Below are 1,067,722 nucleotides of genomic sequence, written 5' to 3'. Positions count from 1 at the left end.
CAACAATGTGAGCTTTAGCAAACATATCTATAGCTATGTAGCTGCATTATGTATAGCTAAATTAGCTTTAACAATGTGAGCTTTAGCAAACATCTATAGCTATGTAGCTGCATTATGTATAGCTAAATTAGCTTTAATAATGTGAGCTTTAGCAAACATATCTATAGCTATGTAGCTGCATTATGTATAGCTAAATTAGCTTTAACAATGTGAGCTTTAGCAAATGTAGCTAAAGCTTACATTGCCACGTAGATCATGTCAGAACATAACTTACATTCCTACTTTGTAAGCTTAGCTTTAGCTATATAGCAGCATTATCTGTAGCTAAATTGGCTTCAACAATGTGAGCTTTAGCAAACATATCTATAGCTATGTAGCTGCATTATGTATAGCTAAATTAGCTTTAACAATGTGAGCTTTAGCAAACATCTATAGCTATGTAGCTGCATTATGTATAGCTAAATTAGCTTTAACAATGTGAGCTTTAGCAAACATCTATAGCTATGTAGCTACATTATCTATAGTTGAATTAGCTTTAACAATGTGAGCTTTAGCAAACATCTGTAGCTATGTAGCTACATTATCTATAGCTAAATTAGCTTTAACAATGTGAGCTTTAGCAAACGTATCTACAGCTAACTTACCTAAGCACAAAACATAGATACGTAGCTGCTTTATGAGCTTTGCTTTAGCTCTGTTAGCGGCATAGCTCTGTTATCTATGTAGCTGACACAGCTAGCGGACTACATTTGCTGCATTAGTGTTATCAGGGACTGTCTTTTTTCCTGTAAGCAGACTGTTTACTTGGCTTAGTTAAACGTTTAGTAATCATGATTTACAGGGCAGGTATTTAACTTTCGGTATCCTAACCATTACCATTAACCCTTACCCTATCCCTAAACAGAGGTTTAATTAGATTTCAATGCTAAGTTTTAGCGTGTACTTCTGTTCTGAGATATACAGCGTCTCCAACTATTGTATGATATATTCAAATGTACAATGTTCCTTTATATTCAATTGTATACTGGTCTCTATTACTTTCTGCTGACCTGTTTTTTCTCTTCTCAACATCCACCTTATTCTCATGAAAATTACAATAAATTCAGGAAAACCAATAAACCCCATTAAGTAATTACAGCCCATTTTAGTGAACTCATTGGAATAGTTATGTAATCTCTGCATGATACCAAAATACATTTTTAATTAGTTTGATTCTTAAAACAATGTTAAATGCAATAAGCAAATCCTTGCATCCTTTATTTAGGGATTTTTATGCAATGCAGATGGATGAGTCGCTGGAAACATACATTTAATAATGATACGATAAATAATCAAGTTTTATTTTTAAAGCAATATTGAAATAATCAAGTTGCCTGCAAAACAGGCTCCATAAAGCAAAATACAAAGGCCTTTATAAACTCTGACTACAAATCCAATGCAAAGGATCATTCATCATGCTGCTCCTCATCTTTTTCTGCATTCAGAGGCTCGGCCTGCAACCACAGACCTCCCTCTGCACGTAGGACGAGCTGGGGGAGGCGGCGGACTCCTCCTGAGTTCTCCTCGAGTTCAGGATTCACACCCAAGGTCAGACGAAACCTGAGCAAGGTCAACGCCACAACAACTCGCAGCTCTGCCAGGGCGAATTTCTGACCGATGCAGTTTCTGTCAACACCGACATAGATTCATGACTAAAATGGTGTGTTTATACTTCTGTCAGATTGTGTCTTAATAAGGATGCAGTACCTGGGGCCGGAGGAGAAAGGAATGAAGGCATGAGAAGACCGGCCTTTTGTGTTTGTTGGATCAAAACGCAGTGGATCAAACTCCTGAAAGGAAGTGAATCTGGTCAATCAAAGTTGTATCAAGATGAAGAAAATACATTTTTGTGAGTTTGTTTCTTACATGTGGGTTTGTCCAAACATCTGGGTTGTGGTGTGTTCCATAAATGCTAACCAGACAAATGGCACCTTATAGGAAAAATTTTGACAATAATTAAAGGCAAATAGGACAAAAACAAGACACAAATACATCAATCCATTCTTCCTTTTATCGAGGGTGACAGGATGCATGGAAAACCAACCAAGGCATCTCTCCAAAACAACATTTTATGGAATATAAGGGACTTATTACCACTCCAGTGAGTTCTGGATCTTCCCTGGGACCTCTTCTAGTTTGGGTTGCCTGGAAGACCTCCACAGGGGAGGCAATGAGGAGGTATCCTAATCAGATGCCACCAATAATGGCTTCTTCTGGTACACTCTAACCTCTCACTCTGTTCTACTTAATCTCAGATGCCATGCTACTCAGTCAACCTTGCAGTCCATTCTACCTAATCTATCCATTCTACCCAATCTCAAAATCCAACTCTACTTAATCTTACAGTCCATTTTACTTTATTTTACAGTCTGCTCTACTTTATCTTCCAGCCCATGCCACTCACTTTGAGGGCCCATTCAATTAAGTTTTACAGTCCATTTTATGTTATCTTAGAGTCTATTCTACTTAATCTCACAGTCCATTCTACACATTTTCATGTTCTGTCCTACTCAGTCACACAGTTCACTCGACACACAACACAATTTAAAAACATTAATAAGTACAAAGTAGTCATTCTCACCCTTTGGCACAGTGTGATCTTCTGGCAGTACCATATCCTGTGTGTACTTCCTGGTCACGGCCTGCACAGGAGAGTGCAACCTCAGAGACTCCCTGATGCACATGGTAGTGAAGGGGAGGTTGGACAGATCCTCCCTGTAGAATTAAGCATGTCATTTGCGTGCTAGATATGACTTTTTTCCTGACTTGATATCACAGATTGCCACTGCATATACAGGCGTTTGACTGTTGGTATCTTTCTATAATCACTTTCAAATTACTTCAAAATGTGTAGTTATTACAGTTGTGTGTGTGTGTTTCTGACCACTCTATTTTCAGTTCCTCTCGCCCCTGCATCAGATCCATCACCTCCTGTCTGCATTTCTCCTGATAGTGGTCGTATCGTGCTAAATTATACAGCGTCCAACAAATTGCACTGGCTGTGGTGTCGTGACCTGAAGAGAAAGGGATTTAATTTTATTTTTAATTTAAAGCAAATACATTTTGCAAAGTGAGAGACACAAAACCTTAAAACACATGGAGTTTTCTGTGTGCAACTGTTTTAGCTGATCATTCTATTACTATTATGCCTCCAATACCCAGAACCTATGTGCTTTTTTCCATGACTAAATTGACTAAATAGTTTCATTGTCATTTATTTATGTCCACCAGTATTTCTTACTAAGGTTGTTAAAGAGAAAGTACTTTTTAATGTAATTGTTTCTTTTATTCCAAGTTGCCAGACATTCTTAATCATGAATTCTCACATTGAAGTTTACGATTCAACACGTGCACAAAAGTAACTGCAGACACTGAATGCATTGAAAATCCTTTTATTCTGTTAATATCATCATCATGCAACAAAGTGTTGTGCCTTTGATTCTGTTTCTCTTCAGAACTTGTGAGGTTGGCTCGGACATAAAGTCTTGTTGGGATTCATCATTTGATGCTCAGGCAGCTTCAGACACTTGACTTGATCGGTGAACTCCTGCAGCTCCTTGGGCTCCACCTCCCTCCTCTTGCTAAACAGATACAGGTCTTGCGAACTGAAGCTGGGATTCTCTTCGTTGTAGCTGAACACCAGACAGTCCGGGCATGATGTGTGCAAGATGCTCCCGTTGATGTTAGATATCGGGTCCATGTCAACCTTGAAGTTAGGGCCTTCCAGTGTGAGGTTGTAAGTGGAATAGAGACACTCGGAGGTGACGAGGCTGGCCCAGATGACTGTAGAGTTGTAGAAATCGATGGCTATGCTTTCAGCGAAACCAGAAGCAGATGAAGAGTTAACGCTGCCTGCAACCATAGTCCATCTGCCCTCATAGTTGTGAGGATTGAATCCCTCCAGAGTCCGGATCAAGCCTTTACACTCTGGAGGAGCTGAATGACTCACGGACACCAGGCACAGAAGAGTGGTGACAAATGCAGCAAACATGTCTGCTGTCTGTTGTTGGGATGAATATCAGCCACACGGAGGTATCTGAAGGAATGTCAGCCCAAGACACAGAGATACACTTGTACAGTTGTTTCAGAAAGTCTGGTTTTGAGATATTAAGCTCTTATCTGTTGGATTTTGTGATTGTGGGATGGGGCTGGACTTTGGACTGTCTCTGTTTGTCATCAAATAAAGTGGGGAAATAACAGCAAACATTAAGGGTACAGTGATGGGTCAAAAGAAAGGGCTAGGATGGTTTCTGCTGAAGCATGATTCATTTTAAACATTCAAGCAAGGGATAAATATGAGCCTCGGCGACCTCTGACCTTTGCCCTACAACACATATTATCTAAATAGTTCATCCTTGACTCAGAGTGGACATCTGTGTAACGTTTGAAGAAAGTCCTCCAAGATGTTCTTGTGATATTGTGCCCACATTGAAGGAAAGACCACGAGGTCCCAAGACCTTGACCTCAGACTTTCAAGAAGTAATGAGTTCGTCCTTGAATCCTAGTGGATGTTTGTGCAAAGTTTGAAGAAAATCACTCTAAGTGTTCTTTAGATATTGGATGAAGCAGAAAGGGATGAACATGAAGCCCAATGACATTGACCTTTGACATCACTTTAAATGACTATAACCACTAGATGGCAGCTCAGGTAAAACTATACTGACATCAAATACTGCAGCTACCATAAATGTTGCCAAGCAAAACACATAGAACCACAAAACGCAAGTAAACATCATTACTACAGAAGGCCTGTAGGGGTTACTCTGTCTTTACTGATATTTTTTTGGGCCATTGCGGGACGATTGCCCTTGTCGGCTAAAAGACATTGCCGATCAGTTTGCCTATTTTCCAATGCTAGGTTTTTTCTGACTCGCAAGAAACACTAAAATGGGCATTTAGCATTTTATAACAAGTTAAACTAGTCAGAAAAGTAGTTCAAACTGTCTCACCTGCAAACATGAAAGTGTTTGCCTCTGCTTCTAGCTCCTCATCTGTTAGGCCCTGTCCATCCACATCCTAAAACACAAGCATTCACATGGATTTTACCACATTATTTACCTAAATCAGGTACCAGTACATGTTTTTTTTGTCATCGTGTGTTTTTTTTCAATTTCCTACTTTTGTCAGCAGTATAATGTCAACAAAGTCTTTCCTTTTCTGTGATGAACCATCAGTTTCCTGCTGCTGGTTGATCAGGGCACGGCGCTTCTGAACCACTTCCCTTGTAAAACTGCAAACACAATGATACTCCTTCACATGACTAACACTGCTACATTAGAACACTATATTGTATATAAAGTATTACACATGGAAGTTGGAAACAAGTCCATTAAAGTTTGTTAAAAGCCAATAATGTGTGTAAAAAATACCTGTGCACAATGTCCAAGGCTTTTTTGAATTGTTTCCCTTGCTGTGTTTTCCAGTAAATCCAGTCCCAGTGGTGTAAAACCCGGAACCGACGCTCCATGATAAGGTCGCTTAGCTCTATAATGGCTGACACATACTCACTGCTGCACCTGGAGACAGATAACTTGCATTTAAGGACACAAAGGAAGAATTTATTAGTCAAAAAAATGCACAAAAGTGTTTTCTTACTGCTGACAGTTGCTGTCGTAGCTAAAGGCACACTTCAGTAAACTGTCCAGAGTCATCAGGGTGATGTGGTCAAACATTTCAATGTTAGAATTGCCTTCTGCCACAAGGCGGCGCCACTTATCCTGAGAGACAGAAAACATGTCAATAATTCACCCTGGCATGACCTCTTAGTTGTGGATGACAACTTTTACCCTAAAAAGGCATATTAGTGGTGACTACACCAGAAGTGACCATATTTGAGCAAGATAGTAGCAAGAAATAACTTCCAGAAATCCTCTGAAAAATGAGAACAATATGTACTTTTACGGTAGAAATAAACATGTTAACAGCCTGGTCCGAGAAACAGTTATGGTCAGTAGAGTCAATAACTTTATTGGCACACACTTTTCACGGATAATATTTTTATTTACTTCTCTGTTTTCGTTTGAGGAAGGTTACAAGATAGGCATTATTAGAAGCATTGCTATATAATATGAGCTGGAGGGGTATGCTACTATTAGGACATCTTTAGGCCTGTTTCAGTTACATCTTATTGGCTGTTCACTTGGTTGACCAGAAGATAGTTTGAGTTTCTGTATTTTAAGTTAACTTTTCTATTAACTTGAACACATTTTTTAGCTCATGTACTCCCTAGAGCACCTTCAGAAAAATGACCACTCAACAAGACATTTATGTTGATTTTCTGTAAAAAGCACTTCAACTGTAGCTAGCTGGCTTTGCGCACCTTTTCACATGCGCAGGATGAGAGTCCCCCCCTAGTGGCCATTATTTTTCTGCCTCACATTTAAGGTTTTAAATGACATCCTTGGGTCAAAAAGACATATATGATTTCAGATATAAATACGGTAATGGTGTTCAAATATGGAGCATCTATGCAGTATACAGCATGTCTTACGTGCATAGTGTTTGCTGAGCTGTTAAACGTTGAAACGTAGCTCTTCAGGATATCAAAATGAAAAGCTGGAGTCAGCAGCCGTCTTCTGCGGTACCACTCCTCCCCATTACTTAACAAAATACTCTGTCCTGGGACACGAGAGAGGGGTGAGTTATAGTTTATTTATCAGTTTAATTGAATATGATGTGCAACTACAAGGAGCTGTCATACTTTGACTCACCAAGCCATGGACGCAGATGGCCATAAATGAGCTCATCTTTCACTGTAATGTTTGCTGAATGAAAGAATTACAAGAAAATGGTAATGAACGGTAGCTTTTTCAAATCATTTTGCAAAGATGCATGGAGTAGTCTACCCTACCAGGTGCCATGAGTAGAGGTTTGACAAAGTCAGGGTGGAAGAGTCTGACCAGGTGATAGAAAGGGCCGAGGAAAAAGCTGCAGGAGTGTTTGTATGTCTTCACCAACTCATCCACCTGCTGGAGGCCTTCTTCTGTACTCTTCAGCTACAGCACAAATCAACATTAGTCAAGTTAAGTCTGTCTTTTATGTTAAGGAACACTAGATATGTTTGCCCCATTGAATTATAGCACAGTATTTGATAGTATATTCAGTGCAAAGAGGATATTTCACAACACCACAGCACATCCTGTATCACACTGAGAAAGACACAGTTAGATTTACTGGTGCATCAAAGAGGTGAATACCTGAGAACTGATTAGTAAGGCAGTCAATGAGCTTAGTTTACCAGCTTGGCTGGTTTTACCAGCTAAGGTGAGAGTCCTACCTGTCCCAGATGCCCTAAAAGCCAGGAGTGTGTCGGTGGCTTGCTGAAGCTTGAAAGCTTGCACGTAAACCAGACATGTTGCACCAAAAGCTTCGCTGTTAAAACTGCAACCACAGCTAGTCCAGCACCCACCAAAAGCAGGACAAGGTAGAGACCTGCCGAGAAGACCTGTGTGAGGACAGACATCATGGGATGGAAAGAGAGCAAATTCTACTACAAAAAATCCAGGTTACATGACACACGTCCTCAGTGTCAACCACCGTAAGAAGTGTTGAAAGATGAAGTAACCTGAATGTTGCAGCCTTTATTGCGATTACTTTAACAGGAACAGTGGCCTTAATAAGTGACAACACTTCCTTTGTTTGATTATATAACCCATCATTTCCTAAATCCTCAACCGCCATATGTTGTGACAATTTTGGTTTAAGTTAGGTTTGAATAACTTTTATTTCTTTTTACCAAAGCTTTTTTATTTTGATGACTGATTTCAAGTGAAGATTTAGTGCAGAGTTAGCATCAACAAATAATGTTAATTATTTACTCTATTTTGATTGGAGTATAGCTTACAAACCCCTTGGATGTTATAACTGGTCTTTTAATTTACATGAATTAGTATGTTTTGGTATAAAAAAAACGTTAAATACCTTAACATTTTTTTGTGATTTAGGCACCCTTCACAAAAAAACGAAAAAACATTATCATAAGTTACAGTAAACGTTACAATGCTTTATCTAGAGATAATCCGTAGAGTCAGCATTGTATTTTCATTGTCCTTTTTAAATCAACATATGTTACCTAAGTTGCATCTTTGTCACCGAAGTATAAATCCATATTTCTTTTTACATCTCGATAAATTAATCAACAGCGTTCTGTCAGACTCTTTACAATTAAAAGTTGGATTTTACGAGGAGCCCCTGAAGGCCGCGCTGATTAGCACAGGATGCACCTGTGCTTGTTACTAACGGCTGCGCTAAAGACTGCAGTGTCGCGAAAAAAACGTTGTGGAAGTAACCTGTCGGGGGTCACCTGAAATGGAAAACATGTGGCAGTGTCGGTTTTGACATCTTTACCTGTCAGTTTCAGGTATGTTTTGTCGAATTATTTTTTTCCTGGATAATGTTGGAAGTCAAATATTACGACAGTTTTAGCTAGCGATGTCGTCAGCTAGCTTAATTCTAATTAGCCTTTTATTGCTTTTTTATGTTTACGGGCTTCGTCAATGCAGCATTTAGCCTATCAAAGTTTTATGTAAAAACCTTTATTCAGGTTTCATAATTACTTAATTTACTTAAATATTCTCTTTTTAACTTACATGTCTGTTTTTTGACTGGTAAAAGTAGTACTAACCAAAGCTGGAAACACTAAATAGGGTCCACTGCCTCCAGTAGAAAGAGGTTAGCAATTTTAAATGTATTTATATATTGTGCTATTCATGCACTAAGTCAGCTATTTTTTTCTTTTAACACTTCAATTATCTGAAATGTCATGGGTAAACTTTAAGCAGCATGAGGCAGTAAGCTACACAAGGATTTATTCTTAATGTTTAATATTTTTAAGTCTTATTTACATTGATATTTTATGCAGAACTTGTGCAATAAGGGTTATGTGCTCTACAGGTTGTAGTTAATGCTAATAGATAGATCGCAAGGACTTGTTGAGGCCAAACATGAACAAAACTTTAGAGTGGTCTGAATTTATTGGAAATGTTCCTATAAGAGGATCTGGCTGCAGACCTCTATGGAAATTTTCCTTTTTAAAACCTGCAAAAATTCCCTAAAATTTAAAGGAAACCTACAGTTTCTGTGAAAATTTTAAAGATATTTTTGTAGTGTCCCATAAAAAAACCCCCCAAAATTTCTTCAGACATTCCCGAAATGTTTCAGTAAATATCTATCACAAAGCCTAAACAGTCCACGGAAATGTTTCCACAAAATTCCTGAAAACTAAAGGAATTAGTTGAAGAAAACAGAAGATATAGTGTCATCATGGTACGTGCAGGGTCTTGGGAGGCTAATGTGCTGAGGTCCAAGATAGGTTTTACTTAGGAGACAATATAATGATAATAATAGTAAAAACAATAATAATCAAAGCAACATTATTTATTATTTATATAGCATTTTTTTGAGGGGGGGACAGTTGTGCCCACATGAAATAACACAACCAACATATGTTCAGTTACAAATTATATTCAAGAAGTTTTTATTGTATACGACTAATCAGAAATGTCCTGATAACTATCAGTCATTCTCTACATCAGTGATGCTCAACGTGTGCTTCTGGAGCCACATATGGCTCTTTTGTGATGATTTGTGGCTTTTTTATGTCTTGATTAAAAATATTATTCCCCCCGAAAACCTTAAAACAGAGAAACTTTGACCTCAGAATATACTCATTGCCATCACAGTAATCAGTTTCTTTCCCACACTTATACAGAAGGCTCTAATTGTCAAACTTGATTATCAACATTTCTGTATATTCCATTGTCGTTATTTGCAATTTTTGGGCCATTTTTCCTTTTTTGCCGCTTTTAATCCATTTTTGCCACTTTTATCCAGTTTGTAGCCTTTTATTCTGCTTTTTGCTATTTTTCCCCTTTTATCATTTTTTGCCTATTTAAGCTGCCTTTTGCCATTTTAAATGCAACTTTTTCCCCATGTTTGCCCAGCTTTTTGCCCATTTTAGTCACTTTTCACTCATTTTTTGCTACCTTTTTGCCATTTTTTGGATCATTTTTGCCACCTGTAACTCAGTTTTTTGTCACATCTTATCCATTTCTGACACTTTTTCTACCCATTTTTGTCACTTTTTTCCCATTTTTGGCCAATTTATGCCAATTTCCCCCCAGTCAATGATTTTAGTCCTTTTTTTGCCGCTTTTCAACCTTTTTTTGCCAGCTTTAGCTTGTTTCTATTGCCACTTTAACTCATTTTTTCCACCACTTTCTTTTATCTATGAAAGCTACATTTTGCCATTAAATACCCCTTATTTCCTGTTTTTTGGCTCATTTTTGCCACTTTTTCCCCACTTTATCCAATTTTTTCCCCTTTTCACCATTTTTTTTGCCAAATTCCCTCATTTAAGCTACATTTTGCCATTGAATAACACTTTTTTCTTACTTTTTTGCTTATTTTTGCCACTTCTTTTTGCCACTTTTTGCCCATTTAAGCTGCCTTTTGCCATTAAACACCCCTTGTTTCCTTTTTTTTTACCCATATTTGCAAATTTTTGCCCCTTTTCTTCCATTTTTGCTGGTTTTTGACAATTTTTGTCACCTTTAACTTATTTTTATTGCTACATCAAGCTGTTTTTGCCACTTTTCACCACTTAGAGTGTGGCTCTTGTAAAGTTTTTTTTTTTTTTTTTTTACAATTTGGCTCTTTGGTTGAGCAGGGTTAAGTAACACTGCTCTACATGCCTGTCTCAGGATATCAGCTTGAAATGGATGATACTGCAGAGGAGCACAACAGGAGTACAGACCAACAGATGTCCCTACCTGCCTGCAGCTCCCCTCTTTCATCTCCTATACAAACATGGCTGCCAATCGACCCATGGAAGAAAAACCCGAGGATGCAGCAGGACCAGGATTCTCCGGACCACCATGCCAGGATGCAGTGGAGTCCCCCGTCTCCTTTCTATGAGGAGCTCTTCTGCACGAGCCGGACGTCCAGTGCTTTGGTCCCTCTTGCAGGTGCCCTCATGTCCAGCAACGTCAGACCGCAAAGTGATGTGGTCAAACAGGGTTACCTTGGGAAACAGGAGCACAGGCACAGAAGATATTTTGTGCTGAGAGGAGGAAGTCACACTGGGCCGAGTCGACTTGAGTGGTACAAGAGTCAGGAGAAGTTCACAGCAGCGGAGAAGGCTACAGGAAAAAGTGCACTGTTTGGATCAACTAAACAATGGTTGGTAAAAGAAACTCCTAAACATTGGTTCTTTCTAAAGTCTTTATCATGGTCATATTTTTTAATGCACTTATTTGTTTTCAGAACCATTTCACAGAAACACTTGAATACATGAGGTTACCTGACGTCACCCTAGGCAAAGTTTGAGAATAGTGATCAAAACTTGCAGTTGTGAACACACAGAGAATCTGACTGCAACTTTACTGATTTTGCTGTTTATTTGAGTCATTATGATCAGATAAAGCCTTCAGCACTTATGGATTCCTTTTGGTTTTTTTTTTGTCATGTCCACATTGTGTACCTGTGGTGAGGCCCGCCTCAGGGCTAAGGAATGTTCTGAGCTTGAGCCTGGCACAGGGTACTCACGCTAGTCTACTGGACTGAACTTTTGAGGGTCAAACATGCTAAGACACAGCACAGATTGCCACATGTAAATGCACGCTTTCTACAGCATTAAGACAAAAAATGGGAAAACATTTATCTTGGTCCTTTTTCTTAAACCAGAACTAGATGCAGAAGCCAAACTAAAGTTGACATTCCTGAGTTAGTATTTGCCCTTCTGATTAATCTCTTGGTATTCTGCCCACCACCAGATTTCAGGATTTTTCAGGGATTGGATGAAAAATGAAATTAAAGGAATTCCTTTTTGCAGTTTGATTTACCTGAGGTGCTGTCTTGGTGTGAGCCGCATCAGCAGTCCCAAAAAAGACCACGCGGTGACGCTGTACGCCAAGGATCAGACTGTGGTTCTGGTGGTTGAGGACCAGTGGGAACAGGAAGAGTGGTATCAGGCTATAAAGAAACTAATGGAGGAGGAGCGGAAGGATGAAGAGCAAGGAGAACGGTTGGATGAAGAGGATGATGGGTACTGCACCCTGCCTCCTGCTGCTTTCTTCAAAGAGGTAAGACCTAACCATTGTATTTTCTTATTTCAAGTGTTGTAGCTGTAGACAGCTTACCAAGTTTAGATTGACATAAACTTGAACAAGACTTGTGGAGTGATTTATATAAATAGAGGTATCAAAAAATGTACTTAGCTTAAAAAATTGCCAATCAGACGGCTTTTTGTTCACGTTTCAATGATCAGCACAAAGTTTTTGTGCATATTCTCCTAAATTTTGACTGAAAAATCCCACTGATTCTTGTAATGTATATTTTCTAAACACAGTGTTAATACACCCTTTTTAATTTTGAAACTTTCTGATTTATTGGCTTGCATGAACTTTATGCTAATGTAGTTCAAATTCTAAAGACATTAGGCAATGCCAAAGCATGACAGCATAGGAAAGACAATTACCAGTAGGAGTGCTTATAAACTGTTTCTATTGCAGACTTTTCAGGAACTTCTTTCTCACAAAAAAATTTGACATTTTGTTGGGAATTTGGTCCTCCACCTTAAAAATAAGGTGTCTTCTAAAGTCCCAACTTCTTAAAACATCATCCTTGGGGACAGATATTTTCTTAAATTAATAAAATTTCCACTGGTGAGTGTTTCGGTGCTGCTCCTTTTACTTCTGTCAAAGGCTTGGCCTGTTACTGTGAAGCCTCGCGGTCTTGGATGTTCAAAGTCCCTGGCAGGGGAGAGCCGACTCTGCCTCACAGTTACGTCCCTCATCTTGATCAAAGTTGGTGCATGCTGTGATTTACCGTCTGTTACGATACCGTTGTTGAGCGTTCGGCGCTTTGGCCACCTGGATGGCTCGTTCTTTTTGGAACTTGGCAGGTCGGCGCCAAATGGTCCCGGAGAGATCTGGATGGAAGCAAGAGAACAAGGTATGTAAGAATTAAGGATGTGCTTATTTGATTCCTCCTGCCTTACCAAATGACTGTGACCTCTCTTTGAAACCCAGCAGTAGCGCAGCACATTCATGAGGTGATTCGTGAGACAGTGAAGGATCTACGGGCTCTTCCTGACTTCAGCCGGTCACCGATCTCCAACCACAACCAGCTCCAAAGCCTCCTGTCCTTGAAACGCTGCCGACCCAAACACAGAGACAAACTGCTGAACGTGAGACCACTTGGCACTCGCCTATCCCTGCCTCTGAGAACCCCTGAAATCCATACAAGTCCAACAGGGAGCACCCTAGAGCTCCAAAAACTCAACAAAACTGAGCCAGAATCTTCTCTGAGCTGTGCCACACCACTCAGATCACATCAGAGCTCTGTGCCTGAGACCAGTAGCTACATGGAAATGAAGACGGACCATCATCCCGCAGAAACTGAACAAATGCCTGTGGTCAACGAGGACCACAGTGTGACAGAGAGGTGCAAGCCAAGTCAGGAGGAGGAGGGGCTGGGGTACATGTTGATGTCACCACAGGTGGGCTCCAGTTCATTCACGCTGCCTCAGGATGACTACATGACCATGGCGAGCCCACAAAAACACGATGTGCATGTCTACAATTCTCTACAGACATCATTCAGCAGGTGAGCTTCTATTGAATACCGGAAATCTACTAAAAGCTGAAAGAGAGGCTTTTAGTTAACATTTTATTCATAATTGAGTTGTTTAATATCAAAACAACAACTGGTTTCCATTTCCATTTCTACATTGAGATTCCCTTTGAGGGTTGCATGTCTGAACTAGGACAAAGGATTTACAATCTCAGAGGTTTTAGTGGTTGAATGAATGTCAAATAAAATAAATACCCTTGGAAAAAAATAGCTTAACTCAATATTTTCTCTCAAGTCTTGCAGCCTCCCCTTTATATACTGAGGGGCTTTTTAGTGAAAATGCTGCATCTTCTTAATAATATTGTTATGAAATTTTAGAAGTTACTGATTTTTTTTTTATCAATGATGTTTTTTTAAATTTCTTACATTAAGATATGTATCCATGGTTTTGTACTGGTGCATTAAGACACATTTAAACTTTATTTTCTTATATTTCACATGCCATGACAATCAAGCATCCATCAGTCCCATGCATACATGCAAAAAATATGTATATACCTACTGTGTATGCAGCTTTACCCTGTTATTTTTAAGACTGTGTGTTTATTTAAATAGTCGTGACGTGATGAAATAATCAGTTTTGGCATATTATAGTCGTGTTAAAAAATATCCAGAAGAGTTCATACTTTTTGCCCAGTCTGAGTATTGAAAACCTTTGAAATTACCTTAAGGTAATGTTCTACCCTTTTAACAAAAACTTTAAATTTAAACTTCTATTCCTTTTTTAGCTCTATTTCTGACAGCGGCTCTCCCATACGCCTGTCAAATCATCACCCCAGCGAGCACAGTCCACCAAAATGGCCATTCATCTCAATCCAAAGCATAGAAACCAAAGCCGGCCAATCACAGGGGAGCATCTGCATTTCCACCCGACCACAGGATGAGGCCGGACAGGAGGAGAAATCAGCTGAGCCTGAACAACCCCCATCAAGAACCAGGGTCACCTCATCACCTGTTAGGAGTGAAAATAGGTGTAACTTGATTATTTCTTTTCCTAAAAATGATCCAGGCTGTACCAGTCCAGTCCAGGTGAACCCCAATGAAGGAGTAGGTCAACCTGGTCAGCTCCAAGCTGCATCAGATAAATCTGTCCGAAGATCTCGACTATCTTTGTGTCTGCTTTCATGCTTTAAAGCTGAGGACAAACCCTGAGTGTTTATAAGAAGTCTCTATTATTGTACATCTGTAATCAAATCAGGAACTTGATTATAGTTGTGCAGCAGAAAAGCACATCATTTGACTGAAAACGTAGACCTGATGACAGAATAATGGAGTTAGATATTTCAGAATAAATAAATGTTTGGCACAGAATATTTGAGAAAGTAAAAATCAAGTAATTATGAAAGACATTTAGGTTTTTATGGTTTACATTCACTGTTTATTTTCCCCTTGGTTTGATTTAAATTCACCCTAGATTTTGTTGTAAAGGACACAGCATTTGATCCACTATTGTATACAAAAGATAAATAAAGAATAAAGTCACATGATTGCTGATGTCTTGAGCCTTTATTTGACTTTCATGACAAGTTTTTAGGTTAGAGGAGCAGTGACAGGGGTACAGCCAATGCAGAAATATAAAATGCATGCTTGTCGTTCAGGTAAATTTAAAATGTAAAACCAAGTCAGAGAAACAAGAAAAACAAATTAACTTGTCTTCAACATCTGTATTTTCATGGCTGCAGATGGCATCATTGAACAACAGACATGCTAGTAAGACCAGATCTAATTTCAAAACAGATGCTCAGGTTTGAGCAAAACCCATCAGCAAATATTAAAAAAACTCACTACATTATGTGACAAGGATAACTATAAATGTAAAATGTTTTAAGTTCTTTTGTTGTGAATATAATTGGCGTATCAGTGGCGCAGGAGCGCCCTCTGGTGTGTTTGAGAGAAGTGAAAAGCTTACAGCACCTGGTATTCCCAGGCGGTCTCCCATCCAAGTACTAACCAGGCCCGACCCTGCTTAGCTTCCGAGATCGGACGTGTTCAGGGTGGTATGGCCGTAAGCGAAGGAATGGTAATTAATGAGACCTTTTATAGATGCCCTTCAGCTCGTTTGGGAAGTTAGATTACTAAAGAAATATTAGTATTTACAAATACTGGCGATCTTTGATACAGTTCTGGACAAGAAGCTCTAAATACAGTGATACGGTTTCTCTTCTTGAAGGAACAGAGCTTTCTTTCACCGAGTACATGGATAAAGCTGCATCATCCATCATGTAATATCCAATTTAGTCAGACGGATATGCAATTACTATTTTCAATTACTGTAAAACTATATGTGTAGTTTTAAAATGAACTACATAGTGTAGAAACAGAGGTGCTACTTAAGTGTGAACCATCTTTATAGAGCCTTTTAGAATTCTGGATCTTCGTTTACGGCCATACCACCCTGAACACGCCCGATCTCGTCTGATCTCGGAAGCTAAGCAGGGTCGGGCCTGGTTAGTACTTGGATGGGAGACCGCCTGGGAATACCAGGTGCTGTAAGCTTTTTCCTTCTCTCAAACACACACCAGAGGGCGCTGTTGTCACACACTGTTAACACAGGATTTAGCATTTTACAGCTCTGATGTTACCTTTTCTTTTCTCTGTGGTTTTATACTTGTTGAAGGAATTCTGTTTCAAAAAAATCTATCTCAATAAGCAGGAAAAGCTGACAAAATAATGGGATCTCGAGGAAAATGTCTAACTACTTATATGATTAGCAATACAACTCAAACTTAATCTGATTTTATCTAATTTTTCTAAATAGTGATCAACTATTGTATAAATGTCAGTCCTCTAAAACCCTACCTTGGTATAATTTCTTTGAAATGAAGACTTAGTGGTGTTTTTGAGGACCTGGATCTCAGTAGGGGCTCAATGGGCTCTTCTTAGGATTTTCTGGACTATTGTAGTTCTATTTGATATACTTTTAAGATTCTATTTACCTGCTTAAGATTCATCTTAATTTTGAAATAACTTTTGAGGTATACTTCACATTTGATGCAGAGAATTGCTTTGATTGGAGGATTATCATAGAGTTATGTTGTAATTTAAGAACCTGTGATGCAGCAGGTTTGTGTGAGCAGACAGCAGATACCTCTGTTTTCCATGAAGATATTTGGATTCATTACATTTTAGAAAATCATGCTTTTACAAATATTTTTTCATCTGAATTCCACATAGTTATTGGCATGTGTTGCTTTTAGACAAACTTAAATCAGAGTTAAAATCATAACAATTACACACGAAAAGTATTTTTATCATTACCAGGTGACTGAAAATATGTTTGATATTTAGGATGGGTTTGGCTGCATCACAGCCTGTAAAGTCCCTCTATGGCTCCCTCTGCTGGTACTTAAGGGTAACAAAACCTCCACACCTGCTTTTGCACATAATGCTGGAGATTATCACAGCATAAAGAACAGAACAAAGGGTTAGCAGAGCTATCAAAACACTGACAGCCCTCTTTGACAGTATGTCCAGTGTCACAGCAGCTAAAAAGCTTACAGCACCTGGTATTCCCAGGCGGTCTCCCATCCAAGTACTAACCAGGCCCGACCCTGCTTAGCTTCCAAGATCGGACGAGATCGGGCGTGTTCAGGGTGGTATGGCCGTAAGCGATTAAAGAGGAACCAAATAGGCTTTTTAAAGATAGTTGATCAATAACTTAGTGTGACTTTTTCCATTTATGTCAGTTTAAAATGGCACAAATGGATTCATAGTAATTAAAACTAATCTTTCTAACAGTTTTGTTACCATTACTACTACAGTTTCATATTATAAATCAGATGAAGAATTGTTCATCCACTACTGTAAAAAGCTCCCTTCTTTCTCATAGAAAAACCCTATCACTGTATTCAAAGGTTTTTGTCTGGGATTTATTAAAATACATGAATTTTACATGTAATTTATCAAAGGAGAATAAAGTCATCAGATATATTAAAAAGATGACTGTCCAGTGTCACAGTAGTGCCCTCTGCAGTGAAAAAAAAAGCTTACAGCACCTGGTATTCCCAGGCGGTTTCCCATCCAAGTACTAACCAGGCCCAACCCTGCTTAGCTTCCGAGATCGGACATGTTCAGGGTGGTATGGCCGTAAGCAAAGTAGGGGAAATCAAATAGACTTTTTATAGATGCCCTTCAGCTTATTTATGAATTAAGATTACTGAAGAAAATATAAGTATTTACAAAGAGTCAAATTCCTTGTATGCGCACACATACTTGGCCAATAAAGCTGATTCTGATCTTTGATACAATTCTGGACCAGAAGTTCTAAATACAGTGATAAGGTTTCTCTGCTTCAATGGAGAGAGCTTTCTTTCCCCGAGTACATGGATAAAGCTGCATCATCCATCATGTAATATCCAATTTAGTCAGACGGATATGCAGCGCTGTGTCAGGGTCTACATTTTCAATTACTGTAAAACTTTGTGTAGTTTAAGAATTAACTACATAGTATAGACACAGAGGTGGGACTTCACGAAAAACCATCTTTATAGAGCCTTTTCAAATTACAGGTCTTTGCTTACGGCCATACCACCCTGAACCATCCAATCTCGTCTGATCTCGGACGCTAAGCAGGGTCGGGCCTGGTTAGTACTTGGATGGGAGACCGCCTGGGAATACCAGGTGCTGTAAGCTTTTTCCCTTCTCTCAAACACAGCAGAGGGTGCTGCTGTCACACAGGAAACTCTGTCAAATCATGCTATATCTTTTACAGCTCTGATAACCTTTTTCCTATTTGCTGCATGTCACAGGTTATTAAATGACAACAGTAGAACTCCATGATAATCCTCCAGCCAAAGTAATTCAACATGGCACTTGTCTTTCATTGAGTCAGTCATCACTCAGTCTGTAAATAATGCAATCTAGGTTCTAGTCTTGTAGAAAAACATCTTAAAATCTTGTGTTTCTTTTTAAAACACATTAAAGAGCTTTAACATGATGGAGAAGGTCACCAATGCCCAGGAAAAAATGCACCAAGGGCCTTTGGGCAAAAGTATGCTATAAATATGAGGTAAACCTCAAAAGTGTTTTCTCTCAAAGTTGAATATGATTGTCAGGAATATAAATAAAGGACTGAGAATGACCATAAAATTTAACATATATATTTTTGTATCTCATTTGATACATTAGGTGTTTTTGGTAACTGATAATCCACTTCGGGGCATTTTTATCATTTATCAGATTGTATTCAGAAGGTTTTTTTTAAATTAATTATTGATCATATTGATTAGAGATAGGTATCATAAAAGTATGTATCAAATATGATACAACAGGCTTTAAGGGGTTAATTTTTGAAATAACTTTTGAGGTATACCTCACATTTGATGCAGAGAATTGTTTTGATTGGAGGATTATCATGGAGTTATGTTGTTGTAATTTAATAACCTGTGATGCAGCAAGTTTGTATGAGCAGACAGCAGATACCTCTGTTTTCCATGAAGATATTTGCATTCATTACATTTTAGAAAATCATACTTTTACAAATAATTTTTTTATCTGACTTTTAAGCATTTATCGGCATGTGTTGCTTTCAGACAAACTTAAATCAGAGTTACAAACATAACAATTACACACAAAATTTATTTATTTTTTTATTATTACCAGGTAACTGAAAATATGTTTGATATTTAGGATGAGTTTGGCTGCATCACAGCCTGTAGAGTCCCTCTATGGCTCCCTCTGCTGGTACTTAAGGGTAACAAAACCTCCACACCTGCTTTTGCACATAATGCTGGAGATTATCACAGCATAAAGAACAGAACAAAGGGTTATCAAAACACTGACAGCCTTCTTTGACAGTATGTCCAGTGTCACAGCAGCTTAAAAAGCTTACAGCACCTGGTATTCCCAGGCGGTCTCCCATCCAAGTACTAACCAGGCCCGACCCTGCTTAGCTTCCGAGATCGGACGAGATCGGGCGTGTTCAGGGTGGTATGGCCGTAAGCGATTAAGCAGGAACCAAATAGGCGTTTTAAAGATAGTTGATCAATAACTTAGTGTGACTTTTTTCCATTTATGTCAGTTTAAAATGGCACAAATGGATTCATAGTAATTAAAACTAATCTTTCTAACAGTTTTGTTACCATTACTACTACAGTTTCATATTATAAATCAGATGAAGAATTGTTCATCCACTACTGTAAAAAGCTCCCTTCTTTCTCATAGAAAAACCCTATCACTGTATTCAAAGGTTTTTGTCTGGGATTTATTAAAATACATGAATGTTTCTTTATGCTGAAATTCTTAAATCAGTTTAACAGCAGCTATAAAAAGCCTTTTTGATTCCCTCTTTGTCGCTTACGGCCATACCACCCTGAACACGCCCGAACTCGTCCGATCTCGGAAGCTAAGCAGGGTCGGGCCTGGTTAGTACTTGGATGGGAGACCGCCTGGGAATACCAGGTGCTGTAAGCTTTTTGGCTGCTGTGACACTGGACATACTGTCAAAGAAGAATTTCAGTATTTTGATAGCCCTCCAACCCCTTTCTTCTGTTCTTTATGCTGTGTTACTGTTTGAAAGTTGAGAGAAACTCCTCGTTTCTTTTCACTTCTCTCAAACACACACCAGAGGGCGCTGCTGTTACACACTGTCAAAACAGCATGTAGCTTTCTGGTAGCTCTGATGTTACCTTGCTCTGTTTTCTATGCTATAACATTTCTTGGAATAAATCTGTGTAGAAACAATAATCCCCAAAAACACTACAAATGGACAGAAATTAAGAGGATCTCCTGGAACATCTTTAAATGTATAACTTCTTATAAGTGTAACAATACAAGATCCCTATACCAAAACATGTCCTGGGGCTAGATGTTACTTAAAGAAATAAACAATAAATGTGCACACCAGGTATAATATCAGTTCTTCTGCCACAAATCCTTATACTCAAAATCAGGTTTAGGCCATTTTATTACACAGTAATCCATTATTTTATTAATTTGGTATTCTATTCAGATCCACCTTGCTATAATTTCTTTGATATGAAGACTTGGTGTGGTTTTTGAGGAGACTGATCTCAAAACAGAGTCCACTGGTCATTAGCAGTCCTTTATTTCATTAGCAGTCCTTTATTTACATTCCTGACAATCATATTCAACTTTGAGAGAAAACACTTTTGAGGTTTACCTCATATTTATAGCATACTTTTACCTAAAGGCCCCTTAGTGCATTTTTCACTGGGCAATGGCGACCTTCTCCATCATGTTAAAAAACTCATTAAATGTGTTTTAAAAAGAAACACAAGATTTTAAGATGTTTTTTCTTACAAGACTAGAACCTAGATTGCATTATTTACAGACTGAGTGATGACTGACTCAAAGAAAGACAAGTGCCATGTGGAATTACTTTGGCTGGAGGATTATCATGGAGTTCTACTGTTGTCATTTAATAACCTGTGACATGCAGCAAATAGGAAAAAGGTTATCAGAGCTGTAAAAGATATAGCATGATTTGAAAGACTTTCCTGTGTGACAGCAGTGCCCACTGGTGTGTTTGAGAGAAGGGAAAAAGCTTACAGCACCTGGTATTCCCAGGCGGTCTCCCATCCAAGTACTAACCAGGCCCGACCCTGCTTAGCACTGCAAGTTTCCCCATCTCCAAAATGTTCGTGCACAAGGATCAAAGTTGACGTAACGGTGCGCCCATTCTCCTGCCAAGTTTATTTTTATAAATCACAACCTTTGCGTGGAAAGTGGCATGCACCACTTTCAAGCCCCATTTTGTGCGTAAGCAAGCTTTATAAATGAGGCCCTAGGTAATGATAAAAAAAACTTTTTCGTGTGTAATTGTTATGATGGTAACTCCGATTTAAGTTTGTCTACAAGCAACACATGCCAATAACTATGTGGAATTCAGATGAAAAATATTTGTAAAAGCATGAATTTCCAAAATGTAATGAATCCAAATATCTTCATGGAAAACAGAGGTAACTGCTGTCTGTTCACACAAACTTGCTGCATCACAGGTTATTAAATTACAACATAACTCTATGATAATCCTCCAATCAAAGCAATTTTTCACATCAAATGTGAGGTATACCTCAAAAGTTGATTCAAAAATTAAGATGAATCTGAGGCAGGTAAATAGAATCTTAAATGTATATCAAATAGAACCATAATAGTCCAAAAAATCCTAAGAAGAGCCCATTGAGCCCCTACTGAGATCCAGGTCCTCAAAAACACCACTAAGTCTTCATTTCAAAGAAATTATACCAGCGAGTACAGACATTTTGTTGGTGCGAGTGAGGAGGCGACCAGGCTGTGTGTGCCAATGCTAGAAAGAGCCAGAACCTCCCTCTGATCTAAACATCCGGAGGTCATCCGGAGGCCGCAAGAAGTAGGGTGGAGGAAGCCCGCTGCAACTTTGTGCGGGAACCAACTGGGGAGAGACGTGGGGTACTGAACGAAGCCAAACAGTTTCTCTACAGTACCTATGATAACATCAAAGGGGAGGAATTGATGGAGAAGCTGCGTAGAGTGCAGACAGCACACGGTGGGAAGCAGTATGGGGAGGCCTGGAAGGTCATCAATGAGATGACTGGGCGGAAGAGGACCAAGGAGGGACAGGTTGAGGGATGCAACCCAAAGGAAAGAGTGGCGACCTGGTTCAATCACTTCCGAAGCCTGCGGAACAGAAGCAGCAGATGGAGATGAGGAGGACATACCGCCTCTCCTCGAGAACCTCAACATTGAAGATGTCCCCTTCACGGCCAGTGAGCTTGCCAGGGCAAAATCTGCACTGAAAGAGGGCAAAAGTGCAGGGCCAGATGGCATACCCCCAGAGGTCATAAAAAACTGTGATCTAGACGACATCATCCTACAGTTTTGCAACCTCACTCTACTGCACAACGAGTAGCCTGAAATGTGGTCTTTATCCAACATCATCCCAGTACCTAAAGCTGGAGACCTCTCCAAACCAGACAACTATCGAGGCATCAGCCTGACATGTATCACGGCAAAGATCTACAACCGAATGATCCTGAACCGGATGCGGGATGCCATCGATCCTCATCTGAGGGAGAACCAAAATGGTTTCTGAAACTAGAGAACTACCATGGCTCAGATTTCAATAGAGACAATGCATGCAGGCACTAGGGCCAGGGTGGTGACCCCAGACGGCAACAGCGAGGAGTTTGACATCCTGGCTGGGGTAATGCAAGGGGACACCCTGGCCCCCTCCCTCTTCATCATTGTCCTGGACTATGCGCTCAGGAAGGCCATCAGTGGACAAGAGCAGGATCTTGGCCTCACCCTAACACCAAGGAGGTTGAGCTGATACTCCACAGTAGTCCTAAAAGACCTGGAATACCCGGACGACATCTGCTTGCACTCTGACCATGTGGAACAAGCACAGGAGCTCCTGACCAGAGTGGAGTCAGAGTGTACCAAGGTCGGCCTTGGGCTAAATGCCAAGAAAACCGAGGTTATCACATATAACATCCCATCGGAGCATCCACCTCTGACAACTACAACAGAAAGTGCTCCTCTGAAGGAAGTAAAGGACTTCAAATACCTGGGCTCATGGGTCAACTCGACTGAGCAAGATCTTAAAGTGAGGAAGGCGCTTGCATGGAGGGCCCTGAACGGCATGGCCAGCGTATGGAACTCCAGTCTCTCCAAACAGATCAAGCTCAGCTTCTTCTATGCAACAGTGGAATCTGTTCTCCTGTATGGCAGCGAGTGCTGGACCCTGAAACCCACCCTGCAGAAGTCTCTAGACGGGTGATACACCAGGATGTTGCATGCAGTACTTAACATCAGCAAGAGTGAACATGTTACCAACGAGAATCTGTACAAAGTAACACCAAGGGTGAGCGAGAAAATAGCTGCCAGGAGGATGAGACTAGCAGGACACTGCCAAAGACATCAGGAACTGCCAGCTAGCAAATTGGTGCTATGGGAACCAACGCATGGCCACCGGTCACGAGGTCGTCCCACAATAACATATGTGGATGTACTCAAGAAAGACATAGGAGTGCAAAGTACCGAGGAGCTGGCTAGATATATGGAGAACCAGGATGACTGGAAGCGAAGATGGAGGGCTCATCTGAGGACGACCTAGTAATATACCAAGGAAGGGTTTTAGAGGACTGACATTTATACAATAGTTGATCACTATTTGGAAAAATCAGATAAAACCAGTTTGAGTTGTATTGCTAATCATATAAGTAGTTAGACATTTTCCTCGAGATCCCATTACTTTGTCAGCTTTTCCTGCTTCTTGGGATAGATTTTTTGAAACAGATTTCCTTCAACAAGTATAAAACCACAGAGAAAAGAAAAGGTAACATCAGAGCTGTAAAATGCTAAATCCTGTGTTAACAGTGTATGACAACAGCGCACTCTGGTGTGTGTTTGAGAGAAGTGAAAAGCTTACAGCACCTGGTATTCCCAGGCGGTCTCCCATCCAAGTACTAACCAGGCCCGACCCTGCTTAGCTTCCGAGATTGGACGAGATCGGGCGTGTTCAGGGTGGTATGGCCGTAAGCAAAGGAATGGTAATTAATGAGACCTTTTATAGATGCCCTTCAGCTCGTTTGGGAAGTTAGATTACTAAAGAAATATTAGTATTCACAAATGCTGGCAATCTTTGATACAATCCTGGACAAGAAGCTCTAAATACAGTGATACGGTTTCTCTTCTTGAAGGAACAGAGCTTTCTTTCACCGAGTACATGGATAAAGCTGCATCATCCATCATGTAATATCCAATTTAGTCAGACAGATATGCAGCACTATGTCAGAGTCTACATTTTTGATTACTGTAAAACTATATGTGTAGTTTCAAAATAAACTACGTGGTATAGAAACAGAAGTGGTACGTCAGGGTGAACCATCTTTATATAGCCTTTTAGAATTCTACATCTTCGCTTACGGCCATACCACCCTGAACACGCCCGATCTCGTCTGATCTCGGAAGCTAAGCAGGGTCGGGCCTGGTTAGTACTTGGATGGGAGACCGCCTGGGAATACCAGGTGCTGTAAGCTTTTTCCCTTCTCTCAAACACACCAGAGGGCGCTGCTGTCACACAGGAAGGTCTTTCAAATCATGCTATATCTTTTACAGCTCTGATAACCTTTTTAACCTGATAACCTTAGCCAATGCCCAGGGAAAAATGCACTAAGGGGCCTTTAGGTAAAAGTATGCTATAAATATGAGGTAAACCTCAAAAGTGTTTTCTCTCAAAGTTGAATATGATTGTCAGGAATGTAAATAAAGGACTGCTAATGAAATAAAGGACTGCTAATGACCAGTGGACTCTGTTTTGAGATCAGTCTCCTCAAAAACCACACCAAGTCTTCATATCAAAGAAATTATAGCAAGGTGGATCTGAATAGAATACCAAATTAATAAAATAATGGATTACTGTGTAATAAAATGGCCTAAACCTGATTTTGAGTATAAGGATTTGTGGCAGAAGAACTGATATTATACCTGGTGTGCACATTTATTGTTTATTTCTTTAAGTAACATCTAGCCCCAGGACATGTTTTGGTATAGGGATCTTGTATTGTTACACTTATAAGAAGTTATACATTTAAAGATGTTCCAGGAGATCCTCTTAATTTCTGTCCATTTGTAGTGTTTTTGGGGATTATTGTTTCTACACAGATTTATTCCAAGAAATGTTATAGCATAGAAAACAGAGCAAGGTAACATCAGAGCTACCAGAAAGCTACATGCTGTTTTGACAGTGTGTAACAGCAGCGCCCTCTGGTGTGTGTTTGAGAGAAGTGAAAAGAAACGAGGAGTTTCTCTCAACTTTCAAACAGTAACACAGCATAAAGAACAGAAGAAAGGGGTTGGAGGGCTATCAAAATACTGAAATTCTTCTTTGACAGTATGTCCAGTGTCACAGCAGCCAAAAAGCTTACAGCACCTGGTATTCCCAGGCGGTCTCCCATCCAAGTACTAACCAGGCCCGACCCTGCTTAGCTTCCGAGATCGGACGAGATCGGGCGTGTTCAGGGTGGTATGGCCGTAAGCGACAAAGAGGGAATCAAAAAGGCTTTTTATAGCTGCTGTTAAACTGATTTAAGAATTTCAGCATAAAGAAACATTCATGTATTTTAATAAATCCCAGACAAAAACCTTTGAATACAGTGATAGGGTTTTTCTATGAGAAAGAAGGGAGCTTTTTACAGTAGTGGATGAACAATTCTTCATCTGATTTATAATATGAAACTGTAGTAGTAATGGTAACAAAACTGTTAGAAAGATTAGTTTTAATTACTATGAATCCATTTGTGCCATTTTAAACTGACATAAATGGAAAAAAGTCACACTAAGTTATTGATCAACTATCTTTAAAACGCCTATTTGGTTCCTGCTTAATCGCTTACGGCCATACCACCTGAACACGCCCGATCTCGTCCGATCTCGGAAGCTAAGCAGGGTCGGGCCTGGTTAGTACTTGGATGGGAGACCGCCTGGGAATACCAGGTGCTGTAAGCTTTTTAAGCTGCTGTGACACTGGACATACTGTCAAAGAAGGCTGTCAGTGTTTTGATAACCCTTTGTTCTGTTCTTTATGCTGTGATAATCTCCAGCATTATGTGCAAAAGCAGGTGTGGAGGTTTTGTTACCCTTAAGTACCAGCAGAGGGAGCCATAGAGGGACTCTACAGGCTGTGATGCAGCCAAACTCATCCTAAATATCAAACATATTTTCAGTTACCTGGTAATAATAAAAAAATAAATAAATTTTGTGTGTAATTGTTATGTTTGTAACTCTGATTTAAGTTTGTCTGAAAGCAACACATGCCGATAAATGCTTAAAAGTCAGATAAAAAAATTATTTGTAAAAGTATGATTTTCTAAAATGTAATGAATGCAAATATCTTCATGGAAAACAGAGGTATCTGCTGTCTGCTCATACAAACTTGCTGCATCACAGGTTATTAAATTACAACAACATAACTCCATGATAATCCTCCAATCAAAACAATTCTCTGCATCAAATGTGAGGTATACCTCAAAAGTTATTTCAAAAATTAACCCCTTAAAGCCTGTTGTATCATATTTGATACATACTTTTATGATACCTATCTCTAATCAATATGATCAATAATTAATTTAAAAAAAACCTTCTGAATACAATCTGATAAATGATAAAAATGCCCCGAAGTGGATTATCAGTTACCAAAAACACCTAATGTATCAAATGAGATACAAAAATATATATGTTAAATTTTATGGTCATTCTCAGTCCTTTATTTATATTCCTGACAATCATATTCAACTTTGAGAGAAAACACTTTTGAGGTTTACCTCATATTTATAGCATACTTTTGCCCAAAGGCCCCTTGGTGCATTTTTTCCTGGGCATTGGTGACCTTCTCCATCATGTTAAAAAGCTCTTTAATGTGTTTTAAAAAGAAACACAAGATTTTAAGATGTTTTTCTACAAGACTAGAACCTAGATTGCATTATTTACAGACTGAGTGATGACTGACTCAATGAAAGACAAGTGCCATGTTGAATTACTTTGGCTGGAGGATTATCATGGAGTTCTACTGTTGTCATTTAATAACCTGTGACATGCAGCAAATAGGAAAAAGGTTATCAGAGCTGTAAAAGATATAGCATGATTTGACAGAGTTTCCTGTGTGACAGCAGCACCCTCTGCTGTGTTTGAGAGAAGGGAAAAAGCTTACAGCACCTGGTATTCCCAGGCGGTCTCCCATCCAAGTACTAACCAGGCCCGACCCTGCTTAGCGTCCGAGATCAGACGAGATTGGATGGTTCAGGGTGGTATGGCCGTAAGCAAAGACCTGTAATTTGAAAAGGCTCTATAAAGATGGTTTTTCGTGAAGTCCCACCTCTGTGTCTATACTATGTAGTTAATTCTTAAACTACACAAAGTTTTACAGTAATTGAAAATGTAGACCCTGACACAGCGCTGCATATCCGTCTGACTAAATTGGATATTACATGATGGATGATGCAGCTTTATCCATGTACTCGGGGAAAGAAAGCTCTCTCCATTGAAGCAGAGAAACCTTATCACTGTATTTAGAACTTCTGGTCCAGAATTGTATCAAAGATCAGAATCAGCTTTATTGGCCAAGTATGTGTGCGCATACAAGGAATTTGACTCTTTGTAAATACTTATATTTTCTTCAGTAATCTTAATTCATAAATAAGCTGAAGGGAATCTATAAAAAGTCTATTTGATTTCCCCTACTTTGCTTACGGCCATACCACCCTGAACACGCCCGATCTCGTCCAATCCCGAAAGCTAAGCAGGGTCGGGCCTGGTTAGTACTTGGATGGGAGACCGCCTGGGAATACCAGGTGCTGTAAGCTTTTTTTTTCACTGCAGAGGGCACTACTGTGACACTGGACAGTCATCTTTTTAATATATCTGATGACTTTATTCTCCTTTGATAAATTTTTGAGCCTCATTTAAGCAAAAATCAGAAATAAATATTTCCTAAATAGCAATAAAAATGAAATAACATGGAATAAATCTCCAGCAGTCTCTATACATGTACGGAGCTTTTTCTATGTGGAGCGGAGGGTGTTTTGGAAAGAGTTCTAGTGACGACTTTTACTTTCAGATTCATGCAACGAAATGAACTAGTCTTTTAAAAATCTTCTTTATAAGATTTATTTGGTATTTTCTGCCTTTATGAGGATAAAATTAGAGGGGGGAGAGAAAGAGTAGGGAATGTGTAAAAGGAGCCACTGGCTGAATTAAAAAGCTGACGTAGAAACAAAGACATGACTACTAGTCTACTGCAAATCGTAATTTTTTTTTTTTCAAAACTGGTGCTAAATTATGTAATTTTTGTTCCAGGAACAAGAAAAAGGGAACTTAGTTCTTCTTTCCTGTCATGGTTATGTAAACCTTAAATCAAACTACTTTTGTTTGTCTTTTAAGCCTTCATTAGGAAGTTAAGCCTTTGTTTAAAGATATCTTAGTTTTTTACTGAGCGATTGACTTGGAGTTTCCTCCTTTTTCTATGACTGGTATCATTACTCAATGTATGACTCAAAGCAACACCTTTCTGATGCAGGAAGCACTCCTTGTGTACTTTTGTTGTTTATTTTCAGTTCTTAAAAATAATCAACTAGTTTTGGCTAATTTGTTAAACTAGCATGGAATCTGGTTCCCAAAGTATGATTTCCTGAAAACTGACACTTAAAAATAAATCCAAGATCTCAATAAACATCTGAGAATACATTTATTTTTCTCAGCTTTAAACTTTAAAACATGTTTCACTGCAGTAGTCATTTAATATCATAAAAGCTGAACTGAAAGCATTTCATCTGAGTAAAATGTTCTTTGATATATAAGAAATTAAAAGTGATAAAATACATTATTCAAAGCTATTCAAGTATTACAAAAACACAGATTTAAACAATTCAAAGTACCATGCAGTGCAATAAAATTTGTAAATCATTGTAAAGGAGACACACGTTGCTTCTTCAGCACCTCGGCCCGTCAGTTCTTCCATGTGTAGCTGTAGTTGTTCATGTTGATGTGAGTCAAAGCCGTCTTGCCCAGGCTGGACGACTGCTGGAGTTGTTGGATGGAGGTGGCTTGGAGACCACAGCCGCACAGGTCCACAGACACACTGGCACTCTACACAAAGAGAGATTTGTACAGCACGAATCAAAAACAATTAAAAAATAAAGCTGTCTGTGCATAGATGCTTTGTCAATTTCTATATATTTAATTATATGTTTTTAATGGTTAAAAAAAATCAAGCCTACACATGTCAAACTACTTGAAAAGACAGATCATGTAACTTTCCTGGATTATTTTCTGTTAGTTCCTACTTTGTTGTATTAATGTTTGGACACAACTGCATCCTGTCATTGAAGGCTAACAGATGCTTGTTGTACCTGTTGCTTGTTGCTGTGTATGTTCATGACAGCGGTCGGTGCGTGCGTGTAAAGAGTGGCAGAGAAGTTTCCTTTCTGTGCGGGTCGAAGGAGAGTTGTGACAGCGTGGAGAGACGAGGGGAAGATAGGTCCTGCAGGAGGTAGGGAGCGAAATATAAATGAATAATCGTATTAAAGTAACACATTTTTGTTCAGTAAATCATTAGGAAAAGAGAAAAAATAAATGAATGTACCTGTGATCTCCAGGCTGCTGATGTTCTGATACGTTGAACCAACCTGGCTCTTCACATTCACACTGCGGGCCTGAAAAACAAACACTTAGGCTGATGCACTAGACAAGAGGCTTAGTGGGTGTTTACAGCCTGTGTGTGTCCATACCTTCAGTGTGTGCATCGTAGCTCCTCTGAAGGCAATGGGGGCCAGCAGTGTGGGAGGTAACCCAGCCTGTGAGCCTGCTGTAGCCACCAGACTCTTACAGTTGATCAGGAAGTTGATGAGTGTGAAGGTGTCTGAGCCCTCCACAGACACCACAGACTCCGGTTTGTGGTCCATGGAGACCGCATGGCCTTCTTTACGACTACACCACAGGTCAAGGAGCGTGGGCTTTATGAATACTCAATAGTCTTGTTTACATAGTTCACATATACTTCATGCAATCATGGACTTAATCTCTTAAGCATAGCTCTGCATTTGAATCTGATGGGATAAAAAGTAGTGTTTTACTTTAAAAATTTTGTATTATGAAAGCAAAATGTAGGAAAAGATAGAATAAACACAGTTGCTTTTCTTAGCTAGTGTCCTAGTATCAAAAAGAATAACAGTGATCACCTTCAGTAACTGTTCCTTAAATTGTCTTTATCACTCGACATTAGACACAGACATCTAGCTGACAGCTGGATTCAGAAAAGTGGAAGGATACAGTTGTATGGTGATGCTGTCCGGCTTCTTGATCTTGTCCTGGACTCCCATCTCCTTCAGCCATGAGAAACTACCATCATCATCATCGTCATCGTATCTGCAGCCTTCTTTTTCTTCAGCTGGTTTACATTCCTCAACCTCTTTTAGCTCGGAGCTCCTACAAAATAAAGGCACAGTTTGAGTTTATATTATCATTACTTTCAGTTCAGTTTGACCCATTTAGACTGCAATTTTTATTTTCATTTTCCTTCAGCTTATAAATTTAGTAAGTTTTCAAATTATTCTGCGCTTACAGATAAACACATAGTGCTAAATTTCACAATTTATACTTGCAAATTCTTTTTTTTTTTCTGATGTAAAGCCTTGTATGATGGCTTTCTATACAGAAAAATTGAGCCCTAATCCACACGATCCGTGCATACTCAAAATGTTTATTTAAGTGGACTTTGGAGAGGCATTGACTGAAAGGAAAACACACTTACTCCTGCAGTTTCTCCTGCTCCTCTTCATCTTCCTGGTGCACATTTTGCTCCCTACTTTTCCTCCTCTCGTCCACTAGAGGGAGACTGAACTCTATACCTAAACAAGGAACCAGTTTTAAGGATGTGCAATTGACAATTTGGACAAGTTTCAGAAATTAAAACAATCAAAATATCCAGCTTTTGCTGCATATAGAGACTCACCTTCGGCCTTCATGGCCTCTCTGAGGCCTCTGGTTGTAGGAGAGATTAAGGCTGTGATGCTGCCAGAGCCACCAAGGCCAGCTGCCCTGAACAACACTGTAAACTGCCAGAGATGACACAAAAGAAATCTACTTGTCAGTAAACAAAGTCTTAAAAATGTGAATATACTGTAGCTGGAGATATATTTAATAGTTTAAAAAAAGGGGAAAAGGTACCTGATAGGAGCAGAGATAGAAGTAAGGACACAGTCTGGCTTTTAGTAGACTGTAGAGAGATGACAGACTGACTGACCTGAAGGAGACGAACAGGAAACACTGTTATAGAATGACTCAAAAATAGTAATTGCATTGCCACCAGTATTGTTGTTTTTGACAGAAGAATTAAAGGCAAAGGTGCAGGACCCAGTAGAGATGATGGGGAAGTAGCATAGTATAATCTGACGCTGCCTTTAAAGCAAAGCCCTGGACCTCACCATTCACTCATGAGGCTCTTCTGCAGTGCTGTATCTTGGGCCCATGGTGTGCTCTTTCCTGTAAAGCTCCTCTCTGCGTTAATCCGGGGGAACATGGAGAGCCAAGGCAGCGAGGGGTGCTGCCAGTACACCAGACTCTGCTGGAAGGCACAACGTAGCTCCGAGCACGATCTAGGATCCTTTAGAGGGACAGCAGTGATTTACAGAATTTAAATCACATGACTCAGGCTCTTATCACAAATATGTTTTTGATCGCTCCTACTCTACCTGAATACTGTGAGGCAGGGTGCTAAACTGAGCCTTGCAGTGCTGGCTGAGCCCCAGAGCTTCCTCCTGGGCTTTCGGGTGCTCTGCCCATGAGAGGGAGAGTGGGGAGGTGAAGAGGACGCGGGTCTTAAGGCTCCAGTCTGTTGGGTACTGGGTGCAGAGTGGAGGTGCAATGGAGGCAGGAGCAATGGACTGGGGGCTCTGGGAAGAGAGAAAGAGAGGGGAGGATGTTATTTGCAGTAAATGAGGGGGAGACTGGGCGCACAAAAGTACCAAAAATAATCGAAAACCTTCTTACCCTTAGTATTGGACTTTTAATGTCCTCCTCATCCTCTTCAAAGAGAGAATCATCCTCGGAGAAAGTGAGACTCTTCTATGAATGAACAGAAAATTAAAAACAAAAATATTTAATTCATTTGTTCTTTCCTTAGCAAATGTCACTTTTTAACGCATAAACAAACGCAGGGTTATGGGACCAATGTCTTTACATTGTGTAATTGTGTGCTTTTATACAATATTGCTCAAAATTTAAATAGACAATACAGTGTAAAAAGTATCTCAGGACAGCTAGATGAAAAACATGAATCTATTGACAGCTGTTTTTGTGTCGTTTGTGATTTAGAGGTACTAGCTTAATCAAACAAAACCTAACAAACTCACAAACACCTGACAGAGGCGGAATGATACATGACAATTGTGTTATACTGGATATCGGCACTCGTGGAACGCCTCTTGTCCAATCAGATTACTCGGTCAGTAATAACAGAATTCAAACCTTGGTGGAGGTATCTTTCTCATATTGTTCGACTTCTGAAAGCCTCGCACTGAAAGGTAGCGCTCCTCGACACTCTCTCTTTGTTGTCACCTCCTCTCCCTCCTTTTCCGTCTGTTTATTTCCCTGATAACTCTCCGCTGATTCTGCATTTCCCTCATCGTTGTAAATTAACAATTTCTTCTTCGGGCTGAAAGTATTCTCGATATTCGCGAAGGGATTTCTGCGTTTAACTCCACCGCCGGAGCGAGACTGAGTGACGAGCAGCGGTCCCGGGGAGAAAGGCCGAACGCAAGCCGGGGATGAGTCGCTTTGTCCGGGGCTGCTGGTGGAGCCCTGGCCGCTCGGGCTGGAGAAGATTCCGGCTTCGCTTCGGGCTCTTTTCCTTCGCATTCGCATGATTTCAGATGGTCGCTTGAAGTTGGGTGAATATCCTGCCTGTTGAGCCATCTTGAAGAGAATATTTTGGATAAATAACCGATGTTTAACGAAAGTATTAATCGCTCTTTCCCCGCTAGTGTTTTGCTAGTGCGCCTTCCGCACTTTACAAATTTGGCGCGTGGCGTGTTGACGTAAGACGTCTCTCTGGTGTTGCATTTTGATACCTGGGAAAGTACAGCTTTTAGATTTGAAACCCGGAAAGGACATTCTTTAATGCTCTCAGTTATGCAGTTTTTACATATAAAGAGGCTAAATCATAACTTGCTAAAATTCCTGACGTAAATTAACATCTTTGCTGAATTTTGAAAGTTATTATTTATGTTTGGTTTTAATAAATCAAGCTCAGTATGTCTGCAAGCACATTTACACTTATTTATGGCTTTTCCAACTGGTCGCAAACATGTCACTTTACAGAGTTTAAAACATACGAAACACTTTCCTTCTCTACATTTACCTAATAACTGATCAATTATATCCTTTTAAAAATATTAATAACAAAATATTTGCTATTAAAATCTTAAGAAGTAAATACAAGAAAAACACTGACAAAAAGCAATTCCTTACCTATAAAAACACAAGTCAGTAGGTCCAGATGTATGTGTGTTCATTTGTCGAAAGTGTGTAGTTTACCTAAATCAAATTGAACACCGTAACCCTATATATTTTTTTATCTATTAAAATAATTAACTTTCTGTTGTTAGCAAAGTCAAAATTGTCTTTGGTGTAAAGCACAAAATTACTGCAGGGTATTTGATTAGGTTCTGTTGTAATAATGATAACATTTTCATTCATTATTTACACTTTAGAAACACCAAACCATGTCAAATGCACAATAATACAAAAACCTGTTTATATTATTTAATAGCTGCATAAGTAACTATCCAATGGTTGTCTTTTTCCCTATTTGAGCTGTTTTTTGATGTCCCTCTCCCTCTCTGTCATCGCCTCCTCTGCCCCATGTCACAGTGATTAATAGGACTTTATGTAAATTTCCCCCTTTGAATTTCTCCCTAGTTTATCATTATTGTGGGTCATCAATCACGCCTTAAGCTTTGCAGAACCATAGCTGCTGGTAGGAAATCAATTCTGATATGTTCTTGGACTAAAGAGGAAAAACTTACGTTGTAGGCAATATTATGTGATCAAAAACACCCAAAATATGGGTGCCATCCTGTCACTGAGACCTCTCAATGGAATGGTGCTACTATTTCCACCATATAAAACTAGAAATCTTCAAGACCAGTTTATGTGATCATAACATGCACACGTGTCCCAGACTTTTTGCATTAAAGGGTGCCCTTTGTCATGGAGGCTAATTTGTGTGCTGTTATGAAATTAAACCACTAGATGTCACTCTTCACCCTGTCTCAACTCAAACGCCAGTACCTTTTTTGATGTTGGGAAAACTGGCTTTCCCAAACTTTGCCTTGATGTTTGCAGTTTTACTTGCTGACTAAGCAGCTTTAAAGGGTGAAGTCATCCTTAGTCAAGTTAGGATTAATGAGAACTGCTATTGGAGGAGTTTTCTAAGGTTTTGAAGTGTTTTCCAGGATGTCAAGTCAATTATTTGATAAGCTACCATCCGTTTTAGCTCTTTACTTCCCCACCTTTGCCTGTAGGAGAGACGCTTTAATACTGTGTGCTCACTGTCTGGCTGCAATCACTTTACCTTTATTTAGCAACGCTTGTGTCTGTGTGCAGTCTGGCAGAGAAGGCGAGCTAGGGCTTGTCAGTTTGCCTGTAGAAATTCCTTCAGGTTCAGGAATAGAAATGGATGAAATGTGTGTGTTTTCCAGTGTGTATCTGGCAGTTTTACAGGTAGCAGCATGGAGGGAGGGGTTTTTATGTAAGATGAGAAATAAGTGAGAAAATAAATCAGACCACCAGTAACCACAGGAAAGGAGTTGTATTTTCACAAGAATATTTATAGAAATGAAAACCAAATGTGCACCAGTAAACTCCTGCGTGTGTGAGTGAGGGAGAGAGAGAGGAAAAGGTGAATGAAAATGTAATCAAGCACAGGTACGGCCATTTTTATACACAGTACACACACTGAATGTCTCTCTCACACACAAACACACACTTATACACACATGAAATGCTACCAAACTGTTTTTTTTTTAGGAATAAATTAACAAAATGCCATGCTGTAAAAATAGAAAACAAATCCAACACAAAGAAACTTTGAATCAGAATAATAGAGGACAGCCTTTCAATTCGTTTATCTTCATGAAGACGCAAATACAACCACAAAAATGTTCAAACGGGATCAGTTTTTCCTCAAAGTCTCCCAGGAAAATGAGTGGTACAGCCATGGAAGGTGGAACACAAACAGGCCGGCACAATATTTGGCATGAGCAAGTCTATTCACAACACCAACAATGTGAACAAGGAAGTTATTTTACAAAGATTGGAGATCAGTCCAGTGCTGCTGCATGCACTTTGTCAGTGTAAAACCAAAATATTACCCTGCTTCTGTTTGATTATCTGTCCACAGTCTGTTCCTTCATTTCATAAAAGCTCTTCTCAATAGTCCAAAGGCTGATACGCCTGTCCATCATTGTTGGTAGATCATTTTAAACTGGGTGCACTCACATAAGGCTCCTGATCAAGTGATGACATGCAGTACCTTTTCCAAAACAGTAACCATAGATGACAAGCAAGAGGACTCCTTTAGTTGCAGTTTAACCTTGGAGGTCGATTGGTGACAGGCAATATTGTTGCCAACTTGGAGCCATATTAGCTGCTCTGGCTGCCTACTCTGTGCTGTTCCCTCTGCAACCTGCTTTTGCAACCCTTCTCCACCCCAGCACCTCCATTATGCTACATCTGATTTAATCAGTGTCATTCTGTTGTGGTTGAAGCCTGCTCTGCTCTGGTTTTTTGCTGCTTCTCTCCCTGCCTCAGTCTTTCTTTGTAGGCACAGGAAAGGAAGGAACGTAATGCTTTCCATGAAGGTTCATGGAGGGGCAGGGGGATCCATTGCCATTAATACAGATGCAGTTGTTTCAATTTAAATCTCTCCTTCATACACTCAGGAAAATGCTAAATATGCTCACAAAAGCACCAAATTTGGATTCATCTGCTGATAAAAGTAGTCCCTGCTGTATATTTGTGGCCATTTGTTGTTGGATTGTTTTTTTGGTTTCATTATTGGTGATATCTGTCATCACTTGACCAGTTAGACGCTCTAAATGAGTACTCCTTCCTGTCTTCTGGCATTTTCAGTAAGGTCTCCACACAGCTTCAGCCACCGCCATGTTTGTCGGCGAGCTACTGTGGCTGGACTCCACCTCAACTCCTACTCCTTCATTCTGATTGGGCAGAGAGGGATTCAGGAGGGAGGAGCCTGTGGAGGCGTTTGTGCACGGCGGCAGGATCCTTGGCGGAGAACGCGAGTCCCCGCTGCCCCCTCCGCCCGCCATCATGGAGAACTGGTATGACCCGGCAGCGGTGGAGTAGTACAAGTGGTACGGCGAGGAGGTGGACTGGAAGGGGCCGTTCTGCGCCTGGTGGGGGGTGTTCGCTGGGTAGGGAGGAGGGAGATATGTGTACCTTCCTGCTGGAGTGGTAGCCATTGCTGTTGCCATAGTGATGCCAAGGGCGCCATTAGAGACGGGGTTGTGTGAAGGTGTGTAAGTGAAGGCAGCGGCTGTTGGAGGATAGTGGACACGCGGGTCAGTGAAGCGGGAGTCAGGCAAGGAAGGGAGGGAGGTGAAAGGTCGCTCTAAGGTCATTCTGGGGTCACCAAAGGCAGTGAGGTCGGGACCTGTGAGGGACAAACGTCAGAGGTTAAAACCTTATTGATTAAATCTCTTGTAGTTCAGGGTGTTCAGGGTTTTACCTGTGAGTCGTGAAGAGAGGTCACTGAGTGAAGAACGACCAGGCGATAAAGGATTGGCTGTGTGGACAGTGGGCGTGGTTATCTGGCCAAGGTATGGGTATGACTGGTCATATGACCAGGATGGAGACGACTGCATCTGTCTGGAATCTGGGAAGAAGAGAGAAAGTATTAGTGAATGACTTTTAACTTTTAACCTTCATGCATCCCTTTAATGTTACACCCCTTTGGACCAAAATGGCTCATTTCATACATAAGGCTATAAAAATGTTATATATTACATTTTTTTCAAATGTTTTTTTGTCCATTTTTGTGAATAAATCTTCAACTCATAAACATCAAATATTCATAACTTTTAAAAATGTAACCCTTGAATTGCCAGGTTCTCTCATGGCACCACCTGGTATTTAGATGCAAAAAAAGGCCCAAAAAAGAGTTAATTTCAATATTCTACATGCAAAGTAGACCCCTCCCTCTGGTTATCAGAGCTTGGCATATGTCAGTTATTTTTGGCAACATTGATTTTCTTGCATTGTTATTTTTTTCACAATCCTAAAAACCAACACTTGTGCCCCTATGAACCAAAATGGCTCATTTCATACATCAGGCTATAAAAACATGATACAATTTTTTTGGTAATTTTTTCAAAACCGCCCTTCCTCAACTCAGTAATATTAGGTATTCATTAAAAAATAGTGAGGGGCTGTGGATACATGCAGAGGAACTACTTTACAAACAGGGTCCCTTCCACTCCAAACAGCAAATGGGAAAATGGCACCATCTGGTGGAAAACAGTAAAAATGACAACTTTCACAAATATACTAGAGAAAATTCCCCTGCATTAGTTGAATGCATGCTTGTAATGTTCGAATGGCTCCAGGATTTAAAAAAAAAAGAATGTTAAACTTGAAGTAGATGGTACCAAAATGGACACCAGGGACACAAATGTCAGGATTTCTGTACACAGTGCATTATAGGCATGAGGTATGACTTATTTCCCAATGTTGGAATTTTCTTGCTCCCAACTAGTCCATTAGAACTCACTGCCTCCTAGAGTCTGTTTTTTGTCTTAAACTCTACCCTAGGCCCAGGCCGATAAAGTTCTGAAGACATCACTTTGACATTATTAGGGCTTTTTTCTCAGACATTGAATGAAGTTAGAGTGCTGTTTTCCCTCACTTATGGAGATAAATTACAACAGTTTGTTGCATATATGTGATTAAAAGAAGTTAAACAAAACTATAAACGTCAGTGTTAGTTGCTTGCACTTGCAGAGCCTCTTTATGGATTTCTTTTAAACCTTTAACTGCATTACTCTTACTCAGTTTTCACAGGCTCTGTGAGTCAAACACATGACAAATGATGACACCATAGCAGGAGTCATTCAGTATGAAGTGAATTTTGAATTCTGATTTATTACACATGAATAAATGCTTGGTTTTGTTTTAGTCTATGTGTGCTGGAAATGTATTGAGTTGCACTAAAGGCTGATGTAAAGGAACTTGGTCTAAAGACAAAAGGGAGTAAGGAACAGAAGAAAGAGAGACGGAGGAGAGGAAGTAATTAACTTAGTGTGTGGGTGGATGGATAAAAGGCTGTGTGAGTTCTTTCATTCAGTCCAGTCTTTTTCCCCACAGTCTAATAAACGCCACTGATCACCCACAGACTTGCAGACAAGCGTGTGTGTTTGTGTGTGCGTGTGCAGACAGTCGAGGAAGCAAATTGTACACAGCAGCCCAGACGTCAATGAAGGCTTTTCAAGTCTCGCCAAGAGCTCTCCCAAGCATCGACTTTAGTGTGTGTGGTGAATCTGGGTGGTGGTGAAGGCCAGGCCCTGTGCCAAGCCCCCTCCTCTCGTGGCTTTTCTCCCCTGGCAGAGAGCACTAATGTGGGGCAGGAGTCACAGACGACTGGCTGTCTGGTAACAGAACTAGAACACATAGAAAAGCATCTCCTTGGCCTTAAAAACAGAGAACAAACCATTTTTTCTGCAGTCAGTGACGCATTTCAGCTGATTGGATGTTTTCTTTGAAACTTCTACACTTAAAGAAAGACCATTTTATCCATTGCAGTAATTTTTTGTTATGAAATAGTTGTACTCTCATAATAGTGTATTTATAATGATTTATTGTCTAGAAAGTGAAGGATGTAGTTTTTCTTTATGACTGAATACATACATGAATACAAAAAATGTCTTAGGGCATAAAAAGGCATATGAATATGGAATATTTGAGAAATGTGTTGTCTACAACAGTGGTTCTCAACGTTGGGATCCCCACTGGGGATCGCGAAACACTGAGAGGGGGTCTCCAGCCTTAAAAATACTTTTCAAATTACACTGTTGCCACTTTACACCACTTGTGCCAAATTTTAACCCTTTTCCATCACTTTTTCTTACCAATTTTAGCACATTTTTGCCACTCAGAACCCATTTTCGTCCATTTTAAACCCTGTCCACCACTTTTTTCTGCCTGTTTTTGCCCCTTCTAAACCATATCTTGCCACTTTCTGCTTATTGTTGGCTCTGTTGACCCATTATTGCCTCTTTTAACTGCTCTTTACCACTTTTTATGTCCTTTGTAACCACATCTCACTATTTGATATAACCTTTTTGGCTGTTTAACCCATTTCAGCCATTTTCTGCCGCAGTAAACCCTTTTATGCCAGTTTATAGCAATTTTTCATCCTTGAAACCAAATTTCCCACATTTCAGCCACTTTTTAATCCTCTTTTACCACTTTATATGCCCGTTTTTGCCACTTTAACCCATTTTTGGTGATTTTTTGCCACTTTTTAATTTTTTTGTACAATTCTAACCCATTTCTGCTACTTTTAAAATCAAATTTCACCACCTTATCCACATTTTCTGCTATTATTAACTCATTTTAATTCTGTTTTGAAGACAAGAGGCTTACATTTTTAAGAGGACAGCTTACTACATAAATGAATAATAAGATATGTGTTTCTTTGATAAGAGTGGTTATTATTCCGGTTACATATAAAATATGGAAACCATAGAGTAACTTTACAATGGACCATGGTTTTGTTAGCCCCCATTTTGACTGGGCCCCAGAAAGCTCTCCCCTTTATACCCCCTTATGGGCGGCCTTGTCTGCACATGACTATTCTTGAACGTGCCTGGCGATGTTCAACCACCTTCAGGTACACCGGGGGTCCCCGGTCTCTAGCACCTTTATTTTGGGGGTCCTGGGCTGAAATGGTTGAGAACCCCTGGTCTACAAGGTAGCTTTATGACTACTACGGAAGCCCTCGGTGGACAAACTGTTCATGCATATGTTTTTATTTTACTAGGAGAATAAGGCAGTAGCTACAGGTGGGTTTTTTGTTGTACTGACAGCTGGTAGCAATGGTTGCAGCCAGTGCAGTGATTAGCTCAGATGAAGTACAGCGGTAGTTAATTCAGGAGTGGACCACGTTCCTGAAGGAGATGTTTTTGCTCTTCCTCCGGCCTGCTTCAGCTTGAGTTTGGGATCGTTACCTGTGGGGTTTGCCTGTTTATATAATGGCTACTGCTGTGGTAGCTATTAGCATGGAATGCTAATGTATAGCAGCAGCTTTATCAGAACTGGACCACATTTCATTATTAAAACAAGAGCGATGGTGGCATAAAACTGGCTCCATGTCTTCCCTCTCTGCACTCAATTCCTGTACGTTGAAGATACCCCCTTAAGTTACTGTTTTTGTAAAATATGTTGAAAAACAGACTGTCATCAGCATACAGCCGCTAACAAGCTGTTTATGAAAATATTTGATAATAGTTACAGTAAATAAGGTTATGGTGGATTCAGGTTTCCAGGGGTTTTAACATTACATCAGCTAGAAAGCTCATGGATGCTAATACTAGCAGCCCATGACAGTGGCCTTAACTAAAGTCTCACTTAATGTAACTCTGTTAGCAGCAGCAAAGCCGACATAAGCTCAGACTTTCATCTTGCTACAACGCTCTGTGTCTTTTACTTCTGTTATAAATGGGTTGATGGCAGAGACTTTTACTGCACGGCCACACACCAATCAACCACGGTGCACAAAGACACTAAAGCACACACATAATTGCTCCCTGTTCTTCATGATCGTACAGTATTTATTACTCACAGTTTGGAAAATTGAGAAGTGAAAGAAGGGAAGATGATGGTTAAAAGAGAAATGAAAGAGGAGCAGGGGGGGCTGATGACGAAGGACAGGAAAGGAATGAAAGGGGAAGAGGAAGAAGAGAAGAGAGCGAGGCCTAGAACGGCCTCATAACGGTTTCCTGATACTATTTTTGAGTTTAGAGGGATCAGAAAAACACGGGGTGTTACCTCTGTTTGTTTTTTGTTTGCTTTACACCTACACAGATTTTTTTCTGGCAAAATCTGCCTGTATGTTCCTCTTTAAAACAAGGAGATGCACTCTCACAGTTAAAGCCAAATTTGACTGCAAAGTGATTAAAACTTTGCAATGTTTCTATGAAATACTTGTTATTTCATAGGATTGTTTTTAACTCAAATGTTGTCATATATTTGCAAGTTTAACAAAGCAGCCATACTAGAATTTTGATGCTTTTTTAGTGACTGTATGCAGTTCTATTTAAAATAAATGTAAATCTTAGCAAAGCTTAGCAGCTTGAGTCAACTGTGCTTACTTGCTTACACATGATATAAGTTAATGCTAAATATAATGTTAGATTTATATGTCTTTTATATCTTATTCAAGCTCTGATTTTTTTTTTTAATTCTGACAGTCTTACATTTGCCTCATCATTTTTCTCACAGTCGCACTTCCCGCCAGCTGACTCTCGTTTCCTCCTCAAGGCTCAACTTGCTTCCTCACTTACAGACACGCACACGTATGTGAATGTAAAAATAAGAAGAAACAATGTTTTTTTACTGCACTTTAACAGCGCCTGAATACACAAATAAAGCGCCACTACTGCTGAAAGCAGAAGAGGAACAGATACCGCCTTCTGGTGCCACATTGTATATCCACAGCAACCGCAACACACACTCTGATAGGTACACACGCGGACCACAATGGATCTCACAAAAACCACAAAGAGGAACAGTGAGGTTTGATGCAACTGGATGGACAAATACACACATTTACACATCAGGTCTACTGTTTCTTTATACAAACGGACAAATCTGCCTTTCAAGAGGGTTTTACCACGGTCCTGCCTTTTATTTACACCAAGTCACACTGGAAGAGTGGGCAACTTCTCTTAGCCATTAAAAGCAGGACCCAAAATTGTGGTTTTATCCCGTGTAGTGTGCCATAATGAACAAGAATCTTTCAGTGCCTTCAGTGATGTTGACCAATAAGGACACAGAGCGCTTTGCACAAGCCGAAGTCATGAGTGTAAACAAACCAAATGGCAAAACGAGAAAAGAATCATGTTTATGCTGCTACATGTAAATATGAGGCAAGTTCATTATGCTTTTGTGTCATAGAGAGTATACCATGACAGACTGGAAAAGAGAAATGGTGAGAAATAGCAGATGCACATCAGCAACCCAGTGATAAACTGCTAGTATATCATCATTGAAATGTCTGGATTGACAAATGAAGGAAGGTTAGCGTTAGCTCATACAGGACAGGGAAGTCATGCGCCTAGCCGGGCTCAGCTGATAGCCAGCTGACCCCAATTATTGCCTCCCACAGCCAATCACAGCCTTGTTCCCAACTAGCTGGCTGTTTAAATCTTTCTCATTAACCCTTGCTTGCATCGATGCTGATGCACGGTGCTGCTCCTGCTAGCAAAGCTCCTCCATCCCAGCCTCCTCCTTTATAGCACAAGCTTGTTGCACCCTTAGCTTCACGCCACTATGTTTTAATTGCTTCTGAACTAATTTTTATGTATCCAATACACATTATCATAAATGTAGCTGTCCATATGGGGGTTTCTAGCTATGCATGCTGCTTGACTAACCCAGGGAGTATCTTCTGAGCAGAGCCTTCTCCGCCAAGTAAGACTATAAATCCACTTTGCAATAAATGTATGACCAGACTGATTTTGATTTTGCTCTGTTTTAAGCAGTTTCTGTTGTTTTTTTATGTATCTTTAAAAATAATCATCAGATGATTAATAAACTTAAAGACGGTCTGAGGAACACAGACGGTGATGAATCATTGTCTGAATGACAGGAATTAATGGGATTATGTACAAATACATGATCCAAAAGCATCTCACTTTAATCAGAGTTGTTTCTAGAGAAAAATGATGTAATGTATGAGTATACTGTTTCAACAACTCTTCATCATTGCCTTTAGAGGCAAATCAGCCTGTCCACCATTAAACCACATGGCCCAGAATGTTCAGATGAACTGACCTGATTTAGTGTTCATGGTAATCCCCAAGCAATGATTATGATCTAATTTTTTTATCATGTTAGGTCATTCACTGACTCATTGGTTGCAGAAAAACTTCAAAAACTCTTGATAACATCTTTCAGGACATTTGTTTTGTAGACGTGTAGAAAACCTAAGGATCGCCAGTTTAATCAACAAAGCCTTAGTTCCCATGTAAAGACATGTCTGACTAATCTGTAGGCTTCCTGTTTTTTTTTTTTGTTTTTTTTTACATTTTATGTAACACTATTTAGGTCTGACTTATTGCCTAATGGGCCGTACTGAGCCTTAACAGAAACTGCAGCTGTGGAGTTTCTCAACACTGAAGCTCAGGCGGTAGCTGGGTTGTTTAAATGGGTCAGCCACTAATTGTAGGGTTGGTGGATGTCTGGCTTTTCTGACCACATGAGCACTGATGAGTGGTGCTTGTATTGTTGTGTATGATGTGAATCATCATTTAAAGACGGTGTGTGTCAAACCAGGAAAATGGACGTAAACATGAAGCTAGAAACTGGCATTTAGTTCTAATGTCCAAAACCTTCTTACCACTGAGGGAAACATCTAAAATCATGTTTTTATCAATCAGAACGTTGCCTTGATCGCAGTAATTCTGATTTTTGTCATCTGTACCTGCCTGGTTTTTATTATCTTAGCGTTATTAATCTAAAACTTGCCATTGTACAAATACCTAAGTAGTAGTTCCAATGACCCACTTACAGGAGCTGTTTAAGTCATTTTCATGCCCATATTGTACTGTGGTGTCATTGCTCCTTTCATAAATCAGTATAATTCAAATTTAGGAAGAATTTTATAGGGTTGAACCATATAGGGGTGCACAGATACATTAATAAACATCAGTATCCACTGATATCACCCCTGTAAGTGATGTAGCATGAACTGAGCCCAGTGGCGTACGATGGCGTTAGGGCCAATTATTTATTCTTATTTATTTATTTTATTTTAGGTTTTTAAGTTTGAAAAGTCAAAACTTTACGAGGAAAAGAGTACAAATTTTAAATTATAAAAAGTTTTCAATGTATGAGGAAAAAAAAATAAAATGTTTATTTTTAAAAAAGTCATTAATATTTGAAAAAAACAATGGTTTATAGTCAGTTTAAAAACCCTCAGTCTCTGATTTTTTTTATTAAAAAATTTAAAAGAAAAAAAAATCTGAATTTTGAATGTTGAAATAATTTGAATTTATGAGAACAAAAATTGAATGTTTATATTTTGAAATATTTTAAATAAAAAAAATGAAAATTTTCAATTTGACTTTGTAGGGTTTTTAAAAAGTCATAAATTTAAGAAGATTTTTTTTAAAGTTTAAGTTGAATGAGAGGAAATATTTTTAGTGTTGAAAAGGTTTTATATATAATTAAAACCCTGACATTTTTAGCATTTAAAAGGTCATAAATTTTGCGAAATAAAAAATATACCCTAAGCTTGTTATCTTAGAAAGTTAAAAGTTTAAGAGAAAAACCTTATAATTTTAAAGCTGAAAAAGCTTTAAATAAACAGAAAAAATGATGCTTAAACAAATGTTAAATTTACAAGAAAAAAACTCAACCTTAAAAAAGACCATAAATTTAAAAGAAAATATACATTTTAGATTTTATAAAGTTGTAAATTCATGAAAAAAAAATGCTCATTTTTTTCAGAATAAGTCACAAATTTAAGGCAGACATTTTTCAGATAATAGAATTAAAAACAACCTATGTTAAGGATTAAACCAGAGATGAAGCCGTTTGTCTTGCACATGTAATAGGTTTGAGAGCCTAATCAAATTATGCTTTCTGTTTTTACTGGGAGTGAGCAATGAGGAAATACTGCTTCATAAGCTCAAAAGTGTTTCTTGAAAATGAACAGATCTCTGGTTTTAGAGTGACACTAAGGCCTTTCTACTAGCAGATGTTTATATGTTGTGTTGATAAGTATAATGCTGACATCTAGCACAGTTAACAGCTAATTCAGAGGAAAAAATATCAGCTAGGAGGAGGGAGCTATTGAACAAACTCTGAAGTGTTTTATGTGAGTTTTATGCCAAAAGAAGTGATGAAAAATCCTGGCAGACAGCTGAATTGTTATCTTAACATCAGTGTTAGTATCAGCCCTGATTCTCAGGATCGGTGCTTCTCTAGAAGCTTCTCTTCTTGGTCTATCTTTTTTTTTAGGCTCTTACCAGCTGTTATCTGGGAGTGCGTCGGGCTGGAGAAGGTGGCGGAGTTGAGCGCCGCAGATTGGCGAGTATTTGCCGAAGGTTGGTGATGGTGGTGGTGAGGAGGCGTCACCCTCATGGTGCTCCGCCTCAGGTGCTCCAGCTCTGTAAGCCTCTCTGAGAACGCCAAAGTGCCCGGTTTGACCTCATCCATCTTCTGACGATGACCTGAGGGAGGGGAGGGAAAGACGGCGTGAAACGGTGATTTGTCAACATAAATTCATGCGTGTAATCTGATTACATAATCCAGGGATTACAGTAACAGTTAGAGCCCAACACAGGCTATAACAATGCCTTGACATTATTAACACTCTGTCTGCTATTGCATGGGGGAATCTGGTGATGGGCGCCACATAGGGGTCGGCCTGTCTCCCTGGGTGTGTATGTGTGCGGCGGTTTGTCACGCTGTCTGTGGCGTTGGCTGCACTTCAAAGCTCCGAGACTGAGCTCCAGTTACAGGCACTTCCTCCCAATGGGGGAAGTGTACATGTGTGTATTAATACTGCGTGTGTGTGTGGGCGAGTTAGAGACGAGTGATGGTTATTCACAGCTGAGCGGTGTTGGCAGGAGTCTTCCTCTCTTTCTGTCACCTCATGACTCTCCTGACTCCTCTGGCCACCGTCTCTTAGCTCAGTCCCATTTAAAATGCATGAGAATTATTCCTAATGTATGTTTTTCTCCTTTGCTTTACCATAAGCTTCAGAAATCCCCACGTTTCACCACAGTGAGTGGGAGAGGAACTCAGTGTTGCATCAGGTTCCTTGTTGACTCACTCATCTGAGACTTTGTCTGCAGGGATTAGAAGCACATCCTCACTGAGCATGAAGTTAGTCCATCCACTTTGAATCTACAAAATGACCCAGAAGCTTTTAACTGATCATCACATTTAAACTCTGCTCAGCAAACAACACAATTCTGGCAGAAAATAAGAGACTACATCACCACAGTGGTCAAACTTGATGATCAAAGTTTCATGAATCTCATAATGATGATAAAAATATGGATTATCACTGTGGTTGGAGCCTTAATCCTAACTCTAACATGTTTTGAAATAGTTGCACCATACTTTGACATAACTGAGTCTGCAGACAGATGATAATGCTGAATGACTTTGCAAAACTTCATCTTAGGTTCATTTCCAGCAGTTTGAACTCTCTTTCTTCAAATGGTAACTGAAGTGTGGTTAAGGGAAACGCTCTAACTCCTTTTGGGGAAAAATGACAGTAAATTATGCTGCAAAACCAAAACAATGGGCAACAATCTAACATACACTTTACAAGTTTGTAACACTATTTAAACTATGTGGAATTAGAGTAAAAATGCCTTTTAAATAACTGAAACTGAGAGCAGTTTAGAGCAAGCAGAGCAGCCGATGTCTCTAACCGTGTATGCCAGGACAGCCTGCTGAGAATGTTGATCATCTTTTATATTTGTTATTCTCCTTTGAAGCTAAGTGTGATCAAGCAAATTTTATTTTTGTAATCTCCAGTGTTAAAATACTACCAAGCATGGCAGGTATGCGGATGTGTATTTAAAAATTGGTTGAAATATTCCTTATATCTGTTGTCTGACATGTTTTAAAAATCGTCTAGCCAGCCGTAGCCAGCTCCAGAGGATTGCAGTTTTATCAAGACCCCGGTCATGCTTTATTTGCCTTAACCTCAATTTTAGCCTCGACTTACCCATGCTCATAAATCAGCGATACTCAATGCATGGCTCTGGCCCTTTTGTGATGATTTGTGGCTCTTTAATTTCTTAATTTGAAATATTATTCCCCTAGAAAACCTCAGAGAATATTATATTTTTTGGACCTTGGTCAGCATCAGTGTGGGTAAGTGATGCAGCTTAATGCAGCTTCAATGTATATTTATGAAGTTCTGTTTGAGGGTTGAGTGGAGAGTGATACAGGACCCAGTACTGAACCCTGCGGGATTCCGCTTTTTCAAAGCAGCTGAGAAGGTAAAATATCAACATTTCTGAGTCAGTGTCACTCACGTCGTGGCTCTCTGGGACCGTCCACTGTGATTTTGATTGCTCTCTGGTACGTGGCCACCTGAGGAGGGTTGGTGAACACTGTGATGGTCAGAGTGAAACTCTTTCCTGTGAAAGAAAGAGATGGAAAGAGAGAGAAAGGTATTAACAAGAAAGAAAGGAATAGGAACAGGAGAAAAAGGAAAGGAACCGGTTCATTGCATTAGAATTTACAAGTTTCTTTTTTCCCCTACAGTTTTTCTCTGCTTCTTTCCTTCCTCCCTCCTGACTGCTCTCTTGAAGTATCCTTTTGGTCTGCTTAACACATTAAGTCATGTAAGTCATAGAGGCCCAGACAGGAATAAACCAGAAGCCACACTTATACTCACGCACAATTACACACACATAAAAGCAGTAAGATGAAGAAAGAAAAACCACTAAATGATTCAGTAATCTTGCCAAGATTGATGAGGACTCACTCTGTGTGTAATTAGGTTACTTCTGCTGTGCTTTAATGACTCAGAAACCAAATTATTCTAAATGCAAGGCAAAAGACAGCGAATCCAACCTTTATTTTTATTTTTAAAAATTTCACTGTGCTCACTAGTATGTATACACAAACCTCAAGGCAAGACAGCAAAATGTACATACTTTATTTCTTCCAAAAACCGTTGAGAGCGACATTTAGGTTAGGACTATGCATGGCTAGTTGGGATGCTGTAACAGCTTAAATACTAACATCCTCCAGTAAAACGGGACGTCTCAAAGCTAGCAAGCATGCCACCTGTGTTTTTCAGGTCACATCACTTCTTGTCTTCTGGTTGGAGTCTAGAAAACTCCCTAAGAAAACTATATGACCATGTTACTTAAATGTTGCAGTTAATTTCATACCATAGGGGGTCAATTGCCTAGAGCCCTTTTGGCCCCTTTTGACCCCTTTTGGCCACTTTCCTGACAATTACTCTGCCTGTGGGCCACTTTTTACCCCTTTTGCTATATTTTTTGCCACTTTTAACTCATTTTTGATACTTTATGCCTCTCTAACCCAATTTTTTGCCATTCTATAAACCCTTTTTACCATGTTTCCTCCTTTTTTTTTCTTTGTGGCACTCTTTTATCCATTTTTGCAACTTTTCATCTATTTTGCCACTTTTTAACCCCTTTTCATTACTTTTTTTGCACTATTTTTTGCCATATGTAATACTTTTTTGATACATTAAGCCCTTTTTTTTCCCTATTTTACCCATTATTGCCACCTTCTAACCCCTTTGCACCACTTTATCTGGCCATTTTTAAACATTTCTGCCAGTCTTTAAAAAATATATATTTACCAATAATGTCTGACAAGTGAATTTTTGTAAAAACAGACCAAATGGTAAGTCATTCTAAAACTTTTTCAATATTAATTTATTTGGGATGGATCTAACTGCTACGGACATGAAATGCAAAAAGATACTTTTAAAACACATCATCTTTTCTTCCTCCATTTCTAAATTTCATGATCTTCTGGGGGCCGGATAGGAAGCTTTGGGGGGCCTGATGTGGCCCTCAGGCCGCCAGTTGATGATCAGTGGCCTAGAGGTTGATGAGTTAATGCGCCAATATTTCCCACACTCTTATTTCCTTTTTTAGTAGAAATATCACCAAGAAATCATTAAAACAATAAAAAAAAGGCTAATGCTGAGGGTGTTTTTGCCGCTCAGGGCCCTGAATACACTGGACTGCGTTAACCTGCTTCAGACTGAAAATGAGCACTGCCAGAGCAAAAGTGGAGTCACAGGCCTGAAGTGGTAAATTAACCTGGTATGATACAATATGATAAGATGCATTTTGATATGACACATGATGTTGGTATCATCCCTTCTCTCTAAAGTGGTGTTGAAGGCAACCAAACACAGGATTAGAATAACTAAATGAAAATAAACATGGTGTGGTAGGCAAAAACCATATTATAATAGGAAATACACCGCTATCATTATCAAATGAATGCAAACAACACTATACAGAGTTATAAATTCTTTAACTAGTAGGTCAATTATTTAATTATTTCTGTTGCTACAGCTACAGCATCCTAAAAACATCTGAGCACTGATTTAGAAGAGAGGATAAAGTGTAAAGATATCCCAATATACAATTTAAAGGGACACCTGCCAGCCAATCAGGGCCGAGCACTGTGGTATAATCCAAAAATATCAACTATAAAAAGTAGTATCAGTTGAACTGTGGTCAGAAGTGAGAACATATACATGTCCGCTGTAACAAATGTTTGTACAACACATTTATAGTTTCGCCGTGTCTGTGTATGTGTGTGGACCCTGCTGTGGGGTCATCGCCAGCCTCAGGTTTGGAAGTAGCGCTCACTCAACGCTAAGCTTGCTGCAAACACACACACACACACACGTGCAAGACCACCACTGCTGCTGTGTGCCAGGGTGGGAGTAAAGTTACCACATGCAGACAGTCTGATGCCGCACAGAGAGAGCAGGCGTACAGTATGTGGGTAATGCCAGGTGGTACTCTCACTTCTCCCACTCCAACTCCTGCTTTCTCTGCTTCCCTTTATAGAAGTTTGATTTTATAAAACATCTGCCATGAATGCGTAATGATCTGATACATTTGATTTATTCTGTAGATAACTGTCCACTTCAGTGGAGCCAAAATCTCAAGGCACACCATTTTCATAAACTTGTTAAAAAGCCTCCTCAATACTTGTTATAGTATCGTTCATTATTGTAGTTGTGGTAATAATGTATGGCTACACAAATTCCTTCAGCACAGCTAGAATTGCCTCACACCAGTGTGCCTCACCACGCCATTTGGGAACCACTGGTCTAGTCTAATATATACATCCTTACAAAGTTAGGTTTTCAACTTTTTGTAATTTTTTTTTACTTTTTTCATTATTTTGGAGCTTTCTTTTTGCCTTTTTAGATAGCAAGACAGCTGAAGAGAAACAGGAAATAAGGGGGGAAGAGTAGCATAAGAAATGCCCAAGGTTTAAGCCTGACTTGCATCTTCTTTCCTGCTTGTCATTCCCCGTTTTCTCTCCTGATTTCCTGCTCTAGTAACATCCTATCTAAGATAAAGGGAAAAAGCCTCAAACTAAATAGAAAGCTGCACATAAGCAGTGGCAACATTTCAGTAACTTAACTGAATTTGTGCCCTTTAAATTGGCTACACTGGCCTGACTTTAGGCTCGATTTACCCCCTTGACATTGGGGTCCCAAGTAAAGGCTCATTACAAACAGCTTTTTTGTCATGTGTCATCCACACCATTATTTAACTGCTCCCTACTCCTATGCAGCCTATTAGACCTATTAGAGCAAGCTGACCGGGATGTCACATACTTTTACAGCTCACAAACGTAATCATAAGCCAAGATTTCCCTGATACTCTTTTCAACATTTAAAAAATATTTTCTTGAAAGCTAAAGGCATGCCAGGACAGCCATGTGAGGATTTCAGTCATCCTCCATGTTTGTTTTCCTCTTAAGTCACACTTGATCACGCATTTCTGTGAGAATTGTGTGCAGAATCTTCACTGTAACATTGTCACTACAAATGGCAGGGTTTCCCTCCCTGGCCAAGTCATCTAGTGTGCATTTGGAGGATTATAAGATGGAAAATCATTTGTAACTGCCCTTTTTATGCAGATTCCACATTTTTAGTATCCTTTGAGATTTGGGAATCATCAAGCGTGTGCCTGTCCTACCCATTCCTCTTCTACCCAGATTTTTTTTTTTTTTTTTTTTTTTGCATAGATGCAGCTTTTTAGAGTCTCATTTGAAAACCAACAACTGCTTCTTCCATTTTTGCTGTTAGCAAAAGACAGCTAGTGTTGTATTTGATCTTTGAAAACTGAAGTTTTGTACGTTTTTGTCTTTCCTATTTAGACTCTGTCATTTATTATAGATGCACCAACCATCCACAAGAGATCATTTGAATAAAAAGCCTCCTTATATCTCTTCCATGTTTAGCTGCATCAGCAGTGTAAACACTGTATAGTCTGCTCTGTACACAGAGTATTATTGTACATAAACCAATAGATGGTGTGGTATAAGTTGTATTGAAGCATGTAGTGTGTCCTGGTGCAGCTTGTTTACACAGAGAGAGTTTACAGGAAGAGATTACGGCTGAGACATGAAGAGAGGGAGAGAACAGCTGAGCCCTTTGTGTCTGTTGTGTCTATCGGCTAACCGTTGGCTGCACACGCTCACAAACAGTGTTTCCAGGACTTTCTCAGAAATCACCGCCATGTCTCTGGAGATAACGTCTGATTTCACACATATGTGAGCTGATGTGTCCATGAGCATCATGTCAGGGCTTGCAGAGTCTTTGTTGTCTTATTTTCTTCATGCTCTATGTGTGTATTTGTGTGTGTGTGTTCCCAGAATAACAAGGCGGTGGTTGTGATGTTGTCAGATATTGTGAAAGAGAAAAATGACAGTCCTGTTTGAAAGAGGAACTGACAGAGGCTAAAATGCACAAGTGCTCATGCACTTCCTCACATATACAGGCAGTGTAAAGGTGGGAACCTTCAGCTAAAACCTTAATGAAAAACACATCACAGATCATCTGTTCAGATTAAACTCTAGTCTTGCAGGGTTCTTAAAAGACAAAGTTTCTAACCAACATGCTATTTAGTCAGCAAAAATTGTGCATACGATTTTTTTAGTCGGTCCAAAACCCCAGTATGCAAATATTCTAGTAAACACAAGCGTCAGACATGCATCAATGTAACTGACAAGTATCGCTTATCAGAAACCTCTTTTAAATGCACTTTAATGCAACTATAGTACAAGGCATAGGTTTGCAAAGTGTAAAAATAATATGGCGCCACAATATTGTCTCTATCTATTTTGTTCCACGTATTCTAGGCTGGCTCACAATGGCAGCAGGCTAGACAGCCCTCTCTCCATAAGCATTTCCCAACTCCTCTTGGGAGATTCCAAGGGGTTCCCAGGCAAAATGGGACATAAAATCCCACCAGTGAGATCTGGGTCTGCCCTGGGTCTCCTCCCAGTTGGATGTGCCAAGAAAACCTCCAAAGGAAGGCGACATGGAGGCATCCTAATCAGATGAAATTAAAATGTTCCATGTAAATAGTGCTCATATTTGCTTTGTGGAACATCCAATGTAAGCCAAAAGAGTATTTTAGGAGATGTCTATGGAAGCCCTAAGAGGACACACATCCATGTATTTTTGTCTTTTTCAGTTTTTATGTGACTGCATATAAATTTCACTTGTTTTCTCAGGATTTTTGACTTATTAAACTTAAAAATCACCCCGTTAAAACTGTAAGATTAAACACATCAGACGGCTGATTTTATGAATACATTTGAATACAAACATTATTCTTTAGGAGAATGAAAACTGTGTAAATCATCAACTGCAAACCTGAACAGATGGATTCACTCAGTCTACTGATATGCAAATTCTCCCAGCAACTGCTACGCTGTGTGCACACATGTCTGTTTTTTCAGTGTCTCTCTCTGCTGTAATAGTGCTTCTGCAAAACAAGGAACACTGACTAATGATGACTGAATATGAGATCTATAACACTGACTACCACCCACACACAGAAACACGCTAACCTCTAGTCAAACCACTAAACCGCTCATTGCTGTGGGCAGCTAAGCTAACCACTTCCCACATAGACGCTTAATGACATTTAGAGGTTTAAGGTGGTGAAACTCAGCTTGACTTGTGGCTTGATGTCACACAGTAGGCCAAATCCCCGAAAATAATCAAGGTTCAACTAAAAAACTAGGTTAATAAAGACAATGACTGAAACATTTTACATAGAAAACAGGCACACAAAAGTAAGAAAATGTAAAACCACTGACATTTGCATTAGCATTAGCTATACTTTGTGTTTTTTCTAATAACCACATTTTAGCATCCTTTGAAGCTAGCATAACACAATAATCATTAACCTCCTAAATGACAGAACGCAGAGTACAGTACTTGTAGCAAAAGGTCATTATCATACTAAAGTTAACTTTTTTTTAACCTACACAAGCTAATATGCTAAAGTTAGCATATTGTTTGTATGTGTTTTATTGGACAATTTTTAGCATGTCAAAGTTAAGATATTTTGACTAGCTGTGTTTAGGTTGAATGAATGTTAGCAGTCTAAAACTGACATATTTTATTGTACATATATAAGCATGGGACAGTTTAGGTAGCTGCATTGTATTTGCATTAGTATGCTACAGTTAGCATTTTTACATTATTGCATAGAGACACTAAGGTCCACATTCTGGAACCTGCGCCTCTGAAAGTGGCTGCAAAGTTTGGTGTCTCTTAACTGTTTTCAATTTTTGCTATATTTTTTCATATTTTTGTTGTGTTTTGTCGGCTGCTGATGGAGGTTTCTGCTGGGAGAAGAGTTTATTCAAGAGAGGAGCTTCTTTCATTGAGACAGAACAAATCTGGACAACAACATCCAATTCCAGTGGACATCTTGAGGTGTTTTCGTGGTTGCCGTGCTGGTGCAAAGGTGAAGGCTAGGAAATGGAGATATAAGCCCTTTCTTCCATCAGTCATCATGGGAAACGTCAACTCTTTGCCAAACAAAAGCGACGAGCTGGAGACATTGGTGAAGACTGACAAAACATACTGTGAATGCAGTCTCCTGTGTTTTACTGAAACCTGGTTGAATCAAAACAACTCAGACTCAACTGTGGATCTACCTGGCTTCACTCTCATAAGGTCAGACAGAGATGCTAAAGCTAGTGGCAAGAAGAAAGGAGGGGGTCTGGCTTTATTTGTTAACCAGAGATGGTGTAACTCCTCACACATAACTGTTAAGGAGAAGTTGTGTTGTCCAGATATTGAACTGTTGGCAGTTGCCCTTCGGCCATATTAGGTTCTAAGGGAGTTCAGTCATATCATAACAATACTTGTATACATTCCACCCAAGGCAACTGATTTGGTTCCGTGTGATGATTTGCATGATACTGTTGCTAGGATACAGACTCAACATCCTGAGGCACTTGTAATGATATCAGGAGATTTCAACCATGTCAGCCTCTCCTCTCACCTGACTGGATTTACACAGTTTGTTAACCGCCCTACCAGAGAAAACAAAACTCTAGACCTGCTGTATGCCAATGTCAAACAAGCTTACAGAGCCACTGCCTTACCACCACTGGGCAGGTCAGATCATAACTTGGTTTATCTGCAGACCTGTTACAAACCTTGTGTGCTGAGGCAGCCTGCAACTAAAGTCAAAATCAGAAGATGGACTCCTTAAGCTAGTGAAGCTCTAAGGGACTACTTTGAATCAACAGACTGGAATGTGCTGCTGGAAACAGATGAGGACAGTATGAACATTGACGAACTGGTTGATTGTTTTCTGAGTACATCAACTTCTGTAGAGACACAGTCATACCTGCAAAGACTGTTCGCTGTTTCCCCAATAACAAACCCTGGATAACAAGCGACATAAAGGCAATCCTCAACCAGAAAAAGAAAGCTTTTAGAGACGGTGACAAAGAACGGCTCAAAGAAGTGCAACATGAGTTGAAGAGGAGACTGAAGATGGCAAAGCTGGAATACAAAAAGAAGATAGAGAGGAAATTTCAACACAGCAACATCCGTGATGTGTGGAGAGGAATCAGTACCATCTCTGGACATAACAATAAAAAGAAAAGGGAGCCAATAGTGGGTGATGTGGAAAGAGCTGATGAACTCAACCTGTTCTTCAATAGATTTGACACTGTGGACACACCTTTTTCCACTGCTGCTCCTCCTCCTTCTTCTCCTCAACATATGGAAATTCCCACTATAGCTCCTCCTTCTCCTTCTCCATCTCCTACACATGTCTCCACAGCTGCAGCCACTTCTAGCACCTGTACCCTTCTCTGTCACAGAGACAGGGGTGAGGTTGGAGCTTGAGAGACTTTGCTCTAGGAAGGCAGCTGGCCCAGATGGTGTGTGTCCAAGGCTGCTTAAAGACTGTGCTGCACAACTGTGTCAACCTCTCCACAGGATCTTCAACCTGAGTCAACAGCTGGGGCGGGTGCCTGCTCTATGGAAAACATCGTGTATTGTACCAGTACCAAAAATCAAATGTCCGGCTGAACTGAATGACTACAGACCTATTGCCCTTACCTCACACATCATGAAAACTCTGGAGCAGCTGATTCTACGCCTACTGAGGTTTGAGGTCAAAGACAAACTCGATTCCCTGCAGTTTGCATACAAGAACACATTGGAGTGGATGATGCCATCCTCTTCATGCTTCACCATGCCCTGTCTCATCTGGAGGAAACTGGAGTTTATGTGAGAATCATGTTCTTTGATTTTTCAAACGAATTCAACTCCATCTAATCCACCATACTCAAAGACAAGCTCACGGAGATGGGAGTGGATCCTTCCTGTGTTTCTTGGATCACAGATTACCTGACAGGAAGGCCACAGTTTGTCAGGCTGGGGAACTGTGTTTCTGGGACATTCATGAGCAGTACAGGGGCTCCACAAGGAACAGTCCTGGCTCCATTCCTGTTCACACTGTATACATCAGACTTCAAATACAGCACTGAGTCCTGCCACATTCAGAAATACTCAGATGACACTGCTATCGTGGCATGTATCAGAAATGGATATGAAGCCGAATACAGGGATCTGATAAGTGCCTTCACTGACTGGAATCACAAAAACTGCCTGCTACTCAACACCTCAAAGACAAAGGAAATGATCATAGATTTCCGCAGATCCAAACCCCCTCTTCAGCCAGTGAACACTTGTTGCGTGGACATCGAGGTGGTGACATCATATAAATATTTAGGTGTACACCTGGATAATAAATTGGACTGGTCTAACAACGTAGACTTCATCTACAAAAAGGGGCAGAGCCGCCTCTTTTGCCTCAGAAGACTCCGATCAGTAGACATTTGCAGTAAGATGCTGCAGATGTTTTATCAGTCTGTGGTGGCAAGTGTTCTGTTTTTATGCTGCAGTCTGCTGGGGAGGCAGTGTAAAACACAAGGATGCAAGGTGTCTGAACAAACTGGTTAAAAAAGCTGGCTCTGTGGTCGGAATCAAATTGAACTCATTGGAGGATGAGGTGGAGAGACGCGCACTGAGCAAGGTGGAGGCCATTCTGAGAAACATGGATCATCCACTTCATATCTCCCTCAGTGAGTAAAGAAACAACGGTGGTGGACGGCTCCTATCCCTGCACTGCAGGACAGAAAGATTTAGAAAATCTTTCATACCATCAGCAATTAGACTGTATAATTCTAAAGTAAACAGATGAGACTCCCAGATGATTGAATTTCCCTTCGGGGATAAATAAAGTTATTGTATTGTATTGTATTGTATTGTATTGCAAGGTGTATAGATATTTAATGTACAGATGTAAAAATGATAAAATAATTGTATTTTATGTAATGGGTATAAGTATAGTAACATTAGCATATTTTACTGTGCACATGCTAGCATTCTTAAGTTAACATATCTTTACTGTGCTTTTTAGTATGCTAATGTTAACTTTTTTTATTGTACGCATACTACCATGCTAAAGTGTAAGTATATTTAATGTACAGTTGTTAGCATGCTAAAGTTAGCATATTTTTATTGTGCACATGTTAGCATGCTAACGTTAGCATATTTTTACTGTGCACACATTAGCATGCTATCAGCATATTTTTAGTGTGCACATTTTAGCATGCTAAAGTTTACATATTTTTACAGCCTGCATGTTAGCATGCTAACACCAGTATATTTTACTTTACATGTAGTTATGACTAGGGTATATATGTATTTCTTTTTCAAGACGAATTGGCATGCTATAGATGTGATCTTTTTACCAACACGTATAAGCACACCAAAATTAGCATTTAGATTATACTGGCTTTAGCATGTAAAACTTTTTTATGATATACATGTCAACATGCTAAAGTTAGCATTTAGCCTACCACTTTAGCATTATCTACCTCACTCAGGCCGTTTCATTTCATATAAATTCATGCATATTGTATTAGCTGTGTTAGCATTAGCCTCCATGCTAACATTAGACTTCTGGACCTGGCTCTGATTGGCCTCGGAGATGACTTTAAAAAGTTGGGTGCAGGTCTAGCATGGCTCTGCACAGCCATGTCTTAACGGAAAATTTCAGTGAATTTTCCCACAGTGTTAATAGTGCAGGAATAAAGATGACAAAGGTACCACTAAATAGTGTATTATTTCAACAAGTAGTGGTGAGTATTTATAGGTTCACAATAGTGGATCATTGCTTTGATGTATGATAAACCATGTTTTTGATGACCGTATTTGGTCTCTTCATGATACTGAACCCCACAAATCTTTTCCACCTTCCCCCATATGGCTGGCCTTGAGCATGAACATAGACTTGCTAACTTCTAAACAACATGAAAGTGAAACTATACTACCTGTCTGTCAGATAAACAGAATAACATAATAAGACAGTTAGATGAACATAAAATAGTTCTTAAAATACCAGGCAGACATCTTCATGCAGAATGAATAACCCACATTTTTTCTGTGTAGTAAAATTTGCATGCAGACAAATTTCTCCTCTTTATTTAAATCTCTTCTGCTCTCATTCTTAGTGATCTCAGATTAAAGGTGTTAAATATTGTCGGTTATTTCTATATTTCCCTTCAGCTGTGCAGCATTTGTCATTTTAATGTGTGTGCAGAGCTTGTGTACACAGCGCTGGTGTTTTAAATAGATAAGTTGGGACATTTGCCTGTGACTGATTTAGAGTAACTGTGGTCTAGTGTGTCCGTTAAAGATGCGAGGGAGGGGGAGGCACACTTTGAATGGTTGTGTTACGAGGAAGTTGTGTGAATACTGTTGTTATTCACATGTACTTCCCCTAATTTACCCATGCTGTGTTGTGTGCTTGTGGGATTACAGTTTCAAACCTGTGTGACTTTTTTGAGATGGCACTGGCTCTCACTATATCTTTCGTTGCCATTGTATTGATAATATGATGTAATATGTGTATACACGTGAGTTTAAGTACCTCTCCCACTGCGGCCGACAAAGCGTAGGTCGTTGAATCGGGCCACTTGGTTCTTGATGGCAGCCGTGGCGTTTCGAAGCTCAGCTGAGTAGTTCTCATCGTTTCCTGCCATTACCGTCACCAGGGTGCCATCAGGGATGTCGCCAAGGGCAACCACCTAGAAACATAATTTTAGAAAGTCGATAAGAAAGCGTCTCCTATTTAATTACCCTTTAATTTGGCTTACTTATATAGAGGGTTTACTACACATACGTTAGTTCAGATGAAGGTTTTTAGAATTATTTGTTGTTACAGGGAAACTTAAATTAGCTATTTTACACTATGGCATACAGAAAAGGAAGTTGCTGGGTCATGATGGCTTGTACCTTCTGAAAAGGTGGTCAGCAGAAAATAAGTTTAGGAAACAGCCAACATGGCTCACTGCTGTCTCTTTCTTTTAGGTAAAGCTCAACATAAAAATCAAGATGGATGCTTAGGCAGCAGATCTGTGAGCATAGATGTATTAATTGCAATTAATTCAGGTCCATAATTAGTGCTTTAAGTTTGAAAAAATAACTCCATCACTGCTCCTTAATGTCCATCCATGTTTGGTTAAGGTCATATCGTAATCTCCAGTCTGCCCAAAGTTCTGTATTTTCTTTCAAATAAAAGCAGGTGCAAAAGTTGTATTCAATACAAAACAGTGGAATTACAAAATGCAACAGAATGGGAGATTAACTTTAAAAAAATCTGAGATTAATTGCTTTAACATTTTGAATTATTTGGCAGCCCAGTAAGAAATGTATTATCTAGGGCTGTAAGATTTTGGAAAATGATCTAATTGTGTTTTTTCCCCCCTCCAACATTACAATTGAAGTTTAATATGCAATAATTTTAAGTTGTTTAAGTTCCTCATCAATAAATATTAATAGATTAAATCAGGGCTGGAAAGTTTGAAAAAAATATTTTAAAAACATATAAAAATGAAAACAGTAGGATTTTTGTAAACTATTCTAAAAAAAAGACAAACAATTGCATGATCTGTAAAGAGTAACATCTCTGCTGTAATAAGTTTTAAACTGGTACTTTGACACTCATTTCAGGTCAAAGATATATTGACATTTAATCCACATTTTGATTAATTTCCCAGCCCTTGTGTCATCACAAAGTTTAGTCTGTAGATCTTCTTAAAATCTCATTATTGCTCAAATTACTCCTTTTTTCGACAGTATTTTTTATGAATATGAATGATTATTGTGACTCATCTCTTCAGATCAGTAAGCCTGGAGTTGATTGGATTAATTTCAGATTAATTAAATCTCTGATTGAGTCCGACAGAGTAGAGCAAAGCACCGCTTTTAAAGCAACAGAGACCAGCTGTAAATATAACCTATGACTTACAGCTTATTAGGCCATCTGATTTTTGATAAAAGGAAGAACTGTTTGCTAAATTGAGGATGAATTTCTTTAAAAGAACAGGCATTGGTGGTTAACCACGATGGTTAGCCACTACTTCCACTGTATAACAGACTAGGAATAAGCTGTATATTAGAGCCATACTGTCTTAGCTGTTAAAAAGGACAGTTTTAGCTAAGTTATGATTCTCAATCTCTAGAACATGAAGCACATGATGCATTTAAAGAGAATTTAAAAAACACGCAGTAATGTGACACTAGAGAGCATTCCCCTCCTCCACGCCGACACACACAGCTCCAGATGAAGGCTGATTTCCATATTAACGCTAATCACAATAAACCATCGGTGTGCAAATGACCACAGAGATACCGCACTACACGCCACACGCTTTCTCTCCTAACCCCACGGAGAGAAACCACAGACGCTTGGGTTCAACCCTCCATGTCCTCTTAAAATCATCTAAAGCTTTGTTTTCCATTGGTTGCCGTTCACCATCTCTGGTGGCCTTGAAAACATCGACATGCTGATGTGCTGATAATCAGCCAATGACAGTATTGATCCGAGCCAGCTTGGGTCAAATTCTTCTGGTTTTATAAAGCATCTTTATCTTTTTTTCTTACAAAAACTTGTTAATTCTGCTCAGCTGGTTTCACTCTTTTTTGCCAGTAAACATCCGTGCATTCTCTGATGTCCATGATCTCCATTACAACAGTATGTATTTGTGTATATATGCATTATAAAACTCCTCCATTATTGGTAAAAAGCAGTGACATCCGCCCATGACTCTCATAATGATGCATTATGCTCCAAACCATCTCTCATATATATGTGTGGACGTTAATGCAGAAAATTCAATAAATCAATCAGTCGTGTGTTTTGCTGCTAAAAGCCGCTTCTCTGTAAATGCATTTTGTCTGAAAGTGCAGGAAACACACTCACAAATACACACCAGACACAAGAAGAGAAAAGACGTCAAACTGCACGTTAAAACAGCGAGGATGGATGGATCCCAGTATGAGGATTTTTCCCCCATTTATGTTGTATAGAACCACATTAATCAACATGATTTTATTATGATGGGTTTAAAGAGTTAATATGCAATATAAAAATCTTTCTAGCATAATCAACCATTAAAAATCCTGCAAAATAATATTTATTTTTTTGCCATATTTTAGAGCACAAAATAGCTTTTTTTCTCCCTAGCTTTGACATTCCTCATTGCATACAACTTTTGCATATTTTTAAGAATTGCACATTAAGCTTTAAACCATCTCTCTTATGCTTTTAATGCTAAAATGATTCCAATATGGCTTGACATGCAGTAAAAAATCCAATTAGCTGGTCCAGTTAAGATGTCAGTTAGTTGATGCATTAATTGTCACAATAAAAGAGCCTATGATGCACTTCAAAAATGTAAATAAATGCATGCTTTTAAATAAATTTGATATTCCTTTCTCTTTAAGAGTGAAGGCAAATTAAATGTTTAACTGAATTATTGACCAAACTGCATCCCAGGTTTCCAATTTCATCCTACAGCTCATGAATACTTGATGAGTTTGTATGCTTTACTCAACTAGAATCAGAGATATTGAAGCATAAATGCATGAAAAAGATAATTGGTATTATACGCTAAATGTGCTCCTTATTTTCAAAAATAAAAGCACTGCTTTCATAGTGTGATTTCATTTAATATATGTGCATATTAAATGGTAACTGATGCGGTGTTTTAAAGCCTATAAAAGTAAACATAATTGCCTCTTTTTGTGTGTTTAATCTGTTAGAATTGAACATTTTTATGTGTTGGTGAAAATTTTTATATCATTTGTGAAACTTTTATAGAACAGTGTAAAAGAGGGCTTCCTGGACACAAAAACAGAGTGTGTGTTTGGGGTGAGAAAATAACAGCAAGGCGCTCTCTTTGCTAGTTAAATTGCCTTTATTTTTGGCAAAATAGACCTTTAAAAACCCACTTTGGCATTCTTCAGCATCAAGCCTTCATCAGCAAGACATAATCTTGAGGTTTTCTTGTCTAATTCTCTGTTAATTTTTGTGTTTTCAGTAACGAGGAGCTGAAGATGAGCAGGAATTTAAAGCAACACACCTTAAAGGCGATTGGCAGCGTCTTGTTACATCTCCAGTGAGTGGGCAGCACCGAGCACAGGAAGTTGGGACTGTCGGTCTTAATCAGCTCACCTGGATGATCCGAGATCACCTGAAACAGACACGGCAGTCACCCTCACACACGGTAAGATCACATTAAAATAGCGTGTATTTCTGTGTTTAGGCCTCTGTACCTCCACCATGCCGCGGTCAGCCATGCGGAGCTTGCCCACCAGAGCGGCCCCGCCTCCGGCCTCCTGGGCGCCCAGCGGCAGGGCCTCGGCCATCTTCCCCCCTGAGGCGAGGGTGGTGGAGGGGGGAGTGTAACGCCGGCCAGGGGCTGGGTCTGCAAGGGGAAAGAGGAGGTCAATCAAAGTCAGTTTTGATTAAAATCTCTAACATCACAGATTTGAAAATGAAACACAACAGTGGGCTGTATTTTCACTGCACTAAAGAAAGAAAGGAAAGTCAAATTATTAGGTTAATTTTCTATTTCATTATTTCCTAAACCATCTTAGATTTAAAATGAAACACATAATTCTTTCAAAAACACATCATTGAGGACATGTTTTGACTGTAAATGTGTCATTTTCGTCCTGTTAAAGCAGAGATTCTGGTTAAAACATGGCTTTAAAGCACATTTGAAGATGCCTTTTTCTTCCCAAAGGAGCTGTTGCATTTTTATTGCATTATTTTATGACAGCAGAAGAACAAAATATGATTAAACTTTGAGAAAAGTAATGTTGCAGTCATGTCCAAATGTTAAGACAAAGCTCAAAAGCAGGAAACCAAAGAAAAGACTGAACTATGGCTGATCTGCTCCCAATCTTTGAGATAAATTAAAGACAATAAACAGGGTTCATTAATAGAAATCACAGTTTAGAGAGATGGAGGATGTATGAAATCACAGTGAAACACAGGCATAGATTTCATGATGACACACACGGTGCTCACACATACCAGAGCGTGCAGTCATCAAACTAAAGTGCCGCTCTCTGCTTTCAGGGAATAATTGTGAGAGAAGGGGGCATGCCGATAAACGGGCAGCTGTCTGTCTCTGCGTGTGCGTCTGTGAGCTTGTGTTTGTGTGTTAGAGCGGCTCACGGCTTGTCAGTCAGCCAGCCCGCAAGTGAAGCCACATGCTGGCGGTTTGGAGTTTAGTTTACACTTTGAAATGCTCACAGTGATACTCCACTTTATACTGCAACACAACGCTGGATTTATAACATCACAAACTAAAAGACATCAGGATACTCCTGGATACATTGACTCGTCTTGAATTATTGGTGTGTTCTCTTAATTCTAGAGGATATTCATGGCACAGATGGAGCTTTTATACCTTTAATTTATTTCAGTTTTACTCTATGAAGCATTTAAATTATGCTCAAAAAAGAAGGGAAATGAAGGAAACAGCTGTGCTTAAGCTCATCCTTACGGCCTTGTTGTCTGCTTTGCACAAAAGAAAGATGAACTATCACAAGTTTAACAGTGTTTAAACAACTGGGGGCACATGAAGTGCTGATTTAGGTCATAAATGGACAATATATTTATTATTTTTTAAATTTATTTTCAGCCAGTCTACTTGGAAATATCTGGAAGGAATTTTATTTGGGCTTCTTGACCAACATCTACCAAAAATGGCACAAAAATATGTACCAAGAGGCAAAAAAAGAGAAAAAATGGCCCTTTTTAAAAAAGATAATACTCATTTAGTGATATGAATCACATAGGGAAGTAGTATATTCAGAAATTGCAGCTGTTTTTGGAACTTATTTTGCAAACTCAAGCCATAAAATGTGACTTTTGCATCTCTACTCATCCCCACAGCATTAAAAACCATCATCATGTGCCAAAAACTAATCTTGAAGTATTCAAATATGGAGCAGTTTTATAGTTAACATCAATTAAAGTTGTTTAAAGGTGAGAGAAAGGCTTCTTCTAGGATGACTGCACTATTACAGCTTAACAGAGCCTGTCAGTGTCTCTCTGTGGTTAACCTTTGGAGGAAGTTGGATGAAAAAGAGATTTCATGATCGTATTTTTACATGGTTACATAACATGATCAGATCTATGAGGATAAAGCTAAAGATGTCTCTGAACAGAGCATCATTAAAATCCAGGAACAGGAAGGCACTTAAAAAAGATCAAAGATGACTTAAATGGCAACACTGATGCGCACATGACGCGCATATGTCGCCTGAAGAAGACATGAAAATGCCACCTCTTATTCAAAGCAGAATAATGGAAAGGGGGAAGTTTATGAATGACTTCGCGCTGTTTTACATCCTTAGTTTTTTTTTTTTTTTTTAAAGCTTATTTTAAAAAATTAAGTTTACCGTATTTGGCGTCCCACAGAAACACCATTTGTGCGCCACAGTGCGCCCACAGACACTCAACTTCCCCGATCTTCACTGTAAACCTCCCGGTTCAGTCTTCTAATAAAGCCTCTTCTCTCTTTATTTTTCTGTGTTTGTTCTCGTCTCCTTTTTGTCCTTAAAGTCTCGCTCACTGTCGCGGCGCAGCGTCCCGTCCTCACGCGCTGGAGTTCAACCTTCGTGCGTAAAAGTCCGGAACCAGACAGAGTCCAAAGCAGATTTCCAACGCTTTAAGCAGAAACTTTTATAGTTTTGTTGCCTTCTTCTTCCAGAAAAGGCCACTCTGACTCTTCCAGATGCTTTTGTAAAGTCTGTAAAGCTCCGTCTGTCACTTCCCAGATGGGGTTTGTCTTACAAACACACTAAAGTGGAACGAAACACGAACAAAACCGGAATCAACTCAGCCTATTTGACTTTAAATCTCGTTAAATTCTCGCGTTGATACCGAATAAAAAGGTTTAAACAGGAGGATACGTCTCCCTCTCTCTTCCCGTCTACATGAATGGCATCCCCCGCTGACAGCGCGAGCCTTTTACCGGCAGACCTCTGGATTTGCATTCCATCAGCCAATAGGAAGGCTCGCCGCTGGTTGTTAATAGAACGCGGGGGGCCAATGAGAGCTATGTCCGCGCGGGAGGAGGCGGGGCTTAGCAGAGAGCAGCGTCCTCAGGAAGCGACTGCGTTTGAATTCGGGGTTTGATCATGAACTATAGCGTGAAATAAAGCTGGAGAATTATTGAAAATCTGACGTATGTAACAGATAACTCAAAAGATAAAAGGCTGAGCCAAAAAATCTACATTTAATTATGTATATATAGAGAAAAAAGTGCTCTTAATTCTGATATTAATCTAAAAAGGCATAAAATGTCATAACTTATGTGCACAAATGTCATCAAACACTCTCACTTTCTCTACAATATACTACAAATGTCCTTATTTTAATCTACAAAACAATCCAGACTATAACTCAACAACATGATGTCTCCAAACTCTTGGATCTATCACACAAATATAAAAAAGTGTGGCTGATTACAGTAAGAATAATGCAGAGCATCACAGCATGCTGTCTGTGGACCAGAAACCAGATGTACCAGATCTAACCAACAGGGGGCAGTATGTGATCTGGGTCATGACGCTGTGCTCTGAGTGAACAGAAACACACACAGGGCGATTAAACTGGGCTTATTTAAAAATAGGGGGGCAAATTTGGTTTGTTTTCTAATTTATTATCAGTCAGCAGCAGATATCTGCCGCAATAAGATCTATCTACCAGTCTGATGACAAATTCTGATCTGATTTCACCCTCAAAGTCAAATTTATGCAGATATATTTGGTCTTTCTGTTTAATTCTTACAAAAATGTATGTTTATTTATGTGATTTATTATTATTGTTATTATTATTATTATTGTTATTATTATTATTATTATTATTACTATATTTATTTTTTCATTTTTTAATTGTCATATTATTTAAAAATTATAATTGTAATTCCTTCATTAATGCAGGGTTCCTTTTTAGTATTTTTATTTTATTTTTTAGATCTTTTTTTCCACAGGGTCAGTCATTTACTCATACATAAAAAGTATAATACACTCAGCCACAATGTGCTCCATTAAGTTTTGAAGAAATCAGACAAAATAAGACATTGTATCATATTAAAATAAGTATCTCTAGTCCATCCAAAAATAGAATGTGACTTTGTAACATAATTTAAATGGATAACTGTTTTAAAAAGTGCTTAAAATTGTAATTATACACCTCCCATGATAATATAGCAATGCGACTAAAAGTGTTGCTTTTTAGATAGAGAAATAAATGAGTCAGAGGGTCTGACTCATTGATTCAATGATGTTATAAAAAGCACAGGTTCTCTTTATAAGAATATCAGGGAGTAGCAGACTGCACTTCAGCTTTCAGTCATTTATCTAGAATTTCTTGAAGTTGATCTGATTTGTTTGGGCAAATGTTTTGTGTTGACTTTCCCTCAAATTCACATCCACTTAACAGCATCTGTAGGCTGATTTTATGAAACATTATTTTGGTTCTTTATAGCATTATAGATCTATCTTTAACCTCTGAAGACCATGCATGTACGTATGAAGAAATTACATTTTGGCTTTTCTACGACATAGGAATACTTTATGGTTTAAGATATTTTTGTGGGATTATTGTCCTGAATATCCTTTTAAATTAAAGTAATTTTCTTGAAATGCTGGATAAATTTACATAAGAATTTTTAGGATTTTTCATGGATTTTTTTGTATGTTTTGGAGAATTTTCATTGGAGGCTTTGGGGAAATTTGCCTTGAAAATCTTAATGGAAATTAAAATTTGTTTGGGGGAATTTTCCTTCAAATTTTGTGGATTTTTTGTATATTTATTTGTTTTAATTGCTTGAAAATTTTCAAGAATGCACATTAAATTTTGGAGAAACAATTTACTGAAATGATTAGGCTGTAGGATAAAGTTTCACTGAAACATTTTGAGAAAATTTCAGGTTATTTTGGTATATTTTCATGGGATACTTAAAAAATATGTTAAAGATTCTTCAAATCCATTCCAAACAAAAGCTTGGGTCTTGGGAGGTTAAAGAAGGAACTGAAAAGTATTCATAAAGTATTTGTGCTTGTATAAAAACACATTTTACCACAGGTGTAAGAGGGTGAAAAACCTTGGAAATGCACCTTTAAATTGTCAGAAATGTGCTTAAATTTGACCTTGGTAAAGATATAAGAGACCTGGCTGGATGTTATATTGATATTAAATTTAATGGGTTTTATTTTTAATAAGTGTATAAATAAGTGACAGAAAAAGAAAGCATGTACAATACACCTTACATTAAATTGAAGGTAACATTTTATCCCCAACCCTCACCAAACTCTACAATCCTTCTCCTTACAGCCTAGAGTCCTGGACTCCTGCTTCAGCGGGGTCTTTTTAGGAGTCAGTCGATGTGATTCAAGGTAAATCAACATGCTGTCGGATGAGTTTTAGAGAAACGCCAGTCTGCTCCTGCCTGCGTCCCTCTGTAGCCGAAGGGGGTATGATAAAAAATGTAAACGCCTCCACTCTCGTGTCGGCCTGAGATGGACGTGACGTGATTTGCCCTCGGAAATATCTATTTTTCACTTCCTCATGCAGGGCCTATTTGTCCTTTCTTTTACTTGTAATCTGAAGAGCATCTCAAAAAAGATTCCCTACCTGGATGTTAAGTTGCAAAAAGAACAAAACTAGCAAACACGCTTGTGTGTGTTTTGAGGTACCACCTGCACTGTGATCTCTTCTACCAACGTGCAGTTTCATCAAAGTTAGCGTCATTAAATCTGACACTGGGCATTTATTCCTCATAGCACCACACTTATCAATAATTCAGACAATGAAGGATGCGTTGAAACTGTAGATGGGTGAATTTGAGGCTTTTTGCCAGGCAACAGACACATCCTATAAGGAAGTTCAAACGCTTGTGGTGATCCAGATTCACAGACATCAGATATTTTAGTTACCAGTGACACTTTAAAGAAAATGATCCTTAAAGATGCCTCGTATTTGTTACAAATGGATGAAATTTTGTTAAAAATGTACAGTATATTATTTAAGATGTCATTATAAATCACTAGAATGGAAAAGGGCTGAAAATAATCTCTCTTACTTGTTCATTTAAGAGTTACAGAGAGACATTTTTCTCAGTTTTGCAAGGTTGAAATATAAAATTAAGATAAAGAAAGAGACAAAGCAAAAGTTAGGGAAGGAGAGTGGAAATGAGTTGTATTTCTCTAAGCAAGCGTTCACTACTGCCTGACTTGTAACATGAGCCGCTCTTGTCCTCTGATCCACAATCAATACTCACTCACAATCACCTATCAAAGCTATCGATACCAGCTGGATTGGAATGCATAACCGAAGCATAAAACATGCAACCCAAGAAGCTCTTTAAAATGTAGAATAGCTTTTATTTTGCTTCAAATTGTTACAATTATTATAAATTTTGCTGCCATTAATGATTTGAAGGCCTTAACATTTAATCTATGATAAAATGATGAAAAAACAATCTTGTGTGCAGGATAATGCTATCACTTATAGACATTAAAAGCTAAATATAATCTTAAAGTTTCTAAAATAATCAGATAAAATTTTCTGAAAAATTTCCTTCAGGTTCTACAAAATCCTGAACAAGGCAACTACAGTATAGTCGAGTTTTGTTACACTTGGTTACGTTTTGCATGATGGTTGAGATTTTCTGGACCCAAACTCTTATAGAAGTCTGTAAATAGCACCTACAACTCCAGAAAAAGGCCATAAAACCAATCCACAAACTCGGCTGCCCCTTCACAAAGCACAAGAAGTGTTTCAATAGTTATATTTAAGAGTTAAAAGGAGCAAAAAGGGACCAAGCTGACAACAAGAGTCTATAATTTGGCCTCAAAGTTTGGTTAAATTTGTAACAAGACACTAAATCCAAGCACACTATTTAATATGCTGGAAATTCAGGCAAATTAATTGGAAAAATTAAGGAAATTTTGGCGTCACATCTTCGCAGAAAGTGGCAAGCTTTATCTGATAATTATGGCCTGAAATTTCAGTGAAATAGAAACAAAAATGTGACTGACAAGACGATGGGGATGATGGTGGAGGCGGTAGGGGTGATGATGATGGCTATGAGGCATTTAGAAGGTCAAGTTTTACCAAAGAGTCCGCTTCCTGTCCGGCCTTTTCTCATCAGGTACATAGCCCAGGACAGGGGCCCAGAGCTGGAGAACGCCCCAGGGTTCATGCTTCAATTCCTGGGTGCAGGAGCGGCAACAGCTGGGGCCAAACGCCCAACACCCAGAGGGAAGAAGGAAGACGGTATCAAGGTAAAAAAGAAGAAGACGATAAGAGGAACTGGAAAAGGAAATGTGAAGATGAAAGAAAAGGAACAGCTGAGGTAAGTTTTTTTTTTTTTGCTTTTTATCAGCTGAAAGTCCAAAATTCAAGTTATGAAAAGAGTTCGAAAATCATTTAAAAAAAGACGAGCTCCAGCCTGTCCTCACCTTCAACAACTGCTTTTATACTCCTCATCTATCTCCCTATTCCCCTCTTCCCCCTCCCTTTATCTCACCCCTCATATTAGCAAAAACATGAAAAAAGTGAGAGAGAACGAAACGAGGGAGCGAGGAGGAAGGAGCCAGTCAAGCTTAATTCATTCCCTCCTTCTCTAAAGCGTAGCCACGGGGGACACGACTCCACTTTGCCCTCAGGCTCTTTAAAGCTGCTAATTTCATTTAGCTACTCAAATGATTTTTACCCTTTTTCCTCTCTTCCTCCCCCCCTCCTCCTCACCCTTTCCCTTTTTTCCCTTTTTAGACGCTCTGGTTGAAAATTTGGGTCACACACTTTTAAAACGAAGCTCTTTTTGCAAGCACTTAAACTGTTGGGTAATAATTTTTAATTTTTTTTGATAACAATATTTACAAAAATGTAGCTAACATAGAGGGCATTTGGCCTTATAGTTAATGCAAATTGACCATAAACTTGAAGGTAGCTAAATTGCAGTAATATAATAATTTTGCCTATGGACATGATTAGCCCATCACACTAGCTTCATCGATATGTTAAAAAGCAACAAAATCCTCAGGAAACCTTTTTTGGGACAGCAAAATAAACGAAGAAGATGATCATCTAAGTAAACAAAATGTTCTAGCTAGCTAACAAATAGCTAACCAGTTTTCCTCCATTTTTCCTAACCTTCGAACGTCCCTCCTTTTTTCCTTCTTTAATGTCCTTTTTGAAAATTTTAATCAAACCAGTAGCTTAGTGATATGCTACAATGAAAGGCCTGAATTGTTAATTTGGTTGATTAACCGTGCATTTTAGCTAGCATAACTGTTAGCCCACCACTGACTTCTGCGGTTTGCAAAACTTTGGTGGATGTAAAAGGTTTTTAGCCTGCTAGATAATACCAATTTTACTGTTAGCTTGGCTGTCAAAAGTGTAGCAATTTGGCTAAAGGGCATTAGCCACTGACTTGCTAGTTAGCAACATAAATTTGAAACCAATAAATGTCAAATGCTACAAAATAAATCATAAAGACAGCAATGTTTCTTACCAAACACATCTGGTTGCTAACTAATAGCTAACTTATTCCCCCCATTTTTTCTCGCCTTTCTCCTTTCTTTTCTGACTTATGCTTTCATGTCCTTGTTAAAAAGTTGAGTCCAGTTCTTTGCTTTGAGATATTGCCATTGAATAAGGTGGAATTGTTTTTTTTAATGATTTATCATATATTTTAGCTTGTGTAAGTGTTAGCCTACTGCCTTAGCGTTGCTTAAAGTGAATGTGCTGTATGCTTAGCGATAATAGCTACAGTTTGATATGTTTAAATTTTATAGTGTGATTTCTGTAATAAATAAAAAAAGAAGGATTAAACCTGTTAAGTAATGCTACTTTTACCGTTAGCTTGACTATTTAGAAGTATGTCATTTTAGCTAATGACCATTAGCCTCTGACTGGCTAGTTTGCTAAATTAGTTTAAATACAATAGCTTTCTAACATTTCCTGTGTTTGGACTACCAAATAAATAATAAAACAGTCATTTTGCTTTTCAACTATCTTAGCAAGCTAGCTAACTAATTCCCCTTACTCCTCCTTCCATCCTATTTCAATGTCCTTTTTGCAAACTAAAGCTTTGTGGCTTGTGCTGTTTAGACTCGGTGTGATACTGAGTTTTTTATTTTGTGGATTGATTTTGCACATTAGCTCAGCCTTCAAGTTAGTGACAATGTTAGCCTAAAGCTATCATCTGTTTTAACTAAAAAAATGTATAAATAGCAATAAAACATTGTTCTTCGAAAGCTGTTTAGCCTCTTTTAGCTATTTAAATTTGTCAGCTATTTATTCTATTTAGTACGTACTCACTAAGCTAACCATAAATAAGTGTGGTTGAACATTTGCAAAGATCTGATTGATTGAAAAATATCTGAATTAGGTTTTTTCATGAGGAGTAAGTGGAGAGTCCTGAGGATAGGCTGCTAAGCTGCTTTTCCTACTTTTTAAATACCAAAAGTATTTTCCAATTATGGTGATAAAAGAGGAACTATTGAAGTGACATTAGACCCCTTTAAGTTGCTCAGGTTAACCCTTAAGATGATGTTTATGTGCTACTTTATAGAAGTGTAGTTGTATTTGCCATTCAGAACCTTCCTCCTTTGGTTGGAGCTGAATAAAGTTTCACAACCAAACCCCAAGGTGACCACTACGGCTCACACACGCTGCCGGACAGTGAGCTTCCCACAGAGACTCTCCCAGAGGCCCTCTGGCTGGTGACATCACCACAAAGTCCCCACTCTTTGTGTGTGTGTATACTGTATGTCTGTGCAGAAAAATACAGGAAGTGTGTGTTTGTGACCGTGCGAGCTCGCCAACCTCAGACCAACAGCGTGTCTGGTGTGTCACTGGGTTATGGTGAGCCACAGTGGTCGTCTGAAGTGTTCATAGTAAGCCAAAACCAGGCCCGCGATAGCTCAGCCTGTCCTGTGATGTGTGTTTGGTTAGCCGGAGAGCAGCTCTGGAAACAAAACCGCTCTGGTGGGCAGAGAGATATTTGGTACAGAAAGAAGAGGGTCAGAGTCACATTAATCCATGCTAGTAAAAACTGAATGGAACCTGGCAGAGGATGAATTTCAACGTACTAAACCCCACTACTGCTTCTTCTCCTTCTGTCTCAGATTTAACTGAACTCTGGGGGTGTTCTGTGCCTTGGAAATGTTTTTGTATCCATCCCCTGACTTATACCTTTCAGTAACCTTTTCTCTGAGTTGCTTGGAGTGTTCTTCTGTCTTTATGGTGTAATGGTAGCCAGGAATACTTATTAACCAGTGACTTGACCTTCCAAACAAAGGTGTCGTTATGCTACATTCACTTGAGACCCATCTATTACCCTTAGACTAGCACCAATCGGCTTTACCTCTGTTGAATTAGGTCAGTCACTTTAAAGGGGTGAACATTTATGCAGTCACTTATTTTATCCTACATATTTTTATTTAATTGATTTGTAGAAATCTGTTTTCACTTTGACAATAACTAGGTATTTTTGTTTTTTTTTTGGTAAAAAAATATCCATATTATATTGACTATGATTGATTAATAAATAAATAAAAGGGTAAAACATCCAAGGGGGTGAACATTTTTAATATTCACTCTTCCTCCAAGAAGTCATGTGATATTTTGAACTGATTTTTTAGAATTTATATTTGTTAAAGTTAAGGTGAAAATTTCTGACTTGTAACTACATTGCTGTCATATGGCTCTACTTACTGAATAGATGTAAATACATTCAGTCATTAAAAGATTGTTGAAGAAACTTTAATTCAAAGCAACCCAATTTCACAGGATAATTTCATTGAAAACTAAACAGTAGGATCACAAAGTCCTCACGTATCTGCAGCAGCAGTTGAATATTTTTGCGGCAGACATTCAAAAAGTTTCTCTTAATGAATAATTGGTCGAACATTCACTAAAGTGCAAAAATGTGTCGTTTCTGCTTTTCAGATTAAAACTGTCTAATAAACTGAGATGAGGTGTTAAAGGTGTTGATAAAGAGGAGTAGGAGAAAACCACTGCTTCCTCCTAGACTCTCTCTATCCATCCATCGATCCTTCGCTCAGGGTGGCAGCATGTGTGCGAGCATCTGTGTGTGTGGGGTATTGATCCTCGCCATGCCACTGTCACTGGCCTCAGGGTGGCCTCAGCTCAGGGGACGATGGGGACAGACAGCCGCTGGCAGACCAAGGACCGACATTTATTTTTGACTTTTCCTCCTCAGCATGGAGAGAAAATTTGTATAGCTCCAAAATAAAATAAAAATATTTTAGTGCTTTTTACATTATGAGCTAGCTACAGAAGCCCTAAGTAGACAAACATTCATACATTTTATTTTTCTCTGTTTCCAATAATGAGGAGGTAATTTTGGTTTATAGGGTATTATCACAAGATAAAGAGGTTGATAAGAGATCAACTCATTATCACAGAAAAACTAACGGCTAGTCTAAACATTATGCTGTTCTTCCGTACAAAGCCCACCATGCCTAGCTTACATGACTTTAACCTCCTAAGACCCTGCATCCACATATGAGGACATTCTGGCTTTCTAACAACAGAGTAATAATTTCTACTATGAGAATTTTTAAGATTATTGTCGAGAACATCCAATAAAGTTTAAGTCACTCACTTGACAAAATAGGAGAAAATAAAATGAAATTTTCAGAAATTTTTATGGGTATTTTTAGAAATATAACTAGGAAATTTTTAAGTGTTTTCATGGAGGTTTTGGGATTTTTTTTTCTTATTTTCCTTGGAAGTTTTTCAAAGTAATATTTTTTTTAAGGGATTTTTTTTTTATGATCAGGGACTTTGTTTGGACATTCTCATGTAAATTTTTAAATTTGGGGAATGTATTTGTAATTTTTGGGGGAATTTTATTTGACTTTTTCAGAGGAGAATTTGCTATTAAAATTTTGGATATTCTCAAGGAGTTTGGTAAATTTATCTTTGAATTTTGGGAACTGGGGGGCAATACTAGAATTTTATGGAAGTTTTCAGGGAATTTGTAAGGGTGTTGGGGGAATTATCTGTCATTTTCATCGAATCTTGGGAAATATATTTGTACATTTTGGGGAATTTGTTTTGAGATATTAGGATAATTAAAAAATATTGGAATTGGTTGGAATTCTTGGGGGATTTTTTTAAAATTAACATTTAGACTTCATGATAAAATTAACCTAAATTAGTTGAAGAATGTATGAAGAAATTTTGTGGTACTTTTTATGTGGAACTTTAAAGATATGTTTAAGAACTTTACACAGAAATTGTAGTTCATTTTTTATATTTATTTTTAGAGCATTTTTACCTCTTAATAACCTTTTCTCTGATTCGCTTGGAGTGTTCTTTTGTCTTCATGGTGTAAAGGTAGCCAGGAATACTAGTTAACCAGTGACTGGACCCTGTAGACCCTCCTGTCTTTTGTTTTGCATAGAAATTGTAGGTCATTTTTTGTTAATTTAGAGCATTTGTGTTGATATTGGACATGATTTTTGGTCAGATTTAATTCCATTTTAGAGACAAGGCTGAGCTTGAAATGATCAAATCCTACTTATCCTCAATAAAGGAAGGAAAGCTGAGGTCTCAGGAGGTTAGAGTTGAAGTATTTCCTGACCAAACTTTATTAAATAAACTAGCAACAAGCTAGTACGAGTATCAGTCTGTAAGTTCAACAACAATAAAGTTACAGTCAGTATAAAAAAATCTACAGAGTCATTCAAGTTTTATTTAACAACATTTAAAATGTGTTACAGTTGGGCTACTTTTCCATATATGCCATTTGTTTTATATCTTTGAATGTTAAAAGTTTGAAAAGGAAAAAAAGAATCAGAAATATCCCTTTAAGACATGCTTTGTTTTTATAAAAACGCACTTCCTATGCTTGAACCAAATATTTTTAGATCCAGACAGTGCATGGATAAATATAAACATGCCTAACGAGGCATTTAGAGATAAAATAATATTTTTTTTCCTTTAGGGTGCAGATGGCGAAACAGTAAGGCCACACCTCATTTAAACGTGACATCCATGTTAGAGTCCAACCTGTGGCTTCTTTCCCACCGTCATTCCTCTCTTTCTCGCTCTTATTTGTTGTCTCTCTGACTCTATCTGCTGTTCTCATTTATTATAAAGACATAAAAAACCCAACATAATTCTTTAAAAGTCATCTCAGGCATGTTCCTTAAGTGAAGTTAACGTGTCTAAACACACACACACACAGCCGGAGTAAAGACAGCGGTCGAGTCTGTTCAGACACTTCAGTAGATTTGTATCGAAGCACTCTCATCAATTGATCAGCGACGGAGGAGTTAGCAATTGTCTCTAGTTAACAGAGCAGCTAAATCTATCTGTGCCTCACACACAGCACACGTGCACACACACCTCCTCTATAATTCATGGGGTGTATTGTGCGGATGCAGTTAACTGCCGCTTAAAAGTAATTAATTGATTTTCTGACATATCAGTTAGCAGCAGCAGCAAATGACACACACACTCACACAACACACACAACGCCGACTCGCACAAGGACAGAGGAAACAATGATATCCATGAACAGGCACATGAAAGAGCAAGCGGGCTGAAACAAATGCACATTTTTAACCCAGGTGCCGCCATTTTAGGGCAAAACTTTTACACTTAACAGGACGTCTGAAATCTAGGCATGCAACACAAAATATGTCATCTAGAAAGAAAAAAGCAGAATTTAAATGATTTATTATTCATTATTGTTAAGGGTGAATGTGTTTGAATATACCATCAGAATCCAGTTCATTAGTGTACCTAATATTGCTCTATTGTAGTGTAAAGTTGATTTTCAGAGTAAAATTATTTGTGACCATATTACTATCATAATCATAACAAAGTTTATTAATACAGCACTGATCAAACAGACATGAAAAGTGCTTTACAAAGCATAAAAGAGTGACTGAAATAAAGACAACAATGTGGGAACAAACCATGAAGACATATTAAACAGGAAAAACCAACATAAAGCAGAAACATCTCAGAACAACGACTGAATAACAGAGTTAATGTGTATAAATGGGATATGTGTTGACAGTTTTCTGCCACAATGATCATGGATTTTTGCATGTTTGTCTCAAACATGACCACAAATGAATCGTAAATTTGAAAGAAATGCATCAAAAACATGAAGACAGCATACCGTACATGGTGTGTTAAAAGAATGAAGCAGAAAACTTTCCTCACATTCACCTTTCTTACATTATTAAGACACGTATATCCACAAAAAAAACAACAAAAAGAACTATAATTCTGGGTTATCCTTACTCATGAATGTGGACACCTATGAGATAATCCAAGAAACATCAACAAAAATCAACATTATGATATCTAGAGTGCTCTGGATCAGTGTTTCCAAACCTGGGGTCTACATACCTCTAGGGGGATGCCAGAGATCTCAGGGGGGCTCAGGACCCTGTCTGCTCTGACACTACAATTTGACATACATATTTTTCTAAAAATCATGATTAGAAACATAGTGTTTGACAGCATATTAGTGCCAACCTAAAAGACATGTAAAATATTAACAGAATCTGTTAATTTTTGAGCAAAATAGTTGAAATTTTAGGGGAAAATAATTTAAATTCTTCATATTATAAAGTCATACATTTCAAATAAAACAAACTCAAAAATTCAGATTTACACAGTGAGAAATTAAAAGGAAAAATTTCAACATTTCCAAAATTTAAAATGTCTTTAGTTTTGACATTAGACAAACAAAAATTTCAAGTTTTAAAATTGAATATTTACAACAGTGTAAGGTCAAAAATTTACAAGAAACCAAACTGAAGACAGTGGTTTTTGTTTGAATACATTAACAACTTTTAAAGTACTTTTTTTCTTGTAATTTAACAACTTCTTAAACTTAAGAATTAAATTGAACAGTATTTTTCTTGAAAATTAACAGATCCTCTCTTTTTCTAGAGCGACTTTATACACCATTGTCATAATAGATCGTTTATACACTAATCTTTTGTTGAGAACAAATGTATGAGACCATGGAACAGTGCTTGTGTTTTTAAATTGTTATTATGATTCCTAACGCACTTTAAAATGTGAGCCAGCTCTAAATCTTTATTATTGTTGGTTTTAACACTGTTTATTACCTGTCTCTTGATTATCTTTTATTTATTATGATGTGTGCTACTGACCTCCTGGCCAGGTCACCCTTGTGAAAGAGATCTCCATCTCATTGGGTCTTTTTCTGGTTAAATAAAGGTTTAATAAATAAATACATTAAAAGTTAGCCTCATAGCATAATTGCCTAAGCCATTTCTGGCCATATCTGCCTAACTCTGTTGTCCTAACGCTGCTGATTCAGTCTGCTTCATTTTTCTGGAAACCTTAAAACGTGACTTAAGCAATTATGCTGTGAAGCTAACGATATATCTATGATGTTACTTTATGATGTTAATAGAAATTTAAATAACCTTTCACAAGTGGGTCCTGGGGGGCTTAGCTTTTCTTAGATATGAGTAGGGGGGGCCTAAGGACAAAAGGTTGGAACCACTGATCTAGATGACTTTAAGGCCCAGACTGTGACTGTGACAAGTCTTCATCCAATTATTTAAGTCAGGATGACTTTGTCAAGAAACACACATGATTTGCAGTTGATAAATTCTCTTTATTAGTTATTATGCCTATGTGGAAAGCATCTAGCAGGAACAGCACACGTTCCTGCTTGATAAAGCATAGAGGAGGAGCTGGGGTGGAGGAGGGTTGCAAAAAGCAGCTTGCAGAGGGATCAGCAAGGCATAGCCAGGCTGGAGTTTGACCCAGGACTATTACCTCTTCATCGCACTGCTAGGACGACTGGTGCCACCCGAAGGGATACTTCGATCAAAAATGACTTTAAATATGTAAAAAGAAAATTTAAGATCTAACCTATGTGTTTAAATTCACTGATGAATAATTCAAAAACAATTTTAGTAAATGTCCTTTTCTTGCCTTTAATTATTTCAATATTTTTTTGTTTTAGGTCATCAGCACAGACCAGTCTGCTCAGAGCTACAAGCAGTGGAAGTAAACCAGGTAAAACTCACTGATGGACATTCGATGTGTGAAAAAAGTTGAAAGAAAATAACTCATTTAACAAACTTGAATGGAAATTCTTAATTTGTAAAGACAGAAGTGTGTATTTTTCTTTTGTGTATGTGTGTGTTGAATTATTTAGCCGGCCTCTGTGATGAGAGAAGACAGGCTTATTCTTCCTTAACTCTAAATTGATTTTCTGACACAAGAAATGAAGGACAGAAAGAGAGAGAGAGAGGGAGAGCGGGAAAGAGAGGGAAAGAAAGAGCATTTAATAATACACATACAGAGTTATTTCAATGTTTATTCTACATCCTAGAGATGGAATAAAATGAAAGAAGATGGCAAAAGTGAGATGAGACTTTGAGGGCGAGAGACAGGATGAAAGAGAGAGACATCATGACGAGAGGAGGAGGATAAAATCGCCTCGGGCCGTGTTTAGTGCAGTTTGAATGGCTGAGCAGGTGCATTAGAGCAGAAACTTTTAACTCAAACACACTAAAAGGAGAAACACACTGCAGGCCGGACAGTGAATGTGGACGTCTCAAGTGATCAGAAAGGTTTACTGAGGGGAAGTCCAATTCTGTCTGCTCTAGAAGTCCTGACAGAAAACAGCTCAGAACTTTGAACACGTCTGATAAAATCCAATCCTTAAAAGCAAAACCTTATTTTAGCAGCTGGTTTGAAAAGACTCCTTAGGTGAAGACAACAAGTGACCAGCAAAAGTGGGCGGAGCAAATTTGCTGGCATCTGTTTACAGCTATCACTATACGCTGAGAGCTCAACTATAATGCTGTAGCTACAGGAGTGCCACTCTACCTGGTGAAATAAGATGGTTTCACATCATTCTGTCACTCAGACACAAGCATCCTGATGAGAAGAAAAACTCCTCTTTACTTCCTCTAATAATTCTCTCTTTATCAAGCATTGAACAGAAACTGTGGTTGCATCCTCTTCTCTTTGTGGCTAAGTGTTCTAATGATGCTTTTTAGCAAGTCATAGTCTATGGTATAACAGCGCTGCAGTTATGTAATTGTTAAGTACTGTCTGATATTGACTGATGGATGGAGAAGTAGCAGTGATTTGTGGACGGAGAGATGGGTCCAGGCCTCAAGGGCAGGAAGAGGAGGATGAGAGGAAGATTGAGGGAGAGATCCCTGAGGAAACGAGAGATTGGGACGAAGAGGACAACAGAGATCCTGAAGTGATGGTGAGAATCTTTTATCATCAGTCTGTTGAAGTTTTATTCTTCTGAAATCCCAGATTTTCTGTACGTTGTGCCATGAAACTTACTGACCATGACCAGTCATGTCAGACTAACTCTAATATCTCTTTTCATCTTGAGGGAGTGACTTAAATTTAGGCACTGTTCAGGAAGTGTTTTTGTGCATATTATTTCAAACTGGATTGTATGCTCAGCATGCTAACTCTTTAACAGAAATGATATTTTTGATGCTAAAATATGATTATTATTGTTATCCATGAATTTTCAAATTTACTGATTTACAAAAAAACTGAAAAAATAGTAAAGCACATTATTATTTCTTGATTAATATGTCAAATTGTAGTTACTTACTTGCATTCCTGAACAGAAAAATTAGTTTTAGTGGTTGAATATTATGCTTGATTAATTTCTGACTTCTCAGAGAAGCCCAGTGAGCCAGCTCAAATTTGGGTGTAAAAAGGTGAATTCAGTTTGAAATCCCTCATTCCTGTTCAAAATGGTAAAATGTCGAGAGCTGACTGAAAATGAAAGTGTCCGCATTAAAGCACTTCATGATGCTGGATGGTCTTTGAGACAAATATGACAGGTGGTCGAATAAATTTGTTAAGCACTGTATATCTACTTATATGATGCTGTTTTAGTTAAGTTTCATCTATTTAAACATAAAAGTTGAGTATTTTCTGTGAGTTTTCATACTTGTAAAGGCTCCCATGAGGTCTGATGGGGAACAATTTAAAACACAAAGCTCAAATATTTGCTCACTCAGATATTTTTTGTAAGGAAAAACAACTGCATATATCCAGGACTGCAGTAAGTTAGCATGGTAATGAGGGGAATGTCTTTGCCCACAGAGAGTGCAAAAGTTTACAAAAATTATAAGGGACTCACAGGAGTTTTATGTATTTCCATTTAATGATTTTCCATTCTGTAACTCCTCTACAAATCTTACTGAATCTTTATTGTATGCACAGCATGTACAGCAAATAAAACAGGTACACAATATACGTAGCCAAATGTAATGCAACACATCGCAATGCAAAGCAAAGCACTGTGTAATGTAACAACAAGGAACATCACAAAATACAACTTAACAACATTGCATTGCATATTGCAAGAGCAAATTACATAGCATAGTACAATGTAATGTGACCTATGTAATGTAACGTAGTGTAGCTTAACGTAGCCTAATGTAGCATACCTTAGCATAACATAGCATAGTGTAATGGAGGATAGCATAATGTAGCATAGCGTAATGAAGCATAGCGTAACGTCGCATGGTCTAATGTAGCATAGCATATCGTAGCATAGCGTAACAAAAAGAAACATCAAAAAATGCAACTTAACAACATTGCATGCATATTGTAACATTAAATTACAAAGTATAGTGTAGCATAACATAGGGTAACTTAGCATAACTAAGCATAGTGTAATGTATTATAGTGTATCCAAAAGGAACACTTCAAAACTTGCAACTTAACGTTGCATTAAATATTGTAACTTAAATACCATTGCATAGTATAAGATAATGTAATATATATATATACACAACACAGCACAATGTAGCATAACATAGCATAATGTATGATGGCGTAACAAACCGAAACAAAAACGAACATCTCAAAATGCAACTTACCGTTGCATTTCATATTTAAACATTAAATAACATAGCTTAGTATAACATAATGTAACAAACAATCATAACACAACATAACGTAGCTAAACGTAGCGTAACATTACATTATATATTGTTAAATCAAATAGCAAAGTACAGTGTAATGTAACGCAATATAGCATAACGTTGCGTAACGTAGCATAGCCTAACAAAAAGGAACATCTGAAAATGCAGTTTTACATTGCGTTGCATACTGTAACATTAAATAACATAGCATAGTACAATGTAATATAACCTAATGTTAAATAATGCAGAGTAACTTAGCATAACGTAGCCTAATGTTGCATAACGTAGCAAAATGTAGCATAACGTAGCAAGACTTAGCATAACATATCATAGTGTAACAAAAAAGGGGACATCTCAAAATGCAATATTGCACATTCTAACACTGAATAACATAGCATAGTGTAATGTTGTGTAACATAATGTGACATGATGTAATGTAACATAACGTTACAAAGCACAGCTTAGCATAGCATTGCAGGGCTGATTGTGGCCTGGGCAAGATACTTAACCCCAATTTGCTCCCATTGCTGTGTCAGTGGTGTGTAAATGCGTATTGCATCTACGTATTAGTAAATACTGATGGTCACCCAACATAGCTGCCTTCCCAATTAGTGTGTGAATTAATATAGTATGCAGAAATAGACCAAACTGTACCATGGAGTGCTGAAATATACAGCTCCATCTGGACAAAACCGTTCCTCCTACTTCTGTCTTGACTTTGTCCTGCACATATACATTTTTGTTTCCATAAGTCTGTTTCACAGCCAGCTTAAAACTCCCTCTGAGCAGATATATTTGATTGCTAATACTTTTATTTGAAACTGCATATTTCTAACTTGTAACAGAGTATATGTAACACTGTAGTATTACTTCTTTGTGTTTAGTTGAACATCTGTTCTTCTTCCACTTTTCTAAGGTACAAGTTTGCCGTTTCTTCTAGAGGTTGTAGAGAGACGTGAGAGAGTGCTGTTGATTATTAACAGTCACATACTGTAAGCACACAGCCTCAACCTAACAGTCATTATAGATGGACACAAAAATCAATGATTTTTTCCACGGCTGAGATCAGTTCTGACAGTTGGAGAAGAAGACTTCCAATCAAGTAATTAAGCATTCACACCCCTCAGGCTTTGGTTACTGTACGCCTTATGTAGCATCTGTCTGTGTGTGTTTGCATGCTAAGTAACCCTGAAGACTCTGCAAAACACAAACGGGTCATCAAAGTGGAAGGAACCATCAGAATCAGCCAATCAGGAGCGCTAAAACCCGACCACACCGGGACGCACAGAGCCCCAAACGAGCCAATGAATAAATCAGAAGGCCTAAGTTGCCGGGCGGACTTTACAATACAGAATAGAAGGGCGCTAATGGGTGTGGGCGACACACATACACTTTGCATTTGGTTGTTAACCACAATGTGGGGACAAATGGGGATGGAGGGAAGGAAAAGGGGGTGAGAAAAGGGTGAGGCGACTCTTTGCATGACTTCTTCGTTAACCACAGCACCAAAGGGACCCTGCCTCTCCTCGCACAGGACACCTGTCCCACCAGACTTTACAGACACGCAGCCGCCGTCTTGCCCATTAAGGCTGAGGCGAACCAGTGCGGTCTGGAGAAAAACGGGACAGGAACTGGGGAAAAGCTGCAGATGATCAAGGGCGCCATCGATCGGCAGATGGCTGTTCGCTGTTGGCGGTTTCTCAAAACTTCGTAGGAGGTTAGAGTCAGCGGGGAAGTGTAGCGAAACAAGGAGGGCGACTGAAAATAGAGATGGATGACGCCATTCTTTAAAACCCACCCCATACGTTTCTATAGCTTTCTACTCTGTGTATAGCACATTGTTTCTTCGAGAATTTCAAGAAAACAATCAAAGCTCCACCCTGACTTCCAACCAAAACACAACCACTGACTCTACTTTGGTTACTCAGGGAGGGTTTGGCATTGACCAAAGTTGCTGAAGAGCTCGTATTGGTTGCACACTGTGGTGAGGTTGAGCTCTACCATTAATCTGGTCTGTGGCCTCTCTGGTGGTTCCCTTTAGCACACACAAACACAGTCATCCAAACATTTGCTGAGCTAATTTCAAGATAAAGACAGACTAGTATGTGGTCTATGGCTGAACCAGCTGATCCCGCACAATCATGTTTCAGTAAGACATGAGGAAACATTTACATGGAGACTGGGATATCCCATAGTATGTCTGACTGACTGCAGAAAATGGTTCATTTGCTATTAGTCTGTGTGGCATACAGATCATAAAGATAAAAACATCCACTATCTCAAAATATTAGAATATTGTTCAAAAGTCCAATTTCTCATCAGTTATTTATCTCACTTAGTTTCAGTACACACAACCACAGTCATGGGGAAGACTGCTGACTTGTCACCCTCCACAAGGAGGGTAAGCCACAGAAGGTCACTGCTGACAGGGCAGGCTGTTCTTAGAGGCTGTGTCAAAGCAGATTCATGGAAAGTTGACTGGAAAGGAAAAGTGTGCTAAGAAAAAGAGCACAAGCATCAGGGATGAGGTCAACCGTCAGATGATTGACAAAAGACGAAAGTTCAAGAACAAAAGCCACCACACAGACTGGTCCAGGAAATTGGCTACAGTTGTGTTCCAAGAGGGGCACAGAATCCAAGGTGATTGAAGCCCAGTGTTTCCAGTTCCCACAGTCAGCGATGGTTTGGGTTCCATGTCATCTGCTGGTGTTTGTCCTCTGTGCTCTATCGAGTCCAGAGTCAATGCTGTCAGCCGTCTACCAGGGGATTTAAGAGCACTTATCTCTGAGGTTGTCAAGAGGAAGATGAGAGACACCAAACTCAACGACACAGCTGAAGGCTGCTATCAGAGCAACCTGGGCTTCACAACACCCCAGCAATGCCACGGACTGATTGGCTCTATGCCACATCACATAGATGCAGTAATTCATGAAGAAGGAGCTCCAACCAAGTACTGACAGCATAAATAAATATCCATACAAAACCGTGGTCTTCAGCAACCCCCTGGGAATGTATGACATCATCATGACATCATATGCAACAGCTGAAGGAAACACAGGTAGGACCCTTGACAGTGTAAAGTTTGGACAGCATGATCAATGAGCTAAATAGCACCCTTCTTTTCCAGTGTTTGACAGTTTGACTGATATTATGCATATTTTTGCATGTGAAGCTCCCCAGAGCAGGTTGATGTTACAGAACAGTGAAGCGATTAAACAGCCGATTGGAAGGAAGCGAGAGAGGAGAGAGAGCGGCGAGGGAGGAGACGGAGGAGGAGAGATGAAAAGGAAGAGAGGAAATGAAGGGATCTTTATTGGAGCGCCGTCTTCCTGCTGCAGCTGACGGAGTGGGACAGAGGGAGGAGAACGCTGCAAAAAATGATGCTAAGATTGCACACAAAGAAATCAACTACAAAATGTGACATTTAAGGCACTTTATTCTCTTTATTTTGACCATGATTTGCTTACAAATACATGACACATATTACAATTTATTTTTTAATTGACAACATTTCTGAACCATTATAACTTTTAACAGTGGATGTTGATTTTTTTTGGGTGATAAAATGCTTAATTCACAATGCATAATGAGGTCAAACTATAATTTATTTTCATGCACTATGAACTGCTGCCTCTCTAACATTTATGTATCAATCCACCTGTGAAAATAGTCCCCTCCCCAACAAAAAAGTTGCATTGAAATCATTCAGCTTTTATTAGTAAATGCTATTGAATCATAATGTGGGGATCCATTATAAAAAGCATGAGGTAAATGTTGATATCTTTTGCAGTGGAAGGTGCCGAGATCAAACAGCAGAGGCCGGTTGTGTGATGTGTGGCCAGATCGCCACATGGGAGCCTCTGTGTGTGCGTAGGTGTGTGTTCTGCATGCCTGTGTGTCTATACATGTACGTGTCTGTGAAGAGTGAGAGCAAAAAGAAGGACAGATTCGAGATGAATCCATAGAAGGCTTTCTGTGCTTATTCCCAGGCTTCAGAGAGGCAGAGATCACAGCTGGACAAATGACCCACAACACAGAGAAAGAGAGAGAGGAGGGATACCACAGGGTTGAATAAAAGAAATCATTACAAGAGCACTAGAAATAAATGAAAGACAGGATTTATGAGCCTGTGGGTGTGTATGGGCATTTGAGTGTTGCTCTGAAGTGCTGAATCATGATGATGATTTTAGCAGACTCACCAAGACTGAAGTTTAAAGCTGTGGAAGAGCAGGAAAGCAGGGGGGAACACACAGGAAAAATAGTGTCGGACATATGAAAATCTATTCTCCAACTTTTTCCTCTATCAACTAGCAGAAATAGATTATGATCCCTCAGGAAATACAACACAAAGAAAGGAAAAATGACACTGTGTGTATTTCTTACACTGCTAATGATAGACATTCATGGTCTCCAGAAGATGATTCCTGATTATTTGGATGACTGTTCAGACCTTTCCTCAAAACAAAAGTTTCCTTTTCTAATAATTTATAGAAAGTCAACATACAATCTCTTCATCTCCTAAAAAATGATTTTATACAGTCCTGCTCTCCAGAGGATTAACCATTTAAATTTCAGGAGCTTGAGTTTGAACTTTTCTTCTAGTCAGACATGTAATTAAAACTATGAGACACAAAGATGTAAAACTCAAAAGCAATGCTTTGATGACCTAAATCTACACAACCATGCTCAGTCACACTCCCAAGAGGATAAACCCTCTCAGTTTTGGAGGTCTAACCTCTCGTTAGACCTCTGATTTAAAGGATGAGACACTAAGACTGAAAATCTAATAAGATAACTTATTTCACTTAAATCCTCGCAATCAAAGATTTTAAATCTTATGGTTAGGTTTCTATGACTTGAATAAACATGATCATTTTCACCAGAGGGTAAACTTTCCCAGGTTTAGAAACCTTGTAAACTGTTCTTTATCGACACCCAAAACTTTAACTTTCAGACACAGTCATGCTCCAAAGAAGACTAGTTCTGTTATTACACACAAAGATAAAAAATCTTAGGGCCTGAATCTGCACAATCATGCACAGTAGAACTCCCCTGAGGTTAAACCCTCCCAGTTTGGAAACCCTGTGACCTTGCTTCCACTGGGACCTCCAACTAAAATGATCAGACTCAAAGACTGTAAATCTAATAAGACAAATTCTGCTACTTGAATCTGCACAAACAAACAGACTTAATTCCTTATGTTTATGTTTTATATGGCTGAAATCTGCAGTCATTTTCACCAGAGGATAAACTCTCCCAGGGTTTGAGACTATCTAAGCCATCCTCTAAAGACACCTTAAACTTAGATTATCAGACACAAAGAACCTAAAACTTTATGTTAAGGCTTCAGGGATCTAAATCTGGACTTTCATGCTCCTCAGAGGATGAACCCCAGGGTTTTAGAACTCATATGAACTTCCTGCTCGTAAATCCGTAGATCATTTTTCTCTAAAAGAAACCTCAGAGCCTTTAGTTAAGTTTTCCATGACTTGAACCTGCACAGTCATGCTCCCAAAAAGACAGACCTTCTTTGTTTTAGAAAACCCACACATTCCTTTTGCTAGACCTAAAATTAAAGGTATAACAGCTTGAGGTTTAATTCCTTATGGAAGACTTCTATAACTTGATTCTGCATGGTCATTTTCACCAGAGGATAAACTTTCTCTGTTTTGGAAACTCTGTAAGCTATCCTTTATGCACTCCTTACATTCAAATGATCAGGCATAAAGACTTTGAAACATTATGATAAGGCTTCTGTGTCCTGAATTTGCTCATTCATGCTCCCTAGATGATGAACCCTGTGGTCTTAGAAACTATGCGAACTTCCTACTTGTAGGGCCTTCAATTAATAGTTATCAGACACATTGATATTACGGCAAGGCTTCTCTGACCTGAATCAGCATGATTATGCACAGTCAAACTCCCCAGAGGATGAACCCTTTCATTGTTGGAAACCTATGAACTTGTCCATAGTAAGACCTTTAAGAGGATCAGACACAATTTCCTCCGTTGCAGTAGATTACTGCTTTAGTGCCTGTCTTTATTCAGGAATCACCAACTGAAAATCTCCTTGGAAAGGTCACAAGTGGACATAGAAACATGATCAGATATTGCTTGTAAGTGCATATGAGGTAAAATCTTCCTTATGTGTGCTGCTACAGTGGGAAAGCAAATAAATCATATTAGGAAAACTGATGATGCAATCTGCAGCTTGAAACAATTTACTTTTGGTTTCTGCATCAACAGCTTCTGACCTTTTTTTTTTAAGTTTAATTGATTAACTGTGCCTCTTCCTTCCTCTTAGCCAATGTGGTGTGACTAATGTGAGAATTACCTAAAACATTAAGACAGTGCAAATAAAAATGAGCATAACAGAGCATAAAATTGATTTCTTGTCAATGATTTCCCGCTGTTTTTTTTCTACCTTCACAAACAAGAAGCAGCTAATTGGAAAAGTTTGTACCAAATTATGCCTGAACACCAGCTGGACCATCTGATGACAGGCGTGTCAGCTCTGCTCTGCACTTTGAACACAGTGACCGGCTGAGTAACAGTCGTCCTCGCAGTAAACTGAGGGAAGGAGAAGGAGGGGTTTCTGGTAAAACAACTCTACTAATTTCTCATAAGTCCTTCCTTCCTCTCTTTCATCTGTCCCTTTTTCCATCTCTTTGTCACTGACTAACTAACATCAGCAGCATGCAGGCTTGAGAACACATTTTTACGTCTTTGAAAGCAAATGTGCATGTGGGAATCAGATGGCAGAGCAGAGGCATCACAATACACAGTTTATTCTTTTCAAATGGACTACTAAATGAATTCACGCTCTGAGGGAGAGAAAAATGACCTCTTGTAAGATGCACACTTAGTTTGCCACAAAAGTATGTTGATTTTATGATTGCAATCCAATGCAAAAACTATTTGACTACAACAGGAGTAGAAACATGACATGACTGGTTATTATTTAGTTTCAAATTCAGTAATTTTTACCTTGGTGTCTACAGATTTATTATTAGTTGGATTACACTATAAAATGAGACGTTCAGGCACAAAATCAATTATGTGACATTTCTGATCCACAATATAATTCTTAACAGCTCTTCAGAGTATCCTGGTTGGGACACCTGACATGGCTGTCCAGGCTTCTCAAACGGCAACAACCACTGTATATGTCAGTAAGTATGAGCACACAACTTTTACTGTAATTCAAATGAAGTATAGATATTTTATTTTGCATGGCACTCATATGACTGGCGTTTGAATTAATAGAAGCACATTCTTCCGTGATGTCCCTGAAGTAACCATTGAGAGAAAGAAACGGAGGTAACGGAAACTCAAACTATTTCATGGTTTGACGTTGGAGAAGACCAAGGTCAGAGTAGCAGCGCAACAAAGACTTGATGCAAAGACAGTTGGATCTGTTTGAAAGTTAAATTCTAAAAAAAATATCATGAAAAATGCTGGAAATTGTCGAATTTTTACGAGCCTGTTGATGACGCAGCTTTAGCTAGTAGCGCTATGCTAGCCTTAGCAGCCTGAACCGTTAAGTCATAAACCGCCAGGACTACTCTTCAGGAATGTCAGACCCTGACTCCAGGAGACAAGTATGTCTAAATGGGAGCAGTATTCCAAGAAGAGACCGGTGAATGAGCAGTGAGAGTTGACTTGTGACCGAAACTTGCTTTTTTTTAAGGAGAGCTTGGGAGCCCGAGCTCAGAGCGGATTAGCAGGTAGCTTCAGAGGATGCTAATGATTACCTCATTATTCTAAAACTTGACAGGGAGTGTTTTTCACTATTTTTTCTACATAGGTCATAACTCAGAAGTCCAAACTGAGGGCATTATGCAATAAAAAGAAGATGACCAGTTGGGCGAAGTTAAAGATGCAGCCTGTTTAACTACATGAAGGTAAGACATTTACATGTTTGACCATAGGGCTGTAGGCAGCTCATTTCTATGTTGTCAATACCGTTTGAAGGCTTTTTCTTATTATAATGAGCACATTACTATAGGGCAGAGGAAAAAATACATTTACATACTGTGCTCACCTTAAAGCACTGCTACTCTAGTTAAAATTTACTTGAGCAAAAGTAAGAGTACTGGTCTATAAATCTACTCAAAAGGATTAAAAGTATTAAACTTTAAGGTAAAGCTACCCCTGTATAATAAAGTCAAATACACTGCAAAATTAACAGTGTTAATTAAACTCATATAGAGCTGAATTTAATGCTTTAAAGGTGTTTATGTTGGTCAACACTTCACTTTTAAAGGTGTTAAATATTTTACAATATGACAGAGATGCATTCACTCATTAACAAAGCAGAGAGTCAGACTCATATTAAGACAACCAATACATCCTGATGAAGAACGTGATGTGATGCATTCTCTAGGAGTACCTAAAGTCACAGGCAGGTAGCTCAGTGGTTAACTTCAGTCGTGGTGTACATCAAAAACAACAGTCCACCAGAAACGTGACTGAAAGAACCCCAGCAGGGATCACTGTACAACAGGCAATAACGTCCAAACACATCTAAACACTCTACCCAAGGGCATGATGGGAAACTAAGCCCACACGTCCCCCAAGATTTGAAATCACAGTGGATAAGAATATTGTACTCAAGTTAAGCACACTTACTCTGGTTAAACTTACTCCGGTGGTATTCCTCTATTAACAATAGTCTTTGGATATGACCAGAATAAAAGTGAAAACCAGTCCTGTATTTCAGCAAAAGTGCTCTTTTCTTTCCTTTCATCTACAGCTATAAATAGTAACTTTAAAACTCTAATAGTCAGTTTAATAAATACAGTTTTATTTTTTCACTTTGCTGACTCCTTGTCTTTCCTCTTACTACTCTTTTACACCTCCTCTGTCGCACTTGCTCCTCCCTCCTTCCTCTTGCTAGACTGCAAAAATAACGATTTCCGTTTCTCACACTCTTGTTGTGCTAAAACTTCTTGTTTTTCAAAGCAGGGGCAAACACACACACTCCGAAACACACAAACACACTGAGCTGAAGTCCAGTCAGGCCTCTCTTGTGGTTATTTATTGCAAAACTCTGCTTGGTTTGTGGCTTTGGTTACTGAGTGTGTGTGTGTATGAGACAGACAGAGGGTTGGTGTGTGTGGTTTACCAGCTTGGCTAACCGATATACAGTGCAGCAAACTTAAAATGCATGATTGCACACTGATCATATCTCTGTATTTATTTGAATGTCTGCAGGGAAATTGTGCAAAGATAAATATTTGCATTGAGACTCTGTTGTATCAGGTTACTCGTTGATGTCTAAATAGTCCATAACATCTGTGTAACTTTGAATATTAGTGTCTGCATCATAAAAACTACACATGCAGTATTTTCTCCCTACAAGTTAACAGAAGTAGCTTTTACTTTTCTGTTAGTCTGCGTGCGTCTGTGTGTTGTTGTTGAATGCGTGGCTTCGACTCTCTAACGGTCGCTCTACCACACACATCCTCCTCGCTTCCTTCTTTCTTCACTATCTCCTCTGTCTGTTACGACTCACACACAGTCACACACACGGCAAACAGACATTTTGAAACCGTGTTAAATTAGATTGCACAAACGGTCATGTTATTTAAGGATGGAAGTTACTAAGATTTTGTTGATATCAATGCCATTATTGATTCTTCTTATCAATTACTCAGTTCCTCATCAATTACTGGCTATAATAAACAGTTTTGATAACTACAAATGTTAAACATCAGATGTTTTGAGTAGAGCATGTTAAAATATACAAAAAATGCTATTTTTTTGTTGGAAATGTCTCAGTCAAAACAAACTGCTCTCTTGATCTTCAAACTCTGAACTCGAGTTATAAAACAATACTGCTCATTTTCTTTAAAAGATGAAACCTTAAAAGAAATATAAAACTTGTCTCTGAATCCTAGATCTCTGGTGCATACAATAGATTGAAATCTTGTTCACAGTTCTTGTGTGAAAAGAAGCATGCCTTGGATGTCACACGGTTTGTGTCATTTTTTGAGAAATGAATCGACACTTTCAAGCATGTTTTGTGACTGTCCGCCATGTTTACTTCCGCAACTTTTCTGTTCTTGGTTGCTTTGCTGGCTGCCTCTATCAAGACTGTGTTCTTCAAGGCATTGATAAGGGAATTGTTAAGATTAAATGTGAATGATGTTGATGGATTGAACCAACTGGAACTGGTTCTTGATTTCCATCCCTGATGCTGATATTCCTAAAATGACAGTTTCAACATATTTTGTTCCCCCATGGTGCAAAAAAAAACCCCATATGACATCTAAGGAACCAAAGGAGCAATATTACAGACCCCTACTCTATATTGTTGTCTTTGTGTTTGCCTCTTTGCTCCCGTTCATGACACAGTAGGTAGCGTTGGTTGTCCTACAATTGAAAGGTTGCTAGTTCAATCCCCAGCCCCTGCAGTCACATGTTGATGTGTCCTTTCTTGGGCAAGACACCTAACCCCAATTCGCCCCCACCGCTCCATCAGTGAAATGTAAATGGGTATGGATGTGTTTGAATGGGATTAGCTAACACTGTTGGCCAATTCTCCATAGCAACCTCTGCCAACAGTGTGAATAGGGAGTGAATGGCTTGAAAGGGTGTCAGTGTGGTGTAAAAGCACTTTGAGTAGTCAGGTCACTAGAAAAGCACTATACAATCTCAAGTCCATTATCCATTTACAGTCCATATGTTTACAAGCAATTTGAAAAGTTGATTAATTGTGTAAGTACGACCAAAACTTGACTTTTGAAATGCATGGACTGTCACACTACCAGTTCAGACCAAAACATGGCGGCCTCCTGGTGACTATCAGTTCATATTTACTCAAAATGCAGATATCTACTGAGTTTTTTGTTCAATATACATGAGAGAAGGGGAGTTTGTCTTGTCATGTAGGGTTCCTTCTAACTTTGCATGTAAATGCTCTCAGTAATGCAGCAGTGGTGCGGTTTGTAGAGTCTGACTGAAGAAATAGGCCCCTCTATAATTCCCTCATCAGGAGGTTGAGATGAGTAAACTAAATGACATTTGTTTAGTATATGAAAAGAGTGTATAAGTGAAAATAGCATGTGTATATTATAAGACTGCATTGATATATACTTTTTGGCATTTTTAATACCTTTATTTTGTAGTACAGGACAGTGAATTGAGTAGGAAACTTGGGGGAAAGAGCAGAGAATAACATGCAAAGGGGGGGATGCACAATATCAAGAGCATGATATTAGTCATAAGATAACAGCTTAAAATATATTATCTGTGTCAGAGGCTGTCGGCAGAATCTTAGATAAGTTGGTGAAGCTTTTTTCATTTTTAAAAATCATTCTTATCATTTATTTTTATTTTGTGCACCACAGAGCTCACTGTCCTACAGCGCTATTTAAAAAAAAGTATATTAAGTTTTGTTACGCTATCTGTTGAAAATACATTCTACACACAATGTACTTTTAATCCCAAGAAAATCTCTGTTTTTCATTACTAAATGTCCACATTTGAAAACAAATTGATTTATCATTTATGGTAGAATCAAATGTTACTTCTCTGCATGTCTGATTATAAATAAAGACAAATTGTCACAATAAAAACAAACCAGTTAGACACCCAGTTTGGAAATACCAGCATATCAGATACTGCCATCACTAGTGAAAAGGGGGCTAAGGATCGGAGTTAAACCAGGGCCTCTTGCGTCATCACCACACCAGTCAATGTCCAAATTAGATGTTTTGCAATAATGACAAACATGATAGCAGAAATAACATGCAATGAAGTGTGAAGATAAAGTGAGAGGAGCAAGACAATAGACAAAAAGTAGAAAAGACTGATAATGAAAGATGAAGGCTGTCACGTGATAACAAAAATAGAATAGTGACAAAAATGTCAGTTTATCTGTGAGATGCAAGATTTTTTGTAAATTTGAATATTTTTATTGATTTTATCCTCAATTTCTGTCTTTCAGGGCTAATTTGGAACTAGAATTTTCAAAAAGGTAAATAATAATATAATTGATTAATCATAGATTTTATAGATGGATTTTTACACGTTTACAGGTAACTTAATTCATAGCAAGGCTTATAATGGAACCTTAAATGATGGGCTTTTCCATTTTTATTTGTCTTCACATTTTTTATTTTACTGTTTTGGATGAAGAGTACCAACTTTGATAACAAAAGTTTTGCAATTGTCTCTCTGTTTGTAAGTGTTAATAAATTATCGCTCAATAAGAAAATAATCCATGAATATAATTACTATTTTCAAACTTATAATCAGGATCATATTTATTAATACAGTTTGAGCTTAGGCAGAAGCAGAGCAGCGTCCAGTACGAGTCTGACTTCTGCTGGCCTGCAGGTGACCTCCTGACCTCCTCGTCCACCACAGAAAGCACAAGTGTTCTCTGACAGTCCTATAAGTTATGAATGTGAGAACCCTCATCTATTAAGTGTTGTGTGAGAAAACTAAAGTGCTCTGAGGTTATGTGAACGTCTCACTTTGACCTGGCACTCTCTCTCAGCATCACAACTTTTAAAATCAGCCAGAAGCAGACCTATGGAGTTTCCTCTGTTACGCTTTGCCACCTCCTGATAACACACACTCTCTCTTTTTGTCTCTGTGACACTCACACACACACAAACACAGCAGGTGGAGCCTCCAGATAACCAGAATCAGCTACAAACAGGCTACTAAGATGCAGACGAGAAGTGCGAAGGGGACGATGAGGCTTAAATCATAATGCCATCAGAGCTGACGAAAGGTGTAAATTAAAGAAAAACAAGCACAAAAAAGCAGAAAAACAAGCCTCAAAGTAGTTTGATATATGAACAGAGGGAGGGGAACAATGCAAATTTAACAGACGGATGAGGGGAACGCACCAAAACAAGCTGGAGTGGCTCTCAGTTTCACACAAACATGTTAGATATATGGACTGAGAAAGGTGGGAAGGAGGAGGAGAGAGAGAGGTTACAGGGCCCTTGAACATGTTTTTTTTCCTTTACCAACCATAAATTAAAGATGCAAATTAATGGCAGTTTATTCAGTGAGGAAGTTGTTGTATATCACGCCTCTGAAAATAAGCCACCTGGAGAGAATCTTTCACTTCAGCTTATCTTCTTTTACCCAGGTGACCAAAGTTATGCAGCCCTGCTGTGCTCAGCTGAGACAGTTCAACAAAACCATGTTCTTACTCTTTCCTGATGACCTAAAAAGATAATTCATGCTTTTATTTCTTTAAGACTCAACTACTGTAAAGCACTTTATTTAAGCATCAGGAGGCGAGAGTACAGTTAAGTGAAAATACGACTGCCTGGCTTGCAGCAAGTTAAGATCTTATGGTCTTAGAGCCTGTTTTTTAAGGTCCAGAATTGCCAGGCTACACCATATATGTGAATTGCTGACTCCCTATAAGCCTGACCTCTGCCTAAGATCCTCAAAAAACTCTACTGATCACAAAAAGTGATGGAGCTCATCACTTCTACAAAGTACAGACAAAAAATAACATTTCCTCTCTGAATTAGCCTTTAAGTGCACTAAATGCTCGCATTAAGTTGATGCAACACAACAGATAAACATCTGCTACTGACATTGATTCACGCCCACATTATTTGCAGGTTGATAATGTTTGTCCAAAGGGCCGATTTTGACCAATACCAATGCTGAACTGATGTGTCTGTGCATCCGTAAATGCTAACCATACCCAACTAAACTGAATCAGGCCGACTAGTGGAAATGCAGCTCTAAACTTTATAAGATTTACAGGAAAAAGAAAGAAAAACTCCAAAGCACTCTGCTTTTTAAAGACTGCTTGGATCCTAATCCAAAGAGAACCTACTCTTGAGTCCAGGAAGCGCTCCTTCCCACATTCTTTTTCATTTTTATCAGATTTCATTTGCTTTAATGCTTTGATTTAGAAGTTTCAATTAAGTTTTAATGTAATTTGAATGCTGTTGAAATAACTTCGAGAACAAGACCTTCATTTCCAAGGGGAAATGATCCATCCATTACAAGAATACATCTTTTTTCTTTATCAATTCTACGCCCTGTGTGTCCAAGCATATTTATCCTTCTTAACCCTCAAAACATTTCTTAACATGACAAATTTTTACAGCTGAAATCAGAGACTATTAAAAAGGTTCTTAGACAGTAAAATCAGAGCTTTCTTTCTGCTGCTCTGTTGCAGATACTGCTAATAATAACTTCCTCTTACAGATGATTTGGTACTTGATTTCGAGCTTGGTTTGTTGATCGTGCTACCTTTGCAGTGTGTGTAAGAGAAAAAATGCCTGTCAAAATTGAATCTTCTTTTTTTAAATCCCTTCATAGATGATTTATTTAGATTTGAGCCCCTGAACATGCAGTCATGTACAGGTGTCTCATATTGAAAGCTGATTTAAAAGCGGGTGTCAACAGTGAATGTTCTTGTGTTGTGCTCTTATCCTCTGCTTAACCAGCGGAGATAAACTGAAAGCAGCCAAAGCAGATAATCTCAACCCCTTCACTAACAGCGACACACACATTGAGCTGATAAAGTGTGTTTGTCTGGCACATTCGGTCCAGAACTGAAGACACATGTATGCACTCATCCATACATGTGTTCACATGTTTCTGGAGATAAAACAGCCATGTGGTGGCTGCAGATTTCCCAATACAGAAGTTATGATTGGAGAAAGGTTAAGTGATTACATAGCCTAACTGCTCACTGACAGCCAATAGAATCGCTGGAGAGATAACTCAATCAAAGACGAGCATCTCATTGATTGTGAACCACCTCTGGGTTTACCACATGAGATCTGATTGGCTCATACTGGTTAAAATCCTCTGCGGTGTGGTTTGATTGCTGACTTTACAGTGAAAAGAAACTGTTCTTTCAACAGAATTATTTTAGTCATTTCAAACAAGCCTGAGGTTAAGATCACAAACCCACAAAATCTGTCACACCAGCTGTGGTTATACTGGGCAGATCCCAGCGACGTGACAGCAACTTCTTGCATGCAAACATCCTATGTCAAACTGTGCACGATGCTCACGCAAACACATCTGCACAGACGCGCCATGACAACCACAGCACACAGGCGGGAAACACGTGATCAGATGTCTTTGAACATGTGGGGCGCGAGCAGTTAGGGCATGGCAGAGAAAGATAGGCCCACAATGACGTACTGAAACCTGAAACATTTATATTCTTGACACTTAACCTTTAAAGTTTTGCAGAAGAATCTAGAAACATTGCAGAGTATGAGTAATTTCTGTCAATGATGTAAAAAGCAACTACGCAGTCAGGAGTAGGTGCTATGTCTTTGTGTTGTTACCTAGATTCAACAGGAAACACACACACACTTAACAAACCGTCACAGTGTGTTCCTAAGAATTTTCACAGCAAAAGCAACCACTGCTTCACACATGCAACACCAGGGTTCTGTGAATTTTCTCTTGGCGCCAGCTATACGAACCACAGCAGGCTGAGAGACGTCAGAAGAGATTCTTTTTTTTAGATATATCAACCAGTTTTTGATGACCTAAGGTGTTGATGAATTTGCTGATAGTAACTGACTTTTACAATGCATAATGATGCATAAACACCAAATCAAAGCTGCTATGACTAATTATTATTTGCACAGAATTATATCAGCTTTCAAACATGATTCAGATGATAAAATGGCAACACATTCAGCATTTGTTAGCTATCTTCTACATACAATATTCCAGCATGTTCACTTGCTGATGGCTGTTTTTGTGTTTGGACTGCATTGTTGTATTGTTTGTTATTTAGGAAACTGTAATGCAGCTGCATGATGTACATCAGTGGAACTTTTTTCCCCTGAAGCACCTCCCCCACTTGCATCTAGAACCTCCCCGCCCACCAAGCCCCACTTGAAAAAAGTGATATATATCTGTCAAACATTAACAACTTTATAAATGGTTTCATTTATGAAACCCTAACAAAGTAGACCTACATGCTTTGCTAACTAAACAAATCTTTGTATTGACAACTTGATCAGTATTTTACCATGCTTTGATATGTGTATGCAAATGTAAGGGGCTAAGCTCTACAGCGCTGCTTAAATGTCTGGCGTATATACAGCATTTTCAGTCATTTTCAGTGGTTTCGTGTATACACAAGCAATGCCGTGTTTATTGAAACTTTTTTAAAATGAAAAAGAAATTGATCATTTTCATCACTATGTGGACAAGGCCTAATTCTAGCAATATCAAGGAGACAAAGCCTTTCATCCCCCCTGATATCTTTACTAACCCAAATATATTCATAAAGGTTGCACCCCAGTTTGGTAACCAGGACATGAACTGGAACACCCACCCACCCAAAATAGCTTTATTTGCAACTCCATAGAATCCAAAATAAACCAAAAACCTCACCTCTAATTTGGCCACAGTTAGACTGCAGCTTCCATCATGTGAAGTGCTCACTTCACATAATCATTCGTGTTTATAAGGACAAATTGACATCAATGCTACTTGTTTAATGTTCATGTTACAGTAATGATGAAAGTGTGGTGAACTGTGCAGCCCCACCTTAAACCTCTAACAAAGCACTACTTATCGGTGGGATCAGGCTGTGCTTTACAGGGGTCAGTGAAGGCAAACTGTCTAACTTATGACTAATCTTACTACACATACATCAGGTCGTCTAACATCGGCCAGTCAGTGTTGGGAAAAAGGAGCAGACGTGTAGAGTCATCGTCACAGCTGCTGGTTGATGCAGCAGGAAGGAATGCCTGCTACATTCCTCACTCTCCTCCCTGCTAGCTGGAAAGCTCCAGACTCACTGAGCAACTTGGGATATTCTCTCATGGTCAAAGCACACCTGAGTATCCAGATATACAAACACAAGTCAGGAGAAACCTGATCAGTGCTTACTTTGCATATGAGTGTTTCCTATGCTTGTATTAATGTCTCACAACAGGCAGTGATGTTCTGATTGTGGAAAAATAAACAATATTTTATATCTAAAATGCAAATCAGTTTATCAGTGCGTTCCAAAGTGGGCAGGCACTGTTGCTAAACCAAATCCAACTGGTTAACTAATGTAGAAAATTACTTAGGACAAACATGATTCAAGCACAATTTTACCACTAAACAAATGATGATATGCTTGGACATGGAAGGCCATCCTAACAAATTTGTCTGTTCTTTCAGGGTATCTCTTATTTTTTTTGCAGCTACTCAACATTGAAGAACTATTTTCCACTGATCTTTATCTAAGTGCAAGAGTAAGATTTAACTTAAAAGACACCCAGCTGATCCAAATACATCTGTTAAATCCCACAGAAGCGCCCCACAAAGCAGCTAAGCGGCACATTTTACATACAAAGGTGGCTGTAAACAAAGTATGTTTCTCTTACCTCGTCCAAAAAATGGCCGACGTGTTGACAGTGACTCAAAGATGCTGTTTGATGCCATCAAATTATTATTCCCCCTTTGTTTTTTTCCCTTCTTCACCCTTTTAAAATCTGTATGGATAACAGCAAACACAAGAAAAGGTCAACAAGAGACTTTTCAAACAAGCTGAACATCAACGTTCATAGCCAATCTCTTAACCACAAACCACATCTTTCTATGTGGGCGTGTGCAGGAGTGTGTGAATGCGTATTGCATATGCTTATCAGTGATTCTCACAAGTATTAAAACACAGTGTTCTCATCAAATTCATTCTGACAAACAAGACAGGAAAGTGATACATAAGGTGAATGTGACATGTATGGGAGGGTTTTGTCTCTTTAGAAAAGAGGTTATTTCCTTTGTATTTTCTTGAAAATGAAAGTGTAAAGAGTCGTCTCTTGGAATAACATATGCATATACATACATATTTATAAGTTGTGATTATTTTGATACCATTGATACCAATGTTTTAATGCAATTTTGACAGTGTGCAGGAGTTTGCTTACAACCTTTGGTAATTAAAAAGAGGAAATTACTTCATATTGGGTGCCCGGTACTTTGTTTTTTGTGGCAGTGGTCTCCAAAGAGGCCTGAATTCATTTATGTTAACTATTATTGTGTCAGTTATAAATTCTATTATTGTATATGTAGAGAACATTGCTATTCCTTTGTTAAACAGAGCTTTAATTGACTCAACCGTATTAACTTTTTGAACTCCTAGACAACTCTTAGATATATGAAGTATTCAGAGGTTTAAAGTAAAGCTTATTTGGCAGTGTTATGCTTTATCTCACAACATTTCTTTGACATGATTACACGTGTTTTTACTGTAGCCCCATAGCAGGGGTTAACCATGCTGAACAGCGCTGTGGTTTCCTGATTTGTAGACCGTGACGGTCAGCTCACACAGATGAAGCTATGTTGTAAACTGACTCATAGTAAAGCTGTCAGCTCATGTGTGGAGAGGAGACAGTTTTATAACTTCAACTGAATCTCTGAGGATTAGAACTGAGTTTTACTTTTGAGTTCCTGTTTGTATTTCCAGCTAACAGATGAAAGCTTCGTAGTTTTTCTGATAACCACAGAGCAGACTTTGCATTTCCTGCTAATTCTGCTGCATACTTGCAGATTTTCACAGGCAAACAATTGAAAGCTTTTATAATTTAATGCCTTGAATAAGAGGATTGGCATTGCTTAATATCACTGCTTTTATCAATTTAAAAGGTCTGTGTTACAACATATCATAACGCTTACGCTATTGGTTAAGTGAATCAGTTATATGCATTTCAGCAATTACGACAAAAACATATTGTTTGTGAAAGGAAAAAAAATAACAGTAATCAGTGTCGTTAGCAAGCTAGACTACATCTCACTCTCTAAAGTTGCCACTAAGGCTAGCCTTCTAGCTTATCTGGACCCTTATTTAACTGTACATTCAGTCATAAGTGCAGTGTTTTCGCAGGACACAGACATTAAATAGATGTACGTAAATAGTTAAGTCATGTTCATGTAGTTTAAGATTGTCAAACATTTTAGTACTTTCAATACTTTCTGCTTCTCAGTGTTTTAAATAGAAACCATCTCTGTTATTTTAACCACTGATGATAGTACCAAAGCCTTATCAGAACTATTTATGTTTCATGTTTATAGGAGAGGAATAAACCCAGCCAAAATTACAAATGAACGTCTGTACACTGCACATCATAGTAAAGAAAAATATGTTGGCAAAATTTGGTACCGAAAGTTTGCCAAAATTTTACTCTTTTGCAATTTAGACAAGAGATGTGATCGATCAGTGTGCTGAATAATTGAGGCTGGCACACTGTGCAGTAGTAGGCACCAGACTTAGTTGTTGGTTAAACTAATTATAGTATATTAGTATATTGAATCAGCTCATCTTATCAGTTCAATTCAGGGCCACAATTGTCATAACATTTTCTGTCTAATAGTTTATTTCCACTCATGTATGGTTACAGAAGTGAGTCAACTGAATGCTCATTCATCCCTATGGGGATCTCTGTCATATCTGATGTGTCTTCAAATCTCCTTCTCGCTGTAATAATTATGTCTGGAACGTGCCACAAGTATGTTGAAAAGTGCATACTTTTGAAGACGGTTAACAATAATGACTAAGGCTGGCCACACACTACAGGATTTTAAGCCCGATTTTAGGCAAGATTTGACCCCCCCAACGATTGTGGGCGCGTATACCGACTGGAACCTCGTCACAAATGATTATTTGTATAAATAGTCTGGATAGTGCCGCTGACAGAGTACCCACAACAACCAATGAGAGCGAGCACACTGGGTAGCGTCACCAGACGGATCATACATTCAGTACATTAACGGCTCACAACCATAAACACAACTGTACCTTAATTCCAGCCAGGATTTCGTCCTGAGTATTTCCCTTGTTTTATGATTTTTGCTGCACATGCCAGTGGAGAGGCAGCGAGACAGAATGGACAGACATCCATGTTTTGTTTTGTTTTTTTTTTTAAGTCATGTGATCACGCGAGGTCATAGGCAGGTCGGCAGGTGTGTGGTCTCCAGTGATCTGACAGTCTGGCTGAGTCGTCTAGTGTGTGCGTTCACAGGATTAAAGATGAAAAATCGTTGGAAATTGTCCTGAAGTCTGTGGTCTCCCATGTTTTTATAATCGTTTCAGATTAAAAAATCATCTAGTGTGTGGCCAGCCTAAGACTTTTTCTACAGTCTTGTTCTGCCATCTTTTGGGGACAAAAAAGTGAGAATTTTTTTTTCTGAGACAAGAAGCCTTCAAAATATTGACCTATTTACAAAAAATCCTTACGCCTCTTTGTACTGGCTCTATTTGAGCCATTATTCAAAGCAGTTCCTGTCTACGGTGCCACAGGGCCACATCTCTCTCTCTCAGTTATGAGCTATTCAGGCCGTGTCCTTCAGGATCTGCCCAATCAGACATGCACAGTGTGATACAATGACAGAACTAACTGTCATTGGTTGCTCAGGCCTGATGCATTCTGGGATACAAAATGGCTGTTAGCATTAGCTAACATACTCCAAACTAGTGATTGGCAAAACACGGACAAAATGATCCCTTTTATGGCTCCAGGTAGTTTCTATGAGGCTTCTGTCCATACACAAAGATATACACTTCCATACGTTGGACACTAGGAGACATCATCTGTATATTTTCAGATTATAGGCGTTAGTCACATGCTTAAGTGGAAACAAATGGTAAACTGTTATGCAGCTATCTGCCACTAGTAGTTTTTGTAGCTCAGGTTAATGACTCCTGCTGCAATAGAGCTCCACTACCTTTCTAGAAGCACAGAACATACATCCTGTTTCTCTTCAGCAATTATATTTTACCAGATTAAAATCAGTAATCTCTCTCTTAGACAATGTGCAGGTGTTTGTGGGCAATTTTTCTCAAATCAAGAATTCACCCTATATTGACATTTTTAGTTTCTGTGGTAATGCAACATTATAAATATTGTTTGGCTTTAACTAGAGTTGTATATTATTTTATATGACTAATATTTTAACAGCCCAAATGTACATCCAGGGCTTCAACTGGCTTTAACAAACACTGTTTCCCTAAATTTTCCAAAAAAAGAAAAAGAAAAGATCACAGAATTAACCATATACCCAGAAAACTAAAATTGCATAAAGTAGCTGCAGCATGAGAAATCTGTACATTTTTAAGCTTCATGCTAAACTTGGAGGGAACTCAGCAGAGATAATGCCACAAATTAAGTAGATAGTGATGTTTTTCCCGCTAAATGAAGCTCCAATTGCCATTGTTTTTTAAAAATAGGAATGAATGGATGTGTTTTTTGCACCAGTTAGCCAGGGCTTATTTGTTTACAGTGAACTCACCAGGGAATCAGATTACTAGACAAAGTTATGCACTTTATATGAACATTTTCTGTCATGGATATGTCAAAGCACCAATACAAACATCATTAAACAACATAAATAATGGAGTCGCTGAGACTTTATTTGCGGTCGTCTTACCCAGCCGAGTTGTCCCGTTCCTGGTCAGAGGTTGGAGAGGAAGCCTACTGTGGTTTTCTTCAGTGACTCAGATGCAAAATAACCCAGATAACTCCCTCATTTCTCTGCATGTATCTTATTTTTACTTGCATACAGCTTTCTGTTTAGCTTCCGCACGTTCTCTCTGCCGCCATGCACATCTTCCTTTATCTCTCAGCTCTCTTTATGTCTCTCTCTCTCTCTCTCTTGTTTTTGGTGTGTGGTTTAAATCCTCATCGCGATAACTTTTCTGTCGTCAGATTTGACTCCCTCCTCGACACTCAGTGTCACTGAAGAGAGATCTGTCGATATGAAAAGCCACCTGGTTTGGTTTCTATTAATCTGGCGTTGTGGCTTCTAAGTTTGCCTGTATGTGCGTATTCTTGTGTGTTAGTGTGTACTTAATCAAACTAACCACCTGCCCCCCTCAGCCAACAGTTTTCATCGAGGAAGTAGCTGTGGTTAGGGCAAGCGAAACGGAGGGAGAGAGCGTTGTGGTGTGCGTTTTTTTTTTTTTTTTTTTTGAGCGCCCATATGTGCATTTGTGGTTTGTTGTTGATGTGTGTTTTCGTGTGTGTGTGTCGTAGGGTGCAGAGAGTGAGTGAGTCACCTCTACTTCACCAAACCTTGCTGCAGGTCAGACAGTTAGACCACTGTGACCACGAGGATGTGTGTGAGAGTGTTAAAGGTTTGTAGAGAGGTTTGTCAGTCCAGGGATATTCTTAGTGACATTATTAGTAGAAGTGATAAGTAGCTCTGTTGCTTTTTAAAGGGCTGTTTCACATTTATAATAATACTTAAAGGGCAGGCATGCCGGGCTGAAGCACACCTCTTTCATCTGTGCCAGTGCCTGAGTGGGATAAGGGGCAGTCAACACTGGTCAAAAACACTGGACTTTGGGTACGGGACACAGTATGGATTGCCTAGTGTGAGTGCGCCCCAGTAGTTTACATGCAGTTTTTTACTTTTCAGATTGAGTTTCAATGTTAGGTTGTTTCAATCCCATAATTTAGTTGTCACATCATTTAAGTGAAAATCTTAAAATTTTATGGCCTGTTTTGATAACACAACAAAACAAGAAGTCATTGGCACACATTTTTGGTTAATTTAGGTTAAAAGTTTGCTTCCAGTCCACAGAACCACTGACAGTGTAATTGCAAAAACATGTTTGCAAAGTTTCAGTAGCAACACATTGCTAATGTAAGTGTTCTAGGGATGTACCAGGCCAGTTGTTCTCAACTGGTCGAGCCATGGGACCCACAAACACCTCCTTAACGTGAAATCTCATCCCAAATTTCCAAAACTTTTCAACTGTTAAAATTAATTTTGTTAAAAATATTGCAGTTTGGATCCTTGATAAAGCAAAACATGTACCTGAACAAAGATATCCGATTAAACTTTGGGAGGACGAGCATGTCTTTTCATTCGATATTAGCATGCTAATGCAGATTTAGGTTGTGGTTTTAAATATTTTTATAAAATAAAGACATCCTTGTGGGAAAATTAGCTTTCTTGATAATGTTTCTATTTAATATAACAGGATAAATAAGTCAAACTCTCCAGTATTCCTTGTCCAACAAAGCAGAATGAAATAAAAATAAATTAAAACATGTCAACCTAGAATTTCTGTACATCCTCACTATTTTGTCACAGTTTTTCAGCAATTTGCAACCTGCTAAATGCAGCTTCAGACCACCAGTTAAGAACCACTGTACTAGGCTAATAATTTCCCAAATTGTAACTGTTTTTAGCCAGCTAGCTAAATGTCAAGTAAATAAATTCTGTAAACCAATTAAAACTGTAACAGGAAAACAACTTTGCCCCATAATTTTCAAAGTTCATTTCTAGAATGTAGCTTGTGTTAGCAGTGGTAGCACTGCCCGTTAATGTGCTGAATAATGTCATTCAGTGCTTCTGTTATATGTAGATGTAGGGTTGGGTATTGTTTGGGTTCCGATGTTGGTGCTAATCTGACAATTTATATACGGTGCCTGTGCCAAAACGGTGCCCAAATCGATTCTTTTGTGGGGAAAAATATGTTGAGTCGACAGGAGAATAAAAGCTGTCTGGGTGTCATAAATGATTTGCAGAAATATCCTTATAAGGTGCAAGTCCAACATGGAATAAGAAAAGGAAACCAGTGTAGCTTAACACATAAATAACAAAAATTACATTTCGATTTCTTGCTTTTTGTTGGGTGGCAGGTTGTCATAATGAGGTGTCAAGATCCTCTGTGGTATCTCCTCCTTGTAAGTTGGAGAACGTGGAGGGATAGTCTAAAATGAGTTTATTGTTCCATATCTTTGATATCATGAAGGAGAATTTATTTAAGTCTACATGGTGTGTTCGGTTGTGTTTTTGTGCAATCAGATATCAGACACCTGCTGGTTAAATAACTGTAATTAGCCTTTATGAGTGGAGGGTTGATGAAGTGCAAACAAACACACGCCCACTGGGAACTTGAACCTCAAATCCACGCCTCCATTCACCCCAACACCTGCACCGACACACTTCTGCCCCTCCTTAACTCCACTTCTGACACCTCAAAACACACACAACGCCAGGACAGCTGACACTCCCTCTCTACCTTTTTAATTTCCTGACACAGCTGTACCCTAAAACTAAACCTGATCATGTGGAAGACCGCATTCATAGTCTTTATTTGTGAACCAGGTGTCCTTAAGCAAAACTTAACCAAGATCTTTCAGGACAGAGGGTAGCTGAGGACCGTGTTGGGAAACAGGCTATTTAATGTCCTACTGTATGTCCTGGGAGAGCTCAGAGGGGGGCCGCTCAGCCGCTGACTCCTGACCCAGCTCCCAGACACAACATGACCTCCAGCTGCAACTTCCTGGGTCACACAGCGGGGTCAGACACCAACGCAGGGGGCTGAATCAGCCGCCAACTATGAGGAAAAGAGAAAGAAAGCCAATCAAAACACTTAAACACATGTTATTTTGTCTGTTTGTATTTATGCTCCCTTTTGACTAAGGAACTCAAAGATATAAAAAACAAAAACATTTAGACTGATGGGTCTCTCATCTGTTGGTAAGATTTGCTGTCTCAAGGAGGTGAACAGGCAGGTGGATGCAACAATAACAAGAGGGACATTTTGCAGCAATAACACAAGGAGGTTTAGTCCAGGGGTGTCCACATTTTTGTCACTGAGGGCCACAAACAAGAAAATATAGAGCTGATCGGGCCACTTTGAGATACCTGACTTTTAGTGACCTTCCATTGGAGGACCCCTGCTGGGCAGCCTTGCACTGACATCCAGGCAGACTGTTTCTCTGGTGGCCAGAAAGGCCGGTGTGGCCTCTTCCCATCCATCTGTCTTTATCTCTTTATCATCATGGTGTATTAAATTAAGATTGAAATACTTTGGTTGCCAATATGTTTTACAGTTGTGTTGCCATTTTAGTCGAGTCATGAAGCAAAACATGTCAACAATATTGTCCTGTCAAAATGTTTGTTTATAGCATCAAAACGGCAGCACTATTGAGTTTTGAAACTCAGAGTTACAATACAGTCTGATTTACAAATATGCATATTTTCTTATATCCTCCTGAGACCTGAGCTTTTGTTTTGTAATGCATTTTTAGTTTCAACTACTTATTTGGGATACATGGCTCCTGTTAAATATAACACAAAAGAAAATTATTTCTTTACAGTCAGGAAGTCATTTTTACGAAGAATATATTTTAAAAATGCAAAAATGGTGGTGTCATTTTTCTGATGATGGACTACAAGAACTTATTAAGCCTAAGTATGAACTATTTTTTCTTTAAAATTACTAGAACATTCCAAAACATTAAAATTCCCCCACTTCCCAAGGCATTGCCAAAAAACAGTAAAAATTCCTTAAATTTTTATCAGATGTTTCAGTCAAACTTCCTGAAAAAATATTAAATTGAGTTACAAATTTACCCAACAATTTTAGGAAAATTACCACAAATTTTGAAAGCAAATTCTTGCTGAAATTTTCAAAACAACTTGCCTGGAATTTAGAAATAAATTCCCAAAAAATGTCCAAAGATATTCTGTTCCCCCAAATACCAATGAAATTCTCAGATATCTACAAATAATTACCCGAATTTCCCATGAAAATACCTAAAACTTCTCTCAAATCCCTCCAAAATGTACCAACATATCCCCTAAAATTTTCACGAAAATTCCTTCCAATTTATAAACAATTTCTCCCAACATTCCCAGCCAATTATTTAAACTTCTTTTTTTTTTAAGATTTATTTTTGGGCTTTTTCATGCCTTTATTTGACAGAGGAAGGACAGTGGATAGATTTGGAAACAGGGAAGAGAGTGGGGAGAGACATGCGGTAAAGGGCCACAAGCCGGATTCGAACCCAGGCCGCCTGCGTACATGGGTCGCGCCTTAAACCACTCGACCATCAGCGCTCCCAATTATTTAAACTTCTATGGAAATTCTAGACAATTATCTCAAAAAATTACAAACCCCAAAACTCAATACCTCAAATGTGCATGCAGGGTCTCAAGAGGATATATTTTAGAATTTGCTGAGGGCCAATGAAACATGGACTAAAAGGCCTTGTTTGTATTGCAGGCTTTTTGGACACCCCTGGTTTAGTCCATAAAAAAGTGTGTAAAACTCTGTACATGTTAGGAAGGTTTTAAACCTACATGCATTTATTACACAGATGAATTACCTGATCACAAGGTTTCAGCAATATTGTGGTGTTTGTGCCTTGCCTGTTTATGGAGATAAAAAGTCGAGCCTTTTGATCTCATGAAATCATCCTCTCTCCGTCCTTCTGTCCTCCTTTTCTCCTCTGCTTTAACAAAATCCCCTCCTCGTCCTCCTGTGCATCCCCCCCCCCCAGAGAGCTCCCACGACATCAAACCCCTTCACGTCTAAACATGTGTGTGTGGGCATGTCACTGTGTGTGTTCTAACCAGCTGCTAAAATACAAAAGTTGAATTGGCCTTTGAATGATCAACAAACAAAAACAAACAAACACATGTCTAATTTAAAGCTGCAGTCTGGATGCTGTCCAATGGGAGGCTTTTTTTGTATGTCCACTCAAAGAGAGACTAAAATACAGAGGTGGACAAAATTATGCCGAGTCGTAGGGAGGTATTCATTAAAAACACTCTCATCCACAAAATATGTTCTTAAAAAGCACCTTTGTCCACGTGCTACATGCTGTAAAGAGCACACCATGTCAGCAGCAGTGTGAAGGGAGTTTTCCAAAAGGGGCATTTTCACCGACCTAAATCTTGTGAAAATAAAAGATGTTTCCTGCCCTGACTACTGCTTACAGTTTTCTCTCTTCAGAAATGTTAAAATATTATTAGCTGAAAATGTTTTGACTTCTAAGACTTGTGCAAAACATAATCAGGATAGTGTTGCCCTTAAAATCTTCACGATCATCTCTAACACTTCACTTAAAGCTAAAGACAACCAGTAGAAACATTTTTGGATAAAGCTGACATTGACTCAAGTATTGCATCATTTCAGTCAGCTGGAAAATCAGGGAGATTCCTGAATGTCTCCTCAGAGTTATTCCCTCCCACTTAATCTGATCTTATCTGATGTCTTAAGGCTTTATTTATACCCGAAGATAGCAGACGTTTTATAATATTAACCTATTTACCTCCAGTCCAGTCGTCCCTTTTAGTAATTACACATCCTTTTTCCTACTGTTACATATGAACATCATTGTATGTTCATGCAGTCATAGATGTAATGTGATGAATGCTGATGGTACAGAGTGGACTGAGTAGCATGAAGTCGGGGGGGAGGTGAGGAGGGGTGGTGGGAAAGAAAGAAAGGAGAGTGAAGGTGGAGGAGGGCAAAGATGTTCGCCTGTCCGCTCCATGTGAGAAACTACTGGAAGCTCAGTTAGTCACTGCCTTCCCACACAGGAAAGCACAAAACAGCAGCTGTCCGCTGATCCTCTCGCTCACTGGGGTGAACTCTGACAGTTTGAACTTTATGATTTTAACACAACATACAAAAACAAAACAGTTTTCACACTTATTTCCACCATTTCTTCTTTTTTTATGCAAGCAGGTTAAAGAAAGATGCATTTATTTTCAAACACAACTAAACATGTGCACGTGTCCCATGTAGAAAGGATAAACATTATCTTCTATCTCCTAAAGCTAGTTAACGTTAATGTGTTAACACTCATGATTACTCTGGAAAAAATAAGAACCCAAATTAATCATATGACCAAGTTTGACCATAACTTCCTCCCGTAGCTTCAGCACAGCTTCCCTGGTGGGGTAGAGGTTAAAGTGATGAGTGAGGAGACAGAAGCAGGTCTGCTTATTGGCAAATTTCGATTCAGAAAGCTGCTGAATGTAAGTTTATAGAAAACCAAACTTGTGTGCTAGCAAAGGTGCTAACACCAACATGGGATCAAGCCAAGGTCGTCAAGATGAGTGCTGTGTGCTATTAAAATGTCAGTTGATAATGCACATCTTAAGGCTTTGATATTTATAGGTGTCCCGTACTTCACTTTAAATAAAGAAAAAAATGTAGGCTATATTTAAAGTGAAGTACAACCACTGTCCTGGCATGACAAGACATTTTTCCCTTGAAGCTCTGTTTCAATTTTCCTTTATTTTGCTCATATATACACAGATAATAAAGAGAGAACAAGGCATTTAGAGTGTCCTGCAAGAAGATACTTTTTTATTTTGTTTGTTTATCTTGTTTTACAAAACGGAGATAGATGCATTAATATCAACATCTTTGATTGAAATGTGCTTGTACTTGTGTTAACACAAATCCTTACACTTCTGTTTCTCCTCCTTCAAAATAAAAGTGCTAGATGTTGTGCTATTTATAGGAGAGACTGAAATTTACAGAACAGAAAAGTAAATATTTGATGAAGTTGTATGGACAGCGAGCATCTGATACTGTGAGATATCTGATGCTAATGTGCTGTAGGAGAAGTCTGCTTTATATTCACGCATTCAATCCATGCCATTTTGATCTGTGACCTCACGCATAGCTGTGTCTGCATCGCTCTGCAATAGTTGGCCTAAAAGCCAGCACTCTGTTTACCACTTAGTGTTATGGATGAGAAAATGCATGTCTAATATTTTCAAATGTCTGCAAGTAGATTCGACTCCCTGCTTGCAGTAGAGGGTGACACAGGAGAGGATTTTTATTCCCATCCATCCCACTCCACAGAAATAATTCCATCCCAATCCCAAATCACAGTGGAAAAACAAATCTGCCCCTACCATTTTTATACACTTCCTATACAGCCCATTTGAATAGTTAAATATATGGCCAAACATAGCATCTAATGTATTCAGTTTATTGAATTTACTGAAGACCACTCGTGCTAGCGCCATCACAGCCTACTCTCATGGAATTTTTTTTCTAAAATTTGTGACTTCTCCACAAGTTCTTCAAACCTGATAGATGGATAATTCTGTCTTAATTAGTGGGGATGATGAGCATCCACACTATTGATATTTGCGTCAGCCATTTTGTTTATTATTCTTCCTCTGCACCGGCTATCTCCTCCTTCATACTTTGTCGTATCAACACTGTTTAAACTTTTAAAAATTCAGTTTCTTCGTCATTCGACTGCTATGACTTTCCTCATTTCTAACTTTTATAATTTTTTAAAATATAGCTATTTTCATGCTACTTTCAGCTATTTCTATGCTATTTCAGCCATTGAATGCAATTTTCAGCTACTTACAGGCCAAAATCAGCAATTGTTATGCTACTTTCAGCTATTTTAAGGCTACAAATAATACACCTAATTTTAGGCTATTTACAGCTTTTAATTGGCTACTTTCAGCTATTTTTATCCTTTTTGAGCTATTAAATGACATTTTCAGCTACTTTTATGCCATTTTATGCTATTTTAGGCTATTTTTATGCTATATTCAGCTATTTTTGTGCTTGTGGCTGTTTTCAGCAGTTCTGCATCCTGACAATTCAGTTTTGCAATTCAGCTTTCTGCATCCCCACGCAGTTTCAGCTGAAATTTGATCTAGTTTTTGTTGTAAGTTGCATTTTGCATCATCTGACTGACCACCTTTGCCCTGCTCCATTTCAAAAAGGGTCGTTGCTTGCATTTTTGGAGGAAGTGTTGGCTGGGGCAGGGCTGTTTCTGATGTGGGAAGTGTAGTTTGTTTGACTTGTGATGCAGTGTTCACTTAAAGAAACTACAAGAAAAATGGCTGCCGTTTTCTGCTAAAAACCCCTAATCAAATGAGCACGTGCGTATTTATATATAAAAATTGTGTCTGTGGTTTGAATTATTTTAATGTAACACAACAAACACTTTTGCCGCATGACAAAACCTGTGGATAAAACAAATGTAACATGGTGTGTGAAACAGAAGTCGTTTAATTTTGATAATCTTGTTTTCATGATGTTGTCAGCCAAAACTGTGATCGAAATTGAAACTCAGTTAATCACCCAGCACAGCTGTGTCGTCACTTTTTATAGGAGGTTGCATGTTTGCGTTGTCCTCTGCATAGGATTCCGGGCTTTGAGGACCTACAGTGTATGCTACAGGTAGATTCGAAGTAGAGCAGTAAATCAGGCTTAAAACATTCAATATGATCCATTGGATTACATGTGATTGAAAGACAGCATGTTAGCTTACTCTTTGAAAAAATCTATAAAAGAGCTGCTGTCTTTCCTCCACTCTCTCTCTATCGCTCTTTCCTGCAGCCTGTGTGTTGAGGAGTGTGTGTTTAAATATGTTAAGTGGGGCTAAGTAGATCTGTCTAACATCACAGGGGGTCAGATCATTTACCAAGATTTGCACACACTGACACACAGATCCTGGCTAGGTTTTAATTCCTCTGCTCCACTGAGCTCTGGTGATGTCATTTAGCCATCCTGTTAAACACTGAGCATGTGTTTGTCAGTGATGATGCATCGTCTGAACAAAACTGACGACCAGCTAGACCCTTTTGTCCCACGGCTGCAGCAAACACGACAGCGGAGTTGTGTTTTTTAGTCAAAACAGAATGAGTTTAGGGATTAAAAGCAGAGATTCTTCATCATAAGAGGAGGAGACAGATGGAGGAGTGGTGTGAAAATGTGAGTGCGTCTCACAGAGAGATGTGAAGGAGATTCCATCGCCTCCATTTTAATGACTCAGCAGCAGGAGGGCGATTCTTCCAGTAAAACACCTCCTCCTCACTCACACAGACACACACTCCTCTCAACACAGACACACACAAGGGGTGCAGTTAGATGTTGGAAGATATTACATCAGACACACACACCTGGTGCTGTCATTCCACAGACATGTGTTGTGTCTCTCGTTTTGTTCAGTCTGTTGGCTGCTCAGACGCCAGCACAGCAGCTGCACACAAATACACTCAGAGTAGGTCAGGAAGCTTTCTGAACTCTGTTTTTGGTTGTAAATCACAACACAACTCTGGGTATTTTTTTTAAGCCATTCTTTCTTTATTTTGAGTGTTTACCCTCAGGGTACAGCATACTTCATTTATCTATATTTTGAAGCTCCTCTCACACACCTATTTGACAGTTTCAATTCAGCCCCACATTGTCCTGAACTTTCACAAAAGCTACCGCCACAAAGGCACATTGCTAACAGTTTTCAGGCAATGGATGAGGAAGATATGATCTCCATTCTTGGCTGTGTAGACATATCTCTAACATAGACTACACCAGGGCGGGTCTCTCACCCTTCTTTGCCAACTTCCTTTGCACTTTTTAATCACCATATACCATCGCCACATAAGATCGTTTAAGGATAAGAAATAATCTCCCTGTGCTGTTCATGGTTGAAGTAGTGTGACTGGTCTCTGAGACAGGCTCTGCAGATACAAAGAGAGGAAAGGAGGTCAGTTTGGCTCAGGTGATACAGCAGATTTCCAGTGCACTGGATCAAATCCAGGTCAAATCTTTCGCAAATCTGTGGATACCAGATAAATAAGTCCAATTCTCAAGCGGAACAACCAGAAATGAGTTGTAAACACAGGAAGACTGAGTAAATGAAAATGTATGAAAGTACATTCTGCTGTAGTTTTAGTCACACCAGTCATTTCTTAACAGTTTACAGCCTGTTTGGCCCTTACCTGTGACTGACCAGTGCTTAATTGTGTAGCTGATTCTGGGCTGATCTCAGACTCAAACAGTATATTCACACCACAAACATTAATGCACTTTAAATCTCATTTTCATTGAGGAAAAGTTGCAAAATAAGAGTTTATTTTTGCTGTCAGGACAAACTAGGATTTAGTAAAATACTTTCAAGATTTTAATTGCATAAGATGGCCCACCAAAGGATTTTAAAATAGATTTTAAAGCAATTAAATATTCAGTTTAACTTATTTGACTAACAAATAAACAGCTTTATGTATCATCACTGCTTTCTATGGCACCAGAATTTCTTCCTTTTCCTCCTTTCTTCGCCATCTTCCTCTCCACCCTCTGACTAAAATTCAGTTTAAAACAAAGTTGCAGTGAACTTTGTGGACTTAAACTTTAACTCCAAAGTGCTGCGGTGGAAAAAAAAAAAGACATCTCCAAAATGAGCAAATAAACAAACAAACAAAACCTTTAACACACACTCGAGCACACACACAGAAACACCCTCCTGAAATCCACATGGGACCAATTATCACATTTGCCGTGCTCCGTTTGCCAGCCCCCGATCTCCATATACTGACAGAGAGAGAGAAAGAGAGAGAGAGGGATACCGTAAATGCTCAGACAGTCATCACCTCATTAGCCTCAGACGACATAATGCCTCTGTGTGTGTGAGAGAGAATAATTATGTAAGGCATGAATCAACTGTATTGTGTCCATTTATTGTCATTTTACACTGGCGGACTGTAAAGCATTTTTATTATGCATTATCAATGAAAATATTAGTTTTACCTTCTTTTGCTGGCCACTGTAGTGTTTTAAATTCAGTTTTTCCTCATTAGAGGCTAATCAGAAATAGAAAATGCTTCTTTTAACATCTTGTCATCACCTTGTGAATAAGAAGTGAGTGATAACAGCTGTCCACTTAGTCAAAAAGCTGCTTTTCTTGTGAATCTTTCCTGCTCTTAGAGTTGTTGTTCGCTGTGATGGTGACGAGGGTTGTGTCTAAAATCCCTGTCATTCTTTATTCCCTATTCCCTCTTAAAGGGCGCTGTATGAAGTGGACTCAGCCGTGCAACCAATCAACAATTTCAGACACTAGCCAGGTGAGTACATCTAAAACTTGACACTAAAATTCAAAGCTGATTTTTGGCTACATATTTTCTCTTTTGCGTGCACCTTTGCTGAACCCTCAGCGTCTTCCTCCTGTGTGAGCACTCTACAAGTTGCCTGTTGGGTTAACAAAATGATGCATTTCCTCTTTACACCCTCTGTCATCCAAACAGCCCCCAAGAGAGCCAGAGGCATGATGGGTATACAGCTCCTAGAGGAGGGGGGCCACATGTGGTCCTGCTCCTGTAACGAGGACTAACGCTCCTGACGATCCTCCGCTCACTAGGCGTGTTTGACATTTATGACATGATTGCCAAATTTAAAGCCTTCCAGGCCTGACTGTTTACCTCTGTCTGTGTTAAAGGCTGACGATGAAACGACCAGGTTTATGATGAGGGCTGGAGCTCTCTCTTATTGAGTGTGTGTTTGACTTTTATGACATAATTAGTGAATTTAAAAGCAGCATTCAGATGGCACACTTACTGTATACTGTGTGTGTTATTGCCTTCATTAACAGAGCATTTCTATTGTGTGTGATGGCTTTAACAGCATTACGACTTGACATCTAAATGAGCTAACAGTATTACGAGCTGATTATCTGACATGGAATATTTAAGCTGTGTGATATGATGTCACTAATGGGTTAATGGTCTAATGGGACACACTGATACACAGAAGCTCAAACACTGAAGAGGGTTACAAATAAAGCTTAATAATAAACAAATCACGCCTTAAAAGAAATAAATCACTCATCAGCGGAATACAAGATTCTTAATAGGGTTTGGAAATTAATTGAAATGTAGATAAAATCACAATATGACCTACTACAATTTTCACATTGCACAGGGGGGCAATATTTCTTCGGCCTGAAATATGTTTTGAAATACCAGTTTAATACATCTTTTGAGGCAGAGGTGTTTTGCTCGACACATAATGCAAACATTCAAGTGCCAATATTTTCTAGAATAACTGACAAAAGTTCCAGCTTTCCTTGTTTTTTGTATATTTTTGTCTTCCTCAAAATAAGAAATCCATAATATCATCACTCCCTTCATTACAATTCATATCAAATTTGCAATATATGAAAAAATAACTGCAAGAAGACATTTTTGTTAGATTGACTTGAATTTTGGGGGGATTTTTGCTTAGAAATTTTTGAATTTCTGGGGGAATTAGCTTTGAAACCTTTAGGTAATTTCATGAAAATTTGAGAAATTTATTTGTAAATTCTTCTTTTTTTGAGGGGGGTTGCTTTGAATTTTTTTTTTTTTTTTTTGTATTTTTATGACAATTTCAGGATTTTTTTGGGGGGGGGGGTGATTTGTTTTTTTTGGGTGGTGGGGCAGGTTTTTAATTCTTAGTTATTTTCATAGAATTTTTGAACATTTATTTATATATTTTGGGAGATTTGATAAAAATTTCTGGGGGAAATAGCTCTGTGTGTTATAATATAAAATGGTTTATAAGATGAGGAACCTGAAGAATAATCACATTAAATTGCAGTTGCAATGTTGGGTGAAAAAAATCACAATTAGATTATTTTCCCAAATTGTTCAGCCCTAATTCTTAAAATGTCCGTATGTTTGGTGACAAGACTGCAGCTGTTTGTATTTTTATTTATCTTTAAGATCAATTAACAGGTGACCCTACGATCATCCTCAGATGTTTTTTCTCTCAAAATAAAACCAAATTATTAGAAATAAAAGGCCTGAATGGGTTCAAACATTTAGAATAACCTAAATAATCATTTATTAAGACATGAGGCGTAATGACACAGACCTGAGGTCAGCAAGATGTGAACTTATTGCAAGCATTGGCCATGATTTTCAAATATTCATATCCGTAGGCTTTAATTTGGTCAAAACAATCTGATGTGTTCATGCCGAATTGACAAAAGCCTCAGCTTGTGCCCAAAATTACCCAAATCATAAATTGGGTATTAAAGCCACACACACCCTCAGACTCAGTGGAACAAAAGCACACGCCGGTGGTACGCCTCACGCTTTGGTTAGCTGTGTGTTTGGCGTGGACACACCTCCTGCATCTGTCCACTCTCTCTCTCTCATCTCTCCATCAGAGTTGTACAGGACGCTTCAGCTCATTATCAAACTATACACACACATTCAAACACACACGTGCAGCAACCTGATCATCGGCGTGTTAATTGCAGGCTGTTTTCTGACATGAGATCGCCACGCTACCTTGAACACCATAATTATGTCACCAGCACACACACAGGCACACTTTATCATGGTGTGTAATTACAGGTAAGAGGAGCCAATAGGAGCAGCAGGTGGCAGCAATATCATATAGTCAAACGCCCCTTTATTAGACATTTAAACACACCTCAGGGACATAAACAGAGGCTAGAAGCTTTAAAAAAAGCTGCTTGATTTTTTTTATAAATAAATTGTATGAAAATTTTAAAAGAAATTAAACTCCTGCTTGGGTCTGGTATATGTGATGTAAATTTAATTTGTTCTTCACACATACAGAAAGCACAGTTTGTCAAAGATACTTCTGATAGACATGGATTTCTACCTCAGATTTCTTTACTTTTTCTAACAGTTCAGTTGAACATTTAGGATAACATTTACTTTGTAATACAGTTTTTAATGGGCTCCTCACAGGACACTCTATGTTTGATGTCAGAAATCAGTGAGGAGCATTGATTTACACTAGTGGAAATACCAAGACCAAGGTACATCCTCAAATACATCCAACCATGGGGATTAGAGAGGGAATTATGGAATAAGAAACTGTCATGATGATTCAGAAGCAACAAGAAGAATCTAAGTTTTATTGCTAATAAGTCTGAGAAAGCTACAGGAGAGCTGATTTCAATCAGACAGTCTAAAGCAGGGGTTCTCAACCTTTTTAGACCTCAACCCCCAAAATAGAAGTGCCAGACCCCCAGGGATCCCACTCTACCCAAAGGTGGTTGAACACAGCCATACATATACAAGAATAGTCATGTGCAGACAAGGCCGTCCATTAGGGGAGATAAAGGGGAGAGCTTTCTGAGGCCAAGCCAAACTCTTGGCCCATGGAGTCACAAAAATCAGAGTTTAGCTGTGATATCTTTTTACCTGAATAATAACCACTCTTATCAAAGCAACAAATTTTTTTTTTAAATTATTTGTGCCATAGTTTATAGCCTTTTTAAAAAAATGTAAATCCCCTTTTCTCTGAACAGAATTAAAATGGGTTAAAATTGCAAAAAATGCATAGAAAATGTGATGAAATAGGACTTTAAAGACCCTGTAAAGTGAAATCCAAAGTTTTTGTCTTAACACTCTAGATATGTTGGAATATGGTTGCTGTAAACATGTGAAAACACTGAGATCTACATGTGACTGAATTCTGAATTTAGGCCATTTCACCTCTTTCCTGGCTTGGTTTCATGTGGGCAGGGCCAATATGTGGGCTCACGATGTCATGAGCCCACAGTAGAGAATGACCCCGCCCCTCTAACACTACAATATTGTGGAAGGAAGCAGTCGACTGGAGCAGGGACTTCTGGGATTATTTTGTGCAAATGAATTCACTCTTGTACCATTCTATAATGTTCATGTTTCATTGCAAAGTTACAGTTATGCATGCTTTGTTTATTGGTTCATGTTTTTAGTGGAAAATATTTTTCTAAGTATGAAACCATGAGTGAGGGGGTTAATGCTGCAGACTGCGCTGCCTGTATGTGTCTTTATCTGTGGTTCTAAATAAAAGATAGCTGCTCATGCTTACTGCGTGAGGGCTTGTTAAACTCATTCAACTTATCTATGAGCCACTCCTCATCACAGTTTGCCACAATCTAAAATCACAGAGCAGTTCAACTCAGTACAGTCTGTTGGACTGTACTGAGCCACAGTCGTCTATGGATCATTTAAAGCATCATAGCAGAGATTTGAACAGACTTTGTCTCTTCTTCTAAGGTCAATAAAAGGTCAAGAGACAGGCTAATGGCATGAGTGCTTTCCTCCATTCAAATTGTAACATTTTTTAAAACCTGAGAGGATCATATTCCTCCTGAGTGGGCGTGGCTTCAGCTCCTTCAACAGACACGCCCACACCATCCTGGAGCAGATTTTACTGCCTCATTTTTCATGATTTGAAGCTTAATTTTTTAAACTTTATGTGACTGAAATTTGACCTGGGGGTTCATAGCACAGTGATCTATCATACGACAAACCTAAATACAGATTTATTTTTACCTTACAGGGTCTTTAAAGTAGCAGAAATGGGTTAAAGAGCAAAAAGTTAGATAAAAGTGGCAGAAATGGATTTAAACTGTAAAAACAGGCATGAAAATGTAGTAAAAGGGTTTATCAGTTGCAGTATTGGCTTTAGAGTGGCTTTAAAGGTGAAATAAAGGTGGTGAGATTGGATTAAAATGTGGAAAAAAAGGTATGACTGAGGCAGAAATGTATTTAAAAGGCAAAATTTGGTGGGAAAAGGTGATGAAAACAGATTAAAATGTTGCGAGATTGGTGTGAAGTGGCAAAAATGGGCGCAAATTGCGCAAAATTGATTGAAAGTGGCAAATACAATTGGTAGAATCGGGCGGGAAGAGTTGTTTAAAGGGGTGACAAATAAATACTTTCAACAGTAAGACCTAATTATATTTTGACATACTTTTCAGTTCTAAAAGGAGGTAACTGTATCCCTGGATGTTAAAACACAATGGGCCTCGTTCACTAATAAATGCGTAGAAATGTTCTTACTCTGCGCACAAGTTCAGTGTATACGCAAAATCACTGTTGGATTCATGACACGTGTGCACCGGCCAATTTTCTTCTCACCACCGTGCGTATGTTAATGAATCAGAATCATTCAAATTGACAAGCTCTTGCCCGCAATCTGCATAAACCACGCCCCTATTTCTCTATAGAAGGACATCCGTTTGATGCATCAAAACGAAATCGGCAAGAAGGTTTGAAGTTGCGAGGGATGGCCCCAAAAATTAGAGGAAGAAATTTCAAATTAAAATTGAAGTTATCGTGTCAGAGGTGGAGACAAGGAAAACGACACTTTTTCGAAGCGTTTCCACTGGAGTCTCGATGATAAACAAAAAAGATACCTGGGCCTCTATCACAGAGGCTGTCAATGTAGTGTCACCTGAGGAGAACAAGGACCACCTGATCTCACTCCACAGGATGAGCGATTGGCTGCAGTAATTAGAAAGTCATCCATCTCTGGCATATGTCAACGGAACGAGGGTGAAAGTGATGACATTCATCCGTCAGGTTACCTGTAATTATTAATTTGTTTATATTTGGAATTCTTAATCTCTTGCAAATAAGTGAAATCAATCAGAAAAAAACAACTTTATTTAACTGAAATTGCCAATGCTGATTGCAACAATCAATAAATCTGTAGGCCCATATTGACGGTGACGTGTCAAAGTTGTTTATTTCACTTAAATGCTCTTTTTTTTTTTTTGGTAAATGAAGTGTTAAATTGAAGCTTCAAGATTTTAAGTATATGAACAATGAAAAAGTTTCCATTTCATGGTTATTTAGTACATTTGATCAACTTATTAGCTAAAACCCAGTTTTAATGATTATCTTTAATCCCTTTATAAATTAATGTAGTTTCAATACATTGGACATCTTGGGTAAAAGATATGTGTTTAAAGTTTCTGAAAGCTAATCCTGCATTATTTGTGCGTACGCATGGTCTGAGGAGGTTCTAAATTTGTTCGCAGAGTAAGAACAAATTCAAGTAAGAACATATTGATGAATCACAGATTTGTGCGTCAAACGTTCGTACGCACAATTTAAGCACAAATTTGTGCGTATGCACTGTTTGTGAATGAGGCCCATTGATACTGTCAATCCATCACACCTGGAGTGGGCCAGTCTATGGGTTTTTTTAGGGCCCAGCCAAATCTGCTTGTTTTGTATTGATATAAATAGATGCAGTACTTTGGAGCCTGTGATCAGAGCTGCATCTGTAACACAGTTATTGCTAACAGCAGTCTGCTTTTCAGGAACAACAGACTGAAACACTACTGAAAAGCAGAATCAAGCACCCTAAAAATTTCAATTAACATAGTCTGCTGACTCCAGAATGCCTTTATTTGCTCTTAAAGGGCAGCATTGTCATTTATTTTTAGTATTTACGTATTAAAACTGCTTTAACTCTATCTTTATAGTAGGATTTTTACACTCTGAATCTCTTTGTAAGCTGTTAGACCACAGCAGTAGCAGTGTGATTATGTAAAGATTGAACACACACTGCTGCATCCACACACAGTCTCAGACATAGGTAGACCATAGTGGTTTAAGGGGTTTTGAGGCCACAGTGAGACTGCCAAGAGGTCTGTGGTGAGAGGCATGCCACAGTGTTGGACCAAACCAAACACACGTTCACTCAAACATTGTGGTATTTAAATAAGACCAGATATAAAAAAGTAAGAGTGTTTATACACCTTTGTAGTCATTATTAGTATTATTATTTATCACTTTTTTATTTTTTAGATGTTTGCTATTTCTTTTTCTCTTTGTCATTGTGTTTTAAAGTCCTGTGTGAAGCACTTTGAGTTGCCTTGTTGCTGAAATGTGCTGTAGAAATAACCCTGTCACGCCTCATTTCTTCATGCAAAGACCTGGTAGCAAAAATTATCAACATAAACATTTTCCTTAACCTTTAAATGTAGGGCTGTAGTCGAAGCAGTGGTTCATTTTTCAGTATTTAGTATGTAGTCCATGTGTTTCCCTCCATGCCTTGTTGATGATAGTCACCTACTGCATTAAAGATGAACTATAACAAAGGAGCAGCATGATCTACAGTTAATTTGTAGGATATTTTTGTATTTGCAGCTTTCCTAAATCACATTTCACAGAAAGAGATGAGTTATATCTCCTCTACTGTGCTCCCAGCAGGATTTTGAGAAGCTGGTAAGATCCTGAAGCTGTTTTACATTTCCTGAAGCGACTGACTGCAGAGTCCTGGCAGAGATTTGATGTGTTACTGGAATATCCAGTTGTTAACAAATTAAACATCTGCTTTCAATAAAACGTGAGCTGCTACCAGCTAATTGTCGGGCAACAAACAAGACACACACAAGCACTTTTAATTTAGCTGGTGACTACTAGCTGGCGCTGCTTTAAATTAAAGAAATTACACTATTAAACGTGCACGTTTGCTCAGAAACAATCACTTTTATAAGCACATTGCTCATCCAAACTGTTGTGCCTCATTTTCCCATCTCTATTTTTTAAATTGTTCATCTTCTAGTAAACTCTTACTCATATCTGACTTGACTAAACGCTCCAATCCAGATTCAGGAAAACGTGTAAGCCAACAGCACATGTGTGTGTGTTGACTCAGGCTGCCAGCTTCATAAAGTGGAACAACAGAGATTAGATTCTGTGATTCATCAAATCATCTGGCATATAAAGCTCGTCAGGAGTTATGGATCTAGTTTACAGTGACCCCTACAGGTCAGAGGTGGTGTAGCAATACAAAGTATCACCAAATAAAGAGCAATTTATAACTGATATACTAATATTAATATGTATAATTTTAGGACAAGAGTTGAAGTACAATATGCTGAGTCATAAAGAATTTTAAAGATCATAAAAGCTCTAAAACAAGTTCTTACTCATGAAAACAAAGATATGATGAATAGGTCCCCAAATTATAAGACAGACATGTTTGGGGATGTAACATTTCTTCTTTCAGTATTATGAGCTTATCCTAAGATAAAGTTTATATGCCGTTCAGAGATATAAACTGGAGTTGTTTTCAATATGCTGAACTAGGCTCGGTATTGTCACAAACTTAGCCCACGTGCATAAAAAGGGGGATGGGATAATGCCTCAGATGTGCTCATGTGTCTCAAGGAAGAATGGGTCATGATTAAAATCTTGGAATATTCCTTAATTTTTTAACATTGTTTAAGAAACTATCATGTCATCAAAAATGTTTCAATAAGGGGGTTCAAATTATCTTCAATAACCACCCATTAAATGTCATACAAGTGTAATTATTCCTTTTTTTCTTCATGTAATTTAAAGTTACTTTCTTGGGCCTGTTGCCTTTATTTTGACAGGACAGCTGAAGAAACACAGGAAATATGAGGGGAGAGAGAGCAGGGGAAGACATGCAACAACAGTGCCACAATGGAGATTCAATCCTGTGACGTGTGTCCAGGACTGTAGCCTCTATATACGAGTGTCTGCTCTACCAGTTGAGCTAAACCAGGCCCTGCTTTGTCAGGGAAGCAAACTGATGCGTTAAATCCTCTACAAGAGAGAGCCGATGGTCGCTGCAGTTATGTGGAAAATTTAAGTGCAGATGGGAAATTAATCAAAACATGTTGAAGAAAATATCAGCAATGGGGCTGCAACATTTATTGCAGTTTTATCACTACAGCAATTAAGTTTTTATTTTTTTCAAAGTCTGAATTTATCACAATAAAAAAATATTTTTTATTCAAACAAACATTACTTTCTCACTCAGCTCACTAATCTCTTTTACAGTTTTGATTAGGGATGGAGATTGTTAAAAAATGTATTAATAATGATTCCCTTATTGATACTCCTTATCATGAGTCCTTATCAATACTGCTGTCGAGCCTGTCACGTTCCAGTACCTGCAAGACTTGAATGCTGTATTGATGATCTACAAAGTTTTAACTCCTGGGTTTTGAAATTACAGAACTGGGTTGTTTTGATCTCCATCCCTCATTCTGATACAGTCAAAATGGCGAAAAATATCACACTTTTTGTCATGTGGCCTACGATAAGATCAACAGAAGGTCCAAAGTACAGGGTTCCCGCAGATCCTTGAAAAGTTTTAAAAAGTCTTAAAAAGTCTTTAAGGCTACAAAATGAATTTGCAAAATTCTCGAAAAAGCAGTCGCTGCCCAACTCCAGCAACACATGTCCAACCATGAGCTCCATGAACCTCTTCAATCAGGATTTCGCACTCACCACAGCACTGAGACCGCCCTTATCAAAATAACCAACGACCTCCTCACAGCTGCAGATTCTGGACACATCAGCCTCCTCATTCTCCTTGACCTAACCGCTGCCTTCGACACAATATCCCACACCATCCTCCTTGACTGCCTGTCTCACCATCTTGGCATCACTGGTACAGCTCTCTCCTGGTTTCACTCATATCTCTCACAAAGAAAACAGTTTGTTACCATCAGCACCTCTCACTCAACCCCCGCCCCTGTTAACCAGGGCGTGCCTCAAGGCTCTGTTCTTGGACCTCTCCTTTTCACCATCTACGTGCTTCCCCTTGGACAGATTATTCACAAACACGGTCTTAGCTTCCACTCTTATGCAGATGACACCCAACTCTATCTCAGCACCAAACCATCCACTCAGCTCCCTCCCCACTCCCTGGTAAACTGTCTCCACAACATCAAAGCCTGGATGACATCTAACCAACTCAAACTCAACAGCAATAAAACAGAGCTCATGGTTGTGGCCCCCAAAGTGCTGCTGCAGAAGGTTGAAGATCTCATGCTCAATTTGGACGGGACCTCCATCTGTCTGTCCTCCGAGGTCCGAAACCTGGGCCTCATCCTGGACTCCACCCTCTCCTTCCAGTCCCACATAAAGTCTGTCACCAAATCTGCCTTCTATCATCTCAAGAACATCTCCAGACTCCGACCATCACTCCCTGATTCTGTGGCTGAAACACTCATTCATGCTTTCATAACCTCCCGCCTGGACTACTGTAATGGAGTCCTGTCTGGAGTTCCCAGCAAAACCCTGGACAGGCTTCAGTACGTCCAAAACTCTGCAGCTAGAGTTCTCACCCGCACTAGACCCTGGCAACACATCACTCCGACCCTCATCCACCTCCGTTGGCTCCCTATCAAGTCCCATATCAACTACAAAGTCCTCCTCCTCACAAACAAATCTCTCCATGCTCTGGCTCCCAAGTACCTTTCTGATCTCCTCCATCCGTACACACCATCCCGCAACCTTCGATCTTCAGACACTGGCCTACTTTCCATGCCCAAAACTAAACTCTGTACCTATAGAGACAGAGCCTTCACTGCTGCAGCTCCCACCCTCTGGAACACTCTTCCTGCAGACATCTGTAGCGCTCCATCTCTGGACATTTTCAAAAAACGTCTCAAGCACCACCTGTTCACCACAGCCTACAGTCTTCACTAAACCACCCCTTACACTCATCCTACCCCTCACATAGTTTGCCCATGTCTATGTGTTCCTGTAAAGCGTCCTTGGGTTTCTTGAAAGGCGCTATATAAATTCAAGATATTATTATTATAAAATGTCTTACAACTTTGATTTTCAATAGTATTAGGTCTTACATTTTAGAAGCCTTTTTTAAAAGACACACCTTCATTCAGTCTTTGTTTTCCTGCAAAACTTATTTGATTTTCATCACTCTTTTTTGAATTGTTTATTATTATTACTGAGATGTGTCATGATAAATATCACTATATGTTCTCAATTGGTAGGTCGGGACCCACTGATGGAGCAGTTTTCAGTGGGTCATGACTAGGTCTCTGAAAAAGAAATGGTGGCAAAAGTCTTAAAGTCCTTATGGGATGTGCATCGATACCTTTTATTTTACCCTGTTTTACTGTGAAATTGGGTAAATCTGAATGTTCAAATGATATTTCAACTAATTTATCTCCACTTCTCGCGATAAATGGCTGCTTTTCCCACGATAATAAAGTTCTCTGGAAAATTGGCCAAAATTGACACATAATGGTGGGGAAAGAGAGTAGAAAATTAGTGAGTTTTATCCCTTTTGTTTTTATATCAGGTGCTTTTGTCCAGTCATGCTCCAAACTGCAACATATTCATCAACTAAATATGCAGAACTTTTTAGAAACTTGGGTCATGATCTGTCGTAAGACAGACTGGTGGGTCCTGAGACCGGTAGAGTTAAGAACCAATGCTGTACAGCACAATAATTAATAAAGGCATTAAATGTGTCTTAAGTCATCTAATTTAGGTGTTTCCTCACTATTTGACATTTCAAAAAACAATGAATTGAATTAGCGAATTCAGTGCTAGCCTAGTATAGCGAAGAATCATGCATGTTTTTCATTTCTGACCTTACGCTGCACAAAAAATTATGTTAATTTTCAGTTAGGGTCTTAAAACATCTTAAATTTGATCTTTAAAAGTGTGTAGAAAGCTGGAAAATAAGTCAAAGTAAGATTCAGATTACTAATCACCAATGTTCGGGCTTATACAAACTAGAGGTCTTGGAGTAAACTGATTCACACAAGAATCACTAATGCTAATTTCTAGGTTTCCAAATCAGTTCAAAATGTCCAAAAACTCTTATTTTTAAACTTTACTTCGTCCTGAATACATATTCAACAGTGAACCTTGAAGCTAACATTGTCCTCCATTCACCTTCTCCTACCTTTCCTTGATCCTGTTTGTGTAGGTTCTTATTCATCCAGGCCATGGTCATCCAAAGCTTGATCCAAGAACTGAACTGAAGAAGCCTTTGGAGGAGAGGCGAAGGACCTTAGTCAGGTTTGGTTGCACCCTTGAGACCAAGCTTTGTGATTTTTAACATTTTGATCTATACAGCAGAAAGGAAAGTTCTCATTATTCAAGTGGAGTTTTATTTGATACGGCACTTTAAATGCAGATCTTCACTCATATTTAACCATTAACAGACTTGATTCCCTTGAACAAGCATTAAAGTCTTTGTCAGTACTCGATTGTTGCCTAACTTGAACTCTCACATAAATTGCATTGACTTCTGCTCACATCAGCAGTTGAGGTTGCTTCTGTTTTTTGAATATTTGTCACATATCTATATTTGCACTCAGTAGGCGACATGGCAGATGTTCACACAGATCGCAGGTTCACACAGGAAGAAGAAAATAACTCAGAGGCTGTTTGTGTAGCAGAGAGGAGTTGCTCTGTGCCTATTGTGAACTCTGACAGTTATATGATGCAAGCTGAAAGGCAAACAACAAAACAACACAAGCGCATGTGTGGTTCAGCGATTGTGTTTGTGTGTGCAGCCACAGACAGCACGTCTCCCTGTCTGCTGCCCCTCAAATAAATTCAGCACTGTTGTTTTTCCACTAATACAGCTACTGGAACAATCAAATATATTGACCAACACACACACCCACACACACACACACACAGATAAGTCTTGTCATGCACTTGAGCCTTGTATTGGTTGAGTTCTCTACAACTGGATATGCAACATTATCTGGTCACATACTGGCTCCACCATGGACACACAAACACTTTTAAAGAATAGCTTGGTATGCAAACACACACTTGAATACACACACATAGAATCAAACAGACACACACCATCACACAAACTCTGCGTCTGCTGGTCTAGGCCGATTGATCCCGAGTACGGTGCCACAGAGTTTTGAATCCAATGCTGATAAGAAATACTGACACGCACATACTCAGAGGAGACACATAGACTCCATCTTTAGCTGGAGCTGCATTTTTTTAATCGTTTATATTTTTAAAGGGTGATGCTGCTGGAAGATATGATGACAAACTGCATTAAAAAAAGGGAAATTTAGTGGTTTCTTGGGCTTTTGCAATTCACAGAAAGCACTGATCAAGTTGAGGTTTCAGTTTAGCTGTTGTATTTAATTACTACAGCTGCATCTGTGTATTGTAAGCTACTTTAAGAAGTTAATTAGTTGTTTGGTGATGATATTATAGGTGCATTTGTACCCCTGTACAGGTAAAGTAGTTGTTTTTGTAATGTTTCTGCTGCTGTATGCTCTAAAGATGTAGCTTAGGCTGACTTATGGCTGTGCAACAGTAATGGCTACACCAACAGTATAGTACTTCCTGTTTTCTTTAAATGCATGATTATGACCTAGCTAGAAAAAAAGCATTTAATGAGTGGTGCCAAACCCTGTCAGTGCAGTGAAGCTGTTTACAGTACTCAACAAATGGGATGAATTTTCAGCCATACTCAGTCTCATGCAGCATGTGACATTGGCAGCTGTACACACTTGCAGTAATGTGTCTTGGCACTTGCTGGTATTTTTAGTCAACAATATAAGCAGCAGCCATCTTTTTAGATGAAGAAACAGAGACTGGAACTGTGGCCTAAACTCTGAATTTTGCAGTGCCTTATGCTGTCACCACACATTGCACGTTATTCAGCACTTCTAGTTGGAGTATGGTGCAACTTTAAGGGTCAGACACTCATTTTGTGAGTTTTATAACATTTTTTTGCCCTAGGTGAGTCTAACTCAGTGATACTGAGTGGCTCTTTTGTGACTATTTGTGGCTCTTTGATGTCTTAATTTTGAATATTATTCCTCCAGAAAATAGTAGTGGGAAACTTTTTTGCCCTTTTTCACAATTTTTTTTCCACTTTCTGCCATTAGAGCTACCATTATATACTAATTGTTTTCTATTTTTTGCCCATTATTGCCACTTCTATTTGCAACTTTTTTTCCAATTGTTGCCACTTTCATCCCATTTTTTCCCATTTTTTGCCATGTTTCACCCATTTAAGCTACCTTTTGCCATTAAATACCACTTCTTTCCCATTTTTTCCCCCATTTTTGCCACTCTTCACTGCTTTTTGCTCATTTTAGCCCATTTCCACTCATTTTTTGCAACATTTTTGCCACTTTTGGACCATTTTTGCCACCTGTAACTCATTTTTTTGTCACTACTCCCCCATTTTTGCTATTTTCTGAACCTTCTTTCACTTTTCTCCCCATTTTCACCTCTTCACACATTTTTGCTGCTTTTTGACGATTTTTGCCACCTTAATTTTTTTTAATGCTACTTAAGTCATTTTTGCCACTTTTTACCACTTAGATTGTGACTCTTGCAATGGTATTTTTCAATAATTTGGCTCTTTGGTTGAGCAGGATTGAGTAACATTGGTCTAACTTTAACTTTATTCTGTTGGTGACATAAAGAAAGCTCTCTTCATTTTAGAGTCTATGGAAACTCAGAAATTCTTCATTTGATGAGCTGATATACATTTCCCTCCAAAAGTTTTGGAACAGTGAATAATTGTTGATGCTTCCAGTTTTTTTAAAAATCCACAGAATACTGTATTACACTCCGTCCTGACAGTCTAACAAGTTAAAGCAGCTGCCTGTGGTGTTATCCAGTGAAGCACATTTTGTCTTCAAATGTGACAAAAAGTGATCTCCACGTAGAGGAGGGAGACTGATGGCATCACTCTGTCCTCCCCCAGAGACGACTGAAACCCTTTTAAAGTTCCCCTCTCTCTCTCTCTGTTTCATCGCTTTCTCCTGTTTTCACTGTTTGCTATCTCCCCTCCCCTCTCTCTCTTTCTGTCACCCTATCAGGCAGGCTCTGCAGTCGATAGGGCCATTAGTAAATAACAGATACATAATTTATTAAATATCCTTAGATACATATTTCAGCGTCAGATTACAAGGAAGGGGGTTGGGAGTGGGGAGGCTGACCAAGAGAGGGAGGGAGAGAGAGAGAGGATGGATGAGGGAAGGAAACAACTGGTTGACACTTAAAAAACATTTAAGATTTGACATATAAAACATAACTGTGAATGTATCACACAGCCTTTTCAAGCATACGTCCTGTATGCACTTTAACCCACCCACATATGCATGAATTCAACGGTATGAAGCTATCAAACATCATTTGCAGAAGTAGAAGTTTACACAGAACAGCTGCTTCTCACCACAACCACAAGATTAACCATAATACACACAAATGCACACAGTCTTTGCGCACTTCCTCCCAGGGCTTTGAGAAGTGGAGTGTGAATGAGGAAGAAAAGACACAGCCACATCTGATAAAAACAAAATCAAATTTCATTCTAACTCAAGCAAACTGATGCATTTTACTTCTGATATACAGTATGAATTCATCTTTAGAAGTCTCACAAAAGGCTGCAGCTGAACACAGTTCTTTTCAAATGAGAAATTTAAAGTAAAGCAAATATTTAAAGCAATTTAAATTAAGTCTAGTGCAGAATATGCCAACTAAAACTATATTCAGATGATACAAAACAAATTAGAAGTTAGTAAAAAGGAAAAAAAGGGCAAGAAAAAGTCCAGTCATATGAAAAAACTTTGTGTAAAACTTGTCCTGGTCCTCACAAAGATAGGATAGAATAATAAGATTATTAACATGGATCATTGCACACACCTTTGCATCTCTCTGACTTCCACTACACATCGCACATTTTCTCCCTCACATACTAATATGTGAATATTTATTCATATTTGACGCCACTTTGGATAAAAATCAATCAGGTAATCAAGTTGTCGCCGTGAAATCCTCGCTCTGCTGGCGTTTTGCATATTCACCTCCACTCACATCATTAAAAACACATCCATCGACGCCACCGCTGACGACTCGCCTTTAATTAGTTTGAGCAAACATATCGAGCTGCATCACGAACACACACATCCTAACACGTTGGACTGTGAAGACACTGAGATAACGCTGAATCTGTATAATTTTCATAAAACATTTAGGGGGGAAAACTGCTGCGCTTTGACAGGCACTGACAGTGAGCTGATGCGTGGCAGTCTGGGACATTTGGGGCCTTTTGAGAGAATGGAGAGTCCATGGTGAGGCTGAATGAGGTTAACATTACTGGGATGCAATTCATGCACTGTATGTGCTTTAAAACATAGAGCTTTGAAAAAATCATCCAACAGGCACCTCTACAAGTCACAAATTACACTTAAAGACACATTAACCCAAAATATTCAGACCATGCAATCCAAAGGAGACACTCCTCTGCCTTTATTTGAAGTTCTTCAGCCCCCAGGATGCCTCATTTTATTGTTCTTTTCCACATGCACATTGTTTGACCATTTTTCCAAGTATATAGTTCTCCATAGGCTGCAGAGCTTGTGCTGTATTGGGTGAAGCTAAGTTATAATATACTTAGAAATAATTGGCCATGCAGCGTTAACACTATTGGAAAGACGTTGCTATCTAGATTTGAAGAGAAATGGTTAAACGTTGCCTTGATTAAGTGAGGCCATATATTTAAATCAAGCATGATTATGGTACTGAATCTGATGCTGAAGCTAACCTAACAAGAAGTCTTGAGATCTTTAATTCTTCAGTTTAGAATCTTTCTTCTGTCAGCAGATTCAGAAACATACCAGAGAAGCAAAGACTATGTGAACTTTGTGATTTAGAAGTCCAGAATGAATCTTATTTTCTTTTATATTGTCCTTTCTATGATGAGTTCAGATCACCTCTGATGAATGAAATGTTTGTAAAAAAACCTGAAATATTTTGGAGCAATAGGACGACTGGATGGGGTGGTTGTTTACTTTCAATGTGGCCTCTTCGTTTTGTAAGTATTATTCCATCAAGTGTCTGCGTTTGGTTTCTGGTCTATTTGTATTCATATTGGTGTCTTGTAAGCCTATTTGGGCTGAGCATATTGGTTTTGAATGACACAGTAATAGAAAATCATCATTACCTCCGCCAAGGAGGTTATGTGATCGGGTGGGTTTGTTCGTTTGCTCGTTTGTTTGTTAGCAACAAAACTCAAAAATCATGGACGGATTTTCATGAAATTTTCAGGAAATGTCAGAAATGGCATAAGGAAGAACTGATTAGATTTTGTAACTGATCCGGGTCACCGTCTGGATCCAGGAATTTTTTTTAAGAATTCTGTGCTTTTGGGAGATAGGGCTAATGGCAGAGGTCTGCACAGTCACCACTTTACACCAGTAGATGGCAGACATGAGTAACTTATTCAAAGTTTGGGAGTTCATAGAGTTTCAAAGACACATGCCCGGTCGAGGAGACGAGTCAGAGCATAACAGAGAGAAAGACAGCGAATTGTAGCGAGAATACTCGCAGTGCTGGGAGGAATAGAGGAATATTCATCCTCTGCCATGACTTCCACACATAGCAAAGCCAATGCTCTGCCTCACCGTGTCTCCACCCCAAAGGGGAGGGAGTAAGCTGCGAATTAGATTTTGGGAGTGATCTGGATCACCGTCTGGATCCAGGAATGTTTTTAAAGGATTCTTCACTATTGGGAGATAGGGCTGATGATGGAGGTCTGAACTCTCTGAGTGCTTTTCTAGTTGCTAATGCTTTTGTGCAGATACACCAGCTGGATATCTAAGTGCATTGTCTAGCTGGGAGAAATGTGATTGGCTTGTGGCGTTGGAGGTAAAGCCTGCGTTACAGGGCAGATTTTAACTTGGATATGACACTCATCAATTAAATCAAACAGTACTGATACCTGTTTTGATACCATGGTGACAAAAAGGAAGTCTTAAGCCCAGTTAAGGCTTAAGATTCCTGAAAAAATGAGTAGCGACATGCAGCCTTTGAGAGGCTACTCTGAAACCTCCTGAAAGCCTGTGTGTTTACACTGCTGCAACTAGAGGAGACTTTACATGATTTACAGTGCAATAACTCTTACTATTACTTGATAAAAAGTGTTTTTTTTTGTTACTGCACAATCAGTCCGTCTTAAAACTACTTTACATGCAGTGATGTGCACATGCTAGTATTTTCTGTACCTCTTTCATCATAATATTGTGTAACAGTTGGCTGTATGATTCCTTTATGAGGGGGAATCCCTTTGATAAAAATGCTTCCATGCATGTTTCCTGTCATCACCATCATTACATGGCAGCAGTTTCACTCACTTTCTGCACATATAAACACAGAAATGCTTTGCAAGCGCAGTTGCACTCTGACTAAGATATCTATACTTCTTATGGACAAATTTTACCACTGTTGCCCAGATACTAAGGTAACTTTTGGTGCTGAAACAATTCTAAAGAAAGTATAAGTAATCACTTCACTTCCTGTCCAGTTACAGAGCACTTTACAAGCTGTAGTCTCTGTTTCAATTGAATTTTTTCCCTAGTTTAAGGTTTTTACAGGGCTAGCAGATCAAACAGTGCTAAAAATGACATTCTTACAGTATTATTTGAGGTGCAAATCCATAGTAACATCATGCCTATACATTGCTTTGTGACAAATGATCTCATTTTCAGAGGAACAGCCTTTTGTAGTGTAGAAATGTCTGAATATCAGCTTGTTATATTAAGATAACATCATAGAAAGTAATCACAAATGCAGCCATTCCCGGCTAACAGTCCAGCTAACAGTAAAACATCAAATCAGCTCACATTAGAAGAGAAAACATAAAAAGCAAATGGCCTCTTCTCTGATGGATTTTGAATACAGTGTAACATCACGGGGCACTTTGAGACTCTAATGTACATAATGTGTGAATTTCCTCTGTTTGAGTGTGTCCGTGCTTCTCTTGGGTGACGGAAATGTGTGTGTGTGAGCGTCAGCGTGTGTGTAAGTGCCTTTGAAGCAGCTCGCTCGGCCTCCAGCTGCTGATGGAAAACCTCTCATGTGTCGAAATGACCGCATCACCTCTCACTGCTGCCCACACGCACACACACAGACACACACCCTCACGCTCACACGCACACATTCCCCTGCGCCTTACCGCTCCCACAAAGCCACAATGCATCTTGGGAACCATTAAGGAAACCAGAGACCACCGCAGTGGGCAAAGGACACAAACAGAGGGAGAGAGGAGGAGGGCGAGCCAGATAGAGATGGATGATAGCGGAAGAGAGAGAGAGGAGGTGAAACAGAGGCAGACTGATCATTTCTGTGGATTCTTCATTATGATGATGATGATGTACGTACTGTAATGTATGGGAAACCACTGTGGTGTGATGGTTAGAGGACAGACATTACAGAGATTTCAGCTGCTTGTAAGGGCTGCAACATCCTTCACTCCTTTTTAAATCTTTTGAACCACAGTTTTAGGTGTGAAGATCTGTTTTTCAGTAAGTAAGAGTTCGATTTTAATCCACTCTCTACTAAAGAGACAGTCTTTGTGTAATGGTGACATGCTAGAGACTGGATTCTTTGCTCAAACCAAAGACTGACTCAACTTGGCCTATGGCCTGGGGCTGGATCAGGCCTGGATACTAACCATTAAAAGCGACCCGTGGAAAAGTTACTCATACCATATCTTTATTGTAACTGGCCCACTGTTTCGAGGTCTGCAGATTTCCTCCAGTATAAAAATGTAAACTTAACCATGATGATCTAAAATATCCTCATTAAGTCATAAAAATCAGAAAAAGTTGAAATAATTAGATCAAAAGTCAGGAATGTGGTAAAATACATTTGTTCTCATTTCATATTATTAATTTTGCACCTCACAGTTATGACGCAAAGTCATGGTTTTGACTTTTATTTCATACGTTAACCTTTTTAATTCACAATTTTGACTTTTTATCGTATATTTTAACATTTTAGATCCACCGTTTAAATCTTTTTAAGTAATATTTTGACATTTTAAACTCATGATTATGATTTTTTCTCTCATGTTTTGACCTTTTTAGCTCCTTACTTTGACTTTTATCCCATAATCTGAACTTTTAGATCCTCAATTTTAAATTCTAAGTAATATTTTGAACTTTAAATTTAAAAATGTAAATGTTTTTCCTCACGCTTTGACGTTTTAAACCAATGATTTTGAACTTATCTTATGTTTTGACTCTTAAGATTTATGATTTCAACTTTATATTTCATTTATTTGCCTTTTAAAAACATTATTTTGACTTTAAATGCCACGTTTTGAACCTTTTGAGCTAATTAGTTTGAATTTTTATCTCAGACTTTGAGCCTTTAAACCTATTATTTTGACCTTTTTCAATTTCAAAATCCTTTATCATCCATTTATTAGGTTTTTTCCACCATAATCCATTTCTGGTGAAAATGAGGTTGACAGTTTATGGTTAAATGTCGACCCTTCTTGGCCCTCAGGTTGGACCCAAATTCAGAATTCGGCCCCTGCTGTGATTGAGTTTGACATCCCTGCCTAAAGGCATCAAAGAGTCAAAAGACATGTCAGGTACATGTCAGATATGGCAGCATGAAAAGCATCTAATCGCATAATTTTACACTAGATTTTTAAAATGATGCTCTATTTTTATTTTAATATCTTCTGAACAACTTCTGATGATGCATCAACATGCTTAAATTGACCATCTGTTATAATGCAATTCAGTTTTAGGGTGTAAACAATAATGCAGACCGTAGTCTCTTAACAGACTGATGGTCTCTATTAATTGCAGTGCGTTCAGCGTGCACTGATGTCTGTGCGTCTGCTCCTCATCCTCACTGATCTGTTTAAACAAACAGCTGATTGGAGAGTCAAAGGTCACCTGCACCTTTTACTGCTCCCTTGTTTCCTTTTCAATCCATAGCAAGTTCATTTTTCCATGGTTAGGTCCATGTTATGATCTTTGATCTACCTGAAGTCACTTCTTTCTTTTAAAAGATTCTGTATTTGATCAAGAGGTTAATCTCCTAAATTCAAGACTGTCCACAAAACCTAATGAAACCAAAAGTTTCGAGTGTAAATTGGTGGAATTTCAAGTCTAAAAGAAAGGCGATTGATCACAATCAAGACATGACTATTTCCAACACTGGCCTACTATCACTATGGAGCAACAGATGCCCTCCTTAACTTTTAAATCTTAAGCTTTAAGTTTTCACTGGCATTGCAGGCTGCAACAATATGTGACCACGCCTGCAACATTTCTGCACAAGTCGATCACCACATGAATTTTAATACCTGAACTGATTTTACTGTAAAACTATCCGTAAGAACCGATGTACAAACACTGGTTAGAAGATCCTGGTTGTAGTGTGTGACAGTGATGCAGCAGGACAGCTCGCTGATCGTCTCCTGTGATGCTGCTGATATCGACACCAGCAGAACCCGAGAGGCTAGGCTTTAATGCTAACCACTGCACTCTGCTGGAGCATCAATCACACACATGCACATACTACAAGGCACGGGACAGGAATGTTTGCTTAACACTCAATGATCATGCAGTTCACCAATCCTCACTTTGCTCCCCTTTACCCCGAACATTTCCTCCTTTTTTGATTTGAGTAACAATGTGGTTTCATTTTTTACCCTTCCGTCTTAATATTTCACCCCTCTTTCCTTCTTGTAACACTTAATTTCCTCTCTTTCTCTCCTCCACTGCCTCATTCTTTCACCTCAACTCACCTCTCCTTCTTCTCCACTTTCCCCCTCATATTTCCTCCTCCGTTTCCTTCTGCCATCTTAATTCTGACCTCACTCTCCTTCTTTTTTGTTCTCATCACTCTTTTTGTCACCTCTCTTACATCATTTTGTCCTCCTTTGTTTCCCTTTCACCGTAGCTCTTTCTCTCTCTCTCTCTCCTCTCTGATGTGACCTGATCCCAGTAGATCAAGTGTCATTTCTCTGCTGTAATTAAAGTCCAGTTTGCTGCAATCCACTCTGGTGTCTGGTGACAAGACAAGAGGGAGATGTAACCTCCTCTCCTCAGTTTCCCCTTCTAAGTTTTTTTTTCCTCTCTTTTTTCCCTGTTTATTTCACCTCTACTTTAGTGTTTGTGCTTTAATCCTCCCTTTCCCTTCTCTCGTAGTAGCAATTTTGAGACAACTATGCAACTAATGCAAATGAAATGACATGCATAAACAGTGTTGTGTTTTGAAAAGATGAACAAAAGTCTATGCCTAGTTTTGATTTTGACCAGACAGATATGATGTTTAATATTAAAATAGAAACCACATTGGACTTCCTTAGCATGGCAGGAATGCTAAAGACAGGCTAAATGCAAAAGCATGAGCTCAGCCTGAAGTTAGCATCAAGACTCCAGGGAAATCCTTGACTATAAGCTATGCTGATCATTTCCTGGCTCTTGCTAGCAACTCGATGCTCAAACTTGTCTGCAAATTAGCCAATTATTTATATACATGTCATGATTAATAGCATTTATTTCTTAATTTCATGCAGTTGCTACCAAACCTTTTCTGTCTGCCCCCACTTTGGCAGATTAAAATATTTCTAAGTCCCCTCACTCCTTTCCGAACACATCAAAACATAGACCAGTTTACACAGACAAACACATACAGTTAGGATGAGGTGAAAGGAAGGATTTCTGCTCTCTTTCATACCCACTATTGTACGTCTGAAGCCAAGAGTGAGATATGACATGACATATTTTCTTGTTAGTTTGTTTGTTAGCAACATAACTCAAAAAGTCATGGATGGATTTTGATGAAATTTTCCGGAAATGTCAGAGATGGCATAAGGAAGAACTGAATAGATTTTGGGAGTGATCCAGATCACTGTCTGGAGTTTGAAGCGTTAGCGCGCTGGGATCAAGGAGATCCTGTGATCAATGCAGGTTGCACGCTGATTGCCTCTCAGTTAATTATTTTTTTTAGTATGACGTGATGAGCCTAAAAAATGTATTAATGCTTCAAAAGGCTTGTTATGTTCATTTTAGGATCATTTAGACTACCAAACAGGTGCAGTAAGAAACCTGTATGGATTAAACTGGCCCCCAGTGAGTTAATTTTATTTTTATTTATTTATTTTAATTATTATTATTATTGTTATTATTATTATTATTTTTTTTTTTTTTACCTGAACGACCAATCAATTGGTTGGTGCCTTGGTGCGATTTTGGTCGACCAAGTTTTTCTCTGGTTGACTACAGGCCTAGTCATCATGATGCCTGCTGTAGACTCATTATTAGACCTACATTTACCTAGAAGCCATCTCACAAAAGTTGCTGTGATCAACGGCATACATCATTTTTATCCTCTCCTGGTGATCCCTGAGAATGGTGTCCCACAAGGTTCCATTTTGGGCTCGTTTTTTTTAGTATTAATAATTAATGCAGTAGCACTTTCATTTTTATGCTGATGATGCAGTTATATGTGCTTTGTCGTCTTACTAGAAAGTGAAACTAATAAGTACAAATGGCACTTCATGTTGTCCAGAGAGTCAACTTCAACATTTTACCCGGATTCTTACCTTAAACCAGGGATTCTCAATGTTGGGGTCGGGACCCCATTTGGGGTCGCGAGAGACTGAGAGGGGGTCTCCAGATGCCTTAAAAAAACTAAGCACATTTTTGAATTACACTGTTGCCACTTTACACCAATTTTGCCAAATTTTAACCTGTTTTCTTTACTTTTTCCTACCAATTTTAACACATTTTTGCAACTTAAAACCCATTTTGTCCATGTTAAACCTTTTCCACCTCTTTTTTTCTGCCTGCTTTTGCCACTTCTAAACCAAATCTCGCCACTCTCTTGCCTATTGTTAGCTTTGTTGACACACTATTGCCACTATTAACCCCTTTTACCACTTTTTAGGCCACATTTTACAATATATGCCAATTTTTGCCAGTTTCTGACTATTTCTGCCTCAGCTAACCTTTTTTCCAGTTTATATCAGTTTTCATCCCATTTCACCAAATTTTTGCCTCTTTAACACCATTTCAGCCACTTTTAAATTACCACATTTTTGCCACTTTAACTCATTTTTGCCATATCTTGGTTATTTTTTTGTCACTTTTATCTAATTTTTGGCATTTCTAACCCATTTCTGCTACTTTTAAAATCAAATTTCACCACCTTCCCTACCATTTTTGTTCTCCACTGAACCCAGTGTCAAAAAAGCAGGGAAAATACTTAATGAAACAAGCTTTTGAGCCTCTTTACATTGCTTTTTTTTAAAAGTGGTGCAATAATAGACAAATTTACTTACATTGTATTTAAATATTTTCATTTTATGCAACTCTGATTAAGGTTTTATGTGGTGGTGATCTCGGTGGCATCCCTAAAGATGCACTGGATTGCAAATACACGTGCATTTCCAAAACTATATGTATTCCTGAGTTAAAATTAATGAACTCTCTTCTTCAGATGAGCAGACTTATAAAGCTCTCCTCAGTCTTTGTTGATTCTTATTGGCTGTCCCATGCTGCTGACTCTGCCTTTAAAATGACTAATCTGTAGAGTTTGGATTATAGATCTGGTCAGGCAAAGGCTTCCTCTGATAGCTCTAATTATAGTGGGTCGCCACGATGATATGATAGCCAGGAAGTATCGTCTCCCTCTTACTCTAGACTGAAATGATCACGTGGTCTGGTTTCACCTGAGGAAGACAGATTGATGAACAGGTTCTGATTACACTCAGCAGAACTTCAAGAAAACACACACTAATCCTTTAATAATACGTTAATGTTGTCATTATTATAATTGATTCATAATTGTCTTAAGATGCATTAAAGCCACTCTGAGTGTTAGCACAATCTTCATTATGTGATTATCCTGATGGATAATTTTTGTATAAGTGAGTCATTTTCCAGAAAACAATACTCTCCAGGGCAACAATACACTTAGAGTCCCAGTCTGCCAGAGGAGAGAGAGGAGACGCAGCTCTGCTTTAATACCAATGTAAAAAGATCAAAACTACACACACACAGTCATGCTGAGAGGGGGAGACTGTGTTTGTTTTAAAAGAATGGAGTAAAAGAAGATGAAGGACAAAGAGGGCGATAGAGACAGAGGGAGTCCTCCAGTCTCCAAACGTCTTTTATACAATTATAACTTACAGTAAGCCTTCATTAAAGAAACAGATGGGAAATCTTGTTACTGTACTTTACATTTTTAAACTACTTTAGGATCTTTCCTCAAATATAATTCTCTAGGTCTTTGTCAGAAAAATTTCCATCTGGTTCCCTGTCTGAACTTCTGAAAGGAAAAAAAGGACAGTAATACAGTAACCCCTCACTCCTCTCTAGATTTATGTTGTTAGGCTTTTAAAGGCATAATTAGCCTAAGATAATTATATATTTAAAAAGTTCTAACAAGTATAGCCTTTATATGTTGAAGTGTCTTTCTGGATGCTAAACCACCGTCCTGCAGCCCTCTGCTGTGGTTACATGCCATTTAATGTGATTATGTCTTGGTATGAACCAGATGTTGTCTGCCTTTTCTTGCTAACAAGCTAAATCTGGTTTGATTATCTGATAACTGATTGAATGGACTTTGTTCGCAAAGTCTGAACTGTTTGGCATCACAGCAGACAAGTCTTTAATTAAGTTGTTAGGTAGCTCTAAGATGTTATTTTTAAGGTATATTCTTAGAGGAGTGTAATCTAGTGATCGGCCTCAAAATGGCATGAAATCAAAATAAGAACACGAAGTCAGGCCAGGGACTTTCAATTCGAATCCAATTTAAAATAAAACAGAGAAGCAGCATTACAAAAAGCAGACAAATTGCAAGCTGTGCAATTACATTAAAAAGTTTAAAGACAGAATGGTTGTGGTGCAAAGAAAGAAAAAGTTCTACTGGAAATAAATTTATAAACAGGTTAATGTGAAATGTACAAATACAAGCTACAGAAAAGGTTGTAGTTCAATGAAATCAAATACAAATGAGAATATAAACAGAGGTATATTAAGTTGACTAGATACGTCACGGACAAGCCTACGAGTTACAACTGGTGTTTGGCATTAGCTAATGGCCGTGTTATACGGTGACTTTCAGCTGAATTTGTCTGTGGTTGTGGTGTTTATACATGTTATTTGGTTGAATAGTAACGCGTTCACGTTCTTCTTCTTCTTCCTCTGAATCGACGGACTACGCAGTTTTGGCACATTACTGCCCTCTACAGTCTGAAATCGTAACTGCTACTAAGGGCTGTCCCATCTCTAAGTCACGAGATGGCCCTTGCACTCGGTTTTGAGGGGCAATTAAGACTGAGGGTTGAGCTTGAGGGTAAAATTGAAGGTTAAGGAGAGAATTGGGATTCAGCTAAAGACTAACAAAAATAGATCTGTGATGACTAGAACTGACAAAAACTACGTTTCGTTTTCGTCAAGATGACTAGAACTAGACTAAGATGTAATTTAGTTTTTGTCAGACATTCAAAATCTGTGATATTTCTCCACTGTGGGTAAATCTATCAAAAACAATCCATCTGTAGCTATTCTGCCTCTCAGCTGTAGAAAGCAGGGACCCCAGGTTTGACAGGATGCAAAGAACACTCTACCATGTTCATATTTAGGCAAGAAAATAAATGCTTGGACTAAAAGTTAAGACTAAAATGTGAGGACTTAAATGTGACTAAAACTAAAATACACTTCATTTAAAGACTAAAAGTAAGACTCAAATTAAAATAGCTGCCAAAATTAACACTGATATACAGGCAAAGTTAAAGCAGTGCTGTTTAATGGTCATCAGAGTAAATCTGTGACTGTGGAGTGGTCCATATGGTACTGCCTCATATGAGAAAGATCTGTAAGGGGCATCTGAAAAGGGAGGCAGTTGTGTTAAGCAGCTGAAAGAGTGGGTGGTATAGTGATTTTGGAGCAGACTTTGATGGTGCTTTGAAGCCGATTTCTCTTCTGGGGGCTGACGTAGTGGAACCAGCAGGTTATGCAGAATGTTGTTATGCTTTTGATGACAGAGTAATAGAAGGTGAGCAGGATGTTTTTGCTTTCCTCAAAGGAATTGAGCTTCCTAAGGAGGTGCTGCTGCTGGTGGCATATCCTGAGAATCTCTTTGGTGTTGGAGGAGAATTCCAGCAGGCTGCCAAAGCTGGTGCCCAGGTACTCCTACTCCTCAACAAATGCTGCAGCCAGCTCTCCCTGCTGCTTTGACAAAGTCACCACCATTTCTTTTGTCTTACTCACATGCAGCTCATGGCATGAGCTGTTGCTCCACTCCACAAACTCCTGAAGTCCTAATCCGTGGGGCAGTGTGGAGCCTGATAGTAGGGACGGGAGATGCATAATTAACTTTTCTTTATTCCTACATTAAAACGTTATCATTAATCTGAAGTTAGAATTCTATTAAATGTAACTTAAGTATATTTAATATTAAATATAGCTATTTGATCTTATATTAGAGAATAAACAGTCATGAGGGTGCCTTGCATTGGCCTAGCATCGTGAGCTCAAGTGCAAGTGACTACAATTGTCAGTCCCTTCACACTGAAAGCACTAAAAACATCAGATCAGATGTAAAACAATACAGAAAAAGCTCACTCTAGATCTGCTTTTTTGTCTTTTATTGATTCTCCTGTGTGTTTTGGGAAACAGGTACACCTTTTTTTGACCTGTAATTTTACTGTTACTGGGGGTTGTTTAAGGGAAAGGGCTCCATGGGGAGCAGCAGAACGGACTGCTGTATGATAATATCAGTTTCATCTGGAGGGAAACATGAGCAGAAATCTTTAAGAGACAGAGAGGGTCCACATAGATCTCCAGGGCCGCTTCTCAACCATCTCTGTACGGCCGTGATACCCTACGCTCTGCTCGGAGCGCCGCACGGCTTGTTTATTCCACCAATCCCTGGTGAGTATTACAATCTAGGTGTGTAACAACATTGGTGTGTTTTTGTACTGATGCTTTACACAGGTTGCTGGTTTGACTCCAAAAAGCAACCATTGACTCATTCTTTACTCTCTTTACCACATTCATTACATCTTGGATGTTGGTTGACCTATCAAAGTAAGAAAAGCAGCAGGTTAGCCACCAAATCGAGCCTTTTTCTGCACCTTAGAGCTACATTTAAAGGTTTAAATATCATTTCTGTGTGGCACCGCTCCTTCAGTCTTTCTATGACCCCTTCACTTGATCTTTTGTTGTCTGGACAAACCAGTACTTCAGTGATTGTGAGAGTTTCTCCTCCTCCTCTCGGCTCTCCTGTTGCTGTTTTGGCATCTCGCTGCTGTTATTTGTTTGTGTTTGCCCGTAGTCGGTTCCGCTGGGCCGCCTTTGCTCCTACGTGTCACGACCAAACGTCTAAACCGAGAGCTAACGGGAGGCCTCGCGGGGTCTGCAAGTGCACGTGTGTGAGTTTTATTGTGTCTTTTAACAATGTGTGTGTGAAAATGGGAGAGAGAGAGTGTTTAGGTGCAGGGTTTGCCCGTATTTAATTTTGTGTGCATTTCTAAACGCCTGCCTTCGACCGTGCTGGTGTATGTGTGCTGGAGCACAGGTTCCCCAGGGCTTAGTGCAGTAAAAGGAGTGTATGGCAGGTAAATAAACACACACCAGGCCCTGTCTGCAAACTAGCCGGGTGAAACCAAACCAGTGTGGGCTAACAGGAGGGGGTTGTGTGATTTAGTCTGAAGCAGAGGGCTAGTTGTGATGTGAGCTCATGCCAACAGAAAGCACTCTGATAGGAGACTGTTGAGTGTAATTGAAGGCAATTAGAGTCATTCATTTAGTGATGTAGCACAAGTACACACATCACTTCACAGTGTTCCAAAAACAAAAGTTTAGCCTGCTGGCACACAGACATGTCAGTAGTTTCTTCTTCTGAAACTTCTGAAGCTTCTCTGTCAACGATGGACATGTAAAACAAGAAGAAAAGAAGAGATGAGGACTGTTTTGTGTGGTGGATGGATTATTCTTGTCAGCTGGGCCGTGTATATGCAATCAAGATGAAAGGATTTTCACTCACTTACAGGTGTCAACATTTTTAATGCCTGAACCACAATCCGGAAATGCAGAAGCTCTATAAAATACAGCGTTTACATTAGAAAGGTATGTAGGAGAGGAATGAATCCTGCTGAAATTAAAAGCAAACTCTTACACACTGTCTGTATTATAAAAATATGTTGGCGCTGTTATATTTCCTCATGATTTTTTATATCTGAGAAGAAAGAAGATTCCAATACCTGGTGCCCAGGGAGCAGAGAACTTTCATTTTGCTGTTTTGGTATCAAAACAGGTATTTTTAAAATATTTTTTTATTTTAAAAAGTTTATTTTTTTGTGTCATGGCAGCCCTAGCGTGCACTGAGTGAAAGGTGGAAGCACTCGCCAGTTGAAATAGAGTACAAGTCATGAAAATATCTACCTCTTATACCCTCAGCACCATGGACAGCGGCACTGACTCTTTACAGTTAAGTGTGTTAACTTTACAGCAAATTTAGAGCTTTTTAATTTATCTGGCTACTACTACCAGTGAGAAATTTAATGTAGAACATGCCTTTTACTTTTTTTTATTTGTATTTTATCATGGAGAAAATGCTTTGCACATCTATTTCTCAACACAGTTGTGTCTGAGGACAAGAAACCAAAGAAAACCCCTGCTTACTGTCCAATTTGGAAAAAAAGGTTATTTATTTGCAACTTTTCAATACCAGACAAACAATTTGGCTAGCTTCTGGAGGCTAAATACATGCTCATTAGGTACATTAGTGGCTCTAAATTGCAAAGAAGTTTAGCAATGGACATTTTAGTTGTATAGTATACCATACTTCTCCTCACCTCTAAACAAACCCTCAACAACACACTAAAGAAAATAGAAGGGTGCAGTATTTTTAAGACCATAAATTAGGCATTAAAGAATTTAATATTCATTTTTACAGAGATGAATGCAGGTTTCTTAATCCAGGGAGAGTGCAGAAATGAATATTTGGTGGTATGCAATGCTTTCTTCTAGTCTCTCTGTTGTTGTTTGGCATTATTCTGCTGCAGATGCAAACATTCAGAAAGCTTTTTTTATGTAAAGCTGTTGTTTTAAGATAAGTTTGGGTGGTTTCTCAGTTAAAGTTGTAGATGTAAGCGTATAAGCTGATGATGCACTAATCTCCATGCAGATGTAAAAACGCCTCATCATCCAGTCTTGGCACTCCTAAAATTCAAATAATCATTCTGCATGTTCACTGTAAAAAAGGCTGATGTTTAATCAAATAAAGACAGACTCAAATTTTGCTGTTGCTTTATTTAAATTGACATCACAGAGCTTTACACACAAACAATGGAGAGTGAGGGCAGCTCCAAACAATTATTATTGTAGCAGTGTGGGAGTGTGTGGCTCTAGCCCACAGTAACAGTGATTTCCTGTCAGCCTACAGCATCACAACAGGATGAATCCTTGTTACTGACAGCGAGAAGTCACTCTCATTTACAGTGAGAAGCTGTCGTTGTTTCATCTATTGGTGTGTTTGCTCACAGACAGCTTTGAGATGACTGCTGACCTGCACAGAAACACAGACAGAAAGCTCAGTTAGTGCTTTTCTTCTTTGAGTGCATATTGTACAATAATGCAGAGAGCAAAAACAAGAAGAATTAGGAAAAGAAAAGAAAAAGAGAACTAGATGGGGGCAATAAATGTCACAAAAAGGTCAGTGTGTTCCTGATAAAGATGTCTTGATCTAGTCTCAAAGTCAAGGTTAAGTCCAAAGGTTTGCACAGATAAGCCAGAATGAAGTCCAAACACACAGACAAAAAGAAATGAGAACAAGGACTGAAGAGACCATTAAGGGGAACTGATAAGAGTCTGAGGCAGAAAAGAATGTTTTCCAACTATTGGCATCTACACTACTATAAAAAATTAGAATCATAGGAAGTAAATTCTAAGGGAAATATGCATTTTTTTGCTTAAATCATGCAGGGCTAAATGTGTAACGAGCCAAAACAGAGTTCCTAGAAAAAAAAACAGTAAAGTATCACTAAGAATGATCAAAAACTTTAATGTGATTTTGTTCTGGATGTAGACGAAGCTGAACCTTTTGACCCTGTTTTAACTTTATGTAAGGCTGGATCCAATACAGAAAGGAACTGTTATCCTTCTCTTAACTGGCTTTCATGCCATAGAATGAAGTTTTATTCTTAACCTGTTAGCCTGTTAAGAAATCCAAATTAGAATGCTGCTGTGGGTAAAGGAACAAAGATGAACATTTTGTTTTTGTGCTAGCGTCAATTTTAAATGACCCAGTATATTAAAACACTGGAGATTTGATGCATTTTTCAGTTTTAAAAGACATCAATTTGTGACTAAATATCAGTCCTCAGAACAAAAATCCCTAAGTTTTCTTAATGATTTATTTTAAGAAATGCTTTTTAATTTTGTGGTTACATTGATACTAATGATGCAATTAATGACTTTCTTTGTTTAAAGGGTCACTGATAATTCTACCAGGGAAGCTAAGTGAACTTTGCTAGTTAGAAATACAGAGAATCGCCATTTTAATACTTTACAATTTGGTTTAAATCCTCCAGTTTCTTTTAGTTATTCATTGCAAGATATTTTTGCATGCTCAACATACAATGACAGTTTTAGCTTCTTTAAGCGTATCACTACCCTGTTTTTGTTTGTCTCCAGATTATGGTTCCATTAGCACAGAGGTTCCTAACCTTTAGTTCTTGAAGCCCTCCTGACTTGTATCAAAGAGGAGCTGAGCCCCTCAAGGACCCACAGAAAAAAGTTCTGCATTGCTGTCAAAAATTCTCATACGTTTTAATTGTAAATACTGATAGAATCCTTTCTGAAATACCTCTGTATTGGTGTTTTAGTATTGGTTCTATAACTATTTTGGTTAAAATTTAAAAGTCTAATTTTTAAAACCTGAGAACAGATAAAGCCAAGCCCCCAGCTGTAGCTCTTTGCCCTGGATTGGTTGGAAACAAATGCACTAGCAAGACTTATCTTAGCCACCATGTTAGTGGCTAGCTTGTGAGCCTTCTTTTACAGGTTGGTTGAGCCCAAAAAGGAGCAATAAAAATATAATCATACTAACTAGGGATGTTTCTAGGTGGCGATTTCCCATCTTGTTACTACAGATTTAATCTATTTCAGCAGACTAGTTGAAAGTAAAGTGAACAAATTCTTTACACCAACTGTAAACCCACACTATTAAGGCTGGTTTACAGAATGTAGCTAGCATTCGCAGTGCTAGCACCACCAGCCGAACGTTGACGGTTAACATCAACATTCCTTTTGCTTAAAATCGTCACTCAGTGCTTCAGTTATATGCGCATACAACCACTTGACATTTTTAAATTCTCTCTGGATAAAAATAGTGCTAAACTTCCTGTGAGGTTCTATCTATTCTATCAGCCCACCGTTGTTTACATTGGATTACAGAGCATTATAGCAGCATGGCAGTAGTTATCAAGAACAGCCACAGAGGCTACTAGGGGTGTGCTGCTTCGCTACAGCTTAGATGAAGCATTTGACTATGATTGTGGAACTGAAATTATTAAAGACATGATAAAGAATTATTCTAGCCAATTACTCAACTCAATCCAAATTAGAGATTTCCTCCTCTAATAAAAACACGAGTATTCCCTGTCGTCTGCAGCCTCGTTAACAATGCGCAGAAACACAGTGACACTCTGTTTAAGTCACTGCTGCACACTTTTCATTTACACTCAATCAGCCGTATTGATCTGCGCGCTCTGATTCACCGTATAGAATCGCATTCTGTGCATATTCACACTCAGGCCAAAAAACAACAAAGGAATGCAGAAAAGATCAGAGAAACTCGATCCGTTCGTCACCTCTGAGAGGGACTGACCTCTTTGTGTGTCTGTGTATGTGAGTGAGTCCCCCCCAGTGGCTGTTTGTGTCAAGGGAAGGGAAACTTAAATCAGCAATTAAGGTAAATAATTAACGAGCTTAACAATGTATAATTAATGAGACGGACGGTCTAATTGCCCTCCGCTTAAAACGGACAGATAACACCTGAAGATAGATGGAGATAGAGGGAGAGAGAGGAGAGACGGAGGTGAAGATGGGTTGAAGAGTGGATAAAAGGAAAAATCAAATAAGCTGCTGTGACTCAGGGAAAGGCTAGAAAGAGTTATGTTTATCCAAAATCCTGCTTTCTTCTTCTCTGCTCTCTTCAGTGTGTATCGAGTTGCCCAGACAGAGGCCTGTTAATTGCCCGGAGCTAACAGTATGAGTATGAACTAGCATCAGGCCTTTTAGCAGTATTGAGATGCTATTGGATTGAGATCAAGTTGACTGCATTAACACCTAGTACCATCAGCAAAACACAGGACTATCAGCACGAGCAGGTCGGAGACGGAGCTGCTCTCTTTGAGTGGAGTCTTGATAATCAGTTTACACTCTAACACACACTGTTACTCTCCATCACAGATTCAATCAGTGATCTTCTGTATAAAAGACCTGATACTGTTGAAATAGGGACTGGTCTGACAATAGCTGGGTTTCCATTACAGTTTTTCGCAAAATAAAAGCGATATTTCTTAAATTTCGATTAAGTACAATTGCGCTTTGAATGCGTTTCCATTGAAGGGAGTTTTGGGCATAGGCCTTGCAATTCTCGTAAAATCTTAGCTCGCATGAATCCGCTGCAGGGAAGCTTAACGCTCAAAACCTGTTGCGTGTTGGCCATGTTGTCTCGGAGTGACTGGTCATGTGACACCGTACGTCACGTCCCGTGACTTGTAAATTCGGAAAAAGTGTTTCCATTACACTTTTGAGATATGTTTCTATATCAAAAACGCCTGAAAAACCTCCTCATGAAAGCGTAAAAACTTTTTAGCGATATTTTAGGGTTTTTTCGAAATTCAGGTGTTTTAATTACCAGTTTTTTATTGTGCTATTTCAATTTTGCGCATTTCCGAGTGTAATGGAAACCCAGCTATAGTTAAGCCTATTTTGACTTATGTCTGTCTTTGCTGAAGCTATGGTTTTAAAATAATGCAGTCTCTGTTATTTTAATGATACACAGCATTGAAAGTAACAAACCTTCAAAAGCTCTTCAGTTGTATTTTAAACAAAAGCTCTGCAAAAATGAGTTGAAGCACTGTCTTTATTGCAAAAGCATGATATATCAGTGAATTCAAGTTTTTAAGACACTATGATGACTTTAAAAACTCCTAATTACACATCTTTATTGAACACCTACAAATAATGGAGATGATATGTCGCCCTGTAGGTACCCTGTGTTAAACTTTGAGTTTGCAGCGTCATTCAGTGCTGGTTTGGACAACACTGATTGGCCCGGTGAGCCTAGCTGTTGTTGTTAACTTCTTATAAGCTTGGTGTTATGTGCTAAAACTGGTTCCAGTTGGTTCAGTCCATCGACATCATTTACATTTCCTCTTAAAGATTCTCTTATCAATGCCTTACTGCCACGTGCCTCGAAAAACACGGTTTCGAACCGAAGCATAAAAGAACAGAAAAGCCGAGGAAGTAAACATGGCAGTCACAAAAACACACTACTTTCACGTTGGTATTTGGTGGTGATATTTCGCTTCTGGTACTGACATTCAGAAAGCTTCTTTCATGGAGTGATGCTGATTGTGGGAAAGTTTGGGCGTTTCTTAGTTTTTCTAAAGTTGTAGATATCAACATATATGCAGATGATGCACTAATCTTCATGGAGATGTAAAAATGCCTCATCACCCAGTCTTGGCACTGCTAAAATGTCAATGAAAATTCAATTTCAAGTTAAGATAGAATAGAATAGAATTAATATCAATAAGAAAATAAAGACCAGCATCATTTTAACTAACTTTGTTTAAGGCCACTTTCACGTTCTATCAGTTTGTATATCATGATGTTATGTCAAGGTGTTTGTTGAGGGAGACTTTGGGAGACAGGCTGGTCCTCATGTCCAGCTTTAAGGACTGGTTGACTGTATTGTCAGGAGGGCATGACCTCACAGGCTACAGTGTTTTTTTTTTGTTTGTTTGTTTGTTTGTTTTTTATATCATATTATGAAGCCGTCATTCTTAACAACACTAAGTCGGTGCAGGTCCTTACAGATAAAACACAGTATTGACTATAATTTCTATAATAGAGACCAGTGGCAGCTTCAACAGGTTTGTTTCAAGTTAGCTGTTAGCTGTGATGCTATCGCTTTGTAGTCTAACTAGCAGATTTGTCCTGTTGTCTGAGTATTTCACTCTAGTGTGGCATATCTTGTAAACAAGTTGACTCTTGTCTAAATCTGTACTGTCTTTATTGTTTTAGAAGCCAGTAGATGCCACTCATTGTCTAAACCAGGGGTTCTCAATGTTGGGGTTGGGACCCCAATGGGGGTCACAAGACACTGAGAGGGGGTCTCCAGATGCCTTAAAAAATGAAGAAAATTTAGTAAATTACACTATGGCCTCTTTACACCAATTTTGCCAAATTTTAACCCATTTTCATCACTTTCCCACCAATTTAGCCCGTTTTAACACATTTTTGCCACTTAAAAACCTTTTTTGTCAATTTTAAACCCTTTCCACCACCTTTTTTGCCTGTTTTTGCCACTTTTAAGGCAATTCTTGCCCCTCTCTACCTATTGTTGACTCTGTTGACCCATTATTGCTACTATTAACCCTTATACCACTTTTTACACCACATTTTACAATTTGATATGCCCATTTCTGACCCCCCTAACTCTTCTTTGCCATTTGATACCAATTTTTCTTCCCATTTCACCACATTTCCACTTATTTTTGCCTCTTTAACAGTATTTTAGTCACTTTTTAATCCCCTTTTTCACTTAATATGCCAGTTTTTGCCTCTTTAACCCATTTTTTGCTGTTTTTGGTTATTTTTGCGCCCCTTTTATATTATATTTTGCATTTCTAATCCATTTCTGCTGCATTTTAAAATCCAATTTCTCCACCTTTTCCACCATTTTTTGCAATTATTAACCCATTTTAGCTATTTAACATATTTAAACTCTAGGATTAAAAAGATATTCGTTTCTTTGATAAGAGTGCTTATTATTCAGGTTTGGCCCCCAGTTTGCCATCAAAAAGCATCAAATGCCTGCTGCCAACTAGTGGTTGGAGGTTTAAATTACATTAAAAAAAACTACAGCACCAACAAAGTAAATTATTGATTTATTAAATATCTATACAGCATTTTAAAATATCAATACAGTATTGTGCCACAAAATATAACAATATTTTGGTGTGTCCATATTTTCTACCAGATTAACAGGGAGTTAAAGGTTTTGGTAATCATTTTTCAAATTATCGTCCATATTGAAAACCAATCCAAAATGTAATATGGATAATAAATAAATAAATGTATCCACGACATGTGCCCAGTTCCAGTGCCTACATATTTCTGCAATTAAGACAGCGTGCTGAAGTTTTACATTTTGCACTTTTGGTGATTAAAAACAAGAAATTACCCAATGTTGGACACGGCGGTTTTGAAGCAGATATCCTGTGAAATTTTACTTCGATAGAAGTCAAAATATTAAAATATTGAGTCTTGGTGGCTTTGTGACATCATTGATATCTGATGTTAAAAATTGTAACTGGCAGTCTCATTTCAGTGTTTTTCTTGAACATGTGTATACTTTAGTTCCACAATCCTTCACTGTAGAATAGAGAGGTAAAGTTTGAGGGATTTGATTGAACACAATACCTAAAAATGTAGTAGCAGGAGAGCCATTTTAGGTGAATTATCCTGAGTAACGGTATGCAAATATGATTAAAAAAAGTGATCAAATAACCTAAAAATATCATATAAGGTAGCGGTGGTAAAGAATGCATTGCTTAAAATCCTCCTGTTTATTCATGTTAAATCAAGAATAGTCCATCTTGGTGTAACTCACCTCTGTGTGTCGTACAGCTGAAGTGTCAGTGTGTGAGGCTGCAGAGAGGAGTGAGCGTGTGCATCTCAGCGGCGTCTTGTTAACCAGGTAATCCAGGTAACCTCTGGACTCGAGTTTAAACCTGTGGACTTTGTGGAGCAGCGTCTAATCTTTACGACAGCAGAGACAGAACAGAGATAGCACGGATATGACGAGGTGTTGTAAGAGCTCAGAGATATCCAGGGGCTTTATCATCCACACATGACAACACCCTCAATGCACACAGAGTTTAAGGCCTCAAAATGCAGCTTTCATTGAGGATTCTAGGGCGACTATCACGGTCTTGCCTGGAAAATCATCCCATTGCACCTCAGGTTATGCTAAACCATATAGTAATGCATTTAAATGGTACATATGATTGTTCTGTGGACTCCAAGTCTCCAACGTGTCATGAAAACTATGAAAGAGTACTCAGTGAGTGTTGGGTTGGTTGTGTGTTTGTGAGGGCAGAAACAAACACAGAGATGAATAGAAGGTTTATGTTGATAATGAGGCAGATTTGACATTACCCTCGTAGGGACGTGGTGTTTATTTCTCTGCCTCTTCCTCCCACAATTCCCCCTGACCACAACTCAACCCGTGTCCTGACAAACCGAGAGAGAGAAAGAGAGAGAGAGAGAGAGGAAATATGGAGAGGTGAAGAAAGAGAGAGCAACCCACAGACCACATAATGGTTGTGGCATCAGTTATATGGCTAATACAGAGAGCGAGGGAGAGTCTGAGTACAGTGGGCTTTTGGCTTCTCTTTGGCCAACGTCTCTGTCATTTTCTCCAGAACACAACAAAACTGTGTTAAAGGTTTGACAGTTAAACTTTCTGGAAAAGTCTGGTAAAGTTTTATAAAAGTGCCACACAAGCAAGATAATTTAATGAAGCAAGCATCTGACTCACTGACCATCTCTGCCATGGTATGAATTGTTCTCGGAAAGAATATATGCTCACCAACACAAATTTGTTGAATTTTTTGAAAATATTTGTTAAATTTGTTCCCTCATGAAAATCAGGGAGTAGTGGGAGTTAGAGTAACAGTCCAGTGCATGTATGGAGCCTGGGTCTGTCAAAGTTAATGGCACTGTTTGGGCTGTGATGACCATGTGGTAGAGAAGGGAAGATAAAGGAGGTCTTTATGATGATGTAGATGCTGAGAGGTAGCATGAGGTGGAGAGGTGGGCGGGGTAGCTATGGGACGACCAAACTCAATGCCCTGCCATCCAAAGATGTCGTGGATTGGTAGCATCAGGGTTGTTACTGCTTGAAGCTTGCATGTTTGAAGGGATAAATGGATTTTTCTGATTCTTAGGGGGATTGTGGACAGGCCAGAGGCACATATTTCTGTTAGAAAACCCTGTATTTTGCAAAATATGTGACCTTTAAAATGAGATGTAACAACAGTAATAGTGGCTTTTCAATCTCTGGTTTTCCCAGCAGGGGTGTCAAACTCAATCACAGCAGGGGTCGAAATCTGAATTTAGGCTTAACCTGTGGGCCTAACAGGATCAAGATTTAACCAAAACTGTCAACCGTGTTTTCACAGGTAATTAATTATAGGGAAAATCAAACAGCAATGATGAAGGATTTTAAGATTTCTAAAAAAAATAAGTCAAAATGATTAAATATCACAGCATCAATGTTACTGTGTGTCCATGTCAAATAAATACTAAATAAAAAATAATCAAAATCTGAGATAAAAAGTCAACTTTATAAGTCCTTAATGTCAAAACACAAAATTAAAAGTAAAAAAAAAAAAAAGGTTTTAAAAGGAAAATATATGAGATAGAGAGTTAAAATCATGAGTTTAAAGGTCAAGATATGAGTTAAAATACAAAATCAAGAGTTTAAAAGGTCAAAATATAAAATGAAATTCGCAATAGTGACTCTAAAAGGTCAAAATATGAAATAAAAATCTAGATTAGGAGTTTAAAAAGTGAAAATATGGGATCAAAAGTCAAAGTTAGGAGTTTAAAATGTCACAATATGATTTAAAATGAAAATTTGTGAAACTTAAAGGTCTCAATATGAGAGAAAAGGTCAAAATTATGACTTTAAAAGGTCAAATATGAAATAAAAAGTCTAAATCCTATCCTAAATCCTAAAATAAAAACATGAAATGAAAACACAAGTTAATTTCTTTCCCTTATTCCTGACTATTTCTACTCTCTACTTTTTCAGATTTTTATGACTTAACAAGGGTTTTTTTAATCTTCAAGGTCAAATTTACATTTTTATACTGGAGGAAATCTGCAGACCTCATTCAGGTGAGCCATTTCTAATTAGAATATGAAATGATCTTGCGGGCCGGGTAAAACTGCACCGTGGGTCGCATTTGGCTCCCGGACCTTGAGTTTGACACCGGTGATCTACAAGCAAGTGTTTGTGTCTTCTACAGGAGCATACGCCGTCGTTTAACACTCAGGTAGCTTGTGGAACGTCTACCTTGGATGGTTATGACATTACAGCTAATAATCAAAGCAGGATATGATCAGGTTAGGCAGATATATAAAGCAAATATGTATTATTGATCACTTCGACTGTAGATCTGTAATCTGATGCTATGAACAGTAAAAAGTCAGTGCTGTGGATGTGATTTTGCTTTATGTTTTCTGTCTGCTACTTAAGAAAAAACCCAGACAGACGGAGAAATATGAGACTTTTTATTTTCCTCCCTGGTGTCTCGAGCACTTCTGCAGTTTACAGTTACAGTCGACTTCTAACAAGGCAATTAAACAGGAGTTGGCAGACACACAAAAACCTTTCCCTCACGCACACACTTTCCATTCTTTAAATGGGAGCTGGCAATCGTACGGACGCCCCTCTCTATCCCTCTCTTTCTCTTGCAGTCTTCTTCTATCTTGCCCTCCCTCAGTCTCTCTCAATTACTTCTCTTCTTCTTCTGTCTCTCCCGTTTTCATCCTCCCCCTGCCAATGCCAATGCCTAATGGCTTTGAGCAAGGCATCCCCCCCTCCTCCATCTGAGAGAGATTCAATTGGATTGGAAGCCGATCAATCACAGCGAGTATCGAGCTGTGATTGGATTTGGCTGCGGCTGACGGGGGCGAGGTGGGTGGGTAGAGGGGGGTCGTTTTGATTTTAGCTCTGCTCCAATGAAGGTAGATCTGATGTATTATTGCTATGGACGTACAGAAAGGACAGAGGCTGAGTGTGTGTGCGGTGCTAGGGTGGATGGTGTGTGTGATTGTGGTTGACGTGTGTCATGGTTTGAGGTTTTGAAGCGCTGCCAGCTCTGACTGATGTCCGCAGAAGTCCACTGTTGGTGATCTGTCATATAGAGATGTACTGTACTGGCTGGATCATGTTACATTCACATTTCAGACATTAAGCTAATGTGATCAAGGAGCAGTGTGACCACAGAATATGCTGCTTTTTCTACATTACTCACTTTTCTGAAAAAATCTTCTGTAGCTGAACTCAAAACTAACACAAGCCTTGTTTTTTCTATTTTTTCAGGAGGCTGAACAACTGGGACTCCATGTTTCCTGGGTCAAAACAAAGAACTAGGCATTCTGGGACACCTTGGATGCTGCTATCAAATCTGTGTCTGTGAATGGTGACAGCATGGAAGTGGGGAGCAGTTCACCTATCTTCGCAGTGTAATCTCAATCCTTAACTGCCAGACTGAGGCTTGCGCAAGAAGCAATGGGTTCACTGAGTAAGGCAGTGTGGGTGCTTTACATTAGTCTCGATTGACTTGAGCCTCATTCCTCCCTTCTTTCACAATAGCAACATCAATGTGTGCCCAGTCCCACATGTGTATGTACTCAGTCTGATACAACAGTTGGCATTATGCATATAGCTGGTTTGCAAACCTGCAAAGGAGGAGAAAGAAGAAGAAGCTACCATGGGAGCGACTTGGGTCATGACCTGAGCAAAGATTGTTAATGTTTTAACCCGGCAAAAAGGTCAAAAAGGGTTAAATGGGCTCGCACTAAATGGATATAGTGGTTTCTGAGGTGACAGGACACTTCTATTGCCTTTGCATCTCGTCTCCCTGACTCCAAATTGTGTTCATTCATAAGATGACTCATAATGGACAGTTTGTTGACAAAATTCTGATGCTTTCCAATTTACAATGAGGAAAATGTGAACAAACTGCTGCACTGGGAAAAGAAGTTTTTAAGATGACATCATAACTGATGTGGCTGTGTCCCATATCTGGGTGCGATTGCATTCACATTTCCTCCCCATGTGGGCCTGGACTAGGGCACGGTGCGTTTGCATTCACACTGAGCAAAACCAACCAGACTTTGAGCTCAAGTGTACTTAGATCCAGGACCGTGCTTGAAGTGTGAAGCCACCTGAGTCTTTTGGTCCTTGGATGCTGACTGATGGCAAAAGGCACCAGCTTGACTTTTAAAGACGGCTTTTCTTTTGGCAAATTTTTGGGTATCGTTGGCAAGATCATGGCACCTGGAGTGCTTCCCTGGGTCCCATCCAGCCCATTGCATACTGGGTACCCAAGACTGGGTGAGTTGGACCAGACCAAGAGAAAGCCGCATGCATCATTGCCCCCTGCATGACTGCCATCAGGGCAGTACAGGACCAAGGTTGACTGTGCTAAACTGGCATATGTCCCCATACCTGACCTGACCTGTAGTAAGAACATTGTACTAGGGGGGTAACAGAAAAAATTCTGGGTAAACCTGGAGTGAAAATTTCAGCTCTTTATGTGTTTGACATGCAGCTCACCTAGAAAACTTTCCTGGAGTTTTGTGCATCTGTGATAGCATCATGTAGCGGCCCTAATGTCAAGCAAACAGTGCATCAGTGTGAAGAGGAAATTATACAATCTCACACAAAACAACAAGAGTTTGCGTCTAGTTGAGTGTAAAACAATCAGATGAAACGTCTGTAGTGCTGCGAGTGTTGGAGAATTTCTTGTTTCTAGAGACTTATTTCTCTTCTACAGATCTTTCCTGTGAGACAGACGTGTATTCATTAGATTTGATACTTTTTCAGTTTAATTTGGAATTAGAATGATAGAAATAGCATTTTTTAATTCATGTAAAATTCAAAGTAGAGAAATATTCTGACTCTTTTAGTGGAAATGTCCCGCAGAGTCGGGTTACACAGTGGCATCTTGTCCACTTGTCCTCTTGTCCTCGTTTTTGATCTTTCTCTGTGTGTGTGTATGTGTGTAAGTCAGCAAACTGAGATTAATTCTTCTTATATAAACTGTCTGAAAAATGACATTCTCCTCTCACACACCCAGACGAGCCTCCTTGACAGTGTATGTGAGTGATGGCTGCATTAGGTCGGTGGAGAACCTCCTCTATGACAGTTATGATGCTAAAGGATCTCTCTCTCTCTCTCTCTCTGTCTCTCTCTCTCTCTCTCTCTCTCTCTCTCCCTCTCTCTCTCTCCCTCTCTTTCTCTCACAGACACCAACACACTTCTGTGTGAGAATCCAAAGACTCTACCTTCCCTGAAAAGGTGAAAACTATAATGAGATCTTTATTTTTCATCTAATTGATGTTTATTTGCACACAAACTCAAACGCAGTCATTTTTAGCGTCTCTGACACCAGTGGCGAGCTGTAGCCGCAGATATAACGCTGTAAGGAGCGGCTCGATACTAATTCACTCACGCTAACCTGCTTAGCACTGACCAGTCACTCTGCATGTGAGTGTTATTTGTGTGTGTAAGTGAGAGAGAGGAAGGAGAGTGTTTGAATGTTTTCCCTCTCAGTGTAAGTGAATGTGTGTGTGAGACTGTGTGTAACCCGTTTAAAGCTCCTGTACATATTTCTCTGCTGTAACTGGAGCTGTAGACCAGATCAATAGAAATGTTTCTTTCTTAATGAAGATGTGTGTGTGTCCAGTGTGGGTGTTTGGGGTGTGGAGGTGGGGCACTTAAGCTGACCGCTGCATCTGACCACTGTGGTCAGTCAGTGGACGATTCATACAACCCACAGAAATTCACCACGAACCGACACACTCTGACTCACACACACAAGCTTGTCTCTGTTGTCAGTCCAGGTCAAAGATACCCTTTAGGAGTATTTAGCTTTGATGCTAACCGTTACGTGATAATGCAGTTTTTTAGCACAAGATTATATCATCGTGGTAAGATCACCTTGTGTGTTAATATGTAAAATTTCACCAGGAGCCAGATTGAGTACCTCAACCCTGATAGTATTCTGCCTCAGTATGGCCTTTCCTCCTTCCTAGGTTCACACATACAGCAAGAGGTGCGCCAGTTGTTAGCCACATTAGCAGCAGTACCACAGAACTGTTTCCAAAATACTTATGCACTATTTGACTGTCTTTAAAGCAGTAGGACATCAGATAGCTGTGGATTCTGCGATTTACAAGAATAGTAATGGTCCAATGTACATGCTAAGTCTGATAAAACAAAGTGAGCAACTTCAGCGACAAACCAAAGTCCAAGCTCACATGATGCGCCGCCATCCAAAGTCAAAATAAGTAGTAACAACAGCCAATCACTGCTGGCCAACAGAGGATAAAAATAACAAGATCCTGTTCATCTTCTGTTTTATTTCAAAAACTGGTGTAATAGTTTAACGAGTGACCATGTTAACTGGTGGCTTGACATGAGAGGCTTGTTGTAACAACAGATTTTAAAAACACAATATGTAAAACTCTGCCACCAGCAGGCTCTCAGTTAAAACAATAAAATATGACCAGTGCTGCCCAGTTCTATCCATCTCTGAATGTGGGCTGGAAGCAGCGCTAGAGCACTGCTTCAGAAGTGAATGTAGAAGTGTGCTTTTGAGTGTGTTAGTGAAATTTCTGAATGAAAACAAAATGTTGGTTGTCTGTTCAACAAATACGCCTTATGGTGCAGGTGCTGCTTTTATTGAACAGAGTCTAAAATTCAAAACAAGGAAACAAGGAGTAGTATAGAGAAGGAGGTCATGGAGGTGGTGGCACTGAGCCGTGCTGGTCTCACCTCACTGGAAATGGCAAGTGTGGGCTGTTTCCATGGTAAGGAGTAGGGCTTGGCAATTGCTCGCAAATGAGATTAAATACAAATTGCAGACATTGCAATATTGCTTTAACTTGAAATATGTCAAAATACCAGTTTAATACATTAATTTTTTGTAGCTTCAGAGATTTTATGCACATTTTGCAAACATTCAACTGTAATTTTTTGTAAAATGGTTAACAAAATTGTCCATTACGTCTTTCGTGTACGTTTTTCTTAATTAAAACAAGCAACATAAAAACAATAATCCCCATTCAATAAAGCAGTTGATATCAAATTTGCAGTATGAGCAACAATAATTGCAATTAGGTATATTTGCAATCGTTCTGCCCTAGTTCATTTGATCTAATATTGATGAAGCTTAGCGTTAGTTCATGTAAGTCATACCCCTAGCTGCGATTGCCTGATAGCCAGCTGACACCAATTATCACCTCCCAGCTCCCACAGCCAATCACAGCTATTTCTCTCAACACAGCGGTCCATTTAAAGATGACGTACTGATCACTTATCCCTGCTTGCATCAGTGCTGTTGCACCACGCCGCTGCTGGCAAAGCTTCACCTCCTCCACCCCAGCCTCCTCCTTTATAGCTTAAAGCTTGTTGCTCTTATTCAGATATACTGCTACTATGAATTAGTTGCTTTTGAATAATTTCATTGTATTCAATGCACATTGTCATAAATGCATCTATCCATATGGAGAGTCAAAAATGCTCCTTGACTAAGTGTAGGCTATAATACAGAATGATGTTTTTGCTTTAAATTAAATCAAATCAAATAGTGCAAAAAAAATCTATATATTGTTTCTTGAAAGAGCCTCTTATTATTGTGTCCATGAATACATATTTTCTTAATTGGATTTAGAGAGAATAAAAAAATGTTGTATTTTTCCCATCTGTTGTAGCTATGACAACCATGACACTAACAGCTGAAAGACACCACTTGACACAGTCACTTTTTTGAACCGCAACACCTGCTTACCGACAGCATCTTCAACAATGAAGTTTTTAGATTGTCCAGGTTTTACTGGCAATTTTCTGATCCATAAACATGTAAATTTAAAGAGAATTTTCAAACATACAAGTCTCCAAACTAAATGTTTTAAAGCATTCCATTCCATGTAAAGTTAAAATTATATTATGATGATGTTGTGTATGTTTCAGATTGAGACATGCACAGATGGGCAGTGCCTTTACCGATTTATTTAAGCCTATCACATGAGCCAATTAAGATTTTCATGCTTTTTCATCACTTCTTTGTATTTTTCCTTGTCTATTTTTTGAATGAGCTGTGAGATTGGACATTAGCTGACACTGATACTCAGCCATGTGCCGATGCATTGCTGCCAAACAGCCCCAGAAAATCAACTATTTTCGTGGAAATATAGTGTGACAATAGCAGATAGTATGTAGGAAGATGCCAGTGATCAGGACTTTTCTATCAGTAATATTTGTGTTATTCTAAGTGCACAAGTATTGGAAGGTGTTTTGTAAGTACATTGAAAATGAACTATGAAATTGAATCTCTTTTTAGGATTCTTTGATATCTGAAATGGTTAACAGTCCCAACTTTTCAGACAATGTTGCTGTTACCTTAATGGTATTCAGTCATTCATTAAACCAGCTCTTTGGAGGTGAAACTGTTGGAAAATGATCTCTGTCCAAACAAGTTTGTGTGCAGGTGAAAGGCTGATGGGATCCAAACAACTTGATTCCCTTCCTCTACATCATCATCATATCTCTTATTGGCAGGCTGTGCAGCCTCATTAGCATATCTAATTCATACATCGCTCACATAAAGTGTTGAGTATGCATGAATCCTCCGGGTCAATATTTCATTTATCCTCCATTTGCACAATCAAATCTGCAGGTGTAATGGTGTGTGTGTATATGTAGGTGTGTGGGTGTGATAAGGGGACAGTTAATGATTAAAGTGTGATTAGATTTGGATCAGGAACACCGTGCATATGTTATTAGGCTGCAGTTCAAAGTGTAAAGGCCAAGTCAAACATGGTTCAGCAGCACTAAATAATCAGTACCATAAATCATCAACAGTTTGCAATAGTCAAATCCATTCAGTCATTTTTGATGCATTATTCACCTGCTTTTCTAGTTTTATTTTTCTAACATTTTAATGTCATTTTGTTGAGTAAATTCAGCTTTGAGTTTTATTGTAACTTTCCTCTGTTTTCACTGTGTCTGAGTACATTTACACTCAAGCTCACTTTTACTTGAGTAAGATATTCTGTGTACTAAGGCAAGGTTAGAGGTTTTCAGTCAAATCCAGCCAACTTTAGCTCGATATCTTTAGCAAAGCAAATAGGTTACCCCTCAGTACATCCCAAAACAGCGCTAAAAATGGTAGAAATACTCCAACATGTTGGGACTGGTCAGTGTCCTCCCTGGTTTTCCTCTCTCCTTCTATCCATACTTCCCCTCCTCGACATGCATCAGAGCTTGTAATGTGTACGTATGTGTATGTGACAGTCTCCATTGATCCCCTGTCATCCTGATCACATTACGACCCCCCTCCGATTAGATCTACATTTTTAATTTTTCTCCGCGGATGACAAAAAATCAGACGAGAGTGCAGGATGGAGGGGTGGAGGAAAGAGAGGAGAATTCTTGATATGGATGAATATAGAGACTGTGGGGTCAGCAGGGGTCAGCAGGGAGGAGGGGGAGGCAGATCAACTAAGGTAGTAAGGATAGAAGGCACGTCTTAGCATTAGCTTACTTATGGCCTTAGAGTACTGATGCTTTATTTTAAACCCATAAACTACAAGTCATTCATACTTCCCTTCCTTAGATAGATTATAGGCATAAATCAAATATTGTTCATCCGTTTTGATAACCTCAAGTGAGTAAGAGTGCTTTCTGTGAAGTATAATCATGATCATTGATAAGGAAGTAAATCCAGCTTGAACTCTATGTAGTCAACATTCACTCTGGGTTTATGTTGCGTTTCCTCATGTCAGCAGTTGTTGTCACATGTCTTAAATATTTTTCATGTTTTTCTTCAGCATAAAGAAATCCTGCATTGCAGTTTATCAGTTTACGTTGTAGCCATAGTGACAGTGTTAGTCTGCTCGGTTAAATGGTCCAACCTCAGTGGGACAGATGGCTGAGGAGGAGGCATCCACAGTCCATCATCTCTCTGGGGTAAACATACCTCACTTTAATGTTATTAATAATCAGATTTATTATCATTACAGTCTGAGGCCACTCCAACCCCCAGTCTCTAACATACACACACGCTGTATAGATATACACACACGCACATACATATAGAGGCAGCAGACGCAGTAAGTGATATAGATGACAACACTCGTCACTCCCTGCAGAGGAAAAGTCATGACCTTGGACCAAATGTCATTAAGGAGCTGAGCATAGCTCCATTTTCTGTCCTGTGTCATCTTAACCCCTTCTTCTTTGCTGCTTTTGTGAATCTCATGCTTTTGAGTGTTTGTTAAAGGGTCCTACAGACTGTGTGGAATAAGGGTGGTAACTTTGAATCACAGCTTTTATGTGATTTTTGACTAAATTATTTTGCACTAGTGTTGCGTAAAAAGCGTTTAGATTTTAAGTGCACTTTTAATGGCAAGTTTATGTTGCACGCTTCTCACAATACGTGTTCAGATTTTCATTTTTATCCATATATATCTCTGAATTACTGCAGAAAATCCTGTTTGAAGTTGTGAGATTGTCAAAGGTCATTACCAGACTCACTCTTGTTGTAGTTTATCATAAATGTTATCAGTGAACCAAAGGTCACTTTGATTAGCTTTTCTGCACGCCTGTGCTTTTATAGCCATGTAATGATAACAGCTGTGAAAAAGGATTTGCCCACTTCCTTATTTATTTATTTATTTATTTATTTATTTATTTATTTATTTATTTTTGTCACACGTGAATGCTTCAGATCATCAGTACTAGACAAAGATAACCAGAGTAAATACAAAATTCAGTTTTTAGATGACGATTTCATTTATTAGGAAAAAAGTCACCCAAACCTACCTGGCCCTATGCCGAAGAGTAATTGCCCCCTAAACCTAATACCTACCGCAAGCAAGCATTTGTGACAACTGGCACTGAGTCTTTCACCTCACTGTGAAGGAATTTTGGCCCATACTTCTTTGCAGAATGGTTTCAATTCAGTCCAACTGGAAGGTTTTCGAGCATTTTATGTATTTTAAAAGCCCAGCTAGGGACGGGCATTGCAAATTAGTTCAGGCTACAAATGCTGTAGTGTGTGGCAGTGGTTTACTTGCTTCATAGTTGTCCCCATACAAATAAACATTAAATAAATAAATAAATAAACTTCCCATTTAAGTCATGCTACAGCATCTCTATCAGATTTATGTCTGGACTTTGACTAGGCCACTCCAAAACCTTCATTTCTTAAGCTGTTCAGAGGTGGACTTGCTGGTGTATTTCTGATCATTGTTGTGCTGCATAACCCAAGTGTGCTTGAGCTTGATGGCTGGACTTTGGTAGAGAGCAGAATTCATGGTTCCATCAATTACAGCAAGCAATCCAGGTCCTGAAGCAGCAAAGCAGCCCCAGACCATCACACTGCCACCAGCATGTTTGACTGTTGGCATGATCTTTTTATGAAATGCTGGGTTAGTTTTGCTCCAGATGCAACCCTCCAGAAAGTTGAACTTCTGTCAGTCCACAGGATATTTTCCCCAAAGTCATGGAGATCATCAAAATGTTTTTTGGCAAATGTGAGACAAGCGTTTGTGTTCTTCTTGGCCTTGGGACTTTCCCATGATGCCATTTTTGCCTAATCTCTTTCTTATTGTTGACTCATGAACGCTGACCTTAACTGGGTCAACTGAGGCCTGCAGGTCTTTAGATGTTATTCTGGGTTCTTTTGTGACCTCCTGGATGAGTCTTCGATGCGCTCTTGGAATAATTTAGGTAGGCCGGCCACTCCTGGAAAGGTTCACCACTGTGTAAAGTTTTCCATTCCCTTAGTCCCAAACCCTTAGAAATGCCTTGGTAACCCTGTCCAGAATGATAGATGCCAATGACTTTGTCTTTCATTGGACTGCAGCATGATGTGTTACTTTTATGGAGGGGTTACTTTTTCACATAAGGCCAGGTAGATTTGGATGCCTTGTTTTTCTTAATAGATCATTTAAAGACCAGGAGAGAATAACATGATCATGTGCATATCTGTCAACCAATCTCTTCTGCTCAAATTCAGTGTCTTCAACTTTTGGCAAGAATTTTTGTTTGGGTGCCCAGGTGTCAAAAAAGGTAATGGTATCACTGGATTTTCATTCAGATCAGGATGTAAAATTCTGGTACTGTGACAGCCCTAGATGCATCAATTAAAAGTAAAACAAAAGACAAGTCTTGATGAGTAAATATGAGGTTAAAGCACTAAATTAAAGTAACCATCACCTACTTAAATCAACAACTTGTCAAAGAAACAAAATTGTAAGTTTCTCTCTTTTCTTCTCACACTACCCTTGCGCCTCCATCCCCTCCCCTGTCCTCTGTCCTCTTCCTCCCCACTGATCATCTACTGCTCCTCCCCTCCCTCCATCTTTCTCCTCTTCCTTATTTCTCCATCTGTCTCATCCTGGCAAGGCCATTAACTCATAAATCCAATACAGGCCACCTCAACACTATCTGTCTTCTGCCGATGGAGAGCGCGATGGGACGGAGGGAGCCGAGAGGAGGATCAATGGCTCCCCTGACTGTCAGTCCGCTCACTCGTTTTCACATCCATCTACCCATCGCCTCCTCCTCTCCCTCCTCCTCTCTTTTTTTCTTGTTTTATTCCAAACCCAGCGGAGTGTTGACCAAATGCTGACACAGCTTCTCCATGCACTCAGGAATATCATCAGGGCTGGAAAACATCACTGAGGCAACCAGTCATTAAGTTTGACCTGGATGGATTCTGAAGTGGAAATCATCACACACGTTTAAGAAATTAACTTAAATCACAAAATATTGCTACATTTCAGAATATAAATTTAGTCAGGCTACCAAAATAGCTTGAACAGGCTTTCTTTTATCATCGCCTCATGTGCAACGGCCTCCAGTTCAGCTATTCTTGGGTCTGCATGCTGCAACCGCCCTTTTTCAAATCCCGAATGGGGTTCAAGTTAGGCAACTGTGATTGTCATTGTAGAATCTTCCAGGACTTCTTCTGTAACCAAGCCTTGGTGGAATTTGAGGTTTGCTTGTGATCACTGTCCTGTTGGAATGTCCAAGCATCCGTTTCCTCGCAGACAGTTGGCATTTTCTCCTAGGATTTCCTGATGCTTCACTGAATCCATCTTGCCTTCCACACGCTGCAGGTTTCCAGTGCCAGAGGATGCAAAGCAGCCCCAGAACACAGAGCCACGCCGCGCTTAACTGCGGGCACAGTGCCAAAAAGTTCCAGTTTTATTTCATCGCTTGACACAGAATAATCCCAAGTTTGAGCCTATTGGAGCCCATTATTCTTGTCCTATTGGGTCAGTGGTGGTGTGCATTTTGGAGTTCTTGCGTGGACATTCTTTAGGCTCAGTACCCTCCTTACTGTACTCACTGAAACCTCATTCCCTTTTGCCACCAAGTTTTGCTTGGAGCCTTCTCAGATATCTGGTTGGTTGCAGACATTAATAGCTTCCTTTATCTGCTCCATCCAGGTAGTGGCTGAATGTAGTTTTCACACATTTCACTTAGTGTCTCTGTTTTCATACATAGAAATGTCATTAAAAAGCAAGTTTTTAGGCCAATCTAAGTAAAAATATGTGAGTGGAAACATGCCACAGTGGGGGTTGAAGTAACTCATATTGTCTTGGGTGATGATCCTGCATTGACTCACCCAGGGACTTCTTAAGTGGACTTCATTGTAATAATATATCCAGGTATTGGGCTTAATTGTGTGAGTGTAGTCTGTGTTTCGAACAGAGCAGAGGAGCGCTCATTTCACCTCAACTTGTGCAGACGCAAAGAAATATTGTTATACACTCAGAGAGGACGGCCAGCGGCCTGCGGCTTTGGCACACACATCAACACACACATACAGTGTGGTTAGAGTGTTTCAGCCCCAAGTGAACCACACTGGCCTCTGGTGAGCCACAGGATCCATGAGGTGTAGAGTGACAGATGCTCGCTCTCTCTCTATATACCCATACTGCCTCTCACTTTCCCTTGCAACCTACAAGTTTGAGGAGTTTCTCTCATTCTTACACTTTAAAACATATTAAACATTCATTCCGTCATTCTTTGCCTTTCCTTTTTAATTAGTCTTACATCTTTCTTATTAGCTGCTCTCTTTATTTCTTTAAAATGGCCAATCCAGTTCTCCATACATCCTTACAATCAGTATATTCTGAGATATGTGTTCTACTGTCCTTCTTCAGAAGATGCACGAAGCTTTGTATAACTTTCAATATAAAACTAGATCAAAATTGCAATTTCAGCTGAAGTTGCATGAGGATGCTGAGAGCTGAATTGGGGAAGAACTGCTGAAAATAGCCAAAAGCACAAAAATAGCTATAAATAGCATAAAATGGCATAAAAGTAGCTGAAAATGGCATTCAGTAGCTCAATAAAGGATAAAAATAGCTGAAAGTAGCCTTAAAAAGCTGAAAATAGCTTAAAAATAGCTGATTTTGGCCTAACAGTAGCTGAAAATTGCATTCAATGGCTGAAATAGATGAAATAGCATGAAAATAGCTATATTTTAAAAATTATAAAAGTTAGAAATGAGAAAAGTCATAGCAGTCGAACGACAAAGAAACTGAATTTTGTAAAGTTTAAACGGTGTCGATACGACAGAGTATGAGGGAGGAGATAGTCGGCGCAGAAGAAGAATAATAAACAAAATGGCCGACGCGAATATCAATAGTGTGGATGCTCAGCATCCCCACTAATTGATCTAATGGCTTTGGCATCTATTGGTTTTAGATTCAGGTGGCAGCTGTTTAATGATAAAACTACTACCTGGCAGTTAATTGTATTTTATAAAGTTGCTTGACAGTGAAAGTACAGATTTATATCAAGAAGGCATAGCTCCTAAGAAGCTCCAACTTGGTCTTTGAGACCTTACAATATTTAAGAAACAATAACCTTTGACCCCCTGATCTGACATGTCTAGCCTCAAATCCAAGTGTAGAGATTAAGCGAAATTTGACAAAAATCCCTCAATGCATTTTTTAAATGATTGTGATTGTAAGATTTGAGGTCACTGTGACCTCCACCTTTACTTTCCAAAATGTAATCTGTTCATTCTTAAGTCTGAGTGGAGGTAAAAGGTTTGAAGAGAATCCCTTACAGCATTCTAGAGATGTTTCATTCACAAGCAAGGAATGAGCATGAGGCCCAATGACCTCTGACCCCTAACCTCTAAAATCTACCAAAGAATAGAAAATACTTTGTCTGCTTTTTAGTATCAAATGCTGGAATGACTTTGACAAACATGTAATATGTGCTTAATAAATGACTGGTCAAATTGTCTTATCTAGGCACTGGAACTGATGTAAAAGAGAGACACAGAATAACTCTGGTACAATAAAACTTGAGTTTTGTTTATCCAGTTTATCAGTAACCTACTTCAAGAGTAATTTTATTGTCTGTTAAAGTTAATACCTGATGTGTGATATGCCAGGTTGTAAACACACATTCATTTTAGTTGGATGAAAGTTAAATTATAACTTAAACTGCTGAATCTACATTTCAGTCTACACGACGTCCTATGACCTTTAAGTTGCAACTTTACACAATTCATCAGCTCTCACTTTCAGATTCACGCCAAGTTAACAAGCTTAGTTTATCTTTATGAACTGTTTACGGCTTGTTTGATAGACTAGTTCATATTTACTAGCTGATAAAACCAACAATATTACAATGTTTATAGATTTTAATGCTTGCTTTGAGAAGCACACAATGTTATCACTACTATTAACAACTACAAAACAAAGATCCAGGCTTTGATAATCCAGATTGATGAGAGAAGTTTTATTATTACAGGATGTTCTGCTGTTAAGGTGGGTCAGAGATTTAAGAGACAGCAGATAACAAAAAAAAATGAGCATTTTGAAACATTGCATAACAAACACTAAAATAATTTATCCTCTTAGAAATGTAAAATTATGGAATCAGAGAACTTAAAGGCAAAAAAAAAACCTTTTTTGATCTTTTTCATCATACTAACATATGCTACTGAGGAAATAATGTTGGTGGAAATGAAACTGAACTGTATGGCGTAACACCAACAAATGTTGGTTTGCCAATATTAAAGGAGGAAAAGTTTTCTGGGGCCAGCTAACTGGGGGTCCGTGGAGGTCAGGAAATCCTGGTCCATGTTAATCTGTGAAATTTAACCAAACTATTAGGAAAGTAATGAAAGACTTCATTGCTAAGCCATGATGTACACAAACCAAGGTTATAATAGTTTTGGGTTTTTCATTAGTTTTTATTTTTTTTTCGTTTTCGCTTTCTGTGTTCGATTTCAGTTTAGTTTTTATGAGTTTTGAAGGCTGGTTTCTTAGTTTTGTTTAGTTTTTATTTAGCAAAAAATGCTTCATTTTAGTTTAGTTTTAATTAGTTTTGGTGTTTTAGTTTTTTTACGGATAGATGCTGGGGCTGAGTGAGCGTAATACATTTTTAAAAACATATTAAAACAAACTACTCTTCACTTATCATTTTGTTTTTTTGATGATGATGTTTGAATACACATCCAGACATAAAACTACCACTCTGTGAAGTCTTAACCAATCAGATCAGGCAATTTTACACTCCCCAGACTTGTGTGTAGGTGCCAGTCAGTATGGTTGTGTCAAAGACTAAAACTAAGCTTTTTTTGCCTCCATTTTTATTTTGTTCTAGTTAGTTTTGTAAGCACACTATACAGTTTTAGTTAGTTTTTGTTTTTTGGTAAAACTTAGTTTTTATTCAGTTCTAGTTGAGTAAAATGGTTTTTGAATTTTAGTTTTAGTTATTTATTTAGTTTTAGTTAACTATAACAACCTTTACACAAAGCATAAAGCAGAAAGAAATGAAATAACTCTAAATGGAAAATAATTAAATAATTTCCAAAAAGGGGCAACATTTGGCAAAAATGGTTGAAAAGTGGCAAAAAAATATGACAAATTAGTAGTTAAAAGTGGTTAAGAATTGGCAAACATATGTTAGAAAGGGGCAAAATGTGTTGCCATAGTAGTGAGAAGGGGTAAAAAATTAGCAAAAATAGGCTAAAAGTGGCAAACATGGGTGTACTGTGGGAACATATGTGGCAAAATTGGCAGTAACAGTGATGAAAATTGGTTTAAAAGTGGCACATATAAATAGTTTGAACATCAGAACCTATTAATAGCTTGACACACTTGTAGCACCAAAATTAGGTAACCATAAGCTAGTACGCCACCACCAGTGCTGCTGATCCGGCACACATTGATATCATTAGTAAATCATAACTGGGGAGGGCCCAGTGGTGACAACAGATGGCACCACATGCATCACTGCAGCACCAGATCAGGTAGAAATTTTCAAAATAATTCAGTTGCAGTAGATGATTTCAACCTGCAGAGGGCAGCTGCTCTGCAATCACATAATGTAGAATTTAAATGCTTTCTGTTAAAATGTCAAGATTTGGATCTTAACTGATAAACAATACTTCTAAATCCCCATGTTCATATGTTTTCATCTCAAAAGTGGTCTGAATGTTTTGCTACTCTTTAATCTGAATTGGCTTCAGATTCTTTTTTTCTGAAACATCAGAAACATTTGGCCTTTTTCCAAGCAGACTGTCAAGCTCATTTAAAATTGCTAACAAACTTTTGCAGTTAGCCTGTGTCTGTTATATCAATACACACCTACACTCTACTTTTTCTCTCCAGGCTTCTCCTCGCCATCCATCAATTCAAAAGCTTTTATCAAACAAAATGCAGCGCAGCCCTGACATCACATTACATTACACAACTACACAAACATAAACAGAGGAGATGTTTTAATCCACATTTTTTTATTGAGACGCACACTTTTACACAAAACTGTCACATCAAACACACCCATCCTCTCCTCCTCTTTGTCTGTCATTCACACACTCGCTCACACACACTCGCAGACGGTCAGGTCGTGCCCTTCTCGTGTTTCCTTTGACACATGGTAATAGATTCCGCTGTAGCTCTACGCCTCGGCTAAGTGGCCTCACCTTTCACTGAAAACAAATCACTCTCTATCTCTGACGCTCACTCACAAACTCACACTCTCTCCTTTTTTTTCCTCCATCCCTCTCTTCCTCTCGCTCCATTTTCTCTCTCACCCTCTCCTCTTCTTCCTCGTCCCTGACCTTCCTCCTCTCCCTCTCTTTCTCTCATCTCTTTCCCATGGGTGCTCTCCTCTTCCTCTCCGTCACTCAGACCACCATCCTTTTATTTCCATCCTTTCTCCCCTTTTTCTCACTTTTTAACCCCGATATCATTTGTTTCACTTATGTCAAGTATTTTCATGGTGGATTGAAATTCATATCATTGGTTTATTATAATAAAGGTACAGCTGCTTTATTTAAAAGCCTGATGTATGCAGGTTTTGATTTTGATTTGTAATAATATATTCATTAAAAGCTTAAGCAGAACTGCCTTAGATACATACAAGTATCCATTTTTTGAACTATTTTTCTAAATTTTTTAAGTGTAACTATAAAACTTTACCAACATTCCCTGTTTTTTAGCCTTTTTAATAACTATACAGATGACTCATTTCACAATGTGAGTGCATATTAAATGTAGGGAAATGTGCATCAATGAACTTCTCAGTTCCTGACCTATAATCTGGGCAACGCTGGAGGGAAATTGTCAAAATTATACTTGTATTCACTAAAAGAAGCATTAAATGCTTATTTAATTATCTATTCAAAGGTCTTTTGGTAAGAAAAAAAATGTAGCCCTATTGTTTTAGTGTTTTGTAAGTGGAACAGTTATAATAATTGCTGACTTATGGCTGCAAAGTATTACATTTCAGTCTTGAGGGTGCTCAGCTTTTCTCAACACAAGTAGGGGGATGTAAAGGAAAAACAGGCAGGTAACCAGTGAATCCATTCACAAATTGCATTCAAAATATTTAGTCATACATTTTGATATTTTAGCATTTTGAAGAAAAAAGCAAGAATCTTGAAGGACTCAGCCTCAGAATTACAAAGTTTGTTTACATGGGGTCTGATCCCATTAAAATGGAAGACCCTACATACCCCTACCTGGATGAACTGGCTGTTAAACATGACAAATTCACATTACATGACTCCTCTGATCATTTTGATTAAACATAGCAAGCCTTTATGGATATTAAAGTTAAGCTCAATGTCCCACCTAGCTGAACATGCCTGCTAAAATAATTCATATCTATGTCTAACCAATCATTTATTACTACCATTACATAATCTTACATCTAGATTACCTTTTAGTTCCAACCGCCTACATGTTAATGTTGGTCAGTGTTGACAGTTGAAGTATATGTTTTTTTAAAAAGTTGAAAATTCTTCAAATTGATATGATTTTCAGTGGTTTTTATGTTGTTTTGATTATGAAAAGTTTCAACAAATTGAATAAAACGTGAACTAATAGACTGAATGTTTACAATCTGATAATAGCCTAATAAAAATGTTTTAATAACCTCAGTGTATAACACTGATTCACTCATGTGCATCTACATGAAAAGTAGTTTTTCACTTTTGTTTTTCAGAACTTAAATTCCGTTTGCTTTTAAGCTAAAATTTAAAATAGAATAAAATAAAATAAACCCACCATAAAACACAGATTTAGTTTAGAATAATTATTGTTATTTTTTTAAATTATAGGTCCAGCCTTAAAAAAATGCCTGCTGGCTAAATGTTGTTAGGTGGAAGGGCAAATCTCTGTGGTACCTGTGGCAAAGAAACAAAAAATCAGTGCATATTTTGAGCAACAGTTCTTCCTGGAAATGATATTCTTCAGTATCAAACAAGGAAATCTAAAAATTCAGTAGAATCTCTAAAGTAACACATCACCTACAAATGTTCAAAATTAAGAAAATGAATTAAGCAGACAAAGATTTTACAAAAGCTAAAAAAAACTGTTAAGCTGTATTTTAAAAAGATGAGCTTTTATGAGACTTACAGTAAGGTGTAATTTAAGAGTTATATTCATGAATTATTATAAGCCATAGTTTAGTCAGTAAATTACACAATCAAGAGTGAGTCTTATGATTAGCTGATTAAAAGAAATACATTAGATTTGACTTTTTTGTTATCTGTCCCTCTTTTTCATACATTTACCACTGTCTGTCTCTTTCTTTCTTTTTTCCAAGTTTCGTTCTTAAATTACATTTTTAATTCCCAGGTATATTTAATGTTTTAATAACTTGTTGAATATTAAAGTATATAAAATTCTACATTATTCCAGCTTTTCTAATCCATATCTAATAAACTCTGCGAGTGAAAATACAGTATAACTGGTTCATGCTGTAAAGCTTTATTTCAGCTTTCATAAATGAGGACATTAAACTGTTAATACCTCGGCTTAACCTGCTTCAACACAGCCGTAATGTATTATGTTCTCCATTATGTCTGCGGCTGCACAGAGGCAATAACTAGAGAAAGACTGCCCTCTAAAGGTGAAATTATTATGGATGACCCTGTGGTGTAGGTTCCCTCTCCTGTTCACTGTTTTAATGTGGTTTTAACAGCATTAGTGAAGAAGCAGCATCTGCTTCTCTGCCTCTGTTTGTCTAAGAGTTGGGGTTTAGATATACATGGTTGACTAGATCTTCTCTGGGTTCAGTGTCTGCTTTTGGATGTTTGCATCAGAGGTGTGGTGGATGTCAGAGTTAATCCGCAACAAAAGGTTAAGGAAAATATAGACAGTCTGCAGATGTAGCTGGTATTGGTATCTCATAATGAAGTCATTTAAAATTAAGTGAAGGAAAAATGATTTTTCTATACATTGATGGGAGATTGAGGTGGTAATGAAGTCTGTCCTTTTTTCTCCAACACTTTTAGATGAGGTCTGCAAACAATGCCTCGTGATGCAACATCAGTGACCTTACAGGACCTGGAAAAGGTCTCTGCTGGTTGGAAGGGAAACAACCACAAACATGTGGACCACACTGGACTGACGAATGAAAGCTCCTTGTTTGCTCATGCCGACCTTTTCCTCTCTTTCTCCGTCAGGACGAAGCAGAGAGAAAGATGGAAGAAAGTCACCCATGAACCAAACTTGTCAGGAGCCTTAAGGAAGTCCTGTAGAAACGTAATCTGAATAACAACATTAGTCTTGAACTATAAACACAACAAAACAACACTCGCTGTTGATGTTAGCGGTTGTTAGTGTGATTCTCTTCGTAGCTGAGTGGATAACTGGGGCCAGCTCACAGCTGCCTGCTTCACCTGTGCCTGCTTACCTTGCTCACACTTGTGGAGATCAACATAAAACTTCTTAATTCTGATGTTGTACCTTTTTTTTAGATAAAAAGTGCAGAATAAAACCCTGAAATTTCAGTATCCTGTGCAACCCTGTTAAGGAAAGAAGGCTAACTAACCTTAGCTACATCCCCCTCTAGTGGTGTGTTGCTGTGTTACAGCTAAGACACAACATTGAACCAGTATCCAGGGAGTTATTAAGTGTCATTTTGCAGAATTATCCATAACATATTCCCTTATCTGGATTATTGGAAGCAAAAATATGTCCCTGAGTTTAACCAGATGTTAGATGTGTTTAAAATTCTCTGTTTTAACCCTTCAAAAATGTTTAAAGTTAAAGACGTTCAAAAGAAAAAGAGTGGGACAGAGAAGATGGATGACTTGTATTTTCCTCCTTACTTCCTGTCTTTGTCAACATTTTTTAAATCTCCCTATGTGCGATAATGCACAAAAAGCCCACTAAAGTGTATGCAAATATGCAGACAGACAGAGAGCAGTAATGAATGAGTGGATGCTCTTCAGCTAAATTCTCTTCACCCAGCAACTGACCCACACACACACTCACACACCTAATATCGCTCTCACTCTTTGCTGTGTTCAGTATTTCCTCCTCTGTACTTTCTAATTCATTCATCTTTCTTTCATCCCTCCATCACATGTGTCTGGGGGGGGGCTTTTGAGTATTTGTGGTGGTGATTGGCGAGGTGGCGTTTCACCGTCACTCTGTCAACTTCCTGTCTGAGGGATTAATCGTCACAATGCAGAAGAAAAAGAGACGCCAAAAACCTTCTGTAGGTCTTTTGTGATTCGGACACAACTGCTCAGCCTTTCTGTGCCCTTTGATGTGCATCCCACGCTTTTTTGTGCATCAACCCTTTCTTCCAAGTTCAGACTGACCCCCAGGCCTACATGAGTTTGCCATGTCGTTTCTAGTGTTTGAATGTTGTATTTGCTAGCTTTGTGTGTCTGTGAGTGTGTCTGTGTGCAGCCAGTGCGGCTCCAGGCCCTCCTGCGTCAGAGGGCCTTTCTTGTTTCTGTGGCCCCCGAGCAAACATATTAAGAACTACCTTATCACTGCTTATACAGCCGGGGCCACACACACAACACGTCCACGTTAAATACAAGCCTAAACACACACACAACACATTCACTAAAAGATAGCTTTGACTCCAAACACACAAAGATCGCCGCCAAACTCCCTAAATGTCACCGATCCATCATGGAGGAAGAGGCAGGGCCAGAGAACCTAGCTGGCCAGTCATTGGTTGACGCCACGCTGTCAGGCTGGAGCAACTTGGGTTTATAACCGACCGGGTTGGGCAAGTGCGTTAGAAAAAGGAACGTGTAGAACTACACTTTTGACAAGCCCTCTTCAAGAGGCGCATCAATGGAAGTCACTGGGAAGACAAACTTTTTATCACAGATGCTGATTTAGCTGTATATTTGAGAAGAAGTGAAGTTTGAGTAGACGAACACCAACATCTGGTTGAAGAAGGTAGAAGAACGCTAAGAAACTTCCCAACCTATCATAACTGAAGGACACTGAGAACTTTGGAATCAACAAAACTAAAGGAACAGCAACTTTAAAGATTCAGAAGAGGTTTCTGGAAGAAGACTGACTTTACTATTCTCCAGACTGATGTTTGCCTCATCTGAAACATCTACAACAAGAGGATGAGTGAATCATAAGACGATACAATTTTCGCAGAGAACCTGATTGCAGAAAAAGTCTCTTTGGAAGGAGAGTCAACTCACTGTTTTTGATAGACGATTTGCACTTTTCAGCTTGCTTTTCTGCAAAATCCTGCATAGTAATGTCCACCATGCTTTTTAACGTAGCACTCATGTCCATGATGAAGGTAGTCCTCATGATACTGATAATTCTGATGACGGGGATGGAGACGGCACCCACTGAAAGAGGTAAGGAAGCTTTTAACGTAACAGGAGAGCTGATAATACAAGTGATTATAGCTCAAATCTAGTTTGGCTGTTATTAAGGAATTGGTTAAGCTAAGTGGTTGTCTTCAAGGAGATACCGCCTTCCTTAAAAAACAACTTAACAGTTCCTGAATTAATACTGAATGTCTGCAATACAGTTGGGACTTGATTCCCAGTATACAAGACTAAGCAGATCAAACAATATGATCATGTCCTCTAAATACATCACAAGGGAATTTAAAAAATGCCTGGCTAGGGACAGATATTACTTGTTTTTACAAATGAATAGAAATGCTTTAAGGCCACTTAGCAAGCCTTTGTGTTGTTCTGAATGCTCTTGTAGGATCAACTTACAGTTTCAAGTATTTCTAACTGCCTGATGGCTTAGTCATTTAAAGACCCAGTATGTTTTGGCCACATGGACATGTGTGTATTCCCCCTTTTTTGGTGTGTTTTTATTGTTGTCATTTCCTGTCTTCATCTAATAGCCTATCATTGGGTGAAGCCACAGTTTCATTGTTGATTTGTAAGCCCCAGTGGCTGAAACATGTCAGCTTTTTGAAAGATTAAGCATTTTTTTAATGTTTTTGCCTCTAAAATGATTTAATTTATTGTGATGGGTACAATTTTTGTCATTGGAATGCCTGGTTCCCCCTTTTTGTATCGCATATTCCCCTTTTTCCATGAGTATCCAATGCATTTTTGCATTTTTCATCTTCTTAGACCACACAAAGCAACCAATCATCTCCCTTTTGTTTTGAGGAAATGCTCAGTTGGGATGACTCAGACATGCCATTGTGCCTGCCAATGATAAAGCCAAAATAGTGTACCCATTTTTTTTTATTGACCATCAAAATATTTGCCTTGATTAATCTGCAATTTGCACATGATTTGGTAAAGGAAGAACGTTCTACACACAGTCCTTAATGTTGCAAAGCATTTGAAGTGTTGAAGGATTTGGACCATTTTCCCAATATTACTGTTTTGGCTTGCAAAAAGATTGTTTTACCTTCGTTAAAACCATTTTGAATTCGTAGATGTCATCAGGATTAGTCAATAGGCATCAAATGCATCTACTTCATTAAGGCAGAAGTGCTTGAACAAAGTCCCTTCAAAGGTTGTGTTTTTTTTATTTTGTTAAAAATTCCCTCCTCATAATAGAAGTATTTATTGCTCAAGTTTCTTGGGATCAATATGCTTTACTTATGACCCCATAGACCCAGCAGATTTTCTCTGAATGGGTACAAAAGGCTAAATTTAGTCTAGAAACAGACAATGACATATGCCAACATCCATCTGTTGTGTGTATTTCCACCTTGGACAAGCCTAAATACAACTTAAATTACACAACTATAGGATTTGGTCCAATATCTTCTGAGTTATTGTATGTACTGTTATGTAATCAGATACATAAAGGCTTGCTTATATACATTATATAAGAGTGAATGTGATCAATATTAAACTCAGGTCATCCAGTGTGAGCTGCCAACATTCCTCTCATTCCTTACAGTCGTCTTCAGAGTATGTATGTTTGGAGGTGTCATTATGTCCCGACAACAAATACACTGAGCTGCATTGTTGTAAAAGCTCCCACGTCATTATGCACACACATAAACTAAACTCCTACAACTCTTATGTCACAGCTGAGGGTCCCATAGCAACTGTTCTGGCGAGCAACAGACCAGTGGAATCCTACTGAAAAGTGTGTGTTTGGGGTTGTTTGATGGTCATTTCTTGCTGAGACTGGGGAAACTGGAGAACCGAACTCAGTAAAGAGGTCACAAGTGCATGAAGAAGGGCTTGCATCTTTAAAACATCTAAAAAGTCCACCGTAAAATGTTAATATCAATCCATTATGTAAGTAACAGTTGTAGGAAATGTTCACAGTTATTAGAATGTTAACTCTGTTTTGTATGCCTCCAAAAAAATTGACTTTGAAAGAAATTGTCCCAAAAAGTCAGGGTTCTATCTCATATATGCAGATGATGTTTGGCCTTACCTTGGTTGATGAGAATAAAGTTTGCTCATGAGACAACTGAGAGATTTAATCCTGTATACTGTATTTTATCAGCCTATTAGCAAGTGACACAACAGTATCATATACATCACTGCAAATGAGAGTTGAGATTCTTGTTTATCAGATGGGATGGGAAGCTGTGATCGGATGGGACCAATGCATAGGCTTTAGATGTCCAAAGCAAAAGTGTTTGACTCTTTGGGTGTATAATTTGACATAGTGGCCATCTTCACCAACAAAAAAACTAAATATTAAGACTTCTATCAGTGCACTTTGAATACCCACTGCACCCTAGCTTTTTCCACCACAGCCCCATTTAAGGCCACTTAAAAATGTCATCATAATGGCAAAATTAGATTTCGCCCCTGTGTATGATCCCTTCACTTGTTATCCCCCCAGGTTTTGCAAAGCTGCCACATCCTCCTCCCAGCCTCACTCAAGCATCAACCTTACCAGACAAGCCTTCAGGACTTAATCCAAGCCAGTACCTGAAACACTGGTTCCTGAGTACCAAATCAGGGACACCAAAACTTGCTGATGGAACCACAGCAGGGACGATCACTGCAGCCATCAAGGCTGGACGACTGAAGACGAATCCTGGGACGGTTGGTCTAGATAAACGAGCCCAGATGCTAAAGATGATATCAGCGCTGGAGGAGCTGCACAAGACTTTTAACAGCACGCTGAGCTCACGGATCACCATCATTCCACGAGGTAATGATGACATGATGATGTTTAAAATCTTAAAGTTTGAGATTTTCATAAAGTGTCTATGAAAAAAGGTGAAAAGTAACAAAGATAGATGGATACTTTTCAAAAGCACAAGAGGGCATGCCCATTTTGGCTTGCGATGAACGCAGCTGGTTAATATCTCAGAGTGTAATTCAATTGGTCTTGCATTGGTATTGTGTTCTAAAATTGCATGTATTCATATGTTTTAAGTCTCATTTGATCAAAAGGCAATTTTCCTCATGGGTGTCTTGTTAAATGTAATCCATACACCAATATATGCCAGGCAGTTTGGAAAGAACTGTATATTTTCTAAATGACAGTTCAGAATTTACCACTATTTTTAAACATGAAAAAATGCTGACTCATTCTGCACTTTCAGGCCCCAACTATTTTTTATTTAACAAGTACTCATCCAAATGCAAGAAACTGTAGTGTCAGGCTTAGACTGTATTAAACATGGGCGTAATTTCAGTGACATCACTCACTTGTTTTTGAAGCATAGTTTTGAAGCCCAACACCGGTGGTCACCATACTGAAAATGGAGTCGCAAACTAACTTTTAGTCAGTCTAGCAACAGGCAAAAACATGTAATTGAGGTGAGCCTGAAACCTTTTGGCTAACAGCATTGCACTGGCCTGTTGCCACACCCTTGATATGCATAAATCTCAATCTTCATATCATGAAAATTGATCGTGTTTTAAAAGAATTTACTTTTTCACAGTGTGTGCCAGTAAAGAAAACTGCAATTCAGGCCAAAATTGTTGTTTGAACCAAGCTTTTAACATGTATATTATTGCTTAAGAATCAGGCATTTTAACATGGATGCCAATGGGACTTTTAGGACTTTTGGAGCCAGCCTCAAGTGGTCACTCAAGGAACTGCAGTTTTTTTTTTTTTTTTTATTGTATGCTTTCTTATATATTTCAGCATTTGTGGTTGCTACTTGGTTATGGAGCATCACTGCAGTTGTTTTGAATGCACTCACAATCAAATACCAAGATGTAATTGGACACTGAGGCCGCACTGTTGGTGGAGCTCTCATGATTGCATTTTTTTTTTTATTTGGATGACCTTTTGAATGGTTTGAATGTCATAAATGTAATCAAAGTCTTGTCTCAGATAGTTGAAAACACTAAATATCTATGTTAGATACTGCTATCTGATGTTAATATGTCATTGCCTACTTATTCATATTCTTCACCAAGGTAACTGAAGGCTGCATGTAAATCTAATTTCTCTTTGCTGATGTTTAACTTTTTCACTGAAGCATTTTTTTTTTCATTTTCAGCACATGGAAGAAATTCAGGGAAAAAAAATAAATCGGTGAGTTTTTACTTGCATATCTAAAAATGAACACTTTGCTTTGATGATATTGATCTTTTTGCGTGACTTACTCTGCCAAAAAAAAGCATGCAAGATTTTTTTTTAATAGAAGTGCACACATATTTTGAAAATCAAATGCAAATGAAGATGGGAAACTGTATTTTCTTCACAGCAGTTTGTGGTGCTCACAAGACTGTTATCTGTGCTTACCTGAAACTTTTTGTTCCTTTTATGTTGCTCCAAACCAACATAGAAAACGTAGCTTAGAGGAGCTTTAAGATTTTCACACACAGAGTGATTTTCTCTTTCTGTTTTTCTGTCTTTTGCTGTCAAAGTCCCCTGCTGCTGCAGGAGGAAAGCAAACCACTGCCACTCCTGCAGTTAACAGCGCTGCATCCAAAACAAGCGCAGACGTCATCATCCCTAGCCTGACTGGTCGAAACTTCAGGAAGTCCCTCCCACCGCAGACGAAGAGGACCAACAAAAGAGGTGAAAGTCATGGGCCTAAACTCCCACTTACCTTACTGTCTCCACATCTGATGCAAACAGTAATTATCTTATTATTAGGCCTTAGGTTTGACAACCCTCCTCAACTCCATGTTGGCGTTTTTAACAAAATATCCTTATTTTCTCTTTCTTACAGTGTGTTTCTGGAAGTACTGCTCCCAGAACTGATCGCCCTTCAAGTGCCAGTCTCCCTTTTCACTCCCCCACCTTTCCCTTCTCATCAGTCCATCCTTCTCCATCCATCTCATCAACCTTTCCATGCACTGTTCTGTGATACGGTAAGAAGTGCACAACTGTTAATGAAAAAAAATCTGTTTTATTCCAGCCCTGAAAAATGCTGAATCACAAGCTTTTGTTTTGAAATTGTGTGGAAAAATCCATTTGACAGGTAAATCTATTTTACCAGAAAATAAATGTAACTACAGATTGACTTTGCAAACAGGGATGGTAGCATTTTATTTGAATTATGCCATGCGGTTTCACATACTATGACATGATGCTAATTCTTTATCATTTGGGTATAAAGTTAAAAGAACAGTTAGGTCTTTGCGAGTCAAGCACGACACAGGGTTCAAAATTTCTTTATTTGCAAGAATGCAAGAAGTAAGAACAGGAAAAAGATTACACCATTAAAAACAGATGGAAATGGACTAATAATAATTACAATACACCTGAAGTATCAGAAAAGCTGAAAATACCTTGCACTTTGTTTCCATCCATCCATCCATCCATCCATTCATCCATCCATCCATCCATCCATCCATCCATCCATCCATCCCTCTCTCTTCCTCTTCTTGGCTCTTCTCTGACCCCTGAGTGCTAGGAGACTGTTGCCGTGGCATCCGGAAGCCCCAACACCGGCGCCAGCCTCGACTCGGACCTTTTCATCCACTCATTAATTAACAAGACTGACCAATCAAAGGCGACGATGTGTGCTTGTGGCCGGGCGCATGAGCAAACACCCTGTTAACCCTTTCTTAACCTTAGAAGACAAACACACGTCACTTTTGTTTGTGTGTGCCGACTTTAAAATAAAGTTCATTTCCAGCATTGCAAAAACCTACTGTGACAATAAAGATTGATATTTTATTTTTTTTACAGATACACTCTCTTTAATTGTTGATTATGAACATAGCATCACACTTCTTATAAATTATGCCACAAGGAGGAGACTGCTTAATTTCTGCAGGAAAAAGTGAGTCAAACGGAAGTTCTAAACTTAAATTCTGTATTTGAGTCATGAAGTACAAACAGGAAGTATAAACACTCCTCTTACTTCTTACAACACCTGAAGAAAAAAAGGATTTGATCAGCTGGGTTTCATAGAAGTTAAGGAAATGAGTGGGATGTCCTCCTATATAGAAAGAAAAAAATTTTGTTGGAAGGTCAGAGTGCAAAATAAAAGGTTTCTGTCTAATTGTTTTCATATGAAATTAATGGTTCAATCCATCAATGCTTTTATCAGGCTGTAAGATTTTTCTTTTGATTCACAGATATGTTTTTTTTTAATTGCTAAATTAAAAATTTGGTTCTTTTTACAATGCAACGATACAAAAACGATGTAGCTAAAAAGATACTGCTGTTGTGCAAGCACATGAATACATTCCCCCCCAAAAAATATTTTTCCATGTATTTCCATCAAAGTGCATGTAAAATTTTTGTTTGCAAATCTATTTTTTAAGAATATTTTGTTAATAAGTTAAACGTTTTTTTGTGAATTTTCAAAAGAAAAAAAAAATTTTTTAATGTGTTTTGTGTAAAATTATTTCCCTGGAATGTGTAGTTTTAGGTTTTGTTCATATGATTTGCACTTTAGTTTTTCTTTTTACACTTCGGGCCCACCAAATTAGTTTGAAAAAGACTGATTTTAATTTCTTACGGTGTGACTTTAGTGAAATAGTATAAGTGACTTTCACTTTTTGAAAATAATTTAAGAAATTATTATTCCTATATTTTCACACATTTTTAAACATTACATATTAAATTTTCATGTGAATTATCAAGATTTTAATATACATCAAAATCAGTTCCTCCTTTGAAAAAGCTAAATATTCAATTTTAGCTCTTACGGTCTGTCAGTGATGAAGGATTAGGCTTTTATAATGAACACTGAGTAATTAATTTGTCTCCTTAGCTGTCTATAAATTATGTCACTATTAGCACCAGAGCTTTACAGTAATACTATTTAAAGAGCGACTTTACCCAGTGTTATTAGTTCACAGCAGCTCAGTATGAACAGGAGGACATTCCACCTCCTGTTGTTTCTATGGTGATCACGCTGTGTGTGTTTGCTGTCTGTGTGTGCAAACTGTGGCTCATTTCATTCAGAGATCACTGTCACCGTGGTGACCGGTGTATGTGTCTGTTCATGCTCATGTGTGTATGCTCTTAATAAATCATAAAGTCATGTAAAAGTGTTTTGAAGTATCACATCACACATTTCTGAACAGTAAAAACAGTGGCGAAACAACAGATTACATCAGTAAAATCATTATTAGATATATCAGTATTATTAGCTGCAGAAGCTTTAACTGTATGGAGTCAGTACTCATCCCAACTATTGACTTCTGCAGAGTATATGTACAAAAACTTAAAACACTGTAAATAAGCTTTTGTGTCAGCAGAAATATTTGTAGAAACAAAACTCCAACAGTGTTTTTACACTTGTGCATTTTACATTCTTTAAGTCAGTCTTTAAGATGTTTCCAACCGTGGTTTAGAAGAACGCAGTTCTTCAAACCACCACTGAGTGGTGCACCAATATAAAAAGTTGTTGCTTCAGTCAGTGACTGTTTTGACCCAGTACAGTCTGTGCTGATTGAGAATGGTGCTAAAAATGTTCTCATAAATGAAAATTAGCACGTGCTGTTTTCTGTTGAATTTTCCAGGTGTTTTAATAACGTTAAATGCAGCGTACAATTTTGTACCAACTGTTCTCATTTAGACATGTCACTTTAATCATAATGTAAATGCTTAAAATGTCGACATGAATACATTTATTGAATTTTGATGCTCAATTTTTCTTTTCAAATACATTTTCATCAACTTTTTATTTCATCAACACTTTCTATCACTTCCACTCCAAAGTTTGTGAATGATAAGTGATGAATGAGGAAGAATGTCAGATTTTTCTTTTCTAATAATATCAAGTTAATCAAATTGCTTTTCAATATATCACTCCAATTTTCAGTCCTTATTTATATTTTAATTCCAACTTTTATTCACTTGTTTCATCACCTCCACTTTTACTAAAATATTGTTACTGTCTTGAATGCATGTTTGTATTGACTGTTTCCCAAATTACTCCTGATTTACTCTGTATTACATTAAGACCTAAGCTCAGTCCACATTTTAAGTGAAAACTATTATTTTCTTTGTAGAGGACTCGGTATCCCACAGTGCATCTTGAAAAAAAAAAAAAAGTGTTCAACCCATGGACACAAAAACAGCTCTAGTATCATCGTGTATTGCACCCTAAACATAATTAACTGTACAGAAGAAAACAAAGCATATAAAACACCCAAATATAAATAAAAAAAGGTTATCACAGAGGCTCACCCTGGTTAAATGTGGACTATTTTCAAGGCAGCAGAAAAGTCAGCCCAAAGTCTGGATAAACAAATTTGTCCTTTTACATTTGCATGCCCTTCCTTAACAATAGTAGGACATTTTCTGTTGTGCATGTATGAAAGGAGCTATACAGAAAAGAAAGTGAAACAGACATGTAAAGTGTGATAAAATCAGTTTATTAAAGATTCTCCCCAGAGGGGAAGTAAGGCCAGAACAAAATGTTGTCTTTCAAAGTGGTAGCTTAGCACAAAAACAGTACACACTCAACCCATCTAAATGAAACAGTCAATTCAAAGGGAAATGAAGCTGCATTCATAGGAACAGGGAAACATGAATTAAAAGCTTTCAAAACAAACTACTGTAATGAATGTGAACTTGTCGATCAAAAAAAGTTACCTTTAGATAGACCAACCAGCATCGAGGCCTGCCCACACTCATTTAGTAGCATTAAATATAATGGAAGAGAAAATCATGTTACATGGAAATAGTATATCATCAGCATAGCGAGTTAACATGAAGTAAAATAAAATGTACAAATAGAAAAGGCCATTAGTTAGTCAGGCCTTGTCATTAATCACTTGACTTTCTAATTATTTTCACTACTGATTTGTTATTATAATTCAAGACAAAAATATTCAATAAAAGAAAATGATTAGGATGTTTATATTTTACACACAGCACACACATTGAGGGCGCACTCACACGAGGTAATTCCCTAGCATGTTTGAGCCCTAACGTCCAGTTTGTTTGACTGGTTTAGAGCTCTGTGCTGTACCCAAGTATTGTATGTTCCTTGGCCCTGGTGCTGACAGAAGAGGTGTAGTGCAGCAGGATTACAGTGTGGATCATCAATACAACTGCTCTAAATGACAGTCATTCAAGACTGTATCCTACAAAATGATTTGTGTCTTTTATAATGTAATGACGAATCCGTGCTCAGGCACGATTGGGCGTGGAGCTATGATATTAAAGGCTAGCAGAGGACTGGGGAGGGGCAACTGGTGTGAGTATGCCCTGAAAGTGTATGGAGTTGAGTAGACTGTTGGTGTGAAATGGAAAACAATAGACATGGAACAATACCTCGTAGTACAACTTGAACACCTATCTGAACAATTAAAGTCAATGTGACAAAATACATCTTGATATTTTATTTGTAACAGCAGTTGGTGTTTTCTGCTTATGGCTTCTTTTTTTTGAAGGTAGTAGCAAAGAAGAGGGAAGTTAAGACTTGAAATAAAAGTTTATTCTGAAACTGAGTTCAATCTTATTTTGTCATAAAATAAGAAACATTTAGAAACTGAAAAATTATATAGAGAGGTGCATCCTTTGGGATATCGTCTGTGAAATTGTGAATGGATTTCATCAGTTACGGCTGAAGGATCATTTTAAAATTGCAGATAAAGCCATATTTTTTGCAATTTTTGATCAATTTGTCATGCAGTATTGGCATACATCGGCTCATGCAGGGAGCTAACGTTACGTTCGCTTAAACATTTGCTCATTCTGAAGCCTCTGGTCCATTTCCACCAATACTTCCCGCTTTAAAAAGTCTGAGACCTAAACAAAATCCTTACTCACTTACAAACAAGTCTATTTTGTCTAGTCTAGTTTTTTTTTTCAAAGTACTTGGGCTGGATTTGTCATGCCGGGTTAGTCAACAGGCTAATTCATTCTAGCTAATGGTTGTTGGCTAAAGTATAGCTGCCACTGACATCTGGTTCTGTTTGAACAGCAGTGTTTCTCTTACACATCAGTTAAATTTTGACTTATTTTAAACCCTCCGTGCTCCATGTTTTTGTCATTTCTGTACCAAATTTTGTTTTTTCTTTCTTGTAGAGGATAATTTTGAGGAAAAACCAGCTCAACCTGTTAAATATGTACACCCTTACTTAGAAGTAGAATGATAATTGATTTGACGGTTTAAGGATTCTATATTTTATAGAGATTTATTCTGGGGCTTTTCACCTTTATTTAATAGGACAGTGGATAGAGGATGAAATCAAGGAGACATGTCAGACTGGAGCCTAATAAGTACAGAATGACCTATCCACAAGGCCACCTGCACCCCAGTATTAGTATTACTTTATATCAAAATTGAACTGTTTACATGATGAAAAATGAGATTCAATTGCAGATTTTAGTGTACATGAATATTTAAAAGGACTGATTATATTTTAAGCAGCCACTAAGCCCTGTTTGGCCAAGACAAAATAGTTCCTAAACACAAACACTGAATAATAAGTTCATTGTTCTGTTTATTTAGTCTCTGCAGTGAACTTGCTGTCGTCTTATAAAAAAACAAGAAATCAAAGTCGAACCTCTAATAACTGGTAATCATTATTTGTGAAAAGATTATTATAAAGATATGACCATGCAGTCCAACCTATAAAAGCAGACACATGTACACATGCACAAACAAGGTTTAGCTGACAGAGATATTAAACTTAAAAAAGAGTGACAGATGTTTTATAGTCAGTTTGAATCGGCCTACTGTATATCCTGGAGTTTATGTTCTCTGTATTTACGGTAAATCCCTCCACAGTTTCTTTCTTATCTCATGTTTTTACCTCCCTTCCTTCTTTCTTTCGCCACTCTTCTCCCTATTTGATTCTTTTTGCAACATCCAGATAGGCAAACTGAATCTCCTTCTCAGCCGGACAGGTTCTGATGAACTCCTCCCTCTTGTAGGCGCTGTTTAAGTACCTCCACACCCCGATCATATCTGCTGGAATCTCAAAGCCACGGTATTTCTTGGCTACAATCTGCAAGTGAGCAGGATTGATTAACATTATAAATTTGGTGCAGATGTTGTACAGCTTTTTATTTCAGTCTAAAAATCAAGGCTGATCTAACCTTCATGATGTGTAGTTTAGGCAGCAGGTTGCAGTCGGCCAAAGTGAGCTCATTCCCATCCAGGAAGCTTCTGGTGGACTCAGGCACGTCTCCTGAGGCATTAGCATCAATCTCTTCTGACAGGGGTGTCCTCAGGAATTCATCAAGTCGCTTCAGAGACTTTAGCAAGGCTTTTTCTAAACCTGCAGTTCACAGGATACAGAATAACAATTGTGCAGAAGATTTTATTACTTTAAGGAAGGCTAATAGGGAAAACCGAAAGTCTTGATCTTGTTGAAGTCCTCTGGCTCCTCTGTCCTTTTTTATCTGTTTTTTTATTATCAGCGTTTGGCATTTTACTACAATGATATTGTTCCATCAGCACAGTTTCCCCATTCCATGCTAAGGCCAAAGTGAGGACCTGGTTTCTGGTCCGAGCAAACAAGAGCCCTTCTAGCTATCCTTTGAGTTACGATTTAACTATTGTATATTTATTACAAAGTTTATCACAAGCTTTAGACCAGAGGTGTCCAAACTTTTTCCACTGAAAGTTATAAGAATGGTGGGGCTGCTTTCATATACCTCACCTTTAGGATATTAAAGTCAGAAAATCCTGTCTAACTTAGATAAAGATGTGCTTAGGGATCGGATATACTTAATTGGCTAATTAAGAAGGCCCATCAGATTTTATTCAAGCCCTGGTTGAGCCTGGCTATCAGAATGATGCTATATGTATCAGAGAATTTGCAGTGTTTTCTCAGTTTAAGTCCCGAAAAACAGCACATCAATAAATTGTCTTGTCAAAATGTTTGTTTACAGAATTAGCATAGTAGCACTGCCTAGTATTGAAACTAAAATACACACTAATACAAATAAATTCATACCATCTTCACAAACTATATATTTTTTTACTCTATTTTCTAATCTTCTGACGAGCATAGTTTTGTTTACTGTCCCGGACGAGCCCCCAAGGTAACACAAAAGTATACTCATCTGTCAAAAAGAAAGCACAGACAAAGTATATGGTCAAGCATAAGCTTCATATTACTGTTATGATTCTACTAACTAGGCATTTCTCCATACACAGGCAGTGACCTTAGAGCATACAGAACCTTTTTTATGCTCATGTAGTTGTCCATGCTAACCCCTATTTTTACTGTCTCATAAAATGTCAAAATATGCTCATCAGACATTCAGGCATTCACAAGTGCTCTGTTTTAAACATCTCATCCAGTAAACAGGGTCACCTTTATAAACCATAATACTGATGTTTTAAGCTTTCTGAACTATCCGCGTACAAAATTTGCACTACACCTTTTGCCATCCAGCTGGGAATGTTAACTTTAATTGAACCATTATGTTGGAAAATTTCACAGTAGTTGAGATGACAAGAATTTGAACTCACTATGATGATTTGTTTTTAGTACAGAAAATATTATAGGACTGTGTTACAGCAGTGGAGGCCTTAGCTTAACCTCAGTTAAACAGTTTAAAACCTACTATCATGGCTTATGTAGAGCCAGCTTTAACACATGAATAACCCCTTTTTTGCTCTCTTACCCTCATTGATGTCTTTTCTTGGATTTTTGATGTAAGCTGAGAACTTGGCGAACAAATCGATGCCAGCTGTGTTAGCTTCTCGATGTTTAGGAGCCAGTTTGGGGTATCTGGTATAAAAGGTACAGAAATGAAGTTGTGTACATTTTACAACGCATATTTTTCTTCCTCTCTCATGTTAATGTGGTTTTGTGTGTGCATTTCTGTTGATGTTGTACCGTGGAGGGGTCAGGTTCTCCTCCAAGAACTCTTCAATCATGTTCACATCGACCTTGACCTCGCCGTTAAAGGTCACAAAAGGAGGATTGGTTCCTGGAGCAAGGTCCTGCAGGTCAGCTGGTTTACTGTCAACAAAAAACAAAACATTATGTTGACACTTAAAATGATAACAGGGCTGAAAGGAGATGAGATGTGAGCATTATGATGCACTGCAATGTAAAAGCACTGTTATTTCAACCTGACTGATCATCTTTACATTCACAGAGAATAAAAGCTTTCCTCTGAATGTTCTGCCCTCGAGACTGAAGGCATACAAGAGAGAAAAAAACAAGCATTTATGGCAGTACTCCAAAGATGGAAAAGAATATGTGAACGTTATTTGTTACCGTTTGAGGTCAACAGTGGTGACATTGAAGATGACTCCCTTAAGCCACAGGATCATAAAGAGTCTCTGGGAGAATGGACAGTTGCCAATGCTTTCACCATCACTTCCAGCCTTTAAAAAGACAAAATAAGACAAATATACAAAAGGTAAGGAACTTAAAAGCTTGAAAAATCTTGTCACTACATATCACAAGTTTTGTTTGAGCTAGGTTTTTTGTCTTTAAGTACCTTAGCCAATTAGCTACTAAGCATGTAAATTAATTATATTTCTTCTTTTGCTGTCTTGAGCAGTGTATTTAAGTTAAAAAGCCATCCCCATGTAATTTTTTTACTTTTGCAAGCAGCATTTTATTCAGAAATACAGTCAACGCAATCAATCTGCCCTGCTGGTAAAGCAAATGGTAAACAAAGCTAAGGTAAGCCAAGTGCATCATCCAGGTCAGTCCTAGCTTATACATCTCAATGCATCTGTACCACATTGAAATCCTTTAATCAGTCAGATCATCTGCACCTAAAACAATACTTAATGGTTGGATCAAATTTAGCACACCTTGATTACTTTAAGATAAGGTGAAATATCCTGTAAGTACATTCAAGCAAGCCAGCACTTGTGCTCACAAGCCAATCCACTTGCATGTTTTTTATTTACATCATACCGTGTTGAGTACGGCCAAAAAACAATCTTAGCCGTCACCTGGTAGAAGCCAAAGGCTGTTGGCTGGAAACTGACTACCTCTTAGTCCACATTAAGGCCACATAATGACAACAAAGCTATCTCCATGACACCAGAGCCAATCTTTGGCCATTACTGAAGGCTCAAATAGTCATGCAGTTTGGCCTTCAGTCCATTTTTTGTCCAAAAAGTTTAAAAGTAACCTTTTACATTTAAATAATGCAAACATTTAATTGCTGATGTCTCTAACAAATTTTTTTTAAATATTTAAAGCCCTGAAGAAAACTTTTATACAAAAAGAAGTGTAAAGTAAATTTCCACTTTGTGTCAATGCCTTACTTCGCTTTTTATTCCAGTAGCAGCAAGTTGTTTCAAGCTAAAACTGCTAAAAGTCAGATCTTAACTTTCTGGCATACAACAGCATGAGCATACAGTGATTTGGGGTTAAATGCTAAAGAGTAGTTGTTCTGTTCTTCAGGTGGTGGCAGAGGATAAAGTCCTGTCACCTGGATCCCACAGCAACAATTTGTGTCCTAAACTAGGTGATTTCTTGTTATCAATTATCAAAACTTGCAAGAAAAACCTGAACAATGTCCGGACTAAAACATTCCTAGTATATTTCATCAATTTAGACAGATAGCAGGTGTAAGCCTGCAATTTTGATGGTTTTATTCCTCTGCAATGTACCTTGTCTTGTGATATTTTTGCAGTTTTGTAAAGCTCTAGTAGTTTTCAATAGCATCAAGCATTGAAAATAATGAATGTACCATTTAAAAGCACAAAAAAATATAGAGTTATGGATAATTTAGCCAACCACAACTGTCAATTCAACAAACAACAGCAGCCTTTGTGTGTCAACAACCTTCCTGCATCTCTACAATAGTATAAAGATACTTAAGCTGTCATTTACAAGCAATTTATCGAAAGGCATAAACAGTAGCTGCCTCTTTGAAAGCACTGCTTACCTTTACAAACAGCTCAATGGTTGGGTAGCCCAATTTTTTAACTGCAACGTCATACAAGGACATATTGGACAATCCAGTTAGTCATTCCAGATTAGTTTGAAGCTCAATTGAAGCTCTCACTTCTCCAAAGAATAATTCCAAGAAACTCTCCAAGTGACAATAAACCAAACCAAGATTTTTCTTTTCAGGAAAGATTAAGTAAAATCCATGTTAAGTTAATCCATAGCAACTGTTCTTTTTGTTTTCCAACAAAGCTACAAAAACCAACAACCAGCATCGTCTCTTTCTGTTCATCCATTTGACAGTCCATCTGCCGACTCCTCAGACTGCTATTTTTTTCAGCTTTCTCTGGTATGTCACTGTCTTCACACACAATCACTCTTTGTCAGTACAAATATAAAACAGTCTCAAGGGAAAATGTCTCCCACTGTGGGAATATAAATTGATTCACATGAGAAGCGTAGTGTTACTTGGGCGTTGTTGTGATTAGAGATGTGTATCTCAAGGTAAATCACAATTCTATAGTCAGAAGAATTTCTCAAAGCTGGACCAGGTTGTTCATCTGATATTGTCAGATTGATGTTAGTTCAAATAGGAATTGCAATTAAATCTCAGTGTAAATACTTTTTGGTAAATTGTGATGTTCTTAGTCTGTCTGGTTCATCTTTAAAGAATTAAGGCCCATGCAAACCAGCACTTGCAACAATGCTACCCAGAGTCAGTTAAACTAATCCCTTTTTGAAGATATATTTTTGGGCTTTTTACACCTTTATTATAGAGAGTACAATGGATTGTGGGAAATAGGGATTGGAGACGTGGGAAAGGAGTCAAAGGGAAGACTTGATCCCGGGCGGTACATGGGGCGCTACCTAACCAGTGGGCCATCTGCGCCCCGACTAATTCTTAATATACATATTTTTTTGTCAGTCTGGGCCCACAATTCTGGTCAAAAACCTAGATTTTAACACAGCCGTCCTCCCCTAGTAGCCCCTGAACTTAATGACTACTAGCTTGCTCTGTGGTGCTCTTTAGTACAATGTAAACAACAGTAAACTGATAGCATCGATAGCACTTAATAGGATCAGAGCATTTTAGTGCTACTCTAGCTAGAAAGCAGAGGTAAAGTTATCCAGTGGCTTTGTCAGGTAATACTCGCATATAACCCAAGCAATAAGTGATGATATTCTGGATCTTAACCTGCAAAGAGGACTAAAGGTCAGCGGCATTAGCACTGCTATATTAGCCACATCCTATTAGCCAACTTTCCTCCAGTACAATGTGAAGTTGGTTTTAGGGGTGCACTGATTGCAATTTTCTGACCAATCACTGATCATTAAAAAGCCTGACCTACTGATTCCGATTTTGGCCGATACCGTTTTTTGTTTTATAACTGACAGCATACACCTTCAATGTTCTAATCTTATTTTATTGAAAAACATTGAAGAATACCTGTGAAACAATACAAACTTGTTTTAACTGCACATGAGGTAGTTCTCTCAAATATAATTGAAAAGTTTAGAGCATTGCTGTCAGAACTACTAAATTATATCAGTTCCTTTAGTCTTTTATTTTTCACATTTTAGTAGGTAGAGGCAGATAAGATCGGTGGATAAGATCAGTTTCATATGTAAGGATCAGCTGATCGCCGATCCCCCAAAATTAAGGAAAGCGGCACCAATCGATGGGTGCACCCCTAGTTGGTTTATAGAATATGTTTACTTGCCTTCAGATTTTTGGGATAAATGCAGTTATAATTTGCACTGGATGTAAAATTGTTCGCCTAGAAACATCTCTAGTTGAAAGACCGTCCACTGTAAATTATATTTGACTAAACATTTTTTTTGCTGTTAGCTGCCAATTAAAGAAGCTAGCCAACCGTTATCCCCCAACAATATCCATCAAAGAAATTCTTCCATCATCTACAGATGTCCTCAGTCAAACTACAGAAAGTTTCTTATCTCTGCTAGCTGCTACAATGCTAGCTGCTGCCCTTCGTTGGCTGGATTTGTCACCAACCTTCTTTAAGCTAGTGAGCAAACTTGCACAGTGCGGGTTTAACTTATATAAAACCTATAATCTGATAAGGGGTCAATGTTTGTGTTAAGCTGTGAGGCTCAGAAGATTGTGAGAGTTCTTTTATTTTTCAGAGGAGTGGGCGAAGTGGAATCTGTGCTCCACCACAAACTCACACAAAGAATCTAGTGTAAGAGTTTGTGATGGTGCACACATTCAAAGATCTTATTCACACCAACAACTGATGAGATTTTCTCCTTGCTCTTGTCTCTTTTAATTGCTAAATGTTCACTTTCTGACATTTTTACATGAAGCTGCCACTTTTTTTGTACTGTGCAACACTTCAAAATAAAATCTTGGCAAAAATAGAATTGATAAAGAGATTGTAAAAATAGAATCAAGTCTCTACCCTGAAAGGAAGATCTGGAACAAAAAAGGAGAAGCTCCAGAAAGAGCAATGAGATGTGTAATGCCATTAGGTTTAAATTAGCTTAAGTCATTATTGCACTCCTCCCTAATGCAAGAAAACTGTTCATTGAACTTTGTGACAACATATATTCCTTATTAAAGCTCCTGTAACAACATTTATGTAACGTGAACACCTCTTTCTGAACTACAAAAAAAAAAAAAAAAAACAGACCGTCAGCAACAAGATGGATTAATAAGAAAAAAGTTTTAAATGTCTGGAGCTGATGTTCTATGGAATAGGTGTCAGAAATAAGTATATGCAGCTTCTTTTTTCATTATACACAGCAAAATACACAATGAACAAGACATTTGAATGTGAAAACAGCAGGGCTTTGTTCACGAAGGATGCCAGAATCAAAGTACACTGAAAGTTCCTCAGAGGAGCTTTATCCAAAATCTACTGACTTAAGAACTTGCTTTCCTATTCCCATTTTCTGTTGTTTTCTGAGTTTATATCTCCACAGATGGCGGTCTTTTAATACGCTGAACTTGTGGTTGTTCCACTCTAATTTCCACTCCTTTTTCCATGTGTGCTTGCTCTAAGCCTCCACTCTAAATTAGGATGAGTTGTTTTTAATTGTCAACGGTTGAATTGTATAGATGGTTTAAATATGATTTCAGCCTTCTTTCCAAATACACCTTGCTACACCAGCTTTGGTTTAAATCTCCTCTTACTTGTTCGGGCCCGTGTCAAAACCAATGTATTCAAGCACTATCAGTGCTCAGCGTCCTGAGCACAAAATAACAGCTGTTTTTAGTCCCTGTGTTAACATTTCTCCAAGTTGAAAATAGTTCAACTTTTGGATCAGGGCTCGTCAATGTCATATCACCCTCACCACCAAAAATCAAGAAAGGTAGAACTTCTGACATCAGCAGAGAAGCTAATATGACGAGAGGCATCTGGCTGCAGATCTCTATGGTGGGGCCTTTAGGGCTTATCTGTTGCAGACCTCATCAATGGGGTGACCTCCACCGTGGGTGAGGAAGTGACATACTAACACTTTTTGGGGTTTACCTTAGTTTGTGATGTGTTAAATTTGAATTTTCAGGTTTTACTCATAAAATTCTGCTGTTGTAAAAAGTAACATCTTACCATAGCGGAAAATACCATATGCCATTCTGGTTCTCGCCAGGGTAATGAACGCCACTTCCTGCCCCATGGTCGAGGTCGCCCTATTGTAGAGGTCTGCAACCAGATCCTCTTGAATTTGACTCGTCTTTGAGGGAACATGTTCCAGGTCTATAGCTACTGATGCCACATTATATTTACATGTTTAGTAATCTTTTTCATTAAACCTTTCAGGTTTTTTCATATATTTTAAAGATGATTTTCAGGGCTTTTTACTTTCATTTTAAAAGGACACCTGCAAAGAGGCAAAAATATGGGGAGAGAGAATAAGGGAAGACATGCTCTGAACATGATCAAAACCCAAAAATAAATCTTGAAAACAAAAATTTCACTGATAAACTGGCTTCTGTCTTCCTAAAAATAGGCACAATTTAATGAAATCGTATTGTGAACCCAATCTCATGACACATAAAGTGACACACATTGTAAATATACCTGAATGACAGGGTCATTGTTATTCAAAGGTCGTGATTAACCCTCTGCTTCCTTGGTATATATCAGGATACACGATAGATATCGGAATGTGCTTTCTAAGTGATCATATCTACTGGCTTTAGATTGACAAACATCACAAAGAAGTGCTAAGAACTTGGTCCTCCTTGATCACTTCCTGTGGGAGTGCTGAAGTTAATATTCATGTAATATTTAGTTGGATGTGATATTTTTGTTTTTTCAAGCAAACACTGTTCCCAGGGCTGTCAGCAAAAAAACAGCAGGCTAATCAGCTTACGGAGTGAGAATGTAGAGAGATTAACCCTGCGTGCTTCTGGCTGCAGCATACTACTGTTGATCTGTAATTGGTGCCCAAATTTGACCACTTGGTGCAATGCATGGCAGCAATAGCAGAGAAATGACTATATTTTACCACAAATCGGAGGAGTAAGATTTGCTATGGTAGTCATGTTTTGACTAGATGTGATCCACACATGACATTGATGCACCGGTTGTTCTTATTTCCTCATGTGAGGTGAAAATAAGCCCTTCTAACTTGTATTTCTTAAGTGCTTTTGAGTCCAGCTACACTGAGAAATGTCTGAGCCTTCCTGTAATTTTTCCATCTACCTTAGCCGGAGCTGCCAGCAGAGGCCCTGACAAAGGAAGCCATTGTTTGAAAGCGAGCTCCCACCGAGAACAAGCTTTTTGTGTGGACGCGTGAAACAGGGCTCAGATATTAGTGCATTTTTTCATGCGTTAAACCTCTCTACTGGCCTTGAGGTGGCTGCCCTCTTTTATTCTCACTTCAGTTAGGAATGTGTTGCTGAAATATGGAACATAATTGACCTCTGTGTGAGCAGATTCAAACAACGCATGAATCACCTTAAACACACTATTAAAAAAATAGCTATAAATGACCATTTTTAGCTTCACAAAGGTCAAACGTTTTTCAGTGATAATGTGTCAGCCATTAAATGACTAGTGTCTGTGTCGTATTGTGTCCACAACCTTTAGATTGCATGCATCGGGCAGTAGGCACCATGCCTGATGGATTAAGAAATCACTGTCTTAATGGGATAAGGTAAGCAGATCAAGATGGGTTTCTCTCTCTCACTTGCTCGCCCTCTTTGAATCTTGCACACAAGATTATGTGCCAATAAAGACAGCATCCATGCCAAAGAAAACCAGATCACGCCAGCAGACAAACAGTAGTTATATTGTTGGATTTAGAAAGTTCTTTGTCCACATGAATTAGGGGTTTCCTTGAACTGGGCTTTGTTAGTGTAGATTTAATACCAATTGTAGGGATTGTGGAGATTTAACCAATTCTTTAATGTCTACTTTTTTTAGACTGTTGCTTTAAAATTCAGCTGAAAACATTTCAGAGATATTGTTTATATTCAGGGACTATAACCGTTTGAATCAGAAACTTAACCCCGATGAATAACAATCTAGCAGAATGCTAGTCCTGTATTATAGTTGTTGTTTGTTAGCCAACCAGCCACAGGGCTGCTTGTGATAACTCACTCCTAATTGGACCATGTGAAGAAGCAAAACATGGACTTGCGCCAGGTCACATATGGGCTTCTTAAATATGCAAGCACACTTTTGCATATGACGCACGTCTGCTGGCTTTCTTATCCAAACAAAAGTCCTTGTGGCCCAACACATTCTCAGCAGAGGTCTTAAAATACTCAAAGTTTGTCACACTTTTATCCCCTGCAAGCCATAGAAATACACATGGCAGCTTTTTTTTGTCCTTTCTCTAATTTGCTAGTTACAGTAAAATACCTTTCTCTTGGTTGGGGAAATACATGGTTAAGATTACGGAAAATAGTAAAGGGTGAAACAGATGATTTTCACTCTTGATTTCACAAGACTTGAACCCAGGTCTCTTGGATAAAGACTCTGTCCTATTTGGCCAGTCCATCACCATCTAGAGAAACATTTTTCATTCTTTATACTACATCATTAAGACTTGGACCTTTATCTTCTAGTATTGCCCTGGGTGAGTTTAGTTGAAGCCCCTTGTATCTTGCATTTAGGGTTAATTTTGTTGGCTAAAAAACTATAAATGTTCCATGTGACTAGCTAAAATAAGTCTTTGATGATAAAAATAAGTTTAGTTTATATTGTGGACACTGAAATAAAACTAAAAAGCATTCATAATATTTCTCCTTTGTGCATATAATCTCTTAAGACACTGTTGAGTTTTTGGCGACTGAAACTTTTGAGAAGTAAAAGCCAAAAACGTGACTGAAAAGACTCAGACTAAATTTAAAACAGCTGCCAAAATTAACACCGCATGCAATCCCTTGGGGTGTCTCGTGCAAATTTCAGTAACATGCAAGTTCGTGACAAGGCTCAGTATTTGACGAATTGGGAATCACGACAAGCTGTCTGGCCTGAAGAAAAGGTTGCACCAATAAAATACATTCAGTAGACTACTAACTAAACCCAGGAGGTCCAGTATGACTTTAGGTCCGTCATCACTACACTTTGATGTGTGTCACCACTTGAGCAGACATAATGAATATTTACAACAATTAATGGATGTTAGTTCCCCTTTAGCTTTTTTAATCTGCATTGCAGCTATGACATAAGAACGCTTACACCGCAGTTCCAATAGTTATAGAAGTGACGTGCATTTTATTCTCGATTCTCTGTTGTGAATAGTAGGATTGCAGCTTTTGCAGTACTGAGTAAACCAGAAATGTTGGTACATGATTGGCCAACACTATGAATCGCCTGATGACACCATATGGTTGCTAACTGCTGTCTGAACAAATCCCTAGGTTAAATACAGGACACTGAAAATAATAGTCCTCGATATCACTGTAATGACATCAGCTCTTAAAAGGAGTTCCATAAACTGCTGTTGCTGTTGCATGTTACCCTGACCTTTAGGAACCCTACAGTGTGTGGTTCTTATTGTGAATTACCTTGACATAAAGGGAGATCTCGTAGTCTTGGTCTGCGGGTGTCAGGCAGTTCCTACGTAAAGGAGGCAAAGGGCTTTCCACCTTCTTACGGGGAACCATTTTCCCATCATCACTTTTATCCTCCGTCATCTCCTCCCTCTGTGGGGTGTATGATTGACCATCCTCCAACAGTACCACTCGCTTTTTCTTCACCTGTTCATCCTTCTTTCTTATTTTGTTCAAGGCTTCGTCTTTGATCACTGACTTTAACTCCTTTATCCAGTCCATCTTCCTTGGCGGACTTTTTCTCTCTGGCGATTTTGCTCTTTCCTTTCTTTCCTTCTCAATTTGCCAGGCATCTTTTTTCACAGGTCTCAGTTCCTTCCTCCAGTCTTTTACCTTTGTCACTCTTTCTTCCTTGGATGCATCTTTTTTAATCCAGTCAGTATCTTTTCTCCTGGTCGATAGGGCTCTTGGTGTCTCCTGTTCCTCTTTCTTCGGTGGCTGCAGCTCAGGACACAAGACCCCGTTCTCCATTTTTTTCTTGAGTCCTTTGACTTTTCCATGTATATCAAGTTCTAACTCTTTGTTGACATCTTTCAGTGTCTTCTCCATCTCCAACATTCTTTTCTCATTTTTCAGTCTCTCATCAAGTGCCATCCTATCCTTCATCTCAACATTGGTGTCCGTAGAAGGAGCGGCTACAGCAGTAAGTCTTTGTCCTTGAATATCTCTACTTGGTCCAACTTCTGGCTCTTCAATCACATCGTCCAAAACAGTTACGGGCTCCTCCGCAAACTCCACCTCAACTGGTCTTCCTGCTGTGCTTCTTCCCTTCTTGTCTTCTACAAGGGCCTGCTCTCTTGAACCTTCTCTCAAATTGTCTCTCCAATCTGTCTTCAATTTTTGGAGAATCTCTGAGGTCTGCTGTGGCAGGTAACCTCCCTCTTCGGTTGTTGACTCCTCAGAGGAGACTTCATCCTCAGGCTTCTCGGGTTCAGTTTCACTGTCTTCTAGCTCATAGGCCTCCTCTACCCGTTCAAACTCATCTTCCTGTTTGTCCAAGGTTACCTTGTCTACATACTGCTGGACTTGTTTGAGAACATCGATGTCACCTGATGACCGTCTAACATAATCACTTGTCTTTTTCTCTTCATTCTGAATCTGTCTTTGCCAAACCAACATTGCTAGAGCATTAGCCCCATCCTGACGCATTTGCTCTTCCTCTTTCTCCTTCCTATTAGAGGGAGCGAGGTCAACCAACCTTGCCTTCTCAATCCCTACATCTGTCTTTACCTTTTCTGTGGATGTTGCCAACGCCAAGTCTGGTTTTTCTTCTGTCTGATTTTCTTCACTCATTGTGGCTAAAGCATCTTCGGAAGCAGATATCGCCCTTTCCACAACCCTCTTGATTCCCTGTTCTTCTTTTGCCTCTACACTGATCTCCATTTGCAAAGGGGTGTTACAAGTAATGGACTCAACTGCTTGTTTGCCAAATTTTGAGTATTCTTTCTCGTCTGTGTTTTTAATTTTGTCTTCATTCTCCCTGATAAAACTACTATCCTGACTGACCTCAAATGTGGTTATGCCAATTATTTCAAAGGGTTCATCACTGTCATCGATAATCACAACTTGGTTTATATTGTCTTGGATGTTGACTCTCTCAGTTCTTGTCACAGTAACAGGACTCCTGATATTTTCCCTGACTCTACCACCTGTTGGTGGACTAGCAGTTTGGGCTGTGACTCTACCACCTGTTGGTGGACTACCAAGTCCGGCTGTGACTCGACCACCTGCTGGTGGACTACCAACTTCAGCTGGGACTTTACCGCCTGTTGGTGGACTAGCATTTTGGGCTGTGACTTTACCACTTGTTGGTGGACTAGCAATTTGGGCTGCCACTCTACCAACCATTGGTGGACTAGCAATTTGGGCTGTGACTCTGTGACCTGTTGGTGGACTAGCAATTTGGGCTGTGACTCTGTGACTTGTTGGTGGACTAGCAATTTGGGCTGTGACTCTGTGACCTGTTGGTGGACTAGCAATTTGGGCTGTGACTCTGTGACCTGTTGGTGGACTCGCAATTTGGGCTGTGACTCTACCACCTGTTTGTGGACCAGCAATTTGGGATGTCACTCTACCAACCATTGGTGGACCAGCAACCTCAGCTGTGACTCTGTGACCTGTTGGTGGACTAGCAATTTGGGCTGTGACTCTGTGACCTGTAGGAGGACTAGCAACTTCAGCTGTGACTCTATGACCTGTTGGTGGACTAGCAATTTGGGCTGTGACTCTACTACCCATTGGTGGACTACCAACTTTAGCTGTGACTCTACTACCTGTTTGTGGACTAGCAACTTCAGCTATGACTCTATGACCTGTTGGTGGACTAGCAATTTGGGCTGTGACTCTACCACCTGTTAGTGGACTTCCAATTTTCGCCATGACTCTACCACCTGTTGGTGGACTGCCAATTGGGCCTGCAACTCTCCCACCTGTTGGTGGACTAGCAATTTTTGCTTGACCTGTCTCATACATAGTCACTGCTTTTGCCACACCTGATTCTATCACTAGAGTATCTCCGTCCTGAACATGCCCTGTTACATCAGCTCTGGACACTATCTGGTATTCCTTTAAGCCGTTATCCCTGTTATTGGTCCTCTCCCACCTTGACCTTGTTTCTGGACTTACTATCAATGCCTCTTGTGCAAATTCTTCATCTTCTGTACTTTCTCTATCATCTTCTGGACTGTTTAATATCTGCACTCGACCTTTCTTAACCGTGATCAATGGCGACAAGTGATATCGATTTCCCATCACTGTCGTTGCATCTTTGGACTTGCCTTGACCCTCTGTCTCTCTTGTCTGATCCTCCATCAATTCAAGCTCTTCTAAGGCTACTTCTAGTCCTTCATCCTTATTGGCCTGCTGGCTTCCAGCGCCTGTCGCTCCCTGGCTCCTTACTCCATTTGTTAACAGGACACCTGGGATAATCCTCCTGTCCTCGCTGCTCTCTTCCTCCTCATCTTCTTCTTCTTCCTCTTCATCTTCATCTTCTTCTTCCTCGTCTTCTTGTGCCTCTCCTGCTTCTTCCATCATCAAAACATCCTCCCCTACCTCCTCAGCTAGTTCAACATCATCATCTTCCTCTTCTGCCTCTTGTACATCCCTTCCTCTCCGGGTGTCCATGTGTGAATGAATAGTTAGTGGGCTGTGGAAAACAGCGCCTTTTGACATGGCTGGGTTTGGGCGAGAGCCTGATTGAGCCATTATGAAAATTTGGAAGTAATGTTTGAACACTTACGCTGGATTTATTTGAGTAGACGTTTCTAGAATCAGTCTGTGGTTCCACGAGAAGTCTTGCTTGTGTAATGGGCCCCGTAATCCAGAAATGGTCAAGAAAGATTTTTGCTGCACTAAGACTGAGATTGCAGAAGTTTCCAGTTTCTTGATTAAGTGGAATCCAAAAAATGTATCACAGAGTTTCTGATGACTCAGGAAGGAGTTGTTCTAAAGTTCACAAGAGGAGTCAAATCCTGGAATAACTCCCAAAGTGCGTTGAGTTTTCACGATGGCACCCAAAATAGCTCAAGTTCTGAACTTTGTTAAAAACGAGAACTGCTCCCAGGAAGTTCCAAATGTGCTGGCAAGTGAAAGAAAATCCAAATTCTAAGGTTTTAGCTCCCAAGATCACAAAGAAATGTTTATCATCCAGATGGAGTCAAGCCTGCTTTTCACTCTTTGCTTTGCTTGTGGCGCTGGAATTAGTACTGCACCTTAAGCAGAGTTAGACATCGATAAATACAATTTACCTCTCTCTCTCCCTCTCTCTCTCCCTCCAGAGGATTATATGGACGCTGATCTCCACATGACCTGGAGCTTAAACCCCCATGCCACCCAGGGACTAGCACCACTCGAGATGAAGTTCCTTAGCACATACAGACATCCACACAAGCACACACTGACATCACACACAAAAATGTCTACACCAGATAGGTGAATGCTTGTTTGATAATATTAGATAACAAGATATTGGCACTTTGTTAATGCTTACAGCCAGAACTGGACAATAGTCCCTTAACATATTTATTTAGAGCCATGAGTCATGATCATCAACACAAGCTCTGATTTATTTGTTGAGAACATTTTACATGTTCATTTTGTTTTTTTGTTTTTTTTTTAATTAAGCATGGAAACCTGCAGTCAAGATAGTTATCCACCAACTATTAACAGGTATTTGACACACATTACCTTCCATAAATATGTTCGGGAACAACTGAATACTAGTCAAAAAAATTTTAAGTTTTCACCTGCCACAGGAGGGCAGAATTTGGACTCCAAAATTTATGACAACAGGTAGAAGAAATTATTTAAAAGCTTTGAGATATTGTTGCTGTAACGTTTGGGTTGTAAATATATTGATTTTACTTTTTCCCACTTATAGTTTAAATTATTATTCATTGTCAGTTTATTAGTTTAGTTTCTGTTATTTTTAGTGTTACTTTTTTCTTCGCTATTATGGGATACTTGTCAGACCCAAAAGAAGGCCTTCAAAAGGAAACATCATAGTCTTCTTGAGTCAAATAAGCCATTTTACACACCCCAGGCTCAGTGCATGTCATTCAGTATGCTTGTGTCAAAGTATAAAATCATTAATAATTTGTCTCTAATTTTCTTTAATTTTATTGAGTTTTGTTAGCACTTACTTAGGTTTAAATACGATTTTTTTTAGAGCTTAGTTTGTATTTAGTTTCAATTAACTCAAATAATTGTCACTTTTAGTTGAGTATAATTACCTTGGAGAAAGTTGACCCTGTCCTTATACTTGCATATTTCCTAATTCATTTTCATTGTAAAAGTTGGTAAGTACCCATTCTTAACTTCTTCCACACTCATGATAAATCATAGCTGCACCTTGGAAAATGAGTTGTACCCTGTTAAATAATAATACTAAGTTCCACAATCTGTGGAACATGTATTATTTATTTATTTATTTTTAAACAATTTATCGTGCATATCGTCATTATCGTTAAACTGTATAAAATACCAACGATTAAAGCGCAGTTATTTCAACATGCATTCACGTGCCCTTTGGAGACTCGGACTTTCCACGTTTAAAAGTCGGTCTTTGAATCTGTTGTGTCAAAGAGCCCAAACGTTATTTTGCTGTCGAATTAACAAACGTTTTAAACTAAAAGCGAGCGTCAACTTTGTTCCGCCATGTTTCTGAAAATTATAACTTGAAGTGCCATAATTTTCTCTAAGTTTCTTAGTTATTTCGCCCAACTTTTGCGCGCAAACGTGTGAGTCCTACAGTTACAACTCATGTCTTCCATCACCCCCTGAATACGCTCGCTCTGCTTCACCGGAAACGCACAGCGGCTCGCACGTACGTCATCTCCTTTATCCTCTGCGCAATGCTAACAAACGACTCCTAAAGGTCCAACTATAGTTACTATTAGAGAATATCGCGTCGTTTCAGTTTAAGACAACACCAACTGTCAAACAAAGGCCTTCCCGGAATGATGACAGAGCGGAAATATTAACGGAAAAATCGAGAGTTTCGCTTGTTCGCTTCTTCTCAGAATTCAGGTTAGCATAGCTTGCTAGCCAGCTTAGTGCGGCTTCTGAGCTTATACACTCAAGAGCTTTCACTTGTGTCGGCTGTTTGGAGGAATACATCGCTGACAGAGCTGTAAAACACCAAATTATCATGAAATAACGTCTACGACTGTTTGGGTACGTATTATATTCACGTTAGGCTCGGTTTAATAGAGCTGCTGGTGTAACAGTTATAATGGGCGTTAGCTCAGTCTGTGGGTTTGTGATTTGCGTACATGTTTGTTTTTGTGTTCACAGAGGATTTTCTGAAACAGAGTCGTGATGCAGAAGGCTGAGAACGGCGGTGAGGAGGAGGCCATGGTTGATGTACAGTTTACTGATCTGCCCAACGCCCTGATAGCCTGCAAAGTACCCGAGGATTTATTCAATGAAGGCAGCCAGAAGGTAGGAGCAAAGATGCTTTGCATCACTGCTCATGTTTAAATACGACAATTAAAAACACACTCTGACATGCAGTTGTGTACTTTATTTTGTTTGAGCTGTTGAAAAAAGAGAGATCACTACAAAAATGTGCTTACCTTTTGTTCTGAACTTTATAGATTTGTATTTTGAGGAAAGAAAATATAATTTGTATGTTATCATTGACAGTATTTCTCCCAAAATCCATATAAATATCTTTATTTAGGTCTCATATTTCCATAGAATAACACATGGTTAAGACACCAGAAAGACTCAAGCCTGTTAACTCAAAATGCACATACCATTTTATGCTGTTGTTAAGAACTCCTTCAATATGCATATGATTAATCTAGTGCCTTGATTTGATTGGCTTTAATGTGTGATTTAATTTTCATTGGGTTTTAGGAATTTTTTTTCTCTTAAGCGGCTATCTTGTTTAAATGTTTTACCTTCTTCACAATCCACTTTTGCATGCAAATCAAGGACAAATTCTGCCTCTGCATGCAGAAGATTCAATTCTATGCTGTGCTTATCATAACCAGAATAATGTATATTATGTTTTCAACCAAGGAAGTGATCAAAAATCAAAATGAGGTGGAATAAGTCTTATTTTTGAGTACAGATTTAACACATTGGGGCTTGTTTTCAATTGTGCTGCTCAATTTATCTTATTGCGATCACAATTTCTGTGTCAGGCTGTGTAACTGCATAAAAGATAAAAGGCTGTGATTATTTTTGCATCAAGTAGTACTTGAAAAGTTTGCAAAATGCTTGGAGAAAGGCCTTTAAGTTTACAATAAAAGGATTTAAAAGAATTATAAAGTGAAGTCTTATAAAATCTTAAGGCAAATTCAGGGAAATGATCAGTCACCTGATCATTACACAGAGTTTATATCTCCTTTTGTCTGTGAGTGAAAGTATCAGACATGAATGTTTCTGACCACTAGATGGAGTTAAAAAGCAAAACAATACTGCCTTGGACTTGACTGGTTTGGTAACTAAAATACTCACTTCCCGCTGCCTTAGTCATCCTGAGTTATTTAATATCTAAACTTGAGTAGCTTTGGTTTAATTTTACACAAGCAGATGAGACACAGGAATGACATCAGCCACAGAGATGCATCATTGGAAAGTCTCCAGTAATATCCAGTCCACATTCGCTTCCAGTCTTGTGTAACTCTTGTTCTGAACAAGAGATTTGGGAACAAGCCACAGTGGAGTAACCTAGTTTTAGAAGACATGATTTAGGATGTTTCGGGGTTTTTATTATATTGTTGTATGTTGTTGATTTTTGTTATGAAAGGATTGTTCTGTGTTTGTGACGAAGGAAGACTGAGACAAATGGATATCAGAGGCCTTTATTAATAAGTTTTTAATCTTACCCCTTTGGCCCACTTTATCCATCTACTTTGTGGTTCTGCTCCATCTGAAGGAAGCAAAATTTAGTACAGCACATCCCAGAGCAGTTGGATTCACAAGTTCAGCAGATCACTCTGGAATAAAGTCAAACAAAGAGGCATTTCACAGGCAATAATTAACAGCTAGCAGTTGAGATTAACAGGATAAAGAAGATATCCGCTCCTCTTGTGGAAATATTTCAGACATAGACGCCAGGATGGGCTTCTCACCATGTTTACAATCTTTGATCTGAATATGATCACTATAAAAGATCACTGACAGTTAAAAACTGATCTTCTCTTGCTATCTACCCATGTTTGAGTAGTGTGAGTGGTGTCTGATATAGGCTCTGTAGCTAAAAAGACAGGGAAAGTCTGCATCGATTGTAGTCTGATGTCTCATTAAAACTTTTAGAATCTAAATCCTAACTTGGAAGACTTTATGATATCAGAAAATTTTGTATTACCATCTAAAGAATTTTATTGTATTGTGATTACACAGGTCATTTACAACCTAAGTAGTATTTAATTCACTCTTTCTGTGCCTTAGATCTCTTCTCCTTTAAAAAACCTGTGTTCCTGTGAGTCATAATGCTGTTACTTAATTCACTGAGTAAACCAAAAGACATTTACATCTGGTAATTAATTATAAGACTTGTTTTATGAAAAGACATGCTCATAAACTTTTCCGATGGGCGAGATCAAGAAGAGTTACGACAGAGTCATTGAGTGTGTTGTAAAGTGTCAGTGTTGGTTTGCACAGTGATTAAAGCCTTGTTTGTGTTTGTGTTAAGATCTTGAACAAGTCAGACAGTGGAAAAACAGACTCAGTGGAAAGCAGCCAGGCACTCAAAAGGGAGCTCATCACACTCTTTATATCATTAGGAGAATATTTGTTTTAGGAAAAAGTTTTATATGAATGGGGGAAGGACAACACCTTCTCCTTTGAGACGGGTTGAATTCCTCTGGACTGCCAAAGTCGGGCTGTTATGATGTGTTAGGGTGAGATCCTGGGGAGACGGACAAACCTGACAGCTCATTAACACATACGTCTAATAGCTGATATACACACGGCTGATTTAGCAGACACACGCACACTCAGCGGTAGGATGAGCCGCTGTTCTGTGACTGCTATAGGGGTTTGCTGACGTTGATGGAAAAGGAAAAACAACAGAGGAGAGAGGGGCAAAGGGCAGCTGGTGAAATAATGACTTGTGTTGACTTTTTGTTGTTCTTTCCTTCTTGGCTTTCCGATATGATATGGCTGCTTTTCCACTGGGTATCTGCAAGGGTTTGAGGGTCAGCTGATGTATCATATGGCAAGATATTCCACCGAGAGCGGGAGTATTTTATGAACTCATGAGACCTCTCAGCAATTTGATTCTATCAAGGTTGCAGAGAATAAGTAGTATGAGTAAATGATAGTGGCCCCCTCCTGTTAATCACAGGTCTTTAATACAGCTGCAATTTAGTTTCAACTTCTATGTATTTCAAATTAAACCAGCACCAGGTTGCACTGGATAATTTCATCAGCCAGTGATAGTGTACCATTACTTCACCTTATGTTTTAGTGAACATTTTCCACACTTGATGTCACCATTGTTGATTTACACTATCTGTAGCTTATGGGTGTACGCTTTAGTGTTCACCTAGTCATAATGCTTAGTCATGTTTCACTTGCATTCTTGTCACTGTTTGTGGATTAATGGCAGTCATTTGAATTTATTACAGCCATCAGTTAGTTCATATGCAGTCCAGGGCCACCAGGCTTCTAAACCGCTCTCCACATTTTTATGCAAATGACATTTTTCTCTTATTTTCCTAAATATTAATGCAAATGACAGAATATTTTCCAAATCATCAGCCATTAGAACATATGTCAGATGTTTTTGAACAACCTTCAAAATGATAACCATTATTTTTAAAAATAAAAACCTCAAAATGCACTATTCCACATTATTATGCAAAACAGAGTTTTTAAAGATTTTACAGGTTGTAAAGAACTGAAAATGGCGATTCAATGAATTTGCAGCATTAAGAGGTCATATTTACTGAAATCAAAGCTATTTCAATCAAAAACATCTTTGCAGGCAAAGTTCCACGTTAACATAGAAGATATTTGTGGCTGATTCAGAGCACAGACAGGTTCATGCAGATAAAGGCATGATGACGAATACATTAGATTAAGAGAGCAGCTGCTAAAATGTCATTAAAAAGCAGCAAACAAGTATTTGAAGCTGCTGGTGCCTCTGGAGTCCACCAACCTCAAGGTGCGGGATCCTCCAGAGGCTTGCAGTCGTGTATAAACCTACTATTCAGCCGCCTCTAACCAATGCTCACAAGCAGAAACGGTTGCAGTGGGCCCAGAAATACATGAAGACTCATTTTCAAACTGACTTATTTACTGATGAATACCATGCAGCCCTGGATGGTCCAGATGGAGGAGTAGTGGATGGTTGGTGGATGGCCACCATGTCCCAAGGAGGGGGCGGAGTCATGTTCTGAGCTGGATTCATGAGGAGAGAGCTGATAGGCCCCTTCAGGGTCCCTGAAGGTGTGAAAATGACCTCAGCAAAGTATATAGAGTTTCTGACTGACCACTTTCTTCCATGGTACAAAAAGAGCCGTGCCTTCTGTAGCAAAATTTTCTTCATGCACAACAATGCACCATCTCATACTGCAGAGAACACCTCTGTGACATTGGCTGCTATGGGCATAAAAGGAGAGAAACTCATGGTGTGGCCCCCATCCTCCCCTGACCTCAACCCTGCTGAGAACCTTTGGAGCATCCTCAAGCTAAAGATCAATGAGGGTGGGAGGCAGTTCACACCAAAATAGCAGCTCTGGGAGGATATTCTGACATCTTGAAAAAGAAATTCAAGCAGAAACTCTCAAAAACTCACAAGTTCAATAGATGCAAGAGTTGTGAAGGTGATATCAAAGCAGGGCTCCTATGTTAACATGTAACTTTGCCTGTTAAGATGTTTTTGATTAAAATAGCTTTTGATTTAAGAAAATATGGCCTCTTAATGCTGCAAATTCAATGAATGACCATTTTCAGTTCTTTACAACCTATAAAATCTTTTAAAACTCTGTTTTGCATAATAATGTGGAACAGTGCATTTTGAAGTTTTTATTTTAAAAAAAAGTAATGGTTATCATTATGAAGGTTGTTCAAAAACATTTGAATTATGCTCTAACGGCTGATGACTTGAAAAATATTCTGTCATTTGCATTAATATTTAGGAAAATAAGAGAAAAATGTCATTTGCATAAAAATGTGGAACTTGCCTAATAACGTGGAAAGCGGTGTAGAGTGACAAACAATTATCACAAAATCCAAAAGTCCCCCTAGTAGAGTGTAGGGCAATAGCTCAAGTTTCAGTTTTGGCTCTTTGTCATGAAAACAAATTACTGTGCCGTGTGACACTAATTTTGTCCTTGGGTTTTGTCATTTGCTAATTGTTTGTTTTTGTATTTTGGCCATTATTGTTTTATATTTTTGTTTTTCACTTTTTTTTTAATTTAATCTTTGTTCTTCAAAGTGTTAAGAAGTTAAAGTGCAGTAGATGCATGTGAGGAAGATGTTGTAAAAAATAGAAGTAATCATGATCCCAGTACCAATCAAAGTAACTGTGATTCTGATTTTCAGAATAGTTGAGTAGCCCAACATGATATATAAGCGGCAGTACGTTGTTGTTTTTATATCTACTGATAAAGGTTTAAACCAAGATGATTTCCATTACATTCAGCAAAATTCACAATTAGACAGCATTCCGCATGGTTTAGTCACAAAACAGTAGTATACCCTCTTGTTGTATTTAAATGCAGCTACAGCCTGATGTGGAAGAAAAGCGGTTAAAAAGTGGCGCCAATCCATGGCAGTTTGGTCTGTGTGGGTATGTATTACAGCAGTGAAGCTTAACGATGAATGGGGATGAATTCTTGAATCACATTAGACTTTTTGCAGTGTTTGACAGTGGCACCTGCACATCCTTCCAGTATTAACGTTGCCTGTCCCAGCACTTTATATTGGTACTCCAGTATACAGTAAAACTACAGTCAAATTTTAGCTGAAAAATAGGCATTAAAATACATGTATACATTCAATTTTATGGTTTATATTTGCTCCATTGTTTTCGATCTAGATGGTATTACTAGACAGTTAAATGCATTACTATTGTTTTTTATATATAATAACCCTCATATACCACGCCCGAGCTGTAACACAGCCTCCTGCCTCCACAGACTGACCGTAGCCTTAGCTAGTGACCTTCTCTGGCTCTACTGCCTGGACGTAAGCAATCACCATGTATGGAGGTAATCTCATTGAGATGCAGAATTATGATCTAAAAGAGTGTGATTAAAGAATGTCAACTGTGTTGGGTTAAACTGGCACACCAGCTGGGGCAGTACCAGTGCAGGCATGTGGATGCTTGCATTCAGAAGGGCTAGTTGTTCTACCATTTGCCACATTATTTTATTCAATTTTGAGGGTTTTCTGAGAGTTGTCTAACCTTCGGAGTAGTTGGTTATCTTGAATGGAAATTTCTGCTACATTGACAATAAAAATATCAGCGTTGGGACATCCCTAGATCAAACCCATTAAGGCTCTTGAAAGGCAGCACTGTAACAAAAACAACAAACAACAAAATGCTTTTCTCTGATTTGTCACATGGAACTAAAACATTATTTTTGCAACATTATTTTAACTGTTTTGGACGTCATGCTCCTCTATAAAACCTCTCTGTGGTGTAGCTAACATTGATAAATTAAAGCTAACTTGTTTAATTGTGGAGCATTGTGTGAACTTTGCACTATAACTCGAGGCAGAACTAAATATAGCTGGTGCAACAGGCCACAGGTGTTTTTTTTTTCTTTCCCTCTTAGAAAAATGAATTTCCAAGGAATTATTGGAGTCACATGTTTTTCTGAGATTATGAGACATGTGCTGAACAAAACGGAGCATTGAGCAAGGCCTCTTACAAAGAATAGAACAGAATGTATTTTTCCAATGTGTTGTGCAAGTTTTAGCCGAAGTGGAGCATAAGGCTGACTAAAAGGAGAATTAATAAACCAGCATGGAAGAAACAATTTAGGTCAGGGAAAACTCTGGTGTAAGTCTGGAAAGTCTGGTGGACTTTTCCAGTGGCAGCTGTGTGTGAGAGCATTGAGATTTAAGATAAAGACTTAAATTAAGATATTTATTTTTGATGCAAAACCAGGCAAGATTACAGACATGCAACTGGAGTTTCCAGCACAGAAGAGGTTAAGGAAGTCAGGCATGGACGGATAGAAGGAACTCATTTAACCAGAATCACAAACAAGTTTTAGAGCAAACGGAAAATCTGAGCACTTTGTTTTGCTGGATGTGTCTGACTCAGAATTTGTACGACTCCTCGGAAGAGGGAGAGATTTACTGTTGCTGTTCTGCAATTGTCTACAAGTGGAGCAGGCTGGCGGTCAAACTGGAAAAAGGGACAGATGTGTCATCACAGCCCTTGGCCTCTTTTCCTGCTCAGATGTGGAATTTAGGTAAAGCCATGAGGAAACAGCCTGTCAGCAGAGTCTTGCTTCCATAACTTGACGCCCCTCTGGCTGAAAGTGGATTTTGTGTCAGGACCTAGTTCACAGAAGTGTTCAGAAATGGAAACTTGAAAATAAGGATGTGTCACTGGAATCCACCTAAAAGCACAAGGAGTTTTAGCCTTTTTTCACTGGTAGAAGAAATGGAAATAGGCTGAGCTGGAGAGGTGTATGCTTGTCATTAGTTAGGCTGTATGATGAGCAGATTTCAGTTATCTTAAGATTTTGCAAAAAGGAAGTAAAGATGAAGTATTAATGTTTGATTAAGGGTTGGCAGATACAAGGTTGCTGACAGGAATGCTTTACACATAGTACATGGTGCACAGAGAGCTTTGTGGTGCATATTTGTAAGCTCATCAAGAGCTGAAGAAAATCACAAGTTAACTCTTGAATTGATCCCCCACTGTACTGGAAATATGTACACTTAAATGAGTAATTATAATAACAGAAAATGACAAATTCTCTGATTCTTACTTCTTACATCAGAGTATTTCCTTGCATCTTTTCATCTTCAGTAGTAACTTGAACATGATAATCATGTCGGTTATGGGTCAGATTTCTCCTTCTGACCAGAGTCAGCAAATGCAAGATTATTTGATGGTTTTAAAGATAATTGTGACAGATTTTCTTGCTGTGTGTTCAGAGTGATCTTTCTGTTCCGGAGATGTTTGGAGCCATTCCAACCATAAACTGTAAAAACAATTGGACAAAGCCTGTGTGACGTCAGCCGATTGATTACAATAGGTGGACTCAAACAGCTTTTGAAGCCTATCCGTTGCGGCCTCCATATTGAAATCTCTGTCTCAACCAAACTTTGGATCAACCCAACGGCAGACAAGAGCCTGCCCACTGAGCTCAACTTCCTGTCAGCTAAGCTAGCCTTCTGGTTGACAGATAGGTAGTGTCTGCCTGTCATGCTATCTGTCAGTCAAACAGGACATGCCAATCAGTCTGCAGTGAGGTTTTTCCAAAATGTAATCGAAACGGTTGTGGTACAAAAAAATTCACCCACCTAACAGTGTGTCCTTATGAAGATATTAGCTAATGAGACATGTTTCGGTTTTTGAACAAGGCTTTAAATCAGTTTATTTCTAGTGTAGAAAACAGCTGTGTTGTGTATGTGACTTCCGGTGTTCCTGCAGCTAGCCTCAAGTGGACCCTCGCCGTATTGCAATTTTTATGCACTTCTGCATTGGCTTCATTTTTCAGGACCAGAGGTTGCCACTCAGTTCCAACTAAAAATCTGAATATTAAACATTCTGTATGTACTATCAGAAATCCTGTTGTGTCTGGAAACATTAAGGACAGAAGAGCGGGAATGAGCAGGGTTGTTACAGAGAACGGAGCAATAAGCAATCAGAAAGCAAGCTGGCCGAAAGAGGAAGCACAACAAACACAGCCATGGCGGTGATAGTAAACACAAAGCATAACATCTGATGGATATTATAAATGGAGGTCCAACTTGTTGATTCATGACAACAACATAAGTGTTTATACTACAGCCCGACCGATTTATTGGCAGGTTGATTAATCGGGCCGATTATAGTGTTTCACAGATTAATCAATATCAACCAATATGTAGACGATTAATTTTTTTTTGCTACGTGGGTAGTTTGTCTCTCTCATTTTGCTCCTGTCACTCTGTGTCTCCATGCTGGACTCAGCCCAAGTGCCTGGCACCTCCCCCCAGATGCAGAGTGCAGCAGCAGCTCTCCCTCACATCAGTGTTGCCAACTTAGCAACTTTGTCGCTATATTTAGCAAGTTTTCAGACCCCTCTCGCGACTCTTTTTCAAAAAAGCGACTAGCAACAAATCTAGCGACTTTTTCTGGTGTTACTGGAGAGTTTTGGAGACTCTGACGTGAAAGCACGTATCATTGTTGGTCTTCTTACTGAGCAGCGCTGCTGCTGTTCGTCCCTCTCCGTCCCGAAGCACTCACAGGCAGCCTAATCCCTGCTGTAGTCATACTAGGCTTGTTTTGCTGCTTGCATGTGCTACGCGTGTCAGCTCCGGTTCCTGCCGGTGCAGCTTTCACACATGGCGCAAGTTTTCTGCCTGTCAGCCGCATCTCCCTGCTCTGAAAGCCCTGTCCTTCTTCATAAGTTTTACCTCAATAAACCCCGCTTATAAAAGCAACTTCATTCAATGTATAGTGGAAGTTTTGCTGGGAACTTTTCAAAATAAAAGCATTCTGTATAAGTGAACTGAGTTTCTCTATAGAAATGCTAAACCGGGCTTTTACTTTGAAAAGCACAAACCAGAAAAGCATTCATACGGTGTTTATCTTTCCTGTGACATATTCTACCAGTGTGGAGACAGAAAGTTTCACTAATACTAGATCTTTAGAGAACAACTTTATAAAGCATTTAAGCTTGTGGCCTTCCTTAGGGTTATCAAGAAACACCTTGTAAACATATTCTGTGTGCATCTTTGCCACAGCGATGTAAATATGGCTCTCCATTTATCATTCTCCTGTCTAATATGGTCCACAGCCACAATATAAGATTATTATACAGTGTTTTAATGCCGTTTGAGTTGCATCTTTGTGAAATAAACAAAGATAAATGCAACTGGTTATTCACATGTCCAAATTTGTGTTCATGTACAGTATACATCCTGTGTATATCAATGTTCTTATTTCATATATATGCTGATATATTGGTTATCGGCCGATATATCAGCATATATATATCGGCTCTAGTTTATACCACGAGTGTGATGTATGAAATTAAACACAATTGTACAGACAAGGAGATGTGCTGGACTTGCCAAAATGGATGTAGGAGGAAGCCATTAGCTAGCCATGTTTATCTTGTTTACCCTAAAGTTTGGACAATGCAAGATTTAGAATTTTAAGAGTCGTGATTCAGGCTGTAGTGAACATAATCTGTTGGTGTGCTGTTTTGATTGCTAATGTCATCTTTAAAATCCCGGGCTGAGCTATGGCCCATGCCTCACTAGCCTTTCCCAGTATTAACCTTCAGACAACAGTTCATATTATAACTGAATGTTGTGTTGAAGACAGAATGATGCAATAAAAATGTCGCATCTGGCTGGTAACACAGTGTTTTGTCCAGGGTCTGTGAAGTCATAGAGCTTTGCTCTGAGTGCATGCGTGTTTTGTATGCTCTGTGTCATGTGCACACCTGTCTGTCTGCGTGTGTGCTGGCCTATCTCTGCGGTGAGGGAATGGAAAAAATGGGAAGATGAAACAAAAACATAGCAGTGGAAAAAATGCAGGGCTGAGCGTGCACATACACACTCAGCGGCAGCAGCAGGGTGAGGTTGAAGTCTGGAGATGATTAGCACCTACACACACAGACTCACACGGTAATGTTTAACATCAACAAACAACACTTACATGAGAGCATCAGCTTCACCGTCGGGAGGCTCACCAACATTACACTGCTTTATTTTCCGCACACATTTTCCATCTAGCATGCAGGGCAGTGCTGTGAGTCATTTCACTGTGCATTAACACCTGCACTCAGCCAGCCACAGTCTTCATGTACATTACGTTTACATGTCGGTGTAATCGTTTATATGGGCACGTTCCAAACAGGCCATCAGCCAGATGTCACTGCATCGATGTGGCCTTTACACACCGGTCCTCTCACAGCCCCATGGTCCTGCAGAGGCCCTTTGTGTTTGCATGTTCTGCCTGTGTTTGCATGAGTTTCCAGTTTCCTTCCACAGGCCTGACCCATGTAGCAGCAGGTGAACTGGCTCTTTAGAATACAAAGGTTGCATGCAGATTTCAGTATACAGGGCCTAACCTGTGGGCTTTGGGGCCTAGTTGAAGCATTTAAACCTTTACAGTACTGATTATTTTTTCAAGAGGAGGACATCTTATTTAGCTGGAGGGGCAGCAGATGCCGACACAAATGCTTAAAGGTATCATGGTGTTCATGTGTTTCTTTTAATGACAGCTGTCAATCCAATGTCACGTCCATGAATGGTCAGGTCAGTTTCCTCTCACAACTGCCCGTTTATGCTGTCTACATACTGGACAGAAAACTTTCCTTTCCAGCGATGAATCACTCCTACATGGGGAGGGGGTGAGGGAGCAAGAGCTAGAAGTAATAGAGCTGATTATACAATAAAACAGCTTTAGCAGATCCACAGTACATTCTATTTCTACGCAATCTGAGATCGTCCCAAAGCGCGTCCCTACGTTTAGGCATGAAAGGCGCACAGATCAAGCTCAGTGGAATCTCTTTTGCCTGGGCCTTCCTAGGGCTGGGTGCTATGGACCAAAGTGTATATCTCGATATATTTTGGCTATGTCTCGATATTCGATATATATCTCCATATAAATAGATTCAGTTCTGAGTTAAATCCACATGAACTGAATAGGGGGAGGGAGGCAGGGAAGGACAAAGAGCAACGCAGAGTCGAGAGAAGTAGGCAAAATGGTGACTCACATTTAAGTATTTATGTGAAACTAATTATATCGATATAACGATATTGTCCTGTGTCATATCTCGTATAGAAATATATCAGTATAAATTAAAATCTAGAGATATCGCCCAGCCCTTGCCCTTCTCACCAGTGGGAACATGCCCAGACACTGCCAGCTGTTTCCAGGCGCTTAGGACATCGTCAGTAAGACCAGGTGCTCATGCTAACCCTACTTCCCACCTGTCTGGTAACCTCAGCCGTGCTTACTCACCACATCCACCCCTTTTTATACTCTGAAGGTTATTTTTTCATGCCTCTGGTAATTTTCAAAGACCTCCAGTGCACAACTGGGGTTGTGTCATTCCTCCTTCACACCCGATTGTGTCCTCGGTTGGCTTACTCACCACATATACGCCTTACTTCAGCCTGAATTTTTGGCTCAAACATACAAGTTATAGTCTCTTTAATATTACTTTTTTAAAGGTTAATTTTGGGCATTTTTGTGCCTTTATTCGATAGAGGAGGATAGTGGATAGAGTCGGAAACAGGGATGAGAGCAGGGGAAAGACATGCGGTAAAGGGCCTCAGGCCGGATTCAAACCCAATCCGTCTGCGTACATGGGGCGCGCCTTAACTACTCGGCCACCTGCGCCCCTTTAATATTACTTTTAAATCAAAGGGGGGAAATATCTGCATTTTATCTTCACATATTGGTGAAGATCCAACCATATAAATCACCAGGATGCTAATCTAAAAGTTTTCAAATATCTTAAAAGGTTGTGCACTTCTTAATAAATTAGGTCAATCATAACCTGACACACCAGATGGATGTGTTTTACACATCCATCTGAATACTTTCAATACTAAGTGTTTGGGAAAGGGCAGAGGATTTGAAAAAACTCAGAGTGTGATTGATGAACGTTCAGTCTGTCACATCTTTATGGGCCAATCAGAGCAACAAAACACGTGACGTAGCCGCAACCGAGGTGCTCATGCACAGCTATAGAGGAATAACGCGAACCATGGCAACTATTGACATGTCAATACACGACTTCTGGCGTTTTTGAAAATAAAAAAACAAACAAACAAAAAACAACAACACAATGCTGTTCTTTGTGCTTCTTTCAACGAAGAAATGTCAAGTTTTGATAAAACTGGCGCTTTAGCAGCATCCACGCTGATCTCTTCCACCATAATTGCGCCGGCCTCTTGTTGCTGCTTACTTACGTCACGACTCCACCATGCCTGAAAGCACTGCTCCTCGTCGCTGATTAGTCTTGTCACTTTCTAACCGGGCCCAAACAGTTCAAACGAAAGTTTTGCAAGATGGATTCGCCAGTGAAAAACACGGAAATAGGCGTATCCATCTGCTTTGCAAGGTTAGTTCAATCAGCATTTGGGAAAATAACTAATGGTACAGATCACAAGCCTAATGCTGAATATCTGAACAATAAAGGCTCAAGTGACCCCGAATCAAAGCAGCCAGTGTACTTGTTTACATTTTCTCTGATAGATGTTCATCCCTTATCAAAACTGATAATTCCTCTGTCAATATAATTGTATTTATCACTGTGTAATGTCTGTTTTTCTTATAATTAAACATATCTGATCTGGTTTATTTTCACTTCAGATTTCCTAATTTTTGGTCCTTTTCTTCAATGGAAATGTGTGTAGGTTTTTGGGGTGTTTTGGAGTAATAGCAGAGAAATATCAGACATCAGAGACGGAGTGTATGTTTACTCATTTGTGCTGCCATCCAGAAGTCCTAATCAGAGCTTTTCCAGTGAACGCTTTCCGTCGTCTAATACTTATTGCTTAATTTTCCGCTTATTATGAGCATAAAAGCTTTCTGCAGTCATGAGAACATTCTGGCTGTTCAGCAAGTTGAATAATGTGCTGCTTCCTGTTTCTGTTTAAAAATAAAAGCTGGATTTAGTGCAGCACATCAGCACTATCCACCTCTTCCTCTCAACCAAGGAGTGTTTAAGTACACACAAACAGGTGCAAATGTTCGAGGAATTGGCTGCACAGTCTGGTCTTGTTTTTCCAACTCCCCTCCACTTCATGCTCTCTGCTATTTATACCTCATAAAAGCATGTTATCAAACTGCATACTTTCCATGAGCACCACCTCTCTCCCACCACCTAGTTTTTATCCCTTCATCCCTCCATCTTGCATTCTTCCTACCCGTCATGTCTCTCTTTCTCTTTCCACTCTTTCACTTTTCTATTCCTGCCTCTCTCCTTTGTCTCCCTCTCAGCTTCATCCATATTTACTAAGACTGACATGTGTTTTCCACGTCTTGAAGTCAAATGACACCTCTTTGGTATGTGAGTGAAATCAAAGAGGCTCATTGTCACACTTTTTCCACTCAACAAAGGATTTTTGTCCTGAGTTTGAATGCAACAAAAAGCTGATTAATGCGTCAGTTTGGCCTGGGGTGAGGTCATTATTTTCCAGTATCTCTCTCTCTCATTGCCCTTCTTTCTGTCTGATTAGTCAGCATTGGCCAGTATCAGTCAATAGAGGAAGAAAAGGGGGAAAAAAGACAGTCTGACCCTCCCTCTTGCACAGCCGATTGGCTTGCAGTGCATGAACGAATGAATGAGGAGAGGGAGGGGAGTGTGGGTAATGCGTCATCGGCTGGCAGGGACTCATTTAAGCGGCTGTGGAGCAGCAGCAGCAGGAGAGAGTGAGAAAGGAGACGGAGTGAGCTTAGAAGAGGTTGAATGACATTTTTATTTGCACTGCACAACATTTCTGGAAATTTCCTTCAGTTTGGAGGCTGCTGCAGAGCTGGCACACTTGAAGAAAAAACTGGACTGAGTACTGGAGCAGAAGATAAGAAAGAAAAAGCTGTAGGCTGCAAAAGTGTTACACCAGACTAGATAACCTTGGAATCTGGGTTAGGAGGTAATGTGTTGACGGAGTTGACTTGAACGCAGCTTAGTGTACCTCTAGCATCGTGGAGTGCTGTCTAACAAAAGAAGACCCACGTGGAAGACACCTGCACCTGAAACAAAAGGCTGACCTGATTCCTGTTAAGGAGCATCTAAAAATCCTTCTCGACTGTCACCCTGGGGAAGGCAACGCTCCTCCGATCCCCCCGATTTCCCCCTTCCTCTTCATCATCATCTGCATCTTCATCCCCGCCTACACTGAAGGCGGTAACACCGTCTCGTTGCACGCTAACAGCAGGTATCAGGTGGAGAAGGCTTCAGCTCTCCGGATCTCCCATCATGCACATCAAGACCACTAAGTGTAACCACTTCTGCCTGGTCGCCTCGGTGACCAACCAGGAAGTGTTCAACCGACCAGAGGCGCAGGTAAGAGAGAGTTCAGACTCAGATGCATCCTCTGCAGAAACTCTTTCTCGAAAGCTTCTTGGAAATGGTCTCTGTCCTACGTTTTTCTTTAGACTGCTGAAAAAAGTGTGGCATTTTCTTTATTCAAGAAGGAAGTTAAATTTAACCTTGATGATGTCATAGTGATGTCATTGCTGGTAGCTCAGCCTTAGCTTGACGCAGGCAGTCTAGTTTAAAGCTACACTATAACATGGGGCTTGAAGGACTTGTGAATAAAAAAAAGATGTAATAGGTTGCATTGTGGGAAATGTAGGCTTTAGCTTTTTAAACTTGACCTAATTATCTTTAAGTGTAGTTTATCTAATGCTTATGCATTAAGTAAACTATTTGGTTCCATCTTATCCGACAAAAAATTGTGACCCAAATTCCTAAAATTTTTAATTATAAACAAGTGTTCTCAATGGAACATGGGGCGGTTTGGACTTGAGAAGGAAAAACAGTGTAATGGAACATAAAAATAGAGATATATCCTTCAAAATAAAAGCACGTTAAAGACTATTTGCCACTTTTCTTCCTGGTCACAAATCCAAAACCCGCTGATAAAGGGTTTGTGACCCACTTTTGATTTATTAGAATATTTTTTTGTATTTTTTATGAATATCAGAATCAGCAAATATGACAATTTCTGCAAGTATTTATGATCCATACATTATCTGCCTATATCAGCTGTAACTGTAGGCCTATATTGGCTGTGAATAATCATTGTAAATATAGGTCTATATCTGCCTATATCACCTTATATCTCCTGTAAATATGGGCCTATATCAACTGTAAATGTCAGCTTATATTGGCTGTAGATATCCATTTATATCGTCTGCAAATATCTGCCTGTATTGGCCATGAATATCAGTGTATATCGGCTGTAAATATCGGTTTATATAGCCCTGTACCTGCCATAAATGTCAGCCTATATGGTCTGCAAATATCAACCTATATCAATCCATATCTGCTGTAAATATTGCTTTATATCACCCTGTACCAGATGTAAATGTTAGCCTATATTGGCTGTGATTAACATCCTGTATCGGCTGTTAATATCCGTCTATATCTGCTGTCTATATCTGCTGTCAGTATCTGCCTGTGTCACCCTATATCAGCTACATGTATCAGTGTATATCAGCCTTTATCAGCTGTAAATGTCAGCCTGTATCGTCTGCAAATATTGGCATAAATTGGCTGGTAATAACACTCTGTATTGGCTTTAAGTATCGGTCTGTATCTGCTTTCAATATTGGCCTATATCAACCTAAATCGGCTTCAAATATCAGCCCATATTATCTGTAAATATCAGCCTATATGGGCTTTCAGTAACTGATTATATTGTCTATAGATATAGCTCTATATGGGCAGTAAATTATTGGCCTATATCAACCTAAATTGGCTGTAATATCAGGCCATATTGACCATATATATAAACAAATTTAGTCAGCTGATATTCTTCCTTACTTCATCCTCATTTCTTTAACTTCAGAATTATTAACGACTGAAATGTAGGTCTGAACTACATTGATATATAGGTTTTGACATTGTTATGGGCTAAAATGAATTTGTCAGTAAAGGCATGTAGGATATTGACAAAAATGTAATGCAGTGCACCCTAGGGTTAAGCATCATTTGCCTAAGTTTCCATTTAAACTATTTAATGAATTCTTTTGACATTTATTGCAGATAGTGCAAAAAGAATAAGTACTTGAGTGTGATCACTGTGTTGTTGAAGCTTAATACGAGCCTTATATAGGAATGGTAAAGGTTAAATTATTGAAGATTTCAGTGTCTGGCTGTAATTGCTCTATTTTTATAATGCATCTGTGCACTAAGATCTAGCTCTCTAGTTATTTTCTTCTCCAGCTGCATTGAGGTACATATGCCATAGTTAACATGCTATTCTGGTAAATCAGCACCACAATTAAATTTTCTAATATAGGCCATACATTAGGTATGTTTAAGCACATTGACGTTAGTGTATTGTCAGTCTTGCAGAAAGCTTTGTCTCAGATTCTGGTGGTTAAAGCACACTGGGATATCAGATCTATCACCTGTGTTGTCGGTTTTGTTCTGTGATTAAAAAAACCTCCTCAGGCAGGGGTAAATCTTCCTCCATTCATCGATTCCTCCCTGTGACTCAATGAAAGACCATGCCTCTTGTTTGCGCCTCTGCTGCAGTGCAGTCCAGTGGTTACAAAATATTCTGCCTGCTCACTGCAGAGAGCAGGGATGACTGGCAAAATGCTATTTTTACCTAAATATTCAAATTCTGGTGACTGCAACAGCTGATTTATTATAATTCATCAATCACTCCGAGTCTTCTCATTTTAGGTAGCTGCAGCTTGAGAGTCCTTATAAAGTTTTTCCCGTAGTCCTTTAGTATAGGAATGTGTGAAAACAAAGCTATTCCTAGTCTGTCCTTTATTGAAATGCAGCCATCAGCAATGCCTCAAAGCAAAGGGTTATGCTGACCATCCATCAGTGCTACTGATGATAGCTGATAGCACCTACTGCTGCAGATGTTTGTCATTTTAACCCATAAAAATAACAATTACTGAACGATTCACTGCACCGCACTGATGTTAATTATGTCTGCTAATGAGAGAGGTGAACCCAGAGATTGGGTACATATTGTAGGATTTTTTGTTTAAATAATGCCATCTAAAACAGCCAAATATTTTATTCATTCACATTTCTCCACACTCAAACTGCCAAATAATTTACAAACAATATTTATGAAGAAGACCTCAGCTAAATTGTTTTTGTCTCTATTATCCACATTCCTAAAAATTAAAGTGCCTAAGAACTGAAGTTTTAGAGCCGAGCCACACTTGGTTCTGTTTTTTTTTTTGTTTTTTTTTTCCACTTAAAAGCATGAGGTTTTTGGTCTAACTTCATCATTATGGTTTGAGATCCACCCTGTTGTAATACAGCCATAAAGAAGAAACATTTTAATTTGAAAGGATAAGCTATATAGGGACAAGCCATGGGTCTCAGTCTGTCAGCCAGTTGTTACAGCACTGTTTTAAGGACAATGAAACAAGTACATTCTACCAGCTCTCAAACAGGATATTGTCTGTTTCTTCCAACTAAGCCATTACTGGAAGTACCACCCTGAAATATCTGTTATTGAGAAAATGTCACAACATCCAGAGAGCTTACAGTTCACCTACTGATGCACAGAGTTAAAGGAGTGTGGGAGTGGGAGTTATCAGGCATGGGAGCTTGTTTGGAGGCAAAAAAGATTTCAATATGCTCACAAACTAGGTCACCTCAGTTAAAAATCATACATCAAACTCATATCTCCTAGTTGCAGACACTCTTTCAATCCATCTTTTTCCCCTCTGTGTGTTAAATGTTAAACAGAAATTGGTGCTCTAACTCACTGCTTATGGTCAGGTCATAATCTGCATAAGTATTGGTCAGAAACACCTTTTGACATGTGGAAAATATTTCAGTAAAACTTTGAAATGGATCCCATGTCATGGATTTTGGGTCTTCCAAGTCAGCATGGATGCAAATAATAGGTTATTAACCATTGTAATAATATATTTTTGCTGCAAGAAAAATATGTTGTTACAGGATGGAATAGAGTTGTGTTTGAACTGGTTCCCTTAGAATATTTTCAAGCATTTTGCATGCAGAGAAAGATCAGTTTGACAAAGTCAGGTAGCCCTCTTTGAAATATATTGGACCTGATCTCTGCCAGTACTTTAAAAGGAGTTTCTTGAGCCTGTTTCTTTCTGAACTTTTTGTTTAATTTTGATTTGTTTGTTTGTTATTGTGTTTACTTGTTGAGTTATGGCATCATTGCCTCAGTATGTGCTTTTTTGTCAACTGTGAAATTAGGAAAATTCAAAAAAATATTGGAAAAAAGTCACGAGACAGTGAAGGAAGTCGTGGGATGCTTTTCATAAAATAGAAAAATTTCATATGATCATAAAATCTATTATATAACAGAAATATTCTTAAAATTAGTTCAGATCAACATCAAAACATAGTTATTAAGTGATATTTATGCTTAAATGCATGTAAAAGTTATATGAATGACCTAAAATGCATGTTTTATCATGGGATGCTTTGTGCAAAATCCTTCATTATCCCCCTCAAGGGAGGATGGGGGTCCCTGATCTCTGATGCTGTTTTTTGGGGGGTCACGGGCTGAAAGTTTTGGAACCCCTGTACTACATAAGGGTTGACGGATGTTGGTTTTTACAGGGCCAGTATTGATACTGATATGGATTTGTTATGATAGGCAAAATGTACTTAAAACATTTAGCACTAGCTCTGCTAACATGAGGCAGCTCAGAAGAACAATGTAGCAGCAGGAAACCGCATGTGACGTCTTATACTCCTAAGCCTCAGTGTTTGTTGGCTGATAGTTATGAAAATAAAACCAGTGGGGAAGACGGATCTTGCAGTGGAGCTAAAGTGGATGCCGATAATCAGCTAAAAGCCAAATAAATGCACTATCAGTGAAATATACAGGAGGGATCTGGGGTTCTGTAATGATGATGAGTGTGTGTTTATGTTGGTTTCGCTTTTGTATCAGCTAATGTGAATATAGAGATAATGGAACATCAAATACCAGCAAACATCCATTATCAAGAATCCCCACCACCCAGTGCTCTGTCTTTTCTCCCCTTTTTCCATTTTAATCTTCAGTATTGACTAAACGTTGTTCTTTTTTGTGAGCTGGACACAAAGAGACAAGAAAAAAGCATCTTTTCATCTGTCTCTGATTTAACAAAGAAAAAGTTCCTTTTTGCTGTTTTTTGAAATTTACTGACGAGACTTGACAGGTTACAACAAAGCCCGCTTGCGTCACGGCGTCTGAAGTGAAGCGAAAGCCAGCGGTTTTCTGAGGCAGGAAGCTATTTCTGTGGAGCGGCCCAGCACCTTCCTGACCGTCTGCTGGGGTCGGCGACGGCTCTTCATTTAGTCCTGTTGTGTACACACCGACCTTAAAGGCCTCAAACTGAACAGAGAAGTCGGTGTCTGAAAGCAGTTTCTTAAAGGGCAACTGTATCATCAAACAACTGAGAGAGCGTGTTTGCCTGGAGGTGTGGGTGTAATTACATTGCATCCACAAATTCAGATCTGCTGCCATCTCAAGTGCGTCAGTATTAATGGGATTCTGTCAGCCTTGGCTGTTTGTGCGCTTGTCTTCTAGTCAAGGTCATCTGTCTACTTCATTTTTCTTTCTTAATTAGCCTCTATAACAATAATTGGGCGTCTAACATTGAGGCCGTAGCTCGCTCTCTCTGACGCACACAGGCTGCAGGCTCCCTTGAGACAGGAGGGAGGACAGATATAGTGTCGAGTAATAGAAGCTATTTTTATAAGTTTTATTCATAGCCTCTTCAAGTCTCATAATGGTATTTATGGCTGATCTGACCTGCAGTGTTTCGTATTTATAGATAAGACGAGAAAGAAGAACAAAAAAGGGAAAAATTGAGCGGAAATGGAGGCGGTGGTGCAGAAGACGCCCTCGTTTTTCTGATTCTGACTGTCTCTTTGTATTTCCTCCTCCCCTGCCGTCTTTCCAGGCCAGTTTCGAAGCCTTGTTCCGCTCATTCGACCCCGAGGTGCAGTTCCAGTACTTCAAGTCCTTCCGGCGGGTCAGGATCAGCTTCAGTGACGCTCTGGCTGCAGCCGAGGCCAGACTCCGGCTCCATAAGACAGACTTCAACGGCAAAGAGATGAGGCTGTACTTCGCCCAGGTAATGCGTCATACTCCACCTGCTGCTTTGATCTAAAAACACAAAGCTAGTTCATCTGGAAGCTTTAATCTCTCTTGGGTTTTTTTGGGGAAGGAGGAGGTACAGACTTGAATTATACAATTCAATATGATATACTGTCTCTGTAGAGAATTTGTCTTGGATACATCTAGAACTGATAAATAAAATACACGTGTGAATAGCCTGTTGACCAGTCACCATCATTAAACCTTCATAAAATCCTATCATGTTAGGGAAACTTGCTTAAGATTTTGTCAGTTTTGATCTATTCCTTTCTTCATCTTCAGTTAAATCCCTTTTCCTTCTCAGCTGACTCATTTGTCTTTCTCTCTGCAGTCCGTCCACATAGGCAGTCCTCGTCTGGAGCCCCCCAAGCCGGAGAAGCAGTTCCTAATCTCGCCCCCCGCCTCCCCTCCGGTCGGCTGGGAACAGTCTCAGGACGCTACGCCAGTCATTAACTATGACCTGCTGTGTGCCATCTCAAAGCTAGGCCCAGGTATACTTCACTTATCCCTTAAATTTTTGGATATTTTTTTATTTCTATTTCTTAAGCTTTGGATTTTAAAAAAAGTGTTCTGTAAAGTTCTGTAAAACTGACACTAAGAGTAAGAGCTTCTGCTCAAGGCTTTCTTTAAAAGGATATTTCTCTAGCTTTTATCTTAGTTTCTTTAATGATAGGAGGAGATCTTGTCTCCAAGGCAGCAAGTCCAGATCAGCCTCAATAGCAAAACAATGACAATCTTAGACTGTCTGTGTCTTCTGCCTCTGTTTAAATGTTGCCAACGAGGCTGCTTACTAGGATTGATTTGCCAGAGTGGTATTTTTACTGGCATTTCTTAGTGGCCATAGTTTGGTAACGGGAGATTATTAAATGGGTGTAAAGAATCTGTCAAGGTACTCGAGACTCTAGGATTTACTCTTACTTAGTGGTTTGGTAATAAGGAGCTGTAGCCAATTAGTTTAGACCCAACATCATTAAAACACATGCAAATCCAGGAGTAAAGATAAGGTTTAACCCCTAACATAGACTGAATCAGGACAATAAATAAAGCATGAGTAAACAACAGGAAATATTCATTTCAAATGCTCAGTTAAAGCTATAGAGAGAGATGATGCACCTGCATGAAGTCAGCCTATTAAGAAAACACAGAGCCATGCAGGAGAGTCAAACACAGAGGGTTTTTTTTCTTCCACAGTAAATAAGTAGAGGACATGCAGTAGAGTTGCCACAAAAACAGACTTTTGAACTTCAATACAACATTATAAAAGGTCAGAGTATGTCAGAAAAAAAAAGAAAAACCTACTTGGCAGCCTAAACATGTTAATTTAGTTAACCTGCACATTAGAAAGAGTAACTGAATACATACCGTTACACATGCTGTTCATAGTGATTAGAGGCAAAAGCAAAAAGACTTTCCTTGAAATATGAAAGCCAAATCAAATCATCTGAGCTATTAAGAATCTAGAAGAGTCTGCAATGATTCTGCTCTCTTTTTATCTTCTCATTTTCTTAATTAAGTCTGTGTTAGCGTAGCGTTGTGAAGTGCTGCTCTCTGTCTGCAACCAACACCAATGTTATCAGGTGCATTTTTATGAGATGCAAAAGGGACTTTATAAAAACGTCGTTTGCTGTTTAACAGTGGCTGAGGCTGAGGCTGAGGGTGAGGCAAAGACACACAGTGGGCTGAAGAGGTGTAATTTCAGATTCAATTCGGGTGTGGAGGTGCAGATGGATTTCCAAAGTTCTGGTCTCATGCCTCCTCTGTGAGAAATCATGACTCAGATTTGTAGTGTTTTTCACAGACGTTAGAGACACAAGCAAAGAAACATATTTCCTTGTGTTGTTCAGTGCGGATAACTTTTGGGTCATTAGAACTTCAGCTTTAGTGTAACGGCTGTGAAACAATCAGAATGGCATCATATTTGTCTGTATCACTGCTTTGTTTGTCTCTAGCGGTGCTCCCTTTCATTGCTGCTTTATCTCTCTTGACTCTCTTATGCTCGTTGCAGCTTTGGGTTGAACTTTAGTCCCTTTTCAGTGCTATTGAAAACAAAAATAACTGGTTTTGAGGCATATGGAGCATGTGGTACTGAAAAGTAATAATATATTTAACATGCAGTATAGTGAAGCGACAATCTCGAGACCTTTGTTTACAACATAAAGTTATTCATGGTGCAGTTTTAGTTGCTTTATTTTAGCACAAACGTTAATCAGAAAAATAGCAAGTGTTAGATGTAGTTATTCTTCTAATCCCAAAAATAATTGATGGTAATGATGCATTATTTACTGGCTTTTTATAATGTTAAGTGTGAATCAGTCAGGTTCAATCATAGACAGACATGTAAATGCATCTTCTTACATTATGTAACTTCCATTCCCCAGGAGACAAGTACGAGCTCCACACGGCCACGCCCACCACCCCCAGTGTGGTCGTCCACGTCTGCGAGGACGAGCGTGGCGACAGCTCTGCCCCTGACGACAGCGATCAAGAAGAGAAGCCGCACACCCCGCGGCCGAAGATCATCCAGACACGACGCCCGGAGTACAGAGCTGGAGTGGAGCACTGAGCGACGACCAGCAGGGGGTGTGCGCATCGTGACAGCTGTGACATTTCATCCTGAGGTGAGAGCTGAAGATGCTCTCAGAGCTTTGAAGAAGGTTTTGGGACTTTGGGAAAAGCACCTACGGGTGCTGCATTGTCCTGTAGACGAGCATTTCATAAGACGGAGAGAAAACATAGAGAGTGCTGCATTCATGTTCAGTGGGAAAATGGAACACACAGTTCAGTTTAGCTGTGACTAAAAATGAAACATGGAGACAGAAGCATAGGAAATATTGGTGTTGAAGTGTAGAAATAATGCAAACAATGTTTTAGGAGGAGACTTCACTGGATTTTGGTTTATTTTGGTATTTTGTTTTAAAGATATACATGAAATATAGCATGCTAAAGTTTGTTTTGTGCGGTAAATCAAGTCTGTACAGGACCTCCAGTGATGGATGCTCCCTCATGACATGAATGCAGCATCATTCTGATTGGTCACGTTTCTTTGTGAAGGCCGACAAAAGGGAATGACCTTTATTCAACCTTTCAGACTGTTTGATTTTTGCTGGGGTGCTACATGATCGTGAGATTCGACTTTATATGCCACGCTCATGTCAGCACTACAGCTCTTCATCACCGCTGTTTGATGTCAGCTGATCTGTGGCGGACAAGTCAGAGCCGCCTCGCTCGCATTTTTCAACCTGTAGTGTTCCTATAAAGACGTCTCACAGTGTTACCGGGGTTCTTTCGGTTTTATACTCTGCCTGTCCGTCTGTCTGTGTTGATTGTGGTGTAGAAAATAACTGTTTGACATTTAACGGAGCCAAATTACTCGAGGCTGTTTTTGTTTTTGAATGTAAAACGACCACAGCTCTCTAAAAATGAGGGCTGAATTTCCACTAATCCACTATGTCGTCAGTTAAAAAAAAAATGAAACAGGGCTATGAAGCACTCTGAAAGAAGCAAACGGAGCACTGTTTCTCAGCTCTGCGCTGTGCTGTCCTCTGGATTAAGAGTGTTGTAAGGTGATAAATGTCCCCTTTAGTCCATGCACTTATAGTATGTAAAGATGCTTCATATTATTTTCATCCCAGTGTGATAATCTGTAAAAACAGCCGTAGTACGCTTCATCTGCTTGGATTTGATGTGATTGCTTTCAATTTAAAGCTTTGATAGGATGAAATTTGTGGTAAAACACAAGTGGAGCTGTAAAAGAAGACATACAAATGTGGAAACTGTGAGTTTAGGGCCCCATTTATCTAAAAAAGTTAAAACTCAACTTCGGCCCTTCCCTGCATGTCATACCTATGTCTCTCGTCCTACTTTTCTTGTCTACCTTCAGCTGTTCTGTCTAATAAAGGCAAAAATAGCCCAAAATCTATCCTAGAAAATAAATACAAGAATATGAATATATGAGAATGAAGTCATGCCTCTAGCCTACAGTCAGCCTGTTTGTTTTGATTGTAATAATCTAAAACCCATCCTACATTCTTGCCCTGCTGGCTCCATTTAGAAAGGCGTTGTGTTGTTCTGGGCTCCCTCTGTGCCTCCGCTCCACCAGCATCTCAGAGAATACCTCCCCTAACTCCTAACATAATCCACTGGGCATGCTGAGATTGGTCGAGATAAGGAGCAGGACTTGGAAGAGAGCAACCTGTGATAACTAGGGTTGGTTCAGGCATCTTTGTGTTGCAAAGCCATGGCTATCATGGATCTCTGCTGTAATACATAGGATTAAAATCACCTCACCTATTTCTTCTGATGTTCCATCCATAATTACGGCACGCCCTAGCACAGAGCTTTTATGATCTTGACTCAGCTTTTCCTTTGACCTAAATCTTATTGTACCAGCCAGGCTGCCATCACTTACTGCCAGATTTGTTTTTAGCATTTTCAGCAGCGCTGACATACTTTTCAAATAAAACCTTCTTTATGTTATTTTTAAGGAGAACCAGACGTTATTCTGGAAGTATAACAAGATGTTTCTGATAATTTTTTGGGCCTTTATTATTGATAGATGAGGGAGAGCAGGGATGACATGGGAGGGAAAGGATCCACCTACAGACCACCTGCGTACGTCAGGTGCAACCTTACTGCTAGGCCGTCTATGCCCAGCTGTCTCAAAGTTTTCAACCAAAAATGTTCAAAACATTATGCAAACATTAGATTTAAAATACATCTTGTCACACAATATTGGTTCAAGATAGTGAAATTATAAATGTGATGTGGGATGGATATCCCCTGATCATAAATGATTGACCTCTATAATGTATTTTTCCCCATTCTGCCACCATGTAGACAACTCTTGGAGTATATGTTGTATGTGTGGCTGATTTTTTTCCTCTTCTATAAACGGTTCACGTCAGACATGCCAGCCTTCATTTCAAATTCTTTCAGTAGGAAAACAGAGGTGTACAAACACAACAAAATGCTCTGACTTCTTCTACTTTATATTTCTGAAGGTGTCCCCGTGTGAGTAAATATGTTGGTGTATGTCGTATTCGTCCTGACACTTGATCCCTTCCAAATTTACAAAACAAATGGTTTGTCCCTGTCACTGAAATCTTGAGCACTAGTGGAAGCAGCTTCATGATCCTGACAGTGTACTAATGTATAAAATATATAAAAATGCCACTTTAAAGGGTTTAAAATGAAAAAGCTTCTTATTTGTAGATGCGGCATCAGTCATGCTGTAAAGTGATAATGCTGCTTGTATTTAGATGATGAAAATGTGCATTATTTCTAGCTATATTAGTTGCTTTTGTTTCCTAGGATGTTTATTTAAGGGGAAGGGTGCATGTTAGTCGTGAAGCAGCACTGTGAAGCACATGACGCACTGCCAGGAAGCTCATCGGTCCATGTTAAAGGACTGGAGGTTACATAAGGCTGTCAGTTTAGCTACTTTTTTACTACTGCTGTTTTATTCAAGTATCTTTGGAAGACAAAAAGGTGATAAACATCGTTGAAGTACCATTAAATAAAGATTTGACCACCTTATTTCATGTGTCTTGTGATTTTTTCATCTTGATTTTACCTTTCTTGAAAAGGATTTGTTTGTTAAATTTTCTGCATTTGCAGATACGACAAGAAATACACTTCCACTCTATCGTGGCTATACGGCATAAATAATGAGAGAAATTTATTAGAGCTGGACCATGCGGAGAGAGGTGGCGCCCTCTGGTGTGTGTTTGAGTGGAAAAGCTTACAGCACCTGGTATTCCCAGGCGGTCTCCCATCCAAGTACTAACCAGGCCCGACCCTGCTTAGCTTCCGAGATCGGACGAGATCGGGCGTGTTCAGGGTGGTATGGCCGTAAGCGAAAGAACGGGAACCAAGAAGTTGTTTTATAGATGCTGTTGAACTAAGTTATGAATTTCAACATAATGAAATCCTGGACAAGAAGCTCTGAAGACAGTGATACGGTTTCTCTGCGTGAAAGAAGGGCCCTCCACTTACTGTAGTAGAGAAATAAAGCCTCATCATCTATCATTTATATGACATAAATCCCTAACCACAGAATGTAAAACTATCTTTAAAAGACCTTTACTAGCATCCCTGTCCTTCGATTATGGATCTCATATTTTACAGCTTTTTGAGGTCCATCCTTAAGATGATTTCCTTAACTTATTTCAAGAAATATTAAAGCATAAAGGACAGAAAAAAGCTCCATCAGATCCGGCAAAAAGCTGAAATCCTGTTTTATAACAGTGTCCAGTGTGACAGCAGCGCCCTCTGGTGTGTGTTTGAGAGAAGTGGAAAAGCTTACAGCACCTGGTATTCCCAGGCGGTCTCCCATCCAAGTACTAACCAGGCCCGACCCTGCTTAGCTTCCGAGATCGGACGTGTTCAGGGTGGTATGGCCGTAAGCGAAGAACAAGGAACCAAAAAGGCTTTTTATAGATTCTGTTCAGCTCGTTTGTGAATTTAGATACGGCCACACGTGAATGGAGACGATCTCGCTCTGTTCTCTATTCTGATGCAGTTTAAAAGCTGAGAGAATCTCCAGGATTATCTGCAAAAGCAGGTGTGGAGGTTTTGTTACCCTTAAGTACCAGCAGAGGGAGCCATAGAGGGACTTTGCAGGCGGCGATGCAGCCAAACTCATCCTAAATATCAAACATTTTATCAGTCACCTGGTAATGATAAAAATACTTTTTCGTGTGTAATTGTTATGATCTTAGCTCTGATTTAAGTTTGTCTACAAACAACACATGCAAATAAATGCATGAAAAACAGATGAAAAATATTTGTAAAAGCATGATTTTCTAAAATGTAATGAATGCAAATATCTTCATGGAAAACAGAGGTATCTGCTGTCTGCTCATACAAACTTGCTGCAACACAGGTTCTTACATTACAGCAACATAACTCCATGATAATCCTCCAATCAAAACAATTCTCTGCATCAAATGTGAGGTATACCTCAAAAGTTATTTCAAAAATTAACCCCTTAAAGCCTGTTGTATCATATTTGATACATACTTTTATGATACATTTATCTAATCAATATGATCAATAAATTAATAAAAAAAACAAATAAATAAAACTTCTGAATACAATCTGATAAATGACAAAAAAATGTGGATTATCAGTTACCAAGAACACCTAATACATCAAATGAGATACAAAAATATATATGTTAAATTTTATGGTCATTCTCAGTCCTTTATTTACATTCTTGAGAATCATATTAAACTTTGAGAGAAAACACTTTTGAGGTTTACCTCATATTTATAGCATACTTTTGCCCAAAGGCCCCTTGGTGCATTTTTCCCTGGGCATTGTCGACCTCCATCATGAAAAAAAAAAAAAAAAAAAAATTTTAAAACACATTTAAAGAGTGTGGAATTACTTTGGGTGGGTTCTACTGTTGTCATTTAATGACCTGTGACATGCAGCAAATAGGAAAAATACTTCACTTGTGAGAAAAAAGTCAGAAATCTGAGATTAAAGTCAGAATTCTGAGATTAAAGTAAGAATTCTGAGAAAAAAGTCAGAATTCTGAGATTAAAAATAGAATTCTGAGAAAAAAGTCAGAATTCTGAGAAAAAAGTCAGAATTCTGAGATTAAAGTCAGAATTCTGAGATTAAAGTAAGAATTCTGAGAAAAAAGTCAGAATTCTGAGATTAAAAATAGAATTCTGAGAAAAAAGTCAGAATTCTGAGATTAAAGTCAGAATTCTGAGATTAAAGTAAGAATTCTGAGAAAAAAGTCAGAATTCTGAGATTAAAGTCAGAATTCCGAGATTAAAGTCAGAATTCTAAGAAAAAAAAGTCAGAATTCTGACTTTATTCTTCAAATGAAAAAAAGTCTAATTTTTTTTCAGAATTCTGAGATTAAAGCCAGAATTCTGACTTTAATCTCAGAATTCTGACTTTTTTCTCACAAGTGAAAAAAAAAATTCGTCTCAGTTTTTTTTTCAGTGGCCCTAATACTCTTCCGTAGGAAAAAGGTTATCAGAGCTGTAAAAAGATATAGCATGATTTGACAGTGTGTCCAGTGTGACAGCAGCGCCCTCTGGTGTGTGTTTGAGAGAAAGGAAAAAGCTTACAGCACCTGGTATTCCCAGGCGGTCTCCCATCCAAGTACTAACCAGGCCCGACCCTGCTTAGCTTCCGAGATCGGACGAGATCGGGCGTGTTCAGGGTGGTATGGCCGTAAGCGAAGGACATGGAACCAAAAAGGCTTTATGAAGATAGTTGATCAATAACTTAGTGTGACTTTTTCCATTTATGTCAGTTTAAATTGGCACAAATGTACACAGATTTATAGTAATTGAAACTAAGAAGACAGCGTGGGTACCATTAATACTACAGTTTCATATTATAAATCACATGAAGAATTATTCATCCACCACTGTAAAAGAAGGCTCCTTTCTTTCACGCAGAGAAACCCTTTCACTGTATTCAAAGGTTCTTCTCCATTTTTATTAAAATACATCCATATTCCTTTATACTGAAATTCTTAAATTACTTTAACAGGATCTATAAAAGGTCTCATTGATTTCTTCTCCTTCGCTTACGGCCATACCACTCTGAACACGCCCGATCTCGTCCGATCTCGGAAGCTAAGCAGGGTCGGGCCTGGTTAGTACTTGGATGGGAGACCGCCTGGGAATACCAGGTGCTGTAAGCTTTTCCACTCCTCTCAAACACACCAGAGGGCGCTGCTGTCACACTGAACCTTCTGTCAAAGAAGATTGCTGCTGCAGTATTTGCAGAGGTGGACGAGGTGCTATTGTGCTCAAGTATGAGTAAAAAGTATCTAATTTAGAGTTTACTTTTAAGTACTGAGTAGCTAATGAGGAATTGTACAATAGCGAAAACATCCCAACTTTTATAAAATGATTAAAGTGTCTGTAAACAGCCCATCAGATAATTTAGTAGGTTGTTTGCAAATAATGTAATGTCAGCAAAAAAAACTCCAGACAGGGGACAGGAAGTGGTTTCTGCATAGAGAAGGGCAATCAAAATGCCAACTTTTTGTGCCGTTATGGCTGTGGCAACTGTTCAAATTGGAAAACGAAAAAATTGATTTTGAGCTTCTTTTAAGTCCTAAAAGTAGTGACGGACAAAATTTAAAAACTAAATTAAATAGCTCCCAGAGAAACAGCAGTAAGCCTCTGTTTGAAGTTAGCTGATCTGTTTCCACCAAGTGGTCTGGTTTACCGTGATAAAACCCTCGTCTTGCTTGTGTTTCCGCCGCTGATCTCTGTCCTGCCTAACTTGTCTGATGGGAAATCCGTCTGTTTTTAGTGATCTGGATCATTTGGTTCAGCTCAGTAATAAGAGCCAGTATTTTGGCTCCAAACAGGCTCTTCATTTGGTACGACTTTGGCTTATTTATTTATTTTATTTATCTTTATTTAGACTCAAAAATCATTGAGGGCGAGCCCTCATTTACAATGACATCGAGCATATAAATAATGAAAATGCATATCAAACATATTCAAAAGATATAAAGTACATTAGCAAGTTAAAAATACATCATATCAATCAGAGAAGGCACATCAAAGTCAAGTGAAACAGGTGCAATCAGAGCACAAGAAACTCAGCATAAATGATTTGAAATGCCCCACAGTAACCAGTTCTTTGATTTTTAAAATATTCTGCAGAGAGTTCCAAGCAGATGGTGCAAAGAAACTAAAGGCAGATCAGCCGGAGAGTTAGCCAGTGCAATACAAAACTGTGTCATCTGCATAGAGAGGAATTTTATGATTTGAAACCGCTGACACAATATCATTTATATAAAGAGTAAAAAGCACTGGACCAAGGACAGAACCTTGTGGAACACCATCTGTGAGAGTAATAAATTCTGATTTTGTATTTCCAAGTGCTACACACTGCTGTCTGCCCACGAGATCGCTCTTGAACCAACAGTATGAATTCTTATCAAAGTATCAAGCTTACTTAAAAGCATCGCATGATTAACAGTGTCAAAGGCTTTGGAAAGGTCAATAAATAAAGCTGCACAGTGTTTCCTGTTATCCAAAGGTGATATAAAGTAATTTAAAACAAGAGTGGCAGCTGTGACAGTGCTGTGTTTTTGTCTAAAACCAGACTGGTGTGAACTTAAAACAGAATATTCTAAAAGAAATGAGCTGCTCATTTACTAAAGATTCAGATCAAATAGAAATTCACTTTAGCCTTCCTTATTGTGGAGGCACATTTATTTCTAAGGCACCTACACTGAACCCAATGACTGGGCTCACCAGTACACCTGGCAAGGGTCCAGGCCTCATTTCTCTCTCTCAGCAGCGCTGAGAACCAGGGAGTGTTTCTGTTTCTCACTCTGTGTTTTTTGAAGGGTGCATGCTTATCAACAACTGAATTAAACTAAATACAAAAGTGGTTAAGAGCCAAGTTGACATCTGGGATTTTAGAAGTATCATGAATGTCACTCCTATAAAGGTTGAAACATGTTTAAAATTGTGACTAATTATAATGGGAGGACAATCCCTTTTTAACTTTGTATTTCTAATACAAGCGATAGTACGGTTATCACTGAAACCAAGCTCAAATACTACAGAGTCAGTTATTTTGTCAGCTCTATTTGTTAAAATTAAATCAATCAAGGTTGACTTTGAAGGATCTTTTAGGTTTGGCCTGGTGGGGACCTTGATTAGTTGTGAGAAACTAAAGTTTTCACCTACTTCTTTCAGGTTATCAGAAGCAGAAATCAGCCAATTCAAATTCAAATCACCTAAAATAATGACTTCAGAGTTAATTTATGGAGCTAAAAGACCAGCTAACATGTCTAAGCAGAGGAGGAAGCCGAAGGACCAGAAATCACGTGCAGATCATTTGATCCCACATGCGCCACCACAGAGGAGTGGTGACGTAGGAGTTGTGGGAGGGCAATTTTTATATCAATAAGTACACCTGGGTGGCAAGAGGTACTCCACCTGTTAATCTGCACGTGGCGGACCATGGGTGATCCAACAACGAGGACCGAGGGACATGCAGCAGACTCGTGAGATGACCGGGGACGTACACCACCAGAGGAGCGAGGCGGAGGACTCAACCGAGGACCCGCGGCTGGGACCGGTCGATGTCTGGCCGCGGGCGAGTGCGCCAAGCCCCCATTGCACTTGTCCTGCCCAACGAGTCCAGGTGAGGGTGACCTCCGTGGCGCGCCCGAAAACATAGAGGGCTCCGAATCCTCCTAGACACGCTTCTGTGGCTTGGCCTGGGTCGGGGCTACGGTTGAAAACTCGGCAATGAGATGATTCTTCTCCATGACCTCTGCTCTCATCGACGCAATGTTTTTCCTCAGCTTCGAGATGGTAAGTGAGCAAGACACACACTCAGCCTTGTTGTAGGCAATGGTAGCTCCGATGAAAAAGTAGGAGTATTAAAATTACTCGCAAGTCTAAATCCTTGGCAGTCCACAAGGCAGTAAAATCCAGTGTATATATGTGCAAAAGAGGCCATAGCCTGACATGTATGTGAATGACATATCCTTCCTTGGTTTATTTTCTTGATAATTTGCTTGATAATTTTCCATCAAAAAGCTGTCTATGACAAAATGAGGGTGAAAAGCTGTTAAAAGTTGCACAGCTAGACCAGTGTTCCCCAAATGTTTGGGTTGGAAACGACCAATATAAAGAATGTAGAAATCTCAGTGAAAATACTTAAATGTTTCTATTCATTTTTACTCAAAGAAACCCAAATTGTAAACTTTATGTAGTTAAAACTTGGCTATTTCTAATTGAGTCAAATTGAAACTTTGATAAGAAATGTCTACAAATAAGTTTGTAAGTTGCAAATTTTGATGTAGAAAAACATGATGTGATCCATAAACCATTTCAGACATTTTTTTCAAATATTTGTGAAGGTTTTACTCAAGGTTTTCTTTTAATAACAAACAACACAACACAAACAATACACAAATAAAAAAACAACAATGCAACAAAAAAAACTAAGCCAAACTGTGTCATAATGTGACAAAACAAACAAACCACACCAAACAGAACCCAATAAAACATAACAGCAGACAAACAGCAGTCAGGAAAAACGTCATATAATACTGTGTAAAAATTTGCAAGAAACGTCATGTTATAGCATGTTGATGCAAACTTGGTCATGATAGAAGTCATATACTGTGTAAAAATTTGCAGGAAACGTCATGTTATAGCATGTCATCACAAAAATGGTCATGAAAAATGTCATATTATACTATGTAAAAATTTGCAAAAAATGTCATGTTATAGCATGTTATCACAAAAATGGTCATGAAAAATGTCATATTATACTATGTAGAAATGTCCAAAAACATCATGTTATAGCATGCTGATGCAAACTTGGTCATGAAAAACGTCATATCATACTGTGTAAAAATTTGCAAGAAACGTCATGTTATAGCATGATGTTGCAAAATTGGTCATGAAAAATGTCATATTATAGCATGTAAAAATTTGCAAGAAACGTCATGTTATAGCATGTCCTTGCGAAAAATTGGTCATGAAAACATCACACTTTACAATGTCCAAATCTGAAAAAACCATCATGCTATAGCATGGTGTTGCAAAATTGGTCATGAATACATAATATTATACAAGGTCAAACCTTCCAAAATAGTAATGTTATAGCATGTTGTCATAAAATTGGTCATGTAAACATCATATTATACTAGGTCAATATTTGCAAAAAATGTCATGTTATAGCATGTCATCTCATACCTGGTCATGAAAAACATCATATTATACTATGCTGAATTTGCAGAAACATCATGTTACAGCATGTAGTCACGAAAATGGTCGTGAAAACCGTCATATTATACTATGTAGAAATTGCAAAAACATCATGTTATAGCAAATCGTTGCAAAATTGGTCATGAAAAATGTCATATCATACTGTGTAAAAATTTGCAAGAAACGTCATGTTATAGCAGTCGTCTCATGCCTGGCCATAAAAAATGTCATATTATAGCGTGTAAAAAACTACAAAAACCATGATGCCATGGCATGGTGTTGCAAAATTGGTCATGAAAAAAGTCATATTATACTGTGTAAAAATATTTGCAAGAAATGTCATGTTATAGCATGTTGTTGCGAACTTGGTCATGATAGAAGTCATATTATACTGTGTAAAAATTTGCAGGAAACGTCATGTTATAGCATGCTGATGCAAACTTGGTCATGAAAACCGTCATATTATTCTGTGTAAAAATTTGCAAAAAATGTCATGTTATAGCATGTCATCACAAAAATGGTCATGAAAAATGTCATATTATACTATGTAGAAATGTCCAAAAACATCATGTTATAGCATGCTGTTGCAAACTTGGTCATGAAAAACGTCATATCATACTGTGTAAAAATTTGCAAGAAACGTCATGTTATAGCATGTCCTTGCGAAAAATTGGTCATGAAAACAACACACTATACAATGTCCAAATCTGAAAAAAACATCATGCTATGAAAACATATATTATACAAGGTCAAACTTTCCAAAATAGTAATGTTATAGCATGTTGTCATAAAATTAGTCATGTAAACATTATATTATAGTAGGTCAATATTTGCAAAAAATGTCATGTTATAGCAGTCGTCTCATGCCTGGTCATGAAAAACATCATATTTTCCTGTGTAAAAATTTACAAGAAACGTCATGTTATAGCATGTCATCACAAAAATGGTCATGAAAAAAAAGTCATATTATACTATGTAGAAATATGCAAAAAATGTCATGTTATAGCATGTCATCACAAAAATGGTCATGAAAAATGTCATATTATACTGTGTAGAAATTTGCAAAAACATCATGTTATAGCATGGTGTTGCAAAATTGGTCATGAAAACATCATATTATACTGTGTAAAAATTTGCAAGACACGTCATGTTATAGCATGTCATCACAAAAATGGTCATGAAAAAAAGTCATATTATACTATGTAGAAATATGCAAAAAATGTCATGTTATAGCATGTCATCAAAAAATGGTCATGAAAAATGTCATATTATACTATGTAGAAATTTCCTAAAACATCATGTTATAGCATGGTGTTGCAAAATTGGTCATGATAGACGTCATATTATACTGTGTAAAAATTTGCAAGAAACGTCATGTTATAGCATGTCATCACAAAAATGGTCATGAAAAATGTCATATCATACTATGTAGAAATGTCCAAAAACATCATGTTATAGCATGGTGTTGCAAAATTGGTCATGATAGACGTCATATTATACTGTGTAAAAATTTGCAAGAAACGTCATGTTATAGCATGTTGTTGCAAAATTGGTCATGAAAAACGTCATATTATACTGTGTAGAAATTTGCAAAAACATCATGTTATAGCATGGTGTTGCAAAATTTGTTGTTGCGAAAAATTGGTCATGAAAACATCACACTATACAATGTCCAAATCTGATAAAACCATCATGCTATAACATGGTGTTGCAAAATTGGTCATGAAAACATCATATTATACAAGGTCAAACTTTCCAAAATAGTAATGTTATAGCATGTTGTCATAAAATTGGTCATGTAAACATCATATTATACTAGGTCAATATTTGCAAAAAATGGCATGCTATAGCATGTCGTCTCATACCTGGTCATGAAAAACATCATATTATACTATGTTGAATTTTCAAAAATATCATGTTATAGCATGTAGACCTTAAAATTGGTCATGAATAATGTCACAATATACTATATAGAAATTTGCAAGAAACGTCATGTTCCAGAATGTCATCACGAAAATGGTCATGAAAAACATCATATTTTCCTGTGTAAAAATTTACAAAAACCATAATGCCATGGCCTAGTGTTGCAAAATTGTTCATGAAAAACATCATATTATAATGTATAAAAAATTTGCAAGAAACATCATGTTATAGCATGTCATCACAAAAATGGTCATGAAAAATGTCATATTATACTATGTAGAAATGTGCAAAAACATCATGTTATAGCATGCTGTTGCAAAATTGGTCATGAAAAACGTCATACTGTGTAAAAATTTGCAAGAAACGTCATGTTATAGCATGTTGTTGCAAAATTGGTCATGAAAAACGTCATATTATACTGTGTAAATATTTGCAGGAAACGTCATGTTATAGCCTGTTATGACAAGAATGGTCATGATAAACGTCATATAATACTATGTAGAAATTGCAAAAACATCATGTTGTAGCAAATCGTTGCAAAATTGTTCATGAAAAACATCATATTATACTGTGTAGAAATTTGCAAGAACATCATGTTATAGCATGCTGTTGCATAATTGGTCATGAAAACCGTCATATACTGTGTGAAAATTTGCAAAAACCTCATGTTATAGCATGTCCTTGCGAAAAATTGGTCATGAAAACAACACACTATACAATGTCTAAATCTGAAAAAAGCCATCATGTTATGGCATGGTGTTGCAATATTGGTAATGAAAACACAATATTATACAAGGTCAAACTTTCCAAAATAGTGATGTTATAGCATGTTGTCATAAAATTGGTCATGTAAAGATCATATTATACTAGGTCAATATTTGCAAAAAATGTCATGTTATAGCATGTCATCACAAAAATGGTCATTAAAAACGTCATATCATACTATGTTGAATGTGCAAAAACGTCATGTTATAGCATGTAGTCATAAAAATGGTCATCAAAAACGTCGTATTATACCGTGTAGAAATATTTGCAAGAAACGTCATGTTATAGCATGGTGTTGCAAAATTGGTCATGAAAAACGTCATATTATACTGTGTAGAAATGTGCAAAAACATCATGTTATAGCATGTCATCACAAAAATGGTCATCAAAAACGTCGTATTATACTGTGTAGAAATATTTGCAAGAAATGTCATGTTATAGCATGTTGTTGCAAAATTGGTCATGAAAAACGTCATACTGTGTAAAAATATGCAAGAAACGTCATGTTATAGCATGTTGTTGCAAAATTGGTCATGAAAAATGTCATATTATACTGTGTAAAAATTTGCTAGAAACGTCATGTTATAGCATGTTGTTGCAAAATTGGTCATGTAAACATCACATATTTTACTAGGTCAATATTTGCAAAAAAACGTCATGTTATAGCATGTCGTCTCATACCTGGTCTTAAAAAACATCATATTATAATATGTTGAATTTGCAAAAACGTCATGTAATAGCATGTAGTTTAAAAAATTGGTCATGAAAAATGTCACATTATACTATATAGATATTTACAAGAAACGTCATGTTACAGCATGTCGTCACGAAAATGACCATGAAACACTTCATACCGTGTAGAAATTTCCAAAAACATCATGTTATAGCATGGTGTTGCAAAATTGGTCATGAAAAACATAATATCATACCATGTAAAAAATTTAAAAGACACATTATGTTACAGCATGTCATCACAAAAATGGTCATGAAAAATGTCATGTTATAATATGTAGAAATGTGCAAAAACATCATGTTAAAGCATGTTGTTGCAGCATTAGTCATGAAAAACATCATATTATACTGTGTAAACACTTGCAAGAAACGTCATGTTATAGCATGTAGTCTTAAAATTGGTCATGAAAACCGTCGTATTATACTGTGTAAAAATTTGCAAGAAATGTCATATTATAGCATGTCATCACAAAAATGGTCATGAAAAACATCATATTATATTACGTAGAAATTTCCAAAAACATCATGTTATAGCATGTTGTTGAAGCATTAGTCATGAAAAACATCATATTATACTGTGTAAACACTTGCAAGAAACGTCATGTTATAGCATGTAGTCTTAAAAATGGTCATGATAAACGTCATATTATACTACGTAGAAATTTGCAAGAAACGTCAAGTTATAGCATGTAGTCTTAAAAATGGTCATGATAAACATCATATTTTTCTAAGTAGAAACTTGCAAGAAACGTCAAGTTATAACATGTTGCAAAATTGGTCATGAAAAATGTCATACTGCGTAGAAATTTGCAAGAACATCATGTTGTTGCAAAATTGGTCATGAATACATAATATTATACAAGGTCAAATCTCCAAAATAGTACTGTTATAGCATATAGTCTTAAAAATGGTCATGTAAACATCATATTATACTAGGTCAATATTTGCAAAAAATGTCATATTATAGCATGTCGTCTCATATTTGGTCATGAAAAACATGATATTATACTATGTTGAAATGTGCAAAAACATCATGTTATAGCATGTAGTTGTAAAATTGGTCATGAAATATGTCACATTATACTATATAGAAATTTGCAAGAAACGTCATGTTATAGTATGTAGTCGTAAAATTGGTCATGAAAAACGTCATATTATACTATGTAGAAATTTGCAATAAACGTCATGTTATAGCATGTTGTTGCAAAATTGGTCATGAAAAATGTCATATTATACTGTGTAAAAATTTGCTAGAAACGTCATGTTATAGCATGTTGTTGCAAAATTGGTCATGTAAACATCACATATTTTACTAGGTCAATATTTGCAAAAAAACGTCATGTTATAGCATGTCGTCTCATACCTGGTCTTAAAAAACATCATATTATAATATGTTGAATTTGCAAAAACGTCATGTAATAGCATGTAGTTTAAAAAATTGGTCATGAAAAATGTCACATTATACTATATAGATATTTACAAGAAACGTCATGTTACAGCATGTCGTCACGAAAATGACCATGAAACACTTCATACCGTGTAGAAATTTCCAAAAACATCATGTTATAGCATGGTGTTGCAAAATTGGTCATGAAAAACATAATATCATACCATGTAAAAAATTTAAAAGACACATTATGTTACAGCATGTCATCACAAAAATGGTCATGAAAAATGTCATGTTATAATATGTAGAAATGTGCAAAAACATCATGTTAAAGCATGTTGTTGCAGCATTAGTCATGAAAAACATCATATTATACTGTGTAAACACTTGCAAGAAACGTCATGTTATAGCATGTAGTCTTAAAATTGGTCATGAAAACCGTCGTATTATACTGTGTAAAAATTTGCAAGAAATGTCATATTATAGCATGTCATCACAAAAATGGTCATGAAAAACATCATATTATATTACGTAGAAATTTCCAAAAACATCATGTTATAGCATGTTGTTGAAGCATTAGTCATGAAAAACATCATATTATACTGTGTAAACACTTGCAAGAAACGTCATGTTATAGCATGTAGTCTTAAAAATGGTCATGATAAACATCATATTTTTCTAAGTAGAAACTTGCAAGAAACGTCAAGTTATAACATGTTGCAAAATTGGTCATGAAAAATGTCATACTGCGTAGAAATTTGCAAGAACATCATGTTGTTGCAAAATTGGTCATGAATACATAATATTATACAAGGTCAAATCTCCAAAATAGTACTGTTATAGCATATAGTCTTAAAAATGGTCATGTAAACATCATATTATACTAGGTCAATATTTGCAAAAAATGTCATATTATAGCATGTCGTCTCATATTTGGTCATGAAAAACATGATATTATACTATGTTGAAATGTGCAAAAACATCATGTTATAGCATGTAGTTGTAAAATTGGTCATGAAATATGTCACATTATACTATATAGAAATTTGCAAGAAACGTCATGTTATAGTATGTAGTCGTAAAATTGGTCATGAAAAACGTCATATTATACTATGTAGAAATTTGCAATAAACGTCATGTTATAGCATGTTGTCATGAAAATGGTAATGAAAAATGTCATATTATACTGTGTAAAAATTTATAAAAACCATGATGCCATGGCATGGTCACCAAAAACGTCATATTATACTATGTAGAAATTTGCAAAAACTTCATGTTAAAGCATGTGGTTTGCAACATTGGTCATTAAAAAGGTCATTTTATACTGTTTTAAAATTTGCAAGAAACATCATGTTATAGCATGTAGTTGTAAAAATGGTCATGAAAAACGTCATACTATGTAGAAATGTTGCAAAAACATCATGTTATAGCATGTTGTTGCGAAAAGTTGTTCAGACAAATGGGGGCTGCTTGAGATTCAGGAGGTTGCAGGTTCAAGTCCTCCCATGGTTTGGGCATGTTTTTAAGAGCTGAGTATAAAGATGGAAGGGAAAGTCTTTAGGAAATGATAGCAGGTGTCTGTTTAAGTGGGCTTCGGGGTAGAGGTCTGTCTGGGAGTCTGAAGGTTGTGGATTTAAATCTTAACATGGCTTTGTGGCAATTTTCAAGCTTTGACTCCAAACACAGAAGAGGCAACCCCTGGAAGACCACTGGAAGTGTCTGTTTCTCTAGGCTAGTGAGATAAAGGACTGCTTGGGAATCGGAAGGTTGCAGGTTCAAGTCTTACCATGGCCTGGTCTGTTTTCAAGATTTGAGTCTAAATGGGGAATGTAAAAATGTTTGGAAGACTTCAGCAAGTCTCTTTCTCTGTGGCCTCAGGAAAGAGCAGGCTGCCTGGTAATCAGGACGATGCTGGATTGAGTTCCTCCACAGTTTGGTGAGAACTTGAGTTCAAAGTGAGACGGGTAAACCTCTGGAAGTATTAGGGTAGAAGTTGTGAATTTTAAAGTTCAACATCCCAAATGAAGAAGATAAAAGGGCAAGGAGAAAATCCCCTTGTGTGACAGGTACTGGTGACGCAGTGGGTTCAGCACACTCTCAAGCGGGCACGAGCACCTGTGGCGGGAGAGGCTGGGGTTTGGAACTCAGTGTGGCTGGTACCTGGATCAAGCAGTGCCCTGTGGGATGGATTTGCCCTTCTTTCTTTAGACTCAGCTCTTAAAACATGACCAAACCATCAGTACAATTCAGCTTTGGCAAACAGGAGCTCAGTGACGCCACGATCCTCTCTCAGGTCAGCTGTCCATATCTTGTTGTCCTGTCCTACTAAACTCAATGAGTGGGGGTGATAAACTCACTCACACATTAATCTGGCATCCTGGCTTCCCTTCGCTGTAGCATCATTGTACCCTAGCTGGTTAAGTACCTGGACACTCACCTCTTCCACCAGAGCTAGAGTTGTAGCCCAGTGAACTATCAAGGATGCTTCTCTGCAGACTTTGTCTAAGGTTTTACCGACTGAAACATGCCTGGGAACTAAAGGATCATATGTCAAAAGTGGCTGCCTCATCATTTGTAGGTATAGTTGCTAGACTTTCATCAATGGTCCCCTGATCAGGATTCAAACACCCGACCTGCTGCACCAGAGTTAGTGTTGTAATCCACTGAGCTATCCAGGATGCTTCTCCATAGACTTTGCCTGGGACAAAAGGGTCTAAAACATGCCTGTGGACTAAAATCAACTTAAACTACACCATGTCAAAATGTGCTCCCCTTGCCATTGCAGCTTGTACCTTAGTTGGTTTCACCAGGATTCAAACCTACAACCTTTTGGACCACAGTCATTGTTGTGACCCAGGAAGATACTTTGTTGACTTTGCCTGGGGCGATACTATATTATGTCAGAAAACATCATGTATAGCATGTCGTTGCAAAATTGGTCACGAAAAACATCATATTATACTAAGTCAAAATTAGGCTAAAGTCTAGGTACACCTGCTAAAGTACAAAGACAGCACAATATGACGTCCAAACCCACAGACTCCTGTATTGAAATCAGCGTTGTAACCCAGGGAACCATCCAGGATGCTTTCTTGTAGTCTTTGCCTGGGGCAAAGTGGGCTACAACATGCCAGGGGACTATGCCAGGGAACAATGGTCACCATTGGACCATCATTATTCAAACGTAGTTCCTTGGGTTAGTGTTGAGGGCATCCAGCATAGCCACAGCCTCTGAAACGTCCCTCAGGCCATGTAGGATGACCTGATCCTCCCGTTTAGCTAACAGTGCTATCACTCCAAACAGAATGGCATTCATCCCGTTTCCTCAGAGTAGCCCAGTTGCTTGCTTTCAGGGCTATGTAGCTTTGGCATCAGACCATGCCTCTCTGGAGAAGTATGGCCTTCTCATGCACCATCCTTCAGCTAAAAAGAGGCCAGTTACTCCATCTTGGTCAGCTGGAACTTAGTTAAAAGGAGAAAAAGCAAAGAGGACACGGCTTGCATAGAGAAATGACATTTTATTTCAGGGAGAGGAGTGCTGACAAACATTCATTTCTAAAAGTGAGGTGGTCTGTACAGAAAGAGTGGTTGCTTGTTAGACGTGAGGCAGTCAGCTCAAAACTTTGGTACATTCTGGTTAGACAAACGGAGGGCAGTGCGATCATTGAGGGAAATCATTCCTTAATTAAGATCATGATCTCATCTGGATCAAACTGAGGCCAGACATGAACCGACTTAGAATACATTCTCCAAAAGTGTAAACAGGAAATGTTGCAGGTTCAGGACTATTTTCCAAAGATTGAAAACAAATAGTTTGAAGCATGTTGTCTTAAATAAGTTTAGTCAATGGAGGCCCATATTTACTAAGACGTAATAGTGAAACAACACGCTCTGCCTGTGTCGTTACGTATCCCAGCATGTATCAGATAAGATAATGTAGTGAGTGGATTTTCAATATGAGATGGTGGCGTCTGCATTTCTTGGCGTTTGACGCTGGCAACTTCAAGATGACAAAACTGGTGTTAAAGCGCATCCTACAGCTGTTTTACACAGTATACCACTTTCCATAGGGCCACTATAATCAGCATGATAAAAAAAACTCCTCACAAGAAAACCACCTCATTGGTATGATTAAGCAAGTCAGAACTGATTCCAAACCCACCAAAGCTTTTATGTATTTTGTTTTAAATGGCAAATAAGAGCTTCCATTTATTTGCATTGTAAATTAAATAGAGGCATACAGGGTGATTGTGTTAGCTCTGCTAATTTTGAGGTGACCTAGGCCTAAATGTTGACAGTTTTCCTTCAAAGTGGCAGTTCAAGGCGTGCGTACATTCATAGTGCAAGGAGAGGGGGTGCATTTGAGTGAGGAGAGCTGTTACAGGTGAGCTGTTCTTTAAAACTTTCATGCTTTGCCGTTGGTCTGTTTTGAGCGCTGCATGTGGTTAAATTAAATCCTGAAAAAAAGACAAGAGTGCAAATCCAGAGAAACAATTCAACAGTGTCAAGAGAAAGATTTACAGACAGCATGTGTGATCAAAATCAGCCTTACATAAGTGTCCGACATCACAAGTGTGAAATAGGAACAAAAACGTGAAAACCCTCTCATCGTTCTGAGCTTCTAGTTATTAGGTTGAAGGTGAAATAAGCCAACAACAACAAAAAGAAGAGTATTAATACAGCCAGAATGTGTATTACTTAACTCAGATTAACCAGCTTCCATGAGTTGGTCATACATTTACATTAAAAATGGCAGATGTTAGACAGAGGCGGATCTAGAGAGGCATTGTGGTGGAGGTGCAGCTTCGCCTAAATCATATGACATCTGAATCTCAAAAGGATACATTATTTTCATTTAATTTATAAAAAATATGCTCCTTTAATCCAACATGAAAGAAAAAACAAAACATCCTTACATATTAACACTTCAGCCACTAAAAGAAGCTCAATTTGACGCACAGAAAATTAAAAATATCATTGTATCTTTAAATGTTTACCTCCAGAAGTAGCTTTTTTAATATCTTGCCACTTTCCTACCTGAGAGGTGTAAACCACTCCATGGCTGTCTTTGGGTAAGCAGACCCTGCAAACCCGCTGAAGCCTAAGATGACGTTGAAGTCCAACCCCTCCAATGAACTGAAGTTAAACAGCTGACTCATACACTTTATAAGCTGACACTGGCCACAGAGAACATCATAATAGTAATAAAAAAATACAAGGACACCACTAGAGATCCACTAATTTTAAAAATCTGGGCTGATACTGATGTTTAACATGAAAGTTTAGCCGATTACTGATACCAGTGTTAAAGGAACCCTGCATGATCAGACAAGTTCATGTTGTTGGATAGATATTTGTATCTCTTATATGTATATTGAACTAAAAACTCACTAGATATCTGCATTTTGAGTGATTTGAGCTTATAAACTGCATCTCAATTTTAAGATTTGAGGTCTCCTCTATTTTTTCATTGGACCACGAGCGGTTATCGGTCAAACTAGACAGGAAGATGATAAATACTGAGCCATAAATACATTGTTGTAGCAAATATTTACATCAATATCGGTAGAATATGTTTGAAATCCGCTTCTTGATGAACCAGATGAAGGCCACGAGCTAAAATGCATCTGTTTAAAAAGTTGTTCCCCAAACTTCTGCACACGTTACAGATAATGATAGATGCAGCATGAAAACACTTCTGGTTTGCGCTTTTCAAAGTTAAAGCCCACTTTTGCAGGTTTTTTTTTTCTTTTTTGGAAAAACTGCCTTCGTATGTACATAATGCTTTTATTTTGAAAAGCTAGCAGCACACTGAATCAAGTCACTTGTAGGGACTTTTACTGCGGTAAAACTTAGGAGGAATGGCAGAGTTTTTGCAGCAGGGAGACAAAGCCAACACACAGCAAACTCGTGCCTCGTATGAAGCAGCAATACAGCCTGAAACAGCGGTTACTGCTTAGCAATGGCAAGGAGCGCTATGGCTAAGAGAAGTCACGGTACCAGTGTGGGTATCTATCAAGTTTTTAAGTTCAATATACATATGGGAGACACAAACAAGATGAACTTGTCTGATTGTGTCGGGTCCCTTTTAAGTTCATTACTTCTTCAGGACTAAGACTTGTAGGAAGTAAACTTTTTCTCTCATGTTTGACCACACAGGTGATTTCCTCGGCACGGTGAAAAATATCTTTTGATTCAGGAGCAACATGCCAGTAGTAATTAGATTTGACACAACGGATAAACAACAGCTGATGATATCTGTTCCTGCCACACTGTTTGCAAATCACCACTGATGCATCTGTAGACGCCACTTTATAACAGAATTAAAGCTAAAACTATGAAAATAATCAGATAAATTTAGCTTACGCTTTAATTTCGTTGGTGTTACATCCCTCAAGTGTAACCTTTCTAGATCCACCACTGTTGTTTGGATATTTCTATCTTTATTTGAAGATTTTTTTCAATATAGCTATATTTTTGAGAGATTCTTGGGAAAAATTCTGAAAAGCAATGCTTCAAATCAACCCTAAGCAACATTAATGGATACAGTTGCACACTGTAACTTCATTTCCTTACTAACACAAGTTCAGTGGTGATTTTTTTTTCTTTTTTTTTGCAAACTGATTCAAAATTTCTTTCACACTATCAACATCATAAAGTTACATTCAAATCACAACATGTCACTGCCACATCATTAGAAAACCACTTTTTTTCTCATAGATGAAAATACTGTAACAACATTACCAAAGCTTGTGTTCGGGTCCTGCAAAATGGGCTGAAGTTCACTGGAAAAATCAAACAAACTCGACCAAAGCCGCTTCCCCCAAAAGGCTTTGAGAAACAAGTGCACCATCTAGTGCAGATACTAGGACAGGCCACAAGGAGATGCTGCACTGCAGTGAGGGCGTCGCTGAAGCTGGCAGTTCTGGACGGCCTGTGCTCCTCACAGGTCCGTCTGGTCAGCCTCTGCAGTGAAGGCAGTGTTAGCTTCTTCTTTGATGTGAACGTTAAACTTGAAATCCTGGTATCAAAGAGGAAAAAAGGGTCTCAGGTTGATCAAATCCTGGCAGTTATGATTCTGGTCCCAAAGGCAGTGCGGGTCTTCATTCCTCACATCACACAGGTGAAAGCGTGTTACTAAGTAGGAGTGAAATCGTGCAAGTGCAACAAAGAGTCACTGTTTACCTCTGTACACGGGGCGTTTCTATAGAACAGAGTGCAGCTTCGTGTTTCAAAGGTCTTTTCAGCCTCTGCTATGAAATAAAGCCCACCATAAATTAAAAACAAAAACACAAATTTAGCTTTAAATCCAGAACCTAAAGGTTCTTGAGGGTTGATCAGAGAGGAGTCCAGAGCTGGCCGGGTGGACAGATGAGGGTGTCACTCCAAGCCAAAGGTGCTGGTCTCCTCCACGGCTGTCAGCATCTTCTCGTACAGCATAGAGAAGGACGGGTACGGGGGCAGGTCGAGCCGGTTGAAACACGTGTGAGCTCTGGAGGGAGATGACAGAAAATAACATCACAGACTGATCACGTTAACTTCTAAAGGGTTATGTAAGTCGTAAAATAAGGAGTATGGAGTCACATCTCTAAATGTTTGGCTTTTTCTTTTTCAGGAGTGACCTTCTCTGGCTTACCCTCCTTGTGGAGGGTGTCAATAATTGTCAAGTCAGCAGTCTTCCCCCATGATTGTGGTTGTGTGTACTGAACCACAGTGGGGAAATGAAGGCTCAGGAACCATCTGCAGTAGTTAAGTTTAAGGGATATTTCAATATTTTTGAAGTTGGGGCGTAGAAGTGTAGAAGTGGAATTTGGCTCCAGTCATTTCAGTTTGCATTGCTCCTTTAAGAAGCAGGAAGCTAGGCTATACAGCGTAAAAGATGGGTATAGTTTCTCCACGGGATTTAGTGAGTTGTTGACTCAATAAACCAAACCATAGTGAGACATGCGTCTACCTGGGCAGTGAGGTGACCTTCCCCCACTTCTCCACACAGAACCTGCGAGGTCCGTTGCTGCCTCTCAGAGAAGCGAAGCCCTCATAAGGAATACTGGACGTCCCGGTCACAAACTGAAGAGGCAGAGAGAGATGGGAGGGAGAGAAAGGACAAGATGAAGAAAGGTAACCCCCTTACCATTATCACTTTCATTTTATATTTCCCCATCATGCATACATTATACATATGCCTACCTGCAGCAGCCTCAGCCTCTGCTCATTGTTGAACCTCTCTACTGCTGCCCAGAACCACCGGATGACAATGTGGTTGTCATGGTAACCTAAACACAACAGGTCATTTTCATGTTACAGCAGGAAAAACATTCAAGTAAACAAAGCCAGCTTAATCTTTTTAAAATCATAAATGATAAACTACTACAGTGGTCTAGATGCTGTAAGCAGGGTTTAGAGTTACAGGAAAAAGAAGCACATATTCTGTATGTCTTAATATGGCTGCTGAGTCATCCATACCTCCTCTGTACTCTGTGTTGTTCCTCCAGTCTGATAAATCGATCTCCGCTGTGCCGGCAATCACCAGCTCCAGCTCTCTGGCATCAAACACTGACACCAGCCTGGCATCCACCACTTCGTAAAAACCTCGGACCAGGCTCTCCGTCTGCTGCACCACCCCTCGCTCTATCCTCCACTTCACCATCCGTTCGATGTACTCCTTCTTGTTCTTCTCTGAGACGGGGATGTTGGCTCCGCCGGGCTTCAGCTCCCTTTCTGTTATCTAGGAGAAAACAATCGTTTTTGTCACTTATGTCTCAGAAATATAACAAACACAGACTCACTAAGAGCCTTACCTGTCCAAAGACTTCCTCATTGACGGTGAAGGTGAGGTCCAGCATGTCCTCTATGTCGTTGTCCTTCATCCACTGAAGCGACTGATGAAACTCTTCATCCAGATACTCCAGATCACTCAGGTCACAGGGACTACAGGGTGGAAAATGACACATTTTATGTGTTTATTTCAGATTTTAAAGTTAAAATAAAGTTTGTATAACTTTACATACATGCGCAGCAGGCCTTTGTAAAAAGGTCTGGTGAAGAAGGCATCCAGCAGGTACTGGTGGATCAGAGCCAAACCCAGAATACGACCACTAAAGCGAAACCTGGAACACAAACGAACACTGTAACTCTGAAAAAGTGATTAGGATATTTAGATTTATACCCAAGTTTCACTGCCATTGCTCACCATTCATGGTGATTGTCCACAAAGGCCGACATGGGGCTGATCTGCACGGTGTAGGTGTCATTGGCAGAGTACTCAAACAGACCATAATAAGGGTTGAACAGCTCCCTGGAAACCAGGAAGAAGAACTCTCTGGAAGGCCCGCTGTAGTCCAGCCTGAAACATTACCACATATATCACTACATACTCAGCACAGTCACTTCTTCTTCCTTCAACAAGCATCCATCGTTCCCTGACCTTACTGATCAAATCTTAGTCCCACAAGTGTTTATTTAGAAAAATGCCCTAATTCTCTGTAAAGCTCATAAAAAATGTGCATCTTTTTAATAAATCAGTTCAGGAAATTTCAGCAAGGAACTAAAGATTTGAGAGCAAGCAGACATTTTGAGCACAGAGAGGCAGTTTTGAACAGGGCACACTAGTTGAAGCTTTCATTCTTGTTTTTCTCCTCTTCTTTCCCATGTACTCACCCCTCCTCCCCGACAAAGCTCACATAGAGCTTGCTGCGCTGCAGGTCTTTACGGGAATAGCACATGATCTGGTTGAAGGCATCTTCCAGCAAGTGGTCACGGCGGATGATGAGCCTAAAACACAAATGAAAGACAGCCATTCACACACATGCTCCATACAAAGATAAAGATGCTTATTCTGATAAATTTAGACGTAGACTTACTTTAACTTCCCTGGACCTTGGCCGTAGCCTTTAGTTTCTAGTTTCCTGTAGAAGTTTCGTAGTTTGGCCTCAAAGTCTCTCTTGTAGGGTGCTGGGGCGCGGGCGTTAGCTCTCTGAGTGCCTAAAAGAACAGAGAAGAAGGGGGAAGAACAAAGACATGATACTCTTAACTGAACCTAATGAAGTACAGAGGAACAAGTACTCAATTTATTTCTATTTTCTATTTCTTGTCTCTATCTGGCTGATTTAGTTACATCTAACTTACTACTTAGTTAGAAGACAACAGGAAAGAACAGAAATTTCCATCATGGTGTTTTATATACATTGTGTGTGACTTGTGTTTATGTACCTGGCGAGTTCTGTGGGGAGGAGACAGGTGAGCCCCGGGGTGACTGACAGTAGCTGGGGTGAAGTAAGGCGTGAGGAGGCACGTAGGACATTACTTCATCTTCAAACAGGCTGCAGAGCAAAAACAGCGAGGGGAGGCCGGATAACAACAAACTGAATTAATTCAAAGGATGAAGTGGCTAAGTTAAGAAAGAAAAAAGAATTAAGGAGGGGATAAAGGAATTTAACATGTTATAATACAATATAAAAGGAAGAGAAACAGCTCTTACCTTAGCAGCATGACAAGGTCAGCATCGCCGGACAGCCTGGCCAATCCTGAACCTCCATCTGTGCGGATCAGTTGCACCTTCTCCCTGTTGAAATAGTAACACACTCAAAAAATGCTGTTGACTTTGGCTTGAAAGCTAAAATTAGTCAAGATAAGGTTGTTCCTCATATCCATGTATACTTTTTGAATTAGCTCTGGAGCCTCTTGCTCAGGTCATTCACTCTAATTCTAGTATTTATAGATATATGACAGATCTCTCCTTATGCAGATGATATCCGGTTATACATTACTAAACCTCAGTGTACTATCCTGGACACAATAGAGACCATCACTCATTACAGGTCATTTTCAGCTTACTAAGGATTTCCACTCACTTTATAAAGCTAACTCCATCACAGTCTCGTGCCCTGTCCTCTATGGGCCAAAGCACATTTAAAATGGGCTGAGGCAAAATGGAAAACTGTTCTGTGGTCAGACGACTGAAGATTTGAAAATCTGCCAGGAAACAACGGAAGCTGTTTTGTAGACTTAATAGGAGAGAGATCATCAAGCTTGTCTGAGTGCACACTTCAAAAGCCTGAAGCTCTGGTGTGTGGGGTTGCATTAGTGCCTGTGGTGTGGACAGCTTACTCCTCTGGAACGGCACTATCATGGCTGAAAAGTTTAAAGAGGTTTTACGCAAAAATATGGTCTAAACCAGACAAGAGTGAAAGCCTTGCATATGCCAGAGAGACAATGCTAAACCACATACTGCATCCATCACAGCAGCTTGATTTGCAATAGCAGAGTCTAGTGGCTGAACTAGCCAGCCTGACTCTGGACTGTCGAGCAGCTAAACTCCAGCAGCAGACAAGAATGGGACAACAGTCCTCTCCCAAAACTCCACTAACTTGTCTCCTCACTTCTCAGATGTTTACATTCTGTTCTTAAAAGAAGTGGGGATGCTACACAATGGTAAACATGGTCCTGTCCCTACTTTTTTAAGATGTGATGCTGCCATAAAATTCAAAATGAGCTGATATTTTTCAAGAAATAGTAAAATGTGTCAGTCTCAAACCAAATATGTTGTTAATGTTGGGTTTATGAGATTTGCAAATCATTGTTTTTATTAACATTTTACACAGCGCCCAACTTTTTTGGAATTAGGATTGTATTTGCCGTATTGACAGTTTTACTACTGTTTCCTAAACAGTCAAGTCGTCATTATTAAATGTTTTTGTGTTTACCTGAGTGAATGGTTCCGGTTGAAGTCCGGCTGCCTCTCCTGCAGAATCTCAAAGATGTTTGGTTGCCGTAGAAACGCCACAATCTTGTCGTTGTAAGCTGCAAAAACAGCAGACAAGTCAAACTCAATCCCTCCCGACACGTTGTGCTCATGTGTTTGTGTTTGGATATACTGACCCACTGGCACCACATCTTGACACTGCCCCCTGCTGGAGGAGGAGAAGGTGCTGGAGGGCCGCGGCAGGACGGGTGGGCCATGTCTGAGGTCTTCACCCACCTGCAGAGCGAGAAGAAGCGGATTATTCTGTCATAATCAATTTCAGAGGTGATTTTGAGTGCATCAGACTTCTTTGTGCCTTACCAGTCGTCGTGGGCTGACCTCCCCGGCGCTGTGGCTGCGTTGGCGGGTCAGGTGTTGGCGGTGAGCGAGGAGACTAGGGGGTCGGGAGCTCTGGAGAGGCAGCCGGGGGTCGATGAAGGTGGTGGCACGGCAGTTGTGGTCCACGAAGAAAGGCTGCACACAAGAAAAGAGTTAACTGATTTAACCCTTTGGGTGATACAGACTGAGCCAAACGCTGATTATGGGTGGAGTCTCCACCTTGCCGGTATGGTCATGCTTCATCTCCCAGCCTCTGGGCAGCTCCAGCTGTTTGTTGGCGAACATGTTGAGGAAGGCCACCAGGTCTCTGTTGTGCTGGTAGCGCTCAAAGTGATGAGCATCCCGACGAACCTTACTGATCATATGCTTCAGACACGTGTTGGTGGTGAACATACGGTAGGCACTCTGAGAGGGAGACGTCCCGGGACACAAGGAGAGGGAGGGAAGAGGAAGGAGTAAAGACAGAAAAAGGAAAGAAACATCCACCAGAGAAAAGAGAAGTTTTAGTTAAGCTGTCCCACTGGGAAAGAATTTCACAAAATAAGGGGGAAAAGCAGTTAAAAAAGGCCTTTATGCTTAATGCAATTCTCATCAAAGGCCATGCATTCTAGGATTTTTGCACTTTTAACAGCTTTTCTCCCTCTTTATATGGAATTCAACCATGAAAAATCACTGCTTTACTATGAATTAGTTAATACACCTTATGAGGTGCAGACCAAGAGAGCTTGGTCTAAGGAAAAATATACTTCAGTTGAAATAAAGAGGAGATGGAAGAAGAAGACAAGCATCCATACAGGGTTGGAATGCAGCACAGTGAAGAAGTCGGGGCTGGTGAGGAACTTGGCGCTGGGAGACTGGAGCAGCAGCGTGAGACGGGACCGGGAACTGGACTGAGCCACACTGCTGTCCCTGCGCAGCTCTGAAAACACACAAACAGTCAAGTCAGGGGGTGCACATAAAACTTAAAGGACAGGAAGGCAGCGCAGTTAGGGGCTACCTGGGATGGAGGGTTGCATGTCGGTTTCGTCAGTTGAAAGCTCATTGGCTGGCTGCTCCTCTGGTCTGCTGTCATTGGTGATCGTCCTTCGTATACTCTGATACCTAAAGAGAGTGGGCATATTGTTAACAATGGTATTCCTTTTCACCATATTAACTGTGTGAATAGATTTAGTTGAAGTTTACTCTTGTAGTTTGCATTTGTTCTGACCTGCGGTTCAGCTGCTCCATCTGCTGGATTGAGTTAGACCTCTGAAGGGTCTGCGGGGCAGGAGGAGCCGTGGGGCGCTGCCAAGTTGTAGTCCTGTTCACATGATCGACGTAGAAGATCCGACCGTGGCTGTCAATACGAGCCTCCCAGTCTACAACACAGACACAGAGATAGAAAGAAATGAGGACAGACAAAGACAGCATGGCACTGCTGAAGAGGGAAAGTCTGGTTACCTCTCATATTTCTGTTTGACTGACATTAATTGGAAGAATTGTTTTCACTTTGGCACTAAAGAAGGTTTTTGGGTAACTTTTCTATCCATAAGGCTAAACTATATTGACCATGGTTGATTTATAAGATCAATAAAAGGGGATGAATACTTCTTATAGGCACTATAATGCCAACTGTTTATCATTCATTTTGTCTAATGAGAGGAACCGATGTCATGGTTTAACTGGAGATGAATTAACTAGTGACACTCCGCATAAACCAAATCATGAGACTGAGAGTATTTAACCCATATTTTTATTTCATAATCAGAGAATTTTACTGTGAATGTTTGGTTCTCAGAGATATTAATGTTAAGAGGAAACTTTAAAGTCTCTTAAGACACTGCAAAATTCTTATTATAGTAGAATGTTTAATGATTAGATTTCCTCTGATAGGGCCGTGGCAGGGTTAAATTCAGAAAAAGCTGGTTCACAGATTATAAGTGGTATTTAAATCACGTTTGTAATCACACACGGACTTACTCGGCGGCAGCGGCTCGTCCACCCTCTGGTAACGACTGATGTCATGGCGGACTGATGGCAGGGAGCGAACAGACTGATGGCCATTCACCTGAGCGGTGGCACCTGCAGAAAAACACAAACAATAATGTTATCAGAGTGCAGCAGAATTAAGAAACATACTAATAGAAAGAAAGACAAAAGAGTGAGAGCAGGAAGAAATGAAGGACCAGGAAAAAAAAAAAAGGCAGAAGTCTGACTTTTTATACACGCTGAGAAAACCAGCATGACATTCACAGACCAGGACTTTACCAGCATGGTTTTACTCTGATAACTGTTCTGGCTGTAATCCAGCAGCTTTTTGGCTGCTGCTGGAACTTGTTCTGATCTGTCTTCTGCTCCACTCTTTTATTAATGCTCCCTGATCACTCAGTCCTTTTGGCATTGTGAAAGCTGGTGTGTATTTTGCTTCAGGATGTTTCTCTTCAGGAATAAATCCCATTTTTTAACATATTTTGACTGGGTAGAAACTGACTGCCCATAGGAAACAAAGTGAAATATATTTATAGGTGAGTGAAAGACACAGACATAAAAAAAGGCAGCTTATCTCCCTGGATTCTCTCAATAACAACCACTAGAGAGACTATGAGTAGAAGCTATTAGCCTCCAGCTGCTCAGTGGCACCTGGACAAGAAGTGAAGCTGTGCAGGAGATGTGTATATGCATTCACCTGTTTCCCTCTCTGCCCCAGTCGTCCCATTCTGACTCTCTCTAGCCCCGCCAGTCTCTTGGTTTTGGGCCGCACCTCCTGACGCCTGCAGGGACTGCCTCCTTCTCCACACCTCGCCTCCTTCCTCCTCTGCCTCCTGACCACCGCTGGCTCCTGAGATTTAAACGAGTTTAAAGGGTGAGCTGCCAAATTCATACATTAATTGACACATTCATTGACACTTTGTGACAACAAATAACTTTAATAAATCTATGGACCCAATTTAGATCTTATGTGTAAAATAACCCTGCAGCTACATGCTAACATGCTCACACTTACACAACATAGAAGCCACATATTTTATTTACGTTCATCCTGCTCAAAACTTGGCTTAATTATGAAACATTGGAAAATACAGACAAGTAAGCCATACAAAATACAACCCCAATTCCAAAAAAGTTGGGACACACTTTAAATGTAAATAAAAACAGAATTAAATGATTTGCAAACCTCATAAACCCGTATTTTATTCATAATTGCACATATTAGATGTTGAAACTGATAAATTAGCTCATTTTGAATTTGATGCTACCAACATGTGTCAAAAAAGTAGGGGCAGGGCAACAAAAGGCTGGAAAGGCAAGTGGTACTAATAAAAAACAGCTCGAGGAGCATTTTTCAACTAATTAGGTTAATTGATCACAGGTCAGTTACATGACTGGGAATAAAAGGAGAATTTTAAAAAGGCAGAGTCTCTCAGAAGTAAAGATGGGCAGAGTTTCACCAATCTGCAAAAAATGTGTCCAAAACTTGTGGAGCACATTCAGAAAATTGAGCCCTAAGCTAATTTTGGAACCTTTGTCTCACCTGGACTTTTTATCTTAAAAAGCTTGTAAAACATGAAGCCTGAGGTGAACAGTCAAGACCTAAACATTATTTTCTTCAAAATAACATGGGCTTTGAGAACTGGGTGTTAGGACTAAAAAGACAAAAGAAAAAAACTCAGTGGAAATAAAAACTTAGATTTTTTGTATTAAACATGGTCAACAATAATGAATCAGGCAGGGTTTGTTTTGTTGCACAAACGTTTTGTCTTTGGGACCAAAAAAAAAAAAAAAAAAAAAAAAAAAATTCTGTGTCAAAAAGTCTTCAAAATATTCACATATTTACCAAAAAGTCCTTGTGCTTTGGCCAGTATTTAAAGTGGTACCTGCCTGCAGTTACTCTGAGGGACACGTCACAGCCTCTCTTTGTCTTTTTCTCTCTATTATGAGTCATTCAGGCTCTCTTTTATAGTTTCAAAGTCTGTGCACAGACACTGTTCTGCAGAGCATGACGTGACGATGGAACAGCCTGCTATTGGTCGTCACAGCCCAGTCACAATGCATTGTGGAATACAAAACAGACATTATAATGGCCAGCTAGCTCGCTAGCTACAGGAACAATCAAAAAATTGATTATAAATGGATAAAAAGACATTCAGAATCAGAGTTATGTGTGTGGGTTTAATCTTTAAAGACCCTGGAAAGTCACCCAAGTTCAAGGCTTGCTACAAAATGTTCTGTAAGTGCTAATAAGGTATGGATAGCGTCATTAGAATGGCACAATAAAGGCCTTTCAGAGGAAAAACAAGTTTAGTGCCTTAAATTTATGGTTCAAAAGTTATTTAACTTTAAAAAACACCTTTCTTGTGGTATAATATTTGGGACAAGGGACAAGACTGAAGGCCAATATTGAATGCTTGTGACCTTCAACCCCTCAGACAGCACTGTGTTAAAAACAGGCATGATTCTGTACTGGGAATCACTGCATGGGCTCAGGAACACTTCCAGAAGTCATTGTCCTTCAGCACAGTGATATGTGCCATTCACAAATGCAAGCTAAAGCTGCATTTTGCAAAGAGGAAGCCATTTGTGGACACGATCAGGACTCTCTGGACTCTGCCATCTTCTCTGGGTCAAAGCTCACTTAAAATGGACTGAGGCAAAACGGAAAACTGTTCTGTGGTCAGATATATCATAATTTGAAAATTTGTCTGGAAACTACAGACTCTGTGTTCTGCGGACTAAAAATGAAAGGAACCATTCAGCTCGTTATCAGAGCACAGTTCAAAAGCCTGCATCCCTGATGGTATGAGGTTATACTAGTGCCTATGCCGTGAGCAGGTTTTAGATCAACATATGCATCCAGACATCTCTTTCGGGGAAGGCCTTGCATATTTCAGCAAGACAATGCTAAACCACGTACCATATTTATCACAACAGCATGGCTTCACAGAAGAAGAGTCCAGCAGCTGAGCTGGCCTGCCTGCAGTCCATTAGGAAACATTTAGTGCATTATAAAATAAAAAACCAGGCAAGGAAGATCCAGGACTGCCGAGCAGATAGTCTCCTACATGAGACAGGAATGGGACAACATTCCTCTCCCAAAACTCCAGCAACTGGTCCCCTCACTTCCCAGACGTTTACAGACTGTTGTTGAAAGAAGAGGGGATGGTTTACAACAGAAAACATTGCCCTGTCCCTACTTTTTCTGAAATATTGTTTATCTTCTTTTGTGATTAAAATATGAGTTTATGAGATTTGACAATCATTGCATTCTGTTTTATTTACATTTTACACACCGCTGGAACTTTTTGGAGCCCTTTTTTGTGTACATAGGGTGGCAAATTCTCAATAAAATATTTCTCAAAGTCTCAAACTAAAGCCTCTTTTAACCCACCAGCTTCAGAAGTCCCTCCTCCCTGGTCGGCCACGCTGCTGTTAGTGGGAGCTGCCGCTGCTACCGGTCCATTAGCCTCGCTGCTTGAAGACTCAGCTCCTTCTTCTTCTGCCTTTGGAGCCACTTCTTTTGCTGTGTCCACCTCCTAAAGATAGAGGAGATAAAGGGGCATGAATGAGAGAGAAAGAGAAAAGAAAACAAGGGGAGAAAATATATTGAGTGGAGCAGAGAAAGATGGAGAAAAGAAAATTCAAGAGGAGAAAAAAATGAGAACAGCCATTTAGCTCAGATCCACCTACACTGCAGCTGCTCACCTGAATGGGTGAAAGTGGACCGAGTGGAGGACTGTAGGGTACATCCAGGTTTGCCCCCAACCTGCTGCTCTGCTCCTGACAGGTACACTCCCCCACAGACTCCCCCGTCCCAGCTGCTGCTCCTGCTTCGGCTCCTGATGACGTTGTACCTGTCGATGTTTCTCCGCTGCCATTTGCAGCCGGTCCAGTCTCATTTTTAGTCTCAGCTGCTGCTGCTGCTGCTGCTGCTGCTGGTGTTTGGACTCCGTTTGCTCCCTCTGCGGCTCCATCAGGCTCAGCTCCAGACTGAGTGGCAGCAGAGGAACCAGCCTCTGCTGCTGGTCCTGCTCCTGTCGGCTCTTCTTTGGGCCCTTCGCTCCCCTGTTGTGATTCTGATGTTGCCGATCTTGTCGAGTCTGAGCTCTGCTGCGTTGTCGTCTCTCTGTGCTCTTCGTCCTCATCAGAGTCTATGTGCAGCATCGCGTTGAGCCGCGTGTCTGTCGGAAAGCTGGAGCGCAGTTTCGGCGACGGCCCCGCAAGAGGTCGGTCCCCTGGGCTCCTTGGAGACTCAATAGCATCAAGGTAGTCGTTTAGCGACACCTGCCTGTGGGTGTGGCCACCCAGAGCCAAAGGAAGCAGGTCCTCATCCCTCATGTGCCCGGCTTCCCTCCAAACGCTGTCGTCTCCATAATAACAAGCGCCATTGACCAACAGGGAGCCTTCATCAGACCCTGTGGGGGAGGCTCCACATGTGACACGTGAGGACGGGTGAGGGAGATCTTCATCATCAGATGGGCTGCCAGGGTCACCGTTCACAGCGCCACCAAGGATGCTCCCAACAGCATCAGGAGATGCTTCTGAGAGGAGGAGGGACAAAGATTCAGATGACTAGAGAAAAAATGTATGTAATTTATTTGAAGTAATTTAATGGCTATAATCTGGTAAAAACTAAACGCTGGTGAAAAAATGGAAGACACTAAAGCATGACCACATTTTAGAATGAATAAACAAAAAAAAACTATGTGGCATGCCACATCCTAGGGCTGAAGACAGGGCAAGGGTGGCAAAGGTCAAGCTTCACAGCATGCCTTTTGCCCTGGAATTTTAACCCCTGGTACGCCCAGAGACCACCAGCCGTTTCTGGGCCCTTGAGATATTCACAGTATGACCAGGAGCTTGTGGCAACCCTACTACCTGCCTGGGCGTTACCTAGGCCTTACTCTGCCCTAAAGGCATGGACTTGGTTTTTTTCACCAGATTTTTTCCCATGCCCCTGGTCATATGCAAGGACATCTAGAGCCCAGCAGATGGTGCCCTCAGGCTGGCATACTCACCACATCTACATCTAACCTCAGGCTCATTCTGTGGCTTAAACATGCCTGAAAGTTCTGCACATGTAGGGTACAGTTGGTTTACATTTGATCCTGCACACTGTTTCTGAATAAAACATCAAAGAAATGGCTCTAAATAAACTATTTAGGTGTATATTTTTAGAAAAATAAATTGCACCTTTTAGACTTCATATTCAAAACCACACACCTTCTTGTCCCGTGGAAGTGAGGTCCACTCTGAACAGAAGCTGCCCGCTCACATGGTCCGTAGGGAGGCGTCGACACAGGCTGTAGCTGACCGGCTGATCGCTGTGCACAAAAGCACACAGAAAAACAGAATCAGCTACCCCAAAACATGTGAGAAACACCATACCCCTACTTTACATCACAGTTCACATGAGTACACAATGTCCTCGCTGTTCATCAATACAGAATCGACGGCTGGACAATGAGCTGATTGGGCTGCATTGATCATTATTGACTGAGCCTTGTTGAGTCACTGTGGTTAAATGCTGAAGGTCAGAAGTCTCTGCAGATGTTTTCTGTCTTTGATTGCTCGTTACGCGTGAGGCAGGAGAATTTGTTCAAGTCGATAAATAAATAACAGGAAGTGTATGCGTGCACTCACTCAGCTGTTGGCCCCTCCAGGAGTCTCTGCACGGGTATGATCAGCTGACCCAGAAACCGCTTAATGATTGGTCGGCTCTTTGCAAACTTATCCTTCACCTCGATCTCCAACACGTCAGTCATCAGAGCCACGAAGGTGTACTTCTACAGGGGACAACGAGAAAACAGCAACAGGCTTTTATTTTTAACTATCTACTGTTCATCCTAAAGCCCAAACTGCATTGGGTTTTTCCGATAAATAATTCTGGGGGTAGGAATGGGTTAAAGGGGCAAAAACTTGCATATAGAGTGGTAAAATGGGGATAAAAGGGACAGAAATGGGTGGAAATCTCGGTGTAACAGGATGTAAAAGTGGGAGAAAGCGGTTTAAGTGGGCAAAAATGGGTTAACTGAGGCAGAAAAAAGGGCAGAAATGGGTTAAACTGGCAACAGTGGGCATAAAGAGTGAAATGTGGTTAAAATGGGAAAAATGGGTATAAAAAGTGGTTAATGGTGACAATAATGGGCCAACAGAGGAATCAATGGGCAGAAAGTGGAAAGAATTGGTTTAAAAGAAGCAAAACAGGTAAGTAAAAAAAAAAGTTGTGGGTGAAAAGAGGCAACAAATGGGCACAAATAAAATATACAATTTGAAATCATAAAAAAAAAAAAAATCTTAGTTTCTTTTAAATGCATCTGGCCTCTCAGTGTCTCACAACCCCTCAGACGCTGAGAACAAGTGATGTAGACAACCATAAGGGTATTATAAACTAGGTTTTGACTATCAAAGCATGCTCTGTTAAAGAGAGTTACAGTTTAACCTTGATCAGGGCATTTAATTTGACAACTGTCCTTTCCTCTGTAAACAAGCAGAGATTTTACCCTGAAATCTTAGTCAGGCTCAAACACTCTATCTCAGCTTTACAGAGAAATACAAGGATAATGTCATAAAGGCATTTACTATGAATCTATAGTTGTTTACTTCTGTAAGGTGTTTATATATTTTTAAGCCACTTCCGTGTTATCACCAACCTCGCCGTGCCACACAGGGTTGATGGTGTTGGCTATGATGGAGGAGCGTCTCTCCTGGCCGTGGTGGGTGAACTTGGGGAGGCCGCTCCTCTTCCCGGGCTTGATGGACATCTTCAAGTAGGGGTCAGGGTTGAAAAACATGCCCTTCTTGAGGCCTACAGCGCGTATGTCTACAACAAGATAAAGGACATAATCATCTGCATGTTTGTTCCCACTGTACTGAACACAAACTTCAAACTAGCAAACATAATCCACCTTCTCACCTGAAAGGGTGAAGCTGACTAGTTTCCGACAGTGCTCGGCCCCTGATTGGTCCTCAATTTGGCTTTCACTTCCAACCTGATGCACAAACAACCAATAAAAAAGCAGTATGAGTGGGTTACACTTAGAGAACTTAACCAGTAGAGGAAAAAACAACAGAGTTCAAGGAGCCATCATCAGAGAAGGATAATGCTGTGGTAGCTCTGATTCAGGCAGGCTGCTTTAAATGTTACTGACTCATTTGGAGCAAACGTCTCTTTGCTTCAGTTCGTCCTCTGTGACATCGACTACTCACCATTTCTTCCAGTGACTACATCCCTACCATCTCAAAAATGACTTTTCCAGCTCCTGAGACTGTTTTAATCCCAAAATATGTGAGATTCTTGTATGTAGGATAAAGAGGATGTAGACGAGGTTTACCGGTACTCCAGGGTTCTTGACGGTGATACAGGGCGTTGTTGCTCTCAGTGCTCCACTTACACCGTGATAGTATTTAAAGCAGATCTTTGTCTCTGCTGGAAATAGAAAACAAATGGATCATTTAAACCAAATGATATGGAATTTTTGGGAATTCTACCTATAACAAAGGTGAAAAATTGACAGTGAATGTGAGGTCTGTAAGGACAAAAAGTCTTTTCTATATGGATTCTGCAGCAGAATGACAGTACAGAGAAAGTACAGTACAGGATACTTGTATGTTTAATTTATTGTTATAAAACCCTGCTTGTAAATAAAATGACATTACATTTCTGCTATCAGAATTTTTGAGAGAAACGTCTGGAATGTCCTTTGAAGTTTGAGTAATTTGCTTTAAATTTTGGGAGAATTTGCCATGAAAAATTCAAAAAATTCTACAGCAAATTTTAGGGAATTTGCTTGGAAATTTTCAAGCTTTGTCAGAAATTTGGGGATATGTTTGTACGTATTGGTGAGTTTCATTGGAAGTTAAGGGGAAATTTAATTTGGATTTTTTTTTTTTTTTTTGGCATTTTCATGGGAATTTTGTGAAATTTGTTTGGATGTTCGGGGAAATCTGTAAAATTTCAGGCATCTTAATGGAAATTTGGGAAAATTATTTCTGGGAATTTGGGCTGACTCTTAAGGGGAAATTTGCTTTGAAATTTTTCAGGTATTTTCATGGCCATTTCGGGGAATATTTATACATTTCTAGGAACTTTATTTGTGATTCTTTGGGTGGGGGGGCTTTGAAATTTCGAAGATTTTTCATGGAAAGTTCAGGGAATTTGTATGGATGTTTGAGGGAATTTGTGCAATTTTGGGGCGTTTTCATGGGAATTTATTTGTAATTTTGGAAACTGATTTGGATTTTTGGTGGGAATTTGCTTTGAATTTCTGATGGGGTATTTTCATGGGGATCTGGAAAAATTTAATTGTTAATTTCAAGGAATTTGATTGGGATTCTTTTAGGGGACAGTTTCCTTTGAAATTATCAATGATTTTCATGGAAAGTTTCAGATATGCATATGGATATTTGGGGGAATTTGTTAGTAAAATCTGGGACATTTTCATATAAATTTGAGAAATTAATTTGTTATTTTGTTAATTTGATTAGACTTTTTGACATGAATTTGCTTTGAAACTTTTACAAGGTTCTTTTGGTGGAGAAATTTTCAGGTATTTTCATGGACCACTGGGAATTTCATTGGTAAATTTTGGGGAATTTTAATAAGAAATATGGAGTTAGTGACATTTGACATATTTGTCAATTTGCTTTTAAATTTTCAAGAACTTTCATAGAAATTTAGAGAATCTGTTTGGGAATCAAGTATATTCATGGAAATGTGGGGAATGTTATGTTAGAATATTTTGGGGAATATTATTGGAACTAGAGGACAGTGGCTATAATATGTTTTTGGTTTTTCATGGCCATGAGGGAAGTTTGTTCATTTTAGTAATTTTTGAGATTTTTTTTCAAATTTTGGAGGAGAATTTGCTTTGTAATGTAAGGCATTTTCATGGAAATTTGGGAGAGTTATTTGGAAATGGTTGGTAATATGATTGTGAATTGGGGGATGCGTGTGTCCTTGATGTTTGAGGGAACTGTGTCATTTTCATGGAATCTTTGGGAATTTCTTTGTAAAATTTGGGAACTTTGTTATAAAGAATCTGGGTGGAATTTGCTTAAATATTTCAGGAGTTTAAATTGAATTTTAGGGGATTTTTTTATTGGAATATTTGGGCTTTAGCATGAATGTTCACCAACACAATATGGGAATTCTTGAAAAAAAATCAGGGCACCTTTTATGGGCTACTTTAAAGATACATCTAAGAATTTTTCCCAAAATTTGTGTGGACTTTGGAAGAGAGAATTTTTAAGAAATTCAGGATTTTAGTAGAAAGTTTTGCTGCTGCTTGGCCTAAAGAAGTCCATGTGGTCCATCACCAAAATAACCAGAAAAGTGACTCCACCATACCTCTCCCCATGACTGACACCATTTCTTAGAACAACTGGCCGACCTACAGCCAAACACACACTCTAAAATCAATCCAGTGCCGTTTATCTGCAGAAACTGACCTTCAGGAAATGTGTGGACTTCATTTTTTTGGTCAAAAGTGAAACTGTTCAAAGACAAGGCTGAGCTTTTAGACCTATCAGGTCTTCCAAATAAGTGGTAGAAAATAAAAATGCATTCCAGACCAAAGCTCAGGTCTCAGGAGGTTAATATGAAATAACTTCAAAGAGAGAAATTAAACATTAACAACAAAGAAAATATCACTTTTTAAGATTCGACCCCTTTAAGAGTGTAAAATCAGTTATAAATAACTAATGAGCTACATTGTTTTCTACATTGTATTGTTTAAAATGTTGTTGCTGTATATCAGAATATCATGTGTGCTTATGTCTTTTTCAGTCCCAGACAACATCTAGATTATTTTCTTAAACTGAATAAAGCTGATCTAAGTCCATTCTCGTGTTTAAGACTGCTAAAATGTTCCTTCAGTACAATATAAATGTAACTTCTGCATCTTTGAGGTTGACTCACGCTCCATGAAGTAGGGTCCCGCCTCCAGCCGCCACACGATCTGTCCCCTCTGGGTGCCGTTCACGCCCCGATTCTTGGAGTCCCACACGTTGGCCACACACGTCTCATCTGAAACCGACATTTAAAATTCAGAAGCAGCTCCGTCATCGGTTTCTGTCTCAACAAAAATACACTGATGTTTTTGTAAATTAGGCAACAGTTGTAAGGCGTTAATAGTTAAGGACACGGGGGGCAGACGCTGCGAGAAATAATTAACAGAACTGGACGTTCAGCAAGGTCACATATTGACTTATCGACTCACTTAATGAGGCAGCAGCATGCAAGGACACTTCAGCAAGATTTCACTTATGTAAACACAAACACTCCTGCTGTACTCACAACTTGGAAGCATTTTTCTTAGAAAATAATGTTTTTGTGTTTTATAAAAAGTATTTCAGTCGGCCTTGTTATTTGAATATCCTACAAGTACCAGAGAAATGTGAAATAATATAATTGGCTCAAGTTTTCCGAGATTGAAGTTTCTTAATACTGTAAAAACAGCTATAAGCCTCACGTAAGATGGGGATGTTACTTATTCTTTCTAATGACCAGCAGAGGGAGAGTCCTATGAAGTAAAACCTTGTCTCCTGCTGTGAAACGGGGAAAAAAAGTAAGTATTTCATAGGATATTGGAGATATTATTGGCTGGCCCTCATTTACCCCACCTTGAAAAAAATCTGTGACATGTCTTTAAGATTTGGGACTCCAGTGAACCACAGTGAGAGCCATTATCCACAAATGGAGAAAACTATCCAGGAAACTTGTCTCACATTTGCCCACAAAAATAAAAAAAAAGGTAGTGTATGGTAAGGGGCAATGGTTCCCACCCTGGGGTCCAGGACAACCTAAGGTTTGCTCTGAGGATGTCGATATTAAGATTTGCACCTTTTGACATAAATTTTAACAAAACACTGATTAGAGAGTTTATACAAAAGTCTTTTGGTAAGAAAAACACAGGCAGGAAACAGCAAACCTGACACGCCAGATTGAGTATATTTCACAATCATCTGGGAAAGCTCCCAAACATCTTTCCCAACATGTAAAGCTTGTGGAGTTGTATTCATTCTTCATTTTATTCCGAAACGTGGTCAAGTTCTAGTAAAACAGACGCAGTGCTAAAGCTATATTGGAGGTAATCACCGCAGTGGAGGCAGCCATTACTGAAGGCTTTCAGTGCAACTAAACCCAGTCATAGTGCAACTTCATACGTATGGCTCTGAAAGTAGTGTCACTCAGTCAGTCAGACAGTCAGTCACTAACACCCCCCTAAGTGTATGACTGACCTCAGCAGTCAGCCAAAGACAAAAGGCTTCAAAAATTTAAATACAGTGTACAAGTGAGCCAGCATTGTTTGTAAGCCCATTTTTATGTTAAACTTGCCAAATTACGTGGAGAAACTGTACCTATCTGCTAACTTAGCCTTGCTTCTCAAGGAGCATCATATTTAAAGGAGCAGCACTCACTGATAGCACTGGAGGTACTACTATCACCAAGTAGAACCCAACTTCAAAAACACCAAAAATATCCCTTTAAGGAGACTATTTTGGGTCCTGATGCAAGACCAGGTGAGAACCAGTGCTTTAAATGCAGAGGGTGTTGTCACGATGATGACTTCCTACATCTTCTATTTTGACAAAGTCTAAATTTACCACAGTAAATACGAAAACAAACTGTGTTTTTAAATAAATGATGTTTTCTACCAGAATGCACAGGTTTTCCTCATTGGATGGAGTCATTCTTTTTCCATTTCTATGCTTGTCACTGCCACACAGCAGAATATGACTGTATTGTCATAGCAAAGGTAATTTAAATCCATCAATCTGTGCGTGTCAGCCAATAATTTAACATGCCGCAGCCTGACAAAACACCTGCTAACTAAAGAGTAGGTTTCATGTTCTGGGGTATTAATGTGTAGTTAGCATTCATGCAGCAGCTGCTGTTTGGGCATTTTATATGTGAGATAATGGGAGTATGGAGGCTACCAGCTCCTGAGGGGAACCCTGCCCTCAGGTCATAAACCACATCTCCGCCTCTGCCTGTTCGACCATCAAACATTCATGTGCACGTCCTGTGACAAATGGCCCGTGTCCTGAAGGATCAATGCTGCTGTCAGTCAGCCTCACATACAGCACACCTCTTAGCCCTGCATCTCACCAGGTCACCATCAATAAACCCTGAGCCTTTGTCGGTGACGGCAAATACATCCTCCTCTCATGCACATACCTGTCTGACCTGATAACCCTGCAATCATCCAAACCTTAAAAACCAGCATCTGAGAGCTGACACACGCAGACAGCAGGGAGAGGTGATGGAGCTCAGGAGGCTCCAGGGCAGCATGGCCGACAGCCAGGCTGGAAACAGGGCTCGCCCCATGGGAGAAACACCCCAGAAAATCCCCCGGCTAGTGGATCAATACGAGGGGAAAGCTGCAGAGAGTTTGGAGGAATGGAGAGATCGCCTTTCACTGCCTGTCTCCAGCTCTCTCCCCCATCTCTCTTGGATAAAGGATTGTGCACAGGCTCTCACTTGCAAAAGGAAAATCGGTCACCTGGGGATTTAGATGACCTTAGAGGTGCATGTTTCACTGCCTGATGAAAGCTGCCGTTTCACACCTGAGTCTGAAACTATTTTTGTTTCTACAAGATGTTCATTAAAGGCACCATCAAATCTGAAATATGAGTCACATAGGTTTGAAGATGCAGTCTGTCTGTAGGGAGTCCCCCTAAGGAAGAAAATGTCCTTCCTGTCTAGCGATTTCCACTGCGTCCAGCAGCATCTGCAGTCTACGTGCAGCTCTTTTTTTTAGTACCATCTGTTTTCACTATGTCGGGTTTGCTACCGTGCTAGCTACCAGTACAGTAGTTGATGACTCAGCAGGGAAGAACAGACCCACACCCACCAGGGACCTCTCAATCAAAACAATAACAAAAGAAGACAGGGTAATGGGGAGTTATGGGAGGGATTTCAGGCTACTGCACCCCTGAGGCAAAAAAAAAGACTCTATATTGGTTAAGACAAACGCGGGGAGCTTGGGTGACAGTTGATGGCAGAGAATAATTGTGGTCTATCACAAGTAACCAGAACAAAACATGACTGTAGATCCATTGTTTCCACAGCATTGGAAATATGTCGTGTCTGTCATGGTGGTCCAGACACATCTAATCACAAATATAAACATTAGGGATTTCTCTTACTTTGAAATCTGGTGGGAATGTTTGAGGTACTGGAAGACAAATTCATACCATGTTTACTGCACAGAACAGGGCTTTGGCACCACTTTTCAACCGCTTTTCCTCCTTGTCACGTCATAATCCTGCATTTCAAAGAATACCAAGACTAAACCGTTTGGTCAGGAAATCTTGTGGAGTGCTGGTTTGACTGAAATCGCTCCTTAGGGCTGAGCGACTTGCAGGCTACACAATATGGGACCTAAACAACTATAGCTAGTAGATGCACAAACTCCATTGTGAAAACATGATTCAGAAACAGCAACACAGCTGCAGAAAAACTGCAAGACAGGAGGTACTTTTTCTTCACTATGGGAGATTCCAAAAACAGACGGCTACCCTTACACAAGTATGACCTAAATTCTAGATTTTAAGGTATAAAAAAATGTAAGTCTTCCTTTAAATATTTTTTATGTTTCAGTGCAAAAATTCCACTTTTAAATGAGGAGTCCTTTGAATCAAATCAACACTCTAGTAGGTTTATTTACTTAACAGTATATTAGTGTTTTCTCAGCAGGATAATGAGGGAGAAAAGTGGATAAAAAGTGGCACAGCCAACCTGGTCTGGGTTGGTATTCCAGCATATTTTGAGCAGTGACGTGGCTATTAAAAATGCAGAATTTATTAGGGGAGTTTTCAAAAGCATCAAGTTCAGTGCAATAGTGGTAATAACAGCACTTCCGCCACCAGGGGGCTCTCAATCAAAGCAGTAACAGAAGATGACGAGTAGAGTTGCGCTGCTCAGTTACGTCTATCTCTGCAGTTCACCTCTTTTTTGAATTGAAGACTCACAATTAAAAACAACGCATCATTTGGTGTATTTTTTCACAGCTGATGGCTGCCACCATGAGAAGACATGGCCCGTCAACCCTCTGAGACCGCTGTTGCAGAATTGTGGTCTAACGAGGGAGAAAAGCAGTTAAAAAGTGGCACTGCCAACCGATTTTGGGTTCCAGTGTATTTTGAACAGTGAAGTGGCTACTAAAAATGCAGATGAGGGGACTTTTCAAAAGCATCAGGTTGAGCGCAGGTAATAACAGCATTTCCGCCACCAGGGGGCTCTCAATCAAAGCAATAACAAAAGATGACGAGTAGAGTTGCGCTGCTTGGTTCCGTCTTCCTCCGTAGTTCACCTCTTTTTGAGTGGAAGACTCATAATTAAAAACAGCACACTATTCAGTGTATTTAATTACAACTGATGGCTGCCACAATAAGAAGACATGGCATGTTAACCCACTGACCGCTGTTGCAGAATTGTGGTCTAATGAGGGAGAAAAGTGGTTAAAAAGTGGCACAGCCAACATGGTTTGTGTTGGTATTCAAATATATTTTGAAGTGGCTACTTACATTTTCTCAGACCTTTTTACTAGTATAATAGTTGCACCAGTATTTAGGATGCTGCCAACTTTTTATGTTTTTTTGAAATATAAAATATGTAGGAATACAGCAGGCTTTCTCAACCCTGATGATAAGAGGATTTCACCTTGTGATGTGTTCAAAAAACCTCATATGGAGAACATTGCATGCTCAAATTGGAATAAACTTGGGATGAATAAAGTCTGAAGAATTACAGTATTTGCTTAAATATGGAAGTCCACAGAAATGTATATAACTCCTACTTTCTGATACCTTTTCTAGTTATTTTCTGACAGTACAGAGAATGCATCAGTTATGAAACACTACAAAAAAGTGCCAAAATGATGAAAACAACTCAAGAAAATGCATTCTATTCTGATGTTGAGGGGTATCTTAAGGAAATGTATGCTGCATAAATGCTTTTGTTTTTAATATTTGCCTTAAAATTTCGATACTAGAGCACAGACTTGTGTATCTTTATAGAACCCTTCATGAGAGTCTGTCATTCAGAGTTACGTCACTAAAGGACAAGGACGTCCTTGCACCAATATGTGTGTTTATGGGAGAGGGAGAGTGTAATATGAGAAGTAACATACTGTACTTAAATGCTGTTGACGCTGACTCAGCATCACTTTTCATCAGCGTAACCTACTCCCTCTCTCAGCATCCATTAGGCGGTTAATGTAGCAGTGGTGAGGCTGATGTAATGCTCTACCCTTGAGGAGATGAGCTGCGAGTCACAACCCCTTCAGTAGCGCCATCATACCACTGTACTTTTATTACAAACACAGGAGGACAGAGAGACAGACAGGAAGCAGGGAGATAGACGAGGATGACGACCATGAGGAAGCAAGACCACAAATGAGGGCTATTTCAGGACGAGCTCCTGTCAATGAACGCTTACTGGACACTTTTAAGTGATGTTGTAAATATTGGTCTTTGCTAGTAGATTTGTGTCCAAGGTGCTGAGACTTTCATTTATTAAGCTCTTTAACCAGCTTTAATAAATGCTGGCGTTAGACTAGAGAAGTCCTTAATGATTTCAAAACACTAATGCCTCCATCCATGCTAGCTTAAACCAGAGTAATAAGGCGTATTAGATGACTATTATTAGATGTGGCAAGACTGCTGGGGCTAAAACAAACAATGGGTTCATTGACTGAAGGACTGCTTCGACAACTGCGGTCTAGAGGAGGGATTTAGCATCCAAACTTACATCAGCACATAATATAACCAAAAATTCTAAATATTTTTCCATGATTTATCTAATAGTATGGTTCTAATTAGTTGTGTTTATCCATCCTTCTATAGAAGAATGAAGGATTTTTTTTTTTTTTTTTTTACAAACAAGGGGGGATAAAAATCCCTGTCACAGTCGGCATTTTACTGTTCAGGGTCTAGATTTTATCCTTGAAATATCCTCTATTTTATACCCTCCTCACTTATTAGAATGTGGCTCAAAGCTGATAAGAACTGGGACTGTCATTGATAAAATCATTTACAACTGTTTGCATCTGATAAAATACTTTCTTTGTCATTTTTACTTCCATGTTACAAGCTAAATCGTGGAGGCTTGTGTTTGAGCATTAACTAAGCTAGTAGCAGCTAGGCTGTTTTTTATGCAGTAAAATTAGTGATCTAAAACAGTAAATTTATGTCCAAAGTACAGAGAGCTAATAATAAGTTCATGCCACTTTATATCAAATGCATCTTTCTAGCCTTGTGGCTAAAGCAGGGATTTATCGCACAAGATGTAAATTCCACCACCAGGGGGCTCTCAATCACAGTAATAACAAAAGATGACGAGTAGAGATGCACTGCTCAGTTCCTTCTATCTCTATATAATTGTAGCCTCTTTTTTGCCTTTTGCAGGCTGCAAATTCCTTACAGAAGCTTTTCTGGTAAACCTGGAACTTGGGTGACTTTCCAAGGACTTTAAAGATTAAATCCATACCAGTAAATCTGATATTGAAGGTCTCTTAATCTATTTTTTATTGTTTCTGCTGCTAGAGGCTAATGCTAAATGCCATTTTGTATCCCACAATTCTTTGTGATGGGCTGTGATAACCCATGGCAGGTTGTTCTGTCGTCGTATCACTAAGACCAGCGGTTTCCAACCTGGGATCCAGCGCCAAAGATTCCAGGAGCAAAATTAGATGAACATATAACTCATGATAAGCAACATAATGTATGTCAGTGCATTGGTGCCACCCAGAGAGATAAAAAATGGGAAGATACTTTAATTTTTAGCAAAAAAAGTGGAGATTTAGAGGAAATATATATATATTTTTTTCTGATTGTAAAGTCTATGTTTATTTTTGGAATTCCAGAGTTTAAAAAGTCATAAATTTATGAGAAAAAACTCAAAATATCAGGTATAAAAAGTCTTTAAAAAGTTTTAGCATCATAAATTTACAACACTGTAAAGTCAAACATTGACAAGGAATCCAACTGAAAACAGTGGATGGATTTTCAGCTTTATTATATCAAAAATTAAGTTTTGGTTTGTGTACATTTACAACTTTTAAAGTCTTTTTAAGCTGGAGAACTTATTTTTCTCTTGGAAATTAACAATCATTTTTTATTATTTTCTTTTCTAGAGCGGCCCTAATACACCATCATAATAATGATCTAATAAGATCTTTTTTCAAGAACAAGTATCTGTAGGCAGATTAGAATTTCGAATTGATGTGTACTTCTTCCAAGTGAGTCCTGATGGTGCTTTGCTTTTCTTAGATGCGAGGACGGGGGCCTTAGGAAAAAATGCTGGGAACCGTTGACTTAAATCACGCAGGACACAGCCTGGCCTGATAATGGAGAGAAAGAGAGACAGAGAGCCTGTGACGTGACCCTCTGTGTCACTGCATTGAACAATGGTACAAATAGAACCAATTAAAAAAAAACAAAAGGACCTTTTTTTTAAAATATGTAACTATTTAGAAGGTTTTTTTTTCCATCACAGGCTGATTACTTTTTGAATTTTTGGTCCCAAAGAGATGGGAGAATAAGTTGGTGTTAAGAAAGTCTTAGCAAGTCATTCATTCTTTTTGTCTTTTTTATTGTTCCATAACTTTAAAATTCAAGTGACATTACTGCAACACACATTTCCTTAAAGCCCAGGTTGTTGGGGAAAAAATTTGGGGAAATGAAATTTAGAATTTTGAAATCTTTCCCAGTTTTACACAGGGTACCTTTAACAGCAATGCAACACCCCTATTTCTACATTATTTCCCTATTTTTAGCTTGATGATATACTAAGGTTTTGCCTAGTGCATGCCATGTCATCATACAATCTAGTCAAAAATAATCCAGTCCAAATCTCATGGCTTTAATGGTTCACCATACAGCATTTCCAACAACTTTTGTTGTTTTAAAAGTGCGTTTAAATTAGTTTAGATAGGTTTAGATGGGAAAACAATGATATGAGCAGCCCTCGTCTTCCATGACATTTACCATGGAGATCTGGCAGTCTTCTGCCCTAAAGCGGACTGCTAACATTTCAGGCAGGGGAAGCAAGTTTGCTCACCGATGTGATAGAGGCCAATCCAGTCGGTGGCGTCCACTTCCTCCTTGATGTCCCAGGAGATGACCAGGTGGCTGTGCCCTAGAGTCAGCTGGTATGTGGACGCTGTAAGTGACGAGCGACTGTCTGATGTCACCAGGTCCGTGTCGCTGTTAGCCCGTTGGAGTCCCACGGCTGCTTCTGGTTGGTTCCCTGATGACATAGCCGAGGAAGAGGAGGTTGACGCCGAAGTCGAGGCTCCGACTGCGCTCTGCACAGACAGGCTGCGGAGGTTATCGGGCCCTATCGTGTATGGCCGTGAGTGAGGAGTTCGACGCCGCACCGCCAGGAGGTGCTCTCTGGCGCTGCCGTTGGCCGTCGGTGGCGATGAAGAGGATGAAGAAGGGGCGGTGGCAGCCGTCGCCATCGTTACAGAGGAGGTTGTGAAGGGCGGAGGCGAGAAGCGAGGCGGGGAAGAGGAGAGTTGGTGGTGGTGATGGTGGTGCTGGTGGTGGTGGGAGTGCGGCTGAGGGTGAGGGTGGTGGTGGTGATGATGGGGGTGGTGGGGGGAGGACGGGGCGGAGGATGGGGAGGATGGGGTGAGGGAGGGGGAGGTGGAGGGGGAGGATGACTGGGGGCGGGGGCGAGGGGGGAGGACAGCCGTTGCGAGGGAGGGGCGAATGGTGGAGGCCAAGTGGGTCGTCACAGAAAGAAAAAGAAGACTAAGGAAGGAAGTTATGGAGGAGGGAGGGAAGTGGGGGGGGCACTGATGTTGTTTGGCTCTAAAAGCACCAAAGAAGAAGACGATAGAGTAAAAAATGGAGGTTCAGATTGACGGAATGATGAAAAAAGCTCCCAAAACTACTGGATATTAGTTCCTTTGTTGCACATCTCTTTGGTCCTGCCGCCGTCTCTGGGCAAGGCACTTTAAATTTCCCAGAATGCACTAGTCATCACTCCAGGAGGCAGTTTGAAGCATTCTTGAACCACTTTTTCCCCTCTGAGATCATTCATATTTCCATTGTCCACTTGTTCGTCATTGATTCCTGTGCATTGTGCCTCCTTCTCAGGCGTTAGAGCGCGCCATAAAACATCCACGTCGCCATCATGACAAAGGAAAGTGATAGATTCGGGAGAGAGATGGGGAGTTAGGGATCCGGAAACCTTCCTGCTGGTCTTTTCCGGAGGAGGAGGGAGTGATGATGACGGGGCGATCCAATGATCCACAAGGAGGAGGGGGTGGAGGAGGGTTGAAGACCTGAAGGAGAAAGAGAGAGAGAGAGGAAGTCAGAGTGATGATTTGTTAAAGAGGAAGACGAGAGGGATGAGGACAAGAATGATGGTCAGTACTTTGGGGGCAGCAGGAAGAATTCTCTGTTACTATCCAACAATTTAAGAGAGCACAGAATGTGGGCACAACCAATAAGAGACATCCCTCTGACACTCCAAGATTGTGGATAGAGTAGTCAAAATTCCCAGAGATGAGGATTAAACCATATTTTTCTTGAATAAGGTTAATAACAGAGAAACTTGTCTCCTTTACAAGAGCATTTACCCTAGTTTCATACTCCAAGTCTACCCTGAATGGAAATCAGCTGTAAATATTGGTTTATATATGACATAAAATAAAGGCTTGTACTGGCTGTAAGTATTGGCCCTTATATGTAAATAAAGGCCTGTATCGGTCTATATAGGCTGTAAATATTGCCCTATATCACCTGTAAATATCAGCCTATATTAATGGCTTACATCTGCTGTGAAAAATTGCCTAGATTTCCATAAATGTGAACCTATATCCTCTGTTTATATCGACCTAAAACAACTGTTAATATCAGCTGTTGTAGGCTGTAAATATTGTCTATATTGGCTGTAAATATTGGCCTATATCAACTGTAAATATTGCCTGCAAATATCAATCTATATCAGCTATATATATCCGTCTAAATTTAATGAAAATATTGCCCCATATTGGCTAAAATATCATCCTATATTTCTGCCTAAATTCTGGCCAATGGAGGCTGTAAATAACAGTCCATATGGATATTGATGTTGATATATAAGATATTGGATTTTTGCCAATATCCGATATGCCCATATTTACAAAATAAGTTTTGCGGATACAGATACTGATACCAATATTTAAATGTAGTTCAAACATAATGTCCTTAAAATGTTTAATTTCAAATTTGAGGATGAAAAAATGTATAGATTTCAGTCCTTAAAACAGACTTTAAAGTGTAACGAATTATGATAGATAAGGAAAAAGACTTTAACACATTTAGGACTGTAGTTCCAGCCTAAAATTTTACCTTTTTATTTGTTTGTATGGTCTATATTTACAGCTGATAAAGGCAGTTTTTTGGCACTATACTGGTTGTAATTATTGGCTGAATACGAAAAAGAATAATTCACTTTTTAAGCTAGTATCTGCAGATACTGATATACCGATAATATTGTGCATCCCTAAATATCAGTCTTAACTGATTGTAAGTATTGGGGTATATCAGCTGCAAATACTGACCCACATCAGCTGTAACTGTTAGCCTGAATCGCCTGCAAATATTGTCTATATCTGCTGCAGATACTGGCCTTAATAAGCTATAAACATCTGTCTAAATTTAATGTAAATATTGCCCCATATATGGAAATATTGGCTAATATTTCAGCTCTTGATTCCAGCCTAAATTGGCTATAAATATGGGCCTTTGTTGTATTTCAGCTATAAATAGCGTCCTATATCGGCTTGAATATTGTCTTTAAAGGCTGTAGATAACAGTCAACATGGGCTGTAATTACTGGCCTGTATCAGCCAACTAATATCAGTATAAATTGGCCTGTATTGACTGTAGTTATTGGCTCATTTTGGCTGGAAATATTGCCCTTTGTTAGCTGTAAATAATAGCATTTATCAACTGTAAACAGAGGTCTAAATTGGCTGTTAATAGCGGCCTACATCAACTATAACTATCAGTCCAAACTGCCTGTAAATATTGCCTGTTTTGCCTGTAAATATGAGCCTACATTGATTGTACATGTTAGTCTAATTGTCTTTAAATATTGGCCTTTATCGGTTGTAAATATATCTTTGTTTTTGCTTCAGATATTGGCCTACATCAGCTATATATTTTGGCCTATGGGGCTATGATTACACCTTCATACTGGTTTTGGACCACGTTAAAATTGCTTACTCAATAAAATAAATTCAATATGAAACTACAAAAATAACAGCATAGTTAAAAGAGACTCCAGCAACATTCAAGCTGTGACACTATTTGCTTTGGAAGCTAAATAAATGATAAAATCAAAGAAAAATCTTCTGAACCTTTCTATTCACTATTGTTTGTTCTGTGTAGCTGTTTTATAAAACTGATGTGAAAGTCCAGGTTATGTGATAATACTGAATATCAGCACAGATCTACTCACATTAACAGGATGATCAAACAGAGAAACTAGAAGACATTCTTCATCTCCTCCTCATCTATAAGTTATAATTATTCTCCCACTTCCCGGGTTGACATGTTCACTCCTTCCTCCCCTTTCTACGAGTTCACGCTCTCACACATAACATGCACACTGGTTGCCATGGGGACAGATGATTACGCCAACCCCGGCTTCCTCATGAGTCACGTCAGACCTGAGCCTCCTTCCTCTGCTTCTCTCCATCGTCTTGCCGTCAGAAGACGGGATGAATGCGCACTCATACACAGCCTTACACTTCCCCCCACCCCTCCCCCCAGGTCTCTAAGCAAAGTGATGCTGACGGAGAGCAAGAGGCAGAGAGAGGTGAGGAGAAAACGGAGAGAAAGTAGGGTAGACGGAGCAAACTAAAATATTGAAGAAGGGGAGAGATGGAAAGAAGATTATGAAAGGTTTTAAATCATAAAACCAAATCAAAGGCAGGACTAAGATGTGCAATTCAATGCAGAGTTATTCATAATTTATATTCTTTGCTGAATGCACAGAAGAAAACAATTAGATTGTCTTTGGTAAATATAATGTTTTATGTGCATGGACATTTACTCAATTTACTCCATGTAAGAAAAACCAGGACCAGTCAAAGTAAGTGCGTATAGATATACAGAGGTGATTCAAAACAAAATGTGGACTGAATTTTGTTCCATTTTGTGTCATCTTTAATAACCGACATTCTCCATTCTCTCTATTCTGCAGAAAAAGGAGACTTATATTCAGCTCCAACTGCCATTAAAATGATATGTTTGTAAGACTTTAATATTAGGTTTTGACATAAAATAACTCAACTGATTATTCATCTTATTCATCATGACCTGATGCATTTCAGAGTAAAGTCTAAGAAATATTTCCAAACCAAATCTGCATCTCAAAGCATTGTACATCCCATTTATACAGCTAGCTTTGATTTAACTATTAAATGTTTATCAGAAGGAATTTAAATCACCTCTAGGTCAACATATTTCTACTTTGACTAGAACTTCAGTATCATCAGGGAATATATTTGGGGAAGCTTTAACAAACTATTTTTAGATTCATCTATGCTAATCTTAGTCATCAACTGTTGTATTATTGGTTAATAATCTAATCAATGAATCAACTCTCAGCTCTAAAGCTTAGCATTGACAAAGAACTGTTGTGACACCTACTGTTTCTCATGAGTTTATAGGCTATATCAGTGGTGTCAAACTCAAGGCCCGGGGGCAAAATCCAGCCTGTGGTACAATCATTCCCAGCCCACCAGATCATATGATATTTTTATTAGAACTGGCCCACCAGTATGAGGTCTGCAGATTTCCTCCAGTACAAAAATGTAAACTAAACCTGGATAATTTATAACATCCTTGCTGAGTCATAAAAAATAGAAAAAGTAAACAGTCAAAATAATTTAAAAAAAGTCAGGAATGTAGGAGAAATTTGTGTTTTCTTTCTATTTTCAATTTCCATCTCACAGTTATGACAAAATTATGGTTTTGACTTTTTATCTCATATTTTTATGTTTTAGATTCATAATTTGACATTAAATTCTAGTTTTATTGACTTTTATCTCATGTTTTGACCTTTTCAACTCCTAACTTTGACTTTTATCTCATTTTTTTACCTTTAAAACTCGTGATTTTTAACATTGTTTCATATTTTGTCATTTTAAACTCACAATTTTGATATTTATCTCACATTTTGATTGTTAAATATCATGATTTTAAATTTTATCTCAGTTTTGCTGCCCATTTCAATTCCTAACTTTGACTTTTAGCTCTTTTTTTACTTTAAAACTCATGATTTTGAATTTTATTTCATATTCTGACTTAAAAATCATAGTTTCAGAATTCCATCCCATACATTGCCTTTTAAAAACACTATTTTGACTTTAAATGTTATGTTTTTACCTTTAAAACTTGTAAGTTTGACTTTTTATTTCAGATTTTGAGTTTTTAACTTATCATGTTGACCTTTTAATCTCAAAATCATTTAGGTTGACAGTCAATGGTTAAATATTGACCCTTTTAGGCCCTCAGGTTAGACCCAAATTCAAAATCCAGCCCCTGCTGTGATTGAGTTTGACAAGCCTGGTGTTGAACCCTACATTAAAGAAAATATGATATTAAATTTATCTATTTATTTATTTATTTATTTATTTTCAATTCCTTACCCCTTAAATTAGTGACACATATGATTAGTGCTGACTGTTACCCAAAATGTTGTTTAGGTGAAGTCACACCTCTATAATAAAGTCAAATACACAGAAATATTGACACTGTTTATTATAGAGTCAAGGTTAATTCTTTAAAAGTATCTGTATCGATCCAACTAAGAGCAAAGCCATTGATACTGATAAAGAATATGCACTATGTATACGGGCACTCTAACTCGGTGGGTAACTTCACCCATGGTGCAAATGTGTCCAACATCAAAAATGACAACAATCCATGGGTAGCATGAGCAAAATAACCCCAGAACACATCCAAACACAAGAAACACTCTCCCCAAGGGCATGATGGGTTGAGATCACAGAGAGCAGAGCTTAGGTCAGTTAACTCTTTACCAGGGGTGGAAAGTTACTACTTTCATTTACTCAAACTACTGTTATTAATTATTTTTTGGGGGTACCTGAACTTTTTTGAGTATATTTAGAAAAAACAATTTTTTACGTCTACCTCAGTAAGTTTTAATCAGAGTAACTGTGCTTTTACTTGGGTAAAATACTTGTGTACTTTTTCCACCTCTATTGACTAAGCAGTCGCACACATTAGGAGAATGATTCACATCACATCCATAAACAGCTGATGATTTCTGGGGTTCTTTTGGTCATGTTTCTGGCAGATTGTTGTTTTTGATGTGAGACACATTTGCACCATGAGTGAAGTTACCCACTGAGTCAGAGTTCCCACCTGTGACCTGCTAATGCTACAAAGGCAAACGCTACTTTTGAACTTCCATGTATTGTTTTTGTCATATGGAAAGAAAATCCTGCTAACACTTCTGTCACAACACCTCTTTTTCCATGGATGAAATTCAGAAGAAGACTACGGAAAGTCTTAATCACAGGAACAGGAACACATGATGAAAATCACTACAGGAAAAAGTTGTTCACAGTAAGAAGACGTGACTGTTGACTTGTTCAGGGATAGGAGATTAATAGTATTACTCAGAGTTGATGCAGGAAGGTGGCTTATAAACAAGCTCATTTTCAGATTCACCACTAACAATAAGATGTCAAAAGTTACAGAGGAAAAGCTGGAATGCTTAATTCAGTTATTCTATGACTTAGCCGCAGAATATCGTCTGAATGTGCTCTGTTTCTACCCAAAATGATGTGAGAGATAAATTATAAACCAGGCTCACACAGACACACTCACTTACGCCCACACATCTGGACAGTTTTATAAATAGCTCAGGGCAGAGGCCAGCGCTGAGCATGATGCTGCTGGCACAGTTTAAAGCCACTTGTGTCCAAAAAGTCGCCACATGCACGCAAACTGTCTGCATGCCTCAGAGTGACAAATTAAAGCTCAGTCACACTCTCCTCCTCTGAAAACACTTCAGCACAATCCGAACTCAAACTCCGGTGCACAATCACACCGACACTGCCGCCTTGTTCTAAAAGTCGTCAGCCACACTCACATGTATGCACGTGAAACTCTCAGGGGGTTAGTGTCCTTCATCCAGCAGTGGGATTAAACAGAGAATGGGAGGATTTACTGTTGACAGAATGCTTTCTCTAATCCGCTGCATTACCACACTGCTTCAATCTGCAGCTGGAGCCCCGAACGCCCTGCTGCCGCTACGAGTCCATCCAGCTGTCCAACAAATTTTAACTCTGCCGAGCGCTGAGCAGGAATAAAATTAGAAGAAGTAGTTTCTGCTTAAATCTGCTCAAGCAGAGCAGACGTGGAGAATCACACTCAAGATTTCAGGGTTTTTTTTTTTTTTTTTTGAGGGGAATGTACTTCTTTTAGAAAGTGCTTTTCATTTAACATGAATTGTACAAGGTCAGACTTACTTCTGCCCATATATTCTTGCTTGCTTTTGTAGTGTATTATCTTTCACTGAACATCCAGATATTTAAACCTAAACCTAACCCTTTAGAGACAAACTAGACAAGAAAAGACTCACAGATGTCTGAAATTAAAGTCCAAATTATGGCTCTGTAAAAAAAATCCTGGATCCTACATTTCACATAATGCCTTATTTAATGCCATACTTCCTTGCGCTGTATTTACTCATAAATAAAAGAAAAGGAACAGGATTTTTCTGCAACAAAAATGCAGAGCTTTGGAACTTCAATCATCATTTTACAAATCTTAAGCCAAATTTACGAGCATAATTCACTATTATCTATGGAAGCCCTAATAGGACATGCACTCATACATTAATTTAAAACCATTTTCAATGGTAACAAGTAAATTTTAGCTACTGTGCTTACGCCTTCACTTGTTTCTCTTGTTATTTGGAGATAGCCACGCTGGCACCCCTGTTATGAGTGGATTTTGGTTGTTTTGTCAACATCAAAATTTTGTCTAGTAGGGACACAACATTATCCGCATGATACCAGTATAGGCAGAAATTAGCCTATAAAGTTAAATATCAGTATTGGCAGACTTGCAAATTCTGCTAGATATATCAGCCATACATATCAGTAGTATAAATCAAATATTCTTCTGCACCTTGTATCAGACATTCACATTTATACCATTTCCCTTTTACTTCTTAATCCATTACAAGTTCTGCTTTCTTTGGTTAAGTTCATGTCATAATCTACCCAAAGTTCCGTCTTTCAATTTAAAAGCAAGTCTGTATTCAGACAGGAAGTCAGTTACCCTTAGTTTAAGACTACAGATGTAATAGTATTGTGGTATGAGGGAGAAAAGCTGTTAAAAGTGTCCTTTCTGGTTCACCCTGCAAGCTACTCTCAAAGTTTTGCTGGCAGTTCAAACCAGGAGGGGCACTTTTAACAGCTTTCCACACTCATTATGTGAAATTTCTATATGAAACCAAAATATAAGTGTACAGTTTAGTAGGGATGTAATGTATCGTTAATTTTGTAGTATCGTGTTGATAGAAACGTCTCACAACCGTTGTGGACATTTGACAGTTAGGCCTTCAGGGCAAAAAGTATCAAAAAGGAACTACAGTTACCATCAGCCCTTGTGTACCCATCATCCTTTGTGCTCCACTCCACTTCATGGATAGATAAATTTATGACAATTCGTTCTGAATACAATAGAATTTGTTCAAAAGCAATGAATCCATAGTAGCATGAATCTGAATGAGGGTGCAATATCTTCATGCTATAAAGGAGGAGGCTGGGGTGGAGGAGGTTAAGCTTTGCCAGCAGGAGTGTGTTGCATTGGCATTAATGCTAGCAGGGATTGGTGAGAAATACTGTATGCCATATCTAAATACACCACTGTAGTGTGATTGGCTGTGGGAGCTAGGAGACAATGGTTAGGATCAGCTAGCTGTCAGCTGATCATAAGCTAGCATGAGCTAATGCTAGGCTTTGTTAAATAAAAAGGAGAATTACTGATGTAGTTTTAAGATTTGCTGTTGGGCTTTTATGCCTTGATTTAGACTCGACAGTGGATCAAGTCAAAAACTGGAGGGGATAAAGTTGGGGACAACGTGCATGAAAGGAGTCACAGGCAAGATTTGAACAGATTTGCTAGATCCAACCATCAGGACACAGGCGACACTCTGATAACTTTTATTATATGAAAAAAGCACCCATATATGAGTTTGACTGCATGTGATAACTGCTTTCAGTTCAATTAAACTGACCAAAAAATAACTGCTTCCAAAAAGCCTCAGTAATTATAAAGTTTATCATCAATGTTATATCCTGTGTAAACAAAAGCTTCTAAAATCAAACTTAACTCAAGTTTGTGCTTGTGTTACCTCAGGTAGCATCAGTAATAAAATCTGTGCTATAAGAGACCTTTTCTGTCAGTGCAGTGAGATTGTTCAAATCTCTACCCACTCTAATTCAATTTACACTCACTGTGGCATTCAAGGACGCACTTAAAGTCTGAGCTATTTATATCCAACCCCTAATGAACCCCCCTCCTCCCATTTTATCTCCTCCACACTCACCACCCTCCTCCAAACACAGCCCGCCCCATCCTCCTCTCCTCTTTTTGTCCCACACACTCAGTAGATGATCTTTGGCCTTTAGTCGGTCTTGGTCTCACAGCCAAACATTCCTCATTAGCTTAGGGAATAAAACTGCACTGCTGAGCGCTAAACTTCTTGATGTAACAGCCTGTGCCAGGCATCAAAGTCAGAGCTTCAAACAATAAAGTAGCACTGAGATTTAATTAACCAAATTTTTATTGGGGGTATAAACTTTCACTTTTGGGTCATTGAGTAACGGATGATGTAAATGTCCTTTATCTTGGTTCAATAGGATAGACTGCAATCAATTTAGAAAGACTGGTATCTATGAGTACATTACTTCTACAGATGGAGACTCAGAGGGAAGAAAAAGGGAGGAGAAAAACTTTGGGGAGACCGGTTAACAGGAGAGACCCAGTAACTTGGTAGTGTAGGTGTGTGAACTGTGAGCCCATGTCCACAGAGAGAGCTGCTACTGTCATGAATCGAACATTTGTGATCAAGGATAGCGACTCACAGGCCACTGCAGCCTGCATCACTCGCCACCCAGAGTTCCCTGCCTTACTGATCACCAGTGTTTCATCGATCTTCTTCAACTTTCTACAGATAAATTGGATGAACCGACCCCAACCAGAAGAGCTGAATAGAAATTTGTCAACCAACTAAGTTTATTCTTCTCACTGCTGATAATTAAACAAGCTACAGTCGGTATATGTTAACTTTATGAAAGCATTGTGTCAGCTGTTGAACTAAGCAGAAATAACTAGTTTTTGTTTAGTTTGCTGTTGTTGTCTTTGTCATAGCTGCAGACCTAAACAGCTGGTAGTCGCAAAAAAAAAAAAAAAAAAGCCGAACACAGAGGCTTTCTGAGTGAAAAATAAAATGCTTCAAAATGTTTTGATACACCGTACTATTGGGTCAATATTGCTTTTGGGCCCATTTTTACCTGAAATTCCTAAATTATATGAAAATACTGTAGCTGACTGCTAAACTGTATAGCCTTGCTTCCTGTTTAAAAGGGCAATGCCTACTGAAATCTGGAGTAGTATTGCCAGGTATCTTAAACGACTTAACTTCAAAAATAAAGAAGAATCCCTTTAAAAGTTGCTCTAAAAACCTTCTGAAAGCCTGTCAGTTCACACCGCTGCAACAAGAAGAGACCGTGTATTTGTTTTCACAGCTACGACTCGTTTTCCACTTCTGCTTTTCATGGCTGTCTTGTAGCTGTATGCAACCTGTAGCATACGCGTAATATGAATGAGATCAGTGATAGTAAGTTATTTGCTATGGGAGCAATTCATGTGCAAAACCATAAAAGAGAGGATACAGACGTTGGAGCTGCCTTTGAATGCTTAAAAGCATACGTTGGGGGCTTATGCCAATCTGTGATTGACTGGCGACTAGTCAAGGGTGTAACTCGCCTCTCGCCAAATGACAGGCTACTGCCCCCCTGCGACCCCCAACGGGATACCCCAATTCTTCAACAATGTTTCTCCGTTACTCCTGAAGTAGTTTCAGCATTTAGAGCACTCATTCCCAGAGTCTGGTTCGGTACCAAAGGTGGACTGTGGGATTTTTTTTGGCTGCCAAATGAGTTGTCTGAATTTCTTTGCTACAGTAATGAATGGGACATTCCACCATAATAAAACAAAACTAAGGCCCTACTAGCCACTGGATGCCAGTAGAGCTACAGTCAGAGTTAAGGGTGTTTGGCTAATAAAAATAAAACTCATTGTTCCAGCTACCCAAAGCCCAAGGGGCCAAGCATTCAAAGAAAGACGATGACGGAGGGAAAGTGGCCCTTTTCAGGCTCATAAAATAGAAGTGCCAGGTCAGGAGCAGATTGAGTCCAGAGCTAATGTTATCCAAGCCAACCAGCCAAGGATGGCACTGAAGGCAGATTTGATAAGCAATAAGGTACAGAAAACCACAGTTTTGGGTAGCGATGACTTATAACGCCTAAAAGGTGGTTGATAAACATATATACCAGACTTTCCATGATGACATGGCTTCTCTGAGGCATTGGTTTACTGTTTAAAAGCACGACGTTCCTCTCTTTCATTTACATTTTCCATTCCAATAAAAAAAGCTGCATCTTATTCTGTATTTCTATAAAGACCCTAACCCTGAGGGTTCAGTTTCTCAAATTAGTGTTTTAGCTGTTTTTTAATCTTAAATAAAGACTGGCATTTCAAAATTTGCATTTTCTATCTCATTTTGAACATTTCCTAGTCTAAACAGTAACAGAAAAAGCCTGGTACATTTTTTTATAGAGTAAGATCAAGAACATTTTTTAAATACTATGAGTACATGTGAATTATTGAGCTACTGTAGTATTATTTTCTACATGGAATCATTTGAGTTGCACCAAATTGGAGAGGTTTATCTCAGTTTCACATATAGAGTTTAATCTTCCAAATACAATTATGCAGCGCTAATATTGAAATCTAATTCAGCCGCAGTGACTGTATCAAGCCAGGAAGGAAGGAAGGATGTGTCTGGTTATCAGGGGTGTTAGAATCATGATAGGAACATGATATATCTGCATATTTTCCACTCTTTAGCCACAAAGCTGTGAAAATCTGCTAAGTGAGGAAAACGAACACAGTGTGAGAGTCCAAGACTGTCAGGTTGTATTTCCACTTCAGCATGCTGGAACTCAGCAGGTTGAATTACAGGCAGGAGAGGGAGGGGGATCTGGCGCCATGCTATCACTACACACAGGTAACACTGCAGCCTTTGACACAAACACTTCACACACAGACGGAGCAGACAGTGAGTGGATTGATGGTGGAGTGTAGACTGGATCACAGAGCTGATTCATCACTGCCCTACTGCCCCTCTAAGATACTCAGAGAGAGTGAGTGGTCATCTGAGAAGGGATTTGACTGAGGTGTGTCTGAACTAAGCTGTACTCTTAGAGGCAGGGCAACCATTAGCTTAGAGGTCCACTAGCTTTTCCTCAAATCCTACAACATTACACAAATCACATACAAATTAGAAGAAATTACCATAAATAAATCAATGTCTGGGGCCAGCCAAGACTAATGAAAGTCAAGAATTTGCTCATGGCTCTGATTGCTATGCGAGAGTGTGAAGTCACACACACAAAAAAAATAAACATCTTTCAGTCAGGAATACTCTCGTCATACATTTTACCATTTTATTGCAAAATGAATCTACAGTTTGACGTGGCAAAGAAGGCTCTGCTCAAAAGATTCTGCATGGGTTAGTCACCCCATATGGGTAGATACATTTATGATAAGGCGTACCGAATAGGATAAAATTAATCCATAGTAGCACTGATCGGAATTTGAGGGTACAATAGCTTTTACTATAAAGGAGGAGGCTGGGGTGGAGGAGGTTAAGCTTTGCCAGCTTAAGCTTTGTTCTTTTTTCTTATTAAATATGAGAATGACAAAACCCCTTCAATACAACATTTCATATTCAATTAGCAATATGAAAATCCTCAGAATGCAATGTATTTAAAAAATTGTTTAGCTCTAGTTTAAGAATAAACGAAAGTTAAGGAATAATCGCACATCAAATCACAATTGAAATATTGTGTAGAAAATTTACAATTTGATTAATTTCCAAAATCGTTCAGCCCTAGCCTGAACTAACTCAGAGCTCTATTTTTGGTGTTACAACATAGGTTTGTTACTGAAAGAAGACACTGTGCACCAATTTAATGCAGCTTTTTCTTTGACTTAAGGAATTTTTATTTTTTCTTCATTTACTTGTAAAGATCTTGATTATTAATACCTTTATATAACCATTTTAGGATTTTTTGTAAATATACAATTGTGTGTCATCTGCATACAATGCTAACATGGTTATGTTTGCCGTATACATTAATGTAAAAGCATAATCATCTATGCAGTTAGATGCATTCCACCCAGACACTTTCTCGTCCAACCAAAAGATTGTTTACAGATGACGTCATGTCAATGCAAAGAATGGAGGCAGGATGTTCTCAAATTTTGCAGAAAAAGTCCCTTTCACCAAAAGATTTCAACAAACATATATTGTGGGGTTCCGTTATTTTTCAACAACCTCTCTGTTCCAAGTCTGTCCATCTGGGCCCCCATACCTGAGGTGACTAAGTGACATGCAATCTGTCTTCAAGCATCAGATTCAATTCTGCCAGTTATTTATAAAATGGTGAGACTTTGTGACTAAATATACACACAACCTGGTGAAAAACAGACTAGGAGCTGGCATCAGTACATGTACACATGCACAACATATACAGCAGGCACTGGAAGTAATGCACATACGCCCAAAACCTGTGTTTTTAATTTGGTCCTTCTTTCATCCTACGCTCAAACAAAAGAATAGTGGGTAGAAAAGCTTTCACATTCACAAATGTTTCCTATAAAGCTAAAATGTTTGTGGGTAGGACAGGAAGACTCTCCACTGAAATCAAAAGGCTGCTCAGATTCTTCTAGGTGGGGCAGGGAGGGAAGGCTACATCACTGAATAATGCAAGTGTCAGAGCTTAAAAGCTGCACCAGGAAAGATTTAGATGTGCAGATAAAAGAAGAGCCCTGGCATGAGCCTAATTAAATCACAGGAGGAGCTACAGTGGAAAAGAATGACCCAGTCCCTGAAGAGATGCCAGAAATTTGTCCTATTTGCCCAAATAGAGCTGTGGCGTTGGAGCGGTACACTTCTCTGCCCGCAGGGGGAAAGACACAGGCAGACATGAGGGGGATAGAACCGGCCCATTTCCTGATTTTCTATTCACTTGCAGGATTTCTGGATGGGTGCCGTGTCATAGAATATTTGTTTTGCAGTTAAAAGTACAGTAGACGCTTGTAAAAAAAAACAGCCGTCTGAGATTGGACCACAATCACACACACAAACAGGAGTCCTGAAATAGCTGTAGCGTGATTGGAGAACAATGAAGAGGTCCCTTCAGAGGCGACAGCTTCCTGTCCCCAACGCACCCGTCACATTCCTCTGTGCCAATTTGTGTTTGGATTACAGTGCATTCCTGTACCGCTAACCCTGCACAGACCACAGAACCCAGTCGGCATGTGATTCCCTGTGTGACCCAGGAAAAACGACTAGTAAGCTACAGATGCTAATGAAGAAGCTAGAGCTAGTGTCCCGCTTAAACTTTAGCGGGACACTTTAAGAGTCCAGGCTTCTTGCTAACAAAAGTCCCACTACATAAACTACCAGTGAGCCACAAAATTAGAAGTTTATGCTTCTGTTTTTGTGTAGACAATACAAAAAATGTATAACATGATAATTAAGTGACCTCAGAAATGCTGGAGGGTTGACTCAAAGACAAACGAGGCGTTTCTGCTCTCTCATATTCTCCAATTGAAGCATGTAGCAGGTTGCTATCTGTAGAATAATGGACAAACATTAGGTTTGTGTTTATTTTCTCATCTAATCCTCTACAAGATGGTTAAATGTGTTTCCAGGAAGGTAGACTAATGCTGTAAGAGTTCAAAACAATATTGAACAAGGCCTTTTCACACAACTGAGTCTGCAAATTATGGCAAAAGGCAGCTTTTAAAACACAACAGCAGAAAAGATCAAGGGCTAAAGCTCCCTATGTTGCTAGCTTGTTAGCCATTTCAATTATAATTCTGGTTTCTCATGGAAAAACAAGATAATCGTGATTAAATTTTGACTGTCCTGCATGCCATATTTTGCCCATATTGTTTATGTTTTTCAAGATTTGAGTTTTTAATGGGGCACACCCTTCCTTCCTTTACAGCCCCTCCCACCAAAACAGCTCTCACTTTGATTTAAGTGAGGAGCAGAGGGATCTCCAGTGCTAGTTTGAAAAGAGAGAGTGAAAGATATGATAAAACCTAATTAGTTTTGAAGAGTTAGACATGGAACAATGCAAAATAACTGCAAATGTTGCTACACGGTTGTGGCGAGTGATGTGCGTGATAGGCCGGATAAAGAGTTAAATTTAGATCCCTATATAGTCCTGACTAGAATTACAACCTGGTCAAACTAATCAACATTTTTAAAAATAATTTCAGGCTCACTCACAAACCCAGTCGAACGCTAAACTGAGGCACAGCCAACTGCCAAGTGGTAGCCACTGTAGTTTTTCCCATGAAAAACCCAGGGAATGGGCCCTCCCCAGTGGTAATTTATTGATGATATCATTGCATGTGTGCTGGGTCAGTAGCATTGGTGCTAACGTCCTGGCTATAAGTTAAATCATTTTGGGGCTAAAAAGTACATCAAGCTATTTTGGTTTCTGATGTTCAAACTATTTTATTCTGCCACTTTTAACCCTCTTTTCATCAATGTTTCCAGCTGTTGTTGCAACTTTCACTCATTTTTTGCCACTTTTTTTTTTTACTGCTTTTCATCATTTTTACCCCCTTTTTTAACCCATTTTGCCACCTTTTCACTGCTTTTCACAGTGTTAACCAATAATTTTCAGCACTTAAAGCTGATTTTTCCCACTATTAACCCGTTTTGAGAACTTTCACAAATTTGGACCACTTTTTAACTGCTTTTCTCCATTTTAACCACTTATAGTCACCACTTCTAGCCAATTTTTGCCACATTCGATGCCTTTTTGCAACTTTCAACTGCTTTTCACCATTTTACCCCTCATTTTAACCAATCTTTGCCACTTTTTAACTGCTTTTCACTATTTTAACCACACATTTTAAGCTATTTTTGGAACTTTCCACTGCCATACTAGCCATCCGTATTGAAGCCAATTTTTGCCACATTCAACCGCTTTTAAAACTTTCACCCATTTTTGCCACTTTTTAACTGCTTTTCACCATTCCAACCATCCATTGTGGCCAATTTTTGCAACTATTAACACCTTGTTTGCAACCTTCACCTATTTTTCCCACTCTGTAACTGCTTTTCACCATTATCACCCCCAATTTTAACCCATTTTGCCACTGTTTAACTGCTTTTTTACCATTTTTATTGCTGATTTTGCCCATTTCAAGCCTTTGTTGCAACTTTGAACCACTTACTCCTACCAATTTTTGCCACTCTGAACCTATTTTTGCCCCTTTTTAAATGCTTTTCACCATTTTTACCACCCATCTTGCCACTTTTAACCAATTCTTTTCTAATATTCTGCAATTATTATTATTTTATTCCTTTGAAGAAATTCCGATTCCTTTCTTTTTGAGTGGGTATTATTCACTTAATGATAGCATGCTGTAGGAACAGTGCAGTTAAGCACTATTTTGATCTCATCCACCAGCTTTTGCACATGGCACAGCAGTATTTTAGGCGAGATTTTGATATGTGACTGTGAACCTGCTAGTTAAGGCTCACTTGGTCTATGTTTTGTTTGAGATTGAGGATGTTACGGTTAAAGCTTTAGATGAGCTTTAGATGTTTTTTTTGTAGCCTTCGGTCTAAATGTGAGTAATGTTATCTGAGCATCTTTATACAACTTACTGCTTATGAATACTGTCAAAAAAAGAGCACAAACACAAAAAGCAAACATACAAAGTGAGGCTAGGTGGGATGTCACTGCTGTCTTCCAAGGGGAAACATTGAAAGCAGTTCATACTTTACGGCTTACAACTATCACAACTACGCAGTATTTTTTTCTCACTAAAGGTAGCATTAAATCAGAGTATAGGATAATATTTGATGCAGTAAAGTTGGCAGGCTTACACTAAAGCAAAACCAGCTGTAATCCAATATGGTGTTGAATCAGACAGTTTTGTAAAAGGCTGTCTTATCAAAATGATTTAACTAATACAAACTTAGCCTGGAGCATTAATGTTAGTTAACTTGGTTAGCTCTGCAAGACTCAGTTGTCATTTCAGGAAGAAAATTCAATCACTTCAGCCTCTTTCTGAAATCGGGATCCACTGATGCTTTAAATTTACATGGACTTTCAGTTCAAATCTGTGTTATTTCTATAGTGAAAGCAAGTTTAAAGTCTTACAAATGATCCCTGGTGACGTCATGATGGATTAAACTTGGCTATCAGCTTGTTTACAGAATGCCTGTTGTATAAACTGTTTATATAGAGTTATCTTTGTTGCTTTACAGGAAGTTTCAGGGGATGTCAGCTTCTTTTGGAGTCTTAAATGTGAGTTTTTAAACCCCCTTGAGAGCAAGTGCCAGTGCCTGGCATTAGCGGTCAAAGTGGGGCATAGGTAACAAATCTACAAGAGCGCAAATTCTGCAGCTTTAACTCCACAATCAGTGCCTCACTATCAACTGGTGAAGTCACATTAGGGTGAATTTGTCAGTTTCACAACATTTTTGCAAGTTTTATCCAAATGAATACTGGAAATGATCTTTACTGATGTAGTTGGGAGGTTTAGTTCAAGCAAAAGTACCAAGGAGGATGCACTGAGGTCTCAGATATCGGGTCAATAATGCTAGTAGTCAAAAATAGGCTGAACACACTTGAGAATCGCCCTTGTATAGGAGTGTAATAACAACATGGAGCAGAGTGGTAGGGGAATATAGATCCTACGTCAGTTGGGCGAAGGTCTTGCCCTGCAGAAGTGTCCTTGAGCGAACTGGCTGGTTCTTTAACCATCAGGGAGGACAGTGGGGATATTCCCTCCTCCTGATGACTGATGCTGCATATGCCAGAGTATACAGTACAGCTCTAAGTTTAAATCCTTTTGCTTTAGAGAGAAAAAGTGAAGTACTGCAGCATGCTATAAAAATCCTATTCTCATCTGTGTGCAGATTATTTCAGGCAAACACACATTTCCTGATAAATATGACCTCAGTCCACACTGCAGTTTATTATGCACGGATTAGAATCAGGGTCAGACTATGTTGAAGCTATTAGGGAGGAAATAGGAGATGAGCAGGCCTGTTATGCTGGGATTGATCTGATTGTGCGAGCAGACTACAGCTCTGATCTGATTTACTCACTGATTTATTCACGAGCTGCACGTGTGCACCAGCAGCTTCAAATCACCCTTATTTGCCTTAAAGATCTTTTCCTTTTGACAGCAACACATGATGCAGCAGGACAAAGATTTTTTTGTCTGGCTTTGTTGTTGTTTCTGTGAGGCCTTTCTTAGTCACTGTTGCACATCAAAGCATGACTTCATCTGCTCATAATACCAGCCCAGTCGGTGGCAGCCCTTCACAGAGCACCAAACAGATTGATGAGTGCAAAAATAGGCTGTGTAACGGAATACGTTTGCAGAAAACGTCAATTAATGTCGTGATGCTGTCAAAGCGGGCTGTCAGATCCACATGAAAGCAGCATATAAATAAACACTTACACAGGAGACACCTTGCTTACCTTTGCTGCAGCTAATGAAATGTCGTGTTTAGCCCAGCCTGCATGCCAAATATATCCCCGAAGCAGCCGCTCAATCATGGACGACGGACAGCCACACGGCCCGAGCACCACCGACCCTTCATCTGCTTCCAAGCCGGATCCGGCGCACCAAAGCCCGGGCGCTGCGCCGCTGCCTCCCGGTAGTTCCAACCTGCGGTCAACACGAAAGCTCCCTTTGAAAATGTCAGCTTTTAACACTTATTGCATCTAAATCATGGTTGCCATCTCGCTCTCTGCGCAGCCTCGTTTACTTCTCCGTGGTATTGCCAGCCTGTGTAGAGAGAAAGACGCGTTCATATCTTATTTATTTGGCTGGTCCACTTCACATCCGCCGCCCTGTTTCCGCCGCTTCACGCACTTTATTCCCGCTGCCCGCGCGCGCTGCCATCGTGGAGGAGAATAAAAAACAACCGCAGTCCGATTTTTACCGCAGACTCTCGTCTTAAGTGCGTGTTATTAACTTTGTTTTCAAAGACGGGCCCTGTTGTTGGAGTCCATACTGCCCGAGCTCAGCATCAAAATAACTGACTGAACACCTCCCACTACCCCCCCTTTGTGGATCACAGGTATTCAACAGGAGGCTCGCGGGCATAAAAGAGGTCGCAAATAGGTTCCCAGGAGGTTAGGCGGAAAAGATGCTGGTAGATAAGGAAGCCCAAAGAGGACACGCACCAATTCTTGTGCTTTACGCTGCTTTAAGCTTTGATTCTAAATTTTTTTATTACAAACATGTAAAACAAAAGATGATCATACAAAAGGATAAAGGACAGAAAAGGTGATTTTGACTGACAAACCCAGAGAATGGGCCCTCCCCAGCTGTGATTTATGGATAGTATAGCATGTGTGTTGGATCAGTAGCATTGGTGCTAGCATCCTGGCTAACAGTTTCCTCATTTTGGACCTGAAAAGTGTAAAACTATCATTGTGTTCTGATGTTGAAATCATTTATTTGTGCCATTTTGAACCCATTTAAGCTACGTTTTCTGCCCATTTTTCCACTTTCATGATTTTTTTTTTTAAATTGGCTGTTTTTACGAATGTTTGCAACATTTTAATCCTTTTTCACCCATTTTCACGACTTTTTAACCCTTTCCACTTCTTTTTCTGACACATTCTAGCTAAAGTTGCCTCTGTTAACTCATTTTAGCGTATTTTTTACTCAATTTGCACCACTCTTTATTCAATTTTTGCCAAGTTTAACCACATTTGGCTGTTTGTAGAGCCCGGTTATGCCACGTTAGACCCATTATGCCACTTTTTAATCAGTTTGCACCACTTTTTCAGCATGTTTCTGCCATTTTTAACCAATTTTGATTGTTTTAAAAAAGAGATTTACAAAGAAAAATGGACATTGACATGCTGACCCGCAGCACAACTGCCCCAGAGCAACCTTTTGAGGTGGAGGATTATGCTGCGTTCCATTTACCTCGGAGGTCGGAAGTCGGAACTGGGAATGACGTCACATTCGTCTGCAAATACTAAAGGTTGGTGTTAGTGACGATCAAAAAATGGATGATAAAATGGATAAAAAGATGTTCAATATCAGAGTTACTGGTGTGGATTAAATCTTTGAAGACTCTGGAACATCACCCACGCTCCAGGCTTGCTAGAAAACCTTCTGTAAGAGCTACAAAGGCGTGGATAGCATCATTACAACGGCACAACAGAGAAAAGCTTCTGGGGGAAACAAGTGGCAACATGATAAACAAGTGAAAACCTTACATAAAACAACTCTGGTAGATGAATGAATAAAACATAGGTGTATGTTGACTTGGGCTTTTTTAAAAAAGTGTTGTTTTAATTTTATTTGTGGACAGTGATGCTGCTGAAGGAGGTCATCTTAGGATAAAAGGGGGGCTTAACTCATTCCACTTGAATTTTCAAAGTAAACGGTGCATACAGCAAGTAAGGAGCAGGGTTCTGCTTTTCATCCCAATGTGACATAACCAAACTGTTTATATGAAATAAAAATTATATTTGAATTATGACCTGGCAGTGTTTTCCCCAGGTATTTTTTTGCACACTGCTGCAGTAAAATCAAAATCCATCTAAAATAACTGATTATTCAAAACTAGACATTGACCTGTAGATGTAGTCCACAAAGACCTGGTCTACCCCTGCTGCTGGCCTAGATGGAGTGCAGTGACCCCAGTGGGAGCAGACGGTTGGGATGGGAGACAGGGCGGCGGGGTTTGGCAAGTAATCCCACCACCATAATCCCTGCAACAACAAAAGGAAAAGTCCATCCATGCATTTTTTTAAAAGAATCTCAAAATCTAAGCAACAAGATGCCTAATTTTACTACTGAAAGCGAAACAGGAAGTGTTTTGTTTACAAAAATATAATTGATTTGACAAAATGGAAACAGGATGTTGAATATTTACAAGAGTAGACAAGCTAGTAGAAAATAAACAAAAAGAAGATATGTAAACTATAATCCTAGATATGAGCCTGTAATGAAAAGCAGTGACTCTTAAACTTGAAAAATATAAATACAAGGAGAAAAAAGTTACTTACATAGCCTTACATACACAACACATGTGAACTGATGGCTTAAGTATGTGTAGCCAAAGCCTACAGCAACAGAAAAATACCTTAAATGTCCATAAAGAGATTAATAACTAAGTTTTATTTTATATGTACCCTCTATGATAACCCTGAGTATTTCTTAAAGAAGTGTAAAAAAATCCATAATTATTTTTTGCCTATTTAGTACCAATAAAAGGTAGATATATATGTATTTTTCATCGATTGTAGTGCAGGACTATTAAAGAACAAGTCATTTTAAGTCCTCTATATCTACAAAAAGCAGCATTTTCAGGGTCTGAATCACAAAGTCTACACACCCAACAAAAACAGTCAAAATGAGGCATTTGTGTTCACTTTTAAATAATGCAGTGTGTCTTGATTAACTGCCGGGCCATCTCCATGTTCCCACTGGACTGGTAGATAAGGGAGAGGTTGAAGGCGATCTCCCTGCTCAGGTCCACCTGATCGTCCGGGATGCCCTGCACAGAAGACGAATGGAGAAAAAATGAAAAGAAGGATAGACAAAATACATTTACAACATCATAATAAGAGATATAAGTTGCTTTATGAATGTTGAATGTCTACATACTTCCAGTTTCTGTGCAGGTATTGTCAGAGCCTTCTGATAATAGTGTATGGCCAGATGTGTGAGGCCTATCTGATGCAGCGCTCTGCCCAGGTTGTACATGCTCTCCTGACACTCTCCACGCAGCTCCACGTACCGCCACAGGAAGGAGAAACCCTGCAAACACACTTAAATGTTAAAAAGCAGCAAGACTGTGTGATTGGAAAGATGACAGAGTCTAATCAGAAAGTGTACCTGCAGCACCAGCGTGTGTCGTTTGGCCACGTACTTCTGACACGCCATGTGGAAGAAGGTGAGGCCAACGCACAGGCTGGAGAGCGGGTCGTTGGGGTGAGTCTTAAAGGCCTGGATGTACTGACCTAAAGACAGAAATCATGGAGAAAAATTTAAAACCATAATCTCCAACTAGTCTAGTGTCATGATGGATCAATGTCTTTCTTACAGCTGAGATTTTCCTCTTTTTCTAACTACTACTGAAAGGCAAAGCAATTTTCCTTGTACAAGGTTCAATAAGAAAGGCACACTATTCTACACAGGCACATAATGGACCTGCAGGATTAAGAAAGCCTGTGGAATTTACACATTTGGTCGATAATTGTAAAAAGGAGCTGATAAAAATGGGGCGGCACAGTGGCACAGGGGTTCGCGCTGCTGCCTCACAGCAAGACGGTTTCTGGTTGCTTCCCAGTCAGGGCCTTTTCATGTGGAGTCTGCATGTTCTCCTCGTGCATGTGTGGGTTTGCTTCAGGTGCTCCGGCTTCCTCCCACCACCAAAAACATGCTCATTAGGTTAACTGGTGACTCTACATCAGCTATAGGTGTGAATGTGAGCTTGCCTAGCTGTCTGTCTTTATATGTCAGCCCTGTGATTGACTGGCAACCAGTCCAGGGTGTACCCTTGGATAGGCTCCAGCCCCCCAGTGACCCACAATGGGATAAGCTGTGTAGAAAATGAATGGATTAAGTTTGGTACGAAGTTCAGTAGGTAGACAGTTCGGTAGGTAAGTACTTCATTAGTCCTGAGAGAAATTCAAGCAGCTCTCTCTTGGACAAGGTACAAGACAACTGTGCTGATTTTTGGCCCCGATTAAACATGTTCAATATTACATAAGTCTTGTTGAGTGGGAGGGACACCGAGGACAGCCAAGCAGGCATGAGCAGGTCTGTTAAATTGAACAGTGATGTCCGATCAGGAAGCAAGCTGACCCAAGGAGGAAGCACAACAAACACAGCCAGTGCAACATGAAGCATGAAGCAAGCTGGTGAACCACATGACGGGAGGGATGTTGGATGGAAATTGCAGCAACAGATGTAGCAGGTTGCTAACAGCTAGCTTGTTTACTCTCAAGTTGCGTTTGACCGTGCAAGAATTGCAGTTTACAGAGGAGACTGGTTGAAAAGCTAATAGTGTTGTTAGGCTGTGAAGCACCTTGGTAAAACCACATTTCCCTTAGATGACCGTCATTCATTGAAAGCTCTGCAGAAAACTCCAAACTTCAAAGTTATTACTCCTCTTGCAGAGTTCAGGACTTTGATTTCAAGACATTTTTTTCCAACATGTATTTCTAGCAGATCAGATTTGTTATTTGTGCTCATTTAATGTGGCTGCGTCATCCTCAGCATTAGAGACAGGAGAAGTCTCAAGGTCCTATTGAGAATCAATAAAGTTTGCAATGAAATTAATCATGAAATAACAAGACGAATGGACCTGACTGTGTTTAGTGGCAACTTTGTGTGTCATGTAGTAGGCGGAGCTTGGCGGGGTGATACAAGGTAGCAGAGGAAGGTCTTTTCTACAGGAAGGTTTATGATTCTTACTACAAGTTTAAAGGGATTTTTGTCAAAAGGAGCAGGCGTGTAAGACTTGTGTCTCCTTCTTCAGCATTATCCAAGTTAGTTTTTAATTACATAGGGCATTTACGCACTGCACAAACACTCAAAACTTAGGCAGAAACCAATAAACTGTATCTTTTCCTGCCAATGAAAGGTGTTCCAAACCAAAGTCACATGAAACCTCTGTCAGCTGGTCATTTTTTCGTGATATGTGACTGCCAACTGGAGGAACAGAAACAAACTATGTTGTCAAAGTAAAAAGAGACAACCCGGAGCATCATGGGAAGGACACAGCAGCTTAGGGAATTTCAAAACAGTTTGTACTTTACAAGCAGAACAAGCAGTGCAGTCAGCAGCAGATTTTGTGTTTTTGTACCCAGAGCATGTTTGAAGCTCCCTGACACCATGGCGTTGTGTCCACAGAGCACACACAGGGCGTGGTTGTCGGGGTGTTTTAGCAGCAGACGCAGACAGAAGCGGTGGTGGCGCTGGTGCTGGGAGGTTATCGTCAGCTGAGGGAGAGAAAAGAAATGTTTTTACTTTAACATAAAATGACACACACATAGAGTTTTAAAACAACCTTAGACTCACCTGGTTAAAAATATTCCACAGCTGAGGCAGATCCACATTTTCCATCAGCATCAATCTAATAAAAAGAACAGATAATAGTTCAAATAAAGTTAATTTTTCTTCCACTAATGGAGATGTATAAAGAGGTCTAGTAGTTGTAGGCTTTGTTGTAGGTATGGTCCAGTAAAAAAAAAAAACATTTCAACCACAAAAAGATATTTAAAAATGACAAGTTTGAACTTCAGATGGAACAAACCATGAAGGAACAAGACAAAACAAATATATGCAGAATGCAAGCACACACTTATTTTTACTTCATTTTCTCAAGATTTATCAAGATCATTTTCTTGGGGAAACAGTCCTGTCATTCCAAAAAAAGAAGACAAATAAGGTAAAATCTTGTGCAAATGGCTAAAATTTACTCCTGAGTGTTACCACTCAACCAAAATTTGCCAACTATGGCCTACTTTTTGTCAAAAATGGAGGTAAAAGGCGCCAACATCCCCAGCTTCATGAACACTCTGTCCTCTAGCTTTGAAGACGATGTCATCCTTTAAAGTTTATAAAACATTCCATCCCTACCTGATGTAGTTGTAGGCTTTGTAGTAGTTACGGTCCAGGATGGTTGCGGACAGTCCGAAGAACTCTAACTCCTTCCTCTTGGGCTTGTTGTCGTAGAAAGAGAAGAACTCCATGGCTGACTCCACCAGCAGCTCGGCCTCTTCGTAGCGTTTCACCTCACACAGCGTCAGCACGCAGCTCATCAGCAGCTGCCACCAGTCCTCTTTGGAGAGGACGTTGGTTTTACCTGAGGTCAGAGAACAAAACACACCACGACTTTAAGAGTTAACGCTGTTTACGAGTGTACTGTGGATTGTTAAGTAAGTAGGGCGTACATTTTCTGATTTCAAGCATACTCTGAAACAGTCTTGATGGTATGTCAGCTCAATGTCAGAATCAAGTTTAGGACCTATTAAAAGACCTGAACTGAGAAAAAAGTGGCAAATGCCCAAAAATGAAAGGCATGTGAGATTTCTCAGCACAACAGACAGAGCTGATTTATCTGCCTTAATTCACTGTATATGAAATGTCAAGAGATATAGGAAAAGCGGTTTTTGGGGGGTCATACATATTTGCCATTTTTTAACCCCTTTTGCCACTTTAAACTGAATTTTGTCACTTTTTAACCCCTTTTCTCCACTTTTTTTGCCTCTTTCAACCTATAGTTTGCACCTTTTAAATAAATTTAGAGGATTACAAAATGGCATCAGTAAATTGGAGCCTATCAGATGTTTATTGGTGTCAGCAAGTAAATTTTTAGATATGATGCAGAAAACAGTGATTTTGGTGTGAAAAATATTCTTAAAAAGTGGTTTTATTTAGCATCAGTGTATATCCTCAAAAATTCCCCAAACTTTTCATTAATCCAATACCTATTAGGTTAAAACAGGCGGTTTTTGCTAAACCTTTCTAAGTTTCCAACACACTCCCTTTAAAGGGCATTTCACAGCGTTTTTTCACATATGGTGACCGTTACAAAGTGCTGACAGGAAACACTATCTTAGCCAACCATTTGTCTCCTGCCAACTAGGAGCTCCGTATGCCAGCCAGGTCACCGGGTATGAAGATTCAAACATATGTGTGTGTTTTTACCTGTGTTGTCTAAATAAGCAGCTTCATGGTCGTCAAACTCTGGCACTACGTTGTTCACCTTCACCAGCCTCAGGTGACTCTCGCCTGACACGATGACAGAGCGCACGCACACCTTAGCTCGCTGCATCGCCACCTGAAACACAAACGTGTAAAACTTTATGTAGAGCACAATCACATATTACTGAATCATTTTAATTTCATTTTTACTTATTTACACCCCTACCTCCTTGTAAAGTATGTTACACATTCCAGCTAACTGTTCACATTTATTTGACCAAGTGTTCTTAGATTTTATTTTTTCCTTGTTTTATTTGATACTACATTTGTAATAGTAAAAAGCTAACTTACTGCATAATTACTTCATGCTAATGCTTAATAACTTGCTCCCAACTTCATATAATAAAAATAAAAAAATCCACGTCACAAATCATCCAAAACCCTTCGTAAAGACACAGAGCATCAGCTGTTACCTTCAGCAGCATGGAGATCATGCTGATCATAGCATCCAGGTAGCCCTCTGTTTGTCCCTGAGTCTTCAGCAGCGTAGAACGATGCAGCAGCAGCTTTAATTCCTACAAAAATATACAAAAATAGTTTGTATAAAAATATAATAAATAAACCTTTTACCTCCCAAAACAACTCATGTTTTATCTGCCTAAACTTTATCTGTAAATAAATCTATAGAAAAGTGTATAAAGTCAATATTTCAACTAAATATTTTAAAGAGGTGTCTTTAGGTTTCTCCATCTTCTTTAAAACAGTGGTTTTCAAACTTTCTTTTTTGCCAAAGGCACACCATATTCATATCTTTTTAAAACATACTCTCTAAATAGGCTTACAGTCTAGGCCGCCCATAAGAGGGGGTAAAGGGGAGAGCTTTCTTGGGTCCAGGCAATTTGGGGATCATGAAGGGTCAGCAAAACCATGATCCATTGTTAAATTAAGCTGCAATACCCAATATATTTAACCTGAATAATAAATAAAAAGCAACAACAAATCAGTTGTATTTATTTATGTATGCTCTGGTAAGATAAAGCCTTCTTAAAACTGTAATCCCCTTACAACAGAATTTCCTTTTTATTGGTTTGCCATAGTGTGTACAAACATGAGGATGCCAGAAAAATGGGTTTTAAATGATTTTGTTCAAAGTGGCAAAAGTGGCAAAAAGTGGTCAAAAATGGCAAAAAAACGGGCGAAAAGAGGCAAGAAAGTGGCAAAAATGGATAACTGATTTAAAAAAACTAAAAAAAGCACTCAGAGAGTGCAGACCACCACCATTAGCCCTATCTCCCAATAGTGAAGAATCCTTTAAAAAATTCCTGGATCCAGACTGTGATCCGGATCACTCCCAAAATCTAATCAGTTCTTCCTTATGCCATTTCTGACATTTCCTGAAAATTTCATCAAAATCCATCGATAAGTTTTTGTGTTATGTTGCTAAAAAACAAACAAACAAACTAACAAACACTGCCGATCACATAACCTCATTGGCGGAGGAAAAAAGAGTAGCATAATTTGGCAAAATGTTGCAAAAGTGTGCAAAACATGGCAAAAAAGTCGCAAAAATGGGTTAACAGTGAGAAAAACGGGTTGAAGGTGGCAAAGAGGTGGAAAAATTGGTTACAAGTAGCAAAAAAGGGTTAAAAGTGCTGAAAAATTCTGGCAAAAAAGTGGGTGAAAAAATGGCAAAAATTGGCAAAAAAAAAGGGAAGAAAGTGGCAAAAAGGGGTTACAGTGATTTAAAAAACTAAAAAACAAACAAAAAAAAGCGATGGCAAAATTTGGAAATAAAATTGCAAAACAATGGCTAAAGTGGACAAAAGGTGGCCAAAAAAGTCAAATAGTGGGAAAAATGGGTTGAAAGGTGCAAAAAGGAGGCAAAACTGGTAACAAGTGGCAAAAAAAGGTTAAAGGTGATGATAAAAAGTGGTAGAATAAAGGCAAAATGGGCAGTGAGGTGGCAAGAATGGGTTAAATGTGACAAAAAGTTCTAAATATGTAAAAAATTGGTTAAAAGTAGCAAAAAGAAGTGGCAAAAATGAGTTAAAGGTGTCAAAAGAAGTTGCAAAAATTGGGAGAAAAATGGTTACCTTGGTTAAAAGTAGCATGAATGAATAATTTCAACCCAAATTTAGCCTGCCACACGTTTCAGCTCTAAATGAGGTAACTGTTAGCCAGGATGCTAGCAACAATGCTACTGATCCAACACACATGCAATGATACCAATAAATCACAACTGAAGAGGACTCATTCTCTGGGATTTTTTTCAGGGGCCTAGTTAGATCTGTGGGCAGGCCTGGTTACAGTGCTTGTCATTAAGTTGTAGTTATAACGTATGCTTGTACAAATTCTCAAGGCACAACTAGACTTGCCTTAAGGTACACTAGTGTGCCTTGCCACACCATTCGAGAGCCACTGCTTTATAACATATATAATTTCACATTTTTTTAGTTGGAAAGTGTTTGAAAATTTGCTTACTTATTTTTATTTAAAAGAAAACCCTCAAGGCATGTAATTCTTGAAGATTTTTTAAACCAAAGACTACAGCTAAACCCACCCTGATAAATCCATAAATGCTCAGTAAAAGCCAAGCGCTTCAAAACTAACTGTCCTAGGCTTCTAAAGGACCAGAGCGTCTTGCCTTCTGTGCAGCTGATGAGTCCTGGGCCAGCGTGTCGCTGTCGTACATGGACTCCAGAGCCTTGAGGGCGCACTCTGGTCGTCCCAGCTGCTGCTGCAGGGTGGCCAGAGAGAGTCGGGCCTCAAGGTGCTGCGGGGCCATCTCCACAACTTTAGTGTAGCTCTCTGCTGCCGCCTCCATGTGGCCCAGCGCCTTCAGACACTCTGGGAGAGAGAAGAGATGCAGGCGTTCATTAAACAGTTGTTTTGACTTTCTCTTGCCAGAGCTAAATTCAGGAGTGTTTTTATTTACAGTCTTGCACCTTAAGTGTAAAATTTCACACAACAGAGGATTTTTTTCTGTCTGAGCAGGATTAATATTAGTTTAATGTTTGAATTATCTAAATTTATCAGTGAAAAATCATTCAAAGTGACAGAAAACTAAAACAAGTCTCATTCAACAGTCTGCAACCAGGTTATTTATTGTGTTCAGATTTCAAAACAAGCACAAGCAAATCTTTCATGTTCTTACTGAAGAAAGGCAGAACACTTTTCTCTACTATCTAGCCTTCTCCTGCTCTCACCTGCGTGTCGGAGCCAGACCACAGCCAGGTTGTACTTCTCAGATATGACGAGAGCAGAAAGCAGAGGCAGAGCCGCCATGTACTCGCCCTCCTCCAGGTAGGCTTCACCCACATCCAGGTACAGGTCCCCGATCTCCTCTGGGCTCTGCTCCATCAGAGATGACACCAGGCCCTGTGAGGGGGAGGGTAGCGGCAGAGTTAGACAATTTTTCTGCTGTAATTTCTTTACGTAATCAGTATATAAACTCTGATTACCTCCACAGGGGTTAGGACATGCAGGTGAATGAGACAGACCATCAGTTTGGCCCGTAAATCCACCGGCACACTGTCTGGTACCTCCACGTCCTTAATTTCACCTGGACACAAACACAGCCAGGTCATCAACCAGCTTTACTATGATCCCAAAATAAACGGGACGACTGCAGCTTGTGTGGTGGAGAGGAATGGGGGGAAGTGGGAAAATTCCCAGCTAGGGTGTGAAGACTGCTAGTATGCTCTATTTCATTAACATAACAAACCACTGAGGAGCTTTAAAATCATTTGACTCCAGTTTTTAATGTCCTTTAATTAAACAGACTTTTATTTTGGCACGCAGTGTTTCTCTCATGGTTTAACAGCTGGTATTTTGGCTGAAATTGTGCCTCAGTTGTTAAAATTTTGTCTTAAACAGCAATTCAACTTTTTCTCTTTGGAGTTCCACAAGGATCCATTCTTTGACCACTATGTCTGTATATTTCCATCACCCTTAATTGCAATTTTTTGTCCCCTTCAATTTTTTTTGCCACTTTTAATCCATTCTTACTGCTTTGAGCCCACTTTTGCCACTTCTTTTTGCCACCTTTTGCAAATTTTGGTGATTTTTACCCAGTTTTTCAAGGGTTTTTGCCTCTTTTATCTCTATATCTTGTTGCTATTTGCAATTTTTCCCACTTTTTTGCCTTTTGTTGCCCATTTAAGCAGCATTTTGCCATCAAATGCCACTTTTCCCCCCATTTTTTGTGGTCACTTTTCACTTTTTTGAAATGTTTTTGCCACTCTCTGACCATTTTTACCACCTGTGTCTCATTTTTTGTCAATTCTCACCGATTTTTGCCACTTTTACTCCACGTTTTTGGTCTCTTATATTTATTACCACTTTAACCCGTTTTTGCTGCTTTTTGACCATTTTGCCACATTTGAATTTTTTTATTGCCAATTCAACCCATTTTTTGCCACATTTTGGCCACCTGTAACTAATTTTTTTGTCACTTCTCACCCATTTTTTGCCACTTTCAGCCCTTTTTCGCCCCTTTTCACATATTGTTTCCACTTTATGTCCATTTTGCCACCTTTAGCTTATTTTTATTGCCACTCTAGCCCATTTTTGCCACTTTCTGCCCTTTTTTGCCTCTTTTCACTCATTTCTGCCCCTTTTTGACCATTTTGCCACCTTTAACTTATTTTTATTGCCACTTAAACCCATTTTTGCCACTTTCAACATTTAGATTGTGGCTCTTGCAAAGGTATTTTTCAACAATTTGGCTTTTTGGTTGAGCAGCGTAGAGTAACACATGTATGTAAAATGCCTATTTTTCATCAATTTGGCTTTTTGGTTGAGCAGCGTAGAGTAACACATGTATGTAAAATACCTAGAATATTGTCAGTTCCTCATTCCCTTTTTATGCTGATGATACTGTTATTTGCAACTGTGCACTTCCGCCTGCACAAGTTTTACAAAACTACAGCATGCTTTTTCTAGTCCAAGATCAGCATAGCCAGCTGTAGCTTGTACTAAATTCAGATAAAACTAAAGTGAAGTTCTTCACATCCTCGTGAACAGAAGAAAAGAAAGAAAACTGTCCGGAAATCATGTTACAAAGGACAGTCAAGACACTGATTTGGCATCTTCTTTTAAAAATGTAGGGTTTTTACTTGATTAAAAAAATAGTCTTTTAAGGAGCACATTCAGTATGTTGCTAAAAAAACCTGAGTTTTTACTACAGAAACAAGACCTATTTATGGTCAAAAAGAGGCTGGTTGAGTCTACCTTTTCACCTGTTCTTGTTTATGGTGTTTTGTACATGAATGCTTCTGCTCAGAGTCTTCTTATGTTGGACTGTTTGTGTAATAGAGCTCTGAGCTTTATCACAAACTATGGATTTCTTATTCATCATTGTTTTTTAGATTCTAAAGTCAGCTGGACTGTTTTCAGTACCGGTCGTCTTTGACATTGGTCATTTACGAAGCCAGTCAAGGCAAAGTCCCTGACTACCTTTTCTCTCTTTTGATCTTGAGAATGAATTACACAACCTGTGTTAATTTGAGTTTGTGCAGTTTGTTGTTCCCAAAGTGTTAGGAAAAAAGGATTTAGGTCTACTGCTGCATTTGCTTGGAATAATCTGAATTTAAACTGAAAAACCTGGTGATTCTGAATATTTTCAAATCTTTGGTGAAAACTCTTAAAACCAAAATTGGTGCCAGCCAATGTTTGGCTTTTGTTTGATTATTACTGGACTTATTGTTTACTGTGAACTGTACTGCTGCCATTCTTGAACAGGTCTCCCTGCAAAAAGAGATCTTTGATTTTAATTTTTATAATAAAAATAATAATAGGTTTTTATAATGTTGTATAATGTCTTCTAATTTGACATCATTTTTGGGTTTAGAATGTTCTGCTAGTTTTTTATGATGTTGGAGTTACATTGCTGGCTGAGTCTTTCATGGGTTCTTCTGTTGTTGGGGTTTTGTCTTTCTTGTGATGTTTTACTGTTTGTGTTTGATGCTTTGAAACTGTGATTCTGCTTCCTGTCAAAGAACTTTGTAAACCTCTGTTTTTAAAGGTGCTATACAAATAAAGTGTATTATAATTAATAGTATTATTATATTATTGGGACAAACCTGGTTAAATAAGAGAAATAAATAAACAACATAAGCTTTTCTGTGGAAAAAAACAAGCACTTTTAAGATATACTCTTTGAGGCTTTAGTCGCATCTTTGTGAATGAAATAAACTGTGCAAAGTAGTAGGATTTCTAAAAATGGACAGTAAAATCAAGGAGAATGGCACTCTCAACAGCAGCCAATCCATAAGTACAGGAAATTGATGCTGCCTTTGCTGCCTTGTGCTAAATATATCAATATAGTCATTTAAAAAACACAAAGAACCTGTTTCTAAAGAATAATCATGACTTTTAAGCTCTCTGTACAATGAAAAGATACTAAATTTGACGTGGTTGATTTGTGCCCACACATGACGAGACACACAAAGCTGCAGAGAGACAATAGAAGCTGAAGAAAATGGTTGACTTCCTGGGGTTAGACTCTCTAAAGCAATTATCTCATCAGTAAAACAATAAACCAGACGCAGATTTTAGTGTTAGAGCTTTCTCAGGCTATTGTCTCTGGGTTTAATAAAGAAAGTTGCTTATAAATCTTACGTCACACTAATAAATATGCCAGAGTTATGACTCTGTGCAGTATTTTAGGCCTTTACAGAAGTAAAAGAGGCCAATTTAAGCATGAGTAGCATTGTCAATTTCACGATACTATCAGAAATGTCATTTTTCCCAGTGTATTTGCAACAAAGTCATTCAAGACAGTTATCTGTGGTGATCTAGCTGGTTAAAAGTGGTCTGTGGACACCTTTACGTACAGAAAACATCAAATATGACTGAATTTTAGCATGCTTTCCAAAAAAATAACACAAATTATATTGTGAAAGGCATTTAAAAGCTCCAAAAGAAGGGTTGGGTTTTTTTTTTGCGAACTCACTGTCCTCTGCTGCTGCTTCTTCAGCAGGTTTTGACTCTGTGCCTTCCTCATCCTTCTTCTTGTGCTCCTCTGTCGATTTCTTTGCCACTTCCTCTTCCTGTGTTGCTTTAGAAGCTTCTGGTTTGGATTCTTCCCTGACTAAAACTACACCAGCAAACTTGACCAAGACCTGGGGAAAGACACAAACTTCGCAAAATCATTCATCAACTCAAAATCCAGCTTTCATTTTCTGTCTATGACTGGCATATGTACCTCTAAGGCTTTGTTATATTGACGGTTGGCGATGTAGAGCTCTGCCGCCATGTTGATGAAATCATCGCTGACCAGGTCGGGGTGTCGAGACAGAGCGTCCTCGATAACGCCCAGAGCTGCAGTCAGGTCGTTGCTCTCGTAGTAGCTCCTAAACAACATAGACAGAAAAGATAAACCTTTTATGAATCAACAAACCTGACTGTAATGTCATGCTTAGACGTGTGCAGTGCATCAGCTACTTGGCCATGTCTTTGGAGAGCTGCATGAAGTGTTCCCCGTCCTCCATGGGCAGCAGAGACAGGATCCTTCTGTAGCCGTCCATGCACTGTCTGTGCTCGCCCAGACGCATGTGGAGGCTGGAGCGCTCCCACAGGTAGCGTACATTGGTGGGGTCATACTTGATAGCTGGATTTGGAAAGGAGTACATTATTATTATCATTAACTGTCTGGTTAATGAGACAATCACACTAACAGTCTTAGGTGTGTCCTGACTGATATAGGATGGAAACTTATGCCAATACTCAGGGGAAATATTTACACAAACAAAGATGGCTGCCAATATTAGAGGAACTTCTTCCCCCACTGAGCAAAGTAACATTTAAATTCAGGCTAGTTCACTGCACAAAAGAGAACACCCCCACAAAAAACCCTGTGTGTGGAGCTTAATCAAAGGCTATATGAAAAACTTACCAAATTCTCTCATAACAAATCTATAACAAACTAATCATAAACAAATCTAATAGAATGTTGCAGAAATAGTAAATAGAATAGATATTTTTGGTATTTTTAGCCTTTAAAGGCCTGTTTGTTTATGTAACTCCTCTGTTCTTAATAGAACAAAATCACAAAAACTCAAATAAAATACACACACATTATCCAACAACAAGAGCAACAAATTTATCATTTCAGGAGCAAAGCACCCTTGCAAAAAAAATGTAAAAAGCGTGAATTTTTGCAGCATGCTTTGAAGGGCAAAAGTAGAGCCATCTGGTGGACACATATAAAAATTAAAACTTGAACGCTCGCAGTCCAAAATAAAATCTTAACATAAATGAGTGCATTAGTTTATGTTAAGATAAATATGGGATCAAAAATATCATTTTCAATGGGACATTTTGTGTCTTTAGGAACAAATGTGTCTGCTTTTTTGTAGCTTTGCCATTTCAGTCTACTTCAAACAACTGAAACAACAAAGTTTTTAAAAAATGAATATCCTCTGGAAAATTTGACACAGGTAAAATGGCTTTAAACAAAACAAAACAAAACAAAAAGAATGGAACAAAATGTCCAGAGGATCTTGTAAGGGTTAGAGAGAGGGCCCGTTAACTGGAGCTGCAGTGCCATCTAGTGGCAGGAGGCTGCATTACAGCTTGAACACAACATTTAACTGTTCTTTGATTGCATGCAACATGAGCAAGCTTCAGTGACAAAATCAGCTTGATAGCATTCGTTTCTTTTGGCTTCTTCTGTCTTTTTTTGTTGAACAAGGAAAGAAGAAGATGAAAACGTACCAGGAGTGTCAGACAGGGAGATTTTCTTCCACTTTCCTCATTAGTTGTGCATTTATAATATCTGTGTCTGTGCTTGAAGTGTTATTCTCTGATATGTGTCAAGTTAGAGGTTAAACTATATGGTGCACTAAAATTTTTACAAGGGGAAACTGAAATTTATGTGTTTACACGTTTAGATTTGTAAACAGTGTATAAAAACAGTACAACCACATTTTTTATTTGACTACCCATCTGTTAGTCATTTTTACATGCTTCATGATACACAGATAAAGTTGTAATGTGAAGGTAAGATTTCTTGTATGTGGATCTAAAATGTTGAACTAACCCTTCGAGTAGCAAACGATAGCCTGTCGGATGTTGTCCTGCTCTAAAGACATCTCAGCCAATCGGATCCACTCCTCACAATCTGAAGGGTTCAGGTGAGCGGCGATCAGACCAAACTGCAGCGCTTTCTCCACGTCTTCATTGTCCTCGTAGATCATCGCCAACGTTGAGAAAGGCTCAAAGGCCAGAGGAGCTAAAGGGAAAGAATTTCATTTTTACTACAAGTTCAAGCCTTGTTCCTGACTCTCAAAACACAAGTTGTGTCCTACCTTGTCTAATGATCTCCATACACATCAAGATGGCATCTTCTTTGTCTCCTCTGGCGTAGCGGATGTTGGCTTCTCCCATCAGGCCTCGAAGAGCTCGAGGCAGCTTGCTGCGATGACGACGCTCCTTAAAAACAAACATGCACAAAGAATTATAAAAGAACACATGAAAAGATCTAGAAACCTTTACCCTCTTCTCTCCTTTCTTACCTTCATCATCTTCTTGTTTTCTCGGTTCAGCTCCATCTCCAGTGCGAACACATCCCCGACCGTCACATCCTGATCCTCCTCTTCCTCCTCCTGTTTCCTTTTCCTGCGTCCCCTCCCTCCTTTCCCCCGTTGCCTCTGCTTCTTCTCTGCCATGTCCTCCAGCTCTGCCACTACAGTCTTTTCCCCTTCTTGCTCCCGTACTTTATAGTCCTCATCGTTTTCATCATCAACGTAGCTCAAGCTGTCCTCCTCTTCTTCTTCTTCTTCTTCTTCTTCACCCTCCTCCTCGTCTGAAGATGGCGGTTGTGGTGTTTCACCCAGCATGGAGGCAAAGGCCAGCTGGACCCCTGCACTGACTCCCTCTTCTGTAAGGAGAGAAATATAGGGCAATGGTGTGAGATTCTAAGTAGCAAGTTATGTTTCAAACAAGGACAACATATGTGTAGTAAATTAGGGGAGGGAAAACAGCCAAAAAGGTCAAAAGTGGTCAGTTTATGGTCTTCATCTCTTTGTTATATTGGAGCTATAACTGTAAACAGCACTGGGGGATTAGCATAATAACATGTCAAGGTTAAGGCTGATAAGACTGCATGCACAGCCTGGGAAACTATTTGTCTATTTGTCGTCATGCATTTGCTGGACCTGTCCAATCACACGTCTCATGTCAACCAGGCCTCATTTCAAAACAAAGTAGCGTCAGACAAATAGACGGCTTGCTGACCTCTGTTCCCCGGTATCTGTGCTGAAGTAGAGGGCTGAGCATCATCTTCTGCATCTTCAGCTGAATCCTACGTGGAGAAAGGAGAGATTAATTTCACGCAGCCCAAAGAAACGTTGCACATTTTGCAGCAGACTGAAGGGAATTGTAGGATGACGTTTCAGCTAGCCGACCTAGCTCTGCCAACAGCACAGCTTTAGCAGGAGCAGATGACTGCTAAACCATCTAGGTATCCATATCTGCTATAAACTGTACCGTACCTTAGGTTTCCGCTCATCTCTCCTCTTGTCAAACTCCTCAAACGTTATCCTCCCCTCCAGGTAGTCTATCAACTCAGCGCTGAAAGCAGACATCTTTCTTTTGTGTGCCGGAAGGAAACTGTTACTGAGACTTTATATCATTCTATAATAGTCGCAGGGCATTTAGAAAATCAGTAAAACATCCATTTGAATAGCTTCTGCAACTCAAACGAACGCCAGACACCAGCATGTTGAGCCCTAACGGAAACTGCATCATCTTCCGGGTTGGTGACGTCACAGCAACAACACATCGCGACATAAACGGTTAGGATGACATCTGGTGGTGAAAGAAAATAAACGTACGGCTCTTGTACGTGATGACGTTGTCTGTTGACAGCGTAAATATCCACGTAACGTCTAATGTCATCTTAAAATAGCCCAAATTTAAACCAAAATACATTAATTATCAGTGTGTTTGTTCGTAACCGTTTTCTTAACTTTACATAAACTTTAGTAGTAATGCTTTGAAGATGGTAAAATTATTGTAAGAGACCTACTTATGTTAGAAAATGCAGAGGTGGAAAGTAATAAAACTCAGGTTTCTGTAATTGAATAGTTTTTTGTGTACTTGTACTTTTTTGGGTACATTTGAAATCAGTCTGCTTATGTAAGTTTTATCCAGAGTAACTGTACTTTTACTGTACTTTGTACAATTGTCAGACTTTTTCCACCTCTGTTGACTAATTACACTATTGATATCTCAGTGTCAGGATTTTAACTGCCAAAGTTAAAATGGTGCGGTGGCTTTGGCCATGTTTCTGGTAGATTGTTGTGGGACACATTTGCACCATTGGTGAAGTTATCTACCGGGTTAGAGTTCCCACCTGTCACTGCAGGTGCTCTGAAAGGAAGCATTGCCTTGCTATGAGGTTGACTTACTGCTTTGTTGTGGACACAGGAGACCCACCCCACCACAGAGTTTTCAAGAGTTACCACAGCTCTGTCTTACTGGAAAATACATGACACCCTAAAACTGTACATTAACTATATACCTGTATAGTATGGACCAACAAAGATACTTCAGAGTGTTTAATTTAACTCTACATAAGTTTAACTCTGTCAATTTTGCTGGGTATTTTTCTTTATCATAGACGTGTGACTATGCCTTAACCTGTTTGTGCCGATAAGATTATATTTTAGCTAGCTTCTCAGTACTTAAAGTAAACTTTAAATTAAATATGTTTTACTTTAAGCTGTAGATGAGCACTTCAATTTAAGTCAATTTTAACCAGGTAACTTTACTTGTACTTGAGTACAATAACCGTGTACTTTTTCCACCTCTGTAGACATGACATATTCAATTTACTATATTGTAGTGTTCAAACATCTACCTTCTTCTGGGAATATATGCCATGTTTGGCTCTCTTTATATTTCTTTACTGAAATATAGAAAAATGAAGTGCAAGTTGGACAATAATGCTGAAAATTTGAATGCATGTTTGTTTTGTCAATAGAAAAGTGGAGCCTCACATCATGGCATCTTTGCTTTTCCATCTCCATCTATGACAACCGCTACTTATCTAACCAGTCATTATCAATCTTTACCTTTATCATTCTTCAGCTGAAGAGCAGCATCATAACACATTTCATCTCAAGACACTCAAAAAGAAGTAAGTGGAGGCGGTAGTTGTATTATTCATAATTTAACCCACCATGAGCACCATTATGTATTTTACCTTCAGTGCAAGACATATATAAAGAGGTAGTTAAATGCAGCCATCATTACACCTCAGAGAGTCTACAAAATAGAGAAAGGAAGAAGGCGATGTCTTTGAATGTCCTCCTTGGCCGATAATGACTCCAAAATATTCTTATTTGGATAGACTGAAGACAAAGCTGCAAGGACAATTCAACTTAAGATCAGAAACAATGACTTTGCATAAACCAAAAGACTTGGCAGACTGTTGGGATGTAATAAAAATGAATGGTGGTTTAATTGTAGGTAAAGATACATGTTCTATTATATACAACTCATTCCAACAAAGTTGGGATATTGTGTAATATATGAATAAAACCCAAATACAGTGATTTCCAACCGTAGTATTATTGGGTTTAAAAGGAGCAGCAAGGATTTAGAGATAGTACCCTCTACTGCAGTGGTTCTCAACCTTGGGGTCAGGACCCCCTTGAGGGTCAAGAGACACTAAGAGGAGGTCACCAGATGCCTCAAAATAACTAAGAACATATATTTTTAATTACCCTGTTGCCACTTTACACCAATTTTACCTAATATTAACCCTTTTTCATCACCTTTTCACACCATTTTTGCCAACTTTAGCACATTTTTGCCACTTAAAACCCTTTCTTTGGTCAATGTAAAACCCTCTCCACCACTTTATTCTGCTGTTTTTGCCACTTCTAATCCAATTCTTGCCACTTTCTCCAACTTGTGCCTCTGTCGACCCATTACTGCCACTAGCAACCACTTTTTACACCCCTTGTTTCCAATTTTAACCACAGTAAACCCATTTTTGTCAGTTAATATCAAATTTTTATCCCATTCCACCTAATTTCCACCAAGTTTTAGCGCTTTAAAGCCATTTCAGCCATTTTTTAATCACATTTGACCACTTCTTGTATCCGTTTTTGCCACTTTAACCCATTTATGTTCATTAAAAATACAATTTTGGCACCTTTTCCAACATTTTCTGCCATTATTAACCAATTTCAGTAATTTTAAACCCATTTGAAATTTGTTTTAGGACAAGTTTTTCCTTTTTAAAAAGGCTATTTAGTACACAAATGAATAAAGATATTTGTATCTTTAATAAGAGTGGTCCAATATAAAGTATGGTTTTCACAGCTTAACTTCACAGCGGACCATGATTTTGCTGACCTCCATGGACCCCCAGTTTGGCTGGGTCCCAGAAACCTCCCCCTTTATCCTCCGTTATGGGCAGCCTTGTCTGCACTCGACTATTCTTGATTTTGCATAGCTGTGTTCAACCACCTTCAGGTACAGTGGGGGTCCCCGGTCTCTGGCACCGTTATTTTCTGGGGGTCCCAAGCTAAAAAGGTTGAGAACCACTGCTCTACTGTCCATCTCCAATAAAAAGAATCTGGAGAAATCTCTGTACATAAGGGGCAATACATTTTTTATGGTATAAAATACATCATAGAATGATTTATTTCTACATGGCTTTGGCAATGCAAACAGACACTTTCCCCTTCCACTAAAGCTTGTTGAATAGAACTGATTTTAAGTATGTTGCTGCATCTACAAATATAAGCAGAGACACCAACATGCAAAGTGAAAGCCAGAAAGCAAAAACATCTGCAAGTGTTGCTGACCTTAAGTGGAAATGCCATCGAGTCCCGTGGGTTAAAAAATAAAAATGGAAATTCAAGATTGTTTCAATGCAAAACTTCAAAAGCCACCATCTGTGATGGTGTTGGGGTGTCTTAGTCCATGTTTGGGCCCAAAACTGCCTCCCTGAGGGCCACATCGGGCAGAAAGGATCGACACAGTTCTGTTCATGTTCTGGATGCATATTACCAGAGGCATGGGAAAATAATCTGTGGAAAAAATTACCAAACCCACACCTTTAAAGTGGAGTCAGGGGTGGATGTATTGAGTCAGTACAGCCTAGGAAAGTGGTTCCCAACCGGGCTCCCCTAGGAAAAATCATGATAAGTAACATAATGTATAGCAGTGTAGGGCCACCCTTGAAGAAAAAAAAATATGAGGATCCATTAATATTTGGCAAGTAAGGTGGATTTTTTTGAGGGGGTAGATATTTTTGAGATTATAATGTCTACATTTACAAGAAAACAAACTCAGAATTTCAGAGTTTTAAAAAGTTGAAAATTTACAGGGTAAAAAATCTCAAATTCTTTTAGATTTTAGTTTCTAAAATCATAAATATACATTTTAAAATTTAAAAAGTTACCAGAAACCAAACTGAAAACAGTGGTTGGATTTTACACTTTTGATCTAAAAAAATCAAAGTTTTTCTCAGCATACATTTACGACTTACAAGGTTAAAATATCCAATTTCTTTTTTCTGGTAAATTAGTGACCTTTTAAACTTGAGAATTTTGATTTTTTTCTAAGAAGAAAAAAGATACCCCCTCTTTTTCTACAGTGGCCCTAATGCATTGTCATAATAATGGACAGTTTATAAATAGATCTTTCTTCAAGAACACATTTTTAGGCCTCTTATGTTTGGTTTTATCATGAAAACAATTCAAATTGATGTGTTTTTTCCAAGTGGGTCTTGGGGGGGCTTAGCTTTTCTTAGTAGGGGGGCTTCTAGGAAAAAAGGTTGGGAAGGTTGGCCTAGGGTGCCGTCGGGGCAGACAGTAGGGTTGCATCTAGCCCCTGGTCATGCTATGGATGTCCAAAGGGCCCAAAACCCACCAGCGGTCTCTCAGGCATATCACCAGGGTTGAAAAGTCCTGGACAGAGGAAATGCCATCAAGCTTGACCTTGCCTGCCCTCTAGCCTTAACTCTAGCCTTGGGTTGTGGCATGGCCGCCCTGTGATTAATCCTCAACATGTCTTTAACCTACACACAGCTGTACACTTTACATTTGCTAAGTTATTGTTGTCAGCTCTGAGATGCTTACAATGTTGTTAAAAGAAAAGATGTTGAACAGTGGTTAACACGCTCCAGACCCATTTTTTTGGAATGTGTTGCAAGCATCAAAATTAGAGTAGGGTTTTATTTCCAAGATACGATTAAGTGCATCAGTTTGAATAATAAATATCTTGTCTTTGAGCTGAAAATACGTTGAAAAGGATTTGCAAACTAATGCATTTTTTGTTCCAATTTTGCACAATGTCCAAACTTTTTTGGAACTAGGAGTTTTGGCATGGTTGTGAAATGATAAGAATAGTTGAAATGTAGAGAATAAATGGGCACATTAGGGGTTAATGGCTGAATGACTGTCTTCCTGTCTTAACATCTGCTTCATCGCTTAAGTGTTACACATGACCTACATGTTCTTCCTCTTCTTCTGCTGCTGGTTTCCGCCGTCTTCATCTGCCTCCACATCTTCCTCATCCTCTACCTCAGGCTCCTCTCTGTGCTCACTGTACTTTTCTGTACCCTGCCTTTACTCTACTCCTGGTCAACAACAAAGAGAAAAACCAGGCGAGTCAAGTCAACATAACTGCGTGCTTTATTGATATACAGTAAAGCATTTTATAATACAGTAGTAAGGCATATATTTGGTGGAATCTGATATGTTGTGAAGTATTGACGCGTTATTGGAAAAATGATGAGTGAATGAAACAAATATTAGAAATGAAAACAGGAAAAAAAATCATTTAAATTCAGTGTCTGGATCAAAACGAAACCCTTTTGGCTCATGCTGAGAGAATATGACGCCAAAAACACGCACACGGAGTGGTTACACATTAAATAAAGATGGCGTTCATGTTGTCACACATGCTAATATTGTAACACCTCACACAGCACAAAACACAAAAAGCCTTTTAAACCAAAGACAAAATGTAACACTCTGCTAGAATAAACACATCCTCCACACAGAAAACAAATACCGAGTAAGTTCCAGGTATGACAGTAGTGCACACGGAGTCTTTATATCTGAGTGAAATGCTCGATTGTAGTCATAAAAACCTCTGTTAGAGATGAGAGAAGCAGTGAATGTATCCGAACATTCAGATCGGAGGCTCCTACAGTGCGGTAATAATTCATGATGCGGTGTGGGGTTGAGTACAGTAGAGAAATAGCCTCTGGACCATTCATACGAGGTAGAGCTTGCGTTACCGGGCCTCCTAGAACTCAAATATTTCTCTAAGTCATCAAAAATAATCTCATCTAGCAGCCTTGTAACACTGTAGTGCTCAGATTCAATTTAAATCACATTCTTTAGAGTTCCTCTTACAGTACTGCTAACGTGGAGAAAATAAAAGGTTAAACTAATACTCGGTGCAGCGTGCTGCCGTCTCAGCAGGCCCTAAACAAGACTAGAAAGCTCCTCAGTGTTCAAACGTATAAGAAACACTTTCTGAGGATGTAGCAGTGCAATAATCAGGACGTTTGATTTCCTTTAAGTCCAGGTTCTGAAGGATTTTTCTGTTAAGGCCCGATGCAGAACTGATGATAAAGCTTACAAAAGTTTAATACTGGAAACTGATGGCTGCTCAAGGTTGCAACTTTCATGTCCAAAGTTTGAAATGATAGAACAACATTGGCGTGTGGTTATCTGAGTAACAAATCTCTTAAAAGTGCCACCTTCACCCAGCCAATTTATGTAAACTATGGAAGCCTGAAGAGGACATAAATCCAAATATTTTATTTTACTGTGTGGCAATGCTGAATTATCACAACATCCTGACTAATATATGATGTCATCGAAAAGATAACTCAGGTTTTGACTGATGAATCCATTTCTTGAAATCTTTAGGATATCATGAATGCAGAGTTCTTTAACAATACTCCCCACAAAAGAAAAATAAAAATTAATTATTAATACTGAATCACTGTAATGTGGTGGTTGTATCATTTTGAATATTTAGATTCACACTGAGTTTTTGTGTAATGTTTGTTTTTTGTGTGCTATGTTAAAAATAGTGATAAACAATGAATGTGGTTGTTTAGATAGTATTGTCCCAACGTTAGAGGCTGGAAGAAACTAATCACATTTACTGAAATTACTATAATTGAGTCATTTTTTTAGGTTACTCGCATTCTTTGAGTACACTTTAAAAACAGCACTTATGTAAGTTTTAACCAAAGTAACTACACTTTTGCTTCAGATCAATCATCTTGTACTTTTTCCAACTACACAGTGGCACACAGAGAGTGTAAATCCACATCACAACCCAAAACAGAAAAAAATTGGAGTGCTAATATTTCAGGAATAGACATTTTAGAGTTGATTCTTACTCCATTCTGAGTGAAAATGTCTTAATTATTGTAGTTCATTGACAGGTGAGATCCACCAGTGCTAGTTCAACTCTGTAAAGCGTCAACTGATCTAAGCTCCACCCACTGCGATCTCAAATCCGGGGGGATGTGTGGGCAAATTTTCCCATCACGCCCTTGGGTAGAGTGTTAAGTTGTGTTTGGGTGTTTCCTGTTGAACAGTTTTGATGTGAGGCATGTTTGCACCATGAGTGAAGTTATCCACTGAGTTAGAATCCCTGCCTGTGACTTAAGGAGTTCCTAAAGGACATGTAGAGCGTGTTCTTCATTGGTATGACTTGCCTTGTTATGGGGTTGACTGTCTGCTTTGTCCACATTGCCACAGATTTTCAAGAGTTACTGCAGCTCTGTCATATTGTAAAATTTACACACTTTAAAGGTGCAGTTTAACTTTATGTAGTGTGGACCAATACAGACACTTTTAATGTATTAACTTAGAACATGGTCAATTTTGCTGTTTTACTTTATTATAGAAGTGTGACTTTACCTGAACAACCCCCTAGTATCTACTCAGCACTAGAGTAAACTTTAAGTCAAATAACTTCAGTAGATTATAGTCCAGTACTTTTACTTGTACTAAAATACATTTAACCAAAGGGACTGTACTTGAGTAAAGTAGTGCATACTTCTTCCACCTCTGCACAATGAAAACAGCGACTGCAGGAAAAATGGCTCCCAGTGAGTGCAAGAGCTAATGAGGATCCAAACAAACAAACAGTAAAGTTAGGCTACACACTGCAAGTTTGCAACCCTGATCTTTTGCTCACTAAAAGTACCATCATTGAATTTTAATAGTACTAGTAGACAAAAAGCTGCTCAATCACAGTTATTTGAGTAAATGTAATTTTTACTCTCCACCTCTGACCACTGATGACTGGGCAATAAATCAAGAAAGACAATAAAATTTAAATTTTTTCTGCTTCCCTCAGGTTTGCTTGGCTGAGTTCAGGCAAACTGTTTGGAAAGGCCTGGTCAGAACAAAAAATATTATGAGCATTCGTGCACCAATCCCACACTCTTCACTGCTTGCAAACATGATACATTATCAAGCAGGAAAGAAAATCAATTTTAATCATGTTTGGAGTGAAAAATGTTTGAAATTCTAACCAAGGATCAAAAAAAGTTTGTCTTAGCTTATCTAAGAACATGTTCTTATCTTGAGATTGTGATATAAATATAAGAACAGATATTGATTTAGTATATCAAGGGAAATAGAGAAATAAAATGCACACATACATGTCCTTTTAGGGCTTCCATAGTAAAAAAGGAAAGTCAGCTTGAGTCTTCCAATATATTTCAACACATTTCTTCACTTCCGTTATCTCTGAAGCAAATATTTTGTTGAAACCAGAAGGGTGTACTCTAAAAAACATGTATTTAAAATTCTCAGCAGGATATCTTTGAACTCAAAGGAGCTGTCTTTAATACTTAATGTATGAAAACCAGTTTACTCATTACTACTGAGCCGGTTATAACAGCTGCATTTCCCCTCTTGTGACTCCAGAGGGCGCTGCTTCAAAGCTGCTGATGCCACAGTGATGTCATCAGCTTGGCTTCATCTTTACAATTCAAAAATAGTAAAGAAAAAGTCTTTACTAGAAAAAAAAAAAGCATGGAAATTAAAAATATAAGTCTATTGAAGGGCATTGTGCAGCTGCAATATGGTAAAAGGAAGGATCAGTGTGTTGTTGAGGTAAAATTTAAGACTGAAAATGTCTGCTTCTTTGATTTTTACCATTTTCTGCAGCCTTTTTTTTAATTATCATTTTTGTGGTTAAGTGATGTTTTCAGCATTTTAAACAGATAAGTTTAAGTCTTTCTTTAATTAAATCACACTTTCTATTGATACTGAAGCTCCATGATTTTTCCAATCATGTGTAATTATTTCTCATTATGTGCATTCAGCCTGAAGTGACCTTATTGACTCTCAGTTCTGAATCGGGCCAATTAAGAGCCTCTGTTTATGCGCACACTACACTGTGCTGAAAAACAACCACTCAGGGATACAACAGTTGCCACAGAGATGCTAATAAAGGGAGGATGGATGAACAAAATGATGGACGGATGAATGGATAACTAAAGAATTCAAATAAAATCAGCCTAAGCTGACAAAATAAAGAAAAAGCTGTGATGTAATGTGGATTTTAGGCACCACACACGCTTACACTCACTCAAACAAACACTCAAACTCACAGACAACGTACTGTAAAGATCCAGGATGCCTGCATTACCTTGACAGTAGTGTACGCTGTTATAGAAAGACATTTTCCTCTTAGAAAGCACCCTTATGATTACAATCATTCTTTTTTTTGATACAAATGTCTGAAATGCTTTTGCTGTTTCCCCGTTTACAAAGAGATGGCAAATATTCAACCACACTGAACACACTTGTTTGTCTTTCATTGCCCCCTCCCCCCTCCCACCCCAACTCTTGTTTTATACAATTGCATAGAAGTTTAAAAACCAGCCTCTGTTAATAATAAAACAACTTCAGGACGTTTTTAAGAAACTACTCAAATCTACAAGTTATAATGTTTTTCTTTTGTTTTTTTAACGCGTCATTGCTGCAATCCTTCACAAAAATAGACGTTATATATATTCTCTTTGTAAACTGTGTTTCCGATCCAGTTGTTTTGACTAGAAAAGCATGCGACAGGTAGGAAGGGAGGGAGGAGGGGACAAAGGGAGGGAGGGGGAGATTGAAGGTCGGTGTTGGGAGGCGGGATCAGAAGGGCAGGGCCTCGTGCTGTTCGGCGCTCTGCTCGTCTGTCATCACGCTGACCAGTGACTCCATGGCGCGGCCCAGATCATCGGCCATGTGGAACAAACTGCCAATACTGGGACCTGGAGAGAGAGGGAGAGAGAGGAGGGAGACGCTAAGAAAAACTCTCACTGATAGTGACACATCCATGCTCCTTGTGTTAACATGTGCATGACGATAAATGACATGCGCTACAAATGCAACAAGCTACAGCCATGCTAGCAGCTCCGTAACTAGCATGGCAACAACACATTAAAGGTGCAGCCTGTAAAACAGGGACTATTAGCAATATTATTCTAAGCTGACAAAAATAAAAAAACAATCACATATTTAAGTCATTAAACACTTATTTAGATAGGCCTACTGATAACAATAAGTTTAATTTTACCAAATTTGTACCCTAATTGCTACTAGGCTAAATACTACGTACTGTACCTTCAAAGCTTACATGCCGATTAGCAACCGTAGCTTGTGTTAGCAGGTTGCAATAAAAGGCAAAGACAGAAAGTTGCTTATGCTAACAACTTAGCCTCTTCTAAGCTTGTTGGTTCAAGCTAAAAGGCAACTGTTAGCATGTTAACACAAGTTAATAGACACATGGGTTTAACATGGGCTAAAATTTATGCTAGGTACACAAAAATAGGCTAAATTTGCGACAGCAGTTCTGTTAAGCTGAGCTAAGCTAAAGGCTTTTAGTTTAATGCTAACACTAGCATAGTAACATTAAATGAATGCAAAAAAACTATTTTTTTTATTAACTTCCCCCATTATATTTCACATTCCATGTAGTTTAAGAGTAGACAGAAACAATACTGCCTTAAAAACACCATAATGGCTACAGCCCGAGTATTGAAGTAGCATGCCTTTCATTACGCATATGTGAATTCTTATTGAAAAAGCAACTAAAAGGGGTTGTTTTATCTCTTTTAACAAAGTTTTACCATAAAATCTGTTAAGATTTATGCATACTCCTTCAAAATTACAAACCTGTCCGGCTCATAAATGTAAAGCAAACTTCCAGAGTACTCCTGCTTAATTTTTTAATCAAATTTCACAGTGGAAGTAGCCAGGACAAAGATAAATCAAACTCTCGCTGTTCAAGTAAATGAAAACATGAAAAGTCTGGTTTTAAGGTCATAGATGTGAGCCGAATAACAACACAAAGAAAACGTCCAAATATGCCGATCGGTGACAAACGGCTGTTTAAATTCACCTCTTAACTTGGACAGGAGTTAAAGTTAATAAAGCATCATGCACAGATACACAGGCTTCACAGTGACGGCACAAACTCTATCGGTCAAACAAAGCGTCAGTGAGGCAGAGGACAGAAAAAGGAGAGGAAATTAAAGGCAGGGGAAGGGAGGAAGGACAGATATTAGTTGTTTTCTTTCTGCATCAGTGTGCCGTGTTGCCTGCTCTACCGTAACACTCGTCTCAGCCTCATTACTAAACCAATTCTGAAATTTCTCTCAAAGTGGCACAGGCATGGCTCTGACATGCAGGGGAGGATGAGATGAGAGAAGGTTGAGCCACTAACCTCTCATGGGTGTCCCCTTCTCCCTCCTGGCTCACGAGAAAAGGAGGAAAGAAAGAAGGGAAAGAGGAAAACAATCAGCTTTTGAACATTTAAAGAGAAAGAAAGAAGGAAATGTGCATCTTTTTCAGAGGGAAGAAGCTGTCAAAAAGTTCATTAAGAGTATCTAATCGGAGTAAAATAAAAAATGTCATCTTTATTCTTCCCCTGGGGGTTGAAACCATATTATTTCCACACAGTCAGAGAAAGTAGAAGTGTGTTCTGCTCATCTTCAGATATAAAATCCCTGAGCGTGCCTCCCGCTGGGATGCTGACAGCGCTGTCAGCCGAGGCATCAATCCCACTGGATGTTTGTAAAGTCCTCACCATCTGCTTTAGAAGAGCTTCAGCTGACTTCACGGACAGTCATCACCAGAGCAGCTGACAGACGGGAGTCACGCAGCCCTGACTCACTGTGCGCGGTGTCACGCTGCCCTCTGTTTCTATCTGCCGTCTCTGCTCCCATCACTGCTAAGTTTGTGGTCAGTCAGAGGCTTGTGTTGCCTTGTCTGACACATAGAGATGCAGCTAAAACATTGAGAGTGCAGCAACTTTGAGTTTTAACTAATGACTCCAAATATCAGGATACAGCCTTCATTTCATAATCTGTTTTCTCAGTTTATCTTGAATTTCCCCCATATTTTACTTCTTATTTAATAAAACGTCTTTATTATTTGGTCCAAATCTCACAGCCTCAATTACATATTTAGGCTCCTAAATTATTCACTTAGTTTTTCCTAATCTCACACTTCTTCTCTTAATTGTTTCAGGCTGTAAAAGAAACAGGCTCAAATATTTATTACTTGATAAAAAAAAAAAAGTCAAAATTATGAGCTGGCTTTATCTCATACTAATGACTTTTAACTCATAATTCACTTCTTTCATATTTTCAACATTTCAACTCATAATTTTAATGTTTTATCTCATAGTTTTTACTTTATCTCATAGTTATGACTTTCTAGCCCATAATTTCAACCCATTATCTCATAATTTCAACTTTTTATCTAAGAATTTAGCCTTTAAATCTCATTTGGATTTTTCAATCTCAAAATTTGACCATTTATCTCAATATTATGACTCAAAAACATATCATTTCAACTTCTATTCATAATTTTGACTTTTTAACTCATCATTAAGACTTTTTTCCATAATTTTTACTTTTTCTCCCATTTGGATTTTTTATCTCATAATTTTAACTTTTTATCTCATAATTTCAGTTTTATCTCATCTTAATGACTTTTTTGTCTCAAGAGGATTTTTTACCTAGTAATTTTAATTCTTATCTCATAATTTTTATTTTTTATCTCAGCTCATAATTTTAACTTTTTATCTCATAATATCAACTTTTTATCTCATAAACATTATCATATTCTTGGTTTGGGCAATTAGAACTTTGCTTTATTGGCGCCAGTTAATAAATTTAACCTTATTTGTCAGAAAAGAGTCTCTCTATCATGGGCTTAATGTTTCAAACATCTCTAGTATTTAATTCTAAAAGTCTAGAACTTATTTGTGTATAAAAAATGGAAAGGGTTAAACTTTTGGTATCAATAGGCCCAGACAATGTTGTGATCCTGGCGCTGCGCCTGGTCCGTCCTGATCTCACTCATCAGTGTGAGAACTCAGGCCATGGCCAACAATCGGACCTCAGTATGAGCACATAAATCTGGAGCTTTGGTCGTGTGTCATAAACATTTCAGGGGGATCTCCTTCCCAGTAAATCCCACCATAACAACTGCTTTGACATCATCACGGCGTGCTTGGAGGCAAGGCTGGCTCACTTGGGCCCTGCTCCAGAGCAAGACCATCCTAGGCAAAGCTCAGCTGGAGCAGCCAAACAGGTGATGAAAAAGTAAATCAACACGGCTTGGTTTGGCTTGGCGAGGCCAAAAGGCAAAGTGGAAAAGGCCTAACAGGTGTGCCACTCAGCAGCCAAGGTCAAACTCGACAGCATCTGTCCGGGCCCTTGCAAGATCCACCTGGACAGTACCCTAAGCTGTGCTTACTCGGCTTTACTCAGTCCCAAAGGTGTGGACTCTATTTTTTTTTCCAACTGTTTTTCCCATGTGCCTGGTAATATGCAAGGACATCCAGAGCATGACCAGGCTTGTGTCAATCCTCCTTCCTGCCCAGTGGCGCCCTCTGGTGGCATCTAAGTCTTACTTCAGCCTAGAGTTCTAGCCTGAACATGCCTTTAACATACCTCGAGAATAATGCCAGCAAATCTTTGATTCATCTTTTTTCTAAATAAAGACATTCAATCATGAAAAATGAGGAATTTCTTCTTAAAATGGATTTGTCACCATGAGAGTCAAACCAAGCTTCACCGACCCTTTTAAGCGCTACAAACAGCCCTGTAACAACCTGCTGACAGATGGTGAGCAGCATAGAGCACTAAATAAAAATGAGCTGCCTTTTCATGGCTCATACTTTCAAATTAAAATGAGTTCTCCTGATGAAACAACAGAGGGAGTGATTGAAGTAGGAAAAAGCACATTCTTTCAAATGTAAAAAACCAAACTAGCTGCAGTTCAGAGCTAAAACTCCAGCTTTTAAGACTTTAAAATTGCAGGAATAAGGAGCGTAAATGAAAAACTTCTCCTAAGGTAGGTCAATAGATTCTGTTTTAAACTGCACAAACTTTCTAGAACATTCTACCGTTTTTCATAACAGAAATAAGAGATATCATCCTGATCATATCACATATCCCTCACTTCACATGTTCATATTTTATTATATAATAAATCCAGTGAAAGAGACCCACACACCTGTTACTTTAGGCTACAGCTCCTCAATAATGCTCATAATCTGTATCTTTCTGCTAATTAGCTGAGTTACTATTTTAACGAGGTCAAAGACTCCAACTTTTTGTATTTCCTCTTTGTGCAACGCCTGAAGAAGAGCTTCACTTAAAAGGATTCACACAAAAACAGCTTTTCTTCCTTTCGGGGCAAAACACAACAGCAATTATTGGCTTCTATCTGATCAGTTCCACCTCCAGAGAATTAGACATGTGCGTCACATCGCAGTTTTCTGCTGCTTTTTAAGAAAGGAGTAGGTTTGAATCAGAGTTAATGTTTGTGCGTCGTACCCTGGCTGTGAGGGAAGGAATTGTTGAGCTGTTCCATGACTTCCTCCAGCCCTGATGCATCTTGGGAGGGGCTGGAGAGCTCGTCGTCACCTGAAATAGGAAGGAGAGGAAGTTTTTCCACTGTCGCAAACATGTTCTTACACGCTGTGAAGCTGTGCATCTCTATTTATATCCACTCTGCTTAACAAGGAGGGTGCAAATTAAAGGATATGAGAGAATCTGTGCGTGCGCTCTTACCCATTGTATCAGTAGTCTGGCTGGCGGCCACGCGGAGCTGAGGGAGGGAGGAGTCAGAGCGCTGAGAGGAGGTGGAGGGAGAGGACAGAGCTGTGCCGTTCACCTTGGAATCCGTCTGACACACAAAACACACGAGCAAATTTGATACACAACAAATTGGCAGCAGCGCCGCACGGCTTAATTAGAGGAGTCAGAAGGGGAGTGAAGACTCTGTGACCGAGGAGTTGGCGTGCTCTTTTGTGTCAGCTGCTCTGGCAGTCAGACTGCGGAAGGAGCTGTGAGTAAGAACTTCACGTTAACTTTGTTTTGGAGCCGAGTCGTCAGCGTGTGACGCTTTGCTGCTCTGCTGCCTTGCTCAAGGGCCATTTGACAGAAGAAGTTTTGTTGACATGTTTAAAAATGTCTGTTGAGGGATTTGGAGCAGCTTTGCATGGTTTCTAAACTCACAGATTGACCTGAATCTCCTAAAGAAACTTAAGGACCCATCCGCCTTCCTGTCTGGAAACAATCAGCAACTGATGTTCAGTAGTCTCACCTTTTCTATGCATAATGTAGTAACATAATTTATGCATATTAAATGCTAAAAAAAATGCAATAAAAGATCCCAGTGTTACAGTGTTTTCCTGATCTGTGTGTCAACTGGATCTTAACATTGACTAAAAGAGTATTAAAATAAAGATAACACAGCTTTTTCATGTTGGAATGACATGAAAATTCAGAATACAATGGCTGATTTTTGTACTCTTTAAAAATTCTAGCCCAGAACACTTTGAAGTGTCTGCTATTTTATTCCTCACATTTCCTCTGCAGATCAACCACGCTGCAACAGCACCACTGACAGACCAGAGAGAGATTCAGATCTGCTGTTCCTAAAGCATCTGATGTAAACTGGAGCACCCAGCTAGCTAGAGAGATGAGGGACTTATCACCTATACTGCAGCCAGCCACAAGGGGGCGATTGTGACTCACTCTAAGAACGCTATTGGCTAAGCCATCTCATGCTGCCGTATTTAAACTGCTCTAGCAGTCATAAACAAACTCAAGAGACTGGAGGGAACACTGCTTGAAAAACATTATTAGGTATTTCAAGACGCCATACCAAGAGAAATATAGGGATAAAAGGAGAAGATGTTGGAGACAGTGTTGCTCACCCGAGGCAAACCACATCCACATATTCTGGGATTGTCCCAAACTGAGTTTATATTGGAATAATATTCATACGGCATTAAATAAAGTATTCAAAACTACAAGACAACTACAACCCAGCTCACACTCCCTCTCAAATAGGTAACATCATCACTACAAACTCTCATAGTTCTTGTTTAAATAGTTAAAATGTTAATTTTCTGTGATTAGAAAAAGCAAGAAAGGCTTAGATATAAAAGGTTAACAGCCAAGTGACTTAAAACTCTTGCTCTCTTGATGCATAGACTCATATGAACTAGAAAAGGTATTGCTGTGGAAATTTTCAGGATACTGTACTTTTTGTGAAACTGCCTTTCCAAAAAACAACAAAAAAAACCTGCTCTAGCCTGGCTATGCGCTGCTGCTCCCTCTGCAAGCTGCTTTTTGCAGCCCTCCTCCACCCCAGCTCCTCCTTTATGCTACATCTGGCTTAACCAATGGCATTCCGTTGGCACTGATGGCTGCTCTGCTCTGGGTTTTTGCAGCTTCTCTCCCTGCCTCAGGCTTTCCTTGTAGGCACAGGAAGAGCAGGAATGTGTAGCAAGTCTTTTGTTGTCTGACCAAGCAAACTAAACTCTGATGCAGCAGTGGGAGCCAATCAGGGTTGAGAATCTTCCAAGGACCCACAGGCGTTTGACTCGGATCTTTATCTTTTTTCAGCAGACAACCTAAGGCCTCAGGTCTCTCTTTTATTGCAAAGATCATGTAACAAGAAGTGAAGTCACAGGGCTAATGAATACTTTCGTGATGTAAAAATAAAAAGTAGTTTTTAGTTTGATTTAAAGTTGCTGTGAATAACCACCTAAAAAGAAAAACAACCGTGTGTTGGCGTGGGTGCATACCTGCTCCAGCAGCTGTCTCAGCCTGTGCAGTTGTGACTCCAGCTGTTTGTTGTGATCCTCCAGTATCTGCATGCGGGCCTCCAACCGCCCTTTGTGCTGCCGCAGCAGCTTGGCCTCGGCGATGAGCTCGGCGTCGCGTGCGCTCTGCGGCGACACCGGGAGCATTTCCGGGGGCGACGGCAGCGGGGACAGGCCCTTCCTGTCGTGGGCCTTCTTCAGACGGTCGTACTCGGACTGCAGCTTCCTGCAGCGGGGGAAAAGCAGAGGGATGAATCTAATGCTGCGGGCTGTGATGTGAAATATCAAACAGCCACTGCTTACAGAGAGGGTGACCTTCTGTTTTATTAATTATGGAGGGGAAGCTGGGTCACCGCGGCAACAGAGCGTGAGATAAAAATAAAACATGACAGTAAACATCCATCAGTTACAGTCATTGCTCACGCAGGGGGCAGCCTCGTTTTTTTTTTTCTTTTCCCCAAGTTAAAAAACATTCCCCTTGATGAAATGAACAAAAGAAGAACATGACAGATGGACTTTGTTTGCTTAAGATGTCAAATGTTTGCAGATCACAGCTGCAGTCTCCACTGATTTATTTTTAAAGATCGGTTTTATTCTTCAACTGATGTAATATGAGGACAAGAGGAGGACACTGCTGCTTGGCAGTCCTAGCAAAAGGAATTTTTCACAGGGGTTGAAGATGTTTATAATTAAATCATAGACATTTTTGGGCCCTGGTTTAGCTCACTGGCTTTATAGCTTGTCACATAAACAGAGGCTATAGTCCCTGAAGTGGTGGCATCGGGTTTTGACTCTCTCCCACGTTAATTTACTGCATGTCATCCCAGACTGTCTCGTCTCAGCCTCTGACTCCATCCTCAATCCTGCCCTTTGAATGAAAAAGCTCAAAGGAAATAAAAAATACAGAAAAAGACAATTTCAGATTCCTTCAAGCCATGTCTGAAATAGACAGAAATGAAAACAGTTTGTCTGTGTGGAACATGTCTGTATAATTTATCTGAAGAACAATGTCCTGTGGTTTTTCTATCTGCAATATTTCTTTAAATAAAAAGGCAACATTTGACTGAAATTTATGAGACATTAAAAGGTTTTGTCTGTATCATTTCATAGCATACTGTATTATATATATAGTATTATACCACACCATAAAGCAGTGATACTCAACACGTGGCTTTTGAGCCAATGTGGCTCTTTTGTGATGATCTGTGGCTCTTTAATGTCTTAATTTGAAATATTATTCCCTCAGAAAACCTTAAAAAAGGGAAACTTTGACCTCAGAAAATATCCATTCATTAGTTTTTTCCCACACTTAAACAGCTGGCTTTAATTGTCAACCTTTATTTTGTCTGTATATTTCCATTGCCCTTATTTACAATTTTTTGCCACCTAATTTCCATTTTTTTTTTGCAACTTTTAATCAATTTTTACTGCTTTGAGTCCACGTTTGCCACTTTTTTTGCCCATTAAGCTGCCTGTTGTCATTTAATGCTATTTTCTTGCCCATTTTTAGATAATAATTCATCAACATAAAAAAAAATTAAAACCTAGACGTCATGTGATGCCATGCAAACTAAGACATTACAGACATCAATCAGAGTGCAGACATCAGACTATACTACACTAAGACATCATGGACATCATTAGGATGCAGACAGGGCACAGACATCAAGTACCAGAAAAACAATAGGAACCCAGGCAATGCAGGAACACAGCTACACAGGCTGAGACCAAGAGGACCAAAATTAAAGACCTGAGAAATTAAAGGAGAAACAAAAAGGAGTAAAAACAACATTTTATGCCTATATTGCCCCTTTTGACCCCATTTTGGCAGTTTTTTGCTGCTTTTTGCCCATTTCCCCCACCTTTATGCCAGTTTTAGTCACTCTGCACTCATTTTTTGCCACGTCTTTGCCATTTATTGACCATTTTTACCACCAGCAACTAATTTTTTTATCACCTCTAACCCATTTTTGACACTTTCTGCCTATTTCTTTGTAAATTTTCCCCCCATTTTTGTCATTTTTCACCCAGTTTTTGCCATCTTAAGCCTACTTTGCCCCTTTTGCCCCATTTCTGCTGCTTTATGCCCACTTTTCTCACCTTTATGCCTGTTTTGCCACTTATTTGCCATTTTTTGACCATTCTTTCCACCCTTACCTTTTTTTTTTTATGCCACTTTGAACCACTTCTGCCCCTTTTCACCACTTAGATTATGGCTCTTGCAAAGGTATTATCTAGGGATGCACGACATTGGATTTTTTTTTTTACCAATTTCCGATATTTATAGATTCATTTTAACAAATATTGATACTGATATTTAAACATGCTTTTTGGACAAGAAATTTCAGTCCTTTTGGACACTTTAAGGTTTGAGGATGACCAAGGAAACGAACTTTAGTCCTTAAAAACATTTTAAAGTTTGAGGAATGAGGATAAATAAAGAAAAATAGCTCAACTGACATAGGCCTGTTGTTTAGCCTTAAACTCCACTTATGTTTTCACATATATGGACAAAATTTACAGTAAATATATTCTGAAATACACAGGCAAAATATCGGATGCAAATATTGGCAGGAATTTTGATATCTGCAGATACTGATAGTTGCATTTTTAAGCTAATATCTGCCAGTACTGTTTTGTTGTTGTTTTGTTAAAGGTAAGAGTGAAGCACCTGTAAAGGCGTGAGCTCTGCTTGCTGTAATTGCGTGTGCAGGCCAGCAAACACGCATCTAGTCTGGTTTTTAAACACCTGGCAGTAATAACATACACCCCAGTAAAATTAGAGGAGAGTATGAAGGTATTAAAATGTGAATACCACCCAATCCTACTCCATAGTGATAAATAAGTAATAACCTTATGTTGGATGATGCACACTTAAAAAATGGATTCTTTAAGATAGGGCTTAATAATCAAATAACATTCCTGTAAAAGGGTGCTACTTGCTTGTGCGTGGTAATATTTTACCTTTAAAAAAGATCCACAGGGAAAGACTGGGAACAGATACTAATAGGGATTACACTTGCAAAGACAATCACAGTAATGGTAGGAAAGTCAGAAGCCCTGAAAAAGCATGATGATGAGAATTTGGTGTGTATTTGTGGAAATTACAACTATAGAAAAATAATAATGGTGCTACAGAATTAGGTTGTTTTTGCTAAATTTGGGACTAATATGAGTTGGCGCTCACTTCAAGACAAATGATAAATAACAAGTACTTTCATTAGAACTCAAAGGAAACTGTAAATATTTGATACAACCAACTGAAGATGTGCTTGGTAGAAAGACCGACCTGTTCTCCTGCTCCAGGTCGTTGAGGACCCTCTCCAGTTCTCCCTTCTCCTCCGTTTCCATCGAGATGAGGATCTGGGCAGGGCTGCGGGGCTGGCTGAGGGGAGAGCCTTGGTTCAGAGACTGGCAGTAGTGCTGGATCAACATGTGCTCGTCATCGCTGCAGACGCACGTCAAACGCACAAGCACCCACGCACGCCAAACATCCCCACCGATGACGGGCAGACACATGAGAAAAAAAATGAAGAAAAAATAATCAGCAAGTGAATGAAAACAGCAGCAGTGGAACAGGACTGCACCACAGAAGAAGAGTCTAAAACACAGAGAGAGGGCCAGAGCAGCACATTCGTCATGAACTCACTACGTCTGATTGGTTGAGCTCTGACCGATCACTTTTGTGGCTGCAGAGTTTGATTTGTAAGGTTTTTAGATGCTGCTGTGTTTGCTGCATACCAACAGAGCTGCTTGAAAACAACACAACCCCTTTAAGACGACTGCTTACACCAAAGTAAAACTCATTAGGAGCCAAGCGAGTGGATCTGTCTGCTCTGGTTTAAAATAGCCTCTAGATGCTTTCTGCTCCTCGTTTGTGCTTCATCTACCACGCTGCATTTCGAAAGTTATGTTGACGTGGAGCCTCTCTTTTACTTTGCAATTTTAATTACAGGCTTCTCTTGGCTGGTCAAGATCCATGTGAATCTGTTACACTTGACAAACCTCCAGCTAGGCGTGCAGCTTCACTAATTATAGGATGCACACTGATATAAACATTAGATACATAAAACATAAGGAAATTAATGCATACAAACAGAACAGCAATTCTACATATAAAAGACAGTTTTCTGTAGGGGGATTTCTATTTGATGCAACTTCCTGTTTCTTGGAAGCTTACAAAAATATAAAAATTAACTGATTATGACAAATCAGTTTTATCTTTTTTAAAACAAATTAAGAACAAAGCTGTCTTTATTTTTTCGATTAAAGACAAAGTACAGATAGTATAGAAGATTTTGATTTGATGCAGCTTCCTGTTTCCTGGCGGCTTGAAAAATATTACATTTCATTGTTGATTATGACAAATCCATTTCATTTTTTCTTAAAACCAATTTAAGTCAACCCTTTCTGTCTTTATTCTTTCTATTAAAGATGAAGCACTGATAATACAGGAGATTTTGATTTGATGCAACTTCCTGTTTCCTTGCAGCTTGTATAAGCATTACATTTCAATTAATTAAATTGATGCTATTTAGTTAGCATTGTTACTCTTCATTGTTTTCTTTTGTGGCTTTCCTGATTTCTGTGTCAAAACACAAAATTTATTGATATTACACTGAAAAAAATCCCTACTTTGAGACGATCTGTCTGGATGAAAATACATGCTAACACTTTCAAAATAAAACTGGATCAACCTTTCATTTAGGGATAGGATACGGGTTAGAGTAAGGGTTGGGATACCAAAAGTAAAAAGTCAAAAATGTAACCTGCAAAACCTGATAACACAACAAAGCTTGTCCTACATGAAAACTGTAATGAAGCCAGCATAGCTAATGCTAAAGCTAAAAAGCTACATAAGCTAGGTAGGTAACATAGCTAAAGACCGTACACCTTTTAAAGTTTTGCAAACCAGTATTTTATTCATGTAAAATAGCCACACAGCTAACATAGCTAAAGTCAAATCAAAGGAATGTTTGAAATGCTAAGGTAGCTATGTTAGCATTACTTATGTTTGCATTACTTATGCTTACACTTATGCTATATGACATTTCATTGCTGATTGAGACGAATTAATGTCATCCTTTTTTACTGTCTTTATTCTTTCTATCAAAGATAATGCCCTGATAGTACTGAAGAATCTAAAGGTTTTAGTACTTAGCATATTTTCGTATCTGTTTTTATGGAAAACAGCAAGATCTATGTTCCATTTGTTAATCTGTTGAGTCTAGAAGAGAATTCGATTCACTTTGTTTGATCAGGAAATAATTCATTACAAGGCTTTCATTAGGCAGGGAAACAAATACAATCAAGGGGCATTATGGGTAATGTAGGATCTTATGGGTTAAAGGTTTGAGCTTTAATAAAGTTGTAAAAAAAAAAAAAAAGAAAACAAAGTTTTACAGCAAAATCAACACTTTTTAATCCAGTCTTAGAGTTTTGTGGATGTGCTCTCTGGTAAATTGAATTCATGCAAATTTAGATAAATTTTAATTTGTGCTAACACTGTTGATAAAGGCAAGCTGCCCCTAAAGTGCTGAAATTTGAGAGAACTTCTCAGCTACACTGCTGCGTTTGCCTTTCATTGGAGTTTCCTGAAACTAAATTAAACATGAACTGAAGGCCTCTGCACACTGAGTCCATATTTTACATTTCAAATGAAATACGGCCTCATTTTGCATCGATAATGTGTGCACATGAACTCCAAAAATTTTGTTCTGCATTATTTTTTCTGGGAAAAGGTTAATTTTTCTGCCTCTTTATTTTTGCAGTCACCCAAGTCATTTGGTTGTTTGGTTATTCAGAGCTGTGGCTCTCCCTCACCAAAATTTCACTTTAAACACTGTGCTGTGACTATGCATTCTGTGGATTTTAACCACGAAAAATAATAGAATAGATCAGTGGTTCTAAACTGATGGTTCGGAACACAAAAGTGGGTCACAGGGCTGTTTTCAGTGGTCAAAGTGTCTAAAAGGTATGGAAGCCTAAAGCAGACACACATCCATTTATTTTCTTTCACTGTTTCTTATCTTGATTGTTTTACCAAGATTTGACTTATTCATCTTCTTATCTTGGTATAAAAGCTGGGTTTCTCATGATAATTTGTGGTAATTTCCCCAGATCTGTAGAAAATAGTCAAAATATATGAGCTATTGTGGCAAAGGAAAAGTGTGTACATGTCCTTCCAGGGATTTTAAAATCCAAGCTCCAAACTGCAACTTTTTCCATTTAATAAATTTGAGTTGTTGAACATTTTGGTAAATATGAATCACTGTTTCTTATGAATTATGAATTGGTGGTGGGTTATGGGGTTAGACTAGCAGGGAATCACAGGAATAGATTAAAGCCAAAATTTATATTCACAACAGCATAAAACTCTAGAGACTGAACTGAAAAGATTCGCTCTCTCTCTCTCCTTTTTCCAACAGAGTTTTTTGTACTTGGCACAGCGCCATGACACACAAGCCTGTGCAAATAACCTGAATATATAAAGGGCTCTGCCAGGGGTGGATGGACTCAGTGGTTTCTTTATCTTTTCTCAAGAAGCGAAAGCCCCACAAAATCATCTCCACTGCTTTTTGGCTTCACAGTCTGGGATTTTGTCTCATACTTTATTAATTTTTTGATACATATTAATAGGTGTCGCACCACAAAGAGATAAATATTTTGTTGTATTCTTGTTCAGTGATGAAAATAAAGTTCTTTTTTTGTCTCCTTTAAATTTTTGCAAGGAATTAAAAAATAAACGCACCAGTCTTGATGAGCTTGTTTTGTGTACCTGACTTTTAATTTGAATACGAAAAATGCATTTAAAAACAGACTAAGTGTGCACAAGTCTTTGCTGTCCAAACTTATTTTCCCATAAGCTTTTCTGTAATTTGTGTTTTAGGAGATCTTTCTTCTTCTTTCAGTACTTCTGACAGTGTTCAGTCCTGAGAAAAGCCAGCCATGAGGGAGTAAATGGCAGATTATGTACAAAACACAATGCACAACTAGCATATTAATCTGTGTTTTGTATGATGGGTATGAAGAAAAGTTGCTACTGTTGCTATTTTTAGTGTTAAGCATAACTGAGGGTTGTTTCACACTTTTTGAAATTACATCAAAGACTTTATATGACAATTTAACAATTAATCAGAGTAAAATTAACACTATTTTTGTATAGCGTTGGTGTTTTTTGGATTTCATTTGGGTCTCGACAGCCTTGACTCCAATTGTCCCATGTTTCTATTAGTTTTTGTATATTTTGGAAGTTGTCTAAAAAGGTTAATGTTGCTTGCACCTGCCATCCCTTCCCTTTATTTTTCATCTTGAAGCCAAACAGCCAGGAGGGGTCTGGCTGCAGACTGCAGATCTCAGTTACATTCCTGAAGTAACAACATAGCAAACATGACAAACCAAGCAACATTTCATAAATATAGGCAGAATAAAGGTCAGGGGTCTAATATGGGGCTAAACTATATAAAGACCTGTTTGAGAAGTAGTTCAAGGAGACGTGGCTTACTTTAGCTTTGTTAGCTTTAGCCAAAGCTAACGTAGCTAACGCAGCTACATAGTTAATGTTACTACATAAGCCTATACAGCTGCATAGGCTCCACCTTGAGCAATGGGAGTTTTAGCAAACATAGGTGATGTTAACATAGCTATGTTAGCTATGTAGCTAAGTTAGCTAGCTTTAGTAAAGGAGGTATAAGCTAAAGTAGTTTTGTTAGTGTTGAATTTAGCTGTGTTAGCTGTGTGGCTATTTAACGTGGGAAAAAAAAAACAGGTTTGCAAAACTTATAAAACATGTACAGTCTTCATCTATGTTACCTACCTAGCTTATGTAGCTTCATTAGCTTTAGCATTAGCTGGATTCATTACAGTGTTTTTCATGTAGGAGAGTTTTTTCCAGACAGCAGACTGTTTAATTTTTATTTAAAGTTGTGTTATCAGGTTTTGCAGGTCAGGTTTTTGACTTTTTAACCTCATACAAAAGTTTGATCTAATTTTATTTTGAAAGTCTTAGCATGTATTTTCGTCCTGACAGATGCTGCATCTCACATTAGTGGTTCTTTCAGTGTTATATCTAGCAGAACATGTTGTGTTTTGACTCATAAATCAGTAAAGCCACAAAAGAAAATAATAAAGAGTAACAATGCTAACTAAATAACATAGATTTGATAAAATAATCATACATCTTGGCAAAATTTAAGCCCTTTCACCAGCAGATATAAGGCTATTCAAGACACTTAATGGTTTTTAATTATAAAAATCTAATTCAAGTCTCAAAAGAACTGCAGGAATCTTTTAAATGCAAAGATTGCCACTGAGTTTAACATGATTTCATGACAATAATGACCAGCTGCTTTCTGTTCCTCTCTCTGCACCGTTCGAAACCTCCCATTTAAAGTCATCACAGTAATTTGCATTAGCTAAAAAAAAAAAAAAAATCAAATTTTAAATATCTGAGAAATCTCTTGCTGATACATCTGACGAGTTCAAACATAATGCTAACACATTTCACCTATTTCATAGTTAAACTCACATTTCAAGTTTAATCCCAGAGGACAACATAAAGACAACATGGAAATGTCCTGATATTATCGGGATAATATCAGATAAATGATGATGCAAACAGGAAGAAAATCTAGAAAACTAAGCACATGAAAAACACACTGACACATTTCACAACCAGCCAATGGAAACAAAGAAGACACAGCCAGTTCACACAAAGCGAGCCCATCAGTGAGTGAGTTTGGCAAAAAGGAAAAACAACAACAAAACAAATGAAAAAAAAAAAGCGGTTCTCACATGCTTTCATTGGGTGAGATACTGTCATTCAGATAAGAGCCATTACGATTCTCCATTTCTGCTAACCTGCGGAGGGGGAAGAAACAGAGCAGTCAGTCGCAAAAGCAAACGCTCGAGAAATTAGCAGACACTACGGGGAAAGCACCTCCAAACAAAGTCAGATATTGAACTTTCGTGACCTTTTGTTCAGACTGACATGAAACACTCACGGCTTCATGTGTCCTCTGCTGGGTTATCTAACATGTAAGTTTCTGAATGAATGGTAGGACTGGTGTCTGCAGGTTTGCTGGATGTGTGCAAACAAGAGCAGGAATTATTCAGGAAATTGTGAAGCATGTAACGGTGATTTTTTTTTCCTTGACACTGTTAGAACTCCTCTGTGTTCGGCACATGTTCCTATTAAACAGATGAAATGTTTGACACCCACACTGCAGCCCCCCCTGTATATCGCCTTGACTCTTTATTTTACAACTGGTGCTCTACAAGCTGAACCTTCAGTTTCTGGTCTCTCTGTTTTATACAACTTGGCTTGTGCTGCCTTGAAAGCTGTCTTATAAAAGTGGCGTTGGCAGACCTCTTACTCATAATACTGCTATTTAGTTCTCAGTTTTATGCGGCTCACTTGTGTAACTGCCTTTTTAACTGATTTACAGTGATTGAATTTCTGCTGCATTAGTCACAAATACTGCCATAACACCAGAATATATGTAAGGTGGAGATGTTTAAGGACAACATATGCTAAACAGAGCTAAGGTGCATTTATAAGGATACTAAAGGGCCAAAATCAGAAAAAAATCTTGAATGAAGGAACATTTGTTCCCAAATAAAGATAACTATATTGCTTTTTCATGCTTTAAAGCTTCTGTAAAGAGTTTTTACTGGTTATAAAACATAGCCAAAATTAATATTTTGTCTTCTGCAAAAGCAAATAAAGCAAATAACATCAAAACAACAAGATCGTTTTCCTTTATACTGTCATAACTGACCCCTGGCGCTACTTCTGCCATGGGGTAGGTGTCAGCTGACTACTAACCAGCTAGCTAGCTTAGCTCATATGGAAAATGTGCGCTTTAGCTGCAGCTGAAAATACTATAATGAAAACTGACATCACCAGACTTAGCTAACTGTCAGTTTGACATGAGCCTTGGGGGTTGTAGCTAATTAGCTTAGCATAAATTGGAAACCGAGGCTACCATGGCTATGCTAAAGGATGAAAACTGCTATAACAGACATCTTCAAAGCTCATTTGATAAGTAAATCTCATTTTAAAGTAATGTCAAAAGAACATTATACAATGTGTTCATACTCAAGCTGTAAGAATGCTAACAGTCTTAATAATAAGCTAGCAATGTCAATCCTTTTGTATCCTCAATACTAGCACTCAATACTAGTAAGAAAAACATCAACAAAAATAGCAAAAGGGCTAATTTGTATGAATTTCAAGACTTAAGCTAGTTAGCTTAGCTTAGCAGGAAGGAAATATCTGCCCTGGCTTTGTTCAAGGCTGAAAGTAATAAAAATCATTAAAGCCAGCTAACTTTCAGTCAGTTTGGCATATGCTTTGGGGCCTCGCTAGATAGCTTAGCTTAGCATAAAATGTAAACTGAGGCAAGCAGGTGTCTTGGCTCTGTTGGAATATGAAATACTATAAAAACATTTAAAGCTTACTTGATAAGTAAATCTCCCCCCAAAAATTATTTTATAATGTTAATTTTGATCTATGAGAATGCTAACAGTCTTAATGCTAAGCTAAAACCTCATGGTGCTAAGTATTTAATGAAACAAGACAGGAGTAATGGTGATCCTCTGGTATCCTAAATTAGCCAATAGCAGTGGTTGAATAGTTATAGTAGTAGTACACATACGGGACAAAAAGGCCAAATTTCTGCCCTTTCAAAATGAACATCAAAGCTTTAGCTAATTAGCATAACTTAGCTTGCCATAAATATCTCTTTCAGCTCTGCTCAAAGCTGAAAATGCCAAAATAAACATCCAAATTCTGCTTGTTTTCTGTCAGATTTGCAGGAGCCTTGGGGCCACAGCTAATTAGCTTAGCTTAGCATAAATTAGAGGAAACTGCTATTTTGGCTCTGCCAAAAGACAGTAAATATAGTATAATTTTTAACCCTTACAAGTGAAATGTACACATTGTTATTTTAATACATAGACTAATACATAAACATACTGACAAGTCTAGGTTTAGTGTAATTCTTCATTTTTTCCAGCTGTGTCCAGCTGTTTAACGCCAATATATTTACTGTAATGTGCATTTTATTATGTTAACGTATGTATGTGATCAATAAATACACATGAATGAGTGTTGCACTTTAAAAGTAAATATTGGTTAACCTTGAACAATTGAACGTTGTCATCAGCATAAAATCCAGCATTGTTTAGTGTGTGTACTCTAATTAAAGTAAGCCTACCCAGCTGTTTCCCTCTCACGTCTCTCCTTTGTTTTCTACAACTTTAGCTTACTTTCTGGCTTTGGCTCCATTTCTTGTATGACTAAAAAGCGGGATAATATTTTTCTGTAAAATGCTTGAACTGATCTTAAAATGGAGGAAAAAAAAATCTCTGGTATTATCTTTGAAGACAGCCGTGTTTGGCCATTAATGCGAGCCTTGTAAACAAACCTCCCGGCTGCGCTCGCTAACAGATCCATCATGATAAAATAGCTGTGAGTGAAGAGCCAGAGATTTAAATTGCCTCGTCTCTATCTCCACTAGATCAGTTTCCTGGCGGTTGAAGTGTTTGCCCAAAAAAGCAAAGAGATTTCGGGGCTTTATCAGCTCTCAAATGAAAAAAATAAAGCTTGGTGCTTGGCAGTGAGCGATTAGGCAGATGGACTGTGACAGACTGGCATCTGCCCAGGTCGCTGTGTTTGTGCTCGTAAGCTACAGAAACAAGAGATAACCTCGCAGCTCACTCAGGCTTAATTATGTTACTTCTTCGCCCTACCACCTCCCTTTAATCTGCTGGATGCTATCTGGGATCCGCCACATCTAGGCGCGACAGGCGCTAAGAGCACAGGAGCAGAGGGGGAGCGTGAGTCAGCGTCAGAGTATCCATGTTTGTGTTAGCCCGAGGCGACAGTGAGCGGTGTCAAACACTCTGTGGCAGGGATCAAAACTCCGGCCTGTGGCTCAGACCTCACACTGCCTCCACTGAGGGGTGCCAACAGTGCCCGTCTGACTGATCTGATGACCGATTGATCGACTGACTCGTTGTTTGATTGATTTGACTGCTTCTTGTCCCTCAGCGGTGGGTTTTTCTGGGAGCGGTTAGGATCACTGCAAACTCAAAAAGATCACTGAAATGTTTTGGTGAATAAGCTCTGATTGACTCAGTGTGGCACCACAACAACATCGAGGCTTTTTTTCTGTCCACAGAGTCCGGTATTGATGCTAGCGAACTCTCATGTATTAGCATTTTCACATCCTGGCCTCACTGCAGAGTGCTTATTCACCAAAAAGTCAATGCATCACTTCATCATGAGTACAGATTCAGATTATACTGTATGCAAAGGGATATCTTGACATTTTGCTTCAGCCTCATTACTACCTCTCTGAAAATCCTTTCAGCTTTTAAACTCCTGCAGTGATAATATGTTTAATGAATGATGTGACTTTTAAATAAAATGGCAAACGCCTGGTGTTTAAACGTTTGTCAAGGTATCCCGTACTCCATCTTTAACATGCACAAACTGCTTTCAAGGCACTGGCATATGCAGCCGGAAATATCTGGATAATGGATTTGTTTTTGGAATTAAAGGTACAGGAAGCTCAAACTGTGCACAAGTATGCATCATTAAAGTTTTTACTGCCCTTCTTCTCTAAAGTTTATGGGTTTAAAACACTTAGTGTAGCTTTTTATGGTATTTAACTGCTTCCAAATAGTTTCCACCAAGAGCCACTGTATACGAGCTCCTGCTCTACCTGCTGAGCTAAACTTGGCACCTTAATGCACTTTTTTTTGCAGAAACTTGAATTAACAGTATGACTGTTTTGGTTGATTAGTCGGTAAAGATGGACTGAATTTTCATCATACAGGGATTTTATTTTTCATTACTCAGACCTCATTGATTCAACTGTCAAAGGCTTTCAAAAAAAATATTTTCAAAACATAAAATATGTAACTTTAGAGTCGGCATCTATACATGGGGTGTGCAGACAGTTACCACTGGGAAATTAAGGTCCCATATGCAAGATTTTAAAGGCCACTGACATGCACACAGGCTTGAATGACTGGACCTCTTCTCAGGTTTGACTGACTGGGCCACTAACTTGTTAAATTTGTGGAGCCTGTTTTTGTAGGATTTGCTGACCTACAGTCATTCCTATTGCGTCTAAAGATTCATTATACCATAAATTACCACAACTACTCTATTTAAAACACCTGTTTGGATTTCCAGGGCTTTTAAACATTGACATAGCGATTATTACAATATATCTAAACAGACATCATATAGTACAGCAGGGGTGTCAAACTCATGAATTACAGGGGAGAAAAACTTAGCACTGATTATAAATGATTTTGAGATTTAAAAAAAGGTGAAAATGATCAATTTAAAGGCTCAAACTCTAAGATAAAAAGCCAAATTAGGAAGTTCAAAGTTCTGAAGTTCAGGTCTAAACACAAAATTAAATTTCAATAATATTTTAAAACATTAAAAAAAAGATAAAAATTTTAAAAGTCAAAATGTAATATAAAATTTTATGTTGTGAGTTTAAAAGTTCAAAATATTGATTATGAGTCAAAGGTAGGAGTTTAAACGGTCAAAATGTGAAATAAAGGTCAAAATCATGAGATAAAAAGGTCAAAATATGACAAAATGAAAAATCATGAGGTTTAAAGGTGAAAACAAAATTAAAATAATGGGATTAAAAGATCAAAATATAAGATTAAACTCAATATCACATGGTTTTAGGGTCAAAATATGAGATTTAAGTAAAAAGCATGATGTTTTAGGGTCAAAATATGAGCTATAAGTCAAAAGAATGAGGTTGTAGGGTCAAAATCATGAGATTAAAGTCAAAAGCATGAGATTCAAAGTTGAAAATATGACATGAAAACAACTTATTTTCATTTCCCACATTCCTGACTTTTATCCTATTATTTTACTTTACTTTTCAGATTTTTAAGACTTAACAAGGATATTTTAAATCACCAAGGTTAAGTTTACATTTTTATTGTGGAGGAAATCTGTGGACTTCATACCCGTGGGCCAGTTATAATAAAAATATGACATGAAGTTATAACAAGAGCACGGGCCAGAGTAACGCCTACCAAAGAAAGGATGAAGTCCAACTCTCTTTAGGTTTGTTGTTCTCAGCTCTGTGTTCACACAGACAGAATGGCATTTCTATCAACATGTTTCTGTGTCGCTCAGAGGCCTAAAGATTTTTCTTTTTACTTGTATGCATGTGAACCCCTCCCATGCCTGTCGCTACAGGTGGAAGAGTGGTGGCCACGCCCACTCAGGAATGCTGAGTGGCACAATAACAGAGTTTTGTTGTAAAAACAACAGAGTTAAATGACCAATGTTGAAGAATCAAGCTAATTCAAAGCTCCTGGTACCTTTTACTCATCTTTAGTGCACTATAGAAGTGCACAAATTGTCCTTTAGGATTATAAAATTATATACCGGCTGTATATGACGTGTGAAAGTTAAGGTCCCATATTCATTGTCAGCATTTACAAATTTACCCAGACTTCATTGCTAAAGTAGACTCACTGGGTTGCAAACAATCGTGTTGAGTTTGGAATTTCTTTCATCTTTTGTGTTTATGGTGAGATCGTGGCAAAGCTTCACTAATCAGAATTGTCAAGAGAGAAAATGAGCATTAATGATAATTTTTTTTGAGTGAACACGAGGATGTTGACCGACAGTTCCCCAGATCTGCGTCAGCAAAGAATTAGGGCAACCGATCCCCTGTGAGTTAGCGGCTGCGTGAGCACAGAGGGGCACAGGCATCCTGATGCTTGCTGCGCTTTAGCATGCTCTCCAAATTCATTATTCCAAATCACATCAATCAAAAATGGTTTTCTGGTGTCTGCAGAGCTCTCTGGAGGTGTTGTTATCTGCAGCGCTCCTGGGGGCCGGAGGTAACAGCAGGGAATGTTAAAAAAAAAAAAACAAGTGGATCTGTTCGCAACACTGTGAGTCTACACTGCTGCCAGATGCTGATAGCATGTTACCGGTTGGCGTAGTGCTCGATCCGAGTGTGCGTGTCGTCATGTGAGAGCTGAGGGGACGATCCAGGCCTGAAACATAGAGAGAGAAAGAGTTAAAAGTTTATGAATCCAACCAGGAAGGACTCATTAATCCCAGCGCACACGCACACATGCTGAAGCTGCGTGAATCCACAGGAGAGCGATGAGTGAAGCGACAGATGTATGGCGCTGTGAAATGCTGGGTAAATAAGGCTCCTGTACTCTCAGCTTGGCATACATCCGCCTGCACTTCAAACAGGGCGGCTGATCTGAGACGTCACACCTTGTCTGCCGGGGGAAAGATCAGTGTTTTGATATCATTAACCGAGAGTCTCTGAGGATTCTAACAACTTTTCCTGCAGTGTTTTAGTCCTTGAGAAATTAGAGGTTCAACTCTTTAAAAGCCGGAAAACTTCCCGTTGCAAGGGCACCTTCATGCTGAGAAGTTTTATCTATCATGAGCCAAAACAGATTAGTTTTAACCACAAAGTAAATGTGGTGGAAAATGTTGTAATTTTTCAGAAAGATTAAATTGGTATGTATGTTCCCGTCCTTGGTGGAAGCTGATCCAGAGTTGTTTAACGCGGCAGTGTGACGGGCTTTATGTCACTTCTGAACAACACGTCACTCATGTTCCTCTGGCAGATACAACTTCCCACAAGCAAAGAGACGCGGGGTGAAGTAAACCGTTGAGGTACGGCATGTAAACAGATGCCAATCCTGCTGCACAGACAGGTAACACTTCTCTTTGACACATTTATGATGTGACACATGTTTTTAAGGGCAAGAGTGGTGTCTCATAAACAGATTTTAAAGCTCCTGGGGAGATTTTTATGGTTAGGTGATACATTATTAATGCCTCTATTTACCTCCAAACAGTGCTAATTTCATCAGCTAAAACTGTGACTAAAAATGCTCTTTTTTTCTATGAGACAACTAGATGAAGACCAGCCAAAAATAGATCTTTGATGACTAAAACTGACAAAAAAGTGTGTTTAGTTTTTGTCAAGATGACTAAAACTAGACTAAAATGTAATTTAGTTTTCATCAGACATTCAAAATCCATGATAAATCTGTCAAAATACAACACATTTGTATCTCTTTTACCTCTCAGCTGTAGAAAGCAGGGACCCCAGGCAAGGTGTACTGAACACACTCCCATGATTTGGTACCAGATTTAGACAAGAGAATAAATGCTTGGACTAAAAGTAAAGACTGAAATGTGACAACTTTTTATGGACTGAAACTAGACTAAAGCATATCTGAGTTTTCCTCAACTAAAACTATAAAGGGTATAAATGACAACATTTGACACTGTCTCCAAATGTAGATGAGCCTACTGGTGTATTATTTCTTAACGCTTAACCCTTGTCCCTTAATTGGCCGGATCAGACAAGACATTTTTAGTCTTTTTCGATTGCACGATTGGTATTTTGCTGCAAGATTGTTGCCATTGACTTGAATGATATTAGCCATGTTTTCAGCTAAAAATAAATCTTTGGAGACAAAAACTGACAAAAAGTAAGTTAAGTTTTCATCAACATGACTAAAACTAGACTAAAGTGTAATCTAGCTTTCGTCAGACATTCAAAATTCATGATATTCCTCCACTGTGGATAAATCTGTCAAAATACAATGCATCTGTATCTATTCTGCCTCTCAGCTGTAGAAAGCAGGGACCCCAGGCAAGGTGCCAAGAGCAGACTACCATGATTTGGTACGAGATGTTAGGAAAGAGAATAAATGTTTGGATTTAAGTTGAGACTAAAAAGTATGGATTTTTTTACAGACTTAAACTAGACTACAATGTTGTTGACTTTTTGTCATCTAAAACAGGTTTACCTCTGCCAGAGGGCCAAATCGAACAGATACCCAAAGTAATTAATTCCAGCTGTTTAGTTTTAAGTAAGCTTTAGGCACTGCTGCCATTGCACATAATGAATGTTATCGACTGTTGGAGTTGCGTTTTATATCTTACCACCTGTCTATCATGGTGAAATCCATTATAATTATGTATTACATGTGTGTACTTAGGTATTTGTGTATTTTTATGTTGTGTATAGCCTGTTTGGACTTCTTTCAAACAAATTTACCCCTCTGAAATCATTAAAAACTTTCCAATCCAATCCTATCCAAAAATCTTGTCCTGTTTTGATATGAAATGCTATTTCAGGTAACTTGCCAGGGCTTTATCTGTCCTTTAGTTTCCAGAGGCCCTCTCCAACCAAGTGTCATAGCAGTAAACACAGCTCAAGAACTGTACTAATGTCAGGAATTTTCAGGAATTGTTTCAATGCATTATAGACTTTTGTAGCAGAGACATACAGTGTCGTCAGGAATGGTCAAGATCAAGGCATTGTCCCATTTCGTAGAGCGCCTGCACTCAAAAATGGGGGGAAAGGGTACATTTTAAAACCTGGCTGAATGAGTAGACTGTTATTTAATTCAGGTTATGCTCTTTTCTATAGTTAAATTCTGTTGCTTTTAATTGTTGTTATCTGATGCAAGGCAATGGATCCAAACTTTTCTCTGTAATTGGTGAAAGCCGTATGTTTTTGCAAGTACCAGCTGATGCCAGTACAATATCCTTCAAAGTTTGGACATTAGGTAAAATGTAAATATGAATATTTTCCAAACACTGACAACCCCTATGTGCTTGGATAAACCACAAACACAGAGATAACACACAAAGTGTTCAAACCGCTAAATTCCATCACTTTTTGGAGAATCATGCACCCACTTTCAATTTGATGAAAGACACATATTTCAGAGGAGTTGTGATGTTAAAAACTCTGCAGCATCATGTCTTCTTTAACAACAGCCTGTGAGTCAGTCTTTCAGAACTGAAGAGACCAATTTATGTCATTTTTTAAATCAGTGGGAGAAGTTCAAGGTCTCCATTGCTGCATTTCTGGTCTGTGCAAAATGTTTTCAATTCATCACTGAGACTCCTTTGCTTTGGGGACATGCTGTTTAAAGGTGACGAATCCCACTGAGTGCATATAGATCTCCAAAAACAACTAAAATTCTCAGCTTCAACATTTAAAAGATTCAAATTTGTGGGAACAAAGGTGTAATAAAATCTGTGTATAAATTTGTGTTGTGGAAAGCACTGTAAGCCAGCAGCAGAGCAACCCAACACTCACATGCTTGCTCACACGTCAAAATGAAAGTGGAAAAAGGGGGCTGGCTTTAGTTATCACCTATTCATGATGCTTTCGACATTTTATCAATGTTTGTTGATCAAAAGAAGCTAAAAACAGCTTTTTTTCAGCCGTTAGTCTGTGCAGAGATAATCAGTCATTAAGAGGCAGTACTGTAGCATCACTGCATTAAGTAGTAGGGATGCACGTTATCTCTGGGCAAATCAGCTTTAAAAAGTTAATCACTGGTACTGACAGATTTGAAAATCTTTTCTGGTATTTACAATTGATATATTTGGTGTAAAAACGGCCTATATTAGCTGTAGATATCAGTCTAAATAAGCTGTAAATATCTGCTTAAATCAGCTGTTAAAATCATCTATATCAGCCTGAAACTATCAGTCTGTATCACCTGCAAATGTCAAAATGGTCTGTATATAAATCAGCCTATAGGGGCTGCAAATATCTGTCTACATCGGCTGGAAATATTAGACTATAATTTTCATTACACTGCCTTGTCTGTAAAGATTTGCCTTCATCTGTTGTAAATATCGATCTATATACTGTGTGAATATTGGCTGATAGCCAAGGTAAATATTGTATATCCCATAAACATATCAGTCTATAGCAGCAGTAAAGAACAGTCTATAAACAGCTGCAAACATTGGTCTATATCAACTGTTAATATCGGTACGTACTGGCTGTAAATACCAATCTTTGTTACTATAACTATGGCCCTAGAACAACTGCAAATATCAGTCTACACTGGCTATAAATATCTGTCTATATCCGATATGAATATCTATCTTTATTGACTGTAAATATCAGCATGTACTGGTAGTAAATATTAGTCTATATCAGCTTTAAATACTAATCAACATCAGCTCTGAAAATAAGCTGTAAAAATTGGGCTATATTGGCTGTAAATATCTATCTTGGCTGTGAATATCAGCTTCATCACTGTAAACATTGGTCTATACTGGCTATAAAGATTGATCGAAATCGGCCGTAAATATTGGTCTGCATGGCTGTTAAACTTGGTTTATACCAGCTGTAAATATTTGTCTACAAAGCTGTGAATACCAATCTATGTCACTGTAAATATTGGCCAATAACATCTGCCATTATCAATCTATATTGGCTGTTAATATTGATCTACAATGGCTGTAAATATCGGTCTATATCTGTTAAAACTATCTATCTTTGTTAGCTGTAAATATCAGTACGTATTAGCTGTAAATATTTATCTACATTGACTGTAAATATTGGTAATTATTGCTGTAAATATAAGTCTATATCATCTGTAAATACTAATCAACTTCAGCTGTAAATATCAGTCAAAATTGGCTGTGAAAATTGGTCGATATTGGCTATAAATATTGATCTATATCGGCCGTAAATATTGGTCAACATGGCTATAAATTTGTGTTTATACCAGTTGTAAATATTAACGTTTATTGACTGTAAATATCAGTATATACTGGCAGTAAATATTGATCTAGCTTGCCTGTTAATATTGGTCTGTATTGCTGTGAATTTTAGTCTTTATCAGCAGGAAACACCAATCAACATCAGCAGTAAATTTCTGTCTTAATTGGCCGTGAAAATTGGGCTATATTGGCTATAAATATCTATCTTGGATGTAAATATCAGCTTCAGTGCTATAAATATTGGTTTATATTGGCAATAAATATTGATCTACAACGGCTATAAATATTGGTGTCCCTTGCTGTTAATTTGGTTTATACCAGCTGTAAATATCAGTCTAAACCAGCTGTGATTATCATTCTAAATATGACTGTACATATCAGTCTTTAATGGCTCTTTATATTTGCCAATATCAGCTGTAAATGTTGGCCATATGTTTGAATAAGTTGTGGAATTTTTGTCAGGATAAACAGAGCTAAGAGAGCTCAAGTCTTTTCCTCTGCTCTTTCTTAATCTTCAGGATGTGTTTCAAGGACTGAATATTTTGGGTAAATTAGCTCCATGTATATATAATGATATTGGCTATAATGAATTAGTAAATTCTGGCATACCAGATATTAGTAAAACTGATATCCTGCATCCCTTTTAAGAAGTAACAGAAAATGAAAACATGCAACTTAATCCACCACTTAACTAGTTTCACTGTAAGGTTTAGGGTCAACTTAAGGCAGAACTTGCACATACTGGTGAAACAGACCACCTAGTTTAAATCCATTTCTCTGGTGCTTTGTTGGTCTCTTGATCCGTATTTAAACCCACTGCTTTCACAAGCCTTGACACGCTACATAACATACTCCTCAGATAAGGTTAATCATGTTTTTACTGGTTGGTAGCGTTACAAATGAGAGCACTGACTCAGGCTGAATCACAGACCTGCAGAATGACGCGGGGTCAAGCAGCAGCGAGGAACTGTGAGATGTAAACGGTGCTACACAATGAGTGTGAAATGAGAGGAGGTGAGTGACTGGGAAAAGAAATTTTTTGTGTGTAAATTAGAAAGAAAACTGTTCATGTTTGTGTGTTTGTTTGAGAGGTAATGATCAGTGTTTGTGTTTGTGTGAGAGCCAGGTACTCACGCATGGTCTACGGGCCAGAAGTTGATCAGAGTGACAGGACTGCAAGACAAAAAAACGTGAGATGATGACACAAGAAGTGGGAGGACACTGCGCAGCAAAGCATGATGGGAGTTGTAGTATGGGAGGCAGACTGGACAGGCACAGACATATGAGAGCACAGATACATGCACGGGCGCACACACACACAAAACACATTGATATTTCCTTATTGATTATTACAGCATCAATAGCACATTTACATTTTCATTTATCACACAAACAGGACAGAAAACCGTTAAACCACACTCATATGATGTCTGCATGCACTAATAATCCAGTGTGTTCTTCCTTTCAACACACAAACACAACACAAACACTGTATGTCCTATTGCATAACACTAAATGTCACCCTGTATGTTTTAACTCTCACATTAGCTCCGACCTTCACACTTGTCATTCATTCATCACTTACAGATCATAAGAGCCAAAATGTGCTCAGCTTTTACAAGATTGTGTAATGTTCTTCTTTCTGTCTTTGAATCAGCGCTGCTGTGTTTCATTAATGCAGATCTCCACCTCGGCCTCACAGCTCAGAGCGCTCGCTCGGCCTTGAATGAATAATACTGAGACATTCATCATTCATCTGGAAGAGTCAGAGCCTCCTCTATTATCCGCTGTGTATCTTTAGTCAATATTATTATTAAAGGTTATGTGGATTTTCATTAATATTTATGGTTTCAGGCTGACTCCAACATCAGCAGAGCTTATATTATCAGCAGCTTATCATGGATACACAGCTAAATTTATACAGAATGTCCACAGATAAATAAAGAGGAAGAGCTTATCAGAGGGTGATTTAGGGAAAAAGCATCTCTTTAAAATCTCCACTTGTTTTCTGAGCCTGCTAAAATGACTGCATAAAAGGATAGACGACACAACTGCTCCAAAAGTGAAGCCAAACCTTCAAAGCTCCTCCTAGTTCCACTTCCTTAATTTTAACACACAAATCATGCTTAAACTACCATAGATTTTTCTTAAGGCGCACCCACACTAGGTACTCTCTCCCCTGCCCAAGCATGTTTGACCCCCTAAGTCCAGTTGATATTGCCAGTGTGAGTGCGCCGTACTTCGCTCAAGCATGTAACACTTCTGTGGCGCAGAGATAAAAAAGGTGGGCTTCAGGATGATACAACTGCTCATGCACAGGGGCGAAACATAGATGTAACATATATTCAAAACAACCGTTCTTGATAATCATTTGAAACAATAGCAGCATGTCAGACAGCTCAATCTGACCAAAATGAGCCACAAAATAAGTAGTCACTGCCATGTTGTCTGCATTTCTTCGTTGTAAAATACAGGCCATCAGGGAACTGGGGAAGAGGGACAATTGCATTGTAGTTCATTTTTGAATTTCTTGATTTTAAGTTTATGGTAGTTTTTCAAAGCAAAAAAATCAATGCCAAACATGTTGACAAACATGGCATCTATGGTATCAGATAAGCAGATTAGAGGGGGGATGGTTTGAAGAAACAAAACACTGAACCTGGAATAAACAGGTACATAGCCTGTAGTGCTTCTGTCTTTGAGTTTTGAGTCCTATCATCATCATTCTAAAGCCTAATTTACAGCCTAAAGTCTGTAACTGCCCTGAAAACATCACAAACAGATGTATAGACCTTTTTGGCTAATGTGCTTACAGACAACCAGCTTGCCAGAGGCATACCGTATTACGCATAGGCTGTGGATAAAACTCTATGCCTAACTGTTAGAAGCTTTAAATTTAAATTTCGACATGATGTTCTTGTACAAAAAACCAAACAATGGAGACAGTTCCACTGTGCAATACCGCCCTCTCTGCCATGTCACAGCTCAAAAAGGGAGCAACAGGCTTGCACTGACATAGATGTGTTCACCTCGCGCATTGCGCTAACATGATGGAATGAAGGAGAGAAACAGAAACAGTGCACATACTTTGGGCAACTGTTTTTTCTTTATGCGACAAAGAGGGAAACCAGGGATTTTTTCAGTTAACGATAACTTTAATGAAAAAAACTAATAACAGACTAGTTCAATTGCAAAATTTGCACACCAAGTTACAACTAAAAGTGATCACAACACTGCTGACAATAGCCTATTTGCTGACAACTTAACCAGCCTGAAAGTTTACATTTTTTATGAAGTTTAATGCATTGGTTTAGCAAAGGGTTTCATCAAAACTGTGGCAGAATTTGCTGCAAAGCACCCATCAAGAGGATTATTTTGGCTTCATCTTTGTACAGCAAATACATGTTGTTCATCTTCATATACAGTCTGGATTTCATGTAAACTTGAAATGATTTTTCAAAGTTGAATCTGTCTGCGATACTGAACCTAAACTTAGAGGCAATCCTAACTACAAACCCCCAATGGTATGGAAATGTCTTGTCTTTGCACACCCACACATGACATAACATATACAGTGTATTCTGGCTTAAGAGATGCAGATAGGGGATTTTGTTATCTTTGAGCAAAGCTACCTGTTTCTTCCGTTCTAGTCTTTGTGGTAAGCTAAGCTAAACAGCTGTTGAGTTTTAAACAGAGTGCAGATATATGAGTAGTTAGGATCTTGTCTTACTTTTTACAAATGTTACTCAAAATGCCAGTGTGATTCATGTCTCAGGTAAACATAAAACCTTTAGGTATTCAGAGCTGAATTCAGATGGTATTTTTTTCCGCATTGTTTGTTTTTGTGAAGAATTGGGTGGAAAAGAAGCTTTGGTGACGTTAAAATCTTACTCCTCCCTCTACCTTACAACACAAGAAGCCACAAAGACAAACTAAAGGTGTTGTGTGAAGGCAGCAAACAAATTAGGAGTGGCAACCAGGTTTAATCACATCACTGCACAAACACTATCACACCTAATCTGTTATCAAATTATCGCCACAGTGTGTCTTTACGCATGTGTGTGAGTGAAAGGTCTGTGAGTGAGGATTAGTGGCTGTTTGCTTCAGTGTCTGTCCTCTAATTCAGGTCACATTAATGGGAGTGTCTAGTAAAACTCGGTGTGTGCTGTTTGTGCTTATGACACTCACGTTTCCATGTTGTCCCCCTCCAGGATGGTCTGGACCGGCAGGTAGCCCATGCGTGGGTGTTTGGCGAAGTAGCGCTTGGTCCTGAACTTGTTCTTCAGCACCTTGGCGAAGTCCCTGACATCCTCCCCTGATGTTGTCTGCAGAGAGGGAGAGGGAGAGAAATGTGGCACAAAGGTGGCTTTGTTCACGCCGTGGGAGTGGGGCACAAACACACACTCATTGATTTGAAGCCCTTTCGGCCTTATTCACACGTCTAGTGAGTGAAGTTAATGCTCTCATTGTCGGGGCTGAGTGTGTCATTACAGTAACAAGGATGAGGAAACAGATTTATGACTCTCAGACAGGGCTTCAGCGTCTTTATTTCAGCCTCAGGCCTGAGCTAAAGAAACCAGAGTTAACCCTCCTTTCATGCTACATGTGAGGAAATATGTACACAGCTTTAGGTTGAATGCTTCACACAAGAATGGGCAGTCTGCAGCAGTTAGGAAAAAGTTGTTTCATGCCGTCTGAGGCTAAAGTTTCCACTGACGCCCAGCTGTGAAATTTTCCCATGGCTTTCTGTTATTATGTCACATATTATCTACAGCTCCAAAAATGTTCTAATGCAGCATGTCTGGGTGTGGTGCTCAGTAGAGCTGCAAACACATCACTGAAATACTACATACAACCATAACAATTTTCTTTTGTTAGGGTTTGATGCAATCCAATATGACACTACAAAAACGCCAATGATAAAATAATAGTGCAGTCGAATTTTAACAGCCTTGCTTGTCTTAAAAAATATGAGCCAATGTCTCCTTTAGTTGTATCAGGTGGGTTTAAAGGTCAAATATTTTACCCTTTTAAGACATGTTTATATTTGCCTCAAAGGTCCCCAAAACATGCCTGTGAGGTCTGTAGCTGAAAAAACACTCCAGTATTAGGGTTTTGCATGCCTAAAAGAATGAGCTGTTTCTGTGTCTGTGGCTGTAAATGTTAATGAGCTGTCTGACTCCGCCCGTCTCCGGAAATGGATGTGGCTCTCGTGATCCTCCTCTAAGCTTGCAGCTGAGGAGGTCCTCCCAACCAAGCCTGGGGGTGGGGCTAACTCCCCAAATGACATCATGAGGGGAAAATCTAAGAACGGTTTGTTTTAGCACACGTTCTGAAAGGCAGAGAAGGGGGCAGGGGGAGGGAGGGAATGGATTTTCTGGTCATTGAGGGTATTGTAGATAGGCCAGGGGCAAATATTTTTGTTAGAAAAGCCTGAAAAAGGGATTTTTGCATAATATGTCCTTAAATGTAAAGTACAGAATTAATGTATTTTTTCACAATAAATCTGGGCCATTTTAACACCTAATCATGCTTCATCTATTGACTTTTATAAGCCGTTGTTCAACATTATCCCTTTTTCTCTTTTGTCCACTTCATCTGTGTAAATCTTATTAAATCATATTGTATGTTTTTTGATTATTAAAGAAGAAAATCAGGTATTTATGTATGCCACTTTTAAGAATCTGTAACAGTCATTTCTTACTTTTATAAAACAATGTAATGTGAGTTTTAGAAGGGTTGTAGGCTGGTTATTAGCCAGCTCTGACTGGTAGTTTTTACCACCCTAGAGCTAAGATTGAACTAGTAATGATAGAAAAATCATCCCACTCCCCTCTCTGTGTAATATTAATACAGTGAAGGAGGCTTTCACTCAGTGCACAGATCAGAGCGTGCTATTAGTTTTCACTTCATAACTGGAAGAAGAAAATCATCTGACAGCCTGTCTGGCACCTTAAAATTCTCTACCATTTTCATTTCCATGTCATTTGCACGTTGCAGAGCAGGGAGAGATAGATATCTATTCATACCGGCGTGCAGTACTCAACCATGGGGTACTGCATCTTGTGTCCCTTGGCGACGCGACCGGAAAAGAAGCAGCTTTGGCAAATGTCATAGTTGAAATGTTTCAGGCTCCGATATCTGCGGAGAAAAAGAGAGAGAGAGAGAAAGAGAAGAGGGTGGAGGTCAAGAAAGCAGAGGAGGAAGACAAAATGAGAAAAAGAGCAAACGGGAAAACAGACTGAAAGAGAGAGTCGATAATAGGGGAAGAATTTACGACTCTGTTTTTCTCCAGGGTACGAGTAGTTAAAATTCTTCCAGCCCAGTTCCTAAATGAGAAATTTATTCTCCGGCCCTGAGACTCTTCATTAAAATTTATCACTGCTCCTGTCATGAAGGGGCCCACCAACAACAGAGCAGACACACCCCTCTGTTCAGGTCTCAACCTCTGTGTTTGAAAAAAGACCCCCTGTGCTTTAGCACTACTTCTGACACGTCGCTTCATGAGTGCTTTCACAGCAGGAGCTTGATTCTGTTGACAGGGAGCATTTCCACTCATCAAAGTGGCCATTTTTATTTGTTTAGTGAGTCCATGAAGGACATTTTTAATCAAGTAAGTAACGTACAAGCTCACAAAATCATCTCAAAGCGCTCAGAAATCAGATTTATTTCCTTTCCTTGCAGCAACAGATGTCACAAATCTCTGATCATAAAAGACCAAATGTAGGTTGAATACATGTTTAGGATATTAAATGAATTCCTGGTGATGAATCAATGTGCACATTATCAATAATGTGTCTTTTAAGCACATACTGGAGCTCCTTGTTTCATACAGCTGCTTATGAAACACCTCACTGGGTGGCATGATAAAGGGACCAGCTTTTGTGGAGCCACCCAGGGAGTCGGTGTGCTCCTGGCTCTGTTTCATTTGTTCTTGTGTGTGCGTGCAACACATGAAAAGAAATATGAAATCACGCTGCTTCTCTTCTTCAGCTGGTTAAATAAAAACGAACACTACAGGGAGAGGAATCAAATAAGAAGCTCTTCTGTCTTATCTCAATAATAAAAAAAGAAGCTATGACTGGAGAAAAGTGGCGATGGTGACATGTAAAGATGGAGGGAAAATGCTACAGACTGGTGTTATCTCACAGAGCTCTAAGTGTGCAGCTCCTTCATTTAGCCTGAAGTGAAATCAGATTAATTTGGAGTTTTATTGCCCTCAGTGCAATGAGAATAGCAATGCAGCAAAATGGCTCCAGTTCTGCACATTTCTCATGATGGTGCATTTAGGGTTTAATATAAAAAGCTACTCTTTGAGGCACATTTGAATTGAAAGCTGCCTCCACCCACCTGAATCCTATGATGGGACACTCCTTGCAGATATTGCACTTCGCCTGGTGTTTAGCAGTCTCGGCAGCAGCCACACGGTGCAGGACAGGTAGCCACACCATGGACTGAGGCTCCAGGCGCATCCAGTCCAGGAACATGGCGGCTTCCAGCTCTGGTTTGTTGTTTGCCTGCAATGAAGATTGATGCAGAAATATATATAAGTGAGTGCTTTTTATTACAATTTTCATGAGCCATGTTTACCACAAAAGTCCAGGTCAAAACTTTGTCTCCATATATTAAAAATTAAATTAAGGCCTGAGGACTGTTTCTACACATTCATTAATTCCCACTTGTCCATGTCTCGCTCTTCTTTCATTCTTTCTCTCTTCCTGCTCTGGTGATCAGCTGATTTTGGGCGTTAACTCTCTTCAGTACTCAGCTAATTAGATTCGACCACAACCTCGTTTGACCAATCATCATGCACCTGTCATATTTTGAATCTGTCATTCTCTCCTTTACAGTCAGCCTGTTGTTCCAGTATTGATTCTGCAACCCTCCCCCACCCCAGTTACCTCCATTTAGTTAATCAGCACCTAGTTAAGATCCTCACAGGTCTTCTGCACATATCATCCCTCATTAAAACCACCACCAGCGTCTAGACTCAATAGAAGGGTATCCTATTCCTGCTTTTTGCCTTACAACCCCTTCAAGTACTAACCTGACACGCCAGATGGATTGTTTCACATCCATCTGGGAAAGCTTCAATAGGAAATGTTTGAGAAAAGGCAGAGGCTTTGAAAAAAAACTCGGAGGGTGATTGGGTGAACGTTCTGTCATATCCCTACGGGCCAATCAGAGCAACAAAACACGTGATGTAGCCGCTATCGAGCTGCGCGTGTGCAGCTACTGAGGAATAACATGAAAAATGGCGACTATAGACATGTAAGTACTTGACTTTTTTCATTTTTGAAAAGAAAACAACTCACTGCTGTTCTTTGTTCTTCTTTTAACGAAGAAATGTTGTCAAGTTCTGATAAAACTGGCGCTTAAGTAGCATTCACGCTAATCTCTTCCTCCACAACTGCACCAGCTCTTGCTGCTGCTTGTTAACGTTACGACTCTGCTGTGCCTGAAAGTACTGCCCCTTGTCGCTGATTGGTCCTGTCACTTTCTAACCGGGCCCAAACGGTTCAGATAGGAGCTTCGCAAGATGGATTCGCCAGTGAAAAACAAGGAACAGGCGTATCCATCTGCTTTGCAAGGCTATTCAAGTACATGAAGTCATCACAAATAATCCCCAAAGTCTTTGCACATTTCTCTTTCATTATATTTGTAAAATAAATTTGCATTAAGTCTCCCCTGATTGTAATGATGTACAACAGTATTACCCACAAATAGACTATACTTGGCCCCTGTCAGTCTTGGTCCCATAGAACTGTCTTAGATTTTCTCCCCCTTACAGTTTCCCATGGAGTCAACTGTTAAATAACCAGCTGCACGGTTCAAATCCTTTTTAAAAGTTGAAAAAAGAATTTTCAATATAACTTCTGCAAAAGAGATGCAGTCAGATCTTTGTTTAAATTATGTGCTTTAAAATTCCCACCATGTTAAATGTAAATATTGAATGTTATGATCTTGAATGTTTTCTCTTTCAGTCAAAAACTGCAGAATCTAGCAAACACTTTGGTGCACTGACTCTCAGTCAGCACTGCTCCTTGATACAGTCCAGTCCTCTGAGCTGTAGCGCTCTATTGTTGCTCAAAAACTATTAAAACCACATTCATCCATGGCTGAAAATAGTCCCCAACAAACGCACTATTTCCTCCTCTTTGAGTAACTGCTTCTAAAAACTACAGCGACCAGCTGTTTTGGAAAATTACTGAGCTGCCCGCTCCGGATAAAAGAGTCGGACAGAACGGGAAAAAATAATCAAAGGCAACATATTGGCTACATCCATCACTTTCCCATCAGCAGGGACTCTGGGCCCTCTGGGGTTTTGGAGTTTCCATGGAATTGACCCCCACGTCGCCCCTCTTTCTTTCTTTCAGTCTCACACCCACAGGCAAAGCGACTCCTCAGAGGAAGCAGCTGGAACGAGGCGAAGCTATCTCCACTTTTTAGGGCTAGATGAGATTAAATTGTCCACCTGGTGTGCGTGCCTCAGGCTGGGTGTTTGTGTTTTGTGTGTCATTGCTCTCAAACAATCAGAAGCTAGACAAAAGTTTGCTCTCACCTCATAAAAACTAAAAAAATCAAAGCAAATGCAGTCTGTCGGTGCCAATGTTTAAAATTATGGGTGACAGACGCTGCTGTCTGGAACATAATTTACACATATTATCTTTATTTACACAGTCTGTAAACATTCCTCTGCCATCTGAAAAGGTTTGCAACGCTTCAAGGTACAAACAATCAGAATCACACAAACATGAAAAGTGATGTTGACAGCACGCATTTATCAAGGTGTGTATTAGTGGCTCTGTCAATCAGTGAGTGAGAGTGTGAAATGTCTTCGATACAATCAAAAACAAAGGCAGGCAGGAGGTGATACACGCTGGTTTTTGATTCCTGGGGGACTGTGATTATCTCCACAAATCACCAAGTGATGTGCGGTGCACCTGTCAAGCTCTCTGCGCTCACATGCCACATATGCAGTTAACAGTGATGACGGTGGCAGATTTACCACTCGGCACAGGAATAGCTGCTTCTCTCTGGCTGACAATCATCGTCTCTAATGGCGGGAATGACAGCTGTCAATGTGATTTTATATGCTGTAGCAACAAAGCTAATTCAGGAGACACAAGCTACATGAGCTGATGAAAAGACTTTTAGTCTTGTATGTGTGCAAACAGTGGACTTGTTAGTCAACACAAGAATTATTAAATATTTATGAATGTTTTATGACATGGTGCTGTTTAATGTTGTGTCAAAGCTGCAGTACAGCTGACCTGCCACTAGATGGGTCTCTAGCTCTGGTTAACTACATAATTGCACAAGATTTATAGTGATTTATTTAACTTTAGATGAGACGACCAATCGGAAAGTGGCACTCAGGCCATGGCTTGCTCTTGACTCTTGACCTGCATTTTAAGCAGTATCGGACGTATTTGCGATACTTGTTTTGGAATCAGAACAATCCTACTCTTGACTGGTGTCAGCTGGCCCTTACTTACCCGAGTCTTGAGCTCTGTCTTGTGTTGTTAATTTTTTATCTTTACGGGTGGCCCCAATACACTGTCGTATATATTTTGTTTTTAATCAGGATCAGCAGCTGGAGCCTGAGATCTTTGGCCCCCCCCGTAGGGGTGCCCAGACCCAAGGTTGAGGAAACTGCTCTATAGGTAACACTATGAAGTATATGGACTAGTTATAAAGCACAGGTTGTTTAAAGTTTTATTTTCAAACATGGCATTGAGCTAATAATATGCTATCTCTTAGCCTTAAAATAAATATTAAGTCACTGCTAAAAAACTAATTGAAATAATTAGCTCAACATGCCAAGGACAGCAGCTTAGGAAAGTGGCAGAAAGGGCTAAAAAGCATGCTTTTTGTGCCCACTCTGTACATTTTCTTTACACTATATCATTAAAAGCTACTTTATGGAAAAAAATACCTTAATATTGAAAGGTTCTGGTACCAGTCTACATTGTTTCTGTTTTTATTAGAACAGAGGGTATTGTAATTAATAATTCTGTGCATTGAAGCTGAAGCTTTTGTGTATAATTAGAGTTCTTTTTTAAAGTTTCAACCAAACATCCTCCAAAACTTTGGGTCCCAGGAACTACAGCACTTATCAAGAGACTATCACATCCTTTTAGTGTTTACTTGCATTGATGCTAAAAGCAAAACAAACAATATTGTTTGCTGTTTAAATATCCTAAATATGAAACTGCAAGTCCACAATCAGCTCAAATCATTCTGGTACTTTGAGATACCTTGTAGTTCTTAAAAGGCTCCTTATCATTCAAAAACTTCTTGCCGTGTAAATGAGGCGTTTAATCTAGCATACTTTCAAACTATATAGGCATTTAAGTACTGTTAGAATCAGTTCTATTTCAGTGTAAATCCAGATCTGAATGCATTTTTAATTTGCCTTGTACAGCTTCAAACATGTCGACTTATCCAAAGTCGGGCAGCCCCGCCACGCTTAGTTACCGTTTCTACATTCTGATTGGCCAACTGCAGTTCAGGAAGGCAGGGGGCTTTTTAGCAAATGGTCAATTCCCAAATTATTCTCTTTGTTGAACACATGACAATGGTTTTACTTTCAGAATACATCTGAGGAGCGGAGCTAAATTCAGTGTCCAAAGTAGGGACTTTAGACATGAAAATGCTGGATCATCTTCTGGAGATCAGGGATAATCCAGTCAGAACGCAATTACTGCAATCCTCCTGTGGATGCTGGATTTGCTGCTTGTTTTTGTGGCTCAAACGTTTGTGCTGCCCGCTCCCAAACATAAAGAAAAGGCACAAAAGGGAATGCTGATTTACTGAGTTGGCGACTTTCCCTTTCCCCCTGTCTCTCTGTGCTGTCACACACTTAATCATTTTAACACCCATGTGCAGGTAGAAAAACTCGCTCCATTCGCTCCTGTTTGTTTGAGATTTGTCTATAAAAATGTTTCCATTCCAGAGACATCTCAGCAGCTGTCGGATATCGTTTGTTTGATCAGCTGTAGGCTGTCATTCACTGACTTCTCCTGTCTGACGCACACAAAATAACACTCTGGTCCTGTTTGCTGGGGTGCACTTTGTTTTTATTGTCCCTGGTTTATCGATGTTTTGCCCTTTATTTCCTGCAAAGCTCTTTGTGGCAATCCAGTCTCTTTCTATAAATAAACCTGATTTAAAATGATGCAAACACACTTGGACGCTTGGAGGGAGGGGCTGTAGAGGGCCTGGGGCATCAGTGCTGATAGGAATGCCAGTCTTGCTCTATCTTTAGTAAATACATTCGAAATAACCGGCTATAACTCCGTAGAAAGTCAAACCCGACTATGATGAGCAGTGTGTGGGTGTGAGGGCATGTCACGTACAAATTGGAAGCAGCTGCGGACGGAGGGCTCAATGTTGGAACCGCCGAAGGAGGCGACCTCGCCGAGCTGCCGGGGGATCTGGATGGAGTCGTGGAGGAGGAGGCCGAGCCGACGCTGGTCACAGAAACCCGTCGCGCTGGCGACCTGTCTGAACAAAACTGCAGGGTGGAGAGGGAGGAGAGAGAATGGGATAAAGTATTCAGGACAAGGACGGAGTAAAGAGAGAATGATGGGAGAGGACAGACAGGGAGGTTTAGATAAGTGATTTCATGACCTTGAAGTTGTCTGTGCCATTGTGTTTGGGTGTATTTTGGGAGGTTCATTTATACAATGCAGAGAAAAGTGGGCTATAGATGTTTTGGAGGAAACTTGGTCTGAAGAACTCAGAAGAAGAGATTTGTATTATGTTTAGGGATGCAGGATAGTGGATTTTTGCCAATAAACTAATTTTAGCCAAAACTGATGTACTAGGCCTGAGCTGGTACTCTTGTGACAGTCTGCTTGACTAGAAACAGACATTACACAGGACAAGCAACACCAGATTCAACCATGTATTATTTTTCAAATAATACATGGTTGAATCTGGTGAACGTGAGTCTTTTTTACGGAATCTGTCGTAAAATTTTAAGGATTGTCACCAAACTTGGAGTTGGTCATTACACAGCACCTCTGACTGATACAGGATGATCAAAACTTTAATGGTTCATCTTTCTCTATAACCTGCTTCCTTTCTCTACTTTCTTTTCCCACACATTGCAGAGGCTAGTTAAGGAAATCTTTTTGTCTCTGCAACCTCCCTTAAGTCCTCTACTACCCCCTCCCCATGGGAGTCCTGCTTCACACTTTGAAAGCTGCTGCTTTAGGTAATTATTGTAAACCACAGAACCCCTAAGTAGACATGAGCCAGTACATTCACCTCTTGCTGATAATAAGCAATTTCTGGTTGTTTTATCAAGGCATTGACTCATTTTCTTATCATCTTGGGATAACAACACCAGGTTTGTCATTATAATGAATCATTTCATTTGTTTTCTTAAGATTTTGACTAATTTTTCTTGTTTTCTCAGTAAAACAAATTGGTTTCCCATTGTAACAGCTTTATTTATTCAATAATCTGGGGAAATCAAAGCTTGCTTTCTTGAGAAAACAGACGACTTTAACAGCATCTAGAGATAACGATGCTGAGTCTCCCGTTAATGGCTGAGTTTATCTCAATATCTCACGGTACAAAAGCTTGTTCACCTTTTAAAAAGGATTCATTTATCTCAATATTTCAAGATAAACCTTTATTCTCATGATAACAGGATAATCTTCTGATCTACAAAGAAAACAATAAACTTGAAAGGCTAGACTAGATATTGTTAGCACTACTGAGGTAAGTTAAGGTTATTTTCTGATGTTTTTATCAGCAGATCCCAAGAACATGACTGGAAATCCCACATTCATAAATAAATTGTGTGGATTCATGTCTATTTAGAGCTTCTGTAGTAAAAGCTCTTTTGATCATTATATCTCATCAGACAGGGCAGAAATAGCTGCTTTGTGGAAAGAAGTGCAGTATATAGTACCTGCAAAGTCCAATTCCAGCTGGAGATGATTATTTCCAGCCTCTATTTTTTCCCCACTGTTGACTCAATAAGACGTCCGATCCAAACAAAAACTCCCAGAAACAATAAATAAAGCTCTGCTTTCTGACGGCAAGAGCACATTTCGTTGATAAATCTGGGCTATTATAAAATAACCACACACAGAGGTTGGTTATAACTCAGTTGTCTGACAAATGACGTGAAAGACTTTCCAGTAGCTGGGCTAATTAATCTTCCTCTTTCTCAAACTTTTCAGCTTAAATGTATGGAAAGTTTGCTCTAAGTGCATTACGGTGCTGCTGTATAGCATCAATTAGCCTGTGATGTTTACATCAATTACGTGAGAAACAGCTGGATTATGAGCAGGAAATTTTAATTGATGCAGTGATACAAACAGCTCCACAAACTATTACTGTTTCTTTTATTTGTTTTGTGCTAATTAAGTGTTAAAACACTCCCACACCATCTGTCTGCTGCTAATGTGCTGGGTGTTTACATCAGACAGTATGGAGATGGCGATGCTATCTCTGGGAAAAGTGGATTTAAGTGTTTAGTTGTTGATTTCACGGTCACAGTGTGACTGGCTAAGGTGTGTCAGAGCGATAGCTAATCTAGCACATAACAGCAGGTGCATTTATGTGACTTACATCTGTATTTATCCTCTAGGTGAGCCTTGCAGAGCGAGATGATTCCAGTTTTGAAGGACAGGGTTCGGATCTTTCCAGTGCGGCTTCTACAAACAGAGAAAACAAGCGATTAGAAGATCTGACTGATATAATGAGACCTGCTGTGTCTGTGTGCAGCGTGCCCCACGTACGTGTCGTAGACGTTGAGCAGCCAGTTGAGGCACATGTCCACACACAGCGGGACGTTGACCAGGTGCGAGTGGCTCTGCTCCAGCCGCTGATACAGGCTGGTCAGACAGGTGACCAGCTGGGAGATGTCCAGCAGCTGCTCGTTCTGCTTCAGGCCGTGCTGCTCGAACACCTCGCACGCCATCGGCATGCTCAGCAGGTCCACTGTCCGTACAAAGAGAGAGAGAGAGAGAGAGAGGGAGGGATGTTAAGTTAACACTATCACAGCTGAGGAGAAAGCGTGTTCTGCTGCTGAGCTCACGCTGTCCTTCAAGCTGCGTTCAAAACCTCCATGTTCAAAGTGTCCTTGGGCTCTGTGCCGCTCAAGGACGGAAGTGAGGAGGCGACTTCACTCCAGGGATCAATAAAGAATCACATTATTCATCTTTATTATTCATAGAGCCCACTAAAGGACAGCCTGAGTGAGGTGAGAGGCGAGGAAAGTTCAAAACACTCCAATAATTTGAGCAAAAAGCCACCCGAAGGAAACCTTCACAGTTTAAATCACCAGGAATGAAACTGCAAATCTGCAACTTAAATTCACACAATCAGGGACTGAGAACGGGGTCTATGCCAAAAGTATTTTTGTTTGTTGTTTGTCTAATAGCACTGATTAAAATCTGCCAGACACTGTCTTGTAAGCCTGCTTTCTTATGAATTATGTGAAGCTGGCACACAAGCCTCTTCCTTGTTTTTCCCTCTTCCAAGAAAGCAGAACACGTTGGGCAGCAGGAGAGAGTCTGACAGAGGAGATGTTCATAAATAGAACTGTCTTTTTTTCACTTACAATCTTACAAATTTTGAATCTAAAAAAAAAAGTTTGGTTTTCAGGTATGCAGGACATGGTAGTCCTACACCCAGCCGTGATGTCCAGCTGATCCCAATTATCGCCTCCCAGCTCCCACAGCCAGTCACAGTTCTTCTTCTCAACACAGATGTGTATTTAAATACTTCCAACTAATTCCGACTAACACTGAAGCACTATGCTGCTGCTGCTGCTGCTGGTGAAGCTTAACCTCCTCCACCCCAGCCTCCTCCTTTATAGCTTAAAGCTTGTTGCACCCTCACATTCATATTCATGCTACTATGGAGTCATCGCTTTTGGCCTAATTTTTCCTGGGATGCTCTGCAAGCTACTCACAATGCATTCCAGGATTGCTTGAACTGGGAAGGCCACTTTTAACAGCTTTTCTCCCCCATTATGTGAAATTCATCCATGAAACCAAAACATCAGAGTGAAGTTTACAACCGATGGAGTCCTCAATTTGCAACAGGAGGTAAGCAAGGTGGTTACATCTGCTCTCTACTACACTAGACTCTTCTAGTTTTCAGTTCTTGCTTGCTTGTATATAGGAAACACTGGCAACTGAAACAAAAAGTATTATGTTGGAAATATAAAATATTGAGCAGCAGTTGGTGAAGACAAAACAACAAAGAACAATGCAAATAACAAAGAGAAATAGATCTAACACTGTAAATAATGTGAGCTAACACTAAAGATGTAAAAAAAAATCTACCACCATGAAATGTAGGCCAAGCTAAAAAATAAACTTGTTCAGTTTTTATTTTTAGAAAGGCTCCATATCATAAATAGCCCTCTTGTGCCATACACTCAGCTATACGCCTTTAAACATATCACACATGTAAGAGCTCGTAGGCGGCTCACACTCCACAGATCCTCCAGTGAGAGAGCAGAGAGATGACTACACACATTTAAACACATAAAGACTGAAGATAAAGACACACAGATGCTATGGAAAGAAGGAAAGGGGCGGGTGAGGGGTGATAAAAGGAGGTGTCAATGATAAGACAATTATGAGAAGATGATAGAGCAGGAGAAAAGAAATAATATATAGAGAGAAGACAGAAATATAAAAGAAGATAGAGAGAGGAAAGATAAACATAATGAAAAGAAAGAAAGAAACAGATGAAATTAAGAACAAATAAAGACAGGATAAAAGTAATGAGGGAAAACAGAGAAAGAAGAAAACTAGACAGTAAGAGGAATGAATTACAGCAAAAAAGACAGTAACAGTTGTAATTTAATAGAAGGAGAAGAAGAAGAAAAATAAGGAAGACAGTAAACAAAATTAAGTATAGAAGACGAATAACCCTAACCCTTAATGCCTAAACCAGAGTTACTCAACCCTGCTCAACCAAACAGCCACAATCTAAGTGGTGAAAAGTGGCAAAAACGAGTTAGTGGCAATAAAAACAATTAAAGGACTCAAAAATGGTTAGAAAGTGGCAAAATTGGTGAAAAGGGAAAAATGGGGAGGAAAACAACCAAAAAGGGGCAGAAAGTGGCAGAAATGGGTGAGAAGTGACCAAAAAATTAGTTACAGGTGGCAAAAACTGTCAAAAAATGGCAAAGACATGGCAAATATGAGTGAAAAGTGACTGAAACAGGCAAACAGCAGCAAAAAGGTTGGAAAAGTTGGCAAAAAGCAGCAGAGAGTGGCAAAAAATTGTGAAAAAGAGGCATTTAATAGCAAAAGATGGCTTCAATTGGCAGAAGAAGTGGCAAAAGGGGCTTAAAGCAGTAAACATGGATTAAAAGTGGCAAAAAAAAAAAGGAAATGAAGTAGCAAAAAAAAAAAAAAAGGGTTGACAATTAAAGCGGACTGCGTAAGTGTGGGAAACAAACTAATTAAGGGATCATTTCTGAGGTCAGAGTTTCCTTTTGTGAGGTGTTCTGGGGGAATATTATTTCAAACTAAGACAGAAAAGAGCCACATGTTGAGTGTCACCAGCCTAAACCTAACCCTAACCAAGGAACAAGCAAAAGCGGGAAAGATAAAGAAGTCAAGGATGAAGAAGAGGAAGAACAAAGAAATAGAAAAGAAGACATACGAAAAAGAAAGGGAAAGTAAAGACAAAGAAGAAGGAGGACATCAGAAGGAAGAACAAGACTCTGGAGAAGATGTGTGAAAAGCAAAGAAGATGAAAAAGAAGAAGAGGAAGTAACGGAAGTAAAGGAAGGAGAAGACAGAAAGATAAAGATGGGAGAAGCAAAAGTTTAAGGAAGAAAAAGATGAAAAAGAAGATGAAGAAGTGGAAGGAAGAAGACAAAGAAGACATAAAAGGACAAGATGATGAGGAAGGAGAAGAAGAAAGGAGAAGACGGATGAAGAAGTAATAAAACATACAGTATAAGGCAAAAAAGGAAGATGAAGGACACAGTTAATTAAGTATCAGTAGGAAGAAACAAGTGACGCAGTAGGAGATGGAAGTGAAGTGAGTGGGAGGGCTGGAACACAATAAGAGAACACTCATGATAAAGAGAGGAGCACTCAACAGGACATGCACACAGCAGAGGTAAATAAATATATGTAAACTTTATCATATACTCACAGCAGAGAGCCTTCTGCAGGCGTCTGAGCTTCATGGCTGTTCTGTACGCTGAGAATCGAACATTGTTCAGGTCAGCTGAAGGAGTGAGAAGAAACAGAGTTTAATGTTTGGCTTTTAATAAACTTATCAATCGGTGCTGAATTAAATGCAGTAACAGAACGTCTTGTATGAAGGTTGAGCAAAGAAGATGGAGCTTGGAGTTAAATTTGAAACAGATTTACCCAGTGACTGGTAGAGCTCGGCCATCTTGGGATGATCCCAGCATGTCGTCTGGGTCTGGTGGCTGGAGAGGGACAAAAAGAGACAGAATGGTCGGACACTTAACTGATCTAGTTGAGTAAAATACCAACTGTCATTTTAATAGAAAATCTTGAATGAAACGGGTTATTTTGTGACTGTGTGAGCTCATACTTGTTCAACAAGGCTGTAGCTGTACCAGCCATAAGAGCTACGAATACGACGGCTGTAAAATGTCAGTGTGCTGCTCAGATTCATTAGCCTCATTTCGTGAGCCGGAGCTTCAGGGCAGAGAGAAAAATCTTCTTCTATGAAACTCTATGAGACAATGTTTAAACAGGGTAGAGCTTGAAGCTAGAGGCTAATGCTGCTGTCCTATCACACTGCTAATTTGCTCATGTTTAGCATGCATAATGTTGATAATCTCCATCTTTGTAGAGAATGTTAGTTTAGCAACATATGCTAAACAGGGATGAAAATAAAAGCCATTACTTCTGCAGATATTTAGTCAACAAATTAGAAGAACCAAAGAAGAGTTTTACTAGACAAATTTAGCAGATCCTTAAAGAGCATTAAAACAAGAAACTTTATTGTAACAGATAAGAAAAATTGAGTATTTTCCATTCATGTGAGATGCTTTTCACTGTGCATATGTGCATTTTAATATATTAGAGTTCTGGGTATACTGTCCCTTATTTGATGCATTCAGTTAAGCTCCAACTAGAAACCAGCCATCTTTAAATGAACAGGTGCCAAGCAAGTGGTGAAAAAGATTTTAAAAAGGTTATTTTGTATGTAAAAACGCTTACAATCTCAAGCAATCTCAGTGGTTACATTAGCCCAGCAGCTCTGGGTTTGACTCTAACCCTCAATCACTTATTGCATATCATGCCCTACTCTATCATCTTTATATCTGACTCTATCCACTCTACTGTCCTCCAAATAAACTCATAAAAAGACCAGAAAGTATATCAAAAATGGGAACACCAAACTAAATCAGCTCCAAATATTCCTCCTTTTTTATTATGCCAGATCAGACTACACAACATGCTTTTTACGATGGCTCCATGTCAGATGACTTAAAAAGATTGTCCTGCCTTGGTGGATGGACTGGCAACACTACAAATTCAAAGTTCTTCTTCTATGAATTTAAGAAGCTATTATGGTTGCTGGGCCGCACTATATGGACACAAGTGTGGCCTGTAATGGCATGGTATTCAAAGGCATATGGGGTTGGCTCCCCTCTTGCAGCTATAAAAGCCTCCACTCTTCTTGAAAGGTTTTCCATAAGACTTTGGAGTGTTTCTGTGGGAATTTGTGCCCATTCATTCTGTAGAACATTTGTGAGGACAGGCACTGTTGAACGAGAAGGCCTGGCTCACTCGGAATAAACGGCTGACACAAAGTTGGACCTGGAAGCACAGCATTGTCCAAAATGTCTTTGAATGCTTAAGTATTAATATTTTCCTTCACTGGACATAAGTGGCCTAGCAGTGTTAATTTTGTTGGCTAAAACCGTGACTAAAAAAATATTTGACAGTCTTTTTCCCATGAAATCACTAGACTTAGATTAGTAAAAAATAGCTCTCTGATGATTAAAACTGACTAAAAGTTTAGTTTTCATTGAGATGACTGAAACTAGACAAAAATGTAACGTAGTTTATGTCATTCAAACTCCCTGATATTTCTCCACTGTGGGTAAATCTGTCATAAATAGTAAATGTAAGTAGTACAATGCATCTGTAGCTATTCTGTCTCTCAGCTGTGGAAAGCAGGGACCCCAGGCAAGGTGCATAGAACACACTACCATGATTTGGTACCAGATTTAGGCAAGAGAATTTATGCTTTAACTAAAGGCTTTAATATGTTAACTAAGGGCTTTTAATGGACTAAAACTAGGCTAAAATGCTTTTGAGTTTTCATCGACTAAAACTAAAAAGGGTAGAAATTGTAGCTGAGGTTACAGTTGAGATCATCAGTTTATGAGGTCTCATATGGGACAATTTGACCGTAAGACTCAATTTTTATTTGGAATGCAGAGTTTTAAGGTGGTGTAGTTAACAGAGCACTAGTTATTTGTTGGGACGATATGACTCGCCCATCTTACACCACTCCATCAGACACTAAGCGTTAGACTTAGTGATGTGAGGTAATGCCAGTGGAAGTTCATAACTCAGAGCGTCACTTTTACGCACCATGCATGAAAGCAGTCGTTCACCCTGCTCTGTGATTTTACGGAGTCTTCTGCTTCATGGCGGTTGTTCCTAAATGCTTCCACTTTCCACCAATCTCACTTACAGTTGACTGGAATTCATCACAGTACTGTTCTTGAAGTCACTGGGCTCTTCAGAACAACCCATTGTGTATCACAATTGTTCTAGATTGTGTGGCTAGGTGCTTGATTTTATACACCAGTGGAAACAGGTCTGATTGAAAAACCTGACTTCAATAATCAACAGGTGTGGCCAGATACTTTTGTCTATATAATGCATACTCAAATGATGTTATGAGAACTACCGAGAGAGGTGAAAGTCAACTAATAACCTTGCAAAAATAACGCTGGTAGGAAGCACTCTGGCATGGATGTTGTGTGGCCAGTGCCAAAAACTGTGGCTGGGGACACAAGACTGGCGCAGTTCTCTTTCTCATTGCAATCCTTTTTTTCCCTCCAACCCAGAGCGGAAATGCTATCCTGTTGGCTAGAGTCAGGATGCATGTCTTTCATGTCAGGTCAGAGTGTCGAAGGTGGAAGAAGCAAGGAAAATGTGGACATGCCAGTCTTGTCGGATCAGGGTGGTGGGGCATCCTGGCTGCATGATGTCTACATTCAGGTCCAACCATTAGATCATGATCAAAACTACTTTTTTTATTCCATAGGACTGTGTTTAAAGACAGTATATCAATATATCTTCAAATTCAAAGCTTAAAATTACATCATCCTCCATCCAAGTCATATCTTACAGAAACTTTACAATGAGCTTAGTACGTGAACTAGTATCTGGATACTGGTTTCATCCAATTACTAAGTGAAAATGTTAATATCCTGTTTTATGGTAAGTAAATATTTAGACACATGCCTGTTAAAGCCAATATAAGAACTGCACCCTCATGCCATCATAAATAACCAAAAGAAGATGGAAAGTCCTTTTGGGTTACGCTAAAATGAATCTCAGTCGCTTCATGAATTAGATCAGCTTTCCCAAAATCCCACACTATGACATTAATCCTGTTGCTTGTGCGCTTCCCCTCTCCCCGTCTCATAATCTTCGAAAATAACAACCCACTGTGGCACAAAACCACACGGACTCCTCCATCCTCCCTGCATCACAGCGGCAGAGAGGAGGAAGAAGAGAAAAGAGAGATGGATGGTTGCTGTGTCATTCTCCCCTCACACATTCTCCTCCTCGTGACTGCTGCTCGCCACTCACAGGAGACTCGCCTGTGTGTTTGTGTGTCGGAGGCAAACCGATCGACTGAAAAGGCAGTTTGTGTAACCGATCCCTGCTTCAGAGCTGCAGTGACGAAAGCGTCTTTAAAATAGATGATATTTTCTTGTTTTAAGGTCTTGAACCCTTCTTATTATCCAGCCGCACATTGAGTTTGTCCTACACAGTCTCCTCGTGGGTCAGAGCTAATTAACCAAGTTGGCTTCTTGTGGCTCGGCACACTTGGTGAAATAAATGACTTCTGACAACAATTTGACTTTTTGAAAGGACACACAGTAAATGAGGTCAAAAGAATGAAACAGGCTGAAGGAATTCCGAAGAAAACAACTTGGTGAAACGAACAAATGAAAGGCAATTTTCCTAGCATTTCCTGAAAAAAGCTTCTATGATAGGACTAGAAAAAGTATGATACAGTACTGTAGGATACAATATGACAATTTACCATACAACTATTTACCATACGAAACAATACAATATGAAACAATACCATACGATACAGAACCATACAATACCATAAAATACATTACAATACTTAACAATATGATAAAATACCATACAGTGAAACAAACTATAAAATACTGTATGATAAAATAAAACAATATACATACCATATGAAAATATACCATACCATGAATATATACCATACTGTATAATATACCATACCATATGATAATAGACCATACCATGCCATACCATACATACTATACCAAACCATACCATCATATACCATACCATAAAAATATACCATACTGCATGATAATATACCATACCATATGCTAATTTACCATATCATATAAAACATACAATACCAAATAATAATACACCATATGAAAATATACCACACCATATGATAATATACTACACCATACCAAACCATATGACTATATACCTAACTTTATGATAATATACCATACCAAACCATATAATATACCATATCATACAAAACCAAACCATATGACAATATATCATACCATATGATAATATACAATACTAAACCAAACCATAGATAATATGCCATACCAAACCAAACCATAAGGTTAATATACCATACCATATGACAATATACTATACCATACCATACCATACCATAATATACCATACCAAACCAACCATAAGATAATATACCACACCATATGACAATATACCATACCATACCATACCATACGATAATATACCATACCAAACCATATGATAATATACCATACCATACCAAACCATCAGACAATATACCATACCAAACCATATGATAATTTACCATACCACACCATACCAAACCATATAATAGACCATTGTGACAATCCCGCCTTTGTGCTGGCTGTGGTGTGTTTTGTTTTTAGGAACCAGTGGGTGTGGCTTGGCAGGTGATCAGGGTCGTGATGCAGATTGAGAACACCTGGGCCCAGTGCTCAGAACATTAAAAGAACAGGGTGCCATTGCCTCCAGTGGGAGCTAGGTTGCTTTTGCAACGCTGGACTTTCTTTACCATTATTGTCTCATTTAACTATTTGTTGTAAAAAAAACGTATGTTTAACAACTCTGTGCCACCTCCCGTTATTTGTCATTGATAATATATCAAACCAAACCATATGATAACATACCGTACCATATGAAAACATACCATACCATATGAAATATACCATATGATAATATACCATACCATATGTAAATATCCCATATGATAATATACCATATCATACCATATGATAATATACCATACCACATGAAAAAATACTATATCATACCATATGATAATATACCATACCATGTTATGATAATATATTTTCATTAATTTCATTCATACATGATCTTATAAATGTAAATACTGGATGTGTGGGGGGGAGGGCTGAGCCTTCTATAATGGTGACTATCTTAGAATAACTATGCTATGTTTAAAGACATTTCTGCAAGACAATCCCAAAAGTGGCAAACAATATATTGGCAGCCAAAGCCAGGGCAAGAGAGTATAAAGCAGCAAATGTCCAACATAAATAATGCATCATTCTGCCTACTCACTTGGTGTAAATGTTCTCGGCTAAAACCTGCTGCATTCACACATCAGTTCACCTCCAATTTCTTAGTTCAGTTGTCACATTTGTTTCATATTTTGATACTTTTTTGCTACCATATATTTAAAATGGTGCAATCTCTGTCATTTTGATGATAGGTAGCTTAACGCAATAGCAATTTAAAAATCTACATCTATGTAATAAACAGGTGTATAAGTGAGAAATGAATCCATCAGAAATTCAAGCACTGTCTAAATGCACAAAGCAATGACTCATACAGTACTCAATGACTCATTTCAATTTTGACATTTTATTATACTATTGATGGGTGATCTACCATTTGAATCCCAGTCAGTACATGATATGTAAGACAACACATGGCTCATTCAGGCTGTGAACATCAGTGTGATCAAGGTAAAGGGAACTACAGATAGCTGAGTGGCATAAATACTCATGCAGGGGCTGGGACAAGGATGAGCCAGGGCCAAGCTTTAACAAATCTTCCTATAACCAGTTCTCAGATGAAGTGGAACTGTATTCAAAACAGAATCACGTCATGCAGAAAGGCGTGAATCATTTGGAGCAATGTTGAACTATCCAGGGTGGGAACTGTTGCCTTTCTACAGATATTACTGTTATAGCTGAGGTTACAGTTGAGATCATCAGTTAATGAGGACTAATATGGGACAACTGATGCTAAGACTCAATTTTCATTTGAATGCAGAGTTTTACGGTGGTGTCTAGTTAATAGAGCACTGATTAATTATTTGTTGGGACGATATATTGATGAATGGTATTTGGCTAATGTGCTAACAGGCTAACTTAGAGCTGATGGTGCTAATGGGGAGCTAAATGCTGTTGTTGTTTTTGTGTTTAACTCACAACTTCCATCATGTTTGTTTAAACAACTTAAATTGTGATAAATACAAGAAAGTCTTTCCGCAGTCATTTCTAGGGTCTGATCGTAATAATATGTGTTTAACAGGCTGTAATAGCAGGGTGACAATTACTCTGGTTTACTGTCGGTTAGGTTTGTATTGGCTCGGGCTTGGGTCAGATTCAAAAATACAAATGTTTCCTCAGTCCTGCTTTACTGCAGACATGTAGCTGTATCACAGTGTTTGTTTTTGTATGTTTTATTGCTGTTAAACACAAATTATTTCTCACAAGGTAATCTAAAGTAAATGTCCAATAGTTGTTCTAAATAGCTGGAATTCTTGATGAATGGCATACAGAAACCACTGGCTAAGGGACAAAATATTTCCCTCCATTCCCTGAGGTATAAGGAGTGTATCAGATGATGATAGGCAATAAACACCTAAATGGGTTTTGAGATTGCTTTTGTACTATATTTGATGATTTTAATGGCTGTTTGTTAATTGTTTTTCTGGATTTATAGCTTTCTATTCTTGACCTAAGGATTCATCTGAATGGTTTCTCAAGTATACATAAAGGTTAAAGGCTTGATTGATTCAACCGTATCGAATATGTTTAGTTTGACTGTCATATTTTCTGGCCTGTTTTTCCATACAAGGCCAGCACAGTTCCATGACTTATATCAATAATGTTGCCATGATATCTCCTCACAATTAACTTTTGTCTTCTCTTGAATGAATAACCACTATGAGTGGGAGTTCTCTTATCAGGAGTTGTAAAGTAAAAAAGCATATCATTGCTGCTTTTTCCCCTTAAATAAAGTGACAGTATTTTTGCTGCAGTTGTACTCAAGCCAACTCTCTCCGTATGTCATCCAAACATTTTCTGTTTAATCCCTGCCAAGTGTCGTGATCTGAGCTCCAATTTGCATTTTGTGCCATCTTTAAACACCCACTCTGAATTGAAATGCCATCCAGAAAACATTCAAACTCCACTTAAACGGCTGCAGAAACTAATTATGTAAGTGTAAAGTAAATAGCTGATTTTCCCGCTCATTAGTTCCACTTAGCTGCTGTTTTAATAATTATTGTGAGAACATGATAAGAAAAACGTGGACGCCTCATTCCAGCTGCATTAATAACAAAGTGCATCCAGTTTCCCAAAAGAAGTGAGTGTCAGAAATAGTCGGTGCCACAATAAATACGAGTGTGAAGTGCTGTCAGATAGATGCTGCTGTATATGTGATGCTAATGTGCCAGCTGCCTGTTTACTTAAAGTTAATGGAAGCCACATGTCGAATGAGAGAAGCAATTAGGGTTTTTTTTGTTCGGAGCCTGTTAAATATTTGAAAAGTCCTTCACAGGAGACAGAACAGTGAAATCTGAAGAAATGATGTCGAGAGCACTCCATTTTAAACGTCTGATGGCTGATAAATAGGAAAGAGAGAGCATTAAAGAGAATGTGTCAATCAGGGTTTCTGTGACGTTTTTGGCCATTAAGTTAAATATAGGACAGTTAAATGGCTATTCAGAGCCAGCTAGAGAGGAATATTGGGCCATGTATCCTGAACATGGGGGTAAAAATGAGCTACGGCTTAAATTGGAGATATTTTTAGATTTTTAAAGGCATACTGATTCCCATATCTGCTTCACAGGTGTGTATGATCAGGTTGATATAGATGTGGATCGTCGGCGTATAAAGTGGGCGACCACTGAATACAGTGGGTGTTGTGGATGAGAGCAAATAAAGCGGTGACTTTATAGGGAACAAAACAAACAGCTAAAAAATAGCAGAGCTGTTTAAAATACAGTGCTGCTGAGCGATCCTTCACACACAAATCGCTCTCGTCTGTTTCATAATTCCAGCCAGAGGCGAGTTGGTGCACAAATGCAACCCTGCCCAGCTTGTTAAAAGCGCACATGTCGAGTTGGTCACACACAAGCGCACCTGCAGTTAACCTTTGTCTGAAAAGGCAGACAAATAATAATCCATATGCTGTTTTATTTCCCCCTGCATTGCCCTTGTTTTTCCTCTCTCCCACACTCCCACTCCAGATAATGAGGAGAGGGGTCCCATGGTGAAGAGCTACTTAAAAATCCTCTAAGCTCAGAGTCTGTGCAAACAGCAGCTCCGTCACTCAGCTCGGCATCGGCATGCTGCTCCGAGCCACTCGGACAAATGCTTCTAATAACCGTGCAGCATGAAACACGCAGCTGCTTTCATCCAAAGCGCCGCAGAGGCTCCGAGATGTGGGCTCCTGACTGAGAAGTGTTCTACTTCAGCTCCCCGATGTCCTTCAGCCAGACAGGTAACTTGCAGCTGTTTACATCAGCTGCTCAGAAGCAAACAGTAATAAGATGCATTTCTACTTTCACTTATAACTGAGGTGAACTCAGTCCCCGAGTCTCAAACTGGGGATCAAGAGCCAATCGATGACTCACAGAACAATACATCTTCCTGTGAAAGCAGAGGCTGATTTATTGAGCCCGGGGTCCTCCCGGACAACCAAACAATAGATACTGTATTTGGTTTGTATGCTTTGTAATGATTTAAATTCCTTTGAACTCCGTTTGTACTCTGCTGTGACAAAATGTAAAAATATCAGCAGTTTATACCTGAGAGTATACCCATGTGAAGTCTGATGTTATCTATTATAACTGTATTGAGCTTTACATGATGTTCTCTAAATGAGATCCTCGGGGATCGACCCTCAGTAAGCCTCAGACTTAATAAATCAACAGCACTGATCCAGGATCCATATTACAAAGCAAGCTCACACGGGACTGAAAACAATAGCTGCAATGTGACTGTTTTTACTGCCTCTTACATTTTGGAGTATTTCTAACTAACTTAACATGCACTCCAACTTTTTGGGTGAAATTTTTTCTGTCTTGACTTGTGGGAAATACAGAAAGATAACAAAAGAAAGAGGCAATTATTGTGGATTACTGTGATACTTTAATCTATTTATTCATTGGCATTGCAGATGATAACTTATGAATTGCTCATCCTGAATTGCTCTAACTACTTCACCTCTTTCATTCCCATTATTGTTGCTGGTGCTAGTATTGGAACAATAAGTTTACAGATTTGTTCACACTATTATTAATACTGTGAATGTCAATGACCAGCTGCTGTGACCCACCAATCTACCAACAGCTTTAGTTTATTATAACAAATAGAAATAATAAGATGAAAATCAGAGCAGTGTGACTTCAACTGCCATAATTACTGAAATCATTATCATCCTAGATGCTAATGTTAAAATTAGAATATCAAGTCTTCTATTATGGCTAATTTTTCACCTATTGTTAACATTTTTTACAGACAGCTCTCAGGGATAATTTTTATAATGAAATAACAGCCAGGAAAGTCACAAATCTCTCTGCTCTGCTTGTTTTCTGTCTGTATTTCCCTTCTCTCTTTTTCTGCATCTCTATCTTTTCCCATTCTGTAACTTTCTCTTTATGCATTTCCCTCTCATTTTCTGCATGTCAGTCTTTCTCTGTCTGCATCTTCCTCTCCTCTTTTTCTGCATAACCTTCTTCTCTCTTTCTGCAACTTCCTCTTCTTTTTATGCATCTCTGTCTTTTTGCATCTCCCTCTTCTCCCATTCTGCGATTTCTTTTTCTATGCATTTCCCTCTTCCTTTCTGCACCTCAGTCTTTGTCTGCATTTCTCTCTCCTCTTTTTCTGCATCTCCCTCTTGTTTCCTTTTTCCATCTCCCTATTCTCCCATTCTGCATCTCCCTCTTCTCTCCTTTTTCTGCATATCCTTCGTCTCCATTTTCCACATATCCCTTGTCTCCTTTTTCTGCATCTCCTTCTCTCCTTTTCTGCATCTTCCTCTTCTATTTATGCTTCTCTCTCTTCTCTGTCTGCATCTCCATCTTATTTGACTGAATCTCCCTTTTTTCCACCTCCTTCTTCTCTCCTTTCTGTTTCTCCCTCCTCTCTTTTTCTCTATCAGCTTCTCCTCTCTTTCTTCTTCTCACACTTATCTTTTTCTGCACCTCCATCTTGTCTTCTGTTTTTGTATCTGACTCGTCACTTCTGTTTTTGTATCTCCTGTTTTTTTTTCTGCACATCCCCTTCTCTTTTTCAGCATCTCCTTCTTCTCTCTGTCTGTATCTCCAACTTTTTTGTTCCTGCATTGCCCTCCTCCCTTTACTGCATCATCTGCTCTCTTTCTGCATCTCCCTCTTCTCTCTTTTGTTAAGAGGTTGAGTCTTTATAAACGATGTAAAAAGAGAACGGACTAGACCTTCCCAGTTTTTAAAGTGCTAAAACTACCACTTCTTTCATGTTTCTTACTACTTTGATATCTAGTAGTGGTTGGGTATTTCTAAAACAATGTCTATATTTGTAATTTGTGTTTACTTCAGAGGCCGTAGAGATATGAGATTTAAAGAACTATATCCTCTTTCATGAAATACTCCTCGGGTTTCCATAAAAATGCTTTTAATATGTTTGTTTTAATGCTTAACTAAGTGCGTCTGAGGTCCAGGCCCTTCCCTCCTTATGTGTCCTTGAGCAGGACTAATCCTGCCCAGTTCAATGAGTGTTTTTCTGTCTCCATTCCTGCGCTGTGTGAAAGAGAATTCCCCTTCAGGGACCAATAAAGTACTGCACTATGCCTCACTGTTGCATTAGTTTCAAACCTCAAATTAACTACTCCTATCTGTGCCACACCACCCACCTGTCCTCTACACCTTATCAGTCTCCACCACCCACTGCAGCCTCAGCCTCCTATAGGAAAGCAGTTATTTGTTTGGAAGCAGAGGATCAACCATTAGCACACATCGTAACACCTGACAAACACGCATTGTTCTGATATGTCAACAAAATCCACAACTGCAGTCTGACCGCTTCCCACCAGATGTCCCACTGGGATTAATGAACAGAAAACACAACAGAGCAGTCATATATCAATGGTGGCCTGCAGCAATCAAGCATCTCCGGTTTTGACTCTTTTTTTTATGCTCTTTGAAAGCTGACACTGTCTCTTCAGAAAATGTATCATGGCCCCGGGACAAACCAAAGTGTTGATAATGCATCGTAAACTGTCAAAAGATAAAGTGCCGCTCACAGAGAGGCTCTGGCACAGCAATCGGGGATTCGCTGCCTTGCTCGAGGGCGATCTGATTGAAGCTAACGAGGAAGGGGATTGCTTTCCCCACCCACCATTTCTTAACAAGAAAGACGATAGAAACCGGAGGAGAAAAAAGCAGCTTAGACCAACTTGTCTAGATGAAAGGACTGAAAGCACTGACCAAACCTGGAGATAACTGTGTGCTAATCTTATTTGTTCACATGCGGATATTGCTAATAAGTCAAATCCAAAAAGCACAGCTCATTCTGATTGTTATGTTGTAAGTTCTGCAGGTGTTTTATCACAGACCAAAATCCTGGACAGATATAGCAGTACATAAATATTGAGAAAACCCTCCTTAATTAAAATCCATCCTGAGAGATACACGTTTTAGAACAAAATTTCATGCCAATCTGGTAGTTGTTACGTTATTTCCCCTAAAACTAAAGTATCAACCTCATAGACACTCAGGAGAAGAAACAGGTGGATCGTGAATCTATGTGGGGTTCATCCTCTGGGGAAAATGAACTTTAATACCACTCATCTCTCCATATCCAAGCTTAAATACCAACCTTATGGTGACTTGACAACAAGATCATGAAAGTTGAAATGACTGTTCCTCTGGGGAGAATGAACCCCCTCACCAAATTAATTCCAATTTGTCCAGAAGTTGCAAAATTATCCTTGAAAGTTCAAATACCATCTTTCATCGCAGCACTTGAGGGGGAAAAAAGGGGTATAAGATACATCCTCTGGGGAAAAGGAACATCAGGACCAAATTTCACTCAAATCCTTTAAATGGTTGTTGAGTCATCTCACTAAAAGAGTCAGAAAATAAACTGTTCATTCCAGTATAAATGGTTCATCCTCTTGGGGATATGAACCTCTGCGTAACAGTCCACCCAGCAGTTATCAAATTATCTCAATCAATCCTAAAATATCACCCTAGATAAGAAGTGTTAGAAAATTAACCTTAGTAGGATTCATCCTCTGGGGAAAATGATCACCTGTGCCAAACATTGACCCAATCTCCCCAACAACTGTTGAGTTAACTCAACAAAAGCTAAAATTGAAAACTCATGGTAGCACTAGAAAAGTACCTATAAGATTATCCGAGTAAGTAGGGTTCATCCTCTGGTGAAAATGAACATCTGCAACAAATATTACTAAATTTTTTCTAGTTGTTGTCGAGTCATCTCACCAAAAGCCAAATTTAGAATTCATGGTAGAACTAGAGAGGAAGCTAGGGGATTACTTTAGTAACGTTCCTCTGGAGGTAATGAACATCTGCACCAAATATAAGTTAACCAACTTAACTCAGTCTCCAATGGCTCACAAAGTTAAAATCAACAGTACGAAGGATTCATCCTCTTTGGGGTATGAACATCTGTGTGATATACTGGTAGGAAAAAAACCTAAGGACATTAAATAAAGTGGAATGCATCCTCAGGGAAAATTAATTTTTGGATCAAATTTTATACAATCTCACAAAAAGTAAAATTAAAACATCATGATAGTCAGGTGCAAGATTATTTACGTAAGCAAGTTGAGAAGTAGCAGTACAATTTTTAAAGTGAGGTTCATCCTCTGGGGGGTAATGAGCATCTACACCAAATATTACTCCATCCTATCCAGTGGTTGTTGAGTTGTCCTGCTAAAAGCTTAAATTCAAAACCTGTGGTAGCTCTGGAGTAGCTGCAAGATTTTACAAGTAAGTAAGGTTCATCCACTGAGGGAAATAAACATTTCCACCAAATTTTACTCTCTTCTTTTGAATGGTTGATATTTCTCACTAAAAGCTAAAATAATCACTTTCCTGCTGGCTCCAGAGTTAGAACTATTAAACCATAAAAGTAATAAAGATTCACCCACTTGGGATATGAATATCTGCACCAACTTCCCCCCAGTTGCTGAGTCAACACAAAAACACTACAGTTAAAACTCATGGTACACTAGAGCAGTGCCTATAAGATTATCCAAGTAAGGTTCATCCTCTGGGGATAATGAACATTTGCAACAAATACTCCATTCTTTAAAAAAGTTGTTGAGTTATAGCACTAAAAACTGAATATAAAACTTGTGGTAGCACTAAGAAAAAGCTATAGGATTACTCTAGTAAGGTTCATCCTCTGGGGATGATGAGCATTTGCACTAAGGATGTTCCTAAGCGTCTGTTTCCCTATTCCGCTAAACACTCATTTACATTTCATTTAACCAACTAGTCAAAACAGGAAAAAAACCCTAGAAAACAGTCAAATGCCTCAGGGGGTCATTGTGTCAGCGTGTGTGATGTTAGCCTGATATACTCTTTACAACGTGGCTAGCATTAAAAGCTAGCGCCGCCCGCCTTCGTTCCTCTTTGCAGATTAATATCGTGCTTTGATATTTGGCCTCTTTTCACTTTGGGTGAGTTCTAGTTATGCATGAGTATAGCTTACATTTGAAACTCATGGAACCACAAGTAGCTTTGAGATTTTCAAGTATAAAAGGTTTATCCTCTGGGGGCAATGTACAGTTGCACCAAACTGCAATACAATCCATAAAGTGGTTAGTGAGTTAACCCAATCAATGCCAAAATATCAACCTAATACTGGCAGGAAAACAAACATTTGTCAAATCACTGAGTGGGATGCATCCTCTGAGGAGAATGAAATCTTGCACCAGATTTTACACAATCTACCCAAAAAGCTGAATTTAAAACTCATGGTTGTGTTTGAGAATAAGCTGTAAGACTGTTTTAGTTAGTAGGGTTCATCCTCTGGAGATAATGAACACCTGCACCAAATGTTACTCCATTCTATCAAATAATTGTCTTATTATCTCACTAAAAGCTTGAATTTAAAATTCATGGTAGAAGAAGCTGGGAGGTTATTTAAATGAGCAGGGTTCAACCTCTGGGGGAAATGAATATCTGTACTGAGTGCTTTTCAATTCCATCTAATGGCTGAGTTATATCATATAAAGCTAAACTCATGCTAGCACTAGCGAAGAAGCTGTAAGACTGTTTAAGTAACGGTTCATCCTCTGGGGGAAATGAACATCTGCATCAAATGCTAACAACTCTTAAAGCTTAAACAATCAATTTTACCCTTGGACTACAGAGGAAACTGTTAGATCATTGAAGTAAATAAGATTTACCCTCTGGAGAAACCGGAAAACCGCATCGGATATTACACAATTAAGTTCAACAGTTGTCTGTTATTGCTTCGCGCCACTTTGATAAGTTGGAACCAGCCCAAATTCAACCAATCCAATATATGATTCCTTTAAGCTTTTAGCTGCAATACAGCTAACAACTAAAGCTAAACCTAACTAAATGTCTCAAAGGTCAACCTTTAACCGTTAACATGTCGGTTTAAAGCTGCAATTATGAATTACGTGAGTAGGAGATGAAAATTATTTGTCTATGTCCAAGCAGGAATGCCAAACGCCTATTCATTTAGCTTGATAATTGGCTAATGGGTCTGGCTTTTTGTTGCCTAGAATCTATGACTAAATATGGGCGAACATCCTGCTACTTTTCTGTGAATAGCTCCTGTTCTCTCTGTTCTTCATAAAAAATCTCGATCTGATGTCATTATTTTTTAAGGCCTGTTTTTTCCAGCCAGGAATAAAAGACATCCCTCAGCAGGGTATAATTCAACGTTGAATTGAACTGTAGTCATTCTTTGACAGCGATAACACACACATACACGTGCCTTCACACAATCGCGCAAAACTCCCACACACGTGCCAACACACAATGCTACATATTGCAGTTAACAGGCAGCTGAATGGCTTATTGCGGCAGTGACAGATAGGCGTTTTAAATAATGGATCCGCGCAGAGACACGAGTGTCACTTCTCACTGCAGTCAATTATGGCTCTTGGATGAATGATTAAAGGTGGTTTATGGGCGATGGGGATGTCTTCCTCTGCCTATCACTGAGAGTGAGCCTCGACAGAATGTTTCCTGCACACCAGGCATCTGAATGAGCTCAGACAATGGCCTTCAGGGGTGTAATGTGCATAAGAGAGAAAGCGACCTAAAAAGCACGAAAAGCCATATTCATGAGCTGGGTATGATAGGAAGCTGTTTGTGAAAGAGAACCTGAACGTACCGGCAGAACCTGAGGGTGTGCAGAGAGCGAGGAGATAACTGGAATCATCTGCTTTGTTATATTTCATCACACTGATTGGATTTATAAGTTTAGAAACCTGATAAATGTGTTCTTTTTAGCACCTTCACTTATCTCTGAGATATTTCCTTTGATAATCCTGGTGTCATGCTGCTTCTATCAGACATTTGTTGTTTCTTTCCCACAGGCTTATCGATTCCTACTGATGATAGGATTCTTAAACGCCTAATAAAAAGATACAAAGATGATATTAGTTTTACACAATAATTCTCTATAAAAGGCTCTGTAATCTTCAAAATCTGCTTTACTCTACAGTTTTTTCGGCAAAAGTTTCTCAAAGAGGAGGAAAGAGCACTTCTGCAGTGGTTGATGAATTATCCTTTGGTTTGCCTGTAATGATTTGCATCAGCAGAACTGTAAATGTGGGATCAAGTCAAAATAAACCACAGTAAATTTATGATTCAAGAGAGGGGCTTATTCATGTTTCTATCGGACAAAAACATAACAATTAAGGTTTTTGTCACATCTTAGGACAGAATTTCTTTAAACTCATGGCCATTTAAACATATCTGACTGTCATGGAAGGGGTTAAACCATTTACTTCTATGGAATAAGCAACTAATCTGCAGCTACTTCCATTATCAAACACATTGTAATTACCTAGGCTGTTTATGCTTGTATGCAGATGATGTGCTATTTTTCTTTCTTATATGGATATCACCAGAATAAATGCAGCAACTTATTATGACTTTTATTGTGCTTAATCTGCCATTTTTTCCTCCATTACTTCATGAATAAATTGGTCTGCATTGTCTTAAAGCAGTGATAAATGCCTAAAAGAATTTCAAAGTGATGACTACAAATTGGACAGTTGAAAAAAAAAAGCTGAAAATCTCAATAGGTGAGAGAATAAACTGTAGATGTTTGGAAACTTTGGTTAATTGAAAAGAGATAGAGCTGTGCAGGCCTAACCTCTGCTTTTATAATGAGTAATTCTTGTCCTTTAGAAAGTTATAATACATGAGTTATAAAGAAATTCTTCCCTTGCACAGCATGTCCCATTTAAAAAGAGCTATTCAGACCAAATTTGTTCTTTTAACCAGGCTGTGAACATGTTTATTTCTGCTGTAAAAACTGGTAGTTTACAGTGGGTGTGTATGTGATCCAGGGCTTTTACAGCCAGCCTCTAGTGGACAATGAAGGAACTGCAGGATTTTGTACCAGTGTTAGTTTTAACAGCTATTTTTGATTTTAGTCTTAGTCTTTAGATTTAAATGATCATTCATTTTAATCACATTCAGATCTTTTTAGTTTTAATCGACAAAAAACTTAGAATCATTTAAGTCAATAAAATCCTAGAATATCATGCTAATGTGCTCTACGCAACAAATTTATAACAGTTGTAGATTTTCTATTAGTCATTTTTTCATTTATTTCACTTCTTATTTTAAATTGCAAAAATGCTTTATTGTTTAGTTTTTATTCATTTTAGTTAGTTTTTTTCACTAAAATGAAATAATTGTCAGGGGCAAAGCCCAAAAGGGCAAGAAAAGTAAAGATAATAAAATTTTAAAATGGGCTACTCTTCACTTTTGACTTGATTTATTCAAATTTGAAAATGGAAATCAACTCAAGACCTAAAATAACCATTGTGTGAAGTCATTTTTAATCAAATCAGGCCACTTTACACTCCAAATACTCGGGGACTACATCTAGGGATATTTTGACCCTACTTTTATTTCATTAAAATTAGTTTTTAAAGCACACAGAACAGTTTTGGTTAGTTTTCATCTTTTTGGTAAAGCCTCATTTCTATTTTAATTTCAGTCAACTCCAGTGACTTTTACATTATAGTTTTAGTTTGATAGTTTTAGTTAACTATAATATAGTTTACTATACTATACTATCCACTCTGTAAAACCTTTTTGATATGTTGTGTTGTGACAGATTTACTCATTTATATAGGAGAAACATTATAAAAATTTAATATCTGACGAAACTAAATTACATTTTAATCTCCTTGATGAAGACTAAACTGATTTTTAGTCAGATTTCAGTCATTAAAGATCTATTTCAGCTAGACTTCATCTAGTCTTCCTCAAGGAAAAAAGGTAGCCGACTAACATTTTTATCATCATTTTAGTAGAAATTAAAACAGTTTTGTATGTCGTTTTTCAACACTTGATGTTGCTGCTCAGGACAAAAAGTTGACTAGGTTGCATATAAAAAAAATTACTTAATCAAATGTCTGTTACGCTTCTTTTTTCTTCACTTGGACGGGCGTATATTTAGCATGCAAATACTTAATATTCTTACTGTTGTACTGTGCAGGATTTTCTAATCATAACTACTATGAATGCATGAGACATCAAGCACTTGGGAAAAAACTTAAACAGTAAGAGACTCTGTGTTTTTAAGAGATTAAGTTTCAAAGAATTCCTACTGAAAGAAATTTAACTTTTGCTGGAAAAATAATACATATCTGACACAAATAGTGATACAAAGCACAGTGTTTTATACATAATTTAAACACGTCTGGAGGTGATTTTAATTTTTAACAATTCACGTAGGATTTCAAACTAAGAATTTTCCTGGGTTTTGAAAGCAAAAGCTGTGATTTGAGAACTTTATTTTTTGTTTTCATCTATCATTATTGACCCAAAAAAGACATCACAATGAATAATAAACTCAATCAGCAGCTCTACAAGCATGGAGTAGAGGTGTAGCAGTGGAATTGAGTGTATTAATATGATCGATGGCACATGTAAAAATGAGAAGCCCTGCCCACTATTAACATTATTCAAGGAGAAAACACAGTCCTCATGCTGCAGTGGTTCACCTCTCAACAAAGAGTCAACTGAACCCAAATGGAACAAATTCATTCCTTGCACATTTTACTTTGTGACCTTTGCCGCGTGTTTTGTTTCCACTGCCTCTCCTCGCTGTTCTAATCAATGTGAAATTGCATGAAAGGAGAGGGGAAAATCTTTTGATACCTTTGACTTCAGAAGGTTGAAATAGCGAGTAAACATAAAGTGATTTTAGATTACACTTTGAGAAAAAGCTCCCACATGGAATTTAGAGCTTGTACATCAAATAAAATCAGCATCTTTCTGTAAAATAATTCAGTTTTTATCTCCTAAGAATGGCGCCCCAGGCTTTTTGAGGTGTAGAAAATGACTTAAGATAAGAAATCCTACTAATAACTGATTACCAGTGCACACAGAAGCTACTTTCATAAATGAAAAATGGGATTAATTTTCCCGCAGTAGTGCTGGATCTGGCTGGATGTCTGAAGGAGAGAAAACAGAAGCAGCTTTTCTCTTGTTCTGTGGTGGCGGACGTTCATGTTTTACATTTTGCAGGATTTCGCAGAGCTAATTATTCCCCAGAGGACCGAGAAAGACATGTTTTTAGTCAGCTACTGGCCAAAATGTGTTCTAAAGAACAGTCCCATTTGCAGACAGCCAAATGATCATTTGTTCTCACATGCTGACACAGAAGTATCACAATGTCTTTATAATGGTGCAATTATCTAGAGCCAGCTCCACTCAAACAAGACCCTGAAGAGAGAAAGTCTGCAGCTTGGAGGTGGGAAACTTTCTTCTATTGCCATCTCTGAATGCAGAAATTCAGCCGCAGATTAATGCTAGTGAATACAAAGACAGCACACACAAGCCGTAAGAGTCATGCCTGAGCATGTCACCACCTCTATGCAGAAAAACACACACTTGTGTGTGGCTGTGCAAGTTAAAGGGTTTATCCATCAGCTGTATTTAATCACTGCACACACACCTGCATCATACTGGTGCCAAAAATCTGCACCAGCAAGCCTGCATCCTCTGCTCTCATTTCACCAACTCCTGAAGAGCACACAAACACACAGAGCCATGAAGTATCAATGCAGGATAAGCATGAGATCTACAGCACAGATTCACACCTAAAACGGGCATTTTGCACTCCAAATGAGGCCTGGAGTAATTCCCCTGCTGAAAATAGACCAACGCAGCGCATCAAAATCGCCGTTCACGCTGCACACCTCCGCGCAAAATAACACAGCGATCCAGACACGGGCTGCTCGGCTGGCACTGAGGTGATTGTGTTTGCACCTCCGTGTGCGACGAGAGACTGTGAAGGAATGCAACACAGTGATACAGTGCTGATCTGCTCCGTGGGGCTCTTTTCTCGTGCAAAAAAAAAAAAAAAAAAAAAAAAAAAAAAAGAAGCTCAGCCAGCCCACCACACATCCACACAAAAACACGCATACATTAACACCAATCCCCGTCGGGCCAAATTCAAACAGGAAACACCGTGCTACAGTTTTTATTCCTACATGACTGTAATTAAGCGTTGACACTGTGGGGAACAGCACGGTTCGGGGACAGCGGCTTGGAGAGCCTCGCTGGCCGCACACCGCGCCTGCTTCCCCGGCAACGTCCACAACTAACATCCGCTGTGAGGAAAAAGGCTGCTGGGCTTAATGGCTACTCCGGTTTCAGGATTTTTCGTGGACAAACAACGTCCCCTTCTCATTGTCATGCTCTTAGAACTAAATCCAATTCAATGCAGAAATGCGAGGTAAAATTACCATCATTATCCTGTAAAAATGAGCCACAAAACGTACCATGCTAGGTGACATTCATTCGGAATTCAAGTTAACATCGCACCAAAAGGAAAAACATGTCTTTACTTCTGTTTGGTTAAGATTTGAATACACGTTTTCCCAGTTTTAAGACATGCATGAGCCTCTATCTGCGCATTTTCTGCACTAAGTGTGAAAAATGTGGTTTTCTGCTGAGCATAGAGGATCTCTGCTCCAGCTTTCCCCCTCTCCGCTTTGCCATGAAGCCCCACAGCCGCTGTGTGAACAGGTTTACTGCATTACGACCAGCACAATTACCATCACCATTATTTGTCAGGACCGTAAACCGTCCCCAGCCCCAGCACTCACTTCCGAAGCTGCTCCCGCATCGCCGGCTTGATCAGAGCGCTCCGCCGTCCGCTGGAAATGAATCGATTCCCGTGCAGAACCGAAGCGATATCCCGACCCCCTCCGCGGTCCGACCGAGCGTCCTCTACCACCGGAGAGAGGAGTCCGAGATTACCGTGAGCAGCCTACGTGTGTGTGTGCGTAAGTGTGTGTCGGTGTGTGTTCCTCTGCAAGCGGCAGCGGTGGGTTTGCAGAGGCTGACTGGTCAGGGAGAGACACGAGGATCAATTTAACGGGGGTACTTAAAGAAATCAACTTCCGCTCGACGTTTCAAAATAAAAGCAGGGTTCATAAAAACTGGAAATTATGGGGTGAAGGTATGCCGAAACTAACGGACGACTTTTTCGCCCCTTCTTTTCCCAGATTTTTATCCTGCCAGCTCCATAGTAAAATTTCTTTGTGAAGTCAGCAGTGAATATGGGAGTCAAGCTGGCTTATGCATGTGGCCAATGTGCAGCTACTTTAACATAGAGACTGCAAAGGAATGCAGCCCTGTGATTGGTCCGCTGGGTAGCATTGGGTGACTGCCAGCCTCTTGAGTAATCTACAGGCATACGGGGCTCAACAGTGTGGTCACAGAAGTAAAAATCCCCTTGATTGTCTCCATAGCAGATTCAATTATTTTCCTGCTATCTAAGTGTGATATACGCTCCTCTAGAAAGGTGGTTCTCAACCTGGGGGTCAGGACCCCCTTAGGGGTCGCAAGACACTGCCAGTTGGTCACCAGATGCCTCCCAAAAAACAAAGAATATTTTGAAATGATTTCAAATTGCACATTTCACCCATTTTTTCTAACAATATATACATGATTAAAGCAAAATGTAAAATAAAACCAAAGTCATTTGGTGAGATCTATACTGAAATCATAGTAATGTCTAAAGACTTAAAATTTGAGTCCACACAACGATTCTTGAATTTGCATGGCTGTTCTTCAACCATCCTCAGGTACACTGGGGGTCCCTGGTCTCTTGCACATTTGAAGAAAAACAGTTTAATTCCTGATCTCAGCCAAAAATAGTACAAAATCCACAATCCCTTAGTGTCACACCAACGTCTCTGATTCTGAATAAACACAAGATGCTTGTGCCCTGATCCATTACTGTTTGTCTCCACAAGTCAACTGTGCAGTCTGATAGGATAATTCTTAAAGTCTGAGCAACTGTCTTAAACAAGGAACAAAATTAATCACAATGGATTGTGGGACATGCAGTTTCTTTGGCCTTGCAGAGAAATATGTACAGAGTCTTGTACCTTGGCCTTTTCCCCTACTTTGCAATGCCATTTTGCACCAAATTAAATGTTTCATAGTCATGAGTATTCAGGTTGCTGACTTGCTTGGTTTGTACATTAAAGGTGTTGATGTAAGGATAAGTGATAATACTTGTGATCTAAAGCACTTTAAGTGCCACTTCTGTGCTATTTAATGCAGTCAAAAATGTACGTTATCTTTTTTATAACTGATCTTTGATAAACGTCTGTCTGATCTTGGCAGCAGAGGACTGGGCGCTGTCCCAGAGTCTACATGTCTCCTGCATGTAAACTAGAGCTGCTGGAATATGGCAAAAAGTATGATCATGATTATTTGACACAGTTACTATATGGTTTTGCATCTGCATCTGTGTATAAATTTCTAATATTAAGGCTGAACGTAAGAAATATGTATACAAGGTCCTACAACAGTCAGAGAAGGAGGCAAAGAGAGAGATAGAGAGATCATGAATAAACATGCCCCGTAACCTAACGTCTGAAAGTGGCATTTGTGATTTATGACTGAGGAAAGTCTGACAGGGACCTGAAGAAAGGCTCGTACAACTTTAAAAAGTGACTTCAATGATGAAGTAACTGCCTCAGAAACACATTAGAAATAAAAGCATTGTTTAATAACAGAGGTAGTGTTGTTAAAGGCAAAGGTTTGGTCTTAATTACCTTGTTTTAATGATTGTGGGAAGATAAAATCCTAATAGAAACTCAATTCATAGCTCTCACTAATGTAAACTCTCATAGGCTACAGGTAATGCTGCTGCCATCACAGATACACCACGATGATGTTCCAGGCAGACATTTAATTAGTCAAGGTCAATGTTGCGTATCTTGATGCTCTTTTGTTAATGATTGTGGGAAGATAAAAACATGACTGAAACTCGATTTATTGCCCAGCACTTATGTTAAGTCTCAAAAGTTCAGGTAATGCTGCTGCTATCACAGATACACCGGCATGATGCTCCAGGCAGATATTCAATTACTCAAGGCCAATATTGCATATCTTGTTTCAATGATCTTGGGAAGCTAAAATCATAATTCAAACTTGATTTATCTGCCAGCACTTTAGTTGAGTCTTACAGGCAATAGGTAATGCTGCTGCCATCACAGATACACTGGCATGATGCTCCAGGCAGACATTTAATTACTTAAGGCCAATGCTGTATATTTCCTGTTATTGGTAGCATCTTCTCATTTATACAAGTTAAATGCCTCTTCAGAAACCAGTGGGTACCATGACCGAGACCATGTTTAAATTTTCATACTTTCTGTGAAATAAACATGTTTTACTGCTTGATGCTGCTGACTAAAATTTTTAAAAAAGAGTTGTTTTTTTTTTATGATTCTAAGCTCCCGCCTTCCTGTGGTGGAATTTACCTGAAAATGTTCAAGCTTAAATGATCAAAACTACATAATTAGCGCTTTTATTTTGAAATCAACCCCATATTTCTTGTCTAGTCCTGCCTCCTTTCAGGAAACTTGACAGTGCTAAGCGAGACGAGGCGGAGCTCAGGCTCCCTGCCTCCCTTCCCCCCATCCCGCTGTTTCTGAAAGCAAAGGAGCCTCGACACCATCCGAGGAGGTTTTTCACCTCCCTGACGAGAGAGAGGGAGAGAGAGAGAGAGCAAGAGAGAGAGAGAGAGAGATGAGGTCTTTTGCTTTTCAAGACACAGTCGTTCTCATTCAAGGCCATGGAGAGAGAGAAACAGAGCGAGGGATAGAGAGGAAGAAAGACAGGAAAATGGGGAGAGACAAAAAGGCACAGGGGGTGGAGAGGGAAAGAAAAAGGTGCTTATTGCTTTTACAAGGCTCACAGGAGAGACAGGAAGAAAGAGAGAGAGGGGAGGAAGGGGAGGAGGGGGGCGTCTCTTTGCTTTGGGAATCAGTGTTCAAGGCTTGAGAAATGTAGGCTATGTTGCACCAGCAAAGACAACAGGACAGCCTGTAATTTATAGGCAAGTCTCAACTGTTATTTTATCCCTCCACAACAGTTTGCCTTTATACCTCACTTTGAGCTCTCAGACGTCTTTCTGTGGCCACTTGTGTAGGTGGTTATAGATTGAAACTCAGGGGGTAGCAATCAAACACAGCCTCGCTGTAATGAGGATGTGTTGATAGGGGGAGACAAGGTGGATGTTGCAGGTTTGAGGAAATCATCTCCTCAAGCACACAAGTGATGGTGCATGAGAAGCAGTTGGTGGACCATATGTTGTCGCACTGTGCCCTGAATGTGTTTGAGAGTGTTTGTATGCATGAGACGCAGCGTGGGTGTGTTATTAAGTGTGTCCACTGGGTGTATAGTATGTTTGCACAGTCCCTGCTGCAGTGTGTGAAGCCTGCAAAGTGTGTGCATGGAAAAAATCTGGCCAAAAGTATGCAGACACCCAACGGAAACAATGCAAAATCTCTTTTGCTCCTTCATTCCAATGAAGATAATGATAATACGTCAAACAGCAGTCTGCTTTGAACTTTGCGTGGCCACATTATTGTAACTAAAATGAATGGGAACTCTAATGGTAAGCTGCTCAACATACAGGAGTGGCAAGTATCAGTCATGCTCTTGTAATGGAAGAAGTGTGCAGTTATTTTGTATGCAGGGCTGCAACACCTGCCTTCAATAAAGCATGTGGACTCTCAAGAGGGAAATATAAAAAAGAAAGGGCTAAATCAAAGCTTCAGAGGATGTTGTGTTGAATTTTTGTCCTGCCATACCTGATGATACCCTCCTCATAAAAATGCATATCATATACATCCTTTGAGCATCCTCTTAGCCTTGTAATGATGATCAACATTTATTTCTGGGATAACACTAGCATCATTAGCATAAGTCAAAAATGTAATCAAACAGTCTTTGTCACCAAGGTTATAGTGGCTTGTTTTCAATTTTAGTAGGGTTTGAATTACTTTTTAATTTGATATAGTTGTTTATTTTGTCTGGTTTTACTCTTTAAAACTGCAAGGTTGAAGTACGTTTTTGATCGTTTTGAGTTTTTTTTGATAATTCAGTACTTTCTCCTGACTTTCACCACTGCTGCCATGATGCAAGACAAGGACAAATTGGGAACATAGATGTCTGAAGTCACGTTTGACCATCTGCTGGAGTTAAAAAGCCACTAATACGAAGCTTTAAGATTGAGTTATGTTCTATATTCCTTCACTCTACATGTAATGACTGATACATAATTAGTTTTAGTAGTTTTTTGTCTGTCTGTGTTGATTTGCACACCACACTGTTGCTCCAATTGTCCCGTAAACCTCACAGAAGACTTCTTCTGCATTCTGGTTTGAAACTGGTGCCATGAAAAAAAAACATAAATATTTACAGATTTTCAGCAAATTCCCAAAAAAGTTGCACCGAGTCATCCTGCAAGAATTTCCCCTGTATCCATTTCTCTCTTTTCCCTGTTCTACTTTCAGTCAACAGCCGGCTTTCATGCCACCGCCCCTCCCCTTTTACTGTTCTAATTGTGTACAGATTTAATAAAATCCTTAAATGTTGTACCAAGTCATCATTCAAGGACCTTCCCTGTATAACACATCCACTTTTTTTTTCTCTCTGTTTTTTCATGTTCAGGTAGCTTTCCAAGGTATATACAGAAAATCTAAAACTAAATATAATACGTTGCAGAACCTTTTTCAAGACCCTCTTTACACATTTTAAAATTCACATGTTCAATTTCTAAACAATTACATTATCAGCACACTCATGGATATGTTTTGTGCTGATAGACAAAAATGTGACAAAGAAAATGCACGTAGTACTTTTTATCATAATAAGCAATTAAGGCTTTTTTTGGAGAAGTTTTAAACTAGACTATGAGGAAAAACCCTTCTACCATAAGGTAGGTGAAAAAAGAAGGTCTTACAATTTTTACTTAAGCTGCATAAATGTAACTTGGCACAACAGATGGATTTGTTTCACACATCTATCTGGAAAACCACTAATACACAGCATTTGGGAAAGGGCAGAGCCTTTGGAAAAAAAGTCTTTGAGGGTGATTGGATAAACGTTCTGTCTGTCACATCTTTACGGGCCAATCAGAGCAACAAAACAAGTGACGTAGCAGCAACCGAGCTGTGCCCCTACCGAAGGAGTAAACTCCACGAACCATGATAACCGTAGACATGTCCCCAAGTTCTGATGGAACTGGCACTTTGGCAGCATCCATGCTAAGCTCTTCCGCCACAGTTACACCAGCCTCTTGCTGCTGCTTGCTTACATCACGACTCCACTGCACCTGAAAGTACTGCCCCTTGTCGCTGATTGGTCCTGTCACTTTCTAACCGGATCCAAATGGTTCAGATGGGAGCTTTGCAAGATGGATTCCTCAGTGAGAAACTCGGAAACAGGAGTACCCATCTGCTTTGCAAGGTTAGCATAAATGCAGCTGCACCACAATCTAGAAATACCTACAATATTTACAAGTTTTGCACTGGAGTTAAAGCTAAAAAGTATAACAGAATACCTTTAATTTTCCCAGCCAATTTCAGGATATATATAATATGTTTACTCTGATTTCAAAGCCTGCAACTTCTTTAGATTATTCTAAAATCTAAAATTCAAAATTTAAGACTTTATAGTCTTATAGGGATAGACTCTGCTCACTGCAAATACACACCAACATGCAGAGACGCTGCGCCATTATGCAGTTATTCTGGGAAAAAACACCCCTTTCCATTCAAATTAGCCTTACTGCATTAAGCATCTAATGATGAAGATGGTAATAGCACAGCATAAATACTATTAAAATGCCAGTACTGAGCCATAACCAGAAGTTGAATCAGTCTCCGGCTCTCAGCTGCTATTTTTCATCTATGTGTAGCACCGTAATGCATGACAAGGATGTGGTTGTTTTCTTAGGTTTTCCTATCAGGGTGGTGCTTAAATGAATTTTGTATGAATCTGTCTACCATCTGCAGCCACTTATGTCACACCAGAGAACAAAAATATACCAGTAGAGAGACTGGAAGTCAACTGATGTTACCCAGTGAACCAATCACAGGGTTTGCCGTCTGTGCTGTTTCAATGTGTAGTTGCATATTTGAGCAGGCACTCAATGTCTGACTGTCCACATACTTTTGGCCACATTATGTACATGCCTGCTACTGTCCATGTGTTTGATGCTAATTGAGTGTTTGCTGGATTCCTATCCACTGTGTGTTGGCATGCTGAGCACAATAAAGGATGATTATGTGTGTATACAGTGTGTGAGAGTGTGTGTAGTCAGCTGGCACTCACAGGGCCTCGGTCATCTGGTCAGGTCCAGCTTTCTCTCTGCATGTGGAGAGGAGAATCTGTCACTTGTCTTTCCCTCCCTCCTTCCTTCCTCCCTCCTCTTTCTCTCAGATCTCCACGCCAAATTAGAAGTTACAAAATCTTCAAAATGAGCAGCCAAGCACGTGTTTCCACTTCCATGCATCTCTCCCTCTCTGTGTGTCGTTAAGAGTTAACTCAAACAAAACACACAGCTAGTTGCTGATTACAAGTCTTAGTGTATGAGTCTGTGTACAAGAAGCAGGACGTAATACTGGCCAGACAAATGAGTTAGGAGTGTGAGACAAAGAGCTAGGCATGTGTAACTGTGCTGTTCAGCAGCAATAGTAATAACGTAGAATTTAAAGGACTCCAAGCCAAAGCTAGAAAAAGGCTTTATTTTCTGTAGATGCTGTTGATACTGCTAGCACAGCAGGCTGGAACCATGCAAGTGCTAGGTGGACACATTAGCACTCTGAGTTTTGTATTTTCTCTGTATGAGCCCATTTCCATCAATTTGTGTACTTTCCCCCTGATTTAAAGAGGGAGCAGCCTTTTCAAGCTAACTAGCTAGCTAGTTTGCTTTCTGCTAGCTTAATTTTCAAAGCCTTACTGATGCTAATCCTACTGCTAATATTTCATTTAACACTAGTACAAGTAGAGTCAGCTGGTTAGCTATGTCAATAGCACTCAGAAATTCATTAGCCTTACTGCACCAAGTTGAGCTGGTTCAGGAATGTCTTTAAATGAGCAAGGATTAATTTTAAGGCAAAAAAATCAGTTTTAATCTTTAAAGGAGAATCTCCTCAATTAGAAGTCTCTATAAATGTCATTTAGTTCAGTGGTTTTCAAAGTCAGGGTGCTCAGGGTGCACTAAGGAGGTTTATAGAAACTTGGAGGGAAGATGGAGGAGATGGGGTAAAAATAAAAATCAATTTATGTTATCAGTTTGGACAACAACATCGTAAGGGGCAATATGTTATTTTCAGCAGCATTTAGCAAAACAATCTTGGTTAAATTTACTTAAAAGAATGCTTAATTTTATTTTTTACCTCGATGTAGATTTTTATATTTTTATTAGCTTAGAATAAGCCTTTTATTAATAGAGCTCAACAGTGCCCGCCCACTTTAAATCCCCCATAGATATTTTTAAAATCCTTATTTCAGAACTTTTAATGCATGAACCAAGCTAACCAGCTAGCTGAATACTCATGACTATTAAACATTTAATCTAGAACAAAAACAGAGATAAAGGCAAAGATACAAATCTTTATACATACTTCTCTACAAGGCTGAAGAAACTACGTATCCCATAATCCATTGCAATTCATTTTGTTCATTGTTAAGGATAATTTTTCAAGCTTTAAACCATATGGGTACCTTTCCTCAAATTATCACAGTGTTAATAATAATGGTATTATATATCGTAGCTTGCTGATATTTTTGCTTTGTAATATGGCGGCATGTATTGTCGTCATCGGCAGTCTGCAGTCTTCATTGCAGGGACACTTTGGTATCGTGGGTGTTGTAGTATTTTTGGTTGAGATTGTTTTCTCCTAAAAACAAGCTGATATTATGACCTTTTGTTTGTTCATATCATCGTTTCACTCTCAGGTTGTTCATGGTAAGTCTAACCTGGGTACTTGGATACTGTTGAGCTCTAAGGAGGTCTAAAGACCTACTCTAAGAAATTTGAAAGAAGGAGGTACCCTGCCAGTGATGAATGTTTACATTAAGGTCCTTGTCATAACAGATCTTTGGAGTTTTGGGTCTACTTTGTTTTCTGATGGTAATACTTTTAACTCATTCCAAACACAGCCCTTGCCCCTAACACTTAGCCTTACTACTATGTTTCCCACACATCTACGGGTAGGACGTTCTGATTTTCCAGATGCACCCTCCAAACTGGGTGAAATGTTTATGAATGAGGGGTAGGAGTAAAGTCTGAAATGGGACTGAGCCTCTGGATCATTTACTATAATTTCACCTCCCAACTCCTACAGCCAATCACAGCTCTTTCTCACAACACAATGGCGTATTCAGATATGACGTACTTTTCACTAATCCCTGCTTGCATTAATACTGATGCTTCACCTCCTCCACCCCAGCCTCCTCCTTTATAGCATGAAGCTTGTTGCACCTTCAAATTGAGATTCATACTACTATGGATTAATTGCTTTTGAACTAATTTTATTGTTTTCAATACACAATTTCATTAATGTGTCCATCCATATGGAGGTTTCTAGCTATGTTTAGCTAAAGTCAAAGCATCCAGGGAGCATCTTTTGAGCAGAACCTTCTCTGCCAAGTAAAACTGAATATCCATTTTGCAATAACATGATAAAATGTGCAACAAGAGTGTTCCTGACGGAAGTTTTTATTATAAAATGTACCAGATAGGGATCAATTGTTGTCTTGTACGTATGTGGATCCAAAAGAACAAACATATATCTAATAATCTTTCGTATTTCACCCAGTTAAACTTTTTCTGTACAAACTCACAAACCATCAGATGTTTTTTCTCCTGCCCCATGCCGTGTCGAGGCAGAAAGTTGTAAGACTGTGCTTACCGCTGTGCTGCTAACACACCCCACCTCCATAACTTCTGTTAGTGCTGATCAGTAGTAAACACTACAGCGTGAACTGCTCGACAAGCATGTTTCCAGACAGAAGAAAATGATGTCTTCATTTCTGAACACACTAGAAAGGGTTTATTAAACATCTGGGATAGCTGAAATATCGTTATACATGTTTTAATATACCTTTTTTTTTTTAGTTAAGATCATTTACGCTGTCAGCAGTGGGAAATGGCAGAGTCTGAACTCTTGAAACTCATTTTTAAGCATCCCATGGGGGAAAACAGCATCAGTTTCGACTGACTTGCAGAAATACAGGACATAACGTGACGATGAAGTCTGACTCTTAAACTGACTCAGTAATGTTGAAGGTTTCCATTAGAAGCCAACAAGATCAAGTAAAGCCAAACAACAGAAGTATTAGACATTGGCATACACTGCCCCAATAAAGTTTGAGGTATCAACAATTAAGATGCATCACACATCTTACATGTGACCCTACACATACAGGACACTGGGACACTTACACAGAGAACACAACTTTAGCCACATGTGGAGTAAAAATGATACATATACTGACACGTTTGAGTGGAAAAGGCCAGAACAGTATCTGATTGCAGTCCTATGTTTCTGCTGTAAAGACTGTTGCAATCAAATTCCCACAGGAGCATAACCAGTCTGGTCCATTATCCTGCATGGTAGACTTCATTTTTACTCAAGCATTCTTCTGATTTGATCAAATCTTTCTTGACTACACTGCAGGAAAATTTGATCTGCGTGTACTTATTACCTATTAAGTTGGGGTGAATTGCTTAACAACTCTTTAGCTCTTTACAAGGTCGCTACATACTTTAAAAAATAAAATTTAGGACTTTTTAAGCCCCAAACGTAGAGGAACTGATACCATTATCGTCCCTTATAGCATTGTTGGTCTTTGGATATCCTTGACGACAATCATTTCTAACTAGGATTATCATCTCTGTTCATGGTATGAGACCGTGCACTTCTATGCTGCCTTAAATGGCCTGAATTGGTTTGACATGTCTGAGTCACAATAAGATATTTTAGAGACATTTTTCGGTACGATATGCAGAATTCTTGCACAGGAATGTCTACATTTATTAAACAATAGCTACTCCTGTGTTATATAAGGTTTATGTGAAGTTCTTCTTATAATTCTTTAAATATTTCCGGCAGTTTTCAAAGCCAGAGAAGCTCTTGATTTCTAGCAGGACAGGTCTAGTAGCGAGGTGCTGTTCATCTCTAACCTCCACTGTCTACTTCTTGTTCTGAATTGAGGACTCTGTTAAAAAAGGCACTCCATATAGTGCTTTTATTAAACAATACACCATGTTTTGGTTTTCATGGATCAGTTTCACATTATGAGGGAGAGCTCATAAAAGTGGCCATTTCTGAATGCCCTGCAAGTAGGTTCAAGCATTTACCAGGAAGGCCACTTTTAACAGCGTTCTCCCTCGTTATCTGAAATTCATCAGAGAAATCAAAATGCTGGTTTACTGTTTGGCAAATACACAGTACAGAGCAGTACAGAGTTTCCCTTAGCTTGCATTTACCGGTCTTTGGCCGTTTTCATAGACGGATGTCTGGAAGATAAGAATATAACTTCCCCCAAACAAAAAGTCAGTTTCCAAATAAGTAAATAATTTATAATTATGTATTTTACATTGTGTTACAGAGATGATGATGCAAAAATCCTTGATTAAAAACTCAAGCTATGCAGAAAAATCTGCAGGATTTTGAGTTAGCATTGCTGCAGGTCATAACTGCAGATAGCATAATCACTGATGCAGCAGCTGGGATAAGGGCGGGCCTGGGCCAAACAGAGTTGTAGTGGACTTTAATGAGTGGGTAAATGTACCTATGACCAATTTTCAGATGGAGTATTCAACACAGAATCCCAACATGCAGAAAGGCATGTATTGTTAGGGCCGATGGCAAGAGCACCACCTCACATTCCCATAACTGGGTGTTCATATTTGGGCATCCTGGCTAATCAGCATCAGTGTGGAAAGAGCCATCAATCAGAGGACTGTACTGAACTATACACAGTGGATTTTTTTTTGTCTTTCTACATGACTACTTTAAATAATTCACAGTGGTTAGATTTGTGGAGGTTACAGTTGAGATCATCAGTTTATGAGGACTAATATGGGAAACCTGACCATAAGACCCAATTTTCAGTTGTAATACAGAGTTTTAGAGCACTGGTTAGGTATTTGTTGGGACGATTTGCTGATGTTGCCAGTGGAGAATGTAACTTGGATGCTGCCAAGTTATGGCAGCAGCTAATGTGCTAAAGGGCTAACTTAGAGCTAACAATGCTAATGTGAAGCCAAGCGCTCCTGTTATTCATGTGTTAAACGCAGCTGTACATTGTGCAACTGACTGGATGTGTGTATGGAAAAGCTCACAGCTTAGATGAAGCTGTATCACAGTGTTTATTTTTTCTTGATTTATGGCTGTTAAATGCAGGTCAATGGTCAAATGGTTCTCTTAAACAAATGCCCTGGTGTTTTTCTAAATGATGGAAATTCTTGAGGATTGCCGTCCATTTTGTATAGAAAAAAAGTATAGTGGAAACTCTGGTATGGAGTGAAGCTTTTGTTGAACAAAGTCCTCAATTCAAATCAAAAGTAATCAGTGGAGGTGGGCGGAGCTGAATGACACGTTTCTACTCGTCAACTTTTATTATTTTAATTGAGAGCCCCCCTAGTGGCAGAGTTTACATACTCTAGTCTAGTTATTCCCTTCTTTTTCCTTGGGCCCCACCCCCACCCAGGAACCACTTGGAAATTTATAGGCATTCATACAGTTGTTCTTGCTAGATTAGGTTTTGTGTAAACTATCATTTATTACAGTGCCATTTTAGAGCCCCTTCAGAAAATAAAAACAATGACAAGATCCACTGTCAACAACAATAAACTCATAATTCTCGAGTGTAAAAAGTTGTAAATTAACAAAAATAAATTTCAACTCATAAATGTACATGAAACAAAACTTTTTGAGACCATAAAGCCAAAAATTGAGCCACATATTCAGTTTAATTTCTTTTATTTTTTGCCTTTAAACTGCAGTAAATTTTTTACATTAAAAAGTTTGAGTTTTTTCACCTTTTTCATCTTGGGAATATCAAGGGTTTTTTTTCTCATAAATCTACAATGTTTTTAACTTCAAAATTCAAACTTTGGTTTCTTGTGAATTTAAGACTTTATTTTCTCAGAAATGCTTACATTTTAGGGTACACTGTCATATGTGATGTTTCTAATCAGGGTTTTAGTAAAATATATACACATCTTATTTTGACAACATCTTGGGAGGGAGATGGAGCGATCTTTGGAGCTCCCCTAAGGGGTGCCCGTACCCCAGGTTGGGAACCACTGCTCTATACCTTAAACTTAAAGAATCAGTTTCAAGTCTTTTTAAGGATCTGCTGGAACCCCAAAAGTATTTTTTCAAAGGGGAATGTCTTTCAAACCAGGTTCTTTTTTTAAGGTTCTGACACTGTAAAATCCAACATTTACTCAGGCTTCTTTTATCGACTGCAAAAAGTTAAATCCTACCAATCGTATTTGTCCAACCTCAAGTCAAAATCTGTCATTTTAGACCTTGTTTTTGCTTGTATATTGTGATATGAGGGACGCCTGCTGACAGTGATGTGCACTTGTTTGGAACCAGAGTCATGAAGAAGACAAATAACCAGTAACCTAGGGGAATAATGGGTAATGGAGTGGTTTTAATTTGGAGCACCAGCACAGAGATGTAGGTCGAGGCCCTAGCATATCTACAAGCCCAGCATCTTAGAGCCGATAAATGTTTCATGCTGAGTCCTCGATCACTATTTTTAATTTAACAGTTTGCACAGCTGCAGAGGAATTCGGACTGCTGGCGCTCGATCAAGGAAACGGATGTTTGCAGACATTTCTTAGCTTTCTAGGCTTGATGAACTCCATTTTGTTTGTTAAAAGGTTAGTACACTCAGATTAATAATTACAGCTCCTTTTATGATGTTTATGTGAGTGGATGGTTATAACAGCCAGCCTCATTTAAACCCGTGCTAACTAAATGAAGCGGTCAGGTCTGATCTGTGCCATCTCATGAACCTGTTATATTAATAGTGGTCTACAGCTCGAAGGTCAGGACTTACTTGATGTAGTAGGGCACGTTGTTGGGGGAGATGCCCTGCTCGAAGGGGCTCTCTACAGATCCTGCTGAGACAGAGAAACAAGGGTCAAAACAACTCTTCAAACCACACACACACCTTCAAAAGAGCATGTGAATGCAGATAGTAAAGCATCAGAGTAATGAAAAGTCTTCCTATAATGAAAAACAGCAGAAAAACAAGAAATATTGCTAATTATCTCCGTTATTATGCCCACAAGAGTTGGCACGCCAACTATTAAAGCAGACTGTGCTTTGTGGGAATTGTCAGCACAGTTGGATTGTGTCTCTGACCAATCAGACGGCTTGGCTGGAACTACCCGCTGTATAAGCGTTATTGTGCCCTGCGGGTAAAATTTGCTGCAGTTAAAAACAAAGCGATGCATCGTGGGACAGCAGCCAGAGCACATGCGGAGTACATCAACGTGGCAGGAAGATATGAAAACGTGCTGCTCTCATTATCTTCATCTCATTATAACACAGTGGATCTGACCTTTTACATGTATTACAGCTGTAATAACACGCTGCACGTCATCATTTCCCCTCTCAGGGATAAATCTGTGCTTTTTAATTTGAGTTCAGGATTGCTGTTGTGAATATGTTTCTGTCGTTTAACATTTGCTCGTTTGTCTGTGAAGTGTCACGTTCACTTTTTGTTTCTTTCTTCCCTCAGTTTGTTCTCACAAGCCCCCCCGTGGGTCTTCAATTTTAATCACCACCGTGAGCGTGTGAGTGATGTTGTGATCTTTTGTTATCTGTGCTCTTTTAATTACTCTGCAGATGAGCTGTAATTAAGCTAAAGAGAATTGATGAGAAAAAGCAGCTAGTAGTTTGATGAGTTGCTCCAGGTGGACGTACTTTAATGACAAAAATCATCTTTATTGTGCTGCGCTGTTATGCATAATTAATTGACAATGTTTAATGTATGCTCTGATACTTTTGTCTCTAAAATTTTACACGTGCACCATCAGTCCTTTTCTACATCTTTACAAGCTGCTGTAGCTTTTTCCTGCATGCAGGAGCTTGCACCAAAAACAGAAATGGATAAAATCAAAGCTCAAAATCAAAATTATACTGAACATATTTAAACTAAAAGGCATTTCCTGACATCTTGTGAATGTCGTTCTTCCCACACACAGAAAATACTAAAATACATTGACAACCATCCAGGTAATATTTTCTGATACAAAGTCACCATCCATGCATGATGTTTTCTGGGCATCTTTATACTGGGGTTAGGGTTACTGTTGATGAATATGGTCAAAAGAGCAGAAAAACAAGAAATAAACCCACAACATGTGGTGGGCTGACATTGCCCTCTCTGCCACCCAGGTTTAGTGTCTCATAATCCTGCAACAAACCCTCCTCAGCTTCACTCAGAATGGTCTTCTGCCTTTCAGGGGTCATCAGCTACAGCTGTGCAAGGGCCAACTACCATCATGACAGAAACTTTTAAGTGCTTTAAATGTCTACATTCATCTATATTTATTTCTGAAATGTAAACAGTTTACAGTCTGAGATCAATCCCTATGATCTATACCACAGCAAGCCACTAGGGGGCGATTGAGGAATTTCAGCTCCATATCTGTGGGGCTGTCATGTCACCCTCGACTGGGTTTATCACCAAAATGCTGAGTCATAATTCGTGGAAAACACCTGGAGGAAATATATCTTTTGTTTTGATTTACAGGCTGAGAAAACTGCTTTCTTAAAGCAGGAAGTTAATGCAGAAAACAGCAAATTTAATAAAGAATGGGCTAGAAAGTTTGCAATAATTATGCATCATACTCTAGGGTTTCTGCAAAATGGGTCGATGGTGAGTCACTGTACCAATCTCAGCTGTTTTTAGAGTTGATTTGATAGCTGTAGGGATATAAAGTAAAAGGAAATCTTAACATGATTCATCTTCCTTGCATTTTTTTAAATCAATCCTATGGGGGCCAAATGGGAAATGATGAGCCACCATGGTTCAGTTAAGGGATGTGCCAAAAATCTCAGGAAAAGGCGTGGTATCCTGTCAGCTCTGACATAGTCAAAATTAGATTTATATTATTCTCAAATCATGATTAGAATCTATGACGGCAATACTAGGGCCATATAAAAGATAAAAAAATAAAGAGAATCCGGTGATTTTTGGGCAAAGAAGTCAAATTCTTTGGCAAAAAAAAAAAAAAAGCTTTTAAAATCATAAATTTACAACTGTGTACAATTAGAAACTTACAGGAAACCAGGCTGGGAACAGCTGGATTTCAACTTTTTGACTTTATAATCTCAAAAATTCAAAGTTTTGGTTCATTTGCATTTACGACTTTTAAAGTAAAAAATATCTATTGTTAGAATTTTGAGTGTTTTCCTGAAATTGATAGATTCTGTTTCTATTTTTTTTTTCCAAGAATGGCCCTAATTCACTGTTGTAATAATGGAGAGTTTCTACATAGAACTTTTATAAAGAACAAGTGTTTTTAGGCCTATAATGTTGGGATTTGTCAGTGAATATAATTAAATTGATGTTTTATTTTTCCAAGTGGGTCCTGGGACAGCTTACTTTCTCTTAGACACAAATAAAGGTTCCCTACACACCATTATCCAACATCAACAGCAACACACACTCGTCATTTCAGTAGCAAGGCATCCTTGCAGAAAACTGTAAAAGGCGTGAAACTCTGCTGCATGCTTTGAATGGGAAAAGCAGCGCCATCTGATGGACAAATATAAAAATTAAAAAGTGAAAGCTAGTAGTCTAAAATGAAATCTCAACATAAAGGAATGCACTAGTTTATGTAAAGATAAATGTGGAGTCAAAAATGTCATTTTCAATGATTTTCAATGGGACATTTTTTGTCCTTAGGAACAAATGTGTCGGTTTTTGGGTAGCTTAGCCATTTTTGGCTACTTTCACTGAGACGACAATTCTAAAAATGTATGAAAATGAATATTCTTTTGCAAATTTGAGCTTCATTCAACACAGCAAAAGAGGCTTGAAAATTAAAAACTGAATGGCACAAAATGTCCCTAGGATCTCTTAAGGCAGGGGTGTCAAACTCAATCACAGCAGGGGCCGTAATCTGGATTCAGGTCTAATCTGAGGGCCTAACAGGGTCAGTTTTTTTTTTTACCATAAACTGTCAACCTTGTTTCACTGGAAATGAAATATGAAGAATGATGTTTTATTATGCTTTTACTTTATGTAAGGTGACCTTGGGTGACTAGAAAGGCGCCTCCAAATAAAATGTATTGTTATTATTATTATTGTTATTAAGAAAAAAAACTTAGCACTGATGCAAATGATTTTGAAATTTAAAAAAGTTAAAAAGATAAATTTAAAGGATCGCAATTCGAGAAAAGTAAATTTGTTAGTTCAAAAAGGTTAAAACATGAAAATGAAAAATATTTTTTAAACAAATAAATTAGAAATTTTCACATTCAAAAGAAATTCAAAATCATGAGTTTAAAAGGAAAAAATAAGAAGTCAAATTTATAATCATGAAATTAAAAATCAAAATATAATTCCAATTTTTTAATTGTGAGTCTAAAAAGCCAAACAATGTGATTAACAAGTCAAAGTTAGGAGTTGAAAATATCAGATAAAATACAAATTAATTAGTTAAAAAGGTCAAAATATGACTTAAAATTTAAAACTATGAATCTTAAAGCTCTCAATATTATTTAAGTCTGAATTATGAGTTTAAATGTTCAATTCATGAAATAAAAAGTCAAAATTCCAAGTTTGAGTCCTAATTGTGCGATGCAAAATTGAAAATATGAACTAAAAACACAACTTAATTCCTTTTCTCACATTCCTGACTTTTTATCTAACTATTTTTACTCCTTACTTTTTCAGATTTTATGATTTTACAGGGATATCTTAAATCATCAAGGATAAGTTTACATTTTTATACTTGAGGAAAACCTGCAGAAGTCATTCTGATGGGCCAGTTATAACAGAAATATGATAGAATCTTGGGGCCGGCTTTAACTGTTCCACGGGCCGGATTTTGCCCCCGTGCCTTGAGTTTGACACCCCTGTCTTAAGGGTTAATAACCCAGAAGCATTGCTTTGAACATAATAGTACTTAGCTAAGGTTGTTGATCGTTTGTAGCTAATGCTAACCAGTGAATCCATCAGAACACTTTTGTTACTGTAGTTCTGGTTCTAGAAAGGCAAAAAAGACAAAACTGGTATCCCTTTAACAACATCCCCATCCACACTTCAGCAAAGTGAGAGTCACAGAAGTTGACAGGCGTGCCGTGCCTCGTTATGGTTACTCAGCTATGATTAGATGATAGCTCTTTGGGGACGGGATTAGCAAACCATGGAAAATAAAACAAATACCACCAAAATACCAAAAATAGACTGTCAGAATTCATTGCCTGTGTGTTGAAAGATAGAAATCTGACACTGCTGGAGAGAAAAAGCCATGCATAACTCTTTTATACATTGCACTAATCAATGAGGAGCTTTAAATCCATACGCTTTCATCAACATGTGACAGTGATACGGTTGAGTGACTCTGTATCGGGTTAAGTGCTGGGTCGTATAGGAGTTCATCGATGAAACTAGAAAAACAAGTTGCATAAACAGATCAATACACCATCATTGGCTCATTGAGCAGCCAAATGAGTGGCAGTCTTTATGCTCACTCCCTCTCATCACTTATTCAGCGATGCAGCGACCTGTTGACAGCCAAGTGCCGAGTCACTTTCTCTCGCATGCGAACACGTCACTTATCGAGTGCCCGCTGAGTGAGATGCTGTCAGGAGGTGGGCGCCTCGTTTTGTCTAACACATTTTGTCTTATCTCTTTTTGGCACACACGCAACCTCTGGAGGATCTTGTCAACTGTCAGCTGTGTGATGCATGCAGCGCACATTTGTATCTGTTTGACTCACCGTGCAGAAGGCCAAAGTCTCTGTGAGCGTCTGTCAGCTGCTTTAGATGCTCAGTGATGGACACCTGATGGAGAGACAAAGGAAACTGTATCAGGAGACAAAGAAACGAAGATACGACAGTAAAGATCAGTTAGATTAGATAGAGAGCTAGATAGGAAGATTTTAAAGTCTCTCGTTAGCCCTAATTTTATAAAACATATTTCTGAAGAAAAGCATAAGCCTGGAAAAGTCAAATTCCTTGAGTCCCATTGAAGTCAAAGGCTCAGGTAGCAGTAAGTTAGCCACAGCTACTTTAAGCTAGTTAGCTGTTCTCAAAGCTAGTTAGCCGTTCTCATGACTCAAAACCGAAACTTAAAACTATTAAACTGGTGTTATATCAAAATAGATGCTGCCAATTTGAGATAAAATGTCTTTTAAGTGCAACTTTAACTTTGGCTAGCCCTTGCTTTCGTATTACTGTTAGTCTCTGTTAGACTTTAGCCTCTACAATGCTGCATTAAGTTTTCTAAGGAAAGCCAAATCTATTCATAAAAATATTTTGGTTAAATATTTATATTTCTAGTTAAGGAGACCAGCTGGGGAAATAACTGTCTATTTGAATGTTTCTTTAGCTATAACTAGCCCCGGCTACCTTGCCTGCTAGCGTTAATTTTTAGCTGTATTGTTTTAGCATTCAAAGCACTTTAGGGAACGTTGTTAATTTGCCATGCTGGTGATACTTAAAATATTAACTTTGGGAGTTTTTTTATTCAAAATATGGTGAAACAGATGGCAGTAAGTTAGCTTCTGCTAATCCAAGCTAGTTAAGCTTAGCCAAGTTTTGTAACAGTTTTTGAGAAAAATAAATGTATGGGTTTTATTGCAACAGATACTGACATTTACAACAAGGAATACATAGATGAAAACATGCACATATATAAAACTGGATGCTGTATAGCACGCTCTTGCTACTTAGCCAGCTAGAATTCTTCTGTAGCGGTCATGTTTTAGCATTCCACACACTGAAGTCAATAACAAGATAACAAACGTGACTTAAACTTTTATGGACTATTTAAGATATGGTGTACCACATGCTTGAATCTCATTGAAGTCAAAGTCATAGAGGCCAGTCAGCTAGCTTAAGGTTGTCAAGGCTAGTTAGCCTTAGACAAAGTTTAACTTTTCTCATACTATTAAAACCTTTGAGAAATTCTGAAAATACATAATTACTTACTAGGGCCATAGTTCTCATATTAATGTTAGCCTTGGTCAGAGTTTAGTCTCCCCAATGAAAATAATTTAGTTAATTTCTCATAGGAAAGCAGATATTCTCAAGTCATACTAAACTACTCAAAGATAACAGCTTGGGAAGTATCTGTTGATTTAATTGCTCTTTAGCTTAAGCTAGCTAAGGGAATTTACCAGCTAGCAGGATTTTTAGCATGCTAAAGTCAAGATTAAAGGTACTGAAAATTTGAAATGCTATTGTAACTTGAGATTAACTTTTATGGACTATTGACTTAAAATTGTATAACAAATGCTTGAATCCTACTAGAGTCAAAGTCTCAGATGCCGCTAAGTTAGCTACAGCTACTATAAGCTAGTAAGCCTTTGACAAAGTTGAACTTTTCTCAGATTATAAAAACTTTTAATAAATTCTACAGTAATAACTAATAAAGTTGATCTAAATGGACATAGCTTATTATGTAAAACAACCAGGAAAATCACTTTTTCAAAATTGGGCAACTTTAGCTTTGGCTAGCATAGCATTCACATCTATGTTAAACTTAGCCAGAGTTTAGCCTCTACATTGATTTACGCTCATTTATCTAAGGAATACAGAAAAGTAACAACAAAAATGATGGTTAAAGGCTGTTATTACTAGCTATAGAAAAAAAACTAGAGACATTATCATCAGTTTAGTTCCTCCGTTTAGCATTAGCTCAGCCTCGGATACCTTATAAGCTTGGGTTCGTTTTTATCTGCCTGGTTTTAGCTGTCTGGTCCGCTTTTACTGTAATGCACGAGCTTTAAGGACAAAATCACAACACTTTTCAAAGATATTCTCACTACAGAGATAATGTTTGATAGATTGTTTACTATTTTATTTAACATGTGCATAACCCTTTTGATCAAGTTTCTAGATAATTCTAAGGTTTTAAAAGGCAGCATCTCTCATTTAAGTATTCTAGTTCATATCCTTGCACAAATTGAATAGAAATAAAATCTACACATAATTCTGTAGTTAAAAACTGAAATTATGGGGGAAATCTCCACATCAATGTGAAAGAAGAAACAAAATCCAAGGAATAAAGTCACTAAAGGTCATCAGACAGTTTTTATTGCTGAAGCTTTCTCAGAGAAAATCTTTTTGATGTGATAATGGTAAAATGAGAGGTGATATAAAAAGATGTAGGCTACACAATGTTCTGTTGCAAAGAAAGAGCAGTGAGAATGGGCAACCACAGAGGGAGTGGAGAGGGAGGGGAGGAGACGCACAGACGGGCATGGAAGCGATAATTGAATTTGTAGTGGAGGAATTAGAGAGGATGCAGTCTCCTGTGAGTCTCCTTCAGCTCTGAATGAGCTGTCGATCTAGATGGAGTTGAGATAATTGTGCCAAATCAGCGCAGCCCTGTAGGTACACACAGAGAGGTGGGGCTAAGCCCAGCGGGGTAATACACACTTGTCTCCTGGCTCACAGATCCTCATCTAAACTGCAAACACTTAGCTTGTCATTGATCCAAATTTAAACACCTGTTTTCTTGGCTGGAATTGTTGGCAGTGGTTTTGCTATTGTATACACTTTATGTATACTCAAGTTTCACTGCAACACTGGCATGAAAATACTACCTTTAGTTTTGTAGTTCAAACTGTATCTGAAGGGCAGAACACCATGTTCATCAGCTACATCGGTACAAGGTCAGGCCTTCATCTTGACACATGCTGTATAGAATAAATATTTTGGTGTAATTAACATATCATTGTTATTATTACTTTATTTTTAATATATATAATTCATAGCCTTTAACAGTGGGTTCAATCCTTAAAGCCTATATTGCGGCCAGCCAAAAGGGGGCGTTTGAGATATTTTAGCTACATATTTCCAGGTCTATCATGTTTTTTGTCACTGGGTTTTCTGGGTCATAATTTTTGAAAAATGAGCAGAGACAAAGGTATTTTGTTTAACTCTCAGGCAGGGACAATTACACTCTCAGAAAGTCTGAAGCAAAAAGCTGATGCAGAAAACCAACAGATGTAATTCAGAATGGATTGATAGGTATGTTTTTATTACGTTCATATTTGCTAGTAACAGCTGAGAGGTGGATTTCTGTCAAAACTGATGAACAGCCATTCTGATGAAATTATTTCAATCTAAATTGATTTGGGGTTAAATTAATCTGACATGCCAGACAGACAGACTGTGTAACATATAAATGGCACAGAATATACTTCACAACCATCTAGGCCATTGATTCCAAACCTGCCCCCAGGCGGGGCAACAAAAATCTATGGGGGGGGGGGGGGATGTCTGCTCTGATATCAAAATTATATGTGCATATAAATTATATGAAAAACCACGAGTATAAACATAATGTCATAGGGCCGACCTAAGAGTAGAAAAAATGATGAGATTCCAAAAAGAGAGATTATAAAGTCCTATCTTTACAAGAAGTTAAATTCAGTATTTAAGAGTTTAAAAAGAAAAATATGGAAATTTCCAAGTTTAAAAAGTCTCTAGACACTAGAAACTCAAATATGTAATGTTTTTAAAACCCTAAATTGTAAAGTTAAAACTTTACAAGAATCCAGGGTGAAAATTTTGGTTGGATCTTCGGCTTATCAACTTTATAGTCTCAAAAAAATCAACATTTAAGTTCATGTAATTTACAACTTTTAAGTAAAAATTGTGACTTTTGGTTTGTAAATTAACAACTTTTTAAACTTGAGTCTCATGTTTTTTTGTGGTTTATTTTTTGGCATTTTGTGCCTTTATTTGACAGGGGAGAGGACAGTGGATGGGGTCGGAAACAGGGAGGAGAGCGGGGAGAGACACGCGGTGGGGGGCCTTGGGCTGGATTCGAGCCCAGGCCACCCGTGTACATGGGGGGCGCACGCGCGCCTTATCCATTCTGCCACCTGCGCCCCCTCACGTTTTTTTTTCTCAAAAATGAACAGACCCACTTTATATTTTTCTAGAGTGGCCCTAATGCATCGTTGTAATAATGGATAGTTTATTCATAGATCTTTTGTCAAGGACAAATGTATGTAAGCAGATTATGTTGGGATTTTGTCAATGAAAAATAATCAAAATTGATGTTTAATTTTACCAAGTGGGTCATGGGGGGCTTTGCTTTTCTTAGATATGAGTAGAGGGGGTCCTAAAGGAAAAAGGTTGAGAACCGCTTAACTAGGCAATCGCCAATAATCTATTCAAGAAGGGCAGAACCTTTGAAAAATTCTCACAGAGTGGTTGGATAAATTTTCTGTCTGTCACATTCATTACAGGCCAATCAGACCAATAAAACATTGTTGTTAACTATCAGTGGAACCAGTTGTTAAATCAAAGTCTTGCCCAAGTCAGTGAAGAGCAAGAACATCTTTTACACCCAGAAAAGCTTTTAATGTGATTCTTTGCTTTTTTCTTTAATTAAAAAATGTTGTCCAGTTCTGAAAAAACTACCACTATAGGCAGCCATTATTTCCATTGCTACTGCAAACTCACGCCAAGTCTGAACAGAGGAAGCTGACTGTCATTGTTTACTGGCTTGTGGCACAACTTAACCTTGCCTTCAGCCTCTACCTCGTTCCCTTCAAATGATGCTGATTGGTCAGGTCATTCCAGGCACAAATGTTTCAGAACGGAGCTTTGCAAGATGGATGTGCCTGATGATGGACAAGGAATCTAACCAGTCCACCAGCTTTGAAGGGTAAGGGGTTGAATTAATAGAATAGCTGTAGAAAAAAGATGCTCTTAATTCCACAACATAATCTTCTGGGAGCTGGATAGGAGGCCTTTGGGGCCTGATGTGGTCCTTAGGTTGCAAACTGATGTTGACTGCAGAGAAAGAGAGACTAAAAGTGCACTCATACTAGACAATCTGTGCCATGCCCAAGCATGTTTGAGCCCCAAAGTCCAATTTGTTTGACTAGCATACTGCGCTGAAGCACAATACACTTCCCTGATTCTGGCACGGATGGAAGAGGTGGGCTATGGCACTGGACGATAGCCCATGCAGGTTCTTGAGCACAGGTGCACAATGTGAAATTTAAGTGGTACAAGTGGTTATTACTGTCATTGTGCTGACTCTTGGAGAGTCGTGATGGCATATCTGTGCTCAGGTCTGTTTAGGCTTGGAGTAGCGTGAGTGCAGGCCAATAAGGGACTAGTGAAAGTTTAGTTTAGTATAGCACAGAGCATCTGGGCCCACTACTCAGCTCCAATGAATGCAAGACCAAGTTGAGCAAGTCAATAAACTTCAATCTATGATGGCTAACTGAATTAGCATGCAAAGGCATTGAACTACTTGGGTACCTGTAATACTCATGCATAAATAGCAGTACTCAGGAGTATGTGCTTGTCATGCATTTGCAGCTAAAATAGAGCTCAAGTCCCTCATCCCTCCCAATTTAAATCTCATTCAATGCTGGACTTGCATCATTAAAAATAAAATTAAAAAAAACCTCAACTTCCTGTTTAAGGCGTTGCCAACAACCGTTTATCTGATTGACTTCACACTTGACACTGCAATCCCCGTGGCTGCTTCTGATGCCTGCGCTGTCGTCTGGGGACAAGCCGGTTTATGGAATGTCAAATTGGCATCTCCCCTGGGTGCTCGCCGATACACCCGTCAAGTGTAATCTTCATTGCGAGAGTCGTTGAATAACACAAAGGACATATATGCTGACGGAGATTCCTCTGATTTAGCTGGAAGGGAGGGCTGCATTGGTCAGAGAAACTTGGCGCAGGAGTGAAAGCACTAAAGTGAAGAGCTATATGATCGTATATGGCCATCTGCTGTGTTAAAATAGCCTCCTAACAAGTACAAGAAATCTAATCTGCAAGATCACACTGTCCTTCATGTTGGTTTGAGCTGATGTTAGACAAAATCCGTCCAGTTTGAAGATGAATACAGTGAACTTTTATTCGTTAGAGCTCAATTGGACCACCAAATGCTCGTGCACCCTTTAGAGGGTGGCAAATAAAGGTCAGAAAGCCCCAAATCACTTCTGTGCTGCAGCTCACTGAGCCTGCATTTATTATTTATCAGATAAATGCATCTCTACTGCTGTTTATCACACAGTTTCTGCTTCAGCTCTAAAATTCTGCAGCCTAAGGGATGAGCATTATTGAGTCAAGTTTCTTAAATTCTGCTGCTTCCATCAAGCCTTTCAACTCTGATGTATACTTGGCATAAAAAGCCAGCTGATGCTCACAGTCACAGGCATCGTTTCAGTCCAGCTCTGCGCCCTGAGCGTTCCCTGGAGGAGCCGCTGTGTGGCTGGATGCTTCCACGACGATCCAATGTACCCAGGCAACACATGCAGCTCTGGCCGGCATGCGGAGCTTTGGCAGACACCGATTAGCAGATTTTTGTTCCAGGGAGTACAAAAAGTGAATCAGAGGAAGCTTAAAGGCGACTTAACTTTTCTTTGATAGAAGTCTTGACGCTGAGGGACTCAGAGGTGTTATTATTACCCAGCTTGAGTGGACAGATTGGCCGATAAGCGTCCAGTGTTTGATCCACAACATAAATTAAAAAAAGCCACAGATGATGCGCAGTCTGCGTGCGTCACGGTATGAGATGGAGAACAGATGAAGATGACGATTAAACAGCCACGACCAGCTCCTTTTTTTGGTTTCCATGTGACAAAAAAAAGCTGGAATTACCTTCGAATGCATGTCACCCAATCCATTTCGGCCTGACTTGCTTTTCCCCGTAGCCACGGTAACCTAATCAGAGTTACAACAAACAAGAGGAGTGGGATTGTTGAGCAGGAATTTGCTGCAATTACCCAGAGTGCACCGTGTGACCAATCAGCTTTGACGTTTCAGGCCATGAGAGAACAGCAGACCTGGATGTGCAGGTACCACAAACGTGTTGAATTTAAGCCACATTAAGAGAATCAGGAAACATGAAAGCACACATCAGACACGCTCACATTTGCACGCACACATTTCTCTCTCTCCACCAGCCTGCCATTTAAAGTGTTGCCAGAATTTCCCGGGCAAACACTCTGCTCCCAATGAACCACCTGCAATGGAGAGTGACTTTTAAAAAACTGGCAGTTAAAGCCTCTTTTCTGTCCAAATGAAACACTCAATTCTCTGAGCACCATTTCATGCCTAGTATCGGTGAAAACAGAGAGCCGTCTACTTTCCAAAATTAAAAAAACAGACAACTGTCAGGTTAAAGGGGGAGATAATAAAAACTCTTCACTTAAACTCAGAGTAAGAGATGCTACTTCCTCTTCAGAGCTGTTTCACATTACTTGAGGTGATTAAATTTGGCTCTCCTGACCCTTTATGAGGGTAATCTGGCAGCTTTAAGGGTTTTCTTGTGCTTGAATCCCTTTAAAAATATTATACTTCTAGCTCACATCCTTAAAAATGTTGTAACTGTGCAGAATTCAAGCCCTGTGATTGGTCTGCTGGGTAGCACTGCCAATCCCATGTTGATGAAAAAAACGGTCAAATCTACTAAGTGCGTTTTCTTCTCTTGACCAGCATTGATCAGGGAGTTATCTTTAAAATGCAATCATGAGAAATCCTGATCAGAATAGTTACGGCGCTTTAAAACGACTGGAAACGATTGACACGAAGTGCTGTAATGGATGCAGGTCATCAAATATGGACTAATCACAGTCTGTGAAATTACATTATTGACAAAGCGTCATCAGGCTACAGTACAGATCAAAGTGTCATGTCTGCACTAACATTAGATAAATATACATGCAGGATATCATCAACGTTATTGGTGTCGGCATGCTTAAAGGTAAAGGTGGCAAACTCAATCACAGCAGGGGCTGGAGTCTGAATTTAGGTCTGACCTGAGAGCCTAACAGGGACCTGAGAGCCTAACAGGGTCAACATTTAACAGAAAACTGTCAACCTTATACTCACCTGTAATGAATTATGGGAAAAACTTAAAAAAAAAGTCAAAATGATGAGTTAAAAAGCTCAAATTCTGAGAAGGAAAGTCAGACTTTTAAGTTCAAAATGTAAAAAAACTAAAATTAAAGTCAAAATCATGGGTTTAACAGGTCAAAATATGAGATAAAATTCAAAATCATAAATTTGAATAGTCAAAACATGAGATAAAATTGGAAATCATGAAACTTAAAACTTAATTTTTCGAATCTAAAAGGTGAAAATATGAGTTAAAATACATAATCATTAGTGTCAAAATACGAGATTAAGTCAAAATCATGAGTTTAACTGGTTAAATATGAGATAAAAGCCAAAATCACGAGTTCAAAAGGTCAAAATATGAGATAAAATTCAAAATCATAAGTTTTACAGGTCGAAATATGAGATAACATCCAAAATCACAAGTTTAAAAGGTCAAAATATGAGACAAAATTCAAAATCATGGGTTTAACAGCTCAGAATATTAAACAAAATTCAAAATCGTGAGTGTCAAAATATGAGATAAAATTCAAAATCATGAATAAAAACATGATAAAATTTGAAATCATGTGACTTAATTTGTGAATCTAAAAGGTCACATATGAGATAAAAAGTCAAAATCCTAAGTTTACGTTGTAATTGTAAGATGCAAAATTGAAAATAGATAAAAATGAAAACAAACAATTTTATTTCCCACATTCCGCACTTTTATTTAATTATGTTTACCTTTTAGTTTTTCCAGATTTTCATGGCACAACAAGGATTTTTAAAAATCATTATGGTAAAATTTCCGTTTTATACTGGAAGAAATCTGCACACCTCATACTGTTGGGCCAGTTATAATAAAAATATGATATGATCTTTCAGCCCGTGTATAACTGTCACGGGCCGGATTTGGCCCCCGGGCCTTGAGTTTGACACCCCTGCTTTAAAGGTTCATTGTCAGTACTGGTATGAAAATATTTTAGTTTGTATGAGATGAATCTAGAAAATATGGAAGTTTCAAATTTTGGATCAAAATACAGAAAAAAATGAACTTTAGCATGACATTTTTTGTAGTATTGACAAAATATGATTGAAATGATGGCTCTTTCTCTTAAAAATGATTAAATCCCTTTTGTCTACCACCACTGATGCCCTCACCTTCACCACATTACAGACCTGTTTTGTGTGTGTGTTTTTTGTGTGTAAGCATCTGGTCAGGTGCTAACTTCAGAGAGACTGGCCGTCTGGTCCCGTCACCGTTGTGTCACCGCGGCACCCGTCTCCGCCCGGGACTCCTCGGTGTTAGCTCCATCTCTCTGGCAGCTGATTGGCTGGATCTGTCACGCCTGGTAACAATCACTGTCTGACTCCCAGCATGGCTGCCACCGGGCTTATTGAGACTGATAGAAACACACCCTGTGCTGCCTCTGATCACACGCAGCCGGTGGGTTTGTGCGTGTTTGTGTGAGAGAGTGGGCTCTTTGTCCTTTACACTTCTATTAACAGAAAACATGCATGCTTCTTGTTCTAAGAGTGCAAACAAACCTGAAAAGTCTACATGTAACCTACTGCTGGTAATGCATCACTGCAGAGATGTTCAGGATCTCTCTGCAGGAGATAAATCTGTGTACCTGCAGCAGTCTCCAGCGTGTGTTGAGATCTTCGATGCGTTCCAGGTTGTTAGGGGACAGCTGGATATCCGGTGGGCCGAATGTGGACGCCAACTGGTTCATGTGCGTGACGTCATCCTTAATTGGAGCGATCTCGTCCTGGAACTCCTGCACACGCACACACAAAATCACACTCAGGATGTTTGTTGTGCTGCATTGTTTACAGCGGTGTGAGGACAGATGGGAAACACAGACAGGCTGTTATTAGCCCTGGGTTCAGTCTCGTGTCTCACCTCAGTTGTTCTAACAGTGAGAAACAGATGCATCCATCATGTAAACCCTCTTTTGCTGCTTGTTTAAGGCTCACTAATGTATGAAAAACACTCACAGGCTTCAGTAGGATAAATGCAATCAAAGAGGCCACCAGTGTCCTTTCATGTCTGATAGATGAGAGGTGTGATAACTGTTCCAATGATGCACATCCGTGACCTTTACATATGGCAAATTGTCCCTCATTCTGACCTTGACTCTCTCAATGTGCTCCGGCAGTGAGTCAATCAGCAGGTCGCCCACGGGTTCCCACGCATCCTTCACCATCTCAGCCTGCCTCAGCTGCCCGTCCAGCAGGTCCTCCGCCTCCTGGAGCTCCATCAGCCGATCCAGAGCCAGCTCCAGCCTCTTCTGCCAGGCGGCCGAGTCGGCGTTAAGGTTGTCCCACTTGGTTATAACGTCATCGGCTTCTTTGCGCAGAACTCGCCCCACGTTCTGGGCACGCTCCTCGGGGCTGATGTCTGAGGGTTAGGAGAGAGCAAGCTTTGAGGAAAACATGGTCTTAACTCCTTTCAATCACAACCAGACAGGGATACTGTACTGCCCAGTTGATCTACATGAGAACCTCCATACGTGGTGGTAAAATTCATCGTTATGCAGATGATACTGTTTTATACTTTTGTAGGGATTCTGTCAAATTGGCCACAAAAAGTTGATGTCTTTTTGAGATTATAAAATTGTGAATTTACAAGAAACCAAACAGAGAATTTTTGAGTTTTAAAGTTGGGGATTAACAAAAAATGACTTTTTTAAGTTTAAAAAGTGAAATTACAAGAACCAAAACCTGGAATTTGGTAGATTTACGAGACTGAAAAAGATCCTACCAGATTAACCATACTTTCTACTGTGACTGTGCATTAACCTCCTAAAGCCCTGCATGTACAAATAAGGACATTACAGCATGGCTTTCTGCTTTAAATTATTTAAGAACAATTGTCCATTAAAGTTTAAGTTATTTGCTCGAAACTTTGGGAGATTTAAATGTCAATAAAATTTCATAGGGAATTTGTTTGGATAAATAACAGAATAAATAACAGAATATTCACAGTAACTTTGGGGATATGATATGATATGATATGATATGGGGATATTCAACCCCTTAAAGCCTATTGTGTCACATACAACCGATACAACCGTTGTAAAACTTCTGTCTAATCAACATCATCAATAATATTCCTTAAAGTATTTTGAATAAAATCTGATAAATTATAAAAATTTCCTCCGGTGGATTATCAATTACAGAAATGCTTAATGCATCAAATGTGATTCAAAAAGAATACATGTAAAATTTAATGGCAATTTTTCCTTTTTGGATTTTGGTGGAGAGTTAAAGTAACATCTCAGTCCCAAAAAATGAGAATTTTCTGGCTATTATTTGAGTTATCAGACTTTAAGGGGTTAAGAGTTTTCATGGACATTTCAGGAAATATGTCTGGATGTTTGGGGGGATTTTGCCTCAGTTTCAAACATTTTTTTGCAAATTTACAAAGAAATTTTTGTGGAAATTTTTTTTTTTTGACATTTTGGAGTATTTCCTCAAACATTTTAAGGAATCTACACAGATTAGATTTTTTTTTTTATATTTAGGCTTTTTGATAACATTTTTGCTAAACAATTAAGGTAAAATTTAGGGGTATTTTTATGGTATATGTCAAAGAAACTTTTGGTTGTTTTTTTGAAATTTGGGGCGATTTGTGTGGATGTTGTAAATAAAAGAAATTCAGAAGTTTTAATGCCTGTTTGTTCAAACTTGGCTTACAAAGTCCTTGTGGTCCGTCATCAAAATGACGCCCCCCCCCCCAATCCCTTTCTAAATGACTGACACCATTTCTGACTGACTCAAGACCCCAATAACAAACCAACCGGCTGCCACAAAGTCAAAAATGCTTGAAATCGGATCAAGTGTTGGATTTTCAGCAGACAAAGAACCTTTGGGAGTTTTTTAGACATCGCTTTTGTTTCTTTCTGATCAAAGATAAGTCTGACCTTTTAAACTTATCAAGCCCACTAATCTTTAATAAGTGGGAGAAACTAAAAACGCATTCCAAACAAAAGTTCAGGTCTCAGGGGGTGAAGGAAGATATGAAACTACACTGATCCATCCAATGTCTTGAGTTTAGTTTCTTGTAAATTTGTGGCTTTATTAATGTGAGATTTTTAGTTCAGAAAAACTAAATTTACAGCTTTCTTAAACTAGAAAGTTCTGAGTTTGGTCTCTTGTAAAAATTACAGCCTAATAAAGTCAAAACTTTGGACTTGGTTCTTGAAAATTAACAGATTTGTTTGGATAAGCTTGAATGAAATGAGCAAGTTGATTATGAAAACAAAGAAAATGCATCTTCAACATCTTTACTTGCAGGTTTCTGTCTCATGGCTGGATGTAAAAGTACGGTAACGAAGGGGCAGTTCGTTCCTAGTCAGGCATGGTGGTAGGGCATTCTTAGGCATATTAATAAGGCATGTTGGCACTTTAGCTGTATCTTGGTATATCTGTACTTTAGCACACACACTGCACTTTAAAATAAACATATATTTGCACATTAAGAAGCAGACCTTTGCACAATATCTCAGTGATTTATGAAATATTTATTGAGCATTCAAGTGTTGTTTTAGTTAATGACCAGAAAATCAAATACCCCTTTCTGAGGATGAAATAGTCTGTGCCAGTCAGTGCGAGAATATAAGAGGCTGTTTCAGGTTAAGACAGGGCTTGATTTTGCTATGTGAAAGTCACACATGGAAGTGCAAGTTTGAAGATGTTTTGCAACAACTCCTGCCTCTGCCTTAATCACTGAGATCCAGCTGCTCATTGGTCTTTCTCACAAGTACATTAAATGGGATCAGCTGTGCTTTGGTCAGTTTAATTAAGGACAGCTATAGTAGCTTAAAAGCCAGGCGCCTCTTCAAAAGCAAAAACATAAGCATCAAGTGTGAAAATGAAGAGTATCTCCTCAGAGACTGTTTCATTTATATGTCAAAGCACTCAGGCTGTTTTGTAAAGACGCCAGCTGAATTTAAACCCCGTAAAATGTCAAGCACTCAAAAAGCAACGCGTCACTTCTGCTTTCCAAGACGTCCTCAGCCGCTGTCTATAGGAAGCTGCATTCGCTCAAACAGAACGACTTCCAGAGAGGAAGTAAGTGCTCGTTTCCCTCGGCGCAGCAGTGATTAGCAGCTGGAGCTCACCCTTTATTTCACTGTTTCTCCGAGTGTGTTTGAGTTGGCAGCTGAATGGGTTTAATGGGCCACAGTTAAAGTTCAGCTGCTTTCAATGAGCCTGGGAACTGTGCTGCTGCCATAGAGCGCGAGTTGCTCCAGCAAGGTGCCTGAACTTGGCTGTATGCTGGTTGCCACGCTGTTACCAGGGGAGTTCACTACATGAGTCAGCGCTGAATTAAAGGTCTGTTAAATTCATGCCATATTTTCCTTTTATGTAAGATTTAAAGAGTTCGGGCCGATCAAAGCAGCTCTCTGCCAGAAAATGTCACTAATTAATGAGCTGCTCTCTTTCTTTACATTCAAATAGAAGGTGCAGGGCATTCAAATGTAAATAAACCTTTGTTTATACCTTATAAACAAGAAACAAAACAAGGCCATTCTTAATCCAGCCAGCATGAGAGAAAAATCTCATTATTTAAATGAAGAGAGGCGACATTTGGTAATACCTCTTTGCTCAGGAGACGGTGTTTCTCGGGGAAGCTCTGACAGAAAGACTCCTACGTCGTCCAGAGCTTTGGTCACAACCGGTTCTTTAGCTCTCATGTCTCTCTTGAAGCCCTGTGAACAAATTGAACACAATAAGTTTAACAGCACTTTTGACTATCTGGATTAATAATTATGTGTATGGGAACATTTTTTCATTCATTTTCTCCCTTTTATCTAAGAAATTGTCCTTAAATTTATACATGCAAGGCTTTATAAAGTATTCAGACCACCTTTACTTTTTGAAGTTGGTTTTCCTTCACTCAGTACTTGGTTGAAGCCCCTTTGGCGGCAGTTACAGCCTCAAGTCTTCTTCAATATGGCGCATCGAGCTTTGCACACCTGAGGAATTTTCGGACAGTCTTCCTCACAAATCCTCTCAAACTCAGTCAGTTTGGATGGGGACCATTTGTGGACAGGCAACAGGTTTCTCCAGAGATGTTTGATAAGGTTCAAGTCAAGACTCCCTATTTTGCTCTATTCAGCTTTCCCTAAACCTTGCCCAGTCTCCCAGTCCCTGCTGCTGAAAAGACCCCCCACAGCATGATGCTGCCACCACCATGCTTCACTGTTGGGATGGTGTTGGGCAGGTGATGAGCAGTGCCTGGTTTCCCTCCAAAATAATGTTTGGGCCAATCAGTTAATGGCCAATTTGACAGAATCCCTACTAAAGTATAGAACAGTATCATCTGCATAATGATGAATTTTACTATCACATAGGGAGGTTCTCAGTTAGATAAGCTGAGCAGGACAATATCCCTTTCTCGTATAATAAGGGCTGAGTGTGTGGATGTGGATTCGAAGCAAAGCTCTGAATAAAGACAGTGGTTTTCACCTGGATTAAAAATGTTCAGGGAGTAGGTGGCCTAGTGGTTAAAGGCGCTTTCCATGTATGCGGGCGGCCCGGGTTCAAATCTGGCCTGAGGCCCTTTACCGCATGTCTCTCCCCCACTCTTGACCTTGTTTCTAACTCTATCCACTGTCCTCCCCTGTCTGACAAAGGCACAAAAATGCCCAAAAATATATCTTAAAAAAAAAAAAAAGAAAAAAAAAGAAAAAGAAAAAATGTTCTACACTGGATATAAATACCACGAGTCATCCGTAGATTGACTACCATACAGATGATGGATTGACAACCCAAAACCTGAATACCTCCAGCCTTCCATATTGTCTGGACATAGCCATTATTAAAACCACAAAAATGGATCTAGTCAATGAACAAATTCTTCTGGACTCAACATATTACGAGATCAATGCACTAAAGAAAGCTTCTATTGCCGTTAGACCTGCAGTCCTCATCGGATACTACTGTGAATCTTAAATTTATGAAAAGACAAACTTTCTTGATAAAGTTTGAGGCAGTGAAAGTATTATTTATCCTTCCTAATTAGGATAAAATAAATATTGAAAGAGTTAAATGTCCTCTGTGCACATGTGCATTAAACACTGTCTGTGTGATATTAAACAGCCCATGTTCCTGAGTGGCCATTAAAACATGTCTATATTCATTATGAAATGTTTTGACTAAAAGCTTTTCCCTGATGAATATTTGCAGGGAACTCAACATTTTGCACAATCACTGAAGGTTAAGACGTGAAATGACCAAATCAGCCGAGCCAATCGTCTTGTCTTTTTGCATAAAACGTTCCATTTAATGGGATTTTCATTTAACCTGTACGACCATGCTTTCCATTTATTCAGAGCCTTTGATTTGCATAATGTTAGAGTGGCACAGACATGAAATCTGCTCGAATATAAATGTCTGCTTCTGCGATGCAAGGGACAAGCTTTTGTAACGAAAGTATCAAACGGGCTCTTTTTATTGGCTGTTCATTGCATCGGCATTGAGCTGAAGGTTAGGAAAGTGGTCTTGTTTTAGTATGACTGAGCTATATTCTTACCAAAGAAGTGCATCTAGTTTATATCAGCGATAGGATAGGGGATGTATGAAATCTATGAGGCTTAAGATAGAAGGTTGTTTCTAACTCCCTCCTTCTGTTTTTGTTTGAAAGTGTAAGGCTTGGCTGCAAAAATCAGAGGGGGTGTTTGAAACTAACGTATCTCACCAAACATATCAATCCACAGAAAGAAGCTGTTTCTAAAGTTGTGTTAAAAGCAGATAAATGGCCATCAGTCTTCTCTGAGAATTCCCTAATTAGAAACTAAAGAAACCACCATTCTACAATGAAACTTCCAATATTTGTCCAACTTTTAGTATGCAAAAACTCGTTGTTTTTAGTAGAAGCCACATCATTTGGCAAGCGAAGAAAACAACTTATTTCAATGCAAAAATACAGCCATATTTGCTTTGAACACATAGTGACAAAGACCAGAATGGTGAATGTTGGTGCCACTTTTTACAGCTTTTCTCCCTCAAATCATAGTCCTGCATCTAAAGAAAACAGAGGTATTCTGTTAAGTTCAAAAACTGTGTAGAGTATTAAAGGTATTGACTCCCCTAGGATGTTTTACCCTTTTATAGACTTTACAAATAAATCATGGTAAACATCACTTGGCTTTTTGACTTAAAAAACCTCCTTTTTGTCAAAGTGACAACAGATTTTTATAAAGTAATGTCAATTAGGTCTCAACCAAGCTTGTCAATTTGGACTACTTCGTCTTTACAAAACTGCTCAAACTCTGTCAGGTGGCACAGAGATCAGGCGTGAACAACCCTTTTTAAAGTACTTGGAGCAGTGTCTTGCTGGAACATAAATGTTCTCCTAAACTGTTGTTCTCTTGCAAACTGAGTAAGATTGTCCTCCAGGATATTCTTGCATTTTGCCACATTCATTTTACCCTCTACCTTTATAAGCCTTCCAGGGCCGGCTGAGAAGCATCCCCACAGCATGATGCTGCCATCACTTTGCTTCACAGTGGGGATGGTGTGTTTGTGGTGATGTGCAGTGTTTGGTGTCCTGCCAGATCTCCAAAAAAAGCACCATTTCGGTCTCATCAGGCCAAAGAACTTTCTTCCACTTGACCATGGAGTCGTCCTAATCTAGTCCAGATTTAATGACTTTTCTTCAACAGTGACTTAAAATTAGAAATTAACAGAAAATAGACAATTTTTAGTTTAAAAAGTTTCCTCCTTAAACCCTGCATGAACATATAAGGACATAACAGCACAGTTTACTGCTGTAACTTATTTTAAAACAATTGAAGTTTAAGTTTTTTTGCTTGAAACTTTGGGAGATTTAAATGTCAATGAAACTTCATAAGGATTTTTTTTGGTATATAACAGAATATTCACAGTAATTTGGGGGGATATTTTTGTTATGGGATTTTTTTTTGGCACTTTCATGGAAATTTTAAAAAACGTATTTGGATGTTTGGGGGAATCTGTTTGGAATTTTTCAGTGATTTTCATGGAAATTTGGGAAATGTATATGTGATTTGGGGGAATTTTGATTTGATTCTATTGTAATTTTTGGGGAAGGATTAGAAGTTTGGGGCAGGGGTGTCCTTTAAATTTTAGAGCGTTCATGGATATTTCAGGAAATATGTATGGATGTTTGAGGGAATTTTACCTCATTTTCATATAATTTTTCAGGAATTTTATAAGATATTTTGGGGGGGACTTTGTTTTGAAATTTTGGGAATTTCCTTGAACATTTTTAGGAATCTACACAGAGAGAACTTTTTAAATGTTAAGGCTTTTTTTATTAACTTCTACTAAATCATTTAGATAAAATTTAGGGTTTTTTATGGAATATGTAAAATTTGTTTAAGAATTTTCAAAGAAATTTTAGATTGTTTTCTTTGAAATTTATGGGGATTTGTGTGGATTTATTTTTATTAAAATTCTGAGAAATTCAGAAGTTCTAATGCTTGTTTGTGCATGCTTGGCCTTACAAAGTCCTTGTGGTCCATCATCAAAATGACTCCCCCGATAACCCCAATAACCCCAATAACAAACCAACTGGCTGCCACAAAGTCAGAAATGCTTGATATCGGATAAAGTGCTGGATTTTTAGCTGACAAAGGACCTTCAGGAGATTTGTTGACATCATTTTTGTTTCTACCTGATCAAAGATAAATCTGACCTTTTATAACTTTTAACTCCTACTGAACCTTAATAAGTGGGAGAAACTAAAAATGCATTGCAAACAAAAGCTCAGGTCTCAGGGAGTGAAGGAGAATAGGAAACTATATTAATCTTGAGTTTAGTTCCTTGTAAATTTGTGACTTTGCTACTCTCCCACAAAGCTTTGACTGGTAAGGAACCTGTGCAACAGTTGTATGCAGTGTTCCTCCCATCTCAGCTGCTGAAGCTTCAGAGGGGTCAAAGGTGTCTTGGTGGCCTCTCTCACTAGTCTTCTTACATGGTCACTCAATTTGTGAGGACAGCCTGATCTACACATTCCATTTCTTGATGATGGATTAACTGAACTCTGTGGGGATGTTCATTGCCTTGGGATCTTTTTTATCCATCCCTGGACTTATACGTTTCAATACCATTTTTTCTGAGTTACTTAGAGTGTTCCTTTGTGTTCGTGGTGTAATGGTAGCCAGGCATACTCATTAACCAGTGACTGGACCTGTCAGATACAGGTTTCTTTAGACCACGATGACTTGAGACACATTCACTGCACTCAGCACAAGCTTATGGAGTGTAGCTTCATATTCAAAGAGGAGACATGACATTTAAATCTCATAAAACTCTGTCAGCAATCATATAAATGTACTTCCAAAAATATGTCTCTTAAAAGGATGGCTAAAATTAGATAATGCTCCGAGGGAAACAAATGAAAAAGACAATATCTTGGTCTCCAAAAAGGGATGGCAGCTCTGGCTTTAAAAAAGGAACTAACATAAAAACCCCCTGCCTTTCTCTGACACCATGCACCAGATTTTTTAGATAAGAAAGTTCCAAAAATGTTCTGGGAAAATTCATGAGCCTCTTTGAAACGACAGTTCTGAAATCAGAATAATGCTTCATTTTTCATCACACAGTCTTTGTCTGTGTCCTACATATTTTGCGTGTGTGTCCTCCCTCCTACCCGGTGCGTGTCCAGCTGTGTCTGCACGGCCGGGACGTCGCCCCCTACAGGCGGCTCCTTCTCCAGCTGTTGGCTTTTCATCCTCAGCCAGTTCAGAAGCTCCTGCAGCGACATGTGGAGCCTCTTCCACGGTGCCATCTCTGAGTCCAGATGGGCCCTGAAACAAGCATTTATTTATTTTTTGGTAACTTTTACTTTAACTCAACCCAAAGCTGAGGAATTTTCACAGTTTTGTGCTGCAGTGACCCCAGCTGCCCTCACCTCATGCTCAGGGTCTTGTTGCGCAGGTCGTTCCAGCGCTGGCTCATGTTGTCCAGGCGTCGCTGGAGCAGAACGGCATCCTCAGAGTCCCCGAGTGAGGTCACGATCCTCTGGCCGTTCTCATCCAGGGAGTGATAGAGCTCTGTGTGGTTGTCGATCTCTGCCTGGAGGTCCTGAAACCCACACATACACAATCAAACACACAGAAAGCACAGGCAGTAAATTCAGCTGGAGCGCACACTTCATTTTCTGGGTAATAGCAGCCATCTTTCAGGAATTCACTTTTTTCATTGCTCGAGTGCTCAGTAATGGGATCAGGATCTGAGAAAGTGATTTAGTCTCTAAAAGCAGAAAGCAGCAGGATTGAGCAGTAATGCAGGGCTTAATGCATCCTGGATGGAACCTTTTGTAAAACTCAAATGTCAAAATGTGCAATTTAGCTTGAATCAACTGGTTGCTTTGACAGGGATGGTCCCACCTGTGTGGATTTTTCAGACAAAATCATCTTTGAAATCCATCACTGGAAGGAAAACATGAATTTCATAAAACCCATGTTCTGTAAAAATGAATGAGGCCTTCGTGAACACTGATGTGCATCAGTCATGACGGTGTCTGCAAGCAGCGACAAATACACTCACCATGTTTGATTTTATTTAGAAATTAAACCTCTTCTTGCTACAAATCTTTGTGTTAATAACTCCTGCCATCTCATATTTGTACCTTATCTCTCACATCCATGACACTAACTCAGACTTCATCTAAGTCTTGGCCTTTAAAAGATGCCTGAAGCTGCAAATATTCTCCTTAAAGGACAAAAACATCCTGTAAAAGAATGTTACACACAAGATAAATTAGCCGACATGAAATTTTAATGATACCTAAGGGGAAAAATGGGTCATGGAAGCGAAGAACAGGACACAAAGATGAGAATAGAGCAAACAGAAAAGACAGTGAAGCTGCGGCCTGGTGCTAAACTGGCTCCTGTTTTATCTTCAGAAAGTTTTCTGCAGCTTCTTCTCTGATCTAAATGTTCTCTAATCCCTTTGAACACTTCAAGTCAGTCCCAGCACTGGGTCTCTGTATGGACTTTAACTTTGATGTCTTCGTTTGAAATTGATGGTTTCACGTTGTATTATTTTTTTTATCACTTGAGTAAAAAAACTTGCATACTTGTCCTTTAGCTGACCTCGAATGCCTTAAGAGGTGCAGGATAAGCACATTTTTAGACCTTGAAATAACAAAAAGGTACTTTTTAAGACAGTATGACAGACGTTTTGTTAAAAACAGCAGCTTTATGAAATAAATTAAAGCTCCTGTGAGGAATTTTTACTTTGTGTTGAATTGTCGCCCCCTGTGGGCAGAGCTGAAACTTCAACCTCTTTAGTTTGCCTTATACATGCCTTCTTTTTTTCAGTGTAAAACATAAAATTCACGTTGACTCTCTAGATTTGAAAACTTTAGAGGCTCTTTTTGGAATTTGGTGTTATTTCTCTTGTGGAACACCTACCCCACACCATCAGAGTCAGACAAATAATAAATACACCAATAAAATGCTAGCTTTTCTCTGTGACGGTCTGGTTTGCTTTTGTTGATCAAAAAGAGCTATTTTCATTCATTTCAGTCTGTTTCATCGCCAGATAAAAACTCAGCAGAGGAGCTTTGAAATAATGTCAAACATGAAGCCACCTTGTGTTGATACTTTTCACATTTTAGAACTTATAATCAATAAACAAACTAACTTAAAACTCACAAATCTCAAAGCTCCTGTGAAGGACGTTTTCTTTGTGTTGATTTTGGCGCCCCTTATGGACAGAGCTGAACCTTTACCCCTTTACTTTGCCTTGTACATGCCTTCTTTGTTTCAGCTAGCAACAGAAAAGTCACACTGAATCTCTGAAGTGGAAAAATGTTAAAGGCTCATATTGGAATTTGCTGTTATTTACCTTGTGGGACACCTCCCCCACGGCAGAAGTGACAAACATATTAAAATATATATATATATATATATATATATATATATATAAAAATACAAACTTGTCTCTTTGATGGTCTGGTTTGCTTTTGTGGATCATAAAGTTATTTTATTACTTTCAGTCTGTTTTATAATCAGATTAAAACCTTGCACAGGAGCTTTAAACCAATATAAAAGCATGCCTGCACCTTTAACTGTCAGTATTTACACAGCAAACTTCTACTCCACCTCAAAACTACTACAAAACTTGCAAACTTCCTAAGTATTAACATCTGAAAATGTTTTGAAAATCAATAAAGAGGGCTAATTAAAGAAATGGCTTTAATTTTAGGATTTCTATGCTGATTTGCAAGAGAACAGCGACTGATAAATGCTCCAAACCTGCACATGGTAGACCTTCCTGCGCAGCATCCTTGAAAAACTTTACCCTGGAATCCCCCAACTAGACGTCACGAAGAAGAAGAAGAAACATTTTCTGCTTCCTCTACTCCCTGCAGATTAGCTCCCAATGTGACGGTATAAGAATGGTCTGTGTTTGAATGTGTGACAAAGAGGCAGATTTGGAGATGAAGAGGAAGAGGGAGGGATGGAGGGAGAGCGTGTTAGCCATGAAGAGAAAAGGGTGTGAGTCAGAGCGAGTTGAAAAGACAGAGAGGGTGAGGAAGAGAGGGAAGAGGACTTGAAAGGCTGCATAAAACGATGAGCGTGCTTATTTCCAATTAAACCTTATCTGCTTGCTGTGTGTTTGGTGCATGTGCGGATGCTACGCCGTGCTGCTGTTCGCTCTTATAATTGGACACAGAAGGCTATCATAGCTCTGCATACAGGGCTGCTGCTGTACCAGGCAGTGCATGTGAGTAGACATGAACTGTATGTGGAAACTCGTCTCTTAAATGCAGCATGTGTCTTTTGTACTCTACGTGGACGCGTGTTCCACCAGAAAGCCTGTGTGGGTGCAGGGTGACAGCCGAGGGTCAAAATATGTTCTCTCACAGAACAGAGCCTTCCCTTCAACACCCACAATCCAGTGGGGGGGAATTTTTTGGCATTTGTCTGCCAGGCACCGACGGGCCAATGAAATTGCAGGATGCTGCTGTGTCAGCATTCCTGTCATACCATCTGGGGCAGAGAGTCAGAGAAAGCGTCTTAAACTCTGGATTGATACTGTACTTGTGATTCATGTCAATCAAAGAGAATGGGCGGGGCTTCTAATGTCTTGTCCTATTGGACGCTTTCAATAAAATCCTTATAAGCAGCCACATAAAATCATAAATGGATCCCTTGCATTGCTCAGCTAAAGATCAGCATAACATTCGGTGGTAAAACTGTAAGTGGATGGAGTGTAATCGCTATAAAAGAGTTGTAAAAGCAGCAGTTGTGAAGGTAAAATTGTCAGGTTATTGGTGAAATGCTCATATAGCAGGAGAAAAGGCCTCATTTAATAGGTCAGACATAAAAAGAAGGGAGTCTGCCTTTTTTATGTCACTACAGGGGATCATTTTCTCTCTCTAGTCCAGTGTTACTCAATTCTGCTCAAGCAAAGAGCCAAATTGTTCAAAAATACCTTTGCAAAAGCCACAATCTTAGTGGTGAAAAATGGCAAAAATGGGTTAAAGTGGCAATTAAAATAAGTGAAAGGTGGCATAAATGGTCAAAAAGCGGCAACAAAGAGGCAAAAATGCAAAACTTTGGCAACAAATGATTGAAAAGGGACTAAAACGGACAAAAAGCAGCAAAGAGTAGCAAAAATGGGCAAAAATTTAGAAAAAAGTGGCATTTAATGACATAGGCAGCTTAAATGGCTGAAAAGTGGCAAAAAATGAGTTACAGGTGGCAAAAATTGTCAAAATGCAGCAAAAACATTGCAAAAAATGTGTGCAAAGTGACTACAATGGGCAAAAACAAGCAAAGGGGTGGGATATATTGGGCAAAAAGCAGCAAAAAATGGCATTTCATGGCAAGAGGCAACTTAAATGGGCAAAAAGGGTGAAAAATTGCAGAAAGCAGGATAAAAGAGTCAAGAAATGGTGAAAAAGGGCAAAAATGGGGCAAAAGTGCCAAAATTGGGCTTAAAGCTGTAAAAATGGATTAGAAGTAGCAAAAAAGGAAAAAAAGGGGCAAAAAATGGCAAACAAGGGTGATGGAAATATACAGACAAACTGTAAAAATTTGGGAAACAAACGGATTAACGTTTTCTGAGGTCAAAGTTTCCTTTTTTAAGGTTTTCTGGGGGAATAATATTTCGCATTAAAACATAAAAGAGCCACTAATCATCACAATAGAGCCATATGTGGCTGAAGAGTCATGTGTTGAGTATCACTGCTCTAGTCTCTTCATTTCCACCTCACACATTCACACTTCTCTTTGTCCAATGATTTCTGTACAAGCCCTTGGATCCTGTAGGTAATATGATTGGAGTCCTGTCCAATAATTGATCAGCCCTCTCTCTTCAAATCACCATTATGACCTCCACGAGTTCCCCTCAGACATCAATGGAATAACTCAATAACTAGAGCGGTGTACGTTCCCCACCTTCCACTGTGCGAGTAGATTCCTGGCAGCCGGCTGCTCCTGCAGCCTCTCCTTGTTGGTGGCGTCGATCAAAACGTTGCAAGTGGTCTCGGCCTCCGTCAGCCAGTTGAGGAACTTCTCCAGGTCGAGGTAGAAATGCTGGAGGAGCTTCATGGCTTCTAATGTCTTGTCCTATTCTCTGTCTGAAATGCTGTTAAGAAGGGCCACATAAAATCATAAATGGATCCCTTGCATTGCTCAGCATCAGTCTCAAAAACAAGTAAAACAGTGTATGGAGTGTAATCGCTATTAAGTGTGTGCTGTTCAGCAGTTGTGAAGGTAAAATTGTCAGGTTATTGGTGAAATGCTCATATCTGCCATGGCATTGGTTTGGTCTATCTGTCCCTGCCACTGCTGCAGCTCCTTTGCAAAGTTCTGAGGAGAGAGAGATTGAAATAAACAGAAGAAAAAAATCAGGAAACTGACAAGCTGAGGTGATTGTAAAATGTGATGACTCACTCTCACAATCTAAATGTCGTTTGACTCATCCCCAGTGTGAGAAATGTCATACTTTTGAGCTGTCTGTTTATAATCTCACAAGAAAGGTGGAAGAATGGTGCCACTGTTTATCTATGAGTAATTCACAAAGCCTTCCAGGAAACAAAGCAGGTTAGCGGTAATTTGGAGACGATGGAGACTCAGCCCTACCTTGAGCTCGGCATTTTGCTTCTTCAGTTCGTCGACCGTGTACGTAATCTCCTCCCAGGACTCCAGCTTCTCATTGGCCTGCTTGATGAGACGGTCCACTCCCTTCCTGGCATCCAACCAGTCTGTGGAATCCTGCAGCATGTTGAGGAGCTGCTTCGTCCTGTCCGAGAGTTTGGTCTGGGAGTCTTCCCAGTGGGTCTGGAGTCTGTCAACTACAATAACAGCAAGGAAACAATTATAACAGGCAAAATACTGCTGTGTTTTGATGTTTTTGTTACACTTTTACAAAGATGATCCCAGTGAGAACACATAAATATGTGGTTTACTCATCTCACTCCAGCAGCAACAGTATTAGTAATACAGCTACGAGGCAATTTTTATTATAACAGATGATGAATTAATAATACTCATCTTTGCAATCCAAGAGGGTCTTTGCAAAGATTAATGTGCTAGGGCACTAGTAAGCCTTAAAATACTGCATTACTTTGCTACAGGTTACCCCAAACATTGGGGCACTGCCAGTAGGTGTTACAGTTTAAAGAGCAGCCGTGTTCTCCACCTAGCTCCCTGTGTCTGTGGTCTACAGCAGATGCTGAATCCACAAGAGTACTCACAAGGACATCTCAAACATTAACAATATCATGAAAAGTTCATTTTTTCCTGTAATTTAATTCAAGAAGAGACCACGCTGGGGGGTTATGAAGCCCAGGTTGCTCTGAGAGCCTTCAGCTCGTCTCTATTGTTGAGTCCGGTGTCTCTCATCTTCTTCTTGACATGTCCTCAGAGACTCTCTACGGGGTTCAGGTCAGACCAGTTAACTGGTCAATCAAACACATAACACGGTCAGCAAACCAGTGTCTGGTAGTTTTGGCTTCACTGTGGACAGGTGCCAAGTGCTGCTGTCTATAAAGCATCTGGGCAGATGGAAGCATGAGGGTCTCTAAAATCTCCTGGTAGACGGCTGACAGTATGACTCTGGACTCGTGTTGGACCAACAGCAGCAGATGACATGGCACCCTAAACCATCACCGTGGCAACTGAAAACACTGGACTTCAAGCACTTTAGATCCAATCTGATCTTCCTCCATACTCCGGGACCTTGATTTACAAATTTACTTTGAACTGGAAACAGGACCCCGGACCAGTGTTAATTTCATCGACTAAAACTGTAACAAAAAATTTCCGTCAACAGCCTTTTTGTTCCATGACATAAACTAGACTAAGACTAACAAAAATGGATCTGTGATGACTAAAACTGACAAAAACCAAGTTTAGTTTTCATCAAGATGACTAAAACTAGACTAAAATGTAACGTTGTTCTCGTCGGACATTCAAAGTCCGTGATATTTCCCCACTGTGGGTAAATCTGTCAAAACAATGCAGCTGTAGCTATTCTGCCTCTCAGCAGTAGAAAGCAGGGACCCCAGGTTTAGCAGAGTGCATAGAACACACTACCATGCCTTGGTACCTGATTTAGGCAAGAAAATAAAAGCTTGGACTAAAAGTAAAGACTAAAATTTGAGGAATTTTATGGACTAAAACTAGACTAAAATGTTTTATAGTTTTCGTCGACTAAAACTAGACTAACGCTAAAAAGATTAGAAATTACTAAAATGTGACTAAAACTAAAACGCTTTTCATTTAAAGACTAAAACTAAGACCAAAATCAAAGAACAACCTGTCCTTTCAGCAGAGACCTTCTGTGGCTTACCCTCCTTGTGAAGGGTGTCAATGACTGTCCTCTAGACAAGAGTCAAGTCAGCAGTCTTCCTCGTGATTGAGGTTGTGTGTACTGAACTACAGTGAGAGAATGAAGGCTTAGGAAAACTTTGCAACTCGGACTAATATTTTAAGATAGTGGATTTTTTAATTTTGAAAGCTGTAATGATGAAGATTAAAACAAAAAAGTTTTTGAGTATTTCACTTTGTATGAAATGAATTTTCAGATTCACCTGTATGTTAATTTTTTTCATCATAGTATCAAAAATAGCTCATCAGAAATGGCTTTAATGAAAGCTAAAGTGCCAGTCAACTCCAGTTAGCATGGTCGCACAATAAACTGTAACACCTGCAGAGAGGTAAAAGCACAACACAAAAAACCAGCAATATCATTTTATCATCATAATCGGAACAAAGCACAGCTGTGAGAGCACCCTGAGAATACATTTCTACTTATCCTGTTAAAATGGCTTGCATTTATGGAAAGAATGGTGCTGTAGAAAATGCATCAGAGGAAAATGTGTCTGAAATGTGACACCTGCAGATATTAAATATGCAGCACTGCATTGTCAGAGACTGAGGGAGAGAAAAAAGTAGCAACATCGTTTGGAGTTTAGATTACAAATAAAGCTAAAAATGCCAGTTATAAGTGCTAATGTCCCAGCAGCACAATACAAAGGAACAGTGGTAACAATGCATTCCACCTTCCCTATCTGAACCCTTGCATTATTACTGATGCAGTCAATGAAGCTTTTAACTAGAGAGCCAATACCTCTGCTTTCATCCCCCTGTTTCATTCCTATGATGCTCTGTATGTAGGGTATGCATACTGTGCTGCACCACCTTCCTTTAGTAGGTCATCTTGTCGGGGTCTAACACATGTAGATAGGGACATGGTGCACCACATTCCTGCTTGATGGATTATCATGCTTTCTAAGTGTCAAACTTGTGACGTACTGCGCTCAGTGATTGCGTTGCGCGTGTCCTGGTTGCTGGTTTTGTTCTTCAGGTTCTGTGCTGCTGTGACCTGTCTCTCCAGGAGGGGGCGCCGCTGGTCTAACTCCTGCAGAGACGCCTGAAAACACAATGAGTTTATTAACATAGCGGGCGTCGTGCGCTGTGAATGTAGCTAGCAGGGACGTCTGCGGTCCTGACCTTCAAAATGCCGATGTTTTCGTTGATGTCGTCCAGGTCGGCTACAACCACTCGCTTGTTCTGCACCATGTTATCCAGCATGGTCAGCCAATCAGTGAGCTCGGCCCAGGACTTGTTGAACTGAGCGAGAGCTGCAGACTCAGGCTGGGAGCTTCCTGTTAGAGTATCAGCTGAAACACACGCACAATTAATGTTTTAACCTTATTATAAATGGGAAAAAGAATTCAAAGATACCCCTGAAAAGTCTCTGCTGAAGTTCACCTTTGAGGACAGAGTATTTCTAAAACACACCACGTCTTCATGCTTTTAATATTCTAAAGTAAAAGTCACAAACAGGTCTGCAGAGTTTATCTTTATGATCCCTGCAGATCATAAGTTAAACCTTTTCATTATTAAATCCTATATTGACAGTCTTTTATGAGGGAAGTTTCACCTGAAGCCTGCAGGCGTTTCATATAATGAGTCTCTGTACTAACATTAGACACCTGGCATGTATTTAGTGTCTGCTTTAATTTGATGGCAGACAGCAGGATTTTCATACATTCGCACTTTATTAATACCTTCAACAAGAACACTTCTGCACTCTTCACTTGGGAAGCAGACAAACTGAGGAAATTAATAAATCCCAGCTGTGATATAAGCTCCTTCACTGCTTTAATTTTTCTATTAAAGTGCTACCTTGTAAATTCTTGTGCTACTTTATATCGTCTGCATATAAAGACATGTTTACCTTATAACACTGGTGTCTTTTTTTATGTTTATTTTACTAAGTAGCATGCTAGAGTTCTACATTTTGAGGACAGTTAAAAGAAATACATATATAAGGCATTAATGTTAATCACATGAGTACAACGTGTCTTAATTTTGAAGGCTGATAGATCGGCTACAAAGATGAGCTCTCTTTGTACAGGAAAAATACATTTTGCTGATATTTATCACTAGTAATTAGAGCTGCCAAAAACCAACAAGAAGGTGCTGTTTTTAGTAAATACGCCCTGTTTCAGACTGGTTGCGTGTCGGCTGCGTGACAGCTGTAGTGCATGTCACAGCTTTCACATCATGCATGTGTATGCTGCTTTATTTCTACATCTTCCCTTTCTTTCCTCAAAAGTTTTACCTCAATAAACCTCCCCACAAGTGATCTGATTCATTATAGAACTTAGGTGGAGTAAAAGAAAGTAAAAGCATTCTGTTAGAAAGAGAGGAGTTGCTCCACAGCTTAGCCAAACTGGGCTTTTACTTTGAAAGGCACAAATTTAAAGTGAAGCATTCCTGTGTTTCTCACAAATTCTACCACTGGGATATAAAGTCACTTGCCACTTTATTAGGTACACCTGTTTAATTGCTTGTTGACACACATCAGCCAATCACATGGCAGCAACTCGATACATTTAGGCATGTAGACATGGTTCGGATGACTTGCTGAAGTTCAAACTGAGCATTAGAATGGGGAATAAAGGAGATTTAAATGACTTTGAGCATGGCAGACGGGCTGGTCTGAGTACAGCCATCTCTTGGGTATACAGAGAATGGTCAGAGAAAGGGAAAATATCCAGTGAGCTGCAGTTGTTGATGTCAGAGATCAGAGGAGAATAGGCAGACTGGTTTGAGATGACAGAAAAGCAATGGCACCTCAAGTAACTTGTTACAACCAACATATGCAGAATACCATCTCTGATCGCACAACATGTGGAACCTTGAAGCAGAAGAGCTACATCAAAATTGGACAACAGAAGATTGGGAAGCATTCCCTTGTCAGATGAGTCTTGATTTCAGCCGTGATATTCAGATGGTAGGGTCAGAATTTGGCATAAACATCATGAAAGCATGGATCCATCCTGCTTGCTATCAACAGTTCAGGCTGGTGGTGGTCTAATGGTGTGGGGGAGATTTTAATGGCCCACTTTGGGCCCCTTAACACCAACTGAGCATCGTATAATGCCACAGCCTACCTGAGTATTGTTGCTGACCATGTCCATCCCTTTATGACCACAGTGTACACATCTCCTGATGGATGTCACAAAGCTAAAATAATCTCACACTGTTTTCTTCAACATGACACTGTGCTCCAATGACCTCCACAGTCACCAGATCTTAATCTAATAGCGCATTTAGGATGTGGTGGAATGGGAGATTCACAGCTGACTCTGCAGCAACTTTGTGAAGGTACTGGCAAGGTGTACCTAATGAAGTGACCGCTGACTTTATATATCTGCTTTAACAGAAATTTGGCTCTCTATTCATCATTCCCTTGTCTATTTTTACCAAAAGACGTGCACAGCTCCTGGTAAAAATAGGCAAGCCTTCTATTCTTCAGATTATCAGCCTCATAGAACACAGGACTTTCCCATGGGCCAATATTTACAGTATATTCAAGCTGATGCTAATACAGACACTGATAAACAAGTGCTGTTCAGACCTAAAATTTCAAGTGCAAAAAACGCCTTATCTATCAAATATGATACAAAAATATATACGTGAAATTTTAAGGCACTTTTTTCTTTTTTCTTTGGATTTCAGAAGAAGGTTAAATAAACATCTCAGTTCCAAAAAATGGGAATTTTCTGGCTGTTATTTGAGTTACAAGGCTTTAAAAGGTTAAGGGAAAATCTGTCTAGCTCTAAGTTCACAGCTGTCTTTATTTTTGTCTTGAGTGTTGTGTGTAGCATTGAAAATGTTATCTTACTGTATAAATCAATTAATTTATGTAGATGATGAAGATTAAACATGCTGAAAATATGCACCATATCAAATACACAACATAAAAAAGTCATATAACAATGTTATGAATAAAATAATTCTTACTGGCTTTTTTGGCGACCAGTAGAGCAGCCATCCTCTCCTTATGCTGCCGCAGCAGCTCCAGAATCACCATCCAGTCCTCCTTCAGTTTACCATACTTCATCTGGAACCAAACAAAGTCTCAGCAAAACTTAAACATGCTTTAAGATGAGATGAGTGAAGCTCAGAAACACTGTTGCCTGTTTGTGTTTGATCTGACACACACTGATAAAGCATTTAAGAGTTCATGAAATGTTTGAAGCTTGTGGTGAGATGAAAGTCTTATATGTTTTCTGAAGAGCGATGCATCAATGTAGCCCAATTAACATTAGAAATATCATTTTTGTAGTCGTTGCTTTTCATCATCAAAAAGACTTTATAGCAGTTGATCTAACTGATCGACTGTGTTTTGGAGAACCAGGCAGTAAATGACTGTAAACAGAGTGGGCATGGATGTAAGAAGATATGTCACAATAAAACATCCTGTTTCTTGAATAAGTTGTGACAGCAACTGCGTTTGATTTCCTCACCTTGTCGGGCTCGCTGGGAGGATTGTCCTTGTACAGCTGATCTGCTCGCTCCAAAACAAACTCCACCTCAGGCTGCCTGGCCTGCACTTCCTCAATGAGCTACAGGAAACACACATGCATGATTGTAGACTAGGATGCGGTTCTAAATAGGGTAGCACTGTGTGCATGATCGTCTCCTACCCTGGGAGGTGGCTCCTCCGAACTCTGCTCTAGCTTGGCTCTGGTGCTCGCTGCCCAGCCTGAAAGGTCGTAAAGCTGACCCTGAAGCTTCTCCAGCTCCCTCAGGAGACCCTCGATCTCCAGCTGGCGCTCAGGCAGATCCTTGGACACCTAAACAGAAACACAGGCTGGCTGTCTTCAAACAATCGAGAGTGATTTACACAACTTTGGGTTCAGCTGAATCACTTAAATTTCAATAAAAATATGCAAAAAGATGCTAAAAAGGTCTGCAGAGCTGCAGAGTTACGGTTTTTTAAAATTAAAGACATCATTCATGCTCATCTATTGTTATCAAAGCTGGGATAAATGTTTGTAATTTGCTTTTAAGCACAGTTGAAAAGAAGGAAATGGTATCATCTGCATAAAGAGTAATCTTACAGCTGGACACAGAGGAGACAGTCTCATTAAACACATGACTAAGGTTAAAGCAGCTTTATGATAGCTGCTGCCATTGTAGCAGTGATTTATTACAACCATTACGCTGGTAAAAAAATCTTTCCATCTGCATGTAAATCTATTTTTAAGTGAAAAAGAGCTCCGTTTTTATCATTTTGCCTCCTTCTGTGAATAAAAAAAGACCTTTAGTACCTGTAGAGCCCTCCCCAGCCATGCCTGCTCATTCCCCTGTTGTGTCTGACTGTTTATAAAAACACTAGCATGCTATTAGCTCAAATATTCACAGCGGTAGCTGCCGACCTGAGCCCAGCGAGTGTTGATGGTCCTGATGTCTTTTTGTCTGTCAGCAGGAAGTGCTATGTGTTTTTGTCTCGAGTTCAGATCATCCATCGCTGCCTTCTTGGCAGGCAGCTCCTCCACTCGTGCCTGACGGAGACATACAAACATTCAGGGTGGATTTAAAAAGAAATTATTGAGGCTGCTCAATGTAGGACACTCTTTCAATCAAGTTATATTATTCTGCACGGTAACAAAAGAGCATCCTGAAGGCTGAGTTTCAGAATAAAACATTACAGTTGGTCATTTTAGAGCATCGTAGCCTCTAAACTGAATTAAAAAGCCCACACACTCACATGTTAGCACATGCAGATGTTTTTTCCAAAGCTAAGAGTAATAATGAAGTTTCTCTGTGATAGCAGCTGAATTAAATTACACACCCACACAGGTATAAACATAGAGCAGAGGCTCATGGGAGCTGCTGTGTTGTGTCTTGAAGGTACCTGGACTTTGCCTAGAGTGTCTCTGATGTGCTGAGGCTCTGCAGGCTGCAGGGGAATGGCCAGGACACCCTCTGCTTTGTCCAACCAGCCCAGCATGGAGCCCATGTCCTCCTGCAGAGCTGCTGCTGCTGTACGTGCCTCTGCAGACCTGCGGGAAAAGCATTAAACAACGTGCTCCATACTTTAATACTGCTGCCGTTGTCAAGGTGAGTCAATGAGACCACCAGAGACATATTTCTCCCTATTAAAATAAAAGTATTCAGTACAGTGGTGTTTTACAGGCAGCACAACCTGCCGTCACACACTCTAACACACACCTCCTCTTGCGCTCGTTGAGCTGCTGGCACACATCAGCCCAGCGAGTGTTGAGTAATTTGAGCTGCGTTCGGAGCCGCAAGGCGTCGTCTGGTGTGCTCAACTGGCTGATCTCCTCTCCTGCAGAGTTCACTCGGCCCAACACCACTTCCTGGAGCGGTATGGCCTCTGTCAGGTCCTGGATTGCACAAAAACACAGAAACACAAAAACAACATCAGGGGAAATGAGCTTTTTTAGTTTTTGATGTGTTTATTAATGAGAATCAGATGCATTGTAGTGACTACAATTGTGGTTCATGTTCTTTTTTAATGTCAGAGAGGCAAAATAGTGTTTTTTCACTTAGTTTTCATATGTTTGTTTATAATAAAAACATGGAACAGTGGACAGATGGGGTCATCATATAAGTCAGAATGTTTGCCAGCATATGAGATAACTGAAGAAATAAAGTAAAAACAAACAAAAACAGAACTGGGTTTGGTAGCAATAAGGTAACAAGTCTGTATTTTGAGTCTCCTCTAATAAAATTTCTTCATACTTACAACTCTTTGTTTCATTCTGGATTGTTGTAATGTTTCAACCCTTCCTTCATGGCCTTCCTCTGAGTGCTACAGTACAACCAGCATCCTTTTTCTCAGCCAATCAGTGGACATCACACCATCTGACCAATCAGCAACTTCCTGTTTCCTCCAGAACTTGCAAAATGCAGTTTTACATCTAATCTGGTCCTAAAAACCACCCTAAAACCAGAACTGAACATGATAAGCTGATGAAACTTACATATGATAAAGGTGAATAGCAGTGCTAAATGTCATGGTAGGTTTTGTTTGTATAGGATTTGTTGCAATTAATAAAATTTTAGTGTGAATAATGGATGAACCAAGTTTGGACATATGCCCATTTGAGGTTGAAAAATATTACATTGAAACATAAGCCCAACTCATCTCACAAGGCTTAATAAAGGTATTTTCTTGACCAATTACTCATTATGATGCAGGATAATAGAAATTTATAGGGTATTTAGCTGTTGCCACAGGTCAAGAAAAAACTAGAGTGATCCAGTAGTAAGTTTTACTAATTTATGGACATTTTCAAGGTATAACCTATAACCTTCTAACAGTTTTATTATACTTCAAGGTTTATGTCTGCTTTAATTTTAACTGTAAGCCTTGCTTTTGCCTTGATTTATTTAGACATTTAATATTTGTGATGTTTTTTTATTTTTTCAGGTAGAATAATAAAGACAAATAAGTGGAGTTTTAGTCCATTTTATAACAGTAATACAGTATTCGGAAGCTACAAGTGCATCTCAATAAATTAGAATATTGTCAAAAAGTTTATTTATTTCAGTAATTCAATTGAAAAAGTGAAACTCATATTTTATATAGATTCATTACACAAAGACTGATACACTGCAAGTCTTTATTTCATTAAAAAGTACTTCAGGGGTGCAGATGGCCTAGTGGTTTAAGGCATGCCCCATGTGAGGGTGGCCCGGGTTTGAATCCAGCCTGTGGCCCTTTCCTGCATCCCCAATCTCTCATCACTGTTTCCGACTCTATCCGCTGTCCTCCTCTATTATATCACTCACAAAATAGAGCACAAAAAGCCCAAAGTAAATCTTAGAAAAAAAAAATTTAAATAAATTAAAATTAACAATTTTTACTGAAAACAAAAAAAAGGGATTTTTAACACAGAAATGTTGATAATACTCTAATTCATTAAGATGTATCCATCTCTTTGGATACAGAGTTTTAATAAAAGCAGAGATATTGTAGTGGCTTAACTAAAGTGTGCTGAAAGGGATAATAAAGCAGACGATTAGTGTGATTCAAATAATTAATGCACTAATTATGGACCTTAATCTCACTGTAATGAAAGTAATAATGCTGACAGATGGATGAGTCATGGTCTTATATCTTATCTAGATTATATCTTTTTTTAAACACTAAAACAAGCAGAAAAACTACAACAAAAGTTCATGGTTGGCTGCACTGACTCATATTTACAGCTCAGACATGGGATTGATATTTATATTCTTTTTTAGTTATAGGATTCCCTAGAATATTACACCAACCCTTTCAGCGCACTGAGGATTTGGAGTCCAATCAGATCTGGTTTTAGGTCTGCAGATCATCCCTTGTTAGCTAAAGCTAATGTAGGTCAGTGTACCCCATCATAATGGTATCAATACTTCTCCGTTCAGCATGTCTGTGGTTGTATTTGTACGCCGTGGACTAAGATTGGGAGCGGTTCAGATGGCAGCTTGTGATTTTAAGGTACCAGATGGTCTTCTGTCTCTATTCAAACACTCTCCCTCTCTCTTTCTCCCTCATGCACGCACACAAACGCACCCAGGTTGGCACTTGACTGGCACTTGGACACTGCTCCCCTGTCTGTGCAGGTGGACACTGAAAGCTGATCACAGCAGCTCAAAGTGGACCGGGCAGGTCTGATGATGCACACAACACTAACCCACACAGGAACGCGCACTAACCCACACAAGAGTGCTTCACATGCAGAGCTGAGTGCATCAGTTTAACCAAAAGTAAAAGTCAACTGAGCGAAACATCTGTGGGAACAAAAGCTCCTCGTTGAAAGTGACTCCTCATACATTATTAATCTAAATCCCGCTGATGTAAATACTTGTCGTCCTTCTCTGCGCTTAAATTGCTTTTCATAATCCTTCAGGTTTGGTTTTTGGGGTTGCTGTAACATTGAAATGTCAAAATTGATGACATAATGTTCTTACATAAGGTCTAAAAAAGGAAAGAGTTGTGTTGGTATCGAGGCTGCTCTGTCAGACGCTCGCTGAGTTTCCCTCCTGACGACTGCCATCTGTGTGCCAGGGTGTGTGGTGATTTCAGATGGACAGCAGGAACTCATGTAACGTCCTGCAGTGAAGTTTTCGGCGACATTACCTGGACAAAAGTATTCAGCCGCCTGACCATGATACCAACAGGGACTGTGATGCTATAACATTCAAATAAATGTACTTTATTATGGAGCTAGCCCTCCTTTAGCAGCTGTAACAGCCTCCACTCTTTTTGGAGGACTTTCCACGAGATTTTGGACCGTTTCTGTGGGAATTTGTGCCCCTGTCCCTGTGGTTACAGGTCTGATTGAAACACTGGTGTGGCTGAATACTTTTGTCCATATAGTGCATATTTACTTTGTCTCAAAAATACCCCAAAACTACCCAGTTTACCCAGTATCCAATTAGGTGAGGGTTAGGGTACTATCCAAACAAAGCAGCAGATCAAAAATGCAAATTCCTTTACACATAAACTTTTTGTTGTAATGTTTTAACCCTTCCTTCATGGCCTTCTTTAACCCTCTGTGACACAGTAGAACCTAAAACACATGGACATGTGGTATCCTAAGCATGTTGGCTTCCTAATGTCTACTTTGTTCTAATCAGCATACTTTGACCGCCTCATTTTTATGGCTTCGACTTCTTTTTAACAGCTGATTCCAAAAAAACATTATCATTGAAATTTGACAGATATTTTCCCCACTATTAAATTCATGTAATGTCTGTTATCCTACATTATTCCCTTAAAAAAAATGGACTTATTTAGCCTTAAATGCCTCTTGCTTAATTAAAACATGCTGTCGCTGATAGTAGCATGTTAGCCAGGTGGCTAATGTAGCTAGCATGCTTACAGCAAGGTTATAATAGTTTTGGATTTTTCATTGTTTTTTTTTTGTGTCCAGTTTAGTTTTAATTATTCTTTACTGCTAGTTGGTTTATTTTGCAAATATGCTTTGTTTTAGTTTCCTTTTATTTTTCGAATACACTTTGTTTTAGTTTAGTTTATATTTGCAAATATGCTTTGCTTTTATTTGTTATTAGTTTCAGTGTTAGTTTTAGTTTTTTTGGATACATGTCAGGGCTGAGTGAACATCTTCCTTTTAAAAAACACATTCAAACAGACTACTCTTCACTTATCATTTTATTTATTTAAAGATGATGTTTGAATACAACTCCAGACATAAAACTACCACTATGTGAAGTCTTAACCAATCAAATCAGGGCATTTTACTCTCCCCAAGCTTGAGTGTAGCTGCCAGTTAGTATGGTTGTGTCAAAGACTAAAACTAAAGATTTTTTGTCTCTATTTTAATTTTATTTTAGCTAGTTTTGTAAAAGTTTTAGTTAGTTTTTGGTAAAACTTAGTTTTTATTCAGTTTCAATTAACTAAAATGCTTTTCACATTTTAGTTTTAGTTGTTTTGTAAGTTTTAGTTAACTATAACAACCTTGGCTTACAGTAGCATTTCTGCTATGTCATCAATATGGTGCTCATTGAGGGTCAAAGCATCATCTGTTCCACAATTAACTTTTGGACAATTTTAAGTGTTTCACTGCATTTTTGCATTTTTCTCAACTTAAATGTACTTTGGGCAAAAAACACAAAGTTTTAGCACAGAAGTTTGGATTACACCTAGAGACTGTAAAAAATATAGCTGACGTTACACCACCCTCAAAATAACCCTAAATCATTCAGAGTTCCCCATACTGAATCTCTGCCTCCTCCATGTTAACAGATGGGTTTAAGTCAAACTTTAAAATTAATATATAAGTTTTTCCCAAACATAGTTTCTTTCTTTTTGTGTTGTCCTAATCATGCAGTTTTTCTTAGAGTACAGTTTTTAGAAGTTTAGTTTCAATAAGGTGTAATAAAAAGAAGTAAAATGCCATTTTTTGCCAGTTTAGATTCTGCTGCTGACTTTGCAGTTTTAAGTAAAACCTGTTCCTTTCCGCAGAAGGAGTCAAGTGCATAACTTCTGTTATGTTTTCAGTGAAAGTTGTTCCATTTCTTTAGGGGTATTTTGGCTTCACTTTTATACAACGACAGACGGTGTAGACACCTTGTCCATCTTTAAATAAATGTGTCTAATGTGGCTAATTCTGCTGCTAATATGTCTTTCGAATTAAAGCAAAATCATTCAGAGTTCCTCATACTGAATGGCTACAGTGTCAGTCATAAGCTCTGCCTCCTCCATGTTAACAGATAGGACATTTTTATCAGAAGTTTTAATGAGGTATAATAAAAAGAAGTAAAATGCCCTTTTTTTTGCCAGTTCCAGATTCAGATTCTGTTGTAAACTTTTTGGTAAATGTGTGTTCCTTTCTACAGGAGTCAAGTGTGTAACTCTTGTTATATTTTCAGTGTAAGTTACTCTATTTCTTTAGGTGTATTTTGGCTTCACTTTTGTACAACAACAGGGTGTGTAGATGACTTGTCCATCTTTATATGAAGTCAATGTGTCTAATGTGGCTAATTCTGCTGCTAATATTTCTTTTAGCTCATTAGTAACCATCCAAACCAATTTATGATGGATTAAATAACATCTTATCTTATTTGAACAGACAAATAAGCTGCTTAAAAGCTCCTGCTTAAAAGACACAATATGTTGAAATTTTGCCTTGAAACATCTACATAAATTAAAAACGACTCCTCCTCTGTCAAGTTCTTACAGTTTCTCAATTATTTCCCCAGCTTTCAAAGCAAAAAGAAGTTACTATTTCTTACAGTTTTAACAGCACTCTTGGATCACTGTTAGCATTTAACAAGAGGGCCACTTTTAACAGCTTTTCTCCCTCATTATGTGAAATTCATCCATGTAACCTAAGTTTGGTTTACTGTTAAATAAATATACTTTACAGAGTTAACTTCAGAATAAAGGAAGGCAATGGAGGAGCTAAACTTGTGTCTCCAATCTTTTGTTATTGTTTTGATTGAGACCCCTAAGAATTTGCGTACCGTGCCTTTAAGAGATGATGATTAAGATTGCTGTCTTCATATATTTTTTAGTAGTTATCCAATCTGAAGATTTGAAGTTAAAGGTTCACATCAAATAGAGCATGAATTAATCATGATGGCACAGAGTTGCTTCCTTAATGCCAGATTATGTCTTGATATGATGTCTTAGGCCAAAACATGCCACATCTTTTTAGGTCGCTTCATCTCTCTGTGACAAGGAATCTGTCTTTTTATGTAATGCTAAAGTAAAAAAACATGAAAGCAAGTTAGACAACAGAGGCAGCTTGGACTCATGAGTCTTGCCCGAGGGTACTTCAGCAGCATCAGTGGACACCAGAGATTCAGTATGACTCAAGAGCAGCAGGAATACACTCAGCAGCAATCATCAATGTGTGTGCAAACTGGGGTTTGTATTTGTGCAGAGATGCTGGTGTCTCTGATGCTTGCGAGTATGTGTGAGTGTGTTACCCTGAGGTGCTGTCTGTGTGCTGCCGGCTCACTCTCGGCCAGTTTCAAAGTGCCCTCAGCGTCGTTCAGCCACTCCTCCAGCTCCTTCTGATCCGAAACAAACTTCTGCCACTTGGTGTTGCACTCCAGCCAACGCCTTGATGTGCACAAACACAAACACACAGATTTCATTCAACTGTGTGCACAAAATGACTCAGCATCCATGCATCATGTACGTATAAATACACTTTTATATATAAATAAATGTAGAAGCTCTCCCTCTATCCTCCTACTTCAGTCTGTCCTGGTGGAGCTTGTTCAGTTTGTCCCAGTTGGTGCTTAGAAGTGTCGCCGTCTCTTGGATCCTCTGACCCTCCAGAGCCCGAGCTGCAGACACCATCTCCCCTTTCCGGGCCAGCGCTGCCTCCACTGGGCCTCTCAGCTGATCGATGCTCTCCTTCACCTCCTGACAGTGCAGTGGTTTAAAGATGGCGGCAAGCAAAGTAAAAGAAGGGCAAAAATGAGTAATTATTAGACAACCATGCATCTTTTTCTATATTAAAGTAGGATGGCTACACACTAGATGATTGTAGGCTTGATTTGTGACCAACTATTGGGTTCTGATATGGAAATTATTTGTTTGTATCTATTTTCCCCCACTTTTGGCCCCTTTTAACTACTGTTTCTAATCATTTGTTAGCCTATTTCCCCACTTTTTAACCTATGGTCATAACTTTACTGGGCCATTTTTCCTACTTTTTGGCCACTTGAAAACCATTTTACCTTTTTTTTTCAACCTATGTTTGCCTCTGACCAATTTTTGCACTTCTAACCAGTTTTTGCAACTTTTTAACTGCTTTTCACCATGTTTTTTGTGAATGTTTAGCTGTTATAACCCATTTTAGCTCTTTTAACCAATTTTCGTCACTTTTTAACAGCTTTTCACCATGTTTTTTGCCAATGTTTACCTTCTATACCCATTGAGGCCACGTCAACCAATTTTTGTCACTTTTTAACTGCTTTTCACCTATTTCTTCCACCCACTTACACCCTCATTTTTGCATTTATGTAAAGCATTTTTGCCACTGTTTTCCCCTCATTTTTGCCTCTATGAAAGTCTTCAACACCTTTTTGCCAATCTATGCTTTTTTTAAAACCCATTTTTGCTCTTTTAACCATTTTTTGCCTCTTATTAATTGCTCTTCACTATGTTTTTTTTTGCCATGTTTACCTTTTTTTAACCAATTTAGTCAAATCGAACGTATTTCTGTCACATTTTAACTGCTTTCACTAATTTCTTGCACTTATTTATGCCCTTATTTTTGCATTTATCTAAACCATTTTTGCCACCTTTTCCCTCCCAATTTTTTGCCTCTGTAAACATCTTCAACGCCTTTTTGACAATGTATGCTTATTTTTAACCCATTTTAGCTTTTTTAACCAATTTCTTCTTGCCCCCCCCCCCCCCCGCATAGTTATAACCCTTTTTGCCAATTTTTTCCCCATTGTTTTTGGCTCTGTTTATCTCTTTTACCCCTTTTTGCAAATGATTGCATTTCTAGGCCACTTTAACCAGTTTTGGTAACTTTAAAACTGATTTCACCAATTTTTTACCCATTTGTGCACTTGTAACCATTTTTCACCACTTTTTAACTGCTTTTCACCATGTTTTTCCCACTTATTTACTCTCTTTTTTGCATTTTCTTAATACATTTTTATCTAGTTTTTGCTTCTTTTCACAACCTTTTGCCAACGATGACCTTTTCAGGCCACTTTAACCAGTTTTTTTCACTTTCTATCTGCTTTTCACCATTTTTCCCTGCCCATTTAGGCATTTTTTATTTTGGGAACCAATTTTTGCTGCTTTTTTTTTTTTTTTACCTCTTTTAATTTTTTTTTTATTTCAATGTTTTCTTTTTAAATCATTTTTGCCCTTGCAACCGTTTTTACCACTTTTCAACTGCTTTTCACCATGTTTTTCCCACCCATTTACGCCTTTGTTTCTTGCATTTTATTAACCCATTTTTGCCACTTTTATCCAATTTTGGCCCCTTTTCACCACTTTTTTTTTTTTGCAATGTTTGCTTTATTTTAACTCATTTACGCTGCTTTAGCATATTTTCTTTGTCAATTTTTGCCACAATTTTATTATTTTCCCATTAGAAATCTGACTGACCAGTTGGGAGCAGCTGGCGTTTGTCAGGTAGTGGTTGGCTGTCGTATCCCCTGTACTCTGCATGAAAAATGACAAACGGTCCAGCTGAAACTCGGCTCGACTCAAAATATGTGCCAGAGTGTAAGGCTAGTATTGGCAGATTTTGTGCATACACTGCTCTGCTAGTGCTTAATGCCTGTTGTTCAGAACTTCTGTCTGCTGCTGAGGTGACCAGAGCTTTCTGTAGACTCTGTAGATTAGAATGGATACCATTCTCCCTGTTGAAAATCACTGTACTTGTTCAATTAACTTTGAAATGACAGTATTAAGGTGAAAGAGTCACATTTTGTTACTTTAAATGCCTACTTTAGAGAAACATTTAGATGTGTTTTATTTTCATCCAAAAAGCCTTGGTGTTTGGGACTATTTTATGATGCAACAAATGAGTTACGTGTTTTTCCGCCTCAGGACCGATGTGTTTGGGTCTGTGGGCTTCAAAAAGTGTGACAACAACAAACTGAACAACACTAATATTGAGCATTTCTGACTTGAGCGACGATGACGTGGTGTTTATTGTGAACCTTAGCTGAAAAACATAGAGGGGCAAAACCACTAAGTTCCTTCTAAAACCCAACTTCAAAAATACTGAAATATCCCCATGAGAAATGGCAACCAAACATACTATTTTCACTGGCACAGGCTTAATTTTTTATTCTGTTTTTTTAACATCTGAATTAGCTTCTTTAAGAAAGCCGTTTTCATGTTTTTGACATTTCTTATGGTAACTGGCCCCCCAAATTCTTGCTTAAAAGCTCAACATTTCTCCAGCTTTTGCCCAATTAAAACACTCCCCACTCTTTGTTCAGGATAATACATTCTGAAAGATGTGGTCTCCAGCTCGCTCACAGAAACTCGAATGCAGCGCTGACCTTCAGGCAGTGCTCTTGCTGAGGCAGGTTGTAATACGCTGCGGGCCAGTATTCAGGAGAGTTCAGCTTGAAGTCCGTCTCTGACACCGTACGCAGCAGCGCCTGCAGCTCTGTGAGGTACTCCTGCACACACAGCATGAATATGAGAGCACAAACACACAAAGGAGAAAGGTAGAAAGGAAGTTATTTAATTTTTTTTATATCATGTTCAATTTCTCTGCGTAGCTATGGGTAAAAACGAACCAATCTGGGATTCAATTATTAAAGAGTTTCATGATGAAAAGTTCCACATCAGATCTATAGATGGCATGCATGAATTAGAGTGGAGCAAAGTGGGGAAAAAAGCTACATAAATTACTAAATATTGATTAATTTTAGATGTAACCTTTGATAAATGAAGCCCCAGATTGTTTCAGCGCTCTAACTGGGTCGATAAAATTCCTCTCCAAATACATTATTATTTATTGCATATCATGATCAGATTCAAGCTGCAGCTTTTATCCAGTAATTTATCCAGCCTTGGACTTCAGTCAAATTTTGATAGATGAATAAATATTACATGTCCCCTGACCGTGATATACAATACTCTAACTTAGCATTGCAAATGAAGCTGCCTCCACCACTAATGCTCGGCCCCACAGTGCAGAGACGCTGGGATATTAACACTCTGCTCCTTTCACCTCATTGTTATGCTCCTGTCACCTGGGCGCTCGCCTCTCCCGTTCAATGACACTTTTTAATTAACCCAAAAATAAATGGCACACATTAGCATTATTCCGCAGCCTTGCAGAAAGTTAATGATTGCTGCTGGCCTTAAGCTAACAAGTCAGCTCCGGGTCAGCCTGATGTGACGGTAATAATGTTTGAAACGGGGGTGGGATGGAGTTCAAAAGCTGATTCACTCATTCGCTGACACGCTGAAAAGCCTTTGCGAGGGATAGAGCCGCTCAATCTGGCAGCCGGGAACTTTTTTTGGCAGGAGAGAAACAAACATTTCTGTCTTTTGTATCATTAAAAGGGCACTGCTGTCATTTTGTATTAAAGTTGAAAAAATGTCAAAATTCAACCAAAAGAGGCTGATATAATTTGCCTTTTGAGATACTTGGAAACTACATTTCCCAGAATGCAACTTTAAGGGCCTGTTTTTATAGCAGGTGTTTTTGTGCTGGCAGCCTAAGCTTAAATAATATTTTCCTTTATTACTAGAAAAAACACGGGTAAGACATGTAAACATTGTAAATAAACACAAGAATCTTGAAAAGTCCAGCTAGGTCAGTTTTTTGTCCACCATTGTTGTTGACAAAGCTGGTATCAGAAGTCCCGCCCCTTTTTGGGTGCGGTGCTCTCACAGCTGTCTCCGTCATTTTTGCGCTAGAGACAGTGCTAAAAAAAAACACTCAGCTACGTCAGTTTTTTATTGAAATTGAGTGCAGCCAGCCTAAAAAACATCATTTATGAACACAGACCCTACAGAGGCTTCAATGAAATTATTATTAGATAACCCCATCATCTTTAAGACTCTATCCCCAAGTTTTTGAGAGAGGTCTGGCTGCAGATCTCAGACACCCCCCTTTCAGACATCTATCCTGATACGCCACCTCTGCCAGAATTGGAGGGATATAATTTGTCAGTGCAACGTTTTAGAAGACTTTTTAAAATTCATCTTTGCTCATATTCAGAGTCTGGCAGCTACAGTCATGAAATAACCATGCTGCAAACATTACAGACTAGGAAACCTTTGATAAATAAAATATAAAAAAGGTCTGAGGTCTAGCATAACTTCCCTAACTACTCAGATAATGTTGCAATTTAAGATGTGAGCTAATGCAGCTACAGTTGCTTTAGCTGAAGCTAACATAGTTAAAGCAAGCTACCATTTACGTAACTACTTATATAATGGGTCTAGTTTTTTGAAAACATAGCATGATCTAATGTGACTAACATAGCTTTGTTAACTTTAGATGTAGCAATGTTATCTACAAATCTATTTCAATTCATGCAGCCAATGTAGCTTTCTTAACTTTAGCCGTCACTATCTCAGTGGGTCTAGCTTTAGCAAATGTAGCATAGTTCAACTTATTTAACAAAGTTTGCTTTAGTTACATTAATTATGTTGCTATGTTACCAAATAGTTTTATATAGCTTATGTAGCCAAGTTAGCTATGTAGCTAATGTAGCTAATATTGTTTTTTTAGCTTTAGCTACATTAACTATACTAGCTTTGTAACTTACATAGCTTTGCTAACTTTAGCCTAAGTTTTATTCTTATACAGGTCTAGCTTTAGCAAATGTAGCATAATCCAACTTAGATTACGTAGATTTTTTTGCCTTAGCTTTATCCATGTTAGATATTTTAAAACATAACCTATAGTTTTATGTAGCCAATATACCTTTATATTTAACTATGTAGCTACGTTACCTATGTACCTGGCATAGCTAACATAGCTATGTAAGCTTTGTTTGCTTTAGCTAAATTAGCTATATAGTTTCATTAGCTTAGCCTTAGCTACAATCTTAAACAGGTCTATATTAAGCAAATGCAGCATGAGCTCATGAATCTGCCACAGCTTTGTTTGCTTTTGCCTTCTTTATGTTAGCTATCTTGTCATGTTACCTATATCGTTTATTTAACTTACTTTGCTTTGTTAGCTTTAGATTTAGCTTTGTAGCTACATTACCTATGGGCTAACAAATGTAATGTAGCTTTGTTAACTTTGTTAGCTATAGATTTAGCTATATGGCTACACTACCTCTGAGCTAACATAGGCAATATAGCTTTGTTAACTTTGTTAGCATTATAGCTACATAGCTAGCATAGCTTTGTAAGCTTTTGCCTTAGCTACATTAAAGTTTTTCATGGAAGACAACCTTTTTTCTCCCTGTAAGCAGACTTGTTTACTTTATTGAACATTTTGAATTTGTTTTTTCAGGTCAGGTTTTTGACTTTTAACTTTTGGTATCCAACCATTCGCTCAGTCCTTATCCTAACCTTAATTGGAAGTTTGATCATTTATTTCTGTTCTGACAGATGCAGCAGGGGGTATGACAATACAGCAAAGAAGTGTCCAGTTTTCCCCTTTGAAGCCTTCTGAACTAATGTGAGGATGTATTAGTAAGTAAAACTTCCTCAGAGCCTCTTTTATATTGTTTGGAGCAGCAGCCATTAAAGAAAGTCTGTGTTATGAGGTGAAATTAAAGCCCAGAGTTTTTAATGTCCCAGTCCCTCTGTTTACTGTGAGCCTGCTGCAGACATTAAGCTCTGTCACACTGGGTTTAAAAGAATGAAGATTGTTTTATCAGTAAAACATGAAATATACAGAAACTCTTACATGGCAACCATGTCTCTAAATTAACATATTAACTTCAATAAGAAAAGTTGTTTTGTTTGTATTAAACAAATGAGGTTTATCAGGCTAATTAGAGTTGCTGGTTACTGGATAATTACTTGTTTATTTGCAAATTAAAATTTTGCAAACAAATGAGTTCTTCAGATATGGTCCACTGTGATGACACGGCCCTAATACAGAAGATGAAATGTGTTCAACTCAAGTTGCAAACTTTTACACGTCAATGCATCAATAATATTGATCCTATAACATCGTGCATACTAATGGAGCTCTTCAAAGGGCCATTGTGCATGAGGGGAATTTTTATAATAAAATAATACTGAGTACTTCAGTAGGTTCTCAAGTACACCAATACCACCCATGGTAGAGCTGTCTGGATTAAAGTACATTTCTTATGGTTAAAACTGGTGCCAGTGTGGCAATTCCAAGAAAACAGATCTTAAGACTTTGTCTCAGTATTTTTGTTTTGTATTGTGTTTGCTTGACATAGAAAAATGACTTGGTTTTCTTTAACCACAATGCACTTTACGCCAAGTCTGTAAACATTAGCAAGCTGATGGTAGCCTTTATAAACTGCTGGCCTAACCAAAGAAATCTTTAGCTTTAGCTGCACAACCGCTATTGGACAATGAAGAACAGTATCCTTTAACCTACCGAGACCTGAGCTTTTGTTTGAAACTTCCGCATCAGCTGAATCACAGAAAAAGGAGCTTGTTACAGATCAAAAAGTATATAAAAACAGCTGAAGAGAATGCTATAAGGGGAAATGTTTGATATGACAAGCTAAAAATTAAAGAATTTTAAATAGACATGGTTGTACAGTAAAGATGATTTTGGACTAAATTCACTTACAACCCAGTTTGACAGACTCACACATCATTTTTCACTTGAAAGAACATTACATTGACAGAAAAACCTCTATAATAATAACTAATCTTAGCATACACAGACACATTGACCCACCTTCACACATATTTAGTTTTTCATTTGGAGCCTTTTAAAGCATGTTTCATGTGATTGCAGTTTGAGTTATTGAACACCGAGAGCAGAGCGGATCAAGTCGATGAGAGGGGGCGGTTTAAAGCAGCATTTTGTTCGTCTCAAACAAAACATCCTCCAACTTGGCAATGAAATAACACCATAAGCTGCAGTGAGGAAATTTTAGACTCAGTTTCCAGGTTTAGAGTTTCACTTTTAACAGCAAGTTTCAGCCAAGTGGTTCTAGTTCTGTTTGGATGTCTTTGTCTAGACTGACTAATCTGAAGCTCCTGCCAGGAAAAATATTCAGCCTCTTAAAACTGAATAAGTGTAGGTGAATTTCTTTGTGAGTTTCTAAATGTCGTCACTCTTCCAGATACAGTGTTTTTAAATAGATTTATGACCGCAGAGTAAATAGATTTAAACCAGGAATCAAAGCTTGTGTCTACCACCCTCACGACCCGTCAACTCTTCTCTTCCTTGGACTTAATACACATCTGTATGGATTTGGCTTTAAAAAGACATTAGTTTTAGATTTTACTCAGTAGTGGGGTTTAAGGATGCAGTATCTGCATTATTTTGCCAATAATACATTGCTGTTCAGGCACTGAGAGGAGATGAAACGAGTAATGACTCTATTTTGGTGCTGTTGTTTCAGCTGAGTGTGGTACAGTTGAATTTTCCTGCTTTGATATTGTGTTGGGTTGGCTTCATGATTTGGCAATGACTTACCAAAGCAGCTGTGTTCTTGAAAAATTAGGTTTGTTTCTTTAGTTGTTTTTTTAACTTCAGTGCTTGAGACTCTACATGAAGCACATGTCAGCAGTTTTTCATATTTACAGAACATATTTCTATTTGGTGTGATACGTTCCATAACAATAGGATACAGAGTGAATAAAAACAGAACACTACTTTTCGACACTATCTGATACAGAAGAGTACGATATAAAGCAGTACAATAAGACAGTTCTATAAGAAAATATACTTATTGATACGACACTTAACAAGACCTTACAAAAGAATATAGAATAGCACCATGTGGTACTGAAAAGTATGGTACAATACTACTGCATTCAGTAGGATACAATTAGATATGATACAGTACGATCAGTACGATACCTTGTGATGCAATGCAATACTGTTAAGTATGACAAAATAAGGTATACTGTAATTCGTGACTTGACGATACCATACCAAATGACATCAAACCTAAAAGTAAGATACAGAGCAGGTAGATACGTTAGGACATGATACTAAACTGTATCAACAGAACAATGATAAAATTCATCGCAATGTTACATTACAATATGATACGGAAAGAAATAAACAAAACAATATGAAATGATAAAAGTAAAATAAGATACAATATGATATGATGAGATGTGGAACCATGCAAAGCAATGCAATGCTACGCGATGTGATATGATACCGTGAAGTGTGACAAGATAAGGTACTTGGTGATGGATTGCAGAATGATACTAAACCTAAAAGTAAGATATAGAGCTGGTATGTAGATACATTAAGACATTATACTCATCTGTATGATATGGAGTAGTGTGTTACAATTATCAAGATGTAATGTTATGATACATTTTGGTATGGTATGGTATGGTATGATACGATACGAAATGATCTGTTACGTTATGATACAATAAGATATGAAAGGATACGATACAATACCAAAGTATACGATACGATACAATACAATACGAAACATAAGATATGATCAATACGATACGGAGCGGAATAATACAATATGAAATGACGAGATATGATACAGTATGACAGGAAATGGAACAGAATGATATTATACAGTACCACAGGATACAAACGATACAATACGAAAACGAAACGAAACGACACAAACTGAAACAAAAAAGAATGATACAGAACGCTACAATACCATACAACACTTTATGAAATGATATTGTAGGGTTTTGATATGGTATGATACAAAAAAATTCAGCATAATACCATATGATAACCAATGTTATGATACGATAGGCTATGATAGGAAACAATACAACACAATATGATTTGATAGGATATGATAGGATATATGATTTGATAAAATGCGACAGGATACCAAACAATATACGACGACGATACGATATGTTACAATGCGACACAAAACATTACAAATCAAGGTAAGATAAAACTTTGCGAAATGATTTACAATGACGTGGAAAAATATGAGGCGATACGGTACATAACAGAACGATACTATACCAAATGATACTAAACGAAACCTAAAAGTCGGATGAGCAGTAAAGTACAAAATCATTCAATTCATCCATCAAGCTTTTATTATACTGGAGCCATCATTAAGGGTGGTAACCTCATTTTCAATGATGTTGAGTTATTAGATAACAAATATTGAAATATGATATGAAAAAATATGGTATGGTACAATATAAAATTATATTAAAAGTTACATCCAACCATATGATATAACATTATGATACGACAAGATATGACACTGTACAATATGATGATACAATACGATAAGGAAGGAATAATATACCATACTGTACCAAATGATACTGTATGATATAATACAATGTTACCTTGAGATAGGCCACGATATGATATATGCTATTTATGATAAATGAGACATGATACAAAAGGAAACAAAACAATACAAAATGAAATGAAACGATACAAAAGGAAACAATACGATACGGAATGATAGGATACGATATGAAACGGTACGATACAAAAGGAAACAAAACTACACAATACGATCCAATCCGATCCGAAATGATAGGATATGAAATGTTACGATACAATAAGAGACAATACAATACGAAACTATACGAAACAAAACGATATGAAACAATATGATAGGACAGGATATGAAACGTTCTGATATGATGTGATACGAAACAAAAACGATACGAAATGAAATGATATGAAACCAAATGACACGATATGATACGATACAAAAGGAAATGATACTATACCAAACAATATGACCCGATACAATCAGGACAATACTATTTGATACTATACACTACCAGAGTTTGAGTTGGATTTGACACCATATGATATGCCACGGTTTGATACAATGCCATACATTATGATACGATATGAAATGACACTTCGCAATTGGATATCGTAAAACACGAAACAATTTTAGGTGATACAATACCTAACAGAACAATACCACACCAAATGATACCATATGAAACCTTACAATCAGACGTAGCGGTGCAGTATAATACAAGTACCATACCTTAAAATTTTTCAACCTTTGATTATATTTGAGATATCACTGAGGGGGCAACCTTTTCTTACAATGATGTTGTTTCATATGATAACAAATGCCACGATAGGATACAACCAAACAAATTGTCCCAGTGGGGAAGGTTGTCTTTAACTCAGTTGCCTCTACAGCAGCATTTCTCTAAAGAAATTAGTCTGAAACACTGAAGTATCAAGTAAAGATTTTAAAAAGTGTTTTCCCCCTTTCTGCACAATACATGCAAAGGGGATATCATGTCAGATCTATAAAGGATTATCTGAGTTTTCTTGCTGTTTAATAAATTCACTTTAACTTGCTGTGATAGTAACATTAATGTAGCAAGGTTATGACATCAAAAAGATCAATATCATATGAATGCTGCAATCAGTCTACATATGACAAAATCAATATTTAGAAGGGAAATTCTCTCCAGTTTCCCTCTACACCAAGGTCACAGATTAGCATCAATAACACAGCTCATATGGATCTGTTTTTATTGATTGTTCTCTAAAGCCTCTATCATTTAACAGCTTAATGTACAAAATGTTACATAAATTATGTGTGTTAGCTAAGTTCTGGTGCTGCAGTCTAAAGTTGCACCACATCTGTGATTACAGAGAACCTGCAGCAGCTTGGAGGGTATGGGAAATCAAGTGCACCAATTACTGCTTAAGAGTCCTTGAGCAATGCACTGAAGTGCCCAAACAGCTTGAGTGGAGCAGCTCGGAGGCCTGGGCAGCTCCCAGGTTTACTGTACCACACTGAAGCACAGCCAGCGCGCTCGGCTGAAAGGAAAATGTTGCTGAATTATTTCTCACCGTGCCTGAAGAAATGCATCACTGTAAGTTTAGTATCTGACAGTTCAGATGTGTATTTGTCCAAGTCTAACAATGATAGTGCGAGTAATGTGATTGGTGGACAGGGTACATACATCGTCAGTGATTGGCAGATCAGGGAACTGCCAGGGTGTCATGTGGTTGATTCATAGGGGGCGGGGCATGCAGTGACAGAGCCAGACAGAGCAACCAATGAGACTGCGACATGTGAGCGTGCTTCACATGTGAACTTAAGACATGTTAATGAGGATGCAGCAAAGAAAAACAAAAAAAGCACTCAGATTTTACTATTATTAGAGGGACGATCAAATTCTTAATAAATTCTTTTATTTCTAGTTAGACTAGTTAGTAGGATGCAAGTTATTAGTGGTGTCTAATTCTTGAATACGAATATAATGTTTGCATTTTCCCTTAAATTCATTATTTATAAGTGTGGTGATACCTATGTTATTATTGTAAACAAAATGCACGTGCAGCCAACAATCCCTAACATATTCTTGGTTTTCTTAATTATATCTACTGACATTAAAACAACAGTTTTTAACTTACATAACACATGAATTGGAATTTATGTGAATTGAAGTACCAATGTGTTTGTTAATTTACAACCACAATTCCAAAATTTGGGACACAGGTAAAACATGTCATTAAAAACAGAGTGCAATGTTTGTCAAATCTCATAAACCCATATTTTATTCACAATAGACCAGTTTTTGTTTTTGATGACAGCAACACATCTCATAAAGTAAGGATGGGTATCAAAAGGCAGGAAAGTGCGGGTACTACAGACAAACTCCTGAAACAGCATTTTGCTACTAACTAGCCTTTGAATGTTCTACCATACGGTATATATATCAAAAGATTCAAAGAATCTGAAGAGATCTCATTGCAAAGGACAAGGCCAAAGGTCAATATTGGATGCTTGTGATATTCAGGTGCTCTGCATTAAAAACAGACATGATTCTGTACTGAAAATCAATGCATGTGCTCAGGAACACTTCCGGAAATCATCTTTGTCAACACATCTGGCCGTGCCATCCACAAATGCAAGTTAAAGCTGTATCATGTATGGGCTCGCAGGTGGTCGAGTGGTGTATAGCACAACCCATGTACGCGGGCGGCCCGGGTTCGAAGTCGGCCTGTGGCCCTTCACCCCATGTCTCTCCCCACTCTTTTCCCTGTTTCTGAGTCTATCCACTGTCCTTCATCTATCCAATAAAGGCATGAAAAGGCCCAAAAAATAAATCTTTAAAAAAAGCTGTATCATGTAAAGAAGAAGCCATCCAGGAGTGACACAGTCTTCTTGGACCCAAATGGAAAACTGTTCTGTGGTCAGATTAATCAAAATTTGGAATTTTAAACAAGGAAAAGAACCCAGCTTGTTCTTTTGTGAATTACATTCGAGTTTATGATGTGGTGACCAGATATAACTGGGGACGTTTCCAGTCTGGTGAACGAAAACCACTAAATATTGTCATGACGATATACCTCAGCCTTATTTTGGGACTGTATTGTTTTAACAGTCCATCAATAATTTAAACACTGGAACCAAACAGCCTTTCAAAAAATCCAAAAAATTTTGGATTCAAGAATTTTTATTTAGCTTTATTTTATTTTTATTGGAATATTTTCCATTAAAGAGCTGCCATGGTGCTGTGCCAGGTTATTGCTGCTGAAACCCAAACATTTCCTGCTATTGCAGATTCCCACTAAAAACATTTCATTGGCAAAACCCAAGGTGACTTTTATTTTAAAGGAACTTTCGACTACTTACTGGAAATGCCTGAGTTTAGCGTTAGCACTTAACTGCTCAAAACAGTAAAAATTTTCTGTTCTTTGGACAGTTTGAAATATGTCAGAGGGAAGCTTCAATCAGTCTGTAGTGTAACAAGAAAAATATTTTTTTTATCCAGGGACGGCACAAGCAGGGGACAGGTCTCTTAAAACTGGGACTGTCCCTGGAAAAATGCAGGACGTCTGGTCATCATTATTCATGAGATTTGAAAAACACTGCATGATGTTTGCATTTATATCATATATAGTGTCCCAGCTTTTTTGGAATTGGGATTGTATTTACTAACAGCACATCTCTAGTATTGAATTTACACATACACTGGTATGTAGATAAATGTACTCTTCTGTTTGTTCATTAGCCTACATTTTGCTAAACATCTTTGCATGCTAATGCTAACTAGCCACAATCAAGGCAGTTGTAGTTTCATCTGACCTTCAGCTAGCAACATAGCCACACTGCTATGTTGCATAATAGCTTTAAATGTAGAAACCTACAACTATGCTAGGAAAGGGCTCTAGATTCAGGCATCTGGTGGGGTAATCTTTGAAACTTTTTGCCAACCTGTATATCTAGCCTTGCTGATATGCTTACCTTAGCTAAGCTAACTGTCTGCAGCTAAATGGTGTGTTAGTTAACTTATAAAATATTTAAAACCAGCTTTTTTGGTTCAACTTTGAGGGAAAAATTCAAAACTACGTAACTCTGAAGCTTAAGAATCATCCTGATCATTTATGTAAGTATTTCAAGTCTTTTGTAGATTAGTTGACACATTATTATACGCTTTAGAGGCAAATTCCATGCTATTAGTTGGTGAGAACCTACCAACAGAGTCTTCATTTATGTATTTTCAGGAGTATAGAGGTTATTATGTAGAAGAATTAGTATTTTCTGTTAGTACTGTACATAAAGAAGTCGTGCCTACTGAAACTCACACATTGTCTTTTGAAGGGTAAGAACTTGCCCTCCACCTCAACCCAGCGCTTGTTGAGATGGAGCTGCAGGGGCTCCACTAGATTGGCGGCTCCAGCCTCTGAGAGCTGATTGGCTAAGCCCTGCACCTCCTTAAGCTCCTCCTTCTTCTTGTCGAACTCTGAGCCAATTTCCTATTGGACGACATCAACCAGGAAGTCACTTTACTATCAGCTAAGCCCAGGGGTGGGGTAAGCACAGAGAGGCATGTGGATGTACTCGAAGAATAAACATTCACACAGTGACAGTTAATACAGCACATTCATTGACCCACCAGCACCCACTTCAACAAAGACACAGCACATCGATAAAAAGACGAGAATCATGTTTGTCAGCGTCAAACATACACAAAAGTATTTATACTGTAGAAACTTATACGTCTCCATTGAAACAGGTCAGAGAAATAAAGTAGCGCTTTAGTAAGGAGGCTTTGACACTTTATTGAAGGAATACAATCAAGCCTTTAAAATACAGTGCAGGAGTTAAGTGTGAAACCTGGAAACTGTGGGTGTAAAAAGAAGCAAAGGACAGATAGATGAGCAGACAGACAGACAGGCAGTGAGAATTTTCAGATGCAGCAATGACAGCAGAGTCGAGCGAGTCGGACGTCCACTTAGCGAAATGTCATAGTGATCATCTGAAAGTGAAAGACACACATGGAGAGTCAGCGTGAAGACAGAAAAAGGGTGAAGACTCCGTCAAACCCTTTTAAAAAAGAGTGCATTCAAAGGTGCTGCACATGTATGTAGCATTAGCATTACTGTCAAATCAATGAGATAAAATTTGCACTTATGAAAATGTGTTGAGGCATCACTCAAAGCTTATCAAGCTAAATTAAGTTGTTTATTTTTGCATTTGTTAACTACGGTGCCACTGCATTAAGCCTGTCTAGTTTAATAATGATCATAGCTAGATATTTATTAGAATGGTGGTTCTCAACTGGAGGGTCAAGGCCCCAAAATGGAGCAGTTTCCAGTGGGTTACGAATGTGTGCCTGCAAGAAAAATAGGGCTAAATGTCTAGAATGTAGGGTGCTGCATCTGAAAGTGTGGGCTAGGGCCACCAGAGGAACTGTGAGCTTCGAGGTTTCATTTACAACTACTACAAATGGTTCAAAATATTAAATCTCATTTTAAATGTTCAAAAACAAGTCCCAGTCACTATTCTCTACATGGATTGATGCATTTTGGGAGCAGCTTTCACCAAAAATAGAATGTATCTTGTTTGTAATAGGGTAGAGGGGAACAAGAGGATCTGGCTGCAGACCTCTACAATGGGACGATCTTGACCATGGGACAGGAAGTGACGTTTATTATCCAAGCTGGAACCAGAATGAGGTATATTTTTCGCTTGTTGTAAGAGGTTATGGTTAAGTGACTGTTTTTCACAACAACAGAATTTTATGAAAAAACAAAATTTACTGAGGGGGTAAATTCAAATTTAAAACATCACAAACTAAGGAAGACCCAAACAGTGCTAGGGTCAGGCCCCCAAACTCTAAAGGTCAGGTTTAGGATCAGTTCGAGGGGGGTTTTATCAATAATATCATCCCACAAACTAAAGAAAAACCCACCAAGGGTTAGCATGTCACTTTCCACCCCACAGTTAATGTCGCCCCATGGTAGAGCTCTGCAACAGATGAGCCCAAAAGCCCCACCATAGAGGTCTACAGCTAGACGCCTCCCGAGTGGAACAGCACTTCTGGCGTGCACTGGAGACCGACTGGAGTGCGTGCTGTGGAATTGCAAAGATAGGCATGCAATAGGGCTCCCAATGTCCTTCATGTGCAGATCGCTGCACAGGGTGGAGTATGTGTCATTTGAGGGTAAGGAGGTGGTTGTGGGTCCTGGGGCCAATCCAGCTGAGAACCACTGTATTAAATGTTGTGTTAGGGTTTGTAAAAAAATCTCTTGTGCATCTTTGCTATATCATAACTTACTTTTAACGTAAATAATTTCAGAAAAAAAATTCACCCCTCAACCTTTTATGCACCTTTGCAGTTTTTCGATGCATACGATGTTATCTGCCTTGATCGTTTAATTCAGCATCCTTGCAGCTGCACTATTTTAGTGAACATGGACTTGGCCATGATTCATCAGAGGAAGTCTTGGCACTGTTGTCATGGTGAAGAATCAGTTATGCTTGAGTGAAGACATGCTTTGTCAAGACAACAATAAACAGCTAGAGGCAAAAGGATTTAGTATAACACTTTTTTTTAACATTTACTTCTCCATAAAATCTAAAAGTAAGAATTGACAATCTCAGTATCACTCTAAAACTTGAGTTCTATATCAAAACAGTGTTGTTAATGTTTAATATGCATCACTGATCTTTCACAGGAGTGTTGAGAAATAATAACAAAAAAAAGTTGTAAAAAACTTTAAGATAAGTTTGCAGTGTTTGGTTATAAAACTTTCCTATTCCGTTAAAAAATGCTATCCAAGTCAGAAGACATTTGTTGTTTAAAGCTTTGATAACATTCTACGCAACAGCTGTTTCATTAATCATTTGTCAATGATTCAGGCCCGTTTAATCAGCCTTTTTCCTCCTCTGGCTCCAGCACAGTACATTCTCAGATAAAAGCCTGTGCCTTCTACTGGAGACAAGAACTGATCTGCATGATTTCTTTGAACTGATATGATGATGATTTCTTGGAACAATTATCCTCTGAGCGAGAGAATAAAAGTGCAAAAGCCTTGACACCAAAGCCATTGTCAAAAGCAGGAGAATGGAAGATGAAAAAAGTTTTCCATTGACTTGATTTACCAGGAAAATGTAGGGGAAGAAAAGAATTAAAAACACAGAGAGGATGAGATGAAGAGCAGGGTGACAAAGACGATACATACTTTCTTAACTTAAAAAAAGCATTTCAGTGTTTAATAGAGATGCTTGCTGTTGTTTTAGTGTAATTGAGTGTTTGTGTTGTCACCTTGACCCTCTCTCCTTCAGGTGGGTCGGGGAGTTGGTCCACGCTGCGTTGGATGTCATCCAGCCAGGCCAGCAGGTCATGTGACTTCCTCCTGTACTGGTACCACTGGGGAGCGATGGCCAATGCCTTCCTGTTCCTCAGCACACGCAGGTCCTACGTACACAGACAGACAGACATCTTGGACGTAGCAGCAACGTGTTGTTTTATTGGTTTTACGCGTTTGGTTCGTCTCTGTTACCTTGACGGTGTTGTACTTGCTGTTGAGCTGGTTGTGTTTCAGTCTGATCTGTTCTCTCTTGTCCTGATCCGGGGCTCTCTTCTGGAGATTCTCTCCTTTCAACAGTAACTCCTTCACTGCACCTTCCTCATGATCCTACACAGCACAAACACAATGTTTACTAAAGTACAAACAACATGAATTAAGCCTATCATTAAATGTGTATATGCATCACAGACTGTACATAAAGATGGACAACATGCCAACTTCCAGAAAGTGAAGCCAAAACATTTGGAGCACACCCTGCCAGCTGGCTACAAAATGTTTCAAAAAGCTCCGCCTCCTCCATGTTAAAAGATGGGACATTGATCAAACTATAAAACCAAAACAAAGGTACAATAAACTTTTCAAGTGTCAAATACTATGATAAATTGGGTTTTAATGACTTATTTGATGGCAAACAATGGGTGCTTGACAAAACTATGGGTAAACTATTGCTAAATTTGTCATGAAGTAGGTTGTTCTTGTAGCTAGTCTCAATGGCTCTTATTAGAATCTTTCGATTTTTTTTAAGTTTGTTCTTACGAGAAACCTATTTCTGATTCATGCCGATTTTTTTTAAAGACATATTTTGGGGCTTTAGTCAGAGAGTATGACAGTAGAGAGACTTGGAATCAGGGATGACAGAGTGAGGGAGAGATGCCAACCGGACTTGAATCTGGGCCCCCTACATACATAGGGTGCAACTTAATCACTAGGCCATCTATGCCCCCCATGATGTATTCGTTAACTGCTGAATTGTTCTCGCGTTTTCTCAGATTGATGAATGCCATGTGCTTGGAAAGCGTTTGCATGTTTTTTCTAGGTAGTATAGAGCATGCCCCTTTTTGCCCACATAAGGGCATGAGATGACAGGGATGTGTGCAAACACAGAAGGCACACAGAGGGGGGAAGATGCCCGTAATGTCTGAATGAAAACAAACTGAAAAAAGATGACTGCACACTGGACTCTGGAAAGAAATACTTGGGCCTAAGTAGCTCTTAAGAGGAAGTGGTGCTGATGAAGTCAAACCAAATTACATATTCACATACACACACTTTTGTGCAATCCTCGAAAGCTGAGACACACTGACTATCTTTATATCCAGTCAAAAGTGTGAGTGTGAGACCTTGTCCTCCTGAAAGTCCTCCTCCTTCAGATTCTCCCCTTGCTTCACTTCCTCCTCCAGGAGCTCCAGCCAGATCTGTGCCTCGCTGTGGTACTGCTCCAACTCTTTGGCTGACGCTTCCGTCTGCCGCACGCACAAAAGACACACAAGAATAAGAAGATCATTAACAGATGAAGCAAAGTAAATTTAGCTTAGAAGGGTAGGTGCAGATTTAGTCAGTCTGAGGTAAATTTAGTTTGAAACTTTAAAGTACATTTAGTGTTTAGAAAGTTTGAGGTTGATTTAGTGAGACTGAAGTAAATTTAGGAGAGTTTGTAGTTTATTTAGAGAGTCTGAACTTAATTTAAAGACTCTGAAGAGAGCGTGAGGAATATTTAATGGGAAGGTCTTTAGCAAAACAGATAAAAGAAGAAGAATCTCTTTAAAGCTGCAATTTTAAGTCAAAACAACAAATAACTGCTGGCATATTAATTAAATCTTATCAAGCTGTGTGTGCTAGAATTTAAAAATGGTTGTGTGTATGAGTCTGCTGCTTTCTTACCAGTCCAGAGGAGATGCGCTGGGCGATGGTGTCGAATCTCTGGTTGAGCTGCTCCACTTTGGGTCCCACCTGCGCCTGGCAGTTCTCCCCTCTAGTGGACATGAGATCCTGAGCCAGAGCCCTCACCTCCTCCATCTTCCCTCTCTGCAGCTCCAGCTCGGCACGCAGCACCTGCAGGAGACACAAGTCAGTGAAGTAAACTCTTCAGAACACATGTGCTACTCTGATACCATGATGATCTTAAAGGAAATCAACCTTTCTCATATCTAAGTGGAAATATATCTCCATCCAAAACTTGTAGAGATAAAGCACAAGAGACATCAACATCCTAACCTTAAGCACGGTGTCGTTAGGTCCCTGGCTGTCTATCTCATCCATCTTTTTCTCTGCTCCATCAATCCATCCGTTCACTTCCTCTATCTCTCCATCCAACTTCTGCATCTGCCGCTGGTAGTCCTGAGAGTGACAGAGAGAGAACGCGTTCATATCTTCGCTCAAAGAGAGATATTTTTAGCTTTTTATCTGCGCTATTTTTAAATGAGCATCTTAAGCTGTTAAATTCTCCTCCTCTCTCTGACCAGCAGCAGGTTGAGCCATTCCTCCGCTCTAGATGTGACGGCGATCCAGTTGCAGCGCAGCAGGCTGACTTTGTCATCCACCAGGCCCCCGTTGCCCCGTAGCACCGCTTTGAGGGCCTCGGCGAGGTCCACCACGGCCTGCAGCTGCGGCTGACGCTTCTCTGTCTCTGCGTGGATGGACTGACAGGAAGAAAAAAGATGATGCTTAAAAACAGGTCATGAGTAGCTGTATGTATCAGGTGTTTTTAAGCTGTTTTGATTTTGGAGCCCTCGGCTTCAATGATTTGGTTCAGGCTCCAGCAGAAAGTGCACAGTCAGCACCAAATAGCAGATACACAGCTGGAGTGCTTCAGTTTGTTTCTGCTGCCCCCAAATGCAGAATTAGAGAAGCAGCAGGCCTCAGAAGATCCACTTACATGTGAATTTGTATAATGTGCTGTGACTATGGGTTGCATTTAACTTAGATACGAGGACTGCAGGAATTTATTGATTCTAGGTATACTGGAGCACTTTTTGATGGTCTAAAATTTCTTATCAATACCTGATAGATCGGCTCAAAAAAGCAAGCTAACTTGTGTTTTGTGTCATTGCATTAGAGACGAAGAAATGTGGGATTTTTAAAGCCCATAGGGACACCCATAGGGAGACCATATGGCAGCTTGTTAAGACAAAGAGAGCAGGAATAAAAATAGACCTTACATGTAAGTAGTGCATGTTACAGTGAGTAATATAGACTGTTAAGCTTAAACACAATTTGCTGTATTAACTCCCACAATTCGCTGAAGTCTCTATAATGTGGTAAAAATAGGTATTTTAGGGTTGTTGTGAGGCAGAAGGCTGTGTTAAAAACTAACCAACCAGATTCTGTGATGAAAAACATCCCTTAGTGTATGAAATTTAGTTTCATAATTAAAAATTATGTTGCTTTTAAAAATAAGTATTCAATAAGAAGAAGAAATAGTGACATTTGACTGAACTCTAGCATCTCAACGCTAGCAGAGAGTAAGGCATGACAGCCAGTGCTTTGAGAGAGACAAAGCCACAGCCCTCTTCTTTTAATCATCCAGGACTAAAGACAAGAAAGATATCAGTTTAAACTAGTGCTGTTAACGCGTTAATAATCTGGAGGCTTTAAAATTAATAAGCCCAATTAATCACATGACCAAGTATGACCACAACTTCCTCCCGCAGTCCTCCAGCGTAGGTGTTTACATGCCTGGGAATGAAGAGGTTAAACACGTATCAAACGCAGACCCAGGTCTGCTTAACAGCAAATTTTGATGTAAGAGCTATTATAAGAGCGATTTAAAAAGCTGGTGAATGGAGGTTTAGGTAAAACCAAAGTTGTGTTGTATCAAAGATGCTAACACCAACACAGGATCAAGCTGCGGTCAAGCTACACTGGTGGAGTGCAGCAGGCAACAAAACAACAAATGAAGCTCAGCGTTAGTTCATGCAGGACACTTGTCATATGCCCAGCCGTGATCAGCTGACAGCCAGCTGACCCTAATTATCGCATCCCAGCTCCCACGGCATATCACAGCTCTTTCTCTTAACCCAGTGGTATATCTAAACACTTTTCACTAATCCCTGCTTGCATTAATACTGATGCACCATGTTGTTGCTGCTTGCAAAATGTAACCCCCTTTGCAATAAAATGGTTATATGTATGATGACGGTATTTCTGACTGAAGTAGGCTAACTAATGCAAGCCCTAAATGGGTCACCAAGGCTGCAGACCAACAACGTCATTGAAGATGAGGGGCTTCTAGGTAAGCAGTTTACATTCACTTTGCACCTGATTATTAAGCTTGCAGCTATTCAGATATTAAGATATTGTAATTTACGAAGCATTACAACTAAGCTGTTAAATAAAGTCTAAAAACTCCAGTTTGTTAGATATTTCTTTATTCAGCATGCATTTATGCTTGCATGTGATCTGCCTTACCTGTGCCCATGCAACCTCTGCTTCCAGGTCACTGGGCATACCATCCACAGCAGAGCGCCTTGTGAGTTCGGCATCAGTCGCAGCCAGCCACTCCGTCAGCCCGTTCAGCTCCTTGCGCAGCTTCCTTGACAGCTTCAGACTTTTCTCCAGCTCCAGTTTACTCTCAGTCACCTAAAAACACATTAAAACTCTGAATCTCTGTCTACTTGTGGGTTATCTTTGTGATTATGTGAACGTTCGTTCTGACCTGTGATCCCAGCTGGTTGTAGAGCAGTTTGAGGGCGGTCACTCTGTCGTCCAGCTCTTTGGGCTGCTCTGTCTGCTGTTTCTGTACGATCTGTCTGCCTGTTTTTATCACTGTCTCCACCTCGCCTTTCACCTCACTCAGCACCTTGTACAACTTCTGTTGAACACAAAACAGAGTGAAGGTTGAACATCAGATCCGTCTATCTGGATCTAACACAATGCCGTGCATTTACCCACCATGCACTGCTCCAGCTGCGACTGCACCACATCTTGCTCAACACTCCCGATCTCCAGCAGCCCCACTTGGCTTTTGACCCCTGCCAGTGTGCGTTCACACTCGGCCAGCCGAGCGTCAAAGTTCGCTGGCTTCTGGAAGAGGCGGAATTTCGTCCACACGTCCGTGAGCATTTTCTGCCGAGACAGGCACAGACATAGTAAAGTTAGAGGAGTAGGAGCTGTGAATACATGTGAAGACCGTCTTTAAAGTCTTAAGAGCAGACTGCAGAGGCAGCTTGTTTTCTGTTGTTTGTGGATCCACCTGCTCAGATCTCCTTGGCAGGCGATCACACTCACGCTTCTCTTGAGTACATCACGCACAGCTGGCAAGACGTGGATTCATTCATTTACTATTTTAATCTCCTGCCAGACTGCAAAGATCTTAAAGAGCTGCTTTCACTGACCTTACTTTCCTGCATAGTGACTAGCTTATCTCCACTCCCCGATTAGCATATGCTGGTTTAATGATGGGGCCAAAGATGGCCGACATTTTGAGTTGTGGCTTGTTTTTTGGTGGTTTAAGACAAGTATGAGATGTTTCAAATATCTAAAGAGGGACAGCACAGTTTAAATTTAAAATACCATTCCCAAAAAAGTTGGGACATTGTATCAATAAATGTGATGATTTGCAAGACCCATATTTAATTAAATACAGATGGCATATCAAATGTTTAAACAGGAAATGCAAATGCAATGCAAAATGCAAATTTTTTTCTAAAATAAAAAGCACATGAAAGAAACAAGTCATATCATCTCTCTGCCCCGCCTTCCTCTTTTCCATCATCCTCATTTTGTTCTCTCTCCATGCTTTCCTCTCCTCCATCATCCTCATCTTGCTCTCTGCCCCCCTTAATCACCTCCATCATCCTCATCCTGCTCTCTGTCCCTGCTTTCCTCTCCTCCAACATCCTCATCTTGCTGTCTGTCCCTGCTTTCCTCTCCTCCAACATCCTCATCCTGCTCTCTGTCCCTGCCTTCCTCTTTTCCATCATCCTCATCTTGTCTTCTCTCCATGCTTTCCTCTCCTCCATCATCCTGCCCTCTCTTCCCACCTTCATCACCTCCATCATCTTCATTCTCTGGTCCTCTTTTTAGTTATTTCCTACCCCATTTCTTCCTCTTTTTACCAAATGTTGCTGTGTACACGTTATAATATCCTTCTGATGTCTCTTCACCTTTTCACCCTCGCTACCATAAAGGGATGACAGAGAAAATATTTGTTTTAAAACATATTTTGATCTCAAATGTCCTTGGCTTCGTCAATAACCTTTTCAATTCCAACATAAATAAGAAAATACGAGTTATTTTCTTTTTAAGACTTTGCACTACTTGGAAAACCATCACATTCTGTATTTTTTACTTTCTAGCCAGTATCCCAACTTTTTTTGGAGACTAAATGAGTATAAATTTTCACAGCTCCAAACTGCAGCATGGTTTGCCTGCAGCTGTAGTAAAAATATATAACATCTGCCTGCTCCCTGTCAGAATTCAGCTCCAGCATCCACAGGTCAGTGGGGAGGGTCGGTGCTAGTTGCTGCTAATGTAGCCTGCAGTCTTTAGCCTAAAGCAGAAATGAGGTGCAGGCTGCAGAGGTTTGGTGAGCTCCACATCACCACCAGATACTTTATTTTTCTGTCTCACGTTGGAGCAAAAATAAACCCCACAGCTCCATCGTGAGACAGAAAAGGAAACTGTTTGAAACATTTAAAGTGGTCATTGGATTCTGAGAACAACATACACCACTCTGTCACTGAGAAATTAAACTATTATGAGTCTGTCTGCAGGTGTTAGTGTACCTGGGTGAGGTCTATCTGTCCCATAATCCTGTTGGATGGGTCTTTATCCTGGTTCTTCTTCCTCATATCCTCCAGCGTGGCTTCATGGCCGCTAAGCTCTGTCTGTATTTTCTGTGAAACACACAAAAAAAAAATCAGTGAAAGTCAAAGAACGGAGCTTCAAGACTCTGAGTTTAAGAGGAGTAGTGTTTGTGATTGACCGCCAGGAGTAGGAGAAAGGATTAAGTCGCTTTAATACGGTCTGTCTGAGAAGTGAGACTGAATCAATAAAGTTAACATTAATTGATTATGTACCGCCTCCTGCTTTCCACAAGGGGGCAGGAGGCATCAAGGAGAGAGGAGAGGGATCCAGAAAGCTTTAAGAACTTGTCGCCCTCTCCTTCATGCGTACACTCAGCTGCTCTCTGTCACCCCTCTCTCTTTTTAAATACCAAGTGGCCTGTAATCACATCTGCTCATCCACACCACTCTAATCCAATCATTCCTTCATCATCCTGTGTGTGCTCTGTGTCTATCAGAGAGAAAGAAAGACGACTGGAGGATGTGTGAAGGAATTAGACGTCAGAGGGAGAGACGTGTGTGACTGCTGTGCGTGTCCAAAGCTGCTCCAGGCTTAATTAGGACCACAGAGAGAAAAAGAGCATTTTCCCCCCTCCCTCTCTCTCTTTCTCGAGTTCATTGGCTCACACAGACACTGAAGTATATTTCCATATTTCTCTGACTGTCAACACAGCTGTGTGTGTAAATATCTCAATCTGAAAGACTCGACGGTGTTTCACAACTCAATGAAATCCTGCAAATGCAGCTGAAATACTGTTACTTTGTCATTTTTAACAAAAAAAATGTCTTTCCATTGAAACTGACGAAACAAAACTACTCTTTAATAAATCACATTAATAAAACAACAGAGTTTTTCTTGAGAAAACAGAGTCCTTTGCTTTGATTTTTTGTTGTCTTGTTGAATATTTCTGTTTTACATCTTTGCAGCTGCTGGTAAAGAGATGCTACAGCGCCTATTATTCTTTTCATTGTAATTAAAATGTTAGATCTATTTTCCTTTGAATAACAAAATGTGAACATAAATATTCTTGTTAACTGGAAGAAATATAAAAATAAGCAGTCAACAAGTGGTGCATAGGTGTAAGTGGTTAATAAGTGGTAAAAAAATGTTAAGTAAGTGGTCAGTGAAGTGAACAGGGGTTAATATGTGACCATTAAAGGGTCAAAAAAAGTTTAATAAGTGGTGGAAAGTAAGTCATTAAACCCTTATTGACCTCTTATTAAATAGACTTGAGCTTATAAAGCGCTTTTGTCGCCATCTGACTAATCAAAGTGCCTTTACACCCCTGGTTGGTCACTATGAATCAACCATCAGCATCAGTACCCCTCATTGACCCCCCACTGACCCCTAATTGACCCCATATTCAACTCTTATTAACCATTTATTGATCACTTAATTACTTATTAATAGGTGTTGAATAATTGGTCAACAAGGGCCTCAGTAAGAGGTCAATAATGAATGAATAAGAGGTCAATAAAGGGGTTTAACAAGTGGTAATTAAGTTGTAAATAGGGGTTGAATAACTGGTCAGTAAGGGGTTCAACAAGTTGTTTTGAAGAGGTAAACTATGGATGGGAAAAAAGTGGTCAATATGGGGTTCAATAAGCATTTGATAAGTGTTCAATTATTGATGAATAAGGGATAATTAAGGGGTTAATAAGAAGATCAATTAGTGGTTAAAAATTGGTCAAAAGAGGGATTCAATAAATGGCCCATGATGGATGAAGAAGTGGTCAATAATAAGGGGTGAAAAGGTGGCTAATAAGTAGTCAATAAGTGGTGAATAAGGGAGGATTAAGAGGTTAATAAGGGGATCATTTAGTGGTTAAAGAATGGTCAATAAAGGGTTAAATAACTGGTCAATTAAAACTTTAATAAATGGCCGATAATGGATGAATGATTGGTCAATAAGGTGTTCAACAAGTTGTTTTAAGTGGTAAATTAGGTATGAAAAGTGGTCAACATAGGGTTCAATGGTTTGTTATTAAGAGGTCAATAAGTAGTGAATAAGGGAGGATTAAGGGGTTAATAAGGGGGTCAACTAGTGTTTAAAAACTGTTCAATAAGGGGGAAATAAGTGATCTATAAAGGGGTTTAACAACTGCTTGATAGGTGGTCAATAAGGGGTGAAGATCGAATGATTGGGGGTGAATAAGCGTTCAATAACTGATCAATAAAGGGGTGAAAAGGTGGTAAATAAGTGGTCAATCAGGTGTGAATAAGGGTTGAATAGTTGGTGTATAAGGGCTTAATAAGTGGTCAGTAATGGATGAAAAAGTGGTCATTGAAAGGTTCAAAAAGTGGTTAATACGTTGTCAAAAAAGGGTTAAATAAGTGATTAACAGAGGATTCATAAGTGGTCATAAGGGGTGAATAGCGGATGAATAAGGGGTCAATAAATCGTCAATAAAATATCGTGATTGATATGAACTGAATAAGGGATAGATAACTAGTCAATAAGGGTTGACTAAGGGGTGAATGAGGAGGTCAAAAGCGGTTTATCAGAAGTGGCTAACTGGGGGCCCCTAAAATGCAAGTCAAATTCCATTGAACCCCATTTAACATTAATATTTTTTCCTAAGTTAGTATCCTAATGTTGTGTCAATGGAGGATGAGGATGGACTGGAATGTATGTTTTTATGATTGTTCTTACAGTATGTTTATGTTTATGTTTATGTTTCATGGAAAGCAAAGAAAACTAAGTTATAAAAAAGCGTCTGTTTATGTGGAGGGATTTCTATTTAGTCCCTTAGAAAATGAAGTAGGGGTGTGATAGCAGTCTAGTTCTATCGGGTTAAAGGGCCAGTTTATTTCTTTAGATCTGCTGGTCAGAGATCTCCAGAAACCCTCCTCCTACTACACTTTATAAAAGGCCCGTGTCCGACCATTCCTGAAAATGTTCTGACCTGACATTCACAACCACCTCACACCGTGTTTCACCAGCTGTGTGGAGGTGAGAAAGTGAGCTAAACTTCTCTCACATCTCTCTATTTTTGTTACAGCCTTTTCTGGCAGCTTTTATGTGAACGACCAAGTGCAACACTCTGAATGTCCTCAGGGAGAGAGAGTCTGGAAATCTGTGCTGTTACCGATGTATTTAGACTAAATCACAGAGGATGACTGTCGGCCTTCCAGCGTGGCTGTTCAGAACAGCAATGTACAAATCACATTTACCCATATAACCTTGTGTCTATTGTGCACTAAATCAAACTGTTATGTGGTCTCTCTTAAGAACCACGTACCTGTGCCGGCTCAGGACTGAATGTGAAAGTAGCTGTATAAACCTGAGAGCACAATCCAGAGCTTTAACACATTTTTAGGTTATACTTTGTTCCTACAGATGAAGAAAGCTCCACTCAGAAAGATTATGAAAGCATGTTCATAACTGCACATACAGCACAGCCAACATATTCTGCTTCTCAGAGCAAGATTAAAGTCAAGGATATATGTTTAAAAAGTACTGCTGAACTCAGATTAAACCTGATTGGCCCATCTAAATCTGGGGTCACCTACCTGTAGATCTAAAAGTTAATCTTTGAGATATTTCCAGTAGATCTTCAACACAAGATTACCAAGGATGCAAATGTCGCCAGTGTGGAGTGTTGTACAATCTCTTCCTTCGACTGTATACCATAAAATCAAGAATATAAACTGCACTACCATATCAGATGCAGTCTATATTTGAGGGTTTCCCAGTTTAAAAAAAAGGTTTAAACTGTCCTAAACTAAAGAAATCTTTGAAATGCTTCTATTGGCCTATTTTTTTCCCTATTATGTGTAACTATAGGCAGAGGTTTGCTTGCTTTATCTGAATCTTTAATCTGAACTTCATCTTGTAAAATGAGCCTCCAGTTCTATGGTGCAATAAAAAAATGACACTCATCATGTTAAGGACAAAAAAAGTCCCCGTTGACTTTCAGTATAACATCAACTTTTGATCCAATTGGAACGACGGTGCGAAAAGAATTAACATGGATCAAGAACAATTTTGCTGTTCATAAATGACATGTCCTTAACATGTCTAAAGAAGAAAAAGAAAGCATTTTATAAGTGGAAATAAAGCCTTTTCGTGTTCTGCACAAAATGTAACACAGGTTCCTAGACTGGTATTGAAAGGGTTAAGGTTCTGAAAAGGCTATTGAATATTTGTGTTTTTATGAACAGGTCTGAAGATGATGAAAAGATTTGAGTTTTTTAAAGTGTATTATGTTCAGTTTATGGCAGTTTTTCACTGTGGACGTTTTTGGTTCCCAATGGTTTAAAATGAACTTTTTGTCACTATTGCCTAAAGGTTAAACTTTTTCCACAACTGTCACTGCAGAGCCGTGACAAAGTAACCTCGATTTTTAAAAGTGCATTATAATGCAAAGAAATACTCATAAATAGGGCGTAAATAGCCTAGTGGTTAGGTGACGCCCTGTGTGTTGATGCTATGGTCCTCTAAGACAGTTGTTCCTAAAGTGGGGGTCGCGGGATACATTTCAAAGACAAAAATAAATAAATAAATAAATAAATAATAAAAATTAAAATTAAAACATACATTTTATATATTATTGTAAAAAAGTACTGTTAAAATGAGTTCAATCTTAAATAAAAACGTAGTGATCAAAGTGATATTTGTGCTTAAAATGTTAAGTAAAAATTAGAAAAAGAACCTAAAACGCAAGTTGCTTTGTGCGACATCATCCTGAAGGTTGGGGTCCCTGATCTCTGACACTGTTATTTTGTGGGTCTCAGGCTGAAAAGTTTGGGAACCCTTGCTCTAAGGCCCCGTCCACATGGCGACGAATTCAGGAGTATACGCAACAGTTTTTGTTGTATGGGAGTTTCATCTGCATGGAAACGGTGTTTTGGGTCAATGCAAACGATACTTTTTAAAAATGGGTCCCAGAAAGCACAAATCCGTAAATGACTACCGCTTCGTCTTCGTGTGGATGGCTATCGGCATCTTTCTTGAAACAATGACGTCACACATAGCGTAGCTCTCTTAAGACGCCTGCGTGGGTCTGGCTAAAAAAACAATGGCGTATTACAGGATTGTGTTCGTGTTGAAGAAGCTACTGAGCTTGTTACGGCTTTTACAGCAAAATCTGATGCTTCTTTACCACCACCGCGAAACGCACACACCATATGTTCTTAAATCCAATGCAGGGAACAACCAGAAAGGCAACTAGAAGAAAGTTTGTGTCAGTTTTCTGTGATCTTCTTCTCTCTCTCTAGGTGCATTTCCGTGGCAGCAATACAGCGCCACGTTCAGGCTTGGCATATGCACTACAGCGTTTTCAGTGGTTTTCAGTGGTTCTGTGTTTACGCGGATATTTCCTGAAACGATTCCGTCTTTACAGAAAACTTTTCAAAACGAAACGGCAATATATCGTTTTCGTCTCAGTGTGGATGGGGCCTCAAACACTGTCCTTCTCTCACGTCCCCCCTGTTGCTTCTTTCCTGTGTCATCCCCACTCTCTCTCTCTCTCCCTCCTCTAATCACAGTCGTATTCCAATAAAGGTTTAAGAGATAATATTCAACAAGCTTAAAAACGTTTTAAACAAAACGCCTGGTCAAACAGTACAGAAGCAGATCAATACCAAATGTTCTTTTGGATCATTGTGGCCAAAAATCAGAGTAAAGATTTAAGTGTATTAAGTGAAATGGTAATAACCACCCACATTTGTGCTGCTTTTCTGCAAAAGCATCTGCATCTTATTTGAGTGTCTCCTATTTTCATATGACCTTTTGTTAATGTATTATTTTATTTACTCAACATAACTGAGACAAATCTACAGGGTTTCTTAAAGTTCATCTAAGCTGTAAACAGAAAATTAGTCCAAATAAAGTCCCTTTTTTGTTGTAGGTGCCCATGGAAGCAAAACAAAATGCATAAACACACCATTTATATCATGTTAAATGACATTTTGTGAGTTATTATCCTTTTTATATGTTATAACTTAGACAAATCTACATGAATGTTTGCTCTAAATGAATTATTAGTTGAATAAATTAACTGATTTTGTTGTGAAATTTCCTGAGTGAACCGGTTGTCTTCCTAGTAAGCTGTTGGAGAGATTTCAGAGGTATCATATGATGGCAGAAGCATCGATTCTCCTAAATCCCTCGAACACACACCCTGTCACACTCTGATATCTACCTGAGCTTCCTGTGGGATCTGCTGGGCGTCGATGTGGTCAGCCAGGTATGCGGTGAGGTGGCGGTCAGTGTTTGCCAGCGAGTCCTGGATCTGCCTCAGCGTCTTGTCATTCTCCTGAGCCCACTGGACGCTCTTCTCCAGCTCCTTCTGCCTGAGCGCCGCCTGGGGAAACAGCAAACGATGAATTCAGATGTTCAGAAATGGAGTTTTACAGCTCTGGTATAAAAGCAATGCCCTGTAAACAATAGCTGGAAAATCTCAGAGAAAATCTAGATAAAGCAGCAGTGGGACTGAGATAAGATGCATGTTTAAAGAGTCCTCAGGGAGAGCTTTAGATATTTCATTCACATATTTACACCTGTTATCTTGTTTACTGCTGGGTTTTTCAGCTTCCTCTGCTGAATCACACCACTACCTCTGCACACATGGCCTACTACACTTCAGAGAAGGAAATTAAGCCCAGAGATGAGTCAAAAATGGAACTCTGACTCATGCCAAACCCAGCAACAGTCAGGTGTTGAGTGCCTTTTTTCCCCTGCCTGCTGCTGCAAATAGTCACTGGAGCCTTTTCAAAACTGAAACTGCATATTTGTGGTGTTTTTATGTCCTCAATAAGAACCGATGGCCATAGTTAGAGGAGGCGAATTAAAGCATTGGAGGGAAAAAGAACTAAACTGTACGATTTTATAGAATTTAATTCAATAAAGAGCTCAATGGAGAGGGAAAAACGCTCGTAAGCAATGAGACTTGTTAAAAGTTTATGAGCTGAGTGTTGGTTAGTGAAGTTTTAATATGGTTGCTTAAAGGCCAAAGACTGACTAAATGGACCAAAAGATTTTTCCTGCACGAGAGCCAAAACAATATTTGGGATTTTTTGGATCTATACCGCTTACCTCTTACTGTTCTCTTTCCAACTGGATTGGAAATGGAGCTTTTAAAGCAGATATTGCACCAACCAGAAAGCTGCTTTGACTTTAAAGAACAATGTGCAACATTAGTCCCATTCAAACTGTTACTTAAAGGAGCAACATTCATGCAGTTTGTCTGTCAATAGAGCAACGAGGGAGAGTTAACGGGGTTATTTAAGGGTCACTTTAGAACATTTTCAGGAATTTTGTGCAAGTACCTATAGGGCTGAAGATGTGGTGAACAGTGCAGGGGGGTTAATAGTGTCCCCACTCTTTGTTAGCATGCTCATCAGACAACTAAAATGTCATGGTGCACCATCCTACATCAATCTGAAAGTGCAAAGATGTAGAGAGGGCAAAACTTATTTAGTGGCAATTCAAAAAAGGCAGTATCCATTGTCAGGCTGTGTAACTGCTTAATTTGCAACTAAAAATTGCTAAATGACACATGTGGCAGCCTACTCAGAATTCTCCATGGTGTATAGCAGGAGGAAGCCTTTCTTGCCCGCTAAAGTCTCTGTTATTGTGACCCCATATCTCTTGAAGGGAAATGTCCAAATCAGCTGGCTGCTTGTCAAAGTAAGAGTTAAAAATCAAAGTTCGCTAATATTTTTTATTCCTTTGTGCCAAAGTAAATAGCTCTCTTTCAAAAGATAAAATTCCTTTAAAAAAAAAAAAAAAAATTAAATGGGTTAGAAATGGCAAAAATTGGCGGAAAATGTGGTGAAATGGGAGTTTAAAAGTAGTAGAAATGGATTAAACTGGCAAAAGGGACATAAAAATGGTAAAAGGGGATTAAAAAGTGGTAAAAATGGATTTGAAGTGGCAAAGATTGGGGGAAAGTGGCAAAAACAAGTACAAAAAGTTGTTAAAGGGGATTCGAAGGTGGCTGAAATGGGTGGAAATTTGGTGAAATAGGAAGATAAAAATGGTTAAACTGGCAAAAATGTGATGAATGTGGCAAAATGGGTTAAAGTGGCAAAAATGGATAAAAAAGTGGTAAAATTGGATTTGGAAAGTAGCTAAAATTGGTTTAAAACGGCAAAATGGGTTAAGTGAGGCAGAAAATCAGGTGGATATTGGCAGAAATTGGTTAAACTGGCAAAAATATTATAAAAGTAGCAAAAAAGAGCAAAGAGTGGCAAAAATAGGTGAAAATTTGGTGAAATGGGAATAAAAATTTGTTTGAACTGGTAAAAATGGGTTAACTAAGGCAGAAAAATAGACAGAAATTGGCAGAAATAGGTTGAATTGGGTTAAATAGGTTAAAATGGGCACAACAAATAATGAAATGTGGTTAAAATGGGCAAAAATGGGCATAAAAATGTGGCTAATATTGGCAATAACTGGTCAACACAGGCAACAATGAGTGGAAAGTGGCAGGAATTGGTTTAGAAATGGCAAAATTAGGTAGGAAAAAAGTGGTGGAAAGGGTTTGAAATTAACAAATTTGGGTTAAAAGTGGCAAAAATGCTGTTAAAATTGGTTGGAAAAAGTGATGAAGAGGGGTTAAAATTAGACAAAATTGGTATAAAGTGACAAACATGTAATTCAAAAAATATTCTAAGTATTTTCAAGGCATTGGGAGACCCCCTCTAAGTGTCTCCCATCCTAAACATTGAGAATCACAGGTCTAAACAGTCAAAAGCATCACTTACGAAACGTTTACGAAAATGCGAAAATAATGTCTTGTATCGCGACACCTACCCTATGGCAGAGAGTTCAGGTGTTAAAAATGACTTTGAATCCTGCTCTTACTGGTCCTTCCCACTTTTGTAGGTCATAAAGAAGCATCAGTATTAATTCTAGTCTCTCTGATAAACATTTTCTCACAGGAGTTTTAATTTACATCGGAGTGCTACCATGCCTTTAAAGTTATAATCAAGCCTAGACTATTCAAAATCACAAACACATACAAATCCTCCCCCGTACCCTCTGGAAGACCGGACTCCGCGGTTTCTCTCTCATGTCGTCTCAGGTTTAGCAGCTACATCCAGGCCGCCCGTCGCCTCTAACAATGAAGCTCCTGGCAACTACTGGAGCGTTTCCTCTCCTCCTTTCCTCTTCCTCCCAGATTAACCAACAAATTAGTTACATCACACACCTGAGCCCGTGTGAGTGAGAGTGAGACGGGGGATGGAGGATGTATATGTGGTTACAGGTGAGCGTCCTAATCCCACACAGACGGATAATGACTCTAAGTATAGCCTTGAGCCTGCCTAACTTGTGTCACACACTCAGACACACACCGCTCCTAATGCTACTGTCTTTTAGTCTTCGCTGATGAAATGAGAACTTGAGCCGGATTAAATATTTAGACAAACATTGATAACAACCTTCCCTGTGGCGATGTAATCCATTTCTCTGGCAATTGTCGCCTCATGAATACATATTCTTATTAAACACCCAGTTTTCCTTTATGACTTTTTTCCTCACTCACGCCGGCGTGCAGCGATGGTGAACAAGAGAGATAGTAGATCACTGTTTGCTCAAACGCCGTGGGCAAAGCGCAGGAGGCGTCTCCGTGCCGCGCTTCCTCTTATTGGTTTTTAGCCGCTGCGAGAGGCCAAAATTAAAAAGGCAAACTGGGCTCTTTGATCGGACTGAGATGGGAAACAACGTTTCTGTTTCTCGCACCCGCTCGTCGGCTTTATCTCCACACGAGTTTCAAAGTGGGACATCGATATAATGAGATTACAGACTTATTCCACTGTCTCTGCATTTACTGGGACCCCTGCAACTCTTTCAAACTTGGCTTGATCTGATGCTGAAGACGTTTAACAATCAGGCCTTTGACTTCTGCACTTTTAACACTTTTCTACGGATAAGAAGAAGGGAAAAGATAAGGAGTGGTTTTGATGTGAATGACATCTACATTTTCTAAGTCATGTCGAAATGCAAAGTTATGTTAATCTAAGATGGGAGAGGAGGCTTTGGGTTTCTTGTTCTTCTCTAAATACCAAAAATGTTAGAGAAGTAACAGAAGGCAGGCTGATATGTTAATGTGATGACGCTGACCTTTTATAAAAGGGACCCTGTGGAGTTTTTTGTCAACAAACAAAAGTCCTTAAGGTGTGACTAATGTGTCGCCAGAATTTTGCTAAAAGTCGTTTCTTTATTTTAGAGAAGGAAAGGCATAGATGTTATTTGTACTATTATTAATGGCTGTTTTCCTCTCAGTAGAAGGGCCCTGGTCACACCGACAACATTTATATTACTGCTGTGTGACTGAGTCTAATGACAGCAGTAAATGTCTGCTATAAGAAAGGATAAGACTTTTTACATTACACCTAAAACCCACAGGGTCAGAGTGTGCTGCAACCTGTCCAGTCAGGAAGTGACGCTGATTGTCAATCAGTTCCACCTGCTGTTGTGCAACAGGTGGAAAGGAGAGACAATCAGGAAGACAACCCCTAAAAGGAATAGTTTTGCAGTTGGTGGCTACAGACCGTTTCCCTCTCTTCATCCTGTCTGGCTGATTTTTGGTAACTTTTGCACTGTGCCCTCCGTGAGATGTGGAGGACTGCTATCTGCTCCATTGTGCAAGGAGGAACAGGAGGAGCACTGCCTACAAAATGAAATCCAACAGGCCACTAATGTGCACGTTTCTGCTCAAACTGTCAGAAAAAGACTCCACAAGGGTGGTATGAGGGCCCGACATCCACAAGTGGGGCCTGTGCTCACAGCCCAGCACCATGTAGCCCGATTGGCATTTGCCAAAGAGCACCAGAAATGGCAAATTCGCCATTGGCGCCCTGTGCTCTACACAGATAGAGGTTACAATGTCATTGTTCAAAGTGACGTACATCGAGGTAGAGAGGTGTTCCAGGAGTTAAGGACCTAGCCCGAGAGCCCAAGCTGAATACTGACTCTGCACAGATTGGTACTCGAACTGTCAGTCTGAGTCAGCGGGGTATCCCACTAATCTATCCAGCTATCCAGCCTCACACTGAGGCAGATGCGAGAGAGTCTGGAGATGCTGTGGAGAACATTCTGCTGCCTGCAACATCCTCCAGCAGGACCAGTTTGGCAGTGGGTCAGTGATGGTCTGTGGTGGCACATTCTTGGAGGGCCACACACACCTCCATTTGCTAGTCAGAGGTACCCTGACTGCAATTAGGTACCAGGATGAGGTCATCAGTCCCATTGTCAAATGTCATAAAAGTGGCAAAAAAGAGCAAAATGTGACAAAAATGGGTGAAAGTGGCAAAAACCGGAATAACAAGTAGTAAAAGGGGATTAAAAAGTTGCTGTAATGGGTTTAAGAAAGCAAAAAATGGGTGGAAATTTGGTGAAATGGGAAGAAAAATTGGTTTGAACTTGCAAGAATGTGTTAACTTAGGCAGAAAAATGGGCAGATAATGGGTCAAATGGGCAAAAAAGCAAAAACTGGCAAAAATGGGCATCAAAAATGTTGACAGAGGGATTAAAAAGTGGCCAAAATGGGTTGAAATTTTTGAAATGGGAAGAAAAATAGGTTTAAACTGGTAAAAATGGGTTAAATGAGGCAGAAAAATAGGAACATATTGGTAGAAATTGGTTATTAATGGTCTGGGGTGGCACATCCTTGGAGGGCTGCACAGACCTCCATGTGCCAGTCAGAGGTACCCTGACTGCCAATAAGTACCAGGATGAGATCCTCAGTCTCATTGTCAAACCCTTGGTTCCTTCTGGTGCATGACGATGGTCGGCCTCATGAGGCTGGAGTGCGTCAGCAGGTCCTGCATGACAAAGGCACTGATGAATATGAACCATCACAGGTCAGCTCTTTCTTTCCTCTAGCGGCCAAACAAACAACTGTCAGGGGCATCTTTATGGGTGATTTCCACTTCAATATCGGATGATATCATGGCAGCCTATTGAATTAGCAAGCTAGATTTCACCTCAATGAGAAATCCCATAAAGTTTTAATCTTGCAAGATCTTGTAGCCCGAGATCTCTCCACAACCCTAATCTACAATATCGGACTTGTAATCCAGGAAGTTTAATTTTTACAAACATTCGTGCCAAACTGCTCTGATCACATAAAGAAACATGTAATTCCCAGGTCATGGCATTTGGAGCTTTGAAGAATGACACGGCAGCATTCTTGAGATCTCTTGGTGTGTTCTCTGATCAGGTTACAAAAAGGAAATTTAAAAAAGAAAAAGAAGCATTCCCCTCAGGTCAGAGAAAGGGAAACACATTAAGGCAATACTCTGGTGTTTGTGTGCTGCTGCGACTCCATCTGTCTTCGTGGAGAGACTCACAAACAGCCGCGTCCTGTCACTGAGCCCCTCGTCTTTTTTATGGATGACAAACAAACGGGGCTCAGAGCCGGCCGGCGTCACCTCACACGTGTACACGCTGACATACACGCGCAAATAAAGGACACCGGCTTCTGTGGGGCTTTCTAACACACACAACAACACTTCATGTAAAAACTACAGAACGTCACACACTCTCTCTGATGGGTAGACAAACAAAAGGAGGCTTATCAGGCTGCAAGGAGAACATTAATCTGGCTCCATTGTGAGGGGGGATCAACCCAGCAGGCGTCTATGAGTGTGTCTACTGTAATCTGTCACCGAGGATCTCCACAAGAAGCAGAGGATGTGTTGCTGCTATTGATGGTGGCCAGGAGCAAGAGAAGAGAGATATTTGGGGAGGAAGAGGAGAAGTGGGAGGAGAATTAGGAGCAGGAGGGCAAAACTGGTGATGAAGAGGCAGAAGACGCTGGCGATGGAGAGGAATATGTGACAAATGTAGGAGTAAAGAAGGTAAAGAAGGAAGGATTAAGAGTGAGGGGGAGCTGTAAGGATGGATTCACTTCAGTATTGATTGAATAAAATGCTTTTTTCTTCAAATGCTCTGTTTTTATCTGACAATAATGCCAGGAGATACCAAAAAACACCAAAAATCCGTTCCATGTTGCTTTAAAAAGGTGTTTTTAGAGCGTGATCGCCATCATCCTGTAGCTCAATCTTCCCCTGAATTAAAATTCTAATCAGGCAAATGACTCATTCTTTCTCCTGTATAATAAACAATCAGCCACCATCATATTCCCATATTTCATGTTTTGTTCCTATATAAAGCTTTTTTGTTCAGATGGGTGCACAAATGAGCTACAATCCCAGCCAACGTACATCAAGGTGGCCGATCAGTCTACTGCGAATGCTTAGTTTCAAAGTCCGTCTCATGCAAGGAGGAGGTGTCTGCGTACCCACAAAGACAGGAAATGGGAAGAGAGAGAGCCTGTAGGGAAATGACGACTCTCAAAACTGATAGGACATCAAACTGTTCCTGGAAGCAGGGATGGTGAACGGAGCTGCTGGGCCGAGGTACAGGGATGTTTGTATCAAGATCATCTGCTTTACAGGAACAGTAAGACTGGTTTTCATTGATCAAGGAATGAGAAAGTTATAAAAGTGAATGAGGGACTACTTAGGGAGAATTAGTGACCAAAGCTTCTGCTAAAATATCTACTTCTAACTCTAACACCGGCATGGCATACAGCGTTTTTATTTTCCCTCTTTATTTTACAATAGTTCAAGTGTCTTGCATACCTTGAAGAAAAATGGTTCACTCTTAGAACAGCACATCTTTAATGGCTGTTACTGCATACAAACTGCATATTGAAAGCAAAAAAAGGGGGCAAACACACACAGTAACAGTGGGTTTTACATCTATCAGTTAATTGCACACTTTGAATTTGCAAATAAAAATCTTACTGTAAATTCTGGAGATTGAAAAAAAGGGGAAAAACTTCAAAAATTTCACTTAAGCTGCTAAGCACAAAAAACTTTTATTATACATTAGCTATAACAAATATTATACATATAGAATAGTTCATTCTACTTTCATTGAGCAATTTTTTCACTTATATCTGACCTAATTATTGTTATTTAATGTAAATTATTTTTTAAATATTTTAACCCCTTAAATGCCTGTTTTTTGTCATGGTTTCGACAATTTTACAATGAAAAAAAACCCAGTAAAATTACTTATTTTCAGTGTAACATAGAAAGTAATTTTTTCTTCTGTTAAATTATTACACTCATTTTTATGCACTAATATTTTTTGTTTAATGCTACATACTCACCCTCACACTGCTAAGTGCATAAAGTGCACCTTTCATACTGTAGCTTTAAATTTATTATACAAATTAATATTTTATTCTGCTTTCATTGAGCTAATTTTTCACTTATATCTGACCTAATTATTGATATCAAATATTTGTTAATTTTTTAAAGATTTTAGCCCTTTTAATGCAGGCTTTTTGTCATGATGCTACCATGTTTTTCAATGGAAAAAAAACAGTAAAATTAAGTGTTTTCAATAAACTACAGTACATGCAATTTTGTGTGTGTGTGTGATGAATCACAGCAGTCTGGGATATGTTAATGATTAGCAGAAACATTTACTTTTTTGCATTATTATTTTTTGCATGTTTAGTTTGTTTTTCTCCACTTGCCAAATAAGGTCAAAATGACGCCATCTAGTGGAGAGTAGTAAAAAAGATCAATTCCAAGGCAAAAGCCCAGACTGACACCCAAGTATAATAAAATGCATGTATAATGCTTTAAAGGAAGTGAGATCAAAAATTGCAGTTTGAATGGGTTTAAATTGTGCATTTTTGGGGCTCAACAGCATGAGTGTAACTCTTGCTTGTAAATGGTGTATTTGGGACTTACTGTAGGAGCTGAGCTGGAAATAAGATCAAATCAAACTAGACAATCTTACCAAAATTCATGCCACATACATGAACACAGCCAAAATTATCAACAAATAAAGAATGAAAACCTTCCCCAAGGGGTAAAGTTACCACTCTGGACTGTTGCAGCTGTTTTAAGAGTACACTGGTTCAAAAAAAGCTTTTAAAACTCACCATTCCCACTAATAAAACCCGTCTCCATTTTCCTAATCTCTTCATTACCTTCTACAGTCATAAAGGGATGTTATACTGTCACCATTAGCCATTAGCTGCACTGTTGTTCACCTCTGCTTTCCAAGACCAGAAAGCAGGGCCTGATTCCTCCCTTCAAATCAGAGTGGGCAAAGGCCTTATTATTGCACAATTCTAAAGATTATATTCTTGCCATGTTTCGTTGTGTATTAACTCATTGAGTGCCAGCCCTTTTATAAAATGGAAAGTGGCTTGTGCCAGCGTTTTTAGCCATTTTGAGTCATCTTTCAAGACCCACAGAATATTTTGTACTATGATTCTGAAAACACAAAATAGCTCAAATGAAAGAAGAAACTCTCTATTTCATCATGGAAAAAAACGTTTGTTTGCACCTTGTTCCGTTCTTGATTTATCTGAAGTTGAACAGAGGCTAGTTTCACCAAAAAGACCACTTTTTCTCTAGGAAGCTGAGAAAAATGCATTTTTGTGAAAGAGAGTCTGTCAAGCAGAATGGTGATTTGAATGTTATAATTTTACCTTCAATGACATAAAAGACATCTGAAAATTGTATTACAAATGTTATTTTATTGTAAAATAAATAATGCTTCCAGTCACTGTCATTCACACTCTGGAACTCTGGATGGCCTCCACAGGACCCCCTATACGCCCATGTCCTCTCCTGCTTTTCGCTGTATGCATCCAGCTGGCGAGAGGCTGCCTTATTCCTCCGACGCACGGGGGAGACCGCGCGGCATTCTTAACCTCTTGGCCGGCTGAGGCAGATCAATGAAAGCGCCAATCCCTGGATTCACTGTCGTTAAGTTCAGTGTCGGTTTCAGTGAGTAAGCGATTTCTCAGGCAAAAGTTTAAGGTTTCTTCCAGTGTCTAAGTTAGAACTTTTAGCTTATATATATATATATATATATACATACATATATATAAGGTTATGATTAGAGAAATGAAAAATGCCATGCTTTCTGTTCAACACTATGAATTTTGTCTTAATCTTTAAGAGCATGTGTACATGTGTTTATGTGTTGTCAACTTAACTCAACTCTGACTGTAGTGTTCCGACTACGTATCCCAGAAGCCCCAAAATTACTCACAGGGAGCGTGAGAGTGCCCCCTTGTGCCAGCCGCCGAAAAAACACTTTGACATATATATACATCTATGGCACTCAATGACTTCAGAGTGATTTTGCACTCCCTGATCTGCTTGGGTGACATTCAGAGCTGCTTGACTCATAAGTATGGAACATGTACAATATCTACGATCAGAAATCCTGATGTTTTGGGGGAACAAAGAGGAGGCAGACGCAGGATTGTATGTGGACAGGACCGTAGCAACCAGGGAGCTGACTGAAGGAGGAAGCACAACAAACACCGCCGACAAAAAGTTTGATTGATATCAGGTATACAGGACCAACTTCCCTCTGAATTTACTGAAGCAAAATGCACATGTGGCTAGGCTCCTGAAAGCTCCCCCCACACACCTCTTTTGGGCTTCCTTGTACCTGGTGTATAGCCTTCTTCCTCTGCAGTGTCATCTCATATTTTTTCATGAGTAGTGCCACCTACTGCTCAACCTGTCAACTGCTAATACTCGCATAGCACTTGTAGATAGAAACATGTGCAAAAGTTGCATTTTCTTTTGCTGAATTTCAGAAAAAAATTGGATTTTGTGATACATTTGGATGGAAACCCAACTACTGAATGCTTTGTGAAGGATCTGCAGAGCTTTTCCAATGAATACCAGGTGTGAGGGATGAGTGGCACATCCAATCAGGCACAACAGGAGCGAACAAAAGCCCCTTTCTCACATTCAGCAGAGACAGACGTGACTTTCTTTGGTTATCACTCACAAGGCTCTGATGTTTCATGTGAAAGGAGAGTGGAAACAGGCTGCACTTTAGAACAAATACACCTCGTTTTTCAGTATAGATATGAGAGCTTGTGTAGCTTACCCTGGCGAAGAGTTCATCCCATCGTGTGTTGAACGCGTCCAGTTTCTGCTGAATCAGCTCATCCAGAACGCCTCCGTCCATCAGCGTCTGCGCCAGCTCTCGGATCTGGTTCCTGTTGTCCTCAGGGTGCCGCAAAAGGACCTCAAGACCCTGCACACAAACAAAACAAATACCATAAATCAGACTGTCAATTCTTTCAAATGTTCTAGCGACAAAAAGGCACGGAACAAACTAATATTGTGACTCATCATCAAGTGGGATTAGCAAATTGAAAATTATGCTGCATTAAGGTGTTAAGTGATGACATGTTGAGGTTAAAAGAGGTCAATTAGACCTTGTTTGTCTGACGGTGGTACTTAACGGCTTTTCACACACTCAGAAGCCCACAGAAGGTCTGTGTGGCCGGCGTCGGTGGAGCGATTAGTGTAGTAAAACTCATCAGAGTAGGCAGTGATTTGCATTTTTGCTGGAACACGCTAACTTCAATCAGCGACTGAATCCTGGTTGGGAGGTTTGGAGCTTTCTCTGCATTGTCTAATCCCTGAGTGAAGGATCTAAGGTAATCTGAAAAAGCACAGTTTAAGCAAATTAATGAGATGGGGTTAACACATAAGCCCTCGTGTTATTTCCTAATGAATGTCTGTAATTTGCACATTTCAGTGGATTTTTTTATCATGCTTGTGTGGCGTACGAAACATCAACATCCTTAGAGAAGTGTTTAATCTCAGTCTGTCTTTGTTTACTCTGAATGCCAGCAACAAAAGCTCTCGGTTTTGCCTTTTAAGTTTAAAATGGCACCTTTCCTCTTGATATTATCACTCCATTAAGTTATGTATATCAAGCCTGTTTTCTGCTTTAATGCTGATGACTATAGCTGACAATATTACATAAAATCCAATCAAAAAGCAGATTTATACTGCAAGAATGTTAACCTTCTGAAACTAATGTTCATTTATGCACTCAATACTCCATCAAGGCTTCTTCTGCACGAATTACTGCATCAATACAGCGTGCCAGTGAAGCACTGATTGCTACCATAGCGACCTTCAGCTTGCGTGTATTGTTGGCTCTGCTGTCCCTCATCTTCCTCCTGACAATAGTCAATGGATTCAATACAGAGAACACAGTATGGCATGGCCAGCAAACCAGCGACTAGTAGTTCTCCCTCTGGGACCTTGATTTTAAAAACAGGACTTAGGACGACTGAGCACTGGTCCAGTTAGATGCACATGAGTTTCTAGTTGGGTATTAATTAATTAAATAAAAAAAACAAAACAGCCAATTCTAAATTGTACTAGTTGTAGCAGGGCATGTGTGTTCACAGCGACCACCATGTCAGACACGTAGGGAAATGCTGGAGGCTATCTCAAAGACTGCTACATAACCAAAAGTGACCTGCTGGTGGGAGCTGTTGTTCTGTTGCTGTATCTCATTCATGCTTACTTGGGACAGACAACGATTATTCTCTACAATCCGCTGCAAGCTCCATTGCCAAGAACACTGTGGTCCCACCTGACATTTCCAGGTCAAGCAGAGACCTGCTGCCCGGCTCTGGCCCCCTCCATGTGTTTTTGAACTGTTGTTCTTTTTCAGCAAAACTGCCCACAATAAAGCTGGGTGTGCAATTTTCAGCCAATTCTGTGACAAATTTTGAGTTGCACTTGGAAGCTGGGCCGACTCTCAGCCTAGTTGATTGTAGTTGACTGTGCAGTGTACAGGTGGACACAACAGCCCGCCATGGCCCAATCGTCTGCTCACGACTTATCAGATGGGTTGCTGGCAGTACCCTGAGCAGAATCCCCAACTTTGGCGCAATTTTTATATAAAAAACAACAGTATAAACAGTCAGGCAGCATCTTATATCACCATGATGAAAGAAGGAACACCTTTGTCATGTACCTTCCCACTATATACTATAAAAAAGTAAATACAACAGCAGGAAAATGGCTTACCTGTGGACTTCTACCTGACAGAAGTTTTGGTATTATTTAGCTGCTTGTTGTGTTTGCTGGCAAGAGAGGTTAGGTGCTGTGGTAACACTTTAGTTTAGGGTACAATTCTCACCTTCTTAGCATGCTAATTAGTAGCATAGCAACAGCTTATTTGTTATTATTACGAGCTTATTTGTATCTTATTCTACAACACCATAATCTATGTCTCTACCCAGGTAGAGTGGATAGGAAACCATGCAGGTGGAGGTCAAAGGTGTGCTGCTCACACCCTACTCACTATTTGTCGTGTTATTCCAGCCTCTGCCAACATAGACAGGATCAAGGAACATATCCAGGGAATCATCTTGAAAATCTCTTCTTTAAAGCTTTGTTACAGGATATTATTACAGCTAACTCCACCAGCTAGTTCAAGCATGATATGACACTAAAGCCACAGAATTTTATGAAGAGTTTTCAAATGTGCTCATTGGGGTGGCTTAAACATGCCTCAGCGTTTTCTTTAAGTAGCGAAAAAAAATGTATAATTAGGGCCTGAGCACCAACTTGTGTTGGTGTGTTGGTGTTACTGGTGCAGTTTGTAGTAATTTGAAGCATGAAAATAAAACAACAGATCTGACTTCAACCTCCTTCTGTGAGACTTTTCAAAGGAAACATTTGTCACAATCTGCCCAGACTTCACTTATGCGTGATATTTGTGTGCCATAAACCGTTCAGTGTGAGCTGACATTGCACCTCCACTGTTATAGAGCTGGCTTAAAATCAGAAAGTGTACACCCACATTGATGTGTATTTACCAAAAAGCAAACCACAGGTTTGGTTTCATGGATGAATTTCACCTAATGAGGGAGAAAAGTTGTTTAAACTACACTTCCTGATTAACGCCAGGAGCACAGGAAATGCACTTTTAACAGCTTTTCTCCCTAATTATGTAAAATTCATCCATCAAACCAAAGTGAAGCTAAGCTCTACTTGTTATCTTGTGTTACTGTTTTGTTCTAGCGCCCCATAGTGGTGGGATTAACATGCTGTGTGTTCACTTCTCTATACAATAAAGAGAGACCTTCTTCTCTTGGCAGAGGAAAGCTTGAACTGTAAGAAAAGGTTTGATTTCAAGCAGCAGTGACTCATGAAGGCTCCAATAGGATCAGTTAACAGTAACAAAAGGCTGATATCTGCAGTTCAAACAGGAACACACGAGGGAGTCTCAACTCTGGTCAGTTTGTACAAAAATCTGAGCACAGAGACTTTTAAGCACAGATCTTTCTCTTTGGTCTGCAACAAGTGTAAGATCAATTTAAAGCTGGAAGTGGGCTTTGTTTTGAGCGGCCACAGAGGCTCAGCTGAGCCTGTTTAAAAATTGAATCGAGTCTTTCTTCCTTTAAGCCCTTTATTTTGTCTGAATGCTTGTGTGTAGTCCTGCTCCGATGATAAAACAGATCATCCGTGTACTCCAAACACGCCCGCTCTCCTTTATTCTCCTCGTTCGTACTCACATCCAGCGCCTCCTGCAGCTCCTCGGCGCTTCCCTGCAGGTTCTCCGTCTCGTCCAGCTTCTGTTCCAGCTGGTCCAGGAAGGCGTTCTCCTGCTCCAGGTAGGAGAGCAGCTCACACCAGCACGCCCACACCTCCTGCAAAACACAAGCAAGCATGTGAGAAGACAGAAGGAGACAAAAACAAATGATTCTGGCAATTTTAGACCGAAAACAGAATTTTTGCCAGCAGCAGAAAACCATATTGTCTTGACTTTCTTCTGTCTTTTTCTAACGAGGCCACACTGTATGTAGCGCAACAACTGATGATTTCCAGAGACTATTTGTTGCAGTTTGCAATTTATAGAACTGGATAAAAAAACAGGTTTTCTAAATGCCAAAAGCTACCTTTCTTTTCCCCTCACTCCTGACAAAAATAACTGGTGTATGAAAGTTTAGTTAAGGCCATATCTGCCTGTTCGGCTCACAGGGCAGCCTCTGAATGTCAGGCCACATTTCAGCTCAGACAGCGGTCAATAAATATAGCAGAGAGCACAAAGAGCTGCAGTTTGCTTTGTATAAGGTTGTTAGAGGACAAAACACAGATATATCTACTCTGATAGCTTAGCTCAAAAGTGAAACTTTTAACATCATTGACCTCTATCGCAAAATTTAGCTTGTTTTTGGTGCTTCAGGTCTCACAAATGGCTTCTGAAAGGGTTTACAAAATGTTAAATCCATCATCTCATTCACTACTTTTACACTGGAGTCCTATCAGATATGAGACACATAAACTAAAAGGAGGCTGCAGATTTACGACCCTCCAGTGAGTTCAATCAGTGTTACTAATGCCGGGATTCAGTTGTTGCTGAACATGTACATCTGATCCTGCAGAACTTCTCTGTTTTTGTGCCTGCATTGCTGTGAAAGATCCTAGTTTGGCTTTAAAGCTATCACACAGCAGCAGGAAGGATTAGCGCATCTCTGACTAACACAGTCACAGTCTATATTTTACACACACGGTGGAGCAGCAACAGCTTCATTAATTATTTTAATCTTTTGACACTGTGACATGATTTTATGGTAAGAAAGCACAGCTGTTTTTCTAAAGAGTCTGATGAAAATGTTTGAAACTTTCAGTCCTTAGCTCTGGTGTCTGTTTTTGTGTTTTTTACAGTTTAGTCTCATGATATTTTTAGCAGCGACACAGCTGAAGACACTTCTACCGAGGTAAATAACACATTTTATCGTCGTATAAGATGCTGTGGGTGCTGCCTCATTGCACTGATCATTACAAACAGAGGGGAGTTTCAGCATCGTTTCATGAGACATAAACTCAGAAAGCATCCAGAGGCATATTTGGGCTGGTGTAGTGTTGTGATATAGGGCAACACTGTGTTATATGAAGGGATTTTCCTTACACTGGACACAGTTTAGAAGTTTTTTAGGGAAGAGTTAGCTTTACTTCAAAAATGTACTGTTTTCTCTTTTTTGTATCGCTAACATAGGATGGGACATACATTTTAAAGATACGATACAAAATAAAACAACATCTGAATATACAGTTTAATAAGATATTGTACAATATAAAAGGACACAATACAATGTGATAGGAAATAGTATAAATCTGTACAAAACAATGCAAGACAACAAACAGAAGAAACTAAGATATACAATCTGGTGCAAAAGTTACAATACAATACAGTTGGATATGATATGATACATTACTTTATTCATATATGTTACGATGTGACCATTACCATGTAACGCTCCCTCTGACCTGAGCCTGATTGGCTGCGAGTACTAGCCTCCTCATTGGCTGGGGCACCCCTGTTCCTTGCTCGTTTTCTTAAGTGAGATATTAGCGCCATGCCCCAGTGCAGCCAAAAAATAAAAAAAGTATGACATTAACTTTAAACTGTTGTCAACTTTGTGTTTGTTTAGTTCCTTACCAGTATCTAAAGTGTTTAGAGAGCGTTGAGTTGACAGAAGAAGACAAAAGTATAACTATGGTACTGTAATCTTGTCTTAAAAATGTAAAAGTGATATTCATGCTGGTGCAAATAAATAGTTTGATTAAATTTACCATAATTTTCCAATTTTTGCTAAGCAAGATTTTTTTGAGAAAGGAATTAAATGCCTGTTCCAAATAGCCGCCTGGTCCCAAATAAACGCCTGGTCTGCTCAGTGATTGAGACAAATAAACGCCCGGGCTATTATTTGGTGTTTTATGGTAATAATATGATAGGTTGCAGTGTGTTAGGATATGATATGATCTGATAGGGTAGAAAATAGTCTGACGTGACAGGGTACAACATACTTTTTTCTGCTTGTGAAAATCCATGAACTTAACTGATTGAAAAACACAAACTCTGTTGAATTTTGTTAGCTTTGCAGACAGTTTTAAGGGTACTTTCCCACCAAAGCTTTTGCTTTCACCAATTTATGATAAAATCATTTTTCCTTCGGGTTGTTTTGTTTCACATTGCAATATTGTAAAGCAGACCAGAGCCCACACCAAATTAAGGCTGACCTTAAAACATTATGTCACAGCCTGCTTTTCCATCTACAAAGGGGAAGCATTGGCATGTGCACTTTAATTATGAGATGGCTCTTTGACACTAGTTAGCCTGTTAACCTACTCTGTAAATGAGTTGTGGTGCTACATCTACATATTTCTTAATAATGTAAACCTCCAGGTCATTGTTCAAACATCTTGAATGCTTTGAGTCTAAAAAGCTCACAGTCTGAACACAACAAGCTAAAACCTCGAAACAAGAAAACAGCTATAAACAATTCTGCCTGTCTAACCTCCCTTCACCTTAGCTCATATATAATCTACTGTAAACATCCTCTGAACGCTTTACCCACAAACACAGCATCATGCCCTTCAGGCCTGATGTGTATGAGCACTGCAGCCTTGGACAGAACAACAGATATAAGAGAAGACAAAGTTTCCAAGTTCTTACCTCCAGAGTTTTACATTTCCCGTCCAGCCGGCTGCACAGACGCTGGTAGTTGGCCGTCAGAACATCCAATTCAGACCGCAGGGCATCATGGGCCGTTGGTGGAGCCTTAGCGATGAAACTGTTGACGCTGTCAGTCAGGAGTTTGACCTTCAGCTCCTTGGAGTGGACCTCTTCTTGGGCTCTCTGGTAGAGAATGAGAGAAAAATGTGTTAATAAGTGATGCTTATCAGCACTCCTCGCATTGTACAGACATGTCGAGTGTCCTTAGGGAGATAACGGTCCTATTATGAGGCTACCGTGATGAAAATGTGAATTTCTTTGCACAGGGTATAATGTCAAGAGACAAACTGAGTTCAAACAAAATACTGAAAAATGCAGCAGAATTAAAGAAATAAATGGAAAGCTGAATTAAATGCAAATTTTCTCCAGGCTACGTTAAAATATTTTGACTCAAGGCGAGAATTTCTGACACAATTTAGAACAATAAATTTACAGAGAAAAGTAAAAGGAGAGGGACCGGAGGGACATAATAAAGAGGAGTGAAGTTTTGGCTGAGTTCAGCTGAACTGAACAAAAACACACAAACATCCCTTCAGATGGCTAGCTTAAGGCTAACTTCTGCACAGCTATACTACAGTTTCTCCAATTTCATGGTTGTGATGTGAAGCAAAAACTTGCTTAGTGTGAGTCTAAAGCCATGCTAGCAGCTCTATGAGGCTGTACTCTGCTCACTTTACTATATTAGAAAGAAAAAAAGTATGTTTCAGTGGCACTAAGCACACAGAAAAACTTACAGTAAAGTAGGTTTACTAAAAAAACAAGTGAAAAAACATACTGAATCTTAATTCTTTAACTTTTGAAATTATACAATATATTTCATTGTGTGCATTAAAGCAACAATCTGAACTATTTCCACCTTAAAATAGTTTCAGAGTTGATCTAGTAGTGCAATAACCCTCAACAGGGAAAATAGTGTTTTATTTCCACAGAGGGCTCCACTTGCCTGCTTTCAGCACTATGTAACTTGGCAGCAGGCCACGGTTCTCTTGTAACAAGTGCATACTGCTTTACAGCTCGAGTTAATGCACCAGCCCTTAGCTCAAAAAAAGCAGGGTAGCTCATCTCAGTACTGGTCGGCACAACAGTTGAGGCTAAAAGAAGAAAAAGGATCATGACAGATAGAGCTAAGAAAAAAAGCAAGAGAAAGGGACTGAGTAAGAAGCCAGACTGGAGTATTGGACTGGCTTTGACATGTTGGCTGCTATTCCGGTGCCAAGCTGGCCATGATGCTGTTGGATGGATGAGTAAAGTCCATGTACTCCACTTGCAAATGGATGAGTAATTTTTGTACAATTCTGCTAATTCTAATGTAATCCGTTGGTCAGAATGGTTGTTTGGCTTCTCCCAGGCTCTTAGTGGCCTCATGTGGCATGATGTTTAAGATGTTAAATGTAAGAAATATAAAAACATCTCACGCCACTTTTAGCAGTTCAGTTAGGACCACTTTGTCGAGTAACACGCGTTATCAATTTGCCCTCGTTGTCATTATTTACATTTGGTGGTGTGGTTGTTCTGGGATCTCCCTGCTCTTCCACAAGCCTACATGGAAAGCCTGAGGCAAGGAGAGAAGCAGCAATAAACCCAGAGCAGAGCAAACATCAGTGACGATAGAATGACATTAAGTCAGATAGCATTAAGGAGGAGCTGGGGTGGAGGAGGGCTGCAAAAAGTAGCTTGCAGAGGGAACAGAAAAGTTTAAATACAGCAGGATGATTGCGATTTGATAGAGCGAATCGGCCGAGGGCTTGCATGTGATCAGCGCTCAATTTTCTGTCGCGCCACCACTTTTATTTCCATTAATAAAAACTTAAGAGATCATTTATGTTAAAAGCTGGCAAAGTGACAAGCAGCATCTTCCAGAGAGCTCAAGGAGCATTTGGTACAGACACCGACTCCAGACTTTGTAGTTGCTTCTCAAAATCTTCCCCGTCTTTAAGTAGAAAAATGTGTCTGTAGTGTCAGCTCATTCCCCCTTGAGAAAAAAAGCAGAAGAGCTGAACTGCTTGCTTTAGATTGAGCAGGAATGTCATTTTATTTGTCAAAGAAGGACATAAGAGAAGCTAGGAATGAAGATCTTGCATGAGTATGCCCTTTCTAGCTTTCACCTATTTGTAAAGCTGGACTGCCTGCAAGTGAGAAAAGAACAAGACGTGCCTTTTCTAGTGGTTTGTCTGTTTTTGCTCAAGATTTTTGTGCATTTCTACTTGCAGGAAGTTATAGATGTTAAAAACGACAGTATGAAAAAGTGCCACTGATCTAGCTAGCGTGCATCAACAGGCCTTTCTGTATCATAAAACTTTAAAAAGTCAACTAAAGAGTGAAAGAAAAGAAAGACTAAAGAGAAGAAGAAAGAAAGAGAGAGAAAAGAGAGGGTGTAATGGATGGAGGGATGAATGCCCGAACAAATGAATCAATGTATCTTCTGTTGACAAAGCCACCAAGTGTGAAGAGACAGAGAGACAGAGTGAACAAATAAGCGAGTGAATCAATGAATGAAAGAGTGTAGCTAATACTTTCCCAAACGACGGAGGGAAGGGGAGGATTAGGAGAAGAAACGAGCGAGCGGGTTCACCGATGGAGTTTCCTTTAAGCTGGGAGCAGAAAGAGGAGAGGAAGAGGAGGAGAAAGGAGTGAGGAGGAGTAGGAGGGGGATTAGTGAGAGCAAGAAGAGTGAAATCAATTTTTAATTTCCAACTTCGCTCTCAAGTAAACTTTTTTTTTTTTCCAAGGAAAGAGAGGAGAGGCGCTGCCAAGGCTTTTGGGTTGATATGAAAAGCAAATGGTGCCATAAATTTACATCACAAATACATCACATTAAAGTTATGAAAGCAAAAAAAAAAAAAAAAAAAGAAGGTGCAGTGGAGGATGAGCGAATCGATGCGGTTTGGTACAAAATTGAGGAACAGGGGGGATGAGAGAGAAAAGGAGACACAAAGCTTTGAGCGAGGGAGGAGGATAAAGAGAGATGGAGAGGAAGAAAAGAAGAGTATTTTTGAAAGGAGAGGCAGACGGGGGCGTTATCGACCTGGAATTAACGGGGATCAAAACAGAGTGACAGAGAAAAGAGAGAGAACATCTGCAGCCGCTGCACAGAGTGGGTCAGATGTGGGCTGTGAATATAGAGGAGACGGTGGTTATCCATATGTCAGGAAATACAAACAGCACCCACTGAGTAAAACTAACTCACAGCTGTGACTCTCTCCTCACTGACAGTCGTTTTTACATGTGGGATATTTCTTGAACACACAAAAGTCATGCTGATAAGAGATTTCAGCTCCACTGTTAACATGGATGCTGATCCATTTAAGACGTGTGTATATATGCATGGAGCTTCTAATCAGAATAAAACTGTTAGAGCATGCACAGACTCGTTCTGTCCTCTAATCTGCCGGAAACAGCAGAAAGAGTTCAGTCTTGACTGGATTCAGGCTTCTTATCAACACATTTGAGCTCTGGTGTTGGAGTCTTTCACCATCAAGGCATTCAACAATCTTAATCTCCAGCTAAACCATCAGATACACACCAGTTTTGCTTTGCTCCCGGCAAAAAAACAATCCGATACCGCTTGGTTTAACTTTATATTTTGCTTCGTTCAGCCATGCTAAATGTTAGCGCTATAAACCGGAAATCAATTCTTCTTTGCTGCCAGAAAACACTGCGTGCACAAGCTGCCATTTTAAAGAGCAGCCAAGAAAAACCAAAGGACCCACTGCAGCAGCAAAGAATGGCGGTTGTGTGTGACAGGTTTTCTCTGAGTGTGATCGTTAAAAAGCCTTCGAGTCCGGCGCTGTCGTACACGACAAGAAGTGACACAGCTAGCCAATGTGCCTTCCCATTGACGCTACTGATGCCTTTGAATCCCTTGTGGCAGCATTTTCAGTGAGCCTGAAAGTCATGTGACTTTTTGGGGCTATAATGATTAGATCCACACCAGTGAATCTCATTTTGAATGTCTTTTAATCCTTTTTAATGCATTTTGTTACCGCTAGCTTGAATGCTAACCGTCATATTATTCACTCTTTGTGAGGGTCTGTCAACCAATGGCAGGCTGTGCCGTAATCATGTCATACTGCCTGAATAGGGCATAACGGAGAGAGACAGAGCCCCCTGCAGTATCATTTTATCAACAGTCAGTCCAGAAAGTTCACACTGGTATTTGATTGGTACTCTGTATCGGCTGATTGTATTGGAATCAGTCTCGGGCATCTGTAACACTAGCAAATCACTGGTAATAGTGTAAATAGGGAAATATTGCCACCTGTTGTCCTGTCCTAACTACAAGAGTATATGATAAGGTGTAAAGGGATGAGTATGAGACTTTCAATGATCTCACCTTAGAGAGCCAAAAAGACAGCCAGTCACCGGATAAATTTATCAAGTGTAACTAACTCTCAGTTTTTCCAAATGAAGACCTCAAACATCGTCTGACATTTACAGAGAGTCAATCAGCAGCAGGTGAAACAGAAGCATTTGTTTCAGGTTAGCAAATGTCTTTGAAGCAGAGTCCATGAATTAATGTTAGCTGCAGTTAGCTAGCATGCTACGTACATTTTACTTCTGTTCCCAGTGAGAGAGTGGATCTTGCAAAGACATCAAAAGATGCTTTAATGAAGTATCAACCCACTAGCAAAAATATTTGCAAAAGTCCATGATTGTCATAAATCTTGCAAAGCAGATGATTGGCCAGATTCCTTGTCTGCCATCCATCTTGCAAAGCTCCAGTCTTAAACAACTGTGCCTGGTCTGAGAACAGACCTGACCAATCAGTGTCATTTAAGGAGAACGCAAGAAGTTATGAGTAGGGTTTAGTTGTCCTGGGAGCTGGCAGTAACAACTGCTGCCTATGGGACAATTAGCTTGGATGTAGCTACAGTATAGCAGCAGTTTTATCAGAACTGGACCGTATGACTTTCCTAAAAAAGGGCAAAGAACAGCACTGAAACCTTCTCTTGGTAGGGGAGAGGTTTTCGCTCTTGTCCTGCCCTGCTTCGGCTTGAGTTTGAGATAGTTAACAGGTGGGGTTTTGGTTGTATTAGCAATGACCGCCACCAATGAAGCAATTAGCAACAATGTAGCTTAAGCAACAGTACTTATCAGAACTGGATGGCTTTTTCACTCCCGACTGGCCTTGGCATGAGTTTGATCCACCAACAAGCCCCAACATTCATAAACTACAACAGCAACTACTGGTCAAGCTTCACAGAGCTGCGCATACATACAACCTCATTTTGTGTTGTCACTCTGATTGGCCCATAATTAATGTAACTTTTGTCCAATCACAGGGACAGCAACAGAATTAACTCTTTGGTCAACAGTCCTGGTTTCGACTGGTATATACTATATATACTATATATATTCTCCTGTCTACAAATACTCATTTTAAAATCAGCGTAGTGCACATTCTGTACATGGAAAGTTAGGAAAGCTTGAAATTTCAGTATTAGATGTCTGCAGATCGTATCATGAAGTGTAAATTATATTTCCAAAGTAATCCCTCATTTGCAACAGAAAGACATAATGAGCTAACACTAGTGCTAGCTTGCAATATAAAACACGACTATGTTTACATGTTGAAAACAGTACCTATAAATGCCTCTTATTCTTTTCAAAAAAGATTTCACAACAACAAAATAACAGGGCGCAGACCACCTCAGTGATGACTAAATGGCTCGTTCTCACATTTGCTGTCTTATAAAATTGTTTCTTAACGAGGACAGCTCTTTTGAAATGATAAATATTCAATAGCATGATATTTTTATGCTCTGACTCATCTTTTATTATCATAGTGGAAGAAACAAGCCATGTGCCCACCGGCAATAACAGTTGCCACTCATTTAAATGAGGATTTTTAGACAAGAGGGCATAAAATGAAGAAAATAACTGCAGAACATGTTCATATGGGACTCAAGTAGCATAATGATGTGCATAAAAATTAAGAAAAAATTGGGCTGGTCTGGGGGTGTGCAAATTTATGCAGCAAGGTTTTAAGAACCTTTTATTTTTTTCCTCTTATACGTTTTTAGTTGTTTCTCAATTGGGCAGGTTATAGGTCACACTAAAGGTTACATTACAGAAACCTGTTATTCTTCTCAGGGGTGTGTAGACCTTTTAAATTCACTGTAGATGGCTCACTATATACCCTTTTTGAAATGCTGGTTGTTGTTCTTGCATAGTGTAGTGAAGTGAGGTGCATATTGTATTTATTTATGTGAGCTTGATAGTTTTTCCTCCCTTTTAAAATTGATCAAACTTGTACAAGCTGCCAGGCCAATAAAACTATGTTTCTTTCTGTATCCTGCTGTGCACACACCTTGAGCTCCTCCACAGCCTTGCGCAGCTCCTCAGGTGTCTTATATGTGAAGTCTCTCTCCAGGTAGTCCTCCTCGGCCTGGTTGATCCACTCCTGCATCTCTTGCATCTCCTTCCTCAGAGCCATGGTCTTATCCAGGCCGCCTTTTAGTGCTGACTTCTTAGCATAGGCCTGGATAAAGGAGAGATAACCCACCATAACAAACATTCAGTGTTTTAAAGACTATGAGATGCTCTTGAGGAAGGCTACAGACCTGTTTGCAGACGTTCTCCCACTGTGCATTCAGCTCGTCCAGCTCTTTCTGGATGTAGATGGCAAACGGCGGCTCGGCCTCTTTCTTCAGGTACAGACCCACTTCATTGATGCCGTTAACGCTGGGCTGGATGGTGTGAATGTCGTTCACAAGAGCCTGGCCAATAAGGGAACAGAAAAGTGGACACATCAGTGTACAACGGACGCACATTGGTCCATATTTCAACCCTCAGGCCCACCCTCAAAAAAAAAAAAAAAAAAAAAAAAAACACTCTTCCCCTTGAGGCCCTTTTAGGTCACTGGATATATTTAAAATATCAAACCTGAACTTTTTTTAATTGGTCAATCCAGCCCTCATCATGTATAGCATTAATTTTTCAAAATTTTAACCCTGTAAATTAACACATTGCCACTGTCTTCCACACAAAATATATATTTTTTTCTATTTGACAGATGCAAAAAGTGGATTTTTTGTGCAAGGATTATCAGTCTATGTCAATGATTTGCAACAACACTGATTTTGATAGATTATTACTTTTTGGGCAATCACAAAAAAATACAAAAAAACTTAATGTATGATTTTTAATTTTTTTTTTTAATTTTTTTTTTTTTTCCTTTTTGCAGACAGGTGAAAATTTCTGTCCCTGGTATCACAGTACCAGCAGGTGCACCTGCATAAACAAATTGAGGTGGCTGGCTGCATTGTTTGCATTCTGCTCTGCAGGGATTGGCTGCTTCTTGGTTCCCAATATTCTTAATGATGCAGACTTGCCTTATAACCCTTTAAATCTCTATAACATTGAAAGCAGCATTGTAATTTCTCTGCAAGTCAATCTGTTAAGAAATGAGTGAATCAGATGAAAAACTACAAATTTGATTTATGTTTTTCATTACCATGGCTATATAATACAAAGATACAGTTTGACATGTCCCAAAATGCCTCTCTGCAAACATGGGGAAATGATTTTGTTGGGTGTGCAACTCATTTTTTTGTTTTTACCTCTGAATCACAAGGTTACAGAGGAATTGACAGGATTTCATATTTCTGTATTGCAATGGTAGTAGAATAAAAATAAGAGGTTTTAATGATAGTCAGTGGGGCTAAAAAGGGCTCCAGGAGGAAGGCTGTCAGTTTTTTGTCCACACAACCCAATATGAGCAATGAAATTGCAGAATTCATTTTAAAAAATGAACATGGTTGTCATATATCAGCACAATAACTGCCAAAATTAGAGCAAAAAATATGACTGAAAGGCCCTTAAAGGGTTATAGGAGGAACTGAGGGTTAAGTAAACCTCCGTAGAGTTTTTTTTAATGTTTTCAATCACAGTGCTTCCATTTATATATAAATAACTGTTCAAAAATAAGCCCTTGAAAGTAATCTTTCAGCCTCGAGTACTGCCATTGTTTCCTCACCGTGCACTGCTCCAGCTGTTTCTCCAGAGCTTCAGAGTCTCCCAGGGCCGGCCACTCCTCATTCAAGAACACATCCACGTCTGCCATCCACTTCTTCAAAGTCTTAACATCGTTCTGGTGGAGAGAAAAAGAGCAGGAAATAAAGACATGTCTTACAGCAGATCAATACATTCTTGCATTACTTGGATTCTTCAGTGGCATACAGTAATGCCTGTAATCTATAGCACCTCAAACTGCATCAGCTTAGCCATGAGCTCCTGGATTCTCTGAGTGTTGTCTGTCAGGGTGGTGCCAAGTCGTCTCCAGCGAGTCATGATGGCGTCCATCTCTGTGCGATACCTGAGGGAAAATTACAGTGGCTTATTGGCTTGTGACAAAACCAGAAAAACTACATATAAACTTAACATATGAAATTCAATGCTTTTTTACAATAGTAAATAATTTTGAAGTTTTACTTCTGGCAGATGTCTGGAGGAGCTTTCTGGAAGACCTGCTCCACAGCTGATGTCAGGTAGTCCACCTCGCCCTGATGTTCAGCCAGAGCAACCTGGAGAGCCTAGAGAGACAAGACAGAAACACAGAAAAGTTGCTTTTAAATGGGATGTTGGGATTTAAAAGAGGAAAGGGACACTTAAGTTGTTTGTATGGATACAAATGAGAGGATACAAATTTATGAATCAGTGTCAATACTGATGAGTACTTTCACAAGAAGTCTCTGAAGATAAAAACCTGAAAACATGCCCCAGTACTTCATTAACTCCATCAGAAAACAATCAGTCATGTGTGTTTCCACACATCATGTTAATGCCACGGGCTGTTTTAGCAGCTTGTCTTCGTTTTCCACAGGAGTGAGCGAGCTGAGGGATGACGAGCATGAGAGGTTATGACTCTACCGCTGTTAACATTTTGTAATAAAAGCCTTTTTCACGCTGTTTGACTCAGCCGCTCAGGATGAATTACAAGTGGAGAGGTGAGGGGATCCCTGGCGAACTTTAGGCGGAAGATTTGGGGTGAAAAAAAAAGAAAGCCTCGTTCACACCGAGGTGGCTCAGAGGCTTAGTTTAGCTTAGTTCAAGCACGGCCCTCAGACAGGACATCCGTCAGTTAGCATGGATTACCCACAATCCGTCTGCTGATACACTGAATCCAAAGCAGGGAGGAATCAAGGACTTTTTCTGTTCAAAGTTTGACTTGTTCCCTTTACTTTCCTACTAATTTTTTCTCAATAATTTCCATCCAGAGCAAAGAGTCCCAAAGAGGGGGAGCCAAAGCATTTAGAGCTCCCCCCGCTGACTGGTTGCAGTATAGATCGTAAGCAGTACGTTCTCCATGTTAACAGATGGCACGTATGTCAAACTTCACAATTAAAAGATGCTTCAAAGAAATTTTCTCTAAAATGGTTTCTGTCTTTATAGATGGCTATTAAGATGCTCGATGAAGTCTAACTGTTCAATATTTTGAAAACTTGAATTCTAAATTGGGGTGGATATTTTAAGGAAAATACACAATAAAAGTCACTTCTTCTCACTTCCCTGAGTCAATACTGACAACAAAAACACATTCTTCTCAAGTGTAAAAAAATAAAACTAGCTGTAGTTCAGACAGCTCACTTAAAAGTTTAAGGAAAGTGGGTAAAAAACAGCTACCATTCATTCATACGTTCTGTTGATATGTATGGTTGATATATCAGCTCTAAATATTTGCAGAAATGTGCATATATGTTGAAACAAATGTCTAACTTTTAATACTGTGCATCCTTAGTTACTGGCACAATATGTTATTTTGAGGGGTATTTTTGCTTCACTTCTGTACATGAGAAGGAGGTGGAGATGCATCGTCCATCTTTATGCGCAGTCAATAATTAAAACCCATGATCGAGTGTTGATGGACAGTCTTTGTCCTATAGTGCTGGAAGAGTAAGGATACAAAGATGAGTATTATGATAATATAATAGATACAGTGCCATGGAAATGCATTTGGCCCCTCATGGTTTCCTTTTTTGCAAATTTATCACAAATAAATGTCTCAGATCAACAAATAAGAACATTAGAATAAATGACTGAGTAACCATAAAATACTGTTTTTAAATGATTATTGCAATTGTGATTGCCTGATTGGTTGCTGATGCACTCTTGGAGTAATTTTTTCGGTGGCCAGCCACTCCTGGGAAGGTTCTCAACTGTTCAAAGGTTCTCTATTTGTGGATAATGGCTCTCACCATGGTTCACTGACAGCTGAGTCAAGTGAGGCCTGCAGGTCATTGGATGTTGTTCTGGGTTCTTTGGTGACCTCCTGATAGGCTGTTGATGTGCTCTTGGAGTAATTTCAGGAGGCAAGCCACTCCTGGGAAGGTTCACCTCTGTTAGAGGTTTTCTCCATTTGTGGATTATGGCTCGGATTATGGTTCACTGACAACTGAGTCAAGAAAAGGCCTGCAGGTCGTTGGATGTTGCTCTGGGTTCCTTTGGGACCTCCTTGATGAGTGGTCGATGCACTCTTGGAGTTATTATGGTAGGCTGGCCACTCTTTGGAAGGTTCTCCACTGTTCCAAGTTTTCTCCATTTGTGGATAATGGCTCTCACTGTGGCTTGCTGGAGTCCCAAAGACTTGGAAATGGATAAATGTCAATGACTTTGTTTCTCATCTGTTCTTGAATTTCTTTAGATGGCAAAATGATGTTTTTTTTTTTTTTTTTTTTTTTTTTACTTTTACCCTACTTCACTTTGTCAAAGGTTTGGACATTTGTCAGAGGGGGCACATACTTTTTTCAAGGCACTGTGTTCTGCATTATATTTTACATGCTTGCAAATTACCAGCATGCATTGTCTACCATTGCTTGGCAAAATTACATCATCTGGCCCTACTATCTAAATAGTCATTTCTTACAGTTGTCTTCTTCAACTATAATAAGTGACATTAATGCAGATGATGCAACTATAAGCTTCCTGCTGCTACAGAAACACTTTAAACATATCTGGTTAACCTAGCATGATGTTCTTTCCTCAATGTGAGACCTTCATATGTTCAAAAATGTGTTTCTAACGCTTACAAACACTAACCGCCACCTCCATCCTATCCCTGACCCCCTGCCCTCTCACAGCTCCGCCCCATCCCTCTCTATCTCCCACTTTCTATCAGTTTAAATTGACTCACGCCGTTTTGATGTCTTGTTATAACATGTTGGCCACTCATATTTCAGGAACCAAGGTTACATATGTACAACGCTCCTGCTTTAATGTCTTCACAGCAAAGATTCATGGAAGTTTTGATTTCACAGGCTGGAATTCAAAGTCGTAAAAGTGCTCAGTGTCAAACAGTGTACTTAATCTGAAACTTTATTTTCACAAGGTTCTTCATAAAATTCTGATGCTTCTTATTCAAAAGAACAAAGTTTATGAGCTTGAAGTGTAAACAGGAATACAACTCTTGAGATTTACGTGACACGACCGAGGCGATCAGTAACTACTTCTGATCTGTTGCTAAAGTTGTTGTAAAGTTTTATAATTAAACAGAGTAAACTTCTTCCAATCATGAAACAGACACACAAACAAACACTTAAGTTTTAATTTGGCCTCTTATCAGGGTAAGTTATGTTAATTGGCAAGGCTTGATATGACCTGCTGCCTTTTTCATTTTAACCGGTCAAAACAATGTTCGGTGCTGGCATGCTGAGTGTTTAGCACACTAATGAGGAAACTGAGGTAGAGTGTGAGTTTAGGGAGTGTGTGCTGTGTCAAAGTGGATGTCAATAGATTGGCTGGCTGGTTAGCTTTCAATCCTTGTTATCTGGTTTGCACAGAAGTATTTTTATTAAAATTAAATTGTATTTATTTCTTATTAAGTGTTACTTGTTGAAAGCACTGTCATAACCCCTATTCACATGGGATTAGTATTACCTGGAGGCCTGTTATAATGTGTAATAACTGCAGAGGACAGCTGTGTTTTTAGTCTAATTCAGTGCAAATAATGCTACTGCGTTTGAGATGTTTGGCTAGTCAATGGAAGAAAGATGGGATTTTTCAGCATTTATAGGACAAAGACTAAATGTCTTGCTTTGCCCACAGGGGGCACCAAAATCAATACAAAACGGATCTTTAATCAAGTTCCTATACAGCCCACCCCCACTCATTTAGCATTACAGCTCCATTACAGAGCCACTAATTAATCATACCATGAGATGACACCAAGTTTATGTGTGGTGATTGAATGCTGCAATCAGAGCTTTAATAACTTCTAGCAGTCGCGGTTGATGATATTAATGATCGTTTCTCTTTACCCTGCCAGGACTGTGAACCAATCAGAGCTGCTTTTATTATCAACTGCAGTGGGTCAGGATTCAAACTCACCTGAGAGGTGCGCTCATTATTTTAATGAGTAAAGTAACGAGAATGAGTCGTGATACTGTCCACATGCGTGTTCATGCGCACACATGTGGAAGGCCCGCCTCCCTAGGCGACGAGAGGGGAAACAAACTTATCAGTATGCAGGATGAATTCCTAATTATTATCTACAATCGACTTTAATTAATCTCAGGCTACAAGGCTAGATCTCCTTGCTGTGTTACGAGACCATTATCAAGTTTAACGACACACAAACGCTCTCATCTTTAGTGCGACCTTGACTCGAGCTCAGGATAAAAATCAGCCCTGCTTAAACAAAAACAAGAGAACAAAAAGAGAGAACAAAAGACGTAATATTCTTCTGACTGGATTCCAACTGACACACTTTAAAAAGGCACAGTTCTGGTATACTCTCCTTTGTATTGTGTGCTTACTAGCACAAACACAGCGCTGGTGTTTCAGTGTTTGTCTGCAGGTAGATATTGTTATAAACAGAGACACTGATTTGCTCCACTGGGATTCTGCTCACCCGCCTCTCATAATTGCCGAGTTGTAGACAAATACACACAAAAACACACACCAGTCGGGCTGCTCTCTGCATGTTAAGTAGAGTCAAGTTAGGCTTTACAAACTCACTGATTTTTACTGTAATTTAACACACACTGCCTGTTTTTAGGTTACTGCTCTTTGAAACACAAGGGCTGCAGTTTTAATCTACAGACTCATTTTTCCTCCTTTAACATCAGCATCAACAAAGTGAGTTTTGTTCCCTGAATAGCGAGTTATTTTCAAGGGTACACTCACTAAAAGATGATCAGGATTTTAGGCCCAATTCCCTCCTTCTGAGCAGAGTCAGCAAAAATGCAATGATCTGTATTCATCTCAGTACAGTCTGTTGTTGGCTGATACAACTGCGTTCATTGAAAGTTAACAGCCAGCTACATGCTGTGTTTTTGGTCATTATGAGGTAAATTTCATAAATTTATCAGCCACGGTAGACAACAGGTCATTAAAAGTATCATAACTGAGAGATTTGTACCAGAAAACAGTAAATTGAATCCCCAACTTCTATCTCCCTGCTCAGGCACAAACAAAGGCAAAAAAAGGAAAAAAAACTCACAGTAAAACATCTTCTAATCTTGTAATTTCTAGGAATTTATATGACTTAATTGATAATGGTAGTAATATGTGAACAATTAGCAAAATTAACAGGAACAGCTAACAATTGTGATATTGATCACCTACATGCCAGGTAAGCCTGTTAAACTGTGGTGCAGTGATAATTGCAGTGTAGAGGTCCATTTAGAGCTTTAATATACAAACTGTCCTCCGTTCCCATTCATTCCTGATGGCTGTCCCATACTCCCTTACCCTAACCCTCCAGCCAGGGACATAGGTAGGGATTTGGGTCCCCAGAAAGAATACTACACAAGGCTTCCCTTAACTGGCTAGCCGCGCAACAAATATCTATACATTTAAATGTATTTTAACCCATAATTTCTGGATTTATGGGCAATATTTTTAGAACGGTGAAATTAAATTTACTTGCATTTTGCTTGTATACAACATTTTTGATGGAGAAGCAGGGCCCCCCCAGTATTTCATTTCACTCTGATGCATATTTCAGTCTGTTGACCAATTCATATAGTTGATTTTGAGTCAATAATGACATTAATTACTAAGAAAAAAATAAATTAAAACACACTTTTCATTGCAGGCTTCCCAAGGGCCCCTCACTACTGTGGGCCCAGGCAATAGGTGCCCCTTTTCCCCCTGTGCTACGCCCATGCCCCCAACGGACATTCAAGCATCTTTAAAATCACACAGGATTGATAGAAAAGCTAAAGGATGACAGGGAATATGGGGAGAAAGAGGTGGTGGGGATGGCTGGGGTGATTTTTGGGGTGAACATGAGGCCCAATGATCCTGGCCTTGACCTCCCAAATCGATAGCATAAAGATGCTGGTATTTTCTCATAAATGAGTGTATTCAAGGTCTTCTGAATAGAAGAGGACATCCTTCCCTGAATGTAATCTTAGTTGAGTCAGAACTGAGCTGGGAAAAAGGGTTCAAGATTACGTCTCTTTACTTGATATTAAAAAGACTTTAATTGGTGAGCTGGTCTCATTTGATTTTCTGTTTTTTATTTTTAGACTGATTAATAGGCTTTGATGACTTAAATCAATAAAGGAAAGGGGGAGAAGTTAGAAACTGAGAGGAGAGAGAGAGAAACGTAGACAGCAGCTTTCTGTTCATCGTGTCAGTGGACATAACTATTAGGCTACTGGGATCCTACATTTATGACATGGTCAATTATGACAAATACTTGCTATTTCGCTCATTTTGATGTATTACAATAATTCATCTTAAATCATGTTTAAATGTAGGGCTGATATTAGTTCCTGGAAACTATAACAACTGCCTGATTTTTCCGTGGCACTGAGGAAAAGGTGTATTTATTGCACATAAGACTTTCTTGCTTTCAAAAAGCTTCAATTAAGGATGAATCTGACGTTTCAAGTTATGCTGTGTTCGATTGTACTTGGAACTTGGAAAAATCCGGGTTGGAAATTCCGACTTCCGAGTTAAATGTGTTTCATTGCATAAGCTCGGAAAACATGACTGGCCGCAGCAAGCTGATGTTTGTTTGGATGTTTTTCGAAAATCAAAAATTACTGTTTGGGAAATATATTAGCTACTTGAGGGAAAGAGAGAAAGAGAAACGTCATATGCTGTAAGTATGACTTGAACGCACCAGCGAGGGGAATCCTGCATGCACCATTCGGGCATCAAAGAGAGCTGTGCAGAGGCCTGTACTGTAGTAACACAAATGCTAAATTAGACGACACATGAAAGTAAAAGTTGAGGAGAAAGTGACTCTCATGGTGTGCGACGCCATTTTGCTACGTCATTCCGACCGACTCAGGCTGCTTGGATCCTACCCGAATTCCCAAGTCGGAGTCCCGAGCTCAAGGGCCGTTCTGTTGCACTTTTCCGATTCGGAGGTCGGATTTCTTCGAGTTCCAAGTACTATCGAACGCAGCATTATCCCCCTGAGGCCTCAGCTTTCTTTCCATTAGTGGTGATAAGTAGAAGTTGATCATTTTTAAGCTCAGCCTTGTCTTTGAAAAGGAATTAAATGTCATGCCAAATATCAACACAAATGATCTAAATTAAAAAAAGACCTAAAATTTCAGCGCAAAGTTCTTAAATGTCTCTTTAAAGTTTCACATATAAAGTACCAAAAAAGTCCATATCAATAACTATTTTTAAATTATTACAATATCTCAAAACATACAAATATATTTCCCAAGATGCTATGAAAATGATGGAAAATTCCCCCAACATCGTCCCCCAAAAAAGTCAAATAAAATTCCCAAAAACTACAGATACGTTTTAGAAAAAAAGCATGTCCAAACAAAGCCTTCTAATCATAAAAAAATCCCAAATTCCTTTGAAAAAAATTTTAACTGTGAAACAACCCCCCCCCCCAAAAAATGCATATCAATAACTATTCTTTTTAATAATTCAAATATCGCAAAACATGCAAATATATTTCCCAAGATTCCATGAAAATGATGGAAAATTCCCCATTCTTATAACTTCCCTAAAATTTCCCTAAAATTGTAGGATTCCCAAAATTCAAAGATAAATTTCCCAAATTCCTTGAGAATACCAGTAAATTTCAAAGCAAACTCTCGCCCCCAAAAATTCAAATAAAATTCCCAGAAATTACAAATACATTTCCCAGATTAAAAAAGAATGACAATCTCCAAACAAAGTCTTCAATGATCCTTGAAACAAATTTTACTTTGATAAACTTCCAAGGGAACTAAGGAAAAAATATCCACAAAAATTTCATTTTTGTTTCTCCTATTTTGTCAAGTGAGTGACTTTAACCTCATCGGATGTTTTCGACAATAATTAAAAAACAATCACATAGTAGAAATTATAACTATGTTGTAAGAAAGCCAGAATGTAATGTCCTTGTATGTGGATGCAGGGTCTTAGGAAGTTTTCCCAACAAAGAGAATTTTCTGCCTTGTTTTCAGCTTTAGTTCCCCTGGGCATTTCTGAACCACCTCCACAGAGAGTAACCTGTAATAGGTGGATTGATTTCTTTCTCTTTTAAAGTCTCAGGAGGATTTTATCAGCTTCTTAAGTGAAAGCATATATGTATAACTTAGCTGGTGTATAAAAGGCCTTAAAGAGAAGGTTATATGCCCACTTCAAAGCGCCCTCTGCTATCAACAGTTGGTTAAAAACGACCTTTTCTATTTCAATGAACACTCCTCTTGCTGTCGTGATTGGCTCTATAAGGATTTGATGTTTACAGCTGTGATTTGGGGATCTCCTGATGTATCAGATTCACGCTATTTCCTCGGTAGGTTGTGGGTATGAATCAGGCCGTTGCTTAATGGGGCATGTCATCTATTTTCCCTCCCGTCTTTATCCTCTGTCTGTTAGCTCAAAGAGCGGCGGAAAAAGCAGCCTTTAAAAAGAGTGCTGCTTTGGCAGTTTGGCATCGCCGGTGGTAATATAACTTTACTGCTCGCTGTAAAAACTGATTACAGTGTTATACAGCCCCACAGGACCGGAGAGCCGGATCCATTTTGGGTTTTTATGGGAATTTGTAAACAGATCTGAGCAGCAGAACCGTCAGTGATACGGAGCGATTCATACTAACAGCTGAATCACCGTTTACTCCAAGTGGATGATGGGATTATAGTATACTCACATTACAGTATAATGAGCTGTGATTCATACCAGATCCTGGGCTAGTATCATACAAACCTACATAACACTTCACACATGCATCAGCATTAAATTAAGCCTGTTTCACAGACATTCAGAATTATAATAACAGTTTTAAGTTGTAAAGACATTTCAATCCCCAGTTTGTATCCCAGCACTGACACACGTAGAAATGTGAGCTAAACTGAGCCTGAATGCAGCTCAGATCTCATTGAAAGAGTTTGACAGCAGTTTATTTGAGTTAGACATGAGTGCAGTTACATCAGCTGAGATGATGATGGTGAGCGCTGAAGGCCAATTGAGTCTGATTAAGAGAGTAAGAGAGAAAACATGAACTAAACCTAAAATGTCAGTTGGCATGTATACGGTCAAACATGATTATATTTTAGAGAAAATGCTTCAGACAGTTCAAGCTTATCCCAGTTTAGGGTGGTTTTACATCAGGGACACAAGTGTAGTGCCTGAATCCGCCTGGAGAGGTGCTCTCGGGAATGATTAACTTCAACTCAAGCACAGTCTTTAAGAGATGTGGAGGCAACAGGGGTACTCGACAATGAATAGAGTTGAAAATGCACGTCCGACTGTCTCCTGTCTCTTCAAAACACATCATATCCATGTAGCATGGGCCCATTTCACCCTCTGAGCTGTGCGGTAGATGTAGAAGTGAAGAAGATTATTGCTGGTCATTTCTGGTGTCTCAAAAATGCTAGAAACATCCATAGTTGCCAGCAGGATAGACTTGTAAACATTCAATGCGCATCAAGCCAGCTACTGTGTATATTTGCAGGTGTTTAGGCATGGAATAATTCCACTAATGTGAAAGAGACCAGCAGAGAAGAGGGGAGCAGGTAGCAATTATGGTCAGGCATGGTATAAATCCATCATACCTAATGTGAGAATACCAGTAGTGTCAGATGAACATAAATATGTAGGTTTAATAACCAAAATCTCTACTTTTAAAGCTGAATTGCATCATGACGACAGGTATAAGACTCATACACAGCTGTGTAAATCTCATGTTTTACGTATCTTCAATCATGTTGCAAGAGTTTGGGGTTATAGTTGTTCATCCAAATGTGTATTATTTGTGAACGCTTCTAATTGAACTCTTCGGGTATCACCACTGATTGCCTGAATCGATTCAATTCCAATCCACAAGGTCCTGATTCAGTCCAATTCACAGGTCATGTAGGGACTTGTCTAGTTATAAAACCTATTTTGCTTTATCATTAAATTACAGTTAATTATAGCAATCATATTCTGAACACAGGCACTGATCTTGCAACGCAGTTCCTGCCACAATCAGCATGTGTTTGAGATGCAGCAGATACGTTCAGTCCCAGTACACACTCCTTTTTGTTTTGCACATTTGAATCTAGGGACGGGTAAGATTGATACAAAGTGGAAAAACTGATATAGAATGGCAGAATTGGCTAGAAGTGGCAAAAAAAAAGACAAAAATGGGTGGTAAAAAGGGTGAATCGCAGTTGAAAGTGTCAAAAATCAGGCAGCCAAAGAGGCAATCAGGCAGAAAAAAGGGTTGAAAGTTGCAAAATTGTCTAAAAGTTGAAAAATGGGATTAATGTGGAAAGATATGGGTTAAAGGTGGGGAAAATTGGTTAAAAGTGGCAAAAACAAGTGGTAAAAATGATGACATGCTGTGAAAAAGTGTTAAAAACTGGCATAAAGGGCACGCCGGTGGTCGAGTGGTTGGGGCGCGTGCCATGTGCGCGGGCAACCCGGGTTCGAATCCGGCCCATGGCGCTATCTCCTGCATGTCTCTCCCCGCTCTCTTCCCTGTTTCTGACTCTATCCACTGTCCTATCAAATAAAGGCAAAAAGGCCAAAAATAAATCCTGAAAAAAAAAAAAATTGGCATAAATACATGGTAAAAAGTGCTTTAAGAGTGGCAAAAATTGTTGAAAATGGCAAATAAAGGAATAAAACAGCAACTATGGGTTAAAAAGGAAAAAATGGTAAATGTGGGTAGTAAACATGTTGAAAAAGAGGCAAAAAATGGGTTAATGTAAAAAATGTCTAATAATGACAAATGGTTGGTAAACATGGTGAAAAGTGGTTAAAAAGGGAAAAAATGGGCAAAAAAAGGCAAAAATGGGAGGTAAAAATGGTGAACAGCAGTTAAAGTGGCAAAATCTGGCAGCCAAAGTTGTAATAAGGGTTAAAAGTTGCAAAAATTGGCTGAAAGTGGAAAAAGGGGATTAATGTGGAAAGACATGGGTTAAAAGTGTCAAACATTGACCAAAAGTGGCAAAAACAAGTGGTAAAAATGGTGACATGCTGTTCAGAGTGTCAAAAATTGGTAAAAGTGACCAAAAATTGTCTTAATACAGCAAATAAAGGGATAAAGCAGCAAAAAAATGGTAAAAATGGGTAAAATGTTGGTTTTATGCCATAGGTTTTATGGCAAAATTTGTCTAAAAATGACAAAAAAGGTGGGATATGTGTGTGGGATGAGATTCTCAGAAAACAGTTGTTTGACATAGCACAAAGAATGTTCCAATCAGCAAGATCAAAAATTTCAAGATCTGCATCAAAAATGACACACATCACACACATCTTGCTTCTGCATATCCAGCTCATATTGAAAACACACAACAGACATCCAAACTAAAATGAGTGGGTGTAAGATTGAAGCCTTAAATCAGAGTCTAAAGGCATTATAGGAAGGATCTCTGGATCATGTGAATAGATTAATAGATTGATATAATTAAAACACAAGAATCCATCTGAATGGGAGAACTGATTTTTTTGAACCCAGTCCTGATTGGGGACGAAACAACCAGACTGGGACTGCTTGGAAAGGTGGGTCTTTGTCGTCTTTGAGACTCAGTTCACCTGGAGTGAGAACATGAACCTACCTCAATCCAAGTTACGTGAGGAAGCATTGTAATTTCTGGATTAAACCAGCAACTGTGAAGATGAATATGTTTTAAAAACCATGTGTAGACTTGAGTTTATCTGGTTATCACTCTCAGGTAGTTAAGGAACCGTCAGTTTATTTAGTTTTGGAGAAATAAGACATTTCAAGATTGATTACTAACCCCTGCTCCGCCGTGCAGCCCCTCAACCAGACTAGAAGTGTGAAAATACTCTTAGAATTGTTATCACATTCCCCATCAAAAGCATGTATATTATTTCAAGTATCAATGTAGCTGTGACAGCACATAACACAGCTTTATAACCCCTGAATTCAGACATCAGATATAAAATCAGGAAAATCTCAGCCATCTTCAGGCTCATTTTAGAGGTGTAAGTGTGCATGAATATACCTGAACGTCCTTCAGTCTCTGTTCCATAATCGGGTACTCTGTAACAGCCGTGGATGGGACGGCCAGCTTGGCCTCGCACTGTTGTAACCATGCCAACAGGGCTGATATGGTTTCTTTATAACGAGCCGGGGGCAAGCTCTCCAAAACTAGAGACAGACAGGGAGAGAGAGAGGAACAGATGTTAGAGGGGATCAACTCTGCTGTAACAGAAGAAACTTCAAATACACTCAGTGTAATTTTTCTTAAGTTTAATATCCAAAGATGTGGATGATACTTTTCACTGACAGGCTGAGATGCTGAGCTGGAATCTAGCACAGCATACTAAACTTGTATTATGTCCTTCAAAAAAGCCTCTCTAGTAGTCGTGACTGGGTTTGGAGTGCCTCAAGGCTCAATCCTTGATCTTCTTTTATTCTCATCTGTATAATAACCTTCTTTAAAAACCCGCTGCTGTGTATCAAGTTATTTTTTTCCTGATGACACACAGCTGTACCTTTTTAAAGAGCCACCTGGATCTGGTATGCTACACTTGAGATAACTGTCTAATTTAAGTCCAACATGATCACCAAAAATCTCCACCAAAAGTCCTAACCAGACAATAAATAATAATAATAATAATAATAATAAAAAATTTTCTTTATAAAGCACTTTTCTTAAAAACTCAGTGTACAAAGCAGAAAAAAGATAAAATTGCAGAAACAGTACTGCAAAAAACAGACAAAGTCAACAAAAACAAAAAGACAAAGCAATGTCAGAACCACAAATTAAAAGCTTTTCTAAAGAGGTGTGTTTTGAGGAGTGATTTGAAAGTAGGAAGGTCCGGGCGGTTTTGAATATGAGTGTACTCGGAAACAAAGGGTAGGGGTAAAAGTCAGAAAAGAGACTTGAGCCGTTGTGTTTTACCTAGAAAGCTTCTTCTTACAGCAAAAGCAGGGACCACCTTACATCTTTTCTGCTCTCTAACTGGCCGCCTTCTCATTTAGGAATTGATCTCTGACTTGAGGCCTCGTATCTATACTGGAGTCCCAGCCAAGAACTGCTGGCTGAGTCCAGGCTGCCTTTGATTTAATTCTCAAGTTTAAGTTTTAACGGACAATTTTCCTTGACTTGCACTCATTTGTCTCTCCTTACACGACCCAGGCGTTTTCAAACTCTGTGTTTTCAGACTGTCTTGTTACTATTTCTGTTTTAGCAGTGCTTCTTATATGGATGATAAACCAATGTTTAATATAAGTATGTTGCATTAATTGGCCTGCATTTTTTTTTATTTTATTGTGCAATTATTTCTTGCAACTTATTATTTAGTCAGTATGTTTTCCATGTCTTAGACATCATGTTTTCCTTTAATTCAATGTCTAACAGGTGCAAAATGTTCTTTTGTTGACTTCCTGACTCTTTCCATTCACCACAGCTCCTAACTTTAATAAATCTATTATGTATCTTTTTCTATGAGACTCTTTTCAATTATAATTCAAAGTGAACTGACTCAAAAAAAAAAATGATGATCTGACCTGAATTAACCGCAGAAACAAAAGAGAAAGTCTAAAAAAAAAGCAGAAAGCACCATTTTAATTACAGCTACTTTACTTTCAGAGAAATCCTTCCTCAGAGCTTCTCAGCTGCACATGAATGAGGCGCTGGAATCAGTCAGTGAGTGTCTGAACACATGCCTTTACCCATGTGAGAAGAATGAGTGCTGCAGCTGAATATGTGCTGGGTATCTCACCCTTGGCGGGGGTGAAAAAAGTGCAATGTGTGGAAGCTGTCGGAGTGAGTGAAGAAGTTTGTCTGCTCGGCTGTCAGCATCCTTTCACCCTCTCTCTCTCTCTCTCTCTCTCGAGAGAGAGAGAGAGAGAGAGAGAGAAGTCGTCCCCCCCTTTGGGTCATTTTCTCCCTGGCTTTAGTTTTTGTTTTCTCATTTCCTTCCATCAATCTCGCCCTCATTGATATGAACGGCGCTGTGCTTTTTCTTTCGTCACGGGGTCTGTCGGAGTTAAATTTTATCATCTTGATGGCTGCTGCTTCAATCTCATTAAGTCTCATTGTTTTCACTAAGAAAGCCACAGAGAGCATCTTCACACATGAATGATGTGAGAACAGCACTATAAACTGATTTAAGAGACTGACGCTCTCACTCCAGGCTTAACAAGTCGACAGGTGGAAAGGTGCAACCAAAGAGTTTTCACACAGGAGTCTGAGTCATTCGACTTGTAGAGCAGTGACGTCTAACGTCAGCATATTTACCTTCAGACCCAGAGTACCCCTAGAATATTAGTCGTATAGGAAATGCTATAGTCATACAGGTTGACAGGCTGACTTGTTTAAAGCCAACGTAGCTTCATTTGCTATGTAGTTAACATCACTAAATCAGCAAAAGTAGCTATATCAGCTTTAACTATGTGAGCATTAACAAATATAGCTTTGGTAACAAAGCTATGTAAGTCAGGTAGATACATAGCTTATGTAGCCTACTTTAGCTTTGTTAGTATATCCATAAGCTTTGTGAGCTTTAGCTTTAGCTACGTGGCTCCATTATTGACGTAGCTTATGTGGCTAACAGAGCTTTGACAGCTGCATTTACTACGTTGGAATGTTTTCATAGAGGATAAGCTTTTTTCTTTTAAGCAGACAAAAAGAGGAGATTGTAAGAAAATAAAAAGAAGAGGACTTGAGTAAAAAACAAAAATGTACTCATTATCACAGCAAAACACAGAAAATCTAATCTTATATGTCTGCTTAGGACCTCAGTTTTCCAGGAACACATTTAACCCCCTTAGAACAGCTCTTTGAGCCCCTTTTGGGGTCACTGATCGAGAGGCACCAGGATTTATTTCAGTCTGTTTCATTCCCAGCTAAAATCTCCTCACAGGAGCTTTAAGTAGGATCCTTTAGTCAGTAAACTGCCTTAAGAACCACTCAGCTTTTGTGCCACTTCATTAAAGAAACCATCTGTGGTGTTGCGGTGCTGTTGGCTTTTATAAATGCCAGGTCATAAAATTAAAAGTCTGTTAAACAGGAAAAAAGCAATTGGGATACCCCTGACTAAGGATTTGAACAGTCAAATCTGACCACTCAGATTTAAGCTGTAGTCTACTATTTCCAAACATAAGAGATAAACCAGAGAGTTCAACTATTTTTCTCATGGGCATCTGAATGCCTTAACCCATGCTTCTCTTATCATTATGTCTTAATTATGCTAACCTTATAAAGATATTGTGGGTGCCGGATTAGCTCAACTAAAGCAGGCGCCCATATACAAAGGCTTACTGGTCGAGGATTTGATTCCTGATCCTGGTGCTATCTCTAACCATCTCTAACCATATTTCCTGTCTCTCTTGAGCTGTCCCATCATAATAAAGTAAAAATATAAGTCCTTCAGAATATATTTTACACATGCCCATTTACACTACAGAAGGCTTCACACTTTTATGTCAACACAGTCGGCTAGTTAGAGGTCGATCATGTTACTTGTTTGGATAAAACCTGCTGGTACAGCTTACATTTTACTTTTTGGGATAATCTTTACCTTTTTTTGAAATTGAAGAAAATTATTTTATTTTTTCATTTTAAAAGCTGTAAATGAATGTTCACTAAACAGAGAAATTTTTTGAGATTATAAAATTAAAAAAAAACAAAACTCCAATGACAGATTTCAGTTTGTTTTTTCGTAAATTTGTTACTTTACACTGTTGTAAATTTATAATCTATAAAACCTGAACTTTTTGAGTTTCCAGTGTAAAAATACACTTTTTAAACCTGAAAATTTAATTTTATTCTTGCAAATTTCTGACTTTAAAACTCTGAAATCCTGAGTTTAATTTCTAATAAACTCAAAATTCTGTTTTTTATTGCCTTTCCTTAAATTTTGGACTTTTTTTAAAAACAAAAATTAACAAATTCCCTTCATTTTTATGTTTTAGGTTGGCCCTAATACATCATATTTCTAATCCTGCTTTAAAACAATACTTAAGCACTTCTAATCTTGACAACGTCAGAGCAGACAGGGTCTAATGCACATACGCCAACATCCATAATTCAAAGTATAAATATTTGGACCAAGATAGGCCATGAGTCATGATTTATTTGGAGTAAATGGGCAAATCTATGCATAATTAGACATTTTAATCCCTGTATATCTATAAGCAGGCATTTGAAGAGGATATTTTAGTCAAATGAGGCCTTCCTCTAATATTTTAGGTCACATTGAAAATACAAATAAAGAGCTGTTGCTATTTTATTGCTGTTACGATAAAGTCTCATGTTGCTCTCTCTGAATATTAAATGCACATAAAATGACAGCTACATCTGGACTTTGGCCTCACATTGGAAAATATGTAAGGTGTCAGGGTAAAGTCTAATATAATAATGCCTTACAGATCTCCATATGGAAATTCTTCTGTCTCTTGCTCTCTGAGGACGTCAGTGTGGGCATTAATTCAGCTCTGGAGCGGGCAGGGACTCATTCAACCGCCCAAAGGATGCATTATTAAGGCAGATGTTTGTTATAAAGTTCATTTAGTTAAAAAACAGCCCTGACTTCCAACCTGGGGTGCAATTAGTCCTGCTCCTAAAACAGGCTGTTTCTAGTCAGAGCATGGTTTAAAGATGCCTGTGAGAAGAAATAATATCTGTGATATCAGGCGTACTGCATGATAAGTGTTGTTTTCTGCCAGGGTGATTTATTAAACAACCTGCCACGATGCGTCACGCTGAGCCGTATCAAATGCACAGATGCTCCGTGGCTGTAATTGGCGCGCAGATGATGATATAGGAACAGAACTGTATTCATGCCCACATCTACCCACGCTGGAGGCTGCAGATGTGTTTGAAAGAACTCAATACATTTGTTCCACAACAAGTGTGTCTCTGCTGAATGTTACTTTGTTGTGGGTAGAGACATTTGTTACTCCAAGTCTGTCTGAGGCAGGGTGTGGGCTATGGCGGGCTGTCGAGGCTGACTGTCAGCAGCTGGAAATGCTCCCGTATATCCTTATAAGAGCCAGATTAAGAAAGCTGCAGAGGCCTGGAAGTTGACTCCTTCTTTCTTTATCTTAATCACAAGTATTAGGGACTGTAAATGGACTCATTGACCAGGCACATCAAATTAAAGTTGTGCATCTAATAAAGCCAATTGTGATAAAGCAAATCCAGCAGCCATTTATTAAGGTAATGAACAAACAAAGCTTAGATTCCTTCTTCATAATTATCTCTTTATATTTTAATGGATATCTCATTAAAATCTAATTCAAGGAGCCGTTCAACCATCGTAAAATAAAAATGCTTTGTTTGAATGGGAACGGAGCAAAATTTATTCTTACAAGGTAACTGAAATGTCCTCGTTGATAAACAGTGAAGGTGTCTACGCACTTTTAGGACAATTTTAAAGTCAGTTTTAAAAGTCATTATTATAAGTTCATGGTGAAACATGCTGAGGGCAGCTGGTCTAAACAGCTGCTGTCATTTTTCAAAGACCAGAAGATCTGCAGACAAAGGAACACAGAACTGGCTGAGACCCTGAAACCCCAGAGAACGGACATCTCTGCAGTGATTTATTTATGATGTCAATGCATGTGTGCTGGATCATTAGCACTGGTGCTAGCATCCCGGCTAACAGTTACTTCACTTTAAAGTTGAAAAGTTTCATTTTGGCATATTTTGCCCCCCTTAGACCCGTTTTCACCATGTTTATTGCCACTTTAAACATCTTTCTGCCACTTTAAACCCATTTTTCAGCAATTTATCAGGCACTCTTGCACTCTTTTTGCCAACAGTTGTCACTTTTACACCATTTTCACCACCTCTCTGTCCCTTTTGACCAATGTACCGCCACTTTTTTTTGGCACTGTTAATCCTTTGTTGCCAATTTTTGGAATTAGCCCACTATTTTCCAGTTGTTGGCACTTTCGCACTGTTTTCACCACCGTATGCCACTCTTAACCCATTTTTCCCCAGATTTTTGACACTTTTAATCATTTTTTTTGCCAATTTTAGCACTTTTAACCCAATATTTGCCATTTGTTGGAAATTTTACACCATTTTCACCACCCTCTGCCACCTTTAACCCATTTTCCCAGACTTTTGGCACTTAAATCCATTCTTATGCCAATTTTCAGCTCTCTTAACCCATTGTTTGCCTTTTGTAGGAAATTGAACACCATCCCCCCCTTCTGTCACTTTAAACCAATTAACCAATTCATTGCCAATTTGTGTCACTTTTAATCCATTTTATGCCACTTAAACCTGCTTTGCCAGTTTTTACAACTTTAAAATTTTTGCCACTTTCTGACACTTCTAATCAATTTTTTCCTGTTTTAATCTATTTTTCTGCTTTTAGCCAACCCCCCCCCCCCCTTTGCCACTTGTTGCACATTTTTGCAAGGTTTTTGTCCTCAAAGCTAGCAGTCTGGGTTCATATCTGACCTATGGCTCATTTTATGTTTGTCTTCTCTACATTCACCATCCTTCACTTCTGTGTTTGACACTTCTAATACAAATAAAGCACTTGAAAGTGAGATCATGATTTACTTGAACAACCAGGGCTCATTGAAAAGGTTAAAGAGGCGGTTAAACTTCAAATGAATGGAATTCTTCAGGTAAATGAATCAGTGAGAATGTCTATTAAATTCTCTCTAACAGCTGTGAGTTTCATCTTCACGTCAGTCATCACTATGCCAATTATACACCTGGTTTACACATATGACTCAGACTCTTGTGTGATCAGCACGTATTGTGAGGTGACACTTTTAGCATCGTCAAGGGTTCACACTCATTTCTAGAGATCCTTTTTCAGGACTCTTTTGGTGACACTGTGACTGGCATGACAGGAACGCTTCATGCCTGAACACCAATGGGATCCTTCCTGTGGAAGCCTGACGTCTGCAGCTGTAACCACACATGGTGCTTCAATCTCTGCCCTCCATCACGACATCTCAGGATGATGTAATCAAGTCTGAGACCTCAAACCACAGTCCTTAAACCTGTGCATGCAAAATAAGCTTGCTAGTATGGCCACTTTAGCAGCTGAACCAAACCCTAAACCTAACCAATTCAACACTTCTCAATTATTGAACTAAAGATGAGAAATTGGAAGAATATTTGAATAATTTTGAAGGAAAAGACAAGATTTTCCTGGTTATTTTGCTCCCACTGAAGGGGAATTTGGTCAGATGTTTTCCACATGGTCACTCTAGCTCTCTATGCAGGTTAACTTCCTGCTACTCTGCACATTCTCATCAGGTAAGCTAGGTTTTCTCCTCCTTTAAAGAGTTATTTGAACCCTCTGCATCACTGTCTGAAAGTGTGGAGGAGCTACATATTACACAGGCTAATAAGATATGATTCCTGTCGTCTTTATTTTGGGTTTTTACTCCCTTAAAGTTCAGCACTGTCAAGATGTTTTTCTATCTTCACCAAAGCTGAACATGACATGAAAGTTTAGAGCAGATTTACTTCCCTTGCCCTTGAAATTTCCTGATCTTGCTTTGAAATTCGCTTCTTTTAAATGCTAAAGTTCATTTTTGGAGACAATATTGAAGAAATGGTGAGCTTCCAGTCAAGCTTGTGTGGAGTCATAAATATTCAAAATGAAAATCTATGAATATAAAAGTCATGTTTAGGAGCCAAACTTTCCTAAATATTTGATGCATAAATGCAGCACTTGCTCTTTCAAACCTCACACATCAGCTATTTAAATTGAGGGCATGTAAACAAAGTTAGGGGTCACGAGGTTGGAGTCGAAAAGGTCTTAAGGGATTAATTTTAGGCATCCTCTCTCACCCAGCTGTAGCTGCCTCTCTCTGGCTCTCAGGTCCTCCAGGACTTTGTGGTAGTGCTCTTTAAAGGCAACAATATCGGCGTCCAGGAACGCTGACGGGTCCTCTTCCCCTTCCTTCTCCTCCTTCAGCTCCTCCAGACGCTTCTCCAGGAGCTCCACCTGAGGCTGCAGGGCGGCCAGGCGAGCCACCTCCTCCTGCAGCGGGAGAAAGGGTCAACGAAAAGATCAAGAAAGGTGAGTCTTATTCTTTTGTTTCTGCCATTGAGTTTTCCAGGAAAAAAAAAAAGTTTGATAAAAACCACTTTGTGTGTGTTCATTCACTCCATTTGCCATCTGCTTATTCAGTCCTATTCCACAGAAAAAGTTTAAAAACACTCCCAACTGTTAATGAATAGGAAGCCAAGCAGGAAATTGCACCAGCTCAGCAAAACTGGAACCGAGCTTTGAAACAATTTCTTCTGAACTTGGAAATGTGCAGAGAGAAGAGAGAAAAATGAGTGCTTTATCAGCATAGAAAGAGTAGAGGAACAGTGCGGAGCAGAATAAAAAGTTCTGCTTTGTGTTCTACACCGAGGTAAAAAGTTAAAGTTTGATTCTCTTTTATATGCTGAGGCAACGGAGGAAGTTACAACAGCCTGAGCACAAAAAATAATCACAACCTGGTGCCAAATGTTATCATTCAAATTGTGCTTGAACCAGTCTTTTGAATGGTTACTTCACAATTTTTTTTCCTTTTTTACTTAAAGGTGCAATACATGGAATTATTGCACTGAATTCAAACTACTCCTGTGCAGGGATTACTGTAATCACTATGACTGAGTAGTTTTTCTGGGGGTATTTGTATTTTTTTAAGTACATTTTCGAATCAGCACCTTTACTTCTACTTATGTAAGTTTTAACTGGAGCGTTGATAGCTGAAGTGTAATTTTAACTTCATGTTACTTGGAATGGTCTTCATTGTTGGAGTATTTGACAGTGTTAATCCACCTGTATTAGTTCAACTCTGTAAAGAGTCAATTGCTCTAAGCTCCGCCCACTGTCATTCAAATCTGGGGGGCGGAGTTTCCCTTCAGGTCCTTGAGCAGAGTGTTTAATTGTGTTCGCGTGTTGTACATTGATTCCTGCTTTGGTTCTTTCGGTCATGTTTCAAGTTGACTGTTGTTTTTGTTGTCAGACACATTTGCACCACGAGTGAAGTTATCCACCGGATAAGATATGTGAGACTTTTAAAAAGTGTGCTTTAAGTAAATGTAGTGTGGACTTTTTACTCTATTTGACTTTAATTAATACTGACAATTTTGCTGTGTATTTTACTTTATTATAGAGGTGGTACTTTACCTGAACAACTTTACCTCAGTGACTGAGCTGGCCTGTTTACCACTAATGTGGAAAATCTAGATGCTACATAAGGAAGTGCTGACTTCTGCTGGAAGCTGCTGTTCTGTTGCTGTATCCACTTTCATGTTTTGTGCTGTTGGCTTGTAGTACACTTTGGTGATTATACAGTACGTACATGATGTGTTTCTGAAGCATAGCGCATTTCTGAGCAACTGGAGATAAGAGATCTCAACATCTCGGGGGAAATATGAGTTCATGTGGGAATTGCAGGATCACGCAACAATGAGTCAAATGTAAGAACATAAACAACTCTGCCTATTCTGTGATTGTTTTGCTTTTGCTTCTGGGAATGAGAAAGAGTTTGTAGTTTTATACAAATGCCAGATCACCCCTGTGACTCTCTGACCAACAGATGACCTGTGGCTGATGCGACTGGATAGGATGTTATGTTGATAAACCAAAAGTAAGGACTTGTACCTGGCCTTGAAAAACATTTAAAGGGCATTCAGTTAGTTCTGATATTGTGATACATCGTTAAGTGTTTGTCTTAGAATATATCAATGATCATAGAACCACTGTGTCATGATATTGAGGGAATAACCCTTTAAGTCCCACCACTACTAAACACTAACAAAATACACCATCTTGACTTCTATCAACACTGAAATCCTTGATTAGAAAACACGTTGTCGAGATAGGAGATGGATATGTTAAACACAAGCCTCTTTATGCTCTGTCAACCTCCACAAAGCATACAGAGATTTAAGGTGTCTGATTAACCTCCAGAGCTCTTTCTGTCTCCACAAAGACTGATGTTTGTGATTTAATTCTACAACAATCAAGCAGCTGTAGACGGCGATAACTTTGACACCAAGTGGAGGTAAATCTGGCAGTAAGGGCCCGGGACGGCTGGCCTGATTAAAATGAATAAGCTGTGTGGACACCTGCCATGTAAACAAGTTATATTATAATGCTTGATCACAGCTACAAAGAGTTTTATGTGAGATCAGTGAAGTTAAGGATCTCCTTTGAGATTCAGCTCCCATCTGATGTCTGCCAGGATAAAGAGAGGAGACACTGAGTCAGATAAAAATAACGTGTAATATGTGTTGCCATCAGTATATACATTCAGGGACCGTGTGCAAATTAACTACATACTTTTAAGCAGGGCATTTTAAGAATATGGACTCTTAATTTTCAAACATAGAGTCATAAAAACCGAGAGATTCATTATCCTAGGATCCCTTGCAGCACTTCATGACAATGTGTGAAAAGGACATATTCTCCTCTCTGATAGAAGAACACTCAAGGAGACACCGCAGGGGGTTCAAGACTAGAAATGCACCCATGACCCCCTCCTCAATGCCTTTCCATCCCCACACCACTGCCTGCACAGCAGCAGACCAGCTGCCTTCCACTGTGGACTTTTTGCTCCCAGCTTCGCCTCAAAGTCTGGCACAGTCAGTTACAAACAGCTTTCCTTCCTTCCTATGACACTATCTTGACAGGAGAACTGCAGAAAAACAACCAGAATCTGAAGGACATGCAACTCTACTCCTGTCGTAAGAAGGACGATACGAGCCTTGCTTATCCTGAAGGTGAAACTTGACGCCACAAGACTTTTCACTTGCTAGTGACACATCCAACCACGGAAAAACCTTAAAGCACACCATAATCAGCCATGATAAACACTTTCAAATACATTTTGCAGGTCAGGTAAGGCACTTTGGGTGTAAAAGGCTTAAAAGTTTTAATAAAAATGCTAAGCCTTGGGGCGCAGGTGAGTGGTTTAGGTGCCCCACGTACACGGACGGCCCATGTTTGAATTGGGCCTGAGGCCCTTTACCATATGTCTCTCCCCTGCCCTCGTTCCTGTTTCTGACTCTATCCACTATCCTCCTCTATCAAATAAAGGCCCAAAAATGCCCAAAAATAAACCTTTAAAAAAGAAAAAAAAAAAAATTTCAAAGCCTTATTGACATTCAGGCCATGCCTCCCTCACACAACTGTAACCCTAACCCTAACCCTAATTTCAAGTGTAACTGGCTTTATTTTGAACATTTATATCCTGATGTGCAGTAGGGTTTTGCAGTTTAGGTTAGTCTCAAAGCCTTAAAGGGATACTTCAACATTTTGGCAAATTCGCCGATTGCCATAATGCCTATAGTCTTAAGTAATAGGTTTGTTTCCTGTAGTTGTCGGTACAAGTTTTTTTTTAGATCTGGGGGGACCGATAGACCAGCTGCACAGCAAATGCTATGGAAGCAGATGGAATTTTTTGCGTTCCCTCATCAAACTCATCAAATATACAATCCAACAACTCCAAAACGCTCTTGTGGACAAGTTGTGACCTGTACATTCACCACGCTATGAAATAATCATGGAACATTACGAGACGGAGATGTTTTAAAGTTACATGCAAAGCCCGAACTACACTCCAGACATGGCTGCTGCACTGTGTCACTCCACCCAGTGATTTACTCAAGAAATGGTTCCGAGTATTTGCTTCATGTGTCGTAATGTTACATAATTATACATTATTATTTCATAGTGTGGTGAATGTGCAGGTCACAACTTGTCCACGAGAGTGTTGTGGAGTTGTTGGATTGTGTATTTGATGAGTTTGATGAGGGAAAGCAAAAAATTCCATCTACTTCCATAGTGTTTGCTGTGCAACTGGTATCAGTCCCCCCAGATCTAGAAACAGCTCGCACCGACAACAAAAAGAAACAAACCTATTACTAAGACTATAGGAATTACGGCAATGGGCGAATTTGCCAAAATGTTAAGGTATCCCTTTAAAGTTTTAGCAGAAATTATAAGATTTACTGTTGTTTAGACAATCGCTCACCCACACTATATTAATCCTAACCCTAATCAGAAGTGCAATTCAAATTTATTTGGAAAGTTTTGCATTCATTTCCACTGTAACAGTGAAATTTGCAGGTTAGGTTGGCTACTTTTGGTGTAAAACGCTTAAAGGTTGTAATAAAAATCCCAAACTTTATTGCCATTCAAGCCATCCCTCACCCACCCTACTGTAACCCTAACCCGAATTACAAGTGTATCTGACTTTATTTTGAATGTTTTTGCATGTATTCCCATCCTGACAGTGCAGTTAGGTTTTGCAGGTCAGGTAAGTTACTCTTAGTGTAAATGGCTTAAAGTTTGTAACAGCAATGTTAAGTTCTACTGCCATTCAGGATGTTCCTACCATAACCCTAACTGCAAGTGTAATTAGACTTTATTTTGAAAGTTTTGTATGTATTTCCATCCTGACAATGAAGTTTGGTTTTTCAGGTCAGGTGAGTTACTTCTAGTGTAAAAGGTTTGAAGGTTGTAACAAAAATGCTAAGTTTTATTGTTTAGGCCACACCTCATCCAGTCTACGGTGACCCTAAACCTAACCCTTACCCTTTGTTTACTTGTTTGTCTTAAACATTTTTACACATTGTTGTCTCTGCTGCTTTGAAAGCTAAACCTCCTCTACCTGGCCTCGACCAGTTAAGTTTATACGGGGTTTTTCATATGTTTTTAAGGATGTGTGGAGCCGATACATTAAACTGGTGTTGGGGATGTGCAGCAGCCATGATGCATCCGTGTAAGCACAGTTAAAAGCCATATATCTCTGGCCAAACTATCCAGATTTTCCATCATTACAGGCAAAGCTGGACCTAAATAAAGTCATGCTTTATGTTAAGTAATGGGCCATCATCAGTTGCATCAGTTTCTGGGTTTTCTCAGTATCTGAGTGTTGATTCCACAGTTTGAAAAGATCAAAAACTGTGTAAAACATCCTTATAACTTGTGAATTTGTTGAAGAAAACTTGTAGTAAATGTGCTAGAATTATAGAAAGTGTTTGTGCTGTTACAGAATTCATTCATTAATGTTGTCTTTTCGTGAGATTTGTAGGCAGAAGGAAATAAAGTACAGGATGTCAGCCGACTTATCCTCTAAAGCGTGAGTTATTCATGTCATGTCACATAAAAGATGAGGAGGCTCAGTCCAGGATTGAGCAGGTAAGGCAGGTTAATATTCACTGAACCGTCCTGGGGTGAGAGCTTTGACTGCGGCTCAGTCTTATCCCCCATAACAGAGAGCGGGTTAACACAGCAGCCCAAAGCCAAGAGACACGCTCCTTATTCATGAGTAATGGGAGAAAACACCAGCATTTATAAGCCTCACCGAATATATTTTCATAAACTAACAGTTGGCGGTGCGATTTGCTGCCGGGAAGGTCGTTTTAAAGTTTCAGTTAATATTTTATTTTCTCTGAAGCCTTTCCTGTTTAATATAAAGATAGGAACTCAAAGTGTCTGCTTCAGTGTGGGTCCTGTGTCTGAGGGAAACCTCGTTTGTGTGAATTCGTCTGCAGCCAAAGCCAGACGTTTATTCTTTGAAAGAAAACCTAATTCAACTATCCCTCCATCTTTTCCTCACAGCTTTATCAGACAGTTTCACCCTCTTTGTGATCCATTCTGATGTTTTTGTTTTATTTCTCCCTTTCCTTCTAAAGCCTGAGGTATTTACTCATCTTAACTTTCCTCTGCCCTCTCTTTCACTTTAATACACCTCTCTCTAATCTAGCATTTTAACAGTTTGTCTCTGCTGTCCCTGATTGTTTAGATGTATCATCCTGAACCTATCTGTTTGTGTTTTTCTGTCGGTCAATATCCCACCCACTCATTCAGAGAAACATTTGCTTTAAAGCTGGGAGTCAGACATAGCTGCTTCACCTTCATCCCTCCCCTTAAATTACCAAATTGGCACTTTTCAAAGTTTTCTAAATGAGGTTTTAGCTGGTCTATTCTGCTGTCTACCAAAGGAAACACGCTCAGCTCACACTGCATGACTTTATAATGAATAAGATCCACAACATGAAGGTTTTCAGCAGTTATTCAGTCTAAAGGAGAGCTTTTCCCCTCGTTCCTTTCAAGCGTAGTTATTATGCTTCATGGGTGTATTTTACAATCTGAGTTATGAGAGAAGGAGAACAATTTCTGACAATAAATCATTTCACTCAGCATCTCTCTTAGCAATTTTGCCAATATCGTTCAGTTTATTTGTGAGACTTGGCTGAAAAGACTCAAAATGTTTTGTTTTCCTTGCTGAGCCTTTGTTTTAACTTAGACTGACGTAAGCTCTGAAGGAGAGGAAAACATGCCGGCCAGGGGTAACAGTTCTCAAACCACAGAGAAACAAAACCTTCACACCAATGTTTCAAAGCTGAAAACTCCAGTAAAAGTTCATTTAGTATTGTTTTGGATCAGTAAGAGTCCAAATTTGGACATTAAAGTACAAAGTATTTTAACTCTACATCATGTATTAGGAGAAAAAAATCAAAGTGACTGCCCTCTACAGGTTGAAACCAGGCTACTGCAACTGATGTTTTTCTACTAGAGAACTAGAGCTCGACAGTGACTGCCCATTTTTGGTATTTGTGAGACCTGTAGGCTATGTCAATCACAGATATTGTTGTGGTGAAGGTGCAGACCTTCCAGGTGATTGTCGCTGTTGAACTTGTGGTTTCTACAGGAGCGTATACATTCATTTCCCCATTTAAGTAATCAGTTATTAGAAATAATGACTGTTACTTAATGCTGGAGTTCTGTGGGTCTAAGTGTGCTGAACCAACTAGAGATGTTGCTGCGACATTGTGGGATTGTGCAGCTCTTTAACCCAAGATTGTGAGTTAACCATGTTTTTCTAAGAACAATGCTAATAGCATAAATATCACTGTTAAAAACATAGGTAGCTTGTAGTAAGTCTACCTTGGCTAGTAATGATATTTTAGCTAACAAACCTGACTAGAGGACCTGATTAACATCTTAAGACCCTGCATATGAGGGAAATATGTCATGACTTTCCTACATCTCAATGATTTCAGCTATTTTAATTTCTATAATAATTGTCCACAATATCCATTGGTGTTAAGTAATTTGCTTCACATGTTGGGAGAATCTGACATTTCATTTTCAGGAATTTTCATGGATATTTTGGGGAATTTGTTTGGAAATTTTCAAGAACTTTCACAAAAAATTTAGAATTCAGAAACCATATTTGAAATTTCTGGGATTTTTATTTAATTGTAATGTAGTTCACTGTACAACTTTGGGGTATTTTCATCATTTCATCAAAATTTGGGGGAAATTTCAAGAAATTTCAAGAAATTTCAGGAAATTTCAGGGAATTTGTTGAGGGGGGGTTACATCAAATTTGTAGAGTTTTGGGGAAAGTATTTGTACATTTTCACATTTTTGCTTGGAAATTTTCCAAAATTTTCCTGAAAACTGAAGATATGTTTCTATATTTTGAAGAGTTTAATTGGAAAGTTTTTGGGAAAATTTGCTTAGACTTTTTTTTGGCATGGGAAAGTTGGAATTTTGTACAGATATTTGAGGGAATTCGTTTAGACATTGTCTGGCATTTTCAAGGAATTCAGAAACTGTATAAGAAACTTCTGGGTTTTGGATTGAAAATTGGGGGGGGTCCTTTACAATTTTTGGGGGGAACTTTTTTGGGGGGGTTGAATTGTTTCGATATTTTTCGAGTTTCATTAGAAGGTTTTTGGGGGAATTTGCTTAGAATTTTCTTTTTTTGGCATTTTGATGGGAATTTGGAGATTTGTTCAGATGCTTGGGGGAATTTTTTAGACATTACCAGGTACTTTCAAGGGATTTGGGAAATGAATTTGATTTTACAATCACTATAATATAAATAAATATTAGGGAATTTCAAGGGGGTGTATCCTTTAAACATTCAAGAAACTTTAGGGATATATCAGGGAATTTGTTTGGGGGAACAATATCATGGAGTTTTGAGGAAAGCATTTTTACATTACAAGGAATTTGTGAAGATTCTAGAAAGGAAAATTTCTACAAAAATCTGAACTTTTTCCAGTGGTGTATTTTCTGCAGAAACAGGACCGTTGGGAGATTTGTGGACATCATTTTTGGTCAAAACTAATTCCTGTTCAAAGACAAGGCTGAGCTTTTAAACTTAACAGGTCCTTCTAATTCCAAATAAGTGGGAGAAGCTATAAATTCATTGTAAACAAAAGCTCAGGTCTCAGCAGAGTAATTCAAACATTTAAACAGAGTTCATTGGATCCCTATAAAACTGCAGAGGCTAGGGTTAGGAACAGATCCAGACCACAGGCGCTCAGACCTATTTGTTATGGTTGAGCCTAAAGGTTTAGAGGTTTAGAGTTGAGAGAAAATTAGATTAGCAGTGGTCAGGATATCCCATTTATACTTGGCTTTTATATTTGGGGGACTCTGCCGATTTAAAGGAGATCCCTGAGCCTGAGTCGAGTCAGATCCACAGCCATTGTGCCGGGTGGAAAGCTTCTGGTCAGAGAATCGAAAGCAAGGGATCTTCTTCTGCAAAGCCTTTGGTGTCATAACTAAGTGTAGTGGTAGCTTATATTTCTGTCTTTGCTGTTAAATGTCTTCAAAAAGCAAACAGTGATTGGGAAGGGTTTGTTGAAATAAATACATAAATATCAGAAATACTTACAGATAATTGCTGTGACAAACAGACGCATGAAAAGAGACAGAAATTCAAACAAGACAAGTCACACATAACATATAAAGGAAATGAAGATTCAAGACAGGAAATGAAAGCACAAATTCCAACAACAAATGGATTTCCACAAAATAAAGCAGAGCTAAATCAAAGTGTGTAAACAGGAATCTTGTAGTAGTGTTTCTCACCCTGCATCGGTCCAGCTGTACTTTGAGCGGCTCCGGTTCAGACGCTGGAGGAGCCTGCACTTTGAGCCAGTTCTCACTGCTGTCCACGGCCTGTTCACACTGCTCGTACAAGCTGTAGAAAGCCAGCACCTGCAGGAAACAAAAATAAAATCACACTCTGAGTAAAGACGAGCAAACACCCACGCAAAACATCTGCCTTGGTTCACAAACTTTTTCCCAACAGAGCCGTGTAAGTCAGAATGACTGGGCCCATTCAGAGCTGTGATAACCTGAGAGTCGTGGCACGGCGAGAGTCTCACTCCGTACCTGCACAGCAATTTTGTCTCCATACATTTTAAAAGAGCTGGCTGGAGCCTCAATCTAAGCCTTATCCTGCCCTTTGGACACCGTGAGAGGCAATATGATGCTTCAGATGTGTTTCAAATGTAGAACCAAACAAAAACAACACAAACAAATCAAGCCAGTAGTGTTTCGGCACATATCCAAGCAGTGGAAAGTGAAGGGAGTAATGTTAAAATGAGAATCTACAAAATGTTACATTCTTAAACTATTCCTCCTCATAAAACATGAGTGTATCCTACTATCTGATTGGTTTTGGCAAAAAGGGGGAAAATATGCTAAACACAGATTGCTCATACATTTTTGCAGGATTAATTCCACAAATTCTGCTTATTTTGCAAAAAATAACTTACAGAGGTTAGAGTGTGTCACTTACAAAAGTGGTGGAAGGAGTAATCAGATTTTCTTCTCGTGCAAAGTTGCGATAATAAAATGCAAAAAAGTGCTTCCCACAAGTAAGAGAGAAAAGAGTTACAGAGAAAATGGCCTGCTGATACATGGTGTAAACCAGAGGTGTCCAAACTATGGCCCAGGGGCAAAATGTGGCCCGCAGCCCATTTTTGATTGGCCCCCCAAAATTCTTTAAATCTAATGATATATGGCCATCAATAGAGCAAGAAGCTTGTGTTACACTGTATTATTCTTAGTTTCAGCACAAGGCAGTGCTACCATGCTAATACTGTAAACAAACATTTTGACACGAAGGATTTATTGGGTTTTTCAGGACTAAATTGAGACGACACTATAAGTCAGGGGTGTCCAAACTTTTTCCACTGAGGGCCGCATACAGAAAGATATAAGAATGGTGGGGCTACTTTCATATTCCTTGCCTTGAGAGTATGACGAATCCTTGCTTAGCGATTGAATACGCCTAAATGCCATGTTAATGGCTGACAAGGTAAATAGATAGTCATTTTCAGGATTTGGGGGTGCCAATCAGATTTCAGGGAGCCCTGTTTGGCTCTGTCTTTCACTGGCTCTGCCTCTGAAATGCTATTGGTGCTGCTATTTGTGGCAATATTCTATCAAGACATTATTAATCAATTTATCTTCTTGGCAAAATGTTTGTTTACAGAATCAACATGGTAGCACTTAAACTAAAAAGTACCATACAGTTGAGCACCCTGGCCCCTGGGCCATAGTTTGGGCACCCCTGCTATAAAGAATTAAAATATTGGCAACTGAAATCACAAAAGTATCTTGATTTAAAAAGCCCTAATAGATTAGAGCAGCAAATAGCAGCGCTAATGATGTTCCAAGCCAGCGGTAGCCAGAGCCGACCAGGGCCCCCTGAAATCTGATTGGCCTCCCTATAATTCTTAAAATGACTGGCTACTTAAGCATACCCAATCACTGAGCATATCTTAACCAACATTAGATTTGTTTCAATAACTTTAATATCAAGGTGGGATATATATATAAAAGTGGCCCCAACATCCTCATATATTTCTGTATGTGGCCCCAGTGGAAAAAGTCTGGACATCCCTGGTGTACACCAAAACTTGTCCCCCATTAATGTTGATTTTTTTTTTTTCAGGTTTGGATGATTATAAAAAACTTCAGTTGTGTTTTACAAAATAAATCTTGTCTTGCAGCAGATTTTAACTGCAAAGCTTCGCCGAAAAGGCAGAATATACAATTTTAATACAAACTTGACATGATCGACTGTTTCATGTCTTCAATGAATGGATATATTTCCCATTCATCTGGGAAAGCTCCCATAGAAAGTGTTAGGAAAGGGCAGGACTAATTGGAGGAATGTTCTCTCTGTCACATTCATGACGGGCCAATCAGAGCAACAAGACAAAATGAGGTTGTAAGCATGCGCTACTCTTAAGCTGACATCTACCGCTGCAGTAGCTTGTTAATGGCGGAGATTCTCGGTTAATAAAATTGATGCCAAGACCTGTCAGGAGAAGTACAAAAACACTGGTCAAGTTGGGATTAAACTGCCACTTTCCAACAGCTACATCTTAGCTAATAGCCGCGGCAGCAGCTGCTATATACATCGCAAACCCATGTAGTGGATCGGGAGAAGAGCAAAAACATCTTTTCCGCCATGACAAGCTTTCAGTGTGGCTCTCTGCTCTTATTATAATAAAGATATTTAATAAAATCATGCTAGCAAAGGTCCAGCAGCTGAGCTCTGCTCTCATTGAGAAGTCTTTTCCAGCACTGTACCGGGTTATTTTACTCAACATTTTATCACCATTTTCTTTCAATGCATGATTACCATCGACTTAGGGGGAAAAGCAGTTAAAAGTGGTACTGCTAGCTTGATCCTGCTATATCCCAGCAGACTTTGTCGCTTGTTTCAATATTTCCTTGAAACATCAGTCCTCTGATAGCTTAGCTGTTCTTATCTGGGACTGAAAAATAATCAGTAACCTACCTTTATAAGCACAATGTTGGCCCTCTGCTACAAATATGTTACATGACAGTAAAGTTGGTACAGAGCAGCAGGAAACTCGTGTAATCTGGTGAAAAAGAAAGTCAAAGTGAAGCGTGAGGAGGGGGTACGTCTGTGTTTACCTTCGCCTGGTAAGCCAGCCACGCCAGCCTGTCTGCCAGTAGAGCACAGAATCCCACCCAGCGCTGGTTCAGCTGCTCTGCTGCCTGGGCAATGTCATCAGCTCGGCTTCCCTCTGCGGGGGGGGGGGGAGTCAGAGAGAGAGAGGATGCTGTCACACAGACACAAACACAAACACAGAGCGGTACAAGCATCACAGTTCATGTGGGCATGACTCGTCTCTCTGCGGGGGGGGGACAGACGTAAACACAAACAAAATCTGCTGAATGTCGTCTGTAGGAGAGACGAGGCCATCATTAATATTCTGCATGAAATATGAGCAGCGAAAACCGTTCATCTACCAGTCAGCTGAGCATGCACACACCTTGCTAAGCGGCCGTGCACGCTGCTGACTGACAGTTTTTGATCCAAATGGGTGATTTAAAGTGCCCGGAAGAGTCCAGTGCCTGGAAAATGAAAACCTGAAAGAGGTTCCAGGAGATAGAAATCAATGCTAAAGTTGTAAACAAATAGATTTCACGCTGCGGCCTCTCTCAGGGCAAACTCAACTCTATTGGCTGGATGATAATTGGACCTGTTCAAGTCAGCATTCTGGCTCACAAGTCTTGGATGCAGAGATTGCTTCTGCCTGTAATTGTAGCTCAATTATGATCCATTCACATTTCTACATCAAGGCTGTGGCTTTGTGGTTTTCTAGGAATACAATGGGGTTAGCTTAATGCTACTTGAGGCGTCATTTGTTCATTTTACACTCATAAGAACTACAAAAGGGTCAGTTAGCAAGCTGCAAGTGACAAATCCTTAACTTTAACTTTTTAATTCCACCTTTTATTAAATACAAACTGCAACAAACAAACAAACTGCCGCTGGTGTATGAAATCTACCGTCGTTTTTTTGTTTGAACAGCGGTTTTCAAACTCTTTTGCCCACATCTAAGCTTCAGCCAAAATTTCAAGGCACACCATATTCATATTGATACTAAACAGACTCTCAGAAATGTTACAGTCAAGGCCACTGATAAGGGCGGAAACAGGGCGAGCTTTCAGGGGCCCAGCCAACTGGAGGTTCATCCATTATCAAGTTAAACTGTGATAACCAATATATTTAACCTGAATAATAAACACTCTTATCAAAGCAACAAAAAATTAGTTTTATTTATCTATGTTTTGGTAAGATATGGCCGTTTTACAAACGCAATCCCATTAAAACAGAATTTTCTTTTTAGTGGTAATGTTGAGAATGTTGATGCAGACACTGCAAAAAGTGGCCAAACATGGGCAAGAAGGGGTAAAAAAAAACAAAAAAAAAAAAAAACCATGTTTTAAAGTGGCAAAAAAGTCACCAAACAAAGGCAAAAATGGGTGAAATCAGCAAAAAGGTGGCAAAAATTAGTTAAAAGTGGCAAAATAGGATGAAAGTGTCAAAAAGGTGGCAAAAATATGTTTAAAGTAGTAAAAAAGTGGCAGAAAGAGTTAAAAGTGATGAAAAAGTTTGGCAAAGATTGGCAAAAAATTATGAAAGTGGGTGAAAAGGGATAAAAAGGTGGCTAAATTGGGATACCACTGGCATAAAGACTGAGTAGCACAAAAGGTGGTTAAAAGTGATGGAAAACTTGATCAAACAATTGCAAAAGTTGGCAAAAAGTGGCAAAAAATTGGTTAAATGTGGCAAAAAGGTGGTTAAAAGGGGTTAAAAGTGATTTCAAAAAATGGGCAAAAAATGGTAAAACAATAGCTACAGTGGGCAACAAGTGGCAAAAGTGGGCAGCAACTGCAAAAAAGGTGGTTCAAAGGGGTTAAAGGTAATGAAAGAAGTGGCGAAAAATGGCCAAACAATAGCAAAAGTGGGTGAAAGGTGGCAAAAATGTGGTAAAAATGGGTTTGATGTGGCAAAAATTGGTTGAAAGTGTAAAAAAGGGTGGCAAAAAAGGTTACAAGTGGTAAAAATGGGAAATAAGTAAAAAAAAAAAAAAAAGGTAGTCAAAAGGGGTTTTAAGTGATGAAAAAGTTTGGCAAAAAGGCCAAACAATAGCACAATTTGGAGAAAAGTAGCAAAAGTGGGTTAAACGTGGCAAAAAGTTCCCAAAAAATTGGCAAAAATAGCTTGAAAGTTCAAAAGAAGTGGCGTCAAAAGTAGTGAGGAAACTAGGTAGAAAAAAGTAGCATGAATGAATAATTTTAACCCCTGAGCCCAATGCTAGCCTACCACACTTTTCAGCTTTAAATGTGGAAACTGTTAGCCAGGATGCTAGCACCAATGCTACTAATCGACCACACATGCACTGATATCAGCTGGGGAGAGACCATTCTCTGGGTTTTTCAGGGGTCAGGCCAGATCTGTAGGCAGGCCTGGTTACAGTACTTGTCATAACGTTGTAGTTATAACGTATCGTACAAATTCCCAAGGCATGCCTAGACTTCACCTCGCCTTGCCACACCATTTGAGAACCACTATTCTAGCCCCATGTCAGCTTGGTGAGTTCCTGCCTTTGCCTTGTCTTAAATAAATTACCTGTAAGTCACACTGGTAAATAGGTACATATAAAGTCTGTTTTGGGGGGTCTTCCTGAGGTAAGAAACTTTAAACCGTGTGGCCATTTTTAGTGTGTCCACAATGTGCAGCTACTGTGCTGCTCTGTAGCTCTTGTGTTTTCACCGTGTGGAATTGGCACTCCTGCTAGCTATGGTACGGTAGCTGCCTCTTTAGGTTATAACCGTGCATTTAAAGAAAACAAATATCGAGACACATGTAATGCATTTGTGTGATTTTATGCACACAAAAGCAGAGTTTCAGCGCCTCTCTCTCCCTGTCTTCTTCTGTTCTGTAAGTTCAGTGATGTTCTGGCATGTTTGAACGCTGCAGCAGAGGCAGGAGGGAAAAAAGTAGAAATCAAGTGTTTCTCTTCTTTCAGACAAACAATGCACAAGGACAGAGAAGAGGACGGATGAGAAGAAACATCTCTCTCTTTTTTTCTATCTGTTCCCCTCTCTCTGACAGTGTTTCTATGGAGACGAGCAGGGAGGGTGGGACAGGTGGAGGGGTTGCCATGGGGACAGACAGGGGTGTGCGTGCATGTGTTTGTATGCATGCGAGTGCGTGTGCGTGTTACCCTGCTCGACGAGGGTCTGTGCCGTGCGCGTCGCCTCCTGAAGCTTCCGGTACTTTTCTGGTCGCTCTCGTTCTATCGCCTGTGTCAAAGAGAGAGAGAGAGAGAGAGAGAGAGAGAGAGAGAGAGAGAGAGAGATGGAAAGTTAAAGGACAAGAGGCATCAACAGCGACAGGCAGGCAGCAGGAGAATTATTATTTATTGCAAAGAAAGATTAAAAACCCTAAAAATCAATGTTCAATTCAGCCCAGTATTACTCATACAGAATAAAAAGGCCTGTAGCTCTCATCCACCTCTGATCTCACTCTGCTGAGACATTTAAGACGAGCCCAGCAGGTCTTTTTGTCATTTTAGGGTAGAAAACGGTGAGGCTGAGGGTAGCAAATGGGTCATTGAGGCTTATTCTTAGAGCTTTAGTATTAAAGAGGAAAAGGGCTGTTTCTGCGTTTAAAGAAACAGTTCAACAGCGTTTCAGATACATGTTCAACGTTCAACATGCACAACGTTCCTTTATATTTTTAATTCTTGCAAACTACTGAACCAATCATCATCTGATGTCTGCAGTAACATGAATCATATTGACAGCGTAATAGCGTTCGCTTTATAATATTAATGCTATCTCTGATTAATGAGAAATCAGGGAAACTATGCAGCTTGTTGCCCAATTATCTTATATCTGCATAATAATTCTACTACAGCTATGCATGAGTAAGCAAAACAGAAGAAAAAAGAAACAGCTGTTAATCAACTGAGTCAAACTTTGTATTAAGACATTTTTACAGTTTGTTAGTCTTTGAATTTTCTTAACAGTTTTCTGTTGACAAGATACCAACATAATATGCTACACATACACACACCTACATACGCTTTTCTTGCCAAAAAATCTACATAGAAACTATTCATAATTTGACAGTCTTAAGGCTGCTCCAAAAAAAGTTCATTTTTTGAGACAAAAATATATTTTAAAAAAATCAAACATAAAACGTCATAAATTTACAAGACAAAACTTGAGATTTTCTTTACTCTGACAGTCATGAATGTATGTGGACCAAAATGTAGAAGAGACATTTCTGTTAACTGGGGCTATCCTACAACTGTTTTCACTTTGGTTTCTAATTCATTAATTACTTTATAATGTTATCAATATTAAAATGTGATATTTTTTTATTTCAAAATATCAACATTTAACATTTTTGAAACTTAACAATTTGGAGTTTTTATTCATAAATTTACAACTGGAATATTTTGGATTTTTAATAAAAAATTTTCAGCTTATGTTTTTTTTTTTCTTAAATTAACAACTTTTAAAACCAGAAAAATTTGAGATTTTAATCATAAATTCACAGCTTTATAAACTTGAAAAAAAAAGAGTTTTTAATCATAAATTAAGAACTTTTTAAAATTGAAATTTTGTATTTTTTATCTTACAATTTCTGCATTTTAAACTTATACATTTTGAGTTTTTAATCACATATTTTCTGCTTTTAAACTTGAAAATTTTGGAAAACATAAATTCACAACTTTTTATACCTGAAACTTTTGAGGTTTTAATAATAAATGTACAACTTTAACGACTTGAAAAAAAAAGTTTTAAATCATAAATTAAGAACTTTTTAAACTTGAAATTTAGGATTTTTAATCATAAATTTTTGCATTTTAAACTTAAACATTTTGAGTTTTTGATAATAAATTAATAACTTTTAAACTTGAAAATTTGGAAAACATAAATTCACAACTTTTTATATCTGAAAATGTTGAATTTTTAATAATAAATTTACAACTTTAACAACTTGACAAAAATAAGTTTTTAATCATAAATTAAGGACTTTTTAAACTAAAAATTGCAGCTTTTTTAACTTAATCATTTTGATTTTTTTTATCATAAACTTTTCAAATTTTAATTTTTTTGTCAAATGTTACATTTACAACTTTCCAAAATCTGACATTCTGAGTTTTTTTTGTTAATGTATTACACAACTTCATAATTTAAAAAACAATATATAGAATTTTCAAAAAACAAAAATTCCACATTTTTCTTATAAATAAATACATGCTTTTTTATCTTGTAGGTATGTCCTAATGTGTTGTTGGACATTATATTACTTAACATCATTTATATATATATATATATATATATATATATATATATATATATATATATATAAATATATAAATATATATATATATGTTCATCTAATCTTAAGCAGAAAGAGCTTTCTTTGCTGCTATCTATGTATCTAAGCGCTCCTAGACTCCCTAGTCCTGCCTCACTTGAAGCTGCCTCACTCCATCTGCTGAGCTTTAAGAATATAACCATTATTATAAATGTTGGATTGAATCTCACAGCTACTTGAGTTCAAATACTATAGTTTCAAATATAATTTCTCTTCATTTCACTGTCATATGCTAATATTAAGTCTATTATCATTAAAGGTTGTTCTTGCAAATACAACACATTCTTTCCTGTGAAATCAGATCGTACTCTCTCCAGTAGACAAATGGAGACAAAAGAAACACATTTATCCTCATTTTTGCTCCTAATGTGCTGTTCTGAAACACTTCTGCTGTTTTTTATTCAAGCTGCCAACAGAGAAGCTTAAAATGCAACCAGATCTGAGGAGAATTAGAGGAGCACAGCTCCTTTAAATGAATGAGTTGGTTTCTATTCCCAGAGTGCACATATTGTTTGTAACAGCAGCCGTTTGCAGATCTTGTTCACAGATAATGCTTGCATAACTTCAGCATTGTTGTTGGGGGCTGCGGTCTTTAATACATTGATTATGAATGATTCATTAGCTCATTTGTAATCACTGCCTGGCTGTCAGACTAGTTTGTGTTTGGCTTTATCTACAGCCTGAACTGTTTATTATAAGCTACAGTGCATTAGGGCTGTGAGTTTTTGTGATCCACTCAGGTGTTTCTAATTCAGTAGATCTATGAGAGCGGATGTGCTGTATGTACGGTTAGCTGCTTCTTATTTAAAACTATTATAATGACAGCGGTTTGTGTTAAGAGCAAGGTCTAATTGAAACAATGCAGAGTGAACATTAGTGTTTTATCTCTGCCACATGCTTGTATGGTATTTTGACTGTCTGCTGGAGTTGTGACGTCCTCAGACTGGTTTTGTTCATCCCCTTCTCTGGCTTTATTTTCCTCTTTCAGGTTGCTGTGGGAGGAGTCTGACACCTTGTCAGAACAAATGAGCAAGCTGGGCTCAGGAGGAGATAGAGCAGAGCTGCAGGGGGCCCTCGCTCTCCTACCTGCTCTGCAGGCTACTTTTTATCTTGTGTTTCTCTCTTACACAAACTTAACATTGCTTACAAACTAAAGCCTTTTCACACATGCTCTCCTAAAACAATCTAGAAAATTTCAGGGCAGGCTGCAGCTTACATCTCCCTGAGTTTCCTGTTTATACCAGCACCTCACAGCAGAGGGCTTTCCTCACCGGACTACGCCAGATTAACCATTTGGGCACATGGGCAATTGTAGAGAGCCCCAGGGCAGTAGGTGCATGACCAAAAAATTAGGTTAGATCTCGCCTTATTTTAGCCAAATTACATTTACATTTTGAAATTTGTATTTCTATTTTAATCACAGTTAAGTGTACTTTTACTTGACTGCAGCACTCATGTACTTTTTCCACCTCTGTTGACTACTTCAGCACATAACGAGCACATTATAGGTTATAATGTTTTATGTTTATAATGTTTCTTTTATATTTTAAATCATTTCTCCTTAAAGACAAAAAATGTCCACTTTGCTTGAACTGCAGTAAAAACAATATATATTAGTATTTTTTTTCCACTTTAATCAAGTCAGTCTTTAACAACTACTTCAGCCTGAACTATACAGTGGTTAACAAATTTATTAGACCGCCCTAACCCTGACCAAAGTAAGGTTTATGCCACAGCTGCCCTAAATTAACAGCAGTGGTAATTACCAAAATCATTTTTTATGTTTCTGCAATGGTTAATACACCAATATGTAGAAGCTCTTTAACCCAAACGATATTTTTAATGCTAAAATATAATTATTATTGTTATCCAGGAATTTTCAAATTTACTGATTTACAAAAAAACCCAGAAAAAATAGTAAAGCACGTTATTATTTCTTGATTAATATCTCAAATTATAGTTATTTACTTGCATTCCTGAACAGAAAAATGAGTTTTAGTGGTTGAATGTTATGCTTGATTAATTTCTGACTTCTCAGAGAAGCCCAGTGAGCCAGCTCAAATTTGTGTGAATTTGAAATTCCTCATTCCTGTTCAAAATGGTAAAACATGGAGAGCTGACTGAAAATGAAAGAGTCCGCATAAAAGCACTTCATGGTGCTGGATGGTCTTTGAGACAAAAATGACAGGTGGTCTAATAAATTTGTTAAGCCCTGTACCTATCAAATATTAATTATAGTTTTAGGATTTTAACCCTTCAGAGGCCAGTATGTTTTGCATAAGCCAATATTTTCTTATTGAGAAAAAACCCCCCAATATTTTCCATAAAATAAATATCAAGAAGTATTTGGTTATTATTATTATTATCAGGACCTGAGATGGGTCAATGATGGGTCATATTTTTTATTTATTGATTGCAGTGTCAGATTTAAAAAAAAAAAAAAAAAAAAAAAGAAAAAAATATACTAGTGGCCTAGGACTAAAATGTTAGCATCCTAAAATCAGCTGTACTTATAATTTCACTAGTATGGAAGAGGATTAGGGCCACTGAATTTTTTTTGAGATGCACCATTTTCTTTCTAATTTTGAGATTAAAGTCGGAATTCTACAATATAAAACAGAATTCTAAGAAATAAATCAGAATTCTAATAAATAATTGAGAATTCTGAGATTAATGTCAGAATTGTGAGGTAGACGTTTTTTTAATTTGAATTTCAAAATTCTGACTTTATTCTCAGAACTCTGACTTTAATCTCATGAGTGAAAAAAATGCGTTTGCACAGTTTTTTTTTCAGTGGCCCTAATCCTCTTAAGGCACTCTTGCAGAAAACATTAAAAATTGAGAAATTTTGCAGCATTGTTTAAATGGGAAAAAACAGCCACCTGTTGTGCATATACAAAAAAATCTAAATTAAAAGTTAGTAGTTGAAAATAAAATCTCCACATCAAGGAATGCATTAGTTTATGTCAAGATAAATGTGAACTCAAAAATGGCATTTTTCAATGGTTTCAAATGGGACATTTTTTGTCCTTAAGGACAAATAAGTTGGTTTTTGTATAACTTAGTCATTTTAGGCTAATTCGAGGAACTGAGATGACAATTCTAAACATTTTTTAAAATAAATATCCTCTACCAAATTTGAGCTACATTCATTCAACACAGCCAAAATGGCTTGAAGATTACAAAAAAAAACTGAAAGGCACACAATGTCCCTAGGATCTCTTTAGGGTTAATTGAGTCCTACAGGTTTCTGTGGCATTGCAGACTACAATCAATATTTGTTATACCTACTTTATTGACCTGCACATCCTTTTACCTCTGATTCACTGCTTTTCTGCTCATGCTCTGTATCATACTTGAATCTTCTCTCTGCAGCCTTGGGCTGGAAATCAGACGTAGTCTCGATGGCAAGAGAGAAAACTACTTCTTGACTCCATGTGTTTAAACTGATAGAAAGTATGGGTGTGTTTCTCTAGCCTGTCTCAGAGAAAAGTGATAGAAGAGTAGACAGAGAGGAGAAGTGTATTTAAGCTATGAGCAAATACCCGCTTGTTTGTAGCAACAGGTTGTTGCCGTCTGTGATTATTAGCTGCAGAAAGCAGAGGCTGGTGCAGCCGTGAGCCTCATTGATTCCCTGTTTTCTGTCTTTATCTGGTTTGATTTCTCCCTCAGAGGACACATTCAGTCAGTTGACATGCATTGGTAGCTGCTGTATTAAAGTTTGAAAACTCCATTATGGACACTTTGCTGCAGCTCATCCCTCCATGGAGCCACATCAACGCGTCCCGTCTGCATAATCACAGCTCACGACTCCCTCACAGGAAAGATTGCTATATGGAAGGTAAAATTCATTTCCAGGCCGACTGTGTGCGGGAGCCTTGTTATTTCAGCATCACAGGTCTCAGCAGATTAAACTCGGCAGGGGGGGGCTTACACAAACACTCTCATGTGTGATGCTTTTACCTGCACTTTGTCATGCAGCTCCTGGATGCTGCCGTCCTTTCGTGACACAGAGAACTCAGGGCTCTGAAGGATGGCCTCGCCGCGGGTCATGTAGCTGTGGACCTCTGTGAAGTCCACATCAAACCTATGGGCACAAACAGAAAATTCCATTGAGGGGTTTTACTCAATTTAGTGACATTTTTCTCTTATTATTCCTGCAGTTTTTTCCACAAAACACATTTTAAACACCATGCTATTTATTGCCCTCTTTTACGTCAAAGGATCTTATTTTTGAAGTCATACTTTAGGGCTTAGCAGTTAAATTCCAGGTCCTCTGTAGGCTTTAGTCCTTGAAGAACCATCCCAGGTTCATCTCCCACCAAAGCTCTAGTTCCTCTAACACCGCTCTATAACAGATCTACTTCTAAGGATGCTTGCGTCACTGCTGCTACAGAAACTTCTACTTCTATCCTTTCAGGCCTCCTCTATTATCACCTTCACAGACTCATTATCACAATCTGTTTCATCACCTACCTGCTGAGATAAGACAGCACAAACGGGTGCATGAAACTGAATAATCCACACATGTTAGACAAAAATCGCTTTTGATGTTTTGGTTCTAATTAGAACTTCAAGTTAACTTTTAAACACACACATACATACCTTTTCCTGAGTTCAGAGTCCACCACGACTTGTCTCTTCTTCTGTGGTGGCGGTGACTCTCGGGTCTGGCGCAGTGCCGCCACCTTCTCCCTCGTCACCTTGGTCGTCGTCGTCGTCGTGGTGACTGTGTGGGTCAGCTCGGACTGCTGGGCCAGGCTGACAGCTGACGAGAGCTGCACGCACACACACACACACACACAAAAACGCAGATAAATTTAAACAAGCTGGTGAAGCAGCAGTTTACAAGGATCTGTCAAAATCATACAGATCCCAAATCACCACTTAACACACTCTCACATCTGTCTGAGAGGACACAAACCCCCCCTCTCTCACAAAACCGAAATGCAGCAGTGTCCTTGAGAGGCGACGAGTCAAAGATCATTTGAATCAATCATACGACAAAATATACCGGGGCATGAGTGGGATGTATGCGCGAGTGTTTACTCGCACAGCTGTGAGATGGTTAAGCAGCAGTTTGGGATTTCTTGACACATTTGCAGACGGGTGAATGATTGAGAAGAATCAAAGAGAAAAACACCATTTTTATTTAACTGGAATTATTCCCAAGGCCTGGAAAGCTGATTAAATGTTGCCACCACTAAAAAAGGTGGGACCTAAGTGATGTCGATAATTACAGACCAGTCTCCAAACTCACCTTAGTGGCAAAACAAGAAACTATGCAATTTCCTATTAGCAAACAGCATTCTTACCCCTAACCAATCAGGATTTAGACCTGGTCACGGCACAATTCCTGCAGCAAGCCTTGTTTTAAATGATATCTGAGAGGTAAAAAATGTGTAGCCTTGGCCTGTAAATGGTTTACCAACTAGTTGACTCACAGAACTCAGTTAGTTATCATTGATAATGTAAACTCACCCATAAGGTAACTGATAAAGGGGTACCCCAGGGCTCTATCTCCGGGCCACTTCTATTTTTATTGTATTTTAATGACATTAAAATTGTGAACTTCATCTCTAAGCTGACAATATGATTACATATGTTTATGCATCTTTGTAAAGTCGCAAAGCTCTCTCTCAACTGCAACATAATTTCACTTCATTGTAACAAAGGGGGAAGTGAAAACCAGTCAATTTATTTTCTGACAGATCCATTTCCTGGATGAAACCAGACTCAAAAATTGGGAGAGACTTGTTATTTTGTTTTCTTCGTCTTTGACAGAAAATGGAAAAAACAGCAAAAAAACCCCCCAAACAAACAAACAAACAAAAAAACCCATGTAATTTTCTGTTTTTGTTTTTGGGTTTTCTTTGTTTTGGTTTTGTTTTTACTGAAAATGGAAAAAATGGAAAAATAACTCATTGTCTTGTTTTTTTTTTACATTTTTTACATTTGACACAAAAGGGAAAAAATAGAAAAAAAAAGCTGATTTTTTTTGGACAGAAAATGGAAAAAGTGGAAAAACAAGCCATTTCTTGTTTTTTTCATTTTGGTCAAAAAAAAGGAAAAAGTTCAAACGAGCTGTTTTCTCATTTGTTCCCATTTTGGTCCCAAAAATGGAAAAAAAGGGTCCAATTTTGTTTGATTTTTTTTAAATTCCCTTGTTTTGGTTTCTATATTTAATAGAATACATGATGAAGAAGAAATCATGTGACCCACTTGGAAAGGTGAGCTTTTCAAAACAAAAGCCTTCATGTCAAAAGTTAAGCTATCCAATCCAACATTTACCTCTTAGATTGTTTGTTTTTTGCTCTGATTATCCATTCTTTATTTACTTGCTTACTTACTTATTTTTTGTGTACACATGCTAATAAATAAACCTTTCAACCAAACAATACAATCATGAATTGAAAATCTGACTGCTGACATGTACATGGATAAATACCTCAAACAGTCCATGGTTATTAATTCATATAAGTTCATTTTCTTCCTAAAATAAACATAGTCTACTAAATCACCAGTTGTTTTATGATTGACTTTTTTTATTGTATTGTATAGAGAAAATAGGAGGGCTCTTTATTTTGAAATGCTCACCTTTCCATATGGGTCACATGATTTCCTTTTCCTAAAGTATTTCATTAAAATGAGCAACCAAAATAACGGAGTTTAAAATAATAATAAAATATATATATATATATATATTTTTGAATTGTATTTATCTATTTATTTTCTATTTTTTCATGTTTGTGACCAAAATGAAAAACAAGAAAATGGCTAGTTTTTTCAGGTCTTTTTCCATTTGGTCCACCTCTGGAAAAGAGACCTCGTCTAAGTGCGCTCTCCCTGCTAAAATAAAGGATCAATAAAACAAAATAAAAATAAATCTGCAGTTTTTACATGCCAACTCATGCTGATTCTGATTTTGAGCATTATTCATCCTCTTCTTCTAATTAAAGCGTGTGTTCAGGTGTGTTTGTGTGTTTATGATAATCGAGCAGCTACTGGGATGGCCTTGCTGCCATGGAAACGTGTGTTCTGCTGAAGTTGTGGAGGTTGTGTGTGCCTGGGGAGGTCAATCTGCTAATTATCTGACTGATTATAATGGACAAGGAAGTGAGAGGCACAGAGAGAGAAGAGAGATATACATGGGTGCTGAAAACTCTGAAAAGTATACAAGTGTACAACATCGTGTCATGTAATGCCGCAGTGAAGTCAGTGTCATGTTAGAGAGAAAAGAGCATCAGGTCGGTAATGGAGCAAACTCTGATGCAACCTTGGATGTGAATCACCTGCCTTGATGTTGTAATCTATCTGCAGGGTTTTGCCTTGAGATCTAGTGAGTACAAACAGTGGGGTTGTAACAAAGAGAGACTTTCTTTTGTAAAAAAGGGTCAAAACTGAGAACATGGATGCTTTTACCATCACTAATAAAGGCCATAAAAGGTGGAAAATGTAAACTAGGACTATTAGTAGGCATCATAATTTAGAATCTCCTGCCACTAAAGCTTCATCCGGTGCAATCTGACAGCTAAAATGACTGCTCCGTACCTTTAGATGGCCTTTTATGCTTTCAGGTTTTTTAACATTTAAAAATAGAGGTAATTGTGTGACGGAAGTTTCTAAAAAACACATTATGTTGTGCATGGTTCTACAATAGAGTTGTGACAGGAGGACAAAGAAGTGTGGTTTTCACCCAATATTGACCCGTTTGGCAAACATCGACCCTTGAAAAACTGAGTTAACAGATGTCAGAAGCAGGTGATGGATCAATTTATTGCTGGAATTTCACGCCTAATAGCTGATTTAGCGAAGAGATTTAATATTGGACAAACTCTGACGTACGTTGTCACTGAAGATGAGAAAAAATACCAGCATTATGCGAGAGTTAAAAACATCAGCATCAGCATCAAGAATTTAACAGTTGGTGAATCTCTGCTAAACAGTAAACCAATGTTTTGGTTTCATGGATGAACTTCACATAATAAGGGAGAAAAGCTGTTAAAAGTGGCCTTTGCAAGCTACTCTCAAAGCATTCTGCCATTCCTTGCAGTTTGAACCAGCAAGGTTACTTTTATCCGCTTTTCTCCCTCATTTTGTGATGAAGCATAAAAATTCAGTTTACTGTTTAGTAGAGCATCGAATCAGCATCAAGCCTGGCTTATTAACAGCTGAATTTCTGCCAAACCATAATCTAATGTTTAGGTTTCATGGATTCACTTCAATATCAAGGAGAAAAGCTGTTAAAAGTGGGCTTTCTGGTTCACCCTGCAAGCTACTCTCAAAGTACTGCTTGCAATTCAAAACAGGAAGGCCACTTTTAACAGCTTTTCTCCCATGTATGGGAAGTCCATCCATAAAACCAAAACATTGGTGTACTACTAAGTCGGGATGTAATGAAAACTAAACTAGATATTTTTTTCAAAATTGTTCAACCCTATTTTAATCGACTGTGTTGGTAATAGAATAATGTATTACTTGTGTTTATTGAAAACTACAGAAGATGAACAACTTGAAAAATAATTGCATACTAAATCACAACTGCAATGCTGGGGGAAAAATATCGCAAAAGACTTTTTTCCCAAAATCCTTCAGCCCTAGTCTCTACTCGACCTGCAAATGCCTAGTGGTCCCATAACATGATGGGTATTTGGAGGGTGGATCTCCGTGTTGCTGGAATGAGCTTGGGTTTGAACTGGCGGAGAGTAATGTGAATGCACTAACCCTAACCCTATGAATGTGGTACAGCAACAGAAAGGCAGCTTTCAGTAACAGTTCACACTTCATTATGTGGACGTTTTCGAGGAAACATCCAGCGTTATAATGACCTTTGTGTCCATCCTGCTTCATCATAAAAACCACCGTAACAAGACTGAAAACTGTCAGAATTTGATTTAACATAAGAACTCAACTATAATATATACATACATATGTCTCATTGGAGTATTTATTTTCAATATAGACATTTAAGTGCAAAATTATGGCGTATTGTACCTTAAATGAACGTTTTAATGAATTTGAAGAATCTGGCAACCTCCTCTTATAATATACCGGTATTAGGAGTCAAACGTTAAGTAATAGGTGGTTCTATTCCAAATAGAAAAGGAAAAAATCCTGCAGAAGCAGAGCGCTCACTGCTGCGTTGCATTTGGGTCAATAGTCTTTATCTTGGCAGCTTGCAAAAAGACAAACAAAAAAAAGGATGGTTAATCAGTGTAAATAAAGAGTAGACGAGCTCTGGTAAAAGCCCTGAGTACGTACTTAAGCGTATTGATCAAAAGACGTCATATTTTATTCACTGAATGTGTTTCTGTAACCAAACAATGCCTAACCCTAACCCTTTTCCATTTCCTCAAAGCGTAAAAGCTTCTGAGCAATACTTCAATGTTTATTTTCCAATTTGCAGAACTTCCAATGGGTTTTGCTTTCCAGGGGTATTCGCTTTGAAATTGGTGATTTGTTTAAAACTTTTTGGAATTTTACATGAAATTCCTAGGGAAATTTTCATTGAAATATTAAGGCTTTATGTTAAAGTTTCACTGAAACATTTGGCTTTTAATTAGCACTAATTATACAACCGTTGTCTTTCATAGATTTTTATTTATATGTCTCAGAATATTTCATTTAAATTCTTATTAAACTCCTTGCTTTGCTGTAATTTCCCGATGTTTTACTTCTGTAAAAACTATTGTTTACATTTTTTTGTATTAATTACTTTTGTTAGTTATTGCTTGTTTTAACCTTTTGTGATTTTATCCATTGTATCTGTATTATCTCCTGTCAGTCTGTCTTTGTGAAGCACTTTGGGCTGCATGTTTTATGTTTTAAAAGTGCTATACAAATAAAGTTGAGCTGAATATTGAAGAAATTTTGGGGCAATTATAAAATACCCCACATATAATATAAATATATAATTATAAAAATAACTTTAGGAAATTGTGTTGACTTTAGAAAGGAGAATTTCAAATAAACTCAGAACTTTTTAAAGACTTTTTTGTTGGCTTTTTATGCCTTTATTTAAGAAAGAATGACAGTGAATGGAGTTGGAAACAAGGATGACAGAGTGGGGGAGAGAGAGAAGCAGCCACAGCCTGGACTTGAACCATGTGCGCCCTGAAAGGCAGAACTTTTAGTGGAGCTAATGGAACTTTTAGTCCCTCATGCTTGACCTAAACAAGTCCTTGTAGTCCATCATCAAAATGACTCCACCATAGCTGTCTCAATGACTGACACCGGCTGTAGACTCCCAACAAGTGGCCGGCACACAGCCAAAACATCTGCTCTAAAACTGATCTAGTGCTGTATTTTCTGCAGAAACAGGACCTTCAGGAGATTTATGGACACCCTTTTTGGTCGAAACTAATAACTGCTAAAAGATGAGGCTGAGCTTTTAAACTTGTCAGGTCTTACTTGTAAGTTGAAGAAACTAAAAATGCACCCCCAAAAAAAAGCTAAGGAGGTTAAATGATATTTAAAGGAGATTTTTGAGAGTGGACATATTTGTCCTTAATGGCCTGAATTTTTTAGTGACCCAACCCTACTGTATTTAAAACCTAAACGGTGGTATGACTTTTATCTGGGTTTATTTTCATACAAATTCAAAAAAAATATTTTACATGAACTATTTTCAGTTTTTAGAAAAGGCCATTATCATTAAGAAATACAGACTTCAATCTTCCTGTTTCAGTGAAGCCGAAGTTTCCCTGTGAGGCGTCATTACTATTGTAGTTCAGGAAAAGCTCTGCCCTGAATTTGGCCTCTCAGGCGGTATTAAAGGCAAAGTTTGTGCATTTGAACAGTGTTTTTCTTCAGGAAACTATTAAGACTAAATAAATGGGTTATACTTTTAATAAGAAAGCAACTAATTTGCCCAAACATTCAACATTCAGACAGTACCGCCTGAGAACGAACACTGTAGGGCATAAACACTGCTTTTTGAAGCTACAATGAGAATAACTCCTGTAATTTACTCCATGCTTGGTATGAAGCTCTCCACGGGGCTTAAAGAATAAAGGCAACATGACAGTGTAGTATCTTTATCAGCCAAATTCAAAACGAACATAAGCCTTTTTATCTTTATCTTATCGCTTGTCAGTGAGCATGTCAGTTTAAAAGCACTTTTTGAAAACACGGGGAGATAAAAAGGGAGAGGATTTTACCGAGTTGTTACACAAGAAGATGAGAGAACAGCGGGGGAAGAAGTGACAATTTAACAATCCAACATTTGATCATGAAGAGTGATAATTGCACGCTGCTGCTGATTGAAAGCACCTCCTATATCAGGGATTTTACTCAAGACGCTGTCCTCATTCTCGCCATTATTCCTCAATATTCTCACTTTCTGTTCACTATTCAGTGACCTTTATCACCCAGAAAATCCATCTATTTCCTCTATCCCTCAGGCCAAACACTTGCAGCTACAGGGGCTAAGTTTCATCACAGCGGCGCTCTCACAGAGGAAGAAATGTGACCTCAGCGAGTCCGAATACAACAAGGATTCTCTTTCTACAGAAAATCAGAGACGGCCGTGTGAAGAACTGTTGATCACAACAGTCCAGACCAGCATGGAGCACTCTTCATTTCTGTGATGGAGCAGAAGAAGATAAGAAAAACCGTTTCCTATGAAGAAGTTTAATTTTAGATCACTTTAGTCTAAATTTTACCTTTAATCCACACTTCCTGCTGCCATCCTTTAATCAGTTTCCTTTTTTATCGCTGTCCCTGAGTTGAGACTGCCAACCGGTTTTTATTCTCCTCCCTAATCACAAACTGATTAAGACCTGAGACACTGAGTGAATGAAATTAAGTGCAATCACCGAGCTGCCAGGACAGTCCTGCTGCCAAGAATTGGAGATCTGAGGACCAGAACTGACAGACTTTGGATCTGGCCAAGGAAGGCTGAAGGCTAAACAAAGTTGATTTAATGTCAGGATAAAGTTAGAAGGCCTGGGTAAACCTACAAGTCTAATTACACAGTTATTTTGTTGTTTGGTAATACAGTGGACAGAAATGGAGATTCCATCAGGTTAACTCAGAATAGTAACTCACCATGGTTTATTTTCCTTTAAGTTCATATAACACTGTAACTGTACCTGTGAGCTGCTCATCTCCAGACTCTGGATCAGGCGGTCCCAGCGCTGAGCGAAGCTGTCCAGTCTGGCCTCTAGTTTGCTCGCCACATCTTTGTTCTTCACGCTGGACAGTAAGTCCTGACTCATGGAGCACAGCTTGTCCATAGTGGGTCGCTTCAGCTCCAGGTCTGCCTTCACCGTCTAGAAGAAGATTTAAAAACAGGCACATGGCATAAGCAGAAGGTTAAAGCCTTCCACCCACTGGAAATCTGCATAAAGCGTGTTCAAGAGGGGATTAGACTCAAGCAACATGATTTTTTCTTCTCTGTAGAAATAAAAAAAAAGAGAGTGTATGTGTTAAGGAGACTCACAGCGAGACGGCGGAGGCAGGCCACCATCTCAGCCTGGTCCTTCAGGTTGGAGGTCTTGATGGAACGAACCAGCTCCTCCTTCTGAGTCAGCCAGGAGTCAAATAAACACTGAAGGGAGAGGAGAGAAAAAAATGAGAGAAAACAAGTAAAAAAAAGATGCAGCAAGAGGAGCAAGGGTAAAAGATACATGACAGACAGTAAGGATACTGAAACGAGGACGTCATAAAGGAAAGAAAGGAAACAGAGGAAAGGGAGAGACAAGAAAGAAAAGGAAAAGGGGGGAAGGAAGGGTTAAGGAAAGGACATAAAAGGTTGGAAAAGAAAAAGCAGAGAAAGAAGGCTCAAAAAGGAAAGGTAAAAGAAGTAGAGGAAAGGGATGAAAGAGAGGAAATAAAAGGGTTAAGGACAGAAAAAATTAAGGAAAGGTTCAGAAAAGAATGGTTAAGATAAAGGAATGAAAGGAAAGATTAAGGACAAGACAAGTTAAGGAGAGGGAAAAAAGGAAATAAAATGTTTAAGGAAAGGAAAGAAAGGGGTGAAGGAAAGGAACGGAAAGAGTTAAGGAAAGAAGTGAAAAGGAAAGGAAAAGCTGAGAAAGGGAAGGAAAGGAAATAAGAATAAAGGAATATAATGGAAAGTAAAGAAAAGGAAAGGTTTAAGGAAAGGAAAGAAAAGGAAAGGGTTAGGGAAAGGAAAGTTTAAGAAAAGAAAGGAAAGAAAAGGTTTAAGGAAGGAATGGGTTAAGGAAAGGAAAGAAAGGAAAAGAAAATTTTTAAGGAGTGAAAGTTAAGGAAAGGGTTAAGGAAAGGAAAAATTAAGGAAAAGTTAAGGAAAGGAAAAGTTAATGAAACAAAAGGTTTAAGGAAAGGAAAGTTAAGTAAAGGGATAAGGAAAGGAAAGAAATAAAAGGTTAAGGAAAATAAGGGAAACAAAGGGAAATGAAAGGAAAGGGATAAGGAAAGAGGAGGAAAGGAACAGAAAGGTCAAGGAAAGGTAAAGTTAAGGAAATGAAAGATGGGAATGGAAAGGGTTAAGGAAAGGAAAGAAAAGAAAAGAAAGGAAAAGAAAAGAAAGCAAAGGAAATGAAAAGAAAAGATAAGAATAAGAATGAGAGAAAAGAAAGGTTTAAGGACAGACAGGAAAAGTTAAGAAAAGGAAAAAATAAAATGTTCAGGAAAATAATGGAAACAAAGGGAAATGAAAGGAAAGAGGAGGAAAGGAACAGAAAGGTTAAGGAAAGGAAAGGGTTAAGGAAAGGAAAGAAGAAAAAGAAAGGAGCAAGTAAAGGAAAGAAGAAAAGAAAGGAACAGAATGGTTTAGGAAAGGGTTAAGGAGAGGGCTAAAGAAAGGAAAGGACAATAATCAAAATACTGAAACCCTAGGATCATGGGATATAAAGAGTTACACAGGAAGACAACGAGAGGAAATATGATAGATGATGATACATGGAAGTAGAGTGAAAAAAACAAGAAGAGTTTTATAAAAGGGTCACAGAACAAAGAAAGGAGGAGAGGAAAGGCTAGAAGAGAAAAAGAGGGATGACATGAGGAGCAAAGTCAGGAGAAAAGATGAGACAGAAGAATGAGATTGTGCGGGGGGGTGATACAGAAATGTAAATGAGAGAGTGGTGAAATGAGCAGCCTTGAGTATGGAGAAATGCCATCATGCTGAAGGAGGCGCACTCGGAGTCACTGCCTCCTGCTGAGACAGACAGCTCCTGCCTGCAGCTTCCTCCTCAGGTCTTATTGTCTGTGACAGCATCTCCCTCTGCCCGGGATTACAACGTGAACATTTGTGTTATCAGTGAGCGGACAGTTCATTTACATCCAGAGCCTGCGGTGCTTCTTGAACAGGCATTTAGCAAGAGAACAGCTCAAATTGAATCCAATGTATTTCCTGATGTTTTCACGAATTAATCAAATTAAATCTGGTTCTTATGGATGTCTGGAAGCCACTGCAGCCAATGATTCCTCATAATGAAACACTGAAGAGGTTATCTCATAATGAATCTGCACTTATGTATGCAGCTGAGTAATCACAGTTCATCATACGGGATGCTGCTGCGCCTTTTAGTCCTGTGTTTGGGCTGAGTTTGCATCAGTAAAACCTCAAATAAGCACAGTGTGCAGGGAGGGTTTAGACTCCTGCATAGAAACACATGATTATCTCATTTCAGTGATATCACATATATAATATTAAGAAAATGCCTCTATTTCCAAAAATGTAGCTTTAAAAGATATTTCCTTCTGTTACAGCCTTAAAATGTTGTCTATTTAATAAATCTAACAATTAATAAAGTGCGACCAGATGTCACCCAAAGGGCGACGATACAAATCCTATTTATGGTTTTTAATTAAGACTGATCAGTTAATCATGTATAATCCGATGATGTGATTTTGCTTCCTCAGTTATTTAACCAAAGAAAATCAGAAAATGTGGCATATTTAATTTCCTTTATAAAGTCAGCTGGGTATTAAAATATCAGCAACAAAAGCTGCAGAGAAAGCATAAGACTAATACAATGAATTTAATATTAAACTCAGAAAAAAATGATAATTCCAATGAAATTTGTGGCTGATACACTTCACACTAATAATACACCCCCAACAAACTCATGTATATTGGGATTTACTTGTACTTTTGATCAGTTAGGCATATTCTTTTCTTAACCCTTCAAGCCCTAAGTTATTTTTAACCATTTCGTCTCACCTGGATTTACTGCCTTAAAAAGCTTGTAAAATATCAATCCTGTGGTGGACAGTCAAGTTTTAAAAATCTTTTTTTCAGTACAACCTGGGCGTGAAGAATATGTGAGCTACAGTAGTGTCACTTCAATTTTATAAAAGTCATTGGACTATAAAGACAATGTCTCTTGGGATCGAAAAGTAGAGAAATAATCTCAATATAGAAAAGTCTTCAAAAATAATCACATATTTACGATTAAGTCTTTGCGCTTTTTTGTCTTGGCCATTTCTCAAAGCAGTTCCTGTCTGCAGAGACACAGAGGGACACATCACAGGCTCTCTGTCTCTCTTTCTCTCTGTCATTAGCTATTCAGACTGTCTCCTCCAGGATCTAATTGTAATGGCATGCACAGTTTGGCAAAACATACAGAATGACAAAACAGCCTGCCATTGGTTGTCACAGCCTGTCACAATGCATTGTCAGAAAACAATATGGTAACTAATGCTAAAGCTAGTGGCAGAAATGATCAAAACAGATTTAAAATTGCATTAAAGATGATCAAAAGCAGAATTACTAGTGTACAAATGTTTTTATTCTGTCTTTTCTGCCATTTTTGCCATTTCCCACCAATTTTTGTATTGTTGTAACCCATTTTGCCTCTTTTAACCTCTTTTTACCACTGTTTTGCCACTTTTTACCAATTCAGCATTTCTTTTTTTACAATTTCCTTATTTTTCCCTTTAATCTGTCTCAGTTTCTTCTACTATATTTTCTGGCATCCTGACTTTTGTGCAGATCATGGCTTAGCTATGAAATCTTACGCCACTATCCCAGGGGTTCTCAAACTTTTTGGTTCTAGGGACCCCTTACAGGGCAGAAAATTTTCCAAGGACCCTCACATTACCCTCATGCCGATTAATGTTTACTGCCATTTTCATTGCCCTTTCAACTGAAAAAATATTTTATTTCATCCTTAAACTCTGCATGCTTTGTTATCAGATGACGCTTTAGCTTGGCGGGCTTCATGGCTTCATTTGAAAACGCATGAAGACACACCACATTTTGGTCTGCCGTCGCTTTTCTCAATAAAATCAGACTCGAGATAGCTGTCATCATATTTTCAGTTTAGCTGGTTCGGGCCTTGTATCACTTGATGAAGTGGACACGCTTAAATATTTATCCAATGTTGCTTGCTGGACCTGGACACCAAATACAGCCTGAGCAAAGTGACTGATGCGTGATGAGTGATAGATTTATGTGATATCTCACAATCATATCTGAGTTTTTATTGGCCCAAAGCTGACTTACTGTATGTTGGAGCCATTGGTTTAGTATATTTGTTTCATGGCACCTATATGTATTTATTTGCTTTTAAATGACATGGCATTACTTCAGTAATTTATTTGAAATTATTTCACAGACCCCAAAGCTGTGGCTCACGGACCCCAAGGGGTCCCAGGACCCCAGGTTGAGAGCCACTGCACTATCCTATTAGTTTACTTCTGTGTGCCCATCCACACTGTTAATAATACCAATAGATACATGACAGAACGACGAAACAGCCTGCCATTGGTTGTCACAGCCTGTCACAATGCATTGTCAGAAAACAATATGGTTGCTAATGCTACAGATAGTGGAAGAAATGACAAAAACAATTTTAAAAATGCATAAAAAGACGTTCAAAACCAGAATGACCAAACCAAACTAATGTGGGTTTAACTTTAATATGCTCTAAAAAGTCGCCGAAGTTCCGGCTTGCTAGAAAAGGGCATGGATAGCGTCATTAGAATAGCACAGAGGCAAGAGAAAATAAGTGGCTACAATTTCCCTGTGTCTCTTCTTGTTGTATACGACAACATGGGTTTTAGAGTTCATCAAAAAGATGACCATAAAATTCAATAGCAGCAGCAGAAACGGTGCAAGTTTTGCATGTAAAGGTGGGATCAGCAAATGGTGAAATTGCTGGAACACTTTGGGATTGTGGGAAATTTAGTTTTATTGCAAATAAAGCACTTTTTTTTTTTTTTTAAACCAAGTCAATAATGTATACAACTGTCTCTTTTTCATGACCATATCTTTTTGTTTCACACTGAGGGAGCTTGTGGTGACTGAATGATGCTGTGGCTGATGAGGGACAGAAGTAAAGAGGGAATGAGTGTAAGAAGATGCACCTCATGTGAAACTCTAGAGTTTATTTACTCTTTAACAGTAGGGCTATCACTGACCTTAATGCTATCAGGTATTTCAGTCATGGCTTTTTTAGTTGTAATTGTACCTTCAAGCAATTTAATGACCATCTGTTAAGTCCTTGAAACATTTGAGTGGACAAAAGTGGTGAACTGGGGCTAACATAGATGTACAGTATTTACCAGTACTCATGATTCTAATCTTTGCACATTTGCCACTATATTTACTAAAATATTCTATTCTTAAATGCTCAACATGTGCATCTTCTCCTACATTTACATTTGACAGAACAGCCAATCAAAATCAAAAATGAAAAGACACCAAAACATGCTTTTCCTTCAAAAGTTTTGGGAACAAAAGCTGCAGATCTTGGAAGTTAAGATGACTTTTTGTAATCATCTTTTTTGTGAACTTGAGGTTTGTTAAAGCTTAAAAATTCTGCTTCCTTGTGTGGCAGAAGACATAATTCTGGTATTTTAACCTCATTATGCACACAGCAAACCCCAGTGTGATCCTTCTGCTACAAACTCACACACACACACTGACAGAAGCACATCCAAACCCACACTGGTGCTCTTACCTGTTCATTAGTAAAGTGCTGCCATTTCAGTAAAATCTCCTGAAGCAGGATCCAGCGCTCCTCTGTCCATCTACAAATGGCTGCCCAGCGGTCACCGAGCACCTGAAACACACACAAACACAGAAATCACTGATTCATGTCCAGATAATCAGGGAGTCACTGAAACATTTTCATCACATCTCCTCAAACGCTGATGGTTTCTCATCCTCAAATGCCAGGTTGATTTTTTTAGCTGCCAAAAATGCAGTTGGATTCCCCGTCCTCTCTCTCCCAGAGGGACGGGGCTGATCATGATGGTGGACGGGCATGAAATCCAGTGATGACTGGAACAAAAATATCTCTATATCCAATCCAAGTCAATGAAATCCTCTGACTGGACATCCAAAATGAGGAACAATAAGCTGGAGCAAATAAAAAAGGGAAATGATGGCTCAGAATAACACCTGATGTCATTGTTTTTCCTTTTTTCTGTTTTTTTTTTCCTACATAAGAGTCAGTGATTCTAAAGCTTGTTGGAAGCCAGTGCAGAGAAAACACAGCTGGCGTTATACGTGACCTTTTGGAGGACTTAGTTAATAATCTGACTGCAGTGTTTTGCACTAACTGTATGCCATTCAGAGGCGTTTTGCTCAAACAGGTGAAAAGTGATTTACAGAAGTCCAAACAAGTGAATGCATGAATAAGCTGCATAGCGAAACAGTGGGTCCAATTTAAACCAAGGCTTCTCAGCTGGTAAAAGAGAGAGTGGGCGAGACAGTTAACACGCTGGTCGAGGAACAAAATGTGGCAAAACAAAAGGCCTATAGAAACAATCAGCCAAATCTGTTCATAAACTCCTTGCTAAGAACAAAATAAACAACAGTTATCCAAAATATATTTCACATGCTAATTTCTGCATGGTGTTTTCATGTTTTCTCCTTGTTTACTTTTATTATTTTTAATGAGTAGTATTGGGCTGTAAACTGGTATTGGTACCATCACTGTTTAAATTTCAGCCACAGAGAGGATTTTTTTCTCACTATCATCACTGATGGCCATTTTTCCATGTTTAACTGTTTTATTTCATCACTTTTTAACCCATCTTTTCTAAATTATTCAGCCATTTTTGTTTCCTGTTTTCCTAAATTTATCCTGTATTTTCCTTTTCTTGCTCATCTGTGCCTGTTTAATCAATTTTTGCCCCTTTTTAACTGCTTTTCACCATTTTCTACCAATTTTTTTGCATTTTTTTAAAACACTTTTTGGTATGTTTGAACATTAATACATTATCTGGTCTTTTTCACAACTTTTTGCAGTTTTTAATTTTCCTTTTTGCCTGTTCAACACATTTTTTCAACGTCAAACTCCGTTTTACTACTTTACAATGTCTTAAGTCCTTTTTTCGACCTTATTCGGCCATTTTTATTTCCTGTTTTTCTACTTTGATTCCATATTTTCCTTTTTTGCCTGTGTAATAGATTTTTGCCACTTTTTAAATGCTTTTCACCATTTCTGAAAACATGAGCCTTTTTGTAATCACATGTTTTAACTCCCTTTTAGTACTTTATCTGGCCATTTTTGAAACTTTTTGCTTTTTCAATTTTTTTTTCCTGCCTGTCCAACCTATTTTTGCCCTTTTTAACTGCTTTTCACCATTTTCCACCCATTTTTTCCTCTTTTAACCTCTTTTCACCACTGTTTTGCCACTTTTAACCCATTTGGCATTTCTTTTATACAATAATTTCCTTATTTTTTTTCCTTTGATCTGTCTCAGTTTAACTTTTGTGCACATAACGGCTTAGCTATGAAATTTGATGCTACTGTCCTAATAGTTAATAATACCAGTAAAAGATAAGAAAATGGGTTTCATTCTGAAAAAGGCTATATTGTATTATACAAATAAATAAAATTCACTGTTTGTGCTTTGTTAACAGTGGTTATTATTTAGGTTGAAAATAAAATATGTTATCACAGACAAACTACAAGTGCAGTTATAAATAAACAGAGATTTGCAAAGTTTTTTTTCTAAGATCTTTGGTTTAGAGTTGAGAATGCCATCACAGGCTTGTTTTAGGAGGAGAAGGGGGTTGTAGTGCCCACGATAAGTCCAAAGTAAGAGTCAACAGATGACTCTTTCCACATCCATTGGCCAAGTTTGGGTTTCATATTTTAGTTCTTCTTTTTCGGGAACATTAATAAGCGTATGCACAGAATCCATGAGCCGTTAAACTATTTTTCTCATCTCCATTGCATCGGCATATTGGCAGCTGGCTGTTAGCGGAGCAAAATGGCAAAGACACTCTTCCGTTTCATTTAACTGGCACAGACAAACCCCTCCGAGTGCCCACTGAACAGAGTCATCAGAGAAGCAGAGGGAGGGCGTGGAGGGAGGAGAGCAGAGGAAATGAAAAGACAATGAGATGTAGAGATGTGAGAGACGTGCAAGCGACTCGAGACAGACGTGGAGACGGAGACTCAGCAGGTTAATCTTAAGACGAATGGCCTGTAATTAATCAAGCGACAGTGGAGCAGCGGGGAGAAACCAGGGAAGGCACCTTTTATTTGCATTTTTACATTCCTGCACACGATTCCTCTCTCATCTATTTTCTCTCATCTACTTATCTCTCTTATTTTGTACTTTGCAATAAACTTCACTGCAGGAAACCACGCCAGAAAACCTCAAACACACAATTTCATTTGGTTTCTAATGATGTTAAGTGAGACTATACTTTGCATGCAGAACAACTTGAGCGTGCTCTGCATCTGAATGGCTTAATATGACACGGTGAATCTGAGATACTCGTTGCTGTATTAATATATTCATGCAAATGACTCTTTTCTTTTGGAAGTGACTAAAGTTTGGGAGGAGAGATTCTCATTTAGGGCTAATCTACTTTCAGTACAGAGCAGCTTTACTTTTATCCACAGCTCTTCAAACCTTTTCTCCCCAAGGAAAAGTTTCACTCGCATCCAATTATCCACATTTCTTCATTTCCTGTTTGGGTGCATCGCAGACTCGGTCCAAATCTTCCTCAGTCTGCTCACTCGCACTTCTCCAAAAGACAACAGGATGAACTTTTAAACAAGGAGCCTCTGTGAATCCCTCTCTTCTCCTTATAAAACCAGCAGCTCTTCATCGGTTCACATCATGTACAGCTTAGTGAGAGGATGCCTCAGCAAAACACGCCTGTGGAAAAGATAGCAATCGCTGCACTCTTCATCCATGATCCCAAACCCTGAAGCCTGACACGATTTTTGAGAACATGTCTGAAAAAAGCCTCTGCTGTGAACCCTAATCCAGCATAAATATTCATATAACGTTATTCTGTGAAAGCAGAGGTAGAACTGTGTACACACTCTTCTGAAATACATCTAAAACATAAGAAAATGGCCTGAGTCCAAAACTCTTGGATTATGTAGTAGAATTAGTAAGACTGACAAAGGCCAAAGTGATGAGAGTACCTCTACGACTTCATAGGTAAGCCATGATCTCCATTAACATCCGGGGAGAAGGTGGAAACAATGTTGAAAAGTGGTTAAAGAAGGCAAAATGGGTTAAAAGTGGCAAAAATGGGGCAAAACTGGGCAGAAGTATTGTCAAATAACTGTTAAAAGAGGCAAAAAACAGTTTGAAAAAGACAAAAGGGGTAAAAATGGGTGGCAACAATGTTGAAAAGTGGTTGTAAGTGGCAAAAAGGGGTCAAAGAGGCAAAAATGGGTTTGAGAAAGGCAAAAGGGGGCAAAACTGGGCAGAAACAATGATGGAAAGCAGAAAAAAGGGGCAAAAGTGATTTAAAAAAGAGGCAAAAATGGGTTAAAATTGGCAAAAAGGGGTAAAAATGGGTGGAAACAATGTTGGAAGTCGTAAAAAGTGGAAAAAAATGGGGCAAAACTGGGCAGAAGTAATGTAAAAAAAAAAAAAACATGTCAAAAGCTGTAAAAATGGGTTGAAAGAAGCAAAGAAGGGTTTGAGAAAGACAAAAAGGGGCACAACTGGGCAGAAACAATGTTAGATAGCAGTTAAAAAGGGGAAAAGTGAGTTAAAAAAAGGCAAAATGGGATCTTGAAAGGAAAAAAGGGGCCAGACTGGACAGAAACAAAAGTTCAAAAGTGGTTAAAAGAGACAAGATGGGATTGAAAGACTAAAAGGGGTAAAATGGGCAGAAATAATGTTGAAAAGCAGTAAAAGAGGCAAAAATGGGTTCAGAGTGGAAGAAATATGATAACAAATCACAGACAAAGTGATGAAAAAGTGGAGTTATAAAGTGGCATACACGCATCAATATTTTTCTCTACTTTTTTTCATAAATCTCTTAAACAACTTCAGACTTGACCTAAACAACTAAACAAGAAATATACTTTGGATTTTAACCCCTTATATGCAAGTTTAATTACATGAATGATTAATTACTTACTAATAAATTACTTTAAAAAAAAATTCCATATAATAAATAGTAGATGGATGGTGCTTGGGTGGTGATGAGAGTCTTGGATATATCAACGACTGGCAACAAAACTGATTTGATTGCAGTGGTATATTTTCATGTACCTTCCTGGCCTCATTAACTTCCACTGAAACCATTTTTGTTTTTTTTTCCACTGCCATTATAGTATAAAACCATGCATTCTGTAAAGTCAGCAATGCATTTTGAAGAAAAGTAGTGATATTTGACATTTTTACTGTATTCCAGCAGATTCAACTGTCTTCCCATTGTAAGCTGATGCATTAATTCTTATGCTACCTTATGGAGCCGTGTGACTATCAGGAGGCCCTAAGAGTGTTTTTGTGTGTGTGCGTGTGTGCAGTAACTTTTGAAAACTATGTTAAAAATGCCCAGCCCTGACTGAGAGACAAACTTAATGACTTCTAACATGCAAAAGAAATGAGGAACATGAGTCGAGGGAGCGTAAAAGGCAAAATCATCTCTTTTCATCTGTTTTGTCCCTGTTTGAGGTTTGACTGGAGCTCTTTTAATTACACCATCTAATTACACCTCTCCTTCGGCATCAGCTTAGTTACACCGTACTAAAAGATAAGACTTATCTACTGTTTGTTTTCAGATATTAACACTATTTCAGTGAAAGGATTTAACTTAGAGTGAAAACTTGTGGTGGTAAAGAAGCTCTGGTTTTATAGCTTTAAGCTCCTGTATAGACATAATAATACCAGTATGCTAAACACATGCATCTACACTGTTGATATTCTAAATATGTTGTTGAGATTTCCACGCTTCATGGTGGTACAGACGCTGGTCCACTTATTTATCAGGAGTCCTTGCACAGCTAATCCATTTCAGAGAGAGATACCTTCCAACCAGAGGGTCCCAGACGAGCGCTGTGAGTGCGTGACGCTGCACGGACACGGTTCCTCAATTAAGACCAGTGTATTAGATAGAAGTGGAGATCAGCAGCTCTGGTTTTAATAGATTTCAGCTTTATTCTTTGGGAGTTAACAAGGGGAACTAAGGCCCATACATCAGGGGCCAAGACAAGCGTGGAGAATTAAGCGTACAAACAGGCGGCAGAGTCTGGCTCCTAGCTGGAGTCTGTGTGATGATGACTTATAGAGTAAACAAAATCAGCAGAAAGATGCAGCACACATACACAAGTGTACAGCGCAGGCACATCTCACAAGCAAGGTCTAATTACTGCAAAACACCAAAGACAAAACTATCTCCCATTCAATCTATTTTCCCCTAGAAACAACAACAGCAGCACCAGGAGTGCTGAGCTCACGCCCGCTCAAAGAAACAAGGAGGAAGAGAGGAAGAAAAATATTAAAAACAGGGAAAATTAGGCCACAAGATGTTTGTCTTCCAACTAAATTTCCCAAAAGCTTTGTGTGATGTCTAATTGTGTGCAAAATGAGCATTTTTAACATTTAGTTGTGAGTGAATTGTGGTTGTGTAAGCGCTGTGTTGCATACTTATAGAGAAAAGTGAGGAAGTACAATTAAGTCGAGACAAAAGTCCAAATGGGAAAAGTCGATTTTTGGCTAAGCCAGTGTTACTTAATCCTGCTCAACCAAAGAGCTACAATAATTACTGAAAAACATATTAAACACATTAATCAGAGCATGCAGGGGACTTAAACTAGGGAGCTAGTTTAAGCCATCACTTCTTAACCCCAATGCCAACTCTGTCAGATGATGGTGGTGCTCATTTAACAAAAAATGTATTACCCTCTGTTCTTTTTATTCTGCTTGTTAAAATAACAGATAATCTATGTGCAGTAATATCTAATTTATTTAAAAAGATTAGTTTAGTATGGTTGATGTTAAATATCTAGTTAAAAATCATAAAATTCTAACATAAGTTGCTTAAGATGAGTGAAAAAAAGTAAAAATAAGGCATTTTATTTCTAAAGATCATAACTGAATGTCAATATTAGTAACTAATAATTTACATTCATCATAACCTTTAGGTACCCTTTGTGCCATTTTGGCATATATGATAATTTAATTTAAAAGTGAGTTTTTAGGTCTCTGGCATGATATTTGGACATTGGTGTATTTTGGCATTTAAATTAAAAATTCCATTCCAATTTGTACCCAATGCCTGTGTACAAAAATAGTAACACATTTACCCTTAAAGCCAAAATGGACCCCATTTACTTCCATTAAAATTGGATTTTTAAAAAAAAAATCCTGGAGCCATCAGAAAATAAAAACATGATCTCCAATATTTTCTTATTTTTCTGTGTAATATTTTTGCTGAATTTGAAATTTTGGCTATTTTCTACCATATGGCGCCATTTTCCCTGTTGTGAGAGAGGGGAGAAAAACAACAAACTTTCAGAACACTGTTTCATCTCATTTAACCCAAATCCTTATTTTTTTTTTTTTTTTTTTGAGATCTAAGATTTGAAAATATTTCTGTGGATATGGGAGTGTGTCTGTGTGTGTGAAGTTGTATTTGGTGTTTGTGTGTCTTTAGTGTGACTTCATTCATTGCCTTCTTCCCCCATTGCCTCAGGGAAGAGACTGCAGATATTCACAGCCCTTCTACATTTTTATTTTAGATACACTCCACATCTTACCAAAGCTACATAATCAATTAAAAAAATAACACATAAAGAGCAATAATGCCAAATATTATGAACATATAAGGCTCTGAAGACCAAGACTTCAACTTCTCATGAGTTATATTGAAAATAACTTTTCTCACCTTTTCTCATCTAAAACACAGGGGGGCATGGAGACAGACCCTGGCATTTAAAGGGTTACATTTCTTTAAAATTATGATTATGCCATTAACAGAGGGGGAGGTGGGTCAAAAAATTCAGAAAACAAACTTTTGAAAATATGAATGTCTAATAATTTTATAGCCTAATGTATGAAGTGAGCCATTTTGGTCCTTAAGGGCTCTCAATGCTGTAGGGCCTCCCATTAAATTAATCAAATAATTGACACAACTGCTAGCTGAGACCTCAACCTTCACAAAAATCCACTTCAAATTATTTTAGTAAACCAAAAGTCAAGTTAGGAACTTGTTTTGTCCCATTTCTCTTGAATCAGTGATATTTTTTTTACATGGTCTTTGATAGGCACATCCAATGAAAATATACAAACAAAAAATAAAGGTTGAAAGTTAAATGCGACATTTAAAGGCTACTGTATAAGTGTGGGAAACACATTGATTGATGTGAGTTACTATGGATCATTTCTGAGGTCAAATTCCCTATCTAAACATTTTCTGGGGGAATTATTTTCCACGTAAGACTTAAAAGAACAATGTGTTGCCACATGTCGACGGGGTTCAAACTCTCTACGGGAGGTAATTTTCCACGACTTCTCCAGTGAAATTGACAAGGCTTGAGATGAGGGCAACCTGTTGTCCTGGGGACTAAAATAATGTGCGTTGGATGAAAAAATTTAAAAGGGTTAGGCTTTTCATTGTTGGAAAATATGCAGCTGCTACTTGCCAAGTGTGTTTGTATGCAGAGTGAGTTTGCACGGCCTGCTAAAACAGTGTTATTTGAATCCTGGTCTACTGCTTTTTCCTCTATGTCTTTTTTTGCCCGGGACAGCATGGATTCATATCCTTATTACACAAGCTTTGTCCGTTGCAGGTGTGTTTAAACTAGGGCTGACAATTTCAATTTTTAATTTTGATTCATCTCAGAATTTCTGTAGTTAATTGCAAATAATTTCATCTTTTTTGTTACGTGTTCAAATTCCACTATTTCACATTTAAAACTTCCTTTGTTTCATTTTAGATGTTTGTACGTCTTAAACTAAGGGTAACTCAACTTCCTGTTTAGATACAGGCATGCTTTTATTTTGAAAGACAATAAGGAACTTCAGGTTGACTGAAAATTGCGACATTACCATAACCACGGAAAAAGGAGCTTGGTATGGATTAAAAAAGGAAATAAGGGGACAGTATGAAGGCAAATATTAAAGAAGGAGCAGAGGAGTTTTGACTCATCTGCTGAGCTGTTTGTAAGTTTTCTTAAAGGGAAAGGAGACAATTAGGAGGAAGTGAAAGGGACAATAAATCATGCGATTATCAAATATAAACTTCCTGTTTCTTAAAAAATATGCAAATTTGAGGGCTTGCCATGACCACGCCTTAAGACTAATGAGAAAGTTCTAAATAACTTCTGATCACTCATGTCTCTTCTAGCAGTGTACCAAAATTCAGCTTGGTTGGATGAACGCTGTCAGAGGAGTTAATCTTTAAAGGACCCCTTGCAATGGTCAAAAAAAAAAAAAAAAATACTAATTTTGCTAATTCCTTCAAAATGGTTGATTTCCTGTTGGAGATAGAGGAGGGACCCAAGAGGCTTTTTGTAGATCTCCTCAAGCCGCATCAGCACAGAAAATTTCAAAGCTTTGGGACAAAGTCAAACGAAGGAAGGTTTAAATTTGAAAGTAGTTGTGGGCCACTTTTAAGGCAATTCCCCCAATTTTTCCAAAACATGCAAATTTGAGGGCTTGCCATGACCACGCCTTAAGACTAATGAGAAACTTCCAAATATCTTCTGATCACTCTTGTCTCTTCTAGCAGTTTACCAAAATTCAGCTTTGTTGGATGAACGCTGTCGGAGGAGTTTATCTTCGAATCTTCATGTAGAAACTAGTTCTTACCTGAAGTTTGCTCTCCAAAGCGGCGGTGGCGCTGTCCCCGCTGCTTTCGTCCACCACCACCACCATGTGCGTCAGAGAGTTCACCCTCACCTGCTCCAGCTCCAGGTCCTCCTGCAGGAGCTGCAAAACACAAATACACCAAAAAAGGTCTTTCTTTTTTTTTATTTTTTAATTTACGTTTTATTGACAATCAGCAGTACATGTAACATATGTATATATTTCACTTTAAGTCACATCATATCATCTGAATGTCCATTTTTCTAGATAGAAAAGCAGAACAAAATAAAATAAACAAAAACAAACAAACAGACAAAAAAAAAAAAAAATCTCCTTAATAAGAACCTTAGTACATAGGGAGTGAGACATGATTAATGCTACAGGCACTGTATATTAATTAGAATCAACAGCGATAACGTCCAGTCTGTGTGGTGTTACATAATTTATCCATTTCTTCCAGCGTGATTTGAACAGGTCCTTATTATAATTCACATCTGCTGTTATTTTCTCCATCCTGTAAATGTCCATTGTGATGTCCATCCACATTTTCAGTGTTGGGCACTCCTGTGAGAGCCATTTTTTTGTGATGGCCTTTTTAGCCGCCACTAACATAATATTAAATAGATATTTGTCTCTCTTGGGCCATCCTTCAGGTATGAGTCCAAAGAATAAGGTTTTACTTTCCTGAGGCAGTTGATTTTCTAATATTTCTTCCATTGCCTTATGAATTCCCTTCCAATAAGCTTTAATAACCTGACAATCCCAAAAAACATGATAATGATTTGCATTTGTATTTCCACACTTTCTCCAACAAGTTAAAAAAAAAGGTCTTTCAAAAATTGCAGCTTATGATTATTGGCGTCCCTGTGCACCTCGAGTTTTATTCAGAAAGTTCGAATTAGTTTTAGTTAATTAGCTGTAACAATTTGTGTTCTAGCTGCAAAAAAAAACATGAAAAGTAGAGCAAAATGTGAAAAAAAAACCACCTCAGTTTACTGTGTTTCTCTCTTTGGTAAACATATAATTTTGAGGTGATTGACAGCTTACTGTGTTCGAGGGAAAAATGGCGCGTAATTTGGCCAATCCAAGCCAATTTTCTCTCTCCTCATTTAAGTGGTGGAAAAGATGAAAACACAAACCCAACCAAAGTGAAGCCAGTGTCTAGTTAATTCAGTTTAGTGATGGCTGGCTAATCATTCTTTCTAGTCTGACAGGGCCCCCCAGCTGCAAGAAAAAATAGTGAAACCGTTTACAACAGCTGATTTGTTGTTCTTTGGTTGTTTAGAGTTTTTTTTTTTTTTTTAAATGCCAAATGAACAGATGGGAGTTAAAGTTGCTGCAGAGCAGAGCAAACACTCCTGAGCACACTGCTGTTCATGATTTTCTGTTCACAGAGAGGATTTATTTTTGACCTCGATAAGAGCCTGTGGAAAAATAACCCGACAAAAAACGGTCGATTTAGTTGCTGCTCTGAGACCTCTGCCTTATCTAACACTGATATTTTCCTTGTCCAAGTTTAACCAAGTTTAAAGATGACATTTTTTATTTGTTGTCTGTCGCCAATTACAGGATTTCTCAATCACACGGTGAAAGACTTTCTTACATCAACTTTGCATTTGTAAATAAGTTTAATCGAAACAAACAACTTTATGACACTTTGTGGAACAAAAGAAAGGAGATGAAGGTAAAATCCTGGCAAAAGTTCAAACAAGATGAACTGAAACAACCAAACTGTTTTTTTAATTAAAGGCAGTCATTTTTTCACTAACCTCCGGCAACTATTAGGCATTACACTCACTTCTAATTTTTCCAAAGAGGTGGATGCTGGAAAAGCATTTGACCACACAGAGTGGGGGTATTTAACTATGTTTAGATATGGAGGCATTTTTATTTCCTGGATCAAGCTCTTACAGACATTGACCTGTGCATGCATACACCCCAATTCATTGCAATCTTATTATTTCTCCCTATCCACAGGGACGTGCAGGGGACGTCCCTTGTTTCCCTGGCTCTTCCCCTAACCACTGGAGCCATCCTCTATTGCGCTCAAGTTAACCTCTGTTTTTAAGGGCATTTCTCGAACACAGGCTGTCACTATACGCAGATGATGTTCTTTTGTCTTCATGGTGTAACGGTGGCCAGGAATACTGATCAACCAGTGACTGGATCTTCCAGACACAGGTATCTTTATACTTAGTCACTTGAGACACATTCACTGCACTCAGGTGAGACTACTAGCACCAGTTGGACTGTGATTTTTATTTGTAGCTTTATTAAAACGGTACTACTTTCGTGTTAATAAACCTCTCTTTTTCCCACGATAGCCCATTAAATGAAAAAATTACACCACAGACCACCATTAGAGAATAATTTAGATATATTTAAAAAGTAATTAAACCACGACCAAAACATCCTATTCTATCATTCCAATCTGACAATTTTATTTTAAAACCACCCTGTAGCCCACTTATTGATCTCTGATTCCATTTTAGAACCTTTCTAATAAACCTTGAAATAAATGATAAGATAAATCATAGCTTGGAGCCTTTGTAATAAAAATCATTGATTTTAAATCCAAAAGAGAGGCATGACTCACCATCTTCACTTTTTATATGAATTTTCCTTGTTTCTTTTGACAGTTTGAAGCTGTTTTGTCCCTTTGCAAAGCCAGAGAAAAGACCTAAGACAAGTCCCATCTCAAACACTGGAAGATCAGTTTGATCAGCTCTGATAAACTTTCACACATTCACAGGCATCATTGTTTGGACTGACATGGACTTGTCTCTTCCTCCTCTTAAAGTGTCTGTCTTGTAATGTTTGTTTAGCTCTCATTTAAGAGAGCTATCTGTGATATTACAACTAAGAATTCATAGCGCTCCTGGTGTTTTCAGCATCTGTTGTTACTACAGCATCCCAGACAAGCAGCTTAAGGCCATCAATGAGCACAGAGACTCTTTAAACTGTAACACCTGTCGGCAGAGGAGCTCTCAGGATAAAAATGTAAAGACTAGCTTGCCAAAAAAAGGAGGTTCTAGAAATGAAAATGAAAGATTCTCCTGGTCCAATAAGCTGTATAGCAGTCTAGGAATTAAATGAGTTGTTGGACCAGTCCATATTGTAAACTTTGTTGATGCTCTGCAGAGAAGATGACAAAAAGACCCTACAGGAAACCTCATGAACCCATATTTTATTCTCAATAACTAATATGAGCTACACTGGGCTACTCTACCCACTGAGCTACACTGGGAAAACCCACTAAGCTACACCAGGCTACTCTACTCACTAAACACCTGGCTACACAGCAAAATCGCCAGTGTTAGATTAACACTGAGAGTGTTAAATCTAACACTAGAAAAGTGTGTATATGTGTCCATTCTTTTGAGTGTTAATTTAACACTTTTCAAAGTGTTACTTTTTTTACACTGAACCAGTGTTACTGCAACACTGTTTGGTGTCAAAAATTTACACTGGTGAACACTGAGTAGTGTTGATAGTAGTCGACACTGGCCTCAGTGTTAAAAAATTAACACTAAGGAGTGTATTACAATTAATTTCAGCAGGTGTAAAATATTGTGGATAGCAACTGCCCCTCTTCCACCAACCTGATAATAACAAGAAACAAGACATGTAACTTCCACGAAATAGGTATTGATAATCAGACACACCTTACAATATTGACTGTCACCTCACATTGTGAGGTATTTGACAGCCATCAGGGAGTTATGAGGCAGATTCAAAGACAAAGCCTGTCCTGAGATGACAATCTGCCCTCCCTCCACAGCTATGAATCAGCCCGCACCACAGCCAAGACTTGACCAACCTAGAAGACAACTACACTCATGGTGCAAAAGTGTTTATGCATCAAAAACTTAGGAACTCAAGATAATTCAAGAAACATGTGCGAGTGACTCCCAGCAGTGACCCCTGTACAATAGGCAACATCTAAACACAGCGAATCATCTAAATACATCTAAAACATCTGAAACCCAGCTTAACACTCTGCACTAAGGCATGATGGGAAAACTCTGCCCCCCAGATTTGAAATTGCAGTAGGTGGGGCTTGGGTCAACTTAGTCTCTACAGTGTTGGAATAACACTGGTTGATTTAACACTGTCAAATAACTCCAACACTGAAGACCATTTACTCTGAATGGAGTTAAAATAACACTTTGAGTGTTAAAATCAACACTGAAATGTTTAACACTGAGAATTCAACACTCCAGTTTTTGCTGTGTACTCTCCCCACAGTTACACCAGGCTACTCTTCCCACTAAGCTACACTGTGCTACTCTACCCACTAAGCCACTCTGGGCATCACTACCCACTAAGCTAGACTGGGATACTCTACCCAGTAAGCTAAATTGGATTACTCTACCCACTAAGCTACACCAGGCTACTCTACCTACTAAACACCAGGCATCTCTACCCACTAAGCTACACTGGGCTACTCTACCCACTAAGCCACACTGGGCATCTCTGCCCACTTAGCTACATCAGGCTACTCTACCTACTGGGCGACTCTGCCCACTATGCTACACCGGGTTACTCTACCCAACACGCTATGCCAGGCTACTCTACGCACTAAGCTATGCTGGGCTACTCTACCCACTAAGCTACACCAGGCTACTCTACCCACTAAGCTACACCAGGCTACTCTACCCACTTAGCTATGCAGGGCTACTCTACCTGATTGCCTACACTGGGCTACTCTACCAACCAAGCCCCATCGGGTTACTCAACCAACTTAGCTTCATTGGGCTGCTTTACCCACTTAGCAAAATCGGGCTACTCTACCCCCTTAGCCACACTGGGTTACTCTACCCACTTAGCTATATTGGGCTACTCTACCCACTAAGCTACATGGTGCTTCAGTCTTGGTAGTTGTAGCTATACAGTCAAGGTAGCTGTACTATTAAGGCTGCAGCTGTTGATGATGATGATGATACTCAGCGTTCAATTGCTGTGAACCAAATGAACCAGACCAAAGTGGGAATGTCCCTTTGTTTCAGGACAGGTGTGAAAGTACTCACAAATATCATATCTTATTTCTTGACATTTATTCAGGTTGGTAAGAATGTGTTGAAAAAGGATCGTTTATCCGTGTCTTGCTCACCTTGTGCTCTTCCACTTGGTGCTTAACGTCCTCCAGGTCAGGACCCAGCGGCTGAGCCCCCATCCTCTTGATTCTCGCCTCTGTCACGTCTAACCAGTTAGTGAGCTGCTGCAGCTGCTGGTGCTGCAGGTCCATCAACACCTCATGGAGTCTGTAGTAAAAAGAGAACTATGTGAGCTTGTTTCAATCACGTGCAGGTCTGCAGGTTTGGCTATGATCAAAACCAAAGTCCTGGTGAGTGACCGCTGAGAGAGCAGGAAGTCTGATGCCCCCAGCGCTGACTGCGGCTGATCTAATTGGTGGGAACTCTAAAAGCCCCTTGTCCTGCTCTCTCATTCACCCCTGTACTACAGCAGACCCTTGCTGTCTCATCTAAGTGGTATTTGGTAGTCAAGGCCACGTCTGCGCAGCTTTGTGCTTGAATCACAAGATTATCAAAGGAGATAGCTCAACAGTTAATTAAATTTGGCTTGGTGTCAGTTATCATCGGATTCACTATAATTAGAAAGGCCACGGCTCTTTGTATCTGTGAATGCTGCCTACTGTAGGGACCTTCTTTCATTGTGGGCGAAGAGATGACATTTTATTCATGGGTCAATATTAAGATGAATAAAAGAATGAGAAATACTCGATCGATCAGCTTTAGTAGATATCAATCACTTGTCTCTCTGCTTAAGTTTCTCTAAAATAAAGTGCTGCTTGTTCCCAAATATTTCTTTGACAGCTTTCATTTTCTTACTTCTTCATATATGATTTAGTTGGAATATCTTCATAAGCAAGAACCCTGACAAATAGAACAGAACACAGAGACAACATGGCTTTACCAAACATCCACGGTGCTTAATGCTACTATTTTTGCCAAGTTGTTTTTGTAAGATTTTCCAAACAGTTTTGCCAATTTAAACTCATTAATACAACTTAATACCCATTTTTGTCCATTCAAATCCTGCACTGAAAAAATATATTTTGTTGATCCTACTTAATTTTAATAATTTTAGCAGTTGCATGCAATGTTTATCTAGATCTATATATAATTTTTTTGTTGCCGGAACTTAATGTTTTTAAAGTAATCTCAGATGAATAATACGGGTAAGTTTAACTTAATAATTTTGTGTAGCAGGTGCTAACATTTTTTAAGAAAAGTCAACTAAACCTAGGTTAAACAGACTCGAATGAATGGAGTTGAATTAACTCAATTTTATCAATTTTAGCAGTTGCACAAAAGAAATTTGCCTAGATTCCACGTGTTTTTTTTAAGTGGGCTCAACTTATTATTTTTAGGTCATTCCAAACTAGAGGTATATTTGCTCAAATTTAGTACACTGTAAAGCAAGATGAGTATATTGTAGGTAATTGCTTCCCTTAAATGTCAAATAGTACTCACTGATAATGTTTTTTATGCTACCATTACATCTAAGGCTGACTAACTACAAATGAGCAATCATTTTTAGCAATGACTGTTAGTCATCCACTGAACCAGAAGATGAAGTTTCACCAATGTCAGTGTGCCACTCAACTTTTATTGACTTCAAACAACAATTATATTGCCCCCTATGGGTGGGACCTCTTTAATTGAGACAGCAACTTCACTCATGGTGCATTTTACAGTGGTGTGAAAAAGTATTTGCCCCCTTTCTGATTCCTGAGTTTTTTGCTGATTTATCACACTTAAATGTTTCGGATCATCAAACCAATTTACATATTTCACAAAGACAACCCAAATAAACAGAAAATGCAGTGTTGAATGATTATCTTATTTTTTAAGGGGGGAAAAAATCCAAACCTATCTGGCCCTGTGTGAAAAAGTAATTTCCCCCTGAACCTAATAACTTGTTGTGCAACCCTTGGCAGCAATAACTGAAATCAAGCATTTGCGATAACGGGTGATGAGTGTTTCTCATCACTGTGGAGGAATTTTGATCCACTCTTCTTCACAGAATTGCTTAAACTCAGCCATATTGGAGGGTTTTACAGCATGAACTGCCGTTTTAGGTCACACCACAGCATCTCAGTTGGGTTTAAGTCCAGATCCTGACTGGGCCACTCCAAAACCTTAATTTAGTTTTTCTTGAGCCATTGAGAGGTGGACTTGCTGGTATATCTCAGGTTGTTGTCCTGCTGCATAACCCAAGAGCACTTGAGCTTGAAGGCACATACTGATGGCCGGACGTTCGCCTTCAGGATTTTCTGGTAGACAGCAGAATTCATTGTTCCATCAATCACAGCAAGTGGTCCAGGTCCTGAAGCAGCAAAGCAGCCCCAGACCATCACACTGACACCACCATGTTTGACTGTCGGCATGATGTTCTTTTTATTAATGCTGTGTTATTTTTATGCCCAATGTAACGGGACTCAAACCTTCCAAAAAGTTCAACTTTTGTCTCGTCAATCCACAGAATATTTCTCCAAAAGTCTTGGGGATCATCAAGATGTTTCTTGGAAAATGTGAGACGAGCCTTTGTGCTCGCAGTGTTTTTGGCCTTGGAGCTCTACCATGGGTGCCATTTTTGCCCAGTGTCTTTCTTATAGTTGAGTCATGAACACTGACCTTAACTGAGGCTAGTGAGGCCTGCTGCTCCGGATGTCGTTCTAGGTTCTCTTGTGACCTACTGGATGAGTTGTGGTTGCACTCTCAGAGTGATTTTGGTTGGCCGACCACTCCTGGGAAGGTTCACCAATGTTCCCAGTTTTCTCCATTTGTGGATAATGGCTCTGACTGTGGTTTGCTGGAGTCCCAAAGCCTTGGAAATGGCATTGTAACCTCCAGACTGATAGATTACAATCACTTTGTTTCTCATTTGTTCTTGAATTTCTTTGGCTTGTGGCATGATGTGTTTCTTTCTGAGATCTTATAGCCTACTTCATTTCGTCTGACAGTTTCTATTTAAGTAATTTTTTGATTCAACAAATCTGGAGGTGATTAGGCCTGGGTGAGGCCAGTGAAATTAAACTCAGCTTTCCAAGAACTGTGGCTAATCACAGTTAACTTGTGATTTAACAAGGGAGGCAATTACTTTTTCACACAGGGCCAGAGAGGTTTAGACGCCCCCCCCCCCTTAAAAAAGTAAATAATTTTTCAAAGACTGCAGGTTCCATTTACTTGGGTTGTCTTTGTGAAATATAAAAATTGGTTTGATGATCCGAAACATTTAAGTGTGATAAATCAGCAAAAAACTCAGGAATCAGAAAGGGGGCAAATACTTTTTTCACACCACTGTATTTAATTATTTTAATTAACCTTTATATAACCAGGAAAAAAAACTCTGAGATTAAAAATCTCTTTTTCAAGAGTGTCCTAGCCAAGACAGCAGCAGCAAACTGAGTGCATAAAGGTTTAGTTCCCAAAAGCATTCTGGGAAAACTGCAGATTTGTCATAACTCAAATAATTTCAGTAATAACCAAGTGTTGGCTACGTCTTAAAATCTATGGCTTTAACCTTAGAAAAACAACCAATATGTGTTTAAAAAAATACTTAGAACAGAAACTACTCTAACTTTCTGACACAAGCTTCACCACCAATAACAGTAGATTCCATACTTACTGAAAAACGGGTGGGTAATTGTAGCGCTGAAAATGTCCTTGGAAAAGTGTAAATCCTAACCAGGAAAGGACAAAATGGTGGTTTCTCCCTGCACATGCTCAGACAGGGCACTATGTGGTCCTCATATGAACATAATTTTTTATGTTCCTAGTACACAATTAAAATCAGCTAGCCTGAACACATTTTTAAGATTACTTTTACATAATTAAAATCACTTTAGTTTAACACTACTTTTTTACATTATTTTAACACATTTCAAACCAACTTATCTTAACACAGTTTTATTATGTTACTTTTGCACAATTAAAATCAACTCATTTGAAATGGAGAGAGCACATTGTAAAATTAGTCAAAAAATATAAGAAGGATTGAATTACACATTTAAATCAGTGAAACAAACTTAATAATCATACGTTACAAATACTAAGGATCAAAAACTGTTCACTATTTTTATGCCTATTTTTGCCAGTTTAAACCAATTTTTCTTCAAATTTCACCAAATGTTTCACCATGCCTGTCACTTTAAACCCATTTCAGCCACTTTTCATCCCCCTTACCACTTTTTATGTGCGTTTTTGCCACTTTAACCCTTTTTTTTGCCATTTTTTGCTGAGTTTTAGGCAATTTTATCTAATTTTTGCCATTTCCACCCTATTTCTGCTACTTTTAAAATCCCATTTCACCACATTTTCCATCTCTTTTTCACCCATTTTGATTCTGTTTTTAAGAAAAGGGATTTATAATCACATTTTTTAGGAGATTATTTATTTATTTATTTGATACGGGTTGTTATTATTCAGGTTGAATATAAAATATGGATATCACAGTTGGGAAAATCAGTCATGAAAAACATCTCTAGGGTTTTAAAGTTAAGCTTCAAAATCATAAAAAAATGAGGCAGTAAAATCTACCGATGCTCTTGGTGTGTTAGTTGAATGAGTGTACGCCACACACAGTCACAAGAAATACAATCCTCTTGAATAAAAACAAACACTACAGTCTGACTAGAGGAACCATCTGTCTGCTGTGCTGCTATGTTATAACTCTCCTTTTAAAGCCATGTCTTTGTTGTTAAGTTGTTGCTGAAAACACTCCATTTCCTGATGTTGCTCTTCAAAATAAAAGCCTTCAATGATGATCAGCATTGGAGGCTTTTATTGTGACAAACCAGGCAGGATCAGAACGTGTCTTTCATTGGATACTTCACTAAACCTTAGCATCGCAATGCTAACAGGCATGAGGGATTGAACTGTTGCTGCTTTGAGAGAGGCAAAGCCACAACCCGCTTCTTTTAATCATCCAGGACTAAAGACAAGTGACATATTAATTTAAACACATCTTCAGCAGGTAAGATTCTTGTTCCTGCTAGATATGGTTCAAGTGAAAAATAGACAAGCACTCCAGCAGGTAGCCTAAGCCCTGAACTTTCGGTGAATTCTAGTCAAAGTGAAGATTAAATTTACTGTTTTCTGGCACAGATCTCTCTGTTATGATACTTTTAATGATCGTATGCTACTGTGGCTGACAGATTTGGGAAATGTACCTCTTGATGAACAAAAAACAGCATTTAGCTGGCTGTTAACTTTCATTAAAGGCAGTGACATCAGATAACAGAAGACTGTACTGAGATATGGGGGTATTTCCAAATAGTAGCCAGTGACATGGTCGCCCTGCTCAAATAAAACTAAACCAGGAAAGAGGGGAACAAGTTTCTAATGGTCTAAATCCAAGATTCAGTCAGATGAGATAAAAATGAGAAGTATCAGCAGAATAAAGGTCTGAAAGGTGTCAGGTCAGGGGTTTCAGACCAGCTCAAAAAGCACCTCTGATGACTTGTATTTTCGCCCTTAACCCACACCAATGCTTCATGTGCAAATCAGCTTGTTAAGTTTGAATATATTCAGTTAAAAACAAAAGTAGTTCAGAAATGTCACAATAACGATCCTGATAAAAAGTATCAGTGTGAACTAGAGGTGCAGATCATGGTGATTAAGGGCAGTCTGTTTGCTATTTTATATATGCATGCATCTTCTCAGTACCTTAAATCTTTAGATACTGTGTGGATCATTATTGCACTCTGTGTGATCTAGTTAGATGGCCTTCACTGACCAATTGCAGATAAATCATTGGTGCATTAATTGATAGAGTCTACCTTCTAGCTACTTCCCTCTAACTTGTGTGATGTTTTCATATGAAAACTGCTGGAAACTTCAGTCTTTGCTATGTGACTTAGTTTTGGTATCTGTACCCAGAGTGCACCTTGAAATGGGGAAAAGAAGGTCCCTGCAGTCTGGAATCTGCTGCAGAAGACTTTCAGCCTTGTGCTGGTATCTTTTTATCTTTTTGAAAGTAGAAGATGTTGGATGAAGATGCATGGGGTTTCAGATGTTTAACTGATGACTTTTGCTATGTGGCCACAATTTGTGTTTGTTTTAATGTCCTATGGCTGCAACTCTGTAATTGTGCAGCTGCCTGTAAATGAGCTTGTTGATCTCAATGAGGTTTTCCTGGTTAAACAGATTTAAATAAATGAATGCACATTGGTGGAAATATGCAGAAAATTCATGCAAAATGCAAGGACACCTGGACACATCCAAAATGAATGATGAGTGCTGCAAGTGAAGGCGTGTGCTGCATTAATATTGCACTGCAAATATGAAATCAAAAAGTGCAGAAACTCAGAGACACCTGCTGTATATCCAGCACAGAAACAGGAGTGCTCCAGGCCTGTAGAGGACCTCACTGGAACATTTTGTGATTCTAACTGTGCATCCTTAATGCAGTTGCAGTATATTTGCTGCTAATAAAGTTTTGCTGCATTTTCTTTCATTGACAGTAGATTTTGGCTGCTGCATAACAAAGTGCAAATGTGGACTTTTGACCCTCTAAACATGTACCTGCTCTGTCTCTCCATGCTCGCCACTCTCAGGTGCTCCCATCGAGAGTTCAGCAGGTTCATCTGCTCCCTGACCTCTGAGTCCTCGTCGTCGCTCAGGTTCCCCTCACTCAGCAGGGCAGCGCCGGCTCGGAGGACCCGCCCCACGCTGCCCTGGTGAGTTGTCAGCTCCACCATGTACCCCTGAAAGACATGCAGACTCAGTCACGCTGCCTAATTGCTCCACTATACAAAGAAAAAGAGCTTTACATCGCTACTCCCACTGAATGACCCCTTTAACTGCTCTCCAAACACATTTCCACCTCTCGCTTACGTTCCTAATCTTTTCTCCCTTGAGCACTTAACTCTTATATGATCCTTCTAGGGTCTCACATGGAGAAATGGTCAGGGCTAATTGCATAAAAGTCGATTGTAAGCCAGTGTTCCTGTAAGTCCACATTCATCAGACTTATTTCAACACTTACAGAAGCGTTACAACAGCTGCTCTGTGCTGTAAAAGCAAAAACTCCACACATCAATTCAAAGTGAGTTACAAACTCTGTAAATGGTCGCTATGTAAGACCTAAAAAAAACCCTTTCTGACTATTTATGGCACCCAGGAGTTTACTCCATGCCAAGAGATAGTTGTATTTGTTCTTCTCCAATGACTTTTTTCACATTAGTTGCCTTTCAACAACAAACATCACATCGTTTTTTTTTTTTTCATGATGGGCCACTTCACTCTCATTACTGCAGCCCTCTCAAGCCTGGCCCTTCAGCGCAGCTGAAAGAGGCTCGTTCTCGTCTCTAACTACGCAGTTTTTCTAGTTATTGTAGATGGTATGTTGTTATGGAATGATTGCTGCCATTACTATAACGTCTTTGTTGTTTTAGGGCTTGGTGTTGTCTCTGCAGAGCTGAGTAGAAGGGAAGAATAACACTTTTTAATGTTTGTTTACAGCTACTGCAGGGGAATGCAATTGTTCTGTTATGACTGCAAGAAATTATCATTTCAAAATATTTAACATCTCATTATATTGCTTCATTTAGCAGCTCGTTATTGTCTTACTGGCACGCCTGTCTTACATGTCTTTATGGTATCAAACGAATGCTCAGTTACGGAAAAAAAAGAACTTTAATATTAATACTTCTGATAGTTGGAGCAATTAAAGCCTCCATTTAATTACCAGGGCGTGAGTGCTTTGGCACTTATCCTTGATGTGTGGAGCTGTTTCTCAAGGATTAACACTGTGTTTTTGTCCAGATGAGATGTTAAAGATGCACTCTCGCTGTTTAAGTGCAGTATTTAATATTTACACTTTCAAGTTGTTGTTGCTGCATTTCCATTTGTTAAAACTGGACTTTTCTGTTCCTGCTCTCACCTCATGTGTGTGGAACTGCTCCTTCACCTCCTCAACGTTGTTGGAGATCGGAGGCTGGGCCTGAAGTCCATCCTCAGCTGACAGCAGCCACGTCAAAACCTTCAAACGCAATGAACAGAAAGGTATTAAAGTGAATGGTATTAAGCTCAAGCCGCATCAAAATATATAATCATGGAAATTTTTTTGTTTGCCAGGAAACAGGAAGTAGTTTTCAGAGTCCAGTAAAGAACTGGTAGGCTTGCAGTCGTGTATAAACTTACTATTCAGCCACCCCTAACCAATGCCCACAAGCAGAAACAGTTGCAGTGGGCCCAGAAATACATGAAGACTCATTTTCAAACAGTCTTGTTGATGGATGAGTGCCGTGCAACCCTGGATGGTCCAGATGGATGGCCACCATGTCGCAACAAGGTTGCGACATCAAGGAGGTGGCGGAGTCGTGTTTTGGGCTGGAATCATGGGGAGAGAGCTGATAGACCCCTTTAGGGTCCCTGAAGGTGTGAAAATGACCTCTGCAAAGTACATAGAGTTTCTGACGGACCACCTTCTTCCATGGTACAAAAAGGAGAACCGTGCATTCCGTAGCAAAATAATCTTCATGCATGACAATGCACCATCTCATACTGCAAAGAATACCTCTGTGTCATTGGCTGCTATGGGCATAAAAGGAGAGAAACTCATGGTGTGGCTCCCATCCTCCCCTGACCTCAACCCTATTGAGAACCTTTGGAGCATCCTCAAGCTAAAGATCAATGAGGGTGGGAGGCAGTTCACATCAGAACAGCAGCTCTGGGAGGATATTCTGACATCTTGCAAAGAAATTCAAGAAGAAACTCTTCAAAAAGTCACAAGTTCAATGGATGCAAGAATTGTGAAGGTGATATCAAAGAAGGGTTTGATTGAAATAGCTTTTGATTTCAGTAAACATGACCTCCTGATGCTGCAAATTCAACAAATGACCATTTTCAGCTCTTAGCAACCTATCAGATGTTTGGAAACTCTGTTGTGTTTAATAATCTGGAACAGTGCATTTTGAGTTTTTAAATTTTTGATCGTTTTCATTTGGAGGTTTGTTCAGTTAAATTTGAATTATGCTCTAACTGTTGATGACTTGAAAATTATACTTATTGTCGTTCGCATCGACTATTTAGGAAAATCAGAGAAAAAACAATTGCATAATAATTTGGAATGCAGTGTTTAAAATTACTTCTTTTTAGATCAGATGGACCACCCCTGAGGGCCTTACTCAAGAAGAATTACTTGGATTTTGCAGAATTTTTCAAAACTGTTATTAATCATCTCCTTTTCTCATTCATTGTGCTACGATCCATACCTCTCTCATGTTTAAAGTTATTGAAAAAACTTCCTGTTTCATGGCAATTTTTCGCGATTTGTTTCTTCACCATGAAACTTCATGTTCCATGGTGAAACTGTATTATTTGATTTGACTGGAGCTTAATCTGACTTGAACTCACTGGCAGTTGTAAAGAGGCTATAACCATGACAACTTCCATTTTCCATGTTCACATTACATGCTTCTGTGTCATGCTCCCTACTTTCTTTTCTGAACAGATTTCTGCCCTTAAAACAACTTCAATGTAGTTTATTTTATTGCAACAATAATATACAACCGGTTAAAAATGTGTATTTTGAAATTGGTGTGGCCAGACCACTCATAACAAAGCTCTCAGCCATCTTGCACAACAATCAAGCGATTCAGGCCCAATATCAGCTTGATTACCTTGTGGTTTTTACTCAAAGTCCCTTATTTATATCAAGTTTTTACGAAGATTTTAAGAGGTGAAAGAATACATATTCAGAGGTCAGGCAGGGTTTTTTAATTCATGCAATGCTGTAACAGGCTCTACGCGTTTGGTTTATTTACACACACACAAAAAAAAAATACAGAATGTCACTAAAACTCATTATTCAACAGAAAAGGACATTTACAATACATCCACCACAAGACATCTCTCAACTTTATTAGCAGTATACCTCTTCCAGGGCGGCCTGGTAGCTCTCCAAGCTGGTGGAGCCTGGAGGCAGAGGACTGAGGCCCCGCTGCAGCTCCTCCTGGCTGGGTGTTAGGAACTGGAGTAAAAATGGGAGATAACAAGGAGAGATTGTGGAGAGAGATGAGAGGAGAAGTGGAAGAAAAAAGGACGTGGAGAGAATGGAGAAAAGAAAGAATGTAGGGGAAAATAAAATATGAGAAAGGGAGCAGGGAGGTAGAGAGGTGAGTGGAAAAAAAACAAGCAGACAGCATGAGAGAAAGGTTGGAGACAGAGACGATAGAGAGAGACGAGGAGAGGCCTGTTAGTGTTTGCCATTACTGGTGCTGACAAGCAGTCCTGGCCTTTGTCCAACCTTAACAACTTGTCCTCTTTCTCTCTCTAGCCATATCTCTTTGTGTGCCCGCCACTGATGTGGACACTAACAACTTCTCTCTTTTTATCTCGGCTCCACGCTCCTCCTCTTGCTCCATTCTTCTCGCTGGTAATAAGGTCCTGAAAAGATACACTGGGCCCTTCCATGGTGCTGATAACCGTCCAGCCTCCATCAGCACTGCTCTTTCTCTTTTGTTTCACAAATACAGTCCACAGAGACTCAGACACAGGTAGATTTTGAATCTTGTTATGGGTTAAGAAGAACATAAACACCAGATATGATAAGTTGTGCTTGTAAAGCATAGTTTTCTGATGCAATCTGAGGACAATGTGTTGTAAAATGTCAGCTCAGTTCTTCATTTCCTGGAGAGAAGAAACTTTGTTGCACTGAGACAGCTTTTTATGCCAGGTTCTGCTTTACATCCTGCATTTCAAAGAACAGTGGGTGTGCTGGAGTAAGGCTTATCTGACAAATTATCGTTTTTTCCAGCTAGGCCTTTTAGGTGCCAGCCAAGTCTAGAAAAGCACCCTGCTGGTACTTTAAATATTTGACTCTGAATACTTTACAGCAGAGTTTGAGTAAATTATGGGCAACATTTAGTCACGCAGCGCAGGGTGACGCCTTTGAAAATGCATCTGAACATTCAGAAATGTCATGTTTTGGAATCGAAAGGATACATCAAAAACGTACAAGACGGGTGGCGGCATAGAGGCTGTTCTTAGTGTTTCTGATGCTTTGGTATTGAGTTGAGACAAAAACATTTGCTGCTTTTGTAAAAAGAACTGTATTAAGAAAAAAATTACTTTATAAGCACCAATACGACAGTGAGATTGGATTCAAGTCCCGACTTTGACTTGGCCACTCCAAAACCTTAATTTTTTTTTTCCTCAGCCATGCAGAGGTGGACTTGCTGGTATGTTTCGGGTCACCAAGAACACTTGAGCTTCAGAGGTGTCAAGTAACTAAGTACAAATATGCTATTACCTTACTTAAGTAGAAATTTTGGGTACCTCTACTTTTCTGGAGTAATTATTTTTCAGCTGACTTTTTATTTTACTTTTCTACTCCTTAAATTTTCAAGCAATTATCTGTACTTTCTACTCCTTACATTTTAAAAATAGACTTGTTACTCCTATTTCAATTCAGCTTGTTTTCATTCCAGCTTGTCATCGTGAAAAACAAAACAAAACAAAACAAAAAACAAAACTTATCCAGATAAATTGCACCATCCGGATAGAGTGAATTTAATTGTGATTGGATGAGATGTATAAACGTAATACCATTGCGACACCCTATCGGTTTGTGCGCAATCCATCGCACCTGTGCACATGACACAAATCACGTCACACTCCAGCAAGGAAATAACAGACGTATGTAGCCTAGAATGAAGATGTCCGTGGCAGAGACTTAAGGGAACTCAAGTGAAATGTCCCAACCAAGCTAAAATGCGTTCATTTTCAATGGGCATAAATGCGGCTGAAAAAGGTGCATCCCAAATTTTTTCAACATTAACATTTTAATATAACATTATAGTCATTATGGCCTTTAGAAAAAAGTTTTTGGAGGAGGTGGGGTAGTGCACTATAGGCCCCTGTGGCATGGCCTAAGCTTTTGTCCTTAATGGCATTTTTTTCCCCCCTACATTACTTTTACTTTTATACTTTACGTAGTTTTGAAACCAGTACTTTTACACTTTTATTTGAGTAAAAAGCTTGAGTTGATACTTCAACTTCTACGGAAGTCTTTTTAAATCCTAGTATCAATACTTCTACTTGAGTAATGAATGTGAATACTTTTGACACCTCTGTTGAGCTTGAGGGCATGAACTGATGGCCGGACGTTCACCTTCAGGACTTTCTGGTAGACAGCAGAATTCACTGTTCCATCAATCACAGCAAGTCGTCCAGAATACTTCTCCAAAAGTCTTGGGGATCATCAAGATGTTTCTTGGCAAATGTGAGACGAGCCTTTGTGTTCTTTTGTGTCAGCAGTGGTTTTGGCAACTCTGACCTTAACTGAGGAAAGTGAGGACTGCAGGTCTTTGGATTTTGTTCCACTCCTGGGAAGGTTCACCACTGTTCCCAGTTTTCTCCATTTGTGGCTAATGGCTCTGACCCTGGTTTGCTGGAGCCCTGAAGCCTTGGAAATGGCTTTTTTTACCTTTTCCAGACTGATACATTTCAATCCCGTTGTTTCTCATTTGTTTTTGAATTTCTTTGGATCGTGGCATGATGTGTTTCTTTCTGAGATCTTATAGCCTACTTCATTTCGTCTGACAGCTTCTATTTAAGTGATTTCTTGATTCAACAAATCTGGAGGTGATCAGGCCTGGGTGTGGCCATGAAATTAAACTCAGCTTTCCAAGAACTGTGGTTAATCACAGTAAACTTGTGATTTAACAAGGGGGGGAACTACTTTTTCACATACGGACGGATAGGTTTGGATTTTTTCCCCCTCAATGAAAACAATAATCATTTAAAAACAGCATTTTGTATTTATTTAGGTTGACTTTGTGAGATATTAAAATTGGTTTGATGATCCGAAACATTTAAGGGTGATAAATATGCAAAAAAAAAAAAAAATCAGAATGAAAAGAAAATGCAAAAAATGTCCAAACCAACAAGCCTCATTGTTTCATTATTAGTCTTTTAATGACCTGATACATGAGTAGTAAGAAGAGAGGAACAGCATGAGCAATACCACTTCTTAAGCATTAAATATAACACCTTTCTGCAGGGAGATGTGATTATTTAGAGACTTGGTTTTATGGACATTTTTTGATTAAAACAGACAAACAAGGACAGAAAGTGCAACAGGTGAGCAGCCAACATGCACAGACAGAAGGGCGTTTAGCGTGGAGTGTTAGCACTGCGAGACACGGACCTGATCAGTAAAACGCCTCCTCTTTTGCTCGGGCGACTTGACATATGCAGCCTGGGTGTAGGCATAGCTTTTATAGCGAGGCTGAGGGGAGGGGCTCCGCACTCTGCCCTGAGCCACACTCACTGTGATCTGAGAGAGAGACGGAGACACAGAAGAGGACAGAGAGAGAGAGAGAGAGAGAAATGTGTTGGTGGGAGAGCAAGAGAAGACAGGCGAACAAATGCAAAAACATAAAGCCAGAGGTCCAAAATAAAACAGAAAGCAGACGCAGAAAGGTCCGGGGAGAGAGAGGTGATGAGACAGAGGCAGAAAAGAAACATGAATAATCACACATAAAGCTCTGTTTCCATCCAAATGTCAAGCTAATTTTAGTTGAACTTTAGAAATACAGATTAGCTGCATTTCCATTACCAGAATGTCGAAAAACACATTTACGAGAAAAATGAAAGACTCAGAATTTTATTTTGGGAAAATGGTAATTTTCTTTCATTTCAGCAGATGTTACAAGTGTTGCCTTTTTTTCATGTTGTCTAGAGGTGAAAAATAGTAAACCAAATCAGGCATCTTATTCAGCAAAGGGAGGTTTGTGTAGACATGAATCAGCCCGTAAAACCCAGAGTCACACTAACTTACAATCATTCACGTATTTACATAAAGTTTAACGATGCAAAGAAGAATTTGACCACACTTATAAGAGAGGGAGCAAGTTTAACGCCTACCCTATCAATCTGTAGGATCCAAACCTATATGTTAATTATAGTTTAAAGTGTTTTGGAAATAATTTGTATATTAAAACAAGACAGAGTGAGGAATCAGCAAGAGGAAACTTAGGAAAGTTCTATTCCATCTCTAGATTCAATTAAATCATTAAAATAGTTTGAATTTCTTTGACAACAGGCTCACAGAAAAGGAAAATCGTCAGTATATCTACATGTACAGTTAAGTTACACCATGATGGAAGCAGGTCTGCTTCTGGGAGAGCAGATGGCTATGCCAGCTTCAACCCAGTTACTACTTCCTGTTACCCTGGCAACAAGTCAGCCAGCTGTAAACTGGTTTTATGATTGATGCTGGAAATCTGGACCAGTTGAAAGCTCAATGCTGAAAATGTTGAGCTTATTTAGAAGACTTGGAAGATGGTTTGGGTTCGACTGAGGTGTAAAGATGCAGAGTAAATCAAACTGCATTATCTGCATGTGAAACTTTGACAAATTTGCCTCAGGATGATATTTATCAGAATTTGTGTTCACAAGCATTTTAAAGCTGATTTTGTCACAATGCCCAAGGTTAAAACAGTTTTGGGTTTTAATTAGTTTTTGTTTTTCATGTCATTTTTACCTTTTGTTTTACATTTCAGGTTTTAATTCGTTTTTCCTGCTAGTTTAGTTTACTTGTTATTTTCTAGAAAACTGAAAATACATTTCAGTTGTTTTTACAAGTTTTAGTGTTAGTTTTAGTTTTTCCAGCAACATCAGATACCCGTCAGGGCCAAGACCCAAAAGGGCTCATCACTTTTCATTTCATTTATTCAATTTTGATGTTTATATACAACTTAAGACCAACTTTACCATTGTATGAAGTCTTCTCCAATCAAAGCAGTTAGTTTTCTTTTTTTGAAATATTAGTTTTTATGTAGTTTTAGTTAAATGATTTTTACATTTTAGTTTTAGTTATTTAGTTACTTTTAGTTAATTACAACAACCTTGGCAATGATATAACAATTTGAGGTAGAGTGTGGGATATTAATCATTTAGCAGAACAAACTTGGTAAAAATTAGACAGTTTTAGAAGTACGCCCATGTTTAATCACCTGAATATATATAATTTAGGGATACGGGATATTATTGGTATATCAGTGTAGGCAGATATTAGCTATAAAAAAGTGAATTATCGGTATTAGCAGATATGAAAATTTCGGCCAATATTTACAACCAATGTTTTGGTTAATATCAGTCGTAAACACAAATAATCTAGTGGAGTATTAGGCAGACCTACCTCAGCTTAAGTCTTGTTCTTCAATCGTCATCATTGTTTACACTTTAAACTGTGTTTGAAGGACTTAAATGTGTTAATTTGTGTATCCTTGAACTTTAAATTATTTGTTTTGAGGAGGATGAAAATGTAGGTTTTTACAACATTTAAATATGGATATCAATATCAGTATCGGCTTGAACGAATTTTTAAATATTGGCATATATCCAGTATTGTATATCTATATATAAATTGTTTTATTTCTATGAGTTTAATCTCAATTAAAAAAACCCTTATATATAAGGAGGGTCCCCTCGATGGACTCTGCTATCCTGGATTTTTGTACTTTGCATGTCGTCTACAGTGCCCCAGAAGGGACTGAATACCAGCTATACTTTTTTTCCCCCCACTAAAAATTCCACTGGCGGGTGAGATGTTGCTGATAGGCTGTTTGCAATCAGATGGGCCTGTATGCAAGATGGGATGGGACAGCAATTAGGAATGAATGGGAATGGAGGAAAGTTAGAACTTTAGAGCTCTAAACGGATCTCTACGCTGCAGTGATCAGAAAATTACTACATACATTTCCACAGTTTAACCAGTTTACTTGATGTGGGGATCAATATCACAAATTAGTCCTGCAGACCTGCTGGCACTGTCTATCCAGATGAAGGGAGACAAGAGTCTTGAGGAGTCTTGAACTGACCTAATGTATAAAGAAATCCTTCATTTTATCACAAACTATTTGAACTGAAACAGTGATATGCTATCAACCCAAAAACCTTGTGGGGTGTTATACAAAACAGCTCTTTAAAGTTAGCCAATATAGCTAATACAGCTTTTCCCAAAGTTTATTGAAAATTTCACTCCTTTCAGGACCCAAAAGTAGCGTAAGAATTTACAGTGGTTTTGTTTAGCACTTTGAACACTTGACGTAATGGTGAACAGCTCTTAACATGGCCTTTAGTAGCATTTTTCTATGCAGAAATCCCTTCTTGCCCCCCATCGGAAGTTCTCCAAGCAAAAGCCGGCTATGGACCATGAATTAGTTCAATCTTCTTTATGTAAATTAACTATCAATTATATTAAAATACACACTCATTTTGAAAACTTTAAGTCTACATAACTACCAAACAGAAATAAGTAGAACAACACAGTGTGTTTGTTTCCTTTGCTGACTGTGTTGATGTACAGGTACGAGATTTTTGTGTAGTAATCTGTATCAGATCTTGACTCTGACGCTTAAAGCCCTCCTGGATGGAAACTCAGTAACACGTACAGTGAGGCTGACATGAGAGAGAGCAGACGTGTTATACAGAAGACAGAAGCACCGAATCAAAGCTGTTGTTGTTGTGAGCAGCTCCTGTTTAACAAACCCTGTCCAGCTCCTGTGCCTCATCCACATCCATCCAACACATCAGCCGCTCTTTCTCTTCCTGCTGATGTTTCAGAGTTTCACATGCTGTTTTTTCTCCCCAGGGAAACGCAGATCTCGAGCCTGTTTGGCATAAGAATTGGCTTCACACTCACTCAGATGTTTTTGTATGTTTATTCCAAACTAGTAAGAGCTTTGTTCGACTGCAGAGCTCACGACTTTCTAGCTTCAAAAGAGCATACTGATTTTAAGTTCCCTCAGATCTCGCTAAGTTTCACATAAAACTGAAAGAATTATGCATCAAACTTAAAGCAAAATGGCTGCTAAAAAGCAATGAAAAATATCAGCCCTCTTACTGCCAAGAAGCAGGTCAACGTCCCTGTCAACAACTTCCAACATTCTTTCACTCTTTGTTGGGTTTGTCACAACATCATAATTTAGAATTTCTATACAACACTAGTTTGAATCAAACAGTATTGATTCCTGTTTCAATACAACGGCAATAAATGCATTCATTTAAAGTGAAGACTAAAATATTAGGACTTTTTATTAACCAACATTAGACTAAAATGCCTATAATGTGCCTAAGACTTAAAGTTATTTTCTTCTAAAGACTAACAGTACATTTAAAATAACTGCCAAAATTAAGACTATAGTATATCATAAGAGCAGCAGTTGTGGCGGTATTTGACCTACAAAATAGAGATTAAATTACATGTAAGTTTGGTTAAACTGGTATTTCAATCAGAGTTAACGTTAGCCAACTTTAGCCACACTCATCTAACAAATCACATCAATTACACAATCTAAAAAAATCATGTTCAGTTTTAACTCTTGTTGTTTTTTTCTTACCTTAACCTGAATATGAATTTTTGCTGAACAGATCTTCCAATAAGTCCACCAGGAACATCACAATTTACAAAAACAAGAGCTTTTAGTGCTATTTAACCCTCCAAGGTACCCCCCAGGAAAACTTAGGACCCTTGGGACCCAACTGGGTCCCTGCAGAGTGTAATGTTTGGGGTGAAGTTATTAGTGCCTTGTATATGTCAATAAATTATAACAACATTGTTTTCGTTGCATTATTATTTTGAGCAATAAAGGTTAATATCATAAACTCACACCTAGTACCCTTGGGACCCAAACAGGTCCCTCAGAAAAAGTGCTCGAAAAATCATATCAAAAAAAATATTTTTTTCCACTTTGAAAGCTTAAATCTTCTCAGCTTCAACCTAACGTTGCAAAGCAGATGGATACGCCTGTTTCCGTGTTTCTCAGTGGCGAATCCATCTTGCAAAGCTACCCATCTGAACCCATCTGAACTGTTTGGGCCCAGTTAGAAAATGACAGGACCAATCAGTGACAAGGGGCAGTACTTTCAGGCATGGCAGAGTCGTGATGTAAACAAGCAGCAACACGAGGCAGGTGCAATTATGGTGGAAGAGCTTAGCGTGGATGCTGCTAAAGCGCCAGTTTTTCAGAACGTGATGACATTTCTTCACTTGAAGAAGAACAAAGAACAGCAGTGAGTTGTTTTCTTTTCAAAAACAACAAAACTCATGTACCGATATGTCTAAAGTCGCCATGGTTTGCGTTTTTCCTCGGCAGCTGTGCACCTTGGTAGCGGTGTCACATGTTTTGTTGAAACACATCCATCTGACGTGTCAGTTTAGCTTCAACCCTAATCAGAATTGTATCATTTTTATTATTATAATTATTATTATTATTATCATTTCTTTATTTAATTTTTTTTTTTTTACAGTTTTTGGCTATTTTTAGTGATGGAAGCCTCGATTTTCATAAGTAAACCACTGATTTTAAAATGCTTTCCAAACAGGAATTGCAGGGTGGAATGGTTTATTTTAATCTTTATTTTAGGGATTTTTTATGCTTTCATTATCAGAGGAGAACAGTGGATAGAATCAGAAACAGGGATGAGAGAGGTGGGAAGAGACGTGCAGGGATACCGCAGGCCGGATTCGAACCTGCGCTGACCGTGCACATGGGGAGTGTCTTAAACCACTAGGCCATCAGTGCCCCAACAGAGTGGAACGTTTGGGGTGGAGTTATTAGTGTATTGTGTCAATAAATCTAACATGTTAACACAGACAAAAATTTAGACTATTAAAAATAAAAGTGGCTAAAAGGACCACCGGGTCCCTGGAGGGTTGAGTGCTATTAGTTATAACAGAGCATGGACTATAAGCTGTTGTGAGTGGGTGGTGATGGGTAGAATGTGTTCTTACTAAATGAAACCAGTTAACACTAAAATTCAAACGCAACATTTTTTGTGATATTAGTGTTTATGTTTGAGTTGATACACAAGACACAGTGCTGTCTAGATTAGTGAGTGTCTTCTTAAGTAAGAAAAGCCAGCTAAGCTGTTTCCCTGCATTCTAGCTGGGGTCAGCAGAGTGTGCAGAGCTGCAGCTTTTGGCAGAAGTTAGACAGAACAATAAAAGTTCACCTGAAGTGTAGGTGTGCTGCGCTCTAACTCACTCCTTCACTGCTCTGTTTCATGCATTATTCATCGTGGAGTGATAATCCTCAACCTTTCCAAATGTTTAACATGCCTGATGAAATCTAAAAAGAGTGCTTATTAGAAATGAGTCACTAATGATTCATTAAGAGTGCGGGGAACATACCGTTTTAAATGAAGCCTCTTGGATAGAGTTCACAGTTGGCTGTGCAGCCCGTGTATGGGGTTTGAATCTACAAATGTGGTATACGAGTGTTTGTGCCTTTCAGCGCTGCGTCTTCATGTGCATTAACACTTAGCGTGGACTACTCAGAGACAGAGGCAATTACATAAATACTTCATTAGTCAGAGGATGACTCATAAACTACAGAAAATAGAATCTGAAGTGCAACTCAAAGCAGAGTCATTATGCTGCTGATATATTAAAAATGTTTGGAGTTTAATGAGTCAGCTGGTTCTCTCATTGAAAAATTGGTCACGCTTGAAAATGCCATTTTCATCTAACTGTGTCACATCAGTATAGGCAAAATAATAGAGATGCAAACAGTCATTCATCCAAGTTTGCTTAGCATCCATCTGTCAGCACTTCTGTGCATCTACACCATTCTGTTTGTGGTGTTTAAACCTGGTTGCCAGGGTTTACTTCATTTCTGAACATTACCAAGGCCAATACAAAAGTTTGCTGGAGTCTTAATCAATAATCATGTTAAATCAGTGTTAAACAATGGTCTAGTGGTGGGCTTTCCATGGACATATGGAGTGGCCTGTAGGGGGGTTAAAGTACACCCTCCTGAGCCATTAGTGAGACACAAGGGTTCCCTGGGGTCCTCCCTCAGGAAATTTTGAGCGTCCAATTCCCTGCATTTCGGGGAATTTTTAAGCAACAATCCGTGGCCGGATTTTGATTATGTAAATGGAAAAATTCAACACTGTTTTCTGGCTTATTTCTTTAACTTCAGATTTAGCCTCTTTGCAAATGAGAAAGGTTTACTCTAGAAATGTCATCATTTAGGGCTAATCAGTCAGTTAACTGACTTAATCAGTGTTCAGTATGTGCTTTAATTGTATATGATGGCTGTTTCTACAAATACATCGAAACATTGTTTTTTTTTTAAATTAGTGACTGTTGTTCCGGTCTTATAGCATTTTATATGAACAGGGTTGCTAATATGATACGCTATCGTTACTCCTTAACAATCCAATTCTCTATTTGGTTGAAAGATGAGACAACATATCTCACTGTACTGCATTGTATTGTGTCATTATCCTTATTACTGGCAGGTCTCCCTGCATGCGCACTTTAACCTCTGCAGATGATCCAGAATGCAGCAGACTGTCTTGTCTTCAACTAACCCCAAACAGCTCATGGGATGTGGGGCATTAGAACGTCTTTCCTGATGTTGCCATGGCAATTTAGGGCATTGTCTGACAGTTCACAAAGTAAAAAAAAATACCCCAAAGTTGTTTATTCTGCTTGTGTTTCTGCTCTGACTGTGGGAGTGTCTGAAGTCATACAACCAAAATATCAAACATGTCAGAAATCTATCTGACTAGTCAGGAGCAGCTGGTTGGGCTGTGATCGGGTTGTTGTCGGCCGTCGTATCCTCCTGTACACAGCACAGTGAATGACGCCCGGTCCGACTGAAAATCGGTGCGACTTCCAAGCAAGTCCTGCGACGCCAAATTCAGCTGTCTAGATCAGTGTTTCTCAACTGGTCAAGCCTCAGGACCCACCAATATCTCTGTTGACAAATCACAACCCAAATTTCAAAAAAGATTTTCAGCAATGTATGTTTAATAAATCAAAATGAAATGTTTTACACCCCCCTTTTTTTTGCTTGTGTTGTACTTACTCTCAGATGAACATCGCTTTCAACAGAAGTGTCTGGTAAATGACATTAACATTGTAAAACATCCTCATATCATGTATTGCTTGTATCGTATTGAACAGTACTATATCATCTGCATTGTGTTGTATCATATAATATTGTATCCTATTGGTTTGTATCACTAGAATCATGTTGTATGCCTCTTACTTTCATGTGGTTTTCCCAGACAGGATAATTCTGAGGTATGCTAGGTATGCTGTATTTTAAGGCACTCATGTAAAAGAAATCCAAGGCTAGTACACCAGCAGTAGACTAAATCTATAAAGGCCAGACTCCTCCTTGTCCACATACTTTTGGGCTTAAGTCACATCAACTATACAAGGTCAAATTTTTACTCTATAATTCCTGAAATATTTCTAGAGTTTGAGCTTTCAGAGTGTAATATTTTACACTTACATCACACAGCACTCAAAGAGAACAGACACCATATTTCAAAAGCTACGCTCTTATTTTGGAAGGACAAATAACTTTTAATTGACGACTGATTCTCCCGCTTGTTTGACATTCCCTGGCTGCCTTTTCGGACCGCCTCTGCATCGCTAAAACCAAGTCAACCATTCCACCACGGGCATCGTAAAAGTTTAATCTCTCCCCGTCTCTGCTTTTTCTCCCCAGCCATCAATCTCCCCTTTCACCTCCGTCCTCCTCCTCTCTTTTCTTCCTCTCCTCACCTGTCAGTGCTCCTTGTCTGTCCTCGGCTTGCGTTCTACCCCCTTGCTGTTTTTCCCTTTTCTCTTTCAAGGTGGATTAGGCGTTTCCTTGCTGCAAAGAGCAGAAAGCCAGAGGCGATCCAACCCTCGAATCAAGCATTTCTCTTAGCACCAGGCAGGTGGGGTTTGAGTGGAATATGACACGAGAAATAATGGTGCAAAAAGCTGACTCCTTCTAGTTTTTAGCAGTCTTCTTGAACTTTGTGTTTAGTTATTTTTCCCTGCATTTTGTCAGTGAAAGCTGGAGTGTTTCCTCCTCTTTGGGTCCCAGGTGGTGGTGGTATGGTGTTGATGTAAGGAGGTGGTGACAGCATGGCTCTGATGATGACAGATGAGAGGGGAGGTAGATAATAGCCGCTGTCAGTTACTCTTTTTTCCCTCCTCTCGTCTCTCGTTTTATTGCCGTCTGACTTGTTCTTCACACTCCCTATTTGTCTGCTCTGTCTCACTCTTCATTGTGCCCCTCTCTACCTCTTCATCTTTCTGTGCATCTTCACACCTCCTCCACTTCCTCTCTTTGTCCTCTTATCTTTTACTTCCACTTTTCTCTCTCCCTGGTCGTCTTTATACCTCTCTTCGTCCGTGATTCCCTGTAGACGAAGGCCTGCAGTTTCTCCCGGCTCTCAGACAGAGGGCTGATGTAAGGAGGGCTTGATGTGGCCATTAAACTGACTGAGATAATAATATTACCAGCCATTACTTCAGGAAGCTCTCTCTATCCTGCTGCGATTTGGCGCGATAGCATGACACTGACCTCAGCTTAACTGGGCTCTAAAGGTCAGCGCTGGTAGAGCTCATTTGTGCCTCCACGTTCTTTATTACAGCTCCTCCATTCAGAGTTTCTGTCTCATTTTCATCCTGACGCTCACAAATTACAGGTGATGACTTATGACTAAGGCAAACAGGGGGCTACATCTCGAGCACGCCTAGTAAAGGCTCACAGGCCAAGTGCACCAGGGTCAAGGAGTGTTATAGGTCGGAGGTTCTGTTTTGAACAAAGTTAAACAATGTGGAAATCTTTGATTTCATATTCAGACAAAACTTTATAATCCATGCGTGTGCCCAGTATCTGACTACGCTTCTAAAGTTCGGGTTTCCAGCAACATCAAAGTTGTAATTCTGTACATCAAAGAGCTATTAGGTCTTTCTTTGGTGTCCAAAAATACACATCAGCCCAAGCTGAGAGTGGAAAGGGAGCCTCCAAACATCAGACACAGACGTGAAATACTGCGGCTGTGGAATAGACTCATGAAGATGTGTGATCAGAGACTCACCAAAGAGACATTCAAATGGGACATTATTCAGTGTCATCCCGACACAGTGAGTTGTAATCTGTGATTTATTCAAATAATGTCATTTATTTTTCAAAAAGCCTACCTTGCTACATTCAGGAGATAAAGAGGAGTGTATTTCTAACGTACTGAGAAAAATTATCTATTGGTATGTGGTGTACATGGAAACTACAAACTTATTGTCTTATAACCAAAGTTAAAAAGTAGAATTAACTGTAAAGTACAATTTAACATGAAAACAAATAACTCTCAGGCTTGGTAGGGTTAGGTTGGGGTTGCGGTGGAGTTAGGGCAGGTTAGGGTTAGGTTGAGTAGTTAGGCAGAGTAGGGGTAGGTTGGAGTTAGGGTAGGGTAGGGTGGGGGGGGGGGAGTAGGGTAGAGTTATTCAGGGTATGGCAGGGTAGAGTAAGGCGAATAGGAGGGAGTTAGGGCAGGGAAGGGTAGGGTAGAGTTAGGGCAGGATAATGAAGTGTTGGGCAGGGTTGGGTGGAGTTAGGGAAGGGCAGGTTTAGGTTGGAATAAGAGCAGGATTGGGTAGGGTGGAGTTAAGGTAGGATTAGATTGGAGTTAAGGTAAGGTAGGGAAGTGTGGAGTTAGGGCAGGGTAAAGTGTGGTGGAGTAAGGGTAGTACAGGGTTAGGTTGTGAGGTTAAGCAGAGTTGAGTAAGGTTTGAATTGGGGTGGGTAGGGTAGGGTGAAGTTATGATAAGGTAGGATGGAGTTAGAGTAGGGCAGGGTTAGTCTGGAGTTAAGGTAGGGTTGGGTTAGGTTGGAGATAGGGCAGGGTAGGGTAGGGTAGGCTGGAACTAGGGTAGGGTAGTGTTAGGTTGGAGTTAGGGCAGGGTAAAGTGGGTATGTGGGCGACTATGGCTCTAGCTATCAAAAGGTTGTGGGTTCGATACCCAGCTCATCCAGTCACATGTCAATGTGTCCTTGGGCAAGACGCTTAACCTCAATTTGCTTCCACTGCTGTGTCAGTGGCGTGTAAATGTTTATGATGCAAATGAATGGGATGAGCTAATACTGATGGCTAATTATTCATAGCTACCTCTGCCATTAGTGTGTGAATGAGGAGGATTGGTGTGAAAGGTATGAACGTGAAGGTTGTGACCTGGGGTGTAGAAGCGCTTTGAGTAGTCAGATGACTAGAAAAGCTCGACACAAGCCCAAGTCCATTTACCATTTATCACACAAAAGGTCTCCAGGCTGCAGCAAGACCCATCTTCTGGAGGGGATTAACATTGGAGAGGTGGCTCATTCCTGCCATGAACTGTGATATAACGTTACAAGATTCCCTCCAGGCCTGGTGAACGGCCTGACAGTGGAGCTCTGCAGCAAGACCCCTAGCATTAGCAGTGCTAGCACCAACAACCTTTGATCCACTTTGCAGGTCTACATCCTTGTCATTGCTCATTGCTATGTTTAAGGTGAGTGGAACCTGACACTGCCTGTATATGACTTTATCCCCATATTCTAGATCAAAATAGTGATAAACTGTGCTGCTCCTATGAGATGCTATCGATGTTATCAGTTCACAGTTGTTTACGGCTGGTAAAGGAGTATAATGGCTGCATGGCTGTAGTCATTAACCACAGCTACAATGGTTACAAGTGGCAGGTGACTGTTGCAGTTTTCAGAATATTTAACAATGATTGTGGGTAAAAAAAGGAAAATTAAGGTTTGTTTTCACTGTAGAGTGATTCTTGGGCATATTGTTCAGCCAGCTAGTTTTATGAATCTGTATTTTATTACAAATACGCTTTACTTAAAGCAATCTTTACTAGCCTATAGGTGCACAAGCCGTGGTAATCTGTTTTTTAAGATAATATAGCTAGTTGGAACTTCATAATGTTGTGTAACTGACATTCAGCCAGAATAGAAATAGTCTGCAGGTCAATATTTTGTAAAATCTTCAGATGAAGTACTTCAGTAAAGTTTAAAGAAACATATTCCAATTATGCCACTCTTTGAGCATGTTTTTCTTTGAGAAACAACTTTGAAAAACACATTTTCAAGGTTCGAATCAAGGTGAAGGCACTCATGAGAACCAAGTGTTAAAGACGCTGCTAATTTTCAATGCTTTTTTTTTTAAACAAGTATCAATGTGTTACAGAAAATATTTACAGATTTAATTGCCTAGTTTTAACATGCAACCACATGAAAAACACAATCAAGACTGACTTGAAATGTTTTCTGTCAAACAAACTCAGATGCTCTACAGCTGAGGGGTTACAGCCTTGTGGGGGTACAAATCATTTATTTCTTCCAGTCAAAAATCTTTGTTGATAATCATGTTATTGTTAGAATTATGCTGCAGTTTCTTTTCTTAATCATGCCTTATAATTAAAGCTGTTTTGATAATCAGCTCACTGCCGTTTCCTCCAGGAAACTTGTTTTAAGTTTGTGATACCACTGAGAAGTAAATATGCTATCAAACTGTTAATTATCCAATTTATCATAAAAAGTAAACAGCTTTTTCTTAATCTCTTTAACAATGCATTTGTGCATTTGTGGCTGCTGGTTAGCACCTTAATTGTATTTGGCAGAACTGCAGGGAAAGAAGAGGTTTAGATCTTCCCTTATCTTTTTTAGTGGCTGGGAGCGATGTAAAAATGAAGTGCAGTTACCCGACCCTTCATTATCAAATTTACTCTCTGTGATATTAAACCTCTGCTGAAGTTCTTTGATTAATTCTGTTATTGGTGTTGCAGCCATCCAGAGCTGATTAAAGGCAGCTAAGAGGACATGTGAGAGCAGTGATCATCCCCTCCATTTCTTTGATTCCTTCGGTTTTTCCAAAAGCCTTCAGCAGAGAGAGGGTCCTGCTGGGAATATCACAAGCCAACTTAGTAATCTTGCTAAAGTGGCAGGTTGGCCGAATGCTAAGGAGGAGTGTAAACTCATTTTTTTCCCTGGGACTGATAATCCTGTTGTGGAGCTGATAATACACTGTGTATACCAGCTACAGTCACTGGGTTGTATAATATGCAATACCACAGAGTCCACTTGAGTGTTATTGTTTAGTGTAGGCGCTGCCACAACAACACAGCAATGATTGTAAATGTGAACAAGTATACATAAAGGCCAAGTGAGTGTGCAAAGCTAAGCACAGACACAATGCAAGCAGAGCAAAGGCTCATGGGAAATAAATCAGGACTTCTTACTGTAGCATGAGAGCGCACAGCCCTCATGATATCAGTAAACACAGACACGAGATAAAGTCAAGATGCCACTGTCACCATCATGTTCTCATGATGACTGACAGCCAGGCCAATCAGACAGGTGGCGCCAAAGCAGCACATGTTTGATTTGAAGATGGGATGCCATGCTTCTGTGACAATATGTAGGGCTCATTTGTTTTTATCCTCCCAGAATAAAGGGAATTATTTAGTTTTAAATTCAATCGCACTCTGTTAAAAATCCCCTTTACTTCTCTGACGTGATTTTTGCTTTGTATATTTGTTAAACTTTCATCTTTTGCTACTTAAAGATAGTGTCAAGTCTGAAAAATGCATTGCACCAGTACAAAAGATGCTGTCTGTTTTGAGGGGAAAAACAGCACGCAACACTTTTTCTAGTCAATCAGATGAATGCCTTTAGAGGAGATAGTCCTAGAACCCCCTGGAAATGGCTAGTTTGATCTATGTTGTTAAAAAATAAAACAAAATGGTGGACTTCCTGTTGGCTTGGCAGAATGGGTCCAAGAGGCTTTTTTGTAGGTCCTGGCATGACACATTTGCCTACTAAATTTGAAAACCAATAGGCCACGCCCACCAGCTAAAGTCATATCATACTGCTATGTTCCTCACAGGGAATTTTCCACAAAGTTTCATGGCTGTACAATTATGTTAAGCATATGAAACATACTACTTCCTGTTTCATGGTGAATAAATAAACTGCCATCACACCTTTTCACACAGACTCTTCTCTTTCAAGTGAGGTTATACATCTTGGAAACTGCCAGGGAAAATTTCAGCACAGTCTGACCAAGCATTTTGAAACTGTAAAAGGAAATTTACAAGTAGTGACTTCCTGTTTCCAGAGAGGGGCACTGTGAAATCATCAAAATTTCAGGTACGGATGTGTTCAGGCTTACTCCTGAAATTTCTCTGAGATACAATGGGGTATGCCAGAGTTATGACTATTTAAAAACTTGCGGCAAGACTAAATGGCACATTTTTGTTTGTCGCCTTGCCGAGGCCACACCCTCAAACAAAAAGACATAGATTTTGTAGTGAAGTGCTCAGCCTATGTTGATAGTAGTGAAGTACAAACACACAGCAAATTATGCTGTGTACCTTTGCTGGTCACTTATGTTTAACTGAGGAGTCTTTTCAATCCACCAGAACTCAAGGTTTGTTTACTTCAACTTTACATACTTAGCATTAGGACCAATAAGGGCGAAAAGCTGTTAAAAAGTGGTACTAATTGCCTGCTCTGGGTCACTATGCATCATAGCAGTGAAGCAACTATCCCAAATACACAATTAATGGAGGCAAATTTTGAACTGTATGAGGCCACATATACTGTGATGTGGGAACTGCACTTTTGGTAACGATGGTAGGTGTGGAAGTATTTTGAATTGGTAGTTTGGTCATACTGTATATAGCATGCAACTTTTAAGATTTAAAAAGAAATGTTGCAACCCGTACATATGTTTAATAGATAGGTACATTAAAGTATTGTAGACCTGCTGAAGATTCGCAACAAAACAAGTTGAAACTTGCAACTCCTTGTAACGTTCTGTGCTGTAAACATATCAGTTCACACCACTGCAACTGGAGGACATGATGTATGGTTTCCATAGCACTGACTTTTGCAGGGAATAAATTCTTAAATTACAGGGTAATAATTGTGTCTCTAAAGGAAAGACAGTAATTCCCAGTTACTGTTTTCCCTGTTGTATGATCAGTTGTATGATTTCTTTCAGAGGGGGATAATTCCTCTTTCTCTTTAGTGAACTTTAAAAAAAATGCTTTGCTCGCTCGGTCTTGTGAAACCTTAGATATCTGCTTAAAGCAACAGTTTTTACATAGACAGACTGAGCCAGTTCAGCATTAAATTTCCTCTGTATTTCCTCAAATGGGGTTGCCTTCCCTGCTTACGTGCACAGTTGATTGAAGGGAAAGGATACGTTTAATGTGAAAAGTTCTGCTTTGAACAAATATTTTTTGGTGTTATCAAAACAAAGTTTCCACTTCCTATTCCAATTGGTGATATGACCAAGTTCAGACAGCAGCAACATCCTAAAACAAACTTGTTGCATTGCGTATCTTTGGTCTGCACTGGACTTTAGTTGCAAGAAACTCATTTGTTTGCAGCTTTCAATATACGAAGATCTGATACCAGAATGTTGCAAATAAGTTAGGCAGAGTGTGTGAGTTTTCTATGAATTTACTCTAAAAAAGAGGCATTTAAAGTGATTTTTAGAGACTGGATTTTTGAGTAAGAGTATTCGACAGCATTGCTACACATTGCTTGTTAAGATTAGAGAGGGTACTAATGAAAAGAAGGCCGATGTAACATGGCGCAACTTGACTTGGTTTACCAAGTGTTACCTCATACAGAAAAGATGTGAAATTCCCATGTAAGATTTTACTTAAAAGCATCAAAAGCAGTGTTATGTTGGGGGTACATTTAGTTAATTCTTTATGTAATGTAGATAAATGTCTGCTTGTGAAATATTAGGAGTATAGTATCTATGGGTCACCTTTTAGAAATGTACTGCTCCAAGGTTTACTCAAACATAACCTTGTTTACATGTCCACAGCGAAGCAAAGAAGGTAAAAAAATCTAACTACAAACAGGAGTCGATCAATTTCATCCCATTTATCCTTCGTCTCTCTCCTCCTGGCAGATTTTCTCTATGCAAAACAAATAATTGTAAACAGAGTGTGTTTTATTCTTTGGCTGCATGCAAACCATCAAATCTTTATGAAAATAGCCTCAAGGAAATATTGCTCTTCACTCATTTTTCTGGCAAAAGTTGCTGTTTAACTGAAAACAATGAGCCATAACAATGTCACATGGCATCCTTGGTGAAAGCAACACTCAAACACTGTGGGCGTGTTTTTTGTTTTTGTGTCCAACCTGTTGGGAGAAACGTTGCTGGGTCTGGATCTGGTAGTGCTCTTCTGTCGTCACCCTGGCGATGTTGGCGGTGGCCACCCGCGGCAGAGTCTCCACCTCCTGGATGGCTTCCATGGAAACGCTCTGGGGGAGCACCTGGAAGAGCGACGTCACGTACATGATGATGCTCTTCTTGTCCGGGTTAGGCACCGCCACATCTGAGGAGAAGAGATGAAACATCAAATCAGTATGGATAGTCAAGGACAAACTCCTGTTTTCACTTTACAAAGGTTTTATTGACCTTTTCACAACAAAATCACTCATGGCTTTTTTACTTCAGAGACATTTTTAAGTACTTTTTGTGAGAGAAAAACAGCAGCATTGTTAAAATGCAACAAAAAAATAGAGAGGGACAAAAATCACAAAGTGAAATGGATTTTTGCAGATAAACAAGCCGGCCAGATTAAAGAAAAAAAGCCACTGAAAGGAAAATTCATTGCGCAGATGGACAGAAAAACAATTTTCCAAAAACTTTAGATGACTAAAAATTTCAAAAAGTCATTTATCAAGTCATCAAACCACCTCGTTTAAAATCTCTGTTCTTGTCTTCATTCCCAGCCCCTTCTTCTGACAGCTGTTAGACCTTCAATAGTACAAGCCAATGAATTTCTTGCAGCCATACAATTCAGTCATATATTCACTCGCAGACATTGATAGAACAGCAAAAAATGTTGATTCCTGTGGTTTCATTAAAATTTGTACAGGTATAACTTGCACGCCCATGCCCCATCTCTCCAGGTATCCTCCCAGCTGCCCCCTCCATGACGCATGAAAATGCATTTGGACCAGCCCACTGGGTCCTGGCCACCGTATGCTGTGATCAGTCAATGTCCAGGCCTCAGCAGAGTACAGTAAGACAAAATGCCTGGACCTTTGTTCTGACCCAGGAGGCATGCAATTCCTGTGTTTCAGCCTTCTCAATAAGCAAGTTAAAACCCCCCACAAGGACTCTATAGTCTCCACAAGGTTTACAGATTTGGCAAAATCCAGATGCTACTAAAGAAAAAAATGCCAACCAGACAAGCAGAGACAAGGAAATGTACTTGTTTTCATGATTCAAAATTAAATAAACAAAACAACTGTATGAGCCCCCAAATCTTGGAGATTAGGCTTTGATTTCAGACCTAGGTCTGGGAGCTAAGGATATAAGTAGGAGGGCTCCAAAGAAAAAAGGCTGGGAACCACAGGTCTAGGAGTATGAATCTTGCTCAGGGTGCGAACGGTTCAAACTCCTGATAAGCCCCCAAACACACTGTCTACCAAGTCAAGGGCAGTGGTTCTCAAGTCAAAAGTAGGTCATGAGGCCGTTTACAGCAGGTTGTGAGGTCATTTATGATGATCATGAGGCTGTTTACTGTGGGTCACGAGACTGTGTACAGAAGGATATGAGGCCGTTTACAGTGACCATGAGGCTGTTGGCAGTGACCATGAGGCTAATGACAGTGATCATGAGGCCATTTACATTGATCATGAGGCCATTGGCAGTGATCATGAGGCTGTTGACAGTGATACTGAGGTCATTTACAGTGATCATGAGGCCGTTGGCAGTGATCATGAGGCCGTTGACAGCGATCATTAGGCCGTTGGCAGTGATCATTAAGCCATTTACAGTGATCATGAGGCCGTTGACAGTGATAATGAGGCTGTTTACAGTGATCATGAGGCCGTTGACAGTGATTATGAGGCTGTTGACAGTGATCATGAGGCCATTGACAGTAATCATGAGGCCATTTTTAGTAATCATGAGGCCGTTGACAGTGATCATGAGGCCTTTGACAGTGATCATGAGGCCATTGACAGTGATCATGAGGCCGTTGACAGTGATCATGAGGCCATTTACAGTGACTATGAAGGCGTTGGCAGTGATCATGAGGCCATTTATATTGATCATGAGGCCACTGGCAGTGATCATCAGGCCACTGACAGTGATCATGAGGCCTTTGACAGTGAACATGAGGCCATTTACAGTGACTATGAGGGCGTTGGCAGTGATCGTGAGGCCATTTATATTGATCATGAGGCCATTGGCAGTGATCATGAGGCTGTTGACAGTGATCATGAGGCCGTTGACAGTGATCATGAGGCCATTGACAGTGATCATGAGGCCATTGACAGTGATCATGAGGCCGTTGACAGTGATCATGAGGCCTTTGGCAGTGATCATCAGGCCATTGACAGTGATCATGAGGCCATTGACAGTGGTTATGAGGCCATTGACAGTGATTATGAGGCTGTTGACAGTGATCATGAGGCCGTTGACAGTGATCATGAGGCCATTTACAGTGATCATGAGGCTAATGACAGTGATCATGAGGCCTTTGGCAGTGATCATCAGGCCATTGACAGTGATCATGAGGCCATTGACAGTGATCATGAGGCCATTGACAGTGATAATGAGGCCATTTACAGTGATTATGAGGCTGTTAACAGTGATCATGAGGCCGTTGACAGTGATCATGAGGCTAATGACAGTGATCATGAGGCCGTTGACAGTGATCATGAGGCCATTTACAGTGATCATGAGGCTAATGACAGTGATCATGAGACAATGTTCAGTGATCATGAGGCTGCTAGCAGTGATCATGAGATCATCATTTTTTTCAGTTTTTTTCTGATGACAATTTCATTCTTTTTCCTAAAGTTTTTTAATTTATTTTTCTTCTTTTCCAGGTTAAAAAGTTGGTTTTCCCAAGACTAAACAAGAGATTCCTTGAAAAATGAAATGTATGCACCCTAGTCCTTCTGTAATGATCTGCTTTTAAAACATGTTTTCTTGTCTTGTCTCTTTTGCTCCCTTCATGGTCCAAACTGTGTTTAAACATTTATTAGGATTTGGGTCGCAATTTCTCCTAAGGAGATGGTGATGAGTCCTGGCCAGTAGAGAACCACTGGTCCAGGGGAACCTAGACACAACATGATGTGTGGGCCCCTCTCTTACCACTTGAAAGGGAGCCAGCAAAATAATTTAAATCCAGACTAAACGCAGCAGCTTTATTCTTCTCTGGAGCAGAGCAAGACCCAAAACACATGAATGAATAAATAGGAGAAAATGGGGCAAAAAGGGGCTTATTTTTTGTTTTTAGACAACCAGACACTAGCATTAACTGTAGTGAAAGGTTCTAATTAAAGCCCAACTGGAAACCATAACAATTAACTTGGGCAGCTTACCAACTGTTTGTCCGAGTGAACTGTCTGAAAACAAACTAGCCAAATAAGCAGCAGCCCAAACAAATGAGAAGCTAAAGTTGAGAAAGTTCTTTCAAAAGACGGAGCTTTACATGAAACCGAGTATGTGAAGCATCCATGGAGCTGCAGGGTGATGCAGCAGACTGCTTTCATCTGCAAAAAGAGATTTGTCTCATTTTTCTTTGTGCTCTTGAATAACTGTAGGCCACAGTAGAGGCTGCTTTTTATTTCCCATAGCATCAGTGAATGTGTGTGTCGGCCTGTCTGGCCCCGATCTTCTCGCTGAATTAAGTCTGAGCAAACTTTTTTCTGCAGGTGGAGGAGAGATATAAAGAGAGCGGTGATTTCAGGAAGGGTGGCCAAGAGCCTGTGGCCCCGGCCAGTCAGCCCGGGGCAAAACTAATAGAGACGGATCACAGCAGGGGCCGAGACACTGCAGATAAATGAACACTATAAGAGACTGAGACGCAGATAGAGAGGGGAAGGAGGGGGGAGAAAAAGAAGGAGACAGACATAGGAAGAGCTAATGAACTGACATTGTGGAAACGTTCGCAGAGAGCAAGAATAATGAATAGGAGAGGGAGGAAGAGAGATGACAATCAAGAGGAAAAAGTCACAGAGATGTGCATGTGCTTACAAAGATGTGTGTCATAGTGTGTTTGTGTTGAGATAAAGCCGAAGTCATATTTCTGGCTGTGGCATCCTGATTTATCAGCATCAGAGAAATCGGAGGATGTTATTGTTTGTCTGAGGAAGACAAACAGCTCCATAAATAATGGTGCCATCTGCAAGTATGGAACCACCCCTCGCTTGCGTAGTCCACTTGCTTGTTTTCATCCCCATGATCTCCATTTCAATCATTTCAGCACCACCACACGTGTGTGAATACGAGCCTCACCGGGTGTCTCTATTTGACTTTAATGTGTTTAAGCATTTGTGTGTTTAGGTAAGGAGGCATACTGCAACTAAAGATCAGAGAGAGCAAATACAGAGCAAGGCTGAGAGTCAACATTTAGATGGCGTACAGGCAGGAGCATATTCTGACTGATTTCACTGCTGCTGCTTCTGTCTTCTGTATTTTTAAATCCTGAGCACCGCCACATATCCGCATATCAAGATTATGATTAATCCGAGTTAAAGTCCCCACAAGGAAAGACTCAGGTCCTGTAAACGCTGTATTTGTACTGAATTTTACATGTAAACAGGAAGCAAAATGTGCATAAATTTGGCCTGATCATGCATTGTTTACTATGCAGTGTACACAAGTAGGCACAGATAAACATGGCCCAATCAGCTGCTCCCAAAAGGTCTGATGACTTTTATGTTATTGTTCTTTTACAACTGCATACAAATGCAGTGATAGTAGAGCTCATTTTGTATTTTGAGGGCTGTTAAGTTTATTTTCTCCTCGTGTATACACATAGACATGACTTAAACCTCCGCCTGTTGGACTTTTAGATTCACACATATGAAGTACAATCATAGTAAAACACTTAAGTAGCTTATACAAAGGTCTTTTGGTGGGAAAAACATGTATAAACCTATTTTCTTATGGTTCTGTCAATGAAAAGTAGGTCTTGCATGGGCTCAGCTTTTCCTAGATACAATTATTGGGGGTCTACGAGGAAATAAAAGGTTGGAACCACCAGTCTAAGGGTGTGGTTTTTGGTTGGGGTGCGAAAGGTTCAAATCCCGGATAAGCCCCCAAATCCTGCTATTCCTTGTTTTGCTGGACTTTTTCAAGAAAGCCTTCTTGACTTTTGTCAACATTCTGTTCTAGAGACAGCGCTCAGGACTAGGGCTGGACAATCAATATCAAACTAGATTAAATCGTAAATATGGCCTGCTGCAATCTACAAATCGCAGAAGTTGCAACATTTCTTTAACTTTAAAAGTGTTAAAATACAAGTTTAATCATTCTTTTTTTGCAGCAGAGCTTTTATGCACATTATGCAAACAATCAGGTGTATTTCTTATGTATGTTTTCTTAATCAAAACAAGTGACATAAAAATGATAATCCCAACAATAAAGCAAAGCAAGCATTAATTTAAAGTGTTTTCATCATTTAAAGCCGAACAAAACAGCCAAAAATGCAAGTGTTATTACCAAAAGACTTTGTATGAACCATTTACTATTATGTGTTTTGTCATGATTTTAGATAGTTTGACTCAGTCTTATTATAACAACCTCTGAGCAGGCAGACTCTGGCGACCCCCCAAGGGGGTCCCAGACCAAAGGATGGGAACCAAGGCTGTTGGAGCACCTAAATTTGATTATTATAAAATAAAGTTTTTAATCATTAAAGTCTCCTATGGGAACTCTAACTTAGTGCATAACTTCACTCATGGTGCAAATGTGTCTTATAATTACTATATATATACTTTTAAGATAGAATAAACATTAATACATTTAACAATTTAACAGTAACATAAATCATGACTGAATACCTAACTTTAACAAAATGAATACATTTATGATTAAATACATCACATACAGTTTGATGTACAATATATAACCACAAATAAATTATAAAAAGCTTAAAGGGAAATTTCGCTGCATAGCTACTTTACATCTAAATTTACTCTGGCCTTCCAATTTGCTTACAAAGTGCCAAAAAGCTTCTAAATGGGTGACTTATTTTGTTTTGATTTCAAAGACTCTGCAGAGAATGCTTCTGTTGCTCCTAATCTGGCAGGCACAAAAATCACTGACCACGCTCGTTCTAAAGTAGTACAAATGATCAAACAGGGTGATTTCTAGATTAAATTAAACTGCAGCCCAGACAGCAGTGTTGAGTGTGAGATACTCCCCGTTGTCGGCTCAAATATAGTTCCACAATTCTTCTTGCACACCCTCGATTCTGTCTTCTCTCAACACAAATCTAATTCCGCTTTTTCAAATCAATGTTTGTGTTCTCAAATGTCAAGTTACAGACTTGAGTAGCACTCAGACTTGTTTTGTTCTCCCTCAAATCTTCTGTCATCAGTTCACCTCCATATATAAGCTTGTCACTGTGTCTATAGAGCAACATTCTCTGTTTTTCTTTTTGTGTCTTAATGGATTTCTGCATATCCTGCTGTATGCCAGTGTGTATTTGTGAGTGTCTTTGCCTTGCAGAGATTCCACCTGTCTCTGTAAACATTCACAGCAAAAATGTCATTAGTCTGGATCATAACTGCTCCTCAAATTAAACCCTTGACAATATTTAGTCACGACGACGATATTTAACTTCTGAATGAGAATTGCAATGCTTATACAAAAACACCCTTTATTGTTCCATTCATAACTTCTCCTGGTTGATGTGACCCCTGCGTGTTTAGATAAAACATTACACAGTCTGATGATGCTTTCAAAGGCGACGTGAAAAACACAGCTTCCAGGAGATAAAGTTTGAGACCGTGGCATCAACCCTGCAGCTTTGATTCTTGGCTAAAGGAGCGAATAAAAGCTCGAGAGGCAAAGTCAAGAAAGGAAAGTATAGTGAAGAATGAATTAGAGGGAGAGAAACATAGGGAGAGGTGAATGCATCAGGTCAGAGCATAGATTGTATATTAATATGGACATAGCAATGGCTGCATGGGAGTGAAGTCCTGCCATCTAAAAAAGGGGCAGTAGGTCAAAATCCTTACATCTCAATGATAACAGATGATGTGAGTCAAATTATTCAGATGGAACAGCATTTCTCAAACCTGGATTTTGTTGTGATGTTCCCTCTTATCGTGTTGACTTATTTTTGAATGTCTGTAGGTTTGTTTTAATCTGTTATATGAAATTTAAAAGGCCCATATGTGGCTTCATAATCAAAAGATCTTTTGATAAATGGGGCTTTTGAAGCTCATCATTAGACCTGCAGTGGTTTTGCTTAGATTGATGGTGTATGCCTCACCCACTAGTTCTGCTCCATGCGCACCATTACAGCCTAGCGCCTGGTTTCCACGTATGTATGTGACTGATGTCCGTATACCTGTAAATATATGGCTGATGCCTCCTTGTGTCCAACGCAAGGAACTGCACTTTTGGACAGCTGGACAAAATGCTGATAAACTACCTGCAGCTTAAACAGCACATACTGTATATCATATATGGACATGTTAACAGCCGTACTAGCTAAGCTAACCCGTTAGCTCTTAAAATGTTCATTTACATGTTAAATAACCATTTTTTTCTTCTAACTGTTCTCTTAAATGTTTGAATACATCTCACTCTACCATAACAGTCTAACAGCACTTCAAATCAACTGATAAATCCTGATATATTTCATATCAAAGTGGTTAATAAATATGACACGTTGTAGCCTTGTAATCTAGTAAGCAGCTTGGTCCATTCATACGGTCTTTCAAGCTTCTTAAGCTTCTTTTTCTTCTACTTTGCGAGAGAACATTGGGAAATTGATGGGTTTATGATATCTATGAAGGATTCGCAGTGTCTAATAAACTCTTTAACTCTTCTTTGTCCATGGTGCTGTGTTACCTGTCTGACCCTCTAACTGTCTGATAATAGGAACATAATGTAATAGTAGAGGTGACGAGATTTACAGTTGCGAGTTTGTTCTTTGTGTGATATTTTGAAGCTCACTGGATGCTTCGTTCATGTTTGGGTTGATCTGCTCTACGTGGACGGATGTGTTTTGGCAGTGGCCTCCACTGAAAATCGAAAAAGTAGGTATCTAAAAGTGACACTAGTGGCATGCACTGGAGACGGATGATGGTGCAGGATGTGGAATTGCAAAGACAGACTAAAAACTGAGCTATTTGCTTTGGGGTGTGCTTTGCGTGTGGATTGCTGCACACATATGTAGGGTTTGAGGGTCATAATGCAAGACTGTACCCACTTTATTTCCTGAGGGTCTCTATCTGCTATTACTGATGTTAAACCGGTCCATCGCTGCATCCCAAGTTCTTTTTAATGTGCAGTTTTTGGCTTGGGTTGATGTTACTTTATTAAGTTTAACAAAATGCACACTTGTTTAGGAGCCAAATATATTCAACACTACACCGTGATCGTCAAAGAGCAGACTTTTTTTTTCAGCATTGGCGATAATCCCTCCTCTAAACATTCAAAAAAGTAATTTAACTGAGGAGAAATGTACAAGCGTAAGGCATCAGGGACTGTGGTTTAAAACTATGATTAGACCAATCCATTGGGGTTTGAAGCCTCGGATTAAAACGGCTGCTGGCATCAAAAACAATACACCGTTTCTTAAGAGTACATATCAGACAAGTGTCCAATCCTGAGACTGGAGTAAAGCCTCAAAAACATCAAGCCAACAAGTTGAAATCCTTGCAAAGCTTGAGAAAATGTTCAAAAAGCAAAGGTTGGGGGCTAATAGGACTTTGAAAGCTAATGGACAGCATATAACTGATAAACATGCACCCTTTAACTAGTGACTGTTAATTCTAGGATCAGTGTAAAAGCATCTGCTGTGATGTGTTGTTTCATGGTTTAAGCACGCTGAGAGGGATTACAGCGCTCCACATCATGATGACTTAAAACCTGAACAACATTCATACTAGGGGAGATTAAGATAATAATACCTCTGAATATCCTCATCTCTGAAGTGATATCCAATCAATAAACCATTTCAAAGACTTTATTTTTTAACAGTGAGATTTTTTAAAATAATGATAAGACTCTTCTCTCATGGATATTTCAGTTGGATCATAAATAGTAGATCAACTCAAGCAAATTCCCTTGTTTTATCTAAGAGGGATTCCAGGTGCTTCAGTGAGAGGAGGTGGGATGGTAGATGATGTGGAGGCAACATGAGTTCAAGTATTTGTTTGTTTTGGATGTATTTAGCACAAAAAAACAAGGAATAATATGAACTGGCTGATAATGACAGCAGTACTCATCCTCCAGTGAAAAATGCTTACTGATCCAGCATCAGAGCCTAGGATATTTATTAAGCACCAGTACCTAGTGAGTAAAATGCCTCGTGTCCCATCCATGCAGATGTAGGCACAGGTAGAACAGACTGTATGTCAGACCCAAAAGGTCTACAACTTGCTTTGATTATTTTCTTAACCATTAAGGAAGGCTGTGCATATCTTACATACTTTTCTTTTAATAATTTTGGCTGTGTTCAGGTACACTATATTTCCAAAAGTATTCACTCACCCATCCAAATAACTGAAATCGGGTGTTCCAATCACTTCCATGGCCACAGGTGTATAAAATCAGGCACCTAGGCATGCAGACTGTTTCTACAAACATTTGTGAGAGAATGGGTCGCTCTCAGGAGCTCAGTGAATTCCAGCGTGGTACTGTGATAGGATGCCACCTGTGCAACAAGTCCAGTCGTGAAATTTCCTCACTCCTAAATATTCCACAGTCAACTGTCAGTGGTATTATAACAAAGTGGAAGTGATTGGGAACGACAGCAACTCAGCCACCAAGTGGTAGGCCACGTAAAATGACGGAGCGGGGTCAGTGGATGCTGAGGCGTTTAGTGTGCAGAGGTCGTAAACTTTCTGCAGAGTCAATCGCTGCAGACCTCCAAACTTCATGTGACCTTCAGATTAGCGCAAGAACAGTGTGTAGAGAGCTTCATGGAATGGGTTTCCATGGCCGAGCAGCTGCATCCAAGCCATACATCAACAAGTGCAATGCAAAGTGTTGGATGCAGTGGTGTAAAGCACGCCACCACCGGACTCTAGAGCAGTGGAGACGCACCCTCTGGAGTGACGAATCGTGCTTCTCCATCTGGCAATCTGATGGACGAGTCTGGGTTTGGCGGTTGCCAGGAGAACGGTACTTTTCTGACTGCACTGTGCCAAGTGTAAAGTTTGGTGGAGGGGGGATTATGGTGTGGGGTTGTTTTTCAGCAGCTGGGCTTGGTTCCTTACTCCCAGTGAAAGGAACTCCGAATGCTTCAGCATACCAAGAGATTTTGGACAATTCCATGCTCCCAACTTTGTGGGAACAGTTTGGGGATGGCCCCTTCCCGTTCCTACATGACTGTGCTCTAGTACACAAAGCAAGGTCCATAAAGACATGGATGAGAGAGTTTGGTGTGGATGAACTTGACTGGCCTGCACAGAGTCCTGACCTCAACCCGGCAGAACACCTTTGGGATGAATTAGAGCGAAGACTGAGAGCCAGGCCTTCTCGTCCAACATCAGTGTGTGACCTCACAAATGTGCTTCTGGAAGAATGGTCAAAAGTTTCCATAAACACACTCCTAAACCTTGTGGAAAGCCTTCCTAGTAGAGTTGAAGCTGTTATAGCTGCAAAGGGTGGACCAACGTCATATTAAACCCTATGGATTAAGAATGGGATATCACTTAAGTTCATGTAAGAGTCAGGGCAGGTGAGCAAATACTTTTGGCAATATAGTGTAGCTCAACAAAAGTAGAATTAAATATTAATACATCACATTTTTTATAGCCGCTATATGAATAGCACATGTTTTGTGTGTGTGACTAATATTAAAACAATCCCTGAAGTGTTAATCAATTTCGTAATCGTTTTATGTAGACATGTGAAACATCAGCAAAACCATTACTTTCAATTATGATTCCATAATTAGTCATTTAGGCTACGCATGCATAGAGGATTTTAAGAATAATTTTGGCCTGATTTGGCCCCCAAGAATCAGAGGTGGTGATATAATTTGAGCCTTACTGAAACTGATTATAATCCTAATCCTAAAGTGTGTGGTCTCAATAGGACCATCATTTCAGCCATTGTATTCTTTTCCATGTCCTCCATGTTTGTTCTTCTTCTGTAGTCACATTTGATCACGCAAGTTTCTGTGAGATCTCATTTACCACAGACGACAGGTGCATTCAGAGGGCTGTAATGTTAACAATTTTTTGAAACTGTCCTTATTACTACTATTTCTGAAATCGGTTAAGATTTGAAGTGTCTCGTTAGCCTTAAAAGAAATTATTTTAAATTTAACTCACTGCAGTTAACTAACCTTTAAACTCCCTTATTTAAAACTTACTTTCTTTTCAGTATAGATGATTACAACGGCTACAGCTCTGTGCAAAAGATGTTGACAGAAAGAAAAAGCCAATAAGAAAACTTCAGATATATAAACTTTGAAGAGAATTGTGGCCCTTTCACTTGTATTGATCCGGCGCTTTACTAAGAGACATCTCTTTATTGATCCGTCCAGCTGTTTTCAAAGAGCCAATGTCACTGGCAGGTTTCTGATATTGTAGTAGATCAAGACTTATGTTTGCAAAACACACCCACACCATTTATCACAGCGTGGCAGTGCTTACAGCATGGACCCAGGCTGGCTTTACTTGCATCATTCCTGCCTGACAGTTTTGATTAAGAATGTGTAAACTGGTCTGAGGTCAGCGGCGGCCCTGGCACTGATGGATGCCAAAACTGTCAACAAATTCCGCCTGAATATACTTGTTAGGAGGGGGACTTTTCTGCCGTGTGAGAACATTTTTTGCCAACTTGTCGGTCAGTTTTTGCATCACTGATCAAGTCCTTCCACCAAGGTGACCACAGACATCACTGCAGCAAGACCCAATCACAGCGAGACACATCATGTTCGACCGGGCCAATTAAGGTGCATGATTGGGAGGCGTGAAATACGATGGGAGCTGTAACTCACCTCGAATATTCTTCTCTGCAATTACCGGTGTGTTTGAGAGCATGTGTGTATTAGAGTGTGAGTGTGAGTTACCCTCAGGGTCCAGCAGTCTCTCTATCCCCAGGTGTTGCTCTGCCTTATTAAAGGCGTGTTCCAGTCTGTCGATCGCAGACATCTTCTTCTCCACTGAGCTCCAATCAAAAAGCTCAGGCCTGCAGAGAGAAAAGGAAATAGTCAGGGATCATGTGCCCACTGTTTCTTTATTTTCATTACAGAAATAGAAGGGAATACCCCGAGTATTTATCCGATTGAGTCCCTGGATGATGATTTTCTCTGCTGCTTCACACAAATCTGCATATTGAGTAAACAGAGCTGAGGAGAAGTCTTCAAAGTGAAAGAGCTGACTTTGTGGCAATAAAAAGTTAAGAGCTTTCATTAAAATCCTATAGATTAATTTCCCTAAAAATGAAATACACTCTAATTAACTCACTCCAGCTGATGCGCTCTGATTTATTTTTGGAACTTCTTTAAGTCAGCTGTTCTGCATAGTCTCAGTAAACAGTGAAAGCAAACCACACTGGTACAAAATAGCATGCTGATTCTGTATGTTATTTGACTTAAAACATTTGCTCTGTGAGATCTGCGGCTCAGTAAACACAACGTTGTTGGCGTGGAGCAGCAGAGCGAATGATCTGCAGGGTGATGGCTTTGGCGTGTTTGATCTTTCTCTCTGTATTCCTGTAAAGACATTGCTAACAGATGCTCACGCTTGTTACCCATGATTTAACTTATAAATAAATCACACTTTGCTCGTTATCCTTAGAGACAGAAGTCATCCACCTGTTGTAAGCTTTTCTCCATAATTTACTTATCTATTGTTGTTTTCTTAAGAAAAGTTGTCCATGTAACTTTTTTGATACTGCAAGTGCTTAAAATTTTGCTATAAGGGCAGAGGGATCTGAATTTATATTCATCATAGTGCCATAACATTAAAAAGAGCATTCTGTTTTATTATTCTGAGGAGAACATTTCGGAAAACAACTCCCATATAGCGGGAGTATCCAAACTGTCAGACCAGTTTTTCTTAGATGTAAACTCATGTATTTGGGTATTTATTAGCCCTATTTATTAGTTGAGGGTCAAGCAATAAGTCAGTATGCCTCTACTGCCAGGAAATATTCACATGCATGCAGGAAATTGTTTCATGGAATTGTTATAACACAAAGAAATATAACCATTCAGAAAAACAGAAGAGTCATGACAGAATCTGAATATGAGGGTGCACTATGCCTTATGTTACAAAGGAGGAGGCTGGGGCGGAGGAGGTGAAGCTTTGCCTGCAGCATCAGCATTGGTATCAGCATTGATGAAAGCAATAAGAAGGACTGTTATATTTAGAAGGATCACTCTCATCATACATTTAACCATTAATACTAAAGTGGATATAGTCAGCAGAGAAGGCTCTGCTTCAAAGAAGCTCCCTGGGTTAGTCAAGCAACATACTTTGACTCCACAGGGAGTGCACAGCTAGAAACCGCCATATGGATAGATACATTTATGGCAATGCTTACTGAATGCAATAAAATTAGGTCAAAACAAGTCATCCATTGTAGCATGAATCTGACTGTGAGGGTGCAGCAAGCGTTATGCCATTGTTTTTTAAACTTTTTTTTTTTTTGCTCAAGGCACACCTAAGGTTAAGCTAAAATCTCAAGGCACACCATATTCATATAAATACAAAACAGACTTTTTAAATAACATAACAGTCAAGGTGGCCCATAAGGGGGGATGAAGGGGAGAGGTTTCTGGGGCCCAGACAACTGGGGCTGGCAAAAGTGGGCAAAAGGTGGCAAAAATTGGAGAAATATGGTGAAAAAACTAGCAAATTAGGCAAAAAGCGGCAAGACAAAGTCAAAAAATGGTAACAATTGGCATAAGGTGCCAAAAAATGAGTTAAAAGTGGCCAAAACATGTTGAAAGTGTCAAAAAGGTGGCAAAAATGGGTTACAAGTGGCCAAATTGGGTTAAATGTTGTAAAAAGATGGTAAAATGGGTTAAAGGTGATTAAAAAATTTGCAAAATTGGCCAAAAAAGTTGCCAAACAAAGGCAAAGTGAGTGAAAACAGGCAAGAAGGTGGCAAAATATATTACAAGTGGCAGAAAATTGGCAAAACCCGGTATAAAGGTAGCAAAAATTGTGAGCAAAAATGTAGCTAAAAAGTTCCAAAAAAGTTGCAAAAATTAGTAAAAAGTATTTTAAAAACTTTTTAAATTATAATAATAACAATAATAATAATAATAATAATAATAAATCAAGATATTATTATTGTTTTTAAAAAAAGTTGCAAAATTGCAAAAAGCAGCAAAAATGGTCTAAGTTGTCAAAATAAGTGGCAAAATGGGTAGAAAAATTGGTTAAATTGGCTAAAAGCAGCATGAATTCATAATTTCAACACCAATTTAAACTTCATAATAGCTTGCCAAATGAGGTAACTGTTAGCCACGATGCTAGCACCAATGCTACTGATCCAACACACATACACTAATCTCATCAATAAATCACAGCTGGGGAGGGCCCATTCTCTGGGTTGTTTTCCAGGGGCCCAGCCAGATCCCCAAGGAACATCTAGACTTGCCTCGTGTGCCTTGCCACACCATTTGAGAGCCACTGCTTTATGCTATGAAGGAGGAGGCTGGGGTGGAGGAGGTAAAGCGCTGCCTAAAGCATTAACATGGTGCCTTAGCTCTGACGCAAGTAATTAGACGGGTGTCATATTTAAATAGACCGCCATGTTGAGAGAAAGAGCTGTGATTGCCTATGAGAGCCGGGAGGCGATTGTTGGTATCAGCTGGCCGTCATCTTTCATGTGAATGCAACAGATTTTATAACTACTATTTGGAGGAGCAACCATCTGGGTACTTTGCCCCTATGATGCTGGCTCTGCACCTTTCTAAGTGAAAATATTCCACCAAGTCTTCAGTGATTTGAAAGTTTAAATAAAACATGAAAGTGATACAGTTTGATGATCAAGAGCCCAGATCTAATGGAGATTGAGCTCTGCATATAAACTACAACACTCCTGAGAAAGTGCTGGCATTGTGACATTAAAAAAATATACAAATTCATACTTAAGATGTACATAAGTGTCTGTCTTTACTTTGTTAATTCATTATTGAATGTGTGAAGAATCTGTTTCAGGTAGACTATGGCTCCTGCCGTCACAGAGCGGTTGAAATACATCACTTGCTCCACGTTTAAACACTTTACTTCCTCTAGTATCAGCTCAAAGCTACAGTATTCTTCTTTCACGCTCAATCAACTGAACATAAAAAACATCTTGACATTACTGCATCACATGCATTTGTCAAATGGGCATTTTTTGTAAAATTACCTTTGATGCTTTACAATGTGTGTTACTTTGTATTTTAAGGCAAAATGAAACACTGTGATGGGTATTTATAAATGCTAAAACAAATAATATAAAGTATTAATCAGTGTATGAATTGTAAAACTTCTATGAAAAGCTTCTATTTTTCTGTGTGCTTGTAGTTTCATGGTTCTCAGTGAAAGGAAAAAAGGTTTTGAACCCTGTTTGTGTGGAAATGAAGAGAAAAATGTTAACCAGACTTTCAGTGCCCTTGCCTACATATCCTTCAGGGCTCTGTAGAAATTGATACTTTATTTTATGACACTGAAGTCAGATTTATCTAACTCAACTTTCCTTTCCCTATTACGTCAAAGCAGCCCCTTATAGGCTCAACATGGCTTTTTATTATCTTTGTAATTTTCCCTTTTTCTTCTATTAGGATTGGCTTCCAGTAGCTATGAGTCGATAAGAGCTGGCTGGTACTACCTGACATTTTCTGCCCATTTTCTTTTATTGCTTATCATTTCTAATGGGGTAATTTTCTACCTCCGAGTGTATCCATTTAATAAAAAAGTGTTAACAAGACCAAAAATTTGGCAGCCTAATAAATCCCTCACTGCGTCTCCATCTGCTCCCCTTTGACTTTCCCTTGTCTTTCTGCTCCTCCCCCTCCGTGTCCATAACTTCATTTTCTATTGGACAGCACACACACACAGAGAAACACCCACACACATCCTGTGTTACAGTACCTGTGGCTATGGATGAGGGCATTGAAGGCCAATCCATCATTCCAGCTACTGGAGAAGTTAACCACATTGACCTGAGGACACAGATAATGGATATTAGAGAACCGACCTGTGAATGCAGCATGGCACACTCAGTTAAAACACTACCACCTCACAAGTGTCTCTAATTCCAACGATCTTTTCTTTCTCATTTAAACATTCAAGCCCACTGAAGCCCCAGAACAACACGGTGGATGGATGTAGGAGGAGAGTCACTTATGGTGTCTGAAAAACAATGAAAACATCTAAAATAGCCTGCGGGATAGACTCTAATGTCTGTGTGAAGTATGAACAAGTGCAAACAAAAGAAGCCCCTGGACTGTTGAGTGGGTCGAATCCTACATCAGGCAAGAATGGGACAACATTCCTCTCCAGCAGATGGTCTCCTCACTTCCCAGATGTCTATTAAAAGAAGAGGGGGATGCTACACGACGGTAAACATGGCCCTGTTCCAACTTTTATGAAATGTGTCGCTGCCATCAATTTCAAATTGAGCTGAAGTTTTTCATGAAATAGTAAATCGCCTCAGTTTTAACACCTGACATGTAGTTTATGTTTTTTAACATATTTTACACAGTGTCCCAACTTTTTTGGAACTGGGGTTGCATGTCAATTATATTTTCAGCTCCCTCTGATCCTGAAAACAAGAAAAATCCTGATTAAAAGATTGCTATGCTGCAGCCGTGTTGCGTTTGTTTCGTCCATACGTTTTGTCAGGAGTGGTAAATGGAGCGCTCCCTCCTTTTCTCCACGGCTCTGACAGACTTTAATTTAAGCGAGGGGCCACTGCCTGTTCTCCATGACGTTGAAAAGCAAGACAGCAAAGGAAGATAAAAAAAATATCATGGAAAAAATCATGGTAATTACTGCTTTACCCTCATAGAGAAGCCCTCATTGCTACCATGTTTAATAAGCTGTGGCTAGCTAGCTTCTGTTAGCTTGAAAACTAGCTGAACGTTGATTACTTTTTGAATAGTTGGTAAATAAACTGTTAAAGGTGTTTCATAAACTCATAATGAGTACATATATGCTTTATAGTTCTTGCTTCTAGCTCAACTTCAGGAAAAAATAGTTTTTAGTTCTTCAGTAGATCCCAGCTAGCAGGGCTAGCCAATGAATTAGCCTAATATTGCTACTTCAAAGTCTTAGTACAATTCAGTATAAGAAAATCCACTTTATCTTAATACAAAAATTAATTTTAGTCACTTAATTATCTTATCTTTGGATTAAATTTACCTTAAATCAAGTCTGAAGGATGTCTAGCCTCTAACAGTAGTTCACTGATGCAATAATCAACAGTTAAATGGCTGCACCTGCTCTGCGGACTGTACCAACTGTCTGCTGCAGTACGGGGGTGTTTAAGAGAGGTGTCTTTTGTTTGTTTGGTAAACTTTTTTGGTTTATTTACTATATAAGCTTGCTAATTTGTTGTACTTTTTCTTTCACCATCTTAAGCTAAGATTTCAGAGGGAAATATCTCTTTGCTCTTAATATTGTTAACACAGTGTCCACCCCTGTTTCTCAGTTTGGTTTGGCCCACCCCGATTTCTGTTTCACCATGAATGCAGCCTACTTGAGTCAATTCTGTCCTTGAAGCACTGGGTTTAAGTACTTCACTTCTGTTTTATCTTAATTCTACACACTAACACTAAAGTATTTCAGGGTAAGCTATTTACTTCTTTATCTGGCACCATTTTCACAATAAGTTTACTAAAAACATAGGGTACCTGGGTGAAACTAAATGAGCTACACAGACCATTAAATACTATATGCTATATAAAATTAGCATATGGCTGATTCTGAGTGCTCTTTGTATTTTAACTTTGAGGCAATTTCAGCCAAAAGAAACAAATTATAATAAAAATAAATAAAAAACAGATGGCGGCCAGACTTTACAAATCTCCATAAATACTGAATAGTCCAAAACCTCCCTCCTACTCAAATTCTAACTTAATTGGAATCCTTTTTCACAGTGAAAACATATTTTTTTGACTAGAGCTCAAGTCTCTCCGTCTCTTTGTTTCATACTTAGGGCTAAGATGATAATCATCTGATGGCAGTAATCCCAGATCTGGATTGCAACCAAAACCCAATCCATTATTCCTTGGCCCAAAGCCCATCCGTCCACCAAATTTCATGAAAATCTGTTCATTAGGGGTTTGAGATATTCAGTCAGGCAGATAGACAGACAGCTAGAAAACACACAATGACTTTGACAGGGCTAAAAATAGTCTGAACATAAAAAAGGAAAAAACGAAGAAGCAACTATTCTGGTTTATTCATAAGACCATTGTTCATAAAAGGGGATGTTGTTGTTCACATTAATAAGGTCAGTTTTGGGGAACTACATTTAATGGACAGATTCCTGACAACAGCTGAAGGAAAAAACAAGAGAACAGCAGTGTGGTAGCCTGCGGACTGAGGGTGAGACTGAATAAGAAGTGGAAGAACAGACCTGAGGATACTGCCTTGTGTTCTGACGAACCCAACTCAGCAGAATCTTCTCACTGTTGGTCTGCTGTAGGCCCGCCATCACATCCTTCATCACATCCTTTACCTGCACAGAATACAGAGCACAACTGGGGTTAAAAACATGAAAATATTCATGTTTCAGGCAGTGGCATTACATCTGAGCACCTTATCTTCATAAAATGAGGTTTTGAAGTAACATATGGGGACTGTGGATTGTCCTACAGCAAAGAAAGCATGTATCATTAAAAGAGAGGGGTTCATCCTCTGGGAAGCATGACCAAGCTTGCACTCTGCCCATTCAGTAATAAGACATTTTGTGGGTAATATTTCTGTTTGTAATGTAATGTTCTATCCTCAAGAAAAGTCTAAGTAGCTTCCAGGTGTCTGAGGGTTTATCCTCTGGGTGTCACGACCTGTTGAAGTCAATGTGCCCATAGCTAGCGCCTCTTTCTCCTCAAATGACCCTAATGACCCCCTGGCAATTCTTTGACCAGGACAAGAACAATCAGGCTGGAACTCTGCAAATGGATCTGCCCTATGAGAAACATGGTCTAGCCTATGTATTTCCTTTGCAAGGTAGTTCAAGAGTGCAGTGTTAGGAAATGTTATTAAGTATCCTAAATGGAAAGGGTTCAACCTCTGGAGAGTACATTTGTACATAAAAAAGCCATTTAATTTAGAATTGAACACTAGATTTGACTAGATCAGCAGTTTAGACTGTGCTCTTCAGTACTTCAGTAACAACCAAATTTCTAAATGCTAGATTCATGTTTTTTAAGACATTCATAGAACCCAGGGGAAGAATCACTTCTTTGACAAGAATCCTTTACTCAAAAACAGTAAAATATCCAGGTAAATGAACAAAGTCACTCCGTTTATATGTTATTTCTGCCTTACAAACAGCCTACAAAATGAAAAGGGTTCAACCTCTGGGGAGTAGGTTTGTGTATAATGAATGCTGATAAGTTTGAAATTAAAATACTATTTTGATGAGCAGTTGGATTGCTTTCCTTCACTCTAAACCAAATTTGCAACTACTTGATTCATATTTCTGAGACATTCATGGTCCCCAGAGGAAGAACCCTATGTTTGTTTTGATTGTTTTTCACAAATAAAATGAAATTCAAAGTAAATCAACCCAAGTGATTGCATTTATCCCAGTAAATGAACCTGTGTGAGTCTGTTTATATGCTGTTATTTCCACTTTAGCAACAGACTAAAAAAAAAAAAGGAAAATGGTTCAACCTCTGGGGAGTAGGTTCGTGTATAATGAATCCTGATAAATTTGAAATCACAATACAATTTTGATGAGCAGTTGGATTGCTTTCTTTCACTATAAACCAAATTTGCAACCACTTGATTCATACTTCAGAGACATTCATGGTCCCCGGAGGAAGAGCCCTATATTTGTCCTGATATTTTTTCTCAAAAAATGTAAATTCAAAGTAAATCAACCCCAGTGATTGCATTTATCCCAGTAAATGAACCTGTGTGTGTCTATTTATATGCTGTTATTACCACTTTAGCAACAGACTTAAAAAAGGAAAATGGTTCAACCTCTGGGGAGTGGGTTTGTGTATAATGAATGCTGATAAATTTGAAATTACAGTACTATTTTAATGAGCAGTTTGGATTGCTTTCTTTCACACAACACCAAATTTGCAATAGTTGATTCATATTTCAGAGACAGTCATGGTCCCCAGAGGAAGAACCCTATGTTTATCTGGATTTTTTTCACAAATAATGGAAATTCAAAGTAAATCAACCTTAAGTGACTGCATTTACCCAGCTGAATGAAACAAAGTGACTCCATTTATACATTGTTATTTTCACATCAGCGACGGGCTCAAAAATGAAAAGGGTTCAACCTCTGGGAAGTAGATTTGTGTATAATGAATGCTGATAAATTAAAAATGGAATACAATTGAGATGAGCAGTTTGGATTCTTTTGTTTCACACAACACCAAATCTGCAACTTCTTGATTCATATTTCTGATACATTCATGGTCCCAGAGGAAGAACCCTATGTTAATCATGTTTTTTATGACAAATACTCAAAATTCAAATTAAATCAACCTAAATGACTGCATTTATTCCAGTAAATGAACCTGGATGAATCTGCTTACACGTTGTTATTTCTGCTTTAGCACGCTTCCAAAATGGAAAGGGTTCAACCTCTGGGGAATAGGCTATTGTGTGACAAATGCTGATAAATTTGAAAATGCAATACAATTTTAATGAGTGGTTTGGATTGCTTTGTTTCACACTACACCAAATTTACAGTTTCTTGATCCATACTTCAGAGACAGTCATGGTCCTCAGAGGAAGAACCCTATGTTTGTCTTGAATTTTTCACAAATAATGACATTTCAAAATAACTGAACCCAAGTGACTGCATTTATCCTTCACTTCTTCATCTTTAATACCAGTCAGATTTGAATTTAATTAAATAATGTGAATTGCTAGCTTGCTGGTAGTTGACAAAGCACAGATTTAAATGTTTCTCCGTTTTTGTGATGGTCCTTGAGATGATTTTGTGCTCCTACAATAGCCTGTACCATGTCATCACCGAGGCATTTTTTCATTTGCTTAAAGGGCCTTGCCAAATTCTGGAGTGCATTTTGCCTTGTGTGAATGAACTTTTGAAGCCTCAGTACACAAAACAGAGAAGTTCAAGCCATTTAAACTTGGAATGCTCTTTTAAAGCACCTGGAGAGAACAGATGTGCACAGTTAGCTACTGTAAGCATCAAAAACTACCCTCTTCATCGCTCTCTTGATTATAAACCCACTCTCAAACATGCAGTACTGTTTATAAAGAATCCCTGTGGTGGCTAGATATTGAGTTCCATGCTAATATGATTCCCAGCTATGTTACATTACCATAAAGAGACATTTTTCAAATATGTGCCACTTTTTTAAGAAAGAAATTGACATGACCTGTCAGTGGATACTTTCCATTTTCACATAAACACAAGCAGCTACTCATGGCAGGAAGCGCTCGGTCAAAGGACACCTATGCTCCACACATATCTGTGCAGAAGCCTGAGCGTATGTGTGAGTGGCTGTGTCCTCACAGGCTGAGTTTTTGGCAGTTTTGAGTGACAGTTTTGGAGCACTTGTTCAAGGCTCAGGGGGAGAGGAAGTGAGAGATGGAGAGAAAGAAAGCAGAAAAGGCATTATACTTTTTCACTGCCCGGGTGTGCATTACTTATGCATTTCTTACCCTCGCTTTTCCATCAGCCGAGCGCTCACACAAACATAAACACACAGAAATGCGCTTTTTTGTTTCCCTTGACTCCTCTTTTTTGTTCTCCTGCTTTCTTACTCTCCTGTTTTGGCTCGCTCTCCATGCTTTGTGCACTCGACACACTCATGCAGCGAGGTAGTGCAATGAGTGTTAGTTGGACGGAGAGTTTGCACAGAAAATCAAACAAAACAAACACGATTTTAAGCATCAAACACACAAGTGATGGCCACTTGTGTGATTGCATATGCAAAAATACACACCTATTAATAGAGTTGGGTGTAATTTGGTGTCGAGGTGAACTCCCAGCAAGGGGACTGAAAGATACACTCGCTAACGCACACTCTCAGGTTTGTTAGCAACGTGGCCTGCCGGGTAAAAAAGCGGACTCATTTGGGAGTAGGTCACTGCATGCATTTCCACTTTAATTGGAGGGGTGCTTTGACAAAGACTGCCGCGGACCCACACTCCCAGTGATGCACGCGTGCACCTACACACTCACCCAGATCCACGCATACACATTAAAGTACTCACAGACTGGCACGCCATAACCTCCAGGGCATAGTAGACTTTGACAGCCGCACATGCTAACCACAACACGCTCTCCAACAGCTCATTATAGATTGTGTTTAGCCATTAATCGCATCATTAAGTCTATGCCAAAAATGGCATGATTGAGACATTAGCTTCTATGCAACTTAATGAGGAATGAAATACAATTAAAATATATTGTAATATAAGCAATAACAGATTCATGGAGAGGGTTTTAAATAGACTCCATTAAGGAGCAGATTTAGAACTTTAAATACAGCTTAGAGGGAAAAAGCAACACAAGTGGAGGTGAACTGTGGCTGTAAGAAGTGGCTGAAAGCTGGAAGGCGGGTCCAAGAGGACATTACATGTATTTTTTAAGTACTCGTGCTTGTAAAAAGTAAGTATAGAAGCCACAGGACATGTCTGTCATTGTTGCTCGGAAAAGAGCAAAACAAGCCTATGTAGAAAGAGCTGTTTGCACAGTGTGATTGAAGATATTTCATAAAAATGCAAGCTAAAAGCAAGGTGAGTGTAAATACATGTGATTTAGAAAATGATAGGCCGGCTAACACACTAAGCATTGATGAGTACCTCATACAACTCTACTTCAATAACCCCGAACTATCCCTTTAAAAGAAATCTTTACATCTGTTGGGTGCTTTTATTGTGAAACCCTGCTTCATCCATCTGAAGTACTTCAAGAGCTCTGCTAGAGTGAAGACATGGCAAAATTCAGCACTGTGAAAGAGTTTGAGTTTTTTGTGCATATTCGTCACTTAAATGTTTCAGATCATCCAACAAATTGTAAGACTGGACAAAAATAGCCAGAGCAAAAACAAAACGCAGTTTTTAAATGATGATTTCATTCATTAAGAGAAAAAAAAGCCATCCAAACCTGAAAAAAGTAATTCCTGCCTAAACCTAACCCCTAGCTGGTTGTCCAAGTTTTCTCCATTTGTTGATAATGGCTCTCATCATGGTTCACTGGAACTCCAGAGCATTGGAAATGGCTCTCGCAACCCTTTTCAACCCCTTTGTTTCTCATCTGCTCTTGAATGTCTGTAGATCACAGCACAACGTGTTACTTTTTGAGATCTTTTAGCCTACTTCACATTGTCAGACAGGTTCAATTTAAGGGAATTTCTTGATTCAACAGGTTTGGTGGCTAGTGAAATTGAACTCAGCTCTTCAAAAAATATGGTGACTAGTTAATTCATGACTCAGCAAGAGCTACTTTTCCCATAGGGCCAGGTAGGGTTTGAATGGCTTTACTCCCTTAATTAATTAAATCCTAATTTAAACAGCATTATGTATTAACCCTCAGGCATCACTAGGGACATTTTGGTCAATTTGAGCAAATTTTTCCTCTTTCTCTGCTCACCATTTTGGCTGTGTTAGTGATTAGTCTAATTTTTTGCAACAAAGTTTCTTTCTAGGCAAATTTTTGAATTCAAATTTCAATTGCTGTAATAGGTCAGGGGAACACTGAAACAAATTTACTACCCTCTAAAGCCATTAAGGACAAAAACGTCCACTTCCAAAAAACTGCTTTAAAAACTTAACAGATTAATATTGTTTTCTGCTTTTTTTTGCATAAATCTCTTTAACAACTTCAGCTGTGCTCAAAACTACCAAACATTCAATCATTTTGAGGATTTTAACCCTTTAAATACCAGTTTGATTACTTAGTCAATGTTGTTTTTTATAAAAAAAGTAAAAAAAAAAAAAAAAAAAATAGTGATATCTTCCTCAAACCAAATGCTGGATGGCTGGGGCATTATTCCTAAATCCAGCTTGGATATGTCAATGATTAAATAAAATATAGACTTTGATGCATTATTAGTTTTGTGTAGCATCCGATTTAAAATTTACTACCCTTTCATTAAGGACAAAAACGTCCACTCCTAAAAACATCAATAAAAATAGTATACATTAATATTTCTTTATCTGCTTTTATTTGTCAAATCTTTTGATCAACTTTGGTTCTAATCAAAACAATCAATTATTGAATAATTTTCAGGGTTTTAACCCTTTAAATACCAGTTTGATTACAGGATCATATTTTTTTCTAAAAAAAAAAACACACAAAACATTAATTATTTTCCAGAAAACTAAAGTTGGGGGGTGGGGGGTGTTTTCTAAAATCAGTCCTGGGTATTTCCAATCTTAGCCAAAATATTGACTTTGATGCGTAAATAGTTTTTGTGTAGCATCCGATTTAAAATTGACTATCCTTTCAAGTCACTTGTGGACAAAAACGTCCCATTGACTCCCATTCAAACCACATTTGTTGATCTTTAAGAATCAAACTGGCATTTTAAGGGTTAAAATCCTCTAAATGATTGAATGTTTGGTAGTTACGAGCACAGCTGAAGTTGTTTATGCAAAAAGTAGAAAAAATATTAATCTGTTAAGTTTTTAAAGCAGTTTAATGGAAGTGGACATTTTTGTTCTTTATAGCTTAAAAGGTTAGTAAATTCAAGTGATGCCTGAGGGTTAAATTTGGGTTATCTTTGTCTACTTTTAAAGTTTGCCTGAGGACCTGAAACATCAGAGACTTTTAAACAAATCAAGAAGTTTTACATCATTCAGGTAGAGTATCAGCACACAATATTCGTGAAGATTATAACATATTCTGTAATGCTATCCAGCAAACAGCTAACCCTGAATATAAAAGTACATGTATACTTGGTAAAGTCAGATTAAAATTGGGACTGGATAAAGATTTTTAAGCAGGTTATTTAAAGCTACAATTAAGTTTTTCTCTGTTACCTTGAGGCATTAATGTTTATCGCTGCCTCAAAGGGAGACTTTTCACTTTTTATGCCTCTCTCGTTTATTATTGTTGTTTGGAGCTCTGCAATGTGACTGCAACCTTCACCTTCACGGTTACAATCCACAAGGCCGTGCACATTCCTGGTATCTCTAATAAAAAGATTCAGTTGAACACAGAAGGATGGTGTGCAGCATTTTGTCCTTTTATGGGGACCTAGATGGATTATGAGGCTTTGAGTGAAAAGGCCATCACATTGTGTTGTAGTTGTGAAGCCGGGCTGTTCAGTGTAAATACTTTATTTGTGATCATGTCACCAGCATGAGAGCGGATATTTTACTCATTGAAGTTTGTTTTTCCTCACTGAAAACTTTTGTGTATCCCTCTAAACGGGCTGCATTGAATCCAGAGTAATTACACAGTAAACACAGCTAAATTATCTGGATTTCAGTGGGATTGCAGAGCTCTATTTTCTCCTTTAAATGGGTTTTGTTTGACTTGATGTAGCTGAGTAATGAGTTTACTTTCATCAAGGTCAGACTATATTAAAAACTTCAGTCCAAAATGATTCAGGTGTCTGATTTTAAACTGTGAGAACAGTACTATTGAACAGTGGAGGACTACACTCTCACATGCTTTTACATGCATCTGCACACCTGCCAGTGGAGAATGATGCTCCAGATGAGCCCGAGTATCAGTTTGTGATTGCCATCAACGATGTCTGCTGCCCCGATATTCACCAGTTCAACCTGTGCGAGAAACAGACAGAAAATATTAGCATTGGTTTATTTTACAGAGGAAATAAACTCAAACTCAACCTGGAACTTCAGGGCTCATAATAGCGGAATTCACAGTGATTGGTTTTAATAAAGGAAAGCTATTGATGTTGTAAAACTCTTCGCTAATGTATATATAGATCCATAAACACAAAGATCCATAAACACTAACATGGAAACAACAAAGCGTACTATAGATAAATGTTAACATGAACACAGAAACAAATTTTCACATATAATATGTGAATATTTGGTAGATTGACCAATTCAACCACATTGGCTAACTTATGACTAATGCTGTTGTGGCTGTGTATGGTTCTTCCACATGCTACTGAGGTGAGTGTTTGTTAAATACATAAACTGCTGAATTGCCAATATGTCTTGTTTTGTCAGACTTCAATCATCCAATCCACCAAAAAAACCCAGACAAGGGTCAATGGTTTGGCATTTGCAGAGAACGTGGGCACAACCCACACACTCAGCTCTGCTGCTCATCCCACAAAGGCATGTTCCTTACAAACGTGGCACCATTTAAAAGAGAAATAAACAGGCAAGACCCAAATTTTACAACTAAGAAATAATCTAGCGAACACTCATTTACTTAGTGTGCTGAGTTTATTGATCTATTTTATGCATTTGTGGATTTGTTTTTAAATCTGTGATGTATTTGTGACTCTATTTTACAAATTGTGGAATTATGTTATTATTTTGTTAGTCTATTGTGCACAATTTGAATTATAAAACACAAGCTTGTGGATAATTTCATGCATTTGTGAATCCAAATTATGCATTTTTGGAACTATTTATGTATTTTTGCATCAATGTTAAGCATTTTTACCGCCGCCAAGGAGGTTATGTGATCGGCAACATAACTCAAAAAGTCATGGACGGATTTTGATGAAATTTTCAGGAAATGTCAGAAATGGCATAAGGAAGAATTGATTAGAATTTGGGAGTGATATGGATCACTGTCTGGATCCAGAAATATTTTAAAGGATTCTTTACTATTGGGAGATAGGGCTAATGGCGGAGGTCTGCACTCATCGAGTGCTTTTCTAGTTTAATATGTGTTGCACATTTGTGGATCTTTGTGCACATATGTTGATCTATTCATGAAGTTGTGTATCCATTTATATATCAGTGAATTATTTTATGCATTTATGTATTTGTTTTTTCACATTTTTGGAGTGATGTTATGTATTTTGAAGTAATTTACACATTTGTGAGTCTACATTACAAATCTGTGGTTTAGTTTTTTTTTGGAAAATAATCTCATGTTGTAGTTTTTTTTAAAGCATTTATTATGGCAACATAACATGTTTGGCGCCTTACTCACTCCTTGCAGAATTTTTAGCTACAGAATTTGAGGAGTGATAAGATGTCAGGTTAAATGCCTCAGTCAGAGCCAACAGGTGGATGCTGGGGTGGAGGAGGGTTGAAAGCAGAACACAGTGCTGATCCAGGGCAGAGCAGAGGAAGAGACCGGATATCTTGCATCTTAAACAGACCACCAGGTGTGAGTCATTGTGCTCGAGATGATCGACAAAAACAACTCCGCTTTGTTTCATTTGTTTATATAATATTATGCATTTTTTGATTATTTGACACATTAAGGAGTACATCACAAACATTTGTGGATTATTTCAATCCTTTGGTGGATCTAATGCATGTATTTGTCGACCTAGAACAGTGACCACATCAGGCCCGCCACAGCTTCCCATCCGGCCCCCGGGAGATTTTTAAAATCATAAAACGTGCGGTGGAGGATTGACACAACCCCGGTCAGGCTCTGGATGTCTTTGCATATGACTAGGAGCATGGGGAAATAATCAGCTGGAAAAATAACAAAGTCCACACCTTTAGGGCAGAGTAAGGGGTGGATGTGGCAAGTAAGCACTAATAGGGTTACTACAAGCCCTTGGTTGTGCTGTGAATGGCCTGAAAATCACTGGTGATCTCTAACATCTAGTCAGGCTTCACCAGCCCGGGTTGTGGCACATGGGGCCTGTGATGAATCCTTACATGTAGATTGTTTCCCAAAGTTTTCTTCCATTTTTAAAAATGTGTACCTCTTTCCTTTTTCTTTTATCATACCTCAATATTTTCAACAGGCTGAGCTGCAATTATCTTCTAACCTTGTGTCAAAAAACTATCAAATGCCTGCCACTTTTTGTAAAGTTTTTAGTGAAAAAAAGGAAAAATTGCATTTTATCATCACCAAACATTCATCTACAGACAGAATACTAAAATAAACAGTTTTTATGTATAGGCTGCAGCATGAAAAAGATGGAACAAACACAAAAGGAGAGGACAGAAGAACAAACAAAAAATATGTACAGAGAAAAGAGACGGGATAAAAATAAACTGATACATGTTTTTCCTCAGACGATGTTAAAGGTCTGCATAAACAAAGTTAGAGAGGAGACGGAGAGAAACCTAGAGGCATTTGAATTCCAGCAGGTCGCTGTTTAATGTATATTAATGAGTCCAAATTGTATAAATCTCTCGTGCATAATCACATCAAGATAAAGGTTTGCGTGCACGTAAACAGTACTCACATTGTTCTTCTGCAGGATCTGCAGCGCACGGTTGACATTGTTGAGCGAGTGAACACGCGTGAATCCTCTCTCCAACCTCACCTATTAACACACAAGCAGACAGAGGAGATTACTGAGGCAGAAACAGACTTTGCTCAGGGCGACCATGAGTGCTGCAAACAGCCACATTACAATGAAGCGCGTTTGTGAGCATGTGCATGCCATCACAATAAGGAGATGGTATCAAACACAGGGCGGAGGTGATTATGTCTTCAGAAGGGTTGGATTTAAGGTGAGAAAGATGAGAAAAAATAGGTAAGATGGAGGGACTAACTGAGGAGCTGCAGGGGAAATGAAAAACACAATGGGAGCAGAGGTTTGATTAAGACTGTTGGCTGAGCCGCGTTTGTGTGAGCAGGTGTGATTTCTTACTCTTTAATTTTGGCACTTGGCATTTTTCCCTCAATTCTACGTCTGCATATTTTCAAATGATGATTTCAGCGTTAAGGTCAAGAATCTGATCAGTTCTGGGTTAAGCTGAGGTTAATGCTGCTCTCTGACCATGTGGAGGAAAGCTGGTGATGTGGATGGGTTGTTTTTTTTGCACTGTTACAACTTGGCAGAGTCAGTCAAGTGGACAAACTCCAAATGGCAACGTCTGGTGTTACTAATCAGGAATGCAATTAACACGCTAGATAAACTGTTATCTGCCACGGAGACGATCAGCAGAGCTAGTGGTGCAGATTAAAAACATTGTGAACAGTATTTATGATTTGTTTCCAGCCTTTTATGTCTGCTGTAATCCTCTGACACAGGAGTTTAAGCAGCACAAGTGTCTAGATGAAGAGATGTGCTTCGACACTTTGTATTAACTGTTCATTGTTGCACTCAGTTTCCAACATTCAGCTTTGGATCGTTGAGTCGTTTCATGGAATAACCTGGCATTGCTTGGTGGCTTGCCCCACAAGGTTTATTCGATCAATGCCATGCCACTGTTTCCATTAAAAGCATGTTTATTATGAAATGATGGAGAAAAGCAGTTAAAGGGGCATCTTCAGGTCTGCAGGGTTAGGGTTATATCGCCTCCATGTCAGGTAAATCAGTTGTAGTGTACGTAGCGATTTTCTGATAACTGCAGCATGCAGATCCATTTAGACCACCAATGCGCTAACTTCCCTCCACTCCCACTGATTCCTAACCACTGGGCTTCACTTCCTGGCCCCCATCCAACGTTGGTGTGTCATCAGGATCATGAGACAGCAACAAACCATACTTTTAGCTAACCTTTTCAACCATTTATCTACTGGTGCAAGTCGGCTTTAAGTGGGCTGCTAACTTCGAGCTGACTGTTTCACTTTTCAACTGAATCCAGGTGTTTCAATAAGACCAGTTGCCACAAGCAGGTCTGTCCACAGGTTTGGTAAACCCAGATAATGGGCCCTCCCCTGTTGTGATTTATTGATGATATCAGTGCATGTGTGTTGGATCAGTAGCATTTTTGCTAGCGTCCTGGCTAACAGTTACCTCATGTTAGAGCTTAAAGGTGTGTCAAGCTATTATTGGGTTTGGATGTTGTTTTTTTCACCTATTTCTGAAACATCTTCTCGCAACTTTTAAGCAATTTTTGCGCCTTTTTGCCCATTCCTGCAACAGCTTTGTGGAACTTTTTGCCTATTTTGGCTACCTTTTGCAATTTTTTTACCTATTCCTCCACTTTATAGTCATAATTTGTCACTTTTTACTGCATTTTGCCCATTTTTTTTGCCACTTTTCCCCATTTTTCTCCAATTTTGGCCCAATTTTGCCACTTTTTTGTCATTTTTTGCAGTTTTTGGGCCACCTTATGCTGCTTCTTTCTGCCACCTTACCCAATTTTAGCCAAGTTTCTCCAATTTTTAAACACTTTTTGCCCATTTCTTTAACTTCTTTATGCCATTTCATGCACAATTCTGCCACTTCATGCCCATTTATGCAGGTTTTTTTTTGCCAGTTTCTACACATTTTTCAACTTATTTTTGCCACCTTACCCCATTTTCACTTTTCACTAGTTTAAATGAATTTGTGCCAATTTCTTCAACTTCTTTTTTCCTCTTTTAAACCTCTAAGATGTTTTTAAAAACTATTTTAACCAATTTTTGCAACTCTTACCTTTTTAGTGACTTTCTGCCCATTTGTTTAGCTTCTTTTTGCCTCCTTCAAACCATCAAGCCATTTAACTATTTTAACCAGTTTTTGGCCCTTTTTTTTTTGGCCCATTTCTTCAACTTTTTATTGCCTTTTATTAACCCTTTCAGTAATTTTTACACATTTTAACACAATTTAAATGCATTTTTGCAACTGTTTTGCTCATATCTGCCTCATTTTGCCCATTTTTGTGTTTTTTTTGCCTCTTTTTGCCCATTTTTGCCACCTTTCACCTGTCTTAGCCACTCTTTGGCCATTTCTTTTTTGCCACCTTAACCCATTTTCCACTTTCCACTTTCCACCTGTTCTAGCACTTTCTTGACCATTTCTTCAACTAATTTTTTGCCTCTTTTAACCCAATTTTGTCTCTTTTCACAATTATTCTATTTATTTATTTCTTTATTTTAAAAGTTGTCTCAGCTACCTCTACCTTATATACCCTAACATTTGTACACATTATGGCCTAGCTACTTAGTCTGACATTACTTTCCCAATCATTAAGTTTAATTAGCCCATCCAATTTGCTTACATCACTTATAAAAAGGTAATTCTACTTCTAGAAAAGGGTATTACAGGCGCACAGACGACCTAGCGATCTAAGGCACCACCCATGTACCCGGGTGGCCTGGGTTCGAATCCGGCCTGTGACCCTTTGCCGCATGTCCCTCCCCACTCCTTCTCTGTTTCTGAATCTATCCACCATCCTCTCCTATCAATTAAAGGCATTAAAAGCCCCCAAAAATAATTCTTTAATAAAAAGAAAAGAAAAGAAAAAGGGGTTACATTTTGAAAAAGGCTACACTGTACAACAACATAAATAAAATTCATTTTCTGCTGCTTTGATAAGAGTGGTTACTATTCAGGTTAAAATATAAATATTGTTAACACAGCTTAACTTTACAATGGACTATGATTTTGCTGACCTCCATGTGCCCTCTATTTGGCTGGGCCCGAACCCAAAAAAAAAAAAAAAGGGGTCGTTCTGAAGAGCTCAGTGACTTTAAGCATGGTACTGTTGATAGATGCCACCTTTCATCCCTACTGGATATTCCACAAGCAACTGTAAGTGACATTATTAGAAAGTGGAAGTGTTTAGTAACAACAGCAACTCAGCCATGAAGTAGAAAACCATGAGTTCTGACCTCTACTGTCATTAATGTTAGCACAAAAACTGGAGCTTCATGAATGGGTTTCCATGGCCACGCAGCTACTTGCAAAAAAAACAATGAAACATATTCTTCTTTTTGTTGAATTATTAGTAATCATAGAGGTTGAAACTAGATACTTCCTCAGTCTGAAATGGCCCTTCAGGATTGATCAGGAAATTATAAAGCCCTCTTGATAGTAAATGTCACCTCATGCTGACTTACAGGGTTGCTATTATGGCTGCTGTCCTTGGTGCTGATCTTAAACCCACACACATCAGCAGATCTCGTAACAGCGGAAATTTGCCCCTGTAAACATGGGGTTATATTAATTTATAAATCAGGCACTTTTCCCTTTTATTCTTTTCCTTCTTCACCAGTCTACAATTTCCTTCTTTTATGTTCCAACAAATGGAAAAAAGACTTACCCTACTTATATGTTCTTTTATAATCCCATTACCTGTAAGTATACACCTGTTGAAAGCACTCTGTGTCATTATTCATAAGAATTACAGGTTTGTGCTTTTATTATATTGGCTTGCTGAAAGAAAGACATTTCTCTGTTTGTGTAATTGTCTGTGTTTATGCTTGTCTGTTGTCTGTGTGTGCCTTGTTGAGGGAAAAGTAAAGCTTTTATGTCCCTGAGGGGCAATTTGGCTTGTAAACAGCACTGTCTGTGCTTCTTGCACATATGCGTACGCTGCAATTTAAATCGTCTACTGCATGCCCTTGTTATTTGTGAAAATACATACTTAGTAGAAGAGGTAAGGAGAGGAGAATCTTGCCTGAGGATGGGAAGTTTAGCATTTGAACCTGCTACAAACTAAGAACAATGGTGGAAAAATTGGAGCATCTCCACTACAGGATGTATCTGAGGACACACGATGCATATGTAATTAAATAGGCTAAACCCTGCCTTTTAGTTACAGTGTTTCCATAAGGCAGTTTCCCCCTAAGGCACATGTCTGACAGCAATAGATCCTCAGGCTTAAGTTTGCTACTTGCATTAACCATCTGTTATTATTAGTATGCATATGTTTGTGCCCGCTTATACTGTGTGATCGGTGTTTCCTTACCAGCTCATGTCCCGACAGCCCCTCCAGCAGCTCCAACAGGCGTCGCCCATCACACAGGTCGGAGAATAGATCCTCCACAGGTGGTTTCCCTGTCTAAAACACAGCCATACAACCAAAAATTACTTCCTATAAACAAATTAGCATGTATTATGATGATAATTTTAATTAAATCTTCAGTATTCGACATGCTTAGAGACAAAAACCCTCTGTATTTGTTGAAAACAATTGAAGCATCTCTCCATCAGCCATAGAAAAAAAGCCTACTGAGAGAAACAACTCCATGGGGTGATTTCAGGTCAATTAACTTGCTCCATGTAAAGGTCACAGACTCGGTCCATGTGCTGGAAACTCGACTCTTCATCGGCCTAAACCGAAGCAGAGTTTCTGGGAGTTATAGGGAGACATCTCTCGAGTAATCACAAACCAGCGCTGCGTTAAATGTGAGGATAGCAGTTAATACCCAGGAGGTTGTTCTTTATCGCGGCTGATAAGTCAAGGATTACAAGCTGGCAGTGACTTCAGGTTGGAACAAGCTGCAGGCTGGGAAAATAAAGAGTTGGAACATAAGAATATTTGACAGCTGCAGGTGCTGTAGTAAAATTTGGTTACAAATGACCTAATTTTTTTACTGCAGTTTCACCAGCTCAAACCTTACTATTACTCACCAACACTTAACTTTATACGGTATATAGCTCTACGGCTCAAGAGGATAATCACACAACCATAAAAAGGAGAAAAAAACAATCTGTACCAATAACTTTATAATAACTAGATTCTAAACCTCACCTACACTGCAGCAGCAACTTCAGAGTATGCACATTTTTCTGTTCAATAACATCTTTTCAAGCTGTCCTGTGCACTCATTTATTTTAAAAACATTGATATGTAGGGGTCAGTGCCGTCCTCTGTGAAAGATGGGAATATCTACTGAAAAGAGTTAAACATGTAAACATTCACAGTGCAGGTTGGAAAAAGTATGTGAACCCCTAGGCTAATGACCTCTCCAAGAGCTAATTGGAGCCAGGAGTCAGCCAACCTGGAGTCCAATCAATGTGATGAGATTGGATGTGTTGGTTAAAACTGCCCTGCCCTATAAAAAACACACATCAGTGTTGAATTTGCTGTTCTCAAGAAGCATTGCCTATTGTGAACCATGCCTGGCACAAAAGAGCTCTCAGAAGACCTACGATCAAGAATTGTTGACTTGCATGAAGCTGGAAAGGGTTACAAAAGCATCTCTAAAAGCCTTTATGTTCATGTGTCCATGGTAAGACAGACTGTCTACAAATGGAGAAAGTTCAGCACTGTTGCTACTCTCCCTAGGTGTGGTCGTCCTGTAAAGACGACTGCAAGAGCACAGCGCAGAATGCTCAGTGAGGTGAAGAGTGTCAGCTAAAGACTTACAGAAACCTCTGGCACATGCTAACATTTGTGTTGACAAATCTACAATAAGTAAAACATTAAACAAGAATGGAGTTCATGGGAGGACACGATGGAGGAAGCCACTGCTGTCCAAAAAACACATTGCTGCGCATTTGAAGTTTACAAAAGAGCACCTGGATGTTCCACAGCACTACTGGCAAAATATTCTGTCCATAGATGAAACCAAAATTTAGTTGTTTGGAAGGAACACACAACGCTATGTGTGGAGAAAAAAAGGCACAGCACACCAACATCAAAACCTCATCCCAACTGTGAATTATGGTGGAGGGGCCATCGTAGTTAGGGGCTGCTTTGCTGCCTCAGGGCCTGGACTGATTCCTGTCATTGACGGAAAAATCAATTACCAAGTTTATCAAGACATTTTACAGGAAAACTTAAGACCACCTGTCCACCAACTGAAGCTCAACAGAGGATGGGTGATGCAACAGGACAACGACCCAAAGCACAGAAGTAAATCAACAACAGAATGGCTTCAACAGAAGAAAATATGCCTTCTGGAGTGGCCCAGTCAGAGTCCTGACCTCAACCTGATTGAGATGCTGTGGCATGACCTCAAGAGAGCGATGCACACCAGATATCCGAATAATATTGCTGAACTTAAACAGTTTTGTAAAGAGGAATGGTCCAAAATTCCTCCTGACCGTTGTGCAGGTCTGATTTGCAACTACAGGAAACATTTGGTTGAGGTTATTGCTGCCAACAGAGGGTCAACCAGTCATTAGCTTAGGGGTTCACATACTTTTTCCAACCTGCACTGTGAATGTTTACATGTTTTGTTTAATGAAAACATGAAAAAATATCATTTCTTGTGCAGTATTAGTTTAAGCAGACTGTGTTTGTCTATTGTTGTGAATTAAATGAAGATCGGAGCACATTTGATGACCAATTTATGCAGAAATCCAAGAAATCTCAAAGCGTTTACATACTTTTTCTACCAACTGTAGGTAAGCTCTTGGACTGTTCAGAGACCACTTTGTAAACTGTCACTTTAAGCTAACGTTGTAAACTGTTCATTTGCCACTTTAGCAAACTTTGTAAACAATCACTTTTAGCTAATTTTGTAAATTGTTCATTTGCTACTTTAGCTAACTTTGTAAAATGCAACTTTTAGCTTACTTTGTAAACTGTTCATTTGTTAATTTTAGCTAACTTTGTAAACCGTCACTTTCAGCTTACTTTGTAAACTGTTCATTTGCTACTCTTGGCTAACTTTGTGAATTGTTCATTTGCTACTTTTGGCTAACTTTGTAAACTGTCACTTTTAGCTTACTTTGTGAATTGTTCATTTGCTACTTTTGGCTAACTTTGTAAACTGTCACTTTTAGCTTAATTTAAGGGCTATGTTAACATATGTTTATGCTCATATGCCACACTAAGCTAACTTTTTTTTTACTTACCTAACATCATGATCTCCTCATATGGCATTTTAGCCTAATTTTGGCCGGTTCATTTTAAACTTTAGCTTACTTTATGGACTGTTCATTTGCCACTTTAAGCTAACCTTTTATACTATTAGCTTGGCACTTTTAGCAGACTTTTTGGATCGGTCCCTTGACAGTTGTGGGTAAATTCAGGGACAGTATATTGAAAGCTTTTAGCTAACTTTATAGTATGCTTATATTTCACATTTTTCTAGCTTTTTGAAAAGATAATTAGTTAATCTTAGCCAACTTTATAATCTGCTCACTCATTGCTTTTAGCTAACTTTCAAATGGCTCATCTGTTACATTTAGCTAACTTTATTGTTTGCTCCTTTGGCACTTTAAGCCAATTTCATGGTCTGTTCATGTAGCACTTTAAGCAAACTGCCCCCGTCACGCTTTTGGCTAACTTCATGGACAATGTTTTCAGCACTTTAAGCTAATTTATGGTCTGCTTATTTGCCACTAACTGCTATCTTTATGGATTGTACCTTGGCCACTTTTAGCTAACTTTGTAAACTATTAGCCACCTTCTGCTTACTTTAAGTACTGTCTACTTGATAATTTTATCTAACTTTATGGAGAGTGTATTTAGTGATTTTGGCTAACTTCATGTTCTACTTAAATGTCTCCATTAGCTACATTTTGGACTTTCATTTCTAACTTCAAACCAACTGGATAGTCTGCTAGTTCGTCACTTCAAGCTAACTTTTTGGACATTTGTTCTTTTTTCTTACTTTTTGGATCATATATTTGTCATTATCAGCTAAATGCGTTAACCCTTCATTTGTCAATTTTAGTTTATGAATTATTTGTTTTTTTAAACCAACTTTTTTAAGTCTTTGTTTTGTTTATTGGTATGTTCTTCTTTTGGTAAATCTTTCACTTACGTTTTGCTTAAGTTTCGCTAGTTTTAAAAAACACACAGCTTCTTTACTTGCTTGCTAACAAATTTACCTTCACTGTCAATGTAGCATGATAAAAAGGCATATTACTTCTTTTTTTCTATTTCTTTCTTTTTGCCTCCACAGTGGTGCAGCTTTCAACATAAAACTGGTCAATTACTTCAATTTATCTTGGATACTGTGAATGACCTTCACATGCACACAGAGTATTAGAGGTGTCATAACAAATTTATGACCGGCTAATCTGAACTAATTTTCTTCAGCAACACTTGATTTAGCATGCTAAGTGGCGCTATTATATTATTTAAAGTTTGTGAAAAAGCCCAGTGAAGTAAATAATCATGAGAAAGTGCAGGATGAAGTGCTAAAGACAGAAATGGTGCAAGGACAGAGAGAATAAGTAAGCAACATGAAGACAGGTTTCCTAAGAGAAATGCATTTCTTCTTCATGTTTTACTGCCGGCATCACGCACAAACGACGCCATGAATCTTCTCGCATTATTACTGCCGTGCTGCTGTGGCAGGAATCTCTCATCCTCAATCGATCATGCATTATTACAACAATGTCTGCCATGTAGAAGCTCTCATTCCTGCATGTAAAATGCATTAGCACCAGCATAGAGACAGAAAGAATTGTGCAGGAAAAAACACAATATAGATGCTAAAAAAGAGAAAAATCACTTTACTATCATAAAGAAATTCAGTTATCAATCTTGTGGGAAACAGTCTGTTCCTATCACTGTCTCATTTTCTCTCATTTTCCTTTCCAGCTGTCTCTCTGTCTTATATTTTATACTCAGAGACTCATTCTCCTTCTTGTCTTATTTTCCTCGCTCTGCCCATCTTCCTCTCTGCTCTCGACCTACGCCTCTCGGCGCTGTCCCGAGACTCGCCGTTATTGAGTCATTTTCCACACCAGGCCAGAGTGCGTGCATGTGCCTGTTGAGAGGGAATGCATTATTCGAATGTGCTCCACATAGTGTGTGGGCGCTATTTTATAAGTGAAGAAACCACCGATAAAGTCCCCCCCCCCCAAAAAAAACCACAAACAGATGAAAAATAAGCATATGCCCTTTTGAAATTACAAGACGCAGATGAGAAGAATACACGCCAACAACAGCACAGCCCGTCAGCCCACTCACAGCCATTAAAAGTCTCTCTCTTGTCCACTTAGATGCGGCCTCCTTCATATTTCCAGCACTCTCCAACAATGAAACAGTTCTTCAGGTGTTCTGAATTGATGCTCCTGTAATCACAGCTCTCGTGGGGGATGCTTGAACCTCAGAAACTGAATCTGCACTCATGAGTGGAGAGTCATCAAAATAGATACACGCTGAGGCAAGGTGGCAATCATGTATCTATTGATCTACTGAAAACTAAATCAAAATCTGACCTATTATTTACTGTTTTTTCTCTCTGAATAAAGAGAGCTACAGTCTGTTCTGGTGTCACTGTAAAACACTGAGAAAGACTACAACAAGAAGACCTAGAGGAATAGCCACTTGTTAGCTTGGCTTAGCATACTGTAAACAAGGGGGAGACAGATAGACAAGCTCTGGGAAAAATAAGCAGAAATCAGACAGCAAGTGACTCTTAAATTCTCACAGTATGCTATTACTCAAGAACTGAACCCAATATTTTACTGCACATCATTAGGGATGTATTGCCATTTTCCAAAGCAGGTCCTGTCTGCAGAGACGCAGAGGGCTACATCACAAGCTCTCCTTCTCTCCATTATGAGCTATTCAGACCGTCTCCTGCATGATGTATGCGCATAGCATGCACAGTTTGACAAAGCATGATACAATGACAGAACAGCCTGCCATTGGTTGTCACAGCCTGCCACAAAATAGCTTCACCTCATTCAGGTGCATTACCTGAAGGATGTAAGTCCCGCCCCTTTTCTGGGTGAAAACTTTCCATCAAAATTAATGCAGGTATGCACAAAAAATATGACGTTTCAGAGTAAGGATTGGCATTTTAAAATTATAAAACAAAGTTTCAGGTGTATACAAGTGACTGTTCAGACTCTATCAGTCAAACTGGGCAAACAGCCCCATCATATGACCATATGTATGTAAGTAGTTGAGTCTTGTTAAAGTTCCTGTAAAATGATACAAAAATTATTTATTTTAGGTTTGTTGTATGACAGGCACTGTGTTAAGAACCACCAGGTTCTGAATATAATCAAGTTTAAGAATATAATCTTCAAAAATCATGAAAAATGAGGCAGTAAGATCTGCTCTAGGATGGTGTGGGCGTGTCCGTGGGATGAGCTGATGCCACGCCCACTCACTGCCACGCCCACTCATGAGAAATATGATGTTACGCCTCTTATCAAAGCACAGCTGCCCGGCTCTGTGCCAGAGCAGAGACAGAAGTTGGGGATTAAATTTACTGTTTTCTGGCACAAATTTCTCTGTTATGATGCTTTTAATGACCAGTTAGCCACCGTGGCTAACAACAGACTGTACTGAAATGAACTGCGGGGGGATTTCATTATCATTGTAACATTAGTGGGGAAAGAGTACTTCCCCATCAAGACTGGTAGTGTCATGGCTCCTATATTTACCCTGCTCAAGTAAAACCAAGCCAGGAAAGAGGTGAACAACTTTTTAACAGCCTAAACCAAAAATTCAGTCACTCATAGATCTCAGGGTTTTCACATGTTTACAGCAACCTCATTCCAACGTATCTAATATATTAAGCCACAAATGTTGGATTTACTTAGCAGGAGCTTGTAAAACATCATTAATATGCTGATGATCATGTAGAAAAATCTGTTTACAGGCAAGCAGACTGCACACCCTTGTGTTACAGAGGAATTGCTAGCTTAAGTCACCAACATTTGACCCTTATAATCCTCTCTAGTTTCAGCCTAAAAACACCTTTTATATTCTCATCAATTAGGAATGAAAAGAAAAAAACGTGATAAATAATGGATTATTAATTATTTGAAGCTCAAAATGCAACACAATCCCAATCTACTGCTATTCAAACATGGAGCTTGTTTTCGCCAAAATGGAAGTGATGTTGCACTGGTCCCATCAATATGGTGACAGCATTAGCTGCTAGCAGCAGAAATCATCCAAAACACTATGGAAAAAAGTCGTCTAATGTTGGAGTTCCTAGTGTGGATTTAATCTATAAATACCCTTGAAAGTCACCCAAGTTCCAGGCTTGCTAGAAAAGCTTCCTTAAGGGCGATGACTGCATGGATAGCATCATTAGAATGGCACAACAGCAGGCTGCTAGAGGGTAAAAAAGAGAGCGGCTACAATTTATGGCTCAAAGGTTATTTACATTTAAATAACAGGCCTCTTCCTGTTGTATACGCAACGGTGGTCTCAGAGGGTTAAGAAAAACTACAGTGGCTACTAGTGGCCGGTAGCCGGAATGTTTGACTGGTATCGTGGGTCTGAACTGATTGAAAATGTCAATACCAAAATACCAAAATAAAGCATGGAAATCCAAGTTGTATTTTGGTCCGGTAGGTATTGGATGTGTTGGCCCCAGTACTAACACATTACTGGATTTCAATACTCATCCCTAAAATATGTCCCATGCAATTGATATGTAAAACAATATTTGAGGTGTCAGATTTTACTGGTAAGCATCAGGAAACAAGCGCCACGGTGTCGAACAAAGCGCCGTGAGATGTAATGTTGATTATGCCACTCGACAAGAGTATTTGCTGTCCCTGATTGTTGATATTCAAGCCTTACATTTGGTAATAAGTGGCGACAAATTTGTGTAGCCTGATCTGGCCTTGATGGACACAGCAAAAGGCAATGCAAAAAGGATTTCTAATTCTTGCTACACTGCTACACCCTCTCCTTGGCTGGAATAAATGGAGTACACTCTCGCTCAATTTACAGTCTACCACAGTGAGTAAATACTGGCCATACTCCCCCCAAAAATGAAATAGAAAAGTAAAAAGATGAAGAATAAATCCTTTTTTTGATGTACAAAAAAATGAGCTTGTAGTTTTTTGGGGTAAAGTGAAGGACAGCTTGTTCTCTCCCTCTGCTAACAAATAAGTGTGAAATCACAGGCAGACACTCACTCAGTGCTGCTTTTGTTTTAACACTTGTGAATCTTTTCATCCTTTTCTGACATGAACCAAGAATGGATTCAACTCATAAATTCAAACACCCTCATCTTTATCAATCGATGATTAACATTGCCTTTACTGGCATGTGAGCAGACTGCCAAATGCAGCTGACTCATGTCTAGCATAGGTGTATGTGTTAATATTTTAGTTCTCACAACATCTCCCCAGACATACAAAGGTGATTCATTCAGTATCCTTCAAGCTCAAATCAGGTTGACCTTTCTCTCCTTTAAAAGTGAAAGTGAAACTCAGGGGTTAGCTGTTCATTTCAGACCATTATAATTTTGACAAGGACAAGTAGTCTGTGTGATACTGACTGAACCTGCATACAAAAGTGCGACTGTGTCTGTCGCAGTCCATTTATTATACTTTGCTGCTTGATTTCAACTCTCCTGTAGATTACAGCTCAGGCGGAGCTGCTTTCTTTGGTGTCCTGACACCCATCACCCACACTCAGCAGGAGTTCCAGTCAACAGCACCAAACTACAGCCCATGCAGGCTCTACTTTGAAAGGATTGCTTACTCTGCCATCCTAATATCTATGCTTACCACTGGTAAAGAGCAAAGCAATTTGAGGCTGTGTAGTGCAATCATTCGCCCTGCATTTTGGTTGACGACAGAAGGTCTCTGAGTGAGATATACATAGCGTGATTATGCCATAACTATTTTAGAGCATTGTTGACAAGCAGAAGGTGGCAAAGATGTTTAAAAACCATGTTAACTTACAAGGTACAATACTGGTATGTTTCCACCAAGCAGTATGGTTGAATTCACAACAATTCGGTACGATATATCCTGATATCTTACTTGCATTTTAAGCCATTTGTACTCTGACTTGGTAAGTTGGGTGTAAGCTAGATGGCAATGGCTTCCTCACGACATCCTTGCAGTGTCACACAGAGTAGCCTTTGGGAAGATTCAATGAAGGAAAGAAATGCAACAAAGTAAACAAAGGGCAACATCAGAGGACATCGAGAATCTTCTGTAGGGCAAGAAGACCTTCTAGCTACTGATCTCAAGGAAAGCCTGCAACTCTGAGGTCATTTTGGGGCAGTGGGATGGGCTGATATTATCAAAATAGTTAGAGATTCTACTGTTGCCACACTCTCATGGGAACAGATTAATCTTTCAATTGATCCCCAGCCTGCAGGATGATATGTTCACTGGTTACCCTTACACAGAGGTGTCAAAACTTTTTCTACTGAGGGCCACATACAGAAACATATAAGGATGACCACTTTCATATACCTCACCTTGAGGACATTAAAGTTCATAAAACCAATCTAGGAGCGACGGCGGCACAGGGGTTAGCGCTGTTGCCTCACAGCAAGAAGGTGCCCGGTTCACTTCCTGGTTCCCTGCATGTTCTGAATGTGTGGGTTCTCTCCAGGTACTCTATTTTTGTTGTCTATCTCTGTGCTTGACTGCCGACCAGTCCAGGGTGTACCCCGCCTCTTGCCTAATGACAGCTGGGATAGGCTCCAGCCCCCCGCAACCTCCAACAGGATAAGCAGTATCGAAAATGGATGAATGGAGAACCAATCTAATGTAGGTAAAGGTATGCTTAGTTATGAATATGCCTAAATGGCTAGTTTAGAGCTGACAAGGCAAATAGACAGTATTTTTCAGGATTTTTGGGGGGCCAGTCAGGTGTGTTCCACTTTTTCTACCCCTGAAATATTACTGGTGCTGCTTTTTGCTGCCATAATGCATCAGCGTGTTACAAATCAAGATATTGTTTATAATTTAGGTTTCAAATATTTTTTACTACTCACTGTGTTAAAATTTAGTGGCTAAAATTCTATAAATTCTGCTTGTCAAAATGTTTGTTTACAGCAGGGGTGTCAAACTCAATCACAGCAGGGGCCGGATTCTGGATTCAGGTCTAGCTTGAGGGCCTAACAGCGTCACCTTTTTAACCATAAACTGTCAACCTTGTTTCACCAGTAATAAAATATTAAAAAAAAAAAAAAAAAAAAAAAACTTAACACTGATGATAAATGATTTTGACATTTATAAAGTTAAAAAGATAAGTTGAAAGGCTCACAATCTGAGAAAAGTAAATTTATTAGTTCAAAAAGGTCAAAACATGAACTTAAAGTTGAAAAATAATGTTTTTTTTAAAGGCAAATTTATTGGAAAGAAAGTGAAAATCATGATTTTAAAAGATCAAAATATGAAAAAAAATTTGTAATCATGAAATTAAAAGTCAAAATACAAATCAAAATTTTACATTTTGAGTCGAAAAGGTCAAACTATGGGATTATGACAGCAAAGTCTGGAGTTGAGAATATGAGGTAAAATACAAAATAATTGGTTAAAAAGGTCAAAATATCACTTGAAAATTAGAATTATGAATCTTAAAGCTCAAAATATTATATGAGAAGTCAAAATTATGAGTTGAAATGCTCAAAGTATGAAATTAAAAGTCAAAATCCTAAGTTTGAGTCCTAATTGTGAGATGCTTAATTGAAAATGTGAAATTAAAACACAAATTTTTTTCCCCACATTCCTGACTTCTAATCTAAATATTTTTACTCCTTACTTTTTCATATTTTGAAAAATCAAGGATAAGTTTACATTTTTATCCTTGAGGAAATCTGCAGACCTCATACTAATGGCCCAGTTATAATAGAATATGAGATCATCTTGTGGGCCGGATTTAACTGTCCTACGGGCCGGATTTTGCCCCCGGGCCTTGAGTTTGACACCTGTGCTTTACAGCATTACCATGGCAGCACTGCCTTGTGCTGAAACTACAAAGTACAACACAGTCAAGCACAAACTATATGCGCAAATGTGGGCCAAATTCCATTTCATTTCTAGAATTTGTTGCGGACCAATCAAAAATGGGCCACGTTTACGGCCCTATTTACGGTTATTTTGGTATCTTTCTAACTTTTGGTTGTGGAGACGCAAATGATTGCTTACTTGATATACTGCTAGGTTACTGCTTGTATGTTACCAGATTTTGTGAAAATTTGATTCTGCTAGTATCAACGGCCTCTTGTAAATATTAGCCCTCAATGAAAATTCACGTTTTTCCCAAATATTTCCCAAATGTTGTTAAGAAATTCTTAACTCAGCTTTTCCAAATATCTTGGTTTTAGTTGGGATGCTGACATTATTTTACTTTGTACACAAACACAAAATTATTTCACAAATACCAAAAACTATCAGGAATTATTAGCTAAAGTCATACGCAAGTTTTACAAGAGAACCAAACTCCATTGACAAAGTTACATAGTGCTTTTTAAATGCATTGAAAGTGAATGCACTGGATAGACATCATAAATAGTATAGCTGAAACATGCTAATATGCTAATAGTTGCACCTTTGTGCAGACTTGAAACTTATAAAGCAGCACTTTTGTACTTCAAATATTCAAGTAAATATGCAAATCCTTGAAATGATTTAGTCAATAACATCAGGCAAGCTTACAGCTACATTTGAAGACGGTCCCTAACTCCAGCTCATCATTTCCCATCTGTTTTCAAGTCTGCAGAGGTGCCTAACCTCGACACTCTTGCTGAAGTCACTGGCAGGAAATTATTTTTATCAGGATATAAAAATAAAATGTGTTACTGCTGTCATACTTGAGGACGAGAATCAGAGGTGTTTGGATAATTTTTAAAAGATCAAAATGAGTTACTTGATGTTTTTAAATGAAGCTTTTTCTGTGATTTCCCAAAGGAATTTCAGACGAATAACCCTCTATGATGTTAAAAATCATGAAGGCAGAAATGTTAATGTGAGTTAAATTTGGCATAGCAGAATGAAATCAGTATATTTTAATGTGACTGGCTTAAATGAAAGTCATATAAAAGTAAATGTAAAAATTCTGATGCTGTTTGCATTCAGAGTACTTTTGTTTTCCATTATTGTAATATCTTTTTTTCACCCCGTCTATTTGGACAATAAGAAAAGCCTGTGAGATTGGGCAGTGTTTGTCGCCTGCATTTGCCCTCGATCCCTGTGTCAGACACAAACCCGCCATCAGTTATGAAAACAAACCATAAAAGCAGGGTTGTTTTAAGGTGTCAGCTTCTGTAATTGAATTTTCCAACAGGTCAGACGACAAAAAAGACGGCACACCAACCGGTACAATCAAATCTGAGGACGGGAGGACAACCTTGCATTTTGGAGATTTGGTAAACAGTCGGCTGAAAAGGATCACTCTGTGCAAATTTCTTCAATCCGCCCACGGACCACTTATCTTCATTCTGGAGGTGTCTGGATCTCACTGAGATAACAGTTGACGAGACACATTTCATGGTAACATCTTGGTTTTTCTGGCAGGAGCCGGTGGCAGATGAATGGCTGCTTTGACTCACTGCTGTGTTTTTTCACTGACAGGAAACATCAGTCTGACTGAGCACACGCCTCGTCATGCCATCATTTAATAGAGTTCCAGAATAATAAAAGCTTTAGTCCACATTCCTTCAGCTCCTTAAGCTCTAAGTCCATCAATAATCACTCTAACATTTAGTTTAATTAAACTGTCATGAGCTAATTGTCAAAACAGCCACCTTGAGGCTCATGTGTTTAAACTGGTTTATAACTGAGGACAAATGCAACTAAGACACCAAGTTTATGTTGTTTAAACAATGGGTTTGTGGGTAATCAAACAGTTTATCAATCTAGTCAAAGCTTTAGCAATGTCCCATCAAGATGACATTATGGGATTAAGCATTTTGTAAGAAAAGGACCTTAAAGATAAACAAGTTACAGCATATTATCAAGACTTGATATGTTTGTTACTTAACCAGATGGCATTCAGGAGTCTTCAGACTTAATTCAAAGATAACAACCTAAAATTTATATCACTGCATTGTTTTCTGCTCTTTGCAGTAATAGTATTATAAAATAAAAGGGACACCACATTTAAATGCATACCAAAAATTGGTTTGAATTTCAGTTTGGGGTTAGGGTCAGGATTAGGATACCAAGAGTTGAAAGTAAGAAAAAAACCTGACCTGCAAAGCCTGATAACAAAACATTTAAAAGAGTAGAGGTAACAGTCTGCTTACAGAAAAAAAAAAAAGCTTATCCTCCATGAAAACATTCCAGTGCAGCCAGTGTAGCTTACAAAGCTCCTTTACCTGCATAACTATGTAGCTAACTGAGCTGTGTAACTAACAAAGCTAAAGCTAAGCTCACAAAGCAGCTACATGAGCTCAAAAGCTACATATCTATGTTATCTGGGGAGCTAAGCTGCTTTGTGAGATTAGCTTTAGCTCTGTTAGCTACAAAGCTCCTTAACCTGCATAACTATATAGATAACTGAGCTATGTAGCAAACAGAGCTAAAGCTAAGCTCACAAAGCAGCTACATAAGCTACGTATGTACATTATCTGGGTAGGTAAGTTAGCTTCAGCTACCCTTGATAAAACTAACATTGACAATGGAGCTAGGTAGTTAATGTAGCTAAAACTAGGCTCATGAAGCAGCTATGTAAACCATATATCTACATTATCTGGGTAGCTAAGTTAGCTTTAGCTACCCTTGCTAAAACTCATAATGATAATGGAGCTATGTAGTTAATGTAGCTAAAGCTAAGCTCATGAAGCAGCTATGTAAGCTATGTATCTACATAATCCGGGTAGCTAAGTAAGCTTTAGCTAGCTTTGCTAAAGCTCACATTGATAATGGAGCTACATAGCGAGTGCGGCTTGAGCTTAGCTCACAAAGCATTTACTTAAACTTTTTATCTACATTATCTGGGTAGATTGGTAAGTTTTAGCTACCTTTGCTAAAGCCCACATTGATAATGGAGCTACATAGCGAGTGCGGCTTGAGCTTAGCTCACAAAGCATTTACTTAAACTTTTTATCTACATTATCTGGGTAGATTAGTAAGTTTTAGCTACCTTTGCTAAATCTCACATTGATAATGGAGCTGTGAAGTTAATGTAGCTGAGCTAAGCTCATGAAGCAGCTATGTAAGCTGCATATCTACATTATCTGTGTGGCTAAGTAAGCTTTTGCTCTCTTTGCTAAAGCTCAAATTGATAATGGAGCTACGTAGCAAATGTAGCTCGAGCTAAGCTCATGAATGAGCTATGTATCTATGTTATCTTGGGAGCTAAGCAAGGTTTAGCTACCCTTGCTAAAGCTCACATTGATGATGGAGGTACGTAGCAAATGCAGCTCAAGCTAAGCTTATGAAGCAGCTATCTGGATAGCTAAGACAACTTAAGCTACATTTGCTAAAGCTCACATTGATAATGGAACTACATAGTTAACGCAGCTAAAGCTAAGCTCATAGAGCAGCTTCAACTTATTTTCATTTTTCCACATATATTTTTACAACTTTTTAAACTCTGAGTGTTTCCTTGCAAATATACAACGTTATAATCCGTTTTTTTCTCTGAATATTTCCACTTTTTTGCTCATAAACTATTGGATCCTCTTTAGTGTGTTAGCTTTGAGTGTGGTCCTAATACCTTGTTGCACCTTGTGTTTTTAATCATGAATTTTAAAAAATACATTAATATTGTCTTGTTGATGACAAAGCTGAGACTGAGCTGTTGTCTGCCATTCTACTTCATTTACCCACATTCATGTCTGATGTTTCAGGTGATCAGTAGCATCAGACAGTCCTTGTGTTCAATACAGCAGTACAGAATATATTCAAACCGGTGTTGATGGTGTTGCAAAAACCCATTTAGTTGAACCAGTGCTGAACGCATTATGCTCCCTCCAAACAGCCTTCACCATGTGCTGAACGCATTACATCGCAGCTTTCTAACCATGGAAAAGCAAAAAAAAAACAAACAAGAAAGTTTCCTCTGACAGGATGTAAAGTGTCACACTCTTCAGAGGTGATCTGCACAGCACACTGCTATCAGCAATTTCACAAGCAGGAAGCTGTGAAAAGCATCTATTTAATTCATATCTTTCAGCATTGCAGAGTCTCAGAGAGCAACAAGTGAGAATTATAAATGCAGACAGACTGAGAAAAACACATAAACAGAGATTTTACAGTCAAGGATGTCGCCTTTTTCTCATTTCCAGACGGATTTTCACCACTCTGAGCAGAAGCGTTTAATACGACGTCTCGTTTGTCTCTTTTACACCAGAAACCAACATATTTAGATGCTCTCGCCGCCTTCAAATACATATTTTTCCCCCAGATTAGGTGACTCAGGACCAAATCACAAGATTTCACGCAGATTTTGTGCAAAAAGAAAATGTCATCCGCTATAAAAACCTCAAATTGTATCTGCAGGGGGTTGCATTTTGAGCTGATTAAAACAAATAAAAGGTTTTTGTTTGTGAGAGCGGTGAGAAGCTAATTGATTCGAAAAGCTGTGTCAGAGAGGAGGAATAAAACCATTGTATCACAAGGTAAAATTAACAAAAGCACATTAATGTTTTCATATATGCTGACCTTGAATGAGAGAAGGGAAAGTGCTAATGGGGAACGGCGACTCTGGTTATCATTAGAATTGTGCTGGAGGTTATATTATGTGTTTATATCTAAATGCATGCTGGGAAAAAGAGTGAAAGATTATGTTCTTTTCCAGTCAGTGACTGTTGGGCGAAGTTGTCATGAAAGTCCCCAAACTGAAAGTCTCAGTGTGAGGTGATTTTCCACGTAGGGTTCCACTTACTCACAGTGACAAACAGAGCAGTGATGCATCATTCTGACATTTTCAGCCTAGTAAATGCTCTCTCTGTGGCACTTACTAACAGTATTTTGTAAAACTTTCTTTCTAAATGTCTTCGACAGCTTCACAGGAACCTTTTCCATGTCAGGCTGGAAGTCCATGAAAGAAAATGAGGCCTGTTAAGGTTGTTATGCCTCCATGCAGGGGATGGCTACAGATGAAGCTATTACATTTTTGGGCCGTTTTTATTGCAAGAATATTCTCAGGGTTTTCTGCAAACTTAACGACAGGTGCAGACATTAACCACTACCTCTTGTCTTTTCAACATTAATCTGGAATTTTCTGCCAAACTCTTAAATGTTTTTACACTTCTGAAATTAAACGTGACTAGATAACACTATGTGAATAAGTTCCATAAAATAGAGTTGGACAAACATCTTTGAGAAGTTGCCACACTTTCCCCTGGAGAAAGCCTTCATAGAGTGGAAATACACTGATCTTATCAGTCAAGACTTGACATAAAGGTATTTTAGGTCCCGAATCATTTTTAATATCAAATATGAATTAATAAAAGTAAAACCTAACTGTATTCAAACATTTTCTTCAAGAATTTTTGTCCCTCACAAGTAAATAGTGATATTTATATAGTTCACACATTTACAGAGGGACTAGTTGGCTAAATAAGAATTTGAGCAAAACTTACAAACTAAAAAGAAAGAGATTTTAAAGCTCTGACTGGGCTCTTCATCCTCTTGGAAGTGTTGCAGCTCCTTTAAATAAACATTATTGTCCCTGTTGACAAGAAAATAGTGATACGAAGCTAATAAAATTAGCTAAATATGCTCGGATATGTTATCTGAGGAAATTTCTTCACTTTGTCCTCTCCAGTAGAAAGGTAAGGAACTAGATCAAAATTACAATTTAAGCTGAAATTGCGTGGGGATGCTGAGAGCTGAATTGTGGAAGAACTGCCAAAAATAGCCAAAAGCACAATAAGAGCTGAAAATAGCATAAAAATAGCATAGAATAACATAAAATGGCATAAAAGTAGCTGAAAATGGAATTCAATAGCTAAAAAGGGATACAAAAAATAGCTGAAAGTAGCCTTAAAATAGCTGAAAATAGCATAGAAATAGCTGATAATTCCATTAAATGCCTGAAAAAGCATAGAAATAGCTCAAAATAGCATAAAAGTACCTGAAAATAGTGTGAAAATAGCTGAAAATAGTGGAAAAATAGTACTAAAAAATAATGCTCAGCATCCCCACTAATAAAACATCCCATTTGGGTTGCAAAAAATGATGTTTACATATTTCATTCTCCAAATTGCAAATTGCTAATCAGGATCAGCATCTTGTTACTATGCAATGTCCCATTTACAGAATACAGAGATCTGTTAAGTGCCTTCAGTGACTGGAGTCAGAAAAACTGGCTCCTACTCAACACCTCAAAGACAAAGGAAATGATCATAGATTTCTGCAGATCCAAACCCCCTCTTCAGCCAGTGAACACTTGTGGCATGGACATCGAGGTGGTGACATGGTATAAATATTTAGGTGTACACCTGCATAACAAATTGGACTGTTCTAAAAATGTAGACTTCATCTACTGGGCTGACTTGCTTAGCATGATTGCCTCCGCAACCCGACCCCGGATAAGCAGAAGAAAATGGATGGATAAAATGATTTGTTGTTGGGAGGACACAGGTCAAAGGTCAATCACTAGGCCTCATTCACATCCCTTGCTTATGAACGTGATATCTCAAGAATGCTTAGAAGGATTTTCTTCAAACTACATCCATTTTAAGCTGATGTTAAACTGATTAGATTTTGGTGGTTTAAGGTCACTGCAACCTAATATATAATGTGATGTTGCTGCGATCTTGTACCAAATAATAGCCTCTTGAGAGTCAAACCTTCTTTCTGCGTGTGAGTACATGCAAGAAATTAAAGTGTTTTAATGCTTGGCACAGAAGTAAGAAGAAATATCCTGATGAATCTACAATTTAAAATCAAGTTGTCAAAAAGGACAGACTGTCCACTGTAATGAATGAACAAAGCTGCCAGGTTCCCATGACGTCTGTCAACCACTCTTAATTAAATTGTAAGTGGGATACTTCTGGCAGCGACAAGCCAGACAAAAACCACATAAATCAGCAGAAGACACAAAAAGTCTCCCATCTGGGCTGGAATGGCGAGTGGAGACAAAGTTACACAGTCCTAGAAAGCTCAGTGTCCTTTCTGGTGTTTTCCACACATTGGTATTCCATCCAAACAGCCATGCCGATCCAAAAGTCGTGAACAGACTTGCTGACACACTGACTGACCAACAGTGCCTTCCTGAAGCAATGCCAGAAGCAAAATGAGAGTCAATACGGAGGATAAATCATCTGAGTGACTGCTGCTGATTCAGATCCTGTTGCTTTCTCTGTGTTTTCCTTGCCCTGAAGTCCCTGATCTCATGTGATACTGAAAATGAAAGGGAAGCATCATACCAACTTTAACTCAACAACTTACATTATCAGTTACATTTCAAGTTTCTACAGGTTCCTGTTTGCTACATTAGGTTAATGCTAGCAGCCTGTATCAGTCAATAGAGAGTGCTGACGTGGATCAGCAGAGCAGATGATGATGTGAGCTGCAGACACATTGATGAGTTTACAGCTCGGCTTTCTTCAGCACAGGTGAGCTGATCACAGAACCATTTTAACCAAAACTGTGAATGTCTGCATTTTTATATGGCTTTTATAAGCTGTCTGATCAGGACAGTAGTGAGGCTACATGTTCATACTGAAGAGAAGAGATATATTTAAGAAAAACGCTGCAGAATTATCATTTTCTATGCAGACGATCATCTTGTATACCCTAGAAGCTCTATGTTTTAGGGTTGTCTGTCCTTTCTTATGAATATGATATCGCAATAATTCTTGCTTCAAACTTTGCAAAAGTGTCACTCTGACTCGATTAGGTTTTGGTGACCTGGTCTCACATTCATTCCTTGCTTGTAAGACTTCGCACAACCACAATCATGGGGAAAACTGCTGGCTTGACAAGAGGAAAGTGTGGTAAGAAATGGTGCACAAGCAACAGGGATAAGCTCAACCTTCAGACGACTGTCAAACAAAGCAGATTCAAGAACTTTGGGGAGCTTTACAAGGAGTAGACTGAGTCTGGAGTCAGTGGATCAAGAGCCACCACACACAAACGGGTCCAGGAATTAGGCTGCAAGTGTTATCAGCATCTCACCTGGCCTAAGGACCATTGCTCAGTGGTCCAAAGTCCTGTTTTCAGATGAAAGCAAATTTTAGAAATCAAGGTCCCGGAGTCAGGAGGAAGATCTGTGAGGCCCAGAATCCAAGGTGCTTGAAGTCCAGTATTTCCAGTCTCCACATTCAGTGGTGGTTTAGGGTGCAATGTCATCTGCTGTTGTTGGTCCTCTGTGCTTTATCAAGTCCAGAGTCAACACTGTCAGCTGTCTACCAGGAGATTTAAGAGCATTTCATGCTGCCATCTGCTGAGAAGCTTTATGGAGATACTGATTTCCTGCCTGCCCACAGTGAAGCCAAAACTACCAGGTTTGCTGACCGTGGTATTAGTGAGTTTGATTGACCAGCCAACTGGCCTCACCTGAACCCCATAGAGAGTCTCTGGGAAATGTCAACAGGAAGATGAAAGATACCAGACTCCAGAGTTAAAGGTCACATATTATGCAAAAACCACTTTTTCAGGCTTTTCTAGCAAAAATATGTGCCCCAGGGCTGTCAACAATCCCCCCAAGAATCAGATCAAAATCAAAATCCATCCCACTCCTCCCTCTCTTTCTCCACCTTTCAGAAAACTTGTGCTGAAACAAGCCGTTCTCAGATTTTCCCCTCATGACCTCATGTGGGGAGTTAGCACCGCCCCCAGGTTTGGTTGGTCCTCTCGCTTGGAAGAAAGGTCCGCCCTCCTCTCCTGAGGATCAGGAGAGCCACATCCATGTCCTAAGAGGGGCGTGGTCAGGGGCGGAGTCAGACAGCTCATTAACATTTAAAGCCACAGACACAGAAACAGCTCATTCTGAGCAGGGCTGAAACAGAGGGGTTTTAAACATGCAAAAATCCAATACTGGGGTGTTTTTTCAGCAACAAACTTCACAGGCATGTTTTGGGGACCTCTGAGACCGATATTAATGTTTCTTAAAGGGGTAAAATATGAGGCCTTTAATCTCGTTGACTAAAATTGACTAAAAAGGTTAGTTGACAGCCTTTTTTCATGAGAAAGACTACATAAAGACTAGCCAAAAATAGATCTTTAGTGACTAAAACTGACAAAAAGTAAGTTTAGATTCCGTCAAGATGACTGAAACTACAATAAAATGTAATTTAGCTTTCGTAAATGACTAAAATGTGATTAAAACTAAAACACATGTAGTCTAAAGCAGGGATGTCCACTGAGGGCCACATACTGAAACATGTAAGAATGGTGGGACCACTTTCATATTCCTCGCCTTGAGGATATTTAAATAAGTAAGACCAATCCAGTGTAAGTTAATACCTGCTTAGCGAGTGAATACACCTAAATGCCTTGTGAATGGCTGACAAGGCAAAAAGACATTCATTTCAGGATTTGGGGGAGCCAATCAGATTTTAGGGGCCCTATTTGGCCCTGGCTTCCACTGGCTCCACCCCTGAGATGCTATTGGTGCTGCTATTTGTTGCAATAATCTATCAGAATAAGGACTCAAGATATCATCTTGTCAAAATGTTTGTTTACGGAATCAACATCGTGGAACTGCCTAGTGCTAAAACTGAAAGTACCATACAGCTGAGCCCAAGCTTCATCATCTTATGTGGGCCATATAACATTTTATTTCTAGAATTTGCTGCGGGCCAATCAAAAATGGACTGCAGGCCACATTTGGCCCCCGAGCCATAGTTTGGACACCCGTGATCCAAAGACTAGACTTAGACTGAAATTCAGAACGGCTGTCAGAATTAACACTGCCAGACTCAACAATACAGATGAGTTGCTACCATAGCAACCTGGGCTTCATAACACCATAGCAGTGCCACGGACTGATCGCCCCCATGTCATGTTTCATTGATGCACATATGTCACATGCGTTAACAGAGCCCTGACTGGGTACTAAATGCATAACTGGGGATAATTTTCCAGAAGGTTGACATTTTAGTAGTATAAATAGGTTTTTTAAATTGTTTTTGTAATATTCTGATATTTTGAGATAGTGGATTTTCATGAGCTGTAGGTGTAGTCATGAAGATTAAAAGAAAAAAGTCAAAAGATATTTCGATTTGTTTGAGATGATTTTAGAATATATGGAATTCAAACTTTTTGAATTAAATCACAGCAAAAATGATAATCAAGTTTCTTGAGATGCACCTGTAACCACCAGGTGGTAGCTTTAATTAAATTCAGGATGGTATGTATGCATCAAAATACAGACTTTTCTAAAAAACAAAAAAAAGGCTGTTTTTATAGAACCTCCTGACTCAGAGGTAAAGTTCCCATGACCAGCTCACCTTGTGATATGCAATCAAGCTTACACACTAACCATTTTGTTTTCCTTTTACAGACAATGTGTTGGATGTAATCAGCTATGTTCCACTTGAAAAGCATGAACACATACACACTCCCCCCCAAAAAGGAAGTCAACAACTTAATAAACCTGGCTGTTGTTTGTGGAGTTTCCATAAATTGAACCTTCTCATGCAGAACTGAGAGAAAAGTGGAAACATGCTCACACAGGTGCAGGATTTAAAAACCACTGAGCAGGGTTTTATTGTGGAGCCAGTGCTGATTTTTTGCACAGCTGTTTGCAAAATACCAAAAAAATCCGTCTGTTCAAGCTTTATATTTTAACTTTAACAAACTCTTTTGCTCACCAATTACTATTTTTCTACACTTTATGTTAATAAATGAGAATACAGACAATATTGAAGCCAGAATACAGAGTTTTATTCAGGCAGTTTTCTTGCCTGCACCTTAATACAGCTTTCAGCACCTCCCACATCCATCTGTTATCCTCTTAAAATGACCCAAATGTAGCACAGCTAGGCTTAATGTAGATAAAGAGTGATGACTCACATAACAATTAGAAGAATGTGCAATAAATGAAAGTGCTGTTTTGTTATCTTCCTGTATCATTACAGCTGCAGGAAGAACTATTCAAAAATATTAGCATGGTATCATCTGCATAAAGAGGCAACAAATTGATGCACCTCTCACCGTGAAAACTTTCTCCACTCTTCCACTCTCCCAATCTCATTTCTATTCTCTTTGTTGCTCTCTTTTCTCTCCTCTTCCATCAAAGTTTTTCTGTTTTGGAAGACCTGAGCAAACAGTGACAGCCGGGGTGTGAAATTAACACCAACGACTGGACGAATGCAGTCCTTTCTCCTTACTGTCGCACATTTCCCTCCACTTCTAAGCTCTCTATTTATTCGTTTGAAACTCAGGAATGGAGAAAAACTGAATTTCAGATGAAGAGTAGGACTGTTTTTCACCACTTGGAATCAACGAGTAAATCGAAAACAGAAAAATGCAGATAAAGTGCCTCAATAAGCCTTGTTCAGAGAGAACATCCCGTCTGTTATCGACAGAATCATGAGGCAAGTGTTCAGTTTGACAAAAGATTAGATTGTGTTCCAATAGGTAAGGCATTTTCGCAGCAGGAGGTCATATTTAGGTGAAAATCTCCTGCTACTAAAGCTAGAAGGACTAGAAAGAATGTCTGGGTATTTAACTAAGTGTTACAATGCATGAGGGACACATTAAGCAGTATGTCAACATGCTAAATCCTCTCGAGTCTGAAATGCAACTTTTCAGAAAAACACTCTGTAGCAGTTTATGCACACTGTGAGCAAAGTGAGGCAGTGTTAATTATTAATACGACCAATTACAGTTAAAAAAAGGAAAACAGAAAAGAAAAAAGAGACTGCAATAAAAGAAAATGAATAAAAGATTTTGAAATTAAGGTTATGATGGTATTCTGGGTTGCAGTGATGGAAAAAGAGGAGAAAGGCATCTATAATGTAATAAAGCCATAACAATTCAATCAGCATTAGCACAAGTGAGGAATGTAGAAACATCTTTATAGCTGAGAATTTGCCAGGATGGGTACAAACACTCACATATATCACTTACGCACACTTCAGCATGTTATTTGACTACCTGTAACATACACTGCTTCAGCAGATGTGTTTAAGGTGGTGTATTGTCTGTTTTGGTGCAAAAATCCTGTTTCAGGCCAACAATGTAGTTGTACAAAATGTCCTGTTTTAAAAGCTTTACGTTAAAGTATAGATCCATTGCACGTGACATTACAAAATCAGTCTGAAGTGTGTAAGAACCATGTTTCTTACTCAATAACTGTGCTAGATAAAATCTCTTGTTCAGAAATTCCACGCTATAAATACTGTAGTGCACATTTTGTAAATGGAAAGTTAAGACAGCTTGAAATATTAGCATTGAATACCTGCAAATCATTTAGGTGCATTGTCCACACTAGCATTTAATTTGCAACTAAAGCATACAAAGGGCTAATCCTAATACTAGCAAATCTTGGTGCTACCAATTAATATTTGAGTCAGTTGATTTGTGATTTTTTTTCACGCAAGTTGCGATAAACCAAAAAAAAGTACCTAGAATGCCTCTTTGTGTCATTCAGAGAGCATATTTTAACATTTTGTTGAAAAGAACTAAATAAAAGGTAATCACACAAATATCTACGTAGGTATCAAGGCTTTTGGATGCTTTAAGGTCACTTCCTGTGTCAGGCGAAAGAATCGTTTTTTTACTTGATACCATTGCCAAATACTATCTCTTGTCTCGAAACCTTCCCATTAACTGTGTAGTGCACATTTTGTACGCAGAAAGTTAAGACAGCTTGAAATGTCTGTATTAGATACCTACAAATCATTTAGTGGCGTTTTTCTTATAGCAACATCTCATTTGCAAGTAAAGCACAGAAAGGGCTAATGCTAATACTAGCAAATTGTGGTGTTACAGTCTATGAATAAACATCTACAAATCATTCAGTAGGCAATTTCCATACTTATATCTCATTCGCAAATGAAGCAAACCCTGGTGTTACAGTTTTAGAAGTCCCCCCCCCCCCCCCCACCCCATTTGTGACGTGTAATGAGAAAGTTGTTGAAAACAAAAAATCTACAAACGAATGCTTCTTCGCATAGTATGAAGAGTTTATTTTGACATTTTAATGAAAAACTAACCAAAGAGGTATTCACACAGATAGCTACATAGGTATCGAGGCTTTAGAATGTTTTAAGGGTACTTCCTGTGTCAGGCGAAAAACATCATTTTTCATATTTTATTCAAGTGCCAAATACAATCTATTTTTCAGAAATTCCCTGCCGTTAACTGTGTAGTGCACATTTTGTACGCAGAAAGTTAAGACAGCTTGAAATGTCTGTATTAGATACCTACAAATCATTAAGTGGCGTTTTTCATAGCAACATCTCATTTGCAAGTAAAGCACAGAAAGGGCTAATGTTAGCAAACCCAGGTGTTACAGCTAAATGTGTGAGACAGTTTATTTGTGATTTTTAATCAAGTTGTTGAAAGAGGGAAAAAAGTACAAACAAATGCCTCTTAGCTAGGTAGGCGCAGGAGCTTTTGTATGCTTTTACACTACTTCCTGTGTCAGGCGAAAAGGACATGTTGGTCCCTTGATACCAGAGCTAAATAAAATCCCTCATCCAGAAATTACCTACAGTAGTCTGTGTAGTGCACATCTTGTATATGGAAAGTTAATAAAGTTTGTAATGTCAGCATCCACAGCTACATCTAATTTGCCAGTTCAAGTTAGTGCGTGAACCTCTTTATTCAATAATTTCATTGGAGTGAGTTGTTGAAAACGGAAAACATAACGAAAAATGCCCCTTACCATAGTCCAAAGAGCATATTTTAACATTTTGATGAAAAACTAAAGAACAAAGGCCAAGCTTAACAGATCTATAGCTTGCTAACTTAGAGGAAACATGTTTTATAGACAGCAAACGTCTCTTATCTGGTGATTCTTGGCAGGAATTCTGGGAGACGTGAAAAACATCCAGCTAACATATAAACACAGTCTGCAGGATTAACTCAAACAAAGTTGTCAGGAAAGTGAAATTACAGTGTAAGTGTGTGCCGCTAAGGAAGGAAATCGGCGGCTTATCCCCTTGAATAAAGTACCGGCTGTGATTGGTAAACAAGGAAAAATAAAATATCACTTTCCTGCCCTGCTGACAGATCCTCGTATATTCCTGAAGTGCCTGTTTTTATGGTTTGCTGAGTAGCAAATCACACTAAAATCAGACACAAAGCTGCTTCACTGCCGGATGTTTTCTCCTTATTTCTCAAGCCCGCTGTTAACCAAACCGTCCAACTCTCGCCATAACTCTGTCGCTCTTTTTTTCCCCGTCCCTGTCTGAACTTTTGTTCTCCCCTCACTCATTTTCTATTGTTTCTTCATCCTTCAAATCCTTGTCTCCTTCCCTATCTCCTCTCATTTTCTGCCTTCCTGTAATCTTACTTCCTCCCATCTGCTGTCTCACTATCTCTTTCTCTCCTGAGGCCTGTGTGGGTATATGTGAGTATGTGTGCGAGAGACTCATCTATCTAGGATGGGGTATTCATTATGCTCCGGTGAGTCTGGATGGATGAGGGGATCTCTTCCTCCTCCTGCCTATCTCCATCCCCTCTTCCTATCCGTCTCCTTCGCCTACAAGTTTTAAATTTCTCTCCTTCTTCTCTACTCTCTTAGTCATGGTTAGAGGGGACTGGGAAGGGTGAGGGGGGGGGGGTCGACAAGAAGAAGGGAAGATAAAAGGAAAAGAACAGCAAGGAAGGGCAAGGAATGGAAAGACTAGGAAGGAAAAGGAAACAAAATCAAAAGAAAGGAAAGGAAATGAAGAAAAGGAATGACAAGGAAAGGAAAGACTATGAGAGGACAGACTAGGAAAATAAGGAACAGATTGGGAAAGGAAAGAAAAGGAAGGAAAGAAAAGACAAGGCATGACTAGGAAAGAAAAGGCATGGAAATACTAGGATAGGAAAGACTAGGGCAGAAAGGAAAGGGAAGGAAGGACTAGGGTAGAAAGGCGAGGCATGGCAAGGAAAATGAAAGGTATGGAAACACTAGGAAAAGACTAGGATGGGTAGGAAAGGAAAGGCAAGGAAAGAAAGGGCATGGATATACTAGGAAAAGGAAAGACTAGGACGGGGGAAAGGAGAGACAATGAAAGGAATTGAATGGAAACTAAAGAAATGTTTAAGAAAGATTAGGAACAGATTGGCAACAGAAGGCATGGAAATACTAGAAAAGGAAACACTAGAGCCGAAAAGCAAGGAAAGACATGACAAGGAAAGGAAATGAAATACTAGAGAAAGGAAAGACTGGGATGGAAAGGAAAGGAAAGGAAAGTCAAATAAACGAATGGAAAGGAAAGAAAGGATATGGGAGGGTTAGGAATCGATTGAGAAAAGAAAGCATGGAAATACTGGCAAAGGAAATACTAGAATGGAAAGGTAAGGCAAGAAAAGGAAAGGAAAAGAAATACTAGAAAAAGGAAAGACTAGGAGGGAAGTCGAAGTAAAGACTAGGACAGAAAGGAAAGGAAAGGAAAAGACAGGAAAGGAAAAGAAAGGAAAGGAAAGGAAAGGCCATGAGCCTACAGGGAAGTACCAGTGACCAGGACATGAAAGAGGGGACAAGAGAAGATAGAAAAGACAGATTAAGAGGTAAAAAGACACTGGAGAGGGAGAGACAAGGCATCAGACAAGAAACAGATAGGATAGACAACAACCTGGGAAACTAGAAAAAACATGCTTGAAAGGAAGAGGACAGGATTTAAAGGTTAAGGACAAGAGAGAGTTGGCTTAATAAGGAAAAATGACAGACTTGGAGAAGTTGGACAATAGACAATATTCAAAAATAATGGACAAAAAAGGAGATACTTGGAAAGGAAGCAACTGGAGAGGACAGCCTAAGAGAATGAACTTTGAATGTCAAAGGTCAGACAGTTAAACAGACAGGGAAAACTCAAGGAACAGGACAGTTTAAGTTAAAGTCCAAGTTTAGCGACAGGTCAGTCTGGAGAGGATGGAGATGTAGAGTATGTGACTGCATGTTGAAAATGACGAGAGAGGACAGACTTTGGGAAAGCATCACAGGCGAGGACAGACTTGGAAAGGAAAGGGCAGGAGACGAAAGACTGGTGTGGAAAGGACACATAAATAAAAGAAAGGAAGAGGGCAGACTTGAAAAGTAAAGCAAGGACAGGAGTAGGAGGGCAGATATGTGAAGTTAAGGACAGCAGAGGACAAATATGGATAGTAAAAATAAGGAAGGAGAAAAAAGACAGAAAGAGGAGACAGACTTGTTAATCAAAATACAGAAAAGGACAGAACTTTGGGGGAAAAGGTCAATTAAGGACAGGAGGGCTAGAGAAGGTTAATCGTGAATGACAGAATGGGAAAAAAGAGGGGAAAAAGATGGGAAGGCAAGACAGGAAAGGAGCATCCTTCCATCCAGTCCATCCTCCTCTTGGCTGTCATCACCTGCTACAGATCAGACTCTGTTTCACTCACAAATGAGCAGCATACACTATACGCACTCACCGAAGTCTCCGTCACCATGGCAACGGCACACCTCTAGTGCCCTTGTAATCAACTTTGAAAATAGGAATAGCGCTGATGTGTTGGCATGCACAAAATACACACACCCTGCAAATAAACACACACCACATAAACAATGAAATGCAATTAGAAATAAATTCCAAACAAGTGATTCGGTCCCCATAAGGGCCGAGAAACTGAGTTAGAGCATAGGAAAGTGTACGGGTAAACATGAAAGAGGAATGGCAAAGTGCCTTTTTAGGAAAATACAGCCCATATTTTCTCCAAACAATCCCAGAAGCAACACTAAGGATCACAAAGGAAACCTGTAAAATGTGAAACACTCTCCCGCTCTGCCTATGGGGTTTTTCTTCCTCCTCAGCGTTACTGAAGCGACTCTCCGGAGAGGAAAGACGTGGCGGGAATAACCTTTGTTTGTTTGTGTGTGTCTGAATCACAGCCGTAAAAAAAGGAAATGCCTCAAAAAAATTGTCCACGACTCTGAGAGACGAGGAGAAAACAGCCCGAGATGAAAGGGGATGGGAGACGCTGCCAGCGCCTAAAACATAACAAATCCTTCTCTTCCTGTTCATTTTAGGAGGAGGGAATAGAAAGCATGGGGAGGGGAGACAAGATAGAGAAAGGGACTGAAGGTGACAAGAGAGACAGAGGGGTTTCCCAGCTCCACTACATTTCCAAACAGCATGGGCAACAGAAAGAGGCAATAAGCACCTCCCAAAAAAAAACCTCTCTTTGGTTGATAACTTTTCCATTTGGAGGCTGTTTTCAAAGCAATGGGCCTCAGCCAATAAAACGAGAGACAAAAGGAAAATAAGAGAGGAAGACTAAGAAAATGTTCAAGAAGCCTGTAATTATTACACAAGAGTCAGGGGAAGACATCTTCAAAAAATACCACAACATCATCGGCGTAAAGTAACACCCGCACATATAAAACATTACGTTAGGGGTCACAAATGTCAAGGCACTCAGCTAAGGTGAGAAGAAGATTATGGTTTGAGTGCCACAGTGCTAAAGTAAAAGTCTAGTCTTGGGTTTGTAGGCAGATGCTGTTATCATCAGCATAAAGTAATACCAGCATTAACATAACATTGGGTTAAGGGCTGCAAAAGCAAGGGCACTGTAGCTAAGGCAAGCAATAATTATGGTTTTGGTTTAATGATGCTTAAGTAGATGTCACATATTGTGTTTGTTTTCCTTTCCCGTTAGAACTGGGAAAAAGGCCATCAAAATGTACCGCCACATCATCAGCGTAAAGTAGTACTAGCAAATGTTAGATATGGACAACAAAAACAAGGGGACTCTGGCTAAGGTAAGCAAGTGATTACAGTTTTAGTATCACGATGATAAAGTAGATGTCTACTTTTGTGTTTGAGACCAATTCTGTTAGAAATGGAAAAAAGGCTTCAAACTATACCACCACATCTTTGCATAAAATAATACCAGCATACAAAAGAGTATTCAATTAAGGCCTCAAAAATGAGGGGACTTTAGCTGGAGTAAGTAAAAGATTATGGTTTCAGTATCATGGTGCTAAAGTAAATGTCTAGTCTTTCGTTGTAGACTGACTCTGTTAGACCTAGAAAAAAGCCTTGAGGAATATACTTCTATATCATCAACGTAAAGCAATACCAGCACAAGGAAGCATCAGATAAAGACCACAAGACCAAAAGGACTCTGGCAAAGGATCATGATTTCAGCATCTTGATGCTGAAGTTAACGTGTAGCCTTATGTTTGTATTGTGGTTCTGTTAGAACTGGACAAAAGATGGATAAAGTCTTCACAATATAGCGTAATATCGTTGGTATAATGCAATACCAGCACAAACAAAACATTAGGTTGGGGTCATAAAAGCAAAGAAAGGGCATAAAAGGTTGGCAAATGATTATGGTTTCAGTGTCATGATGCTAAAGTAAATGTTAAGTCTTGTGTGTGTTGTCTAATTCTGTAAGAACTGAAAAATGACATGAAAATACACCAAAGCACCAGCTAATACAAACAGTCAATAAAGACCACAAAACATCATCAGCATAAAGCAATAGTAGCACATACAAAACATGTGCTACTAAGGTAAGACCACAGAAGCAAGGGAATTAAACTTAGGTAAGCAAAAGACTGGTTTTGTATTATGATGTTAAAGGTTAATGTCTAGTCTTTTGTTTGCTGTCCCAATCTTTTAGAACCACAAAAAGTCTTCTAATTATACCACAACATCATCAGCGTAGAGTAATACCAGCACATACCAAACATAAGTTAAGACAACAAAAGCAAGGGAATCCAAGCTAAGGAAAGCATTGACTGGTTTGTATCATCATGTTAAAGTCATTTGTTTGCTATCCCATTCTGTAAGAACCACAAAAATGTCTTCTAACTACACCACAACACCATCAGCGTAGAACAATACCAGCACATACAAAACATAAGGTAAGACCACAAAAACAAGTGCATTCAAGCTAAGGAAAGCAAAAGACTATGGTTTTTGTATGATGCTAAAATAAACGTCTTCTCCCTTGCTGTCCCATTCTGTTAGAACCCCAAGAAAAATTCTCAGCTGCAAAACATGCCATTCCACCTGTGCATCTACAACTCCCTGCTATCAGCCAGCATACACAAAGGAGAGTGTCCACTTGAGACTACCTGCAAAAGCCCCTGAAGAGCCATTAACATCCCTTAGAAATTGCCCATTTTTACAGCAGAAATAAACATGTTTACTGCCTGGTTCAAAAGAATGGATATGGTCTGAGCAGCTCAAGTCTTTAGTGACACATTCTGAATATATTAGGCCAAGTGCTATGCATGAATAGACTTGTGCCAGAGTTGAATAACCAGGGGAACAGGGGCACAATTAGCTACTTGTTCACATATGGAGGCCGTGAAGATCTGTGATGGGTTAAGGGCAGGGAATAGACACTGGGACAGAAGTAGGTAGTGGTCTTACCTTAGCCAACTGTGAGTTTACCCATTTTGTGAAAGTCTTCTTCTGAACATCTTCTCTTTCATCTGCAGGAAGATAAAATACACAGACTGTCAAAACAGGCATTTTTGGTGTTTTTACATAAATATTCAAACATTTTGGCCATCAAGAGAACCTGGGAATGAAGGTCATGTTAGATATATGGCAGCATTAGAGGTACACAATCCAAAACTACACTTGTTCTGGCATGTCTCTTTCCATGCCTCAACACAAGCTTCTGTCTCTCACAAACACCAAATGCAAGTGGTGCTCAGCATGATAAGAGCCTACTCTAATCTCACTCAAGGCTAATTGCATCCTCATCATATCAATCAATGTGCCACTTACAAGACCTCCACCGCCCAGTCGTCAGCATCACATGACAAACCCAAGTGAGTTGGCATACTTCCCACTTGTTGCCCTGTTGGAAACACCCCTTCTCTATTATTCCACAATCATTACTGTGATCTCTCTCATTGTTGAGCGGCTTGCCATTTGCTTCCCATCAACATAAACCAGATGCTGTTGTCAACTGGAAAAAAAGCTCCATTATGTTTTTTTTTCTTTTTAAAGGAGGAGATAAAGTGGATTGTCTATAAGAGAATGAGTCATCTGCACTGAAATGGAGATTTCTCTTGTTTTTAATTTTTTTCCTGTCAATCATTAGCTGGTGTTGGTGTTTGTGATTCATATTCAAGTCTCATACTAGAATGAAAACTACTCTGTAAAGTGTCAGCTGCACTGCAAAGTGATCTTATATATGTTATAAGATCATGATATGTATGAGCCAATCATTTATAGACTCCATTCTCTTGGGAAATAATCCACTGAGAATTGAATCATTTTTCGTTTCAAAATGTCAACAAGTGAAAGCAACTGCCATGCATACAGATTGCCAAAACCGACTAAAATGCTGTAGTAAACATGCCAGGTCAGTAGTTGGCGGAGTGGGCATGCTTGGCTTCCTTCTTCACAGTATTAAGGCATAAACCAAACAAAAATACACTGCTGTCTATGGGTGAAAAACAAGCAATTGCAAAGCTAAGAGAAGATGGAAAATCAAGCAGAGCCACAGCACAAAAAATAAGCCATAGAAAGTACAACCATTTGGAATACCCTGAAGAAGAAAGAAAGCAATGGTGTACTAAGCTACAGGTGTCAAATGGGTAGACCAAGGACAACAGCAGCAGTTGGCAACAGAAACATGGGGAGAGCTCTAAAGAAAGACCCTAAAATAACTGTTAAAGAACTCAGCATCAACCTCCTGAGGACAGGAGTGAGGGTATCACCATCTACTGTTAGTGACATCAGCAACAACCTCCAGAGGACAGGAGTGAGGGTATCACCATCTACTGTTAGTGACATCAGCAACAACCTCCAGAGGACAGGAGTGAGGGTATCACCATCTACGGTTAGTGACATCAGCAACAACTTCCTGAGGACAGGAGTGAGGATATCACCATCTACTGTTAGTGACATCAGCAACAACTTCCTGAGGACAGGAGTGAGGGTATCACCATCTACTGTTAGTGACATCAGCAACAACTTCCTGAGGACAGGAGTGAAGGTATCACCATCTACTGTTAGTGACATCAGCAACAACCTCCTGAAAACAGGAGTGAAGGTATCACCATCTACTGTTAGTGACATCAGCACTAACTTCCTGAAGACAGGAGTGAGGGTATCACCATCTACTGTTAGTGACATCAGCACTAACCTCCTGAAAACAGGAGTGAAGGTATCACCATCTACTGGGATGGGTTCATGAAACTTCACTGATGATGCAGCACATGATATTAGCAGAAAAAAGAAATAAGAACTTCACAGAAACATTTTGTCAGCTGAAAACTGATTAGAAATTGTTTATCATGCAGCAAGATGATGACATAAAGCAACAAAGGAGTTCATCAGGGGCAAGAAGTGGAAGGTTTCAGACCAGGCAAGTCAATCTCCAGACTTAAATCCTGCTTTCTGCTAAATGCTGACACCTAAATGTAAAAACTGGCTGCGATGTAAATGCTAACAATGTTAAATGTGACCTGTTTTACTGTAAGTTTGCTTTATTTACCATTAGACTATAATCTTACTCGCATTTGCTAACTGGAGCTAAAAACAAAACTGAGGCTAAAAGGGATATGTTTTTACTGTTGTGCTGTATTTTTGACAAAGATAATCTGTTGAGTTTTTTCATTTAACTCTTTGTTCCTTGTCACCTATCAACTGTGCAAGGAACAAAGAGACGCTTTCAACTATTCATGAGCAAGCGCTTTGCACTTTCACTGCTTTTCACCAGGATTTACAAAGCCCAAGGTTGTAGACTCTTTCAAAGCATCTTAACATCTATTTTTCTCAGTGAAGTGGAGTTATGTAAAACATTAAGGCCATTGTTTAACAACATTTTAGACAAACGAAGCATTAAAAACTTTTGACTGAACCTACAATGCAGAGAAACTGAATTGCAGTGCAGAAATGTAATAACTACACAAAGATGGGTTATTTGTTCTTATACTTCAAGAGACCATCATGCAATCAGTGCTACACTGTAAGAATCTGACATCTCTGTAGCATAACAAAATCTATATTTTTGTGTGCTTTAGTGGTATGAATGTGAAACTGAAAGAATCCAGTCAAGCTTTAAATAGTTGTAGAAAATTCAATTTACAATTTCCTCACCAAAACAAAAGCTTATAAAGAAAAGTTATTTCTGAAGAACGTACGCCATCAGAACTAACATAGGAAGAGCTAAATAATGAGTCAACTAATGGACCAGTCAATTGATGGAAAATCAATTATAAAGCAATTTATTCAACATTTTTCTGTCAGAAACTTAAAAATAAAGGTGCTTTGACTTGTAGGGATGTGAATGATTCCACTTGCAATTATTATCATGATTTCTACTTCTTATCAATTTTGGTTATATTAGAAACTGTTTGGAATTTATAATTTTGAGTTTTCCGCTGAGACTGGTGCTTTGTGATTAGTGTCCCCTACTGATTATTGAGCTACGTTAGTGAGTAATTCAAGCTAACATTGTTGTGATGTACAGATATGGATGGAGTACTTTATTAATCCCCATCTGGACTGTACTGGCAGCTTATGAAAGTCAACATATAAAGGCAGAAGAACATAAATGTATAAAACATGGAACTGCACCTAATAAGGCAGATCTGAGTCCTAGGGTCTAAATGTGAAGAACAATACTGTGATGTTTGTAGGTGATAATTTCCCATCCGATTAAATGCAAAGTAAATTGAGTTTGGCCGACTATTCCAAAGTCAGTTAAATACATTCTGTAAACCAACTTCACACTGCAATGATAAGATAACTACAGCGATGTGAATACAGAATGTAGCTAATGTTAGCAGTGCTAGCACTTTTGGACGTTGATACTCTTTATAAGCTAACATCCACATTCTTGCACTCAGTACTCAGTGCTTCAGTTATATGTGAGTATAACCTGGCGTAGCCTCTGGACCTTGATTTTCTAGACTAAAATAGTGGTAAACAATGTTGTTTCTAAGTACGTTCTCAAGCCTCCATTTACCCATTTGGTTAAACCCCATTTAAATTGTGTAAATACTCCTGTCAAAATCCCCACAAGATCATTGTGTCAGCGGGTGTGATGTGATTCTGATATACTTTGTACAGTGTGGCTAACATTAGCAGCTAGCTTATTTGTAGATTAATATACTTTGATATGTGGCCTCTTTTCATTTTGGTTGAGTAGTTATACGTGAGTTCAACCCTCGACAGCCTTCATACCACTTTATTTCCATCTACTACTTAAACTGTCATACCACGCTGTTCCTAATATATGCTAACCGCTAAGCTACTGCTAAGCTTCTCATGTTTACGTCCAGGGAAGTGCCAAGGGAAAGCTCAGACTTGAGGGCAGCAGCCATTAACTGAAGCTACAGCGGCCTCTGGAGGCAGGTAGTTCATTAAAGTTTTAGGTAACTAGTTTAACCCACCATAAGGCTAAGTCTTGCAAATTTAACCGTTTAGCCGAGTGCATCCCTAGTTGTTTCCATGAGATGCTAACATGCTATGGCAGCATGGCAGTGGTCAAGAAGCTAGCACTAATGCTGACCACAAAGGGATCCAACTTTAACCATTTAGCTGGCTAATTGTGCACATACCTGATAATTTAGTGCAATAGCTAAAGAAAGAAAACTTGCATAGACAATTATCAGGTATAATATGGTACAATTTGATACAAGAGGGCATTTGCTTTGCCAGCTAAAGTTGTAGCCTTACTGTTGATCTCTGTAGCCTAACATGCTAACAAGCCAACGAGCTAACTTAAGCATTTTTTCTATACAAGAGTAGCTAGGAGAGAGTTTACACGCCTTGTTGTTTCAGAATAAACAGCATATGAATAGCAAAGTGTAAGTTTATGCCTTTTACTCATTAAACAGTAAATGTAACTTTATTTCTGAGCCACGTTTTTATTGCAGGGCTTTTATTTATAACCCTTTTCTTTTCACGGTGTATTAGTAGTGTTTTGATGAGAATAAAGAGAACATTTTTAAAAGATTATTGTTTACCTAACATCAGTATGGATTGCTCTGCAGATGATGATTTTCCAGGGCTTTCATCCTCCACTGTAACTGTACATTGATTGTTTCTGTGCAGTGGGGTGTTACAGTGTGGCCTGTGACATGCATTACAATGAAAATGACGACATGATGACTTATAATAACAGCCCTCCCTTGCCCGCCTCTCTCATTTGACTGGAAATAGGGTCACTTCCCATTACTACAGATAATAAAAGACACTCTCCTCTTGAAACAGAACATCAGGTTAAATATTATACCAGTCCAGCCAACACTACTCCTTCAGCTAATGTTTGTATGTGCGTGTTGACACTAGGAAGGCATTGACTAATGGAGCTGATAATGAAACTTCTCCTTTAATTAAAAGGTCTCACGTTGAGAAGTGCACTGTGCCAAGATGCCGGACTCGTGCAAAACACACACACACAATTGCAGTCTTAAGCAAACACACACACACTTACATCAAACGTGAGATAATAGCAACCTGAGCGGTGGAGCATGAATAGAAAAGAAGCGAAGGGCAAACAATCCCATCTACAGCAGGTAATCCATCCACATCTGTGTACAGTCACTGTGTATGTGTGTCACTGTATTCCCATGATGCAGGATTCACTTCTTTATGCATTAATGCCTCTGAGATGGTAATGCTGCTCTGGGCTCACGTCTCTGTCTGAAAATAATAAATGTGGGTGAAAATGTGTTGTGTTCCTGGTTTCTGGGCATTTTAGCGCCCTTGACTAGAAATTAACTATTCATTGCCTGGTCTCTCTTAAACGGAGATCTTATTCTCAAGGGACTACCTAGTTAAATAAAGGTTAAATTAAATAGATGGAATACTCCACTGCTGCAATTTTTTTTTCTGTGTCATGTCTTCAACAAGTGTAGGGGCCAAGTATAGTTGTTCTGACATTTCCTTGTTTATGGTTTATATATCTAGCTATAAAAGATTTTTGATTTGTGACCAATTAAAAAAATGTTATTTAGTACACAAAACAACATTTTATTAGTACGGTACAATGCCTTAGAGTTTTGAAAAATGCAATGTGATACTAAAAGAGCATGACACAGTCAGGTATAATACAATACGATACCATAAGGTATGATATGATACTGTGAGGCAGTGATTCCCAACCTTTTTCCTTAGGGCCCCCTCTACTCGTATCCAAATATGCTGAGCCCCCCAAAAAGGGCCTATTTGGAAAAACAAACTTAAATTTTAATTGTTTTCACTGATGAAATACCAACATTTTATGCCTACAGATGCGTCTTCTTGGCAAAAGATCCATGTAAAAATTATCAGTAATTCCAACAATGTTTTAGAGCCACTCTTTAAAAAAAAAAAAAAAAAAATTATAAAGAGGGTCTGTTAATTTTTAAGAAAAAAAAACCAAAAAGTCTCAAGTTTAAAAAGTTGTTTATTTAGGAGACAATTTCTTATCAATACATTTTAAATTGTTGAATTTAAAAGTTGTAATGTAAGTAAACCAACACAGCTTTTTTGAGATTATACAGCCAAAAAGTAAAATATCCAAACATTATTTTAAGTGTGGTTTCTTGTAGATTTTGGTTTAACACTGTTGTAAATGTAGGATTTTTAAAACTCGAAATTTTTTGTATCTGTTGTCAAAATTTAAGACTTTTTAGATTAGGAAATTCTGAGTTTGTTTTTCTTGTAAATAACTGATTAAAATCTCAAAAATTTAGCATTTCTTACCCTATGAATGTTAACCATTTTAAATGAAAGTATTAACAGATCCTCTTCATTTTTTAAAATCTTTTGGGTTACTCCTAATACATTACGTTTCTAAGCATGTTTTTTTAAAGTACATACTACAGTTATGTATGGTATGATACGATATGATACGATACGATACAATATGATACGATGCAATACGATGCAATACGATATATGATACTATATGATACGATATGATACGATACAATACGATACGATACGATATGTTACAATATGATATGATAGAATATGATACACTATGATACAATACGATATGATACGATGTGATAGGATACAATATGATACAATTTAATTTGATATGATATGATACAATACAATACGATACCATACCATATCATAAGGTGCTGTCTTTAGTATCCCCTTAGGGAAATTTGCATTGGACTCAAGTATTTCATCCACGTAGCTGTCTCTATGGTAGTTGGATGTATCGTAACAATAAAAAGAGAATATATGATAAAAGAACTGATGAAATTCATTTTGATATTTCATTTAAAAGTAAGTAGTGAAGTAGTTTTTCCTTCTCAGCCTTATTTCCACAAAACCTTGGACACTTTAAACGTCCATAGGAATAGACTTTGATGATTTGACAACTTATTAAAAGTTGAAACTTGGAAATTTCCAAGTCCTGTCCAGTGTTTTAAAACAGCACTGTGGTATATAAAACAGCAGCTGCCATTCCTGTAGCAAACATTTATATTTATAGACGATACAAAGAGAAAAAGGTGAAAAACTAGTTGACCCAGGTCTACAACCTGTGGAACTCCATAATTCCATTTTAAATGTATGGATGATTAACTGCTTTACATTACAGTCATCTAATAAACAGACATATTTCTAAATTCAAATGTGCAGTTAGACGTTTCAGTTGCTTCTAGCTGCACACTTGGCAACCAAAACTGATTTATACATCCTAACTTTGTCACCCCAGCTGTTGACTCCCCAGGCGACTTCCTCTCTCACCTGTGCCTACAAATTGCCCTGTCTTTGTGTATTTATGTGAACATGCCTTGTGTATCTGAAGAGCTTTATGTAAATGTGGGTGCAGACACACAAAGTGAGTGAATGCGGGAGAATTAGCGAAGACAGCAGGAAGCAGTCAAAGACCGACGGCGAGGGAGGCCCGATCGATAGTCCATTTAAACCTTTGTTCTGCTACTAAAATCTGCTGCAAGCCTCTCACACTCACACAGAAAGTTATGCATGGACACACACATAGATATACTCATGACGCATGCACCCTGCCACATGCATCTCATTAGAGAGACTTCGACATAATAGCTTAATCTTGGTTTGAGAGCAGCGTCAGGGAGAGAAAGAGAGGAAATCAAGTGGAGAGATGGTAAAGAGAGGGAGAGAAGGAAATGAAATCCCAGTGAGGGAGGAGACAAAACAGATCGGACAAAGGCTGAAACAAAAAGACTGCAGAAAGAAAGGAAATGAATGGAGACAATGTGGAGGAATGAAGGAGACTTGGAGACAGATAAAGAGAAACAAAAACTAAAGAAACCCTCAGGACATGAAGTGAAAGACTGACAGAAATTGCAAGATAGTTCTTGGACAGGTTTTTATAACCAGAGGCAGAGAAAATATCTATGTGACAGCAGGAAATCTAACTTCCAATGTTTTCCCTGGATGTGGTCACAATGAAGCAAAACGAACTTCAAACAACTTGTGCAGTCTTTGTTCACATATGCAGTGAAAAAACTCCCTATTACCTACGCTCCTTAAACGAAGATTAAAGCATTTTTTCTGGCTTATAAATAAGCATCATTGTCAACCAAAAGAACACAGTGAAAACCAGCATTCAGAAGTATTCACTTGATCAGAAGATAGTATAAAATATGCAGCATTATTTCAGAGAAAACCAGCAGAGTTCATGTAGAGCCTTAGCATTGCTTGTCTTTCATGTTCATAGTACACAATGATCACTCTAGGAAGTGCTGCCGCCAATTGTAAACTCCTTTCTTTGAGAGGATAAAAACATGAAATATGATTGAAACACATTACAAAGAAGAAAATAAAATCAAAATATGGCCATGTTTTCAGGTGTTGGGATAAAATCCTCTACAGCCCGGAGGAAGCTGCAGGAAGTTTTGTAAATTTCCTGAAGTGATGTCAACAGTCAGCATCAGTTAGATCTTGAAGTTATAAATAAATAAAATCTGGGAGTGTGGAAGAGGAAATAGGAATGTTTACCTCACCCATGTGGCCTAAGCCTTGGCTCTCTTCAAGGTTACATTAGCAGCTACTAGTGCATAAATCTTTAAATACAGTGTCTTCACTAATACTGCATTCTGGGTAATGTGGGCAGAAAATTTCACAAGGAGAAAGAACACTTGAAATATACATGAAAGCACTTGTTATGCTTCTCTGATTTTTCTTTTATATACAGATGTAGTAACAACTGTATATTAGGCGGTTCAATGCAGTTTGAAACTCTTACATTTGAATAGTAATAAAACCTATCTGTGTTAGCGATAGCAATAGCAAAATGACCTGAACTAAAGATGCTCTGGTTAGACTTTTGAGGTCTAACGTCAGAGGTCAAGGTCAAGGTCATTAGGCCTCATGTCCATCCCTTGCTTTCCAGGTTATTCTTTAGAACACAATACCTCTAGATCTCTTTGAGTTATTTTCTGCAAAAAAGTGCACGAATACGAACAATCAAGTATTAACAGTTGGTCTTGGGAGTTAAAAGTCATACTCATTGGGCCTTACGTTCGTCCCTTGCTTTTCAAACACAATATCTTTAGAACACTTTGAGGGATTTTTTTTTAAACCTAGCATTAATATTCACTATGTCTAAATCATGTACTGATAAGATTTTAGAGGTCATGTGACATAGGTCAAGGTAATGGTCCTTGTGTTCATCCCTTGACTTTTAGGCCACCAGTAACATGATTGCCCTTAAGCTTTGCGCAACTACCCAATAAGGCTTAGCGATAAAAGGTTGCTATTCTGAGTGAAAGCTCAAGATCATGGGGCCTCATGATCATCCCTTGCTTTCCAGGCAATTCATTTGAACACAATGTCTTTTTAGATTGCTTGGAGGAATGTTCTTCAATTTTGTTCAAATACACACCAAGGTGCAAGTATTACTAGTTGATCTTGGAGGTCAGTCATTTAAGTCATTGAGCCTCATGTTCATCCCTTTCTTTTCAAGCCATTCTTTTGTTCATTGTACCTTACACATCTTTGCAGAATTTCTTTCAAACTTCGCACAAATATCCACTCTGACTTAAGGATGAACTGACCCGATTTTGGAAGTCATATGACATAGATCATTGGGCCTAGTGTCCATCCCTTGCATTCCAGGCCATTCTTGTAAGCATTAAATGTTTACAACACTTTTCCTCAAATTTTGGGCAAATATCAAGTAAGACTTGAGAATCAGAAGTTTAACTTTAAGGTCAAAGCTCATGGTCATGGGGCCTTATGGTAATCCCTTGTTTCCCAAGTCATTCTTTTGAACTTAGTGTCTTTAGACATCTTTCAGGAAATGCCCCTAAATTTTACACACTCTGACTTAAGGATGACTGGATCATTTAAAGGAATATTCTTTAAACTTTCAATGAATATCCACTTTGACTCAAGAATGAACTTACAGTGAAGAGATCAAAAGTCAAGATTACTGGGTCTCATGTTCATCCCCGTGTTTTCCAAGTCACTTTTTTGAACATGATATCATATTAGACATCTTGAGGGTGACTGGATCACTTTAAGAATTTCTTTCAAACTTGACCCAAATATTCACTGTGACTCTAGGATGAACTAGTTAGATTTTGGAGGCCATTAGTCAGAGATCATTGGGCCTAATGTTCATTCCCTTCTTTCCATGCATTTGTTGGGAACATTATATCTTTTGAACTTTATGTTGAATTTGTACATATCTTCTCTAAAACCTCCCCAGGGGGAGTAAGGCTTAAAAAATCTTGGAGGGATTTCCATCCTAATAAGAGCAAATATCCACAATGACTTTAGGATGAACTAGTTAGATTTGAGAGACCATAGGTCAGAGATCAAAGTTATGGGCCTAATGTTTATCTGCTACTAGAGAATGGAATATCTCAAGAATGCTTTGATTGATTTCTTGGCACTTTTGCACATTTATTCACTTTCACTTAAGGCTGAACTTTTGGAGAAAATATGTCAGTGGTTAAGATTACTGGGCCCAATGTTCATACCTTGCTCTCCAGGCTGTCATTGTGTAGTTGATAGCTTGAAAAACCTCAGAGGGATTTTTGTCAAAATTTGGGCAAATATCCACAATGACTTCAGGATGAACTAGATAGATTTTGGAGGCCATAGGTCAAAGATTAAAGTTATGGGCCTAATGTTTATCTGCTACTAGAGAATGGAATATCTCAAGAATGCTTTGGTTGATGTCTTGGCACTAGTGCACATTTATCCACTCTCACTTAAGCCTGAACTTTTGGAGTACATATGTCAGTGGTTAAGATTATTGGGCCTCATGTTCATACCTTGCTTTCCAGGCCCTTGTTGTCAACAAGATGACTTTGGAACCAATCAAGGGGTTTCCATTAAACTTAGCACAAATATCTGCTATGACTCAAAGATAATGTGATAACATTTAAGGGTCAAAGGTTGGAGATCAAGGTTATGGGCCTAATGGTCATCCTTCACTTGTAAAACAATATCTCAACAGTGCTTAGAGGGTTTGCCTTCGAACTTTGCACACATTTTCACTTTGACAAAGGATGAACTGAGTAGATTTTGGAGGTCACCCTGACCCCAGCCTTTCTTCTTGACCCACAGCTGTACTTTCACTTTTTGGCAATTGAAAACTCCTGGCAGTAATCCTAGGTATAAATAGATCGATCATTAAAGTGATTATCAAAGTGAAAATTTCAAACTGATTTCTGTCGCAGGTTTCTTTTTTTTTCAGGTTTTTTTTTTAACAGTTGGTTGGAAAAACAAAACACGTAAAGGTATTAACCTCAGCTTATTAAAAGTGTTTCACTGTGTTTTAACGTTCAATAAACCTATACACCATTTAAAAAGATTCTAGCAGTAGGATTAGATGCTGAAAAAGGCCCCAGGTGGGATCTGTAGATCTGTCATGATAGTAAATAAAGTAAATAAGAGTCTTTTTTCCCAGCAGGACTGTAACCTCCGGGCTGAGTGATGGTGAGCAGATAGGACAGCTCCAGGATCAGCACCACGGACAGCGCCTGTGGCAAAGCAGCACAGTAGATTAAACTGATCCAGCAGATCTTTGCACAACATCTGATGGAGTAAAGCTCTGATTTATAGACAACCAAACTTTTAAACTGTCTGCTGCACTTCAGGGAGCACTTGAAGGACAAAAGATGGATAAATCAATAATAAACATTATCTTTAACAACCAGCAGCCTGCTTTTTCCCCACCATTTTGGGCTCATTTTCTCTGACCTCTTGTTAAGTCCTGTTTTAGGAGTCAACCTCAATTTTCCTGCTTGTTCTAAGGGCCCTGCGTGTTTCTGCTTTGAGTTGCTGTTCAACATGAAACTTTTAACCCCTCACTGTTGTGTTTGGTTGTTGAAATATTTCCACAAACTGCTAATAATCCTATTAGTTTCTGCTGCAGCCTTTAGATAAGAGATTTATTTCTACCCGGGCATAATGAGGCAAGTTTAACCCATTCTTTTAAATTGAAATTCTTAAGTTTAACATGTTAATTCTGCCAATATTTTCAGGAAACTTTGCAATTTAATGGCACAAATAACAACTGAAAGGGAGGAACTTTTCAAAAGTTTTACAGATACACTGTGCTTCAGAAACAAAACTCTTCTGTTGTTGTATTCCCCAGAGAAAAACATCCCCAGCAGGGAAGGAAGCTGCTCTGGCAGGAAGGCCTGCAGTCAACAAAAGGAAGACGGTTATCTGAACCTGCTGGTCACCTAACATCTGCCAAACCTCACTATTTGACAGAAAAAGACGGCAGGAAGGGAGGAATGGATGCAGCAGTGAGCATCAAAGTAGCTGCCATGGCTAATAGTTGGGCAGAGATGCCGGGAGGAGGGGTTTGAACCAACATAGGCCTTATTTTCAACACATCAGCTACAGGGGTAATGATGGCGAGAGGAACTGGAAGGTTTTTTTTTACCTGTCACTGTAGCTCGGTGAAAAACAGCAGCTACAACTAAGGCATGAACCAGAAAGAGAAACATCTAATCTGACCTGGGCTTAGTGCGCTAATAGCCAACAAATGTGGACGGTGGTTACATTGAAAAAGTCAATTAAAACCCAGTTGAAGGTGGTGTAGCCAAAGCTGTACTCATATACACATGCTTAAAGTTTACAAAAACAAGTACAAAGGGAAAGTATTATCCCAAAAACTACAAAGAAAACTAAGAAACCTCATCTTAACCCTGACAAATACAACAAAGAAATAAAGAAAATTGAGCAAAACTTTGTTGTATTACTTGATAATGTTGTTTTTTTATTTACAGATCATAAATTGATCACAAATGTTAACATAAACAGTCATAAGCTAGCTAATGTGACTAATGCTGTTAGCATTAGCTGCTAATTGGGCCACGTTTTTGATACTATATTTTAAATTCATAACCAGCCCTGCCCACAGATGTTGCTGGACCCCTGATGAACCCAGAGAATGGGCCCTCCATTTATCAATAGTATCAATGCATGTTTGTCAGATCAGCAGCATTGGTGCTAGCGTCCTGCTAACAATTACTTCATTGTGGAGCTGAAAGGTGTGTCGTTCTGATGTGAAAATTGTTTATTTCTGCCAATTTTTACCCCTTTCAACCACTTCATCCAGGCATTTTTGCCACTATAGTTTGTCACTTTACAAAACGTTTCCTTAACCTTTGCCCATGTTTGTTTTTTTTACCCTTTTAGTCAGTTCAAACCAATTGTTGTCATTTTTAATCCATTTTCATCTCTTTTTCCTGCCCATTTTTCAGCTTTAAAAACATTTTTGCCAGGAGCGCAGATGGTTGAGTGGTTTAGGGCACTACCCATGTACACGGGCGGCCCGGGTTCGAATCCGGCCTGTGGCCCTCCACCGCATGTCTCTCCCCACTCTCTTCCCTGCTTCCGAATCTATCCACTGTCCTTCCTCTATCAAATAAGGGCATGAAAAGGCCAAAAAATATTTAATTTGTTTTTTTGTTTTTTTGCCATGTTGCTAGACTCTCAAAAATGGCAGTTTTCGGTTCACAGCAGGTGACTGATATCATTCACACTACAAGTCATTCTAAAGTTAAACTGACAACCATATCTTAACTAAAAAATACAGTTCAGTAAAGATTGTTGATGAAGAGACAACAGTTTAACTTTAGCAGGGTTTGTTGTTCTCAGCTCTTAGTTCACAGTGACAAGACAAGAATATCTGCAACTTAAGTTTCACTCAAAGGCCCAAACATGTTTTTTCATCCTTTTTGTGAACCCTTCTTTATCTTACCGTTAGGCCGGCCATTATGACCGCACCCACTCAGGGATGGTGTTTTTTAGAGGCACAATGTTTGTTTAGGTCCAAAGAGACTGGTGCTACTCTTTTCATTCATGATTGTGTTGGGCTCAGCTACATGGAAACCAAACACTCAGGCCTAGCAAGCAAGCCTGTTTTTGTACGTTGGAGGGAAATTTTAAGAAAAGAAACAGGACGCCTTAGGGCTCATCTTCCCAGTAGCCCTCGCAGCACTTCACACCAAGGTGAGAAAAGGACACAGTCTCCTTTCTGATTGGAGAGCAAGCCTAAGGGTCCTATAATGTGGCACAGGTAATGAAAAGCTCCTGTGAGCATATCACCCTGAGCCATTCCACTGCCTGTCACCTTTCCATTCCCACTCAGGTACAAAGAGTTTTCACCCCTCCTTCAACGTTACCCTGACAGGAGTGCTGCAGAAAAGATGGGCGATCTGACACAAGACTTTTCACTTGACTCAACCGTGGAAGAAACATTAATGGACTGACCTCTGCTTACTCCTGGACCTAGTCGGACTCAAATCACAAGTGACTGATCAATTTTTATTAGCAATTACAATAATTATTGATGTTTAAACAACAACCAAAATCTAGCATTACAAATCCCAACATTGATTAATCTTAAATGCTAATGATGCTTACAAATATGTGCAAAACTGATGTTATTTTGCCCTCTTCACTGTTAAAGTGGCTTTCTTACAGATCAGGCTTTTTATTTCACTGATACCATGTTTTTTACACTAGTTTTTCCTCACATTGAAGTATAAAAGTGTTAAAAAAAGAGTAAACACAAACCCGTTTGCTTTCATATTCATGCTTTCCAGCTGTGATAATCACACTGTCATCAGCAGATTAAGTCCAGGAACACAGTAGTAGAAAAACACACACAAAAAAACACATGCTGCTTCCTGTGTAGACTTCATTTACATACTGACCATTACCATGCAAATGGTGTTTGATAGGAACAAATCTGACACTTTAATCGGCACATAAATGCTACTTTTCTCCACACTGGAGGTAAAAAACACCAAAAGTAAATAAAATGATTAAAGTTTTAGCACTTTAGCAAAGCGGGGATTGTTTTTGTCTTCCTTAATGGCGCTTACTTTCAAAGTAAGAGAGGACAAAGAGAGCACTCTCCACAGGAAGACAACACAAAACCATGAGTATAATTTTAACTTGAGCCATTACATTTGCATTTTAGGCATTTAGCAGATACAGTGCGACCATAAAGTTAGCTAAAGGTCTTGGGTCATAAAATTTGCAAGAGCCAAATAATGAGTTGAAAGCAAAGGAGTTTAATTTGACAAACTGCGAGAATGCAACACAATGTGTTCATGCAAAAAGACAAAAGCCAGAGCTTATAATTTGCCACACGGCAGGAGAGGAAATGTGACCTTCAAATTTTCACCCTGAAAACTCGACAACATTTTCGTGCTGTGCAAAAAAGCAAGGACACAGCAAGTAGTGCTTTCCAAACATTTTTTTCAAATCAAATCTGAAATGACTTCTCGCCTTTCGGTGGTGTTTCACAAAAGCCACGAACAGGCCTCTGCCGTCTCACACCACTGCCATTTACAGTGGTGGAGGTTCCTCAGCCGCACACTTAATAACCCAGAGTGAAACTGCTGTAGGAAGTGTAAGCGGTGTTTGAGCTGCCACTGCAAACCTGTTTAAAGCTTTCATGTTGAACCCCAGCAGGGACGGAAGAAATTAGATCTCCAGAGAGAACGTGCAAAAAGAGCATACAAGTGTTTTAGACGGAGTAGGTTTGTGAAGAAGCCCTCGGACTATCTAAGAAGAGCCTGGTTATCCTCTAAATTGTCTCAGAGTCTGCTCATCTGTTGGCTTAAAGAAGATGATTCAATGCAAAAGTGAGTCACAGCTTTCAGGCAACATTTCCAAAACATAACAAGGTGAGGAACTGTCAATTCAGTTGTTTTTAGGAGGACAGATCAGCAAAAACTTCAAAAAATTCCTTTAACTTTCCAAACAGAAATTACATTTCAGTTGTCATGATCATTAGGCCTCATGCTCAACCCTTGCTTTTCCTTGTAAATCCTTAGAAAGCTTTAAGGAATTTTCTTCAAATTTTGTATAAATGTTCATTTCAAATCACTCAATAACTGGCAAGAATTTGGAGGTCTAGGTGAACCTTCAAGTAAAGTGGGCCTCATGTTCATCCCTTGCTTGAAGGAGGATTTCTCATGCATGTTTTGAGGGATTTTCTTCACACTTAATCAAATGACCACTCTCATTTAAGGATAAACTGACTGGATACTAGAGGTCATGGGTCAAGTCATCGCCATTGGGCCTCATGTTCATCCTTTGCTTTCCAAGATATTTGTGTTAACTTGATGTCTTTAGAAAGATTTATAACTCGTTTCTTCTCCAACCTTTGTACAAATATCCAGTCTTATTCAGTAATGTACTAGTAAGACTCTGGACGAAGGCTACTGGGCCTCATGTTCATCCCTTGCTCGTGAACTGTTTATGGCATCATGCTTTGGGTGGCTTCCATACAATTTAGCACACATGTCCACTATGACTGGAGAATACACTTTTTAAATTGTGGAAGTCATAGTGCATAGGTCAAGGTTATTGGACCTCATGTTCATCCCTTGTATTTCAGGCTATCACTGTATAAAAAATATCTTCAAAGCAGCCTTGTGGGGTTTTCTTCAACTTTCAAGGCCACTTGTCCTCACTCTCCTGCTCTCAAGTCCATTCTAATAAAAACAATATCTTTGGAATGCTTCCATGATTAAAAAAAATGTATTCATTCTGACTCGAGGATGAACCAGTACGATTTTGGAGGGCACAGGTTAAGATCAGTTAAGATCACTGGGCCTTATGTTCATCCCTTGCTTGTATCTCATGCAGGTTTTGGGGGATTGCCTTCAACATTTGCACAAATTTTCAGTCTGACTAGAAGCTTAGCTGGTTATATTCCAGAAGCCATAGGTCAAAGGTCAAGGTCATTGGTCCTCATGCTTATCCCTTGACTTCCAGGTCATTAATTTGAACACATCTTTGGAACGCTTCCATGGATTTGTTTTAAACTTTGCACAAATGTCCACTCTAATTCAGACGTAATAGCTTGGGAACACTTTGAGGGATTTCTTACAAACTTTGCACAAAAGTCCACTGTGACTGGACAATGAACTTATGTGAATTTAAAGGTCATAGGTCAAATTTCATGTCAAGTTGTACTTCCTTAGTTGTGGCTGAAATAACTCAAGAACACTTTGAGTGACTTCCTTTAAATCTTTCGCAAATGCCTACTTAGATTTTGGGGGTACGAGGTGAAGGTTATTGGGCTTTTGCCCAGCCCTTGCTGATACCCAACACCCCATCCTTTCTTCTTGGAACACCTCTTTGCTTATTCTGTGTGGCAAATGGATATCTTGCAAAGGAGTGTAACTGCAGGGTGGTAGTTATAGTATGTAGATGCAACAACAGTCACCATGACTCAAATTGAGGATATTATCACTTTCAATTATCTCATACTGGGATTGCTACAACACCAAATTCCCTAATTCAACTCTAAATGATGTGTTTTTATCCAAACTCGGCTAATCACTCAATCTAACTTCACCACAGAGCAGCAAACTTTAATCCCAGCTGATAAATCTGATCATTATCATGTAGAAGAGAAGTCAAAGTTGTCCCACGTCGAAAATTGAACTATAAATCTCCATGTATTAGCTGTAATTTCTCCAACGGTTAATGTAATCCCCCTTCTGCTATGCAAATGAATTGACTCCCTATAAAGGGTGATGCGTCTTTATCTCTCTGCCTGCTCCGGCTGCTGTGATACACTTGAGTTACGATCTTACAGCTATGAATCTTCATAATTATAACAGCTCATACACTCAAGCAAACTGTTATGAAATCCTCCCTGTCGTGGCGGTATGGTACAGCTTCTAAGTTGTGTTTGAGGCTAAGCTGCTAGGATGTACTCCCACATTTTCAGTGGAGGAGCCAAGATCTCCTTCAAATGAAATGATAATTAAGTGAGCGTGTCGCTAAATGTCATTTATATGTCAAATATCAGCCCTGGAATTATGCAGAACCTGTACTTATCCTCCTGAGTGTGTTTCTAATGGACTGGCAGTGCATGCAGTAGCTGGATAAAGTCATGGTTACTGTCCGATCCATCATATGGGCCGGTCTCCACGGGCCTAATGGGGCTCAGTGAAAGTGTAAGCAAAGAAACCCCCACGAGGGCAAACAAGTCATCCGTCTGGGTAGTCGGCCATGTTTGCCGCTGTTTTGGCGCCGGCTGCTTAGCAACGGTCACGGCCATTAGCCACGGAAGGAATCTGAGACCAAATCCAATCAGATCGGGTCATTACTGAGAGATGAGATGGAGAGGAAGTGATGGAGAGAGAGGGGGGGGAGAGGGGGTGACAAGGAGACAGCAGCCAAAAAGAAGTGACAGAAGGAGAAAGAGGAGAGAGAAAGATGATGGGAAAGTGCGAGGCATGGATGACAAGCTTATGTCAGCCTCAATGTCAATTAGCAGCATGCACACAGTCACACACTTGCAAGTTAATGCCAGCCTCGCTTGCTTCCATACGGCTGTAATTTTATTGAAATATGGATCTCCAGGCTGAAAAATAGAGAGTGGCTGTCACAAATGTACTCCAACACTTTCCCAGGCACAGATGGACCAACGCTATATGCTAGAGTGTGACAGTCAGTGTGTATCTGCAGCTGTCCAGCTCCAAAACTGTTGCCTGTCATATGGAGGCAAGCAGAGGGAGGATGACAGAGACAGGAAGAAGAAAAGAAACTGGTGAAAGAATAGACTAACAGTGGACTGAAAACTGGGGAATACGATGCTACACATTTGACTTTTACCCTCTTTTATGAAAGCATGTCCTCCTGGTGCCAATCCCAGCACTGTTCACCATCTGTTTTAAACACCAGATGGTAGCCAAGCTTCTTAGAGGGGAAAAATATGCCAGGAAGGTTTTAAAGTAACAAAAACACCAATTGGTCCAACTAAGGACGGCCTTAGTACATCCCTGCATGACCAAGGGTTCGTGGCAACCCTGCTACCCATCTGGACGTTACGTTTGGCCATGCGTACTTGCCACATCCACTCCATACGCCATCCTAAAGTTGTAGATTTTTTCAACAGATTATTTTCTTATATCCATGGTAATATTCAAGAACATCCAGATCACTACTGAGGTTGTATCAATCCTCCTTCCCTCCCATACGCACCATATCTACGCCTTAATGCCACCTCAATTTTAGCACAAACATGCCTCAAAGTAATGCTCTGTGCCGTACATGAGGTCAAAGATGGCGCAAAATCTCTCTCTCACCCACCAACTGGATTTAAGTACCAATTTAGCCGCCTAGATTCTAAAAAGTGCATGTATAAATTCAAGAAACTGGCAAAACTTAACCTCCTCCACCCCAGCCTCCTCCTTTATAGCATAAAGCATGATGCACCCCCATATTAAGATTCAGACAAGTAAAACTGTATATCCATGTTGCAATAAGTTGTATGACAAGAGTGTTCCTGTCTGAAACCAGTGCTATTGGTCACCCTTTACGTCTTTCACTGGGTTTTTACCAATTCAAAGCAATGAAAAGTGTCAAAAAGATGCTGATTATGCCCATTAAGTGATGGATTAGTTGGAAAATACAGTGTTTTCCTGAAAAGTGGTGATTTTGGAGACGGCTGCGATATCTTTTTCACCCATGATTAGAAACGTAATGTCCAATGATGTATTAGAGCCAATGTTAAAGATAAATATTATTTGATTGTTGAGCAAAAAAGTCAGAAATTTTTGGGGAAAAAAAATGCAAATTTAAGGTTAAAAAGTTGCATATTGACGAGAAAACAAACTCAGAATTTAAGCTTGTAATTTTTTTTGGAAATTTGTAAGAAAAAAAAGGAAAATTTCTGAGTTTAAAAAGTCTTTGATTTTGACATTAGAAATTCAAAAGTTTTAAGTTTTTAAAATCATTAATTTACAAGAAGGCAGCTAAAAATTTACAAGAAAACAAACTGAAATAGTGGTTTTGATTCTGGACTTTATGATCTCAAAAATCTGCAGCTTGGGTTTGCGTACATTTAAGACTTTTACAGTCAAACATTTCGATTTTATTCTTGTAAATGAACTTTTTAAATTTGAGAATTTTTAGTTTATTTTTTTCTACAGTGGCCCAAATATACTGTTGAAAAAAAGGATAGTTTGTTCATAGATCTTTTTTTTTTTTTTAAAGTGTATGTAAGCCTATTATTATGGGATTTGTCAGTGACAACAATTAACACTGATGTGTTCTTTCTTCATGTGGATCCTGGCTGGCTCCACTTTTCTTAGATATAAGTAGGGGAGGGGGGCCTTGGGAAAAAGGTTGGGACCCACTGCATTCCATCTTGGGTAGAGTCAGAAAAAGGGTTGGAGAGAGTGGGGGGGGGGGGGGGGGGCCCAGTGGGAAAGGAGCCAAAGGCCGGACCTGAACCCAAGTACATAGGGCGCACCTTAACCCCTAGACCATTTGCACCCCCATGACTCTATTTCTGACAGAGCCACTGCCAGGCTCTTCCCTGTATGGGACGAGACAAACTCCAGATTCTGTCCCTCTATGGGAAGAAGTCTCTGTCTGCTCTGATGACCAGAGCGCATGTCCTCAGGGAAGAAAGCAAGTGCAGATCTTAGACGTCATCTTATTTAAGTGCTGCAATCATTTTCTTAAATTTGGCATCATAACTCTTCCAAAGTTGGTTAACTTTTTCTACTTTGTTCCAGACAAGAACCACGTGTTCCCCTGCTACTGCGGCTCTGAGTGACAGCCAATCAGAGCAGTACACTTCCTCTCCAGACAAACAACTCCGTCTGCTGTTCTGAATACATATTGACATACTCGTATATAAGACAGTCCTTTTTATTTCAGGCAGGATTCAAGAGGACAAACTGTCCTACATTCAGGCTGATGATGGGATATATTACAATCTCTCTAGGGTCAATTTGGTCAATTCTTTCTGTCAGCAAAAGAAGAGGAAGAAAATATGTGTACAAGACTGAAAGCTGAAGCTAAGTGGAGCTTATTCCCTGCCCACTAAAACCCTGTTACAGCGTACATCCACACCCCGACTGATAGGGACATATGGTGCCGTGCAAGCGTCTGCACACTCCGAGCTGTGTGTGAGAAAAAGGTGTGACGTCTCACTGTGTCAGCGTGAATCACCACAAGCATGTGGTTGTGTTTGTGTCTCAAGCAGCCAAACATAGCGAGAGAGAAAACAGTGACTCAAAGCAGCGATATTTGATTTTACAGCTACGTCTGTAGAAGTGATGATGTCAACAAATCAACACTCGAGAAGAGCGCAGAGGGAATCTAAAGCTGCTGATAAACAGAAGAAGTGCGCCGTTAGACCTAGAGCAGCACAAGGCAGGAAACAACTGCCCCATCATCCTTTTTCTGTGTATTTCTCAAACCCTTAGATCAATCTGCCTCAATACGGCAAAACACACAAACATAAACAAAAAGACAAAGGGTTTTAAGTCCCTGAAGATCTATGAAAGAGAGCACAATAGCACAAATCTGCAACACACTACCAAATCTCTGCTGTTTATTCATTACAATCAGACCTAATATGCACAGCAAACAATGAAAACAGCTGTCTTTACTTTAAAATCAATTTACTAAAGGCTTAAAGGTACAGCTCCTGAACACGCCGTAGTTCATTTATGTCACACTACAAGAGAGTTTGCTGTTCCTGATTCTCATATCCAGGCCTGGTCCATCTATTATTGCCACAATTTTTTCCACTTTAAATCAGTTTTTGCTGTTTTTTGCAACCTTTAACCTACTTTAGCCACCTTTTGCCCCCATTTTCCGTAACTTCTCTGGATTTTTTCCCAGTTTTATTCCATTTTTGCCCCTTTTGATCCATTCTGGCACTTATGTCAATAGCTTTTTGCCCCTTTTTGCCCAGATTTAACCTTTTTGCCACATTTCCCCATTTTTGCCTCCTTTTGCCCATTTTTTGCCACTTTACGCCCATTTTTGCAACTTTGTACCCATCATTGCCCATATGAGACATTTTTTTTGTTCGCTCTTTGCTGTCCACTTGAACAATTTTTGCCACTTCTCTGGGAATTTTTTTCCCCAGTTTTATCCCATTTTTGCCCCTTTGACCGATTTCTGCCACTTTTGCACCCTTTGCCATTTTTGCCCATTTTATACCCCTTTTTTCCTTTTTTACGACAATTCTTTGGGACATTTTTTCCCAGTCGTATCTCATTTCTGCCCTTTTTTCACCAATTTTTGCAACTTTTTTACTTTTTGCCCATTTTTTGTTAGTTTGAACCCATTTTTGCACATTTATGACACTTTTGTCTTGCTCCTTGCCAATTTGGGCCTCTTAACCCATTTTTGAAACTTTTTATTCATTTTTGCATTGTTTTTGCAACTTCATGTCTGTTTTTGCCACTTATTTGCTCTTGTATCCCATTTCTGCAACTTTTTAAACAAGTTTTGTCCATTTTTTTGCCATTTTCTGCAACATCTTTGTGCAACTTTGAACTAACTTAGCCACATTTTGCCATTTTTACCCATTTTATGCCACTTGTTGCCCATTTCACAACAATTCTTTTGGACTTTCTTCCTGTCTTATCCCATTTTCTGACACTGTTTAAAAATGTTTTGGTCCCTTTTTGTCCATCTCTGCAACATCTTTTTTGCAACTTTTGCCTACTTTAGGTGTCTTTTGCCATTTTCCCCCATCTTTGTCGCTTTTCTCCCTTTGTTGCAACTTTTGTCCAGTTTTTGTTACTTTGAACCCATTTTTGCAGATTGATGTCACTTATTTGCAGCTCTTTGCCCTTTTGGGCCACTTAAAATTTTTTGCCACTTTTTATTCATTTTTGCATTTTTTTTTTTTTTTTGCTACTTTATATCCTTCTTTTGCCACTTCTTTGGGATTTTTTCCCAGTTTTATCCTATTTTGCCCTTTTTAAACCATTTGTGGAAGTTTTGTTTTGTAGCTTTTTGCCCCATTTGCCTGTATTTGCCATTTTTTGCCACTTTTATCCCATTTCTGAAACATCTATTTGCAACTATTGCCATCTTTAGTATCTTATGCCAATTTCTTGCCCATTTTTGGCACTTTTTTTAAAATTTATTTTATTTTTTTAAACTTTGTACCCATTTTAACCCATTGATGACACTGTTTGACAATCTTTGTCCATTTTTGCCACTTCCTCTGCAATCTTTTTCCAAGTTTATTGTACTTTTGTCATTGTTGACCAATTTCTGCCACTTTTAAGAAAGATTGTTGCCCCTTTTTGCCCACACGAGCAATTTGTTGCCCCTTTTGTTGCCACTTTCTACCATTTTTAACTTTTGCCTACTTCAGCCACATTTTCCATTTATGCTACTTTTCACCCATTTTTTGCAACTTTGTACCCATTTTGCCTGTTTTCCACCACTTTGTTGCTGCTATTTGGCCTTTTTGACCACTTTACCCCATGCAACTATTCACCTATTTTTCTGCAACTTTTCACCCATTTCTGCCACTTTTTTTTCTCCACAGTAGCCAACCAGTCATTAAAAGTACCGTAATGGAGAGATCTTGGTCCCCCTTGAAAATGGGATGCTGCATCTCAAGGGGCTTTCCAAATAATAAATTTCTAATTTGTGCCAGAAAACAGTCAAGTGAATCCTTAACTTCCATTTCTCTTGCTCTCTCACCCATGTTATGCCACTTTTTGCCCATTTCTGAAACATATTTTTGCAACTTTTGCCAATTTTAGGAATCTTTTGACAACTTTTGTCCATTTTTGCTGCTTTTCACCTATTGATGCCTCCTTTTGCCTATTTTCTTGTCATTTTCACCAATTATTGTAACTTTGTACCCATTTTTGCCCATTGATGCCACTTTTTGCCGCTCTTTGCCCATACTGGCCACTTAACTGGCCACTTTTCTCCTATTTTTTGTATTGTTTTTGCTATTTTTTTTGGTCAATTTTTACCCCCCCCCCCCCCCCCAGCCCATTTTTCCAGTGTTTTGCCACTTTTAACCCATTTATGCTTTTTTTTTTTTTACCATTTAATTGATGTTTGCCACTTTTCAACCATTTTGTCTCTTTTCACAGTTATCACAGCTTTGAAAATATCTTGGATTCAGCAGGTGGGTACAACCTAGCCTCAGTGCATTCCCATATATTGATAGATTCTAAGCAGTAAATGAGGCTGACTTGGCCTAACTGCCTAAACTGACTCCCATCATATCACATTTCAATTCACACATTTCAAGAGTACTGAGATGAATACATTTCCATTTAAATTCAGTGTTGATTCGGGTTTTAGGTTGGATATGTTGAGATTTTCCAACTGTAGTGACAGTATTCCTTCAAACACCTGTCCATGAATAAAGCCATCTGAGCCTTTTTCCGCTCCTCCATCATTTGCTTCCTGCATTTGTGTGTTCCACTGCCACATGATGCAGCTCCCACCTGTTCCAGATTAACCCAGTGTGCTTCCATGCCAGGTAAGGATTAACCTCACTACAAACGCAGATTAAGCACAAGCACACGTGGCTGCAGAGCGCCCTGAGGCAGAATGAGAACACACTGGAAGGAGAGCTGTGGAGCAGAAAGGTGGGGTGGTGAGATATGCAGAAAGAGGGGTGCACTTTACACCTACACTTACCCCTTTATACAGTCACAGAGTTAGTGATAATTCCCTGTTTCATGTTTCAACCTTAATGTGTTTTTCCCTCCCTGCTGTGAATTTCCCAGATCTCTCATCTCCTTCACATACCAATTTATGCTCTCATAAAAGCAGCCTTTCTTGTAATTACCTCTTCTATAAAGAAAAGTAATCTTTCCTCCCGCTGTGTTTTGTTAGAGAGGAAGCCTTGAAGGGCTTTCCTGCGCTCTTTCTCCTGTTTCCATTGAATTATCTGAAACACTAAACAAAAGTGCTGCATTTCCCGTATTTTAAAGGCAGAAATCTGCTGTTCTGGGTGTTATAACGCCACCTTTTCAGGCATGAAAACACAAAAATCTCTTTTTCCAGCAAGTGTAGGGTCACGCTGAAACGTCAGCTCTCATTCTGAATCAAACTTGGAATTTTGCTTTACCGCCTGATATGTTTTCAATGCAGCTGCTGTCGGTCTATTATCGCCTCTGTCGACTCATTTTCATCATCCAAGAGTGCTGCTCCGTTCTTCCTCATCCCTGTAATTGGAAAATTGTTCCGATCTGCTTTGAATGGGGATTACTGATACTGGCATCAGGTTTCAGGCCCATATCAGTGCAGAAAAATGATGATATTATGCAAAAAGACTGCATAAATCCCACTCTTGCAATCTGCAAGACAGCAAAGCAAATACTTTTCTACATGTATTTACACAACCTTTCATTAAAGACCAGGTAAGGTGGAAAGAATACCCACAATCCCCCTTGCACAGACCTGTTTAGACTTGCAAAATGCACAGGCATAACCTGAAGCTAAATGGACAGTGCTGTCGCTAATTGAGTTTTTTTGTTCATCTCCTTTGGCTACGAGTAACTTCTATTGACCTTCAGCAACTTATGCTTTATCTACAGCCTCAGCAGATCTTTTTAATGGCCTTTCAGAGAGCGAGAAAAAAACTCCTAAAAGCCTCAAACAGCAGCAAGAAGATGTAGTCCACTGTTAACAAATGTTGTCTGTTTTAATTCATGCATGGCTGCATTGAAAACACATCAAATGCACCCAAACACACGCAACTGTTACATCAGCGAGGGCCAAGAGCTCAGAGATGTTTTTCATGACTTTATTAACAAAGTCTTATTCATATGCGGCATCAACCTGAGACCAATGATAAAAGAGCCTGGATTTCAGATTTATATGTAAGAAGAAGATAAGAGGATTGATACCACCACTACATGGAGATCTTTCAGCGTAGCTTAGCATAAAAACCAATACACGACATGTTGTATGGCGCTTAGCTTAACTTACTGGGCAATAAATTTGTAGAAGAGCTTTCAAGATAGCTAGCTGTTTCCACCTGCTTCCAGACTTTCTGCTAAGCCACCTAAATCTTAGCCTTAGCTTGCTAACCCACACAGATAAGAGAGCGGAGTTGATCTTAAGGAGTTGGTTGATACCACTGTCATGACTACACATGAAGTTCTGGAGGGGCTTTTTTAGCTTAAAGTCCCTGTAAATGAAAAAAATCCTTATTTTAGGTTTGTTGTGTGATAGGCCGCTGTGTTTGGAACTACAAGGCCAGGTTTCAGTCATGACAAACATCTCTAAGTTTATAAAACCAAGCTTAAAATCATGAAAAATGAGGCAGTAATATCTGCCCAAGGATGGTGAGGGCGTGTCAGTTGTATGAGCTGAGGCCACACCCACTTATGAGAAATATGATCCTCACAATTAAAAAAATGCTTCTGATCAGAGCAAGAGAGACGGAAGTTAGGGATTCCATTTACTGTTTTCTGGCACAAATCTCTCCATTATGGTACTGTTAATGACTGGTTGGCTACTGTGGAGGGAAAAAAAGTGGCAAAAATGGGTGAAAAGTTGCAGAAAATGGGTGAAAAGTTGCATATATGGGTTAAGTGACCAAAAAGGGAAAAGAGTGAGGATGAATTGGTGCAAAATGAGCAAAAATTGGTACAAAGTTGCAAAAAATGAGTGAAAATCAGCAAAAATGGCACAAGATGGTTAAAGTAGGCAAAAGTTGCAGAAACAAGAGGTTGCAGAAATGGACAAAAAGTGTGTGGCAAAAAGGGGCAAAAAAGTGAACAAAAAGCTGCAAAAAAATTGGCAGAAGTGGGTCAAAAATGGGAATAAAAGCAGAAATGGTTTACGTGGCCAAATGGGTGAAAAGCGGCTAAAAGGTGGCATCGATGGGCAAAAATAGGTACAAAGTTACAAAAAATGGGTGAAAAGTGTTGGAAAATGGGTAAAAAAGCAGAAACAATGGCAAAAGACAGCTAAAGTAGACGAAACTTGGAAAAAAGATGTTGCAGAAATGGGAAAAAGCTAGCAAAAAGGATAAAAAAAATGCAGATGTGGGCAAAAAGGGGCAAAAAGCTGAAAAAAAAGGCAGAAATTGGTAAAAAAAAAAAAAAAAAGGGCAAAAATGGAATAAAACTGAGGAAAAAAGTTCCAAAGAATTTGTGCAAAATATGGCAAAAGATGGCTAAAAGTGGTAAAACGTTGCCAAAAAAAACCCAGCAAAAAATGGTTTACAGTGGTAAAAAGATGTGGCAATAATGGATGGAAGAAGTGGTTTAAAAGTACCACAAATAAATAACTTCAACATCAGAACCCAACAACAATAGTTGACAAACTTTCAGATCCAAAATAAAGTGACTTTTAGCTCTCTTCTCACTCTGGTGATCAGCTGATAATGGGCGTTTTCTCTCTTCAGTACTAAGCTAATGAGATTCTGCTGCAACCAATCATCATGCACCTGCCACATTTTAAATGTTGTCCTTTCTTTCATAGTCAGCCTGTTATTTCTGAAACCATCCTCCACCCCAGCCACCCCCATTCAGTCCGTCAGCATCGAGGTGATACCTCACTACCCTTTCAAGGGTATTTTCAGGCAGGGAGCGGCTGTAAGGTGTTAATTTCCTGTGCCATACCTGTCTGTTTTGCACAGAGTGAAGTTTTATTTCCCACTTTTTGAGAGCAGTGTTGACCTCAAAGAGCAAAACAGCACCTATTTGAAATCCAAAAAGGGTGCAACCTTAACTTTAACTGAACAGCGGTCACTATAGCCATGAGTATTAATTAAGCATGACGGCTCATTTCTCTTCTATTTCCAACAGTCTCTTGAGTCAGTGGCCTCAGACATCCTCATTAATCAGCCTGGGCTAGAATGGGACCAAAGTTAGGAAACAACTTAAATATCTGGTGCATGATGTTCACTTCTTTTATTTACCATAACACCACTGAAATATTTATCAGTGGTGTTCTTAAATGAAGTACGGTGGAGTCACACAGTCTGGAAACTAAGGCAGTAATGTCACGCATATCCATTAGTGATCCTAATGTCTTGGAGTATCACTTGGGGCTGGAGCTATTACCATATCATTTTCACAGCAGTATCCATCTAAAGTTTGCTAACATTAGCTGACATTAGCTGCTGTTAGCTGCTCCTCAAACCTGACTGAGTCATGCTGTAGTCGCAAAACATCTGCCTTAGAAAAAAGTTCCTTTATATTTAGAGAGCATAAGTGCAGAGCAAACAAGCTCAGTTCTATTCGCCTCATGTTTCAGAGCGTTAAAAAGTACATGCTTCTCATCACCTGTTGACTCTGCTACGTGTTTGGATGACTGATGCAATTCCCAATATGATTGTGTGTTTTTAAGTGGTGTTTATAAGAGCGGGAAAAGTGATAGGTGGATTTGATTTGTGTGGACACTTGAGATACAATTTATTTGCCGAGTGCTGAGGCACAGCTGCTAAATCAGCACACGACAGCTCGATATGGAGGATATCTCATCCAATCTGGATATTTAATGCATGTTAGGACCTGACGAGGTTGTAAATCTAGCCGGGGGGAGGGAATACCGCACACCATTCTTAACTAAAATCACTGGCGGTCAACGCTGAATTTCATGTGAGTATTTCCAACAGATTTCAGGTGTTTTGACTGTGCTGCAGTGAGGAGAAACTGCAATCCAAACACTCAAACCGTAGGCCAACTTCTGCAGTCTGTGGCAACAAGGAGTGAAGGAGGAATATATCTTTAAAATGAAGTGGAAAACAGTTACTGCTGAGGACTGAGCTGCATAGAAAAAAAGATTAAAAAAAAAAAAAAACAAGACTCAGTGTGCTCTAACAGAGCTCAAACATGTGCATCCGGCCCACGATAATTGGTGCCACCGACTGTTAAACTCACCGCTGGCTGCTCTGTGCCTGTGCACTGAGATAAGCATAAATATCAGTTAACTTTGTCAAATGTATGTTTGCATTGTGGATTTGTGTTTGTTGCTGGGTTTGCAATAAAACTGTACCGCTTGTCTGACCTCTTGGATTTAAGTTGAATTAAAGTCGGCATGCAAAGACAATGCAATCAGGGGTGCTGAGGCAACTTTAGCTTGAACAATTTATAACACAATAGTGTAAACCGTTGTTCTCTCTCTGCTTAAATGGCTCAGTTTATTTAGTTTATTTGTTTTACTGTGACAATGACTTAATTTGAGTTATTTCTAGGGCTGTCAGCATTAATAGCAATATCTCTGTACATCCACAGTAATGTAAAATAATTCCACTACTGCTCCTTAATGTCTCATTTCAGTTTAAAAAACCTCAGCTCAGTGGAAAGGTCAAGGGTCATCTGCGTATTATATCATAAAAAAATCTACCTTTTACTGGTCCTTTACTTTCCTGTTCAATCTATTACAAAATCCCCTTTTCTGCGGTGAAGTTTATGACATAATCCTCTATCCAAAGTTCTTTACTTTTTCAAAATAAAAGCAGGTATGTATATAAACAGGAAGCCAATTACCCCAAGCCAAAATAAGTGCATAAATCCAGAATCAAATTAAAACAATTTCAAGTGCAAAAAAGTGGAATTTCAAAATTTGACAAAAGCAAAATTAATCACCACTGACTAAGAAATTGAATAATTTGACAGCCCTGGTTGATAAAATGTCAAGAATTTAACTCCTTATCATGCAAAAAAACATTTTTAGGCAAAATAAGTCAAGATCTTGTTGAGAAAACATTTACAAAATAAAATGCATAGATGTGTAGATATTTACCACTCAACCTCACAAAGTCTGTGAGGCCCTATAACCAGCAACCTCCGTAGTGCACAATCAGTAAAGGAAAGTTAGAAAGCTTGAAATGTGGGGATTTCTCATGTTAAGCTTAGTCTGTATGCTTGGATGGAGAAACACCTTCCTGACTCATATCAATAGTTTCTGGAGACTGTATGACAACATTGTAGCTGATGGCAACAGGATGTTGGTCAATAAGTTCCCCATAGTAATCAGTGTAGTGCACATTTTGTACACGGAAAGTTAGATATCTTGAAATGTCATTATCAACTGAATACAAAACTTTTTATGAAGCGCAAAACTGAGTATTTTCCAAGGCAGCGGCTCATTTGCAACAGAAGCACTACATGGGCTAATGCTCACACTAGCTAACACTAGTATAAGGCTGCAGTTTAAAATGAGCACTGTTCACTGGTAACTTTTACCTAAATTGGACCTTGAATACAGAGCACTTACAAGTGCCTCTTTGTGTGGTCTTAAGAGCATATTTTGACATTTTAATGACACGGTAAATAAAAAGGGGTTATCTTGTAAAGCTAAGCGGGCAAAGAAACATCGTTTTTGACTCATAACAATAGTTTCTGGAAATTGAAGGAAGTAGATTCGTACTAGATGGCAAGTGGATACTCGTGCTATATAAATTGACCTGTCCAAATTCCCCATAGAAATCGGTATAGTGCAAATTTTGTACATGGAAAGTTAGAAAACTTGAAAAGCCAGTGTTAGCTAACGCCAGCATCACAGTTTAACACAGGACCTTGTTTACTGACAACTTCAAAACAAATGAGATGTTGACAACAGAGTCCTCACTAACACCTTTAAGAGCATGTTTTTCCACACCTATTCACTTCTGGGAATAGTTTCTGGATATTGAAGAAGATTGGTACTACCCATATGAAACAGTAGTTTAGCCCAGCAGTATACTCAGGTTAGCATAAAACACATAAAATCCTGGTTGCCTACAAGCTAAAATAAAATATCTACTTTGTTTAATCAGTCTATCATGTAACGACATACCCAAATAAAATTGCTTGGCAAGGTTTTTGACAGTTAGCTTTAGCTTCACCCTTTAGCACGATATCACAAAGGTAGCCCTTATGTAACTTTAAAATATTCTGAATTTCATTTGGACACATTTCAAAAGCAGTTAAAAGGTGATTTCTACTGACATGGAGTTTATATTAGCATGATTAACAAGCTAGGTGATGCTAACCAAACAAGCTAGCTGCAGTTGTCTTTTCTGGTGAAAGTTTACGACTTTTTCATTTGTTCATTTTTACTTAATTTACCAACATTTTAGCATCATGCTAACACTAACTTTGCAACAACATATCCATGGCTTTTAAGCTAGCTAAACTGTTTATCTCATCTAACATCCAAACAAAATTGACTGGACGCTAACCAAACAAGCTAGCTGCAGTTTTCTCCTCTGGTTAAAGTTTACTACTTTTTCAAAATTTTTGCATTATGCTAACATTAACTTTGTAACAACATACCCATAGCTTTTAAGCTTGCTGAACTGTTTATCTCATTTAACATCCAAACAAAATTGACTGGACGCTAACCAAACAAGCTAGCAGCAGCTTTCCTCTCTGGTGAAAGTCTACTACTTTTTCAAAATTTTTGCATTATGCTACGTTAACTTTGTAACAACATACTCATAGCTTTTCAATCAAAATTGAGGATATGTTACTACAATGATAGAAATTTTAATAAAACCACTATTTTATGGTCAATGTGATGAAACAAGCGATGTTAAACTTTAGGTTAGGAGCTCAATGGGTAATTTCCATACGCTAATGGCCTGTATGGCCTGTCTTTTTCAGTGTATTCTAGTTTTAGCGTCTGCTCTCTGCCACATATCCAACAATGGCTGTAAACTATCATTATGTTTTGAATATATGCTAGCCTAGCCATTAAAATTAGCATTTAGAGAGACATTGTGATATTAAATTAGCTTTTCTCCACTCTTTCATGTCTGTCTTGCTTCGACTATTATTGCGCTGCTTGACTTGACAGCTTGTGCCACCAGCATATGAAATCAGAGTAACACAGCAAATAAACACACTTGACTGGTGACCATTGGGGGTTTGTGGAAGCTGCGGGTAAACATGTCTGGGCCAATAAGAGCCTGCTGGAGTACGGGAAGCACGTCTTTAATCTGATGATCCAGAGAGCCAGTGATGACAGGCACCCTTTATAACGACATAAGCTCTGAGAAACAAATGCTATCTGGCGAGTATACTCACTCTGAACAGTCATCAGAGCTGAAGTGGCCTCAGGGAACGAGGGTATTATATGTATTGTGTTAGTGCGTGTATAGAAAGAGTGTATGTTTGTCTGTTTCTCCCCTGTGGTTATTGTCATACAACTATTAAATCTTATTCTGTATGTTCTCCTTTCCAGCTGAAGCATCTGCGCTTGTATTTTAGCAGGGTTTGATGATGTGAGTGCCCTCCTGACGGTGATGCATCACCTAACGTATGAGAGAACCACGGGGTGAGCGCACACTCAGCTGACATTTGAAGTTAAGACAATAAATATGCACTGGCACGCTTGTGTGAACAAACATTTACTCTTTACCCTTTTTAGATGCCAATACTTCCCTTTTTCATCCCTTACTTATTTCCAATCCATCCACTCATCCATCACTCTGCTCTTCTTCTTCTCCTTCAGGCCTTTCTGCCCTTTCCCTCTTCTTCCAGTCCCCCTCCGTCAACCTCCGTACCTTTTCCTCTCTCCATCCCCCTCCACTAGCCTTTCCCCCTAGAGAGATTAGCCAAAAGACCAATTTGCTCCCTGATTTTTCCTCCTCTAGGTCCTAATTGGCTTGAGGGGATCTGCAGGGATTTAAAGGGGCGGGGCTCAAGAGAAAAGCAGACCCCCCCATCTGTACTCAGCTTAAAGTGGACACAAATTATAGCAGGGAACTGACTTAATAAAGGCTCCAATTTGTAACAGCAGAGTGTCGCCTGGTTGCCCCATTACTGGCTTTGTTTACACTTTGCTTTATTGGATTGAAGACTTTCGACCCAAGGGGGAAGTTTAAAAGCCAAATGTTCTTAACCCACCTCTGAAATTTGGTGTCCAGGCCTTTAGCCAAGGAAGAACTGATCTGATTTAGATGGTGGACTTAAACCCAAATATCTTTGCACAGTCATGAAATCAATTTAAGTCAGTGTGGAAGCGCTAGGAATGGACGTCAATGTCAACCTCTGCCTAAGATAAAAGTTGTAGAGCTGATTTTTGCGGCTTCATTTTCTCTTTCCAGGACTACAAGGAAAGCAAAGTTACTTTTTAGGATATCTCACCCTTTCTCAAAGCACTTGGCTGTACTTCACAGCAGTGAGTTTTCTCTGAACTGCTCAGCTGGCCTTCAGCTGGAACACTGAATCCTCATTAGGCACCACTTTGTTATACTAACAGCACATACGATATAAACCAGCCACCAACTAGTGCCGCCCATAACGGGGGATAAAGGGGAGAGCTTTCCCGGGCCCAGCCAAATGGTTTGATAACTGTAATATTCTTTTTCCTAACTTAAAAACAACCACTCTTATGAAAGCAAAAAAAAACAAAAAGGTGGTACTATATAGCCTTTTCATAAAACAGAAGTGGTACAAATGGGTTGAAAGTGGGAAAAATGGGTTGCAAAAACAGCTTAGAAATCATAACAACATGCAGAAAAAGTGGCACAAATAAGCATGTGTGGTTAAAATTGTCCAAAAATAGCATTAAAAGTAGTGGAAAGGGGTTAAGAGTGGCAAAAAAATGGGTTAAAAGAGGCAAAATGGGCATTAATAGCAGCATGGAAAAGGTTCAGAAAGTGGCAAAATTACTTAAATGAGGCACCATGGGCAAAAACAGTGTTGACATTAGGTTAAAAGAGGTAAAAAAATGGGTTAAAAGAGGCAAAAATAGGTTTAAATTGGCCAAGAAATGGTTAAAGGTAGAAAAATGAGTTAACAGAGGCAAAAGATTCGGTAGAATGTGGCACAAATGGGTCAAACGTAGCAAAAATTGGTTAAAAACTGGCAAGAAAGGGTTAAAAAGTGGCATAATCAGTGGAAAAAGGGATATCAGAAGCAAAAAAGAGTGGGAATGTGGCAAAAGCAGCTTATAATTTGTAAAACAGGTGTAAAAAGTGGTGAAAAGTTGTTCAAAGTAGCCAGATTGAACTCAACAAACAGAACATTTGTTGAAATTGGCATAGAAAGTGGTGAAAAGGGGTTAAAGGCTTAAAATTGTAAATACAAGCAGAAAAAAGTGATGAAAATGGTCACCAATGATATTAATGATCATAACAAAGAGTGAAATGTGGTTAAAATGGACAATAACGGGCAAAAACAAAAAAGGGTTATAAAAAAAATGTGTTAACAGATGCAAAACAGGCAAAAAAAAGTTGCAGAAAGGGTTCCAAAAGTGGCAAAATGGCTTAAATGTCGCAAAATAGGCAGAAAAGTTGGTAAAATAGGATTAAAAAGGGGCAAAATGGGTTAAAAGAGGAAAAATCTAAACAACCTACAGTGACATCAATGACTGTTTTGTACTCGTGCAAGAAAATATACTTAATATATTTGCATCTTAAATTTGTAGTTCCGTAGAAAAGTTTGCAGTTTGCAGATGACACTGTAATATAACTGAAAGTTTCAGAGATACAGCAACTAAAGTTGTTTTTGCATATGAATCCTACTGGCTTTTTTGCAATGTCAGCTTACAAAGCACCATTCAGCTTCAGCTTTGCTTTGTGTTTAAGCCTCATTAACAAATACAAGCACGCTAAAATGAGCATTCAACATCAAGCTAGGCTAACACAAAGCCTTTAAGCACCACCAGACTTCTGCTGATACAATAAGTCCCTGTAATGACAGCATAAATTAACATGTACAATATTTTAGTGTTTTATCATGACTGTATGCTGCGAATCTGAAGCTTTGATGAGGTGATGGAAATCAGAGCTTCCATTATGTTTCATGTAATTCCCATGAGTGTCAGATAAAAGCAGACGAAAGTGATGAATAGGAACTAATCCACACCTCTTCTCCTGCTTGTGCAGACTTTCTCTATAAATACATATCTCACAGTCCATACATATACCCATGTGAATACTGGAGTGATAAATGACACTGAATATTACATGACTCCATCCCTATGGAGGTTTTACAATCAATGTGTACCATAAAATATGACATAATAAGATCTATCTGCTCTGTGTGTGCCTATAGTTCCCATAAAGCTCGGCAAATCCAGAGTCTCTGATTACTGGTCCAAGTCCTGTAACTACAGAGTGAAACAGATCTTCTGTTAGCTTAATCCTATTTGTCAGAATATATACTGGACTTGATTTTATTCAGAAGTGTCTCAGCATACAGTGGATCAGTGTTATGAATTCAGAATACTGAAAAGGAACATCTATGCTGGGAAGGACAGGCTGGTTTCACTTTTGCTGCTAGCTCCACTTCCATGATTTTAATAACAAAATGCCCAGTAGGCTTTGATATTATTGCACTGGGCAGACATTATTACAATACGATTACACTGATTATAATATTATGTAATGTCAAGCAGTGCCCACGTGTAGTTGTAGGAAGTTCTGGGTTGCACTGCTGTGATTAATTTTCTTTTTCCTGTATGAGTCAACAGTTCAAGCTTGCTCAGACTGATTAGTTGCAGTAATTTCTAGATCTAGACTCTTCCATTTGAATCAAGCTGAATATAAAACCAACTTGATTAGCGGCCATTGAAACCAATCCACAGACTGTCAAACTGAACAAAACGGGCAATCAAGCCAGACAAAGGGAACAGAAACCCTAAATGATGGCTGTTACAGTCTTAATGTTTCTACTCTCACTCTAGAGCTTTCTATATTTGGTCCGACTCTGCTTGGGTGTTTGCAAAACCCCTCTGCAGCCACTCTTGATCAATCAAGCTGCAACACTTTCTGTTTGTGAATCATTACCGCCAAAAAACAGGAAGTAATAATCCTTTAAACCAAGCTCCATCCCTTAGGGTTGGATTAGTATGCTTGCTACCCCAAAAGGAGGGTACTGCGTAACTAGAAGACCATGAATGGGTTTGTATAATCTAAGAATTAAATCCAGTAGACCAGATTTTGGGTTTTGTTCAAACAATATCGTTTTTAATCAAGCTGTTATTGAAATTAAGTTAAAAGGATCTGCTAACGTAAAGCAGTGGTTAAGACAAACTATAGAAACAGTAAGCTAAAGCTCTGAAATAGATGTTCACAAATGAGCTAAAACTAATGCTTAAATGGTTCAAATAGTTAGCTAAAGAGTAACAGACATTTATAGAAGCTAGCTAAAGCGGTAAATAGGATAAACACTACAAACAGTAAGATAAAAAACAAAAATAGATGTTTTCAAGTTAGCTAAAAATCAGTGCTCAAATGGATTAAATACTTAGCTAAACAGTATTTGTAAATCTCTGAAAATAGCTTAAAGTAGTAGATAAGATAAAACTAGAGAGGGTTAGCTAAAGGGTTGAAAAAGATGATTAAAAAGTATAAAAAACTAATGTGTTAATGGTTAAAATAGCTTGCTAAACCATCATGAACAATTACAGCAGAAGTTATTGAGAAGCGGATAGGCCAAACGCTAGAAAAGTTTAGCAAAAGAGCTAAAAATGGATCTGAAAAAAATTGTTAGCTAAACAGGATGTTAGCTTAGAAATAGCTAGCTAAACAGAAAAGTAAAAGTCCATGAACAAGTTAGCTGAAAGTAGTAGAAAAGATAAATTGCTAAAGAGTGATGAATAACTGTTTCCAAAGTTATATAAAGCTAATGTATGTATAAATAGTTGAAAGAATTAGCTAAATGGATAAATGATTACTAAGTTAGCTAAAAGTGATCCAAGTATGAAAGTGTTAGCTAAATAATTATTGATAAATTAGTTAGCTAAAAGCGATGTAAAAATACTTGAATGTCTTACAATTATGGATTCATTTATAACTAACTTAGCCAAAACTGTTAAATTCATACAAAGTCATGGATAAATAGTTACTTTGTTAGCTAAAACTGATGTACACACAAATGGTTAAACAAGTTAGCTTAAGAGTTATGAATAAAAAGTTAAGTTAGCTAAAAGTTTGTCCGTATAAATGGTAAAATGACTTTAAGCTAAACTAATGACTTAGCCTTAATTATGGAAAATTTAGCTAATAGTTGCTAAAGGGCTAAATTAACTAGTTAAAAAGTCAGATAAATGGTTGAACAAGTTGGCTGAAGATAAAAGGATTAACTAAGTTAGCTTTTAATAATATACACATAAATGGTTGAAAGAGTGGGCCAAAGCATTATGGATAAATGCTTCCCAAGTTGGTTAAAACTAATGTACAGAGGCTGAATGAATTAGCTTATGGCCAATGCCAAAATTATGGAAAAGTTATAACTAAATAACTAAATAAGCAGGCTAAAAAGTCAGATAAATGTTTGAAAAATTAGCTGAAGGGACCAAAACAATGATTGAAACTGCTAGCTTGCACTGCTCCAGGTTTAGGTCCCAAAATCCTGCAAAAAAGTGGGAAAATACTTCATATTCGCGGATGGAAACACACCAGCTATCTCCAGCTATAGGTGTATTGGCAAGTACAAAAAATATCCTAAACAAATTTAAGTCTAACAAGAAGGTGGTCTCAGATAATGCCTCAAAGTTAAAGCTTATAAGAATTAAGAAGATAAAACGTATAGACTGGGCACTAGTGAGTACCTTATTGTAGCTTGGATTTCTGGTGTCAGGGGACAGAGTTTCTGTCAGTCTTGATAAGAAATCAAACTACTTCAGTCTTGTTTTCAGATGTGTGAATGACCTCTGAGGGAAGATCTGGCTGGAAATGAAAAAAGGGAGAATAATGACTTTAAACCAGCTTTGATAAATGAGCCAAGGATGCTTAATTATACCTTAGGAGCAGATTTTCCAAAACTTGCACTCCTTGATGTTTTCAGATTTCAGAAGATGGATGAGCATTCTCTGATGTGGGATCCCTCTCCATATCTTTCTAATTGTGTTGGGTTTTTTCTGCGTTATTGTTCAACCTGTTTCCCGGCTGCACTGTGCACAGTCCAGGAAAAATGAAACACTCAGTGAACAATTATTTGCGTACTACCTTTCACCGCCATATGTCCACAGAAAAACTTTTGGAGCAAATTGGAAACTCAAGAGAGCGGCACATTTTCAGGCTCATCTCAGTGGTACTTCATCCGCCTTCTCTGCTTTATTTCTGCATGCAATTTGTTCATTTAGGGGATGATTTTGAGGATGCTGTTTTCACTGACATGGCATACTTGGAGTGAATACATTGGTGTGGTTTAAGTGGCCCCAGCGGGAGCAGAAAAAGCCCAGTGCAGGGTGTTATGCTCTTCTTACAGTGTTGAGTTAAACAAGATAAGACCTCTCCTCTCTGTCCTCCGTCTATGCTGTTATTTATATTTCTCCATGTTTCATTCCATTTCTTTCCACCAAATAGCTGTGTCAGTGGTCGAGTGACATTTCGCTGCTCTCCTAATCACATAATGTTGTTCTGAAGGAGCCCGTTTGAGTAGGCAGTGGGTGACTGATAGGCAAGCTCTAGCAGCAGCAGGAAATTACACCGGAGCAATGCCATTTAACTCGGTGAGCAGCTTTGTGCTTAGGTAGAACCGCGAATCAATCTCGCTTCCTAACTCCCTTTATCTGAAATGCCGACATGCTCTCTCTCTCTCTTTTGGCTGATTGCTAAGAGACGGACTGACCTGCAGGGAAGACTCTGTGCTGAGAGACTCGCTGATTGACTGCGAGGTGGCGAGAATCAGGTCAGTGTGGTCTGTCTTTTGTGTGGATTAGCACCATTTAGAAAAGCTAACCCAGACAAGAAACATGGAATACTGTCTGAGGCAGCGAGTTTCTTTTCAATCTTTGAAAGAGTGCTGGCTTCCCTCGCTGGACTAGTTTTATTTATGATATACAAAACAAGCAGCTTTCAGTGGGTGTTAAAAACACTACACCTGTGAGGCTATACAAATATGTTTGAGGACCGTTTTCGCAATTTTATTTCATTCTCCTTATAGGATGGCCATTTGAGATCATAAACTAGTGGATGGCCCCCCCTTTCTTTCTATGTGTGCAGGTGATCGAAGGGGAGAGATCTACTAAATATTGTGCTTCACTTAAATTAGTAAAAGACGATATCATCAGCGTAGATGTAAAGTTCACATATTTGCTATTCATTTTGTAATGTGAACTGAATGTTTACAAGCTTGATGGTACTTAAATAAAGTTATACATCAAGTTTGGCACTTATAGGCACTACTTTGTTGGGTCGAATGACAGATAACATTCGAGAACCACTACCCTAAAGGAAGGAGCCTTGCATTCAAAAGGCTACTCTGGTTTACAAAGAGTTGTTCTTTAGGTCAACTCTCTTGGTATGGATTAAATAAGGTGCATCCCAACCTTCTTTTGCTATTTTAATAGTGTTGAGCAACTGGTTTCTACCAGTGTTGCTCTACATTATTTTTGTGAATGATTGGTCGCCAATCAGCAGGAAGGTGAGGTGTTCAATCCTCAGCTCCTACAGTTAAATGTCTTAGGCAAGATAAATAACGCCAAATTGCTCCTACTGTGTCAGTGACACATCATGAACAGGATTGACTAATACAGATATACCTTTTAACATGGAAGTCTCTGCCATCAGTGTGCAACTGTGGTCCACATAGATGTGAATGGGTAAGAAAAAAGCACTTTGAGTGGTGATATTACATAAATAGTGCTATATGAGCCAAAGCCCAGCCTTTAATCACAAACCTCTGTATGCATTTCTCATCCATTCTGACATCAGAATTGAAAGGGAAATGTCATAATGGAAGTCGTTTTATTTGGGCATTTTGAAAACATTCTGCTGAGGAATGTTGTCAAGAAAGACTGATATCTGGCGCCAAAGGCCTGGTGCAGTGGTGAAATGAAGACAAGTCTAGGTGTGCCATGGGAATATCGACTGGTCTAAAGGCACACCACAGTAACAAAGCTGACAAACCACACTCCACAGATACTCTTCTATGGGGAGAAGCCCTGCATTCGAAAGGTTACTTGGGTTTTGAAGAGAAATGTCTTTCTAGGTCATCTCTCTTACTGTGCATTCCAGTGTTAATTTCGTCGACTATGACTAAAAATATTCGTCCACAGCCTTTTTTTTCCATGACAAAAACTAGACTAAGACTAACAAAAATAGATCTGTCTACAATGACTTGCTCTCTAAAGGTGTTAAACCTTTGGGAGTGATCAGCTCTTGGAACCGTGGACTTGAGGGTCAGGGTTATGATTTGAACTGGGACAATATCTGGACCAACATACCCATTTCATCAAAGAATCCAGCACATCAACTTATTCATTTCAAGTTTGTACACAAGTTTTATGCCACACTGTACAGACGCTTTACAATGAAACCGACAGATAATCCCAACTGTACAAAATGTGAGCAGAACATTGTTGGCACATACCTTCATGTTTTTTGGGAATGCCCCTCTGTGTCTGGCCTCTGGTCTAAAGTGCATACTCGCCTTGGAAATATCTTGGGATTTCCTATTCCTATGCATCCCTTCCTACTTCTTTTTAATGATGACTCTGTTCTTAGTAGCAATACCAGAATGGCACATAGAAAAGTTATATTTGCAGGATTGACGGCTGCTAAGAAGACTATAATACATTCATGGTTTCTCTGGAAATTCCATTGGCAAAAGAATGGCTAAATCATTTTAGAGACATTGCTCTTTAAGAAAGGTCATTGGCTGTCATACATTAAGTGCAAGCATCTACTGTACAGGCCTGGGACGCTCTTATCGGTTTTCTTTCGGACATAACTTTGCTTGCTCGCATTTAAGGTGTTACTGTGGTTTGTGTCATCAGACTGCAAGTCTCAATGTCATCTAATGTAGTGAGTTCACACTGGTGGGTCTGGCAATTATCTTTGTAGGTCAGCGCATTTTCTTGTCCTCCACTTCCCCTTTTTTTATTTACCTATGTGTACAACACTTATGTGTGCATGTGTATAATGTTAAAACTGTTCAATAAAAAGTTTATCACAAAAAAAAAAAAAGATCTGTGATGGCTAAAACTGACAAAAACTAAGTTTAGTTTTCATCAAGATGACTAAAACTAGACTAAAATGTAATGTAGTTTTCGCCGGACATTCAAATTCGTGATATTTCTCCACTGTAGGTAAATCTGTCAAAAAAACAATGCATCTGTAGCTATTCTGCCTCTCGGCTGAAAGCAGGAACCACAGGTTTAGCAGAGTGCATAGAACACACTACCATGACTTGGTTCCAGATTTAGGCAAGAAAATCAGTGCTTGGACTAAAAGTAAAGACTTAAATGTGAGGACTTTTAATGGACTAAAACAAAACTAAAATGTTTTGAGTTTTCGTCGACTAAAACTAGACTCAAACTAATAAGGACTGAAATGACTGAAGTGTGACTAAAACTAAAATGCATTTCATTTAAAGACTAAAACCAAGACTGAAATTAAAAACTGCTGCCAAAATTAACACTGGTGCATTCCTAACCCTAACCCAATCCCTCACCCATAAAATGATGAACCCTCTGATGACATTTCAATATTTCGTACTGTTGGGTCCTACCAAAGCTGCTCTACATAATCTCTAAGTTGTAGAGTTGGTCACTGCTCAATAGGAAGTTAAGGGGTTCAGTCCCCAGCTCCAACAGCAAAATCATTCAGAATTGACCAATACTGATATTTTATATAGAAGCCACTGCCATCAGTGTGCGACTGTGGTCTAGATCAGTGGTTCTCAACTGGTCTAGAGCCAGGATCCACCACCACCTCCTTGTCGACCAATCGCGACCCAGATTTCTGAAATCATTCAATCATTACCAAGTGTTTTTGATGAAAAATGTTACTGTTTGGACCTTAATGGAAGAAAGCATGAATGAACAAGGAGAAAACAAACATGTTTGGAAGTGGCATCATTATTGAAGGGCATGCATTCATACATTTTACTTTACTCAATTTTTCTCAGACAGCATGGAAATTTGGTAATTTCTCAGAAAATTTCCTCATTATCTCAGGGAAATCAATTTTGCCATGGGGGTTAAGACTATAGATAAGTTAAAACCTTGAGAAAAGACCTAAATGTACTCGTTATCTCTTGAAAAACTTCATAAAAATGTATGGATGTACTGTACGTCCACTGACTTTTAAAGACTTTTTGTAACATTTTTTCCTTGCACCCATTTGCGGCCCACTGGAAAGAGCTTCACGACTCACTTTTGGGTCCTCACCCACCAGTTGAGAACCACTGGTCTAGACAGATGGGAACAGGTAAGGAAAAAAGCACTTCAAGTAGTTAAATGACAAGTGCTATACTACCCCAAGTCCAACCTTTTACCATTTTATTAAAAACAAACCTTTGTAACCATTTCTCATCTATTTTGACATCAGAATCGAAATAGAAACTTCTTAAAAGGAAGCTGTCTTATTTGGGTAACTTGAAAACATTCTGCTGATGAATGTTGTCAAAAAAGACAGATGGGGTGCCAATGGCCTGGTGCAGTGGTTCCCAAATGAAGACTAGATCGACTTGTCCAAAGGCACGCCACAATAACAAAGCTGACAAATGACACCCCAAGAATATCAAAGGTTACTTGGGTTTTTAGAAAGAAATGACCTTTTAGCTCATACCCCAATCCCTAATTCCTAACCATAACCCATTTGAAATATGACCCTTCTTATGGCATTTTAATAGCTTTTGTGCAATTAGTAGTGACCAAAGTAGCTCCCCAGCTACAGTTAAATGTTGATGTGTCCTTGGGCAAGAAATAACCCTGTGTTCTACTACACCTGCTGAGTCAGTGGCCTGTCATGAATGGAATTAACTAATACTGATGGACATTTCACATAAAAGCCTCTGCTATCAGTGCGTAACTGTGGTCTACATCGGTGTGAATGGGTTAAAATTTACAACAAACAAGAACATGGTCAGAAAGATAGACTATGGGCGCCAATGGTCTAGTGTAGTGGTTCCCAAATGGAGGCAAGTCTAGGTGTGCCATAGGAAATTATAAGTTATATGTCAACTTTTCAGCAACTGAAGACTGTACCGGGTTAAAGAGGCTCAAACACAAGTAAAGTGCACCTACAGATTTTGGTAGTGGTTAGTTGATGCTCCATAAATAGAGGCCTCAGTCCTCTGAGTGGGTGGCTGGGTGCGAGTCCAACTAGCAGCTGATTCCCCACTTAGTCTCCCCTGTTACCTACTCAATCCACTCTCTCATCAAATAAAGGCTTAAAAACACTCCAAAAATCAATCCTGGTGAAAAAGGGGCTAGACACATGCGGGTAGAGAAAAGGAAAGAAGCAGGACAGGATAAGCCAGAGTGTGTACTGAGAGAGCAGGGCTGGAAAACATTTCCACCAACCTCAACTGCTACAATTATTCTCTCCATTTCATTATCATCTTGGATTCTTATGCTAACGTAGACATTACAACAGCCTAGCACACTTTGTACTTTGCTTTGGGCATTGGTGGAAAGCTGTCATTTGTTGCGCCTTTCAAGGCACAAAGAAGAGCTAAAGATATGTGTTTTTTTCTCCTAAAAGCAGACTGAGCTTTAGCTCTTTAGGAAAAAAAATCTTCAAATTTTTCTTCTTCCATACTTTTAGTCCTGTGCCTCTTTTGCTCTCTCTTCTCTGAAAAGCACACATTTCCTTTCCATTTTCTTATACTACCTGTCTGCCTCGCTACCTTTCAGTCCCGCACGTCACTCCATCTCGGCGTATGATTTTCCTTCCATCTGTCTTTCATTCTCTTCCCTTTCAGCTCAGCTGGGAAATACTGTAACAGGACCTAAAAATACCAGCGCTCCTGCCAAGAGGGGGCGAAGACAAACAGTGCTGCAAGTTACTAGAACATGAAAAATCTCCGCCACTTCACTTCAGCTGTCTGCATCCAGATCTGTCAAGCACTTTATGAAACCCATCCCTCTCTTTCTCTCTCTCTCTCTCTCTCGGTTGCCCTCTACAGCTTTTTCAACCCCCTCAATATCACTCGTTATTCTCTTTTATTTCCCCCTCCTCTATCCTTATCTGTCACACAAGAGCCTGCAATCTTTCTCTTGCAGCTGACGTCTCTATCTAGAGGACACCTAAAGAAAGGTAACTGAAGACATGTTGTTTTTATGAATTATATGCAGACTGTAAGTCACCTAGAGTTGACCTAGGATTGTTGTAGCACCATTTAAAAGTGGGATCAATGAAGAAAGTTTAGTTTCTTTCTTTAAAAACAGACTACTCTCCATGGATAATCTTAAAATATCCAGCACAGCACAGGACTTTCCACTGCGGCGCTCTCCAAGGTGCTGATCCTACTTCTTCCAGCCAAATAGCTGTGAAATTCCTCTCTTTCTACCAACCACTTCAACACAGTAATGGTTGTTTAAAGCAGTATAATCTCTGCAAATAGTGCTTTCCAAAGCAATGAATTACAGGCCCTCAGGGCCAACTGCCCCATCTCTTTGGTACCAATTGGCAACACTATCTTGAGCTGGGATTTCGGATAACCATCATGCAGATAGAGATTAATATTGGCCTGTTACAGCTTTGCAAGACACCTACTTTTCAAGAACTGCATCTCAAATTGCATTTCATGTGTAAGAATTAATCAAAACATGGAAAGGGAATTGTTCAGGAACACTAAAGCTTGGGAGACAACTCATTAACTGATTAAAATGTGGACAGAATTTCTATCCCGCCTGAATGCAAACGCATTTCAAGCACTCCCAGTGTAGGAAACTGTGGTCACAACATGTATTTCTCTGTCTTGGGCCGCTCCAGGGATTTTTCGATGCCACTACATTCAACCAGGGCTGTTTTATTTGTCAGTAACACCCAGCTTCACACAGAAACGCCAATTCTAACTTGGGACCAGCTTGTCACAAACACTTGACAGAGGCCTGGAGGGGAGCGGCATCATGCCACAGTCACAGTCCCCGTGCAGATTTAAAGTGTCAGTCTCAATTCAGACCACAATAACAGGGCTGACATACCACACTGAACAAATGATCCACTACAAGGACAAGTCCTGCATTCAACATTTAAAGGAAAGTGGTTTTATAAGGCTCCCAATGTGGTAGAATCTAAATATTACCTCCACTCTAAAACATAAGGACAGAGCGGAATAGATTTACTTTCCTAAGGTCTAAAACCTTAGTTATGACGGCAATATCTCAACAACTTTAGGGTGGATTAACATGAATATGACTGGGAAATAAAGAGACACCATCGGCATAAAACTTTATGCTAAGTAGTAACATTTATGGCCTATCCCAATGCTATATAAGTAGAACCAATGACACAATTTAAGTATGCTAATCAATCAAGGTGGCAGAAGTAACCCCATAGAGCTGCTACCATATCCCTTTAACAATTACAGAGATTACAGTTATTTATATAAATATATGAATGAATGGATATATATTCCCATTAGGCTTTGTGGAAGGACAAAGCTGCTTCAAGTTGATGGCATTGGTCAAGTCAAAGTAAAAGCTAACAACACTTTAGGAGACTGGAAGAGTTATATAAGGAAGACAAAGCTATGGGCTGGAAGTTAAAGAGTCAGAGTAGACATTTGTGCAAGTTTGAAGAAAATCCCTGTTAACAAATCAGGTACGAATGTGACACTCTATGACCTCTGATTTCCAAAAGCTTTTAGTTCATCCTTGAGCCAGAGTGAATGTTTGTGCTGAATTGCAAAACAGAGCTAAAAGCATCCTTGAGATATTCTGTTTTTGCAAGCAAGGCATGACTATAAAGCCCAATAACTAAATAGATAACTAACACAAGAAGCTCCAAAGAAGTTTATCCATAGTAACGTGAATCTGAATATGAGGGTGCAACAAGATTTGTGCTATAAAGGTGGAGGCTGGGGTGGAGGAGGTGAAGCTTTATCATTAGCAGCAGCAGCGTGGTACATCAAATTTGAATGGATCACTGTGTTGAGAGAAAGAGCTTTGATTGACTGTGGGAGCTGGGAGGTGACAATTGGGATCCCACTGGCCTCAATGTCTTGCATAAACTAAGCTTAACTCAATTCATTCTTGGGTCAGAGTGGACATTTATGCAAAGTGTAAAGAGAATGCCTCAAAGCGTCCTTGAGATGTCACATTCACAAGCAAGGGGTGAACATGAGACCCAATCACCTCAACCTTTGAACCCCAAAAGGAGTGGTTGTCCGTAGAAGAAAAAAAAATGTTGTGTTTACAAGAAATGGATGAACATGAGGCCCAACAACCTTCATCTATGAAATCAAATTTTTATCGGTTCATCCAAAAGCCAGAGTGGACATTTGAAGGGAGTCCTTCAAACCATTCTTGAGATGTAGCATTCACAAGCAAGGGATGAACATGAGGCCCAGTGACCTTAATGTGGAATTTTGAATTTATTTAATTTCAGAGTTCATTCTTGGGTCAAAGTGGACATACATGCAAAGTTTGAAAAAATCCTCAAAGCCTCTCTTAGATATCACTTAATCAGGCAAGGGATGAACATTAGGTCCAACAACCTTGACCTTTAAACTCTAACCTCAAATTTCCAATCAATTCATCCCTGAGCCAGAGTGAATCCCTAAAAGCTTTCTTGAGATGTCTTACTCTCAAGCAAGGGGTGAGCATGAGGCCCAGTCACCTCAGCTTTTAAACTTCAAAAGTTAATCTTTGAATCCATGAGTCATAGTGGACATTTGTGCAAAGTTTGATTGCAATCCTTCAAAGCTATCTTGAGATATGGCATTCAAAAGAAAGGGATGAACATGAGGCCCAACAACCAAGACCTTTGGACTATAATGTCAAATTTTTAATCAGTTCTTCCTTAAGTCAGAGTGGACATTTCTTCAAGTTTGAAGACAGTCCCTCAAAGCATCCTTTAAATACTGTGTTTGCAATCAAGGGATGAACATGAGGCCTAAAGACTCTTCCCTGTGCTATTCAGATCACCCTCAAGTCTGAGTGGATATTTGGGCAAAGTCTGAGGAAGATCCTTAAAAGAGTTCTTGGGATATCATGCTCACAAAAAGGTCAAGATGAATGGATGGATGGTCAACCTGTAAACAGAATGTCTCCAGCCTCTGCTGTTGCCAGAATGGAGGTATGTTGGAAGTGTGTTTTACTGGCCTCAAAAGTGAGATTTAAGCAGTGTTCAGGGTGAAAATGTAAATCTGCAAAGTAAGTGGAGCAGTCTGCTCTATTTAGCTGTGAAAAATAAATGTCTCTGAAATGAAGTGAGGGTTTTTGCTTGAGGACGAAAGTGAAGTACATGTACATAGTTAACCCCCTGACCTTCTCTTACATTACTTTCAGAGTACCTTGGACAGCTTGATTTCATCCAATACAAGTACAGGTCGTCCTAATGTTTTGTGCCGCTTCCTCCTGCTTCTCCTCTCCCTGCTCTTCCCTCCCATTGTTGTCCCTGCCAGCACAAATCAGCGATACTGATGACAGCAGCTGATCAATAGCCTGCTAGTCCTGGTCACGCTTGTCAAGTCAATTTCCCACTAATGAATCCAGTTCGACTGCGATCCTCTTTGATGAACTATCCCCAAGTTGTTTATTGTGCACTTGCTGCATCACAGCTGTACTGGTTGGAAATGGGCAACCCTGAAAAACAAAAACTCATGCATCCTGTGTTTCCAGAGATCTATTTCTTTGTTTTATTTCCTATTTTTTTCTGCAGCCAAATGTAAAAAATGTCACATCCAATCAAGATATTTACAGCCAAACAGCGATGGGGTTTGATAGCACTTTTAGCAATTTCTCAGCAATGTGGAACAGCAGTGGTAAATGTCAGGTTTTGCTGTCAGATTCTCTGAATCAAAGAGCAGGGGCCTCCTTTCCAGATTAATCATTTCGAAGTGATATTCCACAGACATACAGGGAGAAATCCATCATTTAAGAGGCACAGATACCAATTTCTTCACTGACACTAGGCTCATGAGCTGAATACAATGCAGCGAGGGGATAAGGCAGAGCACCAAGGTAATTTTACTTCACATTCTTAACAGTGTGATTCAAGGGAAAGCATTGGGGCTTCGCCAAGTATTTACAGTATTTATGTAAGAGAAACTCGTCGTCAAAGATGCATGAAGTTCTCAGACAGCTAAAGACTTATGACTTATTCTGAGGTAAAGTTATTCAAACTTAAAAGACCACTGGGCTGAAAGAATTTTCATTGGGCATCTTGGCAGGAGGAATATTCTGACAGGGAGTTCTTCAACCGGACAACAAAGACAATTTAAGATTGTACAGTGGACGGACGGTTGGGAAAAGAAAGTCAAGATGGAGGAAATTTTAAGTAAGACTAAGTTGCTGCACTATTACTAGAAGATGTAGCCCAAAAAGTGCAGTTCCTCAAGGGTCCACTAGAGGCTGGCTCCAAAAGCTAAAGAAACCCCAGTAAGTCCAATGAAAATTTGAAAAGTTTACAGCCTGATCTTGTAGCTAATATCTTTATTGGTAAGAACTTCACAGTGCCTAACTTTTTGAGTACTTGTCCATTTTGATGACACTAATGTTAAAAGTTCTGCTTAATTAGACGGACCAACAGGCAGCTTACTTGCTTGGAAGAGTCCCAAATTAGTAAGAGTATGCTTTACCAATATGGTGAATGGCATAATTTGGCTTTGTCTAGAAACCAGTGGCTGACATACCTAAGACTGCATTCATGCTTTAGCAAAATACAGCCACAACCCTTGTTTTCTCTTCTCAAAAGCTTTCTGGGCAGGGTTTCCCATACATCAACAATACCTGGGTGGGCCACCCAGGTGTATTTAAGGGCGCATTCACACCAGAGCTGTTTGGTCCACTTTAAACTAACTCTGGTATTAACTTGGAAACATTTGAGTCATTGCTAATGACTCATTTATTTTTTAATTAAAAATGTGGATTAACATCTTTGTCTGTTAGCTCGATGCTAATACAAAATGGAAACTGCCATTAACGCATTACAAAAATGTAGCATCTGATGGACATTTTAACTTCAGATGCAATCTGTATTACCTAAAATTGTTTAGCTGAGCACTTACTAAACAATATTCATTAAAACATATTTTCCCTTTGGGGAACAGATGCTAACTTGTTTATTTAGCATCTTTACAGACTCTATAGTTGTGTAACCTTAAGTCCAGTTGCCCTTAACACCTATAGGTTTTGTGTGATCACATCTAGGGGTCGGAGAGTCTCAGCTCTTGTTGGGATGGAGGGGTATGGTGAAGTGCTGGGGGGGCATGGCCCTTTAAACTGAGATTTTCTGGAAGGGTATTACAAACTGTGTGTTCCAGGAATCTCCCAAAAACCTAACAAGTCATTTGTGAGATTTGAACAGCAATAATGTAATTGAATAATTTAGTGTTGTTTCAAAGCAATGCTCGGTATACACGCTACCATCATCTATCGACCTAATATTGGCATTGACAGATATCAAAATTTCTGCTAATATTCATATCTGATATTTTGGCTGTGAATATTAGCACATATCAATTGTAAACTTTAGCCATATACTAAATTAGTGGAGTTTTAGACTGGACCATCAGACCTATGTCAGTTGAGCTCTGTGGTAGACAGCCACTGTTGACATATCAGGAGCTACAAGGGTCATCCTATTTTGTAAGGGAAGATCTCCCCACTATTGGTTTAAAACAAGTGATAGGGATGACACCTAGACATGGGCCTAAGCCTAATGCTTTACATTTTTTGCTATTCAATGGCAGGAAGTGAAGCCTCATTTCAACCAGATGCCAGTCAAACTGACTGATACAACTCAACACTATGCTAAAGAAACAACAGATCATGTTTACTCCTTAATGGACCAATTGGCAGAGACTATTCAACCAACAGATCTTACAATATGCAGAAAATACTCTCATAAAAGCTACCTGAAGATCGATTGCTGCCTTCCTCTAAATCAATTCTTCAATTTGTGTTTTTAACATCTCAGTGAACACCTACCTTGCAAAACATTATCTCATTAAAAGTACAATAAAAAATAACTTTCCTCACTTCTTTTGACATTCTAATAAAAGACGATTTGTGCAGCTTTGGTGTAGTTTTCCGGTTCAGGATTACAACAGGAAGCTAATTTATTTACGCACAGCAGGGGGGATGCGTGCATTTCCAAGCTGTGTAATTCATCGAAATTAAACATTATTGCAAAGGTGAACTTGTGCAGCGTTAAGTTTACAGCAGGCTGCATTTGTGTGTAGTTATTAGAACATTAAACCATGAAAATGGAAATCATTATACTCAACCAGACTGTAAAAAGATGATAATAAATGGAACATACTGATAAGGAGATATATCAGGAAAAGATGGATTTGGAGGTCAAATCTCCAAGCTGCCTGTTGGCAAGCCTGGACAAAGTGTCTGCAAATGATCCCAGCTTCCATGAGAGTTTTCATATGAATACAAAGGTGTTGATGAAGAGTAGATGCACAACCACTCTATTTCACTTTCTCTCCCCTGTGTTTCCACCCACTCGCTCTGCCTTACAAACAAAGACAAAGACGTACTCGGCAGGGGTGTCTCCCGACGGGAAAGTGAGTATCGAACGCCACTTTTTCCATCCAGTACACATGCCGGTACAGTTCAGCTCACAAAAACACACACTCCAGGCGCAGTCTCCATTGGGTAACCTATGATTGAACTCTCCTCCAGCCCTCAGCCTCTCTCTCACACCCCTGCCGTGACCTTATAATGATCCGCTACGTAAACACTCGTGGTGTCTCTCTAAATTCCCACACTGGCTCTGTAATGATCTGCCAGGCGCTCCATGCTCTGAATCTTTTAACAGTCCACTCCTCTGCTCAGTCTCTACGGACCCCACCATGGGTGTGTGAGGCTTGTATTAATTTTGGGTGCAATTTTCCCCTTAAAGCAGCATCCTTTTTTTGCAAATATGTGCCTTACTTTATGCATGCTTTGCAGTTTCATCCATGGGAGGAGTTGTGCTTTTGTAAGTTTTTTCCGTTAGCAAAAGCACAAACACAGGTACACAAGTCCGGCCTGATAAGCTTTTAATCACTGCAGCACAACAAGGGAGAGTTTACATTTCACCCCTGGTGGATTCTGTATTAATTTCAGGCTCCTCTAAAGTTAGCATTCAGCCAACGCCTCCCTGAAGACACTGATAAAAAAGGTCTGACCGGGTGCGTTGATGCTCATTTCAGATCATTCTTCTTTGATATACCTAAATACTTCAAAGAGAGCAGAGCTGACCCCGAAGTTTGCAAGCCACAGTCTGCTGACGCCGTCCGATGTGAAGCTGGTGTTATTTAGGAGTCAGAAAAACACAGAATACTGATGGGGGCTCAATATTTCCAGACTGCACTTGTCAGTTGCGTCATTGGAGGCCAACTATATATGTAATTTTTATGTCAGGTGTCGTTTTAGGTGCTATTTAGATACTGAGCTAGTCTTTGTAGTTTACTAAAGTATTTTTTTATGATGCAAGATCTATAGAAATAATTCACTGGTGGTTTGAGATTATTTTTTTGGTCAACATTATGCTTTCTCATGTGACGGCAAGCTAGTGGGCGAAAAAAGCTTCTGATTGCTGCACACGGGGGACTAAGTAATATTTTGTAAAGGTCAGGATTGCCTAAATTAATGTCCATGAGTCTGAATCAACTCACATGTCCTTAGGATTGATATTTTAACATTTAACACCGGGCTAAATAGTCAGAAGAAATACACAAATAGGCAAATAGTAAAGTATAAAATACTCACAGCGCTTCACTTTTTCCACTTCTTATGCTACAGCCTTATTCCACAATGGATTAAATTCATTTTTTTACCTCAAAATTCTACACACAATACCCCATAATGACACAGTGAAAAAGTTTGTCTGAAACTTTTGCAAATTTCTAAAACATAAAAAACAACAACAAAAAAAAGCAGCACTGAAGGGCCCGCACACCCCCGTGGATGACTTCCTGTTCAGATTTGGGCATGGGTCCAACAGGCTTTTTTGTAGGTCTTATGATGACCTATATGCAGACCAAAAATCATAAGCCTAGGCTGAATGGTGTGCGGGGGCTTATGTTTCCAGGGAAAATTTTAAAAATCAGAGGCATAAATGTTCAAGTTGCCAGAAAGGAGCTCTCTGACAAAGTGATGAAATTGATGTATGAATGTATTCAGGATCAATGTTTTATCATCCCTGTAAAGTTTGGTGATTATTCACATAAGCACTGAAAAGTTATAAGACGTAACTGGTGTATTTTCAATGCAATAAAAATGCCCAAAAAAGTACTTTAAGTTTGGGCTCCAGTCACAGCCCTGCCCTATGGTGAAAATTCACAGTAAGTACAACTTTAGATCTCCTGGTTGTCTAGTGTGAGCAAAAAAAATCTGGAGTGATTCAGATGAAATCCCTTGGACTAGTTTGTTAAAATGTGAATCGCCCAAAAACACCAAAATCTGACCTTTAGCTGTTTGTAGTGCACTTCCTGTATTTTTTAGAGGATGGCCCCAAGAGACTTTTTTTCTCGTCTTATCATGATACATACATGTGCCGATTTTCAGGCCTGTAGCTCTCACCCAGTCCCCTTTCTCATTTTTGGGGCCCCTGCTTGATAGACTTGCACAATTCCACCAAAATACAAAAAAATTCCACTAGGAAAAAATTTCCCTGTGAAGTCTGGTGAATTTTTGAGCATGTTAAAGCCCCGAAATTAGAAACTTCTGCCAGAATTATGGTTTGTCCTCGCAAACCCTAGGACGGTGCTCTGGCCCTAGACATTAAATGTGCATAAGTATTTACAGCCTTTGCTCAGTACTTATGTACATGTGTTGTTGAAGCACCTTCGGCAGCAATTACAGCCTCAGGTCTTTTTGAGTATGATGCTACAAGCTTGGCACACGTATTTTGAGCAGTTTCTCCCATTTGTCTTTGCAACACCTCTCAAGCTCCATTAAGTTAAATGGGGGTCGTCAGTGAGCAGTCATTTTCATATCTCTCCAGAGATGTTCAATCACGTCTGGGCTCTGGCTGGGCCACTCCAGCACATTCACTGAGTTGTCCCAAAGCCACTCGTTTATTATCTTGGCTGTGTACTTAGGGTGGTTGTCCTCTCCGAAGATAAACCTTCACCCCAGTCCGACGTCCAGAGCGCTCTGGAGCAGGTTATCATCAAGGTTGACTCTGTACATTGCTGCATTCATTGATTCCCTTGACCCTGACTAGTCTCCCAATTCCTGCACCCTCACAGCATGATGGTGCCACCACCATGCTTCACAGATGGAAGAGGAGTTTCACTTAAATCTGGGTGAACTGAGTATGTGCTTTGTCTCATTCCAGACAGATCTGCTACATATGAGGACCCCACTCCCAAACATGCCCAGCTAGCAACTTTAACTGGTGAATATCCTGAAGTACATTAGGATGGTTTGCACACAGATCTTTTGTAGCAAAAACTGTGTGCTTTGCCCTTTTTTGTTTTGGATTTTATCAATGACACTACACAACTTCGCCTTCATACCAACTTTATCAGATAAATGCTTTAGTTTTTAAAACATCTTGCAGGTTCTTCAATGTTTCAAACAGACTGTAAAAAGCATTTGGAATGAATGGGAATTATTCATTTTCCCACATATACCCAGGATATGTCTGAACATGCTCATCTCATTATCAATGAGCTTCACATGAAGGAAATTATGTGTCGAAAGAGGAAAACACATTAGAGACCAACAGCATACTGTCCACTACTACTTTTAAACTAAGAAGTGGTTTAATAAAATATGGTCGTAAAACATTGGCAGAATATTTTCATAGTTCACTAGCTTTGGGATTTTATTCATTTTAAGTTTTATTTTTGCTACCCTTTCGCTAATGTTTCTAAGTTTGGGCGCTTAGTACTTCTCACTACTCTATTTATCCCATAATGCTTTTAGAGGAGATTCAATGGGGCGTTCCATATAATAATGAATGAATTAAGCTGTACGTCTCCACATGCAGGAGAAAAATAAGCTCTACTTTGCGCTGGTGTCTGATCACATCTGCTATGTGTGTCCATGTGCGTGTAGAAATGCATTAGAGCCATGCTGAGGCAGCCACACTTAGTCGTGGGCATTCCCTGGACGTCTCTAAGTGGTTTTCTTTGAGAACCACAGCCAAGCAGCAAGACCTCTATTACTGATATAGACCCACTGTAATAAGGCTGAACGCTCCCTCTCTCTCTCATACACACTTTAAGTGTATCGGCGCTATCACAGGAACACAACAGGCAATCTGAACACAAGGAAAACAACCGTGATGTTGAACAAGTTCTTATCAGGAGACGTGGAGTATAAATATAATTTACAGCAGCACAGAAAAGTGTTTAAATTTCAAAACGAGAAAAAATATAGTGCATCTGTCAGAGTGATTTCATAATATCTTCATATCTCTCTTCTATTTTTGCTCTCCGTCTCTTCCTGAGTGAATGATCATACCCCAGATACTGACCGTCTGATTGATCACCACTTTCACGTCTGAAATAAGTACACGGCAATAACCTGAAGACAAAAGAAAACGGCATCCCTTTATCAGGAAGAAGATCAGTCTGATGCAGGAAGGGAACCAACACTCAAAGCACAGGAAATGAAGGCGTGGTTCGGCCTATCAAGCTCCTCAGGAGACGACCGGATAAGAGGGGGAAGAGAGAAGGGTTATTTGGCCATATCTGGGTCTCTGGGGAAAGTCGTGTGATCACAGAGGCAGGAAGTGGGTTTTAATAAAGTTACACCCAAACAGGCAGATAAGGCAGCAAACATGAGCGCATTTACAAACCGGTTCTTCTTTCTCAGGTCTGCCCTGATATAAATAAACCACTGAATGGATTTTTCTTTTGCTTAACATGTCATCAAAAGAGTTATTTTGATGCACTTTTTAGAACAGCTGCACACTGATAGTGATTTTCCAGGTTTCAAAGTTCCAAATTATTTCCGAAGCATCTATTTATCATCTTTTTTTGTGTAGCGGCAAAATTTTGGGCTCATCTGTTGCAGACCTCTACAATGGGGTGATCTCGACCGTGGCACCAGAGTTGACGTCCTAAGTCTTGTTCGGGTTTTCCTGAGTTTGTGGTGTTATTTTTAATCTCACCCCCCTCAACTTAACCCTAACCTTAAGGGTTCTGGTGCCTAACCCTAACCCTCTTAGGTTTTCCTTTGGTTGTGGTGTGTTAAATTAAATTTATTCCCCTTAGTAAATTTTTGATTTTTACTCATAAAATTCTGCAGTTGTAAAAAATAGCCACTTACCATAACTAGCGGAAAATAAACAGTACGTCATTCAGTACATCACTGTGGTTCCAGCTTGGGCAATGGAAATTACATGACGCCCCAAGGTCGAGGTCGCCCAGTTGTAGAGATCTGCAACACATGAGCCCAAAATGCCCCACCATAGAGGTCTATAGCCAGATCCTCTTTAGAATTATAGACTCAGAATCATTTTATCATGATATCATCAGTACCATCGGTCACATGTAATGCATTGCATTGTACAAAATTGTATCATATCTTAGCATACAGTATCACACTGCTTCATATCTAATAGAGCAAGGCTATTCAATTACAAATTCAACTGGGCCAAAGTTTAAAATCAAGAAATGTTGCCAGGCCAGACATGTTGGGCATCCAGTAAGCAGCTGGTAATGTCAAATTTGGAACCAATACAGATCAATTTGATAAAAAATATGCACTTCTTGTTCATAGTCTCTCTTTTAAATTTGGCAACATGACAAAAGCCTGTCAAAAAGTGCATAAAAAACACAACAACAGATCTGTATTTGAACATAACCCGAGGTAGTAGAAATGTTTTTCACTTGAATAAAAATCAAATAAATAGAATGAAAAAATAAAATGATATTCTGTAAATAATAATTTTGGGCATATCTTAAACTTCATCTTAAAGTGCATAAAGCTTAAATTTGCATAGTTGTAGCTACAGTTAAAAAAGGACATGTTTTATACTTGGAATTTGGTGATGCTTCTGTCAGCTTCAAAACAACGCAGTGCATTGTAGGTAGACTGTTGCTAGGCTATGCAGAATGTTGCATTTATGGTCTAAAATATTGTGGGAATTTATGAAAACTTGCGTGACAGGTTGCCCTCTGCATCTCTGGCATGGCCAGACTGGGCCACTTGGGGGTTGGTTGAATAAGCCTGCAATAGAGCATCTTTGGGATGTGGTGGAACCAGAGAATCACATAATGGATGTACAGCTGACAAATCTGCAGCAAGTGAATGATGCTATAATGCCAATATGGATGCAAATTTCTGAGCAATGTTTCTAACACCTTGTTGAAACTATGCCACAAAGAATTAAGGCAGTTTTGAAGGCAAAAGGGGGTCCAACTAGGTAAAAGCAAGGTGTATCTAATAGTCGCTTATGAGTTGGAAATATGACATAAAAAATACGCCTTCCAAATAGTTTTCTACTCCAATTCACAACAGATTTCCTCTCCTTCTTTCATCCTTTTTCTGTTCTATCACTATTGTCTCTTAATCACTTCTAATAACCGTATTACTTTTCATTTTGTGTTCTAGTTACTGAGGTTCAGGGTCACTGTGTTTCATTGTAGAATACAATATTCATTCAGGAGTTATGGGGGTGGTATATTCTCAATGATAATAGTCAGATCAACTGTTTTATGTAAGTTTTTGTGGGGTAATTATGAAGACTCCCATCTAAACAGGGGTTTTCAATGATTTATGGGATCTCTGATTCATTTGAGGCCCTAGAATATAGCAGATATTCTTCACCTGGGTAGACAGACAGTTTAACCTGCAAACTGTCAGCAGGTTACGTCTGGAGAAGCCGCCGGCAGCTGTAACCAATTGTCTTTTTTGATGATTAATTAATTTGTCAAGGGCCACTGTGCAGTTCTATTAAATTTGGAACAACTTTGAATGTAACCAAGCTAAATTGCCTCAAACAGGGAGCGGGCAAAACTGAATCAATAATTGGAGAAAAATATGGTGGCGCCGGGCTGTGCACTTAGACCTGCATATTATTGGTGTTCCTGCATATGAATGTAAATGAAGGGATGTTATCTGAGGAGAAGAGGACACTGACCCTCCATTTTGGATTCAAAAGAGGAGGACGTGAGCTGCATTAGTGCTTCCTAGCGGGTAAATTCACAGGAAAGTAGCAGAAATAAATAACCACTGGCATAAAAACAGACGTAAAAAGCGGAGAGAGTTCCTTAAGGAGCATTTATCAGCCAACAAAGTGGCTATTGCATGTGTTTGATCATGTTTTTGGCGGTGTTAGAGGCTCTGTACACTCATACACAGCAATCCTCTGGTCAGTACAATGGATCCACTCCTCTTTCACTTCTTCTCTTTCCTCGAGGCTCCCTTTTCTTCAGCTTTATGCACACACATGCAAACACACAACAAGTTCAAACTGACTGAAATTACAATAAAGCTCTTTGGTCCTTGTCGATCGACCAGCCGACACAAAATCGATACACAATCAGATCGGATTAGCCGGGCTCGGTGTAATATCTGGATTCCAATCAGACTGAGTGACAATCACTCCGGAATAATCTCAACAGTTTGGATTAATGTGCTTTCTTCAGATTGAAGGAAAGCCCCCCCACAATCCTGTCTGGAAACTCCCCAACAATACTTGCGAGGGCGGCCAGGTCTAATCTCTGGATTGCATCTGTTTGCAATGAGGTTTTGGTTCCAAGCCGGTGATTCAAGACAAGCCCCAGTCGAGACTAGATCTACAGAGAGGGTGAGAATGAAATAAGCAAGGAGCAACTGTGGGTGGGTGTAATCTGCATATGTTTTCGTTTGATGCTGAGTGAAGGGTGTCATATTTGCAAATTTACTCTATGCTTATTGCCATCCACTCTGTGTTTGAGATAACCTTGGAGGAGCAGACAAAATCACTTGCAAAGACAGATTTCATGTTCAAAAACTGGATGTAACAAGGTGGAAGGAAATGGAGAAGTTTTACAAAGCACACAAGCTCTAAATTCTCATCTTTCCTGGAGTCTACTTAGACGTTACAGACCTATAAAATGCAACACTGCTGTTTTACATCACAACCTTGAAAAAAGGCTGTTTAAATCCCTCTGCACTCCAAAGAATAACACAAAATATCAACTCCTGTAAAGGCACTCTAGTCAGCCTATAAAAAGATTTAACAGAAACCTCAAATACCCCAAATTCCCTAGAGAAATACCAAGGATAAGCCCTTGGTGTTTTTCAATAGTAGGCAATCTCTCCTGGTACAGGTGTGTTCAGAAGTTAGAGCTCGGGCATAAATGAAGACAGGTTGTGTCTGACTGCTTCTATATCTGAGATCAATTTGGCTCTATCATCTGAATACTATTAAAGCTCAACTATCACCACAAGCTCAAAGCCCCTGCCTCTATAATGGACTGTACATTTGGCCACATTATTAATGAGCACAGGAATAAACTCACTTACGATCCACTTTGTCTAACTGAGTGTCTGCCTCCAGTGTCATGCTGGTGTATCTGTGATGGCAGTAGCGTCACCTGTAGACTCAACTGACTTTTCTTGTAGATTAGTCAAGGAAATGAGAAAGCTATCACTTTTGGTATCCATCAAACCACATAGAAGGAGCAGCATGACATGTCTGGAGTCATACGACTAACATACTGCGATGTCACTATTGTCCAAGAGCATGACCATTTGTGACTGAGAAACTGTATATCATCCAGCCCCAACATGCGTGCACAGTCCGCACAAAAATGCAAAGCTAACATGGTTCTCTTCTGTCAAAATCAACATTAATATTAGCCTCAGGTCAGGTCATGTGTGCTGATTCAGCACTTCACCATGCCAACCTGGGCCCTGTACTCTTCTGGCCTTTGGATGGCTGTCATCTAGGCCTGTGACAAACCCATGACCCATTCCTGCTGGTATCTTCCCAGCACAAATATGCGCTAGTCTTCAGGTTGAGCCAAAACAGTGTATGTGCTTAAAATGTACTTTCTGAAAATTAAGTACATTTTTAGTACATTAAAGTGTATTACTTTTTTACCTGGGAATCCGTTGTTGACAGCTCACCAGCAGCAATGTTCAGCCTACGTTTTCTTTGCAGCAATAGGAGCCCCGACAGCCTTTATATTAGGTATAGCTCATCTCTCAACAGCAGAGACTCACAATCTGAGGCTCTGGAGGCAAGGATGTCAAACTCCTGTCAGCAGCATAGCAACTGCTATATTTGCATGTAAGGATAATCAAGCATTTCAGCCCATGGAAGTTCAGAAACTTGCATTATTATTGGTTCGCATTAGCCCTTTTGACAGTCACTAGAATTTGGCAAATGCTGGCCATCGCCAGTGAGACACTGGTCAATGAAACATACATGTGCTGTTGCCAATTATTGAGGCCTTTCTTTTAAAATCAGAGCTCAATAGGTTGAGCACAATAAGAGGAATGAAGATATGGCCCATTTGTGTCACTTCCTGGTGCCGGTAGGGGGTGCTAAAATAAGATTTATGCATGTGAGCATGTTCAGTGTGATACAGTTGTCCTGCAAGAAAAGGCAGAAGATTACAGAATATTGTATACTAAAGTTATAATAGGTTAAGGTCATATAGTACCATCATATATGCCTTATTTTGAAATTGAGATGAAACTAGTGGACTTTCTTTTCAGATTTTGGAATGGATCCAAGAGGCTTTTTTGTAGATCTTATGGTGACCCATAGGCAGATCAAAACTCATAAGCCTAGGCTGAATGGTGTGCAGGGGCTGAATATTTAAGGGAAAATTTTTAACAAATCAGAGGCGTAAATGTTCAATTGCCAGAAAGGGGCGCTCTGACAAAGCGATGATATCGATGTATGAATGTATTCAGAATCAATGTGTGATCACCCCTGTAAAGTTTGGTAATAATAATTTACTTAAGCATTAAAAAGTAAAAAGGCCTTACTGGTTTATATTCAATGCAAAAAATGCCCCAAAAAAGTCGTTTAAGTTTGGGATCCAGTCACAGCCCTGTCCTACGGTGAAAACTCAAAGTAAGTACAACTTTAGATCCTCTGGTTGTCTAGTTTGAGCAAAAAAAATCTGGATTGACTCAGATTTAATCCCTTGGACTAGTTTGTTAAAATGTGAAAAATGTAAATCGCCTAAAAATGCCAAAATCTGACCTTCAGCTGTTTGTAGTGCACTTCCTATATGTATTAGAGGATGGTTCCAGAATACTTTTTTTCTCATCTAATCATGATACATATGTGTACCGAGTTTCATGCATGTAGTTCTCATCCAGTCACCTATCTCATGTTTGGGGCCCCTGCTAGATAGACTTCAGACTTGTGCCTAAAGACAGAGCATTTTTGCCCTGTAGCTTAATGCTTCTACCTCAATGAAAGCAATTTGCTCTCATTAAATCTTTACATTTAAACTTGCTCTTCCAGGCATAACTTGGAGATAAAAGAAGGGATAGGAATCTATTTAAAAATGTTGATATACAGTGTTAACTCTTTGAAATGTTCTGTCTTTAGTTAAATGAAGCCACTGAGTTGAAAATGAATAAAACTCAGAGGTGAAGTCTGTTTCTAATCAGACAATAATCTCCCAGGAACTCCAGGGCCGACGTCTCACCTTATAAGGTAAATTTACAGATTAAACTAAACGCTGCCCTCTAAATCAAACACACATTTCAAAGGCTTTCCTGTTTAACATATCTCCTTTTGTAGTGATGTTTTTTATATGCTAACCACACCTATCTTGCTGATAATGAGGCTCCTCCATTAAATATTCAGATGGAAAAAGAACAATGTTATCACAGGAGAGTGGTCACCAATCGCTTCTTTTCCACTTGAGAGACGTTTTTCATCAAATGACTGTTTCTAAGTGGCGAGGAACGATGCCTGCCAGCTCCGAGGCTAGACTGTATATGTGTGAGAGAGAAAGGGGGGGGGGGGCAGGACAGGAAGGAAGGAAGCTATCCTATCCTTGGTCTCTGGGGGATGCGCGACAATTTGTGAAGCCTGTGACAGCAGAGATTTTAACTTTTATACCCCTCCCTCCCACTTCCCTCCCTTTGTACTCTTCTTTTTGCATCCCTCCCTCTTTTTCTCCTCACTTCATCATGTTTCCAGCTACGCTTTGATAAACTTTGCTTTTAAACCACTTTGTTGGACACAGAGTTCACGGCTCTGACTGTCCTCCACACCCCGAAACTTCCTCTCTCCGTCCATCTCTCTTCTCTGTCCCTTCTCTCTGTTTTTATCTCTCCCTCTGCCACACATGCTTAAAAATTCTGTCCACGGTCGGCCACTTACAGACACAAAGGCGAGCGCTGGCCGGGGGGCTAAAAGCGTCCTCTTTGATAGGAAAAGCAATATGCATGGCGCTGAGTGATGCAGACTGGGCCTTTTGTGCTCCACATACACATAACACAGCCCTAAATGGACATTGTGATGGACACAGGTGCAAAGACGCACACCATCACATAAATGTCGGATAATATCAGCCAAAACGTGCTCTCACACCATTAATGGACATCACAGAGTGGATAGAAAACGCACAGTCCTACTTGAGGATAGCAGCAGGCCATGTGAGGACAAAAAAATACTTGTTGGTCCTCTAAAAGCTTTAAGGAGGAGATGAGATATTTCAGTTTTCGTCCATCAAACCAACTATTAATGCTCCACTATTCCTCACAGGGATGTAAAATGTCATGTAATCTAATCTAGGACACTCAAGTCAAACATCCTCACTTATTATCAAGCCTATTACAGCAACCAAAGCAGATGTTTTCCAGTTGAAAGGACCACACAAAGTTTCATATTACTAATAAATGTCCAAAAACAAACTCCAAGTAGCTGATTTAAAAGGAACATGTCATTAAAAAGGCTTTAGACAGTCTATTTCAGGTTGTTAACCAACACTGTGGCATTGTTTAACAGTAACTTACCCCAGAGGTTCAGCTGAGTTGCATCTACCTTCAAGTTTAAACTCCCTCCTTCCTGCTGTCCCTAATCAGCCACAACATCATTCAGTCTGTGCTGCTTTTCAGAGTAGATTCTGAGCCATAATGTCAACCATTTGAGGTAGACTTACCACAAACTACCTTTATTTTTACGTAGAAGACACTATTTCCCATGTTTTCAGGTAAGGTCAGGTACGGGAGCATGTGCTAGCTCGGCCCTTCAGCGCATCTACCTCCAGGATACATATGGCAGCCCCCCCAGGTGTGGTCCAACCCACCAGGTCCCAGGCATCAAGAATGCTCTCCTGAGCAGAGAAAATGTGCCAATGGGAAGTCTTTACAATCCAGCTGGTGTCTCTGGCCATCGTTAAGCACCCAGGCCTCCCCAGAGTATAGTAAGACCAGGACGACCAAGGACTGAAACACTGCCTTGTCTAGTGACCCCCTCGCCCCATGTGCAAGGCCAAGTCTATGGTTGATCTCAGCCTTTCAGTTAGCAAACCGATGGCCCACAACTTCCACTCCCTCACAGTCCACAGACACAGATTTGATGGCAGCTTCCAAGGCATCCCCGAAAGGCCTGGATCTTTGTTTTGGCCCAGGAGATTTGAAGTCCCAGTGATTTGACCTCCGCAAGGATCACAGCATCATCAGCAAAATCCAGATCGATGATTTATATATAAGACACCCACACTTCCCCTGTCCAATGTCCAGTCCATACAGGGACTGAAGAGCATAGGAGCTAAGACACACTCCTGCCTCACCCCAGAACTGGGGAACTGGGAAGAAGTCAAGGATGGAGCCATGGCACTTCACAGCAGTCTCTGTACCAGAATTTAGGGCAGACATCAGCTGGACGATTTTCGTATATTATTGACCTTGTTTTAGGAAAAACATGGTTTATTTTTTATCTCTGTCAACAGAAGTACATTACCTACAATCCAAGAAAGTCCCAGCAGCCTCTTTGGTTGGGTGATCCCGCCTTTAGGCCCTAAACTTCCCCATTCTGTCCTGTCAACAAAGGATGGTCTAAATAGTGAAATGGCGATCATGTAGAAGATACTAGTAAGTACATCACTGACCTTATTTTCAGAGAGACTGCTTATTCCCATTCTCAGATAACAACACGAGATAAAGTTGGGCAACTTGGTAATGAGCACCAGATCTACTCACCGGTTAACCTGATTCCAACTATTTTTCAATCAGTGGAATATTCAGCACAGGAACATGGAAGTTAACGTGCAAAAAGGACTGACGGACTCTGTAATCCAACTTCATGCCTTTTCACCAGCTGTTGCTATGATCCTGCCTGTCCTCATCCCAATAAACATGATTACGATTTCAGCCATAATCAAGCAAACCTAATCGACAAAGACGCTGCAATATACTCTGTTCTCAAAGAAACCAATCAACGTAAGGTTTTTCAAAAATGTATCAGGAAAGAAGAAGACGTATGTCCATGCTCCTGCATTTAACATCTTAAGACCAAATTCCACTCCCGGCTGGAGCTGCTCGGAGCAAAACACTGCTCAAAAAACCTGTGAGAGAAATGTAAAATACCGTTTCAGGGCTGTTCTTTGGAGCCGGAGCTTTGATCTACAAGGAAAGACTCTTTAAAAAATAACCACAAACAGGCAGGGATCCTTTCAACTCTCCCTCTTGCTCGGTCTTTCCTCCCATATGGGTCCACGTCTCTGTTCTGTGCAAGGACCTGAGCAGAAAGTTGCGACAGGAGCTTTTCCTCGTCTGCCAATTTAACAGCAACTCATAGCAGGCCAGGGACAGCTCCATCTGTTGAGTCTGTTCATTGATTAGCTGTGCATACATCTGTATCTCATCCCATTTTTCATCCCTCCATCCAATAATCTATTTATACCTGCAAGCATTGATTTGCATATCACCATATTTCTCATCTGACCAGGGCTGCTGTGCAAACAAAATCAATGTCCGGTATTTCACGCCGAGGGTTTTGTTGGAAAGAGCACTTAAACTCACAGGAAGCCTTCTTCCATGTGATGTTTAAATAAAGACGGCTTCAAGGTTTGCAGCGACAAGTCAATCCCAGCATGGAGGAAAACGAGGCAAGGGGAGGAATATTCCAATTTCACAAAAAAATACAGAAAATGAGGCAACACTTTGCAACCCTCTTCCACTGGGATTGCTATCAAGCCCGCCACTCCCTGGGTAACAGCACAGGGTGGCATGGGAAGTTTTTATCCACCCTTCACTGCTGCTAGGGTAAGCCATGATTTCCTGGTGAGGAACAATCACAAAGACACATTTGATACAAAGCGTTTGAGGCTGCAAAAATGAAGCTTACATTCAAAACAATAGAATAAATTTGTGGTTAAATGGTGGAAAAATGGGATGCATTAGTCATGGATTATGTCAAATTTGGCAGGGCGTGCAAGAAAGGAACCTAAGATGTTGAAGCTAAACTGGTGCAATAATATGATTTATAGTGTAAGACATGGTTCGCTGGTATGTATTGGAGGGTGGAAAAGAGCAATAGATAACATACAGAAAGATAGGATGGAAGGTCAAAGTATAAAAACCCAAGAGCACATGGGGAAAGATAGCAGCAAGCCTGGCAACAAAGGAAACGGTCCAGTATGAAGTGGAAACAGGTGAGCAGGTGGGCGGGCAGGTCAAGGAAATGCAGGGTTGAAACCAGCTGGGAACAGGTGTTTAGATGAGGGAAAATAAAGAGCTGATGGTAAAAAAAAAGGCAGGAGAGGGAAGAAACAGGAGCTGATGGTGACAACTTCCTGCTTTTTCAAGACAGTTGAGAGGAGAATCCTGCAAAGATAATCGAAAGAATCCTTAAGATTTATATAGTCAGATCTCATTAGTGATTGCTCGACACATTCATTTTCAAAATACGAGATAGACCACATTATTAAACTCATATCCCCTATACATTATATAGTCATAATTAATTCTATGATATGACTTGAATCATCTGTTTTACTCATTAAATCGTTGCTATGGTGACTTAACCATACTACACATGCACATATACAATACAGAAGCATCATAGCTTAAAGTAAAAAGGAAACTAGAGTAGCTTGGTAGCAAAAGTAGCTTTTTGCAACCCTCCTCCAACTCACCCTGTCTCAGGCCTTAGGCACAGAAAAGGCAGGGAAATATGTGCTGTTCAAGCTGCATCGGCTTGTGGAAGGGCAGGGGGATCTCAGAGCAGCCACACCACTAAATATAAATGATGCCAATAAGTGCAAATTCATAACTGATAAGAAAAAAGATACTCAGAACCGCTTTTTTTGTGTGTGTCTTGGCAAGTCAGGGTTTATTTGGACAAATAGGCAATTTGATGTAAATTCAGACATTGAGCACCTCAGTATATCTGGATCTGTATAGTCCTTGATTCATGAGCAGTTTTGGATGTATTAACACTCATGATGTAAACTACAATCATGGTTACACTCAAGGAGGTGTTTGGGATATAAACTACAATCATAGAAACACTCAAGGAGGTGTGTCGGATGTAAACTACAATCATGGTTACAATCAAGGAGGTGTGTGGGATGTAAACTACAATCATGGTAACACTCAAGGAGGGGTTTGGGATGTAAACTACAATCATAGTAACACTCAAGGAGGTGTTTGGGATGTAAACTACAATCATGGTAACACTCAAGGAGGGGTTTGGGATGTAAACTACAATCATAGTAACACTCAAGGAGGTGTTTGGGATGTAAACTTCAATCATAGTAACACTCAAGGAGGTGTTTGGGATGTAAACTACAATCATAGTAACACTCAAGGAGGTGTGTGGGATGTAAACTACAATCATAGTAACACTCAAGGAGGTGTGTTGAATGTAAACTACAATCAGGGTAACACTCAAGGAGGTGTTTTGGATGTAAACTACAATCATGGTAACACTCAAGGAGGTGTTTGGGATGTAAACTGAAATCAAGGCAACACTCAAGGAGGTGTGTGGGATGTAAAAACTAAAATCATGGTTACACTCAAGGAGGTGTGTTGGATGTAAACTACAATCATGGTTACACTCAAGGAGGTGTTTGGGATGTAAACTAAAATCATGGTTACACTCAAGGAGGTGTTTGGGATGTAAACTAAAATCATGGTTACACTCAAGGAGGTGTGTTGGATGTAAACTACAATCATGGTTACACTCAAGGAGGTGTGTGGGATGTAAACTACAATCATGGTTACACTCAAGGAGGTGTGTGGGATGTAAACCACAATCATAGTAACACTCAAGGAGGTTTCTCTGGTGTTAATTCTGGTGTCAGACTGTACATTATATTGACATTTATCTATGATATACTCAGATCAGCTCAGACCAGTAGTCACAGTACACTCTGTTTCTACATTCTCATCCATGTGTTATAGTCCTGTTGTTTTTATGTACTTAGTAACTGTGTCAATTGTCAACTTCCAGCCAACTGAGTTCAAAGATGTCATCTTTACAGCAGCTTTTGGAAGCACGAAGAGTCTTCAAGGATGTTTCTTTGTTTAGTTTTTCATTAAGCTGCACCTTCATGCATACATACATTATCTGCATTGTTAGCAGTGAGTACATCTCCAGCTTTAGACAGACTGACAGCCTGATATTTTGACATTCTCAAACTCAGAGCCTATCTCAGACATCTCTCTCCTTGACTGCCATAGCTTCCCTTTGTACAGTATGATTTGTCTGCAGCAAGGATCTCATTTATATAACAGAGCGAGTCACAAAGACATCTCCACTCTGTTTAGTGACCTGGCCTCTATTCACACTGACCTTGGTGAGAAGAAAAGTGAAGAGCACAGACGCAGACACAGGATGCTTCATCCTGAGACACAGTACAGGTAGGATGCTTTTTTTTTATTTTATGTGCTTGAATTTATGATCCTTGCCGACTGAGTTTTCACTGTGAAGGCCTCTGAAGCCTGTTATGTGACCACACTGCAGCCTTATGGACTAAACATTATAAACTCATATGCTGTAAAATCGATTAAGATCCCCAAAGAGAGGAAAATACAATAGGCTGTAAAGGCAGCTCAGTGCAAGGGCTGCTTTCCATCTCGGTACACTTCACCCTTCGTCTTCAGAGTCCTCACACGGACTCAATAATGAATGAGCTAAAGCATCTACTTGTTGAAGAGCAGCGGAAGCATGGCCACATAAGTATAAGCCTTTCTAACCCTTCATTTTGGTGTTAATGGCTGCAGATATCAAGGTCTGGATTAACATTTAAAGTTTCCAATGCACTTGAAGGCAAATGATAATGATGCACAATGATTATTGCTGTGGCATTTCTGCAACATTTCCCTGAATTTTCTAGAACCATTTAGCAGCGGTCAAAGCAGTCTGAAGCCCTTCTTTCCACTCTAAAGCAGAATGTAACATGCATACTGATGCTTCAGCAATCTAAAATGGACTTTCTTACCCATTTAGACTCTTTGTGTTGTCGGCACATTTGTGGTAATGATGCTATCATGAAGCAACTGCAACATGACTTAGCACTGTGAGGACCACAGTCTAAATACCTTAGAGGGTAAGAGGTTTTCACTGCCTATGAACATGTAGCATCATTTCAGGAATCAAGTCAAAGGCTTCAGTAAGACTGTCCTAAATATAGTTTAACCACTGGCAATCTGCAGGCAATTTTCACAATTTTAGCACAATTTCCGCTGCATTTCATCTCCAAGCTGGTTTGTACTTTGGTTAACAAATATGCAGGTGTCTAACAGAGCCAGCAGCCTGAACCAGCTACACCTGACTGTAGTTGAGATTTTGAGAACTATATGATGAGATATACGGAGCACACTGATAGCACAGTGAGACTTCAAATGTTCATATACAGTCATATGCATGAGTTTTAGGCATGAAGGGTGCTAAGGTTTCACAACCTGGAGGTTTTTCTTCAGGCATTTTCACCCCAGGTAATAGGCTTTGGAGACCAGCGGCAGTTTTCCCAGCCTTTGAGACATCAACAGCACGACAAGGGGCTTGTGGCAACCCTAGCAACCGCTGAGTCAGTTTCCTAGGCCGTGCTTACTCGCCACATCCACCCCTTACTCCACAAGGTTTCTTTAAATCTAATGTAATTTAGGCACAAGGGAGAAAAGCAGTTAAAGTAGCACCAAACACACCTGTATGTTTAACGGCTGCAGGTTTTTACAGTCTGAATTAACTGTTAAAGTTTTCAATGCGCTTCAACAGAGAGGACGTAGCTGAACTGTAGCACTACTGGTATACTTTCTATTTCCTGTAAATCCATGGCTATTAAGTCACAAGGGAGAAAAGCAGTTAAAAAGTGGTACCAACCACACCTGCATGTTTAATGGTTGCGGGTTTCATGGTCTGAATTAACACTTAAAGTTTCCAATGCACTTCGACAGATGGTACAGATCCCTTCTGTGACACTAATGGTACACTTCCTGTTCTCTTTTAATCCATGTTTATTGTGTAACAAAGGAGAAAAGCAGTCAAAAAGTGCCACCAACCACAAGTGAGGGTTAAACAGCTAGGTGTTTCATAGTTTCAACTCAATATCAAGATTCCAATGCACTTCAACAGATGGGCATAGCCTAGTGATAACACTATGGTACACTTCCAGTTCCATTCAAATCCAATGCCATTAAGTAACAAGGGAGAAAAGCAGTTAAAAAGTGGCAACAACCTCAACTGCAGGTTAAATGGCTGCAGGTTTTCATGGTCTGAACTCACATCCAAAGTGTCCAAAACTTTTCAACAGATGTGACATAGCTCAACTATAACACTAATGGTCTACTTCCTGTTTCCTTTAAATCAACGGTTAGTAAGTCACAAGGGAGAAAAGCAGTTAAAAAGTAGCACCAACCACCTGCGGGTTAAATGGCTGCAAGTTCTCATGTATTTAAATAGATGGAATGTAACTCAAAGGTAACACTAACTGCATACTTCCAGTTTTCTTTAAACCATGGTTATTATGCAACAAGGGAGAAAAGCAGTTAAAAAGTGGCGCTATTACAACTGCCTGTTTAATGGCTGTGCATTTCTAGCTCTGAATTAACATTTAAAGTTTCCAATGCAATTCAACAAATGGGGCATAGCTCAAAAGGTAACACTAAGGGTATACTTCTTGTTTCCTTTAAATCCATGGGTAGGCATAAGGGAGAAAAGCAGTTAAAAAATAGCACCCCACACCCGTACATTTAATGGCTACAGGTTTTCACGGTCTAAATTAACTTTGAACCTTTCAATGCACTTCAACAGAAGGGATGTAGCTCAACTGTGACACTAATGGTATACTTCATGTTTTCACTATATCCATCGTTATTAAGTTGCAAGGGAGAAAAGCGGTTAAAAAGTGGCGCTAACCACACTAAAATCATAGCACATCAATTCTTCAATTATTTTAGTTATCATTTTCATTATCAACATTTTTATTGCTTTTAATTCAGTCTATACGGGTGTGATTTAGTCTTTAAATGCTTTTACCTTTCTGCATTTATGTCATTCACTTTTGCGCTGTCTTGTAAAGCGCTATTAACTGCAATTTGGGTAGCAATTTGTCGTTAAAGAGCTGATAGTGCTCCTGAGGTTTGACCAGTTGAGAACCACTGCCATAGACTATATAAAAAGATGGACAACATGACAGCTCCATGAAATATAATCCACAATATTTGGAGCTCTACCTACAGATTGGCTGCAGTTATATCACTCCATGTTAACAGATGGGACATAGGTCTGTGTTTTAAGTTGATTGTTATTATGCTGATTTACATCCAAGTGGTCATTTTTGAGGGAGGATTAGTGTTAGCATTTTAGCTTAACTTCTGCGCCATGGGATGAGGCAGGGATGCGAGGTCCATCTTTATAGAGAGTTAATTAATAGTACTGGATCCCTAATGATAGAAAGAAGCCAAATCGATGGTTATAACTTTCCAAGTTGCTCAAGCAGGTTAATTATGAGATATTTCTCCATGCCACTTTCTACCAGCATGCTTATTTGCACATCCTGCCCTGCTCCTCTAATTAACCATCCTTCTCAGCCTCTTGCCTCCTCTGTCTGTCCACTACGCTCACACACAAATATATGAGGGTTAATGTGAGCGTGCTAGGTCACATAAACACACATCCCGCAGCACGTGAGGCCAGGTGATTTATCGCGGGCTTCAGCGCCTCCACAATAAGCTAGCTGTCAATACAATCATTGCCTCAGCCAGCGCACATACACAGACACACAGGCAGCCGCTAAGCTATTCATGGCTCTATCTCTGTCCATTGCTCTATTTGGCTGGCTAGACACACACACAAACACAGACTTCCCTCCATCTGCTTTTCATTGCTCTATTCCACCAGCTGGACAGACAGTCCCGCAATGATGTCTCTTCTTCACAGCACATCTTCCTTAATTTCTCTCCATCCGTCTCTCTTTCCCAAACAAACACAAACTCCAGATTTCACCGCTGGCAGCAGCTAAAAGAAAAAAGGAGGGGGGAGAAAACAAACACACCACCTTGCACGGATGCAAAAAACACTGAGGATTTTGCACATCCCGCCAGCTGCTTGAGGAAAAAACAACAGACTGTAATGCTATCATGATAAAGGATTGCTCTTCCCGTCCAATTTTTATGTAGTCTGGCAATCCCCTATGGTGATGCAGCACAACACGCGCACACAAACAAATCATGTTTTTCTAGCAGCTGCAGCGCACTACACCTGATTTACAGCACAAGGGTTCGACACTTTAGGAATATAAAGTTATGCTCTCAATATCTAAGGCTTCATCTAGTTAGAAATATGAGGTTTGAAAATATCACTCCAGGCGTGAATATCACAGTTTCATATTCACAAAAGCATATTGTTTTGAATTTTAGGGTTATATTATGAAAAAGACAAGGTGAAAGATGGAATCTGCTATAGCAATGCTGGTGATATCATGGCTGTCCTGAAGCTTATATTGAAAGCTGTAAAAATCCAGGTGTGCTGTACTCTATAAATTTAACTGGATTACCTTAACATGATGAATGTTGGCATTGTTTTAATTTGCTTTGGAGGCGTTGTTTAATTACCCGTGTTTATGTTCTTTGCATTTATTTCTTTATTGCTCCACATGCTGTAAAGCCTGTGTCATTGGTTGCCTTTCTGGTGTTTAATGTTGGTCATCAAGAAATAATTTATACGTGTTTATTTCATGAAGATTCAATGCAGGTGCTATAAATACCAAGCTGTGGTCCAAACATGAATTTGCATGTCTTTTTGGCTATTTATTTAACCCTTAGAGCACGGGTGTCAAACTCAAGGCCTGAGGGCCAAATCTGGCCTGTGGTACAGTTACACCCAGCCCACCAGATCATATCATATTTTTATAATAACGGGCCCACAGGAACGATGTCGGCAGATTTCCCCCTATTTAAAAAGGTAAACTTAACCCTGATGATTTAAAATATCCTTGTTAAGTCATAAAAATGGGAAAAGGCAGTTAAAACAATTGGATAAAAAGACTGGAATATTGGAAATACATTTCTGTTTTGATTTCTGGTCTAAGTTTTGCATCTCACAGTTAGATTTCATATTTTGACCTTTTCAGTTCACAATTTTGACTTTTAAATCTTATTTTTTGACCTTTATATCCTCAATTTGACATTTTCAAGTAATATTTTGACTTTCTAAACTCATGATTTTGAATTTTTTCCCATGTTTCGACCTTTCTAGCTCCTTACTTTGACTTTAATCTTATAATTTGATTTTTTGTATCCTCAGTTTTAATCTTTAAGCAATATTTTGACCTTCAAAACTCAAAGTTTTTTTGTTTTGACCATTAATTATAATGATTTCAACTTTCTATCTCAAATATTTGCCTTTAAAAGACATGGTTTTGACTTTTTATGCCATGTTTTGAACCTTTTGAGCTGATAAGTTTGAATTTTAATTTTTTTAATTTATCATTTTGACTTTTTTTCAATCTCAGATTTATTTATCAGCGTTGCTAAGGTTTTTTTTCCCCATAATTCATTGCTGGGGAGAGGTTGACAGTTAAGGTTAACTGTCTGGCCTGTTTGGCCCTTATGTTGGACTCAAATTCAGGATTCCACCCCTGCTATGATTAAGTTTGACATACCTGCCTTAGAGGAAAGTGTGTGTATTTTTGTTCTTCATTATTTAATCATTTTGGCTGTGTTCATGTGTATGGCATGGATTTTGGCAAGATTGTGTATTTTTATTTGATCTTGATATTTCCAGCTCAGCTCCTACAGTAAGTCTAAAATAAACTGTTTACAAGGAAAACTTACACTCATGCTGTTAAGCCCAAAAAATGCACCGTTGAAACCCATTCAAACTGCAATTTTTGATCTCACTTCCATCAAAGCATAATAAACGCACTTGGGTGTCAATCTGGGCTTTTGCCGTGGAAGTGATTGGCTTTACTACTCTCCACCAGATGGTGTCATTTTGACCAGATTTGGCAAATGGAGAAATTATGCTAAATATGCAAAAAATAACAATGCATTAAAATCAATATTGTTGATACTCATTGAAATAAACCAGGCTGTTATAATTCAACACACAAAAAACACTGTAGCATATTAAAAAATAATTCATTTTTCAGTTTTATTTTCTTTTTCTTCTTTTTTTTTTTAAAATATGGTGTGTCATGACAAAGAACTGGCATTCAAAGGGTTTAAAAACTTTTTTTTTTTAATTAATGAATATTTGATATAAATAATTAGGTCAGTTTTAGGTGAAAAAAATAGTTCAATTAAAGTAGAATAAATTACTAATGTGTAATATTTTTTATAGCTTCTGAATGAAAAGTGCAATTTTTTGGGCTAAGCAGCTTAAGAGTCAACAATGCATAGCCTAAACATGAATGTTGCTGCTGCTAATCATTGACACACCCCAGGCTATAATAATTCAACACACATAAAATTACTTTGCATATAGTATATTGAAAATAATTCATTTTTCTGGTTAAAAAAACAAAACATGGTGGCCATCAACGGTGGTTCAAATGGTGGTTTTTGGCAATCATGTGACCCCGAATGTCCACTGGGGGGACAGGAAGTGGAGTACAGGAGGAAAGTTGGCACTCTACAGCTCTCAATTGAACTATGCGGTGCAAATATCATCTGAAGACATTTATTGAACACAGTTCCTCCACTGAGCCTGTTCTACGAAACAGTTCTTTAGTGTTAGCTACTGTAATCTCCTGTTTGAGTGCCAGTTTCCTTTCCTCCCTCATTAGTGGGGATGCTAAGCATCCACACTGTTGATATTCACGTTGGCCATTTTGTTTATTATTCTTCTTCTGCGCCTGCTATCTCCTCCTTCATACTTTGTTGTATCGACACTGTTTCAACTTTAAAAAATTCTGTTTCTTTGTCAATCGACTGCTATGACTTTTCTCATTTCTAACTTTATTATATTTTTTAATATCGTTATTTTCATGCTATTTTCAGCTATTTCAATGCTTTTCCAGCCATTGAACGCAATTTTCTTCTACTTTAGGCCAAAATCCGCTATCTTTGTGCTATTTTCAGCTATTTTAAGGCTACTTTCAGCTATTTTTAGGCTATTTGCAGCTTTTTCAAGCTACTTTCAGCTATTTTTATCCTTCTTTTGAGCTATTGAATGTCATTTTCAGCTACTTTTATGCCATTTTATGCTATTTTTTATGCTATTTTCGGCTATTTTTGTGCTTTTGGCTATTTTCAGCAGTTCTTCCACAATCAGCTCTCAGCATCCCCATGCAATTTCAGCTGAAATTTCAATTTTGATCTAGATTGTTATTAATTAAACCCCATTTAAACTTGTACCAAATAAAGAGCTTTTTAGGAGCCAAACAACCAGCTTAACTGAGCTGAGCCAAATGATCTGGATCTTTCTCCAGGCTTAAAACAGAGGCTTTTTAAAAAGTCCTACCTGCTGCCATTTCTCTGTAGTTTTAAACTTTTTGAATTTTTTGCTTGATCATTTCATTACTTTCGAGACACAAAAGTAACTTAAGAATTAAGAATGTTTACATTTTCACACTTTGAATGCTGGCATAGTTGTAAATGGCTCGAAACATGGTCCATGGGGGGGCATTTTTCTATGCAGAAATCACAGCTTGCCCCCCAACTGGTGTTCTTGACTTCTGCACTACATCATCTGCAGAGAAAGTACCCGCATGGCTCTGAGCATGTTGTATTGGTCAGGCAATTTAAATGATAATTGAACTGTTTGGTGCTTTTTGAACCCTTGTGTTCTGTTATAGTGAATATTAGCACTGTTGTAATTAACTTCTATTGTCTAATCCCAGCTGCATAAATGCTTTGTACAACAGCACTCCCTATTCTGTGATATTAGTTAAATTGTCATCATTATTATCCCCTCACTAAAGCATTCCAGTGTTTTGAAAATAACTCTGATTACACACTGACAATTACAGTTTATGAGGTGACACACTTGTGGCTGATTAGCCTGCTAGGATTACTGGGAAATGACATGTTTAGATCGCCTTCTTTTTTTACTTCAAACTCCAAAAGCTTGATACAAATATTTTCTTTTTGTTTCATCACCCTTCCTCTGCTTTCTCTCTCAGCACACCTAGTTTTAAGTATTGCTCGCTCAGTCACCGCAGGTCTCCAGGGACGTGACAGGGGCGTATTAGGCGGTGAGAGGTAGACCGCCAAGGGTGACAGAACAAGATTCATGCACCGCAGTTAAACGGATGGCTGGTTTGGACGTTTTCCTTTCAAAAGCCCACCTCCCCCCCCTTAAAGCCCTGCTCCCTCACTCCATGTTCCTGTGAGCTACCCTAACTCGCCAAACCAAGTGTGACAAGCGGGTGTGTTGTGTCACCCAGCAGCAACAACACAGGACTAGACTAATCAATCCACAGGCAGAGAGCCAGGAGATAGAGAGACTATGCAACAATGTGGGGGGAAGGGGGTTGGAGATGAGGGTAAAACAAATAGCAAAAGAAAGTAAAGACGAAAAACGAAGCAGATTCAGGTAGACAGAACGGTAGAACAAGAGAGCAAAGAGATGATGCAAGAGTGAGACAGAGAGAGGGGGACAGAGGGAGAGAGAAATGGAGAGGGAGATTATGTCCGTCCTTGTCCAAAGAGGATAATGAGGTGAGGGGAGCTGAGCCGACCCTGTGTGGCAAATCCCGGCACACACCTGGCGCCTGGGAAGCACCGTACGGGACAAAATCACACGCTGACACACATTTATAGCACCGTACTTGTGAGAACCATCCCTTCCTGACTGCCTAAGTACTGCTTGACTTCAGATGACATGAGGAAAACACCACCGGCCAGCTGGTTGAATCATGGCTGTAGTGCAGACTTAGATGTCTAGACATTCATGGTCCCTAGAAGATGTATCCCAAAGGGTTTGACTGATCTGTTGTCCTTTAACTACCACCACGATAGGATTAAAAACATATGTTCTGACTAAAATTTACCCAACACTTATTAAATAAATTATTATGACCATTTATCTAGAAATTCATGGTTCTCAGAGGATACACCCCTATGACTTTGGTTAACTAGAGACTTTTAACACACTGCAACCTCACGGTTTGTATTTGTGATTTTCAGTGGAAGCTTTACAAGCTATAAGTAATCACACATTCTTGGTTCCCAGAGGATAGACTCTAGTGATTTTTGTAATCCCCTGGTTTCACCGTCATTGCCACGTGGTTCATATTTGAGATTTGATGTAAAATCTCTCATAAACTATTGGATAAAACGACTGTAAAACAATCCAATTCAGGCATTCTTTGTTCCCAGAGGATACATCTTAAATACACTTGCCACCCACTTACTGAACTGGAATGACCATGACATTCATATTGGAGAGTTAGAATCAAAATTCTCACCAACTATTGTGCTGTAGCATATATGCATTCAACATTCTTGGTTCCCAGAGGATAGACCTTAATTATTTATTTAATCCTGTAGTTTATTTATGCCACCACCACAGGATTTATTTTCAAGGATCTGAGTCCAACCCTTGATAAGTATTAGATCAAATGTACTGTAAAAGATTTTTAATTTGGCATTCTTGGTCCCCAGAGGATAGATCTGGATGATCTCTATTATACCTTTATGTTTGTGCAAGGGTCATAAGGTTCACTGTGGAGGTGTAAAAGTAAAATCTACTGTCTAATATTGGTCAAATGATTTTTTGGTTCCCAGAGGATATATCCTAATGATTTCAATTATCCAATAATTTTTGTGCCAAAGCCACAAGCTTCCTTATGAAGGTTTGCAATATAAATTTTTAAAACACTGATCAACTGTACAGTACTATCATTGTGATATGGCATTCTTGGTTCCCAGAGGATAGATCCCAGTGATTTAAGGAATCCCTGGATTTATCTGTGTGTCATGATCATAGGATTTATTTTGGAAGACCGGTAAAATCTCTTGTCAACACCTGAATCAAATGTACTGTAACATAATTTTGATTTGGCATTCTTAGTTCCCAGAGGATAGACCTTAATGATTTGTATCATACCCTAATGTTTTTGGGATATAATGATTACTATGAAGGTTTAAAGGAAGAACTGTTTTCAAATAATGATCAAATGTACAATAATCTAATTTGGATTTGGCATTCTTGGTACCCAGAGGATAGATCCTATAAATTAATATTTCCCCTAATGTTTGTGCCAGGGCTATCAGGTTCAATATGGAGGATTAATGTAAAATCTATTGTCAAATATTGGTCAAATGTACTAGAAGATAATTCTCATTTGGCATTCTTGGTCCCCAGAGGATATACCTTAATGATTTCTGTCATCCCCTACTGTTTGTGATAGGGGCATTAGTTTCACTATGAAGGATTAAATTGAGATATTTTGTTAAATATTGGTCAAATGTACTGGAATCTCATTTGATTTGGCATTCTTAGTTCCCTGAGGATAGATCTAGATGATTTCAATTAAACCATAATGTTTGTGATAGGGTCAAAGTAAAAGCTGTTGTCAAATATTGATCAAATGTACTGGAATATAATTTTCATTTGGTATTCTTAGTTCCCTTGTTTTTCTTAGATTTATGTGTCATGGCCATAATTTTCATATTGGAGTCATGGAATAAAATCCTCAGTCATACATCAGTTCATATGGCCTATAATTTTAATCAGGCATTCTGTGTCCCAGAGGATAGATCCTAATCATGTTTCCAATCCCCTGATTTATTAGCCATGGCTATAAAGTTTATTAAGCAGCTTTAGAGCAAAGGTCTCTCACCAACTAAAGCACCACATGCACTGTAATACAATTTCAGTTTGGCGTTCTTGGTTCCCAGAGAATAGACCTTAATGATTTCTGTAATCCCCTGATTTATGTGCAATAGCCTTAAGAGTTATTTTAGAGGTCTAGAGTTAAATCTCTCACCAACGACAGCATCAAATGTACAATTATAGGATTTTAATCTGGTATTCTTGGTTCCCAGAGGATAGATGTTAATAACTTCTGTAATCCTCTGATTTATGTGCAACTGCCCTAAGGTCCATATTGGAGGTTTAGATTGAAATATCACACCAACTACCAGATCAAATGTAATGTAACACAATTTTAATTTGGCATTCTCGGTTTCCTGAGGATAGATCTTAATCATAACTATAATCCCCTGACTTATGTACAACAGGTTTTAGATTGACTTCAGAGGTGTTAAGTTAAATCTCTCAACGGCTACTGGATCAATTACATGGTAATGTTATACTGACATTCATTATTCCCGGAGGACACTTGCTATTGATTTGGGGGGGTTTTACTCTGTAGGCAGGTTCAAGTGCAACATCTTATTATCTATTGATTCAAGCTGCATATTGAGAATTTACATTCATGGTTGCCAGAGGATAAACCCTAATGGTTTAAGTAGTCCCCTGAGCTTATTTTTCTCTGTCTTTGGGTTCCCTATGTAATTTTTATCAAAACCTTTCAAATTCATTGTCATAATATTTCTTAAAGGCAGTCCATTCCCCAGAGGATGAACCAGAATGCCTTTTTTCGATCACCTGACTCGAGTTTGAGTGAGTTTAAAGCAGTAAAACTTAGCGTACACAATCATTTTCACCCTCTAGGGTACACTTAGGATGAAATGTTTAATTAGTCCAAAATAGTGGCTTGCATAAATCTGGATGAGTTCTAAAATGGCAAACTCAAAGGCTAATTGTAGGGGCATCTTTAACATTTTCCTGACATTCTACTGTCTAAATGCTTAAGCGCCTTATGAAAAATTAATCTACAGATTAATAAATAATTAAATCACCCTGTGGATGTATGATGTGAATCTTGATGTGAGGCGGTTTAACACTGCTGGCCTCTACCTGGTGGAGTTCCTGCTAAAAATCACTCAGATCGCTGTTGAAATAAGGCCCTAATGCTGACCTTAGAAACTACGTCAGCAGTGACTCATGGACTACCTGATTATTATGCAATATTCTGGATGTTTTATCACTCCAAGCTTACTACATAATCCATAAAATACAACCACATCCACTTCTGAAATCACATCGTATACCCCTGAATAAAAAAAGGCTAACAATAGAAGGGAAACACGAAGTATAGCAATCCAAGCACACTAACACTCAGACAGGTCAGAGTTGGCAATACTGAAAAGCAGATTTGATGGCAGCAGCTTCTGTCAACCAGAGAAAAATCGGTGCATTTATTTAATGGGATAAGTGCAGGATAACTGCCAGTTTACAAAAATGTTGACCCATGATACATGATGCCACCACTCACACATAATAACGACACTCATACACGCAGTAATAGTTCAAGTAAGTGCGCTACAAGCAGGCAGAGTTCCCCTGAAAACACACTGGGCATATTAACGCAACTTTCCATAGTGGAGAAACACACAAGAGCAACTTTTAAAGACTCCCCTCGTACAAAGGCTTCCCCTGTAAACTTTTTGGATCTAGTAGTGAAACCCTTATATGTGCGTCCTATTCTCAAACAGTGCCCCAGCCCAGCCTCATCCTTCCTCCTCTTTTATCACCAGACATTTGATCCACCATCCAAAATCTCTCATAGATGTTATCATAGCAGCATGAGAGGGATCTTACATCTCCCAGCCGCACACGGAAGACCTGCACGTTAATAAGCCCTCACCCAAAACGGCTGGGCTCAGCTGGCGCCAAAGCCCTCCACCGATCTGTGTTACAATCGCGCTGACAGCCCGGCGGAGAGGGCTACAAAATGATGGGGAGTATGTGCTGTTTGTTTACCAGTCACGTTTGGCTCACAGCCACAGGGCTACCATTGGAGAGGGACTCAGCTGCCTCGAAAGCCAGGCACACAAGCTGGGTTTAACTGATTGGCCGGCTGTCCCTGGTGGAAAAATCACAATGATACTGTGAGGATTCCTCTGTCGCTACTCAGGTTAATCAAAAACAGCAGACACATCTGTCAAAATCTGAAGTTAAGGTATCCAACTAGTGTCTTTTCTCATTGCTGTCTTCATCTATTTTAAGTCAGGTGAAGTATTATAAATAAAGAGCATAAAAGTCAGCTTGAACAGTGGCCGATGTGAGGGTTCAACAGACTCAAATTTTGAGAGAAGGCCTCCTGATTACTTCATGTGTATAATTTATTGGGAACTTAACAATATAGAGGGGGCTACCTCTTTTAGACTTAATAAACTTTGATCTCATGTCTTTGTAAAAATTGGAGGACTGACAAAAAATGAAATATCAGACAGAAATCCTGTTGTGTGGCGGGACTACCAAGGACAGCTGATAAGGCATGAGCAGGATTTTCGTGAGGAATGGCCAATCAGGAACCAAGCTGCCAAGGAGGAAGCACAACAAACACAGCCATGGCACCACAAGTAAACATGAAGCGGAAAGTTAGGTGAACATCAGAAACAACTTCTTGATTCTTGGCGACAACACAAGCGTTTTAACGAAGGGTCCTGTACAACATACCACAGTCAAAGTGGCAAGAGAGACATAAAGAAAGAGAGACCAAAATTGCTACTTCAATGAATATAGCCGTTAGGTAACAGTTGGCAACATTTAGTTTGTTTACTCTACTTCTGAGATTTAGAGATCTGAGAGAGGACATTGGTTGTTTGTGAGCAGAATTTGTTAGTGTACACTATACCACAAAACTGTAAAAAAAAACTCAACCCAAAAAATGAAGGATGTTCCCAGGTGTCAATTTCCCTATTAGGCTAAATGCTCATTTCAGTTGCGACTAGCCTAAAATGGTGGAAAAAGCTGAGACAACAGTCAAATTCATCAAAGTCTCATTGTGCCAGTAGTTTATGATAAGTAGAGTGTGGCTAAAGTTAGCGTCTAGCTTCGCCAGCCTTTGTTCCTCACTGCAGATTAATATTCTGCTTAATGTGGTTACTCATCACTTCAGTTAAGTAGTTATAAGAGGATATACCCCTTAACAGCTTACATGTAACTTCATTTCCATTTTCTTTTTCATAACACAGCCATACCGCCCTACAAAATGTTGAAGGCTTAGCTTCTCACGTTTACGCCAAGCAAAGTGCCATGGGGAAGCTCTTAGGTTGTGGCATTAACCAAAGCTACAGTAGCCACCAGTGGTGGGAGGCTTTGTGACAGTTTTGAAAGAGCATTTAACCAGGATTTCAGGCCAGTGTTTAAAAAAAAAAAAAAATCACAATTAGCTTAACCAACTCGAAAATATTGCGCTGTCTAGTTTGATATCAGGATTTAGCTGGCTAACTTCGTGAAACCCTAAAAAAATCACATTTTCAGTGTGTGACAGGATTAAAGGGCTGTTTACTAACTTTTGTTAGATGTTAGCATGCTAATTGTTATCACATAACCTGTTAGCATGTTAGCTGACATAATGTAAATTATGATGCCTTTAAATTCTGGGTGGTAAAATGGTTCAGTGGTTGTTTGAAGGTAAGATTTGTTTTCTTAGCGATATAAAGAATTGCATGAATTGCAAAATGTAGCTGAGTTAATGTTCTTTGACTTAAACAGACAAAAAAAAATCTTTCCGTCTTTTTATAATTGCGCTGATTAATTCCCATGAATGAACATGCAAATGACTGAGTAAGGATGACTTTCATGCAACTTTTATCAGGTTACACTGCCACCTGCTGGCAGTCCAAGTACACTACAAAGCTAAATAGACTGACCAACTGCTGTATGTTGACTGCTTTACTTTCAGTGAACTGTACATCCAAAATGTGCATGGTTATTCCTGTTTTTGCAGCGTTTTAAATGCAAACACTACAGTAGGCAGTCATATTTTCAAGCTAAGGACACAAAAGCTGTATCATCTGAGACTGAGAGTGTTGACTTTTACCGGGTTTCTTACTGAGTTTACTTTGTGGAGCAGTCCCATCAGGTCAAGGCTTTTATCATTCATACTTGAAAGAAATTAATCTTTCAAAAAATATACGTTACACTGCCTACTTAGCATCAAAAAATGAAAGACAAAGCTGCACTCTATCCCTTAAGCATTTTTAATTAACATACTTCTACTTAAGGTTTCAAGGTGAGCTTCATATTTTCAGTTTTATGCCACAAACGCTCCCTAAATTAAGCTCTCAAGCTGATAAAAGTATAATTTTTTCATTAGCTTTAACCATTTTTCTCTCTAACAAGCACATTCCTCTCAAGTCGTATCGATTTTCTCTTGTTTTGAACAACCTTTGGATACACTCAGGTAGTAATTTGCTTTATAAAAGATTGGTCGTGTTTGGAGAAAGCCTTGAATTTTACAGCCCTCATTTTAAAGGCCCCTCCAGTCTTAAATGTGTCATGCTGCTTGCTCATTCACTGTGATTTTTAAGCCTGTCTGTACGGTGTGATAAATGCACAGTCTACTTTCATATTCATGCGCTGAAGTTGGGGGGCTGAGCTTATCTTGAATCTTTACTGAACACCTGCAGGACTTGTGACGTCACAACTGGGTGAGTTTAGGAGTTTGGGAAAGTTTGATGCAGAAACTTGAAGTCTCACGTGTTCATACATTTAGTCTGGACTGAACAAGATGCTAGAGTTGTCACGATAAAAATTCAAATCATATATTCCCCATGAGTTATCAAAAATAAACCATAATGCAGTGACTCTGATAGTTTTTCTATGTTTTTAATTATATTTGTTGATTTTTGTTTTCTATGAGCATCATTGTTTATGAGGGGCTGGCTTCAGTCAACATCTGTAAAAGAAAACTTTTAGGGACCAGGAGACTTCCCCGTCTCTCCTCTGCTGCCTGTAATAGACATTAACGTTGACATGCGCATTTCTTTGAGACGCTAGAGAGACTTATGCCCTGTCCACATGGAGACAAAAAAGTTATATTTCCATTTTCATTTGAAAAAGTTTCCCGTAAAGACGGGATCATTTCAGGAAATACCCGCGTAAGCACGGAACCACTGAAACGATCAACATGCCAAGCCTGTGCGTGGTGCTGTAACGCTGCCATGGAAATGCGCTAAAAGAGAGAAGAAGATCACAGAAAACTGACACAAACTTTCTTCTAGTTGCCCTTCTGGTTGTTCTCTGCATTTGATTTAAGATTATACGTTGTATGCGTTTTGCGGTGGTGGTAAAGGAGCATCAGATTTTGCTGTAAAAGCCAGAACAAGCTCAGTAGCTTCTACAGCATGAACACAACCCTGTAATCAGCCATGTTTGTTTTGGTCGGACCCGCGCAGGCGTCTTAAGAGAGCTAAGGTATGTGTGACGTAATCTTCTCAAGAAAGATGCGGATAGCCGTCCACACGGAGACGAAATGGTAGTCGTTTACGGATTCATGCACTCTGGGACCCATTTTCAAAAAGTATCGTTTACAGTCACTCAAAACGGCGTTTCCGTGTGGATGAAATGTAGATGCGACAAAAAAACGTTTGTGTATACCTCTGAATTCATCTCCACGTGGACGGGGCCTTAATAAAGCGTATTTGCCAAGCAGCAACCTCCGGTCCTGAAAAATGAAGCCAATGTGGAAGTACAAAAAATTGCAATACAGCACTTGAGGCTGGCTGCAGGAACACTGGAAGTCACGTTTCGTCCAATTCTTTCTACAGTCTATGGTATTTGCTGCCTAGTGGGACAAAACAGTTCACGAGGGCAGACGATGCATACAAGTGTGTAGAGAGAGAGACACACCCTGAATTTTGGTGTGTTTGGAACATCTTTAGCTACTGTGAAGCAAACAGGAAGTAGCATCTTCTCTCTGTATCTGCTCTGTCGTTGCAACAGGACACCAGCACTCTGACTTTCCCTTTTCTCATGGCATCTTTGGGCCGAAACACACGTTATTCAAAGCTTTGGTACTTTTGGTCCAACATAAAAAATAACATAATGCAACATTTAAAGCATCCCTTTGAGATCTTTGGCGCCCTCCATTAAGAGGACCTGAACCTCAGGTTGGGAACCAGTGATCTAGTAGAACCAGGCTCCTCTTTGTCTCTCTCTTGGAGATTATAATTTGAAATATAACCAAAAATATTTAGTTTTAATTCAGAAAAACTTTCAATATTACTAGTCTTTTGAATGACAACTAGTGTATGGCTTTAAAAAAGTATCAGAAAGTATCAAGATGTATGGAAGTATCAAAAATGTGGACAACTTTATTTTAGTGGTCTTAAAACGATTTTAATATTTGAAAATGTGAGTGAATAATTTGGTTGTATCGTGCTTTATCATAACCCCTTACTTGGTTTAAAAATGAGGCTTCAAGTTCCTTATTTTGCAACACTTTTAAGCCTCTAAACCAGGGGTGTCCAAACTATGGCCCGGGGGCCAAATGCGGCCCGCGGCCCATTATTGACCGGCCCTCAGCAAATTCTAGAGATAAAATGAAATATTACCCAGATTAAAACATAAAGCATGTGCTTAACTGTATTGTACTTCTTGTTTTCAGCACAAGGCGGTGCTACCCTGTTAAATAAATCTGTAAACAAACATTTTGACAAAAAGATATCTTGATTAATAACGTCCTGATGAGTTATCACAGCAAATAGCAGTAACAGTAACTTTTTGGGGGTAGAGCCAGCGGTTGCCAGGGCTAAACGGGGCCCCCTGAAATCTGATTGGCTCCGCAAAATCCTTAAAATGACTCTCCATTTGCTCTGTCAGCCATTTAGGAAATCGCTAAGCATGTTTTAACTTACATTGGATTAGTCTTACTAACTTTAAAATCCTCATGAGGAATATGAAAGTGGCCCCACCATCCTAATATATTTCTGTGGAAAACATTGGACACCTCTGCTCTTAACTATAAAAACCAGGCTTGTATTTCCCTCATACACGTTGTCAGATAAGTAATAATGTAACTGCAAACATGTAATGAAATTTAATCTAATACATTTTTAATTTATATCAGGTTAAAGGCTTAACTGATGCTGGTTTAGACACTCACAATTACTTCCAAGCGTCGATTCTGGTTTATTATTCTAAATCAAATCAAACTACACTAATTATATTATATCACATTATATTATCCGGCATAGATATCCAGTATTATAGCGCTGACTCTATGATGCACAGCAGTAGCTTTATAGTGATCTCATGCAGTAGATTTAATATACCGAGTATTATTGCATCATTTAAACATTGCTATACAGTTATATGACTTTAGGGCATAAATGTGGTTTAAGTATGGAAACCTCTGTTTTATTTCTACATATCTCCTCCTCTATCTCTCTGCGAGGTCAATTTAAAATCCGTTTATGCCCGTTGGTTTACAGTGATCTCATTGTTCTTGATATTATTTCTGTCTGTCTGGCATCAATATGCCTTAGGGGACCTTCAGTGTGGGTTTGCTGCTCAGTGGTGGGTTCATAGTAGCCTTATAGTACTTTCATTTTGCTTTGATACATGGGCCTATTATGACTACTGTATCCCTCTGGGAGTTATAGTAAACCTGCACAAGCCTATAGTAAGTTTTATGTGATCAAGCCTCTTTTGTGCTATTTCCGTCTCCTGAAGGATTGTTATAATATTCCCACTGGGCCTTATGGTGCAGTTTATTCTCAAACTGTCCCTTCATAAGCTGGACGATTTTAATTGGCTGTCAGTCCAGTTGGGTTAATAAAAGACTCGTTTCATACAAAAATCAGGCTGTGGAAAGTGTCTGATTTAGGGGGAAACGTGCTCTTTTGTTGAAGAGTTTATAAAATCCAGTTCAACCTTTATCTCAAAAGAGGAGCAGAGTGAGCTGTCATTACCTCGTGTAAATGGTAAACAAAACAGGAGATTAAAAAACGGCGAGTAGACGCTGATAGTGTGGGCGAGACAGGGCACGCACAACACACGCACGCGGGCAATTGAGTCTAGATGCCTATAGTTGCTACGGCTGCCCATAAGGTCCACTCTTACTCTTTAAATTTAATTAAAAAACATGTGTTGACATTAGGCCGACAGAGAGTCAATTTATGTCCTCTTAACAGATAAGTTGCTCATGAGCGCGCGCAGAAGCACGCGCCAAATGCTAAGGAATGTCATACTCGTGCATGTTTTTGATATGAGTGCTGTCATGAGTTAAATGCCAAGCAAAAGGAGGAGCAGAAATTCACCCAACTCACGCAAACGTCAAAACTGCTGCCCTACAGTCGCGTGCACCTACTTTCACGTCAGGCACGTCAGCTTGGACTTGTTTGACTGGCATAAACTGCAGCCAAACCGCACCAAACACCAGCAAATTTCATCACTTAAGACTCTTTTCTCCACATTCCCCACAGCCTCGCTCTCCAGGCTCTTACCTGAAAACGTGCCATTCTAGCAGCCTGCCATCTCAGCTGCCTTTAATCCCAACGAGCTGAGCTGAGCTGAGCCGAGCCGAGCCGGGCTGAGCCGCTGTGCAGCTCGGCACAGCTGAACAGGTGAGGTTGCTGTCCTAAATCCCCCCAAAAAAGACGTGCGTAACCGAGCCTCGAGTTATCCAGGTGCACGCGCGGAGCTGCAGGTTCGAGTTTAAAGTGTCCGCGTGCCCAAGGCGGACGTAGGCTTCAGTGAACAAGTGTGTGTCAGGGCGCTCCGGTTCTTACTCCGCTCGCTGTCACTCACAAATAGTCCCGGTGTTTCAGAGCCTCCCGGTGCCGCGGCCGAGACTCCTCCTCCTCCTCCTCCTCCTCCGGCGGCGGCGCTCACCGTCTGGCCGAGTCCAGTATCTCCCAGGCAAACTCTCTCTCCCTCCCTCTCTCTCCTGCCGTCCCCCTCCTCTCTCTCTGTATGAAGTCGTTTCCATCATGAGAGAATCACAAGCTGACAAACGAGCTCAGTAGGGGTGACAGTCTGAAACTCCTCCGTTAATAGCAGCTGTGCTGTGGTTTCACACAGCGATGATGAACAGTGGGGCAAAACGGATCCAGCAAGTCTTGTGCTCTTAACTTTCCCCTGTTTCCCCCTGTTCCAAGTTTGTACCCAAGATTTTACTGTACTAAAGACCCAAAAACTTAAAAGACAGCCATGAAATTCAAGACTAAGTTGATATGGGATCTCAGCGGTCAAATAAAAATCCCTCCATTAGCTGCACCCCAAAAGAGATGCTAGCTAGCTAGCTTAAAACAAGCAAAGGTGGGGAAATCTGCATAACATTTTTTGGCCCCAGCACGCCAAAAAAAGGAAGTAGTTTTTAATAGCCAATGTAGTGTTCAAACTATGTTCAAAACCTGTTGCTATGCCACTCAAGTTATGCTTTCTTGCAAGCTTAGAGTCACTTAAAGCTCCATTAAGGGTTTTTTTTACAGGTTATAAACATTATTTAAGTAACTGGTGCCACTTTATCACCTACAAAAACCAACAGCTGGAATCAACACATACTGGAATACTCTAGTGTGCTTATTTTTCTATCACATTTTTCTATTGTAACTCCTACATACACAGCTGAGAAACTTGAAAAAGTACAAAATTCAACACTTTCAGGACCCGAAAAGAGAAGCTAGCTAAGCTACCTTAAAACAAACTTGTGATATCTGCATTAGATTCTTCAACCCCAGTTACCATGCCAAAAAAAGGAAGTAGTTTTTAATAGTCACTGCAGTGTTTAAAACATGCTCAAAAACTGTTGCTATGTCACTCAAATTATGTTTTCTTGCTAGCTTAGAGTCATTCAAAGCTCCATTAAAGGTTGTTAAGTGGTTATAAACATTATTTAAGTAATACTGGTGCCACTTAATCGCCTACAAAAGGGTATAAAACCAACAGCTGGACTCAACAAAAATCCTGGAATAGTTTGCTCATTTTTCCATCACCATTTTCTACCTTAACTCCTTCTACCTAATTCAGCTGAGAAACTTAAAGAAGGTAAAAAAATTAAACACTTTCAGGACCCCAAAAGAGAAGCTAGCTAAGCTAACTTAAAACAAGCAAAGTTGGTGAAATCTGCATTACATTATTTAGCCCCAGTTACCATGCCAAAAAAAGGAAGTAGTTTTTTATAGCCAACACAGTGTAAAAAATATGTTCAAAACCTGTTGCTATGTCACTCAAGTTATGCTTTCTTGCTAGCTTAGAGTCACTCAAAGCTCCATTAGGGGTTTTTAATTGGTTATAAATATTATTTAAGTAATGGTGCTGCTTTATCACCTACAAAAGGGTATAAATCCAACAGCTGGAATCAGCACATACTGGAATACTCTAGTGTGCTCATTTTTCCATCACATGATCCATCACATAACTCCTACATAATTTAACCGAGAAACTTTAAAAATGTATAAAATTCAACACTTTCAAGACATTATTGTTGAGTACTGTTGCAAAATTTGGCCCATTGGAATGCATGAAAAACTCCATTCAACCTTTTAAATATGCCCAACCTTTTTCGGTATCATTCAACATTTTTATTTCAGTCATACATTTTCCCAAAGTGACCTATCAAAGTTTTGAAAATAGTCAATGTTTAGAGTGAAATTTGGTTCATTGAAATGAATAGGAAACTTTCTATCAACTCTTTTAACCCCTTTATTCATTCACCTACAAACTCCATTCAACTTTTAAAACTTTCCCAACATATAAGGCTTTTTCAGCATGTTTTTCATATCATTTTTACTTTCTTCACAGTGGTTATTTCTGTCTTTTAGTCCTGCCAGGTGTTTTACAGTCATTTCAATTACATGGAAGTTTCAAACTGGCAACACAAGTCCCCTGTTTTTTAATCAGGAAAAACAAATCCATAAAATACATGTCAAGGTGTATTTTATCATCATTATTCCTTGGTTCTGAGATGGGTCAATAATTGGCAGCAACATTTATTTAGATGCTTTTTTTTCTTTGCAGTGCCAGAAAAAAATACTTACTTTGTCCTAACAACAAAAATTGCCAGCCTCCTAAAGTCAGCACTAGAAATATAACATACATATTTACTTTATTAAATGAGTTGGTCTTTTAAAACTACATCAGCCTGAAATAGACATATTAAACAATACACTTTCTGGAATTTTAACCATTTAAAGGCCACTGTTTTTGATAGACCAAAATCACAAAAACTAAAATAAAACACATACACACCCTTTCTTTTACACATACATTGTCCAACATCAACCGACACACACATATAATTTCTGTAGCAAGGCGCCGTTGAGGAAAACAGTACAAAGAGTGAAACTGTGCAGCATGCTTTGAATCTGATGGACATACATAAAAATGAAAAATTGAAAGCTTGTAGTCCAAAATGAAACCTTAACATTAAGGAATGCATTAGTGTGTGTTAAGAAAAATTAGGGATAAAATAATGAATTTTCAGTGGTTTTAAATGGGACATTTTTGGTCCTTAGGAACAAATATGTCGGGTTTTTTGTAGCTTAGCCATTTTGAGGAACTGAGACTACATTTTAGAAAATATATATTCCCTGGCAAATTTGAGGCATATTCATTCCAGATATCAAAATGGCTTGAAAATAAAAAAAACTGAAAGGCTAAAAATGTCCCTAGGATCTCTTAAGGGTTAACAATGCCCAAAAACCTTACAGCATCACTCTGAAATCATCAAGGTTAATTTTCATTACAAAACTAAACCACTGGACAGCTGACCTTAAATGTAACACTCATGAAGGGCCTCTTCAAGTAAATGCACAATCGTGATAACTCTTGTCAGAAAAAGGACGGTATTTCTTGATTTAGAGGAGTAAAACAAACTGGTAGGGCTTATCCATCAAATTTGACACACATCTTCATTGAACTTCTCTTACACTTGTATAAGATGATTTTTCTCCCAGTGGTAGACAGCGAGCAGCGGTACAGTCAGTGATTATGGGCCTGAGTTGCCTCCCTACAGCGAGAAACCAGAAACAGTTTCATTTTTCACCAAACTTAATGCTTCATCAGTCAGTTTTATGGGCTGCTTTTGGACAGGATTTGATATCAAAATCATTTAAGAATGAAAACAACCCAGACGCAGCCCATCAGCTTGACTGATGATGCATTGACTTTAATGAAAAAGTAAATTAATACAAGTTTCTCCCAATCCATTTTTTTTGGGTCAGCTGAACGCTCAGCTGATTGTTCCATTCCTTGGTGTCATGATGGATTTTGTTCATTTCCAAAACGGCATTATCTGAAGTGTTGCAGTTCATAAATAACGGACTTCACGTGGCTAATGGGTTAAATAATCAGCCATCATTAGAGAAAAATACTTGTCTGCAATCATGAGAGACTGGGTGTTCATGTTTTTAAGAGTAAGCATCATATTTTGAAAAATCAAGCCTTTCATTTGTTTTGAGAAGTGGAACAAATTGCAGATGCAAGCTGTTATTTTCACCGCCCACTTTCACCCTTGCTAAATTTCTAAAATATATGCGTCCACTGTTGTCTGTTGACTTCTAAACCCCCGCCTGAGAGCAGCCGCGTAGCTCACAGCGCTCTGAAACATTCATCAAGCCCAACAGTTGTAAGCCGAAGAAAAAAACCTCCAAAACAGAGCGTGATTCTGAAACCAGTTGAAACTTAAATGATCAATTATCGAGCATCTGCACTGGGGTGTCTTGATCTCGGCCTGGCTCTGGAAAGCGTAATTTTTCCACTCATGAATAGGATATCAGCTCATTTCCAGGGTCATCTGATGCCGGGGTAATTGGCTGCAGGGCGAGGGGAAAGGCGAACAAATCCAACCAAAGAATTGTTTCTTATCTAGAAGATATTTTCGTCAATTTAAGGCAAAAAAAGCTCTAAATTCCACTGTTGGCATACATTGTAAGTTATTGGTCTTTTGGGGTTAAGCAGTTAAAAAGCTGTTATAGAATAAGGCTTGTGCTGCCAAGTGTGTACTTAATCATTGTTTTAAATTACACTGCAAGACTCTTTATAATTAAAACTGTGGAGCAGTCTCATTTACTTTTCATTTGGCAGCTTTAGCATGAGGCAGTAAAAGAGCATCCATATGGACAACATTAAAAGCAAGGAATACAGTTTGTAGTGGATTTAAACTAGATCTTAACTATTAGAAGCCTACTGTTGTTACTGTACTTATTTATTTATTCTTTCTTTAAAAAAATGCTGCAACAAGCCTTTAAATCTCCAAGTTTTCTACCTCTGCTCAAACACCATATCAATATTACTGTGTTTACTTAATGAATTAATGTTTATTTGGTGTGCATGTCCACAACAAACTGGCATTATAAAGAGTGGAGTTTAAGCATTAGTATTTATCATAACATGGTAACAATAGATAACTATAGATTTTTATTGACCAATTGTGCAAAGCACTCTGGGTTGCGGAGCTGTTTTCACTGAATGGGGAGTCACTGAATGGGGAGTCACTTTTATGGGCACATTTTTGCAAGCAGAATATATTTTTTTCCTTATCACAAATAAGATTTTCTTTTCATTAATTAATTAATTTAGTTTATTTATTCTTTTTTTTTTTTTTTTTGAGGAAACTTAAAACATTTCCACAAAAGATTAAGGCATTTTTTAATTCAAATTTTTATTGTTTATTGTTTATTTATTGAAAGGTAACTTAGGGTAATTTCCCCAAAAGATTAAGTTTTTTTTTATTTATAATTTTTTATTGAATAGATCTGATTGATTGAAACAAAACTCAGAAAGTTCCTTTATTTTGTATTTATTTATTTGTGGAAAGGATGCTTAGGTTAATTGGTGACTCTAAATTGCCCATAGGTGTGAATGTGATTGTGCCTGGTTGTCTGTCTCTATATGTCAGCCCTGTGATTGACTGGTGACCAGTCCAGGGTGTACCCCGCCTCTCCCCCGATGACAGCTGGGACCCGGAACAGAATAAGCGGTATAGAAAATGGATGGATGGATGGATGGAAAGGACACAGGGTAATTTTCCCCAAAAGACCAATGCATTTTCCTTGATTTTTTTTTTTTTTTTTTTTTTTTTTTGAGTTTTCTTTGGGCATTTCCAAGAAACTTTTAGGCCTTTTCCCAGGAATTTTCAGCATTCCTCTTGAGATATTTCAGGAATTTCAGTAGCAACATTTGGGAACTTTTCCAGAATTTTTTTTCCCAATTTTATCTGTTTTTTCAAGAATCTAGGAACTTTTATTCTTAAATTTTTACGTCTTATTTTCTTCAGTCACTTTGTTGTGTCACATGTTCTATCTTTTATTGAAGAAATCTGATTGACAAATATATATGACATTTTTTTTATTTTATTTATTTTATTTTATTTTATTTTTTGAAAGGACACTTGGGGTAATTTTTCCCAAAAGATCAAGGCATTTTCCTAGATTTTTTGGGGGTATTTTCTTTGGGAATTTCCAAGACACATTTAGGATTTTCCCTTGGAACTTTCAGAAATCTCCTCCTGTGATAATCTAGGAATTTTCAACTGAAACATAAGGGAATTTTTCCATAAAGTTTCTCTAACTTCATCTGTTTTTTTCCCCAGAAAAAAAAATGTTTTTTTTTTTCTTTCTTCATCAGTTGCTTTGTTCTGTCCATTTCTATCTGGGGTCCAGGTGGAACCATCTTTTATTGAATAAATCTGATTGACTGTCACATATATCAGATTTTTTTTCATGTTTCTGTGTCTCTGCAGATCTTCTGAGGATGGTGAAGTTAAGGCCCCAGGTCAAGCTGTCAGGTCAGGGGTGTCTGATAGTCTAGACTCACTACCTTGAGTTGGATAAGAGGTTATTTGTTCCGACAGTCAAGGTTGTTTCTTTAAAGCTTGCGTGTCTTTGAACCTTTCACAGACTCCAGAAGGTCTTACCACCAATCAGTGGAGCCTATGCAATCACATTTTGATTTATTATTAAGGTTGGGCTGATGGGCCGATGTCACGGTACTCCTTGGCCAAGCATGCTGAAGAATTTCATAAAGTAGTAAGACGTACCTCTAGATAGCTTATCAAAACTTTGCTTTAAATGTGCAAAAACACAAAAATATCTAACTCTACCCATTTCCTGAAGAATGTCAACACAACAACAAGCAAAGAAGTCCATAAATCTACTCCACTTTCAAGATTGTGAAACCAAAAGGCAGGAAAAATGAAGCACCTGAAACAGGTCCAGAAGCCCCTAGCTATTCCGACCTGAAAACCCAGAAACCAAAGACAACGATGAGGAGGATTTTTTTGAATAAGAGGGTGCTAGCAGCCATCGCTGCTTTAGGCACAGAAATGAACCAGATTAAATCAGATATTTATGCCCCATAGAAATGCATCACAGAGATATCTGCTACCATCAGAGGCCAAAATTCCACCCCAAAGCAAAGTATCTAGAAATCCATCTCAGAGCTGAAAAATGAATCAGCCACACGTGAAGTCACGCTGAGAGAAAGCACCTAAAACCACAGACACAATCTCTGCACATCACTGACAAAAGAGATGGAGCAACTGGACGGATGGTGTGAAGACCCTGAGGCATGCTAAAATAAATAAAAAATACACTTTTCTTCACAGAAAACACTAAAAAAATTAGCAGAGTATCTTCTTGTTACTGTTGTTAATTATGGTAAAATTTGGGTTAAAACAGAGAATAAAGCAAGGTCTGCTTTGAGATTTGGCCACCTTCCCATTCTCTAATCAATATTACAGAAGTAGGGATGTACAGATTGCAATATTTTAAACTTTAGCAGCATACTACTAAAATTCACAAGATATCAATATATTTTCAATACCACAGAAACAAATACAACATTCATGGACCCTAAAATCTGGCAAATGCCTGTCTTCTAAGTAGTAATTGTTGCAGGGAAACTGCTCTACATTGTCTTAACTGCATAAAAGCATTGGCAACATTTATGGAAGTCATGCTGAATTTGAATTGAGGACTCAAAAATTACTCAATAAGGTAAACAATATAGTAACTTTTCTTTGATGCATGGATGTATCAAAAATAACGAGGGAGAAAAGCTGTTAAAAGTGTCTTTTCTTGTTAACAATGCAAGCTACAAGTATAGCATTCAGTGTTCAATAATATGGCCACTTTTAACAGCTTTTCTCCCTCATTATGTGAATGACTTAAAAAAATTGTATCCTTTTCTTTAAGTAAATTCAATGGAGAACTTTTAAATCAAACATAATGAGAGAGAAAAGCTGTTAAAAGTGGCCAACCTCATTAACGATGCAAGTTACAAGCATAGCTTCCAATGCTAACTGGGAGGGCCACTTTTATCAGCTTTTCTCCATTTTTATGTGAATGACCTAAAAAAAAGTGATTTACTTTTGAGTAACCACACCTCATGGAGTATTTTTCATTGAACATAATGAGGGAGAAAAGCTGTTAAAAGTGGCCATCCTCATTAACGGTGCAAGCTACAAGCAAAGCATTCAGTATTAATCAGAAAGGCCACTTTTATCAGCTTATAGAGTACTTTTATCAGCTTATAGAGTACTTTTATCAGCTTATAGGACTTTTTTAATCGAACAAAATGAGGGAGAAAAGCAGTAAAAAGGGGCCTTCTATTAAAATATGATCTACATGAAAAGCATTCAGTGTTAACTAAGGAGGCCACTTTAAACAACTTTTCTCCATCATTATGTGAATGACTTTTAAAAAAGTGTTTTTAAAGTCTTTGTAGTAAATACACCTTATAGAAATATTCTTTGATCAAAATAATGAGGGAGAAAAACTGTCAAAAGTGGCATTCCCTGTTAATGCAACCTACAAGCAAAGCTTCCAGTGTCAACTAGGAAAGCCATTTTTAACAGCTTTTCTCCCTCATTATGTGAGTGAATAAAAGCAGCGCCTTACTTTTTAGTAAATACACCTAATGGAGTACAGTGTTATAGAAAAGAGACTTAAAATTCAAACTGCTAGAAGCAAGAAAAGTGAATTGAGCAACCTGTCAACAAGGGATGAGTAAATAGCAGTATTTTTCTAACCTACTGTCCAAATATTGTGGCTTCTGCTACCTTCATTTCCACATTTATCCCTACAATACAAATATAGCTCATCACTGTAGAACTCTATTTATTGCAAGAATGACTTCCAAACATTTCAAGCAACCTGCACTGGTTAAAAACAAATTAGTTGATTGCTGTTTTGTGCATGGTCCCTGCTGCATGACTTGCAGGTCTTGATCATGTTTATTACCATTATGCAAGCACAAACAAATCAAAACTCCCTGTTCTCAAAAGCATTCGTTGTAAATGGTAGACTGATAAAACGTTACATTGTCGTGATATAAATAAATCTAGCGCTGCAGGCTCAGGCATAGCAAAAGAAGCAGGCATTATCAGATCTATGAGCAGCCTCACACAAAGGATTTTGGGTAAAAAACCCTGTTTTGTGATTCATTCTTTAATGTGCATCTTCCCCTGCCTGCTCCTGTGGCATATAAACACTATATATTTAACACTGGGAATGAATATTGAATGAAGACATTTGCATTTTGCCTATTAGAGGATCCCTCCTAAGGTGATAACAGCAGACAGAGGTTTAATGCCTACCCTCGCTGTATTACAGCAAAAGGAGCGGACATTATTCACAGGCGCTGATGAAGGCCGCGAGGATGGAGCGGTTTTGTCTGGGATGGGAATAAAGCGATCCGTCATGAAAAACTAGTTCTGTCGAGTGCCGCCTTATCTGTTGGATGTTAAACTTTACTGACAGGATAATGCACTGAGTGGTCGGGGCATGGCGAGATGTGCATGACAGCACAGAGTCCCCGGTGAGTCTGAAGTCATTAAAAACACTGGGGACAAAGTTAGAAGGACTCGTCACCTCTCAGAAGAACTGTGTTGTTGTTTACAGCAAGGAGAAAGAAGGTTAAATTCATACAAATCCTCACACCTGGGAGCGTCCCAGGATAACAGCGGTCTCATTTAAGCGGTTCCTGAGAGCCGCCAGGGCCTGCAGAGAGCGAGGTGCACCGGTCAAGGTTATGAAGGATGGACTGCTCCTCTTTTACGGTTACTGTCCAGATGTTTCCGGCTGACTGTTCCTGACAACAGTCCATTAGCTCTACTCCATTTTGGACCAGCTACAACATTAAAATGCTGCATGCATGCTAAAGCATCTGCTATAATGAGCCATTAATAATAGATTATCTACAGCTCTGACAGAGCTACTTCAACTAAACGCTGCACTTTGACTGCTCTTTATCCAATCACAAACACAAAAATGCTGCCAACAAAAGCTTTTATTTCAGTAATTCTTATGGCAATTTGATGAATTCTAACCCCTTTTGCTCCATTTTTGGTCTCCACCAACTCCTGAAAACTAAATTTCTCTCATAATGTTAAATAGTTCAGATACTGCCATGCTACCGTAATGTTTAGCTTGATGTAAACAACATGGCCTGATAGCTTTCATAGCACCTCATAAGAAAAGCCCAGTTCAGCAATAATGGGAATAAAAATATATGAAGGGTGGCTGATTATGTACTCATATATTAACAAAGTACTGAGTGACAAAATTCAGCACAGGAATGTGGGCATTAACCTGCAAAGGGTATGGACACCCAGCGATGCTAGCACTGCTAATGTTAGCTACATTCTGTATACATATGTGTTTAGAGTTGCAAACCAACTTACTCAGTCTCATCACAAAAAGTTCAACTAGTTCTCAAAGTATTCATCTTCTTGTGTTTTGCTGGTCTGCCTTCAACTGTTGACTACTCTGCTCAACACTGCCCCTATGACTACCGTTGGTACTGCAACATTTGGTCCGTATTGATTAGCTTCCTTAGATCGGGCATATATGCAGAAGTGGATTAAGTACCTGACCACCATACTAAAAGTAGAGGTACTCTGGTTTAAATGTACTCAGAGAGAAGAAAAAATACCGGCACTTTTTATGGCCACTTTTAACAGCTTTTCTCCCTCACTTTGTCAGTGAGAAAAAACAGTGGCTTACTTTTTAGTAAACTTGCGGAGTGCTATTTTTTTTTTATCAAAAATGAGGAAGAAAAGCTGTTAAAAGTGGCCTTCCTCATTAAAATGCAAGCTACACGCAAATCATTCAGTATTAATCAAAAAGGCCACTTTTAACAGCTTTTCTCCCTCTTTATGAAAATGAATAACAACAGAGTGTCTGTTTTTTTTTAGGAAACACACCTTATACAGTGCTGTTTTTATCAACTATGATGAGGGAGAAAAGCTGTTAAAAGTGGCCATCCTCATTAAAGATGCAAGCTACAAGCAAAGCATTTGATGTTAATCAGGAAGGCCACTTTTAACAGCTTTTCTCCCCCACTAATGTATGTGAAGGAATAAAAACAGTGGTTGTTTTTTCAGTAAATATATGCCATAAGGAGTGCAATTTTTATCAAACATAATAAGGGAGAAAAGCTGTTAAAAGCCACCTTCCTCATTAAAATGCAAGCTACATGAAGAGCATCCAATGTTAACTAGGAAGGCCACGTTTATCAGGTTTTCTCCCTCTTTATGAGAATAACTAAAACCATGGTTTACTGTTTAGTTAATACACCTTATGGAGTGCTGTTTTTTGTCAAACATAATGGGGGAGAAAAGCAGTTAAAAGTGGTTTTCCTTGTTAGGGGTGCAAGCTACAAGCGAAGCATTCGATATCATTCAGGAAGGCCACTTTAACTGCTTTTCTCCCTCATTATTAGACTTAAAAAGTGGCTTATTTTTTAGTAAATACACCCTATGGAGTGCTGTTTTTATTAAACGTAAAAAGCTGTTAAAAGTGACCTTGCGTGTTAAGAGTGCAAGCTACAAGTGAAGCATTTAATATTCATAAAGAAGGCCACTTTTAACAGCTTTTCTCTCTCTTTATGTGAAAGGATAAAACAATGGTTTACTGTTCAATAATTACACCCTATGGAGTGCTGTTTTTTATCAAACATAATGAGGGAGAAAAGCTGTTTAAAGTGGTCTTCCTTGTTAGGGATGCAAGCTACATGCAAAGCATTCATTGTTAACTAGGAAGGACACTTTTAACAGCTTTTCGCCAATAATTGCAAGCACTTCAGTGAAAAGAGTTGAAATCAAGTTTGTATATGTGCAAAAGTAGTCTGCAGATAACAGCAAGCTAGCAGAGGGAAATTCAAACACCTTTCATTAAATGCAATATTAGATTCTCAGCTACTGCCAGACCCTGATTAAAAAACAAACAAACTTTAACATCTATTTTGATCCATGGCACCTTTAAGGAGTTATCTCCCACCCTTGCTTTTATATAACCAAGCAGCACTTTATCAGATTTAAAGTTACAATAACAGCAGCCTGTGAAATCTGCACCAATTTCTGCATTACTTCCCTGGATCTGCTGTCACCAGACACAGTCAGGATTTTAGGCTTTTAACTCCCTCTTAATGAAATAGAAGGAGACATGGAGGGAGGAAGAAAGGAAGGTTGAACTTTAATAATCCCCACAGGGACGAGGCGGCTCAAAACTGGAGGAATTAGTTGTTAAAAAGTGGAATAAGATTTTAGTGTTAGATTGGTGAATTGAAATGACTGACAGACCTTGCAGCTCCCCTGAGTGGTCATTATTTGATAGAAGTTAAACTAATTTTAAGGTGATGTTATGACACTCAGATATGTACGAGTTAAATGCACGAAATCAAGCAGATTGAAACCAAAAGGCCCCTTAAGTGCATCAATTTATGGGAGATTTTACATCTCGCAGTAGGTTTTTCCACATTACATTATTTTGGTTTTGCAGCCTCAAGTTTCTAAAGGATGCAAGACAGCAAAGTCTAAATTTTAAAGAAGAGGCTCATCATATTTGCCAGGATACAATCTTTTGATTTCAAGCAGCAGAAAGTATCATCCACTCAACATGGTGCGGATGAAAGATTCAATCAAACCTTTTGTTTATGGACAAAAAAAAAAAAAAAACAATTTGAGGAGGAATGATCTGTGCTTGGGGATATTTGTGACAAAATTAATCATCTGTTTTTTTTTTAAAGGTGTTACTTCAACGCTGAAACAATCCACAGCTGGGCTCTAAAAGGAGAGCATCAATCAGTTTCCTTGACAGAACGCCAGATTTATTGTTTGAAAACACCCTCAGGTAAGATACAAAAGCAAACAAAAGGCTGAACAACAGACAAAAGCTTAAATAAAAAACCCCACACCTGTCCCCTCCCTGTGAGATTCAAGCCTTTTCAGTGGGTGAATCAGGGATGAAGATGAAGACAAATACATTGTGTTACGCTGAGTCTGAGTGGCTCTTCTACACCTGCTGAGTTTGTAATGTACCTATTTCCTGCTTGGTTTACTTGTTGCTGAATATTCTGTGCAGAGACAGAGGTTTGGATTTCTTCCTGAATGAAAGGCTTTATAGAAATAAGGCTGGCAGGTGTGCTGAGGTGACAGCGTTAGAAGACAGACAACTCTGTTACTAAAATAATTAACTCACCACTGTGTTCAATATTCTTTGTTTTTTGGAGACAAAGGTAGACTCCACTATATGACCTAAATGAAGAAAATAGAACCTCAGGGGTCTTTCCATTACAGGCAATGTTTTCTTTTATGTCCTACCGACATTATTATTTCAAATGATCATGTCACCTCAACTCATAGCATTTCCAATAAAAACAGAGGCTATTTTAAATGACAGTGACAGAAAATGGAGGTACATAATTAAAGTATGGTGTGGTACAGTTTAATATCAGTAAACATGGTACAGTACTTTGTGATATAGTATGTAAAAATGCATTGTATGATACAATACAGTATAAAACATATATTTATGAAGTGGTAAGATAGTATTAATGGTATAAATTAGATACTGTACAATGCAATATGACAAATTATGATATGATACCAAAGAAAAGGATAGGATACCATATCACATGCAAAAATGTGATAGAGTAGAAAAGATTACGATATGATGCCAAAAGAATACAATAGGATAGCATGCTGTAACAAAGGATAAGATAATGGTATGATAGGATAGGACAGGACAGGACAAGATAGAATGGGATAGGATAGGATAGGATAGGATAGGATAGGATTGGACAGGATTGGATAGGATAGGACAGGACAGGATAGAATGGGATAGGATAGGATAGGATAGGATAGGATAGGATAGGATAGGATAGGATAGGATTGGATAGGATAGGTCAGGACAGGATAGAATGGGATAGGATAGGATAGGATAGGATAGGATAGGATTGGATAGGATAGGACAGGACAGGATAGAATGGGATAGGATAGGATAGGATAGGATAGGATAGGATTGGATAGGATAGGATAGGATAGAATGGGATAGGATAGGATAGGATAGGATTGGATAGGATAGGATAGGATAGAATGGGATAGGATAGGATAGGATAGGATAGGATAGGATTGGATAGGATAGGACAGGACAGGATAGAATGGGATAGGATAGGATAGGATAGGATTGGATAGGATTGGATAGGGTAGGATAGGATAGGATAGGATAGGATAAAATGGGATAGGATAGGATAGGATAGAATGGGATAGGATTGGATAGGATAGGATAGAATGGGATAGGATAGGATAAGAGGATAGGATAGAATGGGATAGGATAGGATAGGATAGGATAGGATAGGGTAGGATAGGATAGGATAGGATAGGGTAGGATAGGATAGAATGGGATAGGATAGGATAGCATGGGATAGGATAGGATAGAATAGGAAAGGATAGGATAGGATAGGATAGGATAGGGTAGGATAGGAAAGAATGGGATAGGATAGGATAGGATAGGGTAGGATAGGATAGAATGGGATAGGACAGGATAGGATAGGATAGGATAGGATAGGATAGGATAGGATAGGACAGGATAGGATAGGATAGGATAGGATAGGATAGAATGGGATAGGACAGGATAGGATAGGATAGGATAGGATAGGATAGGATAGGATAGGATATAATAGGACAGGATAGGATTGGATAGGACATGATAGGATAGGATAGGATAGGATAGAATAGGATAGGATAGGATAGGATAGGATAGGACAGGATAGGATAGGATAGGATAGGATAGGATAGAATGGGATAGGACAGGATAGGATAGGATAGGATAGGATAGGATATAATAGGACAGGATAGGATTGGATAGGACATCATAGGATAGGATAGGATAGGATAGAATAGGACAGGATAGGATAGCATAGGGTAGGATAGGATAGAATGGGATAGGATAGGACAGGACAGGATAGGATTGCATAGGATAGGATAGAATAGAATGGGATAGGATAGGATAGGATAGGGTAGGAAAGGAAAGAATGGGATAGGATAGGATAGGGTAGGATAGGATAGGATAGGATAGGGTAGGAGAGGATAGGATAGGATAGGATAGGATAGGATAGAATGGGATAGGACAGGATAGGATAGGACAGGATAGGATAGGATAGGATAGGATAGAATGGGATAGGACATGATAGGATAGGATAGGATAGGATAGAATAGGATAGGATAGGATAGGATAGGATGGGATAGGATAGGATAGAATGGGATAGGACAGGATAGGATAGGATAGGTTAGGAGAGGAGAGGATAGGATAGGACAGGATAGAATGGGATAGGACAGGATAGGATAGGATAGGATAGGATAGAATGGGATAGGACAGGATAGGATAGGATAGGATAGGATAGGATAGGATAGGATGGGATAGGATGGGATAGGATAGGATAGGATAGGATAGGACAGGATACCAGAGGATAGGATAGAATAGGACAGGATAGGATAGGATATAATAGGATAGGATAGGATAGGATAGGATAGGATAGAATGGGATAGGATAGGATAGGATAGGACAGGATACCAGAGGAGAGGATAGAATAGGATAGGATACCAAAGGATAGGATAGTATACAATACAGTAGTGCTATATAAATTATGTTATGATACCAAACAATTTGATCCTGTGAGGATCAATATTATACAGTGAGTCACATTCTGATATACAATCCATGTTTTTGTCACTTTGGGAAATCAGTCTTGGAGTCTGGTGCTTTAAACATTTAGCTGGAAAAGACCACTATGATAAAAAAACAACAAACAATACATAAACAGAGAGTCAGATAACTAACAATACATGCCAGAATGTATGTAAACTGTAGCCAAATGGAGCCTTGTTTATCTTGGGAGAAAAGGTACAACTTTAGGATTTTTGGATGATGTTCTGTGACAGTAAATTTAAAATAACATTCTTTTTCTGGTGTTGACAGGCAAAAATATACCTATAAAAATAGGGACAAAAAGTCTGTGTTCAAGTATGACAACATTGATGGAAATAATTTGGTTTATTTACATAACTTGTCCAGCATTAAATGTTTCATATGTAAAACCAAATCACTGCCATTGTATGTAATTTATTGCTTTGTAATGGGATATAATTTCCCAATCTACATATGATTTACATATTTCCATTGCTATGTCCCATCAAAGATCTGTGCCTCTCATTCATATTCTCTCTGCATGTGTCCTGTAGCTCCACAGAGGAACCACCAGCTACATGATGAAAACTGATGTGAAGCAGCAGCGGGGCAGACATCGTTCAGAGTTTTGTCTTACCGTCCTCAAGGAGACGGGTCAGCCCCTGAAGTGGAGAGGATTACCAATAACCTGAGGGCAGCTGGACTGATCTCTGGCACTGCCTGGAGGTTGTAGTATTCCAGGCTTGGATCTGGGGGATTGGACTGCGTCTGCTTTTTTCATCTGCTGTGCCCGGCGCGACTGCTGATCAGGCCTGGAGCAAACCGCCGGGCCTGAAATTGCACGGAGGAGCCCACGGACCCTTGCTCTCTGCTGGGTTTTGATGAAATTCTTGTGTGTAGGGTGGTGTGTGGATACATGTCGCCTGGTGGGATGCATCGAATAATAAAATCTGATTACCATGTGTCCTGTGATGTCATCTGTATTCCTCTGCTGCTTGTCTTGAGTGTTTTTTCCATGACTGTACTGTAATTATCCATCAGCAGACTTGGGAATACATAACTCTATTCTGGGCTGTCTTTGCTTGTGCCAGCTTCCAGCCTGCCAAACCTGTAAGAGCAAAACAAAATCCTACGACACAGTGCAGCTGAGTACGGCTGCCTACACGCCACACAACCCCGGAGCTGGCGTGTCCTCGGTGAGCAAACATATGCCTTTATTTACGGCGATCACTGGCGTCATTAAGCGGCGCCATTACTCAGCCAGGACGGAAAGTGGCAGGGATCCGGCTCGGTCATTGGCCGGGGCACCTCGTTAAGGGCTTTTGATTGGTTTCGCGATGACCTCCCCCGTGAGTGTCAGCATGTGTGAGAGGTTTTGTGTGTATGCATTGGCAGGGGGTGACAGATAGGAACACAGCCGGACCAGCTGGCTGAAAATCACCACAATCTGCTGCGTAGTTTGGCTGGCTCGGGTTCACACGCAACAAACAAGAGCTGGTGCACACTTACATTAGCTAAAGACTTAAATACGCTGGATGAGAAACAACACATTGTATGTAAATAGGGCCAATTAAGCTGTTAAAACCTGAAAAAACTCAACAAGGACTAAAAAAGCAACAATTTCAGTCAATCACTCATATAAAATACATCCCCTCTTCTTTTAACAGCAGTCTGTGATCATCTGGGAAATTAGAAGACTAGTTGCTGGAGTTTTTTGGAGGGGAATGTTGTCCCATTCTTGTCTGATGTAGGCTTCTAGCTGCTCAACAGCCCTGGGTCTTCTTTGCCAGATTTTCATGATGGGATGCACCAATTATTGGTGAAAGGTCTGGGTGGCAGGCAGGCCAGTTCAGCACCAGGACTCCTCTACTGTGAAGCCATGCTGTTGTGATGGATGCGGCATGTGGTTAAGAATTGTCTTGCTAATATATGTTTCTCTAAAACCTCAGTCTACTTCAAGATGTGTCAGCTACCCTCGCCATAGGTGCTAAAGCAACACCATACCCTCAGAGATGCAGGCTTTAGAAGTGTGCACTGCTGGTCCTTCGTTGCTGAAACCCACAGGACATGGCATCCGTGCTTAAGGGATAGGAAATGAGAACTGGTTCCAGTTGGTTCAATCCATCAACATTATTTCCAGTTTATCTTGACCCTCAGGCAACTCTTGGGACATTTGTGTCCATTTGGGCAAATTTGTCCTCTTTCTGTTCTGTGGTCAGCTTAATCGAAACTTGGAATTCTTTTCAGAAACCACATTAGGAATGGGAACTAATACGATTTTATCGATATCAATGCCATTATCGATTCTTCATGTTGATTCCTTCTTGTGAATTTTCTTTTGTAAAAAGTAGACTATATCGGTTTTTACTGTAAATAACTGAAGCCACACTTTCGACAACTTGAGCCTGTTTTTGTGAGTGTCAATCATATTTACGTCCTGGACTTCTCTGTTCTTGCTCACTTCACTGACTGCCTCTTGCAAGACTGTTTTCAAGGCACATGGAAGTAAGGCATTGATAAGGGAATCCTTAACCCTCAGGCATCACTTTAAAGCCATTAAGGAAAAAAATGTCAACTTCCAAAAAACTGCTATAAAAACTTAACAGATTAACTTTTTTTTCTGCTTTTTTTTTTGCATAATCTCTTAAACAACTTCAGCTGTGCTCAAAACTACCAAACATTCAATCATTTCAAGGATTTTAACCCTTTAAATGCCAGTTTGATTACTTAAAGTCAATGTTGTTTTTTATGAAAAACGTGAAAAAAATGTGATATCTTCCTTCAACTAAATGTTTGATAACTGGGGCATTATTTTTTACAAAAGAAAATTCACAAAAAGGAATCAACATGAAGAATCGATAATGGCGTTGTTATCAATAAAATCGTATTAGTTCCTATCCCTAATGTGGTTTCTGAAAAGAATTCCTAGTTTTGATTAAGCTGACCACAGAACAGTTTTCCATTTTGCTTCAGTCCAGAGAAGACTTCTTAATATCAGTAAAGGCCGCTTCATTGCATGATGCAGATTTGACTTGCATTATGGATGACCCAGCCAACTGTCCCCTTCCAAGAAACGCCACCTTATCATGGTGGAGGGGTTTGTGTGTTACCTGGGAGATAGGTGGTCATAGGCTTAATGCCTCTGGTAGGGTCTCCCAAGGCAAATTGCTGGGGCCAGGCTTCTCTCCATCGGGCCTGGTTGGGATCAGCCTGAAAGAACAACGTGGAGCCGCCACCCTGTGGGCCCACCACCCACAGGGATAGGCATAAGGGTCAAGTATGATGGAAACCGGGTGGCAGGCAAGGGTGAAGCCAGACAAGGTATATTGGAAGAATATGGATGGATGGACAGCCAACTGTGTTGACAGACAGTGATTTCTGGAAGTGTTCCTGAGCCCATGCAGTGATTTCCAGAACAGAGTCATGCCTGTTTTTAATGCAGTGCCACCTGACGGCCCCTTCAGCCTTGTCCCTTTTTAGATGCAGTGTTGGTAGTTTGGTGAACCTTTGTCCATTTTTACTTCTGCAAAATACATTTCACAAAGCGCCCCAGCTTTTTTTGGAATTAGGTTTGTCCATTAGTACGTGGTTATTCTAAAATCTTTGCCCCGTTAAAATAGGAATAAACCTTTAAAGAAAGTGATTTGTGTAATTTGGCTCATACACTACCCTCTGTGCCCTCACAAACCACTGGCCTGTGTCCTCTTTCTCTCTCTCTCTGCAGAGAAGCAGAAACCATGAGTGGGTCATTAAAATTATTTATTACGATTCTCAATATTCCCTTAATTAAAATTCAATTATCGCGGTTGGGGACTTGAGAGCAGGGCCATTAAGGAGACAGTTCTCCAGAGTGTATGTATAGGAATGTGTCCAAATGAGTGTGCATACAGCATGTGTGTGTTAATGACATACCTGTGTGTGTATATATATGTGGAGTATCTGTGTGTGCAGGCATTTCAAAATTGGGCTCTTAATCACAAAGTTTCATTTTAGAGTATAATAAAAGGCTGCATCAGGAGATTTCTTTACTCTTTAATCAGTATATAGAGAGGCTACATTTCTATTGCTGCTATCTTCAGAAACAACTCATTCCTGAGCCAACTCATCACTTTCAATGCGCTAGATTATTAGCTGTTGGGTCTTTAACATAAGAACCAAGGTCTGAGATCAGGGAAGCTGCCGATTAGAATTGAGACATGCTTATTCAGCTGTTACCACAGCGCCACCTTTGGTTGTGAATAGAGGTGAATCTTTGTCTAGTAGCTGTGGCAGTTATCTCTGATGGCATACACCAAAGGTACAATGGTATTAGGTGTAAGTGCAGACACGTGACCACTTCTTGGACTTGAACCTGGGTCTCATGAACCTCCATGAACATCCATCTGAAAACCTCGATTTCCCAGTTGTTTGAGTTCCTTTAGTCACAACCACAGCAAGTTGAAAAAACAATGGATGCCGCTCTTGTCTTCAACAACATTGCCCAGTTGCTCACTGATGAGCCTTTAAAACAACACACCGTCAAGTATTCATGACTATAATTCCTAAAAATGCACTGAAAAACAGCAAAAGGTTCTGAAAACTGGTAAATATCACAGCTTTTGCTACACTTAGGTTGGTTGCTCTGTGAAAGAACAAATTTACGAGTTGCAAATACGACTTTGGGAGACGTTCCATTCACCACTTCCGTGTCGGAAGTCAGAAGAACAAGTCGGAATACGAGTTACAACTACAAAAGGAAAGCAGCATATAAATTGATAAAGAATAAAATTCTGAATATAAATTTGAAGCATTCCTAATGCTTCAGAATTGTTGTCAAAGGTTTTGGTAAAGTTTGGTCCAATATTAAGAGGTTTTGCACTGTACTGATTACAGTAAATTGTTTACTGTCACCATGGCAACATAGTGCGATGGATCAATATGAAATTTAACAAGTTTGGTCGAGAGTATCCAAGCAATGTCTCTGCCAATTTTGTGATTATTTTATTAAAGTATCACTGAGTAGTCGGCATCATCCAGGGAACATGCTGTACGATCATTTGTTTTCAGCTGCTAACTGTTAGCAAGTTATTAGCATGCAATGCTAAAAACTTCTGACAATTCCATTTTAACAAAAAATACATTCCTGTATTGTTCATGAAAATACAGGGCTGACTCTGATGAGGGCTGCTGCTGGTGGTGGTGTGAAATTTGGCGTAGTGGCCATGCAGGAGAAATCTTCCGTATTCCAACAGGGGAAGGTTTTTGTTAGTCTTAAGTACTATTTGCACAGGACTAGTTTTACCTGCGGACCTCTAATAATCCGTGACTTACCCTCTGCTACTAGTGTTTGGTGTGGTGCATTCACACATTTCGAGAGGAAAACGTGACGGTCCTGCATGGCTGCAGCAATGGAAATGCCCAGTGAATTTTTATTTCTGAATATGCAATGCTGTGCACTTGCATTCTACACCCTAAATGCTGTTAACCAAAGTTACAAGACAACAAGAAAGTGTTTTCCCCTCTCTAGATTTGTAGCAAGCTGTCCATGACTAACAAACAAATGAAAAATCCCCCCTAACTTTTAGGTTCTGATGTGGCGTACGTCATCTGTGCGTATCTGCAACTGATCAGACAGCGGAAGAGAGAGAAAGTCAAGCAACTCTCCTGTTAATGTATGAGAACAGGAGATGTCTAATGTTAAATATGAACCTCTCCAGTTGCTTTGAACAGTTTTTATGCAGACGATGATGTTATTCTACGTTCTATAAATTTGAGATCATTACACTTCAATAGCAACCCTCCTCACGTAGATCTGCTGCTGTAGCTGAACGTCTGAATGTGGTAGTTGACATTTCCCACTGCAATTTTCTCTTCTTAAGCTTTCTTCCCGTCTGATCATTTCAATCCCTGACCAGTTTTATTGATGTTTCGAACTCTCAATGACTTTCTTAGGAGCTCTGAAATCATTAAGTGCATCATTGACATCGTGGCGCATGGCTGCCTGGATCCCATGATGAGTACGATCTATGCTTGGTTGGAGAATCAGTAAAGTTTTAGAAATCTTATGGCTTTAATAACACCCTGGACGCCGAGACTGTCCCAAAGTCTGACACGAAGGAGGAGACTCACATCCTTATTGTGGAAGGCTTTCTGCTTTCAAACCTTTGTTTGGCGTGTTGAACCAGCGTTACTTTATTTTCATCAAGGAATGCAAAAAGAGGAAGTGCTCACAGGGTGTCAGATCCACCTGCCCTACAAATTACCAGAGGTCCCTAGGTAATCTAGTACCATGCAATAAGGGCATTTGATATAATGTCCATTTACATGGTCTTTTAAAGAGTCCTGGTCTAAGGGTTTGGAGAGTAGAGGTTGACTTTTTGAGAAGTATTGCGCACGAAAAAATCATTTCCTAGCTGCATCATGTCTCCTGCTGAAGCCTTTAGTATCCCTGTCGGCTCTTCATCAGCATTATTTATCCCACTAACTCCTATGTGGTGTCATGAGCACTTGAGCTCAGCCTTGAATCCTCTGTATCAACAGAAGCTGCAGCACAAAAAAAGAGGCCTGAGGCAAACGCTCAGCTGCAATTTCTCTCATAAAAGACCTGAACTAAGTTTGTTAGACACAACGGCTCAACAGTGGGGGCCGATGCACTCGCAAACGGAGCCATAAACACTGTGGCCATGTGTCAGCTCCAGCTGCCTTCGGGCTCTCTGGGAGTTTTTGGGGGAGCGCCCAGGTTGCCATGGACCTCAGCGCCTACTGTATTGTATCCCGGTTACAGTTGCTATGGCATCTGTATTGTTGCGCTGCCAAAGACGACAAATGTATGCATGTTTCCCGCAGAGAGCGCTCCTGCAGAGGGTGGAGTCATTAGCTTAACGAGGGCTGCTTAAATGACAAAATCAGGTAGTAGGACGTACAGATTCAGGCACTTTTGAATTATCATAAAGTCTTGCATGCAGATTGATAAACATTAGTCTTTCAACGCTCCAGTGTGGGTCTGATCCTGATTGTGAGTCCGTCTGTGTGCAGATCCACTGGACTGAGGGGAGTAAAGGGTAGATTACAGTGCAAGGCCTCAGTAATCTACTCCACTGATGTTTGATTAAACTAACAAGCCCGGGGACTTGAGATCACTGTCAGTGCACAAACGTTCCCAAGCTGATTTACCAAAATAAAAGCCACTGGTACGACCGCCCCGAGCCACACAACCTGCCCACTAATCCAATAATTCCGTTTGTTTACTTATTAAAGACTTTTACAACCCTGCCCCAAGTGAAATAATCCTACGGGTAATTCAATTGTGGGGTTTTGTTTACTTATTAAAAGCATTTTCACAAAAAAAAAAAATAAAACACTCGGCCCGGGTTTCTCCCGATGAACGAGCAATTAACCTGCCTGAGATCTGCACGACGGCCTGGAGTCAGGCGAACGGCGCTGTGATAATTTCCCTCACTATTGTACGTCTCAGAGATCATTTGGAAACATTAACTTACTCCTCTGTAGAAAAGTGATAATTGGAATTACTATTATTAGAGGAAACAGTCCAGCAGTAATCTCCTTGAGTGGTTTAATTAATTCAATAAGCCGGTACCTGCTTACAGACTGAATTACACTCACAGCTTTCATGAACACATCTCTGAGCTTAACTATAATTTACATCTGTGGATTCCAGGGGTCACATTTACTATCAGAGGGGGGCTGAATCTGATTCATGCACAAAATCAGGTATTGATTAGTGTCAAGGACCACAAAGCTTGGCAAAGCTTGGACTGCTAATTTGCTAAAGCTTTTCATGCATCTAACTAGGGCTGGGCAACATTGGCAAAAATAAAAAAATATATGTTTTTTAAAATATATACGGTACTGTGCAGATCTTTAAGGCATGTTTGGAGGCTGTGAAAGGTGTGTAATAAAGAGAAAGCCCACCAGAGGGCACCTAAGGGCATGAAGGAGGATTGACACAACCCTGGTAGTGCTCTGGATGTCCTTGCATATTATTATTTAGTTTTTACTTTCAGTTTAGTTTCAATTAGTTTTTACTGCTGTTTTTTTAACTTCAGTTTTTATTTTGCAAAAATGCTTTGTTTTAGTTTAGTTTTTATTAGTTTTAGTGTTTGTTTTTTCTTCTGAAAAATGTCAGGGCTGAGTGAACATCATACATTTTACAAAAGCATGTTTAGACAGGCTACTCTTCACTTTTCATTTTATTCATTTAAAGATGATGTTGGAATAAAACTCCAGACCTAAAACTAACACTGTGTGAAGTCTTAACCAATCAAATCAGGCCATTTTACTCTGTCATGACTTGGGTGTAGGTGCCAGTAAATACGGTTGTGTCAAAGACTAAAACTAAGGATATTTTGTCTCTATTTTTATTTAATTTAGTTAGTTTAGTAAGCATACTATTCAGTTTTAGATTTTTTTTGTTTTTGTATTATTTAGTTTCAGTTAACTAAAATGATTTCTGAATTTTAGTTTTAGTTATTCAGTTTAAGTTTGATATAAATATTTGTTGTTTAAAACCATAATTAGAAACATAATGTATTAAAATTAAACATTAAATTATTATTGTATGTAAAAATCCAAATTTTTGATATTTTTCAGTTTTTGATTTACAAGAAAACAAAGTCAGAATTTCAGAGTTGAAAAGTTGAAAATGTATCCAATATAAACTCAAAATTTCAAATGTTCAAAATTGTACATTTATAACAATGTTACCAAACAAAACTGGTGCAAAATAGTGCTTGACTTTTTTGACTTTATAATCTCAAAAATATTAAGTTTTGGTTCACTTACATGTACAACTTTTAAAGTAAAAATATCTATTAATTTCTTGTTAATTAATGACTTATACAGGTACATTTAAAAAATAAGAATATCATGAAAAAGTTTAATATTTTTTGTCACTCATTTCAGAAAGTGAAACCCCTAATTTCTAATTTTCTGACACACTGAATTTTGGGTTTTTATTATCTGTAAGCCATCATTAACATTTAAAGAAGTAAAGGCTTGAAATATTTCACTCTATGTGTAATGAGTCTGTACGATATATCGGTTTCACTTTCTGAAATGAGTGACACAAATATTGAACCTTTTTACGATAATATATAATTTTTTGAGATGTACCTGTAGAACTTGAGATATTTTTTCCCCAAGAGTGGCCCTAATACACCGTCTAACAAATAGTTTATACATTGATCTTTTCTCAAGAATAAGTGTACGCAGGCCTACTATGTTGGGATTTTGTCAATGAAAAACAATTAAAATTGATGTTTTCTTTTCCAAGGGGGTCTTAGCTTTTCGAAGACGTGGGTAGGGGGGCCCTAAGGACAGGATAGCTATGAAGGCAATAAGAAAATATGAAAACAATCGTGAATACTATTGCTGAAGTTGCTGAAAACGAAGTTTAAAAGACATAAAAAATAAAGGCAAAAAAAAAAATTAAACCTGAGAAATGACATCATTACCAGTGCTGGGTAGATTCATTCTTGCATAAAGTAATCAGCCTTGTGTAAAATATTAAAGTTGATATGATGATTTTGACCTTTTCAGCTAGGACTTGATTATTCTGATTGGTAGAACAAATTCAATCAACATGTTTTTCCAGCTACTGATTGTAAGTTTTGATTCTGATTCACTGTTTCATCGCTGTATTTTAAAATCCCAACTATAAATATTCATGTTTTTTTTTTTTTAGCACAATTTATTGGTAAGTTTTCTTTTTCATATGACCAACACTCTCCCAAAGCATTACTGGCTTAATGTTTCATTGAAAGGCTGCAGGGTGTCACTGCTGCAATTGTGTCTGCAGTTTCAACACCCGCTCAATGCTTCTTGCATTCCTCCCTGTATCTGGCTCTGCCTGTCACTCTTTCATCTTTATTTACATTCGCTGTATTTCGCTGACGCAACCAGACCCACTGACAGAAAGTTACAGTGGAATATGTTTTCATTTGCATCCTTTAATAAGGAGTCTCAGGACCAGACTAGGAGGAGGAAAAGTGAAGGGATTTTCTATCTTTTTATATATTTCTAAACATTTTTCTAAGGTATCATTACATCCCTGGTCATAAACAACAGCTATTGATCTTGACAGAGCTAAAATGTAATGGCTCTAGGTTCTTGGGGGGTATTAGCAGTCTTGCTTTCTCCACTCTTACTTATAAACTGCTCCAAAACAGTTTTTATGCCAGAAGACAGAAACCAGTTGTATCAATAACCCATAACTTTTACACATGCCGGTTGCACCACACTCCACAGAGTTGTGTTTGTGCTGACACACTGGAAATGTGTCTATAGCCCTTACCAGCTAGAGACGAGAGGGGAGAGTCATGGGAGAACTGTAAGGGATAGTATGTCAACAGTGGGTTGTTTTGCCTTTTATCAGGTTGATTTGACATTCATTTCAACATGACTCCATGATTTTACTGCTTCTGCCTTGGGTGAGTCTATAAAGAAGTTAAAAGGTTAATGTTTTCAACAAAGGATCTGTGGTTTCAAGTAAAATTCTGTGTTAACTTAACTTATCTGTGACCCACTGACCTCCTGATGGCCTTTTGCTTGTGCAGTAGAATGGGACCTAATGTTGATAAAGTAATTATTTAAGATCGGGAAATCTGTGCATTGTATTGTATTTTGAAGTTGGCTTGTTTGGATCAATCTGCTATAAGTGGACTGCTGCAGTGTGGCAGCAGCTGGCACTGAAATTAGGCCTGCAGTGTATCTCCAATTAAGTGGAGTAAAGTGGCGCTTCAGTATGGAGCACATGAAGTGTTTATTTTTCTTAATACGCACACGTGTTTTAGTGTCTCATGCGCACATTTTATTTGTATCTCATGCGCACCAATTTCCTCAGTTGATGTCTGTCCAGTCTTGTTCATTGTAATGGGAAATTTGTCTCTTTTAAGAGAACCAGGTCATTCGGCTCAGCTCAGTAGAACTGGTTTCTGGCCCCCAAATGGTTCTTCACTTGGCAGCAGTTTGGCTTTTTAATTGTGGGAGGAAAGGAAACTGGCACTCAAACAGGAACTAGCTACCATGGCTGCATCCAAAATAACAATCAACAGGCTATATGTTATTCAGAAGAACTCTGCAAATTCTAAGCCTTGTTACAGATGAAATAGTGCACATTTTGTATCCCAGAGAAGATTTGTGAGAAGCAGAGTACCAGTTGGTCTCCATCCAAGCAATATATAACATCAGGCATTCCAATTTTGAGATATTTTTATGGGATATAGCAAAGAAACTACAACTGATTAGCATTTTTTCCTTATGAATAGGGAATGAGTATGATTTTGGACACAACCCAAGTAAAACCCCAAATATGGAAAGACCCGTCTACTGACACGCAGATGAAAGAGCGAGGGATGAGGCACGAGGAGAGAAGGTGGGAGGGCTGGGGAGGAGAGGGACAGGGCTCTGATTGCAGTTAATTGCTGTTCACATCCAGGGCGGGTCTAATCACTCTGAGGCTCCGTGCATGTGTGTCAGTGAGTGTGTACGGAGGCTATGCTAATTCTTCCCCAGCCTCTGGGTACAGCCCTGAGCTCAGTGGAGCGACGGCTTGGTCGTGCTTTAGCCTTGGTTTATAATTAGCAAATAGATTATATTCCAGAAACCTCCGCTGCACCGTCCACGCCTCTGAAGCAGACAGGGAGTCTTTTTCAGCTTACATAAGACAGGGAAGCAGGAGATAACGCCGTATAAATAACTTTTCTTCCACTGCTTCGTTTTATGTGCCTGTGTGATATCTCTGTCCCCTATACAACCGTTGCCTCTCTGTTTCACTGAGTTCCAGTCAGCAGTCTGCTCCTGGCCTTACACCAACACCTGCACTTTCAGCCAATTTGTAGCTCTTTTAATTAAATGTTTGAATCAATTTTCAGAACTAGTGCACCAAACAGTTATCTGCATTGTTGACTGTAATGCCAGTCTACTAAAAGTGCAAGAGCATACTCTAATGGCTAGATTTTGTCTTGAAAGGTGACACAGTGTCAGACAATGCTACAAAAATCCTGTCCAGTCTTGACCAACAGACTGGCAGCAATACAAGTGGCTAAAAAATAGCATACAATGGCATAAAAGTAGCTGAAAATGGCATTCAATAGCTCAAAAAAGGATAAAAAATAGCTGAAAGTAGCCTAAAAAAAGCTGAAAATAGCCTAAAAATAGCTGAAAATAGCATAAAAAGGCTGATTTTGGCCTAAAATTAGCTGAAAATTGCATTCAATAGCTCAAAAAAGGATAAAAAAAAAATAGCTGAAAGTAGCCTAAAAAAAGCTGAAAACAGCAAAAAAAATAGCTGAAAGTAGCCTTAAAATAGCTGAAAATAGCATAAAAAATAGCTGATTTTGGCCTAGAAGTAGCTGAAAATTGCATTCAGTGGCTGAAAAAGCATTGAAGTAGTTGAAAATAGCATGAATATATCTATATTTTAAAATTATAAAAGAAATGAGAAAAGTCAGAGCAGTCGAATTACGAAGAAACAGAAATTTTTAAAGTTGAAACAGTGTCGATACGACAAAAGTATGAAGGAGGAGATAGCCAGCGTGGAAGAAGAATAATAAACAAATGGTGGTTGCGAATACCAATAGGCAGCATCCCCACTAATGAGAAAAAGGGATGCTAAAGTGGGAAATGACATGTGATAAAGGCCACTTTTAACAGCTTTTCTCCTTTATTTTGTAGAATTTCATCTGTGAAACAAAAAGGGTGGTTGACTGTTGGGCTGGGTGTGCAGTGTGCAATTTTCAGCTGATTCAGACAAGAATCTTGAGTCATATAACTCACTTGAAAATCCGTCTGCTGTCTGCCTGATATTGGGTCATTTGTAATGTACATCCAGGACTCATGTACACTGGAAATGCTCCCCACATCAGATGGACTTCTGGCATGTTTGATATTTTGGCTGTACGACTGCTCGTGAAAGCAGAACCATGAGCAGAATCCCCAACTTTGGAGCATTTTTCCCTCTGGAAACTGTCAGGACAGCATCTTACATTACAATGAAACAGCATAGAGGTCAGCAAGAAGTCCCTTTGCCAATGATAATAAAGGAAACAAGCAAAAATATGCCTACCTGCAGACATCTAGCTGATATGTAATATTTGTCAGTATTTAGCTGCTTGTTGTGTTTGCTGGCGATGCTGCGTTTGTAGGCGAAAGATTGCAAAGTGGTTTTGTTGCTGTTTGTTGCTTTTCAAAGGAAACGACTATACCAAGTGTTCAAAGTGGGAAAATATAAGCATTCCTAATTATTAAGCTACTTTTGTGTCCCAAAAGTAGTGAAAAAAAAAACTTTCATTAATTATTATTGTTATTATTTTTTAAAATAATGGTCTAGCTTGGTTCAGCACAGTTTTGCCATTATAGCACATTAAACCGTGATCTTACTCATATTTCCTCAGCTGACGTCTGTCCAGTCTTGCTCGTTGTGACAGGAAATCTAAGAGATCCGGATCATTTGGCTCAGCTCAGTTGAGCTGCTTGTTTGGCTCTTAATATGATAATAGTTTGACTTTTTAAACATGGTTTAATTAACAACAAAGGGGGAAGGAAAGGAAACTGGCACTCAAACATGAGCTAGCTACCATGGCTAATGTAAAAGAGCAATTTCATGGCATGGACTCGTTCATGAACAGCTCATCATCACTCAGTCACTTGCCCTACAAGGTTTATTTGGTTGCAGGACTGAGTATTTGTGATATTGATTACCTTCTAAATCTATTAAACTGTGGTAAAAAATATTTTAGGGATCGTACTCAATGAATATAGAAATTTTCTGATTTTCTGATCACAATAAAAGCTCTTCTCTCAACACAGCGGTGAATTTAAATACGACGTACTGCTCACTAATCCCTGCTTGCATTAATGCTGATGCACCACACTGCTGCTGCTGGCAAAGCTTAGCCTCCTCCACCCCAGCTTCCTTCTTTATAGCACAAAGCATGTTGCACCCTCATTTTTAGATTTATGCTACTATGGATTAATTGCTTTTGAACTAGTTGTATTGTATTCAGTATACCTTGTCATTAATGCATCTATCTATATGGGGGTTTCTAGCAATGAACTGTACATCAATATGCAATGCGGTCAGAATTTGTTACAACATACAAAGTGTTGACAAGTTTTTAAAGCTCTTTCGGATCAATACGGGGTAAAAAACTGCATACAAAACCAGCTTGTAGTTTGTGTAAGTGAGACAACATGAGACGACACGCTCCTTTATCTCTTGGAAAACACTAATGGTTTTTTAATAGACCTTGAAGCCACCTACGTACCTAGACCATAAACCTAAGCAATGAAAATAAAACACTGGAAAGATTTACTGTATCGCCTCTGAAGCGTCAGGAGAGCTGCTGCCATGTGGCACATTACCAAAAAAACAACCCGAGCGCCTCGTCCCTTTTGGATCCTGACTTACAGTTTAAGAAATGCGACGTGAGAGTCATCAAACTTTACGGCTGTGTGGAAACATCGCAGCGTCTCGCCTCCCTTGGAGACATTCTCCATCTGTTGTTTTCTATCAATTGATTTAAATAACGGTTATGAGCTGGATGAAACTGAAGAAGACGCTAAATTGCTGCCTGGCTCATTTATATTCAGCTTTTACACAGGCAGTGTTTCACATCAATCACCATTTTAAGCACTATTATCAAACGCAACAGTTGGGCGCATGCTTTTTTCTATCACTGCTTATTTACAGAGTAAGTTGAGCTTAATTAGAGAGCATCTTATTCAAGTGTGCAGCTCTTCTTTGCTCAGTTTACTCCATTAGATTTAATTTGACCCGGGCACAAGTGCAGTTCAATCTGAATTTTCCTCTTAATGAGGCAGTTTCACTTGGCTGGTCATTTTTCTCACTGCAGGCCCTGATAGACTGCAACTGCTTTGTTTATACTCCTTTAAGCAAGATTTGAATTTACCAAGGGGCTTGAGACATGTCGAATCAAACACTTAGCAGCTGTGGATGATGCTCTTGGACACTAGGAGGAAATATTGCTGGACCAATAATGAAAACCAGGTGTTGTGGTTGGTTTGTTAATGGAAATGATTGCCCAACATGCGGCCAACAGATGCAATGCCATCTTGGAATTGTGGGATTGATTCACGGGATCAGCTTGGGCTAAGTATTGCCTAATTCTCCAGAAGCGCATAGATTTGTTATGGTGCCTTTGGCACAAGCACGGCACGAGACCTGAGGGGAAAAATGAGACAAACAGTAGAAACAATACTAGATAGGATGACATCATTGGTCAAATATGGTAAAACAGCCTCCAAGCCTGGCTTAAATGAAGAAAGACTGGACTGGTTCCTGAGCCTTTCTCTACCACTACAAAGAAAACCTTGATGATGCCTTCATATTCCACTGTAACATTAGCTGTTCTTAATCCTGCCCTGAGCAACATGGGCGCATCTAAAGGGTTAATCTGATAATAACAGGCCCAGTGTGTAAAGACCTTAATGATAAAAAGTGAAAACATCCTTCTTTTCACTATCTCCCTCTTCCTCTTGTATGAAATTAGTTCTTTTTTCTTACTTCTTTTCATTCCCCTTGACCCTTAAGAGTTCCTTTAAAATCCTAACACAGGACCAAAAATGTCCACTTCCCAAAAACTGCTGTAAAAATAATATAATAATATGTTTTTCCACTTTAAATGAGACAGTTCTTTCAAACTACCTCAGTCTGAGATATATGTATCAAATATTAATTGCATTTTTGGGATTTTTAACCTTTATAAGGCCTGTATGTTTACACAACTAAACAGTTTTTTTACCGAAAATAAAAATAAAAAATTCCAAAAAATACATTTAAAGGAGTATTTAAATACTATCATTGTAATCAGGATCTGAGATGGGTCGGTGATTGGCAGCAACATTGATTTTGATGCATTATTATTTTATATTTTTTATCTATTTTTTTGCGGTGTCAGATTTTAAAGAAAACTCACACTTGTGGTCTTAAAGACCAAAAATGCCCACTTCCTAAAATCAGTTGTAAAAATAAAATTTCTAAAATTATTTTTTCCACTATAAAAAAGTCAATCTTTCAAAACAATTTCAGCCGTTATTAAACATACCAAATATTTATTATATTTTGGGGATTTTAACCCTTTAAAGGCCAGTATGCTACAAAGCACTGCTGCTTTTAATAGAATAAATCACAGAAACTAAACATAAAAATACACACACACACTTCTTTTACACACACATTATACAACATCAATAGCGACACATACTTACAATGTCAGTAACAAGTCATCAGAAAACATTAAAAAGTGTGAAATTTTGCAGCATGCTTTGAATGGGAAAAAGCAGTGCCATCTGGTGAAAAAGTATAAAAATTAAAAATTGAAAGCTCATGGTCCATAATAAAATCTTAACATAAAGGATGCATTGGTTTATGTTAAGATAAATGTGGGATCTTCAATGGGACATTTTTGGTCCTTAGGAACAAATGTGTCGGTTTTTTGTATAGCTCAGCCATTTTAGGCTAATTTAGGAAACTGAGCTGACATTTCTGAAATTTTTTAAAAAAGAATATCCTCTGGAAAATTTGAGCTACATTATTTAACACAGGCAAAATGGCTTGAAAATAAAAAAGTAAAAGGCAGAAAATGTCTAGCATCTCTTAAGGGTTAAACGGTGTAGTATCTTCTTTACCCCTTGTTTTGTTTGTTTGTTTTTTTACATGTCCGACTTTTCCACAGTTGTCACATTTTTCATTGTCAAACCTACAGCCTTTGAACAGATGGTTTTCTCCACCGCATCTGTAGCATTTTCTATTTTCTGACTGGGGCTTCGATCGTGTGTCGCTGACCTCATTCCCCAACCCGTTTTATTGTACCTGGTTCTTTCATACCATGTTAATCCATAATGTCTGTTAGCCGCCTCCATTCCTCATGCAAACTTGAGTGCTTTTTCAAAAGTCAGTCGTCTTATGACAGCAGCTTCTGCTGTATTCTGTCTTGATCAAAGAAACTCTCAACATCATTGTCAACAAATCACTAAAGTTACAGTCCTGCGCCAGCTTTCTCAGTTCTGCCACATAACCACACACACTTTGCATTTTACTCTGGTGCCCTCAGTTGGCACTAAGATGCAACAACAATCAACAGTCACTTTATAACACAGGGGAAGTCCCCAAATTATGACATTTTAGGATTAAAAGAAAACATGTACATATTTAGTTGTTTTTTTTTTTTTTTTCAGTGTCACTTTTTTGAACTGGTAAACCCAAGAAGGGTATTACTGAAGAACTGGGCATCTTTAAGAGTGGTCTTAATCCCCTCATCCAACAACAAACGAGAAAATAAAAACAGTCATAACCCACAAGCTATGTGACTTCTTTCCAAGCCTTTCTTCTAAATTATTATTGTTCATAATTCATTTTGACTCTCTACAAGCTTACTGCAGTGATAAATGTTTACTTGCCCTTGCGTTCTCTAATTTAAGCAGCTTTAAGTCTCCCTGTTCAGTCAACCAGGGTGGTATTCACATTTCAGAGAAGAAAGTGTTCTCTTTAATGTGAGACAATTAATTTAATTAGCCTCCAGGTTGTTTTCTGAATACACAGTGTACTTTGGTAATATAATCCTAAGCCTCTTCTGGTGGTCTTTGATCAACAATAAGAGGAAAAGGATTACTCTTCAGATTCTGTTTAATAAGATCGCAAAAGAAACGCAAAAGAGTGGCATATTGATACATCAGATTCTGGATCCTCTACACTCTTTTAAACTCTGGTTTTGTTCTGTAGAAAGTATTGGGTGAAGCTTGAGTGGCGTCTGTTGTTTGGTTACTGAAGGGGGCTTTTGAAGACAATGGTTCGCGGCGACCATATTGAAAACACTGCCTCAAACTAACCTCTGCTGTGTTTCACGCCTTTACAGCTTTCAAACCAGACGTGTGTGCAAAGCCTGTTGGCAGCGCCTCCCTGCTGTCACAGAGGAAAAAAAGAGATGCCATCAAGCTGAACTTTGGCTGCTGTGTGACGCTCACGTGTGCCAATGTGTTGAGCTTGATTCTGCCACCCTCTCCAGCACCGGATAAGAGCATGCCGGGCCCTGTGGTGAATGTCACAGCCCTGTCTTTTCTCACTGTTTTACCTCAATAAATCATCCTGCAAGTGACTTTATTCATTGTAGAACTGGACTGGACAAAAGAGGTGAGTTCCTCTACATACAGTAACATACTTACTTACTGAGCAGAACTTTTAGGCATGTTTGGACCAGAATTCGTAGATGTAAGGTTGCTAAAGCCCCTTTTCAACCAAGCTAGTGCTAGTTCTAGTTCCAAGATAGTGCACCGGTTCTTTCTGTTTCCACCAACAAAGCACTGGCTCCAGGTGCTAAAAACTGGTGCGTAGCAAGCACCAACTATGTCAGGGGGCGGGGTTATCATGACAATTGTGACGCAGTAGAAAACAGCCGTTTTTAAATACTTATTTTTGGGCCTTTTCATGCCTTTATCAGATCGAGGAGGACAGTGGATAGACTCGGAAACAGGGAAGAGAGCAGGAAGAGACATGCGGGAAATGGTGCCACAGGCTGGATTCAAACTCGGGCTGCCTGCGTACATGGTGCGCACCTTAACTAATCAACTACCGGTGTGCCCCAAGTCATCTGTTATTTTGTTGGAGTTCCCTTTCAAAACCTGAAACGGAGGCAAAACTAAAGCAGCAATGGTCCAAGCTAAGTAGCCTATAGGCTAACACTTAACACCTTCATTGTTATGAATCAAAACACCTTTGATGATTACCTGTCTTCTCAAACGTAGTTGCCGTTCCCTGTGACTACGACGAAGATGGATAGCCTGTAGCAGTTGGGATTTTTGGCTCTGGATCTTTATGTAGGCTTGCAAAGTCAGGATCATCGCTTGCATGCATACAATGAGCTCCTCCATTGTTGCTTTGTGGGCTTCCGTATGGCGCAAGCATTCTTGGGTAAACGGCTACGTTTGCAGTGACGTACTGACGTTTTACGGTGACGCAATGACGTGGCTCCAACTTGGCTCCTTGCCGACTGAAAACCAAACCGTTTCTTACAAAGAACTAGTTAGAACCAACTAAGCACTAGCACCGAATGAGCACCTGGTTCTTTCGATGGAAAAGGGGTACAAGAATCCCTGGTCATGCTGTGGATGGGGGCCCGAAAACTGCTGACAGTCTCTGGGCATATTACCAAGAGTGAAACGACACGGAAAAAAGAGATGCCGTCGAGCTTGACCTTGGCTGCTGAGCAGCACGTGTCCCGCTTTATTCTGGCATGCCGGGCCCCATGGTGAATTCTTAGCTCCCTACATGCCTGAAACCACCAGTGGTTTCCAGGCAGGTTACCAGGGGTGATTGGGTTGGATTGCTCTGTTCTGATTTTGACATTTCATTACCGGTACAATATGTCAGTGACCTTCACAAGGGTATCTGGCTTTGATTCAGTACAATGAAGGAGGTGTAGTATGCAGTGGTTTGCTTTACCGTTGAATGACCCCAAAAAGAACACTTGTGCTTACAGGACCAAAAAACTCTGATGTTCTGTTTCTGACAAACACTGAGAAGTGCCCTTTAGATTGGATTTATATCAACATGATTTTAATGAGGAGGAAACCCTGCCTCACTGCCCACTCTTCAATGTCCTGTCAAAGTTTCTATCATTAATAGCATATTTTTGCTTTTACAAACTTTAAATGTGGCAACACTAGGGGGGGCAGAGGGGAGATAAGGGAGATTATTTAGCCGGGAGGCTTCTTACAGCAGCCCACATCTAGTGAGTCAGACTGCCTGCTAACCAGCTCAGAGACCCACAGAACATCCCACAGACCCTCACTCATCATCACACTGAAGAAACACAACCTTCAAACTCAAAGTCTCTTTGTTATGCGCTACTTCCTGCCTAACTTGATCTGGTGGGATGATGTAAAAACACAGCAGCACTTTTAAAGGTCATTATGCCTGACTTTTCTACACATGCCATTTGAATGACACGGCATTTCCTGAGTGTTGAAGTGAAGGAGAAAGTCAGGTGATGACTTGGCTAAGATAGTTGTGTGGTCTTCATTTTTAGGATGTCAAAAGAAAAGACTTTAAGATTAACCATTTGGTAATAGGGCTTTTGTAGTGGCTCAAGGTTAGGCCAGCCTAGCACCAGGCAGGAGTTGGAGCTGCTGATGCAAGTTAGACAGACGTTTCAGACTGCCTGAATCAACACCACACCTCAAGCTCTGAGAATCAAGAGAATAAAAGGCAGGTCATTTCATGACCAAGTCTGTTGGTCAGAATAGACAGAAATAGAGAGCTGTATTTACCTTGTTTTAGCAGATGTTTGCCCACATCTGTAGATTTTTTCAGCATTGCAGCACCCTGACGAAGACAGCAAGTCGAGAAGTGTCAGCCTCAATTGGACACTTGAGGAACTGCAGATTTGAACATTTTCTTCACAGGAAGTTGCTGCTTAGATCTGTGAAAAATCAATCAACCCAACCCAAATTGTATCCCTAATAAACTCACCTCTGACCTTTTTCAAGCATTTGTGCATAAGACGACTTTCCTTCTATTATGTAGGTTTTGTTATAAAGTTACATACAAAGAGAAAAAATCTGTTCCAACATACTGTTTACTGTTTCTCTTGACAAACTTGAGTGTCCTGGTAAAAAATAAAAGCTGTTTCCACAGATCAATCCACCCCATAGTTCTCCAAATATGAACTTTATCACTATTCCCCCTTTTCTTAAATAGATTTACCATTGAATTAGGGATGTAAATAATGTGGATGGCCACACTGAACTAAAGAATAAGGAAAGTAATGTTCAACTTCATAGCTACACCATGGTGTACACAAATGTCAGGATGCATTGAGTAGAAGAAAATGAGACGACTTTAAAGAAAAGAATAGAATAATTGTGAAAAGAGACAGAGAATGGGTGAAAATAGCAAAAATGGATTAAAAGCCAAAAAATGGCATAAATGAGTTTGAAATGGTAAAAATTGATGAAAAGTGGCAAAAACAGAGGGAACATGGCAAAAATGTGGTAAGGTGGCAAATGGAAGTGGCAAAAATAGGGGTGAAAGTAGTGTAAATCGACATTATGTGGCAAAAAAATGGGCAAAAAAACAGGAAAAAGTTGCAAAACTGGGAAAAAAGGGCCTACAATGGGTAAAACAGCAAAAGGATGCTGAAAGGGCAAGCAGGTGCAACATTTTGGCAAAAATTGGGTAAGAAATGGTGTAAATGGGTGAAAGTGGCAAAAAAAGTAAAGTATAAATGAACAGAAAGTGGCTAAACCAGGAGAAAAGTGGCACAAAAGGAGGAACAGTGGCAAAATAAGTGGCAAAAAGTGGACAAATATATGCAAAAAAAAATGCAAAAGGATGCTAAAATGGGCAAAAAGTGGCATAAATCAGCATAAATTAACAACATTAGACAAAAAGGTGCTAATATGGGTAAAAATACCAAAGGGATGTTCAATGTTAAAAAAGAATGGCATAAATGAGTTAAAAGTGGGAAAATGGGGTAAGAAAAGGTCAAATTGGAAGAAGCGTTTCAAAAATGTACAACACAAGGGGCAAAAGAACAATGCAATATGGGTAAAATAGGAGGGCAAATATTAGCAAAAAGTGGCAAAAGTGGGCAAACTGGACAAAAAGGCGCTAAAACAAGCAGAAAGTGTTGTACTTGGGCATAATGTGTGAAAAATGGGCAGAAATCAGCAAAGTGTGACAAAATTGGAGAAAAGGGGGCAAAAATCAGTAAAAATAGCAAAAGGTGGGTAAAATAGGCAAAATGTTTCAAAACAATTGCAGAAATGGGCAAAACAAATTGTAAATATGGGCTGAAAGTGGCAAAAAATAGGTTAAAAAGGGCAAAAATGAGATACATGTTATAGATACATATTGGATATAATTGGTGAAATAAATAATACCAACATCAGAACCCAATACTAGCTTGACACACTTTCAGCTCCAACATGAGGTCACTGTAACTAGGATGCTAGCACCAATGCACACATAGCATTGATATCATTAATAAATGAACTGGAGAGAGACCGTTTACTGGATTTTTCAGTGCCAGTTCTGTGGGCGGGCCTATGTATGTCAGCTGACATGGTGTGTTTATACATGTGAAAGTGTAAAACATCTCTGTGAAATGACCGTGACTTAAAGCATAATTTTACTCTGGGCTGTCCTTGGGTGAACTGTCCTCTGTCCTTCAAACCTTTATCCCTCAGTATTCGTCCAGCTTCCTCCATCTGGTACCTCTGTCCTCGAGGCCGTCAGGTACCTCTGAAGCTGTACGCCTCAGAAACCTCACAATCCTCCCATCCAGCAGCTTTGGGAAAAACTTGCATGTTCGCTCTTTCAACCCTTACTACTGCAACCCTCCGTGTATCTTTCATCTAAAATCCTCCTGCGAGTCGCCCTGCCAAACCTCTGGCTGGTTTCCTCGCGTTTTTTTTTCTCTCTTCCTTCTACACCCCATTCCTCCATCTCTCCCTCCTCAGTATCATCCATTCAACCTTTCAACCCAAGTGGCACCATCTGCCCCCTGGCCATCTGTCTCAATTTCACTGAATTTTTCTTTCACATCCCCCTTTTTTCCCTCTCATCTGTATTTTCTAAATTATCTCTCCGTTCGTTCCGTTTTTCCCTTTGCCACAACCTTGTGACATGACATCAGAGAGAAAAAATGAAAAGACCACTGCTGACAACGGCGTCAGGAGCAAAATAGACGTGGGAAAAGAAAAGCATGAGAAATAGAGGAGAGTCAAGAGAGCGTGCTTGGTGCTTCAATGTGAGCAAACAAGAGAGAAACAAACAACAACACGGAGGGAAAAATGAAAATAAGAAACAATAGAAGGACAGACAGCGAGAATACAGAGTGGAAGATACACTGAGAGAAAGATGGAGACAGCCACAGAACAAACAAGAGAGAAGGAGAGCAAATAGTTGAGAGAGCGAAGGCCAGATTGGAATGGGCTGAAACTGAGATGAGCTAAATGTACATCTATAGGCCGCTGAGCTGCAGGATCACATATGGAAAACAACACTTACGACGCCAACACATACGCTTTAACACTGACATGCAAACACATACGCCTCTTTGAGAAGTGCTTTATGTAGTCAAATGAAGGGAAGCATTGCAGCATTTTCACAGTTACTATCAAGAAAATATGTGTATTAATGTCAGTCAAACCTGCTTAAAACAATGTCTAAATGCCTGTACATTTATGTATTTATTAAGTTTAATGTGTTGAAAAATCATGCCAAGGCTGAAACACAATAACTGTTGTTCCTAAAGCGTCCACTAGAGGCTGGTTGCAAAAGTCAAGGAATCGCCATTGTAAACCATTTTAAAGTGGCCATTCAAACCAGTTTTAATTTCATCGACTAAAATTCTGACTAAAAATGTTTGTCGACAGCCTTTTCTCCATGACAAAAACCAACAAAAATAGATCTGTGATGACTAAAACAGACAAAAACTAAGTTTAGTTTTCGTTTAGAAACGAAAACAAACACTAAAATAGAAAATAGCTGCCAAAATTAACACTGATTCTAATGGCAGAATAAGTCATGTATGAAACCTGCATTGCCTGTAGCTCAGTTTCCCTTTGTTTAGCAGATGAACACTTTTTTTAATAGAGATGCTCCAGTTGATCAGCCAAGTGTTTTCATTGCATTAAATAGAGATGCCCCAGTTGATCAGCCAAGTGTTTTAATTGTATTAAATAGGGATGCTCCGGTTGATCAGCCCAGTGTTTTCATTGTATTAAATAGAGATGCCCCAGTTGATCAGCCAAGTGTTTTCATTGCATTAAATAGAGATGCCCCAGTTGATCAGCCCAGTGTTCTCAATGTATTAAATAGGGATGCTCCGGTTGATCAGCCCAGTGTTCTCAATGTATTAAATAGGGATGCTCCGGTTGATCAGCCCAGTGTTCTCAATGTATTAAATAGGGATGCTCCGGTTGATCAGCCCAGTGTTTTCATTATATTAAATAGAGATGCCCCAGTTGATCAGCCAAGTGTTTTCATTGTATTAAATAGAGATGCCCCAGTTGATCAGCCAAGTGTTTTAATTGTATTAAATAGGGATGCTCCGGTTGATCAGCCCAGTGTTCTCAATGTATTAAATAGGGATGCTCCGGGTGATCAGCCAAGTGTTTTCATTGTATTAAATAGAGATGCCCCAGTTGATCAGCCCAGTGTTTTCATTATATTAAATAGAGATGCCCCAGTTGATCAGCCAAGTGTTTTAATTGTATTAAATAGGGATGCTCCAGTTGATCAGCCAAGTGTTTTCATTGTATTGAATAGGGATGCTCCAGTTGATCAGCCAAGTGTTTTCATTGTATTAAATAGGGATGCTCCAGTTGATCAGCCCAGTGTTTTCATTGTATTAAATAGGGATGCTCCAGTTGATCAGCCAAGTGTTTTCATTGTATTGAATAGGGATGCTCCAGTTGATCAGCCAAGTGTTTTCATTGTATTAAATAGGGATGCTCCAGTTGATCAGCCCAGTGTTTTCATTGCATTAAATAAGGATGCTCCATTTGATCAGTCCAGTGTTTATTTTGGCTGTGAATTTGAATCATTTCTATGACTTTACATAAAAAGTTTTTTATTTTTAGTCACTTTTTGGTCTTTTTTAACCTCCATAGTTTTCTTGATTAAGTTGGTGAAGACTTGGAAGCATTTGGGTTCAGTTTTAGACAACAAAGTCCTCACAATTTAGTCTCTACTTTAGTCCCAGTGTTTATCATCTTTGAACTTACTAATCAACTAAATTAAAAAACAAAGCACTCATATAAATGCACAATCAGTTCTTTAATTGATTTAAATACACTGACATACCTTCTACACACAGCTGAGAAATATCATTGATTTTAAATGTCCAAAAGACCAGCACTGAAATTTTAAGCTTGTTTCAGTCTCCTTAAAGAAAACTTGACTTGATTTTTGACTGTTTCTATTATAAAAGATGTATATTAAGCTATACTTAGGCTGGTATTTCTTGAGGAAAAAGGTAGTCGGTTATCATTTTAAGTCATAGTTGTAGTCGACAAAATGGACATCAGATCAGCCACAGATTATCCATCCAGACATTATCTATGTCGCTTATGCTGTACAGAGGGGATTGGAGCCAATCCCAGCAGATATAGAGTGATGCAGGAATGAGTCCTAAATCGCGCAAGTGAGCTCATATTTTAGTGCTTCCTGTTCCCTCGTATGGATGTCTATGGGATTTTTGAGTTTTTGGTTAAATGCCTGAAATAAGGTCAGGGGTGAACACAAGCTCAAGAGATTTTTAAGTTTTTCCTACAACATAAAATGCACGTTAATAGTGCCCCACTTCTGAATTCTATATCTTTTTGCGTCATAATAAAACCGGTTGGCTAATTAGGACTATGGCGTTTGTCCGGACCAACCAAATGTAATAATAATAAAAGTAACTTTCATAAACTTTTATTGGACATAAATCTTATTTTCACCTCTGATCCAAAAGCCCATTGAAAAATCCCATAGGCTCACCACAGAGGTAACCCATGCTACGCTAACTTCTGGGTTTTTCCTACTAAATTACGTCATGATGGCACCACTCTATTGGGCGAGAGCTCTCAATCACACGGCTGACACGTAGAGATAACAAGTCATGCTCACACTCACATCTGCGGGCAATTTAGAGTCACCAATAGCCCCCATCAGGATTGTAAAACAAATCAAATACAATAACTTGACTGTTGGTTTACAAAAACTTGTGGTAAGATACCCCAAACTTTGAACTGAGTCCATTTCAGCACCTCTCAGATTAATATTTTGGTTTTTACTACTACTACTACTGAACTCCTTTTGTTTAACTCTACTAGTTTTAACATTTTTAATTAAAATCTTCCTAAAAAAGAAGATCTGCATAAATCAGCTGGGTGCAACCGTTCTGCACATGTACCCTCCCTTTTCTAACACACAGACCACAAGTAAATTTAGTCTCAATCTTAATAAAGTAGAGTTTTATTTCCCTTTCTCTTGCTGCATTTAAAAAGTGACTTCAGAGAGGATTTGTTCATCAGAACAGCTTTATATCTGTCTAAAATGTTGTGTCTTTGGGCTTTAAACAAACATTTTAACTGGTCCAGAGTAACTGTGAATATTTTCTACAGCGCTCTGACATTTTAGAGATTATCTGACAGTGGAAATACTCATTAGTCGCACTGTGGCTAACTTGCTTGAAAAACAAGGCCTGCATGCACGCTGATCTGCAAACTGACACATTGAAAGAAACAAGTGTGGCGCACTCTCTGAGGCAGAATTCATTAAGACGAGAGGCTCTACTGAAGCGTTCTTCTTTATTCTCATACACAAGAGCACACAAACCCGAACTTTAAATATTCCAGGAGATGCCAAGGCGTTTTAAATTCTTGGACAGAAGACACTGCAGGTTTTGAGTCAAGTGCTGAATGATGCACTTGGAAAGGAAGATGCAGCAGGAGTGCAGATAAGATGTGATATCACTCTTTTAAATTAAACGAAGCCCTCTTTTCTCAGCATCTTCCCCGTCTCCTTCTACTTCATATCATTTATACAACTTAGCTTGTGATTTTCATGCAGGGTACGTTGTCTAGAGTGAATAATCTGAGAAGTGTATTACTTAAAGGATTTCTGCTTCCTTCTAAGAGAGTTTGATGGATAAACACATGGAAAATCTTTAGAAAGCAAATATTTCACCACGAAGCCTGAATGTATTCCATGAAGATCTGTTTACCAGTTCTTTCTCTTGTATGAAAGATACTTTGGGTTAAGGTTAGGCCTCAATCAATGAGTTTTGACAGACTTGTAATTAAACCCCAGAGTTCACCTGAAACATCCATCAGAATTAAAATAAGAAGATTGCTGCTTTTTGATGGTTTATCCTATTCATCTTAAACATTAATGTAGTCTCAATGATCTTAATAGTTGGTTTTAATGGGTGAAATTTCCATGCAAGGCTTTAAAAATGAGCATTTTAAAATGGAGCTTAATTGAAAGGCCTTGATTTTCGAAGCAAGTCTCTAGTGGACACTCAGTGAACTGCAGTTTTTGCACAGTAGAGGTTACCTTTTTTGGTCTTGTCTCGATGCAAAATTATGTTCCTCATACCCTGGTCAGCAACATAAGTAGGTCCATACCAAGATCAGGGATGTGCGCAATTAGCCAGCTAAACGATTAAATACCTGGTCCTAAAATTTGCAAGTATCCAGGTGCAATCTCATTCTTTCGGTCATTACCCAGAGTTCATGACCATAAGGTGAGGGCTGGGAGGTGGATCGACCAGTGAATTGCCAATCTGCCTGTCAATCTCATGCTCCCTTTTACTCTCACTCGTAAACAAGACCCCAAGATACTTGAACTCCTTCACTTGGGGCAAAGACTCACTCCAAACCTGGAAGGAGCAATCCACTGTTTTCCGGCAGAGAATCCTGAGAATTGCTACCTTACCGTGTGGGGTGGGGGGGCTGGGAACTGTGTTGAAGGGGGGGTTTGGCTCCTGGTAGGGTCTCCCAAGGCTAATTTGTCCTGGGGAGAGGGTCAAGACAAAGAGCGGTTCATAAACCCACCATGAACTGGCATTTTGGGAGTCCAGATACCTTGCCGAGACAAGGGTCACCAGGCGCCCCCCTGGAGCCAGAATCTGGTGGCTAGGCTTCTCTCTCAGTGGGGCCCAGTCAGGTTCAACCCAAAAAAGTTACATGGAGTCGCCCCCCCTGTGGATTCACCACCCACAGGGAAGGAGATGGTGGCAGGGTGCAGTACACACCGGGTGGCAACCCTTTTTTGTCTGTCAATCTGTCTGTCTAAAGTATGAAAAACTACTGAAAAGTTTAAGAAAAACAAACTTATTTAATCCCAGCCATGTGTCTGATCCTGGGCCAAAAGTGATTGTTAATATTTGTACTCGGCTCTGCTTCTGACAGCAAAGGGATCGCCCAGACTCGGATATCGTGTCCTCTAATGACGCCAAACCAGCTGTCAGAGGGCCGTGTTGATAATAGGGGCTTGACGCATCAAAAAAAAGGATGATAATCTTTGCAAGCGGAGATATTTTTCTCCATCGACTTGGGCTCAGCGGGACCCTTCCGCCGACCTGATTGATGGGTGTGAGCCCTGCTGTGAGCTGTTGTCCCACTTCCATGAGAACAGGGTGCAACCTGATTCCGAAAACCCACTTTGTCTGACGTGACTCATCGTAGCCCAGAAAGGCCTTTTGTATGCACCGGCGTGTGTGATTGAGCAGGGAGGGGGTTCCTCTGGGATCCTCCACTCATTATGACACTCGCACATGGCCTCCTCCTCCTCCTCCGGTCTTTGGTGACCCAGAAACTTCATATGGGTCCGATCACGCACTGAACCCTCTCCATCCTGACTGAGAGACAAGCGTGTGTCATCAATACTCACTCAAGCTCAAGAAAACAACAGCCGCCTTCTTCTCCACCGTATTTCATGTTGTGTTTGTTTTCCTTCCATCCCACCTCCTTCTCTCTTCCTCGCTAACATGTTCTTCTCTCCCTCTCTCTCATATAAAGCCAAACTCAAATCTCCAAAGAACAGACAAATGTATTCCCACACATTCATCTTCATTGCCAGAATCTCACACCACCTCTGTTTGGACTCTTACAGCTGCCTCTGCTGCCATCTTCTGCCCAGGAATATTATTGCTTTTCACTCAGAGCCACTCACAAATGTTAAAGATGCATATTCTATAATCCTAAGAGGTGCCTGGATATATATTTCCATTACTCTCCACACTGTTAGAAGTAAGCTGGCTGCACAGATATCCGCATCGCTCACTCTAACTGCTTTTCTGTCTCTTTCTTCAACTTTAAACAGATTTTTTAATGACAGTATCTACGTTTTCCTATGTTTTCCAGCACTTGCTAAAGCTTTGGGTTATGTTTTCACTGACATAAGGTCTGTTCCTATCATATCAAGCATTCTGCCGGCTTCAAATTTTAATTTCCCACATGGTGCTCCTCAGTCAGGCTTGTAAAATTTGCTGAAGCTTTGTTCCGTTTTCATCATTTCACTGAGTCTGATTTAAAATGGCAGGTAGACTGAGGGCAGCGGTGATTCTGCCAGCTCAGAGAACAGCGTGTTGCTGAAGAGTTGATTGGTTGTTGTGTTCAGCTGGTTTACTGGCCTCCAGTTAGCAGCAGTTGTTATGATGTGACAAGATAAAGTAGGAAATGTGGGCAATAATGCAGTAACACGTACTAACGAACGTGCTACAGTATGACACATCAGCAGCTATGATGCTTATAAAGTCAGAGGTATAATAAAGGAGGAGCTGGGGTGGAGGAGGGATGTAAAAAGAGGCAATCAGCGTAGGCCAGGCAAGAGCGGGTTAAATATAGCAGCATGAGTGTGATTTGCCAATAGCGTGCTCAGAATGAATCAGCTCATTTTGTATAGATGTGTTTTTGGTGTGCATTGAAATTTTGGCTTGATCTTAGGTGGGCTTTGAGCAAAATCAGATGATCAAGAAAACAATTAAAAAACATCAAAAGACATTGAGAACTAAGACAACGTGTGATGCCATGCAAACTAAGACATCATCAATCAGAGTGCAGGGATCAAATATTACTATACTACTAAGACACATTGGCATCATACCAGGAAACAAAGGAACCCAGCTACACAGTTTAAGACCAAGAGGACCAAAATTTAAGATTTGAGAGATTATGGTGGCTTTCACACTAGGGGCCCGGTCCCGAATCCGAGTGCACTTGAGCCCGAAGTCTGGTTTGTTTTGGTTAGTGTGAATGCAAATGGACTGGGTTTGGGCCCACTTGGGGTGGTGGTCTCGGGCCCAATTCAAGCGAACTCTGGCACGGTTCGGATGAGATATGAATGCAACTGCACCCAGATACGGGACAGAGCGTCATATCAGCTTTATGACGTCATCGTAAAAGCTAAACTTCTTTCCACAGCGCGCCAGTTTGTTCACATTTTTACTCAATAAAGGGTGAAAATCATCAGAATCCAGTCAGTAATTGGTCCATTGTGACTCACCTTACAGATGGACACAAGTTGGAGTCAGTGAGAGGAGGTGCAAAGGCAATAAGAGTCTCCTTTCACCTCAAAAACTGCTGTATCTGTGCAGCGCGAGCCCATTTAATCCTCTGAGCTGCACATAGATGTGCAGATACAAAGAGTGACGTTGCAGGCATCTTAAAAAGTGATTTTAAGTCATCCATGACTGCAGAATGGACTTTTTGCCAGGTTTAAACAAAAACAATCTTTGCTCAGGTCATGACCCGAGTGGTTGCCATGGTAGCTTCTTCTTCTCTCTCCTCCTTGTTGGGGTTGTAAACCAGATACGTGCATACTGCCACCTGCTGTTTCAGACTGAGTACATGCATAGTGGGCCCAGGCATGGATCAATGTTGCTAGTTCAAAAGCAAGCCAGCGGGGGAAAGGGGGAGGGGGAGGAGTCGCGGCCTGGCACCGTTCGAAACAACTGGGCCTTATGTGAAAGCGCCCAAAAAGAGAAGCAACCTTGGGTGTGGCGGAGTCGTGACGTAAGCAAGCAGCGACAAGAGGCAGGTGCAATTATGGCGGAAGAGATTAGTGAGGATGCTGCTAAAGAGCCAGTTTTATCAGAACTTGACAACATTTCTTTGTTCAAAGAAGAACAAAGAACAGCAGTGAGTTGTTTTCTTTTCAAAAACGACAAAAGTCATGTACTGGCATGTCTACAGTCACCATGGTTTGCAATATGCAGTTCTGCGTGGAGTTTATTCCTCGGTAGCAGTGACAATGTCACATGTTTTGTTGCTCTGATTGGCCGTAAAGATGTGAAAGACACAACGTTCATCCAATCATCCTCTGAGTTTTTTCAAAGGCTCTGCCTTTTCCCAAACGTTGTATATCGTTCCAGATGAATGTGCAAAACAAATCCAGCACACAGCACAGCTTCCCTAAATTAACAGCACCAAACACCAAAATCATTTTTTATGTTTCTGCAATGGTTAATACACCAATATGTAAAAGCTCTTTAACTGAAATGATATTTTTAATGCTAAAATATCATTATTATTGTTATCCATGCATTTTCAAATATACTGATATACAAAAAAAATGAAAAAATATTAAAGCACATTATTATTTCTTGATTAATATCTCAAATTATAGTTATTTACTTGCATTCCTGAACAGAAAAATGAGTTTTAGTGGTTGAATGTTATGCTTGATTGATTTCTGACTTCTCAGAGAAGCCCAGTGAGCCGGCTCAAATTTGGGTGAATTCAGTTTGAAATTCCTCATTCCTGTTCAAAATGGTAAAACGTGGAGAGCTCACTGAAAATGAAAGAGTCCGCATTAAAGCACTTCATGATGCTGGATGGTCTCTGAGACAAATATGACAGGTGGTCTAATAAATTTGTTAAGCACTGTATGTAATTGATTTTAGAGATTTTACAACTGTTGTAATGTGTGGTTTAAATGCAAGATTATTGTCAAACAGCACAGCTAAAAGTGGGTTTGATGTTTGCTGCCAGGTGACTGAGGTGACTATAGATGGAAGGGGAGTTGTGGGGATTATACAATGTAATTTAGGAAGTTTTGTGCCATCCAACACTATGATATAATATGATATGACATATCATATGATATGATATGACACTATGATGAGATAAGATGTAACATATTAGGGGTGGCCACAAAATATGATATTATCACAATACTTAGGTCACAGTTTTTATATATATTATTATGATTTTAAACATTTTGCGATACAGTGAGTATTGTGATACCATATATTGCGATATATTGTTACCATCTCGTTCGTGCCCTGCTTGCATTCCTAATGCCCTTTCATTCGTTTCAACAGTCCTTGATTATGTCATTCCTCCTCTTCCTATACTCAGTAGAATGACAATGTTAAATGTACACTGGACACCGGCTGTACTCAGATTAAACTCATTCTTTGCTGCTGACAGATAAGGTTAAAATTTAAGAGAGGGCTGTTCTTAAAACAGCGCTAAGGGATGACATAAATCCCACAGTGTTAATTGATAGCTTTGTGTGTTTACACATGTGGTATATTTAGACTTTTACTCAATGGTGCGTGCATCCGCAGTGGAGCTTTTTAAACTGGCCAGACTTCACAGAGCGTTTCTGATGAGATACAAATAAAACGAGCAACAAAATAACCTCCATACGAAGATTAAAAAATAAAAGATAAAAGGAGCCCTGCTGAGCATGGCTTTGGGGGGAAAAACTGGAAAAAAAGATGAAAAGTGATGAAAGTGTGGCAGAGATAAACAGAGATAGCAATGAATAAGTCAATGAAAACATGAGGAGGGTGCATTATGATGTTTGGATAGTGAGGAAGTGTCAAAGGTAAAGAAACAGATCAACAAGATGTGAGAGGTAAAAAAAAAAGTGATAACCACTTTAACCAAGTTCTTTTAAGACAAAAGAAAATAAATAAAGCGAAACAGAAGAAGTATCAGGTCACGTCAAAGTAGCTCATTTAAGTTATGAGAAGATTTTATACCATGTTTTCTCCAGGCGTACCTCTGTTTTACATGGGTCCCAACGGTGCTGGTTTCCACAGCAACACCTTAATCTACCTGCCTGTCTCCTCCAATCAGGATTAGCATGTAGAGCTCTGTGCCAAGGCAAGGAATGATGGGTCATGGCAAGGTGGTTATGGACCCTCGGGGCTGGACAACAACAAGGCAGACATGGAAGCACATGCACAATAAAACAGACACTCTGAGCCGATGTCAATGTTGATAAATTCTACAATTTTAAAACCAATCTACAAGTGAGCACACACTCCGTCCCGCAGCGTCTCATGTTTATGCACACACCGCCCAGAGAGGGGATAAATCAAGTGGGCGACATGTCATCGGCTGCACACTTTTGTGTTGCTAGAGGGGGATATTTGAGCAAATTGCCAATTTGAAAAAGGCAGTGGTGAGGAATAAGGTCACTATCCATCCATCCATCCAAAATATGAAATGCTCCCAAAGGTAACTTCTCAGAAAACAGTTACACTTCTGCAAACATGTTTTAACATCCATGCAGTCATGTCACCTGTGATGCAAAATCTATCCACAACCTTTAACTAGCAACATCTTCATTAAGGCTGCTTGTTTATTCTGTTTAAGAATGCAGACTACACTGTTGATCCTTGTAGAGAGTTTGTTGGCTGAGGAACAGCTGGCAAACAGGTGAAGAGGAGATAAAGTCATGCAACAGAAAAAGTCATGACCTCTCACACTCTTTCAGCACGTTCTTGATGCATGTAGTGCAGGAATCTCTGCACAGAAAACACTGGTGCAAATGTTTATTTAAGACCTGTGCCCTCACCTGTTCCAGTGCCAGGATTTGTTGTTTCTTTTTCTCTGCAGTTCTGCTGAAGAGTGGTTGGAGAAAACTGTGATACTGTTCTGAAACAATATGGTTTAGACCACAACATTTCCTCTTATTTCAATTATCAGGATCAGACAATATAGAGAAGTACTGAAACTTCAGAAGAGTTGGGCCCTCCCAAGTTCTGATTCTTTGATGAAATCAGTGCATGTCTGCTGGATCAGTAGCATTGGTGCTAACATCCTGGCTAACAGTTGCTTATTTTTTGAGCTGAGAAGTGAGTCTAACTGTTATTGGGTTCTTACATTGAAATTATTTATTCCCACCACTCTTTAACAACTTTTCATCACTGTTTCTGCCCATTCCTTTCTGTTTTTTCCCACATTTTTCCACTTTTATGCCATTGCAGCCACTTTCAACCACTTTTCACAATTTTCCCATCCATTTGTTGCCCCTTTTTGCCTTAGTTGACAGATTTTTTTCTACTTTTTATTCCACTTTAACCAATTTTTAATCAGAATCCACCATTGTTTTCCACTCATTGTTGGCCCTTTATGCCTTTCTTGACCCACTTGATCCTCTTTAAACATATTTTTACCATCCTTTACCATTTTTATTTGATGTTAGCCACTTGAACCACTGTCCACCATGTCCCCACCATTTTTGGCCCTTTTAGCCTTTCTTAACCCATTTTGGCACCTCTTTACCAATCTTTGCTCTTTTAATTATTTTCCCACCCATTTTCTGGCCCTTTAGCCACTATTGACTAATTTTTTCCATCCATTTTTTGCCACTTTTCACCATTTCCCCCATCCATACTGCCCCTTTATGCCTTTTATGACTCATTTTTTCTAATTTTTATTCCATTTTCGCCAATTTGTCCTCTTCAAACCCATTTTTGCCACTTTTTACCATTCTTGACCCACTTTTTACAATTTTGATTTGATTTTAGCCTCTTTCCACCATGTCCCCACCATTTTTGTCCCATTTAGCCTTTCTTGACCCGTATTTACACCTCCTTACCAATTTTTGCCCCTTTTGACCATTTTCCTATCCATTTTCTGCCTCTTTTTGCCTATCTTGTCCATTTTTTCCATTTTTATTGCCTATTAGCCACTCTTTAATTATTTTCCACCATTTCCCTACCAATTGTTGAATTTCTTCACCCATTTTTGCAGTTTATAACCAATTTTGGCCACACTGACCATCTCAACCTCCCATTTTTTGCCCCTTTAGACACTCTTGACCTATTTGTTCCACTTTTTTGCTGCTTTTCACCATACCCCAATCCATTTTGCCTCTTTCGCCTTACTTAACTCATTTGTTCCACTTTTAATTTAATCTTTGGCTACTTTTTTACCACTTTTGACCATTTCCCCACCCATTTCTGCCGCTTTCAGCCTTTTATGACCTTTTTTTTAAAATTCCATTTTAGAAAGGTTTTAACCAGATTTCACCATTTTCCCGCCCATTTTGCCCCCCTTGCGCCATTCTAGACCCACCTTTTCCCATTTCTATTTGATTTTAGCCACTTTAGTGCCACTTTAGCCACTATAACTTATTTTTCTCTCTTTTGCTCTTTTACTTTTCCTAGAAATTTGTTTAGGCATTCGTACAGGGACACAAGCTTACCATGAGAAATTCATCTTTGACAAGGTTTACAGGAAGAAGACACAACCAGAACCAGAGTCATGATGAGCATTAGCCATCTGACTGACTGGTTAGGGCCAAGAAAAGTGCGATATAAGAGGACACAGGAAAACATAGAAGCATTACACCACACAGTAAGTGGTATGTTAAATATCCGGACTGAGTCTATACATACAGCATAGAGACAGACAGCTGCTGACAAACAGGCCACTCTTACAGTGACAAACAACTTGGGTGGTCAAATGTGACACAGGGTGGTATGTATGACGAGTGACACATAAAAAGAGAGAGACGGTGCAAAAGAAGACATGAAAGTACAAGTCTGATGACTGAAATGCTACAAAAGAATGAGAGAGAGGTGAGAACAAGGAGGGAGAGGTGTTGGGAGGTTTTTGAGCGAACTGAGGGATGATAAAGGAGAAAAAGAGAGAGTGAAAATGTAATAAAAAAGGAGAAGAGAAGAGGAAAGGAGCAGGAAAACAGAGAGGGAGAGAAAAGAGGAGGCGGGGGCTTGGCAGGCTCCCAAAGTAGGCTATCTGACACCGCACACCAGCCGTCCATCAGGCCAGCTGACCGCTATTTCCAGCATGAGATGACCCACCAGCTGTACCGTGGGGGGAGTGGGCGAGAGACATTCACCGAGACAGGAGAAAGTAAGAGAGAGAGAAAGTGCTTTATTTATTTATTGAAGATTTATTTAGGCAGGCAGGTCAGTCAAGGAAAAAAAGTTATTTACTCTGAGAGACATAAGAGAAGGAAATTCACGTCCGCAGGAGTCAGATCTGTCCGTCTGTGAGTCTGTTTGACTCTGCGTCTCACCGCCCAGTGGACCATTCCAGGTCATCCAGTATTTACAAGCGCTATAACAGGAAATCAAACCTCTGCAGGCTCCGAGACATCCCGGCACGCTGCGAGGGCTTCACTGTCGTGGTGGCAAATCACACAAACAACACTTTGAGCCAGAACATTTTTAGCCCAGGGTTGCTTTAAAACTGATTTAGCTCTACAAGTTTTTCGCTTTAAATGCAGCGAGGTAGAATCAGAGCTGAAGCAGCTCGCTTCACTGAGCTGGTCCGGGATGGTTCAAGGGTTAAAGGGGGGGATTTGGTGAATTAAATGTGCACTATGTGGCACTGAGGGAACACATGACATAAATAGACTTAGAAAACATGATCGGATCACAGGGGGCGGCAGCATCTGTGACATTTAATGTATTTTAATTTGAAAGCCATGGTGATGACTGACTCATGGCTATAGATCAGTGAAGGAAGGCGACTTTATAGATCAGCTAAGTAACTCAATCTATTTTGAGTGTTTCCATTAAAGGCTGCAGCCATTTTATGCTTTTTCCTTCATAAAAAAGAGAAAGGTAAACAAGACCTTGCACCTTCAAAATTCCTTCTGTTTATCCTTAAATCAAAGTGGACATTGGTGCAAAGTTTGAAGACAATCCCCCAGAGTGTTCATGAGATATCGTTACAAGCAAAGCATGAACATGAGACCCAGTTCGCCAAACTTTGAACCTCCAAGATCCAGTCAGTTCACATCCTTGTGTCTGAGGGGGTATCCATGCAAAGTTTAAAGGCAATCCCTCAAAGCGTTCTTGAGATATTGGTCTCGTAAGAGTGGCCAAGACAGGTGGACTAATGGCCATCACCAAAACATGCCACTTCAAAACACTTCTACAGTCTGAACGAGTCATGAGTGCACGTCGTACGTCGCCACCAGGAGTTAAAACAAGAAGAATAACAGTGTGCAAATGCTGACTATCACTTTAGAGTGTCAGCCAATATCAAAAGCACAATAGAAATGCAAAGATCCAGCATTAGTTTCATTTTGAAAGACCTGTGCGCCCACGACAAGCTTCTTTTGCTTTAGATTTCCCTCTGAGTATTTACTGCATCGTAATCAGCTGATAGAGACAACAAATAAAGGCTAAAAGCACTATCTTGAAGTTGAATACACTTTTCAATGCCAAATGATAATCTAAAGCCTCTTAGCGCACAGCAGAGTGGAGCAGAAACTGAAATAAGCACCTCTTTGTAACGAATAGGTAATGTGTTGTGAAAATGGGACTTGGTTTGTTTCAAATAATGATTCCGTATTTAATCAAATTCAAGTTGAATCATGAAAAGATTCACCCCCTAGTCTGTCTGACTGTTGGTCGGCCAATCGGTCAGTAAGTAGGAGGGTAGGTTGGTAGGTACGTAGGTCGGTCGGGAATTCAGTAAGTAGGTTGTTCGGTCGTAGGAAGGATGGTAGGTTTACAGGTCAGTATGTAAAAAGGTAGGGTGGTAGGTACATAGGTTGGTTGGGAATTCAGTAAGTAGGTTGTTCGGTCGTAGGAAGGATTGTTGGTTGGTAGGTAGGTAGGTAGGTAGGTAGGTAGGTAGGCAGGTTGGAAGGTAGGTTGGTCATCGGAAAGTTGGTCAGTCAGTAATTCAAAAGGTAGGCCAGTAGGGAGATAGGTAGGCTGGTTGGTAGGTCAGTAGGATGGTAGGTAGGTAGGCTGGTTGGTAGGGAAGTCAGTCGGTGAATCAGCTTGTAGGTTGCTCGGTAGGTAGGTAGTTGGGTTGGCAGCTAAGTTGGTAGGTAGGTCGGTAGTTCAGCAGATAGGTAGTTAGGTAGGTCAGTCGGTAGTTCGGTAGTCAGTCAGAAAGTCAGTTAATAGTTCAGCAGGTAGGTAGGTAGGTAGATCTTTGGGTTGGAAGGCAAGTCGGTGGGTAGGTGGGTAGGTAGGAAGGCCAGTAGGTACATGTAAGTGGTAGATAGGTTGGTTGGTCAGAAAAGTCAGTCAGTAGTTCAGCAGGTAGGTCGGTCAGTAGGAAGGTAGTTTGGTCTGCAAGTAAGTTGGCAGGTACAATAGGTCACTTGGTAGGTAGGCTGATCAGTAGGTAGGTCAGAAGGTCGGTGGGTGGTTAGTTCAACAGGTAGGCCGGTAGGCTGGTAGGAGGGTAGGTAGGCTGGTTGGTAGGTTAGTAACTTGGTTGGTAGGTTGGTTGGAAAGTCAGTCTGCAGTTCAGCAGGTAGGTTTATTGGTAGGTAGGTAGTTGGGTTGGCAGGCAAGTCGGTAGGTAGGTGGGTAGTTCAGTAGATAGTTAGGAAGGTCATTAGGTACATGTAAGTGGTAGATAGGTTGGTTGGTCAGAAAAGTCAGTCAGTAGGTCAGCAGGTAGGTTGTTTAGTAGGTAGGTAGTTTGGTTGGCAGGTAAGTCGGTAGGTACAATAGGTCAGTTGGTTGGTAGGTAGGTAGGTTGGTACTTTATTAATCCTCAGGGAAATATAATTTTGATATCAGATTTTTCCTCCTAATTTGCATCATGGTTTCATTTACGTGTACTTATCAAGACCCAAAATGATAATACTATTCTTTGTATTTATTCAAAAGTAAAAGCAAAATACAGGCTTGAACTGGCTTCTCTTTGAGCAGCTACTTTATAATGCATCAATATAAAGCATGAATTACTATCAGGTGAAAAAATATTAATAGTTAATAACACATTTTAATGCTTGATGAGTGGCTTTATAATATATATATACAGCGGATCAGTAAAGTACACTTAACTGTATTTTAACTTTAATGCATCAGACTTGTGTGCAGGACTCGCCTCTTATTGATCTGCACAAAAATAATCATCAAACATTCAAAGATATACTATTTTACTTGGAAACAGTTCTAGTTATTATCTCTATTCTTATTTGCTTTTTCAGGGAGTTTTTCCATGACACTGTCTCTGTATCAGTTTTGTAACAGTGAGATACTGGTGTTATTCCTGATTGTGTTTTGGCATTGGAGCTCTACAGACACACACACACTGCTACTCTCCCATGCTGGCCCCATCAACCCCTCCTCACCCGACTAACACCTCTGTTACAACTTGGCTTTTTTCCTCCAACATCACACTCACTGAATCCATGAAGTTATAGCTCAACAATAATGCCCAAAACTGCAACTTACATAAGTCTGACCTGTGATTATCATAAAACTGCTTCTTGAGTCATTAACACAGCTGCTATCTTCAGACGCTGGATGGAGTAAATATAGGACAGTCAGACTTTTGTGTGATAAAGTATTTGATATCACATGAGCTTCTGTTAGGTAAGAGCTAAGATTAGCAGTCAGACACTCCCTTCAGAGCATGGCTGTTAGACTGGAATTTACAACTGGAATATAATATCACATGAGACTATCAAACAGTAGCGTTGGCTAAGAAAGGGATAAATGATGAAAAAAATGCTCTTGATTGATTAGAAGTGAAAAGATACTGGATAATGAGAATCTTGAGGTGTTATCAACCCAATAAAACAGCATATTTGTATCTCATCACAGCTGCTAAACTGCCCATCAGTACCATTAAGAGTCTACCATGTTCATTTACAATCCACAACAAGTTCCTTTTTTCATGTTTGAGTGCATTTCATAATATTCAGTCCACCTGAAGTTCATGATATTCTTTCAAAATAAAACCAGGTTTTTATTCAAAAAAGGAAGTCAGTTACTCTGACTCTGACGATCATCACAGTGATATGACAGGGCATACATTTCTCACTTAGGGGTGCAGGGGGCCTAGTGGTTTAAGGCACACCCCATGTACGCGGACGGCCCTGGTTCGTGCTTCTCCTTATTATTACATTAATGAAGAATAGCAGATCAGTGCTGGTCTCGACTAGTCTTGATGGAAACTCGAGAATCATTCTGAGTAAAAATGCTCTCAAGTTTGAAACAAGATATTTAAAATGTGGTCTTGAGACTGGTCTCAGGACCAAGACTGTTCTCGAGTACTACAACACTACCGTGGCTAAAATAAAAGAGCCGTTTGGTAGAACGTTGAACAATACATCATTACTCGGTGGTTTACCCCACAAGGTTTATTTGGCTGATGGTCCATCACCTTTTCAGGTAGGAATTTTTAAATGTTAAAGGTGATCTGGTTGGCTCTTAGCTCAGTACAAGACTCACCAAGACTCTTGTCTACCTTCATCTTGATGTATCACACAAGAACGTGAAATGACTTTTTGTAAAGTTGCTCAATGTATGTAGAAATTTTCTGATGATAATTGCAGCATAGAGGTCAATTAAGAGCTGTTCCCGTTAAGTCCTAACAGCTACCCCCCACTTTCTAACCCCCAACGTTGACTATCACATGATTGCAGACAACCTATACGACCATGTCATGAAAATAAAGGCCTTTAAATGTTTGTTGAGAGTGGCTTGGAGTATTTTTCTTGTTAATTTAATGTGATTTACCTGCAATTAAGGGAACTAAAATTTGGATTGATTATTTATGATGTGGCTTAGTTAGTAAGGGAATCTTAACACTGGCTGGTTTCACCACAGGTTCAGGTTTAAATGTCTGGTCTCTTATGGATTGTTAGCTGCACATTTATGCAGATATTCAACTAAAAAAAAAACCAAAACGGGAATCCAATCCCATAGAATGCCATTAGTTGTGATTAAGTTTAGTCAATGCTTAAATGTGATTGGTTGATACATCTTGTATTACAAATGTACTGCAAACTGAAACCAGAACACTTAACATGCTTTAAGTCACAATCCTGTGTGCAGATCAAGGGCGTAGCACAGAGGGGAAAAAGGGCACTGATTACCACAGTAGGGAGGGGCCCTCAAGTGTGTTTTATCTATTTTTCTTTGTAATCAGTGTCATTATTGAACCAAAAGTATCTAAATCAGTGGTACTCAATGTGTGGCTCGTGAGCTGCATGTAGCTTTTTTATGTCTTAATCTGAAATATTATTTCCAGAAAACCTTTAGAAAGGGAAACTATGACTATGAAAAGATTACCCATCGAAAGTCACATTCATCAGTTTGAATCCTTATTTACAATTTCTTACCAATTTCTTTCATTTTTTTGCCAGTTTTAATCCACCTTTACTGCTTTAAGCCCACTTTTGCCATTTCTTTTGCCACTTTTTGCCCATTTTTACTACACCTAACCCATTTTTGCCACCAGTTTTTTGCCTCTTTAATCCTGCTTTTTGCCATTTCTTGCCCATTTAAGCCACATTTGCCATTAAATGCCATTGTTTTCAGCATTCTTACCTATCTAAGTCACTTTTAAACTCATTTTTTACCATGTTTTTGCTGTTTTTAAGCATTTTTTGCCACCTGTAACTCATTTTGGGGTAACTTCTTACCAATTTTTGCCGTTTTCTGTCCCTGTGTTTCCACTTTCACCCATTTTCTGTCATTTTATGCCAACTTGCCCCCTTTTTTTGCTGCTGTTTGACCATCATTTGCCACTTTAACTTATTTTTATTGCCACTTTAATCAGTTTTTGCCACTTTTCACCACTTTGATTGTGGTTCTTGTAAAGGCATTTTTCAACAATTTGGCTCTTTGATTGAACAGGGTTGAGTAAAGCTGATCTAAATGAATTGGTCAACAGACTAAAATTTATATCAAATAGACTGAAATAAAATACTCGGCGGGCCCTGGTCCTCCTTAAAAAATGTTCACATGGTATAGTCCAGCAACGCTACATGATGCAAGTAAATTTAACTATAGTAAAAAAAAAAAGAAAACACTATTATTTTGGGAAAGTATGGTTCTGAGATACTTTTAAATGCATGGTTATATTTAAAAATGACGGAACATTGTGTAATATTTTGTCTGGGGGCCCAAAATCCCTAGCAATGCCCCGGTACAGATTCTACATCTTTTGCAGAATGTATTCCTTTACAGAAGTCAATATCACTGCACAGCATGTGTAAAGCACTACTAATAAACATGAGCTTATCTGATTGAACAAATTCTGAATCTACAACTCCAAGAAAAGTCAACAGAAGTCTCAGCAATGAGCCACAACTCAAGACAACAATCTCAACAAGCTCACATCACTGGCCACTGGCTGTTTTTAGATTCGATAATGCCCTGTAAATGCCAACATCCTGCTTGCTATAGGAGGACGATGTTCATGGGAAATGTAGTCCAAATGTTCACACTTGCACTGAGAATATCATGTAGAGGCTGCAAATTGTCTTAGCCGCAGCCACATTTGCACTTGTTATCACTTGTAATTCAACTATGGCTAAAAGTAGACCGCACTTAGCACCTCTGACGTTCCCTAAATTCACAAGAAATGACTTCAAATGAAGAGTGGGGAAACAAACACAGACAGAGCAGTGAGTTCTGAACTTTAAAGTGTTTTAAAGTGGCAGTAATGAGTCTGGTGTGATCGTTTTGGAGCTGTTGTCACAGGTATGGAGCATCTTCAGCAGAATATTTCCCCATCAGTGGACAGATGGGTCTTTAATATTACACACACCAGCATATGGTACCTCTCACGCGCTCAAATCCATAAGCACACCCACTGCTGGCCTCACAAACATTAAGAAATCTTTGATCTCCTACCAGATCGACACTTTATGATCTCTCCAAACTCGTCCTCCACTGGCTCGTCGCAGTAGTCCTCGGGGCGCACACCCTCCGCCATCGATAAGGGCAAAAACAGAAAATAGCTACACGTGGGGGGCGGGGTTTAATAACCAGGCAGGTAAAATCCAAGAAGAAATCCAAAGTACAGATCCAGACCCAGAGAGAGCGCACGACGTGGACGCAAGAACCGAGCAGTGGTGAAGACTGGAGGGGGACGAGGACAGGGGCTGACAGACTGACATAGACGAAGCAGAGCAGGTGTGCTGGGTGTGTGAGGGGGGGGGGGGGGGTGTCGGAGCATTCCCACCTCTAAATAGTAGGATGCTTGGAGGAGGTGGCTCTCCGCGTGGCCCCTTGTCCCGTTTGGCGGACGCCATGCGTAAAATCTGACACCCAGCGGACGCGTCGGTGTTGTGTATTTCCGCACCATGGTGGCAAAATATCAAGGTGAGGGCAACTCTGACCTCCTGTGGGTGGTGGTCACGTGACAGATGACAGCCAATGTGGTTAAATTCTGTAGAAGTGTCACGATTTCCCTAGTGACCTCAATATGATAGACCCTGAGGAGGTTGGTGGCTCACTTTGAGTTAACAACCGAACAAAAGTGTGCATAAACTTTAATCTTTAAAAGAAAAACAGTGATAATAATCTGCCTAAATTGGACGAAAACATTATATAGGAGTCAGTTTTGGTTCCAAATGAAAAGACATGTAACTTTAAGAATGATACATCCCTCAGTGAGTCTACTTGCTCTTCCTTTTCCCATAGCTTCCTTTTCCTAATATTAGATCCGCTGATAAACTGACACCCTGGATTTCCCGGCTATTCAGAAGTAGGTCTTGATTTACAGTAATGGCTCCATTACGCACGGCGCGCAACATGTATGAGTCTGTGAGAGTTACTATTATTAGATATGATGGTATAATGGCTACTCACAAGCACCGAGAGCCTGAGGGAGGGTACTGTGTGTGAATGAGCTGTTCCAAAAACAGAAACTTAGACTGGCATACCAAGAGGGCAGCCGGCTAGTCCGAGACGTGGGGCTGATGTCTGGGCATGGAGAGGCGGTGTTGGTGGGTGGGCTGCTTGGAGGCATGCCCGTAAACATAAATATCACTCTCCTGGCGCGACAGTAACTGTAAATGCAGCCATCTTGGTCCGTTTAATATTTAAATTTGTGGATACCTGTTGCAGCATAAAGCTGTGATGGTCCATCATCCTGCAGTACTCCAGCAGCTTTGACCACAAGGGGGCAGTAAAAGCGCCCGGAAATGCTTCTCAAGAAGGCAACTGTAGTGTAAATACAGGGTGGAAATCAATAAAAACGAACATTATTACTTGGGGAAACTACATGCATGGTTATAAATAGGAATATAAATAAAAAGCATGGAGGTCAGGGCTCTGTGCAGGCCAGTCAAGTTCATCCACACCAAACTCTCTCATCCATGTCTTTATGGACCTTGCTTTGTGTACTGGAGCACAGTCATGTTGGAACAGGAAGGGGCCATCCCCAAACTGTTCCAATGAAGTTGGGAGCATGGATTGTCCAAGAGTTCCTTTCACTGGAAGTAAGGGTCCTGAAAAACAACCCCACACCATAATCCCCCCTCCACCAAACTTTACACTTGGCACAGTGCAGTCAGACAAGTACCTTTGTCCTGGCAACCACCAAACCCAGACTCGTCCATCAGATTGCCAGATGGAGAAGCACGATTCGTCACTCCAGAGAACACGTCTCTGCTGTTCTAGAGTCCAGTGGCGGCGTGCTTTACACCACTGCATCCGACGCTTTGCATTGCACTTGGTGATGTACAGCTTGGATGCAGCTGCTTGGCCATGGAAACCCATTCCATGAAGCTCTCTACACACTGTTCTTGAGCTAATCTGAAGGCCACATGAAGTTTGGAGGTCTGCAGCGATTGACTCTGCAGAAAGTTGGCCACCTCTGCGCACTAAACGCCTCAGCATCCGCTGACCCTGCTCAGTCATTTTACGTGGCCTACCACTTGGTGGCTGAGTTGCTGTCGTTGCCAATCACTTCCACTTTGTTATAATACCACTGACAGTTGACTGTGGAATATTTAGGAGCGAGGAAATTTCAAAACTGGGCTTGTTGCACAGGTGGCATCCTATCACAGTACCACGCTGGAATTCACTGAGCTCCTGAGAGCAACCCATTCTCTCACAAATGTTTGTAGAAACAGTCTGCATGCCGAGGTGCTTGATTTTATACACCTGTGGCCATGGAAGTGATTGAAACACCTGATTTCAATTATTTGGATGGTTGTGTGAATACTTTTGGCAAAATAGTGTATGTGTATGTTCAACAATGGAAAATAAGTTTGCAATGAGACAAAGACAAAGGCCGCACAGCTGCAAATGTCCATCCATGGTCATCAACATTTCAAGTCCTTTAGAACAATGTTTTCATCTTTTATTGAACATTTATAGCCAGTAAAATTACATTATAGCCAAGGTTATCAACATTTAGATAAACAGGTGTAACAAAATTAATAGCAAAACATGTTAATGCTTAAAATATTCAACAAATAAAGGAAAATTAATGCCCAAACTTAGTACTATAAACTTTGACTTTTGGCACCAGTATAGTGTTTATTCTGATAACAAGAAAAGTATATTCTGTCTCTTACAGCCACTCTTGTTGTAATAAGCAACCCAAAAAGGTTAAAAATGATTAAACATAATAATGGCAATGTACCTAACTGTTGTTTAACAAGCTGGTGAAGCTATAATTAGCATGACAAGGTATTACAAGCCAAAGTTGCTTTATAACCAATCACTAGTGTCTTAAAACTGTTTCATAAAACTCCAGAGATTGTCACAATTGTATCACAAGTATGAAAACTACTTTCACCAAGCAAAATTAACTTGATTCAAAGTATTTTGTGGAACTTGCTTGCTACTTATCAGCTCACCTTGGGGACAGCATATTGCAGACCAACTACTGGACACAGGGTTCAACATGTAAGTCTGCAGGGGCACCAGCAGAGGGCGTTCATGCAACCTAAAGTATATGTTCAAGTGGAAACTCATAAAAACACATTATAAACAGTATTTTCTCAATCAAAATAGTAAAACAAATGATGGCAATTTCTTTTCAAATTTAACTGCGGCATGATCCATGCATATATGCCAGTATTTCCCATTGTATTACTTTGAATTACAAATTATTGGGGTTTATGAGGGCTAAGCTTTTACATTTGAAGCTAATATACACTGCTGATGCCCTCTCCTGCCTACATTAAGTGACTACTTAGTCCTTAATTCCACTACAACTTTTTAAAAGGCTATTATTTTCTCAGAAGTGGGTATAGAAACCAATCAAACCAGACTTTCTCATTTCGAGTCTTTAAATTGCAAGCGTTGGTGTTCAAGACAAGCATATATCACTAGCTATAACATACAGTACTGTGCAGTACTTTAAGGCATGTTTGGGCCAAAAATTGAGTCAGAATTAAGGCGTATAATGGCAAATATGCCGAGGAAGGAGGATTGGAACAACCCAGATCCTGCTCTGGTTGTTACATCTTACCAGGCACATGGTAAATAATCTGTTGAAAAACAGAACAAAGCTGAGATTTTTAGGGCACAGTCCTGGGTGGATGTGGCAAGTAAGCATGGCCCAGGGTACTGTCCCAGCAGGCAGTAGGGTTGCAATATGCCTCTGGTCATGCTGTGGATGTCCCAAGAGCCTGAAAACCACAGGTGGTCTCAGGGTGCTTCCCCAGGGGTGTAAAGGCCTGGGGAAAAAGAGATGCCATTGAGCTTGACCTTGGCTGCCAAGGGTCACACGTGTGTGTTGACATGTTTCAAGCTTGACCTCCACACATTCGGACAGGGTTACAGGCATACATAATCTCCTCTGGTGACAACATAAACCCTACTATTATGACCATTGCAATGAAGTATACACAACAATACTACTATGCATTTTTTAAGTCATATCACTTCTTTTTCTAAAACATATAACATGATACAGGCAGATTATTAATTAACCATTAACAGTAATGCTTCATTTTGTCTTCTCCCCCCAATAACAGCAGACTACAGGAGGGGAAACAGGCATATATTGACATGGGAGACTCCATCTGAAGCTCTTGGTGGTATTTGCAGACTCTGAGCAGCAGGGGGCAGTATGAGCCCAGCTTTGAGTTACAGTATGAACCGTGTACTGTAAAGTAGGCCAGTGAGTCTTGGAAAGATGTTTTCTGAAGTAGTCTCCCTCAGGGCTGAGTAAACACCAAAGCAGCTGTGGTTGGATCTAAAAAAGAATCTAAATGCAGCCCGGGAGATAAAAATGATTCAGTGTAGTATTCCACTTTATTGTCAGATCATTCATTCATTGTGGGGATCTGTTGGAGGCTAAATGACACAGATGTTGAGTGCGGCGGACGTTAGATGTACTTACAGAGCTGATGGGAGCTAATCCAGGCTGACAAGGCGTGCAGTTCCTTAACCACCCTCCGACTCTCCTGGAGCTTTTTGGCAGCAGTCCGTGTGGCAGAGAAATCATTTCCCTGCTGGAGTTTCCACTTTATCAGCTGTAAACTTAACTCAACAACTGTGCTGTATCTGCTTTTTTCCTATCAATGAGCAATGAAATGAAGGGAAGAAGTGACTTTTTTCAGATTGCAGTTTTTCAGCCATACTTGCATTGTGTCCAGCCAGAGAAAGAGAAAGGCTCCACGGATTTGCTGCAATAAAACCAACTGTTACGTAACTTTCCAAGACTTTTCTTTCTTGCAGAGATGTCGAGATCCCCTGCAGTGAAGCACTCTTGTCACTGCAGCAATCATAACCATTCCACTTCACACAACACGCCCTAAACTCTGCTTTTGTCGCCCACAGGCTGTTTATAGTGCAGCCAGGAAGAATACATAAAGGCCTGTGAGGGGCTAAATGGAGAAATAAAGTTAATGTTTTTCACTGGCTCTGTGGAGGATTTCCTTATGTTGTAAATTGGCACAGCAGTGTGTAATTGGCAGGAGGAGTGTTTGCGAGTGCACAAGGCCTTGAGAGCACACTTGAAAGTCAGAAACTGAAAGAAGATGCGGTCTCAAATGTGTTCATTCAGATAATGAGGGGAAATTAACGCTCTTAGAGGAAGAATCTGAGTTCAGCTCTTGATTGATGTAAAAAAAGGAAGCATTTATACTAGTCTTTTATTGCAAGAAGTGCGACAAACTTTTGAGTCAAAAGTGGGTATTTCACTTAATTCAAGGTTTGTTTATGCAGACTGTGCGATAAAGTATCTGATGCAAAATAAACAGAAGAATAAATCACACTGAAAATCAAGCATTATTTAACAGGCAGTTCATACGGAGCATTGTAAATGGGCAGCAGGCTCCCATAAATGTCAAGGATGTGACATTTCAAGACTACAGATGATTTTTAAATGCTTGTTGGCAATAAAAGGACCAAAAAATACCAAAACATTGCATTTATCTCACACAATTGCTATCATACTTTTCAAATCTTATTAATAAAGAAGCTAGTGACAAATACTTGTACATTTCTTTTGTTGCTTTAGCTTTAATTTTGCAAATGAGTTGTAGGGCATTCTGGGAGATGATCAAGCCATGTACAGTACTGTTCAGAACTTTAAGGCATACCAGAAATTGAGGTGGAAGTAAGGTGTGTAATGGCAGGTAAGAAGCTTGAAGGGCACCATCAGTTGGGAGGGGGGTTGACACAACCCTCGTCCTGTTCTGGATGTCCTTGCATTCCACCAGGGGCATGGAAAGATAATTTGTTCATAAAAATAACAAAGTCCACATTCTTGGGGAGGAGTAAGGGGTGGATCGGGCAAGTAAGCACGGTCTAGGGTACCATCCGTCTTGCTGTGGATGTCCCAGGTTAGGTATGGGGGCCGGTTCCGCATTTAACTGCATTAGTCTTGGTCCTGCACTGCTCAGCCTTCCTGACCAGGCCCATGCCCCATCTCTCCAGGTATCCTCCCAGTTGCCCCCTACACGTTGCATGTGGTTGACACCGATGTCTGGATCAGTCCACTGGATCCTAGGCACTCAGTATGCAGGGAACTGGATCAAGCCCTGGGAAGTGCGCTAGGTGCCCGTAAAAACACAGCTGCCATTCTCGTATCAAGCAGCTGACCCTTCCTGTACCCCCTCTCCAGAGCAAGTCAGCATTAGACACACGGACATGCCAACAACACCCAAATGTGTGAAGAGAAGTTGTCACAAAAGAGTCCAGCTGGTGCCTCTGGCCATCAGTCCATATCTAGGCCTCACAGGAGTAGAGTAACACTGGAAGGACCAAGGACCAAAAGACTGACTTGTCCACATGCTCAGACACCAAGCAGATACACTGCCTTGCCCAGTGAACCCATTGTCCCATGCACAAGTCCAAGTCTACCGTTGATTCCAGCCTTGCAGTCAGTGGATCGATGGATTTCCCTGTAGACACTGATTTGATGGCAGCATCCAAGGCAACCCCAAATGCTTGGATCTTTGTTTTGGCCCAGGAAACAGCAAGTTAAGAGCCCCTACAAGGAGATCTACAGTCTCTGCAAGGATCACAGTATCATAAGCAAAGTCCAGATCAGTGATCTGGACACCAAATGACATTCCACAGTTCTCTGGGCCTGTTACCCACCCCATTACCCAGTCCATACAGGTACTAAAGAGAGAGTAGGAGCTAAGACGCAGCCCTGTTGTACCCCAGAACCAACTGGGAAGAAGTCAGAGGTGGAGCCACCAAACTTCAAATCACTCTCTGTATCAGAATACAGGACAGACATCAGGTGAATGAGCACTTGTGGGATCCTGTGGAGCCCCATAATCCTCCTGGGGCAACTCTTCTCACCGAGTAGAACGCCTTCCAGATGACCCAAGTGCTCGAATACCAGTGGTGGTCTCAAGGTGTATCATCGGGGGGGGGGGGGAGCCCAGACAAGACATGCCGTCGCGCTTGACCTTGGCTGCCAAGTGACACACGTGTGTTACCAAGTTGAGTTGGGCTCTGGCCACCCTCCCCCCTTTTCAAGCCTCAGTTTGTGGCACATCGGGCAACGTGATGAATCCTTAGTACGGTAAATGCCTATAACTTGTGGACATGACAGTAGCCCTGACTTCACCAAACTCTCAAACTTAGCCTTACCCTAAAGGGGTACGATGAAAAAGGTAGGGCAAAGTGGGTGGGGTGGTGGTATTGGACTGAGTCTTAGTTCACATTCCTGACTAATCTAGCTGCTTCTAAAGTAGACTGCAATATTGCTTAACTAAGCAATATTCTAGGTCCTTTAGCAGAATAAGTACCTCTTTCTTCAGTTTTTGGTTGTGAATCGCAACCATTGTGAATCACATGACTCATGTGACAATGTGGTGAAGCTGAATCCACTGTTTTTGCCTTGTAAGGGTTTGAAACAAGCTTAATTTATACAAATATGGAAGTCTTCAGGCACAGATTGTAACCACGACAAAGCCAAATATAGACGATGGTATCATCTGCATAGAGGGGAACATAACAGGTTATACATGAAGTATTTCAGCCTCAAAATGCATGCCATAAAGTAAATAAATTATAGGTAAGAAAAGGATATAGATACATGAGGTGTAATGTATTTAAAATATGCATTTTAACCAAAATAATTCAACCTATACATTTTAAAAATGGGACCTTAATTGCTTTTATTTCAGTGGGACCTTTCAATTCTAATGACCATCAAAAATGCCCTGTATGACAATTGTTAAATACAGTAGTACTTTTTAATTTTGAGGTTGTGTAGTTATAAAAGTATTGATAGTAAAAAGAGTACTACAATATATGTTTTTGGCGACTGAATTGTCCATATTTGCATTGATTTTTCGGCATGTTTCAAGCTACTTCCTGGACACCTATTGTGCTATTTTGTTCTGACTGTAGCTAACGAGATCTCTAGATGTTTGGATTATGTTAAGCACAAAATAAATGTGACAGGAATCATTCCAGAGCTGAATAAAGAGTAAAAGAAAAGACTCAACAAAATGAGAGAGAGACATTCTGTTCAGTGCTTTAATGTGCCAACGTACAAAGAGATAAATGCTGATTACTGACATCTCTACAATGGCATCTAAAACATGCCAACACACATGCGCTCACACACACCCTCTGTCACTCACTCGCACACATACACACTTCCTAAATCCCTATGCACATCATTAGACAGTGTTTCTCTCCAGTCTACTGGGAGATGATGCATAAAAACAGAGCTGTCTCTGTTTATGAGCCTCTACTTTTCATCAAGAAATTAATAACCAAATAAATGCTAATAAATACAACTCAGACCTGGGCTAAAACATACAAGGAATTAGCATGGGTCGAACACACTGGGGGCTCAATAATAATTAGAATACTAAAGGGTAGTTGCTTTTTCCTAAGCACGTCGTCAAGCTCACGTAAGTCCCCGTAGAACTAACACTGAGGGGCCCAACACAAATAATCTTATTTACTCAGAAGCACATTAAAGTGCTTCATTAGAAATCAAAGCATGTAGGTCATTTTCTGAAACTGGTGCAAACATATTTGCATTGTCATTTGGAATCAGATGGCCTTAATTGCAATTGACGTGACATTAACTTCTGCTCCCAATTAAGAAATCAAAACAACTTTAACTGCGCCTGCTCGCTCCTTAAGGAAGCAGCAGCGAGTACTCAAACTGTGTTTATTTTCTGCACGACAAACTAGAAAAAGCAGTGGTTAAAAATAATAAAAGACGTGTTAATACAAAAAACAACTGGCAAATTAAAGCTACTTCAAGGCTTTTAGTTTGGCGATAATTTTGGCACCCCTTTGGAGAAAATGTTGTGTCTTGGTCTTTGCTTAATTTGTCCTACACACTTGTTAATAGTGTTTTAAAGCTCCTGTGTGGAATTTCTGATTAGTATGCTAATGCTAGTAAACACTGAAGGGGGTAGGTGTCAGACTCGACAATCAACATTCGATTAAAGAATCAGTATTTCTTTTAATTTCAATATTTTAAGTAAACATTAACACTGACACATTTTACAGTTAAAACGTAAAATATTTCAGCAAGAAAAAGCTACTTGGGATGTAGAGACATAAAAAAGTTTTGCTTTGTCCACATGGGGGTTCTTAATCAACACAAACCTGAATTTTCTCACAGGAGCTTTAATCAAATATATATGAAATGATTTTTCTAACTTTTAAATTTCAAATTATTACCAATTCAAAATATTTGCTGTGTAAAATATACACAAAAAAATATTTTTTTTGGACTGTTAAACATTTCACCTGACACCTACCCTGCGGCAGAGGATATTTACACATAGAAAGTAACTATAGAGAAATAACCAATCTTGTTGCTAATGGTCTTGTTTGCTTTTGGAGGTTGTAAATAAAGCATCCATATTACTTTCAGATGATTTCATGAACACTTTAAAATGCCTCACAGGAGCTTTAAAGTTGAAGATCTACCACCTAAGAAGAGATTTAGCTTCACAGTTTTTCCAAATATCACTAACATAAAACAAATGATTGATTTGACTATTTTTTTGTCCTTTCTTTTTCATCTACTGGTATTTTCTACAGGTGCTCCTGTTTGTTTAAACCCAGGTCTGTTACAGAGTTTATAGCTAAGGCTCCTCTACACCACCAAAGCACAGAGACGTTTCTAGGTAGCAAAAACACCTTCACTAAGCTGTGATCAGACAGTTGTAATTACAGTAGCGGCCATATCAAATATCATATTGGTGGTGATGATGTCTAATCCAGCACTTCCTCAATCTGTGAGGAAATGGGAGTAAAAACACTGAGGCAGGTGTTAAAAAATGCTTTGTCAATGACCCGACAGAAAGTCTGGTGATCCGGCAAAGCTAACACTGATTAACTGGAGCCCCATCGCTGAACGCCGTGAAGCTGTGACATCTTTTAGACTGATGAAATAAAGAAGAGCTGGGTCACACTCTGAAAAGCAAACACTGACCCAGAGAGGCGGTATGACTAATGGAATAATGGCTGCAACAGTGAGCGCTGGAAGTAAAAAAGATCCCCGTAAAAGCATCGACGTTCAGGGCATTTTTGCCCCTCAGAAGACCCCACTTTCAGAAAAACATCCATCAGTTCGATACTACTTAATAGAATTTACATTGTGGATTTACAACATGAGGTTTATGTCAGCCTGAAAAGGCTGGTAAAGTGAGATTAAGTGGCTTCAGGCTCTGCTACATCCTTCCCACAAGGTTACTTTGAAGAGATGATTTACATGACAGCCTGCAAATTACAGTGTGACCTAGCAAGGGGGAAAGTACACATATTTAGAGCATTAAATGTTTGTTTTTAAGTGGTTATGCAGACAAAAACTACACTGAAGTATTTTTAAACCACCTTGTTTTTTATGGCATCGCCTTTTTTCTGTAATCGCACTCATGACTGCTTTAGAAGATGGACAGGCTAACGTTTTAGGCTAACAGCTGCCTATTTAAAAACAGCAATAAAAGAGCTACATTCAGTGTTTCCATTTCAAGATACTTCTGTTCAGTTAATGAGCGTGACTACTATTTTAAGTTGTCCTTCAGCTCTGGTTTGGTCTAAACCAGCTAAGAAGAAAAATACGTTCGCCATAAGTTGCTAATTGTGCTTCTGTGCTCACAAGCTAATGGCTAACTCTGTTAGCACACAACTTTAGCCATGTTTCCTAAAGGATTGTTTTACAGCGAAATAACAAAGCTTATGGATGGAAATTTTCTTATCCTTCAGCAATTTTCTCTTGTAGTAACTAAATCAGAAGTGTACTGATTATAATTTGATAATTATAATTAAAAAGTTAATGGTTATGTTTGTATTTTTACTTGTATATCTGGTTTATTATATAAATGCATTAAACTATGCATACATTTTTAAGAGAGTTGAGGTCAATTATATCTCCAATTCTACTTGCATACACTATTCATCAATAATGGTTCAAGAAATGTGTCAAATTTAATGTTTTCGTGGCAGACTGTATAATGTTTTCCGCCTTTTTTCAGGGGAAGGCCGCATGTGGCCCCTGGGTTGCCAGTTGTGCACCAATGGTCTAGGTAATTAAATAGGCTTGATATAATATTTGATACCAAAGCAGGAACTGTTTGCACCATGGAGGAAAAAAAACAAACATTTGTTCAAGAAAACAACTAGCTAGTTAGCTAGCTACAGCAGAAGTTGGTAACTTAGCGGTTACTTGGCTTGCTCTAATTTCCAGTTTTTAAGCCAAGGCTGAGTCCGAAACTGCAGGCTTTTACACAATTCATACTAAATGTGACATCACACTGAGTATGAGGTACAATTCAAATAAACTACATGCAATTTTTAGAGCTGGAGAAAGCCACCTAGATGTAGGTTAGCTAGAATTTTGAAAAAAAAAATGGGAGCACACTGGTCAAACTAAACAGCAAGTGGAGACTGTTTAGTTAGCATTTAACAGCATAAAAATAACTGTACTGTTGTATGGTTTAAATGTTGCTAAATAACACTCCAATAACTATGTAGCTCTATTGATAATGTATGTTATTGTTGAATTCAATTTATGGGCTGACAGTTGTGCTAGCTTGTTGCTAGTTTAACCAATAAAGTGTAAATCTGACATACACAAATGGTAACATACATAACATGTAGATAACAGGCTTTTAAATATGGTGGAAGAGCCTACTAACTGTTAGCTAAGTTTAGCATGCATGTTGCAGTATGTATGTTTGAGTTGAGATTCACTAGCTTGTTGCTTGCTTAGCCAAGAAAGCTTAAAATGGAAATACATGTACAGTAGAGTCATATGAGGTGGAGATGGCGGGCCTTTAGGTATGGTGGAACATCACACCAAATGTTAGCTTAGCATGCAGTATGTATGTTGTAGTATGTAGCCGTGGACTATGCGGTTTAGGACACAGCCTTAGCTAAAACAAGCTAACTGTTTCCAGCTGTGGCATCAGGAATTTTAAATTCTGATCTTCTTCTCTGCTAGAAAATAAAGTTCAAGCATTCTTTTGATGATAATAAGGATTTAAACCTGTACATGTTTATTCCAATGGGAGTTTTTAAATCAAAATTTGAGACAATAAGCTAATTTCAATGTCACTACTGTTAGTCCCTAAGGCCCATTTTAATAGAGGGGTATCCAGAAGCTAATTGTACCTGGTTGTTATTATATATCAAGATATTTAAATACCTACAATGTCATTTATTTCAAAGTACCACTCATATACAAGGTTTTAACCCCAAGCTCCCACATTTACGATCTATCATTGAACCCTACTATCAATCCTGTCAGACAGGATTAGTACGTTTTTAATTGATACCCTGTACTATGGGCTGACACTGAAATTTGCAGGCTGATATCTAAAGCTTTATCAGATTACTCGTGTCGTATCAGATCTCACTTCTTAATATACTCAAGTGAGCCGATCTTAAAAGCACTGTTATTGAAGTGACAGGCGTAGCTGCCTTAAACAAACACAACCTCCTCTGCATCAGCAAACAGAGGAAATGATATCATCCACGAGGAACATCATCGTGTCACTTAATATAAAATAAATGGACTTCTGTCAGCTGCCTGAATCGCGTGGCAGATGCGCGGCTCTACATTTGTAAAGGTGGCGAGGGAGCCGGCCCGTATCCTATTTTTGGTTGACGACTGCTTGACAGCTCAATGGTAAATATGTGACAATGGAGGCGCCGCTTGTATCTTCAAAATCTTATTTAGTGTACCGTGACTGGTGCAGACTAAAATTTACAGAACAGATTTTAAAAGGGAGAGAGGAGGTCAGAGGGTGAGGAATGTCATTTAGCATTCGATGGAAGTTGAATTTGCACTTCAGCTGGGAGGAAACATGGAAGTTTTTTGCACAAAAAATATAGCATTATCACTCACTTTATGGCATGATTTAAAACTGGTAGAAGTTTTAAAGTTTGTTTCCTTCACTTAAAACAAATTGCACTAGATCCATTTAAACAACTTGACAGAACAGAGGTAAATAAAGGTGCAGCAAATGTGTCCCAACATCCATTAATCCTGACATTTGACACAGGCTGTTATTGACATTTTCTTCCCCCGTGTCAACACATGTATGCCAGACTTGCTTTTCCACAAATCTGCACACTGTGGGCTCAGTGCTGATCCCTGACATTTACTGTAGACATGGAGACAGCAGTTTGATGTTAATGAAATGTGGCCTGAACTTATCAGTAGATACACTGATCCGGTTTATAAATAGTCGACTCCAGCGGCAATGTTTACATGCACACAATTAGGCTCTGATTCTTCACACTGGGGGTTTGGCGATTGTGTAAAAGTGTCTGTGAAAGTGATCCAATTACTGAGTTTGGGACTTTTTAGATTGGAAATGGACATCTGATTATCTTGGTTGTTGTTTTAAGAGTACATAACCATGGATTTAATGAACATCTGCATTGCAAATACCTAAAAACCGGCATTCATGATCACTCCACTACCTTTCAACAAAAACAAGTCCATAACAGTGAGGAAACTTAAACTTTTAGAAGACATAATTAGTCAAGTTTGGACCCTTGAAACCATTGATGGAAATTAAAATCACTCTGAAAGTGCCTATGTGACATCTTTTGTCTCATGTGTGTCCAAGTAATGGCCCAGGGGCCAAATGCGGCCCTTGGCCCAATTTTAATTAGCCTGCAGCAAATTATATAACATTAGTGAAAAATGGCCCGCATTAGAACATGGAGCTCGTGCTTGACTGTAGTGTTTATCTTATATGTTTTCTTATTGAGATGAGTGTAGTTTTGTGTTCCTTTGGGGGCTCATTTGGGGCAGTAACACAAAACTTATAAGAAAAGACAAAAAAAAAAAAATACAGTCTCAAGACAGTATAAATGTATTTGGAATAATGTGTATATTAGTTTCAACACTAGGCAGTGCTACTGTGCTATTCTGTAAACAAACATTTTGACAGGACAGGTTTCGATGTGCTTTTTTTCGGGGCTTAAATTATTAAAGCACTGTAAATTCTCGGATACATGGAGTGTTATTCTCGTTCAAACTGGGGAAGATCCGGTGATAGCCAGGGCCAACCAGAGCTCAACTGAAATCTGATAGGCCTCAATGCTTTCTTAGTGAGACCCATGTAGTTTTCTGTTATCTTGGGGGCTCATCCGGGACACTAACATAAAAATAATAAGAAAAGACAAAAAGAAAATACAGTCTCAAGACAGTATAAATGTATTTGGACTAGTGTATACATTAGTCTCAGCACTAGGCACTGCTACTGTGCTAATTCTGTAAACAAACATTTTGCCAGGACAGTTTTCGATGTGCTTTTTTTCAGAGCTTAAATTATTAAAGCACTGTAAATTCTCTGATACATGGAGCGTTATTCTCGTTCAAACTGGGGAAGATCCAGAGATAGCCAGGGCCAACCAGAGGTCAACTGAAATCTGATAGGCCTCAGTGTTTTCTTAGGGAGACCAGTGTAGTTTTCTGTTATCTTGGGGGCTCATCCGGGACGGTAACACAAAACTACTGTATAGTTGTGAAGACGGTATGAATTTATTTTGGACTGGTGTGTATATTAGTTTCAGCACTAGACAGCACTACTGGGCTATTTCTGTAAACAAACATTTTGACAGGGAAATTTTTGATGTGTCCTTTTTTTCCTGAATGATAACACTAAATTCTCTAATACATGGAGCGTCATTCTCATTCTGACTAGGGCAGATCCAGTGATAGCCAGGACCAACCAGGGCTCAAGTGAAATCTGATTGGCCCTCTTAAAATCATCGATCTACTTGCTATTTGTGCTATTAGCTAATTAATTGGCCATTTAAGTAAGTCCAACCTGTAAGCACATAATAGACTAGACTTTCTGTCTTCAATATTATATAGGTGAGGTTTTATGAAAGTGGCTCCACCATCCTGTCCAAAAGATTGGACACCCATGGTCCAATGCACTGGTTCCCAACCTGTGGTCTGCGTTTCTTGAGTACATGTAGGGGGGGCTCAAAGAAAAAATGGTTGGGAAACACTGGTCTAACGGTTAGGCGGAGCCTGGGTTCAAGTCCGGCCAGTGGCGTCTTTCCTGCATGTCTCTCCCCCAATCTCTCATCCGTTTCCTACTCTATCCACTGTCCTCGTCTCTAAAAATAGAGGCCAAATTATCTTTAAAAAGTGTGTATCATAAAAAATGACTTAGTAATATTGGTGAATCAGTAACAATCCAATACTTCAATTTACATCCTATGTTGTATTAAATTCAGAAAAACAGAGCTGTTTCTGTGAATTAATGAAGTAATTATCTTGTTAATTTGAAAATTCTGAGATTTGTGTTTTTTAAGTAAATGCAATAAGGCCCTGCACAAATCTGTTTAGTCATGTGCTCCACTTCCATGCACCATCCTGGATCCAGTCCTGCATGCATGAGCACTGCATGACTGAAGTGGATGTCACACTAAGGATACAGAGCATATAGGGAGTGAGTTTTGGAGCTTTCCTGCTTGACTTTGGGACATGACTATATTGACTTTTCTTGATGTGTTATTGTGGTTCCACTTCTTCCAACACTCAGAATTAGGATCCTCTCTGTTTTAACTTTGCTGTGCATGTAAACACGTCCACTGAGAGACCGTATCTGTATCTGACAACTCAAAAACAGGCTTCAGAGGAGCTGGACCAGATGAGGAAGGATGCTTCGTTCGTCATGGTGGAGAAACTCGCCTCATTGGGAATCGAAAATTTCGCAGACCCTTGGAGGCAGCTGAGCGCAGTCCTGTCTCACACCTTCGACCATGGCTAATCAATCATGACAGCTGCATGTGCACACCCTGTGGCTCGCCGCGGTTACAGACAAGTGGGTCGATAACAGAATATTGAGCGGGTGTCTTTATTTTGCTCTCCCCCCTTCTTACCTTCACCCCAGAGGAATCAATCTGTCTTATGAAAAGTTATGAAGCGCAACAGTAACGCTTGATCCTCTTCCACGTCCTTGTGAAAGTTTAAGAGCTCCGGAGGACTCTGGCAAACAAAATACCACAACTTCTCACAAAGCACCGATGACGATGATGCTCTGATGGAGCAGGAGACGGGGGCTTTTGATTTTAAAGATGTCCAACCCGAGCGTTTGATGTTTACAGGTGAAGGTACACAGCCTTTGCATGTGCATGCGTGCGTAATCGTGCAGAAAAAGCCTCTCTGAGTCTGACATCCTGTTTCCTCGGCAACAGAGTCGAAAAGATAGGCTGTTCCTGGTGACAAACTAAGAGCAGTTCTTGCAGTGAAGTTCACAGGGAAAAAAGAACAAGGCTGGCATCGTCACGCAATGCTCCGTTCCCTGTGACTGCAGGGTTTTAGTTCGCCCAGGTGTCACAAATCCCAGGAATAAACTAATAAGACTCCGTCTGAACACTAGAAGAAAAGAAAACCCCCTGTCCTGTCGCCGTACAGTCATTGGCTCAGTTTGTTTTGAAGAATTCCTTACGTTCTTTGCTTGAATCCGAGTTAGTAATACTCCTCGTAGTTCTTGGGGTTGAGGCAGTAGAGGATCCCCCCGCCGAAAGAGAAGATGGTCCCTCCCCAGGCCAGGCCGTAGCCCCAGTTGAACTCATGGTAGATCCTCAGGCTGACGCTCTCAATGAATTTGATGGGGTAGAGGACCAAGCTGCAGGCCTGGAGAACAACTGGAGGTTGATACAAAGATACAAAGATACAGTAAGTACATGGTAAAGTACAACTTTATGAAGAAAAAGCTGAACCAAAACAACAATTTTGATAGATCTCCATTATTTTTAATGTCAATTAAATAAAAGTACGTTATTTAAAATAAGTGACTGCTTCATTATTCAACCCCTTTAAAGTGACTGACACACCAGATACAGCTGTATCTGGAAGGTCCAGTCACTGGTTAATCAGTATTCCTGGCTACCATTACACCATGAAGACAAAAGAACACTCCAAGCAACTCAGAGAATAGGTGATTTAAAAATTGTATGTCAGGCATTAGGAGACTCAGTGGTCAAGTGGAAGAATGTTATTTGGTCTGATGTGACCAAAATGGTCTTTTTAGCAATCAGACAAACACACTATCCCCACTGTGAAGCACAGTGGTCGCAGCATCATGCTGTGGGGATGCTTCTTGGCAGCTGGCCCTGGAAGGCTCGTAAAGGTAGAGGGTAAAATAAATGCAGCAAAATATTTTTTCCAGCAAGATAGAGACCCTAAACCAGGGATGTCCAAACTTTTCCCGCTGAGGGCCACATACAGAAAATCGATATTGATTTAAATACTTTAATGTCGATTCAGTAAGAAGTAGAAATACATGTATAACCTATTGACAATTTGTTAATAATTATTTTCATGCCCATGTGAACATATTTGGTAAGCCACCTCACATTTTTGAGCAGTAAAACATCTGAAAATAAAAAATTTGCAAAATAATAACTTATTTGTGCATATGGAGTACAAAAGTAAAAACATGACAGTTCTGTATAAACACTGAAAAAGTAAAGTGCATTTAAACTTAGCTAAATAATATTTCTTTCCTTTTGGAAATTGTGAAAAACCTCACACAAATTGGTTATGGTATGTTGTTGTTTGGTCGAGTGCGGCCTCTGTCCATACAACGCGAATCACATGCACAGCGACCCCCACTGGCCAGGAGGTGAATCGATTCAGAGGATTTGCTGAATCGATATTGAATTGAGGGGGGAAATATTGCGATGCATCGATTAATCGATATTTTTACCCACCCCTACAGTAGGTACTATACTTTTTTGTGTTTTCTTATTGACAGACAAGTATAGTTTTGTGTTACCTTTCCGGACGAGCCCCCAGGGTGACTCAGAAATATTCTTGTTATTAAAAATGGACCAAGGGGAAAATTTGGCCCCCGGGCCATAGTTTGGACACCCCTGTCCTAAACGTACAGTAAGAGCTCGCAAAAATAAATCAAAGACAATGAGGTGAATTTTCTGGAGCGGTAGAGTCAAAGCCCAGACCTCAGTCATATTGAGAATTTGAGGCTGGGCTGTTCAAGCCTGAAACTTGAGTACAGCCTTAATGATTTTGCACAGTTTGGACACAAACTCAGGCACAGAGCACAAAAATGTCGGATTAAATGGGTCAATTGTGTTTTTTTGCCCCCCAGAATAAAGACACATCTACAGGATCAGACAGGATTTGTGTTGATTTATCTTCTGTGAGCTCAACGTCACATAAAGGTCGGTTGTAAACATTTACTTTCTGATTTTCTCTGCAGGAATACTTGGCTCTATCTTATACTGCACACATATGAAAGGCACTGGGCTGGACGTCTGTGGGCTAGATTGCCAGTAGCACTAACATGAGTGATAAAATTTATGATAAATCTAATTCTTTGTTGGTTTAGAGTGTGCATGTACTATGTCACTCTGATTATAACTGCATGTGCACCGTAGGTTTTTACATGAAATATTAGAACACTATAGGGTTCTTAACTGTTGCATATTAGCCTGTATTTTGAGTAAATGTTTCTATATGATGTCCAGTTTAATGGCATTAAACAGCCAATCACCCATCACTCCTGTCACCCACCCACAGCCCCCTAAATAACTTCGTTTATAAAGGGTTTTGACGGTTTGAACATGAATGTGGATAAAGGAAACCCAAAGATTCTGCAGCTATAACAAGGAGTGGAAAGCAAAGAAAGCATGGGTTAAGCCGGTCACACTGGCGGCTTTACAAAAGCTTTCTGCACTTTGTGCTGTCAGAAGTTCTAGCGAGCAATGGAGGTGAGCGTGACCTGACACAGCGAGGCCACACAGGTAAAAGGAATATCAGTGCCAACAGAGACACCTGAAAATGGCAAAATTCAGCAAGTAAATTACAACATTCAGATGCAGGTTCATCATCCTGCCTCTCATTTTTGGATTTAAAATCATTTTTTGTAAAGCTCAAGGCTGTGATTTATCTCATCACTTATCTTTAGCTTTATTAGAGGGTCTCAAATCTGAACCTGCCTGAGATCAAAAAGGGGGTTACAGTGGAATCCAACATTTCATTTTAAAATGACAGCATTTTTCATGGTTTCATGTTTCGCTGCTCTGGCACCGATCTCCAGACAGAATTTGGCACTGAAAAAGTAGGCAACCCCAGTGCACCACATGCACTATTGCATGTTAGGTATGATATGGCAGCCCAAGAGCCATATCAAGGCCCCCCAAAGCATCCTATCCGGCCCCAAGAAGATCATTCAATTCAGAAAACGAGGAAAGGAAGATTTTGTGGTTTTAAAGGTATCATTGGGCTTTAAATGTCTGCAGCTGTTAATCCATCTTTAAAAAAAAAAAAGTCATATGAAATAGTTTTAGAATGACTCAAAATATTGTTAGGGTTTAGGGTTAGGGTTTCTATTTTTACAGAAATTCCCTTGTCAGCCATTTTTAAAAATATATATATATTTTTGGGCATTTTATGCCTTTATTAACAGAGGAGGATGTGGACAGAATCAGAAACAGGGGTGAGAGAGCTGGGGAGATGTGGGAAAGCACCACATGCTGGATTTGACCCCGGGCTGACCACATACACGGGTCACGCCTTAAACCACTAGGCCACCAGCGCCCCACTTGTCAGCCATTGTTTGTAGCAACATTAAAAAATATTTTTTTAAATGGGTTAAGACTGGGAAAATGTTGCAAAAATGGCCAGATAAAGTGTTGAAAATGGATAAAGAGTGGCAAAAATGGATGATAAGAGTAAAAATGGATTGTGAAGTGGCACAAAAAGAATTTAAAAAAAGAAAAGAAGAAGGGGCTAAAAGTATCAAAACTGGGTTAAAAGTGGCAAAACGGAGCAAAAAAAACGCAATGAAAGGGGTTTAAAAGTGGCAAAAATTGGATAAAAGAATGGCATAAAGGGGATAAACATGCAGGAAAAGTGGTTTAAAAGGGTTACAGAATGGCAAAAAATGGGTTAAAGAGGCAAAAAGTATCAAAATTGGCTTAAAAGTGGCAAAAATGGATCAAAAAGAGGCACAAAGAGGATAAAACATGCAGGAAAAGCTGTTATAAGGGGTTAAAGAATGGTAAACATTGGGTTTAAGAGGCAAAAAGTCTAAAAATGGGTTGTAAAATGGCAAAAAAGAAAGAATTGGCACAAAGGGGATAGAACATGCAGGAAAATGTGAGGGTTCTCACTCCTACTGCTCACAGAGGCAGGTGAAGGAATCAACTCAGTGCAGAGTCAGGTGTGTTACAATCAGTGCACTGCCAGGTGTGTGTGTGGCTGATTGCCACTGATTGAGGCCAGGTGTGGCAAACATATATATACTCTCAGGCTGCAGCACTCTGTGCTGACTCATTGTTTCACCATCAGAGGTAGTGAGAGCATCTCTCTGCATTTTCTTGGCTTCCATGAATGTTAGTGAACCAAAGCACTCCTTTAGACTCCTTGTGTTTTCCCCTGATTCAAATATCTGAAGGTTGATGCTGGATTTCTTTGTCCAGTCTTTTGGTTTTCTTGTAACACCAGTCTGGTGGCATTAATTTTCCTAAGATTGTCTCTCAGCCTCCCCAAGAATTTTAGTTTCATTTTCCACTGCTTGGCAGCCGTGGTTTGGTTGCTCATTTTTTGAGTATTATTTAAAACAGGAGCTTTAGGCTTTAGGTTTGGGATTCTCCCATTTTGTGTCAGTTCATTCCCCTCTTTCAATAATCGTTCGCGATTTTAGTGGTTATCCCTTTGGGGGTAACTTTAAGACACCCAGGTCTGCGTTTGCATCCCACCTTTACCCACTCTGACAGAAAAGTGTTTATAAGGGGTTAAAGCAAGGCAAAAATTGGGTTAAAGAGGCAAAAAGTATCAAAAATGGGTTAAATGTGGCAAAAATAGAGCAAAAATAGCCTGACAAAGTAGCGAAAAGCAGTTAAAGAGTGGCATACAGGGGCAGTAATTGGCAGGAAAGCAGCAAAAAGGGTTTAAGAGTGATAAAATGGGCATGAAGTGGCAAAAATGATCAAAAAAGGGTTAAAAGTGGCAAAATGGTGCAAAAAAGTAAGAAAAGGGGTTGAAAAGTTCAAAAACAGAAGAGTTGCACAAAGGGGATAAAACATGCAGAAAAAGTGGTTATAAGGGGTTAAAGCATGACAAAAAAATGGGTTATGAGGCAAAAAGTATGAAAAATGGGTTAAATGTGGCAAAAAATATAGCAAAAATAGCCTGGCAAAGTAGTGAACAGCAGTAAAGAGTGGCACACAGGGGCAATAATTGGCAGGAAATGAAGTCGTGAAAAGAGTTAAAAAAGTTTAACATTGGTGTTAAACTACAATTAAGGAGGGCCCATTTGTGATTTAGCCAGAGGATCATAAATGTGGCTATCTTGTCTTTATCAGTGTGCCTCACTGCAGTGCTGCCCTCCCATAAACAATGCCCACACATCAGCCACCCTAACACCACTGCAGAATGCTTTCCACTGCCCTGCTGTGCAACTTTGACGACTTTCCGAAGTCACCATAGAAACTGGAGTTTACATGTCGTGAAAACAGATAAGAAAGTAGGTTCAGACACCGAATACGATCATTAAAATCAACTGTGTGTGTTTCATTCAATTGTTACAGCAGCATGTGTGCCAGCTGGAAGAAGCAGAAGGGTTGTAAATGCTAAAAATTTGTGATTTATCCTTTGTAAAAGAACAGCTGAATATTCATGCAAATACGTGAGTCATTATCGAGGGAAATATTTGTATTTTAAGCTCTTAATGGGGGTCAATATTTAGTTTTTGTGACTTTTCTCAAAATGTCCTCATGAGTGAAATTCTGAGATTTAAATGAGTCAGCTGGGATGTTCAACGACTTTATATTCATGGCAGTTGTTTCAGTTATATTTTTAGGCAAAATTAGCAAAATGCAAGAAAAATGCAAGACATTAGCATCGATCGAGATTGTAAGAGAGTGGCGTGCCTGTAGGGAGGTGTCATTTAACTCTCCTCACTTCATTTAGCATGTTTAAGAAAAGCAAAAGGAATCAAGGAGAGGGGGAACATAAAGTGGTGGGATGAGTTGGGAGAAAAGGATTAAGAGAAGGTTTACAGGGGTCGAGGGAAGCGGGACGAGTTAACGGAGGGATGATCGCAGGTGAAACGAGGAGGATGGAGGGGGAACGGTTGCCGCGGAGCGATGGATGGCACTAGAACAAAGGGGAACACATCAATCGTTCCTCCTTCAAAGGGAATTCATCTCATGGGAGCACAAACAAGCTCTGGCACTTTCCTGCACGAGAGAGGGGAAAAAAACCAACACTGAATGCTTAATATCCAAAAAAGCATGCAAATATTAACACAGATGGTGCGGAAAAAACAAGCCTATCAGGGTCCCTTCAGAGCCGACCCCAAAACACACAAACGCCTCTTTAAAGATGGCGCTGTTTGTGTCCAATCACAAGCAGATAAATCTAATTTGACAGCTTGTTATTTGTTAGCTTACTTCAGTCTGTTTCCAAGATTGCAAACAATATATTTCATTATTTTTCATGCTTGAAGTGTTGTTTATTATTCAGTCAAAGCATTTAGAGTTTAAAAGTTTAAAGTTGATTCGGTGCATCGGCACGTTTCGCTCCCAGAATGACAAACATTATCCACTTCCTTTATGGCAGAAAGAACCTTGCAGGAAAATATTTACTTCTTCCTCAAGTCGCTGTTATATTCAAATAAATCTGATGGTTAGTTCTGCAGGCTGATTTTCTCCGGAGTCTCTTGTGCAGCTGCAATGAAGACCGGAGCAGGGCTTACAAATTCCAGTAATAAAGGATGCCTCAGTTAATAAGAAGCCAATTCAGTTTAAAAAATGTACGATTTGTTCTGACGGAGGCCTTGGTGGAAGAAAAGGAACATTAACAGAACCTTCAGCCTCTGTGGTGTGATGGCCATACTTTGGGTTCACAAGTTCTTCTAAAAATCAATAAAACTGCTTGGAAACGGCACTGATTTTTCGCTTAACATTGCTGGGAAATAACAACCTTGAAAAACCTGCAAAAACATTTATGAATGTACAGTTTTAACCGAGAAACAGCAGAGAAATGAGGTTTAATGGCCACCAAGCAAACCTCATAAAAACTGAGGAACCTGAAAGACTCCAAAGCACCAACACGAATTTTGATCGTTACTTTAAGGTTGGAATTTTTGCTTTTATTTTGAAAGGACAGCTGACTACTACAACATAATAATAATAGTAGAATTTATGAGATTGTTGTCCATTTAAGTTTAAATGTTTGGCTTGAAATGTCAGAAAAATTTGCAATGAGATTTTCATGGATGTTTTGAGGAATTTGACTGGACTTGGGTGAATTTTCTGGTATTTTTTCAAGTATTTTCGATGAAACTTTGGGAATATAGTTGCAGATTTTGGAGAGTTTCATTGGAAGTTTTGGGGAAGATTTGCCCAGAATTTTTTGGGCATTTTCATGGGAATTTGGGAAATCTATTTTTTTCTTTGGTTGGGAAATGGGGGCTACCCTTTGAATGTAGAACTTTAAAATAAATTAAAAGGGATTTGTTTGAATGTTGGGTGGGATTTGATACGAGATTTTTAAGTATTTTCATGGAAGTTATATGTAGTGTCTGGGAATTTGATTTGGAATTTTTGTGGGGGGAGGGGGTTCTCTGAAATTTTCAAGAATTCCATGGGATGTTTGGGGGATTTGCTCTGAAATTTTAAGGTATTTTCAGGGGTGCGGAGGCTCAGGGCAATTTTCTGCAATTTTCATAGAATTTTGTATTTTTAATTTTTGGGGGACTTTGATTAAAAAAAGGGGGGGGGGGGTTTGCTAGAAAATTTTAAGGAATTGACATGGAATTTTGAATGTTTTGGGGGACGTGCTTTGAAATGTTTCTGTAATTTCCTAGAAATTCCTAGAAATTAGAAATACTCTTTTTCTTTAGTTGGGAAATGGGGGGTTCCCTTTGAATATAGAGTTTTAAATTGAAGGGGATTTGTTTGGATGTTTGGTGGGATTTGATGGGAGATTTTTAATTTGCATGAAGATTTTAAGGAATTGACAGGGAATTTTATTTTGGAATCTTTAGACTTTATGGTCAAGTTCCTAAAAGTAGAGCCATATTCAGACAAAAAAGTTTAAAATCTCACAGATCTGTTTCCACCAAGCAGCCAAATTTGGTTCAGTACAGTTTGTCACCATAAAACATGATATTATTTTGTGTTTCCACAGCCAATGTCTGTCCGGTCGCTCACTGCAAAGGTAAGTCCATCTCTTTTTAGAGACCTGGATTTTTTGGCTCTTTTGGCTCTACATTTGGTACCAGTTTGACTTTTTAAATGTGGATTAAATAACTACAAAAATGGAAAAAAGGAAACTGGCTCTCCGACAGATAACAGTCCTGTGGTTGATATAGAAGAGCCATTTCAAAGAACAGGCTCGTTATTGAAGGGTTCAGTTCCATCTCCATAACAGAAGGATTGAGTTGTTTAAATACATGAATAATCTGATCAGTTATTTGATTAATAATTGAAAAAATAGATCATGAAAAGTGACTTGTTTCTGTTTCTAAAACCAAATCAAATCATGAAAAAAAAAAAAATTCTCTCCTTTTTGTTTCTCAAAGGAAATCAAATAGAAAAGCACATGATTATCGGGATACTTTTCTAAACACAACACCTGCAGACATGCAAATGAATAATGAAATGCAGTCTTAGATCCCAACATAAATATCAATAAACAACAAAAAAAAATCAGTTCTTGTTTATTTGATTTCATTTCAGAAACAAAAATGAGGGGAAAATGTTTTTTTATGATTTGATTTGGTTTTGGAAACAAATGAATAAAAAACAAGCCATCTGTCATTTATGTCTCATTCAGTGACCAAATATCAACTGATCAAATGATACACAGATTCGTTTTCCCAGTTTTATTTTTGTTTGTTTGTTTTTTCATTTTTGAAGCGAATAAAAAAACTGAAAATTTTTCAGTTTCTTCTGTTTCAATCACAGAAAATAAAAAACAAAAAAATGGGTTTTCGTTTTGGTTGTTCGTACACATAATAATAAATAAAACACTTTACTAGATCACTCGTAAGTTGAAAATCTGACCCGTGCTTGGCACATATATAAATACAGCAGCTAATTTGTATTTCTTCTAGTAAGAAATAGTCCATTAATTAACCAGTAAATCTACCATTAAGATTATTTATGATACGTTGTATATGTCAGCTATGCCTTTTACTATACTGTCAAACACTTTAGATGGATATGTAGGCTTTTGTTTTGACATGAGGCAGGGCTCGACAGTTCACTCACATTTGCGCCTAAAAATAGGTGTGTGTGATTTGTAAAAAATATTTAGGGGCACATGTGCACATAAAAAATCAGCCGACGGAGAGATCCACCCAGGGGCCCTCACTTTGAGCATTTCTTTTTTCTCTGTCTTTCTGTACATCAGACTGGTTTGTGTATGACCAAAATCATTAAAGTATGTATATACAATGCTGTCTAAACATAAAGTTTACCTGGTCTTCACACCTTAGTAAATTAACCCTCAAGATATCCTTTTTTTTTTTTTTTTGGAGATCGGTGCCATCTGTGATCAATTGTGTGCGAGCAGTATCGTCTCTCTCTCTCGCTTTCTCTCTATATATATTTAAACGTTCATTATTCTTAATCCGTGTTTTATTACTGCCGGATGCGCTCGACGGAGGAGCGTGTGTAAGAGAAGAGAGCAGAGGAAGTCCGCTGGTGCTGCGTCTCTTCAGTTTGTTCATTCATTGAGCTGTGCTGTCATGTTTAATCTGAAGCTTCCCATTTCCTTGTTTTAACTTTTTCTCCAGCCACATCCTGCCAATGCTCTCTCACACACAGAGCTTATGACAATTACACTGATGTGTGTCATCAATGAGCATAACACACATGGATCACACATGGAGATAACGTCATATCTAGTGAAAGCTGTCCAAACGTGGGTGTTTTATTTGATCTTTAATGCACTCATGATCAGAAATATTGTCAAAAGAGCAGAAATATAAAACCAAAGCTCCAAAATGAGGCAGGGTGAAACGATGTGTCTGGAGAGCTGCAGGTGTGAGGCAGGGCTGGTTTTAGTCATTTGGAGGCCCAGGGCAAAGACCAACATGAGGCCCCTCTCCCTTTTACTAAATAATTAATAATGAGTGGAAAAAAATTAGAAAGCATCTCTTTTATGTTAATAAAGCTACAAAACTACAGTAAATGCCCCAATGGAAGATATAAATACCCAAATAGCATTTTCTTTGAAAAGTGTCTCAGAGCTCAAACTCAGCACATTCTAATATCTTAAAAAATCTTTAGGCCAGGTGGAACTTTCATAACGCTGGTGTTGGGCCAAAGATTGGTATCTCCAAAATGATCACTTTTCAGGGAATGAGTGGTTTATAATTTATAAAAATGATATAAATATGATTTATAAAAACAAATTAAAATCATGAAAAATTGAGATACAAGGTTTCAGCCTGATGTCAGTGATAAATCAAATAAATATATGCTCATTATCAGTGACATATTGGTTCTTCTGACTCTATACAGACATTGTATCCCACCCACACCTCATACCAGAGTCTACTTAGAGTCGGCCTCATGACCATTTTAAGCACAGGGACAGAAGTGTACTTATGTTAATTATTATTATTCAGAGGACCTGGAGAATGTTTAAGGATAGATGGAGCTCTTGTACCCACGACTACTGTCAGATAGCCTAAAAATAAGTAACATTAAAGACATAATTAAATTGCAATACTTTTTCAAAACTTGATGATTTTACCTTTCTGTACATTTTGTCTACAAATGTATTAAATAATTTTGTTTTTAAATGGGTATTTGCATCACGTTTATCATGGAAACATTATTTGAACAATTTTCATTGTGCCCCTAAATTTCTTTATGTGCTCCTAACTTTTTTCAACTTAAGAGCACATGTGCTCCTTGGGAAAAAAAAAAAAAGTTAGCATCAATCACATGTTTTCCTGTTCTTCAAGTCTTTCTTTGAAACAAGAAAACTAAAACTTCTTTTCCTTTTTTTTTCAGTTTTTCGTTTTCAAGTTTTGAGATTGAAAAGTAAAAAAGCGGAAAATGGCTAATTTTTCCATATTTCTAGAAAGTTTTTTTAAAAATTGGAATACAGCTCAGTTTTTTCTTTTCTTTTCTTTTTTAAACAGTTTTTCCTGATTTTTGAGGCTTGTTTCAACCATGAAATGGAACTTCCTGAAAGTACACTGGCCTAAACGACAAATCATCAAGGTTTTCAACTTGATAGTATATCAGTGTTTCAATTTAAAACTATTTTTTGGACAAAAAAAGGGAGAAAAGCTGTTAAAAAGGCACAGCTAGGTCTCTCAACTTGGTACAAGACTCCTGTCTTCCTTCATTTGTCTAGATGTGTAGTAGGAGGCCAGCAGGACTAAGACAGGTGATGTTGATTGCCTACACACACACACCAGGTTAACAGGCTAACTTTTTTGTGAAGTGAAGAGATCATACCCAAGGTTCCGTCATGATAACCGTAATGATAACCTAACCCTAACCTCAAAATAAAACTTTAAAAATACAGAGTGGTGTGGATCATTTCCTGACCTCCATGGGAGTGGGCCCCTGAAAGTTTTCCCCTCTTTCCCCCCTTATAAGTAGCCTTGTTTAGAGATACATCCTGTTATCAAAATACCTAAAACAGATTGCTGATGTAGACTTTAAACAGGGCCTAAATGACAACCATTACTACAGCAGTATAATTTTTAAGGAGGTTTTTATATTTTAATGCTCAAGGCTTCCAGAAAGTCTTAAGAAAAGGTTAAAATGAGAGTTTCTTGGGACCAGTCGCTTCTCTACCTTCTTATGTATTCAAACTGGAAATGTCACACTGTCTGTTTGCTTTGCTGAAGCTCGAGACAGAAAAAGCCTTTCAATCATTACAGCATACAAAGTGGCTGCTGTATTTAAATGAGCAGTCAAATGTCAGACAAATATAATAGGGATATTAAATTCCAATCTGTTGCTTTTTCACTGCCCACACAGGCTTTAAAAGCAGGATAAGGCAACTCCCACTTCTCCAAGCCTCAGTAAATCTCCCCGCCATCCCTTTAAGTTAAGAAGATTTCCTCTGTAGTGCTGAATCGCACCACTGTACTTTGTACAAAATGCATCCAGCTTTGCAGAATGAAGCACTTCAGGGCCCAAAAAAAAAAAAAAAAAAAAAAAAAGAAATTTCGTAATTATTCTTGGAGGTGAGGACGGGGACAACGTGGGAAAACTTGACAGTCGTCCAACTGGAGATTGGGGCTGGCAGGGGAAATTAAACAGACAGGCGTGACGCTCCGCTCCGACCCTGCTGGGCCCGACTCATAAAAATAAGATTCCTCTAAATGAGTTTGAGGGAGAGAGGAGAAGAGCCTGTGTCTATTTAATGAGTAAGTAAGGATTATCATTTAAATGCATGTCAGTTTTCAATGTGATTACCCTGCAACCTTCCAGCTACCTTGTCTAAATTGGCTAATTAAGTGTGTGCGTGTCATTAGGTGTGTGTACTTTGGCACATAATGAGTGTGTGGCCTCCGACCCAGCGCTGATGTCATCATGCGTGTCTGTATCTGCGTGCTGACCTGCTGCGAAGAGCATGAAGGCGACCGGTGCGTAGAAGCGCCGTCTCGTGCCAATGCACACAGCAACCAGGGCGACCAGGAATGACATCAGCACCAGGGCTCCACCCCCTAGCAACAGGGCTAGCGTAGCAACCTGCCAGTCTGGGAAGAGAGACAAGGGGTGAGGGGAAAGAGGGGAAATGAGAGAATAAAGGAAGATTGACAGAGAAACATTTAGAGAATATTCATGAATAAATGCAAAAGAGCTACGCACATAAGGGGGGAAAAATGAAATTCACAAGACCCTGAGGGTGGCCTGGGAGGAGAATCGGAGCCACAAGAGATGTATTATTTTATTTGACATTTTATATTCACCACCAAGTATGTTGATTGGAAGTAGAATGAGGGGAAAGGTGACGCTGGAAGGAGAGAAATGATAAAAATGAGCAGCTGAGCAGGTAAATAGAAGAAAACAAGGTTAAATACGGGGAGACAAAAGCAAAAGGGACAAAAGAGAGACCTGGGAAAAAGACGGACTTAGACTGAAGAGGCAAGAAAGAGGAGGAAAAAAGGCACAATTTGGATTAACTTCTGTGAAATTAGGGAACCAAAACAGTGGACAAAAGAAGGGAAAACTAGAAGAAAGAATATAGATGGAAAGATAGAAGAGAAGTGGGATGGATAAAAGACAGTAGAAGCAAGCGAATGATGTGGTTGGACCCAAATATTGAAAAACAAGCTTGTAGTATTGTAAGGATGTTCCCTGGCTTCTATTTCCCTATTCATTAAATAACCAACTAGTTAGAAGAGGAGAAAATATTCAGAAAACAGTCATCAAACAGCCTCATATACTCTGTAGAGCATGGCTAACATTAGAAGCTAGCTAAAGTCAGCCATGCTCTCCTGCTTTGGTATGTGGCTTCGTTTCACTTTGGTTGAGTAGTAGTACATGAGTTCAGCCCTCAAGAGCCTACCTAAAAATTCATTTTCATTTTTCTACTTTAAAAAAAAGTCACACCGCGCTGTTCCTACTACACGCTAACCGCTAAGTTCGTATTTACGTCCAGCGTAGTGCTGGCGGGATTTCAAGCCTGTGTTTATACAAACTGAAAGGTAATTAGTTTAACCGACTTGTAAATCTCACACCAGCTAATTTGATAAACAAATTCAACCGTTTAAATGCATTTAACCCTATTGGAATTATGTCCAATACAGCTTAAAATGCAGGTATTGGTATTGGTGAGTCTACGTGTTCATGTACCGATCCGAAACGGTTTGGTTTTACTTTATATTTTGCCTTGTTAGACATGCTAAATGTTAGCACTATAAACTGGAAATCAATTATTTTTCGCTGAGGGAAAACACTGCACACATGAACTAGTATTTTTAGAGCAGAAGAACCAAAGGACCCACTGTAGAAAGAAGAAGAAAGTTTTACTTGATTTCAATTCATCGTTCTTTGAGACAATGTGCTGTTGTTCTCAGTAATTGTTGCTATATACTTTGTCTTATGGTGCTGTGGTTTAAAATGTTCTTGTAATTTTGACAACAAAGGAAATAAAGGAAACCTCAATGACGTTCTGAGAATGAAGGTTTGAAATTTGATGGACTTTTGATATACCAGGTGAAAATTACTAATATTTTAACATGCACTGTTTTCATCGAAGTCAAAACTTTGCACGACAAAACATTAGTCCTTTGCATCTTATTGAATTGCATAAATGACTTCTGTTGTCCAGTTTCTTCCTTGGATCTGCCTGTGATAAGAAGTCCCCTGAATCATCTCTGGTCCTTTCTGAGAGCACTAACCTCCAGCTGTAGAGGTCTAAGCCAAGAGACTCCTTTTGTAATTGGTCAATAACGGTCGACCTGTATCTCTGAATGCTAAACTACTGGGGTACATGTCCTTGAACCTGCTAATGGGGCACCCAGCCAGTGCATTTCCTGCATCCTGCACAGGCAAATTGCACTGGAGATATCGCCAAATCAGTTTTTTTGAGAGATTACTATCCAACTTTACAACCCCATCATAAATGCTGGTAATATTACAACACCCCTTACAGTCAACCTAGTGGAAATGATGATCAGTCCACAAGTTTCAAGAGTTTTCCAGTCCTTAAGCCAGGTGGTGAAGGTCAGCAAGGACTGGCGTTAAGGACCAGCTCTAGTCAAGGTGGCAAAACTTGATTATAATTTCTGAAAAAGTCCATGGTTGTATAATAGACACTCCTGAGTGGCTGCTGAGTCATGGTACACCTTTACTATATTGCGTTATTGACACTGGTGCATATCCTGGTTAATGCTCAGGATCAGAACATTTTTAATATTTTACAATATTACTCATGGTATCATTTCAAAGGTGACCTTTTTGGCTTTCATTCAAGCTCAATTGTGAATCTTTCTGACAAAAATTGAGGTAACTAGCTCTTCGAACAGCCAATAACACTGCATTTTGCCTAAATTACATCATTTAGTTTGGCTCTGTTGCACCTAAGAACATTAGAGACACCAAACTCAGAAAATGTAAAACTAACAGGACTCTAAGGATTCAGGAAATGCATAATATGCCCATACTATTTTAATGTGAGATGGCATTGTGAGCAATATACTAGAAAAAAATGAAAGGTGGAATCTCAGCTCTTAGTTCAAGTAGTTTCAAATAACTTGTAAGTGGTGCAAATGCAATGCTGTATATTTGGTGGCGGCTGTAAAAAGAGGGCCACACCTTCTTAGAATCTGACATTACAGTCATAAAAGCCTCCATTTCAGGGGGAGAAGGACAAAAGAAGGTAGAAGAGTACTGACAAAGTTGGAGAAAAAAGGTATAAAATAAAGAATTTAAAGGCAATTGAGTCAAGGAAGCAAGGACAGAAAGAAAAAGGGATATAAAGAAAGGTATGAAGTTAGAAAGGAGGCAAGGATATAGGAAGAAAAGGTGATAAAGTTGGATATATAGAGTTTAAAGGACATAAGCTGGAGGTGGAGAGAAATGTAAAGGTGGAGGTGAATAGGACACTGCTGAAAAGGACAAAAACAGTAGATTTGATGGAGTAAAGAATGAAAAGGAAAGGAAAGAATGACCAAAACATGAGCAAGATGGCAGAGGCAATGCTTGTCAAGAGGTAAAGCAGGCAGCAACTTGGGGTTTCAGGCCAAGAGGAAGCACCTAAGGGCTTGCAATTTTGAACTAAAGCACTGGCTAAAAATTAGCAAATTTTGCATTGACAGTAGGAAATCCCCCCTAAGGGGCCTCGTCTAACAGCACTCACTGTTGCTGTCTCACTCTCATTATTTAGAAGATTTTTGCTCTCTTTTTTTACATATATATTTTGAAAATACAACATATTTAGTGTTATTTATGATGAGGTTTTGAAAAAGCAATGTGAGCACTTAACGTTTAAAAACGGTGACTTTTTTGCCACCAGACTATTTATAACTAGCAGAGATGAACGCTGGTTGGAGGGGCCCGCTGTGAATTTTTGCCTTGGGCCCTGATAGAATCTAGAGTGCCACCTCAAGCAAAGGAAATAGAAGAACAAAGGGGACGAGGGTAAAAAACAGAAAGACAAGTTAAAATGAGAGGAAGTGGCGACGACCGTTGGAGGAGGTGACGGCCGATAAAAGGCGAAACAAGCGAGTGGAGAGGCATAATGTTACAAGGACAGAGAGAGGGCAGCATGAAAAAGAAATGTCAAGAAGATGGGAAGATGAGGTGGAGGTGGAGGAGGAGGAGGGTAGAGGGAGAGCGAGAGAGCGAAGGAAGGAAGAGAAGGAGGAGGAGGGGAGGTGAGGAGGCCGTGATGGGGCTGGGGACGGAGCAGTGCTGAGTGAAAGTAATGAAGAGAGAGAGCACTTAGAATACCTGAGCTGACAAAAAGCCTCGGCTAAAAAGCTTTGCTGGCATCTTATCAAATATCTGCCTCGCATTTATATATAGGGAAGCACCGGGCCTGATGCTCTTGGAAGTAGCACACAGATACACAGTGACACACAAAGCTACTCCCAAACTTAGTACCATATATTACGTCAAACTCCAGATCTGGGAGTATTTTGGCTTTCTGCACTTAACATGTGCTCTGAAAGAAGGCAAGGCGGTTTTTAGATTCAGCCGATTCAGATATAAAAAGACACATTTACCTGAAGTAGCAAAAACTGAGGAGAGGAACAAGGGGGACTGGAGAAAAAGGGATATAATTGAGTTCCTGGTGAGTTTTTGCGAGACTGAGCTGTCATTTAAATGCAGGCGCATTTCCAAGAATATGGTCTGTGCGTTTCAGTTCGCTAGTTTGGAGCTCGCATCATCAGAGTAGGAATAGAACATTTTTTTGGGCATACACCAATTCCAAAAAAAGTTTGGATGTTGTGTAATGTAAATGAATACAACAGAATGCATTGATGTTAAAAGTATTATCAACCTTAGACAATATTTTTAATGTTTGAACTGATCATCTTCATTGTTTTTTGGAAATATACCCACATTCTGAATCTGATACCTGCAACGCCTTCCAAAAACATTGGGACAACAGCCTGTTTTCACTGCGTTACATCATCTTCTAACAGCTCTCTGGGGACTGAAGACACTATTTGTTGAAGTATTGAGAGTGGAATTCTCTCCCATTCTGGCTTTATGCAGATCTTCGATTGCTCAACAGTGCAGACTTTCTGTTGTCACACTTTAGGCTTTATAATATGCTTTCTCTTTTCAGTGGGACACAGGTCTAGACTGCATGCAATTTAGCTGCACTCTTTTATAGTGAGGCCATGCTGTCATAACTTGTGCAGAATGTGGCTTTGCATGACCATGAAAAGATGTCATCTGGATGGAAGCATGTGTTCCTCCAAACTTGTGTGTACCTCCCAGCATTAGTGGTGCCATCACAGATTTTCTGAAAGAATGAGCAACTAGAAAAGCGCTCAGAGAGCGCAGACCTCCGCCATTAGCCATATCTCCCAATTGTGAAGAATCCTGTAATAAATTCCTGGATCCCTCCCCATGTGCCCCCCACCACAGCTTTTGCCGATTTCTCTCTCCCCGGTGGGGTGGAAACACAGTGAGGCAAAGCATTGGCTTGCTACGGGTTGACTGTCATGGTGGAAGCGTTGCCTGCTGTTGCCAACAGATGCACTGACAGTGTCACCCATTGTCTCACTGGACAACTGGAAGTCATGGCAGAGGGTGAATATTCCTCTATTCCTCCCAGCATTGTGAGTATTCTCGCTATAATTCGCTGTCTTTCTCTCTGTTACGCTCCGACTCGTCTCCTTGACCGGGCATGTGTCTTTCAAACTCTATAAACTCCAAAACTTTGAATGGAAACCCACCCAAAATGCTGCTGGGATTGAAGTTACTCATGTCTGCCATCTCCTGGTGTAAAGTGGTAACAGCGCAGACCTCCGCCATTAGCCCTATCTCCCTACAGTACAGAATACTCAAAAAAAAATATTCCTGGATCCAGACTGTGATTTGGATCACTCCCAAAATCTGATCAGTTCTTCCTTATGCCATTTCTGACATTTCCTGAAAATCTCATCAAAATCCGTCCACAACTTTTTGAGTTATGTTGCTAACAAACTAACAAAAAAAAACTAACTAACAAACCCACCCGACCACATAACCTCCTTGGCGGAGGTAAAAATGAGCAAGAGAGCACAGGCAATGCTTGTCAAGAGGTAAGGCAGGCAGCAACTTGGGGTTTCAGGCCAGCAGGAAGCACCCAAAGGCTTGCAATTTTGAATTACAGCTCTGGCTAAAAAAATAGCAAATTTTGCATTGACAGTAGGAAACCCCCCTAAGGGCGCCCCGTCTGACAGCACTAACTGTTCCTGCCTCACACTCATTATTTAAAAGATTTTTGTTCTCTTTTTTCATTTTATTCCCATTTATATTTCAAAATAACATTTTGAATATTAACTATGATTTTACTTTGAAAATAGTAATGCTTTCAGTGCCAAATGTTTACTATTACTAAACTATTTATAGCAAAGCCGTGATAACAGTTGATGGCCATAATTTCCAAAAACAATATAAAATATCGACAAGTCAGAACACATCACTCCTCAGCTGCACTTCTGGAAGTCTTTGATATATGGCTTCTGCTTTGCATGGTAGTCTTAACTATACAGTATACACTATACTGTGTTAACTGATGACGTTTTGCTAAACCCATGATGCAAGATCCATCAAAGAAAGATGCCTGTTTCTAATGCAGTGCTGCCTGAGGGGTTGAAGATCACATGCATTTAATGGTAGCTTTTGGCCTTGCCCCTTGTGCTGAGATTATTCCAGACTCTCTGAATCTTTTGATGATATTATGGACTGCAGATGGGAAAATCTCAAAATTCCTTGCAATTACATGCTGTTGAACGTTGCTCATAAACTGTTAGACTATTTGCCCACGCTATCCGTCACAGTAGAGAACCCCCACCATTGTTAATTATGAATAACTGAGCCTTTTTGAAGTGGTCCTTCTATACCCAGTCATGATACTAACACCTCTTACCAATGAATCTACTTACTTGTGGACATTCATGGTGTTTATTGAGCATTCAACAACTTTCCTGCTCTTTTCTTGACCCTGTCCCAACTTTTCTGGAATGTGTTACCTGTATCAAATCCAAAATATGTCAGCTTTAATATCAAACATCTTGTCTTTGTGCTGTTTTCAGTTAATTAAAGGTTGAACAGTATTTGAAAATCATGTATTGTCAGGATGATGTTACTTATGTGAATGCAGACCAGAGGGGGAGAAATCATGGTACCAAACAATCAGACCAAACGCCCTTAAAAACAAACTCATAAAAAGAAAAAGTCCTTTCCAAACACCACTAAAGACAAAAAAAGGATAAGACAGCAAATTAGTATGAATCACAGGTTCTGAAGTTTTTAATCTTTTTTTGTTGTAACTAGTAAAGTGTTGGAATTTTAGACTGTAGGTGGGTTTTGCATCCACAGCAGCCCTGCGGGGGGCTTCCAGGGCAGCTTAGGGCTATGCCTGACAAAGACGGAGCAAGCTGTGAGTCTTATTCCTCATGAAGACATCCTGGGGTGGATTGTTATACAAAACCCATTGTGATTAAGGCAGGACTGGTGGGTAGAATGTGTCCTCAGGAGGGTAAGACTCTGCAGTCCTCGGGGCACTATGATACTGTAAGGTAACTTAAAGTGGAATGCCTAATTTGATGAGAGCTCATAAATTCTTCATTTAATTTCTTCAATTTCTTTTGCTTATGGTGTATTCTATTATAATCTAGTATTCTAGAGCTGCACAAAAAATTGTAATTAGTAATAGCGATATGAGCCTTGCTACAAAACACATGCTGTAGCAAAAGTCTGAATATATTGTAATTAGAAGAGATTTTATAAGAAAAATCAATACATTTGCACTCACTGAACTCACCATTTTTGATGCAGTAACATGAAACTCAGCAAGAGTAACTGTTGCAAACTAAGTGATAATAAATGCTTGAAAAATGTTGGATCAATGCTATAACTAGCTTAAAAAGTGCAGTGCTGTTTGAACAATGCTTCTCCTATAGTACAGGCCTAATATAAAAATAGACAACTGCAAAATTGCTGAAGCCTGATTTCTGTTTTCTGTGAGTCAGTAGTTAACTATTATGATCATTTTTACTAACTTTACTTCATTTAGTCAATTGTTTACCCAGTAAGACACAATTAAATGTTTGTTGTTTAAAACAATCTCTTTATACTGTTTATAAACTACTGTAAGCTTGCTACTTTAAGAAGTAGTTTACTGTTTGTAAGCTACTATAAGCTAGCTCTCTAGCTACTCTAAGTTAGTAAGTAGTTTACTGTCTGTAAAGTACGTAAGCTAGCTCTTTACTTTATGCTAGGAAGTAGTTTACCATTTGTAAACTACTGTAAGCTTGCTCTTTAACAGCTGTAAGCTAGTAAGTAGTTTACAGTTTGTTAACTACCGTAACCTAGCTCTTTAGCTACTGTAAGCTAGTAAGTAGTGTAATGTCTGTAAACTACTGTAAGCTAGTTCGTAAACTGTTAATAGCTACTTTAAGCTAGTAAGTAGTTCACAGTTTGTAAGCTACCGTCAGCTCGCTCTTTTGCTACTTTAGGCTAGTGAGTAGTAAACTGCTGTAAGCAAGCCTTTTAGCTACTTTATGCTAGTGAGTAGTTTGTAGTGTTTGTAAACTACTGTAAAATAACTCTTTAAACTGTTCATAGCTACTTTAAGCTAGTAAGGAATTTACAGATTGTAAGTCACTGTCAGCTGGTCTTTTGCTACTTTAAGCTAGTACAATTTTTGTAAACTACTGTAAGCTTGCTCATTAGGTACTCTACGCTATGAAGTAGTTTACAGTTTGTAAACTACTGTAAGCTAACTCTTTTGCTACTTTAAGCTAGTACAATTTTTGTAAACTACTGTAAGCTTGCTCATTAGGTACTCTACACTATGAAGTAGTTTACAGTTTGTAAACTACTGTAAGCTGTCTCTTTAGCTACTTTAAGCTAGTAAGTAGTTTACAGTTTGTAAACTACTGTAAGCTAGCTCTTTAGCTACTTTGAGCTAGTAAGTAGTTTACTGTTTGTTAAGTACTGCATGCTAGCTCTTTAGCTACTTTAAGCTACGAAGTAGTTGACAGTTTGTAAACTATAGTAAGCTAGCTCTTAACTGCTTTAAGCTAGTAAGTAGTTAACGATTTGTAAACTTCTTAAGGCTACTTTTACTTTATCATTATCTCTAAAAACTTACTCTAACCTACAGGTATTTTAACCGTAGCCCCATACTTTTAAGCTAATTAAACTTAGCACAAAAAATAAGGACATTTAGTATTTGGTAGATGATTTGGCAAAGCTAAGTGCATTATATTGCTTTCAATTCCTTTCAGCTGAGTTTTGTTCATTTTAGCAACCATTTTGACTTTTGAAAATCTGCTTTTTCAACTATTTATCATTTTTGGCTATCAACATGAACAATTTGTCCATTGCATTCTAAGCTGAATATTTAAAGCTAAACTAAAAAACTACTCCAAAAATCAAAATCTTGCATTACCAACATTGCTGAAGCCTGATTTTTGCTCTCTGTGATATGCCTTTTTAATGCTGTTAATGCTAAAAACATCTGTTTTAGCCATTAAGTAATCTCACTGGTCAATGAATGATTGAAATCTTGATAAATGGACTTTATGCTCCCTTACTTTTCCTTCAAAACCATCAAAATGGTTTGCTTTTTATCTCAGATTAGCACATCAAATTTAGCATCTTGGATTCTAGGTGGAAATCTCAAGCAGCTGTACATCAAGTTAGTCTTCTGATCATGGAAATTCAAGTGAAATGAATGGATTGCAGCGTGAAAATTCTGCATTATATATGCTGCTGCGATTGGATGTTCAAGAGGCTGGACACACAAATGCACACACGCACAAACTTGTCATGTAATCCGTCTTGGCTCAGAGGGAGAAAAGAGATTTGACCATTTCTCTAACCTTTTATTCCACCTGTCTGCGCTCAAACTGTGATCAGATTTGATGCTGTCAGACTGGCCGGGCTCGTGTAAGCGGCTGCAAAACCTATTTCTGTTCAACACGGCTAAACTAGAAGCTGCTGTATTGCTTATAAAATAATCTGTACTCCTTGAGGACGTACAGAAACTTCAAATTGAAAGCGCCGTATGAAACATCAATGAACAGACGCCAGAAATGTAGCTGTCAGTACGATACAAAGCAAATGATACACTTCAGGGCCATTTATGTGAATTTATTTTTATTTTACAGCAGTTTGAGCCGTGTAAATGCGGGCGATGCCTAAATTTACTGCTCAAGTGTGGTAAAAAACCTTATGAGAGATGGATGTTGGAGGGCAGAGATAAAGAAAGATGAGATTTAGAGGCAGAGGGAGCGAAAGAGAGATGGAGATGGAGGTGAAAGATGAGATGAAGAGGTGGATAGTGGGAGGCAGGGAGGGAAGGAGGAAATTAAAGACGAGGAGAGCAGAGAGTTGTGCTATAAAGATAGACCTTTGGTGCAAACAGAATGCAAAGAAAAACAGCACTGAAGTATTCCTACCTGAAGGCCCACTCTCTATTTTTTAGCCTCTGACTCTGATCCGCCCATGTGGGTTTGTCTGCACATGTTAGCATCTGTTTGCTTCATATTTTAGGAGCGCCACTTCAGGCTAAAAATCTGGAGTCAGCACAGCAAAACCAACAACACCAAAGCAATTCTGTCACCCCTTGAGAGTTGCCCAAAAAGTTGCCCCGTAGAAGCGGCGTAACAAGGTACACAGGAGCAGAATGAGGGATGAGAGGGAGAGATGCAGCAAGGTGGAGGCGAGGGGAGAAAAACGGCTCTCAGGAGGCTCAGGTGGTTTATCATTCATTCATTTTTAACCTCCCTCCAAGCACGGAGCAGGTTTGGTCTGTGGAAGCAGACTCAACCCTTCAAAAGTCGGTGTGAAAAGAGAAAAACAATCAAAGGGGAAAACAAATGTCCTCAGCGATAGTTCAGTGACAATTACATCTCACTCTTTCATGCAGACAGCCTCCTGACTATAAAGCTACACACGCATTTCTCACTGGAGCACACTGGACTTTTTATTTGTGCTTCACTGTCACCTCTACTAGGCTAGCCATTTAGTTTTAAGCTCCATAATATAAGGGCTGAAGACCCTCGTGGTTCAAGGCCCTATAAAAGATTAAAGAGTTCAAGGCTCATTAAGAGATTATTCAGAAATAAACTTTGAGTTTGAAGTCCCACACAAACAGCAACTGATGAGCTGACCATAAGGACCGTTTCTAATAGTCTGCATGCAAGAAAGTGATCTTGGGCAAAAACTAAGGCCTGGCAGGGATATGTTGTACATTTATTTTGGTAAATTGAACGTTTTTTGGGCCAGTGTCTTAACTTTCTCAACATTTTAATGTCTGACTTAGCTGTATTTTTCAACTCTGTAAAGCACTTGAGTTGCTCCTTTCATCTTTAAGTAGGCTACAACATGCCCTGTCAAGGAGATTAGATAAAGATAACAATTGGTCAAGCCGTTTACAAATATGGAATAAACATCTGTAGAGGACAAGGGAATCAGTTTTTCACTACTTGGAATGTTTTTGTAACTTTACCTAACTTCATCAACTGTTTATTTATTTGTTTTTGCTATTTGAAGCTAACTCTTTATACTGTTTATAACTACTTTAGCTCACCCTCAGTTGGTCATAAACTAATTTAAGCTAACCCTATATTCTGTTTATAACTACAAAAGCAAACTCTTTCTGTTGCTCATAAACTTCTTTAAGCTACCTTTTCAACTGTTCAAAAACTGCTCAAAGCTAACTCTTTATACTGTTTTTAACTTCTTTAAGCTAACTCTTTATACTGTTTATAACTTCTTTAAGCTAACTCTGCTGTTTGTAACTTCTTTAAGCTAACTCTTTATAACTTCTTTAAGCTAACTCTGCTGTTTGTAACTTCTTTAAGCTAACTCTTTATAACTTCTTTAAGCTAACTCTGCTGTTTATAACTTCTTTAAGCTAACTCTGCTGTTTGTAACTTCTTTAAGCTAACTCTGCTGTTTATAACTTCTTTAAGCTAACTCTGCTGTTTGTAACTTCTTTAAGCTAACTCTGCTGTTTATAACTTCTTTAAGCTAACTCTGCTGTTTATAACTTCTTTAAGCTAACTCTGCTGTTTGTAACTTCTTTAAGCTAACTCTTTATAACTTCTTTAAGCTAACTCTGCTGTTTATAATTTCTTTAAGCTAACTCTGCTGTTTATAACTTCTTTAAGCTAACTCTGCTGTTTATAACTTCTTTAAGCTAACTCTGCTGTTTGTAACTTCTTTAAGCTAACTCTTTATAACTTCTTTAAGCTAACTCTGCTGTTTATAATTTCTTTAAGCTAACTCTTTATACTGTTTTTTTTACTTCTTTAAGCTAACTCTTTATACTGTTTATAACTTCTTTAAGCTAACTCTGCTGTTTGTAACTTCTTTAAGCTAACTCTTTATACTGTTTATGACCACTTTAAGCTCACTCTTTATACTATTTTATACTTCTTTGAGCTAACTCTGCTGTGTATAACTCATTTAAGCTAATGTTTTATACTGTTTTTACCCACTTTAAGCTAACGCTTTATACTGTCTATAACCACTTTAAGCCATCTTTTTACATGTAATGATCTATGTTCTGATTCAAGTGTTTTTCCTGTGTTTAATTGGTATATTTTCATGTTTAGTAATTCGCTGTTTCATGTTTTGTTAATTCCCTGTTTCTAGTATTTAATTTTACTTATTGTGTTCCATGTTTAGTTACTCCTTGTGTTTCCTGTTTAGTAATTCTCTGCTTCATGTTTAATTTTACATTCCCTGTGTTTTATGTTTAGTTACTCCCTGTGCTTCTTATTTAGTTTTACTCCTTATGTTTCATGTGTAGTTTATTCCCTGTGCTTCTTGTATAGTTACTCCATGTTCAGATTTACTCCCTGTGTTTCATGTTCAGTTTTCCTCCCTGTTTTTGAGTTTCCCTCCTTGTGTTTGGTTCTTTGTATCCTCCTGTGTTTTCAGTGTTTCCGTAGTTTAGCTTCTTGTGTCCAGTTGTGAGTCTTTGTGTGCTTCTTGTGTAGTGTTCCTTGTTTCCTGTTTTATTTTGTAGTTGCCTTCCCTTGTATGTAATTACAGTTCACTTCCTGCCTGAGTTTCCCTCCGCTTTGATTACCCTCACTAGTTTCACCTGTGTCTGATTGTTCACACCTGTCTTCCATTGTTCAACACTCCCTGTGTATTTAAGCTCTGTGTTTCTCCCTGTCTTTTGTCGGTTTGTCAAATGTCATCCTCCATGTTATTCCTCATGCTTTCCTGGTGCCTCCTTTGTTTGTTTGATGGATTTCGAGTTTTTGATTCCTAGGGTTTAGTTGTAAGTAAGTTCTTTTGTTTGTTTGATTAAATCAGTTCCTTAATTTATCTGCATTTTGGGTCCTTCGCCTTTTGTTTTTGGATTTTGCCTGAATCGCAACACTTTTAAGCTAACGCTTTATACTGTTTTTGACCTCTTTCAGCTAACTCTTTATACCTAACTGCTTCACGCTGATTCTTTACAATGTTTTTTAACTGCTTTAAAGCAACTCTTTACACTGTTTGTAAACTATTTTAAGCTTACTTTTGATACTGCTTGTAGACTTCTATTAGGTAATTCTTCTCACTGATAAACTACTGTAAAGTACTTTAAGCTAAATTGTTATACTGTTTGTAACCTACTTTAAAGTGTTTTAAACTTCTTTACTATCAAAGGTAACTGTACTCAGCTATTTATCATTATGCTTCCTTAGCAAATATCTGAACATTTTGTTGATATGTAACCTACCTTTATCAACTGTTCATCCAATTCTTGTAGCTAAAAAACGTGTCCCTTTTCAAGATAACTACATCAGGTATTTATCAAGATATTTTTTAAAATCTATTCTAGCACTCTGGGCCTATTTTAACTTGCTATCTACTTGTTTTGCTAATAAACACTGCTCTAATATAAAGTAACCTTCATTTTTCTGTCAAAACCATAGCTAAGACCTCAAATGCTAACACGCTCAGACACACGCAGAGTGGTGGCTTTAACAGTAAAACCTTCAGCTGTTTTATCTTTTATATTCATACAATATGCAAATCCCTGTTTCTGTCTCTCACACACTATAGCAGATTTAAATTTTTCAAATTCCTTCATGGACATGCTATCACATATAGGCAACTGCATAACTTTCCATATGTACCATAGAAATCATCCCTTCTACCCTCACACACACTCTCTGAGGTCTGTATTTTGTACATTTACAAGTCCCTTACACACAGACGCACATTGTGCTGTGCTGTGAGAAACGTCTCTAGCTCTAAAGTGACTGTTTGCCATGTGACAGGATTACTGCACTGAAGTGTCACAGTTTTTCTTTACAGTAAAGCCACTCCAAGCTGTCACGCTGATTAGCTGCCGTAGCACTTTGGATTCTTGTTTCCTTAACGCAAACTGTCAGTCGCTGTGGCTGCAAATGCAGTATCAAGAATCACACATTGAGTATTTTGTCAGATGTCTAAACACTTCAATCACTGCATTAAGCCCTATACTGCAAGGTGTTACAATCGGGTAACTAAAACAAGAGGCCTACAGCATTCAATCCCATACTGAAGTTACAACTCAATCCAACATGCAATTTCACCTTCAATAGGCTATGTAAGGTCTACAATAGACAGATATTCCAAGTGCAGTGGTGGGTAAAGAAAAATGGCTAGGGTGGTTTCTGTAAGAAATCTTACAAGGAAGACATGGAAATAAGGCCAAATCAGTTCAGGTCATACTGGAGTCAGAGTTGATGTTTATGCACGGTAATAAGAAAATCCTTCACAAGTATCAGGTTAACATGCAAGAGATGAGGACAAAGCCATGTGACCCAAACCTTTGGACTCCAAAATTCTATCACTTCATCCTTAAGTCAGAGGGGACATTTGTGCAAAATTTGTAGACAAAAGTCCCTAAAACTGATCTCTAGGCATCCCTCTCATAGACAAGGCATGATCGTGCGGCCTAACACCTCTAACTTTTGACCTGTGATTTCCAAAATCCAATCAGTTCACACTCAAGCCAGCGTGGACATTTGAGCAAAGATTTTAAAAATCCTTTGGACAGTTCCAGAGATATCACATTCAAAAGCAAGGCCCAATGATCCTGACTTTTGACCTCCAAAAATCTAAGTAGTGCATCCCCAAGTCTGAAGATGAAAACTCTCTGTGTTCTCCAGATCAGGGTAGGGCACATGTGGCCGTTCACCTCACTAAATGCGGAACCCAAGTCAATTTCAATTTTACAATGAGTGATAAAACTTAAGAAAAAAAGATAAAATCTGCTATAACAGCATGAAAAGAGAAACATTTCTCACAGGATCTTTTGCTACCAGTATATGGTTAGTTATTTTATTAAGCTTTGTGATTTAATTAAAACATTTAAAATCTTTTTTCAAATTATTTTGATTTTTAACTATACATTTCCTTTTTAAATATATTTGATTTACCTTTTAATTTTTAATTTCTTCTTTCTTTTTTAATGTAGTTTTTTTTTTTTGCTGCTTCTATTTTGATATCAATAAAAATATTAAAATGTATTTATTCACTTCTAAATGCATTATCTTTTATTTTTTATTTCATCTTATTTTTATTTTATTTTTATATAATGTTTATTAATTGTTTTATTATTCATTTTGATTTGTGTTTGATTTCATTTATTTTTTATTTCATTAAAATTTAAAATTTAATAATTAAATTCTTAATTTCATTTATTTTATTTCATAGTATTTTTATTGTATTTACAGACATTTTCTTGTTTATTAAATTTTTATCTTTTTACATTTATTTTTGATTTTTTGATCTTTGTTTTTTATTTCATCATTTTATTTCAATATTTCATTTCATGTTCTATTTTTTGTATTCTATCTAAAATATCTTTATTTTTCCTTATTATTTTACTTTTTATTAAGGTCTTCCTTTTATAATGTTTGCAGTAGATTTAATTGGCTGCAATTGTTTCTGTAAAAACTTTTTACATGCATCACTAAATGCACCTCTAAAAAAATATATAAGTAAAACATAGAGTAAATATCATGTTTGCTGCATAGAAAAAACAGCTTAAATTATTTTAATTCTGTGTATATCCCAAACAATAAAATATTTCCTTTTGCACTTGAGTTTAAAAACATAAATGCTGGTATAATACAGTATCAGGAAAGCAACATGTTCTCCCCTTAAATTAAGTATTTCTAATCACAGGGGTTAAATTGAGAATATCCAACAATCTGTAATAAATTGTCCTTTTGGCAATGATAATAAAATTAATGCAGCTCTCTTTCAAATCAAAGTCTCCCATCCCCAGACTGGACACTATGGACGAACGATATCACGTTCCTAAGCAAGGATTACCTTGACCTTTAACCTACAACCTCCAAAATCTACTGAATATACCTTGAGTCAGAGAAGAGGGTTGGACAAAGTTTGAAGAAAATAACTCAAAGGATTCTTGAGATATCACACTCACAAGAACAGGCTGGTACGGATGGATGGACAGACAACCCAAAGACATAAGGGGCTCAAAGATGGCTGTTGACAAAAGCACAGCACAAAAGTTAAAACAATGCAGAAATCCCCACAGACAGTAGATACATAACTAACATCATGTTTCCCAGTGTTTTATGCACACTCGTGTTTCCCTCTGCTCACATCATCTTGTCTGCAGCGGATAACACAAAGAATCCCGTGTAATTCAGGCACAGCTGGAAGTGCAGACACCTTCATGAATTGCTGACATCAGGATTTAACATCACCAACTTTTATGAGCTGCAGAACTGCTGAGATTTACAGTTCAGACGCTGAAGTTTGGGGGAATGAAAAGCAAGTCTCAAAAAAAATTCAAATGTGTGCTATTCTAGGACTTTCTTTGTCATGATTGCATCATAGCACCAGGCAGGTTGGTGTGTTGGACGGTCCGAGTAAAATTAAGAGCACATGTTTTTGACAACAAGCAGTCATAATGTAAGTCTATTTCAGTCTTTCGTCATGGCAAAAAACACTTTTCAAAGGCTACATTACCTTGTGTTTGTGCTAGAAATCAGATGCTATTATGAGCATTATAGCATTGCTGATGCTGCACTTATGATCTGCAATCAGAACTCCCTTAATGCATCATTTCCATGGATCTCAGGCTCACTCTTACTGTGTTTATTTGCCACTGGCAATAAGAATGAAAGGGGCAAAATAAGCCACAAGCTAAGAGGCCAGCGGCGTCTGTTTAACAGCTTCTCTCCCTCATTTTCTCATAAACATGCTCTGAAAGGAAACAATAATATGCTATGTGAATGACCTAATGAAACTGCTATTACTCCGAGGGGAATTAGTCTTGTTTTGAGAGCCTAGAACTTCACAACAAAAGGTATCAACATCTGTACTGGGCAGCAACATGAAACAGAATATATAAAATGCATCACTGAAGCATTGTATGATTGCATTTGAGTAATGTAGAGTCACTTCATGCTAAATAAAATGCAAAGAGTTCAATTAATGCTGACTCATCAGAGCTCATTAACTTCTGATGCTCCATGATAGCAAATAAACTACTGGTTTTATTGAGTTGACAACTCAATTCAAGACAACTATATGTGGGTTTCTACTAATCCATTCCATCTGATACTGATATTGATATCAAAACATAAATGTAGTCCAGACTGAAAAGTTCAGTCCTTAAACCACAGTTTGAAGTTAAAGGAATGAGAATGAAGAGAAAAAAAGACTTCAGCTGATGTCACAGCTGTAAACAGTAAGACGATGTCAACCAGCCTTTATAAACCACATAGACCAAAGCTTATAGCTGATGTAGATCAACATTTATAAACAATATGGGCCAAAATTTATTGCCGTTATTTTTACACATCTGTAGATGATAAACCACATAGACCAAAGCTTATAGCTGATGTAGATCAACATTTATAAACAATATGGGCCAAAATTTATTGCCGTTATTTTTACACATCTGTAGATGATGTAGAAAAATATCTGTAGACGATGTAGACCAAAGTTTATAGAGAATGTAGAAAAACATTTGTAGATGATGTAGACCAACATTTACAGATGATGTAGACCAACATTTACAGATGATGTAGATCAACATCCATAGACGATGTAGACCAAGATCTACAGACAATGCAGACCAACATTCAGAGATGATGTAGACCAACATTTATAGACGATGAAGACCAACAGATGATGTAGACCAACATTCATACACAATGTAGACCAACATTTATAGATGATGTAGACCAACATTTATAGATGATGTAGACCAACATTTATAGATGATGTAGACCAACATTTACAAATGATGTAGACCAACATTTATAGATGATGTAGACCAACATTAACAGATGATGTAGACCAACATTCATAGACGATGTAGATCAACATTTATAGATGATGTAGACCAACATTTATAGATGATGTAGACCAACATTTACAAATGATGTAGACCAACATTAACAGATGATGTAGACCAACATTCATAGACGCTGTAGACCAACATTCATAGACGATGTAGACCAACATTTATAGATGATGTAGACCAACATTTATAGATGATGTAGACCAACATTCATAGACGATGTAGACCAACATTTATAGATGATGTAGACCAACATTTATAGATGATGTAGACCAACATTTATAGATGATGTAGACCAACATTTATAGATGATGTAGACCAACATTCATAGACGCTGTAGACCAACATTTATACACAATGTAGACCAACATTTATAGATGATGTAGACCAACATTTATAGATGATGTAGACCAACATTTACAAATGATGTAGACCAACATTTATAGATGATGTAGACCAACATTAACAGATGATGTAGACCAACATTCATAGACGATGTAGATCAACATTTATAGATGATGTAGACCAACATTTATAGATGATGTAGACCAACATTTACAAATGATGTAGACCAACATTAACAGATGATGTAGACCAACATTCATAGACGCTGTAGACCAACATTCATAGACGATGTAGACCAACATTTATAGATGATGTAGACCAACATTTATAGATGATGTAGACCAACATTTATAGATGATGTAGACCAACATTTATAGATGATGTAGACCAACATTCATAGACGATGTAGACCAACATTTATAGATGATGTAGACCAACATTTATAGATGATGTAGACCAACATTTATAGATGATGTAGACCAACATTTATAGATGATGTAGACCAACATTTATACATGATGTAGACCAACATTCATAGACGATGTAGACCAACATTTATAGATGATGTAGACCAACATTTATACATGATGTAGACCAACATTTATAGATGATGTAGACCAACATTTATAGATGATGTAGACCAACATTTATACATGATGTAGACCAACATTCATAGACGATGTAGACCAACATTTATAGATGATGTAGACCAACATTTATACATGATGTAGACCAACATTTATAGATGATGTAGACCAACATTTATAGATGATGTAGACCAACATTTATAGATGATGTAGACCAACATTTATAGATGATGTAGACCAACATTCATAGACGCTGTAGACCAACATTTATACACAATGTAGACCAACATTTATACATGATGTAGACCAACATTCATAGACGATGTAGACCAACATTTATAGATGATGTCGACCAACATTTATACATGATGTAGACCAACATTCATAGACGATGTAGACCAACATTTATAGATGATGTAGACCAACATTTATACATGATGTAGACCAACATTTATAGATGATGTAGACCAACATTTATAGATGATGTAGACCAACATTTATAGATGATGTAGACCAACATTTATAGATGATGTAGACCAACATTTATATACGATGTAGACCAATATGTACAGATGATTTAGACTGATATTTACAGTCTATATAGACTGACATTTATGGATGACACAGACTAACACTTATAGACGATATAGAGTAATATTCATAGCTTTTAGAAAACTGCATTTATAGGCAATATAGTCTGAATTCAAAGTTATCTAGACCAACATTTACAGTTGTACCAGACCATTTTTCACGTTTGATATAGATTTATAGCTACAAAGAATATAGACTGAGTTATAATGATGATACAGACTGACATTTGACTGAATGACTGAAGCAGGCTCCCGTTTGGGAGCCAATTTCCTTTTAACCATTTTCTTTGCAACTAAATAGATATAAAAGGGTAAGTTGAACCAAATGAAGAGCTTTTTGGAAGCTGAACGATTTACTCATTACTTTACTGAGCCAAACGATCCAAATCCATTAAAAGAAACAGAATTCTCATCATCACAAATGAGGATGGACGGGCATAATTAAAGCAGTGTTTTTTATTCACTGGCAGACTACAGCTGATCACATGATCGTAAATGCAGGCCAGTAGACACAGCATCTATTTGTGGAGCACCTTCACATGCAGGCTGAGCTATCACATCAGATCATCTCACATTCAGGATTGATATCTGAATGAAAAAAAACAGATGTCAATCTGTGTTAATACAAGGTATAGACAGGGTCAATGTCTGCAACCTTATGAATCAGATTTGCAGGTCACATTCTTTGAGCTTCTCATCGGACGGTGAGATGCCAATGCAAATGATGAAGCGTGGATTAATCTATCAGTGAATCCGTTTATTTAATTGGCCGATCAATCACTGAGTCTATGAACTTTGTATTTTAATAAGCTGAGCTGCTTCCTAGGAGCAAAAATGATGCTTTTAAATCTGTTGAGTCCAAAAACTCTGTTTACTTTGATAGCTACATCAATGCTGAAAAATGTCTCTTAATTGGCTGAAGACTGACTTTATACTGAATCTAGCAATATGGACTATTAAGAACAGCTCACCCTTTTCAATAAGCCCTCCATTAATGTGATTTTTATGGATTATATGTCTTAATTAAGTGTTTTGAAACTCTTATTTTTAACTGCAGAGTTTGAATGAAATGGGTGTCTTCATGCCTCTGTACTTGGATTTAATTAAGAGCTAATTTAAAACCCACAAAAAGTTAAAAAGCTGCACATTTCCAAGTAAACACTGCGACTTAAAGTTTTAAAAGAGAAGGTTTGTTTAAGCAAAACAAAACAACAGGAAGGATTTAATGTAGCTAAGCAGTAGGGTGCCGTTAAGACTATAGATTAAGTATAATTTGTTTGTTTTGAGTCTTATTTATGCCGCCACATGCTGCTATACTGTAAATGCTTTGAAGGAAGCTTGGTTTGCATCCACCGAATGGATTATGTGTTTGGGCACATGGGCTTTGCTTCTCTGAGAGTTTCTGCACACATGCATGGGAGCCGCAGGTCCCCGACTATTCCCCTGTCTGTCTGCCTGCCACCGAACTGAATGCCACATCATTTCCCATTCCTCGTTCAGCCGCTACAAATAGAACGGGCATCTCAGGGGGGTCGAGCTCACTGAGAGGAGGAGGGGGCTGAAAGACGAAGGGGGGGGGGGGGTTTGACCCTGGAGAAAATGGAAAGGGGAAGATGGAGATGGCGAGGGAGCTGAAATTACAAAGGGAAAATGATTAACATTAGAAATGTAACAATGAAAGCCTCAGGGAGGAGAGGAAGGAGGGATGGAGAGGAGGAGAAGGAGACATGAGGGAACAAGGAACAAACAGAGAGAAAACAGGCGAGAAAAGACAATTCATTTAAGGGTACAGATGAAAAAGGCCCGGGGAGTGAAAGCTACAGACGGATCGATACGCTGATAGAGAAAGATGAGAAGGGCAGAGCGCGAGGAGGCAACATTTTATCGAGGTTTCTGCTGTGACTGATTTTAAATCTGCGTCAATAAAAGACGGGTGAATTTAGGTCAAAGCAGGCCAAAACGGACATTACCCTCCTCTTAATTCATCTTTTTTTAATCACGTTCACCCACGGAGAACATCTCGCTGCATTGATTTGTAAATGCGAACATGAACGCGTATGCAAATTCACTAAAAAGCTGCAAAAGTGCACACACATTTGAGGCAAGAAGGGAGGAAAAGACTGCATCAGTATCTAAGAGAGAAATGGGAAATCTTTCTTCAAGGTCAGATGAATGACAAACCAAGTAGTAGCAGCAGCACACCTTTATGTGCTACTGTAGCTACTGGAATGTAAGTCAAAAACAGACGACTTTTCAAAGTAAAATGCCTGATAAAGAAACCAGGAGGAAGATGGAAGAAACGACAGAAGAAGAGGTGGTTGAACCTGAGAGGATGATGTAAGCAGGAAGGAGAAACGTGGGAAGAAAGAGAGAAAGAGAGCAGGTAGGCTTCCAGGTGTAACTTTTAATGCTTCTTTTAAAAAGAGTCTAGAGAGTGTATGTGTGAGTGTCTGACAGGTAAAAGTTTCCCTGATGCCTGCCTATAAGGCCAAACGCCCACGACAAGATTTTTCATCTAACAGCCTGTCCCATTTGTCAAATGTGAGTGAATTCAATTCCAGGATTTCGCCGGGAGCTGACATGATCTTGGATGTCTGCTACTGAAGTTTCTGCACCTGCAAAAATCTCTTTACTGGTGTTTTTAGATATGGAATATGGAAAATTGCATCATGTATGTGTTAAAGTGAAGAGGTTTTGGCATTCCTGGCAGCACTGGTGAGCTGGTAAGGCTAGAAGAAAATATTTCTGTGTGCTTTCATGGATGTTTAAGTATTCATTTGTTGACATACTTACTTATGACTATCAAGATTGTTGGTTTAGCAAGTTCTCTTCCCATCCTTATAATGAAATGGACAAAATGATAAGTGGGCATGAGCTTTACAAGTCATCTGAGAACACAAAGCGCTGTTATGTGGTACCCATTCACACACTGACTGCAGAGACTTCAGTGCAAAGTGAACATTAACTATTCCTATACATACAAATTCAACTTAACACTTAAGGCCGAGTAGGAAGAGTATCATGTGACCTTTTTTGACAGACTGCTGGATGCTGCTGCACTGAATAAAACAATTAGAGTGAGCCTAAATTATACCCATAGCAGCCAATGACTCAGAGGTATTCTTGCACTATGAGATGGTGCATTGTCATGCATGAAGATAATTTTGGTACAGGAGGCACGGTTCTTCTTTTTGTACCATGAAAGAAAGTGGTCAGTCAGAAACTCTATATTTATCTTTAGGGACCCTAAAGGGGCCTACCAGCTCTCTCCCTATGATTCCAGCCAAAAACACAACTCCGCCCCCTCCTTGCTGACGTCGCAGCCTTGCTGGGACATGGTGGCAATCCACCAACCATCCACTACTCCTACTCCACTCCATCTGGACCATCCAGGGTTGCATTGCACTCATCAGTAAACAAGACTGTTTGAAAATGAGTCTTCATGTATTTCTGGGCCCACTGCAACCATTTCTGCTTGTAAGCATTGGTTAGGGGTGGCTGAATAGTAGGTTTAAACACGACTGCAAGCCTCTGGAGGCACCAGCAGCTTCAAATACCTGTTTGCAACTTTGTAATGGCATTTCAGCATCCGCTCTCTTAATCTGATGAATTTGTCTGGCAGAAACGTTCCTCATTATGACTTTATCTGCATGAACCCCACTGTGCTCTGAATCAGCCCCAAATTTCCTCACAGTACGATGATCACGCTTAAGTTTTCCTGAAATATCTAATGTTTCCATACCTTGTCCAAGGCATTGCACTATTCAGCAGCAGAGATCCTTTTTCTTTCCCATATTGCTGAAACCTGTGGCCTGCTTAATAATGTGGAACATCCTTCTTAAGTAGTTTTCCTTTAATTGGGCTCACCTGGCAAACTAATTATCACAGGCGTGTGAGATTGATTTCAGTGATCCAAAGGGCCCTGAGACACAATCCCATCCATGAGTTTAATGGAGAAACAACAAATTGAATGTTTATGACACTAAAATCCGATTTGCATAATAATTTTACGCGGTGTAGACAATCTAACATTGTTAATGTAAATAATGAAAGGAGCTTCAAGTTTTGGAAGTACGCAAAGTTTCATGTGTGATTTTTTTATTATTTCCATGAAACTGGCACAGGAAGAAAGTAATGGTCTGAATTTGTCTTATTTTATATTCTGACCTGACAGGAATCCCAAATTGGGTTGCCCTGGTGGTCTCGGGTTAATGCTGTGTGAACTCAACATTAGGGTTATCCATCTTGTATAATAGCACTCATGCCAACATCCAAATTGCAATTATGACTAAGGAACTCACTGGGATTTCAGTGAAAGCTCCAAAAAAGAATCAGACTTGGCACATAATAACATGAAAAAGCCTGAAAACCAGCCAAGCGTGGACACTTCCTGTCAGCCAAAGTCTGTGTTTAATATAATTAGATTTAATTTAACCCTCAAAAGGCCGTCTGCATAATCATTAAAACGTCTTGGCTTGTCTAAAGACGTAAATGCTGGGAGGCCTTTTGAAGCGCTATTCCCTATCCATCTCCTCCCTTGTTTGCTGTCATCTTTTTCTGTCAGATCTATAATAAATTTCATTTAATAGATCCCTTGTTACTATATCTGGCTTGGGAAGATTGCTGTTGTGAAACTGAAGTCTCGTATTAAGGCTGTTGTACCATCAGAAAGGTGCTCCAGATACTCATAACAATAAACATCTCTATAGCACCTGTAGCAGTCAACAAGGACATTTAAACTCCAGATATTACAGCTGTTTTCTGCACCTTATTCTCCTCTATTCTGATCCTCCTTGATGCCTTTGTTTCCCCTCTCAGTCTAATTAATTAGAGGCTATGCTGCATGTTGTGAACTAAAGATTGCATACTCTGATTGGGGTATTACATGATGTGTCTGTGCATACATTAAAGCATCGCGCTTGCTGTCAGGAGAGGGCAGTGAGGCAGAGATGGAGCTGGAGCAGGGGGATGCAATCTCAGTCGTTTAACCCTTATGCACATACCTATAGTCTGTAGAGGTATAAGACTAAATTATGGGATAAAAAGGGCAAAATATTGAAAGAAAATGATTTTCCATGATATGAATCTAACAGCAGATATTGCTGCGTTGTTTGTTTGGAAACTAAATTAAAATTGGAAGTGATTAATTGCTAAATTAGCTCAATTTTATGCATCCTTGCTTGTTCTGATAAGTTTAGAACCATTAAAGTGAAAGGATTTACTTTATATCTCACTTTTTGCATGCAAAAGGCAGAAATCTCTTTATAACTTGCACGTGCTTGTGCTGCTGTTACCTCTGCTGTTAGCATGTAGCTGAAGATGGCTATTAAAAGGCTAACTATGACTGTACAGAGGGCTGCATGACGGGATAAGCACTATGGATAAAGGATGGATGTGAAGGCAACAAAAGAATCTCAAAGAATCACTAGTTGGGATTTTGCAGTGTAAAATCGATTGTTAAACTGGTGTATAGGATGCTCTTTAAAGCCCTTTATTATCATCCGACAGACTGGCAAAAGCTGCTGCATCAGCCGCTATCACACTTTACGTATAACCTGACAATATTGAAAGTGGATTCAATTCATTTCTTCTGCAAGCAGCGACTTCACTGTGCAAAATGATCTGGAATGCACAGCAATGATTGGGCTGGTGGCGCCACTTTTCAACCGCTTTTCTCCCTCATAAAGTCATAATCCTGAATCGAGGTAAATAAACATTGTGCATTGCTGGCTTGATTTTAGAGAGGTGGGCAGCATGATTGTGGGCTGTGGGTCTGTACTTCGCAACTATCACGCTAAACTACTATATTGTTAGGGTTAGCTAGCAGAAGTACAAACTTTGAAACAGTTTGTCCCCTACAGGAGAGCTTCCACAACAGACCATCTTATAGTCAGGTCAGATATCGGAGCAGGCCTGGGCGATATGACCTAAAAATCATATTACAGTACTTTTCTTGCCTTTGGCTATAACGGTGTTATATCAGGGTATTACAAAATTAAAAAGAGATAATGCTTTTTAATCCAATATTAACCCCCTTCTCCCCTTAAAACAAGCCTTTGATGGCATACTCAATTTATCTCCAAGTATAGGAACACAGAAAACATGTTGTTTTTTTTTTTAAGTCTCTCTAGGTTTACTTCTAACTGCACTCCAAGTTTAACATTTCATCTCTAATCTGATGAGGTGTGTTAAGCTGCTAATAACTTGAACACGCTTCCTAGTGAAGGCGTTCAAAATAAAAGCGTTTCAGAAAAATGACAGCTGCGGACTTTTATTTTGAAGAGCTTGACGGAAGTATTGTGTTTAGCATTGAGTTCAGCTTTGGATGCCGTACCGGAGAATACGGCTACTTTACAGCAGCTTTTCTGACCTCATTTAACATCGGAGCCTGGATCTTTGACTCACTGTGGACTTAGAAAAGAAAGTCATAAGTTAAAATAAGACTTTTAAACGGTTGTTTATGCCGTTGCAAGAGGAAGAGCTGCAGCGCTGGCCTCTGCGACCAGCCAAAGCAGCACTTAGCTTGTGTTACAGCCCCAGGCAGGCTGACAGAGACAGCACACTGACTTAGTTGCGGTACAGCCGTCAGACTTTGAGAGGAAAAAACATGCGTTTGCCTGCTAACTCACACTGAGGCAGAAACGATGATGTCATTAACAAGCGTTATCGCGATTGGTCGGTAGAGTCCAAATCTCTACCCTATGCCAAATTTATATCATTTATACCGCCTACCACATATACCGCACACCCCTATATCGGAGCATAGTCTCAACTTTGCTCTTGTACTGCTCTGACCTCAAGGCCTGCGGAAAGCCCATGCCAAAAACTCTCCAGGTATCCTCCAAGCTGACACCTCCACTATAAACACAGTCGTAAACAGAGTCAGGACCAGCCTATTGGGTCAGGCCTGATGAGGCATGCCAGGTGCCCTGTGTCCTGAGCCCGTCTGCATTGAATACATGGTCTTGCCAACAAAATCCAAAGATGTGCCATCAAATTAGCCAACCTGAGATTTACAAATCAGTTAAACTAATTACCTATAATCTTTTGTTAAAAAAAAAAAAAAAAAGAAAATTGGTAGGATAGTGGCAAAAATTGGCAGAAAAAATGCTGAAAAGTGGAAGGGAAAGGCCTATAAGCCATATATGGCTGTCTAAAGTATATTTTTGTCTGGATGATGATCTAAATGTCTGGAATCCTGGAGGACTGGTGGTCATTGCACCTTTATCTGTATGTTACATTTCAAAACTCATCATGTGAGAAACTGTCTTTTCTCTGTTGGTTTCCCTTGTTGTTTGGAACCCTACAGTTTCCACCCAGGTTCGCATATTCCTCTGCCGAGCTGCCTATGATCAATGTCCAACTTTATCAGACGCTGCATTGCACTAGCTCCACGTTCAAAAGCAGAGAAAGGTTAAAAGACTCTCATCCTGCTGCGATCCTTTCAGTAGCAGAGTATTACAAAAAGAGAATGATCACAATGAATGAAAAGAATGAGCTACATCAACAGAAACTGCGGCTTTGGTCTGTTTCTGCTGCAGGAACAAGCCAAGGGAGCTGGCACAAGCAGAGCCTGATTTATTTTTTTTAGATGAACGTGTGTGTGCGCCGGTACAAGGCGAAACACACCTGTCGCCGGCCAACACATCTAATTAGGGAGACTTAGTCTGGAGTCTGGGTTTGTGAGGTAGGAAGGGAAAGTGCTGAAGACCGTGGTCATAAAATGTGTCAGCGAGAGAGTGTTTGTGTGTGCAGGTCCTGAGAGAGGAGGTGCAGAGATGTAACAACAGAGAAATCAGAGTGTGACATAAAATATTCAGCTGGGCTTCAGAGGAGACTGTCCAGAAATAGGTCAGCTCGATGCAGTAGCCTCTTATTGGCACAAAAACACACTCTTGAGTCGTGCACTCACACAGAAAGCAAGGTTCCCCCTCCTCTCAAACACACACTTAATTCAGTCTCATACAGATGCACAAACATGCAGCAGAGACTTTCTCATTTAGAAAGATAGATAGCAAGATAGCCAGACTTAAATAAAGCAACTTTCACCCCAATTAAACTAACACTCTCCTCTCTGCCCACCCCAAAAAGGCGAGATCTCTCCAGGGTGTAATAGCAGGGTCGTCTCTCTACACAACAATAGAAACGAAAGGACAAAAAAGGAGAGACAGAGACAGGCTATCTCTGCTGACAAATGAATTAATTAAGCGCAGGTGAGAGTTCGACACCCGGGAGAGTTTTTGTACTTTACGATGAAGGTGGCGGCACTTTTGCAGCACTTACTATCAAGAATCCTGGACCTTACTTCCCCGAAATGTTTCTGGATATTTGTGTGGATGGTTGCAAATACACAAAGAGATACGAAAACACAAAACACTTATTTGCAAGCACTGCATCTCTGCATTTGGTTTCTACCTTCATACCTGAGCTACACGCTTTAACACATTATTCTAAATTCTTAAAGACTAAACAAGTCTGCATTTGGGTTCACATTCTTAAAGACTAAACAAGTCTGCATTTGGGTTCACATTCTTAAAGACTAAACAAGTCTGCATTTGGGTTCTACATTCTTAAGGACTAAAAAAGCCTGCATTTTGGTCTACATTCTTAAGGACTCAACAAGTCTGCATTTGGGTCTACATTCTTAAGTACTAAGCAAGCCTGCATTTGGGTCTACATTCTTAAGGACTAAACAAGCCTGCATTTGGGTTCTACATTCTTAAGGACTAAACAAGTCTGCATTTGGGTCTATGTTCTTAAGGACTAAACGAATCTACATTTGGGTTCTACATTCTTAAAGAATAAACAAGTCTTCATTTGGGTCTATATTCTTAAGGACTTAACAAGTCTGCATTTGGGTTCTACATTTTTAAAGGTTGAACAAGTCTGCAGTTGGGTTCTACATTTTTCTACATTCTTAAAGACTCAACAAGTCTAGATTTCGGTTCTACATTCTAAAAATATTGCACAAGTCTGCATTTGGGTTCTACATTTTTCTACATTCTTAAGGAATTAATAAGTCTGCATTTGGGTTCTACATTTTTCTATAGTCTTGAAGACTGAACAAGTCTGCATTTGGGTTCTACATTCCTTAAGATGGAACAAGTCTGCATTTGGGTCTACACTTTTCTACATTCTAAAAGACTCAACAAGTCTAGATATGGGTTCTACGTTCTTATGAATTGAACAAGTCTGCATTTGGGTTCTACATTTTTCTACATTCTTAAGGACTGAGTAAGTCATCATTTGGGTTCCACATTCTTTTATGGTCTTAAAGACTCAATAAGTTTAGATTTGGGTCTACATTCTAAAGAATTTAACAAGTCTGCATTTGGGTTCTACATTTTTCTACATTCTTAAAGACTGAACAAGTCTGCATTTGGGTTCTACATTTTTCTACATTCATAAACTGAACAAGTCTGCATTTGGGTTCTACATTTTTCTACATTCATAAACTGAACAAGTCTGCATTTGGGTTCTACATTTTTCTACATTCATAAACTGAACAAGTCTGCATTTGGGTTCTACATTTTACTACATCTTTAAACTGAACAAGTCTGCATTTGGGTTCTACATTTTCCTACATTCATAAACTGAACAAGTCTGCATTTGGGTTCTACATTTTTCTACATTCATAAACTGAACAAGTCTGCATTTGGGTTCTACATTTTTCTACATTCTTAAAAACTGAACAAGTCTGCATTTGGGTTCAACATTTTTTTACATTCTTAAAAACTGAACAAGTCTGCATTTGGGTCTACATTTTTCTACATTCTTAAAGACTGAACAAGTCTGCATCTGGGTTCTACATTTTTCTACATTCATAAACTGAACAAGTCTGCATCTGGGTCTACATTCTTTAAGGTTGAACAAGTCTGCATTTGCGATATACATTTTTCTACATTCTTGAATACTAAACAAGTCCAGATTTGGGTTCTACATTTTAAAAAAATTGAACAAGTCTGCATTTGGGTCTACATTTTACTACATTCTTGAAGATTGAACAAGTCTGCATTTGGGTCTACATTTTCCTACATTATTAAAGACTGAACAAGTCTGCATTTGGGTCTACATTTTCCTACATTCATAAACTGAACAAGTCTGCGTTTGGGTCTACATTTTCCTACATTCATAAACTGAACAAGTCTGCATTTGGGTCTACATTTTTCCACTTTTATAAACTGAACAAGTCTGCATTTGGCTTCTACATTTTTCTACATTAATAAACTGAACAAGTCTGCATTTGGGTTCAACATTTTTCTACATTCTTGAATACTAAACAAGTCCAGATTTGGGTTCTACATTCTAAAAAAAATTGAACAAGTCTGCATTTGGGTCTACATTTTTCTACATTCTTAAAGATTGAACAAGTCTGCATTTGGGTCTACATTTTCCTACATTCTCAAAGACTGAACAAGTCTGCATTTGGGTCTACATTTTCCTACATTCATAAACTGAACAAGTCTGCATTTGGGTTTTACATTTTTCCACTTTCATAAACTGAACAAGTCTGCATTTGGGTTCCACATTTTTCTACATTCATAAACTGAACAAGTCTGCATTTGGGTTCTACATTTTACTACATTCTTAAAGACTGAACAAGTCTGCATTTGGGTTATACATTTTTCTACATTCATAAACTGAACAAGTCTGCATTTGGGTTCTACATTTTTCTACATGTTTAAACTGAACAAGTCTGCATTTGGGTTCTACATTTTTCTACATTCATAAACTGAACAAGTCTGCATTTGGGTTCAACATTTTTCTACATGTTTAAACTGAACAAGTCTGCATTTGGGTTCTACATTATGACCTGTGTGACACATCGACACAAAGAAGTATATAGATACCTTCAATCACCTGCATTTAAATCCTAAGTTAAACTCTAAAACAGACAAAATTAGAGACATATAAAAACCAAGAAAATGCACAAGTCAGCTTTAAACCATCTGCATTTAGGTCCCTCCCTGTTATTCATACAGGGACAGACTCAAAATAGACATCTTTTTACACAAAAAAAAACACCACATCATCCGAGTGGAGCCATCTGTAATTGGATCCTTCTTCACTAAAAAGAGCATAACTCTGCCTTAAATTATCTACATCTGAGTCCTACCTTCCCACCTGCACCACACACTGTAGAGATATACACTCAGGAAAAACTGCAGAAGTCTGCCTTAAACCATCTGCATTTGGGTTCTACCTTTATACCTGCATTGCACGCTGACAGAGAGAAAAAGAAACACACTTGATACAAAGACTGATGGATTGGTGGATTTGTAGCCTACCTGCTGTCTGAATGGGGCTCATTGTAAAGTTAGATGTGAAAATGCATGACATTGCTCCAAAACCAACATTTACCTAACTTTCATAGACTAATAATGCACTTTAAAATGATCACATGTAGATTAATGTTTACATCTACACGGGAGAAACCTTCTCATGGGCAAAGACATTTTCTTCTGTGCTCATTTCATAGGGCTAAATATTAATGGTATGGATGATGTCATGTCAGACAACTGTGAGAATTTTCAATAATGGCTTTTCTAAGTCAAATTTGACACATCTGACTAGCTTTCTATGTCATATTTAAGGCAATACATCCAAAATATTCAGTTTTCTCTCATAGAAGACGAAGAATCCTAGAAAATCTTTTCATTTAAAACGACTCGAAGCATTTCAGCTTACTTAAACTATCAATGAGCATGCAGAGGAGTCATTAATTATTTCATCCTCATTACCAGCTAATTGTTTCAGACTGTTTGCACCCAACCAGCAGTGGTTCACCACAGTGAGGCGTGCATCCATTCATCTCATCTTCTCCTCATGCACCTCCAGCCACCAGTGAGCCTATTACCATCAGGTCAGACATTTGTGTGCTTTCAAAATGTCACCTCAACAAACAACGTAGCAAATTTGATTTCTGGTGTTATTTTACTGTCAAGTTCAAAGAAGGAATGAAAGTATGAGATCTCAGTGGTGTCACTGGTTGTCAGGATGAAGCTTTGTTGTGTTTGGATAGAATCAGCAGGGGAGTCACCACATTAATCAGCATGAAAACCTTTCTATAGATTCTGAGTGTGTTTCATCCAGGATTTCCCCTCTAGAGGTGGGGAATCATCCCCTCCATCATCCCCCTGAGCATCACTCCCTGCTGTCATTCACAACAACTCTTTGTTCGCCTGAAGACACATGGTAACTACCCAGTATGCTGCTAAGTGTGCACGGGACAGGACAGATGATGGATGGATCTATCAGGAACATACTGAGACTTTACCTGAGCCCAGCGTGCTGTTGCACTGCCAGTCCTCGGTGCTCGCGGGCTTCCAGCAGGACTCCCACAGGGACAGGTAGTACTGGTCGTCGGCGGTCACCCACGCCGGGCTCATCACGGCTCCCACGTCCAAGCAGAGCGCCAGGAACACGCACACAAGCCCGACCAGCTTCAGCGGCGTCAGCGGGGAGCTGCGCGCCGACTCCTCCGTCTCGGTGACAGCGGACGACATGGCGGGGGCTGGAGGATGCTAAAGGGTGTGTTTGTGTTGGTGTGTCCCTTCCAGATGGTGCGTTGGATGTGTGGGAGAGTCAAACGAAGGAAGGCGGGGAAGTTGTCTCACGTCGCAGCCGCCTTTGCGTTGCGCGCTGCACGGGTGCTGCGCCTGTGAGCACCGCTGCCGCCGCGCGCAGGAGATCTCCACCGTTTACTGCGGTGACGTCAAGGACCCGAGGGATCAGCAAGGTGCTACAGGGTCCTAAAGAGAGGGAAGGGGGCGAGGAGGAAGAAGAAGCCTCTTTAACAGGGGCGTAGCCATGGTTTAAAAACACGGAAGTCACAAGCCCAAACCTCCCAAACTTTTTATTCTTTTATCTTCAATTCATACAGAGATTTTAGTGACAGTCATTTAACAAAATAAGCTGAAGAAAGAAACTTACTTAAAAGTGGATAACTCACCTGAGAATGTAGAGAGAGGCAACAAAACACTAAAGTGGGTCTCCCATCTTCTTCACCTTTACGTCAATGCTCCATGCCCAGTTTTCTTCTTTATTACAATGCAATCACATTTTAAAGACTAACCAACATCTAAGACCACTTTTAAAGTTGAAAACCTACATTATGTGGACAAAAGTATTTGGCAGTGTGTCAAGCTATTATAGAGTTCTGATGTTGGAATTATTTGCACCACCTTTAAATCATTTTTCACCATCTTTTATCCAGTTTCTGGAACTTTCAAGACCTTTTTACTAGTATCAGCCCCTTTCCAACATTTTTAATACCTGTTTTTGTTACCTTTAACCCATTTTGACCCATTTTTGCCATTATTAACCCCTTTTCGCCACTTTTTACGCCACTTTTTCCCACTTTTTACGCCACCTTTTATGCCATTTTTTACACCATTTTTTACACCATTTTTTACATCTTTTATGTGCCATTTTAAGCAATTTTTCATGCCATCTTTTATGTAATTTTACACCATTTTTCATACCATTTTATGACATTTTTACGCCATTTTTATGCCATCTTTTATGTAATTTTACGCCATTTTTTTTATGCCATTTTACACCATTTTTATGCCATTTTTATACAATTTTTTACTCAATTTTTACTCTTTTTTTTACTCAATTTTTTGCCAATTTTAATCACAGTTCAGAAAGCTAAATAATGGTTTCATACAAACGGTTATTATTTAGGCTTAAAAGGAATATGGTTATCACAGCTGAACTTTACAATAGGCCCTGATTTTTCTGGCCTGTATAGGCTGCACACTTGGCTGAGTCCAAGTCCCTTTGTCCCCCTGACAGGCAGCGTTGCTGTGATGGATGACTACTTTGCAAAAAGATCATTTGTGATATTTCATTTCTGCGGGATATTCCACAGTCAACTGTAAGTGATATTAATACAAAGTGGAAGTGTTTAGGAACAACAGCAACTCAGCCACAAAGCCGAAAAGACCATGTAAATTAACAGAGCCGTGTCAACAACCACTAAGGTGCATGGTACGTAAAGGTCGCCAACACTGCTGATTCCATAGCTGAAGAGTTCTGAACAACTGGGAATTTTGGTTGAGTAGGGATAATGGTATGAGGCTGTTTTTCAGCGTTAGGGATAGGCCCCTTTAATCCACTTAAGGCCAATCTTAATGCTTTAAAACAGTTTGGCGAAGGCCCTTTTCTACCAACATGACTGCCCCAGCGTACAAAGCAAGGACTATAAAGACATGGTTTGATGAGTTTGGACTGGAAGAACTTGACTGGCCCACACAGAGCCCTGACCTCAACCCCATCGAACACCTTTGGGACAAACTGGAAAGGAGATTGCGAGCCAAGCCTTCAGTGTCTGACCTCATAAATGCTCTACAGAATGACTGGGCACAAATTTTGACAGAAACACTCCAAAACTCGAGGACAGCTTTCCAAGAAGAGTGGGAGCTGTTCCAGCTGCAAAAGGGGGGCCAAGTCCCTATTGAAGTAGATGTGTTTAAATACAATGTCATTACAGTCCCTGCTGGTGTCATGGTCAGGCATCAGAATACTTTTGTCCTTATAGTGTGAAATAATTTATATAAAATCGTACAACAGAGGTATTTCCATTCAACATTGTAGACAACAAAAGAAAGTCCTGGTTGACCACTTAAGCTTAGGGGTTTTGGGTGAGTTAGGGTTAGGCAGAAGCACTGAGATTAATCCATCCGTCCACCCATCTTCTTCCGCTTATACAGGGCCGGGTCACAGGGGTAGCAGGTTAAGCAAGGCCACCCAGATGTCCCTTTCCGCAGCGACACTTTCAAACTCTTTCTTGGGAATCCCAAGGCGCTTGCAGACCAGACAGGATATGTAACCCCTCCAGCATATTCTGGGTCTTCCTCGAGGTCTCCTCCCAGACAGACGTGCCCTGAATACCTCCATGTAGAGGTGACCAGGAGACATCCTGATCAGATGCCCGAACCACCTCAACTGGCTCCTTTCGATGTGATGGAGCAGCAGCTCTACTCCCAGCTCCCTCCGGATGTCTGAGCTCCTCACCCTATCGCTAAGGCTGAGCCCTGACACTGGAGAAAACTCATTTCAGCCACTTGTCTGCGATCTCATTCTTTCAGTCATTACCCAGAGTTCATGACCATAGGTGAGGATTGGGAGATAGATCGACCAGTAAATTGAGAGCTTTGCCTCTCGGCTCAGCTCCCTCGTCACCACAACGGTCTGGCACAATGCTAAAGCCGCACCAATCCACCTGTCAATTTCATGCCCCCTTTTACCCTCACTTGTGAAGAAGACCCCAAGTTACTTGAACTCCTTCACTTGCGGCAAAGACCTCACCCGGAGGAGCTTAATCCAATCTTGCAAATACCTCGGTTCTCTGTGGCGATTGCCAATTCTGGTGTCCCTGTCTGTCAAGTCCTTGGTACATTACGGCTTAGCGGAAGCACGAGAGAGCTCAACATACACACAGTGCTGTATTCCCTTGTTGGCTCCACTGATCCTGTTCTCGCTTCTGTTACTTCCTGCAAGAGGGTCTGGCTGCAGACCTCGACAAAACCTCTATGCTGGGGCGTTCAGCCGGAGACCTCTATGCTGGGGCGGATCTCTATGTTGGGGCGTGCAGCATGTTAGCTGTTGATAGCAGGACTACACCGCTGTGCTTACTCGACCTTAGCATAGCCACGTATGCTGGGGAGTGCAGCAGCAGACCCCGACCCCTACGCTGGGACAAAACCCGAGTGGTTCGGCTTAGTCATTCAAACCCGAGTGGTTAGATTTAGGGTAAGCCAGTGGACAAGCGGCTAGAGCAGAAAATTCGTCACGGGCAATATACGTCACGCCCCAGCGCAGAGGTCCTCCCCAGCGTGCAGGTCTGTGGCTGAACGCCCCACTGTAGAGGTTTGCTCGAGGTCGGCAGCCAGATGCCTCGCACTTCCTGTGCAGCTGGCACAGAGAGGGGGGGGTCGTTTCGTCAATATTTTTACACCTCAAGACATTCAAAGTGAAGGTGAAATGGTACTGCGAATGGGTCTACAGACTTTCAAAGATGTTGCAAGTATGCTAAAGCATTAGCCACCATAAGCAACAGGTTCCACATGAGTTAAGTAAGGTTTTTTTTTATTATTATGCTTAAATAATACAGGTTAAAAAGTGTGCATTATTTGCTCACAGTCCTAATTTAAATTCCACTACTCTAATAAATAGGATGACCTCATCATTTAAAATAATCCCCACTTAATTATAAAACTGATCAGTTATCTCTGCTTGCGCCAGACTAGATCTGACTGGATTCATTATTAGATTGGATATTAAGGATTTTTCTTAGAGGAGCTACAGGCGAAGAGAAAGCATCCACAGCGACGGTAGCAGCAGAAAGTGGGAGGCACATGAAGGAATATTATTGTTTCTTCTGCATACTAATGACAAAGCCAGAGATGAGACAGAGGAGACACACAGAGACAGGAGGAAGAGGAGGAGGAGGAGGGGGGCCCTGGAAAGCAGCAGAGGTGAGCAGGTTTAGGGGGAGGCAGAGCCATCCGTGTGTTTATCCGAGCGGAAAGAAAGGAGGGATGGAGAGGGCTGATGGAGAGGAAAAGATGGCCTTGTTTACTCCCCAGCAGGACAATAATGAGCGATGATAACGGGGGAGAGGAGGAGAAGGAGGGTGAAGGAGAACAGATAGAGGTGAAAGAGATGGAGGGGTGACGTTTTTATGTTATAGAGGCCTTAATGAATGGACTTCATATAACTTATTCACAATTTAATAAGAAAATAGCTCCTGGCAGTGTTTTATCTCCCAGACATGCCGCCCTTCAGACAAATACTTCATCCGTATACCCCAAAACATTCACTTCCATCAAATAAATCACAGTTGAATGGTGGGAAGTGCTTTATATTTCTAGGGCGTATTGCTAAATAATGAAGGAATATGCCTGCTTTGATGCCGCACAAGTCCACGTCAACCAAACTGCAGCTACACATTTATTTTCTTCATTGTTAAACTGATGTATCAAGGTATATTTAGTGCAACTTCATCAAGGACATTTTTAATTTCCGTCAGACCTTTATCGACGTCCTGAGGAAGAATAATGAACGCACTCCACAAATTGTGTTTCAGTGCTTTATGAGCTGACAGATCCAGTTTGTGCAGGCGTTATTGGGGATGTAGACACAGTATGGTTTGCTGCTGATTGTAGTCAGATGTATAAAACTCGAGGGACAGGCAAAGATGTTCGGAGGAGTTTTTCCTCTCTAATTTTCAGCCTGAATGTGTCAAAACGCAAGCTGAAGAAAATGCTTACCCTGTATTTTTGATAAACTAGAAAGGCAAGGTCACTGAAACAAGTTACCCTTTACTAACTCTAATTTCAGTTAGGCGAACTTTTGCCCAAGCCAAGCCTTTTCAGTGCATCACAGTGAAGTTGTGGCCTTAATTTGATTGGTTCAACATGCTTTAAATTAATATATCTGCACTTTAATCCAGCTATTTTTAAAATACAGACAATCTGTGACACTTACTAGCAAACTAATCAGCATTATTTTGCCAGAAATGTCAGCATAATGCAAATTTGACATCGCTATTCTGTTATGTTAGCCAGCTAGCATCAACATCAATTTACAACTTAATGTTAATCTAATAAGGCAGATTCTCTTATCAGCTGAGCAGTTACAGAAACTTCAAACCACACAGAGTTCTTGGTATTATCCCATATTTTACTCACTATTTTCCACTAGAGTCTTTACTATGTGAACAACCTAAGCCCACACACCAGTCGTACACACTACAACTGGAAATGACTCAAGCTCTACTTGGCATGCTTGTCATAAACAAGATTTTTTAATATATTTATTTAGTATCATGAAAGTGAATATGGAATAGAGTAGTGAGGGAGAGACAGGAGGAGAGTGAGGTGACACAGAGGTGCTGCAGAAGTTTTAAACTGCTTTTAAGACAACTTTAGATCAGAAGACTGGAAAAACATTGGATCAATGAAACATAGCAGCAGTTAATTTCACTGACTATGACTGAAAGTTTGCTCACATGGAAGATAGCACATCTATAGCTCAGCACAGCCAGAAATAACATGCAATGAAACAGTGCATACCTCATGCTCAGAGAGAATAGAGGTTTTAAAAGATCATTCGCTATGTCTTCAGTATCAAAGTCAAGGACTGCCTTCAGAGTTAACCCATTAAAAATGTTTAAGAGTTTAAGTCCAGAGAGTTTTCCATCAGTCTGTCTATTTCATGCTAAAGCTTTAAGGATACTTTGAAACTTTTTGCCATTTTTGTCAAATTTTGCCACTTTCTTGACATTTCTTGCCCATTTTTGCCACTTTTAACACATTTTTTACAACTCTTCACCCGTTTCTGCAATGTCTTTTTTGCCTACTTTCTCAATTTTTGCTGCTCTTTAACAATTTTTTTTCCCACTTTATTGCCATTTATGTCCACTTTTGTCACTTTATTTCCATTTTTTTTGCACTTAACTGCGACTCGTAACCCATTTTTCCCCACTTCTTTGCATTTTTTGGCACTTTTAACCCATTTTTTACAGCTCTTGTCCCATTTCTGCAACATCTTGTTGAAACTTTCTGCCTATTTTGCCACTTCTGGCTGCTTTTCAACCATATTTGCCACTTTCTGACCATTTTTTGTCTATAAATGCCCCTTTCTTGAAGTTTTTTGCCCATTATTGCTCCTTGTAACCCCTTTTTTCCCACTTTTACAATTCTTTGCCCATTCTGCATCATGTTACTGCAACTTTTTGCCTGTTTTGCCACTCTGGGCTGCTTTTCACCCAGTTTGCACTTAATGGCCATTGTTGTCCATTTATGCCACTTTCTTGCCAATTATTACACATTTATGCAAATACCTTTCACAACCTTTCACCTATTTTAGCCGTCTTTTGTCATTTTTAGGCCATTTTTGCAACTCAGTACTGCTTATGCCCATTTTTGCTACTTTAACCCACTCATTACACTTCTTAACCACTTTAACCCATTCTTTGCCACTTTATGGTCATTTCTGTCTATTTTCGCCCCTTCATTTGTTTTTGCCATTTTTTTGTCACTTTAAACCAATTTGTTTGACTCTGCCCATTTCTGCAATGTCTTTTCACAACTTCTTGCCTATCTTGCCACTTTTTACAGCTTTTCACCCCTTGGCCACTTTGTGTCCATTTGTTGTCCATTTATGCCCCTTTCTTGACTTTTTTTTGCCCATTACTGCCACGTGAACCCATTTTTTTCCACTTTTTTGTTAATCTTTACATTTTTGCCACTTTAAATGGCTACCATTTTTATCACTCTTTACTATTACTGCAACATATTTTTGCAGCTTTTTGCCTACTTTTGCCTGCTTTTCACCCATTTTTACCTCTTTATGGCCATTTTTGTGCATTCATGCCACTTTCTTGCCATTCTTCATCCATTTCTTCAACAACTTTTCACAACTGTTCACATATTTTAGCCATCTTTTGTCACTTCTAACCCACTTTTGCAAATTATTGCTGCTTTTCGCCACTTGATGTCAATTTTAACCATCTTATGAAACTTTTTTTTAACCACTTTTTGCCCATTAATGGCAGTAATATAAATACTCAGGTTTTTGTTGATTTCTGGTCTGCTGCTTCACACTTAAGCCCAGTAGGTAACGTTGATGCACTTTCAAACTAAAAGAAGGAAAGAAGATGAAGAAGGTTTTTATTGCTAAAAAAAAAAATAAAGCTGTATATGGATAACTTTCATCCAAAAACCCAGGATCCAAGCAGAAGTTTTTATTACAGGAATAAAATGTGAAAACAGTCGAAAAGGCAAGAAAATGTAACAATCATACATCTATTTTTGACCATTTATACATGTTTTGTAATTCTGGTATGATAGTTTATGGTTCCTAACTGCTTTCAAACCTAAAATATTAAATTTAAATGCATGCAGCATTTAAATTCCACCAACCAGGAGGCTCTCAAACTACGCAGGTAAAAGACAAAAGGAGGGGATTTCCTCTTGAAACGCAACTTACAAGTGTGCAAGGTGTGCCAATCACAGAGCTTAGAGGTACCACTTTGTCCACAAGGGGGTGCATAAATCAACAACCAGGGAGTCTTTGCAGGGGCTTTAAGTCATTATGGGGGACAATAGTAGGGAACCTGGGCTCCTCTCTGTTTGTGGTCTGCGGGTGCTGAAGAACTCCACTTTTTTCCTGTCTCTCTGAATGTCTGTGAAGGTAAAATCAAGGAGAGTGTGACATTAATGAAGTGTAAATGCATCAATAAAAGTATATGTCATAAAAGCATTCAGCCCATATCACCTGCTGTCTTCTCCACTCACATATTCATTTGTTTATGGTGTTTAGGAGAGCTGCTTACCTTTCAAACAGATGAAATGGAGATGCTCGCAACATGGGACATCCCTCCAGTGGAAGGGGTCTCTGGTGTCCATGGCACCACATGGACTGGTGACTTTCCAGGAAGACATTTTCTCCCAGTAGGTGAAGGTCTCTAACGCACCAGTCATCCAAAACCAGGTGTCAGCCATCAGATACTTGAAAATGGAGCAAAGACATTTGAAAGCTGCTTTTGTCGGGCGCTACGTGTAGAAAAGGGGTCACAAATTTTAAGCAGCAGCTTCTCCTGTGTTGAATTGGCACTTTGTCACACACCTGAGCTTATTAACTGTGACTTATGTTTAATTATTATTGCTCCTTTAATGGCCTGTTGTTAACACAGCAGATGGTTATTTGCCAGTGTAGTGCAGTTATAAATGAGTCTGATATCAAGCTAATGAGAGAGAATTATTTTCAGAATTGCACAAACACAGTATGTTTAATTGTAGACTAGAAATAAGGGGATACAGGAATAAATGTAGTCCTGTAGTTGATGACTTGATCTCCTAGTGTAGACTTTCAGCTACTGATAAAAGTGTTTATGCATCTAAGGCGCATACAAGAACAGAGGGAGTTTTCTATCTGTACTTTACATAAATATACATGTTATAATAATATACAAAGGCAGCTGATTGAAGTACTCAGCTGATCCGATTCTGCCAAAATCAGTCATTTCAGTATAGAAGCTGCAACCCTCCTCCACCCCAGCTACCTCCATTCAGTTAATCAGCATCTAGTCCAGATCCTCACAGGACTCCTGCTCATCTCATCCTGCATACCTCAGTCTCTTCCTCAAAGCTACCTCACTGGTTCTTGGTTTGCCTCACTACACTTTAAAGCAGTGGTTCTCAACTGGTGGGTCAGGGCTCAAAAGTGGGTCATGGAGCTGTCTCCAGTGGGTCGCAAATGTGTGTTTGGAACAAACATTTTCAAAAAGTCTATGAACCGCTTTGATTTAAAAATTTTTTTTTGTTTGACAGAATTGTTTCAGGTTTGTTCAGGAAATTTTCCACAAATGTTTCCAGAAACTGTAGGTCACTGATCATCAACTGGCAGCCTGAGGGCCATATTAGGCCTTCTAAAGCTTCCTGTCCAGCCCCGAGAAGATCATTAACCCTTTAAAACCTGAGTTTCTGGACTCTTCTTATTTTAACCATAAAAGGCCCAGAAAATGTCCTGTGGGTACATGCTTTTGCCCATTTTTCCACAATTCTTAGAACTTTTAATATATTGCAGTTATTTACATTTTACTGCATGTTGGGACTTCCAGTCTGTAGATGAGGCTGTAGACAGCTAAAATGATGAGCTCCCGGCCGAATAAGTTTTAAAAATGGAGAAAACCCTTATAATCATAACTCGATGACGGAAAAATAATTAATGTGGATAAAACACATTTTACTGCATGTTAAGAGTGTTTTAACAGTTTAAAATGAAAAAACACAAAAAAAATGGGGGAACTTTATGCTAGAATCTTAGTAAGAAAAGGGGAAATTACAGTAATAACCACATTCTGGCTGTGAAGCACAGTTTCTCAGCTTTCAGAAACTATTTGAATTTTTCCGATAACACAAACAGTCATGCAATTATGGTCATGCAAAGTGTGCTTCAACAGCACGTCGTCGGCGATGCGCTAGGATTTAAAGGGTTAAACGGAAAAGGAGGAAAAGAAGAAGGCTTTAAATGTCTGCAGCTGTTGAATCCACAAAAACAATTAATACTGAAAAAGTTTTAGAATGACTTGATAATTGATGTTATTGTTTTTTTGTTTTGTTTTGTTTTTTTCAGAAATTCACTTGTCAGCCATTATTAGTAAATTTAAATTTTTTAGTAAATGGGTTAAGACTAGCAGAAATGTTGCTAAAATGGCCAGATTAAGAGGTTGGAGAGTAATGAAATTGGTTGTAAAATGGCACAAACTCACAAAAATTGGCAGGAGAAGTGATGAAAAGATGTTAAAATGTGGTAAAAATTGGTAAAAGAGGAAAAGAGAGGAAAAAAGGTGCAAAAGCATCCAAAATGGGTTGTAAGCGGCAAAAATAGTGCAAAAAAAAAAAAATGGTAAAAATGGATAAAAGATTGGCACAAAGGGGATAAAACATGCAAAAAAAGTGGTTTAACTCTTTAAGAGCTAAAGTTGCAAAATTGCAATACGCAACATGGCTGTATTAAACAGGCTATAGCTGCAAATATGGTGCCTAATGTTGTTACTACTTTACACCAGTAGTAGTGGTTATGATTGGAGCGAGAAGAGAGAAAAAGAGCCAATTGTGGCGAGAATACTCACAATACCAGGAGGTCTGTTCACCATTGAGATATATTCACCGAAGAGGAATATTCACCCTCTGACGATGACGTTCAGTTGTCCAGTTAGACCGAAACTGACGGTACATGTGAAAGCAGCGACAGCGAGTCCATGCGCCATGACAGTCCACAAGCAGCACATACCAAAGCCGATGCTTTGCCTCACTGTGGCCAGGTTGGGAGTAATCGGCAAATGCCGAGGAGGGGGCGCGGTGGGGGTATCAGGGGTGGTCAAAACACCGCGAAAAGTGACGGAGGTAGCAGCAGACATAAAAGAAACCGTGGGAGAAAACCAAACGGCAACCTCCAGTCTTAAAATTTGAAGCCAATACGGAAGTGCAAAAAATTGCAATACTGCGAGTGTCCACTTGAGGCTGGTTGCAGGAACATCGGAAGTCCTGTCTGCACACATGTTAAACAGCCGGTTTTCATAGTAGAAACAAACTGGTTTACAGCCTGGTTCCAAAAACCAAACGTGTCTCATTAGCTAGTGTCTTATTGTGCTCTCACTGTACGGGGGTTGAATTTTTTTGTACCATGATCATTTGGATTATATTTAGGATGAACGCTGATTGGCGCATCTCAATTGATTGAGGCTACGTTTCTGTCAACCAGAATGCTAGCCAGCAGGCTGACAGGAAGTCATGCTTAGTGGGCGGGCTGTTAGGTTGATCCAAAGTTCGGTTGAGGCCGCGATTTCAATATGGAAGCCTCCGTGGATTGGCTTCTAGAGCCTTTTGAGTCCTTCTGTTGTAGGCAGATGGCTGACGTCACCTAAGGCTGGTCCAATTCTTTCTACAGTCTATGGAGAAAATGCACAGCTAATGGCAGTGGAGGCAGCAGGGGTGTTCATGGTTGATGTCAGAATATGCAAATAAGATGAGTGAATTTATTTGCATCACAAAATTTGGGTCATACAGCAGATTTTTCTCATTTACAGTATGCCTTTATTTCTAACCACTTTCAAGCTACAGCCTTTTGAACTCTTGATAACAAAATTAAATATTTTCTTGAAAAAACTGTGGTGCCTACAGGGTTAAAAGGGGTCAAAGAATGGGAAAAAATGGGTTAAAAAAGGCAAAACAGTGCAAAAAGTATCAAAAATGTGTTAAGAGTGGCAAAAAATGTTGCAGAAATGGTCAAATGAAGTAGTGAAAAGGGGTTAAAAAGTGTCAAAAATGAGTTCATATTGGTGCTAAATCATTACTGTTAAACTCATATTAAGTCTCTTCTGATTGAAATGCATAGATGTAGTGAGCAAACTAAAAAACAGAGGTAACAGAGGTTTTGATGTCCCTATAATATAGATATATGGATGATGCCCCCTGTTGTCCACACAAGGAAATGCTCTTCTCTACAGCTGGATAGAAACCTGATAGAAACTACCTGTAGCCATGGGGTAGAGGATCATTTATTGTCTATTCAGTCATTTGGAGAATAACCAGAACAAAAACAGGACCAATACACATGTCTAGAAACTCATGAAGAAGTTGGCCTTCTTAAGTGTTGCATATTTTTAGAAATATAGAAGAGATGTATGAACGGCTGAACAAGCTAAGCTAAGATAAGCCGCTGTGCATAATAACATCCTTTCTTCATCGAATTGAGCTGTTACCTTCGCAGACCCAACCAAAGCTCTCTGGTGAGCGGGAAAGTGACATTTTTCAACGCATTTTCCACCTCCCTCTGCTCAGCCTCACTGCGAATGCTCAGCAGGTCCCAGTAGCAGTCTCTGCAGTAAAACAGGGCGTCAGACCAGCACAGCTTCTTCTCCACCACTGCTACACTTCTGCCCATCACCACAGCGCTGAATGACGGCGAGGGAGCAGCTATTTCTGTAAAATGTGAGTTCAGCTGATCTCATTGGCAGCAAAGATCTGAGGAGTTTTTGTTTGAATTCAAAAGCTCTGGTTCACTGACCTCCATAAGCTTCCTGCTCACAGATTGACAACACACTTCTTGGGTCTGTGTTTCCAGCTTTACGTTGATCACTCGACCGATCATTCCCTCACAGTTGAAGGGTTGGGTATGTCCAGCTGGGATGGAGGAGATGATGGTACATCTGCGACAAAAACAGGACAAATTTGATAGGAAAAAGTTTGAATTCAGCTAAGAGAAAGATCATCCAGTGTACATGTGTAGAGTAATCTTGGGTTGTCGTTATTCTTGATGGAATTTCCAATAAGAATCTCAGCATTATTGATCCTCCATTCTAATATATGCCTGTTGGTGATCTTAATTTCTGTGAAGCAGTACACCGCCAGCAGGAGCAAACTCCACCAGGGTTTTGGTTAAAAATCTGTATGTGAGCAGGATCCATTATTATGGTCTGGGTTTCGACTCCCGTCGATTGCAGCTGAAGCCACGGTGACACTATGCGTTGATGACTGAGATGCTGTTCCAAGAAGCGCCATATTTGGTAAAGAGGTAGCTTGGTGGTGAGAGAAACACAGATGGTGATCTCCAGTTCTGTTTACAACGAGCTCCACTATCATCAATATCAATGATAGATCGTCTTAAAGCTAGTTTGCTAAATATTTTCAAGGCTAAAATCCAGGCTGTTCAGTCGGAGGGTGTTATCTCTGAGGCACTGCAAATACACCAAGGGGTGCCACAAGGTTCCCTAATGGGTCCTCTTTTATTCACAGTCTATACTGACTGCCTTGGATGGAATATCCCTTATACTTGTTGTCATTGTATGCTAATGATACTGTTATTTACTGCTGGGAAACTATACCAGCACTAGCTGTCCATTAAACACTGGAAAAAAATGACTGAAAACATATTTGAGCCTCTGAATGAAACAGAAATGAGCTGAACAAAGCTCTGTTCTGTCAGTGTGAACACAGCGCTGAGAACAACAAACCAAGAGGGAGGTATAGTTTCTTTCTTTTTTTGGTTTCTTTTAGTAAGTCAGTACTATCTATCAGCTTGGTCTTACCTGAGATGCCACAGAGGAGCCTTAACTGGAGGAAAATAACTTTAAAATGGAGAAAAGTGGAAAAATCAACCAAAGATCTTGTTAATAAACATTTGAAGACAGATGCAAACTTATAAGAAGTAACAGTAGTGGGGTTAGGGTTATTGTCAGTCCACTCTCAACCTGCTGACAAATTGATGTGTGCAGAGACTACTACTGGAACCTACTGAATGGTGATGAATAGCAGTAAGAACTATTTCTACCACTTTTCATCCGACTCAGTTTTAACCTATTTTTGCAACGTTTTGCAAATTTTGCTAATTTTTTAAAATCCCTTTTGTGTCTTTTTGCCACTTTTAACCCATTTTGTAGCTTTTCGCCTGTTTTTGCCACTTCTTTTTTTTACTTTTTCCATATTTGTGGCTTTTGTTGATTTTTTGACACTTGTTTTTTCCTTATTTTACCTGTTTTTGCTGCTCTGTGTGCATTATTACCACTCTAGACCCATTTTTGTTGCTTTAACTCATTTTCCTGCTTTTCACCTGTTTTTGCCACTGCTTTTTTTGTACTTTCATCCCATATTTTATGTTTTTTGGCATTGTTTTGCCACTTTTAACTCATTTTTGTTGCTGTGTTTTTCCCACTGTTTTGCAATTGTCAGCCCCTTTTGCCATTATTTTACATTTAACCCATTCTTGCTGCTTTTTGCCACTGGTTTTTCACTTTGAACCAGCAATTTATGTTTTTCACACTGCTTTGCAACTTTAAAACTATCTTTGATGGCTTTGCCACTATTTTGCAATCTTTAACCCATTTTTAATGGTTTTTTTTTTTTTTTTTTGGCCACTGCTTTTCCATTTCTAACCCATTTCTGGTGTTTTTTGTTCAGTGTTTTGCAATTTTTAACATATTTTGGATGTTTATTTGCCACTGTTTTGCAACTTTAAACCCATTTTTAATGTTTCTTTTTTGGCCACTGCTTTCCATTTTTAACCCATTTTTGGTGGGGGTTTTTTTTGCCACTTTTCACCCATTCTAGCCACTTTTTTCCACTTTTTCCCATTTTACTGCACATTCTTGATGTCTTTTGCCACTGCTTTTTTTTAGACTTTCAACCCATATTTAAGTCACTGTCATGCCACTTTTGTCTCCTGTTTTGCACGTTTCACCCATTTTTGCCTCGTTTTTCTACTGTTTTTCTGGCATCTTGACATTTGTGCACATCATGGCTTATCTTTTAGGTCTGCTATTACTTTTCTTATCATTTAGTTCAGTGTGCCCATACACACTGTTAACATCACAAACAAAAAGTTCATTTTGTGTTAAGAAAAGGGGTTAAACTGTGAAAAAGCCTGTTTTGTACCCCAGCATAAATAAATAAAATCAATTGCTGTGATAAGAGTGGTTATTACTGAGTATTAGTGGTTATTAGACTGAGTAAAGTCATTTGTACGGATGCATGTCCTCTTAGGGCTTCCATAGCATTTGTTCTATTGTTGTGAATTCATCATCTTCACTGTGTGACATTTTAAATTCAAAACAGGACAACTATATAAATAAAGAATTGAGGAAACAGGCTTTTTAGTTTGATTCTTCATCAGTTTGATCTGCATTTAGGATTTCAAAACTACTGTTGAGAACTAACAATCAGTGTGCGATAGCTTTCGGATATCAAAACAGCCGCTGTGACACTGGGTTAGAAATTTGTGAGAAGTTTGCATTTTAAAGCTAATAGGCAAATCTGTGCATTTATCAACAAACATAATGTCAGACAGTCCTAAACACAGAAACTCCTGAACCAAACTGGAATGAAATTATAACATGAAAAAAAGAAATACTTTAAAATAGATTATTTTTAGTCTGATATAAGCTTCCTAAATATATGAAGATTATACTCATGGCAAACTTTCATCAAGGTCATCATGCATCTGATCACCTTGTCTGTTCAAAACATGTAAAGAAGTGTGATGTAAAGAACACAAGAATCCCTAGATAATTTGCCTATCCAAATTTGACACCCTTAAAGTCTCCATGACAGTCAGAGTCCCTACTTCCCTTTTCCTTTTGAACGGCAATCAAGCAAAGATTCCTTCACTTTACATGTTCAAAAATGACCATTGCCAGGATGATAGAGGACATACAAAGAGAAAATAAGTTCTCCTCATCATGAAGAGGTGCACTTCTCATGTATGACATCGTTAGGGTGGTTAAAACTGAAACATCAACAAGGCTACCCATAGGGTTGGCTGAGCCCCTGGTAAACCCAGAGAATGGGCCCCTTTACACCAATAATTGCCTTTCTTTGCACTGAAACCAAGTTTTCAGGGTTTTTTTTTTTGTTGTTGTTTACAATCTTTCACCACTTTTAACCCATTTTTGATGGTGTTTGTTTGTTTCCACTGTATTGTCACTTTTGACCCATTTTTGATGGTGTTTTTATTCACTGTTTTGACACTTTAACACATTTCTGATGTTTTATTTCTACCATTTTGCTACTTTTTATTTATTTTTTGACTTTACCCATGAATATTTCATTGGTTTTATAACAATAAGAAATTCACAAAAACTTCAATATATAAAGAAAAAAAAAATAAAGATCCCCACCCATTCCCCTAACCCTCTATAGACCCCATCACCGGTTATAAACCAAGACCACTCTACTAAATATTAAGTCCCAGAGACTGAAGCACACAGTACATCAATCAATGCTGGAAGTCAGGTTACTTATTATGACATCAAAGGAAAAAACAAGAGATCATGTCTGAGATAAAATACAATACAGATGAAGAAAAGACTAAGAAGAAACGTGCCAGAAAGAAATAGTTCAAATCAGGAAATGTAGTAATGATGAATGTTTTCACAAAAATTCAATGTATAAGAAGAGATAAGCAACAAGAAGGAGAGTGATACTACTAAACTGATGGGAGGTTTTCAATGTGATCCAGAAAAAGTTACCCTTTCAAATTTTGTATTGCCACCAGTGATTGAGTATTAAATCTTTTTGAGGTCTAAACAGGACATGTTATCCCTCAACCACTGAGAGTGGATGGGCAGGGCAGCGTCCCTCCATCTTAGTAATACTGCACGCCTGGCCAGTAGAGAGGCAAAGGACAAACAGCGGATTCTGGCTGGGGTCAGGTGTATGTCATCATCTCCAGTCGTACCAGAGGGTTGGGCTTCAGAGTTACACTAAGAATTTTTGATAAGGTTTGAAAAACCACCCTCCAAAATGTTTTGAGACTGGGACACGTCCAGAACATGTGGATAAGGGTAGCCTCACTTCTTTACATTTATCACAGTAATCACAGAGCTTGAAGGTACCGCTTTGTCCACAAGGGGGTGCATAAATCAACAAACCAGGAAATCCTTATAGAAGCTTTAAACCATCATGGGGGACAATACCAGGGCTTCTCTCTGTTTATGGTCTGCGGGTGCTGAAGAACTCCACTTTTTTCCTGTCTCTCTGAATGTCTGTGAAGGTAAAATCAAAGAGAGTGTGACATTAATGAAGTGTATATGCATCAATAAAAGTATATGTCATAAAAGCATTCAGCCCATATCACCTGCTGTCTTCTCCACTCACATATTCATTTGTTTATGGCATTTAGGAGAGCTGCTTACCTTTCAAACAGATGAAATGGAGATGCTCGCAACATGGGACATCCCTCCAGTGGAAGGGGTCTCTGGTGTCCATGGCACCACATGGACTGGTGACTTTCCAGGAAGACATTTTCTCCCAGTAGGTGAAGTTCTCTAACGCACCAGTCATCCAAAACCAGGTGTCAGCCATCAGATACCTGAAAATGGAGCAAAGACATTTGAAAGCTGCTTTTGTTCAGCTCTACGTGTAGAAAAGGGGTCACAAATTTTAAGCAGCAGCTTCTCCTGTGTTGAATTGACACTTTGTCACACACCTGAGCTTATTAACTGTGACTTATGTTTGATTATTATTGCTCCTTTAATGGCCTGTTGTTAACACAGCAGATGGTTATTTGCCAGTGTAGTGCAGTTATAAATGAGTCTGATATCAAGCTAATGAGAGGGAATTATTTTCAGGATTGCACAAACACAGGATGTTTAATTGTAGACTAGAAATAAGGGGATACAGGAATAAATGTAGTCCTGTAGTTGATGACTTGATCTCCTAGTGTAGACTTTCAGCTACTGATAAAAGTGTTTATGCATCTAAGGCGCATACAAGAACAGAGGGAGTTTTCTATCTGTACTTTACATAAATTTACATGTAATAATAATAATAATATACAAAGGCAACTGATTATGGATGTTCACTCTCTTAAGTACTCAGCTGATCTGATTCTGCTACAACCAGTGGTTTCAGTATGGACGCTGCAACCCTCCTCCACCCCAGCTACCTCCATTCAGTTAATCAGTATCTAGTCCAGATCCTCACAGGACTCCTGCTCATCTCATCCTGCATACCTCAGTCTCCTCCTCAAAGCTACCTCACTGGTTCTTGGTTTGCCTCACTACACTTTAAAGCAGTGGTTCTCAACTGGTGGGTCGGGGCCCAAAAGTGGGTCGCTGAGCTGTCTCCAATGGGTCGCGGATGTGACTGGAACAAAAATGTTCAAAGACTCTATCAACCGCTTTAATTTTTTATTTATTTATTTATTTATTTGTGTGTGTTTGACAAAATTGTTTCAGGTTTGTTCAGGAATTTTCATCGTCAGCATATCCAGAATCTATGAGCAATTTTCCCTGTGAACTGTTTTGGGAAACTTAAAAATTTCCCCTAAAAAGTTTCAGGGTTTTGCATCGATTTTAGGTGGGGTTTTTTTTGGGCGAAGGTTTCTAGAAACTGTAAGTCACTGATCATCAACTGCCGGCCCGAGGGCCATATCAGGCCCCCCAAAGCTTCCTGTCCAGCCCCCAGAAGATCATTTAACTCAGAAAAGAAGGAAAAGAAAATGGCTTTAAATGTCTGTAGCTGTTAAATCCACCCCAAAAACAATTATTATTGAAATAGTTTTAGAATGACTTAATAACTGATCTGTTTTATTTTCCCAGAAATTCCCTTGTCAGCCATTATTAGTAAATAGTTTAAATAAATGGGTTAAGACTAACAGAAATGTTGCTAAAATGGCCAGATAAAGTGGCGAAAAGAGGTTAGAGAGTGGCGAAATTGGTTGTAAAATGGCACAAACTGACAACAATTGGCAGAAGTGGTGAAAAGATGTTAAATTGTGGCAAAAATTGGTAAAAGAGGAAAAAAGGTGCAAAAGCATTCAAAATGGGTTATAAGTGGCAAAAATGGATAAAAAGTGGCACAAATGGATAAGAGATTGGCACAAAGGGGATAAAGCATACAAAAAAGTGGTTTAAAAGGGGTCAAAGAATGGAAAAAATGGGTTTAAAAAAAGCAAAACGGGACAAAAAGTATCAAAAATGGGTTCAAAGTGGCAAAAATTGGTTAAAGGTGGCAAAACTTATTAAAATGTGTTAAGAGTGGCAAAAAATGTTGCAGAAATGGTCAAATGAAGTAGTGGAAAGGGGTTAAAAAGTGTCAAAAATGAGTTCATATTGTTGCGAAATTATTACTGGGGAGGACCCATTCTCTGGGATTTTCAGGGGTCCGGCTAATTCTGTGGGCTGATGTTCTCTGGGACTCAAAGAACAAGAACTTTTTGGTATATTCAACAGTAATATTAGGACTTTGTCCCGAACCTTTCAGGAGTCCTTTCCAGGAAAATTTCAGGAATTTTCAATGGATTAAGAATTTGTCCCAGAAATTTTGGGGAACCTTCTTTAAAACTTTTACCCGGAAACATATTTAAATCAGAATTTTGGTTGCACTTGCACATTAAAGAGTTGGTGGTGGGTCCTGCGAAAAGACCAGTTATGAACCACTGCCTTTAAGTGCATGAAGTCATCACGATGGCGTCTAATCACCAATGACTTCGCACATTTCTCTTCCATGAAATTTGTAAAATAAATTATTGTTAAACTCATATTAAGTCTCTTCTGATTAAAATGCATAGATGTAGTGAGCAAACTAAAAACAGCGGTAACAGAGGTTTTGATGTCCTTTATCTCTAACCACTTTCAAGCTACAGCCTGTTGAAATCTTGATAACAAAATTGAATATTTTCTTGAAAAAAACTGTGGCGCCTCCAGGGTTAAAAGAGGTCAAAGAATGGGAAAAAATGGGTTTAAAAAGGCAAAACAGTGCAAAAAGTATCAAAAATGTGTTAAGAGTGGCAAAAAATGTTGCAGAAATGGTTGAATGAAGTAGTGAAAAGGGGTTAAAAAGTGTCAAAATGAGTTCATATTGGTGCTAAATCATTACTGTTAAACTCATATTAAGTCTCTTCTGATTGAAATGCATAGACGTAGTGAGCAAACTAAAAAACAGAGGTAACAGAGGTTTTGATGTCCGTATAATATAGATATATGGATGATGCCCCCTGTTGTCCACACAAGGAAGTGCTCTTCTCTACAGCTGGATAGAAACCTGATAGAAACTACCTGTAGCCATGGGGTAGAGGATCATTTATTCTCTATTCAGTCATTTGGAGAATAACCAGAACAAAAATGGGACCCATACGCATGTCTAGAAACTCATGAAGAAGTTGGCCTGCTTAAGTGTAGCATGTTTATAGAAACACTTAAGAGATGTAGAACGGCTGAATGAGCTAAGCTAAGATAAGATAAGCTGCTGTGCATAATAACATCTTTTCTTCGTCAAATTGAGCTGTTACCTTCGCAGACCCAACCAAAGCTCTCTGGTGAGCGGGAAAGTGACATTTTTCAACGCATTTTCCACCTCCCTCTGCTCAGCCTCACTGCGAATGCTCAGCAGGTCCCAGTAGTAGTCTCTGCAGTAAAACAGGGCGTCGGACCAGCACAGCTTCTTCTCCACCACTGCTACACTTCTGCCCATCACCACAGCGCTGAATGACGGCGAGGGAGCAGCTATTTCTGTAAAATGTGAGCTCAGTTGATCTCATTGGCAGCAAAGATCTGAGAAGTTTTTGGTTGAATTTTAAAGCTCTGGTTCACTGACCTCCATAAGCTTCCAGCTCACAGATTGACAACACATTTCTTGGGTTTGAGTTATCCAGCTTTACGTTGATCACTCGACCGATCATTCCCTCACAGTTGAAGGTTTGGGTATGTCCAGCTGGGATGGAAGAGATGATGGTACATCTGTGAAAAAAAAAAAAAAAACTGGAAAAATTGGATTGGAATTGGATTTGAAAGTGAAAGATCGTCTAGTGTACATATGTAGAGTAACCTTGGGTTGTCGTTGCCATTATTCTCGATGGAATTTCCAATAAGAATCTCAGCATTATTGATCCTCTGTGCTTCTGCATTCCTGTTGGTGATCTTGATTTCTGTGAAGCGGTACACCGCTGGCAGGAGCAAACTCCACCAGGGTTTTGGTTGAAAAAGTGTATGTGAGCAGGATCCAGCAAAATGGTATGGGTTTCGATCCCCGTCGATTGCAGCTGAAGCCACGGCGACACTATGCGTTGATGACTGAGATGCTGTTCCAAGAAGCGCCACATTTGGCAAAGAGGTAGCTTGGTGGTGAGAGAAACACAGATGGTGATCTCCAGTTCTGTTTACAACGAGCTCCATTATCATCAATATCATTGATAGATCATCTTAAAGCTACATGGTCTTCAGACCATGCTGTTAGCTAGTTTGCTAAATATTTTCAAGGCTAAAATCCAGCTGGTCAGTTAGAGGGTGTTATCTTCGAGGCACTGTAACTACACCAAGGGGTGCCACAAGGTTCCCCCAAATGGGTCCTCTTTTATTCAGAATCTATACTGACTGCCTTGGATGGAATATTCCTTATACTTGTTGTCATTGTATGCTGATGATACTGTTATTTACTGCTGGGAAACTATGCCAGCACTAGCTGTCCATTAAACACTGAAAAAAATGACTGAAAACATATTTGAGCCTCTGAATGAAACAGAAATAAGCTGAACAAAGCTCTGTTCTGTCAGTGTGAACACAGCACTGAGAACACCGAACCAAGAGGGAGGTAAAGTTTCTTTAGTAAGTCAGTACTATCTATCAGCTTGATCTTACCTGAGATGCCACAGAGGAGCCATAACTGGAGGACAATAACTTTAAAATGGAGAAAAGTAGAAAAATCAACCAAAGACCTTATTAACATACATTTGAAGACAGATGCAAACTTATAAGAAGTAACAGTAGTAGGGTTAGGGTTATTGTCAGTCCACTCTCAACCTGCTGACACTGACGTGCATGTCCTCTGCTACCAAAGAAAAAGAAAAAAACAAAGACATGTAACAAAGTTGATTTAGGAGCTTCTGATGCACTTCCAAGGACTGAGTTGAAGAATTGATGAAAAGCGGCACATTGTGAAGGCTGAGGTACAAGACAAACCGTCTCACAGCTACATTAACACTGTGAACTGTGGACTAAAAAGAATAAAAATTGAACCGGCTCTTTGGTTCAAAACAAAATGGACGGTGGGAAAGGCTGCTTGAAATGTAAACAACTTTAGATATCGGAGTTGGAATCAGCTGTGTATACTGTTAGCAGTGACAGCAAAAAGCTTACTTTTCTTAAGATAATCCTTTTAAAGTGAGTAAATATATCTTACAAATTAGCTGCACACAGAGCTGCTAGTGGCCTGCTATACTCATTATCATTCAACTTGCAACCAGAAAGTTCTGGATTTGATTCTCCTACAAACACATAATGATGCGACTTTGGACAGAACCCCAACATACTCCCAATGCTGAATGGTGATGAATACCACTAAGAACTTTTATTCAACTTTTCATCCTCCTAATTTTTAACCTTTTTTTTTTTTTTTTTTTGGCAACTTTTTGCAACTTTTTGCAAATTTGGCTACTTTTTTTATAGCTTTGTTTTTATCCCTTAGGTGTATTTTTGCCACTTTTAACCCATTTTGCAGTTTTTTTTAACCTGCTTTTGCTACTTCTTCTTTATACTGTTTCCATTTTTGTGGCTTTCTGTTGATTTTTGGACACTTTTTTTTTCCACATTTTACCCATTTTCGCTGCTCTGTGTGCATTTTTGCCACTCTAAACCCATTTCTGCTGCTCTAACCCATTTTGCTGCATTTCACCTGTTTTTGCCACTGCTTTTTTAAAAATTTCAACCATTATTTTATGTCACTGCCTTGCCACTTTCAACAAATTCTTGATGTCTTTTGCCATTGTTTTTCAACTTTCAACCCATTATTTATGTTTGTTTACACTGCTTTGCCACTTTTAACCCATTTGGATGTTTTCTTGCCACTATTTTGCAACATTTAAACCATTTTTATGTTTTTTGCCATTATTTTGCAACTTTCAACCCATTATCTTTTGTTGCCAGTGTTTTGCAACTTATAAACCATACTTGATGTTTTTCTGCCACTGTGATTCCACTTTCAATCCATTATTTATATTTTTTGACACTGCTTTGCCACTTTAAACCCGTTGTGTTTTTCCCCACTGTTTTGCCATTTTTTACCCTTTTTTTTGCCATTATTTTACAACATTTAACCCATTCTTAATGTGTATTTGCCACTGGTTTCAACCAACAATTTATGTTTTTACACACTGCTTTGCAACTTTAAAACCATCTTTGATGGCTCTGCCACTGTTTTGCAAATTTTAACCCATTTTTAATGGTTTTTTTTTTTTTGTGGCTATTGTTTTTCCATTTCTAACCCATTTTTGGTGTTTTTTTGGCCACTGTTTTACAACTTTTAACTCTTTTTTTTTTTCAATATATATATATTTTATTTTCCTTTAACAAATGAACAAACAATACCCCCCCAACCCTGGCAGAAAGATACAAATACATACATACAGTAAACACAAACATGAAAATAACCATAAATTGAATATTGAGAGAAAAAATATAAATAAATAAATAATGACAATAATAATAATAATAAAATAAAATGACAATACAATTATAAAATTATAAAAAAAGACCTTAGCAGTGTACAGAATAAAAAATTGAATCATGCGGTACCGTGGTTTTCCAAGAAAACCATATATATGGACCCCATAAATAGACACATTTCTTGTCCTTCTTTTTCACAATATATGTAAGTCTTTCCAAGGCATGATTAGCAGCTGGTCCTTTTATTTTGTTGTTTGTATTAACTTTTATTTTGTTTGCCTGATTTCTTTTTTTTTTCTTTTTCTTTTTTTTTTTTTACAGTTTTTGAGTACATTTCAGTACTTTCATTTTCATTTAATAACATTAAAGCTGACTGTTTATTTTATATCCAGAAATATTTCCAAAGGTCTCAATTAAGTTCTCTAAATGGGGAATACTGTCTTTCAAATTTGTCAAAAAAAATCATTACATCATCTGCATACAATGATAGACAATGTTCTTCACCACTGATAGTCACACCCGAGATACCACTATGAGCCCTTATGGCCATAACCAAGGGTTCCATAGCCAATACAAATAGTAAGGGTGAAAGTGGACACCCCTGTCTGGTTGATCGTTGAAGAAATGAAACACTGCTGTTAGTCAGTATTTGAGCAGCTGGGCCAGTGTCCAAAAGTTTTATCCATTTTAGGAAGTTCACACCAAATTCAAAATGTTGGAGCACATTAAAAAGACAGCCCCATTCAATTCTATTAAAAGCTAACGTGCATCCAAGGAAAGCATGGCTGTATCTTTACAGCTATATTTTTCTTGCAGTATATTCAAAACACAGCAAATATTATGAAATCCCTGTCTATTTTTAACAAAACTATTTTGGTTGGTAGCAACAAGTTGTGGGAGATATGTTTCCAATCTACTGGCCAAAACTTTGTGCAATATTTTTGTATCACATCCCATCAAACTGATAGGTCTGAAGGAAGAGCAGTCATTAGGGGGTTTATTAGGTTTGTGAATTAAGGTTATCAATGCAAGCCTCAAGGAGGGAGGAACTATTTCTTTAGTCAAGGATTCCTCATACATGGCCCAGAGTGGCGCCAAAAGTGTTCCAGAGAATGTTTTATAAACTTCTACAGGAAAACCATCCAGACCTGATGTTTTTCCAGTCTGCATGTTTCGAATGGCCTCTGCTAATTCTTCTAATGTTGGACAACAGTCCAATTCTTGCTGCTCACTTTCCGACAGAGTCTGGAATTTTAAATGGTCCAAAAAAGAGTTTTGACTTTCTGCATCATCTACACATTCTGACGCATACAGAGCCTCACAGAAATCTCTAAAGCAGTTATTGCTCTTTACTGGATCTGAGGTCAGACCTTCTGCAGGTGTTAAAATACTATTAATCGCCCTGTCAGACTGCTTTTTCTTAAGTCGCCAGGCCAACAGTTTACCACATTTTTCACCTTGATCATAGTATGACTGTTTAAGCCACATTAAACTCTTTGCAACCTTATCCAGTGACAACTTATTATCCTGAACTCTCTTTATATGTAGATCCTTTACTTTCAGTTGGTTATAGTCATTGTATAATTCTTGTTCTAAGAGCCTAATTTCATTTTCCAGTGTTTCTAATTCCAAGCGCCGTTGTTTCTTTTTATAATTTGTAAAACTAATAATTACCACCCTGATATATGCCCACCTCACACACCTATCAGTCTGGTCTGAATTAATTTCAAAATATATATCGATATGTTCTTCAACAAGTTTTGTCAATTCTGAGCCCTGTATGAGTTCAACTAGGAATCTCCATCTCCTTGTGTTGCTGATAACTACATCTACATGCAAATCTAAAGATACTGCCGCATGATGAAGATGCTGTCATACCAGCATTTATTTATTTTAGGCAAAAGTTTGCAGGAGACCCAATAATAATCAATACGTGAATGAGATCCATATGTACTTGAGTAACATGAGTATTCAATTCTATCTAGGTGTAATTCCCTCCAAATTGCAACCAAATTCAAATCTTTACATGATTGTAGCAATATCTTTTTTGTCTGGGCATGAGTGGAGTCAACCTTAGTAGAGTAATCTTTTTCTGGTTCTAAAGTGCAATTAAAATCACCCCCTTTAATACATGTACCTGGAAGAGTGGACGGAGTGAGGAAGAGGTCTTGAAAGAACGTTGGATTATCGTTGTTTGGCCCATAGATACAAACCAAATTTACCTTAAATTAGTCTATATTTTGTTGGACAACAATATATCTTCCAAATTGGTCACGGATCACATTAGTTCTTTGAAACATTATAGATTTATGTATAAGTATGAGCACTCCTCTAGCATGGTTATTACACATGCACAAAATTGTTGGTACCCCTCTGTTAATGAAAGAAAAACCCACAATGGTCACAGAAATAACTTGAATCTGACAAAAGTGGTCATGAATAAAAGTTCATTGAAATTAACCAATGAAAGTCAGACATTGCGTTTGAACTGTGGTTCAGCAGAATTATTTTAAAAAACAAACTCATGAAACAGGCCTGGACAAAAATGATGGTACTCCTAGAAAAGATTGAAAATGATGTGACCATAGGGACATGTTCAACCAAGGTGTGTCTTCTAATTAGCATCACGGGTGTCTACAAACTTGTAATCAGTCAGTCGGCCTATTTAAAGGGTGACAAGTAGTCACTGTGCTGTTTGGTGACATGGTGTTTACCACACTAAACATGGACCAGAGGAAGAGAAGGAGAGAGATGTCTCAGGAGATTAGAAAGAAAATTATAGACAAGCATGTTAAAGGTGAAGGTTATAAGACCATCTCCAAGCAGCTTGATGTTCCTGTGACTACAGTTGCACATATTATTCAGACATTTAAGATCCAGGGGACTGTAGCCAACCTCCCTGGACGTGGCCACAGGAGGAAAATTGATGACAAATCAGAGAGACGGATAATACGAATGGTAACAAAAAAGCCCAGAACAACCTCCAAAGACATTAAAGGTGAACTCCAAGGTCAAGGTACATCAGTGTCAGATCGTACCATCCATCGTTGTTTGAGCCAAAGTGGACTTCATGGGAGACGACCAAGGAGGACACCACTGTTGAAAACAAATCATAAAAAAGCGAGACTGGAATTTGCCAAACTGCATGTTGACAAGCCACAAAGCTTCTGGGAGAATGTCCTATGGACAGACGAGACAAAACTGGAACTTTTTGGCAAGGCACATCAGCTCTATGTTCACAGACGCAAAAATGAAGCATACCAAGAAAAGAACACTGTCCCTACTGTGAAACATGGAGGAGGCTCTGTTATGTTCTGGGGCTGCTTTGCTGCATCTGGCACAGGGTGTCTTGAATCTGTGCAGGGTACAATGAAATCTCAAGACTATCGAGGTATTCTAGAGAGAAATGTGCTGCCCAGTGTCAGAAAGCTTGGTCTCAGTTGCAGGTCATGGGTCTTGCAAAAGGATAATAACCCAAAACACACAGCTAAAAACACCCAAGAATGGCTAAGAGCAAAACATTGGACTATTCTGAAGTGGCCTTCTATGAGCCCTGATCTAAATCCTATTGAACGTCTGTGGAAGGAGCTTAAACATGCCGTCTGGATTAGGCACCCTTCAAACCTGAGACAACTGGAACAGTTTGCTCATGAGGAGTGGGCCAAAATACCTGCTGAGAGGTGCAGAAGTCTCATTGAAAGTTTCAGAAATCGTTTGATTGCAGTGATTGCCTCAAAAGGTTGTGCAACAAAATATTAAGTTAAGGGTACCATCATTTTTGTCCAGGCCTGTTTCATGAGTTTGTTTTTTTAAAATAATTCTGTTGAACCACAATCCAAAAACAATGTCTAAATTTCATAGCTTAATTTTCAATGAATTTTTATTTATTATCACTTTTGTCAGATTCAAGTTATTTCTGTGACCATTGTGGGTTTTTCTTTCATTAACAGAGGGGTACCAACAAATTTGTCCACGTGTGTAGATGAAGCACAAACAACCTGACCTGGCCATCTTTTCTGTATTCTGTCAGTTTCCATATCTCTTAAATGTGTTTCTTGTAAAAAAAAAAAAAAAAAAAAAAAATCATATGGGACTTAAGTAGTTTAACTCATTGAGTGCCAGCCCTTTTATAAGATGGAAAGTGGCTTGTGCCAGCGTTTTGGCTATTCTGAGTCATCTTTCAAGACCCACAGAATATTTTGCACTGTGACTCTGAAAACACCAAATAGCTCAAATGAAAGAAGAAACTTTCTATTTCATCATGGAAAAAAGACGTTTGTTTGCACCTTGTTCTGTTCTTGATTTATCTTAAGTTGAATAGAGGCTAGTTTCACCAAGAAGAGCACTTTTTCCTCTAGAAAGCTGAGAAAAATGCATTTTTGTAAAAGAGAGTCTGTCTAGCAAAACAGTGATTTGAATGTTATAATTTTGCCTTCAATGACATAAAAAACATCTGAAAACTGTATTACAAATGTTATTTTATTGTAAAATAAATAACAATGCTTCCAGTCACTGTCATTCACACTCTGGAACTGGATGGCCTCCACAGGACCCTCCTATACGCCCATGTCTTCTCCTGCTTGCGTGTCCCCTGGCACTGCCTATAAATTATAGAAGTAATATAATATAAAATATGATTTATATATATAATATATAATCTACTATATAGAATTTTTTTGTTCTTACCTCTTTTTCTGTCAACAGACGGTGTTGTAGAACTTCATGTGGCTTGCTCTTCTCTCAAGTCTGCTTCTGAAATCACAGAGCAGGTGCACATTAGTGATGGTTTCATTCGATAAATTTGGCTGAATAATCAGTGGGTTTCTAACGTTAACTTACCTCCATCGCTCTGGGACAGAGAACAAGATCCACTCCGCTCACTCGGCAGCCATTCCTCAGAGTCTGGATCGGAAAAGTCCGTCTCTGAAGTGTCGTGGCTGTATGCATCCAGCTGGCAAGAGGCTGCCTTTTTCCTCTGACCCACGGGGTAAACCTCGCGGCATTCTTTAGCCTCTTGGCCGGCATAAGCAGATGAATGACCGCTGATCCCTGGATTCGCTGTCGTTAAGTTCAGTGTCGGTTTCAGTGAGTAAGTGATTTCTCAGGCAAAAGTTTAAAGTTTCTTCAAGTGTCTATTTTAGAACTTTTTGCTTCGATTACCTCCGATCACTCTGCTCTTTGACCCCAGGGTCTCCACCTCTTATCTCTGTGGTTTTGATCTACCGTCCCTGCCATGTTCCGACCACAGACATCCGACTACGTATCCCAGAAGCCCCAAAATTACTCACAGGGAGCGTGAGAGTGCCCCCTTGTGCCAGCCGCTGAAAAAACACTTTGATGTATATATACGTCAATGGCACTCAATGAGTTAATTCTGTGTAAAACTTGTGTAATGTTAATGTCTGATAATAACTTAATATTATCAATAAACCTCACAGAAGAATAGGGCACAACCGCTTATGCGGATTGGTTATTTAATAACCAATAAAATATTGTAATTATTAATTACTTAAGACCTTTAATTAATTCACAAGAACATTAACTGTAAATCTATCTCATTTATAAAGTAGTGAGTCCTTGTAACAGTGACTCCGTCTCTCATAGCTTAATAAAATTGATTTCCCGAACCACAACTGTATTTTGAAGATTTATTATCATATCACAAAATAACAGACATAAATCACGGGTTATATGAAGATAATGTGAATGAATGCACAGAACATGACTAAATATGATAAGAAAGAAAGGATGCTAACTTAGTTTGGTGAAGAGAGGATTATGTAGAAAAAGGAACTGACGGTGTCAAATTTGGAGTGTAAATTTGGGAGAACAGCTAAGTTCTGAATTAAGTTCTGATTCTTTTGAGCTTGGAAACATCTGCACCAGTGGAGAGTAGATTGAATCCTACTTTGCTTGCTGATTGAGAGGGACGACGAGGAGAGGGCCCGTCTGGAGGGGGAGCGCCCTGGGTGCCGAAGATCCGGACTCTGGGCCAGAACGAACCGAGTTCTGGGTCGGTCGTTGTGCCGGGTCGGCCGGTGGTTTTGTAACAGCGCCGCGTGGGTCACTCCAGAGACAGCCGTAGGATGTTTCCTCTCGTCCACAGGCTCTGGGATGGTCTCTCGTTCAAAAAGAAACAACCTAAATCATCCAGTCAATGCCAAATGAATATCTCAAAACATCGACATCACGTGACTGTGGCTCACAGTGATGGAGTGATGGACGTGCAGAAAAAGGAAAAAAACGAAAACTCTGCTTTACAAAAAGTTAGTGCAAAGGCTATAAACATTTAAGAAAAATTAGTGCTGGAAAAAGGTTTCAAGAGCCAGGTCAGCTGACTGGATCTGGCCCAAACTTGGAGGAAAAAAATGAGCCTAGGAGGCCGAAGAAGAACTCAACAGAGCCTTCTCAGGAACATCTTCAATTGAATTGCACTGAACCGTCGCCCAGGACCGAACTGTAACTGTAGAACTATAGCTCTGCTGGCACAGTGGCGATGTCAGCCATGTTGCTCATGTCGGCTTGTACCGGTGAAGGACAGGTCTTCTTATTCGTGGCCGTTTTGCGGGCTCGTGTAAAAATGTCGCACTCCTTCGTTGACCGAGATGTTGACATAATCAAAACAGGATGGAAACCTCAAGTATTGCGCCACAGTCCAAGAAATAAAACATTATTTATGCACGGCTGGCTAGATCTCCTCACTTATGCTGCTATCTTGTTTGGGTCATGTGACCACCTCTCTTTAACCCATTTTTAATGTTCTGTGCCACTGTTTTGCAATTTTTAACCTATTTTGGATGTTTTTGCCACTGTTTTGCAACTTTTAACCCATATTTGATTTTTTTTGCCACTTTCCACCCATTATTGCCACTTTTTCCCTTTTTTTTCTACTTTTAACCCATTTTTACTGCTTTTCAGCCATTTTTGCCACTGCTTTTTTTAGACTATCAACCCATATTTAATGTCACTGTCATGCCACTTTTGTGTCCTGTTTTGCACTTTTCACCCATTTTTGCCTCATTTTTCTACTGTATTTCTGGCATCTTGACATTTGTGCACATCGTGGCTTGTTTTTGAAGTCTGCCATTACTTTTCTTATCATGTAGTTCAGTGTGCCCATCCTTATTGTTAACATCACCAACAAATGTCCCTTTTGTTTTAAGAAAAGGGGTTAAACTGTGAAAAGCCTGTTTTGTACCCCAGCATAAATAAATAAAATCAGTTTTGTTGCTTTGATAAGAGTGGTTATTACTGAGTATTAGTGGTTATTAGACTGAGTAAAATCATTTGTACAGATGCATGTCCTCTTAGGGCTTCCATAGAATTTGTTCTATTGTTGTGAATTCATCATCTACACTGTGTGACATTTTATAAATTCAAAACAGGACAACTATATAAATAAAGAACTGAAGAAACAGGCTTACGACTTACAACTTACCAAAACAGAAGCTGTGACACGATAAGAGATGTGTGAGAAGTTTGCATTTTAAAGCTAATAGGCACATTTGTGCATTTATCATCAGACACAATGTCCAATCAACAGTCTTAAATACTAAAACTCCTGAATCAAACTGGAATGAAATTATAACATGCAAAAAAAGGAAATACTTTTAAAAAGAGGAGTGATAGTCTTTTAAGTTTCCTAAATATATGAAGATTATACTCACGGTAAATTTTCATCAAGGACATCATGCATCTGATCACCTCGTCTGTTCAAAACACAAGTGGGACGTAATGATTATAAGAATCCCCAGATCATTTGCCTACCCAAATTTTCCGCCCTTAGAGTTGCTATGACAGTCAGTCACTACTTCCTCCTCCCTTTTGAATAGCAGTCAAGCAAAACTTCTTTCACTTAACATGTACACAAACATAACCATGGTCAGGATGATGGAGGACACATGAAGAGAAAATAAGTTCCTACTCATGAAGACGCACATGGCTCATGTATGACATCATTGAGGTGGTTAAAACTAAAGCATCAACAGGGCTATAAAAAGGGTTGGCTGGGCCCCTGATAAAACCCAGGGAATAGGCCCCTGACAAAGCCAGAGAATGGGCCCCTGACAAAGCCACAGAATGGACCCTCTACAAAGCTAGAGAATGGGCCCTTGACAAAGCCAGAGAATGGGCCCCTGATAAATCCAGAGAATGGGCCCCTGACAAAGCCACAGAATGAACCCTCTACAAACCCAGAGAATGGGCCTCTGATAAACCCAGAGAATGGGCCCCTGATAAACCCAGAGAATGGGCCCCTGATAAACCCAGAGAATGGGCCCCTGATAAACCCAGAGAATGGGCCCCTGACAAAGCCACAGAATGGACCCTCTACAAACCCAGAGAATGGGCCCCTGATAAACCCAGAGAATGGGCCCCTGATAAACCCAAAGAATGGGCCCCTGACAAAGCCACAGAATGGGCCCTCCTAAGATGTGGTTCATTGATGATATCATTGGGTGAGTTGGCTAGCATCCTGGCTAACAGTTCCATCATTTTAGACCAGTATGTTTTGTTGTTTTGTTGTATTTATTGATTTATTCATTTTGGCCACTTTTAACCAATTTTTATTGTTTTGCCACTTTACACCAATACTAGCCTTTTTATTTAACACTTAAACCCATTTTTGAGAGGTTTTTTTGTTCATTTTGGCCACTTTTAACCCATTTTTGATGTGTTTTGTTTCACTATTTAGCCATTTTTAACCCATTTTTGATGGTGTTTTTTTCCTGTTTTGCAACTTTTAACCCATTTTTAATGTTTTTTCCCCTACTTTTTTGCCAATTTAACCATTTTTTTAATGTTTTTTTTCCACAGTTTTCCCATTTTTGATGGGTTTTGTTTCCACTGTTTTGCCACTTTTAACCCATTTTTGATTGGTTTTGTTGCCATGGTTTTACCACTTTAACTCATTTTTGATGCTTTGTTTTTTTGCCACTTTGTTGCCACTTTTTACTCATTTTTATGTGTTACTCAAGGGTTTTGCCACTTCTTGTTCATTTTTGATGTGTTTTGACACTGTTTTGACACTTTAACACATTTCTGATGTTTTATTGCCACTATTTCGCTTCTTTTTATTTATTTTTTTGACTTTGCTCATGAATATTTTATTGGTTTTATAACAATAAGAAATTCACAAAAACTTCAACATATAAATAAAAAAGCCTATAAAGATCCCTGCCCATTCCCCTAACCCTCTATAGACCCCATCACCGTTTATAAACCAAGACCACTCTACTAAATATTAAGTCCAAGAGATTGAACCACACAGTACATCAAACAATGCTGGAAGTCAGGTTGCTTATTATGACATCAAAGGAAAAAAACAAGAGATCATCTCTGAGATAAAATACAATACAGATGAAGAAAAGACTAAGCAGAAAGGTGCCAGAAAAAAGTACTTCAAATCAGGAAATGTATGAAATGATGAATGTTTTCACAAAAAATCAATGTATAAGAAGAGATAAGCAACAAGAAGGAGAGTGATACTACTAAATTGATGGGAGATTTTGAATGTGATCCAGAAAAGGTTACCCTTTCAAATTTTGTATTGTCACCAGTCATCGAGTTGTAAATCTTTCTGAGGTCTAAACAGGACATGATATCCCTCAACCACTGAGAGTGGATGCGCAGGGTAGCGTCCCTCTTAGTCATACTGCACGCCTGGCCAAGATTTTGGCTGGGGTCAGGTGTACGTCATCATCTCCAGTCGTGCCAAAGAGGGCTACCAGAGGGTTGGGCTTCAGAGTTACATTAAGAATTTTTGATAAGGTTTGAAAAACCTCCCTCCAAAATGTTTTGAGACTGGGACACGTCCAGAACATGTGGATAAGGGTAGCCTCACTTCTTTTACATTTATCACAGCGGGGGTTGACCTCAAGGTAAAAATGAGAAAGTCTGGATTTAGATATATGGGCTCTGTGCAAGACTTTAAACTGCAGGAGGGAGTGGTGGGCACAGAAAGATGATGAATTTATAAGTCTTTGTATAGATTCCCACACCATATCAGATAACTGCAGATTTAGGTCCTGTTCCCAAGCTGCTTTAATTCTGTCCAGGGGAGCATTTCTTATACCAGTCAACTTATTATACACTATTGAAATTAGACTCTTGTGTGCTGGATGTAGGTCAAGAACCTCGTCCACAATGTAAATGTCAGGCGCAATAGGAAAGTTTTGTCACCTGGAGTGAATGAAATGTTTGACTTGTAAATAACTAAAGAAGAAATCGGCTGTGAAATAAAGACCAAAATGTCATCCGCGTAAAGGGACACTTTGTGTTCCACTCCATTCCTCTGGGTATCAGAAATATCTGGACAACTACGCAGAGCTATAGCTAGAGGCTCTAAGGCTAGATCAAAAAGGAGTGGGCTCAGGGGACACCCTTGCCGGGTTCCTTGTTGGAGATCCAATGGTTGTGACTTTTGAGAATTTGTTAGGACAGAGAAAGTAGGATTAAAATACAGTAGTTGTATCCAGTTAATAAAGCATGATCCAAAACCAAATTTTCCCAAAATTCTAAACAAGTATGCCCACTCCACTCCACTGGGTACATTGTCATCGCAGGGGGAGTTTAAAATATTACACAGACGGCTTAAATGTAAATAGGGCTGACGATTTTTAACAAATCCGGTTTGATCTTCAGATATAATTGATGGAAGAATCTTTTCAAGTCTACAAGCCAGAACTTGGGACAAAATTTTGAAATCCGTATTTAACAGAGAGACAGGTCTGTATGAAGATCACTCTGTTGGATCCTTGTCTTTTTGTTGCAATGAGAGTAATACGTGCTTCATAGAAAGATGATGGAGGAAAGAAAAAAGATATCTGCTCCTCCATAAATTTAATAAAATCATTATCTGACAGTAATGTTGAATTAAAACACTAGCTTCGATTCATTTTTGGAAGGCCAGGGAGGTCCAGGAACAAAACGACGGGGGCATGGTTGGAAATAATAATGCTCTGATACTCACAGGTTTGAACATGTGGTAGAAGTTGATTATCAATCAGAAAATAATCAATTCTTGAGAATATGTGGTATTTGAAAGAAATGAATAGTCTCTCCCATTTGGGTGGGGATAGCGCCAAACGTCTGATATTGCATAATCAAATAGAAAAGAGTTAATAAGAGCGACTGATCTGTCAGACTACAGGGGTTAGAGGAAGACCTATCCAGCACAGGGTCCAACCAACAGTTGAAATCCCCCCCTAAAATAAGAGAGTGTATTAAGATCAGGTAAGGATGAGAAAAAAATGATTGAAGAAACCAGCGTCATCTACGTTTGGAGCGTAAACATTTGCAAGTGTTAGAATTTGCGCTGTTCTTTGATTGGCAGGACAAAGAGAGCATTAGTTCGGCTTAAATGGTCATTGACCCAAAGTTTTATTAAGGATTAAATATAAAGTTTATAAAATGTCACAAATATGACCCATCTGTGTGTCCCAGTGAGCTCTCCGAGCAGAGAGCTCCTGACCCCCGATAAGCGTGTCTTTTTATCTTCAGGGGAGGATCCTCCTCCACTTCCTGACAAGGAGGAGTCCTGTGAATCACGCCACTTCCCAGTCCAGTGTGGCCTCCTCAGTGTGTAACAAAGAGTGGTCTCACTAACGTTAACCTTAGCTGTCATCATCACTGTATACAAAAGAACCACTCACTTGAAACTCTAATCTTAGCAGAAAAAAATATTAACTCTATCTAAAAGTACAATGTGTCATCTTGTAATATATCACACAAGCATTATCTTTGTGTTATATAGTTTTCCTGACACAGTGACATACCGACCGTTTGTGTCTGAAATTACATTGTGGTGTTTAAAGGGAACATTCTGGTCAGTAAGGATTGATACCCCTCTGGCCTTGGCCTGGAAAGTGGAATGGAAGTGCTGCCCCGCCCACCGGGACATAACACAGGAACTATCAGATCCTTGAATGTGTGTTTCTTGTAAAAAAGTAATTGCTGTTTTAAATTGTTTGATGTGAGCAAGCACTCTCCTTCTTTTGACAGGATGATTTAAACCAGCTTAAAAAGTTTTACATGTTAACCATTTTTCTTAAGAAGTATAATCACAGAGCTTAGAGGTACCGCTTTGTCCACAAGGGGATGCATAAATCAACAAACCAGGAAATCTTTACAGGGGCTTTAAGTCATTATGGGGGACAATAGTAGGGGACCTGGGCTTCTCTCTGTTTATGGTCTGCGGGTGCTGAAGAACTCCACTTTTTTCCTGTCTTTCTGAATGTCTGTGAAGGCAAAACATAGGAAAGTGTGACATTAATGAAGTGTAAATGCATCAATAAAAGTATTTGTCATAAAAGCATTCAGCCCATATCACCTGCTGTCTTCTCCACTCACATATTCATTTGTTTATGGTGTTTAGGAGAGCTGCTTACCTTTCAAACAGATGAAATGGAGATGCTCGCAACATGGGACATCCCTCCAGTGGAAGGGGTCTCTGGTGTCCATGGCACCACATGGACTGGTGACTTTCCAGGAAGACATTTTCTCCCAGTAGGTGAAGTTCTCTAACGCACCAGTCATCCAAAACCAAGTGTCAGCCATCAGATACCTGAAAATGGAGCAAAGACATTTGAAAGCTGCTTTTGTTCAGCTCTACGTGTAGAAAAGGGGTCACAAATTTTAAGCAGCAGCTTCTCCTGTGTTAATTTGACACTTTGTCACACACCTGAGCTTATTAACTGTGACTTATGTTTGATTAGGGCCCGAGCACCGACCTCGGTTGGCGAGGACCCTATTGAAACTGTAGCCATTATTATTATTATCTTGACTGCAAAATCGCTAATTTAAGGGCCTTATCATGCTCAAAAACTCACCAAACTTCACACAAAATTGTCCCCCAGGGGAAATAACAACCTTTTGGTGGAATTTCGTTAATCGATCAGGCAGTTGCCAGTGGGCGGGGCCAAAAGTGAGATAGGGCCGTGGGTAAAACCGTTATGCATCAAAATTGGTACACATATGTATCATGATGAAACGAACAAAAAAATTACATTTTGACCATCCTCTAAAATGTACAGGAACCAAACTACAAACTGCTTTTGGTCAAATTTTGGCGTTTTCAGAAAAGCAAACATTTCGCATTTGACTCGTCCCAGGGGTTTTATTTAATGGACTCCAGACTTTTTTTTGCATAAACTAGACCACCTGGAGATCAAAAGGTATCAAAAGCTTAAGTTTTCATCATGGGGCGGGGTCATAACAGGGGCCTGATTTTACACTATTTTGGTGTGTTTTTCACAGTAAAAATGACACATTAACGCCTTATAACTTTTTAGTGCTTATGTCAGTCATCACCAAACTTCACATGGATAATCAAACATTGGTCCTGAATACAACCATGCATCAATATCATCACTTTGCCACAGCGCCCCCTTCTGCCAGGTGAAGGTTTACACCATTAATTTTTCACATCTGTTTCATGGGTTGCCACAAAAAAAAATTCACCTAAAATACATCGTTCATCCGAGGCCTATGATTTTGCTCTGCACATGGATCATCATCAGAGCTACAAAAAAGCCTCTTGGACCCATGCCAAAATCCCAACAGGAAGCCCTACAGCCCCACCCCAGTTTCAAAATAAGTGAATTTTTTTGACAGTTAAACACTGAAAACTGATGTAACTTTGGTGGAAATCATTCTATGGTCTTCAGAATGTTATGGCAACACATCAGTATCACACTGAACACGCCCACATGAAAACAGCTACTCATGGCGCCCCCTACTGCCAACAGGAAGTGATGCAAATGGGTCATTTCTGCATTTGTCTTAATGTGTTGAACCTATTATGCTCTGATTTTTCACATAAGTCCTCAATATCTGTCCCTACATTGACATGTTTTATTAACACCCCAGACACCCCAGTGGCCATGGCGGCCATTTTGATCCTTCGCCACTGGACAGGAAGTGGGTCATTTCTGTTTTATTCTTACTGTTTTTAACCTATAATGCTCTGGTTATGAACTGAATTCCTCATTATCTTTCCCAACATCTACTTATTTCATTCCTGGATGACCCAGTGGCCATGGCGGCCATTTTGATCCTTTGCCTCAGACAGGAAATGGATCATTTCTGTATTTTGCTTCCTGTTTTGAACCTATCATCCTCTGATTTTCACCTGAACTCATCAATATCTGTCCTAATATTGATATGATTCATTAACCAGATGCCCCAGTGGCCATGACAGCCATTTTGACCCTTTGCCATGACACAGAAGTGTAACTCTCATATGAAACACCAGACTGCCGTCAAATTTCACATGTATGATCAGCTCCTGCCTCTCTACAAATTTCAGTGTTCATTTCATGGATTTGTTGTAGCGTCCCCTACTGTAACATGCCATTACCACCTCCAAAATATAAATTCCAATCTTTTTTCAATTTTACATGATATAATGTAGTCCTGTAGTTGATGACTTGATCTCCTAGTGTAGACTTTCAGCTACTGATAAAAATGTTTATGCAACTAAGGCACATACAAGAACAGAGGGAGTTTTCTATCTGTACTTTACATAAATATACATGTTATAATAATATACAAAGGCAGCTGATTGAAGTACTCAGCTGATTCAATTCTGCCAAAACCAGTCATTTCAGTATAGAAGCTGCAACCCTCCTCCACCCCAGCTACCTCCATTCAGTTAATCAGCATCTAGTCCAGATCCTCACAGGACTCCTGCTCATCTCATCCTCAGTCTCTTCCTCAAAGCTACCTCACTGGTTCTTGGTTTGCTTCACTACATCTTAAAACAGTGGTTCTCAACTGGTGGGTCAGGGCCCAAAAGTGGGTCATGGAGCTGTCTCTAGTAGGTTGCGAATGTGTGTTTGGAACAAACATTTTCAAAGACTGTGAACTGCTTTAATTTTTAAATTTTAATTTTTGTGTTTGACAGAATTGTTTCAGGTTTGTTCAGGGGTTTTCATCGTCAGCATATCCAGAATGGATGAGGAATTTTTTCTGTAAACTGTTCTGGGAAACTAAATAATTTCCCCTAAAAAGTTTCAGGATTTTGCTTCCTGTCCAGCCCCCAGAAGATCATTAAACAGAAAAGAAGATGGCTTTAAATGTCTGCAGCTGTTAAATCCACCCAAAAATAATTGATATTGAAAAAGTTTTAGGATGATTTAATAATTGATCTGTTTTTTTTTCCCAGAAAATCCTTTTTCAGCCATTATTAGTAAGTATTTTTTAGAAATGGGTTAAGACTAGCAGAAATGTTGCTAATATGGCCAGATAAAGTGGTGAAAAGAGGTTAGAGAGTGGCAAAATTGGTTGTAAGATGGCACAAACTGACAAAAATTGGCAGGAGAAGTGGTGAAAAGATGTTAAATTGTGGCAAAAATTGGTAAAAGAGAAAAAAAGGTGAAAAAGCATCTACAATGGGTTATAAGTGGCAAAAATGGTGCAAAAAAGTGGCAAAAATAGATGAAAAGTGGCGAAAAAGGATAAAAGATTGGTCCAAAGGGGATAAAAGGGGTCAAAGAATGGAAAAAAAATAGGTTAAAAAAGGCAAAATGGGGCAAAAAAGTATCAAAAATGGGTTCAAAGTGGCAAAAATATCAAAAAGAGTCTGGCAAAGTAGTGAAAAGGGGTTAACGTGGCAAAAATTGGTTTAAAGGTGGCAAAAGTTATCAAAATGTATCAAGAGTGTCAACAAATGTTGCAGAAATGGTTGAATGAAGTAGTGAAAAGGGGTTAAAAGTGTCAAAAATGAGTTCATATTGGTGCTGAATCATTACTGGGGAGGACCCATTCTCTGGGATTTTCAGGGGTCCGGCTAATTCTGTGGGCTGATGTTCTCTGGGGCTCAAAGAACAAGAACTTTTTGGAATATTCAACAGTAATATTAGGACTTTGTCCAGAACCTTTCAGCAGTCCTTTCCAGGAAAATTTCAGGAATCTTCACTGGATAAAAATTTGTCCCAGAAATTTTGGGAACCTTCTTTAAAACTTTTACCCGGAAACGTATTTAAATCAGAATTTTGGTTGCATTTGCGCATTAAAGAGTTGGTGGTGGGTCCTGAGAAAAGACCAGTTATGAACCACTGCCTTTAAGTACATGAAGTCATCACGATGGCGTCTAATCACCAATGACTTAGCACATTTCTCTTCCATGAAATTTGTAAAATAAATTATTGTTAAACCCATATTAAGTCTCTTCTGATTGAAATGCACAGACGTAGTGAGCAAACTAAAAAGACAGAGGTAATAGAGGTTTTGATGTCCATATAATACAGATATATGGATGATGCCCCCTGTTGTTCACACAAGGAAGTGCTCTTCTCTACAGCTGGATAGAAACCTGATAGAAACTACCTGTAGCCATGGGGTAGAGGATCATTTATTGTCCATTCAGTCATTTGGAGAATAACCAGAACAAAAAGGGGACCCATACGCATGTCTAGAAATTCATGAAGAAGTTGGCCTGCTTAAGTGTAGCATGTTTATAGAAATATAGAAGAGATGTATGAACGGCTGAATGAGCTAAGCTAAGCTAAGATAAGATAAGCTAAGATAAGCCACTGTGCATAACAACATCCCTTCTTCATCAAATTGAGCTGTTACCTTCGCAGACCCAACCAAAGCTCTCTGGTGAGCGGGAAAGTGACATTTTTCAACGCATTTTCCACCTCCCTCTGCTCAGCCTCACTGCGAATGCTCAGCAGGTCCCAGTAGTAGTCTCTGCAGTAAAACAGGGCGTCAGACCAGCACAGCTTCTTCTCCACCACTGCTACACTTCTGCCCATCACCACAGCGCTGAATGACGGCGAGGGAGCAGCTATTTCTGTAAAATGTGAGCTCAGTTGATCTCATTGGCTGCAAAGATCCAAGGAGTTTTTGTTTGAATTCAAAAGCTCTGGTTCACTGACCTCCATAAGCTTCCAGCTCACAGATTGACAACACACTTCCTGGGTCTGTGTTTTCCAGCTTTACGTTGATCACTCGACCGATCATTCCCTCACAGTTGAAGGTTTGGGTATGTCCAGCTGGGATGGAAGAGATGATGGTACATCTGCGAAAAAAAAAAAAAAGGAAAAATTGGATTGGAATTGGATTTTGAATTCAGCTAAGAGAAAGATCGTCCAGTGTACATGTGTAGAGTGACCTTGGGTTGTCGTTGCCATTATTCTCGATGAAATTTCCAATAAGAATCTCAGCATTATTGATCCTCTGTGCTTCTGCATTCCTGTTGGTGATCTTAATTTCTGTGATCCGGTACACCGCCGGCAGGAGCAAACTCCACCAGGGTTTTGGTTGAAAACCTGTATGTGAGCAGGATCCAGCAAAATGGTACGGGTTTCGATTCCCGTCGATTGCAGCTGAAGCCACGGCGACACTATGCGTTGATGACTGAGATGCTGTTCCAAGAAGCGCCACATTTGGCAAAGAGGTAGCTTGGTGGTGAGAGAAACACAGATGGTGATCTCCAGTTCTGTTTACAACGAGCTCCATTATCATCAATATCATTGATAGATCATCTTAAAGCTACAAGGTCTTCAGACCATGCTGTTAGCTAGTTTGCTACATATTTTCAAAGCTAAAATCCAGGCTGTTCAGTAAGAGGGTGTTATCTCTGAGGCACTGCAAATACACCAAGGGGTGCCACAAGGTTCCCTAATGGGTCCTCTTATATTTACAATCTATACTGGCCACCTTGGATTGAATATCCCTTATACTTGTTGTCATTGTATGCTGATGATAGTGTTATTTACTGCTGGGAAACTATGCCAGCACTAGCTGTCCATTAAACACTGGAAAAAATGAATGAAAACATGTTAGATCTAATCTTACCTGAGATGCCACAGAGGAGCCATAACTGGAGGACAATAACTTTAAAATGGAGAAAAGTAGAAAAATCAACCAAAGACCTTATTAATAAACATTTGAAGACAGATGCAAACTTATTAGAAGTAGCAGTAGAAGGGTTAGGGTTATTGTCAGTCCACTCTCAACCTGCTGACAAATTGAAGTGTGCGTCCTCAGCTACTAAAGAAAAAAGGAAAGAAAAAAAAAAGCCATGTAACGTAAGGTAAGGTAATACTATTAAAGTGAGTGAATATATCTTATAAATCAAATACCATGACTGATGAACATCATTGGCATTCAAAACTACTGTAGTGCTGCTGATTTTACAACCCTAAAAAAACAAATCAGCTGCACACAGACCTGCCAGTGGCCTGCCATGTTGTCCATGGTGCACTGCTTAACAGTGCTGAATAAAATGGACTGCCATGACTGTGGATCAATAGGATCTTATTCAACTTACAACCAGAAAGTTCTGGATTTGATCCTCAGCTCCTACAACCACATGATGATGTGTCCTTGGACAAAACCCCAACATACTCCCAATGCTGAATGGTGAAGAATACCAGTAAGAACAACCATTTATAGCACTTTTTATCCCCGTCATTTAACCTATTTTTGCACCATTTTGCAAATTTTGCTCCTTTTCTTTTTTACTCCTTTTTTAATCTCTTTAGTGTCTTTTTTGCCATATTTTGTCTCTTTTAACCCATTTTGCTGCTTTTCACCTGTTTTTGCCACTTCTTTTTTAATACTTTTTCCATGTCTTGATTTTTTTTTTTTTTTTGGCTGCTTTTTGCAACTTGTTTTTTTCCCCCCACATTTTTGACGTTTTGTGCCACTATTTTGCAATTTTTAACCCATTTAATTTGTTTTATGACATTATTTTGATATTTTTAACCAATTTTTGGTGTTTTTTTGCCCATTTTTTCCACATTTAACCAAATTTTGCTGCTTTTAAACCATTTCACTACTTTTCATCCGTTATGCCACTGCGTTTTTTTAAACATTCAACCCATCTTCTCTGTCACTGCCTTGCCACTTTCAACACATTCTTGATGTCTTTTGCCACTGTTTTTCCACTTTGAACCCATTAATTATGTTTTTTGTCATTGCTTCGCCACTTTGAACCCATTCTGATGTACTTGGCGCTATTTTGCAAATTTGACCCATTTTTGATTTTTTTTTTTTACCATTGCTTTGCAATTTTTTTTTAACCCCGTTTGATTTTCTGGCATTCTGGCATTTGTGACTTTACTTTCACAATGGTGTAGTTCAGAGTGAAAGAGGTTATCTTTTTCCAACAGCATAATTAAATAAAATGGATGTTTTATTGCTTTAATAACAATGTTTATTATTTAGATGGAAAATAAAATATGGTTATCACAGCTTATCTTTACAGTGGACCTTGATTTGCTGACCCCCATGGGCCCCCAGATCAGCTGGGCCCCAGAAAGCTCTCCCCTTTTTCCCCCTTATGGGCGTCCTTAAGCATCGGGCAGCATTTCAGTATTTATAGAGAGAGTTTGAGCTTTACTCAGCTTGTAGGTGACATAGTAGAAAAGGTTTTAAAGAAATGTAGTTTTCTTTCCTGCATTTTTGACATATAATCCATATATCGATCATAATCTATGAACTCCATCTGTGAGTTCAGTGCGTGTTTTGGTTAGAGGAAGTGGTGTGGCATCTCTAAAAAACAAACCTGGCTCCAAAAGACATCATCAATGCAAAACATCGGTGACAGGTGAGACAGGTGATGTTTTGGCTTGGATCTCAAATGCAAAAATGTGCTTCATGTATGTTAAAACTTCACCTCATGAGCTTAACTTTTAATCCAGTTTTAGAGAGTTCAATATTTCCCACTGAAGTGTGACAAAAAGTAAAATTCAAGAACGTCTTTGAACTAGGGCACTTAAAGTGCATTGGGATATCCACAACCATATTGAGTTGTTTTTCTCTATATTAAAATTTCACTCTGTGAAGCTTTTAATTAGAGATTTCTAGCAATTAGATGTTGCTCCATTTTTTTAACACCTTTTTTTTATTCCTTTAGTGACTTTTTTTTTTTTGCCATTTTTTGTCGCTTTTAACCCATTTTGCTGCTTTTCACCTGTTTTTGCCACTCATTATACTTTTTCCATGTTTGTGACTTCTTGTTGATTTTTTTTGGCCTCTTTTTTCGCCCCTTTTTGCAACTTGTGTTGTTTCTACATTTTACCCATTTTTGCTGCTTTGTGTGAATTTTTACCTCTTTAAACCCATTTTGCTGCTTTTTACCCATTTTGCCACTGCCTTTTTTTTTCCACATTTTACCATTTTTTGCTGCTTTTAACCTGACTGTTTTTGCCACAGCTTCTTTCATACTTTCAACCATATTCTATGCCACTTTTGTGTTCTGTTTTGCACTTTTCACCCTTTTTCTCATTTTTTTCTACTGTATTTCTGGCATCTTGACATTTGTGCACATCATGGCTTATTTTTGAAATCTGTCATTACTTTTCTTATCATGTAGTTCAGTGTGCCCATCCACATTGTTCACATCACCAATAAAAAGTTCCTTTTGTTTTAAGAAAAGGGGTTAAAATTTGAAAAAGCCTGTTTTGTACCCCAGCATAAATAAATAAAATCCATTTTCTTGATTTGATAAGAGTGGTCATTATTTAAAAATACAATATGGTTATCACAGGTACATTTCAGATTTTTTTCCCTCAACATCTTTAATTATTGCTCTTATCTCTAGATATGGATGCCAGTTTCGTATGATCATGAGCTACATCAATGTTTTTCTTTTCAAGATGTTAGAAATTTACTTATTACCACAGGACAACCATGAAATAACAAGATAAGCTGAAGAGCAGAAAAAGTACAACTTACTACTTTTCAAAGCAAGACCGAGTAAAATCATTTGTACAGATGCATGTCCTCTTAGGGCTTCCATAGCATTTGTTCTATTGTTGTGAATTCATCATCTTCACTGTGTCAACATTTTATAAATTCAAAACAGGAAAACTATATAAATAAAGAATTGAGGAAACAGACTTTTTAGTTTGATTCTTCATCAGTTTTGATCTACATTTAGGATTTACACCTACTATTATTATACTACTATCTGTTTTGTTGAGAACTAACCATGCATTGTGTGATAGCACAATGGACATCACAACAGAAGCTGTGACACGATAAGAGATAAGAGAAGTTTGCATTTTAAAGCTAATAGGCACATCTGTGCATTTATCATCAGACATAATGTCCAATCAACAGTCTTAAATACTGAAACTCCTGAATCAAACTGGAATGAAATTATAACATGAAAAAAAGAAATACTTTGAAATAAATGACAGATAGTCTGATATAAGCTTCCTAAATATATGAAGATTATACTCACCGCAAACTTTTATCAAGGTCATCATGCATCTGATCACCTCATCTGTTCAAAACACAAGTGGGGCGTAGAATTTTAGATACCCCTAATAATTTGCCTACCCAAATTTTCCACTATGACAGTCACGGTCCCTACTTACTCCTCCCTTTTGAACAGCAGTCAAAATATGTACACAAATATGACCATGGTCAGGATGATGGAGAACACATGAAGAGAAAATAAGTTCCTACTCATGAAGACGCACATGGCTCATGTATGACATCATTAAGGTGGTTAAAACTAAAGCATCAACAGGGCTACCCATAGAGTTGACTGGGCCCCTGACAAACCCAGAGAATGGGCCCCTGATAAACCCAGAGAATGGGCCCCTGATAAACCAAGAGAATGGGCCCCTGACAAACCCAGAGAATGGGCCCCTGATAAACCCAGAGAATGGGCCCCTGATAAACCCAGAGAATGGGCCCCTGACAAACCCAGAGAATGGGCCCCTGATAAACCCAGAGAATGGGCCCCTGATAAACCAAGAGAATGAGCCCTGAAAAAACCCAGAGAATGACCCCTGATAAACCCAGAGAATGGGCCCCTGATAAACCCAGAGAATGGGCCCCTGATAAACCCAGAGAATGGACCCTGATAGACCCAAAGATGTGACACCTGAAAACCCAGAGAATGGACCCCTGATAAACCCAGATAATGGGCCCCTGATAGACCCAGAGAATGGACCCTGATAAACCCAGAGAATGGCCCCTGATAAACCCAGAGATGTGACACCTGATAAACCCAGAGAATGGGCCCCTGAAAAACCCAGAGAATGGACCCTGATAAACCCAGAGAATGGGCCCCTGATAAACCCAGAGAATGGGCCCCTGATAAACCCAGAGAATGGGCCTCTGCCAAACCCAGAGAATGGGCCCCTGATAAACCCAGAGAGTGGGCCCCTGACAAACCCAGAGAATGGGCCCCTGACAAACCCAGAGAATGGGCCCCTGATAAACCCAGACAATGGGCCCCTGATAAACCCAGAGAATGGGCCCCTGATAAACCCAGAGAATGGGCCCCTGATAAACCCAGAGAATGGGCCCCTGATAAACCCAGACAATGGGCCCCTGATAAACCCAGAGAATGGGCCCCTGATAAACCCAGAGAATGGGCCCCTGATAAACCCAGAGAATGGGCCCCTGATAAACCCAGAGAATGGGCCCCTGATAAACCCAGAGAATGGGCCCCTGATAAACCCAGACAATGGGCCCCTGATAAACCCAGAGAATGGACCCTCCCCAGTTGTGGTTCATTGATGATATCATTAGGTGAGCTGGCTAGCCTCCTTGGTAACAGTTCTCTCATTTTAGACCTGAAAAGTTTGTCAAACTATTACTGGGTGCTGATGTTGAAATTATTTCTTCATGCTACCTTTAATCCCCTTTTCAAAAATTTTTCTGCCCATTTTTGCAAAAGCTTTATTTAATTTATCACCCAATTTGTATGTTTATTTTTTTTTACATTTTTAATCATTTTCATTCTTTTTATTTTTTTGCCACTATTAACTAATTATTTTTCCCACTTTACACCAATAATTGCCTTTTTTGGCCAATATCTGAGTTTTTTTTTGTTTGTTTGTTTGTTTGTTTTACAATATTTCACCACTTTAAACCCATTTTTTATGTTTTTTTTTGCCACTGTTTTGCCACATTTAACTCCTTTTTATGTTTTTTCCCCACAGTTTCGCCACTGTTTTGACACTTTTAACCCTTTTTGATGTTTTGGTTTTTTGCCTCTGTTCTTCCACTTGTGACTCTGTTTTATGTGTTACTTAAGGGTTTTAGCCATTTCTAATTCATTTTTGATGTGTTTCCCCTGTTCTGACACTTTTAACCCATTTCTGATGTTTTATTGCCACTGTTTTGCTACTTTTTAATTCATTTTTGTGACTTTACACCAATTTTTACCTATTTTGCCAACCAATTTCTGATGTTTCTGCCCTTTAATACCACTCTTCCACCAATAATGCCCATTATCCCACTGTTTTGCCACTCTACACCAATTTCATTCTTTTTTTGACATCTGTATCTTATTTTTGCTGCTTTTTTAACATTTAAGCATCATTCCACTTCTCTTTTAAACTATTTACTTATTTTGCTGATTTTTGCAACCTTTTTCCCTTTTTTGCCTCATTTCACAAATTTTCGATTAAAATTGCCTCATTTTTCTGTTTTATTTCTGGCATTCTAGCATTTGTGAACATCAGGGCCTAACTTTACTTTTCAAATGGTGTAGTTCAGAGTGAAAGAGGTTATCTTTTTCCAACAGCACAATGAAATAAAATGGATGTTTTATTGCTTTAATAATAATGTTTATTATTTAGATGGAAAATGAAATATGGTTATCACAGCTTATCTTTACAGTGGACCTTGATTTGCTGACCTCCATGGGCCCCCAGATCAGCTGGGCCCCAGAAAGCTCTCCCCTTTTTCCCCCTTATGGGCGTCCTTAAGCATCAAGCAGCATTTCAGTATTTATAGAGAGAGTTTGAGCTTTACTCAGCTTGTAGGTGACATAGTAGAAAAGGTTTTAAAGAAATGTAGTTTTCTTTCCTGCATTTTTGACATATAATCCATACTTCGATCATAATCTATGAACTCCATCTGTGAGTTCAGTGCGTGTTTTGGTTAGAGGAAGTAGTGTGGCATCTCTAAAAACACAAACCTGGCTCCAAAAGGCGTCATCAATGCAAAACATCGGTGACAGGTGAGACAGGTGATGTTTTGGCTTGGATCTCAAATGCAAAAATGTGCTTCATGTATGTTAAAACTTCACCTCATGAGCTTAACTTTTAATCCAGTTTTCAGAGAGTTCCATAGTTCCCACTGAAGTGTGACAAAAAAGTAAAATTCAAGAACGTCTTTGAACTAGGGCACTTAAAGTGCATTGGGATATCCACAACCATATTGAGTTGTTTTTTCTCTATATTAAAATTTCACTCTGTGAAGCTTTTAATTAGAGATTTTTAGCAATTAGACGATGAAGCAGCAGCACAGTGTGTTTAAGTGTAGCTCCTGGTGAGCTTCAATAATGAATCCAGTGATTCTTTCAAAGAGTAATGACTCTCCAAGGGTCCTCGCAAATGAATCACTTAAGCAGTGCCCCTTATTTCATTTGGCAGTCGCTTAACATGATGGAGGAGTGCACAGCAGGAGTCTGTACTCATTTTTCAGAATAGGATTACAGTGGCTTTGGTAATATATAAAGTGTATAATGACAAATCAGTCCCATAGAGTATTCATTATTTAAATTAAAACAGGCTGTTAGCAATAAACGCTAACCTGATTGTGTTTGTCTGCCTTCAGCTAGGAATGAACACTGATACAGGAATGTGGATGCCACAGAGAGTGGGAAACTTTCACTTTGCTGCAATGAAATGAAACCAGATTTGGATTTTTTTGTAACTTTTCTGCCACATATTCTTTTGCAGAGTTATGAAAAAAGTAACTCTAATTCTTTGTTTTTGATTGGACCCCAGCTGAAGCTAACAAGCTGATTTCGCCAGTTCTGTGATGGCATCAGAGTGCTATGAATCAGCATTCATGTAATCACATTTATCACACCTGTCATTAATAATAGAGATTAATTGAAGATTTTGACAGCACCAATACCTTTAAGAAAGAATTTATATGACAAAGTTTTTCAATCCAATTGATCTTAAGTATACAATTAAGAATGAATTATCGGTATCAACAAATATAAAAATTTCTGCCAATATTTACAACCAACATTTTGGTTATAAAAATCTGCCTATACCAGTTTTAAATACTGGCTGAACAAACAAATAAGTTAGTGGAGTTTTAGTTTGGACAAATGGACTGATGTCAGCCAAAGTCTTTTCCTTTATTTATGATTATTCCTTCAACTTTAAAGTGTTTTTAAGGCAAAAAATGTCTTAATTTGCGCATCCTTAAACTTTAAACTGTTTGATTTGAACTACATTGAAACATAGGTATCCATATCAGCTAAAATTAATTTGTAAATTTTGGCAAAAATCCAATATTTCATCCATCCATCCATCTTCTTCTGCTTATCCTGGGCCATGTCGGGGAGGTAGCCGGCTGCCTAGACATCCGTTTCCCCAGCAACACTGTCCAACTCCTTCTGGGGGATCTCAAGGCGTGGGTGCACCCGGAGAACCTCCAAAGGGAGGCGACCAGGAGGCTGATCAGGTGTAAAAGATGATATGAATATGGACAATTCTAATAACATTGCAAATCCAACGGGTTGGCCATGTCTGGATTCAGGGGAATCCATCTTGAAACTGTCAGAAAATGACCAGACCAATTAGCATCATTTAAGGAGGACCAGGTTTTGGTTTAGTTGAAGCAAATGTGACAAACTTTGTGAGTTAGTTCAGACAGTAATTTCGAGCGCAGTGATTCACACCTGACGTCTATCAAATCAAATCACATGACTCCCATCCTCCTAATTCAGTAGCCTATTCTGCAAGCTGCAAGATTTCGGGTCTCTTCCTCTGCTTGATCGCCTGCTACCCCGGTTCGGCACCGTGCTCTCGCTCCAACCCACCTGCACCCCAGTGAGGAGTGATTAAGTCGGAGCCTGGTGCCAAACTATGCTACCATAATAAATGCTTAAAAAATCGCAAACGTGAGATGACTGACTGAACTGCAAGCTTTAAAACGACGCTCTGATGGTAGTTTTATCAGAACTAGTACCACTATCTTTTGGTGGAAGGGATAATTTCACTCTTAACCCAGCTTTTACAAGAGTCTTTAACAACTGGCTCCACTGAGAGTGAACATCGACATCTACAATTGGAGCTTGCATTACGTAGTTTAATTTCAATGGCTCCCAACCTTTCTGTCCTTGGAGGATGCCAACTTTTATCTAGGAAAGCTAAACTCCCCAAGGACCCACAAGAAAATAAGTGATGACTTTATGTCGAAAAATAGCAGAAATTTGATAATTTTTTAAGTTGTAATATGCTTAAAAACACTTATTCCTACTGAGAGAGATATTTCATAGACTATTCAGTTGGCTAAACCACTTTGGCAAGGTTATATAGCCACAAAGAATGGATTTGAGAAATTGCAATCACACTTTAAGCTACTGGGATTCAGTGTGTTTCCTAACCAGCTAAAATCTCCCATTCCTTTGTTTCTTAATGCCTACACTTTAGGGCACTGATCATCAACTGGCAGCCTGGGGGCCATAACAGGCCCCCAAAGCTTCCTGTCTGGCCCCTGAAAAATCATTAAATTTAGAAAAGGAGGAAAAAAAGATGCTGTGGTTTTAAGAGTATCCTTTGGCTTTAAATATCTGCAGTTGTTAATCCCACGGACAATGAATGTTGAAATAGTTTGAGTTTGACTTAACATTTGTTCTTTTTTACAGAAATTTACTGTCGTAATTAGTAGACATTTAAAAAAAGGGCTAAGGTTGGCAGAAGTGCTGAAAAAATGACCAGAAAAAGTGGTGAAAAGAGGGTCAAATGTGGCAAAAAAAGGTTAAAGAGGGAAAAGGGGCCTCAAACTGTCACAAATTGGTTACAAATTACAAAAATAGTTCAAAAAGTAATGAAAATGGGCTTAAAAGTGGCAAAAATAGAGGAAAAGTTGCAAAAATGGATAAAAGAGTGGCACAAAGGGGATAAAACATGCAGGAAAAGTGGTTTAAATGGGTTAAAGAATGGCAAAAAATGTGTTAAGGGAACAAAAGGGGAAAAAAGTATCAAAAATTGGTTCAAAAAGGCAAAAATACAGCAAAAATAGCCAGACAAATTAGTAAAAAAGGGTTCAAGAGTGGCACACAAGGGAAATAATTGGCAGGAAAGTTGCAGAAGGGGGTTAAAGAGTGGCAAAAAATGGGAGAAAATTTGCAACTATTGTTAAAAAATGTAATGAAAAAAGGTTTAAAAGTGGCAAAAATGGATAAGAGTGGCACAAAGGGGTTAAACATGCAGGAAAAGTGGTTTAAAGGGGTCAAAGAACAGCTAAAATTGGGTTAAAGAAGCAAAAGGGGGTCAAAATTAGTTAATACTGGTATTAAATCACAATTTAGTTGGGCCCATTCTCTGGGATTTTCAGGGGCCGAGCCAGTTCTTTTGACAGGCCTGTCTCCTTGTGGCCTGCTGCATTATACATAATAGGGATAGATCTCACTGGTAATGACTAAAAATGTCCTGCGTTTTGATTTAATTTTTGTGTACTTGAAAGTCTGGCCCCCAGAGTTTCTGTCAAGCTAAATATGGCTCTTGTGCAAATGTACTTGATGACCCCTGGTTTAGGGTATGCGTCAGTTAAAACAAGAGGAATTTGTTTACACCAATAATGTGCAAAAATAGGATAATTTGTTCAAGTTATATTTGAATACTTTGTAGTAAGCCTAAAATGTTTAAAAAATAAATGACTTTGTTCCCACCTCCTTGATGTCTACGCTTTGAATATTCCCACTTTAAGAACTAATTCTCTGAGCTGTTCCATAACTTCAACTTTATCCTGAGACAAGGTTGGTAGAAGACAAAATCCTCTGCTAAGTTTTTCATTTTCTTCCTGCCGTGTGTGTGTGATGGGTTATTATTAATATTCCGGTTCATTAGCATATTTCATATCCTGCCGCCAAGCGTTTCTAGCTCTCTATCTGTCTCCATCGGCGATGGAGACAAGACCCAGGTGTGTCTGAGGAGAGAAAACGCACAAAAAAGATCCACAATGTGGTGAACATAGAAGAAACGTGGACTCATCAGTCAACAAGATACGCACAAAGCATCAGTCGGTGTAAGAGCTTTGTATCAATGAAGGCATGTCACAAACATGTCATGTCATTGAAAGCTGCTCCTAAAAGTGTCACACAGTGCTCACTGAAACTAGAGAAACACATGCCGGATGTCCCTCAAACAAGAGCTGCTTTGTCAAACAGGATGAGAACTCCTCAGCAGCTTGAAACATGTAACTACGTATCTCACGTATACGCCCGTACGCAGATGATGTGATTTTTTTACGTGTCAGAGCGGAGTTTTCAGGGAGTAAAAAAAGAAGAGGGAAAGAAGATGAAAGCAGAGTTGAGCAGCTTGTTCTTTCTCCACATCTCCTCTGTCATGTTCACCAGAGGGAGGTTTGATAGGTGTACGCTCTCACACTCACACACACATTAGCTCAGAGGCATAAGAGTAAGACACACATGCAGCGTTCTCCAGAAGTGCTGCAGCAGTAATTAGATTTCACTTCAAAGAACCACAGAGTTGTTTCGGTGGGAGAGCGGGCTGATGTATGACTGGCTGCTCAAGCTAGCAGGTGAGGGACTGTGGGTGCTCTGTGATACCGGACCCTTATCTTGTGTTGTAACACTGCAGGATGTGCAGGCTGTGTACCCGACTTTCAAGGAAGCTTGTACCTGTTTAGTCCTTTGCCAAAAAAAAAAAAAAAAAAAAAGTCATATTTACAGTGCTGTGAAAAAGTATTTTCCATCCTGATGTCTTATCTTTTTTATTTGTCACACTCCTGAGCAAATACAAAATGCAGTTTTTAAATTATGATTTCATTTATGAACTGAAAAAAGTCATCCAAACTAAACCTACCTGACCCTATGTGAAAAAAAAAACACCCAGAACTGATTACTGCCAGACCTGTTGAATCAAGAAATCACTTAAATAGAACCTGTCTGACAAAGTGAAGTAAGCTTAAAGACCTCAGAAAACAACACCAGGAAAAGATGAGCACCATTATCCACAACTGGGGAAAACTTGGCACAGTGGTGAACCATCCCAGGAGGGCCAGCCTACCAAAATTACTCCAAGAGTACATCCACGACTCATCTAGTGGGTCACAAAAGAACCCAGAACATCTTAAGACCTGCAGGCCTCTCTTGACTCAGTTAAGGTTAGTGTTCATGATTTAGCAATGTGAAGAGACCGGGCAAAAACAGCATCCATGGAAGAGTTCTAAGGTCAAAAACACTGCTGGCCAAAAAGAACACAAAGGCTGGATGATCCCTAAGACTTTCAGGAAAATACTCCAGAGACTGATGAGACAAAAGTTGAACTTTTTGAAGATTGGCGACCTGGATGACTTGCCATAATTGATGGAACCATGAATTCAGCCCTCTACTAGGAAATCCTGAAGGAGAATGTCGGGCCATCACTTGCGATCTCATCTCACAAGGGACAATTATTCCAGACACACAAACAAGTCCACCTATGAATGGCTTAAAAAAGAGAAGGTTTTGGAGTGGCCTAGTCAAAGTCCGGACTTAAATGTGATTGAGATGCCATGGCATGACCTTAAATAGGCTGTTCATGCTTGAAATCCCTTAAATGTGGCTGAATTAAATAAATTCTGCAGAGGGAATGGGTTCACTGCCAGTTATCGCAAATGCTTGCTTGTAGTTATTACCATCAAGCGCGGTGCAACCAGTTACTAGGTTCAGGGGGCAATGACTTTTTCACATCGGGCCAGGTAGGTTTGGCTTTTTACCCTTAACCTTTAGAGCTCTCAGCTATGTTTTTAAACATTGTGTCTCATATGGACTTTTTGTCTCAAAAATCTTGTAAAACATCAACCCTGTGGTGCACATATAAGCTCTGAACAGGCTTTTTCCAGAACAATCTGGGCTTAGGGGATATGTGTTTTGCAGCGATGTCCCTTGAATTTTGAAAAGTTAATGGACTATAAAGACAAAAGAAAAAACAAAACTGGAATTAAAATACAAAGATTTTTTTGTACAAACTTGTTCTCCCATCTCTTTGGGACTAAACAGTAAAAAAGAACAATTCTGTGAAAAAAAGTCTTGAAAATACTCACATTTTTACAAAAAAAGTCCTTGTGCTTTTGTGATTTCAGCCATTTTTTTAAAATGCAGTGACTCTTAGGGACACGTCACAGCCTCTTTGTGTCTTTTTCTCTCTATTATGAGTCTTCATACTGTCTTCTTTAGTTTACAAGTCTCTGTTCTGCTCTGTTCAGCTAATTTCTTCTTTCTGGGATATCAACAGACAATATGGTGGCGGGCTCACCGGCTAACTGCAGGAACAATCCAAACAATGGATTATAAATGGATAAAGAGGTGTCCAATATTGGAGTTACTGGTGTGGATGTAATCTTTAAAGACCTCGGAAAGTCAGCCAATTTCCAGGCTCGCTAGAAAGTGCTCAGTAAGACCTACTAAGGCGTGAAAGGTGAGCTCTCAAGTTATGTATGGTTTTCTTTTCAGCAAGTTGACTATGAAAAGCTACAAAAAAGTGCAAACTATTTAAATATTCAACCTCACTAGTTAGTGCAACCAGCTAAAGAACTTTCTTTTAGGAAAAAAATTATACTGGCTTAAACGTGTAGCTTCCCACCTGATTTTTGAATGTGTATGGAGTCAAATTAAAACTATGAATAGAATAATGACAGTCTGAATATTGAGATTACTAACACGTATTGCAATATGCCAGTTCTAAAACATACCAAGAACTGAATATCCAGTCTAGCATGACTAATGTTATCTATGTTTTCCACAGTGGTGACCTGTCAGCTGAACGCTTGTAGAGTGTCACACTGAAACAATAATACAATGAGAGCAGTACATGACAGTGAAAAGTGGCGCCTGTCTACAGAACAGAAGTGACAAGCTGTTTATTCTGTGAGTGCAATGAGGCTTTCAGCTGCATACTAATTATCAGCAGTGATATACCTCACATGTGCCAGTGGGAGAAAAATGTAATTGTTCAATCAGGGAAATGCTGGACTTTAAAAGAGAGATTTGAATGAAACTGGAGGGTTTCGTTTAAAAATAGGAATGTAGGAAATGTAATACATAATAGTTTTAGAATCAATAAATTTAATCTCAGATTGAAATTGGTAACAACTAGACTCCTAAATTAAAAAGAACTAAATATTGTAGTCTGGAGTTGCAGAAAATCAATGGAGCTGAATTAAAAATGTTTGTATACACTTTAACTTTAATTGTAAAATCACAGCTGATGCATGTGCTGGATGCCTCCACTTAAGTGAGGATGAAAAAGTGACAACACATGATGAAAAGTATCCTCCTCTAACATTCTTTCATCACCTTCTCTCCTTTACTTCTTCCTCCTCCTCCTGGCAGCCTGTCAAATAACGCTGTGTGCATTTCAGGGAGACACAGCCCCTGCTTAATTACTGCCATGCTAATTGAATCCCGGTGTGAGTGATGTATGGGGATAGGACTCAGTGTGACAGAATGAAAAGGAAATAGTATTAAGCAGCCAAGTAGATAATCCATTTAGGAATGTCTGGGAAACGAGAGGGATTAGTTCATGCAGGACCATATGGTTCCACTGTCATAGGACATCAAAGACGCTTGGAATCTAAAATGTTATCACTCTCACTCTCTCTTTTTTTCCCCACTGAAACTCTTCTTTCTCTATAAAATTAAGTAAAAAAATCCTACCCATGGGACAGAGGAGCATACTGGAAGTTTGTTGTGCCAGGCTAGATTAAATTTTTGCAACATTTTGCCCTCTGTAAGACAGTCCTGGAGGAAAAATGTTGGAATTATGAGAAAATAAGTCAGAAATATTGTTGCTGGCTTTAAAATAGACTATGCATAAGCATCAAATATAAGGAGTAACTTAAAAGCACAGTGTGGGAATTCCACTGCCAGGGGGCTCTTGATCAAAACAATAACAAAAGATTAGAGTTGAGATGATCTGCTGCACTACTTCTGTTTTAAACTGTGCACAGCAGAGGTGTGTGCCAAGTTGAGAATCACATCTCTGCTCAACTTGGAAATGTCGAGTGGGTCAACAATGTCATGGGGATTTGGGTGTCTAGGCATGCACTCAGAATAATTTAGCAACATATCATCACATACAATACAGATGTTATAGATCAGGGGTGTCAGGGGCTTCATAGTTACTTCATAGTTTCTGCACAAGGCCGTGCTACCATGCTAATTCTGAGAACAAGCATCTCAACAGAAAGAATCTATTGATGCGTTTTTGTGACTAAATCGAGGCAACGCTGTACATGGTTATCATATTGGCAACCAAAATAATAACAATATCTTGTTTTCCAACTACGTGATGGGTTACTGCAGCAGACAGTACTACCAATAATATTCCAGGGGTGGAGCTAGTGGTAGTTAGGGCCAAACATGGACTCCTGAAACCTGACTGGCATCTCTAAAATCCCCCAAATCCTTGAAAATGCCTTCTATTAGCACATAGTTTTGATGTGAACTGCCGAACTGCCTCGTTGAGCTTTTGCTTGAGGATGCTCCAAAGGTTCTCAAAAGGGTTGAGGTCAGGGGAGGATGGGGGCCACACCCCAGGTTTATCTCCTTTTATACGCATAGCAGCCAATGACACAGAGGTATTCTCTGCAGCATGAGATGGTGCATTGTCATGCATGAAGATAATTTTGCTACAGAAGGCACTGTTCTTCTTTTTGTACCATGGAAGAAAGTGGTCAGTCAGAAACTATATACTTTGCCGAGGTCGCTTTCCCACCTTCCAAAGAGCAATGAGACACAATCCCATCCATGAGTTTAACTGAAAAACAAAAAATTGAATGTTTATGACACTAAAATCCACTGTGCATAATAATTTGGAACGTGGTGTAGGCTTCATTCTTGTTCAAGAAGTTGTTGCTGCATCATCCATGTTCATACACAGCCTGTAGTTAGTAATGACAGATAATATGCCTTTTTAAACAGCTTGTGAGATTTCAGAAAATGAAGAGGCAATAAAGCATTCAAAGAGGTAATTATTATCTTGCAGGTTAAGATCAGAAGAAGGCAAACTGCAAGGATTAAGTGGTACTACAAGCTAAATAGAAATGTCAAAAGCTATTTAAATAATTAGCTTTAATTATAACCTTTTCCACAGAGTTTGGAGTAGTAATTTACTATCCCAAAGCATTACATATTCATCAACTGCCTCAGATTATAAATAAATAATTTCTCCAGAATCTTAAATTTAGGCCTGCTTTCCCACCAGGAGTAAACTCTTTCTTATCAAAGGAAATAATTACCACTTTATCCAATATTCAGAAGAGCTTAAGAGGAACCCTAAGAAAAGGAATAATACAAGAATGCCACAACCAACAGTTTCCACACTGATAAAGCAATCTTTGTGCTCTAGAGGTGGGAGTAAATAATTCTGAAACTTTCTGAACTTAAACAAGGATACTGCCATTGGTTTCAAGGAAATACAATCTTCTGCTATGGCAATTCAAATGAGTAATTTTATGACAAAAATGAGCCTTATAAATACTCACTGATGCATACTGTCAGACTGTACGCATCCTTCCTCTCACATAGGATATGCAAAACACACACACAAACATTTACCTTTCAGTGTTCTACTTATCTGCTGCTCTCATCACTTCTTACTTTCCCTCACCCCCTTTGCTCCTTCCATCATCTGTTACTCCAACCTTATCTTTTCTCTCTCTCTCTATCCTTCCTCTAGCTCTCCTTGCACATCCTTTTCCTCTCTCACTCCCTCCGTTCTTGCCCAAGCAGGCTGCAGATGGTGCTTAATGGAAGCATAACTGAGCGTAACTGCCTCGTGAATAATTCCACAGGCACAAGGTGAGGCATAGGACAGCTCCATATGTGGATGACAGAAAGGTAAATGCACACATGCAGTATGCAGCTCCAATACCATGACTTAACATGTACCCAGATATGACAGACACTTTATGACAGTTGATCTAAAGTCTCTGAAAAGATCAGTATTATTGTAAATGGAGACCCATATGAAATGCCAAAAGAGACTTGCTCCCTCTTACGTTTCTGGATATTTCTAGCCTCGTTATATGTGGTCTAAAAGGTCAGTGTAGTTTCTGGTAGTTCCATATTCTGTTGGACACCAGCCTCAAAAATCAGGGGAAACTCTTCATTCAATTTTTGACAGAAAAAGGAAAAAAAATAAAAAAGTTAAAAAAAAATGGTTTTAAAAATGGGAGCAACTTTTGTTTTCTTGTTTTAATAAAATATTTGAGAAAAAAGGAAATCATGTGACCCAATGGGAAAGGTGAACATTTCAAATTAAAAGTGCACGTCAAAATTTTAGCCTACAAAGCCATCCACTTTGGTTTACAGACATGATTTATTTGTGCTGCTTCTCTAACCCTATCACCACATTTTTCATCCATTTTGTCCAATTTTTTGCCACTTTGGACTGATTTTTAAAGCTTCTTGCCCTATTTTGCCACTTTAAACTCTTATTTGCCATTTATCTGCTGCTTTTGTGCATTTTTTGCAACTTTTGGCCAATTCTTTATGCTATATTTACAAATTTTTACAACTTCTGACCTAATTTGCCACCAATTTTTTCAGCTTCTTGCCCATTTTTGCTGTTTTTAACTTATTTTTGCCACTTCTTTTTGGCAATCTTAACCCCTTGTTCTTCTTCTTTTGCCTTTTTCCACTTTGACCCAATTTTTGACACTTTTTTTCTGTTGCAGCTTTCAAGATAATTTTCCCACTTTAACCAATTTTTGCCTCTTAAAAACTGTGTTGCCACTTATTTGCCCAATTCTGCCAATTTTTTTCAGTTTCTTGCCCATTTTTGATAGTTTAACCTATTTTTTCCCCCAGTTACGCCATTTCTTTTAGCCACTCTTAAATGCTGTGTTACTGCTTTTATCATTCTTGCCACTTTTATCCCTTTTTTTGGGATCTTTTACCCGTTTTTTCCACTTTTAAACCAAATATCCTGCTTTTTACCCATTTTGACCATATTTTTTCCACTTTAAACCAAATTTTCCAGCTTTTGTTCCCCTATTTTGCCACTTTTAACCAACTGTTTTTATCTTCTTGCACATTTTTACCACCTCTTTCTGCTGCATTTAACCCTTTATTCACAGCTTTAGTCTTTCTTACCACCCATTTTGATCAAAATGTTTTTCCACTTTAAAACAGTTTTTGCAACTTATTTACCTTTTCAAAACCACATTTTCAGCCTTTTTGTCTTTGTCACTCTTAACCCTTTTTTTCACTGCTTTTGCCTTTAAAGCCACTTTTGTCCAATTTCTGCAGTTTTCACCCTTTTTAAAATCTCTTTACATGATTTAATTCTTTTCCATTAAAGTTGTCTGAGTTTTTTTTCTGGTGTCCTGGTGTTTGTGCACATCTTGGCTTATCTCTGAAGTTTGACATTTCTTTCTTAATCATTTAGCTCAGTGTGCCCATCCACATTCACAGTAAAAAGGTAACTCTGTTAAGAAAAAGGGTTTACATTTTGAAAAAGGCTAAAGTGTACTAGAGCAATAAAATTAAGTTTTGTTGCTTTGATAAAAGTGGTTATTATTCAGGTTCAAAATAAATATGGTTACCACAGCTTAACTTTACCATGGACCATGATTTTGCTAACCTCTTTGAACCCCTGGTTTGGCTGGTCCCTGAAAAGCCCTCCACTTTATCCCCCCTTATGGGCGGTATTGGATATAACCAGGGCTTTTGTCGTTTGAAAATTATGTTTTATATGCTAAATTGTGCACCTAGAATGAGACAAAACACATACTCCATTTTACCCTATCAAAGCAAGCCTTCCTTTAATAAAACACCTCTCCCTGCACAGATTAAACAGGGAAGTAAAGAGAAATGCATCGCTTTGCTGCAGTAGACATACGCTGTGCCATCAGAGTTTAAATATTCTTGCTAATTATATCTTTGGCCAATTTCTGTCTTTAAAGCATACTTTTTGACAGCAAAATAAATGATTTGGAGCTGCTCTTACATAGAAATTAATTTTATACTAGCATTAAAACACTGGGTGTTAATTAACTGTTTAAAATATAAAAACTCAAGCAGGCTATAAAACTATTTTTCACTCTCACTCAAATAGCCACCAGAAAATGTCGAGTGTCAGGCCCTTCTGTAAAATAAACCTTTAAAATCTATTAAATTATCTGGTAAAATAAAACTTCTCAAGTTAAGCAGCTTGTCTGATGAGCGGCTATTCCTTCTGATTTCAGTCACACATGTTTGACTTGACAGAGGGCTGGAGTTTGAAGTATTCTCAGAAAGGAACCACGGATTTCATGTAGGCAAAATAAGCCTGTTGTGGTCTGATTTATTAAAAAGAAGACACTTAAATACCCAGGAATACTGCTTCAGAGTTCAAGGTTACCCTGTTTAGTTTATTATAGGTTGCAGTGGGAATATCCATGCACCAGCAATTTGAGGTGCATTTAATTTATGACCCAGCTATCTACCTAAGGATCATAAGGCAAAGAACGAACACAGTAAAAGTGGAAACATCTTACTGAAAGTGGACTCTGAGGCATAATAGGAAGCTCATAACCATTACTAGCATATATGGCCCATCATGCATCTGAAAACCTGCTGAATGTGTAAAAACTTCAGGGACGCTGGCTCTTTTCATGGATATGAAAGCAGAAAAAGCCATCAAATCCACGCTGAGATTATAAAATGACAAGAGGGTAAGGAGATGAGACAGAGATGGATTGTGGAGTTTTTCTACCATCCTCATGCCTTAGAATGAATTCTAACGTGTTTGATAACTACTGGATAGAATTATTAAAGTTTGGGGATCATGCACTGTTCAATTACAGTGATGAAGGTCATGTCTCTTGGCGATACACTAAATAATAAAAAGGCCATAAATATGCAGCCATTTCCTTCAATATCATCCAAAAAATGTGCCTGAAAGCAGAGACAAACACACCTTTGTATTGGCAGACAGAGAGCTCATTAGAACTGCTGATGAGAAACACTAACATGACTAATGAGCCATTTTAAGAGAAAAAAGGACAAACCCATCACCATGTGGCAGTCTGCCTGCTGCGCTTTCTGAATAAAAAGGTACAGCTATAATTAAGGGTGACTTTGTTGGGAATGTGTAGCCCAGTGAAAAATACAATCACACAGAAATGATAACCCTTAGCTGTGATGGAGTCAGGATGTCCTTTATCTGATCATTTTGAGAGGGGAGGAGTTAGCCACGGTGGGAAGTTGGAGGTTTCGAGTCACAAAGTTCTGCTGCCGTTCACAAGCTGGCTGCAGTGTAGAAGGGCTGGATGTAGGCGCTTTTAGGGGTTTCCCTCTAACCTCGTAGGTCCACTGCATGTCAGCTGCCTGTAAAAGAGGAGATATAGGCAATTTATGCAAGTTTGTGTCAGCAATTTGGTAATTTTTTTTTTTTATAAAAGACACAGAACTCTTCTTTGGCACTCTTTCATCATTTTAGAATAAGAAAACTTGCCTTAAATTATGAATTTTTAATTGTTTAAGGCACAAAACACAACAAAATGGCTTTTAATCGTGTCATTACTGATGTTTCCTTACCTACCGCCATTCAATCTGATGGCTTGTTTTCCCCCAAATGAGGTCACATTGGAAAGCGGCAACCTCATCTCAGAAAACATTTAGATGCACACATCACTTGATCACATAGTGAGAGACACAGCAGCGCTTTAAGGCTGCACTGATAGCTCAACGAGCCAGAACATAAACAAGTGTGGAGACTGACATCAGATCTAGTGGAGTTCCATCAACGTCTCACTTGTGGTTAAAACTAAATGTAGTAGCAGAAAAAGTAGTCTACAAATATAATAACTGATACAAAATTTGACATCTTAAGTTCTTGCATCTAAGACTCTCTTAATGATTCAAAAGCCTAAATTTTGGCTAAATTGATTTATCTACTTTTAATACTTTTTAAGACTGGACATCCTGACAAAGGTCACAGTTCAGCCAGTACAGTTTAGTTAAAGACATGTAGTGTCATTGAAAGCTATCTGTGATACTTTAAACAGCCTGTGGTGTATGAAACATGAGACATAAAAGGAAAAACAAGAAAAGATGCAAAATAAAAAGCATCACAGACTGATATATTGAAAAAAAAAATTGCTAAAATTGGCAAGAATGGGCAGTTAAAATGGCAAAAAGCAGTTATTAGTGGCAAAAAAGGCTTAAAAGCAGTAAAAAAAAGGATAAAGCAGAAAATATGGGTCAAGAAAGGCCAAAGTGGCAAAACATGGTCCAAAAATGGTGAAAAGCAGTTAAAAAGTGCCAAAAATGTGTTAAAAGTGGCAAAAAAGGTTATGAAACAGACAAAAAAGGATAAACCAGAAAATGTGGGTAAAGAAAGGAAAAAGTGGCAAAAATGGGTCTGAAATGGTGGAAAGCTGTTAAAAAGTGTTAAAAGTGGCAGAAATACAAGTTATTAAGTGGTTAAAGTGTGGCAAAAATTGGTTAAAAGTGGTGAAAACAGGTTATAAAAAAGGCCAAAAAAAAAGAAAAAAGCAGAAAATATGAGTGAAGAAAGTAAAGAAGTGGCAAAAGTGGGTTTAAAAAGGGTGAAAAGCAGTTAAAAAGTGGCAAAATGGGTTAAAAGTGGAAAAATATGGCTAACAGCTTCATAATGAATTGAAATTTCAAAATGGAGCCTGAGCAGTGCACTTAAATAAACACTCAAGTAGACCACCTAGTTTGAGCTTTTGTGACTTAATCTTGCTTTTTTCTTTGTCTGCTTTGTTGAGCTGGCTTCTCCCTCCTCTTCAATAGTTGTTTAATAGCAGTTAGCAAGCAGATATGAGCGTTACTGCCACCTGGGTCGGTGCTTGAATACCAAAGTCTGTCTATTCGTGCATTTATCATCTGAGCTGCATGGTAGATGTGGAAGTAGGAATAAACTGATTCAAGTGGTTTTCATCTACTTCCTTCTGCTTCTAGGTGGATTTGCAAACCAAGTACATAGCCTAATTTATCCCACTTTATCTCCATTTTAAAAAGCACTAAGTTTATTGATTGCATTAGAGCCTTATAATAGAAATACCTGGATGGTAAGTCTTGCTTGGTGCTTGCTGTTCATGTTAGGTGTGAAGCACACAGTGATGAGAGCTCCAGCAGAACCAGCAGGAGGTAACATCCCTGAGGCTGGAGTCACTGTGAACTCACTGCTGCTGCCGGGCAGGAGCGCTGCTGTGAACGGCTCTGGCCTCCTGAAACCAAAACTTCAAAGTCAGAACATGACAGGACACAACCCCATGGTACAGAGAACACATCAAATCATAATCTCATCTGGGTATGTTTGCGTGTGCAGGAGATGCAGCTGCATATTTCATGTGGCTGAGGAGTTATCATGCTCTGGTTTGTACATTCTGACGACACGAGCACTAGTGGGCTGGGATTTTAAGGCACATCAACAATTTGTTAAATGTGAAAGCGCTTCAGCTTGAGTTTACTCAAGGTGATGGATCCAGAATACTAAACAGGATCAGTGTGCTCTGATAAAATAAAGCAGTTGACTAGATGCCTGATGTGGACATTTCTTATGTTTTCTAAAGCTGTGATACTGCTCTTTACGTACAAAAGAGAGAGAGTCTGTGAGGATAAGATGAGAGCTGGAGAGAGAATAAGGGAACAAACCAAAGCAAGCTTAATTTGATGTTTTTTTCATTGGGGTTCTGCACAAAAGGAGTGATTAATAAAACCAAGTTCCCACATCTGCAGATCTTTGCATCCTCTTAGTAAATCCATTCAAATGATATGCAAAATATTACCAAGCATAACTGATATTCTTCTGTTCAACATTTCAAAGCCTACATTGTTGGGTAGTTGTAAAGGACCTGACTTATTTTATCCTGTCAACTGAGGCAGAAAAAGGAAAGAGCAAAAGGGAACTGAAATCGCAGATTTAAAGGACTTTTTATCTAAAAGTGCTGCATAGCTAGAGAAGTGGTACATTTGAGTTTGTATTCAATTATTAGAAAATTTGGATGATAAACAGAGAGATAAACACACACCTGGTGGTGCTGGTCAGGCGAAACCCCACAGCTGAAGTCTTCCCTATCTCAGTGGCTTCAATAACGATGACATCATCGACTTGAGGCTCTGTGGCGATAAGAGTGATTGGAAACTTCCAGATCCTCTGAGATTCACACTGCACAGCGAGGACGGCGGCACATCTGAACATAAAGACATACATTTATTTCTCTTTTATTGTTTTGACCCCTGATGCTTTCACTACAACAGCAATGGAACTGAACTCAGTGTATTTGTACTGCATTTTCACCCATTTCCTTTACTTAGTTTATATACAGTGCTTAACAAATTTATTACACAACCACCCACTGTAAGGTTTATTCCACAGCTGCCCTAAATTACCAGCACTGTTAATTACCAAAATCCTCTTTTATGTCTCTGTAATGATTAACACATCAGTATGTTGAACAGTGATCATCAACTGGCAACCCAGGGGGCCACATCAGGCCCCCTATTTCTTCTCATCCGGCCCCCGGATGTGCAGAAGAAAAATTTTAGCGGAAAAATGTTGAGGTATTTTGGGAATGATGTTTTTTTTAATTATTATTCTATATATTTTTAAATAAACTCCCTACAGTTATTAAAACGACTCCCAAAACAACTGAGCTTGAAACAATTGAATCAGGAATGACTTTTGTTTCATCCACTTTTCAGAAATCCACTTGTAAGCAATTTTTAGCAAATATAATGCATCTCAAACATACATTTATCAGTTCATTCTTGATAAAAAAAATGCCACTTTCTATGGAAACTTTCAGCTTTCAGCTGGGTTTTTTCATTTATCACTACGCAGCACATACATGAAATATTCAGCTAAAATATCTCAGTTGCCCCCTTGTGGCTGGCTGTGATACAGGGACTGATCTCACTGTTTGAGCTAAAAAATGCATACATTTGAAAGAAAATTAAAATATAAATATCTGAATTAGACCATTTCAAAAAATTCTTTAGTTTATTTGAGAGTTCGCAGCCAAAGTGCCTGTTTAGGATAAAGCTGGCCCTTGTACAAATGTAGTTGATGACCCCTGATGTAGAAGCTCTTTAACCAAAATTCTTTTTTGAATGCTAAAATATGATTGTTATTGTTATTTATGAACTTTCTAATTTACTGTTTTACATAAAAATAGACAAAATAGTAAAGCATTTTAGTTTATTATAGTCATTTACTTGCATTCCTGAAGAAAATGAAGTTTTAGTGGATGAATGTTATGCTTGATTAATTTCTGACTCCTCAGTGAACCGGCTCCAATTTGGGTACAAAAAGGTGAATTAACTCTGAAATTCCTCATTCCTGTTCAACATGATAAAACGTCAAAAGCACTTCATGATGCTGGATGGTCTCTGAGACAAAAAGAGAAAGACATAAAGTATGCTCACATTGTGGTCAAGTATGCTTTGGAGTCAAGGAAGAGGCAGGAAACGAAAATTAGCTAAAGCAGAAATCAGACGCCTCAAGATTTTAAGGACTAGAGACAGAAGGAAGACCAATGCTGATCTTAAGGAAGAGATATATGCTTCTAGATCAGAGTCTGAGAAAGTCTCTATATGCAGATGACTGACTAAACTAGGGATGTGCACGGTTAAACGATTAAACTTGTTAATCAAATGATGAAGCGCAAGATTTGGAAAGAGGAACAACGGCTGGCAGAGCTAGCTGCCACACTATGTCGAATATAACAGGCTCTCATCGCATCTGCTGACATGACAACCCTGTGATGAATTTGACTGTTTTTTTAAGCATCTAATCCTCTTAAGACTAGTCGGGTAAATGGAATCTAAATAGGGAAATAGATGCCTAAGAAGACATGTTGTTCATTTGCGGTAAAACAGCTGCTATAGCTTCATCCATGTGAATCACTTTACCAGCAGCAGCCATTGTTTACCAGCTTGCAATACAACTAAATCACACCCATAGCTACCACTTCATTCTCCTCCAGTGACGCTGATTATTTCAGTAATTTTTGAATGGATTTGCCTGATGACAGCCATGGGATCTTGCCAGTCCAAGGGCTTTACAAGGTTAGATGAGAACTTAATGAAGAACAAATGTATAGGGTAGAATTGACTGGCTTTGTATAAATTTTAATCAGTCTTATACATGTATGAACTGTAAACACATATAAGGAAGAGTTAGGTTAGGTTTACAGCCTTACAATAATGACGTCAGCCTGTTAACTGCAACATGAACCACTACCAATACAGACCCATTAATGTGTTACCATTTCAAAGGGAAAACTAGAGTGATAAAAGACAGGAGTTCTCTCAAGAGATTCTTGATGAATCGAAAGTTATCAAGGATAATGCACACAGTTTTCAGGAAACAAAACACAAGAGAGCATTGCAAATCTCAAGTGAGACAGCTGGACCTTCAACTGCAGCATCATTTCCATGAAATACCCTACTTAAGCACAGTGGAATAAAAATAAGACATACACCCTGGTCCTGCTGTGGTTTTATTGAAGCTGCACAGTCAGGATGACTATGTCTCACAACATGGATATCCAGGATTAGTGTTGTCCTCACTATCCTGTAAAATATTAATGTAGTTCTTCTTCTGTAGCTCTGTGCATGTGTGGGGGTTAATTGAGTTTTTTTCCAGGAATTGCCTTAAAATGACCATCCCCACTGTAAATGTTCATATATTGTAAGTTAGCAATTAAAAGTACAGTTCTTCTTATTGTAATGGAATAATTGTTTGGAGAAAAATTAAAATCTTTGCAGAGGAAAGTGCAGAGTTTTGAGTGCTCTAGGGTACTTTGAATATGAGATAAAGTGGAATGCATAGCTGCATGCTGTTAAAAATAACTCCATGGATAGATCTGAAAAAGGCAGAGCCAAGAGTTTCCAGTCTCTTTGGCAGGTTATTAAAACATAGATTACAGCAGGGATACTGTATATGTGTTGTGTGGGGCTGGATGTATTCAGCTTGACATTATATTCCAACTAGATAATGCTTCAACTAGAGGAAAAACCTGCACACACACGGGCGATGCCTCTGATACCAAGCCTCCTTTCTGGCATTTCCTCTGCTCTTATTTATCTTGAAAAGTGCAAATTAAGCATTCCTATTTATCTCAAAAGGAAACATGACTCTCTAAACTGGTCTTTAATATTCCCGCTCTGAGCTCATGATACTCGGCCTCCTCGTCTGGCTGCCCACGGCACAGAAATAACACGTAGATAATGGAAGAGCCTATTAGCGGCACCCACCCCCCCGTCATTTCCTCATGGAGAAGTCATTAGCTCTCCGAGGTATTGATTCTACCGGGGCACGCCTCATTAATGGACTCCACAGATGAAGATGGGAGCTGATAAATGAATGCACTCTTCACTCAGCAGGACGTCACATGGAATGTACAGTAAGGAGGACAGTAGAGAAGAGGTAGAGCGTGTGAGATCTGACAGAATATTTCTACTTGCCTTTAAAGAAAGTGGATGTAACAATGAAAGGAAAAGGTACTGTGTGGAGTTTTGCCATGAAAGTCCGCATAAATCCAATCCACCATAAAGCAATCATCAAACTATGTTAATGCTTTTCAGAAATACATCCATCTATCAGGCCATCTTATTGGAGGTCATGATGTGGTGGCAGCAGGTGAAGCAAATCAACCCAGAGATCCCTTTCCAAAGCTCTTCCTGGGTCAGATGGGATACATAATCCCTCCAGCGAGCCCGAGGTCTTCTCCCAGCTGGACATGCCTGAAGAACCTCCACTCTAAGATGACCAGGAGGCATCAAAGGCCGAACCCCCTCCGCTGGCTCACTCTGACTTTTTGTATCCGCAATCTCATTCTTTCACTCATTAAATAAATCGAAAGGTTTGCCTTCAGGCGAAGTTCCCTCTTTGCCATTAAGGTCCGGTACAACGCCTTCAGCACTGCTGATCCTTCCCCAATATCGCCAGCCAATCCCAGAGGGACTTGAAATTCTGATTTTGGCACATGAAAGGTCAACTCTGGCTTTTTATCAACCTTGCAAAGCAGATAGATTTGCCAGACTTTCATCAGCCAAATCCATCTTGAAAAGCTCCAATCCACAAAGTTTGTGCCAAACTGGAAATGGTTTGGACCAATCAGGGTCATTTGTGGAGAACGAGGCAGTATCTATGGGTTGGGTTGAGTTGTACTGTCAGCTGTTAGTAGTGGTTAACTCAAATGCAGCCGCAGTAGTTTTATCAGAACAGAAGAGATGTTTTCGCTTTACTGACAACCTGTTTGGCATGAGTTTGCGACCGTTAAGGGTAGGGTTGAGTTGTTAAGCCGGTGTATATACAATGGCTATCGCCAGGGTAGTGATTAGCTTGGATGTAGGTGCAGAAAAAAGACAGTTTAATCAGACCTCGACCACATTTCTGTATTAAAACAAGAGCAAAGAGCCACAATGAAAGCTTCTCTAAGCAGAGAAGATGCCAAAATTAGATTTACAAATATTGACTAAAACCATGACAAAGCAGTTCTTATACAAAGGTCTTTTGATACGAATATGCATGTGTAGGCCTTTTTTGGGTTTTATCAGTGAAACAATCAAAATCTATTTTGACTGTTGATGGCAGTGTGTCACTTTTTCTTCTCTCTTAGGTCCTGGGAGGGCTCTGCTTTTCTTAGCTACATGTAGGGGGGCACCAAGGAAAAATGGTTGGGAAATACTACTCTAGACCATATGAAAATGTCTAGTGGGGCCACATGTCATGTGTCATGCTTCCTTATGTAGCAGACTTTGGCATAGCACCCAGTATTTCAATGGATACGATAAACATATCATACTATGACAGTAGACCATAACAACTATAAAATTCTGTATTTCTCTGGTTTTGAGGACTTTCTGCAATATTTGAGGTATTGTTTGTACTCAACTAAAAATATATCTAACATGTGAGAGGTCATTTTTAACTTATGCAGACATTTAAAGTGCAACATTTTACATACTGTACCTTTAAAATCTGACTAGCCTAAATATCTCCAAATGTTTTCACAGATGTTGGTTTGTTTTGATTAAAAGAAGGAGGTGGACCCCTGGTGTTTAAAGGCTAAAAAAAGCAGTAAATGCATTTTTAGGTCACACCAAAGTTAATGTATTATCTATGGGGATCTGACCTAACATTTCAAGTGCTGTTAAAGCAGCAGAGCAGCTAATGAGCTGGCCTTCCCCTCAACCTCTAAGAGAGCACGCAGCATCCTTTAACCGCAAACATTAAGACTCAGCACAAGTCGACAGTCAGTAATAAATGAATGCAGAGGCCACACCCACCACAGGGAGAATACAAAGACAGAAAACTGAAGAGAGATAAATAAATGAATGCAGCGTTTCCGCACCATTCAGGTGCTTTATCTGTGCAGAGAGAAAGGATAACAAACAGATTGTGTCTGCCTGCGTGAGAGCGGGCTTGTTTTTGTTTCCGCTGACTTATTATTAGCATCCTTTTGTTTTATTCCTGCACAGAGGTGGTGTGCGTATTTGTTTCTTTGAGTGTGTGTAGTTTTCTTTTCAGCGTGTGTGTGCTTTTTAACTTTTGAAGTGTTTGTGTGCATCTCTCGGAGTGTGCATAATTCTCTCTCACAGGTAATAGATGTTTGTGTACATCTCTTTGTGCATCTCAGAGTGTGTTTCTGTTGTTTGTGCTCCTTCAAAGCAGTCTGCTTTTTTTTGTAAGCTTTATTTGTATTTATGATGTTTCTCCCACAATGTGCAAGGTGTTTGTTTGCATTAACCAGTAACACAACAAGTGGAGTAGATTTGTGGAGAAGAACAGCAGGATTCAAGTGAAAGTCTCTACAACAAAAACCTGCGTTTCATTTCCCAGCGTACTTGTTTGTGTGTCATGTTCAGCTTTGAACAGGTGTGTATGTGAACGTACCTGCATGGCCTGAGGGGAGTGTAGACTACATTCAAGGTGAGTGTTACGATGCCAGTCTCAGGATCCCTCCTCACTCCCTCAGTGGAGGCAGAAAGGGCGCCTTGAACCTCAGAGAGTTCTGTTTCCCCGTCTGAACGAACCTCACACTGGAAGTCTTCCACTGTCACTCCTGGAACTGTCCAAAATGAAAGAGGGAGAAACTCAAATGCTTCATTATTTCTCTTTGAGCAGACTTCAGAAGGCAGAAGACACTAAAGTGACAGACAAAGGAATACATTTAGAAGGTGGTGCCAAATAAAATCCCAAAAATATTGGGAAGGCAGTCTGCCTTAAAGACAACAAAAGAGCTTTTCATGTCCTGCTCTGAGGAAATTTTGTTTTGACAAGCCAGCAAATAAGCTAAACAATAAGAAATCCAAACCACAGACCAAGTATTTCCCTCTGTGTTTTGTCTCAGACACTGCTGCAGGTGTATAGCCTGTTAGCTGTGGTATTAGCATTAGCACCACTAGCTCTTAGTGTCAGTAATGTTTACAGTGCTGTCTGGCATATTTATTTACTGTCTGCACTGTCTGTGGAGCGGTGAGTTACTCAGTCCATCATGTTTTCTATATTAAAAAATTGTTTAATCTCTCACTTCGGAGTGTATTCTGTACATCTACGCTGACTTCTCAGTAACGCTGGCAATGGCAGTGTTCAGAATTGCTCTTTTGCACCGATACCAGACTAATTAGCAACTTCAGAAGCAACTTTTCATTCAGCTCTCTTGTTTGATGTTAAATTTGCAACTAAAAAAATATGCAGATTTGTAAAAAGTAAAAGTGCATGCTTTGTCAGCTCTGTCCTTGTGAGGAGTAGAAACAAACACACTAGAACTGCCAATGGGTAAAATTCACCCAAGGCTGTTCTTCAGTTGTATTTTACTTGACGTGTATACAGTTTTAAAGATTGTCAGTCTTTGACTTTTCCTAAAAGTTTGTTGAATAGCACCTGATGTCATAAAAAAACAAAATCTTTGCCTAAACCTATTATTTTTAATGGACACTTTTATCTAGAACCAGCATGCAGGTCAAATTAACCCCATAAGAAAGTCTTCATTTTCCCACTGTTTTATTTCACACCAGCAATTAATAGATGCAGCAATGGAAATACCTTCTCTCTATTGTAGCAATGCCTAATCAGAAGTGGACAGATCAACCTTCAACATGGATACAAAAGGGGAAAAAAAGACATTTACCATTGTTAAAAGTCAAACGGTAATCTCTGTGCTTTTAATGAAGAAGATGAGGAAGTTTTAGGATTAGCAATGAGTCCAAAAAGGATTTTCTAGGTGATGGATCATCTTCCAACAGTGATCTAGTTTGCTCTGTGTGGTTAATAACCCTGTTTAATGTCAGTGGTTAACTAACAGTCCTCGATCAGTGCTATTTATAAAAATCAAGGCACTTTAATGACAGGTAAATTTGACCCACTGGCTGTTTTAGGTATGTAGAGATCCACAGCGGTTCTAGTGTTAAATGCATGTTAAACAGAGATTAGACTGACAATTTCTGATGTGTTTCAGGATATTAGGAGGTCTAAATGCTGATTGGCTTTTGCAGCAGAGTGTCAAACAGATCAGTCACTGAGGTTGTAAAGATATTGTTAACTCCCATCAGCGGGAGTGGGGAAATGATTACACTGGATTGAGTTCTTTTCCTGCCGACACAAAAACCTGCTCTTACATGATTAGTCAAAACTACTCGGACTTGGAGCAAACAACAAACAGAGCTTCACAACATCCAGTCCTGGATGTTCAGACTGAACATGCTGATGTAGAACCAGACTGTTACTGGACTTCCCCTGACTCCAGTGCTTTCTAGTGTCTGCGTTGTGCTGCTCTAATTAATTTCCATGTGGCCGACATAGTCCTGATCATCAATCAATCACCTGCTGAGCCAAATCAGATGGAGCCTGTCCAATCTCATCTCATTGTCAGTGCAGCTCCATGATGACCCTCTAAACCAGTGGTTCTCAACCTTTTCAGCCCACGACCTCCACAATAAAGGTGTCAGAGACCGGGGACCCCCACTGTACCTGAAGGTGGTTGACACAGCCATGCACAATTTGGAATAGTCATGTGCAGACATGGCCGTGCTTAAAGGGGGATAAATGGGAGAACTTGGGCCAAACTGGGGGCCCATGGGGGTCAGCAAAATCATGGTTCATTGTAAATTTAAGCTGTAATATCGATATTTCAAATTCAACCTGAAAAATAACCACTCTTATCAAATAAACAAAAATCTTTTTTTTAAATCATTCGTGTAGTTAATAGTGTTCTTAAAAATGTAAATACCCTTTGTTAAAAAAATATTTAAATGGTTTAAAAGGGCAAATGGCAAAAATTGGTGGAAAAGGTTGTGAAATTTGATTTTAAAAGTAGCAAAAGAAGTTGCAAAAATTAGACAAAAATGGCAAAAAATTGGCAAAAATGGGCACAAATAGTGGTACAATGGGATTAAAAATGGCTGAAATGGCTTTAAATTGGTGAAATGGGATGACAAATTTATATAAACTGGCAAAAAAGGGTTAACTGTGAAAGAATAAATAGGCAGATATTGGTAGAAATTGGTTAAAGTAGCAAAAATGGGCATATCAAATAGTGAAATGTGGTTAAAATGGGAAAAATTGGGCATAAAAAGTGGTAAAAGGGGTTAATAGTAGCAGTAATAGGTCAACAGAGGCAACATTAAGCTTAAGTGGCAAGAATTGGTTCAGAAGTGGCAAAAACAGGCAGAAAAAAGTGGTGGAGAGCTTAAGACTGACAAAAATAGGTGTTAAATGGAAAAAAATGTGTTAACTTGGTGGGAAAAAACTGACGAAAAGGGGTTAAAATTTGACAAAACTGTTGTGAAGTGGCAACAACGTAATTAAAAAACATTCTTAGTTTTTAGGGCATCTGGAAACCACCTCGCAGTGTCTCACGACCCCCAAAGGGGCCCGACCCCAAGGTTGAGAACCACTGCTCATGCTGAGCAATATACCACTACTTAACAATGTCTTCCTTTAATCATACCCTCTAAATGTCACATATATGCACAACGGTTTCTGAAAGCAAGACAACTTGGAGTAAAAATGAGAAATCTGGCCCACACCTCCTTGTCCTTTCCGGTCTTGATTCCCCGGCACGCACCCAGTGAGCAGTACATCCACCTTCTTCTCCAGCTGGCAGCCAGCTTCACAGCGAATCACGCCAAGTGGTGACTCCTCAACAGGCGCTTCAACGGGAATCCCACGGAGAGGGTAAATCCAACAGATGGTGGACAATTCCTGCTCTGACCTACGAAGTTAATGAAGTGCATTTTTATTAACACATTTATTTTAAACCAACATACATGTGGTTATATGACCAGTCTGTAATCTGTGATTTGAGCTTTCATGCTTTGACATAATGTTGTATTTGAACCCTGAAGAATTATTCTTACTGCTGCACTGGCACCCGACTGGCATCAGTGTCAGACAGAGGTGACATTTTGAACTATTAAATGATTTATTGTTGCACTATGTTCTCAATATTTATCAACCCAACACCATTTTTAAATATTGCATTACTTCAACACACCTCATACAAACAAATAGATCTTATCGAGCGTCTTAGGAGCCTGATGACAATGATATTTAGATTATGTGAGAAAACCTTAAAAGCATGCATTCTAGTTTATCTTCAATGAGTGTCATGGTCATAGGTCTAGACACACCTACTAGCAATGATAGTAAAAGGCACACACACCTCATATTGCCTGTGCTGAAGGCTATGCTGTTGCTGTTGTCTGGCTTTATAGTGATGCAGAGCCAGGCTTGATGCATATCCATGGATTTAGGCTTAAACACCACAGGTACATCCAAACTGGCTCCTTCATTCATGTGTACACCTGCCGATATGAGTAAGGACAGAAGCACAGTCACAAAAAAGTTTGAGGAAGTTGCTTCATCATTTAAGTAGGAAAAGTTGCCAGTTTTAACACCTTCAGTGAAGCTCAAAGGCACAGAGAAAACCTCTGTGTGTGGCTTCACTTCCTGTCCTCTGCTTGGATCCTCATCTGACACATGAAAAAAACAAACACACAGTATTATAGGCATGTCTGAGTCTTTCACATGCATGTGACAGGAACAAAAGTGAGTGTTAGAGAGACACAAGAAGTTTGTGTGACCTGTGAGTGTGACAGAAAGCACGGCTGGGAGCTCAGTGGGATTTGTGAAGGGAATGGCGATGGAGGATTTGGCGCCGATGAGGGATGAGATGCTCAGAGGCTCCTCACACTGTGGTTTAAGGCCTCGCCCACTCAGTAACACGCACCACTCCTGCAACTAAAGGAATGGATTGACACATTTTGGAAGAAGCAAAAGAGAAAAAAATGTGCTGTGACTGCTGTGTCTGAAAAAGGTGAAAATAATGATGAAATGTTGGCACCAAACTGTTAATGCTAGGTCTCATAAAGTGAAGCACATCCTGCTTATGAGCGCAGCTTGATAAAAGAGAGCTTTTCAAAATGATATCTCTATTCCCCCTTTATCTGTATCTTGGAAATTATTATATCAAGTTTTTTAAAACGTTTTAACACACCTAAGACACCTGTAGGCAATTCCAAGATACAGATAAATGTGAGAAAGGAAAATAGAAATGTCATTTTGAAAAGGCTCTCCTTTATGCAGCTGTGCTCATAAGCAGTATGTGCTGCGCTTTATAGGAAATCACTGAGCAAATCAAGGCTGTAGGAGCTGATTTTGTCCATAGAAACACATTTTTTCAGAGGATATCTTTATAACAAGACCGAGATAGAAAAGCATTTTTGTGTTTATATGTACGGTAAAATTCGGCTGCCATGCTTCTATGGTGATGGCGAGTGATTATCATAAAGATTTAATCATTTCCAAAATTAATATTATGACTTTATCTTACAAACTGGGATGTACAGCATTTCAAAACAAGGTTTATATTTCCATTTTCCTTATATTACTACTATGATTGGCAGCCTGTATGTTTGTGTTGATTTGCATGCCACACCACTGCTCCAATTGTCCTCGATTCCTCTCAGATGACTTTTTGGGTTTACCTGCTAGAAAATGGTGCCATAAAAAAATGAAAAATACATACAGATTTTCTATAAACCTAAAATTGTTGCACCTTTCGCTTCAGCTTGCCCCCACCCACTGTCCCCATCCCTCCTTACGCCACTTCCCCTGTATAACACTTGCTCTAACTCCGCCACAATGCCAAAGAAGTGACGGCCTTCGCTCCCAAACACACACAAAAGATGAACACTGCCGTACACCAGGCTCATGAGTGTTTTTTCTTTACAATTGAGAGACAAACAACTGTGCTGGATGTGATGATACACCTGCTCCATGATCCCTGATTAAAGTCAGCTGTCTTTAGAGCTTTTCTGTGCTCTTATCAAACAAGATAGCGAGATGTCTCACAAGTAGGTGTTAGATATTTGTTTGATATTTGTCTGTTGTAGTTAGCGGTGCTGCCTAAACATGTTTGAACATGTGCCTGTCTTAGTGCAGCCAAACACATTGTTAAAGCTGAAAGTAAAGTGTGAGCACTAAAACTCTGTACAAAGGTCAAAATCTATTGAGTTGTAAGTCAGTCACTGCAAACACGCAACAATGTGCAGAGATGCTGAGCCATTATGTAGTCATTTAGGGGGAAAACACCCTTTTTCATGGTTTCATGGCACATTTGTCGCCCATTTTTTCAAGGCTGGTAACAGCACGGTCTTGAGAGCTGATGGCAGTGCGTTGCTGTTTTAACTTTCAAGAACTTTCAAGAGATTAGGAAACAGTTTCCCCTGATAAATTATGAGTAAATAATGTCAGTAAATATTACTTTGACATTGCTATTACTAAGCCATAACCAGGAGTTTAATCAGTCTGAGGCTCCAAGCTGCTCTTTGTCATGGTGGTGCTTAAGTGAACACATTAATATTGCCATTCCTTTCATTAAACAAACTGTTATTCTGAATAGTTACCACGGATTGTCAGGATCAGTGGGAGCAGGCAGTAATGGGCAGAAATCCAGCAGGTGTGGAGTTAAGAAAAGAGTCCCCCTTTATCTGATTGCAACATTCTAAAACCAGCTTGTCAAGCTAAATTGTAGCCGACTGTATCAGACAGCTTGATTGGTGCTGCAAAAGCTCAATTTCGTATAATAATAACGCCAGCAACATTCTAAAACTGTCTCATCATGTTGCAAATCTTTGGTGTGAACTGGGCTTTAAGATTCCCTGCCTCGCTGGTACATCTGAATATTCCATGTCATTTAAATGAATGGGACGCGCCTTGTGAGGCTGGAAAAGCTGAATCTTCAAAGTGAATCTATGAGTGAGTCTTAAGGGTTTTAGTGTGAGAATGCACCTGTTTTGATTTTGCAACAATTCATTTTAATTATCCCAACTTTTTTGGAAATCGCTTGTTATCTCAAACAGTTTGAATGATATGAATGGATAAAGTCATTCTGGCGTTGCTCTAATTGGGCTGAGTGTTTTGATGTCTGAATGGTTTGAAAGCAAGTGAGCCAAAAAAGAATTTCTCGGCAGAAGAACATATGCTGTTATACGGCACTCACAGCATAAAAGGAGTAGTAATAAATGTTTATATTGTTTACATCATCCTGCCTCTGTGACAAGATGCCTGTACTTTAAATAAATGACAATCTGGACCTTTGAAAAGCTTCGTTTTGTGATGTGATCGCTCCAAGCTGAATGGGTGAGATGAGGCATCAAATCAAATGCAGCACCTGCCTCAACTTATTTTGGTGGGCAAACTTTCTCAGCATCTTTGTGCGTGGTGTGTATGTGCTAAGGCAGGAGGCAGTGATCTATGCTATCTATTTTCTCCCTGTGTGTTTGTGTGTATATATTCACCTGAGGGCACATGAAAGTGATCTTCGCCGTGTGGTTCTCCTCTCCGATGGATGAAGGGCTAAAACGGACGCCAAGCTGGGCGGAGGAGTGTGGCTCCACAATAAGCTGGAACACACAGAAATAACAAACGCAGAGAGGAGCTTTCATGGGGACAGTAAAGGAGGATAAACACACTCGTGCTTTAAGAGATAAATCCTTGAAATCACACTGCTTGGCAACCCATGGCTTTCATCCAGCGACTCTTATTCTCAACTGACAACAGAGACTTCTGTTTGTTTTATCCTGACAACAACTGCGTTATCAAGTGCTTTAGAGTATGAGTGGTTTGTTTAAGATATCAAATGCAAAGCGAATACAATCAAATATCCTCTGAACTATAAAAGAAATCCAAAGCAAATGTAATCACTGTCTCTAGAGGCAGAAGCAAGGTTGATTCTTATGTAGAACGTGTGAAATTAAGCTTAACGTTTGAAGTAATTTAAAGGGATTTAGCTCTGATAGCACTAAGGATGAGCCTTACTTTACTTCCTGAATCCATCTCCAGTTTAAAGTTTCTGGGGTTACTGTTGGCTACAATTATCTTCAGAGTCTCAGCTGTTGGGTTCACCAAGGGAATGGTCTGTCTGGTCCACCTGACAAACACAAAACACATTATTTTTAAGGCTAGGTGAAAAAAGATACAAAAAAGTTCTAGAGATTGCAAAAAGCAGGAACTTCTAAATGGCCAAAAAAGTTTTAAGACGGTTTTAATAATTGGCCTTCAAACACAGTGACATTTGCTATTTTTCTGTCTCATAATGAAAAAGAATTATAAAGAATATACATTGTAAAAGCAAAAGTAAAGCAAAACCTGCTGTCAAGGCACAGGCAAAAAATCTTAAAAAAAAAAAAAAAAAAAAAAAAAGGCCCGGAGGCAAAGGAATGAATGCCTGAAAGGACCCAAATGTTGCATTTATAATTTACTGAGCTAATTAGCTGTGTGCCGCAATTGATATGCAGCTTTAATTGCAATTTATTAGTGTGGTAAACTATCTTTTTCATTCATTAGACGTCCTTATTTAAACTCAGAGTGGACTTGTGGTCACATCAGAACTTTCCTCTGATACTTGCTTAGATTTTTAAAATGTAGGAGTGATGCTGAAACAAACAGCCGTATGTTTTTAGTCTTGTTTAGATTCTTGAAATCTTTCCAAAGTATGCAACAGCATCACTGCATGGCCATACTGGCGTGCTCCCTTAGGAATTGAACATCAAGGCTTTCATGCTAAAGCTATCCCCTTCTCCTCACTGTGAAATAAAAGACTGTACTCAACCTTTTTGTTTTAAACACAGAGGTTATTGTGGGATATTTCAGAGTCCAAAGCCTTCATTCGCAGAAAGAGCCAGCCAAGCAAACACAGTACTGAGTTCAGGGAAAATCCTACTGCAGCTAGGAACAAATCCGCAGCGGTGTTTGTTTGTTTATACAGTACGTGTGCATTCAGACCCAGCCAGTAACCCTGCAGTGAGACAGTGTTTGTTGGCGTGAGTGCACCTACTTGCCCAGATGACAGCAGGCCTGTGGCAGCGTGATGACTGGAGGAGGAAGAGCATAAAGCTCCAGTTGATACCAGAACTCCCCCACTAGCTGCGACTGGAACATCACACTGGCAGAAAACACAGTTCAAAATAAAGCCAGTACAGAATGCATGAGACAGATTCAAACATTGCTCGAAATTGGCTATGAGTAAACCACCAGCAATGTTCAACATATTCACCCAGCTCACTCTAACACATTTTACCACTTTTTGCAGTTAATGTTTACTTCTTTCAAACCATGTCGCCCATTTTTGCCACTCTTTTGCTACTTGTTTTTGCTATTTTTTTTTTTTGCATACTTTCACCCATTTTTTACCACCAGTTTTTGTGACTTCAACCCATTTTTTCCACATTTGATGGCACTTGTGGGACATTTTTGACACTCTTTTCCTTTTTTTCTACTTTTTATTCACTTTAAAGGTACAGTTTGTAGAATTTGGCTGCATTTCGCCGAACAGAAACGGTGTACATGGGATATAATGTTTATATATCTATGTGAAGTATGTTAAAATAAATGCACAATCATCCCCTTTAAACTTTCGTTTTCTTTTTACAAATTAGAAAAAAGCTTTTTAAATTTACATTACCGCGAGTCGCCCTCACAGAGGCTGACATAACGAACCGCCACGTTGTCTACGGCAATGTTTTGGGGACAGAAAGAGCGAAACGCAATTTTTAAATATGAACCTGCCCGCCGGTCCTGAAAGCTACCTGGAAGGCAGGTGGAGAAGAAGACTGACCTATAATCTATAAAAAAAATGGTTGTAAAAATGCATGAATAAACCCTCACCTCGTCACTGCTGTAAATGATGTCCGGCTCACGATCCTTTTTGGTCTTCACAGGCTCTCGTCGCTTAGTGATGTGACGCTTTGGCAACAGATCGGCTCATTCTAAAATCTGAACGCTAGATGTCGCTAAAATGCCAAATTTTACACATTGTACCTTTAACACATCTATGCCCTTTTATGCCTCTTGTCGCCCATTTTTTCAACCAATATTTACTTGTTCCAACCCGTTTCGCCAGTTTCTGCCACTCTTTTGCTACTTGTTTTCGAGACTTTAACCCAATTTTTGCCACTTTTTATTCACTTTTAACCAATCTGTGCTACTTGTCGCCCATTTGATGTCACTAATGTTTGCTACTTTCAACCCATTTGTGTCCCTTTTTGACACATTTTATGGCACTTATCACCCGTTTTTGCCACAAATATTTGCTAACCCAGTTTGACAATTTTAGCCACTTCTTTTTGTGACTTTAACCCATTTTTTTTGCCACTTTTGCCCTTTTTTCCACTTCTAATTCAATTTTAACCAATTTGCGCCACTTTCAGGTACTAGTTAGTGCTACCTCATTTTGCCAGTTTTTGCTACTCTTTTGCAACCTCTTTATTGCGACGTCAGCACATTTTTGCCACTTTTTGCCCTTTTTCCACTTTTTATTCACCTTTTGCCCATTTTTGCCCCTTTTAGCCTCATTTTATGGCACTTTTCACCCATTATTTGCCACAAATATTTGCTAGCCCATTTTGACTATTTTTGCCACTTCTTTTTTGTGACTTTATCCCATTTTTTGCCACTTTTTCCTTTTTGTCCCACTTTTAATTCACTTTTAACCCATTTGGTCCTCTTTGTTGCCCATTTGTGCAACTTTTAGCCACTTGTCACCAACTTTTGCCACCAGTGAGTGCTACCCCATTTGGCCAATTTTTGCTACTCTTTTGCTTCTTTTTTTTTGCGACTTCAGCACATTTCTGCCATTTTTTCCCCTTTTTTTCCTACTTCTTATTCACTTTTTGCCAATTGTGCCACTTTTAACTCATTTATTGGTCCTTTTCAGGAAGATTCTATTCTATTCCATTGAAGTTGTCTCAGTTTCTTCTATATTTTCTGGCAACCTGACATTTATGCACATCATGACTTAGCTCTGAAGTCTGACATTACTTCTGCTATAGTTTATATCAGTGTGCCTATCCACATCGTCATTATTACCAATGAAATTCTTATTCTGTTTTAAGAAAAGGGATATACATTTTGAAAAATGCTATATTGTACTACAGCATAAATCATAAAATGCATTTTAAAGGTTTTTTTTATCTCTTGATAAGACTGATTGTTATTCAGGTTAAAAATAAATATGGTTATCACAGCTTTACTTTACGATGGATCTTGATTTTGCTTACTTCCATGGGCTCCTTGTTTGGCTGGGTCCCTTTATTCCCCCCTTATAGGCAGCGTTGCAAGCAAATAACACTTCAAGCTTCAAACATTGATGGTACTGTCTGCTAGTGCTAAGCCCTACCTTTTGTATGCTGTTGAAATATCAGAAGCAATATTATATACAAAGTATTTAAAAGCTAACCTTATTTTATGGCAAGCTAACCAGTTACAATAGCACACCTACTAAGGGAGCTAACATACCTGATTTAACATGTTACCTTTTACATAACAGAGAGTTATCACATATTAATAGTGTATCATAATATACACGTTTGAATTATCCTTGGCAAACTTGCATAGCATACCTAATTATCAAGCTAACACACCTTGCTCATAACATCTTCAGTTGTTCTGTCTCATATTAAACTTTTTTATATTGAAAAGAGCTGCCAAAATATCAAACAGTATTATTATGTAAATATTATTAAGGATATTACTTTTATTTTTCAGGTAAACCTTCTTATTAGCATAGGCTAACACACCTTGCTTCAGAAGCTAGCAATGAAGTTAGCTAGTTTTACATTTTCCTTTGTACACTGTAGGAACATCAAACAGAGAAATAAAGATGAAAGTATTTAAAACCCATCTTTACTTTCTAGCTATCTTACTTGTTAGAAAGCACAGCTAATAAGCAAATTCACCTTCCTTTTAACACCGACATAATGCTTGCTAGAGCTAACTGTAGTATATACACTGTGATGCTGACTCAGTAACAAGTTTTAGGCCTGTCTCAAATCTCTCTTTTGTAGCAGAAGTTTTTGTGTTAAAGTGATCTGGCTGTCCACTCAGTCAGCATCTGTTGTATTGTTACTGGATCCTAGCTCCCCTTTTTAGACAGTAGACTAGGATATATTATTGGACGGAATTGTTTTAATGCAAAAACGCGTTCTCTGAGTCCTGTGCTGTTAGGCATGGGGTTTTACAGGGGTCTGTTGTTGTTTTAACTCACCATGGAGTCCGTTTTTGCATTCATTTGGGACTTGATTTTATTGTTATGCAGATGATTTCCAGATGTATATGTCTATAGTCCTATTAAGTGGGTCTGATAGAACTTAACACGAGGCCTGTCTAGCTGCAGTTTGGTGCTGGTTATTAGCAAATTTCCTGCAACTTAACAGCTAACATGGAAATGAAGGTTATTAGACCAGCTAGAATAAAGACAGACTTAAGACTCTTGGTGTACTTCTTGATATTTTGTTTGAATTTCATATAAAGAAAGTGACTAGAGTAGCCTTTTTCTTCAAGAAATATCGCCAAGATTAGATCAATCCTGTCGTTTGAAAATGTCGTCCTTATTCATTCTTTTGTTTCTTTTTGATCAGATCATTGTAATCTCCGTGTGTTAGATATGCCAAAGAGCAGTCTTGTAAATTAGAGTCTTTGTAAGTAATCAAAGCATCTGCAGACAGATCTTTCTGCCTCCAAGTCATTCAACCTCCTCTTAAAAGTGCAAGTTAAATGACTCAGAGGCTTACAGTAGTATACACTAATATGAAGAACAGTTTTGAATTCTATCTTTTTGTTATTAGATGTTTCATATCACACTATCTCTCATGATTTCCCCACCCCATTGTCTATCAAATGATTACAGTTTGTCAGATTTCTTGTGCTATTTAACTGAAAAGAAACAGCTCTGTGTGAATATGCTGACTTTGATTTGCAGGCTCACATCCTAGTCTACAGTGTATTGAATTCCCAGGAATGATTATCAGCAAAACACGCCTTTAAGATCAATAACAAAGCTATCTATGAACTCCACTTCACTTCCTCTTTTCTTCCTCTACATCCTCCTTTAAAGCAGGTGGGGTCAGTTACAGTGCGGTGAGTCTTACCTGCCTGTGCTCTTCCCCGCTCTAACAGGGGAGAACGTAGCTTTGTAGGTGAGGGTCTCCCGTGGGGGAACTGAAACCCAGTTGGCTCCGCTCAGGTCGTCTCCTTCCAGGATCACATCCAGCATCAGCAGCTCTCCTTGTGGGTTACTGACAGGGATCTCTATGGCAACTGAGCTCTGGGAATAATTTCAAAGATGACACCTGTTATTGCTTCTCCCTGTGATGTTGTGATAAGTCTTTTGATCTAAATGTAGATGGGAGATGAAGTTTTCTGGAACACTAGCCAGCAGGAGGAACTCTTCTTATATGATAATAATTACCCCGAACTGAGTCTTCTTGTACCACTTTCCTTCAATGTGGATCAAGTTATCAGCTATAGAAAATTGCTCTTAAAGCTGCCTCACTCAACAAGGCTTCACCAAGGCGATCTCATTTCTAACCACATTACTGTCTACTTGTTTGCATTGAGAACATGAGTTGCATTTGAAAAAAATCCTGGATCAGTCATGTTGCTATTAAAAATGTTAATATCTGCTCTGCCTTAATTGACCAGATTCCCACTGCAGCAATTTTCCAGTGATGTCATGCTTAGGATGGGAAGCTCGGATGTGATCATCATCTCAATGTTTCAGTCAAAGTCAAAGAGGACTTTGAGGTTTCAGGGCAAAATATATTTGAAAGGAGTGAGAAGATAGGGTGTTTTTTTCCCAACAAAGCAGCATAGATAGAGAAAAGAAAGTGGCGCTAAGGCTGAGCCCTGAGGGACACCGCAGGTAGCAGGGTCAAGGCAAGAGAGCTGTTTTGCCAAGTCACATTAAAACTTCTGTTTTTAAGATACTCTTTTAGTCCCCTGGATCCCAATCCAGCCTCTAAGGCTGGCAGTAAGCAGGTGGTGATAAACAGTTTCAGCTTGTTAGTCATGTACAATTAACAAGAACACTTTCATCTTATCACCTTCCCACTGAAACGCTTCTAGAAAGACATTGGAGTCTGAAAACCAGAGAGAAATCAGACCATATTTCATATTTAAAAAACTATTTGAGTGCCCATGAGCTGCACTGTTATAAAAAGTATTCTTTCCCTTGGATGTTTTACCCTTTTATTGATTTTATAAATAAATCATGGTCAATATAATTTTGCTTTCGTAAAGTAATGCCAATTAAATAAAAAAATGCAATGTAAAATAGGTAACTGCATAAATATTCACCTAATTAAACAGAAGTTCAGCTAATTGGTGCTAATAACTTTCCACTAACAATCAGTGAAATGAGGATCCAGGTATTCCTGGCTACCATGAAGACAAAAGAACACTCCAAGAAACTCAGAGAAAGGGTTATCGAAAAGTATAAGTCAGGGGATGGACTAAACATCCCCCGAAGTTCAGTTAAATCCATCATCAAGACATGGAAGTAATATGGCACATGTGTAAATCTGCCTAGATCAGACCGTCCTCACAAACTGAGTCAGCATGCAAGAAGGAGATGAGTGAGAGAGGCTACCTATGACTACTCTTCAGGACTTACAAGCTTCAGCAGCTGCAATGAGAGAGACTCTGCATACAAAAACTGTTGCCCTGGTTCTTTACCAGTCAAAGTTTTATAGGAGAGTGGCAAAGAGAAAGCCACTGTTGAAGAAAATTAATCTGAAATCTGGACTAGAGTTCATCAAGAGGCATGTGGAAGACTCCATGGTCATGTGAAAGAAAGTTATTTGGTCTGATGAGAACAAAATGGTGCTTTTTGGCCATCATACAACACCGTCCCCACTGTGAAGCAAGGTGGTGGCAGCATCATGCTGTGGGGATGCTTCTAGGCAACTTGCCCTGGAGGGCTTGTAAAGGTAGAGGGTAAAATGAATAGGGAAAAATATAGGAAAATCCTGGAGGACAGTCTTATCATTCATTTATATGACTATTATTTATTTACATATCCAGTCTGGGGTGAGCAGAAGAAAAATGATGGATAAATCTATGATTATCCGATGTAAATATAAACTAGGATGGGGCTGAGTGCCAGTTTAGCTTAGTTAGCACACACACTTTCCATATTTCCTTTCTCTTTTCAGCTGCCTGACAAAATAAAAGCAAAATACCCCAAAAATAACCTAAAAAACGGATGAGGCTGAATGTTAATGGCAGCTAAGGTTTTTGAACATTAAGCGTAATCTGATCTCTTTCTGGACACTCACAAAACATCCGCCTCTTCATGTCTATGTACTGTAACTGACAACCTGAATACAACAGTATGACAAAACAATAATCAAGCTTCCTGTCTTGAGAATGACATCACAGAAGCAAGGTCGCCTTGTTATTTTGGTGCATGTTTAAACCCTTGAGTTAAATGTATGGAAACAAACATAAAGAGGTAAAAGCCACCATAGCAGCTGTGAGTTACAAAGCTTTCTCTGCATTTTGGGAGTGTGCTTCTGTGCTTTATTAAATCAGAAATTAGAGTCACAAAGGGGGGTATAATAAAATATTTGCAACACTTTTAAGCCAAACTGTGTTTGTCTTGATTTATTTAAATATAAAACACAGTAGGGGTTTGTGCAGGTAAGTTAAAGTGGCACAGCTGGAGATTGTGTTGGGTGTTATGCACTATGTTAAATAATGACCTTCTGTTAAACAAATCCGCCCCCTGCTATTTCGCTCAAAACAGCAGCTCCAGTGTAGGGTGATATTATTCATAAGTGTAATACTAATTAAGCATTCCTTTTAGTTAATTTACAGACTGCAATTTCAACAAAAATCATCCTTGGTGAATCATTTTCTTAGTTAAACTCTACTACCCCATATTTTCCCACATAAAAGCCTCATCTTAAAAAATGAATACACTGCTGTGTGTTTTTGTGCTCCACTGCTCTCTAGACATGAGCAACATGTGTTACATCAGTCCACCATCTGCTCGTTTTTGTACTAATCAGATCGACTACGGATGGGTTTATTTGCATCTGTACTCGAAGTGAAAATTCTGCAAAATGTAAAAAAAAAAAAAAAAAAAAAAAAAAAGCCATGTTTCTGCCACTTAAAGACATTTCTAACAGGATTAGGTTTGGAGAACTTACTAGAGCAACACACTGCACATCTATGACCTTGATGGGCGCTGCTGGCTCACCAATCAACTCCAGAGAGAAATGCACCTCGTAGCGCCTCAGGGTATTTGCTGCACACACAAATAAATATGGCATATGATTATTGGAACTATGATCTAAGTAAACCCATGCCTTTTTAATCTCTGGAGCTATAAAACTAAGCTTACCTTCACACTTGTCACCTTCTTGCAAGTCTTCAGTTTCCACAAATGACACAAAGCCTGCAAGAATTCTTGTAAACTTTAGTTTTCCTAATTGTTTGTTTGACTTATGTTATGCACAGCCTTTTAATTTAGGTTCATAGATGTGTTAGCTTTATTCTCTTTAGTGAAATGACCTGCATTTGGTACACATAAGAATACATTAAAGTCCCTACAAATCCTGCTTAATATTCTCCTGACTGTAAATGCACACCTAATGTAGACGTATGCAAAAGTAAATCTACAGTATTCAAATGTCGGTGTTAACGCAGCCTTTAAAGCTATAAAAACACACACTAATGTTATGTTTGCCCCTGTTTAAGCAAATGTAAAGCACTGAAGTAAACAAATTAAGCTGACACTTGATGTGCCTCGCTCATCACATACTTAAATAGCCTTAAAAGCCTGCAATCGCAAACATGCAGCATGAGGAAGAAAAAAAAAATCACCTGTCTGTTTCCCTCGTTTCCACAGTGACACAGCCAGAGAGTAGGGAGCACTGTGACCAGGCTTAATCTCTAAGGAGGAGGCACCACTTACAACAGATAGGTCTGTCACCACCTGAGCGTGTGAGCGTGTGCAGAAGAAAGAGGAGAAAAATAAGTATGAAGGGGAAAAAGGCAAATACAACAGGATTTGCACATGTCTAAAAATGCCCCAAAAACTTTAAAGGAATTCCACAGCTATTCAGCTCCAATGTGTATCAAATTGTTTTTAATTGATACTTTAATCCTCAGATGGTGTGATAATCATATGACTAATATGCATTAATGTTTTTCCAACTGCTTTTGCAGCATGATCAAATATATTAAATGATTCTTTTTTGCATGTTAACCCTTTAAATGAAGTGTTAATTTTGTCAATCAAAACTATGACTAAAAATGTTCCTTGACAGCCTTTTTTCATGACAAAAACTAGACTAAAACTAACAAAAACAGATCTGTGATGACTAAAACTGACAAAAACTAAGTTTAGTTTTCATCAAGATGACCAAAACTAGATTAAAATGTCATGTAGCTTTTGTTGGAAATTCAAAATCCATGATATTTCTCCACTGTGGGTAAATCAGTCAAAAAACAATGCATCTGTACCTATTCTGCCTCTCAGGTGTAGAAAGCAGGGACCCCATGTTTGACAGGGTGCAGAGAACACACAACCACGATTTGGTACCAGGTTTAGGCAAGTAAATAAATGCTTGGACTAAAAGTAAAGACTAAAATGTGAGGACTTTTTATGGACTGAAACTAGACTAAAATGTTTTGAGTTTCGTCGACTAAAAACAGACTAAAACTACAAAGGTTGTTCATGAACAAAAATTAACCCCCTACTTAAATAGCAATAATAATACCATACAGTAAAGTTAATACTATTTTTTATAGATGAGATCTGATCATAAATGTGAAATATTGATTTATTTTGTCTAGAAATTTGACCATATCAGTGCCAGTTGTTGTTTTTTGTAGCACTTCAGTTTTGATTCTCTGTTAGAAATTTTAAAAAATTTACACTAATGATCCCCTTAATAAGGAACCTAAGAAATCTGGTGATCCTTTATCTTAAAAATTACCAAATCATTTACTTTATGATAATGACAAAAAACCTCTATGCAAAAAACTAACCACTGTTCATGTTAGCAAGCCAATAGACACCTTACATAAAACATATGATCTCTGCTAACGTGTTAGCATCTGTGACTGATGGCACGCTGACGTGATAAGGTGATAACACACCTGAGAGCTGCTAGCATGCCTGCATTTGTTTATTTTATACAACGGCTTGAGCAGAACCTTGGTTAACAATAGATGCAAAAACTGTGATTTTAAACATTGCTGGTAGCTCAACGTATTTGTTTTTTGTGCTTGTACCTTCAGAGTTTTTGTCTTTCCGCTGTAGTTCAGGACGTCCAGCTGCGCATGTGTGGATTCACCAACTGGGCAGCGTAATACGACATGGTCCACAGGCAGGCGGCGCTCTCCAACTCCTCTGAGGGTAAACAGGAGCTCTGTACCGTCGCAGTCGTTATGCAAGGACAGCTGGCCCTGTGGGTTCAAAGCAGGGACAAAGTCTAGGTTGGAGAATACGACTGTAATTCAGTTTAACTTGCACAGGAATTCAGACTTTGGCAGTTTATTTTTTCTATTGTAGCATAGCATTGGCGCGTGAGCGCGGCTGATGACGGGAATAAGCGGAGGTGAGGTTCGAGACGAGTACGAATAATTATAATTACAGTGAAATGTTTCTATCACCTTTGTATTTTCAGAGCCATTAAATACATTCACATATCCAACGATATTTTACAACATACATGCTTCTTTTTCTAGTTAATATGCGAATAATGTCTAAATAATGTCTAACGTGATTGACAGCTAATCATTCTAGTAGAAATCATACAGTAAAATGATTGGCTGAGTTCTTTTTAACTCCCGCCCTCCGAAATCAGTCTCCATGGAAGCATTGGTGGTTCAGTGGTAGAATTCTCGCCTGCCACGCGGGAGGCCCGGGTTCGATTCCCGGCCAATGCATCATCCTTTTCGCTTTCAACATTTGTAGACATTTAAGTATTGACTATAAATGCATTTAACTTTTACTGAAACATTTAAAACACAAACAATTATCGAAAACAACGTTAAGACCTCACGATTTGTCAGTGTTTTATTAGCAAGTCACTACAATAAAAGACAAAACAACACAGTAAGAGGATGTCTTGCACTTAATTTTTAATCAGCTAGAATTTTGAAGCTTTCAAGAGGAAAAAAAAATTGTACAGGAATAAAATGTATGTAAAGAAACACTCTGATGAAGTATAATACTCCTCAAAATAACATGCAGAAGTGGTATCTTGTCTGGGCTGAACCTTACTTATATCACTGTTTTTAGATGAGTCACACAGTGAGACAAACTCAAAACTTTCAAGTGGATATGCATTTTAACTTCTTTAAACAACAGCCCAAAACGGAAAGGAATTCAGTTTAATTTATAGTGACACATGTGGTAGAGAAATTTCCTGATCCAGACACTCTACTGTTATTCTTCTTTTAATAATTCATTGTCATTCCACCAAATGTTTCAGCACTAGAGAAAACAGTTTGCCTCTGGCTGTATCACTGGGTTTTACTGATACTTTAACAACTCCATGATGCAACACAGACCCTGAACAGCTGCTGAAACACACATCATATTATTCCAGCTACTGTTGAGCTGACATTCTGGGAGCTTACATTTTTATGGTACTCAGTGTTTTAAGATAGAATAACCTTTGTATTTAGTGGAACCTAAACAAAAATAATCTTAAAAAAACAAAACAAAACAAAAAGTTCACATTAACTGTGCATAACATTATTCTGATTTTATATAGGTCTAGGTTTAACATCTCCAGAGTTGGTCCAGCTCCTTCTGGAGAATTCTTCTTTATGTTGTCTTAGTTGGGGTGTCATCTAGGATCAAAAAGACAAGTTGTTTGGTCTGTACCAGATCCAGATACAGTATGTATGCTGCGTTATCCTTTCCACAAGTCTTCCTCTTCAGGATCAGATGACATTTGAAGTCTTGAAATCTGATTTGATGTCCTTTTTTCGGTTTTTAGATGTTGCCAACTGGGGAGATTCAGTCGATGAAAATCTTGGCTAAATACACAGACACAGACGAATCCACTGAGGATTGAGTTTTTCTGATTTCAAATAGGACCCAACTGCTTTCGTTCACCCCCCAATATCCCTCTTGCATATCTGAAAAAGTGCCCTAACGATTGCACAGGAAGGTTAACTATGATTCAATTCAAAGGCAAATTGTCTTAAACTTGTATTTCCAATCTTAGAAGCTCCTTGTCTTCTTTTCTTTTCGCAGGTGGAGGATAACATACACAAGAACCAGTCAAAATCCTCAATAAGGAGTAAAGTATAAGGTATTTATGATCTTAGATTTCCTGTCTGAATTCTTGTATGACTTTCATTAAAATAAATAGGAGTCGTAAAGGAAATGAAGTATTCAAAGAAGCATAAAAGGTCTTACCATGACGATGCACTGTGCAGAAGGCTGGAAGGTGAGTGGGTAGTTTGCTTTCGTTCCTGCTGGCACATTCACAACTTCAGGGCCAGAGAATCCCTCACCACTAAGCTCTGCATGCATTTTCCAGTCTTGGTGGGTCTCATTGTGCTGAAAAAGCACATTTTTACAATAGTATAGTGATGTAATTATAGTAATAAATACGCATTGTCCATGCTCTTACTGCTGTGTCCAGGATTACACCAGAAAATTAGTTTCTCATTACTGAAACAATCTCTCAGATCAGTCATAATTAATTAATGCCTTGTGGTTAGCGTTTAGCTTGACTTAGACTGATTCTTGTATTTTCTTTCCTCTCACCAGTGGGATGTCTTGCGTGACAGAACGGAGAGCAGGCGACATGAAGTCCAAGTGGACTGCTTCTCCCTGTGGCAACAGATGACAAAGTTCTGGTAACATTAAAAATAAACCACATGGACCAATGTGCGATACATCATTTATGTTCAGATTCAAGCTGTAATAGCAGAGAAAATCCAACCTGTGAAGTAACCTCTGCCTCTAGCATGTAGACCCTGGTGTCACACCAGGACTGTAGGACCACCTGGCAGGAAAATCGCCCGACTGAGTCAGCCTCAAATTGGAATGGGATGTCGACACATCTGCAATCTGTTCATGGTAAAATGCAGAAAAGTAAAGATGAGTCTTAAATATATGAATAAGAATGACTTGAGGCTGTTGCCTGTGTACCTGTAGGATTCTTCCATGGTGCATCAGTGTCTCCTTTTACAGGTATTTTAACAGTAGTTGGTAAAGTGAAGTATTGTGGCAAAGAAATCTCTACACTGTACTCTATTTCTTTAAAACTTCTCATCTGTGTGCCCTAAAGAAAACAGGAGAAGAGTGACAGCATGTTAAATATTCTCAGGATGCATTAAAAGCCTCGCTGCCAGAGCTCGTGTGTATGTGTACCTTGTGTTTAATTAGCTTTCGAGCAGCTGTGCTTGCCCTCACGGTGCTGCTGCGCAAAGTGTGTGTCAGCATCCGCCTCTTGAGTTCGTCTGCGCTCATGTTGTGCTGACCCCAGATGGCCAGAGCTTGCTCCCAGGCCATATTGACAAGAGGCACGCGCAGGACCTCCTTGCACACCTGCCCCACCCTGCAGCGAAGGCTCAGTACTGACACACTCACATCTGGGTCTGTTGGTGAAAAAAAAGCCTCAGTGCTGATATTACAAGATAGCATTAAAGAATATTCACACAGAAGAAAACTTAATTTAAAAAGGCTTGATAAAATTTAAAAATCTCTGCTTTGGAACAAGACTTAATTAGGAAAAGATATCTACATTAAAATGATAAAAACAACAATTAATTCTGTTGTCCTGTGATGATTCTTACCAGAGTTTTGGGGGATGGAGACAATATTAGAGCTGGGCTTTGCAGTGAGGAGGGAAGGAAGAGGCAGTTCTGCAGTGGCCTTCAACATGTACACCATATCTCCGATCTACAGGGATGAACAAAGGTGCACAGACATGTCTGAGATCAGTTCAGCGTCACTAAAGCTTTTAATCTTGACTCTACTTTGGTGGACGGCAGCAACAGATCAACTTATGATAGGCTGTATCCATAACTATGCTGTAATGATATGCATAACTGCAAAGGATGTACGCTGTTGTACGAGCAAATTAATGAACATTAATTCAATAATTTACCAATATTTTTACGAAGGCCCACAATGCTGGTTAAATATTGTGTCCAAGCTGTAAAACAACCATCTGCCACTAGATGGAGCTCTACTGCTTGATGTAACCCAGCAAGGTTGATGGATGGCATATACTTGAAGCAGTGCTGGTAAGGCTGGCACCCCCAAAAAATAACCTAAAGCCTGATTTTAAGACAGATATTCCCCACCAACGGGATTTTTTGTCCAACAAATCCTGAAGTGTGTGGTGTCAATAACAATAACTGCTCCCTTTGGCATTGGAGCGTCTCTGACCTAAATACCGAACATGTTTGACTTTTACTCATGTCTGATTTTAGATTTTTTATGGCAACAATAAATCATGTTTTTCTTCACAAGTCACGTTTGAACACAAGTTTCTGTGAGATCTTCACAGTAACAATGTCACCACGGGCAGCAGGTCTGGCTGAGGCATCTTGTGTATGCATTTAGGTTATTATAAGGGGGAAATTTGTTTTAAACTGCCCTTATGTCTGTGGTTTTGAAATAAAAGATTTAAAAATCATTCAGTGGCCAGCTTTTGGCCAGCATTTAATTGCATACACTCCCTCATTTTAGCACAAAAGCTTGGGAGTTTACATAGCATTAACCCTGGTTTGATATGCTAACTCATGGGTTTATATCTTTATCGACATCCTTTGAATTGTTCTCTTTTCCTCCACCTGATCACCACAAGGGTGTGTCGTTTCACCTCTTTTATTTCTGTTGTACAATAATAAGTGTCAAAGCCCATATGAGAAGCGTCACATAATCAAGTTTTCAGCTGATTCGGCGATCGTCTCTCTCCTCAGTGCTGATGACTCTAATCTCAGTCCGGTGATGATGGAATTAGCTGACTGGCGTAGGATGTCTGTTCCCCCATCATGATCAAAACCTACTGTTGAGGTCATGCAATACCTGGGCGCTGTCCTCAAGTAGAAACTGTATGTTAAAAAGCCCAGGAGCTCATAAGGGCACACACTTTTAAATCAACATTAAAAGTTGTAAGAGACTGCAAGGTATTGTTAAAGTTTGTGGGAAAACTGCAGGTTCAGTGCAGCCAATTTTGACTGATCACAGCCATCCTTTGTACTCTGAATTAAATCATGAATTATATCAGGCTGTACTTTGAGCCTGCCAGCAAACTGACAGACTTAAAAACTCATTTGTCACTGCTGCCACTGGATTTTAAATGCAGTGTGAGCTTGTTATATGGTCATTTATTTTAATTTTTTTCTTTTAAATATTTTGTTGTGAGTCATTGTTGGCCTTTATATCTATTCTTGGTCAGACTGATGGAAGTGGTCTGATGGATGAATGTTTTACTATTATTTGCAAAGCAAATTGCCCTTTACCGGGACATCAGCCTTAAAGGTCACATATTCTACCCTTTTAAGACAAGTTGAAATTGGTCCCAGAGTCAATCAAAAATGCCTGTGAAGTTTGTTGCTGAAAAAACACTCCAGTATTGGATATTGGCATGTTTAAAACCCCTGCTCAAAACAAGCTGTTTCTGTGTCTGTAGCTTTAAATGTCACTGAGCTGTCTGACTCCGCCCCTCTCAGGAAATGGATGTGGCTCAATGGCTGTGGCTCTCCTGATCTTCCTCTCAGATCAGACAAGGAGGGCGGAGCTTTCTTCCAAGCAGGGAGGGCCAACCAAACCTATGGGCAGTGCTAACTCCCCACATGACATCATGTGGGAAAAACCCGAGAACAGCTTGTTTTAGCACACAATTTCTGAAAGCTGGAGAAAGGGAGGGGGGAGCAAATTGATTTTCCTGATTCCCTGGGGGGCGGGATAGAGGACAGGCTAGGGGCACATATTTTTCTTGGAAAAGCCTGAAGAAGAGTATTTTGCATAATATGTGGCCTTATAACCTGTAAGTAGGATTGAAGGCTGGTAGTACTAGCACTGCTAACATTAGCCGCGATCAAAACATCTGCCAATCTCAGTCAAGAAGAATGTGACAAGCTGTTTCGACCAGCAACTCATCAGGGTTCACACAAATGTTTATGGCAGTGTTCACATGTAATACATTTAGCTTTTTATTGCCTTTAGAATAATCAGTATCTCTTAACTCTAAACTTTTCAGATCGATATGTATCACAGTGTTTATTAAAAAAATAAAACATGTAGGAGTGAGCCATACTTGCATTGTTTATTAAATTATGACCTCAAGTAATTTTATAAGTAGGAACTTGGGTGATCATAACTACAGTTTCCCAAAAATGTAAGTTGATATTCAATAACTGGATCAAAAAATGTGTTTCAGAGAATTGATAGACAGCACAGAGATACTAGTCTTTACCAACCTGTGGGCAAATGAGCAGCACAGAGCAGTATTTGCTGCCTGGGCTGAAGGGCAGGTAGTGGATGATCAGAGTGTCTGCTTGGCCTGACTTCAGATAAACACTCCTCACTGCACACAAGAACTCGCTGCCTTCACCATCTGGGCGCACACACACACACAAATGTCCATGAACCAGAGCCAAGCAGACACGAATGAAGATAGTAGTTGCACTCGGGAGCTTAAAAAGTAATTATGGCAGCTCCTGTGCGCGTATGCTTCGTGCTTACTGAGATCTGAGGGCTTCCCTTCCATTTCCTCCCCACAGCTCTTGTCTGAAGTCATCTTCTCTACGCTGAAAGAGGGAGGCGGAGGAGAGAAAATCATCATCATTCATAGTTTATGGATATCAGACTACACAACCTGGTTCAGATGCACCTCGAATGACCCTACAAATCTTCACAGTCGACTCCTGATTAGGAGGAGGAGAAGAAATGTTGGGCTTTGAAGAAATCTCTGGTGGGTTGAGTTACATACTAACCAGCTACTCCTAATGACAACCCTATTATCCCCCAGGGATGAAAACTCTACCTTTTCTCACATTCTGAGGCTGTGGTGCACATGACAAACCCTCTCTGTTTCATGAATAAGCTCTCTTAATGCAGTAACTCTAAGACAATTTAATGCTTTTGATTGTAGCTCACCTTGAAAGTAAAGGAAAAAAATTCTTGGCTCTGTTCTAAGGTAACTAAAGGTAACTAAAACCTGCCAACCCTCACTTCAAAAGCTGAGAAATGGCAGACAGTTCAGTGTCAGTCTACTCCTTCAACTTCTTGTGTACAATGTGGATCTACTGTGTGGGTTTTTGCTTTTGTATAAGAGTGTATGTGAGCCGTCTCTGCTCGGTGTTGTGAAGAGTGTGCGCTTTTTACTTTGCCCTGGATGAGACCTGTTGGACTAGGCTGTCTCTTTTCTTTTCAGGCTCCAGTGGGTTTAGCAGAGACTCCTCCAGCACCACCCTACATGCACAGCACAGGGGTAGAAATGTAAGAATGCAATGATAAAACATGCTTTAAAGAGACTGGGGCTGTCTGCATGCTATTCATACTAAGTATGATGTCAAATTTGTGCATTCTCCATTAACAGTATGCAACTCTGGAGATGCAAGAGCTCAGATTGGCAGGAGCTCACTTGTAATAGTCAACACTCCACAATGCATTGCAGCTTTTCTAATTGATAAGAGCAGCCAAATTTCAGTTCTTGCTCTCCAGAGTGACCAGGCCCCTATTTTTTTGTGAAAATAAGACCTAAAAGTCTTACAACATATGAATGGATCCAACTCATACAGTGCTTAACAAATTCATTAAACCACCACCCAATGTGAGTGTTATGCCACAGCTGCCCTAAATTAAAAGCACTGGTAATTACCAAAATATATTTTATGCTTTTTTAATGGTTAATATATCAGTATGGAGAAGCGCTTTAACAAAAGTGAAAGTGAAAGTACCTCAATTTTCAAATTAAATGTTTTACCAAAAAAAAAACAAAAACACAGCAAACAGTAAAGCACATTATTATTTCTATATAAAGATATAAAATTATAGTTATTTACTGGCATTTCTGAGCAGAAAAAATAGTTTAAGTGGTTGAATGTTAAGCTTGATTAATTCCTGACTTCTCAGAGAAGCCCAGTGAGCCTTAATTTGGTATAAAAAGGTGAACTCATTCCTCACTCCTGTTCATAATAGTAAAACTTCCAAGAGCCTACTGAAAATGAAAGAGTCCACATTAAAGCACTTCATGATGCTGGATGGTTTGAAAAGGGAAAGTCTTCTCACAGTGTGGTCAAGTATGCTTTGGAGTCAACTGCAGAGACTGGCACAAGAAGAGGCACGAAATGAAAGTTAACTGAAGCAGATGTCAAACACTCTAAGATTTTAAGTGCCAGAGACAGAAGGCAGACAAGTGCTGATCTTCAGACAGAGATGAATGCTTCTAGATCTGAGTCTGAGGAAGTCTCCAAAGTGACCATAAGCAGACAAGTGACAGAACAAGGCTTAAAGCAAAGAATCGCTGCTAAGAAGCCATTATTGTGGCCTTCAAACATCCAGAAATGCCTCAGATTTGCCAGGGAGCATAAAATACTGGACTGTGGATGACTGGAAGAAGGTACTCTGGACTCTGTCCTCAGAAAAGCTGCAGAACATTTTGATGCCAGATGCATTGCACCCACAGTGAAACACGGTGGAGACTCCATTATGGTACGGGGCTTCAACGGCGAGTCCTGAGCAAGAACATCTACCACACCATCTTTAGAGCATCATGACATCCCTTCTGGACTGAATCTGATTGGCTGTGGGTTCATATACCAACAAGACAATGATCCCAAGCATGCTTCAAAGCTGAGCAAAAAAAAAAAAAAAAGAATCTGGAGGGCTGGCCAAGTTGAAGACTGGATTTAAATCATATTGAACACATTTGGGATACAGCAGATTGAGATTGATCACACAAAAGTTTCATCTAAAGCAAGCCTATGGGAACAGCTAGAAACTATTTAGAACTCAACAAGAAAGGAAACTATTGAAAAGTATATAAAAACAATGTCAGCAAGAATGCCAGCTGTTATCAAGGCCAGTTGAGGTCAGACAAAATAAGTTTTTTAGTTATTATGTGAGGAACAATTTTAATTTAGTTAAGTTTTAGTGGTCTAACAAATTTGTTAAGCACTGTATGTCCTTTTTTTGTACAGATTGATGAAGAGAGTCTGAACAGACTTTAATGTTGTTTATCGTATGATGTGATGCCAATCCCTGTTCAAAAAAGTCTTAATTTATATGTTTACTTGCTGGTCTTTGTATCTGGGCTCCTCATAGCTCTTTAACTGTTCTGTTTTTTTGTATTTTAATCTTTTAGGTCACCAAAGTTACTGCTGTGTCTTTCCCAGTATAAATCAGCATCACAAAAGCAGCAGTTGTGGATCTGACAGACTTTAATCAAAGTCAAGTCAGACCAACTGAAAAGACAGTCTCTTCACAGAACTTCTTAGAGGATTTATTATCACAAGCGTTGCATCAATGCATTTGTCATGTAGGCTGCTTACAATTAGGTCAAGTTCAAAGTGAACAAAAGTCACACAAAGAGGGAAGATTTAATAATCAGGTATAGAATATCATATTAGCAGTGTTTCTAGCTTTCTCAGTACTAGGATGGATCGCTCTAATCACTACTGAAGCTCATCAGCCCACCAATAATGTCTTTCAAAAAACACAACTGTACTCAAATACATTTGTGATGTTTTCTAATTAATTTTCAAATAAATTTCTGGCTATACATGTCCAACAGCAGACTTAGCCTTGTGAGAGTTTGTTTAATGTAGCTCAGACTGGAAAGACCACAGAGTTTAAGTGTTAGCATGATGCAGATGGCACACTTTTAGTCAGCAAGGTCAGTGTGGGTTTTGTTATGCCAGCTAATATTATTACTAATATTATTACCATCACTATAATTATTATTACTATAATCATCAATTTTGCTATTACATTTAGATACAATCATTAATGTTTTTTTCTATGTTTATGTATTTTTTTTTTTAATTGTATATTATAATTCAATTAGAACTTGGTATTTGATATTGTGGTTAATTTCTACATGTTGATCTCATTAGGTGAGGTTGCTGAGATAAGCCCATAGTGGGTTTCTACCTCACCTGCACATGTGATTTACTTTTATTCACTTTTTGTTGTCTGACTGTGTTTTTTTTTTAAATGTTCTAAATAAATAAAGACAAATAAATAAAGACTAAGGATGTACTACGGTGTGTGACAGCCTTAAGAACATCTTATGTAAGATACTTAAGACAACTGTTGATCAGTAAGCATACTAAGATTCACATTTATATGATCTATAAAAAGTAAATATACAAGTTTGCCAGATTGTTTAATAATGAAGGAAAAAGCATCTTTTCTAAAATTCAAAGATACAGACTCTTAAACACCTTTACTATTAGTTGTCACTACTTATAAAACAGTGTTGCTCAACCAAAGAGCCAAATTGTTGACGCCTTTGCAAGAGCCCAAATCTAAATGGTGAAAAGTGGCAAAAAATGGGCTAAAGTGGCAATAAAAATAAGTAAAAGGTGGCAAAAATGGTCAAAAAGGGGCAAAATGTGGCAAAAATGGGGAAAAAAGGGGCAAAATAGGCAGGAATGGACAAAACTGGGTGAAAAGTTGCAAAAATGAGTGCAAAGTCACAATTAATTGAGTTACAGATGGTGAAAAAGTGGCAAAAATCTGTTAAAAAATGAGTGAAAAGTGACTAAACTGGGCAACAAAGCTGTAAAAAAGTGGGGAAAATGGAGGAAATGTGGCATTTAACAGGAAAAGTCAGCTTAAATGGGTAAAATGTGGCAAAAAGGAGGGAAATTTTTTCAAAAAAGCAGGATAAAGGTGGTGGAAACCGATGAAAAAAGGGCAAAAACATGATAAAAGTGGCAAAAATGGGCAAAAATTGTCTCAAAGAAGTGGTTTAAATGGTCTGAAAGCAGCAGGAATGGATTAAAAGTGGCTAAAATATAAAAAGGGGCAAAAAATGGCAAATAAGGGAAATGGAAATATACAGAGAAAAATAAAGGTTGACAATTAAGTTTGACCATTTAAATCTACTGTATATGTGTGGGGCACAAACTGATGAATGTGCAGTGGATAATTTCTGAGGTCAAGGTTTTTATTTTTAAGGTTTTCTGGGGAGTAATATTTCAAATTAAGACATAGAAGAGCCACAGATCATCACGAAAGAGCCACATGTGGCTTAAGAGCCATGCGTTGAGTATCACTGTTGTATAACAAACAGACCAACCTGAATGTAGCGTCTTTGCTGAAAGGGTTAGTTATTGGCACTTTGATCACTGCCAGCTGGTAGCATGGAGATTTGCACTTCACAGTTTTCTAAAGAGAGATGGTGGGAGTAAAAGCAGTTAGCAAGCTATCACCATGCCAGAAAAATAAGCCAATGTATACGTGTGAAATCTGCAGTTCGTTACGTGTCTATTTGAGGCTGGCTGCAGTATCCCATTTTAAAATGTCCATTTCCAATAGGAATGATGGACTTCCGGTTGACCATAACTATACATACAGTATGTGGAAACGAGGCGTAATGCATAAATTTATAAAATCATTGGTGTGGCGTGACATATGTGAGTTGTAGCTGTTACCCTTGAGGCCTCAGCCTCAGCTGCACTTCTTCAGCTTTAAGAATGATGGGTGGCATCGTTTACATTTTATGTGATTTTGGGTAAATGCGACTCACCATAGGTTTGATGTGACTGATGTCTGTCTTCAAACTGAAGGCGAGTGTGGTGCTGCACAGGCCAACAGGAGGGCTGGAGATGAGCAGAAGGGTTGCCTCCTTTGGCTGCATGGAGTAACAGCTGTACTGGACGCTCACTTCAGCACTTTTCCTGGAAATCAACAAAGGCTCAACACCCTCCAGAGTGATTATACTAACTACTGTGCAACCTTCTGTGTCAGGGTTATGACAATGATGAATTAGCAGAATATTAATACTAATCCTGCATAGCGCCACAGTGCTTAAAAGGAGACTATTTCTCAGACTTCGGATGGGGATTCAAAATGGGACATGGGCTATTTTTATAGAGGCTTCACTTGAGAGCAAAACTGGTACATTTTAATGAGCCACGGTCTCCAGGCAAAACTAAATTTACTTAACTTGGACACAGCTTAATCAGTTGAAGAGGTTTTTCTTCTCATTGCACCGGTCAGCCCGACAAGTTATTTTAGAAGTACAGATGCAAAGACAGCACTTCTTTGCTAACGAAACGAGTTTTAGCGAAGAGTTTGTTGTTGATGTGTACTACAAAGGCATGTAACAGTGTTGGTAATTAGAATTTCACTGCACAACACTCCTTTGGCATGATAATTTATGCTTTAACCTGGAAAAACATGCCTGTAAATAGTTCATTAGATATGTGTCCTGAGTGCACTGCATAAAAATTGAGTTCTTCATCAAAATGGAAATAATGCTAATTTGAGTGCATCAACAGAAGCAGGAAAACTTCAGTCTGAATTCTAATTCAGTCATGTACATAGACATGACATTCCTTAACCCAAAGCAGGTGAGTTAGGCTCCATCAAAAACAATAAAAACGGGTATTTCATGGTAAATATGCTTGATTTTTCAATCTTTAGTGGGAAAAAAAGGTCTATAGTCTGCAGTGATGTGTGCTAACAAAGTTTTGATTGCAAATCTCTGCAAGATGTGGAATCCTCTTAAGGGCTCTAAACTTAATAAACTCTGCAGTTTGGGAGTGTATGCACCACCATTTTTGGTCCAGACTCAAAGCTTTATGTTTGTTTCTCTCCTTTACTCAGTCAGCATAAGTAACAAATTGTTTGGGTTCTGGCTTAAAGGAATCATTTGTTTTTTTTAGGGTTGTAATCAGTCAAAGACAAACTTGGGCAACTGTAATTACATCAACACAGCAAGTGATCAATTGGCCATTTAGAAAAAAGAAAAACTTAAGAAAAACCTTGCATATTATCTCTTGATCAATGACTGTTATCCACAGCTGTTTACTGCTCTCTCTCTCTCTCTCTCTCTCTCTCGCCACATGATTGTCCAACCAGTGGGATTTCTGTTGGAGAGCTCATTGGCCAAACAGCTGGAGAGTGTCATTCTTAATTTTTTGTGGGATCAGCCAATTAAAGCGCTGCAGGTGGAGGAACAAGTATAACCTGACAACCCAGATCAACTGTTTCAAATATCCATTGCACAGATATATTTCATGTTCCCCTGGAAAAACGTTTGGGAAGATTATCGCTGCTGTAGATTGTTAATGACGGAGCTTCTCTGTGAGTAAAACTGAGGCCAGGGCAGGTCAGGAGATGGGCAAGAGTGTCTTCTCTACTGCGACAAGCTTTCAGTATGGCTCTGTGTGCTTGTTTTTAAAAGAAATGTGTTCCAGGACTGATTAAACTGCCACTTTCCTACAGCTACATCCAAGCTAATATCTACTGTAGCAGCAGCCAGCGGATAAACTGTTCGCAAACCCATGCCAAGGCTGGGAGAAGAGCGAAAGCATCTTTTTTGTCATGAAAAGCTTACAGTGTTGCCCCCTGCCCTTGTTTAATAAAGAAATGTTGTCTAGTTCTGACAAAACTGCCACTGTGGCTAAGTCTGAGCTAATCAGTCCAGTAGCAGCCATTGTATACAACCACTTACACAACAACTAACCCTTACCCTTACTCATGTCGAAGCAGGTACAGCAGAAACATCTTTCCCATCACGAAAAGCTTTAGTGTTGTTTTTTTCTGTATTTCATGCAGAATTGTGGTCAAATTGATGCTGCTCTAGAGCTACATCTGAGCAAATCACCACACTGGAGGCAGCATTTGCAAACAGCTTCAAGTACAACTAAACCCCGCCCATAGCTGCAGCCTGGTTCTCCTCAAATGATGCTGATTGGTCTGAACAGTGCTCTGTTAGGCACAAACGTTGTGGATTGGAGCTTTTCAAGATGCATTTGCCTGACAGACATGGAGTCTGGCAAATCCACCTGCTTTGCAAGGTCAGAACAACAATGTAAACAGCTAGCTGTGTAGATTTAGGGTGTATGTTAAGCACAGCCGGAGCAGGTGCCCTATGTAGAAGGCTACCCTCCTCATCACACTGGTCGCAAGTTCAGTTAGCGTTTATTCAGTGCAAGTTATTCCCTCCCAGGGGCGTAGCACAGGGGGAAAAAGGGTACTGATTACCCGGGCTCACAGCACGGAGGGGCCCTTGAGGAGCCTACAATGAAAAGTGTGTTTATATCTATTTTTTCTTAGTAATTAGTGTCATTACTGAATCAAAAGCAACAAACTGAATGGGTCAACAGCCTGAAATTTGTATCAAATAGAGTAAAATAAATACTGGGGGGCCTCAACTCCTCTCTTGAAAATGTCCAAATGGTATAGTCCAGCGCTGCAAAATAATGCAAGTAAATTCAATTTAACTATAGTAAAAATACTGCTCATAAATGGGGAAATTATGCTTCAAAACACATTAAAATGCATATATATTTGTAAAAAATTATGCAACATTCCATAGCTACACCCCTGTTCCCACCCTTTCCTCCTCACATCTGTCATTCTACATCTTTCCAGTATAATGGGGCAAAAAAACCCTCAAAACATAATCCTAGAAAAGGATATTACACCTGGTAAGACCAACATTGTTTTTGAGGTGTGTTTTGTTTAAAATGAGCTACATCAGGAGATAAAACCAGTCCCATTTCAAGTGATATATAGCCTAGATTCTGAGCTGGTTTTCTGGTTGATTTCTCGATAGGGAGCAATGTTGACCCATGTCTCATATGGGTAATACTCTTACTACTATCATTTAACCCTGCTTACATAAATAGAAGAACTATCCCTTTAAAACAAGGACGATGCTGCCAGATTCAGGTCCTTAAAAAAGGAGCTATTTTAATGTAGCACTGTCTACTAGTTTTCTGTCTTTGGAGGCAGTGTAGGTGACTGGGCCATGCAATTATATGTGGGCTTGTGATACCAATAAGATTGAACACCTTACTGTGTAACAGATACACGCAAATTCCTTACTTAACTAAACTTTGCATGCTACTTTTAGACAAACCATACTGTGATTTAACCGTTCTGGGTTAAAAAAAAAAACTACTTTGGTGGAATTGTGACATTAGATCCACTGGAGATGGAGAAGAGATGTGCATCCTCTCCTAAAACGAAAACCTGATATTTAACAGGCTTTGACGAAGGGCTTTTCAGGCGCACCTGTAACACAAAAACACAGAGAAATAGCCATTTATTTATACATTTAATACAAGCCCCAATAAGATGGACAAAAGCTGCTTTCAGAATACAATATTTGAATGAAATCCATCTTGCTTAGCACAAACAGGCATCTTTTTCTGTCATTCTTGTAATGTGGCTTAAACCTGACACTGTGGATCATTACACAAATCTATATTTGTCCATTTTTTGTAATCCTGTTAGTGTGCGTGTGGCTGTATCTATAATCCTATTAATGTATGTGTGTGTGTGAATAATCCTGTTAATGTGTGTCAGCCTACTGGTAGTGTCTGCATGCGTGTCATTATCTGTCCAGGAGGCTATTATCCGAGCCATTTCACTCTCCTTGCGCTCATGAATTTGATATACAAGGCAGGTAGTTTCACTTTTATTTAGGTGGCTTTTAATACCATGGTTGATGCTCAGTGTGTGTTACCTGTTTGCTGAAGGTGCTGTGCAGGCTTCCTGAGAGAGTGACGGTGTGAAGAGGCAGGTACTGAGGCAGCCGCTCATACAGGTGAACACACAGCATTAACATCTGCACTGGGTTGGGTTCTAACAAATCTGTGGGCTGAAAACACCACACAGTCAGATAGTGGCATGCTTCATGAAATATTAAAGAGTGACAGATTTAATGCCTCCACTTATGCTAAAGAGACTCTCATCTCTATGTTAAATCAAATTTTGACACCAGCAGATCTAATATAATTGCTCTGACAGATTTCCTTCCATTACCAAACTTGACTTTATGTACAAAGATGTCAAACAACTCTGAAGTTTAAATGCATTTAGATTGATTTTCTGTCCACTTTTTCTTTTAAATTCAAGTATCTGAACATCTTAAACCCTTACTGATTTTTAATCATTTTTCAGATGGCTAAAATATAAGAAGATCATATCAGAAACTTATTGTTGCTGTCAATGTTTATTCATTTTAGCAATGAAAAGGTCATGATTACTTAAAGCAGCATTTGTTAGCTACAACGGAATTTTTGCTGAAAATTTTCTACAGGTAAATTTGGTGTCATGTGACTCATGTAGTGCCCTTTGTCATCACCACAGTTAGAATGGGTAATGTCATGCTGTTGTCTGATATCACGAATAAACCATGGCTATATTAAAACACGGTCAATATTATACTTGCTTGAGTCTTCATTTCCCCATCTAAACTGTTGTCTTTGTTGAAAAATGACTAATAAAATCACTAGTACAAGCAGAACCAGAGAGAATGTCAAAGTTTAGACAGGATCAGCCAATCAGAGACGTCGCTGTGACATGTTACCTGACATCATAAATAAGCCATGAATTTATTTAAATGAAGTGGATCATATAAAGACTTATGTCTTATATTTGATCATGTATCTTCTTTTTTTAAAATGACCATTAAATTCACTAGTAGCGACAGAAATGGAGAGATCACGGAAGTTTTGTATGTAAAGGCAAGATCAGCCAATCAGAGATATTACTGTGTCACTGGAGGACTGTGGGAAACGTAGTGATACTGATTGTGATTGCAAATAAACCATGTTTTTCAAAAAATAAGCTTTATAACATGCAAATTTGTGTCTTCTACATGCGTGGTTCCCAACAATTTACCTTGCCCCCCCATAAATATCTTACAAAAAAAAAAAAAAAAAAAAAAAGAAGCAGAGCCCCCCTCCCCCAAGACCCACGTGAATAAAAAAGTGATAGGGTTGGACAAAACCAACAGAATAGGTCTACATATGTTCATTATACCAGAAGATATTTGTATAATTATTTCAGTAAAGTTTGCCATGATCTTAGTTGATATATGCCAATGTCATTTTGACAACCTCACTGCAGACAAAGCCTCGCACCCCCCTGAGATCTTTGCCCTCCCTCCCCCCAGGGGGTTCCAGACCCCAGTTTGGGAACCAATGTTCTACATAATCATATATCATCATCACTTCACAGTCATGTAGATCTGAGCAAGCACAGACTAAATGATGTGGCTGATGAGGGACAGCACAAAAGGGGAAGTGGGCGTGTCTTCTGCCACTTCTTAGGAACCAGTCTGAGAACCAGTGCTCTACATAACCATATGTTTCTGACATCATGGCAATCAAGTCTAAAAACCAGCACGGACTCATTGATGTTGTGGCTGATGAGGGACAGCACAAAAGGGGAAGTGGGAGTGTCTTATGCCTCTTCTCTTCCAGGCCTGTCTACAATGTTGTAAGGCATTTTTTTTAAATCCCAGGGTGGATGTACCTCAGAAGAAACTCTGGGATTTACTTACTCTTTAAGCTTCTTTTGTTTTGTTTGTGTTTTTATCTGTATCTGAGATAAAAAATAATAATATCCACACACAGCTGATTAATAGTACAATTGGTTATGCCTGAATAATCTGGCTGAGTTATATTACAATGCTACAATGCATGTGCACAACATCTATCTAGTCCAGTTTGAGATTTACTTGTACATCCATGTTGAGACCCATTGCATTTAAGGCCTGGACTATGATGATGTTGTTGTGAATGATCTGCTCCAGGCTGCTGGTTGTAGTGTACATCCTCCGAAAGTGGCTGCAGATCTAAGGAGAAACACAGTGCTTAATTGAAATTAAATGGCAAAATTTATCTGCGACTTCACATGTTTCATTTGGATTTATTTCTTCTTGCTCAGACATTTGATGGCTTATTACCCATGGCTAAGTACCAATGCATGCTGCTGTATCAGATTTTTAAATCTTAGTCTGGCTTGCAAAAAGTTGAAAGTTTTGACAGATGTTCAAGGATTTGGAGGAATTTCCTTATCACCCTCTTGCAGGAAAAGCATCACTGCTAAAATACAGAGTGATTGCCCTCCCTCCATGGCACATACACACAAAACGGTGCTTAGAATGATAAGAGGCTCCCCTAATCTTGTTCAGGACTAATTGCGTCCTCATCACATCCATCAGAGTGCCACTTACAGACATTAACCACCATCCCTCATTGACTTACACACACATTAAAAGACACACAAAATTAACTGACACACTAATGCACACACACTGACCAGGTACGGGCAGTAGGAAGAAAGCAGAGCGGCAAGCACCAGCCCATCTGTCAAGTCCAGGTCGAAATTCACGATCCAGCGTGCTGATGGGACATTACCTGCAAACCATTACCATGCAGAAATTACCTGCAGATCAGTAATACATATCAGGCATCAAAAGGTAATAAAAACTCGCCTAAAGCCTTACACTGGGACATTAAATTATGATCTAAGTGGTGAGAAAATGCTTTCACAGGGCTGACCTGGATTCAGAAAGTGAAATGTACAAATTTTTGAAACATTACAAAAGTAGCTGAAAAGTTTAAGTTAGAGAAATGCACGACAAAGCATGAAAAAGGGATAAAAGACCAAAATACTTTGAAAAATGCTCAAGAGAATATGCAGGAATTTTGGTAATATTAATCATAAATGTTGGTTTATAATTTAAGCCTCAGAAATGGATGAATAATAAGCATTGAGCAGCTTTTATTATACAGACTTGTAGACTAGAACTTTGATTATGGAAAATTAATCCCTCTACACTGGTGCTACGGTGTGGTCGGGGACTTTCTCTACCGAGGAGTTTATAGCCCTGAGAAATACAGATGATTCCACCATAAAAACTGCATTTGAAACCAGAGAAAAAGGCAAAGGTATAAGAGTGTGAACATTTTTTTAAAGGATGACGGAACTACATATCCCACAATCTTTTGCATTTTCCTTTATTCATTGAAAGTTTTGCAACTTTCAAACCATACATGAACCCTCTTTCTGCATTTATCTTAATTGTAATGTTTACATTTTAAATAATAATGCTGTAATGTATCTTATATTGCTTCATAATACAGCAGTATGTGTTGTCATTATTAGTAGCCTACAGGTTTGGGTGGACATTTCCATGGTCCTAGGATTGTGGGTACTGTAGCCCTTTTAGCTGAGTTTGAGAATAAAATCAAACATACAGCGTTAGTTCAGGCAGACCACAGAGTCGAGTGCTGCCACATATTTGAGATCAGCTGATTCACTCTTAGCACGCTACTGGCTAATTGCACTCATGCTGCCGTATTTAAACTGCTCCAGCCTGGCTACGCTTTGCTGCTCCCTCCGCAAGCTGTTTTTTTTTGCAACCCTCCTCCACCCAGCTCCTCCTCTATGCTTTATCTGACTTAAACAATATCGTTCTGTTGTCACTGATGCCTGCTCCACTCTGGGTTTATAGCTGCTTCTCTCCCTGCCTCAGCCTTTACTTGTATGCACTACAAGAACAGGAACGTGTGCTGTTCCTGCTTGATGCCTTCCACATAGGCTTGTGGAAGGGCAGGGGGATCCCAGAACAGCCACACCACCGTATATAAATAAGAGCAATGAAAGCAAATTAATAACTGCTAATGAAGAGAATTTATAAACTGCAAATCATGTGTGTTTCTTCACAAAGTGGTCCTGACTGAACTAGTTTTTCTGAAATAGAGGTTGAATCTTGCAAACTTTTCTAAAAGTCCAAAGGAGCAAATACCATTGTTGCACCCTCCTCCACCCCAGCTCCTTCTCTATGCTTTATCTGACATAATCAATGTCTTTCTGTTGTCACTGATGCCTGCTCCACCCTGGGTTTTATTGCCTGCCTCAGTCTTTCCTCGCACTGTTAATTTCGTTGACTAAAACTGTGACTAAAACTATTTGTCTACAGCCTTTTTTCCATGACAAAAACTAGACAAAGACTAACAAGAATAGATCTGTGATGACTAAAACTGACAAAAACTAAGTTTAGTTTTTGTCAAGATGACAAAAACTAGACTAAAATGTAATTTAGTTTTTGTTTGATATTCAAAATCCCTGATATTTCTCCACTGTGGGTAAGTCAGGCAAAAAACAATGCATCTATATCTATTCTGCCTCTTAGCTGAAGAAAACAGGAGCCCTAGGTTTGGCAGAGTGCAGAGAACACACAACCATGATTTGGTACCAGATTTAGGCAAGAAAATAAATAGTCGGACTAAAACTAGACTAAAATGTTTTGAGTTGTCGTCAACTAAAACCAGGCTAAAGCTAAAAGGGATAGAAAAGACTAAAATGTGACTAAAACTCAAAGACATTTCATTGAAAGACTAAAACTAAGATTACAATTTTAAAAAGCTGCCAAAATTAACACTGTTTCCTTGTAGGCTCTGGAGCATATCATCGTTGCATGCTCAGGTAGCTCATGGTAAGTCTAACTTGGATATTTCTAACAGTTTTGCTTTTTTGGTTAATATGAATGGGAATTTTTCTTCCAGAACCACACCATTAAGCTCTATTTACATGTAAGTTTACCCCCATTTTCTGTTATTGCAGGATTATGGTCTTATGATGGAGAAAACAGGAGAAAAAACAGTGCCAACCCCAACGATCTGTCATGTGTCACTATGTTTCACAGTGTATTTTGAGAATTTAATCAACAATATATGAAAGACGTCAAATTGTCAGTCTTGTAAGATGTCATATAATGTGTAAAATATTTAATTTTTACCCTGTGTATCTATATTACTGTCTTTTTATCTAAAACACTTTTGTCTGATTGTCATTTTGTGTCTTTTTTTGCCCTTTTTTTACATTTGAAGAACATAGTGTCTACATCTGTTGTATGAAATGTTCTGTGTAAATAAAGACAACTTGACTTCCAATAAAAGATCTTGAAATTCTCTGCCCATAGTGTGTAACCATGGAACAAATAATCCCTTGAATATGTGTACATGTTTTGTCCTCTACCTTTCTCCCATATGGTCTCCCTCATGCCCAGGTAATGCATGTTGAGCCACGAGAGCAGCTGGAGCTCCCAGGATGAGTAGATGTTACTGTCCAGTGGCTGTGAGCCGACTTGGAGGATTCCTGCCAAGTCTTCGTGCTTCAGAGTTGAGTTCAGACCTTTCGGTGACACGCGACGTAGCACCAGTACCTGAGAAAAAAACATGTACATCGATATTCAACAAGATCAAGTTAATACAGCTCAACGTGTCTCTACTTTATATTCACAGGGAGACATTCACACGCTGTTTCTGAGTACAAAAGTGCTCTCAGGCTTCCATTAAGATGTCACGATCTGTCAAGTCAAGTGGTTTTTATTCAGCCCTTGATTTAACCTTTATTTGACCGTCAATGATGATCAATTATTCAAAAGACGACTGCCTGGAAAGGAACGAATCACATAAAGGAGAGAAAGTTTAAAATGTACAACAGATTGACAGAGGGAAATTGTGCTTCCATTATATCAATTGTACTGACAGATTTCCAAGAAGAAGTGAGCTGCTGTAGCTATGATAGTGAGCTTTAAAGAGTTGAACACCTTGTATATCTGCAGCAGCACATCAGTCCAGGACCGTTTGCTCAGAGACTCATAGTCGACACGGCTGTAGTCAACGTGGTTTTCATCCTCATTTGCCTGAGAAACATACAAAAACAGTCAAAAAGGCACGTAACACTGTCAGTATGTTTTGTTTTACATTTCAGGGCTACTACCTGCAGGGAACACCAGTGTTTGAACTCCTGCATGTCCAACAGGTACTGTGGTTTGATGTGACAAAGGCTGGCTCCCTGTGCACTGAACACAGAATAACAATGAAAGAGAGAGAATGAAAGCAGTCCCAAGGTTTACAAAAATGTGTTTCAGACACAAGAATGATGGCTTTGTCTGTGTGATTAGGTAAAGGGATTTGCCATCAAGGTCTACGACAGGGAGTCTTTTTCAATAAATGTTTCTTGAAGGTTTACTGAGACATGACAGAAAATATTTGCCTTATCATAACTGATGTAAATGCCTTATCTGGACACTTTGTACCATAGAGCTCTGAGGTTTGAGTAAAGGATATTGAAATCTTTGGTCTCAGGATCTTTTTTTAACTCTTTGTTTCGAAGGTCAGAACTGAACTGTGAAAGGGGAGTTTAAATTTTCTGCTCCCTTTACTTGGAACAAATTACAAAAAGCAGTGAGACTTAATCAGCTGGTTTCACTGGAAGGGAAAGGGAAGTTGGCTGATTTAGACAGCACATCTTGCTGCTTACATTTGTGACCAATTTTGACAGTATTTCCTCTTTAGATTTGTTGATTTTCAGTAACTTAAACAATTTCTGCTTGTCTTGGTCTGGTAACTCTTGAAAAGACCCTGAATGAGATTTGAGATTTGATGGATGGATGTAAAAGTTTTAAAATTTCTTGCTGATATCCTTCAGTTATCAGACTAGACCATCCTTTATTATCATCATCATTTTTGTCTTGATGCATTTGGTAGAAGGGTAGACAGGAGGGTGAAACATGTGCACTCTGCTGTGCAGCTGTAGTCTGACCAAGGTCTTGTAAAATATTGTATTAAAACACCTGGCAGTAGAGATGTAACAGCATTGTTAATAGGGTCTTAATATCGTTGTGGACATGCAACGTTTTCAGGTCTTCAGTGTGAATTGTTTTCAGTGGAGCATAACAAAGGGAAGTGGGAGCTGCAGTTACCATTGGCCCTTGTGCACGATCATCCTTTGGGCTCCACTTGGTGGCTTGATTTAACAGTGTAAAAATGGTGGATGCTACGAGTAGCGAGGGAGAACTGAGTGACAAAGTTTTGAGATTGACTACATGACATTGCAGTGCCTCAAACACCAGACCATCATATGACGTTTCTATCACATGAGCCTCACAAATTTAATGTCTTAAAGGACCTTAGTCAGCTACAAACAATGCCAGACCTCTTGTCTTTGAGAGTAAAGCCCACCTAAGGAAAGCCAGCACAGCCTCATGCTGTTGCAGCAGCTGCTTGGTACGCTTGTCCGTATCACTGGAGAACGCCTGACAGCAAGAAATCCCAGGAATCTGTTTGCCAGTCAGGTGATGAAGCATGTCCACTACAGACCTAGACACAACAACACAATGAAGTTATGTCTGCTGCAACCTCAGACCAATCAATGCCACCACTGAGGGGAAATTATATCCCACAAGAGCTTCAGTTCAACTATCATCTGTTATTTTCTTTGACCTGCTTAAGGTCTCCGAGAATTAATAATCTATAAAACCCGAGAAGGCTGCCTATTACCATCTAAAAAACATTATTTTCAGAGGAGAGCCTCTGTTTATCCTTGAGTTCTCCATATTAAAGTCAGCATTCAGCTTCTTTCATGGTGAAGACTTTAAATCCTTTCAATTATCAGGCACCATTACGGTTATTTTATCACGTTCAAACATCAAGTGCTTTTAAAAGTTAGTTCACCTATGAACAAATATTTCTTTTCTAAGACTCAGAGAACTGAAAATTCACTCCTATACACACCTGGAGTCTCTGTTTTGACTGACTCGAAAGGTTCGTCCACCTGAATGATTCATTAGAATTTTTGACACATTTCTGAAGGAAAAGAGGAGAAAGTGAAAATTCTCTGAATTCTTGTCTGAGCTGAACTACTGAGACTAAAACTTCTGGCTTTACCTTCTGAGAGTGTGTGGTATAGAGATAGGGTGTGGCTTTCCTGGCCACCCAAATAGGCTAAACCACCTCTGCACAGCCAGCAACACATTCTGGTGATACAGCCCTTCCTCCGAGTTGGCTGCAGGGAATGCTGGGATGCCAAGATTGGTGGGAGTGTCTCTATTTGGAGAGATGTTTGTATTCCTGCTGCTCTGGCTGCTTAAACTCTCACTGCCTGGATAGGAGTCTGTGGAGGACAGATACAGACACGGTAGCATCCATCAAAACACAATAATGCTACAGAAGAAGGTATACACTCAGTACATATTTAAAAAAATCACACAAACATACAGTAAATATCATAAACCAGTTTCTGACCTGAGGCTGAGGTCCTGATTGTTGAGCTGTTGTGATCAAATGATGAAGAGGAGGATGAGTTCTGACCTGGAGCAGGACTTGGGGTGTGATAACTCTGGAAGATGGTTTCAACAGCTGAGGCCCCTACATTTACACCATGCAAGGAAATATGCTCCCGGTTAGAACCTTATAATTATAAATCTAGATTGTCAAATCAAAAGTGCTGAATTTTGTTGTAAATGTTAAAACAGATTGGAGCTTCATTCACAAATAAACACTGTAGGTGAATCGTGTCACATATATGGGATGAGTGTGTTATACAGCACCAGTCTTGATAACGATCTGTTGATCAGAGCGGTGCAAAGCCATGTAGGGCCAGACGGTCAGCTGACAGTTGTCAGCAGTAGCACACAGCTTCACCTCAAACCTTTAGAAAGGGGGAGAAAAAATAATGATGGTGGTTCCTTAAATCAACTAAGTATGAATTTGCCTATAATTGCTACAAGGCCGCCGATAGTCTCTTTCTGTGATGGTCAAAAATACAACGAAAAACACACACAACATGAGATTTAATCCATTTAAACAGTTTTTTTATAGTAATGAATGACCATTAGCACATAGGGCAACAGTTCGACTCTGAATAACAATAAGAGAAAATACAGAATATCACCAGATTTATATATTAAATAGATCAGGAGTGTCAAACTCAAGGCCCGGGGTCCAAATCCGGCCCGTGGAACAGTTAAATCCGGCCCACAAGATTCTAACATATTTCTGTTATAACTGGCCCATCAGTATGAGGTCTGCAGATTCCCTCAAGTATAAAAATGTAAACTTATCCTTGATGATTTAAGATTTTCTTAAGTCATAAAATCTGAAAAAGTAAGGAGTAAAAATAAATCGATACAAAGTCAGGAATGTGGGAAAAGAAACTAATTTGTGTCTTTATTTCGTATTTTCAATTTTGCATCGCACAATTAGGATTTAAACTTAGGATTTTTACTTTTTATTTCGTACTTTGAGCATTTCAACTATTTCAAATATTTTGACCTTTTTTACACTGTAAAAAACTTCTGCTGTATAGTTATTATTTATTGTTACTGTTAAAATCACCACACTCCTTAACTCCTGCTGTACATATTTACATATTTAATATTTAATCTTTATATATATTTATATATAGTCATATTCCCCCTTGCAGTTCTTGCACATTTTTTTAACAATCACCAGCACCTTTACTGTATCTTTCTGCACCTTTTATATATATGTTTTCTTGCACATATACTTGCACTGCACTTGAAATCTGCAAACTGAAGCCTATGCAAATGAAAACTTGTTCTGTATACACCTGCTGCATACTGAATGACAATAAAGTCTGTCTAAGTCTAAAGTCTAAGTTTTTAACTAATTATTTTTTATTTTATCTCATATTTTCAAATCCTAACTTTGACTTCATCATCCCATAGTTTGACCTTTTAGACTCACAATTAAAAAAGTTGAATCATTTTGGCTTTTAATTTCATGACAAGAAATTTTATTTCATATTTTGACTTTTTAGCTCAAGATTTTGACTTTCTTTCTAATATATTTGTCTTTCAAAAACCTTATTTTTCAATTTCATGTTTTGACCTTTTTGAACTAATACATTTACAGGTTTATTTTTACTTTTTAAATTTCAAAATCAGTGCTAAGGTTTCTTTTCTTCATATTTTATTACTGGTGAAATAAGGTTGAAAGTTTAAGGTTAAAAAGTTGACCCTGTTAGGCCCTCAGGTTAGACCTGAATCCAGAATCTGGCCCCTGCTGTGACTGAGTTTGACACCCCTGAAACAGGTGTTGCCCATAATGAGGACAAGCGTGATTTCTAAACATTGGAGAAAGTTTCAGAGAAAGCTTGCTTATCAGGTATTAAAGCCTCTAAGAACTTAGCGTGAAATAAAGAATTCAAATATATCAAAATTCAATATACCATTAAGCAGCTACAAAAATCTAAGAGAAAATAGCCTTGAGAAAATATTAAAAAATAGCTTGTTTTGGTAGTCTAGACCAGTGATTCTCAAACGCACACTGAAATGCCTAAAGGTGGGTTTAGGCGTACTATGAGAAATTCAGCAAACGTGTTGATACAACAATACACCAACTAATGACATGGTAACACATGTTAAAGAGGCTATTTTGCATAGATATGAATCCAATACACCACTGTTTGTATTTATAGTTAAACCTTATGACAGTCTGACACTGCAGCTGTGAGTAAATGCTTGTCATGAGCAGCAGAGTTGTCTCGTAGACAGGCAGCTTTGTGTGATGTTATCAGTGACTATTGGAGCTTTAAGACCTCTTGTTTTAAGTAGTGTTTTAAGAGAATATTGTTATATTTGGTCCATGATAGAGAGGCTGAAGTGCTGTAAGAAGGGTTGCTCAAGTAGAAGGTGAAGCCATTTTGGCAGAGCCTAGCACAGGTTGAAAAGAATTTAAAAAGAGTGACAAGCTCCCATCCTCACTGGAGGGCCGATCAGACAGATAGATGATAGCACAGTGGTAAAAACAACAATGCTTAAAGGTGTTAGCTTAAACTCGGGGACCGACTAGATAAGAGGAGAGTCATTTTGTTGCACTTGTGTGGGAGTGTGTATTTTATGACCGGTAAGGAATTTATTTCCTCTTAAATCCTTGAAAAGAACCCTCCTATTTTACAACCAATTTTTGAAATGTTTCAAAAAACGAACTGAAAATATTGATGAAGCATATCAAAGTCCAGCCGTAATATTTAAAGATGGTTTATAGTAACTACATTTGATCACAAAAATCATTAAAGGTTTCTGTGGATTTAGGTTACCAGAGGCTTTAATGGAAGAAAGAAGAATCAACAATCTATCAACTTAAATGCTTATCCATTTCGGGTACACTATGGCCTGTCAACCACAGATTTGACATATAGAGACAAATAACCAGGCAGACTCACACCTACGGGCAATTTAGAGTCAACCATTAACCTGACACAGGCCCGCCAAAAGAAAGTGGCCCTCCCCAGATGTGATTTAATAATAAAAACCCATGTTGGCTGGCTTATATGATCTAGCGTCTAACTCTGGCTAACCCTGGCTTTCATTAACTTCTGGGGTCAAATGCTTAGCTAGCTAGCTCCCTCCCCTCTTGTTCTCCTTTCTTTTCTGCCATCCAGACTTTTATAAAGGATTAGAAATGGCTGCACACAGTACAAAAGTTAAGTTCAATTGACCTTTGCAAAATAATAACATTATTAGGAATGGGACCATTGTGAGAAAACAAGTTTTACTAAAGTTGTCTATCTATCACCTTGATGGGCGACCTTGACCTAAGAAGAATATTTCTGGTCCTGTGTACAGAAAGATGAAAGAAAGGCAATAAAAACAACAAATGCCTACAAAACAGGGGTGTTTATGTAGAATTGAGTTACCTGTTGTTGAGGTGGTCAGTGAAGGTGATATTAGTGCAGAGGGACAGAGGCACAGCGGAGCAGAAGAGCACACAGCAGATAAGAGAATTAACACAGGCGTCCTGCTTTTGGATGTCATCTACACGTCCCTGTTTGCAGACAGAGTTGGAAAAATGGGATAATTAAACAGGTAATGACAGTATCTGTGCTGATAAGACAACTAGGACAATCAGTTCCACTTGTCATATTAATACAGTCTCTGTCATCTGATCACCAGATGGAGTCAGTGACAGATTTGGGCAGATTGTCAAAAATCAAGCAGGGGAGACATCAGCCTCATGTGGCGAGTGGAATTGATAAAGACGTGATGATATCCGTGCAGATTGTGAATATAATGTAAATGACATGACGAACAGAAGGGAAGTAGAAGAGAGGAGTAAAAAGTAACAGATAAATATAGCTACTGTAGATGCAGAACAGACGTTTGAGAAATATTTTAGGCTTTGACTGATGTTTCTACAGAGAGTATCACATCAGAAAAGCTCATTTGTAGTCATACAGGGAAACAAGAAGACATTATGAGTGGAATTTAAACCAATCACATAGTCAAAAGTATGGAAATCTGCATGTTTATCCATGTTTTAATATGTGAAGGAATTCAGAGGGTTTATTGCATCCAGCAAGAGTATCATAAATCAAAATGAAAGATGCCGCACAGGCAGACACTAGAACTCTGCGCTGAGGCAAGCCCATTTATTTTTGATAAGGTGACTTGTACTGCTTGTGGTTATGATCTGAGAACAAGGCTGTACCTGATCCTGGTTTGGGGCGGGGATGTTTCTACCCTCTGGAAATATGACAGAAACAGGCTGCATCGTTGATCCGTCCTCTAGTTTTACCTCATCCACTTCAGCTGACACAGTAGTACCACTGCAAATTGATTCAGAACAAATATGAACATACACGGAAAATTACAGTCTTATTACTGGCTACAAGCATAACTCTACATGTGTGCTTTAGAAAAGCCCTCAATCTGAAGTGGCATCTTTCCCAGACACAAAACATCAAAACAAAATTCAATTCTAACTTGTAAAACTTATTCCAATCTGTCTCTGATGGACTTCCAGTAATTAATCATCTCAGAGCCATCCCAAAAAAACATGATAATGATTTGCTCTCACTGTCCCACATTCTCTCACGCAGGCCTTCTGTCCTCTGCTTTAGTGCTGCATTTGAATTCTCTCGTTCTTCATTTTCCCACTTCTGTTTTCTATCAGAGTTTACCACCTCTAAACCTAAGTTGGTAATGCTAACACAAGAATGTTTAGTGTTCTATAAAACATAATCGTCATATGCATACCCATCTTCTTTTTAATTCATCTCCCTCTTCTTTCTTTCAGCATCTTCCTCTTTTCTTTTCCTGCACCTCCCTCTTCTTTCTTCATACAACTCTTCTTTTCTTCTGCCTCTTCAGTGTTTTTCATGCATCTCCCTCTTCCTTCTTTCTGCATTTTCCCCCTTTTTGCACACACCTCTTGTCCTTTTCTGCACCTCCCTCTTATCTCTTTCTGTAATTCCATTATTTTTCTGCATTCACCTCTTAGATTTTTATACATCTTTTGAAGCATCCATTTCTTCTCTTTTACCTGCATCTTCCTCTTTCCTCTTTGTCACGTTCTTGTCTTGTCCTGCATCTGCTTTTTTTCTGCATATCCCTTTTTTCTTTGTTTCTCAATCATTTTTCTTTTTCTGCAATCTCTTCTTCTTCTTTTCTTTCTTCTCCCTCAAGCTCTTCTCCTTTATGCTTTTCTCATCTTGCATTCACCTGTAGTCTTTTTCTGTACCCCCTCTTAGCTCTTTCTGCATCTCCTACTTCTTCTTTTCTTCATCTCCCTTCTCTCTTTTACCTGCATCTTCCTCTTGGCGCTATATCTCCTTGTCTTTTCCTACATCTCCTTCTTGTCTCATCCTGCATCTACCCTTTCTTTCTGTATCTACCTCTGCTCTTGTTCTGCATCTCCCTCTATCCTTTTACAACTCCAACCCAACTTCAGCAGACGGCTGTTTAATATGGATCTGGACCTTATGGCTTATGGTTTCCTTATGGCAGTGTTACTCAACCCTGCTCAACCAAAGAGCCAAATTGTTGAAAAATACCTTTGAAAGAGCCACAATCTAAGTAGTGAAAAATGGCAAAAATGGGATGAAGAGGCAATAAAAAAAGTTAAAGTGGGAAAAATGTTCAAAAAGCGGCAAAGAAGTAGCAAAGCATGGGTGAAACGGGGCAAACTAGGCATAAAATTGCAACAACTGGGTAAAAAAATGGCAAAAATGGGGAGAGAAATGAGTAACAGGTGGCAAAAATGGTAAAAAAAAAAGCATAGCAAAAAATGAGTTAAAGTGACTAAAATGTGCAAAAAAGCAGCAAAAGTGGAAAAAATGGGAAAAACAAGTGGCATGCAATGGCAAAAGGCAGCCTAAACAGGCAAGAAGTGGCAAAAAAGGGGGAAAAAATTACATATAGCAAAAAGCAGGATAAAAGTGGCAAAAAATGTTTAAAAATGGTTAAAAAGGGCCAAAATAGGACAAAAGCATCAAAAAGAAGTGGTACAATGGGCTTTAAAAGCGGAAAAATTGATTAAAAGTGGCAATAAAAATAAGGGGGGGGGCAAATAATGGCAGTAGAAATATACAGACAAAAAAAAACAACAGACAATTAAGGTGGCTCAAGAACCAGGCGTTGAGTATCACTGCTCTATGGTACAGGGAAGTTTTTCTTTGCAAAAGCACCTGCTTAATGTCGCTAAGTGCTGAGCTCATGTTGGGTCTATCTTCATAAATAATATAATAAAGTGCTCAGTGTAGACCTGCCCTCTTTGTAAAATGTCCTGAAATGACATTGGTTATGAAATGGCAGAAAACAAATAAAGACTGGCTTGATTTTTTGGTTGAAAAGGAGCTCTATGTTGGCAGCATGTCTAGCCTTGTGATGAGAGTAGTAAAAGCTGGCACATTACAATCAAAAGGTAGCGGCCCTAAGAAACCAATCAGGTTATTTATATTTATTTACAATAAAAATTATGGGAATCATTGCATTGCATTTAGCAGTGCTTTTTGGAAATAAATATTGATAAATGGTCCGTTAAACACACTGACTTTAACCTTTATAGTGACAAAATTACACCAAAATCTGCCAGTATATTAAATAACTGATGTGTCATCCATGAAAGCTATCAATAATTTACAGATAAATTTAGATGCACTATGCTCAGCTGTATGGATCAAGGCTCAGATCTAGAATTAAACTTTTGGGCTCCCATGCAACATTATGGCTGACATTCTGCACGTTGCATGCTTTAGCTTTTATGTCTTATTGGGATTTTACAGTATAAAGTGGCCTGGATATGTGTTCTTCAGAAAAGGGACTATGTTCCCCGGTTCAGTCATGGGGATGTGGGTCAGAAAACGCTGCCAGAAGTGTAAATGGTGCAGCCAGATTGCTGTCTACTGTGAAATCTGAACAACAATGTACAACCACAGAGGAGCAAGGATTAGCTTTTTGGCATACAATGTAAGTGAAATCTAACATGACTGCAGGCCTGCCAGTAAATGAGTCCTGGCTTGATTGATAGAAATCCCAGAGAAACGAGTCAGTCAGTTTATGTCCCTGTGTTTACTCTGCATTCATTTAGCTCCGATGGCTACACACAGCTGCTAAACTGCCACCGGCTGAAAAAAAATGTGAATACAATAAAAGTCCATCAATGTTATAGCTCCGATTAGCCAAAACACAGATGACAACAACTGTGATCGTAAAGCAGTTGTTAAGGTGTTGTGATCCAAACTGAAATGCTCCAAAGTGAAGATAGTGAAAACATTTTTGTGTGTGTGAGCTAACCTCGGGTATGCAAAAGCCAGGAGCGTGACTGTGGCGCTTGCATTTGTTTGCAGAGGTACAGGCGTGAGGAGGATTTGAGGCGGGTGGATGGTGAGATGAGGAAGCTTGTGAGTAATAGTGATGGACAGTTCTCTGTAGGGTTGATGTTCTCCAATCTCTTCACTCCCTTCGTCCTCCAGGTAAAGAGGGAGCGACAGTTTGATCGTGTTTTTAGAACCTGGAAAAATAAAAATGGACAAATCTATCAAACGGTATTCAATCAGTATACATGACACCTTCCCATATCAGGTTCTGCCTATATTCATTTATTTTTATTCACTTTTATGTACCTTTTTTCATCCAGCTGACACGCAATCACAGTAAGGAAAAAAAGGTTGTATTTCAATTATAGCATTCATTCAGACCTGACAGAATAAAGATTAATAAGTGATTCTTACCAGATCTGCACTACACAGCACTATACTGAAGGCTTTTGCTTTTCTGTGCAGACTCTCTCTACACCAATTTAACAGTAGCAGGTGCTCCTCCATCTGCAGTCTTAAACTGGTGTGAGCGACATTAATGCAAAACAAATCGGCTCATAAAATCTCCTGCAACAAGCGCCAGACTGTTGCAAAGTAATCAGAAAAATTCTTTGCTTACGTGCACATCAAATCGGTGGATTTTGGCATTGTTGACAGAACACAGGGTTCCATGAAAAACTGCAGTAATTAAGACTTCTTTTTCTGCTGCAAACTCCCACGGGTCTGTCCAAAAACACTGAAGCGGGCTACATTTTCAGCCTGAAGCTCTGCAGCAGGTGAATGTATATCTGTGAAAACCATGGTATTTTAGAGGCTGCTTTGGTTAAATCCTACACAAAAGGCCAATGTGAAAATCCTCCACTACAAGACACGGTCTTGCACAGGCCACATCTCCTTTGCTGCCATTCAGCTGGGCATTCATTGATCCTCATTAACTTCACCATCTTTGCCAAAAAAGTTTTAAAAAAGGTCTACCGTTACCAAGAGACAAGAGTCTTTAGGAGTCTCATACTGAGCTAAGTGGCTAGCTGTGCCTCTTTAACAGCTTTTCACCCTTGTGTTGTCATAAACATGCTTCTATTGAAACGATGGCAAATTCCTCTTGTCAAAATGTTTGTTTACAGAATTAGCATGGTAGCACTGCTTTGTGCTATAGCACCTCTAACTGGTATAACTGCTCCATGCAATTTAGCAAGTTTTAAGTAAAAAAAAAAGAGCATTTTTGATGTGCTCAGTTCTCAGAAGGTTAACATACCATGACAACTGTAGCTTGTCCCATTATCAGTGATTAGAGAAATAGAGCAAAACCCATAATCTTACATGGCTGACAAATTTCCATTCACTTCTTCTCGTCTGTGTCAGGTTCTCTGATTTATCTACAGAAGTTGAAAAAGGTCCATCAATCACCTGTATTCAATACGGCAAGGAACTCTGGATGGGGAATGATGCAGGCTGTAGGCCTCTTTGAGCTGCAATCCTCAATCAGAAATGCCCTGAAGAAGGCATGGGGCATGGGCTCACAGTTTCCACACCTAAACCACCAGGTAAGGTGACCAGTAGAAGTTCTGTATAAGCTCCTCTGTGTACTCCAGCTCATTAAAAGTATCCCCACAGAAATAGGGATATCATCGTCATAACAACACAGTCAAAACTTACTAAATTAAATAGAGTAGCTTTACTGCCTGTGTTGCTATACAGCCTAACTTCCCCAAGCACATCCTGTATGAAGGGGCAATGCTCACTGATGTGAGTGGAGGCTAATGGCCCTACTATCGTCAAGTACCTCAAACAACCCAACTCCAAAAAAACTGAAATATCCTTTTAACTGGACAAGTGTTTTGTTTTAAGATTGTCAACTGTTTTTGTTAACAGAAAAAATCTAATCTTACTCATTTTTAATTTCAAATATTAGAAAAAAAATCCACAAGACTAAAAGGAATTTTAAATGAATTTGAATTACGATCAGATCTGATATATGTTCCGGTACAATCAGTACAATTAATTTTCCTCGTCCTCTTAAATTTGTCTTGGTTTTTGTGATAACATTTACAGAACAATGACTTTTTTGTATTCACAGATGGTTAATTTGTAGATTGCTTTTCCAATACAAATGAAATCATGCACTGTTATGCGTGGAAAACACAATGCTGTAAAGAAAGGAAAATTCTGCTAAAGAGAAGCAGCATCTGCTCCGGGGTTCTTGGCAGTAAATTTGAGCTGCTGTAATCATCTTGGGAAGTCTGCACTTTGCTGAAAGTGATAAGCTTCCTCTGAAGAAAATGTTCTACAGTAGCAAATGTGATTGAGAATGATTGTCACAGCCACACTGACAAAAAAATGTATGATAATGACTCTGTGGGCAGGTGTCTTTTGGTTCATGTTAAGTTTTCTCACTACCCTCTTAGGAGAGAACTGGGGAACAGGGAGCCTGAAAAACTCATTTTGGTGTGTAAAACATTACTTTATATTATTCAAAGATATACTTAACGGTCTTTCAAGTCAAATTCAAGTATAAAGGCTTCCCAATCAGGCTAGATAAATACACTCTGAGTTTAACAAGCAGTGAAGTAATACATTCTTTCTAATATCATTAAGAAAAAAACACTGTGGTGTTTTGGGTGGCATCAAAAGCTTAAGTATCGGCTTACGAGGCAGGGTGCCAGGGTGAAAGATAATTCCTTTGTTTATGGTCCATAACTAAAGATTATGAAGGCCCTTTGAGTTAATGATCTAGACTGCATGAGAATGGCATTAATATAAATTTAGTTTATATTCTGGCCAAAGTTAAATTAGTATCTGAGGGATGCTACACTCTATTTAGCTGTGCTTTAAGGAGAACAGAGGTCAGTTGGTATTGTGAGAGCATGGTATAAGCTTGTGTTAGTGATATATATGGATGTGCTGGATAGAGGAAGGCATACGTGTGTTTTTTCCATCACTTCTCACCTGCTCTGATGGCCTCAGGGTTGATGCTGACCACCAAACAGATGGACTGCCCGGGCTCCAGACGGCCTGATGTTGGAGTCAGTGTACATACATGTAGCTCCCCCTCTCTTCTGTCCTCTCTCTGTGCCGCTGCTGCACTGCAGTCAAACCACCAGCTGACATGCTCCCTGACTCCTCCACGCCAAAACACACTCTCTTCACATACTGCTTTCAGCTCCACAGTCTGCAGAGGGAGGGACGAGTTAGAAGCAGAAAAAAAACACAGATACAAACCCAAGACTGCACTTACAAGTGAAAGATGAAATACAAAAGAACAAAGGGGGTGAGCTATTAAAGAGTAAGTTAACCACAGAGATGCAGATGTAAAAGGCATCATGGGAGAAGGATAAGACGTGCTAACTCCCTCCTTTGTGCTTTCACCATCAGCTGCAACATCAGACACACTATACTACCTAGGCACAAGTTTGCATGCTATTAACCGTGCATTCAGAAAAACATGGTTTATTTGCAGTGTTCAAGAAAACAACTGCACATAATCCTACCCATAATCCTGAAGAGTTATAGCTATGTCTCTAATTGGTGGCACCAGCTATGCTTACCACGCCCATGAACTTTGGCTGCTGGCTGCTGTTTTGTTTTGATTTTTAAACCTCTGAAAGCACTGCCAAAGAAAAAGTGAGTGAACATTTAGGAGAATTATTGATAGGTGCCAATGTTCTGGGTTCTTTGCCCAAAATGAAGCCCCCCCCCCCGGCAATAAATGAAAAGATTGGATCATTAGAAATGTAAAAGCTTACAATACAAAAAACATACAATATAACAGTTATTGAGAGCTATGCATCAATTAATATTTCCTAACATGTATTGGCATTGTGGCATTATCAAATAAACAAAGTTATGGATGTAAATTAGGTCTTTTCAGACTGTCTCCATTAAAATTGACAAATCATCTCACACCTTATGTGCGTGTTTTAGCAGTATTAAATTAGTTTGATCTTAAATTTAAAAGCATCATTTATACATTAGTAAATGTGTGAAGAATCTGTTAACATGCAGCCGACTACAGCTCCTGCTGGCACTGAGCGATTGCTGGCTCAACGAACTGAAGACCAGGCCAAAGTTTGACCACTTAATTTTCAACTGGAGAAAAAAAAAAACACTTTATAAACTATGGCTGCAAGCAGCTCTGAAGAGCCCTCACACCTTTAAATATGTAGATGGGCAGATCCTTATCATACATGTAAGATTTGATGCAAGGCAGAAGTTTCATACAAGAGTTACAGTGACTTCCTGTGAAATTGCTTGCTAATAAAGTAATGGCCCAATTGTGTTACTTCCTGTTGCCAATGGGCATGTTAAATCAAAACAATGCAAATGAGCTTTGAATATGTAGAGGGGCACACCTAGATTCTACATGTGAAATTTGAAGGCAATCGGATGTTTGGTATGAGATTTGCACATACTTCCTGTCATATTGGTGAGGTATTGAAATGCTCACCATCGCCAGTGAGACCTTCTTCAATGAAGCATATCTGTGTTGTGGACAATTATTGAGGCCTGTCTTTCAAAATCAGGGTGCAATAGATTAAGCACAATTAAAGGAATGAAGATATGACCCATTTGTGTCACTTCCTGTTGCCACTAGGGGGTGCTAGGATGAGATGTTTGCATGTGGGCATGTTTAATGTGATGTCATTGTCTTGCAAGAAAGAGCAGAAGACAACAGAATACTGTATAATAGGTTCAAGTCATTTCGCACCATCAAAAATGCTTTATTTTGAAATTGAGATGAAGCTCATGGACTTCCTGTTGGGATTTGGGCATGGTTCCAAGAGGATTTTTTGTAGGTCATATGATGACCCATGCAGAGCTCAAACTAAGAGCTCTGCATATGGGAGACAGGGGACTTTCTACCATCTAATTATGATTCATATGTGTACCGACTTTCATGCATGTAGCTCTTACCCAGTTCCCAACACAATCGGGGTTAACTGTGTTGTTGCCACTGTTTTCTAATCCAGTGAAATTCATTCTCAGGGTTTGTTTTCAATTAAACAGGGGCTTGGTCACTCTGGAGAGCACAAAAGGATGTTAGACTGTTTTTATCAATGGTGATAAAGCTGGCACCATACATGTCCTCTACTTCTAGATCAGCCAATAGTAAAAATTCAGCTGCAGTAGCCAGGTTTCAACCTGTACAGGGCACTGACTATGCATATTACCAACACAGCATTTAGAATTTAAATATTTTTTATTCAAATATCAAGATTTGGACCCAATTGACCAACAGCATCACTTAACACCCTGCTAAAAAGGTGTTCTGGTGGTTTAGTTACTCTCTAAAGTTAGGTGAAGGTCATAAGGGTGAAGAACAGAGTGAAAATAATCATAGAAATTGAGAGGGAGCCAAGATAATAATGTTGATTTACCTGTGTTGATACCTCAGACTCGGGAGCCAAAGGTTCCACTTGGAACTCTAGACTAGCAGGGGATATTTCCAGTGGAGCACACAGCACTAAAAACACATACAGGAGGGGAAATTTAGCATATCGCCACAAAACTGAAGTTACATATACAAATGTTTTGTACACAAACGTTGACAGATTGATTCAGCAAGGGAAAAGTGTTTAAATATAGATACTAATCACAGCAGCTACTGCCGCTTCACATTAATGACCCCACCTGTGGCCTGTATGCGCTGTGACCGTTTTGTCGTCATGGTGACAGACCGAGGACGAGGTTTGACAACATGGTGCCTGCTGCCAGCTGTCAGCGAGGAGGACGTGGTCGAGGAGGAGAAGGGTGGAGTGGGGGAAGGGGAGAAAAAGGCAGCAGTGGGCCATCTCACTCTGTTGACCTTCAGTGGCAGGTCAAAGTCATAGCTCGCTGCCTGCGGGATGAAATCTCCTCAACTTTAAAAGAAAAAAACACACTTCTACAGATAAACACGTTTCACCAGCTTATTATGACTGAATCTAAATGAATAAAGCATTATGCAGTCTCTGCCAGCTCTAATAAGCTGTATAGAGATAAAACCAAAGTTAACTGCAGCATTTCTACCACCTGCTCGAGCTTAATTTATCAGCTCAAAGAGATACAAGGTCAAACCTGTCACCTGTAACGCCCTCTATGCAAGGGGGATGCACTTTGACAGTTTAAATTGTAGATAGGTTCATGTCTTTATGCTGTTCTGTATGTTTAAACATGTCCCTTCTGCATTTAAGAATCCAAAGAGAGTTTTCATTTCACTGCTAAATTGGCACCATTTAATCTAAAGGTTGGCAATCGCTAGCTTGGGCTTCATCTGACCGAATCAACACGGTTCAAAGGCATACCAATTATACAGAGGACTCAAAGGAGTAAATTGTGTACATGCTGAGTGGCACAGGCCCGGAGTGACTGATCTGGAGAACTGGAAGAATTCCCCGGTGGGCGAGGCTGGTTTTAGGGTTGCATGGGCTGTAATGTGGTGACAGTTAATAGATCATACAGGCTGTAATCATGAGGTGTGGGCATGAGCACTCATTAATTGAGTCGCATTTCCCCTCACAACTCCCTTCTCTCTTACTGCATGTCTGACAGCCAACTACTATGCTTGGCCTGACTGGAAACATAAACTTATTTGACTCCCTAATAACCTTTCCTTAAAACTGATCAATCTCTCAGCCCCAAGAAAGTCACCTGTCTTTCTAATTTTGTCTCTCTAAAGGTACCATGTTAATCAGCAGATTCTTTTAGAAACATGAAATTTTCCTCAGATAAATTCTTATGATTGGAAAGTTAGCAGTATAGTTGTTACATGTTAAACTGTCACCAATTAATCTAACACCAGATAAACCGTGACACTTTTCCAGTGCATCAGACAAGGTTAATGATAAAAAAATTAACATGTATGTTTGATTTCAAATTTCTAAAAATATGTTTATGGCTTTTATTTTTGTGAATGACATCTTGCAGCCCACCAGGGGGCCACGGACCACACTATAAGAAGCACTGACCCCATGTAGGGGAAAACAGGGTTGGTTGTCATATGGGTTGGTTGTTACATGGGTTGATTGTCACATGGGTTGGTTGTCACACTCATATCTCACCACCAAAGAGTGCTGTCTCAAAATTCTGGTGAAGAAAATTTCCGGAACGTGACCAAAGCTCGCCTACATTATCTTCTCTGGAGTAGGACATGTTGTACAGTAAATATTCAGCTGCTCAGAATTTTTCTTCTGGGCCTTATGACAAAACAATTGTTACCCTTAAAAAGTGTGAAGGGAATGTTATAGTTCAGTTGTTTTTAGCTTGTTTACTAGTTATTAGATAGTTGTTAGCCTTGATGCTAACAAGAAATTCAAGTTGGGGTTGGTTGTCACATTCTCTTTAGGATTGGTTGTCACACCAGTTAAGGGGAGGTATGGGAGAAGTGTTTGATGTGGGCACAAAACCTCTGCTTAGTTGGAGTGCACTGACCCTAAATTTGCCATCACTGTAACTCAGATAGTGAATGCATGTGGCCTAGCTGAGTAGGCTATTACTGTTAGGCCTGTTTGTTTTGTTCTTTATGTTGCTATAGGCCTATAGGCTGACCTAAAGATGTTCCTGTTCATGCTCCTTGTTCATTTGGTGTTAAGATATATTAAGTTATGTATTAGTCAACTTGTCAATGCAATTAAAGTTGCAAATTTAGTTCTACCTTCTTCTGAAGATTTTTTCCATTAAAATAACATTGTGACAAACAACCCCATAGTGTGTGACAACCATCCCTGTGATGGTGTTGGTTGTCACAATGTGTCAGAGTGTCTTTGATCGATAATTATCTCTTTCTGTCAATAATTTGGAAAATGAGAGGGATTCATATTTCAAGCCAACACCTTCGTCTTAAATTTAATGTAGGAATGACTATTGATAGATATTTTGATGACGAGTAATTCACACTAGAGTAAAAAGTGTGACAACCAAACCTGTTCTTCCCTATACAATACGAGTAAGTCAATGCAAAAATAACTACGTATATTACAGCTCTCACAACAGCTGAACAGATAATACTGCGACACTGGAGGAACTACTCTCTTGATAAACAGTAGTTTTTTCTTTTTTTGATTGTTTATTTAAGGATCTCCCCCTTGTCTGAAAAGGCTTGTATATTACTCTTCCTATGTAAATAATGGTATTAGTCATTTACTGTTTAAAAACCCATAAAAAATAATGAACACAAAAAATGGTTAGTTTGATAACTGAAGTTTGGTCAAAGCTGACCTGGGTGGGGGAGAAGACGAGGGAACAGTCCACTGCCTGGCAGCCTTGGACATCCACAACAGTCACACCTGGCTCCTTGTCTGCTAGCACAGAAAAGAAAAACAAGCACACAGCAAAAATTCATCACAAACACAAAAAACACTCCCAGGACATATCGCCCACCTCAACGGCATAGAAACTATGCTGCACTGTGTGTGGTGTAAATGCATACTTGCTGAGGGCTTAGACAGCTGCAAAGAGAAGTCTGTGTATTCCGACAGGTCGAAGGTGACCTGGGCTGCAGCTTTGGAGCGGTTTGTCAGAGTGAAGGATATTGCACACTGAGAACCAGCATGGACACTGTAAAACTGGAAGTCCGACTATGGAGAGGAAAGGGAAAGAAATGCATACAGGTTAGAGGGAAGTTCTCAAAGGTAAATGCCTTAGTAAGATATGCAGAAACCATCTTTTTTTTTAAAATATACAAAAATGTTCCAATCAGTAGATCAAACAATACAAACAATACAACTCTCATTGCCTTTTGATAACTTTAAGATGAATAAAAATCTGTCTGAAAAGCCTCGGTAATCCTTTCAGCTATTAGCTCTTTCAAAAAGTAACTAAAGGAAAAAGTTCTTTTATGAAAGCTGAGCGATAGCAAATGAATGGAACAGATTATTTCACTTTTAAAAACAAGCACAGAGGCTCAGAAGCAGAATATCCTTGACTCTTTTTTCCAAGGAGCACCCATGCTTTTTCTAAAGACACCAAACATTAACACACTCAGTCACACACACTTTAAAATAACAGACTGATGCATTTTCTTCCTTCTTACACCATCACTTTGACTGTATTTCCCCAGATATGTTCCTATATGCCATAACAAATCAGCTTTATTAATATAAACCTATGTTTTAACTAGGCTGTTGTTTAACAATCTTTTCTTAAAGACACCCAAAAACTAAATTCATATGGTAACAATAATCTGAATCTTTATGCACATTTACACAAGTATGGGCAGGATACTAATTGAAAAAGTTCTAGCTTGACTGGGGCTGAGAAAGTTCTACTAAAACCCCACAAACAGTGGACATGTTTGACAGCTGACTTCCTCTCTTTACATCTTTTGTGAAAGTGATGTCAGTAAAGAGTACAAAGACAGCTTTCGTTTAGCTCCTACACACTGCAATATGTCAGTAAAGAGAAGCCATGTAGGTGGATAATAGTGTGTTCTTCTCTCTGTCCTTCATTCTTTGAATGTGCTTTTTCTGCTTTTGTCATAGTCCTTTCATCAAACTTTGCATTTGATCAAGATTCAAATCAGCAAGGCGGATGGTTCCCACTTGCAGCATCAAAGCTTTGAAGGAAACATTGCGATTACAGCTCCAACAGCAACACTTGATGCTGTAATTGTGACCTGAAGCTGACATTTGCAGCCTCCCTGCCTGTTCACAAAGAGAATCAGAGAACACATAACCAAAGCCCTGAAATAGCTAAGCAAAATAAATGGATTCTAAATTTGCAGCACAGAATTTGTGTAGGATTTTCATACTATTTCTACATCAAGACACATTGTACTTTTCAGAGAAGCAGCTCAATGGACCACCCACGCACAGTCCAGGGTTTATGTAATAGTTTTACAATGCTTTAGGGAAGTTTCACAGTTGCCACACGCTTTGTTAATCATTGATGTTTATGATTACATCGTCTCTATGATAGAAAATAATTTGCACAATTGACGCTGCATTTAAATCAGCAGGACAGGTGTCTAGATGAGCTTAAAAACTGTTTATCAGCCTGATAGTGAGTTTTTCTGTTTTGCATCTCAGTCTGATGTACACTAACCTTTGTAAACAACTCAGGATGATAAGGCAGCAAGGACGATAGAAGGTCGCCAACACAACTCATTAGCTACCAACTTTGAAAATGAGCAAGTGCCCTCTGAATCATCCTTTGGACCACCTCTCATAAACAAAAAAGACAAGCCTCCAGTCTTTTTAAATGGAAGGCGCCAAATACAGTCCTTTCACAGAAAAACAAATAAACAAAAAACAGAAAATAGAGCTCTTGTAAAACTATCTGAGAGAAAAATATTCTGACTCTCTTCCATCTGAGAAACATGATCAGACTCTGTTAACTCCGGGGCTGTTTACACCTTTTATTAACATCTGTTTTGGGCATTCACATGCCAAGCAGAAACTCTTAACTTCAGGGTGTACTATCCAATCATTGGGATGGTCTGAGATGCCTTCATCCAGATTGGTTTGGAAGTGTAACCCCTACTGTAATGACTGCCTCTTATATTGATATAATGTGCAATAGTTCGCCACAAAACAGGAAGTTGTTATAAAGAAGTTATTGGTAAGAAACAGATTATTATTTGGCTCAGCTCAGTTAAAGACTAAGTCTTTCAGCTCTTGAACTGTAATTTTTTTAAACTATTAAGCCATTAGTTCCAACCATGGGGTCAGAAGTGAGGCTTTGTCTTGCAATTAAGTTGTCAAAATTAGGTTTGCATATATTCTTAAGAGTCTTGGTTCTCAACTAGTGGGTTTGGACCCATAAAGTTGGTTCCCATGTTATTTTCAGTGGGCTCTGGATGTGTGCCTAGAAAAAAAAATATGTGGCATAAAGTCTGTGATGTACTTTTATTTTGAAGGATATGTCTCTAACATCTAAAGTTCAAACTGCCCTATTCATTATTAAAACATTTGGTTGGAATGGAAATACTTCAGCCATTTGGGGGATTGTGGTGGGTCCTGGCATTAGACCAGTTGAGTGCAAGTATTTTAAAGAATAAGTGTGTGAGCCTATTTTGTTGGGAATTTATCAATGAAACTCTTGGCACATTCAACTCAGACCATACACATGTCACTTTACGGAGGGACTAGAGGTTGGAAACTGGTGCTCAAATGGGAGCTAGCTACAGTGGCTAACATCAAAGAGGCATTTTTCAGTCAAACCAGTGCTCCTCGAGGTTTATTAACTCAACAATAAACTCCTAGTTTTCTTATATGCATGGTTATGGCTCAACAAAGGTGAAAAGCGGTTAAAAAGTGCCAACAAACTGTCGGTATGGTCTGCATCATTAGGTATTCATGCATGTTCTGAATAGAGAAGAGGCTGCTTGTCATACATGATGAATGGGGTGCATCCTAGGCTGCGTAACAGGTGTTTCGAGTCATATTTTAATTATTTTAACTGTCAGTATTTGCATATGATCTTGTATGAGAAGTGCAATCAATGCAGTGAACTAATTGGTCATCACGCTGATTGCACTTAGAGTATGAGGCTGAATATGCATAGATTTATTTGACACTGATCTTGGTATACCGGAAACTCAAATCATCAAGTCTTGAAATTTAAACTGAAAAAAATATAAATGAGATAGTGATTAAAGCTTATCACTATTGGGAACCTTAGTCTAGTTAAGTAACACTCCGTCATACATTTGTTCCAAAAGGATGCTTCCTTAGAAATCAAGCAGACCCAATGTGGATAGATACATTTATGTAATAAAATTAGTTCAAAAGCAATTAATCCATAGAAGCATGGATGTGAATATGAGGCTACAATAAGCTTTATGCTATGAAGGAGGAGGCTGGGGTGGAGGTTAAGCTCTGGCAATAGCAGCATGGTGCATAAGCACTGATGCAAACAGGGATTAGTGAGAAAGAGATCATATCTAAATACACTGCTGTGTTGAGCGAAAGGGCTGGGATTGGCTGTGGGAGCTGGGAGGCGATAATTGGTATCAGCTTGCCATCAGCTTAGAGTATGACTATTGTGTCCTAACATGGAGCTTCACAGTGACTGATTTAAAAGCTGTCATTCAGGCAAGACAGATTGAAAAAAGAAAGCTATAATAAAAAACAATTTAAAAAACTAATAAAAGGAGATTTGATGGCAGCATCACAGTTATTCTCTAGTAGCTATACTTAGAAATATTAAAGAGATTTGCCTTGTGCTTGCTGATGTTAATGGAAGATAAATGCTGTTTTGTGCACTTGGAATCTGGTGAATTACACTCTCACAATTTTATTTGCTAGGTTTTGACAAGTTGGCTCATTTCTATCTAATTTTGTGCTGTGAGCTTGAAGCCTGTAATAAAAGGAGTTAATAAACGCTTTCATGCTAGAAAACTGCTATGTAATTCTCTTTTATACAGTCTCTGTTTGAAGCCAGTTTTATTGCTGTTGTTTGTCACCTCTGGAGAAAAGCTGCGTGCATGAACATTAAAGCCATACAACAGAACTCACCACGCTGATGTCTACATTTGGAGGCTCCACTGATCCGCCCACTCTTAGCTCGATGGACTTCATGCTCCTTAGAGCTATCTGGAACACACACAAGAATGCAGTACATACTTTCCTTAATCTAGGGGTTTTCAACCTTTTCAGCCTGTGACCCCAAGAATAAAGGTGCCAGTGACCGGGGACCCCCACTGTACCTGAGGGTGGCTGAACGCAGGCATGAACATTCAAGAATAGTCATGAGCAGACAAGGCTGCCAAATTGGGGGGAAAATGGGAGAGCTTTCTGGGGCCCAGCCAGAAAAATCATGGTCCAGTGTAAAGTTAAGCTGTGGTATTTTACATTTAACCTGAATAATAACCATTCTTATCAAAGAAACAAATTTTAATTCACTTGTGTAGTAAGTGGCCCTCTTAACAATGTAAATCTTTTTGTTAAAAACAGAGTTAAAATATGTAAAAAAAAAAAGCTAAAATGGGTTAATAATGGCGAAAAAATGGTGGGAAAGGTGGTGAAATTAGATTCTTAAAGCAGCAGAAATGGGTTAAAAATGCCAAAAATTAGATTAAAGTGGCAAAAAATGACCAAAACATGGCAAAAATGGGCATATTAAGTAGTAAAAGAGGATTCAAAAGTGGCTGGAATGGCATTAAAGTAGCAAAGTGACAAAAATAGTTATACATATGGTGAAATGGGATGAAAATTGATAGAAACGGGCAAAAAAGGGTTAGCTGAAGGGGCTAAAATTGGCTTTTTAAACTGGGAAACGGGGCCTAAAAAGTGGTTAAAGGGGTTAATAGTGGCAATAATGTGTCAACAGAGCCAACAATAGGCAGAGAGTTGCAAGATTTGGTTTAGAAGTGGCAAAAACAGGCAGAAAAAGTGGTGAAAAAGGGTTTAAAATGGACAAAAAATGGGTTTTACATTGCAAAAATATGTTAAAATTGGCAAAATTGGTGGGAAAAAGTGATAAAAATAGGCTACAATCAGGCAAAATTGGTGTAAAGTGGCAACAGTATATTTCAAAAATGTTCTTAGTTTAATTTAAGACATCTGGAGACCCCCTCTCAGTTTCTCGCAACCCCAAATGGGGTCTGGACCCCAACGTTGAGAACCCCTGCCTTAATCCACACAAAGAAACATTATTATTCTCTCTTTTACCTCAACTCTAGTGTCAAACTTGATAACAGAGTCAGGGTTAAAGTGGATCTTTAGAGCAGTCTGTCCCCCGCTTGGCACCACGCCCTCTGATGGACTTACTACCATGCCTGGGAGAGGGCAGACATCCAGCACCTGCCTCATGCAAACAAAACATGCAAAAAGATCAGCTTTTGTTCTGATCTGACTTAGAAACAAGGGATGCTACTGTGTGTGGAGGCACCTGGTAGTAGGCATGATTCTGTCCTGTGTTGTGTAAAACAGCAGTTCTGACAGACGGCATGTTGAGGGGCACTGATCCAAATGTGAGCTGCTTCTCTGCCAGCTGGACGCTGCTGCTTCCAACCTGTGAGAAGGACAGGCAGGTCGGAAATGTGGCTGCTTCCTCAATGTTACATGACATTCTTTTGTTATATTCAGTCAGTTTTGTTCTACATTGCCTGTCTAATTCAAATCTAGACACTGATTTTCCACATTTTACAAAACCGCTTCAGACAGCCTGCAGAGCTTGTGTATCTGCAGCATGTGTATGACTCAGAGAAGAGAGCGACCCACAAATGATGACATATAACAGCAAGTAAGCTGGGAAGGATTTTTCATTGAAAAAAGCATCAAAGTCACAAGCCTAACTTTTAACACAACGCTGCTCGATGCTGTGTTCTGGTCCGCTGAGGCTGCTGTCAGAGGAGGAATCAATACCTGCCTCTGTGATGGATTTTGCCCCATATGATTGTTGAACTTTGGTAAAACAAATAGGCTCTTTCTATCTGACCAGTCGTTTCATTTCTTTTATGAATCACCTTTTAGATTGTTGGAAATCATTCTGCTTTTAACTTTTATTACAACTTTTCTGAGCTGACCACACATCATAAATGTTCGGTAATCTGTTTAAAAATGTGGGAATAATACTGCACAGCATAAAGCAGACATAAAAATACACTTCTTTCCATTTCTCTCGTTTTAAATCTATGTATTCTGGATGAAATCAAGCCACCTAACTATTCTTCTGTATTAAAAAAACAAGCCCATGCTCTAATATTAGATTTTAGACTCTTGTGAGTCTTCAGTGTCAGGGGTGAGAACTGACACACTGTTCACATTCTAGTGAAGTTATGAAGGTTGGGAATAAGCCAAGGACATAAATCAATGGTTTTCAATGATTGGGAAGTTTTGTCTGCAAAATATCAAAGATGTTTAGGTCATAAGAATTGACTTCATTGATCCAACCTCTAATCCCTTCTGCTGCTGCCTTCTGTCTGCACAAACATCCAGTAAAAATCCAGATTTTTCAGTGGTGTACTTTCATGTCATATTTTTGTTTAAAAAGTTTTGATCCATGGCTTCTATTCTTTGTCTTTTTTATGCATGCATTTTCAAAAATTCCCAGAAAATTTAAGGTAAGTGCTTCGCTGAAATCTTCCTAAAAAGTCTATTTACACCAAGCTCCTCACAGTGGCAGGTTTTCTTAGATGGGAATGGCAAAAGTATTCACAGTATTAGTGAAAGAGTGAGGTAAAAACCTGCTGATAAGTAGATAACACTATGATTCGTTACATGAACAGAAATCACAATAGCCTTGTGGTACACATCTCTACACCATCTACATAACTGATCATCAACTGGCGGCTCGAGGGCCATATCAGGCCCCCCAAAGCGTCCTGTCTGTCCCCCAGAAGATGATTAAATTCACAAAAAAGAGGAAAAGATGTAACCTGACACGCCAGATGGATTTGTCACACATCCATCTGGGAAAGCTTCAATAGGAAATGTTTGAGAAAAGGCAGAGGCTTTGAAAAAAACTCGGAGCGTGATTGGATGAACGTTCTGTCTGTCACATCTCTATGGGCCAATAAGAGCAACAAAACACGTGACGTAGCAGCTATTGAGCTGCACATGCGCAGCTACTGAGGAATAACGCGAAACATGGTGACTATAGACAGGTAAGTACTCAACTTTGGTCGTTTTTGAAAAGAAAACAACTCACTGCTGCTCTTTGTCAACTAGTTCTGATAAAACTTATGTTTTAGCAGCATCCATGCTAAGCTCTTCTGGAAATATTTGCACCGGCCTCTTGCTGCTGCTTGTTTACGTCACGACTCTGCCGTGCCTGAAAGTACTGCCTCTCATCACTGATTGGTCCTGTCACTTTCTAACCGGGCCCAAACGGTTCAGATGGGAGCTTAACAAGATGGATTCGCCAGTGAAAAACAAGGAAATGGGCGTATCCATCTGCTTTGCAAGGTCAGAAAAGATGGGGTTTTAAGATTAGCGGTCTGCAGCTGTTAAATCAACCCCAAAAACAGTTAATATTGAAATAGTTTTAAAATGACTTACCATTTGAGGTGTTTTTACAGAAATTCACTTGTCATCCATTATAAGTGAATACAAAAAAATGGGTTGAGACTGGCAGAAATATTGCAAAAATGTCTGGGTTAGAGAGAGGCAAAAATAGTTGTGGAGTGGCACAAAGGATCAAAAATTGGCAGGAAAAGTGGTGAAAGAGGTTAAAATGTTGCAAATAAAGGATAAAAGGGCATAAAGTATCAAAAATTGGCCAAAAGTGGTCAAAATGGTGCAAAAAAGTAATGAAAAGAAGAAGAAGAAGATGATATTCCTTTATTAGTCCCACAAGGTGAAATTCACAGTTTACACTCTATTGTTATACATGCTACACACACATAGGCTGAATTACATGCAAATACACATGCACAAGCAGGATCCCCATGGACATGCACTAATGGAGAGATGTCAGAGTGATGGCCCTGCTGCTCTCATTGAAGCGCTGCCGTGAGCTGTTGGGGGTTCAGTGCCTTAATCAAGGGCACTTCGACAGTGCTCAGGAGGTGGCCTGGCACCTCTCCAGCTACCAGACCAAAGTCCAGATATGGTCTGACCGAGACTTGAACCGGCGACCCTCCGATTCCCAGCCCAAGTCCTTCCAGACTGAGCTTCTGCCGTTAAAAAGTGGCTTAATAGATTAAAATGGAAAAAAATGGATAAAATACTGGCACAAAATAGGTAAAATTGAGCTGGAAAGTGGTGTAAAAGGGGTAAAAGAATGGCAAAACTGGGTTAAAGAGGCAAAAAAAATAAATAATGTGTTAAAAGTGCCAAAATATAGCAAAAATAGCTTGGAAAAAGAGTGAAAAGGGGTAAAAGAGTGGCAAAATCGGTAAAAAATGGCTAAAATGATCAGAAATTGGTTAAGAGTGGCAAAAATGTTGCAGAAATGTCTGAATGAAGTAGTGAAAAGGGGCTAAAAAGTGTCCATTCTCAGATATTTTCCAGCCAAATCTGGCTCTTTAGCACATGTACTTGATGACCCCTGCTCTACATCCACACCTTGGCTTGCCCCATCTACGCTCTAAAGGTTTCCTGGAGCTGGACCAGAAAGTCTAAGTCAAGATGGGTTGAAAATTAAGCTGTTCTACCTGCAACTTGCCCTGTACATTTCAGAAAATCTCATGGGTTTTGTGAATGTGTGAAAACAACATAAGAGCTATTTTTCTCTGATTTACAGAGCTGCTTATATTCTGCATCCCTCTTTTTTTGACTGTTTCCATAGTTCTGACATGTACTAAAGCAGGCCTATTGACGCAGTGATAATAAATATGCATGTAACTTTTTTTTTTACAATTCAGACCATTAGGCTTAAAGTTTAATAAAAGAAGGTGTGCATCAACTTTGCACAAATGTAACGTATTTAGACATAATAAGGACATTTTTGGCCTAAGGCACACCTAAGATCGAGCCAAAATCTCAGTCGGCTAGCACATAATTGTAACATGACCAAATCCAACACAACACCAAGCCATCCCAAATTTATCCAAAACGTCGGTCTATACTTGCTTTCCTACTCACTCATTTCAAAAGTTGCCAATTTCACACACAGACGTTCTGTTTTTAGACCTGGCTTCAGGCACAGAGCTATGTTTAAAAGTCTTATAGATGTAAAACATCTCCATAAATCCACAGCTTGCCTTCTTTTAATCAGTTTAACCAACCTTAGTGACACAGTGCAAGCGCTGGCTATCGCCTTCATGGACGCAGAGGTCAAAGTCTCCTTCTGCAGGTGAGGAGAAGAATAGATGCCCTACCACCTCACAGTCGAGTTCCCTGTACGGCTCCACTGTGCCTGGAGAGGGAGGGAAACCAAATTCAAGCAGCTGAATCCATTCACTGAAACATGTTAACATATCAGTGAGAAAGGTGAGGTTTTAGCACCTGTGGGAGGTCTGATGGAGAATAAGATGCCATTTTCTGTGACTATAGGTTTCCACGTGAACTCTGCAGGGTGGTTACGCTTGTTTCGAAGGGTAATCGAGCTCCTGTATCCTGACTGGGCAAGCAGATTCGCGGTAGGACGGAGCACAACGAGGGTGGTGGAAAGCTCCAAAGCTACAGGGACAACCTGGGCCTGGACGATTATCTGGCCTGGGTGTTTCTGGTTCACCGAGTAGGACACAGGTCTGGGAGTAAAGACATGTGCTTGTGTTAAACTGTTCTTTTCTGCTTTTTTAAAGTGTGTTCCAAAACTAACCTGTAGAAAGGACCAAGCTTGCTGCTCTGAAACGTCAGAGGTAAGGTGTTGTGGGAGTGAGGTGGCAGGACGTGGGAGAGGGGTGAGGATCCCTGAAGCTCGGGGCAGTCTACCTCTAGCTGCACCCAAACAAACACTGACAGGTGATTGATCAGCTGCAGCATCTTGATGCACACTGACTGAGCACACACCTCGCCGTAGTCAACCAACAATGGGCCTAATGAGGAACAAGAGAGATTCTTTAGACATAAAATCAATTCCTCTGGACTTATAAATGCTCACTGTGTCAAGTATTTTTTCAGAAAAACACAAAAACACACTTTTAACCATCATGTTTGTTTCACTTTTTGTCATCTTTCTTACCTATTTCAACTTGGTAGAGCTCCTGAGCCGTCAAAGTCCTGTTGCAGTCTGCCATCTCCTGGCTGGTAGAGGGAACTACATGCATTGCCTCTGAAACCTAAAGAGGCACAAACACAACATTATCTGAGTGATTAGTCACCACTTAAATCAATAATTTGGACACTTTTTGATCTGACCTGGCCGCTGAGCTGCTGTGCTTTAGATGTTTTGTCTTTGGGGCTGTATTTCGGCTTAATCCTCGAGATCCTACTGCTCTCTAGGTCAGGGATACGGAGAGTAGGTGGAACAAGCCCTTGAGCAGGAACTATACCAATATCCACACCTTCCTCCTCCGTCTCCTGCTGTCTAACAACGAAATAAAACAACACTATTAACTCTTCAGTTTGAAAAATGCCATCAGGTGAAGACTCAGAATATTTATAAGAAAACACACCTCTCCTTGATCTTCTCAAGGCGGGTTTTTCTGAGCTGGTTGATGAAGTTTTTATAAATCTGTCGATGCTGTTGTCTCTGCTCTTCTTCTTCCTCAGTAAAAGAATAATCGGTGTCCACATAGCGGTAGCGCTGAACACCAGTAAAGATGGTCCTTTGAACAAAGAAGACAACTTTGGTATTTTAAATAACTTCAAGGATTTGGTGTGGAAGAGTTTGTTTCCTTGACCTCTACCTGCACTGTCTATGTGGCGAGGCAGGCCTGATGCTCGCTGCACGGTCGTTAGGGAAAGCCAGGAACTCCTCCACCTCTTCCTGCCTCTTCTTTTTATGGTGTAAGTGGAGCTGTGTTTTGTCAGCGTTGAGGACAGCAGCGCGTGCCATCCCACGGCAGTGAGAGAGTTCGCTGGATCGAACGTGTGGCCGTGATCCGGTTGGATTTGTAACTGCCGGAGTGATGCCTGTAAACGGCAAATTAGAGCAAAACAAATCATCTGATTGAGGGGAAAGTAATGTGATATTTTTAATGTTTCTTCCTTCTTAAAAGTGTCATCAGGGAACAGACTGAATGATGGAGTTGCTGCTTATGGTACGCAGATCAAAAGTCTAGTACAAGGCCAGGTCAGACCAAAAATTGGCGACATGATGAGACCAATTTAGAATGTCACTGGTGATAGTTGCAGCTATCAGAACTGAGCAGTAGCAGCTTGAATCAGACTATCTGATAGTGTTTGTTGCAGTCAGTTTGGCAAGTAACAAACAGCTGGTTTCAGGACATCCAGGCAAAAAGGTAGAAATTGTTTATCTTGTTTTAGTCTGTTCCATTTCATTCATTAATAATCACTCACTCACGTCTCCCTTTTCCTGCTTTGTTTCCTGCTCTGGTAATCAGCTGGTATGGGCGTTGACTCACTTAAGCTCTGAGCCAATCCCTTTCAGCCACGTCCTCTCTCAATCCAATCATCCTACAGATGTCATATTTTAAAATCTCTCCTCCACCTCAGCCACCTCCATTACATCTCATGTGTGTTTCTGGGTCAAGCTCCTCGTAAATGTGTACCTCATTTTATCCTACTCTGGACATCACAATAGAGTTGATTTGCCGAAGACATAGTACAATTTTAAACATTTCCAATTTTTCAAAATAAACTACTGTTAAACTCGTATTGTCTCTCCTGACTGATTTAAATATTTGTGGTCCGTCACAAGCATATGAAAGTCAATGTCGTTTTCCCTCACCATCCAATCAAAATCAGTAAGGTATTGGTTTATCTTGTGCATCCAGGCTTATTTTTGGGTGTGTCCACTCATTTTTTTTTGAGGGGGGGGGTAAAAATTCTCTGAATAGACACAGGCCTTAAACCAGTGATACTCAACCCTGCTAGAAGAATACCTTTGCAAGAGCCACAATCTAAGTAGTGAAAAGTGGCAAAAAAAAACCTGAAGTAGCAATAAAAATAAGTTAAAGGTGGCAAAAATGGTCAAAAAGCAGCAAAAATGGGTGAAGAGGGGCGAAAAAGGGGAGGAAAAGTGGAAAAAGGGTCCGAAAGCAGCAAAAATGGGTGAGAAGCGACAAAAAACAAGTTAGAGGTAACATAAAAATGGTCTAAAAGTGGCAAAAACATGGCAAAAAAATGTAAGTAGAGTGACTAAAATAGGCAAAAAGAAGTCAAGACTGGCAAAATTAGGCAAAAAAAAAGGAAACAAGTGGTATTTAATGGCAAAAGGTAGCTTAAATGGGCAAAAAAATGAGAAAAAGGGCAGAAAGTGGGATAAAAGTGGCAAAAAAAAGTTGCAAAAGGTGGCAAAAAAAGAGGAAACAAGTGGTATTTAATGGCAAAAGGTAACTAAAATGGGTGAAATGGGGAGGAAAAAGGGCAAAAAAATAGATAAAAGTGGCAAAAAGAGGTGGCAAAAAAGAAGAAACGATGGGCATTTAATGGAAAAGGGTAGCTTAAATGGGATAAAAGTGGCTAAAAGAAGTGGCTAAAATTGGCAAAAAAAATAGGAAAAAGAGGATATGTAGTGGCAAAAGGCAGCTTAAATGGGTGAAACATGGCAAAAAAATGGTGAAAATGGCAAAAAAGTTTCCCCTTCTTAAGGTTGTCTGGGGGAATAATATTTAAAATTAAAACATAAAAGAGCGACAAATAATCGCAAAAGCCACATGTGGCTCCAGAGCCACACGTTGAGTATCACTGCCCTAAACAATCCTCAATAAGGGTTAAAGAGGCAGGTGCACTGTTACGTTTGCCTCATATGAGCTTTATCCTCTCATATTTACCCGGATTCAGCTTCGGTTCAGGGTGTGTGGTCTCAATGCAGCAGACAGCAGATAGATGAAGGGTGATTGTGTGAAAGTTACAAAGCTCAAGTTTAGTGACATCTTCAGCAGTGTTGCCTCCCCGGTGGACAACATGACCCAAAACATCCAGTTTCTGTAACACTTGGAAGCTGCCTTGTTGCCGTGCAGTGAAAGACAAAACTACATCCTGGAGGAACACAAAAAGAGAGGAAAATCACACCTACCCTTGAAAAAATACAAACATCAATGAATCTGTTCACAATTGCCCTCACAGCAGGATGTTTTCTACCCCTCCCTTGCATGAAGGAAAACCTTGGGTAAGGGAGAGCTGGGGGAAGGGATACTACGGGGTGCAGGGGAAAGTCTAAGTGAAATCTCGGTGAAGGATTTGTCCATTTGTGTTAACAGATGCAGCTCACTCAGGAAAAAAACACTAAATTGTGTCTATTTTGGGCATGTGTGAATAGCGCTCATGTTTACCTGGCACTGCCCTGGGGGGATTGTGCCTGAGGAGGGCTTGGCAGTGAAATGAGCTTTCTTGTGGAAGCGAAACGTTACAGGAAGCTGAGGGCAGAGGTTCTGCAGCACGCAGAGCTGGTCGACTCGTCGGCCAGCCACACAAGTGAGGAAATCGAATCTGTTGGAGGGACTTGGTACCAGAGACACAGGCAGACCAGAGCCTGTCACTGCCAGCTCCACACTGCCTTTAGCTGAAGAGACAGAGAGAAAGAAAACCCATTGTGTAGAGGGAATCGACCATGATGAGCTGCTCTAAAGACTACACAAACACAACTGCTGGCTTGAAATAGCCTTCAGGGCACATGTCAGGAACCGCGGCGTGGTGTGTTGCACAATAAGTAATGTGTGTGTGTTGTGACTACCATTATGGCGAGTGAAGCCGTGTCTGCTTCCCACTGACTCAAACAGCAGGAAAAGGCTGTAGTCTCGCCGTCCGGCTGAGTAAACCTGTCTCTTTTCTTCCATTGCACTGAAATACAAAGGGTATTGTTCACAGCAGGGGGTGGGATAAATGCAGAGTTGACCCTTCACATAAACACCAGCTCCTCGTTAGTATAGTGGTGAGTATCCCCGCCTGTCACGCGGGAGACCGGGGTTCGATTCCCCGACGGGGAGTAACACTTTTCTCCTTGTCTTCCCCAGTATTATTTTTTTTTACTCCAAATACTATAAGAATGATATTTCACCACTCCACAATTTAAGGCAACCATCATTATCACTTCATTTTTTAAAATTATTTTAATGCTGGCCTCAAAGAATCTGCTCAAAATCTAATATTGTTGTTGGTTTCAGGCAAACTAAAGCAAGATCAAGGGCAGATTACCTGCTGTAGATGGGGCTGAAGCACACTGTTACCGTGGTTTGGTCATACGGTCTCAGTCGACCTTGTTTGGGGACACATACCAGGATCTGAGAGGCGTCCTGAGAGTCAGGAGTGCACTTCCTAATTCCTCCCAGCAGGACAGCGTCTGTGCTCTTCCCGAGGTCTGTTCCCTACACAGTCATCACACGTTCAGCCTTGTTGATCTATTTTGAGTTCCACTATCCACCCAAACATACTGGTCAATATCTTACCTTGCACTCAACACAAACATGAAAGCAAAATCTACTTTCTCTAAGGGCATGACTCACCACCTCAGCCCCAGCAGCAGAGCTCTGGAGCAGGCAGACCCAGTCGCAAACCTGAGGTGCATTGTTCCTCAGAATCACTTTCTCAATGTGAGACGTCCCAAAGTACGCAGGTCCAAACCACAGGCAGGACAGCGGAGTCCCCTGAAAAAAAAGGAGATGTTTGTTTGTTTTGATGCCCACTTAATGTGGCAAACTAAAAAGGTGAACCTCAGTATTAAAGATCAAGAAAGTACATCAAGGATTCTGCTCAGATTACCTGCATATCAAAGATTTCAAGGTGCTGGTCCACCACCTCAGCTTGGATTCTGAGAACTACAGCAGAGCGATTCTTAAGTTTGACCCTAGGACAGAACAAGGGTATTTTTTTTTACCAACATTTCTGATAAAACAATCAGTTTTTCAACTGAACACTAGTACTTAAAAGTGTTAATAAAGTCACTTGAAAAACAAAAATGAGCTAATTTTGTAAGACCTAGCATTTTATATCAAAACCCCTCAGTATGTATTATCTTTGACAAGTTGTTCTTACAGAGCCTTCTCATTGATCTGCCTGGGTTTATCTGTTCGCAGTTCCACTTTAATCCACTGGGTGTCGCCAGCTGCTACGACTCCACTGTAGGGAGAAATTCTGATTGAGGGGTCTCCATTATACTGAATCTGGAACAAACCTAAACATAAATACACATGGATATCCTCACTGGATGTCTTACTAAATATCATGCCACAATGAAAAAAATGAAAAGCTAATCTAGATTTACCTGGTGCTGATCCTTTATTGGTTATACAATGATGTTTGCGGATCACCTCACTGCTTGCAGCGATACAGCCAAAGTCTAATACTGAACCAACTGAGAGGGAACAAACCCTTGGAAAACTATACAAGCAGATAAAAGGAGAAACTATAATGTCGATGTGTCAAAAGATTGATGTATCACAAGCACAGTGATCAAACTTTCACTATGTGTCTATGAAAACAAATGTCTCACATGCTTACCCCTGCACTGGTATTTTAATGGTTTCCACATCGTTTACATAAATCAGAAGGCTGTCTCTGACCTCCTCATCTTCTTTAGGTGTGAACTCCAACAAGCCGCTTACAGACAGACCAGGAGCCACCACTTCTGCTGAGCTGGATGGTGAGAACCTGAACAACTGCAGCACAAAAAAAAACAGAGACATCTTCTTCTGAATTTCTGCCTTTAATAAGCCCAGGGGAAAACCTGGTTATTAAAGATGCACATATACACAGAACAGCAGGTGATATAAGTGAGAATATATAGACTGGGATGACACTAACATGATGATATACAGACCTCAACCAATGCATCAGTCTATCTATACCAGAGATACTCAACGTGTGGCTCTAAAACTACATGTGGCTCTATTATGTATAAATTTGACATATTATTCCCCCAGAAAACCTTAAAAAAGGAAACTTTGACCTCAGATATTATCTATTACAATTTACATTAATTAATTTTTTTTCAAGCACTTATACAGTTGGCCTTAATTGCCAACTTTAATTTCTTTGTCTGTATATTTCCATTGGCCTTATTTGCCATTTTCTCTATTTTGTCCACTTTTAATCATTTTTCACTGTTTTATGTCTGCTTTGGCCACTTCTTTTTGTTCCATTTTTGCCACTTTTTTACCAGTTTTTGCCTATTTTATCTTGCTTTTTGCAATTTTTCTGTTTTTTTTTTTGCCAGTTTTCGCCCATATAAGCTGTATCGCCATTAAATGCCAATGTTTTCCCCATTTTTTCACTCTTTTCTCCTTTTTCCCATTTTTCCCACCTTTTTCTCATTTAAGTCACTTACACACTCATTTTTTTCCCATATTTTGTTGATGTTTTACCATTTTTGCCACCTGTAATTCAAATTTTGGTAACTTCTCACCCATTTTTGCTTCTTTTCCCTCCCCATTTTTTCCCTTTTACCCATTTTTTGCCATTTTATGTCTACTTTGCCCCATTTTCGACCATTTTTGCCACCACTTACGTAGTTTTAAAGCCACTTAAAGCCATTTTTGCCACTTTACACCACTTTCATTGTGGCTCTTGCAAAGGCATTTTTTAACAATTTGGCTCTTTGGTTGATCAGGATTGAGTAACACTGACCTATACAATCACTTTATTTTCTCTCTTTATTCAAATTTCAAAAATGTAGGGGCAAAAATGTCAAAACAGATGTATACATCTATTTATACATTATCCTCACAAAGATTTGGAGATTCTGAAACATGTTAAATTAGGTTCAAATCCACACAGAAGCTATCTGTGTAGAGTTTATAAAAATCTTGTTTGTTGCAGATAGACAGCGGGGATGCACAATAGTGGAAATTTGCAGGTATCTGCAGACTTTAAACTTCAGTCTTAAAAACCACAATCTAAAGATCAAGGATGAACAAATGGTCAAATTTCAGTCCTTAACACACACAATTAAGCTTGAGAAATTATGCTTAAAGAGAAGGATTTCAGCTGACAAAGATCTGTTGGTCCAGCCTGAAACTCTATTAACTTATTTGTTTTTACATGCAGATTTTTTTAACTAAAATATCAGTTGTAAATAAGTGTTCATATCTGCCAATACCGATATGTCCTGCAGATAATACTGGGCATCCCTAACAGATAGATGGATAGAACAGTAGTTAATACCTTTATCACAGAATTTCTGCGCATTTACAAGTGTAATTATTTAACCATAATTTAACAGTGAAAACCCTCATTTCAATCTGTATTTTTTATAGTTCAGCCTAGATTTTTGATATACATACCAAATATAAAACTGTTATACCTAGTATTTCTGTTATTGTCTAAAATCTAACATTCATAGACTAGTTGTGCACAGCTTTGGCATTGCAAACATGTAGATAGATAGATAGATAGATAGATAGGACTAAAGAAGGTTTAGATATAAGAACATATCATCATTAAACTAGTATCCATACTCAGCCAAGTTACTAATTTAGCTAACCACCAATGTTTGTTAACGTAATATTTGCACGAGAAGTTAGCTAGCATAAATTCAGTTACGTAAATACAAAATACGCAATATAAAGTTTTTTTCTTCATAATTTTCAAACTATTCATCGTCTACAACACTTAAAAGTCTACATTACCTTTAAAGCAGGCTTTACAATCACTATTTTCGTCGAAGTTTTCCCAACATTTGTCGCCTTTACCGTCGTCTTGTAAACTTCTCCAACTTTAACGTCTTTAAACTCGACGCACAGAGGGTCGACACGGACACACACTTCTGACATTGTACAATTTAAAATGCTCGCTTATTTAAAGACGCATCTGAATATTCAGTCATGCCCTTATAAACTTAGGTGTACAGCTGGTGATCGTGTATTTTCATCCGCAGGCTGGGTCGCATACCGATAGTCAGCTTTACCGTTGCCATACTAAACAGACGTTGACAGCTCAGGTGGTTTCCAGGCGACGACCCCAGTAGGTGCGCTTGTTTTACAACCCTGGGCAGTTCACACAGACGGGGCACCTCTATTCAATCTAAAGGTTAAGTCAGGAATACTTCAAGTGCATATACAACAGTACTTTCAGAGGGAAAAAATTTAAATAAACTACTGAATTTTGCTCTTTCTGTTCTATTTCCAATAAAAAAAATGCTTTAAAAGTCATCAACTCCAACTGCCATACTCAAAGCGCCGTTATGTCAAAGGCTGTCATTTTTGGCATCATAACAAGGCAGACTGGGATTTTTATACTACTGTTTTGTGTTAGACTTTCTTTTTCCTTAACAAGTAATAAATGTGTGTAAATTAAATCTGTTAAATTCAAGAATCTCTGTTGGCATTAATATATTAAATCAACATTGCATAAGCTTCAAATTATCCAAACGCACAATTATTATATTATTATACACGTTACTATCAGCTCTAATAATACGATCAACTCTTTGTATTCGACACGAATTTAGATCAGCTAACTTTAAAGATGGCTGCTCATCCACTTCAGTACGTACGTGACTTCGCTACATAGATGTCCATGTGCGCATGCGTACAAGTTCTCAGGCAATAACCCCCTAATATTTAACATAAATAGCTAAGCATTACAGTGAAACAAACGTCTTTAGTGATGGTTTTGATAAAATTAAAAGAAAAACTTGAAATAAAGTCTTCAAATGTCCAATCATGATTTCAACTGGTGATTTATTTATCAAGAAAACAAATTTTCTTTGGTACAAAGTACAGGGCAGAAATAATAGCCATTTATAGCTTGTTAGACAAACTAACATCACATATAAAAAATAAGTCCTTACAAAAAAAAAAAAAAAGAGTTTGGAAGTATTAACACCACAAAAAATAAGGTCAGTGATTTTCAGTCATGTGCATCAGAAGTGTCCTCCCATATTTCATCATCATAAATATTAGAGGTAGACAAGATTTCATCTGCTCTTGAAACATCCAGGCAGTTTTGGGGAGCATCGTCTGACATCTGCTCAGTCCTCACTGCAGAGTCCACATGATCCTTGGACGGCTCTGAGCAGACTTGATCACTCAATCGTAGATCCTGAGAGTTCTGTGTCTTCTTGCTTGCATCTAAATTGTCCTCCTGATCAACCACAGACGCAGCAGCCTCGCTTTCTTGCTGTCCATTTGCGACAGCCTGCATTGCTTTGTCTTTTATCACTTCTTGCTTAGTTTCGCTTTCCAGGCCGAAGAAGTTGTTCCTGACGACGTAGCGCACGCACTGCAGGAGGACGTTCCTCTCATGGCGGATATCCGGGGCCAGTAACTATGAAGAGAGGGAGAAAATAGATAAGTTTCAACCCTTTAATTTCAAATATACTCATCAGAGGCTCCCTTACCATTTCAAGTAGAGTTGGACGGCGTGTCTGCGGCGTATTTTGGTGTCCTCTTCTTCCTCCCCTGCCTCCTCTTCCTCCTCTGTTGTGAGGTTTGTAACGGGCACAGTCAGAGTGGGAGACACTGGATGTTTCTGTTCCCTGTGTCGAGGTTTCCTGGCCTCTTAATGGCGCTCTGTCCTGGGAGTTTGGTGGTACTGTGCTCAAGAGAGCTTTATTTTCTTGCACGATGTCCCTGGCTCTCTGAATGGGGACGGCTAAATCAGGAATCAGAAAACAATCATGAAAAGACAGCAAAGGAACAACGGTCATGTTCATCAGAGTTGCAGAAATGCCTCTTGTATGCATGAAGTACAATGTACTGTGCTGCTACATAACTGAGATCAGCTGATCTCACAGTAGCCTTAGTCAGCTAACGGCCAGCTGATTTGCTTCTAGCACGCTTTTGGCTAATCGTACTGCCATATCTTAACTGCTCTAGCCTGGCTATGCTTTGCTGCTCCCTATCCAAGCCACTTTTTACAACCCTCCTCCACCCCAGCTCCTCCTTCTCAGAACAGCCACATATAAATAACAGCAATAAGTGCAAATTTACAAATAAAGAAAAACTATTTATGACTGCAAACCATGTGTTTCTTGACAAAGTGGTCCTGGCTCACCTTCTGGTTCATCACTTTCACTTTCTGTACTGGAGCCATAGTTGGCCATCAAGGATCCCAGAGCTGAGCTCATGTGTTTAGGCGCCACGACCACACCATCTGTTCTCGACTCAGCAGCCGGGTCGTCTCTGTCAGAATCTGGAAACACATGAACATTGTCATGACTATTTTCTGAGATATAGATGAAATAAAAATGTTTTTAAGAGGGATCCCTCACCATGGTCACTACTAGCCAGTGCACCCAGTGGATCCCCCTCTCTGATTGGCTGTTTCAGAGGTGGAGGTCTCTCTGTAGCACTGTTGTCTGTCAGGTGAGGGCCTCTGTAGTGTCGCCCATAGTGCCCTCTGTTACCCCAGCCACGACCTCGACCCCATCCCCTTCCTCTTCCTCGCATTTTCCTGCAATTAAAATGAGAAGTCTAGATTTATACAAGAACAGCTCCTCCATACGTCACAGAAAATAACTTAAAAATATTACATGACAGGTTACAATAAAGGAAAAAAACTCTCTTTTACCCAAACTGAGCTGTGTCTAATACAGCTCCTGTCTCTTCCCGCACCTCCATCACTTTTCTTTTCTTTTCTATATTCTCAAGAGTTGGATAGTTTCTGGAAGGAGTTTAAAAAAGAGAACATGATAAACAAGGGCTGATTACAAGCTTAGAAATCAACAATCTATCCCTAAAATACTGACTTGCGTCTCTCCTCTCTCCACTTTGCAATCTCTTCCGGTGTGTCCAGCTTGATTCTTTTAGCACCTGGTGCATGGTTCTGCAGACAAAAAGATTCAAACACGAGCAACATGAGAAAGAGCCTGCAGAAAGCTTCTGATGCACAGTTGGTGGTGTGACCTACATTCTTCCAGTGGATGTTGACGATTTTTTCATGAGCCGTGAAGCTGCAGTCGGGCACAGAACACTACAAGGTAAAACAATTGAGGAAATAAGTCAGTAGGAATTGAGTACTCATTTAAAAAAGGTACTAAAAAAACTGAAATGTACCTTGACATGCTGTGAAACATGTTCATCATATTTCCCCTGGTCTTTGAACCCACGATCACAGGTGTCACAATAGTGGGAATACTCTGGCTCCTTCTTATTTTTCTGTTTTGGGTGATAGACCAATCTTGTCATTATAAAGCACTTTTATTATGGATAGCTATGCAGTGAAATATGCTGATAATCACCTGTTTTCCATGATTGTTGGGGCCTCCGTAGTTTTGTCTTCCACCTTGATGCCATCCATGTGAATAATTTTGACCTTAGGGAAAGATTGGAGTTGATAAAGATTTACAAAAACAAATTTCAGGGTAGATTTTGGGTAATGACCGTCATACAGTATATTAAATATCGCAGAATCGCGATATTATGGTTATAATGGACGACATAGGTCCTACCGTATCGCCACACAACTCATAACCTTGCAACCTAATCCTTTTTACCTTGAGGATGTTATAAGAAGTTCAACATACTTAACAAGGTGTAACGGTTTAACCCATGCCCATGTTAACCTGTGACTTTTAGTCTACGGCGCCAGTTGACACGGTCACTGTTTAAACCACAACACCGGCCACCGTAAAGGACGGTGTAAAACATAATAATAATAATAATAAAAAATACCGTGAAGAGGTTGAGGTCCATAATATCCATGGCCTCCCGCTCCCCAGTGGTTCCATCCCGCCTGGCCGCTGCTGTGGCCCCAGCTGGGTTCAGCAGGCGTCTCGGACCAGCTCCACATGCTGGGGTGGAAGCTGCTAGTGCGTGGCTGCTGCTGATGTTGGAAGGGCTGGATAGAGTTTGGAGGAGGACAGCCGAAGTCCGGCGGTGGATAATGTCCCGCCTCGTTCATACTAAAAGCTGAAACCTTTCCTTTTCGCGACGACAATGTAGTCTTGTTGAAATTATGTGGTTTCTCACCACGCAGCTCTCACATGTGCATGTTTTGATCTAGGTTGCATATTCGTCACTTCCGGGAGAACAGGAAGAGTTAAAAAAAAGAAAAAACACGACTAAAGTCAAAGATTAAAATAGCCCAGATGTACTGTTAATGACGTCTTTAAATCTTGCATGTTATGTTTAAAATAAACTATGTTTTACTTTTTTTTTATTATACGAAATATTTTTAATGTAGTTGTGGCACGTATTCAGCAACATCTCGCGAGATTTGTGTGAAGATTCTTTTAGGGGTTGCCAGGTTGAGGAAAAGAACCAATTTTTTTTCTTTTTTAGTTATGGATTAATTTTGTTAAATAAATCAATTATTAGAAATGTTAGCCTACTACCTATGACTATGAGGAAAACTACACAAAACTATCTTAAAAACAGATCTTTGGTGATAAAAAAAATTAAACTTCAATATTTTTTTCTTCATTTTTGTCAACTTAAACTGACTAAAGTATTTATAGTTAACCCACTGTTCTATATTTATATTCATTTATTCTTTATAGCGAAGTGAATTAGTTCAACTAGAATAAATGTTACATTAAAGGGTAAAAACTAAAATGTGAGGACTTTTTATTGATATAACTGGACTGAAATGTTTTTGAGTTTTCATATTAGAACCAGGCAAAAACAATAAAGGTAAAATGGCTAAAATCTGACTAAAACTAAAGAACATTTTAATCTGGAAACCAATACCAAATTTAAAATACCTGCAGAAATTTACACTGGTGTTTACACTGGCAGGGGCGTAGCTAGGGATTTTGGGCCCCCAGAAAGAATTTACACAGGGCCCCCCTTAACTGGTGAGACAAGCAACATATGTTGAGTTTTTTTTTTTTTTTTTTACAAATATCTATACATTTTAATGTATTTTTGAAACATAATTTCCCCTTTTGTGAGCAAAATGTTTACTATGGTTAAATTAAATTTACTTGCAATATTTTGCAGCACTGGACTATACCATTTGAACATTTTTAAGGGAGGAGCAGAATTGTATTTTGCTCTATTTTATGCGGATTTCAGTCTGTTGACCGATTCATTTAGTCTAGTGTTACTCAACCCTGCTCAAGCCAAAGAGCCAAATTGTTGAAAAATGCATTTGCAAGAGCCACAATCTATGTGGTGAAAAGTGGCAATTAGGTTAAAGGTAGCAAAAATGGGCTAAAAGCGGCAAACACCGAGAGAAAAAGTGGCAAAAATGGGAAGAAAAAGTGGCATTAAAAGGCAGAAAGTGGCAAAAATGGGTGGGAAGTTACAAAAAAAAATGAGTTAACGTGGCGAAAATGGTCCCAAAGTGGCAAAAACATGGCAAAAAAAAACAAAATAATAATGAGTGAATAATGACTAAACTGGGCAAAAACCAGAAAAAAGGTGGGAAAAATAGGCAAAATGTGGCATTTAATTGCAAAAGGCAGCTTAAATTTTGTTTGAATGTTGTAACTGTGTGTTGAACTTTGCTGCCTCTTGGCCAGGACTCCCTTGAAAAAGAGGTTTTAATCTCAGTGGGATTCTCCTGGTTAAATAAAGGTTAAATAAAAAATTAAATGAAATCAAATAGGCAAGGAGTGGCAAAAAAGGCAAAAGGGGAGAAAACTTGCAAAAGCAGGATAAAAGTGTCAAAAATAGGCGAACGGTGATAAAAAGAAGTGGCAAAAATGGGTCAAAAGCAACAAACACTGGGAGAAAAATGGCAAAAAAGGGCAGAAAGTTGCAAAAGTGGGTGGGAAGTGAAAAAAAAGAGTTCATGGTGGCAAAAATGGTCCCAAAAAACGTGACAAAAAATGAGTGAAAGTCACATAAATGGGCACAAGGCATCAAAGAGTGGCAAAATGGGAAATAAGTGGCATTTAACTGCAAAAGGCAGCTTAAATGGGCATTTGGGATCACTGCTTTAGTCACTTTTGATTTAATAATGTCACTTATTAATAAGAAAAAATAAATCAAAACACACTTTTCATTGCAGGCTTCTCAAGGGCCCCCTTACTGTGGGCCCAGATAAACAGTACCCTTTTTCCCCTGTGCTACACCCCTGTACATTGGTATATTAAATATTTAATACCATAATTACAACGTGAAGTCTTGTAGAGGCGGATTTCGGCTGACGGTGTTTGGCAACCCGTCAGTTTCCGGTGCCTTTTCTCACCGCGTGCGCAATCAGAGTAGGGATAGCGGCGTGGTGACTGTGAAGAAAACCTGCAGGCTCTCTGCTCGGAGAGAGCAATAAGTCTGAAAACTAACTGAGTCGCCGCCAAAATGCTCGTTTTATTTGAGACCGCAGCTGGATATGCTATATTCAAAGTATGTATTCGACTTCTGTTTCCTGTCACTTCAATAATGTGCAGAAAATTCTCTTTACATACTTCAGTTAGCATGTTAGCTTCGATGCTAGTTATAGAAAGCCCATGCGGGTTTACCTGGATGTAAAGTAATTGTTGTTAGACGCTGTTGAAAGTCGTCTTTGAAGTACTATTAAGTATGTAAAACTTTAAATAGAACCTGTTTGTCTGTGTATGAGGGGCATTGCTTAATAATGAGCTAACGTTGTTAGCACTGTAAAGGCCTTGTAACCACGTGTGCATGTTGGGGCAAACTTATGATATTCTTCCACTTTTCACCTGCGCACATGAGGTTTTCTGTACAATCAGCCTGAATGTTTGTTTTCTTGTATAGTTAAACATTTGTTAGACGTATATATACTTAAGCAGGTGACAGCCTACTCATGCATTTCCTTCACATTTCAGGTCCTCGATGAATCCAAGCTGCAACAGGTTGACAACCTGTACAAGGAGTTTGAAACTCCTGAGAAGGCAAATAAAGTGTAAGCAATGATCTGGTGTTACAGCATGTTTCTCTCACTCTATCGTAGTTCATACCAGTCAAAACATAAAGGTGACACGCTTGTTTTGTCTCAACAGTGTGAAGCTGAAGCACTTTGAGAAGTTCACAGATACAACCGAGGCCTTAGCAGGTAATGCATGAATACATTTTATTTCTAGGGTCTGTGATGTGTTACTGTGTCTGATTACAATATGAGGCATCCTTAAGTATTCGTCACAACCACTGAGACCAGATCATTCCACTTAAAATGTTGAAGAACTAGAAAGGTTGCACCAATTTTGCTGAATGTATTTAATGCAGTCATTTCTCTCAGCTGCCACTGCCCTTGTGGAGGGAAAAATCGGAAAAAGCCTGAAGAAAGTGCTGAAGAAAGTCGTTGCCAAGGAGGCCCATGAGCAGCTGGCGATCAGTGATGTCAAACTTGGTGGCGTTATCAAAGTCAGTGGACATTTATAGCCCTTTAGCTACAACGCATTATAAGCAAGATGTATGATTCTAACTGGTTGGTGTTTTTAGGAAAAGCTGGATCTGAGCTGTGTGCACAGCCCTGCTGTGGCTGAGCTGATGAGATGCATCAGGAGCCAGATGGAGAGCCTCATCACTGGACTTCCTCCCAAGGAAATCAGCGCCATGTCTTTGGGATTGGCTCACAGGTTAGAACAGTGTTACTCAACCTGTCTCAACCAAAGAGCCAAAATTGTTAAAAAATACCTTTGCAAGAGCCACAATGTAAGCGGTGACAAGTTAAAGGTGGTGAAAATGGTCAAACGGCAACAAAAATGGGTTATAAGTGGAAAAGAGGTCAGAAAGTAGTAAAAATGGGAGAGAAGGGACAAAAAATTAGTTATAGATGACATGAAATGGTCCAAATGTGGCAAAAAAATGAGTGAAAAGTGACTAAAACAGGCAGAAAATGGGAAATAAGCGTATTTAGTGGCAAAAGTTAGCTGAAATGGGTGAAAAGAGGCAAAAATGGGTTAAACGTGCAAAAAAAGTGACTTAACAGGGCAAAAATAGGAGAAAAATGGTATTTAATCACAAAACGTAGCTTAAATGGGTGAAAATTGAGAGAAAATGGTGAAAAGAGGCAAAAAATGGGTAAAAACATTTGCAAAAAAGTGTCAAAATGGGCTAAAACTAGGAAAACAGTGGCATTTAATGGCAAAAGGTAACTTAAATGGGTGAAAAATGGAAAAAAGCGAAAAATGGAAAAAATAGGATTAAATGGCAAAAAGAAGTGGCTAAAATGGGCAAAAACAAGGGAAAATCGATATTTAATGACAAAAGTTAGCTTAAATTGGTGAACATTGGGAGAAAAAGTGGTGAAAAGGGGCAAAAAGGGATAAAAGTGGGAAAAATGGGTTAAGAAAATGTCAAAATTGGCAAATAAAGTAGGAAAAGGGGGTATGTAATGACAAAAGGTAGCTTAAATGGGTGAAAAGTAGGAAAAAAATTTATAAAGTGGGGAAAAATGGGTAAAAAGTTGCATAAGTGTGTCAAAATTTGCAAAAAAAAAAAGTAGGAAAAGCGGGTGTTTAATGGCAAAAGGTAGCATAAATTGGTGTAAAGTGGCAACAATGTTTCCCTTTTGTAAGGTTTTCTGGGGGAATATTTCAAATGAAGACATAATGTGTGGCTCTTTTGTGATTATTTGTGGCTTTTTTAGTATCTCTGGGTTAGAACCTCAAGCACCAAATAGATGGATGCTGCTGCTGCTGCCTATGATTACACTTGCTGTCTGAATCCTTGTGTAGATTTTCCTCAGCATTCGTCACTACCACTGAGGCAGCAGTTGCTCTAAAAGCAAACAGATAAAAGTTGAGATAATACGTTTAGTTAACCAATAACTCCTCTTTTTTTTCTTCTAGTTTGTCCCGCTACAAGCTGAAGTTTAGTCCGGACAAAGTGGACACTATGATCGTGCAAGCCATCTGTAAGTTAAAGAAATGTGCAGGCTTTTAACATCTTTCTACATTCATGTCTGACACTTCCTTTGCATCTGACTTTGAAATGTGTTTGTTCTGATCGTCTTCAGCTCTTTTGGACGACCTGGACAAGGAGCTGAACAACTACATCATGCGCTGCAGAGAGTGGTACGGCTGGCATTTTCCTGAGCTGGGGAAAGTCATCACAGACAACTTGGCTTACTGCAAAGCTGTCCGCAAAATTGGTAAAAACAATCAGATTTACTCTACTATGTAAAGGTATTATTTTGCATGGAACTAAAGAGCTGTGGAAAATGCAGCAAAAAATAAAATGATGCCTTCTGTGTAGGTATTGCATTAAAACTATACAATTTGGGGCATCTCCCATGGTTTAAGTTTATTTTACTATATTATACCCCATTAAAAGTGTTTAAAAAAAGTGAACTGGCCCTTTAAAGTCTCTTTGCAAACTGCTACATTTGGCAGTTTGTCTCTACATAAATAAAACCAACAGTAATAGTATTAGTTAGAGGCTAATTGAGCTCTCGTGTCTCTGCAGGTGATCGCACAAACGTGGCCACCACCGATCTGTCAGACATCCTCCCTGAAGAAATTGAGGCCGAGGTCAAACTAGCTGCCGAGATCTCCATGGGAACAGAAGTGTCCGAGCAAGACATCGGAAACATCAGTCATCTGTGCGACCAGGTACGCCGCTTTCTTTCATCTTTCCAGTTGAACCCCCTGTTCTACTGTTGGAGAGCTGAAGTGGCAGTGGTGATGATGTCGACGTTTGTCGTTTTTCCTGAATCAAACGTGAAGGTTTTCAGTCACTACCTCATCTGAACGGCCACTTCTCCACTGCTGAAGTTATAGCAATGATTATCTGTTTTTAGTTGTAATACAGAGCTTGTTTTTTCCCTCGTAGGTAATCGAGATCTCAGAATATCGCACGCAGCTGTACGACTACCTGAAAAACCGAATGATGGCCATCGCCCCGAACCTGACGGTGATGGTGGGTGAGCTGGTCGGCGCCCGTCTCATCTCACATGCAGGTAAATTTAAAAAAAAGGAATATGTGCTACAGAAAAATAGACCCGGGGTGGGTACACGTCTGTTAATCTAAATTAAAACCTTTAAATTCAGTTAACATAATTTTCAAATTAAGAGCATACAACCTCCTGTACTTTTGTGAGCTTATTAGATAACCAGCCTTCAGTGCTTTTATTGTGAAATGCTGCTTCACCTACATGGAGCTTCATACTTCCTGAGTGCTGCTAGCTTGAATCAAGAAGTTTTATTGTGGATTTGGAGCAGTCTGGATCTTTATGAATGTAATGTGCTCTAGATCTAGGATGTAGGGACCCTTTCTGATCCATCAGGACTGTTTGTAGGAATATTACAATCATGGAAGCACAGTAGATCTTAAGTGACAATTTAAATGAGCCTGTAAATCCTTGTTTGGTCTGGTGGTTGTGCTGACTGTGGCTCCTGTCTTAGCTGGGTCTTGAATGGTCAGAATCACAGGGTTCCTTAGGGCTTCATACTTAAATGGTTCTGCCAGTAATCCTGATAACAGGGAGAAAACATGCTGACGTCCCAGGAGAGGCTATTGAACTTTCAGGTTGTTGTTTTTTCCTTAAGGTATATTTTTGGGTCTTTTATTCAGAGTGAGCCAGTGGATTATTAGAAAGGGGTTTGAGTGAGGGGAAAGGAACCACAGACCGGACTTGAACCCAGGTTGACTTAAAGCAGTGATCATCAGCTGGTGGCCTGGTGGCCACATCAGGACCCCTATTCCTTAAACATTATTTATTAATAAAAACTCCCTAAGGGATTAATTTGACTCCAAAACAACTAAGATACAGAAACAATTTAATAAGGAATGACTGTTTTTTCTCCCTTTTTCAGAAATCGACCTGTAAGCCATTATTAGCAAATATAATGCATCTCAAACATTTATTTTTAGTTCATTCTGTATTTAAAACTACTGCTTTCTACAGCAAAAAAAGTATGTAGCTAAAATATCTCAGTCGCCCCCCTGTGGTTGGCTGCGAAAACTTTGAAAGAAATTAAAATAAATATACAAAAATATGTCAATTAGACCATTTAGAAAAAAAATCTTTAATTTATTTGAAGGTTTGGTGCCCCAAGTGCAAATGTAGTTGATGACTCCTGCCTTAAAGCCTGATACAACTCAAATAATAGCAAGAAAATTCTAATTTTTTGGAACTGAAATGTTTATTTAACCCTCTACCAAAATCTAAAATAGAGAAATTCCCTTAAATTTCAGTTTTTTTAAAATATCACATTTGATACATTAGGTATTTTTGCAACTGATAATCCACTGGAGGGCGTTTTTATCATTTATCTGATTGCATTAAAAAGTAATTTATTGATCATGTTGATTAGAGGTCTGAGAAAAGTGTAGCAAATATGATATAATGGGCTTTAAGGGGTTAACCACTAGGCCATCTGGGCTCAGACTCTTGAAGCTTTTAATATTAACTTCTGTTAGTTTTAAGCAGAATTAACAGATAACCTGTGCCCACCTCTGAAAAAGACATAACAGTCCAAGCGGTGATGATGATGACTACATGTCACTTTGCTGACATTCACTGATGCTTTTAAGTCACTACCTCATCTGAGCTTGAGTTAGGACGCTCGTTGGACGTACGTTTAAGAGCACCAGATTCACTCTTGCTGTTGTTTAGGTTCCCTTCTGAATCTGGCGAAGCATCCGGCCTCCACGGTGCAGATCCTCGGAGCAGAGAAGGCTCTTTTCAGAGCCCTGAAGACTCGCAAAGACACGCCAAAGTACGGTCTCATCTACCACGCTTCTCTAGTGGGCCAGACCGCTGCAAAGAACAAGGGCAAGGTACGCTCAGGAGGACCTGTGACTAGCATTCGTTAGAATTTGAATTGATGGAAACTAACAAGTCATTTTAAAAAAATGTGTTTCCAGATCTCGAGAATGCTTGCAGCTAAATCTGCTCTGGCTATCCGCTACGATGCTCTGGGAGAGGACACGAATGCAGAAATGGGAGTAGAGAACCGTGCTAAGCTGGAGGCCAGGCTGCGTCAGCTGGAGGAGAAAGGAGTGAGTACAAATACAACAGTTTAAGATGAGGCTTTATTAAAGTCCTTTCAAGTAGTTTTAATTCCTTTCAAAGCTCCTGTGAGTGAGTTTTTAGCTGACCTATACCGTTTATATTCTTTTTAAAGATATACTAATTAAACTTTGCTTTGTGTCTGCTAGTCCTCTAATCTTGCCCTTAATTTTCTCTTCTCAGATCCGACGAATCAGTGGAGCAGGCAAAGCAATGGCAAGGGCAGACAAATACCAACACAAGAGGTGAACAGCCACACATGAGCTTTCTCCAGATAGACATATGTCCATGTTACAAAATGAGTTAATACTCCACATTTCCTTTTACAGTGAAGTGAGGATGTACGATCCCTCTGGCGATTCCACCATTCCCTCCACGTCAAAGAAGAGAAAGTTTGAGGAGATGGCGGAGCAGGAGGAGGCGGCTGAAGAGCCTGTAACGCCTGTGGCCAAATCTAAAAAACCTAAGAAAGAGGCGGTGAAAGAAGGTGGGTGAAAGATTGAAGCTGATCTTGTGGAAAGAAGAGGAGTTTATGGTACTAAATATACATTTCTGCTTGTTTTAGAAGAAGTAGAAGAAGAAGCAGCGACAGAGGAGCCTCCAAAGAAAAAGAAGAAGAAAAAGAAGGATAAAGCAGAAGAAGCTGAGGTGGAGGAACCAAAAGAAGAGGAGGAAGAAGTAGCAGTATCGGAAGTAAGGATTTGTTTGGAGAACCTACTTCAAGTGTAAAGATGTATTAATAGCAGAGGTTTTCCAGTGTTTTTTGTTCTTACACATCTTATGTTTGTCTCCACAGTCGACAGAAAAGAAGAAAAAGAAGAAGAAAAAGAAGATAAAGGAGGAGGAAGCAGGGGATGAGTGAAAAAGTGGAGAGTGTACATATTTTCTGTTCTAGTTTTTATGCTGTTTTAGTTTTGTTTATATGGAATAAGGGCAGGGCTGTACTGAGTGCCTGGGCTGTGAAAGAGTTAATTTTAAACATCAGCATTGATGGTTCACTTTGAACTGTGAGCACAGATTGTTTTCTGAATCCGTGTAATTCCTAATTGTAAACACGTTTTTCTGTTAAATATGTGTGGTATCTACTATCATGGTTTTCTGACTTTTTTTATATGAAAATGAATCTGTATCAGTTATAAATTTCTACTGAGGAAAGAACCACAAGTCTCTTTCGATTGTCCAAGACTGAAAATCTGCCCCCCTGGTAAATAAAACTTTTTTTTGCCCAAATTGTGTGTTGTGGTTTTAAACACTAAACCTTGCTCAGCTTAAAAAAAGTTTGATTAGACTGTTAAATTCAAGAATAAAAATACTGTGTGCTTTATAATGCCTTTAAAGGAAGTATTTTCTACCAAAAATCACCCTTAAATTAATACTACTGTCCTTTAATTTTAATACAAGGTCACCTTAGGTTGAACCATATTTATTGTAGTATTTGGCCTTTATTTTTCAACTTCACAAGGTTTTATGTGGTCAAAGTGGTCCCAATGAAAATAAAAATAGCATTTTAACATCATTACTAAGCATTTACATCAAAATGCTTTTCAGAGTGAAAGCTTATTTCCGGGCTCTCCTATTGTTAGATTGAAGGAAGTTTTCTAAATCGCATTTGCTTTAATTTTGCAGCTTTTAAGATAGAAATAATTTTAAATCCTTGTATTCAAATTTGAATGACAAAATCCTAACGCATTTATTGGTCTTTATATAGATGAATCTCGAAGTAACTTGGAATGGAAATGTTACTTAATGTAAGAAAAGTTTACTGTATATTTGCAGCGGGTCAACATGTGGTAAGATCGTTAATAAGCAATAAAAAAGTGGCAAATTAGTGGCGAATAAGGGATATTGAGCGAACAGTTTATAACGCGTTCAAAAAAGTGGTAAACACTGATTTTCTTTGCAATTTTTTGTTTAAATTTGGTTTTGTACTAGTTTCGTATACAATGAATTCTATGCATCACTTTGATATCACTAAAAATGTTAAAAAAAAATGCAAAACATGTAAATCCCTTGGATTCTATGTTGAACTGAAATAAAAATTTTGTGTAATAAAAGTATAAAAAAAGTGGTGACTCAGCAGGAAATAAGTGGAAAACAAGAAGCGGTAAAAAGGAGGTAAACAGCGGTTAAAGTTTAAAAAGCGGTCAATACACGACGCAGTTTGACTAAACAAACATTTTAGTTCAATTTTGACCAATAAACACTTAATTGTTCGGTGGATTATCTGCTTAATGACCCAGCGATGTCTTTAAGAATATAATTTCTACCGAAAAACTGTGAACTGCCGCTTCCATAGACTGTAAAAACAACCGCTTTATACTGTAATACATGGTTACAACGGTCAGACATTACCAATGGAGCACAGATCCTCATACTCAAATCGCTGCATCTGCACTCTACTGACATGCCTTGTTTTAGTACCACATGGCAGGGCTGACTAGTTACATGAGAGTCCGGTGTGTTGTGTAGGCAGAGATTAACTACAGAGATATATATTTTATGAGTATTTCTCGTCTGTATATACATATATAAATAAAAATGTCGCAGGTACAAGCGCGGTTCTTCACGGAAAACAAAAAGTAAGCTTTCTCTCCTTTGAACGCTACATAAATGAAGTAAAACTGACAGAACTGGCTAGCTGGTTAGCTGACTGTAAGCTAAAGTAAACAGATAAATTATTGTCTGACGTTATGCTATGTAATTTACTTTACTATACTCTGTGTTTTATTTTAACGTTGTTTACCCCTACAGTTAGCAGCTTATGTTTAGCTCGGTGTTTTTGCTAGCTAAGGCTAACATGTCGAAGATGTTTATTGACGTCTGTCTTTGTGTTTGCCAGCATGTATTTACCGTAGTTACCTTAAAATGTCAGCGTGGTTTGGTGATATGAGTATCTCTGCTTGTTCTTAGGTATGTTGTAGATGATGTCCCATTCTCAATCCCAGCTGGTTCTGAGGTACAGGACCTCAGCAATGTCATCAACAAGCTGCTGGAAGCTAAAAATGGTAAAATTTACACTTAGAGTCAGCAATTTTAAAAGGGATTTCTATATCTGGTACAAATTTGGGTCTGTTTTCATAGCAGGTCTCTAATATTGCATTATTATGATTGAAAATGTGGGCTTCTTTAAGCCTAAGCACTATATTGAACTATCCCTGTATAAAACATGCTTTAAGATACAAGCCAGTTATTATAGTATCTGTACATAAAACTAGGACTTCTATTTTTGATGTTGGGGTATCAAAGTTTAAGATTGTAGTAGAATGACAATCCTCCTATGTGCCTGTTGATGTAAAGACCTTCAAATGTGTGTTACAGCGTCTCATACCGCAGTGGAGTTTGACTTCCTTATCAAGGGTCAGTTCCTGCGAACGCCCCTGTCCACTCACATGGAGACAGAAGGCATATCCACGGTAGGAGCAGCTTGCCTCGAGCCTAAATGCACAGAGCTACACTGGCAGAAGATTGCTTTGGAGCATTTTGTGTTTATGTATCTGCATGTTTACTTCAGGAAGATGTGGTGGAGATAGAGTACGTCGAACGGATAACGGCTCCAGAACCAGAGGAGTGTATGATGCACGACGATTGGATCAGCTCCATAGATGCAGATAACGAATGGTGACATGACTGACATCTCATATTTCTCATAGGTTTGGCCAAAAATGGTAGATATGCTTATTTAGTTTGTATTTTTATGCAGGATACTAACAGGCTCATACGACAAGACGGCCAGGATTTGGTCCGTGGAAGGCAAAGCGGTCATGACAGTGGCGGGACACTCAGATGTTGTCAAAGATGTAGCCTGGGTCAAGAGAGGTAAGAAGGAATGAATGGAAAGCATTCCTTCTTGTAGTACGTAACTTGACCTTCCTGACTTAAACTGTCTTTCCAGACGGTCTGACTTCTCTGCTTCTGACGGCTTCTCTCGACCAAACCGTGCTGCTTTGGGAGTGGAACTCAGAGAGGAACAAGGTGAAAGCCAGACACCGCTGTCGGGGGCACACGGGGAGCGTTGATACTGTTGCCACAGACCCCACCGGCCTAAAGGTAAAGAGAAATGATACTTTATAAAAGGCAAAGTATTACATAAATGAAGGATGATAAGGTGTTTACATGTTCATGTGGTTCCCACACAGTTCTGCAGCGGCTCCTGGGACAAAATGTTGAAGATTTGGTCTGCAGGTTGGTTACCGGGAATATTGAGTACATATAAAGAATTAGAAGGAAATTTATCAGCAGCCTGTTTTTTTTCTGTGCTGTTAGTTCCCACAGAGGAGGAAGACGAGGTTGAAGAGCCTGCTGACAGACCAAGGAAGAAGCAGAAGACTCAACAGTTAGGTCTCACCAGGGTAAGTGGTTCAAAGCTGCACAAAACTCCTGAAAATTTCTTCAGTTTTGTGGGTGAGCTGCACGTGTAAATGCAAATAATCTGGTTTTTCACCCTGACTTACCCTGAAATTTCAGGCCATCACCTCTCTTTTGAAGGACAGGCAAACTGCTGGAAAACCTGCTGATCAGGCAACTGAGGATATATTCAGGATAGGTTATCGTGAAATCTTCTAAAATCTTTCTGGGTTGCATGTGTGAAAGAGGCACAAGAGGATATTTGCTTGGCTAACATGCCAACATGAAAACTGATGTCAACATTTTAATTTCCTCAAGATCTGGCATTGATGATGCGCTTTTGATACATATTTTTTTATCTAAAAAGTTGTCTGTGTCCTATGTAGCGATACAACCATTACACCAGTCGACAATCACCATGACTTCTGCAATTGCAGCTGCCACTATTGGCCTCTGCATGTGACCTGCTCCCCTGTTCAAAACATGCCAGGAGTCAAAGCAAGGCAAATGAGGCTTGTGGTGCCACTTTTTAACAGCTTTTCCCCTTACCAGGCCTTAATCATAGGTTAAGAGTGCTGGGAGTCAAAGCGTGGAAAGTGAGACTTGTGGGTCACTTTTTACCAGCTTTTCCCCTCATTATGCCATGATAATTGGTTGACTATGCCGGGAGTAATCATGGATTAGATATACTGGGAGTCAAAGCTAGGCAATTGAGGCTTGTGGTGCCACTTTTTAACAGCTTTTCCCCCTCATAATGCCATGATCATCGGTTAACTATGCCAGGAGTAATCATGGGTTAAATATGCCAGGGGTTGAAGCAGGGCAAATGAGGCTTGTGGTGCTGCTTTTTAACAGCTTTTCCCCTCGCCAGGCCATTGTCTTGGGTTAAATATGCCAGGAGTAATCATGGGTTAAGAGTGCTGGGAGTCAAAGCAGGGCAAATGCGGCTTGTGGGTCACTTTTTACCAGCTTTTCCCCTCATTATGCCATGATCATCGGTTAACTATGCCAGGAGTAATCATGGGTTAAATATGCCAGGGGTTGAAGCAGGGCAAATGAGGCTTGTGGTGCTGCTTTTTAACAGCTTTTCCCCTCGCCAGGCCATTGTCGTGGGTTAAATATGCCAGGAGTAATCATGGGTTAAGAGTGCTGGGAGTCAAAGCAGGGCAAATGCGGCTTGTGGGTCACTTTTTACCAGCTTTTCCCCTCATTATGCCATGATAATCGGTTGACTATGCCGGGAGTAATCATGGATTAGATATACTGGGAGTCAAAGCAAGGCAAATGAGACTTGTGGGCCACTTTTTGACAGCTTTTCCCCATCATTATGCCATAATCCCAGATTAAACGCAACAGTTGATGCTTTTTGCTAAACAAACCTTTGGGAGAAAAACCTCCCTCAATGAAGGGCAAGTGAGCAGTGGAGTTGGACAGCACAACTTGTTATAGCAGTGCAGAGATCATAAAGTGGTTTGAACAAATTTTAAAGCAATACAAAGTGTCAAATTATGCCGACTATGACCATTCCCTGGCATTTTTCATTCCCTGAAAGTGTTGATCTTGGACATAGCAGGTTTGTACACAAATAGAAGAGAGAAAGAGATAAGCTGATTGACCACAAGGGGGCACCAAAACAACACAAACCAGAAGTTCCTTATAAGCAGTTTATCATGAATTGTTCCCGTTCTCTCCTTCTGACAGACTCCCCTGGTGACATTATCTGGACACAACGAAGCAATCTCTTCTGTCTTGTGGAGCGACAGTGAAGAGGTGTGCAGTGCATCATGGGACCACACCATCCGTGTTTGGGACGTGGAGACAGGAGAAATGAAGACCACACTGGTGAGAGAAAACACATTTTGCAGCAGAACAGAGGCGTTTTGATGTCCAGTTTGTTAAAGAAGTTGACAAAAGTGATTGAGTTTGTTTTTTGTTTTTTTTTACAGACTGGCAGTAAAGTCTTTAACTGTGTATCCTACTCACCTCTGTGTCGACGGTTGGCGTCGGGCAGCACCGACAGACACATCAGACTGTGGGACCCTCGCACCAAAGGTAGGTTTCAGAACTCTCCAAGCTCTTTTTATCTCTGCTTTCACTAATAAACACCTCCTCTCCTCTGCAGACGGGTCGCTGGTGCTGCTGTCTTTGACCTCCCACACTGGCTGGGTCACCGCTGTGAAGTGGGCGCCGTCACACGAGCACCAGCTGGTCTCTGGTTCCCTTGACAACCTGGTGAAACTTTGGGACACAAGAAGGTCTGTGAAGCTTGAAAGTATTGCTCTGGGAGGGGTTCAAAAAGAATCAAACACAGCTTTTAAGCACATGAATGAAGTTTGTTTTTGATCGAGATTGGCTAATAAGTGCAGCAGGACATCCTGCTCATTACAAAAACCTGAGAGTATGCAGCCTCCTCTGTCTAGACCAAGCTTCCTGCCTTTGTCAGAATCAAAAACATAACATTGCCTCTTGTGTTGCAGCTGTAAGGCTCCTCTGTATGACCTAGCAGCCCATGAAGACAAGGTGTTTTGTGTGGACTGGACAGAAAGTGGGGTAAGGCTATTTTTCAGACATTGATAATGGATTAATAAAAGGAGGAGAAGAGATCCAGCATCTTTAAATAACTTCTTATATCTTTCTATTTGCAGCTGATGTTGAGCGGCGGCGCAGACAACAAGCTGTACACATACAGATACTCAGCCTGTCAGACGGATGCCGGGGCGTAGGCTTCAAGAAACCCACCTCAGCAATCACAGCAGACATAACTACTAAATAATAGTGTTAACTATTTTGTACTGAATACGTCTCTGTTTGTTCGTGTTCTCCCTGGTATTTTATCTCATCTCTATTTTTACACTCAGTAACTCCCAGATTGTTTTTCTTTTCTTGTATCCCAGAAAAACTAAATTAATTTTGTCTCCAAAAATGTCTTTTCTGTTTCTCTCATTTGTGATTAATTTTAGGAGTTTTTTTCTTGGTTTCATGGTCTAAAATAACGGAAATGGTTTTACAATAGCATTTTTTGGTTGACAGAGGCATTTCAAAGGAATAAACCATGTACTTCCTTGTGTTTTTGTTGCAACAAAAACAAAAAACTGTTATCTTAATTAAAAATCAGACTTTTTCCTCCTCTGACTGGTTTGACCAAAGATATGGAAAAATAAAGAGCTCTCACTTTGGTTGATTTTGACATTCTGAAGGGGGTTTGACCAAAAGCAGAGCATGGGCAAGTGGCAACTGTTAAAATAGAAGTTGTCAGAGATATTTTAAAAAATTTATTTAACCTAAATGTGGAATAAAGAATAATGACTTAATTTAACTTCATGTCGTCACACTCTTATAGGCTCCTGACAGTACTGGTGCATACAGCTGGTGTAACTTTCCTCCCTCTAAAGGCTTACCTGAGTGGTAAAAATTATCAATTGCTAACAAAGTTGAAATATGTGGTAAAGTAGAAACACATATTTAGTTTTAATTATGAAAAAGAAAGTCAAAAGCCTACAAGATAAGATAATACTTTTAATAAAAAGTGAGATTGTGAGATTAAAACTCTGACTTAAAAGATAGCCATAATTATTATATTAAGTAATAATCTGAGATGAAATCTCATAAAAATGTTACAAACTCTCAAAATTGTTAGATAAAGCTCATTATTTTGTCATAAAAAGTCTCAGTAGAGAGAACAGAATAATTATTAGATAAAAACTCAGATTTGAGAGGAAAAGTCAAAATAAGATTAAAAGTCTAAATTCTTAAAAAGCCATAGTTATGGAATAAAAGTCATAATTATGAGAATTATTCTATGATATTTAGTCAGTGTTGGATTAAAAATTACATTAAGAGAAAAGAAAAATATGAGATGAATACTTAATTTTGAAGCAAATTCATAATTTTAAAGTAAAAATTGAGATGAAAAGTCATAATTATGAGAAAAGAAGTCAAGATACTGAGACGAGTGAATATTTTCGTCTTAATTTTTTTCTTTAACGAATCTTGAACGTAAAATCGCTGGTGTAAATATAAATGGCTCATCTGTTAAATAGGCGATCTTTGATGTGGCCTGCTCAGCAGCGCCCCCGTGTGTGCTAACAGCGCCTACTTTGCATATCCTGTTTCTCTGAGTCAGACTATGACGGCTATCAGGAGAGGAGGTTTACGGAGCTGCGCTACATAGATGCTTGGACAGCTGGACAGAGACAAACGACAGGTAAAATGACATTTTCCAGTTTTTGTTGGATATGTAACACGACATAAAACCGAGCTTTCGTAGTTAACGTACGGAGGTATTTCTGTTGTGGCTACTGCTGCTAGCTAAACTGCTGCTAACACTAAAGCTCCTTCTCTGACGTTTCATTCCTCTCCTCAATTACCTGTCTTTCCTCTTTTATGCCCTATTTTAAATCTGAATCACTTCATTGATAAATGACACCCTAAAACTGTCTTTTTCTCTGTATGTCCGTGTCATGAAGGCATCATTTGCTGTAACTGAACACCTGCTCGGCAGCCAGCTGGCTCTCTCTTGTCCTGACTGCTGGAAGTCGCAGGTGTCTGATCCCAGCTCACAGAACCGTATTAGATTAGCTTTTTAGCCTTTAGCACCGATTGTTTTCCTCCAACCAGAGATAACACTCACTGATTACATCTTATAACAAGATTATAAGACACCAGGAAGAAAGTGTCCTCTCTATTTTTGTCCAATTTTGTGTTAGCTAATGTTTTTAACAGTAAAAATCAACAGGAAATCTTCCATTGAGGTCAGAAAAATCAGGGTCCATTGTAAAATTATTCTGTGATAACCGTTTTATATTTGAAATATGTCAACCTGAATAATACCAGGGAATAAAGTAGAAGGAAATTAAATAGTTTAAAGAGAGAACTAGATCTACAATGGTGAAATAAAGGCAAAAAAATTGCAAATATGTGTTAAAAGTGGCAAAAAATTTGGAGAACTAAATGGGAAAAAGTGGTTAAAGAGTAGCTAAATGGGTTATAAGTGGCAAAATATGAGATACAGCTACAATTAAGGGTTAAGAAGGAAAAAAAGAGGAGTAAATGGATGGTAAAAATGGTGAAAGGCAGTTAAAAAGTGCCAGAAAAGGGTTTAAGTGGCTAAAGGGGCAAAACTAGTTAGCCTAAGTAGTGGAAAGATGTTATAAAGGGGTTAAAAGAAGTGATGAAAAGAGTTGGAAAATAGGTTAAAAGTGCATTAAATCAAATAAAGCAGCAAATATGGGTAAAGACAGGAAAAGAGTGGCAAAAATTGGTGGTAAAAATGGTGAAAAGCTGTTGAAAATTGGCAAAATGGGTTGTCAATGGCAAGAATGGTTTAAAAATGGTAAAAATTTGGCAGAGTTAAGTGGTTAAAGGGTGGAAAATTGGTTCAAAGTGGCAAAAATGGGATAGAGCAGCAAATATGGGTTAAAAAAGGAGAAAAGTGGCATAAATGGACAGCAAAAATTCTGAAAAGCAGTTAAAGTGGCAAAAGGGGGTTAGAAAGAGGTTAGAAAGGTGCAAAAAAGTGGCAAAAATTCACAAAACTTAGCAGTGAAAAGTGTTTAATGAGTGGCAAAATGGGTTTTGAAGAGGCATTACAATTGGATAGAGCAACAAATATGGGTTATGAAAGTAAAAAAGTGACATAGATGGGCTGTAAAAATGGTGAGAAGTGGTTAAAAGTGTTAAAATGGGTTGAAGGTGGCAATATGGGTGGCTTAACTTCTGAAAAGAGGTTACAGATGGGAAAAATTGGGTCTATAGTGGCAAAAATTAGCAGAAAATAGTGATGAAAAATGGTTAAAGAGTGCCTTAATGGGTTAAAAGAGGCAAGAAATTGAATACAGAGGCAAATAGCAGTTGATGAAGGAAAAAGGTGGGAAAAATGGTCAGTAAAAATGGTAAAAATGGTGAAAAGTGGCTAAAATGGGTAGCAAATGGAAAGTATGGGTAGGAAGTGGCAAGAATGGGCAGAAATAAGTGTGAAAACTGGTCAAAAAGAGTTAACAACGGGTTATTCCTGGCAACAATGAGCAGAAATGGGTAACTTAAGTAGAGAAAAGAGGTTTTAAAGGGGCAAAAATATGTTAAAAGTGGTCAAAACTGGCAGAAATAAGTGATGAAAAATGGCAAAAATGGGTAAAAATGGGCAGGTTTAAGTAGTAAAAAGAGGTTAGAAAGTGGCAAAAATGTGTTAAATGTTAGTTTAATGTGGAAACAAATGAGGCAAAGTTGGCAGACACAGTGATGAAAAGCGGTTAAAAAGTGGCAGGAATAAATAATTCATAACAGCTCCAAAACAAAGGAACTGTTAGCCACGACGCTAGCACCACTGCTACTGATCCATCACATGCACTGATATCAATAAATCAAAACTGGTGAGGGCCCCTTCTCTGGGTTTTCAGGGGTCTAGTTGGTTCTGTGGGCAGGTCTGCTGGTAGCGTAGAAAAGTTTTAACTTGTGGCATCATTGTCTTAAACGTCTCTCTTTGTCCTCCTAACAGAAAAAGGCTCACATCCAATGATGGACAGGTACGTAAAGCCACCACAGTCACAGATCCAGTACCTGTTGCTATCGCCACTATTCTTCTTTTATATAAAAATGTTGTATTGATCACTGACTCGACTGTCATCTCATCCGCAGCTTCACAGGGGACATGCTGAGCGGCGGCCGGGCCCTGCTCGGCGAGGACAGCTCGGTGATGGCTCGCATGCAGAAGAAGTTCTGGAAGACGAAGCAGGTCTTCATCAAAGCCACCGGGAAGAAGGAGGACGAGTACGTGGTGGCCTCAGACGCTGATCTGGATGCAAAACTAGAGGTAGGATCGATACGCCAACACCACTATTAACAGTTTGGGGTGTTTTTATACACAAGCCGTCCTCTTTATTTCAGTATTTCTCATTTTTTTCCAGTCGTTGTGCTTTTCCTAGTGGTTCAGTTTCAACTCTCCCTCTCCATAACTGCAGGGATGTTTCATTCTGTTGTGAGCTGAAAGCAGAGTAGTAAAACTAGTTATGAATCATGAGTACTGATATTTATCTAAGTTGTTTTGTTTGGCTTGCAGTGAAGCTTTAAAAAGAAAACAGGTAATTTCATGCCTGTGTGTAGAATCCTTACATTTTAGCCCATTCCTCATGTGCAGCTGCCTCCAGTTCTGTTATTCTTGGGTCTGCATGCTGCAACTGCCTTCTGCAAATCCCACCAGAGATTTTCTGTGGGGTTCAAGTTGGTTCAAGTTGTCCTGTTGGAAGGTCCGTTATATGTAGGGCCCAAGCACCAACCTCAGGGTGAGGCCCCTATTGTATCTGTAGACGTTCTTAGATATTTTTCCAACACTTTATGGCTTGTTTTGGGGGCCTGAAAAGTCCCAAAAATCTTCCACAAAATTGTTCCCAAGGGGAAATTTGACAAGTGTGACAGAGAAACACACCTGAAATTGGTTCACATATGTATCGGATCTAGACAAAATAAAAAGCCACCTGGGACCACCCTCTAATAAAGTGGTTCTCAACCTTGGGGTTGGGACGCCATTTGGAGTCGTGAGACACAGAGATGGGGTCACCAGATGCCTTTTAAAAAAAAATTAAATTAAAATGTTGCCACTTTACACCAATTTTACCAAATTTTAATCACTTTTTATCACTTAATAGCACAAAATTTGCCAATTTTAGCACATTTTTGCCACTTAAAACCCATTTTTGTTCTTTCCACCACTTTTTCTGCCTGTTTTTGTCACTTCTAAACCAATTCTTGCCATTTTCTGCCTATTGTTGCCTCATTATTGCCACTATTAACCAGTTTTTACACCCATTTTTGCCCAGTTAACCACAGTTATCCCAATTTGCCGGTTTCTATCAATTTTTCATCCCAGTTTCATCCCTAATGTCCCCCAATTTTTTGCACTTTAAAGCCATTTCAGCCACTTTTTACTCCCCTTTTACCACTGTTTGTGCCCGTTTTTACCAATTTAATCCATTTTTGGTTATTTAGCCACTTTTAACCCATTTATGTTCTTTAAAAATCCAATTTCAACATCTTTTCTACCATTTTTTGCCACCATTAACTAATTTAAGCAATTTTTCACCCGTTTTAAATATGTTTTTTAACAAAAGTTCTTTTCATTTTAAGAAGGCTATGTACTACACATATGAATAGATATATTTGTTTTTCCTTGATAATAGTGGTGATTATTTAGGTCAAATATGAAAAATGCAGTGCTTATGTCAGTCATCACCAAACTTAACAGGCATGATCACACTTTGACTCTGAATACATGTCTCTGACGTCCTTGTGTAAAGGACAGATGATTAGTTAGTGCAGTGGTTCTCAAATGGTGCAGCAAGGCTTAAGGCAAGTCTAGGTGTGCCGTGGGAATTTGTACAATACTTCATTGCTACAATTTTATGACAAGTACTGTAACCAGGCCTGCCCACAGGTCTGGCTGGACCCCTGAGAAACCCCAGAGAATGGGCGTCGTGATAACAGTGCACGTGCGTTGGATCGGTAGCACTGGTGCTAGCATCCTGGCTAACAGTTACATCATTAAGAACTGAAAAGCATGGCATTATTATTGGGTTGAAATTGGTGTTGAAATTATTAATTCATGCTATTTTTAACCAAGTTAGCCAATTTCTCTACCCATTTTTGCCACTTCTTTTATCAACTTAAACAATTTTGCTGCTTTTTTGCATTTTTGCCACTTCTTATTACTATATTTGACCCACTTTTGCCACTTTTTTGGGACTTTTTGCCACATTTAAGCGATTTTTCTACCTTTTTGCCACTTTTCGCCCAATTTTGCTATTGTTTGGCCATTATTTTCTATCACTTTTAACCCTTTTTACCACCTTTCAGCAACTTTACCTTTTTTTTGGTCACTTTTCTGCCACTTGTGATCTATTTTGCCACCTTTTTGACACTTTCAACCCGTTTATACCACCTTTTTGCAAATTTTTGCCCACTGTTGCCTTTGTTTGACCACTTTATTGCCTAATTTTGCCCTTTTTTATCACTTTTAATCAATTTTTTACCACCTTTTTTACAACATTTAAGCCTTTAAGGCCACTTGTAACCCAATTTTGCCTTTTTTTTTTTTTTTACTCATTTTTGCCCATTTCTGACTTTGTTTTGCCACTTTTTGCCTTAATTTTTTCATCACTTTTAACCCATTTATGCCCCTTTATCTCCCTTTATAGGCCACCTTGACCGTAATTATTGTAATTATTGTGATTGTGGCTGTGATGATTCAAAAAGTCTATTATGTATCAATTTAAATATGGTGTGCCTGAGATTTTGGCTTAACCTTAGGTATTCCTTGGGCAAAAAAAAGTTTGAAAATCACTGTTAGTGCATCTCTGTTTCTGCCTCTTGTTGGCTGCAGCGGGTGCACAGCCTTTCTTCTTTAGGGATCCAGCTTTGGCAAGGTTTTTTCTTTCATGATACCAGTAAATGACATGGCTACTGTGTGCAAGCAGGACTTAAAAGTCTAGCATGTACAATCACACACATGCATTATCATGGTACCTAAACCTAAGCTTAAAGCTACCGAGGGGCTACGTGAACAGGCTGATAAGACTCAGAATAAGATGAATAAAGACAGCCGTTTATCTTCATTGTTTCATGACATTATAAATCTAGTTAATGAGAATGGCCTGCCATAAAAACATGCAATTATGGCTTTATTATCTCACTTATCATTGGCTTAAAAGAGAATTTATGACACTTACGGCACTAAATAAGACAGCCAAAAGGCTACAAGCTGAGGAAAAGAGGTCAGTCCAACATAACGAGCTGTTTCCCCTCTTTTCTGGCTAAAATCTTTGGGAGATATTTTGGCAAGAAGATGCTTGTTAGAGTTACATATAAATCCTACTATATTTGTGTTGTTTACTGGGTTTCATTGCTATAGAATCCAGAGAAAGAAAGGTTTTTCAGCTGGTACAAGATGTCCTTTGTCTGCATAGGTCTGTCATGTGCTTTAGGTCTTACAGGTGCAGTTAGACTTAAAATGTCTTGCAGCAAATAACCATGAAAAAGATGTCAACAAGGTACAGTATGTCCCTCTCCCTCCTTTTCATTATGGCGATAAACAAAAGCGGACAGTTGTGATTGGCTGAGAAAAAACGTCTGGCATTTAGTTGTGACATGATGTCTGACGGTGCGGCCCCATGAGGAGGGGACGTGGTCGAGTTTCACAGAGCTGTTACAGAGAAACACTGTGAGGCTTTTGTTTGCTCTGGAACAAGATCAGCCCTCATGCGTTGTCTTCCTGCTCTCCTTGTGGCCTCACGTTTGTTCCCAGTGAGACACAAATGTCAAAAAAGAAGAAGAAAGTGTTGATGGAAGGAGTAAGAGGACCTTTTCTCTCCTTTCACAAATGCCGTCTTGGCTGTGAGCCCTGAGTGGAGCAGCAGAGGCCTAAAATCAGCAGGACACATTAGATTAGGAGCATCTTTTGGACGGTAGCCTTAAAGCTAACCCAATTTTATCCTCAGCAGCTCTTCAGATTTAGTCTCTGCTGCTTTTGTTTTATTTTTTTTGAGCTTCTTATATGATAAGAGGGTAAGTAACTTAACTGTGGTGCCATACAATAAAACACTCAAGCATTTCTCTTAATGACATTCAAGTAAAAAAGGAGGATATTTTGCATTTTCATTGTGCAAAAAAACCATAAAGCTTATGATTGAAACTTAATGAATGCACATTATTATCATAGTGGCAGATTTTAGCTTTAAATGTTAATTATCTGTATCATCAGTTATGATCATTTCTGCCTGTATTTACAAGTGATAACGTTGGCTGTAAGTATATTCCTTTATTGTCTGTAATTATTGTTATAAATCCGCTGTAAATATCGTCCGAACCTGTAAATTGCAGCTAATATAGACTGTAAGTATTGGCCTATGATGTATGTAAATACTGCCATCTCATGGCTGTCTATACTGTTTGTAAATACTAGCTTATATCGGCTGTGAAAATCGGCCCTCCTCTTCAGTGACTATCTAAGCTCGTTGTCTGATTAAAGCATCCTGTTCTGGCTGTCAATATTAGCCTATATCAGCTGTAAGTATAGGCCTCTATTGGATGTAATGGTTGGCCTATTTGGCTGTAAATATTAGCTATACTAGCTGTAAATATTGGCCTATGTCAGTTTAATGTATCAGTTGGTTTCAGCTGTAAATATCAGTCTATTTTGGCTGTAATTATTAGCCTTCTTGGCTGTAAATATTGGCTTAGATTGGCTGAAATATTGGCCTATTAAGGCTGTAAATTTCAGCTGATTTGCCTGTAAATATTGGCCTATTCTGACTGTAAGTAATGGCCTATACTTGCCGTAAATATTGGCCCTTATTGTCTGTAAATATCAGCCTATATAAGCTATAAATATTGTGAATATTGGCCCAAATTGGTTTGAAATATTGGCCTATATTTGCTATTAATATTGGCTGTAAATATTGGCCTATTTTAGCTGCCAAGATTGGTCTTTATTGTCTTTTAATGAAGGCCTGTACTGGTTGTTATTGTAGCTCTGTAGTGATGATAACATTGGCTTATTTTGGCTGTTTAGGTCTGGGCTACTTTTATGTATCAGTATCGGCTAGAGTGCATTTATAAGAAACAGTTTATCGGATGTTGAAAAAAAAATCCAATATTTTAAATCTCTTGAAACAGCATCATAAATTAAGAACTGTTTTATGTATCATAGGTTAGTTGAGTATCGTTACATCCTTGATGTACAGTGTAAATATCAAAGTGCAACTCTAGCTCAACCATAGAGGACAAAAAGGCTTGTGAAGTTATTTTTTAAACAATACTTTTCCTACATATATCATACAAATTTACATTATGACAATGCACCATCCCCTAGAAAGCTTTCTCTTCCTGTATTAATAATCTGAAGATGCTGTAGCATTATTTTTTCTTGTTTAGTTCTGTTGCTGCTACATGTTGGTATTTGTGATATTGATCTTAATCAGCATCTTCGGTAGATGAAATATTATGCCAAAACTGAAACGTCTTTCATGGGCTCATATCAGACAGCAACATCAGCTCAGTTAAAATCAAAATATTGAACAATTTTTTCAGTTTTTGCCAGTTTTTATAAACTTGGCAGTTGCTCTTCATTTTGAAGTAGGAGCAAAGACTGTCAATAACACCAAACTGATTATAATAATGTATTCCTGCAGACAAAATGTTCATCTCCATCCATCTGGTCTTCTCCTGCCATATTGCTGTGACTCATTTAGAGCAGTTGTTTTTAGACAAACATGATTTTAATGAATCTATCAGGATTGCTAAGACACTGAAGGAGGATCTGTACACAGCAGGGATGTGACATTGCCAGGTGTTCTGCTGCTGCTGATCCCAGCAGAACACAGGTAGTGGCTGTTTATTCTGCGGCTAATCAGTAACTACACTTGTTAAGTTTACCTCCTCCTTCAGCCCTGGTCCAGTCTCAAGTCTGTCAGGGTGCAAGGAGAGGAAACAGGCAGTCTCATTTCTAACTTTTAACACCCCTGCCCCTTGTTTTTAGTGCCTGTTTGTCCCCTCGAAACAGAGTTACAAGGGGTAGCTTTCAAACTCTTCATACATCATCAGTAGCCATCGACGGCCTTGCAGGGATATGATGTGGCTTTTTGTCAGCTGAGACAGACAGCTTTTTTGCTGTCAAAGTTACTTAAAATGTTTCTGTGATTGGAAAAACATACAGATACTGGCATTTCTGTGTTAAATCCTTGGCCTAGTCATCCTGGTTCACCAATCTAAGCGCCAGACATAGATGGTTATCCATTTTTATAGGTGATACTGATAAGAGAACAGCCTATTTGCCATGTTTGTTTAAAAGGAATTATGAGCCTGTGTTTTAAGCAAACAAGAGTGTAAACAAGGCTTAGAGGTACTGAGGAAAGATTGACTATTTTAGAGACATATTACATGCTTTTAACTTGTTAAATTTCTGTTTAAACTGAGTTTGGTGCAAGCTCCAGACAGCATATTGTCAAAAAGCCTCATTTTACCTACCTTTATCATTTTTTACTGCTCTATGCCTTGTAAAAAGTTTTTAAATATGATTCCTAAACATTGACTCTAACTTAGCACTGGCGAGGACCCTGTTATATCTCTATGTGCCCTTTTTCTGTCAGAAGAATTGCTAATTTGGGGGCTCATGCTCATAAACTTCCCAAACTTTACAGAAAACTCATCAAGCAAATGTGAGGTAGAAGACTGGGTAAGAGTTTCAAGCATGAAAATCTGTACACATATGTATCATGACTAGATGGAAGGAAAAGTCTCTTGGGGCCATTCTCTAAAAAGTACAGGAAGTACACTACAAATAGCTAAATTTTGGTGTTTTGGGGCAATTCACAAGTTTCATATTTTAACAAACTACTCCAAAAGATTTCAACTGCTTGACTCCAGACTTTTTTTGCTAATACTAGACAACCTGGAGATCTAAAGTTTTGAGAAGTGTGAGTTTTTACCATAGGGTGTGGCTGTGACTTGAGTCCAAACTTAAGCTACTTCTTGTACATTTTTTCAAGTGAAAATACACCAATAATGGCATTTAACTTTATAGTGCTGCAGTCAATCATCGCCAAACTTCACAGGGTTGATCACACACTGCTCCTGAATACACTCATACATCAATATCATTACTTTGCCACAGCGCCCGCTTCTGGCAATGAAGCATTTTGGCCTCTGATTTTTTTTTAAATATGCCATTTAAATATTCAGTCCCTGCACACCATTCAACCTAGGCTTATGATTTTTGGTCTGCATATGTGCCATCATCACCCCTACAAAAAAGCCTCTTGGAGCCATACCCAGGGTCCGACAAGCTGACGGGTAGGTCACATCAATAAATCTGTTACCTACATAAAGAAGACAGGCTTTAACTTCCACATTTAAACATTTATTGTTTTAAATCCGTATGTTATTACCATTGGATGCGCACGACGTTGGTGTGTAAGAGAAGAGCGCAGAGGAAGTCCACCGGTGCTGCGTCTCTTCAGTTTGCTCATTCATTGAGGTGCGCTGTTGTGTTTTTTATCTGAAGCTTCCTGTTTCCTCGTTTTAACTTTTTCTCCAGCCACATCCTGCCGATGCTCTCTCACACCCATATCTTTTGACAACTGTGCCAATGCGCGTCATCAATGAGCATAACACACACGGATCACATGTGGAGATAACGTCATATCTAGTGAAATCTGTCCAAAATGAGGCAGGGTGAAACAATGTGTCTGGAGAGCTGCAGGTGTGAGGCAGGGCTGGTTTTAGTCATTTGGAGACCCAGGGCAAAGACCAATATGAGGCCCCTCCCCCTTTAACTAAAGAATGAATAATGAGTGGAAAAAAATAGAAAGCATCTCTTTTATGTTAATAAAGCCACAGAACTACAGTAAAGGCCCCAGTTTGAGATATAAATACCCAAATACCCAACAATCATTCATCATTTTCTTTGAAAAGCATCTCAGAGCTCAAACTCAGCTCATTCTAACATCTTAAAAAAATCTTTAGGCCAGGTGAACTTTCATAACGCTGGTGTTGGGCCAAAGCTTGGTATCTCCAAAATGATCACTTTTCAGGGAATGAAAAGTTTATAATTTATAAAAATGATATGAATATGATTTATAAAAATTAATTAAAATCATGAAAAATTGAGATACAAGGTTTCAGCCTGATGTCAGTGATGAATAAAATAAATATATGCCTATTATCAGTGACATATTGGTTCTTCTGACTCTATACTTACATTTGTATCCCATTTAACCTCATAATTATCAACCAATCCACTGCTTTATTTCATTTCAACTACAGATTAACTGATCTATTATTAACCTTACATTCCTGGTTTGTATTGTGGCTCTCGCTAAAGTATTTTTTAGACAATGTGGCTCTTTGGTAAAAATAAGGTTGAGTACCACTGGTCTAACTGTTACAGTTACAGGGTGGAACTGTGAAATAGCACTTTAAAGGGGCAATATGTAGTTTTGGTGAAGACATTTTTAAGCAAACAAGAAAAATCTTTATTGGTTGATTTTCATGTGTCTGCAAAATTTCTTCAGTTTCATGATGAATAAGCGAAATAAAAACAGAAGAAAAGCACCATTTTATACTTGGTGCATCTGCAGCAGACCCCGCCACGTCTCTAGTGTCAGTGCTTTGCTGACGTCATTTTCCTCTGAGAATAGTTGGTTTCATCAGTTACGAAGAAAATATTCCTAAGTTTGTATTATTACCTTTTTAGTATTGTAAATATAAAATTCCCGAGTTTTAATTTCTTCGGAAAACAACCTGGTGTGCTTCCACACTGCACTGATCTGTACAAAGTTTGATATAATTTTCAGTGGGCTAACACATAGCTAATAAATACAGTTTTCTTTAGAAAGAAGTGTTGTGTATTGCTTTCCACAGTCGACAGGCAATGGATTTTAGTTCTAAGTATGTTGTGAGCAAAATGTATGCACTTGAAAGCCAGAAAAAGTACCTCCTAGACAGGGCAAGTAGGAATTTAGATGGGGCAAGTAGATTTGGGAAGCACTTGCCCTGAAGGACAAGTAGGCAAAAACCCCCAAAATCCTAACAGGAAGTCCACCAGCTTTGTCTCGATTTCGTAATAAGGCATTAACCTGTTATAACTTAAGTAAGCAATATTCTGTGATCTTCTGCTCTTTTTTGCAAGACAATGGTATCGCACTGAACATGCTCACATGCAAACATATCATCATAGCACCCCCTAGTGGCAACAGGAAGTGACACAAATGGGTCATATCTTCATTCCTCTTATTGTGTTTAACCTGTTGAGCTCTGATTTTGAAAGAAAGGCCTCAATAGTTGGCCACAACACAGATATGTTTTATTAAAAATTGTCTCACTGGCAATGCTGAGCATTTCAGTGGCTCGCCAGTTTGACAGGAAGTATGTGCACCTCTCATACCAAACATCTGTTTGCCTTCAAATTTCACATGTAGAATCAAGGTCTGCCCATCTACATATTTTAAAGGTTAATTTCATTGTTTTGATGTATCACCCTTACTGGCAACAGGAAGTGGCACAGTTGGACCATTTCTTTATTGGTGAGCAATTCAGTATATCGCCATTTCACAGGAAGTTACTGTAACTCTCTTATGAAACTTCTGATTTGTATCAAATCTCACATGATTAAGGTCTGCCCCTCTACATTTTTAAATGTGTATTACATGGTTTTGCTAATGCACCACCTGCTGCAAGGAAGCAGAAACATTTCTAACATATAATGTCCTGTTTTTTCTCATTATGTATGATAAGTAACAGGAAGATTAGCATGCTTTCTGTTCTTTGCTGCTGTACACATCATGGGCTGCTTACACCCAATTATTCCCACACTCCCGCAGTTGTGACACACCCTGACATGTGCTGGGAGTGCTTCTTGCAGCTGCTTAGACTGCAGAGAAAAGGAAACAGGCCTGTTAAGTAGTCTAAAATGTCACGTTGTGAGGAGACAATATCGACAAAAACATGCACACAATCTGTCTCCTCCTGTGCTGTAAAAGTGGAGGTGACCCTGCCAATCCCTCGAAATCTACGTTGCCATGACACACGCTCGTTACTGTTGCTGCCTAACAGATGGGAAGAGAGGCAGGCAACTGGTAGAAAGAAAGCGAAATATGAGAAAAATATGTAGTTTTTACAGAGTAAAAGGTTGGAGCACTAAGAAATACAGACGAGTGAAAGAAAATCTCTAAAGTCTCAGGTTAAGTCTGTTATTCTGTGTGGAGAGTTAATCGCTGCCTGTTTTGTCTTTGCAGTTTTTCCGCTCGGTTCAGTACACGTGCACAGAGCTGCTGAAGGTGATCGAGAAGTACCAGTACAGGATCACACGTGAGTTACATTCAGAGCTGAACATGCTGCTTTTACTGATCTCTAACAATGGGATGTGTTAATTTTAGATGTTTCATTGTCAGGTTAAACTCATGGACAGAGCAGCTCTCTGTACTTTTATGATGATGTTCATGTTGGTACCGAAGCTCTATTTGAATTCACATTCCTTCTTGTTTCAGTTTTATTTTCAAGTGGTAAGTGGTGGTATTTTTGTCCTTTTACTGATAAATAATCAGGCGTATATCACTATAAAGAAAGTGTAAGTGCCAATCACACAGATGGGTCCTGCAGTTTCCTTTGATAAAAAGGTCCCTCTTCCTTATTAAGTTAATTTTACTTTGTGTAACTTTGTGCTCTCCTATTCTTCTTCTAGGCTTGTCCCAGGAAGAAAACGAGCTCGGCCTGTTCCTGCGTTTCCAGGCTGAACACGACCGCACAAAGGCCGGCAACATGATGGACGCCACCAGCAAGGCCCTGTGCACATCTGCCAAGCAGAGGTCAGCAGCACAACCAAACCTGAGTCTTTGTTTGCTTCAATTACTTGGCGATTTAATTCTACTGCATCTTTCCTTTTACTCAGGATGGCCCTTTGCACTCCACTCCACCGTTTGCACCAAGAAGTAGAGACGTTCCGGCGGCGTGCCATCGCAGACACGCTGCTGACCGTCACTCGTATGGAGAAAGCTCGCACAGAGTACAGAGGAGCTCTGCTGTGGATGAAAGACGTCTCACAAGAGCTCGACCCGGACACGTACAAACAGCTGGAGAAGTTCCGCAAGGTAGAAGGATGCTCGATTAACACTCTTTCAGAAGCAGTATTTGTAAGGTTTTCAAATATCTTTCTGCTGTCAGGTCCAAGCCCAGGTCAGAGGGACGAAGGGCCAGTTTGAGAAGCTAAAGAACGACGTTTGTCAGAAGGTGGACATGCTGGGAGCGAGCCGCTGTAACATGCTGTCCCACTCCCTCTGTACCTATCAGGTATGTTTTTCTTCAGGGTATTGCTTTAAGCAATATGAAGTACCTTTTAGATCTGTCTGCCTTTTTTATCGACCATTTTCTTCTTGTTTTGGCAGACGACTCTGCTGCAGTTCTGGGAAAAGACTGCACACGCCATGTCAGGGATCCACGAGGCCTTCAAGGGACACGTAACGTACCAGTTCACCACACTCAAGGTACGAACCAATATTAGAGGTTGCATCCGCACTTAATCTTTAAATTCCAGCTGGTAGTTGGGTTACTGTGCGACTAATTTGACCTTTTGTTGCTGTGTTTGTATAAATCAAACAATGGCAGCTTAAAATAAGCCGCTTATACCAAACCTTGAACAACAGTTCCTATTCCAGAAGTATTGCAGTTTACAAAATGTTAGGAAGAAAACATATTGACATGGTGATATATTTTATCATCCTGATTTCGAACACTGCTAGCTCCAAATATGTGTAGTGAATAAAAACATTGATCTTGCACAAAAACCTGCATTTTTCCTTTTTAATGATAATATTAGCTTTATTTATTTAGCACTTGTCATACTTCTTATACAAAGTACAATAATAGGATGGAGGTGAATATCAAAACCTAAATAAAGGACAATTTAAAAAGATATTTCTTGAGTTTCTAAGCTTCAAACATGAGAAGAGGACTGGGCAAGAGCTTGAAAATCCGTACACACATGAATCATGATAAAATGAATAAAAAGTCTCTTGGGGCCATTCTCTAAAATGTATAGGAAGTGCACTGTAAACAGCTAGAGGTCAGATTTTAGCATTTTTGGGTGATTCCCAAGTTTCATATTTTAACGAACTACTCCAAAGGATTTCACCTCCTTGACTCCAGAATTTTTTTGCTCATACTAGACGACCTGGAGACCCAAAGTTGTGCGCACTGTGAGTTTTCCCCATTGGTCAGGGCTGTGACCAGAGCCCAAACCTGAGCTGCTTTTTTGTACATTTTTTGCTGTGTGAATACACAAATAATGCCATTTAACTTTTGATGCTAATGTCAGTCATCACCAAACTTCACAGGGGTGATCACACACCGATCCTAAATTCATTCATACATTAATATCATTACTTTGCCACAGCGCCCCCTTCTGGTAATTGAATATTTCTGCCACTGATTTTTAAAAATTTTACCTTTAACTATTCAGCCCACACACACCATTCAGCCTAGGCTTATGATTTTTGGTCTGCATATGGGTCATCATAAGATCTACAAAAAAGCCTCTTGGAGCCATGCCCAAATCCCAACAGGAAGTCCACCAGCTTTGTCTCTATTTCAAAATAAGGCATTTTTGATGGTTTCAAATCACTAACCCATTATAACTTTGGTATAAAATATTCTGTGATCTTCTGCTCTTTCTTGCAAGACACCAGTATCACACTGAACCAACCCACATGCAAACATTTCATCATAGCACCCCCCTAGTGGCAACAGGAAGTGGCACAAATGGGTCATCTCTTCATTCCTCTTATTGTGTTTAACCTGTTGAGCTCTGATTTTGAAAGAAAGGCCTCAATAATTGGCCACAACACAGATTTGTTTATTAAAAGACGTCTCACTGGTGATGCTGAGCATTTCAGTGGCTCGCCAGTTTGACAGGAAGTATGTGCACCTCTCATACCAAACCTCTAAGTGCCTTCAAATTTTACATGTAGGATCAAGGTCTGCCCATCTACATATTTTAAAGGTTAATTTCATTGTTTTGATGCAGCTCCCCTACTGGCAACAGGACGTGGCACAAAGGGCTATATTTTTTACTGGCTGGCAATTTGGTGTCTCACCATTTCACAGGAAGTTACTGTAACTCTTTTATGAAACTTCTGATTCGCATTAGATCTCACATGTATGATAAGGGTCAGCCCCTCTGCATATTTAAATGTGTATTACATGTTTTTGCTAATGTGTTGTTGGTATCGCTGTGCAATTTTAATGTTTTGCAACCTATTTTTGTCTGCAGCAGCACAGTGCATTGCTAGAAAGTATATGATATTGTTCTTTTCCTCATCCTGTTTTAATGCACTCACTGCATTGTAAATCATCTGAGATAGTGTGTATTACATTGTATGGCATGTTAAAGTATTGTATTGTGTCCAAAGGAGACCCTAGTGTGCTATCAGCTGTAGAGATTATGTGTCTTTATGTCAGATTTTAATGTTTTCCTCCCTCTACAGGACCTTCGAGACCCACTGGAGGAAATATCAGACTCACAGAAAAAGGAGGAGAGGAGAGAGAAGTCCCTACAGAGCAACACAGACAGGTAAGACACCAAAATAATAAATAATAATATTCTGTTTGTAGCTTATTAAAGGTAGTTTGTCAGTCCTGACACATAAACATACACCCTGCTGCACCATCTGTCTCTGTTTTCATGCCACTTTCCTCTCCTCTGTCGTCATGCAATGCATTCTCCATCTTTACATTCCCTTCCCACTCTGTCCTCCTGTTTTCACCTCAGCCATGTCTTCATCAAACACGAGGCCAATCTCATGCCTGTGTTTACTCACAAGTAAGTGCTACATGTGGTGATAGGTAGTGATCCTCAGAGTTAGAGTAGTCGACCCCAGACAGCAGCTCCAAATGAAGTAAAGGCTGCCGCATCGCTAAAAATAGCAAAACCGTGTCTTGTCAGCTAGAGAAGGTGCTTTTTCATGGTCTCCCCTCCCTCTTTTCTTCTTTTTTTCTCAGTCTGGTGTCCTTGGATGACGACAAGCCATCAGGAATTGCCTCTGACACAGGTAGGTGCTGCCCCCTGCTGGCTAAAACAGAGCTACAGGGAAATTTGGCAGTCTGTGAACTCAAGTCAGAAATCTTGAATGTTGAATTATGAATCAAGAATATTTGATATTCTCCCCTCTTCAGATCCCACCCACAGCAGTGACTTACAGAGCCAAACAAGAGACAGTGGTAAGTTTTCCCCCAAGTGGGCCTGTTTTATTGATTTTCCACACCCTCTTTTGGTATTTCGTTGCTGATTTTGCACCAGATGCCTCTAAGCTTTGTCATCCCCAACCCCAGTGCACCCAAACACAACCAAACCCACTACTCCAGCTCTTCAAGACCTCAGAGGACTGTCGCTAAGCTCTGACGACGACCTGTTGCTCATGGCATGTGACGAGCCTCAGCCGTCAGCCCCAGCAGACGTCCCTCTCCGGCCCCTGCTCTTGCCTTCACTTCAGGGTGGTGACTCCAGTCAGCCCTGGGACTTTGGGGGCTTTCAGTCCAGTCTCTCACAGCAGACTGCAACCGGTAAACAACTGGCCGGCTGTCTCCTAATTCTCAGACTTTACAGTTTCTTTGCTGGTCTCAGCTTTTCCTTCTTGCTTTGCTTGGGTGTGGCAAAAGCTCACTCCTCCTGGGATCAAAGCTCTGCTTCCTTTTGCAGCCTGGATCTGGATTTAGTCTGTCAACTTGATGCAAAAGGCTTTGATTTCTTCCTAATCATCTGAGACTCACCTCTCTGACATTCTTGACTGCATTTACTGCCTACAATTTGAAGTGAAGCTGATCGTTTTAATTAAACATGCTGAATTTTACCTGCTTTAAAGAAAGAAATATACCAGTAAGGCAAAATAACTAACTTAATTAACCTGTGTCACCTCGTGTTGTATTAGATGCTGGTCAGGAAGGTTTTTCAACACACATAAAAAGAACAATTAAAGGCATGCAGCCTCTAAACTGTACTGCTGCAGTGGGTCCTTTGGTTCTTCGCTGCTCTAAAAATGGTAGCTTGTGCGTGAAATGTTTTTGAGCAGCGAAGAAGAATTATAACACTAACATATAACATGGTTAAACAGTTTCTGCTACCCCCAAAATAAAGGTGCCAGAGACCGGGGACCCCCACTGTACCTGAAGGCGGTTGAACAGCCATGCACAATTCAGAATAATCATGTGCAGACAAGGCGGCCCATAAAGGGGGATAAATGGATGAGCTTTCTGGCGCCCAGCCAAACTGGGGGCCCATGGAGGTCAGCAAGACCATGGTCCATTGTAAAGTTAAGCTGTGATACCCATATTTTATATTTAACCTGAATAATGACCACTCTTATAAAAGAAACAAACATCTTTTTTTAATCATTTGTCGTAAAAAGCCTTCTTAAAAATTGTAAATCCCTTTTGTCCCCAAAAAAAGAAAAAGAAAATGGTTTAGAAATTGCCAAAATGGGTTAACCATGGCAAAAAAATGTTGGAAAAGGTGGCTTTGAATTTGAAAAGTAGCAGAAATGGGTTAAAGTGGCAAAAATGGGGCATAAATAGTGGTAAAAGGGAGTTAAAATGTGGCTAAAGTGGCTTTAATTTGCAAAAATGGGTGGACATTTGGTGAAATGGGCAAAAAAGGGTTAACAAGAAATTTATAAAAGGGAGATATGGGAAGAAATTGGTTAAACTACAAAAAATAGGCATATTAAATGATGGAATGTGGTTAAAATGGGAAAAATTGTGTGTAAAAAAGGGTTAATAGTGGCAATAATGGGTCAGCAGAGGCAACATTAAGCTTACGTGGCAAGAATTGGTTTAGAAGTGGCAAAAACAGGCAGGAAAAAGTGGTGGAAAGAGCTTAAAACTGACAAAAATAGGTGTTAAATGGTAAAAATTTGTTAAACCCCCTCTCAGTGTCTAGCAACCCCAAAGAGGGTCCAGACCCCAAGGTTGAGAACCACTGGCATAGACATGTGTACTCAGTGGTACTAATACCTGCATTTTAAGCAGAATAAGATGTATTTCTGATACTAATATCAGGCCTCCCATGTAACAATTGTAAGCTCAATTTCACATGTGTACCTGCAAATTAAAACATATGTGCGCCACATTTAATGTTATGAAAAGCTAACAGGCAAACAACATCAGCATCAGCCTGTAAAAATAAAAAATGTCAGTAATCTTGTAAATCAGCCACAAAAATCAGTCCATACCAGAGGATTTTGACAACCAAATTGCACAACAGTCTAAACATTTAAGAAAAATAACTATTTGAAATTAATACTCTTAATACTCTTCAGTTGCTGCAGGAGTCCCACCTTTATTGTCTATATCTACCCCATTTAAAGTTTGAATGAAAAGGTATCCAAAGCAAATGTCCCGGACGAGCCCCCAAAATGATGTTAAGGCTGGCATAGTTGCCAATCATAATAATGAAAACAACATGAAATAGTTATGTTACTTTATAGAAGGATTTAACAGAAAATGACTGCAGAAAGACCTAAGAACACAGCTGGTGTTGCTGATGAAGGTCTGGAAAGAGAGTGAGATGATTAGCAGATCCTGCCCAGAATAGGCTCTGGGTAATTGACTGCAGGTGCAAGTAACCTGGTGAATTCAGAAAAAGAAGCACTGTGTAGGGAGTACATCAGTCCCTTCATTTTCTCCTATTTTTCACCTCTCAGCAACGGTCTGATTTTCTGAATTTTCTGCTCCTCTAATTCCTTCTCTATTTTTGTTCTAAGGTGGTCCGCCCCCACTTGCCACAACAGGCCTGAGACCAGAGGAGGAAGACGCAGAAAGAGGCGACATGGCGTTCCTCAAAGACCTCCTCAGCCCGGGCCCTGGGGCCAGCGACGAGTTCAGCAGAGAGTGGCAGGACGCCTTCGGGATGTTTGAACCGCCTGCTGCTGCTCCATCAAGCACAGGAGCGGCGAGTAGTGCGCCGGCAGCCCGTCTACCTTCAAACCCCCCCAGCCCCACGGGCTTCCTGCCATCCCAGCTGCTCGATCACAGCCTGAGCTCTACAGGTGAGCCATGCTGCCCCCTGCTGGAGGGATGGGTTAACACAATAAGACTAAAGCATGGTTTATCATTCCTCTTTGTTTTTAGGATGGTCAACCCCACCTATGTTCCAAGCCCCGCCCCTGCAGCCTCCTCCTGCTCAGAACCAATCAGCTCCTTCTGCTCCGAGCTCAGCAGCTGATGGTAAGTGGAGCAGCCTGTCTGTTCACTCCCTTATAAGTGAAAAATTTACAGAAAGCGCTGGGATCAAAGTTTTTTTTTTTTTTTTTTTTAAGGTTTATTTTGAGCATTTTTGTGCCTTTATTAGATAGAGGAATACAGTGGATAGACTCAGAAACAGGGTCAAGAGTGGGGGAGAGACATGCAGTAAAGGACCTCAGGCCGGGTTTGTACATGGGAAGCACCTTTAACCACTAGGCCACCTGCTCCCCACGCTGGGATCAAAGTTGTCCTCTAGATGCTGTCATTGTGTTTTTTCTTCTCTGTCCCAGTTTACAGCTATGTCTCTTAAGAGTCCAGAAGTTAATAATATGAATATTCTGGGCAAAAATCACAAGTTATTTTTCAGTCCTAGTTAAAAGTGTAAATAGAACTGAAATCTGAAACTGAAGTTCTTATGCAAGCAATCGACTCCATCTGGCATGTTTTTTTTGTCCACACAATAACCTACATTCAACTTAAATTTCTTTTACATTTCTGTCTTTTTAACCTAAAAAAATTAAGCTTTTTCCTCTTTAATTTAATACTTCATAAACTTAAAAATTCTGAATTTGTTTTTGTAAATTAAAAACTTAATCATCTCAGAATTTTTTTTTTAAGGCTTTCAAAATTAATCGCGATTAATTACCATCCACAATTACCTCAGTGGACGCGTCAAATCATTTGAATCTTTTGTTATCAAACATTTATCTTGTCGCAGTTAACATATTTTCTTTTTAGTCCATAACAAGTTCCTTTTCCGTGGTAAAGTTTATGTTAGAATTAAGGCTGTCAAGATTCATCAAGTTAATCACGATTAACCAAAATTAGTGTTCTGATTTTCTTAATTGCGATTAATCAAGTGCTTTATTTTCCCTTTCAATACTCTATGGACAAGGCATGTAAGCTTCTCCCTGCAATCACAGTGATGTAAAAAAAAAACACAATTGCACCTTAATGCCTCATTTTACTTAAGAGACTCAGACAGCTCAGTGGGTGAGTCAAAGTTATCTAAACCTTTTTTAATGTTCTCTTTTTGATTTTTCAATCAATATCAAGTTTCTTTTTCTGTAGGTAAGTTCATGTTAAAATTTTTGATCTTCTGATAAAAGTAGGCCTGTATCTAAACAGGTGGTAAATTACCCCTAGTTTAAGACAGTAGAAAAATCTAAAATGACACATAAACAGTTTATAATGCACAATAGTGGAATTTTAAAATATGTTTAAAAAAAGGTGCTCTTAATTGCAATTAACTACAGAAATTCAAAGAAATATCGTGATTAAAAATGTTAATCTTTTGACAGCCCCAGGTAAAATCTTAACTACAGAAATTCGGAGATATATCCTGATTCAAATGTCAATCATTTGACAGCCCTAGTTAACATCTTAGCTACAGAAATTCTGAGATTACTCGTGATTAAAAATGTTTATCATTTGACAGCCTTAGTTAAAATGTTCAGTCAACCTATCAAAGCAGGTTACCCTTGGTTTAAGACAATAGGAAAATCCAAAATATCATGCAATTAACCACGATGTAGTACAGATACTCCGAGATGAATCGCAATTACAAAAATGTTGATTTTTTGGCAGCCATATTTTTTAATTTCTAAAACAATGAACAGATCTCCCATTACTTTTTTTTCCCCAAAATGGTTGATTTGTTCTGTTATGAGAAAGAATCCTAAAATGTCCTTTATATCTACCAGAAGCAGGATAGACTACGCATTCCCATAAATCCGAACATTTTTTCCTAATGGTTTCTTTGTGTGTGTCAGCTGCTCCAGCCGGATCAAAAGACATGTCGGCCTGGTTCAACCTGTTTGCAGACCTGGACCCTCTCTCCAACCCTGATGCCATTGGACGCTCTGCTGACGAGCTGCTCAATGCTTAAAGCTCTCTGTGTGGGTGCGTGTTTGTGAGCGTGCAGCGCTGTGTGAGTTCCCTCTTAGACTCCGGATGTCACAAAGTTCTCATGTCAACGACCAAGTAACAAAACACACCTTAACGGTTAAATAAATACAGTTTTCTCCAGCATCTGCTAGCAGGAGAGACGTGTGTACACATCCACACTAATATTTGTCCAACACTGTCAGATTATTATTTCACACTGGACTGTTAACACTACACATGAAACCATATATGCACTCAGCAGACCTTGTGTGGTTTGTGTTACTGTTTATATTCTCTCATGTGCAGGGAACATTTTGATTACTGGCTTATTTTAGATGGTGGTGTGTGTTTTTTTTCATGTTAGCATTGTGTGGGCGTGTGCCAGTTTGCCGTGTATGCACAAAAAAGGGACCCAGGATGTAAGAAAAATAAATCTATCTAGTGCTTTATGATGTTCAAACACGGAGGCACATGATTGTCACGTATGGATGAAGATTACATACTGAACACTACATATGTGTGAGGTAAGAGGAGCCCGTCACTGGGCCTGTATTTGCACTCAGCAGCAGAAGAAGATGAAGAGACATCATGAGGCTGTATCACAAAGCAAGTCAAGTGTTATACTGCTAATGCTGGATTTAAATGACAAACAGGGGACACTGCTTTCTTGCTACTTCTTCCTGTTATGCTTCAATTGAATAGAAGAGGGACAAAGAAATGTAAACAAACATATTTGATAGCCTAAAAGCTAATGTTAGACAACAGCTAACATTAGCTAGAGCTAGCTAGCTAGCTGGCTAGCTAAAGTTGTTTGATAGAGTTGTATGATGTGGTAAATAAATCATTTTTAAATATAAACCCTTATCTTTTTTGTTTAAATTATGGAATTTTAAAATACACTCAACTTACCCTAAAACTGTAAGTTAACAATTAGCTAGTTGCTTATGCTAGCTACTTCAAGCCTGCTTCAAATATGTAAGCAGGCTTGAAGTAAAAAAAAATTCCACCCTGTCTTGCACACATCAGGAAATAAAAGCAAACTCAACCTTTCCTTACATTAATGTTAGCTAGAAAGTATATAAATGCTAACATTGCCCATTGACATGGAAGGTAATAGGCAACATGCTTTCAAATATGGTGTTTTACATTCAAATATGCTAACAGGCTAGTATTGATTTCTTCTTCTCACACACTTAAGTGTAAATCGTAAAAATACAACAAAAACTAAACTGTTGCTGACACAGATGTTAGCAAGAGAGTCCAAATGCTAATGCTAACTGTTAAATGCAAGTTTGTAGATGTTCAGTTGTGGTAATTTATGTTAATATCTGCTAACGGGCATGCTGCTATAATTTTTTTTTACCCTATCTTGAACACCTCAATGTAAATCATGAAATTCAAGCAAACTTAACCTTTCAAAACATGAAAGATGGATAAAAGAATGTAAATGCTAACATTGGCTGTTTAAATGGAAGCTAATAAACTTTAAGTTATGTTGTTTTATGAGCAAATTTGCCTACAAGCCTGTGTTATTATAATCTCTTGAATACCTTGGTCACCTAAATGCAAATTATGGAATAAAACAAACATATAAATGATAGCTACAAAGTAGGCAAATGCTAATGTTAGCTAATGAAATTGCAGCTAATGGGATATCAAGCTTGTAGTGATATTTCTTTATACCTAATTTTTGGGCAGTTAAATGTAGTTAATGGCATTAAAACATACTCTTTTCTTATATACATGTTAGCTAGAGAGTAGATGAAGACTAATATTAGCTGTTGGGAATTTGCAGCTAACTGGCTTTTAAATATAGTCTTGTATTCAAATATGCTATCAAGCTTGTAGTTTTTTACTTCTTGGACACTTAAATTTAAACAAAGGAACTGCAACGAATTTAACCTTTCCTAACATAAATGTTAGCTAGAAAGTATGTAAACGCTAACATTGGCCATTGAAATGTAAGCTAATTGTCTACTGGCTTGTTATGAATTCAAATATTCTGACAGACTAGTATTGATATTTTTTTACATACTTCAATGTTAAATCAGAACAAACTTCAACCATTTGTAGCACAAACGTTAGCTAGAGAGTATGTAAATGCTAATGTTAGCTGTTGAAATGGAAGCTAATTGGCGTTTTATGTTAAAAATGCTAACTGGCTTGTAGTGTTATTTTTTTTACACCCAGTCTCGGACACTTGGATGTAAATAAAGGAGTTCAAAACAGCACCTTTCCTTACATAAGTGTTTGCTAAAAAGTAGATAAATGCTAGTTTAAGCTATTGAGTAAATACAGCTAACAGGCTTTCAAATATGCTAACATTTATGCTAAAAGGCTTGCACCATGCCAATTGAGTTAATTAATCTGCCATTAGTGATATGATGTGACTTGATAAATGTTAGTAAAAGCATTTAAAATGTAACTAAAAATCCTGACTAAGCTTTGTTTCTGCTGCAGTAAGAGCTTTATAAGCACCAAATGTCATTTTGGATTATCTGTGCAAAGATTTAAATGCCAGCTGTATTTAAAAAAGGCTAATTATTCCTGCATAATCCCCTACTACAGCTTCATGTTTTTAGTCATGGGATTTAACAGCATATAAAGCACTACAACTTATTTCTTGATGCTGTTTAGGCTTGCTTTGTGATACAGACTCTGAATCTTGAATGTGACGCTCTTATATAGTCACTGGATGGAGATTACTTGATTTCTTTTGGGGGTTAAATCTAAAGGCAACTGTGAGTGTCATATTATTGACTTGTTAAATAACAGGCACACTGGAAACCCACAATGTCCAAACGCCTCCTTCTTTATATCATACTTTTCTTTCTGAATGTGTAAAAAAATCGAATGAATCATCATTCCTGTGTGTCATTCCAGTTTCACAAAAGTCCAATGCCAAGGAAAATAGGTGAAGGATGGACTTTCAAAGGAAGTTTAAATATAGGACGGATTATATTACTGTACTACTGCTTCTGCTTATGTTTGTGCAGCACACTGAAAAGTAACACTGTAAAGGAACACTAAAATATCTATTTTTGCCTCTGTGTGTTGTGTATTTAGAGAATTCCCAGATGGATTTTGGAACTATATTATTGTTATACGGGGAAAGAATCAACACTGGAGAACTGTTACCATGTCGGGGAATGGATTTTATTCCTACTGATATTTCAAAAGGGAAATAAACAAGGACTGATGCTTTTGAATGCTAAGTTTGAGTGTAAGGATGTGTAGTGAAGAGATTTCTGAATGTGAAATGTTAAGATGTGAATATGACTCCCATGTGCACTAACTGAAACCAAATCACTGGATATGACTAGGGATGTAATGACTCCTCGTGGTACAATCACAAATAAACACACATAAAGGACCATTTCAATTAATTTGGCATAATTGTCTTTTAAGCAGCAGAGGGCACTGTCTGCCTCTGGTTTCTCTTGTATCATGAGTTTGGTGAATCGCCACATCCCTAGCTATAACCTTTGTGTGCCTGTGAAAATTAATGGAGCTAAGGTAATCACAGTGCATCATGGGATTTTTTTCTTTTCTGTCCAAAACGGCAAACTACTGTTACCACTTAATAATATAATCATTATGAAAATATGTGGTTTTTGGACACAGCCTAAAAACTTGTGAAAATCTTAGGTAACACTTTATTTTAGTTTACCTAGTAATTTTATAGTAATAAGCACTAATTATCTAGGGATTTCACAAGAATATGGTGGTAATTACCTAGTAGTAATTTTACCAATTACTAACTCATAAATATAGCATGTAAAGAAAGTATGTACCTAGTAATAATGTATTGATTATCAAGTAATTTCTTGCAATATTGTGGCAATTTCTGGGAATTGTGTGGTATTTTACTCTATCCACAACCTGGACCCTGGCTCTAACCATAACCCTAACCCTTAAGAGTACTTGAAAGTTATTCATGAAAGACTTACTTTAATTTAGGGGCCAAAATAAAGAAACAACCTGGGAATTATTAAGCAACGTATATAGAAAATTATCTTATTTCTTATAAATTACTAGTAAAATACCACCTAATTATGAGAGAATTGCCACATAATTACAAGGGTATAGGTTAAGGTTAGGGTTACAGTTAAATAACACCTTATTACATGAAAACTGCCACAATATTACCAATATTATTGAAAGTTAGGGTTAGATTAGAACCACCACCTAATTATTAGAGAACTGCTACAATGTTATCAGGGTTTGGGTAAAATACCAACTTATTACTTAAAAATTATCACAATATTACCAGGGTTAGGGTTAGATCAAAATACCTCCTAATTACTAGAGAATTACAACAATATTATGAGAGTTACGGTAAAATACCACCTCAGTACTCAAGAATTGCCACAATATTATGAACGTTTGGGTTAGGTTAAAATACCAACTAATTACTAGAGAACTGCGCCAATATTACGAGGGTTACGGTAAAATAAACACCATATTACTTGAGAATTGATACAGGATTATCAGGGTTCTGGAAAAATACCAACTAATTACTTAAAAATTGCCACAGTATTATGAGGTTTATGGTAAAATACCATCTTATTACTTTAGAGTTGCCCCAATATTACGAGGGCTACGGTAAAATACCACCTTATTATTTGAGAATTGCCCCAATATTATGAGGGTTACGGTAAAATATCACCTTATTACTTGAGAATTGCCCCAATATCATGAGGGTTACGGTAAAATACCACCTTACTATTTGAGAATTGCCCCAATATTATGAGGGTTACGGTAAAATACCACCGTATTATTTGAGAATTGCCCCAATATTATGAGGGTTTCGGTAAAATACCACCTTATTACTTAATAACTGCCCCAATATCACGAGGGTTACGGTAAAATACCACCTTATTATTTGAGAATTGCCCCAACATCATGAGGGTTACGGTAAAATACCATCTTGTTACTTGAGAATTGCCACAGTATTATCAGGGCTTGGGTAAAATAATAACTACTTAGTAAAAACATTGCCACAATATTATGAGGGTTACGGTAAAATACTGGCTAATTACTGGAGAACTGCTACAATTTTACATTTAATTACCTGATAATTAATACACTATTACTTGATAAATACTTGTTAAAATGCCACCTTATTACTGGTAATTACCACCTTATCGTTGAGAAATTACTAGATAAATACACTTTAACCTATAACATTTCTAGGTAGTTAAGGCCCTCTAAAATAAAGTGCTACCAACTCTTCTTATACATGTTGCACATATCTCGGCTTTTAGTGGGTTAAAAACCCAAAATACACATGTATGGTTTCTTTTTCTTGTTTTTTAATGTGACATTAGGACTTTTATTGTGAAAGCAGAAACTACTGGCCTAAGAGCAGTAATGTTTGTATTACACTCTTTATTTACACACTTTAAAAGAAGAATGTATCATTAATCAGTCACAAACGCTTGATTTAATTCAACTATGCCTTTTTATTTCACTTGAGGGGTATAACAGATGAAAAGTCGGCAGTTCTGTTTCCAATAAACTGGACAAGCAAACAAACAGTTGTGTTGTTTTGTTTTGAGCCTCATTCCAAAATGCTAAAATCATCCATTTGGAGGAAAAAAAACTCAGTATCTGAAACAAATCTGTATGAATCTACTCTTTAGTTGTAAACAGACGTCTAAAAACGACAAAGAACATGTCGCTCTCTGTGTGTGATTGTTTTTCAGCAAGTGGAACAGAACTTTTTGTCTTTAGAAGCATGCCAAATCAGGTCTCTGGATAAATGACATCCACTCTTCTCTCTACTTCTACTCTGCTACAGGTTCACATCGGTCACATGTCTTCGTGTGAGGAGGCTACATAGATAGCAGCTGTTGGTTTGCTCTCTTTAAAGTAGACTTGTTAGTGTGCGCTGAGGAGTTAGTATATCTTTTCTCTTTACTACAACCTGAGATGGACGATGTAATCTATTCTGGATTAAAACTCTCTGCAGACCCAATAACACTCCTGATAAATAAATACATTATTATTCACAAGAATGAGACATGTAGTAATTCACAGTACTCAGCGGAGAGAAAGCAGGAGGAGGAGGAAATAGGGGCTATATGGTACAATTGTTAACTCATTCAGATACATATCTTTGTCAGCCGATAATACAAACACAGTGTGCCTCTATATTTACACATCCAGTACATTCCTATCCCACCGTAGCAGGCACAGTCAAGTAGTAGTGACATATACAGGAGGACGGGCCGAGGCATGGAGAGGAAGGTGACCAATACACTGCACTCTGCTCTATTTCTATGCCTTCATTTACGTAGGACAGTGGATTTAGCTGAGAGAGTAGGGAATGACACTCAAGAAAGGAGCTATTTTTTTGGATTTTAATCCAATTTCTACAAAGACGAGAATTGTCAAAATATTTAAGGCAGTGATTCTCTTTATTTCATGTTGATTTTGAGGTCCTATATTCAAAAGACACCTTTCCGAGGCTGTAGTTTCTGATTCTGACAGCCAAAAGAAGCTGAAGTCATGCCAGATTGCCAAACTGTAAATATACACGATAGCACCCTCTGCTGTTTAAAAAGGGGCATTGCAATATATATTTTTTGTCAGGTTGATTTGAATCGTCCATGATTGTTTCAACTTTTTACATATTCCCTGTCAATTAACAGCACTTTTTATGATAGTTTTCGACAAGAAAAAGCATTTAAATTTTGTTCAATTTTTTTTTAGCTGAAAGCCATACTTCAAGAGCTAAAAAGGTGAAGCAAATAAGTCAGCTTATAAGTAAAGGAGCTTAAGCGAGCTTAAGCTGCAAAGATAGCAATATTTCACTTTGGATAAACTTTTAATGATACTTCAAATTTAGCTTACAACTGGGATTTTCCATTAAAAACACACCTTAACCTCCTACCAGGATATTACATTTTGGTTTTCCTACAACACAGTAATTATTCCTGCCGGTAGAATTTATGAGATAATTCTCGTGAATGCCCACTAATGTTAAAGTCATTAGCGTGCAATGTTGCGAGAATTTAAAGTACACTTGTCAGGAATTTTCTTGGATATAACTACATTTAGGAGAATTTCAGTTGGAGATTTGTGGGATATTGCTTTAAATTGTGTTTTTATTTATTTTCATTTTTTTGTATTTTCATGTGAAATTAAGGATAATTTTTTGGATGTTTTCGTGAATTTCTTTTGGAAATTTTTATAAATTTAGGGAATCTTTTTTCATAATTTGTTTAAAATGTTGGTAGAATTTGCTAAGAAATTCTCAGGATTTTTTTATGAATATTTCAGAATTATAATTGTTTATTTTGGAGCTTTCAGGGGAAGGTTGGGGGGAAATTTACTTTGATTTTTTTTTTCATATTTGCATAGGAAACTTGTGTGGAAATTTTTAGGCATTTTCATATAAATTTGGGACTTATTTTTGAAATTTTTTGGAGAATTTTCTTTGAAAATCTTATGAAATCTTTTACTATAATTTGGAGGGATTTGATTGGGAATAGGGGCAGGGCGTCCTATGAAATTTTCAGGAATTTTCTTGGATATGATTGTATATTTTTTAGGGTTTCAGGGGGAGACTTGGAGGAGATTTACTCTGTTTTTTTATATTTTGTATTTTCATGGGTAATTCTGGAAATTTGTTTGGATGTTTTGGGGAGTTTGGAAATTTTCTGGCATTTTCATGTAAATTTGGATTATTCTTTTTGTAATTTCTTTGAAATGTTGGGAGAATTTGTAACGAAATTCTAAGGATTTTTTGGGAGATTTTCAGGGGAAGTGGGAGGGGTTGCTTTGAATTTTTTGGTATTTTCATAGGAAATTTGGGTAATCTTATTGTATTTTTGGGCGAACTTTCTCTGAAATTCTTGTGACTTTTGGTTTGGTTTTGGGGAATTTCATTGGGAATGGGGGCAGGGGTGTCCTTTGACATTTTCATGGAATTTGTTTGGATTTTGAGGAGTGATAACAAATTCCCCCTAAAATTTGCTGGAAAATGTTCAAATTTACAGACAGTTTGGGGACGTCCTTATGGGAATGTTTAAGTTTCACTGAAACCTTTTGGGAATATTTTAAGAAATTCGGGGGCACTTACTATGGTAGACATTTTACAAATATGTTGAAGAATTTTCACAGAAATTCTTATGCAATTTCTTTGAAATTTTAGGGAATTTTGTGTGGAATTTTGAAAGGAAAAATTTTCCAAAATTCAAAGACAAAAATTCAACAGAATTCGAACAAATGCTCAGGTCTTGGGAGGTTAAAGGCAGCAGGATGAACCCAGAAAAGTTAGCTTATAAGCAATGAAGCTAAGAGACACTAAAATTCTCTGAAGGGGCTGCGAAGTTGGCGATATTTCTTGGCGAAACTTAAAATTCATTTAAAGCTACTGTGAGTACTTTATGGTTATGTTGATTTTGGTGCCCCCTGTGGGCAAAAGTGGAAAAATATATCTCTTTGCTTACCTTTTCCAAACATGTTCTGCCCAAAGAAGGTAATTTTTTGTTGTAAATGTCAAAAATGCAATCTAAAATAAATCTTTGTAATGGAAAGACTGCTAATTACCTTGTTTGACACTTAGCCCACAGCGAGACTGGCAGTCATATCGATCAACTTTCTAAAAGTCAATCTTTTCACTATCATCATTATTATTTGCTTTAATAGCTAAGACACATTAGTTTTCATTTCAGTCTGTTTCATAACCAGAAAAAACACCACACAGGAGCTTTAAATCCAAACAAATGGAGAGAAATGATGTGATTTTGAACCAAAATTTAGAGCCTAAGATGCTTTTCTTTGCATTTAAAAGAGTAGGCAGATTGGATTTAATTGTAGACCTGGATCTACCCTTCTGCAGTATTTGGTCTGACCCGACCTCTCCATGCTCGAGGCCCTAAGCCAGCGAGAGCCTATTATGTGAGGACAAGGCCTCTCTGGACACATTTTACAACAACACTGAGCAAGACGGAAGGAAATGAGCAGTACGGTGACAGTGAGGGGAAAAAAAGGAGATAAAGAGGTGGAAAAAAGGAGGAACAGAAGGTAAGGGTGGCTGTGATGGAAGTGGTGTAAAAAGGGAGCTATTAAAAAAAGGCTGGCGCTTGGGAAGGAGGGGCAAGCAGACACAGGTTGAACACGCTGCACACATCTTAGCCCTGGCCTGTGTTTCCCGTAGATAAACACTGACGGGCAGGGGGTCAGCTCACTGCTACTATTTGGTGTGAAAGGCATCATTTTGTACCAAATTAGAGAAATTTTACAAACAGATGTCTGGTCCTCCTGCCTTTCTGTGTCTATCTACAGCCACTGTAGTGCAGAGATCATGTGTAGAGAAACAAACATGATGTCTGCACTACGCTGGTTTAGCGAAACTGAGCGGTCTAAAGTATCAGGCACATTTTTTAACTCCTCCTTGTCACGACCGTTCAAGTTTTGCTACGATAAATCTGGCAGCACCAATATTAGCCTCTGTGGTCGAACTCTTGGTCGCCAAAGAAAAACCAGCGGCCTTTTTTTTCCGAAAGGAAGGCATATTTTATATCAAGAGAAATAACTACAGATAGAAAAAGAGATATGTCCGTGGAAAGGCGCCATGGTATATAATACGATGAAATCAAAGAGTCTGTCTTTTTTCACCCTTTTCCTCCCAAAAACAGGAACATAACCAGCACTAAAGGTAGAAGAAAGCGATGAAATGTTAGCTGCAAACACCCGCAGGAGCGAGGCGCCGCAGGACTCTCACGTTGTAGTCGTCTGAGGAGGAGAGGCAGTGGGAAGCGCTTTTTCAACGAGAGAAAGGACATCAGAGAGAGCTTAGCTGGCATGCTGAAGGCATTTGTTTTGGAGCAGAAGGGTTGATTCCAGTGTTTTCGGATCCTGTGGTGGGGGACGGGAAGGGGGGGGGGGGTCTTCAGAAGCTCTCGGGCTCCTCCAGGAGGCAGGGCTGGGTGGAGAGAGGCACCAGGGATGGGGACAGGCTTCGGAGGCCCACCCCGGGGCGGAAGTTGAGGTCCGGGGCGGGGAGTAAGGGCTTGAGGATGCTGACGAGGCAGAAGGCAGAGCCGCTGTTGGGGATGAAGTTGACCTTGTTGCGGTCGGGGCAAAGGAAGGGGGGGATCTCCTGCAGAGGTTTGGGCCTGGGAAATACCAACAAGGAAACAGACTTAGCAACTATAGCAAATAAAACCACGCAGTTAGCAGCCAAAGCGTTAAGTTTCTCACAGTAGATGGTGGAGACCAAAAATGGAGCAAAAAGTGAAACAAAATTGCAGATTTAACCACCTTTAAAAGAGTGTTTCTGCTGCTTAAATCTATTCAGAATTTTTAAAAAAGAAAGTAGTCTCTTAGACTTTTATGCTCACATGCACTCCTCGAACACTTTGACCCTCTCACAGCCCTCTGGAGGTTCCCTCTTGAACATGTAGCTGTTGTTGGGTCTGGGAGAAGCGGCATATTTGGGCAGCGGGGAGCAGGGGCCCAGCTCTGAGGACAGAGGGGAGACATGAAGCCAACAATACATCCGGCTCTTTAATGTGTAATATTCATGTGTTACAAGACTTCTGGCGTGTGTTTGCTGGCCACCTTTGTCCTCGTAGGGGCTGCCTCCTCCCATGTCGTTGAGGACAGTGAGGTAGGAGGGCGAGATGGAGTCGGGGCGGCTGCTGCAGTTGCTGTGGTTACCGCTCAGGCCGCCCCCGGAGGGAGTCTGCGTGTCGATGCTGCGGGTGCTGCTGCTGCGCTGCGGGGGGACGGGTGGGGGCGCGCGGTGCCCATCTGGGACATCCTGTGGCTGTCGGACAAACACAAACGAGGTCACGATAACAACACTGAGGAGGGGGCTTAAATCACCCGCTGAAAAAAACTTGACCTCTAATCACTTTAGGGAAGACAAACACTGACATACAGCTGAGATGAGAGGGAAGTTCCACGTTAGTGTACCTTTAAAGTGGTATGTGGAGCTTTAAAATTACATAATTCATCTGGATCTTTGTTCTATATTTGATGAACTAAACTGAACAATCTTGTCAACCAGCTGTTGGACATGCAAGGGAAGCAGAGTTGTGCTTAACCAGCTGGTTAAGCAAAAAGCCTTTGATTTTGATGTTCACCCCAATTTAAAGGGACCTTTTATCAAGAGGATCTGGCTGCAGACCTTGATGGTGGGGTGTTTTGGGCTCATCTGTTGCAGACCTCAACTGTGGGGCGGAAAGTGACAGACATTACCAATACAAAACCGGAATGACGTACTGAATGATGTGTATTTTTTGCTCTCTGTCAGAGGTTACAGTAAGAGAAATTTTTTCACAACAGCAGAATTTTATGGATAAAAATTTTGGGGATAAAATTACATTTATCATACCACAGACTGAGGAAAACCCAAATAGGGTTAGGGTTAGGCACTCAAACCCTAAAGGTTGGGGTAAGAAGGAGGGAGATAAAGTAAAAAAACACACAAAAACTAAGGAAACCTCAAAGATGGTTAGGGTTAGGCATTTAAATCCTGAATTAGGGTTAGGATAAGGAGGGGATAAAATTACATTTATCATACCACAGACTGAGGAAAACCCAAATAGGGTTAGGGTTAGGCACTCAAACCCTAAAGGCTGGGGTAAGAAGGAGGGAGATAAAGTAAAAAAACACACAAAAACTAAGGAAACCTCAAAGATGGTTAGGGTTAGTCATTTAAATCCTGAATTAGGGTTAGGATAAGGAGGGGATAAAATTAAATTTATCATACCACAGACTGAGGAAAACTCAAATAGGGTTAGGGTTAGGCACTCAAACCCTAAAGGTTGGGGTAAGAAGGAGGGAGATAAAGTAAAAAAACACACAAAAACTAAGGAAACCTCAAAGATGGTTAGGGTTACGCATTTAAATCCTGAATTAGGGTTAGGATAAGGAGGGGATAAAATAAAAATAAAAACTTCAAAAATGAAGGAAACCCAAGGGGGGTTAGGGTTAGGCATTCAAACCCTAAAGGTTAGGGTTAGAGTAAGAAGAAGGGGGATAGGATAAAAAAACACACCAAAAGCTAAGGAAACCCCAAAGACAGTTAGGGTTAGACATTCAAATCCTGAATAAGATTGAGAGTAAGAAAGAGGGGGATAAAAACACCAAAAACTAAGGAAAAACCTTAGAGGGTTAGGGCTAGGCACTGAACCCTCAAGGTTACGGTTTGGGCAAGGGGGATGAAATTAAAACTAAAACAACATAAACTAAGGAGAAACCCAACAAGGGTTAGTACTTTACTTCCCGCCCCATGGTTGGGGTTGCCCCATTTCAGAGGTCTGCAACAGCTGAGCCCAAAACGCCCCACCAATAGATGTCTGCATGCACATACCCCTCCCTTTTTCAAGCAGCTTTTCCTGCTTTTTATCCCCTGAATGAGGTTCCTTTTCCAAGTCATGGAGCTAAAACGAGATGTTTTCCTAAACATCTGTATATACAGTAAGTTGTGAGATGTCATTTTTAAAGAACAAAGGCTGAAACTGCCATACCCAATGAGAACAAGTGGCATGGAAGGCTTTAAACTTAAATGTTCCATGTCTATATATTTAAAAAGGGAAAGAGAAAATTCTAAGCTTGAGTACGGCATTGCATCACTTTAAAAAAAGTAAGTCAAACAACGGTGGGAAAAAGTGATAAGAATGAGTGATATGGGAATATTTCTCTTGGTAAAATCAGGGTTTTTTTCTTCAGTCGCTAAGGAGAAATTCAAACAAAGTGGTGCCAATAGGCTTTTCCTGCTACTTTAATGATATTTCTTAAAGTAAAGGAGCCTAAGTGCGAAATAAATCCCACTAATAAGAGTCGAGCGCTGCCATAAATGAGATCAGCTGATCTCACACAAGCCCTCGTGGGATGACGGCCAGCTGATTTGCTCTAATGATGCTATTGGCTAATCGCGCTCAGCTTGCCTTATTTAAACTGCTCTGCCTGGCTACACTCTACTACCCTCCTCCACCCCAGCTCCTCCTTCATTCTGCTTCTGACTTAATCAATGTAATTCTGTTGTCTTTTGCTGCTTCTCTCCCTGCCTCAGGCTTTCCTTGTCGGCATAGGAGGAGCAGGAACGTGTGCTGTGCCTGCTTGATGCTTTTCATGTAGGCTTGTGGAAGGGCAGGGGGATCCAGAAGAGCCAAAGCCGGAATATAAGTAACAGCAATAAGTGCAAATTATTAACTGCTAAAAGAGAAATATTAACCCTACCCTGCTCCCATAACTTACAACAATGATCTCTTCCTTCTCAGGAGTGTCCTGGATGGTGATACGTTCAATCTCCTGGTTCAAACCCTCGACGCTGTTTCGGAAACGAGGGGCGGATGACTTGGCGATAGGGATGGGTATCAGGATGGTCTTGGGCATAGGTGACTGTAAATAAAGCAAAAACCAGCAGAGTTAGGGTCTACATTCATGTCTCTTTGGACTATTTAAGTGTGCTCCTGCTGTCTGGTGTCTCTTTGTATCAACGCTCCAGCTTGTCAGAGGTTTTCTGAGCCGCTCTCTCTCTTTCTTTTTGTCTCATGAGGAGGCCCAGAAAGCAGGACAGCTGCACTCCAGCAGAATCCACAGGGAGCGCAACAGAAACATGACAGGAGCGGGCACTAGGACAAGGCTGTCTGCGAGAGGAACCTAATTTAACTGGCTTTACAGAGACACCAGAGGCTATTAGAAACCCCACGTTACGTTTCAAATTAACAGGAGACGCACAAGCCAAACAGGGACAGGAGGAAAAGTGGGACGTCCTGAAAACTCCCCGGATCAAGAGCCAATCTCATTTCTCTCCGATATGGAGCCACCTGCTCCTTTGAGCGCAGTTTCCCTGCTGCTCACCTGCGACTGGATGATGGTGTGGCTGCCATTGAAGGGGGACTTGCGGTCTTTATCCCTCCGATGGCGGCTGCTGCGTTTGCTGCGCTGAAGCTGCTGACGCAATTTGGCAATCTGGGAAGGATTTAATACATACATATGTTTAAAAAGAGAAGGAGAGAAAAGATCTTATTTATGACACATAAGACGGATTTCTGACCTCCTTGAGCTGGTCGGTGCTCCCACAGGAGGCCGAGCGTTTGTGAGAGCCCCTCCTCCTCTCATCTGCCCAGGCCCTGGGGGTCTGTAACACATAAACACACATTAGTGGGAAGGTCAGATAAAATAAGCAACCAAAAACCTGTGAACAAAGGAGTATTTTTGATTTTTTTTTCTCTCCAAGCTTCTAAACTTGCTCCTTTTCAGATCTGGAGATTTTTTTAAAATGACATCAATTCACCTCAAGGGCTAAAAGGCAGAAAAATCCTTATTTTCAGAAGCTAAAATTGCAGTTATTGCAAAACTGGCACTATTTATCACAAACAAGCACTCAAAACAGCATCAGTGTGCACTTCAATCACCTATGAGCCACCTCAGAGCATTGTCAGCGATGTATTTTCAGAGAAATGTTGACTTTAAAGGAACAAAATCATCAGAAATGCCACCTGTCTGATATTTCTGTTTCCTTGACTGAGCTGCTTTCAAAAAATTTTTTACCATGTGACCTCTGTTCTTCAAAGTCAGTCTGAGAGTGAGAGTTCGAGGCAACACAACGCCATGATGCAACCGTCTGCAATCTCTTTGCATTGGTTGCCTGCATTGTAAACACATAAATCTAGCATGCACTGTGTACTGAGGCAGGAGCAGCAGCAGAAATGTTAGCAGGCTAACACACTAAGCTAAGATGAAATGAGTATTGTTGTTTTCTCATCCCGCCAAAAAATATTTTCATCATAAATGTCTGGGTTAACTCAACCCTCTTCCTGTCAGCACTCACCTGCGTGGCTTTGTCCCTCATGTAGGGAACGTGTTGGTGCTGGCTGTCGTCCTGAGGCCAGGGACCTGTCAGGTGAGAGCCAGCGAGCGCGCCCTGTGAGGGCCACAGCTGGACGCGATGGCGAGAGACGGCGAGGAGAATGAGGAGCCCGGGCGCTTGAAGGGAGAGGACGCGGGGAGCGCGGAGGAGAACCACTCAGAGACGCGTGAGGTTAAGGCCACTGATGCAGTCTGAGGAGGAGACGGAGATGTAAACAAATTATTTGTCAACACATGGTAAACACATCAACAAATCAGCAGACACAGCTGGCTGAGAGGATAAGCTCGTAGCCGGCTCGTTCTGTCTGTCTAGGTTTGTGTACTCCCCGGATTGATGTTAATCCGTCCCGTGCTGGGAGGAGCGGATATGCCCCCCCTCTAAGTCTCCCACAGCCCTCATGGTTAATGGCATTAAAACAGCTTAAATACAGTAAGGAGGGGGCACAGAGGGCAGGTGCTCACTTCTGCCCGACTGACCCTGATTCAGAGCTGTGCAAGCATGCATTGCATGGGTGCAGACACCCACTGACATCTATGGGCCTTTATCCTGCTGCAGAAAACTGTGGTTTCTGTTACAAATTACAAGTTTAATGGAAAAGCATTCAAATTAATCAGACAACCACTACAGAGATTAAATGCCTTACTTTTTTAACTCAAAATCGGGCTTCTACATTCTTTTAAAAGTAACTTTCTTAAATAAATGTGATGGTAATTACTGTAGTTGGGGTTATAACATGCAATCAAAATGACCATTTCAATGTAAGAGACTTTGATTAAACATTAAATAATTCTTGTGGGTTTACAGGCCACTAAAATGGCCAATATTCAAAAACTGATGCACAGAAATACCCTAAATATTATACTAATATTACATTTAAATACCCATTCTAATTATGATAATGCAGCTTTTTCAATAACGCTTATTATCACTTGTGATTGGACAAACGTTCTGTCCATCATAATCATCACGGGCCAATCAGAGCGACAAAACATGTGGCGTAGTGACACGCCTGTGCAGCTCTATTGTCTTGTACTTTTTTTTTTCTTTCTGTATTGATAATGCCTTACTGTATATTTTGCTATGGATTTTTTAATTGTGTAATAGCTCTCCGTGTGCTTTTTTTGTTATTTGTGAATGTTCGACATATATTGTAAAAATAAAGCATTCAATTAAAAAAAAAACACACAGGTAAGGTAAAAGCGCTACTATGGCTTAGGAACTGTGGCTTAAACGCTAGCTAGCACAGCTTGTTGGCAGAAGAGCCAAAACGTCTTCTCTGCAAGGAGATGCTTCCAGTGTGGCTCTTCTCTCTTGTTTGAATAAAGAAATGTGGTCATGCTCTCATTAAACTGCCACTAGACCAATGCTACATCCAAGCTCCATCAGCTTTAATTGTATACAAACCCCCACCCTACACCCCTGCCCCACGTGAGTCTGGCAAACTCATGCCGAAGCAGGTCGGTAGAAGGGCGGAAACATATTCTCCACCATGAAAAGCTCGCAATTGCATTTCTTGCTCTTAACATGTTCTAATCGCGATTAAAAAATGCAGCAGTGCTCCCCTAAGCTAGCCGAGAGTAACACAGAAGTTGCTCTCGGCTCAGAGAGTGAGAGGGACCTGGATGCAGCCGAGGACCTCAACCCCAAACCGCCATATCTCATCGTCTAATACTGGAGGTCACTTGAACTAAATGTCTTCATTTTTTTCTTCATGCATCACAGCAATATTGATATAGGCAATTCTGCCACATAAGGAAATACAAGTTTTCAGACTAAGAAGCACAGTGCTTACATTATAATAATGGTAATATAACAGACTGTGTTTAGATTCATCATCATTTAACTCCTATGTTAATAATAGTTCTAAAACACGAATTTAATGAACTTTATTTGGGTTAAGCATTACGAATTAAGCCAGACTTCATCTAAAGTTTACCGTACAAGCTCATAAAAACTACAGTGCTCAGGAGCTGCTCTCATTATCATTTTTACTCTGCAGGAGGCTGTTGTTCTCTCTGTGATAAGGTTAATAGTATATAAAGAGAACACCATGTCCTATAAATAGTTATGTAAATGTTCACCCTTGTCTGTCGATGATTCTTTAAAGCAGCCGCTCACAGATGAGTGGAAAATAAATCATAAGAAAAAATTGCTTCTATCTAAAATAAGAGCCACCATGTCTTCAGTTTGTGCAGCATACTCATCGAATAGCAATCTGCATGCCGACTTGTATCTCTCTGTGACTTAAAAAGACACCTGCAGCAGCCTTTCAGTGCTGTCAGCATGGAGACCGACACGCTTTCACTAATCTATGGTGTCGAACTCAGTGACAGAGGCCACTGGCTGCAAGATTTTTAATAGATTAAATAAACTCCCTCATAGTCCATGTGTGCAAAATGGAAAAGGTCTATGCATCTGTCTGTGTGCGTGTCCTGAAACACAGGTTCACCCTCATTATTCCAGTCTGTAAAAATGACGGACAGCCTTTAAAGAAATCTATATGGAGAATATTCAGTTATATATATTTACCGAAACTGTATTATATATACAATTATTTTATTTTAAATCATGGATGGAGTACATGTTTTTATTTAGCTGAGAAAATACAAGAAAGTGGATTCGGCTTTCATGTTTCACTATCAGTTAATATGGATCATTTATTATCCCCTTAAAGCCTGTTGTGGCGTATTTGATACATACCTTTATTATACCTTTATCTAATCAATATTATCATGAATGACTAAAAAACACGTCTGAATACAATCTAATAAATTATAAAAATGCCCTAAAGTAGATTATCAGTTATCAAAAACACCTAAAGTATTAAATGATATACAAAAAAATATAAAGGTTAAATTTTATGGAAATTTTGATTTTTTTGGATTTTAGTAGAAAGTGAAATAAACATTTCATTTCCAAAAAATTAGAATTTTCTGGCTATAATTTGTGTTTTCAGGCTTTAAGGGGTTATAAATGACTAATTAAAATCCATGTAACTCTGCTGTTTGAGCTTTTTTTTCCAAAAACTTGCACAGTCCTTGTCTACTGTATTGAATGACGTAGCAACTTGCCTCTGGCAACATGGCGGCGACGTCGACGTCTGGCCAGCCAGCCAATCTCCCGTCACATATTATGTCTGTGCTCAGTGATACTTGAATTTGTATCATAAATCAATGCATTAAAATTAATGTTATGTAACTGTGTGCTTTTTTAGTCTGAAAACTCACATGTTTTCCGTCTATTTGCATTTCCTTATTTGACGGACTTGCCTATATCAATATGGCGGCAACACGGAGGAAACAACGAAGTAGATGTTAAGTTCAAGTGACCTCCGGTATTAGACGATGAGATATGGCAGTGATTTTTCTGACTTCCGGTATGGGGTTGAGGTCCTCGGCTGCATCCAGGTACTCTTGCAGAGAGTACAACTAAAGCCCGCCCCATTCTCCTCAAATGATGCTGATTGGTCCGAACAGTTCTGGTTCGCCACAAACGTTGCAGATTGGAGCTTTGCCTGATGGCAGACAGGGAGTCTAGCCAATCATCGGCTTTGCAAGGTAAAAAATGATTAGCAAGAGTGTGGTAAAAGAATTTTAAGCAACATAAACAGTAAGGACTTTCAAGACATGTATAGATAATGTTAAAAAAAAAGTACTGTTTGGCATCATTTTGCATATTTAAATGAAAACATGGGTAGATTTTTGCTTTTTTTCTGTGCAGGGTGAGCAAAAGAGTTGCCGCCATCTGCAAAAATATGTCTTTGTTTCTAGATTACCGCTCTAAAATGATGCAAAAAGAACGATATTATGATTCTTATGTGGTATAAGTGCATGAGAACAATAGAATCCACCTTGCAGGCTAAAAAACACGCTGATATTTCACCGTGGATACACACCACATTGTGCTCATGCAGTGTGTATCCATACACATGAAGTGATTGGCAGTGCAGGTCCTGGAGCTAAATTTGGCAGGAGCCTTGACCAGCGCACACTGCTGTTGCTAGGGAACGGCGCCGGCTGATCTCCACACAGCCGCGCCTGTGTGTCAGTGTGTATGAGTAAACAGGGGTTCAGGCATCAGCAGTCTAGTAGCAAAAACGCTCAGCCCGTCTTTATTTTGACTGCTGCTTTTCCTGTCTCAGTCTGTGCACACAAACCAGCGCCCACGACGGTGAACTACAGCAGCAGTAACACTGATCGTAGTAGCAGGAGTACTAGAGTAGTAGCCCAGCATGATGTCATAGTATAATACAATTCACAATAACGAGTCTGACGCTATTTCTGTAGTGCTGCTTGTTGACATCTTGGGGTTGAAAGGGTGTTATTTTGAGCTTTTAAAAGGATCTACTATTTGATGGGGCTTAAACTGGGATGAATCAATAACAAAGGCACAAATTTATTGATTTGGCTCGGGCAAAAGTGGGGCACACAGCATGCAAAGAGACCAATAAACACTGGATTTGGATTCTGTATTTTTCCCTGGCATAAAGAGTATAATAAACAGTCATAAAAGCAGCTTCCAAAGCCTTTAGAAACCTTGTTTGTCCAATCAGGTGTAGAAAACCCAAAGAAAGCACATCTACTATGAAATAAGTCAATATTTATCATTGCTGCCAGACAGAAATTGCAAATGTCCTCATTTTAGTAGTCAAGATTGGTGGGTTTCCTGCCTGAAAATTCACCTTAGATGTCTATCATAATACTTGACCTCTTATTTTGTCTTGAAAATGTCCATTTCTCTATTCAACTTTGTATATTTCCTGCCTAAACTGCTATATTAGTGTGTTTTTTTGCCCTATGGCAAAAATCCACCATACTAGAACACCTTAAAACCACCTTAAATAAAAGTGTATTGTTATTTTACACTTGTTTGTAGCATATAGAGTATAATAATGACTGAATATTTGCCTTTAAATACATTCTCTGTCCAATCAACAGCACAAAACCTAAAGAAAGCACATCTACTATTAAATTATTCAACATATATCACTGTGAAAGGACTGAAATAGCAAAATATTCACATTTTAGAAGTCATATTGGCAGGTTTGTCATCAAAATTCCATTTAAACTACCTTATATGTTAATCTTAGTGCTTGATTTCTTATTTTTATGTTTTAAAATGGCCAATGCCTTTGTATATTTTGCCTTAACAGTTATATTTTGAGTACTATAATGAAAATCCATCACTCTAGATTGTGTTAAAGCCACTTAAAATCACAATATGTACATTTAGATTGAATATGTTTGAGCTTTTTATAGAAAAAAACAACTGGCATAATTGAGATAATACATAAAAATATATTTTATATGTGTCAAATGTCTTAAATGCATTAAATCTAATAGATATCAATCAATGTTTATGGGGAAAAATCCGTCAGTGCCTGTTAGATTATGCTGCTGTTGCTTTTATAGCACAATGCAGGTCAATTGTGTTTACTATAAGGAGAGCATGCACCCCCTCCCCGCGCATGTATATCATCACATTCAAGACATAATCAGACATTAAATAGATCTAGATCAGTTTACGGTTGCTAGAGTAACATCAGTCATGTTCATTGCATTGAGGTAAAATGGATGTGTGCGGATGTGGAGTGAAAAACACGCTCACCTGCAGAAATGGGATCTAGGTGCGCTGCATGCAAAGGGGCACCCCAGCCCCTGTTGATATTTGCCGCTGCTGGAGGATGCTAAACCGGCGGTAGAAACACGTAAGGCAGGCTACAATTCAGGAAAGCCCTCTGATATTAAAGTAGCATACATTGAAGAGCTAAATAAACGTCTTTGAGAGTGCAGCTGAGATACAGAAGGTGTCAAAATGGGCGTTGCTGTATTCGCACCCTGCCTCCTCGTCGTCGTGGATGGATGTTTTTCTCTCCCGGCTGATGCGGCACGAAGGTTGAAGCAGCTACCGAAACGCTTTCTGGTCGGGGAAAAATGAGTATAAAAAGAGGAAAATGCGTCGTGCACCTGGTTTGGATTGAAAGGTGTCGGAAAACGACGGAAATAAATAACAAAAGGGACAGAAAATACAGAAGGGATAGAAAGAAGAAGGCGGTGATGCTGGGTTAGCCTTGGTTGACACGACGGGAGAAGGACCAGTGTGAAGCTGGAAGGGTTGTACGTTCGAACTTCCGGCTGTGTCCTTCAAAATAAAATGCATACTCCGCGCTGGCTTATGCACCAAGGCTATTTATACGGTTTTATGTAATCCTGTGGCCTCCTGCCCTGAAATCATTCATACTTATGGGGCTTGGCACTCTTAATGTACAACATGTACAAAAAATAGGAACTACTACAGCACAAAAAAATAAAAATAAATCTCAAGAGAGTTTGTACTGCATAATCAAATCTCATCATCAGTCTTAAAGAGAGTTTTTGTGCAAAAACTAGCTGTACCAACTACTCATTCCTACTATTTTCCATTTAAGTTTAATATCATTCATGTGTTTTATCAGATCACTGTGCAATATTTTTAGCACATGACAATGTTTATGGTCAACAATGTTAGGACTTTATTCAACATGCAACTCAAAACCGCTGTAAAAATCGTCTTTTTCTGCTAACGTGACACTGCTTTTTTAATATCTTGCCCTCGTTAATGTGAGATTCCTTATCAACATTTGTTTATTTCACATAGATCACGTAAATTGACCCTTTGGTCGAACCGTAATGCGTATATATTCTTTTATTTTGAAAGCGAATCAGTCATTTCCGGCTGCTCTCTTCCTTCCTCTCGTCGACTTGACGCAGCCAGAGCAGAGCTGTGACGTAGCGTACCATCGCTGCGCTGCTCGTGCTGATGCTGCAGTTGCTAGGGCGCGTGGAGCAGACGGCGGAGAGGAGAAGTGAGGTAAACAACTGGAGGGAAGGAAATGTCTCCCTCTTGTGTCGAATTCAGCAACTTGATAGACTCCCACAAGAACCAATAAGTGTTAGGGACCCGCCAAAAATACTCATCTGCCTGTTTTTGACATTTTTAATCATTCAACAGTTGAGAAGAGGACGTGTCGCGTCGTGTGGCCTGACGTGTATCGCAAGCCAAATGTGCCAAAATCCGCAAAACTCCGCCGTTCTTGGCGAAAAGCCTGGGAAGACGCCATTCTTGCGTGCAAAATGCCATTTTTTCCACCGTTTTGCAGCTTTTTCGTGAGGATATTTTCCTGCTTTGCTTAGCCAGTAAATTTAAAGTTTCAATCAAGAGTAAACCACACCAAATCAAGGCACCCATGTGATGGTTTTATTAAATATACTGTGCAATATATTTTAAATGTTTGTTCATTTTGGTATAAATACAATAGTTGGCTACAAACACCAACATTATGTCAAATACCAACACTGGCATACTGCTGTCTATGAGGGTTTGTAGTGTTATGGTTTCAGAGGAACCCTCATGGCAATATTTTCCATTGACGGTTGCAGATTTGAGATCTGGCTTGGCTAGTGTTGATGTTGCAAGGCTGTGCTACAGGATGCTTATTTTAAAATTATCCACCTGAATAGATACTCTGTCCAAATTTCTTTTTATTATTATTATAATATACCTGTATATTTAAGTAAGTAGATCTGATACTCACCTAAACGCTTCTCGTATGGATTCTTTTTAGCTCTATTCGCATGCGATTAATAATACATGAAGACCTCTGATAGTCTGTGAATTACCCCCTGATGTCAGTGTTTGATGTAGTACATTCGCACAAGAAAGGGAAGTCTGTGTGTCATAAGTGTCCGAACTTTGTTGGCAATCTCCTACACAGCGTCTGTTATTTTTTCCGATCAGATAAAGGAACGGAAAAAGCCATACAGAGCCGGAAAAAGCCATACAGAGCATAAAAAACAAATAATTACAATGTCAAATCACAGAGATGGTGATTCGCCCTTGAATTTTCATTCTAAAATTACAGACATTGATTCGCACAAGACTAAACACACAGATGTCTAGTGTTTATTACAAGAGATCCGTAGGTAATACTAATCCTGTGCGAATAGGGCTTTATGTATTTAAATGGTGTCATTTAGATTCAGAGTCCAAAAAGGTACGGGATCCCAGATAACATCATGAGATAGTCAAATCGAGTTTGGACTTGTGCCATGACTGGACCCTCCGAAGTATATTCGACATCAGACATTGAAATGCTCTCTGTCCAGCCCACCAACAATCCCAGTTCCTCCATCCCAGGTACACCAGCAGCAGCGGTTCAAGCACTGGCCACAAAGATGTCCTGCATGGCAGTTGACTGTCTGCCTCAATATCTGGAGTGGGCTCATGTGTCTGTCCTTTGTCTATGA

The 1,067,722-nt window shown here is 39.0% G+C and overlaps 18 protein-coding genes, 5 long non-coding RNA genes, 19 other non-coding genes and 3 pseudogenes across 54 annotated transcripts; 21 read left to right on the top strand and 24 right to left on the bottom strand.

The window, feature by feature from the left end:
• Nucleotides 1-1,260: 1,260 nt before the first annotated feature.
• Nucleotides 1,261-7,566, bottom strand: LOC121506208 (cytochrome P450 4F3). Its single transcript, XM_041781894.1, has 13 exons — nt 7,316-7,566; nt 6,890-7,034; nt 6,750-6,803; nt 6,530-6,657; nt 5,635-5,756; nt 5,409-5,555; nt 5,158-5,269; nt 4,989-5,055; nt 2,924-3,053; nt 2,621-2,754; nt 1,906-1,970; nt 1,747-1,829; nt 1,261-1,665 (listed from the first exon to the last, which is right to left on the bottom strand). Exons 1-13 carry the CDS (start codon nt 7,502-7,504, stop codon nt 1,446-1,448), a joined length of 1,596 nt encoding a protein of 531 aa, XP_041637828.1. The 5' UTR covers nt 7,505-7,566; the 3' UTR covers nt 1,261-1,445.
• Nucleotides 7,567-8,263: 697 nt separating this feature from the next.
• Nucleotides 8,264-15,158, top strand: LOC121506021 (insulin receptor substrate 2-A-like). 2 transcript variants are annotated; one of them, XM_041781502.1, is made up of 6 exons: nt 8,264-8,398; nt 10,740-11,217; nt 11,870-12,119; nt 12,741-12,990; nt 13,071-13,644; nt 14,400-15,158. In XM_041781502.1, exons 2-6 carry the CDS (start codon nt 10,754-10,756, stop codon nt 14,821-14,823), a joined length of 1,962 nt encoding a protein of 653 aa, XP_041637436.1. In that variant the 5' UTR covers nt 8,264-8,398; nt 10,740-10,753; the 3' UTR covers nt 14,824-15,158. The 2 variants fall into 2 exon arrangements, with proteins under 2 accessions (XP_041637436.1, XP_041637435.1); XM_041781501.1 differs by having other exon boundaries at nt 13,068-13,644.
• A 415-nt stretch (nt 15,159-15,573) lies between these two features.
• Nucleotides 15,574-15,682, bottom strand: LOC121506548 (annotated as a pseudogene).
• A 366-nt stretch (nt 15,683-16,048) lies between these two features.
• LOC121506538 lies at nt 16,049-16,167 on the top strand. The gene has a single exon (XR_005991665.1). It is a non-coding gene; the product is annotated as a 5S ribosomal RNA (ribosomal RNA).
• Nucleotides 16,168-17,162: 995 nt separating this feature from the next.
• Nucleotides 17,163-17,281, bottom strand: LOC121506540. Its single transcript, XR_005991667.1, has one exon. It is a non-coding gene; the product is annotated as a 5S ribosomal RNA (ribosomal RNA).
• A 373-nt stretch (nt 17,282-17,654) lies between these two features.
• On the bottom strand, nt 17,655-17,763 carry LOC121506550 (annotated as a pseudogene).
• Nucleotides 17,764-18,185: 422 nt separating this feature from the next.
• LOC121506545 lies at nt 18,186-18,303 on the top strand. Its single transcript, XR_005991672.1, has one exon. It is a non-coding gene; the product is annotated as a 5S ribosomal RNA (ribosomal RNA).
• Nucleotides 18,304-19,494: 1,191 nt separating this feature from the next.
• Nucleotides 19,495-19,613, bottom strand: LOC121506556. The gene has a single exon (XR_005991679.1). It is a non-coding gene; the product is annotated as a 5S ribosomal RNA (ribosomal RNA).
• Nucleotides 19,614-19,963: 350 nt separating this feature from the next.
• On the top strand, nt 19,964-20,082 carry LOC121506539. The gene has a single exon (XR_005991666.1). It is a non-coding gene; the product is annotated as a 5S ribosomal RNA (ribosomal RNA).
• Nucleotides 20,083-24,033: 3,951 nt separating this feature from the next.
• LOC121506541 lies at nt 24,034-24,152 on the bottom strand. Its single transcript, XR_005991668.1, has one exon. It is a non-coding gene; the product is annotated as a 5S ribosomal RNA (ribosomal RNA).
• A 379-nt stretch (nt 24,153-24,531) lies between these two features.
• On the top strand, nt 24,532-24,650 carry LOC121506557. Its single transcript, XR_005991680.1, has one exon. It is a non-coding gene; the product is annotated as a 5S ribosomal RNA (ribosomal RNA).
• An 881-nt stretch (nt 24,651-25,531) lies between these two features.
• On the bottom strand, nt 25,532-25,650 carry LOC121506555. The gene has a single exon (XR_005991678.1). It is a non-coding gene; the product is annotated as a 5S ribosomal RNA (ribosomal RNA).
• Nucleotides 25,651-26,000: 350 nt separating this feature from the next.
• On the top strand, nt 26,001-26,118 carry LOC121506542. Its single transcript, XR_005991669.1, has one exon. It is a non-coding gene; the product is annotated as a 5S ribosomal RNA (ribosomal RNA).
• Nucleotides 26,119-27,312: 1,194 nt separating this feature from the next.
• On the bottom strand, nt 27,313-27,430 carry LOC121506544. The gene has a single exon (XR_005991671.1). It is a non-coding gene; the product is annotated as a 5S ribosomal RNA (ribosomal RNA).
• Nucleotides 27,431-27,852: 422 nt separating this feature from the next.
• Nucleotides 27,853-27,971, top strand: LOC121506543. Its single transcript, XR_005991670.1, has one exon. It is a non-coding gene; the product is annotated as a 5S ribosomal RNA (ribosomal RNA).
• Nucleotides 27,972-28,835: 864 nt separating this feature from the next.
• On the bottom strand, nt 28,836-33,184 carry LOC121506063 (protein downstream neighbor of son homolog). The gene is made up of 12 exons (XM_041781564.1): nt 32,632-33,184; nt 32,155-32,229; nt 31,857-32,057; nt 31,590-31,768; nt 31,333-31,408; nt 31,118-31,220; nt 30,917-31,013; nt 30,436-30,591; nt 29,895-30,093; nt 29,750-29,819; nt 29,517-29,647; nt 28,836-29,253 (listed from the first exon to the last, which is right to left on the bottom strand). Exons 1-12 carry the CDS (start codon nt 33,076-33,078, stop codon nt 29,113-29,115), a joined length of 1,875 nt encoding a protein of 624 aa, XP_041637498.1. The 5' UTR covers nt 33,079-33,184; the 3' UTR covers nt 28,836-29,112.
• A 1,811-nt stretch (nt 33,185-34,995) lies between these two features.
• On the bottom strand, nt 34,996-102,606 carry runx1 (RUNX family transcription factor 1). Of its 3 annotated transcripts, XM_041781835.1 has the most exons (9): nt 102,233-102,606; nt 98,194-98,301; nt 62,129-62,280; nt 61,936-62,046; nt 58,440-58,596; nt 47,466-47,570; nt 45,435-45,638; nt 36,914-37,060; nt 34,996-36,838 (listed from the first exon to the last, which is right to left on the bottom strand). In XM_041781835.1, the coding sequence occupies exons 2-9, from the start codon at nt 98,249-98,251 to the stop codon at nt 36,294-36,296; spliced, it is 1,479 nt and encodes a 492-aa protein (XP_041637769.1). In that variant the 5' UTR covers nt 98,252-98,301; nt 102,233-102,606; the 3' UTR covers nt 34,996-36,293. The 3 variants fall into 3 exon arrangements, with proteins under 3 accessions (XP_041637769.1, XP_041637771.1, XP_041637770.1); XM_041781837.1 differs by lacking the exons at nt 98,194-98,301; nt 102,233-102,606 and adding an exon at nt 68,994-69,081; XM_041781836.1 differs by lacking the exons at nt 98,194-98,301; nt 102,233-102,606 and adding an exon at nt 64,271-64,796.
• Nucleotides 79,763-171,189, top strand: LOC121506182. 3 transcript variants are annotated; one of them, XR_005991622.1, is made up of 7 exons: nt 79,763-88,569; nt 88,650-88,746; nt 113,382-113,440; nt 124,848-124,939; nt 153,095-154,111; nt 155,026-155,077; nt 170,574-171,189. It is a non-coding gene; the product is annotated as an uncharacterized LOC121506182 (long non-coding RNA). The 3 variants fall into 3 exon arrangements; XR_005991623.1 differs by adding an exon at nt 92,796-92,825 and having other exon boundaries at nt 79,763-88,746; XR_005991621.1 differs by having other exon boundaries at nt 79,763-88,746.
• A 190-nt stretch (nt 171,190-171,379) lies between these two features.
• Nucleotides 171,380-179,670, top strand: urp2 (urotensin II-related peptide). The gene is made up of 5 exons (XM_041781839.1): nt 171,380-172,913; nt 175,348-175,662; nt 176,969-177,003; nt 177,339-177,492; nt 177,647-179,670. Exons 1-5 carry the CDS (start codon nt 172,808-172,810, stop codon nt 177,676-177,678), a joined length of 642 nt encoding a protein of 213 aa, XP_041637773.1. The 5' UTR covers nt 171,380-172,807; the 3' UTR covers nt 177,679-179,670.
• A 1,623-nt stretch (nt 179,671-181,293) lies between these two features.
• LOC121506179 (chloride intracellular channel protein 4) lies at nt 181,294-187,990 on the bottom strand. The gene is made up of 6 exons (XM_041781838.1): nt 187,711-187,990; nt 186,075-186,184; nt 185,688-185,813; nt 185,473-185,579; nt 183,934-184,115; nt 181,294-183,842 (listed from the first exon to the last, which is right to left on the bottom strand). Exons 1-6 carry the CDS (start codon nt 187,771-187,773, stop codon nt 183,681-183,683), a joined length of 750 nt encoding a protein of 249 aa, XP_041637772.1. The 5' UTR covers nt 187,774-187,990; the 3' UTR covers nt 181,294-183,680.
• Nucleotides 187,991-200,066: 12,076 nt separating this feature from the next.
• On the top strand, nt 200,067-226,713 carry LOC121506499 (calcipressin-1-like). 2 transcript variants are annotated; one of them, XM_041782339.1, is made up of 5 exons: nt 200,067-200,415; nt 200,536-200,682; nt 220,982-221,155; nt 221,510-221,669; nt 223,557-226,713. In XM_041782339.1, exons 2-5 carry the CDS (start codon nt 200,560-200,562, stop codon nt 223,739-223,741), a joined length of 642 nt encoding a protein of 213 aa, XP_041638273.1. In that variant the 5' UTR covers nt 200,067-200,415; nt 200,536-200,559; the 3' UTR covers nt 223,742-226,713. The 2 variants fall into 2 exon arrangements, with proteins under 2 accessions (XP_041638273.1, XP_041638274.1); XM_041782340.1 differs by lacking the exons at nt 200,067-200,415; nt 200,536-200,682 and adding an exon at nt 214,758-215,408.
• A 202-nt stretch (nt 226,714-226,915) lies between these two features.
• LOC121506547 lies at nt 226,916-227,034 on the bottom strand. Its single transcript, XR_005991673.1, has one exon. It is a non-coding gene; the product is annotated as a 5S ribosomal RNA (ribosomal RNA).
• Nucleotides 227,035-227,475: 441 nt separating this feature from the next.
• Nucleotides 227,476-227,584, bottom strand: LOC121506546 (annotated as a pseudogene).
• Nucleotides 227,585-229,261: 1,677 nt separating this feature from the next.
• On the bottom strand, nt 229,262-229,380 carry LOC121506536. The gene has a single exon (XR_005991663.1). It is a non-coding gene; the product is annotated as a 5S ribosomal RNA (ribosomal RNA).
• Nucleotides 229,381-229,733: 353 nt separating this feature from the next.
• On the top strand, nt 229,734-229,852 carry LOC121506537. The gene has a single exon (XR_005991664.1). It is a non-coding gene; the product is annotated as a 5S ribosomal RNA (ribosomal RNA).
• Nucleotides 229,853-232,161: 2,309 nt separating this feature from the next.
• Nucleotides 232,162-247,343, top strand: LOC121506468. Its single transcript, XR_005991656.1, has 3 exons — nt 232,162-232,502; nt 246,710-246,834; nt 247,209-247,343. It is a non-coding gene; the product is annotated as an uncharacterized LOC121506468 (long non-coding RNA).
• Nucleotides 242,231-290,190, bottom strand: hecw2b (HECT, C2 and WW domain containing E3 ubiquitin protein ligase 2b). Its single transcript, XM_041782285.1, has 30 exons — nt 289,645-290,190; nt 270,837-272,070; nt 262,689-262,796; nt 260,104-260,198; nt 259,686-259,761; nt 259,423-259,592; nt 258,413-258,555; nt 257,993-258,093; nt 256,475-257,310; nt 256,161-256,305; nt 253,461-253,613; nt 252,755-252,856; nt 252,003-252,153; nt 251,793-251,896; nt 251,590-251,714; nt 251,015-251,200; nt 250,778-250,930; nt 250,594-250,693; nt 250,419-250,515; nt 249,194-249,277; nt 248,926-249,035; nt 248,577-248,697; nt 248,374-248,487; nt 247,907-248,059; nt 247,725-247,823; nt 247,515-247,644; nt 247,180-247,441; nt 246,904-246,989; nt 246,671-246,783; nt 242,231-246,208 (listed from the first exon to the last, which is right to left on the bottom strand). Exons 2-30 carry the CDS (start codon nt 271,237-271,239, stop codon nt 246,097-246,099), a joined length of 4,632 nt encoding a protein of 1,543 aa, XP_041638219.1. The 5' UTR covers nt 271,240-272,070; nt 289,645-290,190; the 3' UTR covers nt 242,231-246,096.
• Nucleotides 290,191-290,719: 529 nt separating this feature from the next.
• Nucleotides 290,720-307,597, bottom strand: gtf3c3 (general transcription factor IIIC, polypeptide 3). 2 transcript variants are annotated; one of them, XM_041782288.1, is made up of 20 exons: nt 307,348-307,597; nt 307,091-307,157; nt 306,370-306,734; nt 306,163-306,286; nt 305,895-306,086; nt 304,298-304,463; nt 304,059-304,206; nt 303,807-303,975; nt 300,313-300,413; nt 300,058-300,229; nt 299,496-299,698; nt 297,325-297,426; nt 296,855-296,987; nt 295,784-296,009; nt 295,223-295,277; nt 295,008-295,143; nt 293,033-293,157; nt 292,802-292,954; nt 292,567-292,691; nt 290,720-291,903 (listed from the first exon to the last, which is right to left on the bottom strand). In XM_041782288.1, the coding sequence occupies exons 1-19, from the start codon at nt 307,438-307,440 to the stop codon at nt 292,569-292,571; spliced, it is 2,853 nt and encodes a 950-aa protein (XP_041638222.1). In that variant the 5' UTR covers nt 307,441-307,597; the 3' UTR covers nt 290,720-291,903; nt 292,567-292,568. The 2 variants fall into 2 exon arrangements, with proteins under 2 accessions (XP_041638222.1, XP_041638221.1); XM_041782287.1 differs by lacking the exon at nt 290,720-291,903 and having other exon boundaries at nt 291,961-292,691.
• Nucleotides 307,598-312,492: 4,895 nt separating this feature from the next.
• Nucleotides 312,493-798,607, bottom strand: dmd (dystrophin). The gene is given in 83 exon segments (XM_041781573.1): nt 312,493-317,126; nt 321,708-321,797; nt 321,945-322,059; nt 323,972-324,215; nt 327,279-327,437; nt 332,783-332,848; nt 338,984-339,049; nt 344,706-344,744; nt 347,760-347,896; nt 349,601-349,712; nt 350,922-351,088; nt 355,934-356,091; nt 358,167-358,252; nt 358,337-358,538; nt 361,728-361,802; nt 361,949-362,010; nt 388,992-389,027; nt 395,748-395,811; nt 400,651-400,714; nt 410,377-410,523; nt 410,878-411,146; nt 414,351-414,462; nt 419,391-419,547; nt 419,652-419,824; nt 424,156-424,382; nt 424,413-424,569; nt 424,843-425,054; nt 427,519-427,636; nt 427,717-427,886; nt 430,522-430,621; nt 431,028-431,126; nt 431,208-431,357; nt 431,943-432,068; nt 432,422-432,569; nt 432,739-432,914; nt 438,973-439,108; nt 439,245-439,417; nt 442,036-442,158; nt 453,168-453,338; nt 456,134-456,286; nt 456,372-456,506; nt 457,520-457,642; nt 458,061-458,231; nt 458,394-458,516; nt 458,639-458,818; nt 460,587-460,757; nt 460,834-460,989; nt 461,070-461,243; nt 462,905-463,015; nt 469,112-469,273; nt 479,869-480,018; nt 483,314-483,448; nt 486,259-486,441; nt 492,629-492,799; nt 492,882-493,037; nt 494,297-494,410; nt 494,524-494,635; nt 494,752-494,852; nt 506,682-506,827; nt 514,458-514,650; nt 523,510-523,638; nt 526,381-526,493; nt 529,488-529,566; nt 535,622-535,745; nt 536,264-536,436; nt 543,751-543,930; nt 544,101-544,208; nt 549,553-549,654; nt 558,623-558,742; nt 563,733-563,883; nt 570,172-570,353; nt 571,532-571,630; nt 573,527-573,622; nt 576,803-576,931; nt 592,608-592,804; nt 604,484-604,602; nt 608,508-608,578; nt 610,999-611,100; nt 618,225-618,317; nt 620,903-620,983; nt 625,287-625,379; nt 655,360-655,421; nt 798,360-798,607. Coding segments are annotated over 83 exon segments (11,010 nt in total). The 5' UTR covers nt 798,442-798,607; the 3' UTR covers nt 312,493-317,007.
• Nucleotides 798,608-814,857: 16,250 nt separating this feature from the next.
• Nucleotides 814,858-859,028, bottom strand: LOC121506462 (transmembrane protein 47-like). Its single transcript, XM_041782282.1, has 3 exons — nt 858,666-859,028; nt 826,961-827,101; nt 814,858-815,036 (listed from the first exon to the last, which is right to left on the bottom strand). Exons 1-3 carry the CDS (start codon nt 858,892-858,894, stop codon nt 814,858-814,860), a joined length of 549 nt encoding a protein of 182 aa, XP_041638216.1. The 5' UTR covers nt 858,895-859,028.
• Nucleotides 859,029-866,291: 7,263 nt separating this feature from the next.
• On the bottom strand, nt 866,292-871,207 carry LOC121506498. Its single transcript, XR_005991661.1, has 4 exons — nt 870,974-871,207; nt 870,669-870,888; nt 866,736-866,910; nt 866,292-866,585 (listed from the first exon to the last, which is right to left on the bottom strand). It is a non-coding gene; the product is annotated as an uncharacterized LOC121506498 (long non-coding RNA).
• A 4,003-nt stretch (nt 871,208-875,210) lies between these two features.
• On the bottom strand, nt 875,211-878,800 carry LOC121505987. Its single transcript, XR_005991595.1, has 3 exons — nt 878,693-878,800; nt 875,595-875,770; nt 875,211-875,444 (listed from the first exon to the last, which is right to left on the bottom strand). It is a non-coding gene; the product is annotated as an uncharacterized LOC121505987 (long non-coding RNA).
• Nucleotides 878,801-891,061: 12,261 nt separating this feature from the next.
• On the bottom strand, nt 891,062-900,291 carry LOC121506034 (secretory phospholipase A2 receptor-like). The gene is made up of 6 exons (XM_041781523.1): nt 899,643-900,291; nt 898,957-899,245; nt 898,721-898,863; nt 898,416-898,635; nt 894,227-894,402; nt 891,062-894,076 (listed from the first exon to the last, which is right to left on the bottom strand). The coding sequence occupies exons 3-6, from the start codon at nt 898,803-898,805 to the stop codon at nt 894,024-894,026; spliced, it is 534 nt and encodes a 177-aa protein (XP_041637457.1). The 5' UTR covers nt 898,806-898,863; nt 898,957-899,245; nt 899,643-900,291; the 3' UTR covers nt 891,062-894,023.
• Nucleotides 900,292-918,681: 18,390 nt separating this feature from the next.
• On the bottom strand, nt 918,682-1,002,666 carry LOC121506372 (cilia- and flagella-associated protein 47-like). Of its 3 annotated transcripts, none has more exons than XM_041782153.1 (67): nt 1,002,418-1,002,666; nt 1,000,292-1,000,449; nt 1,000,056-1,000,171; nt 999,827-999,965; nt 999,554-999,638; nt 999,298-999,438; nt 998,990-999,159; nt 998,529-998,635; nt 998,128-998,357; nt 997,627-997,834; nt 995,578-995,803; nt 995,344-995,496; nt 995,087-995,255; nt 994,911-995,007; nt 994,548-994,764; nt 994,232-994,476; nt 994,012-994,142; nt 990,231-990,353; nt 990,011-990,142; nt 988,856-988,933; nt 984,829-984,976; nt 984,618-984,700; nt 982,053-982,260; nt 981,800-981,885; nt 979,371-979,593; nt 976,402-976,618; nt 973,316-973,433; nt 972,525-972,652; nt 969,412-969,512; nt 969,107-969,229; nt 968,750-968,975; nt 968,597-968,668; nt 968,045-968,182; nt 966,801-966,882; nt 966,628-966,723; nt 966,054-966,240; nt 963,330-963,427; nt 962,746-962,862; nt 960,745-960,879; nt 960,178-960,290; nt 956,791-956,941; nt 956,341-956,429; nt 952,419-952,505; nt 951,777-951,841; nt 951,512-951,648; nt 948,875-948,980; nt 948,450-948,676; nt 948,228-948,360; nt 948,019-948,146; nt 947,841-947,906; nt 947,487-947,630; nt 945,344-945,517; nt 943,928-944,039; nt 943,446-943,499; nt 943,252-943,349; nt 940,189-940,364; nt 936,099-936,206; nt 935,081-935,192; nt 934,561-934,665; nt 931,843-931,999; nt 931,657-931,731; nt 931,422-931,563; nt 930,787-930,971; nt 927,653-927,827; nt 921,780-921,941; nt 920,810-920,975; nt 918,682-919,107 (listed from the first exon to the last, which is right to left on the bottom strand). In XM_041782153.1, the coding sequence occupies exons 1-67, from the start codon at nt 1,002,559-1,002,561 to the stop codon at nt 918,940-918,942; spliced, it is 9,270 nt and encodes a 3,089-aa protein (XP_041638087.1). In that variant the 5' UTR covers nt 1,002,562-1,002,666; the 3' UTR covers nt 918,682-918,939. The 3 variants fall into 3 exon arrangements, with proteins under 3 accessions (XP_041638087.1, XP_041638089.1, XP_041638088.1); XM_041782155.1 differs by having other exon boundaries at nt 927,653-927,821; XM_041782154.1 differs by having other exon boundaries at nt 984,618-984,697.
• On the top strand, nt 945,552-947,968 carry LOC121506373. The gene is made up of 3 exons (XR_005991635.1): nt 945,552-945,669; nt 947,322-947,379; nt 947,844-947,968. It is a non-coding gene; the product is annotated as an uncharacterized LOC121506373 (long non-coding RNA).
• Nucleotides 945,930-946,000, top strand: trnag-gcc. The gene has a single exon. It is a non-coding gene; the product is annotated as a tRNA-Gly (tRNA).
• On the top strand, nt 998,710-998,781 carry trnad-guc. Its single transcript has one exon. It is a non-coding gene; the product is annotated as a tRNA-Asp (tRNA).
• A 787-nt stretch (nt 1,002,667-1,003,453) lies between the features above and the next one.
• On the bottom strand, nt 1,003,454-1,006,743 carry nufip1 (nuclear FMR1 interacting protein 1). The gene is made up of 10 exons (XM_041782001.1): nt 1,006,405-1,006,743; nt 1,005,972-1,006,045; nt 1,005,787-1,005,888; nt 1,005,641-1,005,703; nt 1,005,480-1,005,556; nt 1,005,302-1,005,394; nt 1,005,003-1,005,184; nt 1,004,786-1,004,923; nt 1,004,130-1,004,383; nt 1,003,454-1,004,056 (listed from the first exon to the last, which is right to left on the bottom strand). Exons 1-10 carry the CDS (start codon nt 1,006,631-1,006,633, stop codon nt 1,003,640-1,003,642), a joined length of 1,629 nt encoding a protein of 542 aa, XP_041637935.1. The 5' UTR covers nt 1,006,634-1,006,743; the 3' UTR covers nt 1,003,454-1,003,639.
• Nucleotides 1,006,744-1,008,868: 2,125 nt separating this feature from the next.
• nop58 (NOP58 ribonucleoprotein homolog (yeast)) lies at nt 1,008,869-1,015,825 on the top strand. 2 transcript variants are annotated; one of them, XM_041781500.1, is made up of 15 exons: nt 1,008,869-1,009,023; nt 1,009,467-1,009,543; nt 1,009,641-1,009,693; nt 1,009,877-1,010,001; nt 1,010,080-1,010,216; nt 1,011,432-1,011,496; nt 1,011,599-1,011,733; nt 1,012,048-1,012,193; nt 1,012,414-1,012,540; nt 1,014,200-1,014,363; nt 1,014,451-1,014,585; nt 1,014,779-1,014,840; nt 1,014,925-1,015,082; nt 1,015,164-1,015,288; nt 1,015,392-1,015,825. In XM_041781500.1, exons 1-15 carry the CDS (start codon nt 1,008,979-1,008,981, stop codon nt 1,015,455-1,015,457), a joined length of 1,620 nt encoding a protein of 539 aa, XP_041637434.1. In that variant the 5' UTR covers nt 1,008,869-1,008,978; the 3' UTR covers nt 1,015,458-1,015,825. The 2 variants fall into 2 exon arrangements, with proteins under 2 accessions (XP_041637434.1, XP_041637433.1); XM_041781499.1 differs by having other exon boundaries at nt 1,015,161-1,015,288.
• On the top strand, nt 1,011,272-1,011,359 carry LOC121506551. Its single transcript, XR_005991674.1, has one exon. It is a non-coding gene; the product is annotated as a small nucleolar RNA SNORD70 (small nucleolar RNA).
• Nucleotides 1,012,255-1,012,338, top strand: LOC121506553. Its single transcript, XR_005991676.1, has one exon. It is a non-coding gene; the product is annotated as a small nucleolar RNA SNORD11B (small nucleolar RNA).
• LOC121506554 lies at nt 1,014,058-1,014,140 on the top strand. Its single transcript, XR_005991677.1, has one exon. It is a non-coding gene; the product is annotated as a small nucleolar RNA SNORD11B (small nucleolar RNA).
• A 1,178-nt stretch (nt 1,015,826-1,017,003) lies between the features above and the next one.
• Nucleotides 1,017,004-1,022,115, top strand: wdr12 (WD repeat domain 12). The gene is made up of 13 exons (XM_041781964.1): nt 1,017,004-1,017,174; nt 1,017,506-1,017,600; nt 1,017,914-1,018,008; nt 1,018,107-1,018,213; nt 1,018,296-1,018,411; nt 1,018,488-1,018,642; nt 1,018,732-1,018,777; nt 1,018,859-1,018,944; nt 1,020,641-1,020,781; nt 1,020,886-1,020,991; nt 1,021,062-1,021,194; nt 1,021,417-1,021,489; nt 1,021,585-1,022,115. The coding sequence occupies exons 1-13, from the start codon at nt 1,017,134-1,017,136 to the stop codon at nt 1,021,660-1,021,662; spliced, it is 1,272 nt and encodes a 423-aa protein (XP_041637898.1). The 5' UTR covers nt 1,017,004-1,017,133; the 3' UTR covers nt 1,021,663-1,022,115.
• A 938-nt stretch (nt 1,022,116-1,023,053) lies between these two features.
• ical1 (islet cell autoantigen 1-like) lies at nt 1,023,054-1,053,434 on the top strand. Of its 3 annotated transcripts, XM_041781732.1 has the most exons (16): nt 1,023,090-1,023,143; nt 1,023,406-1,023,480; nt 1,025,433-1,025,460; nt 1,025,573-1,025,747; nt 1,035,718-1,035,790; nt 1,036,164-1,036,287; nt 1,036,371-1,036,569; nt 1,036,643-1,036,768; nt 1,036,864-1,036,962; nt 1,038,961-1,039,046; nt 1,039,475-1,039,524; nt 1,039,649-1,039,693; nt 1,039,805-1,040,035; nt 1,042,231-1,042,515; nt 1,042,598-1,042,693; nt 1,044,484-1,053,434. In XM_041781732.1, exons 3-16 carry the CDS (start codon nt 1,025,450-1,025,452, stop codon nt 1,044,597-1,044,599), a joined length of 1,716 nt encoding a protein of 571 aa, XP_041637666.1. In that variant the 5' UTR covers nt 1,023,090-1,023,143; nt 1,023,406-1,023,480; nt 1,025,433-1,025,449; the 3' UTR covers nt 1,044,600-1,053,434. The 3 variants fall into 3 exon arrangements, with proteins under 3 accessions (XP_041637667.1, XP_041637666.1, XP_041637669.1); XM_041781733.1 differs by lacking the exon at nt 1,023,406-1,023,480 and having other exon boundaries at nt 1,023,054-1,023,143; XM_041781735.1 differs by lacking the exon at nt 1,039,805-1,040,035.
• Nucleotides 1,053,435-1,053,598: 164 nt separating this feature from the next.
• On the bottom strand, nt 1,053,599-1,059,968 carry LOC121505960 (protein FAM117B-like). The gene is made up of 8 exons (XM_041781407.1): nt 1,059,899-1,059,968; nt 1,059,399-1,059,592; nt 1,058,622-1,058,705; nt 1,058,426-1,058,536; nt 1,057,820-1,057,963; nt 1,055,174-1,055,381; nt 1,054,954-1,055,074; nt 1,053,599-1,054,728 (listed from the first exon to the last, which is right to left on the bottom strand). The coding sequence occupies exons 1-8, from the start codon at nt 1,059,966-1,059,968 to the stop codon at nt 1,054,503-1,054,505; spliced, it is 1,158 nt and encodes a 385-aa protein (XP_041637341.1). The 3' UTR covers nt 1,053,599-1,054,502.
• Nucleotides 1,059,969-1,067,722: the final 7,754 nt, after the last annotated feature.

This window comes from Cheilinus undulatus, linkage group 24 (genome assembly GCF_018320785.1).
Source record: "Cheilinus undulatus linkage group 24, ASM1832078v1, whole genome shotgun sequence".
Classification (NCBI taxonomy): Eukaryota; Metazoa; Chordata; class Actinopteri; order Labriformes; family Labridae; genus Cheilinus; species Cheilinus undulatus.
This window is presented reverse-complemented; position numbering and strand designations above follow the sequence as displayed.

Excerpts from the sequence above, each read along its gene's own strand:
- LOC121506208 (XM_041781894.1), bottom strand. The coding sequence starts at position 7,504 with ATGATGTCTGTCCTCACACAGGTCTTCTCGGCAGGTCTCTACCTTGTC. Across the intron at positions 6,658-6,749 it reads CCATCTGCGTCCATGGCTTG|GACAGAGTATTTTGTTAAGT; the intron begins GTGAGTCAAAGT and ends CTCGTGTCCCAG. Across the intron at positions 1,666-1,746 it reads CCTTTCTCCTCCGGCCCCAG|AAACTGCATCGGTCAGAAAT; the intron begins GTACTGCATCCT and ends CGGTGTTGACAG.
- LOC121506021 (XM_041781501.1), top strand. The coding sequence starts at position 10,754 with ATGGATGATACTGCAGAGGAGCACAACAGGAGTACAGACCAACAGATG. Across the intron at positions 12,120-12,740 it reads CTGCTGCTTTCTTCAAAGAG|GCTTGGCCTGTTACTGTGAA; the intron begins GTAAGACCTAAC and ends CTTCTGTCAAAG. Across the intron at positions 13,645-14,399 it reads CTACAGACATCATTCAGCAG|CTCTATTTCTGACAGCGGCT; the intron begins GTGAGCTTCTAT and ends TTCCTTTTTTAG.
- LOC121506063 (XM_041781564.1), bottom strand. The coding sequence starts at position 33,078 with ATGGCTCAACAGGCAGGATATTCACCCAACTTCAAGCGACCATCTGAA. Across the intron at positions 29,648-29,749 it reads CAGCAGCCTGGAGATCACAG|GACCTATCTTCCCCTCGTCT; the intron begins GTACATTCATTT and ends TACCTCCTGCAG. Across the intron at positions 29,254-29,516 it reads TACACAGCAACAAGCAACAG|AGTGCCAGTGTGTCTGTGGA; the intron begins GTACAACAAGCA and ends CTCTTTGTGTAG.
- runx1 (XM_041781837.1), bottom strand. The coding sequence starts at position 69,081 with ATGAACCCTGGGGCGTTCTCCAGCTCTGGGCCCCTGTCCTGGGCTATG. Across the intron at positions 37,061-45,434 it reads GCACTCCCAGATAACAGCTG|ATTCCAGACAGATGCAGTCG; the intron begins GTAAGAGCCTAA and ends TCTTCTTCCCAG. Across the intron at positions 36,839-36,913 it reads CCTCTCTTCACGACTCACAG|GTCCCGACCTCACTGCCTTT; the intron begins GTAAAACCCTGA and ends TGTCCCTCACAG.
- urp2 (XM_041781839.1), top strand. The coding sequence starts at position 172,808 with ATGTCCACCATGCTTTTTAACGTAGCACTCATGTCCATGATGAAGGTA. Across the intron at positions 172,914-175,347 it reads GACGGCACCCACTGAAAGAG|GTTTTGCAAAGCTGCCACAT; the intron begins GTAAGGAAGCTT and ends TTATCCCCCCAG. Across the intron at positions 177,493-177,646 it reads GAAGAGGACCAACAAAAGAG|TGTGTTTCTGGAAGTACTGC; the intron begins GTGAAAGTCATG and ends TCTTTCTTACAG.
- LOC121506179 (XM_041781838.1), bottom strand. The coding sequence starts at position 187,773 with ATGTCCTTGTATGACGTTGCAGTTAAAAAATTGGGCTACCCAACCATT. Across the intron at positions 185,814-186,074 it reads ACCACTGTTGACCTCAAACG|TAAACCAGCTGACCTGCAGG; the intron begins GTAACAAATAAC and ends TTTTGTTGACAG. Across the intron at positions 185,580-185,687 it reads GAGAACCTGACCCCTCCACG|ATACCCCAAACTGGCTCCTA; the intron begins GTACAACATCAA and ends CTTTTATACCAG.
- LOC121506499 (XM_041782339.1), top strand. The coding sequence starts at position 200,560 with ATGCAGAAGGCTGAGAACGGCGGTGAGGAGGAGGCCATGGTTGATGTA. Across the intron at positions 200,683-220,981 it reads TCAATGAAGGCAGCCAGAAG|GCCAGTTTCGAAGCCTTGTT; the intron begins GTAGGAGCAAAG and ends CCGTCTTTCCAG. Across the intron at positions 221,156-221,509 it reads TGAGGCTGTACTTCGCCCAG|TCCGTCCACATAGGCAGTCC; the intron begins GTAATGCGTCAT and ends TTCTCTCTGCAG.
- hecw2b (XM_041782285.1), bottom strand. The coding sequence starts at position 271,239 with ATGGCGACGGCTGCCACCGCCCCTTCTTCATCCTCTTCATCGCCACCG. Across the intron at positions 260,199-262,688 it reads GGGACCCTACTTCATGGAGC|CAGAGACAAAGATCTGCTTT; the intron begins GTGAGTCAACCT and ends TTCTATTTCCAG. Across the intron at positions 250,694-250,777 it reads AGGTCAGCCCACGACGACTG|GTGGGTGAAGACCTCAGACA; the intron begins GTAAGGCACAAA and ends CTCGCTCTGCAG.
- gtf3c3 (XM_041782288.1), bottom strand. The coding sequence starts at position 307,440 with ATGTCTGCTTTCAGCGCTGAGTTGATAGACTACCTGGAGGGGAGGATA. Across the intron at positions 296,988-297,324 it reads TGATCTCCATGCTGCTGAAG|GTGGCGATGCAGCGAGCTAA; the intron begins GTAACAGCTGAT and ends TTTGTGTTTCAG. Across the intron at positions 292,955-293,032 it reads GACACACGCTGGTGCTGCAG|GGTTTCTCCTTCCTGTGGCG; the intron begins GTACACTTTCTG and ends GTGTGTTTGCAG.
- LOC121506462 (XM_041782282.1), bottom strand. The coding sequence starts at position 858,894 with ATGTCGTCCGCTGTCACCGAGACGGAGGAGTCGGCGCGCAGCTCCCCG. Across the intron at positions 827,102-858,665 it reads CAACAGCACGCTGGGCTCAG|ACTGGCAGGTTGCTACGCTA; the intron begins GTAAAGTCTCAG and ends CTCTCTTCCCAG. Across the intron at positions 815,037-826,960 it reads CTTCATGCTCTTCGCAGCAG|TTGTTCTCCAGGCCTGCAGC; the intron begins GTCAGCACGCAG and ends ATCAACCTCCAG.
- LOC121506034 (XM_041781523.1), bottom strand. The coding sequence starts at position 898,805 with ATGATCGGTCGAGTGATCAACGTAAAGCTGGAAAACACAGACCCAGGA. Across the intron at positions 898,636-898,720 it reads TGAGCTGGAAGCTTATGGAG|AAATAGCTGCTCCCTCGCCG; the intron begins GTCAGTGAACCA and ends CACATTTTACAG. Across the intron at positions 894,077-894,226 it reads CCATTTCATCTGTTTGAAAG|ACATTCAGAAAGACAGGAAA; the intron begins GTAAGCAGCTCT and ends TTGCCTTCACAG.
- LOC121506372 (XM_041782153.1), bottom strand. The coding sequence starts at position 1,002,561 with ATGTCAGAAGTGTGTGTCCGTGTCGACCCTCTGTGCGTCGAGTTTAAA. Across the intron at positions 931,732-931,842 it reads GCTTTCTGTCACACTCACAG|ATGAGGATCCAAGCAGAGGA; the intron begins GTCACACAAACT and ends TTCATGTGTCAG. Across the intron at positions 919,108-920,809 it reads AAGCAAGACTTACCATCCAG|GCAGCTGACATGCAGTGGAC; the intron begins GTATTTCTATTA and ends CCTCTTTTACAG.
- nufip1 (XM_041782001.1), bottom strand. The coding sequence starts at position 1,006,633 with ATGAACGAGGCGGGACATTATCCACCGCCGGACTTCGGCTGTCCTCCT. Across the intron at positions 1,006,046-1,006,404 it reads TGGACCTCAACCTCTTCACG|GTCAAAATTATTCACATGGA; the intron begins GTATTTTTTATT and ends TCTTTCCCTAAG. Across the intron at positions 1,005,185-1,005,301 it reads TTAGACACAGCTCAGTTTGG|GAAAATGCGAGGAAGAGGAA; the intron begins GTAAAAGAGAGT and ends TTTTAATTGCAG.
- nop58 (XM_041781499.1), top strand. The coding sequence starts at position 1,008,979 with ATGCTCGTTTTATTTGAGACCGCAGCTGGATATGCTATATTCAAA. Across the intron at positions 1,010,217-1,011,431 it reads TCTTTGGGATTGGCTCACAG|TTTGTCCCGCTACAAGCTGA; the intron begins GTTAGAACAGTG and ends TTTTTCTTCTAG. Across the intron at positions 1,015,083-1,015,160 it reads GAAAGAGGCGGTGAAAGAAG|AAGAAGTAGAAGAAGAAGCA; the intron begins GTGGGTGAAAGA and ends TGCTTGTTTTAG.
- wdr12 (XM_041781964.1), top strand. The coding sequence starts at position 1,017,134 with ATGTCGCAGGTACAAGCGCGGTTCTTCACGGAAAACAAAAA. Across the intron at positions 1,018,412-1,018,487 it reads TGTAGCCTGGGTCAAGAGAG|ACGGTCTGACTTCTCTGCTT; the intron begins GTAAGAAGGAAT and ends CTGTCTTTCCAG. Across the intron at positions 1,020,992-1,021,061 it reads GTGGGACCCTCGCACCAAAG|ACGGGTCGCTGGTGCTGCTG; the intron begins GTAGGTTTCAGA and ends TCTCCTCTGCAG.
- ical1 (XM_041781733.1), top strand. Across the intron at positions 1,035,791-1,036,163 it reads GTACCAGTACAGGATCACAC|GCTTGTCCCAGGAAGAAAAC; the intron begins GTGAGTTACATT and ends TTCTTCTTCTAG. Across the intron at positions 1,039,525-1,039,648 it reads AGGAATTGCCTCTGACACAG|ATCCCACCCACAGCAGTGAC; the intron begins GTAGGTGCTGCC and ends TCCCCTCTTCAG.
- LOC121505960 (XM_041781407.1), bottom strand. The coding sequence starts at position 1,059,968 with ATGTCAGTGGGTGTCTGCACCCATGCAATGCATGCTTGCACAGCTCTG. Across the intron at positions 1,058,706-1,059,398 it reads TGAGGGACAAAGCCACGCAG|ACCCCCAGGGCCTGGGCAGA; the intron begins GTGAGTGCTGAC and ends TATGTGTTACAG. Across the intron at positions 1,057,964-1,058,425 it reads ACACCATCATCCAGTCGCAG|TCACCTATGCCCAAGACCAT; the intron begins GTGAGCAGCAGG and ends CTTTATTTACAG.